The 1,153,433-nt window shown below is 39.6% G+C and overlaps 6 protein-coding genes, 2 long non-coding RNA genes and 2 pseudogenes across 21 annotated transcripts; 4 read left to right on the forward strand and 6 right to left on the reverse strand.

Annotated features, from left to right (window-relative positions):
- The first annotated feature begins 3,117 nt into the window (after nt 1–3,117).
- On the forward strand, nt 3,118–51,438 carry C9 (complement C9). Its single transcript, XM_079144461.1, has 11 exons — nt 3,118–3,279; nt 15,944–16,043; nt 16,444–16,588; nt 16,760–16,907; nt 25,398–25,536; nt 30,620–30,880; nt 34,516–34,756; nt 37,411–37,551; nt 38,837–39,015; nt 48,128–48,356; nt 50,931–51,438. The coding sequence occupies exons 1-10, from the start codon at nt 3,149–3,151 to the stop codon at nt 48,353–48,355; spliced, it is 1,713 nt and encodes a 570-aa protein (XP_079000587.1). The 5' UTR covers nt 3,118–3,148; the 3' UTR covers nt 48,356; nt 50,931–51,438.
- Nucleotides 40,154–45,644, reverse strand: LOC306663865 (proteasome subunit alpha type-6-like; annotated as a pseudogene). The gene has a single exon. The product of its transcript is annotated as a proteasome subunit alpha type-6-like (transcript).
- Nucleotides 51,439–61,220: 9,782 nt separating the features above from the next.
- On the forward strand, nt 61,221–220,222 carry FYB1 (FYN binding protein 1). 5 transcript variants are annotated; one of them, XM_079144456.1, is made up of 19 exons: nt 61,221–61,318; nt 126,980–128,135; nt 169,334–169,490; nt 179,349–179,395; nt 181,293–181,312; nt 181,760–181,794; nt 182,746–182,866; nt 186,194–186,353; nt 189,022–189,166; nt 193,213–193,235; nt 194,284–194,344; nt 195,628–195,765; nt 197,454–197,479; nt 199,440–199,506; nt 205,480–205,579; nt 206,028–206,190; nt 215,623–215,656; nt 218,071–218,102; nt 218,862–220,222. In XM_079144456.1, the coding sequence occupies exons 1-19, from the start codon at nt 61,316–61,318 to the stop codon at nt 218,882–218,884; spliced, it is 2,511 nt and encodes an 836-aa protein (XP_079000582.1). In that variant the 5' UTR covers nt 61,221–61,315; the 3' UTR covers nt 218,885–220,222. The 5 variants fall into 5 exon arrangements, with proteins under 5 accessions (XP_079000582.1, XP_079000583.1, XP_079000585.1 ...); XM_079144457.1 differs by having other exon boundaries at nt 193,219–193,235; XM_079144458.1 differs by lacking the exon at nt 61,221–61,318 and adding an exon at nt 111,997–112,174.
- Nucleotides 148,748–161,414, reverse strand: LOC306663871. The gene is made up of 2 exons (XR_013764573.1): nt 152,842–161,414; nt 148,748–152,798 (listed from the first exon to the last, which is right to left on the reverse strand). It is a non-coding gene; the product is annotated as an uncharacterized lncRNA (long non-coding RNA).
- Nucleotides 220,223–246,379: 26,157 nt separating the features above from the next.
- RICTOR (RPTOR independent companion of MTOR complex 2) lies at nt 246,380–365,522 on the forward strand. Its single transcript, XM_079144446.1, is given in 42 exon segments — nt 246,380–246,484; nt 246,656–246,703; nt 294,358–294,388; nt 294,390–294,418; nt 294,421–294,452; nt 306,686–306,750; nt 307,842–307,937; nt 307,939–307,971; nt 313,837–313,900; nt 318,294–318,420; nt 321,634–321,803; nt 326,979–327,046; nt 328,042–328,109; nt 331,687–331,769; nt 332,920–333,007; nt 333,524–333,614; nt 333,726–333,792; nt 333,931–334,011; nt 335,662–335,762; nt 337,694–337,859; nt 338,121–338,222; nt 338,336–338,382; nt 339,468–339,603; nt 339,993–340,192; nt 340,687–340,813; nt 341,201–341,365; nt 341,535–341,611; nt 342,175–342,253; nt 348,349–348,458; nt 348,772–348,859; nt 350,045–350,137; nt 350,527–350,633; nt 351,124–351,353; nt 352,451–353,459; nt 353,736–353,807; nt 355,913–356,090; nt 356,831–356,915; nt 357,625–357,858; nt 361,972–362,127; nt 362,411–362,534; nt 364,040–364,178; nt 364,321–365,522. Coding segments are annotated over 42 exon segments (5,190 nt in total). The 5' UTR covers nt 246,380–246,435; the 3' UTR covers nt 364,396–365,522.
- On the reverse strand, nt 312,706–721,303 carry LOC306663869. 2 transcript variants are annotated; one of them, XR_013764570.1, is made up of 3 exons: nt 720,105–721,303; nt 353,838–353,941; nt 312,706–312,766 (listed from the first exon to the last, which is right to left on the reverse strand). It is a non-coding gene; the product is annotated as an uncharacterized lncRNA (long non-coding RNA). The 2 variants fall into 2 exon arrangements; XR_013764571.1 differs by having other exon boundaries at nt 312,707–312,760.
- Nucleotides 371,422–437,843, reverse strand: OSMR (oncostatin M receptor). 2 transcript variants are annotated; one of them, XM_079144454.1, is made up of 18 exons: nt 437,499–437,843; nt 422,570–422,655; nt 413,107–413,279; nt 407,617–407,788; nt 405,569–405,844; nt 404,172–404,307; nt 403,133–403,284; nt 389,288–389,430; nt 388,806–388,959; nt 385,918–385,994; nt 384,484–384,706; nt 381,384–381,569; nt 380,270–380,374; nt 378,585–378,758; nt 377,907–378,074; nt 374,929–375,010; nt 374,367–374,439; nt 371,422–373,931 (listed from the first exon to the last, which is right to left on the reverse strand). In XM_079144454.1, the coding sequence occupies exons 2-18, from the start codon at nt 422,640–422,642 to the stop codon at nt 373,380–373,382; spliced, it is 2,919 nt and encodes a 972-aa protein (XP_079000580.1). In that variant the 5' UTR covers nt 422,643–422,655; nt 437,499–437,843; the 3' UTR covers nt 371,422–373,379. The 2 variants fall into 2 exon arrangements, with proteins under 2 accessions (XP_079000580.1, XP_079000581.1); XM_079144455.1 differs by having other exon boundaries at nt 388,806–388,956; nt 437,499–437,841.
- On the forward strand, nt 681,979–753,372 carry LIFR (LIF receptor subunit alpha). 5 transcript variants are annotated; one of them, XM_079144447.1, is made up of 20 exons: nt 681,979–682,234; nt 706,732–706,892; nt 708,763–708,877; nt 710,709–710,848; nt 717,433–717,596; nt 721,639–721,813; nt 723,480–723,734; nt 726,777–726,906; nt 727,274–727,443; nt 732,289–732,434; nt 733,609–733,771; nt 734,076–734,146; nt 735,429–735,642; nt 737,760–737,939; nt 739,521–739,622; nt 740,215–740,382; nt 743,173–743,334; nt 744,196–744,289; nt 746,139–746,217; nt 746,572–753,372. In XM_079144447.1, exons 2-20 carry the CDS (start codon nt 706,754–706,756, stop codon nt 747,193–747,195), a joined length of 3,291 nt encoding a protein of 1,096 aa, XP_079000573.1. In that variant the 5' UTR covers nt 681,979–682,234; nt 706,732–706,753; the 3' UTR covers nt 747,196–753,372. The 5 variants fall into 5 exon arrangements, with proteins under 5 accessions (XP_079000573.1, XP_079000577.1, XP_079000576.1 ...); XM_079144451.1 differs by lacking the exon at nt 681,979–682,234 and adding an exon at nt 682,241–682,372; XM_079144450.1 differs by lacking the exon at nt 681,979–682,234 and adding an exon at nt 682,379–692,799.
- A 9,436-nt stretch (nt 753,373–762,808) lies between these two features.
- Nucleotides 762,809–939,644, reverse strand: EGFLAM (EGF like, fibronectin type III and laminin G domains). 2 transcript variants are annotated; one of them, XM_079144452.1, is made up of 23 exons: nt 939,213–939,643; nt 879,138–879,247; nt 877,619–877,702; nt 874,737–874,763; nt 866,170–866,287; nt 865,009–865,144; nt 845,411–845,577; nt 809,110–809,225; nt 808,240–808,558; nt 807,485–807,585; nt 806,308–806,408; nt 804,266–804,410; nt 800,775–800,964; nt 796,643–796,768; nt 795,264–795,507; nt 791,340–791,451; nt 787,315–787,431; nt 784,850–785,030; nt 777,626–777,704; nt 774,676–774,819; nt 768,157–768,240; nt 764,787–764,890; nt 762,809–763,996 (listed from the first exon to the last, which is right to left on the reverse strand). In XM_079144452.1, the coding sequence occupies exons 1-23, from the start codon at nt 939,307–939,309 to the stop codon at nt 763,842–763,844; spliced, it is 3,057 nt and encodes a 1,018-aa protein (XP_079000578.1). In that variant the 5' UTR covers nt 939,310–939,643; the 3' UTR covers nt 762,809–763,841. The 2 variants fall into 2 exon arrangements, with proteins under 2 accessions (XP_079000578.1, XP_079000579.1); XM_079144453.1 differs by lacking the exon at nt 874,737–874,763 and having other exon boundaries at nt 939,213–939,644.
- Nucleotides 939,645–1,107,183: 167,539 nt separating this feature from the next.
- LOC306664062 (putative ATP-dependent RNA helicase DDX5) lies at nt 1,107,184–1,109,822 on the reverse strand (annotated as a pseudogene). The gene is made up of 2 exons: nt 1,108,308–1,109,822; nt 1,107,184–1,107,457 (listed from the first exon to the last, which is right to left on the reverse strand). The product of its transcript is annotated as a putative ATP-dependent RNA helicase DDX5 (transcript).
- Nucleotides 1,109,823–1,153,433: the final 43,611 nt, after the last annotated feature.

The raw sequence follows: 1,153,433 nt of genomic DNA on the forward strand, positions 1-1,153,433 counted from the left end.
GGAATTGCCCCTAATTGAAACTAGTCAGTCAAGAAATATCCATTTCCCCTCATGTTCAAGGAGAGAGATGATTTTTCAATCTCTAGTCACACCTATTTATAAAGTCTAATTATCACAAAGTCTAATTAATGAGTATGGAGTCTGATTAGCATAAAACATCATCCTGTGCTGACTGCTTTCAAGTTCTTAGGTCCACAAGTATCCTGGTGGGGTCCACAAAGATCATGTGCGAGTTCTCAGCATTGCTACACGGGGCTGTTCACCCATCATCAGGCAGAACTCACAGGAAGTGTCCCTGGGCACAGACCCACCCATTGAGGAGTGCAGTGGTACTGGGATCCCTGATCACTTGGCAATCTTGCATGGCCTACACACCAACCAGGTCAGTTGTCTTCATGCCAAGCTTCGGAATAGGTGAAATTAGTCCCAGTAGAGACCTCAAACTGTGTGCCTAAAAGGGCGAGGGGACAAGACAGGGTGGTAAGAGTAGACGCCACATAATCCAGGTAGGAGCCTCAGAGTCAGAGTTCCTGCAGTCCTGGGAAAGCTGGCTGTCTATTCCGTCACCCTCCCACCCCTCATCCCCATTCTGCCTTTACACAAACTAATGTTTGCAATCTGCCAGTGTGTGATTAACAGACACTTAAGAAGTCCCCCTAGGAACCTAGTCAAGAGGTCTTTCTAAAAGTCAATGATACATTGCCTACAAAACTCCACTGATTTTTTAATTTTTATTTTTACAGACTGCATTTTGATTCATTGTACATAAATGGGGTATAACTTTTCATTTCTATGGTTGTGCACAATGTAGATTCACACCATTCATGAAATCATACATGTACATAGGGTAATGATGTCTGCCTCATTCCACCATATTTTATACTCCTGCCGCTCCCTCCTCTCATTTCCCTCTAAAGTTCCTCCACTTTTCCCTTAACCCCCAACCCCCACCGCCATTACATAACATCATCCACTTATCAGGGAAAACATTTGGCCTTTGTTTTTTGGGGATTAGCTTACTTCACTTAGCATGATATTCTCCAATTCCATCCATTTACCTGCAAATGCCATAATTTTATTCTTCTTTATGGCTGAATAATATTCCATTGTGTATATAACCACAGCTTCTTTATCCATTCATCTATTGAAGGGCACCTAGGTTGGTTCCACAATCTACTATTGTGAATTGAGCTGCTATAAACATTGATGTGGCTGTGTCACTGTAGTATGCAAATTTTAAGTCCTTTGGATATAAACCGAGGAGTGGGATAGCTGGGTCAAAAGGTGGTTCCATTCCAAGTTTTCTGAGGATTCTCCATACTGCTTTCCAGAGTGGCTCTACCAATTTGCAACTCCACCAGCAATGTACAAGTGTGCCTTTTCCCCACATCCACGCCAACACCTTTTATTGCTTGTGTGATTAATAATAGTCACTCTAATTGGAATAAGATGAAATCTTAGAGCTGTTTTAATTTTCATTTCTCTAGTTACTAGAGATGTTGAACACTTTTTCATGTATTTGTTAATCACCTGTATATCTTCTTCTGTAAAGTGCCTCTCCAGTTCCTTGGACATTTATTGATTGGGTTCTTTGTATTTTGGGTGTAAAGTTTTATAAGTTCTTTATAAATTTTGGAGATTAAAAAATTGCTAATAGTAGATTTCAAGTACTTTCATCACACACAAAAAGATAAAGATGTGAGATAATTCATATTTTAACAGGCTCAATTTAGTCATTCCAAACTATATACATATTCCAAAACAATATATTATACATGACAAAATATATGAATTATTGTTAGTAAAAATAAATTTAAAAACAAATGATTTCATTAGTAATAGCAAAACATGTGAAAGGAAATTTTAAAAATATAATAAATAATATTTTTAGTCTCAGAAATAAGCTGTTACAAAATACTGAATATTAACATGACTGATTAAGCTCACTATTGTCAAAAATTATTTGAGATTGGCACATTCTTTTACTTTTAGTAAATGCACAAATTGCTTTAACTTTTTTTTGAAATATACATGCACATTAGCCCATTCATTTATTCTGAAAAAAATGTGGAAAATGTATGTTCACGGCACTAATGTCTATTAGAATAAAAACTGGAAGCAACTTAAGTGTTCATCCATAAGAGAATTAGACAAATTAGTTGTAACCCATACATAATGAAACATCATGTAGTTGCTTAAAATTAGAATTTTTCTTCAAACGTGTATCTAGAAATGTTTTTGAGTGAATTAATAAAAAAAAAAAGCAAACTATGGGGGAAAAAAAAAAACTTCACTGATGACTTTCTTTCTCAAGTTCATTCTCAATCTCAACCCTGGCCACACTTTAGAAACATTTTAAAAATCCCAGTCGACTTGGGCAGGATGTAGGTAGCCAACACTGTATTTCCAAGTGTCCCAGGTGTGCAACCAGGGTTTCCAGAGCATTTGCAAAGTCCACCTACTCCGAGACTTCCAGAGTCCTGCAAGTCCTGGAGAACATGATAATGTGGGGAGAACAGCCCCTTTCATGGCAGGGGCCAAATTTTTCCATCTCAGAATCTATCTGACGGATATGTGATTCTGAGATAGGGAGCTCATATCTTTTTGGATGATTTGCTTAATGACTGGGGAGTTTACTTCTTATTCTTCAAAGGATGCGCTGTACCTGGAAGGAAAGAAATTTGTCAGTGCGTCTTGCACTTTACCTTGCCCACATAGAAACAACCCACATACCTCATTTTTGGATTGGGAGTGGGAGTAGTTAGAACATCATATCTGTACCTTTCTTTCCACTAAATGTCATTCTTTTACTTCCTTCAAGTCTGTAAGAATCATCCACAGACCTTTTTTTCAAAATGACACATTCCCTCATCTTCTCTCTCAGAATCTACCAAAGTGAGAACTGCTGGGGTTTTTTAAAAATATTTTCCCTCTCATTTTATCTTTTACATGGCACAAATGCTAATCTTAGACACTGTAACATTTCAGTTCATTACCCAAAAATCCTTGTCAATATGGAAAAACAGTCCAAACATTACAAAATGACTCTTCTTCAGTTGGACTTCGGTGCCCAGGCAGTCAAAATTGACAAAAACCCTGAGCACACACAAACATAATCGTCCCCTGTCCTCTGCCCTTTTGCAAATAAATGCTTTGCAGGACCTGCTGGATCACCCCCTGGGAGTTCCCTAGCAGGAGCAGCATGTCCCCCAGCAAGAGCTTCATCTTTGCATTCTGCATTCTAGAAATACATGTTCTAGCTTCAGTGCCCACTTCCAGGTGAGTCACGGCCTATTTGTTTCTGGATTTCACTGTGGGATTTGGTGCTTCAAGTTCTACTCCTTAACAGTAGGCAGAAACGTTAAGCCAAAAAGTAATATGCACATCTCCAAAATTTAAGAGGAGGTTAAGAAAAAGACATAGGGTATGTACGTCTTTGCAAATTTTCTGTGGAAACCTGCTGCTAGGTCTGGGGATTTCTTCCAAACAAGGCAGTCAAATGTTAAAACTGAGATACTTGGAATTGTGAAATAAAGTGGGTTATCACTTTATTAATAGCGTATGGTAAACCTGAGTTTATCAGTGCCTAATGTCTGAAAAAATTTTGATTAAGGAAATTAATCCATTTCTCCTTTTTATCTCAATATCTAACATTTTTAAACTATTGACCACATCACCCCTTTGCTCACACACTTGGCAAAACTGAATCACTTCTCTTCTCTTCCTTGATGTCCCATGATGTGCCTTAAGTTGCGTCCTGGGGTTTAGGACCATGTTTTTTCCCTTTGAAGTACAGATCCATTGGCCCTGCTTCCAGCAAATATGTGCTTTCTCCATTTTCTCTGATTTGGCTCAGATTTCAAAGGCCACGTGTTATGGCTTGCATATGGTTTGAGTGTGTCCCCAAAGGTTTGCGTGCTGGAATCTGGGTCCTCAGTATGTCAGAGTGGTGGAAACCTTAAGAAGTGAGGTCTAGTATGAGGTGATTAGGTCATGGGAGTGCCACACATCTGAGCGGAATAATGCCGTCTCTAAGGAGTGAGCCAAGTCAGGTAGGATTGGATTCGTTCCTGAGACAGGCAGTGGTAAGAAAAGGTCTTGTTTCGTTGCTTGCATACATGCCCCTCTGTACATGGCAAGTTCCCTTTTTACTTTTTTGACTATATCATGACACAACCAAGAGGCCCTCCTCAGATGCTAGTTAGTATCATGCTCTTTGGACCTTGTAGCCACCAGAATCATGAGTCAAATAAATTTTTTCCTTTATGCATGACGCAGCATCAGGTATTTTGTTATAGCAACACAAAGTGGAATAAGACACTATACCAAGCCCATCCAGGAAATAAATCAAATAGACGGTAAGTGGTTACTGAACATCTACAGTGCACCTAGGAATGTTGGAGGTTAGGGTCACATGAAGCATCCTTCCTTCTATCCAAAAGTCCAGGGAGAGGACACAAACCTGTGTGATCCGATATAATATGATTTGATCCAAAGACAGTATTGAACTAGTCCTGATTTCAACAGAGAAGCTAAGGAAACATCAGCCTGAACACTATTCCTTCTGTTCAGACCAACCAGGACCTGCATCCAATTCTCCTTTGGTCATTTGACCCTTGGTTTGACCAAATTCTGTTTTGGACTTTGCTGTCCATTTCAAGCACTTCTTGGCCCACCTCCCAACTACAAAGGAGGCCGCTTTTCCACCTGAGCTCCACTTGCTGAAGTGGGCTGTTCTCAGGGCTGCATCTTCCAGGAGGGGGCTCACAAAGGGCTACCCATACCTGCATGGGCCTGGGTCAAGTGCTCGGCCCACTTTCCTTCATCTTCCCACTTCTTCTTCCCATATCTAAGCAACATGGTTTTATTCAGAAAATATTTTCATTTTCTGGACATCTGGGTACAAAAGGAATTTGGACTTGGAAAGGCAGTTGTTGAAAGTTGCTTTAGCTCACTTGTACTTAACCTGACCTTTTCTTAAGTTAAAAAACAGGTTTTTTTTTTTTTTTTTTTTTTTTTTTAATAGCCTACATTCCTGAATTGTGGCTCCTACTGATCAAAAATGAGAGACTATGGGGACAGCTTCAATCGCTTTGAAGTTCTCACCCCCTGGGTCCTGGCTGCACTCAGCTGTCCCAGGCAGGACCAGGAAGCCCCACTGGCTGGCCCCCAGCTCCAGGCAGCTGCTCTGCCATTTGGCTTGGCCCACTGTGCCCCCTATCATGCCTTCAGAGCTTGTTAGGGTTGCCCTGCTCTGAACACTCTGTAAAAGGTTACGGTCAAGACAGTGTTCAGAGACTTCAGTCATGAAACGAGAAGAATAATCTGCATTACCAAAGTACTAGAATTTTATAAACGATTTTTGGAAGAATCAATTTAATCGGAATGAAGGATGCCTCTCAAGCTAGACTTCCCCAGCTCAGATCGAGCTTACCAACGGTGCAGGTTCAGGCAAGTGACAGCCTCTCTCTCACTTGTAAGCTGTTGACTGTGTGTTTCCTAGGCCAAGTACACAGAGTGACTCCGGCGACAGAAATTGAAAAAGTCCTGGGGCTGCGAGTCGGAGCAAAAGGTGTTGGCAGGGCCACGTTGCCTCCGAGGCTCTGGGGGAGCCTCCCTATTTTCTGGAGCCATCGGGCCATCCCTGCCATTCCGTGGCCAGCAGCTCCATCATTCCGGCCACTGTCACCGCGGGCCCACCTTCACATCATCTCCCCTGTGCAGGTCTTTATAAAACTTTCCTCTTTCCCTGGAAGTACTGAGGGACGCAGGTTTTGCGCATGCGAGGTACACATGAGCTACCACAGAAAGACACCCTCACCCCAAATCTCCCCTTATCTAAGGACCCCAGTCATGGGGACTAGGGCCTAGTCTAGTGATTTCATTTTAACTTGATCACTCTGTGAAGACCCTGTTCCCAAGTAAACTTGCCTCCTAAGGTACTGGGCACAGGACTCCCACATGGCTCTTTTGGAGGGGACACCATTCAACTCAGAACCGTGACCATGACAGCACCTACCTAGGAAGGATTTTTGTGAAAATGCCCGTGACAGGGAGCTTCTGCTGCTTCTGAGTTGTTGGAGATGTCTAGCTCTGCTTTTTAAAAATACATGGAGAAAGATGAGGGTCCCATTAGAATAGGTCCCGGGGGACATCACACCTTATGCTTCCTGGGGTAGAAGGTACATGTTTAAAACCACTATAAGAGCTGAGTAGAGCTCTAAGCAGGTAGCTATTGGGACCCTCGCTTTCTTTTGAATTTGCACATACCAAAATATTCACATTGTTCAAAGATCAAAAAACAACAAAATGTATATTGAAAGGTCTTCTTTCCCCATGCATAACTTTTCATGAAATCTGTGTTATCATACGTAAAGTACTTAGGAAACCCCTTCCCACCTCACTTACCCTCTAGGCAAACGTGCATTAGTTCCTCAGGTGTCCTGCTACTCCTTCTTTATGTAGATTAAAGCTCAGAGTCTCATATTACCTTGTTTGCTCCCTTCCTTTCCTAGAAGTGTATCATACACAGTGTCTTGTACTTTGCTTGTTTTTCACATGCTAATATGTCCTAGAGACCTTTCTAAACCAGTATGAGGGGGCTTCCGCATTCTCCCTAATTTTCCATTGTGTGGATAAACCGTTGAAGCAACCTGTCTCTTACTGACGAACATTCAGGGGGTTTCCAGTCTTTTGTACCAGAAACAATGCTGCAGTGAATATCCTTATTGATATATGATTTTGTCAGTAGATAGTATTAATTCCCCAAAATAATATAACTGGGTCAAAAGGTCACCACCTTTGTGCTTTGGCCGAAACTGCCCTACGACCCTGTGGAGTTAGTTTTACTTTCCACTTACCGGCAGCATATGAAAGTGTTTTCTCATAGGCTTGCCAAGAGGAGGTATGAGCCAACTCCTTGATGTCTGTCAACCCCGTGGGTTAAAAAGTGGCATCTTGGTACAGTTTTAAATTGTTTCTATTTTGTTTCTGTTTTGTTTTGTTTTGTTATTGAAGTAGGCTGTGAATTTTTGTCATACATTTGAAGGGCATGTGGTTTGGTTGTGTGTGTGTGTGTGTGTGTGTGTGTGTGAACTCTCCTTATCCATTTTTTTTTTTTAGATTTTTAGATTCCTTTGTCTTTTTCTCAGGAATTTCCTTAGTTACTTTATAAATTAGTGTTTTGTGTCGGATATGAACTACAAATATTTTTTCCCAGTTTTTCATCATCCTCTGATTTTTAAGCTTTTGTTTTAGTGGCGTTAATAATTTTCATATAATGCAATCTTTTGCATATAATTTTAGTTCATCGCCTACTTTTCAAACAAGCAGGAGTATCAAATAGGAAGTCAGAATGCATGAAAACAATGGGGAAAGCGTCTCTAAGGAGAAAATGGTCAGCCTTGAACCTCAGCTCTGCCCTGCCATAGCTGCTGCCCCCCTGAGACAAACTCCTTCCCATCCCTGCGGTCAGTCCTCATCTTGAGAGTGTGATGACAATAATAGGAGATAGTTCAAAAGACAGAGGTAAGAATTAAATAGATACTTAAGCCTTTAAGGGAAGAGTTCTTGACACAAACTAGACCCTCAAATGTTAGCAACTACTACTCTATTTATTTTTATTCACTTTATCTCAACAATCTAGAAAAATACTCAAACATCCATTAATGGAAAAGTTGGATCTAAAAAAACCAAAGGTATCCACAATGTCCATTCTCCTCTTGCATTCTTCTATGTTTTATTTCCATATTTAATACAAGTTGACAGATGTTTATTTATCAGCTACTATTGGCCAAATATGGCCCCTTGTTTATTAATCCATCTACCACTGCAAACCCTGAGTTTCTAACATGGGCCAGATACTGAGTCTGGTGCTTTCCCAAGGGTCCCTGTGCTTGTTGGGCTTACGATCCAGTGAGAATAGGAACCAGTAAATGTCAACAGGAACCTGTTCAAGTTCCTGGAGTGCATCCCGTGAGGCTGTGGGGGTCGAGCCCTGCCAAGCCTAAGCCGTCCACGGGGACCAGCTCCATCTGCTCCGGCCAGTGGAAAACTTTGCTCTTCACTTCGGTTCCTTTGCCAGCCATTCCCACATCTACATCTAGGATGAAATACCACTTACATTCCAACTCCTGCAGTGCCGATCTCTTCCTGCCGTGCCCTGAGCTCAATGGCCAATAACTGAGTCAACACTCTTGAAATATAATAGCCTCCCAGATTTAATATTGCTTTTTCCACCCATCCCCGCCCACAACACCACAGTTCACCAGGTTACTCAGATACAATTCTGGGAGTTCTTGACTTCTCTATCTATGTCATTTTCACATGCAACCTAACACCAAGTCCTGTTGATACCACCTTTAAATGTACTCCAGATCCATTACCTTGTGTGCTAGAAATGTATGTACAATTATTATGTGTCAGTTATAATACATAGGATTTATAATCTCTATCAATTTGTTTTTATATTTCTCTATCTATATCCTAAATGTAACCACTTCTCATTGTGACCATTTTGACCACAATAGCCCAAATCATTATCAGTTGGTTGCAGAATCCATTCTGGCCCACTCTCCAGTAGTCAATTATCCCTTCGGTAAGAGAAATCTTGGTGAAATAAATTTGAGTATTATTCCTGCTCTCTAAGGATTCCTAGCAAGCTCAGAATCAATGCCAAACTCTTCTAAGGCCTATAAAGTAGAGATGTGCCCTGCCTCCTCCTGGAGCATCTGTACTCTCTGCTCCAATACCAACATGCTACCTCAGGTCCTTTGCACTTACTGTTGTTCCCTTGGCTTGAAACACTTTTCTCAACCCCTCACATAGCTTCCTCTCTAAATTCATTCAGGTACCTAATCAAATATCATCTCTTGTTCAGTCAAATTTTGCTGTGTAACAAACCACACATTACAAAACAGTAACTTAAAACAATAGCTTTTTCTTTTTTTTTCATCTGATACTGGGGATTGAACCCAGGGCACTCTGGGCACTGGGGACTGAACCCAAGGCCACTTATCACTGAGTCACATTTCAGCTCTTATTTTTTTATTTTGAGACAAGCTCTTGCTAAAGTTGCTTAGGGTCTCGCTAAGTGCTAGGGCTGATCTTGAACTTCTAATCCTCCTTCCTCAGTCACCTGAGTTGCTGGGATTACAGGTGTGTACCACTGGGCCTGTGCTAACAACTTTTTCATTTGCTCAGGAATCCAGGGGGGCAGCCTGGCTCTGTTGTACCATTCTCTGGGGTGTCCCATGAGGCCATACTCAAATAGTGGCTCATCTTGATGGCTTCTTCTTTCATGTGTCTGTTATCTGGGCTGGAAAGACTCACATAGTGAGAAGCTAGAAAAACTAAGGACCCCCTTACTCTCGGGCAGCCTCATACATAGTCGTGGAAGGTACCCAGAGCAAATGTGTTTGGCAGAACCTGTACAGCCTTTTCCAATCCTGCTCTGAAAGGCACGCAGCATCACTGCCCCTGTGTTCTGTCTGTGCACTTAGGCAGTCACAACGTCCTAGCCGGCTTCAAGAGAAGGGTACTGTTATGGTTTTGGACATGAAGTGTCCCCCAAAAACTCATGAATAGTCAGAGGTGAAACAGATTATGAGAAGTGTAACCTAATCAATGGATTAACTCACTTGATTGGATTGACTGGGTGATAACTATAGGCGGGTAGTGTGTGACTAGAGGCAGTAGGTAACCGGGTGTGCCTTTGAGGTTTATATTTTGTCTGTAGCCCCTTCCTCCGCTTTCTCCTCTCCTCGCCTTTCCCCTCCCCTCCTCTCCTTTCCCCTCCCCTCCTCTTCCTTCCCTCCTCTCCTCTCCTCTCCTCTCCTCTCCTCTCCTCTTCTCTCCTCTCCTCTCCTCTCCTCCCCTCCTCTCCTCTCCTTTCCTCTCCTCTCTCTCTCTTTCTTGACTGTAATGAACTGAGCACTTTTCCTCTGATCTCCCCTTCCTCTATGAAGTTCTGCTTCACTTCAGGCCCAGAGCAATAAAGTTGATCAACCATGGACTGTACCACAAAAACCATGAGCCAAAATAAACTTTTCCTACTCTAAGTCGTTTTTGTCAGCTGTTCTGGTCACGGTGACAAAAAACTGACTCACACAGTCACGTAGGCCCTACTTTAGGTGGGAATATTGTCACAGAGTTTGTGGATTTATATCTGAAGCCACACACCTCCTCTGAGAGCGTCCTTTCTCTGCTCCACTAAAACACCCCCGCCCCGCGCGCCCCTTGGTGCTGTCTTCCCTCTCACCCTGCTCACATTCCTTCAGAATGCTTGTGTCTTGACTGGTAGTACATGCTATATTTTCTGGAACACTCACTGATTGTATCACACCCAATACAATGTAGGCTCTATGACAGCAGCTGCATGGGTTAAGAATGCAGTCCCAGTTAGCGCACCTTTCTCCGTCCAGTCCCAGGGAGTCACATTGTGTTGTATATTGACACAGAGATTCCTTCATACAGTAGGTGTTTCCTGCCTGGGCTGACCAAAGTGTCCTGGAGTGTGTGAGCTGCTCTGAGGTTTTCTTTTCGAAAGCTGGAAACTTCTTTCCTGGCAGAGGGATGGGGCTAGGCCTTTCTTTACTGCATTTCTGGCCCAGAGTTGGGCCTCCTGCCGTGCTCATGTGAATTGCTTTGATCTAGGAAGTGTCTTTCAAGCTGAGTTTGCGGCACTTGGAGATACATTTCATCTAAGAATCTAGAAAGTGCTTGACAAACAGTTCTCTCAACCTAATAGCTCAGCTGCATGACGGGCAGGTGGTGAGTACAGGACACACACAGTCCTTGAGCTACAAACGATCTGCTGAGTGAGTTAAAGGGACCAAGGAGGTGGTGCTGGGCTCCCAGGGTGAAGGACAGAAGGAGCTATTCCAGATGACCCATCTCCTCTCCTAATAGTTATGCAGCATATGTGTTTCAATAACATTCATTTTGCATTATCTATGATTCCTTCCTAATCATTCCATGCGTTCTTTCTTGTGCCTCCAGGTATCTAGGCACCTGGCATAGTGAAGGCAAGACAGCCATGTATTAACACAATTTTGGGTTTATTTTTGCCTCATTTGACATCATTTCATTTTATGCTTAAGATAGATCCAGGCAAGAACCAGGTTGTCCAATTCATATCCTTTACCTGGGGCTACTATATTGGAAAAAATAAATTGCATTCTTGTTAACTCACTGTATCTCAAAATGTCTAAAACTCCTGAGGCTCTGACAGGAAGAAGTTATTGAACTAGCTTATTTCAAAGAGGATTTGTGTTGGGGAAAAAGGCAATACAGATGTAAGACAAAACTGCTCTCAGCCCGGAGTGGACAGATGCAGATTCTCATCCAGCAACTGTCCAACTTGGCATATGTAGTATGAGAGCCATCTGCAGGCCATGCCAGGGTCATTGGAACAGGGTCTAGTCACTTGTGGGGAGCCAGATGAACAGCCCCTTTTGGAAACCCCATCATTGGCTTTACCTGATAAAGGACTGTAACTCACTCTGGGATATTTACAATGGGTTTTACCTTCCATGCATGATCCACCAATCTGCACCAGATCCTCCAAACCAACGCTCAGTGAAACTGGTCCCTGTAATGAGTAAGAAATAAAGATGTCATGGAACTGGTCTCCAGGATGTGTTTTCTGGAACTAAAGAGATAATTGCCCCTGGGAGATACTGAGACAAAATGCTAACATTTCGTAGTGATGAACATGAAAAAGAAAGGAACAGATAACCCAGTTCAAATAGGATGATGTTGAAAAGATCCACAGTAATGTTAACAGCAAAGCCTAGTGTAATTCCCAAAACCAGAGATAACCTGGCATAGTGACATGTCAGTCAATGGTGGCCTCATGTTTGGGTGATGCTGACATAATGAGCACACCCAGATCTACTTGAATCCCACCCCTTCGAATATCATAGATTTCCTACAGATATTGCAGAATTTTTGTGGTATTGTGGATTGAACCCAGGGGTGCTTAACCAGTGCCCCACATCCCCAACCCTTTTTTTGTATTTTATTTAAAGAAGAGGTCTCACTTAGGGCCTAGCTAAATTTCTGAGGCTGACTTTGAACTCCTGATCCTCCTGCCTTAGCCTCCTGAGCCACTGGATTACAGGAATGTGCTACCACACCCTGCAGTTAATGCAGTATTTTTCAACATTGTCTGAGCCTGAGAATCACCTGGGTAGCTTTTTTAAAACTATGTTGTTCAGAACCCATCAACAGAGAGCCTAATTGAATTGAAATGGGAATACAATTCCAATTTTACAATTTCTTTATTTTTAATGTCTCGGGATTAGGTTATGCAACCAGTATTGACACAGCTGCAGGGCACAAGTGTATGTCTGCCACTGCCTCTTCCTCAGTTTTTAATTTTTTGGAAACTTTCTAGCAGATAATTTCTCAGCTGTGTTTTATTTTCAGACAATGCCTAATACTTAGACTATAAGGAAAGCTGATTCTTCAAGAGCTTTGGTTGCCTGTGTAATACATTTTTAACCTGTACTTTTAGAAGATAAAAGTTGGTTGGGTCTCCTGATATTCTGGATGGTGTAAGCATGGGTCACATTTACAAAAATGGCATCTCCCATCATGAAGCCTCATGAGAAGAAAGTTTCTCACACAAATCATGTGGATGGTTCACCAGGAGATCGTACCCTACAGAAACACAAGCCTAGTTCTGTCTAAGATCACTTGACCAAGAGCACTTCCTTCCTCTTCTTTCATTTAGTTACTTGCTTAAAAACAAAAACAAACAACAGAAAAATCACTGCCGAAGAACTATCTATGCTCCAGGTACTTCATATGAAGCTGAAGAAGACATAAAAGTCCCAATCTACTAGTATTTCTAGCTAGGATATAAATTCCATTTAGCTTGGAGAACATGTTTTGGTTTCGTTTTTGTTGTTTTGAACAACATTATATTTACCATGTTCAGTCAATAATAGTGAATTAATAAATATTTAATAAATTAATGAATAAATGAACAAATTAATTACATGAACTATATCATTGCAAAGGTGTTTATGATATAGGGAGGAACAAGATGCCATAAAAGTATGTACATGGAAATCTAAATTATGCTGAGAGGTGAGGAATTGTTCTCAGGGGGAAGAAAATGTGCCCAAGATGACATCAGTGTGGTGAATAGGGAATAGCACAATGTAAGACCGGAACACATAAGAAAAAGTGTCTCTTCTTTAAAATTCAAGTTCAGTGTGCCTGAGAATTTAGTGGGGAAAAAAAGTGAGGTTGGAGAATCGGGAAGAGGGGCTTTGGATAGAGTCCTCCAGGTCATGTGTGCTAGTTCCCACTGTAATTGCAACAAATGACCACAGACCTAGTGGCTTAAAACACAAGTTTATCATCTTACAGCTCCGAAGGTCGGAAATCTGAAGGGGGTCTCACTGGGCCAAAACCAAGGGGCCAGCAGAGCTGGATCCCTTAATGAAGACTCTGGAAAGAATGCATTTCTTGCTACTCCTAGATTCTCGAGCTGGCTGCATTTCCTGACCTGGTGTCCTCTTCTTCCGTCATCAGGGCAGTGCAGTAGGGAGAGTCCCTTTTCACGTCTTCCATTTCGCTTTCCTCTTCTGTCTTCGTAACTCTCTTACCTACTCTTCTTTAAGGGTTCATGTGATTAGGTTGTGCATGGTGGCATATGCCTGTGATCCCAGAGGCTCTGGAGGCTGAGGCAGGAGAATCTCAAATTCAAAGCTACTCTCAGCAATTTGGTGAGGCCCTAAGCAACTTAGTGAGACCGTGTCTCAAAACAAAACATTAAAAAGTGGGGGCTTGGTATGTGGCTTAGTGGTTAAGTGTCCCTGGGTTCAATCCCGAGGACCAAAAAAAAAGAGTTCATGTGATTAAAGTATGCGCACCCCAAAGCACAGGATAAACCCCCTTTAATTACCCCCGTAAAGTCTCTTTTGCCATCTAAAGTAACATATTCACAGAATCTACTGATTAGGACATGAATATCTTTGGCAGTCATTATTCACACCTTGTTAAAAATTTGGGCCTTCATCACAAAAGCAAAGGGAAACTACTGAGGGGTTTTCAGGAGGGAATGGCAAGACCAAATTTGCACTTCTAAAGATCCCTCTGGATGCCTTGTGTAAACTAAGTCAGAAATTATTATAGTCATCCAGGAGATATAGAGTTAGCTGAAATCAGAAGAAATGAAGAAGAAAGGATGAATTTGAGTCATTTACAAGACTGTCGACAACAGGTTTGAGTGTTTGATTAGATGCCAGAGAGGAGGATGCATGAGACAAGGAACACCCAGGTCTCCGACTAGAATAGCTGCATTAATAAAGGAGACGCTTTGAAAGAAAAGGAAAAACAATGAATTCATTTGGGAATACATTGAATTCAATGGCCCGTAAAGATGTCCAAGTGCAGATGTGCAGTTAGGAGGTGGATCCAAAAGTTTAAAATTCAGGAGAGATGTCTGCATGTGGACTTCCCTACAGGTGTCATTAACACACACATGGAAGCCAAACTCCAGAAAAAGCATGGAGAAAAGAGAGGGAGAAGTCCAGGGCCGGGAACTTCAGGAAAAACAGCTTTGAAACACTGTCAGAAGAGGAAGCATCTGTATAGTAAAATAGAACACTGAACACAGAAGAAAGAGGATAAGAAAGAAGGGGTCTAGTGTCATTCAGACTTAGGGAAGAGAGAGTCTCCTTTACAAAGCAAGAGTGGTCAATTGCATGACATCCTGTGAGAAAGTCCATAAAATAAGGACTGAAATAAGGACTTAGCTCCCTCAATTGGGAGGTAAGGAGTAAGGGATGCGGAGCCAACTACTTTTTCTTTTTCAAGAAACTTGCTTAAAAAGCACAGAGAATTTAGAAGTAGCTATGGAATCATGGAGGGTTGAAGGAGAGGAGACATGAGAGAGAATGAGAGAGAAACCTACACTTATGGCAACTCCTTTCAGAAGCATCATTGTGAATGGCGGGAGGGAAATGAGGGTAGCAGGGAGAAATATGGAGTCCAGGAGGTCTATTCATACATTCATTGGTCATTTCCATTTACTCTCACTGATTTGAACACATTGCATTAAAGATGAAAAAGGTGTTGAGGACAAGTTTAAAGTCGAGGTGACGGTCAATTGATTAAAGTCACAAAGAAGAACTGAGACCTAGAGCTTTGGTGGAGGCATTGGCCTTACTTGGAAGGGAAAGGAGGGGCAGGAAGTCTGTAGGGTTCTTGTTTGGTGCCTTCTGGTTTCATTTGGTTTTGTCTCCTTTCTGTGGTTTACTGGAATAACATCCAAGGTGGTGTTGCGACTAGAAGAGATCCAGATGGTGAACCAGAGGAGAGGGGGACGTTCAAAGCCAGAAAAGTGTTGCTGAGCCCCGCATCTGGGGAGGCTATAAATGCCAAAACATATGATGTTAAAACTCCACAAGATCAGGAATAAGCCCAGAAGTGGAGTGTGAAGCGGTGGAGCATCCAGCTTGGGACATTCGTATAGAACACTGAAGAGGGAAAGCCTGATTTATGAGGTGCTTGCTGCAGCAAAGGCCGGGCTGGCTGGCTCAAATTTACAAGAGAACCAGGCAACCGGAGGCTTTGCTGGATGCCTGGGGGGAGGGGAGGTGTACAAAGAAAGGGGAGCAAGATTTCTAGCTTCCATGAATTCATCATCTGGTAGAAAACATTAGAATGAAACACCTGTCAGGCTACTGTGCCAGCTTTCCTCATCACCGTTATTGTCATTAGCTTGAAAGTCAAGTCATGATACAGTCCAAGAAGTAAAAACTACCAAACACTACGTGGTCAAATGTCAAAGGGGAGAGGTGGTGAAAGTATAAATAGTGTGATTTGGAAGGGGGCACACGAGTAAATAGATTAAATTGGTTTGTGAATAATTCTTGGAAACAGGCACACATTAATGGTCATTAGTAATTGGAATGTTTTATTGCAGCCAAGAGTCAATACAAGGAGATGGCTCTCCGTTGCCCATAGACTGCAGAATGAGCCCTTGGAGCGGATGGTCACAGTGTGATCCTTGCCTCAAACAAATGGTAAGTGTGCATCTCCATTCCCCCCAACCTTCCCTTGTGGATGCTGTATTCCTTGCCTCTCCAGGGAAATGGCTGGGAAGCAGAGAGCCCCCAAACTAAGTAAACTAAGTTTCAGCCCCAAACGAGAGATCTTCATATGCAGATAAGTGGTTCCCTTTGCCAAGAAATCTGTGTGTTGTGTAGTCTACTGAATGAATATCACGAGACTGCGCTTTGGTATGAGAGACTGCAAAACCTAGAATGCAAAGCGTTACTTTAAGTCACTCAGTAACTACTACTACTTCTGTCTTAGAACCATTGACTCCTATGGGCTCAGGAGGCTGCAGCGTTGTGGATGCTGCTTCAAACCATAATCTTTTGGGCTTTAGAAAGTCTGACCTTTCCAACTGGTCTTCTGCAGTTTCGCTCAAGGAGCGTCGAAGTCTTTGGACAATTTCGTGGGAAAAGTTGCCTGCATGCTCTGGGAGACAGGCGACAGTGTGTGCCCACCCAGCCTTGCGAGGAGGCCAGGGACAACTGCGGAAACGACTTTCAGTGCAGTACAGGTAATCCTTGCACTCCAGTTTCTCACCGGGCAATTCTGTGTACACTCATGAGTGAAAAGAAATAAGCATGGTTTTTATTCCAAGTGTGAAAGTGTCCTCAACAACATCAATGTATTGTGTGCCGAGAATTCAACATGTTTGGCAGAGTGTCTTTGCTGATTTTGACTGCAGGCAGATGCATAAAGAGGCGACTTTTGTGCAACGGTGACAATGACTGTGGAGACTTTTCAGATGAGGACGACTGCGACAGGGATCCCCGTCCACCCTGCCGGGACCGAGTGGTGGAAGAGTCTGAGCTGGCCCGAACAGCTGGCTATGGGTCTGTATTTCACTTGGCTTTTTCCAGATGGCCGTGAGTGGAGGCGCTCTCCGACTTTCTCACTGCAACACAGTGCAAGAATGATTTATATGAAGGTCACAGGTGTGGCAACCTTTGGCTCTTTATCTTTTAAAGATATATTCAGCCTGAAAATATGTTGAAAGTATCTCAAGATACTCTGGCTAAACTGCCTGCCTCAGGAAGAGTCTGTAGAATAGACTCAACTTATCAGAATATTACTTCTCATTCCAAAGGGGGATGAAATAGCTCCTGTCTGAAAATCCACTTGACATGACATGGTAACATTTAGAACCAAGCGGCCAGGAGTAGGTATTCAGTGAGAGCATTTGAATTCTCAGCAAGGCTGTCTTTCATTGGAACTTCTCTTGGAACAATTCCTGATTCTTTTTTCCCAGAGATTTATTGAGGTAAAATCGAAATACAAAAAAACGCATGTATTTGAAGGATGCAATTTGATCAGTTTTGTCAGGTCTATAACCAACACAATCAATATAAAAAGCATTTCCATTACTTTTTAAAATTTGAACTGCAGAATGTTTCCTGAATGATTATTACATTAGAAATCAATCACCTGAAGATATTCCCCACCCCCACATGTGGATGATTTCAAAGTTAAATGGCACACTTATCAATATCTCAGAAGTCAAGGAAGAAAGCACAAGAAAAGTAAATAAAAAGTGCTTTGAACTTAGTGATAATAAAAGCTTAAAATATAAGGATCTCGATATTTTAAGAACATTTATAACTCAAAGTACTTGTTATCAGAAAGAAGCTAGAATAACAATCACATTGTTTTCATATTATGTAGTAGGAAGGAAAAATAAGAGTAGAAGCAGAAATATGTGAAATAGAGAAGAAATAATACAGCTAAAATTTGATAAAATCAAACAAGTCTAATCAAGAGAAAAGCAAGAACAAAAAAATTAATATCAATGGAAAGGGAGCTATCAAAATAACTCCATAGATGCTGAAAATATATTAAGGTAATATTACAACTGTATGCCAACATATGTGATAGCTTACATAACATGGTCTATATTAGAGAAGGATTCATGTGCTACTGAAAAGAAACTATGAAATATTCTATATATGTCTGTTAAGACTAAATTGTATTTTTTATTTCTATAGTTTCTTTATTTAGCTTTTGTTTGGAGGATCTATCCAGTGGTGACAAAATCATGTTAAAGTTACCCAGTATTATTATGTTGTGGTCTATTTGAGTCTTGAAATTGAAAAGGGTTTGTCTGATGTACAAAGATGCTCCATTGTTTGGGGCATAAATACTTACAATCATTATGCCTTGTTGATATGTAATTCCCTTAAGCAGTATGAAATGGCCTGCTATATCCCTTCTGATTAACTTTGGCTTAGAGTTCACTTTATCTGATATGAGGTTAGAAACCCCTGCTTTTGTATACCATCCTTGGGATATATTTTTTCCCACACTTTTGCCTTTGGTTGTGGATGTCTTTGCCCATGAGGGGAGTCTCTTAGAGACAGCATATTGTTAGCTCTTGTTTTTTAATCCAATCTGCCAGTCTGTCTTCTGAGTGATAAGTTTAGTTCATTAATGTTCAGGGTTATTATTGAGATATGATTTATATTTCCTGTCATTTGGGTTCACTTATAGTTTTTAATTTGAATTAATTACTCTTTTGATCGACTATTCCTTTAGTGTAGTTCCTCTCTTTGATGACTTTCACTTTTTCTTTTTCATTTCATCTTCATGGAATATTTTGTTGAGAATGTTCTGAAGTGCAGGCTTTCTAGTTGCAAATCTTTTAACTTTTGTTTATCATGGAAGGTTTTTATAATACCTGATTATAAGTTCTCAAGAGATTGTGGCATTCTGAAAGTGCTGCTGTGCCACTCATTTTCCATACAGAACACTGAGACTCTGAACAGGTGACTGGAAGCTCTAAGGGAAGTCTTATTTTGGAGCTCAGAATATATAAAATGGAGACTATTCTGCAGATATATGTGCTCCAAGGATTGGAATAATGACATAGACCTGAGGTTGTATTCTGTCTCCTAAAGTCAGAGGGCATTCCAGGAATGTTCCTGACATAGCGTCCATTAGTTGTCCTGAGCCGGGTGAGTCTGTCCCTGATATGACACAGTTTCTCTCTCACCCAGTGATGCGCTGACAGAGGTTTCACCATCTGTAATTCAGTATGTCTCTTTATCCTCATGATTTCAGTGCCTGGTTCATAGAAAATGCTCAATAAATACTTGGTGAGTAGATAAATAAGTGAATTAATTAAATAATAAAAATCTGTACATTAGCATTTTCTAAAATACTGGTAATTGGTAACAGTTAAGATTGAAACAAGGTTCCTGGGGAAAAATTCAGGAGCAGACCTCCAGAACTTGAAATGGGGATCCAAGAGGAAAGAAAATGGAGGAAATGGGAAGAGCAAGGCTGACTGAGGGATTAAGACAGGGGTTATCAATTAGGGGTGATTTCCCCACACACACAGCCCAGGAGACATCTGACAATATCTAGAGACCAGTTCAGTTATCTTGGAGGAGATTGGGGTGAGAAATACCGGGGTAGCTACTGGTGGGTAGAGGCCAGAGTATTGCTGAACATCCATTCTACCGTGCACAGGACAGCTCAACCCCAAATGTCAATTAGAAATTCTACACCAAGGTGCTAGGCAGTTCCTAAGACAAATTCTCCATGTCAGGTTTGGCTAAAAGTGGAGCTATCTCCCTTCTCTAGGCGAGATGAAACTTCTTTTTTTAACAAAATTAAGACCAAAACTCAGCATACCAAAAGGTAGACACATCCTCTGTTCACTTCATAAAACTTGTCTAAGTAGCCTCAAATATTACCCACAGTGCCATTGGCCCTTAGCCTACAGGTGGAGACCCTGAATCACGTGGATTTTGTCAGACAAATGGCAGTCAATGGTGTGGATGTTGTCCAAAACCTCATAATCAGATCGCTGTGGGTTTAAATGAGCCTCAGCATTTTTTGCTTCTCTCTTGGGGAAGACATTGTGAGTCCATGGTGAAAACCCATGACTATTTTATTTTGCTTTATTTGGGATCCAAGAAACAGTTTTCTCCCTAATCTAAACAAAAGAGCTTGAAACAGGGAATTACATATGTTATTTATTCTCAATGCAAATTTATCATTTGCCTTACAGGAAAAGAATACAGAAACTTTGGTCCAATTAGCTAAAAAAGCAATCATTTATAATCAATTGATTTCCTTTGTTCAGGGAATAGAAAAATTTGTAACATAGCTTTTTCCAGGGAGTTTCATAATGATGCATCCCAGAGAGCCGGCAAGGAATCCTTAAGTATCTCATGCTTTACCAGGATCAGGGCTGGTGTTGGGAATTGTCCAGGGCTGGGCCTTCAAGGCTCAGGGAGTGGGGCCCCAGCTCTGGGAAAGGTCAGCAGCAGATGTGAAAAATGAAGCAGCCCCAGATAGAATCAGTCCATCCGCATTTTTTATCAAACTCCCCGTTACCAGGAGTAAAAACCTGTGACGAATTCAGCCTTCTTAGGACCTATCTTTCAGAACAATTTTCACTTGCATGATGCTTTGAACTTTTCAAAGTCTTTCTGTATACTGTAGCTCTGTAGATTTTCATGATGATCCTGTGAGATTATTAGAGAAGGGCTTATATTCATCTATAAATGAAAACTAAATGAAATAATTGAAGCGATTTGGCTAGTTTGTTGTGAACTAGAACTCAGCTTTCTCTGACTCATAGAAATCTATTTTTCCATCATGCCGCCCTCCCTTTCCTTCTCCCCACAGCCCCCCTACTTTTCTCCAACATCATTACAAAGCCCACAAGTCAATACCTTTTCCGCAAAGCAAAACTAACTTTAAAAAAAATGAAACTCCTTAAGTAGTCGTATATTACCCAAATATTTGTATTAAGAATGTAGGAGATTAGTATAAACCATTAATTAATATTTAAGAAGAGGTTCAAAGCAATATGCTTTGTTGTATTTATAATAATCTTCAATACAATTAATAGTACATGTTTATTTACTATAAATCTCCATTTCCTCATACAGAGCTATAGACTATATAAGAAATAGAAATCTTGGGAGTAAACACCCAGATCCTAGCAACATGCTTATAAACTCCTTCTACACATTTTAGTCTAGAAATATTCAACAAAAACTATTGACAGGCACATGAGGTCAGATTCTTTTATGTAGGAAAGTCACAGCACTTGAGCTGATTAACTTGTACTATTTAATTTGAAGGACTCTCATTTAAATTACCATGCTAGGAGAGCTCAGTTAAATCACGAATGTTTCAGCCTCTTGTCTCATAGGCATATGCGATCCTCCAGAGGCACTTAGGGAAATCCTCCAATCCATCTTGCATTCATTGAAAAATATAAATCCAAACCAGCTGCCAGTGATGGACAATATGCAAGGAATTACTTTTTTTGTGATCTATGCACCACGCCACTTCTGTAAAGGGAGCTTTCTCGTCAATTCACCTGGCAAATTGGAACTGCCTGTGGTTCTCCATGCAGGTGTGAAAACAGGCATTTTAAAGAGCTGCCAAAGAACACAAGAGTTTTTATTATTATTATTTCCCAGGTGATGACTTCCTTTCCATGAGATATTTTCATGTTTCTTGGCAGAAAAAAAAATTGGCTCATTCTAGAGTAGACTTGCCGTCTCTGTAGTAGTGGAATCCAGTCAAAAGTTTGTGAAATATCTCCTCCTTAGTTATGCTTTAGACTGCTTCTCAGTTTTATTGCAACTTTCCAAATGAATCCAGCCAACTGATCAGTTTGCTATTCTGTAAAATAACCTTCAGATTAGCATGTGCCTACCAGGGGTACTCAGAACTTTCCAAGGGGGAGGCAGGTATGTTTTAGGGTAATAGTTCAACTATTAATTATTTAACCAATCTGTCTATAGTAAATCCTCAACTTCTATATGTACATTTTTTCATGAAATTGATAAGGCAGACAATTTGGCTGTATTCAAGTTGTCAAGTTCATTCTCCTTTTGGACTCATTTTACATTTATCTCCTACTTTCCAAAAGCATACACCATTTTACAGCAGGGTGGAAAAAACAAGATATGACTCCAGATCCAGGTACTCAGTTGGAATCTAATGCCTTGGGAATTGAATGGCTTCCAATTGTTTTTAGCATCAGTGTTGAAAGATGTCCTAACCAATTGACAGCTAATGGACTACGAAAATAATTTTGGTAAAACACTATTCTGTATATGATTTCTTTGGGGGGTATGTAACAGAAGATCAAAGAATTGAGTGGTGTTTCTGTAACAAAATTCCTTCTATTCTTATAGAATGTGTCAGCACTTACACCTGTAAAAATGGAAAGGAAGAATAAAATTGAACTCTGTCTCTTCCTAGAACTAAGTAATCTTCATCCATGGATTCAGGAACTAAGAGATAACTTTCCAGTAAAATTTTTCTTGTGTTTAGCAATTGAGAAAATTTTAATATACTTATACATACTATTAAGAATGAAGAAATTTGTAAATACTTAGACCCTAAGGTCAAAGGATGTTAATGTATTAAAATTCCAACTAACATCCTAGGTGCAGAGGCGAATATCTGTAATTCCAGCAGCTTGGGAGGCTGAGACAAGAGGATTGCCAGTTCAAAGTCAGCCTCAGCAACAGTGAGGTGCTAAGTGACTCAGTGAGACCCTGTATCTAAATAAAATAAAAAATAGGGCTGGGGTTGTGCCTCAGTGGGGGAGTGTCCCTGAGTTTAATCCCCGCCCCCCCACCCCACCAAAACAAAAGTTCCAACTAATGCATCTTTTGGTGCAGAGAGTATGATAAGTTGACCAAAAAAAAAAATATTTAATGAATCAGAAATAAAGAATTTTAAAAATTACAAATACGAGAAGGACACAGAGTATATAGGAAATCTTTGTACTTTCTGTTCTATTTGGCCCAGGAAACTTAAACTGCTCTAAAAATAGTCTGTTTTATAAAAGGAATACAACAAAATACCTTAAAATTTTCAGTTGCAGTGGTTTATATTTATTGGATTATTTCCTAAAATAGAAAATATTGTAAATATTTACAGAACACTGGAAATTTTATTCTTTGCCACTATTTAAGCTGAAGATGAAAAATATCAGATGTCATGCTAAAAAGGTACAGGAAAGCATAGCTTGTCACACTCCTTTCTAAGGCATGGGAGCAGGAAATCTGAAGACACTGTCCCCACACGTGCCATTACATCCCCATTGCTTATACCATTCCCCCTGTCCTCCTAGTCCCATTCCAGTTCACCCACTCTTCAGAGCCCAAACCAAACTCTCCTCTTCTAAAACTTTTTTATGACTTTCCCACAGTGACCTCTTCCTCTGGGAAGACTGGACTTATGCAGCACTTACCTTTGCCACTCATTTGGACCAAGCATATTCTTTTGGAGACTTTTTTTTTTTTTTCCAAATGTGTAATTGTATGTCCAAATTCCCAACTTCAGAGTAATTTTCAGGACAGCAGAGATTGTGCACTAGTTATCTTAATATCAGCCCCTGTTTATTACAAACACGATACAGCACAAAGATGTATCATGTGTTAATCATCATCAGAAACAAAGGTTCATTTCATTATTCGCTGAAGGTAAAGAGGTACAGTGTTGTTTTAATGCAGGTACACAGGAGGGCAGAGTTCTCTATCAAACAAAGGTGTAGTTGAGAGCCTGAGAAGAAAGCACATACTATTTCTTTGCAATGTTTTATGACTTTGAGTTGGAGAAATTGCATCAAAACTTTGTTTAGTAAAACAAAATTAAGAACTAATTGCTCACAAGATGTGACTTGATGGCAACTCTGCCTCAAACCGCAATGGCTGGGGTGGCTTTGCGTCTCACTGAGGTTTTGATAGTCTGGAGTTGCTAAGTCGCTAGACTGGAAGAGCAGCAGCTGTCCATCAGAATCCCTATGCTGGTTAGGGTGCCAGAAAGAGAAAAGAAGCAAAGGAGGTCTCTTTATGTCCAGCTTCCAGAAGGTTCTTTATTACTTTCAACTATATACTAACTGGTCAAAGCATGTCACATGACTAAGTACAAAGTCAGTGAAGAGGGACCTCCTCTTGGCCCATCACAATACCTCGACCAGGATATAAATGCAGGGATGGACGGATCAAAACTTAGGAAAAAAATGTTGACCAGTCATGAGGGACAAAATGTTAAAGGAAGTAAACAAGGTTTATAATTTTTTTTTCCATCTGTTGTTCAAGTTAATAGTACTAGTTTGGGGCACTATACTAGAACTTTAGGGCCATAACTTTTGCCAGGAAAGTCAATTTTGATGCCACAGGTAGTGAAAGATGGTTAACTTAATCTGTACCTCAGTCTTGAAAAAGATATTCATGTATAAATAACTTACTTTCCACAATGTTTATTTTCCTTGTAGATTCAAAATTGATTAATAAGGTGCTGTTAATGTGAAAACGTTTTTAACTAATCCACTCGTAATAAGATGTTCTTTGAACTATTCTGGCATTAGCAATGGGTTTAGAGTAAGTTATGCACGCTTTAACAAATTGCTCTTGAAACCAACATTTGGATTTATAATCCAGCTCATGGGCATTAGGAATGTGATCCAGAACAATGGACAAGTGTATGTTTTTGTGCTAAGGTGAGTTAAGGGTATGAGAACCAAACCTTATTGGGCCTCCCTGATTTGAGGCCATTTATTCCAGACAGAGCCTAGAAGGCAACTCTGTGCTCCTGCAAGGAACAAAGAACTTCAAAAGGTACTATTTCTTTTGCATGTATTGTTTTTAAGCCTCCAAATCAAACAATTTTTTAAAAGCTAAACAAGATTTCCATTATGAATTACAGTTTTCTAAACAAAAATATTCTGCTATGGGGAAAAGTAGAATTTTGGAGGTCTTGCTAGATGCTGAAATTTTTGTGTTCATCTTGGAAAGCATAAGGGGAATAATATATGCCTGAGGGAAATGAGGCTCTTGACAAGCAATGAGACAGCTGGAGGAAAAGGCTTAAGCTTAAAGAGAATGGGGAGAGAGAAAGAGCCCCAATGTTGATTCATAGACAAAAAATTACATGCATATGTTTTACTGTCCCCCTGAGATGCTCTGTTCTCAAATAATTTAAATAGTTGGTATTACAGCATAAGTTCCTGGTTTACTGAGGGAGGTTAGGTAAGAGTTACAGCAGTGGAGTTAAGATTCCAGGAGCCAGATGGTCCCATGTGTCCTGCTTATTGCATTTCGTTCTTTGTGCTCTAAACTGTGCCCTAGTTGCCAACAGGTTTATAAGACCCTCCTAAGGTATGCTTTCTGCCAGAGACACAGAGTCAAGGTGAACCGGCTCCTCCTGCTGTTTTGGATTCTACTGCACACATCTTGGGTGATGGTAACACAAACCAAAGCTATCTCACGAATGCTTACAGAGGACTGCCGTGCATTAGATGCGGTGTTTGCACGCCTGACTGACACTACTCTGTTTATCCTCAGGATCAACATTCTAGGAATGGATCCCCTAACCACACCTTTCGACAATGAGTTCTACAACGGACTTTGTGACAGGGTTCGGGATGGAAACACTCTGACATACTACCGAAGACCCTGGAACGTGGCTTCTTTGGCCTTTGAAGTAAGTCTCCTCAGGAGAAAACATTGTTCAGTTTTTGGATGAAAGTTGCTTCAATAAATTTAATACTAGATATGGTGAGAAATTCAATAGAATATTTAGGAGGCACTTAAAGAAGAGGGGGTGCAGCTTGCATCTCACTGGAAACAGTAGTCTACAATCAATCTTTAGTGACATTCACCTAGTGATAAAGATTTGGCAAATATCTAGACGCCCTAACAAGAATGACCTAAGATTCTGAGATGACTCAAAATTAAATCAGTGCTGACTTAAGTAGCAATCGCACTTCTTTCATGCTACGTAAGTTTTTCTCTTTCATTGCTAGCTCCCCTGTCCATGGAAACTGATTTTTATATGTGTTTTCCTTCAATATTGCCTTGAGTAGCAAGCAAATGCCTGACTAATATAAGTGGCTACTTTCACTAACTTCAGACTTCTCTATGTCTTCTGAAAATATTACTTAAAATGGTTTTTGCCCCATGTAATGGCATTTCAAATGTATTAACTTCTTTAAAGTCACCGAATTTCCTAGAACCTTTCATAAACTGCTCCTTTTCCCCAAAGTAGTCATACTTATCACCTTTCTCGATGTTTCTTTGATTCAAGTAAGATAAAATAAATAATAATAGGTAACTTATTCTGAGCCAGGCTAAAAGAGTCTGTCATCTTCAATGGGCTCAGAAGTCAAGAAGACCTCTAATGTCCACTTTATTTCTACAAAGCTCTTATTATTCATGCCAGTCCCACCAAGTTGTAAAATATATATACTTTTAAATAAATGTGGTCAATATCCATTTTTCAAAAACAATATTATAAATCAATTTCTACCCATTATTCTCTTCTCTTAGGGATGCCAAAGACTTTAAAGTCTGGACCTTTTGACTAGCACTTTGTTCACAAGTGAGCACATTCTCACAGTTCTGTACCTGTAAGCCCAGAATAAAATCAGTTTCCTACAAATCTGAGGGAAACTTTTGGGTTGTTGATCTTTCTTCACAGTGTTATGTTTACCTCCTTTAAGCATGAAATTTTGTAACGGGGAGATGACAATCTATCTAAAATACCACTCATGTTCTACTTTCTTAATGGTAACCTTACCAAATATGGTAACCTTGGCCATTGTGGGACAAAGGTTATTCGTGCATTGTTTTTTTTTTGGGGGGGGGGTTCTCAGATCTGCATTTTACAGTTTTCCTGTCTTTGCCTCTGTGGCCACCTCTTAGCTTCTCTATAAAGGTGATAACTTCATAGTGGCACACAATGGTGAAGACTGAGGCAGTCCTAGAGACAGGGCTCAATTGGATAGGGCAGGGTCCTGGAATCACAGGAGTTGGTGTGGAGCTGAGGTCTGTGGAGGATGGCCTGGGGCTTAGGACTGTGAGGAGTCTTCAGTGTCTGGAGCTCTGGTGTGCCCTAGCACTGGAGTGGGCTGGAGTCTCAGTTCACAGTCTGGAAATGTGGGGATCTGCCTGGTTCCAGGTCTTCCTGGCGTTTAAAGCAAAGTCCAACCTCACTGTCCTTCAGTGTGGAGTATATATCTCTCTACAGTGTGCTCCCTGGGGTGAGGGAGAAGTCAGAGAGTAATGTGAAACTGTCCTTCCTTCCTGCCCCCATCCAAGCATCTTTTCCTATTTTTTTTTTTTTTTTTTTTTTTTTTTTTTGCTATACAAGGCTCTATAATCTCTCAGCTCTTTTGAATGCATTTGTGTTAGGGGATAGTTTCCAAAATGATGTTTCTGCGAGGGTACAAGCACAGAAAAGTCTTATTCTGCTGTTTTTCTTACGTCACTCCTCCATGGTCCCACATAAAATACTTCTAACAGCACCTGGTACAAAGTAACACTCGACAAATATCAGCTATCATCATTAGCTATTATTAGCTCTATGTACTAAGTTTAGTGCATTTTTATTGAGCACCTCCTGTGTACCAGGCGAGCTTACTATCTGCAAGTCTATTCAATAAGTGATTAAAAGAGAAGTAGTTTTCAAAGAGTGGTTTAGAGGGACCAGGAGGATCTATAGAAAAAAGATTTATCCGCCTGTGACATCAAGAGAAGTCTCCCTAAAGATGCGATGTTTAAGCTAGGACTTGATACAGGGGTAGGATTTAATGAGGTCAAAAGGTAAGTTTTCCTTGTGTGTTTGAGTTTGTGCAATATGTGTGTTCTGGGAAGAGTAGGGAAAGAGAGTAAAAGAACATTCCTGAACGTAAAAGAATAAAAACATCCTGTGGTGAAAAGACGCATGGGTTGTGGGGAAAGAAGTTTGGCTTGATGACCAAGCACAGTCAGGGAGAGATTGACTTGGAATGATTAGAGTGTGAATTTTATCTTGAAGTCACTGGGAAGACATTGGAATGTTCTAATAAGAAAGTGGTAATGGTGGGTTGTTCTTCATTGTTATGTTGGGCATTTAACCAGAAAGCCTTATTTTAAAGGTAATTATACATGAGTTAGTCTTTCCATTAGACTAATATCTTTATGTTCTCTGTGCTCAAGAGCCATACAATACATGCTACCAGAAACAATCCACACCACTGATTGAAACACAGGGTCCTATTCCTGTTCCTAAGCAAGAGCACTACCTATCTCAGAAAATCTCTGGAAAAGATGCCAAACCACTGATATGAACAACCATGTATTAGTCTGTTTTTTGTTGCCAATAACATAATAGCACAGAATGAGTGTTTTAGTCAGCTTTTTTTGTTGCTGTGACCAAAAGACCTGACAAGAACAATGAGAGGAGGAAAAGTTTATTTGTGGGCTCATGATGTCAGAGGTCTCAGTCCGTAGACAGCTGGCTCCATTCCTCAGGGTTGGAGGTGAGACAGAACATCATGACAGAAGAGTGTGATAGAGGAAAACAGCTGGGGACATGGCACTGGGAGTCAGAGAGAGCTCTGCTCAACAAAGACAAAATATATATTTCAAAGGTGTGCCCCACGGACCCACCTGCTCTAGCCACAGCCTATCTGCTTACAGCTACCATCCAGTTAATCCCTACCAGGGGTTAATGCGCTGATTAGGGTAAGATCCTCAGAATCCAATCATCTCACCTCTAAACTTTCTTGCATTGTTTAACACATGAGCTGTTGGGGGACAAATCATATCTAATCCATAACCTTGGGCGAGTCATAAAGAAAAGAGGATTGTCTTGCCTCACAATCCTAGAGGTATGAAGTCCCCAATCCTGGGGACTCCATTGTCATGACCTGACTCAACTTACTCAGCACCCAAAGGAGTTCTCTAAACACCATGCTCTGATCACACTTCTTCCTCCTAATTCCCCACAATGGGGACTGAATGTCAACATATGAAAATTCGGGAAGCACACTTAAACCATATCCAAACCATAGTACACTCATACCCGACTGGAACCAAGTTGGCAAAGAATGTCTTAATTCAAACTTCTGGTTTTTAATTAGGTTTTTTAGTTCTAGTTTTGCTTTTTAACTAAGTTTTTCTTTATGCAAAAGTGCATGTGGTTTTAAAAACATCAAAACATTCAAATGATAAAAAGACAATGCTAGAACAAGTGAGCTTGCTGCCTCTCTAGAGGACCTTTACAGGTTTCCTCCTGTAGAGGCAGGCACTGTGCTATTTTGCTACTTTTCTTTCTTTCTTTCTTTTCCTTTTTCTTTTTTCTTTTCTTTTTTTTTTTTTTCTTGTTTTTGTTTTTCTTTTTTTGGTACTGGGGATTGAATCCAGAGGTGCTTAACCACAGAGTCACCATGGTTAACCATCTCCGTCCTTTTTTAAAAATCCTTTTTTTGAGACAGGGTCTTTCTAAGTTGCTCATGGTCTCATAAGTTGCTGAGGCTAGCTTTGAACTTGTAATCCTCCTGCCTCAGCCACCACACCCAGCTCTTGTAATGTTTTTAAATACACAAGAAAGCATTTATTTTTCTGACAGGGAGTAGTAAATAAAGGTCAGAAGAATAGATTTTTTTTAATTTTTTTTATTTTTTACAGACTGCATTTTGATTCACTGTACGCAAATGGGGTACATCACTTTGTTTCTATGGTTGTACATGATGTAGATTCACACCATTAGTGTAATCATACATGTACATAGGGTAATGATGTCTGTCTCATTCCATAATTTTTCATACCCACTCTCCCTCTCATTTCCCTCTACACAATCTAAAGTTCCTCCATTCTTCTCTCACCCCCCCACCCCCATTATATATCATCATCCACTTATCAGGGAAAACTTTCAGCCTTTGGATTTTGGGGCTTGGCTTATTTCACTTAGCATGATATTGTCCAATTCCATCCATTTATCTGCAAATGTCATAATATTATTATTCTTTTTGACTGAATAATATTCCATTGTAAGACTCAAGTTCTAGCATTTCTGCTTAAATTCATTAACATGTGTAAAATATTTTAAACTGCTTGGTCCATAAGCTCCCAGTGTTATGTTTATTCTTTCCTTTGTTTTTACAAATGAAAAGTATACAAGTATCTCTTGTATACACAAAAATGAAAGTATACAAGTATCTCTTTTACTACATGCTTTTTGATTATTAAGATATTAGCTTTTGAGGCAGGGCCCGGTAGTGCACACCTGTAATCCTAGTAGCTCGGGAGGCTGGGGCATGAGGATCTGAAGTTTAAAGCCAGCCTCAGCCACTTAGTGAGGCTCTAAGAAATTTAGTGAGACCTTGTCTCAAAATAATTTTTTTTCTAAAAAAAAAAAAATGGCTTGGGAATGTGGTTCAATTGTTTTGTGCCTCTGGGTTCAATCCCTGGAACCAAAAAATAAAATAGACACTAGCTTTGGAAGCTTGTTATATTCTATACCTTCATGTGGATTATCTCACTGAATCCTCATAGCAACCTTCAGGCTAGACATGATGAGTATCCTCATTTTCCAGTCTAGAAATCATACTAAACACAGAGAGGTTACTATGAAATATCCTCAAAGCCACAGAGCCTGTGTTGGAATTCCAGAAACCCTTTCCAGCACCTTCCCTCTTAGCTCCTTTCCTCTACTACATTTCTAATAATTACTTTTTTAAAAAAATTGCTTTTGCTTTTGCTTTTTATCTTGTTTCTAACAACACATTGTCATGCTCTTGCAGACCAAAGTCAATAAAAATTTCAGAACCGAACATTTTGAAGAAGAGATTCAAGTATTCAAAAGCATCATCCAAGAGAAGACGTCAAGTTTCAATGCAAACATTGCACTAAAATTTACTCCCACTGAAATAAATAAAAATGCAGTTGAGGAACCAGATCAGGAAATAAATTCCTCAAATCATGGAAATTCCAGGAATAGTTTTAAATTTTCATATTTCAAAGTCGAAGCTTATCAGAAATTGTTGTCATATTTTGCAAAGAAGGTAAGACCCTACATTTAATATAGAGAATACAATGGAGTATATGTCTAACTAACCAAGCCCCAAGCCCCTTTTCTAAGTGTAAGTTTTTAGAGCAGATAAAGATGATAAGAGAGAGAGAGAAAAAAGAACAAGTTACATTTAATGCTCAAACAGCTAGTTAGATCTCAGGAAGAATGATAACAACTGGAGAAACCTGATGGACTCCTGGACAGCAGTTAGTGAATCAGATGTCTGGAAGTGAGCAGAGGTGTACTGTACCAAGAACTCAGGGCAGATGTTTTGACTGAGACTCTGGTAACCAACAATTCAGTTTATACAGCTATTGCAATCACAGTGAAGAATTATACTTAGAAATTCTGGTAATTCATTACAATGCCTTAGAACAATGACTGCGAAAGTTTGTCTTTAAAGTAACAATGCCAGGAAATTGTCACAATGCACTCGAAATTGGTCTACTGATTTTGTAATTATACCTTTAATATGAGACTTTGATAGTGTGTTTGTTTTTATACTTAAGCCAGATTTCAAAGTCTGTTTTATCACCTTTGGAATAAATGTAAAATATGCTTTTTGCTGTCAGTATGATGCTGATAAAATCCTCATTCTTCCTTTTGTGATATCACAGTCACCTATTTAGACACCCTTCTCCCACATTAAAGTAATCACAGTAATGATAATAATTCACTCTTAGGATTGACATTATGCCTAATTGTGCAATTGCTGTGCCTGGGCCTGCAACATTGCCTCTATGTGCACATAGATACCTGCTCTCGAAAAGTGTACAGTTGGAAATCTTTTAAATCATTCAATAAATATTTAATTATAGATTTATATGGCAGGCCCTGTCCTAGGTACTGAGAATACTTCTGTAAATCAAGCTGAAAAAGATTCTTGTCCTCATGCAGCTGGAAGTTCAACAGCGGGAGGCAGCCAAAAACAGTAAATATGACAGCAAACGAAAGTCAGCTTTTACACTGCTGTGATGGAAAGACCTGACAGGAGCAATGTTCAGGAGGCAAAGTTTGTATTGGGGCTCATGGTTTCAGAGGTCTCAGTCTATGGGTAGCTGGCTCCATTCCTAGGGCTGGAGGGGAGGCAGAACATGGAGAAACAGTTCAAGATGTTGCACCAGGAAGCAAAGACTAAGCTCAGCTCACCACATACATACCCCAAAGGCATGCACCCAATGACCCACCTCCTCCAGTCTCACCCTATCAGCCTGCAGTTACCCACTCAATTAATTCACGTCAGAAGATTAATTCACTGATTGGGTTAAGGCTCTCATAACCCAATCATTTCACCTCTGAACCTTCTTGCATTGTCTCACACATGAACTTTTGGGGGACACTTCATATCCAAACCATACCAGAAGATATACAGTGTTTTGAAAGTCACAAAAGTTATGGAAAAAAGGAAAAGTAGAGTAACGTAAGGGAAATTAGGAGCAGTCAGCAGGTGACAGTATTGAAAAGAAAGCTCAAGGCAGGCCTCATTGAGGAGATGAGATCTAAGCGAAGATGTAAAGGAGAGTAAATCACCAGGCAGTTAGATGTGAGATGGGTATTTGGAGGAAAAAACTGTTGGAGACAAGTTGCTAAGGTAGAAAAAATCCAGTGTGATAACTTGGTCACATTGCATTGGAAGGAGGAAAGATTGGAGAGGACCCTTGAATTTGATGATGACAAGCCCCAAAGTCCATTGTAAAGGGTGACTTTTTCTCTGGTGACATGAGGAAGGTCACTGGAGAATTTTAAGTTGATCATTGAGATCATTTGTGACCTTGAAAAGAGAAGTTTTACCTTCAAGTACAGCATGATTGAATTAGATTTAAGAAAACCCCAGAAGAGAAGAATTGGAAATGGTACAAAAAGCTTTTTCAAGGAATTTTGCATGCAACAAGGGCAAAGGAATGGCTATCAGTCACTCAGGGAGGTGAAGCCAAGAGAATTTTTGAACATTTTCTTAAGATAGAAAGAATAGCATATATGAATGAAATGACCTGAAACCGGCCTTTGAAATAAGTTGAACCCAAGAACATCATATGTCTTTCTGACTCCAAATCCCAAAATAGACTTCCTAGTTTTAGCAATTGCAAAAATGAATTCAAGTCCACTTTGTGCATCTTTGAGACTTTATTAAGAATTACTACACAAGTCAGAAGATTAAGAGCTGCTATGACTTCAATTATATGGAGTAAGTTCCTATAAGGTTTTGGTTAGAGGCTGACCCACCCTCTGCCCCCAGGAGTTAAGTTATGTAGGCAATGTACTTTTGGAACACAAAAAGTTTGTTACAATGCCCATAAACCTCAAGATACATCTTTCAAAGGAAATAAAATGTTTGCAACACCTACACGATCGTCATATGTTAAACACAGTGGCAGGAGAACCTCAAAAGATTCATCTGCAAAATCAAGGATGTCAATTATAGGTAGTTTTGCCTGGGCCAGGCTGAAGCCTTGATTCACACAGTTCAGAGCTCCAGTTTCATCTTGGAAATTTAAGCCATCATCTCTGGTCCTAGGAACATTTAACTCTCAACTTGTTTAGGTTGGCTTAAGGTTTGGGGTTTAAAATATTATCTGCCCTATCTCAGTCGTTAACAATTGAAAGAACATAGTTGAAGGAACAGAGAAACCACAGACCTACATTTTAGTAAAGATACTGTAACGACTATTTCAGTGATTTGCAGCAAATAAATTGATGTTATTGGATCAATGTTTCCTTGTCTGTAAAATACAAAGAATTTATATGTAATGTATACATTTTCTTCCATTTTTAACATTTTAAAATCAACCTAGTGAGGTATAATTTCCATACAATAAAATGTAAAGATTTAAGTGTGTAATTCCAGGAGTTTTGACTATTATATACTCCTTCATAGCTATGAAGAAGATAAAGAACATATATCCCCAAACAAAATACAGACTATTTCCATCACCACTAGAAAATTCCATGAGCCCTTCACAATCAATTCCCTACTTATTGAGTGGCAACAACTTGACCAAATTTCTCTGACTACAGCTTAGCTTTACCTGTTCTAAAACTTAATAGAAATGGTGTCATACAGTCTGAATTCCTTTGGGTATGACTTCTTTCACTCAACATGATATTTTGAGACTTAAGTTTTGTTTGTATCAATAGTTTGTCCCTTTTTATTACTGACTAGTATTCCATTATGTGAACATGCTGCAATTTGATTATCAATTCCCTGGTCGATTGGCATTTGAGCTCTCTCTAATTTTAAGCTACTCTGGACTAAAGCTACGATAAAATTCTTATACGTGCCTTTTTGTAGACAAGGTATTCACTGATCTTAAGTAAGTCTGTAAGAGTAGAATTGCTGGTTGTAGAGTCAATGCGTGCTTCACTTTGTGAAAAGGTACTGAACAGTGTTCAAAGTGGCTCTATCATTTTACAATTGGACCAACAAGGTAGGAGAGTTCCAATGGCTGTACATTCCCAACAGCAATTGGTATTGATGGCATTTTAAATTTAGCTATTCTAATAGAATAAATTAGTATCTCAAGGTCACTGTTAAAAGCTTATTCCTCTGGAAGTTCTAGATTTTGTAATTTACTTGAAGTCATTGTAATAAGGCTCATATTTCTCTTCCCCAACTGGTCCATAACAAAGGAAAAAATGTTTCTGCATGTGAAAGGAGTGATTGATCTGGGTCGATTTGTGATGAGAAGTCGGGATGTCGTGTTGACAACAACTTTTCTGGATGATGTCAGAGCTCTTCCAGCTATCTATGAGAGGGGAGAATATTTTGGATTTTTGGAAAACTATGGAACCCACTACAGCAGCTCCGGGTCTCTAGGAGGATTCTATGAGCTCATATATGTTTTGAATAAAGCTTCCATGGATGAGAAAGGTATGCCTGGTATAGAATTCTGGCTACAGATGCCAAATTTAGTACACGTTATTTCTTCGGCTAACCCCTTTCAATAGATAAAGCCTTTAAAATACAGAGTCTAATAACCTGCTCTTTTGAGAGAACTCTCTTTTGGCACCTAAAGTTCTATCAAATAGCAAATTGACTTCCACCTTGAGTAATTTGAGCATTACTCACAGATATATAAATTGTATTACAATTTAATATCTATTATATAGGATGCTACTTTTAGTGAAGTGTTTTTTAAAAGGTGATAGAAGGTAGAAGAAGCATAATTTATTTCCTATTCAGTAGACTGGTTTAATTTATGCATGATGATTATCTTGCAAAGTTTTCTTCAGTGCTGGAAGGAAAATACTGTTCTAAATTTTCTCCAAGGGAAAGAAGCAATGTTGTCATATACCTCTAACATCTTAAAGCAAGGATGGAAATTAGATTTACCTCATATGATGACAATTCTAACCATGTGGTGGTGCTTGCATTGGGTCCATGTTGAGTAGTTTTCCAGCCACACATGAAATCATGGAGAAAAGAGCCATAGTTGATCACCAATGTGTGTCACGGGTACAGAAGAGGTTTGTGTACTACACGATTACCACCCTGGCCTGGCATCTAAGCCTTTTAAGAACAAAGCTGATGAGCTGTATGCAGTGATATGAGCTTATAGTTCAAGATACTCAGGAGGCTGAGGCAGTGAGATCCCATCTCATAAAAAACAAATTAAAATTTAAAAGCAAAGTAGATGCATAGTGATCGTGTTAATGAGTTTTCATTTTATTTTGTGAGTGATAATGACTGGCTGTGAACATTCCTTAAGGAAGTGATGGATGCCAGTGTATCTCTCTCCACCTTCACAATTATTTGGTGTCTAATAGGGAGGCAAGTGCCACTCAGACCCCTATGGGTCTTGAGCAAGTCAAGGTGTCAAGTATCAAGTGAGGACTAGGATGCAACTCTGATCCCCAGCCTGACACTCACTCCACAACCAGTGAACACGGCATGGATGAGAAACTCGGCCAGAGCCGGTGGGTCTTGGTGGCTGAGGATGGTCTTGGGCAGGAGAAGGCTCCACAGGGGTAGAGGAGTGTAAGGCGTTCTGTCTACACTGCCGCACAGAGCTACACCCACAGCCTCATGAGGGCTTTGGAGGCCCACCTGGTGAGCTATATTAACAGAGATACCACCTGGAAAGATGTGTGGGAGGACGGCCTCTTGAGCAATTAGAAGAGAACAGCTCTGCAGGTGATACCACCATTGTCGTTAATGAGTTCTGCTCCCTCTAATGTTGACGTTTGAACACTAGAGAAGCACGCCAAGGCAAGCATATTAAGCAGGTTTTATTTAAAAGTAGTAATAATACAGACTTCTCCCAGAAGGGAGAAAGGTGCCATGGCTGATGTTCTAGAATCCCAAGAACTGAGCACGCCCTACATCTTTTATTGGTTCAGGTCTTTTTTGTTCTCCAGTTCTCTCCCCACTTATCTCTCCTTCCTACCTACATAACGAGGCCTGGTTTTGCAGGTGAGATGCATAAAGTGAGAAGCAGATGGGGCAGGAGGAGGGCCAAGGTGATTTAGCCAGGCAAGGGTCCAGGGGGCATTAGTTAGCAGTTCCCTGCCTGCAGTCCTTGATAAAGGCAGGTGAATTTAGTAATCAATGGGCTCCCGAGATCCTTGACATTCCATTCTCCCAGGGGCAGTCTCCAACTTCCAGAGGCGGGTGGCTTCATGACTTCATTTCCTCGATTTGACCCGATCCCCTGTTTCTACACTAACTACCTGTCCCCAATTCTGGCTTCACAGGGACAATCCAAACTTAAAGAGCACATCAGAGCCTTTACTCTCTCCCCACCCCACCCCACCCCACCCCCTGCCTTTTTTTTTTTTCTTGTGAAAAAGCTTCACAAGCTGAGATCTTTAATTCTGGACTGCTCAGAGCTCTCCACAGACTTGCTACTTCGCTCCTGGCCTTACTAGATGAGGATCTTCTGGTCAATCCCAGTCCCCTAGATGAGGAAGTCACCTTCCTCAATGCTCCAGTGCCAGTAGCTGGGGAAGAGCCAAGTCCCCACCTCAATTGAGGGTATCTGGGCATGGCAGAGTCCACTGCTGAGGCAGACAATCTAAGCCCTTCAGAGTCACCTGTTTTCACCCTCGTCTTCAGCATCAGCTTCATTGTGGTAAGATTATAAGTCTAGAATTCCGTACTTCTGGCATTGATAATTCTTACGTTCTTTGCTAATTGTGGGTGCAGGAGAAATATTTGTGAGGATTAAATTAGTTAATGTGTACAAATGCTTGGAATGAGTCCAGACATGTAGTAAGAATTCAATACATGTTAGACATCATTGTTCCCCTTCCATGATCTTAGACAGAAACGATTTTAATATGAATACCTGTCTGACCTATGTCCTTTTAAGAAAGTAATAAACTGAGTATGCACTTTGCCACTGAGTTGACAAGCGAAGTAAAAATGGAAGCTACAGGATTCTAATACAAGACGTGACCTTGCATTTGAGTGTGGCAATGATGTCCAGAACCTGAGTCAGTATATTTCTTACAAAATAGCAAAATCAGGATTTATGATGTTGATAGACATTATGTAATAATTTTCAAAATAAATACATAAAACAGGTATCGAGCTGGAAGACATAAAGAGATGCCTTGGGTATAATCTGGATTTCTCTCTGCATATCCCTGGAACCTCTGAAGGACCTGAAGTCTCAGGACAAATTAATAAAAATGATTGTTTAAAGGTCAATCGTGATAAAACTGGTAAGTATGGTCAAACTTACGAGGTTGAAGAAAGATAGAGAACAATGCTCTTTCACAATGAGCCCTTTTCATTGTCCACCTTCTTTATTTAGAAAAATAAAAGTAAGAAGTATTTTACCTTTAGAGAGGTTTCTGAACCACTACAAGCACAAATGGCCCATGGACACGTGTTCGTTGCTGTCTCTTTTGTGCAGCGCGCAGCTCGAGAGGGTACCATTCACACTGAACATAATGTGGATTTCTGTATTTATAGTGGTAATGCTAGAGAACCAGTGCTAGAAACATTTATTAAGGAAAAGTTGCCTCCCCCCCTTAATTTAAAAAAAAGTTTTTAACATCAGCAAAGAAAGCCAGAACTATCTCCCCAAAGGCACCTTTCAGGACTTGACTTGAATCCTAATCCCACTCAACATCAAAATAGTGCACAACCTTTTTGAAGTTACAAACACCTTTGGTGTAACTATTACTCTCTGTTATTAATTGTTAGCTGATTAACAGGCCTGAGAGGTGATGCAGTTCTCAACTCTCACTCTACTCAGAAGTGACTGAGAGCATTTTTGAGACTCATTTATAAAGGGCCAACTGGTTCTAGAAGATTCAAGGGGGAAAGTGATGTTTTTAATCACATGTCATCATCTCTGTATTCGGCCCTGGGATTAACGGTGTCATCTTGGGCCAGACATTCTACCTCTCTGTGTCAGATTTTTCCTCCCTAAAAATGAGGGATTAACAAAACTTTCTTGGAATTTCTTGTTTGTTCTAAAACTTTACAACTCCATAAGCTCACACAACTTTGTTTAAAGTGCTCCAATCTGTAGAGACTGAGAGAGAGGGGGGTATGATTCTGGGGTGGAAAGAAATTTTGCTTTTTGCATTATCCTGTTTTAGACTCTTCGATTTCACTTTAATATTGAAATAGTTTAAAGCAAGTGCATGCAGAATATAAGTTTGAAGGTATGTTTGGAACAAAAATACATAGTACATCCAAAATCATGTGAAGTTCTCATGTGTATGTATGCATATGTGACAAGCGGTGAATTATGAATGCATCCAGATCATCAGTACCATTTTATTTAAAAGAAAGAAAGATGATTGAGGTCTACAGTTGGCTACTCATTAAAATTGCCCTTACAGATTTGGGGGCGGAGAATTGCATTAATTACAATTAAAATTGAACAAATACTCTAAACCATGTTAAAAGACTCAAAATGATAATCAAATGTGATCTCAATAACCAGTCACAGAATTACAAACGCTCCTCTTCAAGTCCTCTCTCTCTCCTCAGTAAACATCACTCGCGATAACCTCATAGATGATGTTATTTCTCTCATAAGAGGAGGAACCAGGAAATCTGCCTTTGAATTGAAAGAGAAGCTTCTCAAAGGAGCCAAGACGATTGATGTGACTGACTTTGCAAACTGGGCCTCTTCCCTGAGTGATGCTCCGGTGCTCATTAGTCAAAAAGTAAGGGACATTTGTTCTCGAATAGATCATGTCATTTTCTTATTAACTGTTAACGATTGGCTCATGTGAGCCGGCAATTCCATAGGAATGAGATGCGGGCCTTCAAACACACAGGCGTCATCCTGGACAGAGGCAGGGTGGAGAAGAAAGGCCCAATGTGGTGGCAGACAATCTGAGTTCCTGTGTGTCCCTTGTTGGATGTATGTTACTTCTGACTTCTACAACACTAAATAGCTCAGGCTGCCATGTTTTAAATAAGATTTTCTGTATACAGTTTATAGCACAGACCGGCACAAAATAGGCACCAAAAAATAGTTATTTCCTTGCTGTCTGCCCCCTGATGGACCCTTGCCTTCTCCTGGCCTCAAACCACCACTTAACAGCTCATGTGTGGAAAGTCATCATGAGAGAAATATTCAGAAGTTCTCAAGGAAACAAGAACAAGGGAGAACGAGTCTTATATTCCGAGAACCCTTATTCCCCCCACCTTTTGTTTTTATTTGTTCTAATTAGTTCTACATGACAGTAGAATGCATTTTGACACATTGTACACAAATGGAGCACGACTTCTCCTCCCTCTGGCCGCACATGGTGCATTCACACCAGTAGTGTAACCATACATGTATATAGAGTAATAATGTCTGTCTTGTTTTACTGTCTTTCCCATCCCCAGCCCTCCCCTCACTTCCCATTGCACAATCCAAAGTTCCTTTATTCTTCTCTACCCACCCCACATACATACACATCGACTTATCATAGAAAATATTTGGTCTTTGGTTTTTTGGGATTGGCTTATTTCGCTTAGCATGACTGTCTCTAGTTCCATCCATTTACCTGCAAATGCCATAATTTCATTCTTCTGGGCTGAGTAATATTCCATTGTGTATATGTACCACATTTTCTTTATTCATTCATCTGTTAAAAGGCACCTAGGTTGGCTCCGTTGTTTATCTACTGTGAATTGCTTTGCTATAAACATTGATGTAACTGTGTCACTATACTGATCTCTCTTTCTCTCTCTCTCTCTATATATATTTTTATTTATTTTTATTTTTATTTATTTATTTATTTATTTATTTTAGTTAGGGTCTTATGATGTTGCTCATACTGATCTCAAACTTCTGAGCTCAAGTGAGCTTCCTGTCTCAGTCTTCTGAGAGCTAGGATTACAGGCTCACCCTGCCTCTACCTGACTGTAATAGTCTTCAACTTACAAACGTTTAGGGGTTCGGTCTTGTGTTTAGTCCTAAGAAAAATACATTCTCTTCTGTTGTAAAGATATAAATGCCAATGTTAGTTGACCTCACCTTTCCCCCCAAACTAACTGGAAGAGTATGTTGGGTGTGTGTCATGTGTGTGTTTGTGCACATGCACGCATGCGAGCATGCACTTATGCGTGTGCATTTACTTCTTTTGTTCCAGATATTCAAAAGTGTTTTTTCTACTTCCTTTTAATAACTTATAAATGTTCAATGTTTATGATTTTCAAGCCTCAGATCAAATTTATCTTTGCCCATAACTTCAGTTTGATTAACCTGAGTTACAGATATGTTGACATTTTTTTCTAGTACTAATTATTGGAGAATTTTATTTCCTTAATCTATTTTATTATCTTTTAAAAGTGAGTGGACTCACCAAATCCATCTCATTTATGTGAAGGAAAAACTACTGAAAAATTGCAATCACTTTTCCCTTTAGGTTATGGAAATACTGCTATTAATAGATGTACAAATGTACCTGTTAGTTCCAAAGTAGGACGAAGGGAAAGAAAAAGTCAGCTGACTTTGCATCTCTCAATATGAAAATGAAATCAGAATTCCCTTGTTTTGTTATACTTAAATTTTATTTAAATTTTTTATCTTGAACTCAGGAAAATAAATTTATGTTGGAAGACTTTAAATAAGGTAAGAACTGGTGACTCAGGTGGATATTTACACCCAGATGGTCATCCAAAGGGGCTTATTATGTCTACAGAGCAAGTTCAACTTTTCTTATATGGATGGATCCAATATTATTCTCTGGGGGGTTCTTAATAATAGTTCTCTATATTCTAGAGCAAATTCTTAAAATCCCAAGTAACTAAAGCATCTGATGAAATTTTCCCACTGGATTTCTGACAGCTATTCCAAGACTTTGACTGGCTCACTTGGCACAGTCCCTGACTGAGTGCAGAGTGCAGGGTTCCCGTCCTTGGGAGCAGCTGCTCATTCAGACTTTAGATGAGCTGGCCTACTATCTTCCTTGCTCCTAAATGAAAATCCTGGGCTTTTTATATCCTTGTTCTACCCAAGGACAGGGCAGTTCTAGCGAGTACCCTGTAGACCATTTTTTAAGTTTGTCTTCTTGTAGAGAAAGTTCAGAAAACAGTATACTCTTGTGGTTTTTGTTGACTTGGTGTGACTTTTAAATTCCTGAAAAGGTGTGAGATATAATTAAGTCTGTCCTTGCAATAGATTCTAGGTCATTTTGCTCTCATTGATCCAGTAGAAGTGGCTCTCTAGTTAATTGGTTACTATTTCCAGCAGGTAATGACACAATTTATAATTGCTAATTCATTCTTTGATAATTTTATGTGTACCTATTGTCTGCAAATGATGTGTTCAAACTATGGGAATGGCCCTAATATTAAAATAATTTGGTCTGGGGATATATCTCAGTTGGTAGAGTGCTTGCCTTGCAAGCTCAATGCCCTGGGTACAATCCCCAGCACTGCAATAATAATATTAATGATAATAATAATAATAATAATTGCTCCTCCTATTTAATTATTTAAAGGATTGATAGAATCTCTCCCTACCAACTCCAAACTATTAATTGGTTTATGTTTAGTCCTCCGTAGCAAATTAAATCATCTAAGTATTTATGTTACAGTTATCTTAGAGGAAGGACCAGGAAGTTATATTACTCTTAGTAAAAGGCTGTGTGAATATATTACTGAGATTTTCCAAGTAAAATACTTGATGATGATGATGATGATGATGATGATGATGATGGTGATAATTATGATGATATATCCATATCTATAATTCTTTCTGTACTAAAGTAACTATGGTAATACTATGGTAGAACCTGTGGTTTTCAATCTCCCAGTGTCTTAGTCCAACCCAAGTATTGTTTTTTGGCCTCTCTCCATGCAGTAGACATAGGGCTGGCCCATTTTTTCAGAATTTTCTTTTGTCATAGATTTTGACTTTTTCACAAAAGACTATTAATTCTGTCGCCACTTGCCTGAATGTTAACACAAATGTTTTGCATTTTATCTCAACAGGTAACCAAACTTTGGTTTCCTCTTGAACCTATAGCTACAAACTAGTTACCAAAAAATGTCAGCTGAGGAAACATTTATTAAAGATTGCCTGGGAGACATAAAGTTTATGATTTCCTCCAGAACAATAATAGCAAGCTTGGTAAAGCTACAGTGCAGTCTGCTGGCTTCCTGTAAAGTTTTGTTTTGGCATTATTAGAAACAAAATCATGTAACCCAGAGGTTCATTTTCTGAAAGGATGTTACATAATACAATGTTCTCTTTATGAGAACTCACAGGAAATATTGCTCTTTAATCTCATTTTGTTTCTCTTGTAAATCAGGTGGGTTTTTTTCTGTGCATGGGATCATTAAATTCAGTTGTGTTTTTCTCAAGGCACTAGAAAATAGATACAAATTTGTGCCCCATCTGTTGCAAACGGATGGCTCCTCCTGGCACAGAATTTGTTCATTTGTGTTACTTTTGCCTCCATCTTGACTTTACTGTTCTCAGTTTTTCTTTTCCAGTTTCTTTCACCCAATTTAAACTGTGTATATGGTAAGTGACGTGACGTTAGCTCTTTCTAGAGGAATATGAGGTCATAATGGATAAACCATTTACACCATTTTTGCTCAATGGTGTAATTCTTGGCAAATATACACTGGATGTTAAAGAGCATCTGTATTTTAAAAGGCTGTCATACCAGTGTTCTGTGATAGTTGTGACAACTAAAATCACAGAGTGAAAATCATTTCTAACTTTCTTGTGTAGGAATAAAAATCAAGAAACTACATTTGGTATATACAGTTTAATTGTTTTGGATGTTTGAAAGAAATCTGAATGTACTTACAATTAAACTATGTTGCTAATTTATTTGTGTTTTAGCAAGTTTCATGATAAAGTGTATCCACTGAAAATAGATCTACAAATGTAGAAAATAGTTAGCTGGAATAGGAGAAAAATTAAAAGTTTTCTTACTTGATAGAAGGCCAAAACTTACCAGGAAAAAAGATGTGGCTTTGCAGAAAAATTTCAAGAAGTGCATTTTAATTGTTTTTGTCTGCTGGTGGGATATTTGGCCTCAGGGCTTGAGGCTTCTCTGAAACCATTGCTATTGCATGTCCTTCATCTTTATCTCTCTGAACACGTTTTATATGTTTTTCCAAATTGTGTTTCCTCCATGACCCTCTATTCCTTTATCTTAGATTATCTGGCCTTGACTTTCCTTTGAAGAATAAAACAAGATAATCTCTTTTCTCAAAAAAATCAAAATAACTCTACCACGTTCCTATGTTGTTTATGCCAATGTAACAGTATGGCAAGAGGTTACTTTCTTCTGAATAAATATGACATAGTTGAAATCTAAAGCCTGTGTACGAATTCATGAAAGACTATACCGGTGGACAATAGTGTTGACATTGTCAAAATTCTTGATATATTCTGAATATAAGCCTATTCTCACTTGAAATTGTTGCAAATATCTTATTCAACTTAAGACTTTTCACCCTTTTAGTGACATTTTATTTAACAGAGGTCCTCTTTTATCTTTCTTGAAATAATTTTAGACTTACTAAGTAAAATTGCACAAATACTATCATCAGTAATATTGCAAAATAGTAGAGAGAATTGACATATGCCATTCTTCCATCAATTCCTCATGTTAACAGTTGACATAAGCATAATAAAATTATCAAAATCAGAAAATTAATATTGACCATCTACACCACAGGCTTCACCCACGCTACACAAATATTCCCCTTAATTTCCACTCTTCTGTTCCAAGTCCAGTTCCATGTGCTTGGTTGTCATTATCTCCTCCAATATGTGTAAGTTCCTCCAATTTTTCTCAGACTTTAGATATTTTTGATGCAGACCAGTTAGTTTTTGTGTCAAATGTCTCTCAATTTAGATTTCAAGTAGATTAAGGTTAGGAATTTCTTTTTTTCTTTTCTTTTCTTTCCTAGAATACTCTCCTTTCCACCAGAAATATATGAAAATATCAGTTCCTTAGTTAAACATGTTCTCTGAAATAAAGGTGGTCTATGAATCCCTATCAATCTTCTTGGCTTTCTTATTTCCCAAAAAACACTGTTTTTATTTATACAGAGCCCTAACCACTTCAGTAGCAGGAGTCGGGGAGGTTCCTCCATCAATCCAGGGCCTCCATTATGTTGGTTTGTTGTTACCAAACACACAGGCAAGTGGCATCATGGACATGGTAAACTAATGACAATGCCTAGTCTCTCTCTGCTAGAGCAACGAGGTGAGCATCAATCTCTGCTTCCGTAAGAATCCTGAATTTAGGATTTTTAATTGTAACTACTCCAACTTCTATTTCTGAAGGTTTGAAATCAATTGATAAAATGGTAGATAGGCATGTAATTGCAGTTTCTACTGTCTGTTCAAATGTCCAATCAAATTTCTTCTTCACTTTTATTTCAAGGAAGCTGGTTGACTCAGTTTGCTTAACTCCTGCTGCAGTGGCTTTACACAGTAGTAACCTGCAGGATCTCACTTGTACACCTGAGGGCCTTGTTCTTCATCTATACCAATTAAAATCATTCAACAACCAAGTGGCCTCATTTCAGTATTCTGTGTGTAGACCTGAGAAATATCAGCAATTCTTTTACACAGCCTGTCCACCGGAATCTCATAGCCATACTTGTATTTCCAGTTAGCTGCCTCAGTGTGCCCTTTGTACCTGGGACCTGCTGTCAGCTGTCATTCCAGTCATCACACAGCCAATGTTTTCAGTTATCTTGAATAAGTGAGTCACTGTGCCGGAATCCAGTAATTTGTCAGGTACTTTCTTCTGTGTGACAATTACTGCACAGTCTTTCCCTCTGACAGCTACTGATGTAAGACCACCCTGGCTTATAGCCTTGAAAGCATATTCTACTTGGTAAAGCTGGACCTTGGGTGAAAAAATGGTAATGTGGTGGTCAAAACCAGCACTGGAACCACGGGACATGTCGGTACACCCACTACTTCAAACAGTCTCCACAATCTTTTTGGTTTTTATTTCTTTTTCTTGCCTTATTGGATTGGCTAAGACCTCCAGGAAGATGCTGAGTAGGAGTTGAGAGAATAGACATCACCAGGTTCTCATTTCTGGGAAGAAAGCATTCTGGATTTTTGTTGTTGGTGGTGGTGGATTTTTTGTTTGTTTGTTTGTTGTTGTTGTTTGGTGGGTTGGTTTTTGTTTTGTTTTGTTTTGCTTCTGTGGTGTTGGAGATTGAACCCAGGGCTCAGGGCCTCCCCGGTGTAGGCAAGTGCTCTACCACTGTGTCATGGCCCCAGCCCCTGCATATTTCTGGTGAGTAGTGCCCTCTAATGCTTTCCTTTAATCTTCTATATGAGCATTTCCTCTTATTTTGGTTACTTCCAAGGTTTCATCTTAATTGTGGGTATATAGCAGCTTGGATGTGATGTGTACATACTATTATGGCGATGATGCTTGAAGTTCCCATAGTTCCTGAAATCTGAAGTTTAATGTATTTAATTAGTTTTTAAATACAGCTGGCTGTTTAACCTCTTCAAATATTTCTTCTGACACACTTATACTCCTTATACTCCTTATTCTCCACATACCCCCATCTCTCTCCCTTTGCTATAGTTCTCCATTAATAACCTGTATTAGGTCCTTCGCTGTGTCCCCAAAGCTCTTGGACACTCTCTTCTGGGCTTGTTTTGTCCCTCCAACTCTTTGACCTCTGTGTTTTAGTTTGGATAATTTCTTTCAACATTTTATCAATCTTGCTAATTATTTCTTTGGCGATGTCAAGTATATTGATAAAGCTATCCAAAACATTCTTCATGTGCCTTTCCATTTGATGATTTTTTGGTAATGTTACTAATTATCAAAGTCAAATATCAGTCTACCCTCAAAATACTAAGGCATTGTGCTGAAATGCTTTTAAGATTTTCTTCATTATGCATTATATTACTATTATATTATCTATTATATTACTATTACTTTTTTAGCAGTTTTACTGTGATGCAATTAAGTTTGAGGAAAATTTTAACCCTGGCTTTCATTTGTAGGGTATCTTGACCTTTTTCACTAGGTTTGGAATATTCACGGTTGTTGATTCTTCAAACATGGCTTCTTCAAAATTATTGATTCAAAAATAAATGATTATTGCTTCAAGAATATTTGGTATTTTGGGCTGTCCTTCTGGGACCCAAATTGTATGAATCTGTTACCTTCCCACTCTAGAATTTATGTTTCCCATTCTCTTTCTGCATTTCCCATTCTTTTTTCTCTTAGTGCTTTATCATCAATATTTTCTTCTGGTTATATTCCAATTCACATCTGGTATTTAAGTAATTCATGAATTTGTGTATTATAAAATCAAGTTCTAAAATTCTAGTTGTTTCCTTATTTCAGGTATGCTAATTTAAAAAATACTTTCTGTTCTCTGATAAAATTTGGTCTTGCCTCTTATCCTCCATTTATGCAGATATCATTATTTCAAAGTCTGTCTATATCTGGTAGCTGTTTGAAGTCTGATAACACAGACATTTGCAGCCCCAATAGGATTTCAAAGGACACACAATCATCCAGCTGCTTTTCTCAGAATGTGACCCCATCACTAAGTGATGCATAACTATATCCAAGTTCCACTACATATGCTATAATTTCTCCACTATGAGAACTTTATTTTTGTATAGTGACCATGTCGTACAATAGATTTCATTTGACTCATTTCTCCTATTTAACTTAAATTTTGCATTCTTTGACCAATATCTCCCCACCCCTCCTTTGCATGAAATTAATTCTATTATGAGCCTAAAATACTTTGATAATTTCCAACTTCGCTCAAAAGTGTTTTTCTGGAAAATCTGAAAAGGTTTTCCTGATTCCACTGTAGCAACTATATATCCTACTCCAGGAATTAATGTGCAAGATAAGTCATTCCACTTTATTTTCTTGAAGTCTAATTAAATCTGACATTGAGATCCTGTCCATCCAGGTTGCTGGAAAATTCATCCTTCCTTCATTTATTGAATAAGGTTCAGTAAAGTCCTTCCTTGTCACCTAAATTGGTACAAGAATCCTGAAACACCTGTCCAGGAAATGGGAATGTGGTCTTTCCTGTCCATTGTTCACCTTGATAACCTCCTTCTCCAAGATTACGTGCTCACTTCAAGACAAGAGGTTCTAAGCCCTCCTTGCCAGGCTTATTCTTGGAATCATTGTCAAGCCTGGATTCCCTTCTTCATAAACAGCTTCCTTAGGGACTCTGCAGAGATCCCTTTACCTCCCAAAATAGCCATGAGAGATCTAGTCATGTCTCCTGCTGCTTGAGAATTATACTAACCTTTCACCCTCCTAGTCTGGAAGAATTTCCTCCTTCGCTGGCATTCTTCCCCCACTCCTTCCCTCAGTGAAAATTTCTCAGTGAGTGCAGGCTTTTAGACAAAACAGCCAAGAAAGAACTTTCCTCATGGGTATTCTGGACTTGGCCTTGCACACAAACCTTTTCTTAGCCAAAAGGTAACAAGCACCTGGCTACTTTCTGGAAGAGAGGAGGAGGAGAAAACAACAACAAAAACAATTATCAGGTCCCAAATTTAAATACTCTATTACTCATTTTTAAAGCACACATCGCTGTTCTTGGTAACACCTATCAGAGTTTCCATTTCAAATTTACCCGTGTGATTAGTAGATCTCTCTGATAGCAGACCCCAGGACTGGTTGATCATTAGTATAATCTTAAAAGCTAACTCCTTATCTGGCAAAAATAAGCATTCAAAGTAGTCTTTTGTTGAATTAATGAAACAAAAAAAAATACACGATTGAATATTTTATAAGCTTCTCTGTGCAAAAAGACCTAACAGTAAATGTGTTGCTTTTTTTGCAGTTGTCACCTATATACAATCTGGTTCCTGTGAAAATAAAAGATGCACACGTGAAGAAACAGAATCTGGAAAGAGCCATTGAAGACTACATCAATGAATTCAGTGTGCAAAAGTGCCACCCATGTCAGAATGGAGGAACTGTGATCCTGCTGGATGGACAGTGCATGTGTTCCTGTCCACTCGGATTTAAGGGACTTGCCTGTGAAATCAGTAAGCAAAGACCATCTTAAGGTGAGAACAACGTAAGTTATTAGGGACAAAAATATTTACTTTGGGGTTATTTTAATTTGAGTTGATTTGCATTAAACCTCTGCATATCCACATAGAGGATCAAAATTAGTGGATTAAAAATCAAATAATAAATAGTGAAAATGGATAAACCAGACTTTTTATGTCATTTTCCTGTGTTCTACCTCATATATTTAAACAAAAACACAAAAAGTAAGTCATAGTTATTTGATTGCTTTTAATTATAAAAATACCTATAGAAGAAGTTGACAGAAATATAACAAACATCTAGTTATTTACCATCTAGAATTAAGAAATGTTAAACATATATGACATATGCGTTATATGTGTAAATTATACACTGTGCATATAATGTAGGTGCCTGTCCATGGCACTAGACATAAACACATGCTTCGGAATTATTTTTAAAGGAAGACAATGACTGATTTAGTAGAATTCTTATTATCACATCTCCCCCACCCCTAAGAGTCCTGTTGCTACTACTCAGATATAGACACTTAAGTTAAAATTCTATGTGTCCTTTTAGTTTATATTTTTGAACTGGTACTAAATATGTGCCAACAAAAATGGTATTGTTTTATATTTTAAAACCTTTACATAAATGGCATTTACTACATTTTTATTTCCAACTTCAGTAAAATACTGTGGAAGAAAGCTGAGATTCTACATTGCATTTTAAAGCTAATTATCTGGAATTTAATTTTTTTTTTTACAAAGAGGAATTACATTAGCTGTATTTCTAATACTAAGAGGTGCTTCTTTGTCTTTCATTTGGGTAGAATTAATTAGAATCCTAATAGATAAATTATCTATCATTATTATTAGCACAAGAGCCATCATAGGATTTGTTTGTAAGTTTAACTTTGTAGAGCTATTGTAGCTCACATTGACTAAACAGTTTCCTGCAACAAAATTTCTAAAACAATTATGCAGTTTTCTAAACGAGTAAAATTTATCATTTCCCTATACATTCATCTTTTACAATAAAAATTTAATGTGTTTTACACTTTTTGCAAACATGTTCAGAAACTCATCGATATGATGACTGATTTACTGATTTACAAAGATAGTTACTGATTTACAAAGATAGGTTAACTCTGTCTTCTATTTATCTACAGTGTCAATCCAGTGTTTTCCATTCCTGTAAGCATTACTCTCCAAAAAATCTCTACTGTTCAGTACTCAGGTCTGTTTCTCTTTATGTGGAATATTCTGTACTTTCTGTATGATTTATTTCATTCTGGCTTCTAATTTTTTAAGCTCTTTTTTTTTCCAGCTATTTAACTGACCTATTGAGAATTGTTTTCGATTATTTTTCTAAAATTTCAATTTGGTTCTTTTTCAAGAATTTTTTTCTTGTTCCTTTTCCCAAACCACTGTGTTATTTCCCTACCTTTATCTCTTGAAAACGGTAAGCATGTTCACGTGGAAGTCTCTTTACGATTCCTCCCCTATGTATGGTTCTGCAGTGTAATTCTCGCTAAGTCTACCACCGCATTACTCACTCTAGAGGCATTTGTTTTCCCTTAAGTCCTTGGTGATTTCATATTACATGGTTAGTCATTGGTGGAAATTATTTCCTGTGGGAATCCTCTCTACCCTGGCAAATGGAGATATTCCAAAGGTTAGTTTGCTTTTGGGAGGTCTTGTTTTCGTCAAGTTTTAAACTAGTTTTTATGTAAATTCCTTGGTTCGAATTCTACAGTTTGTATTCTTTAAAGAAATTCAAGCTCCTCTCTCCAATGTATAATATTTCCTGGTTGACATTTCACACCTGACCCAGGATTGTCCACCAGTTCCTTGCTGAGACCTTAGACCATGGTGAAATCTTTCACGTGGAGCTTTTCCTATAAGGTAACTCTTCCAGGCAGTCATTTCTCTAGAGAATGTTAAGTTCTAGTTTCCCAGTTAAACTGGACCTACCCGTATGGTAAAACTGAAACCACTGACATATCATCTTTCATTTTGCATACTATTTACTAAGCCTGGGATGTTCCAACTTTCCCCTCTATGGACTAATCCAATTTCCCTCTCATTCACCTTGTGTGTTTCTATTCATTATAGACCAGTGGTTCTCAAATTCATTATATTTACCTGGTTCATTTCTTAAAAAAAAAAAAAAAAGTGAAAAACAAAGAAACAAAACAGATGTCCATCAAGACAAATAAGACAAATAAATAAACCAGAACCTCTCTAGTGGATCCTTTTTCTTTTTTTTTTTTTTCTTTTTTTTTTTTTTTTTCTGCTTTACACCCCACTGGTTATTCTGACCCATTGCCAGGGAGAATACCTCTATTCTGATCCAGGCCAATTAGCACCTCTGATGAAATCTTCTCTAGAAATCAGGTCTCAGTTTATGCACCCTGAAAACCTTTCCCCTTTCTGCTCCAGCACTTACTGTATTGACTCTCCCTCACAAGATGAATAGCCCCCTCCACACATCACCCAGAGAATGTGGCACAGGATGCAATGGGAAAGGGGAAGGATCTATGGATCCGTAGATGAATCTAAAGTCTTAGTATTCATTAAGATTTGATAAGCTTTTGTTTTTTCTAGGATTGACAGTCTCTCTCTCCTCTAAACAAGTAGAGCCGTTGGCTTCCCTGGGCTCACATGGAAGAAAAATCACCAGGACTTTCCAATTTAAGATCCTGCCCCTGGAGATGGTCCCTGCTGCCAAGTTAAAAGCAACAGGCTTCATGAAAGTCCTCTCAACCCCTGAAGTCTCTTCTGTCTTAGGTCCACAAAGCCTTTGCCTCCCTCTTAAACTCCTCTAATGTTTCCATTTTTTATTCCCTAATGAAGAGTCAGTGGTGAAATATGCCAGGACTGCTTTTTCCCACAGGCAATGCCAATCTCTTGCTAATAAAACAAAATTAAATTTAAAACAGAATCTTTGTTTAAAAGACTTTAAAGTAATTGCCAAACTGCTTTGTATGATTAATATATTCCACCAGTTCCATTACCGCAAGTCTGTCCCATGCAGTTTAGCTCTTGTTTATGTAGTTGTTTTGTTTGGTTATTCATTTATACATGCATACACTCATTCCATAAATACTAGACACCTACCACATGTATAGTACTCTGTTCTTATTAATCTTAGCTCTCTAACTTAACTCTAATGGCCAAGGAAAAAAGTGTGTTGTATTTGTAACCAAAAATTGTTAGGGTAAATCTTGTAAAACTGCCTCTATTTTTACAACAGCAAAACAAAGCTAGAAATTTAATATGGTACAATTTAATACCTATCCTTATTAGCTGTGTGAAGTAAGGCTACCTAAAAAGCTGAGTTTAAATTGGCCGTACGGTTTTATCCATTAGATGATATATTTTGAAAAGGTCTAAGAACTCTTCAGAGCAAGAAGAAAGAAAGGATGGATGGAGGGTGGGGAGGAGAGAGGGAAGGGTGAAGACCAGGAAAAAAACTCAAAATACAAATGAAATGCAAAATCAAAATTAACGAATGTTTAATTAAATGTTGACAAAACATAGCATGTCAAGTTCATTAATTGTTATTATGAACATTTCATGTATTTACAAATAATTTTTTCAATCTTTTCTCACTTTTCAGAAATTCTCAAGAATGCATGTGATTTCTGAGGCATCACAGTAAACAAATTATTCATTGGCAAATAATTTTAAAATCAAAATTTAGAAAATAATTTCAAACTTTTTAACAGGAAATGAAGAGGCTATTAGATATGAGATTCATTTTAATATATGCATGTTAAGTATTAAATGGAGATAATATTCTGAAAATAAAAGTATCCAAACTCTTCAGAGTCTTAAATTTGAGAGCCCAAGAGAAGTACTATCCCCTGCCCCCAAAACACTGGGTGAATCAGAAAGAATTAGGATTTTCTAGGTGTATGCAAATGCTGAACTCTACCACTGGGAGAGTTTTTTATATGAAGCTTCCCAATCAAAGGGAAATTACTAGAATAACTACTGAGAACTTCTTCTACCTTTATGAATTACAATTGTCAAATAAGAAAAGAGTTGAGAATTGACCAGATCCATAGGATCAGCTTAGTGATTTATCAGAGTCCTTTCTGCTGGTGCTGGTGATGACAGTCTTTACATATGACATACTTTACATATGTATGTGTATGTGTGTGTGTATGTATTATATATATACATATATATAAACTATATTATTTATATACATGCACATATACATATTTGGGGGTTGCTGCTGTGGATCAAACCCAGGGCCTTACATGTGCTAGGCAAATGCTCTACCACTGAGTTACATTCCCAGACTCCGATGTTTGTTACTGATGGCTCAATCCTCCACCCTTACTAAAGGTGGTGCACCTGGTAGGGTGTTTTTCCAGCAGGGTGCGCCATTGAGATGCCAGAAACTACCCAACACTGATTCACACAGTGCTGGAAGACTGTAAGCATTACTAAATGCAGAATCACTGGAAACTGGGAGAGATGAATACTTTTTTGGTTCCATGACTCCATCATTTTGAAGAGAGCTGGTGTAGCTTAATCTGGGCATATGTAGAGCAGTGTAACTGCCCCCACCTCACATGTACTATGAGAGGGGTGTGTCACCAATTCAAGTAAAGGGATATGTTGGGACAAATGGTTTTCTGAAACTCAGGACATACTTTCAAAATCATTTCACTGAACCACTATCAAAAGGGGCCATTATCAATAGGACCAGGAGGAGCCAGATATGTATTGACGTTCTCTAGGACTTGATGGGCTGAGGAAGCTTCAGAGACTTTCTATGTTGTTACACTTTTCTCTTTTTATATTCAAAACTCACATTGCTTATTCACTCTTAATGTTAAACAGACATGTATACCTGTAGACTAATTAACGTTCAAGGGGTGGGTCAACCTCATGCCCATTTCCTACTAACATGATAAGAGCAGCAAAATGCTCCAATAGAGGAGATTGGTGTGGTTATCACCTGGACAAGTTAATAAACCCCTAAGTTCTAAATATGCTCAGGAATGATATCTCTTTCATGGAATTTGTATGTAGATTCCTTGAGATCATTCATATAAATCTTGACACCTAAGAGAGAAACAATAAATGGTAGCAATTATTGTCATTATGCAAGACTGTTGGTCAAAGTCCTTACAAATGTAATTCTAACATGTGAGATTAGACTGCCAAAAAGATTCAACCTCTGAAAATTTGGAATGATGGCAGAGTAGCTTGGTCCTTTGTTCTAAGTAATTAATGAGTTCAGTGTTTTCTAATTCTTTTTAAGGAGTATTTTAGTCTTTTTAACAAAAGCTAAAACAAAATATGCTCAACTGAGTAGCCTACAAACAACAGGAATTTATTTCTGACCATTCTAGAGACCAAGAAGTCCAAGATTAAGATACTAACAGATTCCATGAGGTGAGGGCTAGCTGTTTGGTTCACAAATGGAATCTTCCTGCTGCATCCTCACATGGTGGAAGGGACAAACCAGCTACTTCAGGCCTTTAGTCCCACTCACAAGGGATCCACTCTCATGACTAGTCATCTCCTAAAGTGCCCAACATCTTCATACCATTATATGTGGGACTAGAGCTCAACATATGAATTTTGGAGTACAACAATTATTCAAACCAAGCAAGGACTTATTTTTTCACTGTGTCAAAATATAAATATGGGGAAATTACTGCTTTAACCATTTTTTAAGTGTGCAGTTCAGGGGCCTTGAGCACATTTGCATTGTCATGCAACCATCACCAGAACTTTTTCTTTATTTCAAACTGAAACCCTGTGCCTATTAAGCAACAACTCCCCGTTCTTCACTCCCCTGGCCCTGGTTACCACTAGTCTACTTTCTATTTCTATTAATTGGCCTATTTTAGGTATCTCAGGTAAGTGGAATCATAGAGCATTTGTCCTTTTTATGTGACTTATTCCACTTAGCATAATGTTGTCAATGTTTATCTATGTTGTAGCACAACTCAGAATTTAATTACTTGTTGAGGTCAAACAATAGTCCATTATAGGTATTCCACATTTTGTTCTTCCCTTCATCATGGATAAACTCTTGGTTTGCTTTCACCTTTTGAATACTGCTGTTGTGTAATTATTTCTTCAAGTCCCTGCTTTCAATTCAATTTGGTTATGTACAGAAGTTGGGATTCTGGTTCTCATATTGATCATATTGATCAACTTAATTTGTTGAGAAATGCCATACTGTTTTCCACAACAGTTGTACCATTTTACATTCTCACCAGTAATGACCAAGTCTTCCAATTTCTCTGTCCTATCAACACTTCTTGTTCTCAGAGACTTGGATTTTTTTAAATTGCATTTATGTTTTGGTTTTGGTAGGAATGGAACACAGGTGTGCTTAACCAGCTCCTTCTTAGTCGTTTTTATTTTTAACTTTGAGACAGGGTCTCACTGTGTTGCTTAGGGTCTCACTAAGTTGCTAAGGCTGGCCTCAAACTTGAGATCCTCCTGCCCTCAGCCTCCCAGGTTACTGGGATTATAAGCATGCACCATTGTGCCCAGTGAGATTTTTTTGATTTTGTTAGTTTTTCGTTTTATAATTGCCATCATAATCAGTATGAAGTATTACTTCATTGTGATGTTGATTCTAATTTCCCTAATTATTAATAATGCTGGGCATATTGGCCATTTGTAAGGTCTTCTTTGGAAAAAATATACATTCAAATGTTTTGCTCAATTTTGCTTTGTTTTGTTGTTTTGTTTTAATTAGGTAGTTTGTTGTGTTGTTGTAGGAGTTCTTTATATATTGGAGGTATTTTTTCAAGTATAATGATCTGGAAATGTTTTCTCCCTGGTGGTTGCTTTTTCACTCTCTTTATAGTGCTCTTGAATGCACAAAAAATGTTTTAATATTAATGAAGTTCAATTTGTGTATTTCTTTTGTGACCTGGGAATTAGTGTCATATGCAATAAATCATTAGAAGCAAACATCAATGTTATAAAATCTTTCTCCAAGGTTTCCTGATAAGAGTTTTATTTTTATTAGCTTTTACATTCAGGTCTTTGATTCATTTTGGTATTTTTATCTGGTATAATGTAAGACTCCAATTCACTCTTGCGTGTGAATATTTGGTCTATCCACCATCATTTGCTGATCGGTGATTTTTTTTTTTTTTTTTTTAAGTCATGTGGTACCTTGCTAAAGTAAGATTGTGAGGGACAAGAGAAAAGAGGCTCAGAGTGACAATGAATTAATGTGGTCTAAAAAATTCATCCTCATAGCCACATTACGGGCACTCCTAATTTTCCCACTAGCATTATTAAGTAATAGCATTAAGTTTCAAATGTACCATAGAATTAAAAATAGAAACAATTGTGCTCTTGTGACCACAAGGAAGGTCACCCATAGGTTACTCTCAGGTATGGATAATGTTATATTAGGTCCACATAACTTTGTATACAGAATAGCTTCCTGCCTGATGAATACTAAACCGGGCTACAGGGGTAGGGGAAAGTCTAAATTTGAATAATAGAGAGAATAGGGTGACTCTAAGGGACAGTAAGAGAAAGAGAAACTCAAAGGAAAAAAGTAAAACCTAGAGAATGGTTTTAAATTTTTAACAAATTTCAAATCATATTCTAAAAGTGCAAACATAAAAAGTATAAGACTTTACCAATACTTAGTCTGTATTGAAATGAAAATATTTCTGTGTTAACATTTTTTAAAATAACAGACTAAGAAATGAGTATATTTACACTTGGAATTAACTGACAGAACGTGGGAAGGAGAAGAACTCAGAGAATAGCACTATAATTGTTTCTCCTTTTCTCATCGTCTCTGAATCGATTTATTGTCCATCTGTTTATTTTCTAATCCTTCTGGCTTAACCCTTCTGTTGCAAAACTGAAAAGGAAGGATATTAAGAAGAAAGGAAGGAAGGGAAAGAGGAAAAGAGCAAAAGACAAAAGGAAAGATTTAAAAGATTTTCTTTTCATGTGAGACCTTTTCTTTCTTCTATTCATTAAAGGGTAAATTTTTGATCATAAACTGGCCAAAGCCAAATGGATGAAATTGGAGAATATCATGCTAAGTGACATAAGCCAATCTCAAAAACCAAAGGTCGAATGATATCGCTAATAAGTGGATGAGGACACATAATGGGGGGGTGGGAGGGGTTAGTGTTAGGGTTAGAGTTAGGGTTAGGGAGGGGGGCAAGAATGGAGGAAGGAAGGACTGTATAAAGGGAAAAGAGAGGTGGGAGGGGTGGGGGGAAGGGAAAAAAATAACAGAATGAATCAAACAACACTACCCTATGTAAATTTATGATTACACAAATGGTATGCCTTTATGCCATGTACAAACAGAGAAACAACATGTATCCCATTTGTTTACAATAAAAAAATAAAATAAAAATAAACTGGCCAAAGCAAGAACAGACCCTGTGAAGGGGTGTGTCAGTTAACCCCCTTGTCTTGAAGATCTGGTAAGAAGAAAGAATGGCACTTGCATTCTGCTTCTGAGCAAATACAACTGAAGCAGCGAGGTTGAAAAGCAGAGAGGAGGACTCAATAGACCACAGAGGTCAGAGTGCCCCAGAGACCTGAGGTGGGTATAAGAAAAAATTCTGTCCATCAAGTCAGGATTAGAGGATTGGGACTTTCAGCCTCACCCCCCAGGGAGGAAGAAGGGGCTGGTAATGACTGGATCACCAGTGGTCAGCAATTTAACCAATTGTGCCTATGTAATGGAGCCCCCACGTAACCCCAAAGGACAGGATTCAAGAGCTTCCCTATGACTGCACATGTGAGGTTCATGGAGGGCAAAAACAAAAGCAAAGCACAGTCAAAAAAGCAAAAGAGAAAAAAGGAACATACAGATTCTGTGAGCTGTGACCTTTGTCTCTGCTCTCCAAGTCAGTTGAATGACTGAAAACTCCTTGAAGTGTGGATGATGTTTCCACTGTCCTTCTGGAGTGTAGTAAGCACTTGCCTGCGTTTAAATTGTCAAGGCTACTTTCGCAGCCCTTCTTGACTTTACAATTTACTCATTCTATGGAAATACAGTATGAATTCTCCTTCTACCAAAGGGAGAGTTAATTTTTCGCTGAAGTTGATTAATCCGTTATCTCTTCCAGATTCTTGATGTTAAGACCCTCTTTTCTCAAAAATAGGAAGTACAGGTATGAAAAAATTTGTTTTATATTTAGAACAAAAAGTGAAAGAGAAAAAAGGCAAATCGAGGAAGCACCCATTTTTCCTGCAGACCCTTCTCCACTATGTCTGCCCTTAATTCCTTCTTCTGACACTACTTTCCCTTTGGCTGTTCCATATCTAGACAAGCAGGAACACTAGACTTTCACTGAATTTCTATGAATCTACTTCCTGAGTCCTAATTGTTCTTTGCTGACATAGTTTAAATGCATGTTGATAAAAAGAGACATGTTTACAAAATACAGAGGTTTTAACTGACCTGTTACCATGTCTGAAAACTTGAGGGAGATCCTTTGCCTTTTTGTTTTTTTATTTCCTGGTGAAAGAACTGCAAAGTAATGATTGTCTTACAGTGTTTGGAAATATTTTAGTTAAGGATTCTCTTACAGGTTCCCAGAAATGATAGGCTTCTAAGGAAGCCATACATATGCAGTAGAAGTGTGTGAGCCGTATGTTACTTTAATCATATTCTTAAAAGAACCTGTGAACCAAAAATAGGTTTGGATTTTTGTTGTTCTCATTGTTGTTCTTGGTTTTAAAACTATCTAGAATGTGAGAGGGTAGTATGAAAAACAATTCTCACTGGGGAAGTTGCAAATATAGTTGCGAAGCCAAACTTAATGCATCCCATACAATTAGCACCATAAAAGAGAAACACTGAAAGAACTTTATTTGGGGATGTTGTTCCCAGAAATCCAAAAGAAGGGGGAGCAAGCAGCAGAGAAGACTTCCTCAAAGAGATGAGACTCACCAACCCTGAATTCTCCTGAGGTCCCAGACAGTCATGTTAATGTCGGGCACGGAGAGTAGATGCTCATGTGTTTCTTCCCTAAAATGTAAAGCCATTTAGGCGTAAAGTGAAATCCTGTACGAATTGGTAAATGTTTCTAATCTTTTATGTCAACATGCTCCTTTTAAAGCCCAGTTAATAAAACACTGATGATGTTTTTAAGAAATGGTCACTTTTAAAAATGAAGTTGGTTTCCTTTACCCAGCAGTGTGTCTGACCTCAGTTTTCACCCACCCTAACTTTGGTGATTGGAGAGGCAGACTCCTTTTACCGTGGACAAAAGGCAGTTCTCTAGAATGCAAACTTATGCAAAGAGAATATGTGTCCCTGTGTTCGGAGAATGAGAAGCACTTTGGCCTTCTCTAGCTTCTCCCTTCCACCAGCAGGAGGAACTTCAGGGCTCATGTTGTATCAATACAGCTTTATCTGTTTTAGATGATCTCACTGTATTGTCTGCATCTTCAGTGCATTTCCTGTTTCATCTTCCTGCTCAGGGACTTACTTATGTATTTAATTGACTTCACAGGAAATACACTTACATATGTAATATCTGACATATTTTTTTAATTGATGGTGCTCCAAAAGCTAAAAATAAAGATTTATGGCAGATTATTAGTCCTGTTTGGGAATTGCAGTCCTTACCTTTCTTGTCTTCACCAAAAATATTTCTTAAATGTGCATGTTTGCAAACTTGCTGAATTTATATTTTAAAATTTACCTTCATCTGCTTTTAGAAATAAGGACAAATTGAAGGGGATTTCAGATGAACGAATTGAAAATTCAAAGTTCCTTTAACCAGACTTGTATAATTGGCTACATTGTTCACTAGCAATTGCTAGCCGCCTTTTTATCATGTAATTTTGATTCAACTTATTGGTACAGAGATCAAAAATCATAGAATGATCAAGAATAAGCAATTATGGTGAAAACATATTGGTAAAACTTGGTAGAAGACCGTGTCCAAGGTGTTAGGATTGTCTCTAACTGCAAGGTTGTCCTAGTCGCCTGTTCTCCACCTCACTAGTATGTCACCTGCTTCTCCTTTTGGAGTGTGGGCTCTCAAATATGCATATACCTTGAAATCACTGGGGAGCTTTAAAAAATACTGTTGCATAGGTCCCAATCCCAGAGATTTTCATTTAGTGCTCTGGAATGAAGCCTGGCATTTAAAAAAAAAAAAATTAAAAATTTTTATTATGTTTTATGAGTGCATTATAATTATATATATTTATAATTATGACATTGTGACACATTCATATATGCGCATAATATAAATTACTCCATTTCATTCACCAGTAAATCTCTTTTCCTTCTCCTTCTCCCTTCCTCCTAATCCTCTTCCCCTACTCTATTGGTTTTCCTTCTATTTATTTATTTTAAAAGTGGTGCATTATCCTTGTAAGGAGGATTCATGTGATATAGTCATACATGCACATAGAAAAATTTGGTCAATGTCATTGACTTTTTTCAAAGCTCCCAGGTGATGTGCAGGAGGGCTGAGAACACTTCTTCTAACCCCACCTAACTTGTACCTGCACTGTGACAATCTGTTCCAGCAAGTAGTTATTAGAGGTGTTCCAGTCAAGGTGAAGACTGTCTCCATTTCAAAGTCTTCCTCTGCAAATGCATTGTTTCTGAACACCTTTCTATCTTGCTTGGAAATTCCTCTTCTGTTCATTCACAGAATATTCCTTGTGTGCCAGAATTGCGATCTTAGATACCTCGACTAAACATGCCTGTATTCTAACCATGCCTCAAGCAGCACTCCTCTTTATAATACCTGAAGACTTCCAGGCAGTTATTATCAAGTTCTTTTCTACCTCTGGTATTTACTCCCTGCACTGGCTTTCATTTTGTCCCACTATGACATTATCTATATTTCTAATGATATTCTTGAAAAACATTTTTTTACTTTAGGAATTAATAATAGAAAACGTCTGTTTAAGAAAACGATGTTGTATAGATGTAGTATTATTAGCTTACAATCAAGTATAGACCTGTGGTGATGTTTCACTACATATACAATATGGTACTTAAAAAAGATTTAGAAAGTTCTACACTCAAACTAAGAAATCTGATGTCTTTCCTTTACAATGGGAAACAGATGACCTTTGCTCTAGAAGAAGATTTCATATCAGGCTATATATTTAATACAAAGGAGCAAAGTCCACATATCAGGATGTGTTCAGAGAGGTGCTATGGATGATCGGGAAGAATGACAGCTTGGAATATTAATAAAATGTCATTAACATTTCTGTCTAGTTCACCAGTGTCAGAGATGGGAGTGTCTGCTGCCAACAAATATTACCCTTAAATTAATACACAAAATAGATTGACATGTTCTTTACTTTCTGAATGAAATTCTATAAGCTTATGAATAATTTGCCATCTTCATATCACCTACATGAAGTTTTAATGTATTTAGGATTGTTAATGAAAATGATCATGATCTTTTTATAAAAGGGGATGCTTATTTTTTGCAAAAGTAAAAATGTACTCAACATAGAAAACTTGAAAAAGTCAGTGGTGTATGAAACAATTACTTGTAACAATACTTCCACACAAGTCAACCACTATTAACATTTTAGTTGTGCATCTTTCATGGACAACAGGACAGACAGATAGATTGGACTGAGAGAGAAACATACACATATAGACACATATACATGTATCCCAAAATGCAGATTTTTAAATAAAACAGGTTAATAATGCCCACAGACTTTAATATCCAGGCACCTTTTTCAAAGTTTTGTGTCAATCTTTCAGACTTCAAAGCTTCACCTATTTCTGTTTTCACATTACTAAAGTATAATAGCAAGATAAACCTGGCCAGTTACACAAATGCTCTGAGGGTTGAGATAACATGCAAATGCAGCCTTCCATATCAATGTGTGAAGGCTGGTCAGACCACACAGCTCAGAAAGGAAGTACACTCTTCAGAGCTAAATTGCACATTCACTGTCCAAGGCACAGCATCCTCGGGGTCACTGAGTGCCAGGCTCAACTCTTTTCAAACACAATGGTAAGTAATAGATTCTTATGACTCTCCTGCTCTCTCTCGGCGAACATGCTGGTCTTCTCCATCACAGGAGAGGGGGTGGGGTGCCTCATGGCCATGTCCTCCAAGACTCTGGAATTTTCACTCCTCTCATTTAGGTTCTGTGTGTTAAGGAAGCTGCTGAGTCTTTATTATACCCGTTGAGAACCGTGGTTTCAGGAGTTCCCCTTTCTGACTAGCTGTCAGAACAGAGGAAGAGCTGTGTTTTACAAAAAAGAAAAGCTGTGTTCTCTGTCTTTCTTTGCCTCTTAAGTGAGTTGGGTGTCAGAACCAGTAACAAAGTCAAGTTTCCTGGGATGAGTTCTTTGGATCTCAGAAGAGGGCTCCAGTGACAGGCATTGGGCAGTATTGCTGAAGATGGGTGCCATTTTGATAACACAAGAGATGTTGCAAAATCACTTCTTTTGCTGGAAAAATGTATTTTATTATTTTAATTATAGAAGCAAACAAAACCCAAATAGTCCAGACCTTAGGGATTGGTGGTGTTCCCAAAGTTTATTGAAAGTCAGTATTTTGAGCACACTGAAACAGTGAGTAGGTTCCCAGGGGTGTCATAAAACTTGTTTAACCTATCATGTGACTGATCTACAGTACAAATATTCTGCTTCGTGGTTTCCCATTATTTCTCTGTAAAAACTCAGCTCCCCAAATACGTGTGGAATTATGCTTCCTGAGCTCAGAGGAGAGCCCATTTTCTACCCTGTATTATCTCAACCCCCATAGACCAGAGATGCCTTGTCCTTTCTCTTACTGTAGAGAGGCCATTTCCCTTTGCTGGAGTCCATTGGGAAGACAGGGTTGGAGACAAAGACCCCCACACTTGCTCAGTTGGAATAAGAAGGGCAAAGGGTTCATCCCAGGAGTTTGTAGTCTGGAAGCCCTTCGTGTCGGGATGGGAATGCGTTGAGGGGAGAGAGAAATCTTCCATGACAAGAGAGGAAGGAAGAGAGGAGGGGTCAGAGTTGCAGAGCACAGGGGAGGGGAGCATCCAGGATGGGGAGATGGCAGCACACCTGCCTCTCTACAGCAGCCGCACCTGTAGAGGAAGGCAGCTGAGGGGTGACTTACAAATCCCCACAGGGCTTTCAAACCAAGCCTTTGAGTCCAGGACTCTTAGATGTTTTGAAGCTGTTTGCTTCAAAGATATTGGGAACACCAGTGGAGTAGAAGGAGATCGTGAGGGAGGGAGGAGAGATGGGAAAGAGGAGGAAGGATGGAATGAATTTAACTAAATCATGTTATATAAATGTATGAATATGCCACAGGGAAGTTCACCTTTAGGAATTTGTAGAAAGTACCAATCAAAATAAATTAATGAGAGAAAGGAAGATCAATAGAGTGAAGGAAGAAGAATAAAGAGAGGGAAGAGAGGAGGGAAAAGTGGAGAATGGGGATTGAAATCAGTTTCCTTGCATGTATGATGTTGTCAAAATAAAACCAACTACTATGCCTAACTATGATGGTCTAATAAAGGAAAACAGCTTGATCGTAATTACTAAGATCTTCACAAATAATCAAGGACACTGTTGTTTACTAAGAGTTAGAGTATATGAATTGTTTTAGTGGAAACAAGATGACAATACAAGAAAAAAGAACTTAACTGGATAGTGTGCATTTCATGCAATATGTAAGTAATGTTTTCCCCCAAAAATTATGTTTTCTTATTGTCAAGTAACACATATTCAAGAAATTTCTTGGAAATATAGATATGCAGAAATGAAACCATAAACATTTTCTGTAGTCCTATCACCCAAGGGAAAATCATTGTTAAGTTACTACTGATTCGTGTGTAATTTCAATTTCAATGTATACTTTATAATTTTCTGTTATCATATTTGCATTTCCTCATCTGCCTTTTTATTTAAAATATCTTGAATAATATCTGAGTGATGATGTAATTTTTAATGATAAAATATTCTCAACAACTATGTCATATTCCATAATTTATCTTAATTTATTCCCATAGTTTTGGAGATTTTGTTTGCTTCTTTTTTCTTTTGGGTAATAGAGTTGTACATCTTGGTTAGTTTTTTTTTTTTTTTTTTTTCTCTTTTTTTATGGTAATATAGACTAGAGTCACAAGCATTCTTTTAAGTACATTGATGATTTTCTATTGATGAACTATCAGAAAAATAGGTGAAAAGTACATATATTTAAGACTTCTAACCTCAGTTTCTTCTTGATAGAAAACACGTTTTAAATTTTCTTACTAATAGTGGCAGATCAAGTAAATTTCTCAGTGCAATTATGGAATCTACATGCCTACCTTTGTAGATAGGTGCCTTTCTTTGTAGACTGTCAAGGCTATGATTAATAAGGAAGTATTTTCCTTTATTTCCCCCTCCCCAACATTGCCTTTGATCTTCTACAACAGACGATATACAGCAGAAATAATAACTAATTATTAATTATTAAAAATTGATAATTTTTCACTTTGAAAGACGCCGTATCACAGTCAAAAGACCACACTTCTAGCTGCTTATGATTAGCTTCACTTACTAGGGTGGGTCTTTTCACAAGTCACGTAAGTTCTGAGTTTGTTTCCTTATCTGATGATGATGGTGGTGGTGGTGGTAATTATCTTGCAGTATTGGTGTGGACAGTAAGATTGAAGGCACCTGTCAGACACTGGATGAATGGTGTCCCCTTCCCCCACAAACCCAAATACTAAAGTCTAAAGGAGTCACAGAAACTCCCAAAGAGCAGGGGGAGTGTTAACTGGCAGTTAACAGTGACATGCACTGTCATTCAATCTTATAGCAATTTCTATAAACAATGATTCTAGTACCCCCATTCTATAGCTGAGTAAACTGAGTCTTAGAGGGTAAGTAGCTTACTCAGAGTCACAGATTGGGACTGGAAGATGCACACGGTTCTGTCTTCTGTCAGAGCCTGAGCTTTTCTAAGTTGCATCACATCCTAGAAAGAGTAGTTACACAGGAAAAGGACCTGATAGTTAAAGAAAAGTCCAAGACTGGCCGTTAGGTGTGTGAGGGACCTTTCCCAGGAGGGTGCTCATCCTTGGTGGAGATGGAATCAGCTCTTAGAGCTGCCCTGTTATGGTCACTGCAGGTTTTTGTTTTGTTTTCAAATGCTCACTTCATTGAAATGCCACAGATGCCCCTGGGACGGGAGCCTGAAGGAGTTCCTGGTTTTGGATTTCTTCACCCCAGGGTTCAGAAAGCTCCCCACAGTTCATCCATTGTGTAACTTCTGTGACTAAAAATCTCCTCCCCCAGGTTGAGCTGCCCAGAGGATGCCATCCACAGGGGGGTCTGTCATGGCTCAAGTGGTTACTGAGAATCCACCTTTTATTGCCTTCTCCCTATAACTTATATGTAGGGAAACTGAAAATTTGTGGGAATGAAGCACAAAGGCTTTTGGTGTGTTATGAGGAGAAATTTATCAGATTTTAAGATCGATGGTCTTCAGACACACAGTGCTGGGCTCATCTTCCAACCTAGCAACGTTCCAGGCTGTCTCCCACTTCTCCCTATAGGACCTTGCCCAGACTCTTCAACTTTCTCTCTCCAGTTCAGTGGGTCTCAGTGATCCCTGATGCTTTCAAATTATGATGCTAGAATTCAGAAATGGGAGAACAGAGGCAGCTAGATCCTACTTTTTCAACATCTGTCCTCACACAAATCAGCTCAATTCACAGTTCTCAAATGAAATCATTGAATGATAGCTGTTCACATGACAGATATTTTTAGGAACATTTCAACTTAGAACTGTTGAGAAATGGAGAAGCAGATATTCTAGTAATGCACAAAAAGTTTTGTATGCTCATAGTGAGGAGAAAAATCTTTTACGTTTAAACCTTAGAAGGTTTCGAGAGATGAAGTAAAAGTTGTTTGGTTGGGGTGGGGGTTTGGTTGGTTTGCTCCTTTCCTCTAACTTTCAATCTAGATGTGAGATTCTGGCAGGAGAAATATCCTTAAACTGTGCTATTGCTCATCCATTCAACAGAGTCCTGAGTCCCTACTCCAGGTCTGGGCTTGGGAGGCAAGGAAAGCAGAGTGAACAGCACCCACGGCCTTCTAGTTACTGCAGTGGTTCTCAAATTTCAGCCGGGAAGGTCGGGGTGGAGCCTGAATTTTTTTATTTTTGGTACTATGCATTGAACCCAGAGACACTTAACCACTAAGCCACATCCCCCACCCTTTTTATGTTTTATTTAGAGACAGGGTCTCAGGAAGTTGTTCAGGTCTTCACTAAGTTCCTGAGGCTGGTTTTTGAACTTGCGATCCTCCTGCCTCGGTCTCCTGAATTGCTGGGATTACAGGCGAGCACCATTGCATGTGGCAGGAGCCTGAAATTTTATATTTCTATTGAGTTCCCCACTGGTGCTGATGCGACTGGACCAGGGCCTATGCTTGGAGACCCATTGCTCCCTGGAAACGATAGACCAAATCATCAAAGTAAACAAAAAGTAACATAACTTGTGCTGAGGAGGTTAACTAAGGAACTGAGATAAAAAATAGAGGGGAGACATCATCTTTAGATAAGCGTCTGCTCTCTGACAGGTGAGGTCTAAGACAGAGCAGTGGTTCTCCACTGACTCCATATTGGATACACAGGAGCAGCTTATAAAACAGGAGCCATCTCAAGATCCCACCCTAAACCTCTGAACTGCCGACTTGAGGTGGGTACAGAGAATGGCTGCTCCAAAGAGTAAAAATGAGCTGGCTGTGGCGAAAGGGGCAGTAAAGAGCGTTTCAAGTCTGGGAAGTGGCAGGGGAAAAAGATAGGAGGCAGGAATGAGCTTGGATCTGAAAGATGGGGATGGCGGTAGGATAAGCAGAAAGGGCAGGGACAAGAGGTGGTTTAAGAGATAAGTGGTGGTCACCTGACTGCTGGGACTTGAAGGTTGTAGTTCAGGTTGAGTGCTCTAACAAAAGAGTTTGAATTAGGTAGTTCATAAACAACAGACATTTATTTCTCACAATTTTGGAAGTTGCAAAATCCACCATCAGGGTGTCAGCATGGTCGGGTTCTGGCGAAGGACCTCTACCAGGTTGCAGATCGCTGACTTCTTCCTGTGTCCTGACATGCTGGAAGAGCAAACATGCTCCCTTGGGCTCTTTGAAAAGGGCACTAATCCCATTCAGGAGGGCTCCTCAGGATGGAAGCACTCCCAAAAGATTCTCCTTTTAATACTGTTGCTTTGGGAGTTAGACATTCAACATGTGAATTTGGGGGCACACAAACATTCAGACCAGGACATTTGATCTTACTGTTGTATACCAGGACAGCCACTGGAGACTCCTACAAAGGAATGGCTGCTGTTACCTGATATACTTTTTGAGGTAGGGTGCATTCTGAAGTGACAATGCATCCTCTTCAGATGGCTTTGATCTTAGCTTGGGGCTTAATATTGATTTTATTTCCATATTCCTCAAACTCATGGCCTCCAAATTTGAATACAGCTAAGTTAAAGAGTAAGTATTTATTTTATGAGGGAATGGGTCCTAGAACATGCAAATAAATACCTTGAGGGATTGCAATGGAGGCGAAGTTGAGAAATGGTGTCCCATTTCAGAGAGAAAGGAAACCAAACTTTCCCGGTAAGAGTGGGACTTCCAAACCACATCCCTCAAGTAGAGACGATTCTTTTCCTATGTAAGCTGGAGAAGGTCAATTACAGTCCTGAATGACCTGCCGACATTCCCAAATACAAATGCATTCACCTCCACACTGTCATCCCTGACCAATTCATACTCTTCCTTTCAGGAAATGGGGCCACCTACCATTTGCCCCGAGAGCTAGTGTGTTAAAAAGTAAAAATGCTGGTGTAATGGCAAGCACGTTTTAAGCCAATGATGAGAGGTTCAAATTCCAAGTGATATCTCTCATTCACACAACAGGTCAGTGTGTATGAAAGGTAATGTGAGTCATGTCTTAGAAAATTCATTAAAACACACTAAACTTATGACACCTAGTTCTTGAAGGGAGTGGGCATGAGACTCCAGTTCTTAATTTGGTAACTTCAATATCACTTTACTTAATTATTTTGCTTGCACTCTCTCTTCTCATGTCTTTCTTTTTTTAAAAAAATATATCATGAGGCAAATAACATATTGAAGGCTCATATACCTGCCAACCACACTTAAAATATATTAGCACTTTAACATCTATTTAAAAATGTTTTTAAATGGCTAAAACCTTCTTTTCCTCCCTTTTAGTTCTATGCCCCTCCTTCCCTCAGCAGAGCAACACCTATTTTGAAAGTAGCATGGTCATGTTTTTCTACTTTCATTTCATCTATGTGTACCATACCCACAAAGTAAAGTATAGTGGTTTCTGTCTTCTTTTTCATGATTTCTACAGTTTGTGTTCTTTCACTCTCCCTTAGTTTGATTTCAAGACATATCCATCTGGACTCTGTGAGGCTCTGGTTCAATCTATTGAATTAATGTGTGATCCTTTTATGATTTATTCATCCATTCTCCAGCATTTAATTTGTCACCATTTTCAATTTCTAACAATGCTAGTTTCAATGTTCTTTTACATATAGGGCATGTGAAACTTCAAGTTTATTGAATGTTAGAAAACTGTTCTCTAAGGTCATTCTAACAAATTACCTTCCACCACAATTATGTGAGAGCTGGTGTGTCTTTTTTTTCTTTCCTAAAACTTGATATTGTTTGTTATATGAAAAACTATACTTCATTGTTGTTTTAAGTTTAATTTTGCTGAGTATATCTGAAATGGAACACATTTTCCTAAGTTTATTGACCACTCAGCCAGCCTCCTCTGTAAATCATTTCATTGTGCTTTGTCTCTCTTTTATGAATTATGTTTTTGTGTTTATTTGTAGGAATTCTTCATATCATTAGAGGCATTAATCCCATACTAGTTTTGTGCGGTGCAGATTTTATTCTCCCTATCTATTGCTTCCGCTTTACTTTATTCAGTATCTCTTTGTATACAGAATTTTAAAATTGGAATGCTGTCAAATTTGAAAATCAGATTTTTTTATTATTTCTTTTAAATTAAATAATAATAATAATAAAATAATAAAAGTAAGATTTTTATTATTATTTAGTAAAAATAATATTTTTATTATTTTCTTTTTGATGTCATTTAAAAGAAGTTATTCCTTACCCCCAAATATTAAAACTATTTTCCTATAACCATTTTAAGGATTTGATCTTCATATTTAGGCCTTTGATTATCAGGGTTTTGTTTATATTTGTGATGTGAGGTAGGCATTTTATATTTTCCCAGATGGAAAACCAATCGTTGCAGTACATTTATTTCACTCTGCCCTCTTCCTCCATCATTCTCCAGTGCTTCCTATGTCATACACACGTCTGTTTCACACATAAATGTGACTTTACTCCTGGGTTCTTAACTCTGTTACACTGGTCAATATATTTCATAAAATTCCATGCTTGTCCTTGTTTCTTATATGCTACTCTCCACTCTGGACTCCTTTATCTGCTTGACCAAACACACATAATTCTTGCCTCCTGTCTAACAATTTCTAAAATTATTCAATATTTCTATTGTTGTCCTCCCCAAACAGGATGAGGCTCTTAATTCAGTGTAATTATCCCCCGAACATGACCCTCCAGCCCTATTTTCAGTTTTTGAAACTTCTGCTTGGAGGAGATGAACATTACTTTCAGTCACATCTAATCGGCCAAAGTGAGACCCAGGGTCAGGCCTCCCTGAAACAGGGCAAAGGTATGAGAACGCATGATCCCGCACGCCCACCAATCTGAAAGGATCATGTGATGCACTACAGCGTGTAGAGGTATTTGGATGACTAAAAGCATCTTCATTTTGACTTCACCCTTAAATAATAGTTTATCTGAATATAAATATTCTAAGTTAATAGTTACTCTTCAATGTCTTCCGACTTCTACTGTTGCTAATGCTAAGTGTGCTTTCCAAACTAATTGTCATTCCCTGAAAATGAAATTCCGCCATTGCCTTCAAGATATTTCTTTAAGTTCTATGTATTTACAATGCTTCAGAGAGATGTTAATTTATTTTCATTTCTCATACTTGGTGCTCACAGTATGATTTAAAACACAGGTCAACAAATGTTTTTCTCTAAAGATCTGGATAGTATATATTTTAAGTTTCTCGGGCTCTTTGCAGGCTACTCTTCAGCTGTATAATGAAAGTATCCATAAGCAATGCAAAAACAGATGGGTGTGTCTGTGCACCAATAAAACTTTATGAAAAATGGTGGCAGGCTGGATTTGTTCCCACAGGCTAATCCCTGATCCAATGCCTAAGGACTTTCTTCAATTCTCAACCATTCTGTCTTCAAACTTATTATCCAACCATTTCCTCCTCCCTGATTTTATTTTCTTTCACCCATAGTTCCTACTATATAAAAGTTAATCTCAAATCTGTTCCATGATTTCAATTTCTCTTCCAATTTTTTACTCCTTCATCTCTCTGTTATGAATTCTAAGTCAGTTTATCAGCTTCATCTTCCTGTTCACTAATTCTTCCTCTGCCTGCATCTAAAACAGCCAGGGTTCCCAGTTTTCCTAGCACTTTCTTAGTTTTAGCACTAACATCACTTATTCTGGAAGCCTCAGTTTCAGACAGACCAGGATAGTTTTGTACCTTATCTGTGTTCAATGCAGATATTATCCCATTTTTGAGTTTTGTTCTCAGTGATAAAGTTTTGATTTCCAAATTTTTGAATTGATATGACCACCTAATATCTGCTTATCTTTGTTTCAAAAATCTTTTGAGATGTAATGTTAGGTCATTTATTTGTTGACTTTTTATTCTTTTAATTCTGTTAATTAAAATAACTTCTTTTAATTCTTCTATTCATTTAATAAATGAGCTTTTAGTATTGCCCTCATAGTGTCCCAGAAATTTTGGTATGATGTATTGGTACTCTCATATACCTCTAAGTATTTTTTCATTTCATCCTTGATTTCTTCTACTATCCATGTTTTCTTCAATAGTGTATTATTTAGTCTCCATGTGTTACAGTAGCTTCTATTTTTTTATTTTATCATTGACTTGTAATTTCAGTTCATTATGATCTGACAGAATGCAGGGTATTATCTCCATTTTCTTGTACTTACTAAGAGTTATTTTGTGGCATAAGATATGGTCTATTTTAGAGAAGAATCTATGTGCTGCCGAGAAAACAGTGTATTTGGTCATTGATGGATGAAATATTCTATATATGTCTGTTAAGTCTAAATTATTGATTGTATTATTTAGTTCTATAGTTTCTTTAGTTTTTTTTTTTTTTTTTTTTAAGATATCTCCAGTAGCAAGAGAGTTGTGTTAAAGTCACCCAATATTATTGTGTTGTGGTCTATTTGATTCTTGGAATGATAGTAGAGTAAAACAGACATTATTACCTCATGTGCATGTATGAATACATGACTGATGGGATCCTGCAATATGTATAATCAGAAAAATGAGAGATTACACCCTTTTATGTATGATCTATCAAAATATATAATGCATTCTATTGTCATGTACAACTAATTAGAACAAATAAAATATTATAATAAATAAATTAATTAATTAAATGGGATGTTGAGATCCTCAAATGGTAGGGGCTATGACTTTAAAGTGCCTAAGAAGCCAACAAAACCATGTAGCTGTCCTGTGAAGATAAAAATTGATTAAACCAAAAAAAAAAAAAAACAAAACTTTTGGTTGTAATGCTATTTCTTGGTAGATCCTAAATTCTCAAAACTATTTTCAGATAGTCCTAGTATTTTTCTTTCTTTGTTTTTCTCTCTCTCTCCATTCTTTGTTTGTTTTTGTTTTTGTTTTTTCAGTCTTTGAACATCTAGCATTTTTATTTACTCTAAGTTAAACCCATATTTCAACTGCAAGTTTTCTTGGGTTCTCTTTCTTATTGGTAATTCTATTCCTGTATCTTGGAATTTTTAAAATGTTTCTGTTGATTGGTTGGTTGGTTTTTCTTTCTACCTGACTTCACTCCCCTTTGTAATACAGTGCTTATCTCTACTACTTCTTCCTGGGACTTTCAGCCCAGAGCCAAATCTGTATGAACAGGTAGGTAATCCCGGCTCACAATAATGATGGTCATTCAGTGCGCTCGCTGCTCAGTCAGCTGAATCTTAGTCTAGCTCCTGACTCTGGGGCTGTATCTAGCTTAGGGTTTCTCAACTTCACAAGTGTTGTGCACTGTAGGATGTTTGCAAGATCTCGGGTCTCTACTAACTAGATGTCAATAGCACTTCTGCTTCCGCCTTGTTTTACCCAAAAGAATTTCCAGATACTCTTAAGGCCTCTGTGGGGAGGAGGGCAAATTCTCCCCCAACTGAGAAGCACTGGACTATCCCAGTGTGACCCCATAGCAGATCACTTAGTCTCCTTTCTTGGTGCAGAGGAACGAAAAGGCAAGTCTCTCCCTGCCCCTGGCTTCAAGGAGTGACCTCACTCAGGCTTTCCGTTTGCCATAGAGGAGCTGAGCAGGAAATCCTTCCACACCCTGACCCCAAGGTCACCCCTCCAGTCCCAGTCTCACTCAATATGTCTCTGTTTTATTTATGATGTAGAAATTTTTATCTTTTGGGATAGCCATCTTTAACTTCTTCTCTTTGCATTCAGTGTATCACTGACGTGTAGTTTGGTCAGAGAGTCTCAAACTTAAATTTACTAACCAGAATTTAACTCTGTCTTTTTTCCTTCCCTCCCCTTCAGCTTCCCAAGTTTCCTTGCTCTTTCCTCCCTTCATCCTTGATCTGTGGCATTGGGTAAATCAACAAAGTAGGAAAATGTGTCAGCATGAGGACTGATGTGGCACTGGGGAGTCACCCCAGTCTGTTCCAGGTCTCCATCACTACACTTTACTCCTGGTCAAGCCCATTAAGACAGGGGTTCTCAAAGTATGCTCCCTAAACCAGCAGCATGAGCATCGTGGCCCCTAGGAACTTAACTTCTTGGGTTCCTCCCATACCCTGAATAAGAAATTTCGCAGTTGGGGCCTAAATAGCTACGAACAAGCCCTGTGGGGGATTCTGGTGAATACAAAAGTTTGAGATTCCCTGTACTAAGACAGCAGAAAAGACCTGGGATCAGTGGTCCTCAACCTGGCTGCACACTTGAATTAGCTGCTGAATTTTAAAAGACATAGTAGTTTGAGCTCCATCTCCAGAGATTCTCATTCAGCAGGTCTGGCTCAGATACTTCATTAATTCTCAAAATGATGTAAACATTCAGAGTTTGCTTTAGTTATCCATATACTGCTTAACCCATTTTGAACATTACTCATACCAGTGTTTCTGGAAGTGGAAATGGTTAACTTTGAGTGAAGGAAGTTGGAAATTATCTAAATCTGCTGCTGGACTTCTTGGGTTAGACTTTGTAGCTTTGAACAATTTGCCCACTCAGTGCCTCAGTTTCCCTGTTTGTAAAAAGGGATAAATCATTAAACCTCCTTAATAGGACTATTATACAGATTATATGGTTTTATATATGAATGTCTTTAGAATAATGTCTGCCATATAGCAATAACAATGCAAAATTATTTTAAAATTTTTAAGTAAAACTTGCAAAGAAACTACAAAACTAATGTCAAAACAACCATTTTTTTGGAAGAAGAATATTTTTTAATGTCTAAAGAATGTTTCTTTATTTTTTCATGATAAGCCATTTGCTTTGTAAGGCCTATCTTTTCCCCTAAAAGATATATGATCTTTTAAAACACTGACAAAACAAAAAAAAAATTTCAGAATTTTACTATATGTCTTTAAACTCAACTAGTGGAATTATAAAACCAGAGTTCAGAATCACTATTCTAAACTCAAATTTGAGCTACAAAATCTGATAAGCCAACAATAAATTTAACACTTGTGTAAATCCTGGCAGAGATTAACCAAAGTAGAATTAAAAGAAACATTTGCTGAATTTGATCTATGGCAGACATTTAGATGAAAGAATTCCAATGAGATCTAACAAAAACTCTTTGATAGACATTTAGGAGGCTTAATTTACATGAATATACTTCAATTTGTCAATGTATGGACATAGTCCAAAAGAACTGCTAACAGTTTTATTCACTAAAATTTGGGGGGAGAAATAGTTGAATTTACTTTATCACAAGAGGACATTCATCCGAGAGAAACTAATTCTATCATATGCACCCACAGCTGCATGAGACGGCATTTCAGAGCTGGGTGGAGTTTTCTAAGAGTAGAACATAGCTACTCCAACACAATAGGGCTGAGATATATGCACTGTTCAAATTAGTCACCTAAGAAGCGGGGGTTTCCAAACTATTTGTTAATTATCAAGCATACAAAGAAAAGACTGTGAGAGCGGAATTACTGTAATTTCTGATTTCTAAACAGAGTCCACCTGAAGACACTGAACACGTCCACAACAGATGGTTTCAATTCTCAGAAGTAAAAACTAACAACCTGAGCAAGTTTTACTGAATTTGATATGTAGAGAGGGAGGAAGTTCCCAAAAGGTAGCAAGAAGAATCATGGTTGATGATTAGACGTGAAAAGCCATATGCAATATTACATGTCTTGATTCTTCTACATCTGTGTTTTTCTCTTTATTATTTACTTCCACAAGGTAAGTTCTCCTATTTAATTTGCAAGCCTCATGCACCCCAAAAATGGGCAGCCAGAAAAGTCCTAGGAAATAATGTTAGACTAGTCAGAGAGAAAACCGGTTCCTCCGGGTTCACTAAGACAGGTAGGCAATCCACGGGTGGGGGAATAATGGCTTCCTGGGCAAGAAACTTGCATGAACAAGAAACACAACATCTCAGCATTTGTAATACTTTATCTGTGTTATGGTCTCCTTTTATAAGGTCTGTTTTTAACTGAAAAATTATAAATATTGCGTTTGCAAATACCTGTTATCAAAGATGGTTTGACAGTATACTGTATTAGCTATTCTAATAAATTTATGCCTTTAAGCACATTAACAGGATGACCAAAGGATGCTGGTTAAAATTCAGGGCTCCCTGGAGATAAGGTTGATGGGCAAGACCACCTCCACATAAATTCTCAGCTTTCTCAAGCTCTCTGGGTATCTCAGCTGCTTCGTGTGTCCTCTTCCATGCTGAGGCTCTCAGTGTCCAATAAGAGACTTGCTCAATTATCTTACATAAGCCTACTGGATATGTTACCTGCTTAGATCCCGAGACCATTGGAGTTGACCCCAGAACAGGTGGTTTCCCTTTCTGGCTTTAATATTCTGAATTGAACAAAGTACACAGTTCTGAATACAAAGAAAGAGTCTAGGGAAGGTTTGGTATACTTTGTCTTCTGGGTAAACGGCTGACTTTGGACATGTTTGGATTGGAAGTAGGGTGGGGAAAGAGATCAGATTTGAATACAAACCACTCAGCTGGAAAGTTCAGGGCTAGTCTTGAGAGTGAGTGCAGAGGAAACTCAGGAGAATTTTAAACTTGGTATCAAATAGGATATTGATGCCTGCAACTGACTTTGAAACTCATCACCACCACTACCCAAAAATAGTGAATGAATAAATGGATGGATGTGATAAAGAAAATCAAGTAGAGTCAAAGCTAACAACTGTAGGATCAAGGTAGGGGATATGTCGGCATGCACTTTCAACTTTCAATTAATCTTTTGTATATGCTGGAAGTTTTGTATAATAAAATTTGGGGGAAAATATAAATGTCAAATAGACAGGGCAGAGAGAGCTGGGAACAGTGGAACAATACTGTATTTCTATACTCTTCACCCATGCATTTGTATTGCTGTTAGTTATCTATTAAGTAAGATATCAGCAATAAAATCTTCTTTCACTATCTGGTAGATTCATAATTTTATAAAAGCCTTATGAAATAAAGGCTAAACCATACTTCTAAGTTAATGAGTAGCTGTACCATTCAAAACAAAATCTTCCCCATCTAGACAGAAATGCATGCCAATCTGTTCATGTGAAATTATGGGAAATACTGAAGTCATAATTTTAGCACCCCAAATTCTTATTTCAGAAAATATAGACAATCCTCTTGCAGTTTTCACTTGAATTTTGTCATTGTCATGGGGAGTGATAGGCATAATCTCTGAGGACAGTGAAGGTACTGGGCTCCCTAAGTTGGTATTGGCCACGGTCATGGACATGAAAATAAAACTAGGTTCTGTGTCTTTAAAAAGGGAAAAGACACACTTTTACTAATATGTATGAGGTATCTTTAGTACATCTGCCTTTCAAGGAGTTTCCATCAGTTCACCTTCTTGCATTGTACATTTTACATTTGGTTTCCTGACTTAATAGAAACATCTTATTTATTCCTGTTACAGACTCCTTTCAGAAAATGTCAAAGAATAGATTGGAAGATTAGAGAATCCAGGCAGTAAAAAGTGTTCTTGTCTTTAGAAGTAGGAAAATCAGCTGTTCTATCTTTCTTCTGTCTAAGTATAGCATCGTCCTGAGCTATCTCAAGGTTCAAATCATTCTCCAAACTCTGTTGTTTTAGGAAATAAGGAATATGATAACAACAATAGCTAAGGTTTTACTAAAAAAGCACTTCTGCTCTGACAGACACTGCTGCAAATATTTTGAAAATTTCAATTAATTAAATTCTCGCAACAACCCTGGGAAATAAACTACTTTTTCTCCATATCATGGATCTGGAAACCAAGTAAAGAGCAGCTAAGTAATTAACCACTAGAATGATGCAAACCCTGATTGCCCGGCTCCAGAGGCTGATGCCTAACTGTTCCATCTTGCCAGCTCTCTAGGGTAAAAGAAGGGCTACTAATCTAGGGTGGAAGTGGGGCATGCAGGGAGCATGCTATCTCCAACTAAATATGAGTCCTTCTCCGTCTCTCCTGTGCAGGTGTTGCCAGGTTAGTTAGTACCAGATTATTAGGTAATCTGGACTCAATCAATAGAAAAAGTTCTTGCCTTAAGACATATACTTTGATCATTTCTTTAAAAATTGGGAATTTTTATTAATCAATCACCACTGATTTGCCTGTACTTGTACTTAAGAGAGTGATTTTGTGTGTATGTGTATGTTATCCAAAGCACACTAAAGGAAATTTGAGAAAAAAAAATCCATAGCCACAGCTATTTCCCTTATACTATATGACCCTTCAATCTTTATATACAAGTAAATACATTTTTCATAATTACGATAGCATTTTTTCACTGAAGGTTAATTTATAAGCGTTTTTCATGTCAGTCTACATTGTTCACAATCCTCTTACACATTCCAGGAAGTTAGGAGTTAAGACATGGGCTTGGGGTGTAGCTCAGTGGGAGAGCACTTGCCTAGCACATGTGAGACACTGGGTTGGACCCTCAGCACCACATAAAAATAAAAAATAAATAAAAGTATAGTGTCTATCTACAATTAAAAAAAAATTTTTAAGAGTTAAGATACAACAACTTACCTGAGTATAGATATGCATTACTGTCAGGGGATTTCCCAATATAAAAAGTGAAATAAACATTTTCAAACACATAGTTCATAGTTGTTTTCTGACTATGAATCATTTCCTTGAAAAAGTCCAAGAGGTGATCAAAGCAACTAAATTTTTGTTACTTATGAATATATACAGTGAGTGAGTAAAACTCTACTTCCAGGTTCAATTTCTAACAAATAAAACAATATTAAAGAACTGCTTTAAATCAGTTAAGCACTGTTAAATGGAATACTTCCAGTTATATTAGGTTAATGTCCAAATTTCCTCTCACAGGATTTGTGGAGAGCTTATCTATGGACAAATAAGTGATATTCACATGTGTAAATTCTCAATTTAGTGCATATTACATTTTTATCTCTGGTAAAAATATTTTACACATTTACATTTTATTGTATTACTATATATTGCTTCATGGCAGGGTTTTTTTCTCCCTTATTTAAGTTAGCCTTTTCTGTTGTCATTTCCTTAAAAATTCAAAACTTCGTGGATAAATACTGCAGTCTTTTCTGACTTTTCTTCTTAACTCTATAATCTATTTAGAATTTATTCTGATTTATGAGCAGCACTAAGTATAAAACAAATAATAACTATTTAGATCTCTCTTCCCCTAATTTTGTCATTGTTAGCTGTTATATATTATGGCTGTCTTGGGAGTCAGCATTATTTTAATTTTGTATCATTATCACTTCTTTTCAATTATATAATATATTCTAATATCTAATTGGGTTTAACTCTTTTCTCCCTTCAATCATTGCTCCTTTTTTTCATAATATTTATTTGATGCCCTTGACCACATATTTTTCTAAGCAAATTTTATAATGATTTTATTCAGTTCTTAAAAAATTCTCATCGTGATTCTAATTGTAGTTATCTAAGACTAGAAAACCAACTATACAGTATCTAGTTTTCTTTCTGAGTATTGCTCGGTATAGAATTCAATTTAGTTTTTACACCTCGCCCTTCAGAGGTTTTTCCACCTACTCAAGTAGCCCTACATCTTCTCACATCTTCTCACAATGACTTTTCAGGTCGGAGTGTTCTGGCCAGGAAATAGAAAGCAGCCCTTAGAATAAAGCCATCCATCCCACAGCAAATCTGTAGTTCCAGTAAAAACTACTCATGTCTGTCCTAATGAGCTAATTGGTCACTGGGAAAGAGGAGATGTTATTGCCGTTATTGTTATAATAGTCATTCTGTTTTATTTTTTCTCTTAATGTGGTTATTCGAGGCAAAATTGAAGTGTTCAGAAATGTGTTCTCCACAGACTTTCATGCTCTAGAGTCAACAATTCCTTCAGAATCATATACTCCTAAGGTACACTTTTCTATGAGCCTGTTTCCATCAATGTTGCTAAGTTTTAAAATAAAATTGTCAACAATAAATCACCCATTGGAGTGAGACATATTCATTCACAAAGCATGTAAAATATTTCCCTGTTATAAACCTCCTCGAAGATGGCTATAAATCATCATCTGAAATGCTTCCACTGGATGACTAATCCTTTGACCATTTAATTGTGAAATGGAACACGCACAAAGCACATGGCTCTCTCCTAAAACTGTTATTACTTAGTTTATTTATTAAGGTGACTTCAGAAGAAAACATGCTTGTGTATCAAGAAGGGTTATTATGAAGACACTAGGGTCCTTGGTCTTAAGTCCACCATTTGTTTTCACTTACCCGGCAAATTGGAATAACTTATCATTTTAAAAGATGTCTACCCACATCCCAACGTTCATGAGATGAAGTTCACCCAAGAAGTTTGCACAAAGATCCCTCCAGAAGTGACAGGGCAAAAATCTCACCTGCCTTGCCACTCTCAAATACAGTGGTCGCTGGACCATGTGTTCTACAAGGTGAGATTCAAAGGTCGCTAGTGGTCTCCTGGTTTTCAAGTAATCCTAACACTTAACCAAAAAATGAATAAATAAACAAGAATATGAAAAATCATATTTATCATTCCTCTTAATACTACTCAAAAAGCAAAAGGTTCCAGACAATGTGGCAATTATGTGGTAATTTTTTGTATGTTTAATTTTACTTTACAAAGCTATTCTGATTCATGTTTGAAAAATTCTTCATAGTCACCAAATCTAGTGGAACTTTTTTCAACTCCTCTCGATGGCATTTAAAAGTCTCCCCTTGACTTCTGCAATACCATTGCTCCCTGGTGTTCTCTGTACTCCGCTAACAATTCCCTCTCAGTCCCCCTTCGGAGAACCACCGGCTATTTTGGTAGTGATCCAGACACGTCTCTTTGCCTGTTCGTCCTCCCTGGATATTCTTTCTTTCAGGGCTTGGGTTGCTGCCCCTCTGCTGACTCATATCTGGCACCTCAGAAGCCACCTTATTCACAATGCAGTCATCTTTCCCCAAATCTGCTCCTCCCCCTATATTCTGTACCTTGGTGACTGCAGCCTCCCCATCTTCTGTCACTTTTTAAAGTTTCTCCATTGTCACCAGCACCCTGACACCCAACTTACAAACACATAACATTGCCTTTTCTCCAGATTTCATATTTCAGGCCTTCTCTTTAACCAGGCTGTTACCATCTTCTGTCTCACAGTCCTGAAGTCCATCCTCACTCTGCTACTAGAATGATCTTAAGCACATATCTAATTATGTAACTTTCTGGCTTTTAACCCATCTGAGACTACTATTGGTCTAGTGCTGGGTCAACAAACCATGACCTGTGGGCCAAATCCATCCCATTGTCTGCTTTCCACAAATAAAATGTTATTGGAACCCAGCCATTCATTTATGTAAGGTCTACAGCTGCTCCCCTGCTCCACTAACAGAGTTGTGTTGTTTTGCCAAGGATCTTGGGGTTCCAAGAGTTAAAAATATTTACTCTCTGAACCTTCACAGAAAGCATTTGCTGATACCTGGCCTGGTGGATAAAATCTGAATTCAAAATATGACATGTATAGTCTTTGTCTACAACTTCTAAACCCAAGCCCAGGTCTCATGCCACATCCACCCCGCTCAAGGCTTGCCTTCCCTGGCTGCTTGCAGGTTCCCAGCACTGAACAATAGAAATTTCTATACCACTGGAGGGGCGGTGTGTATGCACTCTAGCCAGCCAGAACAGCAGTCCTCGGAGGCAGATCCTTGTCCAATTTGCCTCTACTTTAAAAGTTTAAGTTCCAATGGATTAATTAATGTCACTTTCAAAATTTTTTTCAACATCTGAGTCTTTTCCCTTTTAATTTGATAAATGAAGAATGATAAAATAAATAAACAGGCATCCTGGTAACATTCCTCCCATTAGAAGTTGATTTATCTCTGGGAAAATAGCTGATTACAATGCCCTAGGCAACCTGCTTTTATTCCCACATTTTAAAAAGTTCACCTTCATAATAACGTCTTTGAGATTTAGAGTCAAAAATGCCGCATTCCTCTAAAACCAGTAATTAGGAATCCATGACTGTTCCGCCAATCTACTTGCTTGACCTCTATATATCTGTTATTTCTACTTTTTTGAGAACACACTGGTTACTTGTGATACATGTGAACCCTTAGCTGTTGAGATAACTTGCTTAATATTTAGCCATAGATAACTTTTTTTAAATTTAATATTGTCTAGACTAAGAACAAACTCTATGGGAATGGCCATGTGGCCAAGGCTTCAGAGGCTGAAACTCCCTTAGAAGGGAGAAGGGGGAATAAATTGACATACTTTTTGAGACCATTCAAGAAACTAGATCAAAAAATCAAAAGCCGAATGTTTTCTCTGATATCCAGATGCTAATTCACAATGAGAGGTGTTGGGAAGAATATAGTTACTTTAGATTGGGTAGAGGGGAGTGAAGGGAGGAGAAGGGGTATGGGGGCAGGAAGGATAATAGAGTGAGGCAGACATTATTTCCTCATGTACATATATGACTGCATGACCGATGTGATCCTACAACATGTACAATCAGAAAAATGAGAAATTAGACTCCATTTATGTATGATTTAGCAAAATGCATAAATGCATTCTATCATGTATAACTAATTAGAATAAATTTAAAAACTAATAAAAAGCTTAATATATAAAAAAGCTATCAAGTGTAAGATGATTTGTTATGAGAGAAATAGGAAACAAACATAGTTACTATGTCAGGCAGTACAAATATAGAATATTTCTATCACTTCAGGAATATCTATTGGACGTTGGACGCATTGAATTATAAGGTTTTAAACAATTGAAGGTGTGGTCAGCGGAGACCTCATTCACTTCTGGAAGTATTTTCATTCTTACAAATGTTCACGTTTGAGGATAATCTCATTCAATTTCATAATGTTGAATGGACGACCATAAAAGCTGTTCATTCCTGAAAAAAGAAAGAAAAAAGGAAAGAAACTAGCTCAGTTAGGTGGATTTCAAAGTTAGCCAAGAAGCTAAAACTGCATGTTTACAGCATTTAGAATATCAAAGCAAATCTCCCATATATTCCTCTTTGAAGTTCCCACTTAAGGAACTCTTTTTGCCTGTGTAGAATTAAGAGTGCTTTAATATAAATTGCTTCAAAATGATTTACACTTTCTCAGCACTGGTATTCCTTAAATTGTTAGGATTTAAAAGCGGATTGTTTTCATCCCTCTCAAGTGGTTTCTAAAGCTCCAATATCTCATTCGTATGCAATATTTTATCCCTGCAGGATTAGAGAGTGTACAGAAAGGATAAAACATTGATGGAGGCTCCATCTATTTACCGGATCACCTCCCTGTCCTCCTTGGACCAAGTACCAGCGTTGCTCATCCAGCAGTCTTGGGAACCAATGGCCTGAGGGATTTTTCCAGAGCTTGTGGATAGTCTCTAGAGGCAGAGTTTGTGCAAAACCACATTCTGCCTTTTGCTTCATCTTGAGCAAGCTGCTTCAGTCTCAATGACCCAATTTCCTCCTCTACCTTTTTAAGTGTTCTACATACTAAATGAGCTGATATGCATTGATAACTGCTTTTGATATAAATGTTCACACCAGGTAGGCTGGGTCCAGGGCCCAGGCTCCAACCTTCTGTTTTACTCTGCCTTGGATGAAGTGATACTGTTTCTATTCTGCTCCTCCTTGTCCTGCCTTTTGTCACAAAACTGTGCGACATGGGCATTCTTTTTTTTTTTTTTTTTTTTTCTCTTCACATAAATCTATAACATCTTTTTCATAGCCAAATAATATTTCCAAGTCTAGATATACTGCATACTGTCTCAGCTGTTCCCTCCCCAAGAACTTGTCATTTTCACTTTTCCACTATGAAAGTCTCTTTCAACTCTCAGAACTACGTCCAATTGAACTTAAGAGAGAAGCCCATGTGAAAAGCGTGTGTGGCAATAGAATTCAGAGCTCTTGTGGGAGGAAACATTTTCATTTCCTTTAGGAGGGGGTTGGGATAGAAACTCAAAGGGTTTAGAGTATTGTTAGGCAAGCCCTCTACCACTGAGTCAAAACATATTCTACTGCCATGTATAACTAAAAAGAACAAATATTTTTTTTTTTTTTTTTTTATTTTTTTTCTTTTTTTTTTTTTATTGTAAACAAATGGGATACATGTTGTTTCTCTGTTTGTACATGGCGTAAAGGCATACCATTTGTGTAATCATAAATTTACATAGAGCAATGTTGTTTGATTCATTCTGTTATTTTTTTCCCTTCCCCCCACCCCTCCCACCCCTCTTTACCCTCTATACAGTAGTTCCTTCCTCTATACTTGCCCCCCTCCCTAACCCTAACTCTAACCCTTCCCTCCCCCCCATTATGTGTCAACCTCCACTTATTAGCGATATCATTCGTCCTTTGGCTTTTTGAGATTGGCTTATCTCACTTAGCATGATATTCTCCAATTTCATCCATTTGCCTGCAAATGTCATAATTTTATCATTCTTTATGGCTGAGTAATATTCCATAGTATATATATACCACAGTTTCTTTATCCACTCATCAATTGAAGGGCATCTAGGTTGGTTCCACAGTCTGGCTATTGTGAATTGAGCAGCTATGAACATTGATGTGGCTGTATTTCTGTAGTATGCAGATTTTAAGTCCTTTGGGTATAGGCCAAGGAGTGGGATAGCTGGGTCAAATGGTGGTTCCATTCCAAGTTTTCTAAGGAATCTCCACACTGCTTTCCATAGCGGCTGCACTAATTTGCAGCCCCACCAGCAGTGTATGAGTGTACCTTTCTCCCCACATCCTCGCCAACACCTGTTGTTGCTCGTATTCTTGATAATCGCCATTCTAATTGGGGTGAGATGGAACCTTAGGGTGGTTTTGATTTGCATTTCTCTTATTACTAGAGATGTTGAACATTTTTCCATATGTTTGTTGATTGCTTGTAGATCTTCTTCTGTGAAGTGTCTATTCATTTCCTTAGCCCATTTGTTGACTGGACTGTTTGAATTCTTGGAGTAGAGTTTTTTGAGTTCTTTATAGATTCTGGAGATTAGTGCTCTATCTGAAGTATGATTGGCAAAGATATTCTCCCACTCTGTAGGCTCTTTCTTCGCATTGCTGATAGTTTCCTTTGCTGAGAGAAAGCTTTTTAGTTTGAATCTATCCCAGTGGTTGATTCTAGCTTTTATTTCTTGTGCTATGGGAGTCCTGTTAAGGAAGTCTGGTCCTAGACCAACAAGATGAAGATTTGGACCTACTTTTTCTTCTATAATCTGCAGGGTCTCTGGTCTGATTCCGAGGTCCTTAATCCATTTTGAGTTTAGTTTCGTGCATGGTGAGAGATATGGGTTTAGTTTCATTCTGTTGCATATGGATTTCCAATTCTCCCAGCACCATTTGTTGAAGAGGCTATCTTTTCTCCATTGCATATTTTTGGCCCCTTTGTCTAGTATGAGAAAATTGTATTTATTTGGGTTTGTGTCCGTGTCCTCTATTCTGTACCATTGATCTACCTTTCTATTTTGGTACCAATACCATGCCGTTTTTGTTACTATTGCTTTGTAGTAGAGTTGAAGATCTGGTATTGCAATACCCCCTGTTTCACTCTTCCTGCTAAGGATTGCTTTGGCTATTCTGGGTTTCTTATTCTTCCAGATTAATTTCATAATTGCCTGCTCTATTTCTGTAAGGTACGTCATTGGGATTTTAATTGGAATTGCATTGAATTTGTATAGCACTTTAGGTAGTATGGCCATTTTGACAATATTAATTCTTCCTATCCAAGAACATGGAAGATCTTTCCATCTTCTAAGGTGTTCTTTAATTTCTTTCTTTAGTGTTGTATAGTTCTCATTGTAGAGGTCTTTCACCTCTTTTGTGAGATTGATTCCCAAGTATTTTATTTTTTTCGAGGCTATTGTGAATGGGGTAGTTTTCCTAATTTCTCTTTCTGAAGATTCATCACTTATGTATAAAAATGCGTTGGATTTATGGGCATTGATCTTGTAACCTGCTACTTTACTGAAATCACTTATGAGTTCTAAGAGTTTTCTGGTGGAATTTCCAGGTTCCTCTAAATATATAATCATGTCATCAGCGAACAGGGATAGTTTGATTTCTTCTTTTCCAATTCGTATCCCTTTAATTTCTTTGGTTTGTCTAATTGCTCTGGCCAGAGTCTCAAGAACGATGTTGAATAGAAGTGGTGAAAGAGGGCATCCCTGCCTTGTTCCAGTTTTTAGGGGGAATGCTTTCAGCTTTTCACCATTTAGAATGATATTAGCCATGGGCTTAGCATAAATGGCCTTTACAATATTAAGGAATGTTCCCACTATCCCTATTTGTTCTAGTGTTTTGAGCATGAAGGGGTGCTGTATTTTATCAAATGCTTTTTCTGCGTCTATTGAAATAATCATGTGATTCTTGACTTTAAGTCTATTAATATGGTGAATTACGTTTATTGATTTCCTGATGTTGAACCAACCTTGCATCCCTGGGATGAAACCCACTTGATCATGGTGCACTATCTTTTTAATATGTTTTTGTATGCGATTTGCTAAAATTTTGTTGAGAATTTTTGCGTCGATGTTCATTAAGGATATTGGTCTGAAATTTTCTTTCCTTGATGAGTCTCTGTCTGGTTTAGGTATCAGTGTGATATTGGCTTCATAGAATGAGTTTGGGAGGGTTCCCTCCTCTTCTATTTTATGGAATACTTTGAGAAGTATTGGAATGAGCTCTTCCTTAAAGGTTTTGTAGAACTCGGCTGAGAACCCATCTGGTCCCGGACTTTTCTTTGTTGGTAGGCTTTTGATGACTTCTTCTATTTCAGTACTTGAAATTGGTCTATTTAAATTGTTTATGTCCTCCTCATTCAGTTTAGGCAATTCATATGTCTCTAGAAACCTGTTGATGTCTTCGAAATTTTCTATTTTGTTGGAGTATAGATTTTCAAAATAGCTTCTAATTATGTTTTGTATTTCCATCCTGTCTGTAGTGATATTTCCTTGTTCATTCCGAATTTTAGTGATTTGGGTTTTCTCTCGTCTTCTCTTTGTTAGTGTGGCTAAAGGTTTATCAATTTTGTTTATTTTTTCGAAGAACCAACTATTTATTTTGTCAATTTTTTGTATTGTTTCTTTTGTTTCAATTTCATTGATTTCAGCTCTGAGTTTAACAATTTCCTGTCTTCTACTACTTTTGGTGCTGTTCTGTTCTTCTTTTTCTAAGGCTTTGAGCTGTAGTGTTAGGTTGTTTATTTGTTGAGTTTTACTTCTTTTATTAAATGCGCTCCATGAAATAAATTTCCCTCTAAGTACTGCTTTCATAGTGTCCCAGAGGTTTTGATATGATGTTTCTTTGTTCTCATTTACCTCTAAGAATTTTTTAATTTCCTTCTTAATATCTTCTGTTATCCATTCATCATATAATAGCATATTGTTTAACCTCCAGATGTTGGAATAGTTTCTGTGTTTTACTCTTTCATTTATTTCTAACTTCAATCCATTATGATCTGATAGAATACATGCTAGTGTCTCTATCTTCTTGTATTTGCTAACATTAGCTTTGTGGCATAATATATGGTCTATTTTAGAGAAGGATCCATGTGCTGCTGAGAAGAAAGTGTATTCACTCTTGGTTGGATGGAATATTCTATAAATGTCCGTTAAGTCTAAATTATTGATTGTGTTGTTGAGATCTATGGTTTCTTTGCTCAATTTTTGTCTGGAAGATCTGTCCAGTGGTGAGAGCGGCGTGTTAAAATCACCTAGTATTATTGTGTTGTGGTCTATTTGGTTTCTGAAATTGAGAAGGATTTGTTTGACATACATAGATGAGCCACTGTTTGGGGCATAGATGTTTATGATTGTTATATCTTGCTGATTTATGCTTCCCTTAAGCAGTATGAAATAACCTTCTTTATCCCTTCTGACTAACTTTGGCTTGAAGTCCACATTATCGGAAATGAGGATGGATACTCCAGCTTTTTTGCTGAGTCCATGTGCATGGTATGTTTTTCCCCATCCTTTCACCTTTAATCTATGGGTATCTTTTTCTATGAGGTGAGTCTCTTGCAGGCAACATATTGTTGGATCTTTCTTTTTAATCCAGTCTGCCAGTCTATGTCTTTTGATTGATGAATTCAGGCCATTAACGTTCAGGGTTATTATAGAGAAATGATTTGGTTTCCCGGTCATTTGGTTCATTTTTAAAATTTTATTTATTTATTTGTTTGACACAACTTGTTTCCTCCTTTATTTGACAATTCCTTTAGGATAATTCCTCCCTTTGCTGATTTGCTTCTTTGTTTTTCATCTCTTCCTCATGGAATATTTTGTTGAGAATGTTCTGTAATGCTGGCTTTCTTTTTGTAAATTCTTTTAGCTTTTGTTTATCATGGAAGGATTTTATTTCATCGTCAAATTTGAAGGTAAGTTTTGCTGGGTATAAGATTCTTGGTTGGCATCCATTTTCTTTCAGGGCTTGAAAAATGTTGTTCCAGGACCTTCTAGCTTTTAGGGTCTGGATTGAAAAATCTGCTGATATGCGTATTGGTTTCCCCCTGAATGTAATTTGGTTCTTTTCTCTCACAGCCTTTAAAATTCTGTCTTTATTTTGTATGTTAGGTATTTTCATTATAATGTGCCTTGGTGTGGGTCTGTTGTAATTTTGTGTATTTGGAGTCCTGTAAGCCTCTTGAACTTGATTTTCCATTTCATTCTTCAGATTTGGGAAATTTTCTGATATTATTTCATTGAATAGGTTGTTCATTCCTTTGGCTTGTTTCTCTAGGCCTTCCTCAATCCCAATAATTCTTAAATTTGGCCTTTTCATGATATCCCATAGTTCTTGTAGATTCTGTTCATGATTTCTTACCATCTTCTCTGTTTGTTCAGCTTTGTTTTCAAGGTTAAATATTTTGTCTTCAATGTCTGAGGTTCTGTCTTCCAGGTGTTCTATCCTATTGGATATGCTTTCTATGGAGTTCTTAATTTGGTTTATTGTTTCCTTCATGTCAAGGATTTCTGTTTGGTTTTTTTTTCAATATCTCTAACTCTTTATTGAAATGATCTTTTGCTTCCTGTATTTGCTCTTTTAACTGTCGATTGGTGCGATCATTCAATGCTTGCATTTGCTCTTTCATCTCATCATTCAATGCTTGCATTTGCTCTTTCATCTCCTCGTTTGCTTCTCTGATCATTTTAATTATGTACATTCTGAACTCCTTTTCTGTCATTTCTTCTGCCATGCTGTCATTGGGTTTTATTGATGTAACATCTAGATTTGTTTGCAGCATTTTCTTTCCTTGTTTTCTCATGTTGTTCAGATATCAGTGGACCGCTGAGATATTGCAGATTTCCTCTGTTGATTTACAATGACCCTGAAGATTTCTATATATATCCCCTCTTAGCCTTCAGTAGGCTGAAGTCTTGGAGGAGGTTGATAATGCGGTGCTCCACAAGGAAGCTGCCTCTCTAGGAGTGGTGGCCTTCAGGTGGGGTATATTCCCTGCTAGTGGGCAGAGGTGCCTCCACTTGTTGACCAATGGTCATCCAAAGGGGACCTAGGCTGTGGGCTGAGGCAAGGCCTGTTTGGGCCTGAGCCTCTGGTTTTACTGTCCTTGTGGGAAACCTCACCCAGCAGGGAAGACTCACCCGGTGGGGAGGTCTCGCTGGTCAGTTTCCTCCTAGAGGTTCCCCTCAATTTACATCTACTGCCTGGGCTGGGCTGCCTTCCTCTGCAAAGTTTCCAGGGGCCCGGCCCTACCTCCTGGGCCTGGGAGCCTCACCCTTCGCAGATGAATCTCCTTAGGCTGCCCCTCCTCAGAGAATTTGCCCATAGGCCTGGAACCTTCGCTCCGCCCTAAGCCTGTCTCTGTGTGGCTCTTCCACCCAGAAGCCTCCTAGATCCTGGGACCCTGTTCTGCACCTAATCGCCTGGCTGCGTGGCTCCTCCTCTGAGCAGCCACCTGTGGCCCCGAACAATCGCTCTGAGTCCCAGAGACCCGCCACAGGCCTCTTCCTCCAGACAGCTGCCCAGTATGCCGGTGCGGTCACTAGGAGTCCAAGAAACTCACTTCGTGCCTCCTCCTCCCACCAACCACCCGTAGCCCGGGGCAATCAATCACTCCGAGTCGAAGTGACCCTGCCCGTTCCTCCTCCTTCTCCAGATAACCCCCCGGGTGTTCAGGCGCAGTCCCTCTGAGTGGCTCTGAATCCACGTGACCCGCTGCACGGGTCCTCTGGGCCACCGCCCGGAGCTCTGGTGTGGTCCTTCAAGACCAAGCGTCCCACCACGCTTCTCCTCCAGGCAGCCCCCCTGTGTTCAGGAGCTGTCACTTTAAGACCAAATAACTCACCACTCGCCTTCTCCTCTGAGCAGCCGCCTGGAGCGCTAATGCAGTCACTGCGAGTCCAAAGGACCCGCCGCGCTCCTTCTCCTCCTTCTCCTACTCCTCCGGGCAGGCCCCGGGGTTCAGAAGTGGTCAGGGTCCAAACAGCTCGCCACGCAGCCCCTTCTCTGGCAACCGCCTGTAGTTCCCGTATAGTCGCCCGAATCCAAGCGGCTGCTCCTCTTCCTCCTCGTCCTCAGGGCAGGCCCCGGGGTTCAGAAGCGTCGTTCTGATTCCAAACAGCTCGCCGCGCGGCTTCTCCTCTGGCAACCGCCTGCAGCTCTGGCGCAGTCTCTCCGAATCCAAGTGGCCACGCTCCTCTCCTCCTCCTCAGGGCAGGCCCTGGTGTCCTGAGTCCACACAGTTCTCCCCGCCTCTCCTCCCCCGGGCAGCCGCCGGAGCCCCAGTGGCTGCTCCGAGTCCCAGCGCTGTACCGACCGGCCTCCTCTATGGCGCTCCAGCGGGGGGAGGGGCGTCTCGCCGGCAGTTCTACTTCACAAAGTTTCCTGCGTTCCGGGACCCCCGTCCCATCCGGGATGCCCCCCCAGGGGGTGAGAGTCACCCGGCTACTTTGAGTTGGTCCCAAGCGTCTCAATATCTCCTCTCTTGAATCCTGAGTTCTGGAGCAACACGTAATGCAGCCACCCTCTAGGCCGCCATCTTGAAAACCTCTGTCTTGTGTCAGAACAAATATTTTTTAAAAAAAGAATATTGTTGGGGAAAAGTTAGCTGATCCAGGTAAATGAACATTATGATCAAAAAGAATTTTAAGGAATTCACTTCAAGCTGAACTGTAACCACACAGTCTGATGTTTATTATATAGTATGTGCCCTCTGCATTTCCTGGTTAGCACACATGGGAAACAATAGTTCTTACATTTGGACCTTTAAAAGTAACAATTTTGGGGGCAGGGATTAGCGATGATAATTTTTTTTTTTGTCTAAAACACATAGGTTAAAAATATGCTGGAATGCACATAGTAATAAATTTCTCCTAGATGATTTTGAACTACTGTTTTTATCACTAATATTTATTTATTTATTTATTTATTTTATTTTTACAGACTGCATTTTGATTCATTGTACACAAATGGGACATATCATTTCATTTCTATGGTTGTGCACGATGTAGATTTATACCATTTGTGTAATCATACATGTACATAGGTAATGATGTCTGTCTCATTCCACCATTTTTCATACCCCTCCTCATTTCCCTCTAAGTAATCTAAAGTTCCTCCATTCTTCTCTCACCACCACCCCCATTATATATCATCATCCACTTATCAGGGAAAACATTCGGCCTTTGGTTTTGGGGGGGATTGTTTATTTCACTTAGCATGATATTCTCCAATTCCATCCATTTGTTTGCAAATGCCATAATATTATTATTCTTTATAGCAATAAATGTTATCACTAGTTTTTTTTTTTTTTTTTTTTTTTTTTTCATACTGGGGATTGAACTCAGGGGCATTCGACCACTGAGATACATCCTCAGGCCTATTTTGGATTTTATTTAGAGACAGGATCTCACTGAGTTGCTTAGCTGCTTACTTCTGCTGAGGGTGGCTTTGAACTCAAGATCCTTCTGCCTCAGTTTCCCGAACCACTGGGATTATAGGCATGAGCCACTGGGCCTGGCCATTTATTGTTTAATTCCATGATGTTTACTCTATTGCTTCTCCAAATCCTTTTAGTAAATGAGCGTAAGATGTCATGGCTCCCAGTGAGTTCAGTTGAACAGTCATTTTACTACATAATAAACATAGTGGAATACATTTGAAAAAAAAATGGATAGTGAAGTATTTCTTAATTTTCTAAAAATATTAAAATATTTTAAGATTAAAAAGTAACAATTTTATGGCGTATGGACAGAGCAGTTTGCTCATGGAACAACTTGGATGGTAGAATTTCTCTTACACTTGTCTCCTTCCATTTGCCTGTTTCCCTTCTACTTTAGGGTTTTCTCATTTCTCTCCCTTATTCCACATGCCCACCCCAAACGGGTATATTTCTTCATTGCTTCGTCTCTGGATTAGGAATTGGAAAAGTAAAACAGAAGGGGAACATCCAAGCCTTCTCTTTCTTCCCTTAGCATAGTGTTGCTGCAAATTTTCTAGAGAAAAACAAAATGGAAACAGACAAAACACCTCCCTCCAAGTCTTACATGGTTGTTTTCTTGGAAGGACCTGCATCAATTAATAACACAGCCCAGCAAGCTCTACAAAAGACTCTTAGTCCTCATCTCTCTGGACAAGCCAACTCCAAGCCTCTTCTCTCAGTTTCCCTCAAAGTACCTCCTTTTTCTTCTCTCCCATCCTAACGGACCATCTGGGCCATACGGGACAATAGCAAATTCTCAGCAAGAATCATCCTGAAGTGCAAAACTCATCTACAAGTGTCAATTTATTCTTGCTTTGCTCTCAGGAAAGGTTTATTAGTTATGTTATGTTCTCCAACCCTTCCACTCCAGCCTCCTAAAGAGGCTATGTGCACATGTGTTCACACAAACATTGACAAATATTTATTAACTGCATGTTTAGTGCAAATGTTTATAGACATTTTGACTATACATGTATATGTGACTATGTATATATATATATATATACACACACACACACACACATACATATGACTAGGAATATGTATATACATGTGTATATAGATACATAAATATCTGTATATTTTGAGCTATGAAAATATGATCCCTGCACCTCTCTTTCTCTCTCTCTCTCTCTCATACACACACAGACACACACATGCACACACACACTTTCTAATTTGTGATAGAATAGACACATCTTATGATAATTCTATATTCTAGAATTTGAGAACTTATGAGAAAATTGTTGAAATATAAAATGTTTGAGGCTACCTAATAATGTTGAAATTATTTCAACAGAAGGAAAAAACAATGATGAAGTGATTTAAGTTTCTGGAATGTGGGAATATAAAACAACATGTAAGGAGGGCGGAGACTTCTGGGAAGCACTCTCAGAGGGTGACTGGAAAATGTGGGGGGATATGGCTGAGAGGGAAAGGAATGCAGAATTCTGAACCTGATAAAACTTGCTTTGGGCTTGAATAGAAGCTTACCAGAGATTTGCCCTTGAAATAGCCAATTCTCTGAACAAATGTTTATAAATAGATGCCCTCCAGCAGAAACAAGAGCTTGCATTGTAGCAGGAAGAACTCAGATGAGCCAAAACCAAAAGACTCTTTTCCAATGCACCTGCTTTTCAAATAGAGTGGGCTTCCCGCTAGGGTGGTCTGTATCATAAGTAACACTGTGGATGCCATTAGCGCTGTACAGGACACAATTCATCCAACTCATTCCTTTACCTGCCAAGAGGAGACCTTAGAAATGAGGAGAACTAAGGTAAGAGGATAGAATTCCACTCCCACACTCCCAACCTTGACCTCTCTCCCCTCCTATTTACCACTCATCCATCCCTCTAGGTTTAAGATAGAAGAGGACATGAAAGAGATGAAGGTGGGAATCAATGGAAAAGTGGAGAAAGAAAATAAGTCAAGTTAAGGAGATACAGCTTCAGAACCAGAGTGAAATTGAAGTTATGTTCCCTTCTACCTTACCCATCTCCCAGATTCAAGCTTCTTGGAGACCCTGGGGTGGCAGTCCTCCTTTAGAGTGATCCAGGTGATACTCAAGTCTCTGGGGAGCAAACTGAGTAGCCAAAAAGTCATGTTGGCAGGTGCAGAAATATTCAACAGTGTCCCACAAGAAGCTTCTCTTGTGTTAAGAGGGGCTGTGTTTTAAAGCTCAGCTGTCAGGGGCAAGAGGCAAACTAAAGAGCCTTATGAAACTCTCCAAACCATGTTATGTATTTTCTATGTGTTAGTAATTCTGGCCAAGTCCCTAAACTGCTGCTGATCTGATGGCGGAGGTTGTAGAGGTGACATGGATAGGCTCCTCCTCCCTGTTCTTCACCTGAGTAAGCTCTCTGTTAGACTTCACGGTCCTCATCCAGCATTTTCTTCTCACAATTTCTTATTCTTATCATCCCTTCCACAGTAAGCAAGTGGGTTGGCCTTCAAAAATACTACAAACAAATTAATCTTAACTTCATTAAATACATTGATCCTTGCCAACATACACTTGGGGGACTTTCCCCCTAGAGTGAAGTCTTTAGGAGAGGCCCACAGGAGGAAACTAAAAATCCACCTAACAAAGTGTAAAGCATTTTTTCCCTCTTTAGGTTTCCTTAATATATATCCCACAGTCATTTTACATATATACATACAGAATGTATGTGATGTATGTAATATATATGTGCACATACATACACACATGTACATGCAGAACTTCCATTACATTTGCTTATTTATTTTTAAATTGTAGGACACAGTGTAAACTTTACCACCTTAACTGTTAAACTGTTAAGTGGCATTAACTATGTTCACATTGCCATGTGCGTTGTACCTGTTCTTTGTTTAGGGCGACACATCATTCTGAATCTGGATGACATCAGCCACTGTATTAGCTATTCCTCCTGTATCTGGATGATTCATTCATGCCAGAATGCTTCCATATCTTTGTCTAAAATGAAGATGAATGTAATTAATAGAACAGACTAAAGACAAAGAGATAGAGATAGGTTCATATCAATCCATCAATCCATATCCTCTGAATGGCATTTTAGTCAAATACTGTATTCCATAATCAATATGGATAAACTCCACATATAAGAAGCCTCTAATCTTGTTTCCGATTTTGTTTTCCCAACTAGTTATTTGCATGAATGCTTCTTATTTACAGTAACTGAGATATTCAAAGGCCTCCAAACTGACTTCCTTTCCCACCTTTGCTATCATCAGCACCCCCATCTTGCCTTGAAGAATAAAAACACCATGGTCACTTTAGCTGCTTCTTCCCTTCTCTCCTTATGTCCATCTGGCACTACACCTCTAGTTCAGTGATTGTCAGAATATCCCATGTCACACCCCCCCTCAGGAATGATGGTATTTGATTAATTGGGTAAACAAAAAATAAATTAATAAAAAGACTTCTTGTGTCTGGAAGCAGACACAAGGGGGGCAGTGTCCCCCACAGTCCCCAAGGCCATAACAGATCGGGATCTCAACTCACCTGTAACACCTGACACATAGGTTGCAAAGCCCAAATTTAATTCAATTTCTTCAAAATATATATTTGCCCTTTTATTTTCATTTCTGGAGCTACTCTTAGTCAAGGCTACTATCTCATACTTGGATCATTATAACAGCCTCCTAAATGCTCTCTTAACTTGCCCCAAAGTTTATCTTCTGTGGCGTCACTGGATGACCTACCTAGCAAGTGATTTTGGCATCAACCTACAATTGTTTCCAACTACCTGTGACAGTTCAACACTATTTTTTTTTTACACTGGAGATAAAGAAATACTGTGGGTTCACCTTACCTGTTAAATTTATTTCCTAGTACTTCCTCCAGCAATCTCTATTCTAATTAAATTCACTAATTCACTACCTCCCACCAATATCATCACATTTCTTCTATGTGCTCTGCTTTAAGGTGGTCCTGGTGGTAGTAGTTAACACTCAAGTAGTTAACTACTCTGGCTGTGTAGTCTTGAGTACCTACCATGTGTTAGACCCTATGCCAATCTTCACAGCAACCTTATATTATTAGCTCATATTATCCCCATTGTATAAACTAAAAAGTTGAAGGGCAAAGTAGCATGATCAAGGAGAAAAATTGATTAAGATAGCCAACAGTTAAGACTTCGAGTCTCAGCCTGGCTTCAAATCCCACGCTTTTTCTACTGCTTAACCAATATCACTTAGCTGCTTCTGCCCTTGCTTCTCTTATCGCTCTCTTTTTTAAAAATTTGTTCTAGTTGTCTTACATGACAGTAGAATGGCATTTTGACATGTTGTACACAAATGGAACACAACTTCACATTCCTCTGGCTGTACGTGGTGCTGAGTCACACCAGTAGTGTAATCATACATATATGTGCGTGTGTGTATATATACATATATATGTATAGGATATATATAATATATCTATAGGATAATAATGTCTGCCTCATTCTATGGTCTTTCCCATCCCCACTGCTCCACCCCTCCCCTTGCTCCCCTCTGCACAATCCAAAATTCCTTCATTCTTCCCTACCCACCCCCCCTATGGATCAGCATTCGATTATCAGAGAAAACATTTGGCCTTTGGGATTGGCTTATTTCACTTAGCATAATATACTTGCCTCTCTTTCCAAACTTCTAATTTGGCAACTGCTAATTTTCTCTAATGTGATAATCCTTTGATTATTTTTCATAATTCTCTGATTCTTCCCTTATTATGTAGTTGCATCTTTGTCCTCATCTGTCCAGCTCTTCTGGGAACGCTCCACTGGAGAACCTGTATCCCCTACAATTTTTAGGTATTTCTGTGTGTCTGTGGACACGACATCTCAATTTCAGAAGTTTTGCCAAAGCATTATAGTTCCTCTGGCCAAATCACACAACTGCTAAGAGTTCTGATGTCTATTAATGGTCTTTATTTTCTGCATTTTCTCTCACTCTTTTGCTAGACTTATTTAATAGTTAATTTTTTGTTCTTAAGTTACTATAATATCAAAAATAATACTTCCTTCAGTTATACTTCCTTCAGTTCAGATTGTCCGGTGAGTTTTCTAAGACATATTAGTTTCTTTAAATTAGAGATCTAGTTCCATAAATCTTCAAGTGATTTTCAAATCTATTCTTCATTTTAGAGCAAAGGAAGTCATATGTTAATCTTCTCATTAATTCATATTTGAGCTTTAACAACAACTCATTCCTTGGCACACTTACAATTCATCTATTGTCTGAGAAGTTTAGCAAACAAACAGATATCCTGTATGTTAGAGGTCCTGGTCCTCTAAAACTGCATTGCCCAATAGTATAACCACTAGCCATATGTGACTATTTAAATTTTAATTAATTAAAATTGAATGAGCTGGGTGCAGTGATACACGCCTGTAGTTCCAGCACTCAGGAGGCTGAGGTGACAGAGTCACTGGAGCACAGGAGTTCATGACAAGCCTGACTAACACAGTGAGACTCTTTTTTGAAAGAAAGAAGAAAAAGTAAGAAAAAAGAAAGAATTAATTAATTAGAAGTTCTATTCCTCATTTGCACTAGCCACATTTCAGATGCTCAATAGTGAGATGTCATTAGTGGCTACAACATTGGACCAAACAAATCTGAGACATTTCTATCATTCCAAAAAATTGTCCAAAGTATCAGATAGCATCGCTCCAGAAACTTATCAACAGTTGGGTTTTTTTTAAATTGAGAAATATGTATTTGATGTCATTTATGGCAACTGATGTTATATTAACCACCAGGTTTTGCATATGTTTAACAGTTATCATGTATTAGGATTTCCCTCATCATTTATTCATTTAGTGCAGCACTTAATCCTAATATATGCTAAAAAATGTTTTGACAAGTGTGTATGCATTTAAAAAATGGCAGCTCTTATATAGTTACTCAGTTAACAGCATCATAATATTAAAAAATATATAATTTAAGCAGAATAAAGAGACCAAAATGATTCTACAAATGAGTAGTCTACATTTCATGATTTTGGCCAAAATCCTAAATGTAAATCTATGGTAAATTGTTAACACCCCTCTGTCCTTGCTTGGACAGCTGTGGATGACATCTGCATCAAATCAGCCAAGAGCTATGTACTTTAGAAATATGCATTGACCCCTTCCTAAGCCCAAAGGGTAAAAATGTCACCTTTGTTCATTTCTCAAGAAAAATATTAAGACCCTGCATTGGTTGTGAGAGGAAAAGCTATTCCTCAGGGTGTTCCCTGTAATCCCTTCTTCATCTCAAGCTTTCCAATAGTCACCGCTTCTTGCCTCTGTTCTTAGCTACGATATGAACAGGAAAGCAATTCCTTTGCTCCACAAGTTACATCGGCCTCTTCTCTTGCAGGGAATTTTAATTATGTTTTTGAACTAGGTGATTTTGGATTTTGTAGTTGTTTCTTTGTCTTTCAAGGGCTGTGAGCTCCTTGTCACAATGGGACTGTTAGAGGTAATCTGAACCTCATTAGTAGGACACAGCTCAAAACGAGAAAACCAATGTATATGTATATGTGTGTATATATACATATATTTAGAGAGAAAAGTAAATCCTCACCTGGAAGTCTTTAGAGACGTAAATACAACTAAAACCAAACAACCTTGAACAGTTACCCTTTCTCAGTTCTACACAGCATCAGACCAGCTGACAGGGGGCTGCGGTCATGGGCAGTGTCTATGGAGCTGAGTGTGAGACACTGTTAGAAGACCTCAAAATAAGCCTGGAGGTCAAGCATTTGGAGTCCACCGTTATTTACTTGAGGACTCGGCCATAGATGACAGGAACCCTCACATCTCCAGGAAATACATCTGGCAATTGTGAGCTACAGAAAGGCCAGAGCCACGGTTCTCAAAGTGCAGCCAGAGGCCCCTGAGAACCACCCCTCCCCTTCAGACAATCCACGAGGTCCAAAATACCTAGATACTAATACTAACTTGCCACTTGATTTTTCAATCACATTCTCACATGAGCATTCAGTGGAATGCTTTCCAGGGACTACCCAATTATCTTAAAGCCTATTAAGATAGTCTCCCCTTTACCAACTCCATATCTGTGTGAGGCCGTATCTTTATGTATTTCATCCCAAACAACATGTCACAACAGATCGAATGCAGAGCAAACATGGGGAAAACAGCTGTTTTCTGCTACACCTGACTTAAAAGACATGTGCGAAACTGTAGAACAATGCCCTGCCACACACTCTCAAGTTTTCATTTTGAAAGATATATTTTTCAAAGAGCATTATTCTTGTCAGTATGTGAAGGTTTATTATTATTTTAAATGAATTAATAAATTCATCTAAAATTTATCAGTTATTATCCACATTAATAAAAGCTCTTTGGGATCCTCCAATACATTTTGAATATTCAAAGCTGTCTTAAAATCAACGAGTTTAAGACCACTGCACTAGAATATGACCCATGTAAACATGAGATAAATGGGCTCGTGGACAAAGATTCACTGAAAAAAGAAAAAGCAAACAGAAGCCTGTTCTAGGCCAACGAGAAGTCTCTGCTAAGGAGGCCTACCATGGCTTTTTTCCCCTATCAACTAATCACCCACAGCTTTTAGGAGGCTATATCTAAGTCTTACTATTTTCTTATAAGCCAAACCATTCATTTGCCCAGCCAAATATCTGCTATCTCTTTGCAGTTGCATATGAACTGGTTTATTTTTTTCATAGATGTTTACTTTTAAAAATCCCACTTGCAACAGCTTCAAATGAAGATTTAATGTTAATGTGAGGAGGTTGTTGTATCTGTTGGCAGCCTGGGCTGAGGGGTGTGGTAAGGGTTTGTGAATGCTGCTTCCATATCTGTGTGAGCCCATATCTTTATGTACTTCATCCTGCTGCAGGGAAGCTGTGGGTTATTGCAAAAAGAAGGGTAGCCTGCTGCCCAAATTGACCCCAACTTCCTGGTAGTTTATTATTTTTTCTAGTTTCACATGATTTGTATTTTTAGGTAGTAAGGCTTATGATCCCAGGAAGGCTTACATAAAATTGATCCTGCTTTGGTACAAGAACGCAATGTTCATTTTGTTCAAAGCTGACTACTAAAGGCAATTGAATGCATGTGTATGTATGTATATGTGTCAAATAGATACCATTCAGTTTCCCTCTTTCAGTCACTCTTATCTTTGGCTCAGAGAAAGTTCACCCTGTTCATGGCGCCACAGTAATCCATTTCTCAAAAGCTCAGGATGATAAGCAGTTCTGCATCCCTATAGCTTCTCTTCTGTCTTGAATCTGCTTGCAACCACTTTCCAAGACCCATCCCCTGTGTGAAAAGTTGCTGTTACTTCAATGGACAACCTTACCTAGACACCCTTCATAGGTGTCACACAGGTTGATGGAGCAGTGGTCTTGTGACTGAAGCTCAACTGGACAGAGGGTGGCTGGGACATGCTGACTCTGTGGGAACTTTGACTTCCCTATCTCAGTTCTTCCCTTTGTGAAAAAGAAATACTCTGTACCTCTGTCCACCCCATGGCTGTGAATGAGTTTTGAGAATATTTCTCCTCTGAGATTCTCCTTACCACTTTCTCCCATTGCTTACACTGTCCTCCTAGTCTTCATCCCACCAAATCCCACTTGTTCTTTAAGCAACACTTCAGAATCACTCCAATGTGTAAAAATTTCTCAAAACTGTTCACTTATTTGATGCTTACAGTATACTACTCTGTAAGAGTCATTGTACTATAAATTTTCCAGAAATATATCATTTGTTTTGCCAAACAGCCTGAGTTTCTTCAGAGTAGTGGTTTTGTCTTATCTAACTTTAACTATAACACCTAGTAGAAAGTTTGTTACCGAAAAGGTACTTAAAATATTCAGTGTACACTCACTGTGTGCAAAGAACTGCACAAGATACTTTTGAGTATATTTTCTAATATAATTTGTGAACTTGAGGCTCAAAATGGTGAGATGACTTGTCCAAGGTAACACGGAAATCCAGGAGCAACAACAGCTGGGCTGGCAGCTACAGCTATTTGATCCTGAGCTAAGTACTTCTATTTTATCACACTGCCTTCCCCAGTAAATGCTCCTTGATTAATAGCTCTTTGTGCTCACTATCTGTATCTTCCTCCTTATTCTAATCAAATCAATGAACATCATAATGAAAACTTTAGTATAGTTTTCTTTTAAAAAAAAGATATGTGTACAAGATCATTGTGTTAGCTTCCCATTGCTATGCCAAAATATCTAAGATACACAACTTAAAAGAAGACAGGTACAGTTTGGCTCATGGTTTCAGAAATCAGTTTATGGTCGCTTTCCACGTTGCTTTGGGGCCCATCGTGGCACACTACATCATGGTGGGAGCTCATGTTGGAGGAGACTGCTTGCCTCGCGCTAGCCAGGGAACAGAGTGAAGAAAGGGGCTGGAGTCCCCATATTTTTTTCAAGGTCACACATACAATGACTGAACTTTCTCCTGCTAGGCCCCACCTCCTCAGTGTTCCACCACCTCCCAATGGCTCCAGAGGCTGGGGACAAAGACTTTAGCATGTGAGCCTTTGAGGGACACTTAGATCCAGATCATAGTAATTACATTCCACTTTTATCATGATTAGCTGGGACAGTCAGTCCTCTTATTTGCTCTACTAAAGCTATAGTGCAAGAGTCCTAGAAATTCTGAAAAGGTTCATGAGAGAGGCGGAGTAGAGAAAGAAAGTTCTGACATAGTTCCTACTTCTACTACAGTGATTTTAATTTGTGTGTTTTAACACAGATTTCCTCTAACAAAATGTCTTCCACAATTTTTAAAATTTTTGAAATCTGCTATAACCCACTCTCAGACCTTGGGACTATTACTCTGATGAGCATCCCTCTCAGCAAAGACAACAAAATATGGCCTAACCAATGCTAGATGTCCCACGTCCCACAGGTTGGAGAAAACACCAAGCACTGATTTAGGCAGGACTTACCCTGAACAAACTATGCAGTTAGGAGGACAAACTCACCTCACCAATTCTATAACAAAAAATGCTGCAAAGTTCTACATGCACCAAAATAGTTCCTCCATTGGTCTGATATGACAGTGACTGAATACCTATCCAAATGGCCTGGGGTTCTAATAACCAGAAACCCCAGAGGCTACAACTACAGAGGAAGAATACTGCATTTAGGGATCAGAAGACTGGGAGTCAGACCCAAGTGAAACTAATTAGTTGTTCATGTCTCTGAACCAGTGTTAGCCCATCATGGAAATGGAGATGAGAATTCTGATTTCACAACTTTAACAGGTTTAAGTAAATGTCTTCTGAATAGGTGGATGGATGGGTGGATTGATGGACAGAGAGGCAGGTGGATAGTTGGATAGATGGTCTTGTTGGGAGAGGGAGGGTTGAAGGTTGAAGGTCTATAGACATTTGGAAAGTAATGGAAACTTTTACTATTTCAATACTGGCTGATGTTATGCAAGGAAAACCATAAACTTCTTTCTTTTGTTTAACCCCATAGCAAATGAGGCCAGAAAAGAGATCAGAAGTCTATTTTAATTTTTTTCCTATGCTTGTACAAATTTTCAGTTAAAAGATGAATAAGTTCTGAAGATCTAATGTGTAGCAGAGAGGCTATAGTTAATGATATTGCATTGTATACTTGAAATTTGCTGAAAAAGTGGATTTTAAGTGTTCTCACCACAAGAAAAAGAGAGGTAACTCTTTTATGAGTTACCTTTATAGAAAGTGATTCATATGTTAATTAGTTGGACTGTGATAATCACAATATATATGTATATCAAAATAATATACAACTATTATTTGTCAGTCACACCTCCATGAAGTTGTAGGAGAAAGCAAAGAAAAAAAACAAAGAGCAAGAAGAAAAGCCATCATTGACGACATATGAAATGCCTCTGACACTCTCCCTTCCTGCTTCCATGTTTAAGAACATTTCTGGTTACATTGGCCCATTCAGATAATGCAGGATAACCTCCCAAGTCCAAGTTCTTAATCACTTCCCTGAAAATTCCCCTTTGTCATCTAAGATAACACTTTCACAGTTTCAGGGATTTGGTGGTAGACATCTGGGGAGGAGCTTATTTTCTTCTTTACTGTAGGATGCATTTGATTACACTGGAAACACCACAAATAGTTCAGAAATTCTTGATCTTGGGTTCCAACTAATCTAATTCTGCTTAGATTGTCTGCAAACTGAGATAGCTCAGGGCAGTTATTAGTTTCGGCTGTCCTTTCAGTTAGGTATGGGCAATAGCTAATTTCTCCTTGGATTTTCTCTTTTTATGGCCACTGTTATCACACAGCAGAGCCTGGTCTTCCAGGACAAAGAAGTTTAGTGCTATATATACATAACTAGCTGCTTCCATTCTGCATCCAGGGATGGCATCCACTCAGTCCCATGTCAACCAGGTTCATAGTCCTCCTGGGTTTCAAAACCATCCTTGAATAAGGGGATATCATCCTCTTTCTGCTAAAAGACTCAGGTTACCATTCCAGGGATTCAAAGTTCCAGTACCCTGACGAGAGCTCTGCCCCATCCAAGCCAATGAGACTAGACGTTCAGTCATGATTTGGTTCTTGGCTGCAGATACACCCTGACACACAGAGATGAGAGTCTCTGCCGCCATAAAAGAAAAGCCCCTTCCTTCCCTACTCGTTTTCATTTCATTTTCATTTGCTGAGAATTAGAATAAACAAATAACCAAATTAATTTTATAATGAAAGAAGGCCGTGTTCAGCTAAAATATAAAAAAAAAAGCCATCAACAGTAGGGTTATAATTGTATTTTTAAATATTATTAGCTTGTAGAATCAAATACAGGGGGAGAGTATATCATAAGTGTGGGATCTTGCTGATTAACTTACAGAGTCCAAAAAAAAAAAGGAAATTATATCATATCTAAAAAAGAAAGATCCCATTTATTTTTTAGAGACTGCATTTTGATTCATTGTACACAAATGGGGTACATCACTTTGTTTCTATGGTTACATGATGTAGATTCATACCATTCGTGTAATCACACATATACATATAGGGTAATGATGTCTGTCTCATTCCACCATTTTTCATACCCCCCTCCCTCTCCATTCCCTTTACATCGCATATACTTTTGTCTTTTATTTTGTTAACCTCTTTGTTCAGTTGCTAGGACAGTAAGGGCAAATACCACATTAGAAAACATTGACCCTGGGGATTTAACATTAAAGTTTCTAGCTCTTAGTAAATAGGAAGACAAGAACCTGTGTTTTTACTTCCTCTTCCTTCAGTTCTGAAACAAACTAACATCACATGGCTGTAGGTGACAACTTTTCTAATATTGGCATATCTATGGTATAAATAATTGTGGAAATCTTTGACCCATGGTAAGGAAACTTTTCTCTGTTGGTTGGTTTTGAGAAATTTTGAAAATTGAAAACATATAACAAACAACAATATAGCCACCACCAGGAATTTGCTTGAAGTCTTTTCTGATATAAAAGAATAAATAACATAAAAAGTCTATATCCCACTATTACTTCCCAAAGACAGTATCTCTCATAATTTGACTGGGTTTCTTTTGGGATTACTTATTTATCTACCAACCAGGGTCAGTCCTGCCAAAGCTGATTTCTGTGGCCAGGACCTCAAGTCCCCGAAGATAAAGATAATGTTATTGCCGTGGTTAGTAGTCATCTTGTGCTGCTGACCAAGTCTTTTGCCTCCTGTCACATACTGGCCACTGATCCTAGGGAGATGCACTGGGCTTCATGTATGTGCCAAGGATAGACAGTTTCACAGCGTGGTCAAGCCTTCTGTTCCCTGCTCCACAGATGGCTTTTTCAAGGTGAATGGATTTCCCCAGTGGAAATACTCTGGGTTTGTCTTGTGCATTTCAAGAGACACAAGACTATTAAGAACAAGCCAGGAGAGTTCCAAAGGCTCTTGATGTATAGATCATGGGTTGCAAACCAAGTGACTGCTGAGATCAGGCAGATGATCAAAATGAGGGAAGCAGTTCCAGGGAACTGTGGAGACTCCTCAGAGCTCCAGCAAATTGTTGCACTGGGAAATCAGGCTTTTCACAGAAAGTCAGAAATTTGAATGGTTGAAGGTGAAATCAATCAACTTATTCACATGAACTCATTGTTTCCAAGTTTAAAACTACAGAAAAGCTTAAACCATAATATAGTAAACATTTCCATCCCCTTCAGCTAGGTTCACCCAAAACTATTATTACATATTATGTGTGTGTAAATAAATTATTTCCTAAACCATTTTAAGGTAAATTGTACAAATCATGACAGTTCATTCTTAGTATTTCCAGCATGCATCTCTTAAGAGTATTCTCCCATTTAACCTCAATATTACCAAACCTACAAAACATAACAGCTTTTATTTAACTGCCCATGTTGAAATTTCTTCGATTATTTCCAAATTATTTTATACTCTTTATTTGTTCAAACCAGGATCAAATCAAGTTTAAATATTGCATTTGATTATTGTGTATCTTTGGTATCTTTTGATCTAAATAAATTTCCCATCTTTTTATATTTTAAAAACTCTTTTTAATGGTTCGTAGTGAATATGATTTACATGAATATATGTGAGTGTGTTCTTCTCTGTGAAGGGATGTGGTCATACACACACACGCACACACACACACACACACACAGGCAAGAAAAGCAGGTGTGCAAGTCAGATTTATGCAGTGGGTTGTATATTCTGCATCCAGGTATAGTCTATCAGATGTCAATACGGCCTTTGACCCATATGTGTGTGTTCTCTTATCAGGCATGGAAAGATAAAAGAAAATTCCTTCTTTCACTGATATTCAATGAGACCCAGAGCACCTGATCCCGTACTGTGTTCTAAGGATCACAGAGGAAAGTCACTTTGGGGAGCATGGTAGTTATAAATGCAGCTTGCTGGACTCTACCCTAAACCTATGGAAACCAGACTCTTCCCTTTAAAAATCACCTCCTGTTATTCTTAAAAACACTAAAGTTTGAGGACTATTATTTTAAAGACATACATACAAATTAAGAACAGGACTCTACCTTGGCAAGTTCTAATGGAACCAAGATGTAAATACGCGAACACATGATACAATAAGTATTCTAAGAGGTTCAGAGGGAGGGTCAGAGGACGCTTTGGCGAGGGAGGTGAAATCTTAGCTGAGTTTGGGAAAGGGTGGGTTAATCAGGTGAAGAAGGTGCCATCGTGAGACAAATAGAAGCAAGGCCCCTGCACAGGACAGGTGGTCAGGGCTTGCGAAGGGAAGTGCCAGGTGAAGGAGCTGGAGTGTTATTTTTCTTTCTGAAGGGCGGCAGAGCCAACAAATGGCTTTATGCAAACATGATCCAGTTGATCACAGAAAGATCACGATGACAGCCCTGTCAAGGGAGGAGGCGAGGCGGAACAATCCCGTCAGGATCCACTGCGGCACAAGAGGCAGGCAGTGATGAAGGAATGCCCCCGGGCAGGAAGGGAAGGGCTGATTCAAGGCACCCGTGAGATCGGAGTGGCGGGTCAGGCGGAGATGTGAAGGGCGAGGCCGGAGCGGGAGTCTACAGCCGATTCTCAGCCCGCACGTCAGTCCCGGGTGGACAGGTGACGGTGGTGCCTGTGGGGCATGGAGGTGGAAATGTCCCGTAGGATCACCGATGAGGAGGGCTGTGGCGAGAGTCTCAGAAGTGAGCGCTGAGGACCCAGGAAAGGTCACGCAGCCAAGGCAGAACAGGGCAAGGAGAGCCAGGCTTGGCTCAGACGGGCCCTTAGTACACACTGCAAGCTGAACAAAGGAACTCGTTAACCAAATCACATGGGTGGAACCGACCTGTAGGGAACACTGTGGTTCTGGCCAAAGACATCCCTGCATCCCTTGCCAACTTCTTCTACTCTCCCGATTTTTCTCTCGCCTCTCTTTTCACCAGTGATCTGGTGTTCAAGACAATTCATTGGACATGAGGAAACATTATTAGAAACCTTTTATTTAAAAAAAAAAAAAAAACAAAAAACTCATCTTTCATTTTCTATTTTTGTGTAAATTTCATAATGGATAACATAATCATGAGGTAATTATGTGTATATTTGTTAAAAGCAAAACTTTAGACAAAATTATACAGGGTTGATTTGAGCAAGAAACAAATCACTAATCAGGTAGCAACCATAACCAGAAGAGGTTCGGGGAACTCACTGGAGCCCCGTGGGAGAGCCTCCACAAGCTATCTGGGAAGAAGGACACAATCGGTTGAACGGGTCGGACCAGTTCCAGGGGAAAGACCCTGGTGAGAAGTTGATTGGCAGTTGCGGAAAGCCGATGTCTTAGTTTTGTTTCCGTGTTCCCACTGGGTTTTGATTTGCCTGCATTGGACCTATTATACCTCCAGAGCCATCCCAGCATAATGGTCTTGAAATTAACTTTATCTTGGGATTCATTAATAAATATTTACATATTAAAGGGCCTGGGGATATAGCTCACTTGGCAGAGTGCTTACCTCACAAGCACAAGACTCTGGGTTCAAATCCCCAGCACCACAAAAAAAAAAAAGAAAAAATAAAAAAATTTACATATTAAGGATGCATGCTTATATATTAAAATCTTCAGTGGCTACTTTTCTGAATGGCAGAAGATCTGGAAAAGAGGGACCAAGAGAGAAAGGGGAAGAAGCACAGTTCTGATTCCCCTACAGGTCCAAGACTGCTGACTCCTTTCATAAGTTTTTTTCACCTAATAAAACCTCAGTTGGCAAAACTCCCTGGCAGTTATTCAAACCCCTTATCCTTTTCCAAATGAGAATGTATTCCTAGAATTTTAGATGCTCAGAGGTAGAAAACTCCTTGACATTGACCAGATAGCTTCCTGTTTTCCTGATTAGTGGAATAAGGAACAAGTTGGAGGAGAAACGAGGAGGCTGAGATCAGAAGGAGGCCTGGCAAAGGAAAGCAGAGAAAAGTCACTTTTTGTTGTTGTTGTTGTTTTGTTTTTACATACTAAATAGGAGCCAGTCCTGCAGCAGGCATGCTGATATGTTTTTCTATGTGTGTATGAGGTTTATAATTTTAATGTTTTTTTAGTCATCAGTGGACCTTGACTTTATTTATTTATTTATTGATATGCCATGCTGAGGATCGAACCCTGGGTCTCACACATGCCAGGCAAGCACTCTACCACTGAGCCCCAACCCCAGCCCTTGTGCATGAGTTCTGAGGAAGAGGAAGCTGCTGAAGTCAGAGAAAATAAGCAGAACCCTCTTTCTTTTCTCCTGCCCTAAATTATCCATCCTCATCTTCGTTACTGGTGCGTGTAGGCACAGAGTGGTTTCTGAGAGCAGACAACGAGCTCGCTTGAGGAATGTACACCTCTGATGAACTGTGATCGGGATGCAATTGGCTTAAAGACAAAGCTTTTGACAACCAAACAGATGTCAGGGGGGTGACGGTGAACTTTCGGAAGGACATGGATTAATTTGAACTTCATCTGCTACTCATTAATCTTGGCAGTGGCAAAGGCTTGGTTCCACTGCCAAATCCACTCCCTTGCTGAGCAAGTAGAGGTGCAGCCCTCCCCCATTTGTCTTCAGGTCCCTGGAGTGCAGGAAGCCATCGGGACTGTGCCAAAGCCTGACCCGAAGCCAGATTATTTTCATTCCCAAACTCATGCATGGTTATTTATTTATAATGAATAAACTTCCTTTTTTTTCTGAGGAAGTTACATGGTCTTCAGGGGCACAACAGAGCTGGCATGGCCACTGAGAACAGATAACCTCTTCTTGAAAGACGACTAGGGTAGGCATCAGTTAAGAACATCAACTTTATCATTTTTTTAAGTTGTGGGGAAATGCTATCATTGCTGAAGTGAGAACATATTGTTATCCTTTTACATGTGATAATTAAATATTAGACTTACTGTTCTTAGTAATGAAATGAGTACGCTATTTAGAGGACAGAGAAGCTTGCGTATTGAGAGGCAGTAGACATGATAATCAGGTTAACACCTCTAAGGAGACACTTTGCAGATCGGTTGGAATAGGGTAGAGGTGGGGGTGGGATAAGATAGAGACAGTGCAGGAATCCAGACATGTGATAAAGATAAAAACCCTCACACCCTAAGTAGGTCCTCGACGCCTGGAGCTGCGAGCTGGGGTGATACCTGAGTCTAAACTGGCTCCCCACTCCTAGTTCTCCTACATAGTGTTTTTCTCCTTGCATCATACAATAGAGCAGCTCGGGATAAGGGAATAAAAGGCTAGCATTCATGTCCACAAAGAATGAACTATTCATTGAGATGTTCATCATTTGCTTAAAATTACTCTTATGTGGGGGGTGGAAAGCTGAACATTTAATAAAACATCCAGAAGCTCTGAGGTGTTAGCTACAATTCTGTAGCAGATGGAAGGCCTAATATTTTTTTTAAGAAAACTTGGAGGGATATTATTTTTATTTAATTGCTTAGATTTCCCTGTAATTTATGAAAGCCTTTAGTGAGGAATAGCCACAAAAATAATGAAAACCTCATATTGAAATAGTAACCCAATTTTACATTATCGTTTTCCTAAGAAACATAATGCAAGCAATTCCTTCCAACTTTGCCTTCAATTAGCACCATCTAAAGAAGGATTACATGTACAGACAAATATGCCCCTTGTGTTTGCATTCTTTCCTCTGAATGGAAGGGGAAAATACTAGTGCCACCACACGGTGTCCTGAATGTCTTAGGTTAGAGACATTCTCTTTTTGCTGCATCTACTATGGGAATGAAGACCATTCTCAAAATGTGGACATCACTGTGGAGAGCCACACAGTTATGGTGAAGGGCCCCAGCGCAACCCTGCAGAAGGACTTCAATCACGTTGGTGTAGATCTCAGTTTCCTTGGGAAGAAGAAGAAGAGGCAGATGGTGGGGAAATAGAAACTGGCTACTTCTCAGCACTATCCATCGACACCTACGAACACAAGCAGGGTGTTCACTGGGCTTCCGTTAGAAGACGAGGTCTGGGTGGCTGGGGATGGAGCTCAGTGGTAGAATGCTTGTCTATGCTGCAGGAGTCCCTGGGTTTGAGACCCAGCCCAACAAACACAGGCACCCAAGGAGGAGGTCACTGCATGCTCATATCCCCTCTGTGTCAGTGTTCAGGAGAACTGGTCTCTTGTTGAAGAGTGAGAAAAACATCTGTGGGGTGTTCATGAGGCCAGGTGGAGCTTGTTCAGCATCCCAAGTCCAGAAAGATGAGTTAATCCTTGAAGAAAATGACACTGAACTTGCTCTTGCTCTGCCTTCTGTTGCATTGATTCATCAAGTCATAGCTTTTTTTTTTTTTTTAAAGGACATCAGAAAATTTGGGGGTGATATGTTGGTCTTTGAAAATGAAACAGTTCAGTAGATGATGCATAAGCTCTAAGAGTTATGCAGATACAGAAACAAGACCCTGATGAGACGAATTTCTGATTTTTTAATGATGCAATAAAAATACCTGTTGAAAAAAAACTTACGTTAATCCGTTGGCTCAGAACATGGGTTGTGCACATTTTGGCAAATAGTAAGAAACTTACACTGAAAATTTTTTTGCTCTTATAGATCTTAAGCCATATAATGTACAGTGTCAAGGGAGAATTAAATGAATTATCATCATATTACATTATCACCTTTATCAAACAATAATAGATTTGCCACATATTTTACTTTATGAGTAAATATTTTATAAAAATTAGGAAAATTGAGTATTCATTAATATGCAACCGTCTACATGACTGTGTATTTCAGGAATATGCCCTCATGTCATTAAACTCACCTCATGGCTTTGTAGTTGTTTCTATTAAATCATCAAACATTTTTCTCTAAATTAAATTTTGTACTTATTATTATCACCAAGAAACTTTTTATTAAGTCTTCAAAGCTTTTCAGACACTGTCATTAACCATAGCTACATTTGTATTGAACAAAACATTCAAACTTTTAAGTTAAAACTTTCTAAACAAGTATATTTCTTCTCCAATGTTTTAGAAAGCAAAAGTCTGAAATGTATATACTTTAACATGCAGGTGACAAGGGACATGGATCACCACCTTCCCTTTCATAGGACAACTGTGTGAAAAAGCAACAGCCCCACAAACCAGCAAGTTGCAGGCATCCCATAATAAATTAATTCATTCACAGCATGTAAAATGCCTTCTGTACACCAGGCAGTGTACTAGAAACTAGGAATCAAACAGACCACAGTGCTCACTACCAAGGAGCTCAAGATCTGGTGGGAAAGACGGACAAGGCTCTGGTACTTAGAAGAGTGCAGAAAGCTGGCGAAAGGATGCCTGACCCAGGCTTACGGAACTGAGTTCACAGAGAGGAGGTTTCTACACTGGGCTTTGAAGCATGAGTAGGAGTTTAACAGTGCAAGAGAAGAGGGGAAGAGGCAGGCCATGTTCTTCGTTCTGGGAGATTTTTGTGTTTTGTTTGGGGCATTGGAGGAAGGTTGCTGGAGGGGGAAAGAAATAGACAATTCTAAACTGCAACGAGGATTCATTTCTGACCCAAGATCGAACATCCCGCGGGGGCTCAAGTATTCCTCTTCCGACTCTGCCCTGCAGTAGTTCCTTCCTCACACTCCATGGCCCTTCGTTCAGAGTTTGAGTCTCTCACTCAGCACAATGTGACATGTCCACTCTGATTGGTGGTTATACTGCAGGTTTGGTTGCAGGAAAAGAGGCCCAGCGAAGACTGAGTTTTTTTTTTTTTTTTATTATTATTGTTTTTTGTTTGTTCGTTTGTTTGTTTTTATGTGTGTGTGTGCATTTTTACAGACTGCATTTTGATTCATTGTACGCAAATGGGGTACATCATTTCCTTTCTATGGTTGTGCACGATGTAGATTCACACCATTCGTATAATCATACATGTACATAGGGTAATGATGTCTGTCTCATTCCACCATTTTTCATACCCCCTCTCATTTCCCTCTATGTAATCTAAAGTTCCTCCATTCTTCTCTCACCCCCATCCCCCACCCCATTATATATCATCATCCACTTATCAGGAAAAACATTCAGCCTTTAGATTTTGGGGCTTGGCCTATTTCACTTAGCATGATATTCTCTAATTCCATCCATTTATCTGAAAATGCCATAATATTATTCTTCTTTATGACTGAGTAAAATTCCATTGTGTGTATATACCAGTTTCTTTATCCATTCATCTATTGAAGGGCATCTATATTAGTTCTACAATCAAGCTATTGTAAATTGAGCAGCTATGAACATTGATGTGGCTATGTTACTATAGTTTGCTGATTTTAAGTCCTTTGGGTATCAACTGAGGAGTGGGATAACTGGGTCAAAAGGTGAGTCCATTCCAAATTTTCTGAGCAATCTCCACACTGCTTTCCAGAGTGGCTACACCAATTTGCAACTCCACCAGCAATGTATGAGTGTGCCTTTTTCCCCACATCCTTGCCAATGCCTATTATTGTTTGTGCTCTTGAGCCTCTCTTCCTCCTCATGTTCTCTCCCTCAGAGTTATCCAGCAAAATCCAGACACAGTACCGTTGGCCCCTGTGCCAGGGACCAGTCTCCTTATATCTTCTGGCTCTGCCATTCCTAGGGTATTACCCTGGTCATTGGTGGCCCGACATGGCCCAGACACCCACAGCAAGCCAACCAGCAGGGAGGGGAAGTGACGGACTGCTGCAGAGCACCACCAAGAAGCTACATAAACCACTTCTGCTTAGAGCCCACTGACCAACACTTAGTCACCTAGCCACATCTGAAGGCTAGAGGGATGACAAAATGCCTTCTTCTAAATGGTTGTGTGCCTACTGAAAAGCAGAGGCTTCTTACGACAGAACAACTCTTGGCAAACTTCTGCAAAGGACAGATAGTAAAGCGTTCAGGCCATACACAGTCCTGTTGTGACTTCATCTCCTCCTCCTCCTCCTTCTTCCTCTTCTTTATTACAGTCTTTTGAAAATATAAAAGCCATCTCTCTCCTAACAGCTATACAAAACAGAACCCAGGACAGATTTGAAGGTGGGCTATTGTTCACGACCCCTATTGTTCAGGAAGGGAAATCCATGCTGAGAGGACAGTGGGCTTTTTCTCTGATGTAACTTCTGCACAATCATTGGCCACCATGAGGAAGACCCTACCTTGCTCACCTTTCCGGTCTCAGTAAAGTTCTTGGGCCCACAGCACGTGTTTCATGTTCATGGATGGATGGATGGATGGATGGTGGATGGATGGATGGATGTTGGATGGATGGGTGAATGGATGGTGGATGGATGGATAGTGGATGGATGGATGGATGTTGGACAGATGGGTGGATGGATGGTGGATGGATGGATGGTGGAAGGATGGATGGATGTTGGATGGATGGATGGATGGATGGATGGATGGATGGATGGATGGATGGATGGATGGTGGATGGTGGATGAGGAGAAGGAAGGCAGGGGAAGTTAATTTAACAACCACAATTTGTTAAAATCCCATTTAGTCCCAGCAAGAGTCTCTGAACAGAGATTATCATCTAAACACTCCATTTTCTGTAGAGTTTGAAGAAAGATCAGAAAGGGACCATAAAGAAGTGAGTCCCTGTGCTCTCCAGGACATGCCCCATCCCCCCTCAGGTGATAGAGTCGATTCACCTCCGGACCGCAGGCATTGAGCAGACCTTCCTAGTGCAGAGCCCCTCTCTTGGACCTCCACTGCGAGTGACAGTACTGGCTGTGCCAGCCAGTTATGGGACCAAGGGTCTCACAGGTCGCTCCCCTTGAGTACATGGTGGCAGGCAGGGTGTGTTGTTTTTGCCCTTTAAACATCACGTGCTTGGCGGGAATGTCAGCAGGAGTGTGCAGGCCTGAATAGACACTTTTTAGTTCCCTGTTTCTCCTCCTTCTTGCTCAATATCCTGAGGCCATAATAGAACTTTTCTGGTCTGTCAGCCTGGTGGGGGAGGGTGGGGTGGCTCACTCAACCAGCCCTCTGGGCAAACCCCTGCCAGGCTTCAAAAGTGCCACTGTTGGTGGCTTCTGCATGGAGAGCCCATGCAGCAGGCAAAAGTGAAGGCAACCCCGGCCCTGGCCCCAGGAGGACCACTTGAGACCACCCTCGCACGTTCTGCTGCAGGAGTCAGGTAACAGCTAGGCCCAGCTTTCTTCTTTCAAAGAAATGTGCTAAGTTTTACTGCAAGAAAAGATGCCACCTTCAAAATCTGGCGGCACAGATTCCTCTGACTGAATAACTGAAAGAAAGGTATATTTGGTTGGAAAATAGCAGAAGAGATGGTCAACATACTAAGACTCAGCCTCCTGGTAACCAGAAGGGTGACAGGCACAGAGCCACGTGGCCGGGAGCATTCCTGCCACCTGCTCTTTCCTGACTGGGTAGGAATTCTTGTGCACTGCAACCTCAAGTGACACTGGTGTAAATGATGGCTTGGAACAAAACCAGGGACATGGCCCTATGCCTGCAGAGAGTTCACCCTGGCTCCTGTGTCCATCCTTTTGATGAGGAAGAGCTACTTTCACATGTCCCCAAACTTTAAGATCCAGCAGGGGGTGGGGATTCATGTGAGATTTCTATCCAAAACAAGGAAAGAGGCTTCACTGCCTTGAACCTGCCACCTTAGAGCTGCACCTGGCAAACCAGATCAATGCTGGCAAACAATCACAAATCAGCCACAGAAGCCTTTCAGAGCCACCGATAACTCCAAATCATGGAGACTTTGTTTCTCTTGTATGTGTTGCTGCTGCTTCTGAAGAATTCATGAGGTCTTTTCTTTTAACAAGATTTATAGTGAAGTAATTAAGAGAGAACGGGCCTCTACCTCTGCCTCCTGTCTGCTGTCTGACTTTGAGAGAGGCATATAACCTCTCTATGTCTCAGTTTTCTCATCTTAAAAATGGGTATAATAATAATACTGACCTCATAGTTGTAGTGAGGATAAACTTCTGTATGCTTAATATGTATTAATATGTAACACTGATTAGTAATGTTTGTTATTTAGATATGGATTATCTTGGGTAGAAAAATAGAAGAGTACATCACCCCACAGACAAAGGGTTGGTTGTGTTTATGCTCAGAGACTGCCAGGGCAGGTTTTATCTATATCAAAACATACAGCAAAGGGAGACACAAATTTCAAGTAGTCTGACATCCCAAGAAACAAATGACATATGATAAGTGAAGAGGAGAAGGAGCAGGTCTTTCTTTCCAATAAAACCACACCTTCAAAAACGTGCCATTAAAGAGCACGGTGAATAGCCACAGAATTGCGGCACATTCCAGGGTCACCCCAGAGAAGCCGCTCTGCTAATTCAGGAAGGAAAGGCTGGGAAGGATTGCACTTCCCTTGGGAAGTCATCTCAAAGGTTCAAGTCCATGCTGCCTGCTTGTCATTTCCACCCATTTATTTCATGACTGCTGCGCTCCAAATTCTCCCCAGCTCCCCCTGAGATGTGGAGACCGGTCCCTGGACTTCTGCTATCTGGGAAATGCCAGTCTTGATATTGACTGCCGGCTTGCAGAGCAGTCACACTGACATCTAGTGGCCCGAAGACTAAGCACAGACGATTCTGGGAAGCTTGTACCAGCTTTAAAAATCACATTTTCTGCCATTGGGGTCACCTGCTAACCAGAAGGGAGTCGGAGGTGAGAGAGGATGTGTCTGAGGTGTGGCAGGCCCGCCTCTGAGGGAAGGGAGAGTGACCCCGCTCACTGGCCGGGTGGGGCTGGGTCCTGGGGGTGTGGTCAGGACTGACTCCAGAGCCAAGCCCTGAGTTTGAATTGACTCTGCCGTGTCCCAGCTGGGGCTGGAGTGGACGGCCACGCTGCTCCTGCCTCAGTTTCTTTATCTGTAAAACGGGGATAACGGTAACTTGTTGGTTGATTTGTTAGGAGGTGATGGCACAGGTTTGGGGACCTGGTCCAGAAGTCAGTCCACAGGGTCCTCTGATCTGGTGTGACTGCTGAGAGTGAGTTGCTATGAAATCTGGTAGGTATGTTACCAGTCAGCCAGCACAGGAAGTGGGGAAGCCCACTGGATGAGCAAGTAGGAAACCCTGACCCACGTGGCTCTGGGCAGAGCACTAACCGTGTTTCTTTCCTGTAAAATGAAGAGTTTCAATTCACTGAGGGTGATTTTTTTTTCCCTCAAACTTGTGACTCTAAGGGAAAGTTCCCAGTTACAGTGGGCCTGTCTATACGGCCGTTTCTGTCTCCCTCCTTTTCACCACAGCCCAGGGTTAAGCCCGTCCCAGGTATTTATTACGTAACAATCCGCTGATGGAAAGTGGAGGCTGGAGGAGCCTCTGCATGGACCACGAGGAACAATCAGAGCGCGTAGCTAGGCAGGGATGCAAACCCAGTGGGAACCCGGAAACCAAAGGATGGTCCCCACAGAAGCTGGCCTGGACCTCCTCCGATACGTTTGGAGAGTTCAGGACTTGCCCTATTTTACCACCACAAACCAGCCTCTGTTCACAGATGGAAAACATTGAGGTATATTCAGCCTATACTGTACCTCAATCCCATCCAGCTGTGCTAAATCAGGGCACCCCCAGGAGGTGTCCCTGTCCTTGCCGCAGGATGCCCACCATGTTGGCGGGACTCAGTGAAGGTGCGACCAGAAGAGCAGGAGGGATCCAGAGCCCAGTGGTTTTGAACCCCTTTTGCATCTGAATGTACCACAGGATGCCATGCCCTCGCTGTCCACCTCAGACTGGGGAGGACCGCCGGAGCCCACAGTGAGCGCAGCTCGGAAAAGACCTCAGGGCCATGCTACCGAGCAGCTTCCTGCCCTCTGCTCCCTGTCTTCATCTCAAAGAAGGGTCCCCCAAATTTCCTTATTTACCCTGTCAATCAAAAGCTAGCTTTAGGACTGAGATGTAGCTCAGAGGTAGAGCACGCATCTGGCATGTGTGAGGTCCTGGGTTTAACCCCCTGTTTGTGCATACGCGCGCACACACACACACACATTTTAGAGTTGTACTTATACCTCTCCAATTTTTTAAAAATTATTTTTATTCAAGTTAGGTATATGACACTGACCATTGTTAAATTAATTAAATTGTATTTGTTTATACTTGTCCAAACACTGGTTTTTAATATCTTTACTAAACTTTTGTGTTGTGATGAATATACATAAAAATAAGTACAATGCCATTTTAAAGTGTGCAGTCCTGTGGCGTTAACAGCATTCACATTGTTGTGTGACCATCATTGTATCCATCTCTGGAACTTATTCATCTTCCTCCAAATGAAACCCTGTACCCTTTAAACACTAACTCCATTCCCTCCTTTCCGTGACAGCCACCATTATACTTCCTATCTTTAGGAATTTGGCTACTACTCTAAGTAACAAATAAGTGGAGTCACACAATATTCATCCTTTTAAACTGGCCTATTTTACTTAGTATAATGTGTTCAAAGTTTGTGTTATAGCATATGCCAAAAAGTCCTTTTTTAAGCCTACGTAATATTCCAATGTGTGTTTATGCCACACTTTGTTAAGTCCTTCATCCATCAACAAACCTTCGAGTTGTGTCTACGTTTTGGATATTATGAATAATGCTGCTATAAACTTGGATCTACAAATACTGCTTGCGTTCCTGCTTTCACTTCTTTTGGTCATATAGCTGGAAATGGAATTTCTGGAACATATAGTAATACCCATACTATTTTTCACAGCAACTGCACCATTTTATATTCTTGTCAGCAGTGCACAGGGATTCCATTTCTCCAATTTCTCACCAACACTATTTTTTGATAATTCTCATCTTAATGGATGCAGTTTAAGTTCTTAACTAAAAGAAAAATCTATTTAAAATTAATGTAACTCATTGTAATAGTTTCATTTTTTTCCAAAAAATTTAGTAATTAGAAGTTCAAAAAACAGGAGGAAGTTTGTTGTGTTTCATTATTTATTTCTATTCTTTGAATTAACCACAGATGAATAACATTTATTTCCTTTGTTATCCAGACAGAAGTTGTATATAAATGTATTGCCATCAATTTGGTTTTTGCCACAGGAAATCCTAAGTCACAATCTCTCTCTCCTGTCGTATCTGTTTTGTGCCCTTCTTCAACATCCTTCAGTAATAAGTTTGAAGCTGATGCCTAATGGACAATAAACACCATCCCATGTACACAACCAATAAAGCAGAAAGGCACTCCAGATCCCGGAACCCACGGTGGGATAGCTCATTTTACTGACCCTATGGACAGAGCCAGTTTGTGCTAAAAAAAAAAAAAAGACTTAATGTAGTCACCTAATGTGACTAATGTAGACCTGATGTGGACACCCCAATCCCTATGTATACACACCAGAGGTCAATCATTTAAAAGAGCAAGCAGAACAAATAGTTTGTCTCCGTTGCTTCCCCTCCAGATTGCCCATGATATTACAAGGCACTCAGGATGTTTGGGTCTTGAGCTCTACATCTTTCATGCCTTGCTCAGTCTCGTTGCCATAAGTCGAACAAAAGTTATCACATCCTTTGCAATGGTTAAGGCTTTTTGGACAGAAGGTTAATTACTAGGGTTAAGTGGAAAACTTTTTGAACCAGAATAAGAAACCAAAACATTTTGCATATCAGGTAAGAGTTTAAACCCAAGTGATAACTACACAATAGGGTAATGAAAGTCCTGATTGCTATGATGTCTTGGCGTAGGCACAAAATTTAAAGCCGGAACCTGGAGCTGGGCCTCATCTCTGCCACTTGCTAGCACTTCGGTGTCTCATTATACCATTCCATGCTAAGAAGAATTAGCCAGGCACTGAGAGGACCAGATGAATATTGTATTTGAGATTCTGCTGTAAAATGTGATGATTTGCTCTAATGAAGGAATAAGTGATAGGTGTAAAATACCAAATTCTAGGATTTTTGGGGGGGCTGGTTATGAAATGAGTAGAAATAGGGAGTATATGTAGAACTTGGGAAGAAAAAAATATTAAGATGATCTGTACCCCAGAATAAGTGATTGTATTAAAGCACAGAGTCTAGACTAGATAGCAGCAAAGTAAGAGGTTCTAAATTTAGCACCTAAGCAAGGAGCGTCCAGCAGGCTCGGGAGATGACTGGACGGATAAGTGAGAGCCCAGAGCGACTGAAGCCGTGAAGCAGCTGGGGAAGATGAGGGAGCCTGGAAACGGGGTGGGCAGGTGCTAAGAGCAGGATGTTCGCCACAGAAAGCTGGCAACGAAGAGTACCCCAGCCATGACGAGAAAAGGTCGAGGTGAGCAGCCCCACGGGACCAAGGTGAGGAAAGGTGCTCATCTCCGCAAAGCCGTGTTACTGTGCAGCGTGACCGTGGGGCAAGGGCGCAAGGTGACCGCATCTCCTGATTCTGATCACTGAGTCCTGCGTGCATTTTCTTCAGAGTTCAAGAAGGGATGAGGCTGGGGAGGGGTGGGAGAGAGGAGGAGGAGGCCCGCGTCGACATGTTCTACAGACACAGATTCCAAAACTGTGTCTATGTCTGTCCCTGGAAGCTTCCATACTCTCCATCGTACGTCTAGTTTTTACTTTTCTCAAATCAAACTCTGGATCCCTCACTGACGAGCCACTGCCACCTGTCTTGGTTAGCTTGTGGAAGCCTTCCTCTTCAAAACAGTTCTCTTCACAAAGATCTTTTCACAAGCGGGGAAGGAAGTTTCTAGAAAACCCCACAGACAGCCTCTTCCCTCCACCCTCACCCCACTCCATGTAAACCATGAACTTTCAGTTTCTGACTTATTGTCAGGTGAAGAAAAGCATCCAGGGTCAGAAATTATCTTCCTCAGTCATCAAAAAATTTTATTTGACTTTATTCATTTAGACAGGGTACTGCTAAGTTGCCCAGTGTGGCCTCAAATTCATGATCCTCCTGCCTCAGCCTCCTGTGTAGCTGGAATTATATAGGTGTACCCCTCCATACCCAGCTCAAACTACATGTTTTCAGCAAAATAAGTTTTCTTTTGCTGGTTTACCCTATTTTATATGAAAATAGAACAACCACAAGAAATGGTAGCTGAAATTAAGGTCTATGAATTAGGACAGAAGTACAGGAAAAATTAAGAACTTACACTGTTTCATGGAGTGTACATTAAACATTAATGCAAGAGCCAAACTAGCCACTAACAAGATAACTATGAAAATACTTTTCCATTATCTACAAATTCATTAGTCAAATGTAAATTCTTCTAACGTGCTATATTCAGTTAATGCAAGCTAAAGGAACTTAAGTAATCCTAAGAAAATATAAGCTGAATTTGTTGTTAAAAACACACAAGGTGGAATAATTAATGTTAAGTAGTTTTAGAGCGTTTTGTTTCGTCTATTTATATCCTACACTATATTCTCAACATCCTAGCACCATTCAATTTATATCAAAAAATAAATAACTACATAAAACGTCATCTAACTTCTTCATCTGTTCATGTTTAAGCCATTGAAGTTCATGCCAAAGTAAAAATTGTACTTGCACAAGAAATAATTGATAGGATAACAATTTCTAATTTGTAGAAGGCTTTTCAAGCTCCTGGTCTTTAAAGATAAAGGATATGCAAATACCCATTTATCCCGAGAATATAGGCAATACTCTTTGAGAGATGGCCCATAGCCATCTAAGCTTTACAACTTCTAAATTCTCTTGTTCCCTCTACTTCTGTCCACTCTAGAATCTAGAGAGAACATGACTTAACAAGGAAATTGTCCAGCGCAGCAGGTGCCTAGGATAGCATGAGAGTCTCTGCTATAAAGTCCAGTGGCATCTGTTCAGATTTTCTGTGAAGGCACCTAGGCTATTGGCCTAATGAGAAATGGCCAAGTGCAGACAGCACCCAAAGAGGATCCGCACACGCCAGGTGTGTCCTTCTGACCACAGTCCACCTCCCACTGCAAGCCACCGGGAAGGGACACTGCTGGCTATTGCAGTTGCTGAGTTACAGCTCCACCTTCCTAAGTGTCAGAGAGCCATTGCAATCAGGGCTATCACCGTGCTTCCGCTGCCAGCTCCTCCTACCTGTGCCTTTGCCCAGTACCTGCAGCAGCCAGCCCCTGCCCCAAGAACTCACTTTGTGGTGAGACGAGTTCCCACATCCTGTTGAAAGAGGCCTGGTGCCGTCTCCAGTCTCAGAGGCTCAGCCTACTGGAACCCATCACAGCCCATTGGCAAGTCTATGGAGGTTCTACTCCAGATCTCAGAGTGGGCTCCTGAGTAAGGAGTCAACACAGAAGCTGAGGAATCATTTCCCAACTTCCAGCATCGTCCATCCGCCAGTGTGCTTAATGCTTTTGATGGCAAGAAGTGTGGCAAGCCTTAAGGGAGTGGTTGGGGGCCAGTGTGGTTGTTGAAGGGAGGAAAATAAAATCAGGTCCCTGATTTTACATTTCCCTGGGGGAAGTGTCCACGAGAAGTATGTAAAATATAATTTAGTAAGTACATAAATATTTAAACAGTGTTAATAGGGATGAAAAAAGTCCACTGCAATTTTACTATCTGTGGTGGAGTTTGCCAGCTGCCATATTTGAGAAGGGTTTTGTGCCCTTCTTCAACATTCTTCGTAATAAGTTTGAAGCTGACGCCAAATGGACAATGAACACCATCCCATGTAGCCAATGGATTAAGCAGATGGAACCCCAAACCCCAGAACCCACGGTGGGATAGCTCATTTTACTGACTCTATGGGCAGTTATTCAGAGCCAGTTTGTCCTAAAAAAGACCCAATGTAGTCATCTCCCTGGACGCCCCATCCCTATGTGAACGCACACAAAGAGTACATTTTCAGCTAACTCCTGAAACCATTAACCCTCTCTTTACTCATGAAAGCAATGAGAATAGTTTCATTACATAATTTCTGACAATAAATTTTAACATTTATTGTCTTAAGATTTTAAAACAAAATTCCCTTTTTCAAATTTGCTGGACAGATACATAGAGCACCTTTAAGGAGAAAATACAGACCCTCACTTGTGTGTGTTTTTGTACATGCACCCATGAGTGTGTGTTGAGAAGAGGCACAGGACTAAGTTGCAGGGAACAAATCTGTTATTTTCTCTCATCCAGTCTTGCAAAAGAGTAAGGCCAAATACTATTGTATGAAAGTTTGAACTTCTTGGGTCTATTGCACATTTTCATCAGCTTGCTTCCTACCTCAAAGATAGAACGTTTCTCCAGCTTAGGGGAGAATTTTCTATCTTCTGTCTTTTATTTTGCCTCCTCATCAGTCCCTGGCAGAATGGATCTAAGGTTTGAGCAACACTATCATCACCCCCCGTGGAAACGGGCAATGCCACCTTGACCTACCTCTTTTTCCCTTCCCTGCACTCTGGCTATAGTCCCTGAAGCCCTGGATAGCATGAGGAATGAGTTTCTAGGACTTTTTTTTTTTTAATTCACGAGTCCCCAAATAACCTCATATTCCCGTCTGATGCCACTGTGCCTAGGGCCCTGATGTAGGTAAGAGTGGCAGTGGCAGGAATGAACTGTGTTCGGTGAGAAGAACCAGCAATTCAGACCAAATAAGTCATGGGCAAAACCATTATTCCACGGTGGGGAGGGGAAGGACGTAGAATGAGACAGACGTGATTACCTTTTACACACGTATGATTACACTACTGGTGTGACTCAGCACCACGGACACCCAGAGGAATGAGAATCATGCTCCATTTGTGTACAGTGTGTCAAAATGCACTCTACCGTCATGTATAACCAATTAGAACACATAAAAAATAATAATAATAAACATTATTTCAACATAAAAATAACAAAGAAAACTTACACATGGTAAAAATTTATCAGTGATTTTTCTGAAGAACTAACTTGGGCAAACTATTATTATCCACTTACAGCCTCTCTCATGATTAAAATCATGACATGCAATCAAGTGAAGGCATTTTATTATGGTCTTTCGGGGGCTCTAACCTGGGAAGAGTAACCGCCTCCATTGAAGCGGTTTATTCTCGTCTTGCTTTAATTACAAAAGTGACACAAACCCATCTAAGGAGGTAAAAATCTGGTTTCCCAGTTATTTTAGACTCATTAATTATCCACAGTTTATGGATCTTTTATTTCTTTTGTGCTCCAAAACACATACCAAAGATGCAAATTCAAAAGTCATGTAACCTTAAAACCCTCTCTAGTTGCATGTAGCCTTTTAATACCGTTTAGTTTCTATACAATTATCTACAGGGTTTAGAGGTAGTATATTGTAAAAAATTAAAAACAGACTTTCTGGTAAAGTATTTTCAATAATTCAAGAGCAACAGGACTCTCTCAGGGTTTCTCAACCTCGGCACTGTCAACATTTTAGACTGTGAGGTCTCGTGGGGGACAGTCCTGTGCACCGTGGGACAGGATGCCAAGCAATGCCACTCGCCTCATCAGATGCCAGTCCTGGTCCACACCCCCACACTCAGTCATTTCAATAAAAAAATGCCTCCAAACATTGTCAAACATGTCCTGGGGAAAAAAATCATCTCCCACTGGAGAAACACTGTATTAGCTTAATATACAAGGTATTTAAAAGCACAAATACATCACAGTAAATTTTTAAAAAATTCGAAATCCATTCCTAATAAGAGTGGTGACATATTTATGGTTTTCTATAGGAAACTGAAATACAAACTGGCTACAAAAAGAAACGTTTTCTGGAGGTGTTCCGTTTCTTGGTGTCTATCCCTCGTGCCATCTCAACCTTTGTTTAACGTGATTGACTGCCTTTATGCAGATTGCTAAAAGCAAAGAGAATTTCTGAAATCATGGACTATGAACTGGAAATCCAAAAGATACAATGAAAGCATTTTTTTTTCTATCGGTCATCTTCCTGGGACTGTGGCAAATATATAAGTTTATACCAGTGAGAACACATAATTCTGAGGAAGAGCCAAACACATGTGAGCTAAAGAAGTTTTCTTCAGAGCAATTGCATCTTATATTAATTTTACATAATTATACTATAGATATAGATAAATACATGTGAGTCCTTTGGGCTGAGCATTATAGAGATTTTCAACAAGAGGAAGCAATGATGAATTATTTCAAACGATTTTTGGGAAAATAAGTTGCAAGACATTTTAGATGAATTTTTTTTTTTTTTTTTTTTTTTTACCTAAAATATTGTTAACTCTGAGTCCTCTAGGTTACAAAATATCTCTTCTTGAGAATAAGTATAAGGCAAATACTTAAATCATCAAGAGTTAAGAAGGTTCTGCAGATAGTGTATACGAGGACGGGCAAGTTGGCAAGGGAGAAAGCAAAGTTAATACTGAAAATATTTATCAGCTTGAATTTCACAGGTACCAAACTATCAGAATGGTTGCTGACCCTACACCTAGCTGTAGTAGTGTATGTCAACTGAACGCCAACCCTGGAAGAAAGAAAGATGATGCAGAGCAGGGGTTGCCATCTGTGTACAAAGCAGGAACAGGAAAGATGTGTGTGAGGAAATGTTTAAATATACATATTTGCATCTGCATCATTTATCAATATGCATAAGAAATTTGTGACAGGGGTTGGCTTTATAGAGGGGAATTGAGGAAGGTCACCAAGTAGTTTACCATTTAAAGCTAGTCAATTTTGAGATAAAAAGGGAGCATTACTATCACTCCAGAACAATAGGCATAAACTTGTACTCTATTAAATCAGGTTGTTAATCACCCAAGCACTGATAGAGGTTGGAGATAGTGTACTTTTTTGTATTTTTTTAAATAAAAGAGTCCTAGGGAAAGGATGGATATTCAATCTTCAAGAAAATCAGAATTGGAATTGGAGAATGTCACCTTTTTTAATAATTTTTGTCTTTCTGTCATTATCGCTAAGGTTAAAAAAACTAACTATTCTTGTAATTCTTGTTAAGGGTGAAACTGGTTATTGAAAATCTTATCTAGGAACTTACTAACGATGATAATGATCAAGCAAGCTCTGAAACTAAGAAGTCAATATTTGTAATCAAATAGTCAGAGTTGGAGCTATTGATTTGCCAGCCATATTAGTAAGCGTGGGTGGTCTTTACTGTTGCTTCAAAGGGTCCTATGTAGGAACTTGTTGCTCATTGTTTCTTCATCTTTTGAAGTTCAGTGAAAGGTTTTAGAGTATGGGTAAACTCAACTCAAATATCATTACTCTTATGTTGTTCAGGAGTATGTTCGTTCCAGCTGCATTGGTTTGAAAGTAGCATAGAACATTAATGTTAGCAACTTCAGAATTTGGTCAATTGGGGAAAAATTATTTCATGTAATTAGTGAATTAGAAACAACAATGATGGCAAGCAATCATTGAATACATATTGCATATAATTCTTTTTTTATTTTTTAATTTTTTTATTTTTTACAGACTGCATTTTGATTCATTGTACACAAATGGAGTACATCATTTTGTTTCTATGGTTGTACACGATGTAGATGCATACCATTCGTGTAATCATACATGTACACAGGGTAATGATGTCTGTCTCATTCCACCATTTTTCATACCTGCCCTCCCTCTCATTTCCTTCTACATAATCTAAAGTTCCTCCATTCTTCTCTCACTCCCCACTCCCCCACCCCACAGCCACATCAATGTTTATAGCAGCTCAATTCACCATAGCTAGATTGTGGAACCAATCTAGACGCCCTTCCACAGATGAAGGGATAACGAAACTGTGGTATATATACACAATGGAATATTTTTCAGCCATAAAGAAGAATAATATTATAGCATTTGCAGATAAATGGATGGAATTGGAGAATACCATGCTAAGTGAAATAAGTCAATCCTAAAAAACTAAAGGCCGAATGTAATTCTTGATCTAAGAAATTTACAGGCATTAGCTCATTTAATCCTTAAGAAAATGGTTTTAAAAAGCCTTGTAAGAAACAGGGTAATCATTCTCATTTAAGAGAGGAAGGAAACAGACTCAGAGGAGTGGAGTAACTTGCTAGCTTGCTAGCTTGCTATCTCCTAAATGGCAAGGTCAGGATTTGAACCTGAGTTGAGAACTGCAGAGCTATGCTTTTTTTTTTTTTTTAATAAGATTACAACTTTTATAAAGTTTACTTCATTCAATTAAAACTATAGTTATGTGAAGGAATGAGAACATTTAAATGTGCCCACAGGCTGTCTTTTAACCAGGACACTGCACTGCCTCCTGGCTCAGGGTTGGCAGCCAAGAAACTTAAGTTCCAGTTCCAAGTCTGTGACTTCCATATTTTCTAAACTAAAAACAGGACGTGGAATTTGCCAATGGGTCAGGGTATTTCTTGGGTTTTCCCCATGAAATCTAAGATGTGAAGTTGCTGAAAGAAAGTAGGATCCTACTTCTTCACCATTGCAGCAGTGAGAGAGGGATAGTTAAAGCTTTGTTTTATAAAAATAGAAAACCCTCCTATGAGTCAATGCTGTTCAAAGTACTGTGCACATATGAGACTGTAATTTTCCTAAGTCCTATGAATGTCATTATCGTCTTCATAGCGATAAGCAAACTAATTTAGGTTCCTCGTTCAAGGTTAAGCAGCCAGTGAGATTCAAACACAGGCCAGCTGGCTCTTAAGTTGATGCTCTTAACTATCCTCTTGTTACAAAATCTGGAATGAATCTAGAATAAAGGGTAGGTTTAGAATATGAATTTTAAAATACAGAATGAATCTAAAATCAAAGAAATCTTCCCCAAAGACAGACTTCTTTCCAGGTGGGGCACATTTTTTAATTTGATATTGTGTGTGTGTGTATGCAGGGCATTGAACCCAGGACCTTCGGAATGCAAACCATACACTCTACCATGAAGTTGTACCCCAGGTCCACTATTTGCTATTTCTTTATGCTTCTTGCACTAAGGTTCAAAGTCCTCGGGAGCTGTGGCATCCCTGGAGGTTCAAGGAAGGCTCCCTCCTATATTTCCCCAAATTCTCCCCAGTTTTACTATATTCCTGCTTTGGAGATTGCTTGAGAATCTGAGGAACTTATGGGTCTAGACAAGCGGTAAAGCGAGGCAAGTTAGAAGACAAGGAGATCTTAGCAATTCAGGTAATTTAAGGCAAATTATGTAATTTAAGGTACATAATTCAAACTGGAAATTGCTACTCTTACAGGTTTTCTTCACCTGCCTAAGTCCGTCATCTCCACCCCACGAACACACATGCACTTCAACTTGATAAGGAAACAAACTGCTGCAGTGATTTCCTGCCAAATCACGGGTATTCATCTGATGCCAACATGCCAACCTCCACTCCCCAAACATGAACTAGAATCCTGAGGGTGCCAAGCCCGGGCTTATGTATTGTGGGGAGACAGAAATAAATGAGACAATTTCTGGGCTTAGAAACCCTAGACAGACCTAAGTTTGCCTGCCTGTAATTCCTTAAATATGTAACTCAACAGTTCTAATAATGACAGTTCCATTTGTGGAGTCTATATCGGGGACCAGAGAGGCAGTTTATAAGTTCCATTTCTAAAGTACATCACAATTCTGGCAGCTTTGTGATTTTATTCCCATTTTATAGATGATGCAACTGAGATCCCACTAATAAACTAAGATCAAATCAAGTTCTCATACTCTTTCCATGGCAACCTACGGCAGTTTCAGTCTCAATTTCCTTTCCTGTAAAATGGAGTTGAATTGTTAGAACTACTGTAAGAATAAGGACAAAATAGAATCAGGCACGTGCCCTTACACGCTCCATGGTGGTTGCTAGTATTATGAAGGAAACTGACACAGAGGTATGTAGTACATCTGAAGTGCATTTCTGAATTACCAGGAGGGAGCAGACCTTCTCTGCTGAGCAGAGTGTGATTTTGTGGTATTCACATGGAGCCCTGAAAGACATAATGTGTTTGGGTGTGTGGCAGCAGTTGGTGGAGCCAGAGGGGTGCAAAGCAGTAAAACATTTTCTGGGTGAAAATTAAAGCATAAAAAAGGAGATTATCGTGGCCACATGTGGATCTTTGGCGATTTTTTTTTTTTTTAAAGCTTCAAATTTTTCAAACATTTATAAAACAGCTAGAAAATTTGAACTGCTAACTGTTAAGAGACGGAGAAATCACACCATGGACTCTCCCAGATTAAATGGGATTCTGTTCATAGAGCAAGGTGGATATTTGCTATCTTTGCTAAGTAACACCCAGACCAGGAGGGCAGAGACTGTGTAGCAGGACCTCAGAGAAGGAGTGATAAGTGTCAGTGTAGAAAAGATAAGAATGGAGAAAAAGAAAGACCTGGAAATGAGGCTTCTCAGTCAGTGCAAACCACGTCCTTATTCTTTACCTGCGTACTCCAGACCAAGTCCCCTAGACAGACCTAGTTCTCAAAGTAAGCACATTCTCCTGCTAGTCTGGATACGGCTGAATTATCAGCACTTAAGTTTTATAAATAATTAGCAAATCCTTTTTTATTACTTACTTATAAAAGGGGTGAGTTGTTCGGCCGCATCTCGCAAACAGCAAAAGACCTTAAATGTGGATCAAAACAAGAAAACTGTTGCATACCACAGAGATGCTAAACCTGGTCATGCTGTTCAAAGCATGCAGCCTGAATTTACAATTGAGAGTCTTAGGTGGAAACTTAAGCGCTTACTTTCATTTTTTAAAAGGATTCTCAATTTTAAAACATGGAAGAATTTGTCAGTCATTTCCATATTTTTTCAAATTAAAAATAAAAAGGTAGATAAGTATCAAATCAGAGTACATCCAACAAAATAGGTAGAAAAAAAGGTGAGAAGAAAGAGATAAGTTGTTATTTAAGCAAAAGTGAGCAAGTCACTCTAAGATGACCAAAAAAAGTATAAGCACAACAATAGTTCTTCCCTTTCAAGAAACTCTCACAACTTATTTTGCCATAGAGGAACTTAAATGTTACAATATCTTGCTAACCAATCAGCAGTGCTGCTGGCCTCAAACCAGGAAGCCCTTTAAAGTATAGTATTTTCAACTGTGCAAGTGACACTTCTGGCTATCAGCTAGTTTTTGTTCCCTGTGCTTATAGGATGGAAAAGCAGATGTGAAGTCCCTCATGGCGAAGTTTAACGCAGGGAGCAACCCGACAGAGGAGGTCTCGGGCAACAGCAGGCCCTTCAAAGTCACAGGGCAAAGCTCCCCTTCAGGAATACAAGCGAGGAAGAACTTATTCAACAACCAAGAAAATGCCAGCCCTTTCACAGGACCCAGCAACGTGCCTAAGTTTGGGACTCCAAAGCCACCTTTGGCAGTGAAACCCACTTTTGAGGAAAAGCCTGACAAGGAGCCCAAACCCCCATTTTTGAAGCCTAGTGGGGTGGGCCAAAGATTTGGAACAGTGGCAAACCCAACCACCAGAGACCCTGAGGCAAAAGTGGGATTTCTGAAGCCTGTAGGGCCCAAGCCCATCAACTTGCCCAAAGAAGATTCTAAACCTGTGTTTCCCCGGTCTCCTGGAAGCAAGCCATCCCTTCACAGTGGGAACCAAGACCAGGACTTGAAGACACCAGGCCCAAAGCCAGGGCCTGCTCCTTCGGCCCAGGAAAATGAACAGAGGCAAGTGTTCCCAAAGCTGGCGGGGGCTAAAGGCAAGTTCATGTCAGTGTCACAAGATCATGACCCCAAGCCCCTGTTCCCCAGGCCCGCCTTTGGCCAGAAGCCATCCCTGAGTGCCGAGGACTCCCACGAGGACGAGAGCCCCACAAAGAATGTGTCTGCACAGAAAGGACCCTCAGCATCCCTGGGAGCCAAGTCCAAGAGCGGCCCTTTGAAACCAGCAAGGGAAGACCCTGAAAATAAAGGCCATGGAGGTGACACTTCAAGCTCACCATTTCCTGGAGTGGTTCTGAAACCTGCTGCCAGTAGAGGAAGCCCAGGGCTCTCCAGAAATGGCGAAGAGAGAAAAGAAGACAGGAAGATAGATGCTACTAAGAACATCTTCCTGAGCAAGGCGAACCAGGAGGAGGCGGGGGCTCCTCCGGCCAAGTTCCCTAAGGCTCCTTCCAAGTTGACAGTGGGGGGGCCATGGGGCCAAAGTCAAGAGAAGGAGAAGGAAGAGAAGAACCCAACAACTCCGAAGCGGATGCCGTTACCTCCCTTGTCAGTTTTGGGTCCACCTCCACAAAAACCCAGCCGACCACCAAATGTAGACCTGACAAGATTCCAAAAAACTGCTTCTGCAAACAGTGAGTTGTTTTCTTGCTTGCTAATCAGTATGGTTTGTTCCCAGCAAAGGGTGTTTTCAGCTCCCAGGGAAAAATTCCTATCAAGAAATGATTTCATAACTAGTACTTGTGTAGGAATTTTCTTTGGCATTTTATTTTTTTCTTTTTTGTGGAAGGTCTGAGAATGTAGAAGTCTGAGTTCTATGTAAGCATTCTATGAGAAGATGCCTTGTGGGCTGGGTTATTTTGGTAGGGGAGAGGGGAGGAGGAAATACATCCATTTGATTGAAGTAGATTTGCTTAATGATAATCATTGTATTTACTTCCTTAGTTGCGTTTCATTTCAGTAAAGAGACTGAGGTATGTTACCTTTACTACTGCAAAAGAGCTAGACAGAAAGTGAGCAAACTTGTCAGTCAGAAGATCTCAAAGGGGACAATTTTGACAACCAGTGGGTATTTAGCAATGTCTGGAGGCAATTTTTACTGTAACAACTGGAGGGTGCTACTGGTTTTTAGCTGCTGTGGGGCAGGGGTGCTGTTAAGCATCCTGCCATACACGCACAGGACAGCCCCTCAATACAAAAATTATCCAGACCAAAGTGTGTAGAGTGGAGATTGAGAAACCCCCTGCCAAGTCATTTCAAATATCCACATTCCTTACATTTCCTAAACCCAATGTTTGAATAAGAGAGGAGCAGGACTCTTGGGAACCAGTCCTGTGTGTTTCCCATTTTAGCTGTTTTGTTTTCTGATTTGTAAAGTAATACAAAACTAGAAATTACACTGCATTATTCTCCTCTGGGCGAGTAGTTGCATTTTCTTCCAGAGATATCACTGCAGTATTACAGTGTGTGGTATAATTTGATACTGAATGACTTGGCAAAGATTTGCAACCCTTCATCTTAATGAGGAAAGCTTGTGCCTGGGATGATTCATATTTTTGGTGAATGATGTACAGCTGTTATTTATTGTAAGGAGAGGGGAAAGGATGCTTACAGAGACCATACCACACTTAGTCATATTTTTTCTCCTATCAAAACTATAGTCTAATTAAAGCAGTTCTAGGCCTAACAGTTTTTGTTTTTTTTTTTTTTTTTTTCATTTTTGCACTATGAAACCTTTGTGTGTCATCTACCTGAGATCAGCATATTCCTTGTTGGTAAACAGATTAGTGATCAAATTCTCCATTAAGAAACCAAGTTTGGAAGGCCAGGCATGGTGGCACATGCCTGTAATCCTAGCAACTTGAGAGGCTGAGGCAGAATGATCTCAAGTTCAAAACCAGCCTCAGCAGATTAGCAAGGCACTGAGCAACTCAGTGAGACTGTCTCTAAATAAAATATAAAAAAGGGCTGGGGAATATGGCTCAGTGTTTAAGCACCCCTGGGTTCATTCCCCAGTTCCAAAAGAAAAAGAAAGAAACCAAGAAGTTTGGAATGATCCCATGATTATTCATCTAGAAAGATCCAGCCTGTTACACATGGTGTCTCCTCATCTATCACCTTGTTTCAATGCTGATTTGTTACTCAGAGGTGTTATTCTTGTGAGAACTTCTGAAAGATTCTTATCTCCCTACTTTATTTCTTCTGTGCTTCAGATAAAAAATGAACTATTATAACCCTCATTTTATAGCTGTAAATTCATGCCAGGGAAATGGTTTTGATGTTAAGCAGAAACTTGGGAGCATTTTCTTCCATACCTCCCATCTTTGTTCCCACTCTCTTCCAGGTTTGGGTGGTGGAAACATGTGGCTCAATGTCATGCTTTTGGTTGAGTCTCTAAAAATGCTAGGGAGGACTTCTTTCTGACTCTGTTGACCTGACAAGGTCAGCACTAAGTGATAGAAGGACAAGGGACCCAGGCAGAACAGTAGGCGATGTTACCCTTGTCCTCTTCCTCCTCCCCTTCCTGGTCCTTTTTCTATGCTGGCCTCCCTCACTGCTGCCCAGGTGCCCAAGAAGCAATCTCTACTTTAGATACTGTCATCAACATAACCCTCCCAACGCTGCATCCCTCAAGATACATTGTGCTCCAAAATGTAGCCTGTTTCCTTTTCATCTATCCCTCCAACAAATCAAAACTCGATTCCTTTCAGTGTCAACTGATCTAGCCTTGGTGTCAGGATAAGTAATCGGATGTATAACTTCAAATTCTGAATAATGTCCTTTTAAAGCATTCATCTTTAAAAAAAAAAAAAAAGTACCTAACTCCTTTTACATTTTTTGAAACAGAAACTACATTCTGGCTCAAAAATGCCATAAGTATAAGTATACAGTGAAAGAAAAGTTACCTTGAGCCCTTCTCTGCCATTTGCAGAGTATTCCCAGCCCTTGCCCATAGAAACTGCTCTTTTTAATTTGCACATGTTCATCCAAAGTTTCTTTTATCCTTAGACTATATATATATATGCTATATATATATATATAGTCTATGCTATATATATAGTCTATGCTATATATATATATATATATATATATATCCTGCATATCTTTCCACATCTTAAAAAGGAGTAACTAATTATTCTTTAGAGATACATAATATTCCAGTAAATTGGGTGACAGGCTAATTGATTTAACAGTTCGCGTATAGTTTCTGGACATTTTCTGTTGAAAACAATGCTGCAGAAAAATAAGCTGGTGCACAAGTAATAAAACATGCATTTATTTTCTGAACACAGAGAATTCATTAATATTCAGGTCTGCAGATTTCTGATCTTGCTACTGCTGTTTTTCCTAAACCATGCTATAAATATTAGATAATTTAGCATTATATCTAGGAAGGTATAAAATACACCAGAATTAGAAAATACATATTCATGTTATATAATATCCAGGTAGCAAGATGAATAGTTGGAAAAGAATTAAATTTCTGTTGTACCAAAACAAAGCAAAAAAAAAAATTCTGAGAGTCTGTTATTTATCATCCTGAAGTACATAAGTGGCAAATTATAAAATATATATGTACACAAATATGTGGTATATTTTATGTACGATCTTTAGGTGGGATAGATCCTTTAAGAGTACTATAAGTATAATTATCTCCTTTATTTTACAAGTGGAAGTTGAGGATAGGAGATGTGACTTACCCAAAGTCATATATCTAAGATTAAATCCAGGTCCTCAGATTTCAAGTTTGTATTTTATCACATACCATCCTGCCTCTATATAATGTGCATGATTGCATGTTCAGATTTTGTGGTATGCATATTATACTGAACATTTGTGTATATAATTACAAATACATACATAATTTTAACTCAAAGTACTCTCAAAGTTATCTTCTTTTTTTGGTGGGGGGCGGTACCCAGGATTGAACTCAGTGGCACTCAACCACTGAGCCACATCCCCAGCCCTATTTTGTATTTTAGTTAGAGACAGGGTCTCACTGAGTTGCTCAGTGCCTCACTTTTGCTGAGACTGGCTTTGAATTCTTGATCCTCATGCGTCAGCCTCCTGAAACACTAGGATTTACAGGCATGCATCACTGTGTTGGGCTTTTTGAGTTATCCTTTTTAATGCTTATAATAAATCATGAAATAAATAGAATAATTTTTTGTTTTTGCAGTGCTGAGAATTGAACCCAGGTCCTTACATATGCTAGGCAAGTGCTCTACCACTGAGCTACGTACCCAGCTGTTAGAACAGCTTTATTGAATTTATTTTAAGCCAAGATGTAGTGTCTGGGTCATCAATTTTTTAATAATATTAATAGGGCAGGGACTGAAATTGAGTTGATAATTATTAAATAAGATTTTACTTTCAGTGCTTAACAGTATCTGGCAGATGGTAATACAAAATGAGTAAGCACTGTCAATAATATGATTATATTCAGTAGCATTGATATTTTATCACAAAGCCTATCACATATTGATAATTTTATATTATAAAAACTATTCTAGAAATTATAAACTGCATTTTATATGCTTTTGTTTATAATATGTAAATTTGTTCTTGATTTATGTAAAATGTTGATGAAGAATTAAGTAATCATTGCTAAAAAAGAGGTCTGCCACCAGAAGTCCCTGGAATGTCTTCACGCAGGGGTCCTCTTTCCAGCTTAGTGGTGGTATAGGGCAGTAGGTGTAGTCCAGATAGATGCACCATGTGACAGCTGCCCTGAGATTTGATGCCTGCTGCAAAATGAGGCCAAGGGAAGGCATCTTCCCCAGCCGGGAGGGGAGAAAAACAGCAAACCCAGCAGTGATAGTTGTTATCCTGAGACTGGTACCACTGTTTCCTTCCCCATTGCCTAACAGCTTGGAAGAAAAAGAAATTTATCCAAGTTGCTGTGGATCATTATCAGCCCCAGCTGCTTAAATTGGCAGCTTCTGGGGAAGATGTTTCTGGGCATGCTGCCACAGACCCTAAAATTTTCTGATATTGGAGTTTTTACTTCAACTTTAACAAATGGGTGTTCTAAATACACCTAGTTAGACATGAATTTTCATATCACGGCGTTGCAGGAAAAATTATTTGCAGTCTGGTATAACTAGAAAATTTGCTTATTTGCTTGCAATAAGATGGAAAAGAAAGGAGATGATATGCTTTATAAAAAATGAGATTCTATTGCTAAATGGTTATTCACTATGTTTTTTAATCCACTAAGATTTAATAAATACCTATTAGAGCAAAAACATAGAGACTTACTCCAAGATTGTTTTGTTATCATTAGAGGTAATTATGAGTGTGATCAAATTAACTAAAGCTTCATCTAATTTTAATTATATAATTATAGGCTTTCAAAACTTCATTTTCATGTCTTTCTGCCTCATTTCTTTTCCAGGTTAACATCCAATTTCTTAAACCTTTCCCAGATGTACCTTCATTCATTACCAGCCTGTCCAATATATTAGTTATTAAAATAATTATCACTTATTGAAGACTTGTCATATATTAAGTACACATTCCTCCCTGTTTATTTCTCCCAAGAATTAAATGAAATTCTGTGAAAACACGGAAGCCCAGAGAGGGTGTAGCTTAACTAACCATGGCTAATCTTCATGTCCTCAGATTCCGTGGACTCTATCCTCACTGCTTCCCCACCCCATGCTGAGCTTCCTCTCATGAAATAGAGGACATCATGAGATAATAAAACACACACAAATGACACCTAAAGACTCTTTGTTCCTCTCCTTTTCTCTGACTTCTGGTTGAAAGATTTTTTTTATTATCATTATGAATACCACTATAAGCTTCATTAAAACAGAAACAAGTTTGCTTATCATTTTCTCATTTGGAGGACAGAAATAATACTAATCTTTGTTGTTTCTTAGGTTTGTCCTCCCACAAAAGCCTACTTAACCATAATGCAGTTACTCCCAGAGTTTTCAGTGTTAAATTTTAATACTTTCTATAATAATTACTATAACAAATTACATAACCCTTGCCAGTAGACCAGCACTCACTTGAATGGAGCTTCGACACAAAATGAATATTATACAGAGCATCTTTCTTGCAGATCCCTTTAGCCCACTCACTTGTAAACTGTATGCTTAACTCCAAAATTTTGCTTCCTGAACATGGAGCTAAAAACTTTTTTCTAAGAACCATACAAGATTATGAAAGCTAGAACGTCTAAAAAAAATCCAAGATATCAAAATATTCTCTGAACTAACCTTTCCTTTGGCTCTGTCTGGTTCCCAAGCCAGTGATCAGGGACTTCTCCCCATAACCACACGCTCCCCACCAGCAAGATTTGAATTCTTAAGAACCCAAGGACCAACTGTTGGTTTGCATGTAGCAGCTAGTAAAGACCTGCTGGAAGATATTCAGTTCATTCTTTTTTCTGGTCTTGTTCTTGATGCTGGAGAAAAACCAAGACCAATTTTTCTATATGTCAACTGTATAAATGATCATTTAAGTACCTGGATTTGATTTCCAGCACCATAAAGAAAAAAATAAAAGAAAACAAAAGTATTAGGCATGTGGTGGAAACTTCTAGAAGGTGGTGAAAGCAGGCTATTTGTAGAAGTGGGTAAGATTTTCCTCCACAGATCCTGAAGCTGTTTTCTTCATCCCTTCATTCTCTGTATGTACTATATTATATGTAGCCTGACCTTATTAGACATTTATACATTGAAAACTTTAATGTCAGCGTGTGACAGAATTTTCCAACTGGCACTTCCAGCCATTATAAGAAAAAGGGATTTTATGCTCATATACCTTCTAGAAATTTGGTGATAAGTTGTTTTCTTTATAGTAGGATTTCTCCAAGAGCTAATATACCACTGTGTGCTTGGAATCTAAGAACAGGGACATAAAGAGCAGATATCAGGACTTTTTTAAAAACATCTCTCAGACTATGCTACTTCAGGACACTGAAATCTGGAGGCAGAGCCCTCCAGAGCACACACTGAGATTGGACCTCACTGTACAGCAGGGTTCAGCTGGAGGTGGCCACGAAGCCTTCACCACAAAGTTCTGGACTTTGATTGTCCAGTGAGCCTGCTGTGCACAGTGTGGCTTGTGTCCACTCAACTTGAACTCTCACCCAAGCCCAATTTATTTTATTTGCCTTTCTTGATCCCTGGGAAAGCGTTTCTCCATAAGATCCCTAGGTCTTCCATTTCAGGTTGAAACTCCTGGGAGCCACTGACTGGTAGCCACTTAGCAGCTTACCCAGGTTTACCCCAGAAGAGAAATGTCTCAGATAGACTCTGCTCTGAAACACTCAAGTCCCTGGTTGGATCTCACATGCTTCCCCTATTTCAGTCCTCACTAAACCTCGAACTTCTCTCATCTGCTCTTCTAAGATAAGTCAACTCCTCAGCCTAAACCCTGTTCTCCTGAGGAAACTGTTCACTGCTGTTTCACATCCCAACAGCATCCCTTGGGCTTTTTTTAAATACAATTTCCTTATTGCTTTGATAAGCAAGTTACAGGGTCTCTATTTTGAAATGCGGGCATTCAATCCAACTGTGGAGAAGTGTGAGGCCAACCTCAATGCACCCTTTGAAAATGATTTGCTTTTCTGCCTGGATTCTCAGAGAAATGTTTGTCTTGAAGGTTTAGAAAGAGCCACAATATGTCTGTGTCGATCACTCTGTCATCATGAGAGATGATGTTCCTCTTTGTTCTCAGGTTCTCGGGATTTTCTGTTCCATATGCATCAGCATCTCACTATTTCCTTTGATCTGGCGCATGGATGACAAGCGCTTCTTCTAGCTCTAATCCAATGTGATAAATTTATCTTCCCTTCAGAACTGCCTCTGAGTTCTGAGCGTTGCTGTGAATGCACAAAGCCATAGAGTGCATGAGGGCTGTGCTGTGGAGTGAAGTTCTCACTCTGGACCTGGATTTGTGCTTCATACCAGTGGCCAGCCTTGGGAGCTGACCCCCCTTCTGCTCCTAGTACCCTCTTGTTGGGGTACATAGTAGGGCTTTTATGCTTGTGGATTTCCATTAACCTTCCCCTGGTTGCTCGCTCGGCCCAGGTCCTGTTCTCCAACCTGGGGCATATTAGAGAGAGTTCAGTTTGGTCTCAAATCATGCTTCCCCCCACTTCTGGGCCTGGGGAGCAGGTGGGATCTTAGATTGCCTCCTCTGGCAGCAGAACCTTCTGTTTCTTCCCTTATACACCATTTTTTCCAGTTAACACATTAGGTTATTTTCTTTTTCTTGTAAGGTGGCTGCTAGTGAGTTTGGGATATTTATCTTGCCTTATTTTGTTTTTACTATTTTTATTTGGGAATTGGAAGAAGGACATCCTGCACGTCCCTCCCTCATTATTTTATGCCAACTAAGTAGTTAATTATAATCTAGGGATCAGCAACATTTCATAAAGGAAATTCACCCCTTCAGAAGGCAGGCAGCTAGATGGCAGAAAGGAAACTGATATGGACTGAGTGCCTACGACAAGTCATCTTTCATGCCAACTGGGCTTACTGGTCAAGGACACTCAGATGTCAAGGACCCCAACCATGTCTCCTACTCTAAGGCATGCTGTAGGCACAATCAAGGTGAAGTGCGGGCAGGGATCCAGCTATCTGATGAGTGCTGAGCTCTGGAACTGATGTTAGAGTCTAACCTTGGTTAGCCTGCAAAGGCCCTGGGAGCAGTCCTAGTTTAAGCCTTTATCAGCCAGTTTATATTTAGAGTAGGGGTCAAATAGAATGTCATATAGAGTGGAACCCCACGCGGCATGCCTGTAATCCCAGCTTATTGGTAGGCAGAGGCAAGAAGATTACAAATTCAAGTCCCACCTGGACAACTTGGTGAGACTCTGTCTCCAAAACCTAAAAAAATAAAAAGAAATACTAAACAGGAAAAGAAAGGTGTCACCAGGACACCTGATTTGTGGGGAAGGAAAATTTTAAGGGCCATTTTGCCATTGAAATATCCCCTGGAAATTGGGTGCAATAGCACCTGCTGTGATCCCAGCCACTCTAGAGACTGAGGCAGGAGGATCACAAGTCAGAGGTCACCCTGGAAAACTTGGTGAGACTGTCTCAAAATGAAAAATAAAATGGAATGGAGATAGCTCAGTGGTATATCACCACTGGGTTTAATTCCCAGTACAGGGCAGACAGGGGACAAAAGTTCTCTGGGCATATTTAGGTTCTTAGTTCCTTGCATGGTACTCAATTTGACCTTCAGAATTTCTGCTCACACACTACCTAGTCTCCTAATATTAATTTTAGTTCAATAGTCCACATTTACCAATTAATTTAGAGAAAACTTTCCTTGCATTGATAGCCATCCTGTTCATAAGAGAGACTATCACTTTACTCACTTATAAGAACAGAAATTTCATAAAACACAGTTTCAAGGAATATGTCAAAATTTTCCTTGTTGTAAGAACTATTCCCATGGTCAAGAAACTAAAATTAATACATTTTAGGCAGCCTATAAGATTCATGGAAAGAGTGCCCCAAAATCTGGCATTATATCAACTTTAGTAGCATTTGTACAATATCAAAGATATGACCCTTTGTAACATAAATCAATGACTTTTTGATGACTGACTTGCCCTCCAAGTGTGAAATGTACCATGAGACAATTTTCAGTTTACACCAAATTTGATCAAAATTGTATACTTCCCAAAAGAGTAAAAGCATTAAAATGAAATTACAACTTGCTTAAGAAAGAAGATTGAAAAGAAAATTTAATGACCACATACAAATGCACATAAATCTAATATTAAAATACAAAAACTCCTCCTGATTTATCTTCAATTGCTCTTACACAAATCAAATTTAAAAAATAGCTGGGAAGATTGGACAAATGCACACATTATGATCCCATCTACTCACTGGGCAGCTGAGGCCTTCCTTCACACAATCTGCTGAAGTCATTTCCAAGCCAAGTCAAACAAAACTCTTTTTCCAAGAATTACATTTCTAGAATATGCATGTGGCTTGACAGACTCTTGTCTTTGCCTTGATTAAAAACATTTCTTTTATGATGGATTCCTATGCTAAAAGCCCATCTTTGTGCATTTTTAAAAATTTTTGAAACAAAAGATACTGATTTCTGAAACAGAATAATAACTCCAACCGTCAGAAGAACAAAATAATGTCTTGGGAGTTGAAACCCAGCTACCTGTTTTTATAAAAATATCTGGAAATTTCCTAGACTTTTAGAGAAGGCAAAATCATGATAATTATAGCATGGCTCTAAAACCCAGGGAACCATTTAGAATACTAAATTATTCTTTCCTCCAGCATTTGAGAAATAATGAAGAGAAATAGAATCCAAACACTGGAGAGTTTAACTGCTACAATATCCACTAGTAAATAGATGATACAAAAACATTTTTCTCCTCTGTTTTAATTGTCACCAAAGAAAAGAAGGTTAGACTTCATTCTGTCTGGCATATCAAAGGTTCAAAAAAACATCTAGAACACCTAATAGCAATAGATACTATCAAGACAAAGTAACCGAAGATGTGACATCTGGTTGTAGAAAAAAATCCGAGCTAAAAACATTATGAGGTTTTTCCTTCCCCAAAGAAAGGACCTGCATTGTAGAACTGGCTGTTGGTATTCATGACAACAATCTGCATCTCTGCAGCTGCACCACTGCACGCCACAACGGCTTTTCCAGCCCTGGTCTTAGCAACTGAGCATGTTTTTTTCTGGGGGTGGCAGTAGGACTGTTGAGGTAAAGGAGGGTACACACAATACCCTTCTCATCTCTGTTCTTGGTTTCTTAAAATTATCAGCAATAAGATCGTCATCTGATTTCCAAAACAACTGTGGGACAATATGACTAGTATGATCTGGTACTAAAAAGAAATCTATCCAAAAAAAAAAAGCAAACAGCAAAGTCAATAAATATCACAGACATCCAAACTAAATTTAAATATTTGTTCAATTTATTCTGAAATAAAAGGTGTTCAACTATTTCTAGGAAAGGAAAGAAACCTGGATTAGTGCCCAAAAGAGTCCCTCTTAGTGGCTTTATAGTCCTATAGTACCTCCTAGTTCTCTTGAAAATTGTCACCTGGAAGAAGCTGAGGTTTCCCCAAGTGCCCTCAGCTATTGAGGATCTAGACTGTGGCTTCTCCAGGACTTCTGCTTTTCACCACCCTCCAGACCTCAGCTTCAGGTTTATCTCAAGTGAACAAGAAAACCAACAACACACACACACAAACACACACACACACAAATACAACCATGACTTGCTCCTCCTCCGTCATGTTTCAAAAAATAGTTTTGTGCAGAAGGATAAGGCAAACCTGCAAGATCATTCATGCTTCTCTAAATGAAAGACTTCTCCACCTGATGTGAGATGTTTAAGCAAGCAGGAAACCTCGCCCCTTTATAGGAATGGACTGTATTTGATTTCTCTGAAGCATTAAGTTCCCAGTCCTCATGAGGAGAAATGAATTGTGTTCTGTCTGAGTGGCTACAACTGGATGACCCACCAGGTCACTACCATGGAAATCCTGCTTTCTCCATGAACCCTGAGTGACTATCTTTTGCTCCTCTGTTGTAATAGGGTTTTATCAGATGAGGCAGCCTGTGCTACTAACCCTAACAAATAACATTTCATGCCACCAACCCAAACATCCGTCACTCTCTCATTTTCCTTTCTTCTTCCTTCTCTTCTTCTAAGGTGTGGTTCTTTAAAAAAAAAAAAAAAAAAAAGAGTTACTTTTCATTTCTCCCACCATCATCACAAATATCCTTTGTTTTGAGCTAGTGAAACCCACTGGTCACTTGTTTCTGCACTGTAAAAAAACAGGTCACTGAGTTCCATACTACTAAGAAAACACAGAGAATCGCAAGGGTCGATGTGATTTGAAGATATAAAAGCTAAAATAGGAAATACAAAAGCTGTGTTACTGTGCTTTTTAAATTCAGGATTAAGTCAATTCCAGACACTATCCTATATTTTACAGAAAAACCTAATGCTATGTGCAGGAGATCAATGAACAATCAAGTGGTTCGATTTCTAAAGGTTACTTCCATCTTCCATCTCCCACCTCTTCTAAATTAGAGAGGTTTGGGGACTGCCCCCTGCCCCTATGCTACCCTGCAATATTACCCAACCATGGTCTCAGTGATTTTCTTTTCTTGTCACTGTAGACCACTTATTGAAAGCAATTGTGTGCGAGACAGATTTCACGAAGGTTTCAGAAGCCAGAGGAGTTTATGTTGCATTGAGACCAAAAGTTTAAAATGGAATACTAGCAACCTCTGCTCTTCAAAGGCAGCTAATTATTTTGCATCTCAATCTCTCAACTCCTATTTCTTTGACCCATCTTTCTCAGAGTAGTTTAGCAGACTCCAGCCCAAACCCTTAAACTCTGCATTGTCTTTCTTGCATATAATCATAAGTTTCTTATCCAAAGCCCTTCTCCTCAGAAGAGGGTAGGATGGGATGGCCAGGAGGGGAAGTGATTTTATTTTACATTGCTGTTGATAGCCACTTTGTTACTAGAAATGAACTGTGGATGAGCAGAATATATGGAGGTGAATATATGTTCCAGTACAAGCAGGAACTGAGTTATCCCAAGTTGATGTGTCAGGTGGTTTTATCTTTTCATTGATTTTCAAATGCTTAATAACTAGAGATCCTAAAAAATAATAAGAATGCTACAAAGACTTTCCTCTACCAGACCCGGGATTTGAAAATTTTGAGGTTTTTTTTTTTTTTCCTGAGTTAAAATATGACAAGGACACCTCTCTTACATGTCGCTCTGATCATTGTGAACATCACAAGGGTCTTTAAGGAGAAAGATGGATTGAGGTTCTGACCAATGGTGTGTGCATCATATTTTCTGAAGGAGTAAGAAAATTCCAAAATTGGACCTCAGTCTTTCAAAGACTCTCAAATTTTGAATTACATAAGAATGTCCCCAAAATTCCTAGTTCAAGAGTTCTGGGCTGGAACCCAGAAACTGAAAGAGTTATCAAGCCTCTCAGATGAATTTAATGAAGTCGTTCCTGAATCACCTTAAAAAATAGTATAGTCAACTGTGGGAAGAAGGAGGTGAGGGAAAGAGGGGAGGAGATGTTTCTAAGCTATAGGTATTTTTTCTCAGCACCAAAGAAGTGACAAAATAATACTGAGACAGGATACCAGAAGTTAGGGATTACATCAAAACATGCAAATGAGTGAGTAACCTGTTTCAGCAAGCAGGTAGTGCCCTGTGCTTGGTCTTCAACATTTGCTTACTTAGGGAAAGTGCAAAGGTGCTATTCAAATAGCTAACATCTGGGGAGGTCCAGCTCTGACCACTGTGTTGTCTGAACACCAGAGTCCTGAAAGTCCTTCGTTGTGTCAGGCATTAACCTTTTGGTTGCTGGATCACAAAGAGGTTCATGCCTCCCTGAGGGATATCTGTAGCCCTTATGCGATTGCAGCTCACTTCCACTGTTGGAACAATTGGCAGTGAAATTGTTGACACCAACTGACTGTCATCCTGGAAGGACAGAGCAGCTTGCCATGTCGGAACACCTGTCATCAAGGACTCTCGTTATTCTTTCTTTCTTCTCTTCCTTTTTCTGTTCACTAGTCCCTTTCATTTTCATTTCTTTTTTTTTTTTTTTTTTTCTCCTTCTTCCCTGCAGTGGCTTGAAAGTTTTTTCTGCACCATGTTTTTCCCATGGCCCATAATTACTATTCATGAAATTAAAAAAAATATTTAGCACTAGAGGTGGTATTCAAGGCAAAGAGGAAAATGGAAGTGCTAAGATAAAGAGGCTTTGAAAATCTGAACAACTGCACATCACTGAAGGGCTGCAGCTCTGTTGATAGAGGCCATAATGACAGCAGAGTCCACAGTCCTGCCCAAGGTGACCCCACTTGTTCCTTTCGGCAGGTCTCCATGTTTGTGATAGCCCTTCCCACTCACCCAACTTGCCAGGAAGGCTAAGGGGTGAGGGGAACTAAAAGCAATCCAGTGTTTTATGCATCAGATCTAATCAGTGCCCCAACTAAACGTGCTCAGTTATTCTGCTATCTAGCTAATTCAACATTCAGTAACAGGAGCTGAAGAAATAGCTCCTTTTGGAGAGCGTTCGCCTAGCATGCGGAAGGACTGCGGTTCGAATCCCAGGGCTCTCAAATGAGAAGAAAAACAAAAAAACCCGCAAAACATTCGGTAACAATCTTATTACTTAGTGAGTTTTAGCCTACTAAGTACCTAATAGTTAAAATAGGCCTATATTCATGTGGTACTTAAAATAAATTAGGCCACTGCAAAAGAAAGCCAGGCAGTTGTTCTAAAACAAAGGGTGATTTTCTTTTATAATACTTTTTTAGTCAGATCTTCAAAGAGGCACAAATATACAAAGAAAGACACTCTCAAATTCTGAGGCTGCTGAGAGATCCTGGTGTTTGTTAGTCTAATGACAAAAGGAAGGGATGGCTGTGGCACTGATAAAAACGTGTTTTTTTCAAACTTGTCACTGTAATTCTGTATGCTGGAAACTATTTTTTTAGCTTGCCGTGAAGTTGATAGGAGAACTTGCAGACAGATCTATGAACACTTAACACTCCAAGAGAAACAAGGCAAAGAAGATGGGAGCACTTTTTTATTTCAAGAAATACAGGAGCTGTCACAATTATTTTTCACCAAGGAGAGTTAAAAGCAGATGCTTTGTTGCCAGAGGCACCTGGGTTCAGTACAAGCTGGGTGACTCGTTGTGGTTTCCCATGGAAGGTTCTTCCCTTTTTAAGACTCAGTTTCCTCATCTGTTCATGGAGATAAGAAGTCTCTCTGTTATAGGGTTTGCAATGATTAAAAGGATAAGTGGGAAGAGTTCCTGGTACACCACAATGACTTAAATCAATGGTAGGAATTTATTCATAGTTTTAGGGGAGAAAGACATTTAAATTTCAAATAGAGACCCCAATTACAAAATAGATGAACAACTGATAGTAGTCAGCAGCAGCCGCCACAGATGTCAGTCAATACTAGTAAAAATGCATCCAGTTGTGGAAGATGTTAAATCACATTTTGTTTCATTTAAATGCAACATAAAAGATTTTCCTTATCGCATCAGCTTGATCCTCTTATTTAGGTATCTTTTTGCCTCTCTCCTGCCACATATCTCTTTCCTTTCATATTAGTTCTATTTGTTGACTTCAGAGTTCTCTTTTCTTGTGTTGCCTGTTCAGTGCTTGGAGATTCTTGGTTTTGTGTGTAGGCTTCTAGTGGAGAGTCCATAAGATTGTCTGCCATTTGTTTTTGCAGCAGAGAGAAAAGTCAGGTTAGAGAAGCCAAAGAGGAGTGAGGTGCTTGGATGGCTGTCTTCCACACAGATGCTCCTTTTGCTCCTGGACATTGCAGCAAGCAGAGCTCGACTCAGCTTCAGCCACCCAAGGGCTCAGTCAGTGTGCTTAGTATTTATTTCTGTTGTGTGGTCCTCCAAGTTCCCAGCTATCTCTGCTTCATTCCCTTGCTTGATGGCCCATGGCTTTTTCTGGCTCCCTGAATTCTCCATCCCTTAACACAGAGTGCTCTCGGGTGGCTCCCACTTCGATGGCTCTCTCTCTTCTGCTCTCTTTGAACTTGTGTTTCCTTTTGGTTCTGATCTCTCTTTAAACCTGCCTTTTATGGATTCCTCATGGTTTCTGACCTTCCGTGGGCTTACTTTCTTTTTTTCCAATGTGATCTTTTTGTGTGTGTGTTGTTTTTCAGTTACATTTTCCATCCTTTCCAGAAGTTGAGAGTGAGCAGCGCTTGCTATGACATGCAGCTCAGCCTATCATCTTGACTGGGAATTTTCCATATGGTAGCTAAAGGATAAGCCATTAGTAGGATGTTTAACTGTCGTGAAGCATTAGCAGCAGGAAAATACTTACTGGGTTACATTAAAAGAATCAAATGAGGTTTGGGTTTGGCACAACGGGAAAGAGTGAAAAATTCTTCGATAGGATATATATGCCAATGTAAAGTTTCCACCTAGTAATGATAAATAAAATAATCATCCTAAGGAAGCCAATTTTGTATCTGGATTTTTCACTGAAACTATGTCACAGGAAAAACTGACTTTGCGTGTCAAGTGGCTTTCCTATCCACTAGAACTTACAAGATCTAAAGGAAGAGCTTTGAGAAATGTGTCCCTCAAAGGCTATGCAATTAATTATTTGGAATTTGAAAAGTTAAATAATATCCAGCAAAGGATTTTGATTTAGACTCCATACTGAACGTGTAAATACTAATCATCTATTAGTTGAAATCAAGTTAACTAAAGCTGGGTCAACCTTGTTTTTTTCTTTTTTAATTTATAGTACTTTACATTTAGAAGGAAAATGAATATACATTAGTGTTCAAAGATGTCCAAGGGATAGAGATCAATTAATACTTCACAATAAAATACACATAATTTGTGTACAGTTTTTGAACTAGATCAGAACAGGTTCTTTATCAACTCTTGCTTTTGAGAAAGTTTTTAGAACTAAACACTAGTTCTAAAACATATATTCAACAAGTATTTCTCCATTATACTATTAAAATAAATTTGGGGGGAGGGAGTCAATCAACAAGAAATACATTTACTGAAGAGTTTTTTTTTTTTTTTTTTTTAAGTCACACCAGCAAACTAATGGAAGTTACTTCAGCATCTTGATTCAACAAAGAATTTTAAAATACAAGTCTAGTTTTTAATGACAGGAACATATTTAGTAACATATTCTAGAAATATTAAATTAATCTTTCCTTCAACACACCAATTGTCCAGTGTAAAATTCTTAGGGAATTTTCTAGAAAAGTCAACTTTTTTTTCTAGAAAAGTTAACTTTTTTTAGTCTGTGTCACCTGATAGATTTTTATGTTCAAGCTCACAAAAATAACCTGAATAACTGTTTTCAAATTTTCATATTATAATAATTTTAAATAGTTTAAACAGTCAACAACATTATTGTTTTGCTGTGATAAATACATCTCTTTATAGAAGAAAACACATCAAACATATTTTTTGGTTAAAGTAATCAAATTACATGTTTTTTTAAGTTTAATTCCATCCTAAATACAATATTGCAAAGTGTCTCATACTTCATTGATCAGCTGGTTGAATTATAATTCACCTCAGAAACTTGGACCACTGTCTGCTTCAGATAGTTTGTTTTGAAAAATATAATTACATTTTCTGATCTGGTCACAAAATTAACCTAGAAAATCAATTTTTAATAATTTAGCATTTTTTTCTCAAAATCAAAAATCGCCTTTTCTTCTAAGGCATTAAATAGGACTGAGTTTGCCATTAGATGAAGTAAATTTTTGTCACCTCAAAATATCCTACCTGATACATTTTATAACATTTCCTTTCAACCCAAGCCTCCTCAAGGTCACATGTCTCCCAGTGTGGCTTGTGGACCATCTTCATCAGAATGAGCTTAAGCACTTTAATAAAAACTAAGAACTTCCACCCCCACTTCACCCCCACCACAGCCCCCTTCCTGCATGAGAGCATCTTTGCTAGTTATTAATAACTTCCCCCAGAGATTCTTATGCACACTGACGATTAAAAGTTTTTAACTCCAATTAGCCCTTCTTTAAATGACTCATGCCTTTTTATTTTTTTAAAACATCAAGAACAACTTGTTTGGAGCTTTTCTAGAAACTTGTTTGCCTTAAGGACACATTGGACAGAATAGGAATGAAAGGGTAGTGAAATCAAGGAAAAGTCATCCTTCAAGCTAGTCAGTTGGTAGGAATCATTCTAGAACATCTTGTTCTAGGTTCTGTGCTGCCTTAAGTGCTAGGAGACCTGACGTTTGGCAGTCTAATTGTGTAGAAGTATGGCAGACTCCCTGGACAGTACGCAGTCTCCCATGGTGCCAGGGATTCCTCCAATTCTTCTGCAAGCGTTAGGTGTCCTTTGGACAGGTGCAACAGATCCAGTGCATATCCCTGCTTGTTACAATTGTGACCAAAGACACTTTGCATGCAGCCACTCCTGGACTGAGGTCTGAGTGTACCCAAAAGCAAAAACAATACTATGACAGGGGACAGAGAGACCTCTGAGGACAAACTGTCAACTTGACTTGCTTATGCCTGCTGCTTGCTTCCATTCTCCTAAGGAGACAATTCTGCCCTCAACAACTTTTGAGGATGAGATTTTCCTGAAACAACTGAACAAAAACAGTAGTTTTCCTAGATTAACACCAAAGATAGACATCAGGCGTAAATAAAATCCTTCATTATTTTTTGCTCAGAAGCACCTATATAGTGCCCTGGGAGCTTTCTCAAATCTTGTATAACCACATAGCAATGGTAGATGATATCTGACCCCCCTCAGACATTAATGGCATCTGTGCCTGCCACTTGTATTCCATTCACACAAGTAGTAAGGAACAGTAGGAAGTGGAGTGTAAATGCAGTGAAAATATAATAAAATAAAAACAGTACAAGAAGGTACTAGGGAGGTAGGCAGAAGCCAGCTTCGATAAGCCACATAAAGGAACTGGGTCTTTAACCTAAACATGAGGGTGAGCTGGTCAGACTTGGTTTTAGAGAATTGTTCTAGCAGCAGTATAAGTATTTAGGATACCAGCATATGATTTTAATCATGCAAGATAAGTTCTAGAGTCCTGCCGAACAATATCATGCCTAAAGTTAACAGTACCGTCTCTTGTTCTTATTTCATGCTAAGTGTTCTTTCACAATAAAATATAAGTAGGAGAGCAAAAGATGGACTAACCCAGGCAAAGATTTGGACTATTCCAGTTTCATTAGAGATGGAAAACCACAATAGTTTTGAGAGATGCTTAGGTTAGAAATTGGTGGAATGCCTGCAGGGGTGAAGATGAGGAGGTGTCAAAGGTGATTCCCAAGATTCTGACTTGAGCAATGATCACAGGTTTTGAGAGAATAACCAGGATTCAGGGAGGATTGAGATTTTTATTTTTCAGTTTTGGGAGTCTTTGAGACTCCTTTAAGATGCCAAGTAAGCATGGAGTAGAAGGGTCTGGAGCTCGTAGGAGCTTCAGTTATCTCTGCACATTGTTGGTACTCCAGCCTAACTGCTGGGACTGAAAACTTTTCTGAGTTTTTGCACTGTGTGGAAGACTATTATCTAGAGTTGTAGAGCCAACATGGGATCTACCAGCTACAGTGACTATGTAAATTTAAATTAACCAAACAAAATTTTAAATCAGCTCTTCAGTTGTACTAGCCACATTTTAAATGTTCAATGCCATATGTGGCTAGTAACTGTAGGATAGAGCTGCCCAGATATTGAGCATTTCCACCATCCCAGAACCTTCTATTGGACAGCACTGATATAATGACCTCCTGCTACATGTCCAAACTGAATATAAATATTTCCCATAATATCATATGTGTTACCTTTTGTATGGTGTTAACTATTTTGGTAACTGAGCTGCTGTGTATTGGGCATTCCATGTGAGCAAGGACTACCCGCTACTCAGCCCCAAGGTTTTCCTCAAGCCCACTAAAACACCCTTGCACTAATTGCATGGAAAACATTGGTTGAACAAATGAGCATGTGACATGTTGAGTGAGCCAATTCTTAAATTTCTGTTCCAGAATTATATGGAAAAATAATCACATATTCTCTTGGATTTATACTGACCTAATAGTTAACAAAAAAATGAAAACGTAGAGTAATATAAGCTATATAAAATTATAGCATGAAGAGTAGAAGCAGAAAAGGTAGAAAGCAAACAGGACCCTCTCAGTCACCTTCTATCCCTATTGCACTGTTTTAGCTAGACCTGCTTCAATGGGAAATGCACAACACCTTTTGCCACTTCTTGGAGACAGCAGCAACAATAGCAGCTGTGGTTGTTATGTCTCTGCTTCCATCTGTTCTTCCCCTAAGAGCCAAGAGAGTGGGCTGGAAAAGCACAATGATGGTGAGAGTTCTGCCCTCATAGCCTTCCCGACCTGGTCAGTTTCCCAGTAGGGGCTTCCCTGAGAGTCGGGCCCAGCACTCAATTGCACATGCTCATCACAGTGTTGCTTCAAGGGATCCCTTAGGAACAGATCCTCAAGGCTGAGAGGAATGGAATAGGGATGAAGTGTTGGTGAAGGGCACTGGAGCAACAAGGCCAAAGAGGCATAGCTCGAGTAGAAACACCCCCCTCCTCATTTCTTCCAGCAGCAGAGTAATGTCTGATGCAATTTATCTGTTTATGCACTAGGAAGGAGGAAATTGTAGGTGAGGAAAAATTATTTTGGACCTGGCAAGCCACTGCAGACTAATACAGTTATGTTTAGCAACAAATATGTATTAAGCATCAACTGTGTGCTAGGTACTAAGCTAGACCCTAGGGAGTCAATAAAAACAGGACCATGGGCCTGTACTCTCCTGTAGTGTATAGGATCCATGGACAAATAAACAAACCCTTAACTACCGTGTCGTAAGTGCTAACATAAGAGTACAAGGATCTGCGTGCTTGGAGACTCAAATAGTCCTGGTGGGTTAGAGAGGGGAGGTTCCCTGTTGGGACTGGTGCCTATGCTGAGCTCCAAAGGTAGAGTAAGCACTAACCAAGCAAGCAAGGGAAGAGGGCACAGGCTGTGGAGAGGAGCTGGGGGAGCAGACGTCACATGCAGACACCTGAGGGGCAGTGAGAGCTTGGCAGTTCAGTGCAGTGAACTTTGCAGTAACTTAGAGACTTGGCAGGAGAAGCAGGGAGTCTTGGGAAGTAAAAAGTTGCTAAAAAGATAAACCCTTATGTACGTATTTCCAGGCTCCTAGAAATGAAAAGAAGATCTCATCTTTTCTTTTTTTCCTACTCTTTCCCATGTTTCTTGCTCCCACACTGGAATCCAGATCAAGTCAGCTATCCCATAGGGAGAGTGTACCCAGTCAAATGAGCAAGTTTTGGAGCCAGGTTATCTGGGTTCGAATCCCAGCTCTGCCCCCAGTAACTGACAGATGTGGGGCAGTTAAGAATTTGCATCAGCTCACCTGCAAATGAGAACCATAGTGCTGCCCACCTCACAAGGTTGCTAAGAGAGTGAGTGAACATTTCCATAGCACAACTCTTGAACAGTGCCTGCCATATTGAGCACTCTATAAAGGTTATTTGTTTTTATTATGAGATTTAAAAAATGCTATTCCAGCTAGTGCAATAACATACCTTACATTTATACGAATGGGATACTACATATAAACTATTCTGTGCCCCATCCCCTGAGAGCCAGGTCTAGGAAGATTTTAAAGCTTAGTAAATTTTCTGTGTGTTCTTAAGGTGAGATGTTTCCCATAATTAAAGAATCCTCAAATTATGGGAAAATTATCAGAAAATTATTGCAACATTTTTAAAGATTCGGCAGGAAGAAACTTGTTGTAATACAACTACTAGTGATTTCCCTGGTAATATTTCTTTAATTTTTTTAAAAAATGAACATCAGTTTTTATCAGAAATATAACAGAAGGGCTTTTATATATTTTTTAAAATTTTCATGCAGTTAAAAAAATAAAAACATAAGCATCGCTCATGTTTCTGTACTCTATTTAGATATTCTATCACTCCTTTTCTTCTTTTCTCCCCACATCATATAACAGTCTGTTCTGATTCTCTCCATTTTGCAATGAAGATGGTGAAGTTCAGAGGTTAAATAATTTACCCAACTATGCCACTAGTAGGAAATACATCCAAAATTGAATGCTAGGCCTTTTTAATATTTTTTTAGGGGGCACAGGACTGGGAATTGCACTCTACCACTGAGTTCCCCACAACCCAACCCCAGGCCTTTTGACTGTGGAGTCTGAGTTTGTGTTATATCTGAACTTTATAAAAAGTTCTTTTCCTTACAGTTGAAACACTGTAGAGCATACATCGCACATGCAATTACTTTTAGTTCTTATCTCAGTATTACCTGTCTGTTAAGAGTTTTGCAGATCTGAGTATGGTGTTGCACACCTGTAATCCCAGTTGACTCAGGAGGCTGAGGCAGGAGGATCACAGGTTCGAGGTCAGCCTCACCAACTTTGTGAAACCCTGTCCCAAATAAAAAAGGAAAAAGAAAAAGGGCTGGTGATATAGTGGTAAAGTGCCCCTGGGTTCAGTCCCCAGTACCAAAAATAAAAAAAGGGTCAGGGCTTGAGAGGTTCTTCAAAAGATTTGTGCACACAAATGTGACAAAGAGAAAAGCGATTCAACGATATTGGAAAATCCTGGGGTAGGAAAAGTTAAATTAGCTTTTTCCTATAAGGTCTTGAGATGCTAATAAGTACTGTGAATATGAAAGGAAGAGTACAGTTTGCAGCAATTTCCAAATCCTATTTGACCACTGAACTTTTTTTTTTTTCTTTCGACATATTTTAGAAGGACCAGAATTCTCAGGAAGTAACCTTAGGGGAAATGGTGCGTGAGATAAATGCAAAGTTCAAATTTTCAAATTTTCAAGGGAAAGAAAGTATTCCACATTTACTAGCGAAGTTGTTTTGCTGCACAGAGACAGCATAAAAAGGAACACGAAGTTATTGTTCTAAATCTCAATTTGCTTGAGATGGGGAAGCTGAGTGAGAACAACTGCAAAAATAAGTCACTAGTAAAGTAGGAAGTGGGTATTCTTGCAGCTTCTCACAGTTTCTGCCTCTGTTGTTCAGAGGCAGAGCTGCAAGATACTTGATCTGGTGAAGCTCATGCACTTACAGCCTCAAGAACATAAGAGACACGGTCAAGAGCATTTTGTATTTTGATACTGCCCTTTTATACATAAAATTTGAAGTTCAAAATCTTGAAGTAAAGCAATTATAAAGTTTGAAAATTTCACTGGGAAAGAATAATCTTGCATTCTAAATGACTCCTGAATTCTAGGACAACCCGCAATTTGAAAACTATCAAAGGCATAGAGAATCTAATCCACCCTCAGTTATTAAAGTAGACAATGCTATTGGGTTCAATATCAAGAGATTCTGTTCTGAACCATACTGTATGGACTTCAGGAGATCTTGGACAAATAATTTCTTTGACCACCTACTCATTTGGAGACCATGCAGAAGGTGCCTTCTGCCTCTAAAGACCTGTGCATTGAAAGGTACAGGGAGGTTACAGACCCCTTTGGTTTGTTAATTCCCCCAAGGAAATAGGGGCCTCCTGGGGTGACAAGCACAATAGCACAAAGGCTGCAACAAAAACAATCAACTTTGGAGGTTAGCCACAGCCCTCAGGAAACCAGATAGGTGTCTCGCCTCCCACCTGCAAGTCCCTAAGTAATGTCACTAAATTCAAGATGGTCTGAAACAGTACAGACTGAATGCCTGGAAATGATGACAGCCACCAAAAGTTTATGTTCCACTGGTGCCAGGGCAAAGGTTCCTGCTACGTCTTTCAAAGTTAGAAACACCACCTAATACCAGCACAGGGATCCTGCCTTCCTCCCACAGGCGCATAATGCCTGATTAAATTTGAAGCCACCCAGTCTCTGGAATGAGGCTGGCCTCTTGCTTTTCTGATTTCACTCCTGCCTCTCAAGGTCTTACCCAGGCGTTTCTTTTAGCTGCTTGTACCATCTCGATGAAAATGGGCTCGGGAAGCCAAACCAAAAGAATAACACCTGAAATGACTTGAATCAGAAAACCAGGAAGTTGTGTTGCTATTTTTGTTTTAACCTTAACGAAAAGTCTCATTTCCGAAAAACTTCTGTGTTCCAATTGTTGTTTCTTTTCCCACAGTTTATGACTATATTGAGAAGTGGTTTGTGTCGCTCTGAACATTGGCACTTTGATCAGGGCCAAACAAAGACAGGTCATGTGATCATCCGAAGATGTAGGTTCTCAAATGTGTAGTTGTTTTAAAGTTTAGATTTGCTTTTGTTAGTGTTCATCATAGTAGTGGCAGCGTGCCTTTCTGAACACATTGCTCTTAGCAGATATAAAACTAACTTGGGATTCTTTGAAGACAATTGTGAAGGGGCCACCATAGGCAGCAGAAGGAGCCCCTGTAGAGGGGATGCTATAATTGAAGAAGACTGATCTGTCTGCTGTACCTGCCTCTGGGGCATTTTACACCTCTGGATCTCGCCCACAAAAATGAGTTGCCACTTGCATTGAACGACTTAATGTTCCCCATGGGTTAGAGTTCTCCTGTCTTTTGCAGGAATTTGAGGGACCGTGACCTCTTGCCATTAAAAGGCTAGTAGCACTCACAACCCAACATCATGACTGAAAAACAATTTCTTTCTCTCTACAGTCACAAGCAACTCCAAATACTTCTTTAGGAGCTGGTCCTACCCTATTCCCATTTGGAACCACCAGCAGGTGAATTCTGAGATTCCCTCCGGCCAGCATTCTTAAGGGGTGACTGAGAAGGACCCTGGGTAATAAGGAGTCTGAAGACTGAAATGTTTTCAAAACATTCAGCACAGCAGAACCCTGTGTTAAAGTTACATAAATAGTTGGGTCTATTATGAAATCATAGAACAGCGATTCCACATAGTTTTATAGCAACTTTTCTCTTATAATCCCCAGAAGTCAGGGATTTTCCCCAGTGAGACCAAAAGGACCACCCCCAGCTAGTTACAACTGTTAGACACCTACACACTCCAGCTCCCATGAGTCATTCCCATCTCAGAACCAAGTCAACTAAATTCAACCTTGCTTACCACTCATATCAGGGTCATCGAGCAATAGACACAGGACTTCTCCTCGCCCAGTCTGATAGACGTCCAATCCAGTTGCTTCTGTCACACCCCTACCCCCAGCAACTGAATCCTTCTTTGAAATTGTTTGGATTCACCATAAAGAAAGGCTGGAGCACTGTAGCATAGGTCCAAGATCTCCATTCTGTTCTTTATTCTTAAGCCATGGTCCCTGCTCCTTCCCCACCTCAGAAATCCGATTAGCATCAATTCTCCCTTCTGAAAAATAGTTATCAATCTTACGATCCCCAGAATCATCCCAGTGAGCACATGTAAACATACAAACACATACAGCCACAACCATAAATGTTGGAAACACTTAAGGCATTCCTCTTAAAAACAAAACAAAACAAAACAAGAAAACCTGGGAACATGTTTCTCTCTAGAGGAAGAGTTCCACCTGTGTATATTTGCCCTCAGTTATTGAGTATGTAGTCTGCTTAGTCTCATTCTCTTCTGAACTTCTTTCACTATTGAGATGTTGAGACAATTTATGAAGGGAAGATATTTAGCTTTACTCTTTCTATGGTTTTGAAACAAACTAACAGAGAGTTGTTTTTTATTTCCTGGCTTTATAGAACTTTAGACTTAAATAAGGAAAACAGAATTTTCATCTTGGATCTCATGATTTTAAGCTTTGTATCTTTGAGTGAATTATTAAACTTATCTGATTTTAAGCTTTGTATCTTTGAGTGAATTATTAAATTTACCTGGATCTTGAATTTCTTATCATTGATAAGAATAAAGGATATCTTAAGGGTTTTCCTAAGCCCAAAGGATTTTCTACTTATATATTTATTACAAAGTCCTATACAGAGGTAGGAAGATGACTTCATAAAACGTCAATAGTTGGCCAGGTGTGGTGGTGCACACCTGTAATCCCAGCCGCTCAGGGGCTGAGGCAGGACGATCACTGGTTCGAGCTGCCTCAGCAACTTTGCAAGGCCCTAAGCAACTCAGTGAGACCCTGTCTCTAAATAAAATACAAAAAAAGGCTGGGAATGTAGCTCAGTGTTAAGAGCCCCTGAGTTCAATCCCCGGTCCAAAAACAGAATCAATACATTTATTGATGCTAACTATGAAAAGCACTAGAAAAGTCCATCTAGAGGCTCTTTCCATTCTAGGGTCTTGGGATTCTGTCTTCAGACACAAAGATTCTAACTCTTCAGTCATTTGTTTCACAAATGATACAGGGTAAGTTGTCAAAAAGTGATTCTGCTTCATTAAGCAATACACTGCCTGATTCTGTTCCCCTTCTACATAGAAAAGATGTGTCTACATGACACCCATGACACTTGGTCTTCTTTTCCCCAGTCTTTGAATCCACCATGTCATAAAGTCCTCTTCTGATCTTCCCCATTGCCTTCATCTCCCTTCTTCATCCATCCAATTACCAATGGGGTAGGGCTGCTGTATACTAGTGGGACATTCCCACCTCGTGCTTCCCAAATTCTCTTACTTCAACTATGATTGGCCCATAGATGCTTTGGCTCTTGTAGAAAGGGCAAGTGACAACCAGAAAGGATTCTCAGAAGAAGAAGTCCTAACTGTAAGTGTCAGAAATCAGTTTATACCATATTTTTAAAAAATAATTTTAGTTGTAGATGGATACAATATCTTTATTTATGTATTTATTTTTATGTGGTGCTGAGGATTGAACCCAGTGCCTCATACATGCTAGGTGCTTACTCCACCACTGAGCTACAGCCTCAGCCCCTACACCATATTTTTGAGGTTGAAAATAAGTTGTGCTTCAAAACTGAAGAGAGAGGTGGTGATAATGGAAGCTTGCGGGCGACAAGCTGCACACTTAAGTAGGGCAAAGATTTCTGAAAGTTACTCACCTCTCCACAGCCTTCTGCATTTTTGTGTGGAACTTTGAATAGACAACAGGCACCCATCATTTTCTCTACAGAAGAGGTTCTCAGTCTTTGGTACCTGCATCAGAATCACTAGAGAGCCTGTTAAAGCAAAGATTGCTGACCCCACCCAAGATTTGCATTTCAGTGGGTCTGGGATGAGGGCTCAGAATTTGCACCTTTAACAAGTTCTCAGGTGTCACTGATGCTGCCGGTATCGTGTCCAAAATTTAAAAATGACAGTGCTATACTATAAAGGAATAAAAGGGATAAATGCTGTCTCCAGGTAATTCTTAATAACTTCAAGTCGTGTACTTAAAACATGTCTTTATACCTTAATCTAAACCTTTACCAAAGTTGGTAATGCCACTGTTAGTTGGCTTAACCTTCACCATTTCATTAGAAGGAGCAGGGAACAGAATCAATGTTTCTCACAGTCTGATCCCTAGGTCACACACACCAGATTTAAAATCCCTAGAATTTTAAGCAAGAATGTAGACTGCTGAGCCTCATCCAAGAGCATCTGAATCAGCATCTCTGGGGATGGGTTGTTAAAATCTCTTCATTAAATATGCACTTAAATGATTTTTATTTACTGCAATTTTGAAAATTCTTTCCATAGGCCTAACTTCAATAATCCACCTAATAATTTATTATGTTTAATCTTTGTTGTTTAGAGAGTGGCAGTTGCCAAGACAGTTTTACCCCTCATATTCTTTCTACTGGAAAACCATTTATTTATTCACGGATCCATTCAACAAATATTAAGAGAGTCACACTACTACAAGTTTATACCTTGGAATCCAGCAACGAGAATGGTGTGTGTGGTTTTAGTCTTAGGGAGCTTACAGTCTAGTCAGAGGAACAGATAGTGTGAAGGCAAATACATAAGCAGATTCAGAGAATGCTGAGTACTGTGAACAACATAAAGGATAATGCAATTGAATGACCAAGAAGACTGCAGATGAGGTGAAAGTTTAGGTTAAATCATCTCAGTAAGCAAAGACCTCACTGGGAAGACATTTAATCAGACACATAAATGGTGAGAGGGTCCAACTATACAATGACATGGGAGAGGAATATTCCAGCAGAGAGCAACTAATACAACATGCCTAGCAAAGTTCAGTCATGATAAAGAGACAGAAAGACCCTAGGTGGGTAGAATACTCTAGATGAAGGAAGAATGGTTGAAGAGGAGACTAGAACAGTAGGCAACTACCACATTGCATAGATCCTCCAAGGTCATACTTTGGGATTTTTTAATAGGAAGTCATTGAAATTAGAGCCATCATGAAGAGCAGTGTTACCACTGGTTTGCATTTTAGGGTCCTTTTTGCTGTGTGGAGCATAAAATGTAGGCAAATAAGAATGAAGTCAAAAGGCTGGTTAGAAGGTATTGTAATAGTCCAGGTAAGGATGACGAAGCTTGGACCACAGTGGTGAAGTGGAGGAGGAAGAAGTGGCTGAATTTGGAATGTGTTTCAGAAGTAGCATTGATAGGAGTTTCTCATGGGTTGGATATAAAGAACAAGAATTAATATAAATAATTATTAAATACTTGCTATGTGTTAATTTTACCAATTTCCATTTATCTTTTGATTTCACATGAGATTAGATATGCAACAGTATTGCCATCATGTAACTATGATTTTTAATTTAATTTTTATAGTATAATCACAAGGTTTAAGAAGTTAATTAGGAACTATAAAATTAGGTATTATTTGATATTGAGGTCAGAACTAAAGTACTGAGATAAGATCAATGAAGTGGCCATATCTTTAGGTGCAATTGATAAACCTGAGTGATCTGTGGGCAATTATTTTAATCTAAGGTCTTTAAACCTTCTTAATAATCTCTAAATTTCCTATACAAATTTTTGAATTACTCTTCCATTGCAGTAAAAATCTAAAAAGTAATTAATGAAAACATACATTTGTATTGTCATTAAAGTATACCTTTATTTGTCTCGGGCTTATAAAAAGAGAACATGTAACACTGTCACGATATACTATAAAAACAATGATTTCAAAGTTCTTGAAAAAAGAAATAGTGGGTGAGTTAGGTTACAGCACAGACACAATACCACAGCAATGCTGAACTCAAATATCCCTGACAAAGCCACCCTAATCAAAAAGAGAATATGAATACGGATTTATAAACAAAAAAAGTAGGATTCCTTGACATTTAAACATATTCTACTAATTGCTGTGGTTTATCCACCACATAAGAAAATGCAACAAATACACATCTAGTTTGACTAACTTTTCCTTCCCTGAAGAGTCTGTATCAAGGGAAGGAAAATCAGGTACAAAGACAATTGTGAGCTTGTGATAGGCACTGTTGTAACTAAATGTGATTGTCATACCATGATAGTAAAGTAGGATTTTTGTCATTTTACAAATTAAACTGATACCTAAAAAGGTTAAACAAATATGTTGTTGAAATTGAAAAATGATTAAAAATGTCCAGTGAGAGAAAGGACCTCAGGAGACAGGTCTTTAGCAAGTCTCCACTGTAGAAGCCTCACCAGAGGATATTTTGATAAAAACTAAGGGAATATAAAATATGCCAATCCTTCACCTCAGCAATTCTACTTTTAGATATCAATTCTGCAAAACTACTTCCACATTTATACTGAAGCTATAAGTGGATGTTCACAGCATTGCTAGTAGTCAATGGAGGGGAGGCTAAAAATACTGTAAAATATCCCTGTCACAGAATATTCTGGCACAATTACAAAGAATGAGAGAGGCCCACTATACACCACACAGTGTTCTATACACAGAGTTCTGTACTTTTTAAAAACCAGATATCTAAACATATGTACACAGGTTACAAAATACATAAAAAAAACTTTTGCAAAGGTAAGTAATGATTGTCTCTAGTTAGGGGAAGAGGCAATGAGAGGTCATATGAAATTCTACTCTATATTATTAAGCTCATTCCAGAAATAAGTTCTTTATTATCGTGCAATTAGAAATACTTATTCTGTTTTTTTTAAAGAAAAGAAGAGTAAGAGAAAGATTGAGCTCAGATAGGACCTTGGTCACCTGCCAGATCTTCTGATTTCAAAACTTGTGCTCTTTCCACTGAACCACCTTGCTTTTCTCTGGATTTTATGTTTTCTCTTCTATGTTGTCTGTCCTTTATTTTTATCTTCCCTAAGTCTTGATTTGTCATCTTGTGGGTTTTGTGCTGTCTTTTGACTTAGGGGTCTTCCTTTCTTCTATACAGATGACCCTCCTAAAACAGCATGGATTATAATAGTCATTGTCGTAGTAGAAGTGACAGACAGCTACTGATCTGAATACCTTCTCTGCATTCAGTCTTTCTACACAGTGCGCCTCTTACAGCTACAGTGGGTGGTGGTCATTTTATCTATCTCCCTTTGGAGTTGTGCTGAAAACACTTGCTCCGTCATGTCAGGGAAGCTCTGCCTTCTCTTGCTGGTGATTCTGGTCCTTTCCCCAGTGCATCATGACTCATGACCTGGCCTAGTGGTCTGCTTTAAAAACCTGTCAAACTTGGAGTTTTAGCAGACAAAAACTGGCTTCCTGAATGAACCATTGGTCTGGTAAGCTCCCTTAATAAGTGTTTTCTTCATGGTGTTCCCTCTTTATTTACTTAAAAAAAATGTCAAAGCTAAGCTCATTGAAGTGGAAAAAAGATAGTGGTTACTAGAATCTAAGGAGTATTTGGCAGACAGGTGATAGGAAGAAATGAGTTAATGGCTACAAAGACACAGAGAGTCTTTGTGGAAGGAATGAGTTCTGGTATACTATTACACAAAAAGGGTTACTGTGGTTAATGATATGGTAGCTCATAAATTAAAAAACAGAGAATTGTGAATGTTCTTTTCACAAAGAAATGATAAATATTTGAGATTAGGATAACCTAAATATCTTGAGCTCATCATTACATAATGCATACATGTACCAAAATATTACACTGTACCTCATAATAAGTACAATTAATATCTATCAATTTAAAATAAAAGTTTAAAAATGGTGTCTGTTATTAATTAACACAGGTTGAGTATTCTAATCTGAAAATTGAATACCCTAAGTGCTCCAAAATCTAAAACTTTTTGAGCTCCATGAGAAACCACAGGCAAAAATTTCCATGCTTGACTTCATGTGACCAGTCACAGTCAAAATGAAGATGCACTCAGAATGTTTTATGAAATTACCTTTAGTCTATGTGAATAAGGTGTATATGAAACATAAATGAATTCATTTACACTTGGGACCCTCCTCCAAAATACTTCATTATGTATAAACAAGTATTCTGGAATCTGAAAACACTGCTGGTTCCAGGTATTTCCAATAAGAGATACTGATCCTGTGTAGCCATAAAGTATGCTTTTCAGGGTGTACAGAGTTTTTGTTCATCTGCTTGACTCATTTGTTTAGTTTACTAGTTGCCGAAGCTAAAAAATTGGAAGATGTCATAGGTAAATCTAGACATTCTTCACTTCTTTCCAATGCTCTGGAGCCCAGCAGTGGCCGCTCCATTGAGACAGAACATTAATCTCATGCTCCCCACAGATATGTACTCCCCACATGCTCTGGACCAGCACATGCTCTGACTTGGATCCCGCAAAAGTCAAGTTTATAGTTGGGAGGTCTGCCTCCCATTTTCCCCTTCTCCTTGAGGCTGGGGTAGTGCCTCTGCGGCATCAATGTTTGCTCCCTCTCTGCTCATAGATGAGCAGATATTTCTGAGTTATACTGATATTATTTTTTAAATGTTTTCAAAGGATTTCTACATGTTGATTTATCCAGAACATGTCACTATTCCCAACAAATAAAGCAGTTAATCTAAAGAAAGTTTTAAAACTTGAATTCTAGTGCTTTCTTTCTGCTGATACGCATTATGAGAATACTTTTAAAACAACTTTTAGCATTGAAAGACAGAGCATGTGGTTATTGTCTTCTGCCCAGATATGTACCATTTTAGAGCAGGAAAGAGGCACCCTGAAAGGTGTGAACATCTGACAAAGAAATTTTTTCGCATAGTGACTTTTTATCCTTTTTGGAATATTTAAAAATTCAGCATTCTTGAAAGGTTAAACATAAAGTGTTTAATATTTAACATTCCTTTAAAAAGGGAAAAATTCAAAACTCAGTAATCTATTGGCAAAATTATTGTCTGACTGGAATTTCATGTTATTTTTTGAGTTGTAAAAACATCATTTATAAAGACAATTTACATTTTATGGTTACACATAATAGAAGTGCCAAGAAACTAAGGGAGGAAGGGAAATTTTAAGACTCAAAAAAACAAAATTCAGAGACATTGCATGTTATAGTTAGGTCTGAGATGCAGAGTTTAAGCAGGCGATCAAAGCCTTTCTTTACTTATCTTCTTCTCATTGATCATCAGATTTGCTTTGATCTCTACCTCTTTACCTCCATCCTAGTTTCTGCTTCAAATACCTGTTCAAACACTGATGTTTCAGTATTACTTTTCTTTCCATTTTGATGAACTATTCTAAGCTGCCCAACATTTTCTTAGCAGGTTTTCATTGCAAAAACTTTCTTACTAATATCATTAGCTTGCTTTGTTTTCAACTCAATTTCAAAATTTCCCATCCACTATGGTTTACAATTCCTTTGAAGATAAGAATAAAATACTTGGAATTCAGGCAAAGAAGAATTTGGTAAAAACAGATTTTCTAAGTTGGTGACCTGGAAATTTAAAGTCATTATCCTTGAAGACTGCTGAGAATGCTCTGAAATTTTTAAAGATACTTTAGCATACATAACAATATCTATTTATATTCCTGTATTATATGCAATTCTTTATACTAGATCAAATACCAATCATAAAAGAGACAATATTCCTTTTCCAGCTACTTATCTAAATAAGTTACCATTCTTCTAATATTCCTTATAAAGGAAACACGCACTTACACAAATACAATATCTTATACACATGCAAAATTCCTCAGCCTCACATATAAATATGCAAATTAAATTGTGATATTATTTAGCATTTTTTTACCCTTTAGTGCATATGATAACACATGGTGTTAGTGAGGAAATGGCAAAACAGGTGTTCTCCTCCTATGGTAAAGGTACCCATTTTCATGACTTGGTAAAATCTCACTAAATGACATTTATTTACCAAAGATTTATTTACCAAAATGTTGTAATGCACAGTTCTTTTGACTTAGCAGCTCCACTTTCTAGGAATTTATCCTATAGTATATGTATACTTATAGCCAGAGACATAAACATAAGAATAATTTTATAATCGTAATTATCTAATCTAGCAAATATATTAAAAAAATAAGAAACAACCTGGCATTCCCCAGAAGGTTGTATTTATAACCATGGAATTACTTAGCAGTTATTCTCTTGCACATAACCAAGACAAATGAAAACATATGTCCACACTAAGACCTGTACATGAATGTTCATAACAGCATTCTTTCCTATAGCTACAAACTGGAAACAAAGGTTTATTACCTAATGAATGAATAATTAAATGCAATATGATTCAGTCATAGAAAACAATAAAGTACTATTATATGCTACATGGTTGAATTTCACAAAGAACCAAGTGGAAAAAAAACTGTCACCAATTATTATATGATGCTCTCAATATCAATGCCCAGAACAGATAAATTTGTAAAAACCAAAAGCAAACTGAACTGGTGGTTGCACAGTACTATCCTTTCCACTAAGCCATTCAGGTTCTCAGGTTGAAAATTATTTCTGGTTTGTTTAATTTTCAACAATGTAAAGGTAGTATATTTAGTTATTTTGATATAATTGGGATTGGATTAGGGAGTTGGAATTAAATTTTTTTTATTCTTAATTCTAAGATTCCCTAAAAGAACCAGGATTAAGGATGATTGGTTTTGGGGGAAGGTATTTTGAAGGGTTTTGGTTTTGGTTTTGTTTTCTTACAGCCAAGGTGGGTAGATTGCATATGTCCATGACATAGCCAATCAAGTAGTAGCTAAGAAAAATGGAATCATTTACTGAGATCTACAGTGGATCAAGTGCTTCTGCAAAGTGGGTTATTGATCATTTCACAGAGGAGAAAATAAAGTCTTGGGAGAGTAAAGCGACTTATCTATGTTCCTATGTTGAGCAATAAAAAATAGAATGGTTAATATAAAAGTGGTGGAGTCTGAATTCAAACCCTAGTCTCTCTATCCCAGAATCTTTTAATGCATCACTCTGTGATGATACCACCCAAGGACAATACGGAAGTGGCAAATATAGACTTTCATCTCAAGAAGTGTGACTGTGAGAAGGAGAAGCAATATCAGTTGGTCCCTAGAATGGAGGATAAGGGTAAGGAGAGACACTGTTGTGTTTCTCCAGTAGAGGAGATCATACTATGTTTAATGGAAAGTGCTAAAAGATGAAGTTACAGCCCATGTCAGGCACAGTAACAGATGCCTGTAATCCCAGTGACTTGGGAGGTTGAGGCAGAAAGATCACAAGTTCAGGGCCAGGCTCAGCAACTTAGGAGATCCTATCTCTAAATTTTAAAAATTTTTAAAAAGGAGGGGCTGGGGATGTAGCTTAGTGGTGGAGCATTCTTGGGTTTAAGCCACAGTACATGGGGCTTGGGAAGAAGATGAAGCACACAGTCCAAGGCACACAGTAGTTGCTTAATAAGTGTTTCTTGACTGATGCCAGTGAAAAAGTTATGCAGGCACTGAGGGGAATCAAGAACATTGTTAGTATTGGCAAGTAGGAATGGTATTTTCCCAGAGAACTGGGAACAAAGGAAATAAGGGAGAGAAAGATCCAAAGAGAATTTAAGAAAGAACAAAGGGCAAATGGGGCTGGTCAGGTGGAGGACTCCTATGTTCTTAGCAAAATAGAAGGTAAGGTTAGAAGTCTGGAAATGTGGGGAGGTTGGAAACAACCATGATAATAAAAGTATGAAGACCTCAGAAAGACTTGGTCCTGAGAAATCTAAGTTCAGCAAGATGTGAATGAATGTACGTGATCATGCAAATGTAAGAGGTTCCATTTAGTGTTCACCTACATTGGTTTACAAAATACTTAGTGCAAAGTTCCCCAATCCAGACTCTGGAAGTGCCATATGAATTTTCCTCCTGTTTCCATAGGCAATGTTATGTGCCTAGCTAGCTCCACAGAAGATAGAAGTCTATATGCCAAGTTGCCAGTACAGTGATTAAACTTTGGAGCAAATATTTAATAATTTCTCAATAAGTAAATGAGAAAATTATGTAAATGACTTTCAGATTTGTTAGGTCAGGATAACTTAAAAATGATTTTGTGCTACCCCTCACCTTTGTGTGACCATCTTTTATGTTTACACAATGCTTCAGGCTTTTAAAGATGTTTTCACATTTATTAATTCATTTAATCCTTTGTAAAGTATTTGGGTTCATATTACTCCCATTTAACAGATGGAGAAAATAAATTATATGGAGATTAACTGATTTGCCAAAGACAAATAACTCTCTGGTGATAGAACTGATAGAAAAAATAATGTCAGAGTTTTCTAATGCTCAGCCCAATATTAAGACATCCCAATAATATCAAAATAAAAATGGCTAGTGTAGGGTCAGACTCTTGTGGCAGTAGGAACAATATGGTGAAATGTCTTTGATTTTAGATTAGAAAAGAATTTGGGAACTAGATATCTAGATGTACCTTAGATCTCTTGGGACATGAAGGTTACAAGTGACTTTTTACTCTAACGTCACAAACTTCATAGTCCACAAGGTAGATTTCCTGAGTCCTTGTAGCTCTTTCTGTTGCAAGAGTTTTGTGATAATATCAAGAACCACTATTTTGATTGGCAGAAAAATCTAAAGTGCAAACATTGTAAAACAGTATAACTTCCTTCCTATGAATATACTGTTATCCTTATGTCTTCTCCATCATCTCTACCTCTTCTCCTCCCATTCCTTTCCCTCAATTCTGCTTTTCTGTTGATAGGATTTTAGATCCTGACAAAAATCTCACAATTTAAGGTATCCTGCATTTCTGTGAATGGAAGTCACCCTTGAGGGTAGGGCCCAGATATCGCTGGGCATCCTCTGACTCATGAATGGCTTCATTTCCTCTTGGCAAAATGGCCCTGGGGTTCCACCCATCTAGATATGCCTGATCAGGGGCACATGACCTATGCAAGGTTTCTTCTGAACTTTCAAATTTAAAAGGGATGAAAATTTGGAGTGGAGGTGGTTAACTTCCTAGATTCTTGAAAGTTGTTCTTGTATTGTAGAAGGTTTTGCAGTTTCTCCCTCCTTCGTTCCCAATCCTCATTTTTTTTGTAACCAGGATGAATTGTTCCCTCCTACAGACACAGTAAATTCTCTTTTACTTTGGACATAGTGGCTCAAGTTCTTTCTTGACATTTTATCAAAATACCTATTATTTCCTCTTGAAAATGTGAACTCCTTTTAAAATGCCCAGAGCACACAGTTCCTTCATCTCTCTCAGATCAGACTGGGTAGTGGGTTGCAAATGTACCTGACTGGCCCATTTTGTGGAGTCATCCTGTCTGTCTATAAGACCAGTGTGTTATGTATCACTAAATGGAACAACAAAAAATAGACCAGCATGCCCATATGAACCAGCCACAGGATCTATATCCAGGTGTGATCCTGTCAGTCTTGGAGGAAGGAATTCCACATGGTCTTTCCAATTCCAGTATTTTAAAAACCCTAGGCAATCTCTGCAAGATTTTGGAGACAAGTTCTATTTAGACATCAGAATATTAGGTGTTCTCTCTCAAATTTCACTTCTCTGAATCTTGAAGACATCAAAAGCCTAAACTCTTTGTTCTTCCCCTTAAGTTATACCTTTTAAATCTTTTTTTAAACTTTATTTTAAATTCCTTAATTCCAGTTCTTCAGGGTTTGTTTGTATTTTCCCAGCCAGCCCACCTCCGTCATCATCCTTGGGAGCCCTAGCTCCTGCAGGTATGTTCCTGCTATTTGGTTTCAAAAGTCAAATTCTGAAGCATCACAAATTTAGCATCCTGAATGCCATATATATGAGCTTTATAGTCTCTAAAGCCAGATCTGCTTTGCATTAAACTGAAAACACTCTTATAAAATCATACTAAGGAGAAAGATACAAATCAAAAAGCTGGCCTTATACCCAGATATTAGGAAAGTTTGGTAATGTGTCCATTTGAACTTACCAATAATTTTCATTTTATTACTTTTGAAGTAGAAGCATAGCAGAAAGGGCATAGACATCATAAGAAACTGACTCTATTGCTTCCTGACTCTCTATACTTAGAAGCTTTCCTAACAATCAGATGGAATATAGATAATAACATATACCCCCTGGGATTGTTATAAGGAATAAATAAGATTACATATGTAAAATGCCAAATATGTCCCTGGCTAAAATTAAATGATATATTGATGTTATTTAATGTCATTACTCTGCACATTTTCCTACGGATTTATTATTTCTGTTTACTTCTCATTATTTTTCTGTAATTCATCACCCTTCTTCCTTTCACATGAAAAAAGTTTTCATTTTCAAGAATCTCAATATTACTAATTGTGTTTTATTGAATATTATAAAGTAAGATTGAGATTTTATAGTTAACCATTTTACTTTAGGATAAGTCTACCTATGTGGGGTTTTTTCCCCCAGGGAAACTAAAATGCTTTTCCTTAGAATTATTTTGTATACATGCAAATTTATTCCTTGCAGAATTTGAAAGTGACCAGAGATTTTGCAAAGCAAAATGTTTCATTGGTAACACAGGAAGGTTTTAACCTATGTTCAAACTTGATGAACAACAGGACACTTAAACAGTTAGTTCAATGTCTCATTAAGCCTTCCAAATTATTTCTAACAATTTTCAAAGGTATCTTTTATTTCAAATCCACCAGTCCCTCTCCATCTCTGAGCCCTGCCCTCTTCTGGCTTCACTGCACTCTCTGACAAACCCCATCCTAGTGGGAGAAAAATGGCTGCTAGCAACCGAAAGCTAACCTTTTATCCCAAGGCCAGTAGAAAAGTAATCACACCCCTTCCTGTGTTGCTCAGATTACCATAACCACCAAGGGAAGGAGAACAGATACTAGATAAGCAGAACAGTAAGGGTCCACCACAGATGCCTCATCAGAAAATCTCATAAGCCAATGTAAAGACAGAGAAGTCCATAGGTTTCCAGGTAAGACCACTTCCAGTGTTGCCAGTTCAAAGGACTCGCCATTCCCCAAACTGTGACTCTAACATCTCACCTCCAGGCCCCAGTTCACTCTCATATTATGACCCCTCCTGCTTGTCAAAATCTTTTCCATGAAAAGATAAGTCACAGATGGCTTCCATTTGGAAAATAACTTATTAATATCCATTCATGCAGGCTTATGTTCTTAAATCATTTCCAAATCTACCAAACCACATTATTTATAAAATACATAATGAGATGCTTTCTTGTCTGTCAAATTTACTAGAACTTTTAATGCTTAGTCTATGACAAAAGAGGCATTTCAAATAATAAAGTGCAGTCATGTGCTACATAATGACATTTTAATCAACAACAGATCACATGTGTACAATGGTCCCAGAGGATGGTTAGGATACAAGTGCATCCACAGGTAATAAGCACTTGGAGTATGTCCCTTCCATATATTCAAACTGATAAATCCCTATTTTCTCTTCAAAGACTTTTAAGATAGCTTTTATTGGTTATTATTTTTCTTAATGTATGAACAGGCAAAAACAGGAACCAAAACATCCAAATTACATTCAGTTCATCCATATGAGAAACAGAAGATTAATATCCTTACAAAGAGATTTTATGAACCAATAAGGAAAAGAAAATGTATTTAAAATATAGGGAAAATAATTTAAATAAATAACCATTTAAAAAGAAACATGGTCAGAAGAATGAAGAAAATACATTAGTGCTCAAAAGCAGGTAAAATTAAAACAATTTTTTCCAAGATAGCATTCTTTTTTCCTCTCAAAAAAAAAAATCACCTCAAAACAAGGAAGATAAAAGAAACAAACTCTGTATTGAGGGAAACTAGAAAATATGCATAAGTTTTAAGTCAATGAAATAGACAGAGAATGGAGGAAAGACCAAGAGGAGAGGATCAAAGCAAACAGAAAAAATAAGAGAAAAGTAATTCTACTCACCATTTAGCCAATGGAACCTAGGAATGTGTAAGTACCAGCAAATGTATGCTGGTAAATGTGTAACAATTAGTTATCAGAACAAAACCATGTGCGTGTGATGTAAATATAGATAGGTATAATAAATGTTACTGCTATAAGAATGGATAGCAATAATACACAAGTAACAGTAGAATAAGCAACATTCTTGGTTGAAAATTCCATACCCAATTCTTATATCTGGTAGCCAATCTGTGGTTGCAACTAATAAATAAGTGTAGTTCCAACCTGAATGCTGACTGATATTTTAATTTATATTAACCAGTGACCAAATCTGAGATAATAAAAATACATGTCAAAACTTCACTCACTTGTCAGTGATGTGTGTACCTACTTTGTGGAGTTGGATAATAAATATCAACTGTAAATATTTTTGCCAAATGCTTGAAAAATAGCTGCTCAATTTTTATACTATTCACAATATAATAACTGCAGAAATGACACTTAAGTCTAACTTGCATTATCAGCATTTTCTCCATCACTTTCTCAACCTTAACAATCAACACAATGATGAATCAAGCCCAGATCTGCAGTGTTTCCAATTTCCATGAGATAAACACTCTTACCATGTCCAAGTTCAGTCTATAGTAGTGAGGTCACTGAATTAAGACTTGGAAAGAGTTGCCAGTGGTTTACCATTAGATAATCTTTACACTATTTATAACACTTTCCACCAAAATTTATATGATATATAAATTTATATGATATAAAAAGTTTATATGTTTATAAACTTTTATTCATTTAGTTGTTATCTATCACCCCAAATCCATAAAAGCATAAAGTTCTGTGTTTTATCTCTGTTGTGTACCTAGTGCTTAGGATAGAGTTTGACGTATAGTAGACTTTCATTAAATATTTACTGAATGAAAAATGAAACACTGAGCTTTCTATCTGCAGGAACTGTTCTAGGTATTTTACATTTTTTAGGTCATAAGGCCTTCACAGAACTCTTTGAGGTGGCACTATTATTTTTTCCTTTTTACAGATGAAATCAGAAGTGACTGATCCAAGTGACCCAGAAAGTAGGTAGTGGACTCAGAGTTTAAACTCAGGCACTCTGGCTCCACACTGTTCATCACAGTAACTTCTCTTAGTATATCAGCACCATGAGGCTGGCAATGAGAAATTCCAGGATGTGTGCCACACTACAGAACTTAAAAGCAACCAGCAGATGATAGCGAGTGGACAGAGACAATATACTGGAACTGATAAATTACCTGACAGGTTTAATTTTGCAAAAAGGCTTTTTACAGGACCACTGAGAATTGTGGGAAGAATGCCAAAGAAAACCATTGCAAATGATAAAAACAAGGCAATCATTGACTCCAGGAAAACAGTAAGTTGAATGAGAGATATAAAGAAAGTAATCATGGTATACTATTTGGCTCAGCAAAGAACAACATTTACAAAGTCATGAAAATGAAAATGATGAATTCAGATTTCATCAAAAATAGTCATGGCTGGTTAGTTGGAAGGAGGAGAAGAGAGCAAAAACCCACCACTTCCAAATAGGACATGTAGTCACAGAAATACTGAGTTACATAAATGCAAAAGAAATATCTAGAATTGCACAAATCATCACTCCCAGTACAGAGGGCAAAACTTTTTGTTATATGTCATTTGGCACTGACTTGCCATGGACCATTTTGATTAAAAAATGAAATTAAAACAAGAAGGTGGAAATTTTTGTCCATAGTATTGTCCAAAGTTCAAAACATGATAATGTCACTGTTGACAGACACATAACAGGCACTCTTGCTAACTAATGATGCTATCTACTGATATCTTTCTGAAAGATGACTTGATTTTTTTTTTTGTCTCAAATACTTTAAAAGTTCTGTTTGACTATGCATTTCTACATATGGGAATTTGTCCAAAGACGAAATTTTAAAGATGTGCGCAAAGATAGCCAATTTTTTATTACAGTGAAAAGGAAAAGAAATAATTCAACTACAAAATATTTGGACCCTACTTTGTTTTCTTTTAAGGTGGAACCTAAAATTTGCATATATTAATAGGTACAAGTATGATAATTCATTACATATGTACAATGTGTAATGATGAAATCAAGGTAATAAATACTTCCATCTCCTCAAACTTTAATCATTTTTCTGTGTTCGGAACTTTCATACGCTTACAGTTATTTTGAAATACATCATAGACTGTTGTAATCAGTAGTTTCCCCACTGCACAGAGAAAACCAGAACTGATTTCTCATCTCTCAGCACTTTCTTTTTGTACAGTGTTTTTGCATGCTTCATCTAACTTCTTTCCATCCCCTTTCCCATCTGCCCTTTCCAATCGCTAGTGATCATTGTTTTATTCCATTCTTTTATGAGATAGGCTTTTCGGTTTCCATAAATGAGTAAGAAAATAAGTGGTATTTTAAATCACAGTGTCTATGTAAAGAAAAGCTATACAATTTTTTTTAAATTACATTGTTATTATATTAACTTGGAAACTTATTAATATTGAGGAAACAGAATAAAACTGGTAGCAAAATAGAAAAATGGTCTCCTATTTTGTTTCTCTCCCATAAAAGCATATATGTGCATCAAAATGTTCTAAAATATATGTAACTCAATAGTTATTGCTAGGTGATGATAATTTTGGTGATATACATTTAATTTTGTAAATATCTACATTATAACTTTATGTAATGTATATGGTTTACTTGTGAGATTGATTAATAGGCATTAATGCTTAAAAACTACTCCTTAAGCACAACATAACTTATTAATGATTCAAGGAGATTGTCAGAAACAAAGTGTATTACCTATGAGACCAGATTAAAAAAAAACCCTAAAATTAAAAAACTGAATCTCTTTTGTCTAAAATAATGAAAAATAATCTGTATTTGTCACATCATGAGGAATGTGATAAAAAGTTGATGCAGGGTTGTTCACAAAATCCAAAACACTAAAACAGGTCTGCAGAAGTTCAGAAAAAGTAAGATGAATTTTTTGAAGAGTGGGAATTAACTCTAAGAAATTATCTCATGAAATATAACATCTAAAATGTCAGGTCCTATAATACGTAAACTATTAGATTCTTTAAAGCACTCATTCAACTTGGGATGCATTTCTGACATTGTTATATTCAAGATTCTCATTTTTGCATACTTGGAATAACAGCCATTGTCTATATTTCAACTTTGTCTTAACTCATGATATTTATATTTTGCTTCCTAGGTACCAGCAAAGGCCAGACGTCTTACTCAACAACTACCCTACCGCCAACTCCACCATCCCATCCATCCAGCCAACCCCCCTTGCCAGCATCTCACCCAGCACAGCCACCAGTCCCAAGCCTACCTCCAAGAAACATGAAACCTTCCTTTGACCCCAAGTAAGCAAAAAATGATCTTGCCATTTCTTCACCAATGTCTTGATATAGATTTTCAAACTATGCTTGACTGAGTGCTAAGGGTTCATGGGGAAGTTTTGGATCATACAGATGGGCAATAGGCAGAAAGAAGGGCTAGCTGAGCAGGTAGCTCTTGTACACCCATGCCCTTTTAAGACTGAGTAACACTTGTTTATCTGTCTCTTGTCGAGTTTCCCCTTAAAAGTTCATTTGAAGAAACTTCCCACTGCCTTTAACCAGTTCTGAAGCTTTCTGAGGTCAGCATACCACCACCATGTCCTTTACCACCACTATCACAATTACCACCAAGACCACCATCATTTAGGACAGTCTATGATGTACTAGTTTTTTAAAATATTTTTTAGATGTTTATAGATCTTTATTTTATTCATTTACTTATATGAGGTGCTGAGAATCAAACCCAGTGCCTCACACATGCTAGGCAAGTGCTCTACCACTGAGCCACAATCCCAGCCCTATAACTAGTTTTTTTACACAGGTGATTTCTACAACCATACCAAGTTGGTGGTATTATCAGTTCATGGATGAGAAAATGGAACTTTCAAAGGTCAAGTAACTTCTCCAAGATTACATGATAGTGCAGAGGAGAAATGTGAACCACTGTCAGTCTGAGCACATGTATGTTTTGAACCTCTATGATAATTAGCTTCTATTGAAAAAAAATTTTAAATGGGGTTTCTCTCATCTTTCAGAATTTTTGGTAGGGTGTTTAAAACCTAGAAAACTTTTCTTCTCTCCTACTTGTGTTCAAATTTTCTTAAAATAAATTTCTGACATTTTAGAAGTGTCAGAACTCTATGGGTTGTTGTTATACATGAGCTCTTTATCCATAATTTACCAGAATCACTGATTAAGGAAAAAGCAAATGAAAGATTGGAATAAAATGAAATGTTGTTTTAAAAAGAAATTTAAGCCAGGCACACTGGCACACCCTATAATTCCAGTGGCTCGGAAGGCTGAGGCAAGAGGATCTTGAGTTCAAAACCAGCCTCAGCAAAAGCAAGGCACTAAGCAGCTCAGAGACCCTATCTCTAAATAAAATACAAAATGGGGCTGAAGGTGTGGCTCAGGGATCAAGTGCCCCTGAGATCAATCCCCAGTACCCTCCCCCTGCAAAAAATTTAAGACAACAAAAGCAAGCATAGATTGATTGATAAAACATGCTAGATCTTTTCTTTTCTCTTCTAGAAAATTGTTTCAGGTTATTTGTCACAAATAAGTAATGTCCCACGTACACAGAGTGACTTTCTTTACCTCAGTCTTCTTACCACATTGACAGACTTTAGAGTGAAATTATTTGCATCCACAATCCATATAATAGAAATGGCTAATAACAATATCATATTAACAGTTTTCCTTTGATGTTTCATGATTCCAGTTTAGAGCCGGTATTAAAAACACTTTTGTTATGGGTAGCCAGTACTATTTTTCATCTTAGTGTGCTTTATAGGAGTTTAAAGTTAATAGGTAAAGACGTTAGAGCAGCATAGAAATTATTATCTTATCTATGGCCTGCTTTGCATTTTTATTTTAACTGTACACCTGGGCATTTGTGTTTATGAATGCTAATTTAAATATTCTACTACCTGCTGAGAGCTAGCTAACGAAGAGTATAAGAAATCTGCCCACTACTGACATGTAAAGGTTAAATTAATACTAGTTTAACAAAAATAACAGCTAACATATGTTCTTATATATACCTGATTTCTATATATTTTCCTTTCATACACACATATATATATAAAACCATATTTCTCTTTCCTATTTTTTTTATATTCACAAATTTAGCCTATCAAATTTCTATTTAGTTGCTCTGAATTTTTTTTATGTGACCCTGTCCCAGCTACTAACTTCAGTAAGGCTTCTGAATGTAGTGTAATTCTAGTGAGGAATTTTAATAAGTGATCTGAGCATGAATTCCTGAAAATTAATAAGGCATGAAGGACAGTGATTATTTGAAGAAATTAAGGAAGTAAGTGAGGAAGAGTATTTGGTGCTATTCTTACTGTTTCAGGAATCCCCAGACCACTCATATATTTGATGATTTACTAAAAAGGCTTGCAGGACTGAGCATACAGTAGCATTGATGGCTGAGATTCCTTAAAGTAAAGAGAGGAAGACAAAGGCAGCATCTGGAGACATTCAAGTACAGTCTTCCAATGCTCCCTCCCTGCAGGCCTGAGAAGGCCACAGTAAGAACGCTCCTTTCTCCAGCTGTGCCCATCTCATGGTGCCTTGCAGGGAAGCCTATTAGAGAGGTACCCCAAATTTCTACTTGGGGCTGATTACTTAGGCACTTTCTTCATAGCAACCATCAAAATACTAGAATCCTAGAAAGGAAAGTGGGTGTTTGCCACAAGTCACCTTGTTCTGTAGCCTACATGGAGGAAAGCACTCTTCCCCATTAGCCAACTCTTCAGACAGGGTGCAGGATTCTATAGAAGCTGAGTTTCCATATATAAGCTATGGGAAAACCTTGATAGCAGACTGTCCTAATAAATAAGCAAATTCAGGCCTTCTATATTGACTCTTTTCTGAAAACCTACTCCCTAGAATCTGTCATGATAAGGTAAGAAATAAGCTGTAGGAGGAAGAAACCATTTCAAAACAGTCCTATAACACGGGCTATTACTTCCTTCGGATTCTGGTCAATTTTTCTACTTTGAGAGAAATTCTGACAAAGAAGGCAAAGTTAAGGAGGGCCTGCCAGTCAGCCAGGTTCAGATTCTTACCTATGATATTGTTTTCATCTGAGATTAGCAAAATACACTAATAATAGTAAACTTTACTGCATCCTGATTTCCATCTTATTAAGAGCTCCTGTTAAAATGTGATTCATCTAAGAGTTGCCACCTTCTCAAAATGTATCCTCTTTGAAGAAAAATGGAAAGAAGCAAGAGATTTAGATGTTCTATTGCCTGGACAATCTGTATTTGGAGTATCAGAAAGTTAATTATAATATGGAGAAAAGAGAAGATGTGAAAGCTAAGGACACTTACATGATAATGTAACTTTCAAAACAAAAAGTGTCAAAACTTTTTAAGCTTGCATTAGTAAGCTCAAGTAAATTTCACAGTGAGGAAATATCTAGGTTAGAAAACTCCCCCAAGGAAGGGGAAGCCAGATAAATACATAGAGGAAATGAAACCCAAATGGGTCTTGATATTCAGGCTCAAAAGCTTATAATTCACATGAAGGGGAAATTCATGGGTAAATCTGCAGATAGAAATGTGTAAGGTATGAGTGCTTCTGCACTTCTCCCGTTACCCTTCCAAATGTCTGCATGGGTCCCCAAGTCTTCACCCTGCCAGCCTGCAAGGGTTCCTCCCTCTCGAATCAAAGTTCACTCTCAAGTGAAGATCAGATAGATTTTTTTTTTAACATTCATTTGACAAATATCTTTTGAGTCACTCCATTGTGCTTTTGGAATCAGAAATCATCAGTGGATGAACCAAGAATCTCTGCCCTTATAAAGCAAGGGGGCAAGAGAAAAAAGAAAAAAAATCATACACAAGTAGCAGATACTGTAACAGGAAGTGTCAAGGGCTGTGGGAGAAAATAAAGCAGGGTTAGGTGGTAGAGGGTGAAAAGTGTTGGGGACAGCGATTGCCACTTTAAAGGGAGAGGGGAAGCAGCTAGAGAAGCGAAGACACATGGGAAGACAGGGAGTCAGTCAGGTGTGACACTATCTGAGGAGAGACTCTTCAAGGCAGAGAGAGCAACTGGGAAAAGGTTAAGAGGTTCAAGGAGTAGGGAGGAGGTAACCACGCCTGGAGTAGAGAGAGCAGGGGAAAGAGTAGTAGGAAAAGAGTTAGCTCTGGCAGGGTCTTGGATGGAGATTGTGGCTCTCATCCATAGTGAAATGAAGCCCTGAGGCGCGAGCAGAGCAGTCATGTTTTCCGACTATGTTTTGTCAAGATCACCTTCACAGATGTGCTGAGAAGAGACAGTAGTGGGAAGATGTCAAAGCAGTGAAACCAATTAGACAAATATTGCAGAAGCACAGGCAAGAGATGGAGGTAGCAGCGGAGGCAGTGGTGAGAGGGATCCAGATTCTGGATGTATTTTGAAGGTAAAAACAACAGCATTTGGATTGGGGTATGAAAAAAAAAATTGAGGGATCAAGAATGATTTCCAGGTTTTTGGGCCTGAGCAACTGTAAGGACGAACTGAAATGAGAAGGCTACGGGGGAACAAGTTTTGAGGGCAGGGAAGCTAGGAGGTCACGGTTATGTTAAGTTTAAGATTGTCACTTAAGAGTCAAGTGGGAATATTGAGGGGGCAATTGGGTGTCACAAGTGGTGAGTTTCAGAGAAATCTCTGGGTTAAAGATTCAGATTTGAGAGGAACGAGAACATATTCTACACTTAGAGTCATGAGACTGGTAGATAAGAAAGGAGTGTAAATAGAAAAGACAAGAAATGAGGCCTTGGGCACTCGCACTCCAGGAGGCCTGGGATGAGAAGGGGCAAAGGAGAATAAAAAGGAAGAACAGATACGGGTGGTGCCCTGGAAGACAAGCAAAAGGAGCACCTAGGGAGGAGGCAGAGAGCAAGCGCACCAGAGGCTGTGAAGACCCTACAAGGGAGGATGGGGAGGGTTGGGCTTGCCAATCTGACCAAGTAGCTTTAAAACAGATGAAAGGGGAGGACCTGGAAAGAGCCAGTAGAGACAACTCTTTTAAGGAGAAAAGGAGACCAAAGGAACAGGATAGTAACTGGTGGGAGCAACAGGATGATGAGAATTTTTCTAAGATGGCAATGGTAGTGTGTTTGTATGCTGACGGGAAAGATCCAGTAAAGAGGAAAACATGATAATGGTAGGGAGGGGAGAATTCCTGGAACCAAGGACTAAAGCCACTTCAATCTAGGGAGGGATTGGCTGTCTCCAAAACCAAACGACTGATAAGGTTATAGTTCTCCCTGGGGTGTACAGTGGAATCTCTAACTGGGATCAAGGCAGGAATTGCAGGAGATAGGGGGCCTCTATCAATCCCCTGCAGCCTGTTCTGCAGCTTCTGAAGCTGTTCCCAGAAAAATCTCATATTGTGTCACTTGGGTTGGAATATCTTGAAGGTGTAAAAGACTGAAGGCTGGTAAGAATCAAAAAGTCATAAATAACTCCGAAAGTTAAGTAGCAGAGGCCAAACTTATATGTATTTTAAATTGTATCATTTCTCCACCTAGTGGTCAGAATACAGTTCATCTACATTTTCTGCTATTTTGCTTTTTGAAGAACTGAAATGGACCCAAGGACCATCCATGTTTATCATTATCAAGCTTTAAATCATCATCTTTTAATGGAAAACATGTCTTGGTATCATTTCCTAAATGAATTATAATTTTAATAGCCTAACTAATTCTTACAATGAAAATTGAACCAGCGGTTGAGTGTTTTGGCATAAAAGACAAATTACATATTATTGGTAATAATGAGACAGGAAAAGTGAGGTGATGAATGAGAAATAATAAATAATGGGAAGTGACTAGAGTGAGAGAAAGAAAAGATAAGTAACTCTTCCCCTCAGACCACTCAAAGTTAGCTGAAGGGGTTGTTTGGGGTAAGAATTTACCATTGCAACATCTTAAGTCATGAGAAATGCTTAAAATTTTCCACAGCTTGAGACCTTCCATATCAGTTGACCACCACCAGAGAATCTTACCTAATTCCATGGAAATCTTTGTCTTAGGCAAGTCAAAGTTTTAAAATTCCTTGTGGGTTAAGTGTAGGAAGGTATGTTCCAGAGGAAAGGTCACAGGATTTTATTCTGATGAGGACAGGTATGGAACAAAGTTGTATTTGATGAAGTGATGCTTAGATTTCCTCTTTCTTCCTTTTAAAAAAAACCTGGTAATTAAAGACTAAATTCATGAATAGCAAATAAGGTATGAAGATCAACAGCTTTACATCTTTAAATGTCAGGAAATATAGTGCTAATAGCTTTCTAAAAACGACGGTCATGGTAATAAATTAACTTCACTTTTCCTTTTAATTCTGTATGCCATAACTTCAAAACAAAGAGCCTTGGTGAAAGGGCTTCCTGAATAGACTCATTATCACACCTGATAAGTTTTCTTTTCTTCTCCTCCACCCCTCTCTCTATTCAGTTTTTGTGTATTTATTTTGTTCTGACTGGTTCTTACTCTCTCTGTGTAGCTTCTCTCAATGTCTGGAATACTTTGAAAAATTGGTGACAGTTTGGTCTAGGTTTATTCAGGACATTTTCTCATATTTCTCTTATATTTTCCCCTGCCATTGCTACTGTGACCATTATTTCATATTTATTGAATACTTTAATGTTATTCATATTAAAAATTCAGGCCTATATAAAATGGCATTGAGATTTATATGCAGCAATGTTGAATTCATGACTAAATGTGAGCATGCAAACATCTATAGGTAATAAATGCTTTGCATAAATGTACAGGCACACACGTATGAATGTGCTACACAAACGGCCTTCATTTTACGTGGATTTGTTATTCACCCAGGTGTTTTAAGAAGTAAACTGTAAGACCAGTGGTATTTTCTATTCAATATCCTTTTTCACTGATGGTAATAATTCACCCTAGTAATAAAAGTCTCTTGGTATTACTAATACATCATTATTTCATAAAAATCAAAGTCCTACCATGACAGAAATTATTTTAATACTTTCTAAAAATGATAATCATAATAATAAATTAACCACCAAAGTGACGACCCCTTTCTTCAAGAGCTTTATAGTCTGGTAGTGAGAAGAGAGGCCTGTAAGCAATTACTATATAATTTCAAAGTAGTCCAAGATATTCACAATAAAGGATGGGTGGATGACACATAGAGGCAGCAAGGAGTGGGTTCTGGGGAACTGGGGGTAACTTTCCAGAGGCAGTGTTCAGGAGACACAGCACAGGAAGACCACAGCAGGACATAAGGAGAAAGGAGGATTATTTCAGAGAAAAGTAGCATGGGCTAAGCAAGTAGAAACAAAACCAGAGCAATTGATGCCCTATTTCAAAATATCCAAAAGAGTGAAAAGTCTCCCAACATATAGTCATAGAAATGACTAATGTTTGAGAATATGAAAAAGTTAATTCCTCTGACTCAATCATGACACACTACATACAAGTATAAAATTATCCTAACATACCCCATAAATATGTACAAATGTTATGTCAGTAGAAATATGTGCTAATTTGGAAAAAGAAACCTATCATAAGAGGTCACATATTATATGATTTCACTTTTAGAAAATGTTCAGAATAGGCAAATCCATAGAGACAGAAAGTGGATTCATGGTTGCCAGATGTTGGAGAAAGGGGTAGGAAGGGATTTCCACATGGGGTGATGAAAAACAATTGGAGCTAGATAGTGGAATAGTTATACAACATGGTGAAGGTGCTGAATGTCACTGAACTGTACACTTTGAAATGGCTACAGTGGCGAGTTCTATGCTATGTGTGTTTTATCACAAGCAATAATCAAACAAAAAAAAATCAAAAAAATTGAATAAAGAATAGAAATGGAGATTTTGAAAATAGAGAGCTCCACAGAATTGTTAAAATACACCTTTGTAGGGAGCAGGACAGATACCAAGTCATGTACACATGAGGGGCTCATTTTGTTTATGCCAGTTTCACGTCCTGCCTTTATATCTCCAAAGTTCCAAAAAACAACAACAAAAACATGAAAAATGTTTAAATTAAAAGAAAAATTCTTCTGAAGCCACAAATGTGAGCCCTTTTCATGGTCATTAATAAGAAGGTATTCCCAGCACACACTCTTCAAATGGGGTTCGTTTTGCAACCAGCATCTCTCTCTTGGGTCCAAGTAACACTCTTTCCTGATTCTTAAAGTGGTTTGAATATTGAGCCTGAAAGTGGTATGTTCATGTTTTCATTTGTGTTAGAAAAATCACTTTAGCAAAAGTTGGAGGAGAGACTCTCAGGGTGGGGAAGAGGAACAATTCCAATGGTCACAGGCCAGGTGGCTACTGCAAGAGACCATCGCCAGAAATGATGTAATCCTGTTCTCACATCTAGCAGGAGAGAAGGGAATGATGGGAACAGGAAAGTGAATTATAGGAAATATTAAATACAGAGAATTGACAGAATTTGATGATTAATGTGAGGATGAGGAAAAGTGAGAAATACAGGATGACTTAAAGCTTGGTTGGAATTGTGAGTTGTGGTTCATTCATTAAGACATAAAACTACAGGGAAGACAGATGTAGGTTGGCAGGGAAGAGGGAAACCTGTTTCTGAGTTGCTAATATAAAACTGGCTGAAACTCAGGAACTCAAGGAGGCCTGGACTAGGGATTTCAACATGGAAGTTACCAACATTAAGATAATGTGTGAAGCTGTGGTAGTATATGAAACCATTCAGGGACAACTGTAGAGTGGAGGGGGTAAAAAAAAGTGAAAGAAAAGAAAGCCAAAACCAGAACACAAAGGCAAAGGAATAGCATCACTTGGAGAGGAAGTTAAAAGAAAACAAACCCACAAAGGAAATTGTGGGATAGTGGCCAGAGAGACAAGTAAGCCAGGAGATATTTCTTATAGAAACAAACAAAGGCGGTTCAAGGAGAGCAAAATGGCCAGTACTGTCAAGGGCTACAAAGCAATGACATAAGAGTTAGGCTGAGCAGTGTCCAGTGGCTTTGGTAGGTAAGATTTTTCAGAGTAGTTTTAGTGTAAAGAAGACAGACTGTGGTAAATGAAGAAATGAGCAGGAAGAGAGGAAGTAGGGTCAATTTTTTCTGACTTGGTTGCAAAAAGTAGAATCATCTTGTGGTAATGTGGAAGATTCAGAAAGGCAGACATGTGATAACTCTTTTTTTTATAGAAGAACTTAATGTAGGTTAAGGTAGAAAACAATGACTCATATTTAGGGATGGGGAGCAAAGGAAGGAAAAAATATAAATATCATTACAGTACATGGAATAAAGGGGATAGTTACTGAGAATTCAGACACAATTTAGAACACAGATGAAGAGAAGAATTTCGGAGGACAAGGTGAGGGCGGGAATAAATTTACTTTCTTAAGAGGATTCAGATCTAATTATTGCTGTTTCATCAGTGAAATAAGAAAACAGGTCATCTGGTTATAAGGGAGAATGAGGGAGGAATAGCAGATTTGAGGAAAGTGGTGAAGGTGTTTACAAGGACTGAGGAGAAGGATGGTGCAAGTGAAGGTTAACAAGGAAAAAAGTAAGGAGATGATAGAAGGCTCCGAAGGCAGAGTTGAGACTGAAGGCCAATTATTTGTAATGTGCAGAATCACTCAAACCAGTGATTTTCTCCAGCTGTGCTCATCAATCTACGAAAAGGAGTAGAAAACATAGGTGACCACATAAACATGTGAAATTTGGGAAGTCCAAGTATTGACATTGATGTTAAGCATGCTAGAGTCCAAACCACAAAGAATGGAAGTAAAGCCAAGTGGAAATCATCTGGAGAAGAGGAAGGAGTTGGAATTGGAACCAATCCCATCAGGCATATATACCAAAGAAACCATCAAAAGCTTTCAGAATCCCAGAACGGATCAGTTGGTACACAGTATATTTAATGGACAGCATGATCACTCCCCCAAAACAATGATTAACTCTGTGTCCACTATGAGTGGACAGTGCTGTACTTGAGCTACTCAATTCTCCATTTTCTTGCCACAGTAGCTATGTATAGAATGGCTAAAGTCTCTTCCAGTGGTGTCTCAAGTTTTCAATCAGGACGAGTATCAAAGAGGAAAGAATAATTCAGACAATAATTCTTGTTCTCTTCTCCATTGTAAGGTGAGCATCTACTTGTTCCAGTTTCACATTTTCTTCTTTTGTTTTCAGAAACTCCATAAATGAAGAAAATCAAGATGGTGTCATGCACTCTGATGGTAAGGGGCAGAAAAATAGATTGTTACCTCAGTACAGAAATTTGAATTAATCATTCTTGTAGTGTCACTAATGAGTCATTACCATTGTTATTCCAGGCAAGATCCCTCTCTTGATTTACTGATTTATTTATTTCCTTATGTTCCATGATTCATTCCCTTTCTGCCCCTTGCCTGCCATAGACAAATATCCTAGTGTACTCAACATGTCTGTGTTTGTACATACTCTTATTATGTTATGTAGATATACATTTAATTTACATAAACAGTATGCCATAGGTTATTCATTAATATTTTTGGAATAGTCAACACAAGATTTTGGGGTCCCATTCTGACACATGTGTCCATTCAACCCTTGTTGTTAACTGGTGCACAGAACTCCATGGTATGCATCACACTTTAATTGCCTCCTATTCACTGGTACTACAAATGATACCACAGCATACCTTCTTGAGCTTATCCCCCTGTGGACCTCCAAGAGACTTCCTGTAAAATACATATCCAGCAGTGGAATGGCTGCTCATCAGCTCCGGAGTACTTATGTTGAGTAAGCAGGACTGGGGAATGCTCTCCAGGAGTGATGTTTTTGTCTACATTCTCATCAACAGAGATAAAGGTTCCAACATGGCTACCTTTCTCTGCATGTGGCATTGTTCAGCTTTCCAATGCTTTCCCAGTCTTACACGTACAAAATTATATCTCATCTTAATTTTAAGATTTTAATTCGTAGTTTTCTTTCTTACTCTTGCGCTTGAGTACTTTTTTTTACTTATTTATCTCTGTGGTTCCCTCTTTGGTAAGTTGCCAGTTTTTATCCTTTGACAATTTTTTCCTGGAGTTTTAGCTTTTCCAGTTCACTTTCAGGATTTCTTTTATATTGCAGTTACTGATTTCATGTCAATTTCAAACACTGAAGATATTTTTTCGCCTTTCTGTTTGCTGCTCAACTTAGTCCATGCTGTGCTTTCTGGGACATAAATTTTGATAGCATCGAATTCATAATTTTTGCTTTACGTTATATGCTTTCTAAGTTTTGTTTAAAAAGTCTTCCTTCCTAGGGAATAAAACTGCTCTCTTTCTACTTTACATGAACTTCATTTCTTATATTTAGGTCTTAACCTCTTCACTGCCACCTTGGAGAATTCAGTAATAATCTAGATTTGTTGCCTCATATCTGGAACTGGTTTTCTCATTACCATACTCTATAAACAATCCATCCTTTTCTCACTAATTTAAAATGCCACCTTTATACTATATAAGTTCTGTGTGTGTATATGTGTATGTATTATATGAATGTGTATATGTAAATTTCTGTCACTGAACTTTTTAGTCTATTCCATTGGTTTGTCTGTTCTTATGCCAACACTTCACTATTTGTATTAAAATACTCTTAATATTACTAACTTACTGCTCTCAATATTGCATTATGTCTTGGTATCTGGCATAGTTGATATTATCTGAAACTCTTGAAGAGTAAAATATTTTAAAAATCTAATTAACTTGATTTAGTTGATTCATGAAAGAAAATCCTTGGGAACAAATGAGTCAAAAGTGTGAACTATTTGTGGTTTTTTAAAATAATACTTTGTTCTACATGAGCCCTTAGAGCCAAATGTATCTGCCTTACTTAAAAAGAATAAAGGGTATTTCAATTATTTTTTTGCTCTTGCATTATTTTATTAAAGTCAATAAAATTAGTTTATAATTAAGTTAAAATTATGAGAAAAACCATAGTAAGGATCTAAGACATATTCTGTTTTGTACTTCTACATCTCTGTTAATGCATGAGTTCTGTAAGATTATGAACTGTTTAAAATAATATCAGATTATATCTAAAAATCACACATTAAAGTGCCTCTTAATTACAATGTATTAAATTTATTCTTTTTAAATCCTTTAGGTACTGGAAATCTAGATGAGGTCAGATTTTATTTATTTTTCTTTTTATATTGTACTGTTATCATTAAAATATTTAACAATTATTGTTACTTGCTTACTATTGTATTAACAAAATGAAAACTTTTATAAGCAGGGATATTTTTTTCCATTTATAATCTTACTTCATTCAAAATGCTTGAGACATTAAAGACCAATCAGTACATGAACTCATGTAGTGTTGTGGTACTGAACATAAACATATCTATTCACACATCTCAATGATAAAGCAAGATAAAAAATGAAATCCTTTTGTGCTTGTTTCTTAATCTGTCTCTCAAGATTAAAAAAAAATTGAGTAAGCCAAAATTACTTACACTTAAATTGCATAAACTCAAATACTTGCTTAACAAAATATTTGATCAATAAAATATGTTTGTGTTGCCTTTTTGAAGAATTGAAATTAATCATTATCTATGTTTTTCTTGACAGGAACAAGAAAGTGAAGGAGAAACATATGAAGACATGTATGAATTACATTTTCTTCCATAATAGTTTTCTTCTAAGATAAATATGTTTTGTAAGAGGGAATGTGGGTATATACCAACACCAGGAGGACAAGCTTCATTTTTTACAAAAATGATTGGCATATAATGATAAACTTTATTTCAATACAAAGAATTTTAAGTTCCTCATTTCTCTAAGGATTCTATAGAGGACTCTGTTAACAAGCAATCAAGTGAAAGACCAGAGACCTGTGGACTTCAAGAAAGACCACAGGCAGGGAATCAGACATAGGAATCTGTATTTCTTGCTTTCTGTGTGTCCTTGAGCAAATGAATTAATGTATGTGTTATGCCTTCTTTACCTGGGCACCGGTGGCCTGTGAGATGCAGTTAGCATGGTATCCACATGCCAAAGTCGAGGTTGATGGAAACATGTTAAAAATGCCAAAGTTCCAGCTTGCAGGAAAGATGTTAAAAATGACTCCAAAATGGGTTTCTAGGTAGTCTAGGATTAAGAAATCCTAGTGGGTAAAAATAAATATGAATGTGTTTTCTATCATACGTTGAGTTCAGGTGTCTTAATTTTCTTACCTAGTTCTTATTCACCCAATTTTGTCCAAAGTTTCTGAATTAAGGGGTGCATGTGCACCTGTGAATGCATGCTCATGTATGCCCATGAAAGAGAAAGATCAATAATTTTGTTCCTGCCAACACCCAGCAAAGACAGGGCCTTTCCAAACAGTGTCTTCCACTTCTTGCCACAAGTTGTAATAGGAAGCAGAGCCCCCAGAAGCCAGTTCCAGCCGTGTTCCTCCTACTGGTTTTAAAAACAATTTTGCACATCCAGGATTTTGACCTTCATCTACACTTCAGAGACCATTTTCTATTTTGAGTAGAAACCTCTCTAGGTAGTGAGCCCTAACCCATGGAAACCTGCAGATGTGCAAACAACCTAACAATTTGTGTTCACAGAGAAGCATCCAAAGAAAGAGACAAGAAACGGGAAAAGGAGGAAAAGAAGAGATTAGAGCTAGAGAGAAAAGAACAGAAAGAGAAAGAAAAGAAAGAACAAGAATTAAAGAAGAAATTTAAAGTAAGAACTTAATTGCTAATGGGTGAAAGAGTAACATCTTTTTGTAAATTTCACATAGCAGGGGCATCATTCTTGAAAACTTACATAGTTGGAGAATTACTTAATCACAGTCTTGAAAAAGTATCTATCTTCATGACATTCCCTTTTTTGCTCCCATACATTATCTTATCCCTGCACTAAAAAATGTAATAGATGAAATACAAATAAAATATAATTTGGAAGCTTGTAATTTGTAGGTACCTAGGAAATTTTAAGTTGATTGAGTAAAAGAATATTTCATTACTCAACTCAACTTGACCTTTCTCATTATACATTTCCTACTAGCCTATTTATGCCATAAGTTTAGGATCACACACATACATGTTCTGGTGGCATCTAATGTCATTGGTACAAAGGACACAAATGCCTCTTGGTTAAAGCAGACCTGTCTCAGAATAACACTTCTTGAGCTATTCTAGTTGCTGGTGTCTGGACCTGATTTACTTCTTTTTTCCCTGGATATGGGAGATTGAGTTCAGGAGTGCTCTGCCATTAAGTTATACCTGCAGTCCTTTTTAAATTTTATTTTTGAGACAGGGACTTGCTAAATTGCCCAGGCTGGCCTCAAACTTATAGTCCATCTGCCTCAGCCTCCTGAATAGCTAGGATTACAGGTGCCCACCACCACATCCAACTCTGACTTAAATTTTTGCCTTTATTTTAAGCTGGTGTACAAACAGAAATATGATACCTGCTATTTCTCATCCCTCTTTGTCTACCTCAATTTCTCATCTGTCTTCTCTGATCTCTGATAATTGAGTGACTTCTAATATAACCACCACGAAACACTACTCTCACAGGCTGCCCTTTTTTGACTATATCATCTATATTAATATAGCCCATCTAGTCTGGGTCTGACATCTCGAGTGTGTTTAGGATGATTATCTGAATTACAAAACTATTTTTCATGAACTCATATCACCTTGCTTTAAATATTTATTTCTCTGAAGCATTTAATATACAATTGGAATTATAACAACTTGATTTACCTATAACCCTCTAGTAGATTTATTTATCAAAGCATATATTCAATTTCATGATGCAGGAAAAACACACCAACTTAGAGTCAGTTGGACAGATGTGGATTCAAAAACCACCTATACATATGAGTTATGTGATCTTGGGCTTAATACTTCTCTAAGACTCAGATTCTTTTTTTTTTTTTTTTTAATTTTTATTCTTTGAAGTGAGAATAAATGGTACCTCTCCAGAAAGTTTGTTACAGAATTAACTAAAATATTGCATAAAAGTCACTGTATCTATTATAGGTTCTTATTAAATTTTTAAAAAGCTACTATATATAAGTAAATTATGATTGCAGTATGAATATAAAAGTGTTTTACTCAGAATGTATGGCTATCAATGTTTACACTTTTCAAGTAAAAGAATTAATTTACTGAGTGAGAGAAAGAAAAAAATCTATATAATGTTCTTTTTTCACTGTTGCGGTACTGGAGATTTAACCCATGGCTTCACGCAAACCAGGCAAGTGTTCCACCTCTGAGCTATATCTTTAGACCTTTATTTAAATTTTATTTTTAGAGAGTGTCTAGATAAGACGCTGAGGCTAGCCTTGAACTTGCAATCCTCCTGCCTCAGCTTCCCAGGTAGTTGGGATGATAGGCATGTGTCACCACACCCAGCTGTACGTTACAGTTTTTATGAATGTATTATTTGTAGTTTTCAAGGAATGATGTGAGGTTTTTTGCTTATTTTAGAAATACAAGTTTTTCATTATTTCACTCATTCAAAGAATATTTTTAGTAAGAAAAATAGAGTGTCATGCTACTACCTATGAATTCAAAAATTTGTCAAGATTAAGCCTTTGTTGTTGTTGTTGTTGTTGTTGATTTTGTTTGGTACTGGGATTGAACTGAGGGGCTTTAGGAGCTGTATTTCTTCCCAGCCAATATCATGGCATACTATAATTTAACTTAAATTTTTAAAATTTCTTAGTGGTATATAATTACTTACCATGGCATTATAAATTTGGTAAAATAAGGCACAGCATCCCCAAAATTCACAATGCATATTTGCATATCAAAAGATCCAAGATACCTATTTAGAATTAGAAGTTTAGAATTCATGATCTAAACTAGATTATTCCCAGGGCTGGACATGTAGGTCAGTGATAGCATGCTTGCCCAGCATGTCTGAGGCCTGGGTACTGCTAGATTACTCCCCTGCTGTTAAGAAAGTTCGAGGCAATGATAGTACAAACAAACAAACAAACAACAACAAAAAAAAACCAACATCTTACGTAACATTTGCTTGGGTTTTCTTTTTTTCTTTTTCTTTTCTTTGTGTGTGTGTGTGTGTGTGTGTGTGTGTGTGTGTGTGCTTTTTCCCCCCCATTTCTGAAATATTTTCTCCTTTACAGCAGATAATGTCCTCTAAATTTATAGTGCCACTAAGTTTTTTAAAATAAGGAGAAGAAATTTCTTTTCCCACAAGTACAGCCTACCACCACCAACCTTTCCCTTTTGTGCTTTATGCATGCAGAGATCATCAAAATAGCTAAGAGGCTTGGAGTATGTTGCTCTGTGGTAGAACACTTGCTTAGCATGCACAAGACCCCGAGTCCAGTCAATTTCCTGGATCTATTGAACCTAATCAATTTCTTAGATCATTAAAAGAGAGAAGGAAGGAAGAAAAGAAGGAAGGGAGGAAGGGAGGGAGGGAGGGAGGGAAGGAAGGAAGGAAGGAAGGAAGGAAGGAAGGAAGGAAGGAAGGAAGGAAGGAAGGAAGGAAGGAAGGAAGGAAGGAAGGAAGGAAGGAAGGAAGGAAGGAAGGAAGGAAGGAAGGAAGGAAGGAAGGAAGGAAAAGATGCGAGAGGGAGACAGGGAAAGAAAAAGATAAAGAATAACTACATAACGCAAAGAGGAAAAACACTCCACCAAACAATCCCCACCAGCATATCCCAGAAAAACAGAAACTCTCAACATGGAGTTGTACAAAAATGGTGTCCCATTATTAGGAGTTGCCTTTGCAGGTCTCCTGCAGTTCCTATGGACAAAGGATTCCTGCCACTCTCTCCTGGTACCCAAACACTGGTTCACCTGTTCTTTGCTGGTCCTGTGAGGTCTCTGTGGTTTTTCCCTAATTCCCCCTATCAGAACATTCACCAGGAATGACATTTATCCTTCATTTCTGTAAAAGTCTTTAAGTGGTGGATATAGGAGGTTAGCAAGTTGTGGGCTTTTCTATCTTTCCAAACTGCATTCCTTAAAGTTTTTCTGATAGTAAGGAAACCTGTTTTGTTTTGTTTTTTTTTTTCTCTTGTTGTAGCTAACAGGCCCTATTCAAGTTATTCATCTAGCAAAAGCTTGCTGTGATGTCAAAGGAGGAAAGAATGAACTGAGTTTCAAGCAAGGAGAGGAGATTGAAATAATCCGCATCACAGACAACCCTGAGGGAAAATGGCTGGGCAGAACAGCACGGGGGTCATGTGAGTACACAATTCCTCGTGGCTTCAAAAGGTTGTGTTTTTTTGTTCCTGTCAATATTAAACATTCATAGTTTTCCATAACTATTACCACCAAGTTAGGAGTGACTGGGTAAACAAAGGTGGGAAAATCTAAAATGTTAAGTATGGATCCATCTTCGCCTCATTCATATTCTTAGTGGGAAACAATATAAAGTTGTATATTATTCCAGGGATGATCAGAGGTCATTAGTTTCCTTTTTTTTTTATTGGAAATAAATGTGATACATGTTGTTTCTCTGTTTGTACATGGAGTCAAGGCACACCATTTGTGTAATCATAAATTTACATAGAGTAATGTTGTTTGATTTATTCTGTTATTTTTTTCTTCCCCCCACCCTTCCCACCCCTCTTTTCCCTCTATACACTCCTTCCTTCCTCCATTCTCACCCCCCTCTCTAACCCTAACTCTAACCCTAACACTAACCCTTCCCTCCCCCCCATTATGTGTCATCATCCACTTATTAGCGATATCATTCACCCTTTGGCTTTTTGAGATTGGCTTATCTCACTTAGCATGATATTCTCCAATTTCATCCATTTACCTGCAAATGCCATAATTTTATCATTCTTTATGGCTGAGTAATATTCCATTGTATATATATACCACAGTTTCTTTATCCATTAATCAATTGAAGGACATCTAGGTTGGTTCCACAGTCTGGCTATTGTGAATTGAGCAGCGATGAACATTGATGTGGCTGTATCTCTGTAGTATGCTGATTTTAAGTCCTTTGGGTATAAGCCGAGGAGTGGGATAGCTTGGTCAAATGGTGGTTCCATTCCAAGTTTTCTAAGGAATCTCCACACTGCTTTCCAGAGTGGCTGCACTAATTTGCAACTCCACCAGCAATGTATGAGTGTACCTTCCTCCCCACATCCTCGCCAACACCTGTTGTTGCTTGTATTTTTGATAATCGCCATTCTAATTGGGGTGAGATGGAATCTTAGCGTGGTTTTGATTTGCATTTCTCTTATTACTAGAGATGTGGAACATTTTTTCATATGTTTGTTGATTGCTTGTAGATCTTCTTCTGTGAAGTGTCTATTCATTTCCTTAGCCCATTTGTCGATTGTATTGTTTGTATTCTTGGTGTAGAGTTTTTTGAGTTCTTTATAGATTCTGGAGATTAGTGCACTATCTGAAGTATGACTGACAAAAATTTTCTCCCATTCTGTAGGCTCTTTCTTCGCATTGCTGATAGTTTCCTTTGCTGAGAGAAAGCTTTTTAGTTTGAATCTATCCCAGTTATTGATTCTTGCTTTTATTTCTTGTGCTATGGGAGTCCTGTTAAGGAAGTCTGCTCCTAAGCCAACATGTTGAAGATCTGGACCTACTTTTTCTTCTATAAGATGCAGGGTCTCTGGTCTGATTCCGAGGTCCTTAATCCATTTTGAATTTAGTTTCATGCATGGTGAGAGATATGGGTTTAGTTTCATTCTGTTGCATATGGATTTCCAATTCTCCCAGCACCATTTGTTGAAGAGGCTATTTTTTCTCCATTGCATATTTTTGGCCCCTTTGTCTAGTATGAGAAAATTGTATTTGTTTGGGTTTGTGTCCGTGTCCTCTATTCTGTACCATTGATCTCCCTGTCTATTTTAGTACCAATACCATGCCGTTTTTGTTACTATTGCTTTGTAGTAGAGTTGAAGATCTGGTATTGCAATACCCCCTGTTTCACTCTTCCTGCTAAGGATTGCTTTAGCTATTCTGGGTTTCTTATTCTTCCAGATGAATTTCATAATTGCTTGCTCTATTTCTATAAGGTACATCATTGGAATTTTAATTGGAATTGCATTGAATTTATATAGCACTTTAGGTAGTACGGCCATTTTGACAATATTAATTCTGCCTATCCAAGAACATAGGAGATCTTTCCATCTTCTAAGGTTTTCTTTAATTTCTTTCTTTAGTGTTCTGTAGTTCTCATTGTAGAGGTCTTTCACCTCTTTTGTGAGATTGATTCCCAAGTATTTTATTTTTTTCGAGGCTGTTGTGAATGGGGTAGTTTTCCTAATTTCTCTTTCTGAAGATTCATCACTTATGTATAAAAATGCATTGGATTTATGAGCATTGATCTTGTAACCTGCTACTTTACTGAATTCACTTATGAGTTCTAAGAGTTTTCTAGTGGAATTTCCAGGTTCCTCTAAATAGATAATCATGTCATCAGCGAACAGGGATAGTTTGAGTTCCTCTTTTCCAATTCGTATCCCTTTAATTTCTTTGGTTTGTCTAATTGCTCTGGCTAGGATCTCAAGAACGATGTTGAATAGAAGTGGTGAAAGAGGACATCCCTGCCTTGTTCCAGTTTTTAGGCGGAATGATTTCAGTTTTTCACCATTTAGTCATTAGTTTCTTTATTCATGTTACAATTGAGGAAAATCTTTCCTGTGAATCTTTTTTGAATCTTTAAAATAGACTCTAGGCTTACCCCCAAAGCACAACAGGATAAGCCTTTGACAGAGACCAGTAAAACATGTCCACCTGGGAGGTGCATAGCTCAGAATTGCAAGCAAGTAAATAAAGGGAAATTTTAAGGCGCAAATGTGCAACTGATACTTTATTCACGGTTTAAAAATATTTAAGTGATAGTTGCCTGAACCTAAGTCTTTTCCTTTTCGCTAGATGGCTATATTAAAACAACTGCTGTAGAGATTGACTATGACTCCTTGAGACGGAAAAAATCCTCTCTCAGTGCTCTTTCATCAAAACCTGTTGAAGATGACCAGGAAGTCTACGATGATGTTGCAGAGCAGGATGCGAGTAACAGGTATGAGAAAGGACATGCTGTAAGGTAGACCAGACTGTCTCCTTGTTAGAGATTATGTTTCAAAACCCTAGAAGCTTACCTTCCATATTTCCTAATGCCCTCTATCACTAAACCACCACTTATAACAACCCAATTGGGTGTAAGGTCATTGGAAACTCTCTAGTCTTCTGTTCTACTTTTTAGTTATAGGTATCAAATGCTTCTTGAAATATAGTGGGCCACCTGCTAGATCATGTCAAATGTATTGTCATTGCAAAACATTTTGTAGCATTCATTAGAATCTAATCTTAGGTATGTTCCTAAAGCAAATAGGATTTGGCAAAACATAAAGCAAAAATATAAAGTTTAACCCTTTTTTTAAACTCTGAAATCTAAATCTATTTTGTTATTATTTGAAAATATAACAGGAAAAATGATTTTTATGATAATAGTTTACTCTTTGAAAGTGAAATCTCAGTTCCCTATGATCCCTGGACATCAACTAAGGGTCAAAAAAAATTTTTTTTATACAGATGATTGAACCCAAGGGTACTTAACCACTGAGCCACATCATGGCCCTTTTTTGTATTTCATTTAAAGACAGGGTCTCACTGAGTTGCTTAGGGCCTCGCTAAGTTGCTGAGGATGACCTTGAACTCACTATTCTCCTGCCTCAGCCTCCCAATCTCAGCCTGGGATTACAGGCATGTGCCACTGCACCTGGCCTCTAAGGGTCCAATTTTCTATTGGCCATTTCCTCCACTCTGGGAATACCTTCTTAGAACAGAGGATTAGAACAGGACACTGTTTCTGGAAGAGGAAGGAGAGGAGATTGACCATCTTTTCCTATATTCCTCTGTATTAATCAACTTTGTATTGCTGTAATGAAATACCTGAGACAATTAACTTACAAAAGGGAAAAGTTTTATTTAATCACAGTTCTGGATGTCCAATCCAAAATCAAGCAGTCCCATTGCTCTGGGCCTCAGGGAGTATATGCCCAAAACTACTGCTCACATTACAAAGCAGGAAGTGGGGGATGAGGGAGAATGAGCTGAGGTGCCATAGCTCCCTTCAGGGGCATGCCCACAGTGACCTATGGAACTCCCACCAGGCCCCACCTCTTAAAGGTCCACAGCACCTTTTAGTGCCTACATTCTGAGGACTTTGGGGAAAACTATCCAAATTCAAACCACAGGAACCCCTCCTCCCTTCTATCCTTTCTCAGTCTTCGATTTCTTTCTCTCTATCCTTTCTCTTCTCGCTGTCCTAGTTCTGATCTTGCTTTGTCCTTTCTTTTGTACTTTTTCATTGCTTTTCTTCTTTCATTTCTTCTCTTTCTTGTAAAAGACAAAATTCCCTCAAGTTGAAGGGAAAGTAGTAGGAAAATTTCCATCCTAATTAAGAATCCTCATTTTTCTATGCCCACCTTATGAAATTGAGAAACCTCCATTGAGATCTCAAAAAACACTATCTTTACTAAATCTTTACCTGGGGAAAACTGTATGCATTTTTCATAACTCAGTTGAAAAAGAGAAACTTTTAAAAGTATCAAGGCGTAAAAGCACCAAGTTAGTAATATACTTAAAAAACATATGAAGAATTAAATTTCCTTCTTTTGATCTTTTACTTATGTAATCATTTACTCTCATTTTGTTGCTTTGAGGTAGTTTTGTCTTTCTAAATTATAGCTGCTATGCCTTCTCACCATATTATGACCATAGTTACACAAAATATATCAAAACATACACTGCCTGCACTGGAGTCTGCAGATCATACATTGGTCTTAGTAATAAGAAGCACATTGACATCATCTATTTGGGCATCAGCTGAAGTTCCCAATGGTTACATTCTTCAATTTATAAAATTTACTGAGTATAAGCATGTCAAATATTTATCAATGCATATACTGTATACTTATCGTATTTGATTTTTTAAAATGCATTTCTTTTGGGAGCTTTACGGCACTCCATCTGCATTGATAAGTACATATTTTCACTGGTATGCATATTCAAGAAAAAAAATAAATCAATAGAAAAGGAATAATGTTCTTAAAAGCATTATTTAACCATAATAGGAGAACATGTTCTAAAACTATTGCTACTAAATCCATTTCATACATATCTCAACTCTAGTAAGCAACATTCTCTAGTTAGTAAACGGGGAGCAGAAAAGTGTTCTATTTAATAAAAGGATGGGTTGGTGTACAGTTTCAATGCTTGATCACTTAAATAAGTAGAACACCACAATGTTTACTAACAGTTACCCCTCTTGCATATCTAATAAGAAAGTTGAAGAAGAAACTCTTTCTATACATGGGTTATTTTTGAAACTACAGCTGCTGCTAGCAGAGTTCTCCTAACAGAACAGGCTTTGTCCTTAGCAGAAAAAGGGAAGATGCTTAGGGTAGCCGGCAGCTTGCTGAAGCAAGAATAAGGAGAGAAGGCACCATCACCCCCCTTCTCCCTCCTCCCAGGTCTGCCACCTCCTTACACTATACCTGCTGCTTCCTGATTTCCCTAGGGTGAGGAGAATGCTGTGTGCTTCAAACTCTGGGGGGCTTGAAAGCACAGGCTCTGACAGCTGTCCTTCCCTTTTTCTTCTCAGCTAACAGGGTTTCCCCAATGGCTGTGAAGGAAAGGGGACTGAGAATGAACACAGCACTCTGCTATCACTGCAAATCTTTTTCCTTCCATGCATTTCTCTCCTCCCCTCCCCCGTCTTCTCTCACTTCCTCTCCCTTACCTGTCAAGTGTTTTATGTTCTAAACAGATCATTTTAGAAAGGTGAAGAACTGCTCTGCAGTGAAATAAGCGGGGCGGCGGGGCAGCTTTCCTCCTTATTTATGACAACACTGTTCTTTAGAAATTGAGAATGAGACTCTCTGAGATGAAGCATACCAGCATGCAAACTAATTCTAACTGCCGACATCACGCCCAGAGGAAAGTGTCAGAGAAAATAGATGTGAAAATGGTACCTGAGCAAGTAGAAAGTAGACTTCAACTTCTTTAAAAGCCAGTTTCTTATTTACATAGTACAATGGTTATAGCATGTTTTCTTACAAAGGTCTATTAGCAACAGTATGTTTCACTTCTCAATTAACCAAACATCTGCATCAGATCCATTTCCTTGATTGACTGTTAACATTAAGGAATCGGGTATGACTCTCTAATTGTCCTGATACCAGTTGTGACACCAAATTGATAACTGTTGCTGGCAAATTATCCAAAGGTCAAAAGTGAGGGGTGTAGGGAGCACAGCTAGGTGTAGAAGTGGGTTTTGTCAAGTCACTTAAATCCTCAGAGCCTCAGTTTCTTTTATGCATAGGGTACTGACTGAATAAATGACTTCTGAGTTTTTTCTAGTTCTCAGTCTACATTTTCTTTGCTTTCAAATAACTCATACTGTAGTGGGAGATATAGGCAAGAAAACATATTATAAAAACTAAAATAGAGGAAGTATAGAATGTTATGGAAGTAAATAATTTAATAAATAGAGGTAATCTAGATTTAGAGAGCCAGGGTTCATGCCATAAAAATTCACCCATAAAGATTTCAATGTTTTAAATCTTTTTCCTTTACATAAAGAAGCTTAATGTTATTTGACTAAAAGTAAAATGCTCTAGTTCTAAGATATTGAAAGATCATTGAATTTAGTTCAATGATAATTCCTCTGTATAGTCAGACTTCTAGAATGGTACTTACAGGGTATTTTTTAGTAGTCCATCTATGAAATTATGTAATAATGTGTAATTTGAAAACTGCCTCATGGGAAAATGTTAAAAGCAAACAGAATCATTGAATTGAATATAATAAGTAAAATTGTAACTCACTTGGTTTTTGTTTTTGGTATGTTTTGCTAGGTTGTTTTGTTATGCATCTATTACCATAAGGAACATGTTTCTTGTTCTTTCTTCACATATCACATCTTGATAACTTTTAACTGTAATATTATTTATCTTTTGTATAATTACTCAATGTACATTATTATATATTATGTTGTATTATTTTCTTCCTGAGAGCTAAACAATTCATGTATTAATTTCATATTTCTTGGTTTTTTCCTAGCCACAGTCAGAGCGGAAGTGGAGGTAAGACACCCACTTTATGTCAGTGTTTACACGTTTCTTTACAAGTCTTCAACATTTTTAGTATGTTAATGAAAAAATTAGTTTGCCAATATAGAAGGAGATCTTAATGTAGAGAAAGAACACTGGCCTGGGAATTAATGAACTGGATGCTAGTCCTGGTCACCGAGCGACTCTGAACAAGTCACTTCTTTCTTCCAAGTTTGTCATGAATCCCAGAGTGGCCCCACTTCCAGTGTACCCACAGTGGTCTTGGTTTATACCAACTGCCTGAGCAGTTCCTAAAAGTATGCCACTTTGCCTGTAAAAATATCTTTGTTTGGAGAACAACTTACATGGTTCCTTCACTGTGACTCCTAAAGACCCCTGTATTTCTTGGTAAAAAAAATAAGTGATTTAAATTAATAACTTGCAGGGCTCAAATTTTCATACTAAAAGTTAGATTTCAAGTTTATTGTACATATTCCTTTACCTAGAGGGTACTCAGTGAACATTTATTAATATTTGTCAAATATCAAGATTCTTGAAGAGTGTACTACAACAAATGAAACAAGAAAAGGCTTAAATTTAAAACATAAGCATTAAAATGTCACCTTTCTTTTCCTCCTTGGTTTCAACACCCATCAACCTTTAGAGATTCACCTTTATTCTTTTGGATTCTCTTCACTTACATCTTGATCAATATCTTCTTCTGAAAATCTGCTCACTATTAACTAAATGTTAACCTTTATCCGTGACTCAGTTTTTCTTTTTCTCATGTTCATCTTCCTCATTACTTTCATCTCAAGTTCAGAGGGCCTCTTATTATCTCTTGTTCTTCATTATCATTTCAGCCCCCCAAATTCTTATGCAATGATCAACAAAACAATGAACTTGCCTACTATCTATGTAGAGTTGGATATTAAGGAGCTTTTCTGGTGTGTGTGTTTAAGTGGTTCATATGAAAGAGAAATAATTTCTCCAGTCAAATAAGGAAAATTTATTATCAAAATCTGATTAATCTGTGACAATATTATAAAATTAACATACTTCCTCCCTAATCCAAATAAAGGGTTCCCACCACCACCAGATGACATTTATGATGGAATAGAAGAGGAAGATTTTAATGAAGGGTAAGAATAATCAGTGAGTTACCATTTTGCAAAGTATTATATACATATGGAAAGTTAATTTTGATTCCCAGTTAGGAAAAAAAGGAGAAAACAGTGTTCTTTATTACATTTCCAAAAATGATTTTAAGGTTTAATTAACAGCAATAGTAAATCAAGAAGTGTCATTGAGGCTGGGCACAGTGATGCACACCTGTAATCCCAGTGGCTCAGAAGACTGAGGCAGAAGGATGATGAGTTCAAAGCCAGCCTCAGCAACAGCGAGGCACTCAGCAACTCAGTGAGACCCTGTCTCTAAATACAATACAAAATAGGGCTGAGGATGTGGCTCAGTGGTCGAGTGCCCCTGAGTTCAATCCCTGGTACCTATCCCCTAAAAGAAAGAAGTGAATCACACTTCAAATGAAATAGTAGATTGTTTGGAAGAATCTCAACAACAATGGTAAAAGAAGTAAAGTAAGATGGGGATAAATTATAGATGTTGTTTGTTTATGAATCAATAATTCATGTTTACAACACCATCTGAAGTGTTTATCAGTTATGTGGCTATCTTTGTCTAAGAACATAATTGTAAATAACCCCAGTAAATTGAGATTATTTACTACATATGGCAGAATCAGTATTGACTAATCTTTTAGCTTAATAATAAACATGTTTATATTTGTGATAATTTATGGGAATAGTATTTTAGGTTAATAATAAATTTTCTCTTACCATTTTAAATAACATATTTAAACTTAAGATCTGTTAGTTTCTTAATTTTAATCATAGAGAAAACTAAATCAATGTTTTAAACTTAATTCTGATTTAATATTTTAAGAATCAAGAAATATCACTTAATAGAAAAAAAAATTGATCCACCTATTAGAAGCAGTATTCAAACACAAGATCTATAAGCTTACTAGCACCACCTCATTGAATCATGGAGTTATTTGCTACCTGAATGACCAATGCAGTGTAATTATAAAACATCTGAGGGGTGGGAGGAGTTAGTGTTAGGGTTAGAGTTAGGGTTAGGGAGCGGGGAAGGAATGGAGGAAGGAGGGACTGTATAGAGGGAAAAGAGGGGTGGGAGGTGTGGGGGGAAGGGAAAAAATAACAGGATGAATCAAACAACATTACCCTATGTAAATTTATGATTACACAAATGGTACGCCTTTACTCCATGTACAGAGAAACAACATGTATCCCATTTGTTAACAATAAAAAAAAAATCTGAATATCCACACAATGTCTTTGTGTTCTGCTGATTATCACATTCTAATTAACGCCTGCATGCTCCAAAGCTCCACACTACAGGTGGAAGAGAAGAGTAACACGTGGTCCTGGGGGATTTTGAAGATGTTAAAGGGAATAAATGACAAAAAGAAAAGTATACGAGAAAAACGTAAAGTCTCTGAGTCAGACAATAATGAAGGTTCATCGTAAGAGTCAACCAACTGAACTCAGTGCACAATAACTACACTAATTTTAATTGAATTGAATGTTACTAATATTCTATAACTAATAATCAAATCCTGATAGGCTTAAATCATCTTGATTTTATTGTCCATTAATCATCTTAGACTCACATATGGTGTCATGCTTAAACTCACGTATTAATTACTTAAGAGGAGCCCAAGTATTCAAAAATCGCCATGTAATTCAGACATTTTACTTTTTGCACAAACACACACACACAAAAGAACACAGTACATGCACACAGCACACAAACCCTCACATGCTCATACACACATGATCACACTATTTAATAGGACTTTCTAAAATTATAGCATTCTATCTAAAACTTATAATTCCAACTCCAACACTGCAAATAATAAAATGTTGTATTTTACACTGACAAATCTTCCAAATTCCCATTCTTTGTTAAAAATTAATTTGCTAAAAACAAAGGGCACAGTTTGAAATTTCTTTTCATTAAATATAATATTTAAAGTCTTTGTAAGTCTGTTCTACAACAGTGATATGTTCATTCTATTTGAATTATATTCCTCCTATACTAAAATTATTCTAAATATCTTAAGTTTGTCTAAATGAAGACTAAAGCATACATTTTCTTTTTCCATTTCAAAAATAACCCGTTAGTATAAATCCATATATATGAATTTGAAGGATCATGTTCCCTGGCACAAGAAAATCTCTTTTATATGTACCTAATGTATTCACCACATTTAACTGGAGGTAAGGTTGTTAATTCCATATAAAGTTCCTAATTTTAAACCCTTTTATGAAACACCAAAGAAACCTGTCAATAAACAGTGCACTTGAAATTTTAAGAAAACATAAGAAGAAATCTTCTTTGAGCAACATTACTCATACATAATTTTTACTTAGAAATAAAATAGATTTTTTTTTTTCTGCTTCCATTACACACCACCCAATTCTGCTTTTGGATTATTTGAAGTAATGATATCTCACACTCTCATTAGTCATTTCTATCCTATGCACCATTCCTTCAAAGGTTTGTGTATTTGTGTTTTTGTGTATATTTAGAATCTACAGTTCAAAAAGAAATAAAAGCAAAGGTGTTTTTCTGTTGCAACTAAATGTCACCTAATTCTAATTTCATATCACTTCTATTAATAAGCTCTCACTCTCTAAATGGATGTTCTTCTCTTATTCACCATTCTCCTGCTTTGGGGGTGTATTACGTACATTTGGGGAAGCATGGTCATATGCCTATGACATTGATTTTTACTATGAATTTTTCTTTATTTCTTTTCAACAGTTTTGGACCAGTTCTATGTATGTCATAAATGATTCCAAAATATGGAGCCCATTTAATTTATTCTGATGTTACAATATGTCCAAACCTCAGAACAATTTGAAAACGTGGTCCAATGGTTGTTTAGGCCAAAGATGCCAATTGAATGTCTTCACTCTTGACATTGTTTTGGCCAACATTGGGGTGCAAAACAAGTCTTGCTAAATTCCAAATTGATACACAGATACTAAGATTCTGGGACAATGGTGGATAAGAAAGGAATGATGGTCAACAGATTAATTCAACTTAAACCTCTGGGCTATTGCCTGTTCACACTTCTTTTATATGAAGAAATTTTTTTTGGTTCACGTTAGACTGATTATATTTATGTTCTTGTTTTCTTTCCAGTTTCCCTTCTCCTCCTAAGCAACTGGGTAAGTAACAAAAACTAATCATGTGTTTTATATCTTTGTTTCTTGTAGAAGGGGTAGTGGGAAACATCGGATGCAGTCACAGTAGCTGCATTAAAGTTCTAACTCTGAAAATAATAAATCATGTGACCTTAGGCAAGCAGCTTCACCTTGGATGGCCACAGTTACTCAACAATAAAACAGCAGGATGAGAAAAATTAAAAAAAAAAAAAAAAAGATTGACAGCTTTAAAGTGATTCTTCCAAGAAACACTATGGAGTGAGGCATAAGAGGAAGAGATGGACATCAGTGCCTTCCATGTCTCCCTGTCCCATTTTAGTGCACACTTGATACATAGTACTCTCACATATGAAAGCATGCCAGTTTATATGCCACTGAGGCCCTTTTGAATCTAATTTCTTTGCATTTTAATACACAATTTATATTATATTTGGAAAATTTAAAATGCATCAGTTTTTTTTTTTCCTTTGTGCAGTTTCAGTCAGTTTATTTTTTGATCCACTGAGGCAAATCTTTCAAAGTTTTACTTAATTTATCTTGAACAAAACAAAATCTTATCTCCCCAAAATATTTGGGGGCTTTCAAAAGGATTAATTAATTCATTCATTCATATGTGAAAAGATCAGTTCAACATATAATCTATTCTTCCAGAATCTTTATTTCACATTAAAACTTACTTTGCATTTATCAGTTTGAAAATAGGCCAAACACTAACTCAAACTGATCAATAACTGATGATATATCTGTACCCTAATACATAATATTCAAAAAGTATTTTTTTAATCGTAGCTCCACAAAGAGTAGTTATAAAATGGAACAAATGTAATAATTTCATAAAAATGGGGAGGTTTTGTTCATTGTTCCCAAGTGTGTTTTAAATGCGTGTGTGGAATAGTAATTTTTAAAATGTTTATTATGGATTTTTCATATAGCTCAGCAAGTTTTATCTGGTGAAATTCATTAATCTAAACACAGCGAGAAATATAGTTTTGTTTTGTTTGTTTGCTTATCTTTGTTTTTGCAATGTTGGGGATGGAACACAGGGCCTTGAGCATATTAGGCAAGTACTCTACCACTGAGCTACACCCTCCAACCTTAGAAATATAAATTTAGATGTAAACACTGGAATTTTTAAAGGAAATAAATTCCTTCTACCCACTACCAGACAGCATATAAACTTTCTGTACTTTCACTCTTTAAGATCTTTGCAATTTCCTCAACTCTCTTCAGCTTAATTTGCTTGTGGAGCAGCTTAGGTGAAGAGGGAAAACATTCCTTCTGACTTTATTTAACAAGAAGTCTAGAAAAATATCCACAGTTTGGAAAAGCCATGGAGTCAGTTAAGATCATGGCAACTTTTCCGCCAATACTGTTTCTCATCACCTGCTGGTATCAGAAGCATCTTATTTAAAGAAATAATCTTTTTGAAAGTGGCACAGTCCTAATATCAGAGTAAGGTAAAAGTTCATGAGGAACAGATCAGCAAGTAAAAGAGAAAAATAGCTAGATGGAAGACAGGCAGGCATAGACATAGATGCATAAATAGAATGATATATATTTCGAAGTACTCCAAACCCGTAAGAATCTTGATTTCAATTTCTACTTCCTGTTACCAGGGGCCAATAATGATGATTTATTTGTCAGCGGTTTGCTAGTTCTGTCTTTCGTCCCACTTGTGGACATTCAGATAATTATAGTCACTGTTCTGTGGGTTTTTCCAGATAATGATAACTATAATAATGATCACTGTATTTTTTTTGAGGGAAATTTAATACATCCTACAAGATAAGAACCTCCCCCCTTTGACTAGCAAACAGTGCTGGTAGGAGAAATGGACCTAGACGCCAGGAAATCTTCTGGCTATTATTCTTGAAGCAATCTTTATGTTAAAAACATCAGTGAATGCTCATATCAAAATTTAAATAAACAGAGCTTCAATCTTCTATCTTCTGTCTTTTGTTAGATGTGGGAGAAGAAGTATATGACGATGTGGATGCTTCAGATTTCCCTGCTCCATCAACAGACATGAGGTAATAAAAATGCTTTCATTATAATGAAGAATTGAGAATGAGGTTATTCATGAAAATTCAACTGGAATAAAATTCTGATGGGATGTGTGTCTGCTGTGTGCCACCTCATGGCTCTGCTCTTTCTAAAGCTGTGTTTCCTTCTGATCTCAGCTCCAACCCTTCTGCTAGGTCTATGGGCCAACTGCCCCATCCTCCTCTCTCTTCCCAGTTACCTTGTCCCCTCTTTTTCCTCCCCAGACCCTGGTTCTGCAGTTCCGCTAATTGTCTCCTGATTAACCTTGGCTTGGTGACTCACTGATGTCTGCGTTTGTGTGCACATTTATTCACTGGGGAAATATATTTGAGATTCTTATCACAAAAAATTTCAGTAATTCATCTCTTTATTTCAGTAACATTACTCTTCTCCCAAAATGTTTTTTGCCTTTAATATATTCCTTACCTTATATCTCAGCCCTCTATCTTATTCAAACCACCTCTATCCTCCATCAGATTGCTTCCTTTAGGAAAAAAGAGAGAAAAGGAAGGTGTTGTTTTGTCGCTGGCTCTTTGTGGTTCCAAAATCCGTGGATATTTGTCACTGCTTGCAGCAACAACTTGCACGGGTCTTATGGGTGGTGGACTGGAAACTGAGCTACCTCTATCTTTCTCTTTAGTGCACTGCTTTCTTGCTTGTTTATAGAGGATAGAGGAAATGAGGTTTACTTGCTTTGAGAGGAGAGAGAGAGAGACTTTGCTTAAGAGAGACTTTGAGAGAAGGACAGGCTTTGCTTAGAGCCCAGAGGAAGAGACTTGCTACACCTTAAAGTCCTGCATCCTGTAAACTAAGGGTATGTCCACCTAAGGTGCCCTAGTGATGCGTCTCAGTTCTCCGTTCTGCGATCTGCCTTCCGCCGCTGCCCCTACTCGCTGCTGCCGGGCGTGTTTTTCCTTTCTTCTGGCTGCTGTTGCGTATGACCCTACTAGCTACTGCCGCGTGTGTCTTCTGCTGCTGTTTTTCTGCTAATGGCTGCTGTGTGTCTGTCTCGCTCCGTCTACGCTTATATCACCTCCAGGAGGCGGAGAGCAGGGCCACGCCTCCCACGCAAAGATTAGGCAAGATGCTCCGAGCAGGCAATTAGTGCTGAGAACACATGCACATACATTGTGTGCGTGGACGAGAAAATCACCTGAGTGTGCTTAAGTCTATTAACCTCCTCACTGCCCATGTGATCAGGCGCCATTCTGGCGCCACCAACATGGCACAGCCCCCAACAGTTGTTTAAAAGGATGTTATGCCGAGCAAGATGGCACACACCTGTAATGCCAGCGGCTCAGGAGTTGAGGCAGGAGGATCTCACATTCAAAGTCAGCCTCAGCAAAAAGCAAAGTGCTAAGCAACCCAGTTAGACCCTGTCTCTAAATAAAAGTACAAAATAGTGCTGGGGATGTGGCTCAGTGGTTGAGTTCCCCTGATTTCAATCCCCAGTACTTGCTCCCCAAAATAATAAAATAAAATGATTTTAAGGAATATCTTTTTTTCACAAAAGCATCAGAGTTTCAAAAGTTCCATTCAAACTAAGAGGAAAAAAAGGTTGAGGGTGAATAGTGAACTTCTCTGGTTTAACTGAGGTTTTAATTTAATTTTAGGTTAAAATTGTTTGAAAATCTGTTAAGATCAGTTAATACAAAAGGAGTACCTTCTGAAAATTATTTTGGGATAAAACATTACATGGTAGGATGCATCCTGATGATGCACCAAATAGGTAAGATGACCTGATAATACTGTGCATAAAAGCAAGAATACCCTGCTTTACTAAAAGAAAGACAAATAAAAAGTTGGCAGGGCTGGATGTGGCTCAGTGGTAGAGCACTTGCCTAGCACGCGTGAGGCACTGGGTTAGAGTCTCAGCACTACATATAAATAAATAAAAATAAAGGTTCATCCATAACTAAATATATCTGTTTTTCTTTTTTTAAAGTTGGTGTACTTGGTTAGTCAAAGAGCACAAGTGACAAATGGTTACAAGAAGTAGTACTTTCTGAGCTGTCCTTAAGAATGCATAAACTCTTAAGTCTTTTTTATGAACATTGTTAGAACTAATTTTACTGAACTAGAGCAGTATGAAGATCAAAGAATCTGAAGGCAAAATATACTATCATTCATATATGAAGATCAAGTTCCAGAGGCAAAACAAACAAGATGAAACAAAAATCATTTTCCTTTTTCAGTTCTCCGTGAAAGGAAAACCTAACTTTCAATAACACATTCAAGTTTTAATATTCCTCACCATGGGGAAGTTATTCCTATCTGTGATAGATTTTAATGCATTTTTCTCTTGTACATTTCTGCAGAAATGCCACCACATTCCAAAAACCAGCTCTCCAGGAACCCAGAATCACATACTGGTACTTCTCTTAGAGCTAAACAAACTCCAGCTGATTAAACATTATCTGATACGGACTATTTTTTTTTTTTTACCCTTTGCTTATTTTTAGAATTTAAAATAATTTTGTGTTTTTCAACATATTAGTATATTTTTAAATAAATTATTTTCAAAGTTAGCTTGTGGGGCATTTTTAGCATTCACGTATATTCCAACAGCACCCACAGAGCTAATCTGGACCAGCAGTTCCACCGTGCCTAGGTTCCCATAAGGCAGTGGACACCCAGGACAGATGGAGAACCTGAGACAGGGTATGTGCTTGTTCTTTCACAGTGAATGAACTAAATGCTAAGCATCAAAAATTTAGAAGCAAATCACAAATTTTTATCTTAGATAATCTAAATAAAAATTAGTATCAGTGTTTAAAACATTTCCCTAGTCACCAATACCCAGGACATTTTTAGTTCCCTTCTACAGAGATTCGCAGCCCCTTCCCTAGCATCCATATTTAACCAGCAAATAGATCTCAACCTAGGTTACAAGTTAGTGTCACTTGGGGAACTTTTAAAATATGTGTGTCAGTACCTAGACCCCCTTCAGTTTAATTAAATTAGAATTTTAAGACTAATTTAACCAGATATAATTAACTTAGAATTTCTAGGAACTGGATGTTTTAGTTAACTTTTTTGCTGCTTCGACTAAAGGACCCAATCAGGACAACTGTAAAGTAGGAAAGGCTTATTAGAGGGCTCACGGTTTCAGAGGTCTCCACCCATAGACAGCAGACTCCATCCCTCAGAGCTCCAGGTGAGGCAGGACATCATGGAAGAGTGTGGCAGAGGGAAGCAGCTTACATGACAAACAGGAGGCAGAGAGAGTCTCCACTTGCCAGATACCCCAAAGTCACACCCCCAATTCCCACCTCCTCCAGCCACACCCTACCACTTCAGTTTCCACTCAGTTAATCCTTATCAGAGAATTAATTCACTCATTAGGTTAAGATTCTCACAACCCAATCATTTCTCCTCTGAACCTTCTTGCATTGTCTCACATGTGAGCTTCTGGGAGACACCTCACATCCAAACCATAACCCTAAGCAAGGCCATTATTATATTTTAAAGGTTTCTTAGATGATCCTGTGTGTAACCAGGCTGGAAAATCACTGTTTTAGGCTTATGCACTCTATAGTGGTCATTGGCTTTTAGTCCAGTTGGTACTGATGAGCTGTAGTGGCTATCTATGCTTGGGCCCTAGGGTTCTATATATTTTTAATATTAAATCCATCAATTGATCAGAACAGAAGATGTATTTCTCTCATACACACACATTGAAATAGACAATTTAATAAAGTGGTTAAGATAAAGTCTGAATATTAGCCATCTTATTTAATATAGTTTCTAAAGTCTTAATTTTACCTAAAATTTTTTTATTAACCCACATTTCCTGCCTCCCACTTGGGTGCCTTTTCTTTTTTCTTTTTTATGATGCTGGAGATCAAATCCAGGGTCTCATGCACACTAGACAAGCCATCTACCACTGATCTACATCCCCTGCCACTCTTTCTCCATTTTGAGTAGATTGAGTAGATATAAAAATATAAACATACAGATAAACTTTATAAACCATAAAAATCAGGGTTTTTTTTTAAAGCATTCCTTTTTTTAAGCTATTTCTGTGACATTGGCCAAGCCAATTAATTACCTAGGAAGGGTTTAAAAATACAGGTGATTTAGTTTGCATTTCTCTAATTGCTAGAGATATTGAACACTTTTTATGCATTTGTTTATCATTTGTATTTCTTCTTTTGAGAAGAGTTTGTTCATTTCCTTTGCCCATTTATGGATTGGGCTATTTGTTTTCTTTGATGTTGAGCTTTGTTTGTATATCCTGGAAATTAATACCCTATCTGAGGTGCAGGTTGCAAAGATTTTCTCCCATTCTGTAGGTTCTCTCTTCATGCTCTTGTTTCCTTTGCTGTGAAGAAGCTTTTTAGCTTGATGGCATCCCATTTATTGATTTTTTAATTTTATTTCTTGTGCTTTAGGAGTCTTGTTAAGGTAGTCAGTTTCTGAGTTGATATGATGAAGTGTTGGACCTATATTTTCTTCCAGTATATGCAGGATTCTGTTCTAATTCTTAGGTATTGAGCAAGGCATGGTGGCACACACCCATAATCCTCAGGAAGCTGAGGCAAGGAGATCTCAAGTTCGAAGCCAGCCTCAGCAAGGTTGAGGGGCTAAGCAAATCAGTGAGACCCTGTCTCTAATAAAATACAAAATAGGGCTGGGGATATTGTTCAGTAGTTGAGTGCCCCTGAATTCAACCCACCCCCAACAAAAATATCATGAATTCCTAGGTCTTTGATCCACTTAGGGTTGATTTTTGCTCAGAGTGAGACATGAGGTTAACTTTCATTCTATTACATACAGATTTCTAGTTTTCCCAGCACCATTTGTTGAAGAGGCTATCTTTTCTACAGTGTGTGTTTTTGGCACCCTTGTCTAGTATGGGGTAACTGTATTTATGCAACTATCAAGAATACAAGTAACAACAAATGTTGATGAGGATGAGGGGAAAAGGGAACACTCATACACTGCTGGTGAGACTACAAATTGATGCAACCCCTCTGGAAAGCAGTATGTAGAGTCCTCAAAAAACTTGAAATGGAACCACCATTTGGCCCAGTTGTACCACTCCTCAGCATATATCCAAGGGATTTAAAATCAGCATACTACAGTGGCACAGTCTCATCAGTGTTTATACCAGCTCAATTCACAGTAGCTAAGATATGGAGCCAACCTAGGTGTCCTTCCACAGATAAATGGATAAAGAAAAAGCAGTAAATATACAAAATGAAATATTACTCAGCCATAAAGAAGACTGATTTTATGACATTTGCCAGTAAATGGATGGATGTGGAAGCTATCATGCTAAGTGAAATAAGCCAGTCCCAAAAAAAAAACCAAAGGTCAAATGTTTTCACTGATATGAGAAAGTTAAACCACAATAAAGGGGTGGGTAGGGGAAGAATAAAAGTTCAGAAGATTAGACAAAGGGGAACAAAAAGAAGTGAGGGGGTATAGAAATAGGAAAGACAATAAAATAAATCTAACATAATTTTCCCATGGACACATAAAAAAATATCTAAGCAAATCCCACCATTGTGCCCACCCACAAGAATAGGGTCCTAATTAGAATAAGATCTATTTCATGCTTATATAATTTTATCAGAATGGATTCTACTGTCATTTGTAACTAAAAAGAAGCAATTCAAAAAATAAAATAAAATATAGGGGATTCAAATACAGGTTGAGTCACATGAAACCACTGGTATGCACCCATATCTCAGGCATTACTCCGTGTTTTCTATGGTTCAATATAATAGAGAACCTCTCACTTCCATTCTAACTTGTAATCTATGTTCTTTGGAAGGATTCCTTTTATGTTGTGAAATGTCATCATTTATTGTGATAAATGGTACTGGGTTTCTAAGAAATGATTAATTTAAACAGTATTGAACAAGATTTTAATGTTATGAATTAAGTCTCTATTATTCATTATTTTTATATTCTTTATAAAAAATGTTGTTTTATGTCTGTTGCCACCCTAGTCAAGGAATCAATATTGGAAAACCCAAGACAGAAGAAAAAGACCTGAAGAAGCTAAAAAAGCAGGAAAAAGAAGAAAAAGACCTCAGAAAAAAATTTAAAGTATGTCGTTTTTAATGCCATACAAAATTCATAGCACTAATGAAAAAATTCAGTAATTTTAAATACCAAAATTCACACTTTAATGATGTGATTTCAATATTACAAGTATCTATCATTACTCTTTTATTTTCTACAAAATGTATTTCATATTTAAATTTATTCCTATATCAAATTAAGCAAGCTGTCATACAGGAATAGTATATGTGCTTGTATATATTAAATTTCTTTTTCCTTTGAACCTTGATAAGAAGGTAATCCAAAAATACTTTTGATAAAAAGTTGATGAGGTTATGAGTGACTTCTCCCCACAAAGTTATTTTTAATGTTCTTATATTGTCTTTCGAAAACACAGAACTATTCAGTAAATACTTTCTTAATACATTTGCCAATAAATAAATTACTATAATAGTACACATCAACCAATAACTCAAATGTATTTATTTTCCAGTACGATGGTGAAATTAGAGTTTTATATTCAACTAAAGTTTCACCTTCATTAACTTCTAAAAAGTGGGGGACTAGAGATCTGCAGATAAAGCCTGGCGAATCTCTTGAAGTTATACAAAACACGGATGATACAAAAGTTCTCTGCAGGAATGAAGAAGGAAAATGTAAGTCACTGCTTATGCTATGCCTATCTAGCACTCCAGAATTTAGCAGCCAAACGAGCGTTAGTGATCACCCTGTATCTATGAACTTGTTTTGCTCTATACTTTTGTGAGTTTTAGAAAATATCAAGAAATTGGAGATTTCTTGTTTCTTGTTTCTGTCCTGAAACAAATGTATTTTATTTCTATCTCTTCTCATTTACCTCTGGCATAGATACAGATATAGATATATTTCCTGATGCCAAAGTAGTACTTCTCTAAATACACCTAGGGACCACGCGTCAGAAAAACCTAGTCTGTGTATTAAATTGCAGTTGCCTGGTCCCACCCTTGACTTACCAAATCATAAGTTCTGGGAATCCAATGAAATCTGGGACCATAACTTCTTCCCATGCTTGTTCATGTGTACACTAAAGTGAGACCCACTGTGCTAATGGAGTGAGTTGGCTCTGGCTCTGTCCTATTTGAAACTTTATAGCATATTTCACATCTCGATTTTGCAGTTTTTCTACCTTGTAAATTCACTTGTTTTAATTTCCTATTTGGATGTACTCAATGCAATACACTGTTCCAGACAGAAGACAGTCCCAGTCCTCTTGGATTTTCTCAGCTACTGAAGTTGACATATGGAAATATTTTTGTCGAAATTTTTAAAGGAAGCTTATTTAAAATCCAGGGAGGAGTAATTCAAAAGTACACTTTCTATATTTAAAATTGGATCAACACTGGCTGCCCCATGTCAGCTCAGTTTGTCTGCGTGAAAACCATGGACTCTGGGTTTAATTTTAATGGGAGGAAGGTGACTCAGGGACAGGAACAGAAATGGATCTCGAGGACAAAACAGTGACTCGAAGATGGTGGAAGAGGATTAAAGTTATCATGGAGGAAATGTGGTTAACTTTTGAAAGGAAATATGGAATATGGGTACAAAAGATAGTGGGCAGGAACCCTGTAATATTTAGATTTGAAGTTCATTAGAGATAATGTGGAAACAAAACCACTAGAGACCAAAATATCTATTCAGACTGGCATTTGTGGGAATAAACCCTAAGAAATAGCCTTAAACGCAGAGGAAAGTAAATCTATATGCATTAAGATGTAATAAAAACATTTAAAAATTCAAAATTTCAAAGTAATTGTTATATAGAATATGCCAAATTGAATATTTTAAAATGATGATTTTGATAAAAATGATGTGATGATATCTTGTGACATACTAGGATAAAAAAGAAGCCTACTTAATTGGATTAGGATTTATAACCACGTTAAAAGAATCACACAAATAAAAAGAAACTAAACTAAAAGAAATTATATCTATACGTTAATAGTGGTCATGTAGGATGATGAGTCTAGATGATATGTTATCTTTCTTCTACTTTTCAAATTATTTCTCGTTTTTCACAACAGAACTGTCCTTCTATTTGCCATGTGGAACTCTTTCCAGTGCACAAGCTTAGCACATCTTGCTTTTGGTGCAATGGAAGAAAATCTTGCACTTTAAAAACTCCTGTTCTAAACAACAAATCCCATCTAAAGCAATGCTTCTCCAGCTCAAAAGTACATCCTCACTATTTGGATTTGTTGAAAATGTAGATTCTAATTCGTAGGTCTGAAGTGAGGTCTAGTAGTCTGCATTTTAAGAAGCAGATGATCAATCATGATGTCTATGGGACATACTCTGAGTTAAAAGGATATAACTGACTTCATCAACAGACGTATGAATAAAGCTGTGTCAGAATAAATGCAGTATCAGTAACAGAAAGGCAGAGAAGAGACTCCCGTCTTCCTAAGAAATAGTGGACTTTAAGAGTGAGCCATTCAAAGGTAATTTTTCAATCTACTATCAAATCTTATTCAAACATCAAAAATTCTAAGTATGGTTATGAGTACTGAAGGGGCTCTTGTTCTCTTAAAATTGATTATCTTTTTAAACTGACAGTGAATTTCAAGAGGCTAAGGCAGGAGGATCCCAAGCTGAAGGCCAGCTACACTACTTAGCAAGGCCCTCAGTAACTTGGTGAAACCCTGTCTCAAAATAAAAAATAAAAAAGGGTTGAGGATGTGGCTCAATGGTAAAGTGCCCCTGGGGCAAGTCCCCAGTACCAAAACAACAATAACACAACAAAAACAAAACAAAAGAAAAAAGCATGGAAACATGTCATAAACTTTGGTAGATTATAGTCAAGAATTTCATGCAACTCTTTCTTTTTTCTTTTTCCTGATACAGTACTATACAATTTCTAAGCTCACTGATACCTCCTTTGATTCTTAGATGTTTTGTTTTTGTTTTTGTTTTTGTTTTTGTTTTTGTTTTTTGCTGGGAGAGCTCCATCTGACACAGGGACACCTGTTGTTTTTTTATGTAAAGAATTCCTTCGAGCTGGATTTTGTCTTCCTTTGACTTCCTCATTTCCAAGGTGACTCTGGGAATCACCAGTAGGCAAAAGTGATACAGGGAAAGGAAAGTAGCCCTTGAACTTTGTAATCAGAAACATTATCACTTGGATAATGAGGACTTAATGCTGCTGGGGTCTCTGAGCATCTGTGTAACCCACCCAGTGGGAAACAAATTGTGGTACTTATATACCAGTAAGTTGAAGCTTATTCTTGCAGGAAAGGGGTCACGTGGGATGTTGAATAAGCTAACAAAGAGTTCCAGAAGCCAGAAAAGAGCCCTCGGTAAAAAATCATTTTGGGCGCAATACTGTCAGATGAAATTTGTACAATAGAGACTCAAGGTGCCGGTGGTTGAGGGTGAAGGAAGAGCAAGGGGAGGAACTTTTCAGATGAAGCATTATTCCAACATGTAATTATCATATCTGCTTAATTTCACTCTAATTTTTTTCAAATATCCTGCTTTTGCTTAATTTTTATAATCCTTCTGTTTATTCCTTCCTTGGGCTGGATCCTTGATCATTCTTAAATTTATTTATTGCAGAATTGAGGATGAAATTCAGGGCCTCATGTATAGGAGGCAAGTCCTCTCCCACTGAGTTTCATTCTCAGTCAATTTTGCTTATTTTTAAATCCATTCTTCACACACTTCTAGAGGACTTGAAATGATTGTTAAATAGATTTGACCCTCCCTTACCTAGACAATTGCAGTATCCTTTCAAATGGCATGTTCATCTTTACCCTTACTCTCAGTCAATCTGCTCACCACACCACTAACCAAATATTATCTTTAAAAACACAACGTCCAGACTAGCATGTAAAACCCTTTATGAGCTTGCCTTACCCTGACTGCTGTTTCCCATCTACAATTGACACTCCACAAATATAAACTATGTTCTTGTAGTTCCCTGAATAAATTATGCTGGTTCATTCCACTATGCAATTTTATTTGATTTGGAATGTTCATAATTGTCTATTAAAAATAACTCAGATGTCAGCTAAAATTGGAAGCATGCCCCCTATTCCCAGCCTCCCCATCACAATTAATATCTCCCCACTCCACCATGAGACTACTTTTGCTACTGCAAATGTCATTATTGTTTTACCAGTGTGTTACTCTTATTAGACTCTGAGCCTAAGAGTAGCTTCAATGGCATATTCTCGACGTTGTTTGCTAACCCTTTGTGCAGGGTCTTGCACCTTGAGTGGGGTATGCTCGATTGAATATAACAATTGGGGAACTTTTGGATAAGCAGATGAAAGTCTGGCATGTGGACACTCACAAGAAGTCTGCTGAATAGTTTATCTGGTTAGCAGGCGAGAGTTCTCTGTCATAACCTTAGCAGTATGGTTAGCTTGCTGAAGCTCTCTAGGAGCCTCTACATCTTTCTGTTCCTTGTGTCCACATCTTCTGATAAGTAAGTAGCAAAGGTACCTGCAATCCAGCAGCATGGTGACTCTTCTGCTATTAACCCTTCATTCTTCTGTAGATCATTGAAACAAAGAAAGCAATCTAAGGTTGGTAGCAATAGAGATCACAGATTAAAGCATGAACAACAATCCTTTACCATTTAGAGTAGAGCACAAGCCACTTTTATAGACATTATTACATTTGATCAAGTTTCACCCACTGACTTGTAGAAGCGTGAACTGTGTAGGTGTTAGGATCTTAAATATATATTTCTGGCACATTCCCAAATGTTTAAAATTTCTAGCTAATACATGTGCTTATTCTAGAACTTAGTGTCTCATAAGCTGTAAGTTTTCCCACCTCCTGTCACTAGAGAAAAATTCTCTACAAAAAGTGTGGAATGAGACAGGAGCTGAGTTATTTGTGGCCACAACGTTCTTCATTTCCTTTGGGCGTCAAAGAAAGAGACTTTAAAGGTGCTTTAGATCTTCACAGCTCCAACCAACCAATCATTTAAGTAAATATATTTTTCCATTTTAAGACAACACATGCTCACTGAGGAAAATTTTCAAATTCAGAAATGTAAAAACTCACTCTGACACTCTGAGAACCAGGCTGTGGCAGAAGGACCACTTGAGCCCAAGGTTCAAGCCAGCCTGGAAAAGATGGTAAAAATATATCTCAAAATAAGTAAGCAAAATAATTTTTTAAAAAGACAGTCTGAAATAATCCCCAGAAACTATAGACAGAGAGAGAAAAGAAATGGAGACTATTTTTAAAAAAATCAATGGAATTTATATTGGATATTATCCACCACAGGTTGTTTTTCTTTCTAACATGAACATTTTTTCTTGAAGTTGGACTTTGTTCCACTTGTCTGGGTAAATCTGTTAATATGATTTTATTGTTTTTAAACTGTGTAAGAATGTGTAAGAACAAATTGAGTCAATTTAATTTCTGAACATACAGCAAACGAAATGAGGAAGTAACATTGCCCTATTTATTAAGAAAATGAAAATATTAGAATAAAGATAATTACTATTTTTCCCAAAACTATTTTCTATTTTCTTGGTAACTTTCTATTGACAATATCCTTGTAAGAGGCGAGTCTCTGGTCCTGAGAGATATCTGCATTGGTGCAAGCCAACACTTGGGGAGGAAATTCAATGGCACATGTAGGGGGTGGGTGTTGCTTTTCTAACTAGCTCTACCCAAAACATTTGTTTCAAGCCACTATGTTCTGTTTCACGAATATGAGGTTTCTGAATAATAGTGCTTGAATCCCTGGTATATCAGCACTCACAATATCACAGGGCTCACTGAGCACAGCAGCCATTCCATGTGGAACAGAAACATGATGAAGTTTGTTTTGTGCATTTTCTACTAACAATCCCTGTGATGAATGCAAACATCTTATGTGAGCCGAGAACATTCTCCTACTGAAAAAAAAAAAAATATTTCTAGGAACTATAATAGAGAAATTTTCATGAATAAAAATTCATGAAAGTCACTTATTTTGACGTTGTCACCCATAATGCTTTTAATAGAACGAAGTTTTAGCAGAGATTCTTAAAGATAATAGACAGAAAAACCTATGATATATTAAATTTCATTTTACTCCTGTAAAAATGAAATATAATATAGGTTATTACACTATATAATATAACACTATATAATATAGCTAAAATTAGAAGCACATGATCAGAGAACTAAAATATAGCAGTGTGGTACCATTCTACACTGCATTTCCATGCTATATTATCCTTACATTTTTATATTTTTCTAAATTCACAATCATTGATGCTTATGCTTATTCTCTCTCTCTTTCTGTTTCTCTCTGTCTCTCAGACACAGACACACAACAACAACAACAATGGAATTTTTAATGAAAAAGAAATTGTTCCATAGAACTTTCAGTAGGGAAGATATAGGAAGGAGTATATTAGGGGTTTCAGAATCTAAGTAAATATATAACATGTTTTAATAATTAATTCATATTTTTTATAATTATTCTTGAAGTAAAAGTAATTTAACCATATGTCACTAACATACTAACTTTTTAAAGGACATCCTTTTATTCAGACTTTAGCATAATTGAGTCTCCTAAAGCCATAGGAAAAAAACTAATTTCTAAAACACAATGATTACGCTTTTTCTGCTTTGAACTTTATTCTTATAATCCTCTGCAGGTTTAGTCTTCTTGTTGTTGGGAGCTTTATTTTTTGGTTTGTTCTTGTTTTGGGTTTTTGTAGTACTGGAGATTGAGTGCAGGGCTTTGTACTGACTAGGCAAGTGCTCTTCCACTGAGCTACATTCCCAGCATTTTTAAACTTTTATGTTAAGTTAGAGTTTCACTAAATTATAGTCTCAAACTTGTGATCCTACTGCCTCCACTACCTGAATAGCTGGGATTACAAGCATGCAACACTGTTCTCAGCTCTTCTAGTGTTTTTTTTTTTTTTTTAAACCTGAAATATATTTGATGCTAGAATAATTCCAGTCTCTGGAAATGCTTGTAATTTCCTATATATTTGTAAACTTTTCTACCTTTCAATTTTAGTTCAGAGACTTTGCAGACTCCTAACATCTCAAAATAAGATTGACTTCAATGGTAAAGGCTTCAATTCATATACATCATTATTTCTAAATTATTAATACGAGCATGAATATATCATGGGAACATTAACTATTGTATTGTTTATTTTCCAATTTGTCTTAAGAGAAAATCCAAAATGAAAAAAGAACCACCAATTTTAACTGATGGAGAAAAAAAGCCTATGATTATTATTATCTATAAAGAACTGTTCAAATTATATTTTAACCCCCAATATAGATATAAAAATAGATGAAAACTATTTCAGTTATTGGAACCATGAAAAAACTACTATTTGAACAGAGCCAGGTGTTGCATACAGGTAGCTACTGGGGAGTCTGAGGTAAAGTACCACTTGAACCCAGGAATTCAAGGACTGCTTAGGCAGTGGGACCCCCTTCACAAAAAATAAAATAAAATAAAACAATAACAAAAACAAAAAACCCTACAATCTTCAGTTTGTTCTACAAGTTTGTTATCTGCACATATTATTTTGAGAGACAGTTTAGTTTTTTAGACAAGAGATTATCCATCCCCTTTCAAAAAGTATGTTAAAATATGATGTATTTCTTGATTTAAAAATAAATTAAGAAACATGTTAACATAAATATGAAACATGTTAACACTTCATTTCAACATGAAATGAACTATATCAAAGGTTGGTCAGGGACCATAGAAATTAATTGCAGGCATTCTTATATTAGTAATTTTTGCAGCTTTTGCTTTAATTGCAATAAAATGGAAAGTAAAACATGGTCTAATTTTTTGTATTTTGAGAAAAATATTACTTTATCATGTTATCACTTTGACACATGCTTTATTACTTCCACACTACAAAAATGGACAGATAACTAATTTTTTCTTTTTCCAAATGTGATGCTTACAAACAATTTTCATTAGATATCAGTGAACTTTTTGATAAAATATTTTGGTGAGAATTTTTTACCCTGGAATACTTAAAGGGAGAGTTAATTTTTTAAAATTTGAACCTATAATTTTAGTCATATGATCCTTACTTAAAAAAAATCTTTGCATATTTAATCAATGGCATTATGACATAGTTTATTTAAGTAAGTTTATTGTGTGAATCTTTCATTATAGTCTTCCTCTTTTCAATTTTTAACACATTTATTCTGATGTAGAGTCAAAATTAGATCTAAAGTAGAACAAGACCAATGGATTGACTTAGATAAATTAGTTAGTGATTATATTAAAGAGGCAATAAATAGTTCTAACTTCGTAGATATAATAAATTTCAGACACTAACATAAAGCTAACAATTCCAAATTAGTTAGATATTAGCAGACATTCTCGGGATAAATAGTCCAATCTTTTCCTGAGGAAAATTTTCCAAAATGAAGGACAAATATAAAGTATCATCATTTCGAACAAAAAGAAAACAAAACCTTAGTTTTCTTGCATAAAATATGGTTTAGCTAGGCATGGTGGTACAGACCCGTAATCCCAGCAACTCTGGAGGGTAAGGCAGGAGGATCAAAAGTTAAAGGTAAACCTCAGCAATTTAGAGTCCCTGTCTCAAAATAGAAAAACCTTTAAAAGGAACTGAGGATGTAGCTGAATACTTAGGCACCCCTGGCTGGGTTCAATCCTAGTGACCAAAATTAGTTAATTAAGTTAAACATGATTTATGTTTTTTATTTAATCAAGGTATCACTAAAATCTCTGGAGAGTATTCTTCCAGTAACACTTTTGTTCCAAAGAAGTAAAATATTAGCATTCTTAAATGCCAAAAGCAGAATAGGAAGCTCTTTCATTCCAAGTGTGAAAGCTATTTTATTTGTATTTTTTACTTATTATTTTTATTAGTGCATTATAGTTATAGATAATATTGGGGTTCATTTCAACATAATCATTCAAGCATGGAATATAATTTGCTCCACTTCAGTCCCTAGTACTTCCCCTTTTCTTTTCCTCCTCCTTTCCCTTATTCCTTTTCCTCTACTCTACTGGTCTTCCTTCTATTTATTTATACTTTTTAAAATGAGTGCTTTATAGATCAACATAAAGGTGAAATTTACTGTGGCATATATGTACATAGCATAGTTTGATCCATTTCATTTCACCATTCCTCTCTCTTCTTGTCCCTCCTCCCTCCCTCTCAGTCCCCTTCCTCTGCTCCACTCATCTCTATTTTGTTTTGTGCGAACCCCCCTTATTTTGGTCTAACTTCTGCATATGAGAGAAAACTTTGACTCTTGAGTTTCTGAGACTGGCTTATTTCACTTAGCATAATCCATCCAGCCATAATCTCATTCTTCTTTATGGCTGAGTGCAACTGCATTGTGTATGTCTACTACATTTTCTTTATCCATTCCTCTGTTGACAGGCATCTGGGCTGGTTCCATAACTTGGTTAAACATTTATGAGGCTTTATCACTATAATATACTGCTTTTAGTTCTTTAGAACTGAAGAGTGAGATAGCTGGGTCATATGATCGTTCCATTGCTAGTTTTTTAAGGAATCTCTGTGAGTATGAGAGCTGTTTTACTACCATTAGGAGGTTCCCCATCACCACCATCCAAGGAGCCATTACCTGACTGGCATCTGAAAAGGGGAGTTGAACACAGTTTTGACTCTGCTCAGTACAATAAACTCTGAAAATCTAAGTCTTAGGTCTGGTAATATTTTCAGTATTTGTATTTAATGACTTTTGTAATCTATGGTACTAAATTCTTCCTAAAACTGGTTCACGTGAGTAACACCTTGAAGAAATAAATTTGATGGAAACATTTACTTTGATCTGCCATAGCTTAGATGAAAAAAAAAAAATTACTTCAAAGGGGAAATGAAGGAAAAATTGTAAAGAGAGGAGAAAAGAGACACATGGGAGAGAGAAAAGGAGAGAAAAGGAGGGAAAGAAATTAGACATGAATAAGAAAAATGGGTCATATTCAGAGACATAAAATTATCCAATACATTATAAAAACTATTTGTATGACAATTTCTTAAAATGGATATTAAAGATTCTTCAAACCTATACCTGTAAATAAAATTTATTTTCTTTTTTCTTCATAGATGGCTATGTCCTTCGGAGTTATCTGGTCGACAAGTAAGGCCATTTTTTCCTATCATATTTGAAAAAAGAATCCTGTTATTTTCTTTAGAAAGATTTCTAGGGCTGGGGTTGTGGTAGAGCACTTGCCTGGTACATGTGGGGCACTGGGTTCAAACCTCAGCACTGCATGAAAATAAATGAATAAGATAAAGGTATTGTGTTCATCTACAACTAAAAATATTTTTTTAAAAAATTCTAATATAATTTAAATAATATAACCTCCAGGCTATCATAAATAAATTAAAAATAATATACTAATGTTAATATGGTGGTACTTATAATAAGGTGTTTCTAAAGTGTCACTTTTAAATAGGCAGAAAGCCCCTCTCATTCATGACTATACACTTCATAGCTCTATATACTCACTGGGTTTTCCACTCAGGAAACAGCAAAGACATGTCAAAACCACTAACTCTTTCATTAATACTCTGCATTTTGCTTACCAATTAATATAGTGGTTGAATTGAATTAATTAGGGGCTAAATAATATCTATACAATAAGTACTAATATCCCTTGTTAACAGTTTATAGTTCAGCTTCTGACAGAATTTTTCTATACTCACAACAGGCACAGTAAACTGTTGTGTTGCCTTTATTGGAAGCAGACTAGAAAGAAAATAGTAGTCAATGATTCTTCTATCCTTATGAATAAGATATTGTCACAGTCTGCCACAGTCTGGTACTAGTGTGCCATTGGAGTCCGCCAAAATGTTTTAAGGTTTTACTGCAAGAAACCCAGTGCAAGAAATGAATTCCATTATTAGGTTACATCTTTACCAATACAAAGACTTATAGAATTCAGCATAATAAAAAAAATCAAAGAAGATTCACAAATTGTTTATCCATACACAATCTGACACCAATCATAAACAAATCAATGTTAAGGCAGCTATCAGAAAACTAGAGAGTCAAAACAAAAAATCATAATATCCTTTTCCTCTTACAACATTAATCACAGTGGTAGGCATAGGGGGATTTTTAATAGTTTCTTTTTTTAAAGAAAGATAAATTTTTATGGAAAGAATGTGCGGCAAGGAGAACAACATCTTCATCCTTGATTATTACAGGATGGTTAAGAGAGAATATAGATGCCTGTAATCCCAGTTACAGATCACAAATTCAATCCCAGCCTGGGAAACTTATCAAGACCCTACCTCAAAATAAAACAAAAGAAAGGATTGGAATGTAGCTCAGAGGTAGAACACTTGCCCACCACGTGTGAGTCCTTGGGTTCAGTCCCCAATAGTGCAAAGAAAAAAGAAAGAAAGAAAGAGAGACTATAGAAAGTATACTGTCTAATTATTGGTTCACCACATAATAAACACTTATTAAATAAATGACAGGATAATCTGTCCTCCTTTCATTTTCATCAGATTTATATTAGCCAAACCCTCCCTCATTCTCAGAGAAAGGATCCAAACAGAAGACATGGGGAACTCATCGCATCTGTCATGGTTGGCAGCAATTTGAAGGGCTGTTGCTGCTTCCATGATAAAGCACAGAGAGAGGACAGGAGTCGGGAGTGGGTCTGGTCTAAGTGACAAAGCCATCTTACATTTGTGAAACTTGAAACTGGACCCTGTATTTCAAGACTGTGATCCTATTTATAATGCCTTCTATTTTTATTATTTATACACCACTCTATCTCTCTTTAGATTATCAGCTTCTTAAAATCAAAGCTTGCATCTCATTCATATTTATGCCTCCTGCTACCTAAGAGGGACTCAATCTGTTTGTTGAATAAAATATTTCACAGAGGTTCAGGACCAGGCTAAATCCAAAAAGTATGAAAGTAGCCAAAACTATTATAGATGCTGTCTCTAATAAAAAATAATATTTATAGAATCATATAGTATAAGAATCCCCATAATAAACGTATCTTGACTGCCTATTCTATAGCAAATAGTTATTTATTTTAAAATTGGTATTGATAAGTTATACTTAGAAATGTAAAAACGATACAGCCATTTCCTTTGCCAGAGATTATTATATTTCATTTAACATTCGAAATGTAAAGTAAAAGTCTGAATCTGTTACTAATGGTTATAAAAATTCGTTATAGTTTAATCAAGGCCCTCAGTGGAGGACTATGTCCTGACTGTTCCCTTTGCTCAGTTCGACCACATTTCTTAGGAAACCCAGCTGTGAAGATGGGCAGACAGGGCAGAGTCTGTGTGCTCCCAGGCCTGTTTCACTTACTCTGTTTGTAGAATGAAACAGGATTGAATAAACCAAGAAAGAAGAAACACAGATGAATATGAAATTTCTTGTCACTTCCAAATGTATAACATGTAGCTTCTCACAATTTGGGTTAGATAAAAATCACATCATTGCCCTTGTCTTCTATATATTATTTTAATTTTAGGAAGACATTTTCTACAAAATAAAAATTTTTTTTATATTTACAGTGATGGAGAGATCTATGATGATATCGCTGATGGTAAGTCTCAGCACCCACCACAGAGAACAGTAACAAGAATTTACAATTACAGTATTATCTATACAATATTGGAAAATGGCTTGTTGGACTAATTAGTGCCTTCCCATCTAATCATAATTTAAGCCACTTGAAAATGTTAGGAAAGGTAAATGTTCTGGGGTCGTGGAGTCTTCCATTCACACAGGACTGAAAAAAATGTTTTAAAGCAGCTCTTACATATTTTCTCTGAAAAGAGATGTTTTATACAAATATTTGGTGAATTTTTCATTGTACATAAATCTTAAAATTCTTTAATCCAAATAAACATCATTTTTAGTCAATGAGTAGGTATTTATTTCATAACAAATATTCCTAGTATGTACGAGTGTAAGCATTGTACATCTCTAAATTGTGATTTTTAAATTTCCTCTCAGCTGAAGGGGAGCATAGTGATAATGAGGTTGCCCTTTAGCCTTTTAAGCATGTAATACCGATGTTTTGTGTTTTTAATCTTACATTTAATTAAGTGCCAGATAAAATAAAATATTCTTGGGTCTCATTTTGATGGTGAGTTTAAATCTGTCCAGAAATTTAGTTGGAATTGTACATGAAACAGTGAAAGTCAAATACATTGCCTTTAGTTTAACTAGTTTTCCATAAAATGAACCCATTTTACTTTAATCCTAAACTACCAAATATCACCGATATTTCTAACCTTAGAACACTTAAAAATATGCATCTTATGTAACTGTACTTAAATTTGTGCTCTTTTTCTTCCAGGTTGCATCTATGACAATGACTAGCAGTAGGCCCTGTTCATTCTGCCACACTTATCAGTTGCCAACATGAAGTCTGAGTTTTAATTGGCATGTTTTATTGGGTATCTTAGAAAAATGAATGCACAAAACCACTTCTTATCATTCGTTATGAAATGCTGGTAATCTTTATAAAGTTTTGAAATTTTGAATTTAGAAAATCGTCTACTTAATTAATATCTCAAAAGATTGTGTTAGTGAGATGTAAGAATTATTAAATATCCCATTTTTGCTTTGTCTACAATTGTGAACATACTTCTTTTAGACCATCAATAGATAATCTCCCCTACTCCCTCTGTTCCCCATAAAAAGAAGGAAAAAAAGGAATACCATTGAAGAAATCACTGTCCTGTCCAAAAAGTAACAGAAAAGAATAAAGAATGTAAGGAAGAAAGTTTTAAAACAATTCACAAGAAGGAACACTGTTATTTGCATCTCTACTTATGATAGTATCATATATTCTCTACTTGAATTGTCTTTCTTTTCAAAAGCCAAAGTTAGATCCTACTCTCCTAATGGGTTAAATGTTTCCAGAAATTATAACAGAGTTGTAACTTTGGTATAAAGTTTGTCCCCATTTGTTAATTGCAAATATATGTTAATTATTTGATAAGAACATTATGCATTCATTATGTGCATCTAAGATTAAATGGTAGCAAAGACTAAAATAAGTTTTATTTTTGCAGATTCATATGCTAACAGTTTAATTCTGTACTCTTTTTTAAAGTACTATTGTAACTAGAGTAGATAGGAAGGAGACCACCCTACAGTTTTGAAGAATGGAAAAAAAGGACCTTGGAAAATAACTGGCCTTTTATGGCACCTCCTTACTAGAAAGACTTAAAGATTTTTGGTTTTGTTTTCAATTGCCTTTGCAGATTTAAAAAAAAAAAAAAAAAAAAGAGTTTAACACTTTACTAGAAAGTTGGCAGAAAGAGCACAAAATTAACGCATCCTTGTGTTGTACTGAAATGCTCCCTATCCATACTCATTCCCAGAGCAAATGCCCCCAAATGTGAAGCATTTGGGTTTCATATGCTTAGAACACTACACTGCATGACACAAAGTGCAAAACCCTGACACCCAAGAAAGGAACACATTAGGTAATTTTCCCCACAGCTTCTAAAATATGAAATTAGCAAATCCCAATGCTGGCTTTTCCATTAATGAGGCATGATGAGGCCCTCATCTGTAAAACACAGGATTACACTGTCAGTTTTTCCCACCTTTTTTCACTATCAATTTCCTCAAGCTTGTACCCCAGAGACATGTTTCAGAAGCCTTTGTCCATTTGTAAGATTCATTGATTAAATAATCATTAATGTATTGCCTGTGTTTTATTATTGTAAAAACCCCACTGAATTTAAAAAATTAAATTAAAAAGGAGCCCAAAGCCTTCATAGAGGTAAAACTGGATTTCTGTTAGGCACTTCAAAATTTGAAAATGTCATTAGCTTCTACCACTCAATTTATAGAATATGAGGGCCAGAGTTCCCCAGATTAGAAACTACTCATCTCAGAAATTCCTTTCAATTATGAAATATTTTGGTGTCTCCTTTTCTTTTTCTTTTTTTTTTTTTTACTTTTTTTTCAAGTATATTCTTTTTTTAACTTATTTGTTTTTTTATTTTTACAGACTGAATTTTAATTCATTGTACAAAAATAGGGTACAATTTTTCATTTCTATGGTTGGGCACAATGTAGATTCATACCATTCATGGAATCATACATGTACATAGGGTAATGATGTCTGTCTCACTCCACCATTTTTCATACACCCTCTTCATTTCCTACTGCATAATCTAAAGTTCCTCCATTCTTCTCTCAATCCCCACCCCCCTACCCCCATTATATATCATTCTCCACTTATCAGGGAAAACATTCAGCCTTTGTTTTTTGGGGATTGGCTTATTTCACTTAGCATGATATTCTCCAATTCCATTCATTTACCTGCAAATGCCATAATATTATTCTTCTTTGTGGCTGAATAATATTCTATTGTTTATATACACCAGTTTCTTTATCCATTCATCTGTTGAAGTGCATCCAGGTTGGTTCCACAATCTAGCTATTGTGAATTGAGCTGCTATAAACATTGATGTGGCTGTGTTACTGTAGTATGCTAATTTTAAGTCCTTTGGGTATAAACTGTGGAATGGGATGGCTGGGTCAAATGGTGGGTCCATTTCAGGTTTTCTGAGGAATGTCCATGCTGTTTTCCAGAGTGGCTGCACCAATCTGCAACTCCGCCAGCAATGTAAACGTGTGCCTTTTTCCCCAAATCCATGCCCACATCCATTATTGCCTGTGTTCTTGATAATAGCCATTCTAATTGGAGTAAGATGAGATTGATATAAACTGGAGCATTATTATCCTTAAATTGTAGACAATGGCCTAGCATTGTATAAGCATTTAAACCATAAGAAGTGACTTAATAAATATTTCTATTTGGCCAGGAAGATTAATAAATTTATCTATTGTTAAAGTCAATGTTGTTGAGTTGGAAAGAACATTAAAATATAAGAAGTTTTTACCAAATACATGATTTGATTTTTTCTGTAGTACTGGGCTGTTATAAAGTTTTAAAATGGAGTCAGTACAGACATTGAAAATTAGTCTCATGACCTGTTTGTTGTATAGGTAATGTCCTTATTAATTTACATTGACTTAAGCTATTATATAAGAATTGGTAGTATCTTTTAGGATAGTGATTTAACAAACTATTTTAAAAGTCTTAGAATTTTTGTCATTAATCTAGCAATTATATTTTAAGGGATATATGTAAAGATAATCTTTATGTATATATGATATCTTTAATAACCTTGGTTTTTTTTGTTTTTATTTATTTATTTTTTATTATTTAAACAAATGGGATACATGTTGTTTCTCTATTTGTACATGGAGTCAAGGCATACCATTTGTGTAATCATAAATTTACATAGGGTAATATTGTTTGATTCATTCTGTTATTTTTTTTCCCTTCCACCCCTCCCCTCCCACTCCTCTTTTCCCTCTATACAGTCCTTCCTTCCTCCATTCTTACCACCCTCCTTATCCCTAACCCTAAACCTAACCTAACCCTAACGCTAACACCTCCTACCCCCCATTATATGTCCTCATCCGCTTATCACCGAGATCATTCATCCTTTAGTTTTTTGAGATTGGCTTATCTCACTTAGCATGATATTCTCCAATTTCATCCATTTACCTGCAAATGCCATAATTTTATCATTCTTCATGGCGGAGTAATATTCCATTGTATATATATGCCACAGTTTCTTTATCCATTCATCAACTGAGGGCATCTAGCTTGGTTCCACAATCTGGCTATGGTGAATTGAGCAGCTATGAACATTGATGTGGCTGTATCTCTGTAGTATGCTGATTTTAAGTCCTTTGGGTATAGACCAAGGAGTGGGATAGCTGGGTCAAATGGTAGTTCCATTCCAAGTTTTCTAAGGAATCTCCACACTGCTTTCCAGAGTGGCTGCACTAATTTGCAACCCCACCAGCAATGTATGAGTGTACCTTTTCCCCCACATCCTCACCAACACCTATTGTTGCTTGTGTTCTTGATAATCACCATTCTAATTGAGGTGAGATGAAATCTTAGGGTAGTTTTGATTTGCATTTCTCTTATTACTAGAGATGTTGAACATTTTTCATATATCTGTTGATTGCTTGTACATCTTCTGTGAAGTGTCTGTTCATTTCTTAGCCCATTTGTTGATTGGATTATTTGTATTCTTGGTGTAGAGTTTTTTGAGTTCTTTATAGATTCTGGAAATTAGCGCTCTATCTGAAGTATGAGTGGCAAAGATATTCTCCCACTCTGTAGGCTCTCTCTTCACATTACTGATAGTTTCCTTTGCTGAGAGAAAGCTTTTTAGTTTGAATCTATCCCAGTTTTTGATTCTTGTTTTTATTTCTTGTGCTATGGGAGTCCTGTTAAGGAAGTCTGATCCTAAGCCAACAAGTTGAAGGTTTGAACCTACTTTTTCTTCTACAAGATGCAGGGTCTCTGGTCTGATTCCAAGGTCCTTGATCCATTTTGAGTTGAATTTTGTGCATGGTGAGAGATAGGGGTTTAGTTTCATTCTGTTGCATATGGATTTCCAGTTTTCCCAGCACCATTTGTTGAAGAGGCTATCTTTTCTGCATTGCATATTTTTGGCACCTTTGTCTAGTATGAGAAAATTGTATTTATCTGGGTTTGTGTCCATGTCCTCTATTCTGTACCATTGATCTACCTGTCTATTTTGGTACCAATACCATGCCGTTTTTGTTACTATTGCTTTGTAATAGAGTTGAAGATCTGGTATTGCGATACCCCCTGTTTCACTCTTCCTGCTAAGGATTGCTTTAGCTATTCTGGGTTTCTTATTCTTCCAGATGAATTTCATAATTGCTTGCTCTATTTCTGTACGTTACATTATTGGGATTTTAATTGGAATTGCATTGAATATGTATAGCACTTTTGGTAGTATGGCCATTTTGACAATATTAATTCGGCCTATCCAAGAACATGGGAGATCTTTCCATCTTCTAAGGTGTTCTTTAATTTCTTTCTTTAGTGTTCTGTAGTTCTCACTGTAGAGGTCTTTCACCTCTTTTGTGAGATTGATTCCCAAGTATTTTATTTTTTTCGATGCTATTGTGAATGGGGTAGTTTTCCTAATTTCTCTTTCTGAAGATTCATCACTTATGTATAAAAATGCATTGGATTTATGAGCATTGATCTTGTAACCTGCTACTTTACTGAATTCACTTATGAGTTCTAAGAGGTTTCTGGTGGAATTTCCAGGTTCCTCTAAATATATAATCATGTCATCAGTGAACAGGGATAGTTTGAGTTCTTCTTTTCCAATTCGTATCCCTTTAATTTCTTTGGTTTGTCTAATTGCTCTGGCTAGAATCTCAAGGACAATGTTGAATAGAAGTGGTGAAAGAGGGCATCCCTGCCTTGTTTCAGTTTTTAGGGGGAATGCTTTCAGTTTTTCACCATTCAGAATGATATTGGCCATGGGCTTAGCGTAGGTGGCCTTTACAATGTTAAGGAATGTTCCCACTACCCCGATTTTTTCTAGAGTTTTGAGCATGAAGGGATGCTGTATTTTATTGAATGCTTTTTCTGCATCTGTTGAAATAATCATGTGATTCTTAACTTTTAGTCTGTTGATATGGTGAATGACATTTATTGATTTCCGGATGTTGAACCAACCTTGCATCCCTGGGATAAAACCCACTTGATCGTGGTGCACCATCTTTTTAATATATTTGTATGCGATTTGCTAAAATTTTGTTGAGAATTTTTGCATCGATATGCATTAAGGATATTGGTCTGAAATTTTCTTTCCTCGATGTGTCTCTTTCTGGTTTAGGTATTAGGGTGATATTGGCTTCATAGAATGAGTTTGGGAGGGTTCCCTCCTCTTCTATTTCATGGAATACTTTGAGGAGTATTGGAATGAGCTCTTCTTTAAAGGTGTTGTAGAACTCGGCTGAGAACCCATCTGGTCCTGGACTTTTCATTGTTGGTAGGCTTTTGATGACCTCTTCTATTTCATTGCTTGAAATTGATTTATTTAAGTTGTGTATGTCCTCCTCGTTCAGTTTAGGTAATTCATATGTCTCTAGAAACTTGTTGATGTCTTCAAGGTTTTCTGTTCTGTTGGAGTATAGATTTTCAAAATAGCTTCTAATTATGTTTTGTATTTCACTCGTGTCTGTTGTGATATTTCCTTGTTCATTCCAAATTTTAGTAATTTGAGTTTTCTTGATATAAAAATATATTTTAAGAATTTCAATATACTAAATTTGATTTCTGTTAGAGTTTGCATGTGGAATTTTGTTGGGCAATAAGAGTTACGAATAAAAAAATTCACTTCAGCAGAAAACCATTGTTTCCTACTTCATAAAATCACTACAGTCATTAGCCTTTCTATCCCTTAACTTGAACCCACATCTGCAGAAGAGTCTTTCTCTGAACCCATCCTCACCATTCCTGCTGCAGCCTCAGAGGAGGAGGCACCACTTAAGACCAGCCTTCCACCACTGCCTCTGATACTTTGCCTCCTGTTTTTTGTTAGAAATTGAGATAACTAAGCACATTTCCTTTCAACCCCTACAACCTACGGCCCCCAACATTCATCCAAGTCCAGATGCTATTCCAGAAAATAAGATGTCACACCATAAATTCAAAGCCACAACCTTTGATCTTATTTCTTTCTGCTTTCTTTAGGGTCTTCTTCCGCCATAATTCATTCTTTTTCATTCTCTCTCACACCATCTGTCTTTCCCTATTTCCCTTCCTCTTCTTCATACTTAACCCCTCCAAATGGGAATATCCCTCTCCCCTGCCAGACTTACAAATATATTAAAATCTCTCCAGGGGTGGCCGGGGAAGAAACCTTGCCCCAAACCCAAATACTTCGCCAATTGCATCCCATTACAAGCTTCCTTTTCTTATCCTATCGTCTTAAAATGCTATAATACATGTGGCAGCCTGGAGAACATGACTCTAAAACCTTTAACTATGGGGCTTTAACGAACCAAAGAACTCAGCTGCTGTGTTCTGAAATCCATCATCGTATTTGCGCCCAAACCTGGCTTCTCACAGGTTGTTCCAGCTGATGGCTGAACAGGGCAGGGGTACTAAGGCATGATAAAGATTCTCTTAAGTGGCCAACTTTAGTTTGAGGACTCCCTGAAAGCCTTGCTAAACCTTCCTTACCTGCATAGCACTTTGAGAGTTTACCCAACTGTTCTACCTTCCCTGGGGTTGACTATGACTAATGACTCCTGAGCCTTCCCTGGCTCTTTCCCAACTTACTTTCACACATGTATTCCTCCTTGCCCATCAGAAGAAAATCCTTGCATTTTTACCCCATCTTGATGACTGATTTCCAGAGAATCCAAACCCACCACAATACAGCTATAAAGTTTATAGAAATACACATCTTTTTCCTGGGATCAACTGAATCTGAATCTGGAAAGGAACTTTATCATTCATTTTTAATCAGTTGTAAATACAACTTCAATACAAACCAGATGTGGGAACACTCCACTACTATTTATTCCTTTTCATATTCTCATGTAATATCCAATATTCAGCTCCCTGCAATTTGGATTCTGTTAAAATTACTCTGAAGACATTGATATGTGATGTCCTGCAAATAATTCTAACTCTTAAGATTCAGAACTGAAATCTTCCTCTTTCTGCCTTAAATCATCCCTCCCATAGTTCTATCTCAATGACATCTCTATCATCCAGTCACCCATGCTCACAACCTGGAAGTTGCTCTATTTCTGCTCTTTCATTCTCCATGTCCAACAAAATATTAACAGAGCGCTCAGAAAATTAGAATTTTGTCTTATTTGTTTTATATTCTTATAATTTGCATGCTATTTGAAGCCTGTTGTTTTAGTCAGTTTTTGTGTCACCATGACCAAAATACCTAACAAGAACAACTTAGAAGAAGAAAAGTTTATTTTAGTTCCCAGTTACAGAGGTTCAGTCCATGGTTGGTCAATTACATAGCTCTGAGCTCAAGATAAAGGCAGACTATCATGGCAAATGGGTGTGGCAGAGGAAAGCACCTCAGGATGTGACAACCAAGAAGCAGAGAGCTCCACTTACCAGGGACAAAAGATAAACCCAAAAAGCACACTCTCCAGTGACCTACTTCCTCCAGCCACAATCTACCTGCCTACAGTTACTACCCTTAATCCATGTCAGTGAAAATCCACTGATGAGGGTGTAGCTCTTATTTACCTAATTGTTTCACCTCTGAATGTTCTTGCATTCTCTTACACATGAGTTTTGGGGGACACCTCATATCTAAACCATAGCACCATTATTATATATTGATAATGAAAGAATAAATTAATGATGTGTCCACAAGGAGCATGTTAATCCAGCAGACTGACACTAATTTTTTTCTTAATTACTGTTTCAAATGCCATAAGGACTGTAGTAGATTGATGACTGAGCTCTGCCTATTAGATTTATCAACATACAAGTCACTGTTGTCCTTAGAAAGATTCACTGAAGCAATCAAAACCAAGCTAATTGATTATGAATTATAGTTTTCATGGTTTTCAGAGACTGCCTGAAATACTAATTGCTTTTGCTATCTTGTTTATTGTTGCCTTAGCATGATCCCTGCCCCATGTATGCCTTGTCCAGTCACCTGCCATCTGCCAGTGGACCTCTGGACCATTCTGAGGCTGAATAAACTTAACTGTCCATGCCCCACCTGATAGAGAACAAGGACTTTGGGTTACTTTCCCCAACTTCACCCTCTTTCAGAAAGAAGGTTTTGAGATGTCATCACCCACTTTTCCATAGAAATGGAATGTAGAAATTGACAATGGGGAAATGTTAACAGTGGTCCACTTTATGCTTTGAATACAGCCCTTGCTGCTCTGCCACTTCATTTTTATTATAGACATGTCTCTTTCTCTTCCTCCGCCCCTGCTCCTTTCTAATCTTTCCCCCTTCCTAATGTCAGGGGAAACAGAATTACCTTTCTTCCCCATCCTAGGCAGACTTTTCTGTCCCTGAGTACACACCAACCATAGGAATAAGTAATCCAGACTTTAGGGATGGTACCAGAAGATCTCAGAAATGACTATCTCTGAACTCCAACCCCAACAGAGAACATGTGAAATGTAACCTTTGAGTCACCTCTCTAAAAGCTCCTTGTTCCTGCTGATGGGCAGAATCAAAGTCTTTGGGACAGGAATCCCCTGTGTTTCTCCTTTGCCAGTGAAGCAACAAAATTTTCTTCTTCTTTTTCTGGGAGAAAAAAAAAAAAAACACAAGCTGGTCACAATGGTGTCCCCAACTAGGCTTTTGGAAATCAGAGACTGTGATAGAATTGTGGTACAAGATGTTTATTAGGTATCAATACTTGTGAAAGGAAGTGAAGGAAGCAAGACTGAGGAAGAGGAAGAAAAATTGCAAGATAGGCCTGACAAAATCTTCAGCCAGTCAGAGGGGGCCTCTGGAGTAAATGCCACCCATCAGTTATCTTCCTTCAGACCAAAATGCTGGATCTGTTTATACCTTCCCTTTCCATATGTGGGATACCACAGGAAGGTCATGACTTTGTACAAGACAGCTGCAACTGTGGTAGACCCTGAAGTAGCAGACAGACAGATGGAGGCTCTCTGTAGAACACCATCCCCTCAGCAGCAGCAAATCAATCTTAGAAGATGGTCTGGCAGCCCATCTCCATATGGATGGACAGGTGAATGGGAGGTTAGGAAACTGAGACACACATGGACACTTATTTCTAGATAGTTTGTAGTAAAAATGAGGAGCATGAGATAAGTGATAGTTGTATGGGAAAATAAAGTGAAGGATGAAGGGAAATTCTTTCCTAAGATCAAAAAGATCTTATTTAGAAGCTAATGAGAAGAAACAAATTAAAAGGGATAATGAAAAATTAGAAGAGATACAAAACATTCAAGGATCAAATATTCTTGAGAAAGCATAAGTTTGAACAGAAATAGACTATAAATTACAATTTTTTTCTAATAAATTAATCTTACTGTATTTGTAAAATGCTAAGCATTAATCTGGACATATTATAAAGGCTCAAATATTACCTATTCTTCTTGTGACTAATTTGGAAATACCTGCTGATGTTACCTGTATTGTCACAATCATGTTTTATACTTAAAGATTTATTCTAGTGACTATGTCATGTTTTTTGCCTCATGTTTGAGATTACCAGATAAACTATGTAAACAAGATTCTATAGAATAGAATAGAATTAGAATTTTCCTTCATAAAATATTGATATATCTAATTTATAGGTTTGTTGTAAAAATTAATTGAAACAATGTACTTAAGCATTTTATATACTAATACGTGTTAACTATTATTATCATCTCTGCTTTATAGTTTGCTAATACACGTCCTGAATTTATCAGCTCAATGGAATCTTGTTGAGATTTCATTTCTTTGCCTGCTGATATCTGAGAGTAAGATTAAAAACACACAATATCAAAAACAATAAAGTAGATAAACTAATTGGGTCTAGTTCCTACCTATGACTATTTAGGTTACAGCATGGTTCATTTTTTTAATTTGGTATTACCTGCAACTAGACTAGAAAGTCATCTTGGCTTTTCTAACACAGACATCTATTTTTTAATTTAGTGACAATTTTCATTCTATTTCCTTTGGGAAAATAGTAGGCTATATGTCTGTTCTTCGAAAGTAGACAGGACCATAGTCACAGTCTTCATCTTTACCTGTAAATGTGGCCTGAAAACAAAGAGAAATCAAATGTGACTTGGAACATGCTCAACTGAGAACGATGTTCAATAGCGAATGTAGGCTTTTTGTGGTCAGGTTCTTAGCAAAAGAGAGCAATTCACTCTTGGAGCAACCAAGGGGTAAGTGCCCCTGCAAGTAAATGTTATCAGGGATAAGTTAAAAGTAAAACTGTTCAATTGGGATAGTGTGTCATGATACACTTGTGTAACCCCAGCTACTTGGGAGGCTGAAGCAGGGAGATCACATGTTTGAGATGTGCCTAGGTAACTTATCAAGACCTTGTGTCAAAATAAAAAGTAAAAAGTTCTGGGGATGTAGTTTAGTGATAGAGTGCCCTGGGGTCCAATCCCCAGTACCAAAAACAAAAACAAACAAACAAATATGTAAAGAGAAATGTGTGTTCTCAGCCTCCCCATGTCATTGATGAGTTGCCCTGGCTTGTTCCTGTCAGCATCCTGAATCATTTCAGCCTCAACATCACCCAAGTAACCAAATTTATGTTGCATCAGTTAAGTGACAGTCTCAGTTTCAACTCCTAGGCTTCAGACAGACTCAAAACCTTGTATTTCCCCAACTACCTTCAAAACACAACTTTGTCAACATTGTCAAAAGACTTAGAAATCATCCTGTCAGCTGAAGCTAGTCATTCTGGTTCGCAGCTTCATCTTTTGCCTCCTGGGGATTTCCTTCCTTTTTAATGATATCAACTATACATTCAAAGAAACATTTATTATAGTATCTCTTTTTCTGTATTACTAGGTGCTTTATATATCAAAAGACCCTTCAGGGTAATCTTGCCTCCAAAGTACTTGATTTGGTAGTCCCAACATCTCTTGACCTTTTCAGGTGTGTATATCACAGCATTTGACAGTGTCACTCTGAGTACAAGTTTACAAATTACTACTATAGTCCATTTTATTTTATGAAATAAGTCATTATCAAAATGATCATTCAAATATAAAAAGAATGAGATTCCAGTCCAGCATTCGTGAATATATTATTTTGATATGTCTAGATCTCTTTTCACTAAGTTAATTTTTAAATAATTTTAAAATATAACAATGTTGCTTCTACAACATCACAGAGAATGATTTCCATTTTTTTTTAAAAAAAGAAAATAGAGGCAATTTCCAATTCAATCATGTCCTATCAGAAATATAAGATCACAAGGGGAAAAAAAAAAACAATTATTGTCAGAAACATTACAACGATAGGGCTCCAACAGCGGAACATAGCAAATCCCCACTCGTGAGTTTTCTGTTCGTCAAAGAATTTATTTCTTTATTTACTTTAAAATGGCTTAGATTCTAAAGTAGAAAAAATAGTATTCACTTTTTACAAAGTATTTTTGGCTTAACTGCACTGGTATCATCATTGAAGGGGAAAAGTATCATAAAAAGTTGAGCTGAGCATGGCGGCATGCCTGTAATCCCAGCTACTCAGGAAGCTGAAGGAGGAAGATCTTAAGTTCAAGGCCAGTCTGGGCAATGTAGTAACAAACAAACAAAAAAAAAAGACCTGGGGATGTAACTCATTGGTAGAGCACTTGCCTGGAATGTTTGAGACCCTGGGTCCAATTCATAGTACTGCAAAGACAAAAAAGTTGAACTGTTGGTTCAAGTGGAGGTTTCTTCAAAAAATCTAACATAGATCTGCCATAGAATCCAGGATGCCACTCCCAATTATATGACGTAAGGAAATGAAGTCAACATACAAAAGAGACACTGGCATCCCCTATTTATTGAAGTACTCTTCACAATAACCAGGGTAAGGAATCAGCCTAGATGCCCACTAACAGATGAGTGGATTTAAAAAAATAAAGTATGAGATACACACACGCACACACACACACACACACACACACACACACACACACACACACACATAATACCACTTTATTCAGCCATAAAGAAGCATGAAATCATGTCACTTGCAGGAAAATGAATAGAAATGGAGGACATTACATTAAACAAAATTAACCAAACAGAAAGATAAATATCACACATTCTGTCTCATTTTTAGAAACTGGGGAAAAGTAGAAGATGGCTAGGGAATGAAAAAGGGATCAGGGTGGTGAAAGAGAGAGGAGGTCAAGAGAGGCCAACAGGAAGGATGGATATGATCAAAGTATGGTATATGAAGGGATGGAAATGTCACAGTGCAGCCCATTAGTTTGTATAATTCATATGTTTGAATAATTAAAATTAAAAATAAAGAAAGTTGGGTCATGATTTCTCATAACATTGCTAACTCAACATGGAGCCAGATTTTCTTAAAATCATCTTGCTTTGACTCAAAGTGTATTAAATGCAAATATACACGTGGACTACAAACCACCATCATTCTCTGCAGTACAAAGGATTGGCTCAATCACAGCAAATTGCTGTAGGTTTTATGGCCTCAGTTTTTGCAGCAATATACCTAAATTCTGTTTCCCAGCCTATCAGACAGGCAGAGGTACCTTCATAAGAACAGAGACATTTTCTCCTGAAAATGATATATCCGTCCTAACATTCAGGAGAAAATCTATGGCATTGAGCTAAGGCACCCAAACTGTAGTGGGCACAATAATCACTTCTATGATGAATATTTGTTTATTTTTTACCTGTAAGCTTCCCATTTCTGCTTTTCTTTGTGTCATGTGCTAGATTAGTCTGTTTTCAACTTGGCAATAAAGCACCAGTCTAAAACTGTATGCAGAAAAAGGTTAATATGGGTCTGAATTGCTAGTTTTATAAAGTCTGGGCACTTGGATTCAGGGAAGATTTCCATCTTTATCAAAACTGACAAGAGTGGCTCACTGTGCCCAGACTGTTTGTACAAACAGTATGATGCATAACATCTGCTTTACTCTGGAATTTGGGTACATGTTATACAGTGAATATTATGAGACCAACCTCCAATAAAAACCTAAGTTAGGTTTCCCCAGCAAACAAGACACACATATGTTGTCACAGTGTTGCTGGGGGAAATGAACCATGGCTCCATCTCCAAACTTACTTCATGATACACATTCTGCCCCGAGAGAATGATGAAAGTGAGTGGATATGCCCCTCACTTGGAAGACATTTCCTATAAGTTTCATATAGCCATTTATCCTATACATCCTGGTGTCCATAATTTTGTCAATGACCACATCAGGTTTCAAGAGAGGCTAGTAAAGTGAGTCTATATTCTGGATGCATAAATTCAACTAAAAGGTGAGACTCTACTACTGGAAGATTGATAATTTGACATTGGAGACAATAAACAATTCCTGAATCAGAAATTATTACAGATCCCATTAGTCTAATATGATATAGGGATCAGGTCAAAAATCATAAAATACAGTTCAGTAATATGAAGCTTTGTACAACATGAGAATAACAAGAAATCTGTGCATTGCTTCATTCAAAACAATACACTGGTCAGGTATGGTGGCACACACATATAGTCCCAGCTACCTGGGATGATGAGAGAGCAGCATCATAAGTTCAAGGTCAGATTGGGCAACTTAGCAAGACGCTATTTCAAAATAAATTTTAAAAAGGGCTGGGGATGTTGCCTAGTGGTAGAGCACATACCTAGAATATGTGAGGCCCTGAGTTCAGTCATCCCCAGTACCACCAAATAAATAGATAAGTAAGTAAATAAATAAATAAATAAATAAAATAAAGTCAACATATTTAGAAAAATAAAAAAGCAGAGAATATCTAAAGCTGTGACATAAATAAAAAGGAAGAAAATTAAGTTTTTTTGAAGATGAAGTTTCAATAAATCTGATTAGATTTTCATATTCATTAAAATTTGAAGCAGAGAACACACTCATTCCTACAATGACACAACCAAGTTTATTTCCACTCTATTTATACTGAGTATTGCTTGTTATTTGACCAGATAATTTTAAGTCTCTGAGCACTTTTTATAGAAAATTTAAATAATTCAATAGATGCAAATAAATTACTAAAAAAAGAATCAATAATTTTTAAATCTCTCAACAGTGGCAGTAAATTTAAATAATTATTACCATCTGTAAAAATTCTGTAGAAAGGAGTTATAAGTCAAAAGTAGAATTATAAATTTACAAAGTAAAATCATTAGAATTAATGTAGAATATTAGACACAATTTGTGAAAACACAAAGAAGCAAAATATTTTTAGAAAAACAAACAAAAAGGAGTTTCTCTGATTCCATATTGACCAGTTCATATGGAAAGAAGAATGGAAATAGGTACTTCAGACACTGGAATTTATTCCATTTATAATGTGCTTTCTTATGCAAAAGATTCTTATGAGAATATGTGATAGTGGTATCTTCAGAAAATTTCTAAAGTAAGATCTGAAGATACTGGCACCAATCTTGTAATGATTTTTCCTACTAAATTGTGTATAAAATCTAAATTGCAACATTTGTTTTTAAAGCTGACTGAGCCATGGTCCCAGCACACTCCTGATCTACAGGTGGTATGTCTGCTCTGACGGTCAGAAAAAAACCTGAGCAAATCACCCTTTTGCTAGGGAATCCTGCTTAATTTCTCTTCTGTGCTTGCTCTTTCTGGTATTTCTCTCTATAAGAACATCGAGTTTTTTAATTTTATTTTTATAGACTGCATTTTGATTCATTGTACACAAATGGGGTACAAATGGGGTACCACTTTTCATTTCTATGGTTGTGCACAATGTAGATTCACACCATTCGTGTAATCCTACATGTACATAGGGTGATGATGTCTGTCTCAGTCCACTATCTTTCCTTCCCCCACTCCCTCCTGCCCCATTTCCCTCTACACAATCCAAAGTTCCTCCATTCTTCTCTTGCCCCCCAGCCCCACCATCCCTTCTCATTATGTATTGTCATCCACTTACAGAGAAAACATTTGGCCTTTGGTTCTTTGGGCTTGGCTTATTTCACTAAACATGATATTCTCCAATTCCATCCATTTACCAGCAAATGCCATAATTTTATTCTTCTTTATGGCTAAGTAATATTGCATTGTGTATATATACCACATTTTCTTTATCCATTCATCTGTTGAAGGACATCTAGGGTGGTTCCACATCTCACTATCGTGAATTGAGCAGCTATGAACATTGATGTGGCTGCTTTACTGTATTATGCTGATTTTAAGTCCTTTGGATATAAGCCAAGGAGTGGGATAGCTGGGTCAAATGGTGGGTCCATTCCAAGTTTTCTAAGGAATCTCCACACTGCTTTCCAGAGTGACTGCAACAATTTACAACTCCACCAGCAATATACAAGTGTGCCTTTTCCCCCACATCCACACCAATACCTATTATTGCTTGTGTTCTTGATAGTAGCCATTCTAATTGGAGTTAAGAACATCAAGTATAACCACATTCATCAGAAGAAGAGTCTGCCTAAACTGACAATTCAGAAAGTACATTGGAGCCTCCCACTGTGATGACAAGCTAGTCAATTTGTACTACTTTTTGTTTTATATCTTGAGACTATTTTATTAAGTACAAACATTGGAAGGACAATGTAGGTGCATTTATAATTTAAAATCTTCCTCAAAGTGGAGCCTTGTTTCTTTATGTTGGGACCTTTTTAAATCCCTAATAGTGCTTTTTCACTTGACCGATTTTATCTAATCTACAATGATCATTTTTCATTTCTAACTCTTTTAGCAAATTAGTAAATTAACCTAACACTTTCTGTTTTCTTCACAGGTAAATTTATAAAGTAATCTTTACATGAGAACATATTTGGACTCACTTCCTATCTTACATCATACTTCAGTTTGTCAGGTTTCTTTCCATATTCTCAAATCTCCTCTTTTTTTTGTGGAGATTGATTTCTTTCTCTGCTGATTTTCTTATTTCATCCTCCCACACTGTCATTCATATGCAAGTCCTATGGTTGCTCTGAATGTCCTCTCCTCTCTTAGTGACTATCCTATTTTTTTCTGCACACTTCGCAAGATATAAAGTTGATCAACTATTTAACCCTCTCCTCCAAACAGTAGAAGAGTTTTAGAACAGTTTAACTAAGAGCACCTGATCCTAAATAAGAACCTATTATAGTCTAGTATTTTGTTTCCTTTTTAATTCATAAAATTAAAAAGTAAATATATCATCAGTAAATGCAGACTGATTTTGTTTAAATTTGCCTACATATTTTCCCAATGTCTTTATTCACCATTCTTCCTTCTATCTCAGACTATCCTTTCAAAGTCATTTTCTTCGTTTTGAAGTGCAATATTAAAGTTGTTCTAGTAGAGTCTTGTGGTTGTAAATGGTTGTAAATTTTGATTCTCTAGAAATATCTTTATTGTCCTGTATTTATTAAATAAGGATTTTTCAGGTGAAAACATTTTGATTGACAGTTATTTTTGTTCAGCACTTTAAAGATAATTTCCCTCCATCTCCTGGCATCTTTCATTTCTGCTGAAGAAACTATAATTATTGTAATTGTGGTTTCCACAGGTTATCTGTTTTTTCTCCACCTGCTTTTAACATCTCTTTTCCTTTGATGTTCTGTACTTTCACTAAATGGCATCTGGGTGTATATTTTACTTTATTTATTCTGATTTACCTACATTATCCCTCAAATATTTGTTAATTTATGTTTTTATAAAACCTAGAAAACACAAGGTATAAGCTCTTTAAATATTGCCTATTCTTTAATCTCTCAATTATTTTTATGAGAATACTATTAAAGTATGCTCAATTTTCTTATGCTATTCTTTATATATATATTTTTATCCCCTGCAATAAGGATTTTTTTAATTTCCATTTTTAAATTTAGATATAAATTCCATACAGGTAAATTCACTCTGTTGGTAAACAGTTCTGTAAGTTTAATAAACATAGTCACATGACCACCACTATGAACAGAAAGTAGTGCCCTTCCATCACTCCTAAAATGACCCTGCACTGTGCTTAGTCGACTGCACTGACCAGCTCCAGATTCTGACAAACACTGGTGTCTTTTCTGTCTTTTCCAGGATGTCAGTAAGCAGATTGAAAGTAGATATCCCCTTAAGTCTGGCTTCTTTCACCTAACATAATACCTTTGAGAAGCATGTATATTGTTTTGTGATTCACTCATGTGTTCCTTTTTAACGCTGCATGATCGTCAATTGAGTAAATATTCCAAAATTTTTCTATTCATTCCCCCAATCAAAAGACAATTGGGTGGTTTCTAGTTTTGGGCAATTACTAATAAAGCCACTGTAAACATTTACATCCAGGTCTTTGTGGAAATGTAAGTTATGATTTCACTTGTGTAAACATCCAGGGGAGTTTGCTAGATTGTATATAAAGCACATGTAACTTCAAAAGAAACTGGCCAACCACTCCCCAAAGCCACTAAATCATTTTGTGTCCCCACCCCACCAACACGTCAGAGAGTTCCCCATGTTCCACATCCTCGCCAGATTTGTTATTTTCCTTTTATTTATTTTTAAAAGCCATTCTCATAGGTATGTAATAGTAAGTTATTGTGGTTTCAGTGAGCATTTCTTTAATTAACTAATCATATGAGCAGATTTTCAAGCGATTATTTTCTGTGGGCTTTTTTTTTTTTTTTTTTTTTTTTTTTTTTGGTGAAGTGCCTGTTCAAGTCTTTTGTTCATTAAAAAAAATTTTTTTGAATGTTGAGTGCTTTTTATTGTGTACAAGTAGTTTATCAGTTATGTGATTGATAACATTTTCTCACAGTCTGTGGCTTGTCCTTTTATTCTTCTGAAAGTAAAGAGCAGAAATTCTTCCTTTTGATGAAATTCAATCTGTCAGATTTTTCTCTAGTGGTCATGCTTCTAATATTTAAGAAATTTTCTCTCATCCAAAGTCACTATTTTCTCTTATGTCTTCTAGACTTTTTCACAGTTTCAGTTTTATATTCAGGTCTATGATCCACGGGTTCATACCTCTTGTAACATGTATCAGTAATCAACTCCTTTCTAAAGCTGAATACCATTCCAGTGTAGGAAAATATTGCATTTTGTTTATCTGCTCAACTATTAACATTTTATTTTTCCACTTTTAGGATTGTTAGGGATAATCCTTCTATGAACACTTGTGTACATGTCTTTGTGTGGAAATTTGTAATTTTTTCTATTTTTGGATATATACCTAGAGCAAAATTGCTACCTTATATGTAAACTCTCTGTTTACTTTTTGAGGAACTCCACAGACCTTGTACCATTTTACAATCCTACCAGAAAGGTATGAGGGGGGTCACTTTTTCCACATCCTCATTCACGTGCATTGTTTCCTTTCCTCTTTTAGCTTTAGTGGTAGATTATGAAGTGGCATCTCATTGTGTTTTGGTTTGCATTTTCCTGATGAATACCTTTTCAGGTGCTTATAGACCATTTATGTCTTCTTTGGAAGAATGTCTACTCAGTTACTTTGCTCACTTTGTAATTGAGTTGTCTTTTTTTTATCTTTGTCATATATATTTTAAGAAAAGAACTCTGGATAAGAGTTCTTTATCAGATATGTGATCTGCAACTCTTTACTCCTTTTTGTGGATTGTCCTTTTTACTTTCTCAAAGGTACTATTTGAAGAACAAAAGCTTTACAGTTTAAGCAAGTTCAATGATTATATAACTTAATTTTGAACTTAAGCTTTTGGTGTGATATTTAAGAAACCATAGTTTAACACAAAATCATGCAGCTTTATTCCTATGTTTTTCAGTTTTAGCTCTTACGTTTAGGTCCATGGTTCATTTCAAATTAATGTTGTAGATGGTCTGATGTAGGAGTCCGACTTCATTCATCTTGCAGGTAGATGTCCAGTTGTCCCAGACCATTTTTGAAGACCATTCTTTCCCCTGTTCAATTGTCTTGGCACTTACTGAAAATCACTGGCCATAAGGGTTGGTGTTTATTTATGAACTCTCATTATATTCCATTGACTTGTATATCTTCCCTACGACAGTATCACACTGCCTTAATTACAGTAGCTTTGTGATAAGTTTTGAAATCAGGAAGTATACATACTTCATTTACTTTCAATGTACAATTGGTGTAAGAAGGCAGAAATTTTTTATGAAATTATTTGTGTAACATACCTTCTTAACTAATCACTGTATACCTTGAACTAATATTATACCAATTCATGTATAATGTGAGTCTTACAACAGTCTTATTTTGTCATATATTTTATTTAAACAATTTAAATTCATTATCATTGCCTTTGCTTTAATGAGGAATTATCTTTTAAAGTTATTAAGAATGAGAAAAAACATCTTTTTGTTTATCTATATGTTAACCATTTTCTCCATTCTTTATCCTTTCGTGTAGATCTGACTTTCCATCTGGTATTATTTTCCTTTGGTCTGAAAACTTCCTTTAGCATTTAATTTAGAACATATCTGCTCATGACAAATTCTCTTCATTACTTAAATCTGGAAATATCTTTATTTTGCTTTCATTTTTAAAAATTGTTTTTAGTAGATATAGAATTCTAGGTTGCAGATTGCTTTCCTTTTACCTTTTAAAGATGCCATTTCATTGAATTCTGGCTTGTATTGTTTCTGACTAGAAATCCTTATTGTCGCTGAATAGTTGCTTTGCTTCTTGTGTTCTTTTATGATTAGTTTTATGATTTCCTCTTTATCTTTGTTATTTGGCAGTTTTATATGCCTGGGATTGGTTTTCTTTGTTTATCCTTCATGTGAATTCACTCAGCTTTTTGGATCAGCATAATGATGCCTTAGATTAGCATATGGATCATCAAATTTGAAACATTCAACCATTATTAGTTCAAATGTTTTTTTCTGCCCCCTTCTCTCTCTGCTTTCTCCTGGAATTACAAATATACACACTTCAGGTTGCTTGATTTTATTTTTAAAAATGGGACATTGAGGATTTTGTCTCTCTTTTTTTAATAAGTACTTTTCTTCTTTATGCTTTATAATGATCTGTTCCCAAAAGCACAGATCCTTTATTTTTTAGTCTATGATCTATTATCATCTAGTGAATTTCTCATATCAGAAATATCAACATTTCTGATATTGAGTTTTTCAGTTCTAAAATGTTCCCTTGATTCTTTATAGAATATATCTCTTGTGAAAGCCCTATCTGTTCACTCATTATGCCCAACATTTCTTTTAAGTCTTTAATCATATTTATGAAATTCTGCTAATTCCAATGCCTGTGTTTCTGGTTGTTTTTTTTTTTTTTTTTTTTTTTCTATTTTTTCTCAGTAGAATGAGTAATATCTAATAAGACTTTTATTGTATACTGGCCATTATGAATGCTATGAGAGTTTGGATGGGATATTGTTATAATGTTGATTTTGCCCCCCCCCCCCTTTTTTTTTTGAGATAGGTTCTCCTGATGTTACCTACAGCTTTACTAAATTGTTGAGGCTGGCTTTGCACTTGCAATCTTGCCTTAGCTTCCCAAATTGCTGAGTTTACAGGCATGCAGCAGCATGGCTGGCTGCTCTTTGTTTTCTGAGTTTAGTTTTTTCCCCCTAACCATTAGTTGATTAATTGGCAGATCAGCTTAATGTTATTGAGGCTTGATTTTAGACTATGTGTAGATATGTTGACTGTAGCCTGTATTCCAGAGCTAGTGTATCCTTCTCCCTAAATTATAACCCTTTTGGGTTTTGGTGTAATACTTTTTCAAAATTGTAACCTTTTGGAGGGTCTTACTGAATGATCAGAGTTCACCAAAGTTTCTCTGCTTGCTTGGTGGAACTCTAATGTGTTTTAGCAATCTGTAACCTATGGAATGTCCATTCCAGCTTCTGGAGGGCGGCTGTTCTCTGCCAGGCTTTAGCAGAGCCTCACCTAATGCTTATTCAGCTCAAAATTCAGCTAAATAAGCAAGAGGATCCAGGCAAAAATCTGGAGCAGCTGCTCTGAACAGCTCCCTCATCTCTGGTATTCTCTCTTTAAATTTCAGTTGCTTCATTATCTCCGAACTAAGATTATTTTATCCTCCATCCAGACTGCTCTTCTGTTTGGTTTCCACAAGTTAGTATTATATTTTGTAAAGGGTCCCCAGGCAGAAAACCAGAGAGAATGTGAAACTCACTCTCTTTTATCTCAGGGTCACAGTGTCACACCATTCATAGTACAAACCTAAAAACTTTTGTTTTATATTTTTTCTAGATTAAAATTTGTGTTTTTTGGGGAGGTAAATCCACTTCTTACTTCCCAATTAAGGAAAGAATCATAAATTCTTCATTTGAAAAAAATCATGTCACATACAATAGCTACTTTACATTCTCTTTCTCATCATCAATATCTGAAGACCTGCGAATATAATCTGTTTTCACATCTGCTGATTCTTTATCATGATGACTTTTCCCTACAAATTTGATAATCTCTGGAGGTGAGCTGTTTGTTGGGTCTTGATTTGTGAAGATCCTAGGAGTTGATAGAATAATGGCATGCTTTTCACCAGAAAGGACTTGTAATTGCTACTGATGGAAGCCAGGGGGCACTCCCAAACTAGGTCCACTTTGGTTACATGATCCTGAGCTAACTGCAAGAGTTTGAGGTTCTACCTTTCTACCTTGTGGTTATAGCTTAGTCTTCCTATCTCAAGGAAGCTAGATAGGAAGTAACTATCTTCCTATCTCAAATACGCTCCACCTACTTGCTCACTTTTCCTCACTGTGATTTCAGTATTCTATTTTCCTCCTCATTGCTAGGCATTGAACACAGGGTTTTGGGTATGTTAGGCAAGCACTCTTCCACTGACCTATGTCCTGAGCCCCCAATTTTGTTTTTATGACTTTCTGGTGGAGGAGTTTTGGGAGGCTTTTTCCCCCATTTCCTCCAAAGAAAAAGAAAATAAAAATAAACTATTGTAACATAATGTAGATTAGCAATGAAGTTATATTTGTTCAGTAGGTAAACTTGGCATGAGTTCTCTGAGGTGGAATCCCAAGGGAAGATAAAGAGTTCCACAGCTCAGAAGATTCCCAACACTCCTACCATAATTTTTTCCATTTTAGAATATGGCTATATACTATGTCCAGTTAAGTGGACTTAAGGATAAGTTATTACAAACTGTAGTTCAAAAATGTGCACATGGCTTAAAAGAATCTTGCAAAGAAACTGTGTATATGTAACATAAGTCATGAAAATACAAGCATAAGATTTTAAAATATAACATCTGATATTTCTACCCTTGATTTTAGCAATTTATTTGCTTCATTACAAGAAAAAAAGCAATGGTCATGTAATTAGATGTCATAATACCAGCTGATTTTTTAAACCAAAATTATTAGCATTATGTGAAATAAGAAGTTACATGCATGTTTTACTAGTTCCTTATAATTTTAAGTATGTATTGTTCTTTGAAATATTAGTTAATGAAACTATAAAGCTATCAGATTAGCCTATTTTTAAAATAAAACATGAAGATAATTTTAAATATATTTTCAGTGATGTCAGAAGTTATGCAATATTGAATTCATTACTTTGCAAACAGAAAGACTTTTTAGTGATAGACAAAACGGTACCTATCAATGAGGAATATAGTGGCAATTCCTGCTACGGCAAAAAAATGGAAGAAAACAACAAAAAAATTCATTGACAAAATTAAAATACAGTTCCATTGGTAAACCAAGATAGGGTGGGAAAAAAGCTGAAGACTTGAATAAAAAGGTATTTGAACATATGTGAATTATGGATGTTTGGCTGTGTACTTGGGTGGAAGCATAGATGTTTTCACAATTGTCTAAACTTAGGGTGTTTGCTAAATTCTGTTCTATACTGAAATACACAATGAATTTTACCGTGTCACCAAAGTAAAACAGTAGTAAAGAATATGTATCCTTATCAGTAAATAACTTCCTTATTAAGAGCAATGCATCATGAACATCAATGAAGCATTTCCTTTAAATGAAATTTAAAGAGATTCAACAGAAGTTCAGCAATAGCTCTACATGTGCTAATTTCATATAAATGAAACCTTTCAAATACTTTTTTCACAAATTTTGAAATGAGAAGGGGAGTGACTATAAAAATCTTTTGCACCATGTAGATGTATGATGTTTATTCAGCGGCAGGATTTTTTTTCCTCCCAGAAGCATGTTACCAGTGAAAAATTTTATAAAAAATCAAATCTAATCTTTCCTTTTAAGGTAATTATAATAAAAATAACTAAGAACATTATTACTTTCCAAAGAAACTTGTGTTAGGACAAGAACTTTTAGAAAACAGTTGAAAATATTTCAGTTTTATGATTTTTTTCTGAAATAGAAACATAAATATATCACATATATAAAACTTTCACATTTGTAAACCTAAAAATCATGAAAATAAGAGTATTCTAACCTGCTTAAATCTTTTGGATTAATGGTTTTGAACTAATTTTGTAACTAGTTGCTGAAAATATCTCAATGCCATGTCTTCTAGTTAGCTGGTTGATGTTAGAGCAAGATGGACATTTATTAGTAAAATCGTGTCTTAAAAAGATTATAACTGATGGATGGAATCAAAAAAACAGTGGTACACTTTAGAAACTGCAGCCAATAGAATGTTTCCATTATTACCTTTAATATTTGTGAGGTTTTAGCTCTTAAAACCCAATGTACAAATAAACTCTTTTTAGAACTAGATTTTTAAATTGTTGTATGAAACAGTACTTAATAATAAATATACAGATGTAATGAAGCAAATTCAGTCCTATTGTTTTTATTTGTGCAATTAGTAGAGTAATAACTTTTAATGTTTGTTATTTCATCTTTATGTTTTATGCTTTAATTTAATTTAAAAAATCTGTATTGGTGTACATGTGCAAATGATCTTTTTCTAATGAAGAAATGCACAAACAATTTTGCTAGGTCAGCTGGTAACAAGTAATTATAATCAAACGTTTATAACTGGGGTTTAAACTAGTCAACAATATTTTTCTATAAAAGTTTCCCTTAAGAAAAGTTACAAATGGAAAAATATGTTTTAGCACAAAATGAAGAAAAAGAGAAAAAAATCACTCAAATTTCTATCACCCGGGCATAATCATTGTTGACATTTTAGTGCATATCCTTCCAGATTTTATGAAAATATGTATCTTCCTCTTTCACAAACATAGGTTTGTTCTTCATTTACAACTGTTTTTAGAGAGGACTTTTAAACTTTACAGAATTGTTTAAATGAGATTTTGGGACAGATTAAACTTTAAAGAAATAATTGTAAGAGACTGTGCTCTGCTATGACAAAGGATAGATCTTTATAAGCAACCATGTGTAAGATTATAACGTTTGTTTAAGTTTAATGCTTGTCATTTTAATGGCCTTTATCTAGACATTAAGTGTGGTTAACTACAAAGAGAAGTCACCAAAAAATAGCTTGACCAAATTTTGTGGTTTTCAACTTGTTTTATCTACATGTGGCCTATGTGACAAGCCAAATACATTAAAGGGAACTAAGGCAAGGCTTTTGTTTCTGTTCAGCATTACAACTGTGTCCATGGCTAACAAATTATGGTCTATAAACTATATGCAACGGGATAGAGAATTGAACCCAGACAGTGACTATTAGTGAATCTGTATATCTTTAAAATCAAGCAGTTGTCATTTAGAGATGTGGTCTTGAACTCAATCTCATATAACATTTTTTATCAATGACTAATACCATCAGAAGGAACATTCATTGACACAACAAATGAAACCTAGCTGGGAAACGAAAACTAAGAAGAGGAAGTCACATTTTCAATGGCAAGATTGGAAACAAAATAAAATTGAAGAAGTAGTAAGAAGTAAACAAAATGAGTAAGTCATTTGGGTGGGCTAAAATAAGCAAGGTCAAAAAAAAAAGTTTTGAAAGGATGAGTGGCTCGCTATTACCAAGTATCACAGATGTTAACTCTGGGATTGTAACAAGGAACTAGCTGACAACGATCAATAATGTAGTGCTAATGTTTAAAAAGGAAACAACATTGTGACATTTATTCCTTACTATAACTTACCTAAACACCTGCTTCTTAGTTGAATGTCACTGATAAACATTAAGAACTTGTTCTTTTCTCCAGTTATGCCATTCATTTTTGAGAGCAAATGTGAAGAACCTAACCACATAAATAAATGAAATAGTAATGAGAAAAAGGTAATTTCATTGTAAGATTTAAGAGAGATATTTCCCTCCTCCTAGAAGAGATGAAGTAATTGATTGATGGCCATTAAAAAAGAACACGCAATTATGAAAATAAAAGTCTATTGATTTCAGGCTCTTAAATAGATCAAGTAAAAGTAAGCAATTGTACTCAACTTTCATGAAAGACTGAATTAGAAAATGCAGTTAAACTATGTTAGGAAGTAGTGAAATTATAATAGTGAGGGATTTAAAAAATAGAATAAAAAGGACTGGTTGAAAATTAGAACTGCTTAAGCAGTGGATAGAATTTCCATTGACAAATTTCTACTTTAATGGTGAAATGTGGCTCTACATGGAGGGATGAAATGTGAAATTTTTAATGTCTTGGTCAGATTTCCAGTTTTATGAGTTTCATCATAGCCAGTGACTAGGATACATAATTTGCACCAAGACAAAGAGGAAGCAAGTTTATTGTTATTAAAGTCATTCTGATAGAGACATTAAAAAAATTAAATGTAATATCAGCAACAGATATTTGAATGCAGACCTGGTCAGAGAAGGACTTAGAACATACAGACAGTGGGTTGAATCCTAAGGAAGCAATGTTCCTAATTTATCTTCCTGGTGATGCTCCTTTTCTTTTCTTTTTTAAACTTTTACTTACTTTACAAAAACCCACATAAACAGCAGGACATTTAAACGGTATAGAGGAGCAAATAAGCAAAAACTGCAAAATGCAATCACAACTGAAGGGAAAAATAAAATGACATTTTGATACATATCTTTGCAGACATTTTCTACTTGCAGGCACGTATAAAACATTTTCTAATGTATACTGTTTTATATGTATTTAAACGTTTATAAAAACAGTAAATTTATAATATCTTGTGATTTAATATCATGAACTAGATCCACATCATCATTTTAAATGACTGTCATACTTTACACAATTTCTACCTTTGGTCATTTGTTTCTAATTGTTCACTACTGGTAATAACTGCAGTAAGTATTTTCAATATTGTTTGCTTCTTTGTCTCTTTTTTAAGCACCAACAGCATTAAAACAGAGAAGGAATTCAGGGCTTTTACTCATCCAACAGCTATTTATTGAACCACTATTTGTGCTGGTCATGGTATTAACTAGGAGCAGGGAAGAAGTGGTCAAGGCAAGCTCTCCATTTTCAATTAACTTTCAGTCTCCTGGAAAATAGGAAGAATTGAGGAATAGGAGGCGACAAATGTTCACCCTCGTCTTAAAGTAAATGTAGTTTAAGAGAAAGTTGTTGGGGTGCGACCCAGGTGTCTATCTACTAATTAAACCGGCTCTAGAATTAAAATCCCTACCATTAAAAACTGTTAGGCTTCCGTATAGGAAATGTTCATCCACAACATCTACGTTGGCCACTTCTGTAGGAGCGCAGACAGAAGACGCAGACACGGCCCGGCAACCTCCCGGTTCCAGGCTCAGAGGAAACCCTCTCCCGAGGCCTCCTGGCGCTGGCGCGCGCGGGGAGCAATCGGCGCCGGGAACGGCCGCGCTGCTATCCAGGCTGCTTCACCCGCTTCTCGCCTCTGATGACAGGCGGTCAAAAACGATACCCCCACCCAACCCCTTCCACTTGGAGAAGGCTCCTGGTTGAGGGTGGCTTTGTCGATGAAGTGCAAGGCTGCTTAGCACAGTGGTCAGAGCGTGGGTGGAAAACAAACTTTGTTACGTGTTAACTTGGTTGCAGCAAAACGATTCTGGGAAGGGATTTAAGTGAGACTAAAACTGTGCGCGGCAATGTCTATAAAAATCGTTTCCAATGATGAAAAATGAAGAGCGGTCGTCTCTTGCAGGGCTCGAAAGCAAACCCGAGACTGTGGCAGGACGGTTTCAGCAGGTGGCCAGCCGCCCGCATCCCGGACTCCTCCACCCCAGCTACGTTCGGACTGCGGATTCCGTGGCGGCTGGAGGGGAAGCATCTTCCACCATGCACGCACTCATCAATGGGATTTCCTTAATGGAAAATGTTCTCTGCCCGCAGGCGTGTGCCGGGACCGCCGGGCAGGCGCCGCAAGCCGCTTCCAGTGGGCGTCACACTCCCTCCGCACCCTTCGTGGTGCGGGCACCGCCGCCGCCCGCCGCCACGGAGGGGCGGGGGAGATGCCGCGGGGGGCGGGCGCGGCGCGCAGGGAGGGGAAGGGGTTCTCGCGCGATTGGGCGAGGTTTCCGGTGTTGTGACTGAAACCCGTCAATATGGCGGCGATCGGCCGCGGCCGCTCTCTGAAGAACCTCCGAATACGAGGTAAGCCCGCTGCAGCCCTCACGCCCCATCACCCGGCGCCCGCCACCCTTGGCGCTTGCCTTCCCCAGGCTCTGGGTGGGGGAAGCGAGCCGGGGCGCTGGCCGGAGCCAGGGCAGCCGCCGCTGGCCTGCGAGCGAATCCTAATTGGGGCTGTGTGTCTGTTTCGCGCAGGGCGGAATGACAGCGGCGAGGAGAACGTCCCGCTGGATCTGACCCGAGGTAACGCGGGGCGCCGCGGGCGGCGGCGAGGGCGCGTTCCTGGGGAGGAGCCGGGGCTGGGGGCCGGGGGCAGGAGGCAGGGGCGGGCCCCGCACGGGACCGGCGGGGGACCGGGGGGCAGAGCCCGAGCCCCGCCTGCCGGCCCGCGGGAGCCGAGCCCGGGCTGCCTCACCGGACCCATCCCCCTTTCCCGGTGCCCACTTGGCTCTCCCGAGCCCTTCTCCGGGTCTTGGGTGTGGGGGAGCACGGAGCGGAACTCGGCGAGCCGGCGACCCCTCTGGGTTCTGCGGACCCCCGGGATCGTTCACCTATCCCGGAGCTCGTGCACCGAACCCTGGGCGGCGGGAGGGAGGTAGAGGTTGTTGTTTAGGTTGCTAAAGGGTGTTTGTGGGAACAGCGACCACATCCTGCCTTCCCCGTTCCTCGGAGGAGATGCCGGACCTGCGTGGTTTTTACTGACTGCGTGCGACTTCTTTTTTCTTTGCCCACCGTCCCGTGGGGACCTTAAGCATTGATAACTCGATAGTGAAAACCGGTCATTACTGCCAAGTGTGTGTTTTACGCTGTATTCCCTCCCGCTTCCCTTTCCTGGGCCGCTGGTTTGTAGTTGGCAAAAGACCGCCCACTCACCCTGCTGCAGGTTCATTGTTTACCTTCTGCAGTGGAGATGGGTTTGTTTACACCTTCCGAGCAGGGTAAACCCGGGTTATATTTTTAAGGCCCGAATCCGACTACTTCTTTTTCCGTCAGTCACCGTACTGGAGTTTTTTCGACAGTGTCTTGATGAAGAATTTGTAGTTGCATGCAAAATTCTTTTCTCTTCCATGATAAGCAGGATTTGGTCTACTGATTCCAACGGTCATATTTCACACCGGCTATAGCTTGGAGTGTAATCTGGTTCATTGTACAGAATCATTTTCTTTTTGCGATCTGTGGAACACCTTAGGAAGTTTTTTAAAAAAAGGTCGTTGTAAACATTCCATGAGATCAGTTTATACCCTGTGTTGTACTCAATGCAATGACTGTTATTACAGTGTTTGTTAGACATGGGTTCATTGTTGAGGCCCATCTCTGTATTGAAAGCATTCTAATGTATTTTGTATATCATAGTGTAAGCTTACTGGTATATAACAGGCCAGTTTTCATTTACTACAAAAGTACATTTTTGCAACTTAATATTTTATTCAGAAAATTTTGGGGACTTGGCTTTAGTGGAACCAGATCCTTTTAAAAGCAGAAGAGTTTTTTTTAATTGTAGTATAGTAGGGCATTAAGTACTGGAAATGGCAACTAAGTAGATCACCAGTGCATTAATTTGGAACATTTTTTTCAGCAGATAGATTTTGAGAATTAGTAAAGAAAAATGTAAAGTTTATGATTTTTGTGCAAGTTTGGAAACTGTGTAACACATGTATGAAAAAGTTATATAAAGTAGATTTTCTAGTAAACTTTCTTATAAAATAAAAACAATTCCTTACAGACTTGAAATTTGGCATTTCAGTTCTCTAAGAAATGTAGTTTATTAGTGATCCAGTTTATATGCAAGCATGTGTTTCAGATGGAGGCAAAAAAAATAGGCAAACTTGAGACTAGTTTCTACCTTAAAAACCTTGGATATGGTGCTGGAAGTAAATTATAGTTGCACATTGAGTTGAGTTTGTTGAGTGATTTCTCTAGTTAGTGTCAAAATTTTGGGTTGTAGATGAGCTTGTAAACAAGATTGATTGATACCTATGGTTTATTCCCATTTTACTCAAGGACACAGATAACACCAAATATTTACCGCTTAAAGTGCTATGTTTGCTGACAGTAAACACCTGACTATGACCATAGGTGTTTCCAGGATTATATATAAAGTGTAGAAAATGCTATTTCTTCTTGCCCTAACAATATGTACTTCAGTTTTGAACAATATATACATAGCCAATTGAAACTGATCTCAAAAGCTGGATACAACCAAGAATGAGAGGTTACATGAGAACTGAATTCTAAATTATAAGGAAGTTTAGAATAAAAAAGTAATGTGAGTTAGAGTCATTATATAGTGACACTATTGTTTAGAGAAACTGTTATTCTGACAAACATTTCATTGTTCAAAGGCTTGTGGATCTAATGTGAAAGTTCATGAGGAATTAAACTGTAATAATCATTTGAGAACTGTGAGGAGCCCTGGGTTGCAGCTGAAGGGCAGCTGTTTACGTATTGGATTACAGTATGTAAAAATATAAAGTTTGGGCAACCAAGATTTTTGTTTAATACTAAGGTTAGTCTTTGCTCTTATTCTAATTATTTTTCTGTAATTTTCAAGAAATTAATTGAGTAGATATTCAATAGAGTTCATTATAGAGATTAGGGTTATTGTAATCTCCAAAGCAGCCATCAGTGTGTAGTGAAGGGAGAGCTAACTATAAAGTCCAATAGTTCTGGGTTGTGATCTCAACTGTCTCTTTTAACAGCAACCAAGACAGTAAACATTTTTATTTTTACTAAAGGAAAAGTAAAGGGATTAGATTATCAAAACTATAAAATTCAGTAATACTTTTAATAAATTTTATTCCAATAATTATATTTGAATACAGGTTTGTTCCTGTTCTGGGAATTCACTTTGCACTGTAAGAGGGGCTTACCCAGGAATAACACTGTGTCTATTCAAGTTAGAGTTCAGTTTGAGGGTGATTTGGGGCAAGTTACTTGACCTTGCTTAACCTCTGGTTTCCTTATCTTGAAAAAAAGCCATTACTTCAAAGAGTTAGTAAAAATGTTAGAGGTAAATGAAGTAGTTCTTAAAGTATTCAGTATAGGATTTTATGCTTTGTGATATTTAATATTAGTTGCCTTCCTATATTGTAAAATCAGAATTCTTTAAATCACATTAAAATATTTCAAATGATTGTCTTGATGATTATAAGTTTATTAACAAGGAATCATAGAATTCAGACTTATTTTTGAGACTTTCTATTGTATTGATATCTGAAACAGTTTTGAATATAACAATAGAAAGCAAAACTTTCAATTTAAAAGTGATTACCAAAAAATAGAGATTACCAATAAATGAAGTCTAAATAAAGCACATTCTGTTATATGCACTTAAGATAGAGTATGATGTGTTCTTTTACAGGACCTCAGAATTTCTCTCCCTGACTTTGGAAGATTTCTTTCTAATAATGACTTGACTAAGTTTTCAGACTTCTTAGGACTCAGAAAAGTTCTAAGGGTTTTTTTGGGTTTCTTACTGGTGTTACTGCTATACTTCTTACAGAGTTCCTCAATGAAGATTTGTTGATAGATTTAATTTTGACCTGGTTTAGGAACTCATTGCAGTGGATTTTATAGTCAACTTTCTGGTACTTGTTTTTGGTTTTGATCAGACACCTACTCTGTTTAATTTGTAAAATTCCCCAGTATTGGCTGTTAATATATTTAAATACTTTGTACATTTCATGCCAAAATATTATTTGAAACCCACATGCTTCTGTTGGCTACTTCCACAGAGGGGATAGACTTTCCCCCCCAGTTTCTACAGTAGTGCATCTTTTCCTGACATTGAACTCTCACTTGAAAAAAGTCACAGTGTTATTCCTGGGTAAGCCCCTCTTGTTATAGTGTTCAAAGTGAATTCCCAGAACATAAACACTTATGTATTCAGACATAATTATTACAGTAAAATTTGTTCAAAGTACTGTTGAGTTTTATAGTTTTGACTTTCTAATCCCTCTACTTTTCCTCTAAAAGGAATAAAAATGTTTACTGACTTGGTTGTTTTTTAGTACCTAGAAGAATAGGAAAGTCATTCGAAATTATGTAGATTTGGACACTTAACTTTTTGTTTTCTGATTTCTTGCAGTTTCATTTATTACTTGCTTGCTTCAGTTAGACAAAACAAACATTGACTGAAAGCCTATTATATACTAGATGCTGAATTAAGTGCTGGAGGAATAAGATGAGAAAGGTTTTATCCCCTTTTGAAGAGTTTATTGGTATAGACATAAAGAAGTGTTTGGGTTATGGAACATTAAGTAATCGAACTATACAAGGAATAGAAGTAGCCCAGTAGTAGCCAGAGAGAATGATTGACAGTCTGGTGAGTAAAGGATCAGAGAAGTCTTACAGAAATGACTGCATAAGAATAGTATTGGACAAAGTGGCTCTAGGGAATAAATCACACCTTTGTAAAGGGAAAGTTAGGAGATAGTGAAACTAGTTAGGGGGCTTCTAATATAATATTAAGAGACACTGGAGGACTGGACTGAGCTGCTGGCTACAGAAATAAAATGAAATATGTGTTAGAGTGGAGGAATCAACTAATTTAATTTCTTTGGATTCCAGACTGATTTTGTAGTCTCTCTATACTGTGTAGCTAACTGCTTTCTTTCTTCTCTCCCCCAGTACTGGGGATTGAATTCAGGGGTGTTCTGCCACTGATTATATCCCCAGACCTTTTTCACAGGCTAGCTGTGAACTTGCAGTCCTCCTGCTCCCTCCTCATTTCAGCCTCCTAAGTAGCTGGAAATACACGCTTGTACCAGCACACCTGGCTGTTGTTCATTAAGAAGGTAGAGGCCGTCTAATGTGAATTCCATATTCTTTTCTTCTCCTTATGCTTACCTTCTCTTTTCCTGAGTCAGATAATAAAGCATCTCTGTTACTAAGAGTAATTTTTTGCTCTTGATACTGTTTCCTCTAAGATTCTTTGTAGAACTAAGATTTTTCTTTTATTTCATTTCTTCCTTCCTGTTGGTTTAGTTATTTTGGTGTTCAGCAAGCATTTATTGTATCCTACGCGGGCATGAGCTAAGGGTGGGAGATAAGCAATAAAGATTATGAAACAGTTATTTTTTTTGTAGACACTGTAGACAGAATAGTTTATCCTTATTCCACAACTTTATACCTTAAGTGGTACAATTTCTTCTTACACAGATTTATTTTTTAATTTCCATAGTGCTTTTTTCGCACTTTCCACTTTTTTAACTGGTAGATTATAGTTGTGCATAATGATGGGATCTGTTGTTACATACCTGTACATATGTTTACCTATTTGCACACAGTGTAACGGAATTTGTTCAGCATCTTTCCCAAAACTTTCCCCCCTCTCTCCACGTCCCTCCTTTTCCCATTGCTGATGTCCCTTTGATTTTCATGAGATCCCTATGCCCCCACCACACCTTTCTCTTCCTTTTTCCTCTCTAGCTTCCACATAGGAGAGGAAATATATGACTCTTGACCTTATGTCAGCTTATTTCACTTAACATAATGTACTCTAGTTCCATACATTTTCCTGCAAATGACATAATTTCATTTTTCTTCACAGCTGAATGAAACTCCATTGTATGTATATACCACATTTTCTTTATCCAGTCATCCATTGATAGATATCTAGGCTGGTTCCATAGTTTGGCTACTGTGAATTGTGCTTCTATAAACATGAATGTGCATGTATCACTGTAGTATGATGACTTTACTTCTTTAGGGTAAATACCAAGGAGTAGGATGGATGGGTCATATGGTAATTCCATGCCTACCTAGTCTTTTGAGGAATCTCCATGCTGATTTCCATAGTGATCGTAATCATTTACAGTCCCAACAGAGTGAAAATGTTTCTTTTCTCCACATCCTCTTCAGCATTTATTATTATCTATATTCTTTTTTAAAGTATTCTTTTTTAGTTGTAGATGGACACAATGCCTTTATTTTTTATGTGGTGCTGAGGATTGAAGTCAGTGCATCATGTGAGCTAGGCAAGCGGTCACTCTATCACTGATCTACAACCCTAGCCCTGTTATTTGTATTCTTGATGATTACCATTCTGACTGGTATGAGATGAAATCTCAGTGTAGTTTTGATTTACATTTCCTTAATTGCTAATGGTGTTGAATATGTTTTCATTATTTGTTGGCCATTTGTATTTATTCTTTTGAGAAGCATCTCATTCATTTGCCCAATTATTAGTTGAGTTATTGGATTTTTTGGCGTAAAGTTTTTTTGGGTTCTTTATATATTCTAGATATTAATATTCTGTCAAAAGAGTAGCTAGCAAAGGTATTTCATATTCTGTAGGTTCTCTCCACATTCCTTGTTTCCTTTGCTGCACAGAATGTTTTAATTTGATGCCATCCCATTTATCAACTCTTAGCATTATTTCCTGAGCTTTAGGGGTCTTACTGAGAAAGTCATTGCCTATGTCTATACATTTGAAGTGTTGAAACTTTGTTTTCTTCTAGGAGTTGCATAGTTTCTGGTCTAATTTTTAAGTCTTTGCCAATTTTCAGAAGACAATCTTTCTTAGGAATTTTAATACAAACCACTAGAGTGTTACAAGCACAGCTCTCTCCCTATACCGAAAATACTTTCTAAAGGTATACTAATAATGTCTTGCAAAATTCATTGGCATTTTTAATTTCACATTCTACTGCTTGCATTAGTAATTTTGTGCCAGGCACTAAAATATATTATCTCACTTAATCTTCAACAACGATTTGGGAAATTCTGATCTCTTGTTTTTATAGTTGAGAATATAAGCTTTGAAATATTGCAGGATTGAAACAGAAAGCTATAATTTAGCCAGAGTGCCCAGACTAGTTAATGACCTTTATGTGTCTGGTAATCATCTCAAAGTCATGGTGTGTTAAAGTTTGTACCCCAGAGATTACCCACCTTTCACTTTTTAGGTACCACCAACATCTGGAGTCCAGCTAGAGACTGTTCATTCTCTTAGTTATGTTCCTTCAGTTTGTCTTTGGAATAGCTGTTGAATTCAGTCTCTCCTATTCCCATTGTCCATTGGTCTAGTTCACATTCTCATTATCTCATTTGGGTGACAATAAAGTCTTGTAGCTCAGTGATAAGAGTAGTTCTTTACTTCCTGTGTGGATTATTTTGCTCTAATCCAGATTTGGTCTTTTTATTCCTTTAAATTAAAAGCAAAACAATAATAAAAACTTTCCACACATATACATTTGTGCTTACAGAATGAAGTTCAAATTCCTGAACTTGGCATTCAAGGCCTTTTATGATTTATTCTGTATTATTTTCTTCTGTACTACCTTAACCATACTAGTTAATATATGTCTCTGCATTGTTCATGTGTGTAACATATTCCCTCCTGTCATCACACTCAGTGTTTCTCAAAGGGGATTGAGGAGAGTTTGCTAGTTTTAAGCACCAACCCTCCATTCCTGCTCTTTCCCCTTGGAAACTATGCTCCTAGAGAATAATTGCTTTAGTCAAAGAAAATGCTATTCTTAAACACAGCATGCAGCTTCATATTTACTTGACCTTGCGTAGGTTTTTGTTTTGTTTTTTGCATTTCCAATACTCTCAATATAATTCTTTAAGGTCAAGGTTACATGTCATTTCTGGGAATCCTTCCTTATCCCTGTTGGAATTTATCTCTTCTTCTTCTACTTTTCCATGTTATTATCCTTTCTAAACAGTACTTACCATTGTTTTAGTTTTTTGTCCAGTTTTTTGCCCTTCGTTAGATCTGAAGCTTCTTGAGGACAGCAGTTCTCTTTTGCTAAGTTTTAACTTTATCCACTGCCCCCACTAGCCTCTATTATATAATAATCACTGAAATTTTGTTTTTTTGTTTTTTTGTTTGTTTGTTTTGTTTTGTTTTTCCTCCCAATGTTGGAGATTCAAAGCAGGACCTTCATGGGCAGGTGCTATATTACTGAGCTACATCCCCAGCCTCTGAAGTATTTTTTGAAAGGAAAAAAATGGAAAAAGAGATGAGAAAAGGAATAGTAGTTTTAAGTGGAGAAGAGAGTAAGAAAGCACTTAAAGTTTGCAGTCCCGAGGAACAATGAAATTGATGGTGCCATAATATAAAGAAGACATTGTGGGAGAGATGATAATGAGTCCAGCTTTGTATTTCAAATTTAGGTGATTAATGTTGACAGAAATATGTAAGAAGTAGGAGCAAATACTGGACTGGGGGCTTAATAGTAGTTTTTCTGATCTGTGGTCTGAGTATTGTCTGCATCAGGTGTTGTGAAATATTAAGTGGAGACTTGGTTTTTTGGTGCTGGAGATTGAATCTAGGGCCTTATACATTCTCAGCAAGTATTTTACTATTGAGCTTGACCCCCAGCTCCTAATTGGAGAAATAGTTAAAAATTTGAGTGTTTAAGGATAAGATAATGTGGGTTTATGTCAGAGGAAAGAACAAGAAAGGGACCAACAGAATAAAAAAAAAAAATGACGAAGAGTATAATCTCTAAAGACAAGAAAAAACTTTTTAAGTTGAAGGTGCCGTGACTGTAGTATTGAAGTTGGTGTCTGAAGAACTCAGTTCTATTCTTTGTTAACCTCTCTGGACTTCAGTTTTCTCACTTCTAAAATGCATATTTTATATTTACAGTACTTTTATCTTCAGTCTTTGTGATTCTCAGATATTAACATGGGATATTGAAAGATTAAAAAGAAAGCATTAATCATTTATGACTTTGTTAAGTCACTCTCAGAAGTATTCCTTTTTTTTTTTTTTTTTTTTTTAACCCCAGTATTAAGAATTTGGATTTGTAGTGATTTTCTTAATGTCAACCAGTTTTTTTTCCCTCTAGTACTAGGAATTGAACGCAGGGCCTCCAGCATGCTAGGTAAGTTCTCTCCCACTGAACTATACCCCTGCCCTTTTTAAAATCTTATTTTGAGGTAGGGTTTCTCTAAGTTGCCCAAGCTTGATCTTGTGATCCTCCTGCCTCAACCTCCCAAGTAGGTGGCATTATAGGTATGTGTCACCATGCTTGACCAACCAGTATATTTTTGATGAGTATATTGTCACACTGGATAGTGCTGTTGTGTTGTGGAAGGCTTGACTCTGCTATTAAGGAGCTTTTATTGTCATTAGTACATTGCCGTATCAGTGCACTGTGTAAGACAGTAGGATTTGAAATATCTGCCAATTACCTCTATAAAGGAGTCAAAGAGCTTGAAGAATTCAGGGGAAAAGAATGGGAGATATGGAGACAATAGACAAAGAAGGAGGACTTCATAGAAATGAAATAAGGACACCTATAAGACCTTTGCATAAAAAGGTAACATTTAAATAGGTGAAGCTTTGGGCCAAGGTTTTAAAAATCACAACTTATTGTTGAATACAAAAATTCCTGGCATATTATTTAGTATATCATGGTAATGTTGAAAAAAGTTGGTAGTAAGTTTTTTCCTTTTATCTCTTAACTATTAAAGACTGATTATATTTTAAACTTAGGCTTTTCTGACCTTTGCGGATAGTGCTCAACTGGATTGGGAGATTTGAGGCATACTATGAAATAATTGTATACTTGTAACTATGAGTATGTATATGCTTACATTACAAACCATAGCATAAATTATTTTTTTCTTCTTTTATTTTGTAGTACATCTCTTTCCCCTTCATTAATATTGCTAATATAGGGTAGTATTCATGTTCAAGAGGCTCTGTAAATTTATCAAACTTCTTTCTAAATGTATGTAGTCTGTAAATAGAGAGTATAATGAGATGGCAGTGTTTTTGTTATTTTCTACACTAAAATGACTATTTACTGATCTCAAAATGTGGCCATGTGATGAGATAGAATATTTGAAATGAAGATCATAAAAAATGCAGAATGTTTCATTGCCAAATCCAGACACCCTACCAAATCCTCTAGTGATTGGAGTAAATGATAAATAATATTTGGGGAAATTATTGCTATATTAGGGAAACAATAATACTTGAATTTCCACTTGCAGGAGTTTTAATAGTCTTGCTATGATCCAGCGTAATTTCACGAGTTTCTCATAATAAAGAAAGTGAAGAGAAACAGAAACTGTAAACAAAGAAGATTGCCAAGTAATTTACTTACTAAAATGGAACAGCTTGCCAGATAATAAGTGTATTTAACTGTTTTAGATGTGTGCACATACATATTTTTATCAGTAGTTTCATATTTCTAGAAATACATCTTAAAATAGTAGTGCTAATTATTTCCATGCTCATCCTTCATATACTAAAACTTTTAATTGCTGTGTTTTTTTCCACTCATAATTCTATAATGCACTCTGATATCTGATATTCACCACACTACTATTTACCAGCTCCCTCCCTAGGTGGGAGTGAAAGCAAGAAAGAGGAAGGGAAGGAGGGGGGAAGGAAGGAAGGAAGGAAGAGAGTGAGAAAAGAGGGAGAGTGGGAAGAACAGAGGGAGTTAGAGATGAGTGGAAGGGCTGAAGAGGAAGGGAGGGAGAAAGGAAGAAAAAATAGAGAAGGAAAAACTCTGAGCATATTATTACAGGGAGAAAGACTCCAGTGGTTGGAAACACATTTTCAGGTAGTGTAAACGCTTAATAGTAGGCTCTATGGTATTTTTGTATTTATCACCAAATGATAACTGGAATGTGTGGAACTTTAATAAGTTATAGATGAGAATTTTATAATTATATCCATCTCATATGATATTAATATAAAATAATGATGGTATGTTTGAATACTATTTCCTGCCTTGTTTAGAATGATTTGTGATTTTTATTACAATGCACTACAGTTTCTAGTGTTATTTTAAATAACATGACTTGGTATAATGCAAGTCACATTAATTCTTATGTAAGATTTCATAAGTCCTATAAGAATAATTCTTACATAAAACTTTCTAACTATTTTTAATGGATTAAATTTCAGATTATAATGCCATTAAATGTTTACATCATTTAAATGCTTTAAAAAGAACCTTAAAATTGTCTTTTTCCTTTCTCATAGGAAAATTCAGCGAACATGCAAATTGTTATTTTCCATAGCAAAGAGGAAGAAGTTATTTAAAAAATGCTGGTGGTTTTTCAAAGAGAAATAAAAAGGAGATGAATAAGAGTTCGGGGTAAACTTGGCAGTTGCTTGTGTTATTGTTTCTTCTAATTTTGTTTTTTATTTTAAAATTGTTTATTGGCCTTGATTTTTGAGTCCTAGGAAGAATTTTTCACAAATATCAGTAATTCTTTCTATATTATAAAAGTTCCACAGAAAAACAGTGTAATTATCATTTAAAAAAAATTCTGGTTTTATTTTTTATTTTATTTTATTTTTTTTACTAAGAATTGAACCCAGGGGCACTTTACCATTGAGCTACATCTTCAGCCCTTTTTATATTTTATTTTATTTATTTATTTTTTAAAATTTATTTTATTATTATTTTAAATTTATTGTAATAAAATATTAAATATTTTATTATTTTTAAAAATTTATTGTAATAAGATAATAAATTATTTTTTAAAATTTATTGTAAACAAATGGGATACATCTTGTTTCACTGTGTGTGAAGTAAAGGCATACCATTTGTGTAATCATACACTTACTTAGGTAATGGTGTTTGATTCATTTTGCTATTTTTTCCTTTCCCCCCACCTCTTCCACTCCTCTTTTCCCTCTATACAGTCCCTCCTTCCTCCATTCTTGCTTCCCTCCCACCCCCCATTATGTGTCATTATCTGCTTATCAGCGAGATCATTCGTCCTTTGGTTTTTTGAGATTGGCTTATCTCACTTAGCATGATATTCTCCAGTTTCATCCATTTGCCTGCAAATGTCATAATTTTATTATTATTTATGACTGAGTAATATTCCATTATATATATATACCACAGTTTCTTTATCTATTCATCAACTGAAGGGCATCTAGGTTGGTTCCACAATCTGGCTATTGTGAATTGAGTAGCTATGAACATGGATGTGGCTGTATCTCTAGTATGCTGATTTTAAGTCCTTTGGGTATAAACCAAGGAGTGGGATAACTGGGTCAAATGGAAGTTCCATTCCAAGTTTTCTAAGGAATCTCCACACTGCATTCCAGAGTGGCTGCACTAATTTGCATCCCCACCAGCAATGTATGAGTATACCTTTTTCCCCACATCCTCACCAACACCTATTGTTGCTTGTGTTCTTGATAATCACCATTCTCATTGGGGTGAGATGAAATCTTAGTGTAGTTTTGATTTGCATTTCTCTTATTACTAGAGATGTTGAACATTTTTCATATATCTGTTGATTGCATGTAGATGATCTTCTGTGAAGTGTCTGCCCAGTTCCTTAGCCCATTTGTTGATTGGGTTATTTGTATTCGTGGTGTAGAGTTTTTTGAGTTCTTTATATGCTCTGGAAATTAGTACTCTATCTGAAGTATGAGTGGCAAAGATTTTCTCCCATTCTGTAGGCTCTCTCTTCACATTGCTGATAGTTTCCTTTGCTGAGAGAAAGCTTTTCAGTTTGAATCTATCCCAGTTATTGATTCATGCTTTTATTTCTTGTACTGTGGGAGTCCTGTTAAGGAAGTCTGATCCTAAGCCGACATGTTGAAGGTTTGGACCTACTTTTTCTTCTATAAGATGCAGGGTCTCTGGTCTGATTCCGAGGTCCTTGATCCATTGTGAGTTGATTTTTGTGCAGGGTGAGAGATAGGGGTTTAGTTTCATTCTGCTGCATATGGATTTCCAGTTTTCCCAGCACCATTTGTTGAAGAGGCTATCTTTTCTCCTTTGCATGTTTTTGGCACCTTTGTCTGGTATGAGAAAACTATTTATTTGGGTTTGTGTCCGTGTCCTCTATTCTGTACCATTGATCTACCTGTCTGTTTTGGTGCCAGTACATGCCATTTTTGTTACTATTGCTTTGTAGTGTAGTTGAAGTTCTGGTATTGCAATACCCCCTGCTTCACTCTACCTGCTAAGGATTGCTTTAGCTATTCTGGGTTTCTTATTCTTCCAGATGAATTTCATGATTGCTTGCTCTATTTCTGTGAGGTACATCATTGGGATTTTAATTGGAATTGCATTGAATATGTATAGCACTTTTGGTAGTATGGCCATTTTGACAATATTAATTCTGCCTATCCAAGAACATGGGAGATCTTTCCATCTTCTATTTTGAGACAGGGTCTCACTCACAAAGTTGCTTAGGGCTTTGCAAAAATTGCTGAGGCTGGCCTCAAACTTGTGATCCTCTTACCTCAGCCTCCTGAGTCGCTGGAATTACCAGTGTGTACCACCATGCCTGGCTGTAAGTGTCTTTTAAACAAATATTCTCAGGCTAGTCACTGAAAGATGTTTGAGGCTAGTCACTAAATATTTGTTGAATACTGTTTATGGGTCTAGCATTGTTCTAGTTCCTACATGTTGAAGACATGGTCTTTGATTATGAGGAAAAGCAGCAGTGAACCATATGTTCCCAACATAGTGTGTTGGGAACTCTGTTAAGAAACATTGTTTAAATTATCTAATTTAATCTTTCTGCATATCTAGAAGATATGTATTAACTTACCTATATAATTGATGAGGAATGCCTAACTACTCCAAAGGGCTTACAGATATTAAAGTAAAGAAAGGTGCCTTTCATTATTTTTGATGCTAAAACCAATGCCCTTAAGCCTTTACAGTCTTTCCCAAAACAGAAGAAAAAATAACACTACTGGTAGAATATTCATTTTGAATCCTCAGGATCAAGTTATTAAGTGAACTCAGAAGTGTACAGTTTAACTGTTTTGGATGAAATAATTTCTAGACCTATTACATATTTCTCTCTTACCTTAAAAAAATATACCACCTCTATTCTAACTTTTCCTCTTTTGCTTAGGTCATTATTTATTTATTTATTTTTGGTGGTGCTGGGAATTGAACCCAGGGCTTGTGCATGGTAGGCAAACACTCTTACCAGCTGAACCACATCCCCAGCTAGGTCATTATTTTAAATATCAGTTTTTGTGTTGGGGGTGGGAGGAGGACAATATGTTATGATCATATATAATATCTAGTTGCTCTTGATTTTTTTTTGTGCTGCTTCATTGCTTTCAACTGTCTACATTATAATTATTGTTTCTATGTTTAGACAGATTAACAGGAGAAAAGGCATACAAATTTTAACACACGTACAGGGGCATCGGAGGAGAGTGCTCAGTGAGATTTAGAAACTTATATACTCTTTGAAAGAGGGAAGTGGGGGATATAGGCAGTTTTAGAGAAAGAGTAAATAAATTTTTAGGGGAGCTGAATGACTTGAAGAACAGATAGTAGCCTGGGACAGAGTTTATCTGGGCTCTGGGTGTGGTGTCAGTGGTATTCTTCCTTCCTGACTTACATCAGTCCTGTGTATCCCCATCTTCTTGATGAGATCTGAAGGAGGGATTTTCAACATTTGCATATATTCTAGAGAATCATGCCTTTGAGGTAAGGGAATTTCAGAGAAAGTCCTCCTTGTATTTGCTACTCTCCAGATCCTTTCATATCCTTTGGAGATAAGACTTATTTGAGGAATGAAAGATGTTTGAAAAATATACATTATTGTTTTGGCACATAGATATTAATAAACAGATACTAGTGTTCTTGTTTGTATTGTCAGTGAAAGCAAGAGATGAGAGAAGAGAGAGATCAGTGTGTCTGTAAAAATAGTAGAAACTAGGGCATTGTTTAAATTTTGAAAGGGTAGAAAAAATCAAGAGGAAATAGGGCATGAGTAAAGGCATGAATCATTTATTGAGAGAGGAACAATAAGGATATGGAATTTTAGTTTATTGGATTTATAGGATAGGGCTAAGTTATTGAAACTGAAGGATAAATGTTATATTAAAAATTTTGTTGAAAAATAACTTGTCCAAAAAAATGCTTGTCCTAAGAACAATTTTGTGAACTTTGGCAAATTGAACACAGAAATTATCAGAATTCACAACAAGAGACATAATACTGCTATCCCTAGAAGCTTCCATTCTGCTCCTCCTAGTCACTATTGCCCCCCACCAAGGAAGCCACTATTCTGACTTCTAACATTGTAGATTAACTGTTTGTAACTTTATGTATATACTCATATAATATATACTCTTTTGTGTCTGCTTTCATTCACCCAATGTTATTTTGTATATATAATTAAAATTAATCCTAGTCTTTTCATGTGTCAGGTATGTTAAGATGTGGATGAATTTTTTCCTTTTGGCTGGGTGAGTAGATAGAGTTTGAAAAACAATTTTAACTCGTGTTCTCTGTTTATCTTTTGCCTCTTCAGCCTGGACTTTTGATTTAATAGGTTTTAGCTAGTTACACATCTTGATGGGTGAGGGTTTTGACCCCTCACTCCCACACAAATGAATGTTTAAGTAAAAAATAGGATCAGATTACCTAGAAAAAATAGATTTCCAATCCAGTAAGTTTTTTGATATCCTAATTCAATTGTTGGTAGAATGATTACCAAAGCTGGTTTAGTATTTAGAAAAAGCGAAAGATAGTAAACATTATTTGGTCCTGAGTTCTATAGTATGCTCATGTGGAAATATCAGCATGTGTTAATGTGGTAGATTTACAACACATAGTTGTAATTGTGCATTAAAATTGTTAGGTTATAAAATAAAGATGCTTCTCCTTGGGGCTAGTGTTGTGGTCCAGTGGTAGAGGACTTGCTTTGCATGATGGTTGAGGCACTGGATTCGATCCTCAGCACACATAAAAATAAATAAATCAAAGGTATCATGTCCATCTACAACTAAAAATGTTAAAAAAAAAAAAAGATGCTTCTCCTTGAAAGCACATACATACACATATGGTTAGATGTCTCCTCTAATCTTCTTTTTTAAGAACTCAGAAGAAACCACTTTAACTGTCTAATCTCACATCATATTTCATTCATGAGGAAGTCATAATATCACTGATTTTATAATAGACCTTTATGAGACTGTCTAAAGTCTTGTTGATAGTTATAAACTCTCTGTGAGATTGTTTCTTTATTTGATCTCTTGTTCTCAGTTTCTTTCATTGGTTTCTGTTTCTCTTTTACTCTTTTCTACTCTTGGTGTCTCTTTAACAGAACATGCTATAGAGATGAATTGTGTTTTCTTTTGATTTTGATATTCCTAATATAAAATAAATTTTAATTGTTGGAGTTGTTGTTGTTGTTGTTATGTAATAAATCCTCTGGTTTTTTTTTTTTCCCAAGAGTTGGTGATGTGAGAGTTGGTAATAGAAGATTCCACTGCCTATCACTTGACAGTGTCCCCAAGAATTAGAATTAATAGGTAATTGATTGAATAATTAAAAATAATTCAGCAACACTGTTAGCATAGATTTCTAATATAAAGGAAAATTTACTTGTTTCATTATGCAAAGGCAGTAAATATGAAAATAAAATGCATTGTGAGCTACATTGCAGGTTAAGTTTCTGATGGAGTACATTTGCTAAATGCTGATAATTAAGTTAAGTATTAATTTTAAGTATTTGAAATGTTTAAAATTTTTATGCATACACTCTTTGGAAGTATGGGAAATGATGGAGTTTAGAATTTCCTAAAGAGGGAAACATTTTATAACCTTGAAATATCCTTGCCATTTCTGATCTGGACTAGTTCATTGAGCAGATTTATTAAATAGAGTATGGATTGTAGCTACCAAGAGAATAATTGCTTTTGATGATGAATTTCTTTCATTCTTTCTTTTTCCTTTCTTTTCTTTTCTTTTCATTTATTTATTTATTTATTTTTTTGCGGTGCCGGGGATTGAATCCAGGGCCTTGTGCTTGCTAGTCCAGCATTCTACCAACTGAGCTGTGTCCCCTGATGGTGAATTTTAAGTAACTGTTTTTTTCTTTCTTTTTAGAATGACACAATTTAGTAAATATTTTTAACCAGGATTATATTATTTGGAGATTATATTACTTACTACTCTTGTAAATATTGGCACTTCATTTTTTTCCCTCAACAGTTTTAAATGACTTCCTAGAAGAGAGCCACTGTCCACCACAAGCATAACTTGATTTAAAGATATTTCGATTAACATTAGCAAAATGTAGAGAACTTATGGACTGATGTGTTGTCTTAGCAGATATTCCAGAAATTGTATGTTAATACTTCTAAGCAGATATTGTTTACAACATTTTAAGAAGTCTTCTGAAGATTATGAAAACTTATTTTTCTTCAAATTGCTGTTTGGATTTTTCTTTGAAGATGAAGTTTGGAGAATGGTTAAATATAAATTGGGCTCAAATCTGGGAAATAATTAAAATTATTAATTTATTCACTCTTAGTTTGAAAAGAATACATGCAGCACCTATTCTATTATTAACAGTATATTAAATATTGGAATGTTATATGTGCAAGACCGATAATTTTGTTTTAAGCATACAGCCACTATAAGTAATGACTTAGATTGTGGCCCGATCCCTGATTACCTCTACAACCATTTTCATTTCTTAACTCTTTCCCTCTTTACTGTTTGGTGAAATGACTTACTTGCGATTATTCCTAATCATATTTTCTTTGCAGAGTCTTTTTACCTCTGTCATAATCTGTCTGAAATGTTCTTCCTCCAATATTTGTATGATTTTTTCCCCTTCATTTCATTTTTTTTTTCATATATTGCTGTTTTTGTTTCTTTTTGGTGTATTAGGAATTGAACCCAGGGCCATGCACATAAAGGCAAGTACAAAACCACTGGGTTATACCCACAACCCTTATATTGCTGTTTCTTTCACAACCCTTGTTACTGACATTATATAGTATGTAGTTATTTTCTCCCTAGAATAAGTACTTTGTTTTATTCATTATTGTATCCTCAGTGGCTAGAATAACCCTGGCACACTGTACATGCTGAATAAAAATGTTTGTTCACTGAATAAACAACTATCAAATTGCATTTGCTTGAGAGCGTCAGACTAATTTTACACTGCTGGTCAACCCCTTAACCGTGTAGGCAAGTATACCAGACTTAATGTTTCAAACTTTCTAATTATCTTATTCTAAAAATCTTTCCCTATTTCCCATCTGGGTTAAGAACAATACTTTAATTAGGCCAAATCAGACACCCAGGAGACATCTTAGCCTCTTTCCTTGTCCTTATTCCACACATCAAATTTGCAACCAAATGGTAACGATTTTATCTTTGAAATTCTTGTAAAATCTGCTTTTCCACTTCCATTGCTGTACCATTGTTCAGGCCATCATTTACTTTTCTGGATGATTGCATGGCCTTCATAACTACTCTCCCTGTTTTAGTTCTGTCCTTTCCCATTCTGCTTTTTCTTCTGTAGCCAACAAGGTTTCTAACCTTTTCCAGCAGGGTTGAACATTTTCATTTGAGATATATGTTACATTTTTTTTATAATATGCTGTAATTTGTTCACGTCTGCCTCTCAGTCATAGTTGACAGATATTGAATACCTTTGATATTTTTATGTACTGGGTCCTGATTTCTTGCTGATGATTCCCTGATGAAAAAGATTGACTCTTTGCCCTTATATTCTAGTAGGGAGAACACAGACTGCAGCATGTGAACACAGAATTTTAGGTACTAATAGACACTCTGAATGTAAAATTGGCTATGTGATGGAGAATTTACTGATGATTGTGGGGACGGGGTTTCAGTGGAAACTTCTCTGAGGCTATAGTATTTGGTTCATACTGAACTAATGGGGAAACATTATGCGAAGATAACGGGGAAAAGTCTTCCAAGTAGAATAGCTAGTACAAATGCCCAGATATAGGATAGAATCAGTAAGGTTGGTACATGATAAATCAGAGGGAGAATGGGAAGAATATGAGATTATAAACGATAGGTAGACAAGTAAGTAATAGCTTGGAGAAAATGGTACAATCGCAGAGGGAAGTCATATAATCTGATTCAGAAAGATTGATCTTTGGCGGTTACTTATAGCTCTTGGAGCAGGCTGTGCATGGCACATGTCCCTAAATGAATGTTAATTTAATGGATCAATTAGTGAATTAATCCTTTCATTTTGATCACAAGACAGGTAGAATTACTCATTTTGAATCATTTGAGACTTATGTCTTATCTTTCACTAGGAGAAGGCAGCAAAATCAGCATTGTAGAAATGATAGTTGTACTACTATTTTAATTATAAGCCATGTCTGTTTAACCCTATTGCATTAGTGTTTTACAAATTATCAAGAAATGCCTGGAATATCATTGATTTTAATAAAATTTTTTTCCTCTATTGGTGGAAATGCTAAATTTTTCACTTGTTCATTCAGTTAATTAATGAATGCATACTGTAGTGCATTCTTCCAGATCATCTTAAGTTTCAAGGTTATGATTTCAAGATAACCTTGTTCTTAAAGAAGTTTCCTTTAGTTGCATGTCATAGAAAAAATGTTCTATAAACGGATAGTTAAGCTAGACTAACAAATCAGGAGGCTGGGGGAGTTATTCTGTTCGTTTCATCTAGATTGCTGCTGCTACTAGGTGCTTTCATTTAGATGTTGAAGCTAGCTCTAGTCTTGGGCATATGGTTAAAAAAAAAGAGCAAGAGAGAGAAAACAGAAGAATGGGTCAAGTTAGTGTTGCCTTTATTCTGTTAAATTTTATTTTGAATGAAAGAATGAATTTTTCCCTTCCTCTTCTGATAATCTATCTTCTCATTCAACTGTAGTCTGCCACCGCCCTTCCACCTATTCAGCACCAGAATATGTGTAGTGTGAGTATTTTGGAAATAGTCTATTTCTTACAATTTAAGCAGAATGTCTTGTATGCAAAATTTTGGGGCAAATTCATGACTTTCATTTCACAGCATTTAGTTATATACCATTTGTACTTCTTTATTCCCCCGCTTCCATAGTGCTGGGGATGAAACACACAGCCCCACACATACTAGGGAGATATACTTCCCCTGAACCACATTCCTAGCCCTTTCTCCCATTTTTTAAAAAATGATCAAGATTCTTATATCTGTTCTTTAGCATTGAGATTTTCATTTAGTTGTTAAAGCTGAAAATCTTTATTTATTTATTTATTTTTACCTATTCTTGTTCTCCAATTCTGTGGAAAACATTTATTCAATAAACATTTATTTTTATGTGCCAGGCTATGTGCTAGATTCTAAAATTTTTAAAAGAGATTATTGCTTTGGCAAAGTAAAATCATAGTTTAGGGTCAGCCAATGTGGCAGAGATTGCTCAGCAGTCTTTCCTCTGAGTGACACTGAGGCTCATAATCCTCAGTGTAGTATTCCCAGTAGCACTAGGGCTGATATTAGAGTTGAAACCTGTTTTGCCATAACAAGTATAATTAAATAATGTCTATTCTTTGGTTTCTGAATTGAGGGATGTTTTGCAAATAGAGAAGGTGGATTTAAGTGCTTAATTGAATTTTACTGTTTTTTATTGTTGGCATTTCCAAGAGAAAGTATTGGTTAATTGCATCAGGGGTACTGAAATAGCCTTAAATAAATTATAAAAAAGATTAGGAAATTGGAGATAGTGATTTGTCTTTTAAAACAGTAATTTGTAGATAAAAGTGTTTACATGTAATCCAAGCAATTGAACATTCTTGTATGCTTTGTAAATATAATTGCTAGAAGTTGTATTTAACTGATAGTATTGTTTATTTTTTCCTTTTTTAAATTGGTACATTAAAGTTGTACAAAATGTGGTGGGTTTTGTTGTTACATTTTCGTCTATGCAATATAATACAATTTGGCCAATATTATTCCCTAGTATTTCTCTTTTCCCTTCTCTCTCTGGCTGGTCCCCTTTCTCTACTCTACAGGTGTTCCTCTGAGTTTTATGAGATTCTTCCCATGCACTTTTGTTTTTCCTTTTTCCTCTGTAGCTTCCATGTCCTAGAGAAAACATATGACCCTTTCTGAATTTGGCTTATTTCACTTAACAGAATGATCTCAAATTCTATCCATTTTCTTACAAATGATGTGATTTCATGATTGAATAAAATAACACTGTATATATTTACCACATTTTCTTTATCCATTGGTGGGTATCAAGGCTGTTTTCATAGTTCGGCTATTGCAAATTGTGCTGCTATAAACATGGGTGTGCGTGTATCACTGTAGTAAGATGACTTTCATTGTTTTAGATAAATCTGAGTAGTGGTGTATCTGGGTCATATAGTGGTTCTGTGCCTAGTCTTTTGAGGCACCTTTATATTGATTTCCATAGTGGTTGTATTAATTTATAGTTCCACCAACAGTGTAAAAGTGATCCTTTTCTCCATGTCCTCTCTGGCATTTATTATTATTTGTATTCTTGATGACTGCCATTTTGCCTGGTATGAGATGAAATCTCATTGTAGCTTTGATTTGCATTTCCCTGATTGCTAATGATGCTGAACGTTATTTTCTTTTATTTGTTGGTCATTTGTATTTCTTCTTTTGAGAAGTATCTGTTTAGTTCATTAGTCCATTTATTATTTTTTTTGGTATAAAGTTTTTTGAGTTTTTTAAAAAATATTTTTTAGTTGTTGATGAACCTTTATTTATTTATATGTGGTGCTGAGAATTGAACCCAGTGCCTCACATACTCGAAGCAAGTGCTCTTCCACTGAGCTACAACCCCAGCCCTTGAGTTCTTTTATATATTCTCCTCTGTCAGAAGAGTAGCTTGCAAAGATTTTTTTCCCATTCTGTAGATTCTGTTTTCGCATTCTTAATTGTTTGCTGCGTGGAAGCTTTTTAATTTGATGGCCATCCCATTTATTAACACTTGGCATTATTTCCTGAGCCTTAGGGGTCCTGTTGAGAGAGTCATTGCCTATACCTATATGTTGGAGCGTTGACCCTATGTCTTCTTCGTAGTTTTTGGTCTAATAACTAGATTTATGATCTATTTTGAGTTGATTTTTATTCTGGGTGAGAGATAAGAGTCTAGTCTCATACATGTGGACAGTGGTTTTTCCAGCACCATTTCTTAAAAAGGCTGTCTTTTCTCCAGTGTTTGTTTATGGCACCTTTGTCAAGGATCAGATGACAGTATCTTAGTGGGTTTGTCTCAGTGTCTTCTGTACCTTTGGTCCATGTTTCTGTTTTTATGCTAGTACTATGCCGTTTTGTTGCTATAGCTTTGTAGTATAATTTGAAGTCAGGTATTATGATAATGTTATTTATTATACATTTGTTCTTTGATCTAAACTGAGCACTAAGTAAGGGCTTCATGAGTTATAAAATTGTGTAGTTGAATGTCATAGGTATGGAATCTTAAAGTTGAAGCTGAATAAGTACTTATGAGTTTAAGAGCTGGCAGAAGGGCTAGGATTGTGGCTTTGTGGTAGAGTGCTTACCTTGCATGTGTGAGGCACTGGGTTTGATCCTCAGCACCACATAAATAAAATAAAGACATTGTGTCCATCTACAACTAAAAAAAAAAAAAAAATCGACAGAAGGGCTGAGGTTGTAACTCAGTGGTAGGGCACTTGCCTAGCGTGGGTTTGATTCTCAGCACCACACAAAAAAATAAACAAACAAAATAAAGGTATTATGTTCATCTACAACTAAAAATATGTTTTAAAGGGTTGACAGAAACATTAGAGATGATTTAATATAGTGAGACATTTTAGTAAGGAAGAGGTCTCTCTACATACTAAAGGTAGATTAGCTGTCAGTGTACTTTGAGGGGACTTTGACAATAGTAAGAGTACTTCTTGAAATGAATTAGCCATCCCTTTCCTATTCTCACTGATTTTTACATTGTTTTCACACATGTGCACATGTAAAATAGGAACAACAAATGATGGAAAACTTATTATTTTATACCTTACACCTTATTGGTAATTTATTCAGGCCTAGATTAACCAGTTTACCTTTGTAATAATTTTAAAAGTTGTGTTTTTAAAAAAATATATGTATATATGCATATACAAACATATACACACATATAGATTTTAAGCTATTTTGCTTTAGAAGTTAGCCTGTTCCTTTTTTTGAAAAAAAAAAAAAATCCTAATTATTACTGTGAAATGAAAACTGAGTTTGTAGTAGTAAACAGTGAGGTTCAAATTCTTACCCTATAATTTGCAATTATTTGAATGTAATTTTTCTTATTTGTGGGAAAGGGTATAATTGTACATTTTACGAGATTGTTATCAGCATTAAGTGAGGAAATTTGTTCAAAGACCTCTCAGTATAGTGTCTTGCAAATGCTTAGGTGAAAATTCAGAAGACAAATGTTGATAAATAAATAACAATTGATCATAGAAATTTGGGCTATTTAGAGTTTCTTGCTACTGTAAACCATAATTTTATACATAATCTTGTTCATGAATCATGGTACTTGTGTACATTTCTCTAGATTGGTATGAAATTATTGGTTATATAATATGCACATGTGTGTGTCCATGAGAGATTGATTATTCATTCATCTGTATGTCTTTATCTTCATAATAGCAATATGTAAGAAATACTGCTGACCCATACACTTGTCACTTGGAATTATTAGACATTTATTAAAATATTTAATTCAAATTTTCAAGCAGAGAATTAGAGAAAATAGTATAAGGAATTCTCATGTATCCTTTTCCTTTACTTCAACTAGTATAAACATATAGGACAGCCTTATTTCATCTATATATCCTCCTCCTCCCTTTATCAATAATTTTAAAGCAAATCTCAGGCATTTATTATTTCTCTGTAAATATGTCAGTATCAATCTCTAGGGGATAAGGGCTTTTAAAATATATAACAATAATGCCATTTACACAACTAAGTAAATTAACAGTAAATTCTTTATGTTACCTAATATTTAGTCACTTCAAATTTTCCTGATTTTCTTACATATATATTGAGTCATGATTTGTACAAGTTTTAGCACACTTTGAATTTTTTTTTTCTTTTGGTTTGTTTAAAAAAAAAAAGGTAATCTGTCTCTCAAATTTCCTTTCTCACATGTAATGTCTTCTTTGTCTATATTAACTTTAACAAATTTTTTTTGCTTTAGTCTTAAATATTTTGAATATAATGTGTTATGATTGTTATTTGTCCTGCTTTGGAATTCATTGGGCATCCTGATTCTACCTATTTTAAATCTTTGAATTATTCCAGAAAATTCTCAGAACGTGTCTTTTTAAGTATTGCATCTCTCCCAGTTTCTCTTGTTATCTCCTATAGGAAGTCCTATTAAGTGTATGTTAGACATTCTCATCTTTTCTTGCATCTTAAACTCTTCCATGTATTGTATCTCCCTTTTTTATGGAAATCTAAGTTCTGTAGAATATCTTTATGTGTGTCTTTCAGTTCATCAATTCATCCTTTGGCCATATTTATTCTTGTTATCCCTTCCATTGAGTTATTTTAATTATGTCAAGTTATCATTAGATCCTTTTAAATTTTTTTATTTTTTTCATGTTCTCTCCAGTTTTATCTTTTCAATTATCTTTTTTTTTAAACCAGGTTTGCAAATTACTACTTGCAGATCTGGATTGCTGCATTTTTAGATTATGTTTTATTGAGACATGGTTATACTTATTTGTTTAAGTATCATTTGTGGCTACTTCTTTGTTACACTGTGGAGTTAAGTGTTGAATTAGAGATTGTGCAGTCTCCAAACTTAAAATGTTTACTCTGTGATCCTTTCATAGAACAAGTTTGCTAACTCCTCTACTTTATTTAGATATATAAAATAAAATTATTATTTCATTGTTTATATTCTAATAAATGTCTTTTTAGATTTTTTATTGTTTCTGCTTATAATGTCTTATGGTTTCCTTGTGTGTTTTCTATTTTGGTTGTGCACTTACATTTGGTTGGGGTGGTTACTTGGTTGTGTGGGTGGTTTGTAGTGGGTGGTTGTTGGTTGAAATTGCTTGTCATCTGTCTGGGAGCAGTGTAGACTAGGGACTACTTTTAATTAAAATTCTTATCTTATTTTTTATTTATCTAATATTTGGGGGGTCAGGGCCTGGGATCAAACCGAGGGCCTTTTGCTTGGTAGGTAAGAGCTCTACCACAGAGAAGGCTCTTTTTGTTTGTTTTTACAACTTTACCCCAAATTACTTTACTGTCCCTCTAGTAGATGAGTATTCTTTTTTAAAAGTTACTTAAAAAAATTTGTTCTAATTAGTTATACATGACAGTAGAATGCATTTTGACAAATTGTATACAAATGGAACACAATTTCTCATTTCTCTGACTGTACATGGTGCAGAGTCACACCAGTCTTGTAATCATACATGTATATAGGGTAATAATATCTGTCTCATTCCATCATCCTTTCCACCCCCAAACCCCTTCCCCTCACTCCCCTGTGCCCAATCCAAAGTTCCTACATTCTTCCCTACCTCCCCCACGCATCCACTTATCAGAGAAAAATTTGGCCTTTGGTTTATTTGATTTGGCTTATTTCGCTTAGCATGGTATTCTCCAGCTCCATGCATTTATCTTCAAATGCCATAATTTTATTCTTCTTTAAGGCTGTAATATTCCATTGTGACTATATACCACATTTTCTTTATCCATTCATCTGTTGAAGGGCATCTAGGTTGATTCCATAGTTTGTTTAGCTGTTGTGAATTGAGCTGCTATAAACATTGATGTGGGCTGTGCTACTGTAGTATGCTGATTTTAAGTGCTTTGGGTATAAACTTTTGAGTATTCTTCTAATTCATCCTTTTTCTTAGGATGTAGTCTTTCCTAAGGTCTTCACCTTATGTACAATGGATTCCTTTTCTCAGTAGATTTCTTCTTGTAGTATGCCAAGTTTAGCTTAGTCCCGTACTGCTTTTAAGCTCTGAAAATAGGATTCTATATGGGCCTTCTAGAATAGAGCCTCTGAAACTTCAGTGTTGTATTGGAGTCCTCAAGACAATCCCAGGTTTGAGGATTCTCTAGGACATATAAAGCAAAACCAGCAAAGAGAAAATATGCATGTGACTAAGTCTTGGGGAAACGAGGCACACGTTCCTAGTGAAGTTACACATGTTTAATTCCTTCCAGCAGTGAATTGTGACAGAGGTGAAATGTTGTCCACCAGGGAATCTGAGAGACTCGGTGCCAGGATTTTTATTGAAGACTTTCCAAGTAAGCAACCTCTGCTTGGCAGGAGCAAAATTCCAAACTCACAGAAGGAAAGCAATTGTTCAACATAAATCATATTGTTTGTATATTAACCAGTTAGGCCCAATGGAACCCCTCTTATCATCTAAAGAACTTCTCCCATTTTAAGTTCCCTTAAGACAGCAAAGGGTCAACCTGATAGCCAGGCCTTCTGAAGGATAAGCACTTAAGCCTGCTGAGTTTACTTTTTTCTGTATAAATGAATCCCTGGATCTTGGTATAATAAAGTCAAGATCTTGGTTTAATAAAGTCAGGTTGAATAGGTTTGGGAGGGCCCAAGATCCTGCATTTCTAAACTGTTCTTAGGTGGTGTCCATGTTGCTTGTACACAAATACTCTTTGGTAATCAGGTAGGTGTTCTGAGGGCCAGGAGACCTTCTTTCCATTTGTACTTTTATTCTAAATAGCCAGAGTTTTAAATTTTGAATTGGGTAGAAAAATCCTTTGTTGAGTTCTCTGTGCTCATAAATAGTGTCATGTAGTTAATTTCATGTTGGACTTTTTCAACTTAAATAAGGAGATCTAAACTTATATTTCAATATTATACAAATTTTGTGTTTTTAAGGGAATGGAAAAAGTAACAGATTCAGTGACTTTGTATAAAAGAGGACAAGGTCTGTAATTTGGTAATATTAATTGTATAGGCCACTTTGGAAACCCCAAAAGTCTATTCTATAAATAATTTGACCTAATAAAACCTGACCTGACCTAAACTCATTTGGTAGCAAAGCCTAACTGGAATTTGTATTCTTTTTCTTTTCTTTTCTTTCTTAAATATTTTTTTTAGTTGTTAAAGGACCTTTATTTTATTTACTTATATGTGGTGCTGAGGATCAAACCCAGTGCCTCACACATGGTAGGCAAGCACTCTACCACTGAGCTCTACCACTGAGCCCCAGCCATGGAATTTGTACTCTTAATATTCATTTTCCTAACTGTATCTAGTCATGTGTTCTATCTAAAACAAAATTACAGTTTTTGAATAGATAGTGCTCCTCAGTGCTCCTCCTAACCCTGTTTGGGAGTGTTAAATCTATGGCAAATCACATTTAAAAATAAAAAATTTTGAGTTCCTAAACCTGTTTAGTTCTAGAATTTCTGATGAAGGATCATGGCCCTATAGTAGAAGTTGGAAAACAAATATATATCAAAAACATTATCAGAATGCCAAGACCTCAAAATTTATAGGCTGAAATGTGTTGTTTTAATTGAGGATAAAGTTTAGAATTGAAGATGTAAAGATTAAAGCTGAATTTGTTAAAGTTGATGTGGACAGTGAAGATAGAAACCTGAGAGCAAAAAATAGAACTTTAGGTAAATGTTAAAGGATATGTAACAGGAGGAGTGAATACAAACCTATGAAAGAGAAACCTGAGGAACAGTGAGAAATACATGTAAAAAGGACCTAGACTTTGTAGTTGTAGAACAACAGGAGAGAAGGTGAATTTGACTAGCCTTGACCAGTAATATAATGGAAATGTCAAAGGGTTTGAAGCCCTGAGGGGGAAAAAAACCAAAACAAACAAACAAAAATAACAATAACAAAATACTACTTTTTGAATTGGGCAAATGGTAAACTTGAGGAGGGTGGTTTCAGTAGACAGGTAAGATACTAGATTGATGGAGGTTAGGAGATGATGTGGTTAGAGTAAATTAAGTTGAGTCTCAGAGAAATTTGGCAAAAGAAAGTAATGTTTCAAAAATAGGAAACAAATTATTATTATGTGTTTTCTGCATGTACAAATGTGTAACAACAAATCCCATGTCTGTACAACTGTATTGCATCAGTTAAAAAATGTTGGGGAAAAAAAAACAGGAAACAGCAGAAGCATGTTTTTTATTTAGGCAGATAAAAGACTAAAAGAGACTGACAATGCATGAAAAATAGTGAATACTTAATGAGAGAAGTATTAGAATGAAATCACAAGATATTGGATAAAGAATATCAGTGGAGCCGGTAGAGGTGATGTATGCTTTAATCCCATGTACTTGGGAGACTGAGGCAGGAGGATCATAAGTTTGAGGTCAACCTTGACAACTTAGTGAGACTGTCTCAAAATGAAAAAAAGGGCTGGGGATATAGTTCAGTAGAATGTCCTAAGTTCAGTCCATCCCCTGCCCCTAAATTAGAAGATACTATGGTATTTTTCAGGTTTCATACCCATATTCAAATCACACATACCATAGCCCAAGTTTATTTGTACCTTTGCTCCCTTATTAATTTCTAAGATAGCAGCTCTAAACTACATCCACCACTTGTCAGACAAGTATTCTGGATTATAGTTGTTTCATAGAGAACAACAGAAATGTCAAAGTAGGTATACATTCAAAATGTACAACTTCTAAGTAACTCTGATAAACTGAGTGTATATCACCATCAGTTGTCTCAGGTGTTCCATTCTTTTACCTTGTTCATTTAAATAGTGAAATATTATTCAGCCTTAAAAAAGGAGTGAAATGGAACTGGAGAATATCTTGCTAAGTGAAATAAACCAGTTCCAAAAAACCAAAGGCGTAATGTTTTCTCTGATATGTGGACATTAATTCACAGCGGGGGACAGACTAGGGAAAAATAGAGGTATTTTGGATTAGGCAGAAGGGAGTGAAGGGAGGGGAGGGGGTATGGAGTAGGAAACACAGCAAAATGAATTGGACATTATTTCCCTATGTACATACATGATAACATGACTGGTGTGTTCTCTATCACGTACAACCAGAAGAATGAGAAGTTGTGCTCCATTTATGTATGTTGTGTCAGAATGCATTTTACTGTCATGTGTAACTGATTAGAACAAATTAAAAAAGTGAATTGTTTCAAAGACAATTTTTCTCTCATTAGGGAACTGTGAAAACCTAATGATTTTACAAATGTCTTTTATAGAACATGTAGTAGTTGTAATCTAAGTAAAAATTGTTTTTAGTTATTTTTACTATCTTAGAAAAGACTGTTCTAATAGCAGATTGTATTTTTCATATTGTTCTTCTGCAGAAAATAATATTGTATTACACAAATTTTTTTGAATGACAGCTTTTTCCATACCCTGAAGGATGACCTTTGTAACCATTTTATGTAGGTTTGTGTACATAGTAAAGTGCTTTGTGAATTTGATTCAGTTCTCTACTACAAATGATCTTTTAATAGGCATTAAGGGCCCAAGTACTTGATTCTAGATTTATTGTAAAGAAGGGAAAGAGGTGAATTTTAAGAAAGCACTTGATACTTTTGTCCATCCAGCAGCTCTTATCCACTTTCCACCTCAAATATTTGTACCACAGAATCTTTATAAATTCATTAATTACTTACCGTGTAAGAGTAGACAAGGATGAAAAGGTTAGATGATTCCTTTATTCAACTTGTGTAGCCTTTTTAATACTGTGTGAATAGAAATATAATGCTTGAGAGGGTGGTGGAGAGAAGGATCAGGAATGTGATTTTTCTGAAGGTAGGTAGCAGACTTATGCTTTTGTCTATTCTTTCTTTTGATATGCTTATACATTGTCATTTAAAAACTGTTTTTGACAGATTTTAATGACATCCACTACTTTGTTTATTGTACTAAATATTTTTGTTCTTAATCTTAGAAAGTTAAATTTCTTTTCAGAACAATATAAAGGTATTTGGTTAAGTTTGCAGGGAGAGTTATATTATTTCATATCATTTTGTTCCTTAGAGTTTAGAAAATAGATACGTTTTGAAGCTGCATAGTCTTTTTTATTTACTCTTTTATGTATACCTGTACTGTAGCTATCATAAGATGAGATTTCCTTTGTAAATACATATTAAATATTCACAGTTCTGACCTGGAGACTTATTGTTTTAAATGCCAGATTGTGAAAAGTCAATTTAAAGTACCATATTCCTGAGAATATTACTCTATAATATCCGACAGTATCACATAAAAATGCTTTTTGTTTTTTTAATTATCAAATTACACCTAAAGAGGGGTAAATTAATTAATTTATTTATTTATTTATTTTTGGTGCTAGGGATCAGACCCAGGGTCCCATACATGCAAGTGGAGCCCTCTTTTAATGATCTGTATATCTAGCCCTCAAGAGAGGTTACATTTATCAGAATTATTTTGTTCATTGAATCGCTACACATTGACACAACTGTGAAACAGGCAACCAGATTGAGACAGAGCTTGGTACATTCCCAAGTTTTTATGTATTTTTTATGAATAGTACATTAATTTATTCAATAAATACTTTTTGAATGGTTAGTGTGTGCTAAAAATGGCTTTTTAGGTATTAGTTTGTTTTTATGATGCTGGGGATCAAACCCAGGGCCTTAGGCATGCCAGGCAAATGGTCTACCACTGAGCCACATTGCCAGCCTGGTTTATTTTGTTTTTAGGATGAGGTCTTGCTATGTTGCCTTGGCTGTTCTCAAACTCTTGGGTTCAAGATTTCCCCCTGCCTTGATCTCTTGAGTAACTAAGCCAACAGGCAGGCAGGAATCACACTGTGCTGTTTAGGTATTAGTATGACAACAAAGTGGTGAACTAAAGTATATTTTTAAAGTAAGAAGATAAATGTTGTAGTCAGGGTTTTCTAGAGATACAGAAACAGCAGTGTGTGTGTGTATGTATGTATGATTATAAAAAGGAGATGTATTAGATTGACTTACTCAGCCTGAAACTGGATAGTCCCACAGTGGTCGTCAGAGGCTAGCGAGCTGGGGGATCAGCTCAGTCCAAGAATCTGGAGCCTCAGAGCAAGAGGGACCAATGATGGCACCCCAACCCTGACCAAAGGCCTTTTAACTAACTCCCTGGAGAGTCACTGGTCAGAGCCTGCTTTGGAAGAGTGAAGGAACTGGAGTCTGTTTTTAGCAATCACAGCAGCTTTTGCTGCTGCTTCCTTGTTGTTCCAACTTTGTTCTTTCATTCAAGCCCCCAACCTATTGCACTGTACTTTTAGGGTGGGTCTCCCCATTTGCTGTCCCACGTGCCAGTCATTCCTAGAAATACCCAGAAGCCTCTTAATTTCAAGTATCCCTCAATCCTGTCAAGATGACAGTTCAGATTGACCATCACAAATGCCAAACAATCATATAAATAAATGTATAATTACAAACTGGTATGATCACTGAAGGGACTAGCTCTTATGAAAGGTAGTATAGAAGTAGTCTGTAGCTGTAGTATGTTATTAATTTAGGAATAAAGGGTATACTTCAGTCGTACTGCTTAGATAAAAATCTCATTGCTCCTGGTATTTGTGTGACTTTGAGCAGTGAACTAATGTGACTAAACTTCATTTGTTAATATGGGAACAATAATAATAGTTCTTACTTTTACAGTTGATAATTGGGTTTAAAAGAGGTTATTTATACAAAAATACTTGCACAATATTGTAGGATCTCTATTTGTATTAGTAATTGTAATTTACTAATTAATTTTAATTTTGTGTCAGTGTGTATTACTTGTTTTACATTATAACATTTGAAGATGCAAAATGATATTTCATAGAATAGGTTCTCAATTCTTCTAGAGTTGAAAGCAAGTGATCCAAAGATATATCATATAGTTATATGACATTTTGGTAGTCTTTTCAACATTTTTCAGATTTCAGTATGCATAAGAATCACTGGAGTGCCTCCTTTGAATACAGATTTCTGTGGACCATTTTCTAGGCATACTTAACTCAGGGATTGGTATTTTTTAAATCATATGCTATATTCTTTAAGAACATAAGTTTGAAAACTGATGGTATGTAAGTGTGGTTTTGATGCACAACTAAAATAAACAGTTATTTTGTCCCATCATTTTAAAATATAACATTTTAAGATTTGCTGTTTGTTTTTGGTGTATATGCAAGGTTTTGTTACTTGTTTTGGATGTGTATGCTTACTGCTAAAGTAGAAACTTTCTTAAAATCTATATGTACTTGATCTGTAATTCTATCATTACCCATCATCATTTTACCCAATCCAGAAATTTGGGATTCATTCTTGATTCTACTGTCTTTTTTCCCTTTTTCAATCCATTATTGATAAAGTTTCTTGCTTTTATAGCTTTTACTTAAACTTGATTTTCTCTTCTCCCATGATCCATTCTTCAAAGTTGTGTTTATAAAACACAAAATTACTTCTGCCATTCACTTGCATAAATTTGTTCCTTAACAATTATTCATTGCCCAAAGATAGTGAAGTTTCTGACATATTTTAGAAGGTGCTTAGAATATGGCTTTATTTTCTTGTTTTGGGGGAATGTAGAATTTCTTGCTGTTCATTGAGTCAAGAAAAGTACCATGTTTTTTCATATTTCCATGTTAATGTGTGTACTACTCTTCACATTTTATTATTTGTCAAGAATAAGCTCTAGCTTTAAGCATCTCCGAATAATGTTTTTCTTGCTCACTCTCTTTTTTAGTCTTTCTTTTAAACTATTGTTTATTGAGTACCCACCATGTGCCTGGCATTGTGCTAGAGGCTCTGGATGCAACAGACAGGTTTCCTGTCTTCACTTGTCTTACAGTCTGGTAAGGTATCATCAATATGTGGTTTTTATTTTGCTTTACTTTACTATTTTATATTACAAAATATTGTACTAGTAATATTATTATAGTAATATTATATTGTTATTATATATGGTTTATGTCCCTCATTTCCCCAATTAATTTTGATGTCCAGGGCTGAGATCATCTCTTTTATTTAATATTGTTCTTCACCTAGCAGTTGGAATAGTATATTGCACATGATGAGCACTAAAATTTATGACTGAATGAAAAACAAATCAAAATACACATGTAGGTATGCAAATCTACTACCAGGTTAGATAATAACTGTCTTTTATAGAGTTTATTTTTTAAAACCTTATTTAAGTGGCTGTGTGTAACTCATGGTAGAGCACATTCCTAGCAGATGTGAAGACCTGAGTTTGTTACCCATCTACTCCCCCAAAATATTTGTGTAATAAAATGGGTAAGGAAAATAAAAAGACCTTTGTTTTTCCCTGTATTGCTAATGTCAGTGTAACAATTTTCTTTTCTTTATAAACTTGGGAGAGGAATAATCTATCATGTAAAGTTTAATTTTAAGCTATTTGTATGAATGTAATTTATAATGTGTTCACAGTAGATTAAATTATAAAGTAAAGCCTCTTATTAAGACTATATATCATACAACTTTTAATAGCTGTTCTGTTAAAATGAACCATTAATTACTTCCAACTCACTTTCTTAATTTTTAGTATTCTATATCTAGATTATTCTTTGTCTGACAGTGAACAATCTATTATAACATGCTCATAATAAAACAAAGAATTCTTTGTTGATAGAATTTAAAACAATTAAATAGAGAACTTACAGATGTTGTTTAATTTATCCAAAGGTACAAATAATAAACTTTCAACAGGTCCTTTTTTTCTTCCATTGATATATATCCTTTACCTCTTGAAATCATTCAAAATGAACAATACTCTGGAATCATAAAAAGGAAATTATATTTTCATGTGAACAGAAAGAGAAAAGTATAAAATGAAGTAAATACATACTCCAGAATTAATGAGGAGGGAAACAAGTCTGAACCCATGCATCAATGGGATGACAATCTTAATACGTTACAAATCCAAAGAAGTTGCCACCCCTCTTCCTACCACTGCATGGTATGATAGGTATAAATTCAGACCTTGATAAATCACTTGTATGCACCATGCCATAAGTGCTAAATAGTAGTATGAAGTGTGTGTCATGGGAGCACAGGGAAGAAAGCTGTTGTAGGTCAGAACACGTGTAGTTTGAACTGTACTTTCAAGAATTTTCCCCCAAGTTGGGTTGATCAACAAAGAACAACAAAGATAACTTAGCTAAAGGGATCTAGTCCATCTTGCTGCTCATGTTGCCCTGCCTCTATCTAAATCATTTCCTTATTCTTCTAAAACAGCCCTATGAAAACATTGTTTTTATTTTACGTCACTATTTCTTCTTTGATGCCCCTTTTCTTATCTAAATCTTCTGATCTATATTATTATCCTCTTTTAAAGAACTTCTTTTAACATTTCTTGCCAGGCAGGTCTACTGGCAATACTTCTTCAGTTTTTGTGTTTGTGTGTGTTTATTTCTACTTTATTGTTGAAGGATAATTTTACAGGGTAAAGCATTCTGGGTTTGCAGTTTTTTACACTTGACAATTAAATATTCACTACATTTTCTTCCTGTTTGCATGCTTTTTGAGGATATCAATGTAATTCTTGCCTTTGTTTCTTACATTTTTTTCTCTAACTACTTTCAGATTTTTTCCCCCTCACCTTGGATTGACTGTGTTTTGGGAAAATGATAAAACTAGGTGTAGTTTTTTTGTCATTTGTCCACTTGCTGTTCTCTGGGCTGGATCCGTGGTTTGATGCCTGATTTGATTTTGGGGAAATTGCTAGTCATTGCTGTTTCAAGTGTTGCTTCTGTTCTTTTCTTTTCCTGGTTTAGTAATTATGTATATGTTACACTTTTTGTTTTGTTTTATGAACCTGGGGATTGAATCCAGGGGTGCTTTCTACCACAGAGTTATATCCCTAACCCTTTTTAAAATTTTACTTTGGACAGAGTTTTGCTAAATTGCTAATGCTGACCTTGAATTTTTTCCTGCTTCAGCTTGCCAGGTAGCTGAGATTACTGGTGTGTCCCATGATGCTCAGTTTGTTACACTTTATGTGGTTGTCCCATAGGCTTTGTGTACTATCTTCTGCTTCACTCGGTCTTTGTTTTTCTTTTCAGTTTGGGAGCAGCTGTGTCTAGTCTACTAATGAGTCTATCAAAGACATTCTTTTATGTTACAGTATTTTTGATCTCTGCAATTTGTTTTTCTTTGTGGTGGTACTGGGGATTGAACTTGGGGCCCCATACATGCTAGGCAAGCACTCTGCCACTGAGCTATATGCAGCCCTCCAGCATTTCTTTTTATTGCATTCTTAGAATTTTTATCTCTCTGCTTACATTGTCCATCTGTTCTTGCATGCTACCTGCTTTTTCCATTAGTGCCCTTATTGTATTAATCAGTTGTTTTACATTCCTGGTCTGATATTTCCAACATCCTTGCCATATCTGGTTCTGCTTTTTGCTTGCTTATGCTCCTCTTCAAACCATGTTTTTTGCTTTTTTAGCATGCCTCGAGTTTCTTTCCTTCTTTCTTTCTTTTCTTTTTCTTTCTTCCTTTTCTTTTCCTTTCTTCCTTTTCTTTCTTTTATTTTATTTCTTTCTTTTTTTGTACTTGTATTGAATGTGGGGCCTTGTGCATACCAGGCAAGTGCTCTACCACTAGGCTATATCTCCAGCCCTTCTTAAAAAATGTATTGTAGTTTGAGGCAGGCTCACTCTAAATTGCCAATGCTGACTTCAGACTTGAGACATTTTTTGATTTAGCCTGTCAAGCAGCTGAGATTACAGGTGTGCCTTATCAGGTCTGAGTGTTTTCTGTTTTTGACATCTAGATAGGATGTTTCTAGTCAAAGGAACTGCTATAAATAGGTCTTTAGTAATGCAGTGGTAAGGGGCAAAGGGAGAGTTAGCATCCTGAAATCCTGTAATTAGGTGTAAATCTTTTAGTAAGTCTGTACCTTTGGATTATGAACTTCATACATTTCTCAGGGGGCTTTTATTGTTGTTGTTTTCTTTTCCCTTTGGTGAGACAGGGTGTCTATAGTGGAATGGAGTTAGGTGTTTCCTTTTTCTCACATGAAAGTCTAGAACTAACTAGAGTTAGGGATTTCCCTTCTCCCAGGTCATATGGGTTGTAATAAAACCTTGGCAGATTAAAGTCTCATTAAGCAGTTGCTCTTGAGGTCAGGTCTTACTCAGAAGAAAACTTTGACCTATTTCAAAATGTTCATTTTCTACTCCCTCTGCTGGAAGCAAAAGAGGATTTTTCTTCAGTATCTACTCTGAGAATTGGTCAAGCTCCTAGAGTTAAAACTCTCAAAAGTGTGCCAGTCCAACTTCCAAATCCTGGGTCCCCCTGGCATTTTTAACAGTTATCTACACTGCTGTTCCAGCAGTCCATCATACTTAGGCACTGGTTGCCACAGTGGTTTTCATTCATGCATCTCTTGCTTCATTTAAGGTGTAACTCTTTGTATGACTTTCTGATCTTGAGGGGTGATAGTTTGTTATGTGCTCATACTTCTTTTATGAATCCCAGAAGAGTCATTGATTTTCCAGTCTTTTAGGCTTTTTACTTGATATCCACACTCTTTACATGTGAAAATAGGGACAATGTCAATGTTCAGTTTTTGGTATGACAAACCTCATAATCAGAAACATAACCCAATTAAACTGATTTACTTGCAGTTGTCATTGAGTGATAGATTTTCTTGCTGATTCCCACCATTATATTTATATTTAAAAGATATGAAGTTTGGCACAGTGGTGCTCACCTGTAATCCCAGTGGCTCAGGAGGCTGAGGCAGGAGGATCTCAAGGTCAAAGCCAGCCTCAGCAACAGTGAGGCACTAAGCAACTCAGGCACTAAGCAACCCTGTCTCTAAATAAAATACAAAATAGGGCTGGGGATGTGGTTCAGTGGTTGAGTGCCCCTCAGTTTAATCCCTGGTATTACACCCCCCCAAACAAAAAGGCATGAGTGATTTAAAAGGTTATTGCTATTACAGTTGGTTGAGAGGAAACTCTTTTTTTGTATATGAATGATTCTACATGATGATTACACCAGAATAAGTACATACAAATTACAAAGGGGTTAAATTTTGGCATCCATATAAGGAAAAAAATGTTTTATTACTCTATCCAAAAATGGAATAGACTTTCCCAGAAAGTTTTGACTTTTATTAGAGATATTTTATCATAATATAGAAGGCCTTCAGGATGCTATCCTTGGGATGGATTCTTTCCCTATTAAATTATATAACTCTTGAAATTAATAATTATTAGAATTCAGGAAATGCTAGTTTGAAGCAACATCTCCTCAGCCTTTGTGCCTATGGATAAGGATAAGAGGTGTACTACCAGTGTCTGCTGGTGGAGGAAATGATTTTCCTCTGGCTTTTACAAAGGTAATCTCAACTATAGTAATTGCCTTTAGTCATTTATGTCTCTGTGCAGTAAACATAAATAATATTTAAGACATAATTGCATATCAGATTTATGTAGTATTTTACTGTAATAAATTATTATACATATTCAGCACTTCTGATTTCTCAGAATATTTCATGGGAAATTTTAAGGAAGGAAGATAAGATAAGGTGATAAAAGTTAATCTGGCAGAGGCTTGCAGACTGGGTTAAATGAAGGGAGACATTTAATCTCTGGGGATTCATTTTGCCACTTTTGCCATAATTTATATGTGAGATAGAAGAGAAATTGAATTGTGATAAAAAGAAGGAATCAAGTCAGAGAATTTGGAAAGGGGTAAATAACTCTTTGGAAAACTGAAGATGGAATATCAGGAAGAGAAAAGAAAACCTCAAAGATAACTTTTAAGGAGAAGTTTTCTCATAGTTAGAAAAGGTCTTAAAGGACATTATCTACCCAGAGTTTACAACTGCCTTTTTTTCACATTAAGGCCACTATTGAGAAACTGGGTCAGTGATTAACTGTAAAACTGTTTTTGGACAGTTATTGATAGAGACAATAAGTGGAAATGTAATTAAAAACTTGTTTTATGATTTTGGTCAGTCTGTAGCCCTTAAAAAATCATATTAATGGTTTTAATGAAAAAGAGCTCATGAGTATGTGAAACTTTGCATTGAGAAATAGAGATAATGGGAGACACTAAAACTAACTTAGGTCCATGTTGTCTGTTATGCTATATGTCCCCCATTCTTCACACACTCCTTTCATAATTTTTTTTCTTGTCGTTCTGTCCTCTTGCTACTTTGCTTCATAGGTCTACTGGAAGGGGTAATAAGCAATATTTTGTAGAATTAGTGTATAATCAGACATGCATTTACTGCTCAATAAATACTAGTTAGGCTTCTTTCCTCTAGAGTACTTTTAGCAGTAACCACCTGGTCTTTCTTAAAACTAATTTATTCACATATATTTATTCTTTAACATAGAAAAGTAATTTTTGAAAGCCTAGTATGTGGTAGAGACTACTAGGCCCTTGGGATATAGTTGTAAACAAAATGTTGTTCTTACCCTCATGGAACTTAAAACCCTTAATAGATCTTGGTTAATGTTATAAATGCTCACCTAGTTTCTAATTGTCTCATTTTTGTTTATGTTATGTGGGTTCACCTACTTTTCTACTTTCTTATTTTGGAGTGAAAACATTGGAAATTATAGGGCTAAGCAGGCATACACAGATAATGCTCTACTGTATATTCCCATTCACACAAAATAATGAGAGTTTAGGTAAGAAGAACAGTACATTTTTAAAAATCATACACCATGAACTATTTGTTTTCATTCTAGGGATGCAAGCAAGGGTGGTTCAATATACACAAGTCAATAAACATAATAAAGCACCTTAATAGAATGAATGATGAAAATCACCCTTGATGTGATTTACCATCTTTTCATGATAAAAGTCCTGAATAAATTTGGTTTATAAGAAACATATTTCAACATGATAAAGACTGTATATGACAAACCATAGCCAACATCACATTAAATGAGGAAACACTTAAAATATTTCCTGTAAGATCAGGAAAAGACAAGGGTGTCCACTCTCACCACCTTCATTCAGTATAGTACTAGATATTTTAGCCAGAAAAAATAGAAAGAGAAAGAATAGAAGGTATACAAATAGGAAAGAAGTCATGTTATTCCTGTTTGCCACTAATTCTATGCATAGAAAATCCTAAAGATTACATGAAAAGATTTTTAGAACTCATAAGCAAATTCACTAAAGTAGCAGGATATCCACATACAAAAATCATATCTTTTCTATATAACAGTAATGAAATTTCTGAGAATGAAATCTGGAAAGTAATCTCATTCACAATAGCCATCAAATAAATAAAGAATAAAAATAACCAATACCCAGGAGTAAACCTAACTAAGGATATGAAAGAACTCTACAGTGAAAATGACAAAATGCTGAAGAAACTAAAAGGTAGAAAGTTACTTTCCTTCATCATGCATTTGGCAAATCAACATTGTTAAAATGGCCGTATTGTGTACATGTACAATTATAATGCACTAATGAAAATATGGAAAAATAAACAAAATGTCCATATTCCATAAAGCAGTCTGCAGATTCAGTGCAATCCCCATTAGTATGCCAAAAACATCCTTTACAGAACTCCAAATAAAATCCTAAAATTCATATTGAATCACAACAGACTCTGAATATGAATAAATAGTGCAATCCTGAGCAAAAAATGTTGATGGCATCACAATATCTGATTTCAAAACACACTATAGAACCATAGTAGCAAAAACAAAAGCATTGGCCAAAAAAATAGGCATGTAAACCAGTGGAGCAGAATAAATGATCCAGACATGAACTCACACATCTTTAGCCATTGATTTTTGATAAAGGTGCCAAAAACATTTGTTGGAGAAAAGAAAGCCCTCAGCAAATGGTGCTGGGAAAACTGGATATACAAATGTAGACAACTGAAGCTAAACCCCTTTTCACCCTGTACAAAAATCAACTCAAAATTGATCAAAGACCTAATGTGAGACCTGAAACTTTGAAACTTTAAAGTATTGGCCCAGATATTGGTTAGGACTCTACTAACTCAGGTAACAAAACCAAGAATTAATAAGTGGGATTATGTCATATTGGAAAGCTTCATAGCCAAGGAAACAGCAAAGTGAAAAGACAACCTATAGAATGGGAGAAAATCTTTGCCAACTACTTATGTGATAGAGGTTTAATATCCAGAATATATAAAGAACTCAAAAACTTAACACAGAAAACAAGAAATCTTATGTGTACATGATCCCACAATATGTATAATCAGAAAAATGAGAGATTACACTCTATATATGATCTATCAAAATGTATAAATGTATTGTCATGTACAACTAATTAGAACAAATAAAATAAGAGATTTTAAAAAACCAAGAAATCCAATTAAAAAATAGGCAGATAAATACTTCAAAAAAAGAAGTAAAAATGGCTGGAAAATATGTGGGAAAAAAAAAAAACAATACCTTTAGGTTTCAGGGAAATACAAGTCAAAACTACATTGAGGGACTGGGGCTATAGCTCAGTGGCAGAGCACTTCCCTACCACATGTGAGGCACTGGGTTCAATCCTTAATCCTGCATACAAAATAAACAAAGGCAAGCTGTTTAAAAAAAAAAAAAAATCCACCCTTTAAAATAAAAACAAAACTGCATTGAGATTCCATCTCATCCCAGTTAGAATGGCTGTTACCAAAAAATAAATTCTGTCGAGGACGTGGAGAAGAAGGAACCCTGATACACCTTGATAGGAATGTAAATTGGTGTAGCTACTATGGAAAACAGCATGGAAATTCCTCAAAGAAAAAAAACAGAACTATATAACTTCTGGGTATATATCTGTAGGTAACGAAGTCAGCATATAGAAGAAACATCTGCATAACCATGTTTATTGTGGCATTTTTTACAAAAGCAAAAGTATGGGATCTGCCCAGATGCCCATTGACAGATGAATGTAATAAACAAAATATGATAGATATACACATTGGATTATTATTCACCCATAATAAAGAACAAAATTTTGTCATTTGCAGGGAAAATGGATAGAACTGGATGTCATCATGTAAACGAAATACATCAGTCAGATACAGAAAGACAAGTATTACATGTTTTTTCTCATATGTGGAAACTTAAAAAAAAAATGCCCTGAAAGTAGAGAAGGGACTATTAGGAACAGAAAAGGGGAAGGGATGGGAGGACAAGAAGATAGAAGATAGGATGGACATGATCAATACATGCATGATATATGAATGTATTGAGAATGTTAACAGTGAAGTCCATTAATTTGTACAATTAATACATATCAATTAAAAAAAAGTAAAGGATAGGTAAGTGGTGAAATAGTGGATTAAAAATTGAGAGTTCCTAGAAGTAACCACATGGTATTGGGGAATACATTCTAACACACTTAGAACAACGTCATAGCTGGTTACCATGATTGGCATCAGTAAATGTGTATGGATGTTTATACACTCTTGTATGACTTAAAAAATGAGTTTAGTTAGGACTATGTTTGAGATTTTATTAATAACAATTTTAGATAGAATTAAGTATGTAATTGTTTTATTTAAGCAAAATAAATTCTAACTGCCTATTAAATAATGATTTTGTGCCACTCACACTAGATAAGAGAGGGTCATAATTTCTTAATATTTATGGAATATTTTGTGATTAGACTCTGGAATGTCTAGTTTAATCATTAATATATCTGTGAAATAATTCTTGTTCTTTAAAAATGAGAAAACCTTGGATAAAAGTAGCACATTAAAATCGTCCCATAATAAAAATTTATTAATTTAAACATGAACTAAGCATTTGCTTGGTCTGACCATATAACTTTCACATGATTGATCCATAAATATAATTCTTGCTAAACAAAAACTTTGAATTATAGTTACTATTTATTGAGTAGCTGTTACAGGTTAGGCACTAAGTCACATCTTACATTTTGCTGTAGTGTTTTTAAGGGAGGTACATATTTTTAATGCTATAGATATGAGAAAGTGGATACCTGTGGAGCTGAGTGACTTAGCTGAGACCATGTGGTTTGCTAATGAAGAAACTAGATTTAAATGCAGTGCTTTTTCATTCCAAAGTTCTTGTTCTTTCTATTACTCCCAGATAGCATCTGTATGCCAGCAGTTTTTTGTTATTAGTTTGCTGTATTTGAACTCAAATTTATTTAAAAATACATTTTTATTGTATATATTTATGGATAAAGGTTAACAATATAATTCCAAGTTATAATGTACAGCATGTGGAAGCCATATTAAAATTAAATGTTTATACACATATGTGTGTGTGTGTGTGAATAAGTACACACAAGTACACACAGAGACTTGAGCAGGAAATGAATGTACAAATGAATGAATATGGTTTAATTATTATAGTTTTAGCCTGACAATTTTCTGTATTTCTATATCTCTGTATATATGTATAAATATTATTAAAAACAAAAAAGTTATTTACTTTGGGTGTTTCTTGTGTAGGTTGAGTATTCCTAATCTGAAAATCCAAGATACTCCAAAATCTGAAATTTTTGAGCATCATTACACTACAGGTGGAATATTACACATCTGACCTCATGTGATATGTCCTTGTCAAAATGCAGGTGCATTAAAAATGTGTGAAATTATCTTCAGGCTATGGGAATAAGGTATATATGAAACATAAGTGAATTTCATATTTACACTTGTATCCCATCCCCAAGATATCTCTTTATGTGTGTGCAGATATTTCATTCCCCTCCTCCAAAATATGAAAATCAAAGTACTTCTGGTACCAAGCATTTTGAATAAGGAATTCTCAACCTGTAATATTTATGGATATGGGAAGAGCTTTCTTGTTATAATGCCAACTTTCTGTTGAGCTATTATTAACATAAAATAAACTGCACATTTTTGTTTATATTTAAGTATGCATTTGATACTTAAATACACCATCTAAACACTGTCTCTAAACAAAGTATATTTTCATCCCCTTCTCTAAAACCTTCAACCTGTTTAAAATTGATTACTGATCACCCAGCAACCACTATCTGATTTCTATCGTCATAGATTGATTTTGCCTGTATTTGAAACACATGTAAATGAAATGATAGTAGACTATGTACCCTTTTTGTCTGACTTCTTTCTTTTGAGATTTTTGGAGATTGATTCATATTGTATCAGTATTTTTTTCTTATTGACTAGTATTTTGATATGTATGTGCACTGTACAGGGTCTCAGTGAGTTGCTTAGTGTCTTGCTGAGCCTGGCTTTGAACTCACGATCCACCTGCCTCTGCCACAGGAATTACTGGCATGCACCACCACACCTGGCTATGTTTAATTGTTTTTGGTAAAAAGAGCCTTTGTCTTTCAGAGGTACTCGTTGAAATATTTATGAATGGAATTACAAAATGTCTGGGATTTTCTTCAGAGTAATCCAGTAGTGACAGTAGGAGAGTGGATGAGAATGTTGAAGACACAAGACTGGCCATGAGCTGATGGGTTGACACTGAGAAAATGGTACCTGCTTGTTGGTTCATGTTACTGTCAAAAACAGAGGGTCTTGGTCACTGAACCCACTGAAAACGAGATCAAAATCTGCTCAGATATGTGAGAAAAAACAATAATAAAGAAGTTTCAGCTGCTCTTAGGGAAGGCAACAAATGTTTCAAAACCAGTTTGAGCCAGAGTGTTTCTGGAGAAGCTAGGCTGCTGGAGAAGTACTAGTCCACACTTTTGTTACTGGACATTTCTGTTTTTGCCTGTTTGGGGCTATTATGAATAAAGCTATGTTCTTGTACATGTGTATTTTTGAACATATATTTCTGATAATGAAATTGCTGGGTCATAATGTAGATAGCCTGTATGTTGCCAGCAGCTCTCTACAGTGTTTGTAATATTTTATACACATCAGTAGTGCAGAAAACTTCTAGTTGTTCCACATCTTCTCCAACTTTTGGCGGTGTTTGCATTTTTGATATTAATCATTCGTTTAGGTATCTAGTGGTACATTAGTGGCTTTAATTTTACATTTCCCACTACATTTTCCATTAATTTTTATTAATGATGTTAGGTGTATTTTCTAATCTTACATACTGGACACACATTTATCTTCTTTTGTATTTATGTCTTTTCTGTTCAAATCTTTTAACCATTTTTAACTGGGTTACCATTGTAATGTTGATTTATAGAATAAGTATATTCTTTATTAAAATTTTATCAGATATATGTACTGCAAATAGTTTCCTCCCAATTTTGTGGGTTATATTCTCTTTTTTTCCTTTTTTATTTTTGTTTTGTACTAGGGTTTGAATCCAGTGATACTCTACCACTAAACTACATCCCCAGTCTGTTTGTTTTGTTTGTTTGTTTGTTTATTTATTTATTTATTTTAATTTTTGAGACAAGGTCACACTAAGTTGCTGAGGCTAACCTTGAACACTTTTGATCTTCTTTCCTCAACCTTCTAAGTTGCTGGAATTACAGGCATGTGCCACTGCTCCTGGCTTAGATTCATTTTCTTAATAGTTTTAAATAGCAAAATAATTTCACTTTGATTATACCAAATATAGACGTTCCTTGATTTATGCTGAGATTATGTCCTGATAAACTGTCCTAAGATGAAAATATCATATGTCAATGTGTGCTTAAGTCTGGAGTAGCTACTCAGTGGTAGCATTCTTGCCAACCATGCACACAACCTAGGTTTGATACCTAAGAAAAGAAAGAATAAAGAAAAACAACAAAAGAAAGAACAATAAAAGAAAGGAAAAGAACAACAATAACAACAAAAACAAAGCATTTAATACATCTAACTTACCGAACATTATAGCTTAGCAATGTAATACTCTATGGAGAATGAGTATTTATTCTCTTTGATTGGGTAACTGACTAGAAACAGTGGCTCCCCATTACTGCTGCCCAGCATTGTTATCATATTGTGTATCACTAGCCCAGAAAAAGTTTGAAATTTGAAGTGTGGTTTCTACTGAATATGTGTAACTTTCACATCATCATAAAGTTGAACCATTGAAAGTTGACAACTCCTGGGTAGAAGGACAGGAATCACATCAAAGATAATTTAAATCAGTTGTATTTAGCTCTACCATTCCAGATAAGAAGTTCCTGGCTATTTACAGTTGACTGCAATTATTTCATTACCTCCAGAGAAATTAATCAGCAACACACATAGGATTTATGAACTACATGATAAGAGGAAAAGGATCACCATAATTCTCAAAGTTCTATTGTATTTTACTTCATTTGTGTGACTGGCCCTCTTAGCCAACTACCCACAAGTCTTCTCATTTTCCCTTTTCTCCCTCATGCAACCATAGGTTTCTAAATTTAAAGGCTTCAGAGACTATCATCTCCTTAGGCTTTATGCTTCTCATATAGTAGTAGTATCAGCAGACAGTTTTGTAGATGGTAAATTGGAAACTAGAACTGCATTATGAGAAATAAAGATAGCCAAATCTCTGCTTAAATTTCTTTCTGCTACTCTACCATCTATTTTTCCTATACCCCATATAAAAATCTCACTGATCTTAGCTTCATCACTTTCTGATACAAGTTTTTACTATTTAGCATAAGGATTTGCAAATTACAGCTCTTTAACTATGTCTGTTTTGTTAAAAGACTGCAGTGGACACCATTTTCCTATCCCTACAAAATTCATACTTGAAATCCTAACCCCCAATGTGTTGGTATTAAGAGGTTGAGCCTTTTGGAGATAATTAGATTATGAGAGTGGAACTTTTATGAATAGGAGTAATGCCTCTATAAAAATTTGGGACCCTTGAGAGTTCTCTCACCCTCTTTTTCTCCACTGTGAGCACTTGGAAAAATTGATGTCTGCAACTTAGAAGATGACACTCATCAGAACTTTACTTGCCTGATTCCCTGATCTTAGACTTGAAGATTCTAAAACTGAGAAATAAATTTTGGTTGTTTTTAAGACATCCAGTCTCTGGTACTTTATAGCAGCTAGAACTAATAGCTACATTCATTCATGTGTTTTTTACCCTTGCTTTCTTGGTGCAACAGCAGACAAGTAGGTGTAGCAGAGACCTTATGACCTGCATTATCTGAAATATTTTTTACAGAAAATGTTTGCCATCTCATGATTTAACAAGTAAAAGAAAAATGAGACATTTTTTCATTTTGTTACTAGGAGAACTTTAACCTGCTATTTCGAATTGAAGTTCCTCATGGCAACTTTGTAGCAAAGGAATATTAGATAGTATTTAACACATCTGAAATGTACTTAATAATGTTTTAAATTGGTTTGGGAAGTAACATAGCTTTTAGGGGTGAGACATGTTCTATCTTTCAGAAACTTATGAAGAAGCTTTGAAATCCATAATTTGGGCTCTTGGTAATTGAGTACATAAAGGAGAGAAGTCGAGGAAAGTACACCGGTTGTTTCCTTTTGATTTGTGTTGACAATTATAACATCTTAATTTGGCAAACTTTTGACCCGATGTTAGATTATCAAGACTCATCAGTTTTGAAATAGTGTGCATAGGTTATATGTTGTTGTCAGTTGTCAGTTTTCTTTGTTTTATGTGAAATATGTTAAAGAGAGATTTGTCTTGTTCATTGCTGTATTCTTAGCACCTATAGTAGTACCTTGTCATAGAGGCATTCAATGAATACTTACTACGTGAATGAACTCAGATATAATATTTTATTTTTATAACAAATTTATGGTTTTATAAAAGGATCTGTATCAATTTGTATCTAGAAAATAGGCAATAATTGAAAGTCTACGAACCTTTGTGAGGAATATATCTCATCTTAACTTTTAGTCCTGTGAGATCATTAGATAGGAGTAACTATATTGTCACTTTAGTAAAAGGTTTTGTTAGGTGCCTGACAGTCTTATGTTAAATTGATTTGAAATATTTAGGTAATTGCACACTGTCTTTAATGATTTTTTTTTTCTTTCTTTTTTTGTTGGTAACAGGGATTGAACCTAGGAGTGCTTAACTGCTGAACCACATCCTCAGCCCTTTTTTATTTTTTATTTTGAGACAGGGTCTTGTTAAGTTGCTTAGGGCCTTGCTAAGTTGCTGAAACTAGATTTTGAAGTTGTTATCCTCCTGCCTCAGCCTCCTAAGGCACTGGAATTACAGGCATGCACCACCGTTGCCCTGCTGTTTAATGATTCTTAATCTTGCCTTTGCAGATTACCATACGTCTTTATCTTGCGTTGTTATAAAATTTTATCAGCTTCTCAAAATATAGTTAAATTATTTAACACCATTGGCTTACTTATAATTTTTCTCCCACAATCTTTCCAGATGAAATTATATCAAAATGGTATTACAAAATACTAACATTGACCTATTCATGATCCCTTATGATTGCTTTTAATGGAATCTGTTCTCATTCAGTGGTAGGCTTTCATTCTACTTCCTGCTTCTTAACATACCTGGTAATTTTCAGGTGACTGCTAAATATTATAAAGTTAGTCTTTTGTTGTTCTTATAGATCTTAAGCTTTGGTCTTAAACACTGTTTATAGTTATTTGGAAACAGTTGAACTGTATCATGTCTTGCTTTTAAGATTTGGTAGAAGAGATCAAACAAATAGCAAGTCTAATTGTTCTCCGCTACTGAGTCAAGTCTTTTCGAAATACTCATTTAATGCCCCATGAGGTTTTCAATCTGGCTGTAAGGAAGAGTTATTATTTCTTGACCTATGTGATTACTCAGTGTTCCTACCTTTTAATTTTTGAGTTATTCTTTCCCTAACCTTGGGTAATTTCCTTACACATCAGTGGATCATTACTCTACTGAATACCCACAGGGTTCCTTGCTAGATCGCCAAAGTTTTCTTTATGAATGGTGCTTTTCTCCAGTAATTCTTGCTCTTAAACTCTTATGCTCTGTCTCATCAACTCAGAGAGTTTGGGAAGGTTTTTCTTCCCAGTGCTAGGACCTGGAAACTTTTAAGGCACTGAGCGGATATAGTGATTAGAGCACACATTTTTTGGAGATCATTGTTTTCAACTGCATGATGGCTAGTGTCTTTTGATTGATTCAAACAGAACAGCATATTTGGTTCCTGCTTCCCTGTTGAGATTTATGATTTTGTGGTTTGCATAATTCCAGACTATGTACAGAATTGGACATTAAGTAAGAGCTGAGTAGAAATGTGAAGGTAACTGATGTCATCCATATGGTATTTGAGGTCTTCTAAAAGTGTTTATTTTGAACAAACTTTGTGAAGTTTTGGTACTGCTTGTCTTGATGTTGATGAGAAAAATATTCTTAAAATTATGTTAAATTGTCTTTTTTTTTTCTAGAACCTTCTGATAACTTAAGGGAGATTCTCCAAATGTGGCCAATTACAAGGAGTATCAAATATGAGAAGCTAGGCCATCTGAATAACTTTACTAAGGTAAGTAACTTGAATCTTTATTACCTTCTAAATTCTTTGTTTCTTTACCATCCTTACCATTAGATGTTTCCTAGTCATCATTAAACAGTTCTTATATATTCACTTAATGTTAGTATTTTTCTTCATCTCTTCTCATGGGTTTTTTTTTTTTTTTTTCATGTTTTTTTGTTTTTTGTTTTGAGATGGGATTTCACTATATCACTTAGCTTGATGTTGAGCTCCAGGGCTCAAGTGATCTACTTCAGCTGGGACTCTAGGATGTCATATATTTTTAATTTCTAAATATATTTAATAACAAAATACACACACCTGGATGTCATGTATTTAAAATTTTAAATGTAGTTTAATAATAAAAATGTATTCATGGGGTAAAAAATATGATTTGGAAGACAAAAAACTACTAAGTTCACAATACATTCCCCACCTCCACCCTGCACCCAGTGTTGGGGATTGCAGGGACACTTTACCATTGAGATACACTCCCCAGCCCTTTTAATTTGTTTGAGACAAGATCTTTATGAGTTGCTCAGGCTGGCCTCAAATTTGTGATGCTGATTCTCCTGCCTCAGCCTCCCAAGTAGCTGGGATTATAGGTGTGCACCCCTTACCCAGCTCCCTTATCCCTTTCATTTTCTCTTTCCCCTTCTTCACCATTCCCTGTCCCATTTCTCTTTCTTCCCTGATTCCTCCCTCCTTTCTCAGTTTCCTTTCTCTTTACCTTCATGCGTTGTACACTGTATGTTTTTTTTGTTTGTTTGTTTTGCTTGCAGTGCTGGGGATTCAACCAGGGTCTTGCACATGTTAGGCAAACAGTCTACCACTGAGCCACAACCCAACCCTGAACCACTGTAGAGAATATAGTGATTTCTGTAATGAAGGCCACTACGCATTTGTATCTTTTGTACTATTTTTTTAACCATATCTTTTAAAAATAATTTTCATATTTTACTTTGGCTGTGATGCCAGTTTATAGCAGCATTTTTATTTGCAATCTTAAATCATCTATGGATTTAACAACCAGATAGCCAAACTTATTAGTATTTGTTAACACTGAAAGTAAAAGGAATTTATACCATAAGATGGGATCAGAGGGCTGTCCCATTATAAACTTTAGACTTGATTAAAATTTATTTGGGCTGCTTAATGATGTAATAGGAAAGTGTGAGCATTAGATCAAATACATGGAGACTTGAAGCCTACCTCTGACTAACTTGCAAGGCAAATTATGGAATGATTTTTTTACTTAGAGGTAATGTTTTGTCCTCAGAGTCAAGGTCTCTGTGTAGTTCTGTATAGTGGCCTGGCATGCAAGATATCCTTCATAACAGTGTATTTCAACCTGCAGTTCACTTTTTGTTTTGTTTTGTACTTTTTGCCACTTTTCTTGTTTTTTTTTTTTTTTTTTCTTAGTGAACTCTAAGAAGGTTAATCTGTTTAATAGTTTGAGTTGCAGATTGATAAGCATTAAGTAAATCAGGGTTATCTTCAAATTTCAGTACTATTGATATTTGGGTAATTTGGGTAAGTTGTTCTTACATTGTGGGGTGCTTAGCAGTATGGTCTGGTATCCTACTAGTATACACACTCCTATATCAGTAGTCCCTTCCCCAAACACATACATACCAGTTGTGGTAAACAAAATGTCTCTAGATGTTGCCAAATGTTCCCTAGGGGACATTATTGTCCCTGGTTAAGAATCATGCTGTAAATAAACATCTATAGATTTATTATAAAAATTATTCACAGATTTAGCACAAAACATTTTATTGAATTTAATTATATATCTGAATTGCATTTTGTTAGAGACCTAGGTTTATAAATATTTTTTCTATGTTTTTTTTATTCTAATTAGTTATATGACAGCAGAATGCATTTCAATTCATTATACATAAATGGAATGCAACTTCTCATTTCTCTAGCTGTACACAATGCAGAGTCACACCATTGGTTTATAACTATTTATTGAGTTGTCATTCCTATAAACTTAGTTTCTCAAACACAAGAAATATGTTGTACTTTACTCATATTACTCTACCCCAAAGCTGTCACATAATAGGTGTTTAATTACGTTAGTTTGAGAAGACTCTACACTTTAAATATGAGCTTTTGTTTTCACTATTCTTTGTTTCGTTATTAAGTAGAACCCTAGCTGTTGGGGTTAAGTTACTGTAGACCAGTGATGCCTAAAATATTTTGTAGGGCGAACTTCATTTCCTATAACCTCCTTTTAAGGTATAAGGAGAGGCAGCTAGTGATGTGATCCTTTAACCATGTGAATGTCACATACCATGCTTGCTTTCTGACATCATTTCACTAGATAAAGTACTGTGTATAGCATACTGATGATGACTATAATCTTAGGATTGTGTTTTTAAAACTGACAAACATGCTCATAATCTAAAAACCTAATTTTTAAAAATTAAAATATTTCATCCCTTTTATATTATAAAAGTTGTCTTTTCCTATTTTCGTGGTAAAAGCTCCACAGGAATCTTTATTTTGCCTATTTTTAAAATGAAATAGAAGCTAAACATAAAAAAGTGCTACAGCAGAATTTATAGTACAAAAAATGAAAGTTCTCTTTCACATCTTTTCCTACCCTTCTCCTCACTCCAAAAAATGCTATTTTCCAAAAGTAAATATTAGTAGGTACTTATCCTTTTCTGTTATAAATAAATATAAATAGGGATGAATAATTGTTAATTTAATAATTTTAATATGTGTGATCATACTGTTTTTTGTTTGGCTTATTCTGTTGCTTATTTTAGGGAACTATTCATTTCATTTTTGGAGCAATATTAGTAAAATTGGAAAAAAACACTAAAAACTACCCTTATTATACTTTTTAAAAGTTGGTCATTTTAATAAGTACCATAGAAAAATATCTGTTACCTAGAAATGATTTACAATTTAACTTTTTCACAATATAATACTGTTGCGATAACCTCTTTTGAATATTTTAGTGTTCGTGTAATACCATCATGTAGATTAACGATAACAAAAACAAATTCATTCCCTGATGATGGGTATGGATTTTCTTTTTTTTATTATTATTATTTTTATTATTTTATTTTTGGCAACCAGTGATGTCTTATCAAACCTTTACCCCATTTTATTTTATTTTCTTGTGGTGATAGAGATCAAACGCACAGCCTTGTTACCTAGTAGGCAAGTGCCCTAACACAGAGACATATTATTGGCCTTTTGCTCTATTTAAAAATAGCATATTCACAATAGTATTTTGTTTTGCTTATATAAAAATAATTAAATTTAAAATGCTATCTTTATAAAATAATTTGAATTTCTGATGATATTGAATGCTTAACTTCCTTCACAAGTAACCAAATTCAGTAAACCTAATTCATCTTAGGTGGAGTAAAATGAAGTTATTCCCATATAATCAGGAAGACCAAATGTCTCGGTCCCAGTTTCGAGCAGAAGAACCTAGGAATTGGAAAAGCATCCATTATATTCTCATTTGTTTTTTATTTGTTTGTTTTGTGGTGGAGGATTTAATGTGGGACCTTGCACATACTAGACAAGCGCTCTACCCTTTGAACCGTACCGCAAGTCTCATTGATTGTATTGTCTTTTCATTTCTCAGTTCTGCTTTTTTGTGACTTAGTTATCAGATAAGTTCTTTCCATATGACTAAGATACATCGTTTTTACAATTTCCAGTCTTAAAAAGAAGAGAGTAGCCCTCTCATAGCATCTTGTACATGAACTCTGATCCTATAACCGATTTAAAAACCACATGACATGGTGAGTGCCTGCCCTAGTAAGAATGTGATACATAACAATTTAGCATTTTATGTGCCAATTGTGATGCTAATTCTTATATCTGGTAAGGTCTTTAACAATATCTAAATGTAGTCAATTATTTATTCTTAGTATATAATAAAAATACGTGATAGGGTAGGCAGTTATATTTTAATGACATATTAATACAGGAGACAATTACCAATAATGGCTAAGACAGTAGTGAAGAAACTGCTAATGGTTGGAGATTAATTATTAATTCAGTCAGTTGTAGAGGCAGGATGAAATGCTCATTGTTTAAACTTTCCAACTCAGTGTTCTGCCATTTCTTTACATTGAGAAAAAACAGTTAGGGTTTGATTGATACTTTAGGGCTTGGTTATGTAAATTAGGAGATAACAAGGTAGTAAGTTGCCACAAAAATTTTGTATTAAAATAATTTATTCCTTATATTTTGAAACTTTCATGAAAACTCTTGGTGATTCTAGTAGTGCAAGTATATTTCCTTAATAATCCACAATTTAGAATTCAAGCATTGTCTTCTCTAATTTCTTTTTCCTGATATATGTGAATTTATTTACACATAGAAAATTAAGTTTATGCCTAATAGCTCATTTAACTTAAAAGTAATATTTTCATTTTATTCCTACTGTAGCAGAAGAATGGATATATTGCTCCTTCAGAAATTGAGTTGATATGTATAAATTATAGATAATGTAACATCTTCCCCATTTCAGAAGTACAAAATTTTTATGTTGATATAAATAAATCTAGCCATCATTTTTCGATTAAGATTATGAGTTAGAATATATTCAGGATTTAGCTAGGCATGGTGGTGTATGCCTTTAATCCTATTAGGCAGGAGGATCACCAGTTCAAGAACAGTTTCAGCAACTTAGTGAAACCCTGTCTCAAAAAATAAAATGGCCTGGGGATATAGCTCGGTGTAGAGTGCCCCTTGGTTGATCCCTTGTACTTACAGGGGAGATGAATATATGCAAGTTTAAATTAATCATTGACCACAGTAAGAGACCTTAATTTTCTTTTTTAATTCATATTGCTACTGCACAGTGACAATATTAGAATACCAATAATCTGAAACATCAGGGAACTCTCAAATAAATAAATGCTAAATTATTTTTAGTGGTAAAAGTGTAGTTTTTTTTTGTTTTAATTCTTTTAAATAGGCTATTTTGTTGTGGTGTTTTAAACTAGTATTCTGGAGAAAATATTGCTTAACTTCAGTTATTCATTTTATGTATATATAGGCAGAGTTCAGTTCTCTAGACTCTTGATTCATTCTATTTTTTGAGATGAGATGATAATATTCAGTTGGGATTTTTTATTGTTTGTTTGTTTTACTTCTCTCCCCCCGTGCAAAGAATTCAATACAAAATTGTAGTGATACTTTTTATAGTGAGCTCTGGACTTGGATTGGTTTGGTCTGGTTCCTGATTCCATTACTGAATTAGATTTATGGCCTTGGGAAGTTATTATTAGTGTTTCTATGTCTCGGTTGTTGTCACTTGTAAAAATATTACCTACTTTGTAAGTATTGAGATTAGCAGTGTTACTTATGTTATTATTTTATGAATACCACATATATCTAACTTTCCCTAGATTGTGTAGTAATACATGTTCAGAGGAATGTATATTACCTATTTAGGCATGGTGGCACATACCTGTAATCACAGCAACTTGGGAGGCTGAGGAGGGTGAATAGCAAGTTCAGGACCAACCTCAGTTGGTCACAAGATCTTTGTGACCGTGTCCTCAAAATTAAAAGAGGTGGGGGAGTTGGGAGGGAGGAGAGAGGGAGAGAGAAGAAAGAAAGAAATAGAAAAATAATGTAAATACATTACCTATTGTGTTTAGCTTTTCATTGCTGCAACAAAGAACCTGAGACCAATTTACTTACAAAGAGAAAAGGTTTATTTTGGTGCAAAGTTTTAAGTATGATTCGTCCCCATTTTTTGGCAAGGCTGCATATAATGGTGGGAACACATGGTTGAACATAAAACACTTAAATCATAAACCAGGGACCAAGAGAGAACAGGATCCCGTAGTCCCCTTTGAGGGCAGGTCCCTAAAGACTGCTCATTAGACCCTGACTCCTGAAGATTCCTTTATTTGCAAGTAGGTTCTACAGGGGACCAAGATTTTGACACATGAACTTTGGAGCAATATTCAACCTCCAAATGATAGCACTGTTTTAATCAGATTTTTTCGTTTGTCACCAAAAGACTTGACGAACATTTTTAGAGGAGGAAAAGTTTGTTTGGCTCATGATTTCAGGGGTCTCGTCCATAGATGGCCAAATCCATGGCTCTGGACCCAAGGTAAGGCAGAGTGTCATGGTGGAACGGGTGTGGTAGAGGAAAGCAGCTCAGGAAAGAGCAATCAGGAAGCAGAGAGAGGAGGCACTCTGCTTACCAGGGACAAAATGTATGCCCCCCCAATATATGCCTCCAGTGACCTGTCTCCTCTAGGCACACCCTTCCTGACTATAGTTTCCACCCAGTCAGTCCATACCAGTGGATTAATGCACTGATTAGTTTAAGGTTTTCATGACCAGTCATTTCACTGCTAAACTCTATCATTGTCTCATACATGAGCTTTTGGGGGATGCCTCATAGCTAAACCATTATAAGCATGTATGGTTTCACTTCTCTTTTTGTTTTTAATTAATTTTGGTGTTAAATTTTGATGTATAGATTTTTTTTTAAGTGTTTTTTTTAAATAGTATCTTTTAGAAACTTTTTCCCACTCAGCAAAATATTACACTATTTCCTTATGATTATAAATTACATAATATTAATAATGTGTATGTTTCCTCCTTTATGAAATTTCAATTTCCAGTTTTTTGCTATTTATAGTAATGGCATAGCATCTTGTGTTAGAACTATTTATGTATTTAAGATTATTTTAGTAATATAAATCTCCAAAGTAGGTTCTGATCCTGGTGTATATTTCCAATTTATATTTTTACTTTTGGTTTATAATCCAATCAGTACTCTATCTCTTATCTGGTACAATTTCATATTTTAAAATGATTTCTTGCTATTTTGGTAAGCTTTTTTTTTTCCTAAATGGAATTTTTTATTTATTTGATTCAGGATTAGGAAACATGAATGTAATATGTTTATTTGTCCATTTTATTTCCTCAGTATATTCTTTGCATAAGTCTTCTTTTGGGTACTTAGAATTTTTCCTCCAATTTATGTGAACCCTTTTCTTAAAAGCCTCTGTATTAGTTTTCCAGCAGAGGATGGAATGCTTGAAGTCCTAACTCCGATAACCTCAGAATGTGATTTTATTTGGAGATAGGGACCCTTAAAAAAGACAATTAATGAAAAATGAGGAAATATAGGTGGGCCCTAATCCAGTATGCCTGGTGTCCTCCAAAATGAGATTAGGACACAGACAAACACAAAGGAAAAAACCATGTGAAGACACACCAAAAAATGGCCACCTATAAGCCAAGGAGAATCTTTCCAAAGAAATAACCTTGCCAACACATTGATATTGGACTTCTGGCTCCAGAATTACAAGGAAGTAAATTTCTGTTGTTTAAGCCATCCAGTCTGTAGCCTCTTGCAATCCATATATGAGCCTTAACTTTTTGACTATCATGCTTATTGCATGATTTTAGGTGTGCAAATGGATTTTCAGAGGTTATAAACAGTTGTTTTTCTTCTAGTTTTTAAAACTTAGAAAATTTTATATTGTTTTAAGTTAGTATGTATGTATAAAAAGTTCTTATCCTTTTCAGTTTTTAGTACTTGCAACATGGCACATCAAACAATAAAAAGACAAAAATATTCATGCTCTTTGGAAAGTGAGTATACTCTGTTCATATTTTAAAATTTTAAGGATTTTTATAGGAATATCGGTAAGCAATATCTGCAATATTGCCATAAATGAGAGCAGCTCTTTCTCTTTATCTCTACTCTCTTGCTCAGTTCTACTTGTAACACTTTTTTTCCTTCCTCTCTCTCACTCTGTGTGTTTTGCTTTTTGAATTTTTTTTCCTCTAAAGAAAAATTAGGAAATTTTCCAAGTATTATGAACTTATTAGATGTGATTACCACTTTTTTTGTATGGTTTTGAGTTTTGTAATTTCATACTAAGGCAGAATAATACCACTTTGAAGATCTCTCTACATCTACAATGTTAACTGAATGGTTTACTTAACTCTTTAATCCATTTCATTTAACCCCAGTATATAACTTGAGGAAACTTTATATAACTTTTAAACTCAACGTATAAAACTCTTACCTAGGTTAAAACTATATATAAACAAGCTGGAATCTAGGTAGCTAGTATTAGACCAGTGCTCTCAGTGAAGACTACTAAGAAAACCTATTTGAAGGCAGCAAAGAAGTGCACAGGCAAGGGACAAGAAGGGCAGGAGTCCAAAATTTCAGAGAAGAGAGAATCTTACATAGTGAGTTTACTTCTCCAACGGTTTGTACTCAGACAGTGCTTCCTGATATGGAATATAAGGACAGAAAACTGAGGAATTAATAGCATTAGGAAAAAACACAGGAGCTTTGGGTACTCAAGCCTAAGAAGATTCTCCCCTCACTACATTTGTTGAATGAATATTGGGCTGCCCTAGAAAGGGAAACTGAAAAACTTAAGCAGAGAAATCTTTGTAATCAAGGTTGAGCTTTTAGTATTTTTTATTAAGACAAAAATTAAATCTGTTATCTCTTTGTGACAAAGTCTTTTACCAACAAACTTTCAGTTAAAACCTTAGGAGGCAAGGAAAAAAAGCAGGTCAACTAAATCTTACCAGGACAGGCCACCTAACCTGGACTCAGCACTGTGCAGAGGTCTAATAGTGAGAGAGAACATCATTGGGTATCATGAAAGTTTTGTATATGAGCAAACTTATTAAAGGAGCCACCAAGGGACAGGACTGATTACCTAACTAGAACAAAAGAGAAATAGCTAATAAGAATAGCATTTTCAATAATTGTGATAATATGTCAAGAAAATCAAGGAAACTATGGAGAAAATAGACAAAGTTTAAAAAATTTCCAAGGAATATTAGAAGATCTAAGATTAAATGGAAATTCAGGAGAGAGAGAATAATATATTTTCTAGAATTAAAACTCATTAGAGGGCTTGTAAACTCAGTGGCAGAGTACTTGCCTAGCATGGGTGAGGCACTGGGTTTGATTCTCAGTACTGCATATAAATAAGTGAATAAAATAAAGGTCTGTTAACATCTAAAAAATTATTTTTAAAACTCAGAAAAAAATCATTAGATTGGGATAATACAAATTAGACACATCAAAATTTAGGTCAGTAAGAAAATATTCAGCCGAAGTATCGATGATAAAGAGAGAATAGAATTAGAGAATTTAGAGATTCGTGGTATTCATGAAAGATCTGACAAATATATATAATTGAATTACTGTAAGAGAATAGAATTAGGGTGATGTAAGTTTGAAGAGATAATGTACAGAATGTTCTAAAACTAATAAAATATATCAACTCAGATTTAGTAATTCTTGTTTACCCTAAGCAGCATTGGATATAAAGGAAACCACACCTGGACCCATCATAGTAAGATTGCTTGAAAACCAAAGACAAAGAAAAAAGCCTTAATGAGTGAATGGAAAATGTGGCGTATATACACAATGAAGTTTTATTCCACCTTAAAGAAGAATGACATGTCATTTTGCAGGAAAATGGAGAACTTAAGAGTATTATTTTTATTTAGATATTTTTATTAATGCATTTTAGTTACACATACTAGTGGGGGCTTATTTGGACATAAACAAACATGCATGGAGCCGAGCGTAGTAGCACAAACCTGTAATCCCAGGGACTCAGGAAGCTGGTGTATATTCATATATGTATATAGCGTCATTTTGTTGATTTTATTCTGCATTTCCTCCCTTTGCCCATCTCCCTTCTTCCTCCTCAGTCCCCTTCTTCTTTCTTATATTTTCATGAGATTTCCCCACCCCATTTTATCCTCTTATTTTTGTTCCAGCTTCCATATGTGAGAGAAAACATTTGACCCTTAACTTTCTGAGTCTGGCTTATTTCATTTAGCATAATGTTCTCCAGTTCCATCCAACTACCATCAAATGCCTTGATTCCATTCTTTATGGCTAAATAAAATGTTGTTGTATTATAGATACCATATTTTCTTATTCATTCATGTATTAACAGGCACCTGGGCCATTTACATAATTTGGCCTATTGTGAATTGTGCTGCTATAAACATTTACTTATATTACTATAATATGCTGATTTTAGTTCTTTTAGTTACATGCCAAGGAGTGGGATACCTGGTCATTACGATTGTTCCACTCCTATTCTTTTGAAGAATTTTAGAGCATTTTGATAAGTAAACTAAGCCCAAACTTAGAAAGTCACGGGGTTGTATGTTTTCTCTCATCTGGAAAGCTAAAAAGAAAAAAGGAAAAAAGATGGAGATCACATGAAAATAGAAGGGAGATCAGTTATATAAAGGAAGATAACCACAGTGAGGGAAGGACTGGAGCAAGGGAAGTACTGGGAAACAAAAATTGGTCAAATATATTGTTATATTGTCTATATGTGCAAATATATAATGATGAATTCCACTGTTATGTATAATTATAATGTATATAAACAAAAGAAAAGAACAAAAATAATGAGAAGAGTAGAAAAAAAGTCTTGAAAGAACCTGAGAAAAGATTCTGACTTTTAGAAGGGCTAACAATAACACTGACAGTGAATTTCTTAAGAGAAAGACTGGTTTGAAAACGGTTTGGAAGAAAATGTCAGTAACTTAAAAATTCTATATATCCAGCAAAATATTCTTCAGAAATGAAAGTTAAAAAAGAAAAATCATTTTCAGACAAACAAAAATTAAGGGAATTATAACTAGGAACCTGAGCTAACATTTAAATCAGAATACTAACAAAAAAATGTCAATAGCAACAAACAAACACAATCCTCGAGTTAGAAGGAATACCACATGAAAGAACTACCAAAATTAATAATAATAAGAGGGTTAATATGTAAATATAAGTTGATATTGATTAATAAAAGGGTAAATATAAATTGATATGTGATTAGTGAAAGGGTAAATATAAGTTGATATTCATTAAATACTGACTTCAAAAAAAAAAGTAAGAACAGTAATGCCTTATGGTGTTTAAAGTAGAAAAAACAGAAAACAGTGAAATGGATTGTGAGGACAATAAATGTAGTTAAAATTGTTTTAGGATTTTTAACATTATTGAGAACATGGTAGAGAAATGATTTCTGTTAGACTTATAAGCCAGGAATATATGTTGTAAACATTACAGTAACCACCTAAAGAATAGTTTTTTAAAAAAATGTTTTATTTAGTTATAGATGGACACAATACCTTTATTTTATTTATTTATTTTTATGTGGTGCTGAGGATTGAACCCAGTGCCTCACACATTGATAGGAAAGTGCTTTCACCACTGAGCCACAAACCTAGCCCCCTTAAAAATAGTTTTTTAAACAATTAAAAATTGTTGTGGGGAAATGGAATATAGAAATGACTTATGAAAAATAGCAGGGAAAAGAGGGTTTAAAGAAACTTAAATTTAATAAGTCAAATAAAAAGCAGATAATAGAAATAAAGCTGCATAAACCACTCTGGAAAGCAGTATGGAGATTCCTCAGAAAAAATTAGAATGGAACCACCATTCTAATGGTGGTTCCATTTTACCCAGTTAATTCCTCTTCCTCAGGATATACCCAAAGAACTTTAAAATCAGCATAATATAGTGGTGCAGACACATCAGTGTTTATATAGCAAGTGGCTCAGTTCACAATAGCTAACCTATGGAACCAGCCTAGGTAACCTTCAACAGATGAATGGATAAAGAAAAAATATATATATTTTATATTTATATATTTTTATATATTTATATATATTATGGAATATTACACAGCCCCAAAGAAGAATGAAATTATAGCATTTGCCAGTAAATGTATGTTACTAGTAACTATCATGCTAACTGAAATAAACCAATCCCCCAAAACAAAGGCCAAATGTTCTTTCTGATATGCAGATGCTAGCATGCAATAAGGGGTGAGGGAATAGAAGTTCATTAGGTTAGACAAAGGGGGAATGAAGGGAAGGCAGGGACAGGAATTGGAAAGACAGTAGAATGAATTGGACATAACTTTCCTTTGTTCATATATGAATGAACCAGTGAAATTCCACATCATAAACAACCACAAGTATGGGAAGTTATATTCCATGTATGTGTAATAAGTCAAAATACATTCTACTGTCATGTGTAACTCAAAAGAACAAATAAAAAAATTAAAAAGAAACAATTGCATAGTTTGATGGTAAAATCATATATTTAAAGAAAAGTTATTAAAGAGAATGTCTGTTTTCCAACTTAAAAATATAATGTATAAAATACATAAATTCACAACTCCTGTATACATACTTTGTTTTGTTATTCCTAACAGCTTCTTTGTGATATTGGCCACAGTGAAGAAAAACTGGGCTTCAACTATGAAGATATCATAATTTGGTAAGTAGAGTTCAGTTACTCCCCATGCCTTCCATGCCTTAGTAATTTTAACTTAGAAATAAAATAATGTAGCCCCTAATATTTTATTTCAAAGTAAACCACTTAACATTGGAAAAATTCAAAATCTTCAATGGTTTTGTTATCTTGTAAGTCTTAGTTGAAAATTTGTAATTTTCAAACATAAGAACCAAAGCTAATGATTCAAAAACCCCTGGATTTTTTGTAATTTAAACTTCCAAATTAAATATAAAATTCCCAAGACTGAACTTTTCTCATATTTTTGCTCAGGAATAAGAGAAAACCTATAACTCTAGGTCTCTACAAGAAAGTATACTTAGGGGCAAACTTGATTTACCCAAGCACATTGATAGAGGCATCATTTAATATAGTTTCATTACCATCTTTTTGGTTCTCTTAGGAATTAAAATTGAACAAATCGGTCTGTGCCCCCTGTCATTATAAAGCGTTTTTTATTTTTGGTTTAAACAAATGATTCTTTTAGAGGGATAGAATCAGGTATACAGATGAAGGAGAAGATTATGGGGCATATATGATACTCTCAAAAAAGGTATATTAGTTTCCTATTGTTTATATAATATAGATGTAGAAGATAGAATAAAACTCAGAAAAACATTTGTTTGATTGTAAGAATGTGCCAAGGAGGTGCAGATTAAAAACCACCCACTATCACTAAGTGAAATTTACAGTTTGGAGTGAATGATTTTTATATAAGCAAAATGCAGGTAGAATTTATCATGCATAATTAGAAGTTTTGCATATCTCCACTGAGGAAGAATTTGATACAGGTTGAGGATATCTAATCCAAAAGTCTGAAATCCAATATACTCCAAAATTTGAAACTTTCTTAGTGTCTTGTCAGTGTTCAAAAGTTTTAGATTAGGAAAATTCTAGATTAGGAATTTTCACTTAGTATGGTCTATGCAAATAACTCTAAAATCCCCAAAACTGCAGAATCTGAAAACATTGCTCATCCACAGGGTTTTGGATAATGGATACGTCTAGGCCTTATAGTATAATTTTATGTGCTATGAAACTCATGCAACAAACTTGTTTTGTTTGTTTTCATACAGTTTGCGCTTAGCTTTATTAAATGAAGCAAAAGAGGTGCGAGCAGCAGGGCTACGAGCACTTCGATATCTTATCCAGGACTCCAGTATCTGCAGAAGGTGCTAAAATGAAAGTGGACTATTTAATAGCTAGGTATATTTCTTAGAGTTGTATATGTTTTGTATGTTTTTTAAAATTTTATATCAGTTTTTGGCATTACCTGTATAAGTGGTACAGATTTTTTTATGTAAAGCTTGGCAATTTTTACATGCATGTAGAGGAAGTAAGAAGGACAGAATATTTTCAGCATGACAGTAGAGTCATATTGATGTCTGCAACCAGTAGTAAACATTATTCTGACTTTTTCTCATTGTAGACTAGTTTTTCCTGTTCCTAAGTATCAGTTGGAAGTTATACAGCACTCTTTTCTTTCACTGAACTATGAGATTCATCCATGTTAATTCATTTTTGTTTGTTTTGTTTTTTTAGTATTGTGTGGTATTTCATTTTATGATTAGACCACAGTTTATTCTGTTGATTTTTCGGGGTTATTTTCAGTGTTTTGACTATTTGAATAAAGCTGCCTCTGAACATTTTTGTTCAAGTCTTTTTGTGGACGTACATGCTCCCGAATCTCTTAGGTATATGAAGAACTGGAATTACTAGGACATTACACTTTTTAACTGCCGAATATTTTTCCAAGTGTTTGCACTGACTTCATAGTACTTTCCACTAATGTGTGAGAGTTCCAATAGCTCCACATCACCATTTGCTGTTTTTGGTCTTAATTTCTGGCCTTTTTTGGAGTAGATTTCGTTGTGGTTTCTTATTTGGTTTAGTTCGCAGGTCCTTGGTGAGTGATAACCTTTATTGCTTGTTGCCAATTTGGTTATCCTATCTTTTTCCATTTGTACATTGGGTTGTCTGTCTTTTGTATTACATAGGAATTCTTCAGATTTTCTGGACATAAGTCTTTTCATAGGAATATATATTAAGACAATCTAGATTGAGTTTACCTTGCCTTTCCAGTCTTTTAATGTATCTTTGATGAATAGAAGTTCATAATTAATGAAATTCTAAGTGCTTAGTATGGATCTCTATTTTTCTCTGTTCTCTTTAGTTGGTCAATTTATCTGTTCTCTCACTAGTTTCTCACTGTTTCAATTACTTTAGCTTTATAATTTATCTTGATATCTGTTAATGTGAGTCTTCCATCTTTTCTTCTTGAAGACTATCTGACTATTCTGGTTTCTACATTTACATATAAATTTTAGATCATTTGTTCATTTCCACATAACTTGTGGGGATTTTAGTAAAGATTGTTTTGAAACTGTAGTTTAATTTGGGGCAAATGAAATTTTAATTGACTCTTCTAAACATTCATTTAATTTATGAATACTTCGATTTCTTTTAACAAAAAAAAATTTTTTTTTTTTTTTTTTCCATGCAGAGGTCTTGAACTGTTTGTAAGGTTTATTGTTTTTTTTTTTTTTTTTTTTTTGTTTTTGGCGGGTGGACAGGGACTGGGGATGAAATTCAAAGGTACTTGGCCACTGACCACATCCCCAGCCCTGATTTATTATTTCCATTAGCAGACAGGTTCCACTGAGTTGCTTAGCTCTTCTTTGTCACTAAGACTGGCTTTCATGATCCTCCTACCTCATTATCCTGAGCCACCGGGATGACAGGCTTATGCCACAGAGCCTGGCTGGTATTAGGTTTTTTAAAAATAATCTTACTAATGTAATTAAAATATTTTTCTTTACTGTTTTTAGCTACTACTATATAGAAAAAAATTGGCAGGGGCATTGACCTCTTATCTAGCAACCATACCAAATTCATTATACAGTTTTACTTGTTTATAGATTATATGGAATTCTCTGTGCACATAAGCATTAGTCATAAATGATGAGTGTTTTTTCCTTTCCAATCCTTTTTTTTAGCCTTGTTTATTTTTGCTTTACTGCATTTGTTTGAATGTACCACTTAATGGAAATGATAATAGTGTTTTGCTCTTGAACTCAGGTAGAAACTATTTAATATTTTGCTTTTGTTTGTACTTTCAGTAGGTTTTTAGTAAATTTTCTTATATTCCTGTTCTGTGTTTTTGAAAAACATGCTACTTGTTCATGTGTTTTCTCCCTTTTTTTTTGGGGGGGGGGGGGTACCCAGTGATTGAACCCAGAGGCCCTTAACCACTAAGCCCTGAACCACATTCCCGGCCCTTTCTTCTTTCTTTTTCTTTTCCTTTTTTTTTTTTTTTTAATTTTTTTTTTTTATTTTGAGATAAAGTCTAAGTTGCTTAAGGCTTTATTTTACTAATTTGCTGAGACTGACTTTGAATATTTGATCCTCCTGCCTCAGACTCATTCCCAAGCCAGGAGATTACAAGTATGTGCCACTGTGCCAGGCTGTCTTCTCCTTTTTTATAAATGGAATTTGATTTGCTAATTGCAGAATATTTTAACTGTTTTCATGAGAAGTATAGGCTGGTTTTTTTTTTTATTTCACTAATAACTTTTGGTATTAGGAATATGTTTCATAAAATAACTAGAGAAGTATTGCCTTTTCTTATTCTCTGAAAGAATTTATGTTTAAGATGTGTATTAATTTTTCCCCCTACATGATAAGTAGAATTCACTATTAAATTTCACTTGCTGAGTTTTTGTTTTTAGGAATTTTAAATATTTTGATTTGTTTAATCAATATAGTACCTTTTTCCCTTATATATCTTGAAACTTCATGTTGCATTCATGTGTAGACATAGCATTTCTTTTATTTATTGTTTGTGTGGTGTCTTTTTTCCATTTTACTTTCTTTTTTTCTCCTTACATCTAAGTTTTTGCCATTAATATCATAGATTTTTCTTATTTAATGTCTAGTTCAACCATGTGTATCTTCTAATTAAAGTATTTATACTATGGGTAGCTGTTTATTTTGTGTATAATTTATGAACTGTATCTAATGTAATTATTTATGAGTTTGCCATCTTGCCACTAGTTTTCTAATATATGTTCATCTTTCTGTTCATAGTTTTTTTTTTGTCAAAACTATTCTTGTATTTTATATTTCTCTTGTTGCTGTTATTTTTGAATAACCAAGAATATTTTTTCCCTCTTGAGTTAGTGTCTTGTTTATATAGTCTTTGCTTTTAATAGTTGCCCTAGAGATTGTCATATACCCTCCATATATTAAGGTCTGCCACTTTTGTTACTATCAGAACAATGCAAAAAATCTTTTACTGTTACTATTACTATTGCTATTATTATGTCTTCTCTCTTACGATTTTTATCTGTTGTTATGACTTACTTCTTACATATATTTTAACCCCACAAGATAGTCTGCTTATTGGTTTATATTCCACGTATATTTTCATATTATTTTCCTGTTCCAGTATTCTTCCTTCTTGCATTTCTATGCTTTCATCTTGGATTGCTTTCTATTTAATGATCTTCTTGTACCACTTTTGTAAAGAAGGACTACCAGAGATGGATTTTCATATGTTTAATTTGCATATAAATACTTCTTTTTTGCCTTCATATTTGAAGCTGCTTTTCCTACCAGTTACTATTTTTTATTACTTTTAAGTTACTGTTTTCTGGCACTTTGGTATTCCATCTATGCATGTGTTGGATCTTTTCACATTCCCCTGTCTCTGATGCCCTTATTCTATTTTTCAAACTTTTTTGGTGGTAGTTATTAATTTATGTACTTCAGGGTTCTCACTTTCTACTTATTATATTCCATTCTATCCTGCTAGTAAGTCAGTCTCTTGAATTCTTAATTTTAGCTATTAAGTTTTATTTTCTTTATCCTTTAAAATGTTTAGGTCTATCCTTTATTTCTCCACCTTTCCTTCTATTTTCTTGAATGTATCAACCATAGGTTTTTATTGTTTGTTTTGGTTTTGGCAGTACTAGAGATTGAACACAAGTCATCCTGAGCTCTTTTTATTTTATTTTGGGACAGGGTCTCCCCTTAGTTGACAAGGCTGGCCTCAAACTAAAGATTCTCCTGTCTGTCATCCCAGCCTTTTTGTGCCATTATACCCCACTAACCATAATTGTTTTTTGTTTTGTTTTTCTTTTTGGTACCAGGGATTGAACCAGGGGTGCTTTACACTAAGATACATTCCCCAGCCTTTTTATTTTTTATTATGTATTCAATCTCTAGTACTATGTACCTACTGACATTTCTGCTCTCTACCTTTGCTTTTTAAAAAAAAAAAAACTTCATTTTTTTTAATAATGTGCATTTATTCTTTTTTTTTTTTTTTTTTAATAATGTGGTGCTGAGAATCCAATCCAGTGCCTCATGCAAGGCAGGCGCTCTACCACTGAGTCACAGCCTCACACCCTCACACCCTGGATCTTTGCTTTTGAGAGTAACATTTTGTGTGGTTTCTTGGATTCTGACCCTGCTTTTGCACAACGTAGAATCTGACAAGTGGCTTGAAGAGAACATTGTATACATATTTTAACTCACTTCCCTATGCTTTTTTCTGTTTGAAATTTTGCCCCTCAACTCCCAGCCACTTTAGGTGCCATAAAATTAAGCCTCAGTCTTTCTACTCCAGCCAGACTTTTGTTTTCTGCTAGAACTCTATGTCCCTAAGACTGGAGATTCACAAATACCTCCAGGTTAAAAACCTGATTGAATGTAGAGCTCCTGCAAATTGCAGTGGTGTACTCTATAACCCCAGTGACTCAGTAAACTGAGGCAAGAGGATTGCATATTTAAGGCCAGCAATTTAGAAGACCTGGTCTCAAAGTAAAAAAAGGTTTGGTAAAGTATGCTTGTATTAAGTCCTCAGTAAAACACACAAAATACACAATGTAGAGCTCCTTTTGCTTTCTTTTCAGTCATTATTCTCTGGAATTCCCCCCCCCTTTTTCTTTTTTTTTTTTTTTTTTTTTTTTTTTTTTTTTTTTTTTTTTTGGTACTAGAGCTTGAACCCAGAGTGCTTAACCACTGACCAACATCCCTAGGTTTATATTTTTATTTAGGGCCTCACTTAATTATAATCCTCTTGCCACAGCCTCCCAAGTCACTGGGATTACAGGCATGTGCCATGAGGTCCAACCTCCATTGCTCTTTTAATAATTGTTTTTAAAAGTTTTTTTTTTTTTTTTTTTTTTCCAACCTTTATAGTTGGTTTTGGCAGAAGAATTGGTCTTATTCAAGCCTCTCTGTAATGAACAGAAATGGAATTCTACATCTATTAATTTTGTTGTATTTGGTATGCTGGAGCTCTAACCTGGCGCTAAGCGCTCTACCTTGAGCTCCACCCCAGCTACACCCACCCCCCCACTTTACTTTATAATAAATTTGCCTTAGATTAATTTCACTTGGACTGTAAAAGCAGCACTTTTTAAATAGTAAACTCTCTACATGTAAAGTATTAGAATCCTGAACTACCTAAACCTAAATTTTAAAAAAAGAACTATACAGCTACATTAAACAAAGACTCTTTCAGATTAGATAATTTAATAAATTTTACATGGAAATGTCAACTGATATTTGATCAAATATCAAGTTTTGAGGAGATATTAGAATTCAAGTTATACTTTGTTAAAGTAGAATTTTTGTAGATATATATAAGACAGTTATGACACATAAAGTTTAAGCCTTGATTAAAATCACAATTACACTAAACTAGGCGTAAAATATTTTCCCTTTATAATTTTTATAAGATAAATTTTATCAGATAATTTTTCAGTTGGTTTCTGTTACTTTGCTCTATAGGTATAGGTATGTGGATGAGCCTTTCTTTATAGCTAGATGTATTCCTATTAAGTACTTACTATATTTTTTCCCTAAAAATTTAAATGAAATGGTTTTTTTTTAAGTAATATTTTATCACTAGAGCTATATAAAGTAACTAAAGTATTTGCTGGTACTGGAAAAATATGTTTTCAAGTTTTAATATATATTGACATTATAAAGATGATTTTGATCTAGAGGAAAAAGTTGTTTAATAGGATTTTATCAATGATTAATATTTTGTGTATTATTTAGGTGCATTGACATACAGCAGAGCAACGAGGTAGAGAGGACACAAGCACTTCGATTAGTCAGAAAGGTATGCTCTATGTGGGAGAGTAAAGGCAAGTTATGGTTTTTGTGTTAACTATTCACATTTTTAGATTAGATTGTTGTGAAATATTTCTATTAATATCCCTTAAATTTTCTTTAAACATTTTAATTTTGTTAAAGTAGTATGAATTAAGTAGATCTGTTAATTTTTGAGGTAAGCATAAATATTTTGTGTAATTAGTATGTGTGATTGGGGGATAGTTACAACATTTCTTACACAATATTCATTCTTTCCTTCATTAAACTTGCAAGTGTAATTACTACTTTGATAAGTTACTAGAGAAGGTTTCCTGGTTTTCTCTTAATTGCATGCTTATTTTTAATACTTCTAAGATAATACAACCAAGTAGTTGTCACAAGTAGTTACAAGTTTGTTGTTTTGAAGATGAATTTGGATACAATTCATGGGCAATTGCAAAAACAACTCAAGTCATTGTATAGGATAAAAGGTTACAATTTGAACTCCTTAGGGAAGAGTGTTAAATCCATCAAGATGCTCATGAGAAGTATTTTTTGTTGTTGAATATTATGCCCTAATGACCAAAGGATAGAGTGAACTGAAAGTAAATTTTATTGGGACACAGTCTGAGACAAGTATGGTATTTCCTCCTTATAAAAGCTGTGTATTTATGTTCATAAATGTACAAATGTCTAAAATTATTTAACAGTTGAAATTTATAGTTCTTCCCCACTTTTTCTACCTTTGAATTCAGTGCATTCTCCAGAATTATGGATTGTTGAGTTAGTATATTAACTGCGTTCCCTCTTTCTCCTTCCAGTTGTGAACCTTTTGCTTAGTAATAGTTCCCGCAGTTGACCCTAGTTAAAAAACAAATAAATGAATGAGTTCAGTCTTAAGTTTGAAAAGTAAAAGTGATATTGGAGATGGATTCTGAAACTTCTGTTATAGGTAAACTGTTATCTCAGGACTGATTTGGCTTTTCATATTTTAAATTTTAAAATGAATTCTAATTTTTATCTGTTTGTATAATCCTTCCTAATACTATGAGTATTCAAGTAAAGAAAGTAGAATTTCTAAAGAACACAGAACAACTTTTTGGGCTTGGTGGTTATGTATTTCCATATTTATAATATTATAAATGTTAAAATAATGATAAACTCATTAGTTGCAGATAATATATTTTAATGAAATAACTGTTTTCCAGAAAAAGGAAATTGAGCATTCCATTGTTTTAGATTTTTGCCAGTCTTTTAAAATGAGTCCTTATAGAAAACAACTAGGTTGTTATAATACATTCAGTCTGCTATACTAACACGCAGTGGAACCTCTAGAAAATTTCAGTAAATACTTGTGAGATAATAAGAGTTAAAAAGACAATATCTTTGGTTTATGTTACTATGAAAGTTGTGTTTTGTTTGTTTGTTTTGTTTTGTTTTGTTTTGTTTTGTTTTGTTTTTGGAGCACCAGGGATTGAACTCAGGGGCTCTTGACCACTGAGCCACATCCCCATCCCTATTTATATTTTATTTAGAGGCAGGGTATCACTGAGTTGCTTTACCATCTTGCTTTTGCTGGGGCTGGCTTTGAATTCACAATCTTCTTGCCTCAACCTCTGAACCACTGGGATTACAGGCATTCGCCACCACTCCCAGCAAAAATGTTTAGTTTTACAGAACTTTTGAAAATATCCTTGGGACTCTCAAAGATTTCTGGCACACACTCAAATAAAAGTAAACGTTCTTTAAAAATAATAGTACCATAACAGAAATATAATTTGTCTTCTAATAGGCATAGTAATTTGAGTTAAATATTATTTGTGAATCCAAGAGCAAGAAAATTTCATGTGCCAAATGGCTCAGAGGAAGAGTTGTGACCAAGGGTTTTTCTTGCTTTAGCCAAAAAGGTTAAAGAAAAAGCAGATTTGCTAAATAAACAATGACCATTATAGGCCAGAGAAACTAACTTCATCTGTATTTTTAGTATCTGAAATACATCTTTATTCTTTTTATTATCATCTTAATAACCGAAGTAGTAGGAATCAATGTTTAATATTGTAATTGCTAGGTCACTGATTTTTTTGTATGTATTCAAAAATTATTTTTTCTATAAATAATACATATTAAAGGAAAAGCAAAAACTTTTGGAGGGGAAGGGCTTTAGGTTAACTTACTCTGAGTAATTAGGGAGTACTCAAGTCACTTATGCTTCACTTTCACCTATCGCATTCATTTGGAGATTATCTAATTTTTTTCTTTTAGTATCTCTAATTTTTTTCTTTCCCCTTCTCCCTTCTATCTAGTCAATCCTTTCTGGTTTAGTCTCACACATTTTCTGTGTACTTTTCCTACTGATCAGCTTTTCTACACTTTTTCCCAACCAAGTAATTTTGAACTATCATTTTCTTCATATAAAATTTCTTACTACAAAGTAAGGTGATTTCATTTGGTAGAATTATATGTCCTTGATGCATAGCCAGATAGTGGCAACCCTAGAGCAAGGGCCCAATATCCAAATTTTCAAAGCCACATTGACTAGTGAGTATTAAGTACAATCTGCCTACACTGGCATTTAGAGTTCACTTTTGGTCTAACCATCTGTTCCTGTCTTACCTGTCTTACTATGTCACCATGTGTGTAGGCAAACTGCTACCACTACCTCAATTCTTGTTTCCTTCCTACTCCTGTCATTTCATTTTCACCTCTTTCCACATGTATTCATCTTCCAGACTCAACTCAAATTTCAGATAATACCCTTAGAGAACTTTGATAATTTCTTTGTATTAGTTCCACAAATTTATTACCCAGCCCTGATCTTTATTATATATGTCTGTCCTATTATGCCAAAAAGATGATTAAACTTAATAATTACTACATTCTGTGGCTTTTCCCTTGATTAGTTAGCATTCATTGATTTCCAAGGAAAGCATTCTCTGCTTTACAAAGAATGTAAGTTTCCTTGCATGTATTTCCCTGGAAAATGAGAAGAATGATTCATTTGTAAAAAATTTATATTTATGTATTTGTTCATAGCAGAATCTATTAAATTAAGTAAGTATATGTTTAGTAGACATGTGAGATTCATAGGGTAAAATCTTATTCTGTACGTGAAAATTCTATAAGCCTTCTGGTCATACACGTTTGTTTTCCAAATGAGCAAACAAAGGCACAAAAGGAAAGGATTAATTTGGTAAAGGTAACATTGTTTATTAATAGCCTGTTTAGCTCTTAAAGCCAAGTTGTCTGACTTTTTGGCCAGTTCTCTCAGAATATATCACGTGCGTTTTGCTATTTGGATAAATTTTCTTATAAGGTCCTTATGAGCATAGTAATAGACTGGTCCTTATTAAAATACAAATTGATACAAGAGGTTAGAATTTTTCCCTCAGGGAGATCAGTTTCTCATATCCCTTTCCACTTCCTTCTCTCTTTCCTTCTCACCTTTTTTTTATTAATATAAAATAATGATTTAGAAATGAATGTGAAAACTTCTTTAGGTTCTATAATGATTAAAATATTATATTTATTTTATGGTTGTGAAACTGTAGTCTATAATTCCAGTTGAACTGACTAATGCTTAGGGAACATAACTGTCTACAACAACTCTAAACATATACATCTTTCCTTTGATCCTCTGTAGTCTTTAATTATATTCTTTCATTTAGTTATATTATATCCTCTAATTGTTTCATAGCACATTTTAATTTTTTCAATAGGCTTATAAGTCCACTAATATGCAGGATAGTTTAATTTTCTAACCAGGCATAGAAAACATTGAGATTCAGCTGTTGTTTATCACCAGATATGTAATACTGTTTCTATCAGAATTCTGAAGTATTAAAATTTTTTGATTATTCTCCCTTCTGGCATAGCAACAAGTTATTGGTGAATAACAGTGTACCTAGAGATTAGGGAGATCATGGGATGTCTATTGTAGTAAAATGAGAAGTATTAAGGGCCCAAAATAATTAATTTGATGCAAAAGGAGAGTTAGGGTTAAAGATGTTCATGAGGTAAGTTGGGAGGACTTGGTTTTAATTGTATATGAAGAAAGAACTGAGGGATGTAATATGTTGACTACTATTGACATCACTGATTTACTTTAAGAAATGAAAAGCTGTGTAAGATATAGTTCCTATTCTAAAGTAATGTAGACTCTCAGAAACATTAATATTTGTTGGGAAACTAATTATAGTCTGGACCATTAGAAAAAAATCAAAAACTTTTTTTCATAGTAATGATTGCTAACATTTGTTATATCAGTTATAGGAATCGTTTGAAATATCCATATGAAACAGAATGTTGAAATCGGTACCTAGATTTATAAAGATTCTGTGGTCTTTACCTTTTTCTTAACAAAATAAGTTTAAAATATGTATTATGCAGAAATAACTTCTTTTTCCAATTCTTCTCTGTTACAGATGATTACTGTGAATGCTTCCTTGTTTCCTAGTTCTGTGGCCAACTCATTAATTGCAGTTGGAAATGATGGACTTCAAGAAAGAGACAGAATGGTCCGAGCATGTATTGCTATTATCTGTGAACTAGGTCAGAATTTTCTTCAAGTAATAAAAATGCAGTATTTTATAAGGAATATGTAAATTTCCTAGTGCCTTTTATATATAAGTCCTTTAGTTACTGGCAAGAAATATGAAAAAGTACATTTCTGGTAGGGAACTAGAGGAGTTGTTATTTAATAGATAATTTCTAAATGACATTGAAATTGTATAAATCTTAAAGTTTTACTCATCATGAAGTCTAGTATAGGAGTCATCTAAAATCTAGTAATTATAATAAAATCCCTTGAAGCCTGACATTCTGACATGAATTACACTATTTCTTGATGTGGGTTAAAATAATAAGTAATCCATCACGTACCAGAAATGAATTCTAAATGCAAGGGGATCAAAGAGTTAAGTGGGAAAAACTGGCGGTAAAACATGGGTGAATGTTTAATTTGCCATTTGTGGAAGCAAATCACCTCAGATGTGGATCCTCCAGTCCTAGCAAACGTTTGGATGCAGCCCCAGCAGACACTGGACTGCAACTTCAAAGACTGACCCTGAGCCAGTACCTTCAGCTGAGCTGTTCCTGAATTACCCACCCACAGAAATTACAAGAAATGTTAAGTGAATATTGGTTAAAGCTGCTAAAAAGAAAAAAAAAAAAAAAAAAACTCAAGCAAACAGACAAAAACATGAGTAAATATTTATCTTATTGTGAAGAAAATGAATTTTGAATTATCAAAAGAAATCACACAGGGATTTCAGTAGCAGTAGATTTTTATTCTAAGGAGTCAAGAAACAGTGGTGCCAGAACAAACAAGTAAAACAGCAAATGTAACAAATTAACCTATGAATACAAATCAATAGGAAAGCAAATAGTCCTCAGATAAATATCTGGCTAATTAGCATATTTTAAAAGTTCAGGTTCACCTTATTGTCAAATAAATGTAAATTTCAATGACAAGAAAAGATGACCATTTTTTCTACCTACCTAAAATAGAATGGTGTAGGTCACAATTCCTCTTGGATGATAATAAATAAAATTAATTAAAAAAGTTTAAGTTTAAGTAAAAAACGAAATCCTAGCATTGGAGGTTCTAAAATACTTGCTGCAGTAAACTTTTGGTTTAGGGACAAATTTCAGAAGGTTGATTAGGAAGTGTTAAACATATAACAATCTGACTATATTCCACATATGGAATCTCTGGAAAGCTATACTCAGGAGTTAATAAGTCAACATTTTACAGTGCTTTTCTAATTAAGCAAAAAAGGGTAAATGGGTAAATCACTATACGTCAAGGAACAGAAAAAACAAGAAAAAAATTAATTCCATGGAAAGCAACAAAAACTCAATAACCCTAATTAGGTATTAAGATAGATTATTCAACCAAAGCTATAAGAGTTGAAAGAAAAAAAGTGAAGTACACATTACATTTTGTTTGGAAATCTCAAAGATCAAAAAAACAGAAATGAGAAAGACAGTATTTATGAGTTTTTTCTAATTACCAAAGACTTTTAAATATATGTGTATTTGAAAACTTGAGATAAATGAGTTTTCAGGATAAATATTAATTTCCAGTTATTCAAAAGTAGAAAAAAAATCTACCTCAAAAATTACAGAACTAGATGGAAACTAATGAAATGATTGCCTCCAAAAAGATTTATCAGCATAGCTTTGTTTTTTAAAAAACAAGAAGCAATTCTTACTTACACACAGATATACATATATCCATACATATATTTAAGCAAAATAATTAGATGCCTATTTTGTGTACATTCTAGAATATTTATCTCTAACCAACACTTGATGTTATTCTCCGTAGTAGATCTTTTCAAATACTACATCCTTTTAACTCTTAATTAGCATTGCTTAAAAACTTTTAGCCATGTAATTTGCAAGGCAAAATAATAAATAAAACTTACATGTTAGAAAATAATATTACTGTACATACACCTAGAAAACACTGAATCCAGTGAAAAACAGAACTTCAGTAATTTTAGTACAATGGAATCATGTGAAAATATAGATTTGATAGATTTATTTCAGAAGTAAATAGAATAGGGAAAATGATTATTTTCAAAGTAGAAAACAAATTAAGAAATAACAAATTTATATGATTTTTGTGTGCGTTTAGGTGGTTCTTTTTAGTTTGTCACACTGATTCTCAAGAAGTCACATCTAATCTATAAGTCTAGAGATGAGAGCAATGGTTTTCTGCAGTGGAAGGAGACTCATTGGGAAATGGTGCAGTGAAACATTTAGGATGATGAAAATTCTGATCCTAGAGTGGGGTATTGGTTTAAAAGCTGTAGGCATTGTTCAGGGTCTGTTGAACTTTATTATTAATATTTGTGCATTTTAAGTGTGCAATTATACCACCTTTTAGAAAATACAGGAGAAAATCTATTTCTAAAATTCACTAGAAAGAACAACCATGAAAAACATTTTTAAAGAAGAATAAATGGGGAGTAGAAGGGAAAGATTTTTTTCATATCTTTAAAAAAATATTAACCAAAAAGAGAGAAAAAACTGAAAAAGAGTTGCAGACCCTGATACGGGGGGAAAAAAACACCTAATATATAGTTAAGTATAAAAAAGCAGTTTGAGAACCGTGCTAAGAAAATTGATTAAACGTTTTTGGGAAAATTGAGTTTATCCTCTTAATGAAGTTCAACTTTCTGACAGATTGAAAACTAAAATGTAAGTACTCAATTCAATTAAATCATACAACTTGTGCATACACATGCAAATAAAATCCCTAGTCTTTTGAATAAGAATTCTGAGCATCAGATTTTCAGTGTGTGTGTGTGTGTGTGTGTGTGTGTGTTGGTGTGTGTATTAAGCTGTATTGAATGCTTGAATGTGTGTGTGTATATATGTGTGTTATAAAACAGAGAAATGAAATATATTCTTTTAAGCAAAATTTAAAATTACAAATTATATAAAACATTTGAAACAGATAAATGGTTAATGTTTCCACTGAGTAAAACAAAAGCAAACATAAAACTCCCTATAGATAATAGGAAAAAACATTCCATAAAATATGGACAAAGAATATGAAGACAATTCAAAGACATTTTAAACATCAGATATTGGGGAAATATATTCATTGATTCCTTATTAATATCTTTCATCTACTTTTAAATATGGTTAATCAGAAACTTTCTGAGTTGAAAATTAAATTTTAAAGTGAAAGCCAACATTTCAAGTAACTTTATTACCCCAATATAATATATTATTCTCTTTTTATTTTAGCACTTCAGAATCCAGAGGTGGTGGCCCTTCGAGGTGGACTAAACACCATCTTGAAAAATGTGATTGATTGCCAATTAAGTCGAATTAACGAGGCTCTCATTACTACAATTCTGCACCTCCTTAATCATCCAAAGACCCGACAGTATGTGCGAGCTGATGTAGAATTAGAGGTAGGAACTTCAATATTCCTACCTTTAAAAATAGTTTAAAAAAAAAAAAATTTAAAGACTGCATTTTGATTCATCATACACAAATGGGGTAAAACTTTTCATTTCTGTGGTTGTACCTGATGTAGATTCATACCATTTGTGTAATCATACATGTACATAGGGTAATGATATCTGTCTTTGTCCACTATCTTTCCTTCCCCCTCCCCCCTCATTTCCCTCTACACATTCCAAAGTTCCTCCATTCTTCTCCTACCTTACCCCCCACCCCACCGTTATGTATCATCATCCACTTACCAGAGAAAACATTAGGCCTTTGTTCTTTTGGGATTGGCTTATTTCACTTAGCATGATATTCTCCAACTCCATCCATTTACCTGCAAATGCCATAATTTTATTCTTCTTTATGACTGAATAATATTCCATTGTGTATATATACCACAGTTTCATTATCCATTCATCTATTCAAGGGCAGATAGATGATTTGTTCCACAATCTAGCTATTGTGAATTTATAGTTGTGAAGCAACTATAAACATTGATGTGACTATGTTACTGTAGTATAAACCGAGGTATAAACTGAGGAGTGGGATAACTGGGTCAAATAGTGGGTCCATTCAAGTTTTCTGAGGAATATCCATACTGCTTTCCAGAGTGGTTGCACCAATTTGCAACCCCACCAGCAATGTATAAGTGTACCTTTTTCCCCACATCCACACCAATACTTATTATTGCTTGTGTTCTTGATAATAGCCATCCTAATTGGAGTCAGATGAAATCTTAGAGTGGTTTTGATTTTGCATTTCTCTAATTATAGATGTCGAACTCTTTTTCATATTTGTTGATCACCTGTGTATCTTCTTCTGTGAAGTGTCTGCTCAATTCCTTAGCCCATTTATTGATTGGGTTCTTTGTATTTTTGGTTGTAAACTTTTTTAAGTTCTTTATAAATTTGGAGATTAGTGCTCTATCTGAAGTATGTGTGGCAAAGATTTTCTCCCACTCTGTAGGCTCTCTTTTCACACTTTTAATTGTTTTCTTTGCTGAGAAAAAGTTTTTTAGTTTGAATCCATCCCATTTATTGATTCTTGCTTTTATTTCTTATGCTCTGAGAGTCTTGTTAAGGAAGTCTGGTTCTAAGCCATCATGATGAAGATTCGGGCCTACTTTTTCTAATATTTGGTACAGGGTCTCTGGTCTGATTCTTAGGTCTTTGATCCATTCTGAGTTGAGTTTTGTGCAGGGTGAGAAATAAGGGTTTAATTTCATTTTACTGCATATGGATTTCCAGATTTCTCAGCACCATTTGTCGAAGAGGCCATCTTTTTCCCATTGTATGTTTTTGGCACCTTTGTCTAATATGAAATAACTGCACTTATGTGGTTTTTGTCTCTGTGTCTTCTATTCTGTACCATTGGTCTACCTGTCCATTTTGGTGTCAATACCATGACATTTTTGTTACTATTGCTCTGTAATATACATTAAGCTCTGCTATTGTGATATGTCCTGCATCATTCTTCCTGCTCAGGATTGCTTTGGCTATTCTGGATCTCTTATTCTTCCAAATGAATTTCATGATTACTTTCTCTAATTCTATGAGGAACATCATTGGAATTTTAATTGGAATTGCATTGAATCTATATATCGCCTTTGGTAGTATGACCATTTTTGACAATGTTAATTCTGCCTATCCAAGAACATGGGAGATCTTTCAATCCTGTAAGGTTTTCTTTTATTTCTTTCTTTAGTGTTCTGTAGTTTTCTTTGTAGAGGTCTTTTATCTCTTTTGTTAGATTGTAGTTTTAAAACATGATTTTAATTGCATACTTTTATTTTGAAAATTTGAAGTTAATAATACAGAACAACATTACTCATCCATCCTGTGTTCATCAAAACTGGTTGATCCCCACCTTATTTTATAACTTTATCAGTTTGGAATAAATTGAGTATGTTATTCCCAAGAATATTTCATCAACACTCAAATAAATTTTATTTTGTATTATGTATGAAAAGCTTGCTGAGCAATTAGGAATAAGTAAGGTTACATGAAGATATTTACCTATTCAGGAATGCCATTTGTTTTTAAGAACTTTGGTATGTTGACAGTGTTTGAGTATATAATATTTATTTATTAAACCATACTAAAATTCTCAGAATTTGGAGGCATGTTGTTAACAACTGTCATATATGCTTAAAAGAAAGTGTGTACATATATTTTTTTCATAGTACTCTACATTTTTAAGTTTTTTACTGATTCACATAGTATTTTTTACAGTTAGTCTAAAAGGCTACTGTGTTCTCATAAAAATGTATAGTGGAGATTGAAATAAGAATTATTACTGTATTTTTAGTTTATTCATATGAATGTGCTACATTGCCCATTACAGGTAGTATTCACAGTAAGTTTAAAACAAGATTTATTTGTATTTGGGTATGAAATTAATGAAGGTATAAAAGATTTATTATTCCCTTAATAGTTTTTATAAATCTTTTTAGGAAACTTGTCTTAAATGTTATGCTTCTGTCTTATTAGGACCTGCCTTCCTTCCTTCCTTTCTTTGTGTCTTTTATTTTTTTGAGATGGGGTCTTGCTGTGTTACCCAGCCTGGCTCAAGTCATCTTCCTGCCTCTGCTTCCCAAGTAGCTGGGAGTACAAGCGTTTGCTGTGCCCAACTTTGAAGACAATTTTTAGAAACACTTCATAGTATAAAATTGATATTAGCCCTTGTCATTAACTAACATGTAAGCACAATATTCTCCTTAATAAGTAATTTCAAACACAGTATTCAGTTTTGTAGGTATAAACTGTCATTGTTGATATTTCGTAGTGTTTAGTCTTTTTCTCTTTTTTCTTTATCTTGTAGAAAAGCTTTATTATTAAAATTGAAGATGACTAATAAAAGAAGATAATATGTATAGACTCTTTTTTAGTCCTATATAGTATATAACAAATTAGCAAAGCCTTTATATAAATGAAAAAAAAAATTGGTAGGTTTTTAAGTACACTACTGTCTTTGTTCTGTAAAACCACAAATATCATTTTTTTTTCTCCTTAACAGAATCCCACTAAAACCACGAGGGCAGATTTTAGGTTACACAGATCAGGTTTTAATTTTTACCCTGTGCCCTCCTAGTTTTATGACCTTAGGCAAGTTACTTAGTTTCTCTTAGACTTCTTTCTTCATAGGTAAAATGAAAGTCATGCTTTTCAACCTTAAAAAATCGTTGTGAATATTAAATGCTATAAATAATTGTAGTAGTAACAGCAGATAGAACTCATGTAAAGTTTATAATTAGTAAGACTATATTCTAGGTACTTTACCTCTATTAATTCCAGTTTGTCTAAAATGTCTTACATAGTACTGGGACATCATAAATATTCAATAAATACTTGTACCTTGGCTATTATTTATTATCATCTTCTGCTTTTATCATCTTCATCATTGCATTTGCCGTTAAGAGAATATGATCCTTATTTTTATCATATTTTTATCAGTTTTATTTTCAGTCTAAATATTTTGATTTCCTTTTCTAAAAACCAATGAACAGTGCTATTGTCTCTGTTAGGCCCAGATAGCCTTCCTGTTAAAACAGATGTGTTAATTAACTTAAATATTTTTTAAAATCCCTTTTTTAGTTTACTCTGGTGTCTATTTCTAGTGAATTTACACTAATATGCAAGAGCTTTTTTTTCTAGAGCTGCTTGTTGTTTAGGGTGTAGTATTTGGACACTGAAAGTACAGGTAGGCTCTTGCATGCTGGATTCAGAAAAACTAGAAGAGCTTTTGGTTGTAGTATGCTGCTAAAATGACAAAACTGGATATTTCTTGGCTAATTTTCTGTTCTTGACATTTATGCAATTCTTGATGCTCTCTGAATGATTAGCTGAAGATCTCAGTTCATAATTTGTGAAATATGTTTGAAAATATCCTACTCTCTTACTTCTAAAGAGAAAAGTACTTGATAAGATCTATTGAAAACACTCAAAGGACATAATTAGAAACACAGGAAGGCCAGAGGTATACTTAATCTTAACAGAATTGCCACAGGAGCATACCTTAATTTTAACTCACTTAGTTATTAGGATAAAGTGATCAGCTGCTTTAATCTACTATATGGCAGGAAAGGATAAATCATCTTTGGTGGAATATAACATTACTTGGATCCTTATATAAAATGCACAGTGTCAAGTAGTCAAAAATGTGTAATCCTACGAAAAGACACAGGACCATATAGATTGAAAACCCCAAATAGAAAACATTCCATAGACAATATATAATTCAGGTTAGAAAAAAAAGAAGGTTATTCAGGTTAGAAGAAAAAGACTTTAAAACAACTATGGCAATTTGTTCAGGAAGAGGAAAAAATAGGTAAAATAATGAAGAAACTTCACCATATAATTGGATCTATAAAAAGAATCAAAAGGAAATTCTAGTAGTGAAAATTGTAATGCCTAGAATTAAAAATTCAGTGAAATTGAAAACTCAATTTGAACAAGGAAATGTGGATAGTAAACTGAAAGAAAGGTCAATAAATATCTGGAGTAAAACATAGAAAAAAGGAAAGTAAATAAACACTGCAAAAGGAATAAAATTTATCTTTGGAAAGGAGAGAAAATTGACAGAACCGAATAACCAAAGAAACAATGACCCAAACCCTATTTTTAAAACCAGCATTGCTTCATGATTATAAAGCTCAGAAAACCCCATATAAGAGAATACAAAAGGGAAAAAGATGTAGGCACATCATGGTAAGACTGTTGAAAGTCAAGACAGTGAATCTTAAGAATCACTTGTGGGGTAGGGGGAGTAATTTCCTTCAAAGGAGGAAAGTCCAGCAGCTTATTTCTCAGTAGAAATAATGGAAACTAGCTGTAGAGTTTCATCTTTATAATGCTGAAACAAAGTAACTACCAAGCCAACCTAGAGAAAATACAGTTTTTATTCAACTATTTGTGTACTGCTTTTTATCTATGTCATATCTCAAGTTAAATGTTCAAAAATTTAATTTTTACTTTAAAAAGTCACCTAACATTTCTTGATGAATTTGAAGAAGGAAGTTTAAATGGTAATCCCAATTAAAGATATGGAGAAATGAAATTAATTTAGGCTTTTTATAGGTTGAATGCTCTTTATATTAAAGACTTCATGCTCTTTGTTACTTTTTTTTTTTTAATTAGCGAATTTTAGCGCCCTATACTGATTTTCACTATAGACATAGTCCAGATACAGCTGAAGGACAGCTCAAGTAAGTACCACTGGTTCCTAATAATTTATAAAATGTTATATGTATTAATAATAAAGCTTTTACATTTGCCTGATTGCATATAGAGCCAGAGAAATATGAATTTCCTATTTCATTGAATTATATGAATTTTCTCTCATTAACTATAGTTTAAAAAGTAAAAGAAAACTTTGGGAAATTTAAAGATAAATTTCTTATTTCAAAGAAAAATAAGATACAATGGAAGCCTAGGTCTTTGTTTTTGCATTGTATGTATTTTTTAGCATAATTACTTTGAGAGACTAGGAGAATGAAATAATAGTAGGCCATTGTCTCTCTGGATATTTGGAGGATCATAAATTAAGAGTTACCATATTACTGTAAATCATTGAAACTGACCAGAACTCAACCATGAAAAATGTTTAACAAATATAAATATAAGTGTTTAATAAATAGAAAAATAAAAATAACTATTGTTAAATAATTAAATATACAATTATAGAAAGTAGCTGGTAATAATAGTATCTAGTTATTTAATAACATTTCAATGACTATATAGATTTTTGAGCTTCCTCATTGAAAATGCTCAAATTATTTAAGTTTGGGGCAGAACTTTGAAATTTGTATAAAAGAATGCAGTAACAGAGATTTCTGTGGTATTTTTCTTTGTTAAGGGGCAACGTTGCAACAGAGATGCTTATTAAGTATATTCCTTTTCTCTCTAATGTTTAAATAAAGCTCATCTAAGAATAGTTTTTAGAAAGGCAGTGACTATAGAACTGAATAGGAATAGCAAAATTTATAATTTATTTTAAACTATGTGCTGAGTTTTAAATAGAAGTGCATTTTATAGCTGAGTAATTGGCTTTGGGGTAGTTATCTTTTTTAACATCTTGTTTTTTATTTCATATGTAAATATTTAAACATCAGTGATAGCTCTTATTCTGATAAAGAAGCTGTAAAAACTAATTTTATTTTAACATAGTATACCTTTGATATCCTTCCCCATTTCCCAACAGAGAAGACAGAGAAGCCCGGTTTCTAGCCAGTAAAATGGGAATCATTGCAACATTCCGGTCATGGGCAGGTATGTTACTCCACATTAGCAGTCCATAAAAGAAGAAAAACTTGACTGGTGTTTTCAAAAGTTAACTTGTTATTGTTGCATCTATTTTAAATGTTAATATAATCTTACTATTAACGTTATTATTTGAACTGAAGAATTCATACAAAAGTATTAAAACTAGTGGAAAAAAACTTGTAATAGTGAATAGGAAACAACTAGTTTTTATTCAGTATACATATTTGTTAACTATTTACAAGTCACTGTGCTAATTGAAGAAAAATTAAGCAACTTAAGAAAAAATAAAGGGACAATTCAAGAAAAGTTAAGCATGGTCTATAACCCACCCATCAAAACACAATGCCCCCCCGAAAAAAGCAAAATTTTCATGTTAGTTAGATATGTAATTAAAAATTGTTACTTAAAAATAATTGTTCTGTCCTGAATATGCAAATAAGTTATTTAAGAAGCTTGAGAGTAGGCATTTTGCCAATTGTATTAATTTCCGTGGAATAAAAGGCAAATGTTTTTTCATGAAATAATACCACCATTACATTATTTTCTATTAACAGTTAACCTTCTTCCTTCTTGGTTTCATAAAATAATTGATGGCATAGCCTAGAAAAGAATTAAGCAATTTACCTAAACATTTCTATGTACTTAGTAACCCTACCTGACAAAAATATCTTTCCATCCAAATGTTTATTTCAGCCATAGACTTGGCCCCTCACCAGTATATTTCCAGGGACTTCTGTCCTCTAAGCACCTTGATAAAAAAAGTACCACCTTGCTATATGTCATAGCTGCCTATTCCCATTGCCTTCATAGGCAAACGAAGGATTTTAAAGGACCTAATAGTAATATTTCTTTTTTATATTTATTTTAACCTGTTTTCTGTTGCTACAACAAAACACTGAGACTGGGTAGTACATAAAAAAAAATTAAGTTTTGTTTAGTTCACTAGTCCTAAAGACTGAGAAGTCCAAGAGCGCAGTATCACCATCACATTGTGAGACAGAGCAAGTGTTACCTTGGGTCTCTCTTCCTCTTATAAAATCATTGTGCAGACTCCACCATTATAACCTCATGAAATCCTAACCTCACAAAGACCCTTCCCCCAGATACTCAGTATATGAAGTTGAATGTTAGGCTTCTGACACATGAACCTTTGGCAGACACACTCAACATAGAAACCACCTCAGTCATCCTGCCAAGCTTAACTTTCTCTTATTCCAAAACTCAGTATAACTTTGTTTTTCTATAGTTAAATCATCATCCTTCACCATCTCTTAGAGTTTGAGAAATGCCATTTTGATGATTTAAGCAACTAATTCTACATATTATGTTTTAATTTGAATTTTGATTCTGAATCCAGAGAGAACATACAGATTGTTCGTAAGTATAGACGTGCAGATTGAACATCCTTAACACAAAATCTAAAATGCCCCACAATCCAAAGTTTTTTTAGTGCCTGCATGACACCATGAGTGGAAAATTCCATACCTGTCCTCATGTGATGAGTCATAGTCAAAACACAAGTATACTAAGAATACCATATTAAATTACCTTCACACCTGCCGGGCTCTGTGGTGCTGGGCTTGGTGGTACACGCCTGTATCCTAGCAGAGGATCCTCAGGAAGCTGAGGCAGGAGAATCTCAAGTTCATAGCCAAACTCAGCAATTTATCAAGGCCATAAGCAACTCAATGAGACCCTGTCGCTAAATAAAATTTTTTTAAAAGGGGGGGGGGTGCGGCTGGAGATGTGGCTTGGTGGTTAAGCAGCCCTGGGTTCAATCCCCAGTACCCAAAAAAAAAAAAAGTTACCTTCATGCTATGTGAATAAGGTGTATATGAAATATAAATGAATTTCATGTTTAAACCTGAGTTCCATTTCTAAGATACCTCATTAAATACATGAAAATGTTCAGAAGTCCAAATATTTCTAAAGTCTGAAACACTCCTGGTCCTAACCTTTTCAGATAAGAGATGCTCAATCTGTATATGCTTAGCTAGAAGTTACAGGAACTTTACAATCCTATATGACTTTTTTTGAAAACATTTTTCCTGACATTTTACTACAAAAAATTTAAAATAAAATTTTTTTTAAATTTACAGTGATCACACATGTATGCATACCATGTATTTGTTTTATTACATGTCTGTCCCTCTTTCATTCCTCTGTGCCTTCATGAGTCCATCTTAAATAACTTGAAGTAAGTTTGAGATACCAGTACTTTTCACTCCTAAATACTTAAATATGCACACTATTTATCTTCGGTATAAAGTACTGTTTTATACTCCCATTAGCAATAAGTATGAATTGCAGTTGCTCTACATCCTCATTATCATTTAATATTATCTTTAATTTTAGCAAGATTAGTAAGTAGGTATGTAATACTGTTTCAGTCAGCTTTTTCACTGCTGTGACTAAAGGATCAGACCAGAACAGTTGTAGAAGAGGATGAGTTTATTTGGGGGATCATGGTTTCAGAGGTCTCAATCCACAGACAGCAGACTTTATTTGTTGGTGCTCAAGGTGAGGCAGAACATCATGGCAGAAGAGTGTGGCAGAGGAAAGCAACATATATGGATGATCAGGAAGCAGGGGGAGAGAAGTCTCCACTTGCCAGATACAGACATATCCTAAAGCCTCATCCCAATTCCAACCTCCTCTAGCTGTACCCCACCACTTCAGTTACCACTCAGTTATTTCCTTTTAGGAGATTAATTCACTAATTGGGTCAAGACTCTTACAACTCAGCCATTTCTCCTCTGAACCTTCCTGTATTGTCTCACTAGTGAGCTTTTGGGGGACATTTCACATCCAAACCATAACAAGTACTGTTTCATTTGCATTTCTCTGATGAATGATATACATTCATTGACTGTTCACTTTGTTTTTGTTGGTACCAGGTATTGACACAGGGGTGCTCAAACCCTGAGCCACATCCCCATCCCTTTTTATTTTTTGTTTTGAAATAGGGTCTCACTAAGTTGCCTTGGGTCTTGCTAAATTGCTGAGGCTGACCTCAAACTTGCAGTCCTCCTGCCTCAGCCTCCTAAATTGCTGGGTTTACAGGCATGTGCCAACAAGCTGGCTCCTACATATCTTTTGGGATACATGATTTTAATATGTTCAAAATTGTTTTAGTTCTGTAACTTAACATTTTTGATCCATATTATTTAAATTTATTGCTTACACTGCTCTGTGTATTCAATAAATTTTAGAATTAAACTTTAAAAAGACAGATGTCATGCAGTTTTCCACTTTAGACTGGGGTACATTAAATAGAGGAGACACACTTGTCTTATTCTCTCCTAAGTTCTTACTTCCAGAGAAGGAGTATCAGCCAACAGAGCTTTTATCAATTTCTGAATATGAAACATAAATTGAAAAAGGAATTTACATGATAAAGTTATTGGTAATCTCTAATCAATAGGAAAATACAGAGAATGATTATAATGGACTTCACTTACATGATTTTAATTATGATAACAAAATAGTATAATTTAGCTTGGAAAAAGGTCACTTTTAGGTTAAGGTACATTACTATAGGATTATTTTTGAAATTTATGTCTGGCTTTTTTATCATCCTTAGGTATTATTAATTTGTGTAAACCTGGAAACTCTGGGATCCAATCTCTAATTGGAGTACTTTGCATACCAAATATGGAAATAAGGGTAGGTAAAAGTTATTGAGATTGTTTCATTCCTGAAATGAATTAAATTATTCAGGAAATCAATGATTTTTTAAAAAAATTTCAGGTGAGTTTTTTTCTTCCCTCATTGTTAATTTGTATTGTAGAGCATTTTGAAAATACATGAGTGTTTAATACTTAGTTAAACCCTAAATACCATAGCAATCACTTAGAATTCTGCTGTTAGGAATGATGATTATATTAAAAATTAAGGTGAAAATGTAAATTTAATTATGCTTCATTCAGTAATAATGCAAGCAAATAGAAAGGTATCATTATAAAAGGTTCAAACACTGCATAAATACATTTAGCAAAAAACTGATGTATTTAGATGTCTGTGCCTTGAAATTTATATTATGTATTTATACTATGAGTTTTTATTTTGAAGATGGTGATTTTGATTAAAATTATATATTGATTTATTAGCCATATCCCTAAATTATTGATATGTAGGGAGTTTATAATAAAATAGGTAAAAACATGTGGAGTTTAGAGCTAAAAAGAATTAACTCAAGTGATTCTTTTCCTTTCTCCTTAAAATATTTTCATTTTAATTTTTTAATTTTGTTCCTTCTTTTTGCCCCTTTCATGTTTTTTCTCTATATAAACCAAACCTGGAGTGGAAAAATATTAGAAAATTTTGGCCAGTTGTTCCTTGCTTCAAGTATGAAATAAAAAGCATTTAGATAATAGAAGTGAAAAGATATGGTCATAAATGTGGAATCTCCGAGTAAGGAATCAAAAAGTGGGGTTATTTGTTTAACTTTCTTTTTCTTTTCTTTTTTTCTTTCTTTTTTTTTTTTTTGTTGTTGTTGTTGCTGTTGGAACTCAAACCCTAGGGTCTTGTGCTCACCACTGTACCACACCCCAGCCCATCAGTTAACTACTTACCTTGTAGGTGGGAAAGAACATGGAATCTATTTTTCATTGTATAATAGGGAAAGATTTTTTTGAAAAGATTAAATGATGTATATAGTAAGAATTCCATAGTTACCTCTTCATTAATATAGGCTTGGTACACTAATATTCCACATAACAATAGTTCTGTTTTTATTGTTTGAATAGGATTTTTAAAAGTCTTTGGATAAAGATATATTCCATAAAAATAAGTAACTATTTGTTTGCTGTTGTAGCGGGGTCTACTTGAAGTGCTTTATGATATATTTCGTCTTCCTCTACCTGTTGTAACAGAGGAGTTCATAGAAGCACTTCTCAGCGTGGGTAAGTATTGAAGAGCATTTAGATCTACTTATTATAATCTTTAAAGTGACTTATCTAATGGAGATAAAATACCTAAAAGGTGAAATACTAATGTTGAACATCATTTTATTTTCTTTGTGCACAAGGATGGCTTGAAATTAACATAAAAATGAAACCTCGAATTCCTAACACTTAAGAAATTTTAATTTCTTCTTTGCCATCCTAGCTCTTACAAGTGAGCAATGAACTTAGGGAAAACAATGAAAGAAACTAAGAACAGAGAAACCTATAATTCTTTGGTTATCTAATTTTTATCTTATTTTAACCAAATGACTCCTAAGTTCCAAAACAAAGGAAGTTAGATGTGCATACTTTACATAAATTGTTTTTTGTATGTCTTTTTGAGTGTATTGTTTCTTCATCAGAGAACTCTTTGGGATTCTTGATGTAGTCAGGCTGACTGATGATTCTACACTTAACTGAAGTGTTTCAGTGTTATCTAATCTTCTTTTAACTATGTAATTTTAACAACTTTAGATCCAGGAAGGTTCCAAGATAGTTGGAGGCTTTCAGATGGCTTTGTAGCAGCTGAGGCAAAAACTATTCTTCCTCATCGTGCCAGATCCAGGTAGAATTTAAATATAAAATATGGTTCCAATTTATTACCTTTACTGTTTTATGTAAGACAGTGTAGTATATGAAACATTCTTTAAATTATTTATGTGCTGTTTTTTTCCAGGCCAGATCTCATGGATAATTATTTGGCATTGATACTCTCTGCGTTTATTCGTAATGGACTTTTAGAAGTAAGACTTAAAAACCTTATTTTATTCTATTTTGTTTATTTTATTTTATCTAGCAGAATTCTTTCAGAGTAAAAAGCACATCTGATGAATAAATATGTTCATGTGTATTATTTTACAATGGTATTTTAATTTTCATAGGGTTTGGTTGAAGTGATAACGAACAGTGATGACCATATCTCAGTTAGAGCTACCATCCTTCTAGGAGAGCTTTTACATATGGTAAGTTTAGCAACTTCTCATTGTATGTTTCATACTTTTAATGTTATGATTTATAAAATTGATCATTTTAGTGTTGCTTTATATTATGTCAAAAAATAAAGTTTTGCATTTTGCATGTTTATATATATACATATATAAATATATCTCAGCTGATTTTATTAATGGAACAAATATAGAAAATACAAAGTACTGAATGTTATATTTTTATACTAATTTTTGATATGGATATTTTAGTTCAATAAATCTTGGTTGCTTTTTTAGAAAGGCTTCCTACCTAAAAAAAAGAAACTGAAATTACAAAGCTGTAGATATTATTTCAATCATCTGAAATATAATCAGTACATTATAGCCAATGCCCAAATTTTAGAATCTTTTTTGCAAAAATTTCATAATTTTCACGTTTGGCTATCAGTGTTATTGGTGAACTTTTAATTTGAGGTTCAGAGGATGAGAATTCTTTTAGTTGAGACTGGGTGGCACTATGATTTTCTGACACTAGGTACTACTAATATTACTACTACTTATTATTAAGTGCTAGAAAATTGATGTGATCAATCAGCAAATTAAGCAAGGAGGAAACTCTGCTCATTTGCATGCTATACATAATAGAAATTTATATTTCTAGGTCACCTACTGCTTGGTAAAATAAAAGAATCACTTCAAATTCATCACAAAAATGATCCAGTGGGAAAACTTTTAGAATATTTTAAAAAGTTTTGTTTTGTTTTGGCTTGTGTCCCCTCCTCTTCTCTCTGTTGCTACCTTCCTGCCTCCATAACAATTAGCCCATGTATGTGAGTAAGATAAAGAAAATTAAACATAGTTTAATGTTAATACTTTTTTTTGATCAACGAATTATTCAGCCACTTGTTCTATTTTCCCTCAAACCATGAATGAATTAAATAGTATTTCAGGTTCTTAGATCTGATTATTTTAATTCTTACAATGTCATTTCCTGTAAGGAACCAATATCCAGAATTATTTGCTTTTATAAATTTTATCTCTTTCCTTTTGCTCATATACCAGAATTCTGTGATTCTCTTGAAACATAAAAGCCAGCCAATTTAAAATATAGCAGTACTAGTTCATTCTGTATTATTCTTATATCTTTTCTATTACATATTTAATTAACTTACCTATCCTCATTGCTAGAAAGTAAGTTGTGTGTGAGATTTTGTTTGGAAAGCAGAAGTTAGTAAGTTTCTTATTTAAAGATTGTTGATATATGAGACAAACCTATTCTGAGAAAGTGTTATTTAAAACATGTCAACTCCTAAGTTTTGATATTGCATTTGGCATTTTAAATGTTATTTTTAACATGAATTCAGTACAGTTCTGTAATGTTTTGTTATATAATCCTTTCAAATCACTTAAGAATTGAGTTTAATTGACTGCCACTTAGAAGCCATAATTTAGTAAAGGATCTACTAAAATCAGTGGTTTTATTAATGTCTTTCTGTATATTTGTTGTGTTTCATTGTTAGTAAAAGTAGAAAATATAAAAATGGTAAGTATTGGGGAAATAATTTAATTAAAAAACCTCATAGTTTTCAATGGTCTTGAATATAGTATCTGCAAGTAACTTTTAATGTAAAGTATTTCTTTTTCTAAAATCTTGTTTTATTTCCAATATATCATGTTTTATTTTAGGCAAACACAATTCTTCCTCATTCACATAGCCATCATTTGCACTGCTTGCCAACTCTAATGAATATGGCTGCATCCTTTGATATCCCCAAGGAAAAGAGACTGTAAGTATCAGAGTTCTTGCAACACTTACGTTTAGTATATATAATTTCCACTTCGGTTACCTTCTCTTCTTTTTTAAAAAAAAGTAATAGAAATGGGTTCTTTGGAAATTCCTTTAGAGAAGCCTTATAAATAACAGGTAAAATTAATGCTTCTTAAGTATTTAATAATTTGTACTTTAGAATACAGAATATTAATACTGTAGTAAAATCACCTTCTTTTCTTTATGTTTCTGGACAAAGATATAACTTATTACCACATGACTTAAAATGTTGGTTGAGAGTTTTTTTTAAGTAATTTTACATTTCAAGTAGCAATTTAAGGTCTTTAAAATATATATGAATTATTTCAAATTTTCAGATCACAAACTCTTAGTATATTCTTTTACTTGTGTGGTTAATAATGTTGAAATTTAGTAGCCCCTATTATAGGCATAGCAGTCAGTTGAATTCTTAATACAGAAAGAGATATTGCAAACATAGAATTTATAAACAAAAGGATAGTGATATAACTATAGCTGTACTGGAATTTTAGTGCTAGTAATACAGTATAAAAGATGGAAAGTGCTAATAGGACTTTTATTTTAAATTTTTGGTAAAGATTATGTCTAATAGGTATGTCTGCACTGTTTTTGGTTATTATATATGTAGATACTTTTTTCTTGATAATAGCGAAATGTAGTTCATTAGCTATTCAGACTACAGATTTGTGTTATTATGTATTCTTTAGAAGTTTAATTAGATTAGCTGTATTGATACAAAAGTACACATATGAACCTTTCTATAAGTAAATAATAAACTATTAATTTTGTTAATGAAAATACTATTACTTAATAGACTAAAGTTGTATTATAAACTGAGGATATTAGCAATCATCTTAGCTCTAACTTTAGACTAACATCAATAATGGTACTTTCAGGCTTTATAGTTTCACAATGGAAAAAAATTGTGCTTTCTTAGAATTTGGTAGACCTATACTATAGGTCAAATTATGGTCACCAAGATACTATTTATAATTATAAATAAATGCAGAAAATGGAGACCATTCCCTTGATACTGGGATCATTGATTAAATACAGTGAAATAATATTGCATCCTCACCCCATAAACAAAAAGACACTTTCAAGTGGATTAAGGACTTACACATAAAAAACAAAGCATTAAAATTATATAAGAAAATATAGAAAACTAGGTTTTTGACTTTGTGAAAGGAATTCTTAAAAGCATTATGTAAGAGGGGCCTGTCACCTTAAAGAGGTTAGTAAGTGCATGTTTGAGTCTAAGTAATCAGTGTTTCTTCATGTAAATCAGCAATCTTTTGTGTTTCAAATTTGCCCTAGTATTTCACATTTTTAGTAATAACCTCTATCACTGAATTTATTTAAGTTTTAATGAGTTGCTATGTTAGTCAGCTTCTTGTCACTGAAAAATACCTCAGAAAGACAACTTAGAAGAGGATTTGGGGCTCACAGTTAACAGCGGTTTTAGTCCATCATCTGCTAGCTCATTGCTTTGGACCTGAGATTAGGCAGAACATCACAATGGAAGGACATGGTAGAGGAAAGCTGCCCAGCTCTTGGCAGCCAGGAAGCACAAGTAGAGACTGTGGGGACCAGGCACAAGAAATGCCCTTTCAGAACTTGCTTTCAGTGACCTGCTTCCTCCAAATAGGTTCCACCTCCTGTAGTTTCCATCACCTCTCAATAGCATTCAAATTATTAGTCCATCAAATGGATAAATCCATTGATCAGTTTGGAGCTCTTGTGAACCAGTCATTTCTTAAAAGTCTCACCTCCAACCATTAGCGCATTGGGGACCCAAGCCTTCAAGAGTCTTTTTGGGTGAGACTTCATATCCAAACTATAACAGTTACCAAAATAATTGCTTTAAAATTTTGCTAATCTTACTGTAGTATTGATTTTTTTTCTCATTAGGCGAGCCAGTGCAGCACTGAATTGTTTAAAACGCTTCCATGAAATGAAGAAACGAGGACCTAAGCCTTACAGCCTTCATTTAGATCACATTATTCAAAAAGCAATTGCAACACATCAGAAACGGGATCAGTATCTTCGAGTTCAGAAAGATATATTTGTTCTTAAGGTACTAGCTAATTTTTAACCACTGAAGTTTAGTATACCTGTACTTGTTTTAGTTTTTCTGTTTCATTCATATAAATTGATTTTCAGATGACTTTTAGTTTTACAATGACTGGGCAGTTTAGAACTGGGTTTTTATGACTCTTTAAAATTAAAAACTTTGATAATCTCTTAAATGAAACATCTTTCTTTTTATTTTTAAAATTTGAACTTGATGTGAGGACAGTTGGCCTTAATTATCCTATTACTTTTTGGTGATTTTTAGGACACGGAGGAAGCTCTTTTAATGAACCTTAGGGATAGCCAAGTCCTTCAACATAAAGAGAATCTTGAATGGAATTGGAATCTTATAGGGACCATTCTTAAGGTATGACAAGAAACTTCATGGTGATGAATTGATTGTCTTCATTTTATTATTATAATTTATTACAGTTATGTGCTTGGGAGTTGATAAATAACATATAACATTATTTTTTTTAGTGGCCAAATGTAAATCTAAGGAACTATAAAGATGAACAGTTGCACAGGTATGTAAAAACTGTTGTGCCTTTAAATAAAGAACTCAGATTTGGATTATATTATGCATAATACATGCTAAAAGTAGTAATTAGTGTTTTAAAGATACAGACATAGATACATACATTTTAATTTGTTTTTAACAGGTACATCCATACATTTTTATGTGTAGTCTTATTTTAATTAATCAAAACACACCAGCTAATTCTTTTTCTAGTTATATATTTCTGCTCTTAGTTTTGGGTCAAAGGAATTTGTTGAGATAAGTATTTTAAATTGGATTAATACCAACTGTGTAGAGGTCTTAACTCTGTAACAAATGAGGGTGATTTGATGTACAATATCTACTTTTACTTATGTCGAACTTTGGAGAGGTATATATTCTTCTTCATCTTAACACTCTCTTTACCTAAACCATTTGTAAAACATACGAATGGTCATATCATATAGAACATTTCAGACTGTGCTGTTCTCACCATGCTTTTTTACTTTTGAATTTCAGCTAACCAGTTGATCCCATACTGATCTCATTGGATAAGAGGGCCTTACTTTATATTTGAGAAGTTGTCATTAACATTTTTTCAGTGTGTTCATCTTCTCATGATATATAACTTAATATCTATATCAAGTTCTGAGGAATACACAGAACATAAAAAATACACTGAAATTAAGAAACTTAGTACTAACTTTTCATACTCCTTGAGAACAGAAATGATGACTTTTTGAAATTTGTTTTCCTAATGCCTTGACCTAGCTATGCCTATTGGATTAGATTGTAGTGCATGAAATTAAAATGAACTAAATTAAAAGGAAGCCTAGAACCCATAGTTGAAAGTTATTACAGTATTACAAATTATGTCCATAAATTCAGTTGCCTGTAAAATTCACTGTAAAGTTCTTATTCCTTAAAGATATTCTTTACAATGAAGATTTTTTTTTTTTTTTGGTGAAATGTACCAAATGTGTTTATTAAGTTTCCTAACCATTTACTCCAGTGGTTCAGACACAAAACATATTCTTTGTGATCTTTGGTGAAAATTCTTAAATACTTCTTTGGTATTTTCTCACTTCGTTGCTAATTTTATTTTGATTTTAGGTTTGTAAGAAGACTTCTTTATTTTTATAAGCCCAGCAGTAAATTGTATGCCAACTTGGATTTGGATTTTACCAAGTCCAAGCAGCTCACAGTTGTTGGTTGCCAATTTGCAGAATTTCTTCTTGAGTCTGAAGAGGTAAGAACTCTGAATATTCTCAGAGCAAATTTTTTTTGTTCAATTTGCCCTTCTTTTACTGTTACCACCCTCTGTTTTGCCTTTATTTCTAAGTAGACATAAGGATATATTTAGAAACATAAGAAATTAGTTCAGACCAGACCTAGATTTGAATTTCGGCTTAGTAATTAGCTGGAAATGAGACAGTTAGCAATTATCTGCCCTCTAGGAGACTTGTTTTACTCTTTTGTAAAATGGAGAATATATCCATCTACAGGTAGTCTTATGTTAAATGGGATTGAAAATAACAGGGACCCAGGGACCCAGTGATTATTGTCTCTTATTAGAAACTCATGATTGTTATTAAAGTTTTTGCACTTGATTTTTTTTTTTTTTTTTTTTGGTTATAGGATGGGCAAGGATATTTAGAAGATCTTGTAAAGGATATTGTTCAGTGGCTCAATGCCTCATCTGGAATGAAACCTGAAAGAAGTCTTCAAAACAATGGTCTATTGACTACTCTTAGTCAACACTACTTTTTATTTATTGGAACACTTTCTTGCCACCCTCATGGAGTCAAAATGCTGGAAAAATGCAGTGTATTTCAGTGGTGAGCATCCCTAGATTTTGTTGTAGCATGTACCTAAACTTTATTTTTAATTTGGTTAGATATATGATATTCTTTTTAGTTTGCATACATGTGTTTGGTTTTATTGTTAAAAAATCAAAATGTTTTAATTGTTCTATTTCTTTATTTTTTTAAAAAAGATTATAAATTAGTTTTATGTGATGTTTGGCATTAAATGATTTCTTTCACAAATCCTTATTGATATTAGGAATTTAAAAATATATGTTGAATTGTCGTCATACCTCCTTACCCACGCACAAAAAAATTGGTAACTATATGATGCATGTATTAATCTCATTGTAGTAATCAAGGTATATATATTCTCTTGTTACCACATTATACACCCTGAATATGTGAATATTTATATTTTTTATTTCTCAACTACATTTTAATAAAGCTGAAAAATTTTGTTAAATTAGTGAATTATTATAGTAGTTTCTATTAACCTTCATTATCTTTTTCCTTGTTTTTTTAAGCCTGTTAAATCTTTGCTCCTTGAAAAACCAGGATCACTTGCTAAAACTGACTGTTTCTAGCTTGGACTATAGCAGAGATGGATTAGCTAGAGTCATTCTGTCAAAAATCCTAACAGCAGCTACTGATGTGAGTACATAGGCAATAAAACTGTATTTTTTATAACCAATTAATTCAGTACTTTGTGAATTTTATACTAAGTAAAATTATAAATTCTAAGAATACGGGATGTGAATTCAGTGTACTTTAAAATTCTAGTTCCTCTGAGGAACTCCTCCACATATCTGTGTGTATATGTATATATATATATATTTTTAATCAAAAAGGATGAAGCTACTAGGTGGAAAGAGAAGTATTTTATTTTACTAGTAGTAAATAAGTATTAAGAACTAGACCATCAATTCCGTTCTTTCTGCCTTTTTCAAGTATCAGAACTTTCCCAAAACAAAATCAAATAGGCTATACATGGTTCAAGTCTGTGTGTGTGTGTTTTAATGTATTCATTTATCTTTATAGGCCTGCAGGCTATATGCAACAAAACACTTGAGGGTATTATTGAGAGCTAATGTTGAATTCTTCAATAATTGGGGAATTGAGTTACTAGTGACTCAGCTACATGATAAAAACAAAACAATTTCTTCTGAAGCTCTGGATATCCTTGACGAAGCTTGTGAAGACAAGGTGAAGGTTCATTTTTTTAATAATGAAATACTTAGACATGAATTTCTATTAAAATATTTTATTTTAATTGATAATTTCATGAAAGTAAAATGTATATAAGATATGCATTTTGGAAAAAAGAATGTGCTATCTTTGTATAAATGTTAATTTGTCAAATAATCTCTTTTAGGCCAATCTTCATGCTCTTATTCAGATGAAGCCAGCTTTATCCCACCTTGGGGACAAGGGTTTGCTTCTCCTCCTAAGGTAGATTTTAAGTAAATTTTCTTTGGCTATATTTTCTGTTGTCTTCTCTTTGGTAGTATATATTAAAGCTGGATTCAAATCTGAATAGGAACCCTACTCTGAATTAGTTTACCTCTTATCTTCTGAAATAAGCCTATTTTAATCATAGACATTCTATAACATTGAAACTCTGTTCATTACTTTTCTTAATGTTTTGTATTTTGTTTCTTTTTCTCATACTTTTTATGACATTGTCTTTGATTAGGTTTATATGATTTGCAAAGATTGGAAAATTATTTATAATTGAAACCTGGTAAATTTATCATTGACCTTTTCACTTTAGAGGGTAGCTGTTCCTAAAATCTTTTAGCTCCTTAATCATATTTTTTGTTTGAGTTATTTTAGCTCTTTAAAAATATTTTGTCATTACCCTATTTACGTGTATGACTACATGAACAGTATGCATCTACATCATGAACAACCATAGAAACAAAAAGTTGTACCTCATTTGTGTGCAATGAATCAAAATGCAGTCTGTAAAAATTTAAAAAAAAAAAAAACCTATGTCTTGTTTTAATTTACAGATTTCTCTCCATTCCAAAAGGGTTTTCCTACCTGAATGAAAGAGGTTATGTAGCAAAACAGTTAGAAAAGTGGCACAAGGTAACTTGTTATTGAATAAGGTTTAATTTGCTTGTTTTTATTTTGGGAAATAGATTTGTGAATTTAGAAGGTTTTTTTCATATCATCAGTGTTTTAAAACTAATGAGATTAAATATTTAAACATTCATATACAGTCCTAATTTCTATGTATTTATCCATTTTTAAGTATAATTATTATTATATAGTGAACTTTTGACTTTATCCTATTGAAATTTTCCTTTAAACTCAGTTGATTTTATGTATTATTTTTAATTTGTCAATCCTATTTTACCATTATTTCTTTTATTCTTGGGTCCTTTATATAGACGACAACTTTGCATGTGTGCTTTTATGCTGAAACTAAACTAATGTTCCAAATGAAGGAAAATGAAAACTGTTATAGTTAAGCAAATGTAATCATCTAATTTAACTTTCTTTTAGGATGCTACTTTATATGAATCAGAACAAACTTCTTGATGTAGGAGTAGGGAAACCTAGTAAGAATGGAGTAGCTTGAAGCTATTAGATAATTTCTTAGCTTTTCTTTAGCTGGTTATCCCTGTGGCTTCATTATTTTGTTTGTGGCATTATGTTAAAGCATCTTAGAAAACCCATGAACAAAATAATCTATACCATTATAAATATTTTTAGATTTCTATCATTTGAGACCATTTATCATTTTTTCCTTCGTTTAAATAGTTTTAGAGTATTACATCATGCCTGTATTCCCAGTGACTCAGAGGCTAAGGCAGGAGGATCCCACATTCAAGACCAGGCTGGACAACTTAGTGACTCTTTCTCAAAATAAAAAATAAAAAGGGCTTAGAATGTAGCTCAGTGGGAGAGTTCCTTTGGGTTTAATCCTAAGTACCAGTAAAAGCAAACAAAAAGCAAATGAAAAGTACTAAAACTTTAAAGCTTACAGTTTCAGGCATGAAGTCTTTCAAGAATTGATGAATTGGAGAGCTGAGACAAGACATGATCATTTTTTATTTTAAATAGAATACACTTAAACCTGTTACTGTAAAATAAAATTAATTGCCGTATTAGACAAATTAGGAAATATTTAGCAAATCTGGTTCAATACTTAGGTAATAAAAGCAAAATAAAAGTGCTATATTCATGTGCAAGTGCGTATGGGAGTGCAAAGGAGAGATTAATGATCCTGCCTTAGGTACTAGCAAAAGAAATGTTGGACAGGCTCAGTGGAGAATGTAATATTTCAAATAGTCTTGAGGAGCAAATAAATTGTAAAAAGAGTACTCCAGGACTGGAGTGTGGCTCAGTGGTAGAGCAGTTGCCTGGCATGTGTGATAAATACCCTGGGTTCAGTCCTTAGCACCACATATAAATAAGTGAATAAATAAAATAAAGATCCATAGACAACTAAAAAAAAAAATTTTTGAAAAGAGTACTCAAAAAGAGGAAACAGAATAAATTTGTATAGGTTATTGAAACTTCATAGACTTGTGAAGAAAGCTGTATTCCAGTGTAGTTGGGGCTAGAACAAGTGGGATTTTCAAGCTACACTAAATCATACTCAGGGATTCAATTTTAAATCATTGTAAGTCTTAGTTAAATCATTGTAAGTCTTTAAATAGTTATCACAGTCAAAAGTATGCTTTAGATACATGATGGATTACAGCATAGAATCAGAAGTCTGATTATCAAAGGAAAGGTCTAGGCATATTGACACTAGTTTATAAGCAAGAATTGATGAGGGACTAAACTTCAGTGATAGTGAGGTTGATAGGCAAGGATACATTTTCTGGGCATTTTAAAAATAAGATGGACAGACTTTGTGAGTTGATTGTATACAGTGAGCGAGCATTTGTGAGCGAGGATTCCAGTATGACTTAACAAGGTTTCTAATTCAATGACTGAATTACAATGGATTATCATTAAGAGATCATAATTACAAAAAGTGGTTTGCTGTATGAGGATAGGGAATTTTGAATACGTTGAACTGTTTCCTGTGGGATGACCTAATGATGGTATCTAGGAAATATTTGAAAATATAGGTCTGGAGTTTAGATATGTGTAGAAGATGACAGTATATAGTAGTAGTTGAAACATGAAATGAATGAGGTCACTAGAGAAACGTCAAGAACAAAAAGAGAGGACAACATTTTCCCCTAGGGAACACCTGGCTTAATAAGGGGAAGAAAAGGACAATGGGAAGAAAATCATCAGAAAGAATGGTGTCAGCTGGGCGAGGTGGTGAACGCCTGTAATCCCAGAGGCTCCAGAGGCTAAGGCAGTAGAATCTAGAGTTCAAAGCCAGCCTCAGGAAAAGTGAGACGCTCAGCAACTCAGTGTGAGACCTTGTCTTTAAACAAAGTACAAAATAGGGCTGGAGATGTGGCTCAGTGACCAAGTGCCTCTGAGTTTGATCCTCGGTATCCACCCACTCCCCACCAAAAAAAAAAAGAGAATAACGTCAGTAAAGTATGATTCAGGAAGGAGAGGCCAGTGAAGTCACATTAGATGAAAACTATAAGGTAGGCTGTTAAATGGATGATTAGGTCATTGGTGAATTTTACTATTGCAGTTTTAGTAAAAAGTTGTAAATTTGCTGAATTGCAGATACAATTAGTTTAAGCAGCAAATGGAAGGTATAAAACCATGGTTAAATGCAGTCTCTTTTATTAGAGAAAGGGAAGAAAACATTGTTTAACATTAGACGTAGGACTTTTGAAGTATTTTTTTATGTAATCCTCACAACAGTCCTATGAAATGCATTCTTTTATTTCTAATTTGTGAATGAAAATGTTGAAGCTGACAAGAACATGCTAATTAATCCTAGATCACCAAACATGAGCATAAGAGAATGGGCACTAACGTGTTCTTTCTGAGCCCAAAGCTCATGCTCTTTCTACTCTTCATTTCCTTCAGTAGCCTATAGCAGGTCATGAAGTAGGCAGACTGTTTAAATCTTTTATTTTAAGAAGTGAGGAAGTTGGAATTATTTATTTTTTTAACCTAGTGAGACAAGAGAGACTAACAGGAAGAGAGGGAACATAGTTGATGAAGTGGATTCCTGATTAGGAAGAGGATGTATCAAAAACACAGATAAAGAGATTTGTCTATAAGAAGTAGAGAGAACTCTTCCTGTTAGAAAGGTTGAAGATTCCATAGAGAATTGCGAAAGTCAATTTGAAGATAGGAGGGAGGAAAACACTTTTCTTTCCCTCTTAACTAACTTAGAAAGTTGACTTTTAGGGTAGCTATCAACTTTTTGGATTGGTTACAGAGTGGACTGGTGACATTAGCACGTTCAGCCACATATGTGTCCTATAGATGCTGGTGTAATCACAGTAATAAGGTATCTAAGATCACTTTTTTTCTCTTTTTCTATAGTTCAGAGGAACACTATTATTCCTGGTATTTTCTACCAATTAGAGATTGATTGGTTTTCAGAAATTTTGGTTAAACATGAATCTCTTTCTTTAGTTTACTTTTAATTATTTTATTGAGACTTTTTTTAATCTGAGATCATAGTTTAGTCAGAGATTGGCAAATTATGACCCACCGAGGCCAAAGAATCCACTGCCTGTTTTAGTGTGACCTGCTGAGCATAGTTTTTATCTTTAGATGATGAAAAAAAATCAAAAGAATAATGGTACTTTGTAACAAGTGAAAATTATGAAATTTTTATTTCAGTGTATTTAAAATGCATATATTCTTATTTCTTTATTACCTGTAGCTTCTTTGCCTCTAAAGTGATAGTTGATAGGGGTGACAGCTGTATGGCCTACAAAACCTAAAATATTTACTCTCTGGCCTGTTATAGATAAAGTTTGCCCATCCTGAAAAAAAAAAAAAATGGAAAGACATAATTAATATAGACAGATAGTTCATGACTCAAAACCTTATGGTTAAATCATTGTTGACACCATGACATAAATATGATGGTGATTGGGTATTACCTTTCTTTGATCTTCTGTTTTTGACTCTTGCTAATTATGTCTATTAGCGGTATTGTTTTGGAAAGCATTTTATTTTATAGTTACTTTTTTATTTCTTTGATTTTTTTTTTTTTACTCTCTTTAACTTTTTTTTTTTTTTTTTGAACCATCTGGACTCCAACATGAAAGAAGTACTCTTCTTTTTTGCCACTGTACCTTTAAACCTGTTCTGTGTGAATCTTTTCTCCTTGTTCCTGAATGGGCTATTGGGCAGATCATATAGCTTTTCTTTTCAGATAGTAAACAGAAACAGTTTCTTTCTTTTCCAAGGTAATAAAATATCGAGGCTAGCATAGTATTAAAATTCCACTCACTCAGTTTTAACACTCCTCTCATCTAGTACAGGCTGATATAGACTTAAAAACCTACAGGGGAGGAAAGATACAATTAATTTCATCACTCTTTATTGCTCATTTTTAACCCTCATTTACTAGCTGTAGCTCTGTGACCTCTCCAGGTTTAAAGTAGGAGGAGAAAGAAGTAAGGGGTCAGAAACAGTATAATAATAATAATAATAATAATAATAGTAATAATAATTATACAGGGTTGTTAGCCATTAGTGTAGCAGATTTCAAATGTTAAGTCTGTTATTTGAGGATTACTTTCACGAATTCCACAATAATCTAACATCTAGTTATCTCTCATTTGCAGTTCCCTTGACAAGAGCAGTGGTCTTTTTGGCTGCCTACTTAGCTGAAGGTCCACTCCTTCGTTGCAGGGTTGAGGGTATACAGATAGGTGGGGCAGCACAGGTCTCCTTGTCCTTCCATTATCTTTTGGGCAGAATCCTCAAGATGTTCCACATCAGCAGGGCAAGGTAGCACACGTCTGTAATCCCAGTAACTTAGGAGACTGAGGCAGGAGAATTGCAAGCTTGCCAGCCTAAGCAATTTGACAGGGCCCTAAGCAACTTAGACCCTGTCTCAAAATTTAAAAAGAGGGAGAGTACTAGGGATATAGCTCAGTGGTAAAGCACCCCTGGGTTCAGTCCCCAACCCCTCCCCAAAAAAGATGATCTACATCAAAAACTTAACCCATTCCATGGTTTTAAACTATGTCCCTGACTTTCATTAGTGTTTTCTAAATGCCAGTGGTTAAAAGATTAACCAAGCATTCCATAAGGATATAACTAATCCTATAAAAAGTTCAAACACTTAACCTCAATAAGATTTATACAGAGGAAAGTATGGTGATAATATATAATTAAAACTTCATTACTATTGCAAAGTAAATACAAAAACTATAAAAATAGAAAAGGTTTTAAAGACTGTAAAAGTAGGGCATTCAGGCAACTCACTGAAATCAAAATAGTGTTTTTGCCCCCTTATTTTCTGGAAGTATAATTGTTTGGGCAAAAGATATATTGGAATTTATTTATTTATTTAATTTACTTATTTATGGTATTGGGAATTGAATCTAAGGGCACTCTTACACTGAGCTACATCCCCTTCCCTTTTTTGTTTTGAGACAGCCTCTTCCTAAGTTGTCCAGGCTAGCCTAAAACTTGGGGTCCTCATGCCTGAGCCTCCTGAGTAACTGGAATTACAGACATATGCACACATACCCAGCTTTGAAATTTTAATTTCTAATACATACTGCCAAATTGCTTTCCAAAGAGGTTCCACTGATCCCATCTTGAAGTTTGAAGTGGAATATTTTGTAATAAAGACAGCAGTGTAATGGGCTTAGTTTAAAGGATTTAAGTAGTTCTTCAAGTGTTAGAAGAAAATATTTTTTATATTTGACCTGATTTACATCAGTTGGGAGCAGCATCTTAATGGTGTTGAAATGATAGCATTCATTTGATTTCCTTTTTAAAATTTCTATTGAATATCTTCATAGTTTAACACAAAGAGATACTTTTTTTAAAGGGAAAAGAATTCAAATAAGATAAAAAATATTTATTTACTCATTTGTACTCCAAAACATTAATTGACAAGAGAGAATTACAAGCAGAAAGGTTTGGGATGTGATAGAACATTTGCATTCATAATACTCTTGCTATCCTCTTTCCAAAAATTTTAAATTTCTGAACAGATTCTTTTTATTTTTCTCATATTCATTCTTCTGAAGTTTGTTAAGTACCTAACAAGTGTTTTGTGAATGTCATTATGAAACTGTATACAATTTAAAAGTATTATCTTCTAGGAATATAATTCAAAATATGTTGACTTGATTGAAGAACAACTTAATGAGGCACTAACTACATATCGGAAGCCTATTGATGGTGATAATTATGTTCGTCGGAGTAACCAAAGGTATATAGTCCAATCAGTGGAATAATTTATTTCTAGTCCTCATTGTCAAAGTTAAAACCAAATTATAATCAATTTCTTTTAAGTTTTCTGCATACTCCTATGTTTCATAGGGGTCACATTTTTCTAGTCTGGGCTCTCTTACCAGAACTGTGAGAGCTGGTAAAGTTTTTATTTTTCTGAAGAAATCTTCATGCCTTCACACTTCCCTATTTTTATTTATGTTGGGGAATTGTATTTTATCCAGTACGTTATTAATGTTTTAATTAACATATAAATAAAGCAATGATTATCTCAAATATCTTTCTTATACTAGATTACAGCGTCCTCATGTCTACCTTCCTGTACACCTTTATGGACAACTGGTACACCACAAAACAGGCTGTCATTTATTGGAAGTACAGGTAAAACATAATTTGCTTATTTTAAATGATTATGATATTAAAAAATTCTTAATGTTGCTAAAATATTATCTTTGAAAAAAATTTTTCAAAAGTTATAAAAGCAGTGGTGTAATTGATTTTGTAGTTATCTGTCCTGTAATTGACTTAGTCATTCTGTATTTGTAGTCCCTAAAAATATTACTGGCTTGCATGCATTTCCCTGTTTTGTGTGTGACTTTTGGAAAAGCTAACTTATTGTGGAGCATAAACAACCTGGTAAAGAGCTGAAATGCTTTCCTTTGTTGTTTATTGGAAAAATTAAAATCTCCTTAAAAACATAATAAACTAAGTTTCTTTCTAGCTCTCACTGGGAAATTAAACTGAACAGATTCAGTTACCACCAGTGAACAACAAATTGAAAGTGTAATTTGTGAACATCCCTAGTCTCATATACTTCATGGAATGTAATGGGTTTGGGCAAGAATTTATTCTTTATATAGTTTGTATGTTCACTGTATTTATAGCTGTATGTCTTGTAACTAGGTGTTTTCAATAAACATAACCTTTCTCTTATTCAAGATATAAATAGTTGTAGAAATATTTGTGTGTATGTGTGAAAATGATAGTAATCTAGCAGCTTAGTTCCTTTTTGTATCAGTGTTCATCTCAGGAATCCAAAGTTTTGCATAAATATAGTTTCATGTGTTTTATGTCTATGAAGACTGTTGGGAAGATACCCTTATGAATATTTGAAAATAAATTTATTAAAAATTTAAATGCATTGTTCAGTGTTATCTATAAATATGATGAAATCTAAGCACTAATTTCTATGTAAAATAAATAATTATGATGTTTTACAATACTAGGTGCCACGTACTTTGTTAAGCACTTTATATGTAATTATTAAATCATGAAACCTTATGAGATATATACTGTTATTATCCCTTATTTGGAGATTAGGACATCAAGGCATGGAGGGTAGGGGTTAAGTGACTTTAAAGGTAACACAGCCAAATAATAATATGAACTCAGAACCTATGTACTAATGTTTCCTAATAAGATATTTTACTTTAAAATTACTTTAGAATTTTAAATGTGCAGACGTAACTAAAAGCAAATCTTAAATAGATTTAATAATGCAATAAGGAAGTACACTAAGAAGTACACTCTTGTTACTTACGTGATTTTTTTTTTTAATTTCTTTAGAATATTATTACAGAACTGTGTCACAATGTTCGCACACCAGATTTGGATAAATGGGAAGAAATTAAAAAACTGAAAGCATCTCTTTGGGCCTTGGTTTGTAATAAAAACTTCTGTAAGATCTTCACAATTTTTAGATGTTTTTTCATTTGTCTCAGTAATACTAAATATTAAAATTATTTTATTTAGAACTTGCTTTTAAATCAATATTCTAAGACCAGCATTTTCTGCCAATTTAAATATTTTTACACTGAAAGAATAAATGGTTAAACTATTATTTTTTATGGCTTTAGTTCTCTTGCTAAGATAAATAGAATATTAATTGATTCCTAACATTCCTTAGATGAGAGTTTTTTTCAGATTTTTCTCTCATAGCTTCATGGATAGTTTTAAATTTGTTTCTTGGTAGCTTGTCAAATCTCTTAAAATAATTAACCTTGTATTTTCTGTAAGTATTTTTCTTTTCTTTTTTTTGTTTTTTTCAGGGAAATATTGGCTCATCAAATTGGGGTCTCAATTTGCTACAAGAAGAAAATGTGATTCCTGATATACTAAAACTTGCAAAACAGTGTGAGGTTCTTTCCATCAGAGGGTATGTCATTTAACCCAGAAATCTTTTTAATGCATATATTATTATTCACAAATAGATATAAAGCGAAGTATTTTGTGGTTCATAACTATTAGTTCACTATAAATTCTAACAAAGATTTTTAATGAACTCTAATATTATTATTCCATTTTTATTTTAATATTGATATTTACCTTCTAAGTAAACAAGAAAAACACAGTATGTGTTCACAGAGTCCAGTAATTCAATGCCCAAATACCCCATATTTGTACTAAGAACATGTTTTAAAAATTTTGTTCTAATTATTACCTTTATTAGGAAGATTTGCATGATTTTATTGCTGCTTATTTATTTCTAAGTACTTTTAGTACATTGTTCTGTACAAACTAAACAGTTTTTAATAGTTTTTGAGGAAAATTCAGATATACATATAGCAAATTGGTTATTCTGTGGTTGCTCCAAGAATTCTCAGCCTGAAATTGTAAACTGTCATTATTGCATTTTTTACATACAGGACCTGTGTATATGTTCTTGGGCTAATAGCTAAAACCAAACAAGGCTGTGATATTCTGAAATGTCACAACTGGGATGCTGTGAGGCATAGTCGAAAACATCTGTGGCCAGTGGTTCCAGATGATGTGGAACAACTCTGTAATGAGCTCTCATCTATCCCAAGCACCCTGAGCTTGAACTCAGAGTCAACCAGCTCTAGGCATAATAGTGAGAGTGAATCCGCACCATCGAGTGAGTATTGTGTTAAGTTCACATAAAGTTAGCCAATATTAACATTTGTGTTTGTAATTTCAAAACTTAAATGTATTTGTTGCATTCCTAATTTACTTTTTTTCTAAGATAGTTATTTGGCATTGATAGGCTCTTGGATAATGTGTATCTTTAACAAAGTATAGCCACCAGCCTACATTGTTTTCTCCCCTTGCTTTCTAAATAACTTCTGGAAAGACTTATACTCAGAGATAGAATAACGCATGTGCCAGAATAATCAGTTCCCTTTTTTGTCATTAGAAAAAAGATAAATCTAAAAAGTCTTTTTGTACTTTCTCCATTTACTTAATCTTTGTACTCATTTTTCAGATATAGAGGCTTTTTAAATTTTTTTAATTTTATTTGTTCTAAATTAGTTGTACATGACAGAATGCATTTATACATTTTGATAGATCTTATGTAAATGGAGTGTAATCTCTCATTTTTCTGATTATTTTTTGAACCAGAATATATTTGCTAAGAGATACTGTATTCACTTCTTCATTTTTTTAAAATATTTTTTTAGTTATCAACAGACTTTTATTTTATTTATTTATATGCAGTACTGAGAATTGAACCCAGTGCCTCACATGTGCTAGGCAGGTGTTCTACCACTGAGCTAATAACCCCAGCCACACATCTTCATTTTTGAGTAAAGCAATATATTTTAAAATAATGGAGGGTCTGATATGAGATACCTCAATGATAGAGTGCTTGCCTAGCATATAGTCTCTGTACCAGCTGACTAAGCATCCATGCTCAAGTTCCGTTTAATTTCATCTTGAATATTTGGAAAATCAGAAGGAACTTTATGTAAACTGTGTCTTACTGATCTTATAGCTTTGCTTTGGAAATAACAGGAACTCCTCATAATGACGTAATTTTACATTTTATTCAAATCCAAATGAGTTTCAAGAAAGCATGTTTCATGTGGCTTAATGGTTTAACACAATTAAAAACATTTTTTCCCCAGATGACTGATTAATTTTTTTTTAATTTTTCTGAAATGTGATGTCACTAATAATGAAATGAAATTTTTATTTTTTGTGTGCTTTAATTAATTGACCCTTCAATCCTAGGTATGTTCATTATGGAGGATGACCGGTTTGGCAGCAGTTCTACTAGTACCTTTTTCCTTGACATCAATGAAGATTCAGAGCCAGCATTTTATGACAGACCTGGACCCATCAAGGATAAAAATTCATTCCCGTTCTTTGCTTCTAGTAAACTTGTGAAGAATCGTATCTTAAATTCACTTACTTTGCCTAATAAAAAACATCGTAGTAGCAGTGATCCAAAAGGAGGAAAAATGTCATCTGAAAATAAGACAAGCAACAGACGAATCAGAACACTTACGGAACCCAGCGTAGACTTTAATCATGGTGATGATTTTACACCTGTATCCACAGTTCAGAAAACATTACAATTAGAAACTTCATTTGTTGGAAATAAGCACATTGATGATATTGGTAGTACTCCAAGTATTGGAGAGAATGACTTAAAATTCACCAAGAGTTTTGTTACAGAGAATCACAAAGAAAACACAAGCCGAGAAAGGTTAATTGTAGAAAGTTCAACAAGCTCACATATGAAGATCCGTAGCCAAAGTTTTAATACAGATACCACAACAAGTGGCATAAGTTCAATGAGCTCAAGTCCTTCACGAGAGACAGTAGGTGTAGATGCTACAACTATGGACACAGACTGTGGAAGTATGAGTACTGTGGTAAGTACGAAAACTGTTAAGACAAGCCACTATTTGACACCACAGTCTAACCATCTGTCTCTTTCCAAGTCAAACTCAGTGTCCCTGGTGCCTCCTGGTTCTTCTCATACACTTCCTAGAAGAGCACAGTCCCTTAAAGCACCTTCTATTGCTACAATTAAAAGTTTAGCAGATTGTAACTTCAGTTATACAAGTTCTAGAGATGCTTTTGGCTACGCTACATTGAAAAGATTACAGCAGCAAAGAATGCATCCATCCTTATCTCACTCTGAAGCTTTGGCATCTCCAGCAAAAGATGTGCTGTTTACTGATACCATCACCATGAAGGCCAACAGTTTTGAGTCCAGACTAACACCAAGCAGGTAAGCAAATATTTATTTTAAAATGAACAAATAATGGTTGCATTTCAACAGATTTAAATGTAAAACATTACTCAGGTTAGTAACACCACATAAGCCTCAGAACTTGTTTACTATGGTAGGCTATCAGCTCCTTGTTACCCGATATGATTTGAAATGGATTCTTGCAGCTGCGAGGGGGGAAAACAAGACTCCATTAGGCCCTGAAAATAAACATACGTGCTTTATAAGAACACAAAAGTCACAAGCTTTTTTTCATTTATTTCTCGCTTCTGCAAGGATCGATTTTAAAAAGAAGCATGTCGGGGGAATCAGGAGCTTAAGACCTACAATAACAAACAACCTTTTCAGGTAGGTCAATTTAAGGCTCCAAAAGTTGACCTCTTTTTTTTTTTTTTTTTTTTTTTTTTTTTTTTTTTTTTTTTTTTTTTTTTTTTTTTTTTTTTTTTTTTTTTGTCTTTTTTTTTTCTTTTTTTTTTAAATAACTGAATATTTCAGTTAAATTATTTTCAGTTTAAGTATTTGTAATTATTAAGTAGACACTTAATAGACACTATATGAATTATTTGCTCCTTGGGACTCAGCAGGGATTTTTTTATCACGTAAACTGTTCACAAGGAACACTTCAGCTTTTATCTTTAAAAGAATGCAATATTAAATTTGTTGTAAAAATTTCCATAACTGATTTTTGTTGCTGAGCCAGTGGTTCCTAAACAACTTTTTAGCTTTAAATTATTCATTCATACTGATTTAAATGGATTTTTATATATCCATTACTTTAAAATAGTGTCTGACACATAGTAAGACCTCAATAAAAAATAGCTAGTATTAATATCATCTTTGGCAGTGGCTTCATGAAATCCATCTGTCTCTTACATTAAATTCTTAATAATGATAAGCACGTTAAGCACTCTTCTTTCAATAATGACACATTTAATACAGGAATGGGTTCCTGGTAGCAGGTTTTGAATTTTGTCCCCACTTGTAGAATACAAAAGTTACACAGTAATGTCTGTTCTAATTGAAGCTCACTGGCTTTGTGGCCCTCTCATAATGCATTACAAAGGCAGGCATGCTTGTCAAAGGCCCATGATTACAAATGTATGCAGTGTTGTTCATGAGTTTGGAATGTCTAACCTTCAGTTACCTAATCTAGAGGAGATTTAACTAGATCAGTGGTTTTAAGCCTTTTTAGTGTTGCTTTTTAAGCAGAGAGACCCTTTTTTCACAAAAAGGTTTCTATGGAAACCTAATACATAGAAAAGATTAAAAAAAATGGAGCAACACTGGTTAAAAGAGGAATTGGGAAGGAGAATAATTCAGTAATTGTTCCCCACTGCTGCAGTAGTCTTTGAAGAGTTTTTGGAGTTAGAAAAGTATAACAGTATAATCTGGAAACCACTGACCTCTTTTATGAAAATCATAAATTTAAGAGTGGTTTTTAGATGGAAATTAAGAATGGTTTCTGTTTTGATAATCTTAATAATGATAGTTTATGAAGCATTTTTTGTGTTTTGTGAAATAATTTTTTGATTCACCATCAGACTACATGAGTGTATTTTAAAGACTGATTTCCAAATAACAAAATATATACATATGGCATTTTGGATAGTACCTTGTATATATAAAGCATGTACCAAGTAAATATTTTTATATTTTGTTGCATGAGTGAGAATTTGGGGGCTGGGATTGTAGCTCAGTGGTAGAGCACTTGCCTAGCATGTGTGAGACACTGAGTTCAATCCTCAGCACCACATAAAAATAAATAAAATAAAGGTATTGTGTCCATCTACAACTAAAAAAAATTTTTTTTAAAGAATTTATATAACAAAGGCATATCTTATGGGCAGTATGCCTTATTTGCTATGGAATTACTAGTAAGAGTACATTGTAGAAATATCAGTACTTCATATTAGGCTCTCCCTTATAATATTTATGAATGGTTCCACTCCACTGTGTTGGATGTACCTTCTGTGTTACATATATCTTAGATTGATAATGAAACTATTAAAGTAATAACCCCACAAATAATGATAAGTAATTGATCTTATTTTTCCTAAATATGATATTAAATGTTAATAAATATATCATTAGCTATATAATAGCAAATTCAGCAATCCCAAATGATTGCAAAAATAGTCCTTGAACTGTATACCTCTATCTCTACGTCAGTTTCTTTTTTACTTCTAGATGGTCAAGTTATTCCAGTAACCTACCTTTTCACCTTTACCTGGGAGACCATAACAGTTGTTGTTGGTAATAGACAACATTACTGGTGCTCATTTGTGTATCATCCTATAACAGATAATATTTTGAAGCGTTTATATATTTTTAGTAAACACGATGGTACTGCTTAATATTTGACTAGCTACTTTTCTGAAGATATAAATGTTATTTTCATATGATTAATATTAAGAATCTAGAAACTAATGTAAGTTTTTTTTGTGGTATTATAGGTTCATGAAAGCTTTAAGTTATGCATCATTAGATAAAGAAGATTTATTAAGTCCCATTAATCAAAATACCCTGCAGCGATCCTCCTCAGTTAGGTCCATGGTGTCCAGTGCTACATATGGTGGCTCAGATGACTACATTGGTCTTGCTCTTCCAGTAGACATTAATGATATATTCCAGGTATCATCATGATTTTTATTATTTCCCTATGAGTTGGCTTCCTGTATTTTCATATTCTGTAAAAGTTGTTTCCTAGAAATTAAAGAGTAGACACTAATTTTGGGAAAAATGATTTTTTTTGAGGCAGTTTCTTCTAAAGAAATCTTAAGATGAAAATTCACCTTTTTCAACTATTCCATACTCCTTTATTCACACCATACTCTTTTATTTACACCTCCAGATTTTTAGGACATTATCCCTTCTCTTCACAAGTTAAATTGGCATATTGTTTCATTTATTTATCTGTATGTTATCTATAGAAATTTAATAAATTATTAACCTTGCTTTTTAGTCTCATTTGACTTATTCCTTATTTTTTCATCTTTGATCCTATTTTTGCCTTCCAAAGAAGTTTTGTGGTGCCCGGCCATAGAAAATAACTCCAATCCCATGAGATACCTACAAATCTCTAGATGTTATATGGTAAAATAAAGAATACACATTTGCTCAGAAGTCTAAAGACATTTTAAATAAATGCTAAAATAATTATTTGGGTATATTTACTTTATCAAGAATATAATGAAAGACTTTAAGGGTTGTTATTCTGTCAAGTTTTGACAATTTAACTTTTTCTTAGTAAACTTTTCATTGCAGGTTTATATACTCTAATAATTATAGTTGTATTTCACTTAATTTTCTTAGTAGTCATTAGGTAGACTTCTTTTTATAACAGGATTTACCTTGATTTGTATCTATTGTAGGTAAAGGATATTCCTTATTTTCAGACAAAAAACATACCTCCACATGATGATCGAGGTTCAAGAGTATTTGCCCATGATGCAGGAGGTAATGCTTGGACTTTGTTCTCATAAGGTTCTCATTATATGAAAAATAAAAATTATTAATTGTCTTAGTAGGAGGACAGTAAGTTTTCTGGTATCCACCTTGGATCACTTAAAAATACATCAAAATAACTATTTTGAGTCAACTTAGAATTAAACCATGGTTTTGGTTTTTTGGAATACTTAAAGTGTTTTTTCAACTAAATACCCAGTCTCTCAAAAAGACAAAAAACAGATTTGTTGTTCCTGTTTTTTAAAAAGGTGGTACATGTAAAATTTATAACACTAATTTTCATAGGTTTTCCTTTGTTATGAACTATTATATTTTAATGAATGTATTGCATATAAGCCACTGGTTTTATAGCTTCATAATCTTGACTTTTTTTAACAACTTAGAATTATTACTTTTCTTTAGGCATATTTTGAGGATCGTTGATATGATACATTAATTAGTGTCTCAGTTTTCCATTTTGTATTTAAAACCCCATCTTAAAAGTAATATATGTTCTGGCATTAATTGTTTTCATAATTTTAAGCAAAGTGTTCTTTTTTTCTCCCTAGTTAAAATTAAGTGTTGAATCATAAAAAAAAGTTCTGATTGTCATCCCTAGATTCCCTTCTTTAAAAATTTCACATGGGTTAAGGTACCTTGAAAAAAGGGACCTTGTTAATAACTATCTTTATCTGATCGTTATATGTTTACTTATGTACAGGTCTTCCATCTGGAACTGGAGGTCTTGTAAAAAACTCATTTCACTTGCTACGACAGCAAATGAGTCTTACGGAAATAATGAATTCAATCCATTCAGACGCGTCTTTGTTTTTAGAAAGTACAGAAGACACTGGACTACAGGAGCATACAGATGATAACTGCCTTTATTGTGTCTGTATTGAAATTTTGGGTTTCCAGCCCAGTAACCAACTAAGTGCAATATGTAGTCATTCAGGTGAGTGATTAATTATGTCCTTTGAGATAAGTCCACCTGAATTTGAATATGCTCCAGTGAGCAGTCATTTACCAATGCTGTGGATGACCTCCTCTTCCTCCATTCTTACTGCTGCAGACTTAGGCCAGACACTCAGCATGTTTCTTGGACATGCTAATTTTGATCCCTCCCATTCATCACTCATGCTATTGCCCATGATTAATTTGTTTATAATACTTTACTGGCTACTTAAGCCCTACACACAGGACTCTGTGATCGATCTAGTGGTTTTCATCATTCTCTCTTAAAGTTGATGTGCTATTACTAAAACTTGCTTGAAATTTTGAACAACTTCTTGTCCTGTAAAACATGTTTTCCTTTCCTTGCCTCTTTCTCTTCCCCTTCAGACACAGATACAAGCTCACACACAGACACACTTGATCTATCTGGCAGGTCCTCATCCTATGTGTCAGCAGTATCATGTCTACAGAGTGTTCTCTGACTCTCTGAAGTCAGGTGTTGCACTCCACTTTTGCTCTCATTGCCTTTTGCACACAAATATCTTCTGGTAATTATTGCTGTTGTTACTTGGTATTTTTTTCTCCTACTCAGTAAGTTCTGTAAGGACATACAATCTGTTGTCTTTTCATTTTTATATTTCTAATATTTAGCTTTGTAACAGTAGATCCTCGATGTGTATTTGGAGTGAGTAAATAAAATGGCCCCAGATTGAACATTTTAAATGTGTATCAACAGGTGTTATATTTTAACAGTTTCAAATTACTGTATACGTATTTAAAATATGACCTATATATGCCTTTTCTGAGAGAAACCTAGTGATGACTATAGTTTTCTTCCAAATTTCTCCTAATTTAGTGCTTCCCAACTGGTTAAGGGTGACACACCAGTGTGGCACAAAAGGATAAGGTTGTGCTGGGCTGTTGATACCCTCGGTGGTTCCATGTCTCAGTGGGGCCTGCATTTTACAAATTCCTAGACTTTGCCCTTACACCATGTCCAGGTCCCTAATATGCTATAATTATTTTCTGTTATTTATAACTACTTTTCATGAGTTTTGGAAACTTTTTGTCAGTTGTATTGCATAATAGAAAAGGCTATAATCATTTAGCTACATTGCTTATGATTTTATTCCTGCAAATTCAACAAATAAATATAAAAACACTTACTATATGGAGCATTGCTATACTATTTTACTTACTAAATAGAAGGGCTAACCCCCTAATTATCCAGTTGCAAGGCAGTGATAGCTAGTTCTAATCTATTGTGATTGTGATCAACAGTGAGAGGGATCAAGCAGGATGTTGTAAAGTTTAGAGCTGGTGAAAGGCTTGCTACAATCAAGAGACATGCTATTCTTTTCACTTTTTTTAGTTTTAGAAGTATATTTATGATATCATGTAAAGGTTTTTCTAAATGAGTTAATATTTTTGAAACTCAAATGTGGTAGTTATTGATGGCTATACCCCACAAAAAAATAAATAGATAAGCTTTTGTGGGTCCTCAATAATTTTTAAGAAAATGAGGAAGTCCTAAGACCAGAAAGTTAAAGAAAAAAGACGTCTATTAAACAAGTGCTATATTCTTGATTTAATTTTTTTATTAAATAGTTCCTCCATCAACAAAGCAAATACACTTTCTTCTCTGCAGCACGTGGATTCTTCTCTAAAATAGACTACATCTTTTGCCACAAAGCAACTCTTAGTAAATACCAAAAATGGAGATAATACCCTACATTCTTTCAGATCATAGTAGAATGAAATTAGAAATTAGAAATCAATGATAAAATAAAAAATAGAATGTACTCTAACAGTTGGAGACTAAATAATACACTATTGAAAGATGAATGAATAGAAGAAGAAATCAAGGGTGAAATAGAAAAATACGTAGAGGTAAATGAGAATACCAATACAACATACCAAAATATCTGGGACACTGAAGCCTAAGAGGAAAGTTCATTACATTGAGTTTATTCATTAAAGAATAAAAAGTCAACAAATAAATGACCTAAGATTACATTTCAAAGCCCTGGAAAAAGAGGAACAAATCAATACCAAAAGCAGAAGATAAGAAATAATTAAAATCAGAGCTGAAATAAATGAAATTGAAACAAAAGAAACATTTTAAAAACTGACAAAACAAAAAGTCAGTTCTTTGAAAAAGTAAATAAAAATTGATAAACCCCTAGCCATGCTAATGAGAAAGAGAAAGAAAATTGAAATTACTAAAGTACATGATGAAAAATTACTAAAATATATGCTGATGAAAATAAACAAATAGTATAGTATCACAACAGACACTGCTGAAATACAGAAGAAAATTAGAAACTATTTTGAAAATTTACATTCCAATAAAATAGAAAATCTTGGAAGATATTGACAGATTTCTAGAGACTTATGAACTATTCAAACTGAATCAGGAGGACATACACGATTTGAACAGATCATTTTCAAGCAGTGAAATAGACGCCATCAAAAGCCTACAAATTGAGAAAAGCCCAGGAGCAAACGAATTCTCCTCCGAGTTCTGCAAGACTTTCAAACAAGAATTAACATCATTACTCAGGTTATTCCGTTCCAAACTCATTCTGTGAGACTGGTATCACCCTGATACCAAAACCAGACAAAGACACATCAAAGAAAAATCTTCAGACCAATGTTTCTGATGAACATAAATGTAAAAATTCTCAATAAACTTCTAGCAAATTGCATTCAAAACTATATTTTTAAAAACAGTGCACCATGATCAAGTGGGGTTCATTCCAGGGATGCAAGGTTGGTTCAACATATGGCAATCAGTCGACGTAATTCATCGCATCAGTAGACCTAAAAACAAGAATCATATGGTCATTTCAATAGATGCAGACAAAGCATTTGACAAAATATAGCACTCTTCCTGTTCAAAACACTAGAAAAACTCGGGATAGTAGGAATATACCTCAACATTGTAAAAGCTATATATACTAAACCCAAGGCCAACATCATTCTAATTAGAGAAAAATTGGAAGTATTTCCTCTAAAAACTGGAACAAAACAAGGATGCCCTCTTTCACCACTTCTCTTTAACAACGTCCTTGAAACTCTAGCCAGAGCAATTAGGAGAAAGAAATTAAAGGGATACAAATAGGAAAAGAAGAACTCAAACTATCACTATTTGCTAATGACATGATTCTATATTTAGAAGATCGAAAAAATTCTAACCAGAAGACTTCTAGAACTAATAAATGAATTCAGCAAAGTAGCAGGATATAAAATCAACACCTATAAATCGTGTTCCTATACATCAGTGATGGGATCTACTGAAAGAGAAATTAGGAAAACAGGAAAACTGCTCCATTCACAGTGGCCTCAACATTTCTTATAGCACTAAGGTTGTGTAATTGTTTTTTGGTTGCCCAGTGTTACTTTGTAAAACAATAACCATAGATGTCCTGATTTTCATTTGCTCTAATCATTTAATGTAATTCCCCAAGAAATTTTTAAATCAAAAAAAGCATTTGAACTAGGATGTTTGCTTGACTTTAAAAATCCCTTGCAGGAGTACCTTCACTATGGATGGGTACTATAGAAAATATAATTCTAAAGTATGAAGTAAACTTTAGATAAACCAGAAAAGTGTGATCATTATATTTGTACTTATTAAGATGTGGGGAGCAAGTCATAGAATAATAAATTCAGTATAAGCCTACTAACCTAAGAATGAGAAGATAAAATAGCAAAAGATCTGAAATTATATATGTGAAACTTTTAATGGCATTTACTATAAAAAGGGTATTTAGATAGGGGTAGGAAGGGTGGAAGAGTGTAGAAGATAAGAAGATACTCTGAATTTTAATTCTGAATACATCTTTACTTGGATTTTTAAAATAATCACATATTCTTATATTATTTATTGTGGGAAAATAAATTATTATTTATAAATGTCTTTAGGATTTAACAGAGTTCCCTGAGTAATCACTATCTGAGCAGTATAGATTCATTCTGAAAATACTTACCATGGGGAGTAATTATTGAAAACTGAAAAGAAATTACAAGGATTCCTCTCTTTCAGAATGTACAGTACAAACACAGGAATTAAGCCACTATGATACTTTCATTGAAACCATTTTTTCTTCAGACCTTCAAGATATTCCATATTCTGATTGGTGTGAGCAGACTATCCACAATCCTTTAGAAGTGGTTCCCTCTAAGTTTTCAGGGATTTCTGGATGCAGTGATGGGGTGTCTCAAGAAGGCTCAGCTAGCAGCACCAAAAGCACAGAATTATTATTAGGTAAGTTTTCAGATTCGCTTCCAAGTATTATTAATAAAACTATGTTGAGTTGATTTTGTTTCTCATAAATACTATAAAGTTGTCTCAAAACTATGGCCAGTCAGTTTTAGTTGTGCAGTTTAGCAGACTTAAATATTGTGCCTGTATCTGCCACTTACAAATCTGCAGATCTTGTGTAATTAATCTCAGTTTTAGATTTCAAGTAAAGTTCAAAAACAAATTTCATGAATTGTAGTCATTTTGCATAATGATAAAATAACTTCACACTGAAATTTCTTTTCAGGTGTCAAAACAATTCCAGATGATACACCAATGTGCCGTATACTTCTTCGCAAAGAAGTTCTAAGATTAGTTGTTAATTTGAGTAGTTCAGTTTCAACTAAATGTCATGAAACTGGACTTTTAACGTGAGTAAATTATATTCATGAATGTTATTCTGCTTTTTAAGGTGAAAAATGATGCTTGAAGTACTTCAAAAGTTAGACAAATTAACATCAGTAATTACATTGCATATCCAAGGCTGGATTTTCTTATACTTATTTCTGTATATTCTCCTCAAAACGATATATTGCAGCAGAGAATGCAGAAGGAAACATGAGAATTACACTATCTTCTTTAAAGCCATACTTTATAAAAGATCTGTAAAAATGTAGAACTATAAAAACAATGTTAGTGACTGGGGTTGTGGCTTATAGGTAGAGCACTGGGCTGGCCTGTGTAAGGCATTGATTTTGAGTCTCATCACCATATATAAATAAATAAATAAATGCCCATTGACAACTAAAAAAAAATTTAAAAAACTAATGCTATTCTTCTCATTTTTTTTATTTTTTTAGTTTTAGAAAAACAGGTTTCTTATTGAAGTATATTTATAATAACATATAAAGTTTTTTCTAAATGAGTTAATATCTTTGAACCGCCGATGTGGTAATTATTGAAGTGTACCCAACCAAAAGAAAAATAAAGAAATAGATAAGCTTTTGAGGGTCCTTAAGAATTTTTAGAAAGGTGAGGAAGTTCTAAGACCAGAAAGTTTTAGGAAAAAAAAAAAAGACTTCTATTAAACAAGTCCTATATTGTTTAATTTTTTTTCTCTTAATAAAAGTTGTAGGATTTTTACTGTTTTTCTAAATTAGAACAACATGATAAAAGAAAATTCAAATTGAGTCTTTAGCATCTTTATTTGAACTATTTTAAATAGTGGTTCTCAAAAGAAATGCACCTCAGGGTTTCCAGCAAGGCTTTTTAAAAGGCAATGTAGGTGCCAGGGTCTCACTATCCACCTTGGAGCTGAGCACTGTAGGAGTTTTTAATCCCCTGCCCAATCCCCCAGCTGATTCTGAGTGCTCCAGCTAAAAGCCACTGTTTGAAGTGTCAGAAGATCTAGACAACTCAAAGTTGTTAATAACTTTAGTCTAAAAACATTTCTATTTTAAAACTTGAACTTGAAAATATTTAAGTCATCCTAGGCTGATAAATAAATACTGCAATTTCCCATGTTGGTGAAAAATACTATTTCTATTTTACAAGAGCCATTCAGATTTTGATAATCTTAAAAAATAAAAAACAAAACAAAACACAATCAGTTACGTGGAGGCTGAAGCAGGAGGATGGCAAGTTCCAGGCCATCAGGCCAGCCTGGGCAACATAGACCTGACTCAAAAAAAAAAAAAAAAAAAAAAAAAAAAGCAAAACAAACAAAAAATCCAGTTTTAAAACAAACCTAAAGTTCAGAGTATCTCACATAAGTGTTTAATAGGAATATTTATTATATTCTTAAGCTGTCACCCCAGATATGATATCTAACCAATATCTGGAGAAGAAATGTTTTTAAAGTCAGTGATACTTTGGAGAAAAAAGGGTAAATAATGATTATAGTTTTATCACACCACAGTCTTTTCTTTCATTTTAGAATCAAGGAGAAGTATCCTCAAACATTTGATGATATCTGCCTTTACTCTGAGGTTTCTCATTTGCTGTCACACTGCACATTTAGACTTCCATGCCGGAGGTTTATACAAGAATTATTTCAAGATGTACAGTTTTTACAAGTAAGTAGAATTTTTACTGCTGAAATTTTTCTTCCAAGAATAATTCTGTTCGAATTACGTTGAAAGAATTAATATATCTACATTACATTAATATATCTACATTTGTGTGAAGGTCATTAACGGTTTACCATATTTTTTCTAGATGCATGAAGAAGCAGAGGCTGTGCTAGCAATACCACCAAAGCAACCTATAATCGATACATCTGCTGAATCCTGACCTCATATTTATGATGTGTATAGATATATACTATATATATTCATATTTGTGGATTTCCTGAAAGCCTCAGAAAATACTGACTGACTGGGCAGCAAAGACAGGAGTATCTTCTGCACACTGTTCCAGCAATTACTGGTACATGAACAGTTGGAACTGCTGATTTCCCTAACCAAAACAACTTCCTTCTCTCCCCTGTTGAGCCCTTCGAAGGGTTTATGATTCATTACACAATTTTGAAAATTTCAGTTACCATCATATGCAAGAGCCAAGCACTGAATACCTACATAGGTTTTCTATTTTTTCATTTTAAAAGCATAACGACAGTGGAATAATAATAGGATATGCAGAAGCGCCCTTCACATTGTTGTTTCTGAATTTTTTTTTTTTTTTTTAGAGTAAATATAAAGATGCCTTGTTTGTTAACTAAATTCGTGGAAACCAGGAATCAGTGTCTCTTAAGTCTGCATCCTGTTACCACAATGGGGTGTGCTGTAACTGCTGGTATTAGAGGGGAACTTTGGCCCTTCCACATTTTCTTAATGTTTGTAACACTACTTCAGAGGTTTATAACCTCAAAGCAAAAGAAGAGCCTCAACAACCCAGGACTTGTAAGTTATTTTTATGTTATTAGACTACATAAAGATTCTTATTTCTTTTCCATCTCTTCAGTTTTGTTTCATTGTGTTATTATAGGCTATTTGAACCCATTAAGGTTTTTCACTACAGTTCCTGATTAAAATTTTAAAATCATTTGATAGGTCAATTGAAAGTATTTCCCATTTATAGAATGCATATATTTCCAGAGGACTTCCATTTTATCAGTTTCCTGTATTATCATTTTAAACAGGAATGTGAACAAGCACTATTACTTTAGACCCAGAGTAAAGGAAAGCATTAAATAATACTTCAGAAATCCCATGGAAGATAAGTTTGCCTGCAATGTATACATTCCATGGGAAAAGAAGAGCCATATTTCCTTTTAAAAAATCATTAACAAAACTCATTATTAATATTACAACTTGTAGTGAAAAGCCTTAAGTCCTAAATTTTAAAGCAGCAGTAATTTAATTTTTATATCAGTGTTCTTGTTTTGCACAAACTAAATAAATGCAGTGATTTTGCCTTTATCACATTTGTGAAGTTGTTAAGTTGATGAGGGCAAGGTTGTATTTGTCTGTCTAATTTGTATATGTATAAAGATATTTGGAAATCTTTACAGGAATTAAACATATATGCAAATTTGTATATAAAAATAGCATGGCCATCATCATTAGAATGCCTGTAAATGAAAGGATTATCTTTTTGAAATCTATATATAAATGGAAATAGAAAAAAAATCCAGCTGGACTGATTAGGACCCTTTTTGTGTAGATCATTTTTACAGTCACACATCAGCTTTGACACGGTCATAGAACATTGGTTAATATTTTCCCAAGTTGCAGATCCTTTTTGTAATGTGTCTATTCTTTGAGATCTCTGTTAGAGAACCCTGTGAACCAGAAGACATAATTCACAGAGATAGTTTTTGTTTGTTTGTTTGGTTGATTTGGGGGTGGGGTTCGGGTGGGTTTTTTGGTTTTTTTTTTTTTTTTTTTTTTTTTTAATTTACTGGCACTGAAAATTCCCATTGGGATGAAACCTTTCATCTCATTTCCTTCCTAACACCTCTTTGACTGCACTTCATTGAATTGTTCTTATGTGCACTGTGTAGCAACTTACATTATAACAAAGCAGATAAGGGCTGTAAGCTGCTGCTTATATTAAAAAGTGGTTCTTCAAATTTTCTCTCATAAAATTCTATGAAGGTAAAACAAACAAAATTTTTAACTTTATCACTGAACCCAAGTGTTTATTTAAATGTCAACAGTACTTCTAAGAAAGTTGCCTGTCACCTTGGTCTTTGGTCCTGGATGATTAAACTGCCTTTCCAGAGAACCAAATGTCAGAAATACTTGACCAAATAGTGGTTAAAAACTCCAAAGGAAATAGTATAGTATTCTTGTTAAAAATGGGAATAAGGTTTTAGACATTCATTTTAAATACTACCTCAGTTAATTAGACTATAAAATCTGTGGTTTAATCCCTCAAAATTAGCAGTAATTTCTTTTTTTTTTTTTTTTGGGTCACATACACAAGACCATCCCTGTGTCCCTAACTCATCCATCCTGAAATTAAGGCTGTTGCTATTAGCCTGAACAGAATTTTTTGGCTGTTACTTTGAAAGACATGTTTGTGTGTATTATGTCAGCCTATAGCACTTACTTTGGGAAGACACTCAGAGCTTTGTGATCATCACTGCACTAAGAAAAAAAAATCTATATTTAAATTTATAGTGCTATTTGGTTTATCCGTAGTTTCACTGACAGGCAGGTCTAATACATTTTCTTTGAGTACTTGTTTGTATAAAAATAGACTTTTATGATGAAAAATACATGCAGTGCCAAGTGATTTGACATACATGTTTAAGAATATTAAATTATAGCAGAAAAGATTAGGAATGGTGTAAGTGGTAATAGAAATGAGAAATTCATCTATAAATAATAGATATTACCAGATTATAGAATACCAAAATAATACCAACACTATAGTTTTTCAAGATTTTAGAATTAATCTTAGTTCACATAAATTTGTACTCTTGGTAATTATTGAATAATTTGGAATAATTTGAAAAGTTAGACTGGTTGTAAACTGTGAATTTCTTATGTAAAGTGAATTGTCATTTCTAATTGACTTTTTTTCAAGAACAGATTTCTGCTTCACTTACTGAGTAAATACGGATAAATAAGGAAATTAGAAATTTAGTATTCATAACTAAATATGCTCTAAAATTTCTTACATTCTTATTTCCTGTTTGTGCTTAGGTTTATTTGAAGGGAGGGAAAGTGTGTTCTCCCTAATTAAATTTTTTTAAATAAGGATTATTAGCATAAGGACATTCTGTAAGACAGTGACATTAAAAAGAGGCTCTTTGGAAGTACATACATTATTATTATAATGTGTACAAGTCCTTTGGAAATGGTGGCTTTAGTAGTTTTTGGCTCTTTTGACTAGAGCTTGAGATAATTAAAGCTGAATGTTTCAAGGCATGTCACAGTGGCAAAGTATACAACAGTGAGGTGTCAGTGCTTATTTAGATTTGTCTGTTGCTATTTATATAAAATTTTATTTCATTCCATTCAGAGAATGCCTTTTATCCCCATATTAAAGCACAGATCATTAAGCAATAAAAACCAAATTGTCTGTCATTCAAATTATAACTGCAGTTATTTTTTGCATGGTAAGAGTGAGGTGCTAATTTTGTGTGAGAAGAACTTGTAAACTACTTTGGGAAATGTTCTTTGGAAGTAAGATGTTTTTCCCCTTTAGTCTTATACTTCCAGTTTCATCTCAAATTCACAATCCATTAAAACACGGCAAGAAAGAAAAGGTAAAATTAATTGAGAGACTAATAAGAACTGCTTAGAATGAATGAACATTTCAGATTTCCCGAAATGTAAGTTGGGAAAGGTCTCCATTGTCTCTACATTAATGAAATACTTTATTACCATCAAGAGTTTCATTACAGTTTGATTTTAAAGTGACATTAATAGCAGTGCTTATCAAAGAACATTGAAACAAGTACATCTTTAAGACTCTTTCTAGGAACTTTTTTTTTCTTTTAGTTCCAGGTTCCCAGGGTAGTTTTCATTCATTATAGATTTATATGACTCCCAGAATGTTGAATTTTACCCCCCTTGGAGTATTTTTGTAATGCAGGTGAAAAACTATGCCACAGCATGCATAAATTGCACATTTTGTTTGACTTTCTTTATAAAATACTTAATTTGAAAAATATAATTTATGCCAAAAAAAAGTATATCTTAAACAATTTTGCCACTTAACTAGGTTAATTTAGCACAAAATGCAAAGTCTTGGGGTGGAGAAGGGAAGTGAAAAATTTTTATAGATGATTGTTGAAAAGTGTTCCAATACTGGTCTCTCAGAAACCCTAAAGATGCATTATAAAACAAATGACGTAAATTAGTCTTAAAAAGTGGTAAGGGATTGTGAAAAAAACTCAGACTTAATGCTCTCTAACCACATGATTTTCTTTTTTTATTTAGTAATCGCTGCTACATATTTGGAGGTTCTGGTGTTTGTAGGTCACTGAACAGACATTGAAATCTGATTTATATTGTATAACTGTAACATAGAAAGAAAAAGTATTTATATATTTTCCGTAAGAATATTTCATTGAGTTGTGTATAATTTAAATAAGATTTGTCCCCAAATGGTTTTGCTCACCTTGATTTTTTTGTTGTCGTTTTCTTGTTTTTGTATAATGTATACAGTTTATGTCAAGGGCATTACAAGCCACCTGAAGCATAATATTATCAAAGGGATACATTGTTAATAAAATGTACTTAAAATTCTTAAACTTGTGGTTGTATTGTTTTATTTGAAAACTTAAAATAATTTGTAGTCACACAGCCTTGACTTGAATCATGTAATGCTGCCACTACAGGTGACTTTTCTGTACCACAAGCCGCGGGCTAGTTCAGTAACACATTGAATGTCTCTGACAATTAAAAATAACTGTTATACTTTTTAAAACTTCCTCCATAATTTAAACCAACACCCCTTCAGTTTTCAAGTCTCAAGTTCTTATTAAGGGTTGGGAAACAGAAATATCTGTAAAAATAACTGAATTTTTTGAGGAAATTTTTATATATAAATGATAATCCAAAGATACTGACTTGTGTGTATGAAAACTTCTCACACATTAACTGGCATCATCAGACAGGCTAATCCGTAGCACCCAGTGGCAGAAAATATTATAGGGAGATTTATAATTCTGGAGAATAAAATTTAGCATCAAAATTAAGTCTATTATAGTTGTTAAAATATGGTAAAATATAGTAGAATGAATGTGGCCTGACTTTCTTGGAAATGTGTATGAATATGCCACTGTGACTCTCACCATCATTGTACATCCAATGACTGCAGTCCTAATTAGAATAAGATATATGCCATGTTTGTGTAATTATATCAAAATGGACTGTACTGTCATGTATAACTAAAAAGAATAAAATTATATAATACACATATGTAAAATATGTGTCTTACTTTAAGAAACAGATTGCAGATAGTGTGGCTTTTAAGCAGGTTTCTGCATATTATTTTTTCTTTTGCCCTCCACTATGTATCAGAAATGTAGTTGATCCCAAAATAAGCTTTAAAAGAACAATTAATGTTGTCATCATTCAGCTGATCTTTGGAAAAAGTCCCAATACAGCTGAATTTTTAAAATGTTGGTTCATGGGGCTGGGAATGTAGCCCAGGGGTTGAGCATATGCTTAGTATGTACAAAGTCCTGGCTTCAATTCCCAGCACTAAAGGGGGAAAAAAGTTCCATTTAAAAATCTTTGTGTATAAAAGCAAAATACTACTTGAGTATTGGCTTATGTTTTTTTTCAAAATTTTGTTTCTTTAATGCTTATCTTAAAGAACTAAGACCATGACCTGTTCTTAGACCTTCAAATTGAATATACCTGTTTTTTTGTTTTTTTTTTTTTTTTTTTTAGGTATCAGTTCAACTGCTAATTCTGAAGTTTTTTTCTTCTGTTATATTTCTTTCATGATTATAAAAGTTCTACTTCATATGCAATGTTTTAACATGTTTTCTGAATTACTGGAGATGAAGCAAACTTATCTTTCAACAGAGCCCTTAGAAGCAATGTTACCTGAGTCTACTTCAATTTGATTTTCTTAAGCACATTCTATTAGATTGACTGTAATTAATATCATAATGGTTTGGATCTGGAACGTTCCCCAAAGTCTCCTGCGCTCAGAGGTGTGATGTTAGGGAAGTGGTTAGATCCTGAGGGCTCTGACTTCACCCAGGGGTGAATCCATTGATGGCCAAATGGGTACTGGGAAATGGGACCTGCTAGGAAGAAGTAGGTCATTGGGGACATGCTCTCGAAGGGTATATCTTCTCCCTGGCCCCTTTCTGTGCTCCCCAGCTGCCATGGACTGAATCCTCTGAAACCATGAACCAAAATAAACCTTTGTTCTTTTAAGTTGCTCTTGTCAGGTGTTTTGACATAATGACAAAAAGCTGACACACATATGGACTAGGAGAATGTCAGCAAGCATTTTCACCAGATTTGTGACTGATGTCAACAGATCCTTGCTCCCAGTCAGATGCCTTATGGTTCCTTGCACACAACTGATTATTGCTGTGCAGGCTGATGCAGCATTTATAGGTCAAGAATGCCAGTCTAGCCCACCACCAAAATATCCTGATATTTCAGTGAATTACTACTTGTTTGGTTTTAGTTGCAAATTTTTTAAAAGACTTTAGGGCTCTGTTAGGAAAAGTAGAGCTCTATTTAGAGAAACTCAGACATTTGAACTATATTATTTGCTTCAAAATAATGTAAGAAGGAAGAGTGAAAAGGGGTGTGAATGAGGCTGGAATAGCCATGGATGGTGACTGTTGGAGCTAATGATGCTACATAAGGTTCATTGTTCTATTCTTGTATATATATTTAAATTCTATGTTGTGTATGTTTATATAATCCTGATATTTCTTCTGACACATGAATATAAACTTCAAAGTTTCTGAATAGTACTTCTTAAGGCAATGATAAGATGGCACATAGTATTAAAAACAAAGCTTTTAGAAACCAATGTATTCAGTTGTTATGAACATTGAAGAAGAATGTACACATGTATAGTTCTGTAGAGTTATGGCTATAACTATAGGTCACAGTGGTATTGTACACAGAAAGCTCTTTCTAGGCATTTTCTGCTAGACTTCAGAAAGACTTCATTCAGCACAGGCCACTGATTGTCAAAGTTTAGTGTGAGTCTGAATGCCTGGGAAATGAGAAATAGGGATTCCAGGTCTCATGCTGCAGAGACTGATTAGGAGGATTGAAGAGGTAATTAGAAATTGACATTTTAGTAAGCTAATGAGGTGGCTTATTGGCTATGCTGATTGTTAGATTTTCATTTCACTGATATAGATTAAACACAAAAAATGGTGAAATGTTTTAATTAAAGCTTATTGCAACAGCAAAAACAACTTCAGGGTTTGTGGATTATGTTTTAAACAATCTAAAGGAAAAATAACATTTACAAATCAAGCAATGTTGACATATGTGCATACAAGTTTCAAAAGAAAAGCATAATTGACAAAGGAGCATAAATAAATGATGACAATACTGGCCCCAAAGTCTTCTCACAACTGTTAGACTAATCAAAATACTGTTTTGTTAGTACATAACCAAATTTTCCAGCAAAGGTCTTGGTTATATGTAAGGAAGAGGTTGGAAAACTTGAACACAACAGAACTGGCTTGTATAGGTATATTTTAAAGCCACATGAGATGTGGAGACTTTCTATAGTGCTGACATTTGGTGGCAGAGCCATGTGCCTAGCCAGTCATTTCTACCACACCGAAAGCAATTGACAATACTAAAGCAACCCCTCTTTATGCTTGTTTAGAAGTATGACAAATGAGGTTGGTTGGCAGGCAGAGGAAAGAGAAAGGAACTACCATGTATTGAACACCTGTTAGGTACCAGGTGCTTTGCATGTACAGTTATCCTGAGGTGTTCTTGGTGGGATTATCTTATTATTTTGTTATCTTGGGGATAACAAAAATAGTGGATGACAAGTCCCTTATATAAGATGATAGATCATTTGCATAAAACTTGCTCATATCCTTCCAAAGACTTTGTCGTCTTTAATGTCTAATTCAGAGTAAATGCTAGGTAAGTAATTGGTATACTGTATTGTTTAAGGAATAGTGACAAGAAAAATGTTTGTTATATGTTAAGTATAGATGCAATTTTTTTCTGAATATTTTCTCTCCGTGGTAGGTTGAAGCTTTAGCTGCAGAACCCAGAAATATGGACGGCCAACTACGTTGGTTCAAAGGCAACAAAATGGCTCTGATGCCAGCATAGATTTCCCCCTCCATAGAACTTTTTACAGTTATGTCTCTCTTGTAGCCAACATTGAAGTTCCTTTTTATTTATTAGTTTAGCATAATAGGAATTAAAATGAGACAATTCTCTTGACCCAAAGAATGCTAAGTAGAAACAGGTCATTTACACATAGTTCTTGGGAAAAAAAAAAAGAAGAGGAGCCATAAAGTGTGAGTGGAATTGCTCAATGGCATATTTTTCTATTCTGAGGTAGTCAAAAATTAAGGAAAAAGACTGATGTCAACTGAACAGGAATACTATTGACTTGACACCGAGGCAGGTGTTCTTGGCTAATCCTAGTCCTTCACTGTATTAAGTAAAGTTGACAGAGGAAGAATTGTGAGGATCCTACTTCACACATCTTACCTATTAGGTTAGGTCTGTGTCCCCAAAAGTGTTAATTTTACTGGGTCAAGAAACTATAAATTCTTAACAATTTCAAGTCAAATCTAAAAGCTGATTTGATATCAAACACCTCTATTAAGTTTTTTATTAAACAGCAGATGAACATTCACAATTTATGCTGTAGTGCTAAATCTTCTGTGGCCTTTATCCAAGCCTTCTTCCTATTTACTTTACCCTTAAGATATTAAACATGGGGGTGAACTCTAATGGAAATGTTTTCTCACTAAAGACTGAACTTCTAGAACCACAGCTACCCTGTACGGTACTGGGGGTTTGTGGAGTGAGTGGTTAATGCCTATCCCTATGTCAGGTTCAGGTCTATCATGAGAGAGGTGAGCCTGGAAGAAACAGCAACCAGGTCAGCATGTCCCTATGATTCTGCCATTTCTACAGTAAGCCTGCAAGGAGAATGTTAAAGAGCTTCTGGCCTTTAGCCAGACTGTAGTGGTCTTATAAAAATAAGCCTGTAAATAGTGACAGCTCACTGAGACTAAGGGCCAGGACAGGTGATTATGGAATGGCACCAGCTCTGCAACCTGTAGCATTTGTGTAGTGTATGTGCTGGGTCTGTGCTGGTTAATGGTAGTGTTCACCTTGACCTCAAAGGGTCATCGAGGAGTGGCTGCTATTCTCATTAAGGGGAAGTGAGGCAAGGCATGGGGGCACTGCCATTTGCATTTTATACTCTGAACAGTGTGCTGGCACTGGTGGATTTGTTGGAAGACTGTCCTTGTCTCCAGGTATGGGTGAAGCCAATTGGGACACATAACTCAAACTGGTTTCTTCAGCTGGCATTTCTCCCAGGGAGTTCATGTAGTTTTTTTCTAGTGTCTTCAGTAAATTATTGGGTGAGGGCAATAATCCCAGCTGACATGGTGGCTCTTCAAGCGGTACTGAGACATGGCCACAGGAACCAGAGTCAGTAGCTGACTGATTATAGGTAAAGTTCTCAAAACAGATGCAGGGGCCAGGGTCAGAGGAATCCTTTCCTTCTGGCAGGAGGTAAAGGTAGACAGGCTTAGTTACTTCGTTTTCTGTGACTGGCTTCCTAGTCTCCAGGAGTTGTGTCTTGGTCCCTTCTGGTTTATTTATAACTTCAATAGCATCTGGAATGCAGTCTTTGACACTCATTATTGTTAAGTGAGGGTTCTCCTGGAAAGAAAGCAAAAAATATATAAATATAAATGTGTCAGGAGATGTGCACCCAAGTATATTAAGCATGTGAAATGTACTTGGAGCTTCAATTTTGTTAACATTTCTTCCTGGTCACAAATTAACCTGAAGGTGGTGCTGAAAACTCCAAGGATTTCCCCCCAGCAGAAGAAATCAAAGCTCTAATCATTTCTATCTTTCTTCCTCTCTCTTTCTAAATAACCACCCCTAAGCCCCTACTCTCTCCTAATGCCTGGATGGAACCTGAGGCTGCGCACATGCTCAGCAAGCACTCCAACACAGAGCTTCACCCCCAACCCTCCACCCACCTGTTTCATGGCTGTGGGAGCAGAGGTGCCTCTAATTTGTCATATTTTTCTGAACAGGTCTAGGAAAGTGCAATTACTGTGGCCCCAATCCACAACGTGTTCTTACCTTGGATTTTATTAATGACAGGATGCTGCTCTTGTAAGGGTCTGGGATGTCAGGATAACACTTCTCTTTCACCCTAGAAAAACAGTGATAATGAGCCTGAAATTCACATTTTAGTAGAATCATTAAGAGTGAGAACTCGGGAGTCAGATTCCTGGGTTCTGATCCTTGCTCTATCCCTTATTAAGCAATTTAGCTCTCCCCTCTGCTTTGATTTCCTGGTTGGGTAAGTGGAGGTAAACAGTGCTCACAGGGCTGATGTGAGGATGAAGTGGGTTACTCTACATAAAGCACTTGGAACACCACCAAGCACATGGGAATAAATATGAGCTATGATTACTGAAAAACAATTCACAATCTCCTAATTTTAAGTGGTCCTTACTTTCCTCATGTATTGACTTGGAAAGCAAAACTGTCAAAAACAAGGTTACACATTCTCAGGTATGCTTCCTTTCTCTTTTCCCTTTTCAGAACTTTTGCTCCTATTATTCCATGTCATTTCCATCCTACTAAACTCCTCAGGTTTTCTCTCACTTTCCTGATAAAACCTTCCTCACACACTTACCAGTCACTTTTCCAGTAGCAAGATAGCATGGTGAGCAAGACACCAAGAATCATGGGCAGGATGATGAGGATCATCATATGGGCTGGAGAATGAAAAAGAAAGATATATTTGTAATGAGTACTTCTACCTCCTCAAAAGAATAAAAATAAATTTGTGAGCCAGAATAGTTTTACATGTTTATTATTCCTCAAATGTTCATTTATGCATGTTTCAATATAAGTTTTACCTAGTCAGCGGGGGAAATTGACCAATCAGCCAATACTTGGTGATGCAGGCTCATTACCTTTCTGATAAAGTGGACCATACCTCCCACTTCCTCAGTTGCTCCCAGAATTAGAATTATACTTTCTCCACCCTTCCCCAAGCTTCCTGGCAGGTGGAGAGCACCTCCCTTGACTGGGGATGCCCCATATGCCTTGGCTTGGCCAATGAGACGTTGGTAATTGTGATGTGGGGAAGTAGAAGCTTGGGATGTGCTGGTATATTCTGACTGGTCTTCTTGTGATCCTGAGACCCACAGTGAGAAGGGTTCACCCCAGGCAGCTGCTGCCCATTCAGCCTGAGCTCCAGAGTGAACTACTATGTAATAAACCTGAACCCCACTGAAGCTGGAGTCCAGCTTGGTCCAGCGTAGCCCAGCCACAGCTGACCCATAAGTAGGCAGAAATAGTCATGGTGGTACTGCCACTGAGACCTTGAGGTTGTTTGTTACATACTAACTGATTAGTACAACTCTTTTAGTTAGCCTCAGATAAAATTAGCAGAATATATCTTAACCTGAGAGAATCATTCTATTTTCATTTTATTTTTCAGATATGTCAGTGACCTTCCTTTTTTTTTTTTTTTAATTTGGTACTGGTAGTAAGACTCAGGGCCTCACACATACTAAGCAAGAGCTCTACCACTGAGCTACAGCCCCAATCCTTTTTTATTTTATTTTGAGACAGGTGCTCACTAAGTTGCCTAGGCTGACCTTGAACTTGTGATCCTCCTGTTTCAGCCTCCCAAGTAGCTGGGATTATAGGCGTGGTGCCACAGTGCCTAGCTGTGTGCTTCTTTTTCTGAAGATCCATTTTCCTGTTCCCCTTCTTGCAATTAGGCCAAGTTAATCACGCCTGATTTGGTAAATACTCAATGCAAATTGCTCAGGGGAGGTGGGGGCTAACAGTTATTCCATGTACTTATGATTCTGCTCAATCCATTTGCCTCCTCTGCACACCCCACTCCCTATCCCTATACCAGGCTACCCTGGAAAAAGTGGAGCTTGGTTTGAGGGTAGCAGTGTTGTGGGTGATATTGCAGCTTGAAAAGGAGAGCTGGCTTGGGTAAGTGCTTTGCCCAAGCCTGTGCAATGAGGCAACACAGGGTTCTAAAGAAAAGGCCCAGAGAGGTAAGAGGCCTAAGCAAGCACCTCAACACCTGGCCTCAAATCAGCCTGGCACCAGGGCAGGGGAGAGGCACTCTCTTCCTGACTCTGTCACTAGGAACACCTTGCTCTCCAGATCAGCCCTTTTAACTACTATAATTGACTTAAAATTTGGTTAAATTATGAATGTAGTTAGAGCAAACCTGGGACCTAACAATGTTTCCAAATTTTCTACTAGTTTACTAAACTTATTAGTGAGGCATAATATAAGTTGAATACCCTTTCCTTAAAAGACTTGGAACCAGAATTTTTTGGATTTCAAGTTTTTTTCTCATTTTGCTTACCGCATACACATGAGATTTTTATGTTTCCTGGGCACCTGCCAGCCCGAAGGTAATTTTACACAATATTCTTAGTGCACTTGCACTTCAACTCAAGGTCTCTTCACTGAGGTGAGGCTATAGGTATGCATGTCAGGACTGCTGACCCTAAGGGCCCTTCCTGTTCATGGGGTTACAGAGCTGCAGAGGCAGGTGGTGGGTGGTATTTCCTGCCAGTTCACTGCTAGACCATCAGGTGACCATCCGTATCCCGAACTCAAATCAGTGTAAGATTTGAGCCAATGATTCATATTAGTGGAGCACTTCTGTCATGTCGGAGTTATTTCCAGGTTATTTTCCTTCCCCGGCAGCTATGTGTGCCCTTATCACCTGTCAGCACTCTGGGGTCAGCAGTTCTACAAGATGTGACCTTTCTGTCCTCAAGATTCCCCTTTCAGAAAAGAGACCTTGCAAACATCAAGGAATTGGTGACCTCTGGCAAGACTTTTGAGCCTGTTTACAACGAAGGGTGTCTTCAAGGTCCCTCCCAACATGAACGTCCTCTGAGTCCCTCCTGGCAGACATTCTTTTCTCCCCTCCCTCCATCAGTGTCTATCTTCTCACCACTGGATCATGGGATATCGGGGTTGGCCACAGGGATATATTTTTCTACCAACCAGCTATTTCCATTCTTCTTTCTTGCTTTCTCCATTCTTCCAGCCACACGCATTTTGAAAAGACCCAGCTCCAGCTCACCCTTTCCCAACCAAGTACACAAATGTGGAGCTAGTGAATGTGCCCCTGCCTGGCCTCTGTCCCACTGACCTCCAAATGCCCCTGGAGGCCTGGCAAAGCAGGAAGCTATCAGTTTGCCACCAGGAAAACAGTCAGAAGGATGACTGGCCGCAGAGAGCAGTTGTACTGACAACCACTAATGTCTGCCTGCTCCCTGTGGCTCTTTCACTAAACACTAAAACATACTGTGATTTTCAAAGGATTCTGACACTGATCTCCAGAGAAGGACCTCAGGGTTGGCTGAGAGGAGCAAAAGGAAAGTTCTTGGCATAAATTGGTCAGAATAACTCCAACTCAGGGTTCTGTGTAATGATTTGGGGGGGGGGGGGAGGGAGGGGTGTATGTATAATGAAAAGAGAAAGAGGAAGAGGAAAAGGGTTGGAGGAAAAAAGTTTGAAAATTCCTGATCTAGAAGAAGTCTAGGGCAACATTTCTGGAACTTGCAAGTTTCTCAGAAACTCCAAAGGATAGACTTTTGATTTGGAAAAACAACTCACAGTGCTCATCTGGTGTTGTGACCTCTGTGAAGGTACCATTGGGACCCTCGCCAGCTCCTGTGTACGAAGTGACGAAAAACTCGTAGGAGGATTCCGGCTGTAGGTTTTCCACAACGAATGTCTTTTTTCTTGGGTCATCAATGGTGTACTTGCAATATACTGAATCATCTGTGGTTTTTAGAATTTTTTTTTAAGAAATAAGAGTTATTATTTTTTTATGAGCATGGTAGAGATCTCATGACAGAGTTAGACATATACTCCTGTTGCCTCTGCAGTCAACATTTTTAAACCAACCAAATATCACATTCATTCCAGCACCCTGGGGAAAATTTTCAAGAGATGGCGCAGTAAGCAAAAAATCTACTAAACAGGCATTGTTGGTGACCAGGTAGAGCATACAAATCTGACAGAGACAGCAAGGCTTTGCAAGAGACTTAAAAAGAAGTTGTGATAACATTCGACAAAGTTGAAGTAAAAAGGGTAAGAAAGTTTCCCGAGTGGCAGGATTCCTTAAGGAGCAGACGACCAGCCCCACTCCCACCCCTTGTTCAGCCTACTCGCTTGTCTAAATACTCCTTTGGATCATTAAATCCATCAGCCTGGTCACAGAGATGGTAGCCTTTGTAATGCCTCTGAATAATAAGAGCTCAAAACTGTAAAGGAACAAATAAATGGTACCTGAAAGAACCACCTTTTCAAATCCTGGGTGGCACTGCCTGGCCCTGGCTTTCAGGTAGACACGATACCCTTGTATAAAACCAGGCTGGGACTCAGTGGAATAATCCTTCCACGTCATAGCAAAGGAGCGGGAGGTCAAGTTAGCGATGGCCACTTGAGGGCTGTCCAAAGGAGCTGCGAAGGGAAGTTAGGGTAAGAAAGGAGTCACGATTTGAAATAGTCTCAGAATAAAGAACCACAGCGAGTTGTGGAGGCTGTAAAAACTTAAACGATTTTATCTGTTAACTCTAGAAGATTTATGCCTGGACATCCCTTGTGAGAGCTGAGGAGTTGAGCAATTTACCTTTCACAGGTGAAGAAATAGAAGCCCAGGAAGACTAAGAGAGACTAAGTAACTTGCACCAGAAGAAAAAATGGGAAGGAAAAAAAAAAAAAAAAAAACAGATGAAATCTCTTTCTTAGACTTGATTCTGTCCTTGATTTCTAAGTAATGTTTGAAGGAGGACCCCACCGGAGAACCTACGAAGGAAAGAGGAAGGGGAGGAAGAGTCACGGTTATGCTCAAAGAGGAAGCAAGGAACTGCAGAACTCTGGATCCCAGGTTGAGGCAATGAAAAACTACCTAGGTGTCACAAAAAATCTGGGTTCCTTTATTCTGAAGTCTTCTTGGATCTGTTTCCACATGCACTTAGCCACATACGCAGACACACAGGCAGAGGGCACACCTGCTTGCCTCAGAGCCAGCTGTGATCTGTGGATTGGCTGTGGACCCAGTGAAGGCGCCTGAGACTCCTTCTGATGTGCATGAGAGGGTCAAGGGCCAGCTGTGCGGCCTTCAGCCAGCCCAAGACCTCAGATGCCAGAGGAGGTAAATAAGCACTGTGAGGGACAATGAAAATTCCCCACACTGCTTGGGACCGTGGTGGGAGCTCATAGGACGATTTCACAACATATCTGAAAAGTCCTAAAAATTGTAAAAGAGATAAAAAAAAAAAAATAGTTAAGAGAAGTTCAAACCCTTGGATATAAGTATTTCACCTCTAGGGCTTCACTTAAAAACCATTATCATGGATATGGACAAATAGCCTTGATGTTGATATTGTTCCGATGTTGATTCTGATGTTCTGATGTTGATTCAGAAAGGACACAAGAGATTGTGCAATGGAGGAGAGAGGGAAAAGGGCTGAGAATTGGCACTTGGGCTATAAGATACTGAAACTGAATTTTACAGTTTGTTGTGAAAATTCCTATAATCATTCTAAATTGTCCAACATGAGGCACTTTTTGGTCGTGGAAATGATGTGGTTCAATAATGTTTAGTGAAATGGATCAAAAAAGTAATTTACAAACTGCACAGATTAAAATCTCATTTGTATTTAAAAGTGTCTATCTCTAGAGAGAAAGGAATACCAGGATATAAATAAAATATTCACTCTGGCTTTACGTATCTGGGTGTTAAAATTATCGATGACTTCATCTTGTTTTGCATAACAATTTGTAAACCACCTTTGATAAAAATGTCTTACATTTGTATGATTAAAATATAATTTAAAAAATCCAACTCCCAGAACAAATAGAGCCATGAAAATGAAGGGGATAAAATCTTCCTAAACCCAAAGCTAAGAATCTTTGGATGGTTCTGAACCAATTTTTTACAGGGAGCATATTCAATTCTTTAAACTTACCCAGTTCCTGAGAGTATCCTGTTTTATACTCTAGTAAATATGCAGTCTTTTTCGTAGAGATTCCATAAATTCTGAAGTTATATCGTACCCCCGGTCTAAAAGTATCTAGAGAAGAAAAGTCAATAACTTTCAGTAACATGGAATGACATTCTCTTTTGCTCTGAAAAGAAAAAGAATGAAAAAATGAATTTATATTCCCCTAATCCTTTTCTTCCCTGGACCTCTGTGTTTTTCTCCACCATCCTCCATCCTTCTGTTGGGTGGTTGAGTCCCCTGCCTTGCAAACACTTGGCCCCACGGTGTTGCCTCTAACAAATCCTGCAGGGAGTGTCATGAACTATCTTCTCTTGTTAGAACCCTCAAACATGTCCTTATTCATGTGCAGAAAACTGGTGCAGAATCAAGTCAGACACACAAAACCAGTTCAAACTCTCTTTCAATTTTGACTCTCCTTGTAGTTATTGCCTTCTTTCTTCTCATGAAAGCCCAATGTCTAGAAAGCTTTGCTTTTACTTCCTTCTTTCCCCAGCAATCTGCCTCCAGAACCCACCATGGTACTAAAACTGACAGGGAACCCAGACAGCTCCCACACTGTCCCTTAGCCTAGTAGATGGCACTTCCCACCCTCCTACTTAAGCCATAAATGGGCTCCTTGGACTTTGCTAAAGTAGCAGTTGTTAAGTTATAAATCCAATGTGGAGATGAGAGTTCCACTTCTACAAGTTTATTTACATTGAAAGTTGATGATTGACTCCAAATCAAATCTGTTGTAACCATCTCCCAAATCCACATGCTTCTCTGCTTTTGTAAATGCTGTCGGGACAATTGTTACAAGGTCCCTCTTCCACTCATTTGAGATGGCTAATGTAGAGGAACAAGTTCATCAAATCTAAAACTGATCCAAACCTTAGGTCTCCATACTTTGCAAAAACAGCTCAAATCTTAGAATATATTCTTGTAAAATCTGAACTCCTAGCACCCATGCTGAATTTTTGATTTCAAAACTATTAGCTTAGCAGAGTCAAAGCATCTGTGCAGTAGACCAGAAATCCTGGTGAACTCACTTCCATATTACATCTGGACATGCCAGATGTAATATGGAAGTTCTCCTCACCTGAGCTGATGAGTGAAAATGTGGTATTGGGACCCAGTTTCTTCCACTGCAAATTACAGAACAGGTCCTGATGAGGTTCACACCAGTCCACAACATAGCTTATGACGTCTCCAGACTGGGGTTTCCACGATATGAAGAATCCATCCTCTTTGCCGATAATTCTTTCTTCTTCAACCTCTTCTGTTCCTGTGTAGAAACACAAGACTTTTGATTTAATTAATTGTAAGTTTTAAAAAGTTCGTACAGAAGTAAATAAACATGCATGTGAAATGTATCTGCAATACTTTGGGTCTGAAATAGCCCCCAAACGCCTGTGTACTGAAGTGTTGGTCCCCAGAGCGTGCTGCTATTGAGAGGTGATGGACCTTTCAAAGATGAGCCATAGTTTGAAGAAGTTGAGTAACTAGGAAGGTGCACCCTTGAAGAGGCTGTTAGAACCCTGGCTCCTTACTTTCTCCTTTCTCTTTCCCTTCTTCCTGGCCCCCATGAGGTGATCAGCTTTGCTCCAACACACACTATCCACCATGGTATTCTGCCTCACTATAGGCCCAAAAGCATTGGGCCAACTGACCATGAAGTAAAACCCCTGTGAGCCAAAATAAACTTCCCTCCTTATAAGTTGTTTATCTCATGTATTTTGGCACAGTAGCAGAAAGCTGATTAACTCAGTAACTGACTGGTAAGAGCCTATCTCTTCAATGGCCACAGGGGCTTGAGTGGGGCTTATCATGTCCCAGAAAATACACCTGTATTTCACATGTACCTCATCCTGACCCTCTTGAATCCAACCAGACTTTGGCACCTATAACTATTGACAGGATGATTCTGGCTTCTGAGGCTGAATTTTACTATGACCCTTGAGAAAAGAGGGTTTTGTCAAAGAGAAACCAACAAAGAAGACTATAAAATATATGACATTGTATGACCTGCAAAGTCTATAATAATTATTATCTGCTTCTTTACCCACAAAAATTTGCTGAGGGTTGAGGATGCAGCTTAGTGGTAGAACACTTGCCCAAAATGAGCGAAGCCCTGTGTTCCATCCCCAGCGTGGAAAAAATAAATAAACAAATTTTAATTAATTAATTAAAAATGGTTGCTGATCCTTGACCTCAACCCATTGCTGGTACTCCATCTATTTTCAAAAACTACCTGTTGAATGAATGATCGATGCAGCTTTGTTCCCCCACAAAAATGTTAGCTATCCTTGTACAAACTGCTGTTTCTGAGCTATTAGGGGCAGGAATGGAGTAGAGGACCAAAAAAAGAAAAAAACACCAGGTAGGTCCTGACTTGGGTCAAGCAAGGACCAGCATAGGGCGGTGACGTGGCCTCGCTGAACTATCAGTTCTACTGATTTCAAGCAGGGCTATGTTTTGACCCTGAGGCAGAAGATTTTACTCTATTTCCACCAACTTCCTCTAAAATCTAATTTGTACAATTCAAATTTCACTAGGCACGCTGCCTGCCTTCTGGCAGTCCTGATTATTGAACACTGGTGTGAAAGTGTGCGCTACTGATTTTTCTAGGACACCAAACTAAAATGGCTGGAGATACCCAAAGGAATGGATAGCCCTAGGGATGAGGGAAGACCCCCGATGGCTCTAAATATCCTGCCCATGTACTTCCTTCCCTTCCTCCACCAGAGAAACAAATCGCCCTCACACAGAGGCTGACAGTTTTCGCTTTGCTTATTCATACTGACTGACATTGAATCCAAACTTAGGGCTATAACTTAGCAAGCTGCTTCTTGAAAACTGCAGGTATGTTTTGAGAGAGGGAGGTAGAGGAAGTCTTTTTTTAATCATTCACACTCTGGTGTGAATTGGATTAACCTTGTTGATTTTTCTCATCGCACATAAGCCACTTGACACACACTAGTGATTTAAGAGCACAGGCCAGTTAAGGAGGGCTACATGGAGCCTAAGGTGGGAAGGTCTGAAAGTCTGAAGGCAGGGCATGGAAATGGAAGCTGTGGTAGAAACCCACCGACGAGAAGCCTCCTGAGTTGGTAACGGCACTCAGCAGTGTTGTTTGGACTGGCTGCTCATGAGACATTCTTTTATCTACCAGCTCCCACCAGCTACACCCAATGTCCACTTCCCTCTTCTGGCCTTAATGAGGTCAGAATGCAACTCTTCATCTCCTCTCATGGCTCTTCACAAAGCAGTCACCTTAAACACTCCTGGAGTTTCTCTTCTGGAGCACAGTACTAATTGCTTTTTCTTATCTGACACACACTGGATAGTTCTTTTTAAAGTTAAAAAAAAAAAAAAAACAAAAACAAAAAAAAAAACAATACCACACTGTAATCTGGCCCACTTAACCCAAATTTAAACCAGACTTGAATCATTGTTAAAACACAACACGCCCCAGCCTCATAAGCAAGGTCTGGAGAGTTTAACAGCAAGAACTGAAGAGTATCATTATTACAAGGTTCATGAATGACCTTAGGATGTCAACTACCTATGGCCTTATATCCTCATGTGTATTGTTCCATGGCATGTGACCATCATGATTTACTATTTCCAAACTTTTCTGTAGCTGTCCCAAGGAGATTAATATCACTATTGACTTTGCGGCCAAGGTCATTTCTACCTTGTTTGGCTCTTTCACAGGTTGAGGGAGTGGCCAGTTATCATCATTCACTCCATGCAACTGGCAAAGCACCTCAGGAAAAAGGATGCCAGTTCTCCTTACAAGTCCTGGAAGTGTTCCTGGGCTTTTCATGAGTGACAAAGACAGACCACATTTTTTCAACGCCATAAATGCAACTCGTATTTCACAAGTCACAAAGCACAGAAGTGCGACCCTACTTCCTGGTGAAGACTGTCTGTGGGGTTGCACTTAGTTGAATAAGTCTGGAATACTTTCCTGAATGTGCTCCTCTGGCCATGGCTAAGACCTTGTCACTGTGAGGGGCACTGCCCCACTGAAGCCTGTGGACACACCTGACCCCAAAGGAAATGACTCACAGTTTTTGCCACTAGATATTTTCTCTTTCCAAATTCACATCTTCTCAGTCTATCTAATGCTACTTAGTCATACCACCAACATTTTCCTAGAGAATGAAAATGAAAAAAACAGAAAAACAACTCACTGTTTCCAGAGTCTTCAGGGACGATAATCACGGATGCCGGGGAAGTGCCCACACTGTTGTTGGCTGTGATGTGGATTCGGTAAGAACACTGGTCAAGGGTTAGCTTCATGCCCCTGGCAGGTGCAGGAATGGCATGGAGCTCTGATGTGGATGGCTTGTCTAGATTTTCTACAACCACATTATAGAATAGGATCTTGCCATTGGCATGAAGTTTTGAGAGTGGCTGAAAAAAAAATTGATGATTATTTTAAAATGGGCTTTACTTTGAAAGGACGTTGTATAATTATTTTGTCATCTTTTCTGGTCCCTCAGTTGCCTGATACATATGTGTTCACAAACACACACACACACACACACACACACACACACACACACACACACACACACACCAGTAAATTCCAACAATTTAATAGGCAAAATATCATCTTCACCAAGTTTAGAATCAGACATTCTAACCTATAACTTAAGTTAGTGGAGAAGGTGGTCATTTGCACCTGATCCTCAAGATGTAATAGGCCCAGAGAGGAGGTCCCAAGCCAGCAATCAAGAGAAAGGGAGATTCTTTAGCTTGGTGAGAGGGACTTGGGGGCGCAGCAGAGAGGAGAAGACCCATACATAGAAACTGCAGCACCCACAGCCTTTGCAAAAGAAGCCCGAGCCCTGGCCGCCTCACTTGTTCAGTCCGCAGTTCCCTCTTCTAGAAGGTCCTTTAGGCTGCAGAGAATCTCTGCCCACAATCCCAGGCCCAGGTCTGTTCCTTAGGCTCACCCTCCCTAGGACAGACTGTGCTCAGGTATGTGCGTCCCTAGACCAGAGACCAGGAAGTGGCTTTCTGCTTGAGATGTAGACATAACCTGGCTGTCGGAGTGGCAGGTTCACATGTGTGAGCACAGAGGTCCTTGCAGGACATGGAAACTAGAGGTGGGAAGAAAAGCAGGATGGGCTGTGGCTTGGGGCTGACCCTCTCAGCATTACCATGCTTTGGTATAAAACACTCTCACTCAAAGTTCTGAAAAGAAGGCTGGTCTTCCAGGCAGCCAGGAAGTATGTTAGGCCAGAAACCCTGATATTTAATATTATAGTTTTATGTTTGTTTATAACTTTTAAATATAAATAATATTAATATTTAAATATAATTTTTAAAATATGGTATGTGGGTTCCCACATGTACCCTTCCCCTGGGCTCTACAAAGTTAAGGGTGGGCCTGAGTAGAACTTACAGAGAGGAAGGTTCTAGCAATCAGAATCGGCCATCAGTGGCATGGGCTGCCAGGAGAGAAGTAGTGCTAGTGTCAGGACATGAAGGGGGAGCAGGATTCCTCGGTTGGGGAAGCAGTTCCCTTGGACTAGTGCTGAGATCACCAATGTACACAATTTCACTGTGAAGGACACAGTGGAAGCAAATCGGGTTTTTTTTGAAACTGCACCTCTTACCTTCCAGAATAAGGTCACAATATGACTTCTATTCTCTGACTTCACTGTTCTCCAGACATCAGGAGCCTCGGAAGGAGCTGAAATCAACCAAAGGCAAGTTCTCAGGTCATAATGTGTGTGTAGAGTCACTGCTTTCTAAGGCCACAATGAGCACCTGCCCTCCACAGGCCTGCTTCTCGCCCCTTCAGTCTCTGCGATTTCTATCCAATTATCCATAGCCACGCTGTTCACACCTCACTCGGTGCATTTAGTGGGAGTTTAAAAAAGCATCATTTGGCCCTGAATGTGACACCAAACCAGACATCTTTTTAAACATCAAGTCTCAGAGCTTTTTGCAATCATTTTCTAGATCAGTTCTAGGAGGGGCGTTGGGAAAATTCGCACGTGTTGACTTTCCAGGTGCGGGTCACTGCTGCTTGCTTGCGCCATCTACAAAGGCTGCAGTGGAGGAGTATTAGCAGACAGCGTCCTAGGGACAGGAAACACAGGCTCTTCCCTGCATTCCTGATTCCACCTGGCCGGGCCCTCACAGGAGTCACCAGCTGGAAATGCCTCCTCGTTCCCCTCTGGCCCCAGCACCAGTCAGCTGCCTGAGGACAACAGGGCGCCTGCTGCCCAGTTCCTCTGTCACGACTCTCACCACACTGGTAATACTTTGATTCCTTGTCTCTCTGTCAATAAGCTGTGCGATCCCTGGGGCCAGGGGCTTTGGCTCATTTGACTTTAAGACCTCAGCACCTGGGAGCCGTGGTTGGAGCTCAGCAGTACAGTGCTTGCCTAGCATATGCGAGGCACTGGGTTCAATCCTCAGCACCACATAAAAATCAATAAAATAAAAGTATTGTGTCCATCTGCAATTAAAAAGAAAAAACACCCCAAGCATCTGGCTCAGGGCCTGGTACTTAATGGAAATTTTATATGCACTGTTCAAATGAATAAAAAGCAAACTAAGAAGGAACACAGAAAACAACCTGCTTAAATGTCCTGATCTTTTCTTGTCCCCATCCCTCCCTCAACTGATTGGTTGATTGACTAATTGATCATATTGTACTGAATTTACCCTTGCTCATTCAACCTATCATGAGAAGGAATCAGTCTTCTAATCCACATTGACCCTTGATACCTCTGAATAAAATTATTTAAGGGGAATCTCATTCTTACAAAAAATGGAAAAACAGCTAATATTTATATTGGACTCCAAGCTCAATGCCCAATTTTCAGCTGGTTTGTAAATTACTACTCAAAATCAAAGAGTGCTGTAACATAGCTGATAGCACTATGCATTTATATACAGTACAGTTTCTACTGTGATGTCATTAACTCTGTGGTGGTTTTTCTTATGATTGCAATCCACCAAACATTGAGCTTTCCAGCATTAAGCAAAGTGCTATCAGAGGTAAATATCCATAGAGACACAGATTCATCTAATTTTCTTACCATCATCAAAAACAAAGAAAAGTGTTTCAGTTTATTACCCCACAATCTAAAGACCCTCTCCCCTTTTGCCATTTTCCTTTTGCACAAAATTATAGTTATAATGTTAGCCTCAATTTGCAGCAAACAAATAAAAATCCCAAAGCAAAACAACATTATTGAAATTCTTTAATAAAGCACAGCTGAGGAATACATCACAACCTATCAAGAACAGGGCTTCCCACAGCAGGGATCCATGGGGAATTTGTATCCCTTGGAAAAATTACTGGCATCTTGATGGGTGAGAAGCCTGGAAGGGTTGGGAGGGATGCAAAACTCACTAATGGTCATCTCCACGTGTCCATTCTGACCAGCTGCCCTGACTGTGCCCAAATTAGAGCCACTGCTGTAAAATGGCTCTCATAGAATGAGGCAGAGACAGCTCTGCCAAGCTACCCGGAAACAAGAAGATGGAATGGAACACATAGTATAATCCTTCCTTTGGCCATAAACAGCCAGGGCTTGAATAGACATGATCACACAGCTGTGATCACAATACCAAGAGAGAGGACACAAGGAGCCTAGTGCTGGTCAGGGTGGAGCTCTGCTGCCTGGGCGTTGAGTCACAGCTCAGTCACTTACTGACTGGGCCAATGAGGTACTTCACCGCTCTGTGCCTCACCTATTAATAGCACCTGCACATGTAGTGAGGATTAAAAGAGAACAACTGTGGGCACAGAGAGCTTTGTCTGGCACAGAATAGACGTGAACTGCTATGTTATTCTCATGTCTCTGCCTTTCACTAAGGTTGCAAACTGGGTAAGTCTCTTGAATCCCTGGATGCAGGGTTCCTCATCTAGAACACAGGCAGTAATAATACTTCATCATCATGCATTGGAAAGAGCTGGATGCAAGGCCAGACCATCTCATGTCTCTGCTCTGGGACATAGTTATTTGGGGAGAAAGTCCTGTGTCATCAATACTCAGATGCAGAGGCTCCCAAAGCACCATAACTGGAACAAACAACTGACTAATAAAGATTAAGGGCCCAAGTATCAAGATTACATTTCCAAACACAACGTGAAGCTGTTCAATATGAGACCAGTGCTTTCCATGACATTGACACTTCTATTTGACCCCAGTCCTGAATTAAAGGTCTATGCTAATTTACACAGCCCCAGATCCAATGTGCATCCAGCAATAGCAGTGGCTCAGAAACTATTTTAGAAGAATGAAAGGCAAGAAAGAAAATGTATGCTAGAAATAATACTGATGTCAAATGTTTGAGATTGGTGTCTTCCACTCATTAGACATTGACCCCATTTTTTTTTTTTTACATTGACCCAATTTTAAAAGATGGTATCCTGTTTTCATACTTGCCTCTTAAGAGTTTAGTACAACTAAACACTCTTAGGGAAGCCGGCGCATCTCTGGGGTTTAGATCCATGGGTTAAATGCCAGGGGGCTGAACATACCAGCTTCAGGGGTGGTAAAGTTTTCAACCGTCCATTCACTCCATTTCCAGAAGTGCTTGGCGTTAGCACAGCGCACGCGGGCCATGTACTCTGTATCAGGCACCAGTTCCCCAAAGAGGAGCTTGCCATTCACCTTCATGTCAACACTGTGCTGCTTGATTGAAGAAGAGAAGAAAGGAAAAGGAAAAAAGAAGAAGACATTAGCATTGGTGAGCACGTCTCATTGCAAACCCAAACAGGACACAGTAAATCCTGATTTGGAGTAAGACCAGGTCTTCTGCAGGCAATGAAGAAAAAGAAATCCCTAAAGTCTTCTTCCCTTCTCTAAAAATCTATGACTAATGTCTTGTTCCTTTTTAAACAGATGATCCACCCACTGAACTCACAGGTGGATCAGAGTTTGAAGTAATTTTATTCAGCAATCTCCCTGTTCAGGGCATTATGAGGGATGTGGAAGACAGACGACTAAGCAGGGTTCTTACTTGTATCACTTCTCCATCGCCTTGCAGTTCAACCTGACACTGAAGTGTCAAGTAATTCCCAAGGGCATGCACCTTCCAGCTCATCAGGACAGGCGTGGCACCTAATCTTTGAAAACGGACACTGTGGGGAGCCATTGGATGAACTGCCAAAAAATAAATAAATAAATAAACAAAGAAAAGAATTAAACACAGACCCAAAAGAACTTTGGTAAATTGGCAGTTCATCTCTCCACTGAAAAAGTATTTTTTGTTTAAGAACATGGTCAACAAAACCAGACTTACTGACAAGATATAGCATGCCAATTCACAGCTTTTCTCTTTCATCGATTATATTAGATTCTTAGAAAAAGACAAAAAGAAATATCCTTAATAGTCTTAGAATTAGACATAAGCAGACAGATTGTGGAGGGGAGTTAAGACTTAGAGAAGAAAGTCCAGGGAGGAAGACTACAACAGAATTCAGCGTCTAATAAAACTAATATTAATAATGTCAGGTATATAATCCCAAATGTTCAATGTATAACAATTTTCCAGAAAAATGTCACTGATTCCCAAGAGAAAAGACAGTCAACAGGTGACTACCTCTAGATGACCCATATGAGGGCACTGTTGACAGGGACTTCAAGAAGAGCCCCTGAGGTAAAGGTGAGAAGGTCTGAAACAAACAGAAGAGAAAGAGCAACTGTTGAGAGAGAGAGAGAGAGAGAGGGAGGGAGAGAGAGAGAGAGAGAGAGAGAGAGAGAGAGAGAGAAGAAGGAGGAGGAGGAGGAGGAGGGAAGAAGGAGGAGGAGGAGGAGGACTGAAAATATAATACCTAAAATAAAAAACTGACTGGACGAAATTAAGTTCTGAAAAGATTGAAAGAAGCACATTTTGTCCTGTATATTCCACTGAATGCAGTGGGCATAATTCACAGAGTGCTACCTGAGAAATTTGAAAGGTAAATAGCAGCAAAGATATTGGAAACCAGAATTGGAAGTACTACTTGAACTGGAAGGGAGTTTACCTTGTTTCTTACTTTTTTTTTTTTTCACTTTCTTTCTTTTTGCTTTTTTCCCCCTCAGTTCTCTCAATACTTGGCCTTATATGAGGACACAGTAGAGGAAGTACCAGAGTGGGACAGTCAAAGTCCCAGATTTCTGACTGGAGAATCAAAATGAAGAGAAACCAAGAAAGCACAGGAAAATCATGGAGGGGAAGGTGCTAGAGATCGTGACTCCATGGAATTATTCAGGAACTCCCATGCTTACCTCTAATGCATGCCTAGATTTAATCTTACACAGCATACCAAAGACTTTGATTATTGAGCTAACAGACCACTGTCTAGACCACTGTCTAGGTCCCAGGGAGAAACATGCATGAAACAGATTTTTAAGCCACTGCAAAGTCCTTGAAAAGTGAACTGACATTGGAACCACAGCCCACCTTAGGTTGGTTAAAATGCAGCCCAAACCCAACCAGGTTAATTGTTAACTAAAAACTATCAATAACCCCCAGAGGATCCAAACATCTGGGGTCCTAAAACCTAATACTCAAAATGCCCAGGATAAAATCCAAAGAACCAAGAAAACTTCAGCTCATGGGGGAAAATACTGCTGACAAATGGTAATAAAAATGTGACCCATAAGTTGGAATTTTCCATCAAACACTTTTAAGCAACTATTATAAACTGTTTCAACAAGTGACCATGAACATTATCAAAACAAATGGAAAAACAGAAAGCCTTAGTAAAGTCATAAAAGACAAAAAGGGAAATTTTAGACCTGAAAAATATAATCATAGAAATAACAAACTCATGTGGGAAGAACAGTAGCCAAAGAGAGAAGACATGGGAAAGTTCATGATCCTGAAGATAGATCAGTAGAAATGACCCAACCAAACAAGTGGAAAAAAAGAGGTGTTGAGAAGTGAATCAGGCCTTGGGGAGATGTGGGATTATAATAGTAGAAGTCCAATATTTGAGTTCCTAGAATGTGAGGAGGAAAAAATGTGATGCTCAATAAATATTGGCTAAAAACTCCCTAAATTTGGTGCAAGACATAAATCTACAGATTCAAGAAGCTCAGGATAAAACCACAAACAGAAAAAGCAAAGTGTGTATCCTAAACATATTAGAGCCAAGAAGGTTTTGAAGATCCATCAACACAAATTATTCGACTCAAAGACCAGAAAAAGATTGAAAAAAAAATGAAGGGTCTCAAGGCCCTTAAACAATGCAGAAATTTGTGTGTGCAGGTGTGTATACTGGGGATTGAATCCAGGGCCCTACACATGCTAAGCATATACTCTACCACTGAGCTACAACCCCAGCCCAAATAAAAATAAAGTTACAACACTGTCAAAAGTACCAGAAGACGAGAAGGAAGAGACAGGTTCAAAGTAATAACTGAATAAATATTGGTGGAAAACTCCCAAACTGGCGAGTTACATAAAGTTTCCTACTCAAGAAGTTTGGAGAATGATATATTCAATGAAAACTATACCTAGACTATAATAATTTTATAGACCTAAAATAATTTTATTGAAAACCAAAGAGAAAAAATTTAAGCATCTAGATAAACAGCATACATTGTGTACAGAATGATTCAAGGGATTGCACATTTTATAGGGGAAATCACAGAGGCCAGAGGTGATGGAACATCTTGAACTTGCTGAAGTAAAGTCTCAACCCAGAAGTCAATACCCAGAAATGTCAGCTTCAGGAAAGAAGGCAGATAGACATCACCAGATGAAGCAAAACCAAGCATGGCTTACTAGCAGAACTGCTCTAAATGGAGCGCAGACATGCTAAATGGAGAGCTTCAGATCGAAGGGTAAAGATATGGGAGGAAAACTCGGATCTTCAGGTAGGAAGGAATAACAAGAGAAATTGTAACTATCCAGGTAAATATAATACAGGACTGTCTTCTCCTCTTAAATTCTTTGAAGGATGTGTGAATGTTAAAAGCAAAAAGCATAACAGTGTCTGGTGAGGTTTCCACTGTATGGAAGTGTAGCACATAACTATACCCTGCCATGGTGGGACAGTGTAAAGGATAGAGAGTTATTGGGCTTCTATATGTATTGGACTTTTACATGAAGCAGCAAAATATTAAGTTGAAGATACAAGATCAGTTCTCTAGAAGACATATACTGACCCAGTTCTCCCCCCATTCTTATTTCTAGTTATCAAGAATAACTAAAATATTCTGGGAATACAAAATTCTGAGATAAGGAAGCTGCGGGGAGTGCTAGCTGGAACAGTGTGGGCTCTCTTCCAGTCCTTTCTGGAAACAAGATGTCCTGATCAGTGAGTCATATGTCCCTAGGGTATAAAACCCAGGGCAGGCTGCTTTCTGAGGTCCTTCAGCTGCAATGTGAAAAATTCAAAGATGATATTCCAGCTGCCCAGGGCAGCTTTCCTGAGCCCTGGGGGGACTAATCAGCCATGAATTCCAAGACTCTCATGGTCCTTTCTGCTTATCTTTGAGTAACAAATCTACTTCACATGACTTGCTGTATAGGAGTGTGTTCTATCTCACTGGACTCAAGTGGATAACCAGTCAGTGAGCAGGATACAGTCTGACAGAACCATGGTTTATTGGCAAAGTGGGAGGGTTCTCTCATACCTGGCTCAGGTGGAAATGTCAGCCTAGGGGTGCAGGGGATGGTCACACAGCTGGATGATTTATGGGAAAAGGATAGTGAGGGGGACATAGGTTGCTCTCTCTAACACTCATGTGCATGCGTGTGCACACACACACACACACACACACACACACACACACACACACACACAAGCATGTGTTGCATGGACTAAGACAGAAAAAAAAATATATGTAGAAATAGGGATGCTCAGTCACAATTCCCTGTCAGGCACTTATGTTATCTTTTATTTCTGGAAAGCTTGGGCAGTGAATATTCAGATGTTCTCTTAGGCATCTGTTGTGCTTTGGATACAAAGTTTCTCCCAAAAGCTCCTGCTTTAATGCAAAAATATCAAAGGTGAAATGATTGGATTGTGAGAGCCGTAACCAATCCATTCTTCTTTGAATGGAATAAGTGGGTGGGAACTGTAGCCTGGTGGGCTGTGGTTGGAGGGGTGGGTCACTGGGAGCATGCCCTGGAAGGGACATCATCCCCCAACCCCTTCCCTCCCTCTCTCTCTGTCTTTCCTGGCCCCAAGAGCAGAGCAGTGCTCCTCTGCCATGTTCTTCTTCCACGATACGCTCTGCCTCACCTTGGGCCCAGAGCAAGGGAGTTGACTGTCCATGAAATGAATCTCTGAAACCATGAGCCAAATAAACTTCTCCTCCTCTAAGTTGTTATTGTAAGGTATTTTGGTCACAGTGATGAAAAACTGACTAACACAGCATCTGAGAGGGAAGAAAGAAGTCCTCCAGTGATCCTTAAGACATCTGGAAGGGGGCTAACATGAGCACTGCAGCTTGCATAGGAAGGGAGACTCAGGATCTGAAGGACAGATGTGGACAAAAGCCAGGGGAGTCTCCTGCAGCCTAGTGGTGAGTCTGGGTCATTGCAGGCCCAATGTCTCAGGCTGAATAGCCTATAGCTAGGAATGGGGCCAAAGTTTCTGGGTTCCCCATGAGAAGCCAATGGCCCTCAACTCCTGTCAAGATCAAAGGGAAAAGTATGAAATTCAGAATATTCTGAGGTTCTTGGAGATTGGAGCTCACATGAAAATACTTCCAGTCTCCTTACAGGAAAAAAATAAATTGAAGACTTTGGGAGTTTTGGGGGCAGATACAATGATCCATGATGCATATCTGCTTACTGGTAGGGCCCTTGGGTCACTGGGTGTATTATAGATATTGGCATTTTGTTTGCTGTAGCACAGAATGCTTCTTCCACCGGAGTGGTAGCTCCCTCACAGCCGAGAATTCCACAAATAACAGTGGTTGTGCCCACTCCTTCTTCCACCTAAACAGCCATAGTCCTAGAGGGGTATTCCTCAAAAGGAGTACTGCATACTGAGCAGAAGAGATTAGTTACTTCGTTAATATAGGACTTGACACAGAAATGTCACAATGTTACAGCCTAGTCTCACTGGTCATAAAGGTCTCCTGGGCTTTGAGACTAACCATGGACCACTAGAGGTTAATTGCCAAAGCCATTTGGGCTGAGAGCCAAAGAAATATCCCAAATACCATCAAACAAAAATAGCTGGCCCTGCCTGCACCCACTAATAAAAAGGAAGCACAATATCTGCTGATGGGTTTCTCTGGGTAATGGAGACAGCATATGCCCAACCCGGGTGTCCTTTTGCTCCCCTTATTCAAGGTGACCAACAAGGCCATTGTCTTTAAATGGACTCTTTGCAATAGCCTGTTTTGAAAGTCATTCAACAGGTTGGAATCTGGGCACTGCTTCTCAAACCTCTGGAGTCTGCTAGCCAGATAGAATCGCAATCTAAAACCTCCCACTTCCTGATTACAGAATGTGGTAAGAAAAAACTGCCAGGAGGGTGAGCCAGAAGGGTGGATTCTGGACACCTACAGAGTCCAAAGGAAGCCGCCACTTTTAAATGGCAGTTCCCTGCTTGCTGGCAGATAGTGCTGTTTGGAGACTTTGCATTTTATGGTCAGAGTGCCACTTGAGAAGCTAAAACTGCACACTCTTACTTGGGTGCATGCAGATCCCACCAATAGCATTGAACAGGTTCAACAGAGTAAAATTGGAACATTTCAGATCAAGCCCCTCTGGGAACTCGAGAGACCCATAGATTCGATAAATTAATAGCTAACTTTCAGGACCAAGTGACCTGAAAAGCCTGTTTTGGCTCCTCCTATGATTATGTGGAACCCCAAATTCAAAACCATGCTTTCTGATGGCATGGCACAGTTTACCAATAGCTCTGCACTCTAAAAGCAGACAGTATGTGGGCTGTAGCTGCCATCTGGCCAGTGGATGGCCATCTTTGGATTGAGTCTGGACTTGGATGTTCTTCCCAAGAGGCCAAACTTCACACAGTGGCAATGGTCATATCAGTCACCCCTACCACCATATATTGATCCCTTTGCACCAACTCATGGGCCATTGCCTAGAACCTTGCCAACTGTTCAGCAGAATACAAAGGAGTGACTAAAGAATCCACTGTGTAGGGATAAGACGATGGCAATCAATTTCTGCCTAGAAGAGATAAATATGTGTTGCTTACACGGACCTGGTTAGTACCAAAGCGACCCTTAAGAGGAACTGATGGCATCTTTTAGGATACCCCATGAGACTTTACCCTGACCAAGAAGCATCCTCATCACCCAAGCAACACAACAGGTGGACTTTCCATTTGTTATCCACAGGCCAATGGAGCCATTAGACAGTGGAACAGCCGACTCACACAACACCAAAGAAAGGATATCCATCAAGATGACTGCTATACAGGATGGCATCCTCATCTGGCTAGGGCAATGTGGGCATGAAACACTGCACTCTAGCAAAAGGGGGGACATGGCCCTGAAGTGCATGTTGGGAAACACTGAGCTTGGTAGGGGTGGAGGTGGGCCAGGCAGCTGCATCTTAGGCTGCATCTACCAAATTCCAACCTCAGTGTTCCCAGTCATTATTTTTCCTTCATTCCATTAGTGCACATGTCAGGGAGTGGTTTGTGGCTCAGGCACCATAGTACTCCAGCAATTCTCCCCCAACTCTATAACGTGGAGGTGACACTTCCCCAATATGCAACCCCTGTGAGACCCCAAGCAGGTAGAAAATGGGACCAAGCAGTACCAGAGTCCTTCCAGTTGTATGGACATTACCATACATTCCAGGTTTGTATAGGACATTGTCTTTCCCCCTGGACTAACTGACTGAGGCCAGGAGATCTGGATCAGGCAATAAGGGCAATGGGTACCCACAGAGGTAGTAGGGACAGAGAGACTAGGCAACTATACCTACTGGGTCCAATCCCTATCCTATACATAGGGAACACCAAGTCCCCAGGAGGGAAGGGAATGGGACACAAGCCTGTCATCTGCTTTCCCCACAAGGACACAGCAGCAGAGGCCTGGAAGGACAATGCCTTCGTTAGCTCTCCAATCTGGTGTCACTGTGGGTAACCAGGAAGCCACCCTCGGCCTTGTGTCACATAGCAGAGCCACCTCTCATACTGCCCATGGTAAACTACAGCAGTATTCCTGATACCACAATGTTTACCCAAAGAACATGGGCCCAGGCTTACCAGGTGAGAACTGGCTCTCAGCGCAGGGAAAGAAGCCGGAGGTGCTCTGTTTAAACTCCAGGACTCTGTGGCAAGATATCACAACCACAGCCAAAAAACCGTAGTTGGCTAGTGTTAGAAAACACTTGTTTGCCCAGTTAGTTAAGCCCAAATCCCAGGGGTCATCCTAAATTCTCTTTCCCTATTAATCCTGCCATGACTTCCTGTCATAAATCCTATCAGCTCCATTCCAAACTATGCTCCAAATATGTTCTCTTTCCACCAACTCCATTGCTGCAACAGCCCCTACCATCTCCCTACCACCACCCTACCCTTATGGCCCAGCGTAAGGGATTTTTTCTGCACCTAAATCCCATCATGTCTTTCTCCTGATGAAAACCTTCCAATCCAAAAGTCTCATCCTATTCCATAGCTGCTGTTATCTGATCACTGCCAGCCACTCCAGTCTCCTTTTTATCTTATAGTAAAGACACAAGGACATTCTTTCTGCCCCTCAAAACACCCCTAAACTTGTTCCACCCCACAACCTTTTCAAATCCTGGTTTTTTTGCATCATATTCTCTTCCCCTGGATGTCGGCTCCCTTCTGCTCATCCTGCAGGACTCTACTCCTTCAGAGAAGTTTCCCCCAACCATCCCGATGAAGCAGCATCTTAGGCCTTCTGTATACCATTACTTGCATGTTATCCTGTGAACAAGAATTATCAATACTTAAAATTACCCCACTTGTTTACATGTTTGCCACATCAACACGCTTCCCACGGTCACCGTGGATCTCCTCGACACACATTAGCATTTGAGCTTATTAGGAACACTTGCTCAGTTTTGCTCACTCTATGCTGGAAGGTGGCATGGTGAATAAGTTGATCTACAAGACATGTAAGAGTCAAGAAGGTAAAAGGAGGCTGGGAGTAGAAGGGAGGAAGGAGTGACAAATTTAGTTTTGAGATGACCACCTTTGCCAAGGCTTAAAGAACAAGAGACTTCTAGACCTGGTAGGAAGTCATAGCAGTGGTTCAAGTGAGGAGGGTAGTGGATTGGACTAGGAATAATGGCACAGATGGAAAAAAGTGAGTAAGTATAAGACATATTTAGGCAAAAAATAAATAGAAATTGCAGGTGGAGTAAGTGTGAGTGGTCAGAGAGAGAAAAGTGCAAGGATGATTCCCATAACTGACTTGCGGAAAGTTGGATTGTTGGCCATGTCATTCACAGAGATGGAACATGCTAGAACAGGACCAAGTTGGAGAAGGGAGTAATAGCATGAGTTCAACTTTGTGTTTGAGGTGTCAAGAATATACTCAGATATACAAAATTTCAGCTAAGAGAACCTCATTAGTATGCAGGAAGTTATTAAAGCCACAAGCATGTTAGATCTTCCAGTGGGCAAGAGAAAAAGCATATGGGCAAGACTTAAGGTACTCTCTATCTAAAAAGACAACCTGATTTGGGCTCCTAAATAAAGGGCCACTTCTTTATTCTAGTTAAAGGAGCATAGAAAAATCGTTGTTGTGATGGTTCTGTCATAGTTGAAAGCCTTCGGATATGATATCAAATCAAGATCCGGTCTGGCCAATACAAATGCCAGTTGGTAATAGTTGGACCAAAGATGACAAGGGAGATAAAAAAAAGAAGACCTTCTAATAAATTGCTCAACTAGGACAGGATGATGGCTCCCTCCCCCATCCACACTGGATGAAGATTCAGAGAAAACTAAGGAACTCCGCACACCCTTACCTCCACACACACTGGTAAAAACTCAGACCACTGGAGCAGGTATCCCCAGGAGTAAGGAGCACTACAAGCAGCCAAGGAAAACCCATGGAGCCAAAAAGCCTTAGGTGTTCCTTCCCCGTGCCTCTCCCCTGAATTCCCAGGTCTGGTGGAGTGCCATCTAACCTTCTATGCTGCTATGTGAGGGATAAGCATGAAACCTGGAACTGAAGAGCTGTTTGGTGCAGGAAGGAGTGCTTAATTCTGGTTTCCTAGGGTCTCTAGTTACTGATCCTAGCTCATCCCCTGCTGAAAAGACTTGGCCTGGACTATTACATCTTCCCCTGATAAGTATGTTCTGACAACATGGTAAAAGTCCAAGTTGTTGGATACTACTTGTAGGAGAAGTCAGGCGCACATGCCAAAATAACGAGAGACCTGTGCAACAGGAATACAACCACCTGGTTTACAGACTACGATGTAGCAGTGATGCCAGTCAGCTCTTCAACACTGTGATCAAAATACCTGACATTTTAGCTCATGGTTTCAGAGGTTTCAGTCCATGGTGGGCTGGCTCCATTGCTTTGAACCTGAAGTGGGGCATAACATCATGGCAGAAGGGCATGGCAGAGGAAAGTGGTTCAGATTATGGTAGCCAGGAAGGGTAGGGGTAGAAGGGGGAGGCGGAGGGAGAGAGGGAGAGGGAGAAGAGAGAGGAAGCATCCAGAGACAAGACAGAGTCCCCAGGGTCATGTCCCTAGTGACCTCTTTCCTCCAGATATGCTTTACCTGACTATAGTTTCTACCACTTCCTGGTGGTCCATTTAAATTATTACTCCATCAAGTGGATTAATCCACTGATGAGGTTAAAGCCCTCTTGATCTAATCATTTCCTGAAAGCCTCACCTCTGATCATTGCTGCTTTGGGGACCATACCTTCAAAACATGAGGCTTTTAGGGACATTCCAGACCTAAACCATGACAAGTGGTTTTAGAACAAATAGAATTTTAAGTAACAGAAACATTATTTTTAAAGCTATGGAAAGTCTCATACAAAAGATAGAGCAATTTTAAAATACAAGTTTGATAAAATATCCTCAAAATACTTAAGACAAAAATCAATGTTACTATAAGAAGAAATGATTCTATTATATAAACAGTAGGTAATTTTAATAAATCCTTCCCAATTATTGATAGACTGATAAGCAAAACTCAAGGACATAAAAGATGTGAACAACACAACTAACACGTTTGATCTAATAGATACACAGAACAATTACAATTCATGGATGCTAGGCTGATGACTGAGATTCTGCACTTCCACAAAGATCCCAGGTGACAGACATTTCCAGTCCACAGACCACATGCTGACAGCAAGGCAGAAGACCACAAAACAAAACTCAACAAGTTCAATGCACATGCATCACATAGACATCTTTACTGACCACAGTGAAATCTTTTAGAAATTAATAATGAAGCGACAAAAATTCTTCTATTAGGAAAATTTTAAAACACAATTCATGGATTATAGATGGTATCATATATAGTTCATTATACTGAAGGCATTCCAATGTCAACATTTACTGGATTATTTTGGATGGTAAAAACTGAAATTTAAATGAAAATTTATATCTTAAAGCACTGTATTTGTGAACCAGTATCCAACTTAAGAAAATTAAAAGAATACAGAATAAATTCAAGGAAGCAAAAGAGAACAGATAATGAAAATAAAAGAAGAAATTCAATTAGCAAAGAAAGATACAATTAAAAGAATATTTTAAAGTCAAATTTGCTTGTTTGTTTTTTTGGGGAAAAAAAAACACAAATACTTAAACTTCTAGCAGATTGAGTAATGAGAGCAAGGGCACATGCAAGTACCACTGTGTATGGAAAAGAGGGCATAACCAAGGGCAATGAAGAAGCCAGTGAGATAACAGACTATTTCAAAATAGACTAGAGACTTGGGAAAAGTGATGCAAGATATTAAAGAATAATAAAACTCAGATTTAGAAAGAGTCATAACTGAAGTAACAACTCAAGAAATAAATAGACATAAAATTTTTAAAAATGAATTAAAAATGAAAACTAAACTGGAAGAAGATCCAAGAGTAAATAAACACAACAGGTAGACCCTTGAGCGAAGAGAAGGTAAAAGAAGACAAATTTTAAGAATCTAAAATAAATGAAGAGATAAAAAATAATTCAAGAGAAAGTGGCCCATACTGAAGATTGGAAAGAAGACCTGATAAAGGGAAACTAGGAATTTCTGAGAAAGAAATATCAAAAGAAGAGAACTGACAAGACTGGGGTCTGTCCTTTAATCTCCGCCTGATCTTTATTGCCTCACAATATGGTAGATAGGTTAGCAAATACAAAAAAAACTATAATTAAAATACTTTCATTTACGTCTTTGGAGCTACATACTGAAAAAATATCAACTTACCAAAAATATCAACTCGGCCTTGACAACACCATGACACACTATTGTAAAATTACTGGGTTCTAAAGAAAAAAAAAAAATCCTTTGGGCATTTAGGCAACAAAACCACATGGCTTTCTAATGGAAAACAAGTAGATTACCATGACCATGAGTTCTTTGTCAGTGTTGCTATACGGCAAGAGAAAATGGAGAAATGCAATTTATGACACTCAAAGAGTTAAAAGATTTTATATCCATTCAAACTGACCTTTAAATACAAAGACCACAGCCAAAACTTTACTGACACTGGAAGATTCATAGGCCCTGCTCCCATAAATATGAACTTCAAATAACTAAACTGGATAGTATTGGCTTAAGAACTGGTGGTAAACTTTAAAAATACATAGTTACTTATAACCAAAAAGATCCAGTAAGGGTTAAAAGGAAGATGATATAATATGTAATGTCTCCATGCTCTGATGGGGAAGATGGAGTATAGTAAAATTATTGGATTTTAAAGAAAATAAACAACTATTTTTTAAAATGGAGGGATTTCTGAATTTTTTTAAAAAAATTCAAAATGAGAGGAGAGAAAATGGGAAGATTAAATGTTTAAAATAGTTTAAATTGTTTTTGGAAATTGCTTTAGTGATTGTAGCACAAAAACCATGCAGGAAGACATGGGAAGATTTTAAAACTTCATGAACAGACATTAACAAAGGCCTAAATATGTGTAAAAAAAATACCACGTACATGCACAGGAAGACTTGGTAACATAAAGATAGTTATCCAGGGGGCTGGGGTTGTGGCTTAGTGGTAGAGCACTTGCCTAGCACGTATGAGGCACTGGGTTTGAATCTCAGCACCACGTATAAATAAATGAATAAAATAAAGGTTCATCAACATCTAAAAAATATTTCATGAAAAAACATAGTTATCCAAATTACATTTGTAGATTAATTACAAATCCAATGAAAAAACCAGCAGGGTTTTCGGAAGAGACTCAAGTTCATACAGAAGAACACAGCACCAAGAACAGTGAGGATACATTTGGCCAAGAGCAGGGAGTTGACCCACCTTATATCAAGACTCTAAGCAAACTAACCAAATGAAGTTAATTTGGTTGATCTGATACTGGTGCAAAAGTGACAAACTAACCAGTGGAATTAATAGTCTACAACTCCACTGAGCTGTCATAACAGTGAGAGCTGGCACATCAAATCACAGGGAAAGAAGAGCTACTCACTCAACGGAAATGAAGCAATGGTGACTCATAAGAAAACTTCAATATTAAATCGCTATCTAATATACAAAACAGCTCCACTTGCATTTAATTGAAAGAAAAAAAAAAAAAAAACAGGGACTTTAATTTTTAAAAAAACAACTTTAAAATTCTTAGTAAAATATTATAGGTGACTAGATTTCTGATCTTGGGATAGGAAAGGATTTCTTTAAAACTTTTTGGCATAATTATATTAAAGTCGAGAGCTTTTATTTATCAATAGTCATGTATAAGAGAATGAAGAGTTACAATCTGGGAGAAGATATTAGCAATACAGGTGCACAAACAAAGCACCAAGAATATATAGATTGTCAATAAAAAGTTTAAACAATCCACAGAAAAGAAGACAAAGAACACAAACAAACATTTTATAGAAGAGAAAGCAAATGTGTTGAAAACATAGGAAGAGTTATTTAGTCCTAAGGATGTGTAGATCGAAACCATCATCACTACTATTTTACACCCACTCAGTTGGCAAAAATGAAGAGTAAGAATAACCAACGTGAAGAGAATGTGTGTGCACCTAAGGTGAATCTATTGGCACTATTTCTTTGGAAATAATTTGATATTACCTCATATAAGGTAAACACTCAGATACTCTGCAACTTTGCCAATTCTATCCTTAGGTATATTACTCAAGAAAAACTATTGTATATGTGTACTAAAACATGTATAAAATGCTCATATTAATGAAAACAGTATTCAAAAGCAAAAACCTGGATACAACTTGAAATCTATTAAAAGATAAGTGAATAAAATATTGTATATGTACATGAAATGCTATATAGTAGTAAAATGGAAGGACTAGCAACACTCAACAATATGAGCAATCCTTTGCCATTTAATATTTATAAAAAGCAGTTACTAGATTATTACGCACAGCTGGACTTCCTTCATATACGTTAAAACCATACAAAATTAAATTTATTTCTTATAAGAAATAAGAAACACACAAACACACCTATACACAATTTAAATGAAAAATAATCTTGTGGAAGGAGACAGGTGGGGAGGCAGTGGAACAGAACATCAAATAAGTTTACGTCAGAGTCCTAGTTTTTAAGTTGGTTAGTAAGTTCACAGGTGCTTAAAACGTTATCCAGATAAACAATAGGGATGTCTGCAACTGGGAGGGCAAGTGTGGCGTGACCAACAGGTATGAAGTTTAACTTTGACTTAGGCTGTGAATTAGGCAAAAATCAACAGCACATTGACTTGATCATGGCACAGTAGGCTGTAAGGACTCTAGTCTCACCTCGATGAGTCAGGTTAAAAATAATATTAGCACTTCTCTTCCTAAAGTAATTGGCTGCCGTGAGAGTAAAATTATATGTTTCTTGTACATCTTGAGTTATTTTCCAATTGCACGAGTTCTTGTGTTTGCAATTTTGTTTTTTTCCAGAAAATCTTCAAAACAAAACAAAACAAAACAACAATTAAAGAGTTTATTATTTAAAACTTATTGTCATAACTTATTGTCATTGATCCATAACTGAGATACCAGTAACGAAAACACTATTTCTGTGTTTTTGCTCTATTTGATTAAATGTATTAACAATGAATTGCTGATTCCCCCTTGTAAGTGGTGAGAATATCATTCAGCTTTGTGTGGTTGCTACTGGTGACTTAGCTCAGGGGTGCTCTACCATTGAGCTATGTCCCCAGATCTTTTTATTTTTTTATTTTGAGACATGGTCTTGTTAAGTTTCCCAAACTGGCCTCAAGCTTCCTTTTTTTTTTTAGTTTTTAATTTTTATAGATTGCATTTTGATTCATTGTACACAACTTTTTTTTTTTTTTTTTTTTTTTTTTTTTTTTTTTTTTTTTGGTGCTGGGGATCGAACCCAGGGCCTTGTGCTTGCAAGGCAAGCACTCTACCAACTGAGCTATCTCCCCAGCCCTGTACACAACTTTTTGTTTTGATCCTCCTGCCTCGGCCTCCAGAGTAGCTGGGTTTACAGGAGTGTGCCATCATGTGCAATTCAATCAATTACATTTAAATGGTCTTAAAAAGTTGGAAAAAGAGGTAGAGACAGATCATCAGATGGGATTTCTTTCACATAAGGATATAGTATGAACTGCCTTTCTTGTTTTTATGGTACATATTTTTGAAGAAAAAGAAACCCCTCAGGTAGAGAGTATTATACACCTATAATCACTTAAAGATTTCCTCCTGACTCTGGCAGGTAATTTGGAAACATTTCTATCAACTTTCTGCGACATCTAAGTGTTGCTTGTTGTCACATACATCTCAAACAAGGAAGAATCTGTCAATAAAACCAGAGCTAACTTACGATTCAAATAAAGTGTAGCTTTGGGAAGGTTGTATATTCCAGTCCAAGCCAGTGTCTACCCCAGGATACCAAGTACATTTCAAGGTCTTGAAGTCCTGAGTTTCACAAGAAAAGTTCTTGGGTTCCTCGAGTACTTCTGCCCATACAAAGAAAATAAACAGATGAAAGACCTAATTAAACCCCTTTATTGAAAGAGAAGTCAAATGGAAATCCCCTAATTGGGATCTGAAGCCATGGGGTTATTTAGAACAATGAAGAAAAACTCAGTGTGGAAATCCACATATCAATACCTAATCGAGTCACATTATAGCATTTCATCATTCTGAAGCCCCCTCTTCCGTGATTTTCTGGGATATGATGGGAATGGATAGTCAGTGCTGTGCACCATGTCTGTTTGAGAGGCTGTCTCCCTAGGGCCTGTTTGGTGTTTCATTTTGGGTGATGTGGCTTATAGAAAGCCCAGGAGTTTCTAGAAAATCAGACTCTGTGAACTGGAAAAACTCAACAGCTGGAAGCTCAGAGTCCCAAGAAATAGCAAAGCAACTCTAGGATGCTAGAGTCACTGCTCTTCCTAGTGCCCATGTTAAGGCGCACAGATGAATTAAGCATCCAGGAGACTGGAATTACCTGCTTTGGCGATGGAAGCAAGGAGAGAGCTGTTGCAGACATTGTCCTACTGTCCAGGAAAATGGGACTCAAGACAAAGAGCAGGAGGCCACTGAGGGAGCACACAGAGAGCTACAGAAATATCAACGTGTTCCCCACTCCACTGATATAGCCCATGGAACAAATTTTCCCCACAGCTTAGAACAAGAATGGCCACCATTTGTTGGCTTTGGGTACATGCCACCATGGCATTGAGGCCTGGCACTGTACATGGTCATTAATCCCCCCAACCACCATCATCCCCATACCGGTTCAGAGAGGCTAGAAAACTTTGCCAAGAGCACAGACCCAGCCAGGGCTTGAGCCAGAACATGAGTGAACCCATGTCTTCTGGACCACCACCCTGGTTATGTTTCTGTGGCCAGATGGTCCATAGCCCCCCCCACTCCCCAACCCCCACTACCCCCGCTCCCTCCATGATCCTGAGATAATTCCACCATAGCTGAGGCAAAGCAGGCTATTTTCTCAGTAGTCCAGGTCATGACCTGAACTTTCTCTCCTTTAGTACTGTCAGTTTCTAGGAATAAAATTGTTTTTAAGGGCAAGGAAACTAACAGGAAATCCTGGAAATACTGCTTTGGAATTTCATTTTCAGAATCTCTCCTAGAAGACTTGGGAAACAAAAGGAAACTAAGATCGTGCACAGAAATGTTTACTTGTCTTCTGGTAAAGGAGAGTCAGCTTGTTCCACAGGGAATGATAAGAGGGGGAAACAAAATTGGTACACTTACTTGACACAAAGAAAGTGGCGCCACTTTTAATATCTGTTTGGTTCACCTCACAAAAGAAATTTGTCCCTGATTTCCTAATGAAAGGAACGTTATTCAACTTGAATGCAGAAGCTTTTGAATCAAGTTGTACTCCATAAATCAGTTTATCATGCAAGTAACAGGTTATGTTATTGTGATTGATCCCAGAAATATAACAGATGGTGATACTGGAGCCTTCTTCCACCAGCTTATTTTTAGGGAACACTAACAGTGTATTTGGTCCAAGAGAATGTTGAACTGCAAGACAAAAAAGTTTGATTAGAATTTCATTCAGGACTTGAGACAAAATCCCCTCTACCTTACCCTCAGAAGATGGCTTTGGCTTTTTCTATCTCCTAGGAAAAATAGAAGCCTAAATTTCCACACCAAACTGACACCCTTTGGTCCATATCAGGCACTCCTTTACACCAGAACCACTGTTGTTGCCATTATCGCCAAAGATGGCACCATTACCAGTACCACTGGTGACTACTGTACTGTTGTCATTGTTAAGTGAGCGTAACAGTTCTACAGAGAGCAGCTCTATGGAGAGGCCCTGAGCCAAGTGCCTCTGTACCTCACCTCATGCCACTCTCCCTACCTTACACCAACAGGGTGGGTAGACTTTCTAAGTGTGCTCAGTCAGTGGTAAGCACACTAGGATCTGCTGGGTCTATCCAGCTCCCAAGTCACTTGTCCCTCATAGTCTCACTATTCAACTAGATCACCTCTCTTTCCACCTTCCCCGAAATACCAGTCATTCAGATATCTCCTTTTGCTTTAGTTTTCCCACTATGACTCATTTGCACCTCAGTCTTCAGGCTCTCCCTCTTTAAGAAGACTCAGTGTCCCCCATACCTCCCTCCAGTCACCCCTGCTATCCTCTCCTCCCACCTGGCCTGAAGGAGCTGAAGGAGCTGCCCACCCTTGTGCTCAAGATTCACCACCCCATCCACTTCTCATCCTGCTGCAGGCTGGCTGCCTGTCCACCAAGGCTAGTTCCATTATTTAGTGGCTTGATGACTTTGCCTGGGTTCTTTAACCTCCCTGTGCCTCAGTTTCCTCATCTGTGAAGTGGGGATAAGAATAAAGCATATTTTATGGGTCTGGAGTGAGGACTAATTTCAAGTGTTTCAAACAGTAGCATCTAGATGTAATTCTATTATTATTAGTCTAAATACTAGGCCACTCAAGTTAAAGGGCTACCAGTTTGAGGTAGTACATCCTTATAAATGCCTCACAAAGGAATGATTCTTTTGGCAGAATTTCAAATAATTTAAAGGGTAAATAGTGAAGAGATAAATTCCATTGTAGAACTGGACTGTATTTTAATCAGAGCATGAGAAACTATGGCAAAAACCACTCTAAATTTGAATTACAACAAACACAAAATTAAGGGATATTTAAAACATATTTGTCCATAACATTTCAATACTCCAATGAAAAACTGCTTTCATTTTTCATATTTCTTCCCTTTTCTCTAGATTGGGGATTGGCAGGCTATGGCATATGGGCCAACCCAAGCCCACAGGCCAACCCAAGCCACCAAATGCTTTTTTAAATAAAGTTTTATTGGAACACAGTCACCCTCATTGGTTCAAATATTGTCTATAGTTGCTTTCCAAAGGCAGAGTTAAGTACCACAGTTATTTTGGCCCTTTACAGAAAAAGTGCCCCTAGCTCTTTTCCAGAGATATTCATATTTTGTGTTGTTTTAATGAAAACACAAACTATGTTCTGCTTTGTTCACTTAGCTTTCTATAATAGGGACACTTTACACAGTTGGCAAATGAACACAAAATTGTCTAAATTGCATAATTAATTCACAAAGTTCAGAAGTAAAAAACTCAGCCATCTATCTCCCCATAGTAAGTGTTACACACATTGCTTTTAGTTCTAATATAAGACAAATGAAAATAATGTCAGTGTCTACAAAGGGGTCCTCATGACAACTTCCACTATTTGACTGTTGATCCCTGAGTAGAACTAAGTATTAAATTATTCACTCTTAAAACCACCTCACTTCTTACCATGAACTTCCTCCCATGAGCTCCAGTTGCTCCAGATACTCAGTTCGGGGAACTTGGCATCATCTGCCCTACTCTGTATTCTTACAAAATGTGTTGCACATTCTAAAGGGAGCTCGGATTCCCAGCTCCAGTGCAGAACTTGGTCCCGCTTCACAGTGGTGCTATAATTCCCCTAAAAGTAAAGGAAATATTTGAAATCATATAGACATCCTTTTCTGGAAAATAGGTCAACCTGCTTTGCCCCAAAGCACAAACTTTAATCCCATTACAATTCTACCACACATACAAATGAAGTCTGTCTCCAACCAGTCAACCCCCTGACTCTGATGTCTCAGCATCCTGCCACTTGAAAACCCAGCACTCAACCCCTATGGCTGTCCAATTCCAGGGGTCCATGTGAAGCAAGTGGAGAGAAGACAGAAACCGATCAAGTCTTGGGAAAAAGTTTGGTGACAGAAGGTGTTCTCAGAGCAAGTTACAGAGAACCTGCTAAGAAAATTCCTGAAAACTAGATAATTGAATCATCTTTTTTAAAAAAAAAGCAAGATTGATGGTTGTTTTTAAATATTCATTTTCAACCAGTGTCAGATCAGATTGGCCAAATCTCTGTAGAAAGGACAGCCCTTCATGACACCCTGGAAGTCTGATTGTCTCCAGAAGTCAACAGATGGCTCTCCATGTCACCCTTGGTTTTCTATCTCTTGTCTTTTCAGATACGGTGGCCACCTGGACCACACCCCCTCCAATGAGCTTCATCTGTAAGAATCTTAGGCCCGAGAGATGTCAATCACATAGAATGTCTTACACTGTTCTTTGAGAAGCTTGTCCAGGTTGAACCATAATTTGGCCTTTTGGCACAACCTTTCGTCTTAATCTTTCCAAGACATTGGCATCTCTGTTCTCAAATTCATCAGGCTCCAATGGCTTCAATACATCTTATCCTGCCATTCAAGGTCCTCTATAAGCTGGATCCACTGATCTCTCTCTTTCCAGAATCTTCTCTCTGGACCCATATCCCAACACATCTGGGATACGCTTTGTTCTTTACGCCTCAGGGTTTGCTCTTCGTTCTCGCAGTGCTCCTGGTTGAGTTCACCCTACTTCCCTCCGCGTTAGGAATCAGTGTCATCCTTGACTCCCGGGTCACACCATATCTCCTTGATGAGATGTTTCCCCAGTGGTGCTGGGCATGGAACTTAGGCCCTTGCTCATGCTAAGCAAGCACTCTACTACTGAGCTTACCCCTAGCCCCCATGAAGCCCCTTTCCTCTTAATTCCTCCCACCTTTGCCTCCTTGAAGTTCTCATGAACATTGTGCTTAGCTCTCGGTAATGATTTGTGACTCTAGGGTGGTCCTGAGACAGCAGGGACTATGCTTCCTTATTGTTTGTGCCCCCTGTAGTTTTAGGCACTCATTCTTTTCAGTATGCCTCTCCCAAGACTCCTGCTTTCTGCCCCCACAGCTAGAAATAGAAACAATACATACTTTGCACTTCTTGGGGGAATCAGAGTCTGCATCTATACCCACCTATCTAAGGGAAAATGATAAATCCTCAATGAAGGGGACAGGGTGACCTGCATGTCACATACCACCTGGAGGCAGCAGCTGGAACTTTTTCCCACCTATGCGTGTGCCCTTTCCAGGTGGCTAAGCTTAAACCAAGTCCATGGTAGAACTAACACAATCCTGGAATCAGAACACCCTGGTCCGCTCAGGTGTCATTTAATTATATACTTCCTTTACACTCCATAATGAACTCTGATTTTTTAAATGCTTATGTTTCATTTCAGCTTATTGAGTTATTTTATTCTTAGATGACAAAATGCATTTTTAATCTAAAAGCAAATACAAGAAGAAAGAACAGAAAACAGGAAAGAAAATGAATGAAAGAAAGAAAAAATAAAGAAAAGAGAGAAAGAAAGAAGGGAGGGAGGGAAGGAGGGAGGGAAGGAAGGAAGGAAGGAAGGAAGGAAGGAAGGAAGGAAGGAAGGAAGGAAGGAAGGAAGGAAGGAAGGAAGGAAGGAAGGAAGGAAAAGAACTTTAAAGAACTATATTCATGATAATAATATCCCTCTAAATGTCACCAAGTCACAGACTGGATCTGGCCTCCTGCAACTCCCTCAGATTCAGCCCCTTCTCTCACCCCATCTCCGCCTGGCCTGGACCTGAAGCCCACTCCTACCAGTCACTTTCCCTGCTTCTTCTGTTCTCCCAACTGTTCTCCACTCTGCAGCTGAGTGGGCTTTTAAAAACCTCAAACCAGATCTTGCCACTGCCCTTATTCTTACTGCTCTTGGATAAGAAGCAAAACCTGAGTGTGTCCTATGCAGTGAGGCCCAGGCCCACTTGTCCTGGCCTGTCCCCACATGCTCAGAGCTCCCACACAGCACCCTGCATTCCGGCCTGGAAGTTCTCCAGCTGACGCCCGACTTGAAGACTTCTCCTCCCACCCATCAGCTCTTCCCAGAGAGCCCTTCTCCACATTCCACAATCAATTACTATATTACTTTTTCGTATTTTGGCTCAAACAAACCTTCACCCAAATTGCAGGAGGTCAAGCCCAAGCCCACAGCACCTTGCCAGTGACCTGCACACACCGCACATTCAGAACACTCTGTTTGTATGTGTATCACCTCTTTTCTGCTGGCAGGCTCAGCACTGATGTCCCCCACCTTGCACAATGCTTGATCTGGACCCAGAGTCTAATCCTGGGTAATGAGTGACTTAGTCACTTCGTTAATACGCAGTGATTTGTTTCCCCAGACACCTTGTGTGGATTCTGTGTAATCTTAACTTGTGCTTTGTGGTCTTTGCAGACTTGCAAGTGAAGGAGATAAAACAATCCTTGGATTCAGCAATTCAGTGATTTTACAAAACATGGTGACTGAATGTGGTGACATACATCTGTAATTCCAGTGACTTGGGATGTTGAGGTAGGAGGATCATAAGTTCAAGACCAGACTGGGTAACTTAGTTAGACCCTATCTCAATAAAAAGGACTGGAAATGTAGTTCAGTGGTAAAACATCCCTGGGTTCAATAATCCTCAGTACCAAAAACCAAAACAAACAGAAATACATGTGTGTTTTGTGCGTGTGTGTGTTTAATGAACTGCCTTTAGGCCATTTTCATTCACTGAAGAGGCAAGTGTAATTTGGCACTAAGCACCATTAGTAATGTGTAGACTCACAGTGACACAGAAGTCTAACCGGGGTCACTGATTCATTGCCGAAGTGTGAGCTCTATCCCTAAACTGACTCACACTCTGGGTTTCCTTCCAAGCTTGAGCCGTCTGTCACTACGCCTGTTCCTGCTGTTGACAAAATCACATGGCAACTGGTTGGAAGGGAAGGGAGGACCTTGGCCCAGGGCAGAACCACATAGTGAGTCTGCCAGCAGGGCTCCACATGGCCAGCTCTGTCCAGGAGGTGGCCCTGCTCCTGCTGTAGGCACCTGGACCAAGATGCCTTTCCTTTGTCTCACTTGGCAACACAGTGATCTGAGACAGTGAGTCTGGAAGCATGAGGGGGTGCAGTCAGCCCTGTGTTGTAGGATCTGCCCTATGGAGAGGAGAATAGTGTCCATATGGACGCATCCTCTCTCACTCAGCTGGCTTTCTTCCTCTTCTGTAACTAGGGAAGAATCCGATGTCTCGCCTCGTCGTCAGGCATGAGACAGGGCTTCTCATGGCAACATCAATTCTGTGGTCCTCTGATGGCCTGGAGAGGCCGCACGTGGCCATGTTCCGTCTCAGGGTGTGGGGAGAGTGATGACACCGGCCTGTCTGTCACCTTGAGTGACACCACGCATCTCTCTGGACTGTGGCTCTCTCCTCTGTGATCCACAAGCTGGGCTGCGTGCTGTGAGGACAGCACAACAGACAGGACAAAACTCGACTCTTAAGCATCTGGAGCCCCAGAACATTACAGAAGTCGGTTCCAGAAGCTGCTCCACCTTGCGTAGAGACGACTGCATGAATCTAATGTGAAGACAGATATGAACAACTGCTCTGGGGGAAAGGAGGGGGATCCATGTGGCTGACACTGTAACTGACATGACAGAGGACCTGACCTGTCCTTTGGAAACTACAGAATAAGACACTCGTGGTTTATGGTTAATGTTATTTTTGTTAATAGCAATAGGGCTGGTTTTCCAAAATTCCTCCACTACTTCCCCCACATTTATTTTTCTAGGACAATTCTTAGTCTCAGTAAGGCCTTTGTTCAATGTTTTTTCTGGCTGGAATCAACAACCAGTTTATCCACCAAAACCACAAAAAATAGACTATAATGTGAGGGGGAGGTGGAAAGTCGTGTTCATGGCGGAAGTGGACAGCTACATCTAGTGTTACTATTGCTTAAAATCAGCACACTAAACAACTCTCATTGTGGGAAAGTGCCTTCTGAGCGGTCAATTATAGATCTGGTATGATCTGGTATGAATCCTACGTGGATGGGGTCAGCATTTTATTTATCACAGGCCACTTGTTTGGACCTCAAATACAATAATGGATAAGGGAAGTAACTGAAGCCTTGAACATCGTGACCTCTGGGCTTTACTAAAGGTGCTAACATCCTGGGTCATAGCACCACGTTTTCCTCTGCCTGAGAGAAGGTGGACCTCCATGGGGTTAATGGAGATCCCAAGCACAGTCTTGTGCCTCCAGGAAAAATCTCAGGTTCCTTCAACAAGAAAATGTTCCACTGTTCTTAAATACCCCATGATAATAGCACACCCTTCTGTTATTGAGGTTTCCTAGAGCAGAAATGGTAGCGGGAAGAAACCATCAATGTGTCCAATGCACTAAACAGAGAAGTGACAGGCACAATAGACATGACCATTATTTGAACCAAGTTGAGTGCAAATCTACACCAAATAATCTAAAGAGAAAAAGAGTGAAATTAAGGATTTTCTTAATTTAGTTTTTTATTTTTATCTTTTTTTTCCCCTAGAAACCCCACATGGAAAAAACAAAAACAAAAAATAGCACTGATTTATTTTCCAACTTGGCCCATGGAGAACCTCTTTGCTGACTGGAACATGAAGTAGTGGTACTTACTCTTCCTTGCATTTCAACACAGTATAAGCAAAGAAAGTGACAGGAAGCCATACTGGCAAGAAGAATGTTGCCAAAATATAACACTCATGAAAATCTCTGGTGGACAGGGAAGAAAAAGGGAAGAAAAATGAGATGCTTGATCTTCATGGATCTTAGGAATCTAGTATTCACAAGGATGGGCCTAATAGTCCTCTTAGGGGAAAGAGCAGAACTGGGAAAATAATCTGTTTTCATAAAGCATCCCAGCAACCCAAAGTGGCCATGTTAGTTTGTCCTGAATATTCTCCTAAGCAAAAACACACAAGTGCAATTGTTTAGGAAAACTGTTTGGTGCTGCTAATGTGTTGGCACAATGAAATTTCTTGGATGTTACAAAAGATAAATCATGGAAGGATCTTAAAAATATTGAGCCAAAAAAGAAAAATACTTACCACCCAGATGACATTGGATGGTTTAACTCTACTGATCTCCATCTGAAATAGCATTTTCAATTCCTGATGATGAGGAAGTTCGTGGATACTCCATTGTAACTGCAGACACTGACAAGTAGAATTGGTGGAGACTTTAAGTGATTCAGGAGTCAATGATACATATTCAGCCAAGACTGAAAGCACAAAGAGAGGTATGAAATAACATTAAACAGGAACATGATGAATATCACAGATAATTAAACTGTTCAATTTCATCATTATTTGGTCTTGAAAATTATTCCTCATACAGGCATCCTAGAATCAGATACTTTGAAAATCTGGGAAGGAATTTAGAAATCACTTAGCAGAGGAAGGAATTAAGAACTTGATAAAATAACTTGCTCAGCTGTATAGAGCAAATTAATAAACTGGTAAACAGTTAAATAAGGGAGTTCAAACCAGACAATCCAACAGGTTTGAAATTCATAACAGGGCTGAATAAAGAAAGAAGATATGGTGGTATAAATTTCATATTTCCAGAATTAAAATGTTTATGAAAAGCTATAAAGTGGATGCATATCCTATCTCTAGACATGATCCCTTGTATTTCAGGGTACTGAACTTAAAAGCCCTCTGGAAAGAAGCTACTGAACTTTTGGATGAGATCAGCAGTATATGAGGCACTTGGTGTGAAACAAATACTTGTGATAAGATTCCTAGCTTACAGAAAGAACTTAGTCGGAAAGAAAAGACAAACTCACATGAAAAATTAGAGACTGTAAGTTTAGAGTAGTTGGTGGTGTGATAGAGTTTGTAGAAGAATAGGCAATTCAGGTCTAGGGATAAAACTTAGTGGTATAGTGCTTACCTAGTATGTGTGAGGCCCGGGGTTTGATCCCCAGCACAAAATTAAAAAAAAAAAAAAAAAATTCAAATTTGAATAGATTTGTGGAAGTCATTTATTAACCTTGGGAAGTGACCCAATATTTCTCAAACTGACAGTTTAAACCATCAATGGCACCAATGCCAGTGACCACTCTGCTACCAGAGAGAAGATAGGCCTTGAGCGAGTTGCTCATTCTTAGAGAAGCAAAGCATGGTTTTCCACGTAGGAGGAGGGTACGCCATATAGATTTGAAAGGAACTGTGTGTTGCTGATTCAACTATTTGAATTGTTGGACTGAAAGGGTCTGAGGTAAGCTGGGAATGATAGGAAGATATTGAAAGATAAAGACTTGACACAACCAGCTGGTGACTGACCACCCGTGGTATAACAGGTACCATCTCCTAGGCATTCATTTTTTTTAGTACCTTAAGAATTTGCTCTAGTGAACTGAAACTCTTTGGCATGTAGTTTAAAAGGCAAGACAGGGGCTGGGGATGGTATGGCTTAGGGGTAGAGTATGTGCTTAGCATGAGGAAGACTCTGGGTTTAATTCTCAGCATCCCCTCCCTTAAAAATAATTGAAGAGAATGTCTCTTTGTACAGCAAAAATGGATGCCATCTCCAATACTGAAGAGAGTCCCAAAATTGCTGTGATATGTTTTTTTTTTTTTTAAACAGGGAAGTAAACACAACAACACTATTGAACATGTACTATTTGCCAGGCACAGTGCTACTGCTTTACTTATATGGTCTCATGTAATACTGTAAAACTGTAAGGCAAGAAGGTGTTTTGCTTTTGTTCTTGTTTTGAGGTACTGAGAACTGAACCCAGGAGTGCTCTACCACTGAGCTACTCCTCCAGCTCTTTTTATGTATTTGTTCGTTTGTTCCTTTATTTATTTTTTAATTTATTTTTATTGTAAACAAATGGGATACATGTTGTTTCTGTTTATACATGGAGTAACAGCGTACCATTTGCGTAATCATACATTTACATAGGGTAATGATGTTTGATCCATTCTGTTATTTTTCCTTTCCCCACCCCTCTTTTCCCTCTATACAATCCCTCCTTCCTCCATTCTTGCCCCCCTTCCACCCCCCATTATGTGTCATCATCTGCTTATCAGTGAGATCATTCGTCCTTTGGATTTTTGAGATTGGCTTATCTCACTTAGCATGATATTCTCCAATTTCATCCATTTGCCTGCAAATGCCATAATTTTATTATTCTTTATAGCTGAGTAATATTCCATTGTATATATATACCACAGTTTCTTTATCCATTCATCAATTGAAGGACATCTAGGTTGGTTCCACAGTCTGGCTATTGTGAATTGAGCAGCTGTGAACATTGATGTGGCTGTATCTGTAATATGCTGATTTTAACTCCTTTGGGTATAGGCTGAGAAGTGGGATAGCTGGGTCAAATGGTGGGTCCATTCCAAGTTTTCTAAGGAATCTCCACACTGCTTTCCAGAGTGACTGCACTAATTTGCAGCCCCACCAGCAATGTATGAGTGTACCTTTTTCCCCCACATCCTCTCTAACACCTATTGTTGCTTGTATTCTTGATAATCGCCATTCTAATAGGGGTGAGATGGAATCTTAGTGTAGTTTTGATTTGCATTTCTCTTATTACTAAAGATGGTGAACATTTTTTCATATGTTTGTTGATTGCTTGTAGATCTTCTTCTGTGAAGCATCTGTTCATATCCTTAGCCCATTTGTTGATTGGGTTAATTGTATTCTTGGTATAGAGCTTTTTGAGTTCTTTATATATTCTGGAAATTAGTGCTCTATCTGAAGTATGAGTGGCAAAGATATTCTCCCATTCTGTAGGCTCTCTCTTCACATTGCTGATAGTTTCCTTTGCTGAGAGAAAGCTATTTAGTTTGAATCTATCCCAGTTATTGATTCTTGCTTTTATCTCTTGTGCTATGGGAGATCTGTTAAGGAAGTCTGATCCTAAGCTGACATGTTGAAGATTTGGACCTACTTTTTCTTCTATAAAATGCAGGGTCTCTGGTCTGATTTCAAGGTCCTTGATCCATTGTGAGTTGATTTTTGTGCAGGGTGAGAGATAGGGGTTTAGTTTCATTCTGTTGCATGTGGATTTCCAGTTTTCCCAGGACCATTTGTTGAAGAGGCTATCTTTTCTCCATTGCATATTTTTGGCACCTTTGTCTGACAATGAGCTTCAAGCCTCCAGCAGGCGTCTCAGGATGGGTTTTGCCCCACCTAAAGATCGGAGCTATGGCTTCCAGGATTATCCAAGATGGCCGCTCTGGCTTCCAAATGTGTTGGCAAATGGGGAGCTGCAGCTCAGGGTGTGGCCGTGGTCAGCAGGAGGTCCTGGAGGAGGGATGCGATTAGTCAGGCAGGGGTCCTGGAAATCGGGTGTGTTTGTGCGGTTGTGGGATCCTGGAGGCTGGTTGCAATCAGTCAGTCTGGGGTCCCGGTGATAGGGTGCAGTCAGTAGGTCTGGGGGTCCTGGCGGCAGGGAGCAGTCAGTTGATGTGAGGGCTCCAGAGGCAGGGAGTGATCGGTCGGGCTGAGGGATCCTGGAGACCTGGCTCAGTCAGTCCGGCCAGGTATCCTACGGGGCCTGGCTGTTGTCTCAAAATGGCAGCAGCCACGTGTAATCAAACCTGCAGGTACTGTAACAGTGAACTTCCGGGCAACAACAGGCAGCTGGTGCTCCACTGGCAGTGGGTGATCAGTTTGCTGACTGTTGTCGGATGATCGGGAGGTGAACCTCGTGTGTTGGGTGATGGATAGGTGTAAGGCAGGCGATGGACAGGTGAGAGGCAGGCAAATGGTGGATGATTGGCGCCTAACAGTGAGCAATCTGAACTCAAAAAACGTGTCTACGTGCTGGCAGACTGCAGGTGATCACAGCAGACAAATGGGTTAAACAGCAGGGGATCGATAAACAGCAAAAACTGCCTTACCAAGAAACAGATATCCTCTGTTTGAAACTGGAGTTACGGAGTGACAAGGAATGCAGCCTCCCTCTAGTCCGCCATCTTGGATCTCCCTGTTTGTTTATTTATTTTTGAGATGGAGTCTTGCTAAGTCACCCAAGCTGGCCTTGAACTTGTGATCCTCTTGCCTCAGCCTCCTGAGTCACTCAGATTATTGACATGTGCCACTGCACCCAGCTGATAATACTAAGGAAATTGAAGATCCATGAGGTTCAACAATTTTAAAAAGTTTATATGGAATTTAAATAGTGATCTATCTAATACTGAAAACTGCACTGCCCTTTGTTTTACTGTTCCCCAACAGTTCAGACAGGAACAATTATCCAATCAAAGGTCTCATGGGAGGAATGTCTGAGAGATATGTTTCGTGGCTCCAAAAATGTCCTGCCACACTCAGGAAACAGATGACAGATGGGGCTCTGGATGGAGCCAGATAAGCTAAGGAGCTGAGAAAAACATGTAGCTCTTCAGTTGACAGGTCCAACTGGTAGAAAGCTTCAGATCCAGACAAGGAATTACCTTCAGAATGTGGAAAAAAATTCACACAATAGATTCTAGTGAAGTTGAATTAATAAGAACAACCGAAAAATGAAGGACACGGGCCATCAACAGCTGCTTTCACAGAAAGTAACCCATACCTTGCGACATTTTGTAAATGCAATCACAGGGAGGGTTAGAGTGTTCAAGGTAGACTCCATGATCTTGGATTTGGCAGTGAGTCCAAGATGTTATATTAAAACATGAACAACCAAAGAAAAGTGGACAAATTGACCTACATTAAAATTAAAAAAAAAAAAAAAAAAAAAACAAGACCTTTTGTGCATCAAAGAGTATTATCAAGAAAGTGAAGGGATGACTTACAAACTGGGAGAAAATAATTGCAAATCACATATTTGCTAAGGTTCTAGCAGCCAAACAATATAAACAAGTCTTAGAAATCAGCAACAAAAAGATAAAGGACTCAGTTTAAAAATGGGTGCAGGACATGAATGGTCAGTTCTCCAAAGAAGATAAACAAATTGCCAACAAGCACAGGAAAATATGCTTACCCTCATTTGTGGTGAAGGCAATGTAAATCAAAACCACATTAAAATACAATTTCACATTCACCAAATGGTCGGAAGAAGAAGAAGAAACTGGAAATAACAAGTGTTGACAGAAAATGTGGAGAAATTTGCAATATTTGTACACTGCGGATGGGAATGTGAAATGGCTCATCACTGTGGGAAACATTTTGGCAAGTTCTTCAAAATATTTAAATAGAATTATAGTACACTCAGCAATTCCAACCCTAAGTCTATATTCCAAAGAATTCAATGTAGGGATTCAAACAAATACTTGTCCATGAATGTTTATAGTAGCATCATTTATAACAGCCAAAAGGTAGAAATAATTCAAAGGTCCATCAGTGGATGGCTGAATGAATAAACTGTGTTATATACAAAGGACTATTATTCATCTGTAAAAAGGAATGAAAATGATAAATGTTACAAATTGGATGAAATTCAAAAACATGCTAAGTATAAGAAGTCACAAAAGATTACAAATCATATGATTCTTCTTAAGTAGAATGCAATATCCAGAATAGGTAAATCCATAGAGACAGAAAGCAGACTGGTAGTTTCCAAGGGCTGAGGAGAGAAGAACCAGTAACTGCTTCATGGGGTTTCCTTTTGAGGTAATGAGTGTTTGTGACCTAGATGTTATGGTTATATAATATTGTGAATATAGTCAATGTTAATAATTTTCTCATTTCACTATTAATTGGTTATTTTATGTAATATGAATATAACCAAAAGAATGTTAAATCATGATAAAAATGTTGAAATGATATAGAAGTTAAATCCCTTCCCTATAATCCTACCAACTCTATTCTTATTCCATTACCAAGTTTAAATCATGTTTTTCTTTTAATACCTTTATTTTATTTATTTATATGTGGTGCTGAGAATTGAATCCAGTGCCTCACACATGCCAGGCAAGCGCTGTACCACTGAGCTATAACCCTGGCCCTAAATCCTATGTTTTTCTCAAACTTTTCCATCCTGCTATGGTTTGAGTATGTCCAGCAAAGGGCCTTGTATTCAAAGCTTGATACCCAGTTTGGCAATGTTAACAAGTGGTAAAACCTTGAAGAGGTGTGGCCTACTGGGAGGATGTTACGTAACTGGGGGTGCTGCTCTTGTAGGGCATTAATGTCATTCATTGGGACCCTAGTTAGAGTGGCTCATTATAAAACAGTGAGCCTTTTCCCTGAATCTCTTTGGATTCCTGTAGACTGTGTAATCTCTCCTCTCCTCTCATCCCATGGGGCTCCCAGATCTTAGACGTTCTAGAAATGGGCTAATACACATACAATCCTAAAAAAAAAGATTGGGTTATGCACCCCATCTTATGTTTTTAAAAGTAGATGTCATTTTTTAACTTATAAAGGAAAATCAAACTGAAATGTTAACAGTCATCATTTCTAGACGATGAGGTTGAGTGATTTTTAATTTTCTTCTTCATACTTTTCTTTAAATGTTTTGGTAAATGTTCTTCGGAAACATGTATTAGTTTCAGAATCACATAAAATGTTATATTTGAAAATAAGTATTGTTCTAAGATATCAGGATACTTCAGAATACACCATTCCACCGTGGTTCTTCTCACCCCTTGTTTATAGCACTGATAACAGCATGCCATAACAGGCTGTCTCTGTTTTTGTCTCTAGTAGACTGTGACCTAAGTAGGGGTGTGACTAAGTCTTACTCAGCTCAGGGAAACAGAGACTAACAACAAACCAGTGGTAGTACAGACATTCTGTGATTAGTTGCTGAATGAGTGAGTCAATTGCAAACTTTATTTCCACAAGTTCTAGAAAATAATGATATGTTGCTTTTGATAAAGGGGAAGCTCCTTAAATTAACATATGTGATCAGCAAGTACTCAGGTTCTTGAGTAATATCAGTCAGAAATTGGTCAAAAGTAATAGAAGGCCAGATAAAGTCAAAGAGCTAAAAGGACCATACAGATTATTAAATCCAATCCCATTGTTTTGCAGAAGAGGGAGTTGAGGTCAAAAATCAGGACATGACTTTGCCAAGGCCAAGCACCAGACCAGACCCAGGGCTCCTGGTCACCAGCCCAGTTCTCATTTCTTTATGCTGGAGTGTAGCCAAAAAGCCTGACTTGTGAATCAGACCTGGACATGATCACAGACTCTCCTCCTGCTTTCCCACAGTCTCTCTGGCTGGCCTGACACTGCTTGAGGAAATAAGCCGTGATCTACTCACAAGGTGGGGTGCCATGTAGCACTGAAATAGCAGGTTATTTCTGGAAGGGCATTTAATATCAAAGGGAAACACTCACCCAAGCTGCATTCATTGTTTAAGTAACCAAAACATCCCAAGACATATATAGTGCAATTTAACTTTCATTTTACAAACCACATATGCACTTTTCTATCTCTGTGTGTACACAGACACAAAAGTGGAGGAAAATACACCAAAATGCTGAGGTCCTGATCTCTGGCTAATGGAAACATGTGCCCAGGCTTCACAAAAGCTGTCTCTTTGGGAGTAGTTAGGCCAGGTTATTTGAAATAGATTCTCAGACCTGGATGGTTGTATGGTAACCCAACTAGTTGAGTGAAGGTTTAGTAGGTACTTGGGTAAATGCAGCAGAAATTGCAACAAGAAATCCAAACAGTACAGATGAGGACAAGACCAAGACTGACTGACCAAAGAAGTCCTGCTTAGCAGAGAGGGCTGGCAGTAGAAACAAAGGCTGACTGATAGGAAAACAGGGAAATGCAAGACTGAGCTAACCAAAGGAGCTGGGAGAGTGGGCACCAGGCCCTGCTCTGAAAGCAGAGGGCCTTAGTGGAGGGCTTGATGTCAGCAGTTGTGGAATCAGATAGTGCGACTTCACTAGCGAAATAGGCTGTGCCAAAAAAGCTGGGGTTAATGGCTGGGGTTGCCTGGAGAGCATGGAGTTGGGGAGGTGGGACAGTTTCGGAATCTGGAGCGCTGGCTAGGCCGAAGCAATGCTTACTGTGCGGACTCCACCCTCCGCCAGGCTGTAGCACACTCAGATTGCAGCAGGCAAGCCTAAACCTGCTCTTGAGTGAGAGGTAAATGTGCTCCAAAGGAGAAATCCTAGTCCCACCTCATCGCCCCAGATCATGGAAGAAATCAACAAATTATGATTTTTAAGAAATCATAAGAAGTAGTATCTCCCCACGTGTCCTGGACTGAAAATAAGTCAGATCTAAAGCATATCAGAAGAGACTTGAGCTATTATCAGAACAAAATCTCCTTTTTCCAAATACCTTTTTATGGAGTTTTAAGAAGTGATAAGAAATTCTGTGCATATTTTTTGAGGCATCATTTCCCAGAATCCACGGACAGGATTTGGGTGAGTAATTCCTAAGAGGAGATAGCTGTATTCTCTATTATAAAGCCAGGACAGAATAAACACAGGCAGAGGAAATGTAAAGCCTTATAAAATAGGGATGAAGACAATGATAATTTAGGAACCAACAGAAACTCTCAAGTCTAAGGATCTACTTTTAAACAGGTTCAAAGTCCATAAACTTTTGAGAAGAGTTGAATTCTTCTTGACCTGATTTATAAAGTTGATTTATCTCAAAATACCCTGTTGGGAAGTATCAAAGGGACAAATTTCATATTCTTTATTTATAAACAATATTTCAGCACTGAAGATAGTATCTTGTGGAGATTCAACTGGGTTTCTTTGGGTTCATGAAATTTTGTTGCTTTTACACATTTTGCAAAGCTAACTAACTGCTTCTGAATCAATGTGGCTGGAAGACACCATAAAGAAAAATCAAATTATGGCATTTGCAGGTAAATGGATGGAGTTGGAGAATATCATGCTAAGTGAAATAAGTCAAGCCCAAAAAACCAAAGGCCGAATGTTTTTTCTGATAAGTGGATGAAGATACATACCTGGGGTGGAGGGGACAAGGGGTAAGAGAAGAACAGAGGAAGGATGGATTGTGTAGAGGGAAATGGGGAGGGAGGGAGTGAGGGAAGGACAGACAGTGGACTGAGACTGACATCATTACCTATGTACATGTATGATTACACGAATGGTGTGAATCTGCATCGTGTACAACCATAGAAATGAAAAGTTGTACCCCATTTGTGTACAACGAACCAAAAAGCAGTCTGTAAAAATAATTAAGTAAATAAATAAATAAATAAATAAATAATGTGGCTGAGGGACAACAACATGTTCTGACTCAGCAGCCAGTACTGGTCTGGCACATTCCATTTCTTTACCCAGTAAGGTAAGAAGGAACTACTTTGGCAATGGCGTTGGTAAAATACGTTAATTGTGAACTTCACCCACATTAGGTCTAATCACGAGTGTGCTACTGACCGAGGCGTTGACCAGGAAGTCGGGTTAAGGCGTTGTAGTGAGCCATAGGAGGAGGAAGACAAAGGCAACTGCTGCTGAGCCTGACACATCACGACGTGTGAGCAACTCATCAACTGCAGGTAATTCCCAAAGGTGGCAGGAAACTGCTCAGCTCTTCTCCAAAGCCCCAGTGACCTCAGCTCTTCTCTAAGTGACCCGTTTCCTTACTGTTCTTTCTACTGCTTACCTTCACTCTGGAAAGTCCTCCAGGACAGAAATGCTAACAGGAGTGTTTTCTGAAAGACTGCAAAGAAAGCCATAGGTCCAGGTATCCTGAAAAAAGAGGAATGATAAAGAATGAGATTTATTTACTTCTATCAGGTGTCTTAGAGCCAATCGTGGTAGATGATGGCATTAAAGGTTCCATTCTCCCCCATCCTGGATCCACATCTCTTGTCAGGTGATTTTAGAGTCTCCCAACAGAGGCAAAAAGCATGCTCCTGTCCCATTAAACTTTTTGTTTTAACTGTAAATAAGGCACAATGGAGAGTGTGCCTGTTGGGAGGCTGGGCCCCCAAGCCCTAGTGTGTTTCTGCTTGCTCCAGTGTTTCTGCCTTTGACGTGAAGAGGGCATTTCTGTGGAGCCAGGAGGAGAGTGAGCAATGAAGGGAGTGGAGCTGAATCATCTCAACTGAGGCCAACCTACACCAACCTGCAGCGGGCCAACCCCAGCTCAGAGCACTGACCCCAGGCGTAACAGCAATGATGATGACGACTTATTGCTGTGTGCCACTGAGGCTTAGTGGCAATGGATAACTAGTCAGTTTCTTTGATTCATTCAAACTGAGCAAAGGTTGGATAAGAAGGGTAAAGTTTTTGACCTTTGACTTTCTGGGTCTGCCTTATTTCACTTAGCATGATGGTTTCCAGTTCCATCCATTTACCAGCAAATGCCATGATTTCTTCCTTCTTTATGGCTAATACTCCATTGTGTACATATACCACATTTTCTTTGTCTTTCATCTGTTGAGGGGCACTTAGACGGGTTTCATAGCTTGACTATTGTGAATTGTGCTGCTGTAAACATTGATGTGGCTGCATCCCTGTAGTATCCTGATTTTAGATCTTTTGGATACAGTGGAATAAATCCGACCTAACGTTCCCATGTACATATGTGAATATACCACAGTGAATTTCACCTTTATGCACATCCATAAAGCACTAATAAAAATAAAACATACTATAAGTAAATAGCAGAAAGATCACTAGTGTCAAGGGAAGGGAACAGGAGAAGGGAAGACAGGAAGGAAAAGGGAAGTCCCAGGGACTGAATTGGAGCAAATTATATTCCATGCTTTTATAATCGTGTCAAAATAAACCCTAATGTTTTGTATAACTAAAAAGAACTAATGAATTAAATAATTGTACCAACCTAAAAAATAAATTTAAAAAAGAATGGTGGGCTAGGGTTGTGGCTCTGGTAGAGTGCTTGCCTAGCATGTGAGAGACCCTGGGCTCGATTCTCAGCACCACATAAAAATAAAATAAAGGTATTGTGTCCATCTACAACCAATATATATATATATATGTGTGTGTGTGCACGCATGTGTGTGTGTGTGCGTGTGCGTGTGTGTGTGTAATGAATGGTAAAGCAGAGAAACAAGAGTGAATATGAAAAACAGCCTCCCATTAGGAAGAGAACAAATACCACAGTTTCAAAAGAGCTAAATTTCAACTACTTTTCTGCAGGGGAGTGTTTCCATTCTTCTCTATCCCCCTCGTTAACACTCAACCCAGGAAAAGTTAGCACATTCTATCAGGAAACAGTCTTTCATTATTCAACATAATATTTCCGGTTCTTCTTGCCTTAGAAGGGGGCTGTAAACTACAGGCCACAGCGCTTCAGTGATTCATCAGGCACTTGGATCACAGGACAATCTGAGGGCATGAAGTGTGAGCCTGGGTGACCTCAAAAAGGCTAATCTGTTCTTAATTCTATAATAAATGTGTTAGTCAGGAGGAAGCACTGGATTTCACTTTTCTACTGCAAACTGACTCAGCAGAGTAGCAATGAAACGTATCACTGTAATTCAATTTTTACCTCTGTTCAGCCACCTGGATTTCATCAAAAGCTAGAAATACAGCAAGCTAGATCATCAATTTTCACTGCGCACACCCTCTTTTTTTTTTTCTAAGTAGCATTTTAGAGGTAAATGTGAATAGTGAAGACAGGAAAATTATCCCAAGGCGATCAAACCCCTTAGGGATGAGTCCGTCTGACACAGAAGCCAAAACCTGCAAAGCACGGGGCTTGCTTGTGCTTCTTTAGGCACTACTTTCTGCTACTTTTTAAATTTTGGTAAACACATCAATTCAAACCTCCCCCAAATCTCCACTTAAAATCTTGAATAGTTCCTGGTACAAACAAATGTCAAAGTCAGAATCAAGGCCAACTCAAGAAGACATAATTTCTGCCCCAAATCAAGGGGAAAGCAAAGGAAAATGTCCCCAGTAAAGAGTCTGGCACCCCCCACACCACGGAGGAGCAGAGCACAGGGGCTGCTATGGGAGGAAATCGCTCAGCGGCCTTTTTTTTTCTTTTTTTTTTTTTTTTTGCAGTGCTGGGGGGGATTGAACCCAGGGCCTTGTGCATGCAAGGCAAGCACTCTACCAACTGAGCTATCTCCCCAGCCCAACTGCTCACCTTTCTAAAGCAAATGATTGGTAGAGGGAGGCGCACATTGCCAGATGTTCTCCTTATGACAGTATTATTTTAGATATTTCCCAAAGCTTGAACTTTCCCCATTAAATCAAATATCTCATGTCACCAAGATGTAGGATCAGAAATGCTCAAAGGTACATTTCAGGAGCCACCTACCATTTAAGGGGAAGCAGATATTAAAGAATAAAAGTTGTCATGTAACACCTGAATAATCTGTGTATTCATGAAAGAGTAGGTTTGGATGTCACGAGAGAGTGTAGGAATTGACGGGGAAGTCTTCCCCATGGCACCCTGCTCCCCATCTCTCGTACCCACCGGGCTGACTCCCAGGCTAGCTTCAGCAGCCATTCACATTTCTTGCTCTAGGATCCTTTCTGACACGCTCTGGGCAGGTGGCACCCGTGTTGCAGTGGACGCTGCCCATGAGCAACGCATCCACCATAGTCCCACTTAGCTGTGGTTTTCCTTGCCTCAGTTTCAGTCACCCATAGTCAACCGCAGTGTGACGATACGAAAGGGGAAATCTCAGAAATAAATATTTCACTAGTTTTAAAGAACTTTCATTACAGTGTACTGTTAGAGTTGTTCTGTGCCGCTGTTGTTGGTGTTAATGTCTTACCAGGCTGAATTTATGAATTAGAGTTCATCATAGGTATGTATGTATGGATAGGAAAACACTGTAGATATAGGATTTGGTGTTATCACTGGTTTGGGGCATCCCCTGGGTGTCCTGGAATGTGTTCCCAGCAGACACACTGGGAAAGCTGCATCGTTTCCAGTTATTTGACTGGGCAACCGCCATTTTCCATGTTTCTGGCCCCAGAGCACCTAAGGACCACAAGCAACAGGAATATGGGTCCTAGCTGCTCTCTGAAAACCTGGCAAGATCCATCAAGTCCCTTAACACTTTTAGAATGGAGGTGATAACTGAAGAACAGCCTAGAGGTACCATGGAGCTCTCTTTTGGAAATACCACAGGAATAGTTGTCCTGAGAGCCCAGAGGCTGAGGCTGTGTGACACCAATGGCTGCAGACAGTTGCTTCCAAGTCTCAGGGGATGGCCCACCCACCCATTATAGTAAAGCCTGCTCAAGGCACCCTCTTCTCAGGGTGCCACCAGGGTCCTCGTGGGACCCTGGATAATGCAGCAAAAACCTGGAGGTGACAAAGCAACTATGCAGAGACCCCCAAGGTGGCACAGTGCTCCACAGATTCAAGGAAGAGCTCAGAGTCAGTGTGGCCAGGGCAGAGGGGAGGGCGGGGCAGGATCAGCACTGGCACACCCTGGACTTGGACTCAGGGACGTAATGAAAGAATGGACATTTTTTTAAGCTGTCTGTTTTATCTCAACTCCCTAAGGTTTCCCTCCAAGTAATGGGAACAAAGCCCTTAAAGCTGTTCCAGGAAACAGCCCCAAACAGAGAGTAAAAGAGTAAATTGAGCCAGATAGCTAGATAGTGCTCAAACAGTAGGATTACCAGAAACTATTGACCAGAATCTACACCCTGTTGTAAAACATTGTGAAACATGTTGTATGTTATCGGCAAACCCAGACCCCCTTTGAAATTTCCCGGCAGCTTTGTTCCCCATTTTTCCTTTTCTCCCCCCTTTTCCCCCTTTCATGTGCGACCCCTCCCGATGTGTGGTTTCTGCCTTTATAAACCTACAAGATTTTCTGCTAGGGACTCGACTCCTCGAGTTGGGTCCCAGCGCGCTGGAATAAACACCTCTTGTGGTTTGCATCAAGTGACGCCTCCTGCGGTTGATTGGGGTTGCCGTCCATCCATGGACAGAGTTGGGGTTTCCTTTTGGGGGGCCTTACAGTGGGAGCCCCTGGAGGATTTTCAGCAGAGGCGTAACCTGGGCTGACTTGAACAGAAGAATCCTGAAATGAGGAGAGAGAAGGGGCGAATGTGGAAGGAGGAGGAGAGCTTGGGTCGTCATGGTTAGAGTTCAGGTGGGGCTGGGAGAGTCTGGGCCATGGGAGTCAGTAGGGGTCATGAGAAGGGTGGAATTTGGAAGAGGTTCCAAGATGCAGCTGGCCAGACATGAGATGGCAAGCAAGTGAGACACCATGACTGGCTCTAAGAATTTCAGCCTGAGCCTTGAAGAACGGAATCACCATCAGGGAGAGGCAGAAGGCTGTGGGAGGAACAGACTGGGTGGTCTACAGGGAGAACACAGTTTGACATGATTTTCTTCTCTCCTAGGGGAGACGGCAAGCAGTCAGTTGGATATACAATCTGGAGAGTTCCTGGCCAGGGTATAATTCAGGCCTCTTTGGGGAATACGTATGGTTTTTAAATCCACAGGACTAGATTGTCAAGATGGATAAATACAGAAAAGAGTTCAAACTAGTGCTCTAGGTCTCTCCCCAGCCCACACAAAACCACCCTCCAAACACGCGTGCGCACACACACACACACACACACACACACACACCATGTCCATTCAAAATAAAAATCCAGGCTTAAGCCAGGCTTTCCTGCACACTCAAGGATACAGGCCTGAGACTGGGGATGTGACTCAGTGGTAGAGCTCCTGCCTAGTATGCGTGAGGCCCAGGTTCTATTCTCAATACTACAAAAATAAATAAATAAATAAATAAATAAATAAATAAATAAACAAACGTAATTTTTTTCTTAAAAAAAAAAAACGGTGAGGGCTGTGTGTTTGAATGGGCTACAGGGAGGGTCCAACCTGTGGGGCTGCCAGCTGCAGCCAGCTGCTGCCCACGTTCGCCTGCCTCGCCACTGCTCGGGGCACACCAGACTTGGGCCAGCTTTCCTCCACAGCCCTGCTGCGGACACAGAAAAGCCAGCCAGCCCTCTCATCCACCCTGCAGGCTTGCTCCCTCTGCTACTACCACGACTGGCACCACCACTTCCAATTCTCAGTGGAAAAACCAAGACAGGGAAGTGAGAGGCAGCAGACTTCAGAAACCCACCGATAGTGCTCCCTGCCTCCGTGGCGCGACCTGGCCCCTTCCCCAAGTCTCCGTCGCTCCCTGTTTCTCAGCTCTCCATCACTCCCCAGTAAATGATGAGCCAGTGGTGGACAGGCCTGGGTGTTCTGCCCCACCGTCTGTCACAGTCCCAGAACACAGGTGCCACCCAGGAAATAGCTGGGAAGTGAATGTAAAGTGGTTTCCATTTTCTCATGTTCTCTCTTCTTTGCTTTGAACCCTATTGTAATGAAAACAGATTTCTTTTCAGGCCTCTCTACTTCTCCTCTTGCCAAACATTGCTTCATTCATGGTATTTCACAGACATCCCTCTTCTGGGGGCAGAGGGGCAAAAAAGGACGGAAAGAAAAGAAAAGTGGCCTACTTTTTTGGTAGAACTTCCTACTCAAATCTTGTCTCTTTGCCAAATCTCGTTCTCAGGGAAGATGCTCCTGTGTGTCCCTCAGTGCAAATTCTCCATGTGAATAAACACGACTTTTAAAGGGAGTGTGAGTCTGCCCTCCCTCACCAGCACTTCTCGTCCTGCCACAACTGAAACATTTATTCCTGGGACATTGCCCCATCGCAAATAATCCCCATGTGATGCAGTGTGATGAATAGTCAGTTGCTTCCCAAGAACTTGGGGGTGTTGCCAAATTCTTTAAAACTGGCTGGGTGACCTGATGACGTCACATGCAAATGCTGTTTTAAAGAAAGAAGCTTTCATGGAGGGCACGTGCCTGGGTGTGTGCACATGTGAAAGAGTTCTCTTCTCCACAGCACATTGAACGCTTTCCAGGAGGGAACATATGGCTGGCCACAGAACAAACCTCAACAAATTTTTAAAAACCAAAATCATATTGAGAATTTTTCCAACCACAATGCAATAAAACTAGGAATCAATAACAAAAGCTCTGTGCTTCGGTACAAAGTTGCTTGCCACTTCTTGGAGGTTACCTACATCCCCTGATTCAGTTACCTTTATTTATTTTTAAATAGCACTGCATTTGCACCTGGAAGCCCCTTTGGAGGAGCCTCCAGCATTACAGCTCGGGTTTGATTAGCTCCAAAATTTCACCCCAGTTCCTTCCTCCTCAAGACTCCACCGCCAGGACTTCCACCCACAGAGTTCATGTGCTTCTCCCCTCCACCTTGAACCCATCCAGTGGGTAAATATTAAGTGCTTCAACCAGGTTTACAAAGTATATCCTGACTTATGGGATTGAATTACTTCATACACAACTGATTTTTTTAAAAATAATGTTCAGCGAAAGATTGCTGGAATTTGTGACATCGGCTGGGTTTAAAGCTGAGTCTCTAAGTCTCTGAGTCTCGAAGGCAAAGAAAGAAATGGAAAACCCAAATCCAAGGAGCAACCTTGATGAAAAAAATATGTAGGAATTTAGTATACTCTAAAAGTGGTATTTCAAATAATTTGAGAAAAGATGTATTGTTCTCCCAAATGACTTGGGAACAATAGCCTTGGCATATATGGAAGAAATGAAGGTGTAATAGTTAAGTACATGGGTCATGCTAACTAAGGTCAAATCCCTACTCTGGCACTTAATATCTGTTTCACTGAAGCCATGTTATTTACCACTCTAAGGTTAAATTTTATTTTTTGTAAATGAGAATAAAAGGATCTACTTCACAGTATGGACATGCGGATCAGATGACATTATGAGACCCTCCACATAGAATATCCAATTATGTCAACTTAATCTTTACTGCTATTACTTCATTCCCTTCAGCAAGATAAATTCCAGGTAAAGATATACATGCAAGAAATAAAAACTTGAAGGGTACTAGAATAAAACAGGGGTGAACATTCTTATAATCTGGCAGACATGACATGAAACTCAGAGCGATAAGATAAAGAGCACTATGCTGATTACATAACATTTAAAAATTTCAGTGCTATACCTGAAAATGGTAACTTCTATATATTAAGCAAAGAGCTAGTATCCCTAATATACAGAGTTCTTAAAATAAGTAAAAAAGGCAAACAATTCTGTAAAATACACAATTATGTATTTGATGAAAAGAAGAAAATACACATACCCAAAAGAAAAGTGAAAAACAAGGCAAGATCATGAAGAATTGAAGAAACGAAAGTTAAAATAGCAATCATGTGTCTGTATGTATATGAATGTCTATATGGTATCCAACTGGCAAAGCTAAAAAAAATATTAATGCCTCTCATTGGCAAGAGTTTTTAGAAATAAGTAGAGTCATTCATTAGTGAAGAAAGAGGACAACTTTATAGAGATCTATTTGGACATATCTATGAGAATTTTAGTGTGACTTTTCTTTGATCCAAAAATAATTCTGTTGCTGGAATTTTGTCTTACAGATAGTACAGATACGTATATGTAAATAGGTATAGGCATCAAGTCATTGATATCACTAAAGCTTGTGTATATTAAGAGAAAAACCAAAAACAGTGCAAAAGTCCATCAAAAGGAACTGCAAATGCAATAACGGGTCATTTCTACAAAGGAAAACTGCAATTTTTTGAAAAGAATTAACTAGGTCCATGTGGGCATGGAAGAATGTCCAAGCATAAAGTGATAAGGCAAGTTGCAGAACAGTAGGTGCACAACAACATCCCTGGGAGAGAAGTGTGCAGCTGTGCGGCCGGGCTCAGAGCTCCCTACAGAAGAGCCTCCTCACTGGAGTGTGCGCTCACAAGGGCACAGCTGACAGCCTCCAGCACACTCACCTCACGCTGCTCTCAGCCAGTGACCACCGGACGAGGACTCCTCTCACAGGCGCCTCTGTTCCAGCTGCTTCCTGCTTGGCCACAACTCTCTTAGAACCTTGCCACAGCTGGAAGTCACTCCTTCCCACCTTCCCTGTCCCTGTCCACTTTCCCAGGTCTCAGAGCCACTGGCCTGGAGGCTCCCTCTGCCCACCCCTGCATCCTTTCCCCTCTCCTCCCTTTCCTTACGAGTGCTTCCCTCACTACGTCTCTTATGCATCCATTTCTGTCTTGCTGTTCTCTACCTGAAGGATCCCAACTGCCCCCAAACACACACACACATTTACTCATAGTTATATGCGCACTGGGATAGGAAAGGCTGGGTGGGCAGGATGAGGGAAATTACAAATAATTCTTTAAAGCAATTCTATAACATAAAGCATTCTCTACGGTGTGGTGTGTGTGTGTGTGTGTGTGTGTGTGTGTGTGTGTGTGTACATGTTTTTTTAAGCATATTGGATACAATCTTGTGAAAGTAGTGGAAATTCTATTATTTTCACATTGGACCATAAGCTCCAACAGTATTAGGCTAATTGACAGTGTTTCGCAATTCAAACCTACTGAACAGACTGACAAAGGTTAGTATTGTTTTTGTGAGGCGAGCACTTTACCAATTGAGCTATATTCCTAGCCCCAAAAGTTAGCATTTTTAAAAATACTTTTTAAGTCACAGATGGACACAATATCTTTATTTATTTTTATGTGGTGCTGAGGATCGAACCCAGGGCCTCACACATGTGAGGCAAGTGCTCTACCACTGAATTATAGCCCCAGCCCCTGGTTAGTATTTTTTAGGTACTGCATAAACCCTGGAAGCTGTCACAAATTTCTGTACAAAATATGTGATCTCTTAGGTCATGAGTGCAGATACTTTAATAATGCACTTACAAATACAAAAAGTAACCAATGTCCTATGCAGAAAAACATTCTGCCATCTCCTTCTGGCAAATGGGTATGCTGAAATATAACTATGAAATTAATAGGAAGATTGGAAGTAGAGAGAAGTGTCCAAGACACAACATAGGAAAAGTTTACTTACAAGCAGATTCTGTTGATTTACTTCTCAAAAGTTGGTGCACATACAAACAGCGGGACTTTGTTCTGTGTTTGCCAAGCACTCTTTCTGGTTTACATTTTCTAAGTGTTTCTGTATGGCTGAATTATATTTTTTCTATTTGCAAAACCACTTGAAATTGTGGCTTTCTTTCTATGACTTTAGATTTTATACTCAGATTGGATATATTTTATAAGACTTTCTTCATCTTAAGCTGACAGTTTTAAATAATCAAGATAGTCAAATGCCTTGCTTATTTCATATCTAAGAATAGAACTAGGTATTATAATTTAGTGCTTTCATTAAATGCCTTTGTTTAAAAAACAACTGAAAGAAGGTAGGGAGGGAGAAAAAGGAGTAAAGGAAGAAAGGAAAACAAGTATGATTTAATTCTTTGGCACCTGGTATTTGAAGAAAGCAATTTACAAGTCCTATTAATTACATGTATTACAAATAGAAAATACTATCAGCAGCAGTATAATTTTAAATGTCAGTGAAATAATCTGCACACAAACTAGACAAAGGACAAGTAGCATTGACATCATCTGGTAGCTGGCTAGAATGCAACCTCCCAGGCCACATTTCAGACTTATTGAATAAAAAAACTTCATTGAAGCAAGGTCCCCAATGATTCATATGTGCACTGAAATTTTGAGAAACACTATTACATTGGATATTTATTACATATCTTTTTCTCCTAGGATACTAACAATAAATAATTGACTAGTTCCTAATATCAATGACTCTCCAAAAAGCCCAGAGACGAATATAAAAATAAATATGAAAATGATCATAGAGGCTAATTCTCCAGCTGATGCTTTGCTAAGCTACTTTACAGGCATTAATTGAATCTTCACAACTGCCCCATGAAAGAGATTCTTTTATTATCCCCATACACAAATGAGGAAATTAAGGGTAAAAGAGGCTAAAAGTAACTTGTCCATGTTGACATAGTTAATCTACCATGAAGTCAGAACTTGAACCAGGTGAGTCGTTTACAGAAGCCCAACCCTTTACTGTTAAGGCACTGCTTCCTCAATGCGTGGAGTTCATGTTAAAATGAACAATAAGGAAGAAAAGACTGCAAATGATTATGAACTCAATAAAATCCCAAGAGACTCCAAGAGGAGTTTATTAAACTTGACAAACTAGCTGTGAAGTTTATACGACAATTAAAATGTATACGGACCACATAAACATTTTTGTGTGAAATATAATTATTAGATATAAAACATTACTAAAGCTCCAGTACTTACCAGGTTGATACTGATATGAGAAACAGAATAGAGTCCTGAAACAGACCTTTGTATAAACAGGAATTTATTTGATCACAAAAATCAAATTTCAAATGAATTAAAAAACTATTAAAGAAATTGGTGTTAGATTGTCTAAAATGTAAAGAAAAAATAAATTACATTCTTACCTTTCATTTTATTTTAAAAATCTGATGTTTTAAAGACCTAATGTAAAAACCAAAATAATAAAAGTATTACAAGAAAATAGGATAACTTAATTTTTAAGTGGAAAAATCTTTCCTAAGTGAGACAAAGCACATAAATCAAGATATTGCTGTGTTGATTACACAAATATTTAAATTTCTGTGCAACAAAAGATAGTTAAAGACAAAATCAGTATGACTTAGTGAGCAAAATGTGGAAGATGCATATGATGGAGTACAAATCTGCCTGAAAAATGAAAGAAATTCTGGAACTTGCGACAACGTGGGTGAAACTCGAGGACACTATACTAAGTAAAGGAGTCACAAAAAGATCAATAGCATAATTTCACTTATATGAGGTGTTTATATTAGTCAAGTTCAAAAAGACAGAAAGTAGAATGGAGTTTACCAAGGGTTCAAGGAAGGCAGAATTGGTGAGTTATCACTTAGTGGGTCCAGAGTTTTAGTTTTGCTAGTTATAAAGAGTTCTAGAGATGGATGGCGGTGATGGTGGCGTAACAATGGTAATATATTTAACAGCACTGAACTATACACTTAAAAGTGTTAAAGTGATAAATATTATATGTGGTTTGCCACAGTAAAAAAAAAAAAAAAATGGTAAAAGAGATCATTATGCAGGCTGGGGCTGGGGCTCAGTGGCAGAGCCCTTGCCTAGCATGTGTGAGGTGCACCACATAAAACTAAACAAATAAAATAAAGACATGCTGTCCACCTACATCTCTAAAAATACTTTAAAAAAAGAGATCGTTATGCTATAAAAAATATTTGCATCATCTATAAGAGACACAGGATTAATAAACATATAGGTACAGAGTTTCTGCAGTAAATAGGGATGAGAAAAACCAATTCAATAGAAAACTGACAAAGGACAAGAACAGTTAACTTATAGATCACAAAGGATCCATAAATATATACAGATAATTAAATCACAGTAGTAATCAGCAAAATGCAAATTAAAGTGCCATATTGGATTTCACTCCCTTACCAGATTTAAAAATTAAAAAAAAAAAAAAAACAAAGATAACAGTTGGTGTTAGGAAAGATGGAGAGTAGCAGATTATCATGTGCCCTGTTTAAATTAGTACAACAGGAGGAGGGGCAATCTGAAGGACTGTGTTGTTTACTAAGTGGAAATACGGGGAAATCTTTGGGTTCAAGAAAAGTTCTCATGACCAGTGTAACTCCACATCATGTACAACCACAATTCTAATTCCTAAATAGAATGTCATACTGTATGTACATATAATACACTCGACTGTCAAAATACACTCTACTGTCATGTATATCTAAAAAGAACATAAATAAGTAAGTAAGTAAATAAATAAATAAATAAAAGCTCTCCTGGGATTCCAGCCCATAGAGGTACTCACCCTTGAGCCCAAAGATGGATGCACAATCTTCCCTGAAGCAATGTCACTAATGCTGAATTATTTTAAAGAACCCAAATGTGCATTGACAAAGGAAGGATGGGTAAATTTTATACATCTCTGCTTTGGAGTAACATGGAGCCATTAACAAAAGAGGCAATGTACAGATTTGGAAAGCTCTCTAAGGGTTGGAAAGTGAAAAAAGGAAGCTGTACCTAGTACAGTAAATTGGAAGGTTTAAACAAACTTAAAGCTTATGTGTGTGTGTGTGTATATATATATATATATATTTTTTTTTTTTTCTGCAAGTCTTTAGAAAGAAAAAAGATCTTAGAGTGACAAACTTAACCTCTGTGCTTCTAAGTGAAGCTGGGAGATGGTGGTATGCCTAGATATCATTGCATATACTTCCATATTGTTTGAATGAGAATGTATTGTAATTTCTTGTGTTACTTTAAAAACATACCAACCCAATATAATCTGGAGGAGATGCTGAGGAATCAGACAAATGGTCACTGAGAATGTGCCCTGTCCAGCAATGGACAGGTGGTGAGTGTTCTGCCACTGAAGGCATTCCAGCAGCACTGAAATGCTGCCAGGAGAACTAAAATGAGGGGAGAAAGATGAGCAGCCAAGGATGAAGCCCTTGGAAAAGAAACTCTCCTTCTGTAGCTCTGAGGAAGCTTGCTTGGAGGGAGGGGCTTTCTCTTGTAAGACTATAATATCCTATTTGTTTTGTTTTTTCCATTTCACATATTATTTTAAAACTAAGAAAGACTTCCTCTCCCAGGGAAAGGAGGCCAAGGTTCCCTGTTACTGTAAGTGAGCAAGATGAAACTCACCAAGAGTCCTTTCTACTGGGGCCAACACCCACCCCAGCCCAGTTCCCACAAGGAAAACATGCTCCTTCCTCTTGTCAAATACAATATCACTGGTTCCTCTTTGAAAACCACAATAGTTTTCCTGAGTTGGTTCCTTTCTCAGGACAAAGGGATTACAGAGACCAGGCCCCTCTGTATTCTACTGTAGATGTTCCTCTCCAGATAAAGGAAAGTGAGGAGGAGAGTGGTCCAGAGCCCAAGGGTTCTCTCCATGAGGCTCAAGTCCCTGCTGGACACCCACACCAGCTCTGTTCTCTCACAGCTGCCTTTGATCTGAAGAGTTTAGACAACAGGAGGCAGAACTGGGGCCAGGCTGCAGTCCCAGGGAGACAAATGGTCACTGAGAATGTGCCCTGTCCAGCAATGGACAGGTGGTGAGTGTTCCGCCACTGAAGGCATTCCAGCAGCACTGAAATGCTGCCAGAGATATTCAACGGAGCATCCCCAGAAGCTGCTGAATAAGTAGTTGTGGTTGAAAATTTTCAGGAATGATTCTCAGACACAGCTCAGTTTGAGAATCCCTGGCCACTGTTTGAGGCCTTCGACCTCAAGGTTCTCAGAATATACTTTAAAGCGATACAGGACAGAGACAAAGCAGTACACTTAAAAAAAATAAAAAATAAAAATAAAAAAGCACCTACTGAGTTTAAGAAAACTCCAAAGCCAAATCCTGACTCTGCCACCTGCTAGTTGTGTGACCGTAATACTCAACCTCTCTGATTTTCATTTTCTTCATTGATAAAATAAGGATAATAATATTACCTCATTTATTCACTGGTGAAGTTTAAATGAGCAAACATATGTAAAGTGTATATTTAAAATAAGACTTGGTCCACAGAAGGAAACATTATTATTTAACCAACAAGGAAACTGAAACCAATAGGTGCAAAGTAACTTGACCCAAGTTCCAAAGTCAGTTTAGATCAGTTTGATCAGTGTTAGATCAAAATAGATATCACTATTCAATTCTATCTTTCCCCTGCCCATGTCCACCCTTGCCTTTAGCCCTCTTGAATTGGGAATAAGCTTGTTCTCAAAGTATTTCCTCAAACTGTTCAACACAGCTCCAGAATCAAGTGGCAGTTCTCAGCAGTACGTAGTATTGTGCCTGCCGTGCAACAGGAGGATGAATGGACGGATAGATGTATGGATGCATGGATGCATGCATGCATGCTGGGGTGGGCGGATGAGGGGCAGGACAAGAACTAACTAGAAGGGAATCTCAGTGTTGGCAAAGAGCTCTGGCTTGGGAGACGTGGGCAATGGTATCAGCACCCCCATGTTACTGACCCCACACCTAGGTTCCTAGTCTATAGAAAGGTACTGCTTCCATTCACTTGGTTGAAGAAGAGGTAAATTACGGCCTGCCCCTGCCACTACCTCAGAATTTCCTTTCTCCATCTGTACATGAGTGCCCACAGCACTTCTCACTTGTCTAGCTCAACAGACACCTGGTAGCAGAAAGAGACCGATTCCCAGAGATGAGGCACTGTCAGGTGGGAGTTAAGGGTCAGGAGGAGTAAGAGCTGGAGACAGAAATTAACTCCACACGCTATGTTAGGAGAGAGGCCAAAGTGGACCAAACGGGAATTTTAACTCAAACACTTCCCCACCACTTCAGAAACAGGCGATGGGATGGTGAACTCAAAAGCAAGCTGGGAAATGTCCTGGCGACCGGCAACCCGCGTTAAGGATGCAGTCTTTTAGTGTTACCTGCCAGGTAGACACGCCAGAGACCCAGACCCCTGGAAGCACCGTCCCCAGAAGGACTGAAGCCCAAGGCCAAGCAAACACGGGTCCCTGGCAGCACGGAGCACGGGGCCAGGAGCACGTCCAGTGGGAAAGGCCACAGAGTGTGGGATTCTTCCCAGCGCCGCGGAGTTCGCCCGCCGGACTGGTCACCGAGGGAGGCGGGGCGCGGGGCCCGCGAGCGGAGCTGCACGCGGGGGCGCGGAGCGGAGCTGGGCGGGCGGGTCGGGGGTACTCACCCCGCGGGCGGCGGGCTCCGCGAGCCGGGCCCCGTCCTCAGCGGCGCCGGGGGCACCCGTGCGGACGCCGGTGTGGACGCAGGGCGGACGTGCTGGGACACCCCCGCGCCCGGGCTATGAATCAGCTGCGGGGCGAGCACCGAGGGGCGGGAGTTACGGGAAAGCCGCGGGGGAGGGCAGAGGGGCGAGGACTTTTGCAATTTCCCGTCTTGCGCCGCACTCTTGGCACTCGTGGGACCCGCAGGAATTCGCCTCCCTTGGTCCCGGGGGAGGCGGACGGGACCCTGCGGGAGGCGCGGCCCCCGGGACCCGGACTGAGCGGACGGGAGGGGGCCGGTGGGAAAAGGAAGTGGGAGAGGCTTGAGAAGGAAAGGGGGAAACCGAAAACGCGCGGCCGGGCTTCGAGCCCCACGCGCGCCGCTCCTCCCGGGAGGACCGGGCACTGGAGGGGCCAGGGTCCCGAGTCCTCCCACCGGCCGCTGGGGACCCGAGCCGGAGACCCCAGTCCTGGGCTCCCGCAGAAAGTCCGCGGGCAAAAGTTCCTCATCCAAGCTAGTGACCGCGCTTCCGCTTGGAGTTCAGGGCGACAGAAACATGTGCGAACAAGTTTCCAGGATCCGCGTTTCTCCGCGACTCGGTCCTGTCCGGTTTCTTCCGTTGCGGCGGCGCCGAAACTTTGATTTCACAAAGCTGCAACACGGTGGTTTACTTTTCTTTTTAAAAATGCCAACCCGTCCATACCGCGCAGACCTTTGAAAGACATATTTGACTTATCTTTATAGTTACGTGAGAGAACAACTGGAAGCCAAATCGACCGTGATAACCGCCTCTTCCGTGGCAGCCTCTGACGGGAGGTGCTGCGCTCCTGATGCCCTGTGGCTCTGCAGGGTTGCTCGCATGGGGCCTCGTTCTTGGTCAGCTAAGCCTGATTTGGTTCCGATTTGGGGACCATGAAAAGTGTCACACGTGGAAAGGAGCTGAGTTCAAAGCCGGCGTCAGCAATGGCGAGGCGCTAAGCAACTGAGACCCCGTCCCTAATTAAGATACAAAATAGGGCTGGAGATGTGACTCATTAGTTAAGTGCCCCTGGGTTCAACCCCTGGTACCGAAAAAAAAAAAAAAAAAAAAAAAAAAAAAAAGACTGATCATGAATTATGTCTTAGGATCACTTCTTGAATGCACAGTATATCTCAAAGTAACGTCAGAATAATTAACTATTACAAAATGTTACTTTTAGTGTTTGTGCATATTTTTTCTCCTCCCTGATGTCATCATGAGAAAGAAGTGTTTTAGACCCTAATACATTTAAAACTTAATGGCTCCACAGACCTTGGTACATAATAAATATTTGATGATAATGAAGTAAAGGTACATTTTGCTTAGTGAATAAATGTATGGTCCTTTGCCACACCCTTCATTACTTAAAGAGTTTTAAAGAGTCCATTAGTTTAACCACCTGCCTGGCTATGGAAACTCTGTCAACACAAGTCCTTAGGTCCTGAAGAGCGGGAAGGCTTTCTGATTCTATTATTTCACTGAGGAGCAAAAGAGAGAGAGAAAAAAGAAAGAATGATGTGCTGATTTTTTTTATATATAAACAGTGACAGATATCTATCTTTTTGGGGGGGAGGGTACTGGGGATTGAACTCAAGGGGCACTTGATCACTGAGCAACATCCCCAGCCCTATTTTGCATTTTATTTACAGGTCTCACTGAGTTGCTTAGCACCTTGCTTTGCTTTTGCCAAGGCTGGCTTTGAACTCTGGATACTCCTGCTTTGGGCCTCCGGAGCGGCTGTGATAGAGGCATGCACCACTGTGCTGGGCTATAGATGTCTCTTAGAGCTAATAAGGTAAAAAAAAAAAAAGAAAGAAAGAAAAAAAAGAAAAAGAAAAAAAATTCAATATGTAGAATTTCTACAAAATGACTCTTAAAATGGACTTTTCTTACAATTGAAAGAGACTAAAGTGTAAAAATTTGAGCCCCACATGAAAGTCACCTACTTTTGTACCATTCCAAATTCTTAAGTGTATCGCTTTGTTGGAGAGTTCTGTTGCTGTAACACCTGTATATTTGTGATCCTGTCCTAGGGCTGGTGTGTGGAGTTAAATAGTGTCCTCTCCAGATTCATATCCACCCCAAACCTCAGAACATGACCTTATTTGGAAATAGTACTTTTACAGATTTAATTAAATTAAGATGAGGTCATGCTGGATAAGTCCAGTGACTGCTGTGTTTATAAGAAGAGGGAAATTTGGACAGACACCCAGGGCACACACCATGTGATAGTGGAGACGGAGATTGGAGTTATTCTGCCTGAAGCCAAGTACTGGCAAGATTACACAACCACCAGACGCTGGGATAAAGGTAGAACAGAGTTTTCTTCTGAGCCCCTAAGAAGGAACTAGCCCCCATGACACTTTGATTTCAGACTTCAGGCCTCCAGAACTGTGAGCAAACGGCTGTTTTCAGAAAACCGATACACGGGTTCTATTTCAAAGGTTAAATTAAAGAGTTTGCCTAAACACAGCTAAAATGAAAAATAAAAATGGCTTATTAAGCTACAAGTTGAAATACCCATCCTTTCTGACTAATCCATTACTTTCTTACAATTACTAAGATTGTGTTGCAAAATCACATATTTATTCTGCATCATTTACCCTCCTCCTTGATGCTCTCTTTGCCTTTTGATTTCAGTAGCAAAACTCTCTTCACTCATTATGTCCCTGACTTCTTCCCCATCACTTAGGGCTTCTTGTTCTCCTTGCCCCTAAGAGGTTGGCGTGTCCTGAGGTCCCATCTCTAACATTCCCCTCTAATTTCAGAGTTTCCTAAATGACCCTGTCCACACCCATGATTTCCATGATCACTTGTGCTTCAATGGCCCTCAAATTGTCCTTTCCACTGCAATTATTTCATCCCTGCTTCAAAACACTTTATTTGTACCTCAGATTCAGAACATAATGAGTTCACTCTTCAGTTTTCCTCACGTGATTCTCTTATAATAAGTGAATGGTCCAACCTAAAATTTGTATTTGATGGCCAGTGGAGCCCCAAACCTGGGATTCGTTCAAATCCAAAACCCTGAGAATGATCCTCATCCATCCTCCCTCATCTTTCACTTTTCACCAGAAAACCTCATAGGTATAGCTATTGTCATGAGTGTAATGTTCAACCAAGCTGTCAGAGGAAAATTAACTCTATAACTGTCAAAACCATCACTTATTACATATCCCTTTATATGCAACATAAAGATATACACATAATATGAAATGAGCTACGTCAATTGTGAAACACAACTGATTCCATTGGTTCAATGACTGTTAATATATGTATTTACATATTGGGAGGTATTTGGTTACTAAACTGATGAAATTTGAAGAAAGCAGCTTCCTCAACTAAGCAATGGACGATGGTTTAAAATTACCCTGATCTATAAGAATTCTATTTATGTATGTGCGTGAGTATGCATGTTTAACCCAGGGGTGCTCTACCCCTGAGTTATATCCCCAGTGTCTCCCCACTTTTTGAGACAGGATCTTGCTAAATTGCTGAGACTGGCCCCGGGTATTCAGGCTGTAGCACTGCACCCTGCTACAAGAATTCCATTCTTATCTGGCTTATTATACCACATTGTCATTTTCAATCCTTGAAGCATGCTTCTGTGAGTATGACTGGTGGCGATCTTGATATTATATCTAATGAAACTTAATAGAAATGAAACTGCTATTTTTGCAAATGTGCCCTCCTAAGGTGAAAAATGAAATCGGTCTGCCACAAATTTTCTAATCTGTAATATATCATAAAACTTAAAGAGTCACCTATCACTTCTAAATATACAAAACAGGAACTCAGCAATGACAAGGCAAGATGTTGAGTGTAAGGAGGCCACCTGGAACTTTCTTGTTTTTTCTTTCAGAATTTGTAAAGTGAATTTAATTGAGGAATAACATCATTTAAAAAATTCTGAAGTAGATATTATTTTTAAAGTTGGCTAATTGCTTGTGCTTGGTCCATCCTTTCCTGAGTATTGTAATGGAGCTCACATCTTGTAGACATCAGAAAGCAGACAATGAGGAGAACTCTTTGGATCTTTTCTCCTTCCCCCATGGGCTTTAAGGAAAATGTTGAATGTGTTTTTGTTTAAATAGCTGCTTTTATTCTCTGGGCTTATCATTATAGAACTTAATAAATTTGAGTGCACAGTTGATGCTAAAGCACGGAACACTAATATAACGAAGGGGGAAGTACTTTGGGGAGAATTACATGGGACCTTGGGCACTTTGGAAAATCGTTTGCTTAAGGTTGAACCAAAAAAGGTATATCTCTGTATTTATAAGTTGATCTCTTTCCGAATATAGTTGGGGCTGAAAAGAAAACCCATTCTGATAATCTCTGTAATTTAATTTGATAAGGAGTGTTTAGTACACTTACATTTAAGGCAGTTGATACACTTGTGCCAAGCCTTCCATTTAACTATATATTTCCTTTTTCTGTTCTTTCTGGTTTTGTATTTTCTATTTTTCCTTCTTTGGATTATTTTGAATTTTTTTTTTTTGGAATTTGCCTTTCTTTGTTATTTCTCTTTGCATAGTGTTTTAGTGCTTTCTCTATGGGTTACAATATATATTGATTTTTACTTCATATATTAGTGTATCTTTTTACATGATAGGTCCATTTGAATCATGCATCCACCTATAGACAAGATAAAACCCACAAAGTAAAGAAATTAAGAAGAAAACTAGTCTTTTTTATTAACCCACATATTTATCTTTCCCAATGTGGTTTTTTTTTTTTTTTTTTTTAATTCTTCACAAAGATCCAAGTTTCAATATGGTGTCATTTACCTAAGCTTAAAGAATTTACTTTGGCATCTGTTTAGTGAAGGTCTATTGCACACACATACGCTTAATTTCTTTAACTGAATATGTTTTTATTTTACTTCATACTTGAGTGATATGTTTGCTGGATATAAAATTCTAAGTTGACTTTTACCAATTTTGAGAAAATTTCAGTCAGTCCATGTTCAAATGTTCCAAATGTCCTTGAAACTTTGTAGTTTTCCATCTTTTCTTTGTGCTCTTCAGATTAGATCATTTCTATTAAACTATCTTTAAGTTTACTGATTCTTCCCCCATCGTCTTCATTCTGCTATTAGAAATATCTACTAAATTTTGTATCATAGGTAGTGTATTGCAGATCTAGAGATTGAATTCTTTTAAAATATATTGTTTATGTCTCTACTGATAATTCCTATTCTTTCAGTCATTATGGGCAAAGTTTCCTTTCAAACATTGAGAATAGTTATTATAATCACTGCTTTTAAAGCAGTGCTTTGTTATTCCAGCATTGGGGTTAGTCCCTGTTGATTGCTTCTCTTATGAGAAATAATGTGACAAATCACATTTTTCTGGTTAGTTATTTATCTGCTTTTGGATTGCCAAGAAATTTTGCAGTGCAACCTGGACAGTATTTTATAACACAATGAAGACTGTGAATTCTTTCTGTTTTATTCCTTTTTCTTTTTTCTTGCTTATTTTTTGGGGTGGGGCATACTTGAATTGAACCCAGGGGTGCTTTCCCACTAAGCTTCCTACTCAACCATTTTATTTATTTGTTTTTGTGAGGCAAGCCTCAAACTTGTGATCCTCCTGCCTCAGCCTCCCAACTGGCTAGGATTATAAAAGACATGTGCCATCACAGCCAGCTGATTCTGTTCTATTCCTGCAAGGACATTGATGTTCTTTTTAAGTGGACAATTGGTGTGGTTAGAGTCTAACTGCAAACTTGATATTGCTTACAGTAAGTAGCAGCTGAAATCTGAGTTCATATTTTTAGCCTCAGCAGAGCTACTCTGAATTGCATGAGCATGGCTCAGACATTTGCCAGTAATTGGTATAGACTTTAAACACAGAATTCAACTTCTTCCTCACTAGCTCTCTCTTTTCTGTGATTTCCCCCTTACATTCCAGAGTCTGTGGTTGCCCCAAACTCTGACCTTTGCTTTTATGAACCAGAAATGCTGTGTATTGTCTAACAATTGTAACTACCCCTGTACAAATTCAGGCTAGTGTCAAACAAAGGGCTATTAAAAGTGGGCAGCTCACTGCATGCCAAGTGCCAACTCCCCTCCAGTCTGCCTGACATTGGTCACTTTAAATCCTCTTTTTTTTTTTTTTTTTTTTTCTTTTCTTCAAATATCTCTCTAGCTTTTTATATTGCTATACGCAGGAAGGTCAGTTTAATAAAAGTACACAGCTGTGACTGGAAGTGGCACTGCCTACATTAGATCTACTAAGAAAACATGTTATCAGGAGGAAATAGTATGAACTCTTTCCTCTGCTAGGTTAGATTCCTCTCCAACAGAACGTTCTTTTGGACATGTGTTAGGTGTTATTATAATAATAACTCGAGACAATCAACTTATAAAGAGAAAAGATTTATTTTGGCTCACAGTTTTGTTTTGGCAGTGCTGGTCCAGGGTAGGTTGACGTGATTGTTTTGGGGCCTTGGCGAAGCCATAACATGGCAGGAGTATGAGACAGAGAAAAACTGCTCACCTCATGACCAGGAAGCAAAGGACAGAGAGGAAGGGGCTAGGGTCCCACACGCTAAGTCCTCCAAAGGCACAGCCCAGTGACCCAGAGACATGCCACCAGGTCCTGCCTCTTAGAGGTTCCCCTACATCCCAACATGTGTCACTCTGGGAATCAAATTTTCAATACACAGATCTTTGGGGGAAGATTTAAGATTCAAATTATAGCAGGATACAACCCACTGTTTTGAAAGATTGTCTTATACCTTACTCTGGAAATTAATAAAAATGAAAAACTGCTGAAATCATGGAAGGCTAAGCTATCAGAATGAAGACTGCTTATAAGCTTTGATAACACTATACTACAAGGAAACAAATTGTAAACTAAAGGGGGAGTTGTTAAACTTGTTCTTGAATTTCCTGTGAACTTTGTTCCAGCGCTAAACACAAGATTTATTTGAGGAGGTTACAGTAAGCTACATATCTATCTTTCTGATTCCGTTGATGCTTAAATAAGCTCCACTTAGATTGGAATGAAAAATTCTTAAATATTCAGTCTTTTCAGCTTTCTAAGTGTAACCTCTGTTATCCAGTCCTAACTCAACAGTAATTGTTTTGTCTACCATAAAATATTATCATATGATGCTTGATCACTTTGGAATAGTAGGTAACTTCCTTACTCCTAAGGGAACAGACCAGGGAGAAATGTTGATTCAAATTCCATATGAAACAATTGAGCTAAGGGAGAATAAGAAGGCACACCCAGGAAAAAAAGGAATGTAATGAGATCAATTTTCTGAGCTCTTGTAGCAAAATCAATAAGTATTTGTCTTCCTAAATTATTGGAATATGATACTTGAAGATGTAAATGTTTTGAAAAAGAAAGGATAAGCATTTTCTTCTGAAAACCTCTCTTGTTTTTAAAAAGAAAGGTAAGGAATATTTTACCTATCTGGAAATTTAGGCTCTATAATATTCATACTTGCAAGATTATAACACACATACTGTGCATAGACTATGGCTCATTAGGAGAATGTTATAATAGCAAAAAACTGAAAACAAGTTAATGAAAAAAGCAAGAGTTGGAACTGCATATATAGCCTATTCTCATCTTTCTTAATATTTATGGGATATATATTCTGGGTACAATGACAAGAAATTGGTAACCAGGATTATTCTTGGGGAGCAGCTAAGAATAAGGGGTGAGGAATTTGAACTTTTCATTTAAGACCTCTCTGTGCAGATTGCCTTTTTATCATGGGCTTATTTACTTTATAAAATAAGAATTTTGGAAGTCTAAGTATGTCCTGCTAGAGAGGGAGCCTCATTTGTTTTTTATTTTGGATGATATGTTCAACTTGTCATCAATAGTATTATGAACCCTATATACAAGGTAGCATGCCAGGTCCTTTGTGCAATTCAGGGAGCAACTTGGACCTTGGTCTCTCTCGTGAAGGAGTTCACTGTCCAATTATAGATGGTGACAGTAAAAGGCAAGTATGGTAAGTGCCACATGAGGAGTACAGGCAAGAGGCTTTATAGGTGTTCAGAGGAGGGGTGGCTTCTGACTGTAGGGGTAGGGTTAAGAGTTGTGGAAAAGAAAAAGTACGCACATTGGAGAGATGATAGAGGTAGCTAAGGAATCACATACACTCAGTAAGAGGATAAACCTCAAAAAGGACCCCTGATGTGTTGCAGGGGGTGGGGTGGGCAGGGAGTTGACTTCTCTCAAGGGAACAGCAATCTCCTTTGCTTGAATGCTTTGTGGGTAACAGCCAATCCTTGGTCAGTACCATCCAATTCTGCGTATCTCTGGGGGGCGAGGGGAAGCTGGTGTGACTGACCTCTGAATGGGTTTCTGAGCTGCAGAGGAACCGGAGGGAGGTCCATGATGCACACAGCATAATCTTGTCAGAGCCTGAAGGAAGGTGGTACTTCCTTGTTCAAGAGCGGTGCCCTCTAATTTAGTGATAGGAGGCTGGCAGGGCCAGTTAGTTACTAGGCAGAAAGGCAGGTGTTCTAGGCTAGGAGAGAAGGCTACATGAAAGAAAATACAGAGGTTACTGGAGCGGTGGATCCCAGGTCTGACAGAATAGATGAAGAGTCATGTACTGAAAGGAAATAGAACATCCTTCATAAGGAAGGTTTGGAGCCAGATATAATGACAGGTATTGAATATCACCTGATGATTTTGCATTAAATTGTATAGGCAACAGGTAGAAGTTTGGCAGTTCATGCATGGTACCATTTTGAAGGAAAAAAAAAAAAAAAAAAAAAAGAGGGTAGAGAAGTCCCTGGGTGGCTAAGTGACAATCTCTTCTGTTTTTTGAATTTTTATTATAAATTCATTACTTAGTTAAAACTATAATTTAAGAAATGATGATTAGCAAGCAAAGAGAGTCTGATTTAAAGCTCTGGGTGTATGGGCTGAGTTTATCAACAAGTGGGCTTCATGTGACAGAGAGGTCTTAAATGGCATAGCGTGGATGCAGATGCAGGTTGTATAGCAGTTGCCTGGGAATGCCAGTCCTTAGCACAGTTTTAGAAATTAGATGCACAGAGTGAGAGGGAAGAGAGCCCTTCACCTCCAGCGCGGCCACAGACTCTGCCATGGGGAAGAGAGAACCCTTGTTGTAGGTCAGCCCACTGCTGGAAATGTCAGAGGCCACTCAGTAGACTGTTATCTTAATGCTACTGCTTTCTCTTCTCCTCCATCTTCTTCTTTTCTTATTAAAGGAGAGTTCTTGGTAGTAAACTATAAAGTTTTATAAGAAGAAAATAGTAAATATCACTTTTGTTTATTTGGCATAGGAAAAGGTTATCCAAGCACTTCTTATTTATTATAACTGGAAAGAACCAAAATGTTATCTTTACTTACTATAATGGAAGATTGGAAACAACTTGCATGAGCTGATTAACTGAGGCATTGCTGGGCAGGACAGAGGTTTGTTTCTCTCTGGGGTCATGGCCTGATGATCTTTCAGTATTACTCATATTCCATTGGCTGGAACCCAGTCACGTGACCTCGACTGAGCTGCAAGGCAGGCTGGGAAAGGTGAGCTTCCAATGTGCTCAAGAAGGGGAAAAGGTAAGCAGAGTGAGTTAAGGCATTGTCCAAGCACAGAGAAACACTGCTAATAAATTAGAACATATCTTTATAATGGAATGTCATTTAGCCATTAAAAATTAGGTTTAGGAAGAGCATTTAATGATAGGAAAATGTCAATGATAAGTGAAAAGAACAAGATATAAGTTTCTATGACGTTAATTTTTGGAATAAATACTATCATACATGTGTATAAACGCTTATAAAGATAGATTGGAAGGAAACAAAATATATGTTATTTATGGTTATCTCTAAATAGTAGGGTAATAAGTCATTTTTATTTATTAAATTGGTTAAGAAATTGCTAAATTTTATTAAGTGATCACACATTTCTTTGAAAACAATTAAGTTTAATCTGAAACTTTTAAAAAGTTTCACTTTTTAAAAAGTTTCACTTTTTAAAAGTGAAATCCTCAGCTCATCTGGAACCAGAGCTGACACTTAAAATTCCTTAGTGGAAGACAAAAGTTGCTAAGGACTGTGAACCTGAAGTTATGCTAGTAAGCTTTTTTAATCGACAGAGGGCAAGCTTGTGGCTTTAGTGTTTATTTTTCTTCATAACATAACTGTTAGCCAGACTCCCTGTTTCACACATTAGCTGTGGTCAGAATCACGTATAAAATTTATCTTGGGAAAGAGAAGCTAATTCAAAAATATATCCTTGTCAGTGGTGAGACTTATCGAACAGTGTATGTTTTGCTGAACAAAGCAAATAAGTAAACCAGGTCTGCCCCTTCAGGAGGTTTTAATTGAAAGCAGGCAGAACTAACATATCTTCAGTTTCAGCCACAGAACTATGAAAACGCTGAGCTGCCACACAGCAGATGGACACTCTTCACAAGAAGCAACCACATTTTGTTTGGAAGAGAATTGAACGACCAGCCCAAGGTGGCTGGATATTCTGGTAGGAAAGGGCTACCTAGAAACTGTGTTTCCTTTGTAGAGAGAGACTTTGTGGATTATAAAATAGAATTTTGAAATGTCCATACAGGGAAAAGAATAATTGACAGAATGTGAACTGCTAGAATATAACCAGTTAATTAAAAGCAGGAAAATGAATTTACGCTGTATTTTAATCCATCATGTTGGAAAAAATTTACAAATCGATCATGTCGAAAGTTGATCAGGGACTGGGGTTGTGGCTCAGTGGCAGAGCGCTCACCTAGCATGTGTGAAGCATATAAATAAACGAATAAAATAAAGTCTCAGCACCGCATGTAAATAAACAAATAAATAAAGATCTATCAACAACTAAAAAAATTTTTTTTAAAAAGTTGATGAGGGTGTGGGTCAACAGTCAATTCTCAAATGCTGTTGGTGGGAGTATAAATTAATCAGCCTTTATACTTTCACAATTTTGGGGTGTATCTACTCTGACGGAGAAAGTGCATACTTTGCCCTGAGGCAACACACTGAGCAGAGATAATGCCCGAGGCCTCTGCTGCCTGGCTGCATACCTAGTCTAGAGGATATTAAGGTCCTTACTCAGCTGGTTTAGGAACAATTAAAGTGGCTCAGGAAACCTCTGGACTTATAGAAGGACAAGCTGTGGAGGATGGAGAAAAAAGAAAGGGTGGGGGAGAGAAAGGAGGCAGGTGGGAGAGACTCTAAAGAGCCCTCTAGTGGCTGCTTTTTAGAAAACAGGCCACTTAAGGAATTTGCTACAATCCTGACGTTAGAGGGCATGAGACTTGGTCACCCCCTTCCACCCAACCTGGTCTCAAACAAGCCAGGCACAGTTTTTGGTCTGACTATTCCCAAAATGGGCATTCCCCCGGTGGTACAATCCCAAATTCCTTCCCATTTATTATTTTTAAAAATATTTGCTAAAGCGTGGTAAAGGTTTTATTCAGGACCCTTGCCATAGGTAAAGGGACCAAGACAGTGAGTTTTGCAGTGGGGAAGAGAGACTGGGCTCAACTCCAAATACAAACAGCATGGGCAAGTGGAAATTTAGAGCCAAGATGCAGGGTGGTGGTCAGCGGATGGAAAACCTATTAAGAGAAAACATGGGGGATAAGGAGGATTATGTTAAAAGGGTCCTGACCTGATTCTTGCTGAAGATGGACCTGGGTAATCAGACCACCTAAGAGATGGTGTATGATGCGAAAGCTGATCAGAGGTCCAGGATGATCAGATATCAAGGGCAGGACACTTTGCTAAACTAACTTTGCAAGTTTCTTTGCTAAAATGACTTTACAAGGAAGTACACGATGAATTGAGGAGAAGATTCTGGAGCCTGTCTGGGTGGGCCAAACAAGGAATCTTCATCACCATGCACCAATGCAGATAGCGGAGGAACCTGGCAGAATCCTCACATGTGGCGTCTTATGTGAACCAACCCCACACACCCTCTCCCCAGTTACACAGGGTAAGGCAATTAGGTTTCCAATCGCTTCTTTGAAAATACGCAAATTAACTTTTCAAGTGGTCTCCAGTTATACAAGATTGAACAAGTAAGGAGAAGGGTACACAGATAGGCAATAATGGTGGTGGGGTGCAAAAAGGAACAATTGCATTTACAAAGCCAGGGCTGCTGCCTGCAGTGATGCCAAGTGCAGGATCACTCACCCACCAACTCCAAGGCCCCTCTGCACATCAGCAAAAGTGTATACAGGGCTTGGCAGAGAGACGGAGACTCCATGGGAAGCCCTGTTCCTGCATATATGTAAATGCGTGCTGAGACGCATACTTGGCAAGAAAATGGGACTTCAGTCTGGTTCCCACCCATCTCCACCCTGTTGGCAGGACATCTAGGTGGCATGCACCAACCACACAGATGTGGAAGCACCAACCACACAGATGTGGAAGCAGCCCTGAGTTTTCCTGATGCTTCAGGCACCCAGCTAGGGGGAAAATAAAAGCCAAAATCGAGTCCTTGCTCCTGTGACCAGCCTCAGAGTCCTATGTCTGGAAGGTGACACATATCTTTGTGTTGGAAGCTCAGAGGCACTTTAAGTGCTAGTGGTCCTGGGTGTATGTTTTCATCTCCTGATGACTCTGTCGGATAGGCAGAGGTGGATTTACTGTGAAGCTAATGACAGATTTTTCCAAGATCCAGGTAGAGGCCCAAGGACTGGGTCACATGATAATATTTCATCCTAAAACTTGCAAAAGTAGGATAATTTAACTATGTCATTTTAACAATGTAAACCTGTATTGTGATTTCACTTAAAATTATTGTCGTAGCAACTTCTGAAGACATGTATGATTATTTTCCCATCCTCCTGAGTCACAGAAAGCATTACTCTTATGTGGTAGAGCTTGCTTTTGTTGCAGACTCTAAAGTTGGAAGATCATAGAGAAGATGTACCTTGTTTCTAAGGAACCAGATTCCCAGGTGTGTCCTGCAAGTTCTAGACATTCTTGCCTCAAACTCCAAATGTCATGAAACATAGGTGTGAGACATCTTTAGAAGTTCTAGTCAAAGGAGACCATAATAGGCAGGAAAAAAAATTGTGGATGTCGTGCCAGAAGGAGGCAGTGGACACTGTGAAGCCAGTCCCCGGCGGTCCCCGGTGGTGTGTGGCAGCTGAATCATGCAGCCATCGTTACCTAGAGAATCGTGTGCCTTGTGAGCACAGTATTATGAAAGTCCATTGAGGAGGAAGGACTTTCCTTCTACCTCCTTAGGTTCAATATTCGGAGACCCGTGAATTAAACTAACAAAAGACACGTCAGTGGGGAAAAAGGCAAGCACTTTGAAATTAGTGTTTACACATGCAGGAGTTCGCAGAAAAAGAAGTGAAACGCAAAGATATGGTTAGACTCATTTTAACAAAGTGAAGTTTGGGCTTTCAGGAATGATAAATCATGGGGAAGTGACTAGGAGATAAATGGGGGAAACTAAGGGAAGATAAGAGTTATTTTTTTTAAGGTTTGTTTGCGTAGATTCAAGTCGGTGGAAACTCTCCGCGTCTGGTGATAAGAGCGATTCTCCTCTTCCTGGGGCAGGACACAAGTCACATTCACAAAGCGAAATTTATGCCTTGCTTTTAAGCAGATAAAGGGAGTCTGAGAACTCTTCCTGCATCTATTGATTTTTATTTGCCTTCCGTTCAACCTAATCCTTTTGCCTAGCATGTACAACGTCCTGGGTTTGGTTCCCAGGACTGGAAAACAAATATTCTTATATCAAAGTGCCATATTTTGAGGTGGCATATCCTGATCCTCTTCAAGTTTAAAACAAAATGTTATAACTTACCCCAAATCTAAATTTAGATTTATTTAGATTTAGTTCTCTTTCCTGTCTTAATAGTCTCCAGGTGACCGGCCTGCATAGGTAGGCCAGTTCTAACACGCTCAATAGGTGGCTTCCAGGACTGCTCCAACCAGTCACCTCCTTTCTCCAGCCAGGTGAAAAGGGAGGGAAGTGAGAGTCTTTGGGGTTCAACCCTAATCACGTGGTCTTTTCTGGCTGCATGAGAAGCTGCTAGGGTTTGGATGTGGTGTGAGTGCATCCACAAAGGATTGTGCTGGAAACAGGCCCCAGGCAGTATTGGGAGGTGGTAGAACTTTTACAAGATGGAGCTGAGTGCAAGGTAATCAAGTCATGGGGCTGCAACCCTTGATAGAGTTGAAGGTAGTTCTCACAGGACCTTGGGTAGTTCTTGGAGGAGTGGGTTGTCACAAAAATATCAAGTTTGGCCCCTGAGTCTCTTTTGCTTCCTATTTTGCCCCACAGCTACTCTTTCCTTTCTGCATAGTCTCCTTCCATGATGCCTTTTGCTATATTGTGATATAGTTAGAAGGCCTTCACCAGAGGCTGGACAGATGCAGAGGCCCGATCTTGGACTTACACCCTCCACCAAAGTGAGCTAAATAAATCTCTTTTCTTTATAGATTATCCAGTCTCAGGTATTTTGTTATAGCAACAGAAAATAGAATAACAGAAGCCAAGATATTGATATGTAGGTAAAACTTGGAGGATCTTTTATTAAAAGGTACAAGGAAAGATGAATATTGAGAGACCACTAGCAGTATCTGCCAATGTCATGAAGCAAGGAATAGTTTGACTTAGAAAACTGTGAGGGCTGCTAACTATTAATACAATGTGAGAATTAGCATCAGTTATGGCAAAAAAGTAAGCCAGAAATCAGACCCAGCCAGAGAGTAATGAGATACGGGTTGTATAGAGCAAGAAGAAAAGTGGAGTCACTGAGACAGCAGTTCCAGGAAGCTTTGTAAGCTGTGGACTGTGAGAATCCAACAGCAGGAAAGTGCAAAGAGAAGCTGAGAGTTATTTCTGTGCCCTCACAAGAAGATTTGGGAGACATAAGAAGAAAGCCACTTTGGTTCAGGGCATGAGGAGAATATAATGAAAAGATATGTCAACGAGGAGAGAAGTGGGACCTCTTCCAGTCAGTCTCCATCAGCGGGAGTTTACCAGACCCTCACGGAGGAGTGATTCATCATTACGTGGGGGCACATGGATGGCAACCACATCCTCCTGTCTGAACCAAGATTCTGGAAAGCGTGTGTGTGCTTCATGATCTCCACTTTCTCATCTGTTCTTCATTCCAATGCAGCAGCTTGTGTTCTGGTCTCCGGAGACATCATCAGTACCCAGTTCAGCAGGTAATTTATATTTTTGGCATCCTTCTGTTTCTTTGAATTTAGACAATTAACCACTAGCTTCTTCTCATATTGTCATTATATTTATGTCATCAGTTTCTCCAGCTTTGTTTTCTCGTTTCCCCCCTAAATTCCTCCTCTGCTACTCACACATTTCTCTATTAGAAAGAGTAGTTTGACCCACTGAAGCTGATCTGAGGTTGGAAAGCTAAAAAACTACCTATTCCAGCTTTCCTTGCACAGCTAGCATTCCAGATGTGTTTTAGATTCTGCTGATCAGGTGGAGTGACATGGAGACCTGAGGAGAGGAATGGGGGACGAAAGGAAGACACTTGGAGAAGGTGCTTATCCAGGTGTTCACTGGACTTTTAAGTTCATGTCAACTGGGCAAGGTGACACACACCTATAATCCCAGCAACTCAGGAGGCTGAGGCAAGAGGATCAGAAGTTCGAATCCAGCCTTGGCGTTAGAGAGACCCTGTCACAAAATAAAAAAATCAAAAGAAACTGAGGATGTAACTCAGTGGTATGGTGGCCCTGAGTTCAATCCCCAGTAACAGCAACAGCAACAAAAGTTCTCGTTTAGTCCATTCAGGATGTTGTAACAAAAACATAGCCTAAGTGGCTTAAACAATAAACACTTATTTCTTATAGTTCTGGAGGCAAGAGAGTCTAAGGTACAGGTATTGGCAGATTTGGTGTCTGTGAGGGCCAGCTTCCTGGTTCACAGATGGCTGTCTTCTTGCTGTGTTCTCATTCGATAGAAGAAGGGAGGAGTGAGCTTTCTCTTCATAGACCTGATTCCACTCACGAGGGCTCCACTCTTACGACCTCACAACCCCTAAGGACCTGTCCCCTATCACCAGCACCTTGGGAGCTAGGATTTCAACATTGAAGTTCGAAGGGATACAAACGATTAGTCCATCACAGTCCGCAACCTTATTTAAGGTTGAATTATTGTTTTATACAGGCTTCCTAGAAAACGCAATTGCTCCAATGTTTCGATTTCCTTGTGTGTGCAAATGTTCTCTGTTTGTCAGCCATTAATGCATTAATGCATAAAAAACCAGCTATCTTAGTCCATTTTATGCAGTTACTATAGAATACCTGAGACTGGGTAAATTTTTAAACTACTTTTTATTAGTGCATTATAATTATGAATAAGATGAGGATTCATTGTGATATGTTCATACATGCACACAACATAATCAGATCAATTTCATTCCCCAGTACCACTCCTGTCCCTCCTCTCCTCCCTTCCCCTGAGCCCATCCCCTACTCCTCTGCTCTACTGATTTCCCTTCTATTTTTATGAACACTGCCCCAGCCTCATTTTTCCCTTTTCTTTCCACCTATCTCCCCCACCCCACCACCTCTCTAGCTTCCACATATGAAAGAAAACATTCAGCCTTTGGCTTTCTAAGTCTGGCATTATTTCATCCATGGGGTTCTCCAATTCCATCCAGTTTCCTGAAAATGCCATAATTTCACTCTTTCGGCTGAGTAAAAATCCATTGTGTATACCCATCACATTTTCTTTATCCATTCATCCATTGATGGGCACCCAGACTGGTCCCATAACTTGGCTATTGTGAATTTGCACTGCTATAAACAAGGGTATGCGTGTATCACAGTAGAATGCTGACTTTGGTTCTTTGGGATGAACACCCAGGAGAGGTACAGCTAATACTGTAGTTCTATTCCTAGTCTTTGGAGGAAACTCCATACTGATTTCCACAGTGACTTACTTTCCCACCAACAATGTATGAATGGTTCCTTGTTCCTGCATCCTTGCCAGCATTTATTATTTGTATTCTTGATGATTGCCATTCTAATTGAAGTGAAATGAAATCTCAGTTTAGTTTTGATTTGTATTCCTCTATTGCGAAGGATGGCAAACATTTTTTCATGTATTTTTGGCCATTTATATTTCTTCTTTTGAGAAATGTCAATTTAATCCATTAACCCATTTATTAATTGGGTTATTATTATTATTTTTTGGTGTTAAGGTTTTTTTCTATATTATGGCTATTCACCTTCTGTTGGAAGAATAGCTGGCAGAGACTTTCTCTCATTCTGTGGGCTTTCTCTTCAAGCTCATAATTATTTCCTTTGCTGTGCAGAAGCTTTTTCATTTGATGCCATTCCATTTATTAAATCTTTGTTTTGTTTCGAGTTTCAGGAGTCTTTTTGAAGATGTCAATGCCTGCGCCTATATGTTGGAGTGTTAACTGTATGTTTTCTTCTAGTAATTGTAGAGTTTCTGGTCTAATTCTTAGGCCTTTGATCCATTTTGAGTTGACTTTTGTGCACAGTGAGAGGTATGGATTTGGTTTCATTTTTCTGTATATAAATATCCATTTTTTCCTAGCACCATTTGTTAAACAGTCTCTTTTCTCCAACACATTTTGGTGCCTTTGTGAAGGATTAGATGACTACATCTACGGGCTTGTCTCTGTGTCTTCTACTCTATTCCACGGAAGACTGAATAATTCATAAACAGCACAATGTGTTTCTCACATTCTGGAGGCTGGGAAGTCCAGGATCAAGGCATTGGCAGGTTTGGTGTCTGGTTCCAATATAGTGCCATGTTGCTTTGTCAATTGGAGAAGGGGAATGTTGTGCTGTCCTACCGTGAAGACCGGAAGAGGGAGAGAATGAGCTCACTCACACAGACCCTCTTCATAGGGCCTTAGTCTGAAACACTGCCCAAAAGTCCCTACCTCCCAACACTGTTGCACTGAGAATTAAGTTCCCGACACATGAATTTTGGAGAATACAAAGACATTCCAATCACAGTACCACTGCAAAGTCAGTAGCGCACAGCAAGATTTTATATTTTTATCCTCACAGGTTTAAATGCCATTTAGAGCAGCTTTGCTTCAGGTTGAAGGTCACCGGGCTTGCTTTAAGCTTCAGACTGGGTTCAGATCTGCTCGATGTATCTTCATACTCTCCTGGATTGACCATTACTTAGGATATCTTCTTAGTAAGACAGATCCAAGAAGCCTAAGAGAAAAGTCATATCACAGGAGCGCATTCAAAACTTCTGTAATTCTCAGCCTGCTCCCATTTTGTTGGTCAAAGTAAGATAACTGGCCAATTCAGTTCAATGGGGTAAGGTAGTATACTTGTCCTCCAGGGGAAGAAAGGAAATGAATATTGTCCAAAAATTAATGAAACCAGTTCCAGCTCCTAATATAAATCTCAAGATGAGAGTATTTCTTGCCTGTGAGACTCCTTTCTTATGCTGCCTGCAAAGATACCTCATGACCTACGCGCAGCAGGTGGGGTGGACAGTGTTTAATAACTGCCACTTCACAAAATGAGGTGGGGAGAGTTAAGAAAGATCGAGCTGGCTTATGAAAGAGAGGACCCACTGAAAGGGACTGAGCACACGTGTGTGGATGACTAAAGATCTCTTCAAATACAGATGGAAATTTACCATTGAAATCCTTCTGTCTAACCTCTGCTGAGTTTTTCAGATTTTTTCCTCTGATAACCCTCCTCTCTGTCCCCAAAACTTGTTCAGTATAGAAACTATAATAAACAATATCAAAAATCCATTAAAAAAAGGAAGGATCTTTAAATACTGACATTCCCCAGCATGAAAAGATACATTTAATATCTTTTGCCATTTAAAAAGACATAGAATTAATATACAAGCTGGAACTACTTTTATTATGTTATCAAGGTTTTAATTTAATTTCCCAAATTATGTTTTCAAGCACCAACATTGGGATGAATTTTTACCAGAAAATGTATCTGATTCTGATCCTTTTTTAAAGCGGAGATAAATGAGTTTCAGAGCCTTCCACCAACCTCACTTTAGGCTTCTGCTGATGTACATAACTGCTTCAGACAAAAGCATGAAAGCTTTGGAAAGAACTCTTTTTGGAATGCTCTATCAACAGATGAATGGATAAAGAAACTCTGGTATATATACACAATGGAATACTACTTAGCCATAAAGAAGAATGGTATAATGGCATTTGCAAATAAATGGATGGAATTGGAGAATATAATGCTATGTGAAATAAGCCAAGCCCAGAAAACCAAAGGCTGAATGTTTTCCCTGATAAGTGGAGAATGAAATATAATGGGAGTGACGGGGGTGGGGAATAAGAGAATAATGGGGGAAATTTAGAATATGTAGAAGGAAATGAGAGGGAGGGGGCATGAAAGGTGATGGAATGAGACAGACATCATTACCCCATGTACATGTATGATTACATGAATGGTATGAATCTATATTGTGTACAACCACAGAAACGAAATGATGTACCCCATTTGTGTACAATGAATCAAAATGCAGTCTGTAAAAAATTAAAAGCTAAATAAAAAATAATAATAATTTAAAAATTCAACTAAAAAAAAAAGACATTTGGTGTATTACTTCTATACACAGTTGACTTCTCTCAAATTGGTCTTAGCACTTCACTGACTCAGGTGAGCACAGCCAGTACCTACCAGAATCAGTCCCCGGTGAGGCCTGTCATCCTAGGAGTCACCTGGAGCAGAGCGTGAAGATGCAGGGCAGGTTGGAGGCCCTTTAGTCTGTACCCAAATGTGATTCCTTCATTTTCCAAGACATTTATTGTGCCACTCCCCAGAAGGATGAATTTTATTCCGTTCTTTTGAAACTACAACAATCAGAACAAACCATCTTAGCTTCATCAACTCCTTATCTCAGAGATCTGATATTATTATTATTTTGGTACTGGGGATTGAACTCAGGGCGCTTAACCACTGAACTACATCCTCAGCTCTTTTTTATGATTTATTTAGAGACAGGGTCTCACTGAGCTGTTTAATGCCTTGCTTAATTCCTGAGGCTGGCTTTGAACTCCTGATCCTCCTTCCTCAGCCTTCCAAGCTGCTGGGATTATGAGCATGTGCCACTGCACCAGGCCTTGATCTTATTTTTGAAAAACATTTTATCATGGAAAATTTCAAACATATACATAAGTGATGAAAACTAGCATAAGAAACCCCATGTCCTTACCACTCAGCTTAAATAATCATTTACTCCTGGCCAAACTTATACTCTCTAAATGTCTATCCATTTTCTTCCATTCCTCTGCATGATTGGGAAACAAATGTTAAGCTTCCTATCACTTTATTTAGAAACATTTCAGTTTATGTTTCTAAAAGACAAATATTCCTTTAGGAAGTCAATATAATTTGTGCAGCCACTCTGGAAAGCAGTATGGAGATTCCTCAGAAAACTTGGAATGGAACCACCATTTGACTCAGCTATCCCACTCTTTGGTTTATGCCCAAAGAATTTAAAATCAGCATATGACAGTGAGGCAGACACATCAATGTTTATAGCAGTTCAACTCAATAGCTAAGCTATGGAACCAGCCTAAGTGACCTTCAACAGATGAATAGAAAAAGAAAATGTGGTGCATATACACAATGACATATACTCAGCCTTAAAGAAGAATGAAATGATGGCATTTACTGATAAATGAATGGAGCTGCAGAATATCATGCTAAGTGAAATAAGCCAAACCCCCAAAACCAAAGTCCTGATGTTTTCTCTGCTATGAGGGTGCTAATTCACAATAAGGAGTTGGGGACTATGGGAGAATAGAGGTACTTTGGATCAGGCAGAAGGAAGTGAAGGGAGGGAAGGAGTTATGGGGTAGGAAGGATAGTAGAATGAATTGGACATTATTTCCCTATGTGCATATATGACTGCACAACCAGTGTGATTCTACATCATGTACAACCAGAAGAATGAGAAACTATATTCCATTTATGTATGATGTGTCAAAGTGCATTCTACTGTCATGTACAACTGATTAGAACAAATTTTTAAAAATTATAATACAAAAGGTATTTCAATAAACATACATTGAAAAAATGTATTAAAAAAATCCATATAATCATCAGGATCAACCTTATAAATTCAATAAGTGTAGTACATAAATTGCTATTTAGGCCGGGTATGGTGGCACATGCCTCTAATCCTAGCATCATGGGAGGCTGATACAGGAGGATTGCAAGTGTAAAAATAGCCTCAGCAATTTAGTGAGGCCATAAGCAATTTAGCAAGAGCCTGTCTCAATAAAAACTAAAAGAACCGAGGATGTGGTTCAGTGGCTAAGTGCGTAAGGATTTAACCTCTGCTACAGAGGGCGGCAGTAGGGAGAAAATTAACCTTCTTCTTGTTGAGAGAATTTGCAACAATTTCAAATCATTGCAACACATCACTTTTCTCGGGATATCAGAATGTTTAAAACAGAGAGGCATTCATTTACAAAACTTGACACTGAACATATCACTTTAACTGCTCACTTTTTTGAAAGAGTTTATTTTAAATAAATTTGAAACAAGAGGTTCCACATTCTGCTTAGCTATCAGCTTGTGAAATTATTTTTAATACTGCTCTTGAGGAATTTTTACAAAATTGTATTTTTCTTAATTACCTGTTTAAAATATCCTATGAACCTTAACCTTTGCCTCTTCCTGCAAATTGACTTTCTCTTCTACTTGTATAGTAAGGGACATTTTCACAGGTTGATTAGCTCATTGCCAAACTTCCAGGGTTGTGCTTTCTATCACTGCCTCTGCACCAAGTTCAAATGGTTAAATTCTAAGACATTTAATTGAGCTGCCGTCAGTATTTCCCAGGTGGCTTATTGATATTGAGGTGGTGGTAGTTTGAGTGTTCCTGTGTAGCCAGGGGAGATGAATACCATGCCCATTTTAGCTCTGAGCACTGGTGGCTTGCCTATCGTTTCATAAAATCACCCTCACTGCACGTATTTCCTGCCACGTGCTACTTCTTTCTTGTTTTTCCTCTTTTTGTTGTGATGGTTATTTATTAACTAGTTAATATTTATTCATTTTAAATCAAGGTGCAATTGACAAACATTGTATATATTTAAGTATACATTGGAGTGTCTCCACATACATTTGTAAATTACTACCCAAATAAAGCTAACTCACTTACCTGTCACCTCCAGGTTTACTTTTCTTTTTATGAGCTATTCACTTAGAAAATTTCAAGTACACAAAATTTCAAGTATGCAAGTAGGACAATTTCATGTCTTCCTTTTTTTCCTTTTGCTTAATTGCCAGGCTGGGACTTTTAGTACTGAGTTAAATAGAAGTGGCAAGAGTGGAAATCCTTCTCTCATGATCTTAGAGGAAGGGGCTCAGCCCTCCACCCCTGTGAGCTAGTCATATGTGGTCTTTACTATGTTGAGCTACATTCCTTCTATACCTAATCTGATGAGTTTGAATATTTTTCTTTATGAAAAAGAAAGGATGTTGACTTTTGTTGAATGCTTTTCTGCACTGATTGAGAGCTGATGTGATTTTTATCCTTCACTGTTACCGTGGTATATCACAATTAGTAATTTGCATACATGGAACTGTTCTTGCTCCCACTTGATCATGGTGTTGGGTCATTTTAATGTGCTGTTGAATTCAGTTTGCTTGTACTTCATCAAGGATTTTTACATCTGTGTTCATCAGGCATATTGGTCTGTTGTTTTCTTGTAGTGTCTTTGTCCAGCTTTGGCATCAGGTACTCCTGACCTCTTAAAATAAGTTTAGAAGCATTCTCTCCTCCTCAAATTTTGGGAGGAGTTTGTGAAGAGTTGGTATTAATTCTTCTTTAAATGTTTAGTAGAATTCAACAGTGAAGCCGTCTGGTCCTGGATTTGTCTTGTTGAGAGATTTATGACTACTAATTTAATCTTCTTAATCATTATTGGTCTGTCAGATTTTTTCCTATTTCTTCATGAATCAGTCTTGGTAGGTTATATGTCTCTGGGAGTTTCTCTCTTTCTCCTGGATGATCCAATTTGTTGGCATAGGGTGATTCACAGTGTTCTCCTATGATCTGTTTCATTTCTGTAGCATTGGTTGAGCATTCCATTTATGATTTTTATTTGCATATTTTCTCTTATTTCCTTGATTAATCTAGCTAAAGTTTTGTTAATTTTGTTTATTTTTTTTTAAACCCCACTCTTAGTTTCGTTGATCTTTCCTAGTCCCTATTTCATTCATTTCTCCTCTGATCTTTATTATTTCCTTCCTTATATTAAACTTATTTTTCTTGTAATAGTTTCTTTTTTTGGGGGGGGGGTGGTATGGGTACTGGGGATTGAACTCATGGGCACTCAACCACTGAGCCACAGCCCCAGCCCTGTTTTGTATTTTATTTAGAGACAGGGTCTCACTGAGTTGCTTAGGGCCTCACTAAGTTTCTGAGGCTGGCTTTGAACTTGCGATCCTCCTGCCTCAAACTCCCAAACTGCTGGGATTACAGGCGTGAGCTACTGTGCTCAGCTTGTTATAGTTTCTTGAGTTGTGAAGTCATGTTATTTATTTGATTTTTTTCTTAATGTAGGCATCTATTGCTATTAACTGTCCTCTTAGAACTGCTATTTCTACATCCCTTAAATTTTGTTATGTAGTGTTTCCATTTTCCTTTTTCTCAAGATGTTTTTAATTATTAAGTTAAATAACTTATTTTCCTTTTATTTCTTACTTGTCCAATGTTTGTTCACAAATATGTGGTTTAACTCCTACAAATCTGTGAGATTTCCTCCTGTTATTAATTTTTAGTTTGTACTAAAAGAAACTGTAGATTATTTCACTGTTCTAATGATGGTTGAGACTTATTTTGAGACTGCATTAGTAAACTTTCTGTCACTATAATGAAATACCCAAGACACACACCACTTATTAAATAAAAAGAGGCTTATTTTTTCTCAAGGTCCTAATGGTCCAAATCCAAGATTGGGGGGCCCCAGAGGTTTGGGCCTTTGATGAGGGTGGCATATCATGGTGGTATTACACAGGAAGCAAAATGAGAGGACCAAGATTTTCCACAACCACCTTTGAGGCACACCCGCCATGTCCTAAGAACCTTCCACAAGCTCTACTTTTTAAAATTTCACAGCACCTTTCAATAGTGCTGCACTGAGAACTGAGTCTTTAACTCCTAGATCTCTGGGGGACACTACTTATATTCAAACTGTAGCTTTTATACTTTGTAACAGACAGTGAGTGTTGAGAGTCTGCCTTTTATGGGAACAGAGATGTTATGTGTTGGTAAGGTAGAGTTTCATGCAATTCCTCAAACTGCTGTAGATTAAAATCTAAAGTGGGCACATTTGGCTTGTTAATTTGCTCTGTTCAGCAAAATGAGTACTATTTAGTAAGTGTTGCTACCAGCAATAATATTTCCTACTTGGCTTCTGCTTCCCAAGGAATTATCCTGACCATAGTCAATGCATAAGACAAGCAATTTAGCTAACATGCATATTATGAACAAATGCACATGTTATGAGGATAAAGTATGAATATGAACACATACACAAAAGCTCTGGGAATTTATTACAATACTCAATTGTCATTGTGCTGTCTTCACAATTTCCTCCATATCTGTGTATTTTTTCAATATTTTTAAAAGGTCAAAAACCTTGGGATTTGATGTTTTCCCTGATGAGTGGATGATGATACATAATGGGGATGGGGTGGGGGAGTAAGAGAGGAATGGAGGAGGAAATGAGAGGGGGAGGGGCAGGGGTATGAAAGATGGAGGAATGAGACAGAAATCATTACCCATGTACATGTATGATCACATGAATGGTGTGAATCTACATCGTGCACACCATAGAAATGAAAGATTGTACCCCATTTGTGTACAATGAATCAAAATGCAGTCTGTAAAAAGAAAAACAAAAAACAAAAAAACCTCAGGACTTGAGTTTTGTACAGGGTGAGAGATACGGATTTCATTTCATTTTACTGTGATGGATTTTCAGTTTTGCCAGCACCATTTGTTGAAAAGGCTATCTTTATTCCATTGTATGTTTTTGGCACCTTTGTCTAGTATGAGATAACTGTACTTATTTTGGATTCTGTGCCATTGGTCTGTCTGTCTATTTTGGTGCCAATACCATGCCATTTTTGTTACTACTGCTATGTAGTATAATTGAAGTTCTGGTATTGTGATACCTCCTGCTTCATGCTTCCTGCTCAGGATTGATTTGGCTATTCTGGATCTTTTATTCTTCCAGATGAATTTCATGATTGCTTTCTCTAATTCTATGTGGTATGTCATTGGGATTTTAATTGGAATTGCATTGAATCTGTATAGTGCTTTTGGTAGTATGGCCATTTTGACAATATTAAGTCTGCCTGTCCAAGAACATGGGAGATCTTTCCATCTTCTAAGGTTTTCTTCAATTTCTTTCTTTAGTGTTCTGTAGTTTTCATTGTAGAGGTCTTTCACATCTTTTCTTAGATTGATTCCCAAGTTTTTTGTTTTGTTTTGAATGGGGTAGTTTTCCTAATTTCTCTTTCAGAGGATTCATCACTTAAGGCCAGACTTCCTTAACAAGACTCCCAAGGCACAAGAAATAAAAGCAGGAATCAATAAATGTGATAGATTCGAACTAAAAAGTTTTTTTTCTCAGCAAAGGAAACAATTAACAATGTGAACAGAGAGCCTATCAAGTGGGAGAAAATCTTTACCACATGTACTCCAGATAGAGGACTAATCTCCCAAATTTATAAAGAACTCAAAAAAACTTTACACCAAGAATACAAATAACCTGATCAATAAATGGGCTAAGGAACTGAGCAGACACTTCACAGAAGATTTACAAGCAATCAACAGATATATGAAAAAATGTTTAACATCTTTAGTACTAAAAGAAATGCAAATCAAAATTACCTTAAGATTTCATTTCACCCCAATTAGAATGGCTACTATCAAGAATACAAGCAATGATAGGTGTTGGCAAGGATGTGGGGAAAAAGGTACAGTAATACATTGCTGGTGGGATTGCAAATTGTGCAACCACTCTGGAAAGCAGTGTGGAGATTCCTCAGAAAACTTGGAATGGAACCATCATTTGACCCAGCTATCCCACTCCTTGGTCTATACCCAAAGGACTTAAAATCAGCATACTACAGTGACACAAGCACATCAATGTTTATAGCAGCTCAATTAACAATAGCTAGATTGTGGAACCAACATAGATGTCCTTCAATAGATGAATGGATAAAGAAACTATGGTATATATACACAATGGAATATTACTCATCCTCAAAGAGGAATAAAATTATGGCATTATCAGGTAAATGGATGGTGTTGGAGAATATCATGCTAAGTGAGATACCACTTAGCCAATACCAAAAAACCAAAGACCAAATGTTTTCTCTGATAAGTGGATGCTGATATATAATGGGGGTGGGGGAGGGGTAAGGGAAGAATGGAGGAAGGATGGATTGTGTAGAGGGAAATGAGGGGTGGGGAGGGGGCTGGGGGAAGGAAAGATAATGGAATGAAACAGACATCATTACCCTATGTTCATGTTTGATGTTTGATTACACAAATGGTGTGACTCTACTTCGTGTACAACCAGAGAAATGAAAGTTGTACCTCATTTGTGTACAATGAATCAATGATGATGATGATGATGATGATGATGATGATAATAATAATAAACCTTAGGACTGGGGTTGTGGCTCAGTGGTAGAGCACTTGCCTAGCACATGTGAGGCACTGGGTTCAATCCTCAGCACCACATAAAAATAAATAAACAAAATAAAGATTTTTTTTAAAGACCCTAAATACTTTAGCTTTGCCCTAACAAATAATATGTATGAAGTCACTGTTGTGGTGTACTAATTGTCATTTAATATGCATTGACACGAACATGCCACCATTGGAATAAAAATATCCATCTTTTCATTTTCTTCCTCTTCCCTTCTTGAAAAATTAAATCCTCAAGTCATTTAATAGGACAGAGGAAGAGAGTGTCCATGATTGGAAGATCTAAGGAGACTGTGGCTCAGGTGGCAGGGTGATAATCCAATCAGGGTGAAGACAGTGCTCTTATGTTGGAGTGTGGGAGTCCGACACAGAGTAGGGCAAGGAGGGCATTTCCATGGTCTGATGTAGGGTGTGAAAGTTTGAGCAAGGTGAGTAAAGTGTTCTTTTTAAGCACCCAAGCAGAGTGGGTGGGAGTCTGTATTGAGGAATGACTTTGAGCTTGCACAAAGAGTCAGAGTCTAGCCAGGCACAGTGGCACACACCTGTAATCCCAGCGGCTGGGGAAGCTGAGGCAGGAGGATTGTGAGTTCAAGGCCAGCCTTAGCAAAAGTGAGGTGCTAAGCAACTCAGTGAGACCCTGTTTCTAAATGAAATACAAAATAGAGCTGGGGATGTGGCTCAGTGATTGAGTGCCCCTGAGTTCAATCCCTGGTATCCAAAAAAAGAAGTCAGAGTCTGATCAGTGTGAGGGAGGTTTCCATGAATATGGGGAAGTTCCTATGAAATGGGAATGTTAGAAGCAGATCAAATCTTTCCATGGAAAGCCATTGAAAGGGAGCAAGGGAAGAGGAAACTTGGCTCAAATTCTTTTACAGATATAAACGGACATAGAGGAGAGTTTGGGTCCTCCCAGAGGAGGGTCCTATGGAAGGCACCGCTTTTCAGGGCTAACAAGGACCTCGCCATTTCACAGAAGACCTAAGACCCCTACAACCACTCTCATCACCCCCATCCCCAGACGTGAAGTAGTGAGTAGGATTCCCACACTCCACAGAAAGACCCAGTTTCTCCTTTGTGGGCAGTCTCCCCACAACTGAATCCCCGTAGCATTTCAAAACCCTAAAAGAGAGCCAGGGCTCTAAACGAGGGTTGACACACAGGTAGGATGCTGGTCACATTTTTTATATTATTTTATATGAAAGAGCATGCAAAGCAACATTCTTTGTGTGTTTTAGGTGAAAAAACCTAGAACCATATTCCTTGTAATGTTTTTAATAACCATAGTATTTCTTTACCAGATTTTTCTATTAGAGGGATGTTCATTTCTTATGTCTTTTTTGAGTGCCGATTCATTTTCTCATTTCTTTGGGTATCAGTGATCTACAGGACTCGTTGAGTGCTTGCCACGTGTCAGACGTCATACTAAGCACTTGACATGCAAAACTCCTCTAAAAATCTCATGAGATTGGGACCTTACTGCTACCCCACTTTGCAGACAAATATTGCAAAATCTTTCGTTGTAAGATTTGTGATGCAATAAGTTCATGTTTATCCTTCTAAAAATGCAGCATTACTGCAAAAAGCCACGTTTAGCTGTCAGAATAACAAAGATCCAGACATTCAATATTGTGAGTTTTATACTGGCTAGAAAGTGGGGCTTTAGGCCACTTTATTTATTTCAGTTAGGAGTATAAATTTATAAGATTCTCCCGTGGGCAATTTGACAGTATGCCGATACTCATTTCCCCAGCAGACACCCTTGGTAGAACTGGTCATTCTCACACACATGGGAATGATGGGCCTGTAGTAGTATTCACTACAGTGTCATTTGTGATTGCAAAAGACTGGGGGGAGTCGTGTTTATAAGCAGTGGACTAGTTAAATAAATCGTTGTGCAGCCACAAAATAGAAACAAGAATGAAGAAACCACGTACTAACGTGAAAACATCTCTAAGATACAAAGCAGGAATGAAGCGAGGTATAATAAATGCCACAGCATGTGCCGCGTGTTTCTGTCACTATGTAAAAGGAGAAAAAAAAAAATGATAAATAGACCTTGCCAGTTGGCCTTTGCTCCTTCCTCACCAGCCCCTAGCAACTCTATGTTCTAAGCATGTCAAGTGCACGTGCTGCCTGTGATGTAAGTGTACCTGTCAACTGGTCTAAGTCAAATGTTATTAATGTGTGTGTGTGTGTGTGTGTGTGTGTGTGTGTGTGTGTGTGTGTGTATGTGTGTGTGTGTGTGTAGTACTGGGGAATTGAACCCAGGGCCTCATGTATCCTAGGCAACAGCTCTACCACTGAGCTACATCCCTGCCCTTTTTAAAAATTTTATTTTGAAACAGTCTCATTAGGTTGCCCAAGCTGGCCTCGAGCTTGCAATCCTCCTGCCTCAGCCTCCTGAATAGCTGGTGTGTAGTGATTAACATTTAAATCAGTGGACTGAGGGTAAAAAGATTACCCTGCATTACGTAAGTTGGCCTCATCTAAGCAGTCGAAGGCCTTAAAATCCAGTGAGGGACTTCTGTCTCCCGACTAATGTAGAAATTCTACCTGAGTTTCCCATCCTTGGACCTGACTGCCACATCAGCTCTGACCTACTGTTCAGTCTGCTGACTTGCTTTACAGATTTCAGAGCTGCCAGCCCCCAGGATCGTGAGTCAGTTCTTCAAAACCTCCCTTTACACAAATGTACACATGCGAACATGAATGTATCTATATGTCTTACTGGTTGTGTTTCTCAGGGGAACTCTACCTAATGCATTAAATGGTTTCTTTGTTTCCACTTGGTGGGCTTTAAATCTCTACCCAAGGCCATTGCTCACACTGGACAGCCCACACCAACCACTTCCTGTCCAGTTCCCTGTGTGGGCCTAGAAAAGTCTGCCTGCTACTGTTATCTCCTAGACACTTCACGCTTCCAGGTTATTTCCTTTCATCCTGTTTGAAAAATTTATTCATTAAACTCCCTTCAAATTACCAACTTACTTCCTAACAATGAACTCTGTGCACATTAAATATCTCTAAAAGGAATCACAAAAAACAAGTAGTGGTTTTCTATATGATGGGAAACTGGGTGAGGAAAAACTCTGCTTATTTTATACTTTTAGAACTCTGATTTTTTAGTAACATGAATGCATTATCTATATGTGTGTATTACTTACATTGATATAGCACTTGTCTTTCGCATGTGAATGCATTTATAATCCTGATGACATGTTTAACCTGTGGAATCTCTATTCAGGGATTTTTCTGCTATGAGGACATAAACAAAAAAAAATAAAAAAATAAAAAAATAAAGAAAAAAGGAGATTTTACCAAAGACATCTGCTTAAGGATGAGAGGGCAAACATCCACCTTTTACCTTTTCCCTAAAACAATCAAGTACAAAAGTAAAGGAATGTATTTTTTGGATAAGCAAGATCTCAAAAAATTTATCTCCAATGTACTCTTTCTAAGAAAACTGCTGAAGTGTATGCTCCATAAGAAGAAAAAATTAAACTTGGAATGGAACCACCATTTGACCCAGCTATCCCACTCCTCGGTCTATACCCAAAGGACTTAAAATCAGCATACTACAGAGATACAGCCACATCAATGTTCATAGCTGCTCAATTCACAATAGCCAGACTGTGGAACCACCCTAGATGTCCTTCAATTGATGAATGGATAAAGAAACTGTGGTATATATATACAATGGAATATTACTCAGCCATAAAGAATGACAAAATTATGGCATTTGCAGGTAAATGGATGAAATTGGAGAATATCATGCTAAGTGAGATAAGCCAATCTCAAAAAGCCAAAGGACGAATGATATCGCTAATAAGTGGATGATGACACATAATGGGGGGAGGGAAGGGTTAGTGTTAGGGTTAGAGTTAGGGTTAGGGAGGGGGGCAAGAATGGAGGAAGGAAGGACTGTATAGAGGGAAAAGAGGGGTGGGAGTGGTGGGGGGAAGGGAAAAAATAACAATGAATCAAACAACATTACTCTATGTAAATTTATGATTACACAAATGGTATGCCTTTATGCCATGTACAGAGAAACAACATGTATCCCATTTGTTTACAATAAAAAAAGAAGAAAAAATTAAGTCTTGAAAGAGAGAAACAACATCACATGCGAGAAATATATAAAGAAAATGCTCAAATTAATAGGAAAAGGAAATTCCAAGCAAATGGAAGGCAGTCCTGGAAATCAATCCATCCAAATAATTGCAGTCTAGAAGGCTCTGGAAGAGACATCTTCAACAAGATGATATTGATGGAGTACTTAATTTGTTTGAATATATCTAGAAAAGATTTATAGGGAGAGTGTTCAGAAATAAATTAGTGATAAATACATAAAAAGCCAAAGCAAATGGAAAAGCAAGACAAATATTAATTTCTGGGAAGGAAAATGTGAGGGAAAACAAGCAATCGTACTAGATCACATTGCTAATCTTGTGCAGTCATAATGATCGGCTTACTGAGAAGTGATTCTAATGCTATTATGATGGTGGGTGAATGAGAAGTGGATTGTGTGTGTGTGTGTGTGTGTGTGTGTGTGTGTGTGTGCACACAAATGCACAAAAGTGTGATATCCTCAGTCTCCATAGAGGAAAGTGCATGATAACTGCCTAAAACAGATGATCGAAACAGCAGTATGAGCACTCATTCCCAGAAGTCTCTGAAGATGATTTTAAAAGAATTTAAATTAATTGCCTCTGGAACACTGAAAATGAGAGGGAAGGGGAAGCTTCTTCTAAGAGAGAAAGCTTTTTGACTTTTGTCACAGGTTGAGTTCTTGGGAAAGCAGATGCCGGGCTGCATGCAGGAGGTACATTGGGGTCCATGCTTAAGGGAGAGCAAGCGTCCTACAGGGAGGTAGCAAGGTGGTGGGTGGACCCGAAAGCAAACAGAAGCTCATGCCGCACACAGTACATTTGTGCTGCTGTAGGAATTGGCGAACAGGGCCTGCAGCTCTTCAGCTCTGCTTCAGAAGGGATGATACACTGTTATTACACATGCTGTGATTCAGGGGTTGTTCTGCAGTCCAGAGGCTTGTCCCTCCTTAAAAAAAAAAGGTGTGTCAGTCAATAAGGCTTGGAAAGGTATGGGTATTCTTGTAGTGGCAGGGTTCAGGGATTAACTTTGTTAAATCCACCGTCACTCAAATGTGCCTATTCAGAGACCCTTTATCAAACCACGTGATACTATTCTAAGGAACACACTTTAATGAACTCATTTAATTAATGGTGGCTGAACTTTCTTCAGGAACGCAACCCCTCATTTTGCTATTGTTCTTAGAAGGAAACATGATTCCCTTTATGAGGAAGATTCCAAGAGCTGATTGATTGTGTTAAAAACAGGGTCTGCCTGTACATGCCTGGTTGGCCACTGTCAAATGGAAACAAAACTAAACAAAGCTAAATGCACCTCAGCCAGAAGAAGCAGGGAGGAGAACCAGGAAAGAAGGAAAAGAGGGGTGGGGGGGGTTGTCTGGAGTCAGGTTTGACAGATGCAGCCCACGGGGGAAACAGTTTGTTTGCTATCCAATAAGAAGGCTTAGGTGGGGGGTGGGTCATTAGGGAACAGGTGGGGTGGACTCTGCTGAGGCCGGCAAGGAGACCGGGGTTCAGACGAATTAGATCATTCTGTTTCATCCTAAACTGGTTATGCCTGGAGTGCCAAATACCAGGGGCCTGAGACTCTGGGGACTCTGCAAAAACAGGAACCAACAGGCCTGGGGGGAAGGCCCGAGAAGCAAGACCTGGATGTTGGGGTCTGTCAGTCAAGATCACGGGATTCTCTGTGTGCTTGTCAGGTGTTTTGCTTTGTTTTTTGGTTTTTTTATTTATTTATTTTTTGTTGTTGTTGCTTTTTCTGTTTTGTCTTGTTTTGAGCTGCACCTAATTTCTTTGGAAAGAGTTCCCCATGCTGAGGGGCCTGGTTCAACCTCTGAAACAGAGACCCTGATAAGTTACTACCCCATTGCACAGAATGACGGGGCAGGAGCGTAGGGGGAGGTTGGTGAAGACAAAGTGGCTTTCTGAGTCTAAGGTGACCCTCTAGAGAGGAGAAAAATGTGTACATGTTTTTACCCGGGTCCCTTGTTTGAGGAAGGGTGCAGGAGGTGAGCTGGGTGAAGGTGAAGTGCCTGGCAGTTAGTAAACCTGGCGCAAGTTCACTGCAAGGGCCAAGGGTGAACAGGAGCATCTTCTTTATATGTACTAAGCATTTCTCCCTTCTGAAACCCAGCCGTTCTAAAACATGTTGAGTAGATACTAAAGAACATTTAACAGTATGTATAGGGTAACAAAATAATGATGATAAAAAAACTGATAAGGGTTTGTCTGGGATCAGGGTTTGGGGGAGGGTGTAACTCTCAATCTGTGGGGATCAGTTTCTGTCCAACACTAGATCTGTACTGAATACTGGTTGTGGTGGCGATTATATGTATTTACACATGTGATAAAATACCGTAGACTACATGCAGGCAAATAGTGCAGGTATATCCAGTGGCATCTGAATAAAATCCGAAATTTAGTTCAATGTCAGTTCCTGGTTTTGATCTCTAAACTGTCTTTATGTCAGATGACATCACTGGGGTAAGCCGGGGGAAGGGCACAGTAGAACTCATTGTGCTTTTTTTTTTTTTTAATTTTTAAGGAAATTTCTATGTAAGTATAAAATAATTTCGAAAGAAAAGCTTAAAATACCTAAGGAACTTAAGTAATAAGAACTCATCAGACATCCATTACCACCCACCCACTGTAAGGAGAGCATTAGTAGCTTTAGTTTGGAAGGCTTGGACGTGCCCCTGCTAAACCCTGCCCTGTCCCTCTCCCATCAGGTAAAGTACTACTGGAACTCTCGTATTCATCAGCCCTTTGTTTCCTTTAGAGTTATACCCCATGTATTTATATTCCCCAAGGGTACGTTTTTGTTTTTGCATGACCTTAACTGTAAAGGGAGTTGTCCTGCATTCGTTTTGACCACCTCTTACTTTTTCACTCAACTCTTGCTTTCTGAATTTCATTCATGTCCAGTGTAGCAACATGAATGATTTCTTCATTGACGTGTTCATTGTAAATGCAACACAATTTATCTGCTCATTCTATTGTTTATCAACATTTGGTCTGCCTTCAGTTTTATTATTTTAGTCATAAACAATGCTGCTATAAACATTCTTTTACAGGTCTCCTAGCACACAGTGCAAGTGTTTCTCCAAGGAATGTACCTCAGGGTAGAATTAGCAAAATCAGAGAATTTGGGTACTTTTGGAATTTCCTACAGGAAACCAAATTACTTCCCCAAGTAGTGTAACTATTACTATGCATTCTCAGTAACATTGTGGATTAGCAGGACTCTTAATTTCTGTGTATATCATAGATCAAATTGATACATATGATTTTTGATCAAATTGATACATATAATTTTTTGTAGTTTAATTCAATCTAAAATGAAAATGCCAAGTGAAACCTGGAGGTACTTGCTATGTGAAGTGTGTAAAGACACTTTTCTCTGACCCTTGCGTGAGCACGCTGTATCTACCTTGGCAAAGGAAGCTCAAGGAAGCACTGCACTTTGGCTTCAGTTTTAAAAGTCTTGCCCATTGATATGCATTTTCTGTTTTCTAAGGATGTATCATGACTTTGCTGACCTTATTTGCTGTGTCAACCTTTTGGAAAGTTCTTCAGGCATTTACATTGTGGGAAAAACATAAATTCACCACTTTCTAAAAATGGGTTGTTCTTAATGTGTTGTAGTTAGGTTCTTGTGAGGAAGCAACTGAAGGTAAAATGGACCAGAGTCAATGACAGTGATCAGAAGCTGACCCTGAAGATGATTCAAAAATGAAGACAACCCAGCTGTCATTTGATTATAGTGTCAATTCCAGTGTGTGTGTGTGTATGTTTCGAGATGGGGATTTCACTATGTTACCCCCGTTGGCCTCCACCGGTGATCCTCCTGCCTCACAATAGCATCTGCCACTTTTTAAAATTTTTTTAAAATTTATTTTTATTGTAAACAAATGGGATACATGTTGTTTCTGATTGTACATGGAATAACAGCATACCATTTGCGTAATCATACATTTACATAGGGTAATGATGTTTGATTCATTCCATTATTTTTTCATTCCCCCAACCCCTCCCACCTCTCTTTTCCCTCTATACAGTCCCTCCTTCCTCCATTCTTGCCCCCCTCCCACCCCCCAATTATGTGTCATCATCCACTTATCAGTGGGATCATTCATCCTTTGGATTTTGGAGATTGGCTTATCTCACTTAGCATGATATTCTCCAATTTCATCCATTTACCTGCAAATGCCATAATTTTATTATTCTTTATGGCTGAGTAATATTCCATTGTATATATATACCACAGTTTCTTTATCCATTCATCAATTGAAGGACATCTAGGTTGGTTCCACAGTCTGGCTATTGTGAATTGAGCAGCTATGAACATTGATGTGGCTGTATCTCTGTAGTATGCTGATTTTAAGTCCTTTGGGTATAGGCCAAGGAGTGGGATAGCTGGTCAAATGGTGGGTCCATTCCAAGTTTTCTGAGGAATCTCCACACTGCTTTCCAGAGTGACTGCACTAATTTGCAGCCCCACCAGCAATGTATGAGTGTACCTTTTCCCCCACATCCTCGCCAACACCTATTGTTGCTTGTATTCTTGATAATCGCCATTCTAATTGGGGTGAGATGGAATCTTAGTGTAGTTTTGATTTGCATTTCTCTTATTACTAAAGATGGTGAACATTTTTTTCATATGTTTGTTGATTGCTTGTAGATCTTCTTCTGTGAAGCGTCTGTTCATATCCTTAGCCCATTTGTTGATTGGGTTATTTGTATTCTTGGTGTAGAGTTTTTTGAGTTCTTTTTAGATTCTGGAAATTAGTGCTCTATCTGAAGTATGATTGGCAAAGATTTTCTCCCACTCTGTAGGATCTCTCTTCGCATTGCTGATAGTTTCCTTTGCTGAGAGAAAGCTATTTAGTTTGAATCTATCCCAGTTATTGATTCTTGCTTTTATTTCTTGTGCTATGGGAGTCCTGTTAAGGAAGTCTCATCCTAAGCCAACAAGTTGAAGATTTGGACCTACTTTTTCTTCTATAAGATGCAGGGTCTCTGGTCTGATTTCAAGGTCCTCGATCCATTGTGAGTTGATTTTTGTGCAGGGTGAGAGATAGGGGTTTAGTTTCATTCTGTTGCATGTGGATTTCCAGTTTTCCCAGCACCATTTGTTGAAGAGGCTATCTTTTCTCCATTGCATATTTTTGGCCCCTTTGTCTAGTAGGAGAAAATTGTATTTATTTGGGTTTGTGTCCATGTCCTCTATTGTGTACCATTGATCTACCTGTCTATTTTGGTGCCAATATCATGCTGTTTTTGTCGCTATTGCTTTGTAGTATAGTTGAAGTTCTGGATTTGCGATACCCCCTGTTTCATTCTTCCTGCTAAGGATTGCTTTAGCTATTCTGGGTTTCTTATTCTTCCGGATGAATTTCATGATTGCTTGCTCTATTTCTGTAAGGTACATCATTGGTAGCATCTGCCTCTTGAAAGCATTAATATGATTCAAAAAAGACACCACTTTTCAAACAATCTATGTCTTAGTGCAAAATTACCTCACAATTTCTAGTTTTTTGGGGACATGGAGTCACAGGATCTTTGTGATCAAAAAATTTAAAATCTAAACTGGGCGTGGTGGTGCACGCCTGTAATCCCAGCAGCTCTGGAGACTGAGGCAGGAGGATCGTGAGTTCAAAGCCAGCTTCAGCAAAAGTGAGGCGCTAAGCAACTCAGTGAGGCCCTGTCTCTAAGTAAAATACAAAACATAGAACTAGGGATGTGGCTCAGAGGTCAAGTGCTCCTGAGTTCAATCCCTGGTACCAAAAACAAAAACAAAAAGACAATAAAACAAAAAATTAAAATCTAGTAAATGAAAAAAAGGCCTTATTACCATAGGGCCATTCAGGAAAGATCACTGAATCAATCAGGGATGCCCCTTGGGTTTGGGGAACGATCATAATGTCAAGTGAAAAGAAGTAGCCTTGACCGCCAATCCATCGGCCAGCTCAGATTGTCAATCATTTGCCTTCATTAACTAAGCATCCAGAAGGTCCTCACTCTTTTTTGAATACTTCCTCCTAAAAGAATTTTTAAAACCTGTATACCTGTTTCTGTTTCTGCCACCAATGCAGAGGTATCCAAAAGAAATTGCCAGGTGCCATTTGCTACACTAATTATCTAAAACTGCTTCAGGTACAACCAAAACTGTGACTAGTTTATTAGGCTGCAAGGATTTCAGTTTTTTTTCCTTTAAATTCTAGGATGTTTAAATACCACTTAACACTTACTATGTCCCTGCCACGTGCCAGGCCTTATTCTAAGAACTTTCAATGGTTAACCTCCTTTAATCATCACAAAACCACAACTTGGATTGTCCTGACTGTACAGAGAGCTGAGATCCCAGAGGCTTGAGGGAGGCAAGCATCAAACCAGGCATTTGGTTCCAGAACCCATGTCCACAACCTCCGCATTCTCCAGACCCCTTTGAAGGCAAAGGCTTTCTCTTGCCAGCGTGATCAGGGGGACACCTTCCATCCGGAAGCTTAGAGGCACCCTTGAACCTGTTTTCCACGTAGGTCTGTACACTCCCTATGGGAAGTGCAGCGTTCCCTGCGTTCAGGATGTGCTGCAGGCGGAGTAGGCACACCAAGCATCTCCTCTGGGGCTAGGGTTTGTAGAGCAGGAAAAGCCTCATCTCAAAAAAGGGCGAAGCAACAGCATAAATTGTCAGAATGTCCCTCGACTCCACCATCTAAGGTTGTCACTAGAATTGTTTTTTGTGAACGTCTGTTCCCTTCAGGACTTGAAAGCATTGCCCAGAGGCAAATTTGATTAGGAAAAAAGGAGGAGAAGGAGAAAGAGGAGGAGCAGGGTGAGGAGGAGGAGAAGGAGGGGGAGGAGGGGGAGGGGGAGGGGGAGGAGGGGGAGGAGGGGGAGGAGAGGGAGGAGGAGGAGGGGGAGGAGGGAGAGGAGGAGGGGGAGAGGAGGGGGAGGAGGAGGAGGAGGAGAAGGAGAAAGAGGAGGAGGAGGGGGAGGAGGGGGAGGAGGAGGGGGAGGAGGAGGAGGGGAGGAGGGGAGGAGGAGGAGGAGGGAGGAGGAGGAGGGGGGAGGAGAAGAAAAAAGTGGGGAGGGGAGAAGAAAAGAAAGGAAATGGTAGTTCTTTGTCAATTTCAAAATCTTTAACTTAAGATAGAATCAAATTCTTCTTGAAGTAAAACTGCATGGTCACAGCTGGTCCTAGTGGGGGGAAAAGCAAGTTTAGAGAACTAAATACTTGTCCTTGTAAGTTTTGATTACTATTGCCTTTGGGCTAAATTCCCTCATTAGGTTCAAATAAATGTTTTCCATCATGAGCAAGAAAGGTTTTACACAAATTCCATTTCCCAGAACTCAGTGAATGAAATGGAAACTCCCTTTTCTGATTTGGAAACAAAACCAAACCCCCAAACCTGCCTTCTCCTAATTTCTTAAGTTCCCTCTGGGTTTGCTAGGTGGCGCCACAGGCTAATGCATAGGTCCCAGGGCTTCGGCGACCTCAGCCTCGTATGCCGGGACCAGAACAAGGGGAGGAAGACCTCAGCCTCTGTGGTTCCCTCTTGGAGTTAGGATCCTCAGATCGACCATCAGAAGGTGAGATCCGTTTGACAGGGTTCTGGCCTGTGTCATGTCAGGAGCTGTATCCCTTTCCTGGTTCACAGCAGCTGGCCGGGAAGGGGGTCCTCGGCCGCGTACTTTGACTCTTCTGGGGCATCTTAAGGGTAATACTAAATGTGTTTCTCTCTCAGTCTTCTAAAAATTGTTCAAGAATTTTGGGAAGAAGGCCCAAGAAGCAAGGGATAATAACTCAAAGACTTGTTCTCTCTCCTCCCCGATCTCCAGAAAAAGGTCAGCCTGTGGGGAACTCGCAGCCCCCATCCTTCCTTGATACTCAGATGTTTCCCAGCCTTGGTGGGGACCTGGGCAGCCTGTTTCCCTCCCCGCGGTTCTCAGAGCCAGCATGTGGCAGAATAGAAGGCCTGGTTTTGGGGAGAAGAGCTCTGTGTGGTCTGGAGGACACCAAGGGACCTACCGACTTAAGAGAATCTCTTTCTCAATTAATATCTAGAATATATAAGGAACTCAGAAAACTTAACACAAAAAGCCAAATAACCCAATTAAATAAATGGGCAAATGATTAAACAGACACTTCCAAAGAGAAGAAATACAAATGGCTAACACATATGTGAAAAAATCCTCAACATCATTAGCAATTAGGAAAATTACACTGAGATTTTATTTTGCACTAGCCAGAATGGTAGTCATCAAGAATACAAATAATAATGCTGGAGGGGATGTGGAGAACAAGGAAGTTTTCACTGTTGGTGGGATTATAAATTAGTCCAACCACTATGGAAATCAGTATGGAGGTTCCTTAAAAAGCCAGGCATGGCATGACCCTATGACCCAGCTATGCCATTCCTCAGTGTTTATTCTGAGGAATTGAAGTCATCATACTATAGTGATACATGCATACCCATGTCTATAGCAGTATAATTTATAATAGTCAAATTATGGAACCAGCCTAAGTGTCTACCAATGAATGAATGAGTGAATAAAGAAAATGTGAGATATATATATGTGTGTGTGTGTGTGTGTGTGTGTGTGTGTGTGTGTGTGTGTGTGCGCGCAAAGGACTATTTTTAAGCCATAAAAAAATTTTATGTCATGTGCAGGAAAAATGGCTGGAACTTGAGGTCATTATGTTAAATGAAATAAGCCAAACTCAGAAGGTCAGAGTCATGTTTTCTGTCATATGTCGATGCTAGAGAGGGAAAAGGAAAAGAAAGTCATGTGAGGGGCAGGCAGGGAGCTCATGAAAATCATAGGGAGATCAGCAGAGGAAAGATTCCGGGGGAGGGAGGGAGAGGGAAGCATTGGGGGTGATATTGGCCAAATTATATTGCTATATTGTGTGCATGTATGAATATATAACAACAAATCCCATCATTATGTGTAACTATAATACACCAATTTAAAAAATGTGGAAAGAGAGACAGGGTATGAAAAGGATGCCCTTTCCATCCTGCCAGAGACCTGGAACTTCCAAATTACTGATTTCTTTGCCTTGGACATTAAAACCTCTCTTTGAAATACAGAGGCAAGGGAAAGTTTTGATTGGGAAAGCTGGAGGAAGAATCCATTGCTCAGAGAGAACCCCGGGGAAGTGTCAGTCCTGGGTGGGCTGCAGCGGCTGCCCAGAGCAAGAGGCCAGTGTGACCTGGCATCTGCGGCACCACAGCAGCACCTTCCCCTCCTGCTCTTTGTGACCTGGAGTGGGATCCAGATGTATGCATGCCACACCTGTGTGCCCAGGAGAACCTGGGCCTCAAATGCCATCCCAGTATGTCCACATGCACATATTTATCAGTCTACACATGCATCCTACCTCCTCCCCTAAAATCCACTTCATGCTGAAGGCCAGGGCCCTGATCGAAGACACCAGACTGAAGAGGAGCATCAGGCAGGGGAAGATCACCCACATCATGCCTGCAAGGAGGCCTCATCAGGGTGCAAAGGGGCACAGTATATGAGACGGAGTAGGGACGCCTCAACTTTGTACCCAGGGAACAGGAAATAGAAGAAAATACTTCATAAAAGTGATATGTAAAATGTGAAAACAAGGACAGTTAGAAAAACATTACCAAACACACACACACACACACACACACACACACACACACACACACACACACACACGCACACGCAGTCACAAGAAGGAAAAACGTGAAAACCCAAAATTAGTTAAAAGTAAAAAAATACATTACATCCCATTTATGTATGATATATCAAAGTGCATAAATGCATTCTACTGTCATGTAGAACTAATTAGAACAAATAGACAAATTTTTAAAAATACATCTATGCTTTTATGTGATTCTGTTGTGGATCTGCTTCTTCTAGAATGTCCCTAAAATATGTATTTGAGCAATTGTGGAAATTTCTACAATGTCATGTTCATCTTGATATCATCTCTCTATTTCAACCTTGGGAAACCTACCAGTCCTTCCTACATTTGTCTCTGTCACAGCAATGATGCTCCTTTTGGCAGTAAACATCAGTAAACTTAAGTGCCATGAGTCATATTTTCGATTTTTAATTAAATCATGGTCTAGCTAGCGTTTGATTGATTTCAGCCCGAATTAATTTAGACCCTGGACCACATAAATTTACATAGTTTATTTAACACAGCTTATGATTGTACCGATGTAAAAGTCCTGAGATAGATAGAACATGTAAAGTCACCCTCTTACCAATCAGAATGGTAGAATGTAATTTCTAAGGGTGTTGTTAACTTTAATCTCAAAATTGGCATCATGAAGGAAATCTTTTGCTTTCCTAAATAAAGACAGTTTGGGGAGCACCTAAAGATATTGCATTCCATATGTTTTCACTCTAAAAGCTTTAGTGAAATGACAACGCCTTGTTAAGAATGACTAGTGCTTGTGTGTGTGTGTGTGTGTGTGTCTTTTCCCAGAATGGCTAGAGAAGGTCATAAATTTATAGAGTAAGCATCCAGCAAAGAACTCATCTGCTGCACTCCAGTACGCTAAATACTGTTTTAAAAAACAGAAGTGTGAGTCATACGGATATCACGTTCCTAGAATTCTTATAAAAAAGCATCATAGTTAATTAATGTTCCCAGGAAAGGGTCACAGCTTACAGGAAATGAATTGGAAGGTGACAGGAAGAAAGGGTGGGGAGTACAGAGTGCTCTGACTAAGGCTTGTTGCAGCCTGGAACTGAGCAGACCCAGGAGGAAGAGGGTCAGTCACGCTGCACATTTAAACTCAGATTTGACCAGACTGGCAATGCAGGGGTCCAGAGAGAGGGAAGGGCTGGAAGGAGGCAAGAATGAAAGGAGATGCTAGCTGCAGGGCTGGGGTGTGCTGAGCCCCAGGGAAAGACCTGCAAGGGAAAGACCTGCAAGAACTGCTGTGAAGCTCCCTCCGCTGCCCTGCTGTCAGGCTGCTTTGTGGGATCAGGGATCCCTGGAACTTCTGAATGTTCCGTGGCATTGAATGAGCACAACTGGCAATTCAGTATTCATGCCTCAGTGGCATTTGCAGCCTATTGCAAGTCATCTCTTAACCCTTACAGGGGAAAGTGAGTCAGATTCATCTTTGGCAAAAGGCACCATGAAATTTGTTTTGTGGGAAGAAAGTTTGCCCTTGCATATGTTTGGAATGGAGTGCAGAGGTTTGCCCTGCTGACATCCTGACCTGGGGGGTAGGGTAGAGGGTGAAAGGAGCCCCAGATCAGGCCTGTGTGAGACATTCAGGCTGCACTCTTCCCTTCAAGTCACCCTCTACTGGGTTACACCCTTGCATTTCCACACAAACCAGCAGGATACACACGGGATTATTTTTTCTCATGAGTGGTTTGATGAATAGGAAACATTTGCAAAGGTCTAAAAATCAAATCAAATTTTCATTACATGCTTAATGAACTCATTTGTCAGAAAGAATTCAGTATTCCAGGAAATCTGGAAAGAGTGGGTGTCCTACTTCTAGCAATTCCTGAAAATCCTCATGTATTATTAATGTTCCTGGAGGGAGGGGCTGCCAGGGCCTTGGTTGGTTTACAGCACCAGAGCATAGCTTTATTTGTCTTAAGAAGATATCCTAAAATTCTTTCTAAAGTCATTTTGATCTGCTTTATTACATTTTGATGAAGGATTAGGCAGGGAAGGAGGGGATAACTATTGTATAATTCAATAAAATGTCAAGCATTGCAAAACCCTAAAGGTTGGGACAATTTGGACTGGTCCCTAGGAAGCAGGAAATATTAGCAGAGTCCTCTTTCCTGCTGTGTGTCTGGCAAGGGCAGTGATGATTGTGTGTGTGATGAGAAGAAGAGTTGGGTTTCAGCGAGAATCTAGGTACCATCTGCCAATCCATCGGCAAACTCTGGAAAGTCCCACAGGCTTGTGATATTTTTTGTAGAAATGATGGCTCTACTGAATGGAAATAAGACGCCAAGAAAACCTGAGTAATGTTTACAACATATCATAGGGGTCCCGACTTATGTTCAAAACCCAGCTCCACAACTAAAGAGCTGTTTGGGCCTGCACAAATCATGTTATTTTTCTGAGTCTGTTTCCCAGGAGGACTGGGCTTTCTAATCAGTACAAGCCTGCTCAGCTTTCAACTATCTTCCAAGATTTCCAAGTTTCTTTCATTGTATTTTGAATTTTTATAACAAGGAAATGGAAAGGCTCCTGCTATCATTTATAGAATATATAAATTTGGGGGGACTGAGGAGTTATTATAACATATGTCCTAGATGCTTTCTGGTAAAATCTGTATTCCTAATGTTGCAGCCTCGGTCTTGACCTTTGTGAATTCGCATGGGAAACGGAGTCGTCCTTGGCCTTTATAGGTACATCCCAAAAGAAGAGACATCATCCCTCAAGCTGGGTTGCCAGTAATCTGACAGGAAAGGCAAAAATGACTGATCTACATCTAACTTAGACCTACACAGAATAAAAAGGAGTTGTAAAAGGACAAATACACATAAGGATAGCTGGAGAATGGATGGAGTTGGGCAAGGATGCCAGATAGGAGCCAGGCCAGCCCTGAGCTGGGAGGACGTGCTTGGGCAAGAGAACAGGCCAACCTTTCCTAGAAACCTCACTGGGCCTCTTCTTTCTTGGAGCATGGAAAGTGGGAAAGAACCACCTTTTCTGGCGTGGTGATTGTTTGCTCATAGATGCCCCATGGCCTAGTAATCCACTGAACAGCTGCCGTCATGTCCTGTCCTGGATGGAGGGAGACACTTCCTTCTTCTTTTGCTTTGGATCCTAATCTCTCTCAGCTTTCCTGACATTAGTATGCAGAACCTGAAAGGGCTCATCACCCAAGGATCCCGGAAGCCTCACAGCTTCCCCAGGTAGGAAGGGAATGATGAGATCAGGCAGCTTGCCCTCTTGTACTCCCTCAGGTGCGAACCTCTGCTGCCTTGGTCTATGTGTGTGAGAGAGCATGCACATGTAAGAACATGTGTGTGCATCTATGTATATGTGATTAGGGAGTTTCCACAAGGAAGTGTCCTGGTCTTTGAGTCTGGGATGACTCCTTCTGTCAACTTGGAGGGTATTTTGGGTGAGATTAACATTAAAACTGGTGAACTTCAAATTAAAAAATTGTTCTCCATAATGAAGATATGAAGATGTGAGATGTGAAGTTGAAGGCTGGACTAAAACTAAAAGATAAGAATAAAAAGGCAGCCCACCCCCAAGCAAGAGGAGATCCCTTGGCAGGCTGCCTGCAGACTTCATCTCTGGCCCACTCTGCAAATTCATGGAATGTGCCAGCCTCCCTAATCATGTGAGCCAGTTCCTTAGAATAAATCTCTCTGTCTCTAAGAACACACACACACACACACACACACACACACACACACACACACACGTACATTATATAATGTGTATATATAGTACATGTATCCACCGTAAAGGTTACTAGTCATATACATATGGCTACTTCAACTCTAAGCCAGTAGTCTCAGAAACCAGGGTTTACCCTTTTTCCCTGCTGAAAGAACAGAAGCTGGGCCAAGAATAAAGGCCCTTTAGAAAGAACCAAGAGGTGTAGGACTTGATTATGTTCCCACACAGTAATGAGTTTTACTTTAGCAAGAGGAGTCAAGGAGAGGTGGGGTGTGCACATGAGAACTGGTTTCAGCTAAGTTAGCACTGATAAAGTATCTTCCACATACACCCTTGTAAATGAACTCTTTCTTTTTCCTCTAATTCTTCAATTGTTTCTAAGTCCCCAACCCTCTAGCTATTGTCGGTTGGGTTCCCTGGTTTCCTTGTTGAGACAGAGTTTAGGTAGTCTCTAAACTCTATTAGGTAGCACTCTTGCGCTGAACAAATTAAAGGAAGGGAACAGAAATAGGATCGGGACAAGAAGTAAAAGAACTTTGAGTTTCCCAGTAGCATCCTCAGCCAACCCCAAGAGGAGCTCTGGAGCTTGAGTGGCCTGCAGAGTTGTCTCCCACTGGACCAAAAGACCAGTCTCTGTGCTCATGTCAACCAGTCATCAGCAAGAGGACAAGCCCTTGGGGTCTCTGCAGCAGAGGCAGGGCTGGAACTGAAGGCTGATAAGTACTAGCCCCCCAACAGTGGGGGCAATGGGTCCCTCCTTGAGGTGGAAGCTGGGTGGTGCATCTTCACATCCTCCACACCTGTCCAGAGACTGCTGTCCACTTGTAGAAAATGTCCCCTTTATAGGTCCCCCATTTTTATCGGGATGCTTAGCTACCGTTGAAGACTACACTACTCAACCTTTTTTGAAGTCAGGTGTCATGCGACTCCCAAGATGTTAGCAGAAGTGTGTGTGCAGCTTTCACAGTAGCTGCTTTCCCCTTCTTCTTCTTCCTTCCTATTGACTACAGGCAGATGTACTGACTGGGGCTCCAGCAACCACCTGGACCGTGAAGTTTCCCTGGAAATGGAGCTTTATGTGATTGAGCAAATGGAAGAGCAGGTTCCCTGTCCCACGGATTATTTACTATCCTTGCTTTGGCTACCTTCAGGTCTCCTGAATATGAGAGAGAAATAATCTTCTTTCTTGTTTAAGTCACTCCTATTTAGGAATTTTCTATTTCTTGCAGCTGAAATAAATTCTCATATGCACATTCCTATCCCTGCCTCTCCTCTTGCTTTGGTAAAGCCTTATTGCATTGCAACGTAGTCCTAAGTCCTACATCACTTGGTCCTTTCTTGTGTTTTGAGATCCTCAGGCATTCTCTATAGTGGCCTTTCTCCTGGGCCTAACTGCTGCTGGTTCAGCAGGGAAAGAGGGTAAACTCTGGTTCCAAAGACTGCAAGTTTAGAGTTAGGGTAGCATATATAGGGCTAAACTTTGCCAATGGGAAAGGCTGAAGGGGCTTCTACTGTGGCCCATGACTTCCTTTTCTTCTGAATCTCTAAAATTATACCCACATCAACATAATAAGAATTAATCTCTTTCTACATAAAATCATTTGAGTAAAACTCACATTCCTTCCAGTCATATGCATTTTCACTTATTGCATGCAAATTAGTTTTGAAACCTCCTTACCCTAGGTTCAACTCCTCCTTACCCTAGATTGCAATGCCAAAATTATTACCTTAACTGATAATGACGGGCTTCTTCCCACATGCCTTTCCCTAATGTTTGAGCAAGGGTTGGGGGATAGTATAAATTTCACTTCCCTTTGCATTCCAAATTTGGAGCAACTTAAACAAAGACTGAGAAGTGGAGAAAAAAGGGGACAAACAGAAGGAGCAGAGGTGGGGTATCCACAATCTGTTATGGAGGGCAAGTTTGAAGGTGGCCCTTTGTTCTTGCCTTTTGAAATTCCTGCCTTCATCCTCTCCCTTGAGTGTGGGCGGACCCTCTGACTTGCTTCTAACCAATAGAATGCAAAAAAAAAAAATTTTTTTTTTTATTATGACGATGTGCAGGTGATTCCACTTAACACAATTGCAATTACCGCCTTGTGAGACCTTCTATGGCTGCCTTTGAGGATAAAAGTCACCATGTTGTGAGCTGCCTGCGGAGAATATAGTGTGGTTGAGGAGCTGGGGACATCTCTGGCCAACAGCCAACAGGAAGCTGAGAACTTTGGTCTTCAATCTCAAGGAATTGAATGTTGCCAGCAACTGCAAAGAACTCATAAGTGGTCCTTCTCCAGTCTAGCCTCAGATGAGACTGTGACCAACTCTGTAATTTCAGCCTAGTGGGATCCTCAGCAGAGGATTCAAACAAGTTGTTCTTGGACTCATGACCCATAGAAACTGTGTGACAAAATGCATGCTATTTTAAGCTGGTACCTTTCTGGTAACCTGGTTACACAGCAATTGATAATTAATTAATACACCCATAATAAGGAATTTGGCTTCAGAAGAGGGAAGAAAATGAAAATTCCTTTGATGAAGACTTTTGAGAGTAAAATAACCAGGGATGGTTACAAGGAGCTGAGGTTAATGCTTTGCTCTCTGTGTATTTCTTTTCTATCTTTCTTTTTTTCTTTTCTTTCCTTTTTTTTGTTTCTAGGTTTTTTGTTGTTGTTTTTCTTTTGTTTCTGTTTTGGAGTTCTAAGATGATAGTCTCTAAAACAAAACTAAATAATTAGTGTAGCCAAAATTCCTAAATATTTCAATTTGTTGCAAATTATTATTTTAAATTGAACATTAAACTGTACTGAGAAGCAGGTTTTATTAAATAATATTGAAAATAGAGTTAATAGAAGAATTAATTCATATGACCTTAAGTAATACGCTTTCCATTTACTATATTATCAGTGTTTGAGGATAAGAAGGTTCAGTAGAAATTACTTCATATAAGAATAAAATATTTTAATCAGTTAACAATTTTCAGGAAACATGTGCCTTATAGATAACAATATTTCTTCAAGTTTATCCATGGTTAATTTACCTCCAAATAACAGTAGATGCTTTTGAAATGTTGATTCCTAGGTTCCATATCCAAAGAGTCTAATCCTGTTAATTGGGGTGGAGACAAAAATTCTGTATTTTTAACAAGGGATTCTAGTATAACTGGTCTGAGTTCATCTATTCCAAATTTGATTTTCATACTTTGTAAAGAGGTACGGGGAACCAGTATAATTGCTGCACTTACAGCTCTTTAAAAAGTTAACTTTAATCTGTGTGAGTATTTCTAAGTTGGAGAGGGCTGGGTAGTTAGGAAGAAAGTTGGAATTTTTGCAGTCTAGGTATGAAAGCAGCTAGAACTAGAAAGGACATTAACAGTGGGAATTAACAAGAAAAGGGTTGTATAAAACTTTGTGATAGAGAAAGGGGACTACTGATTTCTGTTAGAATGGAGAGATAGAGGCAAAGCAAAATTCTCTATTTAAAAAAATGACCAGCATGGGAGTTGGCTTCACAGTGCTGGAGAAGGGAAGGTTATGGTGGTAGCGAGGTGCTAGGGGGTGTTCTGCCCTGGGGTGGTAGGTGGAAGAGGAGAGAAACATTTCTGAGAAGGGGTACTTCAGGGGACAGAGCACTGAGATGAGTTCACAGCCTGGTTCCATGGGCTCTGGATCAGAAGACCTGTGTTTGAGCCCCAGGTCCAACACACATTTGCTATATCTCCTTGGCCTTGGTTTCCATATCTGTAAAATGGGGCTAATATAATACAGGTCAATAGGTTTATTGTGTTGGGTCAATGAGGAAGCACATGAGAGGTATCCAGCAGCACACATAATAAATGCCTAATCAGTGATAGCCTTAAGAAATAATGACTGGAAGAATTTTTGTAAAATCTGATCAAGCTTTATTGACAAATTTGCTTCCTTGAAATTGCCCATCAATTGTGACGATCGTTTAGCCAGTGATTTTCTTCCTTGGTTGATATTGATATTACCTGGAGAGATTTAAGATGAACTGATGCTTGGTCCCACCCTGCCTCTAGAGATTTGGGTTTAGTTGGTCTAGAGAATGGCCTAGGCATCAGGGATTTTGAAAAATTCTCCAGGTGATACAAATGTGTAGCTAAGCTTGAGAATCACTGTTTGGTCCCTTTTTCTGTTCCTTAATGTTTGCTCCTAGTTGTTCCAGGCCTATTTGTCTTGCCTACCCAGTTAGATAGCAAGTCCCTGTGACCTCACCTCAGTGTTATCCTTTGTAGCTTGGCAGAGTAAGAGGCACAGGGAACCAGAAGCCAAGAGGCTTGGATTCTCTCCTGGTCTTTCCTACCCGGCTGTGAGACTCTGGGTCTTAGTGAGATTGAGCATGTACTACAAACAGTTCCAAGTACTTTGCATGCATTAGTTCACTCATTCCATCAGCCTGATGAGACAGCTTCTATGATTAGCCTCAGAGCTAATAATAAAATAGAGAAACGAAGTAATTTGTCCAAGGTCAAGCACAGTGTTTCTGGAGACCTGAGCCTCCGCGTGAGCCACTCAACCTTCTGGGTTGATGAGATGCTGGTCTTGATTTTATTCATCATGGAGCAGAGGAACTGACTGTCCTTGGGTCTCTCCCAGCTCTGCTGTGTCTACAGTTCTGCTGCGCTACTGGCATCTAGCAGAGATATCACGTGGTGGGTGGTCTGGTGCTTCTCAGCCGTGGACTGATTGTTACATCAAGGAGTTGACGTAGCCTAGAACGGCAACACCAGGACAAACAGGGCAGACAGGTGGAAGCAGCACCCAGGAGGGAGACTCTTCTCAGAGGGGACCAGGTTAAAGGGATAATATGCCCTTTACCATCATGCCCGCCTCTGTCTTTCGGCCATCTGTTTAGCCAAGCAAATGAGCGCAGGGCTGTGCCAAAGTCAGCCAAAGGCTCGTTGAGCCTTGAATGTAGAAAGCTCAATTTTCCTACATAACACAATGATTAGGAATTTGGGGAAATAAAGCGTAATAGCTTGAGATAGAATGAAAATAGCCCCTTGAGAGAATGTGGCCCAAAAAGTAAAAAATAATTCTATTTGACTGGAATTTTCTACAACTACTAGATTTTAAGATGGTGATATCTGACCATCAATCTTAAGGTGATGCCTGTGTTGTTCAATAATCCTTCATCAGCATGAAGCTCTCAGATGAACCTGAGGCAGACCCTGGGAGGGAGGATACTGGAAGAGGAGGAAGAATGGCTTTATGTTGAAAACATTCGCAGAGCAACACATTTTAAATTAACAAGTACAGAAACCACCTACCCACCCAGAGCTCGGAGGAAGCCCCCAAAGTCTGATCCCAAATGACTCAAACTCATTACCAAGAATCACTTGCATTAAAGCTATTTCTGCTTCATCCAAGAGGTTTTCAATTACCTTCAGAGTCAACAGGAAATTAATCAGCAAGTAGAAAATTGAAAGAAGATCTGCATTCACTGTAGGAGTCATTAAAATAAAAGCAGATTTGGCAAAATGGTTAGGTGTTGTTTTTACTTTTAAAAATCTCTCTGCCATACCCCACTTGAGCTGAAGATGCCAAAACTGAAAGCCAGAGATTCTTTGGTGGATAGGGTAGACACTGTCCTAGGCTACAACTGGTCACCACCCAAACAACTCCCCTCAACTGTGCAGAAAGCCCCTGGAAACTCAGCCATGCCCTGACACGGTCCTTTGAAAACTTCCCGGACCACGCAGACACATCTCTGCCTGGTATTGTTTCTCTTGCCTTTATCCCCTGAACTCTTGGGGGAAAGAGGCTTTTTTTTTTTTTTCCCTCCTTGTTTTGGAATGATTTTATTTATTATTGTAAGTTGGGGTGGAGAATGTACTTCCTTGCTTATCGCACAGTAATGTAGAAATATTAGATAATAATAATACCTGGATGCTGTAGAGAACATAATATGCTGCCTATCATGTAACCTTTGCTCTGCCATCCTGCATATCTAGGGAAACAGCTTCTCTCTGTCTTCCTTATTGAGACCCTAAATGGGAGAAGTGGTATATGGAAGGATGGTGGGAAATCTTTTCTCATTTGCTTCCACTGGCTTCTAACTAGGGATCTGAAGAAGTCCCCCTCTGTCCCTGCCTCAGTGGTTGTGAGGAGAATGGACACGGGTGGGTGCACTTGCTGTGGGGTCACAGTGAAGGCGCTTGAGGTTGCAGGTAATGGAAACCCATTCTGGCAGGCACCACCAAGGCAGGGAGTCGCCTGCAGCCCCAGGAGGGTCCTCACAGAGCCCAGGCAGCCTCAGGGCTGTGCTCTTTAGCTCTCTCTCTCTGCCTCTCTTAAAAAAAAAAAAAAAAAAAAAAAAAAGTGTGGCAGATAAGGCCAACCATGTCCTATGAAGTGAGATGAGGTAGATGATGTTTCCCTGGACACCACTTTTCAGCACGGGTGGGAAGAGGTTTGGAGACTCAAGGAATGCTCAGCTGGTGCCTGAGATGTCTCAAAGGATGGTAGGAATAAGCCCGATGAAGGAGGATGGGTGAGGGAGGAGACCCAGCAGAGATTTTACAATTTCGAAGTAGGTTAGGGGAATTGATGTATGATTGGGTCACGGCATGGCCAAAGCGTGGGATATGAGTGCCAGAGTAGCAAGACAAGATAAAGCAGGACAGTACATGTGGGCTGGAACAATGGCCTTTTTGCTACATAACAAACCATCTCCAAATCCCAGTGCTTCAGACAGTAAGTCTTTATTATTGTTCATGAGCTAGTCAGCTACAAAGTTCTGCTGAACTGGCCCAGGCCTGTCTGATCACCATGGGGCTTGCTCCTGTGTCAGGGGTCAGGTGACAGACAGGGATCCGCAGATCTTGGATGGCCTTCCTCCTATGCTGGCACTTGGTTGGCTGACAGTTGGGTGTGGAGGGGATGTGTCCTCATCATACAGCAGGCTAGCCTGGGCTCGCTCGTAGGATGCTGCCAGAGGGAGAGATGAGATGGTCACATCAAAGCAAGTTTGGAACTCATACCATCACTTCTGCCACATTGTAATCACCACAGAAAAATCACAAGACCACTTCAGATTAAAAGGATAGGGACACAGACCATCTAGTCTTGAGAGATGTGGCAAGGCCTTGTTTCAAAGGATGTGTGCATAGGAAGGGGAAAATAATTATAGCCATTTTTGAAATAAGTCTAACACAAGGAACTTAGATGATTTTATCTGGATTTCAATAGGATATTAAATATTATAAAACTTAGTTTTTAATTTACACTTGGAGCATTAAAACCTTCTCTCTTAAAAAAAAAAAAAATAGTGGCAGATAAGGCCAACCATGTCCTATGAAGTGAGATGAGGTAGATGATGTTTCCCTGGACACCACTTTCCAGATCCTGCTATCCGTCAAAGTGGTCCAGTCCTCAGCACCCTTTGCCTCTGCTGGCCCTACTAGTTAGAAAGCCACATGCATCTCTTTGCCCTGAGACCATATTCTCCATTTTCCTCCAGGAATATAGCTGTCAATCACCTCTTGAAATCTAGACCCACCATGTCTACAGCTTTCCTTATGGATTCTGTTTTAGCAAGCCTGTCGGAAAAGAGGATGAGGTTGGTCTAGCACAACTTGGCTCTCTAAATCTCCCTGTCGGGTCATTTACATCTTTAATAACTAATTCTAGAAGGTCACTCAAGTTCCACGTGGTAGTGACTGCTATTTGGGGCATCCACATGGACCCACCTGTTGAAAACTGGAATCTGATTTCCTTCCAGTATCAACATTCCTTGAACACACTGAGAAGTCTTTCTATGGTGTCCTCCCGGGTCTTCCCAGTTCCTCAGATAAATCCACCACAGCCCCAACTCGAGTCATTCAGATCCACCAGGAGGTGCGCCCACTCTTCTCTTGGCTAGATCTTCAGTTCTCTCACGCCAGAAGCTTCAGTCTTCCTGCTTGATGGGGAAAAGAAATAAAGAAAAAGATGAGGAGCCAGGAAGGAATAAAAAGAGGGAGGGAAGGAGGGAAGGGGGAAATTAAATGTGTGCTATTTTGATTCTGTCATCAGTTTATATTGTACTGTTCATCCTACTTCATATAATTCTAATTTTTTGTCCATCTTTTTTAGCATTTAATTAAAAAAAACTCTTATGGAATGTTTTTCTGGAACATTCCAGTGGTTACATTTGGGAAGGAGATGGGGCAGGCTTGGTGGGGACAGATTTCATACTTTTTTCTCCTGGTTGAACTTTCTATGCATTTAGAATTATGAAAAGTGTTTTCTTTTTACCTAATTTTTTCTTTATTAAAAAATTTTTAAAAGGTGATAGTAACTACCTTTTTGTTCTTTCTACAAGAGTAATGAAATATTATGTGTAAATGGAACACATATTGTGCCAGGCACCAGGGTAACATGCTCTCTCTATGTTATCTTTTTTGTTTTACAACAATCAATGGAGGGGGACTCCCTCTACTTAATTTAAGATGAGGAAATAAAGACAGACCAGTTTTGCAATGTTATGGTTTAGATATGAGGTGTTCCCTGAAAGCTCACTTGGGAGACAAGGCAAGAATTTTTGGAAATAAAATTATGAGAGGTGTGAACTAATCAGTGGATTAATCCATTGATATGGATTAACTGGGCAGTAACTGTGGGCAGGTAGGGAGGGCATGACTGAAGGAAGTCGTCACTGGGCGTGTGCTTTGGGGGTTTTGTCCTTGATGAGCACAGCTCTCTCCCTCCTTCCTGGCTGTCAGGTCCTGAGCTGCTTTCCTCCGCTGTGCCCTTCCACCAAGATGTTCTGCCTCCTATCAGCTATAGAGTCGGCCAACCATGGACTGAGCCTGTGAAACTGTTAGCCAAAACAAACTTTTCCTCCTCTTCATTGTTCTTTTCAGGTCTTTGGTCACAGCAATACAAAGCTGACTAAAACAAGCAACTTGTGTAAAGCCACACAGCCATTATGAGTTGTGGCCAGGATTCTCTAATTCACAGCCAAGGTTTGGTCCTCTATGTGATGAGACTTCTTTCTTCTTTAGTGGACATGTTTACAAAATTTGGGGTCATTAAAGAGCACCTTGGGCAGCTATCCAACTTCTTAGGGCCAGACTCCTAGTTCCACCAGCCTTGGTTGGAATTATAGTCAGACCTTTCCATGGGCATTTCCCAACTTCTGTTATGTTTGTTTGTTTGTTTGTTTATATTCTAAACTTTGAAAATCTTGCCCCTGGTATTGAAAGCTCACATCCCACACAGCTGCTTTTCTTTCATTTTCTCAAAAGCTTAAGTGGTTACTTTCTTCTTGTTGCTGTGCTCTTAACCAACTAGTTTGTCCTGATTGATCAAAATTAGGGGCTAGGATAACTGTTGTCCTTATCCCTTTTTCAGACTTCTGGGAGCAGAAGTGAGTGATTGTAGGCTACATGAGGAATTTGTTGTATATGTGTTCTTCTCTGCCTGACCCCTTTCAAACCACATAATAAAACGCTCTGGGTCCTGCATTCTGCTGGTTACTTTGAGTTTTGTTGTTTGTTCATTGTTAACCACAACTGAACTTTAAGTCTGGGAATCGTTTCCAACTTTCTGGAAATAGTAAGTGGCTCCTGATCTTTCTGTTGTTGCTATAGATCAATTTTGAAAAGAAATTCAACCTCAAAAGCCTTTCTGATTCCTCCCCTCTCACTTGATCCCCCTCCACTTATTCAATTAATGATCCCTTTCCCCCCCAAATCTCTCTTACCTCCTAATTGCATAACAGTCATTTGCCACAATCAATAAAAAGTTCAAGTTTTGAAACCTCTTAACCTATCCTGGGGCTACAACTCCTGACCTGAACCAATAGCCATACAATTTTCTTCCGAGCATCTATCCCAGTTACTCTAATCAGGTCACACTGATACTGCTTCCTTTCCAGTGACTATTTTAGGAAAGGGCATGTGATCAAATCTGTCCTTTCTTGTGTTGGAACCTCTAGTATGTTTGAGCCTGTTTGTGCCTTGGAGAAGGATTTCCTTGTTCCTACAAATGAGAAGAGATAGTTTCTTTTGTGTCCTCTGGGTGTGTGGTACCTGGAGGTGATGGGAGAGTCTCCAGTGACCATTCTTCATAGGCAACATCTGAAGCCTGCCTTCCAGTCCAGTCTTTGCCATGTACAAGATCAGCTGTTGACATTTTAAAATGTAAAGCCAACAGATGCACCAGCCTCTCTGCCTATCAAATTCCCATGTTTCATCTTACTCACCTTAGATTAGCCACCCCAAAATGAAAACCCTTTATGATTTCATGCTTCTTTTCTACTTGAAAAGAAGTTGAGAGTTAGCAGCCAGGATCTGAGATTATAAGAATCTATAAAATTCTGTAAATTTGTGACTTTCCCATGCTTATTATTTTTAAGATATTCCATATTTGGTCACTTCCATTTATTCAACAAATACTTATTGAGCACCTCTACGTCAGGTTATGCTATAGTGTGGATGTACAAAAGGAAAATGAGTAAGATTCAGTCTTACAATCAAAGAATTTACAGTCTAATGGAGGAGAATGGCTGGCCCCAGTGACCCCTGGTCAATGGAGCCCTGCCTTTGTTGTTATCAGAATCTCAATTTTGTTCAGGTAGTGACGTGTCAGGCCAGAGGGAATAATTTTTAATTTATTGAGGAGTGAACATGTGATTGAAACTTAACTGGAAGTCTACTGGGGATTTGGGGAAGGATTTTCCTCATGATAAAAGACACGCTTACTTCTTGGGACCCCATTAAGGACAGACCATGGTCTTTGGAACTATGGCAACTTTCCTGAGATGGAGAGAAATGACTATCCCTGAGATGCCCACCAGTGCCAATGTCATTGAACTGCTATGCCACTGCCTATGTCCAGACTTAATTTTCTATAGGGTAATGGAGGGGCTTTCCTGTTTGAGCCACTGTTGATTTTTTCTAACTAAGGCAAAAGAGAAAGTCACTCAAATAAGTACCTGAAATAGTTTAACAGACGTGATTGTAGAGCCATGCATAGGAAAGAGGTATATAGTACAGAACAATAAATAATACTCTGTCCCTGACCCTAAGAACCACAGTCCAGGAGGATGCAGGCTCAATTATTGCATATTTATCATGCACAATAATAAACACAGTACTAGAAATGTTCACAGTATAATATGAGAATTCCAAAGAGGAAAATATGACCCAGGGATATGTGAGACATTGGCTCAGGAGCATCATATGACATGTTGGGTCCTGCTTACTCAGTAGGCACATGGTGTCAGTCTGTCCCATAACTGGGAAAGTCAAGCTGGAATAAGAGGAGCAGGAAGTGTTTGCCAGTTTCTCCTCTCTAAATCAGTCATTTCCCTTTGCTATTAATATGTATCATATGAGAAGATATTTTGAGATTAAGTAGGTAACACTCTTATCAAACTTTGCTTACTAGTTGTAGCATCTATTGCTCTGCTAAATCAATCATTACAAGGATGTTTGTAAAATGACTTTCAAAGATCTTTTATTCCTCCTATATTTCATGACATTCTATAAATGTAACAGTTTCTCCCTCATTCATTCATTCATTCATTCATTCATATCATTATGAACTCACAGATTCCCATTTTATTTAATAGATTATTTGTAAATAGTATTTATTTCCATATTCAAACTATCCAAATTTGGCAATGGTAGACACTTCAAATTTCCTTCTGTGTCCTTATTCTTTGGGAATTTTCTTAACTTATTGCACAAGAAGATGCTTTAGGCTCATCTTGAACTTTCCTTCCCTAGCATGAAATCATCCATTCTCCTCATGGTCCTGATTTCTTGGGTGGAGAATGGCATGGTATTTGAAATGAAGATCTGGGCATTATATGTGCCCATCACAGTAAGAATATCATAGTTTCTGGATCTTTCAAGTGAGCATAAGAAATATACATCTGCCTATACACATGTATACATATGCCTGTATTCATGTAGATATATTTTACCTCTTTATCTATACATTTTCAGACATATATAGATATTACATATATACCGATTTCTTGTTTACTGTTTAAAAAACCCAAGAATCTATGAAATAGATAAAATATTTATTTATGCATGCCTAAAATGGGTTCATAGTGCTACCTCTAATTCTAATGCAACATACCTTTCCTTGACAGTGAGAAATATGGTCCTTTTATTCTAATATATTTACTTGTTTAATCCCAGAATATATTAAAAACATTCTTACAGTTTCTGGGACATATGATTATGATAAATGACTCAACTCACTAAACTTAAGTATTTAATTAAAGTTCTTTTTATCTTCAGCCTAAGAGTATACCACTACTACAATGATTTGGTCAATTATTTGTTTACAGATATTTCCCCACTCGAAAGTAAGTGCCCTGACTGCAGGGACAATGTTTTATCTTTTCTAGAATTTCTGAATTCTAGCAAAAACCTGGCACATTTGAGGTACTCTGACGATGACTGTCGAATCAAGAAAGTCATGGTTCTATCATTCACTTAGTCCCATTCCTTTAGGAAAAAGTCTATCATTCAAGGATTTTCGTGATTTTTAAAATTTGTTCTACTTTGTTATATATGACAGTAGAAGACATTTTGACACATCATAGGAAAATGAAGTATAACTTCTCATTATTCTCATTATTCTGGTGAAATCACACCCATCGTGTAGTCATATGTAAACAGGGTAATCATGTTTAATTTACTCTGCTGTCCTTCCTTTTCCCACACCCCTTCCCCTCCCTTTATTGCCCATTGCCTGATTCGAAGTCCCTCTATTTTTCCCTAGCCCCCCCTTATTGTGAATTAGCATCCACATATCAGATAGAACATTCAACCGTTGGTTTTTGGCTTATTTCACTTAACATTCTCCTACTCCATCCATTTACCAGCAAATGCCATAATTTCATTCTTCTTTGAGGTTGAGTAATATTCCATTGTGTATATACACCACATTTTCTTTATCCATTCATCTGTTGAAGGGCATCTAAGCTGATTCCATAGTTTGGCTGCTGTGAATTGAGCTGCTGTAAACATTGATGTGACTGTGTCACTGTAGTATGTTGATTTTGAGTCCTTCGGGTATAAACTGATGAGTGAGATAGCTGGGTCAAATGGTGAGTCCGTCCATTCCAGTTTTCTGAGGAATCTCCATACTGCTTTCCATAATGGTTGCACCAATTTGCAGTCCCTAGCAACATGAATGCACCTTTTGCCCACATCCTCACCAACATTTATTGGTGTTTGTATTCTTGATAATTGCCATTCTGATCGGAGTGAAATGAAGTCTTACGGTAGTTTTGATTTGCATTTTTCTAATAGAAATGTTGAACATCTTTTCATATATTTGTTGATTGATTATATTTCCTCTTCTGTGAAGTGTCTGTTCAGTTTCTTTAGCCCATTTATTGATTGGGTTATTTGTGTTTTTGGTGTTAAGTCTTTTGAGTTCTTTATATATCCTGGAGGTTAATGTTCTATCTGAGGTGCATGTAGTAAAGATTTTCTCCCACTCTGTAGACTCTCTCTTCACATTATCGATTGTTTCCTTTTCTGAGAAGAAGCTTTTTAGTTTGAATCCATCCCATTCATTGATTCTTGATTTTACTTCTTGCACTTTAGGAGTCTGGTTAAAGAAGTCAGTTCCTAAGCCTGCATGATGAAGATTTGGTCCTACTTTTTCTTCTATTAGTCACAGGGCTTCTGTTCTAGTGCCTAAGTCTTAGATCCACTTTGAGTTGAGTTTTTTCAAGGTGAGAGATAGGGCTTCAATTTCATTTTGTTACATGTGGCTTTCCATTTTTCCCAGCATCATTTGTAGAAGAGGCTATCTTTTCTCCAATGAATGTTTTTGGCACCTTTGTCTAGTATGAGATAACTATATTTATGTGGTCTGTTTCTGTGTCTTCTATTCTGTACTATTGGTCTACATGTCTGTTTTGATGCCAATACCCTGCTGTTTTAGTTACTGTAGCTCTGTAGCATAGTTTAAAGTCTGGTACTGTGATGCCTCCGACTTCACTTTTCTTGCTAAGGATTGCTTTAGTTATTCTGGGTTTCTTATTTTTCCCAATGAAAATCATTCAAGGATTTTTACTATTTCTGTATTCTATATTTCCCTAAATGGACCCTCTTGCACATAGACCTACTGTCTACACAATATACCTTGTATTCTCAGTCCTCTGGTTTTTTATTTATGGTACTCTTTTTGCCATGAATTCTTTCTATCCAGAATATCATGCTAAGTGAAATAAACCAATCCCCAAAAACCAAAGACCCAATGTTTTCAATTGTCTTTTGTTTAAATTAATTATTTCCCTCTCTCTTTTAAAATCAAAATGCCCATAACATATTGCTCTAAGGTACTAACTTGGCATGTATATATTAACATGTACTGTAGATGTTTTGTGCCTGCGCTCATCTATTATGTATTTCAGATTGCCCTGTTACATATTATCTTCAAGTTCTGAGCTGTACCTACAGTAAGCTTTGCAAGTTGATGGTCAGATGTGAATGCTTGCTAAAGGAATGAGCAAATGACAGGCAGTTGTCAATCATATAAGTTAACCAGATAAATTAGGCTCAATATACTACTATTAAGGATTTATTCTTTTGGCTTCTTCTGAATTTATCTTTTTATTCTCATTCTTAATTCTTATCATTCCATTAATCTCATTACCCTTAGGACTCTGGCAATGTATTCCTCCGAATTCTTTGGAAGTAATGCTAGAACCAAATACCATCGTATGGAGGACTCAAGGGCTTGAAACATTGGTTAAGTCCTAAAACCTGTCCAGAATCACCAAGAAGAGAACACACTTCACATGGCAACTGAGAGCCTTCTTAGTCACTGTTACAACAAGAAAGTTTTCATCAGTGATAGAATAAAGAAATAAAAGTGCTCAAGTCTTTCAGTTGGTGTCTGTAGATTTGCAGGAAACAGTTAGACAGTGAACAACCATACCTGTCTTGTTATGTCTGCTCCCCACCTAATGCTTTATTTGTCCCCAAACGACTCTCCTTTGACCCGCTAAGTGCTAGCCTAGCTAGAAGATGATTTTAAACACAAACCAAGTATTATTGAGCCTGGGAATAAAATAGTCAATTCAAGCACAATGATCAGTTTCCCAGGCCCTTTGGAAACTCCCTTCATGGTTTAGAGTAAATTACGATCTGAACTTTTGTGGGTTTTATCAGGAGTCTCACCTTCAAAGTCCAATCTGCACTGGGATCTGAAGCCAACATCTCTGGGACAGCTTGTAGGCTTTTCAAAAACCCGAAGCAGCATTAATTCTCAATTTCCTATTAAGATAAACATTCTCTTCCTCCATGTGTTTTCTCTTTGCACGTACTAGTTTTTAATTGATCATCTTTACATTCAGGTTGATGGTATTTTATGTAACTTCTCTCCCTTGGGAGGACAGGGAATGGCTTGCATCTCATTTCCTTCCAGATCAGCAGAGCAGATCTAACCCTAAGTCCCTGGAGATTCTGCTGTTTCCTGTAGCAAGGAAGACATCGGATAATGCAGAGTACTTGCCCTGGTGGGCGACAGTCACTGTGTGATGGTGTGCTGGAGAATCTTTCTCCAACCAAGATCCGTTTAGAGAGAATTTGGATTACAGACGTAGGCCAAATGGGAACAAAGTTAGAAATACATACATGTCAGTTTAGCAGAGAGGAGATTCCTTTACAGAGTGTTCTCGCCAGCCTGAACCAACTGTCTGTATCTTTTGAGGTCCACCTCTACCAACCACAGTCCACAGGACTTTTTATTCAGTCAGGCCTGTCAAGTCTCCTCCTGTACCCTGTGGAAAAACAACTCAGCTGCACCACAAATGATTTTCAGTCCAACCTCACATCTTACCAAATTTTCCAGCTGGATGGACAACAAGCCCCATGAGGTTAAACGATGTAACCCTAGGTTACGCAGTGAGTCAGTTGCTCAGCTATGTTATAAGATTCGGGCCCATTTGGGCTTCCAGGACTTCTCTCTAACCAGCAGACCACAGGGTCCCTCTTCCGCAATAGGATCAGCCTGTCTGAAGAGAAATGGAATCAAGCTATTAGCAAGTGGTTTCTAACTCTCCCAGAAGCACCAGCAACAATAGCCACTTCTGCCTAACATTTTCAGAGAGCTGTTTGTTTTGGCAGGGCTTCACTAAATTACACATTCCTGCCACTTAATTGTCCTTACAAAGATAAACAAAGACCTTCTGAAGCAGAGCTGGCTATATAGCTCAGCCAACCCAGTGTTTGTTAAATGGGGGAGGGAGCCGAGGTTTGCTCTATGTATTCAGCTGTGCCTGAAGTGAGACCATCTTGTCTACACAGCCAGCCATTTCCTGAGCGTCCACATCCTTCCCCAACTGCCTTCAATTCTGAAAAAGAGTTTAAAAATATATTCGAATTCTTGATTTCCTTTATTATCAAATTGTTCTTCTGATCTTCAAAGTAGTTTGGCCATTTCAGATAAACACTAGGCATGGTCTCCCAATTTTTGCGTTGCTCTTTAAATACAGTAGAAATCACATAACGAAGGTGTTGACGGGAGTGTTGAACGAACACCTTCAAATCTCTTATAAGGCACTGACAAAGAGCTCTATTAATTGAGAGCTGTGTGGAACACAGACCTAAATGTGGACCCCTCTCTCTCTCTCTTTTTTTTTTTTTTTGGTACTGAGGATTGAGTTCAGGGGCACTCGACCCCTGAGCCACATCCCCAGCCCTATTTTGTATTTTATTTAGAGATAGGGTCTCACTTAATTGCTTAGTGCCTCGCTTTTGCTGAATTCAATTCCTCCTGCCTCAGCCTCCCCAGCTGCTGGAATTATGGGCGTGCCCCACCACGCGGGCTTGGGCCTCTCTCTTGATAAAGACAAGGGTAACGATGGCACAGCTGTTGATGTCCATTTCCCCTTTGCCTTCTATGTGCAGTTCCTGGCCGAAAGGACCGGGCCAGATCTAAGCAATGCAGGAGAGTCCATTCCTACCCACAGAGAGTCAGCCATCCAGCAGAATGGTGGGGTCACGCTGTTCTCACGGGTGCCTATCATTCCCAGTGGAGGCAGAAAAATCATCCAGTGGCTTATCTGGGTCTTGGGAACATTGAACATTTAGTTTCTTAAGTTCACATTAGTAACAGTTGGTGAAGTTCCTCAGGGGAGGAAGAAGTTCGTTCTTTCTGGCTGTGCTTCCTTTTTCTGCAAACACATTCATGCTTCTTACGACCCGTGCGCTCCATCTACAGAATGGTGGGGAGGTCACTTAATGCAGGCGGCCACGTGTGCGGAGGGAACGGGAACAGTATCTCCCACGCCTGACCCAGCTGCCCATCTACGGAAGAACACCGTAAGAAGAGAGATCAAGGAAGCTCCTCATTATATTAAAATTGCCCTTTGGGCATTGGCTGATTAGTAAACATGTGGTACGGAAGAAAAGATGTCTTGCGACTCCTATGAATGAACTGAAGGAAAAAAAGATGCTTAAGAGTTAGAGGACCTGAGAGATGAACCCAGCTGCCTTTGCACAAGGTCTTCCCGCTACTTGGAATGTCACTCTTTGCCTGGTTCACTCTTCTCTGTTGTGCCTCAGCTGACAGTCACCTTCTTGAAGAGGCCACCCTTGCTCCCCTAAGTTCACACCCTCCTGTGTGACCCCATAGCTGTGCCCAGTCTCACAACATGCACTTCACCGTATCTTGTTTGAAATTGCCCTGCCTAGCTCTGCCCGCTGCTGACCCAAGCTCTTCCAGGGTACAGATGCTATCTTAGATGTTTATCCCCAAAGGCTAGCACACGACAGGGTTATGACCAATGTTTAAAAGCAAAATGCAAAAATTATCCCTCTCCTTCATGTAAAGACAGTGACAAGGACAGACTGTAATGTATAGCTGAGGGATGGGGGTATGAGTTTTCTGTGGCTTTTGTGACCAAATGGAGTGGCTTAAAAGATCAGAAATTTATTTTCCCACCTTCTGGAAGCTGGGAGTCTGAAATCAGTGACACTGGGAGGCATCGGCAGGGCCTTCCTCCAAAGGAATTTCCTTGGTCAGTGCCGACATCCATGGCTTGTGACTGAGTCACTCCTCGCTTCAAGTTCAGCATCTCCAAATCTGTCTCCTTTGGCAAGAAGTAATTTGAGGAAGGATGACATAAAACTGAAAGAGTGATCAAGACACTGAGACAAACCCACATAAATACAGTTATCTCCTACTAGACAAAGGTGCCAAAAACATTCACTGGAGAAAAGACAGCCTCTTCAACAAATGGTGCTGGGAAAAATGGAACTCCACATGTAAAATGAAATTAAACCCCTATCTCTCACCCTGCACAAAACTCAACTCAAAGTGGATCTAAGACTTAGGCACTAGAACAGAGACCCTGCGACTACTCAAAAAAATAGTAGGCCCAGATCTTCACCATGTTGGCTTAGGATCTGACTTCCTTAACAAGACCCTTAAAGAGCAGGGAGTAAAATCAAGAATCAATGAATGGGATGGATTCAAACTAAAAAGCTTCTTCTCAGCAAAGGAAACAGTCAATCATGTGAAGAGACAGCTTACAGAACGGAGAAAATGTTTACCACATGCATCTCAGATAGAGCATTAACCTCCAGGATATATAAAGAACTCAAAAAACTTTACACCCAAAACACAAATAACCCAATCAATAAATGGGTAAGGAACTGAACAGATTATTCACAGAAGAAGAAATACAATTGATCAAAATATATATGAAAAATGATCAACTCTCTAGCAATTAGAGAAATGCAAATCAAAACTACTGTAAGATTTCATCTCACTCCAATCAGAATGGCAATCAAGAATACAAGCAACATTAAATGTTGGCAAGGAAAAGGGGGAAAAAGATACACCCATACATTTTTGGTGGGACTGTGAATTGGTGCAACCATTATTGAAAGCAGTATGGAAATTCCTCAGAAAACTTGGAATGGAACCACCATCTGAGCCAGTTATCCCACACTGCAGTTTATACCCAAAGGACTTAAAAATCAGTATACTACAGTGACACAGCCACATCAATATTTAGAGCAGCTCAATTTACAATAACCAAACTATGAAACCAACCTACATGCCCTTCAGCAGATGAATGTATAAATAAACTGTGGTATATATACACAATGGAATATTAGTCAGCCTTAAAGAAGAGTGAAATTATGGCATTTGCTGGTAAATGGGTGGAGTTGGAGAGAATATCATGCTAAGTGAAATAAGCCAATCCCCCCAAATCAAAAGCTGAATGTTTTATCTAATATGTGGATGCTAATTCACAATAAGGGCGGGGGCAATTAGGGAAGAGAAGAGTTACTTTAAATAGAGGGGGATGAAAGGGAGGGGAAGAGGTATGGGGGTAGGAAGGATAGTAGAATGAATTGGACATTGTTATATCATGTATATATATGACCGCATAACCAAGGTGATCCCACAATATGTACAATGAGAAAAATAAGAAATTATACACCATTTACGTATAATTTATCAAAATGTATAAATGCATTCTACTGTCATGTACAACTAATGAAAACAAATAAAGAATGTTAAAAAGAATGATCAAAATCTTTGAAAAAAAGGAAGTTGATAAGAAGGAAAGGAAAAGGACATTTTAAAAAAGGAAATATTTCACTTGACAGGGTAGGAAGGCAGAGTCTACATCCTAATCGTTTAGAGCACAGACACAGAAACCCAACTGCATGGTTAGAATCTGGCTCCACAGTTACTGGCTGCATAATGTGGGGAAGTTACTTGACTGCTCTGTGCCTCAGTAACCTCATCTTTAGTATTCATAGGGACGTGGTCAATGATTAAAAGAATCAGTGCATTTTAGAGCACTTATAAGTAGTCGCTATTATATTCTAAGGAAGCCAGAAATCTAGAATAGAAGAAGTATGAATTTTGAAAAAAAAAAAAAAACAGAAGAAATGTGTGGGATCTATGTATTGATTAGAAAAGAGGACTTTAAACTGATGGCCAAGAAAAAAAAAAAGAGTAAAACAAAATGATAACTACATAAATGATGTAAGATGAAAGATATTTTGTAAGCAAGTTGAAAACATTTACAACCACAAATTGGGGGGGGGAAATAGGGTAAATATGTTGTATATCAAAAGAAAGGCCAAGACTATAATCGAGGACATCAGGAAAATTGCAGAAAGCAGGAAGGAATGTTCCAAGAGTAACAACTGTTCTTTCCTTTATATATTTATGTGGTTGCTAGTATTTTTTTTCATATCTTCTGTGTCTTCACTGATTTTTTTTATCTAGTTATTTATAAATTTCTGAGAGAGGATTGTTAAAATCTCTAAGACTGTGGGGTTGTCAGTTTTCCCCTTTATGTCTGGTTTAATGTTGTGCTTTGAAAGTTGTGGACACATTTATGATTGTTATGTCTTCAATTAATTGACCCTCTTATTATAAGGAAATGACCCTCTTTATCTCTGATAATCCTTTCTGATTTGCATATAAGTTCCCTAGGGCTACTATCCAATGTCACATAAAATGGGTGATTTAAACCAACAGAAATGAATTATTTTTCAATCCTGGTGTGCAAAGTCCAGAAGCAGAGGGACCCTTCTCCCTCTGAAGGCTGCAGGGAGTGGCCTTCCTTTTTTTCCAGCTGCAGTGGCTCTCTGCAGTGCTTGGGGTTTGTGATTGTAAACGAATCAGCCCAATCTCGGCCTCCATCACCAGTGTCTCTGTCTCTGTCCAAGTTTCCCTCTTGTAACAAGGACTTCAGTCATTGGATTAAGGTGTGCAATAATACACTATGACCCCTCTTAATTTGATGAACTCAGCAAAGATCCTATTTCTAAATGAGATCCACATTCATGGGCACCAAGGTTAGGCCTGAGATGTACCTTGCTGAGGACACACGTCCACCCACAGCACCTTGGAATCCATTCGTGCCAGGTGTTTGTGTAGCCACTCCAGCCTTCTTAACGCTTTCGATGTGTATAGGAGAGTTTTTCCACTGATCTCCCTTGTGACCATCTCTGTTTTTAGGTTTATACTGTGTCTATTACAAACAATAGTTTTTAAACTCCATTCTAAGAATCTCTGCCTTTGGTTGGATTGTTCCATCTATGGTTATTTGGTTCAATGGGTGTGTTCCATTGGGTCTTCCATTTTGTTGTTTTTTACTTCTCTCTTGTTTCAGCCTATATTCTTCATTTATTGCCTTTAAAATTCTTTGAATATTTTTTCTTTCTGCTTCTTTTAATTTTTACAGACTGCATTTTGATTCACTGTACACAAACGGGGTACAATTTTTCATTTCTGTGGTTGTGCACGATGTAGATTCACACCATTCGTGTAATCATACATGTATGTAGGGTGAATCTAAAGTTCCTCCATTCTTCTTTCATCCCCACACCCCCAGTCCCATTATGTATCATCATCTACTTATCAGGGAAAACATTCGGCCTTTGGTTTTTCTGGATATTTTAAATTCCGTTTAAATTTTCTTACTGGCTTTTCAAAAGCTATGCTTCTTTGCATATGCTTTTAGTGGCTAAATAGTGGTTGCAATATGTGTGTGTGTGTGTATACACATATGTATATATACATTTATTCATTCTTAACTTTTCAGTTAATATGATAACATTTTAACACTGAAATATGGTACACTTGTAAATACATACAGACATGTCTACCACTGCTCTGCCTTTGGCGTATCACATATCCCTATATTATAAATCCCACAAGGCATTGTCAGATTTTTGCTTTAAACAGGTTTATTTTAAAAAATTTAAAAGTAAAAGAAAGAATTTCTTTTCTAGAATGTTTCCCCTTCAGCCTGAGAAACTAACCATAAGCTTTTTGTGCAGTGCAGATCTGTTGGCAATAAAATTTCTTAGTTCTCTTTCATCTGAACTTGTTTTTATTTTGCCTTCATCTTTGAATGGCTTTTTTTTTTTTTTTTCCTGAAGTAAGTATTCTTTGAGAGGAATTGTTTTTCTGACCTTCATGATTTCTGGTGAGACTTCAGTTCTTAACCAGGTTCTATTACTCTATAAGTTTTTCTTTCCTGTATTTTCGTGTGTGTGTGTGTGTGTGTGTGTGTGTGTGTGTGTGTGTGTGTGTGTGTGTCTTTGCTGGGGATCAAAACCCAGCATGCCAGGCAATTGAGCTATCACTGGGCTATAAAACAAAGCCCATTTCCCCCACTTGTCTTTCTCTTTGTTCTTTTTTTTTTTCTCTCTTTTTTTCTTTTTGAAAGCTGCCTTCAAGGTCTGTTCTTTATCTTTGGCTCAATAGCTCTACTAGGGTGTGTCCCAATGTCAGTCTTCCTGTGTATTCTAATTGGTGTTGACAAAGCATCTTGAATCTGCAAATTTCTTTCAACAAATTTGGGGATTTTTTTTTTTTTTTTTTTTGAGAGGAAAAAGTTTATTTGGGGGCTCACATTCTCAGAGGTCTCAGTCTACAGAAGACCGGCTCCATTCTTTGGGGCTTCAGGTAAGGCAAAACATCTTGATGGAAGAGTGTGGCACAGGAAAGCAACTGGGAACAGGGCATCAGCAAGGAGAGGGAGTGCTCTGCTCAACAAGGACAGATTATAAATCCCAAAGGCACACCTCCAGGGACACACACCTGCACTCAACAAGGACAGATTATAAATCCCAAAGGCACACCTCCAGCCACATCCTCCTGCCTGCAGCTACCTGAGAAGAATGAAGGAATTTTAAATTTGGGAAACTTTTTAAAAAAGTTTTTTCATTTGTACCAATTAGTTATACATGACAGTAGAATGCATTTTTACTTTTCCATAAACCGTGCATAAATGGAATATAATTTCTCATTTTTCTGATTATACATGTTGTAGGATCACATCAGTCATGCAGTCACATGTACATGAGGAAATAGTGTGTGTTTCACTCTACTATCCATCTTACCCCCATACCCCTTCCCCTCCCTGCACTCCCCTCTACCTAATCTAAAGTAACTCTATTCTCCAACCCACCTTGTGAATTAGCATTCACATATCAGAGAAAACATTTGAGTTTTTTGGATTTGGCTTATTTCACTTAGCATGATATTCTCCAACTCCATCCATTTACCAGCAAATGCCATAATTCATTCATTTTTAAAGCTGAGTTAATATTCCATCATGTTTATATATACCACATTTTCTTTATCCATTCATCTGTTCAAGGACACCATTTGATCATAATTTTTTCTGCCTTCTGCTCCTGAGACTGCCTGTATACTGATCCATTTGATATTATCTCAGTGGTTCCTTCTTCATTTTTTTTCAGTCTTTTTCTCTCTGTTCATCTACTTAAATAATTTTATTGGTGTATTTTCAAGTTTGCTTTTCTCTCTCTGTTAGATATCTCCATTTAATAATGCAGTTCATCCAATAATTTAAAATTTTCAGATACTGTATTTTTCATTTCTAGAATTTCTATTTGACTCTTCAATGTTTAAATATCCCTGCTGAGTTTTCTTTCGCTCTTATTCATGATGAGCATATGTTGCTTTCCTTTACCAGGGATGCGTTGACATCCCTGTCTATTAGTTTCAACATCTGGTTTGTGTCAGGGTCAGATGTGATCTTCTTTTCTCAGGAGAATGTGCTCCATTTTCTTGATCCTTCATATGTTAGGCTGATTTGGATTGCATCCTGTACATCGTGAATGTGAAGTTAAGAGGATTCTGGTGCTGTTAACTTTTTCTGGTGGGCGTTATTTCCTTTGATTTAGCAAGCAATGTTTTTGGCTGGACTTGAAGTGCTAACTCTGTTTCTTTGGGCAGCAACTCTGGTCCTGAATCAAATTCTTTCTTAGCTGAGCTGCTTTGTTCTCTTACGTGCAGGCAGGATTCAGAGGTGAGCGGAGATAGGGGTGGACTGAATTTAGGGATTCTTTCTCTGTCTCCTTCCTCTTCCCTTCCAGGATTTCTCTACTTGCTTGGATTGTAGTGTGCCAGCTTCACTTCTCTGATTTCTGCTGACCAGAAAGATTGGATTTTTCCATTAGTGCCCTCACTCCGGGGCTGCTAAGTACCAACCTGACTGAGTTTGGAGGAATGGGGACCTTATATCACGGTGCTGCTCTTGCTCAAGCATGCACTCCCACAGGAGTCTCTTGCTTCTGCTTATGCTCAAATGACTTCAGGTAGTTACTTTTGTACTATATCCAGGTGTGCGTGCATCTAGGTTTTATTTTTTGTTTCTGGAGAGAGGAAGACAAGAGAATCCTCTCCTCATAGGGACTTATTCCATCATTACCAGAACTCAGAAGTCCATTTACCTGTAGTATTGTATGTAACAATAAAAAGTTGGAAATAACTTGAATGTACGTGATGAAGAGGTGGATTATGAACACGGCGACTCATTATCTTCTGGAATACTATGCAGCTGTTGAAAAGAAAAGATCACTCTAACACTAAAAGGGGCAGGTCTCCAGGACATATACTTAGTCTTAAGTGAGTTTCAGAACTACATGCACAGCCTACAAGGTGGATACTGAGCTTCAGAACCATATTTCCACCACATCCTTCCTTTGGGAACAAAGCACTTAATTCTCCAGCTGCCAGGAACACTGACCTCTTCTTCTTTTTTCTTTTTTCAGTTGTACCAATCACTTTATTTATGCCCTTAATGACTTTCTACTTATTAGGTATATCCAGTTCTAAAAGAGGGGAAATGAAGGATCCCACCAAAACTTTAATTTTTTTTCTTACTCTATTTGTATTTCTGTAGTTCTTTTTTTAAAATTTTTATTTTTACAGACTGTATTTTGATTCATTGTACACAAATGGGGTACAACTTTCCATTTCCATGGTTGTACACAATGCAGACACACCATTCATGTAATCATACGTGTACATACGGTAATGATGTCTGTCTCAGTCTACAGTCTTTCCTCCCCCAACCCTGACCTGCCGCATTTTCCTCTACACTGTCCAAAGAGGAACCCTGACTTCTGAAGGACACAGCAGACTACTTCTCCAAGACTTGCCCTGAGCTGAAGGGAACCATGTTTTCCAAAGTACACCTCCCACTTAGGGGTAGCTCTCATGCAATGACTGGTGGATGACCCAGGCCCAGTTCTTCAATCTGAGTCAACTCTTCAGGCCAGTCCTCATTCAGTGCCCTGGTAGGTTGGCTGAGACATTAGCTGTACTTGTGTCATCATTCAACTTGCTCTGCTCAACCCTCCTTCCCTCTCTCCCTTCCAAGTGTTTCCAGTAGTCCATTGCACCCCATTACATTTTCTGCACACAGATCATCATCTCAGAGTCTATTTCCTGGAGAACCTGACCTAAGGTAGCCCTATGCCTTCCAGGTAAGCATGCAAACAACTTTCAGACAAGAAATGGATCTGTGGGCCCATCACACATATAAAGACATAGAAAAAACTGTGGCAGAGTATAGGAGAGAGTGCTAACAGCAGTTACTTTCCAGAGGAAGTAGGGTGAGCAAAACCCTTAAGAGATATATGCATTTATATGTGCTATTTAGACTTGGTACAGCTCAACTGTATTTATGTCTTTGTAGAACTAGAAACAAATGCAAGATGAAAACTGAAAGACAGCTCTCCTGTCTCTGACTCCAGGTCCTTCAGAAGCTGAGCTTAAGAACATTCCCAGCTGCTTGTTGCACCCCTCCATTTAGATGGACCTCCCAGTATTCACCCTAGGCATCCTGTGTTAATCAGGTTTTTGTCCCTGTGATAAATATCCAAGAAAAATAGGTATTTAGAATGGGGAAGGTCTATTGGGGGTCACAGTTTCAAAGGTTCCGATCCACCGTGGGCTGGCTCCGTTGCGTCTGAGATGAGGCAGAACACCATGGCAGAAGGAATGATGGGAGAAGCCAGAAAGAGGAGAGGAGGTGGAGGTGGCCAGGGACAAGATATAGTCCCCAAAGGGAGGATCCTAGTGACCTACTTTCTCCAACCATGTCCCACCTGCCACAGTTTCTACCACCTCCCAGTAGTTCATTCAGCTAGCCGTGGTTTAATCCACTGATGGTGTCGGAGATCTCATGATCCCACCTCTGAACATTGCTGCACAGGGGACCAAGCCTTTAACACATGAGACCCTGCAGGGGACATTCCAAATTCAAACCATACCATCCCCAAACCCTCCCAGCCTTACCTCCCTCCAGTTTTTGTCCTGCCCTTGCTCTGTCATCACCCACTAATCTAATTGCACAAACAAAGAACTTGGGGGCCATTCTTTGCTTTTCTCTCCTCCTTCCATTCTTTGCCTCCATTTCAGGTATCCATCCACTTTTTCCTGGAATATTGTTTAGAATCTTGACTCTTCTCCCGCCTCACAGTCTTGCTCCTCTTGAATCTATTCTTCACATTTCAGCAAAGGCACTCTTTCCAAAATATTAAGCTTTTCAATTTACTCCCCTTAGGGTTGCATTGTCCTCAGAAGATTCTAGTCTTCCTAGCACAGTACAGAAGAGCCCACTAACCTGCTGTTGCGTATTCCAACCACACTGTGCTGCAGACTAGTGCCTCCTGACTCTCTTTCCTGTATACATCACACTGAGTTGTACTCATTAGGTATTTTCTTAGCTCTGGTGTCTTCTCACATTCGTTTCCTCTTCCTGAATCAACGCTTTACTCAACCCATCTCCTCATCATTTACTGGAATAGCTCTTATTAAAATTCTAGGAGGCAGTTATGTGTCTTTTTTTTCCCAAGACAAAATTGGGTACCCTTCCTCTGTGCAACCAAGGCATCCTGTGCCTGTACTACCATGGCAATTACCACATTGCGTTCCTATCAGCTATTTGTCTGTGGCCCTCATTAAACTATGACTTTATCACTGTTTTATTATCCTATGAACTTTTTTGTACTCCACATTTCACATGTAGAATTGCTTAGTTTAGCCAATAAAAACACATGGAACACAGTCGAATTTGAATTTTAGATAAACAACAAATATTCATCCCTATGATAAGTATGCCCCAAATACTGCAGGGGACATGTTCTAGAAAATTATTTGTTGTTTATCTGACATTCCAATTAACTGAGTATCTTAAATTTTATGTGGCAGCCCTACCAGCACTGTCTTTTGACAAGATTCACTGATATACCCCAGCCTCCATTTTTGTTTTTCTCTGAATAGTTTTCAAAGCACATTCAGACTTTCTGCCATTTCATTGCTAAATACCTCAGGGCATGTCTCCAACATCTATGAATAAAAAAAATGTATACACAGTCACCATGAATTAACAAGCTGAACAAAATTAACAGTAACTTCTTAATGTCATTTAAAGTAATTAGTCTGAATACAAATTTCCTTGATCTTCACAATGGCCTATGAGATCATCACAAACAATCACAGATGCTCTTCAGTTATAGGGAAGGAACAGGAATGAAGGTCATAGAAGAGGGGGTAGAATTCCAAAGGACTGGAAGATTGCCTGATACCCCTTGTGTCGGGCTGCACCTGGGGGAGAAAGGAGTCCTGGGAGAAGCTTGGTGCGCAAGGGCAGTGCGGGTGGTGAGCAGCCCTGGGTATCAGCCGCTGATTCACATGAACTGGCTGCTTCTCACTACACCCCTGCCTGAAGATTGTGACTGAAGGAAGCATCTTCAGTTCATATCCTAATCCAGAAAGAAAAAAAAAAAAAAAGCCAGAAGAGGTGGTCAGGGACAGGAAGAGCATTGACATGCACAGAGAGCATTGAACCAGACCTATGTTCATCCATTGCATGACTTGGATGCTTCTCCTGGCAGGCTATGATCAACGAGCTGTACCTTCCTCCCAACATAAATCTTCATCACTTTCCCAGGAGAAATGTCGCCACTGCCAAATGGTGGTTTTCATAATGAAAGTCTCAGTGATTTATTTATCTTTCCAACATTCTCCAAACATGAGAAACTTAATTGAACTTGTCTAAACACTGTCAGTCACCCATAGCCTTGAAGACCTCCTCACTCAGTGCTCAGAACATAACTGAAATTAATGACACAATAAAGATGCTAAAAGTCTGGTAAAGGGAAAAACGGAAAGAAATGAAAAAAAAAAAAAAAAAAGATTGTACATACTTCCTAATCTGCATTGAATTTTATTAGGGGAGGAGGTCCAAGTAGGAAAATATGATAACAACAACTATTTTCTGATGAACAATGTGACCTTGAACCCTCAGACCATTCTTGTAACACACTGGTAAAACTTGGGTGGCAAAGAATTTAGTTAGTTTGAATTGGCATTTGGTAATAATCAATGCTGAACCATTAATTGCAGTGCCATATTTGCAAATGATCATTTTTACCTAGCATATCAAATTCACCGTTACTTCCAAAGCTGGATTAGAAAAGTGCTCACGATTCTCTTACCCTGAAGTCCATGCTGTTCCAGGAACATGTTTCTTGACCATTTTCTGTGAATTAGGAGTTGCTCGGTAACTATGCAAGCCTCCAGTTTACATCCAGGATCCACCAAAAGAACAGGAGCGAGAAGACCAGAGTTCTACTTTGACTCTGCAGCTTCCCAGTCTGAACTGGTTAAGTCAAGCACCCCAGGTCTCAATTTCCTCATCTGTAATATGGAAATGGAAGTGAACACCTGCCTGGTTATCCTTAGAGGGTGTGGCAAGCATGAAATAAATGTCATTTGAAACTGTGAACTGCAGTTGTGCACTGCATATCGTCATTTTGATCAGCGGTGGTGATTCCATCTGATTATAATGGAGCTGAAAAATCCCTTGCACCCAATGACATCTGAGCTGCTACAAAGTCATGGTGCGACATGTTACTCAGGTATTTGCAGTGATTCTGGCATAAAAAAACCTACTACACTGCCAGTTGTATAAAAGTATAGCACATGTAGCTGTGTACAGCACATTCTGCTTGATAACGATAATGATAATAAATGGTTATGTATTTAGAATACTTTTATCTATACTTAAAGTTTACTCCTTCTATTTTAGAAAATAAATTACTGTAAAACACTATTAATGGCCTCATACATCTCCAGTTTCCAGTATCTCTTGATGACATTAAGAAGCCACATCAAGTGAATGGCCTATACCACCTAAGATTGTGTAAGTACATTTTATGATATTCACACAATAATGAAACCAATAGCAATGAACTTCTCAGAACGTATCCCAACACTAAGTGACACATGACTGTATTTGGGAGGTAGCTTCAGGATTATTTTAGCAACTTGTATAAATCTGAAGATTGCTTCTGCTTATGATCTTAGGAAATTCTTTAACCTTGCCTTGCCACAATTTAGCCCAAGAAGAAAGACAGATTATTAATCCCTTTCCTTACATTCCTCAGCAGAAAGTTGCAGAACCCAGAAATATTAAGAAAGCCTTCATAAATTCAAGATTTCTTTATAAAACTCTTGCCAATCATAACGGCAGAAAAACTTAATAGTATTCAGAAGAAACTAATGCACCACGTAAGGAGGAACAGGCCATGAACCTCTGCCTGCTGAGCCTGATACTCTCCAACTACCTGTTTGACTTTTTGCCCACCCAGCAAAAACCAACCCGAGTGGCTGCTGTTTTCTCACAAGTCTACCTTGCTGCTCTGGCATATCCGCAACCCCAAATCCCACTTCCTCGCTTGGGGCTGGGTTTCTGCACATCTGTCCTTGAGGCACACTTTCTATCCACCTTGCTTCTTCCTATTTCATCTCTCCATGCAGTGAGTGCCTTAATGAAAACTGATTTTTTTCACAACTTAACTGGGTCCTGTTATGTGAAATTAATGCAGGTGACAGTCTGCAGTCTGAATTCTCACCTTTCACATCCAGATTTTAAAACTCCAACTTGATAGCATTTGTTATTCTTACATTCAATGCATGCCATCCGTTAAAAAAGCATTTCGGATTTCTTGATTTCTTGACATTCTTGGTGATCAGGATGTGATTGGCCAGTGTGCTCTCTAGAAGTATAACTGAGTTGCCACTTCCGTAAATGTACCATCAGTGGGTATGGAAACATGGAAACCGCCCAAGCTCCAGAAAGATTGCTCAATTTCACTTTCTCAATTTTTTTCAGATTTCCCAATTGACTTTCAAGTAAAAACTTCTATCTGGTGAAATTTCATTCAGGTTCAGATCTTTACTGCAAGGGAGTCTGGAAAAGGAAACTTGAAAGTTGGCCTTTCCAGATAGATTCATCCTCAATTTGCTCATCTTAGCAACATATGAGACTTTTGGCCATGTCCTTATCTTGAAGCCCCTTCCCTTGGCTTCTGTGATACAGAACTCTTCTGGGTTTCCATCTACCTTAATGGGTCTTCTTTTCTCAATCTCCTCTGTGGTTCTCCCTCTGTCTCCTCTTTGGATAACGATGTTCCTTGTCTTTATGCCCCAGGTTCACTTTCTCTTCCTATGTGCATTTTCTAGATAATCTCATGTCCAAGTTTCCAGTTGAGTCCCAAGTCCTTGTGTTCAATACACATCACTCTTGAGTTTCAAATCTATATAGCCAATTCCTTACTAAAATCGTCCCAGAGGCAAAGTGAATTCAATATGTTTGATAATGAACCCATCCTATTTTCCCTCAAGCACTATCCATCCAGTAATTCAACCAGAACTTTGAAGTCTGGTAGTAAACACCTTAGTCTGATTTTTACTTCATGTCTGGCTTTTAAGACAGGAAGTACAAGTTTCTAGGTGAGCTAAGACCCATGTCTATAACTGGCATATCATCATTTCTGCAAAATTATATTGCTCAAACGAATCACAAGTCCCACCCTGACTAAATATTGTGGAGAAATTAACTATCTCATGATGTGGAGTGGGTAGCAGCAAGTTCCTATGGTGAAAGAGAATGTGGAAAGGAAAATATCATTGTGAGCATCTTTGGAAAATGTAACCTGTAACAAGAGCAAAATCAAAAATCAAATTTAGACTCACCTAACTATAAAACAAAAGCACTTAATCATGAAGTGATACTGTTTCATGTGTTCAGAAAAGCATTTCCTTCACTTCTGGAAAACAACTGAAATAAAGGGATTGCTTCTCAGTCATTAGTTGCTCATGTATTTATCTGTCCAATACCTACCGGTGCTCTAGGCATCCAGTACCTACAAGCCCAGGCATTGGCTGCATACAATTATGAGTAGAATGCACAAAACCCTGGTTCCTGGGGCCTAGATTCCATTCTTCCACTATTGCATAAATAACTTTCATTTTGAATAATGGAATCAGAGTCAGCTGTTGTTAATAGCAAGAAATGATCCAGTTTTTACCCTAAAGAATGTGGGAACGAAGCTCTTCAGGGAAGTAGAGGTCTGCACAGAGTTTAAAATTTAAACTTGACCCAAAGTTTATAAGCATCACAAAATATTTAGACCTCTTGGTGTGGCGTGTGTACAGGGAAGATTGTAAATTTTAAATATTTACAGCTGATAAGTATTGCTCATTATTTGATAGCACTTGACACACAGCAGCTTACAGAAAAAGAATCCTTTAATTTAGCATTCAAGCAAATTAACTTTGCATGATGTTCTAGGGTCAAACCAGAGCTCAAACTGTAGGTTAAAGGGCCTACAGTTGGGAGGCCAAAGGCCCAAACAATCAATAGGATCACTGTGAAATCCAATTCTCTCATTAGGACAACTGAAACAATAACCAAATCAGATTGACTCTATGGCAATCAAGTCAATTGGTCCATAATCAGATATAACAGCTGTCCAATCAAATTAATTTCATTTCATTTAGTTTAGATAAGTGACATAGGCACAACCTTCATGGTGCCTGTTACACCCTCAAACATAGCAAGACATAATGTTAGTGTCTGAGGGAATGCTGAGAAACATCTCGTTCTGTGATTCTTACACTGAGGAAAAAGTGTGGGCAGAATACAAAGTCCGAGATAAATGCTGTGTGTCCTATTGAAGTGCTAAATGTATGTAACTATGGGGGAGGGGAGGACACATTTATAGATAGATAAGTGCAAAGACATCATGGATTATGTATGCTTTTGAAGCCAAGAAATCCCAATCTCAGTAACTTAAAACGATAAAGCTGATGTCTCGTTGATGCTTCATGCCTCTCAGGGCCAGCTGGGGCTGGGTTCCAAGTTGTCCTCACACCAGCATCCAGATGGATGGGGAAGCCTTTCACTAGGACTTTGCCTATTGCCTCAGGAAAAGACAACCAGAGTAGACCACACCCACCTGGAAGTGGTACCTGCCATTTCCACACATGCTTCGTTGACCCAAGCATGTCACAGAGACTCAAGGATATGTACTCAGAATAAACGAAGTATTTGTGAAGAGTTCAAAGTCCATGAACGTAAGCATGAAACATAAGACTTCAAAGAAGTTTCTCATAATCCACATGCAGCCACTGAAATATGGATTAAATAGAAGTATCACATTAAATTAAACTTACTTGCCTGAAATGTTCTGCTTTATCTTAAATTATATATTTATTCTCTTACCTTTTGGTGTCAGTCCAAGGAGGTTTCTGTGAGAATAGATTCATCCATTAGAGTTCTTCATTGTCTTTCATGCTCACAATATATCTAATTGCACAGTCTATGTGACAAACTGAAGCCACTAGAAAAGTCATAAGTTTGAAAAATTCTTTAAGAGGTTCTAAAATTCTTTTATAATTGTCTTGTCCACACATTATTAGAAGCAATTTTCTTAGTAACTTGCACTCATCAAATATTTCCAAAGCATTTTATTTAGTTTCTCAACATTCACTATTTACTTTAAAATATCTTGACTGGGTATCGTGGTACATGCCTATAATCCCAGCTACATGGAAAGCTGAGGCAGAGGAACACAAGTCTGAGGTCAGCTTGGGCAACTTAGGGAGAGACTTTCTCGAAATAAAATACAAAGACTGGACATGTAGTTCAGTGGTAGAGTACTCCTGGGTTCAATCCACACTACCACCATGAATACATGAATACATTTTAAAATTAAAATACTTCAAACCATTTAGACAAGAATTCATCCTTATATTTCAATCTCCTTTTCAGTTTTGTTTCCACAGAAACAACTGTACTTCTTTCTACATTCATACACTGTACATTTAAATACTTAATTAAATGACATCATTATGATAAGTGCTCTAAAAGGCACAAAGAAGTTCAAGAATACCACAACTCAAATGACAGGAACAGAAATGCAAGGGAAGGCCCAAGAATATGTTGGCCACTAACCTTAACCCCTGCTGCACATCAGGCAGTTTTAACTAATACCTAGGGAGTGTCTGGTGGTTATCTGGTAAAGTGGTACATTAGTTAAAAGAACTTGAGCTGAATGCTGGTGGAAAACTTAATGAGCACTGATTCTAGTGTAATATTTCAATTACTGATCCTAAAGCCTAGAGCCCGTGAACTGCAAATCTATCCGTCACTAACTTAGCCCATTATTCACCTGTTTGTTGATACAGTCATAGGCCATGCAGTACCACAGATAAGAAGGTGGATTCTGACGTGAGATGGCCTGGGTTTGAATTCCAGTTAAGGTACATGAACTTTGGCAACTTTCTCAACTCCTTTCTTCTGTTTACTTGACGGTAAAATGGGGGAGTAGGGCCTACTTCACATGATTGTTGTGAAGGTTAAAGGAGATAATTGACATGAATGCTTTGTAAATGTTAACTCAGGACAAACTCATTCATCTGACGTAAATATCATGTGCCATGCATTGTACCAAATGACGAAGACAGATTAGTAGTACAATCACTTCTCTTGTGGAGTTTATAGTGACTAGTACTCGCTATTAGAGTTACACAAGAAAATGTTGAAGTAACTAGTTAATATTTAGTTACATTCCATGAGGAAGTATAGGAGGGCTTGAATAAGCCTTTCCACTCTCTGTAACATAGAGGTGAGTAGAGTCTGTCATAAACTAATTTCTCACAAAGTATTTCTGGAGCTAATCAATAAGTGAACATATGAATTGCCCAAAGAGTAATACTGATTTAGTGGGTGGTAAAGGACTCAGGATGGCAGGAAATCTTGGACCCTCTAGATCTCCTGGGAGGGTGCACCAGTCTTGGTAGCTCAGTTTTAACTGGGCCTCTCTCTTCCCGGTCTTCTTCAAAAGAATGTTTTGAGAAAGTGGTGTCCAGTTTCAGTGTGGTTGGTATGGCTCAAAGAAGCTCTACAGCTGGATCTGTGAGGAAGGGAGTAGGTACTTCTGATCTGTTTCTCTTTGCCCCTTTTCCTCCCATGTTTAATAATTCCTCAGGTGTGTAAAATGAGGTATGACTGACAAGGACCAAGCATATTTCTGGGTTTATATGTAGGTTATCCCTCTCGAGACTAAATAGCAATCCGTCATCTGCTATTGAGTGTACTTATGGACATGATAGGTCAGAATATTTAATGTTTATGATCTCTGGTATCTGGTTTTCTATAGGCACCCATAGATGTAGATGTTTAGCAGCATTATTTATTTATTTATTGTCAAAAATTAATACAGATAATGAAGTTTTCAGAATTCCATTTTGGCCAGAAGCAGTGGCACACAACTGTAATCCCAGAGGCTTGGGAGGCTGAGGCAGGAGGATCACAAATTCAAAGCCAGCCTCAGCAACTTAGTAAGGCCTTAAGCAACTCAACTGAGACCCTGTCTCTAAATAAAATATAAAAAAGGACTGGGGATATGGCTCAGTGGTTGAGTGCCCTTGGGTTCAATTCCGGTACCAAAAAAAAATCCATTTTGTTCATGTTATAGATTCTTCTATTGTCCTCCGAAAGTCGAAACACATCTCCTCTCTCTGAACTATGTCTCCTCTCTCTTTCTTCAATGACTTTTTCTTCTCTCTCTTTCTCTCCTCCCTTACCTTTTCACTCTCCCTCTCTGTTTCTCCCTCTCACGGTCTTTTTCTTGCTCTTTCTTTTTCTCCTTCTCCCAATCTCCTTCCACTCCCCATCTTCCTTTCCCCCTTTTCTTTCTTCAGCTTTGCTTCCTTTCCAGCATGCTTGCTCCTCTTTCCCCTTCCGTAGAAACTCATGTACACAGTTTTTGATCTTTGCCTGTAGTTGTTCTGCAACTTAACTCACAGGGTTTCCCTGGGGCGTGTCTCCCAAGCCTGCCAACTATGTAGGACTTCAGATCTGGAGATAGGAGAACTGATAAAAATAATCAAATACAAGCTGCCAGTCAACACTTGCCAGCTTACGGGAGAGCTCTCCTAAACAGGCTGCAATTAATGCAACGCAGTGCAGAAGGATATTCCATAGCCATGGAATCCTAAATTAGCATCCTCAACAGCAGGAAAGAAGGAAAGATAATAGGAGAATTTCAATTTAAACTTGGCAAAGTAAAAACACGACATTGGATCTGGGAAGAGTTGATGATAGCTAAACTAAGAATCGGAAAGTGGGTTCCAAACTTCCTGTGGGATCCCAGGCTTGGCTTGTCTTCCCACTCTGTGGAGTCCGTGCCAGCAAACACAGCTCCTTCTCATTTGTCAGCATTCTGTTTCTTGTTAGAGACTGGGATTCCCGGCAGTGGGAGAGACCAGCACTGCTTGATATGCAGGACCTGGCTTCTGCATGCATCTCTGCAGGCTGGGATCCTCACGCTGCTGCGGTGACTTGGGAGTTGCTGAGGATCATCCTGGCTACCTGAGCAGTAGCTGCATCTGCTTCAGGGGACAGCAGCACCTGAGGACTAGCCCCAGTCTTACCCAGATGCAGCTGCTTGGTGGTGCCTTCCCACCCTCCACACTACTAATGTCCTTTGTCATAGACCTTTTTCTGTTTCCTGAGCTTGCCTGGGCTACCTGTCCCCTTTCCATAGCCAAACAGTTAAGTGTTAGGACTCCATTCCTTTTATGAGGGAGGGGTGCAGAGGGACCAACTAGAAGGGGACAGAAAGGGTGATGGAAGTGTTCCACTTCTTGATTGGAGTGGTGGTTGTTTGAGGACATGCATCAATAATCAGGCATCGAGCTGTGCATTTGAGATTGTATGCTTCGTAGAGTAGCGGTAATTCCTTTAAAAGAAGAAGTAAGGATCTAGAATCAGCGGATTGGGGTTTGAAATCACTGAGGGTTATAAGACTTCTGTAATTAGAAATAGATGTAATACCTGCACCATGGGCGTTTGTGTGGATGAAATGAAATAAAAGCTTGCACCAACATGTAAAGTGCTGGTATGGAGTGTTATGGTCTGGATGTGAGGTGTCCCCCAAAAGCTAACGTGTGCAAGGCAAGAACATTCAGAAGTTGAGTTATTAGAGCTTTAACCTGATCAGTGCGTTAATCCCCTGATAGGGATTAACTGGGTGGTAACTATAGGCAGGGAGGGTGTGGCGCGAGGAGGTGGGTCACTGCGGACATGCCTTTGGGGTATATATTTTGTCCCTGGTGAGTGCAGCTCTCTTTGTTTCCTGATTGTCACATCCTGAGCTGCTTTCCTCTGTCACACTCTTCTGCCTTGATATTCTGTTTCATCTTCAGCACAGAGTTATGGAGTCAGTCCTATGAGGACTGAGGCCTCTAACACTGAGCACCAAATAAACTTTACCATGTCTAAAATTGTTTTGTCAGGTCTTTTGATCCCAGCAGCACAAAAAAAAAAAAAAAAAACAACAAAAAAAAAAAACCAAAACCAAAAAACTAACAAAAATATGAAGTTACTGCTCAATAAAGATTGCAACTATCATTAATATTGCTCGAGAAAATTATTCTCTGAACATGGTAATAAATGTAAGACTGCCTTGGTTTAAAGTTCCTCCTTAGCATATTGGAGCATGTGGAAGACCATTCTTCAGAGCCTTGACTCAAAAATGTAACTAATAGTGGAGATTTTGGACGGGAAGGCTAACAAAAGCAAAGGACAAGGGACCCATGGTTGCTTTTTAAATCCCACCAGCCTGACAGCCCCAGCCATCTGGCCCTCCCTTGCAGTCTGGCCTCACCTGTATTTCACACACATTTACAGCCATGCTTCTTGAGCCTGGAGGCAAATTTTTGATGAATTCATTCTTGCAAATAAACTCTACTCATGTGCAAAATGTACCCTCTCAATCTATCTGCTCTCATATCAGTGCTGAGAAACACAGCTATGACTAATGGCACTATCTCAGCTCGATGGTGCAAAATTGGAGTCTTCCTGATTCTTTTCTACCATCATGAAAGTCGATTTTACCATGCCTTTTGACGGCTCTCCAGGAAGGGGCTGGGCCTCTGGTGTCTCTCACTGACTTCTACTTTGTATGCTGCTGCCTAACAACCCATCCAACCACAGGAGCTTGAAGTTCTGTGGGATCTTAAAGATTAATGAAGTGAAAAACCTCTCAATTTATAGATGAAGTGGGAGGAGAAGTCATTGGCACAGAGTTCATTCATTTTCAAAAAAATGTGTTCAGCCGCTCTGTGCTGGGATTTGTAGTGGACCTTGGATTACATAACCTAGCATGGAAAATTTCTTCTAGTTCTCTCCCAGAGTTCTCCCAAGCCAAATATTCTTAACTAGTACTGCCGATATGCATAGAGGTCTTCAGTAAGCACCTTGAATAGAACAGTAATCTAGACTGTGCACAAAGACTAGAGTGCTGAGTTAAGTCATCAAGGGAGAAGTGGGGACCCAGGCAGCTGGCTCCACAACCAGGTTGGGCTTATACATAGGAAGGACCCCGAGGACTAGACCCTGTGCTGAGTGGAGGGGATGCAGCCCTCACACCTGTCCTGCTGACTTCCTCTTCCAGTCTCTACTGCTGCATACAGTTCTTTGGAGCATCACCTCCAGGACTGTGCTGGATAGTCACTCCATTCTGAATTCATCATCTGAGTGTGCTGTAAAGAGCAATGGAACACACAGTGGACTGGCCTGGGTTTCCAAATCTCCTAACCCCAGGCTGCTGAGCACATCTGTTATAGGGCGCTGAGCCACGCTTTATCACTTAACAGGGATGCGAACTGGTGAAGTGGATCAGATAAAAGCACCAAAGAGTACTCAGGACTGTGACAATTGGAGAGAGCACCCCGCCCCCCACCATTAAGGGACAGTATCTGCTCAACCCTGGGTTTTTCTATGAGACACTATGGAGCCAGCATTGCCACATCTTTGGACTTTTCAGACAAGTCATAAATTTTTATTTTTTTAAAAAAGACAATGTGTCCTAGTTTTCTAAATCATTCTTTAGGTAAAAAAAAAAAAAAAAAAAAAAAAAAAAAAAAAAAAAAAAAAAATTGTGGGCTCTTGGATTGCTTTAAAAATGTTTTCTTCTCAACCACTGCCCTGAAGGATGGCCTCAAGATATTGTCTTAGTCCATTCTGGCTACTATAATGAAGTCCCACAGACTGGGTGGCTTATACAACAACAGTAGTAACAATTTATTTCTCACAGTACTGGGATCTGGAAGTCTGGGAGCAGAGTGCCAGCAGAGTTGGGATCCGGTGAGGGACCTCCTCTGGTTACAGGCTGCCAACTTCTCCTTGTGTCCTTACATGGCAGAAGAAGGAAGCAACTCTCCCGGGACTCTTACAAGGACGCCATTTATAAAGGGCCCACCATCATGACCTCGTCTAGTTCTCGCTACATCCCAAAGACCCAGTTCCTAATAGCATCATATTTGAGAGTAGGGTTTCAACATATGGATTTGGGTGGTGGCATTCAGTCTATAACAGATATTATTTCATATTCAAGATCAGCAGTGAGACCGAGAATGAGGGTGAGCTGAAATTGTTTAGGCATTTGAATCTGCCATCTTACTTCTCGGCTCAGGAGAGGCAGTGCCAAAGCTGTGAGAGGGAACTCCAATTAAGAAGCTGAATTCCAGCCACATGACGGCCCTCTCTCTTGGGAAAGTGGCTTAGAGATCTAAGCCTCCTTACCTCCTTACGGACACATGGGGTCATGTTATCTTCTCAGGCTTGCTTTGGCATTAGGCAAGAGAATGCTGGCTTGCCCCTTCACTCATTCAGTCATTCAAAGGTGTATTAAGAACCTACTATGCAGCAGATATGTGCCAAGTGCTTACAGTCAGTAATAAGCACAATAAACATACTGGAACCTCAAATAGCTCTCAGTTGAGAGGGGAAGACAAGCAATTTAGAAAGTAATGACAATGCAGTGTGACCAAAGATGTGACAGGGATGTCGGGAGCTGCAGAAGCCACTTGTGATCTGCCCCCACTCGCCCTCCCTAGCTGACCTCCTATTCCTCACCTTTGCCCCAGGTTTCTGTCACACTGGCCACCCAGTGACTTCCTGAACATGCCAATTTTGTGCCACCCTCTGTTCTGTCTTGACATCTTTGTCTTGCTGTTCACTCTGCTTGGAATAAACTTTCTCCAGATATTTGCAGGGCTGCTCCCTTCTGGTGGTTGTTCTCCAATGAAAATAGCAGCCTTGAGTCCTTCTTGAGTCATGCCCATGACTGCAGTCTTGCCATGCTCTTTTTTGAATAGCACTTGCTATTATCTGACATTCTAGAAGTCATTTGTTCTGTTGTTCGTTGTCTCTCCCCTCCATTAGAATGTGAGTTCCATGGGAGTCCAGACTCCTGTCTGTTTTCCCTACTGTATTTCCAGTGCCTAAAACAGGGTCTACACCCTGGTTATTATTCAACATTTGCTGAGTGAATGAATATGGGAAACCCGACAGGGAACCTAATGTAGGTTCAGGAAAACCTTCCTGGCAGAGATGCTTAAGCTACCGAGTTGGTTAGGTAAAGAATTTTTTCCAGCAAAGGAGAGGAGTGTCAAAGTATTTTCAGCAGAAGACATGGCATGTGAGTAGTCCTGGAAATTAGTAGGAGCTTCTTCACAACAGTATAAGAAGTTGAGTTTGAAGGAGTGACAAAGCATGGGAAGGGTGGGGGATGGAGAGGCTATGGAGGGAGACGTAAGCAGGAAGCAGATGTGGGAGCCTAGAAGACCTAAGGCGGTTGAACTTTGCTAACAGAGATACAAATAATACAACTACTTTGAAAATAGCTTGGTAGTTTCTTATGAAGTCAAATATGCACTTACCGTATCACCTAGGAATGCCCCTCCAAGGTATTTTGTATCTCAGGTGAGATGAAAACTTAACCTTTATACCAAAAATTCTATGTGAATGCTTAAAACAGCTTTATTCTTAACCACCCAAAAGGACTGTTTGTATTTTTCATGTCGTGTATTACATGATTGTGTGCTTATCACATGCACAATCACTGATTCAAGAGTGATTTTTACTGCACAGACGTAAAAATCTAAAACATTACAGGAAGTCGCTGGAGGATTTTCAGTGGAGGAGTAACACTCTTACATTTGTTTCCGAAAGATTAAGGTGAATGGGGGACACCAGGAATAAAGATGAGAAAACCAACAAAGAGCCTGTAACAGGGGCCAGATGAGGGAGAGAGGACTATGGCTTGGTCGGTGCTGGTCAGCACAGGAATGGAAAAAATGCAGCAGAGTTGAGAGACATTTAGTAAGTAGAATCAGCAGGACCTGGTCATTGATCAGATATGGGATTTTAGGAAGAGGGAGGAGTCAAGAATGAGGATGAGGAATTTGGCTCGCAGCAGCCGGGTATAGATGACAGTGCCATTTGCTGCATGCGTGGAACACGCAGGAAGGAGGGACAGGCTTTGAGAAGCACAGGGCAGGAGGGGAATGTGAGATTGTGGACTGGGATCCATCAGAAGTGCCGCTAATCTTTTCATATGTGTGATTTTTTTTTTTTTTCTGTTCCATTTAACTAGGTAGCACAAACCTGAATGCTGACTTCTAGGTACTTCTTTGAAGCTATGACCCAAAATTCACCTGCCTCATAAGAGGAGACTTCACGTCCTGTCACATCAGAACACTTTCATCTTCTAAGCTTGGAGTTGCTCATTTGGCTGGTTAAGCCACACATCTGCTCTACTGACGTAGGTGCACCCAGATCACTACGATAGTTATGAAGTCAAATGACGGACCCACCAACATTTTTATGGCATCTTAAAGATATACCAAAACATCTTAAAAATATTCAAGAAAATTCAGTATAAATTCCCTAGAAAACAGAGCTGTCTACCGTCTGAAAGGCTTCAGCACCTGTGCTTGGATGTGGCTTGGGTGATTTCAATGACAGAGGAACTATGAGCTCTGAAACCCCCTCTGCTGTGTCAGCTCCTTTGATTCTCTGGCCTAGATAGAGCCAGATCAAGCAGCTCTGGCCAAACCACCTTCGACTATTTTCATGTGGCCCCATTCCCTTGTGGTCTGGCCTGGCAAGAGGGTAACGTAAACTGAAGGAGTGTAGTTCATGGCCTGGAGATTGTAGATTTCCTTCAGAACGTTTAAAATTTCCAACCAGGGTCATATTATTGATCTCCAAAATATTCTTGTGAAGTTAATTGGAAACTCTTGCCTCTATTTATGAATAGGGAAGCTGAAAAAAAGAGGCATTCTAAACAAATCCATTCGGAACCTAAATGAGGATAATGGCAGAGTATTGGTATCTTGCCCCTGCCTTAGAGGCACCCTGCAACTCCATGGGCTTCCTTTTTTTTTTTTTTTTTTTCTGCTTTTTTTTTTTTTTAATTGTAAACAAATGGGATACATGTTGTTTCTCTGTACATGGAGTAAAGGCATACCATTTGTGTAATCATAAATTTACATAGAGTAATGTTGTTTGATTCATTCTGTTATTTTTTCCCTTCCCCCCACCCCTCCCACCCCTCTTTACCCTCTATACAGTACTTCCTTCCTCCATACTTGCCCCCCTCCCTAACCCTAACTCTAACCCTAACACTAACCCTTCCCTCCCCCCCATTATGTGTCATCCTCCACTTATTAGCGATATCATTCGTCCTTTGGCTTTTTGAGATTGGCTTATCTCACTTAGCATGATATTCTCCAATTTCATCCATTTACCTGCAAATGCCATAATTTTATCATTCTTTATGGCTGAGTAATATTCCATTGTATATATATACCACAGTTTCTTTATCCACTCATCAATCGAAGGGCATCTAGGTTGGTTCCACAGTCTGGCTATTGTGAATTGAGCAGCTATGAACATTGATGTGGCTGTATCTCTGTAGTATGCTGATTTTAAGTCCTTTGGGTATAGGCCAAGGAGTGGGATAGCTGGGTCAAATGGAGGGTCCATTCCAAGTTTTCTAAGGAATCTCCACACTGCTTTCCAGAGTGGCTGCACTAATTTGCAGCCCCACCAGCAATGTATGAGGGTACCTTTCTCCCCACATCCTCGCCAATACCTGTTGTGCTCGTATTCTTGATAATCGCCATTCTAATTGGGGTGAGATGGAATCTTAGGGTGGTTTTGATTTGCATTTCTCTTATTACTAGAGATGTTGAACATTTTTCCATATGTTTGTTGATTGCTTGTAGATCTTCTTCTGAGAAGTGTCTATTCATTTCCTTAGCCCATTTTCCATGGGCTTCCTAAACATCGGATTCAGTGAAGTGGCTTTCTGAGGCCACCTCTCAGTGGGTGGGATTATAGGATGCCTTCAATGTTCTTTATGATTAAGTTTCCTGATTTATTTTCTATCATAATAAGTATATATTACCTTTATAATTGAGATGAAGATGAAAAATATTTTAAAAAACTGTACATAGTTGAAACTTTTTTAAGAACCAAGTACATATGGGACGATACATCCAAATGTTACCAGTAGTTGTGTTTGTCTGGTATTATTTCTTTTCTTCCTCAAGCTTTCTGTGTTTTCTGATTTTCTATGATGAATACAAATTGCTTTTGTAATCACACACACACACACACACACACACACCTATACACCACAACAACGACAACCCTAAAACATTCTTTTAAAAACGACACACAGGGGCTGGGGTTGTGATTCAGTGGCAGAGCACTTGCCTAGCATGTGCAAGGCACTGAATTCGATGCTCAGCACCACATATAAATAAATAAAATAAAGGTCCATTGTCAACTAAAAAAATTTAAAAAGTAAAAAATAAAAATGACACAGCATTCTTTTTCTTAGCTAAGGCAGTAGGACTCTGGACGGTGTGGAAACCGGGCTTTCAGTCCCTACCCTGAAAGTAACTGGCTATGTGACTGAATGCATATCTCATTCAGAGCGATTATTCATTGGTGGTGGCTGCAAACAGGACTGATATTAGGGCCATCTACCCCTCCTTGCTGTCAATCAATGAGCTCAATGAGCTGGTGCATGGGAAGCATTTGGAAGGAAGATGTGGAGCTGAGTTCCACAACTAGAACTGCTGCTCCAGACATTCTGTTAAATATTATTGAAGGAACATGCTGTAATTTGAAGGCACATTATTTTTATTTTGAGGGAAAAGGCTACATCACAGTTATTAAGCCAATTGCCCGTACTTAGGCACTTGTTGTGCCAACTGGTGTCATGCAGAGTGGAAGGGGAGAAAGTTTGTCCTTAGATGGCTGGGCATCCTGCCACCAAGCTGGCTCAGAAGAATGTGGTTCTGGGAGGACTGAGCACCCTTGGGGGCATGGGAGGTGGGCAGTGTCAGCTCTGCCACCCTTGTCCAGGCAGCAGTCCAGTGTGCCCAGGGATTCTGGGAAAGCTGCAGCCAGCTGCGCCTCTGAGTCTTGTTGGTAATGGAGCCTGAGTCTTCCACAAAGACAGAAAACCAGACCCTTTTGGCTGCACGTTGACAGAAAATCTATGACTGAGTAAGACTGGCTCCATCAGGGAACTAAAGTCATTGTTCTCTTCCAGTTAAAAGCCATGTAATTATCAGTGTTCAGTCATATATTTTTATGGCTGTGGTGATTCACACAGATTCTCCGTAAGGAAAAAAAGAAACGACATGAAAGAATGGCTTGTAGATCACTCTGCCATATATCAAAGGGAGGAAGATTTATATTCCTTTGAATTTGGAGTTTCACTAAGCATTTAAAGAAATATTCCTTCCCTGTCCCTCCTCAGGAGTGGAAACAGAAAACGTTTAGTGTGGGAATTCAACTTAATTCATTTCAAGTTTCTTGTAGCTTGCACAACTGGAGGAGGGAGTGCTATTTTCCAAAGCTTTTATTCTGATCACACTTGTTAAGACTTCTTTGTTGCTAAATGACTCCTACATTGTCAGAGCAAAGGGTGCTTGATTCACTTTTCTGTATCGCACCTCGTTTATTTTTTCCGTAAACCTTAAAGAAAGTAAGGTATTTTCCCCACTTTTAAAAGCTTTCAGGAATTGTCCTATGGTTGAAGAAAACAAATACAGGTTACATTTGTGAAAATTAGAACTGAATGTTGGAAGAGATCTTTTGGGAATTTGATTTGTCTCAGGGTGTCTAAGCTGAACTGCTCTTAAGCCAGCCTTGGGAGGTGGCCGAGGCTCTGACTTCTGTCACAGGATATCAGAACAGGTGCTGGCCTAGACTCAAACTACAGGCTCCACAGTTGAGGGTAGTGGGTGGTAGATTTGCAGCAGGACTTGCTAAGAGGTCAGAATGGCTTTTGTAACCCATGGATCCCTCCCACCTTTACCAGCACACATAAGGGATAATGCTCATAGAAAGTTGTGAGGGAGGACTTCTTTGATCATGGACACTTTCCTACCCTTGTTCTACTCAAATCAGGTGTGTGATGGGAGAGAAGACAGGAAGGGGTATGGAGGTGTTGACTAGGAGCAGAAAAATGAATCCACATCTTGCCCACCAGCCCCCAGCTAGTTCCTTGCATAACGACAGAAACTGGAGGCTTCCATGGAATCAGAGAGGGAATCTTCGAGCAGTTTCACAAATGTTCCCCAGAGTTGGCCAGGCACAGAGCCTGCAAAAATGCAAAGGGGACAGGCTGATATAACTACTTAGAAGAGACAGAAAAAACAAGTAGCATTTCTACCTGAGGTGGGTAAGGGTAGGTATCCCGAGCCAGGCTCTGGATACCTTGACAGTACCAGGCCTGCCAGATTGGCCTCTAAAACTTAAGAAAACCAGCAGAAAGAGACAGGTAGGTAAACTGTCATGTCAGGGCTGAGAGGGTCACGAGTGACCAGCCAGAAAGTATTACCCTTCTCCAGGAACTGTCCCTTGCATGGAGGTTTCCAAAGAGCCCACACAAAGGATGGATGGAAGAAAAAGCCAGATCTGCAGTGTAGATGGCACCAAGACATGCTTGTAAAAGTGCTTGTCAAATAAGGGCTTCTTTCCCTTTGCCTCTCTCCCTGGTTCTGGAGGAGATAGGAGCAGCAGAATGAGTTGGAGAAAAGTTCAATGAAGAGCAAGTCAATACCTTCTTCTTCCCCAGTGGGAATATCTGAGCCTAAGTCTGGTCTGAAATGGTGTAGGGGAGGCGCTTGAAATATAGAGAGCTTGAAGTTTGGATGAACTGAGGATGAGAAGCCAGGATGTGTGACAGTGGCTGCAAAGATAAGGAATCTGCCTCGATACCATTCAACATGGGGACGAGGGATGCAAAGGGACAAGTCAGACAGAAGTCAGTGAACGGAAGGGACACCAGTTATGGGAACCCCATGGTCACCCACCCACTCAATATTTCATTTATCTGAGCCAGAATTGCAAGGAGAGAGGTCTTTGTGTTCTATGTGTTTTTTGTGAAAAATTTGGAGATGCAGTTTTGGTACTTGGCACATAAAAATTCTCCCTTCCATTTGATAATACTCACCTTCTCTCTTTTTTTGTCAACCGTCTATCTTTGACAACCCTACCTATTCTGTTTGTGAATGTGCAGACCTTTCTCTTCCCACTTATCCTACAGAGAATTTGATGTTAAGAACTGTGTAGATTATCCAGGATGTAAAACTGAGATTTTGAAAGGCAAGTATTTTTGTTGAAATATAAGCTTTAGTATTTATAAATACTAAAGATCAGGAGGTCTTTCTCAGAAGGGCAGATTCAGTTTTTAATAGAATCCATACTGTTTGACAAGTAGGACATCAAACTCAGCCTTCCTCTATCTTCTAATTGCATGATCTTGAGCAAATTATAGGATTTCTCCATACCTCAGTTTCTTCCTCTTCAGTCAGAGGTAGCTAGCTATTTTATAGATTTGTCATAAGGACTAAATGAGTTAGTATATGATCGGTACTTAAAATGGTGTCAGATCTTAGCGAAGGTAAGGGATTTAGGAATGTTATAATTATTACTGTGTGGATAGAGTAGGAGTCCAGGTCTCATCTTCTTGGCCTACCCCAGAATAGCCTGTGACAATTCCCGTGGCAGCCATGGCTTCCTGTCTCTTACTTATCTTTTTGATGGTGTTATCTGGCAGCAGGAGCCAGTCCAGCCCATGTGCAGAGTAGACCAGGAGTGCTGGGGTTATCACCCCGGAAGAGATCCTTTATCAGAGAGGAATGGGAAGTGGAGGTCAACAATCACAGCTCCCTCACCTCGCGGAGGCATGATCCACACAGTCTCTCAGAGGATCCTCAGTGGACTGAGTGCCAGTTGTCCACAGCAGTAGCCCCTTCATTTAAGCATCCTCTATTGTCTTGCCTGCCCTTACTTCTCCACTCCCTATTCATATTTTCTGAAATTGCTTCCCAAATAAACAACTTTAAACCCTAATTCTTGTCTCAGTGGGGAACCTGGAGGGAGCTGAACCTGAGACATGCCCTTTGTCTGATGGAGTCTTAAAATTCTACCCTATTCATTTTCCGTATCACCACAACCTATACAAGCGGTGGAGCTCACAAAAGGAATTCAAATACTTGTTGATTTTTAATTCTAGATCTGCTCCATTTACTCAATACCCCTCTCTGCATTCCCATGAGCTTGTAATTAGAATTGCATTCTCAGAATTTCAAATGAATAGACAGTGATGCTTTTCTTAAATATGTCGCTTTGGAGGATTCCACGGCTCCACGCTCCATGTTGATCACCTGTGCTCCTAGAGCCAAAACAGAGCATCTGGCAGTAATAGTGCCAGCAGAAGCCTTGTTCTTCACGTTAAATCGGAAACAAGCCTGCTGTAAATTAAACCCCCCAAAATGAGAAAACATTAGAAAATTGTATGTATTACATATTATTTACATGTATTAAGTACATCAGCCTAATAATTGTATCCAGATAGTCTAGACCTGTGCTGTCAAATAAGATATCAAGCGTATGTGGCCACTGAGCACTTGAAATGTGGCTGATCACATTGAGATATGCTCTTTGATACAAAGTGCACACCAGATTTTGAAGACATAGTACCCCCCCAATATGAACTATCTTATTACCATTTTTTATATTGTGAATATTTTAGGCTAATTAAAATACATTATTACAATTATTAAAATTTAAAATTATGCATGTGGCTTGCATTATATTCCTTTTACTAGAGAATTCTCAAACCCATCCTTATGTAAGATGGTTCTTTCTTGATTGTCTCTCATTGGTGTCACTTCCCTCATTCAGTCTCTCACTGGATGTCTTTGGGGCCTGGGGTTTGTGCCCAAGGTTGGGCACATGAAGGCTGCTGCTTGAGACTGAGGGAAGGAGACAAGCAGCGAGGAAGAGCTGGTCCTATCCTGCCCGTGGGCCTGTGTGTGGTCTTCTCGGGTCCTGGAGAGGGTGGCGAAACAGTTGATGTCACAACATACCAGCAACAAATCATCAGAATCCAAGACGCGTCTTGATTGCCATGTCTCTCCTTCCATTTGGTTGGTCTGTTCCAGCTTATGCTGTGCCTGAGGAGCATAATTTCCTCCTGACCCAAATAAATAAATCAAGAATTCAGGTTCCAGAGATGTATGGTAGAGTACAGATTATATTCTCGTCCTGAAGCATCTTAAGCCTCAGTTTCCAAGTCCATAGGATGGAGATAATGATACCTCATGGTGTATCATACAGAATGACTTCTAGAAAGTAAGCACTAGAGATCTATGTTAACCAGTCTCTGGATGAGTTCCTGAAATGATCCCCATTTAAGGAGCTGCAGAAACTTTGACCTCTGAGTGATCAAAATGTCCTAAAGGGCATCCTGGGACTGGTGAACTATTCTTCTCCCCTTTGTTAAATATCTGAACATAAAATCTGAGGTAGCGTACAGACCAGATTATATGTTATTACTTGACAAGCTTAAATAAGTGTCAATATGACATATTGGTTAATATGATAATTATCCCTATGGGTTTGTTTTTCTAGCTATGCACGCACTTTCATTCTTGAGAACCCCAAGGAACAAAATGTTATTGGCATCCTCTCCAGAAACAAAGAACAGCTGCATTTGTTTGGGACATTTCCAAAGCTGCTTCTTCTTCCATGTGTGAAGGATACTGTTGATCCATCAACCCAACGTTGATGAGGAGACTGGATTCCCACACTCTCCCCCACAAGCACGCTAGCAGCCCTGGGTGTGCCGTGGGGATACACTGATGCATCTTGTAACCCCACGCCAGTGACATTCAGCAAAAGGAAACTGCACCAGCTATCCTCCTCAAGTACACAGTGGTGACTGTGGAGCACCAGGAGAGGAAAGTCTTGGGACATACCTGCTTCTACCAGCAGTGGTCTCGTTTGGACAATTGTCGCCATCCCTGGAAGGACCAGACTGTTGGGACCAGCAGCGTCGAGCAGTGACTCCCAACCCCATGTCCTTTAGAATCTTTTGGGAGATTCTGAAAACACCCAAGGCCCAAGCCTTGATCCTGATATTCCAATTTAAGTAAGTTAGGACAGAGTCCTGGTACTTGGTGCTCTATAAAAACTCTCTGGTGTTCTTACCTTAGTCTAAAAGCAGGACTAGAATCCCCTTCTCTCAATTTCTTATCCAGATATTTGGCAAGAACATCAGCCCCTCAGACTTGATATCATAAGATTTTTAATTTTGGCTCATTTGCTCATTACTTGAGGTCTTCAATTAACTGTTAAATTCTCAATTTCCTTGCTTGTAAAATGGAAGATATAACACTTATCTCAGAGCACTTTGGGGAAAATTACGTGTCAATACTTAAATTTACTCTCTCTGCTTTATTGTAAGAAATTTAAGGATGGGGACCATTTGGTAATACAAGTAACACTGAACTGAGGAGCTTCTGTGTGTCAGGCACCGTGCAAGTGCAATGATGGGATTGTCCCACTTAGGCTTACCACGCAACAGAATGTGAGAGAAGAACAATTCCAAGAGAAGGCGAGTAATGTCAGATAAGTTAACTGAATACCCAGGATCTCACAGGCTATAGAAAACTCAGGATTTGAACGCAGGTATTTCTGAATCCATAGTTCTTTATCTTAATTGATGCACTACTGTGTCTCTCTTGCTTGTGCTAAATGCTACATATCTAGCCTCTGGCATGGTACCTGCCAAGCTAAAGTACTCAATGAGTATTCAATGAATAGGTACAAATGCAAAGATGTAAATCAATGAAGTATCTGACTCCTGGTAAACAATCAGTTTATGTAATTTCCTCATTCTTTTGTCTACTATTAGGCAGGATGTGATTTTAACTTGGAGCATGTTGACAGTCTCAGATTAGAAAAGCAAGTATGAGTTCATGCCAGTTTTAGACTCTTGTTAATCTTCTAAATTACTATTTGGATACTAGCTGTCAGAATGTTTTATGTATTTATTAGGAGTATTCTGAACACAGCTGTGCTGAAATTCTGAGGGCTTATTCTAACCCACTAGAGCAGCTTGGAATAGTTGGAATTGAATGATATATGGAGTCAGCAAGCCTGAGTCCAGGTTTTGGCTATCCACCTGCCAGCTGGGAAGCTTTAAGTCCAAGCATCCCAAGTGAAATATTCCTGCCTTGAAGGTTTGGGATGCTATGCTTCAAAGTTTCAGAGATTCGGAATACACACGGTGCATACATTCACTCATTCACTAAGGATACACACGGTGCATTCATTCACTCATTCATTAAGGAAACACACGGTGCATTCATTCACTCATTCACTAAGCAAACATTTATTAAACATCAGGCACTGTACCACAAGTGAAATGAATAACACAGATAATGTTCCTGTTCTCACAGAATTTTAGATTCTTCAAAGAGAGGCATAGAAGTAAGATCATTTTAGATATAGATTAATATTTTTAAAAGGAGAGAATATGAAGTTATTTTTTAAAGTCTGATAATAATGGGTATTACCCATTATTCATTACTAGTTGCCAACCAGAATATACTTTCCATTTTCTACTAGTACTCTCTTCTCAGGTAGGTGTCTACTTTCTCAAACACCACCCACGAGATGGATACTGGCAGGCTTAATATCACAGATTTTCAACTTTCCTTTGGTTTAGGGTAGCCAAATAAACTTGAAGAGTCCAATCAGGACTCTAGCACTTAATATTGGTATAAATTTTTTTCTTGCTCTTCTTCTCAGAATCAGAGAATAAGATGTAAACACAGGAACCATTGGAGACATTTGCAAACAGAATGACCTGAGTTTTAAGGATAAAATCTTCATAAAAAGCAGTCAAATGACTCCTACCCAGAAGGTTGCTGGCATGGAAGCTTGCCTCATTTCTGACTTTGACTTATAGAAGCTATGAAATTTCTTTATTCCTTAATCTAATTTGAACTATATATTATATTATTTGAACTATATATTATATATTATATCTATGTATCATAGCCAAAGAATAATCCATTACTGAATATGGTTCCAGGAGTGGGGCACAACGAAATACAAACCTCAAAACATGGACTTGTCTGAACAGAAGTAACTAGGTGAAGAGAAGTGACCTTTTTGGATTCAGGCCATATGTCCAAAAGAAATATTCAGGAAATGATAGGAAAAATCTAGGATTGGGGATTCCAAGTAGGTAGGTCCTACAATAAAAAGACAATGTTAAGATGAAGTAGCCCACCTAAAAGCAGAAGATAAAGAAAGTATAGCCTTGCATGGGAAGACCCTCTCTGGGCATGGACTAGACTCTAGAAGTCTCCAAAGACCAAATACCCTATTCCAAGATAAAGTTTATACAAGTAAATACAGGAGGTGAGATTGGGGTGAAAGACAAGCCTAACCCCTCAGTTCACACCCAAATACTTTCTACTAAACAGTTTTTACCTGAAAAAGCAAAGTAGTGCAATCTGACTAGAGCATGAGAGTAGGGAGAAAATCATAATATTCCAAGTTGTTGTAAGGAAATTTCCAGAAACAGAGGCTAAGGCAAAAGTAGTTACCATTACTGTAGAGCCTCCAGTGATGATAATGTAACAGAGGTCTGTTGTTAGGCAATAGAAATTTTTAGACTCAAATACAAGAACTGGATACAGGCTGGCTCTCTATAGTTCCTAGCATGTAAGAGTGACTATTCAAATATCCTGATGATAACTAAGTTTGTAAAAGAAGTATATTGTTAAAGAAATATCAATCCTGGGCAACCATAGTCTATGCCGACTCAAGTCCTAAGAAATGTCAGGCTCTTTGAAGTCACATTCAAAGAAAAGGGGATGCTACCTTTATGCAGCCTGTAGAAAGGGAAACTTCTCTAGATATGGCAACAGAAGTCAATGAATGAAGAAGAGTCTCTCAGAGAAGAATACTTGCAGTTGCAAGTTTGATTGATTAAGATACCCTGTAAAAACATTATCAGACCATGTCTCTGAGAGAAAGAAAGAGTATCCTCAATATTAGTATTTCCATGTTGGAGTCTTAAGATTCACCCTAATGAAACTGTTTAAGTCATGTTCTTTTTCCCAAGTCATAGATCCCTCCCAGGGGAACTGTGCCTTGTACATACTGATGTCCAATGAACTTCCGTGTACACATGCATGTACATGTGTGTCTTTTCCCATGTGCGTTCATTGAAATTCTTTTTACTGCAGCTACTTCCTGTTATCTCTCTTCTACGTATGTTGAATGTGTTGGTGACTAATAAATTCGCTTCAATCATAGTTCACTGAACCATGAAGAGCTATATCCAGACTGAAATGGGAACACAGTAATTAGACAATACTTTGGCTGTCTATTTTGGAGACTAGAGTGAGGGTACTTTGTGTGTGTATGAACATTTTTGAAAATACATATATGAGAAGATAATATATATAATTGTTGAGAAGTCAAAAGAATAGACTGTCTAAAACCACTTCATGTGTTTGTAAGACTGAGTAAATAAGTTAATATGTTATGGTAAATGAGAGCTAGGTTTCTGATGTTCAGAGAGAGAACTCTGTGATATCAGATTAGAATTAGAGGTGTAAATATGAACTCATGGTTTTAATTTATAGACACATGTAGAAATAGATGCAGATGTATGTGTGTTTGTTCACATTTCCCAGTTCCGTCTGCAGAGAGGACCCAGCAGCAATGGCACCCATTACCAGTGAACACCTTAATTGCCCAGATCTTGGTTCTGAACACCAATTTCCAAAAAAAGTTGCTAGGGTTTCTTGGAGAAATGATTGATTATAGATCTGAGATAGGGAAAATTCAAACAGGCATCATGTCTCATGATGGCAGAAATAAAAATTATTCAAAAACCAACAAAAAATGGTGTGGATATGTCGAAAGGGCACAGAAATGTACTTCAAGGAACTCAAAGAGTCAAATCTAGAACAATTTGAATAATGAAACGAATAGCACTAGAAATGGATTATAACCCACTGAGTAAAATAAGAATCCATGAAAATTAAACAAAATAAATAAATAACCAAATAAATAAAATAAACAGAAGGGAAGAAAATACAATAGAATCCAACTCAAAAAGAATACAAATACTTGTTTCTGTCAAGATTCATCAATAAATGCCAAAATCAGTGGACAAAAATATGAAGAGAAACACATAATCTCCAATATTTACCCACAAGTTATGTATTAATTAAGAAGGAAAGCCAGTGGCATTACTATAGAGAAACATGGAAGGCACCACCCTAATGTACTCATCAAAGTTTCCGTAGCTATGATGGTCCACATCATCATCTGTCTTTGGTTATGATGATCTAGGATGAATACAGCATCACTCTGTGGTATTTATTCCAAAAATGTATAACCTGAATTTAAATCATGAGCAAACATCAGACTAACCCAAATTGAGGGTCATTCTACAAAATAACTGACCCAAACTCTTTGAAAATGCCAGGGTCATGAATGACAAACAAATAACTTTCCAGACTAAAGGAAACTAAGGAGACAAAACAGCCAAATGCAAATTGTGATCCTGGATTAGGACCTAAGCAGAAAAAAAAAAAAAAAAAAAAGGACCTTAGTAGGACAATTGGTGATATTTGAATAAATCCAACAGATTAGATAATAGTATTGTATCAGAGAAAACGTCTTGATGTTCATCATCATATGGAGATCCTATTTGATGTTAATATCTGGAGAATGTTACTAAAGAGAACACAGATGTCTACATGCTACTTCTGTATTATGTTTGTACGTGAAACCATTGCAAAATAAAGGTTTTTTTTTTAATTAAAAATTAAGTTAATAGATGTCCAAAAACTAGAGCTTTCAAAATGTTTACATGGACATCCATTCTTTAAAACCCTTCCTGGATCCTTATTATAATTCTGTATGTATTTATTTCTCTATTATAATGAAATCTATTATGATTCAGAGGTTCATAAACTGACAACCTGTGGGTTAAATTAGCCTTTAATTTTTTTTTAATGGCACAAAGACCCCCCCCCCAATCTAATTTGTCATACCTCCCCACTATTTCCTTGTCTCAGATATCAGGTTGGCATTCCTCATTTAATTATTAAAACTAACTTCCTTCCTTCCTCTCTACTCTTCCTTCCTTCCTTTCTCTCTCTTTCTTTCTTTCTCTTTCTTTCTTTCTTTCTTTCTTTCTTTCTTTCTTTCTTTCTTTCTTTCTTCTTTCTTTCTCTCTTTCTTTCTTTTTATCTTTCTTGTAAACATTTCTACCAAAAATCTTTAAATTTTGTGTGACCACCTAAGTAAAATATATTTCCATAGATAACATGACTTCAGATTCTGTTCAAATGATCATTCTCACTGATTCATGGGGTCTGAGTTAATGGTCTCTTGACTTTTATTACATTATGAAAATAAGTGATATTTCATTTTTGACTCAGAAAAAGCCATTAGTCACCAAGTCCTAACACCATCTTTGAGGTTAATAGCAGTTTAGATCAATCACTAAATATGTGAAAATGAGGACATGCACAGAGTTTATGCATTTGTTTCTTATTTCTCAGAAATCCAATGGGCTCTTAATGTAGGGATTGTGTCATCTCTTCCAGAATCTTACCTCACTCCGTAATCCAATCACCTGGAAAGCTTTTAAAATGCCTAGACCTTACTCCTAGAGACTCGGATTTAGTTCTTTTGAGTACACACTTTTTTTTTTTTTTTTTTTAAATGTTTCCCAGATGACTAATGTGCATCTAGGTTTAAGAATCACAGATCTTCCTTGGTTATGTTGAAGATGATTGAGCATTCATTGCCTTGGGGAAAGGGTATAACAGGAACTTTGATGACTTGACAGAGTTTATTCCCTTCAATACCCTTTGAGGTATAGGGTTGGTCACTGCAAAGAAAGTAGACATTAATGTTAGCAGGGGAGCTTGTGAACCATAGAGACTCCAGGATCACACCCTCATCAATTCTGATTCAGTATTTCTACTACATACTAAGTGAATTACCTGTTAGCCACTTCACTAAAAATAAAAATAAAAAACCTATATGGCTTTCTCTTGTTCAAATCTTGATTTCTGAATCACTTGTCCTAACCCATTCATTTGGGCTGTGAGAAACAAGCTCACCTACCCAAACCCAAAGAGACAAGATACAGCAAAAAGCGAGACTTCAATGATGATCTTACAAGATCGGGTGCTAGGTAGTCAGGCACCCTCAGAATGTTTACAATCAGCATTTTATCCCCAGTTCCTCTTTGGCTGAGTCCCATGGGGTACACGGTCTTCCCGAAGGTGGCCTGGGTTTTACTCACTTCTATTGGGTTATCTAAAGAAACACACCTTGAGTTGTTCCTACCTCCTTTTGTTCTCTTGGCAGGAAAGTCTTCTTGGCTTTATTTCTGACACATATGCAGCTCTTACTTCTTTACCTAAGTTACTATTTTTTACCAGAGCTTTCTATCTCTTTAGGTTAAGCCAACCCCTTCCCTGACCTCCTGATTGTCAAGGGTCTGTTGAGGTGCACCAATCAGCCATATTCATAGGCTATGGTGCTATTGTATTGGTTAATTTCCTGTAACTTTCCATTCTGCTGTATTTCCCCTCCGGCTGCCTTTCTTACATTCCAATTTTATATTTAAGTCTAAATGCCATATTCCAAAAATGGACACCTGTACTTTCTATTTCTCATAATCCCATCACTTGACCTCTTAATCCCACAAACTTCCAAATTTCTGCCCATGGTTCAGTTTCCATCTTCAACTTTCTTCTTGGAACTTTCTTCTTCCTGGCTCCTCGCTGACCACAGTACAGTCTCCCTCTGTGTGCTCCTTTAGTTTTTCTTTGGAAACTGCCCATACACCTGGGTCTACTCTTCCCAGAGATTTCTCTACCACAATGTTACCTCCTCTAGCTTTTATCTGTTTGATATACTCCTCTTTGAACCTCCCTATACTAGTTAGCATCCTCTTTATATTAGTTAGCACCTTAAGATATAATGAATTCATCAAAATGACTCTACAGGATAACTTGTGGTGTTTTTTCTAGTCTGGGCTGATTGGGTTGTAATGAGATTTATTTGTATCTTTGAGACTTCAACTGGTATGACTAGGATAGATTGGGGTCTTTTCCATATGATCCTTCATCCTCATCCTCTAGGGTCAGCCTGGGCTTGTTCAGGTGGTGGTAGAAGCAGCAAGATTGGGCAAGCCCAGAGGGAAAGTGTTTCTTCAGTGTCTGTTTGCATCATTTTTGCTAATGCTGCACGGGCCAAAGTCGATCACATGACCAAGCCCGGAGCCAATGTGGAAAGGGTCTACATGGAGATATCAATTACTGGTGAGCACTGCTATAAAAGTAGACCACAGCCTTCCCTTTAATTCCAATTATTCATGGCCCTTTCACATGGAAAATAAACTCCCTCCTCAGGACTCCACAGGTTGCACTCAATTTTAGCGCTAGGCTCAATGTGAACAATCTGTCATTTTTATCAAGTCCAAATGGGGATGAGACTCCATGTTCTTTGTGGTTTCCCTGAATTCAGACCTGTGAACTAAATAGACAAGTTATATGTTTTGTACACGTTCAAGAAACAGTGGTGAGTCTGGAGCAGGAGAATGACAGTAAATATCTCCATTTAAAAAGGAAATTATGGAAGACACAGTCAGCAATCAGCACTTCATGAGAATTCAGAAATTCTGCTGGGCACATTGCTGCTACCCTACTCTGAGAGCAGGGTATAATTCTGCTCCCTGGGTAGCTCCCCAAGTCACTGTCCTCTTGTCTTTGCAGTGAGGTTGCTTGAGACAGCCTTCCTTCTCAGTAAGAAATAGTTCATGTTAGCATTCTGAGCCTGCTTCTTACTCAAGATGTTGGGGACCAAAAGACTATTTTGCATTTGTGAAATCTCAGACCTTTTAGCTCCAAGCTAGATAGGTATTTTGCTGTTGTGGTGGTGGTTGTTTTCAGTAAGACTCTCTTTAAAATGTGGATCTTCTATTATTTCCACTTAAGCCCAACACATGTTCCCAAGCTATGTGCGTACATTTTTTGTAACTGGCCTCTCTCAGCTTTGGGTATATTTGGCTGTGGAACACCTTAAGTTTTCTACCAAGGGACCCTCAACAGATCCAGAATGCTCAGTTCTTGCTGGGTGCTAGATGGCTGGTCAAAGAGGACTAAAGATGAGGTTGGACAAACAGCTCAAGTTTGAGAGCTACTACCCAATGTCTATTCAGTTTCTTAACATTTTTTTAGATCAACATTAGTAAGTATCTTTGCAAGTTATTTCACAGTATTTGTCATATATTATTTTAAATGATTTTGTGATTCTCCGTCAACTTATTATGTCTTCATTTACCATTCTCCTAGAGTACTACATATAGACAACTTTGATTTCCTGCTGTTTAACTCCGTTATCACCTTTATATATTTTTACTTTTGATTCATTAATTATAGTACATTTAATAGTCTTCTGTGAATTAGATTATTGATATTATTATAGAAATATATTTGAGGCAAGTGAGTTAAATGGCCAGTGTTTTTCTACAGGATGTATATCAATTTATAATACCTCCATCAGCCTACCTGTTTTCCTGAAGCCTTAATCATCTTTGAATTTTACCACTTTTTCTTTCTTTTTTGGAATTCGGCAGACAAAATAACATCTTATGGCTTCTACTTGCATTTCTTTCCTTTCTAAATAGCATTAATCACTTTTCCTCTTGTTAATTTACCAAAACTAATTTTTCTTGCATGAAGTCAGCTCTAGGCCTAGAGTGTAAAATTAGCATTAGATCCAGCCTTGGAAGAGGAAAAAATCCAAACAATAAAAAAATGAACAGTGGCTTTTATCTTTCTCACATAAAAGAAGTCCAGGGATGGTCCAGGGCTGCCCAGGCATTCCCTGCTGTCACTGACTCTCTAGCTTTGTAAATCTCAGGGCTATATTATCCAACAACTTCGATCTCCTGATCCAATTCCAGTCAGTAGGAAGGAGATGTGTGTGGGGGTGGGATAAGCCAGTTCTCTTCAGAGACATTTTACAGAAGGTTCTCACCACTTCTGTTTATCTCCCAGTGGCCAGAACATAGTTTTATTTCCAAGAACAGGACAGCTATGGTGTTGACCAGCAGCCTCTGCCACAGAGAGATCATCTCCGTCTTCCGTTAGTATCAGCAGCCGAGGCAAAAGATGGTGCAGGGCAATCGAGGGAGCAGACGTGAGAGGAGAGTCAGGACTCCACAGGGATGAGGGCCAGGTGTGCAGCAGCGGGAAAACCTTCTTACTGATCCTGAGCACTTTCCTGGGGGCTTAGAGCCGAGATCTTCTCTGGTAGGATTTCCCCCTCCTTCCAAATTCTGAATGTTTTCCAAGGCCCAGTTCAGATCTCAGCGCCTTCCATAATCCTCTCTCACAGACCAGAGGAAGTGCTCATTTAAATCCAGACATCAAGATGGGTCTTGTTAGTTATCTTGCCAGACATTTAATTGGCTCAAGCAGATTTCAAATTTATTAAAAACAGGCATAGTACCTTACATTTTTCAATGGTTGACATTCCCTAGCAATCTAGCTTCCCATATTCTCTTAATTTAGCAATCTCTGATACTCCAACATATCTTGCTTGTTTGGGAATCCACGGTTTAATAATTCGGTGAATGAATTTGCCTGAGAAAACACCACATATTTATTTACACCATCAGATTGTGTTCTTCAACTTGGTAAACAAACAGTATGGCACTGGGATAAGAGCACTTGAGATTTAGCAATATGACATGGTTTTGTTTTGATTTCCACAGATTTGCTTTATAAATAACCCCAGAGTTATTAAAGAGTATATTTCTGAAACTTGTTATATGTGACTTGAGATTGTATATTCAGAACATGTGAAGCATCTGGAGAATTGGGGAATCATGCCCAATAATCAAAATTACTTACTTATTTATTGACAAATGTGTAACATATCTCAAGTCCCTGATGCCTATAAAGCACAATGTCAATACTTTAGTGGATTAAAGATGAATCAGATAGACCAGGATTGTGTTTTTAAAAAGGTTTTAGACTTGCAGGTAAGAGACGCAAATATAAACGTTAGTATATAACCCTTTAATTGTCCCTTTAACTGTTTAAAAGTGGTAGGAACTCCCATTAGCAGGAAAAAAAAAAAAAACAAAAACCTTGCTCTGGGTGGACCCATCACCAACAGGCAATTGAAGAGTGGCTCAAAGCAGTCCTTGTCATTGTTCCAGGATCACCTTTCTAGTCCATAGGCTGTAAATCTGTGCAAACTAGTTAATTTTTGTGTGTAAAATGGGATAATAATACTGACATCACACTCACTACTCGTCTGGTTAGTCCACAGAAGTCATTAAAGATTTCGTTAAGCTCAACATGCTTATAATACAGCTAATAGCCTTATTAAGCAGGCTGTAAAATAGAACTTGATAAAATTATAAATGACTACATTCTTTTATAGCTACAGAATTCACTCAGTCACATGGATCAGCTGGCTCCACTTCCAGAAAGTTTTTGACACTTTGTGGGTTGTCAGGCTGAGGACTGAAGAAGGAGAAACCCCCTGATTTCTGAGTCAAGGTAATCAAAGGAGACCCAGGTACTTGAGTGTTCCTCTTCTCTGACTGCTAAGGACAGAGGCCCCTCAGGCTAAAAATGCCTGCACTTGGTGGAAGGAAAGAAGCTGTGCAGGGAGATAGGATCTAAAAATATCCCCTTTGAATTTCATGGTTTGAAAGCGTGATCCCCAGGGCACCAAGGCTCACGGGTGGGGCTTTTAGGCAACGAAGAGAGTTGGAACCTCACCAGTGGATTAACCAATATAATGGATTCATAATTTGAATAGACTACTAGTTGGTAACTTTAGGCAGGTAGGGTATGGCTGTAGGAGGCAGGTCACTGGGGATGTGCCCTTGGTGATTAGATCTAGCTCCTGGCTGCCGTGAGCTGAGTAGCTTTCCTCTGCCCTGCCCTTCTGCCATGACATTTCTGCCTAGGAGCCAGCAGACCATGGGCTGAGACCTCTGAAATGGTGAGCCAAAATAAACTTTTCCTCCTCCAAGTTGTTCTTATCAGGTATCTTGGCCGCAGTGATGAAAAGCTGGCTAACACAGGTGTCACGCTCCTTTTCATTGGCCACCTCCCCCGTTGCAAAGGGAAAGTCTCCCAGAGCTAAGCCCTCCAGCCAAATAAAGGGTACTTAAAATACTGATGGCTGGGCCTCAAGTACATATTTTTCATTGATTTCAAATGGGAAGAGGTTAAGATTAAGTTTCAAATTAAAAGGTTAAGATTAATAGTTTCAAATTATAGCAAGGTGTCTGAGAGTATTTTCTTAAACATTTACTCTAACTCACGGAGAAATAATTTCTTTGAATTTTTGCCTAAAGATTGTTATGTATTGTAAATCTGTATTCATTTTAAAAAATTGGGTATAGTCTCTTGTTAGCTTCAATTCTTTTGTAGTTAGTGGCCCAATAGTTTCTGATTTTTTCTGATAATTTTCATGAACTGTTATTTTATTCTAGCAATAAGCATCATTTATCCATCACATATCAACTAATATTTTTCAAAAGACTAGTTTCCATCATTATGTTTAATGATTACTTAAAATTTTTGTAATATTTTACTTCATTATATGGGTATTAGTTATAATGAATCAATCTAAAATATTTATTAACTTGTAAAGTCTTATGGTGATAGAAAATTTTAACTTTTTAAATTTTGTATTAATAATAATCATAATAGGCCATCCAGAGAAATAAAATATGTAATGTTTTACTTGAGTATGCATTTTGCTGCCTGTAATTGTAATATAGTGATCCAAAAAAGATTACCAAGCTTAAAAGTATATTATACTAATATAAAATTTTGTAGGTGATATAGAATGAAAGTTTGAGTTCAAGAAGAACAAAAAGTGATGGGAATGTTCTGGCTGTTAAAATAGAACTTGTTCATATGCTTCTTGAATAGATAAAGGTGAGTTTTCAATGCATTTATATTGAGAAAATTAGTGTTCCAGAAGCTATATCCTATTTATTTCAACAATAATTTAATTATTTCAACAATAATTAAATTTCAGCAATAAAAATGATATATGCTGATTTAAAAATTTGTGAGGGAGATACATAATTTTTCCATGAATGTAGGAGGGCCCAGAACAAAGCATTTTGTAGTTCTCTGCCCTAGGAAGTAAGAGATGAGACTCAGGAAGGAAAGGGGTTGCCAGCCCCCTCTGCAATCTTACCTGAGGTTGGGGTTTTGCAATCTCTGGACTATCTTTGGTCAGAGATGTCAGGATGTCTTATCTGGCTTTCCAGGAGAATATGAAGTAGATGGACCCTGACTGAGTACAATACTTCATTCTTCATAGAACTCACCCAGACTGATGTTACAGTGAACTAAATGGTTATCCTTGACTCTGTATTGTACCCTGCAGTTCATCTCACAAGAGAGATAATGGTAGAGGGACATGGCAATGACATGGCTTAATCACACCCCCTGGAATGCTAAAGTTTTGCCAAAATTGCCATTTAGATTAAAAGACGTAGTGTTATAAAAAATGCATGGTAGAATGTGTGGGTGGGGTGTGTGGACTATTCTTTTGCCCTTTATTCTTTAGGACCCTAGGAGACTCTGAATACAGAATCCAGTTTCTACATGCCTTGGGTTCTTGGGCACCATTCGTGGAGACTGCTCTTGCCCCTGCTTGACTTCATTGGCCATCAACTAGTGCTTGTCTGCTTGGTCCATTTCAACCTCTATTGTAGCTCCCCACGGTCTGGCCTCTTGCATAGGATGTCTGCCAACAAATTCTTTTGGGCAGAAGGTGCACTGGGTTCTCAGGGCGTACAAAAAAAGCCAGACCTTCAGATGTTCATTTCTTGGCTGCTCCAGAAGTTTTTTCTGTGTTGTGCCCAGTTTTCATGAGGACAGTCTGTACTTTGTTGACTCCAGGGCTGGCCTGGCAAGAGTGAGGCAGGTAGGAAGATGATCTGAGGACTCCTGAGGCACCATGTTGACAACAATAAACAGGACTTGGCAGAATAAAGGGAGCCACAGCCTTGTGGTTCTCAAGGCTCAGGAAAAAAAATTCTCAGAGTGTTAGGTGGCATCTTGGGATTGAAACAATAACCTCTTTAGGATTCCCTTTCCTTAATGAAATTTGAATCCTGATGAAAGAGTATCAGGTCTTTAGATCAGTGGTCCTCAAGGTGAGGTCTGAGGTCACAAGGTCAAAGGTATTTCCACAATAATACTTAGAAGAATTTTCGCAATTATTCTCTCTCCAGAGTTTTCCACAAGTTCCATGCCATACGATGATATCTTTACTTTGATGATTGTTAGTCAGTTTTGTGTTTCTATAACAAAATACCTGACATAACTTAAAGAAAGGGAAATTAATTTTGGCTCATGGTTTCAAAGATTTCAGCTCATGGTCAGCTGGCCCTGTTGCTTTTGGGTGGCCTAGTACATCATGGAAGGAGCTATTGGTGGAGCAAAGCTGTTTACCTCATGGCATCTGGGAAGCAAAAAAGAAAAGCAAAGAAAAGAAAGAGGAAAGAGAGATCCTGGCAGCTCATAACCCTCTTTGAAGGCATGCTCCCACTGACCTAACATCTCCCACTAGCCCACCTCTTGAAGGTCTCCACCACCCTCCAACAGTGCCAAGCTGAGGACCAAGCCTTTAACACATGGGTCTTTGGTTGACAATCCAGATCCAAACTATAGCAGATGACAAGTAGAGGTTGTCTTTGGGTGTCCTTATATTTTAAAGATTTTCAGTTTAAATTTCCACTATAATAAACATCAACACAATGGTTTCCCCATTATCCTCAGGGGTAATTTCCAAGTCATTCCTCAATGGATTCTTGAAACTGTGGGTAGTACCAAATCTCATATATATTATGGGTTTTTTCCCCTATACACACATACATACACAGGTATGGTGAAATTTAATTTGTAAATTAGGCTTATGTTATGGCTTGGATATGGCTTATGTTATGGCCCCCAAAACTTGTGTGTTGGAGGCTTGGTCCTCAATGCAGCAGGGTTCAAAGGTGGGACTTTTGGAGAAATGCCCGGATCATGAGGTCTCCAACCTCATCAGAGATTAATCCATTGATGACTTCATAGCTGAATGGACTATTGGATGGGACCTAGCCAAAGAGAGTGGGTCCTTGGGGGTATGCCTTTAGGGATTAAAGCTTCTCTCTCTCTCTCTTTCCTTCCTGGCTTCCACGAGGTGAGCAGCTTTCTTTTGTTATTCTCTTCTACCATGATGTTCCTGCCTCACTGCAGGCCTAAAAGCAGTGGAACTACCTGACCATGGACTGAAACCTTTGAAACCATGAGCCAAAATGAACCTTTTCTCCTTTAAGTTTTTCTCAGGTATTTTGTAACAGTGATGGAAAACCGATTAATATAGTACAATAAGAGATTAGCAATAATAATAATAAGATAGAATACTTATAATAATAGACAATAATAAAAGTTTTTTTTTAAACTTATGAATCATTTCTTCCTAGAATTTTCAATCTGATATTTTTGGACTGTAGGTAATTAAAACCACAAAAAATCAAACTGCATATAAGGAGCAGGGGACTCCTATAAATATAAACCAATAGATACAATAAGAGCTCTTTGGGGTTGGTAGTAATTTTTAAGTGTATAACAGGATGCTGAGGCTGAAAATTTAAGAATTGCTGCCTCAGATCTTATGTTTCAGAATAAACTTTCCAGATAGAGAGAGAGAAAGTGAGCTGAGAAATTGCCCAAGATCACACAGAACTTGAGGCAGAGTCTGAGGAAGACTGTGCTGCACCATGTTGCCCAGGTCACTTTGCTGACTGACAGCCATGAAACGCACCTGTGCTACCTTACTGCAAGTGCAGAGGTCAGGGGTTATCCATTCCTCAGCACTGTCCCTCCTCTCTACTCACCTCGGGAGGAGGGGGCCTTTGGGCAGAAGAACACAGCAAGACAGTGCTACAGGGCCCTTCCTACTTGTGTTGTGCTTCTTCTGAAGAATGTCAGGCTTCCCTGTCTTGACCCAGGAGCAGGTCACTTTGGGACAGGAACAAGTGACACTAGAGCAGCCAAGCAAGGCAGCTGGACTCACAGCAGACTTAGTTTGGGCTGAAAAGCAGCCACCTGGGAATAGTCAGGAATGACTTACCTCATCTCTTGGAATCCAATTGTGATCCCAATCCACCGTGACAGAAATGACCTTCTTTCTGTCCATGGACCACTCCTGTGGCCCTTCCAGACCCCGAGGGATCGTAACCGTTGGGGTACAGAAAAGGAGACTTAGCCCTACCTGGCATGCGTGCCATTCCCTCGGTGGCATTAACAGGGCACCAGTGTGTGCCTCACATGGGCAGTGACAGGACAGATGTGTGTCCTTCTTTCCACCAGGATGGCCCAACCTCTCCTTGGATGCCAGAAGCTAGAGAAATATCGAGAGCTGCCCAAAGTCACACAACAAGTTGAGAAAAGAACCATCTTCTGTGCACCCATCCCCCAGGGGGACAATGGAAACGGGTGCCACACCATGTCCCACACAGGCTCTTGGTCTTGTCAGAGAAACAAGATTCATGCCCACGACAGTACCGTAAGGATGTGGAGGGCAAAGACAAGGTCTTCCACAGCGAGAGTAAAGCGATGGTCTGTGCAACCAGCTCAAGGGCAGGTCTATGTTAACTCATTCCACAGGTTAGTTTTGTTTTTTTTTTTTTCTTATTGTTGTCATTGATTTAAAATTCAATTTGTCATATACGAGCATAGGAAACTTATGTCCAATTCATTCTACTGTCTTTCCTACTCCCCTCCCCCTCCCTTCCCTTCATTCCTCTTTATCTAATCCAACGGACTTCTATTCTTCCCCTCCCTGCCCTCCCTTGTTATGGGTTAGATTCATGTATCAGAGAGAACTGTTGGCCTTTGGTTCTTTGGGATTGACTTATTTCACTTAGCATTTTTTCCAGTTCCATCCATTTACCAGCAAATGCCATAATTTCATTCTTCTTTAAGACTGAGTAATATTCCATTGTATGTATATATACTACAATTCTTTATCCATTCATCTGTTGAAGGGCACCTAGGTGGGTTCCACAGCATAGCTATTGTGAATTGAGCTGCTGTAAATATTGTGACTTTCTATGATCATATATGAATACATGAACAGTGTACATATATATCATATACAACCACAGGAGTGGGATCCAAAATGGAATGGGTTGCACTCCATGAATGTATAATATGTTAAAATACTTGACCTACTGTCAAGTATATCTAAAGAACAAATAAAAATATAAATAATTTTTTATAAATTCCTTAAATTATCAAAGTTACACATTAAAAACTATATATTACTAGCTTAGGAAAAGAACAAAATTCAAAATTGGAAGCATGAATTCTACTGAATGCAGATCACTTTACATCATAGTGAAGTTGGAAGATGGAAATAGAAATTAGAAACCATCTACATATCTCTTGAAATCTTTTCTATTTCCTAGCCCAGGATGCCAGCATATTTGTTAGGAGCTTAACAAATGTTCAAGTAATTAAATAAGAAATTAAGATGAGAATGCAATATCACATGGACATTTGGAGTAGAGTTGATTAAGTAGGGACACAGTAAAGCTCAGTCTTTAAGGAATTTTAGCAGCAAAGACTGTAAATGGACAGGTTGCTGAGGTCTAAGATGGAATGCTGTAGGTTGCTAGGAATGAGCAAGACCAGAGAAAGATAATAACAAATTTATTGAGTGCTTACTGTGCATCTACCTCTATTTTAAATATTTTCTCTATATTAACTAATCCATTTAATCCTCCCAATATTCCTGTAAAATAAATACCAGTATTACTGCCACTTTTCAGAATGGGAAAACAGGTACAGAGTTTATGTCACTTACTGTTATTCTGTTTGCATGATAATCTACTTGAAAATATTTTGGTATAAACTCAGTGTATAAATAATTAAACTTTAGCTCTCAGGGTAGGAAATTAGCATCTGAAGTTTACTAATCAGGAATTCACACCCCAGAGCTGGTGTGGCCTTCAGTCTCTTTCTCCACAATCTTGCCTGACTGGTTCCTTGTCCCCTGAAGTGGCTGTCATACGCAAGGTGCTTGTTGGAGTGCCTGAGGACAAAGCAGGGTGAAACCAACCTTAATAAAAGGCAGATGGTGGGCTGGGGAGATGGCTTAGTTGGTAGAGTGCTTGCCTTGTAAGCACAAGACCCTGGGTTTGAGCCCCTGCACTGCAAAAAATACGTAAGTAAATAAGTGAAAAGTAGATTGGAGAGTGACAGTTTTGTGTCTGATTGCCAATAGATGTTTATCTTTTTGGCAGAATTTGATTGGTAACATACCCTTGTTAGTGAGATTGTGGCGGGGAGTGTTCTACCTCTGATTTGCCAGAGGTTACTAGGGCTGAGGACAGCCGGGTCCTGCACCGGATTACAGGTAGGAGCACCAGGGCTCATTCCCAGGCTGCCCGTGGCCCCTGGTTAGCACTCTGCTCTGTCTCTGTGAGAGGAGGGAATACAAGCAAGCCAGGTGTGAGCAGAGGACCAGGGTTTTCAGGGGACGGGAGAAGATCCAGGCACAGCTAGAGACAGCCAAGTTTCAGAGGAAACTTTCCCTAGAGTCCAAAGGAAGGTAGGAGATGATGGTGTGAGGCAGTGGGTATTTAGGGGTGGAGGGAGGAAAACAGCCTCGGCCTGGGGATTCTACTCCCTTGTCAAAGTAGGATTTAAGGATTTGGGTTGAAAGTAAAAAGTGTGGGGCTGGTAGAGGCTCAGGTTCAGTGGCAATGGGGAGAAAGGCCCTTGTGTTGCTCCCACTTATCTTCTTAGTGAAGAGGGGCTGCCTGGGTCCAGGAGTGTGGAGTTTATCCTGAAGGGAACCTTGGAGGTTAAGTGTGGCCTGAGGACCCAGACAGGACTTTGTCCTGACCTCTGGTACCAGTCAAGTTATGAGAGTCCTCCCGTGGGAGGCCTGAGACGCTGCTGTCCTTCTTGAGTCCAGTGAGAAGAGGAATGAAGCACAGACTGAGGGACCCAGTAGTCAGAGACACCCGCTCAGCAGGACACAGCCAGTGTCAAGGGGAAGGTGATGGGACCCTTTCCTGCCCCTTTCCATTTCAGAATGTCATGGTGAATCTGAAGATCTCCTGAGGTCAGAGAGTAGGACAGTCAGTTCTGGAGAAGACAAAATGACTCTGCCTTTTGTTTCTCTGCAAGAACTGATGAATAATTCAGGGCAAGGCTGAGTGAATGAGTCCGCCCGAGGAAGCCAGCTCAGACAGAGTAGGGACGTCGTGGTGGGTTGCCATGGCTCTCAGTTCTCAGCGGAAGGGCCCTCTCTGTACTCCTTGTTGTCCCTGGCACTGGTCCCACATGACGCTCAGGGAATTGTGCTCCTTTTCAGACCAAGGGATGAATACCCACTACAGAAAGGCCTGAGACCTTCAGAGCTCAGTGAGAACAGGAATGAGTGAAGGCGCCAACTGACCCGCTCTTGGGCCTTTGCATTATCCTTAGGAGAAAAATGGGGGTGGTGTGTTGCCAGGAGGAAGGAGAGAGGTAGGAGAAGTGGGCTGGCTGGAGGAGCATCCCACTGGACCTACCTCTCTGCTGCCAGCCCCAGCTTGGCCGCAGGGCTTCCTGCCCCTCTTGGAGACTGTCTCTTCCCCAAGGGCAATCCCCTTCTCCAGGGACTCACTTTTGGTCTCTACCTGTTGATTCTCAGGACACAGTGTCAAGAGCCCGCAAACACAGCAGGCGCCCACCTCCGGTGGTAACTAACACACCAGCAAATTGATGCCCCAGTCAGAGAGATAAGAGTCAAATTGTTTGGACGTTGCCTCCACATCCAACTGTCCAGTATACTATTATTATACCCAACCCCACGAAGGAAATATCTCTGAGACCCTGCAAATGAATAAAACCCCATGTTGCTTCTGTGTGAAGGGCCATTATCAGAGACTCCCCAGCAGGAAGCTGACCCTGCTCCCCAGGATCTCCCTGCTTTCCTCACCTTGTGGAAGTCTGTCCTAGCCAGTCACACACCATGTCAATGAAAAGAATGTCCATGTCAGTGTAGGTGAAGCTCCAGGTTATACTGTATTCATAATGTTCATAGTGTTCACGTAGTTTTCAGTATAAAGTAGTTTTACAAAAGTGCGTAGTAGCAACTTAGTCATAAACTAATCTGAGAAATACTAGTAGCCAAATCCAGGTGTTACATGGGACAAGGGAACAGATATTGATTTAAGTAAGTCCTTCATGAATCTTTAGCAACATCCCCAAACACAGAGGAAGGCCAAAGTTGTGTGGGTGCAATCCTACTGAATTCGCCAACCCTCCCTACACCTACCCGTGACTTAGACTCAGTCACTCCTTGGAGTCAGTGTAGTCTGATAACTTTTTGGTCACCCAGGGAATATTAAGCTACTAATTTCATTAAAACAGATGTTTTCTCTTTTTTTGGTGAATAGGTGCTTCCTTTTCTTTGCCCCCAAACCATGCCCCTCAGGGTACAAGGAATGATGCCATGGAGATCTCTGAGTGTGTGTGTGTGTGTGTGTTTGTGTGTGTGTGTGTGTGTGTGTGTGTGTGTGTGTGTGCTGGGTACTGAATGTCTGTATCCCCCTCAAATACACACACTGAAATCCTAACCCCCAATGTGATGGGATTAGGAGGTAGACTTTGGGAAATCACAGGGCCATGAGGCTGGAGTCTGCTCTTCTCAGGCCCTGCTCCTCCCTGTCTTTCTCTCTGACTTCTTTTGTTTTTCTACCTCTATCAGACACCCTAGGTCCATACTCCTTTGCACTTCTACTTGATCTTTTTCTCCCTTGGGAAAATGTCCTTCTTTCTTTTGTCACTTTCTGGCCATCAGCTGTGCGTTAGGTGATCTGACCAGTGTGAGAGATGGCAGCAGGGGTCCTGCTCAAGGGTAAGAGAGGTGAGCCAGGTGTACCAAATGCAAATCCCAGGACAATGAGTATCTCAGGAAAGGTGTCAACAGGGCTTTGAAAATGGAAGGGAAAAAACCAGGGGCTTCCTGAAGCAGGTGGCTGGGAGCCGAACCTGGTTGTGCCTCCATGAGACCGGATGTCCATCTTCCCACTTTCTTCCAACCCCTGCCTTTCTACCTCATTAGGAAGTGATCTTTTTGTTCTGAAGAGCTTTCTGCGTCCCAGTCTGCAGTAAGCAATTCCAATAGTTTCACTGATGACGTAGTCAATCACATCACCACCCCAGCACTTAATCAGTTTATTAACATTGTTTATGTGGAAAACCCAAATAATTTGTGAAAAAATGGAATGGGAAGGAGTCCCATAGTATGATTTGAGGCCACCAACTTGCCTGTAATAGGAATTTTGGAATGGGCACTGTTGGCAGTGCATTTTGAAAAGTAAGCGTATTTAAATGACCTGAGGTAATGTGGCGTGGTAAATAATTTATGCAGTGCCTCTTTGTATGTGCTTAATTTGTTGGTAGGAATGAGCTATGATTAGTCACCAAATTATAGAAGTATGCCTTTTCTTTCAGCGGATTCAGCTCTGGCCCAGGGCACATGGATTCAAAAAATATGCATGGGCTACATTGCTGTCTCTATTCACTCACTTATCAGGGGCTTAAGTGCAGTGTACAACTTGCACAACTGTATATGGGACCTTGCTAAGTTATCTAGAAAAATTGGATTCATATTATACTTTGCGAAATACTCAAATCTATAATATAGTCAACTTGCATAAATCTATACAGAAAGAAATGATACACTTATTCTAGTGACTTGGATTCTAATTACAGCAAAATAAACAGTGAGGATAAAAAGTCAAAGAGAGAAGGCACACACCCTAGAGCTTGGAGGGGAAGAAAAGGGTTTGGACGAGGTAGTAAAAGACAAAGAGGAGACAGACAAGAATAGAAGGGAAGAAAGTGAGGGGGTGGTAGAGAAAGAAAGGGAAGAAAGAGCACAAGAAGATTAGTGGATAAAAATAGAATTTATTTCAAAATACATTCATTAGCTACTATCTCCCCTTCTTTTGAGACTTTGTTGGAGAAGGTGGAGACAGATGGGGTCCTCATCCCTATGTCAATCAATTAACAATACAAAAGCAGAGAAGCTGAGCATTGTGGACACACCTATAATCCCAGAGCTCAGGAGAATGAGACAGAAGGATCCCAAGTTCAAGGCCAGCCTCAGCAACTTATTGAGGCCCTCAGCAACTTAGCAAGACCCTGTAGCTCAGTGGTAGAGCATCCCAGGGTTCAATCCTTGGTACCAAATAATCCTTGGCACATGTGCACACGTGCGCATACACACACACACACACACACACACACACACACACCACACACATACAACAGAAGCATGCCTAAATTTCAAACCTAACCAAAACATGTGAAGCCCACATTAACTATACCAAATTGCTATGCCAAGCAAAGTTTTTGCTTCCCAGCCCAGCACACCCCTCCCAGAGGAGGAAGGAAGAGAAAAGTTTCTGTAGGCTGATGTTAGCCCAGTTCACAAGGGGACACTCTTCCAGGAAATTCTGTTTCACTCACAGTGCATCTTCCTTGTGCTGGTGCGCTGGGCCCCTGGTAATCCACAAAAAAGAGACAAACAACACACTGATGTGGAGTTTGTGTTCTACCAGGGAACCTCGCCAGGCAAGGTAATATGGAAATGAGGAGATGGGCCAGGGCCAGGACTGTAGGCTTTGGAAATCTCTTGCTGCCTGGGAAAGTGTCTGCAAGTTGGTGATAATGACGACCGCTGGCTATAGGCCTTCCCAGATGTACTTTCCAAGCCTTTTCAGACTTAATGAGTACAGAGAGCTTCCCATGGGGCAGGGCCGTCACGTTATTACCAGATTACGGTAAGGAAATGGGGGGGATCTAAGGCTTTAAATGAATCATGGGGACACTAGGAGCGAGTATCTCAGCCTGAGTTCTCACAAACACTTTTGCTTCCAACCTCTGTCCCAGGAGAGGCAGGGAGAGCAAGGCAGTGAGTGTGAGTGAGATTTCAGAGAAAAGGGTGGTGGTTCTCCGTGTGTATATTTAGTCCTTTGTCCTCCTGTTTGTGCACACGCTCACAAAGGCTGCTTGAGCCTGCTAAAGCCGCAGACGCTTGTCATGCCATCTAACTGCCCCACAGTTTCCAGTATTCTCCTCAGGTTTGAGGATTTCCAAATTTATGAATTCCACTTTCCAGGAAGGAGCCCAAACTCTCCCAGATCCCTGTGCAGCTGGACGCAGGCACGGGCCAGGCCTCCTCAGAGGCACCCGAGCCTGGTGAAACCAGTGCTGAGCAGGAGCATTCTGATGAGGGTGACAGAGATGTGTATTTGCAGAGGCAGAGGTGGTGGTGGTCCCGGTGGCAGCTCCCCATAGCCAGCTGTGACTGCAGGGTCTCTCCTGCAGCAGTAATTAGGGTGTTGGGCCGAGCTGGGCAGCCTCCCAGCCTAATTCTCTCGTACTCCTGGGTCTGTGCAGTGACCAACACAATCCAGCCAATACTACTGAGGCTGCTGTAGTGAATTTTATTATTTGCAACAAAGAACTTAGTAATTAAAAGTGAATATTTTATTGCAGCACTTAGGTATTCAAGTCTTGCCCCTGCTCAAAAAATAGTGTAAATGTGCTTATACTTACTTTAAAATCGAAGAAACAATCTCTGAAATGAGTAGCAATGTATCAAATTATTAAGCACAGGGCTGGAGTCCTGGCTCAGTGGTAGAGAGGTTGCCTGGCATGTGTGAGGCACTGGGTTTGATCCTCAGTACCACATAAATAAATAAATAATAAATAGATAGATAGATAGGTAGATAGATAGATAGATAGATAGATAACATAAAGGTATTGATCCAATTACAACAAAAAAAATTTTTTTGAATTATTAAGTACGCCCAGATTAAAACTAGAACTAGGTTTTCAGACACCTGGTTCAGTAATTTTTCCACCAAAAAAATCATGCCTACAAGAGAAAGGAACCATATTCTTGTTTGAATTCAGTTAACAATTATCAAACACATAAAAAAATTCATGCATTAAATGATTGTACCTGAGGACACACAGGTGAGCAGAGTCAGGTCTAAGTGGGAAACTAAGGCATGTTTGCCTCAAATGCAGGAGTTAAGGGGTGGTGAAAAAATGTAGCCATGAAGATAAGTAAGAATGCAATGTTAAATTTTAAAATTCAAAATCAATTTTTAAAAAATCCATGATGAATAAAATAGCAAATTTTTGAACAAAAATCAGATCAGTAATTACTGGTTTTTCCCTTTGCCTCAGACCCTGATATCTAGTTATCTACCCTGACTTTAGAGAACTTAAGCACATTATTTTAACATAAATTACTACCTAATTGCCTACTCAGATATTCAAAGTTTGAATCTTTTTCCTCTTGGTATGTGGATATTCTCCAGCAGAGTACATAGCAGCATGTCTCTAGAGAATTCCTGAGCCCACAAATTTGGATTAGATCAGAATCTTCATGTCCAAACCTGTCTGGATTTTGTAGAAATATTAACTCTGGCTGAATCTCTAAAATAACAGAGGAAAGGGCTCCAAAGCCAACAGAAGGAGACAGAAGATCAAATTTTAACAAACATCTGGACAGACAGCTACACAGCACCTCTAAATAGGTAAGTTGCTAAGTCACAATGAAGGTAATGGTAATTAACATTCATTTGATGCTAACTGCCAGGGGCTGTGCTAGTCCTGCAAGCAGTGGATACTTCTTATCACCATCCCTGTGAGGTAGGAAATCCTATGAGGAAAGAGGGTGAACTTCCTCATTCACAATGGTGGAGCCCACAGCTTCAAACCCAGGTCGAACCAAGTCCAGTGCTCAAGTGTTTCTGCCGTACCACCTTCTAGAAAGTGAATCTGTCCATCTTTAAGAATCAGGAAATATGAGGACCATGAAGTGTCAACACGGAGTTCCCCAGCAGAGGATGTCATTAGAACAATGGCTTGAGGAAGAACCACTGCTGGTCTCTGATGGGTGAAAAGTGGAGGAGAGAAGGCCATGAACCTCAAACCATAACCGGAGCCACTGAATTCTCCCTACCATGCGAGGAAGTTTGTTCATTCCCAAGAATAGCCTCACACATGCTAAGGTTCATTATACAATTCCAGAAGTCCCCATATGAGAACTTCATCAGAAGTTATCCCAGTACAAATGGAGGAACTGAGGCATGGGTAATCAAAGTAAATTTAATAGTGCAACTGGGACTAGAACCCAATTTACCAAAACCCCAGATGAGAACTCAGTTCGTTGCATCTTATGGTCATACACATTAAGTCCTCCAGGTTACATATGCAAAAATCTACACTTCATCAACGAGGCTCAGACCCTCCTTAAGAGGTTTGTTTTGTAGACCCGAGATCAACAATTGGCATTTTATAAGCCAAATCTAGTTTGCAGATGTGTTTTTTTTTTTTCTCTCTCTCTTCAGTTTGTCAAATGTTTGAAAAATCTGAACTAGCTGATATAATTTAAAAGTCAGGTATTTTTTACATGCAAATCCAGATTGCTGGCTTCTCTTGAAAAATTCCAAGACTGGGACAAATTGGAACCTTTTTCACACATGGCAGCTATTGGCTAGACCAAGTGGTGTGCTGGAGCCAGCTCATCCTGGCTCCCAAGAGCCAATTATAAAATGTTCAGAAATGTGGTCAACAGTTAAAACTAGGAGCTTAAAATCAGCCATAGTGGAAGTATTTACACTGCAGGTATAGGCAAACACTACAAGTCAGGGCTTTTATTTCTTCTTGCCTTCCCTCTTTGTCCTTTACTTAATCTTTTGCTCTTTCCTTTCCCCTCTTTACACCCTCTCTTCCTTCCTCTCTTCCTTCCTCTCTTTCTTCCTTCCTCTCTTCCTTCCTCTCTTTCTTCCTTCCTCTCTTCCTTCCTCCCTCTCTTTCTTTCTTTCTTTCTTTCTTTCTTTTTTTCTTTCTTTCTTTCTTTTTTTTTTTTTTTTTTTTTTTTTTTTTTCTTTTTTGGGGGAGTGGGTTGGAGAGGGTATCAATTTAGTAGTATTCTACTGGCTGGAACTGAGAACTTTCCTGTTCAGAAAAATACATTCCACCAAGGTCATCTCTACTTATTATGTTGCTTGCATGGCAAGGCAAGGAACTTGAGTTGATGTCTTCGCTAATGGACGAAGGATTTAAATGGTGGTCTCCAGTAAGCAAGCCTGAACATGATTGTTGAACAACACAAAAGCATCTGTCATTGTGCTTTATTTTAAGCTCATTCAAAATGTGTTTCATTCAAGAATAACACAATTGTTCAAAATTGAAATGCTCAACTCAAGGAATTATTACAAGGTATTAATTTGTAATTTAGCAATATCTGATTCAAAAAATAGAATATTAACAAAACCAGAAGAAACCATGTAGCATTACCCCTTCTTCTTCCCAGAGGTAACCACTCTCCCGACTTCTAATACTATAATTTAGTTTTGCCTGTTTTTGAACTCTATGTAAATAGGATGTAGAAAATAAATTCTTCAACATTTGACTTCTTCGATTTAACATTATATTTGTGAAATTCATCCATATCGTGAACTATCGAATTCCAACATTTCTTTCTATGAATATTCCACAATTTATTTATTCATTCTCCTGCTGGGTTGTTTCCAAATCTGAGCTATCTTAGCTTGGGTTTCTCCAAAAGAACAGCCCAAGACAAAAGTGTGCCTGCTGATAATTTATTTTTCCAGGGAGCAGGAGTGCAAAGCAGAGAGAATGAAATAGGAAGAGAAGAAAATCAAGCAATAGATGTGTTGCAACCACCACACGGTTTGGTTCCTGCCAGAACCTTCAGAGGGGCTTTAGGAAATGATTTTTAGAACTGTTTGCCAGAGAGAACAGGAGATGGAAATATTTATCTATCGTCCATTGGCTTCTGTCCCCTACTGGTCAAGGACAATGCCACCAGCATAAATTCTCCTGTTCTTCCAGGTCTCACGAGTCTGAGTTTTCCTGGGGAATTCCAAGTCAGAGAAATTGCACTGCAGGAAGTCAGATGCATAGGGTGCAGGGCCCAGCAAAGCACTGCTGGCTGCATTTGCAAGAAGCTGAAGCCTGCAAGAAAACAGTTGCCACAGCAAAGGTGTGCCCAAAAGGATTTTGAAGTTGTCCAAAAGAGATACCTGTGTATTGGCTTTTTTGAATAGTGCCAATTATGAGCATTCTTGTACCTATCTCTTGGTGCACATGTGCATGCATTTTTGCCAGAGGAAGTTATAGGAGTAGAACTGCAGACACATAAGGTAGTCACATGTTCAACCTTAAGAGACATTGCCAGTTTGCTAAAGTGCTCATAATTGTTTACATCTCCACCAGCTTTATAGGAAAGTTGTAGTTGGCTTCAACATTTAATATTGTTATACACCTTTTAAAAAATGTTACCTTAGCCAGGCATAGTGATGCGTGTAATCTCAGCCATTTGGGAAGCAGAAGGATTTGAGGCCAGCCTGGGCAACTTGGCAAGACCCTAATCAACTTAGACCCTGCCTCAAATAAAACATGAGGGAGTGCAGGGGATATAGATCAATGGTAAAGCGCCCCTGGGTTCAATCCCCAGTTCCCAAAAATAAAATAAAATAAAAATATTTTAAATCACCAAATATGTATCAACCAAATTAAAACAAAGACTTTATGAAAAAAATAACAATGGCATCAACAAGAATCACTTTCTAATAACAAAAGATGGTTGCCAGATTGTGTCTATTTAGCTGTTGAATTCACTTAGCACATCTTGCATCTGGCCTCTGAGCGCTGTGTCCTGGCCACAGATGTGCTCGTGTATTCTGGGCAGCAAGGGTGAGATCAGCCACTTCACACTTGACCCAGTGGCCATACCAAGTAAACAAAGAGAAAGGAGCACACAGAAGAGAAATCACATAGTTGATTACATTTCATGTATCAGGAAACCATTCCAAGTCTTTGGCTAATTTAAGACTCCCTGTTGTGATACAGATATATTCTCTCACTCTCTCTCTCTCTCTCTCTCTCTCTCTCTCTCTCTCTCTCTCTCTCTCTCTCTCTCTCTCTCTCTCTCTGGGATGCTCTAATTCCTGCCAGTAATATCCAGGGGCTGGCTTTCCTCAACTCAGTCTCAGAGTCCAGCCTGTGTATATTATGCGATCTTTGACTGAGAATCAGGAAAGGAGAAACCACCTTTTAAGGTCTGGCCCCAAACTTCCTCCCTCTTTAATTCCAATCCAAGATGAATTCCACCTGACTCCTCTGTAAGGCCATGAAACAGCTCAGTGCTCACTCTTAAGTGTTCTTGGCTCCCATTGGTCATGATAAAATTTTCTTCCTGGTGATCATCTTGGCCTGGCCTTTAGAGGAACATTTCTGAGGACGTGTACCCAGGAAAACCATCCTCAAGCATTTCAGGCTTTAAACAGCCCTTCCCAGTGTAGGGTAGTCGGGCTGAATGAATTGCAGATAGAAGCGGTTTGTTCTCAAGAAGCCCAAGGAGCTCCCCAGGTTCCTCTTTGCTGTGATCTGTGGTGGCCATGCCACCCCTTGGCCGGGAAGAGCAGAGGCTCTTGAATCCTGTCTCCTTTACCTTTTGTTTTGTTCCAGCCTACTTGCCACAGGGACAGGTGGCTCTTGGGTTCACGGTTGACCCATCTGGCTATGCTAGACCACTGGTGCTGTGCCCTCAGGGTGCTGTCCAGGGGGAAGTCCTCCTTCCTGGAGAGGGTCTTCCACTGTGGACTCAGGGAAGCCACTGACCCCAGCGCCTTGCACTGATAAGCATCCGAAGATGTCCTCAGATATCTCAACACCCTTCATCTCCTGGGGAAGAAGGCCCTTGTCCAACTTTTTTTTTTTTTTTTTTTTCCACACTTCTCTCCCTTAGGGCAAAGCTGGCTTGCTCGTGTGTACCATGAGTACTTCCACATTTCCTAGACTCTAAAGCTGCCAACTCGCTGTCCTTGGGGGACGCAGGCAGGGATGAGGGTGGGGAGAGGCAGGCTTCGGAGCTTTATCTTCAACTCCTCTACTGTGATTACAGCCAGTATTTCCTGCTGAGCTCTCTATGAAAACTTACTAAGCACTCGCCCTAAATCTCATTTAACTCTCATAACCTTTTGAAATAGCTGCTGATCTTGATCCATTTTATAACTGGGGAAACTGCCGGTGCAGAATTCATGGTGAGGACATGGTCAAATTGGAATCCAAATCCTGACAATTGTCTTCCAGGGGCCACAGTTGTAGCAGCTACATGGTATCAGGATTTATTACCTCGTCACCCCAATGTGGACTCAATCCCCAAGTTATCTGTCTTAATCTGCCTTTCTTGTGGTCCAGCTCCCAGATGCCCTGAACGTGACTCTGAGGAATTTGGATTGGACCAACCCCTTGTCTTCTTCCCAGAAACTCTGAGATGGGAGACCTCGGAAGTTCAGCGCTGTGGAGTAGTGTGGAGCTCAGTAGGCTTTCCAGCTTCTAGTGCATCACCCGGAAGACATGAAAGTTTTCAAAACTTTTCAAGATTTGGTTTCCACATCAGAACCACAGTGTACTAATAATGACTGTTGAATAGAGGGTTTTCATGGGATTCTATTCACTAATAAGCACAAAACACAGTACAAGAAGGGGCCCTCAGGAAGGGTTAGCACGTGGTAGCCTTTACTAGTTATCAAAGCCCCATTCAGTTTTTTGACATCTGCATGGTAAACAGTGCAATGTAGATTTCCTTTCGATTTTCTCCAAGTCCTTCTTCCCTTATCTCCATTTCATTCACTGTCCAGGGTCTCCATTCTCAGAGTGAGCATGGGGGATGGGGTGTGGTGCAGAGCAGGTGGGGCATGGGGAGAGGCATGTGCCACTCTTCCTTCCAGCCTTGGTTTCCACAAAACCCTCCTCATCCTGGCTCACCCTGTCCCTCTTATCTTGCTGTGCTTATTCTCCCTTTTCAGATACTTGGCAAGGAGCCAAGAGGCTTCGATGCCACATGGTGAGGGGGTTAGGCAATCTCTCTAAGGCCCAGAGAGCTCCTTTGTTCAGAACCCAAACCAAATCCCTGCTCAGAGATGCTGCCATCAACCCTTTTCCGCTTTATCCAGAGTGTGGTTTGGGCCAGCTGGACACCCTGATAAGGACTTTGTCTCACAGATGGAGAGGATTAATGTCTACGACATGCACAGGGCACATCAGCAAAAGCACATCGTAAGATCCATGGAGAGTTGGCTCCTTATCCCATAAGTGCTGTTCTGTTCCTGTCAAGTTCATCTTTTCTTATCCCTTGGAAGCACACAGGATTGAGGTTAAATCTTATAGTAATATTAATACAGAGGCTCTAATACAGGAAGCATATTAGGATTACTCATCTGAGATTTCTCAAGATGGTTTTCTGCCCACAAAATCTATCATGATTTAAAATCACAGAACCAAGGATATATGGATTTTGATTCTGATAATATATCCCCTTCCAAGATTCGCTCCCACCTTCCATGTCAAGAACTGTCATCACAGTGACTTTTCAGATAGAAGGCATCTGTTCATATGAGCAGCTCTGAAGATGGAAGTTTAGAAAATCAAAGTCATCATACTCTGGCAAAATCTGTTCCTCCAACCCTGTCCCGTCAAAACAGCTTCTCTTTCCAGGAAATGCAAAGGTCCCGGTTTTCTTTCCCCCAATAGTTGTCATAACTTCTGTGACATCTTCCTCCCACCCCTCCCCCCACATCACAACCTGGCATGAAACATGGCAGTAATTAAGTACATACAGCAAATCAAAGGACAGAGCCCAAATTGAAGCCAGGTCTCCCGTCTCTTATCAATTCACCCAATAACATTATCCTTCTCTGCAGAGGTTACTCTTTTATGCACATAAATGAGAATCAGAACATCTCCGCCCTGATCCTTTCATCAGTATAGCTGTGCTGTGACGCAGGCTGCCATCCATTTTCCTACAACACTGGCTGTAAATATGCTTTTAAAAGACATTCTCTTACAATACTGTCAGTGGTCCCTGCATTAAAAATGAGAAAAATATGGAAACATGCATTAAAATATTCAGAAAGAAATGGCTTCTTTATTACATAAAAGCTCTCATGTGTCTCAAAGGTACTGAGAATAGAATAATTTATCATAAATGAGATTATTATTGCTGGGAAAAGGCCCTTTTTAATGTCAGTTTTCTTGGGGATTAAAGCAAACCCTAACAGTCCATTGGGGGTGTTCAGAAATGTATAAGTCAAATACTTAAAAGCTTTAAGTGGAAAATATATGTTGACGCAGCAGTCTTGGGAAAGACTGAGCACGTTTTGTTTGTTCTCATCTCTGGAAGGTCAGCTACAGTGTCCAGGGGGGAAAAAATGAAGAAAATGACTTCTCTGCAACCAACAAGAAGATCTGCTGTGTTTGGGGGTTTGAAATGCCATGTCGTGGCACCTCAGACGGCTGACATCCGGGGCTCTAGTTGCTGGGTGGCGTCCAGTATCAGGGATGCATTCTGCAAAACAAATGTTATCTTGAGAAAATTTTATCCTGTTTTCCTTTTGGGCATTTATTTTGCAGGGAGATAAATGGAGACTGCAAAGGAAAGACTGCAGCTCTGGAGTTAAGAGAGAACAAATTGTATTTTCTAATAGAGCCATAAAGTAGGGTGTCCTTAGCAGACACTAAGATGGATGGCCAATTTTCAGAGGCTTAGACCATGATCCAATGTGTTTCTCATGAACATGATATTGAATATTATTTGATCTTTCTTTGTTGACTCATGATTATCATATAAATAGCATTGTACAGAATCAGAGCAGAGAGTCAGTGAGTAGAATTTTATTCATACTAGCCTTTAGGGGACAGGGTTTTAATGGTCTTGGGGTGGAAAATCAATGGGAGTCTTTTCTCCCCCAGTGCACTCCATGGAGGAACGTGTACTGATGCAAACTTATGAAGGCTTTGTCTTTATCACACGACCCAGTGCTGTAATGGCACATGGAAAGAATCCCGCTTTCCTTCCCTTCCCATTCCCCTTTCCTTGCCAATGACCTTTATCTGTGTCCTTTTTCAACTTCAGTTCTAGTTAATACTCTGCAATTCTGCTGGAAAGATCTGGGTGGGGAGCTGGATACCCAAATTGTCACGACTGTCCTCTGTTTGGGATGTGAGGAGGGAGGGACTGGGCACCAAGGGGGGCCTGGGCGGAAGCGAGGAACTGGCAGGGGGGACGTCTGGCTTAAGGACAGACCTCCTCAGGACAGATTTCTTGGCAGTCTATTCCCTCATCTATCCTTGGATCTCTGCACTAGAGTTATAATAATAGCCAACATTTATTAGGCATCTCTTCGGTGCCAGAATCTGCACATTATCTCCTTTAATCCTTACACAGTCCCGTGAAGTAGGCACTGTGACCGCCTTCATTTCAAAGGCGAGGACTGAGGCTCAGCCAGGTCAAGTAGATTCCCATGTCACCAACAGCTGATGGGCTGATCTATGTCTGAGCCCAAACTCGGACATGACTGCCACCCACACCACCGTCGTTCCAGCCTCCTTCGTTCCTGTGATCTTTTTGTCTCTTTTTTAAGATCATGGAGACTCCAGGTGATGGACTTCAGGTCTTCTCTAATCTCTGTAAACTCTTAAAGAACAAAATATTTCTAGGACCAAGACTGACAGGCCCTAAATTCTTACCTCTCGGTAGCCCCCAACTCACTGTACAATTATGACACCTGTCCATGGGCCTCAGTTTCCCACCTGTGAAATGAGAAAGCTGCACTGGACGGTATCTGAGGATGATTGGGCCTCTGCCTTTGGGTGACTCCCCAGCCTCTGGGAGGGGTTCTGGGACATGATTCCCCTGGACTATGTCCATTAGGGATCTAAGTGACCTGAGGACAGTACCTATGATTGCAGTGGCTCGATTTCCAAATCCCAAATCAGAACACCCACTATTCAAATTGTTGGGTGACTCTATATTGTAATATAAACAACCAAAACTGCCCCAGAAATTCAGTGCTATGGAAACGATGGTGGGTGTCCAGGCCTACTCGCTTGCAGAGGGTGCAAAGGTGTGGTATGGTGTGTCGCCAAATGTTCATGTGCTGGAGGCTTGCTCCCTAATGTAACAATGCTGAGGTGCTGAGACCTTGAAGAGATGATTAGATCATGGGGACTGTCCCTGGAAGGGATTATGTCGTTCTCACAGGGGTAGCTTCGTTCTCAGAGCAGGTTGTTATAAAAAGCAAACCTAACTACTCTCTCTTCTCTTGCTTCTTCTCTGGCCTTGTGAATTCTCAGCCTGAGCACACACTGCTCATCCCTCTTCACACAGTGTTCATCCTGCTGCACATGCTCTCACCTTGATGCCACATACCACCTGGCCCTCACCAGAGGCCACCAATATGGCCTCCTGATTTTGGATTTTCATGCTCCAACTGTGATCTAAAAGAACTTCTTTTCTTTTATAAGTTAAAATCCTCAGGGTTTTGTTACAGCAACACAAAATAGATTAAACATGGGAGAGGCACAGTAAGACTCTATTTCAATTACCCTATCTCTTCTTTGACACCCAGTTCTTGAATTTCTTTCTTGTCCTAAGCTCTAGCAAGCAAAACAATCTGAGAATGGTATTTATGTAATATTAGAAAAACATTCCCAGGAATCTGAACTGTGTTGCTGATTTGCACATATCTGCATGTATTTGCATATTGCCTTTGGTTAAGGGGTATCGCATCCTGTTTGTAAGAGATTGCATCAAATCAATGTGCTATACAGGGCAACTGTGTTTGCATTCAGAGCAAAGGTGGCTACCCATAGGAAGAATATTTTTAAACTTCCCATTTTAGGAGAGAGAAAGCATAATTAAGCAAAATTTCCATGCCGAGAGGCCTGGCTTTCCTTGCCTTTAATGGGATAAAGCACCATGGAGAGGAAAAGTGCTAAATTGTATGTTATTTTTAAAATCTTCTAAGCATTTAATAATTGATGCTTATTTTACTTTCATCTTTCCTTACCCCCTCACCTCCTTTCCCCAGTCAATACAGATCTTTGATACACTCTCAGGAATTAGGATTGCTTCAGTTGTTTACATAACCAGAGATTAAGTCCAATTTAAGGAGAAATTTAGGCAAAAAAATAAATCATGATAAGAAAAGCAGAAATGTTGTTTGCCTTGGGTTGCATCCCAAGTTTCAGGCTTAGCAGTCCCAAGGGGCATCCAATCAAAGATTATTGGTGGACTCACAAATTGAAGGTGGAGGTGGCTGACTAATATTTGCAAAACCGGGTTAAGTAAGAGTGAATGGAAAGTACTACTAGCCTCTTCTCCAGAAGAAATCTGCTGTGCATGTGAGTTAGGACAAAACTCTAATCCAGATACTGATTTGGTTTCTTCTCTTTTGTACTCCTCTGCTCTTCTCTGTGTTATCTCAGTTCTGGAGACTTGATGCTAGCAAGGCTTGAGATTTTCCAGGTGAATACTTTTGCATCTTTTTGCATGGTGGATCTTGTGCCTGGAATGCATGCTGCCCCACCCTCTGCCTCTCCTCCCCGTCTCTCACCCTCCCTTGCTCTGACTTGAGTCTGCCTGTTGAGCAAAATAAACTGTGAATTCCATAAGCCCCTACTCAAAGAAAATTGGAATGACAAAGGCCACCATTTTGAGCTGGTGTCAGTCTTGCCATCCCAAGCAAGACAGGGGAATGTGCTGTGGCGGAGGATGTGCAGCAAGATAGACTTGGGGCATTTTCTTGTCGAAGAGGGAGGTAAACATGGGAAATGGCAATAGTTACAGGGGTCCTTCTGAGTCACTGGCTCTTGACCTGGTTAGGGGGCAAGGGAACCTTTCAGCCTGCTTGTGGAAGTCCAGATTCATTGACCTGGGCTCCAGAAATTCTGATTTGGTCCATATGGTGAGTTTCAGATCATTCTTTATTTTTTGCATTTTAATTGGTGCATTCTTGTTATACCTAATGGTGGAATTTGTTGTTACATATTCATTCATGCACAGAGTATATGAATTGATTTTGGCCAGTATCATTCCCCAGTATTTTCCTTTCCCTTCCCTCCTCCTTCCCCCCTGGTCCCTTACTTTTACTCTACTGATGTCCCTTCTATTTTCCTGAATCTCAGATAATTCTAATGTAGATGACCTGCAATCAAAAACACTGGGGAGGGCAATGGGCTACCTGCCAAGAGAAAGGATAGTAGGAGGAAAGAGTGCACAGAGCAAAGGAGTAAAAAGTCAGCAAAAGGAGTAGGTATTTGGGCTCAAATTTAGGTTCCATTCTCAGCAACATTCCTACTTAATCTTTATGAGCATTCTTTCTTCATGTGTAAAATAGGCGAGATATAATGATAATAATAGGTAAGATGTAATGAGTTCTTGCTTAGCACAGGGTTTAAGGCTCATAATAACACCACAAGGAGGGGTACCATGATGCTCTTTTATACATGAGGAAACTAAGGCACAAACTGAGCATAAAACTTGCCCCAAACGCCACACTGTGGGTTAAAGGCGAAGCTGGGATTTGATCCCAGGAAGTGTGAGTTGGAGCAATTCAGTGAGAAAATGTCCAGGAAATATCCAACCTGACTGACACAGAGGGGCCCAGGGTCCCTGCCCTTCCTTCACAGTGTTGCTGAGAGATGACCATCCTGCTGACGTATTTTATCAGCTGCCTGCTCTGTAGAAGTTTGCTGTCACTGCTGGATGACTGGGGTGGTGGTGACCAAGAGCACTGGATCTGACCACATTACTCCATCCCTCAGTGTCTCACCTCCAAAACGAAGGCAGGCATCTCTTTACAGAACAGTGTGTGGTGTTCAAATGAGATCATGTCTGTGCAAAGTATTTTGTAAACTCGAAATTCTGGACAAATACTCATTGTCATCATGAGGGCATTTATGACTCTGGCCTGCATGACACATCATAGTCCAGTCTTCAGGTATCATTCGCCTCTCTTCCAGTGACTCCTGATTGTCTCTTTGATAAAATAAAATGTGCCTTCCTTTCTTGATGGGTCCTCATTCTCTTGCAGGTGGAAGGGTGGGAGATTAGGTGACAGTATTGAGGCTACATCTTCAGAACAAAAAAAATACTTCACCCCATGGAGGTCAGGAGGGCCGCCAGCATGCAAGGCATCCCAGAGCATGATAGAACATTTCATGTACTCTAAAGGCAAGGAGTTGGACCCACAGGCAGAGATTTGAGATCTCAAAAGAGAGAACACACCCTGATACCTGGCCCTTACCGTGGTAAACAGAGTCCAGCCAAGAAGCTGATAAACCTCTGTTTATACATTTTGTAACATCTTGAGCTCAGACATCGGGTGTTTCACACCTGCCAGTGGAGGTTTTGCTGAGCTCTGCTTGTATCATGGCGATGCCTAACTGAGAACCTCTTTTGGGGGACAGTCAACCAGGACCTAAGATAGGAATGCAGCAAGAGCTGCGGTTTCTACAAGAGCCGCAGTTTCTACATCAGACAACAAAAGTAAACCAGAAAAACAATAACTTCCAGTTAGTCTTCTTTTTCTTGGAGTCTCCTCATCATGCTGCTTAGAAAACCTCAGAGTCACCAAAGAGAAATAATAATAAATTTGCCCATAATGAGAGTTTGCAAATAAAACAAAACAAAATAAACAAACAATAAAGCCCAACTCACCTGTGGTGAATCAGTACCACTCACACTCTTCTCTTCTGGAAGAGGAGAGCCATCTCCCACTGGGAAAAGTAGAAAGTAGACCTGGGGAGATCCCAGTTTAAAAAAAAAAAAAAAAAAAGAAAGAAAGAAAGAAAAGAAAAAGAAAAAATTTTTTCCCATTTCCATTGGCAATAGGTAGAACTCAACCATCACTTCTGCTTCTTACCAGACGAGACCCTCTCAGTTGGTCTTTCCTTTAAGGTAGAACAGAAAGTATGGAAGCAAGGTGTGGGTTGAATTCACTTTTATTGGATTCAATTCCTTTCTATCTCATTCTAGTTCCTTCAGTACAGCTTGATAAAAGGAACTAGTATGGGTTGGGAAACTGTGTAGGAGCTAGGAGATAGACCTGAAAGAAGTGGAACCGTATTTCTGCTCTTCTGAAGCCAGGCTGAAAATGGACATATTTTCATGCCAAAGGATGTATTTTTGGATACGGTGAGACCAGAGAAGATTAAAAGAAGATAAACAACCAGTATTAAGAAATGGATTTAGACTTTGGTAGTTAGGCAAAAGGAACTGGAAACAAGGGTCTTGAAGGTTTAACTCTAAGCAGACTATCTGGATGCAACCTCCCTGCATGAGATTCTCTCACTGAAACAAATGAGTTTCGGAGTTTGGGAGGTACTTTCACACACCATGCTTCACTTCCTTCTTAAAGCAGCCTTGTGTCACTTCAGTTTTGCAAATGAAGACACAGAAGCACATCTGTGACTTGAACAAAACCTGGAGGTTTCTACATGGCCAAGATGAGCTCTTTCTGCTTTGTCTCATTGTCTGTGAACATCTTGCATTCATAGAACATCTGGCTCCATTAAAAGTACTTAAGATTATATTATGCCACAACCACTAGTTTTTGTTTGCTTAAATCTGGCTCCTGGAATAAATTAGCCTCTGGGAACTATGGTTTTTATTGTCTTTTGTTAGGATTCTAAAACAAAGCCTTAGCTTTTCACCTGGGATTGGACTAGGTGATATCTAACATTATTTTAATTCCAGTGTTCTGTGAGTCTCAAATCTGTTATTACATTAGTTCATTATTTTTGTCTTCTAAAAAAATCACAATAAGTATGAGAAATGGTATTCACGCCAAATTTATCAGATTTTGAAAACAGCTATATTTCAGCTTTTTGGAGGTCAAAAGTGAACTTTGATATTTTTGTAACAGTGAAAATTCCTTCAGTTGTGCCAAATTAACTCAAAACATCTTAGTGCTGTGCCTACAAGTATCACACAATTTTATCTTTCAGATTTTGAATTGTGTTCTACAGAAACCGCGTGGATGTAGCGAGAGACTGAGAAGCTGCAGGGAAGCCTGGTGCAGTGCTATTTGCTGGGTGGGCGGAGAGCCAAACTATTGTTCTTTCTGTTTCTCAGTAGAGAAAGGGGAAGTATTTACTAACTATCCCTGGAATGGAATCTCTGTCAATTAGTTTGGAATTTGAGGGATTTTCCTGGTGAACTCTGTGGAAGTCATTTAATATTTGGAGACTCAGGTGAAAATTTTTAACCCTGCAGTAGGAGAGAAAAAGCTGGCTCAGAAGACCAGCGAGGATGGGAATCCTACCTCGTTTTAATCAATCAACTGATGAATCTTCATGCCCCAAGCTCTGCTCTGTCTTGCATGGATGACTTAGAAGTGGCTTGCCACCTGCCTATGCAGAGTTGTTTGAGAGACACTTTCTCAACATGCATCCCTCTAATCCAGGTTTTAGGCTAACTCCAGATCAATGGTCCTTGATATTTCTACCAAGAGAAAGACTCTATGATTTAATGAGTGTCCAGATAATTCTTATATGTTCTGTTGGTATACTTTGGATCTAAAATGTCCCTCAAAGACCATGTGCTAAATGCTAGGTCACCACTCTGTGGTGCTAATGGGAGTTGGTGGAAACTTCACGAAGAGGGGTTTAGTTGAAAGAGGTGGGTCACTGGGGGCACGTCTTTGAAAGCTGTATTTTGTCCCTGAACCCTTCTTTAGTTTGCTGCTTTCCAATCAACATGAGGTGAGCTGTTTTACTCTTTTCCACCATGGTGTTCTATCTCATTGCAGGCCCAGAAGCAATGGAGTTAGCTGACCATGGACAAAACCTCTGAAACCATTAGCCAAAATAAATCTTTCTCCTTTAAGTTGATTTGCTCAGGTATCTTGTCATAGTGATGGAAAGCTGACTAATAGCTGTAGATTTAACAACCCCTGTGTTAAGCTTTAGATATGTGTCATCCAAAAGTTCATGTGTGAGAAAATAAAAGAAAGTTTAGAGATGAAATGACTGGGTTATGAGAGCCTTAATTTAGTGCATTAATCCACTGATAGGGATGGTAACTGTAGGCAGATAGGGTGTGGCTAGAGGAAGTGGGTCTCTGAGGGTGTGCCCTTGATGTTTATATTTTGACCATGGTGAGAGGAACTCTCTCTCTCTCTCTCTCTTTCCCCCCACTTCCCCCCCTCCCCATGTCATGTTCTCAGCTGCTTTCCCAGGCGACATACTTCTGCTGTAATGTTCTGCCTCATCTTAGGCCAACTAAGAACTGAGACCTCTGAAACTGTGAGCCCCCCAAATAAACTTCTCCTCCTTAAAACTGTTCTTGTCAGGTCCTTCAGAAACAGCACTGGAAAAGCTGACTGAAACACCCTGCTACAGAATCTTCTAAAGGACACAAAATTTATGCACATACAGAAAACAGTTATCATAACAAAATCCAGTGCCTTATGGAATTATAAATAGAGAAGCAGTGTGGTCAGATGACTAGCTCCCCTGGAGTTGCTGGACATAGAGAAACCCTCTTAGGATCCCAAGACCTGCCAGAACCGATGAGACAAGATGCATCAAATAGGCAAAGAGAAGATGGATAGAAAAGTAAGAGATGGGCTGGTGAGTAAGAGATTGGGTCAGGGAAAGTCACGGATGTAGCAGGACTCAAACTTGGCCTTGAGAGAGAGAGAAAATACACGCACCAAACATTTTTGTAGAGAAGATAGTCAAGACTTTTCTTTTTAAAATTTGATATCTTATGGGCAGTAGCCGATAAGTGAATGAGAGAGTCTGTTAAGTAGCTGCATTTGTCGGACTTTCTCCAGGAGAGGACATGGAAAACAAACTGTTTTGAAACAAATATTTTTTCCCTCATGGTAAGATGTAAATAACAGAAGAGGCGACAAGAGATACTATGATGTGTTCTCAAGCGAGATGTGTCATTCAGGGTTTCAAGTCCACAGGTGATTGAGACCCACAAGTAAGGAAGTGTGGAGGGTTAGGGCAAATAGCTAACCCCAGCTAACTTCCTGAAGGTTAGGAGGAAGCACATAAAATGAACGTGAGGGGATGCAGTGAGAGGTTTGCTCTCAAGAAGGACTGGAGAGGAAGCAAGGGCCCTGAGCAGCCTGCGGTTCTCTTCCCAGAGTTGGACCCGAGTTAGAATTTGGAGTTTCCACATCTTACACACCAAACAGCCTCTTCCAAGAATGGTGGTCCCTTGTTCTGGGCTGGGTGGACAGGGCAACACTGTGTTCTATAGAGGGCTATATGAAGCTTGCTGCCTCAGAAGGAGCTGGTAGCAGCCTCAAAGTCAGCTAGGGAGGAGGATGGTCTGACACAAGAGCAGCCCATGGCTGGCTTGGAAGCTTCCCTTCATCACTTCTGATTACCAAATTATTTATCATTTCTCTCTGGCTCTTAGTTTAAAAAAGGGAACCCAAATGCTAGTTAACACTGAAGGTTAAGGCACTGTTCGACACCCTGGTTCTGCAGAGGAGGAAGGAGAAGGGATGTCTGCTCACTTTTGTTTATAAGGAGGCCTTCCATTCCTTAAGTTCACAGCCTAACTGTAAAAGAGGCAAAGGGTGTGATTATCAGGGTGGTGGTAAGTGGGAACACACTGTGGCTTTGTTGGGCCTATGGGGAGTTTTGGTAATTTTTTTTCTTTTTTCTTTTTGCTTTCAATCCCCCTATAAAAATATTTGGGATTCAGTGATGCTGACTTGGTATTTCTCACCTCAAGGCCACACTTTCTCTTCCTGGAGTCTGTGTGTGGTGGCGTTTATTTTACCTCACTGGCCACAGAGAGTTTCTCAGTAGCCCTCACTGACCCAGCGAGTCCACTCCTGCTAACAGGACACTACCAGATGGTGTGCAAACAAGTCGCCTCTCTTTCTTTGACACAGGCTAACCTTCCCACTTGCAAATGAACTGGAGTTGGTTCCTGGAAGCTCACAGGGATTCCTCTAAGCCAGCGGGATTTGTTTATTTTATTTCTAAATTTTTTTTCACCAAAGGGAGGATACTGCTCACATTCACAGGCTGATTCTCCTACCTCAGTAGAGTGAAGCAGGGGTTGAACTGCAAGGCCGCAAAGCCAGCGGCCTCTGCTTGAGATAAACGGCACCTAGAGAGCTGCCTCGGGCAATCTGTAGGGACCACTGGACTGGCTTGTGCTCAGTTCAGGATGGAATTAGGGGCTACTTATTTCAAGTTTCCTTCTCAGAGATTAAAAAAAAAAGGTAAGTATCCAATGTCTGTCATTTAGATTTAGCCAAGGCTTGGCTCTGACTGGCACCTATTTGAGTCTTGTCACCAAGCTCAGAGGCCAGCTTGACGGGACTGCAGCCTGCCCTCACTACACACAGGGTGCATCCTCCCCGGCCAACCCCAGAGCCCAGGCCTGTGGTTTGGACCAACTCGTCACCTGGCTTCACATGATACACATGTGGGTTCCAGAGCTTCAGGCTTCTGAGCTTCTATGAGGAAAATGTGCCTGTTTAGAACAGATGGTGTTAATGGCTCCAGGAAATCTTGTAAGTTTCTTCTGTTATTAACCTAGCTGGGTTACCCATGCCCACTAGACAGGTTTGTGTGTTATGATTCACCCCCCCCCCCGCCCCACAACTAATTTTTGTTTTGCTTCTTGTCTAAGCTCAATTTAATAAATGTGTAATAAATGAGCATAACAGGCAAGATACTAGATGCTGACAATAATCCTTTAATTTGCATTTCACTTCATAATTTTCAAGGTATTTTGACATCTCTGGTCTCTGATTTTTCTGCCACTGAGCAGGTGTCAATAGCCTCATTGTAAAATGAGTTACTAGAGGAGGAGACAGGTCTCCAAGGTTATAGGTGATGGGCATCTGAAGTCACAGATCATGGGCATCTGAAATCACAGGTGGTGGTCCTCTGAAGTCACAGGTGGTGGGCTCTGGAGTCCCAGGTGATGGGCCTTTGAAGTCCCATTTGGACCAGTGAAAGGTAGAGATGTGGCCCAGGTGTTTTGACTATAAGAAAAGAGCAACTTCTGCAATACCACAGTCACTTAGAAGCCCAGGGCTGCTGATCTGGAAGAGAGTCACTGTCCCTGATGGCCCCTTAGGAATCAGAAACTGAAAGTTGTCAGAAATGAGACAAGACAGAACTGCACGTCTGACAATACTCTGCTCCCCACCCACCATGTGCCTGGAGCTGACCAGGAACAGCTCAGTGTAGGGTTGAGTCAGACTCTGAGCTGGGCTACTCACAGGCTATGTGACTTGGGCCAGCTAGTTAACCCAGCTGTGCTTTAGTTCACTATTTGCAAAATAGGGATAATAAAAATTCTCAACTAAAATAGATAAAAGCATTAAATGAATTAAATGCATAATCTTAGGATGTGTGTGGCATATTCTTTGTAAGTGCTATTTAAATAAGTAGAAATTTTGCTACCAAGCTGGGTTTGGCCCACTTCTGGGGGCGAGGGTGTAGAGAAGGCCACAGAAGTTCCATGAACCATAAGTCTACCATGTGGCAACTCAACAAGCGAAGAGAAACAGCTGACATTTATCTCTTTGAGCAGGGTCACTCCTGAATTGAGAATATTTACTGAGGTAAAAATTATTTATGCACTTTGAGAGTTAGAGAGAATATCTAAAGTCCTTGTTGTACTATAAAATCCAGGATGGTGCTAATGCCTTTGTCTGTGGGTCCATGATTGAGAAAGCAAGGCTTCGTGGACCACTTAAAATGTTGCTGCCGTAAGAGACCTTAATGATCAACTATTCAGCCTCCTCAAAGATCCAGGCCTCTCTGGAGTCACAGGTCAGGAAACCAAATCCAGAGAGGGAAGCAACTTGCCTTGAATCACACAATCGATAGGCTCAGGTCACCCAACCCCCTGTATTATTCTTTCACGTGTTCTAACTGAAGTCCTAGAGTCCCGATCTTTGAAAACCGGCTGAGGATGCTTATTGCTTGAGCTTTGGGCTTATCAACTCAGAAGTCTTCAGTGGATTCTGAATCCCCTGGAAGTCAGAGCTCCATTTACCCCTGGAAGACTGGTGACACCCCACAGGGTTCTCAAACTCCCCACCACATCTCCAGTCCATGGGTACTAAGGTGGCCTGCCATACTCTCAGGGGACCTTACCAAACCAGGCAAAAATTTCAAAGGCTTCCTGGGTAGCTTCAGAGTTTATGGATAGGCCCAGAAAATTAATGAGCCCCTGGACAGGAGAGGGGATGAATAAGAATGGCAGAGCTTTGCTAACAACAGAGGAAAGACCCATCTTCCACAATCCTAGCGGGAACTTAAGAAGTTGGTAAGAGTGACAGCTAAGTGTTCATTATCCCTGCTTTACAAGATCAAGAAACTGGGTTGCAGAGATGTTGAGTGACTTGCCCAAGATCATACAACTGAAAAAGGGCCAAGCATCTGGATGTGGGTGGAGGCAGGCGCTGGGACAGTTGACCGTCAGGCTGCACTCCTCCGCAGACACGATGGCAGTTGACCAACCACACCAGGTCAACAGTAAGCATGCAGAGAAGAGGACTGGACAAGTCACACGTATGCAGACTGAGAGAAGCAAGACAGAATCAAGTTTAAAGAGAAAGAAAGGCCCATCTAGGATCTAAATGGAGAAGGAAGTACCATGTTAAAGCAAACGGAGAAGTCTAGATAAGAGAGGGACCCCCAGGAGGGCGAGAAGAAGAGAAAACCACAGGAGAAGTGTCCTTTGCAGTCCAAACCCACCTCATCAAACAGCCCTGGAATCAGTTTTTATCTTTATAAGTGTATCTGGCTGCAGCCACTGTTTGCGTAGTGTGTGGATAGAGACTTTATTACTTTATGGATGCAATAAAACTCGAATGATTAAAGGCAGCAGTGACACTTATGTCCTGGTGAAGGAGGCCGGAATGCTGGAGCCAGGGCTTTATCTGAAGCAAAGATTTCTACTCCGGGAAAAGGAATCTGTTTCCATAGTTGTGCTGGGAATACAGCACAGAAATGGATGAGGATAAGAATGTTTAGAGTCAAAAAATGATAAAGGTATTTGTGTGGGGGAGGAAGGCAGAAATGGAGAAGCATTAACAACTCAAAATATGAAAGCTGAGCACGCAGGTCTGAACGACCTCCTAAAGGAAACAGATGTGAGGAAACATGCAGGGGGTTGCAATGAAAGAAATCTTGAGCATGCTAAGGCAAAGATACTTCAAAAAGGGATTACAATGGAAGGAAATAGACAGAAACCAGGTATTAAGTGCAAGATAAAGCCAAGGTCCCTATATGGGGAGAAAAAGAGAAGCAAAAGAATTTAGGAACTGGCATTCACAGTTAGAGGGAAGGGTGGATTCCAGAACTGTGGGCTCTCATGGAAGTCACTTCCACTGAGAAAAATGAAAATCACATCTGCAGATACTGACAGTTAAGAACTGGGCTGAGGGGTAGGGGATATAGCTCAGTTTGTAGAGCATGTGCAGGGCACTGGGTTCGATTCTCAGCATAAAAATAAATAAATAAAGATATTGTGTCCACCTACAACTAAAACATATTAAAAGAAAAACTGAGCTGAGTGCTTAGGGTCAGAGGGAGTGGTGAACAGAGATGATGCTACCAAGATAGATCAGGTAACTGTCTTCCATCTTTATCAGGGATTTTATATCCTATTGAATAAGAGTGATATCCATCCCTTACTCTATTAAATGAGACATAGCTGCATAAATATAAAATGTAGTCTGTGAAAAGTGAAATTGAACTTTGAATATAGGAGTACTGGAGTTTATAATATGCTAACAAAACAGAAAGGAGTAAAGGATGGTTTCACAGAGAAGATGGCATTTTGGAAAGATCTGGAAGGATGAGGATTCCCATGTGAAAGAAAGAAAGGAATACAAAGCTTCAGAAAGTGCCATATTAGCAAAGACACTAATTGTTCAAGAGCCCAGGGCATTTTAGTTCAGGTAAAAGTTGGGAGTGGCTGGATATAGCAGTTTGGAGGTTGGAAGGGAAACCAAACCCTGTGGTATTTAGGAAGCCTTGCTGAGGAATCCGAATTTTATTTTACAGGCAAACTTTCTGCCTTCACACCACTGATGTGCATAATAGAACAATCCCAGCTTTCAACAGGCACCTGCCATACTAAAGTTATATGGGAATTGTGGAGTGAACTTAAATGAGGAAAATGGTAGGTAGGGAGATGAATTACCCAGAAGACTGAAGTCAGGAAAAATCAGAATAGAAGTAATGAAGGTTGATGAAGGCATGAATTTAATGTGATGTGTAGAGGTAGAAATGGATGGACTTCGTTTTTGCCTTTTTTGAACACCCATAATGAGCCAGGAACTGTCACTGGGACTACAAAAATTAAACCTCAAGACCTATCCCTCATTGCTTCCAGTCGACCATGCAAGTAAAAAGTCACTCAAAATAGGCAATAAAGAGACCTTGGGAAACACCAAGAAGAGGTGTTTAATTACATGTGTTTGCCAAAAAGACTTTCTGAAGAATATAGCTTTAAGTTGTGGCTTAAAAAATAAGTAAGCACTATCAAGTTAGAAAAAAGAAAGAAAGGGCCAGGAGTAGATATTACGGATGGGAAAGCATGTGCAAAAGCACAACAGCAGGAAATGGCATTGAAATAAGGGGAATAGCAAATGTCTAGGCCAGAAATCAAACAGAGATGGTATAACGAGTTAGGCATTAAGTTAGCAACTTAACATGTGCTACTGCCTGTGATTCCTGAGGTGTGCAAGTTGTGGACTGGAAAGACAGTGGCCAAAGGTTGAATTAAGACTGTCTCATCAAGAATTTGGGACTTTTTATGGAAAAATGATGTAATTTAATTTTGTGTTTTGGAAAGATTATTTTGGCAGCAATGTGAAGGATGGATGGAAGGACCCAAATTGAGTCTGCTATTGAAAAGAAGCTGATAGTCATGGTAGGTGACTGGCACCTCTCTATTTTAGAAACTGTTATGATGTTTTAGGCTTTTGGTTTTGGTTTGTAGAAGAGGGAAATTTTATTTTGAAATCACGGTTTCAGAGGTTTAGTCCATTGTTGGTCAAATCCATTGCTCTAGGACCTTGGTAAGGCAGAACATCATGGCAGAAGGGAGTGGCAGAGGAAAGTTGCTTAGCTCATGGCAGCTAGAAAGCAAAGCGAGAGAGAGAGAGCGAGAAAGAAAGAAAGAAAGAAAGAAAGAAAGAAAGAAAGAAAGAAAGAAAGAAAGAAAGAAAGAAAGAGAGAGAGAGAGAGAGAGAGAGAGAGAGAGAAAGAAAGAAAGAAAGAAAGAAAGAAAAGGAAAAGAAAAGGAAGGAAGGAAGGAAGGAAGGAAGGAAGGAAGGAAGGAAGGAAGGAAGGAAGGAAGGAAGGAAGGAAGAGAGTGCATAAAGAACAAAGAACAAGATGTAATATCCATGAGAACACCCCCAGCAACCTACTTCCTCTAATCATACCCTACCTGCCTATGGTTACCACCCAGTAGTCCATTCAAATTATTAATCCATCAAATGGATTAATCCATAGATGAGGTTACAGGTATCATGATCTAATCATACTACTTGTGAACATTCCTGAATTGTCTAACATGAGCTTTTCAGGGAACACCTCATATTCAAACCATAACATTCCTCTCCTGGCCCCCTAAAGTTCATGTTCATCTTACAATGCAAAATGCATTCAGTTCATCTCCAAGAGTTCCCATAATCTGAACAGCTCCAGCATGGTCCCAAAGACCAAGTCCAGTGAATTCTCTGAGAATCAAGGCAAACTCTCAGCTGTGAGACTCTGCTTTTTAAGAATCACATATATCCAATATATAATGGCAGAGTAAACATTCCCATTCCAAAAAAGAGAAATTGGAGCAAAGAAAGAAGAGATAGGAGCAAAGCAAGACCAAAACCAACCAGGCAAACATTAAGTCATGTAGCTCCACATCAAGCATCTGGGGCACATGGCAGCGAGTTGTGAGCCCCGAAGGGCTTGTGTGGTCCCACCCCGTTGGCCTTACTGGCTGCAGCCCACACGGCCTCTTTCTTTGTCCAGCTTGCCTCACTCTCTGCAGTTTTCCTCTGCAGATGTTCCACATTCCTGGCATCTCTTAATTCTTCTGTTTTCCATTTCAGCTTCATCTTTATTCTCAAAAGTTTCATGTTTCACCCTCTCATACTCTACCTGCAGGGACTCTGGCCTCACACAAAGTCTCAGGACATGGCAAAATGTAGACAAGTTCTTTCTCAGAATATAACACAAATGGCTCTACTGCTATTCCCAGCAGAGTCCACATTCCCCTCTGAAACCTCAGTAGCACAGTCTTTACTGTGTGTACTTATAGCATTCTAAGAAGACTCCATTCTGCATGTCCAGAATTTTCCAAACTACTCCCATGAAACAGTTCCTGAGGTTTTTGAGCCATAGGTCAGATTAATCCCAACAATGATCTCACCTCTTGGTACCAACTTCTGTGTTAGTCCGTTTTTCATCACTGTGGCCAAAATACTTGACAAGAATGACTTAGAGGAGAAAAAGTTTATTTGGAGCTCATGGTTTCAGAGGTTCAATCCGTGGTCAACCTACTTCATTGCTCTGGACCTGGAGCGAGGCAGAACATCGAGGCAGAAGCCAATGGCAGAGGAAAACTGCTCAGCTCATGGTAACCAGGAAGCAGAAAGTCCTTAGTAGGTTTTGAATGTTCATTTATCTGAGAATCTTACAGATCCCTGGGAGAAACAGTAATGGAGTAATGAAAACTTGAAGATAAATGAGGACTGGATGCTTAGACCAGTGTTCTGACAAAATAGGGAAGGTAAGGCACAGACATATTACCTTTTGGATCGCACCCCAAGGGGAGCAATAACTCATCCTTCATTAGAAGAGAAAGAAGGGGCCAAGTCGCCAAGCTGACTGTTCGTAGGGAGGAAAGCCTAAGAGTTTAACCTTGTGTAGAAAGTATTAAATGTTCAAGATTTTTTTTCCAAGTCCCCCAATATTATAGTGGTTTATAAAAGAATCGAGAGTCTAGTTGTCCATTATGGACACAACAAGAAATTGAGAGGATAAAACCACCATTTGAGGAACTGAGCAGGAGTTGTAACACTGATCTTTAAAAACTTGATGCCTTTTCACCTCTCCCTCCTTTGATTTATCTTCTTCTTTTTCCATCTTAGTGAAATAGCTGCAGTTAGAAGGAACCATACTGGGCCATCAGGAGAGAATAGAAAAGGACCCACAGAATTGGGAGGGATGATATCGATACAAATAACAACTCCAGCTTCAAAGTAACAAGAGGTGCAGAACAAAGTTCAGCCACCAGGAGGTGGAGTGGAGATAAGCTTACAGCAGAAGAACTTAAGGTAAGTAGGTTCTCTTCAGGTGAACAGTGATGTTTTGGACAGGTAGCTTCCTTTTTTATTATTTTTTAATTTTTACAGACTGCATTTTGATTCACTGTATACAAATGGGTCACATCTTTTCGTTTCTATGGTTGTGCACAATGTAGATTCACACCATTCCTGTAATCATACATGTACATAGGGTAATGCTGTCTGTCTCAGTCCACCATTCTACAAACACTAACTATTCTCTTAGGAACAGTTGACTTTTCATTTTAAGTTAAGTCCAGACGAAAAAACTAGGAAAAAAAAAAGTTTAAAAAAAATAGGCTAAATAGTCACTAAAGAACACTCTGAAGTTCAGATGCACAATTTTAAGAGAATTAAAGAAATGAGCACCTAATTATAAGGTGGGCTTTTCGGAGGAGGTACTGTCTGAAGAGACAGAAGTAGGCCCTGTGTTCCTTCCATGTAAACCATCCCCATCCACACAGAATTTGTTTATCTCCAGCTCTGTACATCAAAAGTGTTCTGCCATATTCTTTCTTGTCACAAAACCACGAGCCTTTTGTTGAATCCTGGAGGTTCTAACTTTCTTTCATTTCTTCCACAGGTCGCTGATTGGAACTTCTCTGACCCTTCAAAGTGTGAGATTGTCCACCACTGTCAAAGTTTTCTCTTTACTTCTATTAATGAGAAAACAATAGACTGGAATTACTGAAGGAGTTTCGTTGAGAAATTTGTCAAGACTTCCCGACCCTTGTGTGAAGTGCAATGCCTTGCCAAAGAGGTTTTGATGCTCTCTTTGCTTCAAAATGTTGTTTTTTAAAATGTAGATTTATAACATCTTTTCATACATAGTCTATGGGAAGGCTAAAGATCAGGGATGAATTATGAAAAAAATTTTCTCTCTTATTCCTTAGACCATCTACTTTATGTACTTTTTGACATCTATAGTTTATCAGAATACAATGCTAAATGTGAAGGAGGGTTGTATAAAGTGAAGTACAGGGAGCTATCAGCCAGCAGGATAATAGACGGGAGGATAGTTTTTTGCATTTCTTCTTGTCTTCCTTTCTTGGAGACCATGGAAAGATATTCCACATCACTTTAAAAACTGTGGGCCAAGATTACAGATTTAAAAGCTTTATTTTGGATTTCAGCTATCTGTCCTTGGATCCCCCTTTTTATTTAGTCCTAAAGATTTCATGGTTAATATAGGCAACTTCAGGACTTTTCAGCACAGTTCATTATGGATCCCCAGGTCCACTCAAGGTAGGCTGGTGTAAAACACATATCCTGAAGTTGCCCAAGAGATCAAAGATTTAGACAGATCTCAGATGAACATGGACCACAAGGCCGTGACCACATCTCAAAGCTTCCATCTCAGCTGGGCTTCGGGCCATGTCTAGTCTTTGATCTGCTGCTGTGCAGCATTATTGGGTTTATCATCTAACCAAAATGTAGGCATATATGGAAAATTAACGTGAGTCCTTCATCACCATTAAACTGACATCTGCAGAGTCAGGGAATGGAAAGGAAAAAATATGCACTTCAGGAGACAAAGTCTCATTCTGCCCCCTCTTGGTGTGTTATCCTGAGCAGGTTATTTCAAGGAAGAAACCTATATAAGGAAGGCATGAGATAAATCCAATAATGCACCTGGCCCATCATGGGAATGCTCATACTTTAAGTATTGTGGAAATCATTGTGTACCACAAGCCTCATATGGTCCACTAGTACATGCAAATGAGCTTTTAAGGAACATGTTTCTCTAAGCTGATTTCTATTCTCTCCCTTCGCTGTCCAACTCTCTACCCTTTTCCACCCTGTGCTCATTATTACCAATTAGACACAGTTTTCACCAACATTTTCTTAGCCAACAGTTCCTCCCTTGAATACTTGCAAGGTTCCCAAAAAGCTCTAAGCTAGACCTTCAGTGTAGACAACTGTCCTAAGAGAGAATAAATACCAGCTTCCCTGAACATTTTCCCAAGGATGCTGGGGTAGGGGAAAGACAATGAAAGACATTAAATTGAGAGTGAGCAGACTCGGAGGTCTTGGTCTTTAATCTGCCACTTACTGGTTATGTGACTTTGTGTGTTCATCTCAAGTTTACTCACTAGCAGATTAGATTAATGATGCCTACACTACTCAGCTCATGAGGCCTCTCCCACAGGGTCATAATAAACCTCCTGTAAGTGTTGCCTAAATGTAGTAGGCGTAGTAAGTTGTATTATACGAGATGGTTTCAGGTGGCATATGGCCAAACTTTTTCTCTACTTTTAAAATTATATTTAAAACTTTAAATTTTTATTAGAAAAAAAATATAACTAACATACCAAATACACCACCTCAGAGATAAGATTGCTCAGAAAGAGGCTGAAGTGAAAATCAGGAAACGATAATGACTATGTGTGTGTGATGTGTAATCATGACAGAAAATGAGGTAGGGACCTCATAGTATATGGTCTCTGCAATAACAGAAGAAATAAGACAGCTGTCTGAAGACTCCAGGGGAACATAACAGAACCATTATTACTGTACTGTTGTCGTGAGATTTCAGAGACAGGACGGAGGAACTGATTTGAGACTACACAAAAATGTCTGGCAGATGCAAAGAAAAGAACTAGTGTGGGCAAATGTCGATCGTTTTGTTTCTGTTGGTTTGTCCTCTGGGTAAAGTTTCCTAATCTTTTGCACAGTGATAGGACTTTTCCTAAATATCTGCATTTGGAGAGATGCTCTCTCCAGAGGTAATAGGAAATGTGAATCTAACCAGTATCATATTAGACTCATTCATTATAGCCTCCAAATATTCAACCCAGCTGGAATTAATCTAACCATAAAATTATTATTTCTAAATCAAATACTCTTCTGAAATCCAACTAAGTAAAGTCTAATTTGTTTTCCTTCATTCCCTAATTTTAAAGTTGTGTCCAAAAAATTAGCAAATTTCCTGGACTTATTTTCTCTTTTTAAATCCCCCAAAGTAACTTATTTCTTCACTGGTTCAGGTTGCAGGATTGGTAGATTAGACTAACATTTACTGCATTTACCAAATTCTTCCTATCAACTCACAAACTGGCTACTTGACAATGTTTAAAGGGCCGGCTACTTCTACTTGGAAAATTATTGCCTCTGTCAACTTAATAAGTGATACACTGGTGGGCTGAAGGAGTTAAAACAAGCTTCTAAAACAGCATAATTTTCAATCTGGAAATAGTTTGTGTGTTTGGAGACTGTGTCAAAGCATGGATTCATAACAGAATAACTTGACTAAAACCAGAATATAACATATGGAGCAAATGCAATATGCTGAAGTCAAAATGTAAGAGGAAAGATGTATTGACCAGACCTGCAAATAAAGTAGGTATATAGCTTTAGCTTTCAGACCATTTGCTAGTGAATAACTGAAGATAATGATCCATTACTCCCATAAAGCATCATGTGCTTGCCTGTTCTGACATTCAGCATTGTGCCTTGGATTGATAGTATTACTATTTTGCTAAAAATGCTAGTTTGAATAGTCATTTTACTTCTCTGATTCTTACCAGTGTCTCTAGCAGGTTTGTAAGTTGTACTTCTGTTTATAGGCTAGGTCTCCAAAAAAGTTTCTGTTTTGATTTAAATAGAAAGAACATGAATTTACTTGCTAAACCTGGCTACCTGGTATGAACTGCAATGCTTGCAAATATTAAGAAGGACATGGGAATATAAAGTGATGTTTTAAAATAAATGTCCCAGAACTCAGAAATGCAAAGGAATGTTGTCTCTCTTAAGCACATTCTCGTTGGGAGGTCGTATACTTACTCAAACTGTGCCTTTTCCCCTCTAAACATTTGGAACTCCTCTTGTGGAATAGCCTTCAGAGCCTACAGAGCATTTTTCTGAGAGTGCTACTCTGTGCCAAGTCTTCATCCTCTGGGGTGGGGTGGGGGATGGGAGTCAGTAGAAGAGAGGGAATTTAATGATTTCTGGAAAGAGCCAAAAGTTATCCAGAGGTCAATCTGGTAAAATAGTGTGAGTAGAACCATTTGGGGTTAAAAAAAAAAAAGAAGAAGAAGAAGAAAGGAAAGGAAAGATAGTAAAATGCTATTCATAAAGCGTGGAACCTAGCTCTGTCGTTTGTCCTGTGAACTGACTTCATAAAGGCAGCTTTGGCCCATGACCGGCATTCTTGGAATAAATATATAAAATCTTCCAAAGGGACTACTTTTGATGTCACACTTCAAACACTCATCTCCTTATATAAGATGCAAAATGCTTGCTTCACAAATCAGCATGGTCATACATATCAAGAGCAATCATTTACCAAGGATCTGGAATCAAGATAAAGACTGTTAGGTAAACAGGCTTTCTTGGAATCACTGAGGAATGAAAATGACTTTGCTGTGAATGCTTTCCTTGTTCTTCCCCACTGGAAACTCGGTTAGGATTCAACCATTGTCAATGCATCTACCGTATACATACTAATATAAGGCAAGAACAAATACGAGACACTGCTATTTTCTAAATAGGCGCTCCCCTTCCTTCACCAAAAAGTGTAAGGACACAACATGACATCATCAACCACTACTTGCAAATATTTAATTGATTAACTTATTTTCATACAAATTTTAATCTTTTAAAGTTTTACATCAGCATCAATTTAAATAAGTGTATTATAGCATCAATTTAAATAAGTGTATTATTTTGTATTTTATATACTATAGTAACATTTTTTCTATCATGATCAATATATTCCAAGCCACAGCATACCATTAAGAAAGTTGTTTTCTCTCATTCCTCCTGCTGTTGCATGTTCTCTGAGCCCACTGTGTAACCACTTACTGTAATACTTTAAAAAACGAGATTTAAAAGGCTTCTTCACATTAACATCCATCCTTGAAAATGTGAGGCCATTCACTCAAGTGAAATAATAATTAAATATTTATTAAAGATCACCAGTTCTACTTACAAACAGAATTAAGCACTGATTGAAGGTGTTTCAGGATGATGCATCTCCCCTGAAGAGGACATTGTGATTAAAAATAAAATAGTGGAGAAAACACCCTACTGTAAAAGGCTATAAAAATAAAACAATTCCCTCTCTCCGAGGAGTGATTTTGGGGGGAAATGCTGACTGGCAGTTAAGTGTACATAAAGTTCACCATTTTCTCTGTCACCCTATGCATACTGAATATCCCTCTGTGTTTTATTTCCATTGAAAGAGTTAAAATTGGTTTCCAGCATAAGTCAGAGTTCACAGGAAAAAATCTGATAGAGAGGCAGTGTAAGAGAGAGAAAGAATAGAATATGTTTGATTTTCTTTTGGCATACAGAAAGGGAAAAACAAAACACAGTACAATTGTTTGCCCTAGAGATGGGAACATATGCACTGGATTACAAAGAAAGTACCAAAAGCTCTGCATTTTTGTGTGTGTGTGAAAATTAATAGAAAATAGTTGAAAGAGAGAGGGATCAGGAAAGGAAGCAGAAGGGCAGGAATCCATTTAGGAAAATCATACTGCCACTCATACAAGGTCATCACCAAGATTTTGGCTTTGGGTTTTCCCAAGATTTTGGTTTTGGGGTTCTTACAAACTATCCTGTTTTGATGTTAACTGCCATATAAACTCTCACTATATTTAACATTATGGCTGAACCTAATGTTCTGATTCTGAGTCCACAGAATTTGTATGGGCTTGGTGGCTGTTCTCATGTGATCAAAATTGTTCACAGTGTTGGGTCCTTCAGAGACAGCAGCATTCCATCAACATGGCAGAATTCCTGCTGTTGACAGAAGCTTGAGGGCCTCTGCATTTGAGTTTGGAGACAAAGAAATAATGACATTTTTCTGGGGGATAAGTGAGGCACTGGTTTTTAATTTCTCTTCCTCTTCTACTTTGCAGGAATGATGACCTTTGAGGTATTAACCAAAGCCCACTGACCTTAGTGGACTGAATTAATCAGTTTTGCAGATAAACAAAACCAACATATAGACTTAATATAAGGTGTTGACACAAAATCGTGCAGGCTAAGTACCACAATCTACTACTTGCAACTGGATACCGGGAAAGCAGGGAGAGAAGCTTGAAGGCTTGAGAGCCCAGAACCAATGCAATGGATTCCATTCCAGGTCTGAAGTCATGAGAACCAAGATGGCTGAGGGCAAGAAGATTGTTGTCCCAGCTCATATAGTCAGGCGGTGAACAAATCAGCCTTCCTGTCTTCTTGTTCTATTTAGGCCTCAATGGCCTGATGGAGCCCATCCACATTGGAGAGGGCCATCTGCTTTACTCAGCCCACCAATTCCCATGCTCATCTCTTCTGGAAACACCCTCACAGGCACATCCAGAAATAATGTTTAGCCATCTATTTGGATATCATGGCCTTCTCAAATTGAACTAAAATCAAACATCGCTTATGCCCTGATTTGTGTATATACATGTGTGTGTGTGTGTGTGTGTGTGTGTGTGTCTTTTCTTTAGTACTTTTTTCTCATAATTTTGAACAAGCATCTGCATGATTTCAAACAAAGAATCATGTCCTTTAAAAAGAGCTGATGTGGATAACTAGCTCTTTCTATTTTCTGCAGTTTTATTCCTTTCGTAGTATTCCTTTGGCCAGAAATATAGACTGTCACATAAATATCAACATGTTATAAGTAAAAATTTGTTTTAGTCCCAGAAAAATAAGTTCGTATGTATCATCTTGAACTCAAGGAGTCAATGCATGGTAGTGGGCAAAACTGGATGAAGAACAAGTTGAACTGTGGTCTCGGTTCACTTCTCTCTCTTATCTCAACTGTGGGCAAGTCACATGATCTCTCTTGTCATCATATGGGGCATTCATGAAATAATTGTTTACTCCTTCACCTTTTGGATGCTGTTAGTTTCCTAAACACTACGTTTCCGTGAAATAGTGGTTGCTGCTTACTGAGCAATTGCTCTGAACCAGACTCTATGTGGCCATGAATACAGATCAGCTCTCCCCCTCCCCGCCCCCCGACATAAGGGAGTTTATTAAGCAAACAAAATGTCTCCCTGCAGGGTAAGAGAGGAAATGAGAGGAAAAGAGAAAGGGTGTGCACTAGAGAGAGTGGAAAAGCGAGGAGGAGAGAGAAAGAAAGTGAGTAGGAGAGAGAAAGCAAGCGAGCAGATCAGTTCTTCTAATTGACTCATCCAACCTGGAAGGTGATGGCTATTATTTACAGGTAAAGAAACTAATACTTAAGTAGTTGAGCTGACTAGGGAAGACAACTTGTCTTTAACTTGTTAATTCATTTCTAAAAAAGTGAGACAAAGATTTCAGAACATCACAGGACAGATCAGGCAGAAGGGCTTTTCAACACACCTGTTATTTCTTTGCTTTGCATTGCCTTGCGTAGTGCTCAGGTGGGTAGACTGAGATGTTTAAACTCTTCATGACCCATTATCAACCTTAATCCCTAGAAAGTCGCTTTTGTTATTTTTATATTTTTCTCTTTATTCTTTGCTTCACTTCCTTCCTTCTTGGTTTTGTTGTTTGAGTTTTTGTTGTTTGTTTTAAATACCATGGATTGAACCCAGGGATACTAACCATTAAGCCACATCTCCCGCCCCTATTATTTTTTATTTTTAGACAGGATCTTTCTAAGTTGTCTAGGGCCTCACTAAGTTGCTGAGGCTGGCCTTGAATGTGATCCTCCTGCCTCAGCCTCCCAAGTCACTGGGATGACAGGTGTGGGCCACCAATGCCCAGCTTCACTCCTCCTTAGTGCACTCACCATATGGCATTTAATCTGTCTTTGCAAGCCATCTTTTCTGTTTATTTAGACATGTGTACAAATTATTTACCATCAGAATATGTACAGATAAATTGTAGGTTGAAATCATAGGTCACAAGTACATTGAAGTCTGTAGTTTGGCCACACAGTACCTGGTGGGGGTGTGGGTTGTTTCCCTCGATGTTTACCTTGTTTACTGAGAGCTGTGGTTCACTTCTGTGGCTCAGCATTTTAGAGGATCAGGCCCCACATCACTAACCTGGGAAGAGAAAAAATTCAAAGTTCAAAGAATGGCTTCCACTGAGTGTGTATCACTTTGGAACCATTATAAAGTTGAAAAATCCTAAATTGACAGGGACTGTCAGTTTCCTTGAAAAATAATGTTTTGTTTTGTTTTTTGTCAGTGTTTTTTTCTTGCATAAATGCTTTCGAGTTTTGAATCTTATCCTATTTTGTGTGTGTTTCCTTTGTTACTCAACGCTGAATTCTGAGATCCATCCATATTGCTGTGTGAGATCTTGCTCGCTCTGCATGGTGTTCCAGAGGATTTCCTCTTCCCATGTCACACCTTTGCCTTATCAGCAGACATTTAGGTTGCCTCCAAATTCCTGCTGCCACGAACCACCTGGCAGAGCATCTTCTAATGTGCCTTTGTGCCCGCTGAGAACATATCGCTAGTACTGGTTATTTCTGGCCTTCAAATTTCACCAATCTCTGTGTACTAAGTGGCATATCATTTTTGTTTTACTTTGCATCTGTTTGATTGCCAGTGAAGTAGAGCATTCTTCAATTATTAGTCATTTGGGTTTTCTTCCTGCGATTTTTCTGTTCATAACTTTGCCCGTTTTTTTCTCTTACTGCGTTTCCTAACTGTTGGTTTCTATAATTATGGCTTTCCAATTCTTTTATTATCTCAAAGGGGGAGTCATTCTCCCCACATTTCCTGCTTCTGAACTTCATTTTCAATATTGACTTAACTGAATTACAAAATTTCCTTCATACATTTTAAAACTTTCTATTTGTGTGTTTCAGTTGTTGTCAATATCACCTTCCAGTCTGCCATTTCTGTTAGTTTTATCAATAAAGATTTTTTTAAAGATTGTCTTAATGTGTGATATGTTCTAAAATCAGATATGTCTTCTTTTTGAATTTTGCTTCAACTCTTTGAGAATATTTTTCCACATAAATTTTAGAATCAGTTTTTGATATTAAAAAATCCTGCTCGGACTTTGAGTCTAGTTACAATGAATTTAGAGATTACTCAAGGAAAAAATGAACTGTATATGAAGTTAAAGCAAGTGGTTTACATGGTATTTAAGTTTCCATCAGTTCCGTTTTTCTGGTGTATGTTTTAATAGTTATAATTTTTTTTCCTATAAAAATCTTGTATTTTTTGTTTCATTAATGTTTATATACTTTATAGTTTTCATTGCTACTAGGAATGGTAGTTTGGATTGTGTTTTATGTTCAGTTATTGCTTGTTTATAGGAACACTTGTTTTGTCTATTGTTTTTATAGCCAATAAACTTGGATTCCTTTGTGAATTTTAACCATTTGCTGATTTTCTCAGATTTCTTATACATTTGGTCATGGTATTGTAGATGCAGACCCTAGCAATCTATTCTGTTTCCTTCCTTCCTCGTCTTACTGCATGGAGCAGGACTTCCTGTGCTTTTTTGAAAAGTGCTCCTAACTTTAAAATAAATTGCATCTAGAGATTTAAAGTCCAAATTGATGATTAGATTAGATCATCTCTATCAACTAGGATTTTCACCTTCACGTTCACAAATGAAGCTGGTCTACAGATAGTTTTGTTGTTTTATACTGGATTTGGCATCAAGGTCACAAAATAAGTTTTTTAAATTTAATTTTATTTATTTTTCCTTATTTGTGCAATGACTTGTGTGAGACAGGGAGGATCACTGCAAAATGGCACTCCCTCTGATTCCCCTGCAAGAATAAGTGCAGCCAGTTGTCAGGCCCAAAGCACAGGCCCCTCTCTATTCCACACCCACGGTCTCTTCCTGAGCCGATACCATCAGCTCCGCCTCAAATCCAGCCAGACCTCTCTCCCCGCCGTCACTTGCACCCTCATCCCAGCCTCCGTCACGTCTGAATGATGCCACAGTCCCACACCTGGATTTCTTCTCTTCCTTTTCATCTCTTCTGGGCTCATTCTCAATAGTAGCCAGCATCAATTTAATGCATAAGTCAGATCACATGACTTGTGTGGCTCCTGTCCCCTCAATAGTGAGGGTCACAGCATAGTGAATGGTACCCTCAGCAAGGGGAAGGGTTCACAGGAGGCCACCAAGGCCACACACAGCTGCACTTGGGCACAGACAAGAAACACCAGGCGCTATAGAAGGCAGGATTTGTAGCGTGGAGAGGGCATGTTGCCCTCCGGCTCCCACAGGAGGAAGTGAATGGCTCTTCAAGTAACTCCAAGGGCTGTCAGGGAGCTGAAACCCACTGCTCAGGGACAAACAGGAAATGCACCTGGTCCATTTCTTAAGAGGGCTGTTTGGTTAGGGGACCTTGACTTGGGGAGCAGAGTGGGGAGGAGGGTTTCAGGCCCTCCACCTCCTCCAGACGTTGAGGCAGCGTGCAGAGGGTTGGGCCTTAACGTGAGGCATAACCCCTGACTCCCGGGTTAGAACTTTCCAACGGCAACCACGAGGCTCTTCACGATCTGACAGGTGGTTACATCGCTGGTCTGACATCCTAGACTCTCCTCCACCCTCTGCCTCTGCCAGACCCTCCACTGCAGGCGCACTGGTCAGCTTGCTCTGACACAAACACACCAACATGTGTTCACCCCAGTCCTCAAGTTCTGCCTTTTTCCTCTACCTCGAACCTCTTCGCCCAAATATCTCCACAGATGATTTTCTCACTTTCCTCAGATCTCTGCTCACTCCCTTAATATACAAGAAGTGGCATTATCTTGTACATGTTCAAACTTTAAGCAAGTGATATCTTCCTATATACATATATATATGTTGATTTTCTTCTTCATTATTCTATTTATGAAATTCATCTAGATTGCTACGTTTAGTTCTGTTTCACTCATTATATCTACTGTATTTTTTTTCCATTCTATGGCTAGAGCAATATTTATTTATTTCATCTCCCACGTAAAGACATTTAAATTGTTTCCAACTTTTATATATTTTTTCCATCACAAACAATATTTTAAAGAATACAAAAGCCTTGTCGGGTCTGCTTGTGAGATTTTTCTCTGGAGTCTATTTGAAAGTGTGCAATTGCTGGTCAAAGGGTTATGGAGACTTTTCCGGAGTTGGCCCCCAGAAGTGGTGCCCCCAGTCGCACAGGTTCCCCCTGCTGAATACACAGAAACTACCAGAAGAGCTAAGAGACTCTGAGACTTAGAAATGATACTGACACGAGGAAGTGCTAACAGTTGTCTCCGTGGTTCATGGGAGGAACTTCTACTGTCTAAGAGTCGTCTCTGAATACACTGCCACCCTCCGCGGAGCATCTGTTGCCACAGTGGGAACTGTGGAGAGAGTCTGCCACTGACAAGGAGCAGCTGCTGGGCCAGACTCTGGGGAGTCTGAACTCTTGGATGAGGGCTTTCTCTCTCAGTCTTACATGAGTCATTCTTTACCTACAGGGAAGAATAGAGAGGATTGGTCTCTGTCAACAGCCTCACTGAGTTAAGAGAACAATAACTCCCATGGGAATCCCTGGTAAGGATGAGATGCCTAGAAACTATGGAAGAAACTCAAAACAGCTCCAGAGTCCCTGACTTAGAGCCCAGCTCTTAGAGCGCTGTCGGAGGGTGTGGCCCAGGGAAAGATGGCCTCCTTGACACATGCATCTAGCCACTCTCGCTCCCCTGTGTCCTTTTGAGTCCTCCCTCTCCTCCTTTCTCTTTCCTTTTCACTTTCTCAATGCCCTGTATGTGTCAAATTTAGCAATAGCATTTCATGAACCTACTCTCTGGTGCTCATGTTCTGAAACCAAAGGAAGACAGAGGAAATGATTAATATTTCCAGGAAACCCGAGGGTTCAGAAGAAACCCAGGCATACTGAGCAGTCCCTGCCGGTTCTACAGTCAGTGTTCTTGTGTGGACCTCCTGGGTACCTTGTGGAAGTGATGTTTCCCTTCTGAGGTGTTATCATAGAGACCTCTGGATTACACAGAGACCTCATAGGGACCCAGGAAAATAGCAATATTGGTATGGTTTAAGTCTTCTAAATAGAGGCATGTACCCGTTGCCTTTACAAACAGAGGCCAAAGGCAACGTGGAATAAGAAATAAAGCATCCAATTGAAAGCCAGGAGACAGACCTTGGACCCTCTGCCACTATCTAGTTGATGACCTAGGGCTAGTTACTTAACCCTCTGGGCTTTAGTCATTTCATTCATTAATGACAGTTTGGGGGTAGATGAGCCATACACTAAAAATTATTTGAACATCTACTTTTAGCAACTGAGATAGATTTGAGTCCTAAAATTTTTTTATTTTTATTTTTTAGTTGTAGATGGACACAATACCTTATTTTATTTATTTATTTTTATGTGGTGCTGAGGATCAAACCCAGTGCCTCACACGTGCTAGGCAAGCACTACCACTAAGCTACAACTCCAGCCCTGAATCCTAAATTTTTTTTTGTCTTTTTTCTTTTTTTTTTTAATTATTTCTTTTTTTATTTTTACAGACTGCATTTTGATTCATTGTACACAAATGGGGTACATCTTTTCCATTTCTATGGTTGTGCACAATGTAGATTCATACCATTCATGTAATCATACATGTACATAGGTAATGATGTCTGTCTCACTCCACACCTTTCATATCCCCCTCTCATTTCCCTCTACGTAATCTAAAGTTCCTCCATTCTTCTCTCACCCCCACCCTCCCACCCCAATCATATATCATCATCCACTAATCAGGGAAGACATTTGGCCTTTGGTTTTTGGAGATTGGCTTATATCACTTAGCATGATATTCTTTTTTGATGTCGGAAGTCATGACAAACTTTTTCTGTGTCTGAGGTCACTCAAGTTGTTGTAATCATTTGAGATCCTTAGCAATTTTATAGCTTCCATGTTACTCAGGTTGCGTGATTTCTCAATCCTAAACAAATTCCCAAGATTGAAAGATCTCTGCTGTTTTCTCCTGTGCAATCACAACATAGTAATGATGTCCCTCCTGCTCCCTGGCTTCTTCCCAGGCACGTACATTTTGGGGACACAATCATATTGGAGTTAGGTCTGTTTTGTCTTATAACCACACTATTCCTAGTCCTTCTGCTTCTGACTCAAGGGGAGTGTGTCCCAGCCCTGCCATTCTGTACCTATTAGGAGGACATGATCTACTTCTAAACTTAGCAGTGAGAAGCATTTTTTCAATTAAATATTTCCCTCTAAACAGTTCACTCCAGTGGCTTCCCAAAGGGCATTTTCCATGAAATTTGGAGGAACATTCTTTTAAAGAAACCAATAAAGGCACTCATCTCTTATTAACCATTGTGAGAAAATTTGCTTTTTTTTTTTTTTTTAACCGCTGAGTTACATTCCCCACATCCCAAGTCCCTTTTATTTCTTATTTTGAGACAGGTTGTCATTAAGTTGCTAAGGCTAACCTTGAACTTGCAGTGCTTTGCCTCAGCCTCCTGAGTGACTGGGATTATAGGCGTGCACCATCGTGCCTGGTGAGAATTCACTTCCTGAGTATGGCAGCACTATTTATCTTTCCCAAACACCAAATTTCTCACGTCACTCCCTTATCTAAAAAACACTATCAACCCCTATTTGCCTGTAGAATTCAATTTTGTTTACTCACCTCCTTTTAAAAAAAAGAAAAAAAGAGGAAAATTCCATTCCCTCCCTGTCTTACTTTTTCATTTCCCATTGTTTGAGTCTGCACACATTTTCCCTAGTCTTAAATAAGCATATATCTACCTCCGGGGGAGGAGAGAGGACAAATTTAATTGGTTGCCTACTTTGTGCTGAACACCATCCTAGCTGTTTTCAAGTTTGTTATCTGATTTTATAATCAAAGAAATTAAGACTCAGAGAGATTGTACATATTGTCCAACTCATAAATGAGATAGCTGGAGTTGCTCCTGGGGTCTTCTGGACCTCAAGTCCTTCACTGTCCTGCCTTAACACATTTCTATAGTCAAGGGGTCCCCTGCCCAGTCTGCTAACTAGCAGGGATGTTGTGGGAGCCACTGGGGACCAACCCTGTGCCTGTTCCTCCTGCCCTCTCATCACCTACATCTCCTTGTTAAAGTTATTTCCGCTTACACAACTTGATTTGCTTCCTGAGCCTGATTGATACAGGAAAATACTTTTATACATATAAACACTAACATCCAATCATCTTAAGACTTCAGTTTCTTGAAGCTGTGCCTCTTCACTGTGAAAAGAAGATGAGAAAATTGAAACTGAGCAAGAGAAAATTATCCCACATCACCTGGGCAGTTTGTGACAAAGTTCAAACTCTGTCTTTGCCCAGAAAAAAAGAAGTCAGAATGTCAGTCTGAAAGAAGTGTTTTGGGAGTTTAAAAGCTTTTAACCAAGGTCCAAATCCTGACCAACACTCACTGGCTCTATCTTCTCTCTGAGCCTCAGTTTCTTCATTTGTAAAAAAAGAATGAGAGTAACCTTTTGTGGAATATTGGGAGGTTACACATGTAAAATGACTAGCACAGCGTCTGGTTCTCAATGTGCTCCATAAATGGTAGCTCTTCCAAAATCAGCAAGGTCAAACTCTTCCACCTTGGGGGCCTAGAGGAAAATGATCAATAAAGACCCCTATCCTTTAGCTTTCACGCCTGCCCACCTCTACGAAACAAGCACTATGAAAGCAAATCAGCTGCCCCATGGACTAAGACTGAAGAATACCATATCCAATCCAAACTATTTATTTTTGTATACAGCAAAAAGTAGAAGAGTTTCGAACCAAATGCAGAATCTTAAGTTTTCTTCACAGCATATAATGCCAAGTTTGAGAAGGCATGAAAACATTTTTTTTTTCTTATTTTGGCTAAAAAAAAGAAATGTTCAACATATTCCAAGATATTCTTCCTCTTTTTCTTGTATGAGGGGAGTTGGGACAATAATTTTTTTTTTTTTCAAATATAGGTGGGTGTGTTGTTTTGTTTTATTTTTAACTTTCAGTTACTGTTGAGTAGAATTCAAAAGACATTGGGAAATTTCTAAAAGCTGATCATAACATTAATACTTTTTGTTTGATGTTGAGGATGGAACCAGGGCTGAAATATAGCTCAGAGGTATAGTGTTTACCTAGCATGCTCAAGACCCTGGATTCAATTCCCAGAACAGCAAAATAAATATATACATACATGCATTAATACCTTTTATAATCCCTCAATTTATTAAGGATGGAGCTTTCTAGAATGCCAAAGTTTAGGTCATGTGTCGCTTCAGATGTTTTTACTGCAAGGATGTGCACAATGCTGTAATGCTCTCAGGGCCCGCTGACTAATGACAGGAACTACCCAGAGGATAGTGCTTATTCACAGAGGTGTGCTTGGAAAGGACAGAGCATCCCAGAGAGGCATTTCATACGGCCTCGTTGCTGTACACAGGTCACCAGTCTAGGCTGAGCCAAAATTCAGATGGGTTTTAGTCAGGAATACTATCAGCAAAAACAGTGTATCCAAGGTAGTCACCAAAGTATATTTAAAAAGGAGCTATTTGTAGAGGTGTGGAGTCCAGCATAGCGTGAGAAAGAATGGAGAGTCCCCAAGTCACTGATGACGGTGAGAAACCTTTGCCACTCCTGGGCTTTAAGGGTTTTGAAGAGAAGGCACTGGAAGCTAGTAAAATTGTCACAAAGGAGAGGAGCCCTCAGCTAGGAGTGGAGGAACAGGGTACTGCAGCGCAGCAGAGAGGGGCCTGATGTCTCTCTCCAACCCTTTGACGTCTGTCTAGCGCCTGCCATTGGTCAAACCCAACAGAAGCCCGTCGATGCAGTCCATACCAGGTCTCCGGACTGAGGTCCAGCAAAGAAAAGCAGCAATGGGTGTGGAGGGGCAAATGAGAACAACCCTGCATGGCCACTCCATGAGGACAGAGAATGGCACAGAAACGAGGGTTTGTCTTTGTTTGTTTTGCCTCAGTTTGTCCTGTGCTGCAATGGGTGTACTACTAAATCACACTTACCAATGGAAAACATATTTACTATGTTTTTCTACTGGATCAGATTAGAAATAGCAATTGAAAAGCTCAATTTTATCAAGCAGTTGGATTTCTTTATCTAACTGAGAATATTTTACACTCTTAAGCCACTAGAAAAATCTCCAAGAATCCGTGTTCTAGTCTTCTTTATATGTGGGAGTTTTAAGGGGCCCAATAAGACACGCTTCTGTTCCTTGTTCAACATAGACATAGGAGTTGGGCTGATGGACATAAATACATTCAATATATTTACATATTTATATAATATACATATTATATATAGCCTTTAGTATTGATAAAGTTGATATTAGACAGCAAGATTTATTAGGAAGGCCAAATGAGTTTGCTAAAACAGAGGTAGGCAAAGTAGATAAATGGCAGGTCTTGGCTATTAGCACATGGTCTTTGCTGCTAAATTCATAAGCACATGAAAATATATGTTTCATGCAAGTGGAGAGATTCCCAAAGAGCAGAAGCAGCAGCTGAGCCCGTTCTTGTTCCTTACCACATCAGGGGTTATGCCTGTCCTTGTCTCCTAGGGAAAGGGTAGCTACCTGCCAACAGCATTTAAGAACATCTGAAAACAGACAAATCAGATGAACCCGTGGTCCATACCTTCATTCTTTCCTCTCTGATCGCAACACCCAGCAGGATTCTATGGGAAAGGGAATCCTCTTGCCCCAGGCTCTTGCACAGTCCCCCAGTGCCCATCCTGACTTCCGAGAGCCCCTGTAGGACCTGTTGAGACTGATAGGGGCAAATCGAGGAACTAAATGCCTGTTTTCTCCTTGTGGGTCCCCTGTGCTCCTGCACTGTGGGAAGACAATCAGGAGGACTAACCTTCTGTCCTCCAGGTGCAGGAGTATCTGGGCTGTTGTGTAGCCTGGGGAGCCTCAGGCCCAGCCAAAGATACCACAGTGCTCATGCACAGGGACACCCTGTGCTTTTCTAGATTCCCAGGAAGCCAAGCCTCAGGGAATGTCAACAGTGTTGTTACACTGTGTGTAACTCAGATTTAGGTACGAAGGACAAACACTGGGCTTTGGAACTTCCTTTTGTTAAGGGTTCATGATCTGTCCCTTGTGTGCCCTTTGTTAATTAGTTGCTTTCAAACCTTATTTATTCAATGTTAAAGATTCTTGAGCAGCCTAACTCAAGTACCCAGGATACACCTGGAGAGGTGTCAGGAGTTGCAGACCCACCGTGGGCCCACTGACTCCTCCAGGCTCTCTGCCCTCTCACACACTCCCCCTGAAGATGGTGTATCAGAATGCAGTAGAGGCCACCCTCCCCCCGTGTGTCAGAAACTAGGGTCAAGGATGCAATTACCTGATTGATATTTCTTTCTAGAGGTCAAAGGAACACTTTCTACGCTCCCCGCAGCTTGGAGTTCCTGCAGTTGATGAAGCGACCTCACCGAGCCAGATGTGCACATCAGACCCACATCTCAACTCACTTCTAAGTCATTGCCAGGTCACTTCAATGTTGTCGCTTGTTTTTCTCTTAAATTCATCCACTTTCCTCCATCCCCTCCCCTCTCAATCTGGTCAGTGCCACCATACTCTCATGCCCTAACAATTTTTGTTTGCTTTATGTCCAACCTACCTCCAATTCAACTTCACTCTGCATCTGGAGTGATTTCTTTTCAGGATGCAAATTTCATCATTTCATTTCTCTATTTCTCTACTTTATAGCCCTCCAAGAGCCTCCTCTTCCTGAGAGAAAAATGAAGTGCCTAAATTGACCCCCAGGACCCTCACCTGGCCCTGCATGCCAGCCTCTTGTCAGGCTGTGTTCCTCCTGGCCTTCCACCTCTGGATTCCAGTCTCCCTCCAGTCAAAGCACCAGCGCATGCATTTCACTCTTTGTCTGCAAAACTCTTTCTTCCTCCCTGCGCAGGTTGAAGACTGACACGAGCTCACAGCCAGCAGGCACTCACCAGGGAATTTTTCTGCGTTTCTATAATTGACCACATCTCCCCCTGATATCTTTTCCTGGCATCCCTAGCACCCCCTGCAGAGCACTTGCCATGGTCATCGTCTGACACTTACATGGATTATTTTTTAACGGCTATCTCCCCAACTCAACTACATCTCCATGTGAGCAAGGATGACCTATAATTTTGCCCATAATGAATTGTATTTGCAATGTCTGGCTTGAAGATTAGTAGCTTGTCTGTAAATGTTTATGGAATGAATTACAAGGTCCTCCTCAAATATCCACTGGAGCAGGACATTTTTCCTGTGTTGTTACTTCTATTCTGGGTTGTTCTCCCGGAGCTCAGCCTGGCTCCTCAATGTATGCACACTCTGCCCGGTGGAACGTCTGTCCTTCCACTCTGATCTGCACCCTCTCCTGGAAGGGGAGGCTTCAAGGGTGACTGGGAGCCAAAAGGGCCCACCATGCAAGCTGCTCCACTAAGCCTCCACCAAGCCCTACCCCACCCAGAGCCATTTTATTGGCTTAGTTACTCTAAACACTGAGGGAATGTTCCTGTCCCCAAGCTGCCGGTGCAGCCTCCTGTTGGGGCATTTGGCTTTGCTGACTAGAACTCTGCTGCCTCCTCCTCTGCTGCAGACTGAGAACAGAAACTCTTGAGTCGCTCTCACTTTATCTCTCTGCCCTCCTCTCCTTTCCCTCCTTTCCTTTCTCCTTCTCGATTCCCTCACTGACCATTTTTCCTGTCCAGGCAAAATGGAAACCAAACCCTCTGCTTCGGAGCTAGCTGTGAATAACGGGTCAATGTGACAGAGAGGGCTCATGCCAGCACATACCCCCAGAAGCTGGGGGACTTTCTCTGGTGCTCGCTGCATTGTAGAAAGGTGTCTGTCTGTGCTTTTCTGGAAATGTGGGCCTCTCATAATGTGTCCACAGTGTGAATATGCATGTACACACGTGTGTATGTCATGTCTGCTTATCCTCTGAGGTTCTGGGGAGGTGTCAGCCCGATACTTCACAGGCAGCCCCTCTCAGTTCCAGACAGCTTCCAGCCTCTCTGGATGAGATCTTGGGAGACATGGAAAACCTCTCTCCTGACAGTCACGGGAATGCACCCCACACACCTGCTGAGAGGAAAATCGAGCCAGCTGCTGGGATCTGAGCTCCATCTCCATATTTGAGCTGTGTTCACACTTTCTATAAGCTGATCCCAGTCAGTGGGCAAATAGTAGGAACACAAAGGTAGGCCTGTTCCTGGTTGACTTAAGTCTCTTTTGACAGCTGACTTTTACTCAAGATCTTCCTGATGGTCTGGATAAGCCTCAATACCATCTTGGACACATCTTTCCCTCTTTCCTTGATCTGGGGTAGGTTTTGCATTGCAGTCTGATGACTCCTGACCATACCCAGCAGTCTGATGACATTACTACATGCTGCCACTCATTGGCACATCCCCTGTTCAATCCTGGCCCATTAGATTCCATCTTAGCATCTGCTCCTTGGCCCCCTGATTAGCTTACACCAAAGCACCTTCTTCTCCATCTCCTCTGGAAGAGCAGGTTCCAATAACAGTGAGGACGTTCATCCTTACTTCTCTAGGACTGAGAGAGCTTGAGTCAAGAAAGGGTGGAAAACAACATTAAAACTACACATATCTAGTGCACATGCATATAGGTGGGTCACATGCACTGTATATTTCTTACATAAATTAAACAATAACTTGTTTTTAAAACTATTCTTCAAAAGTAATGAAACAACTACACACTGGGTGTTTTCAGTCCTTAGTCTGGCTGAATTTCTTCCCAACTTTGAAATTTGTGAAAAAAATGCTTTAGTAACCTTTCATTCTTTAGTAACCTTGGCAAGATTTTGGTTTTGCATACATAGGGAGGTCATCTTGGCATTTAATCCTAGGTTCTGAATACTTATGACTGTGGGCTTCTCCTTCACAGGATTCAAAACCAAAAAGGTGTATTTCACATTACAAATGGAAGGAAATTAGCCGATTGAATGGATTATTTTGAAGTGGGTTTGCAAGGCTGTACTATGGGAAAGGGGGTGAAGTTTATGGCTTCACCAATATTCTTAGATCAGGCACTCCATCAGAGGAATGGCTCATTCCTTTAGATATGGAAGCTACTGTCCTTTTATACTCATACACATGGTCTTAGTTTGTTTTTGTTTTTGTTTTTGTTTTTTCCTTCTGCTATAACAGAATGCCCAAGACTGGGTAATTTATAAAGGAAAAACAATTAGTTCTCACAGTTCTGGAGGTTGAAGAGTCCAAGGGTATGCTTGGCATCTGCTTGGATCTGTCAAGGGCTCTTCTGCTGCATTATCTCATTGCAGAGGGTGGAAGGGAAAGGGCATACTCAAGAGCCAGTTTTGTAACTGCTGTGGTTTGGATGTGAGGTGTTCCCTAAAAGCTCACATGTGAGGCAATGCAAGAAGATTCAGAGGAGAAATGATTGGGTTGTAAGAGTCTTAACCCAATCAGTGAATTAATCCCCTAATTGGGATTAATAGAGTGGCAACTAAAGTGGTAGGGTATGGCTGGAGGAGATGGGAATTGGGGCCTGGCTTTGGGTATATTTTTGTATCTGGTGAGTGGAGAATCTCTCTCTTAGCTTCCTGATCACCTGTGAGCCGCTTCCCTCTGCCACATTCTTTCTCCATGATGTTCAGCCTCACCTCCAGCCCTAAGGAGTGGAGCCAGCCTTCTATGGACTAAGACCTCTGAAACTGTGAGCCCTCAAATAAACTTTTCTCCTCTACAATTGTGCTGGTGAGGTCCTTTAGTCACAGGAGTGAAAAAATATGACTGAAACAATAACAAATCCACTCTCTCCATATACAACCCATTCCTGAGATACTGAGATTAATCCATTCAGAAGGGCACAGCCCTCATGACCACCCCTTATTAGGATCCATTTTTGAATCACTGTTGCATTGGGTATTAAGTTTATAAAACATGAACTTTTAAATTTTTTATTAGTTCATAGTAGTTATACATAACATTAGGATTCATTTTGACAAAATAATAAATGCATGCAGTGTAATTTGCTTCAATTAAGTCAGCAGTACTTACCTTTACCTCTCCCCTTTTCTTATTTATTTACATTTTTTTTTTTTTTTTTTTGTAAAATTAGTGTCTTGCGGATACATAATGGTAAGATTCACTGTAGTATATTCATTTATGTTTCATTGGAAGGTTAGGTCAGATTCATTCCACCATTTCCCTTTATCCTGTCCCTCCTCCCTCCCCTTCAAACCCCTCTACTTCCCTGATCTTACTTTTATTTTTATGGAATTCCTCTAGTCTTCCCACCATAAAAGGGAAAACATTTGACCTTTGACATTCTCAGTCTGGCTTATTTCACTTAGCATTATAGTCTCTAGTTCCATTCATTTACCATCAAATGACATAATTTAATTCTTTTCATGACTGAAGTAATACTCTGTTGTGTATATGTACACATTTTCTTTATCCATTCATCTGTAGAAGGGCACCCAGGTTTGTTCCATAGTCTGGCTATTGTGAATTGTGCTGCTATAAACATTGTTGTGGCTATGTCCCTATGCATGATGATTTTGGATTTTTTGGATATATAATGAGAAGTGAGATAGCTGTGTCAATTTTGGGTAATGTGGTGGTTCCATTCCTAGTTTTTAAAGAAATCTCCATACTGCCTTTCAGAGAAGTAACAGTCCCACCAGCAATGTATGAATGTACCTTTTTCCTCACATCCTCACCAACACATATTATTATTTGTATTCTTGATCATTACCATTCTGACTGAAGTGAGATGAAATCTCTATGCAGTTTTTTTGATCTGCATTTCACTAATTGCTAGAGATTCTTAATTTTTTTCATACATTTATTGGCCATTTGTGTTTCTTCCTTGGAGAAGTGTCTGTTTAGTTCTTTTGCCCATTTATTAATTGGGTTATTTGATTTTCTGGTATCAAGTTTTTTGAGTTCTTTATATATCCTGGATATGAATGCCCTATCTAAGGAGAGGTGGTAAAGATCTTCTCCCATTCTGTAGGCTTTCTCTTCGTGCTCTTGTTTGCTGTGCAGAAGATTTTTCATTTGATGGCATTCCACCTATTAATTTTTAGTTGTATTTCTTGCTCATTAGGGGTCTTGTTAAGGAAGTTGGTTCCTGAGCCCATTTGTTCTTCTAGTAGTTGCAGAATTTCTACTCTAATTCCTGGATCTTTAATCCACCTTGAGTTGACTTTTGTGTGGGATGAGAGATAGGGGTCCAGTTTCTTTCCTCTGCATATGAATATCCAATTTTCCCAGCACCATTTGTCAAAAATACTACCTTTTCTCCAGCATATATCTTTGGCACCTTTGAGTAGTATCAGAGAACTGTATTTATGTGGGTTTGTCTCTGTGAAACATAAATTTTTTTCAAGTCATATCTAAGTCGTAGCACTTGTATATGTAAATTAAGTCCTTTGAATCCAGGAAATCAGGGATCAATAATTCTAATCAGAGAGTATGTATCAGTATTAAAAATAACTACAGCATATATTTAATACTTCCCATTATCAAACATTGTGCTAAGTACTTCCCATATACTATTTCATTTAATTTTCAAAGTGCAGGAGAGAAAATTATGTGGTATTTTGATATGATTCTGCACACTTAAGACATAAAATTTATCCCCTCAGGCTTCCTTTTCCAAGTTAATTTATTTTCAATGGTTGAATTGGTCGCTAGATCAATTAATCTGAGGTGAAGCATATGGAACAGTTCCACAATAACTAACGCAGGTGGAGTTGAAGAAGTTGCTTTAGGTCACACAGTGAGTGATGGCAGAAGCAGAATTCAAACTCAAGATTACTCACCTGCAAAGACTTCTGTTCCTAGACCGACAATAGTGAGCACTTAACAATGGAGCTAAATGCTTGAAAGACAGCTAACTACTAAGTGCATGATTAAAGATACAGTCATGCAATTTGATAGCAGAAACAACACTATGGGTCAGGTGTTAAATGACCTTGAAAAACGAAGTTTTCTTGGGAGAAAGGAGCCTATTTTCTGATGTCACAAAAGATCTAGGGACTTGGAAGAAACACTGCTAGTCTCAGAAGCAATAGGAGGAATACTGAAGAATGAAACACTTTTTCAATATTGTGTGCAGTGTAATTGCTTCAACCCAAGCTAAAGACGTTTTATCTTTCTTATGGATGTAAGGAATCTTGTTATCATAGCTGAGTAATGTTTTCCTCACTTTCTTATGACCACAGAAATTCCAAGTTGCAAAATGAGCTAACTTTAAAAAAAAAATCTTTACTTCTTTGAAAATTATTCACTCTTTTCCGCCTGTTTTCTCCCTGAGAAATATTTTTGAACAGTGTTTTTGCTACCCCCTATTTATAGCTTTCCAGTTTTGGCAGGTATGGGAAAGTTTATAAGTGGTTTGTTTTCTTTGCTATATCCAGTGTTGATTTAGGTCTCTCTTGCCACTGAAACAATTGGAAGCACTTTCAAGGAAGGCAAAGTCTGTTGACGACTGATAACATTGTGATATCCAGATAGCCCAAATCAGAATTTCTTTGGGGGGCTCAGGTCAGTTAGAAAACTCTTAGCAGGGCCATGATTCAAATAATTATCTTTATTTCTTTTCTTGTGTAACTCTTGTGGAGGAAGTTTGTCCTTGACAAGGGGAGGAAAAGGACCTCCTGAACATTTTCTAGTTGCTGCTAACTCTGGGTTTGACTCCCCAATTTGACAGTTAGATAAGGGAGCATGTGATAGGCATTTCATATCTGAACTCTGACCCATAGAGACCTTCCTCACTAGCCAGTGTCTAACGTTTGGGTTTTAACCAAGTCTTACGTACTGACCAGAAGCAAACATTAGTGGTTCTTTTGTTTTGGAGGGATACCTGGAATTTCTGTGTTTTGTTTCATAAATGACTGAGCTAAATAAATACAGTTGAAAAACCACTAGAATCGTAGGTATCTTCCCTCCAGCATACCATGTTTTTTATGGGTGGTATTTTTTTTTTTTTTTTTTTCTGGATTTTTCCACCTTTTGCCTCCCTATAATTTGTGGGTCTTCAGCAAAGTCACAGTTTGCCCTGTAAATGCAGAGGGCGGGCTGGTGGGGTGGGTCATGCCACTTTTTCTTGTCACCTGGTTCTTGCCTGTGGCGCAATAAGGATGAGGACCACAAGGAGTAAAGAGCCTGACACAGAGAGATGGAGTTCCACCTTCAAAGAGTCAGGGAGGACCGCAGCGTTTCTGAGATCAAGTGGCTGGAAAGCAAACCTCCCTGGGGATGGGAGCAGAGCGTGGGCTGCTGGCCTGTCATCGGATCCAGCAGCAGCTGGTGCGGAAAAGCACCGTCTCAGCTCCTAGAGACACTAAGAGCAGCCCCTGGAACACTCCGCCCCTCCGCTGCCACAGAACAGGCAACTAACCAACCACACACACCTGGGGGGCGGGGCTTTCCCCAGAGACAGTAAGGGACGTCCTCCAAGGTCACTTGGTGTGGCAAGGTCAATGTTTGAGCAGCCCCAGACACATAACACCTTCCTCCCACCTTTCCACCCTGTCTTCTAATCTGCTGATGAGTTCTTTCCTTTCTTTGTTGCCAATCACTATGATTTACTCTCCTGTCCTGTTTTTTTTTAATTTATTTAAAAACTAAAACATGATATTAATTTAAAATTACGTAGTATTTTAAAAATTTGCCCCAGCTTTATTAAGGTCGAATTGAAAAATAAAAATTGTATATACTTCTAATGTACAACGTGAAGTCTTGCTATATGTGAACAATGTGAAATGATTAAATCAAGCAAATTAATATATCTGCCACCTCACATGGTTACCCTCTTATTTCTTATGATAAAATATTTAACTCATCAACAGCATGTATTTCCCCTTTTAAAACTTTAACACTTTAACAAAGTGTCTTAATATTTTTAATAATAAATATATATTAAATATATTAAAATATACAATATTTTTATGAGAAATTTGAGTATAAAGAATAGTAAACTGAAGCTCATACACCATCAGCCAGAATCATCAGCTATCAAGTTTTACCATAATTGTCTCTTTCACTTTTCTCTGCAGAACTGTTTAAAGTAAGTCCCAGCCCTAAATCATATCTTACCTCATATTCCCAGGCATCTCTAGGCACTCTGGATATTTCGTGTGTAGTCCTATAAAAATATTTTCCTGCTCATTAAACTTAAACACTGTTATCTCTAAATGTGTTCAGTTGTTTCACAAAAGCCCATTTACACTTGATTCATTGAGCAAGGATCTCATCAAATTCTCTTGTTGCAATCGCTTGCTACAGCTCTTCTATTTCTTCTATTCATCTTTCTTTTGTTTACCCTTGTCACAAATTTACTGGAGAAACCAAGTCAGTTGTTGGGATACTCATCTATTTTTCCACAGTTACATATATTATTTGGGGATAAGAGTTGGAAATGCTCTCCCACTAAAACTTTTTTGGCAACAAATATCAAGAAAGAAAATACATATTATTAAGGTGTAATTGATGCATGGATAATACGCCCAAAATAAGAGAGTGTCCTTAGATTTTGAAATAGGTTAGTAAAGAAAGTTATAATTTAAACCACTTAGCTACAGTTCTTCTACAGAGGCACCATGTAAAGCAGCAGGACAAGCAATATTTGACAACAGAGGGGAGTGCACAGCCCAGGGTCTGGGCTGACCCTGAGAGAAACCACCAATTAGTTGTCTATTTTTCTCCTGGTCACCTCCCCTATCCTCCATTATCTGTGCTTTTCTATACCTGAACCTTATTGAGGTGCAACTGGTAGTCAATGAAGTGCACAAATTTAAGTGCACAATTTGACATTTTTGACAGCTGACTATGCCTGTGAAGCTATCACCCCAATGAATACAATGAACATATAATTCAATCCAAAAAGTTTCCTCCTGCCTCATTATAATCTCTCCCTCCCATCCTTACCACTGCTCACTCCCTACCCCAGACAACCACTGATCTGCTTTCTGTCACTATAGATTAGTATGCATTTTCCGGAAATTTATATAAATGGAATCATACAACATATACTCTTGTCTGGCCTCATTAAGCATAATTATTTTGAGATTTGTCAATGTTGCATTGAGTTTCAGTAGTTTCTTCTTCTTCTTTTTTTTATTGCTGAGTAGTAATCTGTTGCATTCTATTCCTTATTAGCTCTGGCAAGGATTTATAAGGAGTCACTTATCTGGACCATTGTTGGGCCTTTAATGTCTCAGTACTTCTGAAGAGACATTGGCCTTTCAGTAGCCTGGGGCAAATCACATTTATCCCTAAACCCACACCCAGGCAGTAAATCCTTGCGCTGTCATTAAACCCCTTTGAGCTTCCGTAGTCCCAGCTCAGATTTTACTGTCTTCTTCCCATTTGTAATTATTTGGGTATGTAGGTGGTGATGGTAGTGATGGGCACGGGTGGAGTAAGGGAAGAGTAATGTCCGTTTAATAAGTCACAGTGATGCCAATTTTCTCTTAAAGGTAGCACCAAAGTGCCTTTACCCACAAATCCTGTAAATGTTGCCTAAAAAATAGAATAGTTGAAGTATCCATTTCTTTAGCTACTATAATATCAATTACTTCACATTTTCTGAAGATTAAAACAATTATGCTAAAGAAAATGCTTTTCCTTCTATGTTATGCAGAGGGTGTTGTTATTTATGACTGTTATTTAAGATGCATTAAACTTCCTCCAAAAGGTAGTTTTTAAGCATCAGCTGAGTGTGGATCTAATGATCACAGCTTGTATCAACAGAGGATAATTCCGAAAGGGAAAGTGAATATAAACAAGGTGAGAAGAGAAAGAAGAAGAAACACTGTTTTCCCTATTGTTCCCAATTCAGACTATAGAGCTGATGTTCCTGCGCTATCTCCCCTCCTCCATCCTGTGGTGATTCAGTGTGGTACAGGATGTCTTTTTATTTGTAAAGCTTATCTTCTCAACAAAGCGGTTCTGATTTGCTTGGCACACGCTGGCCATGAGCAGCCCGCCTTCTTCCTTAAGAAGTCAAAAGGGGAGTGCAAGCAGGGTGTAGCAGGGGATCCAGGGTCACAATTGCCATTTTATTTCTTCCTAGAATAATGTATTCTTTGCTGGTTGCCAGCACACTTATTTTTATGTAGATTTGACCTTTGTTGCAACCTTGAGCAACTAAAATAGAATGAAATCACTATAAGCTACTTCAAAAAACTTGGCCTTAAAAGTACATAAAAAATATAAGACAAAAGCAGGAAAACTAACTAGGCCACAGCTTTGAGCAAAGAGCCATAGAGCTTCTTGGGTCTAGTTAAAATATCAGCTTTGTGCATATTAGATTCCATCCTGTGTTTGATTACTTCTGCAGTGAGTGCTGCCTTTATTGATTGTTAGAGTGGAATGTTCAAGAGCATTATATTACAATCTGTCTCTAAATGGCTTTTCAGAAATTTCCTGTAACTCAGAGGCAGAAATTATGCAGGGAACTGAGAGCAGAGAGACTAGACAGCTGAATTTCACCCAGACTTTTGCATATGGAAAAGAGATAAAGCATGCCAGAGAGGCGCTCATGTTGGTTTTCTTAGTAAAGAGAGTCAGTTTCAGCTTATTATTATCGCATCACCAGAAACTATGTAGAATCCTCTATAAAGTCAAAGAGACAGGTGTTGTGACTTTGAGGAACACAATTTTGTAGATACCTTAGAATCCAGAGCCTCTTGGACTGTTTCTTCCCTCACTGTTCGTTTCCTTCCTCCAACTGCTTCCTACAGGTTCTTGTATTAATCCCACCTCCCCCATGAAATCCTCACCCTCTTTCATTTATCTGCCCCTTTCTGAAGGTGTTACATTTTGTACCACTAAAAGGCATCTGCCTAGTATTTTCTAATAGTTTCATATGCATGGATTTTATTTTTAATTAGAAGATCAAATTAAGGGTTTTTCTTGCACACTGCATATCTTTCAAAGAGAGTTACAATGCATAGTGTAGAGATTCAGGGCTTTTTAAATGTGCATCTTCCTGTACCCTGGCCACACTTTCAGTAATCCAAATTAATAATCTTTGTTTTATATATACCAGAAATGAGAACCCAATTCAGCTTAAACAACAAAAGGAATTTATTGGCTCAACACAACCCAACCATCTAGTTGGGTGTCAGGTCTGAAGCGAAGTTCAATCCAGGAACTCAAACAAGTCAAAAAGGACTGCGCGCAATAGTTCACATCTATCATCCCAGCGGCTTGGGAGACTGAGGCAGTAGAATCCCAAGTTCAAAGCCAGCCTCAGCAAATTAGTGAGGCCTTAAGCAATTTAGCAAGACCCTGTCTCAAGAAAGAAAAAAATCTAAAGAAGGGCTAGGGATGTAGGTCAGTGGTTAAGTGTCCCTGGGTTAAATTTCCAGTACCAAAAGAAAAGAAAAAGAAAGTCAAAAGGGACCTGATTTCTAAATTCTTCTCTCTGTGCTTTAATTTCTATGAAATGGTCTTTATTCTATGATTATTTTGATTGTCAAATGGCTGATCCTCCACATTATCCATCTACATTAAAGAGAGAACCCTTGTCCCAGAATTCCCAGCAAGTCCAAAGAACTGTTCTGCTTGGAGTAGCATAAGTTGCTTTCATCCCTAATGAGCCCATCAGAAGGAATCTTGGACCCACTAATTGTCTTACACCCATTTTCTTGGGATGATGGATCGCTCGCCCCAGACTTGAAAGATCGAACCAGTGTATGTCAGCTCAGAAGGCAGCAACAAACGCCACAAAACTTCAGGCAACATTGTCAGCTTCTCCCAATCTGCTAGATGTATTTCATCTCCTAGCAAAGAGATCTGTTCACTGCCTTTGAGGTGTTTTACAGAAAATAAGAGGAAACAATCCATAATTTCGGTATCATCTGACCTCCACAGACTTTCACAAGTCATGTCGCCACATCACTGGGACAGCTTCTGGGGATGTAGGTGGCTCCCTGCTATTCACCATCTTCATCATAGTTTTGTCTTCTAGAAAGTTCAGAGAAGGAAAGAGGAAGAAAGGGAAGGAGGGAGGAAAAGAAAGAAGGGAAAAGAATGCAATCTCTTTACTAGGCAAACTCAGAAGCCCCTGTGGCTCTAGTTCATCCCACTGGGGAGAATTTTCAGCCCAGGTCTGTGAGTATAGGCTAGGAAAGGAAGAGCCATCAGCATTGGCTGGATCTTACTTGTAATTGCTAATTTATTGCCAGAAGTTTTTGATTGGGGGTTGAGAACCTGTAAGGTGATATTCCCTTCAAATAGGAAGCCTGTTTATTCTCGACCCCTTTTCAAAACTCTGCAGAAAGGCCACATCCCGTGGATTTCTATTTCTATGTCTTCATTTCTGACAAGGTCAGGGGTCATTCCTGCTCTCTGCAATAAGCTATTGGCCAATGAAAGACCTAAAACGCACTTTCAGTTTGTGTGATCAATAAAGCAATGCCTGTTTTTCAGACTTTCTGCCCTGGAAAGTTAAATATGGGAGGTAAGGCACACTATGGAATTTATTATTACTGCACTGATTTTAGACTAACACCTTGCCATCTGAAGAGGTCAATCTTCCGTGTGAATTGAGTTTGGGAAGAGGTGGCAGGTAAGAAAGAAGACAAACCTCTTCTAAGGGGATCTCTATAGAAGTAGACACCCCCATATCCTTCATAAATTTTAGAGTTAGAAACAATATAATTATTCTTTGTATAGCCTGCTCTCTGAAATATGATTTACAAATCATCAAAGAAAAAAAGAAAAAGGGATGGGCAAGAGTAAGAAGAGAAATTCTCTTTTACTAAAAAAAAAAAAAAAAAAAAAAAAAAGACATCTACAGGATCATTTAAATATCAAACATCCTTTGACCTTATAAAACGTTCAGTCCTCCCCAGACATCTCCTGGTCCCCATCTGCTTTGTAAAATCAGAAGATTGAATCTTCGTTGGCTTGTTTGAACTTGAAAAAAATGTGATGTGTTTGTTTCACCTGCTTAGAAGAACTTCAGTTTGAAGAGGTTTTAAACACACTTCTCTGTAGTGCCTAAGTCAGACTGCTGTGTTGAAAGCCATCTGGCAGATAGGAATAGAGCTTGCTTTGTAGAAAGAATCAGATCAGACAAGAGGCACAGACTTTACCAAAAACGGTATTCCCAGACACAGTGTCCCATCTTCAGGAAGACTTCTCTGGACGGGAAGAAGCTGCTGTCTAGCCCTGTTCATCTGAATGTTAAAGGGGTTGGTTTGCTGATCAGGGACCCTTCAGGCCCTTGTAGAGTCTGTGTACCTGGGTCAGACTTGGAAACTAGGTTTCCAAGTAACCATCAAGGACAACTCAAATAGGCCTGTGTTCCTCTTGCCAAGTGTGCCTTCTGGGGACCGTTTGTCCTTGGTACAAGGCAAATCCCACATTGTCAACACTGTGGCATTCGAGAGTCTGCTAACAGCTTTCTTCACACCAAAACGCTTATGAAAAAAGTTTACTACAGTTGCAAAATTTAAAAAGTTAAGTCAAGATTAGTTGGAGGTCTTTGTGTTAGCTTATTACTAAAATATTATTTAAGAACAAGAAGTTGCTTCTGAAAAATTACATTAAGGTAAAGGCTTAACAGATGTTCCTAATGTACTTTAAATTCTCAAAAGAATGCTCATGACTGTAATCATGACCTGCAATCATGTCTTGAATATCAAGTGCTGAGTTCTCTCTGTAAGATAGCTCTCTCAACTGTGATACAGTAGAAATAGTGTCAAATGGATCTTTCCTGCTAGGCATGATTCTGGTATCAAATGTCAGTAGGATCTAGAAAGTACCTTGGGAAAAGTACAGTGGAGGCCATCAAGTCAAATTAAAAGGCTGGAAAATAAGTAAGAAGGAAACCAGTAAAACGGTCCTGAAATTCTTTAGGTCAGGGAAAAACAATGTTCTGCACTCATGGTTGCTGGTGTTTGTAAGTGTTCAAAGGCAACATGTGCAATGAATGTGCAAAGTGTGAATGTCAACATCCAGGATGTTTCAAGGTTAAAATAGGTTTCCAACAGTTGCTGAGGATTGGTCTTTCCTATCTGTGACAGACCTTATATTTTTAAAAATCCTGCAAATCAATTCCTTTTAAGCAAACATATTCATCCTGTTTTTTTCTAAGCATAATCTCAATGCATGTTTTTCATACCATGTAATTATTAATAGCTTCTTCTTTTGACATCTATGATCTTCTTTGAAAAACAGGTTTATAATTTTCTAATAAGAGGCAGCATGATTTGATTCTGGAAATATATATATGAATTCCATAGGCCCAACTCTTTTTATAAAAAGAATCTAAAGACTCTTTTATTGGGGAAACTGACCTAGGCAGATAATTGCTGTAAATGTATGAATCTATGACACTACTGATTGATCCAAAACACCCATTGTTCACCCCGTGAGGATGACATGAACAACAACTCACAAGTCTCTTCAGCCTCATTTGGAAGAGGCAGGTGTAATAACAAAGGTCATACATGAGTCCATGAATCTAAAAGCACAGAAAGCTTTATTTTGCCATCTGAGCAGAGAACTTCATAGTTTCCAGGTGCTCAGAAATCAAGCCCCCAACCCCCCTTCATATGTGATTTAAAGAGAATCAGCATGAGCACTCTCAATGGAATTATCATTTAATTATTTTCAGCAAATACTTATCAAGCATCTGTTTGTACCAGGCACTGTTCTAGGCGCTGGGAAAGTAGTAGTAAACAATGGAGACCTAATCTATCTTCTCAGGATGTATAGTTTCAAGGGAGATGGGCGGTAAGCCCAAATGAACAGATAAATGATGTGTATGGGAGTTGCTCATCTATGGTAAAACATTTTGAAAGAATCTGGTCCTGAACAATAGAACCCAGGTTACCCCTAAGAGCAGAATAGAAGGGAACGTTCTTCAGTCCTGCCCTTGGCTAGAAGGCAGTGACATGGCTGCCCTGGGGTGAAGATGCATATGCACTTTCCGCAGCACACCAGTGCCACCCCCTTACTGTGAATTCAAGGGGTTAGTGCTCATTGCACAAACCATGTCACTGTCACTACTTCCCATCTTGCTGGAGTCAGCCTCCTCGAATGCAAGAGGAAGGGTGGGGGCAGTTCCCCAAGCTCTCCTTGGGAATGGCCGATCCTCGTGTCAAAGGAAATGCCATCCCTGTCCAGGGATTCTGTCATTTCAAAAATAACAATAAGGCAGGAGAGATGTAGGTTTCATTTCTGAGAAATCGTTGATTTAGCAATTTGGGTTCGTTCTGTTCTTCTCTGTCCTTGTGCACCATCTTCGAACCTCACCCCTCATTTCATCCACGGGTCAAAGTGAACAGTGTCAGCTACGGTAGGGCTGGGGTTGTTTGGTTTTTCAATTAGAGAAGAATTTTGGAAAGAAATCAAACTTTTAAGAATTATATCATGATTGTGATCGTAAAATTTTCTACAGATGAGGTATGAAATGACATCAGTTAGTTGTGCCCCCAACAAAATCTTAGAGCATTTATTCTAGATTTTATAAGCTAGGGATAGGTGCATAGATGGTGATTCATAAATACTCAATGGATTGAATTGAACTATCTAATGTGCTTAGAAAACAAGTGTGTTTGTCTATTGAAGTCCTCACCCACTGGCACTTTGCTCTGGATCCATTCCAAGAGTTGTTGTCACTAAAGGTTTAAATATATAAAGATGGCACAATAGACTCTATTTTCATGGAGGTAAACTGGGTTTTAATTGATGCACCAGGGGCTGAGTCACTTTGTTTTTTCAGGCACATAGAAAGGAAGTGCCATCTCCGCTCAGCTATGACACACTGCCAGTTAATTGATGTATAGTTACTTCCTTTTTTTTTTTTTTCTTCCCTTAAGGTAGTAGAAGAGAAACAGAACTGAAGGTTAAAACTACCAGAACCTCAGAGACAATTCACGTAAGGAAGAAGACTGTTTGGGAAATTACCTGCATTGCCCAGTGTCCAGAATCCAACAGATCGCACTTTATTTCCTGTGGATTTTTAAGAAGGGGAGTCCTCATCTTATCACAAGAATTCTTCCAAAATTCCCTGGACAGTCTCTGCCTCATTCCGCAGGTGTCTTTAGACCTACCAACACCTTTTCCTACCTGCCCCCAGAGGACTTTACCTGCCTGCATTACAAACGACATGAGAAGCATCCAGAGGGAAAATGGTTCCACTTCAGCACCCCCACCCCTGTGTGCGCCTGCCTCTGTCATTCCCCTGGACGTGGGTGGAGTTGACAATGAAAGAGGCGTTCTTCCTCCAGCCGTAGACTGTCTCCAGCCCATGGAGATCTCATTCCTTCCCATGTCTTCAGGAATGTGTTCCCCTCCTGTGTCTTCCACTCACATAGGCATGTCCTTAAATCTCCCCCATCTTTTCAAAAAATCAAAACCCCTCAACTGCGTAGTTTCCTTTAATGAGAGACCTTCGTGTCCCGAGAGTCAGGCATTGAGAACAGGTGGCCCCTACCGTCTGTCTCCTCTTCTTCCTTTCCTTTTCTCCTTACCTGCAACCTATCTCTCCTGCTTCACAGAACTTACCTTCACTAAGGGCTCTAATTCCTTCCTGGTTGGTCGTGCAATGAGCACACACAGCAATCCTTGGCTTTTTTGACCTTTTTGTGACTTGGACACTCTTGTTTTTCCCTACTTCTTGATTAAACTCTCTTTCTAGCCCACAAAATCGCTCCCTTGGATTTTCTCCTAATTCTTTGGCTGCTCCTTCTAGACCTTCCTCTTGGCTTTGCTTCCCCCATAAACATGGGAATTCCCTGGGGATCCATTCTGATCCATTCTTGTCCTTCTTTGCTCTTCCCAGATTTTTTTTTTAAGGTTAATGTAATCATTTCATTCTCTTTCAAGTCCTTCAGAAGCTCTCAACTCCCTTCAGGATAAATCTCAACTCCTAGATAAGGCTTCCTAAATCAGTCTAGATTGGATGCATGTCAATTCATCTCGCGTCCCTTCCCCACAGATTCCCTATAGAAACTCTGGCCACAGTTAGCAATTAACTGAAGAAATTACATTTTTTTATGGTTTCCATGTCTTAGAAAATGCTTTTGCTTAGAAAGTGTTTACAGCACACTTTCTTACTCATGTAACCTACCAAATTCTAAGATTTTTCTCCCAAAGCTCAGTACATATTTCTATCAGAGTTCAGCATTTTGTATTGTAATTCTGTTTACATATTTATTTGAGCTCTTTAAGATAAGCACTCTACTTTATTTATTCTGTTAAGCTCTGGTACTCTCTTTGCCTGACATAGTACCTACATGAGCAATTTGTTAAATAAATGAGCAAATAAATGGATGAACCCATTCCTTTTGATTCCAGTCCTGGAATATAAATTAAGTTCAGGTCACATAGACTTTTCCTATCACACATGAATACAAGTCTAAACCAATTGCACATACCTCCACAAAATGAAGGATATTGATTTTCTATCTTCAAAATAAATGTGGCTGCTGTTGGCACAAATGTGTTTGTTCTGTCCTTCCTGGTAGTCATGGAAATGAATTACAGCCTTGGGCAAAAGGGCATCCCTCAGTCAAGGGGATGTGGTGTGATCTGGTGGGTAGCGAGGGCGTCTTGGAGCAACACTCTATTTATAGCTGGCGTTGACTCCTCCAGGTCACTAAGGTGATGAGCGTGAGCAGTGACCCCATCCCTCCTCTCTCAGTTCTTCCCTGACATAAGTGTAGCACAAGGATGTGCCCTTCCATTTTTAAGTTGCATTTGTTTTTAGGTTTAGAAAAGTGTCTTCTGATAGAGACCAGAGAGACCTTTCGTAAAGTTCTATTCCCATGGAAGTTTCTGGTTTGGTTGCTGTATCTGTGTAATTCTTATGGGCTCACGACGGGTTTGAGCTCTTTCCCTCATAAGATATCAATGTCTTCAAGACCAGCAACATGTATTTTCCTCTTTGCAAGGTCCCTCAGGTCAAGTCTAGTAATTGATTTTCAGAATGCTGACTAACAGGGCTTAATGACTATAAACTTAGATAACTTGTCCTGAATAAAGTGTAAAATAATTATAAAACCACCATTATAGTCTCTAAGAAAGGTCCCCAATCATAAGGTATACAATTTCAAAACATGAGCTCTTTAGGTACAATGGTATGACTTTCCAAATGATTTCTAGGGCAAGAAATAAGTATGTTTTTAAATTGTGTTATCTGAGGCGGAATATTATTGTAATGAACGTTGTTGACTTTTCTAAAACATAGTTATGTGTGCTTTATTAGACAATATAGTATGAAGAAAATCAAAGGTCCTTAGGTACTTGAATTCACACCAGCTCCAGGTTCTGGGTATGGAGAGCATGTTAGCCCCTCTCAGATGCTGAATTCATGGGTATTTGATAGAAGAACCTTTGGCTCAAGACGTCTAGATCTGAGAATCTTCTTCTAGATCTTCTAGATCTGTGACTGGTTTCTAAGATAACTACAGTGGTCTTGTTTTCTGGTATCCAGGTCCTGTGCAGTCTCTTCCCAAAATGAATAGGGCTGACATGCATGATCTGCAGGATATTTAAAAAAGGATGTCTTGTAACTTTCAATGTTGGGTCGTAAATAACATTATGTCTTCTGTCCTACACTGTATTAGATTATTTGCTTAGGGGGTCAACCAGTTGCTCTGTTATGAAGACTCTCATAGCAGTAATGGTATACTCATGTGACCAGGAATAAAGGCTTCTTACCAACAGGCACCACCAACTTACTACCAATATAAGTGAGCCATCTTGGAAATGGACTCTCCAACCCTTCAGAAGACCACAGGCTTGGTCAACATCTTGTGAGAGACCCTGAGTTAGAACCAACTAATAAAGTTTCTTCCCAATTTCTGATCCATAGAAACTGTGAGATAATAAATGTATTTATTATCATTTTAAGCCTCTAAATTTGGGGAAATTTCTTTTTTATTTTTATTTTTTTATTTGCTCTAATTAGTTATATATGACCTTAGAATGCCTTTGGACACATTTTACATAAATGGAGTATAACTTCTCATTTTCCCAGTTGTACATGCTGTAGAGTTATACCTATAGTTTTGTAATCATATACGCACACAGGATGATAATGTCTGATTAATTTTACTGTCTCTCCTACACCTACATTCCCTCTCCTCACTTTACTCCCTTCTGTCTGATCCAAAGTACCTTTATTCTTCCCTAACCCCGCCCCCTTTATTGTAAATTAGCATTCGCATATCAGAGGAAAACATTCAGACTTTTCTTCTTTGGGATTGGCTTATTTTTCTTAGCATGATATTCTCCAGTTCCATCCACTTACAGGCAAACACCATAATTTCATTCTTCTTTAAGACTGAGTAATATTCTGTTGTGTATATATAACACATTTTCTTTATGCATTCATCTCTTCAAGAGTACCTAGGTTAGTTTGGCTGTTGTGAATTGAGCAGCGATGAACATTGATGTGGCTGTATCTCTGTAGTGTGCTGATTTTAAGTCCTTTGGGTATAGGCCGAGGAGTGGGATAGCTGGGTCAAATGGTGGGTCCATTCCAAGTGTTCTGAGAAATCTCCATACAGTTTTCCATACAGCTTTATAGGAAACAAAGCTAAATGGAAACTTGGTAGGATGTTGTGAGATGGAGCAAAATTGCCCTGAGATGCCAGAGCTTCAGTGAGGGATGAGAGAAGGCTGTGGTGTTCCATCGAGGCCCCTTCTTTAGGAGCTACGTTCCTGTGCCCCAGTTGCTTGGACTATCAGCTACATGGGTCACTAGGACTTGTCCTTGGCTACAGAGAACTGCCTCACCTGAGATTACACCACCTCACAGAGACAGCCAGTGACAATGACAGGCTGCAGTGAGGGTGCAAAGCCAGCACATTTGCCTCAATGAGGACACCTCTGAAGGGCCATCCCAGCTCCAGAGCTCCCCGTGGGAACGGCTGAGGCTTCTGGTGCGGCTGCACCATAGATCAGCTTCTGCCTTTGCTAACCCTGCCTTCCTCAGGTTCTTGCGGGTGTTGCTCCCAATACCCTGCTCCAGTGAACCTGCCTGTGACTCTCTGTCTCAGAGTCTGTTTCCAGGGTGTCTAACCTAAGAACTATTTCCACAGGGATTTAAATCTTCAATCTATACAGAAGAAAGAGGCCAGAGAAAATCCATGCTCTTCATTGTGCTATAGTTTCAATGTGTTCCCTCAAGGAGTCCATATATTAGGAATTTAATCACCAAATATATATACTCTAATGGTATTTAGAGGTGAGGCCTTCAGGATTCATTAGAATTGAATTAGTTCATGAGGATGGGACCCCATGGTGGCATCAGTGGCTTCCTAAGAGGAGGATGAGAGATCTATTGTTCTATCTCACCATGTGATGCCCTCCTCCATGTTACGATGCAGCAAGAAGCTTCTCCTCAGATGCCATCCAGATGCTACCACCTTGCCTTTCAAATTCCCAGCCTCCAGAACCATGAACCAAATACTCTTATTAGTTTTTAAAATTTACCTAGTTTCAGGTATTTTGTTATAGCAACAGAAAAAGACAGATAAGATAATTGCTAACTCAATACATAGGAAAACAATTTCAAGTTTTGAGGTAGTAAGATTAAAAAAAAAAAGTCTGAGTGAAAAAAGGTATTACAGAAAGCACTATTTTTTACTTGTTCTAATTAGTTATACATGACACCAGAAAGCATTTCGATTCATTGTACATTAATGGGGCACAACTTGTCATTTCTCTGGTTGTATATGATGTAGAGTCATACCATTCTCGAGATCATACATGTACCTAGGGTAATGATGTCAATCACATTCCACCATCTTTCCCACTCCCCTGTCCCCTCCCTCCCTCCCCTCTGCCCAATCCAAAGTTCATTGACTCCCAAATCTTGTTTACAAATTGGTTCAGTAGTTTCCTGGAATAACATGGTCTCTAAAGTCATGGGACACAGGGCAAATAAATTCTGATGAAGGCAAAGAAGAGATAAATGTTGACACCAGTTTCTGATTGAATGGATACTGACCTCAAAGAGACACTAAGCTTGTCAGGAGAACAGGGAGTGATGGGGGAGGGGGTTATGGAGTCCACTTCCTTAATAGCTGGGAACATTACAAAGAATAAGGTGTTGCAGGTGAGTATATTTTACATACCTCAGCTTTTCTGAGGGAGGTGAGCTATATGAAATATATTATGTAAGGCTATTTGCTCACAAGGTGACCTTGGTCATTTTACTATTGCAATATTTGAGACTGTTACCATACAGTGTTTTGTTTGTTATGACGACTCTAATGATTTAGTATTTGTAAGTTTCCCAATCTATTCTGAAATAACTTATAGCCTCTTCAAACAACAACAAAAAAATGTACCATAAAAATTTGGTATTTTGTTAGAGCACATGAGAGAAATTAGTAGGAATTTGTAGGTGGTAGGTTCAGAGGAAAAAGGCTGGCTGATATGGGCATCTAGAGTTTATACTCAGACCAGCTTAGTTCTTTGGTGCAGTTTAGTTTTATTTCTCCATATGTTTTTTTCTTCTGTCTCCCTGATGCACATGTCACCCTGACCCATCCTTCTCTATGCTGGGAGGGAACGCTGGCCTGTGGGGACCTCCACATGGGTCTTGTACCCTTCAGCCTCCGAGGGAAGGAGAGTGAAGCTGGGGTATTTCTTCCCTGTGCTCCACTCTTGTGTTGTTGCCACGGGTTGCCTGAATCCCCAGTGCAGGCCACGGCACCTGCCAAGCAGCCCTTGAGTACTGTTCTGCCGCAGACCCTTCCTCTGGAACCTCCTGGCTTCAGAGTGATACTCGCCCTGGGGTATTGCATATGCTTTATATTTTGTCTATATCCCTGCCCCGAAAGAATAATTTTCCTTTCTATTTCTTTCACAGTTAGAAGACTAACTTCTACAGCTGGTTTTTGCAGAAATAAGCAAAGTATCTATGTGCAAATCGCTTCACCAGTAGAGGCTAGGCAATCCCCTGGATCTGTCATTGGAAGATCTAAATTGCAAGTTGGAATCAAATGGAGATACCTGCGCCTCCTTCCTTGGCATGGTGTTCAATGTTCATTGGCTCATTTAGTCCTCACAACAACCTCAGCGGGGCTAAGAAAAGTTTTAGGAAAACAGGCCAAGCCACTTATCCAAGGACCCAGGGCCTGTGACAGAGCCTGGATTCTAACTCTGGGACTTAATCACATATTTAACACCTTCTTCTAGAAGAGGTTTGCCTGACCCTATGGATACCCATTTGGGCTGGAATGGACACGCAAAGTTTTCAGCACTCTCTCCAATTATGTCTCAGAGATCTCTGAGGCAGTCCCAAATTCAGGGTTAGTTCAACAGCAACCAATCCATTTGAACTAAAAATATCCAGGACAAGGCCAGGTCCCCGCCAGACAAGTTGGTCTGGATTAGGGAGCCCCAACCCTTCACTGCCCTCCCTCCACCTTGCCTTTCTGCCCAGCTGTGGATCCTCACTTTTACAGGACCAGGTCCACATACTGGAGCGAGCTCTGGGAAGCAGGGACTTGGGGCATGGGAAAGTAGATGTCGTCGTGGATTCCCCTCTGTGTGTGGGATTGCACTGGGAGAAGAAGATGGAGGGAAATCATTCCTGTGCAGTAAACAATCCAGACCAATTTGCACCCAGTCACCGAGCTGTAATCTTTTCATTATGCTTTGCATATTTATAACCAAGATTTCTATTGCTCTGGTACAAACAAGACTGCAATCAGCCTGCCAAGGATTTTCTTTAAACATCAGTCTCTGGGGAGGAAAAACCAGTCCTTGACATAGAATATCCTTTTAATAAACAAGCCCCACTCTTAGTCTCCTTCGGGGGAAGACAGTCTGCATGCTTAGTCCTAAGAAGAAAGAGAGTGTGTTCTTGCACTGGTCTCCGTCCTAGGTTCTCTTCAGTTTGGTTAGAGCGGCCACAACTCCTTTTAAATGTGTTGCTTCATGGGTGCCAGCCTGCTTCAGCTGCTTCTGCAGATGACAATATCAGCTGCCACATTTAATTTATATCCTGAGGGCCTCCAGTACTTTCTCTGGTTCTGAATAGAAATAAATAAAACATACAGAGCCCACGACTCTGGTTCCAGTGTTCAATCTTTTGCTTATGCCCAGGCTCACCCACTCATTTATTTTTACTGACATGTATTATTTGTACATATTAATGGGATTCAGTGTAATATTTCTATACATGCATAGAGAGTGCATTGATCATATCTGTCCACCCTTCCACCCCCATCCCCCCTCTCCCAACCAGCACCCTTTCCAGTCCCTAGTAGAATGTGGGTCTATCTATTTTGCTGCCAATGACAGGATTTTATTTTTCAAATGACTGAATCATACTCATGTGTGTGTGTGTGTGTGTGTGTGTGTGTGTGTGTGCGCGCGTATCATATATTCTGTATCAATTCATTTGTTGATGGTCACCTAAACTGATTCCATATCTTAGCTATAGTAGATAATGCTATAATAAACATGGTCCAAACCCACTTATTTGAAACCTGTCATATTTCTGTCTTCTAGATCTTAGGGATCTAAAAGAGACAGTGAGTTAGGATGGAAGAAATTGGTTTAGTTAATTGGTTAGAGGCCAGGCATAGGTATCACTGACAGAAGTATGTTCTGCTTTGGTTCCACCCTGAAAAGGACCAATTGAAAGAAAAATAGCCAACTGACATGGTTGGACTTTTCACTCAACTTCATGATACAGAGCCTAGAGTCTCCCAGGACATGCCTAGGTGACTGGACAGCTGCAGTAAGGAGGACAGTACTTCCATGTTGTTCCTAGTGGAAGACGTATGGAATTTTGAACTGGACTGGAAAATCCTGAGCTCCAGGGGGCTTTCCTTAGGGTCAAAAAAAGGCTATTCAGAAGTGGGAGGAGCCTAGAGAAACCCTACATTACCCTCAGAAGGACCCTAAAGGAAATCCTCGTGGGGTCCTCCTAGCCCTCACTCTAGGGCTAAGACTTTGCCAAGTTCAGCCTATAAACACTGTGTTCCTTTCAATGGTTCGTTAAGGGTCTGTCTGGGGGAGAGGCCGAGTCAAAGAGTGCATTTCTGCTGCTATTCTTGCTCCGTTAGCCAGCCAACCCTCAGTCGCCAGTGTTTCTCAAACCATAGTTTAGCTGTGAATACCCGAGATTTTCTTCCTGTGCTGACCACAGTAGTGCTAGTGGTCACGCCACTTTCTGGCATAGCCAGGCAGCAGGCCAGCCACCTCAGGCCTCTGAGAGGAGGGGAGAGGAAGGATGCCTTTCCTTCATGGCCCAGAAGGGACTGTGGGTACCAACCGCCTTGAACATTCAGGGTAGAATCAAGCTGGAAAAATTACAGGGAGTAATTTAGGGACAGGAGGGGGGACACAGGCCTCCTTCCAGACCAGTGTTTTCAAAGGCCTCTGTTTTGTGAAGGTGCGGTAGTCAAAGCTGGCTTTTCTCTTTGTGAATGAATTCATTTGTGAAAAACTGAGGGGAAAGAAAGAAGAGAGAGGAGGAAGAAGAAGGAGGAGGTAGAAGGGAGGGAAGGAGAGACAAAATGACTCTTGAATGCTAGTTATTGAATGTACCCTACAATTTCAGAGCTTGCGTCTCCCCCGAGATTTCTCCTATGGTTCTTTTGGTCCTCTGTATCTTCTCTTTAATGCCAGGATTATAGTCATGGAATTCTTTGGTCTTCTCAGAGACCTACAATTGAGGGAAACAAATTCACTTGCAGCCACTGGGTAGTGTTTATTGAGCATACCTCCAGCCTCGGGCTGGGAACTCACGAGAATCTTCTGCTGCTTTTTCGGAAGCTGAGGCTTCCACGTGTGAAACGTCAGAATTGGCTTTAAGTCCATGCATCAGTGAGGGTGGTGGACACAAGATGGAAGAAAAGAGAGAATTTAGGATTACAAGAGGGAATTCCTGGGTGGGGCTTGAGGAGGAGGGAAACTGAACAAAGAATAATGGGAATCACAGTGTGGGGTTGGAGATCTTGCGTTAGTAACCTCTACCTTAATTATCAGCACCTCCTGGCCTTTGGATCCTTCTAAATACACACACTCACTTGCTCACACACACACATGCTCACACCCAAACACGTGATCACCTTCCTTTGCTCCCATTTTTACTGAACTCACACTCATTCTTCACGGCCTCGTCTAGCCTCTCTCCTCCTCAGCACTGTCCAGTCACATTGATCCCCCTTCCTGGAAACTCTTGTCCACTTAGAGTCAATATCATGCAGTGAAGTAGTTAATGATTTCTATTAATGTAAGGGTGTATTCTGTCCCTCTTGGCAAATGCTTAAGGCCTTAGGGAAAGGATCCTGTCTTCCAGTGGGATCAGACATGGGAAGATACAGTGGAGCCACTTTTCAAGCACTGGTGTGATGGATGAAAGGGTCAGGGCCTCTGTTCTCTGGGCACACTGTCACTGAGTGTCATCTGGGCAAGCTCTTTGTTTCTTAGCCATGTCACAACACGGTCCACTTCACAGTCTTTAATGGTGCTTAGTGTTTTCCTTTCCACCCAGTGGGTAAAATTGTGTAAGTTTCTTACAAAATATTTGAGAACAGTCACATTGTTCTTAGAAGACAGAGAGGAGCAATTGGCCTGCTTTTTGTACTTTATACATAAATATTTATTTAAGCTGTGATAAAAAGCCAAATTTGGAAAGTGCCACTTAGATCCTCAAAGCTGAAGGAGGGCAGGTGGAAGGGTAATTTTTTTTTTTTTTTTTTTTTGCAGTTAATACATAATCAGTCAGCTGCCATTTCAAAAAGAACAGCAGAAGTCAGCTAATCAGTATGTGGGAATCCAAGACCTTTATTCTGGTTCAGATCCCACCCTGTTCTCTCTTTTTAAAGTGTTGAGTTTCTAAGATTTCTCCCCCAGAGGAATGAAGGAAGGGAAAGAGGACTAGGAAAAGAAGACACTGAACAAAGGTCACATTGTTAGTGGCCACACAGTCCTTCCCAGAGACAGGGGAGAGAAGGCTGAAGGTGAGTACTTGCAACTAAAATTTGAAGTTTGGGTTCACCTCAAGATTTAGGGGACACATGCCAGCCATGTCCCCAGTGACCTGGAAGTACAAAAAAACAGTAATCTGAAGATAAGACCAGTCGTGTACAGTAAATGCACCACTAAGAGTTTCACCCTCTCCTTTTATTTTACCCCAAATGTAATCATACATGCTACTATTTATTGAGTAACCATCCAGTGCCAGACGCTTTGTGTACAAGATTATCTCATCTGCCTAATTTTTACAGTGGAAACAATCACCTCATTATACAGATCAGGAAACTGAGGCTCAGAGGGGTTAAGCAAACTTCATCTGTTCAACAAATATTGATTGTGAGTCTCTCCTGTGCCAGGACTTAGAAGTGGAAAGAGGCTCAGGTGTGTCTGAAGGCAAAACCTGAGGAACTTCCCCGCTTCCCGAAGGAGAAATTGTCCAAAGGAGGGGAAATCTCTTTCATCCTCCTATGAAGAATAAGCCTTTGAATTCAAGAAGCCCTTGGAACACATGACTAGGGTCCTTAACTATGTTCACCAGGTGATCGTGACAGTATTGGAATGTGTCTGTTATTGTGAAATGAGAGGAGCGAGACGGTTTCTAGCTTTCATTTCGCATTTCTTAATTGAGGAACAGATTTAGGGAAGAAATAAACAGTCAATTTTTCCTAAAAGCAATATTTTCCTGTGGGATCCTCTGGAATCCAATTGACTGAGCTGAGTGAGTAAGGGGTGATTTTGTTAAAGGGATTGAGTTTGGCATTTGCTGTAGTTTGAATATGGGTAGTGTCCCCCAAAAGTCCATTTAAAAGTTTGGTCTCTCAGGTGTTGGTATTGGGAAGTACTGTGGCCTTTCAGGCCGTGGGCCCTGTGGGAAGGTCCTCAGGTCCTTGGACCATGCCCCTGAAGGGAATTGTGGGATCCCCATTTCTTCCTCTCTCTCTTTCTCTATCTCCCCGCTTCCTGGTTTATGAGGTGAGAACTCACTCTGACATGCCCTGCTAATATTGGACTTCAACCTTCAAAATAGTGATCTAAAAAATCCCTTTTCTTCATGAGTATACTGTCTCAGGTATTTCATTAATGCAATGCAAAGCTGACTGATGCAACACTTACATAACTTTCTGCTCCTCGTATTCTAGATTCCTCCCTAAGGAATCTAGAGGTCTCCAAGCCACATAGCCAGGAGTCAAGATGGACCCTCTTACTTTGTCTTGCTGAGGGACCTGCATCGTCTAAGCATACAACCATCCACAATTCAGACCAGGATTTTTCTGCAACTCCTTCATCTCCCCAGCTCTGGTCTATTTTCCCTCAAATCCATTTCCCACATAGCTTCCAATATATATTTTCTGATATGTGAATGTATAATATACAATATGAAAATCAGATTCTGTTTCTTCCCCTGTTGCTTTCCATTACTCTTGGGAAAAGTTTAGTACAACAAATCAAGTCCCTCATAGTCTAGCCCAGTACTGTTCAATATGATGTGTGCCACACATCTTGTTTTAAATTGTCTAGTAGCCACATTTAAAAAGTTAAACAGAGGGAAATACATTAATATATTTCATTTAACCAAGTATATCCAAAATAAGACCATTTTAAAAATAAGTGAGATATTTTTGTAGTCCTATATTTCTTGTACTGCTTCAAAATTTGGATGCTAAATTTTTATCAGAATACTTTGTCTTAGGCATGGCTCTAATTCCAGCAACTGGGAGGCTAAGGCAGGAGGATGACAAGTTCAAGACCAGCCTCAGCAACTTAATGAGGCCCTAAGCAACTTAGAGAGACCCTGTCTCAAAATAAATAAATAAAAAAGGATGTGGCTCAGTGGTTAAGTGGTTAAGTGACCCTGGGTTCAATTCCCAGTGCAAAAAAAAAGAAAAAAGAAATACTTGATCTCTGTTTAGATTTCATAAAATTTACAATTGAAAAAGTCAATTCCCATTCCCAAATGGTTCCAAACATATTCGAAGTTATTGCAATAACTGAACCAAGTATTATTTTAAATTAAAATTAAATCAATCTTAAAATTCAATTATTCTGTCACCTTAGCCACAGGTGGAGTGCTTAATGATTACATGTGCCTAATGGCCACCATATTGAATAGAACAGATCTATCATCTAGAGAAATCTCAGGAATAATACTAACAACTAATAAAAGTACGTCAAACACTTAAAAGTAAGTATTCTATTAATTAACTTATTTCAACTGAGTTTTCACATGACAACAATCCTGAGGTAGATAGTATTATTTCTCAATTTTATAGGAGCAAAGATCAAGACACAGAGAGGTTGAATAATTTGCCCTTCTAGAAAATAGTGGACATGTGCTTTGAACCCAGGTAGTCAGGCCCCCGAATGTATGCTCTTGACCTCAGCAATAGCAACTGCCTTACATCCTTGGAGATCCAAGATGCTCCCTCTCTCCGAGACCATTACAACTGCTTCTTTCCTCTGGTAGCAGCTTGGGAATGCCTTCTGGATCTCATTTCTCACTACGGCATTACTTTTCTGGTAATTATTTAGTCCTTATCTGTGCAGATTATAGAAGCAATGTATTAGTAACACAAATGTCAGGGTTCATAACAAATTCCAGGGCAGAAAAAATATTTAATCACATGTGCTTATCAAGACTTTTTCATCCCTTTAGAAATGTCCAAGCTGTTTTTGAGCTGATACTGTCCCCCTGGCCTGCCTGGAGCACTTGACGAACTTTCTGGATTACATAACTTGGTGTGAACCCTCTCTCTCTCTGGCCTTAGAAGACTTTCTCAGAGCACTGACATGAACATTTCCTGTCCTTCCTGGCTAATAAAGAACAGTCTTTCCAGGAAACATGTGCTTTGTGAAGTCTGACATTAAAAGTGCAATAAGTCAGTCTGAGAATGGGGTGCAATTAAATATGATTAAAAGCAGAAGATTAAGAATATTACAACAATATTACAATAGGAAATGGAAAAGAATGAAAATTATGGGTAAGACAGTTCTCACTGTACTTTGACCTCAAAAAGAAGTTACCTAGCTTCATGAGATGGCGAAGCAATGCAATTACCATAAATCACTATTAAAATTCACATTAACATGATTGCTTTAAAAAAGTTAGATGAGAAGAGGGAAAGCTAATTGGATTCTGGTACAGACTAATCAGTACTCTTTTCACAGAGAGAAGGGAGGATTTATATAGAACTGCCATTGATATTAATGGTCGCTGGTGAACAGGACCAAAATGGTTTGGTTTAAGTACTAGAGATGAGTCAGTCTCTTAATTTAACCTCATACACACGAGCCAAGAAAGATTATCATCTGACACTGATGCTAGAGTCAGGCCTTAACTTAGCTACAGATTCTAAGCAAAGGATTTGAGCATCTGCAGGACCTCAAAGCCACAGATAGATAGCCTATGACAGAAATCCAACGACAGAGTGAAAGATGATCTTTAAAGAAATAATACATGGGTGGAATGTGAAAACTAGCTTTTAAGCTTGGAGAGAAAACTATCCTTCTTCTCCTTTTTTTTTCTGACCGATCGCCATCCATAACAGGGGTTCTCCCTTATCTCTGTCCACTACAAAGAAAGAAAAGAGTGGACATGCCACATTTCACATGCCACTTCAGCAGTGTTGCTGAAAACCACTCAGAAGATTCTGCTTGTAGATCAGGCTTCTGCTTTCAGTCAAGATGGAGTCACAAGGGTCAGAATTATTGCCAACCTTGAACAACCTCAAACCTTAAAAACAGTGTTTAAAATGCTAAACCTCAGGCAACAAAGGATGGTGATCTCTGTGAAAGAGGAAACAACTGTCCTACAATTGCCCCAACTCACTGCTTTGAGACAATTTGCAGTCCATGGTACAGGAAGGGTAACCCAGAGGAAGCCCTGAGTTCAGGAGATGGAGCTGGTGGGTGGAGAAGACCACAATGGTGAGACATCTTAGAAGGGAGGACTAGAAAGAAGATAGGTTCACATAGAAAAAAAAAAAAAAAAAAAAACAGAAAGAATATTCCTCTGTGAAATGTTCAACTGAGAAGTACAGGCATGTGGAGAATTGCTGGAGACCAAGGACAGAACCACCCAAAAGGAGAAGAGGTGGTAGGGTTCTTCTATCATATGCAGCCAAAATTAATGCCTACTCCATGATACAGGCTGCAACTCCTCAGGATTCATAGGGAACTGGGTAGAATATGCAGGCGAGTCTGATCTCAGCAGTGGGAAACAAGTAGTCCTTATTATTGAACACTGAATACTGTTCCACTACCATCTAACAAACCTTAAAACCATATTCAAAAGGATCAAACTATTTCCATATAACCCCCACTCTGTTCCAGAACAAATTAAAAATAATTATTTTATAGGAATACAAGTATATTTAGCATCCGACAAGATATAAAAAATACTAAGAAAAAGGAAAAGGTGAGTAGAAAAGACAAATTGACCCAGAATGACACAAGTATTAAAATCAACAACCAAAGACATTAAAACAATTACAATAACTTTTTTATGAGTTCAAAAAAATGAGTAGAGACATGGAAGATACAATTAAAATCCATACTGAACATTAAGCAATGTAAAAAGTACAATATCTGAGATGAGAAATTCACTGGATTGGATTGATAATTAGCTGATATATTTTAGAAGAAAAGATGAGTAACTTTGAAGATATAGCAAGAGAAATTATCTGAAGTGAATTACATAGAAAAAAACAAATTAAAAAAAAAAGTGAGCTATATCAGTGAGCTGTGACAACCTCTAGTGACCTAATGTGTGTGATTGTAATTCCCAAAGCAGGGATTCACAAAGCAACAGGCAGCCTGTAAGATGCCCTCCTCAATGATTCCTGCTTCTTGAGTATGGAGTGAATTTATTGATTCCACTGCTAATAAAGAAATTATGGCAGAAGTGATGGGATGTAACTTCCAAAATGATACTACAAAAAGACTCTGGTTTCCATCCTGGGTTCTCTGTCTTTTTCTTTTGGATGTCTTTTCTCTGGGAAGCCAGACGCCATGTTGTGAGGAGGTCCTACAGAGAGGTCTATCTGGCAAGGAAATGTCACAGCCAACAAGCAAGTGAATGAGCTTAGAAATGGATCTTCTGCTCGCAGCTACACATGAGAGTTTGGAAGTGAATCTAACCCCAAGAAAGTCTTGAGAAAATCATATCATTGGCCAATACCTTGATTGTAGATAATCTCATGAGACACCCAAAGCCAGAGGCAAATGGCTAAGTTTTGTCCAGATTAATGACCCACCGAAAGTGTGAGATAATAAATGTATGTTGTTTTCAGTTGCTAAATTTTGAAATAATTCATTAAACAGCATTAAATTACTGATACAGAAAAAGTATTGAAGAAAAGTCAGAAAAGTTTCTAAATTTGATGAAAATTATAAACCCACATATTCAGGAAACTCAATAAATCTCAAGCACAAGACAATGATGAAAAACAAATTAAGGTGCATCAAAATTAAATTACTGTTAACCAATGATAATGAGAAAATCTTCAAAGAAGTCAGTAAAAGAAAAGAAACACTGATAAAGATAAGGATGGCAGTAAATTTCTTGTTAGAAAAAAATGTAAGCCAAGAAGACCATGGAATAAAACCTTTATATCCTGAAAGATAAAAATTGTCAATAGAAAAATTATTTCTCCAAAATTCAGATGAATTTCAGGCATGTGAAAGTTGAAGGAATGCATCATTACAGACTAGAACTTCACTACAAGCAATAGTAACAGCAGTTCTTCAAGCAAAAGGAAAAGATACCCAATGGAAACATACACCTTCATGAAGAAATGAAGAGGATTGAAAATGGCAACCACAGGTGAAAATACGTAAATTTTTTAGTATATACATCATTTTGAAAGATAAATGACTGTTTAGAACAAACAAAAACAATGTACTATGGAGTTTGCATTTTCTGAAAGTAAAATATTCAGCTAAAATAGCACAAAGAACAGGAGGAGAGAAATGGGCTAATACAAGATTCTTAGGCTATTCATGAAATGGCACCTCATCTTTCAGGTGGATGGCAATAAGTGAAAGATGCAGACTATTAACTCTAAAGCAACCACCAAAATAACAAAGCAAAGAGTTTTAGCTAACTTCCCTCAAAGGAAATAAAATGCAATCATAAAAATATCAAACCAAAAGAAGACAGAACAGGGGGAGGGTAATGAATAGCAAAGAACACACAGAAAAATAAAAAAGCAAATAGTAAGGTTAATGATTTAAACCTAAGCTTATCAGTAATCATATTAAATATAAAGGGTATAAACACCTCAATTAAAAGCCAGATTTCATCAGATTATATAAAAAAAGATTCAGCTATATGAATCTTCCCATCAATCTACTATAAGAAACCTAAATGGAAGGACACCAAGTAGTTAAAAGTAAGAGAATGGAGAAAGACATGCTGTGCTAACACTAATCAAAAGAAATCTGGAATAAAATATTAATAACAGAAAAGTAGATTGAAAGCAAAAATACACAAGGAGGTTCATTTCATAATGATAAAGGGGTCAGTGCACCAGGAAGAAATAAATCATCCTTCATTTTCAGGTGTCTAATAATAGAACTCGTAAAACCATAAAGTGAAAAATGATAGAAGTATAAGGAGAAATAGACAAATTTACAATTAATCAGAATTCAGTATCCCTCCCTCAATAGCTGATAGATAAATAGAAGACTTCAAGTTAACACTGCCAATCAATGTGACCGAAGTGACATTCACAGAATATTCCACCTACCAACAGAAAATACTTTTTTTTCAAACACATGCAGAACATTTACCCGAGTTAGACTAGAAAACAATTGATCCATAAAACAAGTCTCAATACATTGCATATTCTATAACCATAATGGAATTAAATTCAAATTAAATACCAGGAATATGATACTATTGGGAAAAAACTCAAATATTTGGAAACTATATAACACACATCAAAATAATACATGAATCAAAAAAATTGAAAGCATTAGGAAGTATTATATAGTGAATAAAACTATAAAAGCAGCTTATAAAAAATATGAAGGATGCTGTTAAAACAGTACTTAAAAATACATACACCATAAAAGGAAAAAGTTTTCAAATCAATGACCTCAGTTTCCACTTTTGAGAAACTAAAAAAGGAAGTACAAATTAAATCCAAAGTAAAAATAACTTTGAAGATGAACAAAATTGGAGAACTGACAACTTAAAGACATAATAAAGGTATAGTCCTCAAGACCATGTGATGTTGGTGTAAGGATGGAAAGATAGGTCAACAGAACAGAGTAGAAAGTCTGAAAAAAACTGAATAGACTGGAGCTCCCACACAGTGCTCCTGGGAATACAAAATGGTACAATTGCTTTGTAAAACAGTATGGCATTTTCTTAAAGAGTTACATAAACACCTACAGTATGGCACAACCATTTCACTCCTAGGTAATTTACTCAAGAGAATACCACGCATCCATACCAGTACCATACACAAACGTACAAAGCACTGTTACCTGTAATAGGCAGAAGTTAGAAGCAGCTCAAATGTCCTTCAACATTTAAATGGATAAACAAACCATGCTAAACCCACACAATGGAATACTGCACAGCAATAAGAAGAAATGGACTATTGATACAGGCAAACATGAATTAACCTCAAAATAATTTTGCCACATGAAAAAAAAAAAACAAGAACAAAATGAGTATATATTAAATGATTCTATTTATTTAAAATCACAGAAAATGCACGCAGGTAAGTGGAAGTTTGGAGTGGGAGTTATGGGTCAATGGTAAGGGGCAAGTGGAAAGAAATATTAAAGGGCAAAGAAAAGTTTGACGTGTGATGGTTAGATTCTATTTTACTGATTGTGGGGATGGTTTCATGTGTGTGTGTGTGTGGGGATGGTTTCGTGTGTGTGTGTGTGTGTGTGTGTGTGTGTGTGTAAGTATATATATATATATATATATATATATGCATATGCATGTTAGTATTGCTGGTGTCAGAAGAATAAATCCATTCCTAGGAACATTGCCATACTTGATTCTTTGGGTTTGGAAGTTATTAGGGAGAACATTAGTCAGCAAATTTAATTTCTAGACCAATTTCTGGACCATGAACCTGTGCCAGGTACCACATCTGGTTCCTTTAAGAGTTTCATTATTGGTCCCTATGAGCTGTAGTTAACAAAGCAAACAGGAATGTTAATGAGATTCAGAATCGGGTCCAGGAGTCTTGGAATGATATTGAATGTGGCATCCCCCTGAACCCAGGTCAGCAAGGAGGCCAGTCAGATGACAGGAGTTCTGCAACCACTGAGGAAGCAGAGCCCCAGGGTCTCCCTGAGGCCACAGGAGGAGAAACACTGCAAGAAGACAGCAGCCAAAAATCAACCAGGTCAGCTAGTTCCTAGTAATTGGGTGGAGGAGAGGTACGCCCTCAGTAGGGCCTCGTGCCTGTAAGGGATAGGGCTCTTGCCCAGTGCTACTCTACCTGTACTTCTTTTCTGTTGGTAAGTTAGCATAAGTAACTATTACTGAATACTTTGTGCCAGGCTGTGTACCAAACACCTTATACATCAAAAACTCTTCATGCTAAGTTTTGGTAGTCTATCTATTAGGGTTACATTTGACTGTATGTAGTTTCACTTAATAGCCTTCTTCTTTTTGTTCCTCTCTCTTCATTAACCAGGGATCCAGGAATGATGGACAGACCGTTCATTATACGTGCAGCTGCTCAAGCACTGCTCTTGAACCCCACCTACAAGTCTGTGAGGCTCCTGGGTCCCAGCAGTGGGGAGGTGAAGAGCGAAAGCCTGTGCCAGCCAAATCTGACGCCCTCTGGACAGGCCCTGCCCAGTGACATCTGCTTATAATCCATTGGCCAGAACTGGGTCACATGACCCTCTGTTGGAGTCTAGGACATAAGTGTTTCCTTATATCCTTGAATTGGAAGTCATAGTTTAATAGCATCATTAAAAAAAAAAAAAAAAAAGAAAGAAAGAAAGAAAGAAAGAAAGAAAGAAAGACAGCATTGCTACTGAATGGGAAACCAGCAGCCCTTTCAGAGGATGGTATCAATATCCCCGTTTTGCAGATGAAGAAACTGATACTGAGAGGCTGGCAGAATTAGAAACTAGTGGAGCTGAGATTTGAACCCAGTCATCTGGCTCCAGGCTCCGTATGTTCTCAATACCTCAGGAATTGGCTACACTGAGTGCTGTGTCCCAACTAGGTCATTGTCATCGGTAACAACATTCTATACAAACAGATGTGAGAACGATATAATGAATCTTCTATTGATTTATTTCAGTTAGCACACTGACCTAACACTATCTATCTCCTAGTAAATTAATTAAAGATTTACTGAATTAAGTATGGATTTTATTTACATGCTGTGCCATTTGCTTAAGAAATGCAGGCTTTTCACTACCTCCTGAATTAGGAACAAGATTCCAGCTGTAGTTTACTCATAAACTCAGCCAATACACCTCACAGTTACTGACCAGGTTGTGATCACAACTCAAATTCCTGGTTTAGGAGCAGATCTTCATGTTCACTAAGCACGTCATGTCTGCCATCTCTGTACTGATGGGGACTGTTTACTAACCTACGTTATGTCGTTTGCAGAATTTCCAGCTACTTAAAAATAAATAAGGCAAAATAGATGAAAGAAAAGATGCCAGTTTCCATTTCCTCTCTTCTCAGAAAAGATACCGGAACTAGGATCCTATAAGCTCTCTTCTCAGGGAGAGCTCAGTGAGAGCTCATGTGCCTAGATCAAAGTAAGGCACCAAACTTGTTCTGCCAGTTTCCAGGGCCACTGAGTTGGCACAGACACGGTTCAGCCTAACTCCAGTTCCTTGTCTTGATCTAAGACGTGTCTCCTGGAGAGGATCAATAATGCTGGATCCATGTATACTTTAAAAATCAGACATCCGTCATCCAGAATCTGGGGGCATGCAGGTTCGGCTGCCACTCTCTTTAGCAAGACAGCAAACAGGCTGGGACACATAGATATTTGAAGTTTGTGTGTAAGCATGTGTTTATGTCAATATTCACGAAAATGAAAGAATTCACCTTTATCAAAAATTCTGAATTACACTTTGTAGAAAGATGTAAATAGAAAACTGTATGTAAAAACCTGATAGTGATCAAGGAACTCTGAAGATACTTGCAAAATATCAGAAAATTCCAATCTCTCACTCACTAGATTTTGGGGTGCCTCTGGGTCCACAGTGCTCATCTAGATAAGTGGCAAATCTCCCCCAACTTGGTGTCTACTAAGGAGCCACATTAACTTCTTATTTGATTGAACTTGGTCTTGCACTTCGGGATTTCCTTTTGTCTATTGAACAGGCCATGTGGAAGAACTATCCAGTTTGAGTTGAGGAGATATTTCTTGTCTGGTTTGGTCTGTTTGGACATTTCTGGCAATGAACACTTGCGTTTGTTTGCCTGTTTATAGAGAGTACTTTATTTCACCCTGTGTGAACTTGACATTTCACTTTTAATATAAACAAATTGCAAATAAAGCAGCAGTCATTTAACCCTGTGCCAACCAGAGTAGCGAGATACAAAAACAAAGCCTGGAATCTTCCAAATGTGTCTGCTTTTGTTGGAAAGACAACCCCAAAGCAGGAGCACAGAGCTAAACCGTTCAAGGAAATGACAAAGGACAATGGTGTTTTCAATTTCCTATTCATTGACTCAGTTGAGGGTCACAATAACAGTAATCAAACCATTTTCACATTTTGCTTTGCTAAATGAGCTTAACGATAGAAGCCCTAGTGTTCCTGGTTCTAACCATTACCTGGGTAATAATTTTTTGTCCCTGCTCTGCCCTTCCTCTTCTACTTCAGCACACAGGAACATATTACCTGTGTTTCTTTGTGCAAATAGCCTAACCTTTTTGAGATTTTTTTTTTTTTTTTCATCTGTGAAATTTCTATGCTAGTTCTTTCTCTCACTGAGTTGTTAGGGAGATAAAATGAGCTGTGTGCTTCATCTGGGGTCTGGAACATAGAACATGCCTAATGCTGACTTCATGCACATGCTACCATGAAGACTCTATGGTTAGAAGGAACCTGTTTGTAGTTTTATGCTCTGAAGTTATTGCCTTGAAATTCTTCACTTTTTTTAAAATAATGGCTCCACATTTTCATTTTGTACTGGAGTCCCCAGATTATATAGCAATTCTGCCTATCTCTTTTTCCTCTTTTTCCCCCTTTTTGGGTCAACCAGATGTTCTCTTGTTCTCAGCAAATGTTTGTTAATTGAGATATGTATCCATGTACACCTATGCAGAGAGAGAATAAACTATATGCATATATATGTACATACGCATGTGTGTGTTTACATTTATATATGCACATACATATGTAGATGTGTAATTTAAATATTAAAAATTCCATATCAATATATGCATATATTATATATGTTTACACACATATATGTATAATGCTTGCTAGATGCCACGTCCCCACACTCAAAAAGTTCAGTGATTATTCTACTATAAAAATCTAAGTATATGACTAAAGAATAGGAAATGAAATAGACATATATGATTTATTTAAGTTAAAGAGAATTTAACCAGAACCCTGAGCAATGAAAAGTACTTTTGTTTCATCAGTTTCATTAGTAAAAGGTAATGATTACAAGGTTAATGCTAGATTAATTTGCCTTGCAAAGATTCCATTGTATTAAGCCAGGCATGGTGACAGACACCTGTAATCCCAGCAAGTCAGGAGGCTAAAGCAGGAGGATCACAAGCCAGGCCAGCCACAGCAATTTAGAAAGGCCCTAAGCAATTTCTCCCCATACCCCCACCCCATTGAGTCATTCCAGGGGGTTATTAGCCCTGACTGCATGGTGGGCTCAAAGGAAATCTCTCTCGGGATCAAAGAAAATAACCCAGGCACCATCTTAACTGCGGGTGCTTTCTCAAACCAAAAGTAAAAAAAAAAAAAAAAAAAAAAAAAGACTGGGGATGTTTCTCAATGGTAAAGTGCCCTGGGTTTAATCTCCAGTACAGAAAGGAAGGAAGGAAGGAAGGAAGGAAGAAAGAAAGAAAGACAATTATATTTCAACAGGGAGAAATAGAATTTGAGGGGTCATATTTCATAGAAACATTTTTCTTTTATTTTTCATAAACCATAATTCATCTCAAAGCTTTAATTTAGGATTATTTTATCTTTCTAAAAGAGAGAAGAGACATTTTTCTTCTAAGACAAATAAGTAACTAGCAGAGAGTGCTTTATTATGAGAATGACTTTTTATCTTTGAATTTCCCTGTTTTCCTGATTTTGGTAAATACCAAAAATTCCACATCATTACAAATAAGCCACAGTTTAAGATGTAATTAAATTGACAAAGAGCATCAAATATTCTATTTGCCCAGACGATTCAGGCTGACTTCACAGTTAAAAGGCACCCTTCCATTGGAAGGTTGGAGATGCCTTATGTCAAGAGTCCTGGAGGAATAATTTCCTCTGGTTCTTTAGGGAGGTCTCTTCTCCCTGCCCCCACCCTACTGAGCCAGTCCAGGGAGTCTTTAGCTCTGGAAGCATGGTGCTATCCTCTAGGAGGTTTTCAAAGAATATTATCCAGGTTCCATCCCAAGTCAATTCATATTTAAAATGTCACAAATCTGATATGCAGCCAGGGCTGGGAACCTCTGGCATAAGTGGTTCTACTGCCCAGGTGGAGCCTATTTGTCCCCATCCCTGTCCCCACCCCTGCCCCCCAAGGGAAGGACCACTTGGTGAAGGAACAGCTGGTTCTACAAGGTCCTGCTTGTTTCCTCCTGTCCTAAGCTGAGAAGTGGGAAAAAGAACAGAGAGTTCCAGGTGTGGGCCTGGAGGACAGATTGGTTTTTGTTCTGTTCTGTGTTTGCCTTTCTGCCAAAGATGTGGAAAGAGAATAAAGTTCTCACCATCTCCTGTAGCAGGTTTTTCAACCCTGGGCTGCTGACATTTGGGGTTGGAAAATGCATTGCTGTGGGCACCATCCTGCACACTGTAAGATGATTAGTGGCATCCCTGTCTTCTACCAACTAGATGCCAGGAACGGTCACCTCTTCAAGTTGTGACAACCAAAGAATATGTCCAGACATTGCCAGATGCCTCCTGGCTGGAAGGGAGACTTACTCTTGAGTGAGAACCATTGTCCAAGAGGTAACAATTGGGCAGTGACTCTAAGAGCATGGCTTTGGTGAGAATTGGCCAAAGAGGGCTATGGTGGGACATTGGTGGAGATGGTGATGTTGGCTCTGGCAGCAAGCACAACTCTAAAGACAGAAAGGAAAAGAAAGGGTCAAGTGGGGAGAATAACGGGAAACTCATGAAAATAAAAAGAACTTTATCAAGTAGAGGAAAGGGACCAGATGGAAGAAGATGGGGAGGGAAAAGGGAAATAATGGGGAATGATATCAAATTATATTGTTATATTGTGTGTGTGTATGAATACATAACAAATCCCACCAGTATGTGTAGCTATAGTGCATCAATAAAAAGAAATACAGGGCAAAAGCCACGGAAAAAAAACAAAAGTAAAAAATTGAGATATAAATAGTAATAGTAATAATGATAATAAATTAACCATTGTGACTATGACCCAGCAGGGGGTGGCAGGGAAGGTCAAGCCAGTTATACTAAGACTCTGGATGAAGACAATGTTAGGCAGCAGGGGAGGGGGGCTGTCTGAGAACCACCCAGAGACTTGCCCAGAGGAAAGAAGTTGACTTAACTTTGCCTAGGGCTGCTGGAGGCAAACTGAGAGGCATTTAAGGGGTGGAAGGGGCCTTGAATGCCACATTTGAAGGACTGAATTGTCCTTTTTGAATTGGACTGTTAAGTATAACTAATGAGGAGGCCAGTTCTAGTTTAATAGGATAGAATATTAATGGAAGGAAAGAAGAGCAGGCTTTGCTTTGAAATCTCTTTGAGATTTATTTAACACTATAATCAATGTTTCATTAGTCACAGGTATTAAGGTAGGACCTTGAAAGTTAGACTGCATTTCCTTCCACTCAAATAAATCTAGCTATATTTATCTGTTTTACTCTCTCTCCTTAGGTAAAAGAGGAGAGGGAGGTTAGCGAGGATGAAAGAGAGCAATTTCAAAAGCCTATGAGCTTAGTCCCGACTCCACAATTTAAATCACATAATCATACCATTTAGGCTTGGAAGGGACCGACATCTTATCTGTGCTTTTCCATGAGATTCTACAGAAAGACACCCATCACTTCTATACCAATAAAAAGTTAAAGCATTTAGTAGAATGAGAGATAAAACAGTATTTCTAAAGCATATGTATAGAAGATTCTTTGAAAAAACAATGCTGAAATACTTTCTGGAACCGGCTCCCATAAGTCACCAGCTTTCCTTCTACAGAGAATCATAAACTTTAAAGCAGAAAGTGATGTCAAAGGTTATCTGGTCCATTAAACATCCATCTTAATAAAGACTGTGAACCACGAGAACGTCGCATTACCCATTTCCAACCTCAAAACTGCACCCGGCTAAATGAAAGCATACTTGAATGGTAGGTACTTAAGCTTCAAAGCAAGAAAACTTCCATAAGCTCTCCTTGTTCCCTGCTGACACATACAACTACCATTTGACCAGCTCTCTTTCGATGGTCTAGGAGATGTACTGTTAATTCAGCACGTTCAAGTGTTTGAATGGAAATAAACCAATTGCCACTTGGAAAAATTGTTGAAGTGTGTTCAGAGAAACTTACACCAAGGTTTAGCTGGTAGTATTCCAGGCCTCATATCAAGTTGCAAACAGGCTGCTTTTAGACCAGCTCGGCTTTCATATACCCTTTTTTTTTTTTTTTTAAGGTCATGGAAGCTGAAGTTTAGAATAGCAAACAGAAACACACACACACACACACACACACACACACACACACACATATTTTGCGGAGATACGCAAGAACCCCAAAGAACATATTCTTAACAATAAGACCCCAATAATAAAACTGAATAGGAAATTCAACCAAGACACCCAGGAGATTCTTGTGAGCAGCAGACTCCTCACCTCCCCAAACTATGTCTGCCTCCTTTTCCTCATCTGTGAATTGGTGATATGAGCAATGAAGTTTTAATTACTATGAAAGTATGATCTCATTTGCATGTTTTCTTTTTTTAAAGCAGGGATTGAAACCATGCACACTTAACTCCGAGCCACATTCCCAGCCTTTTTTTTTTCTTTTAATGTTTTATTTTGAGATAGGGTCTCACTAAGTTGCTGAGGCTGGCTTTGAACTTGCAATCCTCCTGCCTCAACTCCCAAGACACTGGGATTACAGGCAAGTGTCACAAGGCCTGGCTCATTTTTATGTATTTAAAAAATGTTTATAAATGCACAGATCATTTCCGAAAGAAGTATCCTCTCAACAGATAGATGTATAATTAATGTACAATTCCATATTTTGAGTGGTGGGCTAAAAATATTATGTGCACCATCATGATCACCTCTAAATCCATTCCAAGTTTAGTTTACTTCTAAATCCATTCCAAGTTTACTGCCCTCCTACTGCTTGCAGTGAGATCTAGAAAACTTACTGATTTTCTCGGGGCATTTCTTGCTTTTTCTGTCAAATGTAGAAGAGGAAGTAGGCTATCTCCCAGGCCTCCATCTGGAACACTGGGTGGTCAAGATGAATTGGCTGTAGTGTGCTGACCCAATGCCCCCTACCCTGGAATAAGAGTCTTTATCCTACTGGAAGTAATAATATGCAAGGATATTCCATAGGGTTGGGTGAAAGGAAAGGCAGAAAGGCTATGAGTGAGTGAGAGAGAGAGAGAGAGAGAGAGAGAGAGTGTGTGTGTGTGTGTGTGTGTGTGTGAGAGAGAGAGAGAGAGAGAGAGAGAGAGAGAGAGAGAGGAGAGAGAGAGAAGGGTATGGGTGTGGAGGGAGCTTCGGGAAGCCCCTGTTTCAAGAGAAAGCCCTGATTGATGAAAAAGACCAATACTCCTTCTTCTTCTTCTACTACTACTCATAATAACAATAATAACTCCTCCAGCCACCGGTCTGTGCTCTCAGAAGTGTTAGATGCACCAAGAGTATTATCATGCTCCTTCTCACATGAAGATCTGGGGCACAGGTAGACAGTAATCTCTTGTTCTACAGAATGGGACTCTGAGCTGGAAGTGCTCAGTAGCCTTTCACCAAAAGCATCCTAATAAGTACTGGGTGATTCTAAGAATAGAAAAGATTAGATAAATGTTAAATAATCAAAGGAATACAACCAAAAGTATGTAAAGTATGATCTCACGTCTATATATCATTTTTAAAAGATGTTTACACATACACAGGTCGTTCCTGAAATATTACCTAAGAGTTTGTGGAAAGGGGCTGGTGAGGATGGAGAAGGTGAAGGAGGAAATAGATTTATGTGTTACGTGAAAAAAAGTGTCGTGTGTCAATTTAACCTTTCTAATAAGAATACTAATAAATTCTGAACATCCAGGATGGATATGAAATGATTTGTTTGATTTAGGTAGTTTGTAAACCACTTCCCCACCAGTGAGGACATGCAGTTTGTTGTCTCTAAGCCAAAATTCCCCATGGGAGAAAGTATCACTTGATGGCAAGGGTTTGGGATTGGCAGTGGGACAGGTATGAATTTGGAGCCTGGCTCCTTAACTCATCTGCAGCGTGCAGCACCGAGCTTGTTAAGCTTCGAGCCTGTTTTTCTCTACAAAACATGAAAACAACACCCACTTTTTAGTTACTATCCATTGTCTTATCCTGGATCTGCCCCAACATTATCTGCTTTCTGTGGAGGAATGTACTGGACATCCAAGTCAGAGATGCTGCCCAGCCCCTTTCTCCTGTCCATCGGTTTGAGAGTTAAATAGGAACTACTTAATTCATTTTTCTTTTCTGGGTAGAAACAATGAGGAATCCGTCAGTGGCTGCAGAAAAAGCTCCATGGGGCCTCCAAGTCCTGGACTTCAAGCTCTAGTTTTTGCATTTGCTTCTGGGCAGCTCAGAGCAAATAGAAAGAATTACATTGTGCCTGAGTTAGCCATTTGTGAGGTGCCCACTATGTACTCAGGACTTTTGGAGTGCATGAGAGAATTGTGTAAGTCACCAGTGCCTGCCCTCAGGAAGCCTAAAGTTTTGTGGCTGTAGATCATTAGGACATCCCCAGAAAAATAAAAGCAGCAAGGGATGAGGGGTGGATGACGTCAAGTGGATTGAAGGGTATGATTCATCCCTGGGGCAGGTCAGTTCGAAGTGAAGTCTGACCACAGGAATGAAGATGAGAAGAGAACATCCTGGGAGACTTTACCTTATTTGCATAATCAAACCTTGTGATACTCACATGCAAACCCGGAAGTTCAGTCACTGGGGGTGTTAGGAGACCAGGGAGTTTCCCTTTCAGGGGATGCAATCAGTGATTAGTCTACTGTGAATTCTGGAGAAAGCTCCTCCAGAAATGCTTCCAGAGCCCCTGGGCCTGGCTTAGCCCCTTCCCTGGCATGTTAGCTCTTCCTGGGCACAACTTCACCTCTGCCTTGTTTACATGTGTTGTCTTTCTCTGGCCTGGGGTTTTGGAGGGAAGGGTTAAACCAGATTGAACATTTTCGACTGAAAGACCTCTCTGAGCTCAAGTGTACTATGAATATGCAGTTTTTGACCAACCTATTGGACCATAGATTCTCTTTGGAGAGATACCTTTCAATAACTTATAGGAAGAAACACGTTTTAAAAGCACTCTTCTAGAAGCCAAGAGAAATCATGAGACAAGGTCCCTGCTCTTAAAGAGCTCAGAATTTGGTGGGGGAAGATAAAGAACCGAAACCAGGAATTGCAATTCAGTCCACCAGTGCCAGATTACAGGTATCTATGGGGAATGTGAGAGGATAGGCTCAGAGAAACACAAAACAATCAGAGAAAACTTCAAGGGCAAGATGTTGCTGGCTCTGAGTCCTGAAGCCTTTGCCCATCAGGATGAAGGGGCAGTCTAGGTAGTGGGGGCACATGCTCAAAGGCCTGGAATTATGAGAAAACCTGGTCTATTGAGGAGCCCACAACTGAAGCACAAAGTTCTGCAGGGAAATTGTCTGCTAGACAGGAAGAAGAGGCCAAACCAGGAAGGTTTATGTTGTTATCTTTTAGACATGAAGTGTTGCCTAAAAGCTCATGTGTGAGGCAATGCAAGAAAGTTTAGAGGTGAAACGATTGGGTTATGAAAGCCTTAACCTAGTCAGTGAATTAATCCACTGACATCTATTAACCGTGCGGTAACTGTAGGCAGGTAGAGTGTGTCTGAAAGAGGTAAGTCAATGGAGGTATGCCCTTGGGGTATACATTTTTGTCCCTGGTGACCAGAGCCTTGTCCTGATTGCCATGTCTTGAGCTTCTTTCCTCTTCCACACCCTTCCACCATGATGCTCTGTTCACCTGGGACCCAGAGCAATGGAGTCAGCCTGGAGCAATAGAGTCAATGCTCTAAGACTTCTAAAACCATGAGTCAAATAAATTTTTCCTCTTCTAATTGTTCTTGTCATGTCTTTTGGTCCCAGTGACAAAAAAAAAAAAAAAAAAAAAAAAAACTTGATTACAACACAAATCATGCATTGTGTTTAAACTATCAGGTAGAAAACAAGGAGAATTCATTGAACCGTGGCATAAGATCATCAGCTTTGCACTTTAGAAAGAACATTACAGTAGTCTGGATATAAATGACTGGTTAGGAAACCCCTGGAATAACCAGAAGAGAGGTGATGAGGGACAACCAGGAAATTGACAGAGAAGGAAAAGTACAAACAAATGCACAGACGATTAGAGGCAAAATTGATGAAGCCAGGTATGGCAAAGAGAACTACGATTTCTGGCTTGTGTGATTGGGTGAATGATGATATCGTTATCCAGCAGAGAGTCAGCACGGAGAAGAGGAGGGCTTCCATTCTGGGCCTGTTGGCTATTTGGTCACACAGGATCTATAGGTACACTACAGCTCTGGAGTTCAGGCCTGAGGTATGTATTTGGGAGCTATAACCCAGAAATGGTATCTCAAGCCACCAGTGGTAGTTGAGGTTGTCCAACACAGTGAAGAAAGAAATGCAAAGAAGTGAGTGAAATACCAAACCCCGAAGACCAAATCACAAAAGAACCCGGAGGAAGGAGTCATAAGATCCCAGTGGCAATGAAAATACAGTCTTATGGAAATATAGTCTGGAAATCAGTACATACATATCTTCCTGGGTCTAGAAGGAGCACACTGACACCATGTGAAGAGTCAAGCTGTGGTCAGAACCAGAGCTTAGGAGAGAAGTCCTGAAGTGACATCAGGGATCTCTCCTTCCAATCCTGGCTCCAGTCCTTCATGTCTGTGTCCTGCGTGACTGGCCCCTTGACACAGTCAGCTCAGGCAGCCATAACAGAACAACATACACTGGGCAGCCTAAATGCCTCACAGCTCTGGAGGCTGGAAATCTCTGACCAAGGCTCTGGCAGACAGGCCCTGGCCAGGTCTGCATCCTGGTTCATGGACACCAGTCTTCTTGCTGAGTCCTCACGTGGCAAGACAGGAAACAAGTTCTCTCAGGATTCTCATTAGTACACTGATCCCATTCACGAGGGCTCCTCCCACAGACCTCATTTTGTCCTAATAGACTCCTGGAGACCCCGTGTTATGGTTTGGATGTGAGGTGTCTCCCAAAAGCTCACATGTGAGACAACGCAAGAGGGTTCAGAGGAGAAATGATTGGGTTGTGAGAGTCTTAACCCGATCAGTGAATTAATCCCCTGATAGGGATTAACTGAGTGGTAACTGAAGGGGAAGGGTATGGCTAGAAGAGGTGGGAATTTGGGGCATGGGGCTTTAGGGTACATATTTGTATCTATAAAGTGAAGACCTCTCTCTCTGCTTCTTGATCACAATGTGAGCTACTTCCCTCTGCCACACTCTTCCACCATGATATTCTGCTTCACCGAGAGCCCTGAGGAATGGAGCCAGCCTTCTATGGACTAAGACCTCTGAAACTATGAGCCTTCAAATAAACGTTTCCTCCTTTACCTGTTCTGTTTGGGTCCTTTAGTCATAGCAGTGAAAAAACTGACTAAAACTCCCTACTTCTTAACACCATCACATTAAGGTTGGAGTTCCAACATATGAATTTGGGGAGACATAAGCATTCAGTTCATAACACCCTTCAGAGGTCTATTCCTCCCCTGTGCCCCCATCCTATCTCCTCTGCTAATTCCAAAGCACCAGGTCCCAGAAGATCAAGAAAGACATCAGGCCTCAGTCTTGAGTCTGCAATCATCCTCACAGATGCCATAGCTCAGACCCTGGGAGAGAAGGTCAAGGCAGAGCGTGGAAATGGGAAGGAGAGGGATGAGAAGAAAATCGGGCAGTAATTTGCTTTTGGGGGACTAGGAGAGGAACGAGAATCAGAAAGGTAGACTGAAGGTCATCTTTGAGAAGAGAGCAGAAGAACCAAGAAAAGGTAGCCTTGTGCAAACCGAGGGAGGCCACTGTGAAATGAAGGACAGGTGCTCCCGGTGCTGAGCAGTCAGACGTGTTGGAAGCTCCCTGGGAACAGGCCCAGTGGACCTGCGAGCAGAAGTCCCAGACAACCTGCCAAAGGTACATTCTGGTCACACAATGCTGGCACAACTATGAGTGAAGGGAAAGGGATGATTTTTTTTTCAGAAATTTGATGATGGAGGACAATTAATCAATTAATTAAAAAATTAAGCACCTACTAAGTTCACAGCATTGAGAAAGAGCAAAAAAAGAAATTTTTTGTTTTTAAATTTCCAAACCTGCCCCTAGTACCAAAGAGTCTAAAATCTATTGGGAAAACACACACACACACACACACACACACACACACACACACACACACATCCCTAACTGAAAATACAAGACAATTGTGGAATTGTTCAGCATTTTCCATACTCAGCTCTGTTCCCACTAGATGCTTTTGTTTCTCTATAATTTAACTTGAAGACACCTGGGACATAGGCCCTATATACCAAGGACAGGTCTGAATGGAGACCTTCCCTTCCCTCTCTAGGCCCACGTTTCCACCTGCACATGAAGGACTTCACCCCAATGCTCTACCCTGTGAATTCTGTGACTGAAATGGTGACTGTAATGTACAAAGCTACTCCCCCCGACCCACCTTTCCGATGCAGCCATTTTCCCTGCCTCCCAACTACTGTCAGTCTGTGAACATCCTAGCTAGCTATTGGTTCATCAGCTTGCAAGCATCGTTCTCCATTATTGGTCCCTGTTAGCCAGGCGGAATTCAACTGGTTCACAGTAGCTACCCCGCCATCTTTTCCTCATCCTTCTCTCTCCCTACTCACTTTCTCTATCCTCCTGGCTTTCACACTGTCTTGCACGCGCCCTTTCTTGTTCCCTTTCTTTTCCTCTCATTTTCTCTCTTACCCTGCAGGGAGACACTCTGTTTGCTTAATAAACTCCCTTACGTGATTTCCTGTGTCCGGCGTGGTTTCCGTGGAATCCCTTACAGGGACTGTTTCAGTAAAAGTCAAATTGGGAGCCTCTTTATCAAAGAGGCTCTCCTCAGCTCTAGGACTCTGAGGCACTGGTTTCCAAGCTGCATTTCTTGGAGATCTGGGCCCTGCCTTTGGTTTATTCTCTAGAGAGCAGAATAGAAAGGCCTTATCTGTATGACGCCTTTGTCCCTGACACTTTCTGTCACTTCTCTTTGGTTTTTCTGTGATACATTGATAAGTTAATCCTCTTTCTTCTAGAAGCACAGCTCCTGGAGAAGCCTGCTATTACAGTTTGAGTCTAAAGTGTCCCCCAAAAGTCAGGTGCTAAAGACTTGGTCACTAGCCTGTGGTGCTACTGGAAGGTGGCAGAACCTTTAGGAGACAGATCCTAATGGAAGGAAGTGAGGACCCTCACCTGTCCCCTCCCTCTTGGCTTCCCAGCTGCAAGGTGATTGTCTCTGCTCAGTCACATGCTCCCTGCTATGATGTTTTGCCTTGTGAGTGACCCCAGGTGATGGGGTCAAGTGATCATGGAATGAAACTTCTGAATCCATGAATCAAAATAAATCTTTCCTCCTTTTAATTTATTTATCTCAGGTATTTCGTCACAGCAATGGAGAGCTAATTTATACAACCTGCCCATTCTTTCTCATCTGGCCATCGGTCTAGGTGAGGTTCAAGACCCAGAAGGCAGCACAGAAGAAGAGCATACCTGCTCCTCATCAGAGAACTCTGTGCACTTTTCTACAAGATAGGAATGGTCATAACTATCCCAAGGGTGGAATAAGATAGGCAGTGCAAATTCTCTCAAGCATTTAACAAATATTGAGTGAGGGCCCAGCATACTCCAGGAGTTGAGCTGGGCATAAATGCCTGCCCAAGAGCTCCTCATGAGCAAGGGAGTGAATTATTGCAGCAAAGTGGGAACACAGCCACAGTCTGAGTGAGCTGCAGCTCTATTCTAGGGAAGCAGTGAAGGGGGAGGCAGCTCAGTGCTGCGGGAGTTGGGAAGACTTGGCGGAAGAGCTGAGGAGGAGGAGAAGCAGTGTCAGGGAAGGGGCAGGAGAGGATCTTTAGACCTGTAGAGGACAGGGTTAGAGAACTGGCAACAGAATATAAGCAGCCCCTTTGGGTACCAGCGAGAGGACTGGGTGGCCTGTGGCAGGGGACAGGTTGAAAGTGTGCCTGGATGTTATTCTGAAGTCAAGAAGAAACCAGTCTTAAGTCCTGTCGTCACTGCCAAATTTATCTCTTAGAAAAAGCCCACCCATGAATCCTGGATGCAGCTGAAAGTAGTGAATCTGGATTTTAATCTGGACCAGTGTGTGCATGTGCGTGGGCATGTGTGTGTCTTTCTCTTACTATCAACTCCCTAAAGAGCCTTTTGACACATTCTTTTCCTATCATACCACCACTGCCCAGCAAATTCTACCCCCTACTTTGTGCTAAAAACAGATCTCAGAACCTCACAAATGCCAGCAAGCGCTCTGTCTAACTGGATTTTCTCTCCGTCTTTCGGCTGCCGGAGTTCTCCACCTCTGCCTCTGGGGCTGGATAAGTTGTGTGGGTCCTGTGCATCACAGAATGTGAAGCAGCATCTCTGGTCGCTGGCTTTAGACGCCAGTAGCACCTGCCAACCCGATTGTAACAACCAAAAATGTCTCTAGACATTGCCAACATCCCCTGATTGAGAGCCAGTCTGTTAGTGCTTTGGCTTCCTAGGTCTTCGACTTCTGCAAAACAACATTTGCAATTCTGGCAACTGGGTTTTCATCCCCGGAGAGATGGTTCCCTGGGGCGGAGGGAAGCTGGGAGGGAAAAGCCCTGTCCTTGCCTTGTAATCCCCTCCCACTGCCAGCTCCTCCATGTCTTTGCTTTGTGCGACACCGAAGTCTCCATCAAGAGCCTCCGGGTCCTGAGTTGATAATCTCATTACAACTAATCCTGTTTACGGCCATTCTCTTGGCAGAACAATCTTGTCAGGACTGAGGCTCTTTCCTGGCCACCCACTGTTCCTGTTGCCCATTGTTCCTGTGGACTGGGACCTGGCTGCATATAGACCTTCATTGACAGGGTTGATAGGGTTATCCTGTTTACGAGGAGTCTGCAGAAGGGCCTCCTCAAACACTTGCATCCCTTCCTTGGATAAATGGCTCCCTTTGATCTATGCAAGCAAAATAGTGTTTATCAGAATCTCAGCTTCCTCTCACTGAAGGGGACAGCCAGTCCTAGAAAGCCTCCCCCAAATAACACCTAGATTTCAGAACATGTTCATGTTTCTCCCGCAGACTCCCTGCCCACAGCACTGTTTGCAGGGTGTCTCTTAGGGCAAGCAAAGGAAGGGCCTGGCTGTAGTTTTTGCAGTCCAAGGTAAGGTTGGACAGATCACTGTTAAAATGAGAAAAGGACAGGGCTGATGACGATATAAACATCTGGAACCAGAACAATATACAAGATTAGCACTGGTCAGGTGGAATCCCTTTTGGTATTGTCAATTTAAAACTACAAGTTATCTAACAAGGCAAAAAGGAGGTCCTGGATGTTAGTCATCTGAATGACAGGGTGGTAGAAGCTAGTTCAATTATGTGGATGAGTGACAAGTGGGATTTTACACTTCCTGAACTGTCAAGAAATTGCCAGGTAAAGAGAGAGTCCCTTCACTAAGTGGTTCTCAAAGTGTGGTCCCTGGTTCATCAGCATTACTTGGGAACTTGGAAGAAATGTACATTCTCAGGCCCCACCCTACATCCTGGATTGGACATTCTGGAGATAGGGCCAGTAAGCTATGTACTAACAATCCCTCTAGGATATTCTGATGTACCCCAATTTTGCAAACCACTGATTTGCATCAATAACCCTTAACTGTCAGTGAACAGAGACTTGCTTAGGAAGCTATTAGAAGGCAGACCCCATCCCAGAGATTTTGATTCACTTGGCCTAAGGAGGACCCAGGAAGTCTGCATGATTAATAAGGAGCCAGGATGATGTGGATGCAGGTGGTCCACGGACTAAGCTTAGAGAAGCACTGACCCATTTAAAAAGGAGTGGTAGAAATTTTCCACATTGCTTCAGTCCAGTTCTGGAGAGACTCTCTTCATGGGTGAAAACAAGCCAGTATCCCAGTACAGTCTCCCTTCCCAGTCATTCTGTGAAGCAGGCTGCTAAGATTACCTATTGTGGAGGCAGTTCTTTTCAGGATCACTCTGATGCTAGAAGGTTAGACTGCCCCTTTCAGTTCCTCGCACACTGATGTCTGAGGCGCACAGCTAACGCTGAACCTGGGTTGGGCTTGTGCTCCTGGCCAGGAAGCCAGAGTGTTGTATCCCATTACTGGTTCCCGAACCACCACCAGAGGCAGAGCCTGCCTTTCCCAGGAGTTTTGTTTTGCACAGCTGACGCATTCCAGTCATTGCTGGGGTGCGCTGCCCTTCTCCTCTTTCCCTCCAGCCCCTGGACCACGCCATATGCGTGTTTATAACCTCCTGGCGAGAACTCAGATCCCAACCCTCTCCCAGAACCTGTCTCTCCCCCAAGGTAGCGGACCTTCACTGAGCAGGACAGCACCGGCCAAGACCACCAGCCATTCAGAAACGGGCAGCGGGCTGCGCCTCCTAGGTATGGTTCTGCTGGGACTCGCTCCTACCTTTCTGGTTTTGTAACTTTATCCCTTTACTCTTCTTTTCTGCTTCCACCTTACAGCCAGGTCTGAGGGTCTCTCAGGGCTCTTTACTCTTTGTCCTGTGGAACAGTATTTCTTGTGGTTTGCAAGTTCTCAGTCAGATTCTTTCTCCCGCCAGTACTTGGTACCCTACAGAGATGGTCTTCCTTTGCCCTCAGTCATCGTAACCACTACAGTTGATATTTGGAGACCCGCAGTAATAATGAATGGATCCTCGCAGGACCCCAGGGTGCAGTTGTACAGTCTGTGCACTGCACAAAGACACTTGAGGAAGGAAGCAAACGGGGACAAAAATGCAGTGTACACTATGCTCACCAAGGTGTCAGGCACTAGTCTGATGCTGTGCTATGGACACCTAGAGAAAGGCGCACTGTTTGGGATATTTTTTATATGTCAATTATTTACATAAACACATGAAATTACTTTAGGTTATCAACTGAAACCAGATCAGTGTACTTGTATCATTGTTTACACAAAAGTGAAAACTTTGAGAATACCTAAAAATATTTCACAGTAAACCGTTTTCCTTTTCTTTTGTAATTAACAGACTTTAGTTCTTGGAGCAGTTTTAGGTTTACACAGTGTCCCTGCCTATCCCTTTCTATTCCAGGTCCAGTTTCCCCTGCGATTGACATCTAGCGCTGGTGTGATACATTTGTTGTCACTGGTGAATCAATAGTGATTGATTATTAGAACTAAAGCCCTTACAATGCATGAACTCTAGTTCTCTCTGCTATACATTCTGTGGGCTTTGACTAAGGGGTGATGACATGCCTGCATCCTTATTGTATCATACAGAATAGTCTCACTGCCCTAAAACCCCCCTGTTCCATCTCTCCATTCCTTCCTCCCTCCTCTCCCTCTTCTGGAACCACCTGATCTTTCCATGTCTCCATTGTTTTCAGGCAGGTACCCTTTTGGTTTGTTTGTTATTTGCAAAAAATAAAGGATACCTACCAGCCAAAAACACAGAGGCACTGCTTTTTAGAAATTTGCACAAGGATTTTATAGCAGGTGGCCAATGCCTAGAATCCAACGCAATTCAGAAACTTTCCCTGGATCACCCCAGCGTAGCCCATCTCCTCTTTCCCCTTTCCTGGTGTGTCCTTTCTTGGTAGATATTTTTCTCCAGGTCTGTGTGGGCTGCTGTAACAAACATGCCATAGATCAGGAAGCTCAGACAAGGTAGGATCATTGCTCACAGTTCTCTGGAGTCTGGAAGTCCCAGATCAAGGCAGCAGGCAGATTCAGTGTCTGGTGAGAGCCGGCTTCCTGGCTCATAAATGGCCTTCTTCTCCTGTGTCAGCTCATGGGAAAAGAGGTGAGGTGCTCTCTGGAGTCTCTTTTGTAGGGACACTAATCCCATTCACGAAGCCCTTTCCCCTAGGACCTATCAAAGTCCCCACCTTCTGAAACCATCCCATGAGGGAGCAGGACTTCAACAGATGATTGACGAGGACACAAGCATTCAGTCCACAGCAATCATGTTAAGCTCCCCTCTTCCCACCCATCTCCCCACTCCCCTGCTCTGATGCCTCTTCTACGTTAGCACTGTCCCAAAGAACCTTCTGCAGTGGTGAAAATGTTCCATACCTGGGTCGCCCAGTGCAGCAGCCACTAGCAGCCTGTGCTTGTGTGACAGAGCTGAATCCCTCGATTGTACTTCATTATAACAACTTCAATTCAAATTGCCCCACTTGGCAAGTGTCTATCCTATAGCACAAGTGTGAGGTTTTACCATGCCAGGTCCCCCATCAGGATGGAATTTATGAACATTCCCTGCCCTCATACCTGACATCCCCCCACCCTTGAATCTTCCCTGTGTGGCAGAGGAATGATTCCTCCAGCTCCTGCCACCAAAATAGTTCCCCCACACCTCCCGTGTTTCTTACCATGAAGAATGCACGCATGCAGCTCTTCACACGCATACCAGCCTGTCTTGTAAAATCTCTTTGATTTATGAAGCTATTCAAGGCTGCTTGTCTATTCCATTTATCTTTCCCTCTGTGGAACATTTTCTATATGTCCAGAAAACAAAGCTATATAACTCACAATTTATTTGGCATTATTCCAAGGTGATGGTTAGTGGTCTAAAAAGGGAGAAGAGAAAAAAAAATCACATTAAAAGAAATGAAGAGATTAAATTCAAGATTCAGCATGGAATGGAGATAAAGAGCTGTGGTTTGTAGCTTTCAGATGGCCGCAGTGGGCTGTAGGCACATCTGTGCCACCAAGAAGCCATGATATTGGTCAGGGCACTTACTGTCTCAGAGACAGCATCCCCTTCACAGAGTGCAAGCTTTTGACCAGATCCACCAATTTAAGGTGTCGTCCAGATGGAAGTTGTCCTTGGGTCAAACGTAGTCTTTAGAATAATAACCAGGGGCTGGGGATATGGCTCAGTTGGTAGAGTGCTTGCCTTGTATGCACAAGGCCCTGGGTTCAATCCCCAGCACCAAAACAAAAATAATAATAATAATAATAATAATAACCAGGAAAATGGAAACAAACTTCTGTCACAGAGAATATTTCACATAATTCCACCCACTCCCATCGCCCCCTTCCCCTGCCCAGCAGTGTGTATGATGAACATCCCAGCTTTTCTGAGGAGAAGACCAAAACATTATTTTAAGAAGCAACAACACTCAGTTTAGAGTGAGTCATTGCTCCTGACTCTGGTGCTAAATTGACCACAGAAGTTTGTGACTAGTCTATAGGGTGTCCTTAAAACATCTGCACAAACCTTTTATTTCCAGTGCTTTGAACAGAAATAAACACAGTTGGTAAGCCAAATTCTACATTCCACAAAACAGATGAAAAGTTAAAGCATAACTCTGAGTCCAAAGGCTAAGTGTGGACTCCCTGGCTGGACATCTATTGCTGTGTGCCCATGTGAGTGGTCAGTTCACTGCCTGGCTCTGTTACATAAGCAGTAGGAAATCTCTGCATATAAAATAGCATGAGTTGTGCTAAAGTAAAATTAGCATTCTGGAACTTTTAATGTGCACATAATTGCCACTTAGGCTTCCAAGCTAAATGATTTGCTAATGGCAACCAAAATGTGACATGACCTGAAGTGAAATAATTGATTCATAACGTGGGAGGGTCTGAGCAGATTGTCCTCAGCTAACTGCCTAAAATGTTTTCCTCTTTCTCCCTAAAACTTGCCTCTGCTGTCCCTGTATAAAATAAGAATAGAGGTCTTATGAAGGTGAGGTGAAGCTAGGGCAGGTCCCACACACCAGACACTTTCATCCCTGTTTTCTCCCTGTGCCTCCCTGTCCTGCCTGTGTGGGCCTCTGGCTATATGGTCAATTCATCCTGTCCCCAGCTTTCAAACCAGCTCCTCTAAGGATTTGCCTCTACTCAGCACAGTCAAGGGATGCAAACTAGTCTCACATGCAAGTCATTTGTTGATAGAAAATAAATGATTGAGGCCTATATTTCTAAACTGGGGACAGGAAGGGGAAATAATAGAAAAGGCCAAGAGTCTAATTCTAGATCCTGCTTTTGCTAAGTTCCCTCTGATAAATTTCTTGATGAATTGGACCTCAGGAAGATTATCAGTAAGGTGGGAATCATAAATGTGGGATCTACCCTCTGGGCTTGTGAGAATTAAATGAGATAAATATGTAAACATCCTAGTTTCAATGAAGAGAATTTCTAAACAATGACGAGCGAAGATTTACCATTTCCTACCCTCAGTACTCTTTTTTTCCAGGTTTCCACATTGATCTAGGAGTTTTAGCTAAGGGCTTTTCCTTTGGCTATGAATGCTGTTATTAAGTGATAGGGCTATTTCCTGCCTGAAGATAAAACATAGTATACACATATGTGCATGTATGTGCGCGCGCGCACACACACACACACACACACACACACACACACACACAGGTCTTACTTTCTTATTCTTTGTCTTCTGACTCCTTGATATTTCTACTCTAATTTGTGAATTAAATTTTAATAGTGCTCTAATTCCATTTCAGTACTTTCCATATACCTTTCTTTAATGAAATAAGTTTATCAAATCTTATCCCTGAACCCTGTCACTTTATTTTTTTAATGTAAAGCCTCCAGATTTGAATTTTGTAGCATTTTTAGGAATGGAGTTTTACCTGTTGAAATTGGATGGTATGACATTTACTTGAGAACTATTATAAAGTTGAATTATTTTTAATAAGCAAAACTGCTTTGATCCATTTAATTCTTTTTTTTTTTTTTACTTTAAAGGGACATTCGCTATAACATTCATAGCTTTGAAGTATAATGCTATGTATTGCCATTTCTTGTTTAGACATGATCTAATGAGATTAATAGTTAACTTGTAAAAAAATATGGAGGAAAGGTTAGTTATACACTTAAAGAAGGCAGTGTCTCAAAGAACATAGTTTAAAAACAGGAGATCCATATCATCAAGAGCCTCAATGTTAAAGAACAAATATATACTAGGAAATATGGCATAATTTGATCCATTCTATTCTGCTGTAGATAGGTGATTCAGAATAGAAAAAAGAATGAAGAACTTAGAACATTTCTTAAAGCTTTCTAGAGCAAGCCTAGCTCTAAAGAAACATTTTCAGACAAATTCTCAAGTTCAGACTTCTATCCTATTGGGAACTATTCCTTTCCCAGCAATGAGAGGACCAGATCTAGGAGGGGACTGATGAGTCCATGGGGATCTGAGGCCTTTTTTAAAAGGCACTCAAGTATCGTAGCAAATACAACTTCTGAATTTGTGAATGTTTTATTTCTTATTTTTCTGAGCAAAATTGAATATCCTAATAACAATATTAACTAGATGTAGCATTTTAAAGAAGAGAAAAATGGGTTTTGGTTAGAGTTGAAAACTTACATCCTTTCTCTGCAGCATTGACTTTTGTGGTTCTTTGTAACAATGAGATACATTAAGAATATTTAAAGCCATGGACATGGATTGACAGGACAATCTCCTCATCCTGCATGCAGTGTTCTTCATAGTAAAACTGTTTCCCTCAAACCCCTTCCCTTTTACTCTTCCCCTTTCCCCCTGATCAGAGAGAACCTGCTTAGCTGTGCAGCCCTGAGAGGTTGGTTTCCCAGAGGACAACTCTGGCCTTCCAGTCTAGATCTTTCTACCTGTGTGATCCTGGCCTAGTGGTTTAACCTCTGGAACATCGATCGACACAACTGCAGCTGGGTGCCTGCCTCATGTGTTAATGTTGACAGCATTTACTTGGAAGGTAGGGATTCTGCTAGCGGAAGAATGGCATCGCTCCCAAACCCTAATTGCAGTTAATTTTTGCTTTGATGTAATGTTGTTCTAGGTCAAAAGTAAAATGGGTCTCAGCACTTGTATAAATAGACAGGGTCAGAAATACAGATTTCCAATTCTGCAGTGGCCACTGAAAAAGGAATAGAAGTCAGGGTGTAGCTCAAGGCCAGACCCCCTGGATGCCCCACCCCTGACATGCGCGTGGGTGCGTCGTAAGCACAACGCACGTTCCATGCTTCGGAATGGCCCTTTGATGTATTTGGTCCTGACAAGGTATCTGACTGGAATGAAGCTGCTGAGACTAGAAGATGATGGAGATTTATGGGCTAGGAGCAAAGGATGGGAGTCAAGCTGCTGATTTCAAAGCCCAGGTTTAAGTGACTTTAAGTCAAGATACTTAATCTCTCCAAATCTGGGTTTGAATCTGATTATTCTTCTCCCTCTTCACCACCACCCCGAGTGCTCCCAGACACCACCTTCTGCAAATGGCTTTGCATTGTCTTGAGGATTAAGTTCCAATCAGGGCCACTCAGGGTGTGGTCTGCCCACCTCACCAGTCTTATCTCTCACACATTCTCAGCTCCAGCGTCTTCTAGAGCTGTTCTCCAGTGTGATTCTTCCTCCTAATCCTGTCCAGGTTAGATTCCCTCTCTTCACAAGCATTGCCATGTCTCTTCCCCCTATCCAACGCTGAGAGATCTGTGTCTGTGCCCAGGGTGAGGCTGGGTTGGGCTGGGGGGCATGAGGTCGACCCTTTTCATGACTGTGTTCCCAGGGTCTAGCCCCTGGCTGCTAGTGGAAACTGAATGGTTTCCACTATGCAAAACTAATCTCTACCTCATAGACCACTGAAAACAAATGGAGATGATCTAAGAACAGTGCTTGGCACAGCTCCTGGTCGTGGTCAGTATCTCAGTGAATGGTGAAGATGGTTTATAATAACATAAATGTTACAGTGATGAATTCGTTTCATTTCTAAATTCTTTGGTGGATCATCTTCTAAATGGGAGAGTAAAAGGAAGACAAATAAGCTGGTATTTTGTACCCATTCTTTTGAATACTATTTGAGTCTTAAAGCAGACTGAGATGAAACAATGTGCCAAGCCTAAAACTGGAGCCAGGAGAGAAAGCTTTGATGGGATGGAGCTAGTGTAATTGCATGTTTGCAGGGGCTCTGGTCTGGCTGTGCTCCAGGCATGAATATACATACCCCAGTCCATCAATCAGATGCTACTAGTTGGGAGGGTTTCTGTTTTCTTTTTAAACAGAAATATGAACTATTCCTATAGGCACTTACATGTTAGCACTCAGAAAATGACTACATTGTATATCAATTTTTTTGTTTTAAAAAACCACAATTTGCAAAAGATAATTTTGGAATCCACATGAAAGTCTTATATCTGAGTCTTTTACCTGGGTAATCAAGGGTGAACACTCTCTCTATGGCCGGAATTCTAAGGGTGGTCACAAGAGAAATCAGGTTATACATACCTTGGTGTAATAGGGATGTATCTTCTTTCATTAAAATAGTCTAATTAATATGAGATTTCTTTTATTTTCAGTTGAACAGATCTCATAAGTTACAAACTCTGGCTGGAAATCTAACCCAGGGTAGATGGTAAGAATTTTAGTGTTGAAGAACTTTCACGAGTCAAAGGCATGGAGTCATAATGTTGGTCTGTTATGTGTTCAGTGATTAAAACAGGATTTTAATCACATGAAGGGGAGCAACGGAGGGGGACAGTTAAAGAAGAGCAGGAAAAAAGGAATACCTTCTACATCTTCCAAACTGTTATCCCTTTACCCCTAATCGCTAAGACTCTGCCTTTCCTCTGGGCATCCTTGATTGAGCATCTCTCCACAGATTTGGTGTTCGGTTAAAAATGTGTTTGGCTGCAAGTAAGAGAAAAATCAAAAGGGCGGTTGCTTCAACAAATAGGAGATTATTTTTTACATGTTACCAAAAGCCATAGTTTGATGGTTGCTGGGATTGTTAATGAGTCATGATGCCATGGGAGACCTTGGGTTTTCTATTTATCTGCTGGGCCACTGAGCCTTCCACAGTGCTTCGTGATCCAAGATGTTCTAGATGTTTGTAGTTCAGACATCATTTCTGCTTTGAAAGTAGGAAGAAAGAGGTAACTCTGTCTGTTTTTAACAAGAAATCAAAAGTTTTTACCAGAAGCCTTGGGCAAATATCGACTTAGGTCATAGTGGCTAAGAAAGTAAATATTTGGATGGACAAGTGTTTAGAGGGAGGAAAGTGGAAAAACAGATATTGGACAACTAGCAGTGATGCTACATTTACTTGGCTTAGTTGCTTCATGCTATTCTAGTTGCAGGTAAGAAGTAGGAAACAGATTGACAGTTGAGCAAATCGATCATGCTCTCTTGGTAGGGAGTGGAAGAATAAGAGAAGATTTGATGAGCCATTTCTGGTAGCTTCCAAATCCATAATGGTTTAGTGAGCAAAAGAACTTACTGGCAATATGTCGTTGTTAACTTATACTCTTAAAACTGTCATGTTATTTTGAATAAAGCATATAGAATTTTGAGTCCAGCTGGATATATTCCTACATAAAAGATGACAACGAGATACAGGGTGACCATGCCCAGTGATTCCCATGTGACTCTGTATGAACGTGTGACCTGTGCATTAGAACTGTCCAGACCTTTCCAATGTCCAGGTTGGCAGAAGATCCTTTTGCCAAGTTGGAAGGCGATCTGAAGATCCTGGTTCCAGCCATTTGCAGAAGTCACTGCCGCATTCTCCTTCTACCCCTAATGGGAAGCACATGGAGTATCGCTGAATGTTGGGAGCCCTTCTAGGCTCAAATTATGTTTTTAAAGCAAGGGCTATGATAAAGTAACCTCCAAACATGACCCTGGCAAAGTCAGTAGCCTTGCTTATTCTGGCCATGTTCCTGGTGCTATCCAGGGCTCTGGGAAGATTTACTTTAATTACAACCTCTTTTGCCCTCTTTCTCCCTGTACGACAGACACTCGTGATCTTCTTACATAACATGCAGTACCATTACCAAAGCTGAAATTGTCCTTCTTGTGTTAATGAAATGAATGCGATTTGCACTTGGCTTCTTTTATTAGATCTGGTTAAATTGCATATAAAACTGTCTTTCCAAGACACACATAACTTAAGTTCTCTTTCTTTACGCATTTTGTAGTCTGGGTGAAGTCTTCACTTTTCTGTAAGAATGGTAATGAAAAAAACCTATGGTACCTTCTCATTTTTCTTTAGTCATACCATATCCTGCCAGGAATGTCTCTTTTAAAGGCATTTTCTTTCAAAAAATTTTAATTTTATTGTGAATACTTTAGGTTCACAACAGGATGTTGTATACATATAGGAGGTAAAAATGGTTGTTACAGCGAAGTAAATGAACTTATCCGTCATCTCACATGGTTACTTTTGTGTGTGAAACAAGGAGGCCTCGAATGTTATTTAACAAAAAATCGCTACTACAATTTTATCCACTATAATTTCCACATTGTATTAAATCTCTAGATTTAAGCATTTGTGCTACTTTGAACCCTTTGACATACATCTCCCCAGTTTTGTCCTTTCCATTCCCAACTCTGCCCTTTGTGATCACTGTTTCATTCTCTATCTCTGTATACTTGACTTTTTTTTTTTTCAGATTCTACATTTAAGTGAGATCATATAATAGTTTTCTCTCTGGCCTGGCCTTTTTTTGCTTAGCATTTTCTCTAGGAACTTCCATGTTATGGTAAATGGCAAAATCTCTTTTAAGGCTGAATAATATATATAGGTACATATTTTTTTCACATTTTCTTTACCCATTTGTCTACCAATGGACATATAGGTTGTTTAATATCCTGGCAATTGTGAATAGTGCCACAACGAACATGGAGATGCAGATCTCCTTACAAGAGGGGGATTTCACGTCATTTAGGTATGTGCCCAGGTAGTACTATTTTCAGTTTCTTTAGGAACCTCCATACTCTTTTCCATGACTACACTAAACATTCTCACCAACAGTGTAAGAGGGTTGCCTTCTACTCACATATTTGTCAATATTTTTATCTATTTATTTAAATTTTTTTCATATATGTATTTAGGGTAATAATGTCTGTCTCATTCTACTGTCCTCCTACCCCCCCCCCCCCCGTATGGATCAGCATCTGCTTAACAGAGAAAAAATTCAGGCTTTTGTTTTTTTGGAGATTGGCTTATTTCACTTAGCATGATATTCTCTAGGTCCATCCATTTACCAGCGAATGCCATAATTTCATTCTTCTTCAAGACTGAATAATATTCTATTGTGAATATGTACCACATTCTCTTTATCCATCCATCTGTTGAAGGACACCTAGGTTGGTTCCATAGTTTAGCTATAGTGAATTGAGCTGCTATAAACATTGATGTGGCTGCATCACTGTTATATGCTAATTTTAAGTCCTTTGGGTATAAACTGAAGAGTGGGATAACTGGGTCAGATGGTGGTTCCATTTCAAGTTTTCTTAGGAATCTTCATACTGTTTTCCAAAGTGGTTGCAACAATCTGCAATCCCACCAACAATGTATGAGTGTACCTTTTTTCTCACATCCTCGACAACACTTTTTATTGCTTGTATTCTTAATAATTGTCATTCTGACTGGCATGAGATGAAATCTTAGAGTAGGGTTAGGCACTAGATCAGATAACCCTGCACCTAATAGAAAAAAAAGTAGGACCAAATCATCATCATGTCCATTTAGGCCCTGACTTCCTCAACAAGACTCCTGAAGCACAAGAAATAAAATCAAGAATCAATAAATGGGATGGATTCAAACTAAAAAGTTTCTTCTCAGCAAAGGAAGCAATCAATAATGTGAAGAGAGAGCCTACAGAATGGGAAAAAAATCTTTACCACATGCACCTCAGATAGATCACTAACCTCTAGGATATATAAAGAACTCAAAAAACTTAACACCAAAAGTAAATAAATAAAATAAAATCACCCAATCAATAAATGGGCTAAGGAACTGAACAGACACTTCTCAGAAGAAGAAATACAATCTATCAACAAACAAGCAATTAGAGAAATTATCATTATCATTATTATTATTATTATTATTTTTAGTATTAAGCCATCCTAATGTGTGTGAGGTGACATCTCACAGTGGCTTTAATTTGCATTTCCCTGATGCCTAGAGTGATGTTGAGCAACTTTCCATATGCTGGATGGCCAATTTCATGTCTTCTTTGGAGAAATGCTTGCTCAGGTCCTTTGCCCATATTTTAAGGGTTATTTGTTCTGCTCTTGAGTTGTAAGAGTTCTCTATAAATTTCGGATATCAACCCCTTATCAGAAATGCAACATGCAAATATTTTTCCCAGTCTCTACACTGCCTTTTCATTTTGCATTTTTTCCCTTCCTGTACACAAGCTTTTTAGCTTTATGTAAATCCATTTATTAATGTTTGCTTTAGTAGCCTGAGATTTTGATTTGAGCCTTTTATCCAAAATATTTTAATAAGTACTCATGAGAATTGGTTCATTTCAAAATAATCTTCCATATAGTTTATGTGTGAATTAAAATTCACATAATATTAGCATATTGGTCAATACTAGAAATACTCCACGAATCATGAAAATATTAGCATACATTGGAACCCCCTATCAAAAAGTGTTTTAAATTGTACCATATTTTTTAGGATTTATTTTATTTTATTTGTTCTTTTTAGATATACATGACATTAGAATGTATTTTGACATATTATATATATGTGGCATATAATTTATATTACTGACCACAAAATTTACAAATCATACATACTTCTTGCCTTCAGTTAAACAGCAGCTCAATGTAACAAGAATTAATTGAGGAACTTACTTATGCACAAGAAATTTTGCTCTGAGTATAGAGAGGAATTACACACTGAAGTGCCTGATCTCAAAAGGCTCTTAACTACATTCAGAGGAAACAGACACCTGTACATGGTGGCCCATGATGTAGTGGCAGCTGCTTGGGAGGCTAAGGCAGGAGGATCACAAGTTTGAGGTCAGCTTGGACAATTTAAATCAAAATCAAAATAAAGTGCCTGGGAAATAGCTCTGTGGTGGAGTACCTATGAGTTCAATCTCCAGTACTGAGAGGAAGGGGGAGAGAAAGAGAGAGAGAGAGAGAGAGAGAGAGAGAGAGAGAGAGAGAGAGAGAGAGAGAGAGAGAGAGAGAAAAAAGAAAGAAGGAGGTGGGGGAGAGGCGGAGGAGGAGGGGAGAGAGGAGGAGAAAGAGAAAGCAGACAGACACATGAATAAATACGGGTTACATCCTAATAAACCCATCTTGAAAATATTATCAGTTGAAATGTACTTAATACACCCATCAGGCTCCATGGGTTAGCCACGCAGTACATCATAGAGAATCGCTTGCTTGCCTTTGGGATCACGTGGCTCACCGGAGCTGGGAGCTGTGGCTCATTGCTACTGCCTGCCCTGTGTCATGGGAGCATCATACTGCATATCACTAGGCTGATAAAAAAGCAGGATTGAAAGTTGGAGTATGGTGTCCTCTGAGTGTTTAGCACTTTCGCGCCACCATAAAGTTGAAAAGTCATCGTGATGGGATTGAACAAACACAAGATCAAAACACCGTGGGGCAGGCTTAACTCTGCCAGAGGATGGTGAGGTTGGGGCGACAGAAGGTGATGCCTGGTGCAGAGCGTTGCTGCATTGGAGGTTGGGTTGAGGAAGGGCAGGAGGGCATTCTGGGTGGAGGAAAACCAAGAAAAGGTTGTGACAAGTAGCAATGAAAACCTGAACTGAGACTGTGCCAGCCAGGAGCTAAAGGGATGCATTAGGAATACATTGGAGGTAAAACTGAATACATCAGCTATTTGTATAAAAAAAAAAAAGCCACCAAAGATGAGACTTACTGATGGTCTTTCTTTCTTGTCTTTCTCATAGACCAATTTTAACAAACACTATATGGGCATAATCTGTTTCTATTTGAATAATATATATGTTCATCCGTGGTCACATGGATAAACATTATCCAAGGTGATTGTTTTTGGAACATAACAACAAACCGAGGGCAGAATAGAAAATGATATTTGTATTTGGTGTGCATGGAGGGAAAAAAACCCAACAACCCGGCTTTCTCACTGATCTTTACATCTCTTTTCTGCCTAAATGAAGGAGTTACTTGATCACCTGCTTATGTAAAACAGTCTTCTGACTGCCTGATAAAATGTCTCATTCATTAATTCTGTCGGTGTGCCCCAAGGTGCGTGGAACCAAGGAGAGCGAAATCAAAAAGTGATCCTTGTCCACGAGAGAGATGTAAACAGATACTCTTAGTAGAGAGGATAAGCATTTTATCAGAAGTGGAGCCAGAGTCCTGAGAATGCAGAGAAGTGAGCTAACCCTGCCCAGCAGCCACAGCGAAGGCTCGCAAAGGAGGTGAGGACAGAGCTTTGGAGGTTTCGAAGAACAGGAGGGAAATGCGATGACATTTCAAATGTAAGAAACTGAGGGGTTTATTTTATTATTGTTAATTATTTATCCTATCTTTGTATGATAGGTTAATATTTCACTGCCCCAACTAAGGTCAGACTTAGTCATGTGGCTTGTTTAGGTCAATACAATGTTAACAGAAATGTTTCCTGCAGCTTCTGAGCAAAACCTTTAAGATTCATCATGACGATCCAATGTTGTTCTTTTTCCTCTGCCATGGAAGGAAACCATTTCTAGAAAGGAATTGCTCTTGTTTGTTCTCAGAATAAAGACTCTTGGAATAGATCTGAGGTCAAACTGCAGTTGACATGTAATACAAATAAGAAACAAGCCTAGTTTATTGGAAAGTATTAAGGCATGGGGTGGTTGTTATAGCAGCATGCCTTAGGAAAGGTCACTAACACAGATGTAGTAAATGGAAAAGCACAGGGCTAGGAAAGGACATGGGGTATTTGAGGAATGATTAGAAGGTAACTGTGGCCCAGAGTACACAATCAACATTTGGAGAACAGGCAGCCAGAAATAAGTCAGAAAGGTATATTAGGGATGGATTTTTTTAAAGGCTTTACATGTCCTGTTAATAAAGTTGATCCTTAGTGTTTAAATGGTAGAAAGCTTGCAGAAGCTAAGGAGTAACATGATAGGATTTGTTTCTTTAGAGGACGATTCTAATAAGATTGGGAAGAGACTAGTACTAGCAAAATCAGTTAAATATTTGTTGTAATATTAGTAATTGAAATTTATTGTGCACATACTATATGCCAGGCACTTTGTGTATATTTACCAAAATAATCCTCTCAACACTCCATGTGGTAGATAATGTAACGATTCCTTCTTCAATAGTTATATAAACTGAGGCATAGAGAAGTTAACTAACTTGGCTAGGCTACACCACAAGAAGTGGTAGAGATAGAACTCCATCCCAAGCAATCTATGTGCTAGAATCCATTCTCTTCATCACTAAACCACCTTCTCAGAATCCAAGCAAATGGCATCACATTTAAACAAAGGTGGTGTGTAGAGGTAGAGAAGGGAGTGTCAGGTCTCCTATTTCTGAGGTTACACAGGCTGAATGTGGGCATGAGTTGAAGCTCAGGGACACAGAAATGGGGGGCAGAAATAATGTCCCATTTCGAGAGAGAGAGAGAGAATGAGAGAGAATGAGAGAGAGAGAGAGAGAGAGAGAGAGAGAGAGAGATTAGGTGGTGTAACCATTAATGGAAACAGAATGTAAGAACAGATTTGGGGAGGAATGTGAAGCATTGTATTTGGGATACATTCGTTTTGGGACAGATGTGAAGTACCAGGTGGAAACGACCAAATGGCAGTTAGAATGTGGTCCTGAAGCTCAGAATCATGTGGAGAAGACAGCCAGACAATGGACACATTCACCATTGCAGATTTAAGAGCTGATTCGACAAGAGTGTCAGGGGCAGAAACTGGAGCAAACCCATTATTTGAGGAGTTAATCTGAAAGTAGGAGACTGAGAAGTTTTGACTGAGAGGCAGTGATAAAGGAGAGGAAGATGACAGGGAGGAAAGGACGGGTGTTTGAAAAGATGGTTACTAGCAGCGACCTAAAACCCGAAGAATCAGGAGGTGATTGCAGCCACCCATCACACACTCAATCAAAATGACGGTGAGATACAAGAACCTCCGCCACACAGCTGCATAAATACTGTGCCAAGAGCATCCAGCCGAGGAGAGGTGAGGATACACCGGGTAGAGGCCGAGAAAAAGCAGAAAATGAGCTTCTCCAGGGGTGCCCATCATAGACTGTAGTATTTTTTGCTTATTTATAACTGTAGAATAGTTTATGAACTTTTAAAATCATAGGTTCCCATAAATGGGGGAAACAAAGTGTATCTTTTAATTTACGGGAATTGCCTAATTCCAAACATGGTAATAAAAAGAATCTGAAAGTAAAATCTTTTCTAAAACATTCACTAATCTGGAAGAACCGGCTTTTTAGATTCACTTCTTACGTGCTCTCCATTAACACTATTAAATTTCAACAGACTCTGACTGGTTAGAATAATTTTAAAATATCTGCATAGAACCCCCAGGCTTTCTGGAAGATCTATTAGAATGCCACATTTTTTTCATATTTGAATAGCTTCAAATTTACCCAGAGTTTATTATGGAAGATTCTACTGGGAATATCCTACATACATGCTGGATAGTAGAAGACAATGTTACTTTGTCTATTACACAAATGAATCCCTTGGTTGAGATAGCTCAAATTGTTGATATATGTTGAGATGGTCTTTGAAAAGACTTCCATGGAAACAAAGTTTGGAAACTTGGGTTAAACAACTTTAGTTTCCTGTTTTTTTTTTTTTTCCATTGCAAGACTCTGACAGTCTTTATGTTGGTTTACAAACTAAAGCTCCAGAGATTGATAGCATATGTAGCAGGTCCTAAACGTACCTGACTATACATTCTCCTCTTTATTTTCTAGAAAGTTTGACCTACTTCATCAGATGTTCTGTGTGGTAGATTACATTTCTGTTCAAAACATTGGCTACTCCTCCTTGTGGTGTTCTTTTCTGTAAATGTATTATCCTTCCTACTCCACTGAACACAGGTGTGGTCATCTGCCCTGCTTTGGCTAATGTAAGGTGACTATAGCTAACCTGTGTCACTTCTGAGCAGACACTTCAAAAAGCCAACTATTCTCCACCTATCCTTTTTACCCTTTGTTACAAGACCCAGAAAGAGTTTGTTCTGATATCCATTCTTGGAGTGTCCTATCATGGAATAGTGAATACATCAGGAATAAACATTTGAGGTTGTAAGCCATCAATATTTTGAGTCATTTATTATCATAGCTAACTTAACCAAAGCTAACACATATCACCTATACCAAATTTTATAGGTGTACTCTTGTCTCAATCTTCAAAATGATGAAATGTTCTCAGAATTTTTCTTTGAGTCAGGACAGGAACACTTGAAGGTGAACTGAAAAAGAAAAGGAAAAGAAAGAGAAGAGAAGAGAAAAAAAAAAACATATATACATGAGAGATGACATAGCAGTAATGCTATGAACCCACAAGTTACCTGGAATTTTGTCAAAAATAGATTTCCAGTTCCCAGTTCTCAGATACTGTGATTCAATGAGCCTGAAGTGGGTCCAAGGAATCTGAATTTTAAACCAGACATTACCAACCAATAGAAATATCACTAATGCAGGTGATCTTTTGACCACAACTTGGGGAATGTTGCTCTACAGTCACTCATTTGATTAATAGTCATATGATAGCAGACGTTTAAATAAGTGCCATTTCAATATAAGAAGACATCATGGAGAGTTTTCTTTAGAGGATCAGAGGCATGTACAAAATCTTTTAATTACCTTTTAGTTTATATTCATTATACTTTGGTGCAAAATATTTTATGCACAAAATGGTATTTTCACGTATGCATACCTATCTTATTTAAAAAGCCTGGTTCTAAGTGATCCTTAGCTCTAAAAAATCAAGCTGCTTTAAAAAGGTTTAATTCTGCAATCAATGAAGATCAATTTTGGTTACAAGTGACAGAAACCTAATTCAAACTGCCTTAAGCAAAAACAAACACATTGGTTATAAATTTAAAATGCCTATGGTTTTTGAGAGAAGGAAGCTTAGTTCTTGGTTGAGTGCACAGGACAAATGGGAGGTAAGACCCAGCTTTGGGAGGTTGTCTGGGAGTGGGGGGTGCTGTTGGTCGGCAGACAGGGTGAAAATGGTGTACAGGTTCTTATGGGAAGAAGACTTGGCAGGCAAGCACTACCTGGACATTCTAGGAATAGGCAAAGGCAAGTGATCTGTACCAGGGAGGTTTGGCAAGGTGTGATCTGTGGAAGTCCTGACAACTGGGTGGGGAATGGTCAAGGGGGTAGGGAGTAGGGAGGTTGGCAGAGTAAAGGATATAGATCTGAAATCAGATCTAGATACCCAAATATGACTTCAAGTACCTGTTTCTTTCCATCTCTTACCTCTACTTTCATTCACATTAGCTTCATTAGTTGGCAGGTTCTTCATAGTGGAGCAAGATGGTGACCACCAATTTGCTAATCTCCAAACTGAGTCTCACTGGCCTGACTTGGATCAAGAGCAATCCTCACCTAATTGTGGGGCCACACATGTTCTATTTGACCAGGACTGATGTGCCTATCTCTAGAGACAGAAAGAGACTACAGCAACATAAACCAGAAAGATTACCCAGAGGGAAATTGGGGTACTATTGCCAGCAAAAAATAGGTACTATGGTTGTTTGTGCCCCCGCAGTTCATGTACTGAGAACTTGAAGTTCAGATTCATATGTCAAGATGCCAGTCAGATGCTGCCATGCTCTTGGACTTCCAGGCTGCAGAACCAAATAAACTTCTATTCTTTGTAAATTACCCAGTCTTGATACTTCACTGTAGTTACAAAAAAGTAAGAAAGAGTAACAGAATAATAATAACAGAGTAATGATTGAGAGTAACAGAAAATTCAACACAATATCCCCCTTACAGACTTCTTTTATCTGAATCAGCAAACCAACAGAGAAGAAAGCACACATGCTGGACTTTTTTTTTCTCAAAAGAGATTTTTCTCTAAAACAAGTAAAATAATTTTATTCCAAAATGTTTGAAGCAAGAAAACGATCTTTATTCCTTTCTGGGAAATATCAGGGAGGAATTCAGTATTATAGACTGCTGTTAGGTCTAATTGCAGCCCTAGGAACCTATACTTTTTACTTTAAGGTTGTTAATAAAATTTTTTCCACCAGATATGCTGAACCTACATACCTATTAACCTTGCTTTAAATTCATAATTATGTGGCTTGCATAGAAGCCAGATTTTCTGCAGATGCATAAAGGTTAAGGAGAAAAATGCTGGCAAGTTCTTGTCCCTTTAAGCCAATTACTAAAGGTCAGAATCAGAGCCATTTGCTACAAAGAGTTCTCAATATATTGCAGAGAAAGGCAGTTCAGTGTTTATTAAGATTCCTATTGACTTTCATAATTTTAAATCAAGATGCTCCCTATCAAGTATCTTTACAGAAAAAGGTTTTTTATTCTGTTGTGCCTTTCTATTTATAGCTCATATTTTCACTTGTTCATAACCATGGAATGATTTTAGAGTAAAGAAATTTATAAGAAAAGTTGTTTATTCCTTCTACTCAAAGCAAGCTTCCTCTGCTTATGGTCCCTGCTAGGATTATTCTCCCTTTCTAGTATTTTTGCTTGTGTATGCCCTGGGTATTGGGGTCTTGTACACAACCAGTGTTCCACAAATGTTCGTTAATTAATGGCTAAGCACAAAATTGATGTGTCTTGCATTATGCTACAATGCACTGGAGCACTGTGGAGTCGTTGCCAAGACAAGTTGGAGCTCAGCCAAGATCTAAATATTTGGGTATTTTACCAGGCACTTGGGAAATTTAAAATGAGATTTAAAAAAGTAGTTTCTTTTTTGAAAATATTTTTAGTTTTTAATTGACACATACTAATCATCCTAATCATGGGGTACAGTGTGATAATTTGATCCATGTACATAGTGTGCCCTACTTAAAAAATGGACAACTAATCTGAACAAACATTTCGCAAAAGAAGATAGACAAGTGGCCAACAAGTACATGAAAAATGCTCAAGATCGCTAATCATCAGGGAAATGCAAATTAAAACCACAATGGGATATCATCTCACCCCAGTAAGGATGACTATAATAAAAAAGATAAAAATAACAAATGTTGGCTAGGATATGGAGAAAGAGGAACTCTTAAACACTGTTGGTGGGAATGTAAGCTAATATAGCCATTATGGAATACTGTGTCTCCTTTTTTTAATCAAAACACAATGGATATTTTATTTGTTATGGCTCAAAATATAAAGTGGAGCACAACTGAGGTTTACTCAGGAAGACAATTAAACTGTAGTTAGTTGTGGTTAATGGCTTTGGCACTGGAATTTCAATGACTGAGAAATCTATCTAGAGAAAGAGCTCTGATGTATACAATCCACATACAACTTGTATAATCGTGCAGATTAACCAATTTCTGCCTTTTCCCTTTTCACAGTTTATCCTCTGCAGGGTTGATATGGTAGCAAATGTATTTATCATTTTCAGACCATTATAGAAAACATGACCCAGTCACTCAGGAAACCAGATCCTTCTTCTGTCCCCTCCTGTCCACTGGCTATGTGAAGGTTATAAATGGCTACCATCCTGCATAGCATTTAGGAACTAAAAAGATCAAGGACTTGGAGGGCTTATCTCTGTCATCCTCTCTAGTTTGTAGAAAAGTTATTAGAAGTCAGAATGGAAAGAGAGAGGGAGAAGAGAATTTGACTGGATACCATGGCCAGATGTCCAGAAGCCAAACTATAATAGTCGTCAGTTGGTGTCTTTGAATACCTTGAGTTTTTCGTGAAATATGTATAACTTTGAATATTTGTTTTTGTCATCAGTGTTGGTTCAAATCATTGATTCCACCGACAGCTTGATAAATGATCTTCAATTTTATCTCAGACAAATGCACCAAGGTTCAATCCGTGGTTTTGCTTATGTGAACACTTTGGGATTGTGTCTATAGATCTATTTCTAGGTTAAAATTTAGTTTTCAAATGTTGTTTTATTAAGTTTCACAAGTTTGTACTTTGAATGTATCTTGATTTTGGCCCCAACCCATTCCTGTAATAGTCACACAAGAAAACCTGAGGTAGAAACAGTGTGTACTTGGTTACTTGATCCTTTCTTATCATAGCCACTAACTAACTACTGTATCCAGATAAGTCTGTGATGTCGTTGTGATACTTGCCAAAGTAACTGTCTAGTTTCAAATTAACACATTAAAAATGATGACCAACCTGGACTCCAGGCCTTCTCTTCTCTGGAACCCTGGTGACTTATTGACTCTTGTCATTCTCAGCTGTTTGCTTATGGAAGAGCGTCAGGTTTCTATGGCTCCAGAAAATGCAAGCAAGCCTTAGACGAGAAGATATGCCTGACGCGATTTCAGGTCTCTTGGTAGCTGAGCCGAGAAAAGGGAGATGGACTCTCTGATGACTTTTTCAAGGTTTTGACAGAAGGAAGTTGTGGAGACAGGGATACATGCAGGGCAGGTTAGGACGGGAGACCAGGCTGGATTCTGCCTTTGGGGAGGTGCTGGGTTGGGGTGCTACTGGTGGAAGGGAGGGATGAGGATGATGTGCAGGTGGGTGGGGAGAGGTAGCAGGGGATCACAGTGCCTGGACAGTCTGTGACAGGAGAGTGGCATTTCAGACTGGTAATCTGCATGAGGAAGGCTACACAGAGTGTCAACTGTCCTGGCAAATGGGCTGAGCGTGACCATGCACTAAGGTGGTCAGTTTCAAGACTTGCTGTCAGCCCAAGTCATGACACCATCTGGTGTTGAGGGAGAGACCCCAGTCCTGGGAAGTGGGGTTACAAGGAGAGCACTAAGTCTGAAGCCACCCAGTTACAACAGTGGCTTTGGTTACCGAGGAGTGGAAAGGCACACTAATACTCACTGCCTTCCGTATGCCTGCGAGACACTGATCTGGGCTAAGCACTTACTCTTTCATTTATTCAACAAGTCTTTCTTGAACACCTATTAGGTGCCAGGCACTGTCCTCAGCCCTGCAGACAGAGCAGGGAAAAAAACAAAATCCCTGCCAGCTTGGATTTTGTATTTTCACAGGGGAACCAGATAATACACAAAATAAACTTTATGTTGGATTCTGGAAAAAAATAAGCACAGTAGAGGGTTAGGGAGTGTACTGAATTAAATTTTTAAATAAATGTCACTAACAAGGTGACATTTGAGCAAATCCTTGCTGGCGGTAAGGAAAGGAACCATGTGGACGGTGGGAGGATGAATATCACAGGCAGAGGAAATAGAAGCTGCAGAAGTTGTGAGATGGCACCTGCCTGGTCTGTTCAGAGAAAAGCAAGGAAGCCAGAATGACTGGATCCGAGTGAGTCAGGGGTAGAACAGGAGATGAGAGAGGAGGCGGGCTATGGGTGGAGCAAGGAACCTTCTAAGGCTTTCTAGGCCAGTGGTTCTCAACAGGGGTCAATTTGCTCCCCAGGGCATGATTCTGAAGACATTGTTGATTGTTCCGGACTGGGGCCACTGGTGCTGCTGGCTCTAGTGGGTAGAGACCAGGGATGCTGCTAAGCATCCTGCAGAGCACAGAACTGTCCTGCTTAACAGAAAAGTATCCAGTTCCAGATATAAACAGCACGGAGGTCGAGAAATGAGTGATTGAGAACTTTGATCTTATTGGAGGGAAATGGGAAGGATGGTTGTGTTTTAAGCTCCCCCCGCAAAAAAAATTATCCAAGTAATATTTTCAAACAGCACTGTTCTAGATGTTAGGTCAATGACGGAAAACGGGGGCGGGGGGCAAGGTAGAAGTAGAGAGCAGTTAGCACATTTTCACAATAACAGACAAGGGATGATGGTGACTTAGATCACAGGAGGGTCTTTGATGTTCACAACTTTAAATCTGATCGCATTACCTCCAAAGCAGAGATGAAGAAACAGGGGCGTTAGGATGTGCACCCAGTTGTGTGATTTCAAAGCTGCGCCCTTTCCATTGCTTGTGATACCCTTCTCCTTTCTCTGAACCTCCCTTGTCCAGTACAGTGGAAGCCCAGGGACAGAAATGAAACCAGTCCAGAAAATAAAAAGAAGGGGCTTAACGAGGTCAAGAACAAATAAAAAATAAATAAATAAATAAATAAAACAGAAACAAAAAAATGGTTAGTGGTGAAGTAACATGTATAGATATGATAGAGAAGGTTTAGGTAGGCTCAAGAATAGAAGAGAAAGCCCAGAGCTCTGGATAGAAAAGACTACAGCTGCGAGGATACAAATGGAGAATGGTGAAAGCTAAGGGAAAGGACGGTGTACACAGACAGAACTGTGGCTTGGAGCAGTGTCAGGCAGGAAAAGGCATCCCTTAAGGGTCAGAAAGAACTGAGCCTGAATCTTGTTCTATTGTGAGTAGGGAGAGTCACAGGTCAAAGCCTTATCTTTCCATTACAGAAAATAGAAAATGCTAAATAGATCAAATTCATCTATTCAAGAACTAAGGATTGGATTCCTACCTATGTGCAGAGCATTGGGGATTCAGTGGAAACACAAAAAGATAAGTCTTGTCCTCCTTTGACTGGGAAGCAGCACAGGGAACATTGATCTCTTGATTACAATTATGGTAAGTGCAATGAAGGAATCTAATCAATCCAGGGATCTGGGAGGCTTCTCTGAGGCCAAGTAGACAGGAGCCAGGCCAAATGGGGGGAGGTGTTTGAGGAATTCCAGGCAGATGTAACAGCTTGTGAGAAGCCTGAGGGGAGAAGGAGCTTGGAGTGTGCGAGGAAAAGAGACAGTGCCTGAATCGGTGTGCAAAGGGGAGAAAAAGGAGGGACCAGATTGTGGCAGCAGGGCAGGCCTTTAAATAATGGCCTTCGTTTATTTTATTTATTTATTTTCTTTTTGTGGGTGGAATTTTTTTAAATTTATTTTTATTGTAAACAAATGGGGTACCTCTTGTTTCTCTGTTTGTACATGAAGTAGAGGCATACCATTTGTGTAATCATACATTTACATAGGGGAATGGTGTTTGATTCATTCTGTTATTTTTTCCTTCCCCCCATTAAGTATCATTATCCGCTTATCAGCAAGATCATTCGTCCTTTGGTTTTTTGGGATTGGCTTATCTCATTTAGCATGATATTCTCCAATTTTATCCATTTGCCTGCAAATGCCATAATTTTATTATTCTTTATGGCTGAGATGGACTTTGTTTTAATTGCTTTTTAAGCATTTTAAATTGGAGGTAAGGAAAGGCTGGAAAATGGAGTGGGAATGGGGACAAAATCAGGTAAGTACAAAAATATAGGCTGTGAATTTGCATTTCGGTGTTCACCCACGCATTCATTACTAGCCTACCAAGTGAATCTGGTAACGTCTGAAATCATTTGGATGTCAGTAACTATTGAATAGATGAAGGCATCCATAGTGACTTACAAAGTTAACACAACTTGCAAAAAAATTCTGTTTAGCATTATTTAATTCCTCTTGCTCTGATATTAAGTTAGTTCTTTAAGTAGATTTCCATTCCAAGAATAGTAGCTAATATTTGTTGAGTGCTTATTATGCATCAAATTCTATTCTAAGACATATGCAACAGGTATATTCTCTCATTCAGTCTCATCACAACAACCCAGGAAGGTAGGGTTTATTATTATCCAATATTACTGATGGGAAAATAGACACTGAGTCCACAGATCCACTGGCCTGCGATCACCCGGTTAGTAAACAGTCAGGATTTGCACTTAGGCACTGATTCCAGCTCATAAGCTCTCAATGACTATTCTTTATAGCTTCCAAAAAGAGGCCATAGATAAGCAACACAAACATCCAGTTAGTTGATTACTCTGCTTTTAAATTAATAAATTGGCATTGTGCCTAACACATTCATCTCTTGTGAGTTGATTTTATGACTCCATTCTGTAGGGTTCCATTTCCCTCTAGTGAACTAACAAGGCTGTTTCCAAACCTGCAAATCCAGATGTGAATGAAAGCCTCAACCACAGAAAAGTGACAGAAGTAGAAATTAGGGAAGTAGCAGGGCCAGATCGTGCTGGTCTTGTAGACCAGGTCAGTGTTTTTTGTTTCTTAGTACAGAGGGAAGGGATATGAATCCTTTATAGACCTGTGTGGAGAGTGATGTTGAGGGGTGCTTTAATAATGATTTGCAAGTAAAGATATGATTTTTATCCAGATGACTGTGAGTCATTTTTCTCCATAATACTCTAAAAAGATAAAGTGGGCTTAACCTATAGCAGGAGAAAATATATTAGAAAAAAGCAATACCTGATTGATGGTGAACTTGACCTTGGGTCTCAAAGCACTTGTGGGCAATACCCTGCAAGCCAGGGGCTCTACAAGGCAAGTTAGTTTGACCTTGGTTGAATGCTTTATCTCTGTCTGAGATTCATGATGTATTCTAGTATATTAAAGGGTGAAGAAAGGAAGCTCACTAAAAGAAACCTCTTGCCAAATTATCCGAATTCATTGGATCATGAATTTGTTTTCATCTAAGACTTATCAACTTCTCATAAAAACATGAAAACAACTGCATTAATACTCTGTGATAAAAACATGGCACTGTGTAAAAGCCATTTTAATGCCATCGTGTTTGTTGAGTCCTGGATTTTGTAGAACTCAATCAGTAGGCAAAAAGAGAAGAGGACTAGAGCATATTATTTGTTTATTTTTAGGGAACCATTCTCACATAGTGGCAATTGGTTGCCTATATGGTCACTCAGGTCTGAACTGGATCACTGGCTTTGTGACTAACAATATCTTTAGCTTTTGAAGATCAGTGCTTAATCTGGGCCTATGGTCTGACGTGGCTTGAACTTAGACTACCCAGCAGACACAGGGTACAGATGTGGGCCAGCCACAGAACACTAGGGCTTATTCATTTTAAAAGTTTCCAATGTTGAGGTCAGTGTTTGGTAAAAGATACCTTGCAAATATCTTTTGAGTAAATTAATGAATATACAACCGAATGAATAATTATGATGATTATCTGTCCTCATGAGAAAAGGTAATTAGGAGATCAGTAAGTACTGTGCCAAATCTAGACTAGACTTTAAATGAAACAATAAGTCTTAGAAATAAACAAGATTTCTTTTTTTGTTCTGTGGAGATTTAGCAAATTTGCTCTATTTTTGTCTGAATTATACATACCGAAGAAAATATCATCTTTTGGCAAAAACTGGGCAATGTTGTTGAGTAACTTTGTCCCTTAAGATTTGGACAAGTTTGTGTGAATTAGGCAAGTCACTAAATCTCTTTGTTTTCTTGTCTCCTGGACTAAGTAATCTCTACGGTCGTTTTCAGTTTTAAAATGTCTATGGGTCCATTCATTTATAAATATGACACTTTGTGCTTTTTCTTTAATTTCCACATTGGGAAAGTGCATAATCTTCATTATAAAACCAGGTCTGAATCCAGATTGAAAGGGCCCCAGGAAAGCACAGAATTCCAGAACATTTTGCAAGAATGTCCTCACTCATTAAAGGAATGCTCCTAAGAGGAAAACAAGATCTCTGTGTACAGATTTCCCTACAGAGCAGCTGTGAAAGGCCCCTTCATTGAGGATGTGACTCTCACCAAGAGCAGCACTCTCCTCTGGGGCAGTTTTGATGAGTGCAGGCCACCACGTGGACTGGTGACACATGCGGGTCCTTTAATAATCTCTCGGCATCATCGTGAACCAACACTTAATGTATACTTAAAAAGATCATTTAGCGCACTGTCCTAAATGTTCTTCTACTACTTTGTTTAATCCCGACCGCAGCCATATGAACTGGTTCTTATTCTTACCATCATTCTAAAGATAGGCGTGTTGAAGCATAACATGTTCCATTTGCTCTGGGTCATGAACCTGTTAAATGCTAAAGTCAAATCTGAATCTAAGTGCTTTGGGTTCAGAATCCTTCTTTTTTTTGGTACTGGGGATTGAACTCAGGGGCACTTGACCATTGGGCCACATCCCCAGTCCTATTTTGCATTTTACTTAGAGACAGTGTCTCACTGAGTTGCTTAGTGCCTCACTTTTTGCTGAGACTGGCTTTGAGCTTGCCATCCTCCTGCCTCAGCCTCCTAAACTGCTGGCATTACAGGCATAAGCCACCACGCCTGGCCAGAATCTTTCCTCTTAACCACTCAGCTATACTGCCACTTCAGGGTATTACCTAGACAGTGACAAAAGCTAGACAGGGCAAGGTAGCTGGCATACTATGAGGCTGCTATGCCAACTGTGGTTACTGAGGGATATAAAAGGGAGCTGATTGCTCTTCTTACCAGCTATCAAATCTGCAACTCACTATAAGCAGAGTGAAATGAGAACTAGAATAGAGAGGTTAAAGAGGAAGGTAGAATTGGAAGCACCTGAAAGACTAGTATTTTAATAGAGATAGTAGGAGGAAAGCATTTTAGGTTGAAGCATCAGTGTGGATTTTAAGGTATGACAAATAGGTTCATCTGCCCAGATTGTAAGATATGCTGTGGGCTGGCTCCTAGAAGGTTCTGAAGGCCATACTAGGGAGTCTAAACGTTATTCTGTAAGCAATAAGGAGCTATTTGACTTTTACTTTGGAGTATGATTTTGGGGATAGCATAGTAAACTGGAGTCTAAGCAGGAAGAATGAGAAATTCAGCCAGCATAATTTCAGTGATAAAAGCAAAAACGAGTGGAGTGGTAGATGTTGTGATATGGTGCCCAGCTCCCTCCTTCAGGAATAAAGGTCTCAGTGTTCAAAGTCACTGGGAACGCTGTCAACAGAGAGCCCTCCGCTGTCATTCCCCTTCATCTGCAGTCACGCCCGCTTCCTGGGAGGGTGGCATACAATGATTGCTCATCCTTGGGGTTATAAAGGGCTCGATCCCTCACTACAATTCGGGAGGGCTCTGGAGGGTCACCCCAGCCCCCGTGTTGTAGCTGGGCTCTTTTTTCTGCCCAATTCTGCTTCCTTCCTCCTCCTTGAGGGGCTCTCTTTCAAGGGTGCTCTCGCGGCCAACTCCTCCACACTGGCTGCTTAGAGTCTGCATCCTGGAAAATTCCACCTGCCTTTGAGGTTCAGTGGAAACAAAACCCACATGTGGGCTTCTAGACAGCGATGTAGCATTGAGGAAGAACACATCGAAGATGATATCCAACCAGGGTAGCTAGAAGGATGGTTGTCCAAGCCAGCTTCTCTTCCTTGGATATCTGTAGCAGCTCTTTCAATGACTTACCTCTTCTCTTCTTGATCCTTACGATCTACTCTACACATCCAGGTCAGAAGGATTCATGTCCTAATTCCCCCAATCATGAATAGAAGGAAATCAAAAGTTCTTACCATGCCTACAACATTCCACCTAATCCAGTGGCCATACCCCTTCCAATTTCCCATTCTTCCTGTGTTCCGGTCATCTTGTCCTCACTGAAATTCTGGAACTTGCTGACCATGTGCCTGTTGATCCCCCAGATATGATCTCCCATCTCTCATCTCATTTGAGCAGCTCTCTTTGATCAAAAACGTCCCAGGGAGACCTCGACCAACTATCCCAGCCAGAATGGTACTCCCTGTCATTCTCTATTCCTTAAACCCACTTATTTTTTTCCCCCAAAGCACTTATTTCAGGTTGGCATTGGTCTATTAATTATCAATGTGCTTATGTGTTGTCTGTTTCTCTTTCTAGAAGGGAAACTCCATGGGGACAAGAGCTTTGTCTTCACTCTTTTACATCCCTGATCAAACACAAATGCACGAGTTAATAAAAATTAGGAACACAGAAGGAGTATTTTAGCAGAATATATGATTTCGATTTTGAGTCTGTTGAGTCTGAACAACCATTCCAGCAGTTATAGGGGATTTTAGACAGTTACCAATTTAGATTTCTCGGTAAAGACAAAAAAGAGGGAGTTCTTCTGAGTGTCTACTATCCATAGAATATATAGGGAGAATGAGGTGGAACAGTAGTTCCCAGGTTGTTCTGGGAAAGATTAGTCTCATGAAGGGCTCTTGGAAATAAAGAGTAGAATGATCACATTTTTCAATGAAACAAAACCCAATTCAAACAAGTTTAATAAAAGAAAAATTAATAAGTAATCAAAGAAATAAAGGACAAGAAGGGGTGAAAAGGGGTATAATTGGTTCATGTAACTGAAAAATCCAGAGGTTGAGGCTGAACCAGATCTAGGGATTCATACTCTGATCCCAGAGCTTGTTCTGTCTCCACCTCTCAGCTGTGCTCATCCTGTGTCTGAGGTGACTGCGTTCTTAGCCAGGATCTTTCCAAAGGCATCACACATCAGGTAGTCACCAGAAATTGATTGCAATTCCTTTCACTTATCAAACTCAGTGAAAGATAGTGCCTCTTCTTTTTGGACACCATTCTTTTGGACCAAGGGACAAATGAGCCCAGAGGGATAAATGGTCTGATGTCTTTCCTTCGAGTCATATCTGATGTGGTGGTGTACCAAAGGCTACCAGAAGCAGAATGTGTATCTCTCTTTCCAACTCCACATTCCAAGATTTCATCTTGGTGACTTGAAATCGGCCATGGTAGGAGAATTTACACTATGGAAATTGGTAAATACTAAATCAAGAATATTTTCCTTTGGTGAATTGGTAAACATCAGCACAACACTGGTCATAAGACCATTTCCAAAGAGAGGGAAGGGGAGACAGCCCCATTAAAGTTTAGGGACCAAGAATGAGGGAGTGGTGGTTCTCTAGAACAGTTAAGACATTGCTACTAAAAGGAGGGATCTTCAATGTTGAGAAGTGGCCTCCCATATACTATGTTATGCTATACTTCTATAGCATCATATTCTTTGATAATTGAAGATCCACAATGAACTCAGGGTTCTATAAAAGCCTGTAATTTATAAAGTTATTTGGTTCATTTGACTCCATGTTGCCCAATATTCTTTGATTAGTGAACCCCCTAAAATTCTGATTAATTTCCCATTGCCTTTGGAAAATAGTGAACAAAGTATAAAGATACAAAAGAAGGGGACCTGAGGACAAACAAGCTATTATTATGTAGATCTGTTGCTGTGTTAGTGACTGGGGTGGGTAGATTCTTTATGCTCCCCTCTCCCTTGATTAGTAATTTAAAAATACCCAAAATGGCCTGGCATACTCCTATAATCCCAGCAACTGGGGAGACTAAGGCAGAAGGATCACAAGTTCAAGGTCAGCCTCAGTAACTTAATGAGATCTTGTCTCAAAAAAAAAAAAAAAAAAAAATTTCTAGGGGCCAGTGCTCAAATGAAATGAGAGATGGGAGATCATATCTGGGGGATCAACAGGCACATGGTCAGCAAGTTCCAGAATTTCAGTGAGGACAAGATGACCGGAACACAGGAAGAATGGGAAATTGGAAGGGGTATGGCCACTGGATTATGTATTTCAGTAGTAGAGTGCCCCTGAGTTCAATTCCCAGTATCACACATGCAAACAAACAAACAAACAAACAAAAATCCACTAAAAATACCTAAAATGAAGAAAATATTGATTTTAAACCAACTGATAAGTCTGCAAATTTTATTTTAATGTTTAGCCACTGAAAAAGGCTTAAAAATCAAAGAAACAATAGATTTTCCTAAATCTTTTAGTCTAAATATCATGTTAATTTCTAATGTTTTTACGAACTGTAATTAACCATGGGTCATTGAGAAATCTAATGTTTAGGCGTTATGCATTTAGGTCTAAAACTTCATCTTTTGCTAACGGAAACAAAAAATGAAAGGGAGTGATGGAAAACATCAATTTTAAAGCAACTTCTTACCTTTTTTTCTGGCAACTCAGGCTAATAAAGTATATTCTGATGATGCTTTAAGAGTCTCATGGTGTGACCTTTATGAGAGCAGGAGCTTTGTCTGTCTTGCTCACTGTCACACCCTCAGCTCTGGTATGTAGTATGCACTCAATGAGTTTGTTGAACACTGAATTTTAAAAATCTAATAATGATGGCAAAGGCACATTTTTATCCTGCATTCTGTCTCCTCAAACGCATTCTCATTTCATGCCATTCGTGAGCACCTAAAGGCATGCCTGCCTGCTGCACTTCCGTAATGTAGGAACTGGCCTTCCCTGCACAGGAAGCCATTTGGGGCTGTCCATCCTTTTTATCTCTCTCCCTCTCTTTTAGTCTTAAGTTAGGATTACATTTCCACCACTTGAAGAAAAGGAATCTTCATTGAACAATCCTCAATGATATTGGCTATATCCATGGAATACTAATGTAATTTTGTTCTTCAACATAAAAAAAATTTATTTCCTAAAGATGAACAAAAAATATTGAATATCCAGGGGTCAAAACTGAAAATAATTCTAGTTTAATTCTAACAAACTCCTCTGCTACTAAAGTGCTCTGTGTGAAATAAAGGCTTAAACCAAAAGGACAATCTCTAAATCCAGTGGAAGTCACTGTGGATGCTCCTGGCTGTTGGGGATTTTGAATTCAAAGAAGCTTTTAAGTTGAAAAAAGGAGAAGCCCAGCAGAAGTGAATAGAAGTATGAAAATTCATGGGTGTCTCAATGCAGAGGCCAAAAAGGGGCAGGGGAGGCTGCACCTACAGAGAAACAATACAGAACTCAGATGTTTAAAACCCACCAGGAACAGCAGGTCATCCACCTCAGGGAAAAATAAAATCTGAAACAGGAACGTCAACGAGTTAGATTCATTCCAACAGAGACATCGGAGAGGAGAAAATTGGACTAAGGATTAATTTAAAAGAAGTCAGAGCATGTCCTTTTGGATTGGGAAGACCTTTGCTTGGCACTGTCAAAACCCAGCTGTGTCAAAGCCTCATTGACAGAGGGAACCAAATGTGGGTGACAGCCTGGTGAAGTTCCTGAATGAGAAATGACAGGGGAGGGTTTAGTGGCTAGCGCCAATGATCAGGTGTTAGGAATGTGGGAGCTGGGGGTCAGACTGTGATGAGGTACAAATGGTACCGTTGTCACAGACTGTATGGTCTCTGGCAAGTTACTTAACCCCTTGCCTCCTTTGTAAATGGAGATGAGGACCCTTCCTATAATCCCCAGGTTGGTACAGAGGGTGGGATGAGTTGGCATATAGTACCTGGCATGCTGTAAGTGCTTAATAAATGTGCATTTTTATTATCTAGTGACTAAGTATTCTGAGATCTACTTTTAGCTAATATCTTCTAAATTGTTACAAATAATGAGTTTTTGAATTGATTGGTGCATTCCAATCTTTGTTATCTTAATTCTTTAAGTGTCCTCTGTAAGAGAGACTAGCATCTACAGCAAAAAAGAAAGTGCCCAGCAGCAGAACTATTTGTGTTAATAACCAATTAATATTAATCTCCCAACCTGAGGGCCACCTGCACAAGTATGTTTCTCTTTTCTGGAGTTAAGAATAAATCCAGCGAGGTTAGACTAATTGGTGTAGTCCGGGTTGGACCCACTGAGGTGGTAGGGAGGGATGCTATGCACTGTCAGGTTTTGATTGATTTAGGTCATAACAAGATCTCTATCAGTGATTCAAGCATAAGGCTCTGTGATTACACAAGATAGATCCATGGTTTCTTGGGCATGTCACAGAAAAGAAATTCTGAGCTGCTGACTTTTCCTTTGAGAGTGGTGTCCTCAGTTACCTTAAGTTCCAGAGGGGAAACCCACAGCATGAATGTTCCTGTTTACCAGAGCTGTCATAGTGATGGCCACTTCTGTTTTCCGATAGGAGACTCAGGCAGTGTACCAGATTAGGTACTAAAGGAAGCCCTGGGGACATAACTGTTATTTAAATTAATTATTTAACTCATTATTTTCAGCTATCCAATGTTTCAGAGGCCTTGAATCATGCCTGTTGGCAAATGTATGACTGCTGAAAATTCTTCAGTCAGAAACTGGAAAGAAAAATCTCACTCTTTTGTGTTTGGGTTTTTTTGGTTTTGTATAAAATATCGAAGGCTGTGGATTAAGTGCATTAGTTAGAATAATACATTCAAGGATTTAAGGAATTTGGGTCCGATTTCGAACCACTCCACTACCTCTCCCAGGACCTCAACTCAATCCCTTAATCTTTTGGCTTCTTGCTCCATCTGCACAAGATGCCTCTGGCAATGCACTGAGTGCAGTAGCTGTAGGAATAAATTAAATAATGGGCTTAATATCACCACTGAGAATGGAGCAAATGGCTCGTTTGTGGGATCCATTAGCTCAACTGAGAATGTCAGCACAGAATTCTGGGTCTTTGATGGATAGAAGAAACAATGTAGCATCTGTTTTAATTCTATGCTTTACCCTAAAATGACTCTGGGTAACAGATAAAAAAGCACTAGGAGAGACAAAGAAATGCAGAGATAGAAGAGAGTGCTTGTTAAGTCAGGAGGAGGGAAGAGGTAAAGGGTTGGAAGATTGAGAGAGTAGGTGAGATGCAGCCTGAGATAGAGGCAGAAAGAGAGGGTGGGAGAGGCAGGCAGGGAAACCAGGTTACTGAGTGGGAGGAGCAGCTGAAATGCAGGTTCCAATCAGACATCAGAGGAATAGCAGAGGTATGAGCCAGGGAAGGGGAGGGGGTGGTTCACTCCAGAGGGAAGTTTGCTAGGACTGTCCCCTCTTTCTTCTCTTCATGGAAGGGGCTTTGTCCCTGCTCCTGGTTTTCCCCATCTCCAACCTTCTGACCCAGGGACTTTAATAGCTGAGGTGTTTAACTTCCTAGAAGTCTAAAGAAATTTATCATCATTCTTGAAGGTGACAGTTCTCCAGGACCCAGGAAGTTAACTGAATGTTAGTCCATTGGGGGATAAAGAGCTCAATGTTTCTCAGATGACTGAATGAAGTCATAGAGGACTGACATGATATTTTACAGGTTCCTCAGCAATACCAATTCACTCTTCATAATCCTCTAAGCTTCCCCCTGTAAGGACAACTGAATGTTCTAACAACCTCACTACAACCCCTACTCCCAAATATGCATATGCGTTTGCTTTGAAAGATTTAGGAGCAGAAATAGACATCAAGATAATATTTATTGCTTACCTTGTGTCAGGCACATATGCTATGCATTTTCCAGAAGGGGCTTGAGGTAGTCTACAATAAAAGACATTTCCAAGAGGAGAGAAAGAGAATATATATCATGGCAGACGAAAACTGAAGCAAAATTGACTCAGCAAGGTTGGTATTTTTAAGATCTCCTTTTTAGAGAAGAAAACTGGGGAAAATAAGATTAGATATCATTCTCTCCTTTACTTCAAAGGACAGTATAAAGCAAAATTAAGTGTCAGAGTCTCACCTTCAACAATACATTTCAAAGTTATTCACCAGAAAAAAAAATATTAATTTTGCTTGCTGGCAAAAGATGACCCAACCTTTTATGTAGAGGCCCTCTTAACTTGGACTCTTGGATATCACTCATCTAAGGGGACTTTTATGACAAATTCCTCTTGGAGCCTGGGACAGGAAAGACTTTCTCCTAAATGAAACTGTCTGATTCCTTCCCCTTGACAATGGGATTTATGAAAATCTTTATTTCCCCTATTTCACTGCTCTGAGGAAGTTTGGAGCTAAGTTTTGTGCTCAAAAACTATTGTTTGTTTTATCCAGTTTTTTCAACTTTTTTTTTTTTTAAATATTTGTCTTTTATTATAAACCATCTTAAGTTCTTTTTGGAAGAAGGCACAGTAAAAATAAACAAAAGGCAAACAAAATGTGATCCTGCTGGGGCCATGCTAAGGATGTAATAAGTTATCAAAATATTTTACGTAACACCCCTGAAACTATTTTATCTGAAAGAGAATATTCTAAACAGAAATCTAGGCAGATACTTTCTTTCATGGTGTTTATCACATTTCTTCATGTCTCTTAAATAGCATCATTCCAAATCACTTTGAGTAAAGAACATCAAATCTAGAGAAAATTAGCTGATTGCTCTCATATGTCTTTTTGTTATAGTGATCTAATTAAGGTATTGAATCTTGTCCAAAACTGTGCTCTAAAATAAACCAATTTAAATTTACATTTATCAGCCAGGCTTAAAATGAAGGATAGTTTTACTCACTACAACTATTCACTAGTGAATAACTAGGCTCAATTTGTAGATTCTTACTAGTTCCAAAATTTCTACAAGGAATACAACCTTGTCCAATTGACTGACAAGCACTGTATATATTAGATCATTCCTCATGAGAAGGCTGTTTAAGGACCAGGGTGATGGTAATTTATTAACAAAACCTCTATGGTCTCAAGTTTGCAGCTTCTGTGGGTCATTGATCTTTGCAAATAACAAAGCCTTTTATTTCCTGAATTTTCACGATAGGTGTGATTATGATTTTTGTTTCACATAAACATTATTTTAAGTTTAGGAATTTCAAATAGAATCTTATTTACAAAAGGAAAAGTAGGAGAAATAATGAACAAAACAGAAGAGTAGGGAAAATAGCCAATATCTGGGAAGAAGAGCACATATCTTGGATACAAAATAATTAGCTAAGAAGCCAATTCTGCTTATCCAGCAAGTACTTACAGTTCAACATTTTGCTGCTTCATTCCCTTTCAATTTTAGCTTGTTATATAACCTTCACTTTTACTCTTAATTGTGTGATCTTCTCTATTTCATTAATTTATTTGACAAACATTATGGAGACCTGCTGTGTCAGGCTCTTAGTAGTCCACAATATAAGCATCAAACAAAACAAATGCTTATTCTGGTACATATTTTGCAAACTTTTCACAAAATTGCAAATTGTAATTATCATATAAAACTTTTTACAACATAGGCTGCTCTATGATGAAGTAAATACAAATGGTGTCAAAAATGGAATTTGAAATTGAGCTAAAATTCCTTTAGGAATCCATAGTGTTAATTTGCAAGTTTATTCAAGAGATGAGAAAAATTTACTCCACAAGATAGACAATAGAATCCTATCAAGTGCCCCAAACTGGTTTATGGTCTAGTCATAATTCAAATATTGCTAAAATATATTTTAATGCCCTTGCTTTATGGGAAATAAAGTCTATTACTTCATGAAGATACAAGATATTTCTCTTGATACAGTGCATATATCACAACTCTTCCAACTATTCCTTAGTATGGTATAGATAGTATAGTGCTTGTAAGAAGCTGTGACAATTCTAGGTTTCTTACTGAAATGGGTATACATTAGAGGCAGATTTTCTGTGCAACTCATAAAGCATAAGCTTCCAGGCATAGTTTCTAGGCCCCTATCTAAGCCTTTAGCAATACATTCATATGGCTGTGTGCTTTTGGCCAATTAGCAAAAATAAGATATTTTAACCACTAACTGCTGAGACTGAGGTCTCTCTCCAGTGGGACTTCCCCTGTCATTTTCTCTTGTGTTGGGTGGTGCTGGGTCAACTTAGCATGCTGTTATTTGTTCTTTTTCTTTGAGATGACCATCCAGACTGCAGGAATTTCAAGCCTCACAAAACCTGCATCAGCTCCAAGGTATGAGAACAGGACCTATTTCACAGGTGAATTGTGAAGATTAAAATACTAAATATATATACAGAGAACAAGGCCACAGAAGTCAGCATTTTGAATAATATGAAAGTCATGATGCAGTCCTGTTGTGTGGGATGAACTTTTTTCCATGGAAAGGGATTTTCCAACCCCAGGAAATAAGGACTGCATCATTCTTTTCTTGGACCCTAGATATTTTTGATCCTTTCCTCCATCAAAAAATTTTTCTTAATTATGTTTTAAGTTTGCATCAGTACAAATATGTTAATATGTATTAAATCACTTTCTTAAATCTAAATATCTTTTTTTTTATTTGAAAAAAATTAGAATATTTTTGTGAACCATTAAAAAGGCTGTGGGCCTTAGGTGCTGTGCTTAATGGAAAAAAAAGTTATGAGATTCTCCAGTATGAATAATGGTAAATTTCCCAAACTATGACAGACTCAAGAATAGGGGTAAACAAAGAGCAATGCTGTACAACTTAAATGGGGTTTCAAATACACATTATAGAAAACGTTTTCTAAACAAAGTCTTAGGGATAACAGGAAACATTTCATTTTAGGTGTTCAAAATATGCACATTGATACAGTTGGCCTCTGGGACACCTGCAGAGACCATATTTTGCTGTGAAACACGTATTTTCATCTAGGGAATTTACTCTTTAATCTTTACTTTCAGTGCTTTGTTGCCCATTTTAGAGTTATATTATCAACAAGGAAAAGTTATTTTAGAAAATAAGCTTCATTTTGCCGATTTACAAATTGCTTTGGAATTTCATCCAAAGACCTCTGAAAATCACGTTGGCTTTGGTGTTGGTGCACCAAATAAATCACAGATGAAACAAACAAGCCGCTTCCTACCGAAGGTGTGTCCGCACTGCGCCTCTGCGTGCCAGGGCTCTATCTGGCACATTTCTGAACTTTGCAAAATTAATTGTGTCGAAGAGAACACCATCAAACGCGTCCGGCACAGAGCGTAAACATCTTCAAACCATGATTCTGCGCCATCAAACGCTCTCCAGCTAATTTCATTTAGTGCTTTACTGTGGAAGAACACCGAGGCCAAGTGAAACTGCGGAAATAGGAACAATGCATGGAAGAAAAATCTCACCCATTAAGAGATCCGTTTCTTCTCCGCACAAATAAGCCCACCACGCCTTGGAGGCACGACTAGATGGCTCCAGGATATTCTCAATGCCCCCGTGGGCTCTCACGGCCTAAGGGAACCCCGCACCAAAGAGAAGGAAGGTGACCTGAGCAGCGCCTCGGCCCTGGGGGCAATTTAGGTTACTCGTAAAATCTGCAATCTAAGCAGTAGTCCCTCCACTCTACCCGCGCCCCCAGCGCAGACGCTGGTGTTCAAGTGCATTTACACGGGCGGCTAAAGCACGGCCCCACGCTTTTTCCTCAATGCAACGTTTGCAGCGCACGCTGACAGCGTTTTGCGGGCCGCTGTCTTTCCTGCAGGGCCGCCGCAGCTCTGCTGGCCTTCGGAGAGGATTTGCACCAGCTCCGCCGCTCTGCTCTCCCCGGCTGCTCCGTGACCTTGCGAGGTTGGCCTCACGACCCGAGTCTCTGGAAAGGCACCACCCTCGGCGCCGAGGCCCTGCGCGCCGCCTCTCTGCTCCAACTCGGGGGGCACTCGCGGGCCAGCGTCGGGCGCGCGCGTCAGGGCTGGGGGACCGTGGCGGGGGCGCGCGGGCGGCTTCCGGCGGGGGCGCGGGCGGCGGGGCGGGGCCGGGGGCGGGGCCGGGGCCGCAGCGCCCCCAGCCGAGCGGCGTGCAGGCGCCGCCCCCGCGCGCCGCAGTCCGAGCTGGAGCCTCTCGGCTGTGGCGGAGGTGGTGGCGGTGGCTGTTACCCTTGCGTCCTGGAGGCTCTGGCTGCGGCGGCGGCTCCAGGGTTCGCAGAGGGCAGCGGGCCGCCGGTCGCCCGAGCCCACAGTAGGAGAGAGGAGGCGAGACGGCGGCGGCGCTGGGTAGTGCCCGGCCCCCTCCTTCGCAGCTCCAGCCCCCGGGCGGCTGCGGACTCCGGGTTGCCCCGGGGCGGCGGCCGCGGAGCAGACGGCGGGGGATGGCGAGATAGCTGCGCGGGAGCGGCGGGTGAGCGTCGGGGACGGGTGGGAGCCGCGGAGCCAGGAGCCGAGTCCCGTGGGCGCGTCGCCGCGAGCGCCGGCGCCCGGGCGGGGTGGAGAGCCGCGCTCCGGCCGGCCCGGGTCCCAGGGTCTCCAAGCGTCCGGGGTGAGTGACCTGCAGGACGGTGCTGCGGGCCCCTGGGTCACACTCGAGTCCCTGTGGACACCGGCTCCCCCGGCGCAAACTTCTGCCCCACCAAGGACAGTAAGTTCTGAGTCCAGAGGTTACCTGGGGGATGGGAAGGAGCTTTAATTTTTTTTTTCTTTTGGCGATGTGATCTGCCAAATGATATTTGGAGCTCTTGTGCCTCAACACCTCATTAAAATATTTCCTTTCTGTATTTATAGTGCATTCGACTTACCAATATTTTTATGTACTTACATCAGAAGTCGCAATAATCATTAAATCCAAAGTTAAAGTGTTGGCGATCAAAGTTGGACTTTTGGGTTTCATGAAAGATGCCATTTCTAATGTGCTGTCAGAAAGCACAAAGCTGGGATCATGGATTCAGACCCACAGAAAAGTGTACATCAGGGGTGGTCAACTTAGGCGAGAGCTTGAATAATGTGATTTTGGTTCCCACCTTCAGCTACCAAAAATATGAGGTCTTTTATTTGCTGTCGGGTATCTTTGTGCTGCTCCTTTCCTGTGTGTGTCCGATGTTGATTTAACATGTGTACTGTTACTGAATGACATGTATATGGAAATGACTTCTGTGTATTCTTTTAAGATACGTGTTTAAACAGAAGTTCCAGTTTAAAGTTTGCCTTCCGATTTGCCTTCAGTTTCTTATCTGTAATTAAAAAAAGTATTTGCTTAGAGTCAAATTAATGTACTAATTAGTATCATTCAGTCGGAGATCCAAAATTGGTGCCAAAATTAAATTCAAAATGAACTTCCCTTCCCCACATGTGAAAAAGTAAAGCGTTGGTTTTATGCAAATGATGCTTGCCCCTCCCCTTAAGTGATGATTTTGCCGCAAATCAGAAATCTTATTTCACTAATATCAGAAGGTTCCTTGTCTAAACCTGGCAGAGGAAAGGGAACCTAAGTATAGTCTGTGCTTTATAAAAACATGAGAATGACCTCTTGTTTCTTATGTCGACTTTCTGTTTTATAGCCATTGGAGGCTTCATTAGGGAATTACAGACCCAATTTAAATATGTTTTCAAGGTGAACTGAGCAGCTATTTCCCCTCCAAGAATCGAATTGAGGTGTATTTGCTTTGTAATAGGTGAGATTACAAGTGCGCCTTTAATTAGTGCAGACTAGATTCTGTTCTGCCAAATGAAAATAGGCACTGTGCTGTTGAAGGAGCAAAACTTTTGTGATAATTGAAAATTTTTGCTTGATGAATATGTTGGTAATAGTATAAATTGCTATGTTAAAATATATATTCACTTGTGGAATAGGCAATGCATTCACACTGGAGAAATTCAATAGGTAGAAAATAATACAGTGGACAATATGCCCCTCTCCCTCCATGTCTCACAGCACCTAGTTGTCCTTCCCAGGACCAGGGTTGCTGGCTCCTTGGGTCTATCTTTGCAGACACAGACTAATGTTCATATAAATATTTTGTATATATACTTATTTTTGTCTTTCTGTAAATAAGGACACATTATATATTCTGTTCTGCACCAGTTCCCTTCCCCCCAGTACTAAATCATGGTAGTCTGTATTAGTGCCTAAGGGAGCTGTCTCATTCTTTCACAGCTGCTGAGTACACCATTAAGGATGAACCATAATTTATTTAACCTCTTATTTATTGACATATATATTTATTGACATATATATGTACAATATGTGTATGTATATTGTTTCTGATATTCTGCTGTAAAATTATTATAAAGCATTAGTTTTTGAGGTTTTTAAGTGGATTTCTGTTATTCCCAAAGACCCAAAGTCAGTAGTAACTTGCTTCTTTACATCACATACCAGGAAATAAAAATGCTCTCTCTCCCCAGTGTATGCTGTTTGCTTTTTATACCTCCAAAGCGATCAGTAAGGATCTCTGGCATATTTGCTATGAAGTGTGAGCTGATGATGATTAGTACCTAAAATTATATTCCCCTAATAACAGCTTAGTTCTTTGTTTGAATAAAAGGAAAGAACAAATATAAAATTTTAAGAATAAGCTATATGGCAAAATTCTTGGGAGTTTAAATATTTTTGAACATGTAGAGAAGGCCCATACTTCTGATTAATTTGAAGATGAGGACTGTTTTGTGTTTCATAGAGCTAGTTTGTCATTTGGCAGAAGAAAAATCTCTCCCTTCTGTAGATGATTACCAATATCTCCATATTTTAATGTTGTGAATAATATGGTTACAAACTTTACAGTTTGGAGGTAGGTTATTAATACCTCCTAAGAAAAGAGAATATTTTAAAAATACTTGACTTTGTTCTTGTTCTTAAAATGAAAAATTAGGGTTTCTTAGAGTACTTTTAAAACAATGAATTGTAGAAGTAATGCTAATGCTAAAAATTAGGCTAATGCATTATAAAGTTTGACATTAGTCAATATGAGCTTTTGTATTTCCATTATGCTTTCATTTATTTTTTGAGGGTTATAAGCTAGGATGATCTTTTAAAAAATTGATTTTTTTAAAAAACTGATCCAGTCTTTTAGCATTTAAGGTGTTCTTTTCCTTTGTTATTTGATTCCTGTCCTTGTGCTAATGCTGTCTGTATTTGTTCTTCTTAAATGAGTATTTAGCAGACATCTGTTAATATTCCAGGCACCTTTCTAGGGACTAAGATATAGTGGTGCACAAGGCAGACAGACCTGGCTGTGAGGTCACATCTGAGTTGGGGAGATGGATAAAAAGCAAAGGAACAATAAAGAAGATAATGTCGGAAAGCGATAAGGACTGGGACGTTAATAAAATAGGGCTGCTGTGGTGGAGGAGCAGGGTGGAGATGAGTGGTTTAGATTCAGTGACCAGAGAAGCCTCTCTAGGGTAGAAAGACTGAAGCTGAAATTTGGTTGAGGAGGAAGAAGCTGTGAATTTGGACATCTGGAAGAAGAGTGGCTCAGTCAAGGGCCCTTGCATGCCTAAGGGACACAGGGTCGATGCTGTGGTTGAAGTTGGTGGACAAGAAGAGGGAAGCTTCCAGGAGTGTGCTGGGATTGGTGCATCACGTGTTGTGTAGGTCAAGAAATGTTTACACAAGTGAAAGAGAAATGAGAATGGTGAGGTTTCCCCAGGGGCTGGATGCTCTAGAGGGGCTGGCACAGACCTGCAGTGTGAGGCACTGCCTTGATCACAGAGTAGCCTGTGCCTGTTGGTTAAAAAATACATCGTTAAAGAAATAAACTTGCCTGATGTTGATCAAAGATTCTTTGATTTCAGAGTCTTTCATGTGAATTTTCCAGCATGGCCCTGGCCCTGGCCCTTGACCTTGACCTTACTAAATCTGTTTCACTGTTACACACTCAGATTGTTGCTTTAAGTCAGTTACGTGCCATTGTTCTACAAAATTCAAATATGAAACCTTTAAAACACCTTTTTCCAATAAATTACAGTGATTTCTGAGAGACTTAGTGTGTTTATGTTTGATTTCTGTGGAATAGCCATTTGCCTAAGTGTAACATTTTTGAAGATTCTTTTGCATATTGAATGTCTCAGTTCTTTTGGACAGAGGATAGACTTATGAGTGGATGTAACATACATACTTTATGCAGGTACTTTTATTCTCACAGGAGGAATGTGTGTGTGCTCTATTTTAAGAAATATCAGGAACTTGTGGTATTTCCTCTTCCCAACTTCTGTTTGTCATTCTAAATATATGTTCCTTTATATTAATTGAAGGCCTGGGAAATGAGTTTTATGCCAAGCAATTGTTGTCAAATAAGAATCACTTGACTGACTTTTGGGTTCCTGTTGAATATTAGGAGTTTGTGATTTTATAGAATGAGAGTTTTAAATTTGTTGATTTTCTCTTCTACTTGGTTGATACCTGCATGTAGTAAGTTGTTTCCTGGTAGGATAATTTTATCTTCCAACTTTCTGTCTCAGTTCTATGAAAAATTCGTGTAAAGCATAGTTTTTTTTTTTTTTTTTTTTTTTCTTTTAACTCCTCAGTCTTACCCAAGTAGTCTTTGTCCTTTGTCCTGATGCTTGGAGTGAAAGCTCTTCAGGCAAGCAGCAGGAGTGCAGCACTGTTGTGTTGAATTTAGAGGCTTAGAAGCATGCTACTAACTCCTTTATATTTCTTCTTGTGAACTTTTGAGATTCAGGAACTGCAAATTTGTTTTACATTGCCTAAAATGATAATACATGCATTCTTCTAGTAATATGTTGCTGCTGATGATGTTAAGTGAGCATAACTCATGTTTATTAGCTACTGTTTATGGTTTGATGTGGGAAGTAAAGGAAGAACTTCTGGTGGATAATTTTTTTATGTACTTTTGCCCAGAGGTGAGAAAATCTTGGCTGCTACTCATTCTTCTGGCCGATGAGGTAGACAGAGAGAGCAAATTAGAATCAACATGTGTGCTTAGATTAGAAAATCCATATCCTATTGGTAAGTGGCAGTATCCTGAAGGGCCACTAGGAGGCAATATTACTTCCTGAAGGTGTTTATGGCATGGGTACCTTGGGATACCCAGACCCTTGCTGTTTTCCTCTAACACTCCCCAAAGCAGCTTTCCTAAGGAGTCCCTGAAACCAAGGACAATTGAAATGGTGATAGCAGGAATGTCTGGTGGAAAATAACTAGTGGTGACAGAAGCAGTGCTTCCCATTTCTAATATTAGAAATGCTAACAGGGCTGTGACTTGTAGATATTCTGTGTGTGCTTGTTAAGCAGGGGAAGCTGGAGTGAGGTGAGACTGGCCGCCAGGACTTCAGTGCTACACCCCCTGGAGGTAGCCACTATAAACTAAGTGCCTCTGTAAACTAAGGAATGGGGACTGGGTGCCCGCTGTTCACACACAGTAGGCTTGGAGACCATGGCCATGCCATGCTTCTTGCTTTTGTGTTTGTAGCACAGTGCAGAAGTGAAGGAGGTGAGAATATTTGAGAAACCTCTCCAAAGAAACAAAGTTGGAAGCATAAATTATCTAACTGGAACTTTATCCTGTATTTATTTCTTAAAGGTTCCTGGATCATCAGAGTTTTACTGCTCATGTAAAATTGATTTTTGGGAGAGCCTTATTGTGATTTTGTGGAAGAACTAGGTAGAGCTTAAAACACAAAGCTCTTGTAATAGAAGAATTGAGCATTCAAACAAATCCAAGGAAAGTATAGAATTTGAGAGCCAGAGGTCATTCAAAATGTCTGGTCAACTTAAGTTTACAGATAAAACGAGACCAAAAGGTATCATAATATGCCCAAGAACCTAGTAGTTGCTGACTAGCATCACAAACGTGGTTTGCTGAACCTTAACTGCAGGGTTCTGAGCCCCCTCTAGAACAGCACCATTGTGCTATGCACTTCTGTTTCCCCAGCATTTGAACACACAGCAGGAACCAGGTATTTGTTGAATAAATTAATATCTAAAAGAATTTTGAGAATTTCAGGTTGTCACATTAACTGTGAGATCATGCTTATAAAATTGAAATTATATATAATTTCATGAGCTTCTTGTTAAAAAAAAATAGTGTGTGTTGCTATTAAAACCCAAACTCTTTAAGCATATTAACCAGATAGGCAAGCATAGGTTCAGTGTTTCACTTATTAGCTTGGTACCTTTTGAAGTATCATTTCACTCGATTTTCTAATGGTTGTTCTCTTAAGTATTCCAGTACCTAGTTATTACAGATTTATGTCCTCTATTTGAAAATGTATATACTGTAAAATCAAGCATTGGTTGCCTGAATTGTTTGCTGTTTTCTTAGATGGCTGTATCAATGGTTTCACTATTTTTAAAAAAATTTACAGCCACATAGGGATGTGGTTGTTTAAAACAAATCTAGCTGACCCTGGAGGGGGTTTGGAAATTGTCACTTTCAAATGCTGCTGGTGGGTGTTTCAATTGTAACTTTCCAGGAGGGCAATTTTGTGTTACTCATCAAAAGCCTCAAAAATGTGCCCTGTCCCTTAGTCAGGCATTTCCACCACTAGGAATTTAAACTAAGGGGAAAAAAAATTTAGCTCATGTGTGCAGAGAACAGCGTATCATGGTGGTTCTTGCCTGCGTAGTGTGTGTGCACCACAGTGCTAATGGGAGCTTTTTCTTTCCCACAGTGATTCTTAACTTGTGGGAAGTCCATTTAGTGGGGTGTATCAAAATCTGAAGGGGTGCTCTGTTAAGTTTGGAAAATACTTGCCCCTAGATGCTGGTGGCCTCCACAAAAATGTATATAACAAAACTCCCTCTGATTTGCAAAAATGCTTTTTGGTAACTTTGTTATAATCTACATGCTACTGAAATGCTCCATAATAGGGAGATCGATTAAGTGAATTGTGGTGTACAGAATAATGGAATACTCTTTGTTCATTAACAGTGATGCAGGGAGTATTAAGTAATGTGGAAAGATACTCAGAATTTGCAAACTGGAAAAGGAGATTGCAAAGTAGCAAGTCGATCTAAGTTTTTTGTAATTGTTTGACTTTGGAAGGTATGTATGTACGTGTGTGTTCACAATTTTCTACATACCATGTAGAAAAATTCCAGGAAAATTATATGCCAAATGTTAGGTGAGGTTATTTCTATGTCTTAAAATTGTAGCTGTTAATTCTTTTTACTTTCCTGAATGTCCAATATATAAGGCATGTCATGAAGTAAAGGGACTAGGATCAGATTCCATTGCCATTTTTATGGTGTATGAACTTGGCTAAATTCTGTGTCTTTCCTTTTCTGTAATGTGGGAATGATGGTTCTAGCTCCCGGTGTCTGCAGGTAGTTAAGAGTTTGAAAAATGTTGCCTTAGTCTCACTGACTTGATATATGACTAAAGCCAGTATTATATTCCTAGTAATATAGAATTTCTAAGCAGAATGATTTTTTTCATGTTATATCAACCATCATGAAAAGTATTATAGGGCATTCTGACAGAATATTTCATTGCTTTAGCCTATTGGGAAATATTTTATTGTTATTTACTTTAAAACAGAAATGTTTTTGGTTGCACATACATTTGGTTGTGACTTAAAGACAGTTTTTGTTCTTGAGTGATTTTGAATAACCCTGTGTAAGTTCTTGAAGGTCAAGGTCTGATTTTCCTTTCCTTTTATGGGAATGACAGGTGATTTATTTGGTTACTGTTGAATGCCTTTGCTTTGCCAGACAGTGGGTAGGCATTTTCCTGCCCCTTTAGTGACATATGGGAAGTGACCACTGCAGTTCAGATCCAGGAGGCCTGCCCACTCAATAAATGGTAGTTATCACAGTTAGCAACCAAGTAATCCTCATTTCCTCTCCCGCAATCCTAAACAAAATCTTGTTCTGATGATACTTTTCAGTGAACACAAACATTGCCTCCTACTTACTCAACCAATCATATGAGCAACAGCTAGATCATTTCACCTCGTTGACATTTATGGATGATTTAGCGATTACTTACATTAAACGTGTGAGAATGTCCTAGGTTAATAGTCTTAAAATTGCTACTATATCTTCTGTGAAGGACAGTGTTTCCTGACCTCAAGTAAGACTTCTTCCCTTTTTTAGATTATCTGTTGTTAAATTAGAGAGAATGGGTTCCTCCTAATAAATCTGTGATGCATGGAATTCACAGATATACTACATAAGAAATCCCAACACATGATCTTACTGAGAGACAAGGGCAATAAAGCATATTTTAAAATAATGTGTGCATTTGCCAGTATATAAAAACTATGTTAGTTCTGTAATTATGTATTCAGACAAAATTTTTAAAGTTGGCAACAGTTGTAAATGGTATATAATTTGTTCATCTGTAGTATGTACATACACAAGTTTAATGATTAAAAATCATTAAATTAATGATTAGTAATCATGAAAGAGACATCTTGGAACATTTGTGACAAACACACCTTGCACTTTATTTCCTTATACAGCAAATAAAAGAAGGTGAAAAACTCATCATGAGAGGTTCAGTCCCATCACAGGTTGGGGCCACCACCAAGGTCAACGCCTGATTCTTTGTGTATGTCCCATTTTCTGTCATATCATTGCTTTCCATGGCCCATTTACTCCCCCTGCCCAGCAGTTAGCTGTCTTTGGGGGGATGGGTTCTGGTCATGAATAAGCACTATTTCTCTAGGTGAGCTGCACTGAGTGGACTTGCAGACAGGGACCTGTGGGCTAGACACAGGACCTAGCCAGCTCACCCTTTCCCGAAGGCCAGCCTCAGTAAAATTGCAGATGACTCTGTTTTGGAACTTTTCAGCTCGCTCACAGTCAGGCAAAGCCGTGAGTGCTGCACTCATGCATGCCTCGGGCTTGCTGCTGGGATGAAACCCTCAGATGCTTCCGGGGGCAGAGGATTCACAGCAACTGCTGAAGTGGGTCTGATTTGCCTTCTGTCTTTTGCTTGTGACAGAAACCATTAGAAATATTTCACATTCTTTTTGGCTTTTAAACAGGATAGATAACAGTGACGCTCTAGATGATAAACGGCAATGGAAACTCGTCTGATTTGGGGGACTGCCATAGTTTGGAGTTTGAATGTCCCCCAAAGGCCCATGTGTGATAGGCTTGGTCCCCACGGTGGTGGAACCTTTAAGAGGTGGGGCCTCATGAGAGGTCTTTAGGTCATTGAGGATGTGCCTTGAAGAGGGCTGTGCGAGCTGGCCCCCACCCTGTCTCTCTCACTTCCTGGCCATGAGATGAGTGGTTTTGCCCCTTTATGTCTGCCCACGATGCTTTGCTCCCTTGCTCCAGGCCCAGAATAAAGGAGTAAAATGATGAGAGACTGGAACTTCCAAAACATGAGCCACTGTAAGGCTTTTCTCCGTAAGTCGATTATCTCAAGGAATTTGTTATAGTAAATCGAAAGCTGACTAACACAAGACCCAGTAAGGAAAGATGAGAGAAGCAGAAAGCTCTAGGGCAGTGCAGCAGTGGGTTGCTGCTGTGTGGGATGTGGAATAGGTATTTCTAGAACTTCGAGATTTTGAATTTTAAGTGTTCTGTTTTGGAATAGGGAGATAATTCAGTGTTTTTGTTTTTTTAAATATATTTCAAGTAAAACATATTTCAAGTGAAACATCTAAAGGCATGGCCCACAAATTATCAATTTTAAACTATGTTGTATAACATTTCCCTGGCCGTATTTTCCCTCATTTTTTTTCATAGCCAAGGTCACACTGGATATTCAATTTTGTTCCCCATTTTGTCAGCTAACATTTTATGAAATGTTTGCCCGTGGCTATGTAATATTCTATTCATGAATGAACCATAATTTGAGCATAAGTTGTTTTCAACTTTTTAAATTCATAATTAAGAACACAGGTTTTGGAAGTCTTTGGCATAAAGCTGTTCCCACCTGCTTCAATATATTAGTCAGCTTTTCATCAGTATAATGAAATACCTGACACAGGCTGCTTATGAGGAAGAAGAGGTTTATTTAGCTTATAGTTCTGATCATTTGGGCGTGTGGTGTTGGCACGGGCTCAGTTCTGGTGTATCAGATCACAGTGGAGGTATGTGTATGTGGAAGAGCTTTAATCACCAAACAGCGCTGGAGAGAGAGATTGGGATCCCATAACTCCTTCAGAGGGCTTGCTCTTAATGACCCATGATCTTCCTGTAGGCCCCAACTCTTGAAGGTTCTGCCTACTATTACCACCAGCTTGGGGATCCAGCCGTCCCACCCCAGTGGACCTTTGGGGAGCAAAGTAAACCATATCCAAACCATAGCATCCAGTAAGTTTCAACTTTTTACCTTATAATTGGCTTACTGAGTTATAAAATTAAATATTTTTAAGACTTTTGATAGTTTGTATCATTTTGTTCCACATTTATTTGAGTAAGAGGAAATTATTGGTTCATTTTATTAGCTGTTTTTTGTTGCTTTGTGAATTATTTGTTTTCATACTGGCTCATTATATTTTTAAAAGTAGAAATATTGTTTTGAAAATTAGAAAGGTAAAAATGCTTCTGTTATAAAAATTAAAAAAGTTCAGAGAATATTAATAAAAATTTTTTAAAATTCAGTTTCAGCACTCAGGCAACTCCAGATAACATTGGGGTTTTTTTGTTTTTTCTAGGTTAATTTCTATGCATATGGATATACATCTTTAACATATATACCTCCAAATATATTAAACCATGAGTTCAGTTAGATAGTTTGTATAACATCATTTAAAAAAGTGAAGATAATCATATTGCGTGGTACATAATTGTGCATTATATTCTATTTATAAACCCATCCATTTTTTCAACTTGTTCAACAAGTATTTCCTGCACACTCTTTGTGTGCCAGGCAGGTTTTCTAGCTGCTGGGGGCATAATGCCACCTGTGGAAGAGGGTCTTTGCTCTCATGGAGCTTACCTGCTAGTTGGGGAGGATGGACAGTACCCAAGGAATTGTGCACAGAGCTGCCTGCGGACATTGATGAGTGCCCTGGAGGACGCGAGGCAGGCCGCTGTGGCGAAGGGTGAGGACAGTGTGGTTGTGTTGTGGGACTCCGGGGAGGTGGGCAGGGAACAGTCCTCCTTCCTGGAGTGGTGGGGAGAGGCCTTTCTGAGGAAGTGAGTGCTCATTCATACTCCGCCATGGGGAGAGCCAGGGATAGACGCTCCAGATGTGGAAATGAAATGCACAGGCCCTGAAGCAGGTGGGGGAACCAGGCTGGCGTGTGAGGACTGGAAGGGGGCTGCAGTGGCTGGAAGGCTGGGAGGGAAGGAGAGAACCTGTGCAGAAGGGAAGGCAGGGTCTGCAGGGTCAGGAGAGAGTGCAGTGAGATGCGGAGTCCACCCCACAGTTTTAAGCTGGACAGGGACATGGTCCAGTGGGTACTCTTAAAAGATCACTGGCTGCTGTGAGCAGGATGATTGGGTGGGGAGCAAGAATAGAGGCCAGAGGAGAGTTGGTAGCACTTCAGGCAAGAGAGGTGGGTATGGTTGATTTGGGGAGATAGTGGTGAAGATAGTGGGTCGTATTTGGTTTCATAATGTGTTTGTGTCTGGAGCTGCAAGGGCTTAGGGAGCAGGCTGCTGGTGAAGGACGGGGAAGAATTAAGGATGATAGCTGTGATTTTTGTCTGAATAAGTGGCAGGGTCATTTTTTGAGGGTGTAGACTAGGGAAGAACAGGTTTAGGGTACTGTGAATCAAGAATATGTTTGGGTAGAAGTTCAGAGAACCTGTGAGACTTGGAGGTGAGAAACTGTACATTCAGAAAAAGGCTGGTGGAAAGTTGTATGTACATCTGGGGAGAATTTGAGATAAACTTAAAAATCCATACCTGTAGATTTTATTTAAATTAACATGGTCATTTGAGAAGTCATCAAGAGTATAGGAAGATGTGGCCTGAATACATGTGGAGGTGTCGTTTTCATCGAGCCGGAAGTGTGGACATGCAGGTTATTTCTTCTCATTTATGTTGTGGATTGTATTTCATGAACATCTTCTTTGCAGTCTTGTCTGTTATCTCCTGAGGGACATTTCCCAGAAATGGCTTATAAATTGCATATGAAATGCTTGGCTCAGAACCTGGCACATAGTGAGCTCAATAAACGTTTGTAGTCTTGTCTTGTCATCATCGTTGTCGTTACTAAGTCACAGACTCTTGATTAGCAAGACATCATAATGTAATGACTTAAGAATTTAGACCCTAGAGTCTCAATTGCAAGCCTGAGTGCAAATTCTAGCTTTGCTTCTACAAGCCCTGGACAAGTCATGTAATCCCTGTTTCCTCATGTATGACATGTGAAAGACACTCCTGTGAGCAGTCACCCCCCCCCATGGAGCAGCTGGTGGTGTCACTTTACACAACTGCAGATTGGGTTCTTGGACATCCACAGTCTCCTTATTAACCTTTTCCAGTTGGCAGTGGAAGTAGGATTTCACGTGGTTTTTATGGCCATTGCCCTTTGATGTTTCTTAGTGTGTGAATCACATATTTTTATTTCTATTGATGGTATCCATCTTGCTTAAGCACTTTTTTTTTTGCTTATTTCTATGTACTAAGTATGTTGACACTTCATATTTATTGCACATGTTTTTCTCAAGGTAAAAAAAATCTTCATTGTGCTCAGTGAGCAAGATGGTTATGTATGACAGGATATATATTACACTCTAAGGATACTAGGGGAAGTTTCTGGAGGGATGAGCTGAGGTTTTTTGTGTGTGTGTTGTTGTTGTTTTGTTTTTCTTTTTTCCCCAGCAGTATAGGTGGAATGCAGGGATACTCTACCATATAGCTTTGTTCCCAACCCTTTTTATTTTTATTTTTGAGACAGGGTCTTGCCAGGTTGCTGAGACTGGGCTTGAACTTGCAATCCTCCTGCCCCAGCCTCCTGACTAGCTGGAGTTACAGGGTGCATCCCATTATGCAAGGCTGTGAGCTGAGCTTTGAAGAGCAAGTTAATATGTTGATATTTATGAAAGGGACAAGGAAGAATGGATTGGGAAGGTTGTCAGGATAGAGGAATGACCTCAAGTCAGATCCTGGCTTGTAGGTGAGATTTGAGCCCAGGGACAGTTAGAGGAGGTGGGCAGAGATGGGATCAGCATTTAGGCTGGCATGAAACAGTGAAGAGTCTTATACCATAGTCAAGTTGGGACCTTTTCCTGAAGGCCACGGGGAGTTGTGGAAGATCTTGGGTGCGTGAGTTTGACATTTTTGTGGTGGGAGGGATTGGCCTCCCAAGTCCAGTTGGGAGCACTGCAGTCAGTGCTGAGGGAAGCAGTCCAGCCTGGCTCAAGTCTGGAAGCTTGTCTTCTTCCCCTAGTAAAGTCCAAGCGGTGGCGTAGACTGTGGTTATGATCAGAAGCACCCTTCATGCTCATTCCACTGTGTCCTTTCTGTGCAGTTTCGTGATTAAACTGGAATAGTGAGAAAGCATTCGGTGTATTTAAAGCTCTCACAGGTTCATTGCCCTTACTTCCAGTCTCTAAGTGTTCAAATGGCCCTAAGTGTGGGTGGTAGTATAAATAGGGAGTAGCTTGTCCTTGGAGAGACAGGATAGGAATTCTTGGAGTAAGATTTATATTGAAGCAGGAATGTATAAAGATCTGGGTGGTAGTAAACCAACAATAATGATTGTGTTTCATGTTAGTGACATCTTAATGTTAGATCATTAGTAATTTTGCAGACTTAAAAATGAATCCTCCAATTTAACAGTACTAGAAGACAGGATTTTAGATGCCGTTTATCTGATAGAGTGAGTAGACAAGAGTTGTCCCTCTGTCTCCTCCAGTCTGTATTTATCCATCTTGTGTTACCATTGTCATCATCTTATTTTGGACCCTACAATTACCTCCACCAAATTTATTTTATGGGGTTAACTTGTTGGATTAATTTGCTCACGTCTTCATTATTACCTAAATATGGCATATTTGCTATTTTGCCCACTTTTTTTCATCTACAGATTTGGTGACTGTAATCCCTTTAACTTCATCCAAGTCATTAATGAAAATGTCAAGAACAGCAGAGCTGTATCGCATCTGTCTCTTACCACTTTTGTCCTGTCGATGTAAAGATTCACACTGTCTTTGAGTAAGGTTAATCATGTGGAGAGAGCAGCCCTTTTACTCTGTTTATACAGCCTGAAGTTTTTCATCTTGTTTATAAGCATCTTTTGAGTGTTAGAGAAGATCTCATTCCAGTCAAAACACATTTTGTCTGTTTCTGACCCTTGCTTTCCCAGTTCAGTATCTTGTCAAAGAAGAAGGTGGCAAATGAGTGCTGGTGTGTGATCCTCTTCCAAGATCCCTTACTTATACTTCTATAATCTTATCCAGGGTCAGTGTCAGGCTTGCAGGCCTCTGGGCTGTCGCACCTGCTCTCCTCAAAGGATAACCCTCTCTCAAGTAGTTTGACCAAATGTCGATTATTTCAGGTTCTCTTGTTTTTCCTTCTCTGTTTACTCTTACATAGAAAACTCAGTTGAGCCCAAGGTAAGGTATGGTGCTGCCACCTGCTCAGAAGTTGTAGACCTTGGTCTGAAATTAAGTGTGTTGTTTTAGCAACTGCTCCTGCTGCTTCCCTCTCTCCCTCTTCTTTTTGAGAAGCATTTATAATCTAAAATGATGCTTATGATTTTGAGGTCTGGGATTAAATAATACCATAAAGAAAAAAAAATTGAGTTCTTTTGGAATGGAAGAGTTTTCAGATTCTGACCCCAGGGAATGTTACAACATTCAAGCACATTTTGGTCAATATCTGTGCACTGAAATATAAATTTTAAAACAGTTTATATTTTAAGATTCAGCAGCAAGATGAGATTTTTATTAATTCCAGTGCATTTTGAGACAGGTTGTTAACTGACACCCCAAGAACTGCATTTGGCCTGCAAATGTGTTTTGTTTGGCTCACATTTATTTATTTATTTATTTTTTCTGTTGGAATTGGTTCCCAGCATTTAAAATTAAGGAGATTGCACATATAAAAAAGAAAAACAACAAAATCCTTCTTCCATAGGGAGTCTTTAACAAGAGGGAAGAATTTCTGGAAACATCCCCAATGCCTGAAAGTGAGGGGGTTACTCTGCCTCCCACTTCAATCTAAGTCTGTATAGTCGAACAGGAAGGGAGGGAGGAAGGGAGGAAGGAAGGGAGGAAGGGAGGAAGGAAGGAAGGGAGGAAGGAAGGAAGGGAGGAAGGGAGGGAGGGAGGGAGGAAAAGCAGCAGTAGCCTAGATTTTTAAAAAACATGGTAGCTCCATGACCACATTGCACCCTGTTCCTGCTTGGTGTAAAATAGACAGGGAGCTAGCTATAGGCTGCCTGTCTTGACACATCACGTGGCCACTTGCACTCACTTCATCTGGCTGGCTCAGGGAGGATCTGTGGGTTTGCACCTGCTGAGTTGAGAGCTTAACCCATTAAAGCATGCATGGAGTTGGAAGGGGAAGAGTAAGAAAGACAGCAGTTGTTTTCCACTTTGCTTCCTGAACACAGACTGTCTGATCTTTGTCATGATGTGAGTGTTGCAAGTGCTTGGTCAAGCAGGTGGTATGCGCCCCAGTAACATCACCCTGGACAGGGTTGGGGGAGAACACATTCCTGATCGGTCTATAGCTGCCAGTTTCTAGAGGTGACATACAAGATGTCCTAAAAATAAAGCAACCATCGGTTTGTTTCATGGCAGTGACATGTGAAGTAGGGAGAGCAGACCTTGGATCATAGTGGACTCCAGAGCTGAGGCCTGGGATGCTGGGTGGTTTATCTGACTGAAGCCCCTACCTGCCACCTCAGTGGTGGACTAGGCCCAGGAGCACAGGACTCCTGGCTCCAATTCAGTGGGTTTTCTGTTCTGCCTTTGACAGTTTAGTGCTGTGGTTCAGAGCTGGGGTTTAGGCAGAAGCAGGGGGATCTGACCCAGCTGGATCACCTCTTTGTCCTTAGTTCATTATTTTAAAAAGAGGGAGAATAGCGATACTGACCTCATAGCATTGTTATGGAAATTAAATTCAATATCACATTTAAAGAATGCAGAAGAGCACTGGCTGCGCCTGGGTTGTAGCTCAGTGGTAGAGCACTTGCCTAGCACCTGTGAGGCACTGGGTTTGAGCCTCAGCACCACATATAGATGAATAAATTGATAAATAAATAAAGGTAGAAGAAAAGAAAAGCACTGGCTGAGTGCTGGACCCGACCCGACAGCTTGGTCACCCTGAGAACAAAGAGGCAGGATTCCCCCAGAAAGGAGGAGAGGTGAGAGGAAGTTCGCATTTGGACAAACGTCTGAGCTGTTGGTGGGACAACCTCCTCCTATTTGGCCTGGAACTTGAAAGAATGGTAAGGGTCAGAGATACAGATACTGTTTGAAGCCAAGCAGCTCGTTGTGGAAGGTAGATGATGTGAGGCCCTTGTAGGAGGTAGGCAATGAATCAAGAAGTAATTGAAGTTACTTACAGCGGAAGTGACGGGGACCGAGGCAGAGGAATGGAAATGGAAATAGAACAGGGGAGAATCGGAGCACATTTGGGAAGTAAAATTGACTAGTAGGTGGGGACGGTGAGGAAGGAGGCATCAAGGATGACCCAGGCTTGTGTGACCCAAAGACAGAAGTGCCATGAGCCGAGCCTGGGGCACAAGAGAGCAGCTTTGGAGGGGAAAGTGAGTTTCCTGTTGCATATGTGGAGTTTTTAAGAATCTCACATACCCAGGTGGATACATGGCATCAAAACATTTTGTCCTTCCTGAGGGGACCTGCCTTGAATGGATCTGTATAGAAAAGTAAGAACTTATCCAATAAGTGGTTAGTCTGTAACTGGGAAGAAGCCCCTTCTGGAGCACAGATCTGGGAGCACTGCATTCTGAGCGGTGGTTAAAGCCCTGAGAGTAGATGGGATTGTTCAGTGAGGGAACTATGGATGCAAAGAGTGAGCGAGCCGCTGGGAAGGAAGGCAGCCCCACGGCTTCTGGAGTCAGGGAGGGAAGGAAGGAATTATTCAGTGCATTTGGTTGGGATAAGCCCTGATCACTTGGGGGAGGAATTCCTGACTCATACCATATGCCCAAATTAATTTTATGAGGATTATAGCTTAAAATGTTAAAAGCCTTAAATGTACTTGAAGTTAACATGGGGGACAGTTTATATAGCCTTAAGACCTTTGGTCAGAAACTATTGAGGACAAAATTGAGAAATGTGACTTAAAGAAAGTGGACTTATGGGAAAGTAGGAATGCAACTGGGAAGTGGATCTGTCAGGTCGATAAAGAGCTAATATGTGTATTGCGATAGTTCTTCCTCATCAAGCAGTAAAGAAGAGATTAATGTTCAGTTAGAAAGATAGGCAAAAGGTAGAATACATAGTTCACAAATAAGGCATTGCAAGTTCAGTAAGCATGCAAAATAAAGGAAATGCACTTCGTACTCAATAGTTAGAGGGGATTTTTTAGAAAAGGACAGTCCTTGGTTTCAGGGACAGAGTAGAGAAACAAATATAGGTTGAGCATTCCTAATCAAAAGTCTAGAATGCTTCAAGACCTGAAACTTTTGGCATGTTCACATAATGCCACAAGTGGAAAATTCCACACCTGACCTCTTGTGGTGAGTTGCAGGTACACTAGAATTACCTTCAGGCTATGCGTGTAAGGTGAACGTGAAAGCATAAATGAATTTCACTTTTAGATCTGGATCCCGTCCTCAAGATATTTTATTATATACATGCAAATGTTTCAAAATGCAAAAAAAATCCAAAATCTGAAACATGCGTTTTAGATAAAGGGCACTCCACTTCTACTGAGAAATGGAGATGCTCCTGATTCTTTTTGAAGGTAAGCTTTTATCAAGCTTGTTTTCTTTCTTTTGAGACACAGATTTATTTAAGAAAGCAGATACACATTCAGGGAAGAAAGTGGACCATCTCCAGAGGGAGAGGCAGCCTGTCATGCTTTCTTGCATATTGAAGATGTCTTGGAGAAATGTTCTTCAGGTTGTTTAACAATAGTGTTTCATCCTTGTAATACTAGAAACAAGTTCACTCATTTGATAGACATGTATTAATATTTATTGAGGCCATTGCATGTTAGTCATGCTTATAGCATGGTTGAGGTGAAAGATGAGTAAACAGATAAGAGTAATAGATTGTTCCAGCAAGTCCTGAAGGTTAAGAAAAACTGGAAGTGTGTGGGTCACTGCAGGGGACAGTCTGTGAGGGCCGCGGTTTGCAGGGAGGCCTGAGACCTAAGGGAGTATGGAATGTTTGGAGATGTGCTGTGGTATGGAGGAGGCCTGTGGGGGCCATTTGAAGAGTTTTGTGTACCACATGTGTTTTGATCAGTCTTTTCACTGCTGTGACCAAAAGACCTGACAAGAACAGTTTTACTGGAGGAAAAGTTTTTTTGAGGACTCAGGGTTTCAGAAGGCTTAGTCCAGAAATGACTGACACTGTTACCCTGGGCCCTGAGGTAAGGCAGAACACCATGGCAAAATGGTATAGAGGAGGAAGGCAGCTCAGGATATGATCATGAGGAAGCAGAGAGAGAGAGAGAGAGAGAGAGAAAGAGAGCGAGCTTTGCTTACCTGGGACAAAGTATATACCCTAAGACACGCATGCCCCCAGTACCCACCCCATCCAACCACACCCTACCTGCCTATAGTCATTACCCTGTTAATCCATTCAAGTGGATTAATGTATTGACAAGGTTAAGGCTGTCATAACTTGATCACTTAGCTTCTTAACTTTCTTGCATTATCTCATGTAAGAGCTTTTGGGGGACATCACAGATTCAGACCATAATTACTTGGAACTGGAGTTTCAGGTCAAGGCCTTGGGACACCTTCAAGGAATATTGAGCACAGTGGTGATGTATTCAAATTGGTTTTGACATTCTGAGGTTGATGATGGATGGGCTCTTAAATTAACAGGGAAGCCTTTGTTGCAGTGAAGATAAGCAAAACTGACATGTAAAACAAAACTTCTAGAAGATGGTATTTAAAAAGTCCCTAGGCAATGCAAAGAAAGTAAGAAAAAAATTAATAAGCACATTCTGTTTGAATCATAGACCAAAATGTTTTTTTGAGGAATGGATATCCTAAAGTCTCTAAAGTGATAGTTAAGTGTATATGACATGGCAAGAGTTAAATTTCCATATTATTCTCCTGCATGCAGAGTGCACATTACGGTCTGGTAGAGTGGAATGAATCTCTCAGCAGTTGCGCTGTCCTGCACCTCAGGTTCCCAAACATTCTCGGTGCACATGCCATAGTGGTTCACGATCAGGGTTTGTTATTTATTTATTTATTCATTTATTTGTTTATCTTTGGTACTGAGGAATGAACCTGGGGCGCTTAACCACTGAACCACATCCCTCAGCCCTTTTAATATTTTATTTAGAGACAGGGTCTCACTAAGTTAGTTAAGCCTTCACTAAGTTGCCGAGGCTGGCTTTGAACTCCCGATCCTCCTGCCTCACCTTCCTGAGTCCCTGGGATTACAGGCATGTGCCACCTCATTAACAATTTTCAGTGCCCCCAGTCAAAAGAATTGCTAACACCTCTTTATGAAGCAGTTAGGTCTAAACAACTTAATAAGTATTTATGACCTAGCACTTTAGTAGCAATTTGAAAAGTAATTCAAATCAACTTAAATGGGAAAATAATATTTTTATTTTATTCTTTAAAAGCTGCAATCACTGGCAACCTGTGAACCTATTGGGTTCTGCATACTTTCTCAAACTTTGAAAACAAGTTGGACACCACCAGCCTCTTTTTCATTTCTGCTTTGATTTTTACGTGGCCCTTGTGTTTTCTTCTGAGCAATTACCAACTCCTCCCCATTTCACCAAAGGTGTGCCGTCACTGCAAGAATATAACATAACCAAATGTTGAAACTGTGAATCTACCTTGAGCTAAAGGTTCTCACAGTGTTGGACATTAGTTGCTTTGTTGCCTTCAAGAATTTTAAAATATCTTGCGATAGCCCTGTTAGTTTGCTTTTGGGAACCACAGATCTAACTTGTGTTCTGAACATTGGCAACACCTGGATTAGTGGGCTGCCTAACATGAAAGCTACCGTGTGCATGTATAATTGTCGTGCCCAGGGACCAGCGATGGTGCACACCCTGTGGCGGAGATGTGATGGAAGTGAAGGGGCATCCCTCCTTCTGGAGATTCTCAGAGGTGATGATGAGCTCTTCATACCTCCTGGCTTGACAAGGGTGTGAAAGGGGTGCAGAAGGAATTAGGCAGAGGGAGCCAGGTAAGGCGTCACGGCAGGTCCAGCAGCTGGGGAAACTGTTCATTCCAGTGTGGCCTGGAGTGGGAGCCTGCCGGGTGCAGAGCCTCTTTCCTGGGCTCAGACTCCACTTTTTCTCTCTGTCCCCTCTTTCTGTTTTCTACCTCGATTGGTGAATCAGTTCCTCCGGCAACTTCCAATGAAAGGGCACAGTGAGGGTGTATCTTTTAAATCTGGCTTGCCTTTGTAATGTGTTTTGTCTTCTCAGTTAATAGAATTCAAGTGTGAAAATAGTGTCCACTTGTATTGGGAAGGCATCCCTTTTCACTTTCAGTGCTAAGAAGACTGACATGCACCCTCTGAGAATAGTTACTGAACACACATGGCTCTGGAGATAGCACTGTCCCTGTCCCTGTGTTAGGGTGGAGGGTCTGTTCACGCTCTCATGGCAAATCCAGAGTCCTGCTTCAGTGAACTACTCTATGCTCTTCTTATTTGGAGCCCTGTGTATGACCCCCTCCCCGAACATGTTTAAGATCTTCTTTTACACAGTTGTGTTGACACTTGGTGATGTAGCTGGGTATATGGCTTTTCAGATTTGTTGTGCTATGTATGTTGTGGACCCTTTGAGGACTATATTTTTACAGTTGACCGTATCGATAATTTGTGTACATCTTCGTTTCCATAAGTGTCTCTTCATTAATCTTGAAGCACCACTTCCTTCAAGCTTCCCTCTTCCTAAAAAACCAGTAATGTCTCTGTGCAGTCAGATCTCAACCCAGCTTTCCCAGATGAACAAACGACCGGCAGAGTTTGTGTTTTTGCAGGTACTTCTCTCACTGTGCTGGAGAGTCCCCAGCATTTCACTTCAGCAACAAGACAGTCCACGCAGCTGTTGTGTTCCTGCAGAGCCCCCTTCCAAGGGGAAAGCCCCTGGGAGTTTAGGATCTTGTGGAGAGAAGGGTTTAGGAGGATGTTGTAGGTCAGATAGAACAATTTTTCATTTCCTCTCAGGGAACAAAAAAAAGGGATGCTGAGAATATGTGAGCAGTATGGATACTGTTCATCTCCCCGTGATCCCTTGCTTCAGTAGCTCCCGGCATCTCCTCTCCGTCCCTTGGTGACCTGCCTGGCTTTGTTTTGCCTTAGTGTGGGACAGAGGCTGTGCTCTCTCCTGTGTTCCAGCTCAGCGTTCAGCGTCTTCTGTGCATTGGTGACAAGGGCGTAATCTCACGGTGCTGTGAAAGGTCGAGATGAGGAGATGAAAGATGCCCTGACTGAGCAGGTGTTTCCCAGGCCCCCTCAGCACGCAGGGCTGGGTGCTCAGTGTCCCTCAGGGCAGGCGCAGGCCAGCAGGATGTGGGGCCACTCCTGTCATGCTTCCTTCTCCCTCTGCTGAACTGTCCATGTCCCCCTCACCAAAAAAAAAAAAAAAAAAAAGAAAGAAAGAAAGAAAGAAACGGAAATAGACTGAACAAAATATACTGGGGCTACAGTGTCCGGCTTTCGTTCTACTTTTCTCTGCTCAATTTTCCTCCACAGAAAGGTCCAATATTTGGGTGCACTGAAACCAGCATGCTCAGAGCGGAGGGAAAAGCATGCTGGGGGACATGCACCACCTTCAGGGAGGGACGCAAAGCTCAGGAGTCACACTGCTGGCAGGATGGAAGCTCTGCCTCGTGGGGCCAGTCTGGGGTTCTGCTGGGCTGTTGTGATGCCCGAGGTTGAGGTCAGCTTGCATGTGAAGAAACAAAAACAGGTCTTGTCCTCCTGTCGCAGTTTTATAAATGGATTCTGCTTGATCATTTTCTTAAACAGAAGAGTTTACTGGCATTTTGAATCCTTTGAAATAATTACATTGCATCGGAAGCAATCTAGTGACCCTCAGGCAGGCACAGTCTGAAGTGTACTTTATTGGCTTTTTGAAATGAACTAGCTGCTGCTTTCAAGAATTTGAACATTTTGTAGAAAGTCCCAGATCTTTTCTTAACAAAGAAGAAGACTGGGCAGCATAAGGCCTGTGGTTGCACTGTAGACTCAGGTGGGCTGGGGTGTGTGCTGCCTGTTTTGCCCCCTAAGCATCCCTATTGACACCTGCTGCTGTCAGAGGGAAGCCTTTCTGATTTTGAAAGTTAGCTCCTCAGACTCTGTACAGATTTGTTCTCTAAGGAATAAGGCATTGGTGGGGGTAAAAGTAAATTCTGACAGTGTTTCTGTCAGAAGTGAGCAGCTTCGCAAGCATCTTTTTTCTTTTCCTCTTTTTCCCCTGAAAATTACATTGGAAAATTTTGTTCATGTATTGTTACACCCCTCAGATAAGTTCATTTGGAAGTTTACTTTGGTAGGGAAGCCAGAGCTATCATAAGCATGATACCATGCTGCCCGAATTACTTGGTCCTAATTTTCTAAGTAAATGTTCTGACAAAAAAAAAAAAAAAAAAAAAAAAAAATCTCTTCTTTATTATCCTGCCTATTCTAAGCTCAGCAGATTTTGGTGACACTGCCGTTGGTCCCTCTGTTGCTGAGCACCCCATCCTAATGCTGTTCCCAGACTTCCTTTTATATGGCCAGTGCTGGCTTGTACCCTGCCAGCAGGAGTGGAATACATCTTAACTTTGGGAAGTCTCATATGCGGCTCCTCTGCACTGCAGTGCCTGAGGCTCAGGCCCAGGGGGATTAAGTGATACCCTTATACTGCTAATTAGAAATGGAGCCAAGATTAGATTCTAAGCCTGGCAGCACCTGGTCCTGAGTGCTGCCTCACTGCCTCTCTCTGCCCCCTCAGGTCACTTCTTCCTGGCATTGCAATAGAACAGGCATCTCCATCCAGAATAGCTACGAACTGGTAGTAAGGTTTTGTTTCATTTCAAGATAATGGTTAACCTGTCAGTGAGTATAGTTTGTGATTATTTTAATTAGGGCTTAAGATTTAGGAGTCATATTTGCTCTACTTTATTAAGTTATTCCTGTACAGCTGTGTAGTTACATAACTTCAGCAACTGGTATTTTAAACATTCCATGAATATATTTTCATTCTAATAAGTAAGCTTGGTGTCACTGAACTTCACTAAGAAGTTTTCCATTCATTCAGAAAATAACTAGACATTTTCAAAATGTGTGACTTGTACCTTGTCTATGTCATAATTACTTAAACTGTTTGGGATTCATTTCCTGGCTTTTTGACAGTACTTAACAATAGGCACAAAGGGAACATTCTACTTACTTTCACAAGGAATGTGTTTTAAAAATTCTCTCGAGGGGTTCCACTTACTTAGATGTTAGATCTGATTTCCTTTACTAAGTCTTTGTTTCTCATTTTTCTTCTCAGATTTTTTATCTGTTTACCATTTTTTTCTTAAAAATTTGTTCAGTAAAACATTTGTTCAGTGTTTTTCATTTTGTATTTTAAAAGTTTTGAATAAAAGTCAGTGTATTTAAGAGTGATTTTTGTGTCTTACTGTTCCTTTTTCATCACATACTCTTCTTGTTTTTATGGCTATGCCATGTTTATGGTGAGTATACAGTTAAAAGTTTTGTTCTCCTTTTTTTTTGTTTTCTTTTTCCCCCAGTACTGGGGATTGAACCTAGTGCCTCACAAGTACTAGGTAAGTACTTTACCATTGAACTGCTTCCCAAATATGTATTTGTTTATTTTATTTCAAGATACTGTCTTGATAAATTGCTCAGACTGCCCTTGAATTTGCATTCTTCCTTTCAGCCTCGTGAATAATGGATTAGAGGAGTGTGCTACTGCACAGAATTTGTTTTTCTTTGTTCTTTTAAGTTTTCCTGTTTTCTGTATTCTCTCTCTTTCCTCTGGGAGTAATTTTTATTTTACTTTTGTTTATCCTGTTTTCCCTGATTTCTCTTTAATATTTTAGACTTTGCTTAATGTTTTGTCATCTTTGGTTTTCTGTGCAGATATGAGATTAAGCAATATTAGGTTAGACAGAAGTTTTCAGTACATTGGGAGGACTTGTGAGGAGGCAGGTTTCATTCTAGAAAGGGGTGGGAACAACTTTCCTCTGGGGAATTCCTAGATGTTCCATATGGAAAGCACCTAGTCTGTGTTAGCTGCCCTTAGAGGGAAAAATTTTTAAGTTTTTCAATTTCTGTGAACAGATCTTTGAATCCTTATGTTCCAGCTCATATCTCACTGCCTTCTTCTTCATGTACCCAGAGAGAATTTAAATGGCACTATCCAGGGGACTCTTGTTGTTTAGCCACCAAATCTACTACCCATCCTTACTTTTTATCTTTTCTCTATGCCTCATACAATATGCAAAGTAACATGCAACTCTGATCTTGTAATTGGCACCATTACACATGTTCTACACATTTTTAATTGCTCGATCCTCATAACAAACTTAGGAAATAGTTGTCATTCCCGCCTTGCCAGTGAGGAAACTGAGGCACAGAGAGGTTAGCATCACATGATCAGTGTCAGAGTGTATCTGGAATCGCAGAGTAAGTGGCATATCTTAATACTCTTGGAGTTGAGAGTTGATAGACATGTGTTCAGTTACAATCTTGAACTGAAAGGAAGCACAGCATTTGAAAGTTGACCCTGTGGTGTATGCCTGAAGCAGCAGCTGTATGTCCAGTTGATGTTTCCTGGAGCCAGTGCAGTCTGAGTCTCCTCTGTTCTGAAAATACAGTACATTTGCAGTGCTTGTATGTACCACATGAGTTGTTTCAGAACAACCTGAACAACCTTTTGAAATTCCTCTCCTAATCCAGAGCTGACTAGATTGCATGGACCATGGATGTTTACTTCGGTTGGAGACATCTGTCCCAGGTGGTGGGCAATAAAAGAATGAGGATGACTTCAAGTTTCCAATGGCTCTTATCAACATTTATTCTTCTATATCTAATGAATGAAGTAAATAGCCAGAAAAAGGGTAAGTAATTCAAGACTTTTAGAGAATAAACAAACTTCATTTTTATTTAAATTTTGGTTATGAAGCAGTCTTGATTCTTTGTTGCTCCCTTAGGTTTTTAGTGGCTAAAATTCATTTTTTTGTGATTTTTTTTTTCTATGTACTTTTAGTTTCTTTTAAAAAGGCCCTTAAGGGTAAATCAAAATATTCTTTTGCCATTTAAAAATGAAATTGTAATTTATGTGCAATAATGTTCATTCTTTTAGGACAGAGTTCCCTGAGTTTTGACAACGTGTGCAATCATTAACTACTGGCACCATCAAAATAGGCACAGGGCCAGTACCCAGGAACTTCCCTGCATGTCTCTGCTGTCACCGCTCCTGGTCCCACCCCACCAACTTTGCTTATCTTCTCTCCCCAGTTTTACCTTTTTAAGAATGTTATAAAATGAAATCTAAGTGTATTTTAACATGTTATTTGTATGCGTATCCTCCTTAAGTATATTAAGAATATTGATATAGTTGGTCCTGGTGGCACATGCTTATAATGGAGCAATTAAGAGGTTGAGGCAGAGGATCACATGTTCAAGGCCAGCCTCAGCAACTCGGGCCTAAGCAGCTCAGTGAGACCCTGTCTCAAAATTAAAAAAAGAAAAGAAAAAGAAAGGGCTGGGGATGAAGCTCAGTGGTAAAGGACCCTTCAGTTCAATCCCTAGTACTAAAAAAAAAAAAAAAATTAAAAAAAGAAGGTTTACATGTTTATATTGATATTACCCAGTGTATTTCTATGAAGAACATTTTTATCCTGCTGCCTCTTGGCTTCATTTTTATATTATTTCCATAATTAAACAGATCTGTTTTTCCTAAAGTCATTGATTAAATAACTTTGATATGATAATTACTGCTTATTTCTAATGTGAGAAGTTCTAATGATTTTTGTTTTATATAGATAGCTTTGTAATTTATGTTATAGTGACTGTCATGCCAGTACTTAAAAAATAAGAAAAAAAAATTTTATTATAGAACTCCATAGCCTGGGATGGAATACCATCTTTACTCTGTAGTCCCCCCCGCCCCCCACTCTTCCTCTCTTCTTCCCTTTTCCTCCCCCTCTTGTACCTTCTTCCTTTCCTTCCATTTTATTACCAGCTGACCTTTATCATTGTACGGTGCTCAGGTATTCTATGATGTAATGTTATTATAAAGGTATGAGTAGGTGCTATTAGGATAGTAATTCTGAGTTGTAACTTTTCAGTTGCTTAAGCCTACACAAAAAAGGATTTTTCAGAGGCTCATGTGAGCTTGTTACTGTTTAAATTTAATGTTCTTTGCCCCTGTCTGAAGAGTGATTTGGGGATTCCTGGGGAGCGTGGCAGTCTGGCACCAGTGGAATAGCACTGGGGAGAGTGGCTGGGTGTTTAGAATTGGGTGTCTATTGCATCTGTAGACTTGGGAGCCACTGAGTTTTTACTGAGATTTAATTTTATTTTTTACAGTGTGGCTTTTGGAGATTCACAGAGTGCTAGAATGCCCCCAGCCTATCTCTTGGTCTCAGTATTGAATCTACACTGTATTCAGTTCCTTCCTCAATTTCTCTTAATTTCCTGGAAGTAGAATTTTTGAGCGGTCTAACCCCAAAATGGTCTAGAAGTCGGTCCACTTTTATTACTTACCCTATTTAGCTTTACCATTTTCTTTTGTAAACTAAAGAAACCTGAAACCAGTGCCCTTCCATGTCTGCAGGGTTGTCTCTTACAGAGAACATGTGCCTTCTGCAGACTCACATGCTTGGGCTTAAAATTGACAGTAGACTTTTACAAGTGTAATTGAGTTTTGAAGCACGTTCTGTGTTGTGTGTGCACACGTGCGCATGTCGCTTTCTCTTTCTCCAGGGGCACTTCGTGATCTGAAGTGTGTAACTAACAATTTGCAAGAGTGGGACTGTTCCTGGAAAGCACCCCTAGGAGCTGGCCGCGGTACTGTTTATGAAGTTTGCATTGAAGACAGGTAATGGAAATACTTGGATTAATTTATAACTATAACCTAGAGGTTCTTTATCTTTCATTTTAGAATATAATAGTTTTATTCTGGGAATTTAAAAATGAAACTTAAAGTTTAAATGAAGTTTCTTAAAAACTCTGACTCTGACTTCAATCAAGATAGAAACAAACCCTTCTACCAAAAGTTGGATTCTTTCCTTAAATGGATAGCATTTTTGGAATACACCTGCAGTGTGATGATCTGCTGTGAGAAGTTTTACTGGTCTACTCCAAACCAGTGTCTGGCTATTCAGGTGTAAGTTTGTGCCTAATAGAAAGTATCAGTCATAGTGGCTCAGTACACTGGCATTTATTCTTGTGAAAAGGGCTGGCATGGTTGTTCATGACTGTAGGAACTTGGTCCTTCTTTGCCGTCTTTGTGTTATGGATCTCATGGTTCAAGGTGATGCTTGAGGAGCAACCCTGTGTCTGTATTCCAAGAAGCAAGCAAGAAGAAGAATAATTTTCCTTAAAGGAACTTACAAGAAGTCCCACAAAGCACCGCTGCTTACATCTCGTTGGCCAGAACCCAGTCAGATGGCTAAACCTGGTTCTCCAGGAGGCTGGGAAGTAGCTCTCTGAGCCAAATGTCAGCATCCTGAGTGAACCCCGGGTGTGAGTTACTAAGGAAAAGAGAGAGGTGGACACTGGGAGGTTGAGCAGGCCCTGTCAGACCATCTTCCCGCTTAAGTGCTCTTAGAGTGGGCCAGCCCCTGTGCCTGGAGTGGAGGCCTTTGGCGTGCCTGCACCAGCCCAGCAGGATGCTGAGTTGTTAACACTGCGGGGCATTCCAGAGGGCTTGCCTAGTCCCACTTGGCTAATGCCTGGTTCTTGTGTAAATTGACATAAATGTGCATTTAAATATAAGCAAGATTTCCCCATTTAGTGTATATTTGAGGAGCATTATTCTAAGCCTTGGAGTAATTTGTCAGTCAGGATGAGCTAAATTATGTTGCAGAAACAACTTGCAAATCTGAATTCCTCATGAAAATAAAGCATCCTTATTTTCTGCTGTATTCTGTTTCCATTGGGTACCAGGTGGGATCTCTACCCTGAGATTCTTTCTGATTTAAGGGCCCCAATATTTTGAGGTTGGTGATGGGGGAACAGAGGGGATAAGAGCTTCCACTCAGAACTGATAGATGCGACTTTCACCAGACTTCTCTGGCTAAATAAAGCCACATGGCCAAGCCTTTCTGCAGAGGGGCAGGGAAGTGAGTCCAGAAGGGGAAATCCTGAGAAGTTTAGCAAATAGTGTGCTGAGAGGGTTAGTTGTGGTTCCCTGGGAATAGCTACTATTTGGGTTCTGTGCCAAGGGAAGTTACATGAGAGTGTGAAGGTTAGGAAGGGGGGACCAAGGAATATTGGGGGCACTGAAAGCATTTTGAAAGCAGCACTGATAAGGAAGTCTTGTTCAAAGCAACCTTGAAGCCAGTCCTGAGGAGTGGGAAGTGAGGTGGCCAGTTTCACTTCATTCCTTGGCTTCCATTGTGCTCAGTCTTCATAGGTGGGACTAGATGGTCCTGCCTCGAGTGCTGGGTGCTGAAGGGGATAGGTAAGGCCACAGGGGAGGCTGGGTTGGGGCTCAAAGAGCTCATCTGTGCTTACTCATTTTACTTTCTGGTGCAGCCTGCTTATTTTTCTTGTCACCACACTGATAAAATTGCTATTAATCCCTCATTTTTCAGTATTAATATGTGGTACATCCAAGCCCGTTTCAAATACAAAAAAGCATAAGATATTTTTCAGTGTTTTTGTGAAAATGGGACTATAATTTTTCTATTAATCTTTTATTGCAGACCCCGTTCTTGTTATCGATTAGAGAAAACAAACATTAAAATCGCCGCTCTTTCACCTGGTGATCATGAAATAAGAATAAATTCTCTACATGATTTGCAAAGTTCTATGAGCAAATTCATATTAAACGAAAGAAATGTTTGTAAGTATTTGAAAAGAAAATTGATTTTAAAATAGAATGAGACTCTTGTTGATACTGTGGTGCTTTGTAATTGGCAGAAATTTTTTGGTTCAGTGAATTTCATTTCTTAGGTTAATACTTCGACTTGCGCAGCAACCTTTCTATGAATAGGGGACGTGGCTAGGATCAGGAAGGAAGCACACTTACTTACCTTCTAGTCAAGCAGAGTAGAGCCAGGTGTGGTAGTGCACACCTGTAATCCCAGCAGCTCTGGAGGCTGAAGCAGGAGGATGTTGAATTCAAAGTCAGTGTCAGCAAGAGTGAGATGCTGAGCAACTCAGTGAGCCCCTGCCTCTAAATAAAATACAAAATAGGGCTGGGATGTGGCTCAGTGGTCGAGTGCCCCTGAGTTCAATCCCTGGTACCCCCACCCCCGCCCCCCAGATAAAAGAAAAGAAAAGGAAAAGCAGAGTAGACCCCAGAACTCAAGGTCCTCCCTGAGTGCAGGGTTCTGGCTCCCTTGGCTTCCTTGATTCCTACACAGCCTCTGGCACGTCTTGGATGCCTCCTCATCTTTGACCATTCTGTAAGAGACCCCATTCCTTTCTTTGCATATCCGTGGGTAAGCCGTGATTCTTTGTGGTGTTTCTGTCAGCTGAGTTAATATTCCATTGTGTAGTTAGGTGTTTACCATGTGTCTCCTCTACAAGGAAATAGGATCCATGAGGCAGGGACTTGGTCTTCTACGTGGAGTAGCTACTGTGTGGGTTCAGCACAGTGCTGTCTGGTAGCAGGCGTTTGTTACACGCTTATTGATTGAATGTCTCAGACATACACTGCCAGCAGATTGGAAGTGCAAAATAAACTCACTCAGGCTGACACAGAGGTGGACATTTTGCTGTGCAGCAGACTTTAAAATCCCGAGTAGTCTTGTCTCTTAATGGGGTAAGTGGGTTTGGCGGCTCCTGACAGCTGTAGTAACAGCATCACATGATGTTCTGGAGTCTTTTAATGGTACTGTGATGATTCCTGTAAGGCTGACTGAGTTTGAAGTGAGGAAAGAAAACAGTTTGGTGATTTGTCCAGTATTGTGGAGCGGATATATCTATATAGAATGATCTGTGTCAGAGAGGGCACAGGTTTTGAAAGAATAACAACAAATATGCCGTCCAAGAACTTCAGGTCTTTTCCGTTTTCTGGTCAAAGTGTTGTTCATGTAAAGTGCCACTTAGGGCCGTTCCTAAGATAAGAGAGATGAACTGTGTTATTTTCTTCTATAGTTGCAAAAATTTTATGTAGATCAGCCATGACCCCAGTAACCCCAGGGAAATACTCTTAACACTTTTCTGTGCATGTACATGTAATAGGTTCGTAATAATGTATGGTTGCTTAATGTAGATGTGTAATAGAGTTCCTAGTTATCTCTGTAAACCATATTATTCTTAATGCCAGCAGTGTTCCATCAGATGGAGATGCCAGTTACTAAAAGAGCTGTTATCAACGTCGAGTTTTGTTTCCAGTTTATCAGTATTACTCATGTTTAATGAACATCTTTTGTGTGTATACGTTTGTGAATTTGCCTGATTTACAAGGGCTAAATCCTTATGATCACAAATGCTAGATTAAAGACATCCCCTTTTCTAAGACTCTTGATACTCTTTGTCAGATTGTTCCAGAAACACTGCACCTCTTTACATTCCCACAAACTGTCGAGTGTGCCTGTTTCCCCATGACCCCAAATTATATCACTGTTGTTTCTTCATTTCTGTAATTCTAAAAGCCTGTCAATTATAGTCTTTCCTGAACCGTCGAGTATAACTTTTCTTTAGCTTTCGTCACCATTTTCCTCACTGGTTCGCGGAGCTTTCCCTAGAGTGCTTCTTTATCGCCATATTTGTTGCAGATATTTTTCTGAGTTAAAAAATCTTTCAAATGTGATGTTTTTCATACCACAGGCTATTCTTTCTATATGGTAGGATCGCTTGCCGTTTTTGCGTTTTTGGTTTTGCTGTCATGTGTGATTTAAATCTTTCATCCATCTGGAATTATTTTGTAGTCAAGTATGTGGAGCCTATCTTCTCTAGATTTTTTAAATCTCTAGGCATTTGTGAGAGAACCAGGTCATGTCACTGATTATTTCAGAGATATCCAAAGTCTTCATCTTAGATGCCACTTGATGATGATAGTGGCAATTATAAAAGGTTAAAAAGTAAATCAAGACAGACTGTAGGTGACACAGTTGATCAATAGTGCATTGTAATTATCATATAATTTATTAGTGACTTTTTAATAATAATGGGTCCAATGATAATTAGAATGATGGTATTGGGATAAGAAAATTTAAAAGCAAATTAGGCAAATGTAAGCTAGAGAAATAGATGCAGTCTTGGTCTGTTGGGCTGCTGTAACAAAATATCTTAGACTGGGTAACGTATGAACATCAGAAATTTCTTCTTTATAGATCTGGCTTTTGGCAAGTTGAGGACCAAGGTGCTTGTAGATTTGGTGTCTGGTGAGGACCTGTTCCTCATAGAGGGCGGGTTCTGTGCTTTGCCCCCTGGCAGAGGGGTGAGCAAGCTCCCTTGGGCCTCTCTTGTAAGGGGTACGGATCCTCTTTGCAAGGGCAGAACCCTTGTGACTTTTCACTTCCCAGAGGCCCCTCCTCATAACACCTTTCCCCTTGGGGGTTAGGCTTCAGAGTTTGGAGGAGAGTTACAAACATTCAGACCATAGCAGCGCATCTGCAGAGCTTTGTGCACCTGTTGAATGCAAGCGAGACTCTGAAGAGATCACGTAACTGTTCATTAGAGGAGCTAGGTTATTAGGCGCTAAGTGAAGGTATGAGAAATCAAGTTTTCTCCAGATCTGAAGATGGTTTCCAAAATTTGCATACTAAGCAAACAAAATTTTATGCACACATATACACAGAATAAATTTTGTACTTACCAAGGAAAGAACAAAAAAGATTTTGTCAGACTTTTAGTATTTCTGTCTCTTAAAATAATCTGAAAATTTGGATCACTCTGAGCAGAATCTTAAAAAAAAATCTAGGAAAACTCCTGTCTCCTGATGTTCTGAGGAAAACAGACCATGTAGGTTGTGAATAAGCAATTCTAGCTTTTAACAAAATAAACAAACTTTCATTAAATTCCTTTCCATATAAAAGATCTGAGTTTCTAGAAGGCAAGTTAAAATTGTCATCAAATGCCTATTTTAGCTCTAAAGAAATGCAGGTGAAAGTTCCTTGAGAGCTTAAGGGAAACTTCCATGTCTGCTATGAAAAAAAGAAGGGAATAGTGGTTTTCCAGATCCTTTCATTTGTAATCATGGCTGTTACCGTTTTTAGCTTGAAATATTGGCTATGGCTTGTGTTTTGAAGCCTCCCTCACTCTATTAGAACGTAAAATGTAAATCATGTGGACTTTTTAGGGAGGGAAGCATTTTAATGGATTAGCTTTGCCTCAGCTAAATGATCCCATGTTTCGTACTTTTTGAGTTACTGCATTGAGACATCCCTAGACGTCTGGAAGAGGATTCGCACTCTGCAAGCCTCTTATTCTTTTCTGGTCATCCTGGCACCTGAACTTCCCCTCCTTTCACACTAAATCAAACTTCCTGCTTCTCCTTCCTCCATGCTTTCCCTTTTTCCCAGGCAACTTCCCACCTAGAGCTTCCATAAAGCATCCTCCACTGTCGACTTTGTGGTATAGTTTAGACTTTAAATTCACATGTCATAGGTCCTGTACAGCTTTAAACATCTAATATATATCCAGGATAGAGCACTCTGTTCTGCAAATTTAGTAAAATCTGTTTTAGGAACTTATTTTTAAGTTCCAGGACTGATTAATTTACAGTGATTTGTGGGTTTGGTATTCAGCACCTTGAGCCACCCTGACCCTGTACTCTCCTGTAGTTTTGCACTGCAGTGACTGTTTAATTGGCCCTTGACCTTCACAGGGAATGGCTAGAAGTGAGGTAAGACAGGCAGTGTCTCTGGGTTTCTTACAACTTACCTTCACCTTACTGTCATTTGAGGAGGAAACATGTAAGAGAATCCAAGAGTCTGCCCCTCATATCTGATAGCCTGCATTTCATAGCATAGGGTACATTCATGACTTGTTTTCCACTGATCCAGAGACTTCCATAATTACCCATTCCTTAAGGGCAGGAAAACATGAACATTTTCAAGGCTACGTTACTCTTTCTACTACCTCATTTCAGCGCTGTAGATTCTCCCTATACATACCCCAATCCTTGAGCACAATTTGTCTCTTGGCCTTCTGTAGTTCAGCAGAGAGCCTGTGACTCTTTGCTCTGCTCCTCCTGTGTGAACTGTTTTGTTTGATCCACATGACAACCTTTATCTTTTTATCTCAGTGATCCTGGATTTTCTCTGGTTTCCTTTGCTTCTAGGCCATCCCCTCTCTGGGTTCTTGTGGGTGTGTCTGGTTCCTTGAAGGTGTAATTGTCTGTCAGCGGCCCCTATGTTGAGCTCTGGCTGTTAGGTGTCTGTGTGTTTGTGTGTCCCACCTTCTGAGTCTACTCCTCTCACCCTGCTGTTTGCAGAGTGCTCTACCCTATGCCTCTTCTTCCCTGAAGAAGCCATAGCTAGTCTTCTGCATTTCTTCACAGTGCTTCCTAATTCCTTTTGTCCATCTTGGAAGGTTGAGAGAAATCTTGATTGTTTCTCTTTCTTATTAGAGCAGATCTTCATTTCTGTGATCCAAAGCATTTGTTCTTTTGTTTCCATATTTGACACTGTGACCCATAGGCTTATGACTCTAGTAGGATTTCTCCAAGAGTCTCCTATGGACTGCTGTACCATCCCTTTTCTCAGTCCCTGGCAGACCACTGCTAAAGCACCAACCTTTCTGAAGTCTGTCTTACACCCTGTGCTTCTGGACTATAACCCACTGCCTGCTTAACTCAGTGCCTTGGTCATTACGCCAGTTTGCTGATGTTTAATGATATTCATGACTGGGAACAGCTCATCAAATTCCATGAGCATCCCCTCATGAAGGGCCCTAACACTGGCATATGAGTGAGAAGACAGCAAGAAAACACACAGAGAGCTTTCCCAAGGCAAGCTTCCCATATTTTGTCTCTTCTTAGGCCCAACCTACTGCCATACAGAGGAAGAACTTTTTAATAAAAAATATATTTATTTATTCTTTTTAGATAAAAATGACAGAATATATTTTGACATATACATACACAGAATATAACTTATTCTAATTAGGATTCCATTCTTGTGGTTTTACATGATGTGGAGTTACATAGTCATGTATAAGATAAGAACACAGGAAAACTACATTTGATTCATTCTACTGTCTTTTCTATTCCCATTCCCCCTCTCTTCCCTTTATTCCCCTTTGTCTAATCCAGTGAACTTCTGTTCTTCTCTCCCTCTCCCTTATTATGTGTTAGCATCCACATAACAGAGAGAATATTAACCTTTGGTTTTTTTGGGGATTGGCTTATTTCACTTAGCACATGATAAGTCTCTAATTCCATCCACTTACTGGTAAATGTCATAATTTCATTTTTCTTTATAGCTGAGTAATATTCCATTGTGTGTATGTACCACATTTTCTTTATCCATTCATCTGTTGAAGGGCACTTCGATTGGTTTCATAGTTTAGCTATTGTGAATTGAGCTGCTATAAACATTGATGTGGTTGTGTCACTGTAGTATGCTGATGTTAAGTCCTTTGGGTATAAACCAAGGAGTGGGATAACTGGGGCAAATGATGGTTCCATTCCAGAATTCCTGAGGAATCTCCATACTGCTTTCTGGAGTGTTTGCACCAGTTTCCATTCCCACCAGCAATGTATGATTCCCCACATCTTCACCAACATTTGTTGTTACGTGTATTCTTGATAATTGCCATTCTGAGTAGTGAGGTGGAATCTCTGTGCAGGTTTAATTTGCATTTCTCTAATTGCTAGAAATGTGGAACATTTTTTCATATATTTGTTGATTGATTGTATTTCTTCTTCAGTGAAGTGACTGTTCAGTCCCTTAGCCCATTTATTGATTGGATTATTTTGGTTTCTTGGTGTTAAGTTTTTTGAGTTCTTTGTATATCCTGGAGATTAGTGCTGTAGGGGTGCATGTGGTAAAGGTTTTCTCCTGTTCTATAGGCTCTCTCTTCATGTTCTTGATTGTTCCCTTTGCTGTGAAGAAGGACTTCTGTTGCCTACTTGTAGGTCCTAGACCAGATGGCATTGGAATATTGGGGAACCGTGTTGCCATTTAGATTAGAAAGCATATTATGGATTTGAAACAACCAACTGATGTTTTTCTCAAGTTTGCCTGATTAATCATCGGTAGCTGCCTTGCAAATGAATACGTGTGTCTGTTCCCTTTTTTCAGTGAGAGTTTAATTCCTTTTTTACTTATTTTTTTAATGGTGCTGGAGGTGGAACCCAGAACCTCACTCACGAGGGGCAGGCACTCCACCACTGAACTCTACACACTTGTGATTTTTGATTGCTTTTTATTAAGAAGGAATATAGTTAAAAATTATTGAATAATGGAATTACATTATGAAAAATCATTGGTTATTTATTCAGTTTTCTCTTTTGTTTCCCTTTTTTTGAAGCCTTAGTTCCAGACACTCCCAAGATCTTGAACCTGTCTGCTGATTTCTCAACGTCTACGTTGCACCTCACGTGGAATGACAAGGGTTCTCTTTTTCCATATCACTCGAATGTCATCTGGGAAATTAAAATTCTACGTAAAGAGAGTATGGAGCTTGTAAAATTAGTAAGTTTAAACAAAAATAGGTTTTCTTCGTATGAAAGAAACAGAATGATTTTTTAAAGCATTTTTAAGGTGGTAATATTTCTTTGGGGGTACCAGTGCTTGTTTCTTGGATTATTAAGGAAGTATATTTATTTTAGGATTTGTTAAAAACCATATTCTATGATTCAGAATTCACGTGTGTAGCCATTATAGGAAGTTTAGGAAATTCTGGGAAGGATACTCCATGATCCTTCCACTTGAACACAGTAGACAGTATCTTCGTGTACTCTTGTCTAACTGGTTTAATATGCTTGTCTTTACATAAACAAAGGAAAGTGTACTTCAGTCTATTTTTTTTTACTTTTGTCTAATAAAAATGAATGTTTTGAACATATTTGGCCACAATAATTGTTGAAAAACCAGTAAACCTTAATTTATCAAAACCTGAAATAGCATTCTTATGTTTAGGACATGCTTTTTTCTATTTTTTAATCCTGTTTATGAATGTAAACTACAGTTCGTTTGCTCTTTAAGAGGCTGTAAGAAATAGTTATGAAAAGTATGGCAGGTGATATATGGATACTAGAGTAAGAGGGATGCTCTTTGAAGCATGAGTGAGATCATGCATAAATGAAACGAACTCTTCTAAATAGATGCAACCCATTGCCTCAAGACACACAAGTAGGCCGTGATAAGGAAGTAAAAATAATAGCAAGGGCCACAATATGAAGAAATAACAAATTAATTTAAAATAGTGAAGTAAAAGAGAAAAAAAATGTCCAGGTCCATAGTAAAATGTGACATTTTAATTTATAATAATGTGTTGTCAACATCATTACTTAAGTCGGAATTGCTGCCAGAAAACAATAGCATCATAATATGCTCCAGATGAATGCTGCCATTTAAAAAAATATTTTTACTTATAAATGGATACAATACCTTTATTTTATTTGTTTATTATTATTATTTATTATATGTGGTGCTGAGAATCGAACCCAGTGCCTCACATGTGCTAACCAAGTGCTCTACCACTGAGCCACAACCACAGCCCCAAATGCTGCCATTTGTAATAGTTTAAAAATCAAGATTCTGGGCATCAGTGTTTCATTGAAGACACTTAACTGCCTGTAGCCTCTGCACACAGCCAGAGAAGCTGAGCCACAGCGGACACGGGCAGGACTAGAGAGATGCCTGGCTGCCAGACACCCCTCCAGACACTCCCCTGTGTCTTTCCATGGACACAAACTGTTTCAACTTTTTAAACTGATTCTTTTGTTATTTTTCTCCAGGTGACATGCCTGTGTTGCTATTTCTTGATTTATTTTTGATTTTTGTTTTTTTAGTATTGAACAATGTTTCATTAACTCCCACATGGAAGTTGAGAATTCAGTCCTCTCACTGTCCAGCTCAGTCACATTCTCACACACACTCTCTCTCTCCTTCTCTCTCTCTGTCCCCCTCCCCTCAGTTTCCCAACTTCTTCCAATATAGTTCTGTTGTAATTTTTGTTAGAACATTACTCACTGTGTTATGGTTATAGTTCTTAGATTAATTAATTCAATCGTAAATTCTCTCCATGTTCTATAAATCTTGAAACTTTTAAATACACTAGGTATTTTGTCAGCTTATCTTTATGCATAAATCTGCCTGAGGGCTTCTGACTGTCTTCCCGTGTTTTTCACCTAAGGGTTCACTAGACACTGTTGATATTCATACAGCCTAGCGTGACACAGAGGCTGGTGGCCAGAGGTCAGAGAGGCTCCAGCAGCCTCAGCCCCCATGAGCAACCCTAGGTCTGAAGTGCTCCCTTTATGCAGTGAAGTCAGAACATGGTACCTCTCGACTCTCGACTCACTTGTTAGAAAGCTACGAGGCGAGTGTCCACAACACCATCTGGGTTGTTCTTTATACGTTTTTTTTTTTTTTTTTTTTTAATTTTTTTTTAAGATGTTGATAGACCTTTATTTTATTCATTTATTTATATGCGGTGCTGAGAATCAAACCCAGTGCCTCACACATGCTAGGCAAGCGCTCTACCACTGAGCCACCACCCCAGCCCCTTTATACGTTTTTCATGTAGTGGATCCTCTTTTTCCTACATTTCCTGTCTTTCTCTTATTTCTGCATCTTGGTAGAAGCATGCATTTTAGTAGCTATTTGCTGTTGTAGATACTTTCTACTGTCTGTAATAGCTAGCTTGCAGATATAATTTATTTTCTTAATTTAATGTTAAACAATTTTTAAGTCTATCAGTTACTATTATTGAGAAGATGCGGGCCAATTAGAATGTTCATAAATTGCCATTGGGAATGTTAAATGATACCGTATGAAAACATTGGTATTTCAGAAATGTGTTTCGTCTACATTCATGTGTGATTGTTAGTTTGTCTAGGTATAGAATTAGAGGTTGAAAAGTTTTGTCAAGATCTTGAAGGCATTGTTCCCTCATTTCTTCTTGAGGATATATCTTCATTTATTATTCTGGACACTCCTTGGGCCCCTTTTAGTCTAATCTGTCAACTTGGGAACTTTTCTTTTTTTATTTCTTTGATTTTTCTTTTTCTTTCTTTTTTTTTTTTTTTTTCTCTTTGGATTCTCCTTTTTTCTTAGAAATTGTGTTTTTCAGAAATTGGTCCTTCCAGATTGGTCTTAATTGTCTTATCTTTCCTGTTTTCCATCTGCCTTTTACTCTTATTTTCTGAGAAACTTTTCCTAAACTTTCTTGCAACCTTGCTATTAAATTTCTATTAATACATTTTTAATTTGTAAGAGATACTTTTTTGAAAGAATCCGGTCGTCCCTCCCATCCCCATAAATTCTGTTTTTATTTCATGTGTAGAGTATCTTTTCTTATCTCTCAGGATGTTAGTGATTTGAGTTTTTTCTTTGCCCACACTGTTCAGGTTAACATTTCTCTTTGTTTTGGTTTTTAACTTTCATATTAGAATTGTTTGTATTTTGGTGGGTATCCCAGTTTCTGGTCATATTTATGTGAAGACTCCAAAAAGACATTTTTTGGGGGAAAGGGTCCTGGGGATTGAACCCAGAGGCACTTAACTACTGAGCCACATCCCCAGTCTTTTTATTTTTTGAGACAGCATCTTGGTAAGTTGCTTAGGGCCTCTGTAAGTTGCTCGACTGGCTTTGAACTTGCATTCTTCCCACCTTAGCCTCCTGAGCTACTGGGATTACAGGCGTGCACCACTGCAGCTGCTCAGAAAAATTTTTGTGGAACTCTGCTTTGCTTAGAGCAGACTCATTGAATTATTCGATAAATAGGGAGAGCTGTCTTGTTGGCAAACTCCTAATATTATTTTAGCTATTTTATCTTAATCTGTTGATAAACCCACAGATGTGTTAGACTTCTGCCTGGTGAGTCTGAATCTGGCTGTCAGTATCCTGGGAGCTGGTAGGAGCAATGGGCACAGCTTAGCACTCCCCAGTTTTTGGTATGGTGTTCCTCATTCTCAAATCTTCTGAGATCCTTCAATCAAGAAGCATTCTGTTCTTTTCCAGGACATAAAAATCTCCATTCTGTTGCCAGAGTAAACAAAGGTAGTCCTGATTGAGGCTTAATATTTAGCTTTCTTAGGTCTTCTAAGTCAGTTGCCATCATACATTGCATTCAGCTTACAAAATTTTAGGGTGTTGTTGCATTTCTTTTTGTGTGTGGGTATGTGTGTATGTGTGTGTGGGGGGGTTCTACATCGATCCCTTTTATAAAAAATCTGTTTTAGAACAATTTAAAGACGTGAGAGGATATATATTTATTTAAGCAACTGTCTTCTAACTAGAACTCCTAAGATTTTTTCCATAGATCTTTAGTTACACGAATGATTATTCATTTAACAATACCATTTAACAATAACAGTAACAATAATGATTATTGTTACTCATACTTTCCTTTTATGCCTTATAGAAAACTGAGACAGTTTTACAAAAAGACCACTTACTTTCTTAACTTGGGCGGTTATTATATACAATCTATGGTGGTGTTCTGATCCTGAGGAAAGCAGAACATATCAGTACTGGGCTATACAGTTTTGCTTGTATTTCTGTCCAGGCAACGTACAACACAACTCTGAGTGGTAAAGATGCTGTTCGTCACTGGAGCTGGACCTCAGACATGCCCTTGGAGTGTGCCACCCATCATGTGGGAATCAGACGCTACATCGACTGTCCTCATTTCTCTGGTCGCAAAGAATGGAGTGACTGGAGCCCAATGAAGAACATCTCTTGTAAGCTTGTATTTGAAGAATTGTTTCAAATGAATTAGGTTTCTCAAGGGTAAGGGTTAGTGTATGATTTCCGTTCTTTGAATCCTGGTGGCTTCATGAGGTTCATCTGGGGAGCTTCCAACCCTGACATTCCAGGAGATTTGGATTGGAGAAGTCTGAGACAGATTCTGTGAATCTGTACTTAAAAGAACTTCCTGAGTGATCGGATAAATATTCATTTTCAAAAGTCACCAAGATAGGCATTGAAGAATAAAAATCGTATGTTGATGGAAATGAGATCAAAGACTATATTTTTAAGAAACAGTTCCCAATATTTAGTCCATAGGACAGACATGAACAAGAAGATCTGCAAGCATACCAAAAATCATCTGTACATTAAATAAAACTCATGCATAGGTTGAATGTCATTAAGGTAGAACAGGACCAGAAATTTTATTGACAATACATTAAGCCCTGAAGAGAGAGGTAGTAATCATTGTGGGTAGACCACTCTAGTGACAATATAGAGAAATGGATCAGAGCAAGGAAAGTAAATAAATAACAAAGACAATGAGAATGTAATCTGGGACACTCGAGTTTAGAAAAGGGGTTGGGTACCTGAGTGGCTCACAGTGTCATTCACTGACACAGAAAATATATAAACAAATCAGTTGGGAAAGAAAAAAATTTGTTTTTAATATGTTGAGCTTGAGGCACTGAAGCATCTGGATGGCGGGGCCTCACAGGCAGTTGGAAATGTAAGTTCAACATCCAGATGAGTTGGCACAGCTGGGGAGGCCTGCTGGGGAATCACTGGTATATATGTGATGCGAAAATTTTAAATCCTGAAATGATTTAGGGAAAGGAGAATGGGGACCAGGGACACATCCTTTAGAGTTCCTATGTCTGGGACAAGGAAGGCCAGGAACCAGAGGATTAAGAACAGCATAGTAGCCTAGGAAAACACAGTATTAGTGGAACCAAGAAGAGGGAGTTTTGAGAAGGAAAACTTGAGACAGTATACCAGATACCTCAGAAGTTGAAGGCCAAAGATGGCTGAGATCGTTGGATTGAACCTTGAGGCCACGGAGCCATTTAGTGGAATGGGGGTGGGGGCGGGAGAGAAGCCAGACTGCAATGGAGTGAGGGGCAGTGTGAGAAGGAGAATAGAGTGTCTGCTTGAGGGGGTGGAAAGGCTCTCACCTGCCTAGTTAGGATTAAAAGAAAATTTATTTTTAGGATGTAGGAATCTTGAGCATGTTCAGGCTGATGGAAAGTAAGAATTCTACCCTAAATACAGAGAATAACTTAAAAGGAATGGAGTTAGTCATTTTGTTTTTGGTGTGTATTTAATGTGTGTGTATATAAACCCAGTGAATTTGAACCTTAACTTAATTAAACATTAACCTGTGACCTTAGACATTGGCCTTTGATCCACTTCCATCTTCAACCACTGTTCTTCCTTGAGTGAAGAAAACCACAGTTTTATTCTTTCTTGTATGTATCTTGCACCATTGAAACCTGAGGGATAGACTTTATATTTTGGCCAGCATTATTCCAAAACACCTACCAATGTGTTCTGTATATACTGGGCTATCTAAAAACTCACCTTGTGGGAAAAAAGTTTTATTGGAGACTATATATATAAAAGGTCTCTGAAATATTTAATTCCTTTTCTTTATTCTAGGGACTCCTGATTCTCAGACCAAGGTTTTCCCTCAAGACAAAGTGATACTTGTAGGCTCAGACATAACATTTTGTTGTGTCAGTCAAGAGAAAGTGTTATTAGCACAGATTGGTCATAAAAACTGTCCCCTTATCCAACTCGATGGAGGAAATGTTGCAATTGAGATCCATAATATTTCTGTTTCTGCAAATAGTGGAACAAATGTGGTTTTCACAACAGAAGATAACATGTTTGGAACAGTTGTTTTTGCAGGATGTGAGTATATAATATTAAAGAGAGATTCTCTATTAACTAATTTTGGTCCTCCTTAAAAGCCTTAGTTTCTTTTCTACAAGATGATTCTGTTTTGCTCTTATTTCTTTGCTCTTAACAATGTACAAAAGCACTAGAATTTTTGCCTGTCTTAAAGCATTTCCTAAGTTTGTTTCCTATAGACCTATCTCTATATAACTTGTAGATTTTGCAGTAAGTTATGAAATAGCTAAATCCTAATGTTTAAATTCTTAGTCCTCAGTATATAGTATTTCTTAATCCTACTTTGCTTAGGTATTACATAAATTAATTTTCCACCTAATTTAAGCTGAACCCTTTTAAGTACATAAATTTAAAAACTAGGATTTTACCCAAAATCTTATAATAGCACAATATATCTTTTATTTTTACTTATTTAGTTTTTTTGCAGGCTGGGAATTAAACCCAGTCCCTCATACATATTAGGCAAACACTACCACTGAGCTACACTTCCAACCCTTCTCTAATTTTTCAATAACATGTTTGAGGAGAACAGAGTGACCAGAGGATACTACTGCCATGTTCTATATGTAATGTTATGTTCTGTCATTCAGAGGTGCCTTTAGTGACATGCTTGCTCCTACAATCTAAAATTCCATATTTCTACAAGTTGTGGTATTATAGTGTTGCTTGTCCTCTGATTATTACATGTTCAAAATTTTTAGTTTTGACTTTAGGGATTTTGTGCCTCCTCCCTTGTGGCTTCCGTAGCAATTCCCTTCTTTCCTGCATTTTGAATAATCAGCCTTGAGTTTCATCTAGGGTCTCATGAATAAAGTATGTAAAATGAATCGAGCTGATTTCATGAGGATTCTTTAGACTGCTTAGTGATTTTTCTTTACTCTTTTATGAGTTTTCTGACTTCACATTCAGATGCTGATATAGTGCCAAGGGAACAACCAGGATTAGGTGCATTTCTCAATTTATAGCTAACCTCACTCTTTTTATCTTCCTAGTAGTACATTTTAGAATTCAAGGGAAAGCGAGGTTCTGTTCAGATATAATTTTTAGAAAATTATACTTTCTTTTCTAAGAGAACTTTGGGAAATTACTTGCAGCATTTCTCACAAATGATCCTGGCATCTAGGATGAGAACCTTTCATAAATGCAGCCAAGTTGCTTGATATGTGATAACAAAAAGTGAGCTGTGTGCTTAAAAGCATGAGAAAAGGCTGAGACTTCAAAGGTGAGAATATGGCCAGGCGTGGTGCCGCATGCCTGTAGTCCCAGCAGCATGGGAGGCTGCGGCAGGAGAATCGAGAGCTCGAAGCCACCATCAGCAAAAGCGAGGCACTAAGCAGCTCTGAGACCCTGCCTCTAAATAAAACACAGACTCCGGCTGGGGATGTGGCTCAGTGTTCGAGTACCCGAGTTCAGTCCCCAGTACTGCTCCCCCGCAAAAAGAATGAGACTATGTACTCTTTCCACTTGTGTTATTTCAGACAGTGTAGTAATCTTTTACCTTAATACTAGAATAAACCCTTTTAGTTTATAATTTAACCTTCATTTATAACATCTGAAGGTTGAGATACCATTCGGTATTTGCTGTCTCAGAGCCAGCAGTAGCATGGAGAGTCCTGCAGAAACCTACCAGAGCAGGTTTTCGTGTGAATTAGGGATCAAGATTTAGTTATTTTCTTTTCCTTATGGTTAACCTTTTAACCCAGATTTATTGAAAAGAATTTTAGAATCAGCTTGTTAGATCCCCATAAACACACTTACACATCAAAAACTGCTAGAATTTTTATTGGAATTACATTAAATCTCTAGATCATTTCAGGAGAATTTTTATTTTTGCAACATTAAGTTTTCCAATCCATGAACATGGTGTATCTCTCCATTTATTGATTTATCGTGGTGTTATTAAGTCTTGCATCTTTTGCTAAATTTTTTTCTAGGTGCTTAAAGTATTCTGGTGCTATTAAAAATGACCTTCTTTTTAAATTTTCATTTTATCTCTGCTGGTATATAAAAATACAAATAATTGACACCTAGCTTTTACCTAACTTCAGTTGATTCTTTTATAAATTTTCCCCTTGTTTCTCTCCTTCTATTTCTTTTTAGTTCTATTATTTGAGTTTTTAGTATTTTAACTTAAGTATCTGCTAAATTCTACCATAGCATTTTAAAAACATTCCAGATTTTTCTTGTGTAAGTGGTTGAAAATGTGACCTTAGACTTCAAACAATCTTTGAAATAGATATGTCAGTGTTCATTTAATCTTTCAATTGTTAAACTTTCAATAAACACTCATTTGTCCTCTTAATGTTATCTAAAATGTCACTGAAGGGCACTATTCTTATCTCTGTGGAGGATATGTAAATTTTCCTAAGTTTAGGTTGATAAATTAAAGGACTTTCAAAATTTCAGTTTTTTAAAAACTAGAATTATTTTACAGAATATTTTTAACAATAGGTAGTTGTTTTGTAAAAACACTTTTACCTTAAGTGACAATAGGAAATACCAGTTTCTGTATGTTTGGTTAAATGTGATTATAGAACTATCCATTTTATAATCCACAATGTCAGACTGTACATTTTCATTTACACTGTAACATTCTCACAAAACAAAACAAACAAAACCACCTTTTTTCCTTTCTCAACAAAACCATGGAGAACAGTTTTTATAACATGACTTAGGGTGACTTTTAATATATTTAGTACTTCTTTTCAGTTCATAATATAGAGATGATGAACAATGATGATTTAGTTTTTTCTGACTTGTTGGGTACATATTTCTTTGAGAAATTTGGTAAACTCTGAAATAGGATTTAATGAAAAAGTGATAGTTGTTTTCTCAAGTTGCTAATGGGAATTTCTGAATGAAGATCCATCATTTCTAATGTTACAGCAGAATGAAAATTCTTATATTGTTCAAAAGTAAAATGAAAATACTAAATTATTTTTTAAGGAAAGGTAGAAAATTATTAATATTTTATAGAACATTACATTTTCAGGAAAAAGTATATGTAATTGTTTCTAATACTTATTTTCCTCTCTTTATTAGATCCACCTGATAGTCCTCAAAAACTGAATTGTGAGACACATGATTTAAAAGAGATCATATGTAGTTGGAATCCAGGAAGACCGACAGCGTTGGTGGGCCCACGGAATACAAGTTACACTTTATTTGAAAGGTAATGGTAGGATGTCAGATGGTAGATACTTTGGAAGCACAAGCTAAATGACAGAAGGAAATGTTCTGTTTCCTTCTTATTACAAGCAATACGAAACTGAATATGCTATATGAAATTGTATGTATTATAAAATTGGCAGCTTAACCACATATAGATTCAATTTCATGTCTCTTAACATCTAGAAAGAAGGGCCCTTAGATGTGAGCAGTTTTTCCTGGTTTGTGGCCAGTTATTTCCTATATCATATACATAGCTTCTGTGAATGTATAATATATCCTTAATTAGAAAAATAAACTTTATATAAAGAATAGTTCATAGAAATTTGCTCATTCATTTCTTCCTGCAATGTTTATCTCTTAATTCACAGTTTTTCAGGAAAATATGTTAAATTTAAAAGAGTTGAAGCACTTACAAATGAAAGCTATCAGTTACTCTTCCAAATGCTTCCAAATCAAGAAATGTATAATTTTACTCTGAATGCTCGCAATCCTCTGGGGCGATCGGCATCAACAATATTAGTTAACATAACTGAAAGAGGTAAGCTGCAGCATCAACCAGTGTCTTAAAAACAGTTTAGAAGTGGTGAAGTGCCTTGGGGTTAACAAAAATGTTTTTCTAGGGATTACTTTTTACCAATTATTTAGAGTTGCTCAATTTAACAATTTTAAGAGCTTCAAAGTTAATTTCACATTTTACCACTTTATTGAATTTAAATGAAAATTTGAATTAGTCATTTTAAATAGAACCTATTTAAATAATTAGTGGTTAATTAGTGGTTAATTAGAATTTAATTAGTGGTTTTGTCTAACAGTTCTTGATTTCTGAAAAGTTATTTGCTCAATTTTAAAAAAAAAAACTTGTTTTAAAATTATTTTTGGCTTACAGGTTGTTGCAAAATTAATGAATTAGAACCTTGTGCCCTTTTCCCCTGGCTTTCCCCAGTGGTGACATCGTACATAGTCAGTGCAGTATCAAACTCAGGAATTAGACACTGGCATAATACTCTTAAGTAGACCACTGAACTAGACTACTCACCTTGTGCAGCTTCATGCTATTTATTTGTGTGTGTGTGTGTGTGTGTGTGTGTGTGTGATCCGTGGCAGTTTAACCATGTAAAGATTCAGGTAACCACCATCCCAGTCAAGATTTAGAACTTCGGTGACACTACAGAGGACCTTCCTTGAATGTGCTTCCCTGTCCTTAGCAACAGTTGACTGTTCTTCATCCCAGTTTTGTCATTTTGAGAGTGTTATAAAAGTGAAATCATACAATGTGTAACCTTTTGAGGTTGGCATTTTTCACTAAGGGTTAGAGTTAAGTCCTGGAGAACCATCAGGTGGTTTTATGTTGTCAATAGTGATGGTTTCTGAGTTTTTACCAACCCTTCAATAGCTTAAAATAGAAATAAAATTATTAATGTTGGCCTTCATTCCTGAGGTCACGCCATGTGCATTAGCTCCATGCCAGGTCCACAATGCACTAAGCAGGGTACAGAGACCTTCTTTTAGGGACTCAAGTTAGGGGAGAAAGGGCTTCAATCAAGCGCATTCTCAGATAGCCTGGCAAGTAAGGGGGACAATCCTGTTGCCTTATTTGTAAAAATGTCAGATTTTTCCATTATTTCTTCCTGTCATCTCTATTTCCTGATTCCTCCTAGCGTCAGAAGGCTACATTTTGGAGTTGAATGGTAGTGTTTGTATGTTTGCCTTCTGCCATTGTGCTCTGATTTCCCACATGAGTCTTTCCCACCACTCACCCTGGTATATATGAGATCACCAACATGATCTGTGGTGTCCTCACTCTGCCTTCATTCCTGCCAAGACCCTAACCTGAAAGGTTTTCCACGTCTGTTCTGCCAGTTTTACTCCAACTCTCCATGTGAAGCTCACTTTACATTCCACCTTCTCTATAAAACTTCCCCTTCTGTGCTCCATTTAAATCCCTTTGGCCCCTGACCTTTGTATCATGCATTTAGGGCCTAGTATTTTTGCTCTTGTCATTTTTTTTTTTTCCTTTTATTTATCATCCTCCTATGGTGTACATCCTCCTAGATGTTCCATAAAGGTAGAGACTGACCTTACCAACTTTAGTACCCTCAACACCAGCTGAAGAACCTTGAGTGCGATTGGTAGTTTAAAAATGTTGACTTATCAGCAGTAGAAGTGAAGTTTGTGCAGATCAGTTTCAAGCAGTCAAAATGAAGACGCCATCAAAAACCTACCAAAAAAGAAAATTCTAGGACCAGATGGATTCTCAGCTGAGTTCTGCCAGACCTTCGAAGAACAACTAATGCCAATACTTATCACGTTATTCCATGAAATAGAAAAGGAGAGGACCCTTCCAAACTCAATCTATGAAGCTAATATCACCCTGATACCAAAATCAAAGACATACCAAGAAAGAAAACTTCACACCAATATCCCTAATGAACATAGATGCAAAAATTATTATGAAATACTGGCAAATGGCCTATAAAAACATGTTAAAAAGATAGTGCATCACAGTCAAGTGGGTTTCATTCTAGGAATGCAAGGTTGGTTCAACATACAGAAATCAATAAATGAAATTCATCACATTAGTAGACTTCAGTAGACTTAAAGACAAGAATCACATGATTATCTCAGTAGATGCAGAAAAAGCATTTGACAAAAACAGCATCCATTCATGTCTAAAACTCTAGAAATACTAGGAATATTAGGAACATACTTCAACATTGTAAAAATTATAAATGCTAAAATCCATTTAGCCAATTCATTCTAAAGAGAAAATTGAAAGCATTCCCTCTAAAAACTGGAACAGGACAGGAATGTCTTCTTTCACCACTTCTATTCAACATAGTTCTTGAAGTCCTAGCCATGGCAATTAGGAAAAAAAAAAAAAAAAAAAAAAAAGAAAGAAAAGAAGGAAATACAAATAGGGATACAAATAGGAAAATAAGCACTATTTGCTAATGACATGATTCTATATGTAGAAAAACCAAAAGACTCTACCAGAAAGCTTCTAGAACTCAAATAAATTTATCAATGTAGCAGGATATAAAATTAACACCCATAAAACAATTGCATTCCCATGCACCAGTGATGCATCCGCTGGAAGAGAAATTAGGAAAACTATCTCGTTCACAGTGACCTCAACAAAATAATAAAATACTTGGGAATCCAGTCTAACAAAAGGAATGAAAGCCCAGTACAATAAAAACTACAGAACACCAATAAATTGAAATAAATTGAAGAAGACCTTAGAAGATGGAAATATCTCCCATGTTCTTGGTTAGGCAGAATTAATATTGCCAAAATGGCCATTCGACCAAAAGTGTTATACAGATTTAATGCAATTCCTATTAAAAGTCCAATGACATTCTTCATATAAATAGAAAAAGCAGTCGTGAAATTCATTTCAAATAACTAGAGGCCTAGAATAGCCAAAGCCATCCGGAGCAAGAAAAGTGAAGCAGGAGGCATTACAATACCTGATCTTAAATTATGCTATAGAGCCATAATAACAAAAACAGCATGGTTTTGTTACCAAAACAGACACGAAGACCACTGGTACAGAATAGAAGACACAGAGACAAACCCACATAAATACAGTTAACTCCTCCTAGCAAAGGTGCCATAAATGTATATTGGAGAAAAGGTAACCTCTTCAACAAATGGTGCTTGGAAAACTGGAAATCCATATGTAGGAGAATGAAATTTAACCACTATGTCTCACCCTACACCTAGGCATTAGACAGGAGACCTCACACCTACAAGAAGGAAATGTATGCCCAGCTTAGGAACTGACTTCCTCCACAAGATTCCTAAAGCACAAAAAGTAAAATTAAGGATCAATAAATGGGATGGTATCAAACTTAAAAGCTTCATCATAGCAAAGGAAATAATCAGTAACATGAAGGGAGAGCCTACTAAATGGGAGAAAATCTTTACCATACGCACCTCAGATAAAGCACTAATCTCCAGGATATACAAAGAACTCAAAAACCTTAACACCAAAAAAATCAAATAACCCAGTCAACAAATGGACAAAAGAACTGAACAGACACTTCACAGAAGAAAAATACTATTGGTCAACAAATACATGAAAAAATGTTCAACATCTCTAGCAATTAGAGAAGTGCAAATCAAAACTCCATTGAGATTCCATCTCCATTCAAAATTATCAAGAATACAAGTAACAATAAATGTTGGTGAGGATGTGGGGAAAAAGGTTCACTCATACATGGCTAGTGGGAATACAAATTGGTGCAAGCACTATGGAAAGCAGTATGGAGATTCCTCAGAAAACTTGGAATGGAAGTTATCCCACTCCTCAGTTTACAAAGGGCTTAAAATCAGTGTACTACAGTGATGCAGCCACATCAGTGTTTATAGCAGCTCAATTCACAACATCTAAGCTACAGAACCAAACTTGGTACTCTTCAATAGATGATAGACAAAGAAAATGTGGTATATATACACAATGGAATATTACCCAGTCATAAAGAAGAATGAAATTATGACAAATGGATGGAACTGGAGACTATCGTGCTAAGTGAAATATGCCAATCCCAAAAAAACCAAAGACTGAATGTTTTCTCTGATATGTGACCACTGACACACATAAGGGGTGGAGGGAAGAATAGAAGTTCATTGGATTAGATAAAAGGGAATAAAGGGATGGAAATAAGAAAGACAGTGGAATGAACTGTCATAACTTTCCTATGTGCACATATGAACACATGACCAGTGAAACTCATCGTGTTTAACCATGAGAATGGGATCCTGATTAGAATGAGTTATTCTCTGTGTATGCATAACATGTCAAAATACACTACTGTCATGTATATCTAAAAAGAACAAATTTTAAAAAATAAGGAAAACCCCTGCAAGATCAGACTGGTGGAAACACTACTGTTTCTCCTTTCTGAACTTGTGCATTCGAGAAATGGTAGTAAGAAGTTACTGGACCTCAGGAATTTGGGTTGTTGTAAATTGTATGGAACATCATTTGGATTTTGCTTGAAATTTTCACTTTTTAATTATTCTATTTTCTTTTTAACTTACCCCACCCCCCCTCCTGGGCCTTGATCTTTTACACTTTTTAGATGATACATGGACCAACCCAAATCAGACCTCTTCTAAGAAAAAACAACAAAAAACAGAAAACCCACTTTTTTTTTAAAGCTAACATTAAACTTCTTAAAAAAAAAAGAATAGAAAGAAAAAGAAGAAAGAAATAAGTAAAGTTTGTGAATCTCACAGCTACTGGGTAGAATATTGTTCTTCAGCACTTTGACACCTACTGGGTTTTTGTTTTCTTTGGTTCTTGTTTGTGTATGTGTGGGGTAGCTTTACTTCTTTAAATAAATGTTTAAAGGAATCTTAAAAATTCCATTTACAGTTTCTCCCCATGCTCCTACTTCATTCAAAGTGAAGGATATTAATTCAACAGCTGTTACACTTTCTTGGCATTTACCAGGCAACTTTGCAAAGATTTATCTCTTATGTGAAATTGAAATTAATAAAGCTAATTCAATACAAGAATCGGTAAGTTAGATTCCTCTACAAAATTCCCTTTGGATCATTCTGGGTAAAACATTTAGTTATAAAGAAGTAAGTAAATTGATATGTGTAAGCACTCAGATTATATATTATAGTTATTTTCTAAGAACCAAGAAAGACATTGCATATCAGTATGATATTAATATTCTGTTTAGTTTACAAAAGCAGTTGTAATACTGTGTAGCATATTTAAGTTCAGCTTTACTACTCAGGATGCTCGCAGGTCTAGTATATAGTACCCGGCATGTAACTGGTGCTCAATAAATTTGTGAGTGAATGAATAGTGTTTGTCGTAGACTTTAGCATCAGTTAATGAACTAATTGGCACCAGAGAATAAAAGTGACTTTTTAAAAATTGAAATGTGCAACAATTGGATCAAGTTATAATTGGTAATTATAAGTCAAAACATGACTTTTTAGTACATTTTAAGTGTATAGGTTGACTTTACTACACCATCTTATAATTTGAGTTAAGTTTAAAATGAGTGATATTGTACTTAAATATTCACTGAAAAATTTACTGGTTTATAGAAATTCTGTCAAAACTACAAAATGGAACCTGAAAATCTTCCTTGTAATAAGTGCAGAGACTTTCTTGAGACATACAGATTCTCAAATTTGTTTAGAACTACTTCATTTAAATTTTATTGGATTAGTTTAAATAAGTAGTTGTAAACTATTTACAGCATGGCTGGTACCACAATAAAGGTCCTAAGTGACACAGAAACAGATGCATAAAAGACAGTGTCTGCCTCCAGGAAGCTTTCAGACACCTTCTGAATAATACCACTTAATCCTCAAGGTCATCTCAGACTAGTGATTGCATGATCACTAGTCGTTGACTGATTTTCACAACTGTTTGATCTGCTGCACAATTTAATTTACCATTATAACTTAGATCCAATACTTGTGTTTCAAAGGCACCCCAGTGCTTTATTGCTATTACAGAGCATAGTTTCATTGACTTGGCATTTACATAAGAATTAAAATGCTATAGTGGATTGACTGTGTTTGGTGTTGTAATTGCAAAGTGATATGGCCTTTTTTGAGCCAATATAGGTTATAAATGTAGGAGGTTTCTTACCAAAAAAAATCTGTAAATATATAAATACATTCATATACACATGGCATATACATATACCTGTTTGTTTTCAAAAAGCGGAATGTCACAGTCAAAGGAGTAGAAAATTCAAGTTATCTGGTTGCTGTGGACAAATTAAATCCATATACCGTATATACTTTTCGGATTCGTTGTTCTACTGAAACTTTCTGGAAATGGAGCAAATGGAGCAATGAGAGAAAACATTTAACCACAGAAGCCAGTAAGTTCATTAAGTGGCTTATGACTGATTATGATTTGGGGGAGACGGGAGAATGTGAGAGAGGCACCCAGCGACCACTCACAGACAGCCTTGAGGGCGCTGTTAACCCGAGGCCTGTGTTCTGTAGAAGTTGAGAATTTAGCTCTTCTGTTTCTTTTTCTAAGTAGATGCCACTGAACTGCCTCACATTATATTGAAGTCTCCAGATATCCTCAAAGAAACGCAAGCACCAACACCTCAATGATATTACCCACTGATGTACATGAGGCCTCTTCAGATACTAACTTTTAAATCTCCTTCCTAGTTCCTTCAAAGGGACCAGATACTTGGAGAGAGTGGAGTTCTGATGGAAAAAATCTAATCATCTACTGGAAGGTAAATATCTAATTTAAATAGCTTTATTACGCTCCCATTTGGTTATCAAGGGGCCAGTACTTCCAAGACTGGCTAAGATGACAGCATCGCTGAGATCTAACCTGGCTCCTAAGACCCCCAGACTCCTCATCACTCCTGATTTACCAGTCCTTGTTTTGAGGATCGTCCGTCTCTGTCCTGAGCACTCTTGACTCTGATTTTGTTAGGCCTGTGAAGGACCTGAGAATTTCATGAATTCTTTCTCCTTCATTTTATTCAGAAACATAGCCATCAACTGTAGTTAGAGTCCCAAGTATGGGTTACATTTTGCTTTTATGAGCAAAATGGCACCCCAAACGGTGCCATATAAATTTGGGCAGTTGTTTCAGAAGCAGTTTGAACAGTTGAAGGTTGAAGTTCATTTCTTTTTTATATAGTAAGTCAACGTTTGGGAAGCCATATTGAAGAATTAAGGAAATATGAAAAAGACATTCAACAAAATATTTTAGCTTTGTGAAAAAGTGGGAACAACTTAAATTCCATTTGTTTAAGAAATATTTGGATATTCTGGTAAAAATGCTACATGAATTATAAAGCCACTAAAATGTATACAATTGTACTAACATGGACAGGAAAAGTGCAAAAAGTATAAAATTGTGTAGTCTGATTAGAACCATAGTTCAGGGAACCTCTTTCCAGGCCATAAGGCAGTGTTGAAATTAAGATAAGTTACACCATTTAATAGTATCATCACAAGTCATGCTGGGCTTGTTAATTTAAAAAAAGAATAATAAATAAAACTCTACACCTAGAATGAGAGATATTAAAATGCCAGAGTATCCAAAAGGTGGAAATATGGGAGATTGTTTCTTTCCATTTTTTGTGTATTTTCCAGTTTTCTGTAGTGAATAAGTACTATTTTAAAATAAGAAAACAATGCGTGATGCCATAATTTTTAATGTTTTATTTTCTTCTGTGGTTGGGTAGAGCAGTGCTCCTGACATTTTAAAATTTTGCTTCTGAAATTGTAAAGACAAATATAGTTTTGTATTTACTCAATTTTTAAATTTCTGCGTACTTACTCATAATACTTACAGCAGGTGTGACTTTTCTTCAGTATCACTTTCCTGAGAGGCCAGCTCTCAGTGGATTATAAATCTGTTTCACAATGGTGTCCACTCGTCTTTTCTCATGCGACTTTGTTATGTGATCACATCAACTGTTTTAGACTCCATGACCTTGCCTGGTCCCAGCTGCTTTCTGCAAGTACTTACATAACAATTTATTTTTTCTGTTTTCATAGCCTTTACCCATTAATGAAGCTAATGGAAAAATACTTTCCTATAATGTATCATGTTCATCAAATGAGGAAACGCAATCCCTTTCTGAGATCCCCGATCCTCAACACAAAGCAGAAATACAACTTGATAAAAATGACTACATCATCAGTGTGGTGGCAAAAAATTCTGTCGGCTCATCTCCACCTTCTAAAATCGCTAGTATGGAGATCCCAAATGGTAAGTACTTAAGACAACGTGGTGTATAAGAACAAGAAAGTAAAGCAAAAAATGTTTGTTACTTGCTGCTACATAATGTCAGTGCTTTGCTGCTGACAGATCATATATTGTGTATGGAGGAACGTGCAAATTAATATCTAATATTCATTGAGAGCAGTCATTAGTGTTGACCTGAAGCACGTACGCTTATAGACTTATTACTGTTTTCACTTTATCACATAGTGTTAGAGTTATGGAGAGTACTCTCAGTAAGAAATATTTTTACTTTTTATTCAAGTACCGTTTTCAGTTATCTCTCCAAGACTATATAAGAGTCTGTTCTATCAGCCAGGCTGTTTTGCAAACTACCAGGCAGAAGAAAAATACCTGTTTTAGTTGGTAGCTTTGTTGATAAGAAAATCTTCTTAAAGTCTAAATTAGATCTTTAATACAGGCTTTGGAAAAAAACAACTGTGGTGTAATTTAAAAATTATAAGTGCCTTCCTTTAAATTTTACAGGTTACCGGTGATTACTGCACTCCTCCTTAGCTTCTGCCTGCACAGCTTTTTGAGTCATGGTTTTAAATTGCCACTCCACCTCTTCTTCTAAGTGAACCTCCTCCAAGCAATTTCCTGTCCCCCTTCTGCTGTGCTGCCCCAGTGTGGGAGCACCTTTCTCTAGTACCCACCCCTAGAGGAAGGAAAGCAGGGTCCAGTTAGGGTTCTCCCAGTGTCTTTTGAGCACTTTCTTGTTGAGGTGGAAGGAAGAGGGACTAGGGAAAGCATAGAGAGACAAAGCACTGGCCTGAGCCAGATATAGCAGGACAGGCTGGAGAGGCCCCCAGGGCAGTGGTGTGGCAGATGCAGGGAGGTTAGGGTCAGGACAGGCAGACTTCTCACCTTGCATTCAGGCCTGCTTCCCCCTCCCCACAGGAGAGCTAAGTGAACCTGCATGAGAAGATAACAACCTGCTGATTTCCATCTTTTATCTCACCCCACGACATAGGCCACAGCTGTGTTGTCGGTTGACTCAGGAACTCTAATCCTACCTGTTCCATGTGTCCTGGGGAAGATTGTGGTCTGGTCATCAGTTCCCAGTGAATGCCACAGCCCCAGAGCCCTCACTGCTCACTGAGGGTTCCCCCTTCCAGGCTCAGCAGCCTCAGCTGGGGCTCACATTGTGCCTTTGGAATCACACTGAGCCAAAAAGCTGGTGTCTGTCCAAAGCCTTTGGATTATAAGCCATTTTGCTGTCTTGTGTCATTAGTGGCTCCTTTATGAATGTAAATTTGTTCCAAAAAAAATCTTTTGTGTTTTTTTCCTGAACCCATAAATCAGTTAAGAAATTTCTTGTGGGACGCTTCCCTCTTCCTTTGACCACATTGCCCTGCCCCCACCTCATGACCTCAGGCCCCACTCCTCACCTAGGCCCAGATTTGGCAGGAGTGTAACCCCGCGCTCCCACTGGGCCCTACTCCTGTCCTCTGGCTCCCAGCCTCTACCTAGCATGCCTCAGTATTCCAGGGCTCACCTGGAGGCTGGCCCTCTTCCACAGCTTCACCACACTAGCAGACTTCTCCTCTCCCACCTTGCTCCTGGTCAGCCAGAGTTCCCCTCAGCTCAGCTCTGAGGTAGCAGCTTCCTGGAAAGGAGGAGGGGCTGGGCCACCATTCATTCCTCATGTTCACTGTGTGTCCATTCTGCATACTGTGCTGGTGGCCCTGTGGGGCCCACATTCATAGCAGTTGATGGAGCGAGGTTGTTAAACTGCCCCTGGTGTCCTTACCAGCCTTCCACCTCCTCCTCATCCTGCGTGACCAGGCCACATCCCCCCAGTGCTCACCCTGGTCCTCATTTCCTCAGTCCCTTGTTCTTCCAGCCCCAGTACATTACTTAATTACTTGATCCTAGCTGCTTTTTAATCTTTTTCAGCTGCTGTGTTAATCTCTGTGTTCAGGTAAGTACTGCAAATGTTAAAATAAAAATAATGAAGCAGCACTTCTAATCTTTATGCTAAACATTTATCTACCGTGAGCACTATTTTGTAATTTTGTATACACCAAAGTACATTTTCATGAGGTGTGCTTTATAATATTGTTTTTAATGCCAGTAAAAAATATATTTATTTCTTTTTGAAGATGATCTCAAAGTGGAGCAGGCTGTTGGAATAGGAAAGAAGATTCTCCTCACCTGGCATCACAACCCCAATATGACTTGCGACTATGTTATTAAATGGTGTAACTCTTCTCGGTCAGATCCATGCCTTATGGACTGGAAAAAGGTTCCTTCAAACACCACTGAGACTATAATTGAATCTGGTAAGATGAATTAGTGTCTCTCAAAGTTCTTAAAAAATAGTTTTGAAATGCAGCACGTGAGACTGGGTGCAGTGCAGTGAGCATTTCCTTCACCACTGGGCAGATGTGAACTGGCTTACCTTTTCTGGAACGTGGTTTGTGGCAATATGGATGTGAAAGGATTCAAACCATTTGATCTAGTAATTACTTGTCTAGGAATTTATTCTAAGAAATAATCAGAGAACAACTTGGATTTGCATCTAGCAGTGTTCTCTACATGATTTGTAATTGTGAAAAATTGAAAACAACCCAAAGAGCAGTGGCTGGAGTAAACAGTGGTGCCTACAGGCTGAACCTGCCTGGTCCTCTGGAACTGGAGCCCCTTCCCATGTACTCATTCCTGAGTGGCTGGTGAGCAGTGAGTGTGCTGCCCTGGGGGTTCTGCAGCAGGGAGCCTGTCACTAGTGATGCTTCCTGGCCACCCCCTCCCGTTTCTCCCTCTCGGGTTGGAAACACGCTCGAGAGCAAGTGGACTGCGGGTCACTTTTCTCCCGGGAGTGCAGCCTGTGGCTTTGGTGTTCTCACTGTCAGGGGGTGTGATTTCAGAGATTGATCACTCACTCTTGCAGACCACTTGCAGACCACTGGTGTTCCTGGGGGCACATAGTTAGAGAACTAACTGGTTAAGCACGATATAATAATTGCATCCCACAGGTTGAATACAATCCTTACTCCACCATTTCCCCCAAGCATTCTCCTCTCTGATGAACTCTAATGGCTCCTCAAGGCTCAGTTCAGACCTCACTTCAATGACTTTTTCTGATCTTAGACTCATCTGTACCTCACTTAAGTTTCCATAGCAGTACCCACAGTACAGAGCAACACTCTGTATTATGACTACCCTGTCTGTGTCTTCCCAGCACTCTGCCACCTTCTCCTGCCAGGGACCTTGTTTTGTACACTTCTGTGATGCTCACCTCGCGCACACTGCATTGTGATTGAGGTGGCTTTTTTTTTTTTTCCAGTAGTGGGAATTGAACTCAGGCACTCAACCACTGAGCCACATCCCTAGCCCTATTTTTGTATTTTATTTAGAGACAGGGTGTCACTGAGTTGCTTAGCATGTCGTGTTTCTGAGGCTGGCTTTGAATTTGCAATCCTCCTGCCTCAGCCTCCTAAGCTGCTGGCATTACAGGCATGCACCACTGCATCCAGCTGAGGCAGCATTTTAAAGGTGCTTTTTGGATCCAAGTTAAGATACTTCCCTTGTATGTGTGTGGAGCTAACTTACCTGGGGATATTTAATGACAATGTTATAAAGACAAACAGACTCTCAGGCCTGGATCCTTTAACACCAAAGCGTCAAGATAGAGTGGAGCTCTTAGATTCTGCTTCTTGGAACAAGAGGAGAGCACTGGTTTCTTCAATCCAGAAATAACACCGTGAAGGAAAGGGAGGGATTTATGGAAGCCAGAATGGCATCTGGAGTGGGTTAGTGACCTGACCCTTGAGTGAGTGTTAGGTTTTGTGTTTCTAAAATAGATATTCCTAGTAATAGTGTGTGTGTATTTATGACTCTTCACTAATCCATTCATCCTATAGATCAGTTTCGACCTGGTATAAGGTATAATTTTTTCCTGTATGGGTGCAGAAATCAAGGATATCAGTTACTACGTTCCATAACTGGATATATAGAAGAATTGGGTAAGTTAAATGGGTAAGGATTTTTTAGAGTTCAGGTAACATGAAAAATTACAAGTCAGATGAGATTGAATTCCAAAAATAGATTGAATTAAGGTGTTCAAGGAAGATAAAATAATTTGTATGATAAATGCAAAGTTATTTATTTGATTACTTGTTCATAATCCATTTGTTTAATGTTTATATTTCATAATTTTATTATTGAGAAAAATTAAATCTTAACTTGGATGTCAAAAATATTTTATTTCCATTTATATAAAGAACTGTTAATTTATTCCAGGACTATCAATGAAGAAGGAAAATAAAATTAAAGTACATTTGAGTATTGAGCTAAAGATTTTACACAAGTCATTTCCCTAGATATGTGTTTTGTGCAAAAGTTGCATTGTTAGTTCTACCTTAGTTCCTAAAACTATGTTTTGTCTATGGCTATTAGCATATAAACTTTGTTACTGTCACTGGAAGTTTATGATTAAGTAGAGAACACAGTTCTGATTCCAAGTTTAGCAGGTTTCAAGGCCAGAAATCTCATGAACTGTTACTGTCTTACTCTGTATTGGCACACTTTCCTTCAGCAACTGACTTCCTTTTACAGCTCCAATTGTTGCACCAAATTTTACTGTGGAAGATACATCTGCAGATTCCATATTAGTAAAATGGGAAGACATTCCTGTGGAAGAGCTTAGAGGCTTTTTAAGAGGGTATTTATTTTACTTTGAAAAAGGAGAAAGAGACACATCTAAGATGAGGGGTTTGGAATCAGGTAAGTAAATTCCTAGTGTGACTATAGTGTTTATCAGAAGTTGTCATTACCCACAAAAAAATGAAACGGGAAGAGAGCTGCTTTGGTTTTCAGAACTGTCTGAAAAATAGGGAAATGAAAGTGAAGTCATTTTATGACTATGAGAGTTTCAAGATTTTAATATGCAATAAATGGCATGTGTGGTCTTCTAGAAATCATTTAGATCACTTGTTCTGATGTCTGTTAAAAGTCCCATAGGACAGAGACTTTTATTAGCCTTGCATGATCCATAACATAGCATCTTATAAAATTTACTTAAAAAAAAAAAAAAAAAAAAAAAAACTGCTTATAGTAATGGAAGAGAGGGGAGGAAAGGATCCAGTGGCTTCAGAGCCCCAGTGTAATCTGACAAAGCGCAATCAGCATGGTCAGCATCGTCCTTAGCCAAGCCATAATGTGCTGAGAAACTTAATTGGGTTGAGTGGAGATGTGAGTAGGTTTACAGACTTAAAAAGCACCGCCAGTCCTGGTCAGTTGGTAAGTGTCCAGCGACCTTAGAGAATCTCAAATTTGCAAGCACTGAAATGTTTATATAGGTTTCTGGCTTCTTCCTAAGTTGTATTTCTGTGGGGAGGCAGCTGTTTCTTCCCCACCAATGCACAGCATAGCACAAGTGGATTGTCTTTTCAGAGAGCTTTTATTTCCATTAGGACTGCTCCTCAGAAGGAAACCCTTTTAATCATTTAATGCCTGTCTGCCAAGGAGAAAACAGCAGTGCTGCACCAGGGTGCTGGCTGCCATTATCTAAGTCACTTCCGAGAGCTGCTGCTCTAACCCACGCCCTCCCAGGTTGCTGATTTCTGCAGTTCTCAACCCTTCAGGGTGGCCTGTGGATGAGAAAACCCTAAATATCAATTCTACAAATACCCAGAGCTGAATATAAGTTTCCTCAATGTTCAGAAATGTTATACTTCAACAGGTTGGAATTCTAGCCTCTGATTTCCAGATAGACATAGTGGGTTGGTCACTCAAATTAGAGTGAAAAAGAAGAACAAAACTTACAAAGCCACAAGGAAAAAGAGAATGCAGATGGCAAGACAGCACCCAAAAAGAGAATTCGGAAATGTTAGGGTGGGCATGGGCAGATGACTCAGACAAGCAGAGAATGATAAACCTAAATTTAAATGAATTTAAATGAATGGCTGATACCATGGAGAAAGCTGTGCTCTTTACCTGCAGAATCAGGTGTTGGAGCAACTAGAACAAGCCTGAGCTGAATGGAGAGTTGATTGAAAAAATTGTCCCAGAATTGCAGGACTGTACTTATACAAAAGTAAAAGGGTAAAATAAGTACACAGTAAGATAGCTAGGAAAAGATGTATGCCAAGGTACTTTGCAGTGAACCTCAGATGCCTCATGCAGCCCTCAAAACAGAGGAAATTGGGTTCTCTGTAATGGATCAGAGCTAATGATTCCAGAATTCCCGCCAACACAGAGATACTATGAGACTCCACAGTGGTGTCCTCACAAAATTGAGTGAAATCATACTCAGTCAGTTCTCTACTCTGCCAGTCTATCTGCCAATATGGCAGTAGAGTAGGGACATTTCTAGACACACAGTGCAGCAAATATTTACTTCCCCATGCTGCTATACTCCAGAAGCTGCTAGAAGAGTGTTTTACATTGAGAAAAGTGGGGAAGACCCAGGAAGCTAAAGTGAGGAGAGGGACAGGGAGGCCCAGAAGGACTTCCAGGCTAGAGCAGGAGGCAGGGAGGTGGCAGGGAAGGTGTAGAACTGGAATTTTGTTTGACCACATAGAAAATTGTAGTGAGTGTTCATTGGCAAATGTGGGAAGAATTAGGAATTGGTACATAGCAAATCAAGCAAATGGGGGGAAGGCAGTGATAACAATAGAAAAACAGAAGTGGAAGTATCTTACGAAACACTTTATTTTTAGCAATAACCCATATTTGTGAGATCATAATAATATAAGCACTGAATTCACCAAATGTTGCAAAGTTTCTATATGAATGATATGTTGGGGAGATAGCAGTAGTGGAAAAGGGCTAAATCTTGACTTTTTTTGAATGTGATATTGTTTAAAATTTAAAAACTAGCAATCTAAGGTTATTTTAAAATATGAAGGTAAAAAAACATTTTGAAGGGTTGTAGGTGGGGAGGGGTCAGTAGGGAACTGTCATATTTTGTTATTAGCCATTTAATACTATTTACTTTTTAAAACTATCATCTTGCATTATTTTGGTTGAGATTTTTAAAAGTAGAATAAGTTTAAACAGTTATTCACACTGCTTTTGAAGTAATTCAAAGACTTCCTCCTAGTCTCTCATTTGAAAATTCCCATAACACAGATCCTTTTTCAAAGTGGTTTGAAGTTGTCTCTATTGATTTGCCCTCTTGCCCTGTCCAGCCTCTGCCTCTGACTCACAGGCAGCATCAACCCCGGTGGGTCTGGGTTGTAGTGGTTTTCATGGTCTTAGTAACAGACAGGAAGTGACTTTTATTGATTGCCAGATGTACACCAGCCATTGTTCTAAAGGTTGTGTATGGAACTTTATGTAGTCCTGTGAGACAAGTTGTGATATTCTGTTTCAGAGTCAGAGACACTCAAATTCAGAGGAGTTTGAACATACTCCTGACTGGCAGAGTGGAACTCAAATGTTGCTTGGGCTGGCTCCTAGCCCTTGGCTGGGAGTAGCCAGCCAGATTGACTTAAAAGGGTGACTGGTGTGACTGGCACGTACTGAAGATTGTGTGGAGATGAGTTAGAATGTTCTTCATTTTAACAACAGGGCGTTCTGACATAAAAGTTAAGAATATTACTGACATATCCCAGAAGACACTGAGAATTGCTGATCTTCAGGGTAAAACAAGTTATCACCTGGTACTTCGAGCCTATACAGATGGTGGCATGGGCCCAGAGAAGAGCATGTTTGTGGTGACAAAGGAAAATTGTAAGTCAGATACTGACCTTGGGGTGTCTTCCATCTTAAGTGCATGGTGTCCTTGGCAATTTTTAGTCTTCGAAATAATCTCTTTCTCTCCTTTTTAAAAGAAAATTTTACATTTTACTGCATTTTTATGCTAGGTTAAAAGGTCATTAAATGACCTCACACTTATTCCTGTCAGTTATTTGAAGCTATTTCCACATGGGTACCTAAGAAATTAATGAATTAGGGATATATCCAAAGTCTAGAAGTCTAGGTTCATGTCGAATTTATGTAATTGTCAAGCTGTTTAAAGTTAATTGTGTATAATTTTTAATATGTCTAGGCAGAAATGAAAGAAATATGCTTTGAAAGTGTTTGTACAGCATATACTTCTGTAGGCTTGTGCTCTGCCTGCGAGAAGAAGATTGGGGTTCACGTTCAGCTCTCAGTGAAGAGCTGCGCGGCCGCGGTGCCTGAGGCAGTGCCTCGCCGCTGAAGCAGCCTTTGCCCTGGAGGAGGCACTCAGTGACGTTGCCGAGGTTTCCGACTGGCAGACGGGGGAGTGCTCCTGGAATCTGGTGGCTAGAGGTCAAGGATGTTGATAAAACGTCCTGTGGTACAGGACAGTCCCACCAGATCCCCTCCAACCAAAGAACTGCCTGGCCTCTGTCTCAGTAGTAGAAGGACTGAGACAGTCTGTTCTAAAAAATTAAAAATCATAAAAATACTTTGAAGGTTTGAGGGTCATGTTTTTAATAGTTTTTCAGTGTCCCTGGAGCCTTTTTTTCTTTTCTTTCCAAAGAATCAGGAAATAACCTGATCAGGTTTATTGCAGACTTGACACTAAAATGCTGGCTGTTGTTGTCTGTGACATTCTCTTTCCAGCTGTGGGACTGATCATCGCCATCCTCATCCCCGTGGGGGTGGCTGTCCTCGTCGGCATAGTCACAAGCATCCTTTGCTATCGGAAAAGAGAGTGGTAATGGCACTGGCTTTTACTCTGTTTTGTGTTTTAGGGGCTTGATTATTTTGTTTTGTGTTACAAAATAAGTACATCTTTTTAGTTGTACCAGTTAGTAAGAGTGTATATTTTGTTTAGTCAGATTTAACATTGACGTTAATATTAGGCAAGAACATGACATTCTGCTTAAAAGTTTCAAAGTTAGTAGTGTAAAACTGTAAATTTTTCCCTATTATAATCTAAAGTAATGGCAGTTGTGCTAAAATATATATAAATAAACAAATATACACATATATGTACACACATATATATTCAGACATAACAGTTAACAACAGGCATCTGAAGGATTAAGTGTAATTTAATAACTAAGGTCCTTCTTGTCCTGGTGACCTATTTAGAAAATCTGGTCCTTGTGGTCATTCACTCCTTTATGCATCAGGTACTGCTCCCCTTCTGTGCAAAGGCGGAGACAGTGGTGAGCAAAACAGACCTGGTCCTCACAGAGTTCTCCCATGGTGGGAAGAGGGACAGCAGCATCCAGTGAACGTGTGCTTGCAGAGTGTGGGTGGGTACGAGGAGGAGGGGAGTGGGGTGCCACAGGGAGGCTGCTTCTGGGGGCATCTGGGAGGTTAAGGAGCCGAGAAAGAACATTCCAGACAGAGAGAATGGCTTCTGCAAAGCCTGGAATTGTGGGAGAACTGGGAGAGAGAGGCAGGAGTTGAGGCGAGGCGCAGTGAGATGGGCAGAGGCTGAGAGGAGATGGTGCCATGTACTCGGTCAGCTGGCAGGAGCTGTCCTGGTGTGAGGCAGGTGGCCCTTTTCATGCAGAGAAAAACCCTCACTTTCTAAAAATCGTCATGAGTTATGACAAAGAAGAGAATGTGTTCTAGTAATTCTGGCTTCTAAGTCAAAATGATAATAGTTATAGAACTATAGCCCATTTTAATAACCATATTCTTGTTACCAAAAATCACATTTTAAAGATAACTATTATAATACCAAAAAATAAAAAGACAAAATAAGGAGGATAGTTAGAGGTTAGAACATTTCAGACTCGTATTAACAGTTCTTTTTCTTACAGGGATTTTAGTACAGTTCTTGCCCTAAATATAGAAATCTGATATGATACTGAGAAAAATCACATTTCTTTTGAATTAGTTTTTCCCCACAACTAATAGCTTTTCTCTTCCTTGGCATGACAGTTGACGTGCTTGGGATACATGGCTCTCACCTTTACTGCTCCTGCTGTTAAGCACCGTGGTAAAGTGGTTATGCAGCACCATAGCTGTGCCTGCATAACAGTGCAGGCTTATTCCCCAAAAGATTGATCCCACTTAATCTAGCTTGCAGTGTGAAAATTTTGGTTGTATGAACAATGCCTGTATTTTACTTTGTAAGTGATAGCACAATCACCATTTTAATTATTTGCTTTCCATTTTCATGATGAGGTATTATATTTCTAGGGATAGAATTATTGTTTATACTTTTCAAATTGGAACCTGGAATAGAAAGTTGTAGTGGGTGATCACACATTTTTATCTCAAGTATTCATTAAAATATTGATATGAAATATTGATATGAACCTAGCCAGGTGTGGTGGCACATTCTTGTAATCCCAGCTACTTGGGAGGCTGATGCAAGAGGATCACAAGTTTTTGAGCAGCCTTGGCAACTTAGATCCTTCCTCAAAAATAAAATACAGAGCTGGAGATGTAGCTCAGTAGTAGTGTTCTTGCCTGATATATGCAAGGCCCAGGGTTCAGTTTCCAGTACCACAAAAAAATAAATAAGCCTGATAACTTGACTTATTTGTTATCTGATTCATAATTTTTAGTTATTAAATTACTTAATCATTCTTTATTTAAAGGATTAAAGAAACCTTCTACCCTGATATCCCAAATCCAGAAAATTGTAAAGCATTGCAGTTTCAAAAGAGTGTCTGTGAGGTAATCTTTTATTTTCTTACATTGGTCTTTGAAATACTGACTTTGGTCTTTTGTGAAAAGTTTGTAACTTGCAGATGTAAAACATATGGAGAAAATAGCATGTTTTAACATACGCCTTTCTAAAATTATTGGTCTTGGACTGTTTATACTGTGCTCTTTTTTCCACTACTATTAATAGCAGTGGGAAATACTAATGTGGAGAAAACAGTGGCTTTGCTCTGTTTGCACACTACAGAGTCACAGAGGCAATGTTTATAAGCAGATGTGAAAAAACAAATATGCCCTTTTTGTAGGAGAAGCATCGCAGTAGCATTTAGCGCTGTTCTTAATCACCATTTCAAAATTTATTTCTAGGGAAGCAGTGCTCTTAAAACATTGGAAATGAATCCTTGTACCCCAAACAATGTTGAGGTTCTGGAGACCCGATCAACGGTTCCTAAAATAGAAGATACAGAAATCATGTCTCCAGTAGCCGAGCGTCCTGAAGGTCACTCTGAGGCGGAACCTGGAAACCATGTGGCGGTGTCCTACTGTCCCCCCATCATCGAGGAGGAGCTGCCAGACCCTGCAGTGGACGAGGCCGGAGGGACGGCACAAGTCATTTACATTGACGTTCAGTCCATGTACCAGCCTCAGGCCAAACCAGAGGAGGAACAAGACAGTGACCCCGTAGCAGGGGCAGGCTATAAGCCACAAATGCGCCTCCCCATTAACTCTGCTGCAGAGGCGACAGCCGTGGGAGATGACGTGGATAAGACTGCAGGCTACAGGCCTCAGGCCAATGTGAACACGTGGCATTTGGTCTCCCCAGATTCCCCTCGATCCACAGACAGCAACAGTGAAATCGTCTCTTTCGGAAGTCCGTGCTCCATCAATTCCCGACAATTTTTGATTCCCCCTAAAGATGAAGATTCTCCGAAATCTAATGGAGGAGGGTGGTCCTTTACAAACTTTTTTCAGAACAAACCAAATGATTAACGGTGTCACCTGTCACTTCAGTCTGCCATCTCAATAAGCTCTTCTACTGGCGTTTGCCTCAGCAGCTCTGGGTTTTCTTGGAGGGACCTGTGAAGCTTTGGAGCCAGGCGAACTTCATCACGTGCAAGTCACACTTGGAGTGCTCATGTGCTTTTGATGTCGTCCAAAAGCCAAAGTACGTGACTCGGAATCCTCAACCCACGACACTCAAGATTCAGAGCTATTGGTGTTTGAGCCAAAGAATTCTCCTTCAAGAAGCATTTATTTCCAGGCGATTGCTGTATGCAGAACAAATCCCACAGCACCTGTTTTCTGTCGTTAATGGTTTTCTTGTATGTATACTGATGGAATTGCAAGGGGATTTGCAGGCAAGGGAGAAAAATGTCGAAGTCACATAATGTTTATTGGCCTGACATTTGCTCCATTCTAAAGGACAACCAAGCACATGTTTTTAAACTTTTAAGATGATTCTCCTCTATCCACATCATTTACAAAAGTTAATATGATTTTTAATGTAGCAACAGCTATTTAGTGTTCTGTTTGATAAAGTGTGCTGATTTCTGTGCCTACTGTATAATGGTTATCAAACAGTTATCTCAGGGGTGCAAACTTGGAAAATAAGTGTGACACTGACCAGCCCAAATCAGAATCACATTTTCTTGCTTTGGTGGGTTTTTTTAAACCTTTCCATTGTTATTTTATCTGGGTTTTTTTTTTTTTATTTTTTTTATTTTTTTTTTTTAGCTTTTATGCTAGCTTCTGTTATTGCAGTTGGTTGCCCTAATATTTGAAACTTAAATTTCTAGGCCTATAGATCCAAGTGTTTTTTTTTTGTTTAAATCCATTTTATTTTGTCATACAGTGTCAGCTTTATATGAGTAAATTCAATGTTATTCATAAGCATATAATTCCAATGATTTACTATGTGAGATGACTACTAAGCAATATCTAGCAGCATTAGCTGGCCATGTAGCTCTGATTGACTTTGGTTCCCCCTAAGCAGAACAGGCCGTTGAACCTAGTCATCAGGCAGTGGTGTTCTTTGACACCTCCCAGCAGGATTTTCTCCCACCCGCACCCCCTAAGTTGTATCTCTTGCCCCTTGTGAGCAGTTATCAGTCCAGACTATCAGTTCTAGTCCTTAAGTTATTAAGCTTAAAACTAAAGTGAGAATGCTTCTTTCAGGAACAGTTAAGGGCTATTTCATGTGGAAGGTCATAAAGTCTATTTGAATCGGTTCAGCTACCTACAGCCCAGGTGCAGCCGTCGCTCCGAGATCCTTGCAGAGGCATAGCTTGAGCTCGGTGTGCTCTGACCATCCCGTGTGTTCCTAGCACAGCAGAGTGCAAAGCGAAAAAGCCATCAGGTGTTTTCCCTGCCCTCCGGTTGTCTATGTATTTTGTCCTTTGATAGTTGAAGCAAAAGTACTTGAAGATTGAGACATCTGATTTAGTGAAGATAGGCTTGTTGTGTATCATCCGAAGTTCTGTAATGTATACTCAAATAATGGAACAATTATTATTAGTTGTAACTCTTATTGTATCTTCTTTAAAACCATGTTGTGGAGAAAGAACAACAGGGTGACAAGGGACAAAATCTACTTAGGTACTCAGTGTGTGAATCCTTATTTTAACTGCTAGAATTAAACTAAATTCTGAGCTTCTCGATATGTGGAATGAAATATAAGTAATTATGCACATGCGTAGTGTATTGAAACTACATAATAGCTCATAGAAATTTTCAGTAATGAAAAATGTACCAAACCAGAGCCATCTCTAAAAGAGTTTTCTCTCTTCCTTTGTATCCTCTTTGGTTCCTTCCTATAGCTCCTGCCTATCCTGTCCCCTCCAGAGCTTGTCATCGCCCTACTCCACTTGCCCTCAACTCATGCTATGTCCCTGCTAAAGCTCTCCAGTCCTGTGTTCCATCCTGTAGGACAAGGATGAAGGCTTGTTGGTCTCAACCACACTAACCTGAGAACACAGAAAGGTCAGGAGAGTGGGACCTGTCCTGGAGAGGCGTGCCTTCCATCTGCACTCTTTCTGTTCTGTCTCACCTCACGTGTGTGGCAGATGCCAAATGTCATTAGGCTCTTGAGTCCAGGACTTCACTGTATAAGTTGGCTTGTCCATACATGTATGAAAACTGTACAGTCAGTGCTAGGCCCATGCTGTGTGTGAAAGGTGGTCCAACAGTGTCATGCTCTGTCCAGTCAGATTAGTTACTTCTCCCTGGGGAAGGTTAAGAACTAGTTAGGGGAAAGCTACATGTGGTTCTTCCAGTTCTTCCTGACAGGGGAAAAAAGGAGCAGGAAGGTTCTCTGTCCTAACAAAAGTCCAGTTATCAGTTAGAAAATTCCTAAATATCTAATCTAGAAACACGTTCCATTACCTCTGTGGAATAGAACTACTATAGGACACATTGTCAGCTCTTAAAAGCCAACTTCAAATGAAGCTTTCCTGGGAGTGGTGGAGATTCTGGGGTTCATTATAACTTTTGTTTCTTTCATGAGTGGCCATTTTAAATGACATTTAATGTAAGAATATTCTTGGACACTGAACTAGACCTTTGACGTTGATGGACCATGTGAATGATATGTTGCAGGGATTAGCTTACATGTACCATCTAAGTCATCAGCTTCTGCACCTGTGAGCCCTGGACCTGGGATTGTGGCCCCTGAGTGTCTGCACAGTTGAGTTGTGTGTTTCTGGGCCGTGTGATAGAGGTGCTTTGTTCCTGCAGCTGGAAACAGAAGCAGCCATTCACTGAAAAGTTAAAGGGGGAAGTCTCAGCCTCGTTTTCCACACCAGCATTACTTTCACGGCTCATGGATCTGAAGGATTGCATTTAGAATGTGTAGCACTGTTGCACTCGGAAACTGTGGTAAAAAGTCACATTCCCAAAACTTGATGCAAATTGTATCCTTGTTGGGAATCAGTCCTGCAATTTCTTAATCACCTTCACATTGTCCATATTTAAAGTTGCAGTATGTGCATAATTAAGTGGAGTTTAGTGAAGGAAACGAGAGACTGTTTTCTTCCAAAGAGAATTGGAAATCAATCTTAGGGTATTTTGAAATTAAAGTATCCTTTAACTTGTCATTATTCAAAAAGTGTTAACTCAAAGTTTTCTACTACTCAGGCACATAATCTGAAAAAACTTTTTTGTTTATCCACACTAGGGTAATTTTTGCTGTTTTCCTGTTTTGAACTATGTTAAAATTTGTATGCTGTTTATGACATGCCCTTTTCATTTCAAAGTGTAAAATTGGGTCCCTCAGGTGTAAAACATGGGAAGAATCATTTGCCACCAAGACTAGGCACATAGCAAGAGTTCAGTGACTCATTTTTTGTTGATGAGCCCTCTCCCTGAGTGTTGCAAATTCAGCAGGGTTCTGCTGAAGAGTAGTGTATATCAGAATCTAGCTACGTGGATCTAAAACAGTTGGCTCAGAGATTTAATCTACTGTAAAAGTGTGTGCAGACTTTGAGGGAAAACTTGGGAAAGACTCATTCATACATGTCACTAGATAGCTTATTCATAATTTTAACTCTTCAAGGTCTGCTTTTATTTGGGGGGTACACAGTTTGGGACATGTTTGTACCAACTCAGCATGTGTCCTGGCAGACAGACAACACTGTACCTGAGAGCTTAGACATTAATACATGAACTCATTTTCTTGATAAAATATTTCTTCAGAGCATTTCTTTTAAACTGATATTTTCTGCCAAAATATTCATAGTGTCAGACGTTTGTGATTTTGTATCCTAATTTTCTTCTAAAATTTTTTTTTACAGAAGAAAGTGACTTGTGGCCAAATTTTCAGGACACTTGTCTTTTAGATGTAGCCTAAATTCATTGGAAATTACTTCGTTTGAATTAGATTTATTTATGTCTTCATGGATTACGTGCCAGCCCTATTAATAATATTTAAGCCTCCTGTTTTGCCAGGGTGTTTAGATTTTTATTTCTTTTCAGTAAGTTCTTTTGTCTTAACCATTACATGATTGTGTTCATGCTCATTATTTCTCATACCAGTGTAGGTGATTTAAAACGATGTTCAGTTAATTGTCAGGGGATTGTATATGGTAGTTTCAAGGGATGTGATTTGGTCTTGAATATATCCATGTGTTTATATTATGGTATCAGATTATGACAGGATTCTCTTTTACCTGTGAGGAGTACTTGTTTCTCCATGAATTGGGAATGTTAATATTTTGGATTACAAATATCCCAAGTTATGAAAAGAATCTACCTAAGCAAGACAAATTCTCTGCTGCATTTTTATAAAAAAATTTAAAAAGTGTTTGAAGAGGAAAAATCCTCTGATTGTTTGTATGCATAAGTGCCTAGCTGAAGAACCACCAAAAGAATAAATCCAAAGCACTTATGTAAGTAAACCCATAACTGGTGGAACATTAATCTGATACAAAGCAGTAATAACCTATATTACTTTTGAGTTTCTGAAACTGAATACCTTAAAAACCAAAAGATGTGATTGAGAAACCAAATGTCTAATTGATAAGGAAATTATTTTTTATTCCATTTACTTATGTCTCCTAAGATTGTTTTCACAATAGCCCGTAAAAACTTAATACAAAACACTAACAACATACATTTTTTTTAATGATACACTTAAGTCTAAAGTACTTTGTATACTTTATTGAATGGCTTACTTAAATTTGCTGTCTTTCTTTATACATTTAAAGTATACTTCCCTTTAGAATTCTTCCAGTTTAAATGGCTATCTTTCAATTTCTGAACTTTTTTTCCCTAAGCATTCCAGTGGTGCATTATAGAAGATCAAAAGATTTCTAGGAGGAAATACAATTTTCATTAAATCACAAACAAGTTACTTGTTAGGTTTAACATTAGTAGTAGTATTTTTGCAGCTGATAATAGAAAAGAATACTGAATAATTGTTTTCTAAGATTTTTTTCAAATGATCTGCCAGTTTGATCCAGTTACTTTCCCCCATATTTTTAAATATAAGAAAATGGTTCCTTCTATTTAATTTTTTTCTTCCAACATAATACTTAGGAAAAATGTGAATTACATTGCAAATAGTTGAAGACATGCAAAAAGAAACTGTATTCATTTCATTGTTGCCGAGGGTAGGTATTACAAGGTATCTTGGAATTTGTTTTATCCTGTTACTTTCTTCAAAAGGAGCATGACTTTTTCTTAAATACATGTCAATTCAGAATTGCTTGGAAAAGATTGTCCTGGATAGGAAGATAGACGTCCTAAATTTGAGATAGTACCACCTTAAATGCTTGTTCAAAGGTAAAAATAAGTCACTTAAAAATACTCAATGTTCCTTGTAAGAATGTTTGTTTTACCTTTTCTTCTTCCGTCAACTGGCCATTGGTCAATGTCCTTATTTCACTAGAAAATTACTTTACAACACTAGGAAATTTTTACTTTCAAAACTACATTATAGTGAATTACTGTTTACAAAATACACATACTGTGAACAGATACAAGTTGTTGTCTTTTATAAGGTTTGTAGAATGAGTGTTTTTTTTTTTTTAAAGGTGGTGTTATGTTAAATATTTTTAGTTTTTTATAAATACTAGTAACTGTTTGCTAACTTTTGTTTGGTCAGGTGTGTATAAATGTAGATGAAAGAAGACAGAAACTGCAGATCCAAAACTCTTCCCTTTTTCATTTCTTGAAATGTTACCACTAAGGACATTTTCTTTTTTACAAATGATTAGTTGTGATACACCCTGCCTAAAATCATGTGTAATCATATAAGGAAACATTTAAATGTATGTAAACTATAGGTCTAAGTGGATCTGAACAATTCACTCTGACTTGGAATTCTTGAGTTTAGTATGAAATAAAACAATTCCACTTAAGAGAGATGACAGCTGAAGTATTTCTTACCTTGTGGAAATGTGGTTATTATGTTGCTCATAGAATGGGAAATTCGGACACTTTATATCATCATATAATTTCAGAATTTAGTTTCCATATCTTTTGGAAAACATGGTTATAGTAAGAACATAGACTATAAGGGAACTATTACTAAGACATCATAAATATAAAACTAGTACGCTTGGCTGTTAACTCTAAAGATGTTACTTATGTCTGTTTTTAAAACATGCATGTATTTAACAATTTTATCATAGTATTGTCATGGAAAAAATAAATATATTTTCTTACATCTTATCCTGACAGATTCGGGTATTATTGCTTTGAGTTTTTTTGTTTTTTGTTTTTGTTTTTTCATCATGTTTTGAGCAGTTAGGAAAAGTGGCCTTTGTTTTGTCGTGTTTTTATATTCTGTCCCATAAGAATTACCACACAGTGGTTCTGAAGCAGTCATGTAGAGCTACAGCTGTAATTTTAATATTTGAAGCCACTGTTTTGGTATTGGTAAAACCTTCCATCTGCTCCATTAAATCAGTATTCTCTTTTATCAGAGAAGTTACCATAATAATAACAACCAAATAGGGGGAACCCAGCATTAACCATAAGTAATACATACAGGTCCTTCAAAGTATGATTTTTAATTTCTTTCTTCCAAAGATAAGCTAAACAATTGTGGAGATTCTGGGAATAGGTCAAAATTTTACTTCAACTTACTGAGTTTGGAAATATAGTAATTGATTTAGCAAAACCTCAGTAATTTTAAAATATAAAATGGTCTTAAATGGAAGTTCATAAAGGGAGAAATGAAGTCCTTCATTTGCAGCCTCAAATTTAGCAAGACCAGCAACTAAAATGCGAGTGAGGCCTGAATTTAACCTGCAGAAGTGGCAGACACGTTATAAATTAATTGTGAGACACATGTTAGTATTTAAGTGCAAGAAAAGCTCATACATGTGTTCAGTCCTTCAGGGACTTCTCAGTGTATAACTTGTTTTCCAGATGGTGGATTTTTGAGCCAAAATGTCCATAGCACCATGACCCCAGGAACTTTGAGAAGGTCAAAAAGAGAAGTAGGATGTGATTATTAAGAAAAGAAAAAAAAATACAAATAATTTTTTAATGTGCAGTATTGTATACACACTAAAATGTGAGCTACAGAATTCATTTTAAAGGGCCTGTTAATTTACTCCATTCCTCTTTCCCTGGAGTGACCAACAGTAAAACTGATTTTTAAATATTTAGTCTCCAAGACCTAGGAAGTTTGAGATAAAAAAGATGTCTTGAACTGTTTGGGATTAAATTGGAGCTGATTTTTATCCCTGGGTGATTCATCTCAGGTTATGGAGGCATGAAGAGCATTTTGATATTATGCTGTTAAGTGTAAATAATGTTAAAATGAATGCAACCCCTGTGTATGGGCCTCTCACACTCATGTCTCTAAATACTTGAAAGGTATGAAAGAATGTCAAGTTTCAGCTCAAATTTAAATCACTTTTCTCCTCCTGCCCCTGCGGGAGTCAGTCTCTTCCTGTCTCTAGAGGCACTGGCATCCCTCACCCACGTCTTTCTCAGAGTTGAGGCATCTGGAGACGGGAAACCTTGAGGGAGTAGTATTGAGAACAGACGCCCCCACCCCTGTCCCAAATCACCCATTTGCCAGTGCAGACAAAACATCCCCTTCAGAAACAACCTACAGGCTATTTCTCAGCGTCCGAAGTCGCTTTTCTGCTCCCTGCTGCCTCATGCCGGTGTCACATTCTTTCTGCTCCTAGAAGTCACTGCCATGTCCATGGATGGCTCCTGATTTCACCATCACATGGGCCACCTTGGGAGGGACTCAACCTCTTTCTCTCCCCCTGTTCTCATCTCTGGAACATGGTCCTTAGTGCCTACCTTTGCCGGAGAGTTGGGAGGATTGCAGACACAGTGCACAATGCTCCCCATCGGACAGACACTTGATTGTGACCCGTGTCATTCTGTGAAACCTCAGAGACACCACAGATCTTGGGATCAGCACCATAAAGGTGTAACTACCTGCAAACCAATGTAGACACATCTTCTATTCCATTTTCAGTTGCAAACCAGTGGCACAGCACACAGCAAAAGGTCGCGAGGTGACCCCTGGCATCTGTTCCTACAGGGCTGAGGGCTGGAGTCAGCGTTTCTCATTCATGACCTCCACCATCCCCAGGTCTCAGCTGAGCATTGCTGGCTCAGAGAAGCCTTTTCCAGAACCCTCATGGTCTCAGGCCTTAGAGCAGCCCTGCACTTGCCCACAGCACCATGCACCTTTCTGAAGCTTTATTTAGACATCAGAATTGAAGGGCATCTGTCACTAATATTCATGGAGCTTGACACAGTATCTGCCATGTGTCAGGTGCTTGATAATGTTTTTAATGTGTCTTGAAAAAAGACAAGTGGTCTAACATGTTTTCCTGGTTATTAGAAATATGTTATCTTAAGAAATACTCTCTAACTAAGGAAAGATGGCAAATGGCGGCAGGGATGGGGGAGTCCTCATTAAACTTCTGTCCTTGGAACAAGACTGGCGTAGCCCTGTGGTGACTTAGGGCAGATAGGGGCCATGATGCCTTGATATGTTCATATATGTGCTGAATGCAATTCTCTTTTCTCCCTTGAAGGAAATAGCCAATGGAGGATAAAATGCAATAAAAAATTGACAACAGGTTGGAGTAGATCCGCACCCTGTCCACAGCCACAACTCATTTCCAGTCCGTTTCCTCCACACTTTGAAGTTTACTTTCATTCTCTATGGGTCAAGTTCTGTATATACGTCCAAGTTAATGGGGACAACTTGCGTGACCAAGTGATCCATTTCTGTCCTGCTCTCTTCCCTCAGTTGCATAACGGTTCCTCCTGGAGTTTATCTTCAGATTGCCCTATATCTCAAGCATCCACTTTGTGATTAGGAAAGCCCTGATTCTTTCCTTTGGCACAACTGCTGTTAGACTCCTTCTCTACCCAGAAGTAACACAGTATCTCTTCCCTATATAGAAAACTCCCCTCAGCCCAGACCTTCCCAAGGATTTGGGCCCATGGTGGGCTTCTCCAAACTTATAATCAGACCTTACAAAATCAGGAGAGAGCCCTCTGTGCCAGATCCCAGTGAGGACTCTGACTGGCCTGACTGGTCACATGTCCATCCTTAGCCAACAGTGGCCAGGCAGAGGTCCTATTCCAAGGTTGTTTTCATCAGAGTTGGAAAGAAAGAAGTGATATTTTGAATGGATAAAATAATAAATACTCCTAAAGAAAAACTAGTAAATAGCTGAAAAGAAAATTATGTAATCTTAGCATTTGCTCTTCTTCACATTTTAATTTTTATCTTTTTTAGACACTTTCCCTATGTGAATATATGTGTGATATGTATACAGACGCTCACAAATAGGTGTATTGTACATATATATAAAAGAATGACATTTGTATATTCTAATTTGGAACTTGATTCTTTAATATATTTTTGAAATCTTGGCATCATCAATGAATTCTTTCTATGGCACTGTTCTATGAGTATAGAAAATTCCAAGACAACTGATTTCTGGATTTTTTTCTTTTTTCATATTGCTCAGATTTTTCACCAAACAGTAGAAAACTTTGAAAGTTGGGAAAAAGTGGCCAGAGTGTGGTCAGAACTAAGGAACAACACTCGAATGTCATCCGGGAACCCCTTGGCATATTGTATGTGAGAATTCTCAAGGCAACTTTTCTGTGCCATAAAATGTGGTCTTTGGCAACTAACTAATGAAGATTTGGATAAAGAGCAGAATTCTGGGTACCTGGTATTTCCTCTAAGATGAGGTGACTACTAGGAGCTGTGAGCAGAGGTTGCCCAGGGTCCATGTTCAGTGACCATTGGAAAGGACAGCTGCCTGACTCAATTTCCGCAGTTCCTTGGGCACCCCACCAGCAATTGTCCTCCTTCCTGGGTTCTTAGTCACTGGCAAAGGTCCTTGGGCTCAAGGTAACCAGGATTTTCAGGAACTATAAATAGGAATTTTAAAATAGTTCTATGCTCCATGAGTATAGAATTCCCCTACACTATCGGTCTTTGACTCATCATTCAGGGAAGTAGCAGACTGTGGCATATCCTTTAGTTGGGGTAGCATGTGACACAAGGTGCATTTTCAGAAAAAAAAAAAAAAAAATGCCAGGGAAGTATTATTTGGAAGTAGGAGAGGCTGGAAGGAGAACTGAGGCAGGCAGGATTCTAAGAAGACCCCCAAGATTCTTTCCAACTGATGTGATGGGCTCTTGTCCCAAACTGTGAGTATAATGGGGTATCCTCCCATAATTAGGTTACTAACCAGCGGATTCAGAGCTAATCAAAAGGGGGGCTAGCCCAGTCAGGTGAGCTCTCACAAATGGGATCAGATCCTTCCCAAAACGAGAGTCTCCACCTGGTTTTGAAGGAGTGAGTGGCCAGTGAGCATGAAGAGGGTGCCCAGCCTCAGGTGAAGCCACAGCCCTGACATCTGGATTGGAGGAACCAAGTCTTCTCCCTGCTTGATATTCCCACCAGTTTCTTGGCCAGGAGTTGTTTTGTGAATCACAGGTCCTCAGTCAACATGAAATGTACGTGAGTGAGTGCCTGGGGAGGGATAACCTGACATTTCTAAGGACACACTGAGCCATGTTCCTCCCAAACAACCCCAAACCCTTCAAGTACATGCCCAGGGTTCCAGCTTCTCAGGCAAGATGCAGTCATTCCTGTTACAGCAAATAAGACCCCAGTCCTGGGCCCACCTGAGGAGCTGGGATGGATGATCACTCGGGGTGTGCGTCTTCGAGGTCGTGTGATTGTGGCCTGGACAAGCAGTGGGCATCACCCATGTTCCGCTCTGACAGGGCCCACACTTTATACCCCCTGAGCCCCAAGTTCAGACAGAACATGGAATGTTGGCTGCTGCTCTGGTGGGTGGGGGCTGAGGTCACCAGGCAGGGAACTAGTGGCCCTAGACGTCCCTCCCGAGGGCTCTCTCCATCTGATAGTTCACTTTTTCTGCCTCCACTTTCCTTTGGCTGGTTTCCTAACAGGGCTTCCCTTGGCTCCCTCCCTGGCCTGGCATCTCTTAGTTTGGTTATTAAATGAGTTTAAATGACAAATGCCTTGTGCATCTCTGTCCTTCCAGAGACATTCCAGTCCAAGTCCTCTCGCCAAGGCAGAGCTGCAGCCCCTCCGTACCAGGCTGTTGACGGAAGCTATAGTCCCCAGTAGGGACCTGCTTAGAGGTGGATGGCAGGGACATGTGGGAGGCCACACCACGTATCAGGAAATTTCTGTACCTTGGTGCACTATTTGGATCTTACGCAAAGCACAGAGACAAGACAGATGAACAGGAAAGCAGAGAGTTCCTCCCGAATGCTCAGACATAGTGTTCTTCTCATGTCTTTCGAGGAAAGGGCAAGTGGTCCTGGGAGCCACACACTTTCTAGGACAAAGCTGTCTCAGCGAGGACAGGCAGGGAAACGTGGAGAGGCAGAGGAGGATCCCCCGCCGCTTGCCCTGTCTTTCAGCTCGTGGTTTGGCCAGGCTGGGCTGGGCCCAGGGGAAGCACACTGCTGTACAGAAATAGTTTGCAACAACTCCCCTGAGCTACAGAGGTTATTCGTGGAGATGAAGGCAAAGGAGAGAAGGGAAGGAATTCGATTCAGGCCCAACTGCCTCTAGAGGGGCCTGAATCCCACTCTGATGGAAAAGATCTGCTATCAGCTTTCAGATTCACTCAGCTCAGGAACTTTGGAAGAAGCCTCTCTCATCGAAGGGCAGGCAGACCCTGGAAACTGGCCTGTGCACAGATTCCCTCACCCATGTGAATACACTGCCCAGGACAGCTAGCCTGAGGAAGCCTGATCCCCACCCAAAGCCACTTAATAATCCTGGTGTCCTGGAGCTCACACCTGACTGAAGGCCAGGGTGAGGAGTAGAAAAGTTCCTTAGTGCAGTCTCGTGGTTTTGTCCTCACGGTAGATGAATGGGCAAGTCATTCAGTATTTTTGGACAGCTTCTGTTTTCCCAAGTTAAACCGGCCCTTCCCATCTGCTCTGGCCATCACAGAAAGAGGACTGTTAAAATCAAGTCTGTGAACATTCTTTGAATGTGAGGTTGAGGTGCAATTACTCAGAGGGCCTATCCCAGAAGCCAGTAAGACTGTTGAATTGGATTAGTCATCTTACTGGCCTGAAAGTGGCCACCTGTGAGTTGAAACTTCCTAAGGACAGCCTGTTACTTCCACCAAAGCCCACCAGCTACAGTGCCGCCACAGACTTGGTACCTTATGGCCTCCTGGTGGCTGAGGCAGGTCCACTTTATTTCCCTGCTTCGTTTAGTGTGTGCTGTGTGCACCTGACTCTGATGCACTTGAGCGACCCACAGTCTCCATGCTGAGAAACAACTGGTGGGAACTGAGTATGTGGCTTAGTGGTGGAGCACTTGCCAGGAGTGCAGGGCGACCCTGGCTTCAATCACACCACCAACGGAAAAAGAGAGAAGTAACTGCAGGAGTAGGCCGCAGCGGTACACAGCCCTAATTTTGGATACCGATCTTGACTGATGCTGGTGGCTTCGTCTCCTCTGGGTCCCTCGGAGTGAAAGTCCTGAACAACTAGCTAAACTTCCACTGCTGTCAGTGGAAGGCTTGGGCTGTCACAGGCACCCTGGTACCTGACCTCCACCGTCATCTTCTCCAGCCGCTCCTGTGTACTCCTGGGCTGAGCAGAAGCTGGTAGAGGCTGGGGAAAGGAATGGGAAGCAGCTGAGGCTTTGTCCAGGCCCCTGGGCTGAAGTCTTGTCTTTCCATTCAGAACTGGAATCTTGGTCTAAGCAGGGCCCCTGCAGGCTGCCCCCGGGCAATTCCCTCCCTGGAAGAACAGCTTTCTGGAGTTGGGGGGTTGGAGAGCTGGTCCTCAGAGCCTTGTGAGGGGCTGGGGGTCCCTCTTCCTCCCTCTTCTTTTTCCTTTGGGAACTTGCAGTGCTAAAAACAAGCTTTCTGAGAACCATATTTTCTGGGTTAAAGGTGAAAAATGCCGCGTTTCCTCCAAGTGGAACGCACTGGGCCTGCCAGCTCTGGGCACATTTCCGAGATCCTTCCTCCCACTCAGGGAGGAGGCAGCTCCCAGGGAGGCGGGGAGGAGAGGCGGTGGGAGGTGGAGGAAAGGAGAGGAGGAAGTCGGAAGGAAAGCGCTAGTTACTGTGAGGCCCGGGCAGTGAGTGAGTGGAAACCAGCAGACCTGTTTGTGTTGGAGCAGGCCTGGAGCTGGCCTGGCCTGGTCAGGAAAGGAGAGGCAAATAAGAGGACCAGAGAGCAGGGCAGCCGATAAGAGGTGGCCCAGGGCCAGACAAGCTTCTGGGCAGTGCGGGGACTCAGAAGACCTCACCGAGCTTCCTGAGGGAGATCTCCCAGGGGTCCTGGAGGAGACGGACAGGATTGTGAAAGTCCACTTGCATAGGAAAAGCAAGAACCTTACCTTCCCTCCCCCTCCCACGTGGCCTTGCTCAGAACCTGTGGGAAGTTCTGGGGAATTTCCTCAGATCCTGATTGTGGACAGAAGTTTTTCAGAAACCTACGCCTCATGACATCCTTCCTCTGCAGAACTGGGATCAAATGAAACTCCGAGCTCCCTGGCTGCTCTCCAAGAACCCAGCCAGCCTTCTCCAACTGACCTCTCACCACAGTGGCCACTCAAAGCCAAAGCAGAGATCCCTTGTCCCTGCTGGTCCCTCTTCAGAATGGCAACCCGACTGTCAAGTGTCAGCAACAGGTGGAAGGACAGATGGACAAGGGAGACAGGCAGGGCGGATGGGGTGGGGGAGGGGCAAATACTTCTCCCATGAACCTGGTCTGGCCAGTCACCGAGCACTTCACAGACCTTGTCCCCAGCTCCAAGGGTCCCTGCAGAAGAGCTGTGCTCGTGGGGCCACCTCATCTCTACCATGCCACCTATCTTAACATCATGGCTTGTCATGGGGGACGTTCTGTTCATGGCCTGGAATTTTCACCCTTCCTTGAATTCATGCAGTTTTCCAGGTGACTAAGTAGGTCCTCCCACTATGGCAAGGTGTCACTATGTCACTGTGAAGGTGGAGTCTATTTCCTCATCTCTTGAACCTATAGACTTTGACTAATAGGATGTGGCCGAAGCATCACGTGGTCATGCTGTAGTGACTGTAAAAGGGCTCATACCTTCATGCCAGCCCTCACCATCCTGAGAAGGATGCTCATGCTAGTCTGCTGGTTGCAGAAGAAGAATGAGAACAGACTCTAGGTACCCTGCCACCCCAACTGAGGCTATCCTAAGATAGCAACCCTCACACACGGGATTACATCCATCTGAGACCAGAAGAAGGGCTCAGTCACCTGCTGCTCACTCAGGGCGTGTAAGCAGGAAACACTTATTTGGCATGCCATCGAGGTTTTGTGGTTGTTTGGCAGCATTACTGTAGCAAAAGATGAGAGATACACTTAGAGAGAGACCTGGGACACCCTCAGCCCGGCGGAGTCCTTCCCAGCTCTCTTGCCTACCGAACTGAGGTCTAACTTCAGCCCTAGGTTAGGGCATTTATCTTCACCACCACCTCTGACATAAACTCATCCCACAATTTCTGGATCTTGTTCACAAAGAGGATGGATGAGTTTTGTTCCAAACTTGGGATACACTGCCTCTGACCCTGTATTCCTACCCTGGCCCCCCACTGTCCTCTTGGGTCCCTCTACTCTGCTGCCCTCCCACTTACAGGATCCCTATTGTCTGAGTCCTGAAGTGTGTCACCCGTCCCCTCAGCTCCAGCTGCTTCCCACTCAGAGAGGAGGCGGTTCCTAGTCCTCTTCAGTTTCAACACACACCCCAAACCTTCATCCCTGGGTCACTGCCTTTTTCTCTGGACAGCTCTTGCATGGAACAAGAACTCATCTGCAAGGCAACTCTGGCTTCAACTCAGCTGAATATTTGCTAAAGTGTTTTTTTTTTTTTTTTTTTTTTTTCCTCCAGCTGGAGACAATCCATTGAAAATATGCTGTAAAAACAACTCCATTGTATATTAGGAAGCACTGACTCCAGGGAAAGAGGGCTGAGGTGATAGTGACCGGGAGGTGGCAGGCACCCTTTCCACCAGGTGCCTTCTCTCCAGATCCTACTCACAAGGTGACGCACATAGCAGAGGATAATCGTTATTGTTACTGTTGTCATCGTAACCCACCGTTCCTCGGGTAGGGTTCCTGGTCCTCAAAGGTTCCCAGAGACGGGAGACAGAAGGGTGAAGCACAAAGCGAACTCTCTCTAGGGTATTTATTCATCTTTTAGAATTCTTCATGTGCCTAAAACTGTGCTTTTGCACAAAGTTCAAACGTCTTTGCTGAATGAATGCTGCATCAAAAAGAGTGGGACTGATTATAGGCTCCTGCATGAGTTGGATCAGATTTCCCTCTTCTTTGGGGGCACATTCATCTCACCTTTCCCTTAGCAAGCTCTGCATGGGGATCTGCCAGTGAGCCAGCTGCACGTGAAGTTACATGTATGCATAGCAAAGGGAAACAGCTGACAATGCAGAAGGAAGAAGCTTCATTTCTCTGGTTCTTGTCCAGAATCTCAGACCATCCTGAGGGCACAACCCCCACTCCCTACACAGCTCTGAAGCACAACTGCCTTAGTGGTCACTTGTGGATGTGACCTCTGTGAATCAGTACCTTCTCCATGAATGAATGAATGAATGAACAAGTTCTAGCCTTCTTCGTCCCCTTTATTCAAGTATACTGAAGATATCCCCCTTTCTTAAAACAGAATGACCGTGACCCACCTTGGTAACACATATTCTTTTTAATCTGCTTATTTTGGAAAGTTTCATATTCATCCCCCAGAACCAATAGGTACCAGAAGAGAACGGTCAGCTCCCCTAGTTGCCCACCCAAGTCACCTCTCCCACTCCACTGATACCACAAATGCCCCCAAGTCTCCTTGGGGAGAAAATTTTTAGGGAAGTGTGCAAGAATCAGGATATACTGCCAGTATACCCTAAGGTCTACTGTGTGGACAGTCTGCAGCTATAAAAATAGACACATACAAAAGTACAGCTACAAAATCATGGGACCCATTTTCTTAGACCGATATTATAAAAAGTAGGGTTTTCACATTAAAGGTACACTTTGGGGGAGGGCCCACATTATGACCATGATTCTATGTTAAATCTTCCCCACCCCTTATTTTCATGGAACAGTCAGAGCACATTGGGCCAGCCGCCAGGGAGCGGAAGGGGTTAATCAGAACAATCCACGGGCCAAGGTGGGAAATTCAAAGTTCAAGGTCGCACAGTCATTCTGCTGTGAGTAAGCATCATGAGTCAGGGAAGGAAAAGTATTTTTAATACTGCTCTGTGGGCTCGAGCTCTCTCTGTCTCTCTGTCTCCCTCTCTCTCCTTTGTACTATGAATCACAACACATTCATTCAGTTACAGCAGACAGGCTCTGGAATTTGCATTGATGTGTGATCTCTGGCAGACTCCACGCATTCAATGGACAAAGTCCGTTGCTCCCGACACGCAGTGTTTCACTGGGTTTGGCCCACAGAGTGTCAGCAGGGAAGGCCACCCAGGGCCTCCTGTCTTGATGATCAGTTTCCCATCGGAGCCTACTTTCCCCTTGATGAGAGGAAACACACCTGGTCCCCGGGCCTCTGTGTGTGGCATCAGCCAGGGTCTCAGGGCCCCTGGGACTCTCGGGATAGAGGCTGTGTCCCATGGGCAAGGCCAGCTGGTGTTACTTGGCTCCGCAAGTGTTGATGTTTTTCCCATCCGCAGCATCTTCCACCAGGGAAATGTGGTAATCGGTGGACAGTGTGAAATGAGAGATGCAGCCCACGAGGCCTCTCAGGTACTGCCTGTTAGTATGCAGAGCAATCTCCTTCATTCCACCTGCCAGGAAGCCAGAAGGAGGCAGGAAAAGAGGAGTAAGTCAAAGAGGAAGTGTCAGCTGTGCAACTTGGGGCTTCTCTATGATGCATTTGAGTGTCCACTGACATCCCTTGGCTGACAGGACAGACTGTCCAGTGCATCACATCTATTTTATCATTATCCTTGAAGGAACAGGCTTACTTGATCAATTTCACACACAGCAAAGGGGTACAAATATATAAACCACAATGTGATTTCTGGCTCAAATGAACACCTTGCTACTCAATTAGTAGCATGTTGTATAATGTCAACAAAATGTTGTGTGTTGTTGGAGGTGACATCATCTTAAACCAAAAGTCAGGCACTGATATTGAATGCTTTCAATGAAGTTCACTTTTGAAAATATTTAAACATCTTTCCATTTTGTGTCTATATTAGTGGATTATAAACCATTTATAGATATGCTACTTATTCTATTTTGAGGTGGGCCAGAAAGACAGATCTGACTTCCTCAGAGAGAATTCACTGAGCTATATTTAGCAGGTTCCCGTTCTATAAACAAGAAAAGCATGGTTTTCCTGGTGGATCCATCCAAAGCACAAAGCATCTGAGTAAGGCCCTTCCTGTCCCCTCGGCCATGAGTCAGAAGTTCAGAAAATGGAAGAATGGAGTATCAAGGCAGCTTCCTGATTTCCAGGTATTTCACTGACCTATCCCCGGCACAACAAACAGAGAAACTGGAAAAAAAAAAAAAAAAAAAAAAAAAAAACAACCCTGGCCTGATATAGACTTGGCCATGAAGGTCACTTACCCACATACAGAGCTCCATTGATGTTGAGTTGTCTCATCATGCCCGGCGATTTTCCTGTTCTGGCTCCATAGTCATCTACAGTAATTTTTCCTGATTGGCCATCTCTGCAAAGAAAAGCAAAACAAAACAGAATGCTGTTTGGGAGCTAATTCAATCATTTCAACAAAAAGGTATGGCAACACCACCTCATGCCGGGTACTATGCTAAATGACGGGGCTGCCTAAACCCAAACCAAAGCGGTGGCTTCTGCAGCACTAGGGGGTGGGGGCTGGCCCAGGCCCTGCTTCTTGTCAGCCACTCTCTGGCAATAAGTTGTCTGCCCGCTCCCTACAGACCATGCATGGCTCCCCATTTGGAAGTGCAGTTTTGGACTCTCATACCTGGATGCTGTGATGGGCAATGTCCACAATGGCTTGCCTTGTCTGCTTTTCCATTTTTTCCCCCCATTTTTCTAAAATACTGCATTTTCCCACTTACTGTATTTCATCAATTCTAAGAAATTTATTTTCATTCTTCTATTTCCAAAATGAAGATACTGTGTTTTTCTATTACAGCACTATCATCATACATAGTAGTTGGGTTCATTTTGACAAAGTCATACATGCATGGAGCTTGATTTACTCCGTTTCATTCACTGTCCCCACCCCTGCCCTGCTTTCTCTCTCCTTCTTGCTTCCCCTGTTCTCCTCCCTCTACTCTACTGATGTTCCTTTAGCTCATTTATTTATTTTTGATCGGTGCTTTCTACATATGCACATAATGTGATCTGGTTAAATTTATTCTGCATTTTCTCCCTTTTCCTGTCTCTCTTGATCTTCTTCTACTCCACTGATCTTCTTTAAAGCTATTGTCTTCTAATCAGTGACAGGTTTGAAAAAATTTTGATATTGCCTTCTAACATCATACCTAATGGCCTCGTTACATATTGTCTGTTGTCTCCCAGTAGACCCAAGACCATTAGGGCAAGGACATTGGTTTTACTCAGGACTGTATTTCATGTGCCTTGAATGGCTCATAATAGTAGATGAATGAACAAGTGAATTTAAAAAAATAATTTTTAGTTGTCAATGAACCTTCCTTTATTTATTTATTTATTTATTTATTTATTCATTTATTTATATGTAGTGCCGAGAATTAAACCCAGTGCCTCACACATGTTAGGCAAGTACTCTGCCCCAGCCCCTGAACAAGTGAATTTGTGAATCTTTGACATCCTCATCTGAAATAACCATGCTTACCTTCTAAAGCTCCGTGGAGATCAGATGTCTTGATACATGTCTTGCTTGACAAATACTGGTAAAGGTGTGTGTTGCTCTTGTCAACATCATCATATAATAATTCTTATCCATAAAGTGAAGACCATAGAATTTAGATTGCTATTAACTAAGATAAAATACAGTGCGTAAACTATCTGGTCCCTGGAACATTCAACAAATGAGAGATTTTCTCTATTCTGCTCAGAGTAATGCTTGTCAGGCCCGGATTACCCAGAGCAAGACAGTGTACAATCAGAGCCCCCTTAGGGATCTCTCCCTGCCAGTTCTCCTGTCTCTGGTCCTGCAGCCTGTGACATAGAATTAAGATATCCACCCAACCCTTCTTGCCATGTTCAGTAGGCTTGGCCTTGACCCAGTTCCCACTTAGATCTGTTGTACCATCTCTTCTCGGCCTGTCTGCTCACAACTCGTGATACCTGCTTGAATCCTCCCACCCATCCAGTTCCTGGCTCAGCTCTTTTTGTTCCACCCTCACTGCAACCTAAGACCCACTAGGAAAGGCATCAAGACGCTGGCAGGAAGTCCTCCAGCTGCTGAGCCAGCTGCGTGGTGCCATTCTGTCACTCTGACATCTGAAGTTATGTGGAGGAACATCCCCTGCCTCATCCTTCCCAAACATCCACATCCTAGTTGTGGGTAGGCTGCCTTGATCTAGGCTCTGCCCCCAGCAGTTATATAGCCTTGTGAAAGTCACTTAACATCGGATTCCCCAGATGATGTTAAGGAAGGACCTGGCATCCCCACCACTGTGTATCTTGATACACATAATCAAACTGCAACAACTGTGAAAGTTTTAAAATCCTTCCACAACATATATCCTACCAAAAAACTCTACCCAAGGAAACTGAGAGCAAGGATCCCTGATATCCCCAGAGTGGGGACTTCAGGGATCAAGTGCAGCTGGAGCTGGAATTAAGAACTGACACATCTGAAATTCCTTTGGATGTCTCTGTGCAAGTTCTTTTGAAGATGATATAGAAAGGGCTGGGATTGTGGCTAAATAGTAGAGCGCTTGCCTTGCACATGTGAGGCATTGGGTTCGATCCTCAGCACCACATAAAATAGATAAATAAAATAAATTTATCGTGTTCATCTACAGTTTTTTTTTTTTTTAAAGATGGCAGAGAGAGAGAAAGAGAGAGAGGAGAAGAGAGAAATGAACTCAGAAGGCACATGATTTGGGTACTTTGGAGTTAGGTTTGACTTTGTACATTTTCACTTCTATTCTAGAACAAATTTGATATCCAATCCTGTAAGTATTCATTACAGGGAAACATTTATTTTTTTCATCACATGAGAGTTGGGGCTTCATCAAAATCACGACACCTCTGTCTCAAGTGCTTTCTACCTGGCAGTTGACAAGCACGGATCTGCCTCTGTATCCTCACCCCTCCTTGAGCAAGATTGTTCCCACCACAGCCCATCTGTGAGCTGAGAAGGAGGCTGACCCTACCTCACCTTGACCTCAACCACCGCCTTCCCCAGAAAGGATCATGGTAAATTTTCAGGAAACTGCATGCAGAGTCTCCGTTGAGCTTCTCATCTTCTGGGTCCTCCATCTAACACACAGTGCTGACACTACCAGGTCGAACCCACTATTTGGCTCCTGAAGATGTACTGTTAGGAATATGGATGTAAGGAGTAAAACTGAAACTGTAAAGAAGAGCAAAGGAGTGGTTCGCCCAAAGACAATCAGAGGTCGGGATGACGACTCCGACTGAGAGGAGGGAAATACGGAGATGCGGCTTTGTGAACCACATATGAACAATAAGAGAACAGTGGGAATTACCTATGTGATAAGATTTGGAGCCTTCTTCAAAGTCCTGGAATCTCATTGCACAGATTTGGAGACCCTCCCCAGTTTAATCATCAGAGTTTTTTTCTCCAGAAGGTCACCATTCAGCACTTGAACATGTTGTTTACCAGAGAGAAAAATCCCTCCTAATCCAATGTTCATTCAATTATTATAATTTAATTCAATTCAACAAATATTTAGTAAGTGACCACTCTTGCCCAGCCTGTCAGCATCAGTGGAGGGCACAGCTGGAACTTGGTGGATGTCAGGTGAGGCTCTCCCAGAGCTAGGTACTCACCTGACAGCCTTGACCCGGTGCCACCGACCATCGTTGAAGGAGCCATTCACCATGATGGATGCCACACCACTGCCCAGGTTGTAGCTAAGAGTGTTGGAGAAGAACAAGACAGAAAACAGAATAAAACCCCGAAGCACAGACAAATACCCACTCACAAAGGATTCTCAATGCAAAGCGTTCTTTGGAAGGCAGAATGCAGTTTCCTTAGCACAACACAATAATATAAAAGGTGTTAAGTTTCCAAAGTCACCCACAAATGAGTTCAGGGAGCCATGAGTTTTTAAAAAATTTTCAATCGTGATAAAATGCATATAACAACACTATCTTAACCAGTTTCTAGTGTACAATTCAGTAATGTTGTACGACATTGTACAACCACTCTCCAGAACTCTTTTCATTTTACAAAATCAACACTGCATCCGTTAAATGATAATTCCCCATTCTTCCCTCCCTCCAGCTCCTGACAGCTCCCCTCCTACGCTCTGTCTGGATTTGACTATTCTAGATACCTCAGGTAAGTGGACCATGAAGTGTTTGTCTTTTTGTGGCTGGCCTACTTTGCTTGACATAACATCATCAAGGCTAATTTTTTTAAGTTCACATATGGAAGCATCAGTACTATAATTATATGTGTAGCATATACTATCAGGGATAATGAAAAAAAATTACCATTTGTAGTGTGATATATTAGGTTGCATAGTGTTCCCCCCAAATTTTTAGGTTCTACCCAGAACCTAATAATGTAACCTTATTTGAAAATAGGGTCTGATGTCATTAGTTAAGATGCGGTAACACTGGATTGGGGGGCTGTAAATCCAATATAATTAGTATCCTTTTAAGAAGAAGGAACACGGACACTCAGAGAGGCACAAGGGGAGAAGTCCATGTGACAATAAGGGCAGAGACTGGAAGAATACAGCTAAGTAATACCAAGGATTGCCAGCAGACCCCAGAACCTCAGAGAAAGGCAGGGAACACATTCTTCCAGGCCCTCCAGAAAGAGCCAGCCCTGACAGCACATTGCATTTTGGATTTCTATTCTGCAGAACTGTGAGAGGGTGAATTTTTTTATTTTAAGCCACACAATTTGTGGTAATTTGTTACATCAGCCCTAGGAAACTAACACATGTATTTCATTTGTTTTTTTGTTTTATTTATTTATTTTTTTGGAAACAGAATATTGACAAGTAGGCTGAGCTCCAAAGAGATTAAGGAAATTTGCCTAAAATTGAAAAGTTAAGGAGTAGAACTTGAACTTGGTGTATTATCTGCCCCATCCCCCATTTTATTCTGTTATCAGGTCCTCCTGGTACCTTCCAATTTTTTTATTTCAGGTTCCAATTTTTTATTTCTTATACCCTGAAGGTATCAGAAGACTTGAACATGTTGTTTACCAGAGAGAAAAATCCCTCCTAATCCAATGTTCACTCAATTATTATAATTTAATTCAATTCAACAAATATTTAGTAAGTGACTACTCTTGCCCGGTCATTGGGCCAGCTGCCTGGACCTCATTTGGCAATATCATAAACCCTATGTGATCAGGCTTCTGAAGGGACGTGTTCCACCTGGGGCAGCTTATACTTCATCTCATGAGAGGATGTGTCTCTCCTTCACCTCACTGCCCAAGATATAGGACTATGGGGGAGAAAACCAGTGCACCCACACGCTCATCCTGAGAGTAGCGCAAGAGCAGAGAGCTCTGGGCTTTCCTCAGAGAAAGTGCCACGTAGGTCATTCTTTCATAACAGAGGCTCAAAGAAGTCATGCAGCCAGTCAGGATTTAACCAAGACTTGACAAACCATGGGACAAAGCTGCCACCCTGACCCTGAAAAGCCCACTGATTTCTAATGAAATTGCCCACATTGTGCCCCTTGGGTAGAGCTGGCTGGAGGTGGAATTTCAGACTTCATTAAGTGGAGGCCAAATGCTTGGCGAAGAAATGCTCGACTCTGAGGCCGGCTTAGGAGCTGGTTGACAGAAACTCAGTTGGACTACTATATGTGACTTTTCTCTCTGAGGTGACAGAGCAGGGACCCTCAGTTCCACTCATCTGACTGCATCTCCAGACTTGCTAGTTTATTAATAGTCGTGACCTTGGGCAATTTGCATTCTCTCTCTGAGTCTAAATTTCCTCATGTGTCAATGGTGGGTAAGAACAGCTTCCCTGAAGGATTGCAGGATATGTTAAGTGAGATAGCATGTACACAGTAGGGGCAAACAACAACCCCAGCACCCAGACACCTGCAGCACAATGCACCCCAAGGAACCAGCAGGAATGAGAAAGTCACCACCAAGAGTTAAATCCAGCAAGGTTCTGGGAGAGCAGCCATGTGCGAGTGGATCCTGAGGCGGTAAGCATGTAAGCAAAGTGGTCAGGAACACCGGATCTCAGAATCAAGGTGACCTGGGCCTGGTCTGGGGAGGCCAGATTGGAATGTGCTTAGGTGCTAGTAAAAGACATCTTTGCGGTTGTATCAGGACCCACCTGAACCAGGGGTGGGCAAACCTCTTCTCCAGCCTGATGGCTCTCCTGCTCATGCAGGGGACAGAATGTGCTCAAGGGAGTCAAGATGGAGCCCAAGACAGGACTCCAGTCATCGCTGTGGGTGGGGCTAACTCTGTTGGCCTCCCCAAGGCCTGACCTTCCAAGCCCCCATCCTGTGGGATTTCAGATCCTCCAAGTAATGCCTGCTTGCCCAGACACACGCATACTCACCTTGGAATAGCTTCCCCTTTTGTATAATAGTGAATGGCCAAGAACAGCAGTTACCTTGACTGGAGGAAAGATGAGGGAACTTTTTTGGGTGGGAGAAGTGTTCTATATCTTCTGGGTGGCGGAGATGCAGCATTTACATATTTTAAAATTTATTGAGCCGTACATGGAACATGTGAGCCCTGCACATGAGTTATGCCTTGATACCAAAGGGCAAAAATGAATGAATGCTTGTCTGATTTCTCTGCAAACACCTTGTAACTGGCTTCCATGTCGGGGGTTCTGGTTCACTCAACATGAAATTGCAGTAAAGACTGCAGGGCTGAGCACCAAGGTGGCACACAGGGCAGGCCTTCTACTCAGCCACCTCCACACTTGCATGTGATGACATTTTAAATCATGTCCCTTTAAACTGTGGCACAGGGTCCTTGGTTAATGTCAGATCTCTCACCTTTCTCTGCTGCATAAATGTAACAGGGTCAAAATTAGTGGGAGTGTCAGTCAAGTGATGTTCATAAACCCGCCCCGTAGGTTTTCTGCTCTACCTACCGTCATAAAACAAAATGAAAGAAAACAAAAATAAAACAGAAAACCACATTCATTTTAGCTGAGCCCTTCGGTTTCCCTTTTTTTGTTGTTCAACCCTGACCAAAACTATGAGTAATTTTTGTTTTTAGAGTACCTTTGCTCTTGGCTGCTCTCTGGCTGAAAGCCTTTGTTTGAGTCCTAAATTAGCAAAAGGAAACTGCATTTAGGTGAAGGAAGAAAGTCTAGAAAGTTAAGAGTATATTTCATCATCTTAGAAGCAGGATTCTTCTGTAGCTCTGGACCTGGTTCAGACACTAAAATTTTAAGAATGGTTTGTCCACCCTGTAAAAAAGTTTACTCTCTGGGCTCCACTGACATAAGGTCCTCCAGACCAAGTCCAGTGTGGTGTTAAAAATAACGATAATGATAATACTAATCAAATTTAATGAAGCAGTCATATCAATGCTAACTGCCTTGCACATGTTATCTTTCTGAGGCAGGGGGCTTCCAGAGTCCAGAAAACTTGACTGAGCATAGTAATTTTTAATTATTATTATCTCTGGTAGCTAGTTGTACTAGACCTTGTATTAAGTCCTTTACAGGAATGAATTCATCTAATCCTCATTTAATCACGTACAGGTGAGGGGACAGAAACTCAGAGAGGTTAGGCAACTTGCATGAGACCACACAGCCATGGGGTTCAGGCATGTCTGATTTCAATGTCACTTCAGGCCCTGCTTCTCAGGTGTGGCCTGAGAAGTGCTTGTTTCCAATGCGATCCCAGTGCCTAGTCACACGGATTTCATCAGAATCCCAGGAAGCTGGCACAGGAATCTATCTCTGAAACAAGCTGCTGAATGACCCTCTGCATTTGGCATTTTCAAGCCACCAGCTTAGACTACAATTGCCCTCTGATCCAGCCCAGCACTTCCACTGGTCTGTATTGGGTGGGAGGGTGGGTGGGTGGTAACTGTCCAGAAGAAGGTGACTCAGCAGGCCCAGGCATGGTGCAGCACTGAGGTCGACCTCAGCTGGGGCTCCAAGTGCGTCTTACAGAGGGTCCAACCAGGTCCCCAGGATTAAAAGAGAAACATGGGGACCATGTTCAGCAATCTGAGAAAGACATGGGGCTTAATAATGATGAGGATGGACAGCAGCCGCTGGAAGGGATCAAGGGCCAGGGGGAGGGCAAGAGGGCGAGTGACGGGGTGCTTTTTCTCTCCGGGGCTGGAAAGGGAGCCCTGGGAGCTGGGGGCGACCCGGAGCTTCTCCCGTTTCCCTGTGGGGCTGGAGTGGGCGGCGAATGGGCTTTGGCTGGCAGTTCGGGGGGAAATTGGGCCGTCCCACCCACGGCTCAGCTACTGTTTCGGTTCTCTTTTCTGGGCACAATCAAGTACTTGAGGCCTTGACGAGGTTAACCACAGGAAAACCACAAGAAAATGGCTTCGAGGCAGCCAGCCTGGATCCCGAGTGTGAAGAGCTCGGGTTATCTGACCTCCGGGCCAGCGAGGGTTGGGGTAGGAGGGGCAGGAGGTGTGCGGGTGGCTGGAGAGGGTGAAAAGCTGCCCCTCACCTGCCTGTCTCCAGACTTCAGCCACAGGGGGCTCCTGGAAGTCCCCACAGTCATAGGACTGAATCCCCTCAGCATGAGCAGCTACTCAGGGGCAAGTGCAATGTTGGACAAGTGACACTTCCTTTCAAAATGCCTTCGCTTTAAATGGACCAGATTCACGTTACCCTTCTCTGGCTCTCGGTGATCCCAGCACAGGGCTGATAAAAGCCCCACAGTTAAATCATCTCCGTCATTCAGTTCTCTCTCCTTTGTCTACTTCAATTCAATTACTTTCATATCATTTAGTGACCACTTGGACTTTCACCACAGGTGGAGGAGATTCAAGAAGAAAAGCCCAAGAAATGTCTGTCCCTGGGGCAGATGATCTAGAGAGAGTAGACACTCTCACCCCGGACAGGCATGGAAACACCTGGGAGACGGTGACAACATGGCTTCCTGGGCCCCAGGCCTGGAGGGCTTGGGCTGTGGGGGGCCTGAGGGCTTGCATTTCTAACAAAGCCCCAGGTGATGCTGATGCTGCTGGCCCAGGGACCACACTTTGAAAACCACGGGTATAAATGAGCAATTTCTAACCTCAAGTAAGGAAATGTTGTTATAATCTCAAGAGCAGCTTTTTCATATTTCACAAGACAAGCAGGCCCTGCCCCATGGAAGCTTGGCTCCCATCTGTTCTAGTAGGGAGAAGGGTAGGAAGATAGTGTCCAGCTAATTCTTTAACTACTCCATAACTACACATTTGACACATATGAAAGCAAGCTAAATTCACTGAAAAAGAAGTAAGAACTTTTGGGACTGCCTTATTAGTATCAAGAAGTGCTTGCAAAGATGTCAATGTTGAGTTGATCTACTGAGATAGGAATCTGTGCTTTGTTCTTCTTGTAGCAGGAATTCGCTCCACAGTTAAGGAGAAGCATGATGGATTATTATTATTATTATTATTATTGGACAGGGGGAGTTATCAATGATTGAACTCAGGAGCACTCAACCACTGAGCTACATCCCCAGTCCCATTTTGTATTTTATTTAGGGACAGGGTCTCACTGAGTTGCTTGGTGCCTCACTTTTGCTGAGGCTGGCTTTGAACTCTTGACCCTCCTGCCTCAGTCTCCCAAGCCACTGGAACCATAGGTGTGTGCCACCGTGCAGGGCCAACAGAATGGAATTTAAAACCAGGGCTCTTGGAGTTTAAATCTTCAGATCTTCCTGAGCTGTTGAATGTTAAGCTGGAGACTCACCACTTTACTTGGCAATATCAAAATCCTCTTTTCACTCCTTCCTAATTTGCATGTAGGGAGTATACAGCAATAACATCCTAGAAGGGGTCACAGAATTGTTCTGCAGAGGATCATATAGTAAATATTTTAGGCTCTGCCGTACCTTCCTGCTGAAACTACTCTAGTGTGCCGTCATCACACAAACATATTCATGGATGCATGTGTGTGACAGTATTCCAATAAAACTTTATTTACAGAAATGAGTAGTGGGCCAAACTTATCCAGCAGGTTATAATTTGCAGACTACCACCCGAAAACAGGGATGCCAAAAAGAAAAATCAGGAACCTCAAATAAACCTGGAGCTTCAGGCTACATCCAACTGCAGCAGCCTGTAGTTTGGCTCACCCTGGAATCACTGTTGGCATGATCTGTTCAGTCTGAGAAAAATCACGAGATGCTGCTGAAGGCAGCCAGTGAGGGGGTTACCTGAACACCAGGGCTCCATCCCGAAGGCCCAAGGAAATGAAGTCACTGTTGGATCTCATGGGGCTGTCTCCCCTCCACATCAGCAGGCCATCCTTGGCAGTTGTCTTAAACCTTATGAACACATTTGATCTTGATCCTGACACCCTGAAGGAAGTACACAAACAGGTTCATGAAATTGCCACCAAATCTGTTTCTGAGTGGTCCCAGATTGAACTGCCAGCCCAGGGCAACCAGGTGTGAGGATTATCTGGCATTACTAGCATGTACTGCCAGGAAATTAGAAAGAGCATCACCCCCAGGAGTCACATCACCAGGCAGCAGTGTCTCCCCCACAGGTGTGGTGAACTCCCACAAAAAAGCACTTGCTGAGTGACAGAAAAGCAAGATAATGGCCAATGCCAGAGTCTCAGGCTGCACCCTGCATACACCTCATTCTACTCTCTTTGCTGTCCTATTTCTCGAGGGCCCTTGGGAAACTGCTTCCCACTCCCTAACAGAAAGTTGTCAAGAGTCTCGAAGAGTCACCTGCTCGGGGCTTTGGTCACGGTTGTGGAAGGTTGGCTCTGGCAGTGACTGTTCCTGTGGGCAGATCAGGACGTGACTGGATGGAGGTCGGGTCTTAGGAAAGATGACTTGGTGGAATAATGGTCTGGAGGGGGTGTTGTAACAGAGACGTATAGAGAGGAACCAGAAGCTATGAGGACAGATGGACTGCAAGATCCATAGCCAGGACTGGGACTAGGGTCACATGATTGTGTGCTTTTATCAGATCTTGGGAAGAACTAACTCAGAAACTCATTTTGACTAAAGTGATAAGTATTTCATGTGATACAGGAACATAAATAAGCCTAGGGTCCTAGAATTAAAGGTGAGACAAGAGTAAGCACAATTTAATATTAATATGACACTACTGGAAAAGTTTCTTCTCTCATTCCCTATCTGTCCCACACACCTGGGTCTGAAGCTGTAGGGTGCTTTCAGTAGTGAACAGTGGAGGGGACTTTTGTTTAGGCTTCCCAGATCCTGGTCTGGACAGGAAGAAACCAAGTGTACCTTCTCTATGGCCTCAGAGTGGTGAGGGGGAAGCAGGGTCCCTAGGCCAGGTGCAAAGAAATACAACCCCAGCCTGTTCCTTAGGACTCTGCTATTCCCAAATTTTTATTCAAGGTTCCTTCCCTCCTGACTTGCCTTTGAATACTGATTGGCATAAGCAAACCAATATATTCAAATTTATCTTATCAGTGATTGGTTTGGGAGGAGGCATGTGACCAACTCCTGTCCAATGAGATAGAGGAAATTTTCCAGAAGGATTCTGGGAAAGAATCCTCTCTTTATTAAGAGTCTCATGAAAATAAAGAAAGTCTTTTTACTTCCACTGACTGTTGCCCTATTTTATAACCATCTTATGAGTGTCCTAGGGGCAGCTGGGGAATATACCCAGGATATGGATGAGATTTGAGTCTTCGATGATACAGTTGATCCTCTAAGTTAATCAATCCAGGATCCAGTCAAGTTGGAACTCCTTGTTATATGAAATAATAAATACTTTTCACGTTGAAGACATTGTAGGCTGAGTTTTCTGTTACTTGATATCAAAAGCATCTAACTGAGACAGACCCTGGACTTCTGTCTGCAGTTTCACACACATGCACAAGAACTTCCACGCGCACGCCCCCACACACCATTAGAGTTGCTCTGGCTTGGGGTCTCCCCATCTCCTCCTCACCAAACCTCTCCCTGACTGCATGGTGATCTCTCTCTAAGCACTGGAGGCTGAGGACATAAGCCCCTTTCACACTGTCTCTGCTTCCTGAGGATCAAAGGACCTTCTATCTGTAAAGGAAGAGGGATGCAGAAGGAAGAGGATCTCTCTTGGCTGGGAACGCATTTTACCTAAGTCCCTGGGCCAAGACGACACAGATATGACAAGCTGGGATTGGAGAAATGAAGCAATGTCTGTCTGGTGTGCACTCAGAGTTCCTGAGGACAGCCAATGCCCCAGAAAATTTTCTCTCCACCTCTTTTGTTCCTTGAAAAGCCACCAAGCTCTGACCTAAGAGCAAAGCTTAAAGATTTGCCTTTGTCTGCTAAGATGCAGTCAACCTGAGGATAAAAGAAAATTCTAGAGTGATTGAGCTGAGGTGGTAAGGCACACTGTAAATGACCATAGACCAGCAGACGGAAAAGAGAGAAAAGGGGGAAACCAAGGGTGCAAAAGACAAGCCTGACTGTGTGGAGGGTTTGCTGAGGGCCAGCCTTGACCTTTGCCCAAAATACAGGCTGTTCCAAACCAAGAGCTACAGTTACCTCAGGCCAGCACTGGGGCCCCTGCCACAGGGATGGCAAGCTGTAACATGACTGGGTATCTCCTCTTGGCATGAGCTTGTGTCCACATGAGGAGAGCTGAGAAGCCCCATGAACTGGTCAGATCCTGAAGGGGACATCAGACCTTTAGGGATGAAGATGCGGAGTAGGTGCTATCTGAGCGGGAAGTGGGCTTTGCTGTTTGTGTGGTGGGGGAGCCTGTGAACCCTTTCTGCAGCTGGGCACAGGTAGGGCCTCAGATGTGGTCACAGAATGGCACAGAGCCCAGGTCCCTGCCATGGAATCAGTCAGAGCCCAGCTTCATGAGCACCACACTCTGCTTCTCAAACCAAAAGCATGGAAACCCCGAGGGGTTGGGGGTGGTGGGGTTCACATTACTCTTTCTAGACCCTTTGACCAGAAAAGGTTGGGATTGGGTAACTGTGTTGTTTGTTTGGAAGGCTGATGTTTTCAAGTTTACTTTGTTTCGTTCTAGTTTCCATCTTTATTTGCTTTTTTTTGTCCTGAGACCATGGCTTTCTTTGAGAATTATCTTCTAACATGAAAGATAAAGAAAAACCTTGGGAAAGATATTGAGAAATTTATGCCCAGGGTAGACAAGGAAGGTGCTCTTGAAGCCGATTACCTCTTGAGGATATCTGGATTGTCGTATGTCAGGTAACTTCGGCCAATAAACTGTGGGATCTCGATGGCTTCCGTGATGGCTGGGACAGAACAGAAAACAGAGGTTATGTGGCATGCATCTCTCTGGACCTCTCACTCAGACGTGTGGAAGGAAGATACCAAGGAAGCCAGTCCCTGAAATGTGACATTGAACAACTTCCTCCTGGCTTCACACACACGCTTGCAGGTTTAGGGCAGACCAGTCGGAGGCCTGGAGTTGGCTTCCCCTCCCTGGGGCTGGCAGTCACTGTCACTGGCCTCAGCACTACTGAGAAGGTCTTGCAATGTGCTGAAAGTTGAACTGCTCCCAGTGATTCTTGGAATCCAAATAGTAGGGCTTGGGCCATGTGGGGAGCAGCTGGGGATAACCCCCGATCATCGCCAAGTGAGGCAGAGAAAACAATCCCTAAACAAGGCCCACCAGGATTTCTTTATTTAATGGGAATCTGTCTAAACCCCTTAGCCATGACCTTGAGAGGTCGATGGGGGAAATGCAGTGTAGGACTCTGGCTCTTCGTTTATAAATCACCTTCAAGTGTGATGTTGCACAAAGTCTTCTACGTGATCTCACGGAGTAGCAGAATGCGGGGGAAGGGCAGGGCTGATTACTCCCATTTTACAGAAGAAAACAAGTCACAGAAAGCATCAAAGATTTGCCCAAGATCATCAGTTCATCAACCATGAACCACACTAGCTCTCCTTAATTCTGGCTCCTGGCCCCTCTTTCCTGTACAATCTTTGAGAAATGAGTTTCTTTTCTCCCAATTTCTCATCACTTGGTTTTCCTGAGGAATCTCCCTTTACACACAGCAAAGGAGCAGGACAAACAGCCATGTTTGATGTCACAAATTGGGATGAGGTGAGGGGATTTCTGAAAGAGAGATAACAGCAATATCTCTTTCCTCTTTAAAAAGATTCAGAAACAGTATTCTAAAGAAATTAAAGTGGAATGAATCTCATATTCAAAAATGTGCAAGAGAATAAACCAGCTTACAAAACAATTACAGTTTCATAAAATCAAAAGCATTTGACACAAAGTAGACACTGCCCTGAGGACTCCAAACCTAGGAGAGAAAGGTATAATTACTTGACTTATTTGGAGCTATGAATAATGGGAATAATGGGAGAGTTTAAACACAGAGAGAGAGAGAGAGAGAGAGAGAGAGAGAGAGAGAGAGAGAGAGAGAGAGAATAGGAGAACAGAAAGTCTGATGACGTTGGACCTTCAGGTGTAAGTTGGCAGGTCACCATGACATGTTCCAAAACCTTTTCATAGAAAGAAAGAAAGAAAAAAAAAAAAAAAGAATAAAAGGAAAGTACGAAAAGGTAGAAAGGAAGATGAAAGAAAACACAAAGAAAAGGAAGAGAAATAAAATTTTAAAAGATGATTTGTGAGGTAACTAACTACCCAAGCAATTTCCTGGGAAAGGAACTTAGCAGAAAAATGAGAGGGAAGAGTGGACAAGAAGAGGAAGCCACAGCAAGAAAAGGAGAAAAGAAAATACCAGGAAAGAAGAGGAAGTGGCAGGAAAAAAAAAGGAGACGCAGGTGGACGGACAGCCAGTGGGCAAGGATAGGAGAGGAAGCAGAGAAAGAGGGAGGGAGCCCCAGGGACAAAGGGGAGGGGAAGATGGGAGGACAGGAAGGCACAGCTGGCGGAGGAGGGAGGTGCTCTTGGCAGGGACGGCAGCCCCTCATCCCAGGAAACTGAGAAGGGAGAAGGAGACAGTGTCCAGGCTGGCTGACAGAGGAGTCCTTCGCAGCTAAACATGACCGAAGAGCCCCCCTGGGTTTGGCTCACCCCCAGGGCGAGAGGTACAGCCAGGGTCCATCCTGCGGTTGTTGGCTGTGTCTGTGGGCCTGCGGCCAACAGTCGTCCTTCCCCTGGATTCTTTGAAATGGTCAGGACATGCTTGTCACACATCAGTTCTGCACAGGGCCTCAGGAGGGGTCCGTCTGTGGGAGCCGTGTCAGCTGCCTGCTAACTCAGGCATTTGCCTGAGGTCCAGCTGGGAGCTAAGTGTGTTCCCAGGCCTGTGCTCTTGCAGGGAAGATTCCCACCACCCTGGTCGTTGTGTCCAACCCCCCCTGCCATTCACCCCGGTTCCCCTCACACGTGGTTGGCCCACACTGTGCCTGGGCCTGGCCGGAGCCTGACCTGGCAGGGGCCCACAGCGTCTCGCAGTCTGCTGGAGCACTTACTGTACTTACTATTGAGGCAGTAATTCCCACACTCTGCCAGGTGCCAGCGTGAAAAAGAACAGGGAGAATCAGTGCACATGTTGATTATAACATCTCGACTACATTGCTCACTGAGGGCTTGAAACGAGCCCTGCTGCTTCCCCAACAAAGTCCTCCCATGGACTTTGCATGGAATGTGAATGAAGGCCCTAGCAGAAACCATGGAAATTCTCTCCTGGGCATGATTGGCACCAGCTCATCTACTTCCCTTCCCCGACTGCAGCTTAAATGGGAAGAGTCGGGCACTGGACCAAGAAGTTTATAGCAAGCTGTCTGACACTTCTGGGACTCCCTCATCCTCAGTGGGCAATCCACCTTTCTTCTAAACCTGGAGAAGTAGCTTCTTACTAAACAGTTTCTTCCTTGCCAATGGCTTTTACCCTCCTTGGCTCTAGGCTGCACGTGATAAAGGCATGATGAGCCAGTCTGCAGCCCCTTTTCTCTCATAGTAGAAAATATCACCACAACCTCCCCCTGGTTTCCCTTTGCAAGATTCCAGAGGCCTGGTTATTTTTGTAATTATAAAAGGGCAAAGTCATCCTGCAGAAATGATACCGCTGAATGTGGCATAAGAGCCATCAGGATCACCAGTGTGAACGGAGAAACAGTAATTCCAACAAAAAACATCAGAGCAAGTCATGACCATCCAGCCCCTTCTGGCCCCTTGTGGTCTGTTCACATACTATTGTAGACATGAATGTGCTTTAATCTCACCTTTTTACATATTTTTTTTTGCATTCTTTTCTCTGTGACAAAGGCCTTACTGATACATCGTTTAAAATGTGTGACTGTTATTCCCTCGAATTTATTCCTTCAAGCATGTGCCATGTGGTGGCACAAAAAACACTCTAATGAATAGTGGCCTCCAATCCTGATTTCCCACAGCTCAGACGAAGCAAATTCCCCACTTGTAGAACTTAGAATTCCCACTAAACTACATGGAGTGGAAGGGACAGCTGGCTCTCATACACACCCACAGGCCCTAGGAGGAAAGGACACTGCGGGTACCGTGGTCTAGCTTTCCCCACATCCGGGATGCCTCTTGGCAGCATTCTGGTGAATGCACAGCCAGCCTGGTGCACACTTTCAACACAGGCAGCTTGCTAATCCACAGGGCAGCATGTTCTCTTCTTGGACAGAATTCCTTATTAGGTTGAGTAACTCTAATCCAAAATCTGGTCTGAAATGCTGCAAAGCTTTGAAGGCTGATATGACACCACAAGTGGAAAATCCCACACCTGAGATCACCTGACAGGTCACAGTCAAAATGTGGGGGCACTAACAATACTGCATAAAATTGCCTTCAGACTCTGAACATAAGGTGCATGTGAAACAAATGAATTTCACGTTTAGACTTGGGTTCCATCCCCAAAGTATCTCTTCATATATATGCAAATATTCTAAAATCTGAAAAAAAATTCCAAAATTGGAGACACTTTTGGTATCAGGCATTTTGGAAAAGGGACAGTCCAACTGTATTAAGTGGATCCTGTAGTCACAAAGTAAACAAAAACTTTTTCCTGTACTACTAGCCCTTCAGTGGAATAAGATCGGCATCTAGACTGGACACCAGAAATTTCCCATTGTTTTATGCTATACTATAAGAAGAAAACAAATTCTTATACTCTGGGAACAAAAGAAAGCTCAAAATCAGCCTCAGAAACATGATGTGAAGATACTAAATGTAGCGTAAACTCTCCTAAGTGTTGTGTGTGTGATAGATCAGCGTCAATTAGGCAGGATCAGACTTTTAGGACCACGCATCCCAAGGAATGCATTACCTGAAACTTAGTCTTCACCTCCTCTGCTATTCCAGCTATGTGGACTGAGCAGCCCACCTGCTACAGAGAAACAGCACCATCTAGTGGCTAGCAGGATACTGCACCATCTGGGTCCAAGCTGTTCTCAGTAAAGAGGAGTACCAGGACTCAGAAGTTCTTTTCAGGTAAACTGGCTCCTTTGCACAGAGAAAATCCCAGGAGGAACAGATGTGTCCTGTATCCCTCTTCTGGACATTCAGAACAGAGCAGGGTTCTGAGAAGTCTCACAGATGACAGAGCTATTTAATTGTTTACCCAAATTTATTTAACCACAAACCCCTGCTCCCATTTTATGCATGTGAAAATGTGTGTGTGAGTGGGTGTGGGTATGAGCAGATGTGTGTGCACAAAACAGTCACTATTTCTTCAGAATTTAATTTTCTTTACATGTACTTTGTGAAAATCTGCTTCGAGTTGTTAGTAGCTTACTTAGAAGATCTCTGAGGGTCTGGGAACCAAGATGGATGATTTTTTGATGAGATGAGAAAGGAGAAAAGAAATCTTCAAGGATGGGAGTAGAGCTTGGAGCTTGCTGACACTCTTCTGTGAGATGAGAAAGAAGTCCAGGGGTTGGGGTAGGGCAGGGAGCTGAAGTTCGAGGTGGAGGAACATGACTACAAGTGAGATTCCCCAAATGGAAATGGAGGAGACCACCAAAGTCAAGCCTGGGATTCTATAGGTGCCTGATGCTGAGGCTGGGAGTTAGAAGAAACTCTGGCTTCTTCTCTCCTACTGGGTTCCAGAGTTGGGACCCAAGAAAGGTTGGATTTTGTGCAGCTATTGATGCTAGAAAGAGATTGTGGCCACCTGAAATGTCTCATAAGCTGGACAGGAGCCCACCTGTCTGTCCTGCCTCTAACCTCTCCGTAACAAAGTGGGGTCTCCAGACCATCATGGTGGTCTGTGGGCTGCATGGCTCTGGGATTTGTTTGAGTTTCTATGTCATCCTCTTGTGCTGCCCAGAGGTGAGAAAAATCGTCAGACCTCCCACTACAGTTCTGATGAGTCCAGAGTCTGATGAGTCAGTCTCTCTGAGAAGAGAGGAACACCTTTCTCATGGAAGAGTTTCCAGTAGGCAGTGGGTGAGGACTGGCATTGGGAACTGCTACAACCATTTGCTCCATGTTTTTAAAAAACCAAAACAACTGGCTTAACAAATTCTAAGAAGATTTCTAGGAATGACTTGTTTTTAAAGCATGATTTGCTTTCCAGGCAGAAAACCCCCCTCAGCTGTTAACAAGACAGGATTCTAACAACTAAAGATGGCTTCTAACTGTTCTTGGTCTTTCAAGCTATGAATTTGTCCACACTTTCAGTGTGTTCTCTTCTATTTCTAGGGGACAAGATAGGTGCCCATCTCTCTTCTCTTTATTTCCAGTCCTTATAAGGGAGGAGATGCCCAGTATTACAGCAGTCTGTACAGTAACTACCCATAGCTATGTGTCTGCTGGGGCCTGGAAAAGCTGACCCAGAGTCCCTTTAATCTTCCCAAGTCATTATAACAAGGGAGGAAATTATGGGATTCTGGCCACACCCCCATCTATATGAACCTTTCTAGTATTTGCACAGGTTTCTGTTCTGCCAGATACAGTATATTGGCTTCACAGCTGAAGGAAACAGAGATACAACATGCATAGCAGCTGGTTGTCTATTTGGGTTTTAATCTTGGTTCTAGCCTACGTTGCAGGAAAAGAGGCCTGGACGCCCTCCCATGCCCCCTGCCTTTGTTCACTCCCTCAAATTTTGCCAGGAGCCCAGGTCATCACTGAGATCCATCCCATTGCTGTGGTGAGATCTGTTTCTTATTGGACTTGAACCCAGGTTCAGCATGAGTACTTTGTAACTGATATGGTCAATGCTTTACAGCAGGACACAAGGACTAACAAGATCACAAATGATCTCTTAATTCCCAAAGCTAAGTGTTCATTTATGCCTAGACTTTATATTTTAACTGTCAGTATTGGAAGCAATCTTGGAATGCCTATAGTAAGATTGGAGACTAAGGGAATTCGAACACTGAGTGTGAAATCAAAACCTGGTTTTCAGAATGAATAAGCCACTCTGGAACTAAATCTCCACAAGTGCAATCTATTAGCTCAGCAACAATTTGCTTGTTAGAATTGTAATTGGGGTAATTCACAAGTGGATCATTTCCTCTTCTTTATTAAGAGATACTTTGCATGATTTACCATGCAGATTTCAGAACTCATTTACATACAAGCCATACCACTAAGTCTTCTAACTGGTAAATTATCATCTTCCGTATTTTCCAAGACTGCTGCAAAACAACTTCTACCGTTCTACATACCAAGCTTCTACCAGTAATTTATGGTTTTCTTTTAAGCACTAGTTTTGATAAAAACAGGGAGCCTGGAAACAAACAGGAAAGAGAGAAAGAACACATTCCTTCAGAGTCCACAGCCTTCTTTCTTTCAGACCTGTTTGCCTTCTGTTTTTAAACTAGTTCCTGGGCAGGTGAGGTCACACTGACATTCAGAAAGGAAGGTCCACACAGCCCAACCTAACAGACATACTTGGGTAGGCCTATTCTAAACACAGGACTATGGCCTCTGCTTCCCTTAAGTAGGTGTGGAAAGTGAGTCAAGCAGGGACTCATGGTCTGTAATCCTCCCTAGCTGTCAGACAAGGGTAAGATGAAGACAGAATAGCTCACAGCACCTGCTGAAAGATTTTCTTCTTCTCATCAACAGTGATAATAGTATTTGCTGGTACTAGTTGAGAACTTAGCAGGCATCACAATATGGATCAGACCACAATGCACAGGCATCCCCTACCAGGAGAGGCTCTGGGAGTGAGTCGGATGCATGAGTCCTGGAAACCCCTGTTATATTGACTGTGAGACCATGAGGGGATTCTCAGAGAAGGAGCAAAGGCAGGTGCCTAGGGAAGCTATTTATCTAGTGTTACGGAAGTACTTCAGCATTTAATTCCTATTACATAATTATAGTAGTTTATATATGATTGACCACTTGATAACTTATTGAAGTCATTGATCAAAATAACCACTGTGACTGTACCAATTTCTTCTAAGAACGATGATCCCCAACATTCTGTCCATGGCCTCCACTCCCTCCACGGAGCTGTGCCCCAGACCCTGGGTGTACCTTTTTGGCAGTGCAGGCCCTCGAAGCCCAAGGGACAGTCGCACTCATAGCCCTCCTTCCTGGGCCGGCAGCTGCCCCCATGGGCACAGGGGGCCCCCACGCAGGGGTGGGCTGCATTGTCCACATTCACGCCAGACGTGAAGTCATGCTTCACGTGGATGGTTCGGTCATTCAGGATGATCTTGAGGGAGAGAAAGGTAAAGAAAGTCAGGAATTGGGAAAACATCTTTACAGTCTTCTCGAGTTTCCCTTGGCATGAAAACGCAAGCTAGATATAAGGAAGTTTAGAAACAAAAGTAGAAAGAGTCCAGTTCCTGCTTCGAGAGACTTCTAAGTAGTGCAAGAGCTGAAGGAGATCTGTCTGATACTTGGGAAGACCTGCAGAAGAACCTGTGCCTCTGATTCTAGAACACCACCCACTGAGGCAGGCCCCACTCAGGAAGGTTAGGAAGAAGTCCTGAGAGCACAGTTCAGGTCCTCAGCCTGGCTGCAAGTAGAATCTCCTGGAGGCTTTAAAGCACCTCCACTACCCAGGCCCACCCAGACCAGATGAATCAGTCCCGAAGGTGGGACCCAGTCACCAGTGACCTAAAAGCTTCCAAGAATAACCACGGAAGCAGCAGCTACGGCTGAGAGATGCTGCTATAAAGCGGAGTAAGAGAAGATGAAACTGAGGTGCGGGAGGCAGGAATCCAGGGGAGCCAATGCTGTCGGTGGTTATGGAACTCAGAAAACTTCCTGGTGTACTTCCACCTGCTTCTGGCTAACATCCTGTACCATGTCCCCTAAAACACCATCAACGGGGCCTCCCTGATGGCCCCATCCACTCCTGTTGTCCTTCCCTCCCTTGCTTTCCGCCTCCCCTTCCTCACTCCTAACAAACCAAAAGCAAAGCTCAGGCCGCAGGAAGCCCTGCTGCGCGTGTGCTTGCGGAGTTCCTCCACACCGTCTCCCTGCAAGGTGGCCCCAGCCAAGCCGGTGGACTGTAGGGAGGACCCAACTTTTTCAGCCCCTGACTCAGGGGTTGTTGCTGGCCTTGCAGATCTCTGAGACAGAGAGACCCCACTGCCTGGGGAAGTTGTAAGAGGTGAGCCATGCCACTTCCAGCCAGGGATCCACGCGTCTGAAGGCCTGCCTCACCGGGAGAGCACTGAGAGAGAAGGCTCCTCCCCAGTGCTGGATGTGAGAAGCAGCTAGGGAAGAACCGGAAACAACCTCCCCTCTGCCTGCTGCCAGTGATGGGCTATGGAACTGAGCAGGGGGTGCACAAGACAAGCCAGGACTGGCACTGGGCCCTGCTGGATATGGCACAGCCAATGACTCCATCGGGAGCGAAGGGAGGTCTTTAGGGCAGTCTTTCTAGAAAGTGGGGAGGGAATGGTTGTGTGTGCAGTGTGAAGCCACATCAAGCCTTGGAAAGGTTGATGGAGGGGACAAAGCCTCTTATCATCTCAATCTGCATCCTAAGTGACAATATCGAGCATGATTGAACATGGCCAATCCCACTCAGTGGGGGCTGATGGCCTGAACTGAGGTGTCACTGACATTATGGTTCAGCAACAAAGGAAAGCACATCAGAGCCACCAAATGTTGGCATGGGCCCCTTTCCTGGGTTCAACACTGAGGTATAAGATGAGGAACAGTCCAAGGGGCCCTTCCCAGTGCCCGGATGTGCAAACATGATAGGACCTTTCTCACTATGTTTCTTTCATTTTAGCCTCTCTCATGCTTCATCTCAAGTCCAACAAAGGCCCACACAGCACCTTGGTTGCTAAAGGAAAGGAGGGTGGCGCTGACACCCAGGAGTGCAGATGCCCCGCTTAGATCCTTGCCCTAGTGTGTGGTGGTCCTGTAGGCCTGGGCTGAAGGGTCAACCTGTGTGTCTACTGCACACGGAACATGATCTCATAACTGGAGGGATCATGGCGGCCCCAAGAACAGGAACAGGAGACAGACATGAGTGCAGTCAGTATCTTTTACTAGCTTTTTCTATTTTATTATTATTTTAAATGAACCTCCTAGGAAAGGACTCTCTTCATGCTCTTCAGAGATTGCTCACAGGACTGATGAGCAACGACTGCTCCAGTGCAGTGGGTGGGGTGAGGAGCTGGCTGAGCAAGCGGCAAAGTAATGACCAGAGCAGCCTGAACCAAGAGCTGCTCTCCCCTCCCTCGCCTCCTTCCCTATTGCAGAAGTATCTGCGGTGACCTGATGCCAGCTGTCTCCCCTAGCAGTCCCAGAATATTTCAGTGGGTTTGCTGCAAAAATTCATCTTCACTGAGTGGCATTCATGAAACATCTGCTGGACACAGACTTGGGAAGAAGTGTTACAGGAAAGTGGGTTTGGAAAGCTATGCTGTGAGCATAAAAAAAAAAAAAAAAAAAAAAAAAAACTCTAAAATGTTTAGAACTTCCTCGAAACTTCTTTATTGTGTATAGTCAAAGTGAGAAAGCAGAGTCTGTACCTTCTGGATACTCCCACTGAATGGTTTGAGGATGCCTGAGTTCTTCTTCACATCATCATAATTGGGGACTCCGCCAATAAAAATGTCCGTGTTGCACTTAATCTGAGTGAAGCCTCCCTGCCAAGAGATCCAAACAACAAATCACAATAGAACTTTAGAGTAGCTGATTTCGACCAGCAAATGTGACTTTGGTTCCCTGCTGGGGGATCCAAATGGTGGCAACAGCCTCGAGACCTGTCACAACCCTCTGTGCTTGACTTTCCCATTGTTACTGAACACCCACTTGGATGATAGCAAATTTCTGAACCTCTCTGAGACTCAGTTTCACCATCCATGAAACAGGAATCATGACATCTACCTCCCAGGTGTGACAGTGGGTGCATTCTGTGCTTCTCCAGCAATACCTCCCTGTTGGAAGATGGTCTCCAACCAGCCCAGCTCAGGTGGGGCCGTGTGTCTTGCTCTAGCCAATAAAACATGAGCAGAAGAGAAATGAGTCCCTGGGGAGAGGCTTTGGGTCAGAGGCTGGTTCACAGAACTCTCCTTCCCCCCGTTCCTCCAGCCAGGATCTCCAATGAAAGCTGCAGTGGATCACTGTGATGGGTGGTGTGAGTAAGAACTGACCTTGTCCCAACCTATGATATGTTTTGGGGTTGCTTGTGACTGAACACAGCCCTGACCACCCCATCCTGGGGGCTGAGATACTGTTTAGTTAGCACTTTGCACAACAGCATTCCAGAACATGGCTGTTGCTGTATTCAGTAAGGGTAACCCAGAACCCCTGATCAGCAAGAGAAAGGGAAGGTGGGGTGCAGGCAGGCTCCTGACCAAATGCAAAGGCCAGCGAGATTTTTGTTTTCCCAATTCTCAGGGAACTCCCCAATGTCAATCTCCCAAAGGCTTCCCCTGCTTCTTGGGTGGGCTAGGTTACAAGCTGTGTGTATTAGTTAATGTCTGAGCTCATTCCAATAAGAGCCGTGAGCAAAATGTTAAACGGTCTAAGATAACACACAGTAAAAAACAAAGATCTGAGATTCCTGGGGACAAATTAGTTATTATCCCCTTGGATTTATGGTAAAAAATACAAATAGTAGTATGATTCCATCATTTATTTAACAAACATTATTAGGAACCTACTAGGTCCCAGGTACTGTGTTAAGTGCTGGACAAACAAGAGCAAATAAGAAAGACAGTCCCTGTCCTGCAGGGGTTTACACAAGCTGGAAGACAGATACGCCCATGGCAGATGGGTTCAGCATAGGCGAGGGCTGTCTAGGTACCTAGGGGGACACTGGAGGGCAGGGATGTCTCTTGCCTAAGCCTAGATGTAGGGAATTGGCAGGGAGGTCAGGCAAGACCTAGGACTGGAGAAACTGGAAAAAGTCAGGACTTGGAGGATACAGAGCACATAAGGAAAGGAGAAGCCAGGTCATACAGTCTTAGAGGCCATGCTAGCAGTTTACACTTCACCCAAAAAGCGATCAATTTTAAACAGAAGAGAGGTGGGGTAGAGGAGGGGCAGAGAAATGTTTTAGGAAGGTTATTGGTCAGAGGGAGGAGAATGGATTCGGGGTCATGTCAGGGGTGGAGAAGAGGAGATGGAGATCACAGAGGAGACTGCTCCAGTTCTCTCTGAGAGGGATCTAGGTCCAGTCAGTTGCCCAGGGAAATCTTGCTTAGATTAATAGGTTGAATTTCCTTTGATCCATAACTTTGAGGCACCTTCATGGGTTCTTATTTAGCTGGAAGGTCATTGAAGAAGCCTTAGGACTTTCAAGAAGTCTTGTGGCCCAATACAATACAGAACTGAGCATGAACTGTTGCCTCAAACCCAGGAATATCTTTCCCTTGTCTTTGCTCTTACCCCAAAGTTAAAATAAGGTGATAGGAGGAAAGGAGGTAGGTTGCAGGACCCAGGGTGTTTCGGAGCTGCAGGCTGTTCTGACAGGATGACTAGACAGGATGGTCCAGTGCATGGGGCAGGACCTTGCAGGCTCAGAACCAGCTGCTTTTGGCAGCTCAACATCCTCCCCAGTCACCCTCCTGTTGAGGCAGGGCTACAGCCGCCACACCCACAGGACCAAGAGAGAAGCAAACAGACCCACCAGAGGGAGGCCTGCTGAGTCGGGAGCTCCCTACCTGGATCTGGCTTCCGCTTGGTGGGGGCCAGTGTGGAAAACTGAGCCAAGCCGCACACCCTCACCACCACTGGGGTTTTGGGAAGCCCTCAGGAACACTGCCCTGCAGTTGGGGCAGAGCACCTTGCAGGCGACTAAGGTTCATCCCACTGAGGAGCCACACCTGACTGAGCAGCTTCAACGGAACTTTCCTCAAATGCACACACCATAGCCACACCTTCCCACATGTTTACATTGCCCCAGGTGGGCAAAGACTCCAGTCAGCTCTGTCCACCCACATGCAGTTCAGAGAGTCAAGAGGGAGAGTGCGGATGCTACCATATTGGTTTGATTCTTGTCCACTAGTGTGGTGTTTTGTTTTTACCACTGGGTTGTCTCTGGGATCCTAAAGGCAAATACCAAGTCCTGAAGAGCTTCTTATTTACAATCAGAGGTCATAACCCTAACATTTGCAAAACTTCCATCCTGAGCTTTCATTCCTACTTTACAGATGACTATGAGGACCTGAGAAATAAATCCTCTCCTCCCCTCTTTTCTCGTCTCCTCCCCCTCCTTTCCTCCCTCTCTCTCTCTCTCTCTCTCTCTCTCTCTCTCTCTCTCTCTCTCTCTCTCTCCCTCTCTCTTTCTTTAAAATTTATATGATCAAGCCAACCGTCAGTCAGGTCTATACTGTTAGAATGTTCTGGATTGTACCAGAAGTGACTCCAGTTCCCCCTTAAAAATTCTATTTCCTTCCCCTGTCTTCCCTCCTTCCTTCCTCCCCATTCCCTTCCACAAATATATAAGGAGCATTTTCGAGGTGTGAGCGGTGCCTACTTCTTGAAGCAGACCCAGCTTGAGATTCTTATCTCAAGGAGGTTCTTGGTTCAGGTCTGCCCACCACGGCAGTCTCTAAGGCTGGCTTCTGGACATATGTAGGTATCTTTGTGTCTTCTGCCAAATACCTCTTTTCCCAGCAAAGGTTTCTTTTCTTTCTTTTCCTTTTTTTACCAATCCATTTGCTTGTCAGTATACCCATTTGTCAGTGCCTCCCTAAATCTTGCTTTGCCCAGAATAAAGACTATTGGGAAATCAACCATTCTCTCTGTTTTTCGGGGATGGTAATTTTTGTGTGTGAAGAATTGTAGTGATTTAAGCAAATCTCCCTTATTGTCTCTAAAATGTTGTTTGTCCTTGGACATGACCTTGGAAATAAAATCATGGAGGAAAGTCACAAACTCCAGTAAATATTCTGTGCCCTTATGTCCCTTAATAGTGCATTAACACAGTAATAATAATAGTAATTAATAATTAGTAAAGCTACGTAGTGCTGCCCAGACACTGTTGTGCTACGAATTAACAATTCTTACACTTCTCACACCAATTCTATGAAGTAGTCATTATTATCATCACTATCTTCACTGGTGTGAGTGTAATAGTGAGATGAGACAAACTGGGAGTTCAAGCAACCAGCATGAACTTATTGCATTGGTAAGTAACGAACCCCAAGATTCTAGTTTTACAGTCTGTTCTTATCAGACAAATCTTTCCTGTACCATGGGCCCACCTCACAGTCTGTTCTGATGTACTCCATTGATACTGCTCACAAGAACAGGGTAATGGTGGGGGTCAAGGGAACAGAAGGCAACTTTTTAAGTGCTGTGCTTAGTAAATGTTAACTCACTTAATCTTTACGACAAACCTTTGAAGTCAGTACTATTATTATGCTCGTTGGTTGGCAGTTATGGAATAAAAATGTAACTGCCCAGAGGAGTGCTGGAATTTCAATCTAGGCACTGGAATCTGTGTGCTTAAACACTAGACTGTGCTGCTTTTCTACCATGCTCAGTAGAAAATGGTTTATACCCTGGTTTATACTCTCAGACAGGAGAAAAGGTGTGTTCTTACCACTGCCATTCCCTCTACTCTCTTCTGTTTATCCACCTGTAAGATACCATTCTTCGCTGTGCGAGATACACGCAGCTCGTGCCATTGGCCTAGGGTGAGGGCTTCTTCACTCCTGTAGAAGGAAGATGTAAGTTAACTTCATTTATCAACTTGGCTGGGCAAAGGGATGCCTAGTAACCGGTATGTTTTTTCTGTGTGTGTCTGTGAGGGTGTTTGGGGAAGAGATTAGCATTGGAGTTAATAGACTGAGTAAAGAAACAGCCCCACCAAGGTGGACGGGCATCATCCATCTGCTGTGGGCTTGAATCTAATAAAAAGGTGGAAGAAAGGTGAATTTCCTCTCTAAGTGAGCAGGGTCATCCATCCTGTCCTGCCCTTGAACATTGGCACTCTCAGTTCTTAGGTCATCAGACATGGAGCAGAATTGACACCATGAACTTCCAAGACCCTCCAAGGCATGGGCAGAACTATATCACTGGTTTTCCTGAACCTTCAGCTTGAAGATGGCAGACCACAGGACTTCTCACCCTCCCTCATCATGTGAGTCAATCTTTCTAGATAAAACTCTTTCTGTATATCTGTATTTAACTGGTCAGTTGTGTTTTGCTGAGAATCTTAACTAATATGGATGGACACTGAGCATGAGTTAGCATGTCATAGAAAATTTTCATCAGTCTGACTTATGTAAACCTTAGTAACCTCGATCCATTCAACAAAAAGAAAACAGTGTCTACTTAGTAACAAAGTAGTACCAACTACCATTTATTGAATGACTTTGTGGTAGGAAAATTGCTTTTATAATTTTATTTCTTCCTTGCAAAAGACTGAAATGTTGGTAGAGTGAATCTGGCTTCCTGGATGAGAGGTGACATGAGGGTAAAATATTACAGTAATTGTGCACAATCTTTGAAGAAGAGAAAAACTTATATAAGGATGGTGCACAAACCAGATCACTTGGCATATGGATGCCTGCAATGTTTTTTGAAATGAATATAAAGCAAGGATGGGCAGATGGATGGATGAATAGACAGGTAAATCAAGTATGGCAAAACACTAGGTATAGGCTAGAGGTGTTAGATAAAAGGATACTTACAACTTTTTAAACTTTTCTATATTTTGAAAGTTTTCACAATGAAATGTTGGGGGAGATGCTATAATTTGAATGTGTCCCCCCCAAGTTCTGTATTAGGAACTTATCCTCAATGTTAACAGTGTTGAGTGGTGGGATGTTTCAGAAGGCAATTAGGTCAAGAGGACTCTGCTTTCATCAATGGATTAAGACCATTATCTCTGGAGTAGGTTAGCTACTCTGAGGGTGGGTTCCTAGTAAAAGAATTGATTCAGATCCCTTCCTCCTCCACCTTCTCATGTATGTGTACTCTCTTCCCCATCTACTTTCTGCCATGGGATGATACAGCAAACGTCCTCTGCCAGCAGGCAGGCCCCTTAAATTTCCTAGCCTCCAGAACTATGAGAAACAAGCCTCTGTTCCTTATAAATTACCCTGTCTCAGGTATTTTGTTATAGCAGCACAAAATGGACTAAGACAAGGGAAAATAGATTCCATGTTCTCTGGTATTATGAAGAGGATTACAATTACTGTAAAATTCAATTACTAAATTGGAGTGGAAGAGCTTGAAGCTTAAATGATATTTATAGGTGTTTTATGCTTACTTTTTTACAGTGAGGTGTGCAGAAAGAGTATCACGATTGCATTTGTATTTCTAACAATGTCTAGTTCCTGGCCCTCACTGAACCTCCCAATTATTTTTTGGTCCTGGATCATCTTTAGAAAACCACGAGGAATACCGATAGGCACAATTATTGAAGGGTCACCACCCCCTCATTTGATTCTTCAGCTCAGGCAAATGCTTTTGTGATTTGTCCTTAGCAATTAGAATTTAATCACCTTGGCTAAATCAATATGCAATAAAGAAACAAGCGGCCCTTTTAAAGTGGTCTACTTCCATAATAACTAACAGCACCCTGGTCATGTTCTTGTCCTGCAGAGGTCATTGGCTGTCAATAAACTTCCTCCCTCCACACAGTATATTGATCACAGTCATCAAGAGCTCATTCCGATTGCCTCAATTTTTGAATCAAGTTCATAATGATTTTGACCATCTTGTCCTTTTCCTGAAGTCAAAATGGTTTGGCCAATTCTACAACTTCCTGCAGTGCAGCCCCCTCACTGAATTTTCTTAATTAAGTGGGAAGTCTTTGAAATCATTTTCAAAATACATAGCTTCCAGAGAAGCATCTGAAAAACCAGCAGTGATCACTGTTGTCAGGTCACAGTGGCAGAGAAGGGGACCGGGGTGGACGGCAGTTTATTCCTTGGAGACTCTTGGCTCTTTTTCAACATCTAATACTCAAAAATTCTCTTTCCAATCACCTTTCCTTACAGGCAGGAGAGTAACTTATACTTAAAAAAACATTAAAATTACAACTTGTCAAAAATGCAAGGGAGAGATGCTGGACCACAGCTGGAGTTGCCCCCAGAGACAGGCAGGGAGAGGGGAGGCTGTCCCCAGGAGGCTGATGAGCCCTGTCCTCCCTGGGCACTTTCTGGTCATTCCTTACCTAGAAGGAACCATTTAAAGTGCAAGGTTGATAGTCAAGGTGTCCTCCTTTCTAAATTTGACATATAGTTCTATGTGAATTGCTCAGGCTGTTTTGCATAATCATATGTAAATTGAATCAATTAAATACCCACCAAAGTTGTGTTAAGATATAGGATGTTTTTGCTTAAACAGAAATACAAAAGTGTTTTGTCCATTCCCCAAGGTGGGAAGTGTCACCGATGTGTAGGAATTTAGCCACAAGGACAAAAATAAACCATCCTTTTTAAGAATTGTTGGAACTTAATGCAGAGAGCGTTCCCATCAGCCATGAAAAATGATCAGCAGTTAAGGGGAATGCATGGTGGTAACATCTCACCCATACCCTCTCTAAAAATGACAGACTAGAAATATGAATACAACCAGCAATTTCCTTTAAAACAACAACAACAACAGAATAACTGATAACCTGTTGCGGGGGTGCCATGAAGTACAACACCCTCGTGAGCTTCAAAAGAGAAGAATCAGCCAAATGTAGGAACAGGAAGAATGTCTGCGTTAGATCAGGGGCCCTCAGGCTTGAAGGTTAAACTACCCTGAAAGAAACACAATGAGCAGAGGAAGACAGACACAAATGGGGAAAACACCAACACCTGCTACAAAGGCTCCCAGGGATTCAAAAAGAAACTGACCACCTGTACAGGAAAAATCGACCTGCTATGGAATCTAATAGTACAAACTAGACAACAGGACGCAAGTGTTGCCCAATCAGACCAATTTTGCAAATATCAGCCCATACTTCAGAGGCTCTCAGGGACAGCCCATGCACTCATCACATACCCTTCTGGAACCTTCTGATTTTGGCTGTGTTGATGACTCATTGTCAGGTTCCTTCATAGGGAGAACACTAAGTAAGAGACTCGCCAAATATCTGGTTACCAACAAGGAAATAGTTCGAGAGGAAAGTAAAAATTAGAATGAAGTCACTGAGGACATTTTTGTTGGTTAAATACCTGTGAATACAGTTTTTACTAGTTGACATGTATTTGTTGAGCCCACTTGACATTCTGTGTAGGTGCTGATTAGTTACAATTCACCACGCTCCTGCTGAAGGCAGAGCATGACCTCAGATGAAGTGGAGGCAGTTTACTCCCACGGGAAACAAGTCCATTTTCAGCAGTTTGGAGCAGAGAATTGCTACCTGTTGGGTTGTTATTTGGGAAAGGAAACTTGCAGGCAGGAGGGAAGCCTGTCATTTTTAAGAAGCAAAGGAAACAGTGAAGGGAAGACCGGAGGAGGACAGGCTGGTAGATGGCAATTTAGTCTTTGGTGGGAGGAGGCTGCAGGTGGTGTCAGATCTCACCTTAGAACACCCGTCCCAGAGCCGCAGTCAAAACGGAACTCCACATGGCCGCCTGCCATGGTGATGGACAGGAAGTCCTTGCTGCTTGTGTCATAGCTGTATAGGAGAACACCATCCCCTGAGTCTGGCCGAAACGTGATCTCAAACTCAGTGAAGGAGAGGTAATGCTGAGGCTCCAGGGGCCAGGGTGTGGCAGCGAAGGATCTCAGAGACTCTCTGAACTGAGGGATGGTCAAGGTGAAAGCTGGAAAAACAAGCAGGGTGTTAGGAATCCCTGTATGTTGGAAATCCCAGGGCTGTGTCCATTTGTTCCTGGGGCACAGACCTATCCTACATTTCTCTGCTGCCTACAGGTGATTAGGTAGGGTGACTCAATTCCGGCCAGTAGAATGGGGTTGAAAGAATCAAATGTCATCCCAAAGATCTGGCCCCTAAAACTTCCCTCCATCCTTCCTATTCTCTCTTCTCACATGATGACTGGATGCAAGAATCATTGGAGGACTTCAAGAGCCTAGAAGAGTCAATGAGTAGAAGGGACTTGGATCCCTTAGTGACTGCATGGAGCAGACTCACCAGCACCAGCACTGCCCTGTGGTGACTTGTGATATGAGCAAGAACAATGATTGAAGTATGAGATGGTGTGCAATAGCACTGGCACATCCTGACTCACACGCACCCTTCTAGTGGCATGGATTTGAGATTATGTTAAAAAATATTATCTTAGGTCCAAACTGAATCACTCCTGGAGAAATCGGACCACCTTTACTCATCTTGGCCCTAGCCTTGTTTTAATTTTGGAATTCTGGAAACATTAGAGCATCCTCAAGCCTGTATGACTTTCTAAACTCTTAGATTTTCAGTTATTATTTGCATAATGCATATATGTTTGCATGCCTATGTTACATGTATACATACATGTGTGTAAATAAATATATAGATAAGCATTTATATACATGCAATATTACAAGGTGGAATAATCCAGCAAAACAGTAAAAAGAAGAAAAATATGAGCACTTTTCTCTCATCCTATCAGTAATTTCTGTGTACGCCTTCCCAAACTTTTCTCTGAAACTGTCAGGTATTAAAAAAAAAAAAAGAAAGCATAAGCTTTAAATGCTTTAAATTGAGTCTGGTACAAACCACACAAATACAGGGTTTCTAAAAGGTATGAGGAGCCCACCCAAGCTTAGCATCTTGAAGTGAATGTATCTTTGGTTGGCTTGGCACTCTGGCACTCTGACCTATTTTCATCCCTCCCAATAAAGTAATCTTGATCCCACAAAAATATATGGGGCTTTGATAAAAGTGCCCTGATGAAAGATTGTATCCCTGAGAATTAACGTGCAGATGGAAACTGCCATCACTTGCTTCTTTCTCACCATCTTCACAGTGTCGACCTTTGAACCCAAGGGGACAGAGGCAGATGTAGGAGTCGGCTTTGATTGCTGTGCAGGTGCCACCGTTGATGCACGAGGCCTCATCGCAGATTCCACTGCTGCATTCCCCTAAACAAAGCAGGACGAGAAAGCCAATCCACCAGGCCAGCCGACAACCCACGCAGCGGACCACGCAGGGGACCACACAGCCATTCACGCCCCTGAAAAATCACACCCTGGTTCCTACTCCTGTTGATCCGCACCCCTGCACGGCTGCAACTCAACATTCAGGATAAGTGAAAACTTCTTTTTAATTCGATTTTGACTTGTCCTTTATAAAGAGCCACAGAAACGTTTAAAGACACGATAGACACAATAAATCAAATAATAAACCATTGGGCGATTTCAGGACCACTGATGGGGGTGACTGAGTTGTTCCTGCTTTAATCCATCTCTCTGTTGTTCCCACAAGAGTGGTTTTCCATTCCTCCAATGGCAATTGTGTTTATGTTAAAAGCATTCTAATTTATGTGACCCCAATTAGCTTAAGGGCTGCTGCCTTGTTGATTCAAAGTTGAGACAAATAAGATAAGCTCGGAAGGAGCTCAGCAGCCATGCCTAAGCTTATTAGCTTGTCTGGACTTCTCAGCCTGGGACAGGGAGGGTGACGGGAGGGCTCCACAGTGGAATTCCTATTTTTACTTCCAAAGTTACAGTCCCAGGAAGGACAGCAAGGTGCCCTACAGCAAAGACTAAGATGGGCCCATTCTCCCTACCGAATACCTCAGAGAGCTCCAGAAAGGGCTCCTTTGTCGTTTTCAAGATCATGAGATAAAGTGAAAATACATGGACTTTTTCTGGGCTGCTTTCCTTCTGCTTCTTTGGTTCTCCGACTCTTTCTTTAGAAAGACCCATGGACCACAACCTGGCCCAGAACTACACAGGCTAGAACAAAATACCTTTTGCAGGGATGGAGGGAGGGGGCGCATCTGTGATTGGGCCTGGGGAGTCCAGCCATGATGCTCCCCCTCCCTAGTCTGCAAGGGGGCACCTGTATGGGCTGGAAGCTGCCCCTCTGCGAGACAAAGGGCCCTCTCTACCCCTATTGTGTTATCTCACGCCTTTCCTGATCAGTCACCTGCCTTCCCTGGTTCAGTCTTATCTTTCAGAGACTCTCTGGGAGCAGGGCTGTGCACCCAGGCGAGGAGACTGGCTTCAGAGACTGCTAACGGGATTCAGTTAAAGTCCTTTCAGAGGGAGTGCCACCCAGGCTGGGGTGGGCTGGTCTCTGTGAATTCCAGCTGGCAGACACTGGAAATTCTGGGAGAAGTGACTGTGGTCTCTCTTCAGACACAACCTTGAGAACATGGTGCCCAGTATTCAGTCTCCACAGAGACACCAACTTTGTCATAGAGAACCAAACTCTCAGGGGTCCCTGTGTATCACCTATTTCTAAGGGGTGCAATTCTTTCTCAGAGTTAGGCTAGTTCCACAGGAAACGTGGTATCCTTGGATTCTTTCAGAGATACATGGAAGACATTACTTGGCATTACTGCATGTGAAAAACAGCCAGGGTGTTTACTTGATGAAAGCAGAGTTTCAGCAAGATTGCTCGGGCAATGGTATCCAAGGTCAAGTGGGGCGGGGAAGAAATCCTACGGGGCAGTAAACTGGGAGAAAACAGAGGAAATAGACCCTGAAGAACCTATTCATTCTCGAAACCGAAGGTGGAAGGAGACTCCAGCAGTATCTCCAGGTGTGTAGCTTGGAGACAAGAAGGACCGTGCTAAAGTGAAGAAATGAGGGCTGTGAACTAAGGCAGCAGAGGCGGAGTTCACTTTAAGACTAGGCAAATGTGGGCACCTCTGTTGTGAGGTCCAGAGTCAAATAAAGGAGACGGGTTCCCTGGGTTCCCGGTCCAGGGTCACCGCAGCACATGTTTAAGTAGGATAAAACAGATCTGAGTAAGTAGAATAAGCAGAGATGCTAAAGGAGCAGGGCATCTGTGAACTTAGATGGAGAAAATATTCTCCTCATTCTTCTGGTGCTTTGACTGGAATTGTGTGTTTCTCTCAACCACTATTTTAAATTCCTTCAACCTCTTTTTTATTGGTGCTAGAGATTGAGCCTAGGGCTGTGCATGCTAAGCATATGCTCTATCACCAAGCAACCTTCCCAACCCTTCCTTGAACTATTAATTCAGGGATGAACTTCAAGTTCATTGCCAGTGCCTCCCAGTGATGGTCACATTCCATTTGTTGCAAATATCTCAAAGTACTACGTCTGATGGTTGCTGCTTTGAAATCACGGTAGTTATTTCACCCACCATTCGGTAGCCTTGCCCTTTGTGCAAGGAGTCATTTCAAAACTTTAGAAGTATTTGTATATAATTGTTTCCTGTTATACTATTATATATATTATTTTCTGCACTTAAAAACAGCATTCAGAGGTCTGTAGATCTCACCAGACTCCAAATGGTCCATGACACAAAGAAGTAAGAACTCTCAGGTGACTGAGAAGAGAATTCTAGCAGCAGAGTGCCAGGGAAGGAGGGAAGGATGGGAAGAGAGTAAAGATAAGGAGGCTGGTTCTGGAAGAGGAAAATTTTTCACTCTGAGTGTGAGAGTAAGGAGGAGGCACAGTGGCAGGGTCATGCAAATACACAGCTGGCTGGTCCTCATCGTCAATCCATAAATAGCTGTTATGGGAGACTGCTGTACAGCTCTGTGTAGGTTTCCTTGGGTGCAGTGCACTCATGGACCATGAACAATGTGTAACTTTGCTGTCCGCTTCCCCGACTCCGTAACCCAGGCCTATTCTCCTAGGATCTGTCAAATCAGTGCATCTCTCTCCCACCAGGACAGCTGCAATGGCTCCCCAGTCCATCCACTGGTGCCCTCTGAACACATCTTCCAATGAGCTGTCTATTGCCAAAGGAACCTCCTAAAACCCAAACCCGATCACGGTACCCGCCTCTCCTTCTCACCTGCAACGATTCACACCATTTCCTATGCCTGGAAAGTCCTTCCCTCTCTTCTCCACCTTTCAACTCCTATTCCTGCTTCATATTAACTGCTTCAGAAACCCTCTCCCTGCCCAGACCCTAAAATCTCGTGGTTACACACGATTATTGCACTATCACTTCTCTATAGTAACACTTTCCAGGACTGTCCTTTAACCTAGGCTTGTGGGATTATTTGATTGATGTGGTCTCTCTCCATGGCAGCAGCACAGGGGCCAGGCTGGGACCTGTCTGCCTTGCTCATCACTTCATCTCTAGCACTCTGCATTGACATGAGTACTAAGCAGGTGCTCAAATAAGTATTTATTGAGTCAAAGAACGAGTAGGAGTTGATGAGCCGGAGTGAGACTCATGGCCAACACTGAAGAGCTGTGTTGCATCTTCCTCAGAGTTCATAGGTTGGCACCCTCATCCCCAAGGTGACTGCATTTGGATACAAGGCCTTTAAGGAGGTAATTAATGTTATATGAGATCTTAAGAGTAGAGCTTCAGTTCAATTTAACTGTTGTCCTTGGAAGAGGAGGAAATTTGGATGCAGAGACCCAGGGGCATGCACACAGAGGAAGACCATATGAGGCTCTTGTGAGAAAGTAGCCAGCCAGCCACACACCAAAAACAGAGCCTCTGGAGAAGCCAACCCGGCCTGCACCTTGACCTTGGACTTCCAACCTCCGGAACAGGAGAAAACAAACTTCTGATATTTAAGCCATTCCATCTGTGACACTGTGTTACTGCGGCCTTGGGAACCAAGACAGAAAATGTCTGGTGTGGTGGTCAAGTATAAGAATTTAACCTTTTCCACTAAAACAGAGGACATAGGAAAGCTCTTCTTGCATGATTGTGTTGGCTTTTCCATCGGGCCAGGCGAGTTGGGGCGAGAGTGCTCTGTCCAGGGCGCCCACACCGCACTTCAGGAAGAGGTCAAGATGGCAGCAGGGTTCATCCAAGGGTGTTGATACTGCACGTTCAGACCCAGGAGCAACATGTTCGCAGGGCACCAGTTTGTGCCCTCCTCCCTCCTGACGTTCTGCAGCCCTTGTTGCTGCTCACCTTCCTGTCCCAAACCGGAAAGCCAACCCCACAAACCCTCCAACCCACTGGGCAGTCACTTACCCACATCAGCCCCACTGAGGGCTTTCCCCAGAGGCCAAGGCCTCATATCCACTCTCTTCCCATTAACAGCAAACGACTGCACACAGCCTTGAAAGCCTCGGTTTGTCCCCGTTGCTCTGACCAACCAGTAAGCGCTGGGAGCCCCACCGAGATATAGAGGTGTCCGGAAGGTAATTTTACTGTACTGGCCCTTTAAGAAAAATAAAAAATTATCTCACTAAGCAAAATCAAAAGCCAAAACACAGCAGAATCTGATGAAGAAGGCAGTTAGATGTAGGTTACAGTCCCAGGGTTCTCTTTCATTAACATTTATCTTTAAGACATGACCCTATTGGAAAATGAGACCCACAGTTACCACTGGAAGCTCAGTGAACTCCCAGAAGGCTGTGCTTCCAGCAGGAAGGATGTTGGAATGCCCAGAAAGGAAGGGAAGGGAGGTCAGAGCCCAAACCAACCCAACGGGCGCCGGACCATGCCAGGCATCCAAAAACAACCTTTCTCTTTCCAATTCTGACACCAATTTACTTGTGTACCTTGGATGGGTCATAGGGCTATACTGTCCCCCAAAGGTGGCAATGCTAATTTCACATATATGTGGGCCAACACCTTCACTCCCCAAACCACCTTTATACTATGTACTGCAGAGAACACCGCAGGGAAGTAATTGCCAAACAGACTGTGTTGCAAAATATTTTGCAATTTGCCTATGGATGCAACTTGTTTTTAAAAATGTTATTACAGCAAGACAGGAAAATTTCCAGTCTGAGACCAAACCACGATCTAGATCACAGGTTTGGAGTTTACAAAATACAGAGCTGAACATTAGTACAAGAAAATTAAGGCACTGTAGTCTTTCTTATTTTATTACAGAAAAATATCCCATTCATTTGAATGAAAGGATGAACACAGGATCTGGGGAAAGGCACCTAGCCAGAACTTAATAAACATAGAAAATGCAGCCACAGAAATGAATCTACATCCTTTTAACTCGGTTTCCAGCAAGTAGAAATGTAATCACTGTTCTCTTTTCTAATGAACAGCTAAGAATCATTCGTTGAGAGGGGATTGAGCCGGACAGTAGTTGCAGTGGGGTTTAAGGATTAGTTAAGTTGTTTGCCAGCTGCTGGACATATGCTTTCGTTAGATGGATTAAATGCTTTCTTGGCTGATCTTATCAAGATCCTCAGAGTCCCCTTCTTCTGGTTCCCATCCTCTTATTCCCTGATCCAGGACCACAGCAGGTGATTTGAAGGCTCATCGCTTTCTAGAGCATTAAGTGCATCAGAGGGGTGGGCGTATCCTTGGAGAAGTCCCTCACACCATCTCAGGCAGCAGTCTTTAAGCCTTTATCTTTCTCTCATGAGGGTGCCTTTGGCTCCCTGGAGATGGCTTTGCCTGCAGAAATGGAAGTGACCTGCAGTTGGCATTCTCCCAGAACAGCCCTTGACAGTTTGGGACAACTCGGAGGTACAATTTACACCCCAGAGCCCCACAGGGGGACTGGGTCAGAGTCATTCTCTGAAGAACTGTATCTGAGATCTCGCCCTTGCTGACTTCTTCCTCTTTCTTGTTCATTTTCTCTTCTCCCTTACCATTCTCCCCAAGGAGCATTTTCTTAATGCCTCACTTGTATGGGATTCCTCATCTCAGGCCTGCTTCTAGGGAAGCAAACTTAAAATAGAATTGCCTTCTCCCCAGACAGTTTATTAAACATCTCACATCTGTGGTCCTGCTTGTAGACTTGCTCAGCAAGTCCCAGTAGAGTAAAGGCAAAGTTCTCCCTGAGTACCCACAAAATTACCTGATGCTTTTCAATTAATTCTTATATTTATAAAAATTGGAGAGTCTTAGGAGATTGGAGAAAATGTGAAAACATATCATCTGAGCTCACATTGCTCATTGAATTCTTTGTACATCTCTATCAAAGATTTAGATAAGTTACTTTCCAATACCTGCCCCCAAGGGCAGGAAACTATCTCCTGAGACAGTCCATACCACCTCTGCACACCTTTGTGTGATTAGGTGGGACTGAAAATGGACTCTCCAAGGCATTTCCCATTCAGTTTCAGGCTTAGGGGTCAACGAATAAAACCTCCTTCCCCAAGACTCTGTCTTTGATTCTGCAATGAAAAGCAACATCTGTGCCTTCATCTTCCCGTATCTAATCTCAGTGCTCCTTCCATTCACCATTAAAGGGATTTCAAGGCATCTTCCTCTATGGGTGACTGCCCCATGAATGTGTTCCAATTTGGCTGTGGCCCTCTTAGGATGTCATTACAGATATGAATGCAATCCTTTAGAGTCACTGGAAGCTATTACATTGTTACTAGAATAGAAAAAGACAGAAACCACCCTTTTCTACATGCTTTGCCTCTATTAATGCAGCCTAGACTTTCCTCATCTTGCCATTACTGTCCTGTTTTTAAATCACTACTGAATCTCCTTGCTTTAAACTGTCAGAGATTTTCATACGTGTGGCATGTGGCATGTATTGAAGCTTCTCCATCCTGTCTTCCTGTTAGTCCTTTGTACCCAAGTTTGAAGTCTCTTTAGTTCTATCAAATTTCATTTATCAAGTTTGTCTTACCGCTCTGGCATTGATGTAACTCTGTGGTTCATTTGCCTCTCCAGTTTTTCCCTATAATATGTGTACAAATGATCTCCCCAGATTCACATTCACTAAATTTGGATTTCTGTTCCTTTGGAAACTTTGGGTCCAAATCAATGATTTTTTTTTTTTTTTTTTTTTTTGCCTTTGGAATCACGGAGGCATGACCTTTATATAGCATATCTTGCCAGCAAAGAGCTGTGAAGAGCCCAGGAGGGTAGGAAGCTTAGACACACACACAAAGGCTTCCTTGCTCCATTTGCCCTCAGAGAATACAGATACCTACCTGTTTACAATTATAGGTTCAGTGTCTTGGCAGGCTGCTAATCTGAGCTCTTTACCCTAAACAGAGTCCTAAAATTACTCACATAACAACTATGTGAATTTCTAGGTGATTTGCGGAGTAAGCCAATGGTTAAAGTATTTCCCCGCTTCCCACAAGGACAGCCTCCACAAGGTGGTGAACAGATTATTCCTGCATCTTGAACCAAGCGAATCTTTCAGGCTATTTTCTAAACCCACAGGAGGACAACACACCTGTCTCAAAAGTAAGACTTGTGTCTGACACCAATAAGGGACTATTCTTCCAACAGGGGCCTTCCTCGACCTCCTTGTCCCTGTGATGTGGATGAAGAGCACATTCCTGGGCACACTGCACCCACCCAACAGCAGTGAGGCCCGTTGGAGACTCCCTGAGGTGCATGTGGCCTGAAAGCCCACCTGGAGCAGAAGGACGGAGCAGGCGCCCATCGAAGCTGTGGCGTGGGTGCACTGCGGAAAAGCAGGCCTCATAATGCCCCTCTGGAGCTCGCTTCCTGCTGACCCTGCCTTAGCTCTGCAAGGAGCCCCGTCCAGATGCCAGGGATGAGTGGCAGTCCCTTACCTGGGACTGGCCTGTCACCGGGGTGCCATTGTTCAGCTGCAGCAGCCCATTTGGCCCATCTCTGTAGAGTACCACTGTGTGCCAGGCCCCCAGCTTGATTCTGGTCTCACTTATGATGATGGCGACCCCTGTTCCACAATTGAACCTGTCAGGGACAAAAGGGAAGGAAGATTCTTGGAACGATCGGCTCACTGCTTCCAGACTCCATGGACATCCCTTCCAGGACAATAGCTCCTTCCAGAATGGATCTGGTCAGAGCTATGCCTGCAGATACCAAGAGCTGTTTAAACCTGTGCCTGGATGAGGAGACACCTCTTCCCTGGAGGCTCCATCTACTTCTTCTGGTCCATGAGCCTTTTGACACAGGGCCTTCTATGCCTGATCATCTACAGCTCAGAAAATGACAGGCAGCCAAAGCCCTCCCTTCTCTTGTTCAGATACTGCCAGATGCAGAAAGTGGGTTTGAGGTACAGAGAATTAGAATGTGAGCCGCTTTCCTTCCAGACATTTCTCTGGGGACTTTTCCCAACTCTCAAATGACAGACTCAGTGATATTAATAAAACATAAAAATCCAAATCTTCACATTCATTTTGGCAAGCCGGCCAGCCCTGCCATCTGTGTGTAGGTGTGCCCACGTACAGGTGGGGTTTCTATAGTAGGCTCCAGCTTTGGTGCCAGGTGTGGGAAAGAGGAGGAGCAGCTTAGGTGGCTGCATTATTAGCTTTTGTCCAGCCTCCCTAAGACCCAGGGCTATCCAGTCATCACTATGCCTGACAGGCCGAACTTTGGTCCATTTTGGTTAACTTCTAAGCAGCCACCATGCCACTTGCCTATGGATCCTGAGGGAGCTTCCCAGGAATGAGGCATGATGGGCAATGCTGTATTAGGATTTGCACCATTTGCAGCGCTCTTCTCATGGCCCCCCATTTTCTCATGACTCAGTAGAATGGAATGGTGTCCATGGGCTTCACAGAGGGGGCATCAGAATCACTCAGTGTGAACCACAGAGCTTAAGAGCTGCTACCAGCCAGGAGCTGCCAGTGTCCCTGTCCATCTCTCCCAACCTCCAGGTGCTCCAGCCCCATGAGGTTAGAAGCCCGATCCTGGAGGCTGCCATAAAACTTTCAGAAATCGAATCACTTAGCAAAGAATGGAGGTCCATTTTCCTATCTGATTGTGATGCTTAAAAGTTTTTCTTAATGAAAAATGCTTTTTATGCTGAGATAATATAAAAAGAGACCATAACCACTGACGCTTCCTGAGCGCTTGCTTGGCGGGGGGCATGTGGGAAGGGCACTGCTCCGGGCACCTCTACAGGGGAACTCACTCAGTCCACCATGACCTGAGGAGATGCAGGCTCAGAGAGGCGAGGTCAGGTGCTGCAGGTGAGGCAGAGGGAAACAGTGCCTGTGGGACCTCAGCCAGGCACCATGCAGAAAGACGAGGCTGAAGTCCCCTGGTGACTCACAAATAGGCATTGTGTACCTCTCACCCCTCCCTGACACTGTCCTGGGAAGACCACTCATATACTAGGGGTGGCTTCCAAAGAGTGCTGGGAGGAATGACTGGGGCAGAGCAGGCGAGGGACAGGGTTCACCACTGAGGGAAGTGGGGATGTGACTTGGGCCTCTGTGAACCCTGTGGAGGCTGTGGGCTCCTCTCTGCTCTCTGAGGCCATCAGCCCTGTTTGACATAGCTGGGGGGGGGGGGACCAGGAGGGAACCCCAGCCTTCTTCACATCACGTCCACTCCAGCTCCAGCAGAGAAGGGTTAAATCCTTGCTCCCTGCCACATCCCCACTGGGTGCTCCTGAGCTGTCTGCTGCTGGGTGAATGTGGTGACAGGTTCCAAATCCCGAGTTTCCACGGGTATCCTGAAGTCCTGACACTGGGTGTTGAGGAAACCAAACACACAGATCTTCTGCACATCGGTCTTTTATTTACTGCAGTCCGTCCTGTCTCTATTTCACTTACACTATAAGCATGTAATATACTGTAAAGGAGAAATTTTAAGACCTGTTGGGGCTTTGGGCAAGAGTTACCTGAACTGCAGGGAGCGTCGGATGATAGCCAGGGACATGAAGTCCCCTCTTCCATGTTCATTCTCCCCACAGTAGAGCAGCAAGCCGTCCTCTGCCTCCGCCTGTGAGCATACAAAAGTCACATGGGCATTGACGGCCGCCTCCTCCAGGGGGCGCCATCTGGAAGCACTCATAGTTGGTAACCCGATCATTCCCGGCAGTACCCTATCTACAAGGTGCGGAGCATGTGGGCTCCCATTCACTCCCAGGCCCAGTGCGCATCGTTAAACAGGTGGCAGTGATGAAAGCAGTGTAGGAATGGCAGGGAAGTGAGAGGAAGGGGCCCCTCTCCACCGGCTAGCTCTTTGGCTCTGTGGACCCGCCCGCAGGGCCTCCAGAAGACAATGTGTGCAAAGCCCATGGTCTCGGCACATCACTAGCACTCAGTTTCTGTTACCAAAGAGCACTCTATTTTTTTCTTTACTCTTTTTTACTATTCTTCCTTTCCTCTGGGGAGACATGCACATTTGCTTTTTTCTGTCTATTAGGAGACCAGTATGGTTAAAAAAAAAAAAAAAAAAAAAAAAAAATTCAGCCAATGGCCCATCGGGCTGTCTTAGTTGAGGACAGTTGCAGGAATTTCAAGGTGGGTTTCCAGACCTCCAAACCTCTTTGCTTCTTCAAAGGTAGTAAAAAGAATCTCTTTAAGCTGAACTCACTAACAGAGTTCTGATCTGTCGCTGATTAAGACCCGAGGGCAGCTGTCGGTTTCTCCCGAGGTGCTGTGGGCTGGGCGGGGATACTACAGTTTTCTGTCGGTTCAGTTATAGCCATCGCAATGGGGACAAACATGTGGGCTCCTTTTAAGCGGGACTTTGGAATGCAGCACGCAGTGTTAGTTCTGAGGTCTTGGCTGGGAGGAACCATGACTATGAACAGCACTGCTGGAACCCCAGCATTTTCCCTGGGAACTTTTGGGCCAGTGGCTCTGTGGTTTAGTAACACAGAGAACTGCCCTCCCCTCTCTGCGGCCCTTAAATGTCCTGAATGCCCCTGTTGCTCCTGCTATATCTGATTAGAGGACGGGCTGTCAGGCTGACCATCGATGGCTCCCCTGCTTCCCCTGTTGCTGTTTGCCCTCCCCCTTGATGTGCGAAGGTGCCCAATAAGCACGCAGCAGACGATGCACGCCTCTTACCCTAAATTCAAGAGCAATCTGAAATGCCTGGTAGGAGTTCTTCAGAGGTTCAAAGGTTACATAGGAGTGACCAAAGAACTGAGGATACTGAATAAGAATATCTGGAAAGAAAAAAGACAACACGAAAGGATGCTGTTGCCTCATTTCTTCAAAAGCAAAAATCAATATACACCCCTGTTTGAATATCATCAAGTGGAAACCTTTGCTGATCTGTTAGACTTAGCTTATGTCTTCTTTTCTCTGCTTTTTGTATCTACTATTCTCACTCTTGGGGACTTTGAGCTTCTGAAAATCTTGGGAAGCTATTGGATTTGGGGGGATTGGTATTTGCTTCCCTGAAAAGAAGTCAAAGACTTTCAGACCCCCACCGCTCACTTTCCAGCTCCACATTTGTGTACTGTAAATTGGCCCAACTCTTGTCCTGGTCACCCTCATGCACGTGTTCTGCGGGCAGCACAGCTTTTTGGTAGAGATGAGACCATGCTAGAGCCCACCTCCCCAAGGTGCTGGTGAGATGACTTAATGGTAGCTGCTCTAAAAGGACTACCCATTTGGCACAGGAGTTGAACCGCTATGATCAGAAGCGATGGAAGTCACTCCACAATTGCCTTGCTCCAGCTAATTTAATGACCAGTGTGAGGAGCAAAGAGCCTCTCTTACAAAAGGGAATAGAAGAAGCCATGTTTGGACCACAGTGCTGACATCTGGCTCTCCACAGGCCAAATCACTGACATGTTCTTTCCCGGGGCACCTACCATCTGAGCAGCTCTCGCCACCTTTGCCCAGGTTGCAATGGCATCGCGAGCCCCCCCAGGTGTAGTCATTGACACAAAAGCTGTCAGCAGGGCAGAGGGTCTCATCACAAGACTTGTCGAAGAGCCGTGACATCATGGTCACACCCTTCCTCCCCTTCCCCTCTGCTGGAGTGGGCTGCAGAGCCACCGGCGTGGTAGGGAAAGATGCCAAGGTAGTGGGGGCAGGTCTAGAAATGGACTGGGGGTCAGACGGAGGCGTCAGCTTGGTTTCCACCGAGACTTTTTTATTCCCTCCTCTGGTAGCAGGAAGTGGTTTCACCTAAAACCAGAGAAGAAGTTCAGCGTAAAGACGGAACGTGGTCGATTGCCTTACTGTGGGTGGTGGTGAATATTTGAAAATACGGTCACTCTTAGTATTTCCCCAAACCCTGAGATGTAGATGGGGCAGAAGCACTGGCCCCAACTCTTGGATGAACTTGACACTTAGAGATTTTAAGTACTCAGAAAATCAGTGGTAATGCTGACATTATGTGATTTGTTCTTACAAAGATGCACTACTTTGTCAAGGAACTGTTATTTCCCTTAAAATAACTGATTTCATAAAATTTAATTGGCGGGAAATCTAACTAGGTTTTTTGCCAGATTGTGAGGTCAGTAGACAGCACTGTGTCAAGAACTTCAGCATGGCTAGATCTTCCCTACTACTAATTTATGCTCCCCTTGAGCCTCGGAGTCAGAGGAAATAAATGTGTTAAAAGCAAATGGGTCAATTTAGGTTTTAAGTAAAATGTTCATGGTCCATTGGCTCCATTACCTTGTTGAACAAGAAAGCTAATGTCTGTGGGTTTGCAGAACAGAGAGGACTGTTACCTCTTCAAAGGAAATGTCCAGATCTAGGTCATCTTCAAATCCATCATCATCCTCTCCAGCACCCGTGTCTGTGATATAATGAGGTCCATAGCGGCCACTTCCTGCCTCCTCGGGGCCTTTGCAGAAAGAAGCAGCACATCTTGTGTCAATTTGCACCTTCACGCCATTTTCTATCCTAACCATGTACATCAGGATCCAAGGACTTCAAGGCAGTAGAAGAAGCACCAATGGTCAAGGAATAAAAAAATGCTTCCCCTCATAAGTAATTCAGGAAACACCAATTAATACCAGAAAAAAAGCTGTCATGTTGTGCTGACAAGACTGGCAAAAACAGACCTGCCTTACAGGTATGTTCAACACAAGATCATAGCATCAGAATTTGTAACAGCAGGGCTGGGGATGTGGCTCAGTGGTAGAGCACTTGCCTAGCAAGCATGAAGCTCTGGGTTCCTCCCAGCCTCACCAAAAAAAAAAAAAAAAAAAAAAAAAAAGTAATAGTAAAAGGTCCTCCCAAATTCCTATTTAGAAAAATAAAAACAGTATCCCAAATGCCCACCAACAGAGAATGGATAGATGAATTAAGGTCTATCTATGGAATGGAGTACTGTAAAGCAAAGGATGTGAATAAATGGGTATTTAATGCACCAACAGGGCTTAATCATACCTGATTTCAGCAAAAGAAAAAAAAAAGAAAAGCAAGTTGCAAAAAAACACATCCAATTTGCGCCATTTATACTAAAGTCAACAAGAAGTAAAATTTCACGTATTATTTGGGGACACACACATGCATAATTTAAACTCTTAAGAAAGGTAAATGATGACAATCATGGAACTAATCCAGGGAGATTGCAAGAGGGGTGTGAATAGGGTGTGACAGGCAGGGGCTGCAGAGGGCACGCTGCTGTACTCTGTTTAAGACAGGTGCTGGATGTATGAGTATCCGTGGTATTTTATGTTATATATGCATATACCTTCAATATTTAAAGTGTTCCATTAAAAGTTCTTTAAAACAAGGTAGGGGGATTATAATAAATACTCCCACATCAGCAAAAAGGGGCCTTGTGTGCATCCTGAAAGACAACCTTTTCCATGGCTCTTAGCAGGGCCATGGAACCTTTCAGCACAGGAAGGTGGTTCAAACAGATTCTTAGGGGACAAGACAAGCCACTGCCTTTCCTGGGACGGGCAGATGAGTGTTTCTGTTCAGCTGTCATTCATGGAATGCACTGATCCACAGCAGCTCTAGGTAAGGCCGTACACAGGCAGTACTCCTCCAGGGCTAAAGGCCTTTCCAATGCTGCAGATCACCTCCATTTCCTCTCAGCGCTTTTGGGTTTTGGGGGCACACGGGGCCTAGTGTGAACGGGCATGGCAGGCACCAGCCTCTGGGAGAGTAACAATTTTGGCAAGAGAGACTGACTTTGGCAGGTGCTAATGCCCCTTAACTATTAGAGGTCTCGGGTTGATATGACTGGTAAAAAAAAATAAATAAATGGAAATATATAAAAAAGAAAGAAAAGATAACATTAAAAACAACTCAATTTAATAAGGCATTCCACAAAAACAAAACCACATTTCCTTGTCTTAATCTATTTGGGCTGCTAAAACAAAAATACCTAAGCTGGATGGTATACACACAACCAATATTTACTTCTCACACTTCTGGAGGTTGAAAAATCCAAGGTCAAGGCACCAGCAGATTCAGTGTCTGACTGACAGTTCTCACATGGCAGAAGAGGCAAACAAGACTCCCCAGGCTTCTTGCATGAGGGCACTAATCCCATTCATGAGGGCCTCATCCTCAGCCTAATCACTTCCCAGAGGCCTCAGCTCCTAATACCATCATGTCTGGAGTTTCAAATTTGGGGAACATTCAGACCATAGCATGTTCCTAAGCAAAACAGCAGGCAGATTGAAAAAGGAGCTGAAGGAAAAAAACAGAATGTCATTTCTGTCAGGGGTCATGATGCTGACCAGACATCTTCTGGACAAAAAGAAAGAAACATGGTCAGCTGATGATTTGGAGCCAGGGTGGAATGAGCTGTTCTCACGTGTTCAGGAACATCTTGGTAGAGGTGGGAAAATAAGGGAGATGATGTTCTCATACCCTGCACAGTAATTACCAGTTTTATTTAAAATATCCCATCTGTCAGCTGAAAATTGAAGCTTTTCAATGCCAGATTTATACCTGGATGTGTGTAGCCTCAAGCCACCTGCCTGCAGCACAGCTGTGCAACAGATGTCTTTACATAAAAAGCAAGAAACCCCTTGAGAATAGCTTCCTCCTCTCTCTTCATCTCTATCTTTTTACCCATTTCCTGGTCTCTCTCATTTTCTAAGTCTCTCTCTTCTCTGTCTCTTCCTCATTCTTCATTTCTGTCTCTCATATATTCACAGTTGTTGGATTTCAGAAGAAAGAATTCACTTGGTAGTGGGAGATTGTATAACCCATACATAAAGAAACTGGCTTTTATCTGCAGTAGGTTGATCTCTATCTTCAGATTGTTCTCCCTGGTCCTGTGCACAATCTTGACATTCTCATACAGATTTTTATCAATGTCAAGATTGTCTTCATCTTCATCTCCCAGTAATGCTATCTGAAAAACATGCTACTACCTATGAGATAAGTTCTAGGGTCCTTGGTCAAGAATTTAAGGATCTCCATGGTAACAACTTCTCTTTTCTCCTTCCTCTTTCCCCATCTCCATCTTTTGTTTTTGTTTTTTTTCTTTCTTTCTTTCTTTTTTTTTTTTTTTTATTGAAACCTACTCTTTCTCTATTTATCAGGTATGGTAGGAACTTAACATATCATATTTCTAAACTTTTCAATAATCCTTCAAGATAAGTATAATTTATCCCATGTTGTAGATAAATCAACTAAAACTAAGGGAGGCTGAACAACTTGCTTAACATTGAAGACTTTGCACCTGGCCCAGGCTACCTCAGAGCCAAGGTCTGTCTGATTGCTTAACTCCCAGTTGCCCTCAGGAGAAGCATCTCGGCCAGTAGTGAGTCCGGGATTTGAAAATTAGCAAACATTGATCATTTTCAGTGTGTTGAGACCTTTTCATATATTGTTTCTGTGAATCCTCACAAATCCTTTGAAAATGGTATTGTTACTGCCTTATTTATGATGTGGAGATATAAGCTCAGAGAGATTAAATAACTCAGCAAAGGCACACAGATAGCAAACAACAGGGTTAGAATTGATCCTTTGTCTCTCTTTTTACTATATCATGCCACTTATGATCTGACTCCAAAGTGTGTTTCTGGCTTCTTTTTCTTCTCTTCGAAAGCCCTATTATGGTCCTGCTGATCTGCAGATGTGCTCAGGAGTAAATACGTCTTCTGTTTCCTACCCCAAGATGGTGGTTAATGCTTTCTCCACACTGCATCTAGTCCCCTCTCTTACCTCCTTATACAGACCCTGCCTGTCCTTCCAGTTGGCCTGCATTCTATGGAACGGAGCGGAAAAGGTATCATTGAAAGATCAAAATCAAGTGACATTTTAAAAAGAGAGCATTGGAGTCTTCTGAGAAAAAAGGTGGCTCTAAACAATATGGAGCCATCAAGACCTGCAGGCCATTCCTTCATCTTCTCCTGGGTGGAGCTTGCCACCCATGAGTACATGCCCCAGCTGTGAGCTCGGAAACGGCTTCCTTAGCTTGATGAAACAAGCCATGTGTAGGATGGCATTTACACTTCCTGGACCCTTGGGCTTACAATTCTGCTCTTATATTTACCAACCTCACGTGAACCCTGTGAGAACAGGGACCTTATTTTAGACCTCTGGACATTCAGAACTCCCTATGTCTCATAAGAATCTAGTCTAATAATCATTTTCTATTTCTAATAAGAAGGAAATGAATGCAAAAAGGACCAGGCACAGCATGAACTTGAAGAAACCTGAAATTCGAGCTCACTGTTCTTCCTGATGATGGTGGATGATGGCCTCACCAGCCTGGATCTCAAATCCACAGCTTCCAGGACGTTTTTAACAGTGCTATTTTTTTTTTTTTTTTTTTTTACGTGAGCACAGAAGGTACAGTCCAATCCAGTGATAAGAATTCTCCCAGTAGCCTGAGGTTATTGTAATTAAAGTGCATAACTTATCTCTTTCTACTTGGCACTTTGTTAATTAGGAAAAGAGAACATAAAAAGGAGACATTTATTGGAATTAGAATAGTCAAACCACAGACTGAATGCTAAACAAATTCAGAGGTTATTCTGCTGTAAGAAAAACTGATAAACAAAACATATTTTTTTAGGAGACAAAAGGATAACTTTTATTTTATAAAAACCTTGTTTCAGGTTTCATAGAAATTGTGAATTTCTCTGATGGATCAACTTGGTAATAGTTGGAAATATTCCTGGAATCCAAATAGTCAGGAGAAGGAACCAAATGGTCTGTGATCTTGATCAAGTCACTTAATCTCTCTGGGTCTCGTGTTGTCCGTAAAAGTAAGGAAGGAGATTAGATTTCATGACCCACGAGACCCTTTCTGGCATTCTCGTTCTGTTACCCTAGAACCCACCATATTGACTTAGACACGTTGCAGGCATCTGTCATGTCAGGCAAGGTTTGAAAAATAAACCGCTAGAGAATCTTATTTATATGGATGAAAAAGAAAAAAATAACAAGTTGGTTCAGTGAGAAAAATCACATGCTTTGGGAGTGTAGCTTTGTGTTCGATACTCTGAGCCTTCTGGAAATGTAATCTGCCATCATCTATCAGACTCCATCTTCACTCAGCAATGCCGCGCTGCGCTTCGCTCAGCAGCTCTGGGCACCACGGGAGGAATGGTTATTTCCCTCGGCTGAAGTTCCCATTGTGAAGACAGTTTCCCTAGGTACTGTCGGGTTCCTGTCCAGCCCCGCTCCCTATCCAGGTGGAGACAGTAGTCAAGCTGCTGAGTAGAAACACGTGGCCCATGTTTCTGAGCCAAGGAAAGCAATTCTATCAAAGGATTTACAGGAGGGAAGAGGAATTTAGGACAAATTTGTTCCCTCTCCATCTCAACTAGAGAAAAGTTGTGACCTGGGTGGGGTGACTCCTGTGGAAGCCCTCAACTGTCCTGTCCTGTTCCAGAGTCTGGGATGGACAAAAAGAAGTCCTCAAGCCCTCGTGGCTTTCAGGATAAACTATGTCTTCTGCCCCAACCTTTATCAGAAATAAGGACAGCATCGAATTCTGTCTGCTAATTGTGTTCTCTTATTTCTCAATGCATTTTTAAAGTGGGAAAGGAGGAAAAGTCCTGCTAACTCTGTCTCCTCAAAATCCCAACACCCACCAGAATCAAGAATGGCTGAACAGTCAGGCACGATGGCACACACCTGTAATGCCAGTGGCTCCGGAGGCTGAGACATGAGGATCGAGAGTTCAAAACCAGCCTCAGCAAAAGTGAGGCACTAAGCAACTCAGTGAGATCCTGTCTCTAAATAAAATACAAAATGGAGCTGGGGATGTGGCTCAGTGGTTGAGTGCCCCTGAGTTCAATCCCTGGTACCCCCCAAAGTAAAAGAATGTTGGTGAGAAAGGGTTCCTCATGAGACAGTAAATCCTGGCCAGAAACTGAGTCTGTTTGATTAGATAAAATATCGACAGGTAAGAACTGTCCCTTCAAAGACCCTGTGTGACTGGGTCTATCAGCTAAAGTCTCATCTCATACTAGTTTGTTCTTTCTCACCCTGCTCTATCCATATTGGGTCTTCCTACAAATTCTTGGACACATCATATTTTCTTCTATCTCAGGACCTAATTTCACTTGTTGGTCCCTATATTTGGAAATCTTTTCCCATCCCATTGTTTTTTAAAATTCTTCACTATCTCTGCTCAAAACCACTTTCTTCCCGCTACTGCAGATAAGGACCAGTTTTCTCTCAATTGTTTTCATGGTTCTCTCCTTTATAGCTTTGACTTTGCAATTACATGCTTATTTGTATGATGAGTTCATAAGTGAGACTTTCCCACTAGATTGTAAAATCCCTAAGAAAAGTCATACTGTCTATTTTAGTTTACATTGTACCACAAAAACCTCACTCCTGGCACATTGCAGGAACTTTAAAAATGTATGGGAGATAGAGTGAACTTGTGGAAGAGTTAAAACATAATGCATATCTGACAGCAGCTTCATCTGGGTTCTAAAGAGCAAAGTTCAGGCAGGGGAGGAACCACACAGAGATTGAAGGCTGTTAATAATCTTTCCCAGGATGTTAAGAAAATCATTCTGCAGAGTTTTCCTAGAAAATAATCAGTACCCAGAACCCTTCCTGGAATTGATGTTCCAAGTCTCCCTTTTGCATTTTGCTTTGGCTTGGGCTGTCTGCAAGACAGAATTGAAGCAGTTCTGAAGCCAGAACTGCTACACTGGCCAAAAGAATGACCAAAAAGATCTATGTGCTAGCCCAAGACAACCACATTCATAATGACCCCTGCAGAGGATCCCTGGTATGAAAAGCTCTGCTGGATACTGGGAGGTAGGCAGATATTCTAGCACCAACCTCCTCACCTTCTTCTGTTGCAGGTAATATGGAAGGTGCATACTGGATTTCTGAGCCTCCTCTGGATCAAGGTTGAGGTGGGAGTCATGACAGTTGGGTCATTAAAGATGCAAGTAAAAGTCTACTGGAACTTCTCTTCCTTCTACATTTTCTTGGTGGTGAAGGTGGTTAGGAAGGCTGGAAAAATCCAGTGAAGGTGCTTATGAAGGATGGAAACAGATGGTGACCGAACAACTCAATTAAACCCTCTCTATCACAGCTGGAAATATGGCAACTGGGTGCATGCAGAGTGGGTGAGTCACAAGACCCCAGCTGTGCTCCTGAGGACTACAGGGTAGGGCTCTGGTTCTGCAGAGGGAAGGCCCACACAACACCTACCTGCCCAGCCCAGGACCCAGAGAGACTACAAGGATACTCCACAGTCTCCCTCGCTCCTGTTTGCCCCAAACAGTTTTCCTGAATCATTCCCCCCAGTATGAATAAAGCTAATTAATCCAAGGGTACGTTTCTGTGGTAGTGGTGGGGTTGCTGGAAGAGAGCAGCTCTGAGTACGACTCTAGGGAGGGCTGTTCCTTTCTGCTCATCATTCCATACAAAACTCTTATGTGGTCATTGCCCAAGAACAGCACTCCAGGCACCGAGTGACTTCCAGAGCCCTCACCTTAAAACTCGTCTGATTTCTTTATTTGTGTGCATGCACATGCAGAGGAAGTGCTAATGGTGCATAAACCCTGTGGGGCACTGTCTTTTGAAGGACATCAACCAGTCAACCAAGCACAATGTCTTTCTCCTCTGAGGCTCCCTCCTAAAGATAATGGCTGTGGAAAATTAAGCAGATAGCCAGAAACCAAGATGTGATACACCTGCTTCTTTGCTGCCTGCTGCATGGCAGGGACTCAAGCACTGCATAATGGTGGACATGGCTGTAAACACAGAAGAAAAAACTAAGACTATGTCCTCATCATGGTGTGCTGCAAGTTTCAGGCATGCAGTCTTTGTAACTTCAGAGAGCAATGAATAAGAATTCACTATCAATTTTCTGTGGTAATACCTCAGGACTGGAGGTGGATGGACAGTGTAAAATTTTGACAGGCAATTAAAGCACTTCTAAACAGCTAACATTAGGATCCCACGTTACATATACAACACACACTCATTAAGGAAGTGAGTGAATGAGTGAGTGAGTGAAGGAATGTTCTCTGTAAGAGTCAAATCTTCTTGCAGGGACCCTGCACACTTTAAACGTAAAATAATTGTTTGTTCAAAGACCCTACTTTTAATTTGGCGGATACTCTAAATTTAATCTAGTCAGTCGTTTTTAATAGGAGTTTGGTAGTGATTAGAAACTATTAATGGCAGAAAGTGATTGCCCATAGTGTCAGGAGGATATGGTTTTAAAAGTGATCTCCCCTCCTCCTTTTGGGATCATTTGACAGTATATATCATGTGTTTGAGATATTTGATTTTTATAATTCTAATAGAACTTTATCCTAAGAAAAGTCAGGTGTAAAAATGTTTGCCATCATTGCAACATTTTTGAATGAAATTTAATGGCAAGTGATGGGTTCATGCAATGATCCTATGTTTGGAAAAAACGGAAGCCATTGGTGGTCTTCACATGATTGATGGGGGTAAAAGCAGATTAGAGTGGGTGGATTAATGAATAGGGGGTTTAAAAGAACAGTGGTTACTGCGAATGTAAAAAACAGTTATAGTTTGAATCCCAAGTGTCCCCAAGGTCTGTATGTGAAAAACTTGGTGCCCAGCCTGTGGGGCTGTTAGGAGGAGGTGGAACCCTTAACAGATTGGGCCTATGGGGGGGGGAGTTATGTCATTAGAGCATGGCCTTGAAGGGAATACTGGGACCCTGGAGTCTCTCTCTCTCTCTCTCTCTCTCTCTCTCTCTCTCTCTCCCTTCTTCCCTGCTGCTTCCAAATGGCCTCCTTTGCCTCCTCTGCTTCTGTCACGATGTTTTGTATTGCTGCAGGCCCAAAGCAGTGTGACCAAGCTACTATGGACTGACACCTCTGAAACCAAGATCCAAAATAAACCTGTCCTCCTTTTATGTTTGTTATCTCAGATATTTGTCATAGTAACGGCAAGCTGACTAACACACCAACACAATAATTATATCTCGAAGAGAAGCAAAGCAATGGGATGGTAGGTGATGGGTTGTGGGGAAGGAAACTTTTCTGTGAATAGGGTTGTATGCTGAAAGGAATGACCTCGTGGACAGCAAATGGGTCATGTAGGAGGGAGAGGGATAATGAAGACAAAGTTGACATCTACAGCGTGACCTCTAACAGGCTCCCTGAAAGTGCAGGCTCAGTTCACACCCAGCATTTGGGAACCAGAAACTAGATCAGGGAGACTATGATGATAGGGGAGACTCAGCTTCTGGAGGCTTACAATCCAGTGGGGAGGGAGACGTGTGCCCCCTGCACTACATAGCAACAGGATGTGAGGGATAAGATGTGAGGGAGCATCAACATCTCTGTGGATTTTCTGTGGTCCTTAAGGTGGCTTCACATGGGCCCCCATTGCGGTTCAATTCCCTTTAGGGATTCTGAAGAGCAAACTGTTCAAACCAGACACACTTATACCCTCCCATCCCACCTCACAATTGCCAAAACAAAGTTCTAGACTCAATTAATTGACTGTTCAATGCTAAGAGTGAAACAAAGACAAAAATCACAAAGCCCGAGAGTTCACCACTAACAAACCTTGAAGGGTTTACTGAAGAATATGCTCCAAGAAGAGGGCAAGAGTGAGACGCAGAGGTGCAGGTAAGAAACTGTAATGTGTGGATAAACCTACACAAGCACCACTGCTCTCAAAAGTCTAAACATGACACAGTTATCAGAAGACTGGACAGGAACAACTTGGAAGGGGCGAGTTTATTTTGGGTCATGTTTTCAGATTTTCAGTCCCTCTCAAGTCAATTCCAGTGCCCTGAGGCAGAACATCATGGCGGAAGGGCACAGCAGAAGAAAGCAGTTCAGGGCAGCCTGGAAGCAGAGAAAGGGGAAGGGCCCACAGGGAAGATCCACTCCAGGGCACGCCCCCTCCAGTGACCCACCCCACCTGTCTGCAGTCACCACCCAATCAGTCCATTCAAACTAGGACAGGCTGATCGGGTGACAGTGCCCATGACCTAATCGCTTCACCTCTGAAGGTTCCTGCAGTAACACAGGAGCTTTTGGGGGACCCCCTCAAGTCCAAACCACAACACAAGGTAGAACAAAAATAGTGACGAGTTACGTGTAGGAGAAGAATGAATTGAACCAAATTAAAGCTGGTAAGGTGCTTCTGTTGTCTGAAGGAATGGAAATAGATGTTGAGTAACTTTTAACTATTAAAATTTGAAAATTATCAGTTTATAAATAGTAAATAAAACACCATTTCAGCCCAAGAGAGGAGAAGAAGGACTTAAACAGTATAGCAAATCCTATAGAAAGTAGAGAAGAACAGGTAAAAAAAAAAAAAAATCCTCCTAGTCCAATAAAAACTGGATAAGGCAGAGTAAATAGTGTAAAATAAGAGTGTAGAAAAATTAAGCATGTTAACATTTATGAAAGTGGTAAATGTAATAAATATCATTTAGGACTGTGCTTATCAGATTGGATTTTTAAAATTTGAGCTACATGATGCTAAAATCCTAAAGTTCCTAAAACATAAGACAGAAAGATCAAAAGTAAAAGAATGTAAAAGACATTCCAGGCAAAGATAAGAGAAAGCCTCATTCCTATATCAGTATTGAAAAGTATCAACCTTAAGGGAGAAAAAGAGAAGCAGCATTAATGATAAAGATGATTATTAAATGCTGATTAAAAGAATCACCAGGCATATTCTAGAATAAATTATTCCAAACATTAATATTACAACTTTACATATATAACAGCAACAACAACAACAACAACAACAACAAAACTGGGAGAGGTGCAGGGAGATTCCACAGGAAAATTTAAAGTATCTTTGTTAGTAATTGATAGGCCAAACTGAGAAAAAAAAAATTAGTAAAGATATATAAGATTTAAAAAATACCTTAAACAATTATTTAAAAACTTAAGTGAACTTCTAAATACAACAGACTTGGGGATAAATCTAATAGAAGCTACAAAGGATCTCTATGAAAAAAAACTTATTTTGCACAAGAAGACTTTGAAGAAGTTCCAAATGAGCTGTAACCTGGTCATGGATTGGATGATTCTATGTCATAATGATGTCAGTTCCTGTTAAAAATTCAGTATAATTCTAATTCTAAAAATTCAATATGATTCTGATTTTTAAAAACCCAACAGGACTTTTTATGGAATTGAAAAACTGATTAAAAGGTTTCTATTGAAGAGCAAAAGATCAAGAAAAGATGAGGCAATTTTGAAGAACAGGCAGACTGGAATTACCTACCATATATTATGACTTCACAAGATGTAGAAGTTAAGGCATTATGCTGTAGAAGGAGGTATAAAGAAATTGGCAGATACAGAAGCCAGAAACAGATCCAGAAATGTATGGAGATCTAATGTATCTAAAGATGTCATTATAAATCAGTGGGGGGGGGGGGGACAAATGACTCAATAATTGGTGCTGGGGAAACTAGTCATTTATATGGAAAAAATATTAAATTGGGTTTTCCACACCTGAAAGTATATCCTACACAGATTAAGATTCTAAATATGAAAAGAAAAAATCTAAAGCTTTTAGAGCAAGACAAAATATATATTGTCTCATGATCTTAACAAAAGAAATAATAGGGAAAAAAGCCAAAACCAGCCAACCAAACAAAATCCAGAAAGTATAAATCATAAAGGAGAAAAATGGAGATGCGTGACTACATTGAATTGAAATACTTCTATTCAATAATGGGCACCATAACTGAAATGTAAGTCACAGATTAGCAGATGTTTGCAGTACATATGACATATGATTGACTCAGGATTAGTATGTCAGTATACCACACATACAATTAATATATGGGTAGATATCAACAAAAATGGACAAGTCATACAGTCAACTCGTAGGGTGACTAAAAAGTGTAAATTATGCTCAACCTCATTAGAAATGGGAAGGTAGCATGGCAGGATAGCACATGCCTGTAATCCCAGCAATTTGAGAGTCGGAGGCAGGAGCATTACAAGTGTGAAGCCAGTCTGGTCAGTTCAATGAGACCCTGTCTCAAAATAAAAAAGGGCTGGGGATGCAGTGTAGAGCACTCCTAGGTTCAAGCCCTGGTGTCTAAAAAGAAAAGAAATGGGGAAGACAAATCAGAACAAGAAAGACGTGTCATTTTACACTCACTAACTATCCTATGCAACAGACTGATAATACCAATCGTTAACCAGGATGTAGAACAGGAACTGCCAGTCGGGTGGAGACCACTGAGAACCCTCTGCAGAATTGCAGAATGATTTATTGACGGGTAGCGGAACTGAAGTTATGTATTCATTATAACCTAGCAATTCCTGTTCTGAGCAAGTGCTCAAAAGAAGCTCTGTATGCAACCACAAGAAAACATAAGATTGTTCATGCAACCTTGTTGGCAATGGCAAAAATTTGGAACAACATAAACATCCAATGTCAAAATAATTTATCCATAAACTGTGATTTGTTCATATAGTAGAACACTATACGGTGCTGAAAGGGCATGAATTTTATCATGCAGCTTAAAAGTAAAAAAAGAAAATAAGACTGTGCATAAATTTAATTGCAAAAGGATACACGCCATGTCAAACATTTATAACAAATGCTAAAACATTCAAAACAGAACCACATGGTTTACCAATAAATAAGTGCATATTAGTAAAGAACTGAAACCAGGAGTGTAAATACCAAATTCAGGCTCCTCTCAGGAGCCATGGGACACCCTGGGGCCACCCATCTCTGTAATGTTTTATTTCTGTAATGCTGAAGAAAATAGGGCAGAGTTAAAATTCAACCAAGTTGGGTCCCAGCACACAGGTCTTCCTGGTATTTTAGAGTATGCTCAAAAGAATTCATAATGAAATGAAAAAAAAAGTAACAAAGCCTGAATTTTATTAGGAGAGAAGAATTCACACCTCAGATAATAAGGAACAGAATCCATAGTGCAGAAACATGAATCAGTAAAGTAGGGTATGAATTTGAAGTTCTCCCAGAATGCTGAGAAAAAATGTCAACCAAGTAAAACATTTGAGAGAAAATTATAGAGAACCAGGTCCAGACTAAGGGATTGTAGTCACTTCACTGACAATCACCAGCATAATTGAGATGAATGTGAACCAAAAACATAAGAATATGACTGAGTTCTAGTGTTCTATAGCGCAGAAGAATGATAACAGTTAACAATAATTTATTCTATTTTATATAAAAGGGAAAAGGTCAAAGGTCCCCAGGACAAAGAAATGATGAACGTTAAGGAGATGGGAATGCTGCTTATCTGGACTTGATCAAAATTGTGGACATGTTCCAAATTAACACCCTCTACCCCATGAATATGGATAGTTATTATATGTCAAATAAATTAGTAAATTAGAAGATATACACCCTAAAATAAGTAAATAGAAAAATTCAGGACCAAGATTTCTAATATAGACGATGAGTTGAGCAAGTCAATAAGTGGTTGATATTGAAACACGAGGTCGAGGAAGTGGTGTATCTAGATGGTGTTTGACTTAATATAAACAAACGTGGAAGGCAGAAGACGGCCTACCCTCTGGAGAGAGTGTCTGAACCCAAAAGAATTAAGATACTGCAGCGTTATCTGTACTACTGTGGTTTAAATGAAAAAAAAAAACAAAAACAAAAAACAAAAAAAAAAAAAACAACCCTCTGGTTTCAACAACACAATGTGTGGTAGGTGGTGGTTTCTAAAGTAGACACAAAACTTGCTGAATAATCCCAAGGCACATGTTAATCATCAATGCCTCCCACTTTCTAAGAGTTTCCTTCTGCCAAGTTCAATAACCCTGGCAGAAACACCATCAGTTAATTATGATTCAAACCGACATCCTTATTTTTTTAAGAGAATTGGTAAATTCTAAGCATGCAAAAAATATTTCTTTGTTTCTGATAAAACCACCATGAAACTCACTATTCATTATCATATTCAATATTCTGGTAACTTCTTCCTATAATTCTATCCAGAAAAAAATATTTTCAGTGAAAAACTGGTCTGTATCCTTTGGTCAGACAGACATTCAGAGTTCTGTAAGAGTTTGGTTTCATTTTTGTCTTTGCTGATTGGAGGCTCAGAGTTTAGTGACATTCAGGGTTTATGTGACTGTCCCCTCTCTAGCTTTTATATAATTATGTCCCCTATCTCTACTTGGCTTCTTATCATCTGATCATACTTCTTTTTAATTAAGGTATGTATGTATAAATTTCAAGTCATTTTGCACACGAATTAAATATCGGTGATTTAAAAATACAGCCATCCCTGGGTATCCACTAGGGATTGGTTCTAGGATGCATGGATTTTGATATCCGTGGGTGCTTGAGTCCCTTACATAAAATGGTGTAGTATTTGCATATAACCTGCACACATCCTCTTGTATACATCACCTCTATATTACTTATGATATCTAATATAGTGTAAATGCCACATAAATAGTTGTTGTATTGTTTAGAGAATAATGGCAAGAAAAGATCTGTAACAGTTTGTCTCCCTAAGTATTTTCTATCTGTGGTTGGTTGAATCCACAGATGAAGGACCCACTGTATATTCAAATGCATTGAGTAAGCTCAGTTTCTAAAAGCTGGCATGGCTTTCATAGACAAGTGGCTTCACTGCAGGTGGAGCAGAGCAGTGGCCCTAAGCCAGGGAGTGTCCCATCCACTCCCTTCCATGAAGAAAACCACCCTGACCTGGTCCATATTGACATGACAGTGGAGGAAAGAAGCCTGGCTTAAGTCCTCACTGTGACCCGTAGTCATGCCCAATAGTAATCAAAAATCCCAAAGATGTTCTGTGACAGGAGCAAGCTGTCCTCTCTCTGGGTCATGAGATTAATCTGTGCCCAGGAAACCTTTTCAAAAGAAATAGAAACAAGAGTAATCTGTTCTCATTTTCAAATAACTATTGGCATATCGATTAAAGCCAGACTGAGCGAGAGGAGGGTCTGGAGGGCGGCTAAGGGTTTGTAAGCACTGAAGCATCACAAAACCACCCTCCATCAGAGAGAAAATCGTGAACTGCTGAGACTGGGAATTCACTGTCTGAATAATAAACAGAATTACATGGTGGGTTCACCACAGGTGGCTTTCCGATAGAGGAGTTCCTGCAGTGGTTTGGAACCTGCACCTTGAGAAAACACAGCTCCCTGAAATTTACTGAATGGGGAAAGATGAGGAGGTGGACATGCATATGGACTTCTGGGGACTGGTGGGCCAACTGGTCTACCATCCCCTGGTGTGAAGGGCTCTGCTATGAAATCAGGAACAATGAAACCAGAGAGGTTGGCTGGGGCAGGATCGGGGAAGACTCTGAGTATCAGACTAAAGAGGTGGTCTTTACCCTGTGGGCAAGGAGGAGTCGGAGAGCAAAAGCTGGCAGATGTAGCTTCACTCTAGTCTAAGAGCAGAGTACAGGCCGGGCTTCTCCCTTCTCCCTGTGCCCGGTACTTGCTAGCCTCTGGCAATGCCTGTGCATGTTCTCTAAGATCTCCTCAACACCCGGCCACAAAATCCTCCACCTGGATCCTCCTGTTTCTCTTCCTTTGGGGAAATTCTTCTCGACTTTTACTGGTCATCTCCAATGATGTTGCCTCATGATAAAACCTTTGCAACCCATTACCCTGTTCCCTGACCCACAAAACCATCCACCCACCTCCTCTGCGCTGAAGAATACTTGGTTTATATTGCACATGGTGTAAATACAGGTAGTCTTACAGGTACTTAAGCACTGGACTTCATCATGAACCCTGGGGGCAAGCACTGCTTCATTTCTCTTCAAAAGTCATTTGGCAAAAGTAAAAATGTGTGCCATTAATGGCTGATCCTTTCAGTGACTTATGTAACTAACACTGCCTTACTCTATGCCTTTCAGAACAAATATGTGATTTATACACAATTACTATTTCTTTAGATATGCGATTCAGAATTATTTAAAGTACAGATTGGAAACACATTAGTGCATCAAAAAAATAATTCAGTGGGCATAACCACATTTTGAAAAGTGGAGCCAAACAGAATAAAAACATAAAATTCCACATTTGGCAATGGCAGAGACCTTTCTGCCAGAAATTTTCACATTCACACATATAATGCTTCGTGCTTGTGTGCACTGGGACACAGTATGTATTTTACATATTTACAGTGAGTTGCACTCCAAAAACATTTGGCAAATATTTGACTCTAGTTGTTGTTGTTTCTGGCGTCCATTAATTTTCAGTCTGACTGCCATTTTGAGTAGAGGATAGGTTTCCCAATTTCATTTCTGTGCCTCCTCAACCTCAGCACTGTTGACATTTGGGGTTGGCCGGCTCCTTGATGTGGGGGCCTGTCCAGCACAGTGTAGTATGTTCAGCAGCATCTCTGGCCCCTGCCTACTAGATGCCAGTAACACCTTCCCCCCAGCTATGATAGCCAAAATTTCTCTAGACATTTCCAAGTGCTCCCTGGTGGTGGTAGTGGTAGTGATAGGGAATCCCACCCCCAGACCTGGCCGAGCATCACTGTCCTATTTTACCCAAAATAATGTTGAGCATTCAAGCAGCCTTTAAGGCACACGTGACAGACCTGAGCCAAAGACTCTGTGAGAGCACCGGGCAATAGAATGATCCTGGATACTGGTCCCCAAAGTCCCTAACCTCTATCCAGCTTACAACCAGCTCTCTGTGGACCACTGTGCAAATGCACAGGCTATCCGCAGTCCAACTTCAGGGTTGTCCCTGGTGTGGCTGGAGGTGTGCAGCAGGAGCCAGCAGGTGTTCAGTGTCAGGAAGTGTTCTTTGACATGCCAAGAAAGGAAAAGGAATCCCAGCACTTCTGATGGAAACAAGTAGCATTTTGCCAGCAAAGAAGCATCTCAGGACAGTTAGATAGAAAGTCCTCCTTAGGACCATGGCAGTCAGAGTCAGGCTTCTCTAGAGAGGAGTCAACAGAGATAAGCGAGAAGTCAAAGTAGGTGGTGAGAAGCGGGTCGCCCTTGCTGGGGAGACCTGGCCACGCATGCAGGGGTTTCTGCTGCAGAAGAAGCCTGTTGGCCAAGAGTGCCGTGGTTCTAACACTCACGAGGACTCTGCGACCCAGAGCTAGTTGTCATGGCAGATGTCGCAGTTCTTGACCTGAACTCTGGGGAAGTTTGGCTGGGTCCTTAGACTAACTGTTGATTCCAAAATATATGATTTTGGCAAGACACTCTCTACCTTTCTGTTTTTCTTGAAGCAATATAAAATCGCCTCCCTAGTGAGTGCCCTTCTTTGGCACTGATTTCCATACCTTGCCATAATAATCATGTTTAAAATACAGGCCACTTCATGTCATTTGACTGTTCATGACTTCAAAATATTTGCCTCTAATTTACAATAAAATCTCAAGACCTCACTAGGACCTTCAAGTTTAGCATGCTCTGTCTCCTGGCTAACTTTCTGACCTCATTTTCTATCATTCTCCTGCCCACTTACTATGTTCCTGCCACGTGAGCCTTCTTACTGTTCCTAACATATTCCAAGCCTGCTCTCACCCTAGGACCTTTGCACTTGCTGGTCTCTCACATGGAGGAACTCAGCTCAACACTCTCTTTTTAAGAGGAGCCTTTCTTAATAGTCTGTACCACAGAGCAGCTCTCTCCATCCTCCATGTCCTCCTGACCCCCTGGTGTTCCCCTTAGCACTCACGATTACAGACAGCATACTACTTATGTAACATACAGTGACCTGTTAATTTTATTATTTACTCCCTGGCTGGTGTAGATTCCCCCACATGTGTGCCCCATGAGAGTGGTGTCACCGGCTGCCTTGTTTACTGCTAACCCCCTGTATCCAGAAATTGCTGGGCATAAGCCAGCGTTAAATACACATCTCTGTGTGACTGTGTACTTAAACAAGTCAGATAATAGGGTAGGCTCAGAAACGAGATTCTCTTCTTTCTTTGAGTACTACTAGAACAATTTTTACCACTGTTGATACGCAAAGAACAAAGGACAGGGACTGACTGATCTCGAATTATTTGTAGCTCCTCTCATCTCTTATTTTCATTGTTCTAGTTCTTTCCGAATTTGAAGGCCCTTATTTTAAAAATAAGTTTATCGTATCAATCTATGTATCATTACACAGCATTCATTGTAAGATGTCACCAAGACTTCAAATCACTGAAGAAATTATTTTTTTCTTTTTTGCTTGTAAATGTTTTCTTTGGTGGCAAAAACTAAAATACAAGATTAGTTGGTCTCTCCAGTGTGGACGGGGACTAGTTGACCGTGAAAGGAGTCCACCATCTGGGAAACACGATGGAGCTTCTCTATCTCCAAATTAAGTGACTCCAGACTGATGCTGGTGCTCTGAACGTCTGTGAGCTGTCGCCATCTGCTGGATGATGTGCAAACTACCGCCATCTGCTGGATGCCGGTACTTCCTTAGGAGCTACAGTGGGTCATTCCCTCAGAATCTCAGAATGCTCTAGGGGCCTTGGGAATGCCTTTGTGACCATACGATCCAACTTTTGATGGGAGAAGTGTTTCACTGGGTCAGAGTAAAGATACAGTTACCTCTTTAAATGTGGTAGAGGGTAGAGGAGAAGGTCAGTGTCCACACTGGTTTGTGTTGTAAGGCAAGTCTGGCTCTCCATAGCAGTGGGTATGGGAAGCTGAGACCACCAAAAACTCCAACAGGGGGCCGGAACTGAAAGGTCAACTCTTATGGAAGACGACTTATTTTCTTCTTTTGAGAAAAGGTACATACAAACGTTATGTGTTAGGAAGAGATTATCCAATGCAGCATGGGCTACACGTTACATTAGTGGACTAGCAGGTAGAAGACTTGGGGTCCTAGTATCATTCCTATTTACTGACTGGCTGCCCACATGAATCCCTCCATCTATAAAATGCAGAAGAAGCAAGGGTGTTGATCTGATCCATTTCAAAGAGATGTGGAAGAGCAAATGTGAACTTGGACAGACTAAAACTATCAAGAGGCACAGCTTCGCTATACAAGTGAGACAATCTAAATGTCCACCAGGGAGGAAGTAAAGAAACTTGCTAGAACTTCACCCTGTCATTATTAGAATTAATGATGTAGGACTACATTATATTTAAAACTGTATACAGTATTTTGTGGCACAGAAAAAGCATATATACTATGACCTTGTCATTGGACTAAAAAAAAAAAAGAAAAAGAAAAAGAAACTATTTTGGAAAATATTATATACTAAAATGTTCAGAGTAGTAATATCTGGATAATTTTCTTCTTTTTTTTTTTCTTTTTTTGCGGTGCTGGGGATAGAACTCAGGGACTCTACCGACTGAGCTATCTCCCCAGCCCTTCATTTTGATTCTTAATATTTTTAGTAGTGTAAAATTTTTTTCTAATAATAAGCATTATGGAGCACAATAAACTATTTCTATTTAGAGACAACACAAAACCTCCTTGAGTCTTGGGGTTACTGCCATGGTTTCCTTGGTTTCCCTGACTTTGCCCTTGCCCTTCTAGTGAGAATGGTTTTGTTAAAACCTGAGTAAGGTCAAGTGCTCTCAACCCACCCAGACCTCCCTGCGAGACAGAGCCAAGCCCAGTGCTTCCAATGGCCTCCAAGGTCTGACCAGCCCACGCCCATTGCACCCCCCCTACCACCGACCTCCCCAGCTCCTTCCACTCTCTTCCCATGCAGCCTGCTTCTCTAGCCACACTGACCTTCTTCCTCTTCCCTGAAAACCCCTGGGGCCTGGTTTTTAGGAAGTAAGGAATTCCACTAACTTTGGGAATCAAGTATGGAAAGGAAATGACCAAACTGGGCTATAGTCCAAGATCTGCCAGCAAGTGACCTTGAGAAGTCAGCTGAGTCTTTCTGGGTCTCAGTTTCTTCCTATGCAAAACAAGGAGAGCAGGTGGCAAAGATTTTCTCCCATTCTCTAGGCTCTCTCTTTACATTCTTGATCGTTTCATGTGCTGTGAAGAAGCGTTTAGGAAAGCAGTATGGAGATTCCTCTGCAAACTTGGAATGGAACCACCATTTGACCCAGCTATCCCACTCAGTTTATATCCAAAGGACTTAAAATCAGCATATTATAGTGATGCAGCAACATCAATGTTTATAGAAGCGAGTCCACTAGGATTTGACCATGATACCTCCTGATTGCCTGTGTTCAAGGCAATCCGTTAAATACACAAAGATAGAAGAGATGTCTATGCTCTGACTTCAAAGAATGAAAGACGAAAAAAAAAAATCTGTATATTTGAGATCCATGTAATTGTAATGAGACAAGGAAATAATAGGAATTGCTATAGTTGTGTGTTACGTAGTAATAATAAGCTGTATTTGGTATTTGCCTGGACTTGTAAAACTAAAATCATAAAAGACACCCGTGACAAACTTGCTGTGTGGCAGGATGACACTCCCGAACAATGCCAATATGAACCTTTATCTATGATCTGAGTGGTGGTTCCTAGTCTAGTCGTGTTCTGGGCTTTTATCAATTTAGACCAAAGCATGACTGGGCAGAAAATCACTACTTAAATCTCTGGACTTTGGGAACAAACTGTCAGCAGCACCATGACCAGAGGACTCCACATTGCTCTGTCTCTTGACTACCCCAGCTGCTGTCCACTCTATTGCTGATTGCTGATCAGCCATTGTCACTGAGGACAAACACTGACCAACTCTCCCGCAGCCACAACAACCACCCAGCCTCTGGCTTATCGAATACCCCAGGACATCTGAAGACATCCGAGGAGCTGAGAGAGGCTATGGCTGAGAAGAATCCCCTGGGTCTTGCTCACTGACTTCTTGGCTAAGAGACATTGCATTGAGTAAGTTCATGGGGATTGGACTCTAGGTGAACAAGGGAGTGAATCTTCAATGTATTTGTGACTTACTATTATTAGGGATGTTGAGAGTGCACTGCATGAATAAAATCCACTTGTTGGAACCTCTCTTACTCACTGCTCGCAACAATAATAGACACCATTATTTTATTCTAGGAGATGATATTATTCCTTGTCATAGTGGGTTCCTTCCTCCACTCTCCCAGGCCCACCCTCTGCCCCTCCCAACTCTGCCCTGGGCCCTGGAGGCTGACCTGGCTTTCAGTTGTGTTCTGCCATTGGAAAGCATCAGCAGGAGAGAGGAGGAAGGAGGAAAGGGTACTGATTCCCCCAGCTTCTACCACCAGGTTGTCCTGAGACAAGCTCATGTGGTACATCCCAAGGTCACAGCTTTGTGGGGTGGGCCTCCCTGTGGTCCAGATGCTGGCCATTGCTCCCTCTGGGATTCCTTACACCTGCCCAAACTTTTGCGAACAGTTCCTTCACTAAACTTGCTTCACATCACCCAATGGCATGTGCCTCTATTTCTTGCTTAGAAGCCTGAGGACACCCAAGGTCATTTGAAAAGTCACCTGTTCTCCTGCAGTTGCTACTTACTTGTATGTACTTGTACCCATAGGTTTCATATTTGGTTGGATAATCAGAGGAGATCCATCACTCATCTAGCACTCTGTGCCCCTCCTACATGAATGTCACAACACCTCTTTGTGCTAAATCACAATTGTGGCCCTACTCATTCCTTGGAGACCATGAGGGATTCAAAAACTTAGATGCTGAGAAGCAATGATCCCAATGGACAATTGTGTAATATCGAGAAGTGCTTCAAAGGAAAGAAGAGAACAGATTAGCCATGAAATGAGTATACAGGAAGGAGAACAAACTGAATAGTAAACAGAAGAAAACAAGAAAAATTACTGAGTTCATGTGTGTGAATGTGTATGTGTGTGTGTGCGCATCTCAACATATTCATGTTTAAAAATCCACTGAATGGAATAAATATTAGTGTATGTTCTATGGCCACTAAATGTCAAGTCAGTCAACTGATTGAACTGATGCTAGTGGTTGACTCCAGAGCATGGCAAATTCCTTTATTTGGCATGTTATTTTTTATCATTTGCTATAGTTCCGCTTCTCCATCTAGCTAGGAAGGTTAAATATAGGTGTGTGATTATACGTAAATGTATGGTAATGTAACATGTACGAAGGCCTCAGAAGAGCAATTAATAGGCAGCAGGTATTTAAACAGCAAAGTGAATCATTCCCTTTAGAGCCAATAAAGTTGTGTAAATGAATGTTACTCAGATTTACACGCATCAAGGCATTAGCAAATCAATAGAGCGATTACTGCAGAGGACACCCTGAATGTAAAATCACATTTGCAGTTATGTTTATGCACAAATGCACACTTAAAATGCAGGTTTGTCTAGGCGATGAAGGAAACAAATGATTTGTTCCTCCTCCTGTTCTCTTTTTCCATCTTATTCTAAAGATTTACAAATCCATGAAGCTCACCAGTTTATAGGCTTATCCCAAGCTCCTGGAGTAAAGCCCAGCAGACAACCTCATCCTGACTTTTTCTTTATCTTTTTCTGTAGAGAGCAGCACAAACCTGTTCCACTGCAGCTGGGTTGCAGGTTCTCTAGTTCTCTTATTTAAGAATATTCATGCGAAAATTAAATCCCAGAGATTTCTATCAAGGGAACAAGTTCATTATTATGCACACATTGATTCTTTCCAAGCTGGACAAAATTGCTACCAGAGAGGGGACTCCCCAAATCTCCTAGAGTCTCCGAAAATCGGGGGGGGGGGGGAATAAATCCCTGCACTATGGGACAGAGGTCAGCAAACTATAGCCCACAGACCAAATGCAACCTACTGCCTGTTCTTGTATTGGAACTGATGATAGTTTTTACATTTTGAGGGGTTGAAGAAAAAATTTTAAATAAATAATTTTAGGGGTGATACACAAACATTATAAGAAATTCAGACTTCACTGTCCATAAAGTTTTATTGGAATATAGTCATGTACATTAGTTTATTTATTCTGTGGTTATTTTCATGCTACAGCAGCAGAATTGGCCTAAGGACCCTAAAATATTTTTTAAGAGAAAAAAATTACTGACCCCCATCCAAATAGATGATTAACTTTGGGGAGATTAAAATCCAACCAACAAACAACAATTAGAGGCACAATATGTAACTCTGTTGGATTTTTCTTTTTTGTTTGCCTGAATCTAGATGAGATATGAGAGTTCACTGTTAGAGATATGAGAGTTAGTTCATTGTTAGAACATATTGTGCTTTGATTGACATCTGATCTCTGGTGTCTAACCAATGCACTGAAAGAGTTGGGGGAAATGCCAATCCTGTGTGTTCCAGTTACTTCCAACTGAGGGTGCTTCCAGAAAGCAGCTCTCCTTATCTTCCTAAAGACAGATCCTCTAAAAGGAACCCCTGTGGGGAATCCCCTCCCTGGGAATCTCATCAATGAGGAAAGATTAAATTCCTCTGGGACAGGAGGCTGCAGGTTGACACCACACCTGGAGGGACAGTCACAGGTTATCACCTATTCTTCTAACCACCCATTCTTCTTTTTCAAAATGATTCACTCTTCCCTAAATTGTCTACATGCCTCTTCCTCCTGCCCTCTGAAGAGGGTATGTAAGCTTGCAGATTTAACTTGGGTGTTCTGGGTATTCACGCTTTACCTGTGATGGTCCTGTGCAGGTACTAAATTTGTAGACCCCTTTACAGACTCAATTATGGCACCCTCAGAGGAAGAGGGAAAGTCCCCATACACAAGCAAAAACCACCCTAAGAATTCCCTATGATCTTGAAAGAATGGACATTTTTTTAAGCTGTCTGTTTTATCTCAACTCCCTAAGGTCTCCCTCCCAGTAATGGGAACAAAGCCCTTAAAGCTGTTCCAGGAAACAGCCCCAAACAGAGAGTAAAAGAGTAAATTGAGCCTGATAGCCAGATAGTGCTCAAACAGTAGGATTACCAGAAACTATTGACCAGAATCTACAGCCTGTTGTAAAACATTGTGAAACATGTTGTCAGCAAACCCAGACCCCCTTTGAAATTTCCTGGCAGCTTTGTCCCCCTTTCCCCTTTCATGTGCGACCCCTCCCAATGTGTGGTTTCTGCCTTTATAAACCTACAAGATTTTCTGCTAGGGACTCGACTCCTGGAGTTGGGTCCCAGCGCGCTGGAATAAACACCTCTTGCGGTTTGCATCAAGTGACGCCTCCTGCGGTTGATTGGGGTTGCCATCCATCCATGGGACAGAGTTGGGGTTTCCTTTTTGGGGGGCCTTACATTTGGGGGCTCGTCCGGGATAAGATGGCCCCTCCTCATCCGCGGAGTCGACCTTGGAGGTAAGAAGGGGTACCCCGAAGTTGTCTGTCTTTGTCTTGTGTTTTGTTAGTTGGTCTGGTTCTGTGAGCGCGCTTTCGGTTTCGGTGGCAGCCGTTCGGTGACTCGTGAGAGTGGCCGAACAGTGGCCGGCAGACGTGCCTGGGGGGCCACAGGTTGCAGCCCTGGGGGACGCCCTAAGGGTGGAAGGAGAGCCAGGGACGCCTGGTAGTCTCCGTCGGTAAGGGCGCTAATGGGGTTCAATTGGTGGATCAGAGATTGGTGCCCGTCTGTATCTGGTTCTGTTGTGTGTTTGTGGTGGACAAGGTGGAGGAAGGGTTGGAACAACTGGGGGGTTCTCGGACCGGGCTACTCTCGGGTGGACCCCAAAGGTTCCTTCTCTGGACTCCCCCTCCCGACAGCCCTGAAGGGTAACTTAGCAAAGTAGCTTCAGTCTCAAAAGCAATGAAAAATAAGGTCTCATAATTTTAACATCCAACCTGTCCGGATGAGATGGCTAAAATGCCTTAGACACAGAGTTTCTGTTAAAACCTGTTAGATCCTTCCAGATCTCAGTCCAGGCTTACACTGAAATATAAATAAAAGAAGCCTAAAGGCTCAGTAGGAGACCGGTCTCAAACCCAGGGAAAGAAAAGGTAAAAAGAGTCTTTAAAACTCCAGCAAAGTAAATGCTATATTTTTAATTATATGTTTTTTTGAGCTCATGATTTTTTGATCAGTTCTATTTTTTATTCAACTAGAGTTTTTGAACATCTGTTACACTGCAATGGAGATTCACCTATAAAGTTACAAGGGCTTGATTTTGTGTTATTTGTATGTTGTGCTGTCTGATGTCATGTTTTGTCTGTATCAAAGCTGAGCGCTCCTAAAATTAAAATTTAAAAATGGATCCAGATACTTTTAATTCACGTGATTTAAAAAAGGTTCAAATTGGGTAAACTAATAAAAGTAAAATGTCTTTGAAAATAACTTGCAAGTCTCTAGGTGGTCAAGCTAATAAAATATTGATGTTAATAAAATGTCTAATATCAATTGTTTCTAGGACTTTTCTTCAACAGGGAAGAGACAGCAAATACTGTTCAGGACACTTGTCTGATATCTTGGTTTTTTACAGAAAAAGTGAATTAGAGTCAACATGTATGGGATTACTCTAATGTGTTTGTAGAGACATCTGATTAATTTACAAAGTTAAAATGCTAATTGTTAAATAACATCGAGTACTTTTGACTCCTTAAATTCCATGGGGTATCATACTTAAACATTATTGGTGTTTTCATAGGTTGGTAAATAAAAGGGTTTAAACTTGCTTTGTGTCATCACTAAACTAAAAACAAGGTTACTAAGAGTTATGTCCTAACAAGTGCAATTCTATATACAAAGGGTCCCAAAAGTTTCAACTGTGTTTCAATTAGAGTACTATAAACAACAGAATATTTAATCTTATTAAAATAGAGTAATTTATCTAAATTCAGAAATTTCATAAGAGTTGTTTCAGAATGTGAACAAAAAGGGGACAACGAATAGGAAAGAGAAAATAGAAGGTTCTGGGTATGGAAATACATTTAGTAAAAGGAAAAAGGAAATGTTTCTGGGTAAGAAAGTGCTTGTTTGATGAAATACATGAGGGTCTAAGTAAGTGCTAAGAAAGTCGGTGTAAATAAAGGGCAAGTTTCAATAAGTTTGTGTGTAACTAAGTTGGTTATATGTATGTGAGACAGCTAAAACTATTGAAGGTTTTTCCTAAGGTGAAATACTAACGTTCTGATATAAACCAAAGTTTAATCTATATGGTAGAATGACATGGTAAAATGACAAGGATTTGAAACACTAATTTACTCTTAACTTTGTGTCTATTAAGTTTATTCTTTAGAACAATTAGTCTTAAAAATTGGGGTGTATACAATTATGGTTAAACAACTATTATAGAGTATTGTACTTTGTTACAGAGTATACATTTCTCTTTAAAAACTCAATTTGGTAAAAGTGTCAAGGTATTTGTGAAATGGTCACTAGTTGTATATTAAATGTGTTCATATTTTTCAGGACCACAAGTTTTTAAAGCAAGGAATTTATTAAGCTCTGCTATCCTCCAGATTAAACTTGTCTGTAATGGTAATCTTAAACTTATAAAGAGTAAATTTTATTGGGGATTTATTTCTATCATTTAATGTTCTATTATAGGACCTGCTATCAATAGGGTATGTGTAAAATTTGTTACTTTTTACACTGAGATAAAGAATTTCAAGTGTAAATGTATTTCTAAACATTAGAGTCTGATTTGTTTAAAGGTAAATATTGTGAAATATGAAAGAAACATGAAAACATTTTGCCACTTAATCACACAAAAGGAAAGTTAAAAGCTCTCTCAGCCTTTCTTTGATTCATGTTTTAGATACTATGTTAAATTGTGTTAATTATAAAGTTTATATAGACTCAGGAAACAGTATATGTAAACTACTTAATGGTATTTAAGGAAAAGAAGCAAAGATCAACATCAGAATTAGAACACTTAAGATCTGTAAAGAGCCCTGCCTTACCTGAGATAAGGCTCTGCCTCCCATCTCACTGCATGTTAGAGTGACTCCAAAATAAGCCAGACTTCAGCTTATTTAAAGTTATAGTCAAAAGATTGGTTCTTGTTGTAAAAGTACTGTGATCTCAAATAGGGGATAGAATGTAGTTCTCAATCAAAATTCAAGAGAGCTATTATACAAGCTGAATATATTTTTACTCTTGCTAATTTCATTTTGTAAAACTGTTACCTGTTAATGTTTTGCAGAAGTAGCTGCTCCAAGAACAAACAACCTAGGTAACTTGTGATAATAAGCCATCACCTATAGAATAGATAGTGGTAACTTCCAGTACTAATGCAGACTCCAGTTAGATAAAAGGGTAAATAACTGTAAAGTTATGGACATTAAAGTTAAAGCCCATTACTCTTAATTTATGACTGGTGAGACTGGCTTGCTGGATAATTAAGATCCAACTTAGAAATTGGAGTCAAATACAGAGGTCAAGAAAAGTCCATATTTGGGTCTTGCCCTCAACGTTAGCCTGAACCCAGGGAGTAAGAGAACTTCTCTAAGGAGCGTTGCAACTCTGGGTCACACAACCTCCTGATCAAGGAGATTGTTGAGACTAGAGGATGAAAAATTATCCAGTGCATCTGCTGCAGAGGAGGGTCATGGAAAAGGGGAAACATCCCTTGATGTTTCTAAAGCAAGTCACCTCATCAAGAGACCCTGCCTAATCAAAGTCACTGGTGGAGCTAAGGAGCCGCTCTTAAGTTCTGTATGAGTGACCCCTGTGGGAACTCAGCTGACTCTTTAACAAGACAGGAACCAGGTCAATTTGACCAGCTTGATCTTAGATACCCAGCAAAACAGTTAAAACCAAAATATAGCCATTCTTGGGCATTTAAAGGAAATAATAATTAAATGTAACTTAAGATGTACACTTGTATTAGCCCACTAGAATAAAGGCTGGAAGCTACAAATGAAAGAAAGATTCTTCAGCAAATGTGCCTGATAACTATCAAGAGAAACTGCCAGAGTCAGAAGTTTTTAGTCAGTTTAAGACCTTCCTAAGCTACACAGGTAGACTTAATCTATGTTTGTTAGTATGATTATCTATTCCTAAGTAACAGAAGTATAGAGATCTCTAGTAAACACAGGTTATACCAATAAAGGGATATTTTACAAAATCAGATGACATTAAGTAGCTTAACTATATTTTCTGGGGACATCTATGACAATGTTAAAGTCCCCAAATAAAGGCCTTGTTCTCTCCAGCCTTTGCTAGGCCTAGTTATGGGAACAATTTCTCAGTTCTTCCACATCCTGGTGAGAGATTAACTTCTGTCATTTTCATGATACTCAGTGGCATGTTTCAGATGCTGCAACATTTACTTTGTGCTAATCTCATTTCAGTACTCATGTCTTTTTGTTCTTCTATCATAGAAGCAGCCGCCCCCAGATGACTTTACAACCTGCTCTTCCCCAACCAGGCTTCTTCCTGGGACCCCTTGATTAACCCGATTTTTAGAAAAGGAACTCCAAGCTGCTTGCCCCACGCCACCCACTTCCAGCTCGAAGAAGCTAGAGCGGTCATCGACCTCCTTCCCCAGCAGCATGGAGTTCCTGAGATTAGAGGGGGGAATGAAGCCAGAATTGGGAACAGGTAGTTAGTGTAGAAATAGGGGATCGGGTCAAATCGAGGAAATGGCCATAAAATCATCTGCCTCTGGAAGTTGGAGACTGCCCCTGGAAGAATGGAATGTCAAAGATCTCCGGAGCCCATTGATTACCAAATTTACCTGCCTTTATCAAGGACTGTTTATCAAGGACTGCAAACAAGGGGCTGTTAATTGGTGGCCTGCCCCCTGGGCTCTTGCCTGCCTGAAATCACCTAGTCACCTTCATCAGGGAAAGAGTAAGTGCTGTACAGGTACTAATGCTCAGGCAACAATACCAGTCCCTCTGCCAAGGAAATAGCTTTGGAGAAGAGTATATAGAAACAGAAGTTCCATGATTAGAACTTACCAGAAAAGAAAATGGGGAAATGAAAGAATGGACATTTTTTTAAGCTGTCTGTTTTATCTCAACTCCCTAAGGTCTCCCTCCCAGTAATGGGAACAAAGCCCTTAAAGCTGTTCCAGGAAACAGCCCCAAACAGAGAGTAAAAGAGTAAATTGAGCCTGATAGCCAGATAGTGCTCAAACAGTAGGATTACCAGAAACTATTGACCAGAATCTACAGCCTGTTGTAAAACATTGTGAAACATGTTGTCAGCAAACCCAGACCCCCTTTGAAATTTCCTGGCAGCTTTGTCCCCCTTTCCCCTTTCATGTGCGACCCCTCCCAATGTGTGGTTTCTGCCTTTATAAACCTACAAGATTTTCTGCTAGGGACTCGACTCCTGGAGTTGGGTCCCAGCGCGCTGGAATAAACACCTCTTGCGGTTTGCATCAAGTGACGCCTCCTGCGGTTGATTGGGGTTGCCATCCATCCATGGGACAGAGTTGGGGTTTCCTTTTTGGGGGGCCTTACAATCTAACTCATGTGGCTTCTTCCATTCCTCTATGTCTGTCAATAATATTTTGCTCTTGAACTCGCATTTCTGAGTTTTGGCATGCTAATGTTTTCAAGTCCTAAAAACAGAGCTCAGGGCAGGGAGAAAAGGCTGCAGACCTGCTAGCAGCCACCCATGTCAGTGACACCGTCCTTGGTTATTATGCATGGGAGAAACATCCACTAAATCCTCCTGCATCTTGAAGAGCAAGCAGATGTTTGAACCTCTGTTCCACATGCATTTCCTCAAAGAAATCCTGAGAAATAGAAAGTATAACCCAGGCATGACTGTACTCATTTTTAGAGATGCGGAAACTGAGATCCAGAGGAAGTGAATTTTCTGAGGAAGATACACAGCAAGTCCTTTGAGCCCAGACCTGCCTGCCAGATCCTGCTCTGTCTAAAGGTACAGATGTTTGGGGGTCATGAAGAGATCTAGCACTGGCAAGGACTTCTCAAAGGCTCTGACTAAAAGAGGCAGCAGGCAGCTGGGAGGTTCCGGAGGGTGTGATAAATCATGGGGTTTGGAGCACTTACGGATTGCTTCCTTCCAGTCCTTACAACATGTCGATACCTCCTGTCTTCGAGGCTTCCTCTTCACTCACCACTGCAGTCAATTTAGGGCCCTTTCCTGAGCAGGCACACTTACTTGCCCCTGGGGATACAAGGAATCTACTTCGGGGATACTTGTGTAACAACCTGTACCTGGGAACCCTAACATCCTGCAGCTGCTCTTGGGGGAGACAGGTGACTTAAAGCAAAGGCCAACCTCAGAGTAGAACAGGGTAGAAGCCAGACTCACCCATGGACACTTGCACGACACAGGATATAAGTAGACAACCAAAGATAGCTGCCAGGGTTACCCTGAGTGAGCAGGAAGGTACAGAGAAGGTAGACCACCTGAGAAGCAGGAAGGTAAGGTGGGGTGGGTGGGTGCCAGGTACAGCATTTGCAATCAGCTTATTGCACAAATTTTATTAATTTCAGCCAGGATGGTCATATCTCAGCTCAGAGAAAGAGGAAGTTTTGGAAACTGTAGAGGACATCAGATTATGGGAAGATTTTGGCAAAAACCAAACTGAAACGAGACATCTCTCATGCTTCTCTATGTAATCCCTGAGGACCTGAGGCCATAATAAGACTAGTTAGGGCCAGAGGAAAAAGGTAGTATAGAAATATTAAAGCTTATTCTAATGATCAAGAAAGAATGCAGAGAAAGAATGCAGGCCAGGACTGGTGGCACACACCTGTAAGGCCAGAGACTCTGAAGGCTGAGGCAGAAGGATCTCAAGTTCAAAGCTAGCCTCAGCAATTTAGCGAGACCCCTAGTAACTCAGCTAGACCCTGACTCCAAATAAAATATTAAAAAGGACTGGGGATGTGGCTCAGTGGTTGAGTGCTCCTGGGTTCAATCCCCAGAAAAAAAAAAAAAAAAAAAAAAAAAGGAAAGAAAGAACACATGAGAGCTGAGTTTGTAAGTGGGTTGAAACTGTCTCTTCATCACCACCCCATCAGCAAACTGTACTCTGTTAATCGCTCAGCTTTCTTGCAAAGGCCCCATTTTCCCATCCTTACTCTGAGACACGGGCAAAGGATAGTTAGTCAGCATAGATAGTAAATGCTCAGGTCAGAAAGATGAGGGCTGATTATCAAGGAAAAGGGAATGAGCTGCCAACACCTCTGACAGCACCTCCCCACTCAACCCATTGCTGATACCGCTGAGATTCCCACTTCCCAAGGGCAAGCAGTTACCCCCCGGGCTGCTCCTTCCTGTCCTTGGGCACAAAGGCAGGGTAGAAAGAGAAGGTGGGGAGGGAGGGGATCTAGGATCTGTAAAAGAGACAACGCCCTCCCATGAACACCCAGCTCTGGTGTCTGGCCCCCTTCTCTCTGGAGAAGTCTATCTCTGTCTCTTACTTGGGTAAAACTTGCTTTCTACTCTTGCCTCGTCTTTCCTCTGGTGTTTAATCTTCAACACCGGGAGAACGAGGACCCAGTCCTGATTTCCAAGACCAGGATCACACTCTGAACTCGGGTTCACTAGGTTGGCTTCCTCCCTTCTTTCTCTCCTCCTTCCCTCTTCTACTTGACTTACTCTTTCCTTACTTCTATCACATGGCAGGCAGTTCCGGGGTTTGCCTCTGCCTGTGAACCTTGCCAATAATGGAAAGCCCACCTTCTGCCTGTGCCTCCCACTTCCCTGTGAATTTCCCAAGGGCAGCAGCTACTCGGGCCTCCCGTTCAGTCACATTCACTCATCCTGCACTCGGTGACTAGGAGCGCTGGCTTCATATGGGGTGTTGGGAACACCGCATTGCACAAGTCACTCCAGCTCCAGCGGGAGCTTGTCCTGGGGGAGATGCACATAATAAAATGTGCAAAATAGTCCCAGGCAGTGGAAGTGCTATGGAGAAAATAAAGCAGGTATTGGCGCTGTGAGAGTAGCAACTTGTTTCAGGAAGAGGCGGTGTGGGAGGGGGTGGTCATGGTCTCAGAAAGATCTGGAGAAGAGAGTTCCAAGTGGAAGAAATAGCAGGTATCACAGCCCTGAGGCTCCTTAGGCCTCTTCTAGGAATACAGAGCACTCCACTGTTCTCCTGAGGATGACCAGGTACCAAACCCATGGCAGTGAGCACTGCATGATTCTTCCTATGTTCATCCTGGTCAGTTTGGGGTGACAGGACCAAGTTCCATTCCCAGAGAAGCTTATACAGTCCTACAGTTAATCACATGTGGAGGTTGTTTTTAATCAAATCCCCTTCATCTCTGAGGGGGGAAGAAGAAGCCATGTGACTTTGTTACTTCTGTGTCTCTGTTATTTTACATTCACATCCTCTGCTGCCTGCCTCTAGGCTTCCTGATTGAGCTAAGCTTGGATCTCAGTGAGTGAGTGACCAGCAGACAGGATGGGTGGATGTCCTACAAAGCTTCCACTTCTGCACACTGATGGCTTAATTCACAAGATCCAAGGCTTATTATCATGTTGCTGGTATTTCTTTTTACTTTTTTTCTTTTTTCCAGGAAAAAAAAAATACAGCAGATGGGGGCCAAGGAAGACAGAAGATGATTTTGGTCTTTTTTTGTATTTTCTCAGAAACAAAGAAGGTGCTGAATTGTGTGGAGAGTCTCCAACAAGATGATGGAAGTAAATGCAGGATAGTGTTATCACTCAGGGTTTCCAGAAGATCCTATTTCTCTCTAGAGCACAGGACACTGAAGACTTGATGTTTTTCTTCCTATTTTACTCGTGATTTTGTGGAGCTGAGGTAAGATATGGACCTCGCACACACCTGTCAATACCAACGTCATCCTTCTTCCCCACTGCGGCTGAGTTAAGGAGGATGCTGGGCCTTGGCCTTCATGAACTACCTGCGCCACAGCAACTAAGCCTTCCAACAGCTCCGTTAGGCAATTAGGTTACCAAAAGGGTCGGATCATACAGGCCCAGAGGGAAGTCGACATTTAGCAAGCAAGCCAGGAGGAAGTGTTAATCTTCCCCCTGTTTATTCTAGGCCTCACTGTACCCTCTTTGTAAGGGTCTAAGGGCTCCCATTGGGTACACAGCCTCTTGGGTCTCCCTGAACTTCCTGTTCTGAAGTTGCTGTTCAGGAAGAAAAGCGGCATCAGAATTCAACCAACATTCATGTGGGCAAGAAGGATAGGGAACAGGAGAGTGGGAAAGTCCAATATGTAGAAATACTGGCCTCACAAATGCACTCAGAATGGGGTCAAAATATTTAACTGGCATGGCTTGGATTCAGCCATTGAGAAAAATTGCAGACTGTAACCTACCAGGGATGGGACTGTGCACATGGTTGGTACACATTTTACTTACGTTATATGCATAATATGCCTGCAAAAGAAAGAAAGGAAAAGAAAAGAAAAGAAAAGAAAGAAAAGACGAGAAAAGAAAAGAAGGATAAGAAAAGAAAAAGAAAGACAAGTAAAGCACTCTCAGATATCCTGTTCTGTGCTGTCGCAGCCTCCTGAGCCCCTGTCTTTCACAGAACTGTGGACCTTTACCATTCTCATGTGACTTTGCCTCAGAAGAATAATAATGTTCTTAGCTTGCCTCACACCCAGGGAAAGAGCTGTGTAGTCAGCCAAACCCAATTTCAAATCCTGCCTTTCTAATGATCAGTCTTGACAAAACACCTAACCTCCCAGAGACTCACTTTTTTTTTTTTTTTTTAATTTGTAAATAGGGGATACTATTCCTCTAGCACAGGGTTTTTGTGAGGATTAAACGGACTTGGGGTAAAGTGCTGAGCACAATGCTTGGCTCACGGTAGCCTGTGCCAGTGATAGCTCCCACACTTCAAATTTATTATAATTCAGCTAAGGCTATTGGGTAGTTAGGTAATTTCATATATGGAAAAGATATGTTTTGGGAGCAAAATGATAGTCTTAAATCAACACAAAAGTAAGAAATACAAATGTGTGTCAGAATAAAAGGTTTTCTAAAATAGTAGAAGCAATTAAAAGAAAAACCATAATGGAAATAACTCCAGCACATTCCTATGCACTCACTAAACAGGTGATTTAATAAATTATATTACTGTTATTCTGATTTGAAACCATATATACTTTAAAGCAGCAAAATCATACTTATTTAAGAATATATCATAATTGAGAGTTTTCAATAAATTTGTTTGGTTTGTCTATCCCCTATACACGATTACTTTGAAATTATAAAGTTTACTTCACATAAGAGATCAATTATAATAAAATGTTACATATTTGTAAATTACTTTCACATATCATATTCTACTTAATCCACAAAAAACGGGATCCAGCAGTGGGGAAAGAATGATCAGAAACTCCAAGACCAGAACAGTGTTTCAATTAAAAAACAAAACAAACAAAAATGTAGGAAATGCCCTTACAACCAGTCCCTCCCTGGTTCCACTATCCACACCCACATCCAAGGTCAAAGCCAGCATGAGTTGGTACAGCTCATCTTCTTTCTTAACTCCTTGAATACTGAGGGACAGATGAAAAAGGTGAGTGTGGCCGGTTCACAGAGCCAGAGCAGAGGCTCAGTGTTTACGTCGGGGATGGGGAATGTGGGGTGGTGTTATGATTTGGACATGAGGCGTCCCCCAAAAGCTCCTGTGTTAATTCAGGAGTGTTCAGAGTTGATATGATTGAATGATCAGAGTGGTAACATAATCCTAGTTTAAATAACTAAGTGGGTGATAACTAGACAGGTGGGTCATGGAGGATCTGGGTCACTAAGAGCAAGCTGGACCTGGAGCTACAAGGGCTTTTCTGCATGGCTAGGTTTTGGTTTCTCTTTGGTTCCATCTCTTCCTTCTATACCCCTCATATTCCCTTTTGGAATGGGGATGTTTACTCTGTGCCATTATATATTGGATGTGTGTAACTTGCTTTTGATTTTTACAGATGCTCACAGCCAAGAGTTTGCCTTGAGTTTCAGATAAGACTTTGTTTGGAATTGGACTTTTGGGCAATACTGGAGCTGGTAAGACTATGGGGCTATTGGAGATAATCTCTATGCATTTTCCATTATGAGATGGACATGATATTTCAGAGACCAGGGGCAAAATGTTATGGTTTGGATGTGAGGTATCTCCCCAAAGCTCCTGTGTTAATGCAAGAATATTCAGAGGTGAAAGCATTTGGATTTTGAGAGATGTTACCCAAACAGTCCATCCTACTTTAATGGGCTGACTGGGTGGTAACTGTCAGTAGGTGGGGCATGGCCAGAGGTGGTAGGTCACTGCAGGCATGTCCTGGAAGGGTTCATCTTTCCCCTGAACACTCCCATTCCTTTCTCTGTTTTAGGTTTGCCATGAGCTGAGGAACTTTCCTCCTCTGTGCCCTTCCACCATTATGTCCTGCCTGACCTCGGACCCAGACCAATGGAGTTAGCTGGCCATGAACTGAACCTCTGAAACTTGTGAGCCAAATTAACTTTTCCTCTTGTAAGTTGCTCTTGTCAGGTATTTTGGTCACAGGAACAAAAAAAAAAAAAAAAAAAAAAAAAAAATGACTGTCATAGATGGGCACAGCTCAGAGTGCCAATTCAATTTCAATAGGAAAAGATAAACTAAGGGTTTCAAAGTACAGTCAGCCCATAACCCCTATTACCCTGATTTTTGGCCATACATCACAAAATTCAATCAGAGTTGATAGAATAGATTTCACCTACAAGAATCTATGGAGGCCTGCCTTTGAAGTAGAATGGTCAACATTTCTTCCAGAAAAAAAGGTACTTCATTGCATGGCATATGTCTAGGAAGTTTTAGGTTCTAAACCCTGAAGAAGAGGGGAACAATTGTTAACTGATTCTAGTATGCGGAATGTGTGTGTGTGTTTTGGAAGTGTGGCCTCATCATACCTCCCCACAATTCAACCTAGCATTCTAAGCTTATAAGGTAAGTATTGTTTTCAGAAGAGCCAAAATTCCCTAGGACTTGTAGAACCTAGTGAATGTCTATCCTGGAAATAGTACTGGTCTTGGAAATCATCTGTGTGGGTGTTTTCTAAGGACAGGGAAGGAGCTTATTCCAATCCACTCACCAATAACTACAGGGTTTTGTGATGGATAATGGAAAGTCAATTACCAGTGCAGGGAGAGAAACTTCTTTTCCAGGAGTCCTTTACTTGGGTAAAGAGAACCTGAGAGTAATAACATGGTTCTTTGAACAAAAAAGTGCCAGCCAGAATTTTAGTTCTGAAATTTCCCCACTACATACGGGCTGGGCTTGGCAAGGTGGTGTAACCCTCCTTAATGGAAGTATAGCTCTTGAAGTCACATGGCAAGAATTCCAGAACAGAGACAGAATCTGACTTTTAAGAAGATCCTCAGTTGACTTGATAAACACTGGCCAAGCTTCCTCCAGGTCCCCAGAGAGGCACCATGAGAACCTACACCATTGACAAGGCACCAGGGTGAGCTGTTATCATTCCAGTAACTTCAGTGATACCCCTGAACATCATTCAGAGAGGTCAGCTTTACTTAACACCCTTGATTTGCAGATGAACACTAATCCTGAAGCATCCAGGGGTTTTGGATTTTCCTCCTGTAGTTCTAAGATAAACTCATTTTCTCAAAAGATGAAGAGGAGGCAGGGAGACCGCACACCACTTTTGTACGTGTTCTGTTCTGTGATCACGAAAGAAAACTGACCTCAAACTCCCCAAGGATGATGCAAAAATAAATCTCCCACACTGACCTCCTGGATGTAGTAACAGCGTAGAAACAGGCTGATTCCAACCTCCAAAGGGCTGGGAACTGCAGGAGGAAGCCTGGGGACAGCCCAGCCCAGGCTGTCCTTCTGTAGGACACTAAGAAGCCCCAGCACGAGTCCTCGAGAGGCAACTCCAGCAGCTGCGCAGCTCCACAGGTCCTGGAGGGCCACGGTACTCACCAAGGGTCCGGATGGTGTCACTGGGCCAGCTACGTGGGCTGGGGCCATGGGGATTCGTGGCCCTCACTGCAAACTGGTAGTTGGTGTCTGGATCGAGGCCTTTGATAACCATGGAGTCCATCTGGATCTGCTCTTTGATTAAGGTCCAGTTCTTGTCGAAATCTGGCCTTTATTGATTAAAAAGAAGAAAGAAGCCGTAGTTCAGAAATATCATAGGGAAGGGGAGCTGGTGGGTGTGCCAAGTAACAAGGTTTGAAATCTGGGAGCGACACTCATAAACACAAGTGAACATATCCTATCTGAAAGTGGTTCTGATTTTAAATCACAGGTCATCAACTGGAAGTTCCTGCCAATAAAAGCAAGGAGATCATTTGGGGGCCAAGAATAAGCACTGTTTAGAGATCAGCTGCTTTCACTTGACAACCTTGACTGCAATGAAAAGACCCCCCACACAGGAGAGTTCATTTTCAAGGACTCTGCTTTCCAGATGTTTCATAAACAAGCCTCCCCTTGGCAGCCCCATCCCCAGAGGTCAGGAGAGTGCAGATTCCATTTATTCACAATCTGTTCACAAATAAACAAATAGAATGTTTATAGGGTGACTGCATGAATTGCCATGGGAAAACCCAAGATGAATCTGTTCATGGGCATTCTTAACTCTTCACAAAGTATGCATCTGTGCCATCTTGCTAAATGTCTTTCTGAGGATCCTACAGAGAAGGCAGATCTCCATTACAGCTCCCATCTTAGAGGCAACATGCAGAGGGTGAGAGTACCCGCTCTGGAGTTGAACCTGGAGCCAGGTTCAAAGTCCAGCTCTTTTTTGTTTATTTAGAGACAGGGTCTCATTAAGCTGCTTAGGGCTTCACTAAATTGCTGAGGCTGGCTTTGAATTTGCAATCCTCCTGCCTCAGCCTCCCAAGCCTGGGATTACAGGTGGGCGTCACTGTGCCCAGCTTGTACAATAGATTATAAAGAAAAAAAGAACATGAAATATCTCAATGATAAATTTTGATATTGGACACATGATGAAATGATACAATGGGTTAAAATAGTTCATTCAGATTAATTTCACTTGTTTCTTGTTATCTTTTTAATGACCCAATTAGCAAACATAAATTTTCTTATAGGCTTGTATTGCATCTCAGTGGGACAGCTGTGAATGTCCCAGCTGAAGGGGAGAAAGGAGAGGGGTGTGGACGATAAGGTAAAAGCTGGGAAGGTCAGTGTGTGACTGGGGATCAGTGCGAATGAATGGCCTAACCGAGGGTTTGTGTCAATAGCTAATAAGAGCTGCCTCTTTGAAGTGCTTTCAAAGTACCAAGCACTGTTCTGATATCTTCACTCATTTACTTCTCAGCTGCCCTATGCAGCAGATACTAACAGGAAGCACTCTGCCCTTTTACCGTGTTGTCTTAATACAGAGGAGGAAACCAAAGCACCAAACAGTAAGTAGCTGGCCCAAGAGCACATGCTGAGAAATGAGGAGGCTGACTTGGGTTCATGGGATGAGGTTAGATTTAGAAGATCCTTGACATTAGAGAAAAACTGCAGAGGTGGTGGGTGGGGGCTACTCTCCCTCCTTCCACTTGTCCCCTGGCCATCTTTAGGATGTCCTACCATTAAACACCTCTGCTTGCACATATTTAGAGGAAGGCAAGAACAAAAGAAGTTGATGTTTGTCCCTGATGAATAACTTTCCAGGCAAGGAAATGAGATTCATTATGCTAAAAGGAGATGTCTGAATGAACCATAGATTTTTTTTTTTCTTCCAACATTTTTATTGGTGCATGGTAGTTGTACATAATGGTGGAATTTGTTGTTACATATTCATACATAAGCACAATATAACAGTATAATTTGACCAATATCATTCCCCAGTATTTCCCCTTTTCCTCCCCTCACAATCCTGTTCCTCTGTTCTACTGATCTCCTTTTGATTTTCATGAGGTCCAACCCCGCTACAGCTTTCTCTTCCTTTTCCCTCTCTGGCTTCTGCATATGTGAGAAAACACATGACTCTTGACCTGAGTTGGGCTGATTTTGCTTAACCTTAAGGTCTCAAGTTCCATCCATTTTCCTGCAAATGCCACAGTTCCATTTTGATGGATAAATAAAACTCCACTGTGCATATATACCATATTTTCTTTAACCATCTGTCTATTTATGGACACCCAGCCTGGTTCCATAGTTTGGCTATTGTGAATTGTGCTACCATAAACATGAGCATGCATATATCACAATTGTATGATGGCTTTAATTCTTTAGGATAAACACCCAGGAGTGGTATAGCTGGGTCATATGGTATGAACCACAGATTTCTTTTAATATGTGTCTTAAGAATTTTCGTCTCTCTTGCTTTCTCTCCCCCTGACTCACTTTCTTTCTCCTCCTTGCTTTCACACTCTTTCTTGCATGTACCCTTTCTCTTTCCTTTCTCTTTTCCTCTTATTTTCTCTTTTAACCTGCAGGGAGACACTGTTTGCTTAATAAACTCCCTTATGTGAAAAAAAAAAAAAAAATTTTTTTGTGCCTGGAAAAGTAAATTTCACAGAGCACAGGGCATGCCCACTGGAGGCAGAGGACTGACTACTTCTTCCCCTTCTTCTTTCCCTAAAGACAGACTTCTCATGTAAACTAACTTTATCATCAAAGAGAAAACTGCAGTGAGTCAAAGGAAACACATTTACAGACTCAAATTAGAACAAAATCACACACAGAGGAACACCACAGGGAATACCTGAAAGAGAGTCCAAAAAGATGTGCTCTTTAGATAAAATTCTCCTGTTATCCTTTGCTAGGCTTTCCTTGTGTTAGTTAGAGAGGAAATAACTTACTGTTGTTTACCCAGGGATACCTGCAAATACCTACAGCATCTTCATATAAAAGTGAAAGAAAAAGAAAAAAAAAAAAACATTGTGTATTTGTTGTTCATTTAACGCAGGGGGAAATAACCTATTTCTGGGGAATAAGAGATTGAAATCATTAACATTTAATTTCATTGTATAGAGTGAAAGGAAAACTCATGTAGATTAAATACCAGTTCAAAACCTTTAACATTTTGCCTCTGATGTTGTCATGGGTTTTCCATTTGAATGTTTTTAAAGTCTCTCAAGGTACAAAAGAGCAAAGGTGAGTTGAGAGAGAGATAACCAGACAAAAGCATTGTCTTAAATCAATCTCAACAATAGTTTTATCTTCTTTGACTCAAGAAAATCATTTTATCCTAACTGCAAAGTTTCCAACAAAATCACCATAGCAACACTTTCCCAACAATGAAAAAGCCCGAGGAGATGTGCTGCCATCCCAAGTAAAGATGGACAGTTGCTAGTACGACTTGCATTTCAAGCACTTTTCCAAGAAGTGGGGTGGGGTTGGGTCAGGCATCCTAATTTCAAGAGCTCAATGGCCTGCCTTTGGAAGTGGTTGGGCAGGAGAATCTGGGTAGGGCATCTATCATGTGGCCAGCTGCTCAAAGTCCAATTACTCAATTTGTAATCAAGACACACTTGCTGGTCCATTTTGGCAGGAAGAAGAACTTATCACTGGCAACCTCAGAATCCATCCTATCAGGGCTAGGTGGAATCTTAAAGATCATGTGGTCTAAGTGTCTGAGGATTTGCAGAAATATATGCAAGATTTACATGTGAGCACTTCCTTCATTTTTCTTAGAGGCTCCTTAGCTTGTATCAGATTCTCAAAAATAATCATGATCCCCCCAATATTAAGAGTCTTCATTCTACCCATGTGGATACAAAAGGGAAATAATTTACCCAAAACCACAGACCCACTGGGTGGAATATTTTTCTGTTTCATTTCTTTTCTTTTTTTTTTTGGTTTTGTTTTGTTTTTAACTACTTTGCCCATTGCCAATCTCAGCAATTATTTTTCTTTGAATTATCAAATTCAGCAAGAGGTTGCCTTGAACTAGTCAGCTGGCAAATGATTAATGATTGTCAGCCATGTATACATCATAGAAGTTGTATTCTAAGGGATACGCCTAGAAAGTATAAACACAGTTGATGCTAAGGAAGTTAATAATCTAATTGGGGAAATAATACATCTAAGGGCCAGTGCAGAAATAGAGCCTCTAAGAACCAGTTGGAAGCAATGCGATACAGTATTCTTCAAGAGCTATATTTGAATGTCACCATGTGAACTGCAATGCTGAGGAAAGTGTATGAGGACCAGAAAGAACTTAAGTTTGAGTTTGAATGTGTTTGGATTTGGAGAACTGAGAAGGAACTAAGAAAGCTTGTGGAGAAGAGACCAGAGCAAACCAGTTGCATATGACACAAATACATTAAGCACTAACCACATATAAATTATCAAGTGGGATAACCAAAGAGAGAAAATAATAGGGGTGCTGATATGAAATTTAATCTATATCAGAGGTGGGTTTGGCATATAGAAATACTAGTCATTAGTAGGTGAATAAGTTTGACACTTCTCTGTAAACACACATAGTCAAGGCTTTCCTTATTAATTTCAACCTAATCAAATTCCCAAGTTCACCAATGATCCACATTTGTTCTCACCAGTTAAGCAACTGGTTTATCAATAGTCAACCAAACAGATAGTTCTCAGAAGAAGAAATACAAATGACCAATAAATGCATGAAAAAATGTTCAGCATATCTACCAATTAGAGATATGCAAATTAAAATTACACTGAAATTTCATCTCACTCCTGTCAGAATGGCAATTATCAAGAATACAAGTAACAATAAATGTTGGTGAGGATGTGGGGGAAATGGTACACTCATAGATTGTTGATAGGACAGCAAATTAGTGCAACCACTCTGGAAAGCATGGAGAATACTCAAAAACTAGGAATGGAACCACATATGACCCAACTATCCACTCCTCAGCATATATTCAGAAGATTCAAAATCAGCATACTACTGTGCTATCAATGTTTATAGCAGCTCAATCCACAATAGCCAAGCAATGGAACCAAACTAGATGCCCAACAACAGATAAATGGATAAAGAAAATGTGGTATATCTACCTACAACAGAGTTTCAGCAATAAAGAATAATGACTTCATGACATTTGCTGGTAAATGGATGGAACTGGAGACTACCATGCTAAGTGAAATAAGCCAGTCCCCCAAAATCAAAGGTTGAATGTCTTCTCTGATATGTAGAAGCTAATTCAAAATAAGGGAGCAGGGATTAAAAACTGGAAGAAAGATCAGTGAAGTAGATGAAGGGGAATGAAGGGAAGGGAGGAGAGATGGACAGGGAAAGACAGTGGAATGAATCTGACCTAAATTACCTATGTACATATATAAATACACCACAGTGAATCTCACCATGATGTGTATCCACAAGACCCTAATTTAAAAAGAAAACTACAACTAAAGAGCAGAAAGATCAGTTGAGAGAGGAAACAGGGAGGGAGAAGGGAAGAGAAAGGGGAAACACTGGGGACTGAATTAGAACAAATTATATTCCATATTTTTACAATTATGTCAGAATGAATCCTACTGCTTTGTATAACTAAAAACAACAACAACAACAACAAAAAAGAAATTAGTACAGTCTTAAAGTAAAAAATGTCAACTGCATTTATTCCCCAACCTATTTATCCCTTTTTGTTGTAATTGTTATTTTAATATTACATAAATCAGTGAAATGTGAGTACGAAAATGAGTGACAGTTATGTTAAATGTCTTTGAAAGACTTGATAAAGCTGAACCACTAAAAAAAAAAAAAAAGGCCACTAAACTAGACAATTGTAAAAGATTGGGAGAAAGATCATATAATTCTAGAAGGATTTTTGTGCTCAGCTTTTGCAAGTGATTACATTTTTGGTTCACTTGAAGAAGTGTAAGCGAGACCTTCCAGGTGGGCTTTGTGCAAGAAAATCAACAGGGCACCCCACTCAGTGGGCCCACATTCAAAGAAAAGGCCTTAGCCCTCCATTAAGAGAGTGGTGAATTGATGTACCCACGTGGAATTTATCTTAAAAGAGTGTTCAATTATTAGGTATCATTTTTAAAAATATGAGCTCTGATTTTAACTGGCAAACGATTTAACTCTCATGGATAATCCCAACAATATTAGGTGAGGACTTCTGAGGTAAGTGGAGGAAGATAGAGATGTATACTTACTTACCCCCAAGGCAGGTGAGCTTGTGTGCAAACACCCACACCCTCCTGTCATTCCTTAAGTTCCTCTCCAGGATGGAATCACATCCCAAACCCACAAAACTGGACTCCAAAGCACCTTTAGAGACCTTACTGAAAGTCTTGTGAGAAAATGAGAAAGCCTAATTACACTTTCTACATATAGTAGATGCCTCTACACTAAATAAATATTGAAAAATATCTAATGACTACTGTTTGGGTTTTTAAATTAGGAGCCTGCCAGGGCTACCCACAGGTCTCAGAGAGGCTCAATGGCTAAATGAGCAAATGAGAATGTGGAAAGGATTTACCCAAGAACAATGCAAGAAGAAAAACTGGAAAAACAAACAAAGCAAAACAATACAAAAGCCCTCCAGGCAGTAAAAAAGGCTGAGTTCTGCTTCCTCACCTTTAAGGGGAGGACTTGATGGAAAAGTTGAGAACATAAAAGAAGATCTTAGTAGTCTCAACTTAGAAGTAGAGTCACAACCAGTTGTATTCAAAATAATCAGAAGAATTTTGGGGAATAGTTGTCTGGGAAACTTGCCCACCCCAAACAAGAGGTGTCACAGAATAAAAATTTTAAATTTTCTCTATATATAGAAACATAAGGGCAAAGTCAGCCCCAACGAAGTTTAACAGGATGTTTATAAAATCTTATGCTAGTTTTTTTTTTTTTTTTCTTTAGGGGCCGGTACTAGGGATTGAACTCAGGGGCATTCAACAACTGAGCCACATCCCCAGCCCTATTTTGTATTTCATTTAGAGACAGGGTCTCACTGAGTTGCTTAGCACCTCCCTTTCACTGAGGTTGGCTTTGAACACTCAATCCTCCTGCCTCAGCTTCCTGAGCCACTGGGATTACAGGCGTTATGCTAGTTTTTAAAAAGTCAATCCCACTGATAGAGAAAACCTGATGTGCAAAAACCTTTAGTAGGAGGGACATAAATCTGAACTTGAAAAGTGACCACAAGCTCACTGTGAATTCTGTGCACTAGCTGCTGTTGGAAAGGCCCAGTGCCCCATGGCTGGAAACAAGGAGTTTTCTCCATTAACCAGCAGATGTGCTAGATCCATCTTTTCTTTTTTATCAATTCTTTTGAGTTATGCATAATATTGGGTTCATTCTGACATAAAATGAACCCTAATAAAAATATGGAATTTAATTTGCTCTAATTCAGTCCCCTGTACTTCCCCTTCCCCTCCCTCCTCCCTCCTCCTGTGCCCTTCACTCTACTGTAGTTCCAACTTCTTTTCAGGAAGTGTTTCAAGGGCTGGCTGAATGGAGAAGACAGAGTGAGCACAAGGTAGTGTCTGTAGATAAAAGACAGACTGTGTGCCAAATGAGGGTGGGGTGGACACCTGCTTTTCCACATTGAACTCAGAGCTCAGTAGTTTCTTACAGGAAGCTGATGGCAGCACAAAACATGGAAACGTTTTGATGGCAATTAGGAATGGTCAACAATGAAGGCAGCTGCCTTGGGAGGGTTAGCTGTGCGTCAAAGCTGGTACTGGGGAATTCCACACCAGATCCCTTCTATCCTCTGCAAGAGTTCTGTTTCTATTCTTCATGCTTGAATAAATCCTCCTCCAACTGATGCACACGTACGATTACACGAATGGTATGAATCTACACCGTGCACAACCATAGAAATGAAAAGATGTACCCCATTTGTGTGCAATGAATTGAAATGCAGTCTGTAAACGTAAAAAAATTTTTAAAAATACAAACTACAAAAATTTAACCAAACATAAATAAATAAATAAATAAATAAATTCTCCTCCAAAAGAAAAAAGGAAAAATAAATAAAAGCAGGGGTTGCCAGCCATGGACCATGGAAAAGGGAGGATGTCCTGAGAAGTGTAAGAAGTTAGAGTTAGTTCAGTGCCTCTGACTTTGATTCACATTGGTTGATGTTTTCCATGTTTTTGCATAATCCAAAGAAAGACATGCAAGGAGCATGTGACCCAGAAAACATATCTCACACACACACACACACACACACACACACACACACACACACACAACCAAACTACAAGTTTCACAGAATAATTCTTATTTTTACCATATATGACACCCTTTGATATTTTCTTTTCAGTCCCATTCTATTTCCCTTTTGAAAAACTGCTGGTCAGGACCACCTTTGCCAATTTCATTTTCTTCTAATGAGTATCACCCACAGCTTAAGTAACCCCTGTTCTTTAAGCTGGAGTGAGAAGAGCAGTTCCAACATGTTACAGACACCAACAAGGACACTGGGCCTGAAGCAGTTAAATCCTGCTGGGAAAATACTTTTGAGACTGGAATTTGTTGGAGAAAAATAAAAAAAAACTGTCCTCCAGGGGACATAGTAGAACATGCAGAATGGCCGTGACAGTGGAGGCCACACTGGCTGGAGAGGGAGTCGACCAACAGCTTAATTACAGTACAACCAGATAGGTGTGGCCTCTTTCGGCAGCAAACCTATCATTCCACAATTAAATGGCCTCAGAAGGACCTTGGCTTCTCTCTTAAGTACTTTCTCTCATATTATTCCTTTCTAAGCATCACTTCAGGAACAGAATTAATAAGACTCTCCTGTGAACTATCCCACGCCTTGAGCATGATTCTATTATTACACTGATTATATCATCTGCTAATGTCATTTTGCATTTCTGTCCTCTGGACTAGGCTCTGAGCTTGTTAAGCATTTAGATTTTGTCTTATTCAACTATCTGTTCCCTGACATGTCTGCACAATCTTCCAAAATTGCAGGTACCTTTCCTCCTCAATGCTTTCCGTAGCTCTTTATTTCCTTTGGGATATATACAAGCTCTTTTATGACACCTCCCTTAGTCTGCCCCTTGCTTACCCATGTCTCAAAACACACAGCTCCCGGCTGCTCTAAGAACACTTCCTTCTTGCCTCCAAGCCATTGCTTACATGGCTTCCTCTAGCAGAGACCTCTTGGGATGCTTCCCCTCTCCTCTTCAGATGGGTTATCTCTGATGTGTCCCTCTTAGGTTCTGTAGGAGGCCTTCTCAGATTCCTTCAAAACTGGCTCACCCACAATTATGTACACTATAGGTCAATTAAGTATTTTTTTAAGATTAAAAACAGATTCAGATGTCAGACATGTTCCTCCAGGCCCTTGCCCCAGCCCTGCCTGCTACACTCCCTACTCTTTACTATGCTCACCTGCATTCCCCTATAGCGAGTCCAAAAGCTGGGGCTAAAGCTTATTCATGCCTAGATCTCTTGGATGTGATTTTCACATATAAGACTCAATACATACAAGTTTGTATGAATATGTGCTCATAGTAGACACCTAATAAATGCTGGTTGAGCTTAATTCAGATATTTTTAAAACTCAACCTTAGAAATAACGTGATGCCCTGCAGGAAGTGTTGGCAAATTTCAGCCAGCTGCCAGTGTTTGTCACATTTTTTTTTTGGAACACGAGCACACACAATTGTTCAGGTATTGTCCGTGGCAGCCTTTCTACTACAGTGGTGAAGTATTAGAGATAGCTCATACAGCTGACAAGTGCAAAATATTTACTGTCTCTTCCTCTGAGAAAAAGTTTGCCAACCCCTGACCTAAACAACAGTCCTTAACCTTCATGTGCCACTGTGACAGTCTCATGAAGTCTATGAATGTTTTTTCTATGCATAAAAAATATTTATATGCATAAAATAAAAATAAGATCACAAGGAAACTAATTATATTGAACACAATTATAAAGATATAAAAATTATGATAAGGTCATATACATGCTTCTTCACCAGCATATTAAAGAACAAAGTCCAGCAATGAATTTAAATCACTGTGATAATTTCAAGGTAGTGATAAACATAGCTGGTACTTGGACACGTGTGCAGCAATTGTAATGGGAGAAGAAAACACCTATCAGTCTAATGGTGACAAAATCACAGTCATTGCTAATACCACTGTGATGTGTTGTCTGCATTGATTTATGAAGAAAATGCTGAGTTTCAGTTGCTGAAACTAAGAATAATTATTTTTCAGCTAAGTGCAGGGACCCCTGGCATTCCATCCAGGGAACCCTTGGGGATCTACAGACTGCAGATTAAGCACTCTGCTTTAAGAGAAGAGACATGATCCCATAGATTATCCAGGGCAAACAGGACAGGAGTGACAGAGACTCTCACGCTAGGAGCCTGCGATTGTCTGTCGATTTTACAGACTGGTTTTATGCGGGATTTACTCTCCACAGAAATGAATCGCAGAGAAGTACAAAACCACTAAGTAGTCACATAAAAAAATCTATTATTTGACCTTCAGCTCTCAGCCTCTTTCTTTATTTACGTATTGCTTTAACCCAACCAAATGACAAACAGATGGATAGAATGGGGTAATAATAAACTCAACTGGCAATTTGTCCCAGGTGGGGCAATAGGGAAGCACGCTTTTCGTTTACAGTTTACAAATGGCTCCCAAAGCTGCTACACAAGAATTCAATTTATGTCAACTCCCTTCAGTCTGAGCAAGAATTATATTAAGAGTGCTCACGGTAGGAGGGATTGAAGCTTTAAGGAATCAATTTGTAGAATTGTAGGTCAGACTTCTGCAAAAAGCATTCAGGTTAGCCCTTCCGTGAGAATCTGAGCAGAGCAACTTGATGGCTCCTAGAATTTCTGGAACCAGGCACCAGTCTGTAAGGCTCTTCTGAGACTTCAGTTTTGAAACTAAAGGCAAGAAAAAGGAATTCTTGTCTTCATGAAGCACCACTTGTTAACATGAAACTTCAGCTGACTTCTGAGCAAGCCCATTCTTGCCTATTTCTAATTCTATTGCTGATGGTAAGGAAGACTAATGCTTAAACAGCACAACTTCCCAAACACTTGCTTGAAAAGAAAGCAGGGACATTTGCCCCTAGTCTCCCCAAATTAACTGACTGCATATGAAGAATTCTTTAGGATTAGGGATGTAGCTCAGTGACAGAGAATACCTGCTTAGCACACATGAAGCAGTGGGTACCATCACTGGCATTGCATGTGTGTGTGTGTGTGTGTGTGTGTGTGTGTGTGTGTGTGTGTGTGAGAGAGAGAGAGAGAGAGAGAGAGAGAGAGGGGAAGAAGAAGTAGGAGGAGGAAGAGGAGGAATTCTCTAAATATTTTCAATCCTAACTTCTAGGGGCAAGAAAATCAATGCAGGGTTATGTTACTCTTAAATATTATAGTCATTTGCCTAATTATTGCTATATATTGTATCAACTTCTATGAAAAACATTGGCAGTTTACTTATTTTTGAAGAGTTCTAAAATAAGTTTATATTCCATGTGAAATAAAATCACAGTGGGAACTTTCAAGTTAGTCATATATATATAAAATATATATATTTATATATATATTTATTTATTTATATATATATAAAATATATATATTTTATTTGAAGCTTTCCCACACACTGATATCCTTTTTATGATGAGAAAACAATAGCAATAAAGAATTTTCAATAGATGAATGGATCAAGAAATTATGGAACAGATCAAGAAACAATGGAATATTATTCAGCCTTACAGGAGAATAAAATTATGGCATATGCAGGTAAATAGATGGAGTATATCATGCTAAGCCAAATAAGCCAATCCCCAAACACCAAAGACCAAATAGTTTCTCTGATATGTGGATGCTGATCCATAATGGTGGTGAGGGGGATGAATGGAGGAACTTTGGATCGGGCAGAGGGAAGAGAGGGAAACCAAGGGGGTAGGGGAGTGGGAAAGATGGTGGAATGAGATGGACATCATCACCCTAGGTACTTGTATGATCCAAATGCCGTGATTCTACAACATGTATAATCAGAGAAGTGAATAGTCATGCTCCATTCATGTACCAAGAATAGAAATGCATTTTGCTGTCATGTATAACTAATTTGAACAATTAAAAAAAAAAGAATTTTCAGTGGAAGTGGGGTAGGGCAGTGACGGGGGTAAGGTGCGTATGTGCAGATGTGTATGTGTTGGTATTGTCTGACTTTTATTTCTGCAGTTGGTTAGAGAGGGTAGAGGGTGTTGGTTACTATTGTGGCCGTAAAGAATTCATTTAACCACTGTGGCTAATGCTTTTTCAATTATTTACTTAAAACCCAATAGCTGCTAGTGTGGTAATACATTTGCATGTGACTCAGGGTAAAACCTCCTCCATGGGCTATTCTTCAAGGTGCTGGACGGCCATCTTTTCATTCCCATGTCCCCTCTGAGGTAGCCACTGTCAGCATCTGCATTATACAGCTGAGGTAAGTCAGGCTTAGGGGGCGAAGCAGCTGACTCAAGAATCCAGCTAGCTATTGGCATTCTCTGCATGCAGTCCCACAAATGCCTGGGTGCAAATGTTTGCCAGAATCCATATGACATGTGATGCATTTGCTGAGTGCCAGGTGCCGTATTCTATAAAGGAACAAGTCAGAGGCTACCCTCAAGTTCTAGGAGGAAGACAGAGCTTGAACAAGTAATTAACTACTGATGTGCTAAGCATGCTGGCAAACGCTGCAGGTCTGCCTAACCTAGTCTAGGAGGGGAGGAAGGTATCAAGCAAGGCTTCCTGGAGGGACACTTACGGAGAATGAACCAGGTTAGCTAAGGAAGGAGGTTAGAAGAGCTATCCTTGCACAGATGTAAACATAAAGACCACAGCCAGGAGCAAACATGCCTTTAAGGGAAAGAACTGGCGCATCGTGAAAGCCTTGACTGTCCCTGTTACCACACACCCAGTGTTGTAAGCACTTGCATTTACTGCAACCCTGTGAGCAAAGTCAATCATTTTCCCTCTTCTGCTGTCTGAGGCATAGAAGAGCTAAATAATCCACTAAAGAGCATATAGATTAAAATGGTGGGGGCATATGTGTCAAAGTGCCAGTCTACACTGCCTCACCTATGTCACCATGGTAGACCATCAGAGCCAGAGGATTTTAAATGTCACATAGTGCAGCCCTGTTACACACAAGGAAAGTGATAGTTGGAATCAAGTAATTTTGCCAGGATTGGAGGTCAACCTAGCACTCTCTCTTCTGATTCCACATTTGAACAAATGTGAGCCTGAGAGGTGATAGCATAAACCAACCTCTAAGTCTCAATTTTGAATAAGGAACTCCTTTCACCTTCAGACCTTTTGACCTTGACCATGAGATAAATCACTTTGGATTTTTCTTAGAATTATTCAAGGAACTTTCAGAATCCTTTCAGTTTCATTCCAAATCCCAGACTGGATCTTCATTTCAGTAACAGCCTTTGCAGGGTCACTTCCTGTGAGGTGACTAAGTGAATTCATTTGTTACTAGCAGATTAAGGAAGTGTTTATGATGAGACAGAAAGATGATGACTTTTGGCAAAAATATACATTTGTGATAATCATTTATATAACCCACCCAGATTGTCGGACCTTGAGATTTTCAGGTAATATTAGTATTTAGGCATTGCAATCAGCCTAGAAATGGACTCCCCTGAAAGTAAAATTTGTGAATCTTCTTATGAAAGACAATTGCAAGGGACCAGAGAATTATTTAGGCAGAAAGATGTAAAAAGGAGAAGAGAGTAATAAACATTACTCCATCTCATTTATTAGTAAAACTTTCTGGGGTGAGATATTTTGAACTTTCACATGTGACCCAAATAAGCTAGCAGTGAAGTTTTAATTGAAAACAGTAACTGAAAGCTTTAGTCTGCTCTTTCCAGTGGTTGACAGTGTACAAAGCTCTGGAGCATTTTTAACAGTCATGTGACATCTACAGAAAAAAATTGTAGCAAAGTCAAATGAAAACTATTTCTCACCTCTAATCGCCTTGATAGATAGCATATGGGGGGCATGGCACCCCAACTGGAGCATCAGTGACGAGGAATATTTTTCCAGACTTTTGGCTTTCATTGCTATCATAGTATATATTTTTTGCTTATGAGAAAGGCACTTACCCTGGGGAAATTCTTAGGCAGAAGGAGGAAGATTTCTCAGATATTTATAGTCAAAATATTTCAAAACATAGGTAGCTATATTTATGCTTGGTTCTTATTTTAATAAACATGGAGCATTGCTGCCCACAGAAATTTTCAGTATCACACGAGTAAAGAAATATTCTCCTTCTCTCCAAATGCATGGCTTTTCTGTTTGAAAAAAGCAGTTGAATGTTTTAAAAACTATGTTACAGCCTGCAGGCTTGCTTATGATTTGCCTCTTCATATCTTTTTTCTGCTGCTCAAAAAATTAAAAATCTGCTGTTATCGGGGAAGCTAATGAATCGGCCCCAGGCCAATTTTGAAGGAGACTATGAAGATTGTGCCCATTTAAAAGTGCTCATCCTGCCTCAGCCAGAGACCAAAATACTGTCTGATGCAGCTGCTGAGAACATAACTCCAGGGTGCTCACACCAGGGGTGTCCTCTCTTGGAACAAAAGGTAGGAGAGGAACAAAACCTCGCTTAGTCCTACACTCATGTTTCAAGAGATCACCATAAATAAAGTCTACCTGAAACATCATAATAACTAGCAAATAAGTAGTTGAACTCCCATATTGTGATCTAGTGTAATTTCTCAGGTTCGTCTTTTATTAGTCAGTTAAGTATTTTCTATCCCGAGCAATACCTTTAATATTGTTTATCACCAGTAACTAGCAAGCAAGAAGAGCAACTGACGTAAAAGTGCCAACAACCCAGAGAGAGGACTGGCACCCGATCTTCCAGTGATTGAACTTATATAGAACTTCCCATTAAGATGTTGAAATCTGAGGATAAACCAATTTCTACAATTTCCTACACTTGGTCTGCAAAAGGCCAGCATCTTAAATGCAGCCAGGAACTTTCGACTCACACAGATCTGTTACGTGTGCTTCTGTACACAGGAGATAAACAGACAAAAGGGATTCAGCAGTAGACATGAAATGGACTTTTCTAGGGAAAAAAGAATAACTGAAGACCCCCCAAAAATCTTTCATGCTTTTGTAATCCATTCAGACTGCTATTGAAAAAAGTAGAGCCAGGGGCATATCTCAGTGGTGGAGCACTTGTGTAGCATGTGTGAGGACCTGAGTTTCATCCCTGACATAAAAAAAAAGAGAAGAAAATAAAATAAAAATGCAGTCAGTCCTGTATATCTCTTGATTCCAAGTCCATGGATTAAACTAATGAGGATCTATAATATATGGGGGAAAATACCTATATTGAAAATGTACAGATTTTTTTCTTGTCACTATTCCCTAAACAATGTAGTATAACAACTATTTTCTTAGCACTTACATTGTATTATGTACATATAAGTAATCTAGAAATGATTTAAGGGACATGAGAGGATTTGTGTAAGTTGTATCCAACAACTGCACCATTTTATATAGGGGAATTGAGCACCCAAGTATTTCAGTACCTTTCGGGAGTGCTAGAACCAATCTCCTTGGATACCAAGGAATGACTGCACCATAAACAGAGTGGTTCATAGCTAACAGATATGTCTTCCAATTCTGGAGTCTGAGGAGTTGAAGAACACGTGCCAGCAGATTCATTTTCTGGTCAGGCCTGTTTTCTGGTTCATAGACAGTACTTTCTCAGTGTCTCACATGTTGGAAGGAGTAAGGGGCTCTCTCAGGCCTCTGGATGAGTGCATTTCCCATTTCTGTGGGATCTGCCCTTGTGACCTAATCATTCCCAGAGGCCCCGCTTCTGAATGCACAAGCATTCAGATCATAGCACATACCAAGTGCAGTTTCTGATTGAGAGCTAGGAAAGCTCTCTCCAAACACAGATCCTCAGGCACTTACCTGTATGGGATAAACCCTGAGATGCTACAAATGGATTTATTTTGCAGCCCAACATTAAATGCTGCAATAAACAGTGAAAGCTTTTTTTTCAGAAATAACAGCAGGCAGAGTTTGAAGGGGCTTCCTGCTCCCTCTTCCAGCCAGACTCTGAGTCCCTGCTTTAGTCTCTGAAGGAGGATCACGAACACCAGGGCACCTGGGGGTCTCATAAAAATAGAAGACTGCGCTGAAGTCTGGAAAATTCAATTCTAATTTTAATTCTGTCCCCTACCGGCCATTTCACTGTAGTAAAGCAAGGTAAGCAATCGAGCCTCAGTTTTCTCTTTTGTGAAAGGGAAGTGGGGATTCAGTAGGAAGGATGCAGACACGTATTAACAGAGCATTAAAAACTTTACAAAGACTATGAGTAATAACTGCAAGAGGGCTGCATTTGCCTGATATTACACATGAGGAAATGGAGGTCAAGAGATGGAATAACTTGACTGAAGTTACATATTCTGGAAGAAATAGGAAACAGAATTCCTAGTACAGGAGCTATAACTAGGAGCTGGCTTTCTTCATCTGGAACACCGAGGAATCCTAGAATTCCAAATTTGGAGCTAGCCTAACAGGACATTGTGAAGGTATTTTGTCAAGGCAAACAGATGTAAAAGAATTAACAGTTTGTAAGAATGATATAAAAATATGTATAAGAATTTGGGCCTTGAGCCCCGCAGATGTTAGGAATAGTTCTGAATGTTAAAATGTATTTTTGTTGGAGGGAATTTTAATTATTAAATACAGATGTGTAACACCCACGTATTGTATGGTGTAACACACACGCTTGCAGGGTTTTAATGTCCACAATCTCTTTCTCATATGTGACTTCACTCGATCCTCCTAACCACACTCTGTGGACTGGAAGAAGTTATTGCCCATGTTTTGCAGGTAGGAGTTAGTAGCTAATGCCTGTGGGGCCCTTGTCACTTCCTGGTCTCACTTCTGATTTTAGCAGCAGTTGGGATGTGGACAGTTTTGTGAGATCTCAGCTCAGCTCAAGCACATGCTGGCTCATGTCACTCCCAGGATCCTGTTTCCTAATCTACACGCCAACATGGTCTGTAAGTGTGGAAAGGCTGGACTTCCCATAACCCTCAAACAACAGGGGAGGACAGAAGCCCACTGGGTAAACATTGCGTATGTTTTTATGGCAAACATGAGAGGCATTCTCCAGAGAGATCTCAGTGCAATGAAGACCCCAGGGAAGGCCTCATTACCTGGATTGATAACTTCAGTGACAAGCCCTCATCTGTCCTCTTTCCCTGTCTCTTTCTCCCCACTCTATCATTTTTGCTTCTAAATTAACTATTTGCAACTACATCCTTGTCTCAGCCTTTGTTGTGAGGGATCACAAACTATGAGGCTTTGAGGCTCAGGAGGGAAAGTGACTTCCCCGGGCCATGTGGCTGGAGAGCAGAGGAAGGCAGCACTCTCCCCCAGGTATTCTGGCTCTGAAGCCAAAGCCTTCTTCATCTTCTACTCTCCGTTGTGCAAGCAAGGTTAAGAAACTGCCATTTCTACCTTGTACCAATATACAAGACATAGAGCAAGTTTTCTGGTTTTGTTTTTGTGTTTTTGGTACTGAGGGTTGAACTCAGGGGCACTTGACCACTGAGCCACATCCTCAGTCCTATTTTATATTTTAACTTAGACACAGAGTCTCACTGAGTTGCTTAGACCTCGCTTTTTGCTGAGACTGGCTTTGAACTTGCGATCCTCCTGCCTCAGCCTCCCAAGCAGCTGGGTTTACAGATATGTGCCATGCGCCTGGCAAAAGTCAGTTTTAAAACAGATGTTTGAGTGCAAAATAATACTAACTGATAATTATTGTCTTTCCTGGGGTTACACAGAAGAACTGCCAGGCTATGATTAAAATACTTAGCATTTTTCTGAATTTTAAAGGATTATATTTTGTTCTGTTGGTGTTGTCTAGTTTACTTGTGTAACTAAATTATAAATGTTAAGTTTTGTTCCAAGTTTTACACATGAAAACTTTCAGTGTTGCATATTTAACTATGATTAGAGACTGGATTAAAATCTTCCCTGTTCTAGGCATATTCTTAGCTTTGCCTGCCAAATTAGATCAAAAGCAGGATTGTGGACTGTCCTCAAGGAACAGCATTTGTTTGGGCTTTGAGGTGGACATCTTTCTTTCCTTCCTTCCTGCCTTTCTTTCTTTTACGAATTCCTAGCATCATTTGCCCCAGTTCCAGAAATTGCACCACAATTTCCTTTGAGAATTCAACCCTCATAAATGCTCAGTCAATATACTTTAGGTTTATGCCATATATAAAATATAACCAGTGGTTGACCAATCTGTGAATTCTGCCCATCCTGGCCACAATGGTTGGCTCAGAGAATGGAAAGGGGCCTGAGCCTGACCAATTAGAATGAATGTCAAGATTTTGCTGGTGCATGGATAAATAGTCACTTTCTTTCCAGTAGAAAGTAAAGCTGGTCTTGGGTGTCTGGTGGCTCTCGTCACCCATTGGAAAGGCCTGCCTGAAAATGAATCAATAAAGCAGAGAAATGGACATAGATCGGTGAGGTGACACAGCTATAGTGTCCCTTGATTTTATGTTTGCCACTGTACTTTACAGTCAGTAGGAGCCAATACATCTTCTCTTTTTGAGCTTCTGCCACTTGAAATTAGTCAAGTCCTGCCTGAAACAAGCTCCATATTCAAGCATTCAAGAGGCTGGGTGCAGCACTTCTCTGAAAAAACAAGTCTGTTTCCCATTCCCAAGACCCGGCTAGGAGGTCAAGAAAAGGAAGCACAGCTTATCAGATCTTGGCAGGATCCTTCATCCCAGCTTCAGAGATCTCGCCTTAGGAATGAGGTGCTGTATCAGGCTCTTTATGAACCCACAAAGCAGCAGGCCTCACGTGAGCTCCGTCATCTTTAAACAGAGAATGCAAACTCCACACGCGTTGCTTTCAGACTCATCGATCAGCCACTGCTTCAGTTCAAAATCAAACGGCAGCCAGAGTTCAGAGGAAAGACCCAAGACTGCGAGTTCCTTTTGTTACCCTTCCCCACTCCTTCCTTCCTTCCTTCCTTCCTTCCTTCCTTCCTTCCTTCCTTCCTTCCTTCCTTCCTTCCTTCCTTCCTTCCTTCCTTCAATACATACTACACAGCAGCACTGAGAACGTTTCTACATCTAAAGAACTTTGAATTTTATAAAGAACTTTTAATCACTCATCTACCCTCTAACAAGCTGAATAAAAGCACTCCAGAAGTAGACAATAGGGGGGAAAAAAAGGCTGAAATCAAACCAAGAAACTTGCCCCAAGGAAATATGGATGTGGAGGAAACACTGCATTGTATTTTTTTCTGAAGAGCTTCCCCCTCCCCCCGAGAAAAGTCATCATCAAGTATTTACTTCAAATACACGCTTCAAAGCCAGAAGGGCAGGTTTCAAGCTTGAAATGCAGGCAGGCTTGTTGGAAATGGTGTCCCGGGAGTTTCCAGAGCTCAGAACGGTGTCTGACTGAGGAAGGGGAATGGAGAAGAGGTAAATGAGTGGGGACCGGTTTCCCAGAGGACGGGCCACCAGAACCGTGTGGACATAGGTGCTGGCCTTCCAAGCCCGTGTGATCTTTCAGATGTACATGTGATGGAGACTTCAGAGAGCCTCACCTCACTCTCAACAGAGCGGAGATCGACAACCACGACACAAACTTACCTGATGAATTCCACGGAATAGTACTGGACAGGGGAGCTTCCTTCACTCTCTCCAGGTTTCCAAGATAGGGCCACCTCGGAATCAGAAACCACAAGGGCCCGTGGCTGCTGGGGTGCTGCTGGAGGGCGGCAGAAATCTAGGCAGGACAACAAACATGTGGCTGGTTGTGACAGCTGCTGGAGAGGTTGGATATATTACAAAAATATGCTTCCTGGGACCAAAACACCTCTGGTCACAATAGCCTCAAAACCCAAAACAAACTCACACCAGCAAATCAAATCATGTTCACTAAGGTCTGAGTCAGGACTGCTGGTCTTCCCCTCCCCTCCCAGCTCATCTGGGTGGGAAAGCGGCCCCCATTAGGTCCCAGCGACCCCTGGGAGGTACATGGTGTACTTTCACCTCCTAATTGGCCTCTTGTCTGTTTGCATGTTGGAATTGATATTTATGCACAGGAGAACTAAATGCTTACCATTATGGCATATTATTTTCCGATTCCTTCGTGTGTGTGTGTGTGTGTGTGTGTGTTTCCTCCACTGATAAGAAGATGCAAAGCAATGGAAGGACATTTCCCACATGTGCAAAGGCGATGCTGTCATCCTGGTAATGGTTGTTGCTATCTTCATGTCCAGATTCCATACCTCTCGTGTGTTGCTTGGGCCCAGAAGTAAACACTTGTGTAACTCAGGCTGGGGATGCACTAGTGCCACTTGCTTACCATTTCCTTCTCCCTACAAAGAGCACCTTGTGAGCAGTGACTAAAATCAACCTGATTTTATCCCAGTGTCCACCTTAGTGCCACCTGAGTGGCCATTTTTGGGATTCTCTTTGCCTATACATGAACCTCACTCCTCTTCCTCGCCTCCTTATTTCCTACCAACCCACCAGTTCTCCACTAAGCCATCGTTGTCTCCTCAGGGAGCCCTCCCCTATCCCTGGGTTGTTCTTCTTTGTCTGTGAGGACACACTAATTAGATAGTGTCTTGATTCACCCTGCTAAGTACTAAGAGGCCTGGGCTTGTGTTGGGCATTGCTGAATTCCCAGAGCCTAGCACAGTGCCTGGTAAGAGGTTCCCTATTGGTATTCGTTGCATGAAGGCACAAATGACTGACTAGCAGACCACCACTTTCCTGTTACAAATGGGTTTGAACCTGTTTTACCTTGGGACAAAGTGGTAACATGCTGAGGAGAGCTGAGCCGCCCTTTGCCAGTCTGGCTGTAAGCTGCTATGCTCACTCGATATTCAGTGTCTGGTTTCAAATCTCCGATCACTTCTTCCTGTCAATAACCAAGCAAGAAAGGTGCCAAAGATCAGAATCCCTCTTGGGCAAATCCTATAGTTTCCATAAAGTTTACATCTTGAGGTTCCTATGAAATTGCTTGGAACACAGATAGTTTGCTTTGTCTAGAATTGGCCTAGTTTTAAAATTTGCTAAGAGGAAAGCACCATGACATTCCCAAGCTAGAGGGTTACCCTTATTGGAATTTATACACTGCACTACTGCCAGTGCTTACGGACACCATCAAATGTTGCCGTCAATATTCCAAGTTCTCTGATCAGAGTATGAGGGTCCTGGAATGATCTTTCCCAGGGCTGGATTCCCCCAGTTCTTTCTTTTCATTTGCAGATTGCAGATGCTTAGGGATCAGTCTCACAGCAGGTGATGCTGCTGCTATGTGTCCAGGGACCCTCCATTGAGAACCATTAGGATTAAGGATTAAGGATGAATGTGTGACTTAACCTGCACAAACAGACCCATGTCCCCAAGCCTATAGTGCTAAAGAGTAGGTGGGCCTCATCAGTGAGAAGCAGCAGCACAGTCCAGTGGAAAAGGAGCCAGCTTGGAGTCAACCAACCTGCCCTTGAATCCTGATCTGCTACTTATTACTAGCTGTGGCCTTGATAGCAAATCCCATGAGCCTCAGCTTTTTCTTCAGTAAAATGGATATGACATATAACTATCTTATATAACATACATCATGAGACAATGTATGTCCAGGAGCTGGTATGGAGGATGTACTCAAGAAACAGCTGGTGATGACTACTGTCTTAGGTGTGTGGGGACCAGTCTCCTCTCTGCTCACCTGAGTTGCCCATCTCCTCTGAGATCCAAGCCTTCCCCTTGATGTCTTCCCTTACCACCCAGACCTGGAGGTCCCGCCCTATTAGAGGCTGTGCCACTAATTTAGCATATGTGTGTGTGTGTGTGTGTGTGTGTGTGTGTGTATACACAGAGAGAAGGGGGGTGGTTCCTAACTCCCAATTCCAAAATCCATAAGTTTTTTAGCACTGACATGATACCATGAGTAGAAAAAAATCTACTCCTGACTTTAGGTGACAGGTCACGATCAAAACACAGATGCACTAAAAATATTGCATAAAATTACCTTCAAGCTATGTGCATAAGGTGCATTTGAAACATAAATGCATTTCATATTTAGACCTGGGTCCCATTCCCAAGATATCTCACTATGTATATGCAAACATTACAAAATAAAAAATAATAAAAAGAAAAGAAGGAAGGAAGGAAGAAAGGAAGGAAGAAAGGAAGGAAGGAAGGAAGGAAGGAAGGAAGGAAGGAAGGAAGGAAGGAAGGAAGGAAGGAAGGAAGGAAGGAAGGAAGAAAAAATGAAACCTGAAAGCCTGAACTACTTCTAGTCCCAAACACTTTAGATAAGGGACATTCAACCTGTACAACAGATTGTTACTGTTTCTCCTTTGAGATTGTAAGCCATTTGAGAACAGGCATAATATATTTCTTCAAAACATCTTCTGCAGGTAATTAAACATTCATTGTTGCTAAAGAAAGTTAAGGGGATTCAAAATAGTGTTTTGGAAGCATTAAATGAACAATTGTCAAAACTTAATACACTCACTATAATTAGAATCATTAAAAGATCTGAAAACATCCCAAAAAACCAAAGGCTGAATGTTTTCCCTGATAAATGGATGATGATACATAATGGTGGTGGCAGGGCTGGGGGGTGAGAGGAGAATGGAGGAACTTTGGATTACGTAGAGGGAAATGAGAGAGAGAAGGGGGCAGGGGTATGAAAAATGGTGGAATGACAGACATCATGATCCTATGTACATGTATGATTACACAAATGGTATGAATCTATATGGTGCACAACAATAGAAACGAAAAGTTGTACCCCATTTGTGTACAATGAATCAAAATGCTGTCTATAAAAATAAAAAAGAAAATAAAAAAAATTTCAAAAAGATCTGAAAACATAAATAAATAGATATTTAAAAACATAAATAAATACTGATGTCTGGGCTCCACTGCAGATGACTTACATAAAAATCTCTGGGGACAAGGTTCAGGTGTCTGCTTACAGCTCTCCAGGTGAGTCTAATGTGCATCCAGGTTTGTGAATCACTGGTCTAGCAGGTAGCTCACCTCTTGAGCTCCGAACCCATCTGCTTCCTCTCCTCTATGTGTCATTTATCTCCAACCTCTTCTGAATCTACCTGATTTTTCTGTATTTGCTCAAATCACTCCCATCTCAAAAGTAATCATTCCTACCTACCACACATGCTCCCCTAGCTTCTCCCCTCAGGACATCGTCCAAAAGATGCTTCCACTTCCTTACCTCCTGCTCACTCCTCCACTTACTCCCATCTGGCCCCTCTCCTCCACAAACCTATTGAGATATTTTTAACCAAAGTCCCCACAACTTTTTTTAGATTTAATAAATCTAAAGCAACAGCTCGTCTTTAGGACTCTCTATGCTTTCCATACTGTTGCCTGCTCTTGCTGCTGAAATCTCTGGTCTTCCTTGGAAACCATTGCTCTGCTCTTCCTTGGTCTCCTACTTCTCTTGTTCTGCTTTCCAATATCTTCTATCCTTCTTTCCCCTCTCTCCTCTGTCCTTTGGAGAACCGGTCTTTCCCAGGAGCTCATCCCTTACCATCATCTTTTCCCTTTTGTAGACTTGTGGGCAAACTCTTCTGCTACACCCTTAGTTTCTGGTACCACCTTGGTGGTGACACCTTCTACATTTGCACTTCCTGCTCTGGCCCGCCTCTTGACCTCCAGTAAAGCGTTTGTGATTGACGCTTGAATAACTCTAACAAGCAACTCCGGTTGAACACAACCAACACTCAACTGATCATTCCTCCCCCTACTAGCAAAAGTGACATAAAACATTGCTTCATCTATGGTATTCATCTCCCCTTACCCACACCAGAAATACCTGATACTGTCCTCTCTTTCTTCATCCATCCCTCTAACCACCTGTTATGGTTTGGATGTGAGGTGTCCCCCAAAAGCTCATGAGTAAGACAATGTAAAAAGGTTCAAAGAAGAAGTTATTGGGTTTTGAGAGTCTTAGCCTATTCAGTGAATTAATCTCTGATGGGATTAATTGACGTGATAGGATGTGACTGGAGGAGATTGGAATTGGGGGGTGGCTTTCAGGTATATATTTTGTATCTGGAGAATGGAGTCTCTCTCTCTGTGTTTCCTCATGATGCATGCTGCTTCTCTCTGCCAAGCTCTTCCGCCATGATGTTCTGCCTCACCTCAAGCCCAGAGAAATGGAACCGGCCTTCTATGGACTAAGACCTCTGAAACCTGAGTCCTCAAATAAGCCTTTCTTCCTCTATAATTGTGCTGGTCAGATCATTTAGTCACAGCAGCGAAAAAGTTGACTAAAACACTCACCATCCATCCAATCAGTTTCTGATTCAACTGCTGCCACCTTTTTTGGTATCACTTGAATCTGTTTCTGTCATTTCATTCTTATAGCCATTTAAGTCCACATCCCCATCATTAAGACAACAAGGGTCCTGTTGCTCCCTGCAACCATACTGCCTGCACCTCCAATGTAGAACCACCACTGTGCTAAAGTTATATCTATAAATCCCAAATCTGATCATAACACTTTCTACAATGAAACACCCTTAGAATGGTATATTTGTGTACCCCTGTTTATCCTTCTAACATCCTCCCATGCCCCTCCCTTCCTTGCATTCTACATTCCAGTCACACTTAAGTTCTTGGCAGGGCTCGAATTTATGCCATTCACTCGCTTGCCTCTGGGCCTTTGAACCTGCTGCTCCCTCTACATGAAGTGTCCTTCTGCCTACTCTTGCCTGGCTCACCCTGCTCATCCTTCATGACTCAGTTCAGCTGAGACATTACCTCATATCTCTAACCCCAGCCCCAGTCTGGTTAGGTGCCCCTCCTCTGTGCCTCCTGGGTGTCCTTGGTGGACTTCAATCTTCCAACCACTCACCTTATGTTGTAACTGTTAATTTGTCACCTTCTCCCCTCCCACTTGAGGGTAGGAAGCCAGTTCTTATTCCTCTGGCATCCCAAAGCTTAGCATAGTATTATCAGACACAAAGCAAATGCTCATGCAATGCTTTTTGATGAATGAATAAATGAACTGAAGTGAAATAAAAGAAAGAAAGCAAGAGCCCCAATGTCCCACATAAATAGATTACCTCATTCAGAAACCAGATTCAAGTACTGACCCATCATGTCAAGAGCATCAGTATCCACTGTGGCTTGAAGGTGACATATGCTGGAAGCTCAATCCCCTTGCAACAGTGTTGAAAGATGGGATTAATAGGAGGCGATTATGTCATGAGGACAGAGCCTTCACGAATGGATGGTCATGCAGAAGTGAGCTAGTTATGGAGGGACAGGATTAGCTATTGAGAGCTTGGGCTTGTTGTAAAGGTGAGTGTGTCCCTTTCTCTCAGGTTCTCTGTCCTTCCATCTGCCACTGTGTTGTGATGTAGCAGGAAGTCCTCACCAGATGCTGAGCAGGTGTCAACACCATGACCTTGGACTTCCCAGCCTTCACTTCCATGAACCAATAAGTTTCATTTCTTTATAAATCACCCAGTCTGTGATATTCTGTCATAGCAACTTAACGCAGATTAAGATAGCACCTTTGCCCCTGGCCCTGGAGTAACTAACTCCAAAGACAGGACCAGTTTCCTGTAGTCTACCTCAACCACACCTTTTAGACCTTTCCCTTCTTCCATCCCTACTTCAGTGCCATAGTAGATGCCCCTCCACTCCCTACTGAGCCATTTCCACAGCATCCTACAGGGCATTTGTCTCCAATCTGCCCCTCCCTCCCTCCCTCTCATCTTCTCTCTATGCTGCCTGTGGCTGCACAGTGTCTTTGCTGAACACAGAGCCTTGCTTATATGTGTACCAGTTCCGTGTATTGATTTAAAAACATGTTAACTGTCTATTTCACATGGAAGATCAGTGCTGCCCTTAATCAGGGGAGAGGTATAGGGTGACCCTCAGGAGCCAGCTGTGCCCAGCCTGTCTTTTCCTGTTTATATGCCAGCAAGTTGGCTTGAGGGTGGGATAGTGAAAAGTAGAGATGAGTTGGGTCCCAGTAATTTAACTTCCAGCTCTTTAAGATCTCTCCTCCTAAGGGGAGCCCCTGGTTATATTGTCACTTAAGATAACCTTAGGAATATTTGGACAAACACCACACAGTTCCACAAATCTTTATATTTCCGTCTTGAATGTCTTGCAACTACAACTTCAGCCTTGCATCGAACTGTAGATGTTGAATGTGCTCCTTTTTAAATAAAAAACAGTGTTTTGTTGCCTTGCAGAAGTTTGAGAACAACTCGAGATGTTTATTTCTCTTGCACTTTATTTCCACACAAGCTGGTAAGAAACAGAGTGAGAGAAATTGCCCTGGACCAGAGGCCAGATGAATTCAACCATCTTTCCTGAACACTCCCCTGCTATTTTTTATTTTGTTTTGCGTATGTTTTTGCATTTTTTTTTTTTTTTTTTGCTTAGCTACAAAATAACCCTGCTTTGTGTTTGTCTACCCATTTCTGAAATTCAAAACCAAACTTGCCTCTTTTTGTCTACCCAACACCCTTGTGGGGGCTGTTTAATCAGTGAATTTGCTCCTCAGGAAGAGACTCAAGGCAGTAATTTCACCAAGCCCAAGGAGGAGGCTCGAGCAACTTTGAAGAAAGTGAGCAGTTCCCCAGGATTCTTGCCTTTGTCACAGGTTGCCGTGACAATGAGCTTTCATCTCATGATTGCTATGATTGTAATAGCTTGCGTTTATGTAGCAGTTTGAAATTTATAAAATCTTGGCACAGCATTGCTTCTTCCAATCCTCACAATATCCCCTCCGAGGTCAGTCTTATTATCCCCAATTTACAGATGACAAAACCAGATCCCGAGAGTTTATAAAATGGTCTGTGGGGTAACAGTGAAGCTACTTTCCCTTATAAGATATACCACTTAATCTGTTTCCAGTTGCCTGACATCGGGATATGGTGTATGTAACTCTCAGGCTAGCCTGTTTTTCTAAAGTTCAAGTTCAACTGTCTTTTCCCTCCAGTCACAGTCTGACCTGTATGACTTGTCATCCTCTAGAATCCATTACTCCTGACTTAGAATTCCTATATTTTGGTTTGGACATGGCCACTTGAAGACTCCCTACCTTTCTTTCTTCCAGGTGTAGTCATGTGACTAGATTGTGTTTAATATTATGGAAGAGAAATTGCTGAGATCAATTTCTGAGTCATCCCTTAAAGGAAGGGGCAGGTGTTCCTTTTCCTCTTTTCCTCACCTATTGGCTAGAATGTAGCTGTGGAAGTGAGCCATTTGGGACCCTGCAGACAAGGGCACAAGTGGTTGGCACAACAATGGGATGGAAAGAGACTGAGCCTGACACCAGGGAGCCAGCAGAAGAGCCCTAAACTAATAATATACAAAGGATCCCATGAGGGAAGCACAAGGCACATCCTGTTAGAACTACTATTACTTTGAATTTGGGGATTGTGAGACTTGTATCCTAACTAATCACCACCCAATCTGAGTAGTCATGTAGGAGAAGTCCCCTAAAAGATGTGACTATTCCTTACCAAATACCTTTCACTGCATTGACAAAACCAGGATGAAAGGCCCTGAACTTGTCTCTGACCCTGATTTTGGAATTCAATGTTATGCACTTACATGCTACCATTTTCTCCTATTGCTGGAAATCTAGATCATTTGGCTTCAGAAATGAAGCAAAGTTCTCCTACCCACTAGTCCAATGAGCACAGCAGAGAGGAGTGAGAGAAACCATTTAGCTTCTCTGGGGAAATGGTTCAACATCGAAATTGTTCAGTTCTTAAATAACCTTCATTGATAAATGGTAAACATGGACTCAACTTCACAGTTACTCTACAAGTCAAGGTTGTCTTAGAGGCTGTTGAGAATACCTAGCATCATGTAATGGAAAACACCAGAGAAATAGAAAAGTGACATCTTCCTGGTGTCCCTTCTCCAGTGGCTCTGAGGAAGGCTATGTAGAGCAGAGTGCAGGGAGGAGTTGTAGGGATTTCAGTTCCCTCGCTGGCATAGGGAATCAGAGAACATTTTACAGTGCTTTGCTATAGGGAAAGCATTAGATTTAAGGGATGGAAGAAATCTCCCTCTGTCCTGAGAATTGCAGGAAAGTCAGTATCCCTGATGTTTGTCCACTAAAATATGCACAAATATTTTATAACACACCCCACACACATACACACACAGTTGCAAAGTATCTCCTTCAGTCAGGAACCACTGCTATTCCATCCTGCCATTTTACTGTCCCAAAGAGAGATTCAGAGGAGCTCAATGACCTTGGATAAGGTCACTCTTGCTCTGATGACAGAGCAGGGACTAGATGCAGGTCTTCTGATTCCTAGCTAATTTTTTTTCTCTCTAACCTTGGATAAGACCCAAACAGAATCACTGTTCTGGATCAACCAGACCAATAGGTAACAAAACAGAGCAATAGTGCCTCTTCCTTGAGTGAGCAAGATAATCTCACTGAGATGACAGGAGAAAAGAGAAGCACTTTCTATTTCTGTTCTATCTCTTCCTTTAAAATTCTGTGGGATTTTGAAATGTACATAATATATTAGTATAGTGGTATATGTATAATTTATAAATACATAAATATACATACATTGGTGCATGTTCAAATATTTTTTAACCAATGGTATGCATGATCAAAAAGTGTGGACCACCAGGCTCAATACCCTTTTTAATTTCTAACTCTAAAAACTTATGAAATCTCCCTGATTTGTTTTACTATTTTGTTTTCCAGGATGAGATCTACAGGCTGTTCTTCTAAGACAAAAGACACAGTGGGTGTGAAATACTAACCAAACTGGAAGCCTCTAGGAGGCAGATTATCCAAAAATGCATCAGAATTCCACATTACAAACCAGGTTATTTTGCTCAATTTGTTATTTTAATCAGATTAACCATTTGTCAATCCAATCTCCTGTTTGGCATTCAATCTGGAAAAATAAAATCAATCACTTTTAGATGCTGGATCCTGCCTTATGGAAAAGACACTCTAGAGTTGATGGAGTAAGGGAAAGAGAAGTTAAGGGAGGGGAGGGTGCCCCCAAGGTGCTGCTCCCTAGTTTAAACATTTTCTCTCTTTTTCAATCAGTTTCACCTAGTCTTGGAACAGAGTTTAAATTACTTCAACCTTTAAAGATGCTTCTCTTAACCTTACTCTGCCATGTGAGATGAAGCAGCACAAGTAAGGATAACAGCATCTCCTCTCTAAAAGATTAAAAATCTACCTAGTGCACTCAGAAGTTCCTGCTTACCTAGGAGGAGCACTCTCCACTGGGTCTTAATTAGTGTGCAAAAATCAATATTTTAATGAAAAGAAACCCCTCCCACCAAATCCTGCACTGGGGCAGGATTTCCTAAAACATACTTACAAAAATTGCCTGCTGATCAGGTTGTACCTGGATCAGGTTGTTGTTAGCAAACAAACAAACAAACAAACAAACAAGAAGAGATATTAGAGTAAGAAAAAACTTGTAGGACTTAAATCAACCCAGAGCACCTGCCCCTCCCTCTAGCTTTAGCCATGGGCAGCAAACACATACCACACTTAATCTGTGGTCTGGACCATGCATCTTTGCAATGTGAATTTCATCCAGCGCTTACCTAATTCTTATTCTATGCCAGGTACCATGCTGAGGGCTCCTCAACCATCACCTCATTTAATACACCATCTGTATGCTATTGGATGGTAGGATATAGTACAGAGGTTCCCAAACTTTCCATGTTCACAGCACACTTACTAACATTTCTGTAACATTGCTAGGACCAAAAGAAATGCCCCCTAACAATTCCATTTATTAAGTAGTTATATCCAAACAACTTGTTAGGAAGGTAGTTCACACAGATGTTGCTGTTTTCCTTGAAATTTTAAATTATTGCACAGTGCCCTTGTGTGCTTGCTACAGAGCCCTGGGGCACCCTGAAACACAGCTTGGGAACCACAGATCCACTACCTATGGCACAGATAGTGTTAGGATCCCTATTTTGTTGATGGGAAACAGGCCCAGAAAGGTTAGCCAGCTGGTTGGATGTAATGTGGGAATCTGAAAGCACACAGCTTGAACCCAGAGCCACTCTGTATCAGGCTGTCCCCTCTTTCTTCCTGACTTACTGCACTACGTCCAGTCACCTCCTTCTCTCTCCATTCTGTATACTTTGCAGCTCTGCCCTCACACCAAACACACATGCACACAGGAATGTGCACACACGGACAATTATTCCTGGGCTTCCAACCATTCCCTCCCAGTGGGATGCTCCACCCTCAAATCTGATTTTCTAGAAAGTTCCTTGTTTCTATTTCCAGCCCCAAGTTAAATCTGGATCACTTGTTCCTACACTCATCTTTCCTTCTTCAGACTCTGTTAACTACCGTGTTAATGAAGCTGATATTTCTTATGTTGTTCTCTAATTACATTATTGGTATGAATGTGGTTTTTCCAACAAGACTGAATGTTTGCCCCAAAATAGGGTTGGTGAATTATCTCATGCTGAACATATGGAAACCACTATGTATGCCAGTTTGTTGAAATCAGCAAGATGATCAAATGCTAGAATTTCACAACATATGCTAATGCCTGGATGTAAATAACAGAAAATATATTCAACATAAGTCATCAGGAATGATAACTAAATCTGTATGGCCTCTTCACACTTTCTGAAAGACTTTTCACATACATATTATTTGGTTCCTGCAGCAGTCTAATTATTATCTTCCTTCCTGGGAGAAAGTGGAGGCTTAGGCAGGTTAAGTGGCTTTAGCCGAACTTGCAACCCGCAAGTAGAAAAAGTAGATCTGGAAACCTAGTGTACTGGTCTCCCTCCTGGCCCTGTTTTCTCACTACCCTGCAGTGTCCTTCACAGAGATGCCAGTCTTCAGCCCAGGTCCCAGGTGATGGACAGGTTTTCAATTTCAGAAGCACTGCCCCAACTCCATGGCACCCGTAGCACTGTACCCTCACTACCTGCACTGACGTACTGGGACCCTGCAGGACACGAGGCTGGGCTGGCTATGGACACTGCCAGGGAAAATGCTGGCCCCTCATGGGGTCAATGTGCCTATGGAAAGTTCCAGAGCTGTGGAGAAGAGAGGGAACCTCAAATTTGTGATTTCCTAAACGAGGCCAACCCAATGTCCCCCATTATGGTAGTGTGGACCTCAGAAGCTGATGGCTTCTGAAGATAACGAGGACTGTTCATCAAAAGTCTAGTTCATGATTAAAAGCACACCATGAAAATACAAGCTGGAAGTATGCACCTATTCTTTTGGGGTCACTAGATAGAGCAGGAATTCAGAAGTAACAGCCTTGGGTTACAGTAGGTGCTATTTCTTACTGTTCTGACTTGGGGACATTGTTTCACCTCTCTGAGTCTCAGCATTCCTGTTAGTAAGATGAGATCATAGGATTGTCATGAAGATTAAATGGAAAAACAAATGTAAAGCATGAGGGGATAGAGCCTGGTGGGTGACAGACACTTGGTAAGTAATAGCTTCTTATCAAAGATGACAAATAGGTTTCAAACTGGGCTGCACATAGCAGGCACTTATTAATAGGACAGACAAGCCCTGCCTCTACTGCTACCACCACCATTAGGACAGTGTTATGGGCACTGGTGTAACTCCTTGTAGAGCCCCTGGAAGACTCCAGCTGGGAGATTATAGTAGCAAGAATCAAAAGGAAGAGAGTGAAAGAAAAGAACCAGAAGATGCCTAAGGCAAGAAGTTCAAGCAAAGAGACCTTGAAGGAAAACAGAAAAGAAACAGAGGAAGAGCTGACAATGGGTGCTGAGCTCCAAACAGGAAAATAAACAACTGGGACCATTTGAATATACATTTCAAATTACATCATTTTCTTCTGCACTGTGTCTCCAGGCAGTTGGGAAGATACAAACGTTTTGTACTTATTTCTAAAGCTTTATTGGAATTGCAACAAAATAAAAATCAGAATTGAACTTGGTGAAGAAAAGAAGGAAAAAAATAGCCATAAGTTGTTTGTTTCCTCTCATGACAAAATGGGGTTAAGTCGGCATGTACGGCCAGGACTCTTATCAGATGCCTGCCTTTCTGGAGAGATAGATGGCAGATCTCAGAGGCAAAGTACACAAAGACATTTGGAAATTCTAAAGGACTGTGCAGATATTTATTATTATTATTACGTGGATGTCGGCTCTCATACCAACTTAGAAATCTTTCTGAATCTCCTTGCAAAGACAAGGCACAGGTATTCTGAGGGACTGCCAGCTTGGACATACTCACAGCAACTGGGGTGTCCTGGCTGAGAGGCACACTGTGTGACCGCTCCTGCAGGGATTTATCTGCACCGACTTCAGAATAAAAGACCTTGAAAAGACACAGAGACCTGGTAAGAACAGAGCCAGTACTTCTCCAAGAGCAAAGGTTTGAATTGCTCACAAAGGCAGTAGGTTCTGAGGGGTATCAGGCCACCCCACTAGTTCCTAGTTCTGTGGGAAGGACATCAGACATACCTAGTGTGCTGCAAACTCAGAAGCCTACAGAGACCAGGAGGAAGACTACATATCAGTGAAGTAGTGTGGAGAGGGCTAGACCTAGCTCCTCTCATATTTCCCCAAACCATGACCCTTTCAGGTGATCTTGCATCTTCCCACATTTTATATGACAGGAGTCCAGAAGTATGTTTCTCTAAGAAGACCACAGGACAAGGGTCATGATCAATACTTGCTGTTGGTGAAATGGAGTCAGTAGGGAGTGGTTAGACTTGAGGACTTTCATTCCCATCTCAAATGGGTCCTTCATTTCCAGCGGGCTTGGTGTCCTATAGGAATGTAGGATCAGTGCAGCCAACTGTCTGGACATCTCAGATTTCAGAACTCCAAATACTTAACTGAAATACCCTGACTTCTAAAAGTTGGTTTATTTTCAAAAACTATTTTGTAAAAAAAAGCATTTTGGAGAACTGAAATCTGCCCAGTTTTCAGCCTCCAAATGGTAGGATGCATTCTCTGTTCCTTCCTCTACTTTGCCTGTCCACATCTTTAATTCAGCTGGCACATTAGCTTGTACTTGTTGATAACACTCTACAGTGACTCCCTCTGATCTCCCAGGTTTCTGCATTATTCTCCCAATTTGATTATAGGCAATTGAATAGCAGAATATCTGCTGCTTGCTTTATATTACTTGAATATCTTCTACTTGCTTTATATTTTTTCATCGCTGCACAAAGAACTAGGTAGATCCTGATTAATGCAGAGGTCATGTTCGGGGCTCTTAGAAATGCCTTTGAAACATTTCTTATAGTTTCACCAGAGGAGAATGAGGCGGTTATTAATATGGGAGAACTGATAATAAGGAGGCCATAGACAGGTTGTGCATCCTTAATCCACAAATCTGGAATCTGAAATGTTTCAAAATATTAAACTTTTTGTGCCTGATGTGATATCAAAAGTAAAAAAAAGAAAAGAAAAGAAAAGAAAAAAGTAGATAATTTTACATCTGACTTTGTGTGATGGATCACTGTCAAAACACAGGTTCACTAAAAATATTATGTGAAATTACCTTCAGACGATGTGCATAAGGTTTGTGAAACAAATGAATTTTGTATTCAGACTTGGGTCCCATCCCCAAGATATCTCATTATATGTATGCAAATATTCCAAAATCTGAAAAAATCCTAAATCCAAAACACTTCTGATCCCAAGAATGAATAAGGGATACTCAACCTGTAGAGGAAGTACAAGGATAGGAAGCATTACAGTCACCCCACATGCCCTCTGCAGAAATCCCCCCGTGTACTCACAGTGTATCCAACGACGGGGCTTCCAGGGTGCCGTGGCATTTTCCACTGGATGCTGAAGGCGGTACAGTTCAGGGCACCCAGCCTGATGTCAAGAGGAGGCCCCAGTTTGCCTGCCCCCAAACAAGGAGATTGTGTTAAAAGATCCATGCATCTTGCCATCAGTGTAGTTATCCAAGATTTTAGACTGTACTCACAAAAGGAGAGCATAAAGACGACTCCACAGACTAGAAATGCAGTCATCCCCCACCATCTCAGGTGACCACACCAGAACTCTGCTATCCCCTCCCAACCTGTCACTGGTAGAGAAATCAGCCCCCCTCTTGTCCTTGGTCCATTCTGTAACTTCTAATAGTAAACGACCAGAAAGCAAGATTTAGGGTGGTAAAGACCAAACATAAGTGACCTGACTCTAGGCATTTGGGATGAAATATGGTTAAGTATAACGTAAGATTTAAATTTTTCAAATGTTTTAATGTCCGTGTGTCTTAAGCCATTTAATGATTATAAATAATGTATTTCATAACTATAAAGCAGCATGTAAATTGTCACAATTTAGAAAATACAAAAAGATCATATCATTCTGAGACAAGTCCTATCAGCATTTTGGTATACCTCCTTTTGATTACATAAGCTTTTTAAAAAGTCATTTGAGTCTCTGTGTGACTGTTACTGCTCTGTATTGTTGTAACTATAATGTAGTGATTATATACATATTCAAATATGCTTATAGTTTTAAACCTTATTTTACTTAATTCACAGTCATTAAACTCATTATGCTTAATGGCCATAAATGCTTCCCTGTAATGCATGTGCCCATAATAAACAGTACTTGGCATTCCCCTGTTGTCAAACAATTTATTTCCCCTATTTTGCCATTTAAAATAATGTCCACAAGGGCAGGAACCAGGTCAGCCTTGATCAGTGTACAGACACTAGTAAAGAATAAGGGTTCAATTAATGTTCCTTAAGTGAGTGAATGCTCTGCAATGTGGTTTCCACTTACAAATATGTCATGATGTGCTTTCTTTTAAACTACAACATAGAATTCTCCAGCATATCAATTAGGAGACTTTGCAATTCACAGAGATCTAATATATCAATTTATTGCATTAGGACCAATTTATTCCCAGGGATGCTCACCAATATTTTTTCATTTTTCCACTGAAATGTTTTTATTACTCAAATTCTATTTAATGATTCATAAAAGCAAAGGAAATTGCTCAATTAACCCCACGTTATGTTGTATTAACTTGATATTGTATATGTTTTGGAAGTCTCCAGATATCCCTCAGATTTTTCTTATTATTTACTAAGTAACTAAGTAACCCATTGTCTTACCAATGTTTTTAATAAACCAAATCCAAAGTCTTTCTGGTAGGCCAAGTAATAGAGGCTCAATTCTGTCACTTTGCAGGAACTGTGAGGCCAGGAGACAGCTCTCCCCTGCTGCCTACACACCTACAACTGTCACAACTCGGGGATTCAATCTTCAGTGATCTTTTTGGCTCTGCATTAGTTCATGATTTAAAGTCCCATATGATTGTCTAAACTCAGGCCATGTGCTTCTTCTTGGGTCAACCAAGAAGAATTAGAGAATCTTGATAAATATAATCAAAATTACATCTAGAAAATTAACCAATTTAGAAGCTTATGTTAGCATATGATAGTATCCCATATAAATAACACAGTCTCACCCCATATAAATAACACAGGTAATAAAGTGAGTATCACCACTTAAAAACGTCAGCTCTGCAAAAGACACTGTCAAGAGAATAAAATGACAAGTCACACACTGGAGAGAATATTCACAAAAGACTTATCTAATAAAGAATTGTTAGTAAAATATACAAATACTATAGACTGAATGTTTGTGTCCTTCCAAAATTCTTATGTTGAATATAATCCCCGGTGTGATAGTATTTGGAGATGGGCCCTTTGAGGGGGATTAGGTCATGAGGGTAGTGCCCAGATGAATGAGATTAGTGCTTTTTTAAAAGAGGCCTCACACTGTGTTCCCTCCCCTTTACCTATGAAGACACAGCAAAAAGACCAAGGAGCAAGTCTTTACCAGACAGTGACTCTGTCAGTGCCTTGCTCTTGGACTTCCCATACTCCAGAACTATAAAAAATAAATTTCTCTTGTTCATAAGTCACCCAGTTCATGGTACTTTGTTATAGCAGCTGAACAAACTAAGACAACAAAGAACTCTCACAACTCAATAACAAGAAAATGACCTAATTATAAACTGGACCAAAAAACCTTACAAAAAAAATCTGTAAATGGCAAATAAGCATATCAAATAATCATATGTCATCAGGGAAAAACAAATTAAAATGAGATATCACTATGTATTTATTACAATGGTCAAAATCCAGAATGCTGACAACATCAAATGCTGACAAGAAGGAGGAGTAATAAGAACTCTCATTTGCTGCCGGTGGGAATGCTAAATGGTACAATCATTTTGCAAGACAATTTAGTGGTTTCTTATAAACCTAATCATACTCTTACCATATTATCCAGCATTTGCACTCATTGGTACAGAAAGAAGTCAAAAACTTATATGTACACAAAACTCTGCAAATGAATATTTATTGCAATTGTATTTATATATGCCAATACTGGGAAATAACCAAGATATCCTTTAGTAACCAAGATTCGCCTTTAGTAGGTGAATGGATAAATAAACTGTGATACATCCAGACAGTGGAATATTATTCAGCACTTAAAAGAAATTAAGCCATAAAGACATGGAGGAGATTTAAATGCATATTACTAAATCAGTCTGAAAATCTCCATATTGTGTGATTGCAACTATATGACATTCTGGAAAAGGCAAAATCATGAAGACAGTAAAAAGATCAGAGGTTTCCACAGGTTAGGGAGTGTAGAGAGCAAAGGATAAAAAGTGAAGCTCAGAGGACTTTGAGGGCAGTGAAACTATTTTATATGATACTATACTGGTAAATACAAGCCATTGCACATTTGTTCTAACCATAGAGTATACAACACTAAACATGAAATATAACTACTGATTTTAGGTGAGGTTAATAGTTAAATTATAACAAATGTACCACTCTGGTGGGGGTGCTCATAATGGGGGCATCTGTGCATGTGTGGAGGTAGGGCTATATGGAAAATCTCTGAGCCTTCCTCTTAATTTTGCTATATAACTAAAACTGCTCTAAAAAATGAAGTCTTTCAAAAGTTGGAAAATTTGATTTTTAAAAGTTGAATATTTTTATATAATTTTTTTTTCCTCTATTCCTATGTTTTGCACATTTTTCAATTGGGTTGTTAATTTTTTTCTCATTGGCTTATAGAAACTCTTGATATGTTAAAGATCTAAAATTTCCACCTAGATTTTTTTCCAGGTAGTTTTATGATGGTCTGCCTGCATAATCACCCACTACTGGTCAGCTTTATTACGAATTAAGAGTTCTATGCTAACAGAACCTCAAAGATGACTGGAAAGTAGGAAGAAAGACAGTGGAAATAAATTATCAGTCCCTCACAGAATCATAAAATAATTAATAAGCACAGTCATATCCGTAGTCCCCGGAATAGCTCTTGCTCCCTTTTCTCTGAGAACAGTTGCACCAGATGGTTGGATGCCCCTGAGGGCAGGTTGCTTGGGTCAATAAGAGGGGAACCAATCATAATTGGCTCTGTGTACCTGCAATGGTTCTCTATAGAAGACAGAAAACACTCCAGGTATTATAAGCAAAATGGTAGTTGTGGAAATTGGCGGAAAAGCTGGAGGAAAGGAGCTTCCACTGCGTCCATCTTAGGGGGAAAGGTGATTTTCTCTACAGAAGCAATCAAGAACCAGAAAGACCCCACCTTCACCCTTCAGGTTGCCATCACTGCTACCATGACTACCTCTAGCCACCCAGGCGGGTGAAGGACCCCGGGATGATGAAATGATGAGTTCTCATGTTCTGATGGCTTCTCTTGTCTGGAGAAACAGCAGCAGGAAAGTGGATTCTACTCTTCTCCTACCCTCCATATCTCCCAAGTACCTCTGATTGGTGGGACCTAATTAACATACAGAATATTAACCGCAGGGAAGTCTGGGAAATGCAGTTTTTTGTCTGCCTTTGCAGTATGGTAATAGCACCTAGAAAAAGGGTTAAATGGATGATGAACAAGTCAACCTATATTATCTGTGATATCTTGGTCCCATGAAACATGAATTCCTATATGCTATCCCTTTTTCTTTCATGTTCTCTGGAAAGAATTTAAATCAAACCCGGCTGGAACATGGTTAGATCTGACTCCTGTTTTACTGATATTTTCACTAGTTTATTTTCTCTTTTATGCACCTCAAATACCAGTTGAGCTCCCTGTATATACCAGGCACTGGGTCAGTCACTGAGGTCACATTGAGAATGAAGAGAGATGTGGGGCTACAAGAAGTTAGCAGGACATTACAACTGGGTATGAGAAACATTAGACTTGGGAGGTATAGGGCACTTTTGTGACACACACAAACGACATACTGTTACTGGAGTCCTAGGCCAGAGGCCTGACTCTGGGGATTCAACAAATCAGGTCCAGCCTCTTGACCCAAAAACTAAACAGAAAAGGTAATGTTAAAAAACATGAAAGGAACTTCAATCAGTGTATCCACTAGGAAGACAAGGGGACCTATGTCCTTGGACCTGTCTTCAAGGGCTAACAATGGCTTTGAGGTTTCACAGAATAGGGAACCAAATCAAGGGTTGGGGGTTTGCATAGCTGAAGGCTTTTCACAGCTGCCACCACAACTGATCAAGATCACCTGTGGTCTGTCACCTTTATCTCAGCATTGGTCAGGTGGGAACATGTCCCTGATAAGAAAGTTGCTATTTCCTGGGGGTTGGGAGGTAGCTTCATCTCATCACAAGATTATCAGACCTTGTTCCTGAAATCCAATTGACTTAGAGCAAAGGAGATGGACACAAAACGTAGGAAGAGATGTCAAATCTTTAGTCTCGTTTTTAGTTATCTATTAGACATTGGCAGGGGGAAATGAAGAGTCTAAGTCCTTGTTACAATGCCTGACAACCTGACAAAGAACTCGGAGTGAGGCAGACAGAGTCAGCATGGAAAAGTGTCCCAAGCAGAGGAAGCAGCCTCTACTTTTCCCCAACAAGCTGGGGGAAGAGGCAAGGCTTCTGGCTGGGTCAACACAGAGGAGGAGGTACATGCCACCCAGCTGGCTGGGAGCGCACAAATGGCTTCCTCCTTCCCATGGAGGAAGTGGGCTCACCTGCAGCAGGTGAGTGAGAGCAGGACAGGACAGATGTTTGGACCAAATACCAAAAGTGTTCTAGAAGAATCTGTTAAGTATGGGAAACCAAATTATAGAAAATAACCGATTTTTAAAACTGTACTATTTTTTTGTAGAGGAAACTTTCGAAGCTTAAAAGAGGTTAAAAAATAAATCAAAAGAAAAGTAATGCATTCTAAATCATAAAACTTTCATTACCCACTTCAAAAATTACAGAGGGAAGATTCAAAACAATAGATTGAGGGGTAAATAATTGTAGCGAAATGACAGGCCAAGGGATATCTTGATTATAAAACTCATACATATTGATAAAAACATATGCAGACCCTAATAAATAAAATATGAAGGACAACTCACAAAAGAAGAGAGATAGCAAGTCAACACACATGGGGAAATATTCAAATTTGTGAGTTATCAAAGAAACATAATTTTTAAAAACTGAAATGTTGTTTTCACCTATTAAATTAAGCCAAAATATTTAAGTGAGAGTAACTAACTAATGCTGACAAGTGTACATAAATGTGCTGCTCTCAAAAAATCACTGATGGCAGTGCAAATGAGTATGCGGGCATTTTGGAAGACGATTTGGCAATGTGCAATGATATCCGGAGCCATAAATCTGTTCTATCCTTTGGCTCCAGAAGTGTGATTAGTCTGCCTGAAGAAAGAAATCTTAAGAGAAGGCTGCCCCAGGAAGTTGTCCTTCAGAGTATCACTTATGACACACAGAAACCATGCACAGTCTAACTATTTAGAAACAAGACAACAGCTAGGTCACGCAGGTGGTGTGTCACTTGTGTGGACTGGTGTGCAAACATTAAAAATGCAATTTAACTAAACACATCTGGTGTCTTGGATCCTGGAGCAGAAATAGGATATTAGGGAGAAAACCAATGAAATCCAAGTCGCCTGGTTTGGTCGATAGTGTTGTACTCTCACTCATCAGCGCTCTCACTAACAGTCCAGATCGGACAAAAGCTGGGGTTACGTGAGAAACTAACTGGAGGAGAAACTGGGTGAAGGTTGGGTAGGAATTCTCTCTACTACCTTTGTGATTTTTCTATAAATCTAAATTTATTTCAAAATAAAAAGCCTGTTTAGAAAATAAGGCTTGGATCACACTGTAACAAAATTATGGTGCAGTGGTAAACAAACCAACAAAAAATACCCAATTGCCAATGATGCAGTCATTATAGTCACATAATATATCCATTTGAAAAATCACTCAAAGGTCAGATAAAAAGGCTAATTGCCAAATTAAGGCAGCTAAGATTAAGGATGATCCCCCCCCCCACCACCACCACCATTTCCTTCTATTTGGCAAGCATTCCAGAACATTGTTATATTGTTTTTTACAACTAAAAATTATTCTTTTCAAAAATATTTTTACCTCCAAAGACCAAGAGTTGAACTGAAGCAGGTATAACTGCATCTTTGCTTATTACAGAAAATCCACAAAATAGACTTCGTGAAGTTTGCACCAGTCAGATTAGAGCAAACAGTGCTATTTTCTGTTTGCAGTGTTTCTCTCCATTTAATGATAAAGATAAAAATAGTTTGCAATTAATGAAGCAGATCTATTAGCTCTCAACATCAAAAGTAATGTACCTGCATAAAATGATGTACCTGTATTACAAACCAACTATCTCAGAAAACTGAGGATACCCTGGAAAGAGGCTGTTTGTGCACAATAATCTAATAATAATAATAGGTAATAAATCCAACCAAGGAAGTGAAAGACCTCTACAGTGAAAACTACTTCAGAGCACTGAAGAAAGAAGTTGAAGAAGACCTTAGAAAATGGAAAGACCTCCCATGTTCTTGGATAGGCAGAATTAATATTGTCAAAATGGCCTCACTACCAAAAGCTATATACAGTTTCAAAGCAATTCCCATCAAAATATCAATGACATTCTTCACAGAACTAGAAAAAAAAACAGTTCATATGGAACAATAGTCAAGCAATACTGAGCAAGAAGAGGAATTCTGGGGGCATCACAAATTATACTACAGAGATACAGTAATAAAATAGCATGGTATTGACATCAAAATAGGCATGAAAACCAGTGGAGTAGAATAGAAGACACAGAGACAAACCCACATAGTTACACTCATCTGATAGACGAAGGTGCCAAAAAACATATGGTAAGACAGACTTTTAAATAAATGTTGCTGGGAAAACTGGATATCCATCCAGTTTTGAAACTAGAGCCCTACCTCTCGGAAGGTCAACACAGATGGATCAAAGACTTAGAAATTAGACCAGAATTTTTGCAATTGCTAGAAGAAAACATTCTTAAAGTATCTCTGCTGATCCTGACATGATCCTGTATGTGGAAGACCAACAAAACTCCACCAAAGACTCTAGAGTTGCTACACAAATTCAGCAAAGGAGCAGAATAGTAAATCCATAGCTCTCCTATAGTCTGGTAATGAAAGAAATCAGGAAAAGCTTCATCCTTTTAAAAAAAGACATAAAGTTAAATAAAATACAGTTAAAACTCCACACTGCATTCCTACTCGGATCCTTCCTCTTCTCCAGAGGTATCTGCCATTCTGATGGTGCTAGGTCTTCTCCTCATGTAAGTTCACACTTTTATTTTACTGGAAACAATCTGACTATCCATTAGTGAAGAAATGTATATCCTTTGAGTTATCCATACAATGACCCAGTATCTTTACCACTTCAGCATTTATTCTTTGAAGATAGATGGTGGAGAGAGAGAGAGAGAGAGAGAGAGAGAGAGAGAGAGAGAGAGAGAGAGAGAGAGAGAGAGAGAGAGGTATCGTAAATTTTAAAGTATTTCTCAAACATTAGCCAGTTTCCCCCTTCCTGCTGGCCTAGAAATCATCTCTGGTTTTTAAATCTGCTTCTGCATGTGGTGAACCCATGTGCATTTTGGTTTTCAAAAGTTTATTGCTGCCACCTTCTGCCTGTTTCCTTTTCCCTGCAGGTGAAGGCTGTTCCCCCAGCCTCCAGGCATCTTGGTGGGGACTGAAGAGACCAGTAGCAAACATGTCTGTTCAGTTTGCCATGTTGGCCTCAAGTCAGTCGATTCTAATAAAGATATAAAACAGAGGATGGAGATGTTCTCTCTTACAGATGCAGAAACTGAGTTTATGGATCTAAGATCTTATATCAAGAGGGCAGAGGAGGTAGAGACAGTGAGGAATGAGGTAGAGACATCCTTCCTCTCCCCACCTGTTCAGGTGGGTTTTCTGAGTGATCCTGCCTGGCCTCTCCTTCAGCTCCCACTGACCTCCCAGTCACTACTACACATGTACTGTGGCTCCCCAGTCTCTCTTTCTAGTCTAGCACCTGCCTCAGAGGGGTAGGCCTACAAACTCAAACTGCCAAGTGGACCCAGATGTCAGATGGGCTCATCAGACCCGACTCCATCATCTTCCTTTTCAACCCCAGCTCCTCCAGGAATCCTGCTAATGGCATCATCCACAACTTTCAGAAACCTGGAAGTCACCTTTAGTGTCAATGTGGTCAAACTGTACCCCTCCTCTCCTCTTCAAGAAAGCCTCAGCATCCTCCTCAACCCTGTGCCTGGAGCAGCACTGTCCAGAGTTGTGCCTGCAGTGGAACCTCTTTGCCACCCCCAGATCCTAAGGGATTTAGTTTCCTTCTTTCTGGAGAATGTGTCTTAGTAAATGAGACTTTTTCCCTCCTATCTTGTAAAGCAGTCAAATGCAGGGCTGAGGTTGGGGCTGTGGGATAGGGGCTCTAGAATTGGTGTATCGGAGGAATGTGTCAAAGGCCATTAGAAGGAAAAACAAGAGACTTTTCAAGCAACATTTGTATTGTGAGTACAGAAATTTTCTCTTTGTGTATTTATTTGACATGTCTTTGACAGTGGGGCAGATCTCCAGCTGGGGCTCTCTGAAGATATATTTGCTGAGCAAGCACATGGCATATCTGTAGACCGTAGGGTTATCAGGGTATTACAGGGGAGGAAGGCTACAGGAAGGAGTAAGTCAGTCAGTGGCACCTCAGGCAAGAGACAAATTCAAGACAGGGAACGGTGGTGGACCCAGAATTTCACAGTAACCATCAGGCAAAGTTGAGACACATGTCCTAGCATCAGCATAGAGACCTTGGGGTGTGGTCCTAACCAGAATGTGCAGATCACAGTAATTCTCTAACTCCCCTCAAGCTACCTGAGACTTTCCTCACATCTCTGTAATCTCTAAATCATCAGCAGAAGGTCAGATCTGTGCATAGGACAAGTAAAGCTCAAACTGCACTCTCCAAAAATTTTAAATGAAGCGAAATACTTTTGATAATGGTTAGAACTCTAAAGTCTTTTTAGTCTCTCATCTATTATATTAAAACAAACTAGTGCTTCCTCAAAAAGTACTCAAGTAGTAGGCCACTTAGGTTTAGGACAAATAAGATTTAAGCAGTTACATACAAAAATAGCACTCATATCTCACCAACAATGGTGACAAATGACAGGAAAAATATGTTATGTAATAGAAAACAAGTTTTGAAGAACTGAGCCTTTAAAACTAGTATAAAGCATTTACACAGTATACCCCGAAGCTGAGTTCTTATAAGCTAAAAGCTGTGCATCGAAAGAGATAACTAAATAAAGTGTGTTTCTTTGCCATGAGGGAGCTATAGGAGCTTTCTTCTTTGGAGACATTTAAAACTGTATTAGCCTTTTTTTTTTTTTTTTTTTTTTTTTTTACTTTTTTGCATTAGAAACTTCTGAATAATTAGGTCAATTTCTTATGGTAATTTCATTTCACAAAATACTTCAACTTCCTGAGCAAAATTCATCTCTGATTCAATTAGTCTTGTAATCCAATTCATAAAAACACTTCAAAATGCAAATAAAAATATTGTCTATGACAGAAATACATTGCTAGCTTTTCAGTTATTTGATTTTCATGGAATGAACCAAGTTATATTCAATGATGCAATGAAAAGTGCCTAGACTAACTAAAAATAGAAAATTCATAAATAAGAAAAAAGCCTATTTCCCTCTATTTGAAGCTTTCTCGAACTACCATTACTAAAATTGTATTGTGAATGTGTAACCAAAAATCTGCACCCACAGGGACCACTTGCAAGGTGGTGCCTTCATGGCAGCAGTGAAAACGTGTGTTTCAGAGGCAGGACGGGGTCTGTTGTAGTCAACATGGGATTCGAGAAATCCTCCCATGCTGAGCTAGGTAGTACCTTCTTGGGTTGGCTTCTCCTTGAGGAGTTATCATTTGTGAATCACCCTTCCCTTCGCAATCCACCATTCTAAGGTGTGATTGCAGAATGTCATCTGCCAGTGCGGAGCATGGGTGGACAGAGCCGGGATGTGGGCTGAGATGTCAGCACAGGTGCATGTGAGCATCTTTCAGGCAGGACAGGGTGAGGCGTGGGGCAGCACAGGACTCAGGGAGCAGGTCTCTACACTGCTTCTTAAAGTGGAAATTCAAGGAGTCTGAGAAATCAAAATCTGAACCTGGTCTTTCAGGTCCTAATGAATGGCTATTGTATATGTATCAGGGCAGAAAGAGAGGAAAATATTGTATGTAATTGTTTGTTTGCTTGTTTACTGAAATGTAAGTTTTTATGCAAATGGTATGTGGGCTTCTATACTCCATGCACAAGCATTAGGGGCAGGTCTACCTCTGGGTGTCACATGATGGCGCTTCATAAATTGGGCTCAGCTGGTTGTGAGGGTTCATGCAGAGGATTCCTTCTACCCAGTTGGTGACTTCTGGCAGAGGGAAGCCCATGCTGGAGCATCCTGCAGAAATGCTTGTTAAGCAGCAGCCAGCCAGCCAGCCCCAGAGAACACAGGTGTCACAGGCAGAGAGATGGGGGAGAGGGTGGTAGTATCAAAGAGTTGGCAACCTACTAGGATGACAAGCAGCAGACCAACTTCTAGGCCCAGCTCTACCCTAGCTCCAGCTACATCGGAGAAGGCTAGTGCCAGTGACAGCTCTCACAGGCCTGCTCAGGGCACAGGGTTCACAGCATGATCTGTTATTTCATTGGCTCCACCTGGCTTCTTACCACATCATCCAAGAAAACAAGAAGGCAGGCTGAAAATCTCCACTCACCAACCTCCTCTCACTACACACGTGTACATACACACACATGCATGCACATGTATCCACTGTTATGATCTGGATACGAAGTGACCCCTAAGACTTATATTTTGAAGGTTTGGTCCCCAATGCAGCAATGTTCAAAGGTTGAGTTTGGGGGAAGTAATTGGACCATGGGGGCTCTAACCTCATCTGCGGATTAATCCATAATGGATTAATCCATTGATAGTTGAATGGACTACTGGGAGCATCAGAAACTGGTACCTGGTTGAAGGAAGTAGGTCACAGGTCACTGGGATTATGCCCTGGAAGGATAGTTCTTGTCCCTGCCCTCTGTCTCACTCTCTGTGCTTCCCAGATGCCATAAGATGGCCGCTTTCCTTTGCCATGACTTTCTTCCATAATGTTCTGCTTCATCTCGGTCCCAAAGCAATGGAGCCTGTTAACTATGGATTGAAACCTCTGAACTTTAGAGCCAAAATAAACTTTTCCTCCTTTAAGTAATTTATGTCAGTTACTTTGATCCCAGCAGCAAAAAGCTGACAAATATACACATAAATAAACATATTGACAACACATACAGCCTCACCTCCCACCCCACCAGGGAAAATCAACTTATTTACACTCAGTTAAATATTGGGGGAGGATGAAGGAGCATGGACCTTGAACCCTGGTAGAGTCATCTAAATAAGAGTGTGGTGTGGAAGTTTTAAAGCTGGAGGGAGTTCCAAATTCATCTAAGCCAGTGGTTTTCAAGCTTTAGAGAGAATCAGAATCATGCGTAGTAAAGAAAGACTTCTAATAATAGACTTCAGATTCCATACTGAGTTTCTGAGTAAGTCAGAAAAGGAACCCCAAATTTGCATTTCTTACATATTCTCTGGAGATGCTGTTGCTGCTGCTGGCTCGTGAGCTTCTGGTTTGCTTTAAACTCTGCCGTAAAGATGGAAAATTACAACTCAGAGATGCTAAATGTCTTGTGTGAAGTCATAGTAGTTAGTGAAGAACTAAAACTAAGACCTTGATTTATTGAGACCCTAGCCAGATGCTTTCACCACCTGGCATGAATGTCCATATTTCCCAAAGTTGCAGTGGCTTTTCATTTCACTCTGACCCTCTTCTCCAGATGCAGTGACTCTCAGTCCTTTGTGCTGCTTCCACATACATCACATTCCTATCACTGGCAGCTTAATGGCAGAGGATCCAGACTGAGGAGGTTGCCCCTAAGGAGTATTGCAAAATTTCTCTGTGTCTAGGTCCAGGACACAGTTACATGGAATTTGACAAAGCTCCCCAGATGGTCCTGATATGTACCTGCCCCGGACTGAGAAGGTGGTGAGTCCCATTCTCTCAGGTGATCTCATCCATTCCTATAGCATCCCCAGGCACCTGCCAAGTGAATCTTTTCAAGAGTGCTTTGCATAACTAACTGGGCATCTCAGCCTTGACAGTTCACAAATGTCCCACACACCAAATGTCCTGGACTAGAATTTTCTCCCTTCGAATCTCCTCCTTTTCAATTTCCTCTGCAGTCCAGACAACTGGAGTTAAGTCCTCCTCTCCTGTTCCAGATTGACTCTCCATGCCACTTGCAAGAGAATGTAAGCTCCATAAGGACAGGGACTTTGGTGTCACGCCTTCATCCTGGGCACCTGTAACAGGCTCGTCATGTAGTAGGCATTCCATAAATATTTACTGCCCGTAAATGGCTGATTGAATAATCCCTATCCTCTTTCCTGCAATAATATGGCTATGACTTTACCCAGCTTCTTTATCAATCTGAACTGATGTCTCTGAATTAGTGGCAAACTTGATTGCTCTCCCAGGTCGCCCTGTTATCATAGACCAATAGGGGCAAATGTGGGTCTCCTTTCTCCACAGACCCCTGCCTAGGCCAGTACTGGAGGTCACATGCTCCAGGCCAGAGCTTAGACCAGGCTCAGGTTATGGGATGTGGAGGAGCTCCTTGTAAGAACTAGGGATCACATGCCTCAAAATACCTACTGTAAAGTTCTCTCCTGCAGCCTTGGGAACACAGTCTATTCTCACAGAAGGTAGCTCTCTCTATAATGCTCCAGCTCACTACTAGATGAGGAATCTTTCTGAGTTACCGTGACCACAATGAAGATCATTGTAGAAGAGGAGAGAATCACCATTAGAACACCAGAGCTCCTCGCTACAGGCCAAATCCATGAGTGGACACCAGCCTGTGGCTGGGAAGCTTTGAGAAAGAGGAGGCTTGCGTAACCTCAGAGAATCTTACCAAAAACATTTACAAAGTACTACCGTGGTTTTAACATGTCCATGAATTCTTTGATACTCTTCTCTCAGGGAGATGGAGCATACCTTAGCCCATGCAGGCTGCCAGAACAAAATATCATAAACTAAGTAATTTTAAAACAAAAATGTGTTTCTCATAGTTCTGGAGGTTGGAATGTCAGACATATACTGTCAAGGTACCAGTATATGTCTGGTGAGAGCAGGTTTCTGGTTCATGATGGCACCTTCTCATTGGATCCTCATAAGGTAAAAGAGAAGACTCTTGTCTCTTCAGACCCTTAGAAGGACACTAATCCAATTCACGAGGGATCCACTGTCATAAGCTAATCACCTCCCAAAGGCCGCACAACCGAATTTGTTTTCGGGGGTCAACATATATATTTGGAGGAGTTAAACATTCAGTCCACAGTAGAGCTGAGTGTAGGCTGTATTTAGTTATTCATTTCTAACAAAGAGAATGAAAAAGGAGAAATAGAAACTTTACAGAGGAGAAATCGGGCAGATGTCACTTTAACCAACTGATCAAGGTTGCCATCACCAGAGACAAGCCTGTTGACACCACGTGCCTTCTAATACGATAAAATGAGAAGAGCACTTTTCACGTCTGTGCTACTCCTGTCAAAAATGCACAGTGCCAGACTAATCATGAGAAAACTTAATGACACTTTATAAAATAATTGACCCGTATGTTTCAACAGCATCAAGGTCACAAAAAAAAAAAAAAAAAAAAAAAAAAAACTGAGCAGCTGCCACCAGTTGAACAAGACTAGGGAGAGATGACCACAAAAGGCCATGGATTGGATCCTGCAGTAGAAACAAACAAACAAACAAACAAAAAAAAAAAACGATGTTAGGGGTGAACTGGTAGAATTTGAATGAGAATTGTGTTTCAGTTAATAGTATTGAATTTATTTTAATTTCTTAGTTTCAGTAAATGTATCACTTATCAAATGTAAGATAAGTTTATATTAGAGGAAGCTGAATGTTGAACAAATGAGAATGTTATGCTATTGTCAAAACTCTTGCATAAATCTAAAATTACTCCAAAATAAAATGAACAAATTAAAAAATGAGGGTCCTGCCCTTAGTCATCATAATCCCAGAAGGAGTCCCTCTTCCCTCAGGAGGGTCCTTTGCAGGGACAAGTCTGTCTCCTCCCAGAGCAGGACTTCTCCATGCCTGGAAAATTGACAACAGGAAGCCAATACCTTCCCCCAGTGCCCACTTACAGTGACTGAACGGCCACCCTAACTCATTAGTAAGAGCAGCTCTCCTTTCTCCAACTTGAGATCAGGTTTCTCTCCTGTTTCCTCCTGCCAGCAGTGGCTCCTGGCAGCATCTGGCAGCACATCTGGTGAGGGGGTGTCTAGTCTACACCTGCCTTGGGAAGCATCCTCTCCCTTTCCCTTGTGCTGGGCCACAATTCATCCCCTGCAGTTTTCCTGATGGCAACAAAACACATAAGACAGAACTCTCACCTGGGGTTCCTCCTGGCAAAGTCACTGGGTTAGTAGAACACGAAGCTTAATCATTAATAAACCACATAAGGTTTACTACAAAGGGCTTAAAACTTCTTGCCATTCAGGGAACAGAAATGCATAATCATTTAAATATAGAAAAGGAACAAACCACCTCCCTATTCCCAAAAAGCTGGGAACTTTAAATACTATAGGTTCATAGTTCTGGCATATAAATTTGCTCAGAATGATAGCAACTATAATTTATTGGCACTATCTCTAAGCCTGGTACTCTGTGGTACTACAAAGAGATTCCACTCCTCTGCAAACCCATAGGAAACATTTGGGCAAATAGAAAATAGATTCCCTCTCCTGGCAGACACAGATCTCCAGCCAAGGCTTATGGCATCATCAGAGGATGTAACCCTCCCAACCTCCCACCCGCCCTCACTCTCTCCACCCTACCCCTTCCCAGGCACTTCCATCCTCAGTGACTCTTAGATGTACAAGATAAGACCCCGCTGGACTGCAGATCTCTGCTCTGTCAGCCCCACATGACGTTATGAATGTTATTATTTTTAATTCTTTCAACAGCTGTGCAAGCTAGGTGTCAATATACCCATTTTTCAAATGAGGAAATGGAGGATAGACATTTGTGGACATGTTCCAGATCATAAAAAGTAGAGGAGTCAAGATTTGACCAAGGCCCATCTGCCTCCAAAGCGGGTGTTTGTAGCTACTTCCAAGATCACATAATAGAATAACATGTTGCAGGGAACGAGCAGACAGATTTACCACCAGGACAGCAATCACTGGGCAAAGTCATATCAAGTGCACATCCTGCTCATTCTGTTGTTGGATCAAAGTAGCAAGTCTTCTGCTGCCCTCTATGCTTCCTTAGAAAGATCTTAAAAGGTGATATGAGAAAACAAAGAGATTTTATTTCTTCAGTTTCAGGGTTGAGGAACAAACTGTCCTGACAAAGTTATTTTCCAAAAAAGGTACAGTGGGAGGCACTGAATTGGATCTCATGTGTCGATGGCATTTGGGGTGGGGTGGGGCTCGTGAGAGTGGAGGCATTGGAAGGTAGTGAGACACAATGGAATTGGAACTAAAATATGGAGAGGAAGCTGCACCTTCAACAAAAATGCCAACATCACAAAACTGTGAAAATGAAGATTAATAATAGCTAAAATGTATTCAATGCTTATTACTTGTCAGCTACAGTTTTAGGGGATATGAATGTATTAACTCATCTGCCGCTCCCAGGCAGTGAGGCAGGAGAATCATAAGTTTGAGGTCAGCCTCAGCAATGTAGTGAGGCCCTAAGCAACTAGAAGACACCCTATCTCAAAACAAAAGGGGGGGAGAAGGGGTGCTGAGGATATAGCTCAGCAGTGAAGCACTTTTGGGTGCAATCCTCAGTACCAAAAAAAAAAAAAGATAAGAAAAGAAATTGATTGACAGATCATGAACCAAGATGGCTACAGAGCCTGGGTACTTGAGGAGTAGGCATGGAGCTTAAGGTTTGAGTGTGACAAGGGGTGGAGACTAGATAGATATGGGGACCAGTTAGCCATAAAGACTCAGACTCTGAAAGAAGTCAAATGTCATAGGTCAGATTGCCTAGAGAAACAGTTTGATGTTGCTCTGATCCTGAAATTGAAGTTCGAACCAAATTTATTCAATCAAACACCAAGGAACAGTGCCTCCTCAGGCTGTTCTAGCAATAAAAATGAATAAAAATAGCAAATAACCACTTTGAGGACCAGATTCCGCTCAAGCATCTTGTACCTATTTTCATATCTATCTTCACAAAAACCCTATTTTACAGCTGAGAATATTGAGACCCCAGTCACACACCCCATGGGTGACAGCTCGGAATCTAGGTTGCATGGACTCAGAAAAACCAACCTGTCAATCTCTAGGCTCCATAGTCTTCCTTATTGAACCAGACACCAATTTCCTCTAATGTTCTAGTTTCAGGTCATCTGTGTCAGGTCTGCCCAGGTGGGAGTTAGGATGAATAACTAAGAAAGTATAACAAGAACATCTCACACATAAACTTTTAAAATATAAAACACACTTGACATTCATTGAAGCAACTGTGCTATCACTTATGTAAGGATAAGTTACATAAACATGAACCATGCCTATCAGGACTTATGCTCTCAATGAGGAGAAAGGATCAGTATAACTGAAACAATAAGGTATGAAGAGTGCACTATTTCCAATGCAAGCAGATCATGTCATCAGTAGCAGAGAAGAAGGGAACCATAGAGACTGGAATCACTAGCCACTAAAAATCTGATTTAGAAAATCAATACTCACTAAACAAGATTTGAGATAGACCAAGTCAACTTAAAGAGATGTACTTGAATATAATTGAATAAAATATAAGGATAAATCATTCTTATGAACCCCCATGGTATCCTGGTGGTTATCAATTTTAATTAGCCAATGTTCATGGTATACCAACTGCTAAATTTTTATTTTGACTTGCCTTCTGCTATCAGTCAGGATAGGCTAGGTTGTGCTAGTATAACAAACCCCACCCCGACCCAGAACACTGTGGCTCTCAACAAGGATGTATTTATTGTGCATTCTATAAAATAACCAGGAGTTTGCTGCAGCTTTCTTTCACACCCTATCTATAGCGGGCCCACGCTAGTGGAGTAGCCTCTATCTAATGCATGGGAAGCCATGAACTCATTCTTTAAGCTTCTTCCCAACAGAGGCATAGGTCACTACCATTCACCTTTCATAAAGTACAACTGGCCACATGGTCCCACCTGAGTTCAACAGGTTACCATCATGGATTAATAATAGCATTCTTCCAATATTTGAAGGAAAATTGTGTCCTGTGGACAATGAGGACAATTCACATAGAACACAGAAAAATTGAATCAGAGGCAAACAATGATGGTGTCCAACTAGGCCCTGTCCAGGGAACTCAATGCCTGGGAGGCCTTATAGGGACACTTCTACATCTTGCATATCTCCTTTCAACAAACAGCAATCACCCTGACCTCCTCAGGACCCAAAGATGGAAAAGGGGAACAAAACTACTAGACACTTTAAGTATCCATCACCCATATCCTCACATTCACATAATGCTCTGGCTCTGCTGGGCTCTCTCTTGAAATAGTGGACTTAAAATACCCTTCAACTATAATTAAACCACCATGGTATTGGCATAAGAATGGACAGGCAGATCAATAGAACAGAACAGATAGCCTTGGAATGTATAAAAACTTAATTTATGATAAGAAAGGCATCTTGGATCAATGGGGAATGGAAGAATTATTCAACGGATGACACCAGGATAGTTGGTTAGCAAATTAAAAGAGAAAATCAATTTCCAGCCTTAATTCATACTTTACACCAATATAACTTTAACCCCAAATAGATTAAAGAATTAGAGAAATAAACATTTGTAAAGCCATAAAACAAGAAGTTTCTCCCCCCTGCATACTCTTAAGTTTTCTTTAATAGAAGAAATTATACACAAAATTAAAAAATTATACATTTTTTAAAAAGATTTTCTTCTTGTCAAACAATGAGTTAAAATACTGTCTGGGAACAAATATTTACAGACAGACAGAAGATTAATATCATCTAACATATAAAGAGCTCATACAAAATCAACAGAAGCTTTATGGTCCACAGAGAAAAATGGACAAAAAACATAAACAGACAAGTTACCAGAGAAGATAAAATTTAAACACATGTGCACATAAAAATATTCAAAACACATGAGTAATTAAAAAAGTGCAATTTATTGCAACCCTAAGGGCCTCTGCCTACTTATAAATTGAAACAAGTTTTTAACAATGATAAAAAACTAGTTCTGAAGAAGGAGTGCTTTTATACATTTTGATTAGTGGTTTAACTTGGTATAACTGGTATAACTCTTCTAGAAAGTAATAGTGCAATGTTAGGTTGTTCTTAAATATACATTCATATGCCCTAGTATTTGTAATTCCCATGAACCATGCTGAAGAAATAATCTCAGATATGAGAAAAGTTTTACGTATAAGCATGTTCACCTTCATACATTTATAAAACTGAAAAATTAACTCTTAAATATACATTCATATGCCCTAGTATTTGTAATTCCCATGAACTATGCTGAAGAAATAATCTCAGATATGAGAAAAGTTTTACGTATAAGCATGTTCACCTTCATACATTTATAATACTGAAAAATTAAAACAGCATAAAATCAGGCAAGAATGTTCAAGCCAATCATGGTAACATAAATATACTTGCAATGAAACTCATCAAGAGTTAATGTAATGTGTAGAAATGATTCTGTTATGATGTATGTACACAAAGCCACCTATGAAATGAATGTACATACAACACAGTTACACAAAGCAAAATCCCGAGGGAAAAAATCAGCAAAATTTCACTGTGATTGCCTTGAAGTGATTAATTTTTCTTTCTACTTTTCAACATGTTTTAATTTTCCTTTAAATAGAATGTGGCATTTTTATGAGAGAAATATAAGCATCTAAATAACTAATAACAACTGAGTGCTGAGAGTGTCCAGTGTCATGCTGGGCACTTTAAAAGATCAAGTCACAAGTGCCTACAAGTAAAGGCAGAAGAATAAGACTCAACATGTACTAGATGCCAGCTCTATTCTGCCTGATCCCATGTATTAACCCTGTCATTAGACATTATCATTACTGTTTACAGATAAGAACCAAGGCTGAGAGAGCCAGGGACTTCCAAATCACATGCTGGTGAGGATGTCATGGAGCCAGGATCACACTACACAGATTACTGCATTTAATCATTGCAACTACTCTATAAGTAAAATTGCCATTATCATTACTATTTGCAGATGAGGCTTTGAGATGTTAAATGACCATGGTTACTGGGCCATCTAGAACACAGCTCTTAAGTGAACTCAGGCCCCTCCCCTTCCTAACCACTGGATTCGATGGCTTTGTTAAACACGCAGTACACAGAGTTCCTGTACTTTTCTTATTTTCCCTGTGTTGCCCGCTTTCCTTAGTTAAGGGAGTATACATTCCGTAGTTCAGTTTGTTGATTTTTCAAACACTTTTGTACTCATTCTTTCCATTTGCTTCTCTGGGGTTTTGTTTTTTGTTTTTTGTTTGTTTGTTCTGTTTTTTTGTTTTGTTTTGGTTTGGTTTTTGCATTCCTTCCTCAGCACTGGCAAATCTAAGTTTGTGATTTGATGAAGATGTCTGTAGGAGGGGAATTATAAGGACTTTTCAATATTTTAGAGTTCTATATTTCCGTTCTTGCTGCCATTCCTGCAAAAAACAGAAACAAAACAAACCAAAGTATGGTTTGTCCACCGAAAAATGAAATGTGAAATATATTTTTAATTATTTATATGAAATATATGATTATTAGTGATAGTGATATATAGTAATATATATTATGATTATAAATATATAGTGATTTTATATATGAAACTATTCAGCCTTCTAAAAGGAGATCCTGCCACTTGAAACAACACAGAAGAACCCAGGAGGACATTTACTAAGGGAAGCAAGCCAGGAACGCCTAGCTAAATACTGCATGATATCATTCATGTGGATCTAAACACGCTTTCTCTCACAGGAGCAGAGAGTATAAGGGTGGCTGCCCGAGGCTGGGAGTTGGGAGAAATGGATAAATGTTGGTCAAAAGATACAAAATTCCAGTCAGGAGGAATAAGTTCAAGAGATCTATTGTACAATGCAAAAACCAAAGTTAATAATAATGTCTACTTAAAAATGCCAGGAGAGTACCTTTTAAGTCTCACCGCCAGTGGATGATAAATATGTGAAGTAAGGTATATATTAGTTGGTTTGACTTAGCCATTCTACAATGTGGACTTTTCAACACATCATGTTCTACTCCACAAATATATACTTTTTTTCAACTAAGAAAAAGCAGACAGGTGGCTGCTGCATACAAAATGTGACCAATCCATGGTTACAAGTGGGAGAGAGAGAGGCCAGGGGCCAGAGCGAGGGCCAGAGGGCAGGAGACCAAGGAAGGGGTATGCTGACCCCTGCGTGGCCACCTCAGGAGAGTCTCTCCAGGGCCGGCCTCATCCCAAGACTTCCTGGCATCATGGACGGGCCGCCCTCAGATGACCATTCTTCCAAAGCTCTCACCCTTGAACAGCCTTTGTGAGAAAGAGTTTGTCCAAACTGGTTCGACAGTGGTAGGTTGGACCAAATGCCTGGGGACTGAAATCCTACAGAAGGTCCCAGTCCCTACGGTTGCAACCTGGTGTCATGTGTGAAAACTGCAAACAAGCCAGGAGATGATCACAGCCATGATGCTCAAGCTAAGGCTTCAGGAAAAAGTTGGTCCACTTGTTTTTCTTTTTAATAGTTTAATAATCAGAGAGCTTCCTAGAGAAGAAGGTGAAAGAATGAAGGCAGGGAGACTGTGAGGAAATTGCTTCACAGGAAAATAAATAAAGAATAAAGGCAACAGATGATTTTGGCACTTATATGTCTGCCAGATCCGAGGGATTTAATTCAGAAAGTGAATGCAGGTAACTCATTTAATCCTCACGCTAATCCCATGCAGGAGATGTGGTTATCATTCTCATTTTACAGACAAAGAAACTAAGGTACCAAACGGGAGGACCAAGTGACGGTGCTGGGAGTAGACTCTGATTATCCGACTCCAGAGCCCGTGGCTCTTAATCACTTTGCCAATGAGAAGAAAGCAATCTTGGGACAAAGAGTGGCTCGCAATAGGTAAATGGAGGGAAGGGGAGATGACCCCATTTGAGAATTTGGAGAAAGAGAAGCCAGAGATGAATCTGTTAACCACTTTAAAAGATCAGCACCGGCTTCGTCTCTAGGGATGCAACACCACCCAGTGTTGATACTTGGTGGCTCCTCAGGTGCTGGCAGCTCCTGAGGCTCTGAACCGTATCAGCAACTTGGAATCCCCCACGAGTATCCATCTGACCATCTCTGTCATGGCCAATGATGCCTGCAAGGCTGAAATCCTACAGAGGCTGCAGCCTCGTGCTGTGTCCTGAGGGGCGTTTAGTGTTACAGAGTAATGTGGGGCTTTCACCGTCTGTGAAGGTGTAGGCAAGCAGAGCCTTAGCCGTCCCTGCAAAGAACTGAAATTTGCTGTCCTGAAGCAGACTTGCTGCCCTCTTAATGTTGTTCCAGGTGAGTGAAAGGGACGATTAAAAAAGGAACCAAATATAAGGCTGAAATATAAGCATTCTCAGGCCCAGCCACATCAGCTGGGCTGCACCTTCACTTCACATTAGGGCTCTTAAGTCAGGGATTTAGGCCACATGGTCTGAGTGGTTCTGCTGAGCACCCCCTGCTGGTGGTCGTAGACTTGACAGTGTAGGTGAACAATGAATAAATCCAGAGAGATGGGAGAGGTCAGAGCAATGCGCACCTCAGGATAGCAGGTTGGAGCAAAATTCTCCTGCCACTAACTCTCTCAATTCCTCTTCTTTACTTCCATATAACCAACATGCAGTGTGCTGGGAGAAAATGAAATGTTTTTATTATTACAAAAAGACCTGGTTTGTAGTGCTTGCCAATTTCTGTTGTGTAAATACTGAAGTCAGATCAATTTTAAGTTACTCATGTAAAATCACTGAACCCAAAGTTGGAAAGAGATGTGCAGTAACACATTATTATGCAGTATACCCATGGCATAAATATTAGAGATAAGTAATCTCAAGAACATAGAAAATATGTTCCATACAGAAAATATATTCAAATAATCAATGAGTGATAAATTTTGAGCATCTGATTGGAAGTTTATATAATTTAATTTTTAATAATGGCTATGGTTAATACTGGCTCACAAGAAATCCCTGACAATTTCGTAATCGGCTCTTGTGAGCTTGCAGGAGCTAGCTCTAACACACCGCTGTGACTAATCAAGGCTTAGTCACATTATTATTAGTCACACTAGTTACCACCACATTTCAAATTCCTAGGCAGTCAGGGTCACTACGTCGTACCCTTACACAGTTCGCAACCTGCCCAACCCAACACTACGACCTCATAGGTGGTAGGGAAATCAGGGCATATCTTGGTTCTTCATTCTTGATTCTTCTTTCTCCAATTCTTTTTGTATATCTCAGTGAAGGAGACCTGATAGAGGGACACATTTAAGAACCTTCTGACCCTTATTTTACAGTCAGTTAGCATTAACATCTTTCTTACTGCTATCTGTATTTTTTTAACAGCCATTTTATGTTCTGAGTTCTTCATACAACTTACTTGGGAACCATGTAAAGCAAGAATATTCTCTAGTTCTTTGTTGAGAAAACCCAAAAAGCGTGTAAGTAACTTGCTTAAGGCCACACAACCAGAAGGATGCCAGAGCCAGAATTCTGATCCAGATGACCGCTTCTGAAATTGGAGCTCTCTCCACGGCACCAAGGGGCCAAGCTTCCTTTCTCTTGCTGCAACCTGGCCCTCAGCATATGGAGGGTCTCATGAGCAGAAGATACCTAGTCAGATCTTCACCAAAAGAAAAGAGAGAAGGTAGAGTGCTGGGTTGTGGACCCACCGGTGGGCGGGGCCTCCCGGGTCTGAGATGGATGGGAGAACAGAGCAGAGGTAAGGGAGACTGGGTTCAAGGTGGTATCAAGAGCTTTTAGCTCTGCCACCTTCATAGAGCAAAGGCTTTAATTTAACAGCTGTGAGAAGCTCTGAAGGGAACTTCTGGAAAAGAACACAGAAGAAGAAATCTGTTTATTCCTAAGGGAATGTCTTTTTAACAACACTTTTTTCTGGGAAACTATTCCTTCCCACACAAAGTTGTGGTGATGGAATAACCAGGCCTTCTCAGAAGCTGAAAGCAAACTGAGGGTCAGAGTAGACCAGAGAAGCATCAAGTCAGCAGTCAGGGTCAAGGGAGGCCACACCCAGCCCTCAGACAAGACTAGGCAACAAAGCCAGAGGTCAATGTAACTGTTGACCAAAAATATTGGAAAATTCTAGCAAAGCCAGAGGTCAATGTAACTGTTGACCAAAAATATTGGAAAATTCTAGCTAGGCATTGTGGCGTATGCTTGTAATCCCAGCTCCTCAGCAGGCTAAGGCAGAAGGATTACAAGTTCAAGTTCAAGGCCGGCCTTGGCAATTTAGCAAAACGCTGTATCAAAATTTTAAGAAGAAGGGTGGGAAGGGGCTTTATCTCAGAGGTGGAATGATCCTGGGTTCCACCCCCAGTAATACAAAATACATAAATATTAATTGTTTTAAAAATAAAAACTGTTGGGAAATCCTGACTCTTAAAATTCATCGACTCTTAGGCATGTGACCCCCTGAAGGTTAAGCAGTTTAGAACATATTTTTTCAGTGGACAACTATACAAAGAGAAAGATCACCGCCAAGAGGATTGCCTGCAATGAGCAACAGAAAGAACCACAAGCAGCAATATTGTCAGGGCTACATGAGAAAATGGAGCTCAGAAAAGTTCCATGGGTATAAGGGACAGCAGATAGATAAACAAAACTAGTAATAAGGTTACCTATTACAGAATAAGAAACAACCCCAAAACTTAACAGCTAAAATAACCTTACTATATAGTCAGATGGGACTGGGCTTGGTGAGAACAGCTTGTATCTGCTTCACACAGTGACATCTGGGTTGGCCAACTGAGGCTGGATGATCCACTTCCAAGATGGCTTACTTATACTGTGACCGGTGGAAGCTGCAGGTGGCTGGGTGCTCAGTTGGGCTTATCAATTCTTGGACATGTGGCTTCTTCCTATAGTAGTTACACTAGTGTTTCCCACAGCCTAGTGCTCTTTGGGCAGTTATGTGTAGGGAGACCCCCCAAAATGCAAAAACAGAAGCTTTCAGGACTTCCTAAGGATAAAGCCTCAAACTGGCTGAGCATCACTTCTTCTGCATTCTATTAACAAAATCAAGTCATAGGGCTCACCTGGGTTCCAGGAGAGGTGTCTACAGAAACGTGTAAACCCTGCCAATGGAGGCATGTTTTGTTCACTGGGGTCCGCTAATGTAACAGACTACCACAAAGGGCCTCTTTCCACCGCTCTGAGGAATACTCTACACTCAGCTGTCTCAGCAGTATAACTGCAATGCATATATAGACAAAATAAATAAAACTAGTATTACATAAAAGTGAAAAGAATATAAATTTTAGCATAACAACAGCTCCAGCAACTGAAATTCAGTAAAATGGACCTGAATGTTAGATATTGAACTTTAACAGCCAACATAGGGGAGGGACTCCAGTTTCCCTGCAAACCCAGAGACCAGAACTTCAGCCTAAGCCAAGCAGGCCTTCAGCAGGGGACAGGGAGAATGCCTTGTCTTAGCATAAGTATCATCAAATGACCAAATGTTGAACTTAGATTCATAATTTGGTGCTTCATCAAAGTGCTTGAAGTCATTGCGGTGATTCAAGTAAGATTTCTGTAAATTTATATACTATTCTGCACATATTCCATGGTGGAAATACCCGTCTAGATATCTGAGGGAATTTGTGTGTGTGTGTGTGTGTGTGTGTGTGTGTGTTTTACATTTTTTAATCATAGTCTGAATTTCCTCCAAAATGTTTCTGTCTTATAGTGTCGGTTCTCTTTCTTGTTAGAGGCATTCTTTAGATGCCTGGAATCCTTACTTTTGTGTTCCTGTTTAAATGCTCAGGAGTGTAACACTCATTGGAAACTGTGTGTGAGTGGGGTTCCCGGGCTGTGAATGGTACTGTAGCAGCTTCACAAGTTTTCAGTGTCGTTATCACAGGGGCTTTCTTGTAGGTTGGTCAAATCCCAGGGACAGATCTGAAAGAGGAAGTCTGGGGGCTAAAAATACAGGAGCTGAGCAGAGAAGACTTGAGTTGTCAGCATGTGGCAGCATGTACTTCTCAGTGCGGTACCCGAATTCCCAGGTGTGGGGCTTCCAGTTCATACAACTTTTTCTTCACTAGTCTTTTGAGAAGTGGCTGGGGGTGGGGTGGGGGACACTTCTTTCCAGTTTCCAAAATTTTGCAATTATTTTTTTGTTCCCTGCCCCCACCCTTTTTCATTCATTTAATGAGGCTTTGAGTAGGAGCTAAAGGAACTGTGTGTTTCACCTCCACCCACATAGTTAAGTAGAAATCCAGTATTCCTCACACTCATGAGCAATGGTTCTTTAGAAGGACAGGCTGCTAACTGCTCCAGGGATGGTTAAAAAAAAAAAAAAGGTGAGGTATCTATGACTTTCAGCTCAGCATTATCGCTCAGCATTTCAGCTCTGGTCCCAGACTTGCATCACTCTCTCAGCAAAACTTCGCCCTGTTAGATAACTGTATTTATCTCGCCTATGTGGCATTTCAGAGACTCGTTTGATAACAAGAATTCCCCTTGAGGGTTTGGCCCCTCCACTCTATCTCAAAGCATCTTTTGTCAGAATGTATCTTCCAATCATAACGTACTATGAGTGGTTTTCTGACAACCACGTTAGCCTTCATCTTATAGTTCTATTTATTGTTCCTTAGGCAAATCGGCTGCTTTCCTTCACAACTCTTCACTGATTAAGGAATGAGAGGACTATAGTAGACTTGGGAAAAGAAGCTGGGAGGTGTTTTTAATGAAGTCCTTTAAGGAATGCATTGGGTAAATCCCAGGCACAAGGGGTATGTTTTCCGATCTTCCACAACTAGTTAGTGCTTTCTTACCTCCTCTATGAAACAAGAGTGACGAGGCTCCCCTGATGGTTTCTACAAGCAGCTGAATGGGTGAGTGAGAGGACACCTGCTAAACCCTGGGTTTCTGAGAATCCAGGATGAGCTCACTGCTGAACCTGGGCTGTCAGGGCAGGAGGACAGCCCTGGAGCAGCGGGAGAAGAGACTATTTATGCAGTCCACACTCAGACCCTTGCAGTCTGGGCACCAGATTTCAAGGGACTGAAATCACCAAGGCTTCGCCTCTTACCAGGTGTGAGGGAAGCTTTAGAAAAAAACTATACAGTCCATTTTACAGTTATTCGTACAGGGGAGAAAAAGACCTGTTTTCTAAATCCTCTTTTATTTAAGTCTCTGATACCTAAAAAACAAATCTCTCAAAGAAATAGAGTCTGAAATTTCAAGAGTCTGAGAGAAGAGGTGCTTCTGAACTGTTGGGGAAAAATGAACTCAAGGAGTGGAAGTAAAGGTAATTTCTATTTCAGAAAGGAGCAGGGGACCAATTTACAGATGCCTGGTTCTATGCCAACATTTGGATTTATAAGTATTCTTTCATTAAATCCCCACAACAACCTTGTCAAGTGCTCATTATTATTGTTTCTATATTCAGTTAAGAAAATAGAGACTCGGAGGCTGACCCAGCATCACTGAGCAGGAGGGTGGCCACGCTGAGTGGTGGCCGGACTCCCCTGGTCCAGCAGGGGAATTCTGGCTGTCAGCCTCCAGTCTATTATGAGGTCCATCGATCCACTTGAAATCAAGCTCCTCCCACCACATGATTGAGTTGGATTTCTGGGGCTGACAAGGGGAGGAGAAGATTGACACCAACTGTGTGCCAGACACTGGACAATGAGTTTGCTAGCAGAAGACAGTGGACTCAGTTAGAGATGGCTGGTACCAAGTTCCCCCACATCACGGAATTTAGCAAATATCAGTTCTCAAATGTCTTTTTCCTTCCCACTGACATATCCGTCTTTTTTCACCCTACCCCACTTCTAAGCCCCATGACCCAAGCATTAACATTTTATTGGGTTTCCTGTGTTCACTCTAGCATTGAAAGATAACACAATGCTATTTTAAAGGACTTGCCTGTTGTTTCTCCCCCCTTAAAAAAATGTTCTTCCAACTGTATCTGTCCTAGTGACCACCGCCCATGTCTCTCCCCCCGCTTCCAGTATCCCTCCCCAGAGGGTCACCTAGCTGCCATTCTCACCGTCAGCCATACCATCTCCCCTCCCATTTCCCATTAAAGATCCCTCTCTCTCTGACTTCTCAGTATTTTCGGCACCTACATTCCCTCCCTCACTCACCTTGTTCACACCTGGCTTTCCACACCCTTGTTTTGTACAAAATTTCTCCCCTGGACTCCAGACTCGTAAATTCAACTGCCTCCACAACACGGGGATGTCTAGCAAGCATCTCAAATAGCACACATGCAGCACAGTGCTCCTGATGTCCCCACCACTGCCAAACCTGCTTCACCCACACACAACCTCCCTCCGCTGAACTGACATCAAGCCTTTCCTTCTCGTTACTCAGGTTAACAATCTTAGCATCGTTGTTGGCTCCTTCCTCTCTTCTACTCACATCCCACACCTAATGTGTCAGTCCCATTGGCCTAATCTTCATAATGGAGCCTCAGTTCAAGCACTTCTCACCACCTGACTGAGGCAGCCCTGTGTGGCATCGTCATCTCTCTCCTGGATTATGGCAATTACCTCCTAACAGGTTTCCTGTTTCTATTTTTAACCCCCTAAATTCTATTCTCAACACAGATGTCAAAGCACTCATTAAAAAAAAAAAAATCCACCTAGGTTCATCCTCTTCAAAGCTCTGCAGTGACTCCCCACATAGCCCAGGTCTTCTAAAGCTTCTGCTTTCCCACCTCTGATCACTCGGCTCCAGCCCCCAGGCCATCTTGATGCTCCTGGAATCTGCCAGTCACACTCCCACCTTGGCATTTGTTAACTGGACATTGTTTTCATTGGTAATTCCTTCACTTCCTTAGCTCTTTTAACTTTCTCAATGAGACCAACCTAACCACTCTATGCACACCTCAGCCTCCTTACTTAGCAGTATTTATTTTCCTATAGCACTCAACCTATTCTCAGGTTGTTGTTTATAGTCTCTTCCCTCTAGAGTATAAGCTCATGATGGCCGAGATCAGTGTGGTCTGTTGCTTAGAGTCTTGCTTCACTGTGGAGGCTGCTCTTGAACTTACAATCCTCCTGCCTCAGACTCAGCCTCCTGAGCCACTAGGATCACAGGCAGGCGCCACCATGCCCTGATGTCCAGTATTGTTTTGAAGTTTTGCAGTTTGGGATTGATTAGCTGATATAAGAAAAGAATCTTCAAAAAATACTTAACATGTAATAAATATTCAATAATTTTAGCCAAATCAATGGTAAAATCATTTATATGTGGTATTTATTTTTGATAATTTAGTGGAAGTCTCAGCTTTCATATCCATAGGTATGCAACTAGGAATATATAATAGAATACTTAATATATAATAGAGCACTTAGTACTATCTCAAAACCCCAGCACAGCAGCTTCTGTAACTGACTTAAGGCTCAGAGATAGTTCAAAGATAGGGGCTTCGGAAATGTGGGCTCACTAGGACTGAGTGAACAAGCAGTTTGTAGAGGGACATGGAACCGAGACGCATTGAGGAACGACAGAACAGAACCCAAAACTGCGATTCTTACATCAGTACTAGGTGAAGAGGGCTGGAAAAGAGGGTATGGGAAGTTATCTCCGCAGATTACTCAGCATTGCTCAGATAGGGCTGGAGTCACAGTCAGTTAAACCAAAGCCTTCAGTAATGCCGATTGCTGTGCAGATGGAAAGCAAGAAAGCATCAAAGAGAGTCTCACTGGTAGGAAAGCGTTCAAAGTCCAAGCTTGTGAACAAATCATTTCCCTCCTTCTCGCAGCAGACAACAGCTTCTCTCTTATCTCTGTTGTCAAGCTTGGAGATGTTTTCCATGTGAGTCTTCCCAATCCCTTGAAGCCTGGTTTTCTCAAAGTCACTCTTCCCATGGCATTTTCTAAACACAGTGTGGATTTGATCCGAATGACACTGGATCCTGCCTCCAGTACACAGAGGGACGTTGTCCTTGGGACATTGAAGGGGAGCAGATATCAGCTGCAGGTCATCTCTGCTTGACTATTTCTCTCCACCAAATGACTTAGGAAATAGCTCTGAATCTTTGGTAGGAAACTTTCAGAGCCCAGAAATTATTGGAACACCTCCTGGTGGTGTTATTTGTACAGTGAGCTCCAGAACAACAAGAGTAACCCTGATCTGCCAATCATTCATCTGAATGAATGACTTTAGCTAGACTTTTCCCTGAGAATGTGAATCAAAGACCTGGTAATTTCTGCATAGGGCAGGCTCAAAGAGTAGAGTCAAGCAAGTTTGGGGTAGGGCATCATGTTCTTAAAAGATTTTCTTCCATAACTGAAGTGAGGTATTGTTTATATAGCTTGGTCTTCAGAAAAGTTCTAAAATCCACAGGGCAGAATCAAAAGGAATAAAATATCCAACTACAAGTTTAATGATAAAACAAACTGTCATTTGAAATTTGTTGCCAAGAGATTAGACATTCTAAAATTTCTATGGATTTCTATGTTTCTGGATAACTAAATAATAGAAAATAATGATTTTTTATTTGGTAGAAAAATAATTGCCTAATGGTACAACAGAATTCCCTAGCCTTTGTTAACTCAACATACCATTATCTTTATTTATCTAAACATTAAACATTTTATTTTAAAATAATTTTAGACCTTAGAAAACTGCAACAATATTGATAATATGAATAATAATAATAATCTTTCTTATGTATCCTTTGCCTAGCTGTTCCTAATGTTAAATTTTGCATTACTATAGTGCAATAATAAAAACCAAGAAATTTACATTCATTCAAATTTTGCCAGTTTGTTGCTGATGTCCTTTTTTCCATTATGAGATTTAATTCAGCATCTCATATTATTTGGGTGTCCTGACTTCTTTTTTTTTTTTTTATTTGTTCTAATTAGTTATATATGACAGTAGAATGCATTTATGCACTTTGATATATCATACATAAATGGGGTACAACTTTTCCTTTTTCTGATTGTTCATGTTGTAGAATCACATCAGTCATGCAGTCACATATGTACATAAGGTAATAATGTCTATTTCATTCTACTATCCTTCCTATCCCCATATCTTCTCCCCTCCCCTCACTCCCCTCTACCTAATCTAAAGTAACTCTATTCTTCCCTAGCATCTTCCCCCACTTATTGTGAATTAGCATCCACATATCAGAGAAATCATTTGGCCTTTTTTGGGGGGGAGTTGGCTTATTTCATTTAGCATGATATTCTCCAGCTACATCCATTTACCAGCTAATGGCATAATTTCATTCTTCTTTAAAGGTGAGTAATATTCGATTGTGTGTATGTATCACATTTTTTTAATCCATTCATCTATTGAAGGGCACCTAGATTGGTTCAACTATTGTGAATTGACATGCTATAAACCACGTGGCCATGTCACTATAGTATGCTGATCTTAAGTTCTTTGTATATAAACCCAGAAGTGGGATAGCTGGGTCAAGTGGTGGTTCCATTCCAAGTTTTCTGAGGAATCTCCAAACTGCTTTCCATAGTAGTTGCACCAATTTGCATTCCCACCAGCAATGTATGAGTGTAACTTCTCCTCCAATCTGTAACAGTTCCTAAATCTTTCTTTGTCTTTCATGTTTTTTTTAACTTTTGAAAGAGTAGTGGTGTTGTTTTGTAGACTATCCCTCAACTTGGCTTTGTGACTGTTTTCATCATTAGATTGAGGTTCTACATTTCAGGCAGAAACACTACAGAAGTAATGTGTTCTTCTCAGTCCATCCTATCAAGGGGTCCCCAAAGTAAATGGTCATTTGGATAAGGCATATGTACCAACATTTTACATTGTGAAATTACTAATTTCCCTGTGTGATTAATAGATATCCTTGGGAGGAGACTACTTTGGTACTATGAATTATTCTGCTTATCTCAATCTTTTGCCCAAAAACTTTAGCACCATTGATGAATCTTGCCACCTCTTTCAGTATTCACCTAATGGTGAGTTTTCTTTTTCCTTTAGTCCTTTGACATTTTCAAATTGGAATTCTTCTGTAAAGAAGATACATTTTCTTTGAGGCAGGTGAATCTAGATGAATAACTTCAGAGTTAAACTGGTCTCTGTTCGAATTCGAATTATTCAACTTTCTAGGCTACATGTTCACTAAGTCAATTCTATAAGCATCATCATCAAAATTAGTGCTTGCTTCCACGCTTTTATAATTAGGTCAAAATGGATTCTACTGTCAGGTATAACTGAAAAGAATCAATAAGAAAAATTTTTTAAAATTAACACTTGCCTGATGTAGAACACTACTTTAGCTTGGTTTTGAATAGTTAAGGCAACAAAATTCCAGAGCTGTTCTTTATATGTTTGTGCCCAGGTTTCTTCCACCAAGAGATGGAGTGGAGACCACTCTTCTTTCTAGCTGATTCTATCAATATGCCATGATACTAAGGACACGGCTCCTTCCCTCCTTCCTATACGTTGCTGCTAAACTTTGCATGGCCAGAGAGTCCGGTGCAACCATGTTTCCCAAGTAGACTTTGACATCTGTCTTTACAATGCAGGTAGTAATAACCTGTGGTCATTTGGGTAAGTATCTATTAATTATTATTAATAATAGTACATTATGAATTTAAGAAGGAGGTTTGCTTGCTCATGGAAAACATTCTGCTTTACATAGACATTTTTCCTACCAGAAATGTGGAAAACAGGTTTCACTCAATGCCTGAGAATTGTCACCATGACCCTGTTTATTACTTGATACATTTTGAGGGTAGGGGAAGGGATACATTTCACTTAAAGATCTTTCAATGACAGCTTAAAATTTAAAAATTCAGTCACATTTCTACTTTTAATCAGTTATTTTCTGGTCTTTTCCACTTAATGAAACAGTAGGTCTCTTCCAACCTAGGAAAAGGAGCATCCTCTGTGGTCACCCCTGTTCAGCAGTTTGTCTATCTATACTTAATTCATCAGATTTAATTTTAATTTAGTTTAATTTTTTCAGATATGTCAAAACACCCATTTATTCATATGATCCCTTCCTCTGCCTGATTACTGCCATAAATGGACTTTCCTTTCCAAGCCAAAACTGATAAAAAGTGACTTTGAAAAATTCCTGCCCAGGACATTCCATGAGCTCTGTTTCGTAGTCCACTGTCTGAATTCCAGTTACTGACTAGAGGGATCTAGTTGAGCTGCCGTCAGTGTTTTGTTGCAAGCAGCTTATGACTAATCATACCTAAAGCACCAAAGTTCAAGAGTGATTTGATTTTCAAGTCAAATCAAGTAGGTTTTAAGTTAAACCTTTGTTAACATCATTTGCATTCAAATTTGAAATATTTTCTTGCAAGGTAAAATGATGCCTAGAACTAAGACAAACCTGTAAAGCCTACAGCCTTTCTTATCTTTTTAGCAACAGAAATATTCTGCAGGGAAGGCTCACCCCATGAGCATCACATTCTATGTCTCTTCAGTATGGCCACTGTAAAGGGATATTGGACCTTGCATGCTTCTACATATATGTTACTTATGGGAATTCAACCATATGCACTTGGAGTACATTAGATTATTGATTAAAAATATTTCATCTCCACATCTCAACGTGGGAGGATACTTCTCAGCCCCACTGATATTGGGTTTGACCCTACCATTTACTTTGGCTTCATGATAAACAGGATATATTATAGACTTCCCATCCTTGACTTTAATTTTAGCAATATTACTTGCTTTGATCAATGAGTTGTTAGCAGACGTGATGCAGTAAGAGGCCTGAAATATCCTAGCACACTTGAGCTCCCCTCGGGTGCCTCTGTTGTTGCCATGAGAAGCTGCTGCCCTTTCAGCCCGGGTCCCAGAAGATACTTGTGTGAAGCAGACCTGAACTCATCCTTTTACAGGGTGTCAAGGCCAGGAGAACCTGTAGCTTGAAGCAGCATTGCCCCCCAGGATCCCGCCTCCGTCGGCCTGACCCCAGTGAACCTGCTGAGACATGCCTGAGAATGTGTGATAGTTCTCAGAAGCCAGAGTTTTAGCATGCTTTGCTATGTGGTGATGGCTGGCTGATAGTTGTTCTAAAAGAAAAGAAAAAAAAAAAAAAAGCATCTCTCTTAAGGACAGTGAATGAGTGAGCCCCTGAACTGGGTATCAAATGGGAGTCCTTGAACCTGTCCTTCTTCACAGGCTTGAAGTCCCAAAGGCATCCTCCAAGCAGGTATCAACCCCCAGGAGTAACTTAAGTATTTAAAGAGAAATGTCCTTCCTGTGACTGGTTCCCTTAAAGAAAGTCACAGGTGGAGATACAAACCATCAACACTACACTTTATGAAAAATCAAAATAAAAAAGACTTTCAACAGAAAGTTTGGCTCTGTGCAATTTTGTCATAATCACTGACCCTAGGAAAAAGCTCAACAGAACCTACAATTCCACCAGTTGCCTCTTGAAAAACCACATACGTAGACAATTTTGAGAATCAAAAAAAAAAGGCCACTAAAAAGAAAAAATATGCTTTCACTTGTTTCCTGTGTGGATAACTGTTTCTGATTAAAGTATTTCAGGAATGGGAGCAGACCTTCAAGGAGGAATTCCTGGCAGTGAATTCTCCACACAGTGCCAGCACAATTATAGCACTGATCATTGTTTGAAGACCACTTAATATTCATATAATGCACATGACTGAGTTTCATTCTTACTATAAAGGTGAGCAATAACTGTTGTTGTCTTTATTTATTTTACAAACATGGAAATGGAAGTTCAGCAAGGTTGAAGGTTTTATCTGAAGTCACACAGACAAGATGAGCTGGTGCTCAAACCCGGGTCTTCTGGCTCACAACACACCACAAACGAAAACAAGTGAAATACAGCCCAGATTAGGAAGCAAAGGATCTTCATAGTTTGAAACACCAGTTGAGTTAAAAGATTAAAAATAAAGACTTATTAGATCGGAAGTTCTCAGTCAAGAACAGTCCAAATTCTTCCAAGTGGAAATGAAAACCATGTGGAGTCAGAGGCTCAACGACAAAAGTACAAGCTGCAATCCCAAAACAAACACACACGAAACAGCAAAGGAGATTTCCAGCAGAGCTCCTTTGCAGAAGGGTGACACTTTGCCATAAATTTTATAGTGAGAAAAAGAGCATGACATTTTTAAAAAGTTTTTACAGTTCTCCATCCAAACTCTGACTTACCTCATCTAGTGTGACAATGGCAAATGTCTGTGTGTCTCTTCACACCATTACCTCCTTTTCTTCCAAAGCTGCCACAGAATTTGAAAGTTCTTCTTGGTTAATCACACTCTGCTTACACGTGTGCCTACGAGTCTCCTACCATGAATTTGTTCGTTTGTGACGTGTACCCAAGTTGCCTGTATGTGTACATGTGATTACTATCCCTTTAATACAACTGGGATTTTATGTGATGTCAATATAGGAATGATTATCAACTCCTTGGCTGTGGGTGCTCAGTTTGCATACAACAGGAAGTAGGGGAACGCATACACCCATACACGGTTCAGAACCTGGAAGATGAAAGCAACTCTCAGTTTGCCTGTACTTGCAAGAGACCCATAACTGGGCAGCCGAATTATTCAATGTTTTCCTTCTAGACTTTCTATTCAAGCAGTGGTGACAAACATAGGAAATGTGACAAAGCCAGTCTTCAAACAAGCCCTTACTCAGTCATGTAAGAACAAAGGGACAGTCAATGATATCAAAGGGCAACTCATTTAAAACAGATAAAAGAAAATGCATTTTTTTAATCCACTATATAATTAACTTACGAATTTGCTGTGCAGGAAATTGTTGAGGCAAGTAATTTGATATAATTTTTTTTAGAAAAGGATTAACTAAGAATACAATCCATTTCTGCCCTGGTGGGGGTTGGGCATGAGAAGGGTAAGGTATCTTTGTTTATAGTGAATCACCATCTGTGTTCAGAAGTTCCTCTTCTGGTCAATATTTCAAATTGAATAGCAATATTCACAAGACGGGTTGAGATTCCCATGTTAGAAAACCTCAGAGGGTACAAAACCCGGACAGTGGGATGAGGCCAGAGCTGTCGATTCTGCTGCTGTTCCTTGCTGTGGAGCTCCATGTACAACATAAATCTGAAAGCCATTTTCCAGTAACAAGAGACTTTGGAAGAGAGAAAGACAAGTGGGATTTCCTTCTTCTGTTTCTAATGAGAATAATGATAGGTACATATTTCCAGATACCACAGGCACAGGGGAACCCCCTGCAACCTGCTGGAGACTGTCCAGCCCCCATCAGCGCCTTCTCCTGTCCCTATTCAGGACTGGAAATTGCAAGAGGCCATGCAGATGCCAGAGGTGAGTGAGTGGAGAAGCTGATGGTGGCACAATAAGCAGAGAAACAGAAAACCACCTCCTCCCCAAATCTAGAATTCCTGTGACCCTGGACAAGGTCAACCAATAAGGATTCAAAGTGAAATGTGCATATGTGTATGTGTCAGCACATTTACAGTCATGTTAATCTGCCTGATTCCACCAAACAGTTGAAGCAATTGAATAAAATATGGTTTTATCCAGAGAAAGACCTATAAATGCAGCCCTGCCATTCAAGGAAGAATAGGGGGAGTGCTCAAGGAGCATCATTGACTACCGCAGATTTTTGAAGAGAAAGGCAGCATCCCTGAAGATCAAAACAGGCTTCCTGGAACAGACAACATTTGGGCTGAGCACAGCATGAATCAAATTTGAATAGGAAGGACAAAGCAAAGGGAACCACACTTGGAAGAAGAGCAAAAACAAGAGGATGAAGAAAGAAAAGGACAAGATGGTTTGAGGCATCGTGGTTGCAGCTCAAATCTATATCTGGTAGTATTAAGAAGCCAGTGCAGACAGTGGGTTCTGGAACAAGACTCTTTGGAATTATATCTTGGGCAAATAACTTCACCACTCTGTAGCAGACACTGCCAATGCTCATCCCCCCTCGGGATAGAAGTATTATCCCAGAAAACGTCCTTGCCTCTGCCTAAGGGTATACTGTGGCTGATAGCCTGTGCTTGGCTTGTGGGACGAGCAGGTACAAATGCTAGGGAGTTAACCTCTCAAGAGCCACCCAATCAAGAAGAGATGAGTTGGTAGAAACTAGCCCAGCTCCCCGGTTCACAGTGCAGAGCTCAGTTCTACCGGGTCTTGGGAGGTCTGCAGCTGCACTGAGCCCCGCCGCCCACAATGGCGACACTCACCATCACACTGTTGACCCTCTTTCCTTGCTATGGATTAGCACAGCCCCACCCTCTTCACTGGGCTTCCTGGTACCTAAGTTTTTGCCTAGTGGTTTGATTTTGAAGAAACCCAAACTAAGATAGTAATTAATCTTCAGTTTCATCATCTATTAAATGGGGATAATAGTGCCATCCTAAATAATCATAAGAAATAGATATGACAATGGATATAAAGAATATAGCAGGTGTCTGACACAGTAATTAAGTGCTTCATAAACATTTGCTATTCAATGACTAGGATTCAAGGATCTATCTACCTGTCTTTTAGAGTAGGAACTGCTGAAAAATTTTAGGTAAAGACATGCTTTGAGGACACTACCACAGCCTTCCTTGAAGGACTCTGGTCTTTGTAGAATCCTGGCCTTCACTGTAGGATGGAACGGTGGAGCTCTCTAACGTTCCCAATCAATTTCTGCACTTGGTCTGCATGAGAGGGTTACATTTTTCTGCCACATGACTGATTCTGGCCAATGGTGAGTGGAACTTAGTGTGTCACACATTTATTGGTGTAATATTCTCCTGTTTCACTCTTTCTCCTACATCAGGAACTAACAAAATTCTAAGTTGTGTAGCTTGGATCTGAAGATGCTTCAGAGCTCAGTATTCTATAATCTAATATCCAGGTAGCATAAACTATCAGCAACTTTTATTTCAACCCACTCAAATTCTGTGGCTATTTGTTAGTGCAGCAATACCTATATCACCCTGACTAATACATACAGGTAAAAATGAGAAAGATGGAAGGCAAGTTAGTTAGGATTCGATTGCAGTACTGAAGTAAAAAGGGTCTGAAGTAAACCTGGAAACTGAAATGCAAGGGAGAAAAATGAAAGAGCAGTTTCCAAGGAAGAAGAATCAGCAAGAAAGTAGAGGATAAAAGAAACGGAAGTAAAAGCAACTCCAAGGGTTCAAACTTGGAAAACTGGAAGGAAGATGGTCCCATTAAAAAAAAAAAAAAGATAAATCAGAGTAAGGGTGGCAGTTAGAGAGATGTGGGTACAAGAAGTGAGTTCAATGAGCTTCTACTTCCAACCAGCAAGAGAAGACTTCCTACTTCCCCTGCCCACACAGGGCAGGGATTGGAGATTGAAACTGAGATGAGTCACAAAGGAGCTTGCTGGGGCTACCTTCATAACATACGTTGGGATCACAGACCCAGCTACAGGGCTTGAAGGTGGGGACTGTCCCCAGGGTCCCTGCCTTATACACAGTTCCTCCTACCACCCACAGCTGTTCCAGTTGAAGAAATCACACACATCTGCTCTACACAACCCAGAGGAAGGTTGCTCAACAATTTAGTTAATTTAATATTGTCTAGACAACTGAATTATGTAACTTGAAAAGGAAAAAGAAAACAAATGTTCATCATCTATTTTTTTTCTCATAGCCCAAGAGTGTTTTACCATAAGAAAATTAGCATTTCAGTTCTCATAAGCTTCATTATAGAATTAAAAAATATCACTTCTCTCCAAAAACTGATAAGAGACCCTATATTTTCTCAACTTGTGAACCAAAACCTCAGGAACGCAAAACTCCACCTCAGACCTTAAATGTGAACTATTCAATCAGACTATTTGATATTATAAAGTGTTATTAAATCATTTAGTTTTTCTAGGTAAGATATAATTGTGAAATGAAGGCTTTCTATCTGACCAGAAGATGAGAATAATTATATGTATAATAGATAATATCAAAGTGGAGGCCCTTTCTTTTCCATCGATGTGGTTTTTTTTTCCATTTTCCAGTTTTGAAACTATCTTTCTTTTATAACCCCAGAGTTACAGCTATTTTACTAATTATATTGAAAGTGATAGAATATGTCAAGAAAATTGGGTAATACAATAAAACAGCCTTACCACATATTTAAGCCCTTTTATCTTTAACAGTTTTGTGAAATCTGCAGACCATCTAACCTGTGCAGTGAATTTTCATTTATATTAAACTACATTAATAAAGATCTATAATAAGAAATTATACTGAAAAAGCAGTTCATAATGTACCTTTCAGCTTTATAATTAGTTCTATAATCTGTAATCAGATGATTTAAATCTAATGTAGTTAAATTACAAACTAGGCAATTTCTGTTTCCAACGAGAACCATTATATCTTTGGAATTTTCCAAAGCATTAATGAGTTTTAGAGCAATTATTATATTTCTTATTCACTTTATTCCCAGAAGTTAGCACAATACCTAGCATATGGTACTTGCTAAATAAACAATTGTTGAATGAATAAATGAATATGTAAACATGAATAAGTGATTAGCAAAATCACAGTAACTCGTCATTGCCCCCATTCAGGGCCTGAAGTGCCCCATTCAGGGCCCACTTCCATGTCTTGACTCAGAGCACAGATCCATTTCCTTGGGATTGGTTTGGTGTCCATTTTGACTGAATGGTACCTTTACCTTATCAGTCATTAAACATAAGTATGTCTGTCTCCAGACAGTGTTACAAATACTACTGGTCTGAGAGTCAGGAGATGTAAGGGCTGGTCCTGCCAACCCTGTTAACCTTTCTGAATTTGTTTGCATGTATAAAGGAAATGTGTATTGAACTGACTGCAAACTAGGTTTCAGGCAGACACATCACAGGCATTATAGGACTTAATTCATACAACTCCCACAGGTAGATGATTTATTCCCCATTTTACATATAAAAAAATAAAATAGAGTTTCAGAAAGATCAAGGAACATGACCAAGATTGCAAGTCTAAGAGGTAGTTTTCTAAAATAGGTCTCTGTGACTTCAAATCTATTACCTTGGACTACTCATACCAGTACCAAAGCCAAGAGTTTTGTAAAGTCTGAAGCCTTATAAAAATACAGTCTAACATTGTCATCATTACCATTATCATCATCACCACCACCATCATCATCTGTTGATTGACTGTGTTTCCATCACTGCCTTCATAGATATTTCTTGTCTGAAGCGGATACCATTTAACTAGTCAGTTGAGTCCCTGACTTGACCAGAGCTCTATAATGGGCTCTGACCAGGTTTGCAGCATTCAACCCCATCTTTGGTCCATTTAGATTGGACATGACTGAGCAAGTTCACACATTGTCATCACTTCATAGGTGTAGAGTCACGATTCAGGAGTAATGTCTGCTCACTCTCATAATCTGTGTGAAATGAGGCAAAATGGTGCTGGTGGCAAAGTGCTTCCAACTCAGACACTCAAGGCAGTGATATTGCTTTCTTGTGGCAATATATCCCTAAGACATAAGTATGCTAGTGTTTCAGGGTGACATGGCAAGAATTATGGAGAATTAGTAAGTGCTTGCTCTGGGTTTCCCATGTCCTGAAGGACCTCACTCTGGGCTGAAAGTCGCCCATGGCTACCAAGGAACTGGTAACTTGGGAAGTTCAGCTCACCTTATCTCCCTAAGGCTAATACTTCCTAAAATGCTTTGATGAACCTATCATTTGTGCTATTGAAGAAAACTGTAAAATGTGAAAGATGTGAGTGTCAGAGTACTCATCTGGGTCAACTCTCCCTCTACAGAACAACTTCGGGTCTGCAGAAGCAGAAAGGAAACATGGCTAAGAAGGGCACACCTGTCCTTCCTTAGTTCAAAGCCCACCTCTGTGACTTGTAACCTCTTTGTGCCTCAGTCTCTTCAAGATGATCATGGAGATTACCTACTTCGAAAGGATGTTAAAAGGAATAAAATTGTCATTATATTGAAGAACTTGAAGTACACTTGGCATGTAATAAAGCTATGTAAATGTTTAAACTTTTAAAAATTCTGACCTTACTGATCACTGTAATTTTTTCATGTGTATTCCATTAGAGAAGATGCAAGCTTTAGGGAGGGGAGGCTTATTTCTGGAGAGAGTTTCCTCAACTGGAACTCTACCAAGGCAAAATTAGTTGACAATTTCATTAGGATTTGGCAGAAGTTTGTGTACAGCCTACTCTGGACAGATTACCTGAGCAAAACATGAGTGTGAACAGGAGGCAGGAAATTTATTTTCAATGAACCAAACCAAACCTAAATAGTTTTGTAAATCACTGTGGGTAAAAGAAAGTCTCCTTTAGTTGCTTTCTAAATGAACCAATAACCTTCATTCCCTGACACTGATGGCGGCCAATGTGCCTAGAAGGCTTGGGATGGCTTGGGTTCACACAATGGATGGCCTTGTACATTGGCTCCCACCCTCAGTTCTACCTCCAGACACATGGAGTGAAGACTCAGAATCACTCCTGTTATTTCTAACTATTGCTGCAAACAGATGACTTTCCTTTTTGTAAATAGATTCAGTACAATAAAAAAAAAAAAAATAAGGTGACTTCTTTAGAATAACTCCATAAAGGTGATTACTAAAAACAATTGCTCCAACTCTAAAAGAAGCATCCTTTACTTAGATAATGAACTAGAGCTGCAATTTATGCCTGAATTCCAACTTGTGGGCTCTCATTGAAAGAAGAAGAAGGAGGAGGAGGAGGAGGAGGAGGAGGAGGAGGAGGAGGAGAAGAAGAAGAAGAAGAAGAAGAAGAAGTTTCTACATGCAAACATTGCCTAATACATTTCCCATTGCCATTTTACCTGAAAATAAAATGTAATAGAATCTGTGAAAATCATCAAATCATCCCTGCAACTAACATTTTCAATTAACTAACCAATGAAAATAGAATTGGATAAGAGAGCTTTTATTTTAATTATACAAAAATAATTGCTCTTGATAATAATCAGTTCCTATTTTTCTTTATAACTAAGCTATTGTTGTTATCTTAAGATATGGGCAGAATAGGGATTTTAGGATATGGATCAGGCCTATAAGACTTTCTCTGTGTATTTTGGATATAGTCAGTCATTGCCTGTTAGTCATCGCAGCACTTACTGGGTGATGTTATGTTCTCAGGATTATTTACAATTACTGTAACAAGCTAACTCTCCTGGACTTGGTCTAATGTTCATCATACATTTATCCATTACAACCACTCAGTCTTTGTTGGTGTTTAGGAATTGGATCAGCCTCTTTGCCAGGAAACACGAAGGTTTCAACAGGAAGAGAGGATATTAATGATGTCAGTAACCAATGAGACCAGTGAGGGAGCGCACAAAAGGAAACAGCAGCTATTTGAGAACTCAGACTAATAGTGTTTCAGCACTTTAAATCAGAGGTCATCAAATTACAGCTCATGGGCCAACTTTGGCCCTTGACCTTTTTTTATAAATAAAGTTTTATTGAAATATGGCATGCATATTTATTTACATATTACCTACAGCTGCTTTTGCTCTACAATGACAGAGAGGAGTAGCTGTGACTGAGACCCAATAAATAGAAACAAATTAAATAAAATATTTACTGCAGCCCTTTACAAAACATGTTTGCTAACCTTGCCTCTAAAGGAGCAATGCTATGCAAGGTGGTACTCTAAGAGGTATGGCTATCATTGTGTTTTATAAAAATGTTCTGGAATCTTGCCATAGTGGATTAATTCCTCAAGGTTATCCCCAACAAGGAGAGGCAAGCCAAGTGATTAACTAAGCGACTGACACTGTCCTATGACACAAATTTCCCCTTCACAGGTGCTTCACCTCAGAGTATGTTGTGGATAAAATGCCAGAGGGGAAATTTGATAGTTTACAAATGTGCTTCCCATCTATACCTGACACCCCTGCATCTATACCGCAGGTCTCTGTGCCTCTCACAAATGTGTAGTTTGGAGCTGAAGAGGAGGAACTGAGATGGTGGCTCAGATGTGACTGGAGATCAGGGGCAAACTTTTCACCAGTCATTTGTTTCTCCATACATGACACTACCTTAGGAGCCTGGGCTAAGAGTTCGAAATGTAGGAGCAAAGACTACGTTCTAGAGGAAAGAAGGACCAATCAGTGAAAAGAGAAGTTGCGCATAAGCTCTCTACCATGGAGTCATGGAGGTGGTGGATCTAGCAGACAAAGCATCAGACCAGGGGTCAGACAACTTGGGTCCTAGTGCAGAGTCCACCTAACTAGCAGCATGACCTTAGGCAAGCGATGCATCTTCCCCAGACCATACAGTGTTACCCCTAAAGTCCCTTCCAGTGCTAACATTAGGATGCCAGCCTCAGGAGGCTCTGCTGTACTACCAGTGACTGGCACACAGCAGATGCTCTACAAATGTTAGCTATCACTATTGTTTTGTGAAGGTGAATGCATGCCTTTAAATGTAAATGTGGATTCTTCCCGTTTGCAACCATCGATGACCTACAAATAAGTTCTAAACTGTTGGGTAGAACTATGAACAATGAAGACTACAATTTCTACTGACCTTCTTAGCACAAATGAATAAAGTGCTTTTTTTTTTTTTTTTTCCCCAGTTGTTGTTAGGTCTCAGATCCAAAACCCAAGCAGCTCAACTGGAGAACTGGTGATTCAATCAAAAGGCTGTATTTTCTACTGTGATATAGATATTTTTCCCCTGAAAAATTCCAATGTAGGTTGGAATTAAGAAATGGAATCCAGGATTTGGAGTTCCCCAACATCTTTTGCCTACTTCCTACAATACACAGTAGCCTTTCCTTATCTGAGGGGAATACATTCTAAAACTCCCAGTGGATTCCTAAAAAAGTAGATAGTAGCAAACCCTATATATACTGATTTTTCATAAACATGCATACCTATGATAAAGTTTAATTTTTAAGTTAGGCACAATAATAGATTAATAATAATAACTAATAAAATAGACTGATTATAACAATATGCTATAATAAAACTGCCAGCATCACTACTCTTTGGGACCATTATTAAGTAAAGTAAGAGTTGCTTGAACACAAACACTATGACACTGAGACAAGTGAACTAACAATCTGAGATAGCCACTAAGTGCTAAGGGTGGGTAGCACATACAGCATAGAAACTCTGAATAATGGGGTGATTCACGTCCTGGGCAGGATGTACTGATATGCACAAGATTTCATCACCCCAGAATAGCAAATAATCTAAAACTTATGAATTGTTTGTTTCTGGAATTTTTCATTTAATAATTTCATTCTGAGGTTAACTGTGGGTAACTGAAGCCATGAAAAGAAAAACTACAGATAAGAGAGAACTTATTTACCCATATGGTAAATGGCATTCAGGTTTGCATGTCCAAATAAAATTAATCAATTATGGGCATAACACAACTGTCCATGCCTGCCATAACCTTTCAGGCGTCACCATATCAGAGATGGCCAGCCCACTTCCAGCTACCAGCATCTGCAACTTTTTGCTTGAGTGTTTTCTCAGAAGACACAGAAACCTACTCTGTCTATAAGCCCAGCAGGATGGAAGTGCTGGGGAGTTAGCATCCACCCTCCCAGCCTCCTCCCCTAGGGACTGACAGGATTGCTGTGAGCACTCCAGCTCCTTTGCCCCTCAGGTGGATAACTGAGTCGCATTCTAGATTTTCTCCCGTGAGTTTGAACTCAACCATCCTCATATAACTGGCTTGATTAGAAAACCTCCCTGTCTCATTCCTACATTCCCCTCACCCATTTTGTTGCACCTTTCAAATAAACTATTTTCTTTCAAATCCTTGTCTCATGTTCTGTTTCTGGGGAATTCACTTTAAGACAACAGAGATGACCTGATAAATTCTTTTTAGCTTGACTAATAAACATGTTCAACTCTACTAATCTTATAAAATATAAGGTACAATATTTTATAGCCAAGAGATCAGAACAGAGTCTTTAAAATAGCAGGAACATAAAAATCAGCTAAACCTAACAAGCAGCAGAAGACCCGCTGCGGTCTTTCTCTTTAGGTCAAATTCACCAGAGTTATGAGAGGTTAGTTTGGGGTTACAATGACTTTCTCAAAGACGAAGATCATCTTCCCTTCATTCCACACCTGTCCAGAGACATTTGGATCCTTAGAATTTTTCTTTTGGTTAAGTCATTTTTATTTGGATGAAGAGAACAATAAAATAACTTTATTTTATTTAGCATTTACAGTGTATCAGTCTTAGTAAATTCACTTTGCGTTATCTTAGAGAAAATCTGCAAGTCTTATGTGGTGAGCCCATTGCAGTGGGGGAAGGTGGGAAGTCACACAGAAGGTTAGTTTCCTAATGATGGAATGCAGATTCACATTTCTCTCAGTCCTCTTCCAAATGTCATGCTTAGTCTCCTAAGTGCCACTTTTCAAAAAACACACAGCTACTACCATCAGGCAAAAAAGGCACTGAGACTGAGAAAAAATGTGACCCATTGCTGTGATTACACTGTGACTAGGTTGCCAGACTTACCAAACAGAAACACAGAATGTCCAGTTAAATCTGAACTTCAGATGAATAATGTTTTTGATAAAAGTATGTCACTAGCAATATTTTGGATATACCTACATTAAAATGTATTTGTTTGATTCAATAAAATTTATTGCAAAAGTATTTATCACTTATCTGCTTTCAAATTCAAGTGGGTATCCTGCATTTTATCTGGTAACACCTGAGATGATGCTTAGTTTACATTTTAATTTAGTTCATATGTTAATCAAAACAACATAGTATATGTAACAGGGGCAATTCTTAATACTTTTCCTTTTATTTTATGCTGGTAAGAACACTTAACATAGGATCTACCCTTTTCACAGATTTTTAAGTATAAAATACGTTCAGTTGACTCTAAACATAAGGTTGTACAAGAGATCTCTAGAACTTACAGAATTTCTATTAAGAGTTCTGAATACTGCTGTAATTATTTCTCAGCACCACACAGTCGTGAGCATGTCAGTCTCAGTATTCTCTTATCCATGGGGCCAGCAGATCTGTGCCCAGAGGACAAGCTCATCCTCAAAATATCAAGGTTTCTATTACACTTGCAGTTACTCCATGAATTTACAGCAGGCTTCCCTAAGCTAAATCAGACCTGCTCCTCAGAGAGCTCCGAATGCAAGCTACACACAAATCAAAACCTGATGGGTACGCCTAGGAGGAAAATAGTAGAAATAGGGCATGTATTACAAAGCAGTAGTACCAAAGGTATCAATTAGGGTCCCAGCAGGAAGAAGTATTGACTTAATTTAAAAAAGATTTTAATTAAAAGGCTACTTACAGAAGTATAAGCTGCTATAATGAACAGCTAAGGAGACTGATGTGACCAGAAACCACACCAGAAAGATGCTGTTACTACACCTGGGTCTGAAAGTGAGAGTGGAGAGGACAGAGTTACTGGACCCAACCAGAGTCAGAAGCCATGGAGGGTGGGGAGCTTGTGGTTGGAGAGAAACACAACTGCTACCAGCAAAGCAGACTAAAACCGGGAGAAATCAGGGGGGAAATACACTGGATTCTCTCCCCTATTCTACTCCTGGTGCTCCCCATTGACTGAACCCTAAAGAAGCCAAAGAGAAAAGGAGTGGGGTGATGTTGGAGCATGCAACAGCAGAGCAGAGCAGAGCAGAGGTCGAGTGTGCATTGAGGAGCAGAACAAAGGAGAAAGTCCGCCAGGATGTGGACAGAGCACAACATGCTGGGACCTCACTCTCCATGGGTGGAGAAGTGGAGTCATTCATTTCCTTAACACTTGGTTCGTCTTTTCCATCACCGTATCATAAAAACATTGGAAGATACAAAAAAGTGGAAGAATTGTAGAGTGGTCATGTTTATGCTCACTACCTGAGTTCAACCACTAATATTGTACTAGACTCGATTTATCGTAGATCTAACAATGATCCGCCCCATATGTCAGTGAATCTTATTGTTTGATGTATTTTGAAGTAAATTTCAGACATCAGTACACTTCTTCCTGATACTTCAGCATCAGATCATTTTTATAGTTCATTTTGATTACCATTATAATGCAGCTTATTTCAACTCTATATTTGTGCATGTGTGCATCATCATGGACTTCTCTACAGATCAAGAAGTCAATGGATGAATGGCTCTATCGATGGTTTGCTTTCAGTTGGGCAGTCCTGGGGCATTCACTTCAGTAGGCTTGTTGGTCCTTAAGAAAACAAAGGACGAAAAAAACTTTTGCAAACACTCTTGCTTTTGGTTGCTTTCCTTCCCAGGGATTGTAGAACTGATCTTCATAAGCAAGCCAGGGTCAGCAAAATAAAACTGAAGAAGAATGTTGAAGAACTGGGGCACTGTTCTCCGCATGACCTTGCAGTCAGACCTTGGACCTCACACAGGAGACAGTTCTCCTGCAACCTGACCTTCTCCATCAGACCATTCCCACACAAGCCTCATTTGCCTTTGGTTCTAAAGGCAGATGGGAAAGAAGGGGTGTTGAGCATTGGACTGTTTAACCCCCTCCTCACTCACTGTCTTCTGATGTCTGCGTAAGTGGTACTGCTTTTCCCTCTTAACCTGCAAAGACATGGTAAAAAGCAGGTCTGAGGCAGCCCCACATGGAGCTTCAAGTCCCATCTGTTCCCTGGGTACGGCTGATGATGTCTTTTGCAGCGTGAACTCAATCAGTATCTCCTTAAAACCCTGCCATTCCAACAGTCTTCGGCAGCATGGAGGTGGGACCTAAATGACACATTGCTGCTGACTGAGCCCAGCTGTCCCCTTCTCTGAATCACATTGCAATACAGGTTTTCAAATGTCTCACAGGTTGAGCAAAAATGTTGGCACATGGAAGTGACACCTTTTCGGTATTGCCCTCAAGGAAGGAAATGAATTTGGGAGCTGGGAGCAGGACCAAATTAATCACACAAGATGAAAACCTATTTGCCCAGAATGAGGCTGCTGTTTCCCATTCCACAGCTGTTGGTGAAGGGCCGATCACAGGCAAGCCAGACCCTCCACCAGGCAGTGCAGGAGACGCAGAGCTGGAGAGAAGCCGTGGTGCTTTTCTTGACAAAGTTAAGAATAGAAGACATGAATCGGGTACACCAATAACATGACCTAAGGCAGAATGGGGGAAGAGAGGAATGGCCTCTGCCTAGGAGGATACGAAAACTCATGGACCTGGGGGCTACTGAGTCAAGCTTCAAAGGGACATTGAATTTCCTTGGGAAGAGAGGAGGGAAGCTTATTCCAAGGGGGCAGATCAACATGTGGATAATGTTCAGCACTGGGAAAGTGAAGAGGAGTTCTATAAAATCACAAATAATCCAGCTTGGCAGGAAAACAGCCTGCATATTCAGTGAGAAGACAGGAAAGTTAGTTGGGGCCATCTTGTGACAAGACTCAGATGCTGGGCTTTAAAATTTGGAAGGCTATAGGGAGTCAGAAAGAGATAGTAAACACAAGAGTGACAGGATTAGAACTGCATTTGGGAAAGATTATTCTGGCAGAGAATGTGGTTGAAGTAAACGGGGAGAGAGAAGATTTCATAGAAATAGCTGCTTTTGCATTTACTCTCAATATCATAGTAAAGTAGGTAACTAACCTTTTTTAAGTATTCCAACTACAAATAACCTCATTTTGGGCAGGGAATTGTACAATTTACACATGAAAATCTATTACTACTACAGTGGCTTGATCATTTTTTCTTGATTTTGTACAAAGCCCAAAACAAACAGGCTATTTTTATTAAACTTGAATTTGGCTCCAGGGCTTTCAACAATGTCATGAACTTTATAACTAATCTAGATGCTCCAAGTCATTACTTGGGGGTATAAACTTTAAGAATCTGTAGTATAAAATTGAGGAAATGAAATTCATTCTGTTTGTGTTTTCCCAGGTGCCTAATCTCAATTATACACTTATGCCAAAGTCTTCAAAATTTGAAGTTCTATCAAATATGAAAAAACTGCTATCTCTACCACTTTATAACTATAAACCAGTACCAATCTAATTAATGTGCACTAACTTTAGAGTGCCAATTATGTGCCAAATGTTTAGGTATTTTTGTAGTTGTATTTAAATAAATCGCACAACACCCTTGTTGTAGGTATTATGAACCTTAAATATCAGAAAAGAAATCAAAAGAATATAAGACATCTGGCATCAGACAACATTAAATGCTGAAGCTCGAACTCAAACCTCAGTTTTCCTGTTGGAGTCTCGTTAGGATTCCTCCAAGATGATGGGTGTTCCCCATGTAGGAGGTGACTAAGCCTGTCAATTATTTTCAAATAGCTATCAAACGGATGCTTCTTCTCTAAACCTAATGGTTTAGTTATTTTACTACACTAATTAGAAACTCCCAGAACATCAAAGAGAGGTTTGAGAAATTGAGAAAGCCTTGAGATGCGAATGGTAAGCCTTAAAATATTGAAGATCTAGCTGTTACCAGTGAAGATGGCTGGATAGTGAAGGAACGGAAAGCTTTGAAGCCAGGCTCAATCATCTGGGTGGTCCCTGAGACCCCAAAAGGTTCTTCTCTAGGAGACACTTGGGAGGATTCAGGGGACATCCCCCAGCTGCTACAGCTGCTGCTCGGTTGGAAACAGCCCCATAGTCATCAAGTATTTTGCAAAACCAGCACTTTATCTGTGCATCGAACAGGCTGAAGCATGACTGCAAGCAGCCCTGGGTCATTCTACAGAGTGTCCTGTGACATACAAGGAGCCTCTCCAAGCGAAGGCTGGATAAGGAGGATGTTTCACTGGCCATGTCCCTCCTGACTGCAGAGCTGGGCCAGGTGCTCTATAATGAGCTCACCCATGAGCTCACACATTAGCTTAGCAACATCTCTGGGCCGACCTCAAGCGACAAGATCTAGGGGTGGTCAATACAGGTTCACAAGCTGCCTAAGCCCGTTTCCTTCTGGTGGTTTCATGCCCTAACTTTCCAGTGGGGCGAGAATTACAAAAATCAAACGAGATCAAGCAAATGTACCAATTGATTTTTGTTGGGATGCATCTACAACATCTTTATCTCTCATCAGAGCAGGCTGTGGTGTCTAAAATATTATTTTTTGTATTTTAAGAAGCATCTCTCACTGATTGAATTTTTCTACCATATATAGAATTTTTCTATAGAGTATAGTCTTTTTTTATAGAGCACAAATAGAAGGAGCTTCCAGAAAATTGGATTAGTTGATATGCCTTAGAAATTTACTCTATTTTATCTGCTAGATAGTTATGTTACTTTTTTAAAGGATTCTACTTTTTTTTTTTTGTAAAAGGTAGGAAATATGTAGCAATGTATAACATATATTAATTTAGTCACATCCACTCTTTTGGGATCCTATTGAAAATCAACCTAAGTTAATTTTACTGCTTAGTTTTTAGGTTCTTTTGTTAAATTAGTTGGCCTCCAACAAATAGATATATGGTAACTGCTATGGTCTGGGTGTGGTTTGAATGTATCCAGTAAGGGTTCATGCATTGAAAAGTAATTCCCATTGGTATTAAGAAAGTGGAAACTTAATCTGACTATGGCATTTAGAAGTAAGGCCCTGGGAGGTGATTAGGATTAGATAAAGTCATGAGGATGAGCCCCCACTATTGAATACTAGTGGCTTTACCAAAAGAAGAGGACATCCAGGTGCAGTGGCGCACACATGTAATCTCAATGATTTGGGAGGCTGAGGCAGGATGGCAAGTTCAGGACCAGCCTCAGCAATTTAGCAAAGTCCTAAGCAACCCTGTCTCAAAAAAAAAAAAAAAAAAAAAAAGGAAGAAAGAAACACGCACATGCATGCATATATGCTCCTTCTCTCTGACCATGACATGACCACCTTGGGACTCTGCCAGCAAGGTCATCACCAGGTGCAGTCCTATGATCTTGGACCCAAACTGAGAGTCAAAACAACCTCTTTTCTTTATAATACCCAGACTCAGGCATTTAATTGTAGTAACAGAAAGCAGACTAAGATAGTTAATAATTTGCTTTTCAACCAGGTTGCACAGTACAATTAAAGTAAATGTCAGACCAGATTCTGCTACATATACCAATATCCACAAGCAAAGGACACAAGAACTATCATTTAACCTTCTCTTGCCAATTTGATAACTTCTTTGCCATTTTAAGAACTCCACAGTAGTACATCAGAGATGATCCCACCACACCCGGTTCATTTCCTTCCTTTGCACACAGCACACATTCATTCTCCAGAATCCTTACAGTTTGGTTGGGACCATGTGACTGTGTTCTGATATGGCACATGCAAAGCTTTCTCTTTACCTTCCAACTTGGAGAGCCTTCCACCTTGGAGAGCCTTAGTGGTATGATAATGTGGAGGTGTTAAAGACAGAATGACTTGGGTCTTTGCATCACCCTTTAGAGGACAGCAGCCCAGAAGAGCCAATCAACCAGAAATAACCCATTGGACTTGAAGTAAATGAAAAATCAATTTTGTGTAAAGCCACAAAAATTTGGAGTTTTTCATCACAGCAGATAGTGTTAATTACCCTGATTAATGCAATCACCTGCTTGTACCTACTAAGGCAGATACAATAGTATTCTAATGGCAGGATCAGCAAATCATCTAGGGGGACAGGCAAATGACTCTACTGTTACATGGGCACTATATCTAGCAAAATGTGTGCTAATTAACAAATCCTCCATTGTGATTGTTTGATAAGATCATTCAAAGTACTTCTGCAGCCACCTTTGAGAGTGGACTACACAGTAAAGTTCTTCAAATGAAAACTAAGCAATCCTGAAGGGTGGGTTTCCCCCTAGGGCACAGGTAAAGTTCCAAATATTTAACCAGTGGTATGGCACAGTCACCAACAAATGAAAATAGATGTGAACTCTCATGGTGGAGGATTGCTGTCTTCTAGCCTGGATTACTTCAAGCATTAACGAAGCTCCCTTAAGGTAGAGATTAAAGTAATTCATACTGCTACTGTTTATATTGAAGTATTTAAAAAATAAATCACAGACAATATAACAGGCACCTAATTCACAGCCGTCACCCATTTTATTTATTTCTCTGCTCACTCTAAGAATTACAAGCAAAGGATCATGGGACCTATTCTTAAATGTAAGATTGGATCAATAAAATTAGCCATCTGTCCAAGGAAGGCTTTAAACGTAGGTTATATTTAAGTATTATGTTCCCAACTGCCCAGATGTTATAGCAAAGTGCCTGCTGATACAACTCCTTTTGCACAATGTAAACTGTTAAATGACTAACATAAACCTATTGCACCAAGAAAAATAAATAGCATTAACATTGGATTAAATCTGATTTGGGATTTTTGAATGCCCTGTCAGCAAACACAAGTGTTAAAATTTAAATTGCTCAGGATTTGCAGAGTCAGAGGAAGAATGAAACATCAAGTGTCTTTGGGGAATAGAGAAGGAAGAGACTTGGAATTGAGATCAAAGCATCGGAAAGTATATCCTCGGTTGGTCTGGTTGGTTAAAGCTGCCCACCCCCTCCTCCTCCATCCAGTAAAACTTTGCCCTAAACAATTACCAGGAAAAAATCACTCACCAATCTGAAGGTTACAATTTCACAAAGTTCATCCACACACTTGGCAGCTTCATTTTCCAAACTAACAAATCCAGTCAGGTAGTTGACTGGAGACTCTTTCTGATTTTTAAATTAATTTATGCAAAAAAAATTGCAATTCAATACAAATGAAATCATATGCAATCATGAATTACATATGTGAAAAAGGATAAAAGTACATAAAATAATCAATGTCTATGTCTGTTTCTTAGGATATCTGCAAATATATTTATTCTGTCAGATTTTTTTTCCTTACCCAGATTGAACAATCTAGTTTCTTCAATACTGCCTTCAAACTTCCATCTTCTAATCCTTCTCAATGCCTTGGATCATGCATTGTCTTACTCCTCTTCAAAAGCTTATGAGGTAGGTTCTTTCCTTAACCAATTTTACAGATGAGGAAACTGAGGCTTACTGAGTTTATATAATCTGCCCAATGCCACCAAGTAATCCATATAAAACAGTGTCAGAACTTGAAACCAAATTTGTTGAATATCTAAATGTGTACTCCCACCTGAGCTTTCCTGCTCAGCCAAGAGGAACCAGTCATTGAAAGAACAAACTTTGTGGAGGCGAGAGGGAAAGGGATGTCAGGGACTGATTATACAAAATAGGCATGGCTTTTGGTTAAGGCTGCTGTAGGTTTCCCTCCCTGTGGAGCCATCTCTCAATGCACACGTGGGGAATGAGGGTGAGAAGAGGGACCTAGCTCAGATAAGATGTCATTCATGCATCTCAAGAAGATCACACATCCCAAATCCAGCCTCCAAAATACCCACTGAGAGTCTACATCTGGGGTTGTCTTATTAAATTACAGAGCAACATGCTGTTGCTAGCTGTCTCACTTTGGTGAGAAAGAATCAAGGAGAGACTGCAGGTGCCCCAAAGAGCACCTGGAGAGGAACAAAGAAGGGGAGCCAGAGGTGAAGCCCAATTCTCAAAGTGTAGACCCAACCACTGGCATCAAGTCACCCAGAATTCTTGTTAAAAAGGCAGATGCCTGAGGTGCAGTATAAAAATTCTTCCCCTTCAGGAAATTCTCTCGCCAGGGGCCTGACACCTGCTCAGAGCCCTCTCTGGAAAGTGCGCCCTCTGCGGACAAGAGTTTGAATTGATTTGGTTTGTTTTCACCTGAGTCCCTCTTCCCCTTGTGAGATCAGGGCTTGGGCAGGAAGCAAATATCTTCCAGCTCATTTAAAGAGGCTGAAGTCACACTCTGGATCCTTCTTCAAAAGCGAGGTCCACAATTAATGGAATCACAGATACGTTTGGGGGATTTTCCCTGCAAACTGCCACTTAGTCTCTGCCATGTCTCCTTCCCTTTCCCTTTTTCTATCCCTGACATGGCAGGTGCACTTCCAGCATGTACAGCTTGACATGCAGTGAGCAAGACAAGAGGCTAGGGTCATGACCAGCTCAAAAGGTTTTCTGCTACAATCAAGACAGCTTGTCATGTAGTCAGCTGGAAAGAACTACAGTCCTGCTTGCCCAGTGAGTGAGGTGTGGAAATACAAGGTATCACAGGATAACTAGGTGCAAGCTGAGATCCACCTCAGCCTCAGACACTTGGGACCCTCTGTTTCATCAATCTAGCTCAGAATCACTGGGCCATCTTTGGGCTACAGTAACCCATGAACAGATGGATGACTTCTCCCAGAAGAATTCTAAGGTTATTAAAGCTCTGGGGAAGAAAACAAGAGGGAATTAAAAAAAATTTAAAAAATTAAAAAAAAAAAAAAAAACTCAGTTACTTTCTGGCCAAATCACTTTTCCTTGAGAAATAATTCTGAGAAACATGTACTGCCTCATGTGAAGCTACGTTTATCACTGATCTTGTCTCCTCTGCCCCATCATCTCACAGAGAATCATAGGAAAAACAGAAAAAAAGACAAGAGACAGAGGAGCTTTACACAGGGATTAGACAAGATGCAGAAACGAACAGGAGGGAGCAGGGCTGATAGAATGATGAACCAGATTTTCTGCCACAGGGGCCCTTGCAGACTTAGGGCGAGGTGCATGAGATATCGACATATATTTATCTCCCAAACTGCATACTTTGGAAAGGGGGCTTGGATGAGACCTGTAAGTGAGACAGTCATGAGTCTGTCATAAATTCCAGGTTGACAGAGGTGGCATTGGGGAAACGAACCAGAGTGACCTCTGACCCCTGACCACTTAGTCATTCAGCCTCATAATACTAGCAGCTGTGGAAATCCCATAGGGGAGGCACGTATTCTCCACCATCAACCAACAAGTTCCACTGCCCATGAGCTAACTCTTCTCTCCTGCCTCTTGCTTTGCCTGTTTCAAGTTTCCCTAGATCTTTATTTCAATGGATTTATATGGGTAGACAAATACTGAGGACTTGGAACGGAAAAGATTGGACATCTGTGTCTTCCTAAGGATGAATGTGGACCCTCAGATTCTCCAGGGGAAACCATGAACTCTGAACTCTGACTTTCAAGTCTCCCACTGACCCTGGGACCTCACGCAAACTGGACAGACTGGAGGAAAGCAGGACCCAGGTGCATTCTCCAGCCCCTCTCCCTGTGCCAGAGAATTAACCAATGCCTTGAGTTTTTTCTGAATAAAGCTGTGGAGGTGAAAGCAGTGTAACTTTAACCCTGTAACCCCCAACTCCCAGCACCCTACCCCTGTCCTCAGCTCTTGGCATCAGCCCCAAACTTGCCATGGCAGGACCAGACCTAGGAACTGGATGTCAAAACCTTGTAGAGAGATAGCAGAGCTACCCCACCTATAGCACGGAGATATGAGCAGGTCCTAATGACACCAACTGTTTGCAGTTACAGAAGCCTTCTAAGCCAGAGACACTATGCTTGGTGACAAGCATGGCATAGCAAATAAAATCAATGCATTCACACACAAGAAAATAAACCTCAACTTACATCTTAAACCTCATGCAAAAATTAACTCAAAATTAGTCATAAACCTAAATGGAAAGCCTAAAACACTTTTAGAATAAAACACAGGGAAACATTTTTACAACCCTGAGTTAAGCTTCCAAAAGAGAGTATGGGCCATTCAAAAAGTAGTAAATTAGACTTTATCACAATTTAAATCTTTCTGAAAGGTAAATTACAAAAATAAAAGGACAAGCCACATACTGGAAGTTGAAATTTACAAAACATGTATCTGATAAAGGACCTGCATCCAGAATATACAAAGAACACCCAGAATTCAATAATAAGAAAAACAAACATCTGAAAAAAATTGTAAAAAGTCAAGAAAAGAGTTGGACAGAGCCAGGCACACTGGCACACACCTGTAATCCTGTGACCTGGGAGGCTGAGGCATGAAGATTGCAAGTTTGAGGCCAGTGGAGGTAACACAGGGAGACCCCATCTCAAAAAAGTTAAATCACATTAATTTTAAAGTTTTTTCTTGAATAGAAGAGTCATTTTACCAAAGGAGACTTGGATGTTGAATGTGTACATGAAAAAAGTATTCAATATCAGTAGTCATTAAGGAAATGCAAATTAAAACTGTGTTCTCAATATGCATCTATTAGAAATAGCTAAAACAAGTAAAAAGCAAAACCGCAAAAACAACAAACAACTATATGGAGTGCTGTGGAATATTCAGAACAACTGTGACTTGCTTTCATTGCTTCTAGGAATAGAAATGGCACAGTCATTCTGGAAAACAGTTCGGGTTTTCTTATCAAGCTTCACATGCACCTGGTGCAGTGATGCTGCTCCTGCTTATTCTCCAAAAGAAATGGAAACATATCCACCCAAAGCCTTGTATGTGACTTGTATGTACGTAGCAGCTTTATTAATAATAGCATGGAACAACTCATAACTCATTTGCTAGAGAAAAGTTAAACTGAGCAATAGAAAAGGAACAAACTACCTATGGGCAGCAACATGGATGCATCTTCAAAGCATTATGTCAAGTGAAAGAAGGAAGACAACACACGGCATTCTCAAAAAGGCAAAACCACAGGGACTGAAATCAGATCACTGATTTCCAGGGTCTGGGAGGGAGTAGATTTTCTAGAAAGGGACACAGGGAATATTTTCGAGTGATGGAAATGTTCTATATATTTCCATTATGGGGGGGAGCGGTTACGTTACTGCATATGTTTGTACGAACTCATCAAACTCTATATCCAAAAAGGATAAATTTTACTAGATGCAAATTATACCTCTATAAATCTGACCCCCCCAAAAATGATAATAATAAAGGCAAGAGTTTCCAATCTGCCTGTGGGGACATAGATGGCTTATTGTTTGCTGGTTCCATCAGATGTTTGACTTTCCCCTTTCCTTCATTCTACCCCACAGATGCTACAGTTCCTTTCACAAAAGGACTTACTGGTGGGACTCAGGGTAAGGGAGAAGGCTAGGCTACAGATCACCAGCAGGGAGAGGTTTAGGTATTAGTCCCTGTTCAGCTTCTGATGTTACTTGGGCAAGACACTAAATGGCACTCAGCCCACTTGCAAAATGAGGGTTTTTACACTTCCTTCCTGGTCTCTGATTTGAATTTGTATCTGAAAAGGAATGAATGGTTCTCCAACAAATCGAGTTTCCACACCATGAAGACCTGGGGCAAAGACTCCATGGTGATGGTACAGACTTAGAGCCTTCCAGCCTCCCATTCTTCCAAGGGTTCCCGGGTACTCTAGTGGAGCCTCTAGGCCTTGTAAGCTTTAACCCCCAGGAGTTCAACAAGAAAAGAAAGCTGCAGGTCATCACCCTGCAGGACTACACCCCTGATCCTTAAGGAAGAGGTCGGTAGACAGTGGCTTCCAAGACCCCATGTCAGTACCATATACACACATTCGTCTGGAGGCCTGGCAGCTTCCCGCGTGCAAATGTTTAAGAGCAATTCAGCCACACATCCAAACACACACACACACACACACACACACACACACACACCAGCAGGAATAATGCCCTTGACCCGGCCTCCAGGGTAGTGTACCTTGGGAATGCCTATCTTCAACCTGGAGGAAGACACTCTACAAAATAATCTACAAACTTATGAGAACAGAGCTGCTCTGGACTCAGTTTCTGATCCTGAATATCAAAACCTAAATTCCTATTCCACCACTGATTAGTCATGTGGCCTTGGGTGAGATATTTAACCTCTCTCGACCACAATTTCCCTTCAGTAAAACAGGTGATAATAGTACCCATCTCACCGGGTATGGGGCTGATTAAATAAATCAGTGCATGTCGCATCCTCAGGACAATGTAAGAAGCACTAGATTAGTGTTAGTTATTTTTATTTAATTTAACTTACTTTCAAAACTGCCATTTCTTGTGAGTCTTAGCAAGTGAGAGATTTCTTTACTTATGTTCAATGACAAAAGGTATGCTGCCCTGGGATGGAGGGAAAGGGTGTTCATACCTGAAGCTACTATCTGCTGTTTTTCTCCCCAAAGAGAAGTCGGGATGGAGAAATTCCAGGTTAATGTGAATATAAGACTTCTCCAACAAAGCAACACTTATCAAAAGCAACCTGAAAGAGATAGGGTGGGCTCTCCAAACAAAACAGGGCTTCTCTGGAATGCCTACACTGTGGACACCTACCTCCAAAGTACTACATACAGACCAATTTCTATGGAGGCATCAAGGTACGGAGATACTCCCATATGGGCACCAGCAGGGTTTACTGGTGTCTGGGGAAGATTATAAATTAGCTCATTGCTGTTCACATCAGAGCCAGGCAGGGCACATTCAGTTTTTAATCTGGACCAATTTTCCGGATCAAAAACTAGTCTTTCCAAGGGATGTAAATGAGCCCAGGAGGAAAATTTGCCCTGAAGTTTATGAAATAGCTGTCATTTTAATCTAAGAGACTTTCCAACCTGAAAGTCACTGAATAAAATTATAAAGTAATAAGAAAACTCTTCTAGGCTGAACCTAGCCTAAACACACCTTCTACCTTGAATTCCATGCATTTAATATGTAAAATATACTTAAAAGTTCGAGTTTCCACTATCAAAACCCATCTGTGCTTCAAGTAGAACCAGAGGTCAACATGACATATTGGTGGCATGAATATCAGAACAAGACCCTTAATGAACCAGGTAGAAGGAAAAGAAAGAAAAATAGTGTGAACCATATGTGCAATTTATACACCTGTCTTTTGTAAAATATTTTAAAATTCTACTTACGCAGATTGAAATCTATTCTTAAAAGAATACTGTAAAAAAATAAAAATAAAAAATAAAAAAAGAATACTGTAAACACCAGAGTTAAAAACACTACTATGTATTGTTCAAAAAATTGCAACTAGATGGTTTTATGTGCACAAACCTGCAGAATGCAATTGATCATGTGTGGTTCTCTTATGGAGGAAATTAGAAAGAAGGCCTTTATTGAAATCCTTGAAGGTATGTATATGGGCTTGCAGGAAGAAAAACAATTTAATATAATACTACATTGGACTGTTGCTGTTATCTCCAAAATGAATTGAACAGTGTGGAAATGGAATAGTTCATAATTTAAGCATGGTGTAGAATATATGATAATGACCCAAAATTTCAAGGCAGGTAGCAAAGCACAAGTGGCAACAGATACACCTGAAGGCAGGACTCCCCAGGACTGAAGCAACAAGTCACATCGCTTCAGATAGATCCTTGTGCAGTGAAAATATTTAAGCAGCCAACTGGGAACCTGCCAAGATTATTTTCTTTGCCCTCTGATAAATTTTCCCTGGTTTGCCTCTTTCTTATAGAAACATTTGTGAAGATAAACTGCACTTTCTTTGGGTTTTGCAGACTGCATTCAAATAAATTTATATTGTTTTCCATTGTTCATAAGATATAATTAATCCCATAAGACAACCTCGTTTACAAAGTAAGCTAAGAAAAACAGACTTTTTTTTTTCAGAATTCTAAATATGGTCCTAGCAAAGAAGAATAAAAATCGTTATTCAGAAACAATGCTTAAAACTTTATTGTTTAGAATGTTCTACTTTGAATAATCTCACAACACAGGAAAAACTGAAGTAGATAAACATACATAAAGACTTTTTACCAACATAACTTGAGGAAATGCAAGCTATTGTGATTTCTGGTTCTTCCCAGTCCTTTGTAATAGCCTACAATACATACATCTTTGTTTAAACAGCAGAGCAAAGACAGGAGTTCAAAACAGGATCAAATTAACCCACTGAGCGCTCCTTTCAGTACAAACAGCCCCAGGGCGACAGAGGATCCAAACTGCAAAGTGCGCATCCCTACATAGTGCGTGGGTAGGACGGGAGATGTGCAGGGCACTCCAGGCAAACCTTCAGACACTTAACAGGAAATGGCTGGGCTCTAGGCAATATGAATTCAATAAGATGTTTAGAGACCCAGGAGGAGCTGTTTGACTCCTCTGCACAGTCGCAATCCTCTGTAATTGATACAGCATGACCGCTACCCCAAGTCTTAGGTCTCTGTGGTCAAATACAGAGCCCACCACCTCTCCTGGGTCTGGAAAGTAGATCATTTCTTTTAACAAACAAATATCCCTGGAACTGCCTGGGCTAGGGGGAGGGCGAGGCTCCTGTCTCTGCTTAGCTATGGGCAGAGCTGAAGCCGGGTAAACTGGCTCTAGACAAGGGACAGAAAGGCTGTGCGCTGCCGGCTTTGCGTCCTCACCTAGGGCCAGGAAAGGAGTTCTCGGGGCTTGGTGGCCCTGGGTGGACTGTGTGAATTACCTGGTTTTCGGAGAGCAGATCTGAGCGACAGAGCTCCGGGTCGGATGCTGGAAGCCAGGAGCAAGAGCCCAAGCAAGACGCCTCGGATCGAATCCATTTCTCCGCTGGCGCCTGCAAAGTTTCACCAAGTCCCAGACGCTCTGGGGAAAGGGCGTCCCCGGGGGGGCGTGGGGAACGAGGACCCACGGATCTCTTGGCAGGGGTGAGGAGGCGGGGGTCCAGGAACCACAGAGGAGTCCCGGGGGAGTCCAGGGAACAGGACAGCAGCCGGGAGGTCGGCGTGCGAGAGTGAAGCGGGTTTGAGCGACTGGGCTTGGGGAAGCGGAGGGGGGGACGTCGGAGGCCGAGGGGAGGGACAGACTGGCCGCCGGTGGGAGGGAAGCTCGACCCGCCCGGGGATGGAATTACAATCGAGCTGAAGTGAGAGGGGCAGGCCTTGAAGCCATTCACTCCTCGCCCACTTCGGGTGCAGATAGCCCGCCCCTCACCCCCTCGCTAGCGGCCGCGGCTCAGTCCTTCCCCGCCGGCGACCCAGATTGGGGGCGCGGAGGGGCCGACTTCAACTACTGAAGACACAGGGGCAGGAGTTAGGTGATAACGAACCGGGGACCCTCCGGCGCGGTCCTGACCCTGAACTAGGGGAGCCTCCCCCTTCCCTTGCTGGACCCTCCTTCGGCCGCGCCCTCTAGGTCGCTTCCACCCACTTGAGCGACTTTTCCCACCTCAAAGGTTGAAGGTGCGGGTCCAGAGCACTTGAGGGAGTGCGAGTGGCCGGGCGATTTGCAAGTGGAGAAGGGGCGGAGGCGGGGCAGCCAGGTCTGGGGCGCTAAGAAGATAAATGGGATTTAAGATGCGCAGATGGAGAGCTGGGGCCGGGCCTCCCAGACGGAAGCGCGGGGTGGAGATTAGGGCCCCGCGCGGGGGAGCATGGTGCCCTCGCAGCAGGGATGGCAACTTGAGACCCTCCAGGGGAGGAGGTAAAACTCCAGGGTAATCCTGGAGAGAGAAGCATGCTGCTCCAGCCCCCTGGCGGACCAAGAAAGCCCGTGGGAAGGGGGCGCTCGCCCGCGGGGCTGGGGTTGGCGACCCGAGCGGAGTCCTCGCCACTGATCCCGGGATCCGGGTTCCGAGCTTGGATCCCTGGAGGGGGAAGGACCCCTTCCCCTCCTCTGCTTTTGCTGCTCCAGTACTCACTGAAGTGCGCCTTTTGCCCAGTTTCGCAGTACTGGCCCGAGAGGCGGGACTCGGTACGCAAGTTCCATTGCATACTGGGATTCTGACCTCCGATCCGCGAAAGGAGAAAGGAGATACAATAAATAAACCAAGAGGAATACACTACAAGGGGAACGCGGCCCATGCCAGTTCCTGGGGAAAGATCAAAGGCTGTAGGAAGTGCCCCGCAGAGGGAGACTGCGGTCTCAGGCGGGGAGGACCGCGTGCGGTCCCGCCCCACCTCGCAGCGCAGCCAAAGGCTCTGCTGGTGTTCTCGCCCTTGTTAACCTGCCATCTGCAGAAAGGAAAGGGACATTGTTAGCTGAGGTTTTCCTTCCCCCCAGGGATTTCTACTCTTAGGAATGAAGTATCCCTTGGGTAGAAGGCTTGCAAAAAGCCTAATCTTGTTAGCAACGTTAGACTATGTTCCCTTCTGTGTTGGCCTTTCCAGTGTGGCACCGCCCACAAATAAATTCAAAGTCGCTCCAGCTTGAGTATTTGGAAGTCTTAGCTGTGACACCGATATTTGTCTTTTTACACAGAATTAATGCAGGAGAGTCCAGACTGAACTGTGCTCTTCACTTCCAAAATGAAACCAGGCAGGGAAACCAGACAATACGGTGCCCTCAGGGCTGCCAGTGTAGAAGGTCATAGAATCAATCCTAGGCTCCTCGGATTCACTAGGATTATCTGAACCCTGGAGGTCTCTGAACCCTGCCTCTACTCTACACAGGAATCAGCTTTTGGCATCCTTGGCAGGTCATGTCACCTCTGTTTGAATTCACCTGTGTCTAAGGCTCTTACCTACCACCAGCAAAAGGTTACAGGACAGCTCTCTTTATGAGAAAGCAATTTCTTATGTCAGACCTCATGTGGCACCTGCATTTTGCAATGCAGACTCCTCCCACGTTGGTTGTGTCCTTTCCCACTTAAAAATGACTCTCCTTGTTGCAGAAATTGGAAGTAATAATAACCATTAATATTATGGTTAGCATTTAAATAACATTTTCTGTGCACCAGACCTTTGAAGTGACTTGTAATCCCCATAACAACCATATCAGGTAGGTATGATTAGTATCAACCCCATTTTAAAGATGAGGAAGCAAGCATTAAAAGTTTAAATAACTTGCCCACAGACATCCAGCTCTCAGGCAGCAGAGCTGTGACTGAAACAAGCTGGTCTGCTTCCAGAGTCAGAGACTGTTAAGGATACCAGGTGGTGAGCAGACCCTACAAGGTACTTGGTGTTTAATCCTAGGCTCTGCCTAGAATGTATCTTAGTAAAATTAATGGACTGGAATAAATAATCACTAAATTCCTGGTTTTGCTTTCTCTTTATTAGCTAAAAAAGCAGGACTATATAATCCACCCCACTCTGAAGTGTGCCTTTAAAAACACTGGTAAAAATTTTCCTCTGCAAATTTTTGCAAACCTAGGTTTCAGCCTTTTTTGTTGATATCCTCAAAATGACATGTGCCCATGTCATGCCCTCCATGTCCTGTGTTTCCCTTCCATCTTTTGCAGATGACCATGGGAAATTTGGGAAATACTCCTGTTTATTTCTTTCATGGCTTACTTTTTATTGTATTATTAAATTTTACTTTTGAGCGTCTCCAAATACTCTGGATCCTCCGGCCACTGAGATAAGAATTTACTTCTTGAAATCTGCTTGTTACAAATCTAGGGCACACATTAGACTGAACTTACTCTTCTCCTTTACAATTCAAGTAGGATCCCCCAAGGTTCCCTCTCCTTTCAGTTTGACAACCAGTTTGTGACACTTGTAAATCTGACTGAAGACACTCTTCCTGATATCTGGGAGGAGAGGAACTAAAGAGGGCAAAGGGACACTGAGTGTTTCATTTTTTTAAAAAAAAATTGCTCAAATTCTCTTGTGGTCTAAACCCAATTAATAAGGTCACCAGCAGAAGAGTGACCTACTACTTTGCTCAATATCCTGGAAGAGGAGTCTGACCTTAGCTCCATGGAACAGATCTGGAGGCTGTTAGAAGAAAGAAAAGGCAAACTTATTAATTCAGAATGTTTGGTAAGACCCTAAATGAGAGTGAGAAAAAGATAACAGCAAAGAATCATCTCTCGATTTAATTTACTTTTCTGAATAGGTTATATGCACATAGAAAATGTGAAGTGTATATCAAACAGTGCATGGTAAAAAATAGTTTCCTTTTATGCTTGCTTTCTCAAAAGCAAACACTGTACCATTTCTTGGGTGTCCTTCTGGAGATACTCTGTGAACATCAAGAAAATTATGGATGCATATATTTTTGACAAACAGTAGCATCTTCTACATATTTCTTAATCTGAAGATCCTTCCAAATCAGTAGCTATGTCTCCATCTTACTAACTGCTGAATAATATTCAATTGTGTGATGTGTGATTTATTTGTTCTTTTTTCTGTTGCTTTCAATGTTATTGTTATAAACAATAATTTAGTGAATGACCTTGAGTGTATAACAGTTTGCACATGTCTAATAGACTATAGGGTTCATTTCTCCACTGGCAGTTACTCAGTCCAAGGGTCATTGCCTTTTCAATGTTGATAATTTGGCCAAATTTCTTCCTAAGGAGGTTGTACCAATTTATACTGTGTTTGTCAGCTTTCCATTGCTGTGACAATATACCTGAGAAAAGCAACTTAAAAGGAGGAAGTGTTTATTCTGACTTACAGTTTCAAAAGTGTCAATTCATGGTTGGCTGGCTCTGTTGTTTTGAGACCAAGTACCCCCAGTCCCTTTAAGGTCACCCCCCAAGTACTAACTTCCTTTCCCTCAGCCCCACTTCTCAGGTTCCACCACCTCCCAACAGCCCACTGGCTGGTGACCAAACCTTTAGCATATGGACCTTTGGAGGATCATTCAAGATTCTACCACAAAGCCCTCCTCATGCTTCCTCTCTGTTCTGCATTTTTGAAGAAAAGTGAAGAAAATTTAAATCTCCCCTCCATTTTTAATTAAAATACACAAATATCAGTAGGTCGGCAAAAAATGTAAACTTTTCCCCCCACCCTCAATATGAAGCAACCATCAATTGAGAATAAATTCTATCACATGCAAGGCTTTGGGCTAAGGGCAGACATAACATATTAGGGAAAATACAGCAAAAGTGCAATTGTAATGCACTTTTGTATCAAGAGGAATCCGTTTTGTTGGGAGAGGAAAATAGTTGCACAGCCTACTGTTCCTTAAACAGGGTTGAGGAAGCCTTAAGTGTACAAGTAACATGCTGTTGTATTGAGAGACAAAGACAAGCATTGAACCTTTGCAATAGCTGTAAAACACATAGCCTTCTGCTGTGCACTGGATTGTGTCTCTACAAAATTCATACGTTAAAGTACTAACTGCCCATATGACTGTAACTGGAGGTGGGAATTTGAAGAGTCAGTTAAGGTTAAATGAGGTCATGAGGATAGGGTCGTAATCCAAAAGAATTGTGGCACTATAAGAAGAGGAACAGAAAGTGACCTCCCCCTACCACCACCACGTGAAGACACAGGGAGAAGGCAGCCATCTGCAAAGCAGGAAGAGAGCCCTCACCCAAACTCAACAATGCTGTTCTTCAAGCCACCCAGGCTGAGGTATTTTTTTACACCAGATAGAGCAGACTAATACACAGTCAACCTTACTAATGTTTAAATCTTGCTTATTATATATAATAGGATTTTCCTATTGTATTAGGAAAGGTATTGGAAATAACTGGGCTAAATTACCTGGTTCCCCGTTTGGACTCCTTTCCTTTGTTTTTTTTTTTTTTTTTATTGTAAACAAATGGGATACATATTGTTTCTCTGTACATGGCGTAAAGGCATACCATTTGTGCAATCATAAATTTACATAGAGTAATGTTGTTTGATTCATTCTGTTTTTTCCCTTCCCCCCACCCCTCCCAGCCCTCTTTACCCTCTATACAGTACTTCCTTCCTCCATACTTGCCCCCCTCCCTAACCCTAACTCTAACCCTAACACTAACCCTTCCCTCCCCCCCCATTATGTGTCATCCTCCACTTATTAGCGATATCATTCGTCCTTTGGCTTTTTGAGATTGGCTTATCTCACTTAGCATGATATTCTCCAATTTCATCCATTTGCCTGCAAATGCCATAATTTTATCATTCTTTAAGGCTGAGTAATATTCCATTGTATATATATACCACAGTTTCTTTATCCACTCATCAATTGAAGGGCATCTAGGTTGGTTCCACAGTCTGGCTATTGTGAATTGAGCAGCTATGAACATTGATGTGGCTGTATCTCTGTAGTATGCTGATTTTAAGTCCTTTGGGTATAGGCCAAAGAGTGGGATAGCTGGGTCAAATGGAGGGTCCATTCCAAGTTTTCTAAGGAATCTCCACACTGCTTTCCAGAGTGGCTGCACTAATTTGCAGCCCCACCAGCAATGTATGAGTGTACCTTTCTCCCCACATCCTCGCCAACACCTGTTGTTGCTCGTATTCTTGATAATCGCCATTCTAATTGGGGTGAGATGGAATCTTAGGGTGGTTTTGATTTGCATTTCTCTTATTACTAGAGATGTTGAGCATTTTTCCATATGTTTGTTGATTGCTTGTAGATCTTCTTCTGTGAAGTGTCTATTCATTTCCTTGGCCCATTTGTCGACTGGATTATTTGAATTCTTGGAGTAGAGTTTTTTGAGTTCTTTATAGATTCTGGAGATTAGTGCTCTATCTGAAGTATGATTGGCAAAGATATTCTCCCACTCTGTAGGCTCTTTCTTCGCACTGCTGATAGTTTCCTTTGCTGAGAGAAAGCTTTTTAGTTTGAATCTATCCCAGTGGTTGATTCTAGCTTTTATTTCTTGTGCTATGGGAGTCCTGTTAAGGAAGTCTGATCCTAGACCAACAAGGTGAAGATCTGGACCTACTTTTTCTTCTATAATCTGCAGGGTCTCTGGTCTGATTCCGAGGTCCTTAATCCATTTTGAGTTTAGTTTCGTGCATGGTGAGAGATATGGGTTTAGTTTCATTCTGTTGCATATGGATTTCCAATTCTCCCAGCACCATTTGTTGAAGAGGCTATCTTTTCTCCATTGCATATTTTTGGCTCCTTTGTCTAGTATGAGAAAATTGTATTTATTTGGGTTTGTGTCCGTGTCCTCTATTCTGTACCATTGATCTACCTTTCTATTTTGATACCAATACCATGCCGTTTTTGTTACTATTGCTTTGTAGTAGAGTTGAAGATCTGGTATTGCAATACCCCCCGTTTCACTCTTCCTGCTAAGGATTGCTTTAGCTATTCTGGGTTTCTTATTCTTCCAGATGAATTTCATAATTGCTTGCTCTATTTCTGTAAGGTACGTCATTGGGATTTTAATTGGAATTGCATTGAATTTGTATAGCACTTTTGGTAGTATGGCCATTTTGACAATATTAATTCTTCCTATCCAAGAACATGGAAGATCTTTCCATCTTCTAAGGTGTTCTTTAATTTCTTTTTTTAGTGTTGTATAGTTCTCATTGTAGAGGTCTTTCACCTCTTTTGTGAGATTGATTCCCAAGTATTTTATTTTTTTCGAGGCTATTTTGAATGGGGTAGTTTTCCTAATTTCTCTTTCTGAAGATTCATCACTTATGTATAAAAATGCGTTGGATTTATGGGCATTGATCTTGTAACCTGCTACTTTTCCTTTCCTTTGTATACATTTCTAGCAGCATTGGCTACAAATAACTTGGGGGATTATAATGTAATTGGGTAACGAGATGCTTCTCTGGTCTTTTGTTTTAATGTAAACTTTTTTATTAGAGCTTTATAGTTGTGCATAGTAGTTGGGTTCATCTTCACAAACTCATACATGCATGGAATTCTATTTCAGTTCACAATCCCCTGTTTTCCCTCCCATCCTCCCTCTCCTCTCCCATTCTCTTTCCTCTACTAGACTTCTTTTTGCTCATTTGTTTATTTATATTTGATTGGTTCTTTCTACCTATGCATAAAGATAAAGTTCCCCAGGGTATATTTATATATGCACATAATGTGATTTTTTTAAAATAATTATTTGTTTTAATTAGTTATACATGGCAGTAGAATGCACTTTGATACATCATATATAATGGAGTATAATTTCTCATTCTTCTGGTTATACATGACGTAGACTCCCACCAGTAGTTTAGTTATATATGCACATGGAGTAATAATGTCTGATTCATTCTACTATTCTTCCTACCCCCTAGCCCTTCCCCTCCCTCCACTTCCCTCTCCCTAACCCAAAGTAACTCTATTCTTCCCTAGCTCCCTGCTTCCAGGATATATGAAGTACTCAACAAACTTAACACTAAAAAAAGAAAACCCAATCAATAAATGGGCTAAGGAACTGAACAGACACTACACTGAAGAAATGCAATCAATCAACAAATGCATAAAAACATGTTCAACATCTTTAGCAATTAGAGAAATGCAAATCAAAACTATTCTAAGATTTCATCTCACTCCGTCAGAGTGGCAGTTATCAAGAATACGAACAACAATAGATGTTGGTGAGAATGTGGGGGAAAAGGTGCACTCATACATGGCTGGTGTGACTACAAAGTGGTGCAACCACTATGAAAAGCAGTACGGCGATTCCTCAGGAAACTTGGAATGGAACCATCATTTGATCCAGGTGTCCAACTTCTTGGTTTATACCCAGAGAACTTAAAATAAGCATATTTCAGTGATGCAGCCACATCGATGTTTACAGCAGCTCAATTCACAATAGCTAAATTGTGGAACCAACCTAGGTGCCCTTCAACATATGAATGGATAAAAAATGTGATATATATATATATATATATATATATATATATATATATATGTATATGGTGGAATATTACTCAGTCTTAAGAATAACATGATTTTTAAAGAATTCATTCTGCATTGCCTTTTCTTACCCATCCCTTCATTTTGTCTCTTGATCTTCCACATTATTGATATTCCCTTTGTCCTTATGTTATTCTGTCCTTCCCTCCCCCTTTCCTTTATTTTACTCTAACTTTCACCTATCAGAGAAAACATTTGACCTTCAAATTTGTGAGTTAGGCTTATTTCACTTAGCATCCTATTCTCCATTTCCACCCATTTACCAGAAAATGCTATAATTTCATTCTTTTGTGTGTGTGTGTGTGTGTGTGTGTGTGTGTGTGTGTGTGACAATTTCTTAATTCATTTATGTATTGACAGGCATCTGGATTGATCCATAATTTAGCTATTGTGAATTGTGCTGCTATAAACACTGAGGTGACCGTATTACTGTAATATGCCAATTTTAGATCTTTTGGAAAAATACCAAGGAGTGTGATAGCTGGATCATATGGTGGTTTCATCCCTAGTTTTTTGAGAAATCTCCATATTGCTTTCCAGAGTAGTTGTACTAGTCTGAAACTAGTGTAGTAAGTGTACCTTTTTCTCCACAACCTCACCAGCATTTATTGTTGCTTGTATTCTTGATAATTTCCATTCTGATGAGAGTGAGATGAAATCATAGTGTAGTTTTGATTGGCATTTCCCTGATTGCTGGAGATGTTGAACATTTTTTCATGTATTTATTGACCATTTTTGTTTCTTTCTGAGGAATATCTGTTTAGTTCTTTTGTCTATTTATTAATTGAGTTATTTGGTTTGTTTGTGTTAAGTTTTTTGAGTTCTTTGTATATTCTGAATTAATGGAAACTTTTTAATGAAATGTAAAAATGCATAAATCCCAAGTGTGTGATCAAAGGATTTTTATAAGGTGAACTAACTCATGTAGTAAACCATTAGATCAAGAAATAGAAAAGTGCCAGACCCTAAAAGCTTTTCTCCTATTTGTAACCCACCTCACAACAACATGGAAAGTCTTTTTCCAGATTTCTAATACCTACATTAGTTGGACCTGGTTTTGAACTTCACATACGTGGAATCAAAGAGTAATATAAACATTCATGTCTAGCTAGTTTTACTCAACACTACGTTTGAGAAATTCCTCCAAGTTGTTTGTGTTCATTGCTGTATAATATTGCATTTTAAAAACACATGTTTATCCAGTCTATTGCTGATAATTCCTGTGTGTGTCTTTGGCAGACAGATGCATGCATTTCTATTGTGTATAACTGTCAGCAGAATTGCATGTTTAGGTTTGGAAGATATTATCAAGTAGTTTTTGAATGTGGCTACACCAAATACACTCCCACCACAGGATATGAGAGTTCTGGTCACTCGAAACTCTCACCAACACTTGTGTTGCTGGTTCCTCTCCCTTAAGTCTTCCTGGTGCATCTGAGTAATGTAGTATTGTGGTTGACTAATGGAGTCAAGCGACTTCTTACCTGTTTGTTTATTATTGTACACCCTGTTTTTTGTAGGACCTATTCAAGTCGTCTGCTCATTTTTTTAAATTGGGTTGTCTATCTCTCTTTGATTTAGAAGTTCCTTATGTATTCTGGATACAAATCAGAGAAGTTTTATGTTATGATTAAATATCAATACAGGTTGAGCAATCTCATCTGAAAATCTCAAATCCCAAATGCTCCGAAGTCCAAATCTTCCTGTGCACCAGCATGAAGCCACAAGTGGAAAATTCCACACCATGTAACTTTGTTTAAAGCACAAAATTGTTTAAAATATTGTATAAAACTATCTTCATGCTTGTGTATAGGAAATATATAAAATATAAATGATTTTCTGTTTGGACTTTGATACTATCCCCTGGAAGTCTCATTATATAAATCTATATACACACATATATATTATATATAAAAATATATGTAAATATTTCAAGATCTGAAATTCAAGATACTTCTGGTCCCAAAACAATTTGGATAAGGAATACTCAACCTGTATCAAAAATATTTTTCCCACTTTGTCTTGTATTTTATTGCTCTTAATGATGATCTTTAATGAATAGAAATCCTAGTTGTAATGTAGTACAATTAATCAATTTTTTTCATTTACGGCTACCACTTTTTATGTTGTGTTTAAGAACTATTTACCTAACCCATGCTTTCTTCTAAAATACTACTACATGCTTTTTTCTCTGAGCTTCATTGCTTACCTTCCACATCTAGATCTGCGCTCATTGTTTGCATGCGATGCAAGGCAGAGCTCAGAGACTTCAACTGACTGCTCCCTTCAGAGGACGTTGTGGCCACTTGCACCTTCAGAGGGAGAAGGGTGGACTTTGGTGTGTATCTGCTCCTCTGACAGTCTCAGACACAGGGATCTTCCAGGCTAAAACTGGGGTGCACTTCTCACTTGGGTCATGATTTAGAGGACACAACGAGCCCAACTGTCTCTATCTGTCTCACTTACTGCCTCTTGGCTTTTGTGAAACTTGTACTACTGGAAACACACCGATGGGTTAAATGCATGACTTGTTGTGGCTTATAGCCCTTCTACCCCAAAATGCACGGAAGATGAAGAGATATTGTAAGAACTTTTATCCATGTGGTCTCTGGTGGGGAGGGGAGTACAGGGGTTGGACTCAGGGGCACTCAACCACTGAGCCACATCCTCAGCCCTATTTTGTATTTATTTTTTATTTTATTTAGAGACAGGTCTCACTGAGTTGCTTAGCACCTCACCATTGCGGAGACTGACTTTGAACTTGAGATCTTCCTGTCTCAGCTTCCTGAGTCACTGGGGCCATGTGGTCTCTTTTAAAATGGATGTGTTCTTCCTGAAAAGGAAGGAAGGAAGGTTTCGATACTGTGCCTATTAACACAATGATAAGAATCAATTTATTAGTTAATTTAACTGTCACCTAAGATAGCAGCTCCAGGATCTACCACAGGTAGACTGTGAGCTTAATTGTGCTTTGGGAAGGAGAAATTTGGGGCGGAGGAAGTTCAGGATATGTGATGTGGAATGTTTGCAATAACAAAACCCTGGAAGCAATACACATATCCATCACTAGGGGAGAAATAGGGAAAACCATGGAGCACTATACATCTATTTTAAAAAAATAAAAAAATAATGTTTTTTAAGCATCAGGTGCTAATGTGGAACAAAGTGACCAAAGCAGGATTCAGAGCAGAATTCAGGTGGTAACAGAATGTGGGAACGTGGTCTGGGGGTCTGGGGTGAATGAGTGAATGGAGGAAATTAGTATCGGGTCATTTTTCATGGCTTTGGATATGGACCGCTGGAATGTCTTTGAGTTAAAAGAAATTTTAAAAGAATATAGGACAGTTTAGGTTGAGTACTTGGTGGAACTGGAAGAATGCTGGGAACAAGGAAACTAAGAAAAGAGATACAGGCTGGACATCTTGGGAGGAGAAAGAAACGCTGAGGTGAGCACTCCGAGGGGGAGGTCACAGAGAGCTGACCGCACAAATTACGTGATTCCATTGACAACAACCAGATTGAACACGCAAGGAAAAGAGCAAGGAGCAGCCATCTTCCTGGAAGCAAAGGGAAACGACTGTAGTGTGTGTGTGTTGAAGGTGTTGGGGACTCTCCAAGGGAATCTGATCTCCAGAGAACTGCAAACCACACGAGGCACGACGCAACAAGGGAGCCCCCCACGCAGCCACACACAACTGCATGCCGTACTAAAAAGCATCTGTTTACAGAGCTAGCATGCAATTTCAAAATATAGGGCTTGTTTGTGAAATGACACAGCAGCAAGGAAATCTTCACGGACTAGAGGTCAGGAAATCTGCCTCCAGTTCCAGCCCTGTCATTAGTTATCAGTGGGACTTTGGGGATTCCTCTGGCCTCTTGAGACCTTATTTTTCTCTTCCATAAAACTGAAGATATGAGATAAAAATGTTGTCTCTGTTTGTCCTGGGCTCACACTCTGTTTCCACAAAAGAGCCACTTTGCTTTTCCCAGATCAGACAGATGTCACTCATTAAAAATGAAAAGAAGTCTTATGAAAGGTTTGTTCTCAGAAAAACTTTGAAGTTGGAAAGCAGTTGTCTCTTGACAAAAAACAAAACAAAACAAAGCAAAATGCAACATTTAACACACACACACACACACACACACACACACACACACACAAAGTCACGCAAGGATGCAGGACAAAAGCAATTCCTGCCTCTGAGAAGGCTGTAGGAAGCAGACTCAGAGTTTCCAGGCAGGTCATATCCAGTCCACCCAGACAGCGGAAATGGGGCAGTGTGAGGAGGGTGGGTGGGAGGACCAGCGTTGGAGGTGAGCGCATGAAGCAGAGGAATGCAGGGTGATTCAGCAATGGTGCAAATAAATGCATTTTTGGATATCAAGGGAAAAACTGAGGAGAATCAAAAGGACAGTTTTCCAGTCTTTATTTGTATGTTTCTTAAGGGAGGAAATAAGAAGGAAGAAAGGACTAAAGAACTTGAAAGTGCAGTTGGCCTTTTGTATCCTCGACTTTGAAAATAGTTATAAAAACTACATCTGTACTGAGCATCTCCAGATGTCTTTTACTTGCCATTATTCTCTAAACAACATAGTCCAACAACTGTTTGCATAGCATTTACACTCTCTTAGGTATTATAACTAATCTAGAGGTAGCTTAAAGTATGCAGGAGGATGTGCATAGGTTTCGTGCAAATATCACAAGTCCCTGGTTGAACATGCGTGGACTTGGTATCTGTGGGAGGTTCTAGAGCCGATCTACCATGAATACCAAGGGATAACTATTTGGTCTGATCAGTGTCACCAAGTATCACCAATGGGGGAGGAGTGGTTTGCTCCCAGCCCCAGGGAAGAGGGTGTGAGAGGAAAAAGGGGTTGAAGTCACAGAAGCTGGGGGCACATCAGGGTGGTGGTGCTGGTGGGAGGAAATAAGAATCGGGTGGTTCTGCAGGAAACTCGTTAGTTACCAGAGGATGGCTTAGATTCGCATTTTAATTAATTGACAATATGAAGAATGACCAAGAGTTAAGGATGAGGAGAATTAGCTCCAGCTTCCTGCCCTGAACAATGGGAACACTTACTTGTGCCCATCAGATGAGGCAACCCAGGGTCCCGTGCAGTATACCACACGCTTGGCACTCGCTGAACATCGGCCTTATGTCATTCCGGCACTGCCACATTTATCACAGAGACAGCCTAAATCCCTGCCCTCCACCCCCAGGTAAGAGTTAAGCTCCAGAATCACTGGTGGATTATTACTAGGACAACAAATAAGCTTGAGGTTGAGGTTAAAGTTTTGATTCTGATCTTTCCACTTGAACTGGAAATAATGGTAAATCAAGGATTGTATCTTGGGACAATGAAAGATATCTCTCAGAAGGTAATGATACACCAGATACAGATTTTCCTTGGGTATGAATAGTAGATGAGCTATTAAAATAAAGTAAAATAAGCACAGAAAAATTCCACAATGGGTATGAGACACTATTCAGTCCTAGCTGCTGCTGGAAACAACTGACCCATTCATATTTTCCTGCAATTTTAGTACCTCTTAATTTATCCAGTATGCTTGCTTTTCATGTTCCCTGTTTTTCTTCTTTGCTGCTTATTAGATGTCCTGGATGAGTCACTTTGGTCCTCCGACATCAGTTTCCGGGGCTAATCTGGTAGAGCACAAGATTCTTCCTAATGTGGCATTCTCAGGTCTGTGTTTGGGCATTGCAGCCCCAGGCACATTCTCCTCAATTGTGTCCAGACCCCAAAAACTTACCCCAGGGAAATCCTCCTAGGCTCTGATGTCAGCTGAAGGAACAGAACAAAGTGGTCTGAGTCCAGATGATGGAAAAACCTGTGAAGAAGATTCAGAGCATGGAAACTCTGGCTTGTACGTGGGAGGCAGTCCTGAAAGATTTGTTTGTTTGTTTGTTCGTTTGGGTGAATAGAGAGGGAAGGCTTTAATCACACTCTGGTCCCAAGCTCTTTGGATTTCATTAAAGACACGTATGCACATACAATTCAAACTACCCACTTTCATTGGGGTGAAAAGCAGCCTGTAGCAATATAACAACTGTCTTTCTAATGTTAATTATGTACACGTGTATGTGTGCCCCACCTATGAGCACATGTATTGCCACTCCATGTGTTCCCACACATGTAGGTGAGCTTGTGGGCAGACAGACTTCACCAAGCAGTAGAGAACTACATAGAAGGAAAGTAGGACAAAGAAGAGATCCCAAAGTCAAGAAAACCCACTAGGAATGGAGAAAAGAGTAGACATGAAGATGTAGAGAACAGGAGCATTGTTACATGTATTCCAAACAGTCTGAAGAGTTAGCTCACAACTTTTGAGAGCATGGTTTCAAATTTTAACCACTTTATATTTTAATGACAGGGCAAATAGATTAATGAGATCATCAGTCCAACTGCTGGCTTGTCACAGGTATACCTTTCTTTAGGAAATCTAAATTCATATGAAAGATTTATTCAGGGGATGACTGGAGTTTTTTTTATCTTTTTTTTTTTTTAATTTTAGGACAGTACATCATAGAGTTAAAAGTGGTTTAATTTGAAAATAGGAACTTTTCTTAAAAGAGCACTCAAGCTAAAATGTTCCCTTTAATTTCAATTTATATGATTCAAATTCGAAGATTGACGTTATGAAATGAAAATGTAAACCAGTGAAAGAAGTAGAATATGTCTACTAAAAGTGATATTTAAATGAAAATACAAATACCAGATTAGTGGAAGAAAACAATTATACTTAGGAAAAAATATGCTTCATAAAGTGTTCTCCACCTTCTCCCACATTTTCTTGGAAAGTCAAACTGCATGTTCCATCCGTGTCTACTGCAGTCCTATTTCACAACAGACAAGATGTGGAAACAATCCACATGTCCATCAGCAGATAAACAGATTAAGGATGTGGTATGTAAAGATGGCTACTAAGAGGCAGAGGTCCTGTCTGCTGCTGACCATCCTTGGTAAACCAAGCTACATTGAATAGTAATGAGATGGGACAGGACAAGGGTCAGATTCTCCTTGGGCCAGCCCACTGCAGGTATCTGGCTTATATATAGTAGGCAGTCCTGAAAGTTGGTTAACTAAGTTACCTGGAGTAGTAAGAAGATGAGATGAATGGACAAAGAAAATGTGATATACACATACAATGGAATATTATTGTTCCATTAATATTATTCAGCCTTAAAAAAGAAGAAGAAGGACATTTGGAAAATGTGACAACATTCGATGAAGCTTGATGACCTTGTGCTAAGTAAAATAAACCAGTCACAGAAGAATGAATCCAGCATGGCTCCATTTATGTAAGTTACCTAGGAAGCAGAGGACAGAATGGTGGTTGCTAGCAACTGGGGAGACAGTAAAGAGGGAGTTAATAATCAATGAGGATAAAGTTTCAGTTATGCACCATGAATACATTCTAGAAATCTGCTTTACAACATTGCCTGTATTTTAAAAATACTGTATTGTACACTTTAAAATCTGTTCAGAGGGTAGAACGCATGGGTTCTTACCATACCAAAAGAAAATTAAAATAAAATAAAAGAAGATAAATATTCTAACGTTCTTTGTTTCATATCAGGCACCCAAAACACAATCCTCTCTTCCTGCAATATTTGTTTAGTCTAAAAAGCAAACTTTAATAGCAAGTTATGAGTACCCATTGAGACATTTAAAAAAAACTGAGAATTAACTTTACAAATCCCTAATGCATCTAGAAGTCTATCTTATGTGTCCAATTCATTACTAAACCACACTCTAATATGTTTATCCAGATTTGAAGGCAAGGCCAAGCAGGGAATAGAAGGGAGAAGATGTGATGAGATTCTATCCTCAAGCATCTAAATTAATTAGACTTATTTATCTTGAAAATTATTTAGTTTGCAAAACAAATATACATAAAGGAGAATTTGTAAGCTGCAAATTGTGATATGTGGTTGATACTCATTGGAATCTAAAATGTTGGAGCCTCTGATTTTATTTATTACTAAGGGTTTGTTTTGTGTTACATAATTATTAATAGTACATTAATATGACTATGGGAAGCAATTCGATTTTTCTTCTAGAATAACACTCTCTCAAGTCTCAAATTTTTGACTATATGTTTAGTCTGCTGACAATTCCTGTTAACATGACTAATACATTCCCAAACAACACATCTATCTAATACGGCACTCTAAATAAAACTAGAAAGTTTTAAAACTGAAAAGGAATCAACAGAATAATTTCCTCCTAAATTTTGCAAAAAAAAAAAAATTCAGATTTCAGCTTGTTAAACAGTGATGTTACAAACAAAAGGGTTTATTACTCAAGAGGATTATAGAGTTGAAGAAAATAACTGGCAGCTTTTGAGGCCAGCAAGTCAGGATATAAGCAAATTTTTTCTTAGATCTATCAGGCCAAGGACTAGATGGGGACCCCATTCCCCGCTGATGGAGCCCACAGTCCTGGCAACTATAGCACTTCTTACTGTCCCACACTTCCCTCACCCCACAGGACCACAGGTGAGGAAGCAGCAGGAAGGGCCAGATACCTGCAGTGGGCTGGTCAAAGGAGAATTCAACCCTTGTCCTATCCCAGATCCTTGCTACTCAAGGTAGCTTAAGTAATCAACTACTGGCCAGCCGCAGACAGGACCACTGCCCCTCGGTCGCCATCTTTACATCCTCCACTTTCATCTTGGCTCCAACTCCTGCTTCCTCATTCCAGAATACTCCTGTGTGAACTGTCAAGCCTACTAGTTTATGATATTAGAGAGTTTGCAATAAATTATTTATGCTGATAAAAAAAAACCTATTTCCAAGCAAAGTGTAAATGAGAGATAACAGTTTTGCCTTTCTGAGGGCATATTTGCATTTTCACAGGAAATCAAAGCAAAGAAAGAAGTAGATAGCATAAGATGCAAATGGATGGCTCTCGATCGGGAGTTCAAAGCTTGGCTGCATATTAGAATCACTTGGGGGGACTTCACAAAACCCCGATGCCTGGGCTCCATTGGCAGAGATTCTGATTTAATCAGCCAGGGATGAGGTGTTAGCATTGGGATTTTTAAAATATCTGCATGTGATTTTAATGTGCAAAGTTGGGAACCATCATTCCTGAGTGAGAGTGACATCTGGAAGCTGGAAGGTGAGGGCTGATGAGCACTTGGTGGGTAACAGGACAAGGGTGCTACAGACAGGATTTCTGCATGGGGGGAGGCTGCTCCGGAGCAGCTCTGCTCAGTTTTCATGTGCGCATTCATCTCTTGGGATCTTGTTAAAATGAAGTTTCTAATGTGGTAGGTCTGAGTAACTACTGAGATTCTGCATTCCTAAAACTCCCAGGTGATGCCGCCATGCCACTCTGAAGGCCACATTTGAGTGGCAAGGGTTTATGTTACTTCAAAGGTCCCTACTTATCTTGAGGGTCTATGATTCTATGAAATGAGAGCATCGCAGCTCGAGGAGATATTCTTTCCAGAGAGGAAACCTAGAGGCTGAACTGAAAGAGCAATATCTGCCAAGACCTGATATGATTTAATAAAAAAAAAAAAAAAACACCTTTGCCAAGGAGCATAACTCCCTGAGTGGACATAGGAGTGGGGCTGATACCAGGCCAATGGGAAAGGAAATGTTCTGAGGAAACATTTCAGAGCTCAAAGGAGCCAATGAACCTACTCAAAGGTTTTCAGGAGTGGTAGATGTTTACTTGGCATAAGCTTGAAAATCTAGTCAAAAGAGTAAGGTATAAAAAAGTACAGCAGTGTTATGATTTGGATCTGGAAAGTCTCCCACAAAAGTTCATATTCTGAAAATATTATGTGCAGTGCAGCAAGGTTCAGATGTAAGGCTTTTGGGCAAAGGTTAGGGCTCTGACCTCATCAGTGGATTAATCCATTTGCTGAACTAATCCACTAATAGCTGATTGTACTACTGGGTTGTAACTGTAGGCAGGTGGGGCATGTTTGCAGGATGTTATTCACTAGGGGCATGGGGATGTATGGGGACTGTATTGGTCCCTGGCCCCTTCCCCTCTTCCCCCACCTCTTTCTTTGCCATGAACTCAGCAACTTTTCTCCACCTTGCCCTCTGCCATGATGTTTCTGCCTTAGAGCCTGTGGAGATGGACTGAATCCTCTGCAACCACAAGACAAGATAAATCTTTTAGCCTCTAAGTTATTCTTATGAGGTATTTTGGTTACAGTGATTTTAAAAAAGGTAACACAAGAAGAGACATTGATGTATGGTATTAAATGTGCCTAGTGATTTCAAAAAGTTTACTTTGTATTTTAAATATTATGGAACTATATTTTGGAAAAACATTAAAGTTAAATGTAATAATACACGTAAAGGAGAATCACATTAACTTGAAGTCAATATATTAGATTGGGATGATATATTCTAAAGCAATTTTTAGAATATTAGGCAATCAATAAAATGTTTTTCTTTTTTTTTATTGTAAACAAATGGGATACAGGTTGTTTCTCTGTTTGTACATGGCGTAAAGGCATACCATTTGTGTAATCATAAACTTACATAGGGTAATGTTGTTTGATTCATTCTGTTTTTTTCCCCTTTCCCCCCACCCCTCCCACCCCTCTTTTCCCTCTATACAGTCCTTCCTTCCTTCTTTCTTGCCGCCCTCCCTAACCCTAACTCTAACCCTAACACTAACCCCTCCCTCCCCGCATTATGTGTCATCATCATCCACTTATTAGCGATATCATTTGTCCTTTGGTTTTTTGAGATTGGCTTATCTCACTTAGCATGATATTCTCCAATTTTATCCATTTGCTTGCAAATGCCATAATTTTATCATTCTTTATGGCTGAATAATATTTCATTGTATATATATATACCACAGTTTCTTTATCCATTCATCAATTGAAGGACATCTAGGTTGGTTCCACAATCTGGCTATTGTCAATTGAGCAGCTATGAACATTGATGTGGCTATATCTCTGTAGTATGCTGATTTTAAGTCCTTTAGGTATAGGCCAAGGAGTGGGATAGCTGGGTCAAATGGTGGGTCCATTCCAAGTTTTCTAAGGAATCTCCACACTGCTTTTTTTTTTCTAAGGAATCTCCACACTAATTTGCAGCCCCACCAGCAATGTATCAATGTACCTTTCTCCCCACATCTTCGCCAACACCTGGTGTTGCTTGTATTCTTGATAATCGCCATTCTAATTGGGGTGAGATGGAATCTTAGGGTAGTTTTGATTTGCATTTCTCTTATTACTAGAGATGTTGAACATTTTTCCATATGTTTGTTGATTGCTTGTACATCTTCTTCTGTGAAGTGTCTGTTCATTTCCTTAGCCCATTTGTCGATTGGATTATTTGTATTCTTGGTGTAGAGTTTTTTGAGTTCTTTATAGATTCTGGAGATTAGTGCTCTATCTGAAGTATGATTTGCAAAGATTTTCTCCCACTCTGTAGGCTCTTTCTTCGCATTGCTGATAGTTTCCTTTGCTGAGAGAAAGCTTTTTAGTTTGAATCTATCCCAGTTATTGATTCTTGCTTTTATTTCTTGTGCTATGGGAGTCCTGTTAAGGAAGTCTGGTCCTAAGCCGATATGTTGAAGATCTGGACCTACTTTTTCTTCTATAAGATGCAGGGTCTCTGGTCTGATTCCGAGGTCCTTAATCCATTTTGAGTTTAGTTTCATGCATGGTGAGAGATATGGGTTTAGTTTCATTCTGTTGCATATGGATTTCCAATTCTCCCAGCACCATTTGTTGAAGAGGCTATCTTTTCTCCATTGCATATTTTTGGCCCCTTTGTCTAGTATGAGAAAATTGTATTTATTTGGGTTTGTGTCCATGTCCTCTATTCTGTACCATTGATCTACCTGTCTATTTTGGTACCAATACCATGCCGTTTTTGTTACTATTGCTTTGTAATAGAGTTGAAGATCTGGTATTGCAATACCCCCTGCTTTACTCTTCCTACTAAGGATTGCTTTAGCTATTCTGGGTTTCTTATTCTTCCAGATGAATTTCATAATTGCTTGCTCTATTTCTGTAAGGTATGCCATTGGGATTTTAATTGGAATTGCATTGAATCTGTATAGCACTTTAGGTAGTATGGCCATTTTGACAATATTAATTCTGCCTATCCAAGAACATGGGAGATCTTTCCATCTCCTAAGGTTTTCTTTAATTTCTTTCTTTAGTGTTCTGTAGTTCTCATTGTAGAGGTCTTTCACCTCTTTTGTGAGATTGATTCCCAAGTATTTAATTTTTTTCGAGGCTATTGTGAATGGGGTAGTTCTCCTAATTATTCCTTCCAAAGATTCATCACTTATGTATAAAAATGCATTAGATTTATGTGCATTGATCTTATATCCCGCTACTTTACTGAATTCACTTATGAGTTCTAAGAGTTTTCTGGTGGAATTTCCTGGTTCCTCTAAGTATATAATCATATCATCAGCAAATAGGGATAGTTTGAGTTCTTCTTTTCCTATTCGTATCCCTTTAATTTCTTTGGTCTGTCTAATTGCTCTGGCTATAGTTTCAAGGACGATATTGAATAGAAGTGGTGAAAGAGGGCATCCCTGCCTTGTTCCAGTTTTTAGGGGGAATGCTTTCAGTTTTTCGCCATTTAGAATGATATTAGCCATGGGCTTAGCGTAGATGGCCTTTACAATGTTAAGGAATGTTCCCACTATCCCTATTTTTTCTAGTGTTTTGAGCATGAAGGGGTGTTGTATTTTATCAAATGCTTTTTCTGCATCTATTGAAATAATCATGTGATTCTTGACTTTAAGTCTATTGATATGGTGAATTACATTTATTGATTTCCTGACATTGAACGAACCTTGCATCCCTGGGATGAAACCCACTTGATCATGGTGCACTATCTTTTTAATATGTTTTTGTATGCGATTTGCTAAACTTTTGTTGAGAATTTTTGCGCCGATGTTCATTAAGGATTTTGGCCTGAAATTTTCTTTCCTAGATGTGTCTCTGTCTGGTTTAGGTCTCAGTGTGATATTGGCTTCATAGAATGAGTTTGGGAGGGTTCCCTCCTCTTCTATTTCATGGAATACTTTGAAAAGTATTGGAATGAGCTCTTCTTTAAAGGTTTTGTAGAACTCGGCTGAGAACCCATCTGGTCCCGGACTTTTCTTTGTTGGTAGGCTTTTGATGACTTCTTCTATTTCATTACTTGAAATTGGTCTATTTAAATTGTGTATGTCCTCTTCGTTCAGTTTAGGCAATTCATATGTCTCTAGAAACCTGTTGATGTCTTCGAAATTTTCTATTTTGTTGGAGTATGGATTTTCAAAATAGCTTCTAATTATGTTTTGTATTTCAATCGTGTCTGTTGTGATATTTCCTTGTTCATTCAGAATTTTAGTGATTTGAGTTTTCTCTCATCTTCTCTTTGTTACTGTGGCTAAAGGTTTATCAATTTTGTTTATTTTTTCGAAGAACCAACTATTTATTTTGCCAATTTTCTGTATTGTTTCTTTTGTTTCAATTTCATTGATTTCAGCTCTGAGTTTAACTATTTCCTGTCTTCTACTACTTTTGGTGCTGTTCTGTTCTTCTTTTTCTAGGGCTTTGAGCTGTATTGTTAGGTCGTTTATTTGTTGAGTTTTACTTCTTTTATTAAATGCACTCCATGAAATAAATTTCCCTCTAAGTACTGCTTTCATAGTGTCCCAGAGATTTTGATATGATGTTTCTTTGTTCTCATTTACCTCTAAGAATTTTTTAATTTCCTTCCTAATATCTTCTGTTATCCATTCATCATATAATAGCATATTGTTTAATCTCCAGATGTTGGAATAGTTTCTGTGTTTTACTCTTTCATTTATTTCTAACTTCAATCCATTATGATCTGATAGAATACATGATAGTGTCTCTATCTTCTCGTATTTGCTAACATTAGCTTTGTGGCATAATATATGGTCTATTTTAGAGAAGGATCCATGTGCTGCTGAGAAGAAAGTGTATTTGCTCTTGGTTGGATGGTATACTCTATAAATGTCCGTTAAGTCTAAATTATTGATTGTGTTATTGAGATCTATGGTTTCTTTGTTCAATTTTTGTCTGGAAGATCTGTCCAGTGGTGAGAGAGGTGTGTTAAAATCACCTAGTATTATTGTGTTATGGTCTATTTGGTTTCTGAAATTGAGAAGGATTTGTTTGACATACATGGATGAGCCACTGTTTGGGGCATAGATGTTTATGATTGTTATATCTTGCTGATTTATGCTTCCCTTAAGCAGTATGAAATGACCTTCTTTATCCCTTCTGACTAACTTTGGCTTGAAGTCCACATTATCTGAAATGAGGATGGATACCCCAGCTTTTTTGCTGAGTCCATGTGCATGGAATGTTTTTCCCCATCCTTTCACCTTTAGTCTATGGGTATCTTTTTCTATGAGGTGAGTCTCTTGCAGGCAACATATTGTTGGATCTTTCTTTTTAATCCAATCTGCCAGTCTATGTCTTTTGATTGATGAATTCAGGCCATTAACATTCAGGGTTATTATTGAGATGATTTGTATTCCCGGTCATTGTCATTTGGTTCATTTATTTTATTTATTTATTTATTTATTTATTTGACGTGACTTGGTTCCTCCTTTATTTGACAATTCCTTTAGGATAATTCCTCCCTTTGCTGATTTGCTTCTTTGTTTTTCATCTCTTCCTCATGGAATATTTTGCTGAGAATGTTCTGTAATGCTGGCTTTCTTTTTGTAAATTCTTTTAGCTTTTGTTTATCATGGAAGGATTTTATTTCATCGTCAAATTTGAAGGTAAGTTTTGCTGGTTATAAGATTCTTGGTTGGCATCCATTTTCTTTCAGGGCTTGAAAAATGTTGTTCCAGGCCCTTCTAGCTTTCAGGGTCTGGATTGAAAAATCTGCTGATATCTGTATCGGTTTCCCCCTGAATGTAATTTGGTTCTTTTCTCTCACAGCCTTTAAAATTCTGTCTTTATTTTGTATGTTAGGTATTTTCATTATAATGTGCCTTGGTGTGGGTCCGTTGTAATTTTGTGTATTTGGAGTCCTATAAGCCTCTTGAACTTGATTTTCCATTTCATTCTTCAGATTTGGGAAATTTTCTGATATCTGATATTATTTCATCTAATAGATTGTTCATTCCTTTGGCTTGTTTCTCTAAGCCTTCCTCAGTCCCAATAATTCTTATATTTGGCCTTTTCATGATATCCCATAGTTCTTGTAGATTCTGTTCATGGTTTCTTACCATCTTCTCTGTTTGTTCAACTTTGTTTTCAAGGTTAAATATTTTGTCTTCAATGTCTGAGGTTCTATCTTCCAGGTGTTCTATCCTACTGGATATGCTTTCTATGGAGTTCTTAATTTGGTTTATTGTTTCCTTCATTTCAAGGATTTCTGTTTGGTTTTTTTCAATATCTCTAACTCTTTATTGAAATGATCTTTTGCTTCCTGTATTTGCTCTTTTAACTGTCGATTGGTGCGATCATTCAATGCTTGCATTTGCTCTTTCATCTCATCATTCAGTGACTGCATTTGCTCTTTCATCTCATTGTTTGCTTCTCTGATCATTTTAATTATGTACATTCTGAACTCCTTTTCTGTCATTTCTTCTGCCATGCTGTCATTGGGTTTTGTTGATGTAACATCTAAATTTGTTTGGGGCATTTTCTTCCCTTGTTTTCTCATATTGTTCAGGTATCAGTGGACCGCTGAGTTATTGCAGATTTCCTCTATTGACTTACAATGTCCCTGAAGATTTCTATATATATCCCCTCTTAGCCTTCAGTGGGCTGAAGTCTTGGAGGAAGTTGATAGTGCTCCACAAGGAAGCTGCCTCTCTAGGGGTGGTGGCCTTCAGGTGGGGTATATTCCCTGCTAGTGGGCAGAGGTGCCTCCACTTGTTGACCAATGGCCATCCAAAGGGGAACTAAGCTGTGGGCTGAGGCACGGCCTGTTTGGGCCTGTGTCTCTGGTTTTACCGTCCTTGTGGGAAAACCTCACTGGGCAGGGAAGACTCACCTGGTGGGGAGGTTTCACTGGTCAGTTCCCCTCTTAGAGGTTCCCCTCAATCTACAACTACCACCTGGGTTGGGCTGCCTTCCTCTGCAACATTCCCAGGGGTCCGAACCTACCTCCTGGGCCTGGGAGCCTCACCCTTCGCAGACGAGTCTCCTTAGGCTGCCCCACCTCAGAGAATCGGCCCACAGTCCTGGAACCTTCGCTCCGCCCCTAAGTGTGTCTCTGTGCGGCTCTTCCACCAAGAAGCCTCCTAGGTCCTGGGACCCTGCTCTGTACCTAATCACCTGGCTATGTGCTCCCTCCTCTGAGCAGCCACCTGGAGCCCCGTACCGTCCCTCCAAGACCCAGCGACCTGCCGCACGCCTCTTCCTCCAGACAGCTGCCCAGTGTTCCGGTGCTGTCACTAGGAGACCAAGCAACTCACTGTGCACCTCCTCCTCCCGCCAACCGCTGTAGCTCTGGGCAGTCACTCCGAGTCCAAGTGACCTGCCCCGTTCCTCCTTCTCCTCAAGGCAGCCCCCTCGGGTATTCAGGAGTGGTCGCTCTGAGTCGCTGTGAGTACAAGCGACCCGCTGCATGCCTCCTCCCGGCAGCCGCCCAGAGCTCTGGTGCAGCCGCTGGAGACCAAGCAACCTGCCATGCTCCTCCTCTGAGCAGCCACCTGGAGCTCTGATGCAGTCACGGCGAGTCCCTCCTCCTCCTCCTCAGGGCGGGCCCTGGCATTCAGGAGCGGTCGCTCTGAGTCCAAACAGCTCGCCGCGCAGCTCCTCCTCTGGCAACCTCCTGTAGCTCTGGTACAGTCACTCCAAGTCCAAGTGACCCTCCGCGCTCCTCCTCCTCCTCCTCCTCCTCCTCCAGGCAGGCCCCCGTGTTCAGGAGTGGTTGCTCTGAGTCCACACAGCTCTCCTCGCAGCTCCTCCTCTGGGCTGCCGCCCGGAGCCCCAGTGGTTGCTCCGAGTCCCAGCGCTGTGCTGAGCGGCCTCCTCTACGATGCTCCCACTTGTCCGAGTTCACTGCTCCAGCGGGGGGAGAGGTGTCTTGTTGGGCAGCTCTACTTCACAAAGTTCCCTGCATTCTGGGACTACGGCCCCATCAGGGACACCTCCCCAACGGGAGAGACTCACCCGGCTGCTTTGAGTTGGTCCCAAGTCTCTCAATATCTCCTCTTTTGAAGCCTGAGTCCTAAAGCAACATGAAATGCAGCCACCCTCTAGTCCGCCATCTTGAAACCTCCCAAAATGTTTTTCTTTTTGATGTTCTTCTTTATCAAATATTCTGCCTAGACAGAGTACTGGTTTTCAGAAGAGAGTCTAATCTGTGCTGAAATCATCATTATGCACCAACATAAGATGATGTTGAGGGTGTGATTTGCAACTGGAAAAAGAAACATACTTTGGATTCAGAAAGAGTATTCTCACAGAATTTTGTAAGTCAGAAAAAAAACAAAACAAAGCCTTATGCTACAGTGAATGTAACAATTCTCAGAGTACCAAGTATGGTAGGGTTCTTTAGAGTGTTCTAGAGCAGTGGTCCTCAAAGTGAAGTCTGGCAACACATGTGGGAACCTTGAGACTTTTCAGGGAGGTTTTAGAATTAAAACTATTCTTATAATAATACAATGATGTCTACCTTTGGGACTTGAATTCCCAAGTATGAGAGTAAGTATGTAATGGTGTTTTAAGGATACTCCAGGTCATGACGTATCAACAAAAGATTGAATAAAGAAGATTTGAAAATGCAATTATCTTCTATTAAAGCAGACATTTAAATTTTTCGAAGAACTGTGAAACAATGAAGATTTTCTCACTAATTTTGATTTGGAAATATAGTTTTTAATAAAACATGTTATACATTAATGTATAATGGGGTTTGGTTAAATATTTTAAATATATATGTGTAAATATATATAGCATATGTTTCATATGTGTATATATATACATATATACATGTATGTGTGTATATTTATGTGTGTGTGTGTGTGTGTGTGTGTAGTGTATATATATGTTTGGCCCTGGGGATTAAACCCAGAAGCATTTTACCACTGAGCCACATGCCATATCCCTAACCCTTTTTATTTTTTTCATTTTGAGACAGGGTCTCACTAAGTTGCTGAGACTGGCTTTAAACTTGCCATCCTCCTGCCTCAGTCTTCTGAGTTCTGAGATTACAGGTGTATACCACCATGCCCAGCTAAATGTTTATAATATTTCAGTTTCTTAGGCTTAATTTTATCACAGTAAGTTTTAGCAAATACAATCTCATAAACATATTCAATAATATTTAATAGCATAAAAGGATTTTAAGACAAATATCCACAAAGCTTTGAACCTAATCCAGGGCCTTGCTTCTTAAAGTGTGGTCCAAAGACGAGTAGCATTGACTGGGACGAGTGCACTTCAGATGTATTGAATCAGAGTCTGCATCTTCACAAGGTACCCAAGTGATTCATACACACAATTAGAGTAAGAAGCATTTTATTTAGTTAATCTACTCTTACTGTAGCATACTGGTGAAAATTTGGGCACTGAAACTAGAATTCTTAGATTTGAATTTTATCTTAACCTTCTGTAGCTGGGTGAAATTGGGGCAAATTACACAACCTTCTGTGCTATCATCTCCTCCTTATCTGTAATGTGGGGGAAATAATAGTACCTATGTCATAGAATTATCATGGAGATAAATGAGTTAATATTCAGTAATGCTCATTACAACTGAGATACTATTTCTATTCAGAGAGTCACAGATCAGTGGGAAGGTGGGGATCCCAATAACTTCCATACAATAAAGTTGCCAGATGGATTTCCTATCCTTCAAAAAGGCAGAGGAAGCCCAAGAGCTATCGGAGGAAGTTGATTCTGAAACTCCATGGTTGATGGGAGTTTCCAGATGGACCAGTATGGTGGAGACATGTCCAGCAGCAGCAGCAGAAACAGGAAGCACAAAGGTAGAGCAGCTAGGGGAAGTGTGGTTCCACTGAGGAATAGCAGTGTTCCTCACTAAAAGCCCTTGAGTCCCACAGAAGAGGAAACTGAGGCACAGAGAGGTAAAGTAACTGAGCCACCGTAAGAGGAATTTGGCCAGTATACAAAGGCAGGTAGACTCTAAGCCTATGAACTTTTCCACTATGCAAAGTAGCCTATCCCCAACACTATAGAATTTGTTGAAATGCGTTCTAAGGCTAATAAGTGACCTATGTGTGTAAATGTTCCAGGTTCTGTACTTGGTGAATACCGTGTTTTATGTGCATCAAATTTATGAAACTTATTAATTGTACCGTTCAAATGTGGATGAACTTAGGTGATGATGGATTTATTTGCCAGGCAACGGAATCCAGATTTCATTCAGTAAACAATGGGGAGGACTAAATATTGATCACTGTTGTGGGGTGCAACTTAAGAACAGACCGATCACCACTGAGAAGTCCACATTTGAGAGTCTATTAGCTGGCCAGCTGACTGCTTCACACAATACCCAAAAATGGTTATTGAGAGGACAACCCCCATCATAAGGTTGTAGGGGTTTTTATCATAAGTCAGTACACCAATCATAAGTGTCTGTTGCTATGATTTAAAATTACAAACTAACATCATGATATCTAAAATCATTAGCAGAAGGGGGAAGTGGGTCAAAACGACCTTGCTTAGGTACAAATTAAAGAATGGTTACTAACATATCGACAATCACTGCTGACATCACTGTTGACATGATACATTGTTTAGGAAAAATAGGAATCAAAAAGAGAACAATTTTTTGTTATACAAGAATTGCCATTTTGTGTTGCTGAAAATGTCATGCTAAGCAACTGTTGATGGGTACAGAGGTGGAGTGTTCCCATGGGAGAAGTATTTCCTTCATAAATGGAGTCTCAGGGTAAAGTGGAGTCTGTTTAGTCATTGCCCATATAGCTTGGCCTATAACATTTCCATGAAGTTAAATATGACAACCTGTCACATCACAGGGAGTGACATTCTAATTTCAAGATGAGAAAGAATGACCAGTTGGTTGTTGAGGCAAATTATATTCACATGAGGCAGTACCACAATAAAGAGGTGCCAAGACAAGAAAAAGTTACCTCATAGAGCATGAGACTTGAACTAGAACCTATTAAAACATCCCAATCATCCAAGAAAGAAGGATTTCACTTACATGACTGCTTTGGGTATATTTCTAAAAGGAGTTCTGCTCAAGGAGGGATTTTCATTCAACTCTACTTGGATTTGGAATTGAAATTGAACCTTAGGTAATGAGACCTCTAACAAGCAAGTGTCAAATGTTTTCATCAATAACAAAATCATAGAGTCCAAAACAATGTTCAGTCCTGGGGAAAGTAGCTGAAAGCACATTTCTGCTGCCATTCACACAGAGCTGTGAACTCCAAGCAGTTAACACTTATCAAATGCCTGCCCCTGTCCCCAGCACGCCCTGGAACCCCAGTAGCTTTTACCCATCAGAGCTAAGGAAAATGTTTTTTTCCTGAAGTAGCGGAACTAGGGTTGGCCAGAGGGATGGGAATTCCCTTCTGCCTCTGAGGAGTGCCATCTGTCCACACTGGAAAGAGGCAAAAGAACATGCTTGGGGATGGATATTAAAGGCAATATTACAAAGACAGAAGAAAGATCTGTGGGTGCCAGGGGCTGTGAGTTGGCTACCAGAGGGCACAGTAGATCTGGGGGAGTGAAAGCATGTTCTGCACCATGACTGTGGTCACCCAACTGCAGAGGGTTGTTGAAATACATAGAACTCCCCAATGTCATAGATCATACCTCAATAAACCCGACTTTTAAAAATCATACATTATGTTTTCTCTATTTCTGAATTTGTTGTCTTTGTATTCTCTTAGAAATCTTTTAAAGCTCATATTTCCTGAGTGCCTAGTATTTGTGAGGAACTTAATCACATTAAGTAAATGTTGAATAATTTATGATTCATTTATTTCTGTCGAGTCATATCGAATTGCTATTTTCACAGGCAAAAAAAAAACAAAAAACAAAAAACAAAAACCAAAAGCGATGGTCACATATCAGTCATTTCATGCAATTTGACATAGTGCTTACCACAGCCTTTTGAGGTAGTTCCTATTGCTATCTTCATTTTGAGATGGCAGAATCAGGTCTGGTTGGTGAAGTCACTTTTCCTAGAACACAGTAAGGAGCAAAACCAATTCCAAAGAAATAAACGCTGAATGGAATAAATGAATGAAAGAGATTCTGAAAAGAAGAAAAAAGACACAGCGAGTACCAGTCACCCAAGGAGGTAACATTTTTGTGTATGAACAACAAATCTTTTTCTAAGCATTCAGTAAAAATTATTCTGAGGCCTTTTTAATAATTGGAGAAAAGAGATCTAGACAATGAATAAATCACGGGGGACTGTAAGTGAGATTTTGTCTCATTCAGCTTTCCAGTCATTTCAACAATTGAAAAGCAGGATAATGTTACTTTATACACTAAAAGTTTTGACTTCTACGGTCCATCTTCTTTCCCCTGACTTCCGACCCTTAGTACGGGAGTCAACTTCACATATTTTAAGTGACTATTGATAACTATCATGAGCTTCCAATGCTATGGTAGCAAAAATGCTCTTACTTAGAGCCTAAAAATACAGGTGTCCATGTAACTAATCACCACATTAATTTATCTCCAGGGCCCCCTATCTTTTCCCTCTGAGTCATTGATAATTTGCCAGCTTCAGATGAATTTACTGTCTCAGAAATAGAGAAAGAGCTTTGTAGAGTTAATTCCAGCAGCCAGAGAAGCTCAATAAGCCCCGAAGAAGCTTTTGAAAAATCAAAAAGCCCTTAAAAAGGTCTTTAAAAGTAGTTTTTCATGTTTGGCCCAACAGAGTAATAATGCTTCTTTAAAGATAGCTGAAGTGTGAGCCAATCGATAGACTATTAAGACACTGACAGCCCTGAGATCGGATTACATGGTGCAGAAATTGTGAAACCTTTAACTTTTTCATTTTCAGCAAGAAGAATTGAGGGAAGTGGCTTTTTAAAATTTATTTTTATCTGAATAGCCCTAGGTAATACAATTTCTTCATTTTAGGCTAGTAATTTCACCCTCAGTCCACATACAACCTAGAGATCAAGTTAACTTTATATCTACTTTGTAAAGTGACTTTTCTCCCAAATATGGCCAGGCTTTTTGGTTTGGGGGGAATGCACAATTACTGACGGCTGTAGACACTATGTAAATGAACTGGCATAGCTGTGTATCAATAAAACTTTATTTACAAAAACAGACACAGGCTGTGTTTGGCCCGTTTCATGATTTGCCAACCCCCAATATAAAATACCAAATTAATGCAGCCTGTTCTTGAAACAACAGGATTCAAGAATATAAATCCCTTGGCACATCTAGATGGTTCCCAAGGTTAGGTTCCAAAAATATTCCAAAAAATGTCTACTGCTGCTTTGGAAAATTCTAACCTGATGGCAACCATGAGTTTACCTGAATCCTGCCTCTAGGATGTTGTTGCATTTGCCCCCAGAGTGTCATTCAAACAGGGGGCTATTGGCACATCTAAAAGATCAAAGAGCCAGACATGATGGTGCACACCTGTAATTCCAGCAACCAGGGAGTCTGAGTCAGAAGAATCACAAATTCAAAGCCAGACTCAGCAACTTAGCAGCCCTGAGCAACTCAGGAGGATCCTGTCTCCAAATAAAATATTAAAAAGGGCTGGGGATATTGCTCAGTGGTTAAGTATTCCTGGGTTCAGTCCCCAGTACCAATACATTAATTAATTAATTAAAATAATAAAAGCACAAAGACCTGGAGTCAAGTTGCATGCTTTTATGTCTGCTTGTCAATAAACATGTGGTAGAGTTTCTCTGGTTCTTGCTTTTATTACCCATCACGTGGTCATGGGCTTGGAGAGCTATGGCCTTCACCTACCTCTGCCTATTAGTGTACATCCAATATTGATAACAAGAACCTAGGAACTGGATACTTCTCCAAATCACTTGGGCCAGTTCACAACTGAAGTAGAAAATAGAAAGGAGAGAGCTTGTCACCAATGAAGAAAGTAAGAACTGATCCTCTAGAGGGGAAGAAGACAAGTAAGAAACCCTGTTCAGTGGAACCATATCCACTCAGCCTTCTGTCATACAAACCTTGGCCTTTGGGGTCAAGAATGACATTATCTCAGCTTGCCTTTGTTGCCGCAAGCCCATCCTTGGATTAATGCCCCTTTCAACTCAGTGGAAGACCGTTCTTTGATTTGGGGCAGCAATTGCATTTACAAAGTCCGTTATTGTTGGCAACTTTGCTGCTTTGGATCATGGTATGTGCTTAGAAAGATCTCCTTTGCAGTTGCTGGACACCAAGCAGAATTTCCAACAACCCTTTTACAGGGGTTGTAAAGATTAAGTGAAACAGGTAGGAAAATCCTGGCCCTCAGCAAACACTCCATAAACGTGAGGTGTTTATTGTACCTTCCAAGTGACACGTGGCTTCTATTCCACAGAGATCCTTTGTTTTTTATTTGTTTGTTTTTTATTTTTTTTTATATTTTTATTTATTTAATTTTTTTTTTTTACTCTTTGCCTTGTGTTTTCACTGGCTGACAAAATGCTATAATTTTAAGACAGAAAAGGTCATTTACCTAAGCCAATTCTCTCATTTAACTTTGAAAACTTCATGCCTGGATTAAGAAGGCTTGAGGAATTTCCATATGGAGACATAAAGTACATTAACACTTGAAGTAGACCTCAGAGCCATGTGGTCAACCACAGGGAACAGAGCACTTAATCTATTGTAGTCAGAACATGGGTCAAAAATAGTTTAGAACTACAGAAAAAGTAAAATAAGGGATAGATTTGTCAAAAGTCCACATTACCATAACACATATATTTCAAATAAAAATACTTTTTTCTTTTCCTCCACAAGGACTTGAGAAGCCTATTCACTTCACAGAATAACTTCTGGAAGTACTATGAAAAGTTTTCCTGTTGATTCAATTGACACATTTTCATCAACATCTACATTGTTACGTTTTTCCTCATAATGATTAACACTATTATTATGATTCCCTAAACCATATCTCCAGCTTTAACCAGCCTATTTCTTTGCAGTTCTTTATCCTTTTCCACTTTTGTAAAGGTGACCTTGAACTTCATCCATCTGATAATAATCACTGGGCATGTATCCAGTGTCAGTCACAATCCTAAGCACTGGGGACATAAAGGGGATGGACAAGGCAGACATAGCATGGGATCTTGTAGAGTTCATGCTCTGGGGAGCTTTCAGTAGTGTTATTCTTTTATGCCTAAATTTGTTGAGCTCTAAATTCATTCAGCTTCTACTCACGTTTTTTAAGTTCATCATACTGTTTACCAGGCATGCTTTTACATGCTTTGTCCTTTACTTCTTAAAACAACCTAATGAAATAAGTGTTGCTCTCCTACTGTATCCAAGGTCACATAGCTCTAGAAAGTTCTGGAGGCAGAATTCAAACCTAAGTCTCATATTCTCTCTCTTTTGGCCCAATTGCACAATGAACTTCTCCACATACTGCTCTCCTCTAACCTGTGCATTTTCTTACATTTTCAGCCAGGCTGACCTTAATTCTAAATGTCACTAATGCATCCTTCTCAGCCCCTCTCATTCCCTTATCATCTCCTACCCTAAATCCAAATACTCTTTGCTTGAGAAGTTATTCACTTCACAAAAAATTTGCATCTTGCAAATTTGTTTCTGCTCACCATCTTTAAGTCTAAACTATTTTATCTACCTAACCCTTCAGCTAGGACCAGAGAGGTCAAGCAACTTACTGGATCTGTGCATCACTAGAGTTCTTTGGAGGAATTCCTTTCTAATAGAGAAATTCAACATTCGTCATTGCAAAAAATATCACTATATAACCAGAATACTTCATGGTACATATCAGATTTAAATGCTCATAACGTTTGCTCCTTAGTATTTATTTAATAGATAGGTACTCTCACATGTACAAAATGACATTATTGAGCAAAGATACTCATTGAAACACTGTGATAGCAAGAGATGAGAAACAACCTAAATATTCATTAACAGAAACTGGTTCAACAGAGCATGTATGTGCCTCCATAAAATGGGCGATCTAGAAGAGGGAAAAAAGAGGGAGGGAGTTCTTTATGTATTGATACGGAAAGATCTTATTAAGTTAAGTTAAAAAAAAAGAAAGATTTCAAAAAGTAGTTATGATATAATATCATATTTTTATGGAAAAAATTAATATATACATGAAAGAAATATATGCTTTGAAAAGATACATAAGAAATGGGCAACAGTGGTAGCTTACAGAGAAGGAAACTGGGTTTCTAGAAGGCAGGGGAGAAAATCAGATACATACAATATCTAGTGACACTCTTGTTTCAACACTGTACACATTACATTATCTATTCATACGGTAAGTTAAATTTTTAAAAGATTAGAGGTAAGCTACCCTTAAGATATTTGGGCCACTGAGGAGAACAAGCCTAATTTTAAGTTTATTAAAAGATTCTTTGAAACTCAGGAGTTGGAAACCTAGAATACTGGTTATTGTATTTTGTCTGTCTTTACACCATGTAAAAGGCTAAAAGTCAAATAATATCAATGCATTAGGTACAGAATAATAGGTTGAAGACGTAAAAGAATTGTACATTACAGATGTGATATTGCTCTGAATTTCTATGATTATCAACCTAATTAAGCTTTTAAACTCATTGCTCTCTGATAATGTGCAAGTGAATACTTAGAACATCATTAGAAGCCCATTAAAAGGAAATCACAGAAAACTATTCTGTTAAACAAATGAGAAAAAGGAAAGAAAAAGCAATTTTCAGCTAAACTTGTTTAATAAGAGCCATATGTGTGGCCCCTGATAATCACACTCTCCTAACTCATTCAGTAACTAAATGTGATGACCACCTTGCCCTGGTTTTCCAATTTTAAAACCAGTTTTTAAAATACATGCATATTTTTGACATTGCCTTAGCGTCTGCGTTGAAGAACATACTAATTTTGAAAGGAAACAATAGAGAGCTCTTTCGGGCTCTCTGGCAGGCCTGGTTAGCTGCCTTTTTGCACAGCTGTGGCGTATGTAGGCAGACCCTACTCCATGTCAGTCTTATGAACAATTGAACATGTTATCCTTGAAACACAACAGCTTGATTGTCCCTGTGCCTGCATGAGCTGAACTTTGACATAGCTGTAGGAGTACTAGGTCTAGGATGCTGGGGAGTAAGGTGCTTTTATTCTGCTGAACCATTAGAGAGCTGTCACTGAGGACCAAAGGTGAAACTCAGCAGCCGAATGCCTGCCAGGTAGAGTTAGGAGACTGAGATTTGGAATGTCAACTTCAACATGAATGTCAGCTTCCTCCTACTTACCTTCCTGTGGGTGCTGCTATGAGAATACTGAAACAAGCCATCCTGAATCTCTGTTTCTCACTCATGTCTTAAATGTGGGGATTGATGAGAGAGTTGGAGCCAGAGGGGCAGGAAGCTGGGAGGTCCTGCTCCAATTAGTCACTCAGGGATCCAGACAGGCAGGGACTCAAACCTTTTTGTGCTGTGAACCCATTTGGTGGCAGTCAGGTGAAGTTAAAGGACCATCCTCACAACAATATATTTAAATACATACGGTGAATTACTTGTTATTGCAAAGCTAAAGATATTGAAACATGGTCGCCTAAATATTTAAGATCTAGGTGCTTCATTATTAGAATAAGATCCAGAGGTGGTATGATAACTACTAGCACAATGTCACAGCGGTGATGACCATACAGCACTTTATGATCTCAGCCATGACAATAACCTGATGTGAAAGTACCTGTTATTTTTAATGGTGACAAAATCACAAATACTATAAATTCTACTGTGGTTTGTTGCTTTCTTTCATAACTGAAGGAAATTTTAGCTTGCTAGAGAACATAAAGATGCAATTTTTCTCCACTTGATGTCTCAGACCCCCTGAATTCTACTAATAGACTTCTTTGGAATTTGAGGACATCAGGCTAAAGCCTCCTTCTCCCCCTGGAAACTGCTTCCAGCCAGCAGCTACAACAACCACCAAAAGGGAAAAAAGAGAAAGAAAAGAAAAGAGAAGAGGGAACTTGGAGAATAGCAAAAGAGGTTTTAAGACAAGTCATAGATCAGACCTCAGTCACACTATCATCCTACCCGCAAGGGAATTTGGTAAGTGCAACACAGCTGTGTGTACAGTGAGAAAAGGGAAATGGCTTGGTAAAGGTTTACAGTCTTTGTCCTGGACACTTCGTGATCACAGAGAGTGGAATTCATCCCTGAGATGGTACTTACTGTACATTCAGAAAGAAAAGATTCCTCTATAATCAACGAGATTCTTTTCTAGATACTTTGATTTTAACAGAATGGTTTTATATGAAGGAAACTTTAAAAAAAGAATTTCACCTCAGTTATATCTTTTAGACACCAAAGAAATGGGTTCTTGGTATCGTAAATCATCTTCTAAAACCCAAGCCCTGGGACAAAGGTTCATTTTCACTACTCGTCAGGATGGTCCCTGGTCCCTTCAAGTGCCCAGATCTTCCTTTATTCTCCAGTCTTGTTCCGAACTTTGGTACAACCCTATCAGGGTTCAAGAAATAACAGATGATGGGTCATAGGACAGCCTGGGCCAGGGCGTAGGGCTCTTTTGAAGACTCACAATGAAGTTCATGCCTTTGGTCACTGACTCTTTGCTATTCTGAATGTTTAGCAATTCCCCATAAGCTAATTCATAGTGCATGATTCTAATCTCAGGAACATTTGCAGATACAGAAGGGCCAAGGCCCTAAGAACAGACTTCTGCCTTGGGCATTAGGATTTCAGAAAAGCAGGAGACTCTGTTCCTTAGCAAACACACTTGCTCCATTTCGAATAGCCAGAGCCTGTGTCCTGTTCTATTCTCAGCCCCCAACAGTCCTCCCTGTACACATGCGTGCCTGAAGACAAATCAGCAAATCCCTCCAAACATTCATTTTTGCTATTTCTAAAAGTGCCATCTCTCCCATGACCTGATACATCATAAATGGAAAGAATTAACTGAGGACACAGCAGTGAGGAGCCCCCAAGGGATAAGATCTAGGTTTAGGGGAAATTTTCATCACATCAATACTTCAGACAATTTAAGAAAACCACTCCCCACTTCACCTGAGTGCTGAGTTCTCACCTCCTACGTGATGCGGAGTGTGATGAGGAGCAAGATAGGGGTGTCTGGGAAAACCACCTCTTTCCATTAGCAGACCGCAGAGAAAGGCTGAGCTCTTGGAAATGTGTGTGATGATGCTAGCTCCATTTTTTTCTCAGAAAACACTTAATTCTCCTTGCCACACTCTCCTTCAATGATATCAGTTTCTGCCCTGTACTAATGAGCCCCCTGACCTGCGGTTTCTGCTGGAAAGTAAAAGAAATCACAGTCTTTATATCACAAGCATTGATTGATAGGGTTGTTTATCCTGTTGCAGGAGCATCCAAAATGAAGCAAAAATGGGAGACCTTTTCTTCTTCGTTTTCTTATGGATTCTTATGGGAGTTCAAATACCAGCTTATTCAGAATTCAAAGTGGCACAACAAACCCCAGTAAAACCTAAGTAGATCTCAATTATTATACTATTGTTTTTTCTAAAGGCAGAATCTAAAAAGCATCCTACTGACACCTTTTCATAAACACTGATGGAAATATTTTCTTAATTCTGCTTCAAGTAAGTGATGTCTGCAGACAGGTGGCCCCATTTCCCCCTCTGTCATTAGAAATCATCCCAGGCTTAGCTTTTAAACAAGGATGAAGCATCCACAATGAGCAGGCAGAGCAGATTGGCCTGGACTGGGAGAGCTTATGTTTTAAGAAGCCATGATCAAACACTCTGGCTTCTACTCAGGATCTGGAAGAGAGGGGTGGGTGCCTGAGGCTGGCCGAGTGTCCACCTGATGGCTGTGTTTACTACACGGGGCAGCTGGCTTACCAGCATGAAGCAGAAAGGGCCAACTTACTAAGGGACTGATGGCTCAGCTTTTGAATTATCCAAAATATCCATGTTGTTTTCTTCTGCCCTCACATTATAATCTGCAGTCTTAGCTCATTCTACAAGTCTGGGTGGTACAGATATTGGAAACTACCGGACGTGAGGTGAGAAAAAAACTGTCAACTATTTATTATGATTATTTTAATTAAAACTTATTCATCACTATAACCAGTAATCAAATGTTTTCCATATGTAAAAAACAACTCCAGCCCTCAAAACAGGACTGATGTGATCCTACATGTACAATCAGAAAAATATATGATTTCTCAAAAGGATAAATGCATTGTAATGTCATGTATAACTAATTAGTACATAATTTAAAAATTAAATTTAAAAAACCAGTACTCTTTCCATCTCTTTTCTCTGAGAAATGCTGCCTCACTTCCTTCCAAAACAGAGAGGTACTAAAGAACAGCAAATTCAATGTCTCTTTTCAATTATAAAGTATGAATGCTCATATACATTCTCTGATTTGATCCTCACAAGAAGGACAGAATTTCCTTGCTTTACTAATGAGTAAATTGAGCATCAGAGAGGCTAAGGAACTTGGCCAATGCCACACAGTTAATTACAAACAATAATAGATGTTGGCATGGATGTAGGGAAAAAGGTACACCAATACATTGCTGGTGGGGTTTGCAAATTGGTGCAGCCATTCTGGAAAGCAGTGTGGAGATTCCTCAGAAAAATTGGAATGTACTCACCTTTTGACCCAGTTATCCCTCTCCTCTGTTTATATCCAAAGGACTTAAAATTAGCATAATACAGTAACACAGCCAGTTCAATGTTTATAGCAGCTCAATTCACAATAGCTAGATTGTGGAACCATCCTAGATGCCCTTCAACAGATGAATGAATAAAGAAACTGTGGTATATATATACAATGGAATATTATTCATCCATAAAGAAAAATATGGAATCAGACCAGAGACCCTGCAGATTATAGAAGAAAAAGTAGGTCCAAATCTTCACCTTGTTGGTCTAGGACCAGACTTCCTTAACAGGACTCCCATAGCACAAGAAATAAAAGCTAGAATCAACCACTGGGATAGATTCAAACTAAAAAGCTTTCTCTCAGCAAAGGAAACTATCAGCAATGCAAAGAAAGAGCCTACAGAGTGGGAGAATATCTTTGCCAATCATACTTCAGATAGAGCACTAATCTCCAGAATCTATAAAGAACTCAAAAAACTCTACTCCAAGAATTCAAATAGTCCAGTCAACAAATGGGCTAAGGAAATGAATAGACACTTCACAGAAGAAGATCTACAAGCAATCAACAAACATATGGAAAAATGTTCAACATCTGTAGTAATAAGAGAAATGCAAATCAAAACCACCCTAAGATTCCATCTCACCCCAATTAGAATGGCGATTATCAAGAATACGAGCAACAACAGGTGTTGGCGAGGATGTGGGGAGAAAGGTACACTCATACACTGCTGGTGGGGCTGCAAATTAGTGCAGCCACTATGGAAAGCAGTGTGGAGATTCCTTAGAAAACTTGGAATGGAACCACCATTTGACCCAGCTATCCCACTCCTTGGCCTATACCCAAAGGACTTAAAATCTGCATACTACAGAAATACAGCCACATCAATGTTCATAGCTGCTCAATTCACAATTGCCAGACTGTGGAACCAACCTAGATGCCCTTCAATTGATGAGTGGATAAAGAAACTGTGGTATATATATACTATGGAATATTACTCAGCCATAAAGAATGATAAAATTATGACATTTGCAGGCAAATGGATGAAATTGGAGAATATCATGCTAAGTGAGATAAGCCAATCTCAAAAAGCCAAAGGACGAATGATATCGCTAATAAGTGGAGGATGACACATAATGGGGGGGGGAGGGAAGGGTTAGAGTTAGGGTTAGGGAGGGGGGCAAGTATGGAGGAAGGAACTACTGTATAGAGGGTAAAGAGGGGTGGGAGGGGTGGGGGGAAGGGAAAAAATAACAGAATGAATCAAACAACATTGCTCTATGTAAATTTATGATTACACAAATGGTATGCCTTTACGCCATGTACAAACAGAGAAACAACATGTATCCCATTTGTTTACAATAAAAAAAAAAGAAAAATAATATTATAGTATTTGCAGATAAATGGATGGAATTGGAGAATATCATGCTAAGTGAAATAAGCCAATTCCAAAGAACCAAAGCCAAATGTTTTCCCTAATAAGTGGATGATGATATATAATGGGGGTGGGGGAGTAGGGGGAGAGAGAAGAATGGAGGAACTTTAGATTATGTAGAGGGAAATGAGAGGGAGGACGGTGTGGGGGTATGAAAAATGGTGGAATGAGACAGACATCATTATCCTATGTACATGTATGATTACACTAATGGTATGAATCTACATCATGCACAACCATAGAAACAAAATGATGTACCCCATTTGTGTGCAAGGAATCAAAATGCAGTCTGTAAAAAAAATAAATAATTTAAAAGAAATAGCAGAGATGAAATCCAAATGCATCTCAAGGGCTATCATTGAAGAGCAGCAATGTTCAGATGAGGCCTGTATTTACATGCCTAGTCTTGACTTCTCAACTCCATCCTTCTTTGGATTTGATAGATCTGTTCAGATGACGAACAGGATCTCAAAAGATAAATATTGATTCTTCTCTCTGCTTGGCCCAAAGTTACTCCTTATTTTATCTTAAACATCCCATCCCAGAAAAAGACTGTATTTCCCAACTAGATAATTGAGTAAAAAAATAAGAGAATTATTTTTCCATTGACAAATCCACAATAAATCCATTAGTAAATGTTCTCACTTCTCACTCCAAAGCATATCCCAAATCTATCCACTTATTTTTATCTCTAATAATGGTATTTGTGCCCAGAGCATCATTATTTATTTCCTAAAATAACCCTGCAGGTCCCCCAGCTTCCATATTTATGGAAATTATCCTTCACGAACCTGTTAAAGCTATCTTCTTAAAACCTAAACAGCAGCATGCTTTTCCACTTCTTAAAAACCCAACAACAATTTCTCATTGCATTTATAATAAAATCCAAAATCCTTTGTGTGGTGGCCAGATCTTCTAAGGAAAATCCCTAAATGAACATGAATGGAAAACTCCTAAGCTCTGCAGAATGGGTAAAAATAATAAGCAATTGTCCCAATGCCAGCAGAGCAAAAATTCCTCTTCTCATAACCTATACTGCACACATGGGTGGCATGGTTTTCTGGGTAGCAGAATGGGTACATCGTGTGGTATGGTTGTTGGGCTTCCTTAGAACATGAAGGCTGAGTTTCAAGTTCAAGCACACTGAAAGGTAGAGTGGTAGGTGGAAGAGGTAGAAGATGTATTGTTTTATGACCTAGCCTTAGAGATCATGAAGTACCATTTCCACTGTGTTCTGTGGATAGGAGCAATCATGAGTTCCCCTTCAGATTCAAGGGGAAGGAACATCTAATGCACTGCTTAGTAAGTAGAGTGTCAGTCACATTATAAGAATATGTGAGGTGAGATACATGGATGAGCGTGGCCATCTTTGAGAAAGACAATCTGTCACACATGTAAGTCATTGTTGTAATTTCATATTGCATGGTCAAGTCTTCTTTAAATAAAGTTATTCCTGATTCATATGCTAAAATCAAGTAAATTGTTTCATATCCTACAGCATTCTACAAAGATGTCTGGATACCCTGTCTCTCACACAATTTCAAGAACTATTAATCTTTCCTGTCTCATTTTATATTGCTGGACCAAAGTGCTACAAACGTATTGTGATCTGCTTTAAAACAAATCTCTTTCTCACTTTGCCTGATCTAGAAGATACTTTAGAACAGGTAGAATTAAAGGCTGATTCTAAAGGATGGGAGAGTTGAGCTGGGGTGGACTTTGAGGAAAGTCTGGGGCACTTGGAGTTTTCTTCAGTGTGGACCATAGACAGTCCTATCTGGCTGTGGGATCCGGAGGGACTGCAGGATGAGCAGAGGAGCACAGGGGCTGGAAGGGATGTGGCAAAGTGCTGCTGGTGACCGACTGCATCAGTCAGAATTGGTTATGGTGTTTGTCAAAATGCAGGTTCCTGGGTTCCACGCTTTTGAATCATTATCTCTGAAAAAGGAGTGTTACAGTTTGAATATGAGGTGTCCCCCAGAAGCTCACATGTGAGACAATGCAAGAAGGTTAAGAGGAGAAATGATTGGGTGGTAAGAGTCTTAACTCAATCAGTGAATCAATTCCTAATGGGATTAATCGAAGTGGTAGGGTGTGGCTGGAGAAAGAGGGAACTAAGGCGTGGCTATGGGGTATGTACTTTGTATTTGGAGAGTGGAGTCTCTCTCTGCTTCCTGATCACCTTGTAAGCTGCTTCCCTCTGCCACACTCCTCCATCATGATGTTCAGTCTCACCTTGATCCCCTGCAATGGAGCCTGCCATCTAGGGACTAAGACCTCTGAAACCTTGAGCCCTAAATAAACTTTCCTCTCCTATAATTGTGCTGGTCAGATCATTTAGTCACACCAGCAAAAAAAGGTGACTAAAACATGGGGTCCAAGAATCTACAATATAACAGGTTTTTGGTGGGTCCTTATGCAGTCCAATATTTGAAAATTACCAAGAGACACAATGAAACTAACTCTGGTTTATAGAATTGGTCCTGGGTCAGAAATATGAAGAGTCCTGAATATCTGGTTGTCACTTTGACAAAACTCATTATATAATGTGCAAAGATACTGTAACAATGAAGGAAAAATGAAGATGCAAGTTTCCCTCAAAGTAAGAGCATAATCTGAGTGACCAGTTAAATCTCAAAGACTTCAGCTTTCACTCTTGAAACACCATTCAGCAATATATTGCAGTCTATTGTCATTGTCATTTTTAATAAGTGAATTTTACCAAGTGAAAGGTGACAGCTTCACTTCAAAACACCCTTCCATCAGTGCCTCACAGAGCTCAATAGGAGAGGGAACACATTTCTTTCTGTGACATTCTGCTGATTTGCACATGTGAGAGTCTGGAAGCATACATCTCTATAGAAGCCTAAAGATGAAAAGCCAGAACATTATTTGTATTGGGGCACTTGATCTGATCCCGTTCTGCTTTCCCCCACAACCCAGTCATGGTTTCCATTAATATCTTCTCTGCCTCATCTCTGAAAGTCTTCATCATCAATGGCTTATTGTTAAAAACTCTCTTCCTCAGCTTCAGGCCATTTTTGCCAGACAGCTCTGTAGTCCCCTGCCCCCAACCAAGAGTCCTATCTTTCTCCTGACTACTGAAGAATTAACCTCTTGATCATGTGAAACCATCTCAGGACATTAAGACTCTCTGGCCACACCAGTGAGACTCCTTGGATCTTAGTGGATTGGTAAGGTACACTCACCTAACGGGCACCACAAAGTGTCAGACTCTCAGAAAACGTTCCCATTGGCAGCTAGCAATCTCCATGGCAACAGCAATCCATCTGCCTAACTCTTCCAGAGTTTTCTCTCCCTGAGGAGCGCTGATGCCTGAGCCTCTATCATTAGGTCACACTTTGCATTCTTCTCCCAAGTATGATTTAAACAAAGATGTCCTTTAACTTTGTCTTGAAAGGCAAAACTGTTGCTCCTTATTTGGATGTCCGTGCTTTTTTTCTCTCCATCCCACCCCCACCCTGCTGCCCCTTTGTTGGTGGACTGCACATTGGCGGGCTATTAAACAACTTTTACACAGTTGCACTTTGTTTGCTCCCTATCTATGTTTTTGGCTCTCTGAGAGGAGGTATTGTGCTAGGCAGGACTGTTCGATTGGAGAATGTTTAGACAGTGGCGATAGAACAGTTGAATATGGTGTCTTATGGAGTTAAAATTTCAAGGAAAACAAGAAGCCATCATTAATTCAGCAGGAAAAAAAAAAAAAAAGAAAGTTGGCATTGATTGGAAACTTAGGTCATCAAAAAATAAGATCCACTCAGATCTTCAGTTCAACTTCATCAAGTTAGAATTTTAGCATTGAAATGGAATCCAATGGGTGAACATTTCTGTTTCTGAAGAGGCAGAATTGAGAAGATGAAAAACTTTCTTGGAAATGCTCATGAGCGGGAATTGAAGTGTTCATGTCAGTGTCGTGAAACATCCTAATGTATTCATAATTGCTACTCATGTTTTTCATCAAGAAAGTTTAGCCAGAAGAGTGGTCTTTATTTTTTCCAATGCTCTTTATACAACTTAAAGCAAACAGAAGGAAACCTATGTCTACTAAGGTTTATGTCAAGATGGCACCTAAATTCTGATGCCCCACTGAAGCACATCTTAATGGAAGAGAAAGATCTTATGAGCTCAGCCCCTTGCTAGAGAGGATAAGATAATATAGTTAACTGAAACAAATACTTGGCTGAGACTGAGAACAGGGTCTGCACTTGGGTCTTCCCTTACCTGGATGATCTTCCACAAGTAACTTATCTAAATATCATTTTCCCAATGAATAAGTCAGATGAGTCGATAGTCCCAAATATAGAAGTTACTAATATTTCAGATCGAATATTTCTTTTTGAATTTCTTTTTGTTATTTCTTGTAGAAGAAACTAAATGTGTTTTCCTACCGCATGAGTACAATAGGGAATCCCTTTCTAAAGAATTGAAAAATGTTTTGTTTGTTTCGTTTTCACTTACTGTTGAAAAGTCTATGCTCTTTGGGCTTCATTAACCCTATCGAGATGGTACAGCTTCATGCATGGTGGCTTCATTTCCTATGAAGTCTTTCCTATGAACCATATATTCAAGTATTTTACAGAGCTTCCACAAATAACACAGCTGTAGAATCACAGAAACAGGGAGAGAAGACATTGAGTAAACAAGGAAGAAAAGACATGGAATATGGATTTTTCACATTTTTCATGTATATGCTGGTATAAATAAACCCTGTGCCCAACAGAAAATAATGTGGACTAAAAATCCCACCTGTCTGGGGCTTCAGATGTGATAGGACATCTTCTCTTTGACATTGGGTGTACTATGAGTTCAAACAACCAAGGCAAAACCTGGTTAATTTGAAAGTCCACATTTTCAAATGGATATACTGGATATTACAAATATTTTAAGCTTAGAAACCTGGGTAGCATTTAGGCTTCTAAATCTTAAACTAGGACACATCAAAGTAATTCTAGTGGGTCAGGGAAATGAATTTCTGTAATAAAAAAACTTGCCTCAAACCAGAGGTATGCTGGATATCAAAACTGTGCTTTTTGATTCAGTTAATAATTACTTAGGGATTGAATATACCAAGCACAGATGTTATGATAATATGCTAAACTCTTGGACACAAGAAGCTCATATGTTCTGATGGACTGGATGCCAGAAAAATCATCTATCATTAGGCACACATCTGGAGAGAGATGATTTTATTCCATGCTATGGCTGATGCACATTAATTCTTAGAATAATCAATAATTAGTGTAAGTGAATTATTTTAAATGATAATGTAGTCATATGTGTAATTATCATTACTATAACAATGAAAGTAATTGACAGTTTATGTACAGTGTATATTTATGTTGCTACCTCTTATTTCTGTATGCTTGAGTTAATTATGTCAAAAAGAATAGTGATTGTCTTATTGATTATCATAGACTGAATGATTGTGTCCTCCCCAAATTCATATGGAGAAACTCTAACCTCCATTGTGATGGGACTAGGAGGTGGAAACTTTGAACCATGAGGGTGGAGTACTCATGGATAGAATCAGTGTCCTTATGAGAAAATTCTGGAGAAAGCTTGGTTCCTCTCTCTCTGCTCTCCATTCAGTGAGGAAACAAGAGATGGGCATCTGTAGACGAGGTGGCCTTCAAGAACTCAGACCTGACTTTATAATTCTAGTCACCAGAACTTTGAGAATGAATTTCCATTGTTTAAGTCATTCAGTCTACGGCAATTTATTATAGTAGTCTGAACACTGACTGTACATTCTCTAAGTAAAAGAAAATAAAGGAAAGCACACTGGAAGTAATAGTATTCCTCTGAACTCCTACAATGTATTAACCAGATGTTCCATTCTTTAAGGCACTTTGAAATATATTGTCCCAACTTTTGGGACCTTTTTCCAGGAAGATTCCTTCTTATTTGGCTCCCTCCCACAAAAAATGGAATTCAGGCACTTTTCAAATCCCCTTTTCCCATCCTAGCCCAGGAGACTTCTTTTTCTCCTATACACAAGTTCAAAGTAATTCTCCATCTTCTCCCACCCACTCAAATTCAGCTTTTTCATTGCTGTTAAAACACCTGACAAGAACAACATAGAAGATAAATAGTTTATTTTGGCTCACTGTTTCTGAGGTTCAGTCCATGGTCAACCAACTCCATAGCTTTGGGCCCACGATGAGACAGAACATTATAGCAAAAGGGTGTGGCAGAGGAAAGTAGTTCAGGATCTGGCAACAAAGAAGCAGAGAGTTCTGCTCACCAGGGACAAAATAGAAACCCCAAAGGCCCCAGAGACGTACTTCTTCCAGCCACACTCTACCTGCCTACGGTTACCACCCAGTTAATCCATACCAGTGGATTAATCCATTCATTAGATTACACCTCTCATAATCCAGTCATTTAACCCCTGAAAATTCTTGCATTGTTTTACACATGAGCTTTTTTGGGGACACCTCATATCTAAACCACAACACTGAGAGACCCCACACCTCTCTACCTTGACCAGAAGATTTAGCCTTGGAAATCTGACCCATACCCAGTGGAACTTCATGGCATGAGAAGTGAGATTCTCATAAGAGGTTAGGGATCAAAAGGCCACCACTTTGTAAAACTGTCAGGATCATGCTCATGCTATAGTCTGTATGTAGAGCACCTCTGTGGCCCTTTACAGAAGCCCAGGCTGGAAACACCAGAATCATGGGCAGATTATTGCATGGAACCCATCACATCTCCCCACAATGGATCTTTGATTTAAGACTCTATAGCCTCTCTCTGCCCTTGGGGGCAAACAGGGTGATGGTGGGGAGTGGGTGGTCATGCTGCTGAACTAGAGTTACCCCTTCCCTTGGAGAATGCAGCACAAAAATCTCTGTAGAGAGTCACTGGGGAATTCTGTCTTCTGCCCTAACTAACTGACTTTCTGCCTCCTGAGCGTCTGTCCTCCTCTAGGAGTGCAGAGCCCAAATGGCTCTAGAGAGAATCTCTATCTGAGGAGCTCTGCATTCTACCCTAGCTTGTGCCAGTGAGCAAAACAACTAAGAAGTATTCCAATCAACTTCCAGGCACAGATAATCAGGTACAGGAGGCCTTCACAGCCCTAAATAGACATGACCAGAAAAGAACTTCTTTGTGACATGTAGTTAAACTGGCAAAATACAGGACAAAGAAAGAATAATAAAACTGCACCCAAGAAATTTCAACTCATATTTAAAGGTGGGAAAGATAAACAAGACTTTAGCTAAACTAACAAAATAAAGAGAGAGGAGACCCAAGTAAATGAAATTGGAGTTGTAAAATGAAATTTACAACAGAAGTCAGTGAAATTCAAAGGATCATTGGGGAATATTTTGAGTAACCATATGCCAATAATTTGAAAAGTCTAGAAGAAATAGACAAATTTCTGGATGTATATGACCTTCTAAAATTGAACCAAGAAGCTATAAAAATATCTAAATAAATAGAAAAAAGCAATGAAATTGAAGCAGAAATAAAATGTCTACCAACAAAGAAAAGTCCATGTCTGGATGGATTCCCTCCTGAATTTTACCAGACTTGGAAGAACTCACACCAATGCTCCTGAAACTATTCCATAAAATAACAGGAGACAGAATCCTTCCAAACACTGCACAAATCCAGTATCATCCTTCTTCTAAAATCTGACAAGGAAATAACAAAAAAGGAGGAGGAGGAAGAGGAGGGGGAAGAATGGAGGAGGAGGAAGAAATGAAAAACAATAGACCAATATTCTGTGAACACAGGTGTTAAAATACTCAAAAAATATTTTAAAATTGAATTCAAGGGCACATTAAAAAGATCATACATCATGAGCAAGTTGGTTTCATTTCAGGGATGAAAGGATAGTTCAACATACGCAAATTAATAAACATAATACAGCACATAAATAGAATTACAGATTAAAAACAGATGATCATCTCAGTAGATGAAAAAAATCCCTTTGATAAAAGTCAACATTGCTTTATGATAAAAGCCCTGAATAAATTGGTTATAGAAGGATTATACCTCAACATAATAAAGCCTATTTATGACAAATCCAAAGCTAACATGAAACTCAAAGCATTTCCTCCAAGATCAAGAACAAGACAAGGGTGTCCACTCTTATTCAATGTAGCTCTGCAAATTTTAGCTAGAGAAAGTAAGCAAGAGAAAGAAAGAAAAGGAACCAAACAGGAAAGAAGAAAGTAAAATTAAGTTCATTTGCTGATATGATGCTATACTCTACTTTCAGTAGAGTGAGGAGACAACCTAAATAATGGGAGAAACATCTTTTGCAAACTGTTCATCTGAAAGGGTTAATACACAGACTATATGAAGAATTCAAAAAACTTAACAAAAAACAAGTAAGCCAATTAAAATGGGCAAATGATCAGAATAGCCACTTCTGAAAAAAAGAAATACAAATGGTCTATAAGTATATGAAAAAATGCTCAATATCATTAACCAATAGGGAAATGCAAATCGAAACTACACTGAGATTTTATCTCACCCCTGTGAGAATGACTATTATTTAAAAAAAAAAAAGAAAGAAAAACGAATGCTGGTAAGGATGTAGAGCAATAGGAACACTTACACACTGTTGGTGGAAATGTGAATTAGCACCTTGAAAACAAAATGGGTATTCCTTCAAAACTAAAAACGTTTGGGCACACACCTGTAATTCCAGCTACTTGGCAACTGAAGTCAGAGTTCTAGGAAAGCCCAGGCAACTTGGCAAGACCCTAGCAAAATAAAATAAAAAGGACTGGGAATATAGTCAGTGGTAGAGCACTTGTCTAGCATGTACAAGACTCTAGGATCAATACCTAGTATTGCCGAGAGAGAGAGAGAGAGAGAGAGAGAGAGAGAGAGAGAGAGAGAGAGAGAGAGAGAGAGGTTTATTGCAGCACCATCTACAATATCCAAAACATACAATCAGCCTAGGTACCTGTCAGCAGATGAATGGGTAAAATAGAGTGTGTATACACAATAGAGTATTATGCAGTCATTCAAGAGAATTAAATGCCATCATTTGCAGGAAAATGGGTGGAACTGGAGGTCATCATGTTAAATGAAATAAACCAGACACAAAAGACAAGTATTGCACGTTTTCTCTCACATGTGGAAACTTATTAAATAAATATAAAATGATGCAAAAGTAGCAGAACTATTAAGGAGCAGAAGAAGATGAGGGTGTAGAGGGAGGGGGAGCCAGGAGAGAGGAGAGAGCAAGAGAGGGCAGAAGGGAAAGTAGGCACGATCAAAGCCTGATATGTGCGTGTAGGTAAATGTCACAGTGATAGCCATTAATTTATACAATTAACATGTATTAATAATATAGTCGAACATAAAAAATAAGAGTCTTGTTCTTCTCCTTCCCCCTTAACTAACTAAATACTCTTGGTATACCTAACAGGTCACCTATTACCTCCTCCTGTCCATATCACAGGTAGTAAACATCTCCCCATGGCAAAAACAATGAAGACCCTACCCCTGAGAAATAAGTTTCTGGTATTCTTTTTTTTTTTATTATTTTACAGACTGCATTTTGATACATTGTACACAAATGGGGCACAACTTTTCCTTTCTATGATTGTACACAGTGTAGATTCACACCATTCGTGAAATCATACATGTACATAAGGTAATGATGTTTATCTCATTCCACCATCTTGTATTCTTAAAACTACAGAATTTGGGTCTTGGTGGGTGTCTTACTAATCAAGGTAGCTTTGTCAATGCTTCAGTAACACCCTCAAATCTCAGTGGCTTTTTTAAAACAATCGTATATTTAATCTTTATGCTCCTTGAAGTTTCAACCAGGGCTTCTGCTCTGCATCATCCGCAATCTAAGGCCCAGCTGACAGAGCATCACTTTCTGGAATAGTTCTGGTTGCCATGGTAGAGGAAAAGATAAAAAAAGAGAATGTGGGGATTTGCACACAGACTATTAAAGTTTGGTGAGAAGTTAGATGTATCACTTCCTCCAATCTTCATTCACCAAAGCAAATCCCATGTCTACGCTTACTTACAAGTGGTACAAGGACAGAATCAGAGTGTCTGAAAATCCTGAAAGATTAACTCAGAGTACCAACCCTGAAATTTTATATTAAAATGTCAAGAATGAGGCCTGGCATTTAGCAAGGGCTATGATCATTGTTATTATTACTACTGTTATTATTATCACCATTATTACCATGAGGGGAAACAGACCCAAGGGCATGTATGATAACTTAAGATCACACAGCTAATTAGGAATAAGAACACATATTTATTGGATCCCAGATTGGAACTCTGCAGTTTCTGACTCACCTGAGTGTATAGGAAATTCATAATGAAACCCACTTATCGGGCCACTGACTCCAACTGGAATGAAGAGTTTTGCTTTGTTTTCTTGCTGAGTTGCCTTCAGGAGCTTTGGTCAGAAGATATTTTCAAGGTGACAAGTTAGCAAATTATTTTAAGTTTTGGGGATCGCAAGGTTTCTGTCACAATTAACTCTAACACAAAAGCAGCTGCAGACAATACTCAAACAACTGGGCGCAGCTGTATCCCTCTATGACTTTCTTTACAGAAAAGGGCAGCAGACTGGATCCGGCTGGTGAGCTGCTGTTAGCTGACCCCTGTTCTGCCACATCCACTTACTTATTTATTTTCCGGTTCTGGATGCTCAGGGCCTCACCCACACCCGCCAACTGCTGCCGCTGAGTTACACCCCTAGCTCCTGCAGCATCCTTTAGTGGAGTAAGACTGGTTAATTTAAAATATGGGAAGAACCAAATCAACGAACCCTTGAACAAGCCCTTTCTGGGTGCCTCAGTTTCCTCTTCAGTAAAAAGTCTTGTTTATAAGATATAGAGAGGATCGAACAGGTCAATATAGGAAATGCATTTAAAAGAGAGCCAGGCCCACAGGGAACCCTCCATCCTCCATCCCGAGTGTTTATTGGCATTACTAGGTGTCAGTCACTGTCCAAGTCCTTGCCCTCCTGATCCAGCAAATCTGACAAAGAAACAAGTAGACCTATAGGATGTCCGGAGGTGATGAGGGCTGTAAAGGACAATGAAGCAGGTTAGGGGTGCTTATGGGGTTTTGTGCAGAGTGGGTTGGAGGAGAATAGTAAGACGGGAACTTTGTGAAGGGAGGGAGCAAGCTACGCAGATATCTCGGAAGTCATCTTTCAACACAAGTAAAAGCAGGTGCGAAGTCCCTGTGGCCCGAGTCTTTTGACAGGGGAGGAAGGTGGGCGTGGCCATGGAAGAGGAGGTGGGGCGTGAGAGCTGGTGAGAGATCCAACAGAGTGGGGGGATGCAAAGCGGACAGACTGTGGGCCCTAGTACGGATCGTGGATTTACTTCTGCATGAGATTATTATTGTCATTAATAATATAATTATTCTGTTCTAGAATTCTCTTTTTTCTTTTGCTGACTTGTTTTTTTACTCTTCCGTCTTTCTCCTTGCTCTTGCTCCTCCTCCTCCTCCCCATCTGTGCCTCTCTATTATCCTCCAGATCCTTTTGTAGCCCCGCCCCCTTTAGGTGGCACTTGGCTCTGGCGATGACAGGTGAAGCCCAGGTCATTCTCACTGGTCATGAGAATAACCAAAGGGGAAGCCCAGCCCAACTCAGAGCTTTCCAGGAGGATTTAAATTAATTCCTCAGACACTGGGCACAGACAGAAAAGGCTTAGGAAGAACAAGATGAAAACCGAAGCGGAGACTCTAAAGAATGTGTTGTTCTTTATACAAGTTCCTAAAGCAGTTAAAGAAATACGGAAGTCGTATTGGGTGGAAGTGAGTATGGTGGAGAAGAAACGAACGCTTCATCGATGTTTTTCTTCCTTTTCGCAATGTGAGTTGCAAGTGGGTGTGTGTTTATCCCAGGATTCAGAATATAACCAACTCTTCATTACCAGAGAAAATAGATGTGACATAAATATTCCAAGTAGATGAAAACTGAAAAGTGATTTCACAGACATGTCTGTGAGGTAAGTTATTATTCTGATTAAATAAATGTTATTTATGTGTGTAATGGTGGATCTATGGGTATATACCCCTGTAGGGATAGGAAAATGAGAATTGGTTATGAGACAGAGAGGGGGGGGGAGGGAGAGAGAGAGAGAGAGAGAGAGAGAGAGAGAGAGAGAGAGAGAGAGAAAGAGAGAGAGAGAGGAGGGAAGGGAGCACAGAGAGAGAAAGAATATGCAGAAATCATCCATCAGGATTCAGGGTTGCTGTATAATGTGCAGATTAAACCTCCTCATAAGAGTTCTTGGCCCAACATGCCAGAGGGCTGAAATTCAGCTGTGCTCAGAAGTTTGCGGCTGAACCTGCCCATAGGAAAACACTTATGTGAAATAATTACGGTAAGAACATTTAATATAGGTATACATCCTTAAAAACTTTTAAGTGTGCCATACATTATTGTTGGCTGTAGGAAGGATACTGCACAACAGGTCTGCAGAGCCCTTTCATTTTGCTGGACTGAATCCCGATGCACGTTATTAGTAACCCCCCACTCCTGTCTCCTGCAGCCCTGGCAACCACCTTTTCATTCTCTGAATTTGACTGTTAGATACCTCATATAAATGGACCTGGGAAGCAATTTTAATTTACTGGTAGTTGGCTTTGGACACCCTGGATCTTTTTTGCTTTTCTAATTCAGATGCCATGTGAATCACCTAAGGGATCTCAAATGAAGATTCTGGTGTAGCGGGTCAGGAGCAGGCCCTGAAATTCTGCATTTCTAATGAGTGCCAGATTTTGCTGTTCTGTAGGCTACTTGTGTAGTATAATGGGCTTTTTAAAATGATATTAATTTTTATTTGGGTAGCACTTTATATATACAAATACATTTTCTCATATAATGGGATTTTTAATGGAACAATAAACTTAAGAACTTTAGTGACAATAAATATCCCTTTTATTGCATTAAAATGGCAACATTTGTAAAAACACATCTTGACTGGAGGCAAGCAGGTGTGGGGAACCTCTAGAATTTAGAAAAAGAGGATTTGATCAAAGTTTTCAAGGCAAATTTACTTGATTTGGAAAAATGTTGACAAATTTATGGGAAAAGTGTCCAAATGTGGTCTTGGCCTAGTGTTCAGATGCCTGGAATCCCAGTGGATGCTCCTCATTTAGTTCTTGCCTGGGCCCCCTAGTCTCAGCAAGGTGTAAGGTCTGTTTGCCAGAAAATCTGCCAACTTGTTGGAGCTTGCTGGCCTTGGTTGCCATCTGGTGGCAAAGAGCAATAACAACTTTTATTTTTGTAAATCCAGAAATCATCAAAGTCTAGCTCTCAATTATTAAGAATAATTCATCTTAAAAATACTACATTTCTAAGATTTCTAGTGGTTTGAGATTTAATATAAGCCCATTTCACCCTTTCTTTCCTAACTGCACACTGTAAGTGGTGCCCTTGCTTAATTCTGTACACCTTGGTTCAGCAAATGTCTTGTGTCTTCTCTTGTTTGCTGTGTGACCATGGGTAGATTACTTGATGTTTAAGGCCTTGAGAGCCAAATCTGTAAAATGGGATAATTGACCTACTTCAAGAAAAGGTAGTGAGGAGATGCTTAGTCCCAGGGTCCAAGAGTTCAATAGTAAGAGCAAACAATGGAAGCAATGTTGACGTTTATAATATAAAAATAACAATGATGAGGGAAAAACAGGATATTTTGTTAATTCCAATTTAAAAACAAGGGAAATGAGATCCAAAAGTCAAGTGATTTATCTAAGGTAACAAGTCCAGTGTCAGATCTAGATGTCAAATGTATGTCTTTTAAATCTAGACTGTGAATTCTTTTAATTTCGAAATTACCTTTGTTGTATGCATTAGTCTGATGAACTGAAAGAAAAAAGAATACTAGTCAACTTTCACTAGGTTATGTGCAATAACACAAAGATCGTGTACCTACCTCAAAGTTGTGAAGCCAACATAAAGATCTGTTTCTTGTTCATGTTACCTGACTTTCTCAACTATGGATGCTCCTGTTAGCTGTGGACAAAGCAAGTTATAATAGAGTTGTGTGACAGTTGGTGGAATTGGTAGGAAAATGAGGAATTTAAAATTTTGGGTTATTTATTGTTGATAAAGTTACAAGCTAAGGTCTGATGCTGGTGAGATGAGGAAGCACTGTGGATGGAAGAGAGGGTGAATTTCACAGTGCACTTATTAGGATAACATAAGAGGGCTGTTTAGCCTTGTTAAGAGCCCACTTGAGTTCTTTGTTGTAGGTCTGGAGTCGATGTGGCCCATTCTACTGTATGACTCCCCTCAGAAATACCTTCTTGGGTTCAGGTGCCGCAGTAAGCAGAAAGGTAGGTTAAGATTCTGTACTGTGAATATAACTTTTGGAGTGAGGGGCAAGGGATATATGTATGTTCATAATTTTTGTTTGTTTTTGACAAAATTTTAACCCCTTCAAAATCTGAAGGGACTCTGAGGTCATGTAGTTAATTCTTATCGCTCTCTCTGTCCATTCCTTTGGTGTAAAATGGAGACTCAAAGTGGACAATCTCCAAGTTGTGAAAGGAGACAGACTCAGCCCTGGAATGTGATCCCTTGTGGGAAGAGAAGTGTTCCCTTGCCACTATCACGGGTGAGTCTTCCGCTTGCTTTTCTTCACACCTCTCCACTTCAGCCTCCAGAGGGCGCCCGACGCCACCAATTTCTGGAAGTGAAGGTTTTATCCCAGGCTGCTGGTAATCCATGGCTTAAAATGGTGTAACTCTTACATCAGGAACTGGCAGCATGGTAGATGAAATCCGCTGGATCTAGTTCTTCATCCCTCCCCATGTTTACCCCTTTTTTCATGTTACTCTGTTTTCTCCTATAAGAGATAAAGATGTATTTCTCTACCTCTTGTCTGTGTATCTTGCTTTGCCCAGTGGGATGCTAGAAGATTTACTACAGTTAGAGAATTGGATTGTGCATCTATTCTGTCCTGGAGGACATGCTCCAAGAGTCCCACTCATCCTAAGAACCAGAATCGACCTGTATCTTAGAGCCCAGCTGAGTCCAGCCTGGATTAACCACCCCTCAGCTGACCTGCAACTGTACAAGCAAAAATAAATGACTATGCTACTGAGTTTTGGGGTCATTTCCTGTACAGCATTTTTTGTGGTGAGAGCTAACTATACAGGGGTATCCTTTCAAAATTCATCATGCTTGCTTTCTTGTCATTTAACTTTCCCCTAAAAATAGAGTACCACAGAATTCGTAGATAATTGAGAAGCTCAGTTAATAGCTTCTGCTTATCAAAGCTTTGCTATGGCATGTCACCATTTCCAACTAAAAATGTGCAAACCTTATGAGAAGAGAGAAAAATTTGCATGCATATTCTAACTTCATGGAGAAAATGTTAGGAGAGGGAAGAAATTAACTTTTACTCAGAGTTTTGGGTTGTCATTTTCACATTTCACCATATAGTAGCTGGAAAAGAAGGATGAGATAGGAGGAGGAGAGAGTCAGAGTATGAAGAGGGAGGAATGCAGGGAGGAAGAAAGGGAGAGGAGACGGGCACGGGTGGGTGAGAGTGGGTGTGAGGACTGGAAGGGCACAAAGAAGCCCAGGCAGAAAGGGAGACCACAGAGACTCCTCACTGGAAAATCCAGGGAGTTGGAAGTGGGAGAATAACCTGATGTGGGGTCAATGCCTATCTCCACAGATCACACACACACACACACTTTGACTAAGGAAATGCACGATCGAATAACAAAACTTTTTATTATCATTCTTTTTAAAAAAATTTAATTATTTTTTATTTTTACAGACTGCATTTTGATGCATTGTACACAAATGGGGTAACTTTTCATTTCTATGGTTGTACGCAATGTAGATTCACACATTCGTGTAATCATACATGTACATAGGGTCATGATGTCTGTTTCATTCCACCATCTTTCATACCACCGCCCCCTCCTCCCTCTCATTTCCCTCTACATAATCTAAAGTTCCACCATTCTTCTCCAATCCGCCCCCCACACCTCCATTATATGTCATCATCCACTTATTAGGGAAAACATTCGGCCTTTGGTTCTTTGGGATTGACTTATTTCACTTAGGATGACATTCTCCAATTCCATCCATTTATCCGCAAATGCCATAATTTTATTCTTCTTTACGGATGAATAATATTCCATTATGACACAGTGTATAAATTAATGGATTTCACTGTGACTCTTACCTACATGTATGTATTGTGTCTTGGTTTTGTCCACCTTCGCTTCTGTGGCCCTCCCCTCACTCCTAGATCCCTTCCCCATCCCTGATAGTCCTTTTTAAGTTTCCACACTTGAGAGGAAACAAACAAAACTTGTCTTCAAGCTCCAATATTCTTCCTCCTACTTGATTTGGTCTGTTATTGAGGCTCACAACTTAATTTTTTTTTTATCAGACTTGCTGAGTTTTTCATTTCTAGTATGTCTCTTTGATTTTCTTTTCAATTTATCTCACCCTTCACTGAATTGATCATTCATATCCTGCATGGTCTTCTTTATTCATTCCAGTATTTATTCTCTTGAGTTTCATTGAGAATAATTTTTTTTAAGTTTTTCTTTTGAATTTTTATCAGGCATTTCATTTTTGGATTCCATTACTGGAGAGTTTGGGCCTTTGGAGGTGGTGTATGACCTTGCTTTCTCGCATTTCTTGTGTTTCCCTGTTGAGATGTGCATATCTTTTGGGATGGATATCTCTTCCACCGTCATGGGATGGCCTTCTGGGTATGCTGTTTCTCTTGATGACATCAAGTGGTTATGTAAGGTCAAGTTTATTTCCAACTGGCCACATTAGTGTTAGCTCCTCGTGGCTTTTTTTTTTTTTTTTTTTTTGGTTGTGATTGTGGGCTTGGACACGTAATCACCATATTGGAGTCTGAGACCCCACTGTCTCCTCAGGTTTCATAAGAAGGGACATTGGCAATTTAGGCAGGTGTGGTGTGAACAGCAGAGTACTGGGGCGCCTGCTTTCTGGTTACTCTTACAATGAGCCTGGTGGCCACAATCAGGTGATGGGGGTTCCCACGAGCACTGTTGGTATTGGCTGTGTTACTTGAAAGAGATGTTGAATTGGTTGACCCAATTATGGTCAAGAGCCTGAAGTTCATGTCTTTTGATCAGTAGCTGGTGCAGATCCTGGTGTTTTGCAGGGAGAGGTGAAGTGGGATCAGCTCTCCATCTTTGGCACTCTAATTCAGTCTTATCATCAATGCACAATCTACGTAGGGGGACCTATGTAGAGCTCCTTTGTAGGTTCAGTGGCAGCTGATGTTGAGTTATCCCTCTCTGCTGATACGTGGGGAGTGTGCCCAGGAATGGGACCTTGGACTCCCTCTAGCTGTATCCACCTGGGGATGAATTGACAGCAAAGAACTTTTGCCTACCCTCTTCTTTAAGTTGAAGGGTCTTCCAAGGTATGAATGGGACTGGGTCATGGCTGGAGCTGGGTACAATTCCTCTAGATTGGGTGGGGAGTGTAGCTCAGTGGCAGAACATCCACCCAATGTGTGCAAGGACCTGGAGTTGATCTCAACATCTCAATAAAAATAAAAAATAAATTAAAAAAAAAAAAACAGCAACAGAAAAGAAGGAAAAGAAAACATTTTTTAAAAATCAAAAAGACAAAAAATTTAAAGTTAAAAATTTTTAATTAAAAAACAAATATATCCTCCCAACCTAAGTCCTCAGAGGAGAGAGCAAGGGCAGATGATTGCCCTTTGTTTTATGCCAAACAAAGCTTCTCTTGGGTCTTAGACTGTGCGCTTCTTGGGCAGAGCAGTGACCAGGGTTTCCCACCCCCAATTCTGTCAGTCGTGGTACCCACCAGGCATCTAGCAGCAGTGATTTACAGCTGAAGCTTGTTGCAGACCCTCTCAGCTCTGCTGCACATGGGTATGAGCTAGCACAGAATGTGGGGAGCACCAGGCACGGATTCTCTTACGTTTTTAGGCTGTGCGCCCCCGGGTCAAGGAAAAAGCTGGTGCTGCAATGGGTTTCCCAAACCACCATGTTCTGCACTGGGAGAGGGGTGCAGGAACTGTGTTATCTGTCACCCTGGCTACTGGTGCCTTCCGTCCTGACACCTACCGGAAACCATACACCACAGGTTATGCCCTGAGCTCAGAGGACAGGTTCCTGATTTGTCCCTTCTAGAGGGTAGCACCTTCCACTCCCTTCCACATTACAGACTACATTTTCCACAGCATACCACTCTTAGCAGATTTGTGCAGAGTCCCTCCCCAGAGCCAAGTTGTCTTTTTGAGGTGGCCACTCACTGAGGTAGTGCAGTGGAATGTCCACTAGGTCCTGAAGATGGGAACATGCGTGGATTCCTGACCCCCAGAGCAGCATAGACTCAGACAATAGGATGCTTCTCAAAATGGTCCCAGCATCAGCACCCTGAGAACTCACAGGGACGTGCAGTGAATTCCTTCTCTAAAGCCAGCCTGCTGTGTAGACCCCAGGTCTCTTACCCGTGCAAGCTGTACGTCTGCAAAGTGAAAGTTTCTGCAGTCACAGAGCTTGCTGGGACTCTCTTTCACCTGTATCCCAAGGGGAGACTATCCCACCATGGTGGCAGAAGATAGGTACTGGGCACTCAGTTTCTCTTGCTATTCTGATAGCCCGCGTCTCTGGATCTCACCAGGCCTCTGTGTCTCTGCTGTTAAGCTCCAGCACTCTCCCACAGCCACTCACCACATGTAGCTACGACACCTGTTGCTTTGGTTTGATCCTGTGGAGAAGGCAGCAAAGGCTGAGCCCCTCTCTTCTGCCATCTTCCCTCTCAATTACAATTCAAGCTCTGAACCGTGTTTCACTGTTTACGTAGCTGATTCCCCATACTTCTGTATTTCTCGTGGCACATTTCAGTCAGTTTTAATCCCTGCCGATTTGCGACATTATATTGGAATTTGGCAGATCATAACATGGTGAATATGGACTCCACTCCCTGCATCCTGGCTGCCAACACCACTGATACTAGGAAGTGACTGTGAGAAGAAAGGGTAATGTGCGATGAAGGACAGGATGAGAGAGAGAGGAAAGAGGAAAAGTCAGGATAGAGAAAGGCCAGCCCCGTCACCAAAGGGAGGAATTGATACTGCCCGCAAAGCTGCCTGGGCTGTTGGTTGCCAGCCCAGGTTCAGCCCCTGTGCAGACCATTGGCTGAACTGGACTCCTTCTTCAGGCTTAGTCTGGAGCTCAGCATGGGAGTGACAAGACCACTTTTATTCCCACCCTGTCTGAACTAAGTTCACAAGATCTTGGTTTGCCCAGGCATGCCTCTGTCTTTTTCCTCACTCTTGTTTGTGTTTATTTATTTTTCTTCAAGAAGTGTTTGAACTTCCCCATTAGAGCCAGAGGCATGACTGTACTCACAGATATCTAGCAGAGAATGCAGCAAGGTCAGGGATGGAAGGCTGCTTTGAGCCCTTGGAGAAAGCACATTGGAACTGTCAAAACAAGGCTCTCCAAAGTCGTGTGGTTCTGGGATGTCACTTTCATTCTTGTAACTTTCAGTATGCTTTCCAGAGTGGAGGAGTAAGAGAGATGTGAAGATCAAGGCTGGGAATTGTGTATAAACAAGCCTAAGCACACATCCTTGGGAGTCATCTACCATATATATCTGTTGGGAACATAGATGTCAAGAACCATATTTCCAATTCATCTTCTGTCTCTAGGTGTACTGTGTTCAGAACTTTGTAAATATTATATGTTTTACTCTGAAAGTTCTTGGAAGAAAGAGAATCCCTCCTATTGCTCAGTGGCCCAAGCCTTTGAATTTTTCCTTTTGTCCAACAAATTCAGTTAAATGTTTCTGAGGCCAGTCCTGTCTTCCAGAGTTTATTGAGGTAGGTGACCAGAGTCCTCTTTCTACCCTCTTTTCAATTCCTCCACTCTTTGGGGCCCTGACCACTGAATATTGCCTTTACCACTATCTAGCTCTTTAATGTGGGAGAGTGGCCATGCCACCCTACCTCCATATCCTTATCCTTAAAATGAGGCACATCCTTGCACATACTTCATAAGTGGTTGCAATGAGTGAATGACAAATTAAGGATCAGAATAATACCTCGCATGGTACATGTTCAATGAATCTTGGTCATTATTATTCTGCCATTTGGCCAGCACATGAAGTCTAACAAAAACAACTATGTCTACCATTGATTGAGGACTTATTATTATATACCAGGCTGTATTTGAATTCTTTGCCTCCATTAGGGAGGCAAGATCAGGTAGTGGTCAAGAGTGCCTAAGGCTTTGAAGCCAAAACTGATCAAAGAAGTGATTTGAATCAGTTCAGGTAAGCAAATAAGATCAATGTGTTAAATTTCTCAGGAACCTGTGATTCAAAAACCAAGACACAAAGGAAAAAAAAAGTGACTTACTCTTGATGGAGTTTAGGCATTCCCTGCAATGTAAGATAAGGGATGTGATATGGGTAATGACACGTAGGCCTGGACCTTTCCAGTACCCTTGGAATAGCCCCTCATATAGCTGGTCATTGAGCAATTGGGGTAATTTTTTGTTTTTGTTTTTTGATTAAGCATAATGAACTTATAGGGCTGTATTTTCAGGTTTTGGAGGACCAATACAGGATAGTTATGGAATGGGTCTCCCCTCTAAACCAGGGCTCAGGTGTTGCTGTTGGTTTCCTAGAAGAAAAGGGGGATCTGCTTATTTGACATTATCCCCTGAGACAAGAAGGGGCATCAATGAAAAACCAAATCATAGTCAGGTGAAGAAAAGTAATAACTTCAGCCTTGGCTGGGTTGGATTCAATTTAAGTCTGCAGCATTTCAGTTTTAAGCCACTAAACCTTGGTCAGAATCTTGGGGAAACAAGACACTACAATTCCAAAAAGCAATCAAAAAGTCACTGCCAAGTTATTGGGAGGTTCCATGGTGCGTTTCTAAACCAGTGCTAATCTAATAAATGTACACGCAATGAACTGTGAAATTGAGAACATGATCATCCACATTCTCTAAGCCAGAGGAATAAAATGGATGTTTTCCCCTTTATTTTATATGAAAAAGGAATCACAGATAATCTGTTATTTTGTTCCTTTGTATAAAACATGGAAGTTTGCATGTCTAATGCTGTTAGTTGACCATGAGAAACTACTTAGAAAGTTATGATCTGCAGCTGGCCAGAACTCCAGGATCAAACAAAAGATAAGAAAGAATGCTGGAATTTTGGGTTAGATGGTCTAGATTAGGAGTTCCACCTCTGATTTTTAGTACTCTATGAAAAGAAGGTATTAGTTCCTACATTGTACCATCAATGTGAAGTTTAAATGAGATGATGTTTGTGAAAATGCTTCATTAAATTAGGAATCAGTATTGTAAATGGATGAATGAATGAGTACAAGGTAGGAAATAGAGTGTGTAAAGATTTTTATTTCAGCTTAGAGAATCACTGGATAGAATGTTTTCACAATTTTTTTTGAAACCCAAATTTCGTCATTTCTGCTATTACGGCATAACAAATCATAGAATTGCTGAAAACTGAAAACAGCTAAAAGATTACTGGATGGGAGACAAGATTTCATAAAGGAAAAAGCATCAGGGATGTGATTTGAAGAATGAGTCATGCATTGTTCAGAAACCAGTCAGGAAAACAGATAATTTCTAACACACAGAATTTCTTTCAGGTAATTAGTTACAAAGCCAGTGAATCGGCCAAGAAGAAAGAGCAGAAGGACTAGGCAACCCGGAGATTAGTAGTCAAAGGAAAACCTTCCCTTCCTATGGATGCAGAGACAAAGTAAAGGAGGTGGTCCCATCAATAGCCCGGAGCTCGTTCTACTGAACTCCTGGAGATGCTATCTGACTATCTGGGGCTTTACCTGGGACAGTCCTGGAATCATGGGGGGAGTGTTCCACAGCAGTGGGACATTCCTGATGAAAAGTACTACGTAAAGTATCGGCTTGCTGAAGGGATGCTGTGTGGCTAGCACTGAGGCCATTAAGTGTATCTGAGCTCCAGTGCTGAGATCAGGAAAGACCCCTATGCGACACCTGCTGGAATCCGCTACTACTATCTGCTTGGGAGCGCCTCTAGCACTGGAAAGCATAACCATTCTCACTCTCCAATCTCTGGAGAGTGCTCTCATTGGTAGAACTCGACCAGAAGTCAGCTGGCAAGGGAAGCTAGGGATGGTGTTCAGGGTCTCTTGGCATAGTGGGAATCAGGGATGAAATAAAGCCAGAAAACTCACCCAGCCAGCACAGGAAAGATGGTAAGAAGCAGAAGTACATTTCAAGACAATAAGCATGGGAAAACATGCACAGAGGTGGAACTGTAATCTTGTGCAATGTGACAGATAATTTACTGATTAAATCAACGTATTTTGAAGAAGGACATTAGGGAAAGGTTATGAGATAGCTCAGGGAATGAAAGAAAAAATCTGGAAAACCAGTGCTTTAGTCACTTTTTTCACTACTATGACTAAAAGACCTGAAAAGAACAATTTTAGAGGTGGAAAAGTTTATTTGGGGGCTTACAGTTTCAGAGGTCTCAGTCCATAGACAGCTGGTTCCATTCCTTGGGGCTCAAGGTGAGGCAGAACATCAAGGTTAAGAGTATGATGGAGGAAAACAACTCACATAATTATCAGAAAACAGAGAGAGAGACTCCATAGCCACATCCCCAATGACCCACCTCCTCCAGCCACATCCTACCCGCCTTCAGATACCACTCAGTGAATCCCATCAGGGGATTAATTCACGGATTAGGTCAAGGTATTCATAACCCAATCATTTCTCCTCTAGACTTTCTTGCATTTTCTCACACATGAGTTTTTGGGGTACACCTCACATCCAAATCATAACGACCAGGATCAGAAAATAGTCAGGAATCAAGAAAAGACAGCCAAAAATACAACAAAGACCCCATCATGGAAACAGTGTGGTTAACACACAACCATTGATGCCACATCATGGGCCACTGATCACAACTGCTGCTGAACTCTAACCTGAGCCGTTGCCACTTTGAATAATACCAAACTATCCTGCATCTTTGTGGTTTAATGTCCTTAAGGATTCAAAATCCTGAGTAGAAGCTTCTTATAAGCTGATCCTGGGACAGGCACACTCTAGTGTCCGTGGTACAGAGCCCTCACTTTGTCTTCTGTAGTGGGAATCAAACCCCTAGCACCCTAAGGCATTCTCCCCAGGAAAGCTGCCCTGAATCAGATGGCATTTCCTCTGCTGTTTAAAGTAAACAAGGAGTGCAGTTGTGCTCTTTGACTCCCCACAATTGGCTTCTTTCTTCTCACTCTTGTGCTAATCTCCTCGCCCCTCTAATGTCCTACATAACACCTAGTTATTAAGACGCCCCCCAGAGGGACAGAGGTTTCATAAATTACTCTATCCATTTCCATATCCAGGATTTCCCAGTAAGGCTTGTTTTTAACTAACCTGCATAGGTCTGTTAAAATTTCACCTTGATTCCTGTAAAATTCTATGGGATAATTCTCCTAGAGAAAACAACTATTCAATATAGACATAGAAAGAAAAAAAAGGCAGCTACCTGAAGACCGTGGACTGTGAGCAGAAGCAGAATCGAGTAGGGAGGACACTCTGGGAAGAGGCCAGAAGGGAGCGGATGCAGCTGAGTTCCCGTGTCTGTGTCTGGGAGGCCGGAGCTAGGTGATGTGTGCAAGAAGCATGGCTGGGAACACTGGAGTCTTTCTGGACAGGGGAACAAGAAAACTGAAGCCACTGAAGAGACTGGAAGGGGAAGAATGAGGACTGGGAACGGGAGCCACAGTCTCACCTACTTGCACTGTACAGCAGCAGATTCATACTTCGGATGGCCAGATCCATCACCACAACCAGTTGTAGTTCCTCTTTTGCCTGTTGACCCAGTGGCTGTATCTCTGAAAAGATCCAGGAGACATATTCAGCTTCCAATTCAATATGGCTATTGTTGCCTTCCCTGATGAGGGGAAGAAAAAGAGAAAAAAATCTCTAAAACTGAAGCTGGAGCTGCAAAAATAGAAAGAAAACGTTTGTGGTACCCCTTCACCCCCACTCCTCAGTTCTCTCATGTTGTGAGGAAAATGGGGACATACACTCATTGGTCATTGGTTTTGAGCACAGTCTCCCCCTAAAGGAGAGTATACCACCTGGTGCTGGAACTGAATATTGCATAAGCCATCTTATTACTTCCCAGAGCACACTGCCTCTGGGTGTGAGGCACACAGGCTGAGGCTAAGTAATGCTGCAGTAACAAGCAACAAAGGCTCCCTTCTCACTCACTCCCGGTGGGATGTTGCAACCCTGCTTCATGGTATTTTCACTCTAGGACCCAGGCAGATGGAACAACCTCTCTCTGGAATACTGTTGGTCTCGTGTCAGGAAAAGCACCACATGGAATCCATTTGCTAGCTCAAAAGCTGCTTGAAAATAACACAAATACGTCCACTCACACCATTTTTTTAGCCTTGCAAGGGCTGAGAAGTGGGTATGTGTATACGTCTGACAAGGATATGAAAGTGGATGAAGAATAATCCAGTGTACCACACTAGAGATCTTTTCAACATCTGTCCTTGCTTGCCAATGACACTTTTTCCACTGTGAAGTGACTTCCTTTTGATCAAAAGCACTACAGTGTGGAATGTTATGAGTCCTTAAATGAGTCCATTCATGGTCATACTGGCAGGATCAAGATGGCTTAGAAACCATCAAAAGGAGAAAATGCAAACAAAAAGCAAGTATTGTAGTGAGGATAAACCACTAGCTTGCTTCTCATCCTAAGGATTGGCACAATCAACCTGCACAGGGAGAGGGTTGATCCCCTCTGGGCATACATGCATAGGCTCCATACCTGCTGCTATGGATACTAAGATCACAAGACCATTAAACAAGCATTGAGGTGCCTAAAGAAGGATCCATCTTGGCAAGAGTTGATTTTTAGTGAGTGTTAACATGAGAGAGACAAGTATTCTCAGGGTCTGGCCCCAATCCAGGAGCTGTATCTCCAACCTCATTGTTACCAATCTTCCAATCGTGCACATTTCAAATCTTAATCACACAGACAAATTATTAACTTTGTTAGTTTGTCGAGCATCTGCTCATGAACTGGTTCATCATTGTAATTTGCGTCATCTCCTTTTATGGGAAAATGAACAATAAAGTTACGTACAGCCTTAAGTTTTTCTTCCAGAAAGATTTTCCTTCTCTATCATTCTCAAGACCATGCCAAGTGAAGATGGATGGCCTCAGCAATCCACTTGTGACCAGCGCCTGCACATCCTGCACACTAGGTCTGAAATGATTTGTTTTTCCTCCAGTAGCCTGTCTTGCTGAGATCCTCACAACATCAGAGGTGGGTGTTAAGGGTGGTCCGGCAAGGGAGAGGTATGATTCACTGACTTCCACAACTTCCTTCTTTCTCCAGAACCAGCTCAGACCTGATCCCACACCTCCCACTTGCATGTCACAGTAAAACATCTGTGCTGGACGTACCTGTCCACCATTGATTGAATCAAAGAACTGCTAGGTCGTGGTAGGTGGCCCATTACATGGTCCCCTGGTATTTCATAGCCTTAAAAGAGAACAGTTATTTCTTAAACATTACAACTTTGCTCAAAGACTCTAAGGACCTGTGCTGTGATCTCTTGTTAGGGGTTGCACAGGCTTTGCATGGTCAAACTGCTGCAAATACTTTAGTATACATTGATCTCAACCAAAATCTTGTGTTGCTGTTCGCTGTCCAGTTTGGATCAGCTGGAGAGCTCGCTCTTGCTTGGGGGCTTCACACTAAATTTAATTAGCTGAAAAACAATTCAGAGCAATTCCATGAAAATATAACTCACAGCTGGGTGCAGTGGTGCATGCCTGTAATCCCAGCAGCTCAGGAGGTAGAGGCAGGAGGATGGAAAGTTCAAAGCCAGCCTAAGCAACTCAGTGAGATCCTGTCTTTAAATAAAATAAAATGTGGCTCAATTTGAGTGCCCCTGAGTTCAATCCTTGATATCCCACCTAAAAAAAAGGAAAAGAAAAGAAAATATAACTCACATCACTTCCCAAAATCTAGAGACCCGCCTGGCAGTCTGCCTCCTGATAGGAGGTATAAAGCACTGATTTACTTTTATTTTGGGAGGAGTTATGCTGATATGCCCCAGACTGTTGAACCCTTGAGGGAATTTTGAGGTGGAGAGTCCTTGAATTGGGGGAAATTATTTCTCATCTCTTACTCTAGAATACCTGCTAATTTCTACTGCCCAGATCTTGTAATCTTATCACTACCTGAGTAAACATAAAATAACCCATAATAATTCTTCAAGATCACTTGTCTTCTGTGAATCCCTAAACAGGGTTAAATGGGATTTACAAGCATTAATAATTGTGGAAATATAGCCTAACATTTATTGTGATTAATATTTGCTATACACATGTATTCACCCATTTAATTGTGATATCTTTATGAGAAAAATACTATTACTGTCATGATTTTGAAGAATCAACACCACTATATCTTTCAAGTAACAAAAATCTGTGAATACCTTTCTCTTCCCCCTTCCAGGGATCCAGGTTTGTATTTGCATTTAGATCATTTGGGTAAAGTCCTCCAAAAATCATCTTTGGGTTGTTCCTACCATGACAAATATCTTACTCCAGAGATGATAGGAGCTGATTATCAAAAATGTTAATTTTAACTGTATACTGGAGACCAGTGAAATAACAATCATTCCTTGCAATCTGAGGGATCAAATCTGAAAGAAGCAAAATATGCCCAGGCCCAAGTCCTCCTTGGTTACAAGTGGTATTACCATGGGCCAAATGGGTGAATTGTGAATCCACAGGGCATGCTATCACTGCAGAGTTTGTAAATCTACATTCTCAATTATGTCACTAAAATTGATCATTCTAGTTGGACACACAGATGAAAAATCAAGAAGAAAAAAATAAAACAGTTAACCACTTAAATTAACCACTTAAATTAAGTTCTTCAATTTTCTATCCTTAAATCTGTTTCCCACCCCCTAATAATTTGAATATTTTGACTTTGCCAGCCTCATTTCAATTTCAGTATTACCGTTATCTCAATGTAAAGTAAAGAACTGCAAATGTTGATGATTCTCTGGCAGTTGAAAATCCAACCTCCACACTCCATGACTCCCAGGTCCCCCACCTACTACAAGGGGCTTCGCCTGGGTGACCGGAGGGACAGCTCCAGGTTTTGGATCTCTGTGTCACTGATCCTTTCCCCTTTCTCTCCACCTCCCAAAAAGACCCAACTAGGGGCTCAAAGGGGTCCTCTTCACTCAGGGCTTTTGAAGAAGCCCAATTGTCCCCTAAAAAGTGGTCTTTACCAACAATGGAGGAAGGATGGATTGTATAGAGGAAAAAGGGGTGGGGGGGTGGGAGAGGTAAAAATAACAGAATGAGCAAAATCATTACTCTATGTACATGTGTGATTACACAAATGGTGTAATCACACATGTAATCACACACTATGTACATGTGTGATTACACAAATGGTGTGACTCTTCTGTACAACCAGAGAAATAAGTTTTACCCCATTCGTTTATAATGAATCAAAATAAATAATATTTTTTTAAAAAGTGATCTTTACTCTAAGCCCAGAACCTTGGGTCCTTGAAGCACTGCCACCGTAAAGCCAAATCAGAAACAGCTACCTTCATGTTTCTACCTCAAACAGAAGAAGGACCCAAATTTCTATTTAAAACTAGACAATTCAAAAGGGTTGAACTTCTAGAATCTTTCTGCACACAACACTCAATGGTGGAAGAATACCCTGATTAATTTAGAAAAATACTTTACCCCAATTTAGTTATAAATGACTGAAAATGTGCTTTTCCATATGTTTAGGGTGGTAGTTCATGGGTATCTAGCACTGCCTAACCATTTCCATGACAATAAACACATAGACTTCTTAGTTGATAGTTGCATATTTGTGGCTTTCTTTGCTTGTCCTCAGAGGTGGAGAGCTGCCTTTGTGCCTTTTGTTGTCCTTCTTTGTTTTCGCCAGAGGAAAAAACAAACAAATGTAAAACATACCAAACCGGAAAGAAAGAAAGAGTCAATGTGCTGTTGCTGCACGTGAGTTGCATGTGAGTTTGTGGTTTGCTCGGAAATGCTTTGCCGGGCTTCTCTGCTCACTCTTGAGTGACAATGCTCTCCATCTACCAGCAGAGGGCAGGCACGGCCTCCTAATACACCAGGAACACTATCTCCCAAAATGAGTACCAGGGAACCAATAGGCCCTGGCAATCCATAACTTCAGCAGTCTCTCCCAATCACTGTAAGATAATGCCATGATGAAAACAGATCTGCATGTCCTTTGCAGTGGACATACTGGGTTAAAGCCCAGGTCTTACTTGCTGTGAGCCTTGAGACAGCTTACTTAACTTCTCTGGACCTATTTCCACATTTCTCCCATGGGGTGTTAATGATGCCTAGTTTATAGGCTTGTTGCAAACGTTAAATGAGTCAATATATGTAAAATATCAGAGCAGAGTCCAGCATATGGACTATGTGTTGTTAGTTATTACTAATAGTATTGCACCAAACCCTTTAATTTTCCTTCTCAGGCCTCTGACTGAAGTGTCCAAGAAGGGACATAACTCAAGAAGAGGGAAGAGTCTCAGGTCTTTCCAGGAGTCTCTCTATGATGGGGAAGTGGGCTTCAGAGATGCCTGTGCTCTGGCCAAAAAGCAGGAAAATGATTCCAGCCGAAGTTGGGAGAGGCGAAACCTGGCCTAAGTGCGTCCATGTCTTTCCTGAAGGCAGAATGACAGGCCTGAGCTTGGGTGGGAAGAAGGTCAGCAGATGTCTGGCACAAGAAGCGCTTGGGGCAAGTGAAAGGCGGCTCTAACCAGCCGCGTTCAACCATGTGCAATTAGCTGCAGCCCAGGGGGTTGTCCAGCGCCCTGCCGCCTGCGTGCCTCTCCTCACAGTCTGGGTGACTTCTAGGTGAAGGACAAAGGGAAGGCACAGTAAGAGAGGCTTTGGGAATTGCTGGCAGCCAGTGCAGCAAGCCTGTGGTTTTTGTAACAAAGTGTCAGTGTGCTGCAAGTGTGGTGTCTAGCTTGTGTGGGACCTACGGTCCACAGCAGGAAGTAGGGACCCTGTTCTCGAGCTGTTCCAGAGACCTCCGACTGCTGCTGGAGGTCAGAGACTACAGCTTACAAAATCTCACAGAGTGCTCTCTGGACTGGTTAAGGACTGTGAATAAATATTCCAGCTCTCTCCTGACTCCGGCCACTTTCCTGCCCCCTTGAGGTTGACATGGCTGCTTGACTTCCTCTGGCTAATGAAATATAGGCAGAAGCTTTGAGTGCCATGCAAACCTCATGTTTTTCTTGTTTTCTTCTGACCCAGCAGTGGATGACTGCTATATCCGCCTGCATCCCTATGTGATTACTATGAGTGATTTGCTGTAGACATGAAGCACGGGCAAGAAATATAGCCTCGTCACTTTAAGCCACTGCGTGTTGTGTCTGTTATCTGTTACTGCAGCATAGCCCAGCTTATCCTGACTGAGACAACAGCTCACCTCTGTACAGCCATTTGCTATACCCAACATGCCTTTTCCAATTCTCACCACCTCATTTAATCCTCTGGAAAGTGCTGTCAGTTGGGTTCAGTATTCCAGTTTTTAGATAATGAAACTGGAATCGCAGAAGCTTAAGTTCCAACTCAACCCCCAGGACTCCCTCCAAATCCTGTGTTGCTGCTCTCCACCACACCCCCAGTATGATGCCTCACACCTGACAGACATTGACATTGACGTGATGATAATGCTGAAATTGAAATGATGCTGGGCAGCACAGCTGCAATCAACTGCAGCAGCACATGCTCCGACTCAATGCCATGGACAGACCTGTAGAACAGAGCTGGTTTTGCAAAGAGCAAAGGTCAGTAGAAATCGACGCATACCGTGTCTTGCAGAGAAGAAACATCAGACACCATCTCTTTGGAAGACTGTCTTATTGTGACAATCTAACACTTGTTATAAGATCTTTTAAGCAGTATGAATAATTTTCTCTGTGGCTCTAGTATTCCTAATACCACCCTCTCTCTACCAGGTCCCTAAACTGAACCATTCTGATCTTGAGACCACTGCTTTGCATCCAAATTTTCCTCCAGTCAGATTTTCCTGAATGGGAGCCTCAATCACTCAGGGTGCCCTTTTTCCTTCTGGGAAACTTGTGAACTATTTCAACTAACTCATGAAAAGGTTGTGCTGTGTCATTGCTCCTGCATGGCACAATTTGCTGTTGTTTGTTTGTGGTACCAGGGAATCGAACCCAGGGCCTCACCCGTGCTAAGAGAGCGCTCCGCCCCTGAGCTCCACCCCAGCCCTACACTTGTGTTTCATCCTGGCTCCCTCCAGGCTCTGGGGGAGAGTTCTCAGCACCAGCTGACTCCTCATGACACCTCCAATCATATCCTGTAATTGGCAGCCACTTCTACGCAGCCTAAGACGGCTTTCTGCATCCATCCATCCTCTGCTGCTGACTTTGAAGGGATCAAAAGGGCTCTGTGTATTTTTCTAATCTCCCTAATCCTCATAACTATTCCTGTGAGGATGCAGGTATCATCACTACCATTTTTCAGATGAAACGGAGGCCCAGAAAGTTTTAGTGACAGACCCAAGGTCACCCCCGCGAGCCAGCGGCAGAGATGGGAATAGAACTCAGACGGCTGCTCTTCCAGGCCATCCGTCTCCATTAGACCCTGCTGTCTCACTGAATTCCCCCTGCAGTTTTAATTGAATATCATGTTCTTCTTCGCTTCCTGCCCGAAACAGGGCAACAGCTGCCACTTACCCTCCTGAGCCGGCTGGCGGTACTTCAGTGGTGGGTGAAGTTATGCTGGGATATAAAGTGGGCGAAGCCTTTCAGGATAAAAGGGCCCATCAAAACGGAAGATATTCTCCAAGGTATAAAAGGGATGCCCTGACTTTACTGCTTTTCCTGACTTTCAAATGACACCGTGTTGGGGACGAGGCTAAGCAGGAAATCTGCTTGGGAGGGTGAGTATGGGAGTTGGGAGGAGGGAACACATGGAGGAAAAAAAATCAAACCAGATATGCATGCAACTGGATGAGAATTCTTGGCCAGAACAAAGGAGTTATTGGTGAGAGGCCCCAGGTGTGGTATGGTTGGACTGTTCTGGATTGCTGTTCCTGTCTGCTATGGGGTTCCAGGGGCCTTGCAAATCAGAGGGCTGAGAGTCACTTCACCCACCTCCAAGTATGGCATGGTCTCTCGGGCAGTGGTTCTAATCTTCGGATGTGTGGAATGACCTGGGGTATGCGGTCAAAGCACTGGTTTCTGGCCCTCTTTTGGGAGCTTGTGATCTAGGAGAATTCGTGATTGGCGTGCAGGGCACAAGAGGGAAAGGTGATCCGTGGCCATTCAGCATCAAGAATTTGCACCCCTGTCCCCAGTACAGTTTGGATAGGTCTTTCCTCTGTGGAATCACAGGCGTGGGCCTACACGGGACTGGCCTCGTGTCTATGTCTGCTAAAACGGACCGTCTCCTCTGCCTTTGTCTGCCACCACCAACGGAGCTTTGGCAGGGGGCTTTCTGCAGGTGGAATGAAGAGGCTCCTAATTACACTTCAGTGTGTGGAGGACCTGTAAGGAGAGGGGACTCTCGCCCTTGGAAATCTGAGCAGTTTAGCCCAGGCCAGGAGGAAATTGAAAAACTTCCCAAGCAAAACGTTTACTTCCACAAGAGATAAAAAGAAGCTCAGGGTCATAAATCTGGGCTAACACCCAGGACCCAGAGGTCAGGCTGGAGGCCCAGAGGGGAAGCAAAACACCCGAGGGCAAGAAATGCAAAGCAAAGACCCTTGGCGTCGGGTGCACAGCTTCCCAAATACTCTCAGGCCCCTTGGGCCAAATGGGAGCCTAGCAAGTGCCTCTCAGAGGTCCAGGGCTGGAGCTCCCTGCCACTCACACACAGCTAGGTGGCAGGATTCTGGAGAAGCATCCAACCCCAGTCCCTGGTGCAAATCATCTTCCTCTCAGTGTCACTTTGCAAAAAGTGAAACGAGCTAAGGCAAGTTCGCCAAAAGGGACGCAAATCACCAGGAAAGATGGTGGTATGATCAGTCTGCTCCTGATTCCTAAAGCAGAACCCAAGTTGGCAGGAGTCCTGCTAACCAGGTGCCCAGGCCCAAGACCCCAAGGGGACTGTCTGCCTGCCTGTGCCCTGTATTGGGCAAATAGCCTGAGGAGGCTGTCATAACTGCCCTCAGGAACCTAGGACGTGCTCAGGAAATCGTGGGACCTGAGTGTCGACTTGGGAGGCATTTCACTATCGACTGCCATTCCAAGGAGCTTCTCATTCCCAGCATACTGAAATGCCCCTCTGGGAAGTGTTTCCCATGTTCCCTCTTTCTTAAAGTCCCCATCACCCTGAAGTTATGAAAACATGCAGACAGCTGTCCGTAGAACCAGGGAAACACACTACACTTTTCTCACTCAGCCCCTAAGAGCCGAGCAGGACACAGGCTAGCCAGGAGGAGGTCATTTCCAAAGGCAAAAGGTGGGCCTGCTGGTACTAAAACTTCCACATTGCTATGTTGTAGTCACTTTCCTCTGTGTGAATGCGGCAAAGAAACGTCCTGGGAAGTGGGCTTGGGAGCTGGAGAAGTTTTAAATAATTTGGACTTGAAGCTTGTTCCCCTCCAAGGTGCGTTGTAATGTTGGAAAGTCCTTTAACCTTTAGGACTCAAATTATTCTCTCTACAATATAACTGTCACTTCGTCCAGTAAGCAAATCATGCATTTAAATGGCCTCAGAAGGACCTTGAGTCCTCCATTTGAAAGGTAGTGAAGGCCAAGCGTGGTATTGATGTATAATTGCTTGCAATAAACTCCCGGACTCAGGGTAGAAGCTGTAGAAGTTAGATGGGGTAACTTCACCAAGGTAGAGGTAAACATTTAACATAGAGACAGCCCTGATCAGCAACGAATCAGCCCTGATCAGATCAGCCCTGATCAGATTCTCTTCCAGAGCAATCGTCTCTAAAGGCCATCCCATACTTCTGAAATGCTGGGACAGGCACAGAGAGCTCAGAACAGAGGGAGGAGGCAAAGTGCAGGAGAAACACCAGTGGTCAGCTGCTGTCAGTCCAGCACTGACCAACTCTGTGATCTTGAGCATGTAATGTCACCATTCTGAACCTTGCTTTTATCATGGATTGTGTTTAAGTTGTTGTAAAACAATAGCAACACATATAGCATGAATGTACTCTCAATGATTTTTAAGTGCAATTAATAATGCGATGCACACTGCTAAACAATAGAGAGCTTCCATGTTTCTGGATCTGTAACAGATACTCTGTGCCCATCGGACAGCAGCTCCCTACTCCTCCCTCCACACAGGCCCTGCAACTACCACTCAACTTTCTGCTTTCATGAGTTTGATTGCATTAGAATTGCATTCGATAACTCATATAGCTAGAATAAGGCAATATTTACCTTGTTGTGCTTGGCTTATTTCACTTAACACAATGTCCTGAAGATTCTTCCATGTTAAGCACATGCAAGAATTTCCTTCTTTTTTAAGGCCAAATACTATTCCACTGTATGGGTATAGCACACTAGTTTCTTTACATTTCACCTGCCAATGACATGGAGGTTGCTTCCACATCTTGGCTATTATGGATAATCCTATAATGAATTTGAGTATGTAAATATTTCTTTGAGACTGTGCCTTCAATCTTTTGACTATATGCCTGAAAGTGGGGTTGCTAGATCCTATGGTAGTTCTGTTTTTGATTATTAAAAGAGTCTCCACTGTTTTCTATCATGCTGCACCATTTTTACAAGCCCACCATCATTGCCAAGCATTCAGGCTACTCCATGTCCTCATGAATATTTGATATTTTCTGATTTTTTGATAGTGGTCATCCTAATAATTTTGGCTTGCATTTCCCTGAACATTAGTGATGTTGAACATCTTTTCATATGCTTGTTGGTCATTTGTATATCTTCTTTGGATAAACACCTATCCAATTTCTTGCTCATTTTTAAATTTCGTTATTTGGGTTTTATTTTTGTTGCTGTTATTGCTATTTGATTCTAGGAGTTCTTCATATATTCTGGATATTAACCTCTTATTTAATATGTAGTTTGTGAATGTGTCTTCCATTCTACAGCTTGCCTTTTCACTCTGTTGAATATTACCTTTGCTGCATCAAAGTTCTTAAGTTTGATATAGTATGATTTGTCAATTTTTGTCTTTGTTGCCTGTGCTTTTGGTATCATCTAAGAAAACATTTCCTATTCCAGTTTTATGAAGTTTTCCCCTTAAGTTTCCTTCTAGAAGTTTTATATTTTCATCACTTTTGATGCATTTTGAGATAATTTTTGCAAATGGTGTAAATGAGTCTGTCTTCATTCTTTTGCAAGTGAATATTCAGCTTTCCCAGCACCTTTGTTGAAGATGATTTCCCCCCTATTGTGTAGCACTGATGCCCTTGTTAAAGACCATTTGACCATATACATGAGATTTTCATTCTGGGCTGTCTCTTTGGCTCTACTGGCCCATGTTTATTCTTGTGTCCATATCATCCTGTTTTGATCATAGTATCTTTGCAATATATTTTGAGATCAACCAGTGTGAGGTTTCCAGTTTGGTTCGTTCTCAAGATTGTTTTACTTTTGGAGGATTCTTTGATATTCCATACCTATTTATAATGTTTTCCCCCTGTTTATTCAAAAAATATCATTGGGATTTTGATAAAAATTAAAGTGAATCTGTGGATTGCTTCAATTAGTATGGACATTTTGACAATATTAAGCCTTCCAATCTATGAACATAGGATGTCTTACCAGTTGTTTATGTCTTTAAAAAAATTTTTTTAGCAGTGTTTTGTAGTGTACAAGTCTTTTGTCTGTTGGTTAGGTTTATTCCTAAACTTTATTCTTTCTGATGCTAGTATGAGCAGGATAATTTTCTTAATTTTCCTTTTGAATTGATGATTGTTAGTCTATAAAAATGCAACTAGTTTTTTTTTTATTATTTGTTCTAATTAGTTATACATGACAGCAGAATGCATTTTGACTCATTGTATACAAATGGACCACAACATTGCTTTTCTCTGGTTGTACACAATGCAGAGTCACATCATTCATGCAATCATGCATGTACCTAGGGTAATAATGTCCATCTCATTCCACCATCTTTCCCACCCCAATACCCCCTTCCCTACCCTCAATCTCCTCTCCCCAATCCAAATTTCCTCCATTCTTCCCTTGCCCCCACTCCATTATGGATCAGCATCCACATATCAGAGAAAACATTTGGCTTTTGGTTTTTTTGGGTTTGGCTTATTTCATTTAGCATGATATTCTCCAACTCCATCCATTTACCAGCAAATGCCATGAATTCATTCTTCTTTAAGGCTGAGTAATATTCCATTGTGTATATATACAACATTTTCTTTGCCATTCTTCTGTTGAAGGGCATCTAGGTTGGTTCCATAGTTTAGCTACTGTGAACTGAGCTACTGTAAACATTGATATGACTGCATCACTGTAGTATGCTAAATTTAAGTCCTTTGGGTATAAAATGAAAGTGGAATTAATTGGGTCAAATGATGATTCCATTCCAAGTTTTCTAAGGAATCTCCAGAGTGGTTGCACCAATTTTCATTCCCACCAGCAATGTATGTGTACATTTTCCCTTATATCCTTGCCAACACTTATTGTTGCTCATATTCTTGATAATTGCCATTCTGACTAGAATGAGTTGAAATCTTAGAGTAGTTTTGATTTGCATTTCTTTAATTACTAGAGATGTTGAACACTTTTTTCATATATTTATTAATTGTATATCTTCTTCTGTGAAGTGTCTAGTTCCTTTGCCCATTTATTGATTGGGTTGTTATTATTATTATTATTTTGGTGTTAAGTTTTTTGAGTTCTTTATATATCCTGGAGATTAGTGCTCTATCTTAGGTGTGTGTGGTAAAGATTTTCTCCCATTCTGTAGGCTCTCTCTTCATGTTATTGTTTCCTTTGCTGAGAAGAAACTCTTTAGCTTGAATTCATCCCATTTATTGATTCATGATTTTACTTCTTGCGCTTTAGGAGTCTAGTTAAGGAAGTCAGTTCCTAAGCTGTCATGCTAGAGATTTGGGATTATTTTTTATTCTATTAGGTACAGGGTCTTTGTTCTAGTGCCTTTGTCTTTAATCCACTTTGAGTCGATTTTTGTGCAGGGTGAGAGATAGAGGTTTAATTTCATTTTGCTACATATGGATTTCCAGTTTTCCCAGCACCATTTGTTGAAGAGGCTATCTTTTCTCCAATATGTTTTTGGCACCTTTGTCTAGAATGAGATAACTATATTTACATGGATTTGTCACTATGTCCTCTCTTGAGTACCATTGGTCTGCCTGTCTATTTTGGTGCCAATACCATGCTGTTTTTGTTACCACAGCTCTGTAGTATACTTTAATATCTGGTATTGTGATGACTCCTGCTTCATATTCCTTGTTAAGGATTGCTTTGGCTATTCTGGGTGTCTTATTTTTCCAAATATATTCCATGATTGCTTTTTCTATTTCTATGAGGAATATCATTGAGATTTTAATTGCAATTGCATTAAATCTGTATAATGCCATTTTGTATGGCCATTTTGACAATATTAATTCTGCTTATCCAAGAACATGGGAGATTTTTCCATCTTCTAAGGTCTTCTTTAATTTCTTTTTTTAGTGTTCTGTAGTTCTCATTGTAGAGGTCCTTCACATCTTTTGTTAGAATGATTCCCAAGTATTTTATTTTTTGAGGCTATTGTGAATTAGGTAGTTTTCCTAGTTTCTCTTTCAGAGGATTCATCACTGTTGTATAGAAAAGCATTTGATTTATGGGTATTGATTTTATATCCTGCTACTTTGCTGAATTCATTTAATAGTTCTATAAGTTTTACAGTGGAATTTTTTGGATCCTCTAAGTATAGAATCATATTGTTGGCAAATAGTGATAGTTTGAGTTCTTCTTTTCCTATTCATTTCTCTTTAATTTCTTTGGTCTGACTAATTGCTCTGGCTAGAGTTTCAAGGACTGTGTTGACTAGAAGTGGTGAAAGAGGGCATCCCTCTCTTGTTCCAGTTTTTAGAGGGAATGTTTTCAATTTTTTTCCATTTAGAATGATACTGGCCTTGGGCTTAGCATAGATAACTTTTACAATGTTGGGGTATGTTGCTACTATCCCTCATTTTTCTAGTGTATTGAACATGAAGGGATGCTGTATTTTGTCAAATGCTTTTTCTGGACCTATTGAGATGATCATATGATTCTTATTTTAAAGTCTATTGATGTGATGAAATGCATTTATTGATTTCCATATGTTGAATCAACCTTGCATCCCTGGGATGAATATCACTTGATTGTGGTGCACTCTTTTTAATATGTATGTGATTTGCCAGAATTTTATTGAGAATTTTTGTGTCTATGTTCATCAGGGATATTGCTCTGAAGTTTCCTTTCCTTGATGTGTCTTTGTCTGGTTTTGGTACCAGGGTGGTACTAGCCTCATAGAATAAGTTTGGAAGGGTTCCCTCCTTTTCTATTTCACGGAATAATTTAAGGAGTATTGGTATTAATTCTTTGAAGGTCTTGTAGAACTCAGTTGAGAATCCATCTGGTCCTGGGCTTTACTTGGTTGGTAGGTTTTTAATGGTGTCTTCTATTTTATTGCTTGAAATTGATCTGTTTAAATTGTTGCGTCCTCCTGATTCAGTTTGAATAGATCATGTATCTCTAGGAATTTGTCATTGTCTTCAAGATTTTCTATTTTATTTGAGTATAAATTTTCAAAATAGTTTCTAATTATCTTCTATATTTTGATAGTGTCTGTTGTGATATTTCCTTGTTCATCATGAATTTTAGTAATTTGAGTTTTCTCTCTCTTTGTCTTCATTAGTGTGGCTAAGGGTTTATTTATTTTTTAAAGAACCAAATTTTTTGTCAATTTTTTCAATTGTTTCTTTTTTTTCTATTTCACTGACTTCAGCTCTGATTTTAACTATTTTCAGTCTTGTACTACATTTGGTGTTGATTTGTTCTTCTTTTTCTAGAACTTTGAGATGATGTTAGGTCATTTATTTGTTGACTTTTTATTCTTCTAATAAATGAACTCAATGCAATGAAATTTCCTCTTAGGACTACCCTCATAGCATCCCAGAGATTTTGATATGTTGTATTGGTGTTCTCATTTACCTCTAAGAATTTTTTTTATCTCCTCCCTGAGGTCTTCTGCTATCCACTCATCATTCAATAGTATATTATTTAGTCTCCAGGTGTTGGAGTGGCTTCTGTTTTTTTATTTTATCATTGATTTCTAATCTCATTTCATTATGGTCTGATAGAATACAGGATAATATGCCTATTTTTCTTGTATTTACTAAGAGTTTTTTGTGGCATTACATATATTCTATTTTAGAGAAGGATCCATGTGCTGCTGAGAAAAAAGTGTATTCACTCATTGATGGATGAAATATTCTATATATGTCTGTTAAGTACAAATTATCAATTCTATCATTGTGTTCTATAATTTCTTTGTTTAGTTTTTGTTTGGAAGACATATCCAGTGGTGAGAGAGGTGTGTTAAGTCACCCAGTATTATTGTGCTGTGGTCTATTTGATTCTTGAAATTGAGAAGGGTTTGTTTGATGTACATAGAGGCTCCATGGTTTGGGGCATAAGTATTTATGATTGTTATGTCTTGTTGATGTATGATTCCCTTAAACAGTATGAAATGTCCTTCTTTGTCCCTTCCAAATAACTTTGGTTTGAAGTCCACTTCATCTGATATGAGGATGGTAACCCTTGCTTGTTTACGCAATCCATGTGAGTGATATGTATTTTTCCCATTCTTTCACTTTTAGTCTGTGGATGTTTTTTCCTAGGAGGTGAGTCTCTTGAAGGCAGCATATTATTATTATTTTTTAAACCCAGTCTGCCAGTCTGTGTCTTTTGATTGATTTAGGCCATTAACATTCAGGGTTATTATTGACATATGATTTGTATTTCCAGTCATTTTGGCTTATTTTTGGTGTTTAGCTTGACTTGGTTTCTCCTTTGATGGGCTTTTCCTTTAGTGTAGTTCCTCCCTTTACTGATTTTCATTGTATTTTTTTTTCATTTCCTCTTCATGGAATATTTTGTTGAGAATGTTCTGTAGTACAGATTTTCTAGTTGTAAATTCTTTTAACTTTGTTTATCTTGGGAGGTTTTTGTCACCAAATCTAAAGCTTAATTTTGCTGGATATAAGATTCTTGGTTGGAGGCTGGGGATCTAGCTCAGTTGGTAGAGTGCTTGTCTTGCAAGCACAAGGCCTTGGGTTCAATCCCCCGCACTGCAAAGAAAAAAAAAAAAAAAAAGATTCTTGGTTGTCACCATTTTTTTCAAAGCTTGGTATATGTTGTTCCAGGACCTCTTAGCTTTGAGAGTCTGGGTTGAGAAATCTGCTGAGATCTGAATTGATTTCCCTGCATATGTAATCTGATACTTTTCTCTTGAGGCCTTTAAAATTCTATCTTTATTTTGTATGTTGTACATTTTCATTATAATGTGTCTTGGTGTGGATCTGTTGTAATTTTATACATTTGATGTCCTGTTAGCCTCTTGTATTTGATTTTCAATTTCATTCTTTAGTTTTGGGAAATTTTCTGATATTATTTCATTGAAAAGATTGTGCATTCCTTTGGTTTGTATCTCTATGCCTTCCTCTATCCCAGTAAATCTTAAATTTGGTCTTTTCATGTTATCTCATAATTCTTGGAGTTTCTATTTATGGCTTCTTACCATCTTCATTTTATTTTCAAGATTATACATTTGTCTTCATTGCCTGAGGTTCTATCTTCCAAGTGGCTAGTCTGTTGATAATGCCTTCTATTGGTTTATTGTTTCCTTCATTTCAAGGATTTCTGTTTGTTTTTTTTCCAGAATCTGTATTTGCTCTCTTATATCGACCTTTACCTTGCATATCATTTGAACTATTTACATTCTGAACTCCTTCTCTGACAGTTCTTCTACTGTGCTGTCAGCAGATTCTATTATTGTAGCATCTTGGTTTGTTTGAGGCACTTTCTTCCCTTGTTTTTTCATGTTGTCCATGTGTGCTCCCCTCTAGTAGTGCGAAACTGCAGTGTTACAGTTTCTACCCTATAGACTTACAGTGTTCCTGCAGGTTTCCAATCCCTCACTTCAGGGGAAGATCAATATTAACAGCACCCAATGCAAAAAATATACAGCCTTAAACCTCATAACTCCTATTAAGACATTTTTAGTTTTATCACAACAGAAATGATGTGTTTGATTATTATCTACACTATAAACAGTAGGTTTGCAAAAAGGGTTTACAATTTCTAATGGTGGACAAGGAGGGAACTGGGGAGTTATAGGATGTGATGTTTATGAGGGAGGAAGTGAGACTATAAAGGTATTAGATCATAGGAACAGTGATAAAGGAATTAAAAGAAGCTGACTGTTAGCAGGAGAAAAGAGAAAAAGAGACTCCAGGGAAACATATAAGTAGAGGAAAATAGAAAGAGGGAGTGAAAAAAGAAAAAAATTAAATAAAAATAAAATTAAATTAAAAAGAAAAGAAAAAGAAAAATGTAAAAATTAAAAAAAATACAAAAAAACTGAAATATACTATTCAGACATCCCAGTCCTCAGTAGCCTAATGCATGAAAAGTATTTGGCTTCAAAATTTTGGGGGATGTGAGAATGGGAAACAAAAGAATAAAATCTCAAAAGAAAATTAAACAATTGTTTTTTGGAGTTCAATATCTTCTTGCTTCCTTCTCATCTGATAGGTGGGGTTGTCTGAAGTGTGCTGATATAGTCACCCCCAGAGGGTGAAAGTTACTAGGGTGGGAGGGTTAGTCTTGATCGAGGAGCTCCTGGAGGCCATGCATAGCAATTGCCGGTCCTGCTGGAAGACTCCACCCTGGCAATCTCCTTTGGAGTCCACTCGTGTAACGTGGGAGCCTGGTCTTAGCCCCTTACATTGCCTGTGGACCCCCAAATTCCTGGTCTCTAACTTATTCTCTGAACTGCATCTCTCTTGACTCCACCCTTTTGACTTCCCTATCAAGAACCTCTCTCTCCAAGGTCCTGAGGGCTGAGCACCAGGACCTGCGCACCTGCCGTGGTAGCTGATCTGTATTGGGCAGATCAGGACCAGGCATTGAGAGTTGCAGGCTGGCCATGTGGTTGCAAGTGCTGGACTGGGTTGGTGTTTCAGGGAGTTGGGAGACTAGGGATTAGGGAGTCAGAGGGCCCTTGTCGATTGCCAAACCAATGGGACCAGGTGATCAGTTGATGAGAGTTTGAGACCAGGCTGGTTTTGGGTCCTAGCAAGTGCCACCTAAATTGTCCCTGTGAACCTGGTGGGTGCTTGGCTGGTTGGCTGGGCAAGCTGGGATCAAGATACCCTCACACCCTCTTCCAACCTACTGTCCCTGTGCAAGGATCTCTCCTGCCTCTGTATCAAGGTGGTGGCTAATAGCACATCTAGCAGGAAGACTTCAAGTATAACCTAACCTGCAGGAACCTTGGTGATGGTCTTCCAGGTTCTGCTTGTTGTCCCTGGATGGAAGCAGCTGTGTCCCTAGTAGGTGGTGGTGGTGGCAGTGGCAAACTTGTAGGTACCTGGATGTTGGACTTCCAGGCCCTGGTCAGTGTCCCAAAATGGAAACTCCTCCAACCAAAGATGGTGAGGTCAGCAGCAGAGGTAATGCAAGATGGCAGCAGAGGTGTCCCAAGATGGAGACAGCCTCTTTCAGAGATGGGGCAGTGAGGGCAGACTGTTCTGTGGCATTGGGTGACCTGTTTGGAGATGCAGTGCTGTGGTGGGTGGTGCTATGACAGGCAGCTTCCTCCAGCACTGTCCAGTGTCTCAAGGTGGAGGCTACCACATCAAGGAAGCTGTGACAGCAACTGCAGTGTCCCAAGATGGAGGCAGCAGGGGAGCCCTGCATTGGAAGACGGGGAGCCCAGGCACTGGAGGTACACGCAGTGGCAAGTAGTTTCTGAATATTGATTTTGCATCCTGCAACTTTCTGGGTTTTTTTTTGTTTGTTTGTTTGTTTGTTTGTTTGTTTATTAGTTCAAACCATGTGTGTGATTATAATCTTTAGGGTTTTCTACATATAAGATCATGCCTTCTGTGAACAAAGATAATTTTACTTCTCCCCTTCCCATTGATGATTTTTATTTCTTTTTCTTATCCAATTGCTCTAGTTAATACTTACAGCCCTATATTGAACAGAAATGGCAAGAGTTGGTACCCTTGCCTTGTTCCTAGTTTTGGAAAAAAAGCTTTAATTTTCTCACCACTGAGTCTGGTATTAGCTGTGAGCTGTTGTTTTAAGAGGTCCCCCTGCCCAGTACTAGGAATTGAACCCAGGGTCTCACACAGGCTAGCCAAGCACTCTACCACTGAATTACATTCCCACACCAGTCATGGCCTTTTCAGGTATGTTGAAACAGTTTTTTTTTTTTTTTCCTATTCCTGGTTTGTTGAGTGTTTTTGTCATAAATGGGTGTTACGTTTTGTTAAATGCCTTTTCTACAGCAGTCAAGATGATCATGGAACTTTTTTCCTTCATTTTATTAACGTACTGTATAACTGTTTTAGTCAGCTTTTTCTCTACTGTGACTCAAAGACTCGACCAGGACAATTTTAAGGACAAAGAAATTTATTTGGGGGTTCACAGTTTCAGAGGACTGAGTCCATAGAAGGCTGGCGGCTCCATTACTTGGGTCTTAAGGTGAGGCAGAACATCATGGTGGAAGAGTGTGGCAGAGGGAAGCAGCTCTATTATGATCAGACAGAAGAGAGAGAGAGAGAGAGAGAGAGAGAGAGAGAGAGAGAGAGAGACTCCACTCACCAGATACAAAATATATACCTCAAATCCATGCCCCAATTCCCACCTCCTCCATTTATGCCCTACCTGCCTTTAGTTAAAACTCAGTTAATCCTGTCGGGATTAATTCACCGATGGGGTTAAGGCTCTCACAACCCAATCATTTCTCCTCTAGACCTTCTTGCATTGTCTCACACATGAGTTTTTTGGGGACACCTCACATCCAAACCATAAAATAGCATCAGTTGATTTTCTTATGTTAACAATCTTTTACATCCCACTTGGTCATGGTGTGTGATCCTCCTAATGTGTTGGTGAATTCTGCTTGCTGGTATTTTGTTGAGGATTTTGCATCAAAATTCATCGGAGATACTGTTCTACAGTTTTCTTTGTAGTGTGCTTGTCTGATTTTGGTATTAAAGTGATGCTGACCTTATAGAATGTGTTTCAAACTGTTTCCTGCTCTTCATTTTTTTGAGGAGTCTGAGAAGGGTTGGCATTAGTGCTCTTTTAAATATTTGTTAGGATTCTCCAGTGAGGGCCATCTGGTCCTGGCCTTTCTTTGTCAGAGGTTTTAGATTATTGATTCAATCACCTTATGAACTACCTGTCCATTCAAATTTTCTGTTTCTTCGTGATTCAGTTTTGGTAGGTTGTTACTAGGAACTTATCTATTTCTTCTAGGTAACCCATTTGTTGGTGAATAATTTTCATGGTAATCTCTTCTAATTCCCTGGATATCTGTACCTTCATAATTCTTCTTTCATTTCTGATGTTGGTTATTTTTCATTATGTGTATAAGGAAATTGTTGAACAATATTATTTCTAAGGGCTTTGTTAGCTCTGAAACTATTTGATATGTGAAAAGTACATCTTTAAATATGTTCTATTTAAGACATCTGAAATGATAAAGAAGATTATAGTGAGTACTAACTCAACCAAAGAAATAAAAATTACCAGTGTAACAGATAATCCTCTGTCTTCTCTTTCTTCACTGCGTTTCACAACCCAGGAGCCTATACCATCTAGGATTTTGTGAATTTCATTCCCATACATTTCTTTATGTTTTTCTATTTTGTATATTGATGCAAAGAATATGTAACATTTTTGGCCATTCTTAAACTGTATATAAGTGGTGTCGTTTTCCATTTAGTAGTCCATAAGTAGCTTATTTTCCTTAACATTTTATGAGCTTCACTTTCACTGATGCAAATAGAACTTGCTCGTTTTCACCTCTGCATAAACAAACAAATAAACAAATAAATAAAATTATTTGTTTAAGTGTCATCACTTACTTATGGATTGCTAACAGACATTAGATTGTTTGCATTGTTTTGTTTTATTCCACATAACTATGTGCATACCCCCTGTGTGCTTGCTCTAATAGAAAACTATCTGGAACACGGGGAATGAATGTACTCCTTCACCTTCACTAAATCATGTCATATTTTTCTCCAAATTGAACCAATGTGTTCTCCCACCAGCAGGGCATTTCCCATTGTTGGGTAGCCATACCATCACTTACTAGTATTAGACATCTAATGCCTGATCCCCTGTTGGCATAAAATAGTACTTGGTGTAGTTTTCACTTTCATTTCCCTGATAACCACCACGGTAGCTCCCTTTATTATATATGTAGTAGTCATTTGCGTTTCCTTCCCTGTGAATTGCTTCTTCATATTATTTATCTGCCTTCAACTTTTTGGGGGTATGGGGAAAGGACAGGGGATTGAAGTTAGAGGCACTCAACCAACATCCCCAGTCCTATTTTGTATTTTATTCAGAGACAGGGTCTCACCAAGTTACTTAGCACCTTGCTTTTGCTGAGGCTGGCTTTGAACTCACGATCCTCCTGCCTCAGCTTCCCAAGCCACTAGGATTACAGATGTGTGCCATTGTGCCAACTGCCTTCAACTTTTAACATGGGTGAAATCCATCCCAAGAAAATCGTAGACTGCCTCACCAGCTCTCACTGTTGTGAGTAGAACTCTTGGGAAGTTTAGAACATAGCTCCCAATTGTGACACAGGATTATGTGAGTGCCACTGTTTCTTCATGCATTCAGTATATCCATATTTTCTTCTTACCAGTCAGTGCCAGTGACATGACTGTACATTCTGGGGCAATGCACCATTTGAGAATGTAGGCCTTCCTTCAGAGAACTGAAACTGTTTCCTCACAGCAGTTGTCACTAAGCTGACGCTGCTCCTCTCCAGATGGCCATGTGTACCACCCAATCTGGAACGGCCTCAGCATGCGTTCGAGGGAGCTGTGCATGCTAATCCTCCACATAAAGGGTCAGGGAGTTATGGCTCATATTCTGATGCTTAGAATTTCCTGGGTTTTATGAATATATGTGTATTCCTGGTATTTTTCAAAGTTGCAAAATGTTAACATTTATTTAGAGACATGTCACAAGTGAAGCCAAAGGAAACATGACCAAGGTTGAATTTGAAATTTCTCTGACTGCAATTTGAAGCAGAGTGTTCACCAAAGAAGTGTCAACAATGAAGAGACAAAGAGCCTATTGTGTTAATTCTTCTTTGACTCTTCTTATTGACAACTAAGTTTGTACACAATGGGTTTAAGTCTGTCCACAAGAAGCAGTGGGCATGTTGTCATTGTAGGTTGTTGCCCCAGCTATAGCCAGCTTGTGTTGGTTTGCAAAGCACAATGCTAGTGTTGATGGGCATGTCCAGAGTGGATGCATCCCCACTGCAAAATACAAAATCTCATTGTCAGATCCTAAAATAAAAATGGAAATTGTGGCTGTAGAATTGACATACAGTTCTTACGATTTTTAAGGAGCAGAGAGGAAAAGTTATTTTTTTCCTAGATCCCCAACCCATCTGAAAAAATATGTATGTATGTGTACACATACACACACACACACACACACTGATTCAGAAAAATATTGCTACTTACATGCAATGCTCATTGTGCTCCTTTTAGTCTGTTTTATTTCTGCTTCTGATTAACAAGAGAAGTCAAAATTTAGGGGTTTGGAAAAACAAACAAATAATAAAAGCAAAAAGAATCCTACCCATCAGGCCTCATAAAAGAATGCACAAATGTTTATCAGCAGATTGAAAGTCAACCAACACACTACCAATATGTTAGTCAATTGGTGCATAATTAATGCATGATGCTGGTTCTGTTCTGGATTTGGAGAGTTCCTGTGGCTTCTCTAGGTCCTTTCAGAATGTTCATGTAGGAAAAATGAACACTTATGTGGCTGATTTGCTTGTCAATCAGCATTTTAGACACAGGTTGCAAAAGAAATATAAGAAGGATAGGGAAAAGTAGAGAAAAAATGGAAGACTATGGAAAGACCTGAGAAAGGAAATCTTTGAAACAAAGAAACTTGATTCAACTAACCCATTTGAAAAAACTTATTGAGAACCTAGTATATGCTGCCAATGTCTTTGTCCAATGAGCAGTATTATAGTGTCTTTCATTCTATATATTAGTTTTCTCAACTGTAAGTTGGAAATAATAATAGTGCCTGCCTTGAAGGATTGTTGTGAATATTAAGGGGAATAAACTCATAAAACATGTAGAAAAGTGTCTGTATGCAGTCAATATCCAGGGGATGATGAAAATCACAGGCGCATAGAACTGAACAACAATAAAGACATCAGTACTAGAGATGTCATAAGGCAGTGCATTATTAATTGCCAAACAAATGCTTCTCACCCCTGAATGTCAAAACCTAGGGCACAGAGCTAAGAGAGAGCCAAAAGAGTTTGTTTTCTCACACTAGCCAAGCACCTGCCTTTTGCACGTGTCCTAGAAGCTGCAAACTGGGTCCCTCCTGAGACGCTATGGATCGTGATGGGCTCTTGTGGAAGGACTCAGAGTCACCCCTTATCACGGAGGTGATGCAGTGTGGAGTTGGAGGGTAGAGCTGTGGTGAGAGCCACCCCTTATCACGGAGGTGATGCAGTGTGGAGTTGGAGGGTACAGCTGTGGTGCCACTACCAAAGTTCAAAGCCTAGCACTGACACTTTATGTGTAGTTTCTGGAGAGGTTATTTATTTAAACTTGGTTTCTTTGTCTGTAAAATAGGAATGATAATCCTGTCTATCCTATAGGGGGCAAGAGAACAAAATGTGTAGTGTGTGTATGATCATAACAGCATACCCACCATATGCCTATCAAATTGCTCATGTAAATTGGATGCTAAATCAACTGCTTTTCCTAGCTCTCCAAGGAAAGAAATCCCAGAATATGCCCCAGTGTTCAGTCTGCCCCAATGCTCAGAACTTCCTCTTGTGAGGAAATCTTCCCTTTTTTAAAAAAAATTCATACAATTTGAGAAGACCCTTCAAGATTTTCATAAACCGATTCACTCTGCAGAGGAGTTCTGAAGCCTGGAAAGTTGAAGTGACTTGCACCCACTCATCCGGATGGTTAGTAAGTAGTGACGGAGCTGGGACTGGCTCCCAGTTCTCTCCACACCGGATCCAAGCTCAGCCTCCAAAGTTGTGGGCATTGTGTGCTGTTGCAGCCTCTCTGCCCATCCTCACTGTTGTGGAGACCTTTTGTACCACATGATTCTGAGACCCTGGGCAAAGTATTCCAGACCATTCCCTGTTCTGCCTCTCATCTACCTGGTGGGGCATCCAATGTGTGTGGGCTCTGCACAAGTTCAAAACAAACAAAGAGTATAAACAGGGGTAGAATATCACCTCATCACTGAAAAACTGAAGATCACAGCTTAGTAGGAGAGCCCAAGGCACCTGACCACTGACCTGCTAAATAAGGCAGCTACCCGTTGTCCCAGGCATCTGACTTGGAGCACGGAGGAGCAGAGGCTCCTAATGAGGGAGACATTCTTGGTTCAAGAGGAAGAAGGAGGACAGGACTGAGCAGAACATCCAACTCTTCTCATTGGTCCATAGGGAAACCACTGCACCTTCACTAGTATAGAGAAAAGTCAGAAGTGAGCATTGGAAAAAAAAAAAAAAATTCCCTTTCTTAGAAGAGTGGGAAAAGACCTTTTCTAGTTTCACCTAGTCCAAGATTAAGGTACAGTAATGCCTGATAAGGACATAGTTCCTCATAGATGACAACTTTTTGGAGAAGCCTCACACTAAGGAAGGGGCGAACAAGCTACTCAAATCTTTTTTCTAATATTTTTTTAAGTTGTAACTGGACATAATACCTTTATTTTTAGGTGGTGCTGAGGACACTCACACGTGTGAGGCAAGCACTCTACCACTGAGCCACAACCCCTGGCCCTCCTCAAATCTTTTACATAAGAAGGACTCTGATCTCATTCATGAGGGTCGCATCCCATGGCCTAGTCCCATCCTCAGCCCCACCTCTTAATCCCATCACATTGGGAATAGGTCCCAACCTGTGAGTTTGGGAGGATACATCCATTCAGACCACAACACTCTCTCAGCTTTCAGGACTCAGCTCAGTTCATGCATCAGCTTCTGTACAAACTCTTCCTTCTTCTCATTTCTACCCCCAACCCTCCTGGAGTAGGAATGGTAACCTCTTCTTTGCATTCAGTATAGATTTTCCTTCTAGTCTTATTCACTTGATTTCCTGAAGGCAGAGATCACTTCTTGTTCATCCTATGTTTTAAACACAAAACATTGACCATAGTAGGTCTTCAATAACTTTTGTAGAATGAGTGAGGTTGAATTCTCTTTCTAAGGCATACTGTAAAACACCAAGCTGAATTTTGCCACCTTCTCCTTTTAAAAAAATCTCATTCTTTCATTCACACAATCAGTGCCAGCAGGTGGGAGGCATGGTGTTTGGCACCATGAAGACATATAGCCTGTAGCCTTCCCTGTCTAGAATCCTCAAGTCTGCTTGGAAATATAAGATATGTTCACAAGAAATATTCCAGTGTGTGTGCATGGCTAATACAAATGCTTCTTTATGCCCATAGAATGCTTTATAATTTATAAAGCAAACTATGCTCCATCTACCATTTGATCCAACAACTACCCTGTGAGTCAGAGTGGACTCATTAGCCCTATTTGATGGATTAGTAAATTGGTCTTGAGAGATTTCAGGTGACTCACCAAACATACCCAGCTGGTTAAGTGAAAGTAGAAGCTTGAATCCAGGCACTTAGTCCCTCATCTCATATGTTTTTTTTTTTTTTTTAACATTTAGCAGCCAAATAAAAACGATAAAATGGAGGGTGTTTGACCAAATCAAGAAGGAAGGATGATGTCTACACCTGCCAGTAACACCCTTTGTTATTCTGATAGGTCTGCATGTTTGCTGGTTTCCTGAATCCCACCCCCGACCCCCATACTTTGTTCAAAACATGCCAATAGATGAAGCTCAGGGTCTTTCTGGTAAACTAACAGGAGAGTTAGAATGAGTTTAGGGGTGGAGCAAAGTACTACCTAAGGTGGACGCTTACTATCCAACCTCACTGAACAAACTAGAATTCGAAAGAAATACAGATGAAGGCATATAGTTTCATAGTTTTATATATTTCTTCCATTCTTTTTATATATTTCTTCTATTCTCACTCTGAAGTTTCAAGTCTAAACAGGAATTCTTAATATAGAAAATGTCTCTTGAAGACTGAGTGGGTGGGTGATGGAGTGAGCAAATTTGAGTGGTAACTGAGTCATTTTCTGGACCAAAACAGGATCATAATAAACAAAACATGAAATAGGAATCATTGAACTCTGAAAAAGCACTGCTTGTTCCTCCATTTAAACAAGTGATTGCAATTCACCCTTATCCTTAGATTTTGTTTGACAAATATAGGTTTTTCCAGTCTCCTGCTTGTCTTGCTATAGTACCTGTAACTTCCCAGGTGTACATGTGAGTGTGAGGGCAAGTTAACTGTAATCTGTGTTAATGGATGTTGGGAGACACCTACTCAGGACTGTACACCACAGAGAAGGAAACAACAGAAAAGACTTCAGCTTCCCAGATCAAGTTGGTTAATCAGCCTAAAAGATAGTAAAATATTTTCTCCTTGCTGAAATAAGCAGTATTTCAGATAATTTTTTTAGCACTGGCTAGAAAATTTGGAAAGACATATCTGCCCTTGCATGAAAGGGGCTTAGCTATTCACTGAAGTCAGCCACCAACCACTTTCACAGGCCTGCCCTCATTCTGGAAATTCATTTGTCCTCTGTACCCCATACTTGGTGGAGGAGACAGGTACGGATTCTGCTGTTGGAATGCTTTGCACAGAATCACCTCCAAAGCCAAATCATGAATAGTCCTCCTGTTTCTTCTCACTCCTCCTGACTGGCTTTTGATGACTTCTCTTCTTCCTACCTGCAATTTGTCCTGACTTCACCTTGATCAAGGTATTGTTTGCCACTTGCCTACAGCCTTACAGATGAGGTGGACTGAAATTCAGTTCCTGTGGAGTAACAGGGAATTAAAGTGTATAAACAGAATTGCGTAAAATGGTATTGGATAAACACTACACTGGTCATGGTCAAAGAGAGAATTTGTGACCTGGAAGATGATTCTGATGAATTCATTCAGAACACAACTCAGAGAGACGGAGATGGAAGACCTGTGGAAGGTTGAAATGTCCAGTCATTTCAGCCAAAGAATTAGTAACTGGGGGAGAATTAATAGGTGAAGAAGAAATGGCTAGAAATTTTTGAGAACTGGAGAAGGTCGTAAATCCTGAGCTGCTTTTCTTCTGCACATACTGTGTCCACGGTGGAATAAAAAGCAACAAAACACAAAATAACAACACCAATAACAATAACATAAAGCTTGGCTATTGCATAGTGAAACTGAAGAACACAAAAGCTAAGGAGAATCTTAAACTGAACATGTGGGGATTAGGGAGTAGGCTTAGAACTTATCTTCAGGAACCTGAAAAGTTGTGTTTTGGAGGAAGATTGAGTTAGAGTTCCTCTGAGTACCTAGGAGAGTGACCTGGGACAGCAGTAGAGATCACAGGGAAGCAGATTTTAGGTGATTTTATGTGGTTATAAGGAAGAACTTTCTAGTTACAAGGGCGCTCCAGAATGAACAGCCTGCCTTATAATGAGGAAGCGAGTTCTCTGTCACTTCAAGTTTTTCTTCCTGCCCAGAGTCCAAGGTCCTATTCTAAAGGGCCTTGGAGGGAAGATAGGCAGGCTGGGGAGGGACTGGATGGCTGGGGTCTGGGAAATCAGTTCTGAAGAATGCAGGGAAGGCAGAGAAAGGGAAAATGTGATTTTTCCTGTATAGTGATGTATTCGGGTCTGTCCTCTTGTTTGTTTTTTGTTTTGTTTTTTAAACAAATTATATACCTTTCTTCAGATTCCATTCCACCACCTCCACTGTGGTCATCGGTTTTCTTCATCATCCACCTGTTTCTCTTCAATCTACAACTTTTAGCTGAGCTATTCACTATTCTAAAAATGCCCAACCCATCAACTCTTTCAGAAAAGATTAGGCAGTTTAACTTACCAGCAACTTCTACATATGAAAGGTTCCCTGGGAGGTGCCTATTTCTGAGCCCTTGTCCCTTCACTCCTTGACAGAGAAGACAGAGGGAGTAACTCACCTAAAATCATGACAGCTCAGATCGGTAGACATTTGGGGTTTTACAAGGCTCTTTCATGGACACTAACCTCATTTAATTTTCACAACAAAAGTAAAACAGATTTAATCATCTCCAAGAAATCAAGGACCAGGAAAATTATACAATTTGTTCAAGGACAAAAAACAAAAGTCAGCAACAAATCACCCCGAGGCCGCAAATCAGGAGGTGGTTCTGATGTTCCGAGTTGTCCCTAGGAAGGAGATTTTTGTCTACTAGTCTCTGCGTCTTTTATCCTGTGGTATGCTGAGTGGGCTCTGTATGTTCCTAGCACTGCCCAGGTGACACTCAGGGGAATATTTCCATAGAACCACAGCTAAGGGCAGTTAAAAAAATTAGTACGGGCACCCTGTAATGCTATTATTGAATTAGGATTAGAGTTCAGACTTTTATGAACTCAGTGGACCACCGGTATGCTGTTGGAGGAAACCAATCAGTATCTTGCTCCCCCTATTTCTCACTCTGCTCAAGTGTCTCTGGCTTTCTTGTTCTTTAACACACCAAGTCCCATCTTACCTTGAGCCTGGAAATCCTTTACTTTCTCACTCCTTCAGGTCTCAAGCAAGGTCTCCTAGAATCAACCTGGGCACTATAGAAAAAGTGTCTCATAACAAGGGGTTAAAACTTGTGGGAGAGGGAGAGGTGATTTTTAAGGGAGATTAGTGAAGTGCTAAACAGAAGGTTGCAAATAGGAGTTACAGAAGAAAGAGCTAGCTCAGAGATCTGGAATATTCCGAGGGGACTTTTTGGAGGAGGAGGTTCTGAAGCTGGCCTTTAAGGAAGAGTGGGACCTTTTGCCCCAGGAGAGAAGGGGACAAGGAGCTCATATCCCAACCTGCACACACAGGGACCCAGCACTATAGCACAAACCTCTGTGCTAGCAAATCTAAAAATATTCACCCTGTCTCTATTTTTTACTTTCCCTCTTCTCCTGGTCACTTACTTTTATTCTCACCCTCCTTCCTATTTTCTTCCCTCTCTGATTATCCCTACTGGTAACTCTTGGACTCCTTTGCTCATCCCTCCCTCCAAGGGAATCTGTGATCAGCCTGGGGACCAAAACCTAGCTAGACTCCCCACCGTTCAGGTACAGGTTGGCAGAGGCTCCAGGCCCCCGCCCCCCTCAGCTCAGTTCTTTCAAATGCCAATTAACAGGTGTCAGAAATGCTGGTCCCACTCAGAGACCTGTGTCTGCATAACAACCCAACTGTTTTGGCCTCCACCCTGTGGGCATAAATATCGTGGTGCTTGAGCCCTTGGGGCCTGTGGAGTTCACAAGTATGCTGTCAAGATCTCTTCATTGGGCTAGTGCTTGAAGTGCTGCCAAGAAGCGAGGGGACTCCTGTGCTTTCATGTGTTCCCAAGCGCAGGCCGCCCTGGCTCCAGGAGGAGCCCTCTGGGGACCCAGTGTCGGTGTGAATCTCAAACAGCAAGCTGACATTCCGGTTGGGAGTGTGACAGTGCATGCCTGGGTGATGATGCCAGGGTGGCAGGTGACACGGGTCCACCGCAGAGGGGGAGAGTAACTGGAGTGGCTTCCAGTTACATGTCCTCAGAGCTCTGAAGGATGGAATCAGGGTTGGGGGAACAGTTATAAAATGATGTTACAAAATCCGGATGTCCCAATAAATTGGGACCACTGAGGTGGGGCATTCAGAGCACAGATGATACCCACGTTCCTGAAAAAAGCCCTTGACTTGGGCTGATCTAGGATTAATGACCTTGCAAGGCAGAGACACGGACCCCAGTCAACCAATGAAAACACACATGCACAGAGGAGTCCATCGGGACTCACGGAGTCCATTGGGGCTCAGAGAGGACGAGGGGGCATCCATCCCATGTGCCCCAGAAGCCTCCCGAAGCAATCTCACTTTCAGCCTCCCCATGACTGTCCTCCTCTGGGTAAACATCTGACAACAGAGCAGCTGCCAGGGAGGAGAAAGAGGAGGAGAGGGAGGAATGGGGCATGGCGACAGGAAGAGCTCAAAAGATTCTCAGGCTGGGTGACGACCAAGGCTGGCTCGTCCCAGAGGGTGGTTGGGCCCCAGTCTGGCGGGTGGTGGGGCTGCAGGCGTGAACCTGGCTCCTGCCCTTTGGGGTAGCATTGCCTGGCCTTTACCACCCCCCTCTGGCTCTGTGGAGAGTTCAGATCTGGGAGAGTTTGCTGGACCTCTTTTTGAAGTGGCTTCCACCCCACTAAGAACCACATCAAAGGGCTTGAATGTGTTTTCCCTTGTCTACCTTGGGGTCTGCAAAGAAAGCTGAGAAATTTTCCACCTTAAGCCACCTTACTGGTAGAGGCGGGAGTGTGCTACTTGGATGACCCCCTTGGGGTCAGCCTGGTTATGCTTTGGGATCATTGTTCTAGAAACTCCAAATGGAAAGGAAGATGGCCTTCCTGAGTTCCCTGGCCCTTTTTGCCATTTGTCATAGCCCAGAATATTCTAGATTTTATATTTATGGGGACAAAAGTCCAAGAAGAGTTGGTAAAATATATAAGATCACATACTTTTTGGTGGTAAAACCCAGTCCTTTGTTTCCTGATACTATCCCAGTTATGTTATTTTTTGTTTTCTCATTCTTGTTCATATCATGTTAATTTATGGAGATGATAATTTGCCATAAGCAAATGTGATCTCGAGAATATTTTCACACGCACCCCACCCCTGCCCCTAGTTAGCTTATGAACTCTTTAGCAGCAGCGGGAATGGCCTCTGTCACTTTGCTGACTGGTCTGCTATAACTTTACGTGTCTCTGCACCCTGCCTACTTGGTGTGCTTCTGCCCTGCTTTGAGGGGCAAATAGAGTTCACACAGATTTGAGCTCTCCTGGGAAATGCCAGGGTAAGCCTAACACCAGTCCCAAAGAAGACACAGAATCCTGCCCCTCCAACGTCAGGATCTGCCTCGCTTTAAGTGAAAGCCAGATGCTGCAAAGGTGAAATAGGAAGCTTTCAAAAGGATGAAGTCAGTTGTCTCAAAAAGAAATCTTGTTGAATGAAGACAAAAATAATAATAATAATAATTTCCCCCCAGTTGAAAGCCATTTATTTCTCTGCTGCATAGTAGCCAGAGGCGCCGACTTGTCAACTCTAAAGGCAGTGTAGGTTTTAGGAGGTGGTTGTTGGGGTCATTTTTATTGGATAGTGTATAGCCCCAAGATGGTCAGAGAGGCATATCAGAGCCTCAAATCTTCACTCTCTTTTGAGAGGACTCTCTGGGCAGACATTTCGCTGATCATAATCACTTTTATATGTAACTGGACCTTAATTCATTTGGTAGTCCAAGCTACGGAAGGGCGGCACAGATTAGAGAGCTATGTCTGTAACTGACGAAATCTGCGCCTGGTGTGCGTTTGTGGGGAAATTAAAAATAAAATAAAGCTCATCTGAAAAATGTGTGGACTCGAATTAGCCGTCTCCTGACCAGTCACGCATGGAACTTGTCGGAGATGACCAGGACAGAAAAGTGAGACCAGGCTGCGCCGCCCGCCAGGCTGGGGAGCCTGTCATAATTTATAATGGATTATCTTAGGAAATAGATGAGGACAGCTTGTGTTCAGGAGCCAGGAAAAACTAGTTTAAAAAAAAAAAAAGCCCAGAAAACACGTCTCGAAATGACCTATCCTCGGATACCTCGCAAGGATGCCTTGACTTGATTTGAATTAACTCATCAAATCCGCTGCTGCGAACGTTACGTTTGATGGGAACTAACATCACCAGGTAGGGGTACATGGCCCCTCTTGCTAGTACTGGTGTTGGGGTTCATGTTTGCATCCCTTGCCCTGAGGTGCCTAAACAGATGCATTGGAATTTTTGTATTTTGTATTCTGAGTTTCAAAGACAGGCTTACACACACACACACACACACACACACACACACACACACACACACACACGAAGGTATTTTCCCTCTATGACTGCTCTTTCCTGTGCTGCCCCTGATGCTCACTTTGTGTCCTCAACTCTAATTGCTCTGGACCAACTACTTTTGCTTACATCAATTCTGTTGTTCACTTTCAGAGTCCCTTTGAGGTCCTGTCATTCTGCTGATTGCACTGATGAGGTCATTGCCGAGGAGAGATTACAGAGCTGGCCAAGGTCTGCCATCCAGCAAGTGGCCTGGCTGGGCTTTGAACCCAAATCACTGTGACTTCAAGCCTGGGCCCATTGACACAGTCAAGGTTTAATCAGCACCCAACTGCAGCTGGGCAGGATCTGCTACAGCAGAAGAGTTCTTTCGCAACAGTGGGCTAGATCTCCATCCTTAGCTTATCTAACCTCCGTCTCAAATTTAAGCTTCTTTCCCTGAAAGCATTATGAAAGGGAAAAAAAAAAAAAAGGCACTTTAAATTTTCAAAGGTAATAGCAATTAAACAACTCACTTTCCATTGTCAGCCTGGTTTCTCTGCCTTAGTGGAAAGTCTAATGGATGTTTTACAAGGCTGACAAAGACAGATAATGAAAGTCAAACTTGTGCACAAAGCTTCCTTGAAAGCTTGATAATTAACAGCTTTGCATTGTTCTTTAAAACAGCCACCTCTTCAATGCATCAGAATAAAGGCACAAACTCTGAAATATATTTGCATTTCAGCCACATGTCTTGTGAACACAGGCTCCAGTCTTTCATTCAGAGGAACTGCATTTTGACCTCTGCATAAAGAAAGACCACAGGTAGCTCTTTCTTCCCAAATGCTGGCAATATCCAAATGTTTTGTACATGGGAGAGTAGATATTAACCTTTTCATGTGTTTCACAGGAGGATGGGTCTCCTAAGGACAGGCTGACAAGAAACTTATATGTGAAATAGAGTCATGACCTTCCTGTGTGAAATACCTATATCCCACAAGAGTAGGTCCGAGAGTGGGGTGTGTGTGTGTGTGTGTGTGTGTGTGTGTGCACGCGTGTGTGTGTGTGTGTGTGCATGCGTGCACGAATCCCTGGGGGAAGTTCAATGTGTTCCTTAACAATACCTGTGTAGCCTATAGAGTAGAGGAAGCGAGAGACCACATGAGTCTTGAGAGATTTCCAAAGCAACGAATTTCCAAATAAATTTAACTATTGCCTGGTGCAGGAATTCTGCCATGAAGTGAGAGGAAAAGGCACAAACATTTAACAGGCACCTCCTACATGCCAGACACTGTGCTAGGCACAGTCTCAGATCTTTTTAATCCTCGTCACAACCCTCTGAAGTATTATTCTCTTTTTAGAGATGAGGAAATTGAAGCTTAGAGAGGTTAGGTTACTTGCCAAGCATTACATAACCTGTAGACAGCCTAAGATTCAAATCCACATGTATCGGAATCCCAGATTGAACTCCTTGTCCCTTGTTAAAATGTAACTGTCCCTGGGAAAGGTGGCACATGAAATCCTAGCAGTCTCTCACACTGTAGCGTAATGGATTTATCCTATCCTTTCCAAGAAAGTTTTGATTAAAAAGCGGAAAGTTCTAGATTCCACAAAGGGGAAAACGTGGTGCAAGAGAGGAGAGTGACAACAAAGACCACAGCAGCCCGTCCCCAGTTTCGCCCAGCCCTAAGTGCCTCCAGCAACCTTGGAGCAAGTTGAAAGGGGAAAGGAAGATGTAAAGAACAGTCTTCCTCAACGTCCATGCTGAAAGGATGGGAAAGAAAGGAACGGCTGCTGAGTTCCAAGGCACTCATGTCGTAAAAGGGAGGAAGGGGATTATTTTTAATTTAACCTGTACAGTTGGAGAGGCAAGAGCCATCAGCCTGAGTTAGGTCACAGCACAGGCCTGATCGGCATCATCTATGGGCAGGGTGGCTCTAGGTCTGAGTGAGTCCTTTCCACAGCTGATCTGCTCAGCCCTGAGCTCCTGGTTCCTGGAATGCGGCTCGGCGGGTAAGAGCCGAGCTTTGGCCCTGGCTTTTCACCTCCCAGCTATATGACCTTCGGCATGCTACTTACCCTTCCTGGTTCTTCCTTTGTAAAGTGAAAATCATCCTGCCCACCTCCCGGGATCACTGTAAGAACAAGATTGGACAATGTACGGACAGCACTTGGTGAATGGTAGCAAGGCTGCCATGTGACCTGCCATCAGGGCACTTGGGAATTTTATCCAAAAGGGGTCAAGTTGACCATAGCCATGGACAGAACTGTCAGTGGCCACATGGTGTGAACTGAGGGGTGGTGGGAAGAACTCTCAGCTTCAAGGTATCGCCTTTATCCCAAAGCCATACTCTCTGATATTCTGCACCCAGGATATATACCTTTGGCAACCACCCCAAACATACTTTTATTAATCCCTTTGATGGCAACACATTAAACTGGGATGTCTGCCTATTGGGATTATAGGGGGACCTTTAAGAGAATGCTTAGGCCTCACCCCAGATGTCCCCAAAATTAAGATCACAAGGAAGAACCTAGGCATTAAAGACAAAACTTTCCTTTCTTTTTTTTTCTGGTCCAGTTATCCATCCTGATTTTGTCTTACTTATTTGTCTTACTTTTTCATTTGTTCTTTTTAGTTATGCATGACAGTAGAGTGTATTTTGACACGTCACTCATGTGGAGTAGGACTTCCCTTCTTGTGGCTGCACATGAGGTGAGCTACACTGGTCGTGTATTCATACGTGAACACAGGGAAGATATCCGATTCATTCCCCTGCTAAAGATGAACTTTTCGAGTATTTCCACTATGTAACCTACATTCAACTGTTGAATCCCACTAAAACATAAGCCCCAGCAGGCCACGCACCACAGCACACTGTCCCCAAGCTGACCGTTGCATTTGGCGCAAAAAAATACTTAACCTGCAAATTCGTTATCGCTTTTATTGTTGAAAAAATAAAGGTGATGGTGACCCTGAAGTCTTCAGTGAGAGCCAGAGGTAAGGTGGCGGACAAGAGGCTGGGAGGCCCGGAAGCGGGAAACAAGCTCTAGGGCGTTGTAGAGAAGGACAGATCTCTTCGAAGTAGGCCAGCGGCTGCACAAGGACTGAGAATAGACCTTCTTCAAGCTTCTATAAGTTTTAGAATACTGTTTTAGTCAGCTTTTTCACTTCTGCTACTAAATGATCTGACCAGCACAATTATAGAGGAGGAAAGTTTTATTTGAGGGCTTACGGTTTCAGAGGTCTTAGTCCATAGAAGGCCGCCTCCATTCCTCAGGGCTTGAGGTGAGGCAGAACATCATGGCAGGAGAGGGTGGGGAAGAACGCAGCTCACATCACCATGATCAGGAAGCAGAAAGAGAGAGACTCCACTCTCCAGATACACAATCTATACCCCAAAGCCACGCCCCAGTTGCACCTCCCCCAGCCACACCCTACCTCTTCAGTTAATCGCATCTGGGATTAATTCATTGGTTGGGTTAAGACTCTCACACCCCAATCATTTCTCCTCTGAACCTTCCTGCATAGTTGCACACGTGAGCTTTTGGTGGACACCTCACATCCAAACCATAATAAGTACAAAGAAATGTTTCAATTCAATATTTTGAAAAATCTTTCTGACAGTTGGGAAAAAAGAAAGAAAAGCACATGCTCTGATGAGATTGGTTGGAAGCTCTGGCTTCGAATCTCACGTGTATCCTTAATTAACTGTATGGCCTCATGGAAGAGTTTTCTTTACCTGTACTTTGCTTACAGCTTCTCTTATCCTCAGTGTCCACAGTTATAAAAGCCAGGATAATATGATTGGTAAAGAATACTGAGTGGATTTGCAAGCACATAGTAGGTGATCGGTGCTTTTTAATTTCTTCCCTCCCCTCCTTCTTTCCTCCTTTCCTTCCTGACAAACAGGGCCATCAGTTTCTCTAGACATCGACACCTTTTCAAAAACAAGATATCAGATGCGATTTCCGTATTTTGGAATGCAAATATTTATGGGAATACTGGGATGAGGTGAGATGAGTGCATGAATTCTCAAAGTATCAAGGAAGAAAAGACCTACCTGAGAAAGGTGGGGGCCTCCACAGATCAGCCCCAAGAGGTGTGGCCAGACCTGAAATCAGCTGTGTGGAGGCTGCCTTAGAAAACACGTAGGGAGGATTCCTTCTTTTGCTGAGGTCTGGAAGAACATACATAACATTGGAATTACCTCCTTTTTTACAGGCTTGTTAGAAATCTACTGTGACACCATTTAGTCCTAAAAATATTTTAGTAGAAAAATTCAATTACTTTCTTCTTATTATTTGTTCTAATCAGTTACACATGACAGTAGAATGCATTTTGACACATCAGGCATAGATGCAGTATAACTTCTCATTCTTCTGGTTGTGCATGATGTAGAATTACACAGGTTACGCAGTCATATATGTACATAGGGTACTAATGTCAGACTTATTCTACTATCCTTCTTACCCCCATATCCTTCCCCTGCCTTCACTCCCCTCTACCTAGTTCAAAGACTTCTATTCTTCCCTAGACCCCTCTCCCCTTACTTTGAATTAGCATCTGCATATTAGAGAAAATCTTCAACCTTTGATTTTTTGGGATTGGCTTATTTCATTTAGCATGATAATCTCCAGCTCCATCCATTTACCAGCAAATGCCATCATTTCCTTCTTCTTTAAGGTTGAGTAATATTCCATTGTGAATATATACCACAGTTTCTTTATCGGTTCATCTGTTGAAGGGCATCTAGGTTGGTTCCATAGTTTAGCTATGGTGAGTTGAACTGCTATAAACATCGATGTGGTTGCAATACTATTGTATAAAGTCCTTTGCGTATAAACCAAGGAGTGGGATAACTGGGGCAAATGGTGGTTCCATTCCAATTTTTCTGCTTTCTGCTTTCTGCTTTCCAGAGTGGTTGCACCGTTTTGCAGTTCCACCAGCAATAGACAAGTGTACCTTTTCCCCACATAATCACTTTCTTAATGTCCTCATACTGAACCTTCTCTACAAGTGTTTGATCTAGTCCTGGGTTATTTTGGATATTTTATATCCTTCTAGAATTGTCTTGCAATTTATCTATGGACTTTTAAGTTATACATCTTTGCATTGTCATAGTGCTTAAATAGCATAGTTCAAAATTCAATAGATAAATTGCAAGACAATAGCTAAACTATGGAACGAACTTAGATGCCCTTCAACAGATGAATGGATAAAGAAAATGTGTTATATATATACATATAAAATGGAATATTACTCAGCTTTAAAGAAGAATGAAATTATGGCATTTGCAGGTAAATGGATGTAGTTAGAGAATATCATGCTAAGTGAAATAAGCCAAACCCAAAAAACCAAAGGCAGAAAATTTTCTCTGATATGTGGATGCTAATTCACAATAAGCGTGTGGGATAGGGACAAATAGAGTTACTTTATATTAGGTAGAGGGGAGTGAAGGCAGGGGAAGGGGCATGGGGGAAGGAATGATAGTAGAGTGAGACAGATATTATCATCTCATGTACATATGTGATCCTACAATATGTATAATCAGAAAAATGAGAGATTACACTCCATTTATGTATGATCTACCAAAATGTATAAATGCATTCTACTTTCATGTACAACTAATTAGAACAAATTTTTAAAAATTTAAGACAATGGCTGATATATGGATTAAACTGCATATTATAAATATTTCACATATTATAAATATTTCTTTGTAGAGTTAATACCATATGTTGCGACTCTTTAGGTCAGTTTTCCCCCACTCTGTACTTTATGCTATAGTCATTGAATCTGTTACATCAGTATGTCATAGACTCTAAAGGAGTATATAAAGGACAATGTGCAAATTTGTAATGCTTGCTTAAATAGTCATGTCTTTTACAGAAAGTAAGAGAAAAAATTACATTTTCCAAGATATTTACAATTTCTGATGTTTCTCATTCATTCCTGAAGATCCAAGTTCACCTCCTGTATAATTTGCTTTCAGTCTAACAAACTACCTTTAGTTTGTTCCTGAAGAACAGATCAACTAGTGACAAATTACCTTGAGTTTCTTCTAGCCTCAAAACATTTTTTTTTTTTTACCTTCATTGTCAATAGATATTTTCATTACATATAGAGTTCTGACTTGATAGGTTGCCACTCTTTTGGCACTTTAAGATGTTGCCTTATTGTCTTCTTATCTCCATAGTCTCTGCAGAGAGGGCAGAAACCATCTGAAACATTATTCCCCTATATGGGGATGGTGTTGAGATTTTCTCTTTACCTTTAGTTTTCAGATGCTCAGTGTACCTAGACAAGGTTTTCTTTGTATTTAACCTACATGGAGTTAACTGAGTTTCTTTAATGCAGACTTTTTTGCTTTTGATAAGTTTGGGAACACTTCAACACTGTTTCTTCAAATATTTTTTGGGAGATCCATTCCCTCACTGCTCTCTTTGTGAAACTCCAATATTACATAGTCAAACCATTTGATAATTGCCAAATAGTTTCTTGAGACTCATTTTCTTTTTGATTATTTTTCTTTTAATTCTTCAGACTATATGATTTTGATTCATGTATCTTTAAAGTTACTGGTTCTCTTCTCTGTCATTGCCATTTGGCTCTGAATCCCATTCATCAACTTTTTGTATTTCAGATATTTTAATTTTCAATTTTTAAATGTTTTTTAGCTTTTCTCTGGGATGTCCTATCTTTTCATTAATTTTAAAACATGTTTTCCTTTACATCACTGAACACATTTATGGTCACCACTTTAAATCTTTGTCTGCTAATTCTAATATCTGAGAATATTAGGATCCCTCTTCCTCTTAAGAAAGGGTCATACTTTCCTGTCTCTTTTTATGTTCAGTAATTTTTGTGTGTCTTGAACCCTGTAATGGTAAGTTGTAGACATTCTGCTTTCTGTTATATCCCCCAATGACTGCTATTATTTTTATTTTAGTCAGCAATTAATTTGGTCGGATTCTAATGGAAGACTCTCTCTCTTGGTTTGGATCTCAAATCTTAGTTCCATTCTTTTAGCCTTAGTTGAGAATCCCAGAATCTGCTCTATGTATATATAGTTTAGGGGGTCAGCCAGAGGTTTGAGCAGAGTTTGTATACAGAATTTGGAGCCCTCCCTTTCTCGCTTTCTCCAAGGATTTCCTTAATTTCTGTGGCTGTCCTGAGTTCTCTGATTCCACAAGCCAATACACATGAGGGTTTCTTTCATAGTTTTTGCAGCCCTATATAATATAGATATATGAAACCTGTCCTGGAGTGGGGATGGGAGGAAAGGAAGTCACCCCATGCTCTTCCTTTTTTCTAGGGATCAATTCAGAATCTTCTTGCAGAATCTGCCTTGCCAGTGCCTTCAAGGAGTTGTATTTTTGTCTCTCATTCATGGTCTGTCTAATAATAGCTCACTTGTTCATATTGTAAACAAAACTGTTTACTGTTCATTTACTTCAGGTTTTCAACTTCATTGCCAAAGGGAAATTATCTCACAATTAATTTTGTTGATACTGTTATGTCTCCATTCTCATTCTTAACCATTTCCCCCACTCTCTTTTATTCATTTACACTTCGTGGTGCTGGAGATAGAACTCAGGACCTCGAGTGCCAGAGGACAAGCAAGCTACTCTACCACTGTGCTGCCACCCACCCCTCATTACTAAACTTCTGGCATCATCTTTTGACTTCAACCAGACTTGCAAGGGATTTTCTGTTTCTATTTTTGGGTTTTTTTTTTTTTTTTGTTTTGTTTTTTTTCATTTTCCATCTTGCAAATATTTTCAAAGAACTGATTCTAGAATTTAGTTATTCTTTTCTTCTCTGATTGTTGGCGTTTATTTTAACCAGCAAGGAGTTTTTCTTTTTCTATTGTATAAATATTTCAAGTAACTGCTTTTCAAATTCTAACTATTTCTTTTATTTTAGCTTGCATATTTATATAAGACAAAGTTGTACATTAGCATTTGAACTAGAACAATGAGATATGAACTAACTTTTTCATCTTAAAGTATTTATGAATGAGGAGATAGAAGGTGTTTAGGAATACAGAGCAGCAGCAGGGGAAGAAGAACCCTCCTACCCACTCCCAAGATTTTACTGCTCATGGCCACTTTATCTGTATCTTAAAACAATTTCCCTGTTTATTTTATTTCTTTGAGGTTTGTACACATCCTGTTCTCTTAGGTCTACTTGAAGGACTTTGTTGCAGCATTGATGACAAACAACTGTAATAGCCCAGCCTATTTTTGACATGAAAGGGGAATAAGGACATAATCAATGAGACTAGGAGAATAGAAATATTTCTCCAAGATAATGATGCCGAAGCTGAAGCATTTCCAAATCTAACCATGTCCAAGAAATTGACATTGAAATTACACATGTGGCAAAGGCCTCTCTGTTTTACCCAAGCTGATAAAAGCTGTTTTTTGTAGTCACTTACATAACATGGATATTGTTAGATGGTAGCAATGAAATGTCACAGTGAACTTATCTGTAAGCATTAGCACCGACCAGCTCACCAAACCTGGAAAGGACAACATGGCGGGAGAAAAGACTCCCAGGTGGGTCATGAAGATGCCAACTGCTCCTGATTCCAACAAACATCTGGCCCCTCCCAACTCACTTTCAGGGAGATATGCTCCCTCAGCTCCAGCCAAACTGACTTGTTCATTGTTTCTGGGACACGCCTGTGTGTTCAGGCCACATAGAGAAAGCCCAGAAGAGGTTCCAAGACGTGCTGTGGACTCTGAGTGAAGCAGTGATCTGAAGGGCACGCGTCTATTCTGTCAAGCCAATGAAGATTGACTGTACAAACTCCAGTTATTTGTGTATGTGCTGTGCCTCCAAGATTTGAAGCTCCTTTGAGTAGGGCTCATGTTTTCTTCTTTTTTTGTTGCTCACAAAGTTTGTCATGGACTATAATGGACAAATATCTCTTGATTAATGGTCTGGGCAATGCAGCATGTGCGATACCCTGGGTTTGATCCCCAGCACTAGTGGGGAAGAAAACTTCTTGATTAATTAAGAAATAAATATTTCTTGATTCTGGACCAATTTAACTTTTTCATTTTTCATATTTTTTTTCTTCTTTTCATTATTCCATCTTTCTATTTTTCATATTTATTTCCACTTCCAATTCATTTGCACCATCTAAGTCATTCCCACAAATAAAACAAATCAGTCTTTCGGTTGAAAACTTCAAAGAGAAGACGAAGACTGAGATGATGACCAGACTGTGTTGTGTGAGATCAAACACAAACATTTAGAAACCCACGGTGGTAAACCACAAAGAAGGGCACATCCTTATTCTTGGAACCTGGGAACATTATCTTCCATGGCAAAGGGGACTTTTCAGGGGCCATTAAGCTGAAGACCTTGAGAAGGGGAAGTTATTCTGGCCTGATGTGATCACAAGGGTCCCCTAAGTGTACAAGAAAGAGAGAAGTGTCATGTTGGAGTGATGCAGTGCAGGGACAACCTAGCTGGCTGCTGCAGACCTGAGACATCAAAGGGGACCACAAGCCAAGAAATACAGGCAGATGCTAAAACTAAGAGGGTCAGGAAATGGCATTTCCTCCAGAACTTCTCAGAAGGGACAGAGTCTGCCAATATCATGATCTGAAACTATTAAATCAAGACTTCTGATCTCTAGAACTTTAGGATAATAAATTGTTTTCTTTTAAGCCACTCAATTTGTGGTAAGGTTTTAAAAACAGCAATAGGAAACAAATACACCCATCTAGATGGTGATTTTCCCTCTAGAACTCTTCTGATTGTACAGGACTACCAACTCTTCTTGGAAGTTCCATAATCCAAAGAGCCCTTGAATATACCTCTTAGTTTTCAGAACTACATTATTTTCCTTCTTGACCTTTATGTTAGCACTTAATAATCTATAGACACAAAATCACCAGTAGGGGCAATATCTAACACAGAATGTATCAACATGAGAGTGTCTAAGTTAAAGGTTAAGGTTGCAGCCACATCAGTGTTTACAGAAGTTCAACTCACAATAGCTAAACTATAGAACCAATTTAGGTGCCCTTCAACAGATGAATGGATAGAGAAAATGTGGTGTATATATATATATATATATATAAAATGTTTGATGGCCTATTACTCAGCTTTAAAGAAGAATGAAATGATGGCATTTGCTGGTAAATGGATGGAGTTGGAGAATATCATGCTAAGTGAAATAAGCCAATCCCCAAAAAAACCCCAAAGGTCAAATGTTTTCTCTGATATGAGGATGCTAATTCACAATAAGGGGAGGGGAGTATGGAAGAATAGAGTTACTTTATATTAGGTATAGGGGAGTGAAGGGAGGGGAAGAGGTATGGGGGTAGGAAGGATTGTAGAGTGAAACAGACATTATTGCCTCTTTTACATAGATGAATGCATGACCAATGTGATCCTACAACATGTATAATCAGAAAAGTGAGAAATTATACTCCATTTATGTATGATTTATCAAAATGTATAAATGCATTCTATTTTCATGTATAACTAATTAGAACAAATAAATTTTTTAAAGGTTAAGATTTTCGGAATAAGCTATTTTCTCAATTTTGTAATTTATTTCCATACTTTAGTGACTGTATTTTTTTGGACTCTTGGTATTACTGAGTAAATATGTTTGCTAATAGCTTCTTGATGCAACTTTGCCCTGTAATTGTGAAATGCTAGTTGATAGATGAGATATATATATATATATATATATATATATATATATATATATATATCAATTGATTGCTAGATAATTTTGATTAATAAAGGTGAGCCTACCTAGCAGGCTGGTTGAATCAGCTGACTCACCACCATTTCTGCAGCCAGCAGCAGCCCTTGGATGTTGCAATAACTTCTACTTCCCACTCCTCAAGTAGAACCCATCATGTATAGTATGGCCGGCATAATTCCTCCCAGACCTTCTACTCCAACATAGTCAAAATAGCTGGGGGAGTGAATTCCAGACCCCTGGACCTGCTGCCAAGAATCTCTGAAGTACAAAATAAATAACTAAGTATTGTTGGCAGAAATGCACATGTAATTGTAGCTGCCATAATGGAAAACTACCTAGAGAAATAAAACCCCCCAAGGAAACTAGGTCTCATCTATCACATTAGGATTTCATAAATCAACTCAGGCAACATGAATAATGATCTTCTGAGTCATTTGGAAAACGAAGAACAGAGGGCACTTTTGGGCACAGGTTGGTGCCAATTCAGGGAATGCCAGGGACCACAATTAGTGGTTGGGAACCCAGACCCCATGGATGACAAAACCTGGCAGTGCTTAGGAGAAGCCTTTGCATTGGGCCAAAGGCTGAGCCTGGCCAAAACAGATGTTGGACTTCACCCCAACCCCTGCATCCACCATGAACTCCTTAGAGGACCTGATATCTTTAAATTGTCTCTTTGATGTCCAAGTCAATTCAGTGAGGTGACTTGTGTGAACCTAAATTTCTCAATGTTACTTGTCCTGAAATATTTCATCTTTTCTTCATCATTACAAATATCAAAACGTACAGTTGCCATATGATTTGCTAAGTTCCTTTAAATAATAGATACGTGACTCTCATTATCACTACCACAGTACCTTATCACCTTCCTCATATGGTTTATTTCTCCTCAAAGTAACTGGAACAACTTTCTTAATAACAGCTCTACTCGAGGGTCACTTCCTCCTTTCAATGCATTTGAAGGATCCTCTGTATTTATAATAAGTACCAAACTTCTTATCCTGGCATCAAATGCCTCTCGGAGTTGTTCCTTGTCTTATCGATCACAGGTTGCCATCATTTTGCTCCGGGTAAAGGCTCACTTACCACCACTGTCTCCACCACTCTCCCTTCTTTCTCAACATCATTCAGAAGTTCTGGCTCCTACCTCTGAACCCCAGCATCCAGCCACGTATCTATGGCATCCCTTTTGAGGATGGATTTGGTGCATACAGCTCACTTGAAATTAATAGACTGGCAGTATAAAGGGCTACTTGTGATGAATTCATGCCTCTTCCACAACACGTAGCATAGTGCTTTGTTCTTGGGAGCTTAAAAAAGAGTTGCCAATGTGTTTACTTACTGTGCTACAGCATTCTAAAATTATACATGCTCTTCGATAGATACTTTCATTCTGGATAAAACAAGCCAAAGGAACAAGGTTGGACTTTTCTGGAAATCCATTAGTGAGATAATTTGAGGAAGGTGAGAATGTTCATCCATCAGTCATGTATTAATGGACTCCTGGAAAGGTAGTGGAAGCAGAGACTGCTGATTCCTTGGCCATTGGTCATTTTTCTTTTTGTTCGGGTCCTCACCCATTCCTTTACATGACTCATAGCAAATCTGTGCTAACCGTAAGTAACTACCATCATTTCATTTCTCTCACCAGTGACTGGTTTACATGCTGAGTGGATTCTGAGATGGTTTCCTTGCAGACTAAAAGAAACACAGGAAAGGCGGCTTTTTCTTTGTTTGGACACCCTGTAGATGTCCCATGGATCCTATGGAGTCTGGATTGCCTGTCCTTTAGATGTCAACCACCATAAAATTGTCAGAACTAATGAATTTAGACTTTCCTAGTTTGTTATTTTTGATAAGAGTGGCTACACTGAATTTCATCTCTGCTTTATAAGAATCTTATAAATAACACATTAGAAGCATTGCTAAAAGGAAAGGTATAAGTGGGTGGATCAATGGCATCCGTTTTTTCACTCATTCATTTAACTGTGAATTGATGAGGCTCCTTCAGCAGTAATTACAAAATCCTATCAGTCATCCTTGAGGAATTGAGGAAGATCACAAGTTGTATCAAAATAACCTTGCTTATTTTAATGTGCTTTCTCCTGGAATGGTGGGTGAGGGCAGACCTAAACATAGCATATCTTAATTTTATCAAGGCATTTGACACATCTTTTAGGGTGACATTCTTTTCAATAGAATTTTTTTGCACAAAACATTCAGTCCACTAATTAACAAGAAAAATTATTATTGAGATCGTATTTCTCCTCAATAAGCCAAAAACCATGAAATATAAAGTCAGCTTGTTGTGCAGGTATGGTGCAAGTCACTAGACAATGTGACAATGACTAATTCCTGGGATAAGAAGGGTATAATGGAGGTAGAGATTCAGCTGATCAGTTTCAGATGAATCATCAGATTTGGTCCATATGTCACAGTAGTTCACTCCCTCTTCCCAGAAATGCTCTTGGTATTCATTTTGGAAAATTATAAAGCAGTTGAACTCTGGAAAGTCTGTACATCATTAGTGACAGCAGATGCACAATACAGCAATCATCACATGAGTGCAGCCTATCACAGATTGGAACTCCTTCTGGAAAAAAAAAAATCAAGCATAGAGAGGGAGAGAGTCACAGCAATGGGTTCATTCCTCAGATTTGCTTCCTGATGAGCAGTCAGTTAGTCTTCAAAAATCTGGCTCTACCAACTGGCATTGGCTGGTCAGTAGCAATTTCTTCCAATCCTGCTTCCTTGACGCAAGCAAACAGACACTACTTTTGTTCCACTTCACCCCCACACCCTGAAAAGTCACAAATGCCTTCTTGATGGGCTGTCTCCTGGAACCCTGCAGCCCCCACAGCTGGTGTCCTTTCTGGCAGGCTGCCTTCTGGTAAGCATTGCTGGGGTGAGCAAGAGGATGTGTGGGTTCAGAGCCCTGACACAGGGCTGAGACTGTGATTATGCCTTTGGTCATCATCGCCTCCTAATTGCATATTAGGAGCACAGATTGTTGTATTGGAGATGCTGAGGATGGAGAGGAGGGCTTGTTATTTTCTATTCAGGGGACAGTTAGCAGAGTTTACCACCTCTTGACTTCTATTGCTTTCTCCTGGGAACTGGAGGAAGAAAGGACACAGCCTAGGATCTTCTGTGCTGTGAAATTGGAAGTGACTCAATTCTGGCTCAGCTGCACTGTTGCCCTTTCACTCTGACTTTCTTCTATAGACTTGAGTTCAAATTAGATGAGAGATATTAGAAGATCAGTGCTTACCTTAGGGAAGTTTACACAGATGCAGATTATGAAATGAAGATTTGTTTCAAAAGGCAGTAGAAGAAGACAGATGATGGATAGAGAAGAGTCAAGCAGGAGAGTGATTTAAGAGATATTTTACAAAGGGTATTGAAGCCTGGTCCCACAGGAGAACTCTAGAACAAGAATCACACCTCTGAGTTTATCTGAAATTGAGATTGTGAGTCTGGGCTTTCCTTTGTCAGTCGTTGGTTAAGGACTGCACAGGAGGAAATAAACCCTAAGGTGCTCTGGTCTTCAGGTTTTCAAGCAAAAGGGCACTGGCTTTCTTTTGAGAGAAAGAAAGTATAACCTAGAAGGGAAATCACACAAAGCGGGGGCAAGGGCAATCAAAATGGTAACCTGCATCAGAGGAGAGCTAAGCAGAACAGTGTGTACCACACTCCTGGACACAGATGCTGCGTCCTCTGGGCAAAGGTTGTTCTATAGCTTTCAATGCCTGTCTCAGAAACTTTTGTTTTCTTGAGCATAACGTGAGGACCCAAGGGCCATAGAGCAATGCATGTATGATGCCACTTATAGTCTATACTTGAAAACTGGTCTGATCGAAAGGAGTTTAAGGAAGCTTGAAAACCATTAGAAGTATTTCCATTTAATTTTGCTTCTTTCCCTGTATCCCCGATCCACCATTATTAGTCTTCTCCATGTGCTTTAGCTTTAACAGTTCTTTGAATGCATCAACCCACCCCATCCCCTGCCCTCAGATCCTGTGAGGTGGTAGCACTATGGCTTTAATGCCTATTCTTTAACAGGTGCCCCAATCTGTCCCTTGTCATTCATTTTTACATACATCTTAATGTTCCAAATAGATTGCAAGATCCTTGAAGGCAAGGATTTTGCCTCCCAGTTCTTCCCTGCTCATGCCCCTTCCTGCAGCTTCAGCAAACTGCCTTACCACAGGGTGTTAATGAACACTTACCACTGGATGAGTCATCAGAGCTACATATGACGATTACCGACCAGGTGCTAACCCAAAATAAGTTTCATTGACAATAGTCTCTGAAAGAGATGTATCCCTTCTTGTTGAACTTCGGTGACTTTCATGTTACTAAACTTTATTTAAGACAAGAATGACCAGCCCATTTGAAGGTAGATAGGGATAGATACAGATGTGGATATAGATACACAGGTATATGTATGTCCATACACATACACATTCACCAGGCAGGGGAAGAACGTTGGAACAAAAGTCCAATTCTCATGTCAGGACTGCTTCTGCTTCCATGAGGCCATCAGCAGGCATTTCATACCTGTGTGCTCCAGCCAAGGGAGTAACACCAGATGGTCTCTAAAGTCCCTTGACTCCAAAAGCTCTATTAGCCCTGTTCTCATTCTTTATGGAGGGCTGGAATCTAAGAAGTCACACGTGAGCGTGGCTCCAATCCTCACTTCCTCACTCTGCTCAAGCAACGTGAATCCCACTAATGTTACCCCACACATTCAACCTTGAAGTTGACTTATGCTCCACCCAGGGAGAGGAGATGTGCAAAAAGATTATTAAGGGATTAGAGAAGGAGATAATAGCAGACACTATGGAAAGTTATCCCTTCCTCAAGGATACACTGAGGGACTACTGCACTGGAGAAACCGGCTGGGTGCAGATCTAGGGGAGGCGCAGTTCCTGCTTTTACAGAAGTTATAGGTCGATTTTTACAATCTTTTGGTCAATCAAGGGGGAAACAATGGAGGCCATTTGGCTTTCAAGTATACCTTACTGCAAATGCCTCACTACTATTCGCTCTTCTTGCATGGACTTTCTGAACTGTGGACTTGCCTTCCCTTTCAGGGAAAAGAGTATTGAACACTGATCCAGCATTCTTGGTTTCCAATTTCAGTTCAAACTGTGTGATCTTAGGTGACAAGGCTGATTTGCAAAGCCATTACTGCCTCTGCCCAAAGAGAATGGTACCCTCATGGCACTTGCCCCAGACAATTTAATGAGGACATAAATGTATTGGGGGTAAAAAAAACGTAAACTATATAATTTAAGGTGATGGCTTATTAACTAATCAATAATAATCCCATTCACCCATTTGAAGTTGCTGTTTTCCCTCAAAGGGAAAAATATGGATTTATTTACCTTTTTTGTGGTTTGTTTTGCAGAGGGTTTTTTTTCTTCTAATACACAAGTTTATTTTCTGTATTTTGAAAACAAATCAATCTACCTGCTTATCAAATTGCTGTATAACACTATCTATGTATTTTACTTTTTCATCTCTTTGTTTCAACTCAAAAAATATAGTGTTACATTTCTGTGGAATGAGGAAAGGTTAGGCTCAGCTTATTTAATAAAGATTAGTGAAAACTTCCAGGACCCAAAATATAATCTCCTGCAAGTAGCTGAATTATCAAATGCCCACAGAGTAATGAAAATGCTAAATCAACTCTTACTCTAAATATTAGAAAAAAAAGAAGACTTGAAGATTTGGCATTTCCGACACTTGGAAAATCAAGTCAACAAATAAATAGCTGTTGCGAAGGTGAGTAAGCCATTTACAAGGTAAGTCCATCTTCATTTGCTCACTTACTCTTTCAACATTCATTGAACACCTAACTGTGCAAAGTGCTGTGCGAGGTGCTGATCAGAACCCCGGGCTCTTGCTGCACGTTCCTGTCATTTGTGGCCTGGGCTTTTAGCGACGTCCAAAGCATGGAACACATTGCAACAAGGCAACCCTAGATTGTACCAAGCCACCTTTGAAAGAAGATCTTTTATAAAAATCAGGTTAAGCAGCTCTTCCTATTTCCCATCAGCTAACCTTTAAGAGATTCTTCCCATGGGCCCCGTGAGCACCGCTCTGCCCTCCATGGTGCATAAAGAGGATCTTTGTTCTCCTCCAAGTACACTCAGCACAAGCCCAGGGAACAGTGAAACACCCGGGGTGGAAATGAGGTGTCTCTGTGACAGCAGACTCATTCTTTGGCCCCCATTTATCCAGATCAACATGACTGAGTCACCAGTGGATGAAACCAATGATTGTTTTATTCTGCGTTCCCCAGTCACTCCCTGAGTCAGTGGGTAAACTGGGACTAGAACCCAGCCTTGTCCTACCCGGGCTGAGCGGTTCTACTATATTTATCCAGGGTCTCATGATTCTTAGTGCTTTTGCTCTGCCCTCTAATTTGCACTCTGCCTACTGTAATATCTAAACGGGAAGTTGCCAGCTAAAATGGTCATTATCCGGGAAATCTATTTAAACATGTTTATAAGGTCAGATAAAGTGGGTGGTAGATAAGCTAGACAGAAAACAACAAAAGCTTTGGCTTCGCCTCACCAGCAGGGCTAAAGCTAAAGCCTGAAGTGCTTCAGCGTTGAATGAGCACATGGTCAAGAAGGGCAGTCTAAGCAAAATCATGTCTAAATGCAGAGGTGAGCAGGCAAAATAGTAAACCCACCCAACCATTTCTACTTCAGAAGCTGAACAATGGGCTTGCCTCATTTTAGCTCGATGGATTCACAGCCTGTCCCTAAAGTTCCCAATCCAGATTGAGGAAATGTTCTTTACACACAGCATGCATTCCAACCAGAGAGAGGAGTTGGGATAATCAAGAAGGGGGCCCAGCATCGACCAAAGATGATCTCTGATGGACTTAACAGCATAACAGCATTATTGAACCAGAGAGAAATAAAGAAATTCAGAGAAAACACGACGTCTCTCAGAGCCCAAGCCGGGAGTCTCAAATGTTCAAGACTTTGTAGAGCAGTGTTCAGTTCCAGCAAAACTCACAGCTCAGAGTTTTGAGTCCACTGCCTCCTTTCATGGCCCCCAGACTCTGCCCAGCTGTTCTTGAGCATGAAATAGGAGGGAGGAAGAAGAGGGGAGAGGAACTATTTCCTCATTCTTGTTCTCTAAGAAGCAGGGCTATGAATTGTGGAGGCATCTGAGAAGGCCTCCCAGGTCCCCTGCGTGAGCTCTGAGGCTAACTCAAGCCAGGAACTAGATTCTGTGCTACTGAAAAAAATCCAGGATGGTTACTGTTAGAAAATCCGACACACATGGGCAGGGAGTAATTAAATCAGAAGTTTCCTTTTTTTTTTTTTTTTTTTTTTTTATTGTGAATGAAATAAATGTAATGACTTCCTTTCCTTACACAAGTCACTTAGAATCATCTTTCTTTCCGGAGCCTGATTTGGTATAGTTTGGGCTAGAACTGGATACCCTGGGCCCTTCTATCCCTTCCATTTGACTACAAAATTAAGCTCCTTTTTCTCCTTTTCTTTTTGGTCCTGACTCTCCCCACTTCTAATGAGAAAGTCACTGTTATAGAAAAAGAAAGGAGAGAGAAAGGACACAACATGAAAACAGGAGTGACCAGGAATGGAGGAAGTAGAAGGAAAGGGAGAGATTGCCAAGCGACCAGAGAGGGGCACGGGGAAGGCAGAGGAGAGCAGCATTGATATACAAAAGCAAAGGGTCTTCCCAGAACTGGGCTGATTAGTACAGCCACTAGCCACATGTGGCCCTCAGACACTCGGAATGTGGCTAACCTGAACCACTGTGTGCTGGAAGTACAAATTACCCAGCAGATACTGATGATTTTGCACCCCAGCCCCCCCCACACACAAAAAAATTGCCAAGTCTCTCCTTAATACTTTTTTTGGTTCCATGTTGATAAAATGCTATTTTGGCTACATGGGGTTAAACTACATTATTCAAAATCATTGCCCCGTATCTTTTCACCTTCTTAACGCAGCTACAGGAAAAATTGAAATCCCAGGTGTGGCTGGTGTTGTTTCTATTTCTATTGCACAGCGCCCTCTCCGTGGTCTCGGGAAGTGGTAGGATTGCCTTCTGCTCCCTCCTGGTCTTCACCATTCACCACCCAGCCTCCCAGCCCCGGGATCAAGGCCTCCGTCATCATACACCTTACCTCAGCGATGGCAAGGCCCAGGGTTTCGGCATGGAGGCAGCCCCTGGTCCTGGGGACCCAGGGGTCATGGAGGACCGTGAGGAAGGGCCGTGCGCCATCCCTGGCTTGGGGTTTCTCACTGATGATGTCCAGGTTCCTCAGCCACCCTTCACTCCTGTCTCCCTCCACTCCCGCCCCAGGGGCTCCTGGATCCATGGGCGTCTTCTCTTCCCCCTGTGGCAGCGTTCTTCCCTCCTGCCACCTTTTCAAGAACTTACCTCTTTTAACAGCAAGTACATGCAGCATAATTCTGGGTAAACTACAAATCGCTTACAATTCAGAGAACACACATGGCTCGGTCTAGAGCATCTTCAGGGAACTATGAACCTTGGGTGGTTTGGGAGCATAGATCAGAATGATGGAAGGTTCCAGGTGTAGAGAAAAGGAAGGGGGGAGGGGTCGAATGAGCAGAGCAGGTACAACCCAGAGACTTTGGGAAGGAGGCAAGCAAGTTCCAATTCATTACCAAGAATTATTCAGTGAGTCCTATCTGTGTGAAGTCAGTGTTTGCCACAGATGTTGGGGACTGCCAGTGGTGTGCGGTGACCAGTTTGGCTTACCTATTTTCAAAGCCACAGCAGATCCCAACTATCTGGGATGTGAGTGGGCACAGGTGGAAATCAATCACTGCACACATCACACAGTTGGCCCAGGGTGGAGCAGCAGTACCGTGTGGCTCCAGAGAGCTCCTCTCCATCAGAATGCGCCTCCTGTGCTTGATGCCCCTCTGCCTGTGTGGCCCTCCCCATGCTGGGCCAGTGCAGGCTTTGCTGAAGAAACACACCTCCTGGCCCAAGTCCAGCCCCACCAACGGAGAGCATGAACGGATGAAGTCTGTGTTGCAGCTTAACACAACCATTTACAACACTGCACAAACATTCCCGAACTGAGCAGAAACGTTGGCAAGCCTGCATGGGAGGAAAATACATCTTTTCATGGTTGCCCCCAGAAGTGTTAGAAATAATTACAATGTATTTTCTTCTGCCATCTTTTCCATTGCCCCTTATCATGTCACCTGAGGTTGGGCTGTGTTCTGTGAGGCTCAGGCAGACATTAGCCTGAAGGCCAGAGAGATGTCAAGGGCCAGCTGCTTACCACTCACCCCAAAGTAGGAAGATGGCTGTGAATTTAGAATGATGGCTGCCTGCCAGGTTGTCCAGGCCTTTCTCAGACCACTGACCTGGAAACTTTTTTCTTGTAAGAACCCAAAGGATGGCATTATGTTTCCTTACTTAAAATTTGTGCCCTGATATCCAGAAGCAAATGGGAAAAGCATTGCATTCATGCGGCTATGTCTGTCTACCCATTACTTCTTTCTTACCAAACTCAAACTTATTCCAGGAAGCAACGTGCTCGGCTGAAAGACAGCATGTCTCAGCCTCCTTTGCAGGTTGGGATGGCTTGTGAAATGTTAGTGACGTTTTTTCAAATGACACTTCAAGGAAAAATCCTCACAACAAGGACAGATAGCTGACACACGCCCTTTTTGTCTGTCTTCTCTCTTCTTCTTCCTTCATTCTGTCTAAAACCCAGAAGTCATGACTGGAGTGCCAGCAGTCATCTTGGCCCAGAGGGGTGATCTTGAGGTGGAAGGCAGCCCCAAGGTGATCAAGAAGAAAGACAGAATGAGCCGTGAAGATCGGTGATCTTAGTTGCATCCACAACAGCCCCAATCACCTTCCTCCTACATCTTTTCCAAAAGAGAAGAATAAACCTCTATCTTCAGCTACTGTCATTTGTGTGTTACGTTATAAGCCAAATAACCAAATTATGATACACAGCAACAGAATCCTAGGCCAATTTCTCCAGAAATAAATCAATGTCACTGACATTGATCAGTTTAATCATTTTCTAAATTATCTGTCTGCTTAAAATTTGTTCATCCTAATTACTTATGGAGCTGATACCAATTCCTGTTTTGCTGGAGTCTTTTTAAAGTTAAATATATTTTGTGATATGGTAATTTCTTGGGTTTTTTTTCCCTAGTGTTGAATGTAGAATGAATTTCGAGGGTTTTATTAATAATAAAGTTATTTTCTATTTTCAAAAAAAAATGTGTTTGATTTTGTCCAAAATCTTTTCTAAATTCACAGAGAAATAAAAGTCTGGCATTGTGGGTGGGGAAATCAGGACGGGGAGTGCCTTTCATGTTTCTTTCATGTACCAACATCCAGCCCCTCCCTGCGCACTGATGAGAGCATAGATCCACGCTCACACAAGCATCTGCCCCTGTGACATCATACTCGAACTCAGGCAGACTTGGTTTGCCAGCTGACAGTTCACCTGTGATAAACAGCACTTAAAGGAAAGGTATCCCATCCATATATGAAATACTGAGCTTTGGACAGAGGTCAGAAGTGACCAAATCATGAAACACTCATAAAACTGACTTTCAGAAGAAGAACCCTGACAAAGGGGCACACTAAAGAGAAATAGACAGATCGCACTGCATCAAATTTGGTATACTATTTACTTTTCCTTTAGGACTAGCTGTTTCTAGACATTTTCTTCTGCTATTTTGAAGGTTCTGCACTGTACTGCGAACTCTCCAGTTTCTTCCTGCAAGCAGCTCATTGCACTGTTCTCTGGTTTTTCCCAGGTTTGTAAAATGCGAATGACAGCCTCCTAGGACTGTGAGGTTAGGACAGGCCTATCCGGGGCGTCTGCTACATGGCTGCTCAGTAACCACTGTCCCTGGGTACTGCGAGTGCTGGTGAGAAAGGCTGAAGACTGGGTGAATACACGCTGCTGAATCCTCCAGCTGCTGATTCAGTTCTGGAAGTCCTCTTCAGAAGCCTGCGAGGCCCATCTCCGCTCTGGATTGTGCTCTGCTACTCAGTCTGTGTCTTCATAGGATAGAAGACTCCATCGCAGGGTCAGGCCCTTGCCAACTTCCGGCCTTAACTCTTCCACGGTCTCCCCAGCTCCTATCCAAACCTTCCTCAGGCTTCCCGCAGGCTCCCAGCAAGCACTGGCCGACCCTTCTCCTGGCACACATCACGTGGCTTTGTGATTGCCCCCTTAGCGTGTTCGTCCTCCTTTATTCTGCTTGTCATAATTGTCCCCTGATAGTCTTGAGAGACACAGCCTCAGGCTGTCACCGATCCCCAGGTGTTTTAGTACACTTTTCCTCTTTTTTTTCTTTTTACTTCTATTTCCAGGTTCAGTATTGATCCCTAATTTTATTCAGACTGCTTGGGTTCAGTCTGCAGCTCTGTCACCCACAAACTATGAGAATTTGTGGTTTGGAGATGATTTGTTCCCCCAAGAAAGGTTCATGTCCTGGAATCCTGGCCCCCAGTGTGGTGGTGTTGACACGGTGGACCTGTAAGAGGAGGGTCCCCACCCCCATGAATGGGTTAATGCTGTCCCATGGAAGAAGCTCAGGCCTAGGAGGAAGGGTTAGTTCCCAATGGAGCAGGTTGTTACAATAGCAGTAAGCCTGTCCCCTCTCTGTCTCTTGCTTTCTGTCTCATTACATGTTCTCGTTCTCCCTCTGCACATTGCTGGTTCCCTTTCTGCTTCTCTGCCACACTATGACACAGCCAGCAGTACCCTCATCAGGATACTAGACTGATAATGTTTGCACTCCTCAACTACTACAGTTGTGAGCCAAATAAACCTGTTTACTTTATAGGTTACCCAGTTTCTAGTATTTTGTTCCAGCAATAAAAAACAGATTAAGACACCTGGGCAAGACATTTAATTTCTCTCACTCAGAATGCTTATCCACTCATGTGCCTAGCTCAAAGGGTTGTTATATAGATGAAAAGAGTTAATGCAATGAAAGTCCTTAGAACCACACCCAATACGGAGGAATGACTGTAAGTTTACACATATCCAACACATATCTGTTGAGTGCTAACTTCATGGCAGGCATTTTGACATGCAGAAGGGACACAGCAGTGGAGGGAAAACACTGCCCTTCTGGAGCATGCATTACTCTGGCAGATGTTCACAGCTGTCCCTTAGAGACTCTGACTTCAAAAATATGGTTGAAACTAGGAATTTGCATTTTTCACAAAAACCCCGAGTGATTTGATGCAGGTGGTCAATGAACCAAACTTTGAGAAACATTGAAAATGAATTAATTCCTGCCTATATAAGATTTAAATTCCTACTTCAGTTCAATCACAAATTATTGCACACTGAGAATTCAAGAAGAGCTGAAACTAGGAGAGTTGAGTAATGAGAGTGCCAAGGACTCCGGGACAGTCTGGGGATTCCACGTCCTTTCACGTGATGGTTAGTCCTATACAGCCACAGGAGAGGCATGGGAAAACAGTCACTATTCTCACGGGCCCTAGGGACAGCAGGCCACGCAGGGCCATGTGCGAAGACAAAAGGACGGCTAGAAGGCAGAGGACAGGGGTGCAGGGAAGGATGAGGCCAGAGCCTTCACTGGGGCTTCCAAAGGGAAGAAAGGGAAGGCAGGGAGAACAGTTTTGGATTGGCTAATTTGAATAATTCCAGCAGGCTCTAAGATACAAGGGTGGTCCCTAGTTATCTGGTCCCTGGCCCTGGGATGATTAATGCAGATGGATATTGCTTGCTGGCTGCTGAAGACATAAAAAGGAGACCTGGCTCTGGATTGAGTAGTCCACATATGGGAAGCACGCTCCCTCACCCAGAGCCCTTTGCTATCTCTAAGAATCCACTAACCTGAGGCCAGCAGTCCCTCCCCAGTCAAAAGGATTTTCAAGATGTCAGAACATCCTCACACACAGAGGCTATCATGCACAAACACTTCGCGGTGCACAGTGGGGCTGGTAGAAGTCTGCTGTGCATGGCTGGTATATGTGTGCAGGACTGGGGAGCAGGTAGGGGGCCAATTCCCTCGTAGCTCTTTGGAAACTGTGTTCTTCCTCATCTTACATTGGAAATAACCACTTTCGAGTTTGCTACTAATATTGTTGACTGTCCCCACTCAAAAGGCAGTTTGACGGGAAATACAAATAGATACAAACAAGTGTCAGCGATGTTCAGGGTGAGACATCCACATGACGGATGAGGACACTGCTTCTTCCCTTCTGTTGAGGGTGATAATGGGGCCGACCTGCTGGTCACCTGTCCCACCTTCTCACCAAACTTAACTAGGTGGGGAAGTGCAGTGTGCCCAGCTGAAAACCCAACACACTTTTCAGCACCACCTGCTGACAGAGTGTGGCCCATGAGGAGTGAGCAGAATTTTCTTGGGTGGCCCTGAAAGGGGGAAAGAACTAGAGACCTGTACCATTTACCCCTGATATTTGTAAGCCACCGTTTGGGAGATTTGTCACTTGTAGCTGAAACAGTTCCTGAGTCAGGTATTGCCCACATTTTTCCATACACATCTTCAGTGCCATGACTAACTCTAAAATACAGATCTATTTCCTTAGGGATTTGCCGGACCAAATAAGAATTTGAACCTGCATGTTAGAGAAAAAGCAAAATAAATTGTCTGTGATTTTCCTTTAGTCAGCAAGGATTCATGAACCACAGCCCTATAAATTGATCTTAGGTAGAGTCCTTTCTAATGTCAAATATCTGGTAGACCTTTTTCTTCCTCCTGAGCAAGCTAGATCATTCTTACTGGTATGTTCACAAACAATTTCAAGGTAATTCTGAAAACAATGTCATGCAATTTAGAGAAGCGTTAAACTTCTCTTGCCAGACACTGAAGAGGACTTGACTCCAGGTCTGACTAGAAAATAAAGGAAAAAATTTTTACTTTACATTTAAGTTGTCTACAGAGCATCTGAGTCACGGGAATGAATCAATTTTACACTAAATTTGGGGCATGTAAAAAATTCAACCACTGGTTCTTTGTATAAACTACATCTTCAAAGCCCTAACACCATTTTTTCTTTCCTAATTGCTATTATGAGGCAATAAATCTGTTATATGGAAATAATGCAGATATAACTACATGGCATCTGTAAACCATGTGTTTTAGTAAATCCATAAAAATGTTTCATTTATGTTTTGATGAAAGGCACAACAATCTTCCAAGAACATTAATCATTAATTTGGGAAATGTAGGCTTAGTATGTACTTAGCCCAACACTGGAATAATGCTTGGTAAGTATCTCTCAAAGAAATATTGATTCATTGAGTAACTATTTAATGAGCAGCTATAATGCTGAAATCTAAGTATCATGCCTTCTTGGCTAGAGTGGCATTTGTCCTGAACTTCACTCAGTTTTGCAGAAATATACCAGAACAAATGCATGTATCTGTAAAGGAATTTGTACATAATAATGTAAATGATATTAAAATGACATAAAAATAAATGTGTTTTACCTTCAGGTTTTCTAAGGCAAAATACTCAAGAAAAACTATTTTAGGGTCAAGAAGGTAATAAAAGAGAACCATCCAATCTTTTCTCATCTGCAAATGTCCCTGAGATTTTGGTTAAGACTTGTTAAATTAAAAATAGCATACACTCACTGAAACTAGCTTAAGCAAAGGTGTGCATCTCAGGACAGAAAGTATAGCCAGGCCTCACAAAATATTAGACCAGTCACTCTTAAGCTAGATCCAGTATTTTCTCCATCTTTCTGGGGCCACATGGCTTCTCGTTTCTGCTTTTGTCTGCACATCCACATCATTCTTGTTTTCGCCTTTCTGAACACCATCCTGCTCTGCTTTATCATGCTTACGATGTCCGATGGTCAAACTGTGCATCACATTCTGGTGCAGAATTTCAGCAGGATATGGCCAGCATCTGAGAATTCTGGAAAAAGAAGATTTGATTGGTTCATCCTCGGTTGGGTGCCCACCAGTAAGTCAGTCAGCTTTGACAAGGAAGGAGAGAGGGTCACAGAGTAAAGATATGCCAAAGAAGCCCATTCCATTCTCAGAAATGGAAAACAAGGGTTAGAAAGACATCACCGAGAGTTTTCTACACTTATACTGAACAGAAATCTTTTTCAAATGTGAGTTTTTCAAATGTGACATTTTCAAATGCGACTATAAAAATAATAGTCCAGTCCTGAACCTCACTCAGATTTGCAGAAATATACCAGAACAAATGCATTTATCTGTAAAGCTGGAGGCAAAGTTGCAATTCATTCTGAGACCTGTCTGATCCTCGAAGGCAAAATAGCCTTGGTGAGCATGACAAAGCAACTAATTCTTCTTTCTAGGGACATAATAAGAGGAGTGTGTTCCTCTGCAGTCTTAGCCATGTTCAATTCAATTCCATATACTTTCTAACTGGGAGTTTCTCTGTGTATTTCCACAGTTTTTCAGCCTGATTTCCCTCCTAAGACACATCACCCCACATAGTTATGATGCCTTTGACACATTTAAATGACAGTATTGGCTTAGAAATCTGTCATTGCTACTATAACATCATACAATCCTTGATTAGAATCAAAACCAATAACATCTGAATTGCCCGATCTTCCCATATTCAAATCAACAATTTGCATCCATTTCCACTTTTCCAGTATGTTTTTCTGGAACCAACTCTCTGCCTTGTCTGAACCCTTTCACACAATTGATTCAAGGTAGCTCTGACCCTGACCAGTATCAATAAAGTTTCCCTCCAAGTTCTCTTTCTATTTAGGAAATAACATCAAACCTCTTTGCTCCAATTCTTACAAACTAATCTTAGTGAAAAATTACAAAGTTGATTAATATTAAAAAGATATGTGTGAACACAGCATATTGTGTATCCTCTTTCCCTCCCAGGAAACTGATTTAACTCTTCTGTAGTCATTAGACAATCTTTTGTAGACAGGGTACCATGTGTCCTCTCTAGAAATATGACCCTGCTTAGGGTCTCTGATTTTCTCCGTGGAGATGATAACCTTGTCAGAATAAAATTAATTTGAGCTTGCATGTGTTTATTAAAAATGCTATTTATCGGGCTGGGGATATAGCTCAGTAGGTAGAGTGCTTGCCTTGCAAGCACAAGGCCCTGGATTGAATCCCCTGCACGGCAAAAAAAAAAAAAAAAAAAAAAAAAAAAAAATGCTATTTATCTAGCAAATGCGAAGTCTTTAAAACACATCTACAAAGATGTTGTTACTTTATCTTTACAACAATTCTATGACTGAAGTAACAACAACAATAATACTAATACCAATAATAATGGAAAGGCATTATCCATCCTATTTTAAAGATGAGCAAACTGAGAGACCTACAATAATTAGCTTTGTAACTGGGTCACATCCTTCCAAAGAACCTGGTCTGATCTGCAGAGTGAGGATGTTACACAATGAGTCCCCTAACATCCCATCCAGCATGAACATTTCATTGTAAATTAATTATGCTAAATTAATTGATTATTTTCTCAATATGTGATAAGGCTAAGGTTAAGAACTCAGACCCTTATTTCCTATTCTTTGATGAGGAGTGTGAAGTTTCATGAGACAGAACAAAAATAAGATGTTACACCTCCAATGAGTCTGAAGTTGCTGAATTAGAGGTTCCATTTCTAAGGTTATGACAATATCCAGAGTGAATTACAGAAGACAGTGTAAACAATTCTAAAGGTGAAGTCCAACCTTCTCTGGCAGAATCTCAGCAACAAGTGGAATATTTGAAGAAAGACAAAAAAATAAAAATAAAAATAGTTTATCTTTCAAGCTGTAAAATGATGGTGTTGAAAAATACCATCCATTTTCCAGCCAAGTGACCCAAATAAAGATACAAATGCAGGTGGACCTGGAACAATTTTTCAAAATGAAAAGGTTTTTATACCAGAAATGCAGTTTTCATAAAGATCCACTTGGGATCATGGCTGGTCACCTGTGCCAGAGGCAAAACACTCCAAGCTGGGCTGGGGACTGCTAGAATCTGCTCTGGAGTGCCCTTGGGCTGCAGTGGTGCCTGTCCCCAGGAATAGGGGGTCTGAGTGCTCAGGGACACAAAGACTCTCAGTTCAGGAGGCCTGTCACCAGGAAGCTTACTGTCCTGCACCTGCTGTGAATTTGGCCTTGCTTGGCCACATCTTTGACCACCATTAAGTGGAAACCCTGGACCCAGCTCCACAGTGATGTCCATGGGAGCTACTCTACTCAAACCCACATTCGCAACTTAGGTTTGATCACGGATTCACACTTGGGCTGACTTTTTTTTCCCATCCGATGTATCTTTTTAAAAAATGTTTTATTGAGATAGAATTTACATGTCATAAAATTCATCCATTTAAAATGTAAAATTGGCCAGGCATGGTGGCCAGCAGCTATAATCCTAGCAGCTTGGGTGACTGAGACAGGAGGATTATGAGTTCAAAGCCAGCCTTAGCGACGGCAAGGCACTAGGCAACTCAGTGAGACCCTGTCTCTAAATAAAATACAAAATAGGGCTGGGGATGTGGCTCAGTGGTCGAGTGCCTCTGAGTTCAAACCTGGTACCCTCCTCCAAAAAAGTAAAATTGAATGGTTTCTAGTTTATTCAAAAGTATGCAGCTGTCACCGTTATCTAAGGTAGAACATTTTCATCAGTCCAAAAAGAAATCTTCCACTTATTAACAATTATTCTTCATCCACACTGACCCCAGTCCCAATCTTTCCCTGTCTATACATTTTCCTATTTATATAAATGGATCATACAACTTAAGGTCTTTTGTGACTGGATTCTTTAACTTGCATAATGCTTTCAAAGTTCCTCCATGTAGTAGAAGGTATCAGCACTTCATTCCTTTCATTTCTGATAATACTCCATGGTGCGAGTGTACCACATTTTGTTTATCCATCATCTGCTGGAAGACATTTGGGTTGTTTCCATTTTGAAGGTGTAATGAATATGACACTACGAACCTTCCCATCTAAGACTTTGGTATTATTTTTTCATTTATCTTGGAGGGTAGCTAGGGGTACAATTGCTAGGTTGCATGATAATTCTGTGACTATCATTTTGGAGACTCTTCAAACTGGTTCCCGCGGTACAACACCATCTTACATTTCCACCAGTGATACATGAGGGTCTCTCCACACATTCTCCGTGGGCAAGGGAAAGAGTTCCTGTAGGAGGGATGGGCTGGCTGCAAAATAAAGCTATGGAATTTATTTATCAGAAGTAACAACAGAAGACAGAATTATCTTAAGAGCAGGGGCATGACTGATTGAGCTGTCCTGAAGGGTCTGGCTCTAATAAAGGAAGGAGCCCGCACTTCCTTTATTTATATTGGTACAGAACGAAAGGGACCAGTAGGAGCTTCTTCTGCAAAAAACAGGATGGGGGGGTGTGGAGGTAAGCAAGCCATTTGGCTCTAGTAGGTCACCCTCACATCCAATGCTTATATTTGAACTTCAGCAGTGAACCAACACAGGATAACCACGTGACTCAGGCAATATCAAACAGCTGTTAATAACTGTGAGTGAGTTCCTAAGGCCAGATCCTCCTGGTTAACGGCCCAACAACACTTGGTTCTCATATAAGCCATGAATGGATCTCCGCATGAGGGTTCCAATTTCTCCACATCTTTACCAACACTTATCATTATCCACATTGTCCATGATAAATTAATAGAAATGGTATGTTTCTCCCAGTTGACTTTTCCATGTATTTCAATGAATCTGGAAGATGACTGTTCATCTTCTTGATGGTTTCTTTTTGGGGCTTCCAAAGTGGCTGTTATGCATATCCTAGTCACATCAGCCAAACATAACTGGAAAAATTATTCTTATTTTTGCATCATGTGTTCAAATTTAATTTCACTCATGTAGTCAGGCTTTAACTATTTAATATCTTCTTGTCTCCTCTCTAGGGTTCCAGGACTCAGAATCAAGTGTCTGTCAAGGATTTATGTTCAGTTCCCCAAGAGGGAGATTTCAAGAGTGCAGGAGCAGCAGAGGCCAGAAAGGAGGCACAGTCAAGGGACACTTCTGCTAGCTCACATTATACTTCCCACCAACGGCGTCATGGTGGTCATTAGGTAGCTCCTTCTTGTAGAGTGTGCTGTTGGAATGGCCACAGTGGGATGTAGAACTGGGCAACTGTTACCAGGAGGATATGGTCTTGAAAGCCTGTAGTGACCAGTGGCACCAATGTAACAGTGTCCACTTCATGCTTTGAATGCAGCCCTTGCTGCTCTACTACTGCAACTTATTTTTTAAATGGACAAGTTTCTTTCTCTTCCTTCTCCCTGCTACTTCCCAATCTCTCCCCTCCCTCTCAAGGGAAACAGGATTACCTTTCTTCCCCATCCCAGGCAGAGTTACCTGTCCCTGAGTACACACCCAGGGACAAACTTTAAGAACAAAGTAATCCAGACCTTGGGGGTGGCGCCAGATGATCTCAGAAATGACTGTCTCCCAAATCAACAAGTGGACTACAACTCCAACAGAGAACATGAGGAATGTAGCCTTTGAGTCACCTCTTTAAAAGCCCCCTGTTCTTGTTGATGGGCAGAATCACAGCCTTTGGTACAGGAGTTCCCTGTGTTTCTCCTGTGCTAGCAAAGCAATAAAATTTGATTTTCCTTTTTCTCAAAACCATGTCTTTGTTATTGGATTGGCATCAGGACTAAGGACTGAGCTTTCGGCAAATGCAGTAACAATAAAAAGAGGGTAGGTCCTTCTCATATTGGAGAAAGAACTTTTCTCTGAATCTCACATAACTGACCAAAACCTGTTCCAGGAGCAAAAGCCAAGGACGAATCCAGAATTCCCAAAGTGTTCCCTACAAGGAAGAGCCAATGAGGTAAATCTGAGCTAAAATCCCACCATAGGGAGACCCTGTTGAAGCTCAGAAGGTTGAGTCCTCAAAGGGCAGATGCAGGACTTTAAATGGACAGAGATGTAAGTCAGAAGCCAGAGGGAGCCAAGACTGAACAAATGAAGATCGTCTGGCCGTGAATGTGAAAATGTATGTGGACTCCATTCACTGATATTGAGGTCATAGTGTGAGGGGTGAGGCACAGTCAGGTCTGGGAAGACAGCTCCACAGTGCTTCTAGGGCTGTCCTTGGCAGGGCTTGCTTGGGAAGAGGCCTTCTGGACTGAGTTTTTTCCAGGTCAGGCCTGGCATATTCCACAGTGGTGGTGCTGAGCTTTTCTGGTTCTTTGTGGAAGAAGCTGAAAAAAGATGTCAGAGGCAGGGATGGAGTTCCCAAGCTCTCAAGTTGGGTCTGTGGGTTGGTAGAAGTTCAGGGTGCATTACTGACTGTTTACCTTCTGAAGTCTCCAGTAGGGTAATGGTGTAAATCCAGGGAGTTGATTATTTGCAAGACTCTCAGACACTCGTACAGCCTGAACACACAGACAAACAGATTCCCACCTGTAAGCACACATCAATCATCAGTTCCAGAGACCACAGAGATCGCCCGCACTTCTCCGAGTGGCTAGGAATTTGAATCAGACCTGAGGGCAGATTACTTTCCAGCAAGACACAAAAGGAGGAAGGGCATTGTTCTCTGAACCCTAGTGAGGGTTCAGATACCAAGACTCTCTGTCTGGGACCCTCAAGAGATCAGATTCCCTGATCAAACTCAAAGTATTTCCAGCTGTGAGCTGGCTCTAAAAGGCTGACGGCGCCCTGAAACTCCCAGCATTTGGGTGTTTCCAGCAACTCATGGTCTTGAAAAATCCTTAAAGGGGAGGCAGTGGGGTGGGACCAGGGCACTCTGGCAGTGAATTCACAAAGGGAAAGCACCCACACAAATCCCTAAGCAGGGAGGAGGGGGTGAGTGAGATTTTTACTGATTTCAGGAGAAGTTCCGTTTTACACTTTGACTGATCTGGACAGCTTGCCCACCCAACAGAAGAGGGGCCACAAGGCTGCTGCCTCTCAGGCTAAGCTGTGGATCTCATTTTCACCCTCTGTCACTTACGTCCTTGCAAGTTTTCAGGCAGACTGAACGTCTGAGTCGATCATCTTAAAGGGAGCAGAAGCTTTCCAAACAGCCTTCTCCTGGTGCTGCCCGGGACCGAGTGCTGATAACTGGAGAGGGGAGAATTTATGAAGTGAGCAGCTCATCAAAAACACAAGGCACTCAGAACTCATGGAAGCAAGTGCGAAATGACCAGGTTTCAACAGCTGAGGTAGGATGACACTGTAACAAGAGAAGTTGCTCCTGGGACAGGGTCGAGTGAGAGCAAGACTAATCAGGGCGGCCAGCGCTCCCAGCCGGTTAACCCAGGCGGAGGAGGACCAGAGCGCGGATCAGCTGGGAAGCACGCGGCACTGCGCAGGACGACCGAGGAGCTCAGCAGAACATCAGAAACAAGCACAGAAATGTGTTGAACGCTGCAGGCTTTTCTTTTGTCCCATAAAAAATATCTAAAGTGCAGTTTTACATAGTTAGCAAACCCAAAATAACAGCCGACATGGGGAGAGGGCGGTGTTTACAAATGGCTCTCAGCCTCTTATGTTCCAAAGATTGAAAGAGCCAACAATGTTCCTGTTGCCTGTCTTCTGTTTTAAATTTTGGGTTTTCTTAAAAGTCATTCAGAGTGAAATGGAAACTTATTTAATTTTAAATTTAAAAAAAATATATATGCATCAACCCAACAAGGCAGGTGAATTTTACTGATGGCACTTTTTGTAGGTGTGTTTTAAAAAAGAAAGACAATATCGTTTGGGGGCCCAAGTCCTAGGACCAAGAGCTTAGAAATCAGCAGACCCTTTTACAGGGAGTGCCAAAACCCAAGCAGCTTGGAAATGTCTGCATTTTTGAGAGAAGGGATGTATGCATGCCACGGCAGCCCCAGTTAGGCGGACTCTTTGGCAAGGTAAGGTCGCACAAGGTAAGTGCGACCCTGCAGAGTCGCATGCTAGAGATCTGACATAATTTTTAAAAGGATGTAACGTTGATGTGTAATCTGAGTTCAAGTCAATGCCATCCATCCTCCAACATGGTTGTGGTTGTTGCTTTGTGTTTTGTGAAATGCCACAGAGGATATAAAATGTTCCAGGTGAATTCATCCTGGGTGGTGTTCATGCAGATGGGACACTTGAAGCAGGAAAAAGCTAATAGTCTTATAATGGTCTTTTGTTTTACTTTGAATCTGCTTTTGAGAGGTCAGAGGTTCTTTTGGGCAACACTAGCTACCTAGTTTGCAACTCCCAGTGAATCATGAAAGCAGGGATCCTTGTCCGAAACCCAAGTAGACTTTCAATATGGTGGCAGGAGAGCCTTGACCAAGCGCAGGACCTTCTGCGGGTGCATCCCCAGGCTTTCGGGATGGCTTTCCTTCAGATACAAAGCCTGGGGCAATTAGGCCTCTGTTTTTTCCTCCAAGGAAGCAGTCAGGCTGCTGGAGGTAACTCTTCAAGTTCTGCCATCAGGCTGAAAGGTTTTCGTACGAGCTGTGGCCAGCCCAGCCGAGAAAATCATGAAACCTCAGCTGGAAAATCAGGACCAAGCAGGCCAAGGACAGCAGCCATAGAGGAAGTCAGAGATTTTATTTTTATTTTTATTTTATTTTTTGCAGTGCTAGGAATGGAACCCAGGGCCTTATGTATGCTAAGCAAGTGCCGAGTTGCATCCCCAGCCAATACCAGGAACTTTAGATTTCATTTCCTAAAAATAACACTTGTTGTGGGATCTTTTTATGATTATAAAAAACAATACTTGTTTATTGGAAAAAAATACAGAAAAACAAAATCACCAGTAATCCAGCCACTCATATGTAAGCCACTGGTTACATATTGTTATGCTAATTTTCATACACATGCTTTACATATGTGTGTACACATATAACTTTCCCAAACTCGGAATCATATTATAATACTGCTTCATAACTTTTTCAGCTTAATAGTTCCCTTTGTCATCAAATATTCTTTAATTACCTCAGTTTTAGGTATTGTACAATAGTAATACACACATACCTACATATTTACACACAGAGAGAAACTATATATAGTACAATGTATTTAACACATGCAGATATGTTATTTATAGTCTTATGTGTACAAATGTGTATTTTCAGTCATAAACTAAGATGAAAATCAGGGCAGTCCAGTCTCTGAAACAATTTGATCTCTGCATAATTGTTGCATCTTATGCAATAATTAGTTCACTGAATGCAATCCTGTTAGGTGTCAGAGGTAAAGGGCATTTCTTGATATTCATGGATGATGAGTCATTTAAAATCAATCAATGTTCACAGTGTATGTAACCAGTAGTATTCCCGCTCATCAAACTGGACCATTTCCTCTTTCAGTCACACAAGCAGGGGCAGCCAAGAGCCTCCAGATTAGAAAGAATAACACTAACAATGTACCAAAATATTTCAAAGCATGAGAGCGTGTTTCAGAAGTGGCTTTTCATTTCAACATTCTTTCAACAGTTCAGTCAACTTCTCATAAAATTAGTAGTAAATACTTTCTTTAAGGGGTGTGTGTGTGTGCTGGTATTTTTGTGTGATTTGTTTTGTGTTATTGAAATATGCTACCCTGGAAAATGCTCAGCTATAAATGCCATTCTTTATAAACATAAGCTGCACATGGCTTTGCAGTTCCCTTTGAACTGCTGTTTTTGCTGCTTTCTGCCGATTCTTGCCACAGAGCAAGTGTCTGGGAATTAAAACTGGAGAGGCAAAGATCATGGCATTGTGGTGGAAACAGCATCTCCCAGGAGGCAGGACTGACTGACACGGATCAGCAGTCCCCTGTGCTGACAGCTATCATGCATTTTCTCTCCCTGAACCCCAGGAGCCCTTTTGAGTGTTACTGGTCCAATTTTTAGAGTAGGAAACTGAGATCAGACCACTCAAGCATCTTGCCTAAAATCACGCTGCCATTAGATGGCAAAGCTGAAATGGAAACCAGACCTTCTCATTCCCAAAGCGACACTGCTGTTCCAACTAACCTGCCCATATTCTTGGAAGAATAGAAACAAGGACCTCTGTGCTACTTCTGTGGAGTATTCTGAGCGTGGCTCTGGTGCGGGGTGGTACCTGATAGCTGGCAGGGTGATTTTGAAAGTTTCCACACTTGACAATGTTAGTGAGCAACCAACGCATACAAATTCCTTTAAAGATCATAACCTGGGTAAACAACCCCCAAGGAACAAGTTAACATGCTCCTGGTGATCTTAATAGTGATCTAGACTTTTGGACTTTCTCTAACAGTTGAATTAAGAAGGAATGTGGTGTGTGTGTGTGTGTGTGTGTGTGTGTGTGTGTGTGTGTGTGTGTGATTACACAATGAACAGGAAGAAACAGCTGGCTGGTAGAAGAAAAAAGGACTTCTGGAACTTCACATAGTAACAGAATAAGTTCAAGTGTGCCCATTGGTACCACGGACCCCATCTGATTTATTCCACAGGCTTCCCTGCTAAGCACATCTTCACATCCACCCCACACCATCGGTTTCCATATATTTGCCCCTGTAAAGTCTCTTGATTTTCTGTGGGGCTATGGTGGCTACTCTAATGCTTTCTGGGTCAGATTCTTCCTGGGATCAAACCCCAGCTTTGGTCAGGCCAAGAGAAGACTCCTCGGTGTTCAAAGAAAGAAAATGCATGGCAGCTGTTGGCACAGAGGACTGCTGATCCCTGCCAGTCAATTCTGCCTCGTGGAAGATGTTCTTCCCAGAGTGTAGCATTTGGGGGCAAAGAGTGCGCACACACCCAAATCAAGACAAATGCTAGGGTTTCCTCAGTGTCCCAGGGACATCTTTTACTCAGATAGGAGACCACTCTGAGACAGGTGCAGTGGCACACGCCTGTAATCTCAGCCACTTGGGAGGCTGAGGCAGGAGAATTGCTAATTCAAAACCAGCCTCAGCAACTTAGGGAGGCTCTGAGCAACTCAGCAGGACCCTGTCTCTAAATAAAACATAAAAAGCATTGGGGAGGTTGCTCAGTGGTTAAGCACCCCTAGGTTCAGTCCCAGGTACTACAAAGAGAGAAAGAGAGGAGCAGGAGGAACCATCTGAAGCTTACAAGACAAGTAAGTTGGACCAAGGACTTGCTCATTTCCGTAGGTTCCACTACACTGCTAGTGAGGAAAAGGTCTGGAAAATTCACCAAACATTTGTTGTGGACAGTCTCAAGCTGAAAGGGGAGTTTATACTCTTCCAATTATGGTGGGCCTTTCTGTTACCTTGCCTAACACCATCTTACCTGCAGATGTTCATAAATATTTGTTCAACAAACCAGTGTTATGACTGTGGGACCATATCACCTGCAGGCTTGTTAGAAAGCAGACTCTCAGTCTCACCTTGGGCTGTTGAACTTGAACTAGAACAAATCCCAGTTGGCACCTATGGATGTGGAAGCTGAGCTCTAAACATCACAGGGGGGACCATCGACCCTGGTGGCATATTGGAATCACCTAGAGGAATTCTGAACTGGACCAGTAGGTGCATCCTGATGTGAGATTTTGATTTAATTTATCTGAGGTGTGGCCCAGGTGGAGTATGTTTTTAAAATGAGATCTCCGGTAGGAGCTGACAACCTAACAAATAAATTCTCAGTTACATTTGAATTCCAGATAAACAATAACTAATTTTTACTGGGCATAGAAATACTAGGCATGTTCTATACATGGTATAGAAATGGTTGTGCTTAAAGTTTAGATTTGACTGGGCAGCTGTATTTCAGCTGGCAACCCAATGCCAGGGGATGCTAGTGTACATTCAGGGCTGAGCATTTCCACTCTAAATACAGTCTATGAAAATACCTGTTCTGGAATTTCCTGAATAATCTCAGTTTCAAATATTCTCTCCCTAGGTGGTCATGGTCCACACTCTGGAAGGAAGGTCTGTCTCATAATGGCTGTGAGCAACCCTTAGTCCTGTGCAAATCTAGTAACACGAGTTGGTGGAGAAATGGAGTTGCCGGGCAATCTATATAGATAGGATCAGTCCTGTATTTAGTGATTTTATCTTGTCATGCATTCACTTTGTCAGGATGTCCTCAATGTCTTGCATTCCATTATTTTTAAAAAACAGATTACAAACCTGTGGCAGTTAGAGCTACTTTTCAAACTTAATTGGGTGTCCTACATTTTTATTTGCTAAGTTGGGCAACCCAATGAAGAAGTCATTCTGTTAAAACCCAGGGGAATTAATCCTGAGAACTTTATTCCCCCAGATTCAGTACTTGTCTCGAAGTTGCTCTGTAAAGTTTTTTACTCCAGACCTCTGAACTTCAGCAGGTCAAGTCTTTTGGAAAAATGTGGCTACTCTGCTAGCCAAGAATTTTGGTTCATTCTTTGCCATTCCTCTTATTTAAGTTGAATTTAATAGTTTGGCATTTGTATCACTCATATATCACACATGGGATAAGTTAATATCAACAGACATTTGTTGCTAATAAAATGATCCCAAACTTCTTCATATTTTTTTCCTTGCATTGTTTTGAAAAGAATAAAATTAAGACAAGCAGTGGCTATAAAAACTGAGACTGGGATCCACAGATAAACCAGGACAGATGAGAAATGACTTTTCATAGACGGCTGGAATCCAGGGCCGCAGATTCTATAGAAAAGACGAGGAGATTGATGGATCATAAGTGCATTGGGCCAGGTAACACCAACATTGTGAGAAACTGTGGGGACAGTCTGGATTGGGACCCAGTTAGGTCAAGGGGTGGGTAAGAAGGGGAGAGGGATAGTGACCTTGCGCTGGGGACAGCTTGGGGCACAACTGACTCCCAGGCCAGCCTCTGGGGGAGAACTTATATTTTTTGTCACTTTCTTTCCCCCACATTCCTTGGCACGGTTGGTTCCTACCCCATCTTTACTGTGGACCAGGAAACGGCAAAGTCTCTGCGTGTGAATGGAGGTTGGAGGGACCCCCAGTTCTGAATTTGCAAGTTGAGTGCTCAGGCTGAAGAATTATCCCAGTAGATACCAAGAATTGAGGAAGAGAGGGAAAGAAGGGGAGAAGAGTTGGGAGATATGGAAGAAAGACATAGAGGTGTCAACATCTTTCCAATAGGACCCCAGAAGGAAAAATGAGAGAAATGGATTCAAAGAAAGAGTGGACCAGGCAGATAACCAACAACCACATGTCAGGAGATTTGAATTACTTGATTATTAAGTTCTAATATATGTCAATATAAGTGCTGCTATGTATAAAATACTATATATATATCCTTTCACTCCCAGCAAACAAAATTTATATATTTTCATGCTCATATGAAACTACAAAAATTGGACATGTTCTTTGCTGCAGAGAAGATACAAGACATTGCCAGACACCAACATCATGCAGACTAAGTTCTCTGACCACAGTGCTGTAACATTAGAAATCCAAAAACTGACAGTGTTTTTAAAAATTCTGTCTGGAAACCCAAAATAAGTTACCACTAAACAATATTTGGTTTCAAAAGAAAATCAGAAGCATTGTTAAATATCTAGAGTTCTGTCCAAAGAAAGTGTGCCATTTCAAAATCAGTGGAATGCTGGATGCTAAATAAGAGTCAAGAGGACAGTAGAGAAGTTTAAATACGGTAAGCAGACCAAGAAGGATGGAGGATGAGCTAACTATTCAACTTATGAAAGTACGACATGCTAGAACATAGGTAAGGAAAACAGAGGAAAGAAGAGAAGGAATGTAAACACTAAGAGAGATGAAGAGAAAGTGGGTAATAAAAAAGGAAAAGTATTTTATTACAAAAAGGTCACATGCAGGTGCAGTGGCACACCTATAATCCCAGAGGCTTGGGAGGCTGAGGCAGGAGGATCAACAGTTCAAATCCAGCCTCAGCAAAAGCAAGGTGCTAAGCAACTCAGTGAAACCCTGTTTCTAAATAAAATACAAAATAGGGCTGGGGATGTGGCTCAGGGATCAAGTGGACAATCAAGTGGACACTTGTTCAATCTCCAACAACCAGAAACAAAAAAAAAAAACAAAAAAAGTCACAAAACTCATTACAAGATATGGGGGTGATTGCGAATATAGAAAGAAAAGAGAATATAATTGCAGAAATACCAAGATTTTAAAAATTATTAAAAATGTAAAAAAAAAAAACCCAAAATGCCAACAAAAATTGATCTCTGTGTGTATACGTTTTTGTAAATAATTTGTACATGGATAGTTATGTAACACTGGTTCTCAAAATGTGATTCTGGTAAGTATTTCCTGGGAACTTCTGAACATGCACATTCTTAGACCCCTCCCAAGGCCTATGGAATCGGAAGCTGGGGATGGGCCAGGAATCTGGGTTTTAACATGTTCCACTGCTCCCCACCCCACGCCAGGGAAATCTGATCCTTGGGGAAGTTTGAAACCTTTGGTGTAGGTGAAGTGCTATGGAGAAGACAGGGAGGTGGGAACTTTGCCACGGAGAAGAAATTTTGTTATTTTAAATACAGAGAAGAAAGTTTGTTATTTTAAATAGAATAATTAGGGAAGGTCTCAGTGGTATGGGTGACTTTTGAACACAGCACCTAAAAGAGAGAAAGGCAAGAAGGAAGCAAATAAATCCATGAAAATGTTCCATAAGGTTGGAATGACAAGAGCAAAAGTCCTCAGACAGGATCATGCCTCATGTGTGGAAGGAACCACCAGAGGATCAGTTAGCTGGAGCAAGTGAACCCAGGAGAGAGAGCTAGAAAATAAGTTAGACAGGTGAGGGTGGGTGTGGGGAGCAGAGCCAGTGGGCTCTGCCTGACGTCCTCACTGGATGAGGACTTTTCCCTTTGCCCTGTGCATCTGTGGTGAATCCACTCATCTCATCCCTTAAGGACCCCCATGGGAATCTGGGAAATCCTACATGGGGAACTGGCGGCCTAGGGCTGGGGCAAGAAGCTGAGCAGATGGGACAGGTACCACGTAGGGCACCTCGGGTCCCCTTCGCCCTGGGTTCCAGGCCTGCAGCCCGGTACAGTTCTTGTCCTTTCCCCTCTCTTCCCATTTTCTCCCAGGTGCTTCGGCTGGGGGACGCTCACACACTTCCATGGCCCACCAGGGTCAGGGCAGCTGGGAAACAGTGCTGTGAGGAGCAGACGTCTTTCTATTGTCTGACAGAACTTCAGACAGTGGTTTTCTTTTGAGAGGCAGCAAACGTTGGGGTTATAAGCATAGAGTGAGGGGAGAAAGAGGAGCCCAGATTGGCTTTTCTGGCTTCCTCAGTTACAAGCTTTGACCAGCTTTTTAACAAACTCCTTCTCTCTGTCATTAAAACTGATCTGATGTACTGGCCTCACTAGGCCTTTCAAGAATTTAAACCTGATAACGTGTAAATGTTAGGGAACAGACAGATGAGGATGGTGGGAACATGAGGTTAAGAGAATAATTCTATAAAACGGCCCCCTGTGCTGATCCCCACATGCTTTCTTTTCCAAGAAACAATTTATCTGCAGCCCTATCCACTTAAGTGAACAGGATATGTCACATTCCACAGGATATGTCACATTCCTCAGCAAACTACCTGCTAACTGAAGGAGAAATGCAGGCCCAAGATAATGTCAATCAGAGGAACTCAGGAGACTTTTGTGACCAGATCCTGAGACTCTGGAAGGTAAGGATAGTACCTCCTAACCATGAAACCTATACGAAGGTATGGTTAAGAATCCAGTTAGAATCAGTCAGCATGGGCCAAGGTGACCTAGAGTTGCTATGGCAGTGGGACTTGAAAGTCTGATGTCACCCAATTGTCCGTCAAAAGTCAAGAGGTAGACCTAGGTGGGACTCTCTGGAAACTTCTCTGGGATTCCCAGGAGAGGCACATTGTCCCTTTTCTCTCTGAAAGGACCCACTCTATCCCTTGAGAGGTCCCCTTTTCCCTTTTCTCATGCCTTCAAAAAACTCATTCCTATTACTCTGAGCAACATGTCTGAATCTTCTGAATTAATCCAAAGAACGGGAGTTTGAAGAGGGAGTCTTCGAGCTGCCCCTGTTTCCCAGCCGTTTCCTAGCTCCATAACATTAAGAGCCTGCATGCTTGCCTCTCACTCATCTCCTCCTCACAATTGTACTTCTGTGGTCGTTACTGAATTTTTAACAGCACATCTCAAAACTGTGGTCCTGCACTCCAGCGTGAGAGGGGTCCTGATTTTCTTGTATGTAATCGTTGGGCCTATATATCATATACAGCCTCAGCTCCATTCCATCTCCTCTGTTCCACTGTCCATCACTAGTGCGAGGAGGGGGCAGACTGAGTGAATTGGGGAGACTGCATTTCCTGGGTCTCCCAGGACACATGATGCTGTACTGATTTCAGCCAGGGGTAAGGTGGGGTGAGGGGAGGGTGGGAAAAGCCAGGGCCACACTCCCTTTCCCATCCATCTGGGGAGGCAGTGCTGGCAGAGGCCACCTCTCTCCTGGGGTCCCAGCTCCTGCCATCCGAAAGACAGTTCCCATCTTCCACGGGGTGATCCTGGCCCCAAGGTTTTGGTAACACTGCTTCCCCCATCTGCCCATACCACTTAGGAGTGGCACTGGATTTCCTGCTCTTTCCCATCTTTGGCTTGGCTCTTTTTTGGTTCTTTATTCTTCTCCTTTTCTCCACCCCTTTGTGTCTGTCCCCTGAATTTCTTTCCACAGTGACATTGGAAGTGGTTTCTAGAGTCCTGTTTAGAACCTGACAGACACTCTGGCCCTCTCATTAACATCTGTTCCTTTATTTGGGATTGCTCTGAATTCCCCGTTCCTTGACCCTGCCTGGGAATACCAACCAATGAACCTGAGGTCTCTGGAAAGACCTCAGAGCATTTATTTTGAGCTTTCACTTGGTCCTGCTCCTGCCAAGACTTAAAAATGAAGGGCTTTCCCTGCTACGACCGTGACCTCAACCAGAACCAGTCTTGGAACAGGAAGAGAGACCACAGACTGGCAGGCATGTCCGTACTTGTTGCAGGAACAGTTGCTAAGAAGTAGAGAAAGCACTGACTTCCAAATGGAGAAACTTTGCATTTTGAGTCTGTAGATTCTCAGTTTAAAAATTTACTACAAAGTTACAGTAGTCAAAGCAGTATGGTACTGGCATAAGGAAAGACATATAGACCGATGGGATGGAATTGACAGCCCAGAAATAAACCCTCACAGCCATAGTCAATTAATTTTTGACAAGGACACTGATACCATTCAATTGGAAAAGGATAGTCTTTTCGACAAAGTTGCTAGGAAACTGGATATCCACATGCAAAAGAATGAAATCAGATCCTTAACTTCACACCACACACAAGCATTAACTCCAAGTGGATCAAAGACCTGAACTTATGAGCTAAAACTGTAAAAACATAAAGGGAAAACTTCAACCAAAAACTCATTGGATTTGGCAATGGTTTCTTAAATAAGACACCTAACACATAAACAACAAAAGAAAAAGAGATAAACTGGGCCTAACTAAAAGTTCTTCTACATCAAAGAACATTATCAAACCCACTTTGTGCCACAGCCCCAGATGTGGAACACCTATAAAAACTGAACAACAAATGTACCACTCAGGGTCATTTCGAAATAATATTCAAATATTTGTTATTTTGTTTCACAAAATTGAAAACGGGATTTAATGGGTTAGAGAGAGTGAAAAGACAACAGAATGGAAGAAAACATTGGTAAGTCACATATCTAATAAAGGGTCTAATATCCATAACACATAAAAATATAATTCAACAACAAAAAGATAAATTGCACAATTTAAAAATGGACAAAGAATTTGAATAAATATTTTCCAAAAATGTAAAATAGCAACAAGCACACAATAAATATTTAGCATCATCGGTCATTAGGGAAATCTGTCAAAGCTACAATAAAATACTAATTTATATCTTCTGGGAAGGCCATGATTTAAAAAAAGACAAAAACAGAAAAACAAGAGTTAGGACATGGGGAAATTAGAATGCTTGTATGTTACTAGTGAGAATGTAAACTGCTGCAGTCCCTGTGGAAAACAGTCTGGTGGTTTCTCAAAAAAGTAAACAGAATTACCATATGATCTAGCAATTCCTTCCTAAGTACATACCCTAAACAACTGGCAACAGGGACTCAGATGGGTACTTGTATGCTAATGTTCATAGCAACGTTATTTACAAGAGCAGTAACCCAAGTGTCCACCAACAGATGAATGGATAAACAGTAAGTAGTATGTACATGCAATGGAATATTATTCAGCCGTAAAGAGGAGCAAAGCTGCAGTTTGGAGGTCTGGAAGCACAAAGTGAAGTGAATAAAGCTGCCCACAAAATGATGAATCATGTATGATTCTACTTACATGAAACATCTTGAGCAAGCACATCCAGATAGATAGAAGATAATGTGGATTAGAGGTGACCAGGGGCTGGAGGGAGAAAGGACTAGGGAGCTTTTGCTCAGTGAGTATAGAATTTCCGTTTGGGGTCATGAAAACGTTTGAAAATAGTAGTGATGGTTGTACAAGAGTGTGAACGTAATCAATGTTGTTGAATCGTACACTCAGAAATGGCCAAAGGGAACATTTTATGTTTCATATATACATAAATATTTTAGGTAAATACATATACATATATATGATTCATGGTCATCCCTCCCACCCCAGACCCTGCAGCCAGTCCATCTCTTTTTTCCTGAGATTTTTTTTTTTTTTTTTAATCCAGTTTATACTTGAGGACCTTCGTCTGCACAGAGAGGATGTGGGCTTCTGGGAAAGTTGGGACGTGCATGGGCAATGGGTGGGATCGATAGGACAGAGCATGTGATTTGGAGGATGGAGGGGCGAAGTTGCTGCAGCTCTTTAGGGAGAGCACTCTGGGATCAGAGCGAGGCGGTTCAAAGATGAACCTCGCTCGGCAAGCGGGGCTGGCGTGGGATTTCCACCTCTCCAAACGCAGTGCTGCGTCAGGGCAGAGCTACGGGCATGTCTGACTCCCTGCGAGTTGAGGGGCGCATACAGATGGGCTTTTGTACCGGCAGGAGGCAGCCCGGCCCACGCCCCTCAGAACCGCTCTGCACCCCTGAACTGAAGGGCGCCTACGTGCGGGCATCGGAGGCAGCACCGCGCTCCTCAGAACACCTCTGCTCCCCGAGGGAAAGTCACTAAGCAAACCTCCTTCGTCAGACACCATTTTGCTGGGAGATTCACTTCTGTCTTTGGCGGGGGTACCGGGGATTGAACCCAGGGGTGCTTAACCACTGAGCCACCTCCCCAGCCCTTTTTGATATTTTATTTAGAGACAAGGTCTCGCTGAGTTGCTTAGGAGCTCACTAAGCGCCTGAAGCTGGCTTTGAACTCTGATCCTCCCGCCTCAGCCTCCTGAGCAGCTGGGAGTACAGGCGTGGGCCACTTTGCCGACCCAGGTTCACCTCTCAGTGGTGATGTCCACAAATTCAAGCAGCAGTCTCCAGATCTGCACCCGACTCAGGCATCTCAGTCTCCGGGACAGTTATTTTTGGTTGGCCTTGCACGTGCCCCTGCCCCCAGGCCTGCAGTGTCCTCCCACTTCATTTCTCTCCTCTCTGCGGATCTATCCCTTCAAGCCCCCAAATCCAGCTCTTCCTCTGAGCCCTCTGCAGCCCTCAGTTCACATAATGTCTGCCCTCTGCGCTCTCCCTGGTGGTTATTTTCTCCACCTCACAGCTTGGCCTGAGTAATGCTCTGATTCTTTCTGTTCTCTCTTTAATAGCAGGATGACCCATCCCCTGCCTACCTGTTACAGTTTCCTTGCAGATCCAGCCCACATCACACCTCCCTAGGGCTTTTAAATCTGACAGTGGCCCAGCACTCTGCCTGGCAGAGAACAGATACTCAGTGAGAATGTATGTACCTACTCTAGTTGATCCACAAGGTCTTCCCTTTTCTTGGCCTTACCCCCGACAAGACCACATACATGGCTTTCCAGGTTGTTTTCTCTCCTAGTTTGCTTTGATCATGCAACCACAGTGAGGTTACTTTGAAAAGCAGTTTACCAGTGGAAGGTGTTATTATAAGCACCAGGACAACCCCAGGAGGTTGCCTCTGCAGCAGCCTGTCCTTCAGCATGCTTGCTGGCAGAGCCTCAGTTTTGTAGCAATGTACTCAGCCTGTAAATGAAGGAGATGACGGCAGGCCTATTCAACTTCACTCGCCTGTCAGGCCAATGGTAGTTAGGTGACTCAGTTCTGGTATAAGATATAAGAGGAAGTCAACTGGGGATTTCTGGGAATGATTTTTTTGTTGATAGAAAATTGCCAGGCATAGAAGGAATATCTTTTGCTCACTTCTTTCTTTTTCCATCTGGGAAGCTGGCATGTGGAGAACATGATTTTGGAGGCCCCGCAGCCATCTTGCAGCCATGAGGAAATTGTAGCTCACAACAGGATGGCAGAGAGCAAAGACAGAAGGAACACATATATTCGATGATACCCTTGAGCCCCTGAAGTCTGCCTTGAAACCTTTACTTTTTGAGTTTTATGTAGTAGGAGAAAAATGTATTCAAATTAATTGTAAGTGTCTGAGGTGTTGTCCCCACCCCACATCAGATCTTCAGGACAGTCCAGGAGAGCCAGGCCATTGAAGACAAGTTTCAAGTGCAGCTCTTTCGCTCCTTCTGCTCCCCTTCCCTGCTCTGGTCTGAAAAGCTGGAAGATCCGTCCTTGGGACTTGACAGACATGAGTTTAAACAGAGCCTGTGTCTCTGACGTTCCCAACAAGGTCAGCTGTTTTACAAGCTCATCATGACTCTAAGAACTGATTAGATCACCGGGGTGTTTTGAGACCTCAGACTCCACAGACCTGAGTCCTCTTTGGGATTCCTCAAACCTGTTGCAGGAAGGACATTTGTGATAAGCACTAGGAATCAGAAACATCTGACCCTGTGAATTTACAGTGAGATTAGAGGAAAACATGGATGAAACTCCACAAGGAGAATCTCTTGGTCTTGATCTTGTTTTCATTTGATCCTTAATGCCTTTTTTTTTTTTTTTTTTTTGCTTTCACTTATATAATGAAAAATCATTAAGGATGTTCTGTTTTTTACAACAGATTTTTATCCTGATTAAGATGAGGATCTCAAGTTTTAAGAGGCCAAAAACTGCTTAGCCTCAAACAATCATTCTTTAGAAACATGAAACTGAGGACCCAACATGGCATATCAAGAGTTATTTAATGATCATTAAAATACCCATGAGGGTGATACCTCCCTTGGGCTGACCATGAACAGCCCAGGCCATGCACTCTGATGGCTGGTTTTTGATAGGTTTATTCCTTTGCCCTCCTGAGAGAGGTGTTTTTCTTTTCCAAGTACTAAACAGTCAGTAGCTAGTGAAAGTCAGCATCCTAACTCCCACACAAGCCAAAAGGGATTTTTAGTACATTGCAAATCAGAGTTCTTTAAATTATGTTTAATGACGGGGAAGCTTTAAGGTTTTTATATGGAGCATTGGAGTTTTTTAAAAAACATTCCTTTGGAACAAAACTCAAATCTTTGGCACATGATGAGGCTTGTGGAGTAGTAACTGAAATTTTTTTTTTTTTTTTTTTTTGGTTGTTGATGGACCTTTATTTATTTATTTTTTAATTTATATGCAGTGCTGAAAATCAAAGCCAGTGCCTCACACATGCGAGGCAAGTGCTCTACCGCTGAGCCACAATCCCATCCCTGAACTGAAACTTTTTGCATTATTCGAAGAAACAAATGCCTTTGCTTAACTATGTGGCATGAATGACGGAAATGAAAATTCAGTTCTCAGAAGGGCAAATACAAATAGCTGGTCAATACTATGTTCAGAGATCATTGTATTAAAAGGGGCGGGAATTAAAATTACAAAGTAAGATATAGTCTGTCACCTGTGAAATTTTGGAGGAATTAAATATATATTTAGATGCATATGTAATTTTATAATTTACATATGTATAAAAAATAACTAATGCCAGATATAAGAATGTTATACACAGAGCAGGGGGAGTCTAAGTTGGAACGTTCCGGCAAGAAATTTAGACATTTCTAGTCAGAACTGTTAAAATATTCATACTCCTGTGACCCAGAGATTCCTTTTCTAGGAATCTCTGTGATGCTGAGGTGGTCGCTTTGCTCACAGTGACTCCCTGGTGGCCCTGTGTGTGAACCTAACATTCTAACGTTCCTGGCAGTGGGGAGACTGAAGAACTGCTGGGCTCCCCCTTCCTAATGTTTGGTTATCCACCATGTTCTTCTGCTTATAGAGCTTCAGGATCCTAGCTCCTCCCAGTAATCCCATTTTTACATAGAGTTGTGAGAAATACCTGGGTTCGCTTTTCATCCCTGTGACAAAATACCTAAGAAAATCAACTTAGAGGAGGAAAGACTTATTTTGGCTTAAGGTTTCAGTGGTTTTAGTCTGTAGTCAATTGGTTCCATTGCTTTGGGCCAGAAGTAAGGCAGAAAGTCAAGGTGGAAAGGTGTGACAGAGAGAAGCTGATCACCTGATGGCAGCCAGGAAGCCAGAGAGAGAGGGAGAGAGAGAGAGAGCAAGGGACTGGGAACAAGATATTCCCTTCAAAGACACTTCCCTACTTACCTGCTTCTCCCAAGTAGGCCCACCTCCCAACATTTCCACCACCTCCCTCAGCTATGAAACCACCAATGGATGAGATGGATGAGGTCAGAGCCTTCCTGGTCCACTCACTTCCCAGGAGCCCCACCTCTGGACATAGCTGCATTGGTCACCATGTCTTCCACACACAAGCCTTTGAGGGACATTTCAGATCCACACCGTAACGATACCTTTAAAATGTTCATAGTCCTTGACCAGGTGTTTCCTTCTTGGGAATCTAACCTAAGGAATTAATATGAAATTTAGGCACAAATAATACCAAGACCATTTATAATATTAAACAAAAAAAGGTTTGAGTACTCAAAGATTCGGAAATGATTGGGCAAGTTATGTTTCAGCCATATAAATTAAAAATTATGGAGTCATTTAAAATTAAGGGCCCAAAGACTTGGAAAGTGCTTAGGCTATACAATGTCACATGAAAGGTACAACTATATAAAATTATAAACACAGCATGAGGTCAATCATGGAGAGATCAAAATAACAGTGCAACACAACAGCCATCCACAGTAGCAAGACCTGGAGTGTTTTTATTTTCTTTATATATTTTTTGTCAGTTTCTGAATTTCCACCTGGCTTCGCATTAACACCACCTGGAACACTCTTATATATTTATCTGTCTATTTATTTGCCTGTACTTTGATGCTGACTTAACTTTTCTATAGTCAAAGATGAGCGAAGTTCACCTTGTACTCATTAAAAACCATTAATGTTCCAGCAGTTTCTTGGCATCTCGATCCCATCTCCTCTTACAGCAGACCCATTGCCTGGAGGTTGCAGCTCAGTCCCACTTCGGTCCTGAGACCCATCCTGGATTTAGAAGAAAGGGTTGAATTGGGCCCCATTCGACATTTAGGATCTGAGCAATAATCCTTACTGTGGTTCATCTCAGACATCACACAGCTCCAGTGATTTGCTTTGCCAAAAATCTGTCTCCTTTGCCTCAGGCAAGATCATGGCTGCAGAGCCACACCAGGACTAGGGCTTTTTGTTCCACAAAGCTTTTGACCTACTGATAAACTTTCCAGGTGTTGCTTAACCTGTCAGGTTGCCTGTTAGGACACTGGGAGCTTTAAAATTATACCTAGGCCCAGGTGATTCTAATTTAATTCATGGGCAGGGGGAGGGGAAGCCTGGAATCGGCATTTTTAAAGCTCCCCAGATAATTTTAATGTGCAGACTGAGTCTGAACCACTCACTGGTCTAGGGTTTCTAAGCACTAAATCTGCATGATTAATGCCTCTGAGCATGATGGGATCTAACTGAATGACATACATCATTCAGGAAAGAACTTCCCCGTCTGTGCTGGAGACTCCGCCATTTCGAGCATGTAGATTCAGCTCTCATGTGACTTTAACTAGCTTCTCTGTTCCAATGACTACGACCATTCCTTGTTACAACAATTCCAAGCTCCAGGCCACACTTCCATGATCTTACTGGCCATCTACAAACCTGCCTGGTCCCTCCTGGCCTCTTCCTATTCCATACTGCCCCGTCATCTAAGCTAGACATGCTGACTCATTTTATTTATCTCTAACATCAATCCTATGGAATGGGGGTCTTAAATATATTAGCTGTCAAAAGTCAGGCTTGAGAGGGAGATGGTGGAAGTCTGGGTGTGATCCTGGAGATCACATGCATCAAAATGCATTTGGAAGCTTGATTTTTAAAACACTTCAGGGTAAACCACACGGGTCAGTGCCGTGGTTGATCATCCTGTGTCTTGTCTCCTTCCTCTGTGTGTCTCTCTCAGCTCCCTGTCCTTTACTCTTTTTGTCTCTGACATCACCACACGCTTGTTTCTCACCTGAGCTATGGGACAGCCATCTGGCATTTGTTCCCCAGTCTTTTCAGTCATCACCAACTATATCAGAACCATTTTGAGCACCTTGGTGTACTCAAATCTTGGAACCAGTCTGCCTGGGTTTGACTTCTACCTCCACCACTTTCTAGCAGCATGCTCTTTGACATGTTATCCAACCATCCTGTGCTTTTATTTTTCTCCTCTGTAAATAGAAATAAAAATATGGTACTTGTCAAGGGCTTATAAAGATTAAAGTTGCTAGTGTGCAGGAACTTCTTAGTCTGGATCCTGGCAGCAAAATAAGAATCACATATATTTACGACTAGTGTTTGTGCTAAAACTATTCTTTTGCTAGGTAAAGTACAACTCCTTGAGAAGATCTTCCAGGCTTGCCCTGCTCCTGTTCCTTCCCACCTTCTGACTTAATTCTTTGCTACTCTACTGTCACACACCAGCATATGCCAGTGCATTCATCTGTAAGTTCCTGCCTCCTGATCTTTGCTTATTCTTTGTCACCTGGGATGCCCTTATCCCCATTTCTGGCTATGGAAATTCTGTGAATTCTTTAAGTCCAGCTCATAGGCAACTTATTCTTGACCCCTTTACTGATGCCCCAGCTTGGAATTACTTTCTCCCTTCTCACCAAGGTATTTGACCTTCACTTTCAACCGTTAACAATGGGCCTTATGTTACAGGAGGCACTGGTGGCCTCCTTTCTTCTACCTTCCTGACAACTCTAGGTTGTCAGGAAACTACAAGTTCCTAAAGGACAGGTTCTTCTCTTGTTCACATTTTAGGCACTTTTAGTTTTTTTTCTTTTTAATTTATATGTCATGAACTTGCACTTAACAAAATGCTGCTGTATAAAGGAAGTTTTGCAAGTTTGTTGAAGAGAATTGGTCAATGTGTACAGATGCTCTCATGTCTATTCCAAGCTGAAATAGACACTCGGTAATTATCTGGGGACTATAAATAGGGTGTGAAATTGGACACTCGGGGCAAAATAGTCCCTGTGAGATCCAAGTGGTCTGACCTGGGTGTCTACACTGATGACACTAATGCTACAGATCTAAGATATCCATTGCTCTGTGTGTATCCGTTCAGAATGCTGTAGTTGCAATTAATATAAAATTAGAATGAAACAGATCAGACAATGGAGGAAATGCAGTATCACCCACCAATGAAGTAAAAAGGTTCAGCAGGGTTTGCTCCACTCACTCCACAATGTCACCAAAGGTCCAGTTCCATCCTGTATTTCCTCTCTGTTGTCTACATGTTGTGCTGAGCTCTAAGACTGTCTTCCCTGATGACTGTACAATAGCTGCCAGAAGTTTCTAGGGAATACATGCTTCCTCACTCATGGTCACTGACAGGACCACTATATTGCACAACTCCGGTGTATACCACTCATTGAATTGATTTACACGTGATACAAATCACACCTCCTGAATTTCTACAAAGCAATGGCTCTTTCCACCAGAAAGACTCTCTCCAAGTCAAATCTATAGAACAGATAAGAAGCTTTTTCACCAGTAGTCCTAAGAAAACATCTTGTGACATTTATGTATTCCATCTTCTCTGCCAGTCAGTGCCAAATACTGTGACCAATTGGGCCAGTCATGTCAGGATCCATATTTGGGAGCCCTGATTTATTATGAAAACCAGAACAATGGACAGAGGCGACTCAGACAGGAAAGAGTAGGGAAGATGAACATTGTTCCATCAACTAATGATTCATGCATGTATGTTTGATACATGGTTATATATGCGCACATATATACATGATTGTGATTTTCATTTACTCAAGAAATATTTGCCTTCTGTGTTACAATGATCATTATTCAGTCTCTGCCTCCAAGGAGCTAATAGTTCTTTCTCTCTTCTATGCCTCCTTTATTACCAAGCCAAAGTGTCTGAACCCCTCTCTTACCTTTTGACATGATCTCTTCAGACTCTGTTTCTAGTAAGCTTCTTTGCTTCTCCTTTAAGATGGCTCACTGTACCACGTTTAAGCCATCCACACATGTTTAGAGACTGAAGTACCGGTAAGAAAGCTATGTCTACGGCCTGCAGGTATCTTTCTAAGGGTGACCAGGGTCATGCCAGTCATAGAAAAAAGATTGCTCAGGCTGACCAGCAATTCCTTGGGTCCTCTAGGTGGCCCAGGGGACAGGTGTATTTTCATGACTAAATGTACCCAGAGCTACTATAGTCTTTCTGGATACATTCAACATGTAACTGGCCTCTTTTTAACTGAATGATTTATTTATATTGGAATCCAGATATTCCAAGGCACAATTTTAAATGATTTTCCCATGTATAGCGATATTTTTGACCTCCCAACAGAGCCCATACTTTCAGTTTTACTGAAGCTAAGTTTTTTAGATGAGAGACCAGAAGTCTGGGCTCTGTCATTTATTGGTTACTTTACTCTGAACAAGTAACTTCACCTCTTTAGAGTTCAATTTCATTAATCAACAACAGGATGCAGAAAATTCTTACTAGGCGCCTGTTATGGGCCAGATTCTGAGATAGATGCTGAGGGTATAAACCATAAAGGTGATTTCCTCACCTGCAAAGTGAATGGGCGGCCTAGATGATGTGAGCCTTCCTGCTGGTGACAGACAGCAGGCAAATGTTCTCAAGCATCTGCAGCAGTTACTCATCAGCAACAGGTCACCGTGAGCCCAGAGCCCGTCCCCACCTGTCACAGCATCTCTCTCCTCTTCCACTCAGGGCTGGACTGCACGATCAGGGTATAAACTGCATTCTGCCAGGACCTGCAGGCCTCTGACTCAGTAATTCATCATTTAGTTTATAGATTAGTAGGTTATAAATATCCTATCCAAAATAAGTCATATATTCTCCTTTCCTTAAAGTATATTCCCAAAAGAACAGGTGTGCTTTATCTCCTTTCATATAAACATCAGAGCCCGACCCTGTAAGTTCATTAAAAAAAAGAACCCACTGGTGGGTGGTAACATTCCTTTTCAACTCTCTGGCTGTTGTGGAGTTGTTCTTGGAGTGATCAGTGATCATCTGGACAGCAGGGGGAAATTAATCACATTGGAGATTTGTCTGCTGCTATAAACCAACTAAAGATAATGGTGTCTGCAGCTGGAAGGCACAGGGGAAAGAAGAAGGGGATCAGAGCTGGAGAAGTGGAGCTGAAGTGTTGACTCAGCCTACTAACCAGGATGAGCCTGGACATGTCATTAGCCTCTCTGAGCCTTGACTTCCTTGTCTGCAAAATGGGTTTACCTACTTCTCAGAGTTGTTTTAGAAGATTACAGGAGAAATGTACTCTATAGATATTATCCTTCTCTGTATTTCAGGATTTTAAAGACTTTCTCTCTTAGAAGAAAGATGAGAAAGACCTTCCAAAGGGGAACTAGAAATTAATTGGAATCATGGGGTTTTAAACCTAGATAACACCTTGGCAACCATCTAACTCATTACTTCATAGAAACTAAAGAATCGAAAGGCTGAGAACGGCATTGTAAAACATAACTAAAAAAACAAAAACTACAACCACTGAAAATGACTTTTAAAAGAGAGCTTAGTTATCTCACATAATGAGTCTCAAAGGTGGACAGACTGTTTTAGAAACTCAACATTATTAGTCCAGGTGCAGAGCTCCCTCGTGTTGGAGTGATGGCTGATCATAGGCTCAAGTATCCCATTCTCATATGACAATATCCAAAAGGAGGAAGAGAAAGACAGACGGACACACACACACACACACACACACACACACACACACACGGAGTAAATAATCCCTATTGGCCACCAGTAGACCTTCACTCCCCATTAGTCAGAATTGAGTTATGTGCCCACTGGTAAACCAATTGCTGCAAAAGGATAATGAAGAATACATTTATATGATTAGATGATTCACAATTTTTGTCCTGGGACCACCTTTCCTGAGCATGTTGCTGACCCATGCCTAAATAACATCAGAGTTTTTATTACTAAGGGAAACGCGGGGAATAGTCATCAGATAGACAAAGAGGGTCTGCCATCTCTGTCAAATAGTCCCATTCTTCTTAGCATCTGATATGGGGGGTGGGGAGTAGAGCATTGGATGGCTGGTGGCTCTGGTCACATGAAATCCATTTATCCACTTCTAGTTTCTTTTGTATACATGCTAGTTTCCTTAAGGTTTGTGATCTTTTGCCCCATGTGAATATTTCCGTTTATTCTTCATTTGCTAAATATAAGTAAATGCTAGATTTAACTCTAATAAAATAATTCCTGAGTAAAACAGTTAACTGAATTATGTATTAATTCCAAACAATTTTTTTAGTTTCTACTACATACTAGGGACTATACTTGGTATGATTAATACATGATACTGAGATAAGTATTCAGCTATTTGAAAAAGCAAAGTAAATAAATAAAAAAGCAAAGCATACAAAAGTAAAGAGTTTGATATCTTAAAAATAATATTTATGCAAACTAAAGGTTATAATAAGGCCTATCATAAAAGAAAAAAACATAAAGGAAATGTTTAAGTTACAAATGTGTCTAAATTTCTACTTATTCAGAAGCAGATACTGAATATATTAAAAGACTGAGAAGAAAATAAGAATAATATTTGCAATGTTTGAGATTATTTAATTATTTAATATATAAAGAGCTTTAAATCAGTTAATAAAAAGGAAAACAAAAAAAATTATCAAAGGTCAAAGGATATGAGGACAGAAGTCAGAAGGTAAGAAAAATTGTCAAGGAGTAGATTATAAATGTTCACCCTCATGCACGGACAATATGATGCCATTTTAACTTATAAAAGTTGGCAAATGATATTAACAAGTGTTGTAAGGGAATGTGGGAGCATCTTTCACACTGTTAGTGAGAGCATGAACTTGTTCAGATTTCTGTGAATGCAATTTGGTGATATGCAATAAAATATAGAAAGCATAACCTTTGATCTGGTAATTCTATTTCTAATTATTTGTCCTAAAGAAATAATGAAGGATATATGCAAAGATGTTTTAAATCAATATGCTCACTATTCTTAGTTACAATGGCATTTTAAATTCAGGTGATGGATTCCAAGTACAGACAGCGATCTCGATCTTAATTATAAATTGAATTTGACTTAGTTTACGAATTTGTGCACCAAAAACAAAAATGAAAACAAAAACCCTAACAAAATCATTTGAGTTGTTTAAGGGCTGTTTAGTTCTGCTTTAATGTGAATATCTCTTTGTTAACCTCTATGCTGCTTTTGTAGAAAAGTATAACCAAAAAAATTAATTTAAAAAAATTCCTTTACTTTCAAATTAAAAAAAAAACTAATGATGATTTAAATCTGGATAGTAAAAATTAAACTTAAAAGGTGGCATGAAAAGTGTTTAAAGATGAATCTATAGGTGCTACCAATTTAAAGAGAGAGAAAGAAGACTTAAGCTGAAGTGGTGAAGGAGTTTAAACAAGGGGAAAGCAAGCTGAGAACGGTAGAGGTAACTGAAGCAGGAATTTCTGTCTTGTTTTAGATGTTTAAATTGCTTTGCAATCATTAGTATTTGACATGCAATTATTTAAAATGCAATGATTATTACAATTCTGAAGTTCTGAATTGCTCCTAGTCCCAGTTTATACTTAAGAATTACCTAGTTAACGAAGATCATTTGTAAAAGAATTCAAATTTTTGTTAATAGTGTGTAAGACATCCTCAGGGTACAAGTGCTCCCCATCCCCAAATAAGGAGACCTGACAGTGGCTGACACATACAGGACTTCACTGTGCCCAGCTCTTTGCACATATAAGCTACCGAATCCTCACAGCACCCAGGAGGCCACAGCACCTTTATTATCCCCAGTTTGGAGATGAGGAAAACAGACCCAGGGAGGCGAATGACCTCCCCAGGAGCACACCGTTGGTCCCTGGGTCCGTGGCAGAACCCTAGTGTGACATTCTTACTCCAGCAGCCTCTGTTACCTAAACCAGAGCAAATACTTGCTGTGAAAACAAAGAAAATTCCAGAGTAGAGGAAGAGGTGAACACAGAGCTTCCAAACTGGTTCACACAGATGAATCCGTGGGGGGAAGTTGTGAAAAACAGGTTAGAATCCCTTGAGGTGAGGGCCGGAGAACTCACTGCCTTCTCAACTCACCCTGGAACGTCAGCTAAGGATGTACTAGTGCCTCCTATGAGCCACACACCAAGACACTAGAACATCCTTAGCTGACGTTCCAGGGTGTGTCCCTACCTCATTGCTTGCTCACACAAACCATGTGGTTGATACGCTTGGTACTCTTCCCATTTTAGAAATGAGGAGACAGGCTTGGAGAGGTTAGGTAATGTGCCTAAGGCCGTGCTGTTAGATCAGGACTTGAATCCTGGTTGTCAGGGCCAGGTAGCCTGGAGACACAGGGAGGAAGGCCACCTGAGGGCCAGTGTGCAGAGGCAGGTGGGCTGGCCTGAACCAAGTCCCTGTCAGAGCAGAACCTGCCCCAGGAATGTTCCTGAATCTTCTCATGCACTCACAACCTGAATGGCTTGGAGACCCTCTAAGCTGTTCTGCTCCCTCAGCACTCATGAAATTCAAAATAAAAACAAAACTCGACAATGAATTAAAGGAAATCCAACCAGGTGCTATTTTTTCATCATTGTTACTTTGATGTTACTTTGTCATATCAAGTACCAGTTTCTTTTCAGTTGCCCTGAATTTGTGCTTTGTCTCCTCTAGGGGCACTGGGTTTTTAATCATTGCTAATATCCCATATTGCTCCATCACAGCCATCAATTAAAGTTTCCCTTATGATAAATGATGGCCAAAGTGTTTATGTGGGAAGGGGTAAATTTCCTGCCTCAATTTAGACTGAGGTGTCAATATGATAAATATCAAGATAACAAGGCAGATAGGAGACAGATTCTCCCACCATCTCACATAGACACACACACACACACAGGTACAACTCTAAGACTCTGAAGCATGAAACAGGGATCAGAGACAGGAGAAAAGAGAATTTTGTAAGGAGATCTTTGAAGAAATCTGCTTTCAACACTCCTTTCCATCTTCCCAACGGGTGGGGCGGGTACTTCGGAGATTCTTTCCTGGACTTCCTTCTTAGACCCTGTGATCACTGCAAGGAGGGTGGGCTGTGGGCCCCAGGGGACAGGGAGCCCATTGGGGCAAATGAGGAAGCAAGGTGGCATCAGATGAAGGAGGCCGAGGTGGACCGCCGGCTGCCCTGGCCCAATGAAGTAGCACAAAATCAAATCACAATAAAATGGCTCCATCCAGGTCCAGGGAACTGAGGGAAAGAGGAGCCACACAGGGAACCACCACAGATTCAAAAAAACGTGGTCATGAGAAAAAGCCTTGTGTTCTGCCAGGCCCCAAGAATCTGATTAGGAACCGTCCTGCCTTTTATCTCTTTCTCCCACCCGACTCATCTCCACCAAACTGACAAGAGAAAAGAACAAGTCATCAGCGAGTGGAGAAAGAAGAGAGCAAAGGCCAGAACAACTAGGGGATCACAGGGGACATCAGGGTGGAGGGAGATCTGCTGCTAGCTCAAGTGTGGACTATGTTACCAGTGTAGGCATTTTGTCTTCTTATTCAATACCATAGGACTTAAAAAGACTCACATTCTTACTTTTCTGGGAATGAGCATAAAAGTCACAGGCCTGCCTGATTTTCCATCTGGGCCAAGGGAACCTCATTAGCTCCACCCCCCTAAAAATTTAAAGCACCCTGGCAAACAAAAGTAAAGTTGTGTCTATATACAAGTTGTGCTGCTCCCACTTCGACCCAGCACCTACTTTTTGCAGGACTTATGCTAGGAGAACCACTTTGCTACTTTACTTATATCACTGGAGTGCCAGGCCAAAGACTGGATACAGGGGTGTCCCAAAAGACCAGGTCCAGCCACTCCCCTCAGGGGACCAAACAGCAGAGAAAGTGAGTGGACAGGAAGCAGAAAAACCATTTATTTCAGAGTGGCCACATGGGGAAGGACAAAGTTTTAGGGACCTAAGATTTGTTCTTGAAGTACTGACAAATCTGAAGAACCAGGGCAGGAGGCAAGATGTAGGGTCCATTTGATCATTACCTCAGGTCTGGTTACACAGCATCCTGCCTGGGACAGGGGGCCCATTACTGCTTGAAGGACAGTTTTCACTTCTGGTCACTGGGCAGGGTTGGGCGGGGGTTCTACAAGGCTAACTGTTCCTAGAATTTGAAATAGACTGAGGAGGAGAAATGATTCAAAGAGAGAAAGGTGTAGACAAAATCAAGTTAGTTAGGATAATGACGAAGTTCGCCTTTAAATCCCCAATTTTAAAGAAGCCCACATTACACTTAAAGCTCAAAACAGTCCTTTCATGAGATACAAATACCTCCATTTTTTTCCAGTTAGAAAACCGAGATTCAGAGGAGGTGATTGACTGAACCGAAATTTGAACCCAGCTCTCTCCAGCTCCACAGGCCATGAGATGTCAGTGCTTACAGCTTCCTACCTAAAAGAGTCCCCCCTCCCCAGGCCTGGAATAGCAGACATGTTGATTTGTGCTGTTCCAGAATAGCAGAGAAAAGGGTGGTCACACAGGTACAGGGAGTGTGCAGTCACCCCTAAGAAGCCATCTGGTCTGCACTGCATTTTCAGGCAGTGAGGACAGATGCGCATAGAGCCACTCGCTCTCTTTTCTACAGCACTCAAGACAAGGGGGCCTAGTGGTGGACAAAACAGGTTCACAGACACCAGTCTTGTTTCATTGACAGCATTGCTGAAATAGGCCACACAAGCCAAAGACACCCAGAGGGACAGAATATACACCAAGAGGATTTCTGAATCAGCAAACCAAGGAGAGAGAGATGCTCAAACTGCTGTATACTGTGATGGCAATAGGGTCTTTCAGTAAGCAAAGCCAGTGTTTGCAGCAGAAAAGTCTGTTTTCATCAATCTTTAACAATGTGTCAGGAAACTGGATAGGTGACTTTAAAAAAAAAAGTTTTCATAAAGTCTCAATAAATCAGGTTCAGACTGACTTGTAAATTTCCAGGCAATCTGCATATCACTCCTCACTCCCCTCCCTGGCCCTCTCCCTCCACCTCCGGAAACCACATAAACATATCAACAGAAGCAGGTTCCTCTCAAGGACAGGCTGCTGCATTCTTCAGATTGCTAAATCTTCATGAAAAGCCACCATTGTCCTGGCCAGGCATTCATGCCACCCAGTTTGACCAGCAAAGTCTCCTATGGAATTGCCCACGTCAGGCCAGACCGGGCTGCAGCCCGCCACAGGAAGGCAATCAGGCCAGTGTGGGGGAGGGGCGGGGTGGGGGGCAGGTCACTAATTCATCTTAGTGGGGTGCTAACTTTGAAGCACATGGAAGGCTACCTAAATGTTAACATTTCGGAGGGGAAAGCAAAACACCCAGCTTTCAAGCCCTCAAATTTTTCTTTTAAGAGATAACCACTTCTGACTCAGAAGACAAATATTAAAAATAAAAATACCCAATCCAAACAAAAACCAGACCAGCTCCCCACCATCTACACGATCTTGGTGGTCTCCAGGTGAAAGAAAAGTAGCATGTGTGTGTGTGTAAGTACAGCCCAGGACAGGTTTTCTTAAAAAAAAAAAAATTTTTTTTCTCCACCTTTCAAAGGTTGGCTAACTTATACAAATTCATCTGACCAAAGTAAATCCCATTTACAAGTGATGAAACATGGTCTTACGAAAGATAAATAGAAAGATATTTCATTAGTATGAAGCACAAGAAAAAGAAAAAAATACCCCCCCCCCCCCATCTAATCCTGGATTCAGTAAGGGGAAATTGTTTTTAAAGAATTTAAACAATGAGGTTTAAGTCATGGTACTATTGCATATTTTAGAAGCTATTTGTTAGCTTCTTCCTCCAGGCACCTCACCCTGCTAAAAATTGCAGAATAACAAAATTGTTGTTCTTTACTTGCACTCAAAGCTAAGAGTTTAATTGTTAAGCCCAGAGTATAAATTTCAAACAGGAAGTTCCAGGTCCAGATTTTGAGATTTTCCTCTGCCAAGATCTCTTCATTAGAAACCACTTCTTCCTCTCATCAGTTTGCTTCTTTGCTTTCAGCCAGTGACTCACTCACTTGAAGAGAGCTGTACTTGGACAGTAGCTCTAGCAATAACGCTTCCACCACCCTCTGGAGGAACTCCTTTGTGGTCAGTTGCAAAATCTCCACAGCTTCACTCTTCTGGCATTATCAGTAAAAAGCACGAGAAATGAGAGTGGGACCAAAGGGTCATTCTGATTCCCCTAAAGGACCCCGGTGAGTTTCCTCCTTGGCTTCTACCATGCCTAACTGCTCTCCCAGCTGTGCTTGCTCAACAGGAACCAGGGCAGAAGGCCTGCAAAACCAACCCAAACCATAAAAATCCAAGATGGCAGCAGGGTGGCCAGCACAAAAATGGCCTTGTGCAATTAGGCACTGAGAGCAAAAGAGGAGGATCTGTACATGCTTCTCCTTTTCCCTGCTTGACCTGAGGGGACCGCGGGCCTCTTGACCCACACTGGGGAGCAGGTGTCTTTAGAGTATGAGTTCTCCCTTCTCTGTCCTTTGTACACACAGAATAAAGTTTCTGCATTGATTTGTCCAACTCAAGTTTGTTCTGTTGTGTTGAGTGACACCAGGTAAGGAACCCTTCAGAGAGGGTGTTAGACATCTAGGTGTGCGGCAAGGAATCAAACGGGTGCTTGGCAAGGCAAACTTGACCTCTGCAGAAGGGTGTGTTGCCAAAGAAAATCCAGCAAGGAAATGCACCTGGGAGGGCGATCCGCCTGCTTTTATCCCTTAGGCAGTACTGTCCCTGGCTCTGATAGGAGGAGCGCAGGGTAACCATCTGCATGATTAACTAATTTAAAATTGGGGTGGGCAAAGGGAAGGGCTATAGTTAAAATGGCCACAGTTGGATCTTACAGTCCAATAAAGACTAAATTCTACATTCTGAAAATGAACCATCAAACTTTCTATTTCTCACATGGGTGGGTAACAAAATCATCCCAGGGATTTAGAATGGGAAAGAGTTCATAAATCGAGCAGAATGAGGCCAGCTTGCTATTATAAGCAGAGTTATTGACTTAATTAACTGTCCTGGGCTCTCGCCAAAAAGGTGGCGGGGGGCGTGCAGAGATGGCTGCAAAGGGTCCCACACCACCTCAAAAGGGATTGTGAGGTGAGAAGATACCTCATGTTCTTTACCCAGACAAGGTGCTTATCCGTGGATATTAGAATAGCTTCTAGTCCAGCAGCAATTGAGTCAAACTTCTGCATTGTAGAATCAAAGCAAAGCATGAAGTCTTTGCTTTCCTTTTTCTCCTCTTAAAAATTCACATCCTTGTCCAGATAAAATTCTGGACAATTACTTCCTGCCTTTACCCCACAAGATCAATTAAGGGTGGGGGACAGGGAGAGAAAAAACAACCAAATAAAAACCAACCAACCCTGGGTGTGATATAATTCTAAAATGCTGCACTTGGGGGCAAGACTTCCATCATGGCTTAAATCCTTTCCCGTCTTCTCCCTCACCCCCACCACCTGGAGCCTCTCCTTCTTGTCCACCTTTCCTTCTTCACTGTTCAGCCGGTAGAATAAACGTAGCATCAGAGATTTCTGGCTGGGCGTAAGGTATTTAGATTAAGCTCAGAGACATAGCAAAGATTAATTTAAGAAAAATATAAGTTGGCAGAAGACAGTGCAAAAGATGTTTTCCCAGGAACAGAATTAACAAAGAAAAACAAAATTAAAAGACATCCAGCATATTTTTCAAAGACATGAATAAACACATGGGTTTTATACAATAAGAGTAAACTCCACACTGGTCCAATTCATAAAGAACTAAGGAGGCAGCAATAAATTCAGGCAATACAGAAATTCTTTCCTTAACATGCGCATACACATACACGTATACACACGCACACACACACACACACACACACACACACACTCCACACATGTCTTTTATGGACTCTAATGAAATTCTTGTGGGTCATTCCTTTAAACTCAGCCACAGCTCCTTGATACCCACGAGTCTGGTTTTTGCACAGGCCGACACAGACCAACACCACGCTGGTTCTTTTCATCACTCAAAACGTTTCTGCCACCAGGATTTCCAGCCCTCGTGCTCTCCCTGTTGACCACCACCTCTTCACCTGCCATCTTTCTTGCTGACTCCCCCTGAGCCCCATCTCCCCCACTACACCTTTGCTTGCCCCACCAATCTTACTCTTCAGCCTGCAGCTTTTCTTTCTATCCTTGTCCAGCCTGAACTCTATTTCGACAGTGCCCTGTCCAGCTCTACAGAATCTTCCTTGGTCTTATCCTAAATCCTAATTCTGGGAAATCCCTGGATGCTTTATTCTCCATTTGTCTTCCAGAGCTGCTGAGTCTCTGTGGAGAAAACCAAGTCAGTAACATGCTTGTGATTCACTGCCCTCCACCTGCCTTGTTCTCAGAGGCCCTTGTATTGCAGCATTTCCCAAAGGCACTCAAAAATTTGTCATTATATCTCTTTTACATATGACTGTTCTCTTGTTACCATTTTGTGTCTAAACACACCTCTTCTTTACCTACCAATATATCTAACAAACATGCCATGGGCTGTTGGTTGTGTCTCCACAATGATGCTAAGTGGTTCTCTTCCTTTCAGGTTCAGTCCCCGTTACCAAGGTCCCCGTTCATTCCTACTTTGACTTCATCATGCTTCCCTTTCTGTCCAATCCTGCAGTCACGTCAACCCTTCCAAGAAGTCTTCGGTGGCCTCTTGTTGGCTGCCAACCGAAAGCAAACTTCCTTCAATAAATGGGCAATGAACTGAACAGGTATGTCACAGAGGAAGAAATACAAATGGTCAACAAATATACGAAAAGTGTTCAACATTTCTAGCAATTAGAGAAATGCAAATTAAAACCACACTGTGATTTCCTCTCACTCTAGGAAGAATGGCAGTTATCAAGAATACAAGTAACAATAAATATTGACAAGGATGTGGGGGGTGGGGGAGGAACACTCATACATTGCTGATAGGACTGCAAATTAGTGCAACTACTCTCCAAAGCAGTATGGAGAGTCCTCAGAAAACTTGGAATGGAGCCATCATTTGACCCAGCTATCCCACTCCTTAGTACATACCCAAAGGACTTAAAATCAGCATACTAAAGAGACACAGCCATATCAATGTTTACAGCAGCTCAATTCACAACAGCTAAGCTATGGAACCAACCTAGATGCCCTTCAACAGATGACTGGATAAAGAAAATGTGGTGTGTATACACAACAGAGTGCTACTCAGCCATTAAGAAGAATGGCATTATGTCGTTTGCTGGTAAATGGATGGAACTGAAGACTATCATGCTACATGAAATAAACCAGTCCCAAAACACCAAAGGCTGAATGTTCTCTCTGATATGCAGATGCTAATGCATCCAAGGCAGGGGGCGTGGAGAACAGAAGTGCAGTAGATTAGACGAAGGGGAATGAAGGGAAGGGAAAGGGAACAGGACTAGGAAAGACAGTGGAAGGAGTCAGACGTGACTTTGCTATGTTCGTATTCATATATGAATACATCACCGTGAAACTCCACACCATGAACTTCCACAAGAATCTTATCCTGATTAGAATAAGATGTGTTCCGTGTGTGTATAAAATGTCAAAATGTACTCGACTGTCATGTATAACTAAAAAGAACAAATGAAGAAAAAGGAGAAGGTCCCAGCCTGCTCCTCCACCCTCACCTCTCGCTCCATGGCCAAACTGGAAAGAGCGTTGCTTCCCACCCCTGTATTTATTATCAGTTCCCACTCAGCACTGCTTACCCTTCACGGTTCTGCCGTCATTCTAGGCTCTTCTCGGATGCCTTTCTTCTGTCCCATGAAGCCTTGCTGGCCAGTGAGCCTTCTTTTTTTTAGGCAACACAGTAGGTTATTTGGGTGATTGGGAGTGAGCTCGTCCTTCCCTGCCTTGCATGTTTACTCATGTGCTTGTCTCCACCGGAGGCTTCTTGACGGGCTTTATGTTTAGCTTTGTATCCTACAGGGTTTATAAAGTGCCTTCCATAATATAGGAGCTGAATAAATATGGAAAGGAGGGAGGGAAGAAAGGAGGGGAAGAGGGAAGGAAGGGAGAGAGGGAAAGAGAGAGAAAGGAAAGGAGAAAGGAAGAATCAAAGGAAGGAAGGGAGGGAGTGAGGGAGGAGGAAGGAAGAAGGAAGGAAGGAAGGAAGGAAGGAAGGAAGGAAGGAAGGAAGGAAGGAAGGAAGGAAGGAAGGAAGGAAGGGAGGGAGGGAGGGAGGGAGGGAGGGAGGGACTGAGGACCAACTTCACCTAGCATTTCAACTTTCCACTCTGTTCCTAGTCTGCGGGGTGGTCTAACAGGACTCTCTTCACCTCTCAGGGACTTGTTCACCTATTTGAAAAAAAGAGCTTTTAACCTGAAGGTCACTGAACTAATAGTCTAATTCAAACGTAATATAATTTCTTCTGCTAGGTAAATAAATTCTGAAAAATACTGACAAGCTTGGTTTGCCATTTCCATAAGAAAAATCTCCCCCAAATAGGCAGTTCCAGGAACTGCCAATCATAGCACTGGCAGCATCAGGGCTGGCCACACATCATTGTATTTAGTAGGGAAAGGTCTGGGGGGCGGGGTTGTGAGCCCAGCCGTCTGACATCTCCTGACCCACCCGTCCACCCCGGCATTTTTCTGTGCAGACATTTAAATTGCATACTGTTCCTCCAAGACTCACAATGAATTCTGCAGACGGCTCCTTTCCAAGTCTTATTGGGTCTGGTGAGAAATGATTATGGGATCAGGGTTTGCCATTATTTATTTTTTAATTTAATTTCCTGATTCAGTCTCACCTCTCCTGGCTCATGGGGTCCAAGGGTACATAGGTGAACCTTATTCTGAAAGTGACACATTACTTATTTGTTCACTTTTTTGTTCTGGTAGCTCTTACCGCAAAAGACCATACTAAGGCTCTGCTGCCCCGTTACCTAGAGCAAGTAGTTTTGCTTTGTCCTTTTGGTAAACCACACTGCAGCTGATACAGGAAGGACACACTAGACTCCTGGAAATGATGCTGGACATTGTGTTATGCCAACAAGTTTGTAGAGTGAATAATACGATATAAACATCATTATGTGTGCTACGTATGTATTAATATATTAGCATATTAGTGCAACAACATTCATCTAAAAGAAGCAAAGTAACTAGAAAAGTGAGACTTTGGGAAAGTCACCTAACCTCATGGCCCCTGGTGTCAGAATTTTAGAATGGGGCAGCGCCATTCCTAGCTTACACTGCAGAGCACTTGCTTACTAACAAACGTTTCCGTACACGATCTCTCACTCTTCACGAGAGCCTGATGAAGCAAGCGGAGCAGCCATGCCCCTCCAGCCTGGATATCACTATTGCTGTCCAACAGAGGACCCACCCCAGGCCCAACCCACCTGTCAATTGGCACAATGGGGAGGGTCACAGCTGACAGCCACCAGTCCTAGGTCCTGGTCACATCATCCGGACTCCACGTCATGCCAAGCAGGAAGAGTTCTCAGGGACCATTAATTCCAAAGGGCACCTTTTAGAAATGAGAACACAGAGGCAGAGACTGTTCCAAGGCCCATCCATGGCTTATTGGGACAAAGTGTAGGTGAGAACCAGGCTCTGTGACTTCTCAATAGTAGTCGCTGCTCCGGAAGAAGGAACACATGAGGAAGTAAAACTCATGCAAGACCAAAGGCATTGTAGACGTAACAGTCCATGTAAGTGTTTAAACAGTGAGATCCAAGTGGGCAAAATTCTGCTTCAACAATTACACAGTAATACTACTTTTTTTTTTTTTTGTACCAGGGAGTCAACCCAAGGGCACTTAACCACTGAGTCACATTCCCAGTCCTTTTCATTTTTTGAGACAGGATCTTGTTAAATTGCTTAGGGCCTCACTAAGTTCCTAAGGCTGGCTTTGAAGTTGCTGTCTTCCTGACTTAGCCTCCTGAGTGCTGGAATTACAGGTGTATGTCACCACAAGAATACATGTAACAATAAATGTTGGCGAGGATGTGGGGGGAAAAGGCACACTCACATGTTGCAGGTAGTACTGCAAATTGGTGCAATTGTTCTAGAAAGTAGTATGGCGATTCCTCAGAAAACTTGAAATGGAACCATCATTTGACCCAGCTATCCGACTCCTTGGTATGGACCCAAAGGACTTAAAAACAGCGTACTACAGTGACACAGTCACTTCAGTGTTTATAGTAACTCAATTCACAATAGCCAAGCTATGGAAGCAATCTAGGTGTCAACAGATGAATGTATAAAGAAAATGTGGTATATATACACAATGGAATATTACTCAGCCATAAAGAAGAATGAAATTATGGCATTTGCTGGTAAATGGATGGAGCTGGAGACTATGATGCTAAGTGAAATAAGCCAGTCCCCCAAACCCAAAGGCTGAATGTCCTCTCTGATATGTGGATGCTAACCCACAACAAGGGAGTCTGGGGAGGGAAGAATAGAGGTCCACTGGACTAGACAAAGGGGAATGAAGGGAAGGAAGGGGGAGGGAGAATAGGAAAGACAGTAGAATGAATCAGACATAACTTTCCTATCCTTGTGTTTGAATACATGACCAGGGTAACTTCACATTATGTATAACCATAAGAATAGAACCCTAATTAGAATAAGTTATGTTCCATGATATGCCCAAAATACACTCTATTGTCATGTATATCTAAAAAGAACAAAACAACAACAACAAAAAGAAAAAAACAAAGTAACACTTCTGACTTGCAAGTATGGTGATCATTGCTCTATTCCAAACTTATAATAAAGTTAATTTGACAAATTTAGTGATTATGTAAGTGTGCAATTAAGCGTAAATGTATATAGTGTACGTCAAAAAATTGGTGTCATATAATCTATAATCATATATATGATCAATAAGCCTAGTGTTTATTTAATCACAAAATTTGATGATTCAGATTCATATCACTCTATGTGTACATTGTATATATGTCTTGTTGAGAGACGTGAAAAATGAGACAAAATAGAAGTAGGTCATTTGTAAGATTTTAATTGACATTGCATGGTCAACTCAAATGTAGTCTTCCTCCCCTTCTTAGACTTCCGGCCTGGTCTTCACCTCGGTGGGTCTCTTGACCCTGGTGCCCTGCTCTCTCTTACCCTGGGTTCTCACCCACTTTGCCCCTCAGCACTGTGACTGCCCCTTGGTACCCGTGCTTCCCAGCCCCGCCTGCACACGTGCACGCACTCCCTCGCTCCTGCAGGGTCCCCTTCGGCTCCCAGGCTCTTCTGCCTTTGCTCTTGCCGTTTCTTCTAGTCACAATGCCTTTGCCGCCTCCCTTTGCCTGCTTACCCACCGCTTGCACTGGAAGAGTTGCACTGCAGGCTCCCCCTGAACTCCCAGCTCAGCACCTTTCCTCCGTCTTCCTGAATATTCCGTGCGCCCCGTCACCCTAACCCTCACACATCCCGTTCACCTCACCTGCTCACATCTCTGTGCAGTGAGCCAGGATGCAATCAGCCGAGGACCTCCACTAATCCTTAGTGACAAAGAGCTGGTGATTCATGGTTGAGTCCAAGAACGAAGACTGCATTGGTCATGGCAACTCAGAAAAGTGGACCTCCTGGAGAGGACTAAGCTCGTCCAGGTGCCTGCTGAAGAACTCCACGCAGTAACCCTCCTCTTGTGAATTTCTCCATCTTGATAACATTTTCCTCCAGTTTTCACTTTCCTGTCTGTTTTCAACATAAACTATGCCACCTCTCCTCACCCCTGGTGGGACATTTTCAGCCCCAGAATCTGATCATCTATAACAACAGCAAGGATTTTTTTTTTTTTCCTTTAAAATTTGCCATCATTTACAATGTCTTTAATAGCAACTTTCTGAATAAAATCTGTTTTTACTTAGGAAATGGAAAGTCAAGAACTTGACTTTTTAGGCTCAATTAATATTCCTTGAAAACATTCAATAAACTGTTTGTGATGCATTTAATAAGAATAACAAATCAGTACAACTTGTGCCTTATTTCAGGCTTCCTACTTTCAAGAACATTTTTTTAAAAGGATAAATGAAATAAAAACTGTTAAGCGTTTAATAAACTTCCTCAAAGGTAAGTAATGGTATTCTCCTCTGTCCCTGAATAAACTTGCACAAACATCTGTGGCAAACATGGTGGACACTGTTCTAAGTATGTGTTTCTCAACATGCTTTTCCCTTCCACCGCTCAGACCCTGCTGTTGCCATCCCTGCTAAGGCCGCTGTGTTACAGCACCTTCCACCACCGCCAGTGCACAGAGCCGGTCCCCGTCAAGGCACAGCTTGTCTGCTGCGGGTCAGCTCAGCGCCCACCCAGCTCTGCTCCTGCTAGAGCGGCTCCCACCTCGCAGTGCTGCTACTCCTCCTGCTGGGTACTTCCACATCCAGCCAGGCTCCGGAGGTGGCGGGTTTCTCTGTGGCGAGTGGGAAACGTTGCCCTTGCCACACAATATGGCTTTGCTCCATGTCTCCCAGAGTTTTGACTCCCAGTCTTTTGGTCCCAGAACTTAGACATGATTTCACGGAGGGACTGAGTAATAGCTGCTGTCACTGAAAGGACCAGGCTTCTGAATGGCCACGTCTGTCCTGCCTCCTTCTCTCCTTAGAATAAACTCTCACCAAATAATGTTCCTCATCTCCCATGTAGGTAGTGCCTCCAGAGGCACAGTTCAGGGTATTCAGCCTGGGACAAGAAATGTTATTCATTTTTGCCCAGTTCAGATGCAAAATGAACATGAATATTCAGTAAGACATTGCAAACATGGTCTTAAACCTATCACATCATAGGCAGAGTCTCAGACTACATATTTGGCTTTTGTTAAAACCCCTTCCAGAGGGACAGTTTTCTACAAAAATTTGATTTAAAAAAATTCAAAATTGGACTATTTTAAAAACATTGAGCATGTGGCTCAGGAGGAAAAGCAGAAGCTGGCATGGAAAATCTGAACATACTCAGGATTCGATCCAGATGATGTCAGCTATTAAAGGAAATACTTAACGACCATTCTCATGTACTTGTCTTGTCACCCTCTGTCTAACTTTGATGTGGATACACTAGTTTGGTACCTTTGATTATAAACAGAGCACTTCTGGAAAATTGGGAGTTTGGAAAATATCAACAATGGTGATTGAATGAATGGCAACAAAGACCATAAAAGGAAACATTTCAGGAGATAAAATTCTATATTTACATGAAGCACATTTAGCATAAACTTACATACAAAGTTGCATAGGTATGTATGCATATGTGTGTGTGTGCATATATATAGAATAGCTACCTATACACATGTTTACATATGACAGCTCTATGTATTGTACTGTGAAGGACTGGATGTCAAGGGCTAGACGTACCAGCACGAACCATCTAATCTATTTGCTTCCATTAGGCAGCTCCTCTGCACCGTGCATGAAATCTTACTCTATGAACACGAGTGATTCTCCAGCTTGGGAAATTGCCAGCATGACCACATAAATGATCAGCTTCCTGCACATTATCCTCACCCATTAGCATCTCTTTGGTGTTCTGCAGGCTTCAGTGCAGTTACATATAAACATTTATTGACATGCTATGTTTAAACTATCAAGCTTGATACTGTGGCGAATTTGAAGAAACAAGCTATATTCTAGTGTACATTTTACCTATCTATTTATGTACATGTGCATATGTGTGTATTTGTATACACAAGTCTATACCTATAAATCACTTTCATACATGTTCATTTAACATTTGTAACAATCTCTTTAAACATAAAAAAAAAAAAAGTAAATCTCACCCAGGTGTGGTGGCACATGCCTATAATCCCAGTGGCTCAGGAGGCTGAGGCAGGAGGATCACAAGTTCAAAGCTAGCCTCAGCAACTTAGCAAGGCCCTAAGCAACTTAGCCAAACTCAGTCACAAAACAAAAATATTAAAAGGGTTGTGGATATGCCTAAGTGGTTAACCCTTCACATGGTTCAATCCCTGGGACCAAAAAAAAAAAGGTAAGTCTCAGAGGTGAATGACTCGCCCCACTTCCCACGGTGGCAAAACTCATCATGAATTCAGAGCTAATGTCCAAGTTTACTACCTCACAACTTTCTGTAAATATTACAGCTTCCATAACCTTTCTCTGTCTCCATAAGGAATCTACAGTCTTTTGAGGCAAGTTAAGATGCCTACACAATGATCAAAGGATCACATGTGGAGTGAGTGATAAAGAATGGAGTTAAGAGTAGGGAGGGACCACCACTTCAGTAGATAAGGAACGGTTCATGAAGGAAGGAAAATTTGGTCTAGATTTTGGAAAATGGCAAATCTTTAAGAGATTAAGATGGTGGCGATGTCATTCCGTGTTCTTTCAACATTGAAAAGAATACAAGATGCTGTGCAAGTGCCTGGCAACTGGTTTTGGTTGAAATCTAGGGCAGTTGAAAGGGTTCTGTGGAAAACAAGCATCGTATTATAAATTGAGTTCAGATTATGGGAGCTCCTGAATACCAGGAAAAGGGGTTAGGTCTCCTTGGAAGGTTCTAGAGAAAGATATCCTGGGAGTTGTGTGGAGCACTAAGCAGAAGAGGAAGAAATCAAGAAAGGGTCTACTACTAAGTTCAAGTGAGAAAAACACCCATATTCGAGAGTAATGGAGGGAAACAAAGAAGTGTGGCACACTTAACTAATTGTATAGAGGGGCAAAGAAAGGAAAGAATTATAGAGAACTCCAAGCATTGGCTTGGAAGGGAAGACAGTAAGCTTTTGGCATTCCAAGCTTCAGACTGTGGTAGGATTGTCGCCCTGTAGGCCATTCAGCAGAGAATGGGGAGTGAGACTCATTCACAGAAATCAGAGCCTAAAATAGAAATTTAGGAAATAATCTGCCAGAAGATACTAATGGGACATTGAATTGAATTAAGAGGTTATAAAAGAGTGTATTGAAAGACAAGATGGGAGGAGAGGGGAAATGAAGACATGGGGAAAAGAAGAGTGGATCAAAACGACCACTTAGTGGAAGTAAAGAGTGAGACTGAGGGGCAGTGTGAAATGGCCCTGGGGAGCAGAAAAACAACTTTCCAAGGAAGCCCAAAGAGGAAAGAGGAGGTGGGACTTCCAGGTTGCCCAAGCAAGATGAAGCCCTTTCCTAATGTATCCACCAAATGACAAAATGATACATCTAAAAGACATGCCATCCCCCAAAAATTCTGCAGCAAAAACCAGAGCAGAGAAGGACACAGTCCTAGGCCATTAACTTCGGAAAAAGCATCAGCTGATGAAAGAGAGAAAAAAAATTCTGCAGTGGAGAAGCACAGTTCACCATGGCAAGTGACTAACTCTACCTCTATCCTCAAGAGCCAACTGGGTATATCAACTAACTCCAGGGATGGCGGAATGATATCCTAAAATTGAGAGAGAAGCTTACTGGGAAGGTGACTGTCCAAGACAGAGCCCAAGAAGATGGTCGAACATGGGGTAAATGAACGATGGGTCACCTCCTCTCCAGGGGCATTGAAGGCTCTCAAACTAAACAGAAAACTGACAGTGGATTCAAAATGTGAGGGTATCCCATGCAACCAGAGTGCAAACCCTCAACTCAGGAAGAAAGCCCTCCTACAAAACTTTAGAAAGGAAGCTGAACCCAGACACTCTGCCTAAGCCCGCACACCACTTCAGTCAGGCTCTCTCTGGTCTGTGTTGCTGTGCCCTCAACTGTACTAAAAAGTGGAAAGAACATGAAAACCAGGCTTTAAAATGATGGTTTATCAGGAAAACCAATGTGTCCCAAAGACAAGGAAGACAAGCAGATACCTACACTACTCAGGGAAAATAATAGGTCTGAACCCAAAGATAGTTGAGCAAGATGAAAATTAGCATCCTGGCAACCACACACACACACACACACACACACACACACACACACACACACCTGCAAGGCTAAAGATAAGAAACCAACTTACATGTAAAACAATTGCAAATCAAATGAAAGTCTTCACAAATGCTTTGAGTTATAGTATAAAGATAAGTTAGTAATAAAATAAGTTCAATAATTGCCCACTGCCCATCAAGATGATTATACAGAATAAATGGGAAAGTTATGAACTAACAAATATATGCTGTGATTAAACCTGAGACTACAAGAAATAGAGTAGACTCACCTAAATATAAACTTACCAATGTAGAAGAAAGTCAGTACAGATTCAAAAGATAAGAAAAACAAAACATAAAGAGATCAAGAAAATCAGAGACTATTTGATAAAACAAAATTGACACTACATAAAAATTAGTGTTCTTCAATGAATTCCACAAATGGAATGGAATAAAAAATGATAAGTAATACAATACAAATTTTACTGGAATGAGAAAATAACTCAATCTGCAGATCAGACTACACTCTGTTTAGAAAAACAATTAGTGGAGAACACTTATATTGCTAAGACAATGAATTTCAAGGATAAAGAATAGAATTCTCGCTATAATATGCTGATTTTAAGTTCTTTAGGTCTAAACAAGGAGTGGGATAGCTGAATCAAATGGTGGTTCCATTCCAAGTTTTCTGAGGAATCTCCATACTGCTTTCCAAAGTGGTTGCACCATTTTGCATTCCCACCAGCAATGTATGAGTGTAGCTTTTTCCCCACATCCTCACCAACATTCATTGTTCCTTATATTCTTGATAATTGCCATTCTGACTGAAGTGAGATAAAATCTTAGAGTAGTTTTGATTTGCAGTTCTCTAATTGCTAGAAATGTTGAACATTTTTTCATATATTTGTTGATTGATTGTATATTTTTTTCTGTGAAGTGTCTGTTCAGTTCCTTAGCCCATTTGTTGATTGGGTTATTTGTTTTTTGGTGGTAAGTTTTCTCAACACAATAGCTAAACTATGGGACCAATCTAGGTGCCCTTCAACACATGAATGGATGAAGAAGATGTGGTATATGCACACATGGGAATATTACTCAGCTTTAAAGGAGAATGAAATTATGGCATTTGCTGGTAGATGGATGGAACTGGAGAATATCATGCTAAGCCAAATAAACCAAACCCAAAAAAACAAAGGCCGAATGTTTTCTCTGATATGCAGATGCTAATTCACAATAAGGGGGATGGCTAGGGAAGAACAGAGTTTTTATTAGGTAGAGGGGAGTGAAGGGAAGGGAAGAGTATGGGGGTAGAAAGGATAGGAGAGCGAAACAGACATTATTACCTCATATGCATGTATAACTAACTGCATAACTGATGTGATCCTGCAATACGTACAATCAGAAAAATAAGAAATTACCCTCCATTTATTTATGATTTATCAAAATGTATAAATGCATTCTATTCCCATGTATAACTAATTAGAACAAAGAAAAAATTATTTAAAAAAAATAGACTTCTCAGATATCTAGACAGAACCAAAACAAGTATCTCATGGGAGGAAATATCAGATTAACATTGATCTTCTCAATACCAACATCAATGCTAGATATAATGTGAAAATGTCTATAAGATTCTGAGAGTAACAACAATCTTAAGAATGTCAGATCCAGGCAAGGCATTGGATAGCAGCCAGATACCTTCAAATATGAAAAAAATGTTACAAATATCAAATTGTACACTTTAAACACATACAATTTTTGCTTGTCAATTATACTTCAATACAGTTGTTCAGAAATATTATAATCAAGCTTTTTTAGTAAGTGTTTCTTATTTTGATTTTTGATGAAAAGAGTACCTGATTCAGATTTAGTATAAATGAGTATTTGTAAATTTTCATGTTTAACTCAATGAATTTTGACTTGTGCAACCATCACCCTGAGCAAGATTTAGAATATTTTACTCATCACCAGTACAATGTTGAAGTGATGAGAGGAAACACTTTTGCTTTAAAGGAAAAATACTCAATAGTTTTCTATCAAGTTATACATTATTGTAGTGCTAGGTCTTTCTGTAAATGTTTTTTTATTAGACTGGGGAAGTTCTATTCTTTGCAGAGACTTTTTATCATGAACAAATGTTGAGTTTTATAAAATTATTTTTCTTCATCTATTAGTATGATCACATAGGTTTCCCTTTTTATTTTATTTTTTCAGTCTTCAAATATCTTTTATTCGAAGGTCATGTATCACCTTCATTTATTGTATTTCAAATCATTGTACAGTTACTTTTGTGAAAACACTGCCTGCATTTTCTAGTTAAAAAAAAAAAAAACTAAAAATGTTTCAGGAATGTAGAGAAATATCCAACTTGAATAGTGAAAAGGTGCACCATAATTATGTCAGTCATTTCTGTATTTCCCATGTTCCTTAAATAACCATCTTGTCTGTAACACACAATATAAAGAGCAATTATGAAAAACAGACATTTATATATACTTCCAAAGGCCTATTGAAAATATCCTTTTGGCACTGGACAGCCAATCATAGGTGCAGTTGCAGCAGCAGGATATACATATACCTGTTGGATCATATCATTGTGCATATGTGGAGCATGACTTCCAAATTGCTGAGAGCTGTCATAACCATTCCAGTAAGCCCCTGTTGGATTACCAGTTCTAAAACTGGTCTGTATACCAGCAGGCACAAAATTACTTCCAAAGCTCCCCTTGGCATAAGTTTCCGCACTGTAAACACCATTTTAAGTGTTTGCCCCAAAATCTCTTTTTTAAATTTTTTAAATTTTATTTATTCTAATTAGTTGTACATGACAGGAGAGTGCATTTATACATTTTGACAGATTATATTTAAGTAGAGTGTAATCTCTCATTCTTCTGATTATACCTATTGCAGGATCACATCAGTCAAGCAGTCATACATGTACATGAGGTAATAATGTCTGTTTCACTCTACTGTCATTCCTTCCCCTATACACCTTCCCCTCCCTTCACTCCCCTCTACCTAATATGAAGTAACTCTATTCTTCCCTGTCCCACTCCCTTTATTGTGAATTAGCTTATGCATATCAGAGAAAACATACATGTGAAAAAATGTTCTAAAACATCTCTAGCAATTAGAGAAATGCAAATCAAAACTAAGATTTCATCTCACTCCAATCAGAACGGCAGTTATCAAGAAAGAAGGAACAATAAATGTTGGTGAGGATGTGGGGAAGAAGTTACACTCATACTTGGAATGGAACCACCATTTGATTCAGCTATCCCACTCCTTGGTTTACACCCAAAGGACTTAAAATCAGCATACTACAGTGACAGAGCCACATTAATGTTTTTAGCAGCTCAATTCACAATAGCTAAACTATCGAACCAAACTAAATGCCTTTCAACAGATGAATGGATAAAGAAAATGTAGTGTGAATATATATATTATATATATATAATATATATAGTGTGAATATATATATACCTATAATATATATATATATATATATATATATATATAATATTCCTATTACTCAACTTTAAAGAAGAATGAAATTCTGGCACTTGCTGGTAAATGGATGGAGTTAGAGAATATCACGCTAAGTGAAATAAGCCAAACCTAAAATCCCACTTAAGCAGACTAGAGTAACCTCTGACACAATTTTCCTGTCTCTAAAGGTGTTAAATCCATGCCTTTTGCCATGGAGTATCTGTCCCTATGGTCATCCTTCATGCCTCCATTACCCATGGCATGACCTGAACCTCTGTCTTCCACCAACTGAAGCAATTTGGGATTAATTGTTTGATTAGTTCCACGAAGTACAGAGATAAGGTCCCTTACTTGCTTTATGGCACTAGGTGTAAAGAAAGTGTATGCTGTGCCTGTTTTGGTACTATGAACAGTTCTTCCAATTGTATGAATATAATCCTTTTAGGTAGTCAAAATTGATGGCAAATTTCACATCTTCCACATACAGCCCTCTGGAGGCTACATCTATAGCAATCAGAATAGGAGCTTTTCCATGTTTGAATTCATTTAGAACCTAGTCATACTCCTGATGACTTTTGTCACCATGGATACCCATGGTAGGCCACCCATCTCTCCTCATTTTTCTGATAAGTTCATCACATGTGCTTTTGGTTTCTACTAAAACAATGATTTTATTCTCCTCCTCATTCATGATCTCTTCCATCAGGTATAATAAGGTTTTCCTCCTTTTCTCCATCATGACATACATCCAGAATCTGAAGAATGTTGTGGTCTGTGCTTAGTTCTAGAGCACCAATATTTATATGAATATAGTCTTCCAGGAAATCTTCAGCAAGTTGTCTTACTTCTTTTGGTCAAGTAATGCTCCATATTTGGACTTGCCTCTCAGACCTTATCTTATCCACAATCTTCCTTATTTGGCCATCAAAGCTCGTATCAAGCATCCTATCTGCTTCATCAAGGACAAGTTTGTTCTTCTCAGATTGGTCTTCCCACAATCTTCCAGGTATTATAATACAGATTACCACACCTGTCTCCAAATATCTGTGGTCCTTTGGAAGCTCCACCATGCAAGTAGACCTCAAGCAACAAGTTCTGCAGTATTTGGTAGCTACCTGCTGCACCTGCTGGGCTAGTTCCAGCACCTAGCAAATAGGCCCATCACCTCTCTCTGGAATGGCTGATGACTGATATGGACCATGGCAGGCAGCAAATAAGACAATGTCTTTTCAGATCAATCTGTGCTCTTCCAACCATATCCAATCCACTTAGAGCAACTGACCATTCCCAAAATTGAACTGCAGTGGGTTCCATGAAGTTCTGCCTTGCAATCTCATCCATGATGTTTGCAAGGAAATTTGCTTCATAGAAATTCAGAACTGGCTTTGGACAGTTGCTACCTCTAACTCTAATTTCCTTGCTTCTTCTGTCTGTCTCTACCTCTTGTTCTGTACGCCTGGCCAAATCAGGGTGCTCCTGATAAAAACTTTTCTTAAATGTGAGCAACTCATCAAGATTTCACTTCTTTTTAATTAGTTTCTCCCCAGGATTTCCAAACTCCTTTCCAGATAGGGGCTCTGCCCTACTGCTTCCAAATCGAGGTGCACCAAACCCTGGATCCCAGCAGCAGTCTCGGTCACTAGAATAACCCGACATAGAGTCAATGGTTGCAGTTGGCGAGGACCCAAGTGAAGAGAATTGGGTGCAACCAAGCGCTGTTAGTGGCCTTCAAGACTTGCAGGGGCAACAGCAGTGGAGGGACCACGATGACCAGAGATGGGTGGAAATGAATGAGGTCTCCTTTGCGTCTTGTAATGTGGTAAATTGAATTTTGAATACTCTACCAAATATTCATGACTCTCTTGGTCATGATATATAAAAAGATTATATATATATATATATATATATATATATATATATATACATATATATGTAATACATATATATTGTATATTATATGTTGTTGTTTGCTTGTATTTATTCAGAATTTTTTTTTGTTGATGTTCATGAGGGATATTGGTCTATTGCTTTGTTTTTGTTTAGTAGTTTCCCTTGTTTGAGAATAGTCACTGTCTGCCACTCATAACACATACAAACACACAAATAACATTATTTTTGAGGGGAACCAAAACCTATCTTCCTTTAAAGAAATGGAAAGTTCCAGAAACACATTTTCAGCTAAGGTGCAGGTCCATGAACTGGGTCCTGCCAGTCAGACACACCTACCTCAGGGCAGGGAGCCAAGAGAGTCTCTCTGGGGGTATCAGGAGTTGGCAGTATTGGAGTGAAAGCTACAAAGTCTAGAGCTGCCAGAAATGCCCTCACCCGTCCACCTCTGGCTGACTGGGGATCACTGCCAGCTACATCTGTGTCTCTTGACTTCCTGGGATTCTGAGCGCTACCTGACAACACAGTCAAGTATTCTCCACTGCAGTTAGCCAGCCTTGATTACTGCTGCTTGCAGCTGGGAGCCAGACTGTTGAACCCAATCTCCATAGGGCTAGATGGGCAACGGTCACCAGGTTGTTGATTGTCCTACAAAACCCTTCTCTCAACTACTTACTGAAAGAAATGATACCCACCTTAGTACAGGTATGATTATTTAGCAATACAGCACATACAAAGAAACTTATTTGCTATTGGTGCTGACTAAAGTTAGCTCTATGGAAATAAAAAATACAAGCCCTTAAAACTTTGATTCAGTCCCATTTAAAATCCTTGTTTAATCTATATTTTGCAGACCACAATAGTTAATAAGAAACCTTGGGGTGGAGATAAATGGCCTAGCCTTGAACTCCAAGATTTGAGCAAGGTGGGCAAAGATGTTAAACATATACAGAGGGAGCAGGCTTGAGATAGAACTTTTTTGTCTTTTCAAAAGTTAGAAGACCTCAACTAGTTTGTAAAGTAACAAACTAGTTTCAAAAGTTAGAAGACCTGAGCTAGTTTATAAAGGAAATAATAAAGAAAGAGTACTTTGAAAAACACAAAACGATTGTTGACCAAAGTGCTTTAAAGCTATCAAGTTTCTGGATTAGAATTATCTTTGGTTGTAAAAATAAGGAAGTCCGATCAGAGAATTTTACACACCGGTTACCATCAGGCATAAAGAATAAGTGCCAGGCAGGTGGGGGAAAGTTCCTGTTTAAGTTAAATCTATACATACTCTGTACCTTGTCATCATAAAATTGAACTGTTTATTGAAAAAGGCAAGGAGTCCTCCTGTGATTTTCTACCCTTAACCACAAGTTTTATAGTTATCTCCCCTGGAATGTAAACCTCAACTACAAAGCTATGATAACTGCAAATCTTTCTCTACATGGTTGTTGTAAAAATTATATCTGGACACATTATGTTTATTATTAAAATGATTTTTGCTAGAATATGCTTGTTGTAGTAAATGGAGAGGCTGCTCTCATAAATTTTAATGTATACAGTGGTTTTGGGTTGGGGGTGTCTCACCCCATGAACTTACTAATCGTATTATCCTGCTCACTACACAGCAGATCTTTCTGAGCTCTTCATAAACCTGTTTTCTTACTGAAACTTGTGATTCCAATAGATTTGCTTCTAAACACAACATGAAAGTTGTTTCCCCCTTTTCTTCCTCTTCCTCTCCTCAGGACAGCAAGTCGGAAGAGCAGTGGGGTGATGGGCAGTGTAAAAGAGGTAAGGAAGAAAACAGCAGAAAGGAAATGGGGCCACACAATGTAACTCCTGCTTCAAAAGGTCCACATGGAGAGGTAAGATGCTAACTCCAGACAGAAAAGGGTTAAGAAAAAAGAGTTTTTTAAATGGGGAAGAACTGCATTTGTAAGATGAGGACTAGGAGCCCCTGAGGAAGGAATAATGGAAAACTCATGAGAGAGGAGGTCAAATAAAATAGTCTTGGAAAAACTAAGAAAATATGGAATCCAGGGCAAGGACTGTAGGACTGGGACTTGGAAGGAGGAGGGACTCTTCTTCCTTTGAGAATAAAAGGAAGGAACAGATGATGGAAATTTATGGACATGAAAGCTCTTGTTCAATCCTTTAATATTCTAATGAGAGAGGAAGGAAGAGAAGTTAGTTGGAGGGCTAGAGGAAAATGAAACGTGTTTGGAAACTGTTCAGAGAATACTAGAGAAAAGCATCAAGACTTGATAAGATAATCACTGAGTTGCAGAAAGGATAGAAATGAAATGCCAGTGGATCCATTTATCAGCTCCTTGAATCGCTCTAACTGCTCGTGGAGGTAGAGAATCTCTACCAGCTCTTGAAGTATTAAAGACTCTGGTCTTTCCATGAAGCTACAGAGCTTGTGGAAAGACTCAAGAACAAAATGGAACTGCATAGAAGGAAAATACTAGAATGTTCTCCTCTAGGCAGAGGATGACCTGTTAGAAGTACGTGATGTCCCCCAACCACTTGAAAATGACCAAAATCAAAATGTCCTTAACATTTTGAATTTTGAAATCAATACACAATAGATCAGAAGAGATATAAGCGTTACCACCTTAATGATCAGAGTGTCTCCCTGATCTGCCAGGTCAGATGGTGTGATCTGACTAAATAGATGAACATATCTAAGGAAATGTGTCAACCAGGCTAAGAAACAGAGAAGAGAAGTACTATCCTGGGAGAAGGTCACTCTTGCCTGTGGACTTAGAGTTTTCTGGTTCCATTGGCAAGATCAATCCTGAAATGGAGTGGGTTATGACAGGTGGCTGTGGCCTTTTGCCAGTCGATGCTTCAATCATGTGACTTGGTGCTGACCTAGGTAGTCTCATGGGAACTTCCTTCCTCCCTTTGCAGGTCTTCCTACAGAGTGGTATCATGAACTGTCTGCTGGTGTGAGTGTTCTGGTCACCAGGACAATCCTTTCTTATTGTAAATGTATTAACTAGTGACCAGTCTTGCATATTAATTATGTAAACTCTAGCTAATGTGAACCCATTTCTGAAAACTAGATCACTAAGTGAATTGGTCATGGGTTTCTGAACCTGTAAGGCTGAGAAACTCCACAACAGAATTCACCAAAGTAAGCAAAGTAAGGCCCCATCCTTCAAGGCTTTGTTGGAGACAATGAACTGTGACAGGCTGGCCTTTCCCTGATGAGAACAACAACAACAAAAATTTTTCATAAAATTTGTAATATATGTGATACTATATATTATAATATATTCTATATTACATATACCTTATACAATATTTTATGTTTATAATATGTAACAGCTGGAAGGATCAGATATGTTTCACCCTGACTTGCCATGTGGATGTCCTTCCCAAGTCCTACGCAGGGCCCCAGAGAGTACAGTCCCTTATTGCAAGGGAAAATGCCCTGTGATTGACAGGATGACTACAATGCCGAAATCGAGTCAATAGCATCGTGTGCAGTCTCTGGGGAGTCAGTAGTCTGCAGTTTTGTGTTCCTCCCACCTTTTTCTTTTCTCTCCTTTTTGGGTAAAACTCCAGCTGAAGCCTCTAGATTGAGCATTTTAGTCTCTGCAAGCCAGTGAGCATTTAGCAGAAAAGGGGAAGCGTCCCTTCCAAATGCCCACCCAAGTTGTGTTCCCGAAAGGCCTTCCAACCACCAGACAGGAGCTCTTCAGGATCCGGGAGGTCTTTCCTACTTAAAAAACAACGAGGCTTTTCCAGGCAGGTGGAAAGCCTGGAGGAAGGGCTCCGATTTTAATCTCGAGTGCTGATATCTGTGTGCATGACAGCACTCTCAAGTCCTCTGGCTGGCTAGAAGATAAACACAGGCAGTTTCGCATTTTCCAAAAAATGTACATCTGTCTGGACATCCTCTCACTTTCTCCACCTCCAATCTTCACACTGGATTTTTATGCATGTTGTGGGGTCAGGCAGGAGAAGGAGGATGGAAGGGCTATGTTTTAAAATTAAAAACTATGACCCATCTACCCAAGATTTCCTCTAGCTATGCAAGAAGAGAAGAGATAAATGGGAGGAGGCTAATGGAAATACCTGGGTTGTCAGAGACAGGGTAGACTGCAGGGGATCAAGCAAGGAGTGGGGATTAGACAGGTGTGTGTGAAGCAGATGGGGCTGAGTCACTGGAAACCGGATTCCAGAGAAATAAGAAGGGATTCTGGTCCAAAGGACCTGACCACTGGGGGGGACAGAACAGTGCCAAAGTCAGACGAGCACCGGGGGCTCATCTGAAGAGGCAACCAAACCGGTGAGCATGAGACCTAGTTCTCAGTCTGACGCAGGTTTTTCTGAGTATAGGCAGTCTGCATTTCACAATTTCTGAGATGTATACAATTCAAAACATTATAAAACATGGAAATTTAATGAATCAAATCCATACGAAGAAACTTCAAAATTTAAAATGAGCTTAGAACAGTTTCTGCAGTCCTTGGAAATCAGGCTGCGGGACTAGGGCCACGCATGGCACATGAGTAATGCATTTGTGAATCCCCCTCTTCCCTGCTGTTTCTGATCCTTTACAAAAGCTTTGGGGTCCTCCTGGAACCCCCACGAAGGATCCTGCTCTGGACCTGCCATCATCCAGGAGACCGAGGCTCCTTGCCAACAATCGTGCCAGCCCATGATTGGCCAGCAGCAGAGTCCACTCCTGGGCTCTCCAGCACTAAGCATTGTGGACAGCCACAATAAGGACTCACTTGGGTCTCTACAAGAGTTTTGTTCATCTTAACGGCACTTGAAGTTCCACATCACACAGCACAATGGCTATCAACCAGACTGCCAGACTGCGTAGGATTGGCCTCTGCTGACAGCACCTCGTCACTTAGAATAATCATCACACAGGAGCTTATATAGTGAAGAAGTCAGAAGGTAAGGCAGTTCCAGAATTGTTTCCACAGATGAATGATGTGGTTAGGAGTCTAGGCTCCTTTCAACTTTCAACTTTCCATTTCCCATCCCTAATGTGTTAGATACCCGCTACTTATCCCACCTCCCTACCTCCCTCGACTGACTTCCCTGTGTATCTGCTAAAGTTAGATCATTCCAACTACAAAGGAAGTTTGAAGAATGAACAAAGGACACTTAAACCTCTGTCGTGGGCAGCAGGACTGTCCTCAAAGAAAAGAGAAGAAATAACTATGGTAGGCAACTTTATCTTGTATAGGCTCCTATAATGGAGCAATTTATTATTTTTCATGACTCTGAATTCTGCAAAGCTGGGTCAGGTTGGACTTACTCAGGTGTCTGTAGTCAGTCAGTTGATGGGTTGGCCAGGGCTGGCTAGTCTAGAATGGCCCAGCTGGGCTGCCTCCTCTCAGCTCCATGTGCTATCTGGTCCTCTGGCAGACTAACCCTGGCTTGTTCCTGTGGTGGAGGCAGGGACTCCAGGAGAAAACAGAGCCTGCCAGGTCTGCTCAGGTTAGGCACCTCCCACAGTCACTTCCACCCTCTCAGTTGGGCAGAGAGAGTACGAGTCTAACTCTGATTTGAGGGTTGGGGAAACAGACACCACACTTCTATGGGGCAGTGGCAAGTCACACCATGAAGAGTGTTTATGCAGGTGAGGAAGAAGTGAGGCCATTTTTGCTGTCCAACCCTCACAGCAACCTACAGAGCTTGCTCTAGGCTAGTTCTAGATGCACGACCATGGAACTTACTTAATTAACCTCTCAGTCTCAATTTCCCCACCTGCAAAATGGGGATAACAAGAAAATCTTATAGGTTGTTATGAGGATTATACATGTATCTATCTATATTAAAGAGCTTACTTTCCTTTGGTAAGTTATCTTCCTTTGGTAAGTTACCATGTACTAACCAATGTTAGTCCTCATGATTGTTGGTCAGACATAGCAACTCTGGCTTAAATATTTTATGGACAGAATCATCTCTAACTGGGAATTCCATGCTTGAGAAAGAGCGCCCCCACATTCCCTCAAATTGGCTTTGGAACTCACTGTACTGCTCACGGGTTGATCAGATGTAACGACCATGTCATCCCGAGCTCTAGTTAACTAATTCTGTTTGCTAACAAGGTTCTAAAGCAGTTGCTCCTATTCCCTGAAGAGGCTTCCCTGCTGCCAACCTGCAAATGCTTCTGATATTTAAATTACACGATCTTTTTTAAAGTAATGATTTCTCATTTTTGTGCCCTGCAAATGTGGAAGCTCTCCCGAGATAAAGCCTGGTTAGGTTGGTCCAAGTTTCTGTGCTGCCCTCAGGGTGTGCTTGTGGGAGAGAGCAGGAGGAAAGGGACAGAACATTCCCGGGAGCAGAGTTTTGCCTGCCGGATCTCTACTCCCCTAGCAGGATGGCAACGGAAGCAGAGTGGTGTGAGCTCCAGTCAGGCTGACCGTCCACGTAGTTCTTCTCCCACCAGCACCAGACAAATAAGGAAGCAGGTCACTCCCCACCCATGTTGGCGTCAGACAAATGCACTTGACCTCCACCCTGTGTTAAGAATGCATTGCCTGCGCAGTTTGACAGAACTCAGTGCTCACACACAAATACGTATACACACACACTGGCAAACATATGCACAAATATAAAACGGATCATTCTAGGCAGTGACATTTACCTTTTGCATATGCAAAGCCCTCTGATATGTCCTCCCCTATTATTTCATCTCTTTTACTTGTACTTTCCATTTTTAAATGTTGCTCATGGTCAACTTAATTGATGGAAAGATATTATTTGAACAATTTTTGAAAAATACCCACTCGTGTGGCATCATACAAGGAGCACTGATCAAAACCACTCTCTTTTCCAGAAGGTGTTCCTCCTTCTGGACTCACAGAAAGGCCCTGTTAGAGGTCCTGTGACTGCAGCATCTGCCACTGAGAGGAATCCACAGGGAAAATACCCGTGAGAACTCAGCTCTGCCATGTCCTGAGCAGGTGTTTAACCTCTGCCTCCAGTTCTCCTCCTAAAAAGATGGGGACAACAGTACCCCTTCACCACTGTGTGCATCTGAAATGAAGTCCCTTGGCATGACACCTGGCACAAAGCACGCTGGAGAAATGCGGGCTCTTGCCGTTCCTTGGCAGCTGTTGCCAGTCTCCAGTGCCCTGGAGAGGCTATTCGATCCCACTTGTCTCTAACGCAGAGCTAACCAGCAGGGTGATGCAGGATGGCTGCAACCCAAGTCTTGGTCCAGGAAAACTGAGGGCACAGGACAGTCCTAGATGAGACCAGCAGGGGGACGGCCACGAGTCAAGGAGAAAGAGGCACGTGATGGGGTGGGGATGGAGAGGTTCCACCAGAGGGAAAAGTTCTGAATTAGGAAGTGGGTAGAGAGGCCAGTGTTGCTGTCACGGAAGTACCTGGGCCTTTGATCTTGTGGGTCAATGAGAAGTTTTTAACAGGTTTCCCTCTTTCTACAAGTGCCTCTGTAGTACATGTGACTGGACTTTGAACAAACGCCTTGGGACCAGGTGCCAGGACTAACATTTAAGCAAATGAGATAAAGCAACCTCCTTGGCAGAGGCTGCCCTGCCTGAGAGCACACAGCCTAATCGGCAAACCAAGGACCAGAACTCAGCCGGCGCTTCCAGCTGCCCTTGTGTCATGATCAACCTGCCCACCGCCCTCAGTGGCCTTACCAGATCTATGCTAATTCCACGTTAGCTCTTTTCAGAACGCCTCTTCTGGGATTGCCTTCAAATCCCATGGAACATTCATTAACGATTCCCATGGTAGCAAACCTTCAGATGTTCAAGCCAAATTTGATATGGGAAGCAGTCAAGATTGTTTTGATCCCAGATGTGGTGGCAATGGAAACATGTCACTCAAATCTCCTATTACTGGGAGCATACTGACAGATGGCCCCAGCTGCTGTCCCTTTGCTGCACTTCACCATGTGCTTTCCAGCCGGTGACAGAGCATGGTGGGATCTGAAGGCTGATCCCTTCTGGGACCGGAGCTGTTATCGCAGCGTCTCCCCAGCCATTTCTCCCCCCTTCTCTCTCCCTCCACAAGTGCCAGACCTGACATAGAGTCCAAAGGCTCCTCCTGCCTTTCTGGCTTCCCCCTTTCCTTGCACATCCCATCCTTTCTTGGTATCCAGCAGATCCAGGCAACAGCACCAGATCTGTGGCAATCTGGGGTACTGATCCCCATTTTGAGCTAGAGCTGGAAGTGGGTATAAAACAATCAAGATGGGCTTTCAGCTGTGATGGACACAAGGGGTCAGTGGATGGTGGTTGAGTACTGAAGGAGTGGAAAAGTCCTGAGATAAAACTGAGCCACCTTCTGTGGCAGGCCTGTCACAGTGTATGGTCACAGGTTCCAGGTGCACCTCCACGTCACCCTTGGGAGTACCCAGAGATTCCTGTCTGTGTCTATATTGCCCTCTCTCTGTCCTGGTCCCTAACTCTTCACACCTGCCTGCAAAATCACAGTGAGAAACACGACTGCCTGTCGCTGGCTCTTTGCGGTTCCAAAATCCGTGGATATTTGTCACTGCTTGCAGCAACAACTTGCACGGGTCTTATGGGTGGTGGAGTGGAAACTGAGGCACTTCTATCTTTCTCTTTGGTGCACTGCTTTCTTGCTTGTTTATAGAGGATAGAGGAAATGAGGTTTACTTGCTTTGAGAGGAGGGAGAGAGAGAGAGAGAGAGAGAGACTTTGCTTATCAGAGAGAGAGACTTTGCTTGAGAGACCTTGAGAGAAGGACAGACTTTGCTTAGAGCCCAGAGGAAGAGAGTTGCTATGCCTTAAAGTCCTGCATCCTGTGAACTAAGGGTACGTCCACCTAAGGTGCCCTAGTGATGCGTCTCAGTTCTCCGTTCTGCGATCTGCCTTCCGCCGCTGCCTGCTAGCTGCTGTGCCGTTTTTCCCTACTAGCTGCCGTCGCGTGTTTTTCCCTGCCGTGGGTGTGTCTTTCTTCTCCTGCTTTTCTGCTAATGGCTGCTGTGCGTGTGTTTCCTTTCTTCTGGCTGCTGTTCAGTGTCTCTGTCTCACTCCGCCTACGCTCATATCACCTCCAGGAGGCGGAGAGCAGGGCCACGCCTCTTACGCAAAGATTAGGCGAGGCGCTTGAAGCAGGCAATTAGTGCTCGAGAACACATGCGCATACATTGTGTGCGTGGACGAGAAAATCACCTGAGTGTGCTTATGTCAATTAACCTCCTCACTGCGGATGTGATCAGGCGCCATCCCGGCGCCGCCAACATGGCACAGCCCCCAACAACTGCCATTGCCCAAACCGGGGCACCAATGCCCACCGTGCCACAGGTCACAACCCAGCATGCCCCCGTGCCCCACCCCTCTTGAAGCTGAACCAGTCATGTGGAGAGCCTGGAGGGCTGATGGGAGGGGTTACCCCCCCATGCCACACCACAGGCCCTACTCGTCCTGCCTGGGAGCACCTCTCGGGACCAGAGAGGGAAGTTTCCATCAGACTCTGCACTCATCCCTTCTGTGCACAGGGAGCTCACAATGTGTGCAGGGGACTGATAGGGACAGAGGCCTTTCACCCAGCTGAGATTTCCATCCCCATCCTCACTCGGACTCCCCTGGCCTATGCATATGAAAGGGCATACTGACCGGATCTTCGTATTTGGTATCCTTTTCTATATTTTCTTGCCATCTATGTTCTTTGTGCTCAGGCATCTGGGGCCTTGCCAGCCCTGGACAGGCTGCTCCTCCCGGAGTCACACTTTGCTAAGCAAACAAGCCAAGAGACATCAGGCGATTCCCTGGTGGACACACTATTCTAGGCAAACAGACAAATCCAGAGTCCATGCTCACTAACTGCTGCCTTTATGGGGTTCTCACTGTCCCCCTGCCTTAGTGGCCCAGGACCAGTTTCCCAGGCAACTAGAGGACATTCCCCGCAGCCAATCTAGGCCTGCCTGGCCTGTGTGCTGTGGCCACCCATTCCTTCATACACACACACACACACACGCATGCACACACACACACACACACACACACACACACACACACACCCTTGGTTTCCCCTCATTCTTCCTGCCACCTGCATCCCCCAGGCACTTTCCCATGCTGCCCTGGGTGACATGGTGAGCCCCTCCTCTTGGGGACTGTGAGGGACAAGTCATCTTTTCAATGACTTTGACCTCCTGATCGGTTAGCTTCGCCACACCTGAGTAATAATAAAACCTACGTGGAGCATCTACACCAGCAAAACCAACCCAAAACTTTGGGGTAGATATTGGAGTGGCCCTTTTGTTTACAGGGTTTCTCACAAACACCTTCTCGATTGATTTTAATTCTACTAGTGATTGTCCTCCTTCTAGAGACAAAAATTGGGGATAGCTGAGCAATGGTAACACCACTGAAAGCAATCTCTACTTTCCATTAGGTTACCTGTCAAACTATGGACAGAATGGAAAGCACAGGCTGGACCCTGTTGGCTTTAAGGACGTTTCAAAACACATGCCAATAAAAAGAGCAGTCACGGCCTCCACTCCTGGGCACTTCCTAAGTAGCAGCACCAGGGTGGTAATCCTTGCACATTGCCCATCTGATCTCATGCCAACACTATGGTTGGTTCCCAAGGTGGTGAGCATTGTTCTCCCTGTTTCATAGACCATCTGAAATTAACAGGCTGGAAATTTATCTGTCATATGATAAATAGCTCTGAAGATCAACCCTCTTATTCTCCAGATGAAGTAAGTACCTTTATGTGTCCTACTCCACTGGAAGCCTTTGTTATTTCTGAACCCACTTCTCAAATGAGATGCATACACCCTAATTTGCTGGTAGGAAGTTCTGATTCCTGTGGCCTCCAGCCCACCACGTTGTCTAAGGGAAGTAACGCCTACCCTAATAATCTCAATCCCCATCACTCATCATGGATACTTTGAAAGCACTAAACTGAGACGTGTTACAATAACCAAACATATCTAGTATATATCACAAGGCTTGCCTAAATATTTCCCATTTATGTTATTTTGAGAACTGGCTTCCAGCCCAGTTCTGACGACAGTATTCAACATTAAGTGAAAGACCATGCGGGTTTGGTCATTGAAAATACAATTTCCCCCCCTAAGGGATAGAAGTTATGAGTTTACTCTTTCATGTGTGTGAGATCCCCTTTTGAGTATTTAAAGAATATGCATTCTGTAACTGTCTCACTTATTGGGAAAAAATGTGTGTCCTATTAGGTTTCTATAGGACAATGGTATGTCGACTCTAATCAGCCTTGCCTCAGAAAATTCTGCAGAAGCAGGCCCAGGAGGCCCTCCTCAGACTACCTCTCCCAGAGCAACCACCTCGCTCTTGGCAGAGGCACAAACGGTTTGCTCTGCTCAGCCCTGGTCACATTAATAAGCCTAGGTCCTAGACAGCAGCAGTTACCACAGACCTGTCACAGTGCCAGCTCTAGGGGCACAGGAGCTCAGTTCCTGGCCACTGTCCCACAGTGTTTTTGGATTTCAGCCCTTAGTAGCATAACTCCATCTTTGGGCATAGCTCATCTTGGGACCAAACCCATTGGCTGATGACAACCTGATGCATTCATTTGACTGGGACATTCTGAGCAAAATGGTAATCAAATTTCCGTGAATGGGATGAATCCATCTTACTCCCCACTCCCACATGCTTCTGCACCGAGTCTGAAACTTCAGGAAAGGAGAAAGCTCAGGATAAGATATTTTCCAAGATTGAACAGCTGGCTTACATCTATTAAATTGTAGCTTTAAATTAGTACATTTTATACTTTCCCCATAAATTAAGAAAAACAACAATGCATGGAAGAACTGGAAAGAAGGGTTTTGAGTTCTTTTAAGTTGGGTCCAAAGGTTTCCGATTCCAATTCTGAAGAAGGAAAGGATCTTGGTCTAAAGTCACTCAGTGTGCACGCCAAGCAAACTCAGTGGATTCTTTAGCATAACTTTTGCACTTTGGATTCTCCCAATTAGAATTACTTATTCTAATATTTCAAATAAAGTTATAACTTTAATTTCAGTCTGCAGCCATCCCATAACCCCATCAGTAGGAGTGTAATACACCTCGGCAAAACCTGACCCACTTCCAAGGTTACAGGGTAACTGATTCAACTTGTCCCTTTGGCATTCACTTCATGACTTTCTCCATGTAGTTAGGTCTTTGGTCAGCCCCCTACCTGCTGCCAGCCTCTCATCTGTCTCCATAAGATTAGGGATTTGACAAAGAGGCAAACTCCAGGAAAACACATACGATATTTTTCCAGTTCCTGCTAGGCTGTATGTACCCGGAGGTGTTCATCACAAAGACTCCCTGCAGCAGCTGTCTGATAGATCAGGCATGGGATCCACAGTTCTTTCCCGTAGCTCAACCCCACACTCAGCTCTGAGGTTCACACTGACTTGGAACAGTTTTGGCAAAAAAAGGTGCTGGTCACTGTTTATGGTGAACACTTTTTTTTTTTTTTTCCAGTTTACTTTTTTTTTTAGATTTTGTTTTGTGGTTCTGGGGATTGCACCCAGTGACTCTCACATTTGAGACAAGTGCTCTACCACTGAGCTACACCCCCAGACCTCTTTATTTTGAGACAGGGTCTAGCTAAATTGCCCAGGCTAGCCTCGAACTTGCAATCCTCCTGCCTCAGCCTCCTGAGTAACTGGGATCACAGGCCTGCTCCACTGTGCCTAGTTTGCTATACTTCATTTTAAAGTATATAGACGTGGCCAGAATTTGAACCTACATTGGAGCTCAGACCATAAATAACTCCCTCACTTGTAAAGATATGCCAGATCCCATGATCCTCATTTTGTTTCCACCCCAAGAAAAGGCTGTGCTCCTTCCAGTGAGCAGCCCAACATGATTTGGCAATGACTTTTCCTGCATTTTGGGGTCAGGGAACATGGAAAAGAATAATCTCTGTGTGTGTGTGTTTCATGCTTTTTTTCCCCCACCTCAAATGAATTTTCTGTCTTCTTCTAGCTTTCAAAGATAGAGGAGAATAGAATGGTATTCTCATTCTGGTGTCATTTATTTGCTAGGTTCCAGGATTCCTCTATAAATTAGAGCTTCAACAGATCTTCATCATGTTAATTTACAATCAGTATTCCTTAACAATGCTCCCAAATTGCAACAAAGAAAAACAGGAATCAATAAATATGATGGATTCAAACTAAAAATCTCTTGTCAGCAAAGGAAACAAAAGTGTTAAGAGAGCCTACGCAATGGGAAAAAATCGTCACCAAACACACTTCAGCTAGTGCACTAATCTCCAGAATTAATAAAGAACTCAAAAATCTTAACACCAAAATAATACATAACCCAATCAATAAATAGGTAAGGAACTGAGAAGAAACTAACAGAAGAAGACATACAAATGATCAATGAACATGAAAAAAAATGTTCAACTTCTCCAGTAATTAGAGAAATGCAAATCAAAACTACCCTAAGATTTTATCTCTCTCTAATTAGAATGGCTATTATCAAGAATACAAGCAACAATAAGTGTTGGTGATGAGGTGGGGAAAAAGGTACACTCATACATATCTGGTGGGATGGCAAATTGGTGCAACCACTCTGGAAAGCAGTATGGAGAGTCCTCAGAAAACTTGGAATGAAAGAACAATTTTACTCTCCTATTCCACTTCTTGGCCTATATCAAAAGGACTAAAAGCAGTGCACTACAAAGATGCAACCTATCAGTGTTTATTGCAGCTCAATTTCCAATAGCTAAGTTATGGAACAAACCTAGATGAATTAATAAAGAAACTTATATGTACACAGTGGAATATTACTCAGCCATAAAGAAGAATAAAATTATGGCATTTATGGGTAATTGGATGGAGTTGGAGAATATCTTGCTAAGTGAAATTAGCCAATCCCACAAAGAAAAGGTCAATTTTTATCTCAGATATGTGACTGCTGATGCATAGTGGGGGAGGACAAGGGAAGAATGGAGGAATTTAGATTGTGTATGGGGAAATGAGGGGAGAGGAGGGGCAGTGGAAATGGAAGATGTTGGAATGAGACAAACATCATTACTCTGTGTACATGTATGATTATATAAATGGTGTGACTCTTCATTGTGTACATCCAGAAAAATGAATAGTTGTACTCCATTTGTGTACAATGAATCAAAATTTATTCTTCTATCATGTATAACTAAATAAAGCATACAATAAAAAGATACTCTAAAGTGGCAAAAAAACAAAAAAGAAAAAAAAGTTAGAGCTTCAAGACCTATTTCTAATTAACAAGCTTTTCTTAAAAATTATTGTGACAATGATATTTGAAGTCACAGGAGCATGTCCTTGGAGGAGAGATTTCTTCCTTGACTCTCAGTTTTGCAATTGTGCAGAGAGGGGTGTGGTGAATGAACAGAACAAAAAAATGTGAAGACTTAGGGAAGGAAACATAACTCCCACCTGGAGGTAAACTTAGATGAAGATTAGCAGGCTCCCCATCCGGTTTGTTGAAAGGGCTTAACTAGCAGCAAGGTTAATCAAGGATCCCTCTTGGGAGAAACTTCCTGACTCTCCCAAGTCTGCACAAGGTCTTACCAGACAGGGCTGCCTAGCATGCCCCTCCAAAGACTTTCTAAATGCCATCTTGTTTCTGCCTCTTTGTTTATTGTTGCTGTAGTGTTACTCATCCTAACTTTCCAAGGTTCTAGATTTTTCATGTGGTCTTCATTACCCAAGTAATGAACAAATATTTATTATAGAAAAACATGAAAAATACTGATAAGCAACAGAGAGAAGTTATCTGTAATTGCACCACCCTGAGATAAGCACTGCTTATCTTCCTGGGGCACGTGTTTTCAGACATATTTCTCCAGGGGACTGGCCAAGTAACCGCTGCTAGTCATAAAAGGTAGCCACTAAGAATGATGTACCTGTGACGCACCAACATCGGGCCTTGGTCTCTGTTTTTCCAAAACCTGCTCTTTGGCTTCATAAATGGCCTTGGCCTTCAATGCCAACTTCATTACCATCCAGGAACCTTGAACTCATTCAGCGGTTGTCTTGGGGAGCACTTCACTGTCACATCTAACTGGCAATCATGTCAGTACCATGAACAAGACACAGTGAGATTTCAGGTTGATATCTGAATGTTCTCCTAAAATGCACAAAAGGATCTTAAATATAAATTGAAGTGAAACTATCCTTAGCACTTTGTTTACTGAAATTCTCATAGCGTACAGATATTGAAAATATACATACATTTTTTGAGGATAAAATGCTAAAATAACAGAATGATTATAAAAGTTATTAATTTTTTGCACTAAAATGTTCTTCAGAAACTTTCGACATGTTAAATAGTTAAAAAATAGTTTGCTGATACTAAACTATTGATACAATATCCATAATGTATTCATTAACTAAATAGGTTAGATAGATCATAATATCTTTTGAACCAAAATATAGCTATAAAAATTTAATTAGTAACATAACAGAGACTATATTCTATTGTTTAACTGTCTATGAATTTCTTTTAAGAAACAGTAATGTTTTAGAATTTTTTCACCATTTTTGAGAATGAATTTAAATTACCATGTACACCTTAAAATCTCTCAAGAAATACACGATGGAGTATTATTCAACCATAAAAAAGAATGAAATTATGGCATTTGTACATAAATGGATAGAACTGGAGATTATCATGCTAAGCAAAATAAGCCAGACTCAGAGAGCCAAAGGTTGAATATCTTCTCTGATATGTGAAAGTTAGTCCAAAATACGAGGTGAGAGAGAGAAAGAGAGAAAAGTGGGGGTGGGGGGATTCCACTGAAATAGAAAAAAGATCAGTGGACTAGATGAAGGGGACAGACAGGGAGGGAGCAGGGACAGGATAAGGGAAGAACGGTGGCATGAATCTGACCTGCCTTCCTGTCTGCATCTAGGACCACACCACAGTGAGCCTCACCATCATGAATAACCACAAGACACTAATTTTAAAAAAAAGGAAAAAGAAAAAGAAAAATTTAAATAACTGATCAGTAGAGAGAGGGAAGGGAATAGGGGGAGGAAGGAGAGGAGGGAAAGGGGAAGTACTGGGGACTAAACTAGCATAAATGATATACCATAATTTTATAATTATGTTGAAATGAATCCTAATGTTACGTATAACTAAGAAGAACCATTTAAAAATTTCACAAGAAGAAAAATAAATCCAACACAGCTCTACTGCCAGCCTGCAGGTCCCAGTGTCTGACCCTGAACTACCTGGCCAAGCGCAGTGGGGCCCCCTGGACATGATCAGCCAGGCCCCCACAGATGTGACCAGACACTTCACCACCCTCCCTCAACCCAGGTTATTGGGCATGCCACTTCACCTCCAGGCCTGCCTGACCCAGTCAGCAGCTTCACCACCCAGTCCGCAGCCTGGCCCACCCACGCTAATCTCCCAAAAAGGGAAACTGGAAAGTCTTAAACCCTAATCTTCAACTCAGTGAGCAACACAATAAAAAGGAAGGACTCGACAACCCATTGCCCATATTTCCACACTTAGCTCCACCTGAAGAAGAAACAAAAAGAAAATCAGTTGGGCACAGACAGTGAACACATGCTCAGTGACTATTTTGTCCACCAAAGTGGAAATGACTTCTTCGTTTCTTAACATTTCACCAAGATTTTTCTTTTTTTGTTGTTGCCATTGTGTTTTGCTTTTCTTTTTATTTTTAGTTTTCTATATTGGGTTTTTGTTTTATTTGAGTGTGTACGGGTTGATTCAAGGACTTCTAGACATATATATGTTTGTTTCTCTCTCCTCATTTCTAGTACTTTTTCTTCCATTTTCCTTTTTTGAAGTTGTTATTTTCCCACACTCCATATTTTTAGTTGGGGTTTCTGACTAGCTTATTTTGATTCTGTTTTGTATAATCTTACTCTATCTCCTTTGTCTCCCTCACTTTTTTCTATTCTGATGCCCAAATTCCATTCTTTCTCTACTCCTTTATATTCTTCTATGTTTTCATCTCCTCTCACAGTAACATATATCCTAAGTTATCACTGCATCTTCCCTATTCACCCTTTAAAAGTGCAAACACTTTTCTACCCTTCTATCTCTTCTATTTTTGTCATACTCAACTCTGTCCTTAACATGTCTTAATACTAATTGAGTTATACAACATCAGCCCTACACCAATGTCACAACAATAATCAATACAGTGGAAGTCATAGACAACATCTATTGTTTGATTTTAAGCCGGATATAATGCATGATTACTTACTGTTTTTACTGATGGAAATTGTGGATCCTACATTCTACATATTGTACCCAATTGATACTAGATATCAAAATAGGATATAAGGACCTAGTCTACAGCTATATATTGTTTGCATCAATTGTTGCTATCATTGCCCCCCACATCTGTGAGGTACTAGTAACATAAAGGGCATTATAAATACATAAGATAGAAACTCTACAGCATCAGATCCAGCCAGACACACAAATAATGTAAAAAGGCAAGGCAACAAACATCCCAAATTACACAGGATACCTCCAAAATAGACTCCATTGACACCAAAGTGGAGGAAATGTCAGAGACGGAATTCAGAAAATTTGTGAGCAAACTGATCTATGAGGTAAAGATGATGTAAAATATGAAATCAGAGAAAAAATGAAAAGTGAAAGATCATTTCAAAAAGGAGATAGATATCCTGAAGAAGAATCAGTTGGAAATCCTTGAAATGAAGGAATCAATAAACCAAATTAAAAATTCATTGGAAAGCATCACCAGCAGACTAGATCACATGGAAGACAGTTTCAGACAATGAAGACAAAATAGATAATCTTGAAAATAAAGTTGACCACGGAGAGAAGATGTTAAGAGACCATAAAAAGAACTTTCAAGAAATAGGGGGAAACATGAAAAGGTCAAATTTAAGATTTATTGAGATTGATGAGGGCTTGGAGATACAAACAAAAGGAATGCACAATCTTTTCATTGAAATAATATCACAGAAATTCCAAAACCTTAAGAACAAAATGGAAAACCAAATACAGGAGGCTTACAGGACTCCAAATACACAAAATTACAACAGACCCACACCAAGGAACATTATTATGAAAATGCCTAACATACAGAATAAGGATAGAGTTTTAGAAGCTGACATAAAATATTGACAGGTCACATTTAGAGGGAAACCAGTCTGGATCTCAGCCGATTTCTCAACCCAAACCTTCAAAGCTAGGAGGTCTTGGAATAATATATACCAAACTCTGAAAGAAAATGGGATGCCAGCCAAAAATATTATACCCTGCAAAACTAAACTTCAGAATTGATGATGAAATAAAAACCTTTCACAATAAAAAAAAGTTAAAAGAATTCACAATTAGAAAGCCTGCACTACAAAGCATAATAAAATAGTTCATGAATAAGAAATAAAAAATAAAAGTGAAAATGAGCAAAGGGAGGAACTACACTAGAAGAATAATCAATCAAAGGAGAAACTAGTTCAAATTAAAAACCAGAAATAAATCAAAATGACAGGAAATAATAAATCAATAAAATCAAAAGAAACAAGCAAAAACAAATGCAAAAAATTGATGAAACAAAAAGTTGGTTCTTTAAAAACATAAATAAAATTGATAAACCTTTAGCCAAGGTAACAAAGGAAAAGAGAAAAAAATCAAACCACTAAAATTTGTGATGAAAAAGGAAATATCACCATGGACACGATTGAAATACAGACGATAATCAAAAGTACCTTGAAAATCTATATCCAATAAAATAGAAAATCATGAAGACATCAACAAATTTTTAGAGACATATGACCTACCCATACTGACAAAGGAGGACATTAAAAATTAAAACAGATCAATTTCAAGCAACAAAATTGAAGACACCATCAAAGCATACCAATAAGGGGTTGTCGGTATAACTCAGTGGTCAAGCACTTGACTAACATATACGGGGCACTGGGTTGAATCCTCAGCACCACACAAAAATAAATAAAGTTTTTGTATCCATCTACAAAAAAAAAAAAAAAAAGGTCTACCAACAAAGAAAAGCCCAGGATCAGATAGATTCTCAGCTGAGTTCTAGATTCAAAGAAGAACTTACACCAACTTCTCAAATTATTCCATGAAAAAGAAAAGGAGGGACATTTCAAATTTTATGAGGCTAGTGTCACCCTGATACCACAACCAGACAAAGACACTTCAAGGAAGAAAACTTCAGACCATGATCAAGTGGGGTTCATTCCAAGGATGCAAGGATGGTTCAACATATGGAAATTAATAAACATAATTCATCACATCAATAAACTTAAAGACAAAAACTACATGATTATCTCAATAGATGTAGAAAAAGCATTTGACAAAATTCAGCATTGATTCATGCTCAAAACATTAGAAAAACTAGGGATAGTAGGAACATACCTCAACATTGTAAAAGCTATATATTCTAAAACCAAGGCCAACCTCATTCTAAATGGTGAAAAATTGAAAGTATTCCTTCTAAAAACTGGTACAAGATAGGGATGCCCTCTTTCACCACTCCTATTCAATGTAGTCCTTGAAACCCTAGCCAGAGCAACTAGACAAGAGAAAGAAATTAAAGGAATATAAATAGGAAAAGAAGAGCTCAAAATATCCTTATTTGCAGACAACTTGATTCTATATTTAGAAGACCCAAAAAACTCTACCAGAAAGCTTCTAGAACTCACAAATTCAGAAAAGTAGCAGGATAGAAAATTAACACCCATAAATCAATTGCATTCCTATACATTAGTGATGAATCAACTGAAAGAGAAATTAAGAAAACTACCCCATTCACAATATTCTCAAAAAAATAAAATATTTGGGACTCAATCTGTGAAAAGAGGTGATAGACCTCTACAATGAAAACTATAGAACACTAAAGAAAGAAATTGAAGAAGACCTTAGAAGATGGTGTCCCATGTTCTTGGATAGGCAGAATTAACATAGTGAAAATGACCAAAAGTGCTATACAGATTTAATGCAATTCCCATTAGAAATTCTTCTAATAGAAATAAAAAAAAAACAGTCATGAAATTCATTTGGAAAAATAAGAGGCCCAGAATAGCCAAAACAATCCTCAGCAAGAAAAGTGAAGCAGGAGGTATGACAATACCAGACCTTAAATTATACTACAAAGCCATAGTAATAAAAATGGCATGGTATTGTCACCAAAACAGACATAAAGACCAATGGAACATACTCACATAAATAAAGTTGTCTTATACTAATTAAAGGCACCATAAATATAAATTGGAGAAGAGATACCCTCTTCAATAAATGGAGCCAGGAAAACTGGAAACTCATATATACCAGAATGAAATTGAATCTTATCTCTCACCCTGAACAAAAGTCAACTCAAAGTAGATTAAAGACCTAGGTATGAGATCAGAGACCCTGTGCCTACTAGAAGACCCAAATCTGCATCATGTCAACTTAGGATCTGATTCCTCATTAAGACCACAAAAGCACAACAAGTAAAATCGAAAATCCATAAAGGGGGGATCAATAAAGGGAACGGATTCAAACTAAAAAGCTTCTTCACAGCAAAGGAAACAATCAAGAATGCAAATAGAGAACCTACAGAATGGGAGAAAATCTTTACCACATGCACCTCAGATAGAGCATTAACCTCCAGGCTATACAAAGAACTCAAAATATTTAACAGCAAAAGAACCCCCCCAAAAAATAAATAAATAAAAACAAAACAAAAAAACAAACAATAAATGGGTTAAGGATCTAAACAGACACTTCCAAGAAGAAGAAATACAAATAGTCAAAAGGATGAATGAATGAAGAAAATGTGGTATACACATACAATGGAATATTACTCCGCCTTAAGGAAGAATGAAATTATGGCATTTGCTGGTAAATGGTTGGAACTGAAGAATATCATACTAAGCAAAATAAGCCAGTCCCAAAAAACCAAAGGCTTAATGTTTTCTCTGATAATGTGGATGTGAACTCACAATAAAGGTAAGGTGGGGGTAAGGAAGAGTATAGTCACTTTAGATTAGTTAGAGGGGAATGAAAGGAGGGGAGGGTGGTATGGAGGTAGGAAATACAGTAAAATGAATCAGACATTATTACCCTATGTATATATATATGACTACATGACAGGTGGGATTCTACATCATGTATAACCAGAAAAATGAGAAATTATACTCCATTTATGTATAATGTATCATAGTGCACTCTGTCATGTATAATTAATTCAATCTAATTTTAAAAATAAAAATATGGAAAAATGTTCAACAGCTCTAACAATTAGAGAAATGCAAATTAAAAATACACTGAGATTCAAGGTCACTCTAGTCAGAATGGCAATCATCAAGAATACAAGTAACAATAAATGTTCGTGAAGATATGGAGAAAAGGTACACTCATTTATTGATGGTAAGACGGCAAATTGGTGCAACCACTCTGGAAATCTGTGTGAAGATTCCTTAGAAAACTTGGAATGGAACCACCATTTGACCCAGTAATTCCAATCCTCAGTTTATATCCAAAGGACTTAAAGTCAGCATACTACAGTGACATAGCCACATCAATGTTTATAACAGCTTAAGTTATAATAACAAAGCTGTGAAACCAACCTAGGTGCCCTTCAGCAGATGAATGTATAAAGAAACTGTGGTATATATACACAATGGAATATTACTCAACTATAAAGAAGAAAGAAATTATGGCATTTGCTGGTAAATGGATGGAACTGGAGAATATCATGCTAAGTGAAATAAACCAGTCCCCCAAAACCAAAGGCCAAATTGTTCTCTTTGATATGTGGATGCTAACCCACAACAAAGATGGGTAGGGGAGGGAAGACTAAAGTTCATTAGATTTGATTAGACAAAGGGGAATGAAGGAAAGGGGCAATGGAAATAGGAAAGATAGTAGCATGAATGAGACATAACTGTCCTCTGTTCATATATGAATACCCGACCAGTGCAACTCCACATTACATATACCTACAAGAATGGGATTCTAAGTGGAATGCATTGTACTCCACATACATATGACATGTCAAAATACACTCTGCTGTCATGTATATCTAAAAACAACAAAAAAAGAAAAGAGAAATAAAATAAATCCCCAAATCATGGACTATTACACCCATAATCATGATCTTTTAACCAGAAATAATAAGAAATAAAATATTAGAAATTATAGGACAAATTGTTAAAGGAAAATGGACATGTTTTGTCCTCACTGATCCAATTTCAAAATCAACAACTTCACGAGCACTCTCCATGAGGACAATTATTAATAGCCTTCAACCTAATAAAAGTTACCATAAATAAAGATGTTTGTTAAAAATTATCTCTAAAAATTATATATATATAATATATAAAATTATCTTTATAGCAACTAGTCATTTTTGGCAGTCAAAAGTAAACGATTCTTGAGATTTGCTAAAGCTGTGAATCTTTAGTATGAAGTTCCATTCAGAATACATCGTTGAAACCTTTTCCTGAATTATATTCTGTTGTACATGAATGATTAATGGCGTTATTAAACATACCAGTTGAAAGCAATTCTCCTTTTAGTATGGAAATGTGCAGAATAGTAGCTACAAAGATTATTTAGCCATTGACAGCTCTGAGAAACTATTTTACAGCTCTTGCACTTTAGGGACAAAATTTCCAATTTTCACTATTAGATATGAACACTGTGACTATGATAATGTGAACATTTGCAGAAAATTTCAGACTTAAACTCCTGCAGTCCTTTCGATGAATATGATATTTGACTATCATCTCTGCTTGAACAGAATACATATTTTAATCCTCAGCAATCTGCTTTTTGGCCAGAACTATAGTAGTTGTTTCCTGAATGTACATGGATTATATTTAAAAGACGGAGATCTCTTTTAATGTGGATCTGTTAGGATGCTTTCAATTGCATGGAACAGACATCCCTATCCAAATTCACCTTTAAAACATGTAGAGGGAGAAGAGAATTTATTGGCTAACCTACTGAAGAGTCTAATGAGGTGGATAATGCTTGCTTCAGACAAGGGTTCATCTGGGAAATCTTCAAGGATGAGAGGAGGACCTGGTTTCTCTCTCACCGGTTTTCAGCTCTGCTTCTGATTCCATCAGCTCCATTCTCAGGCTCCCTCCTTATGATCCAAGATGGCAGCCTAGAGTTTCTGTAGCCACTTGCTTTCACCTTGAAATCCAGAAAATAAGCAAGATAGTCTTGTCCCATCCATCTCTGGCAAAAGTCATGAAGTACACCCTCCTAGGAGTATGCTTATGTGATGTGTCCACCTCCAAACTCATCTCTGTGGTCAGGGGAATACCCTAGGGTTGTTTGCTTAAATCAACCAGCTTCCACCTCTGGAGGCAGAAAAAGGTTGATCCCTCTAACCCACATGAGGAAGTGGTGATTTCCCGGAAGAGTTATGGGATGCCATTACCAAGAATTAGGCAGAATTGATGTTGGTCAGCAAAGAATAGATGTGAGTCATAACCTGGAACACACTAGCCCCTGGAAAATGAAATATGACCATAAAATGACATCTAGGACCTGATTCCAATATTTATGCACAGATTTCAATATTTGGGGACAGATGTCAATGCAAGAATAATTTGACTTCATTTATTTGACCATTCTCCTCTTAAGACTTGTTCAGCTATTTGCTCCATAAACTTCAGTTAACACAAGTGTACATCAATTTTTGCATATAAGATGATCTTAAGATGATCATAAGATGATCATAGTGGCACATACTTGTATCCCAGCTGCCTAGGAGACCAAGACAGAAGGATCACAAAGTTCAAGGCCAACCTGGGCAACTTAGCAAGCAAAATAAAAGGGACTAGAGATTTAGCTCAAAAGTAGAATGTTTCTGGGTTCAATTCTCAGTACTGAAAAAATAAAAGGTGAATAAATTACTAAAAAGTGAATTGTTAAATCAAAGATTATATACATAATTTAAGGTTTAACACATCTTACAAAATTGCCCTTCAGCAAAGACATACTTCCAGCAGCAAAATAGACCAATGAATGGTAGCTTTCCATCACTTACCTCACCAAAGAATAGCATCATTCACCAATTCAGCAGGCACAGAATATCTCATTATTCAAACATGTATCTTTTCGAGCACTAGTAAAGGCAAAATTATTCTCACATCGGTTATCCACTGACATTTCATTTATCTGTTAATATTTATTCATTTGTTGACAAGCCATGGTTCATTTCTCAATTGGCTGTCCATCTTTATGTATTAAAATTTTGTCTTTCATGTGTCATAATTTTTCCCTCATTTTTTTCCCTTCAACTTTACATGTGTAAATCATACATATGTATATTCTAATTTTGGTATAATCAAAATTATAAAGTATTTCTTTTTTAGAAATAACCTTCACAAACCAAATTATCTCAGTTGTTAATTATATTTTCTTCCAGTATATTTAGTGTTCCATATTTCACTTTTAAACACTTTCATCATGTAGAATTATTTTCCTCTAACATATTAAGTCAGGCCATAACTTTACCTTTGAAAGTTAGGAATCTGTTCCATGTCTCATCTGCAAAATGGAAAATGAAAATAATGGTACCCACTTTGTAGGGTGGTTTTGGGGGTGACATGTTAAAACACAAAAAAGAATTAGAATATTGTCCAGCACATAGTAAACGTTAGGCATTGCTTTTACTACTATTTATTGATCAATCGTTTCTCTTGTTGAGATATTACCTTTTGGGAAGTTGTAAATATTTATCTATATGTAGATATGCACGGAGAATTTTTGTTTTCTTCTATTGACCGGTCTGTTTACTTTTACCTCTCTGCTTAGTTTTAAAAGGTTCGTATAGATGTCTAGCATCAACAGAATAAACTTGGGACTCCTTAAGGTGCCTTGGTTTCTTGCCCTTAAATGCACTAGAAGTCATTTCAGTCCTATATACTGTAGGTCTGTTTGTACGTGTTAGGTCTCCTTATCAGACTCAGTGGGTGTCCTTTGGTGGTTCATCAGCTTATCCAGTCTCAGCTATGCCACTGAAGAGCTGTGAACCTTGGGCAAGTTATCTGAGCTCTCTGCCTCAGTGGCTTTATTTGTAAAGTAGTATAAGAGTTATGACCTTGTCGGGCTGCTATGAGGACAAAATGAGATAATGGATGTAAATCACTTAGTATAGTGAACATAAAACCCACAGAACTATTAGTTATTATTTTACTATTGTTTTCATAATGTCATGAGACACAAAGTCTCTTCTTCATTGAAGAGCCTAGTGATTACTAATGGGAGTAATCAGGATGCAGGGAAAATAGGGAAAAGAAAACTAATTGTATTCTGCAAGTAAAGTTATGATTTTTCCATGTTAAATAATCAATAGCACTCACATAATACCTTGTGCAAAGCAGATGCTCAAAAGTTGTTGAATACGTGCATATAAAGAAATCATATTGTCTTTCTGTCTGTGGTGAGGACTCAATGTAAAGTGAATATTGGAATAAAAATTTCACAAATAATACTCCTTAAGAAGAGTGGAATGATAAACTAGCATTAAAATTCTAATTCATGATTTCTGGTTCATCTTTCTTCCTATAAGCACCACATATTTATTTGCATGCTGAAAAAAAGAGATGCTAAAAAGAGGGAAAATGCTTAAGAAGTAGCTGACCATCAGAGCAATAACCCTGGTTTCTTGATATCTGTGTTCTTGGGAAACATGTTTTACCACAGAGCAATTATCCTCTAATAACACATGTAACATGCATTCATGTGTGCACAGGCACACACACACAAACCACAAACAGGCATTCCGTGACATTTTAAACCATTCCAGATTGGCTCCATTTCAGTTAATCATATTAAAATGTCAAGAAAATTAAGTATTAAAGATACAATCTGGTCCTTCCTGAACTTATTTACTTGTTCTTAAAAAAATAAAATAAAATAAAGATATGGCAGGAAACTGCTTCCTCCCTTTTAGCAGACAGTCTCATTCTGTCTTCCTGCTTTTATTCAAGTAAAACCCTCCACCATGTATTACAGGGCAGGGTGGTGGAGGATCTGGGATGGAACCGAGTGAGAGAAGGTGTAGCCATTGTGCTGTTTCCCTGAGGCTCACAATTTTAGGGCAAGGCCACAGAGAGAAACACCAGCCAGTCTCTAGACCCTGAGTCATCATGGCAACACCAGCAGCATTTGAGATGTTATGCCAAAGAATTATTGGGAGCCAAAACATTAAAATTACTCCCATGTGAGTGTGAAACTCAATCTTACTGACTTTGGGAGGAAGGATGCGTCCTTGACCATCCCACCATCTTCAAGACCAGTAATAGCATACTGTATTGAAAGACTGATTAGGAATGGAAACCTGGAGTTAATTTAGAATAGCTGAGGTAACGAGACTCAGTCTTTGAAGAAGAGCTCTATGGGGGAGGTCTTACATGATCTTAAATCTTGACCACAATTCCTTGGACACCACCACAGAAAAAGAAAACACCACCATGTTTACCTGGCATCTGATGAGCCACCTATGTCAGCTTGAATTGGTTTTTACAGCCATTTTCACAAGTGATTTAAGTGGCTAATTAATTGGCAAATGTTCAATTCCCATCCAGTCAAGTTATCTAGGTCAAGAAAAATAAACATGTCAATGCAGACAGTGAAGGAAGAAATTAAAGAAGTCCTTTATTGCTCTGTGAAGCATATTCCTTTGCTGGGGTGTATTAAATAACACATGTATCACAGTCAACTCAGAGTTTAAAAGGGGGAATATTTCCTACTTGATAGCTATATGCTTAAATATGATAAAAGAAACTTGTGATATTCAAGGGCCTTCTTTTAAAGAAAACAAAATAAATTTATTTGGAAAATAATTTATCGGAAAACAAAATAAATTAGATGAAGATATTAGATAAATAGAGAGACAGATAGATAAATAGATAGATAGACGGATAGCACATACACAGGAGCCATCTAAGAATAGACCCTGGGTTCAAGAAAGAAAATACATTTGTTTTCTTCACATTTATTAATTTTTTCACTCATTCATGCCATATGTTTTGCTAAATGTCTGTGTTCAAAGCATTGGGGATGAAATGATGATCCAGAAAACAAACATTTTTCTCTGCTCTCATGGAAGCTTCTAATCTAATGGAGGAGAATGGTAGTAACTAGATAAACTTACTAACATTATAAAATTCATCACGAGTCAAGTGCCCACAAATGAGAAAAACGGATGGAAGTGAAATGACCCCGGAGGTCAGGAGAGACTTCTCTGAAAAGTGATTCTTAAGATAATGTTTGAAAGGAATGAACTAAGGAGGGTATGAAATGATATCCCCAGCAGAGAAATCAGCACACACAAAGACTGTATGGTAGAAGGACTGTATGGTAGAAGGACTGTATGGTAGAAGGTAAAGACACTAAGGGGACTCTGGGGAGCAGGGAAAGGGCACAGGAGAAAGCTAAAGAACATGTGTACGTTGGGCTTTGTCTGCATCTCATGAGCAATGGACGTCATTGCAAGGGCTTAAGGAAGAGAGTGACATGACCAGAATCAGTTTTGCAGCCATCAGTCTGGATGCAGTGTGGGGACTGGCCTAGAATGAGGCCAAGGGGAATGGGGAAATCAGCTAGAATGTCAGGAACAAGCTATGGCTGTTTTTTGACAATGATGGTAGTTTAGATCAGATGGAGCCAGTGGAGACAGAGCAAAGCATAAACTACTGGCATCTGAATTGGGTTGAAAAAGAAAAAAGGCATATGGAATAGGCATATGCAATAAAAATAACTGCTGAGGGAGAGAAAGGGTTAAAACAACAACAACACTTTACAAGACCAAATAAATCTCATGACTCAGGCAACTGGTATTCTAAGTCTAAATCCAGAATGGTGAATATGTTTTGTTGCTCTGAGATCTCACACTTAACTCTTAGAGATAAACTAACACAAAAAACCCTGAGAAACTATAGGATTCTGTTTCTAGTTGAGATACAGAAAAGGTCTAAAGATTGTCACTTGCCTCATAACCAAAGAAAATAGCACATAAGCTTAAAACTGATTTTGTAAAGCTATTGAAGAGCAGTACACACACACACACACACACACACACACACACACACACACACACTCATCTAAATACACTAACTCCAGAGACGACTATGCCTATCAAAGAAGAGCAAAGGTGGTGACTGTTTTCATACTGGGGCAAAGTGCAGGTGGAAAAGCCACCTTGACGCAGACAGGAAGACCGTGTTAGGATGAGGAGAAATCAGCTGAACTGTTAACAACAGAGTGGGCTAACATGATGGAATCTGGAAGAGTACCAAACACAAAAATAAATTTCTCAGAACAATCCTTCCCCTGGGAATGTTGCCAAATCGGCAGCCGTTGGGACAGTACTAGTAGGCAGAGAGAAATCTCCCCGTGCCTTGTGCTGCACAAGTTCCAGAACTCCTCGGGAGCTGAATGTGGAGGTGAAATCAAACTAGCTGCAACCCAACATCGTCTGGTGCGAATCTTGAAAAGACCAAAGAGATCTGCCCTTCACACATGAAGCAAGAATTTGGGGGTTATCCAGTCAGAATGGCAATTACAAAAAAATAATAATAACAAGTGCTGGCAAGGATGTGGAGAAAAAGGAACACTTATGCACTGTGGGTGGGGATGTAAGTTAGCACACGTCCTATGGAAAGCAGAGTGGACGTTCCTGCGAAAAAGTAAAAGAAGATCTACCATGTGATCCAGCCACACCACTCCTGGGTATATACGTGAAAGAAATGAAATCAGCATACAAAACAGACACCCATAAAAATAAACCCAAGTTTATTGTGGCACTATTCACTATAGCCAAGATATGGAATCAGTGCAACTGCCAGTCAACAGATGAATGGATTAAAAATGTGGAATATAAACAATGGAATATTATTTAGCTGTGAGGAAGAATGAAACCATGCTTTTACAGAAAAATTGATGGAACTAGAAAACATCATGCCATGAGAAATTAGCCAGACACAGGAAGACAAGTATCACATGTTTTCTCTCCTATGTGGAAAAAATCAACAATGACAACAACAACAAAAACCAATGACCACAAAGTAGATGAGGGACTATTAGAGAAGTAGAAGGGACTACAGGAAGGGCAAAGAGGGTAGGGCAAGAGATGGTAGAAGAGAAGGTGGACACAATCAAGGCATAACAAATGCGTGTATGTGAATGCTCCAGTGCAATTATTAATTTACACAATAGGGGTTAAAAATTAAATTAAAAAGTTCAGTTTTGTGGTGGGAGGCGAGAAAGGGGAGGACCAGAAAGGTTAGTAGGGAGGGTAGGTACAATCAAAACATGACATCTGCATATATGGGAATAAAAATGAAATCTGTTAATTTGTACAAATAATGTGCATTAATAATGGTAAAAATAATTTGAAAGGCCAAGAGGAATCTCCAAAATCTCACTGTTAAGATGCAAATTGAATATAATTAAAGTTTTGTTCCAGTTCCAGCTCAGCTGGACTCAGGATAGGATCTAATAAAAATCTCCATTCCACATTTAGGATAGGAAAAGGTCTTTCTGGGGAAAAATATGTATATATAATCTCATTTAGTCTCTACTGGTCAGTTATTGAAAATGTCTGACATACAATAAAAAATTATAAAACATAAAAAAAAATAAAAATGTGATTCATAAGCAAAACCATAAAAAGTCAATAGAGACAGAACCCCTGGTGGCCAGATGTCATAGTCAACAGATGAAAGCTCTAAAACAGTTATTTTAAATATGTAAAAGGATTTAGAAACAAAGATGAACATAACAGGTGAACAGAGAGGCATTTCATCAGAGAAACTGAAGCTCTAAACAGGACCTACAGAGAAATTCCAGAACAGAAAAAATTATGAAACAAAATATGCAATGAATCAACTTTTTTCCACACTATTTTATTGGTGCATTATAATTGAACGTGATGATGGGATCTATTGTTACATATTCATACATAAGCACAATATGACCATATAATTTGGTCAATATCACTCCCCAGGACTTTTTCCCTCCCTCCCTTCTTCCCACCCCTGTTCCCTTTCTTCTATTCATGAGATTTCTTCCCACTTTTCTTTTTCTTTTTTTTTTCTAGCTTCCACATGTGAGAGAAAACATATAAGCCTTCTGAGTTCCGCTTATTTCACTTAACGATGTTGTCAAGTTTCATCCATTTTCCTGCAAATAACATAAATTTTAATTTTAATTTTATTTATACCTGGATAAAACTCTGTTGTGTATATATCCCACATTTTCTTTATCCATTCATCTATTGGTGGACAGTTAGGCTGGTTCCATAGTTTGGCTATTGTGAATAGTGCTGCTATAAACATGGGAATGCATGTATCACTGTAGTACAGTGACTTTTATTCTTTAGTATAAACACTGAGGAGTGGTACAGCTGAGTCAGATGGTAGTTTCATGCCTTGCCTTTTGAGGAACCTCCATTCTGATTTCCCTAGTGACTGTGCTAATTTACAATTTCAACAACACTGTGAAAGTGCTCCTTTTTCTCCACATCCTCTCCAGCATTTATTATTGTCCGTGTTCTTGATGACTGCCATAATGAATAAATTTTTAAGAGCAGACTGGAAACAAACAAACAAAGACCAGGAATGCCAAGAAGGGTCAACAGAAAATAGCCAAAAGGAAGTACAGAAAGAAAAAGAATTAAAATATTAAATATGAATTCAGAGACATGGGTAAATGGAAAATGATCGAACATATTTGTAACTAGAACTCTCATAGTATAGTCTTTCTTCAAAATGTAATCTACTTAGAAATCAACAAGAAAATGGCAACTAGAAGAAGCACAAATATTTATAAATTAAGCCACACACTTGCAAATAAGCCCTGGGTCAAGGAAGAAATGACAATAGAACTTTTAAACTTATTTTAACTGAATGATAATGAAACAAGAACATATCAAAACTTGTGAGATATATTTGAAGTGATGCTGAGAGAGAGAGTGAGCTTTAAATGCATGTATTAGAAAATAAGGATGATAAACCAAGAACAAAAAGGCATAAAGATTAAGAAGAAATAACACTGTTTGCAAGCAGTATAATTATGTAAATTATGCAACTCAGTGAGACCCTGCCTCTAAATAAAACACACACAAAAAAAAAAGACTGGGAATGTGGTTCAGTGATTGAGTGTCCCTGGGTTCAATTTCCAGTACCACCCCATCAAAAAAGGAAATTTTAAAAGACCTAAGTAAGTGGAGAGGTGTACTATGTTCAAGGATGGAAGATTCATTACTGTTAAGATATCCATTATCCCCAGACTAATATATAGATTAAACATAGCTTCAATCAAAATCCTATCATGTTCTTTTGCAGGTTCTAAAACTTAATAAAGCTGCACGAAGAGTGTGTTAACATGAGGAAACACAAACAGATCAGTGAAAAAGAATAGTGTCTGTAAAAAGACCCACATGCATATAATTTCTTTTCAACAAAATACAATGTGACTCAATGAAGAAAACAATGGTGCTGCAACAGCAAATCTTCCTGGAACAAATGAACATCTCCGTGGGAAAAAGCGAATGTTTTCACATTAGTGATCGTACCCTTTGTTGAGAAAAGGCTTTTTAGTTTGAATTCATCCCATTTATTGATTCTTGCTTTGATTTCTTTTGCTTTGGGAGTCATGCAAAGGAAGTCCAATCCTAAGCCAACATGATAAAGATCGGGCCTATTTTTTCTCTGCTTGGTGCAGGGTCTCTGGTCTAATTCCTAGGTCCTAGAGTCCATTTTCAGTTGAGTTTTGTGCAGGGTGAGAGATAGAGGTTAAATTTCATTTTACTACATATGGATTTCCAGTTTTCCCAGCACCATTTGTTGAAGAGGCTATCTTTTCTCCATTGTATGTTTTTGGTTCCTTTGTCTAGTATGAGATAACTGTATTTATGTGGGTTCATTTCTGTGTCTTCTATTCTGTACCATTAGTCTGCCTGTCTATTTTGGTGTCAATACCATGCTGTTTTTGTTACCTTTGCTCTATAGTAGAGTGTAAGGTCTGGTATTATGATACCTCCTGCTTCACTCTTTCTGCTCAAGATTGCTTTGGTTATTGGAGGTCTCTTATTCTTCCAGATGAACTTCATGATTGCTTTCTCTATTTACACATGTCAGATACAGCACTAATCTCCAAAATTTATAAAGAACTTAAAAAACTTTACACCAAAAATACAAAGAACCCAATCAATAAATGGGCCCAAGGAACTTGACAGACACTTTACAGAAGATATACAGGTAATTAATAAATATATGAAAATGTGTTCAACATCTCTAGTAGTTAGTGAAATGCAAATTAAAACAACTCTAAAATTTCATCTTACTCCAATTAGAATGGCTATTATCAAGAACACAAACAATAATAGGTGTTGGTGTGGATGTAGGGAAAAAGGCACACTTTTACATTGCTGGTGGAGTTGCAAATTGGTGCAGCCACTCTGAAAAGCAGTGTGGAGATTCCTCAGAATCTTGGAATGGACCCACTTTTTGACCCAGTTATCCCACTCCTCAGTTTATACCCAAAGGACTTAAAATTAGCACACTACAGTAACACAGCCACATCAGTGTTTATAGCAGCTCAATTCACAATAGCTAGATTGTGGAACCAACCTAGATGCCCTTCAACAGATGAATGAATAAAGAAATTGTGTTATATATACACAATGGAATATTATTCAGCCATAAAGAAGAGTAATATCATGGCGTTTGCATTTGCAGATAAATTGATGGAATTGGAGAATATCATGCTAAGTGAAATAAGCCAATCCCAAAATAACAAAGGCCAAATGTTTCCCCTGATAAGTGGATGATGATACATAATGGGGGTGGGGGAAAAGGGGTGAGAGAAAAATAGAGGAACTTTAGATTATGTAGAGGGAAATGAGAGGGGGAGGGGTGGGTGTATGAAATATGGTGGAATGAGACAGACCCTATTTACCCTATGTACATGTATGATTACACATGTATCCTCACCCTATGTACATGTATGATTACATGAATGGTGTGAATCTGCATTGTGTACAACCATTGAAACAAAAAGTTGAACCCCATTTGCGTATAATGAATCAAAATGCAGTCTGTATAAATAAAAAACAAATAAATTTAAAATTTTTTTTAAAAAATAAATAAATTTTAAAAGAGCTAATGTTGATCCCCTATAATAAAGTATGCAAAAAAAATTCATTTGGGATGATCATGGATCTAAATGTAAAAACAAAACAAAACAAAAAGTACTATTAAGTTTCTAGAAAGAAACCCAAAAGAATATCTTAATAATTTGGACAGTTAAAGACTTTGTCACAATGAAGAAAGCACTAAGTGAAAAAAACCAAGTTCAATTTTATTAAATTAACAATTTCTTCTCACCAAAGATACCATTAAGAAAGGGAAAAGAAGACAAGCAGTATAGGTTATGAGAAAATATTCAAAATACATATAAGTGAAAAGAGATTCATTTCCAAAATATATGAAGTTCCATAAATCAGTATAGCTTTAAAAAATAATTACAAAGGAAGAAAGATTTAAACAGATATTTTCCAAGAAAAAGTATATGAATACCCAATAAACATATGAGGAGGTGATTAACATCATACATTATCAGGGAAACAGAAATTAAAACCATAAGGAGATATGGCTCACTACCTGGCTAAAATGAAAGTCTGACTATATCTAATGTTGATGAGGATGTGGAGCAACTGGAACTTCCACACATTGCTGTTGGGAATGTAAAAAGAAACCATTACTCTGGAAAATCATTTGGCAGGTTTTTATACATATCCTACATTATGACATAGTAATTTCACTCCTAGGAATATATGTTAGAGAAATGAAAGCATATGCCTGCAAAAAGACTTGTGTACAAATGTTGAGAGCAACTTTCTTCAGAATAACCAAAAGGTGTAAAAACCAGATGTCGGAGAAAGGAAAAGGAATCGGCCGATTATGGTGGAGTATCACAATGGAGTTCTAGCAGCAATCAAAAGAACTAAAGATATGTACAATACCACGAATTAATATCCTGAGAGACAAGAGCCAGGCTGAAAAGAGTACATACTGGTGCCACTTACAGTTAGTTCGAGGATCAGCAAACCTATTAAATTCTGTTAGAACAGAATTTGCCTCTGGGGGGATAAGAGAAGGGATTAGAAAGTGGAACCCAGGACTTTTCTGGGTCATAAAAATTAATAGTAACACAATCATACCTATACTTTTGTCAAAACCCTTGAATTGTACACTTAGATCTATGTATTTTGCCATAAGCAAATTACACCTCAATAAAGAAAACAGAAAAAAAAGAAAATGAAAAACAAGCCAACTTCACCAAGGAAAATACGAACTCTAAACTGTAGGCTCTATTTTCTATCAGAATATTGAATTGATTATGAGAACATGACATCACAAGGGAACAAAAAGGAACATGAAGTTAAGTAAACTATCAAGGTTTTACTTTGAAAATGCAACAGGATCCCTTAAGAAATATTTTTTTTACACAACCTGAGAGTTTCCTCCGCTAGCCTCTGGGTGTGCTTGGTTTCTGTCAGAGCCAGCCAGAGGGAATGTCTTACATTTTGATGACAGTGAAATCGAGTTTCAATGAACATCCTTCAAGGTCAAGAGGGAAGCCCGGCGAACCTAAATTCAAGATGGAAAGGCTGGGCTGGGGAGATAGCTCAGTTGGTAGAGTGCTTACCTTGCAAGCACAAGGCCCTGAGTTCAATCCCTAGCACTGCAAAAAAAAAAAAAAAAAAAAAAAAAATGGAAAGGCTGGCAAACCTAAATTCAAAGCTCGTCCGTGGCTGTGAGTTGTCCTGCGGCTGACAGTGAAAAGGAGAATGAGTTGACGTGAAACATCAAAGAAGATGGCAGCTGAGGTCTGCACAAAGCAGCTCTCCTGAGTGGTTGCTGCCATGATTGATGCTGGGGAAGAGACTGCCTTCCAGGAGGTGATGGAGGTGGTTGGCAGCTAATGTCTTTGGAGGGAAGTGTTGGTGTTGCCAAGCAACCGGCCCAGGATCACCTTTGCAGAAGGCTGTAGCCTCAGAGTTGTCTGTTGTTTCAATGCCACCACCGTGCCCTTCCTGACTGGATGGCTCCCGAGGTCTGGTTCTGAGAGGTGTCTTAACACCTACCAAGCAAACAAGCAAGCAACTCAGAATGACAACTGGAATTTTCCTTCATCTGGACTTGGCTCAATATATAATTTTTAAGGATAACAGGAATTGAGAAATTGCACCACCACCAGATCATTTCACATTCATTTCCTTCAGAAAAGCATAATTATAGTAACAATGCATTGACTATTTCTGATCACTTTTCTAAACATCAGTTGAGCATCTCAGGACTTTTCCATGTTAAGATCTTATTTGTACCGTCTGTGTTCTCTGCTCTCTGTCTGAAAGGGCATATATCCTTCCTTATTTTCGCCTATGGAATTTAAAGGTAACCCCAATAGAGATTATGAACAGTTTGAACCCAAAATGGGATTTTTCTGCTTTTATACTGTGGTGATCATATCACTACAGAGAATCTCACAATTGCAAGTGATAATTTTTGGAGATGAGGGAAGCTTCTTGTGCCTCCTCTTTCACAATTTTGTCTACTGGAAATCTGTGATTAGCTCTGTCACTTCCGTTGGTTGTCATGAACTTCATTACCTCACCAGGCCCCTTTAATGCATGGTTGGAGAGCTCAAATTACAAAGTCTTTTTCTCTCTTATATTGAACTAAAATCTCCCTTCAAAAATTCCTTCATGGGCTGGGGACATAGCTCAGTTGATAGAGTGCTTACCTTGCAAGCACAAGGACCTGGATTCAATCCCCAACACTGCAAAAAAAAAAAAATTCCCTTATGTACATATATAAGTGCATGACTGATGTGACCCTTCAATATGTACAATCAGAAAAATGAGAAATTACACTCCATTTATGTATGATTTATCAAAATGTATAAATGCATTCAACTATCATGAACAACTAATTGGAACAAATAAATTTTTTTTTTTAATTCCCTCAGGATTTTTTATCTATTCATTAAAGAAAACCAGAATTAACACACTTAACCTTCACCTGATAGATTTTTCCCTTCATATCATTTTTTTTTTCAATTACTGTAATAAAATACCTGAGACTGGTACTCATAAAGAAAAGAAGTTTATTTAGCTCACAGTTTTGGAGTCTGAAAGTCTAAGCAGAAGACTGCTGGCTCTGGTGAGGACCTCCTTAGCTGCATCACCTGGTGGCTGAGAGCACCACCGTGGCAGGAGTGGCTGTAACAGGTGTAGATGGTGAGAGAGGAAGCCAGCATGAGGGATAGAGCCCAGTCTTGTGACCTCCCACTAGGCTTCACCCCAAAAGGTCCCATCACATCTCAACATGGCCACCCTGAGGACCAAGTTTCCAAACCATGGATCACTTAGGAACCAGCCACAGCCCACTTCTGGAAGGGCCTGCACCTTTTCTGACTTCGTCATCCAGAGTTGTTCCTTTTTGTTCTCTAGTGAAGACCTTCTTGTTTTCTTCAAAGTGCTGATCACAATTTGCCATTGTTTGTCTTCTTTTCTAATGGTTTTTAGTTGTCAATGGACCTTTATTTTATTTACTTATATGTGGTGCTAAGGATGGAATCCAGGCCTCACACATGCTAGGCAAGCACTCTACCAATGAACCACAACCTCAGTTCCCCTGATATGTCTTTGTAATGAGAGAACATTAACTTTAAGAGAGGCCACACTGATCTGAATTGGTTGCAGCTGTATCCTCAGCACAGAGCACCATAGTTGGCACATTATGGCATTCAAAACAGCAGACCCAGTCCAGCTTCAAACATGTTATGCTCCATGTAAAATTAGAAAAAGTATCTGTTTTTCTCTGTATTCACATTATCTTCATATTTGAGATATGTGGAGTTGGTTCTTTTCCAATTCTGACCAATTCCCTGACATCAGCTGAGTATCCTACAGTTCAATTCAGTTCTGATGCTAACTGGAACTAGCACAGACCCCAGAACTTAAGGACTTAGTCCATAAGACTGCCCCCATTGCAGATACCCATCGAAAGCTCAATGTCCCCTGGTTAGCCACAACTCCTGCCCTACTTGGTTACAATCCAGAAGTTCCCATGATCTCTTTCTCAGTTTCCATAATTTGCCAGAACCCAGGGGAACAGTTTACTTACTCTTGCTGATTTATTATAAAAGGATATTCTAAAAAATGCAAACGAACAGTCAAATGAAGAAACACACAGGGTGAGTTCTGGACGTATCCCAAGAACAGGAGGGTCTTTCCCTGTGGAGTTGGGGTGCACCACTCTTCAAGGATATGGATGTGTCCACCAACCCAGAAGCTCTCCAAACCCCATGAAGTCTTCTTTCATCAAAAGGGCACAATTAATTATTAACACCTCTTCTAGCCTCTCTCCCTTCCTAGAGGATGAAGGAATAGTTCTGTAAGTTTCCAAACTTCTATGCATGTGTGTCTTGGTGTTTCTGGTGACCAGCTCCCATCTAGAAGGACACCAAGTGTCCCCTCGTCTGAAAAGAAGACCTTCCTACCAGTCAGGAAATCCCCAGGGATTTAGGACTTGTAAAATGCTGACCTGCAACTCAGTCAGATGACCCCCCCACTTAGGAAGTTACAAGATCTTAAGAGCTCTACATCAGGAACCAGAGCCAAAGACCAAATACTACAATGAAGATTCTCCTAGCACCCCATCTATGAGGGTTGCCGGAGCTCTGTGTCAGAACCCAGGCAGACACCTATGTCTATTCCTTATTATTTCACATTTAACAATACTAGTGGTTAAAAAATGTAACCAATTAATATGTGTGAGTGCATGCCTTCAGATGTTTAAAAATAGCAAGTATTCTCTCCTTAGTTTTCTGTGACTTGAATATGCATCAATATGGAGGGATCCAAGTGTTCAGATTATAAAGTCCCAGTGAGCACACAGATAACAAAGCTCTGTGAACTGGTTAATACAAAGTGAAAGGAAGCAGAGAACTTTCCATCTGGAGGAAGTTCAGGCTTTGCCCAGAGGCATTCACGCTCAAACTGTGCTTCACCACGAGGACTGTTGAGCACAACACAGCTGCCTGGAGGGGTCTGATGGCCAATGTTTTACAAGTCCTCCTTCATCCCCTCTGCCTTGAACACAGTTCCAGGCCCCTCATCTCCTTCCCCTGAAAATATTCCAACTTGTCAGTACCCTCTTAAAGTTTCCTTAATTAGCCACCAGTCATGGTGCAGGGGGCCCAGAGTACAAGGGACAGTTACCTTCTGTTCTGGACATTAAATGACTCTCCAGGCAGCCCAGAAGTTCCTCAGCAGATGTCTCAAATTGTTGTGGGCTCCAACTGACTTTACAATTGATACGTCCTTTTTCCCCATGAGCTACTAAGTCATTTATTGATTATATTACTTGGGAAACAGCCTACACAAAGATCTCTGGTCTTGGAAGGATCCAGACCATTTATTTCTTGATATTTTCCTTTAGCACAAGTCTTGACAAGACCAACAATATTCCCCAATTGCCAGAGTCTCCCACAGACAGGTGAGGCTCAAGCAACCAATATAATCACAAATTAATTTCTCTCTTGACAAAAATAATTGAACTCATAGTTCCTCCAGCTAGCTGCATACTAGAATCATCTTGGGCCTCGTCACTGGAGATTCTGACTAAGTCTGGGACCTCAGGAACCTGTACAATCAACACGTCTTCCAGGTGATTTGGCAGCTCCAAGGACCTGAACTGGGGAACCTTTGTTTAAATTGACAGTATCAGTATCACATGAACATGCTGGAAACTTGGGGAGCAAGGTTCTCTAAGTGACAGATGTACCCTAAAATTTCAGAGCCACAAATCTAGATCAAGGTGGACAAACTTTATATTAAAGAGCCAGAGAGAAAATATTTTGTGGGCCCAGAGTCAAACCTGAAGATACTATGTCGAGGCTGATATTATTGTTTAAAATGTTGCCAGTTTCAGTCATCAAAAATGCAAATGACAATAAATGCTACAGAGAACATGAGGGAAAAGGAACACTTTTATACCGTTGGTGGGAATTGTACATTAGTACAACCCCTAAGGAAGTTGGTATGGATGTTCCTCAAAATACTAGCACGGAACCACCATATGACCCAGCTGCACCGCTCCTTGATATTTATCCTGAGGTAGAAAGTCATCTTACTACAGTGTACATGCATACCCATGTTTATAGCAGCACAATTCAGAATACCCAAATTATGGAACCAACCTAAGTGTCCATCAACAGATGAGTGGATAAAGAAAATGTGGTACATACATACATAATGGAGTTTTATTCAGCCATAAAGAAGAATGAAATTATGTCATTGCTGATAAGTGGATGGAGCTGGAGAACCTCATGCTAAATGAAATAAGCCAGACTCAGAAGGTCAGGTGTCCCATGTTCTTTCTCCTATGTGGAAGCTAGAGAGAAAGGAGAAAAAAGGCAGAGATGGATTTCATGAAAATAGAAGACTGGGGGAGGAGAGGAAGGGGCCACGGGGAAGGAGGAAGGAAGGGAAAGGGGAGGTGTTGGGAATGAAATGGATCGAATCTCAGGTCCCCAAGACCCATTTCGATGCCATCTTTAGAGATTTTCCTTAGTCAGTTTGTAATGTTGACCCTGTACTTTTATTTTCCTTGTAGCATGTATCCAAACTTGCTTATTCCTCTCCACCACTATGATGCAAAGTGCAGGAGACCAGCCCTCACTGGCCTCACTCATGGCTGTGTCCTTAGAACCTGACGTGCTTCAACTTCTGGTGTCTAATAATTGAGTGAATTTAAGAGAGATCATCAGAAGTTCTCTCAGCTAGAAGAGGGGTTTTCTGTCATTGATCCCAGCCCCTTGCACCTTCAGAGAGGGCAACTTAAAGCCACAGGATTTTAGTGACTGCCCGAACTGACACAACTGAAAAACCAGGGGCTGTGCTTGGCTGCATCCCCCAGAGTTCATGTGCCAGAAACTTGACCCCAGTGCAACAGCGTTGAGAGACAGGACCTCCACAAGGAGCTCAGGTGATGAGGGTCCTGCCCTCATGGATGGATCAGCACCATAATTGTGCAACCAGGTTCGTTATCACCATGGTAGATTCCTGAAAAAGGAAAGTTTTGCCTTCTTTGGCCCTCTGGCTATGCAACAGCTCTCCCACTGAGTTACATCCCCGCCCTTTTAAGATTCCATTTTGAGACAGGGTCTTGCTAACTTTTCCAAGCTAAACTTGTGAGCCTCCTGCCTCAGCCCCCTGAGTCCCTGGAATTACAAGCACATCCCATCATACTGGATTCCCTCTTCTGCTTTTTGCCTGTCTACTTCTGCCATGAGTGACCAAGGCCCTCTCCAGAGGCTGAACCCTTGATGTTGGACTTCCCAGCCTTCTGAACTGTGAGAAATAGATTCCTTTTCTTTATAAATTATCCAATCTCTGGTATTCTATTATAGCAACAGACCAAGACACAAGCATTAAAATTGACATGTCCAGTCTCTAGAGATGTTGAACATTTTTTCATACATTTGTTGATCAATTGTATTTCTTTTTCTGTGAAGTATCTGTTCAGTCCCTTAGCCCATTTATTGATTGGGATATTTGGGGTTTGTTTTAAGTTTTTTTAATATATCCTGGAGATTAATGATTTATCTGAGGCGCATGTGGTAAAGATTTTCTCCCATTCTGTAAGCTCGCTCTAAATGTTATTGTCTCCTTTGCTGAAAAAACCCTTTTTAGTTTGAATCCACCCCGTTTATTGATTCTTGATTTTACTTCTTGCACTTTAAGAGTCTTGTTAAGGAAGTCAAATCCTAGGCTGACATGCTGAAGATTTGATTATAGAAATGAGAATCAAAACCACTCTAAGATTCATCTCACCCTAGTCAGAATGGCAATTATCAATAATATAAGCAACAATAAATGTTGGCAAAGATGTGGTGGAAAAGATACACTGATACATTGCTGGAGGGACTGCAAATTAGTGCAACCATTATGGAAAGCAGTATGGAGATTCCTCAGAAAAATTGGAATGGACCCACCATTTGACCCAGCTATCCCACTCCTCAGTTTATACCCAACAGACTTAAAATCAGCATACTACAGTAGCACAGCCACATCAGTGTTTCTAGAAGCTCAACTCACAATAGCTAAACTATGGAACCAAGCTAGGTGTCCTTCAACAGATTAATAGATAAAGAAACTGTGATATATTATACACAATGGAATATTACTCAGCCATAAAGAGAAAAATGATGGCATTTGCCAGTAAATGGATGGAGCTGAAGAATATCATGCTAACTGAAATAAGCCAGTCCCCAGAACAAAGGCCAAATGTTTTCTCTGATATGCAGATGCTAATTCACAATAAGGGGGATCAGGGAGGATAGTTACTTTGGATTAGGTAGAGGGGAGTGAAGGGAGGGGAGGGAGTATGGGGTTAGGAAGGATAGTAGAATGAACCTGACATTATTACCCCATATACATGTATGACTACATGACCAATGTGATTCTATATCATATACAACTGGAAGAATAAGAAATTGTACTCCACGTATGTACAATGTGTCAAAGTGCATTCTAGTGTCACGGATAACTAATTAGAACAAATCTTTAAAAATTGACATGTCCAGACTCCCAAACTTATAGCCTTTTCATTTGCCACTCCACCTCTTAGAAATACCTAAACCTACCCAAAAACATTGGCATTGAAGACACAATACATTATTGCCCTACCTGTTTTTTTTTTTTTTACACTCTGCAAATAAAAAAAAAAAAAAAAAAAAACTAGCAACCTGGGTGCAGAGAGCACCTGTCCATGAAACAGCCCAGGCCAGGTGAGTGGGAGATACACAGGAACATTTACTGAGAAGCATTTTATAGTAGACATTTATCAGGGCTACCTACCACCTGTCCCTCTGTTAACCACACCTTAAATAAATTGTGAAACCAGTTCTTTTTCATGGTGGATAGCCAAGGCAGGAGCAGTTCTTACAGCCTACATTCCATCTACAAAAGAAGGTCCCCACAATACCTTCCCCTGGTACAAAGGCCAATGTGTGGCCTAAGTCACTCAATGGGACACTGTCTTTCAGACTATATCGCCCAAGTAACACAGGATACAGAGTACTTATTCCCTATTGCTGCATTAAAAAGCACCACAAGCTTAGCATCTTGAGATGACACACATTTCTTTGTTCACCTGCGTAGGTCAGAATCCTGGGATATCAAGTCTGGGTTCTTTGTTAGCAGGCTGGGTTCTCATCCGATGCTCAGGCTTCTCTTCCAAGCTCATTCCTGAGAGGCCCATCCAGATAGTCTCCATATCTTAAGGTCAACTGACCTTGGACTTTAAATACATTTTCAAAATCCTTTCACATCATTCCCTAGATGAGTGTGGTACTCACTAAACAGGGGATAGGGATCCAGAGGGCTCTGCTGAATTCTGCCTGCCACAGGCAGGGCACCCCGACATCTTTCTCATTCAGAGGTGGGAGCGATGCCCGACCCACTCTGTTCCTGGGAGTCCCTCAGTTTCTGCTAGAGAGTGCTGTGTTTCTTACTTCCTGCTTCCGGAGGCTGCGGCAATTCCCTGGTTCCTCCCGTTCCCCAGCTTGGTTTCCTGGGCTCTCATCAAAGCTGGTGACTCCTAATAAAATAAATAAGTCTCTGATTACCTAATGTCAGCCAGCATCTGCCTCTGTTGATTGCAATCAAGAAACCTGATTGTCTCCAATAAATGCCCAGCAATTCATCACAACACAGGGATTCTTTTAGAGGGGGCGGGGGCGGTGTGGTAGAGTAGGAAAGATAAGCGGTACCAAGGGAGACTTGTCAAACCACATGCCCCCATCCCCAAAATTCTGACATGCTGGCTTGAAAAATTCAAGCTCTGTTACACCATAGGAAATCAACCATTGATTTATTTAAACAAAAGTAGCCAGTGTTCTATAAGATAAAAATAAACTAACTGGTCAATCTAAACCAAGACCTATTTTTCATTTGAAATAAATGGTCTAAACAGAAGCTGGAGTTAAGCTGATACTCGTTTAAAAGTAAAAAAAAAAAAAAAAATCTGTCAACTCTTTTGACCTCATATAGTTGGTTATAGTGAATTTAACTTCTTGTTTTCCTAAACCGAACACATTCTTCCTACAGTCTCAGTTGGTCTAACACATACATCAAGTTTTGGATTCTGTGGCTGTGTTTGCACACAAGGTCATCTTTTGATTCATGTCGAGTTTCCAGGTTGGCTCTCAGGGAAGCACACAGGTACCAACATATCCTTTCTAAACCAAAATTTCCTCTTAGGAAAATTTTCCTCTTTAGGAAATTTCCTAAAATTCTCTTAGGAATTTCTCTGTTCGGTGGGGTAAAAGGACTTCATCACATGGGCTCAATCTGTTATCTTTCAACCTAGGCTTT

Source organism: Sciurus vulgaris (genome assembly GCF_902686455.1).
Source record: "Sciurus vulgaris genome assembly, chromosome: 6".
NCBI classification, from domain to species: Eukaryota; Metazoa; Chordata; class Mammalia; order Rodentia; family Sciuridae; genus Sciurus; species Sciurus vulgaris.

What these genes read in the sequence shown, in the direction of transcription:
- C9 (XM_079144461.1), top strand. Translation starts at nt 3,149, where the DNA reads ATGCTTTGCAGGACCTGCTGGATCACCCCCTGGGAGTTCCCTAGCAGG. An exon ending in CGACTTTCAGTGCAGTACAG is followed by an intron (nt 16,589 to 16,759) that starts GTAATCCTTGCA and finishes TTTTGACTGCAG; the next exon opens with GCAGATGCATAAAGAGGCGA. An exon ending in TGTCATATTTTGCAAAGAAG is followed by an intron (nt 30,881 to 34,515) that starts GTAAGACCCTAC and finishes TCCATAACAAAG; the next exon opens with GAAAAAATGTTTCTGCATGT.
- FYB1 (XM_079144456.1), top strand. An exon ending in TTCTCCTCCTAAGCAACTGG is followed by an intron (nt 197,480 to 199,439) that starts GTAAGTAACAAA and finishes GTCTTTTGTTAG; the next exon opens with ATGTGGGAGAAGAAGTATAT. An exon ending in ACCTCAGAAAAAAATTTAAA is followed by an intron (nt 205,580 to 206,027) that starts GTATGTCGTTTT and finishes TTTATTTTCCAG; the next exon opens with TACGATGGTGAAATTAGAGT.
- OSMR (XM_079144454.1), bottom strand. Translation starts at nt 422,642, where the DNA reads ATGGCTTTCTTTGCAGTCTTTCAGAAAACACTCCTGTTAGCATTTCTG. An exon ending in CTCATGGGAGGAAGTTCATG is followed by an intron (nt 405,845 to 407,616) that starts GTAAGAAGTGAG and finishes TTTGTCTTGCAG; the next exon opens with TTCAACATTCTCTTGGACCA. An exon ending in CGCCACTTTCTTTGTGTCAA is followed by an intron (nt 404,308 to 405,568) that starts GTAAGTGTACCA and finishes TTGTATGGGCAG; the next exon opens with AAGTACTCGAGGAACCCAAG.
- LIFR (XM_079144447.1), top strand. Translation starts at nt 706,754, where the DNA reads ATGGATGTTTACTTCGGTTGGAGACATCTGTCCCAGGTGGTGGGCAAT. An exon ending in TGGATATATAGAAGAATTGG is followed by an intron (nt 739,623 to 740,214) that starts GTAAGTTAAATG and finishes TTCCTTTTACAG; the next exon opens with CTCCAATTGTTGCACCAAAT. An exon ending in TGCTATCGGAAAAGAGAGTG is followed by an intron (nt 744,290 to 746,138) that starts GTAATGGCACTG and finishes CTTTATTTAAAG; the next exon opens with GATTAAAGAAACCTTCTACC.
- EGFLAM (XM_079144452.1), bottom strand. Translation starts at nt 939,309, where the DNA reads ATGGATTCGATCCGAGGCGTCTTGCTTGGGCTCTTGCTCCTGGCTTCC. An exon ending in TGGCGAGAGCTGCTCAGATG is followed by an intron (nt 807,586 to 808,239) that starts GTAGGTGCCCCG and finishes TTTTCTTTCCAG; the next exon opens with ATATTCTTATTCAGTATCCT. An exon ending in CAATGGAGCTCTGTATGTGG is followed by an intron (nt 763,997 to 764,786) that starts GTAAGTGACCTT and finishes GCTTCCTGGCAG; the next exon opens with GTGGAATGAAGGAGATTGCT.